This window comes from Trachypithecus francoisi, unplaced genomic scaffold (genome assembly GCF_009764315.1).
Source record: "Trachypithecus francoisi isolate TF-2019V2 unplaced genomic scaffold, Tfra_2.0 Lachesis_group8, whole genome shotgun sequence".
Taxonomy (NCBI): domain Eukaryota; kingdom Metazoa; phylum Chordata; class Mammalia; order Primates; family Cercopithecidae; genus Trachypithecus; species Trachypithecus francoisi.
In genome coordinates, this window is record NW_022681473.1 from 54,863,176 (window position 1) to 55,984,882 (window position 1,121,707).

General features: G+C 41.4%; 7 protein-coding genes, 2 long non-coding RNA genes, 5 other non-coding genes and 1 pseudogene across 34 annotated transcripts; 6 read left to right on the forward strand and 9 right to left on the reverse strand.

Moving 5' to 3' along the window:
* Positions 1–22,408: 22,408 nt before the first annotated feature.
* On the forward strand, positions 22,409–22,533 carry LOC117081884. Its single transcript, XR_004436357.1, has one exon. It is a non-coding gene; the product is annotated as a U6atac minor spliceosomal RNA (small nuclear RNA).
* Positions 22,534–116,496: 93,963 nt separating this feature from the next.
* Positions 116,497–118,908, reverse strand: ADM (adrenomedullin). 3 transcript variants are annotated; one of them, XM_033205464.1, is made up of 4 exons: positions 118,665–118,908; positions 118,109–118,227; positions 117,808–117,957; positions 116,497–117,574 (listed from the first exon to the last, which is right to left on the reverse strand). In XM_033205464.1, the coding sequence occupies exons 2-4, from the start codon at positions 118,204–118,206 to the stop codon at positions 117,268–117,270; spliced, it is 555 nt and encodes a 184-aa protein (XP_033061355.1). In that variant the 5' UTR covers positions 118,207–118,227; positions 118,665–118,908; the 3' UTR covers positions 116,497–117,267. The 3 variants fall into 3 exon arrangements, with proteins under 3 accessions (XP_033061355.1, XP_033061354.1, XP_033061353.1); XM_033205463.1 differs by having other exon boundaries at positions 116,497–117,577; XM_033205462.1 differs by having other exon boundaries at positions 116,497–117,577; positions 117,808–118,227; positions 118,665–118,903.
* An 11,034-nt stretch (positions 118,909–129,942) lies between these two features.
* Positions 129,943–677,586, forward strand: SBF2 (SET binding factor 2). Of its 4 annotated transcripts, XM_033206047.1 has the most exons (42): positions 129,943–130,139; positions 207,641–207,712; positions 226,067–226,152; positions 375,249–375,386; positions 388,958–389,080; positions 390,204–390,314; positions 391,539–391,644; positions 425,720–425,852; positions 427,088–427,196; positions 429,716–429,829; positions 433,327–433,404; positions 434,234–434,347; positions 434,820–434,948; positions 438,329–438,427; positions 460,230–460,434; positions 465,810–465,919; positions 467,894–468,043; positions 550,924–550,992; positions 594,281–594,451; positions 596,238–596,500; positions 597,493–597,665; positions 598,781–598,854; positions 601,644–601,839; positions 605,012–605,139; positions 606,309–606,484; positions 610,272–610,417; positions 613,171–613,369; positions 621,033–621,229; positions 624,213–624,353; positions 625,387–625,482; positions 636,514–636,698; positions 641,165–641,341; positions 645,223–645,324; positions 646,043–646,228; positions 658,878–659,004; positions 665,125–665,252; positions 666,463–666,696; positions 668,092–668,196; positions 671,030–671,223; positions 671,906–671,993; positions 675,706–675,837; positions 676,796–677,586. In XM_033206047.1, exons 1-42 carry the CDS (start codon positions 130,085–130,087, stop codon positions 676,892–676,894), a joined length of 5,718 nt encoding a protein of 1,905 aa, XP_033061938.1. In that variant the 5' UTR covers positions 129,943–130,084; the 3' UTR covers positions 676,895–677,586. The 4 variants fall into 4 exon arrangements, with proteins under 4 accessions (XP_033061938.1, XP_033061940.1, XP_033061939.1 ...); XM_033206049.1 differs by lacking the exon at positions 625,387–625,482; XM_033206048.1 differs by lacking the exon at positions 207,641–207,712.
* Positions 469,305–471,849, forward strand: LOC117080782 (annotated as a pseudogene).
* LOC117081836 lies at positions 608,834–608,895 on the forward strand. The gene has a single exon (XR_004436313.1). It is a non-coding gene; the product is annotated as a U7 small nuclear RNA (small nuclear RNA).
* On the reverse strand, positions 645,356–699,590 carry LOC117080783. The gene is made up of 2 exons (XR_004435954.1): positions 699,309–699,590; positions 645,356–646,379 (listed from the first exon to the last, which is right to left on the reverse strand). It is a non-coding gene; the product is annotated as an uncharacterized LOC117080783 (long non-coding RNA).
* A 5,635-nt stretch (positions 699,591–705,225) lies between these two features.
* Positions 705,226–791,670, reverse strand: SWAP70 (switching B cell complex subunit SWAP70). The gene is made up of 12 exons (XM_033206052.1): positions 791,474–791,670; positions 761,660–761,800; positions 743,968–744,141; positions 731,679–731,906; positions 728,563–728,709; positions 727,342–727,450; positions 723,382–723,563; positions 717,809–717,916; positions 715,809–715,975; positions 709,972–710,170; positions 708,831–708,927; positions 705,226–708,158 (listed from the first exon to the last, which is right to left on the reverse strand). Exons 1-12 carry the CDS (start codon positions 791,570–791,572, stop codon positions 708,052–708,054), a joined length of 1,758 nt encoding a protein of 585 aa, XP_033061943.1. The 5' UTR covers positions 791,573–791,670; the 3' UTR covers positions 705,226–708,051.
* Positions 791,671–863,009: 71,339 nt separating this feature from the next.
* WEE1 (WEE1 G2 checkpoint kinase) lies at positions 863,010–882,326 on the reverse strand. Of its 4 annotated transcripts, XM_033204540.1 has the most exons (13): positions 881,467–882,326; positions 879,828–880,033; positions 879,628–879,691; positions 879,265–879,437; positions 878,661–878,782; positions 876,141–876,215; positions 874,306–874,452; positions 871,124–871,219; positions 870,950–871,035; positions 869,853–870,023; positions 869,616–869,761; positions 867,951–868,039; positions 863,010–863,243 (listed from the first exon to the last, which is right to left on the reverse strand). In XM_033204540.1, the coding sequence occupies exons 1-13, from the start codon at positions 882,040–882,042 to the stop codon at positions 863,176–863,178; spliced, it is 2,019 nt and encodes a 672-aa protein (XP_033060431.1). In that variant the 5' UTR covers positions 882,043–882,326; the 3' UTR covers positions 863,010–863,175. The 4 variants fall into 4 exon arrangements, with proteins under 4 accessions (XP_033060431.1, XP_033060432.1, XP_033060434.1 ...); XM_033204541.1 differs by lacking the exon at positions 876,141–876,215; XM_033204543.1 differs by lacking the exons at positions 863,010–863,243; positions 876,141–876,215; positions 881,467–882,326 and adding an exon at positions 880,549–881,257 and having other exon boundaries at positions 866,725–868,039.
* On the reverse strand, positions 877,794–877,896 carry LOC117081892. The gene has a single exon (XR_004436363.1). It is a non-coding gene; the product is annotated as a small nucleolar RNA U13 (small nucleolar RNA).
* A 12,342-nt stretch (positions 882,327–894,668) lies between the features above and the next one.
* LOC117080053 (myosin light polypeptide 6-like) lies at positions 894,669–895,318 on the forward strand. The gene has a single exon (XM_033204545.1). The coding sequence runs from the start codon at positions 894,699–894,701 to the stop codon at positions 895,152–895,154; it is 456 nt and encodes a 151-aa protein (XP_033060436.1). The 5' UTR covers positions 894,669–894,698; the 3' UTR covers positions 895,155–895,318.
* Positions 895,319–912,963: 17,645 nt separating this feature from the next.
* On the reverse strand, positions 912,964–913,071 carry LOC117081803. Its single transcript, XR_004436288.1, has one exon. It is a non-coding gene; the product is annotated as a U6 spliceosomal RNA (small nuclear RNA).
* Positions 913,072–925,810: 12,739 nt separating this feature from the next.
* ZNF143 (zinc finger protein 143) lies at positions 925,811–990,148 on the reverse strand. 12 transcript variants are annotated; one of them, XM_033204269.1, is made up of 16 exons: positions 990,037–990,148; positions 979,896–980,014; positions 978,576–978,668; positions 977,324–977,407; positions 976,721–976,801; positions 972,875–973,071; positions 971,908–971,982; positions 957,411–957,530; positions 955,797–955,872; positions 954,288–954,413; positions 950,456–950,635; positions 945,459–945,686; positions 942,026–942,174; positions 938,140–938,301; positions 929,083–929,229; positions 925,811–926,798 (listed from the first exon to the last, which is right to left on the reverse strand). In XM_033204269.1, the coding sequence occupies exons 2-16, from the start codon at positions 980,005–980,007 to the stop codon at positions 926,715–926,717; spliced, it is 1,914 nt and encodes a 637-aa protein (XP_033060160.1). In that variant the 5' UTR covers positions 980,008–980,014; positions 990,037–990,148; the 3' UTR covers positions 925,811–926,714. The 12 variants fall into 12 exon arrangements, with proteins under 12 accessions (XP_033060160.1, XP_033060164.1, XP_033060156.1 ...); XM_033204273.1 differs by having other exon boundaries at positions 976,721–976,804; XM_033204265.1 differs by having other exon boundaries at positions 979,896–980,010; positions 990,037–990,135.
* Positions 990,149–990,289: 141 nt separating this feature from the next.
* LOC117079912 lies at positions 990,290–991,552 on the forward strand. The gene is made up of 2 exons (XR_004435652.1): positions 990,290–990,383; positions 990,503–991,552. It is a non-coding gene; the product is annotated as an uncharacterized LOC117079912 (long non-coding RNA).
* Positions 991,553–1,003,169: 11,617 nt separating this feature from the next.
* Positions 1,003,170–1,067,759, reverse strand: IPO7 (importin 7). Of its 2 annotated transcripts, XM_033208175.1 has the most exons (25): positions 1,067,515–1,067,759; positions 1,047,463–1,047,544; positions 1,042,018–1,042,171; positions 1,040,223–1,040,381; positions 1,035,297–1,035,453; positions 1,032,908–1,032,997; positions 1,029,528–1,029,622; positions 1,029,335–1,029,419; positions 1,026,968–1,027,102; positions 1,026,237–1,026,336; positions 1,025,122–1,025,198; positions 1,024,846–1,024,962; positions 1,021,243–1,021,332; positions 1,020,676–1,020,841; positions 1,019,640–1,019,800; positions 1,018,468–1,018,596; positions 1,015,497–1,015,563; positions 1,015,287–1,015,412; positions 1,014,112–1,014,209; positions 1,012,782–1,012,877; positions 1,011,419–1,011,639; positions 1,011,119–1,011,324; positions 1,008,658–1,008,864; positions 1,007,129–1,007,245; positions 1,003,170–1,004,298 (listed from the first exon to the last, which is right to left on the reverse strand). In XM_033208175.1, the coding sequence occupies exons 1-25, from the start codon at positions 1,067,596–1,067,598 to the stop codon at positions 1,004,201–1,004,203; spliced, it is 3,117 nt and encodes a 1,038-aa protein (XP_033064066.1). In that variant the 5' UTR covers positions 1,067,599–1,067,759; the 3' UTR covers positions 1,003,170–1,004,200. The 2 variants fall into 2 exon arrangements, with proteins under 2 accessions (XP_033064066.1, XP_033064067.1); XM_033208176.1 differs by lacking the exon at positions 1,047,463–1,047,544 and having other exon boundaries at positions 1,067,515–1,067,758.
* On the reverse strand, positions 1,020,918–1,021,099 carry LOC117081862. The gene has a single exon (XR_004436335.1). It is a non-coding gene; the product is annotated as a small nucleolar RNA SNORA23 (small nucleolar RNA).
* Positions 1,067,760–1,121,707: the final 53,948 nt, after the last annotated feature.

A 1,121,707-nucleotide genomic window follows, 5' to 3' on the forward strand; every position in this document is an offset into this window, starting at 1 on the left:
CTGGCTAAGAAGTGGTTTTCAGTCACTTGCTCTTGGATGTCTTGCTTGGTTTTCATATTAGCAAAGTTAATGTTGTGCAGTCAAGTTTTATATTACAATGACTTGAAACTAGAGATATTCAACTGAGATTCAATTGCAAACTTGGAGTGTAGTTTTTGAAAAGGTGTCATTTAAACTATATATATGTGTGTGTATGTGTATTTTTTTCTTCTTTTTTGAGTTAGTACCAATTATACCATTTTAATCAAACTGGAACAAATTGCTATTAAAATGCGTAATTTCTTTATTAAAAGAAAGAGGAATCATGAACTGAAATATACAGAAGCATGTTCAAGTTCATCTGTTGTATTTGGGAGTGTGAGTAGTGACAATATAGAGAAAAACACAGACTCTAATCTGCAAACTTAAACTTCATTTGAGCCTCATTTCAAAAAGAAAAACTTAAGTGCAAGACGCTATTATGAAGATTACTTAAAGTATTGCTTTATCAAATGTGAAAAGCCCATTGAAAATGACAGACCTCAGTGTGTTATTTGTGATAATATTCTTGCAAATGAAATCTTAAAACCTAAATTTAAAAGGCACTTAGAAATTCAGCATGCTAAACTTATTGATAATTAATATTTTCAAAGAAATAAAAAAGACATAAAATTATCAACACAATTTCTTAGTTGCTCTACTACTGTTAGTGAGAAAGTCTTATCATCTTATCTAGTTGCATATCATGTGGCAAAAAGAACATAGCTAACACAGCTGCTGAAAAAATTATTCTTCCAGTATGTTTGGATACGATGCATACGATTTTTGATGAGAAATCAGCTGATAAATTAAAAACTATACCTAATGATAACACAATTATCTCTTTGGGTTTGTACTATTGCAGAGCATTTAGAAACAATGCTTATTACTCGGTAACAGTCTGGTATAGATTTTGCAATCCAGTGTGATGAAAGCACTGATAATATTGGGAGCTGCACAAGACATTCAGTTTACGTCAGATATGCGTGGAAAGATGATTTTATGAAGGGTCTTTTGTGGTTTTTAAATAACCTCACACCCAAGTAGGTTAGATATTTTTACAGGATTAGAAAGGCACATAGTTGGTCAATATAAATTAAACTGGAAAAACTGTAAAGGAATTGCAGGTGACAGCACAGCAAACGGAACTGGAAAACATAGCAGAGTAATTAAAAAATTACTAGAAGTGACTAATAGTTGTACTGTGTGGAATCAGTGTTTCCTACATCATGAAGATTTAGCATCCAGAGAAATTCCACAGAATCTCATGGAAGTATTGAAAAATGCAGTGAAAGTTGTCAGCTTTATTAAAGGAAACTCACTGAACAACCAGCTTCTTGAAACATTTTGTTCAGAGATTGGAACTAATTGTACCCACTTTCTGTGTCATACCAAAGTTCGCTGGTTGTCTCAAGGGAAAATACTAAGCAGGGTTTATGAGTTCAGAAATCAGATTTACTTTTTTTCTCATTAAAAAAATCTCATTTGACAAATATTTTTGAAGATGACATTTGGATTAAAACATTGGCATATTTAACTGGTATTTTTGGTATTCTTAATGAACTGAGTTTAAAACCACAGGGAAAAAAATGTATTGTGTTCCCTGTGATGTATTCCAACATGTCAAACATATCCAGGGATTTCGAAAGACATCATTGTTATGGCAAGCAAGACTTAAAAGTAACTGTCCTAGCTACTACATGTTTCCAAGATTTTTGCAACACATTGAAGAGAATATTATTAATGAAAACATTTGAGGCCGGGCGCGGTGGCTCAAGCCTGTAATCCCAGCACTTTGGGAGGCCGAGACGGGCGGATCACGAGGTCAGGAGATCGAGACCATCCTGGCTAACAGGGTGAAACCCCGTCTCTACTAAAAATACAAAAAACTAGCCGGGCGAGGTGGCGGGCGCCTGTAGTCCCAGCTACTCCGGAGGCTGAGGCAGGAGAATGGCGTAAAACCCGGGAGGCGGAGCTTGCAGTGAGCTGAGATCCGGCCACTGCACTCCAGCCCGGGCGAAAGAGCAAGACTCCGTCTCAAAAAAAAAAAAAAAAAAAAAAAAAAAAGAAAACATTTGAAAGAAATAAAATTAGAGATATTGTTGAATCTGACTTCTCTATCTCAAACTTTTAAACATTTCTTTCCAGAAGAAAAATTTGAAACATTAAGGGGAAACGGTTGGGTAAAAGATCCACTTGCGGCAAGATATGGTGGCTCACGCTTGTAATCCCAGCACTTTGGGAGGCTGAGGTGGGCAGATCACGAGGTCAGGAGATCAAGACCATCCTGGCCAACAAGGTGAAACCCCGTCTCTACTAAAAATACAAAAATTAGCTGGGCTTATGGTGCACGCCTCTAGTCCCAGCTACTCGGAAAGCTGAGGCAGGTGAATTGCTTGAACCTGGGAGGAGGAGGTTGCAGTGAGCCGAGATTGTGTCACTGCGCCCCAGCCTGGTGATCATCTCAAAAAAAAGAAAATCCGCTTGCTTTTTGAAACCCGGAATCAATAATTGGGCTTAATTAATAACTGGTGCCTGAAGAAGAGAATGAATTATCTCAGCTTAGTCATTCATATACATTGAAGAATGATTATGAGACCTTAAGTTTATCAGCATTTTGGATTAAGGTAAAGGAAGACTTTCCTTTGTTAAGTAGAAAGAGTGTCCTGCTATTACTACCATTCACAACTAGTTTGTGTGAACTAGGGTGTTCTATGTTAACTCAGTTAAAAGCAACAGAAAGAAATGTGTCGAATGGTGCAGCAGCTGTGTGGGTAGCATTATCTTCCTGTATTCCAGACTGGAAGGAACTTATGAACAAGCAAGCACACCCATCATAATTAATAAAATCTTATCTAGGTTCTGGTTTTGTATTTCTTATTTTGTAGTATTTTTCTGTATTATATTTAAAAGGCAATATAACATTATATGTGATACTTTTATTATGTTTTAATTTTTGTTGTATCTGATAAAATTATTTTATGTTTGCTTAAAAAAAGAAGAAAGTATGGAAATGAGATAATATATGTGAATATACTAAAGTGCTCTGTTGACTATAAATCATTGAACAAATGTAATAACTATTACATTTATTTCTAAAAGGGTGCTCTCTGGAGGGTAATGAAGGTATGTGGTCAAGAAATAGTTAAAAGTCAAATCCCCAAGTGGCTACAGATGTTTAATGGTAGGAGACCAGAAGGATGGGGAACTGATGACTTTTGGCAGTAAGGAGTCCTTTGTTGGTCAGCATCCACCCCTGCTGACCAGTCTGCTCCGATGACGTGGCCCAGCATGAGGCACAGCTGAGGAGAAGCCAATCCTGGGCACAGCTGGAGGCAGGCAGAGACCCTCACAGGTGTCTAGGCCATGCTCCTCAACTGGACAAGGCTAGTAGAAGCCACCTAGACAGATCTAGGCCAAGGAAGAGCTTTAGAAACAAAGCTGGAAATAGAGTTTTTATTCTGGTTGCCATAGGTGGAATAGAACCAGCAGCATGGATCAAATATTAGGTGCAAAAGACAAGGTGAAGCCAAACATGGAACAATGCCAGGTCAGGAACTGGCAGGATTAGGAACAAGCCAGAACACAGTGTGTGGAGCTGTCAGGTGAGGTTCAGGTCCAAAGCTATCAAGCAAAGAATATTGAGACCCATGTTAGTGTCATGCTGGCTTTGTGACCCAAAGGCAGTCCCTGGTATCTTAAGGAACACATGCAGAGCCAAACATACTGGATAAAAGTAAACTTCCTCAAAAACATGACTACTGGGCCTGGAGCAGTGGCTCATGCCTCTAATCCCAGCAACTCAGGAGGCTAAGATGGAGGGATTGCTTGAGGCCAGGAGTTTGAGACCAGCCTGAGCAACATAGCCAGATGTCTATAAAATATTAAAAATTACCTGGGTGTGGTGGCACACACCTGTAGTCCTAGCTACTTGGGAGGCTGACACGGGAAGATCACTTGACCCAGGGAGGTCGAAGCTGCAGTGAGCCATGATCACCACACTACTGCATCTGCCCTGGGTGACAGAACAAGACCCCCTCTCTTTAAAGAAAAAATAGCTATTGAAGATTTTCTCCTTTACTGTGAGCTCTCAGCACCTGCTGATGGAGAGACTGAGAATTCCCTACTATTGATATTAAGACCCTTTTTATTTGAGATGGAGTCTCACTCTGTCTTGCCCAGGCTGAAGTGCAGTGGCACAACCTCGGCTCACTGCAACCTCTGCATCCCAGGTTCAAGCAATTCTCCTGTCTCAGCTGTAGAGACGAGGTTTCACCATGTTGGCCAGGCTGGTCTCGAACTCTTGACCTCAGGAGTCCTTGGCCTCTCAAAGTGCTGGGATTACAGGCATGAGCCACTGTGCCTGGCCAAGACCCATTTTAAGAAAGCAAATCATTTCAATGCAGACAGTATGGCATGCAGACAGCTTGAGACGCAGAAAAGGACTTAGAAGCAAAACCAGACAATAAATGAAGAGGATGCTGACAAAATCAGGACAGAGATAATCTCCTGGCCACATCTGGCTACAGCTGTCACAGTCCCCTAGAGAAGAGGGACTGGCATCAATAACTGAACAGCACTTCACCCTTTTTGTGATGATTTTGTGTCTATACACTTGCTTAATTCCACTTGTATAGTTCTCATCTCCTAGTGCCAGTATAGTCATTCTGGACTGACCTCTCTGTTGCCATTGTCTTTACAGAGTTCAGGAGAAAACAAAACTCCTCTCTGGATATGGTAATAAGAAATGCTTGTTGTTATTAAAAAAAAAAAAAAAAAAAAAGATCCCTAGGCCAGGTAGATTCCAACAAGTAGTCACTGTTTTGGTCCTGCTGCCCGAATGGAGCCAACCAGGTAACTGCTGTCCTTGCCCCCTTAGCAAATGTAGGACAAGCCAGAACATTAAAAAACACAGCCTAAACATGCCTCATGGCTATGTGGGTGTGCCACATATTACACAAGGACATAAATTAATTAAGAAGCAAGGAAGGGACTAAGGACTGGGTAAGACATGAAGGAGTCCAAGAAACAGCAAGAACTCCAATCACTGAGAACATGACCTGGGAACCTGCCAGCCAACTGTGCCATCAAGTTAATAAGAACGTGCCAGGCGCGGTGGCTCACGCCTGTAATCCCAGCACTTTGGGAGGCCGAGGCAGGTCAATTACAAGGTCAAGAGAAAGAGGCCATTCTGGCCAACATGGTGAAACCCCGTCTCTACCAAAACTACAAAAATTAGGTGGGTATGGTGGTGTGCACCTGTAGTCCCAGCTACTCTGGAGGCTGAGGCAGGAGAATCGCTTGAACCCAGGAGGCAGAGGTTGCAGTGAACCGAGATGGTGCCACTGCACTCCAGCCTGGCTGCAGAACGAGACCCCGTCTCAAAGGAAAAAAAAAGAGAGAGAGAGAGAGAACGTGTCGCTGAGAGATTCCAAGTTTCTGCAAGATGAGTGAGCATTTTTCTCATGCTGCCTCTTTTCTAAGAAGCTAAAGAAGAGGCGATCGCAGGTCCAGGACTGCAGGCACATCAGGAAGGAGGTGGGAGGTCCTGGGGAAGCCGCCACCAGCGCTCGGTCGGCTCATGCTCTTCTCAGGGCAGCAGGAGTTGAGGTTTAGCATGCTGAGGTTTCAAAAGTTTGGCTGACTCCAGTCTTCCTTAGTTCTGCAAAAATTCCACAGGAGTGCTGTGATCCCCCTGGAGCCTCCAGTCACTCCTAAAGGAAATATTTTCAGGTACCTGACTCCCCTCTTTCCTCTCTTCCAGATGTTAAGTTTTAGCTCTCTTTGTTCATAAATATGTTGCTATTTTTGTTTTTGTTGTTTTTCCCCAAGCCAAAAACTTCAATAACCACAGGGAAACACAAAGGAAAGGAAACTGTGATAAATAGCCATTGCCCACACTCCAGTCCAAACTCTTAGGGAGAGTGTGCTCTTAACATCTGCTCCGAGCTATAAACCACAGATATTAGTTTTAACATGGAGGAAAAATATGCTTCTTTAAAAAGAGCCACAAAGGAACATCCTGTATGTCACAGTCCAGGAGCCTCCTACACAAAGGGGAGCTGGGAGTCAGTGCCGGGTGCAAATGACAGGCGTCTTCCCTGTCTGATGGTCTCGGGGCCTCCCAGCCATTGTGAGTCCCACTCCTCACCATTGCACTTGATGGAGCTGGCTGACCACGTGGAAAATTACCCAAAGGCTGTAAAAAAAAAATTCACAGAAAGTTACAGAACGTCACAATGAAAACGCTGTGCCGCTTGGGACAAAAGAATGGAACAAAATCTTTGCAGAGCAACACCTACTGCACCTTCACTGAGCCGTGCCACACTCCCCACACCCACTGCCCCTGCCCTCACCTTTCCCTTCAATTTGTTCTTGCTGACCCTTTATAAAATTAGAAGACTTTGTGTCATACTCTGGCCTAGAATGAAGCAAAAGTTCAAGAGACACACTGTGGAATGCCTGTTCTACCCACATCCCCCTCTCCAGGGACTGTCTCTGCTCCTAGTCCCTTTAGCTTAACTGGTCATTCATTCATTTAGAGTACAGGTATGTACTGAGCACCTATTGTATTCCAAGCACTGTGGTAGATAAAGATATGAAAAATGAGCAATACAGACAAGGACCCTTTCTCACAGAGTCCATTTTTTAATGGGGAGAGTTAGCTGGTATGCAAGTAAACAAATAAACAAAATAATTTTGGATAATGATACCTACTATGAATTTTTTAAGACAAGCAAGACAAAGTGATGTTCTAGAGCACAGATCCCCAGGGCTATTAACCAGTACCTGTCCATGGCCTGTTAGGAACTGGGCTGCACAGCAGAGGTGAGCCGTGGGCCAGCAAGCAAGTGAAGCTTCCCCTGTATTTACAGCCTTTCCTCATTGGTCACATTAGCACCAGAGCTCCACCTCCTGTCAGATCAGTGGTAGCATTAGATTCTCATAGGAGTGCGAACCCTATTGTAAACTGCACATGGAGGAATCTAGGTTGTACGTTCCTTATGAAAATCTAATCCCTGATGATCTGAGGTGGAACCGTTTCATCCCAAAACCATTCCTGGAAAAATTGTCTTCCACGAAACCAGGCCCTGGTGCCAAAAAGGTTGGGGACCACTGTTCTAGCAAATGATTTGGGAGAAGGGGTTCCCACTTTACATAAAATAGACTAAGAGAGCCTCTCTGAGAATGTATGAGCTTGCACCTGAGTGATGAGGAGTTGTGGCTGCAGTGAGAGTCAAGATTGTGGCTGCAGTCTTCCTTCTTGGGCAGAAGGAAGAACAAGTATAAAGGTCCTGGGGTAGGAATCAGAAAGGACCAGAAAGGCCAAAGTAGCTTAAGCCTGTAAAAAAAAAAAAAAAAGAAAAGAAAAAAGTTTAGGCTGGGCACAGTGGTTCACACTCATAATCCCAGCACTTTGGGAGGCCAGGAGGTCAAGACCAGCCTGGGCAACATAGTAAGACCCAATCTCTTTTTTTAAAAAAATTAAAATTAGCCAGGTAAGGTGGTGTATACCTGTTGTCTTAGTTACTTGGGAAGCTGAGATAGGAGGATCACTTGGGCCTGGGAGTTTGAGGCTGCAGTGAAACATGATGAAGCTGCTGCACCCCAGCCTGGGCAATAGTAAGACCTCATCTCTAAAAAGAAAAGAGAATGAGTTTGCAGAGTAGCAGAGGCCTTGGTAAGAAGTGTGAAATTTATTTTAACAGCAACAGGAAATCACCGGAAATTTTTAAACAAAGGAGTGGCATAACCTGATAGACATGTTCAATGGAATCATTTGGGTACTATGCGGAAGGTGGATCCTTGGAGGGCCATCGTGGAAGCCAGGAAACCACTCAGGAGTCAATTGCAATAGCCCAGGCAAGACATGATGGTGGCTTTAACAGGAGCAGTCAGTCAGCAGTGGCAATGGAGAAGTAGACTCACTAATCATATATTATGAAGGCACTGACAGGGCTTGCTGATATAGTAAATGGGAAAGGAGAAGGGATGAGCTGAGTGAAGCATGATCCTGAGTTTTGGCCTTCAGCCACTCAGTGTATGAGCATGACTTTGATGGAAAATACTAAGAAGGAACTGGTTTGGAGGTGAAAATCAAGAGTTCAAGTTTACCCAGTTAAGTTTAAGATTAGGCATCCAAATGGAGATGCCTGGGAGGAGCAGGTAGTTGAGATTCGGGGAAGCTATCAAGGCTGCAGATAAATATGTGGGAGTCATTGGTATATAGAAGGTGTTTAAAGCCCTAGGACTAGATGAGATCAACTAGGGAAGGTGTATAGATAGAGAAAAGAAAAGGACCAAAGAAAGAGTCCATGGGAATTCCCAAAAGAGGGTGAAGCATGCCCAAAGGATGTAGCAGACAAATCAGAAGCATGTGTTATCATGAAGGTCAAAAGAAGCAAGTTTTTCAAGAACGGGGTGGTCAAGTTGTGGAATGCTGCTGAGAGACTGAGTATTATGAAGACAGACAGCAAAGTGACCATGAGATTTGGCAACATGGAAATGCTGGTTTCCTTGACAAGAATAGCTTCAAAGGACTGATGGAACCGAGAGAATGTATTGAACAGTGACTAGAACTTCTAATGAAACATAGGGGTGTAAACATATGTGGTATGTCCATTCCATCCTGACACCCATTCAAGTAAAAGTAATGAAAGTTTGTTGAAAAGAAAAAGAGTGAGCCCACAAGAACAAAGGGAATGGCATGAACATGACAGAGGACAAGAGAAGTCAATAATTATTGGAAGAGGTAAGAAGCTAGATGATAACCAACTTAGCAAAGCAGAGAGAGCTGAAACCAAGGTAAATGCAAAGAAAAATATTAGCAAGAAGCAAGCAAGCTCCAACCACCAACCCCACAAAGCCTCATACATTGGAGCCAGGGTGAGAAATGGGGCTGAAAACAGGTGGATAGGGCAGAAGTGTTTATAAGAAAGTGTTCCTACTCCAGTCCTCCTCCTAACCCTGCGCTGCCTGGAAACTACCCTGGTAGGCTATAGATGATTTCATCTCCAGATAAATTGATCTAGAGAGACTCAAGGATAAGCAATACCTGGCAAAGAGGAAGTTAAAAAAGCACTTTCCTGAAAGTAAGGAGATTAAGTGAAATCTACATATGGGATGGTGAGACCCTCCCATCTTCCCCAGTTCAGCAGCCAGCCCTGTTGACAGTCCTCTCTGGAGGGCACTGAGGGGCTGTGGGTTACTCCCACTCTAGCTGGTAGCCAAGTTGGCTATGTACAAGCAGAGGAAGCCAATCAAGATGAGAGGAGAGAGAAAGTAGTAAAGAAGAAAGATGCTGCTGTCCCTGGGAGATGTGGACAGCTTTGGGTGCTGGCCTCAGGCCAGGAGCAGATAGCTCTTCCAATCTCATGACCTGGTGCACGCTCACAACACCTTTTCCGTGAGCCGCTTGAGTAGCTTCCAACCTCCTAGGCAGATGATCTATAGCAAAGGCTGGAAGCATCCAGAAGAAGGCTGATTTTCCAGACCTTGTCCAAGTTCCACTTGCAGTGCTCTTGGTATTTGTTATGCAGAGGTGGCCAACTGAGCTGCAGACTTCCCTTTCCCCCAGGGACTCCAGAATGTCCAAGAAGAGCCCATCTATAGGTCTGAAGGTTCTAGAAAGGCAAGCAGTGGTCCCACATCATAGAAGGCCAGGCTGTTAGGCAATATCTTGTGTAGCTACCACATGTTACAGATAGGGAAGGTAAACCCAGAGGCATTAAGCCATTTGCCTAAAGTCACAGAGCTTTATTATCCGAAGAACTGGTTAAAGGTAAATTCCAGTCTCTTGACTTTCAGCCCCTAACGCTTTCCACTACCCCATATTGCCTCCCACTAGACTTGATTGATTTGAAACATGGGCTGTGCCCAAAGACTACTTGGACAGGTGAGATTTGCTTATTTCCATAGCACTACTGATATCAAAATACTAAAGCATGAAACTCTAGATTCACTATTGTGTAGCAGGTAACATGCTGAATGCAGAGCCCAGCAATGTGGGTTCCGGTCCTACCCTTACCTCCTTGTTCTGTGTTATCACATAGGCAAGTTGCTGACGCACCCCTCCAGACCTTGTTTTCCTCATTTGTAAAACATAGACAAAGTGACAGTGCTAAGGGCAGAGGAAAGAACACGAATTCCAAGGGTCTGAGAGCATCGCCTAAATATGCCTCTAAAACTTGAAATTTCTCTCCAGGCTCCCTATTTCCTTAAATATATATCTAGGCAAATTCAGTATTTTTGTTTTATGTATATTTTTTATGTATTTTGTTTTATGTATATTTAGTATATTTGTTTTAATATAAACATAGGTGGGGGTGCTATTCACCTCCAATGTTCACATCAAATTGATGCTCCAGGAAGATGACCCATATTAGTCCTAACTTTGCTTGTCCTTCATATAACCTGATGCTAAAAGTCCTCCTTTTAATGTCCTTTGTGAAGAAAAGAATAAACGTGTTAAAGACTCAAGCAGCAGTGTCAGCTCAGGCCAGGGCCATGCTGTTATGGTCCAGTCCACCATTTCTCCAAGGCTTCACGGGTGCCTCACACTATCCACAAAACAATGGGGCCCAGAGAGATCCCCTTCCTTCCACCTAAAATTGCCCTTTCCCACAGCAAGTATCCTCTGGCACCCACAGCAGACAAAATCTGAGAGTTGAAATCTCCTCTTATAAGAACCCAGGAGAGTTGTGAGTTTGAGTCTCCGGTGCTCTGTGATCAGTCCCCAGGGATGCCAAGGAAGCTCTCACATGCCTGTAAGGCATAGCTCTCCCTGCGAGGCATGGGAGGCATCCAGCTTCTCTCCATCCTTCCCAGGAAGGGAGGGCCCCACAGGAAACCCACATCTCACTCCCCCTGCCCTCTGCTTCCTGCTGTCTCTGCCCCTGCCCCATGTCAATGCTCCTACCAAAGTCCCTTTCTGTAACCTGACCTTGTCCCCAAGTCCATCTCCATCCTGCTCTGCCCTGTGGTGTTACAGGACTCCCTCCTTGGTCCCCATCCCACTCCACCCCTCGGATTCCTTGTTAGTAAACATGACAAAATGTTCTGCAGTGTAGCAACAGGCAGGCATTCTCGGTGGCTGAGGGCCCCTGAGGACAGGGCAGGAGGGACTGGCTACAGCTCCCAGTTTCTAGCCAGGCCTGGGCAGATTCCACTAGTGAGCTGCTGATTCAATTCCAGACAACAAATATTATCAAGGCCCACTCTGGGCCCAGCCCTGCACTAGGTTCAGGGGGGACAGCTGTGAAGCACACACAGCACGGCACAGCCCCTGGGTTGGGGTGCAGGCTTGAGAACCCACAATTACAATCTGTGGGTTACACAGACAAGATGTCTGCTGAATGGAGAAGGGCAGAGCGGGTGAGGGAAGGGAGCAGAGAAGAAATCAGGGAGGCCAGCCCTCCCATAGCCACAGCACACCAGCAGGACTCTGACGGCCAGCTCCCAAGAGGCCACTGTAACACGCAGACCAGCAGTCAGGGCTGCCTGAGCTGGGGCAGGGGAGGACGTGAAAGGAACCAGGGCTGTTATCCAGCTTAGCTAGTCCTGGTTTTTTGTTTTTTTATTTTTCATTTTTTTTGTTCGTTTGTTTTTTGAGACAGAGTCTCACTCTGTCACCCAGGCTGGAGTGCAGTGGAGCAATCTCGGCTCACTGCAACCTCCGCCTCTGCCTCCCAGGTTCAAGCAGTTCTCATGCCTCAGCCTCCCGAGTAGCTAGGGTTACAGGTGTGAGCCACCACACCTGACTAATTTTTGTATTTTTAATAGAGGCAGGGTTTCACCATGTTGGCCAGTCTGGTCTAGAACTCCTGACTGTGACTCAGCCTCCCAAAGTGCTGGGATTATAGGCGTGAGCCACTACACCCGGCCAGCTTACTATTCCTGAGCCAAACTGCCATTTTCCCTCACTCAATTCACAAACATTGGGCCCAGGAGAGCCCCACCAAGTGACCAGAGTGGGAGGGCTGGGAGCTGTCCAACAGCACCACTCTGAGGTACCAACTCCTGATTTCATCAAAAGCCTCCAAGATCAAGACCAAAAAGACAGTGTGTGTTGTAACAAGGAGGAGGAAAAGGGAATCATGGAAGGAAGGATCCAGGGATGCAGAATGAGAGTGAGACGTGGGACTCAGGTGGGAGAAAACAACAAGCAAAAAACAGAGTTGGCCATGGATAGCCACAAGTGCAGTCAGAGCTAAAGCACACCTGCTGAATGTGTGCAGGTGTTCAGCATCACGCAAGGCCAGAAAGAGGCCCAATCCCACCCCTTCCCATAGGGCTTGCCTGCCCCGGTACCAGAGGAAGTGACTGCAATGCACCCTTGTTCCACTGTCAAATTAGCTACTGATAGTGGTACCTCGAGGGGCTCCCACCCTGGACTTTATCCAGGTAGTCACCCCACACACATCTTTTTTTTAAGCTCTCAAAAACACAGAATTTGACTATTCATAACCATTAGTTCCAGGCATTCCAAGCACATATTGATGTCATTGTATGACCCTCTTTTATTATTTCACTTATGTCATGCCTAATGATTTCTGAAAACTTCTTTGAAAGTCAAATTCAAATGACTGAAGGTCAAAAAATACATCTGTATTATGGATGGGAGTTTTATAACTGAAATATATTAGTGCCTCCAGGGGCTAAGAGAACTTCTGGGTTCCATACAAAACACACAGGAACTGAAAACATCCTAGAAAAGCTAAATGTGATTGCTTCTTTAGCAATGCTGACACTCAGAATTCCAAGAGCCACACCTTTCCCTAAGTCCTCCACCCTCAGGACCCCCCACACTAAATACACAACTCTAAACCAGGAGTTGGCAAGCGATGCCCCAACAGCCAAATTAGGCCCACCACCCACTTTATGTGCATGATGAGCTAAGAATTGTCTTACACTTTTTATGCCGGGTGCAGTGGCTCCCAGCCTAAAAACCCCGTCTCTACTAAAAATACAAAAATTAGCCAGGCGTGGTGGTGTGTGCCTGTAATCTCAACTACTCAGGAGGCTGAGGCAGGAGAATCGCTTGAACCTGGGAGGCGGAGGTTGCAGTGAGCTGAGATCATGCCACTGTGCTCCAGCCTGGGCAACAGAGCAAAACTCTGTCTCAAAAAAAAAAAAAAAAATTGTCTTTACATTTTTAATTGTTGAGAAAAAAACATCCAAAGAAGAGTATTTTGTGACACATGAAAATTACATGAATTCCAATTTCACCATCCATAAATAAAGTTTTCTTGGAACATGACCACATTTATTCATTTACCCATTGTCCTTGGTTGCTTTTCCACTGCAATGGCAGAGTTGAGTAGTTGTGACAGACACCATATGAACCCAGGAGCCTCAGATATTTACTATCTAGCCCTTTACAGGAAAGTTTGCCAACACTTGCTCTAGACCAAAGCCCAGAAAGAGAATTGAAGACCCATCCGGCTGAGCACTCTCACTTCTCTTCCCCCCCACTCCATTTCTCCTTGCATTGCCCCTGCCACCGCCCTCCACTCTCCACCATCTCCTGTCCTCCCTCCTCCTTCCTCCCACAATTCCCTGGGACCAAGAAATGGGTGCTTATTTCCTTCCTTTATGTCAGATCCTCCCCCTTTCGACTCTAGCCTCACAAGTAAGCCTTAGGGACAGGCACAGGTACCTTCTCTAGGCCAGAGCTTCCCCATGGAAGTGCTTCACATGGGCCACAGATGTGCAGCACAATGGTGATGCCTTGGGTCCTCAGGTAAGAGCGGCTGGAGTGCACAGGTTGGGTATCTCTGGGGAGAACCTCACCTACAGCTCTTTGGAGGGCAGCCAAGAGTGGGCCCCATCAAACAGCAAGGACAGTGATCTCATCCCAAGCGGCGAGGGAGGCCGCCCCCCCGGGACACGTCCTTTGGCAGCTTGCTGCATAGTGTGCCACCCCTACATGGACAGGGCCAGAAACCCACTGGAGGAGTGTGTCCCTTGTGTCGAGTGAGCACAGAGCACAAGCCAGGAGGGATGGGGCCGGGAGCAAGGAGAGAAGGAGGGAGCTCCTGGCGGCCACAGTAGCAATGGCAGGCCTGAATCCGTCTTCAAGCATATGTGCAGAAACCATATCATTCATGGTCCAAAATAGTACAGTTTCTTTTTTCAAATTGACTTTAATGAGGTATAATTTACATACAATAAAATGCATCTAGTTTAACTATATATTGGTATGAGTTTCTGCAAATGTATACAAGGGTGATCCACCAGTGTCACCACTCCCATGATCAAGACACACAATGTTGTCACTACCCCCCAAAAGCCCCATGTTCCCCACTGCGGTCACTCACCCCCACCACTGCCTGAGACGACTACTCATCTGTCTTCCATTACTACAAATTAGTGTTGCCTGTTCTGGAATTTCAAATAAATGGAATCATACAGCATGTACTGTTTTGTGTCTGGCTTCTTTCATTCGGGGCAATGTTTCGAGATTCATCCACACTGTGTATCGACACCAAGCTGGCACACTTCTTGTTTGTTTTTGAGCAAAAGGAAGTGCTCTGAATAGTCATGTCATGTCAGAAGAATGAATCAGAGCCCTTCGGGACAAATCAGGACAACAGTCACTCGATGTATATGGGCTATTCCTGTCTTTCTCGGCAGGTGAGCCTCTTTAGTCACATCCACACTGGCTGCAGGATATCTGATGAAAAGCGCATGTGTATTCTGCAGATTAGGGCTTCACCACTACCCAAGTGCACTTGAATCCAAAAGGTTTGAAGGGTGCTAAATCCAATGCGCATGGCAAGAAAGTTCAACACCGCATTCGTTGTTGAAAAAAAGAAAATGCCGTTACAGTCTTTATATAGTGTCAACTGGTATATATATTTTTAGTAGGTGCAAAATTGTTTTTAACTTTTTATCACCAATCTGTACAAACAAAATTTCCTGTTAATGATGATTATGGGTACAATGTACACTATTCACGTGATAGTTACAGGAAAAGCTCAGACTTCACCACTTTGCAATATATCCATGTAACAAAATGGCACTTGTATCCACTAAATCTATAAACATTTAAAAATTAGAAACAAATAAAATTTGAAACAAGAATTTGAAGAAACCCTTAAAAATCTTGATCAGAAATTCCATGTAGCCATTTCAAGGTAAAACTACATAAAAAAAAGCATATGCTAATTTGAAGCAAGCTCATGTTTAACAATACAATATTTAAATGATTTTATTTAGAATGTTATATAAATTCAATATTTAATATTTCGTTTCGTATATTATTGTAATAATATAACATGAAGAAAATGTGAATCTTTTTCACTAGCTCCCATGTAGGTGTTCCCAAATGCCCTTTAGCTAACCCCAGTGTGCCATACGCATATTCTCACTTTCTAAGTGTGTTGTGAACAGGGAAGCATTAGTCAGCACTGCCCCCACACTATGGGAGAAGCCAGTACCCTGGGCTAGGACACATGTTTTCTTGCTAAAGAGACCTCTCCTGCCCTCTAGTGATAATTTTTGTAGCTGGGTCTCAGAGGGAAAACAGTGATGTAATGAGTAATTAAATATACCTGCTTTATATTTGCAAAATTGCCATCCCTGTCACATGCATTATACCTATCTTGGGTCCTGACAGATAAAAGCTTTCACAAGCATCCTTCTGTTGCTCCATGGGGCCTGAGAGGTTGAGCCTGTGGCTTCTCTTCCATGATTCCACCACTCCTCTCTGCCCTCATCTTCTCCACTCCTGTGACATGGCAAAGCCTCCACCATCCCCAGCCAGTGACACCACCCTTGCCATCATCTAGGACCACTGGCCACTGAACCCCCTTCCCACCCTTACCAGATGCAAGGACTGTAGTGGTGGAGAGGGGAGCATGGGCCTGGGAAGCAAACACCCAATTGTTCATTGTACAACAATTTGTTATCAACGGACAAGTCCAGGCATTCAGAGAATTTGGGATTCTCTTGGCACACAGAGGAAAAGGGGGGCAGCTCTACCATAAATGCTTCCCATACCCCCTTGTCTCTGTAGAAACCCAGCCTTTTATCCCCAAGCAGCAGCACGTAGCAAGTGGCCACACAAGAGTGAAGGCAAAATCACCATTCGTCAACTAAAGGATGAAGTATGTTTGAGTTATCAGTATATAGTTACGGAAGTGAAAGATATATGAACGAAAATTATGTGAAAATTGGAACATATCAAAGTTGACGATCACCTATGCAAACAACAAAAAAGTTGTTGAGAACAGCTGAATTTCCATCTGAAATGAGAACTATAGAATATTTTGTATTGAGGTAATTTCTGTCCTGTTGAGTAGAAATCCAGCAAACAACAATTTTTTTGTTTGTTTGTTTGTTTTTGAGATAGAGTTTCGCTCTCGTTGCCCAGGCTGGAGTGCAATGGTGAGATCTCGGCTCACTGTAACCTCCGCTTCCCCGGTTCAAGCGATTCTCCTGCCTCAGCCTCCCGAGCAGCTGGGATTACAGGTGCCTGCCACCATGCCCAGTTAATTTTTGTATTTTTTGTAGAGACAAAGTTTCACCATGTTGATCAGGCTGGTCTCGAACTCCTGACCTTAGGTGATCCATCCGCTTTGGCCTCCCAAAGTGCTGAGATTACAGGCATGAGCCACTGCACCCGGCCACAAACTACAATTCTATATCTACTTGGCCCTCCATATCCAAGAGTTCCATAGCCATGGATTCAACCAAATGTGGATGGGAAATGTTCGAAAAAGAAAGTGGCATCCATCCTAAACATATACAGACTTTTATTCTCTTCATTATTTCCAAGAAATAGAGTATAACAACTATTTACATAGTATCTACATTTTATTAGCTATTATCAGTACGGTTAAGCATCCATTAACAACAGGGATATGGTCTGAGAGATGTGTCATTAGGTGATTTTGTTGTGCAAACATCACAGAGTGTACTTCCATAAACCTAGATTGTATAGCCTACCACATACCTAGGCTATATGGGGTAGCCTGTGGCTCCCAGGCTGCAAACCTCTACAGCATGTTCTGTACTGAATACTGTAGGCAACTGTAACACAATAATAAGGATTTGTGTATTTAAACATATGTAAACAAAGAAAAGATACAGTAAAAATACAGTATAAAATATTTAAAAATGAACAAATGGAGCTTGCAGGACTGGAAGTTGCTCTGGGTGAGTCAGTGAGAGATCGGTGAGTGAATGTGAAGGCCTAGGACATCACTGCACACTATCGTAGACTTCACAAATGCTGTACAATTAGGCCACACTAAATTTATTTTAAAAGTTTTATCTTTCTTCAATAATAGATTAATCTTAACTTACTGTAACTTTTCTACTTTGTAAACTTGCTAATCTTTGCAAATTGTGACTCTTTCGTAATAACATTTAGCTTGAAACACATAGTATAACTGTACAAAAATTCTTTATATCCTTATTCTATGAGCTTTCATCTATTTTTTATAAACTTTTTTTTTTTACTCTGTTAAAAACGAAGACACAAACACACACATTAGCCTAGGCCTGCACAGGGTCAGGATCATCCATATCACTGTTTTCCACCTCCACATCTTGTCCCACTGGAAGGTCTTCAGGGGCAGTAACATGCACGGAGCTGTCATCTCCTATCCTAACAGTGTCTTCTTCTGGAATACCTTCTGAAGGACCCCCTGAGGCTATTTTACAGAACAATTTTTTATAATTAGAAGGAGTACACTCTAATGATAAAATATATAGTATAATATAATAAACACATAAGCCAGTAACATAGTCATTTATTATCTTATCAAGTATTATGCACTGCACATAATTGTATGTGCTATACTTTTATGCAACTGGCAGTGCAGTAGGTTTGCTTACACCAGAAACAATGTGAATGGTTGCTTATCATCACAACACATAAATGATGCATTGCACTATGACTTTATGAGGGCTACGCTGTCACTAGGCAATAGTAATTTTTCAGTTCCATTTTAATCTTATGGGACCCATTGTATATGTAGCCCATCGTTGACTTCATCATCATTGTGTGGCACATGACTGTAATCGAGAGATGATTAAAGTATACAGAGGATGTGCATAGCTTATAGGCAAATACTGTGCCATTTTATACCAGGGACTTGAGCATCCTCAGATTTTGGTATCTGTGGGAGGTCCTGGAACCAATCCCCCACAGAAATCAAGGGACAATTGTAGTATGTTCCAGTGTTCAGTTCCATCTAATCTTCATTCTGCTCTGCTACAGTTTCAAACTCTGCAGGCCAAAAGCCCTGAATTCTCTGCCTAGCGCTCTTTTGTCCAGGTAGAGACCCAGAAGTCCATTTGGGGAAGAGCTGTCAGAAGGGTAAGTCATAGACAGGAGTGGCAGCTTGTATGACTATGATGGACATCAGAGGGACACAGGATTTCTCTCCTAGCCTTTATTTCTAAGTAGACCTCTTTCAGAAGCACCCTCTACCCCAGATAGGTTTGCCAAGTCCTAGTCCTAATGTCTAACTAATCCCTTTTCCCTGGACTACGTGAGCCGACTGGGCCATAGAGCTAGGCAGTAACCAGCCAAATCTCTTCCTAGTCACAGATACATGTGGCGCAACAAAGCAGGTGCCTCAGTGTCCAGGTGGACAGGCTCTGATCATAGCTCATTTGGAATCAAAGAGCAGCTGTCTTGGGCCCCCAGACTGTTGGTCTCTAGATCAGTGGGGCCCCCATTAGATCCCACACAAGATGGCAGTCATCAACAATTGAGCTCCACCGAGTCCCGGTGGGACTGAGGTCTGACGATCTCTTGAGGACTCTTCCCCTATCACATTGATCTTTCTGAAGACAAATTTTATCATCGGATATGTGTCAGGTAGAGCTCCTCTGGTTGCAAGTGAATTTTTTAAAATTCTAATTGGCTTAAGCAAAAAAGAGTACATGAAACTAAAAAGGACCAGGGTCAGCTGGCTTCAGGCAAAGCTTCACATTAGGTTCAAAGAATGGCATCGCCCAGTTTAGCTGTGCCTCTGCTCTGCTGTCTCTGTTGGTTTCAATCTCAGACTTCACATCTAAGGAAAAATGGCTACCAGCAATTCCAAGCTTCATCTTCCCAGATACACGTCCAATGAGAAAAGAACAAGTCTCTTCCCCAGTGCTCAAGATCAATTCCTGGAATTCACTCAGAAAGACCACTCTTGGGCCATGCACCTGTCCCTGAACTAATCACTACAGTCATAGCGATGGAACAGGACACATTCCCAACACATCCAAGCTGAGCTCTCCTCTAAAGTCTGGCCATCAAGGCAGCAGCAACCTCAAGTCCCAATTTCTGAGTCAAACCAATCTGCCCATGTCCACTTCCAGGTCTCAGTTTCTACAGAACTCTTTGTCCTCCCATCTTTTTTTTCCCCTGGGCTGTCCAACCAGAGGCTACCTCACTGAGCCTGTTGGCCAGCTGGCCCTCCCTGGTTCTTGATATAACCTACTCCTCGGTGCCCTCTCTTCTACCTCCAAGTTTAGGCCTGAACTCAGGAACTGGAAAATCGTCTTTCAAAACCCCGAATCTGTTAGCACGAGGCAGCCAGAGTTCCTAGAGAAAGACAGAGCTTCCCTGTGCTCAGGTGCCCAAAGTGTGCCCCTGCCAGGTTGCCTGGCACAGGAGACCAGCTGTGGTTCCAGATGAGGCGTGTGAAGAACTGGTAAGACAGAGGGCAGAACAAGAGCCATTCAGGAAACAAAACCTCTCATCCAGCTTCCTCCTAGATGGTACAGACTGTGAAGGGCCTTAAATGCTGTGTCAAGGAGCTGAGACTTGATCCAACAGGAGGTGAAGGGTAGTCAAAAGGCTTGCTGGACGGGTGAATGGGTGGATGAACACACAAACAAGTAACCTTAGCTCAGAGATGGAAAGCGACTTGCCCCATATCACATAGGAAGCACGTGGCAGAAACAGGACCAAACTCCAGGCCTACCTGTGCCCATCCTAGGGCTCTAGTATCAGCCCAGGCTGCCTCCATCTCAACAGGGCAGCCTGGGAAACTTGGAGATTGTCAGGCACTTCTCAGAGGCACCAGACCTGGGCTTCTGAGCTTGGAGTAAAAGCAGAGGCCTGGGCATTAGAAATGTGGACACTGGGAAATTTCAGGAAGGCTTGAGCTGGTGCCTAAAGTTGAGGCTGGGGAATTTGAGTAAGACTGAATTCTCTAAGAGTGAGGTAGAAGAGGGGCAGAGGGAGCCTGCCTGAAGCTCTGCTATGCTTTGCTCTGGGAGAGTCTAGCCAGATCCCCAGAGGGCAGCCCATCCCTTACAAAGCCCAGAACTCAGCAGGAGGGGACCATGACTCCTGGGGAAGAGTTGGGTGGAGATGAGGGGTGTTATCTTTGGCCTCCAAAGGCCTTGCCAGTGTTCCTGCTGAGCCTGGCACTTTGCCCCAGGGCACAGAGCTGTAATTTAGAGACAGCAGGGACTGGAATCCAGGGTGGAGGGGAGGAAGCCTTCTGGCCCTTGGTTTAGGTGAGGCTGAAACTAGTTTAGGACAGGATACATCAGGATATCAGAGGTGAAGAAAGATCCAGGATTTTCATGAGAGCAAGAACTTTACTGTCTGGCTCACCACTGTATCTCCAGAGCCTGGAACAAACCCTGACACATAATAGGTCCTCAATAAATATTTGTCAAATTAATAATGAATCCTTGCTAAGGGTGAGGGAGCAATTTTTCACTCCCTTTTGCTGCCCACAATTTTCTCTCTACTGGATCTCCAGCATATAATAAAAAGTCTGCGTGGAGTCAAGTCAGCACATTTACATTGGTTGGCTGAGGACTTTATGTGCCCAGAGTGGCTGCACATCCCAACTAGAACAGTTTGCCCTTAGCTCCATCAAACATATTTGATGGATACAAAAAGTATGAGGCTGGAAATCAAGAAATTTAGGTCCTAGGTACAGCCCACTGTTTATCAATGACAGATGTGAAAAAACTTTCAGAACATCTTCACAATTAATTCTCCTCTTGTTATGCCCATTTCATAGATGTGAAAACTAAGTTGAGGCTGGCACCAGATCACACAGCCTCAGAGTGGCAGAGCAAGCCTGACATCCCAGGAACTTGCTGTGCAACTATGAGTAGCTTCTTTCCCCTCTCTGCGCCTGTTTTCTCACCTGCATTATTGAGGTTTCCAAAGACAGTCCCAGATCTCCTATGGTAAAGGCAGGAGGCGACTGTCCGAGTACCCCACCACCCCCACTAAAGGCTGGTCCAGCTTAAATGGGGCTGCTTGGGTCCAGCATGTCTGAGGCCATCTTTCATTTGGATCTTTCTATTACCTCTTCCTAGAACAGAGTAGAAGGCTGGAAAGGACTTTTCAGGAGAAGTGAGAGGTGAGTTTAGAAAGGCAGGAAAGAAAGAAGAGGGAAAACAAAAGTAGAGAAAGATACACTAGTGGCCAACAGGTACAATAAAAGATAAATCAAAACCACAATGCAAATCAAAACCACAGTGAGTGATCACCTCACACCTGTTAGGCTGACTATTATCAAAAAGACAAGAGATGACAAGGGTTGGCAAGGATGTAGATAAAAGGGAACCCTTGTATACTGTTGGTGAGAATGTAAATTGGTACAAGCATGGAAAACAGTATGGAGGTTCCTCAAAAAGTTACAATGATCTGGTAATCTTACTATTGGGTATATATCCTAAAGAAAATGAAATTGCCACCTTGTAAAGATAGCTGCACTCCCATGTTCATTGCAGCATTATTCAAAACCACCAAGATATGAAAATGACCAAAGTGTCCATCAAGAGATAAATGGATAAAGAAATCATGATATATATGTATAAAGATATGTGTATATATATATTTCTTTGTGTATATATAAACATACATATGTGTTACATATATTTATATATAAGTGTAAACACACACAAAGAAATATTATCCAGCCTTGAAAAGAAAGTGATCCTGCCATTTGTAACAACATAGATGAACCTAAAGGACATTATGCTAAGTAAAATAAACCAGACACAGGAAGAAAGAAAAATACTGCATGATTTCACTTATACATGAATCTAAAAAAAAATGAATACATAAAAACAGAAGAATGATGATTGATGGGAGGGACTGGACAGATGTAGATCAAAGGGTTGAAAGGTATAGTTGTATAGGATGAATAAGACCAGAGATTAAATGGACAGCATGAGGACTATAGTTAATAACATTGTATTGCATACTGGAAATTTGCTAAGAGAGTGGATTTTAGGTTCTCTCACCAAAAAAAGAAAGAAAGGTAACTATGTGAGATAATGGATATGTCAATTTCCTTGGCCATAGTAACTGCTTCGGCTACTGAAAGAAGCTACTGATAGCTGCACAGCAAGTTCCTGCCTATGTACATTATGCATACAAATGTACAATAAAACATCATGTTGCATGTTTTAAGAAAGGAGGGAAAGTCAGCACTCCCCTTGACAATCACAGAAAAGGCCCTACAGCCTGATAACATGCATACAGTTAAGGTATCGCCACCTACTTCAAGGCATCAACTACTTCCACTAACCATCCTTTTTAAAAACGCAAAAGGTTTGGTTTGGGGGAGCTTCCTGGTAGCTGAACACCTGGAGGCTCCTGGAAGGTGATGCATCCAGAGAGGGCATGGAGCCCCTCGCCTCTTCGCACATCTCTTGCCCTAGGCATCTATTCCATCTACCTGGCTGTTGTTCATCTGTATTCTTTGTAATATCCTTTATAATAAATTGGTAAACTTTTTTTTAAATTATGTCCTTCACTGGCTCCTTTGTAAACCCACTGGCAGGAGTGTCCCACTCAGGACCTAACAGTTCAACTTTCATAGCAAGGCTGCAATCAGCTGTACCAGGCTCAGGGGACCCATGGATGAGAGACAAGCCTGTCCCCCAGGAAGTCCAGTCTCTGGTTGGGGGTGGGGGTAGCAAGCACACACAGTCACCAGCAATCCAGCCTGCAAAGTGCTTTGAGGAGGCAAGCCCCTGGTCTGTGAGAGCAGGGAGGAGGAAGTGACTGGTTCTGCTCTCGAGGTCACAGAAGGACAACAGCCTGGGGCATGACGCCAAGCATGTGTATGAAGGAGGATGGAGTGTTCTAGCCCCAGGGAAGAGCATAAACAGAGGCACTGGGCATGGTCACCGTGAGGAAGCAACTGTTCCTATGGAATCCCCCTTAGTGATCACAGCCTCCGTCCTTCCCCTGATTTCCCTGCTTTGGCTTAGCCTACCCTTGACACTTTGCATGCCCTCAACCTCTGACCTCTCCCAGTTCCCCTCCTGCAGGGGAGACTTTCAGTCCCCTCTTCCCTGATCCCAAACCATTTGCCCACGAGGACTTCAGGAGAGTATCTTCCAAGAGAAGCCTGGCCCCACTGCAGAGTCAGGCTGTCCATCTTCCAAGGAGTTTTCCTGCAGACACTCATTCAACATAGGTGTCTCCCCAATTCTCTGGCCAGCAAGCTACCCTTCTTTTCTCCCCTCAGACCCCAAAGCCTCTTTTGCCAAGCTCAGCATTTGCAGAATAGCCTCCCCCTGTAGCAACAGGCAGTGGTCATTTAGCTGCCACTCCCTCCATTTCTCTTCCTTCCACTCCAAATCCACACTCTCTCATCTCCCATTCTTTCCTCCTGACTCCCCCTCTCCAGCCTTACCCATCTCCTGTCCATGCTCCACCTAACTATGAAAGACGACTATCTGATATACAAAGTTGTCCATGTCATCCATGCTTAAAATGTTTTCTAACTCCCTATCATTTGCAGGGGTAAATCCAGACTCCTCAGTTGGCATTTGAAGCCCCCCACACTCTCTCCAGGTGAATTCTGTACCTGTCCCTCACACACCCTAAGATCCAGCCCCTTCCTGCTTCTTGGCCTATCCCGACCTGCCCTGCATTTTATCATACCTGTCACATCTTGAAGCAGCTGCAAGGTTGGGAAAGGCTGGGTGCTGGTGGTAACTCGAGACTGGAGGGAGAGGGATTAAGCATTGGGCACCTCACCCACAGAATAGTGGTCTTGGCATTTTGGGGGTCACCTACCTTTTTTTAGTGTCTGTTAGAAGCCATAGGTCCCCTTCCTACAAAAATTAATATATAATGTACCTAGACACAAATTTTATACCACATGTCTGGGAAGTTACAGATCTTTCCCTTGCAGTCTGATATGGTTTGGCTGTGTTCTCCCCATCAAATCTCATCTTGAATTATAATTCCCATAATCCCCACGTGTCATGAGAGGGACCAGGTGAAGATAACTGAATCATAGGGGCAGTTCCCCCATACTGTTCTTGTGATAATGAGTGAGTTCTCATGAGATCTGATGGTTTTATAGAGAGCTTTTACCCCTTTTGCTCGGCACTTCTCCTTGTTACTGCCATGTGAAGAAGGATGTGTTTGCTTCCCTTTCTGCCATAACTGTAAGTTTCCTGAGGCCTCCCCAGCCCTGCAGAACTATGAGTCAATTAAACCTCTTTCCTTTATAAATTACCCAGTCTCGGGTATGCCCTTATAGTGGCGTGAGAACGGACTAATATGCAGTCCATCCACGAACCCAGGTTTTAAAAGTCCTGCTCCAGAGAGCGGGCAGGAACTGTGAAAGCTGGCCTAGCCATGCCTTGCGGGTCCTTGTGCCACCAACATCCAGCAAGGATCCGAAACTGAGTTGGTGTCCATAAGAACTTGTGGAACTGTGCTGAATTCAACAGAAGGCAGGAGCTGCCTCAGAGAGAGAGAAGGCTGGGGCTCAAGATACAAGGAGAGCTGAGAGGCTCAGGTAGAACTTCCCACAGGTATAGCTCATAGGGTTACCATCCCATCGGTGGGCTTGCTGATAAAGGAAAGCAGGTGAATTCCAGGCAGCCACTGGGAAAAAGTTGCCCTGTCCAGGTTTCAGCTCAGGTCTGCCTCTTTGAAGCTGGCACCAGGTAGGTGACCAGGCATGACCACATCCCTGCATACCTAAGAGGCATTACAAACCTGATTGCCCACCTTCACCCTCCACCGGCCGTTGCTTCTCCCATCTCAGTTAACGAAAGCACCATTCAACACATTTTTTAGACAAAAACCCAGGAATCTTCCTTCATTCCTCTTTCCTTCATCTGCCACATCCAATTCATCAAAAAGGTCTGTCATTTTAACCTCCAAAAATGCACCAAATTTACCTTTTCTTCATCTGCACTGTTGTCACACCGCTCCAAGCCACCATCATCTCTGGCTTGGGTGACGTCTCCAACAAGGCATCCTGCTTCCACTCTTGCCCTGTGTGGTCCATTCTCTACACGGCAGCCAGAGTGACCTTTTATAAAATGTGAGATTATAGCATTCTACCACTACAGACTTTCCAGCAGCTTCCTCGAAATTAGAATCAAGTCCCAGAATCCTAACCATGACCTGCAAGACCCCCATGACCTGGCCCTTCTTTCTCTCTGACCTCACCTCGTGCGATTCTCTCTCTTTCATTGTGTACCTAGCAAACGGCCTTCTTTCTGGCCCCCAAGAAGCCTCATGCTCAGGGCCTTTGCACTTCCTGACCCCCCTGCTCCCCAGATCTGGGCATGACAGACTCCCACACATCCCTCACTCTCAGTTCAAATGGCATCTCCTCAGAAAGGTGAGACCCCGTCACTACCAATCCCATTGTCCTGTCTTATTTTCTTCATAGTATTTATCATGGGCTGAAATATTTTTGTTTATTTCTTCACGTTATTGACTGATTTCCAACTAGAATGTAAGCTCCACATGAATAGGGACTGATTTCTCTCTTTTTAGTCCTGGAGCTCAGAATAAATGAAGGTGACAAAAGGGAAAAACTAGGTAATGACTCAGGGCCCCCAGGGATATGGATTTGAGGTGAGGGTCAGGCCAGAGGAGGGCCAGAACAAGGCAGAATAAGGGGCTTGAGCACCCCCTCCCAGTCCTTCCTGATGGGGCCCCACAGCAAGATGTAACTTGCTGCAGGAGGACTCCACCAGAGGCATGAATGAGACAAGGCACCTTGGCAGCTCCTCCTAATTCTAAGAAACTGCAGCTAGTGGACTGTTCACCAGCATATGTACTGCTCCCAGGGTGAGTCCCTGGGATAGTTAATTCTCTGCACTAGGCTATGGTGGCCAGTTGTTCGATCAAACACCAGTCTAGATGTTGCTGTGAAGGTGTTTTTGGCGTGTAATTAACATTTAAATCAGTAGACTTTGAGTAAAGCAGATTACACTCCATACTGTGATGGGCCTTAGCTCATAGGTTTAAGGCCTTAAGAGCAAAGACTGAGAGTTCTTGAAACAGAAGGAATTCAGCCTCAAGACTGCAATATAGAAATTTCCTGAGTTTCCAGCTTGCCAGCTTGCCCTACAAATCTCAGACTAGCCAGCCCTGCAATCATGTGAGCCAGTTCCCAAAAACCCATCTCTCTTTCTCTCTCCTTCCCTCTCTCTTCCTCCCTTCCTCCCTCCCCCTCTCTTCCTCCCATATGTATGTGTGTATCTATATATTCGACAGGATATATACTCAATAGGGTGGATGGGTAGATATCTTACTGGTTCTGTTTCCCTAGAGAGCCCTGACTAATAATACACTCCTTTCCCCTACTTCATCTGCAGAGAGCAAGTAGCCAGGGAAAATCAAATAAGAGTGAGGTCACTGTGGAAGTCCCAGAAGTGCCGTGGTTCTCTTCTCAAACATGAAGAGCCCCAGGGTACCAGCCTGTGCATCCCCCTGCGAGCCTGTCCTGCAATCCTTCCAGAAATAGCCTGGCTTGTGGCCTAATGCTCAGGCGGTCCCCTATACTAATGAGATAATACTATCAGAAAATGAATCCAGTTTTAAAAGAATGTTGATAAACGTGGCAAACATGCACTCAACAGATTACATATCAATGTTAAAGAGTCACCAAAGCCTCTCTTCTCGTCAGATGTAGTCATTCATTCACTCACTCAACAAATATTTATTGAAAGCCTGCATGTGCCAGACATTCTTCTAGGCATCGGAAATGCAGCAGCAAACAAAACAGTGACATTCAAGCAGAGAGAGATGGATAGTAAAGAGATTGATACAGAATACGTTATGTGGTGATGATAAAGAGCTACAAAGAAAAATGAATCATGGTAAGGGGAGTGGGGATGTGAGTGAAGAAAGTGTCTAATTGATGTGGGGTGTGTAGAGAAAGCCTCTTTGTTAAGGGAGCCTCTGAACGGAGGCCTAAAAGGAGTGAGGGAGTGAGCCAGGCAGCACTGTGCGAGAAGAGCATCCCAGCAGACGTGAAGCCCCGAGGCATGGCATGCTGGCGTCTTCCAGGAACAAGGAGGCCAGTACGACCAGAATAGAGTACACAAAAGAGAGTCCAGAGAAGGGGTTGGAGGCCAAGTTATAGAGGGTCTTAAGTCCATGAGAAGAACTTTCGATCTTACTGAGGAAGTCAGAAGGCCTTTGGAGTTTTTGTTCAGGGGAGGAGTACTAACTCCATAAAACTCATAAGAGGTAGAGAGAAAAGAAAGGGGCAGGGATGGTTTTACTTCCAGCACTTCTGTGCCAGTCACTCCTGGGCCACATATGCCCCAAAGAGGCCTCCATGATTGAATTTTCAACAGCTGCTGCCTTGCCTCCCATTTATGTTGCCTCATCCAAACAGGACCAGTTTTAACTTCAGGGTGACACACCTGGGGGTGGGAGAAGGGCGGTAGAGGGAGGAGGACCGTCGGGGCCACACTAACCCCCATCTCCACAAGTTTGTGCTGCTGCTTTCAATGCTGCTTTGTCTAATCTTTTTTCATCATCATCTTAACAACTGTCATGCCACTATACCACCTTGAAAACTGTCTTCCAGAAATAATCCCATGGAGACAGTGGCTCCCTCTTTCCTAGCCCTCTGGAGTGTTGATCCTCACCCCAGCCCTCCTCTTTCATGCTCAAGACCACAGCCCGGTGGCTCCAAAAACGACCTTCTGGGTCAGTGCACAGAGCACTTAGAAGCACCTCTGCCCCTTCCTCACTTACTTTCTGTTCCTCCATCAGCATTCTGCAGCTCTGGCCAACGCTATCAGCGTCTACTCAATACCGTGCTTCATTCCACTGTGGGAGGGAAAGTGAGGAAATAAAAATATGACAAAGGAAGAGAGAGCTGAGAGAGAAGGCCAGAGGAGAGGAGAGCCACGATCAGGAAGGAACTGCTAAGACACTTCATCCCTGAAGGAGCTCAGGAATCACTGCATCTGGTGAGCAGGGACAAGGAGCTCATCAGAAAAGACTGCTTCCTCAAGTGTGTCCTTTAAAGCCAAGAACAGTGACAGCAGGAATCTCCATGGTGGGGGGAAGGAGGTCCCTGCGGTCAGTTCGGGGACTTTTTTTTTTTTTTGACATGCAGAAGGGTTCAGGAGGTAAAAGGAAAACTGCACCTATAGAAGTCCTATCCTTTTCACAAGTACCAGCTCAGATGCCCCAAGAAAACAGCCCACATCTCCAAGTGGGAATGAACATCTCCCTCCCTCTCTATCCCAGAGAGCTCAGCCATAGGGAATCCAGAGCCCTAGGCAGGAAACCTTCTTCCTGGAAGCCAGAGAAGCACGTCGTGTTCTCATGCCACACCAAAGTGACATTTTCTCCTCTCTTTCCAATTCTACCCTTCCTGCCTTGAATATTAGACTGACTGAGTGCCCCTCTCCCTCCACATCATGTGATGCTCTCTGCGTGGGTTTCTCAGGGGTGAAGGGGTGACTCAGCCTGGCTGCCTGAACCTACTTTCCAGCTCTCTGGCCCACGGCACATCCTCAGCACGGCCTCCACACCGCAGAGCAAGATGTGCCCTCTCTGCCTTCACTGCATTCAAATCCAAAAGAATTTTTCCATGATTTGTCACTTTCAGAGAGAGCTTACATAAAGAGTAGTTGTTTCCAGAGCAAAGCAAAGAATAATCAATGGAATTTAAAACAATCCTAGGAAAGACTAGTCCCAGTGGAGCCAAGAAAGTTCTCCTGCCCCAGTTGAATCACTATTATGCACAGTTCTGGCCCTGCAGGAACCCAAGAGCCCTCATTAAGGAAGGGTATTCCAGGTCCCCTGCGCCCGACGTCTTTACTCAAGGCTGTTTGAAAGACCTTAGCTTTAGTGCAAGGCTCCCAGGGAAACAGATAAGAGGGTGTCCCTCCTACCTTACCTATTCTCCATATGCTGGCAATTCAGCTTTCGCTCCAGCCCAAGCCTCTTCTGAGTTCCAGTCTCATTTATTCTAGTGCCTACTTGACCTTCGCGGATGTCTAATGGAGATCTCAAACTTAACACGCTCAAATCTGAACTCTGGATTTCCTCCCTGAACTCGGAAGCTTCTCTGCTTGTGATCTTCATATCTCCGTTGAAGATGCCACTATTCACTCAGTTTCTCAAGCCAGAAATGTGGCAAAAGTGCATGAATCTCCCTTGTCCACCACATCCTACTCTACACCCCAAACATGTCTCCAGTGCTGTTCCATCAGATTAAGACACCGTTATCCCTTGGCTAAAAGACCAGCAGTTCCCTGCTTCCATGTGACCCCCTCTCCAATCTATTTTCCACGTAGCAGCTAGAGCAATTTTTTAAATCAGATCACATCAATTCCTGCTTTAATCGTTTCCTTTTATAACTTCCTCACCAAGGCCGAAAAGCTGGGCATGAATATGTCTCCTGCCTTCTTCCCTGGTCTCATTTTATGCCACTTTCTCACTTGCTGTACTTCAGCCACATCAAGCTTCTTTCCAGTTCTGGAACATGTTTTCTTCTCTACCTCAGGGCCTTAGCACTTGTTTTCCGTTCTCTGCACATTTTTTCCCCTACGACATCCTTCAGATCTTAGCTTAGTCACTTCCTCAGAAAGCCTACTCCTAATACCCTTCCTAAGTAGGTGCCCCCATAATTTGTTGTCATTTTCTTTTGCAGTCTCATTTATTCTTTATATAACATTTAGCCAATTAGCAGTTGACAATTAACTATATGTTTACATGTTTATTGCCAGTCTCCCTGACATTGTCTGCTATCCCCATAAGAATGAGCCTAGACTGAAGGCATGTTAGTGAGTCCAGCTGGAGACAGTCCAGGTCCCACCAGACAGAGGCAGAGTTTGAGGCCTGAGGCAGACACAAGGCTCCTTGCAGGAAGAAACCATGCCTGAGTTGTTTACACAGGACTTGGCAGATATATTGATTGGATGACTGGATGGATGGATGGATGGATGGATGGATGGATGGATGGGGGAATTTCAGCTGTGGGCAAAAGGCAATAGAAACCATGTCTGAGGAATGGGAGTTGACTGAAGAGAACAGACCCTGCACTGGCAGGAATTCTATAGACCCAAGTTCAGAGACAATGCCATTTTAGCACCTGGATGAGAAAGAGACTGGGACAAGTCAGCCTTGCATGTGCTCAGGTAATACCTGCCTGCATCATGAGAGGGAGAATTAAAACCAAAAGAATAAAGAATATATATAGTCTGACTTTCTCCTTCTTCACTTTGGCCAGAGTTGCCTTGACTAAGGTTAATCACATGGGTTGATGAGCTGATGTGGGATGACCCATAATACTCTGGGAGATGTCTACATGAAGAATTTGACTTGGAGTCAGTAACCGTTACCGGTACATGAGGCGATCTACTCACTGGGGGAAGGGCTGCTGTCCATGGACTCCTAATGACCTTTGCAACCAACAGAAGGGAGACAAATAGAAAGGAGAGAAGACTCCTGGGCATGACTCAGTGGAACAGGAAACTGAATTGCCATATGCTGGCAATTCAGCTTTCGCTCCAGCCCAAGCCTCTTCTGAGTTCCAGTCTCATTTATTCAAGTGCCTACTTGACCTTCGCGGATGTCTAATGGAGATCTCAAACTTAACACGCTCAAATCTGAACTCTGGATTTCCCATGCCAAGTGTCATTAGAATGGGCTAACAGAGAAAGTATGTAGGGCCAAGGAGAGGAACAAAGAAAATGGAGAAAGCCTCCTCACTAACCCTGAGCCACAGGTTCCAGCCTAGCTGCAAAATGGGCTGGTAAACTCTTCAGAGGTCATCCCTAGTTAGCATCAGTATTAAAGATAGCCAGGCCAGTTGGCAGAGATGATAGAGATGGGAGGTAACATAGAACCAGGTGAAGGTTCATCACCATGCCCAGGGTTCCCTTCATCAGTGGCTGGAGTAATGGGCCAAAGTTTATAAGCAGGTATAGAGCCCCAGGCTTAGAACCTGAGTATAGACCCACAGGAAGGGTTCAAGGAAGTATAACCAAGTGAACTAGGATGAAAGGACCAAGGCAGGACCCCAGTCCTGTGGATATACCAACACAGCAAAGCAGGAAGCCCAGCCTGGTGCTACCAGCAGGAAGATTATTCTAAGCCCCATGGAATGGGATTGCGGCTGTTGTCAGGATTGGCTCAGGTTCCCAGATGGGCTCAGGCCTGGAAGTGGGAACATCAGTGACTCCAGCCATGAGGTGCTGGAGAGACAGATGCAGGGACAGCAAGGTGCACACAAAACTGACAGTATCTGGAAAAACATGAGTATCCTTTCCCACACCAAGATGGCGGAATGAGGGAAAGTGTCATTGCTCTGCAGGATTACAGATGACTAAGGAGACACCAAATGTCCTACCCCTTGTAGTCCTTTAGGAGCTGGCTCTCTGGCCTGTCTTGGGGACCCTTCTCTCCTGCTTCAGAGAAAGGCCTTTTCCCCCAATACCATTTTATGCCTCAGTATGATTCCTTAGTGTGAGGTAGGACTCAGGAAAGAGAGGTTCTTCCTCCCTGCCCTGCCTGGGCCTTCCCTACATTCTGTCTAGGAAGCAACCTCAGGGTAAAGACCATCCTTGGTAAGGGCCCATCCTTCCCCCAGGATCCTGAATCCTGTGAGAGGTCACCCTGTCTGGGATCTATGACACGCTCCTTCTGATAACCTCCCCAAGGGTTGCAGCTAGCCATACCACTGGTGTTTGGCTCCCGGCTCGTTCCAAGGCCCGCCAACAAAATCCTATTTAATCAACACTGCTCGTTCTGCAGCTGCTCCCAAGGGGAAACCACATAGGCACAGTCCATTTCACAACTGTTGGCTCCACATCAGGACCAGTGGAACAGAGTGTAGTGGAAAGAGCACTGGGCTGAGAGTCAGGAGCCCTGGGTCCAGCCTTACTCTTACACTAATGGCTGGCCCCCATTTCCCTGTCCTGTCTCCCTCCCAAGGGTGGAGCTGCATCAAAGGAGAAGCTGTTTGTGACTTCTAGTTCACTACTAAGCACTTTCTATAAACAAGAACCCCCAGGCATGGGACCTCAGGGTGGGCTCCTCTTAGCCATACTCATACATGTGACTCTGAACCCCTAGCCATTGCTGCTTTTACCAATAGTGAGCCTGTCACCCGCCAAGGCTAATTAGCACCTTTCCCCCAAGGAACTTGGAGTGGGGGAAGAAAGACAGAGAAAGAGGCTCATGTGGACTCAGGAGCTGTGGGGCAATTGCATTTTCTGCCACGCTGTCAGAAAATCAGAAAAACCTGTTCTGCAAGGAGAGAAACATGAAACAAATATGCAAGACTTGCAGACAGAGGTGCAAAGAGAGCTGGTGGACTTTTATTTCTGGTTTCCAGGTCTGCCTGAAACCTGCCTGCACCTTTTCTTCAAGCTGGCTTTTAAAAACGAGTCTCTCTCGGATCCCAAGTCTCCAGACAGCTTCAAAGTGGTGAGCCCTGACAAGCTATCAGGGTCCCGCTCAGCAGTCCACCTGTGTAATGCCTGTCTGTTCGGGCATCTCTCCTCGGCTGTACTGTGCTCGGGCAAGCTGGACTCAGGCGCTGGTCCACACCTGTGCTTCACCCCTGCCCCATGACACAGCCCAGTGTTTCGGCCAAAGTAGGTGCTCACTCAACTGGTGTCAGGTTAAGACAGAAAATCCAAAGACATCATTCCTCTGTGAGGCGTATTCCTCAGAGCCAGGCCAGGCAGCAGCTCCCTCCCTGCACAAGGTTGTCCACAATAAATCCATGACCTGCTCAAGACCTTCCGGCTCTGCAATCCATGGCCCTGCATGAGCCCAGAATTCAACCCCTGATGCAGCCAGCCCACAACTTCCCAAGTTTTATTTTCATTAACCCAACTGGAAAATTGGACCTTACTCAGGATTGTGCTGAAAACCAGATGCTGGAGCTGGGCTCTGGTTTCCTAGATAAACACATTGCAATAATATGCATCTACCCGTGAGATGCTCTGTGTGGCGGCACGTGGCAGCACTCCAGAAGAAAGGAAAACAATGTCAAAGCTTCATTTGAGGCTTCTCACTCCCCTTCCTGGCCAGCGGCTGGGAAAATAGCCACATTTTTTGTTGGCCCCATTGCAGGCCAGCTCTCTGTCTCTGCTGGCTACCCTCGCCCTGTCCCTACCTCTGGCCCGGAACTTTACAGCTTCTAGAAAGAACTTCAAGCTTTTCCCAATTGCCCTGTCTGGATCCAGCCCTTTTCCTCTGTGTTCCCACCATGCCCTGTGTCGACCCCATCCTAGCAGCAGAAGACAGTGTTGCAATTGTTGGGGTTGTCTGGCCCCTCTAGAGGGCTCCAGCACAGTCAGTGAACATAGTTCTTAATGTTGTTAAATGAATGAATGAAAATGAGTCATGCCAGTGGCGGTGGGTGGGGGACAAAGTGGGTTGCACATGTGGAGGAGGCATGGGCTTCAGGGATGTCATTGAGGGCTGATTTTCTACAGCCTGAGTATTTTTGCTCACTCATCCAAGGTTCACTGAGCTTTCCCCTTGCAACAGACCCTGTGCTTAGTGTGGGGACAGGCGGGATTCTGACACATCCCTGCCCTCAAGGGGCCTGCCACCTGGGAGAGGAGCGGTGGTAGCAGGATGAGGTTTCCTGTTCCCCTTGCCCACTTCTTCCCAACACATAACCCCACCATCCTTGTAGAGAAGGCTTGTCTCTAGATAGTCACCACAGAGTGGCAGAAACTCTGTTAGCATAAAAACCCCAAGCGATGGAAGGCAATCAATATTAGAAAGAGAATGACTTGGGTTTTGGGGCATGGGAATTTGAGACAACTCACTGCAACCTCAACCTCTTGGGCTCAAGCCATCCTTCTACCTCAGCCTCCTGAATAGCTAGGAACACAGGCAAATGCCATCACACTCAGATAATTTTTTACATTTTTTTAAGAGACGAGGTCTCCTTATGTTGCCCAGACTAGTCTTGAACTCCTGGGCTCAAGCGATCCTCCCTCCTTGGCCTCCCAAAGTGCTGGGATTGAGAAAGACTTGTTTATGATGCTCCTCTGGCTATTTTGAAAGACATTAAGACCTGAAGACCTCAGGATATGATGCTGTCATTCTATAATGGAGTAGGAATCCTAGGGGAGGCCAAGGAGTGCAAAAAAGAAACAGGGGGTCATAAGGGAGGCAAAGAGAGCAAAGGGAACACCCATTTGCCTATCTAAGGCTGCTTCTATATGAATCAGTGGATGATTTGCTGAGAAAATTAAATGCTTTGCTGTACCCTTTAGTCTCCACAGGTATACATGAATCCCTGACAATCAGAGGTGTTAGAGCTGTGTACAAGAATAGTTAAAGAATTACAAGATACTTCCAATGGGGCATAACTGGGAATGGTACAAGAGCCTGTGGAGCATAAAGGAAGGGAGGGTTTTTTAGGGAACCCATGCCCTCATTCAGGCATGTACGCTATGTGGCATTTGGCTTCGAATCCTGCTGTTGTCCTTCTCGTTTATTTCCTTGGCCTCTCTGGATCTCAACTGCTCCAGGTGGATAGTAAAAATCTCATCGTGCAAGGAGGAGAGGCTTATGTCAGGAAAGATGAGCACATGGATCTACAGAGCTGCCAGGGGAATCACAATCACAAACCCAGCTGTTGTGGTCAGGGACATCTCTCTGATGAACTCACAGCTCACAGAACTGTGGTTCTGCTTCAGTCCACGTGGTGTTTCTCTCTTCTGAGGCCAGTCAGATCCCAGAGAGGAATTCAGTTGCTGCCCCCTTTCCTGGCCCTTGGCCCTGTCGGGTACTGAAGGGTGGTGTATCCTTAGGGTAATCCAGGGAAGAAGTCACATCTCCTTTGAGGAGAGTAGGGAGGGCAGAGCAAATTTCTTAACAACTTCAAAGCCTGACGTAAAAGCAAACAAATACCAAAAAAGGTTTAGTTTAGACAATAACATGTAATCTACATAAATGCAAATTTGGCCACTTTTTTATGTGGAAGAGGATTAAGTCCTTAAATTTTAAAAATTAAAGAAAAGTCAAGGTTTTAATTTAAATTAAATTTTAAAAACTTAGGAAATTGACACGAGCATTATAATGAAACTGTGAAGACTATTTTTAATTATAATTATAAAAATGTGTTGGGAGGCCGAGGCGGGCAGATCACTTGAGGTCAGGAGTTCGAAACCAGCCTGACCAACATGGAGAAACCCCGTCTCTACTAAAAATACAAAACTAGCCAGGCATGGTGGCTCGTGCCTGTAATCCCAGCTACTCAAGAGGCTGAGACAGGAGAATCACTTGAACCTGTGAGATAGAGGTTGCGATGACCCGAGACTGTGCCATTGCAGTCCAGCCTGGGCAACAAGAGCGAAATTCTGTCTCAAAAAAAAAAAAAAAAGTGAAGACCACTTAATTATAAAGACATTTTTGTGTATTTCAGACTTCTGTGTGACTTCTCTCGTAGGAATGGCAGGATATACTTTTTTTTTTTTGCGATAGAGTCTCACTCTGTTGCCCAGGCTGGAGTGCAGTGGTGCAATTTCGGCTCACTGCAACTTCGTCTCCCAGGTTCAAGTGATGCTCCTGCTTCAGCCTCCTGAGTAGCTGGGATTACAAGCGTGCGCCACCACGCCTGGCTAATTTTTGTATTTTTAGTAGAGATGGGGTTTCACCATTTTGGCCAGGCTGGTCTCGAACTCCTGACCTCAAGTGATCCACCCAACTCGGCCTCCCAAAGTGCTGGGATTATAGGCATGAGCCACCGCGCCTGGCCAGTTGTGCCTTTTTGATGGACTTACACTTGCTATATATTTTTTATGAATCTTGATATTTTGTTCTATATACATTGCAAATCTTTTCCTTTTTTTTTTTTTTTATCTTTTTCTTTTTCCTTATTGTTTCCTATGAATGAAACTCATCGTTTGTCTGTCCAGGACTCGTCTACTTTTCTTGAGGAAACAGATTGTGAGACAACCCGAGAGAAGAGGTAGGAGACAAGATTGCGGAGAAAACCAAAGAGGGAGGATGAGAGACTCAAAGCTAGGAGCTGAAACTCAGGAAGGAAGGAGCCAAGACAGGGAAGGAGGAACAGTCTCTGAGACGGAGGAGCTAAGACTCAGAGAAGGAGGAGCCCAGACTCAAAGGGGGAGGGGCTGAGACCCAGAGAGGGAGGAGCCAAGACTCAAAGTGGGAGGAGCTGAGACTCTGACAGGCTGACAGGGACTGGGGAGAGGCCAGACTTAGAAAGATAGACACCAGAGAGAGGGGACAGAGATGCAGAAAAAGTTTCTGTTGTGTTCTTAATGCTTTTATGGTGTCTTAACTTGCAAAAAAGTTTTCGAGTTTATGTAGTCAAATCTACCAGCCCCTTCTTATTAAGACTTCTCAAGTTTAGAATCTCAGAATGGTCTTTCCCACTCCAAGATTGAAAAACTGCTCTCAAATATTGTGTTCTAAAACATTTTAGTTTTGTTCTTTAGTATTACTTCCGTAATCCATTTGAAAATGTATTTTCATTTGTATGTGTGTGAGATAGGAATTCTAATCTAATTATTTTCCAGATAGCTATCTAATAACATCATCTTTTATAATATTCACCCTTATTCCCCTCTTTCTGCCCTGTCATTTCAAACACCGTGTTCATTACTTCTCAGTCTTTTGGCTAAGATCAAGTGTGAAATACCATATTCATCATATACTAAACTTTTACATGTTGGTGAATCTGTTTCTGGAGTCTCTATTCTGTTCCACTGAATTATTTATCTATACTTGTGCCAATCCCACAATGTTTTAACCACTATAGCTTTATGGTATATTTTGATATCTAATAGGGAAAATTCTTCACTATTGTTCTCTTTCAAAATGTTCTTGGCTAGACTTCTGCATTTTTTCTTCCAGATGAACTTAAGAATTTGTGGTCAAGTTGCATAAAAAGTTCAGAACCCACCAAATACTTTGTTTCTAAATGTTACTCCTTTTCTAGTTACTGATCTATTTCTCCTTCTTCCCATCCCACCTCCTTTAAGCAACATATGGTCATCAGCAAGGCACTCCCAAAATTCTAAGAAGTAAAAATTTTAAACCCCCATATTATAAATAAAACTAGAACATGTAGAAAGCAATAATCATAGACTATTCTGGGGTCAGGAGTAGTAAGCACAGAACCTAATTGATTCCGTTTAACAAACTTTAAAGAATAAAGAATAAAGAGGCTGGGCACAGTGGCTCACACCTGTAATCCCAGCACTTTGGGAGGCTGAGGTAGGAGGATCACTTGAACCCAGTAGTTAAAGACCAGCCTGGGCAACATAGAGACCCATCTCTACAAAAAAATAAAAATAAAAAAATTACCCAGGCGTGGAGGCACACAACTATAGTCCCAGCAACTTGGGAGACTGAGGTGGGAGGATTGCTTGAGCCCAGGAGGTTGAGACTGCAGTGAGCCATGATCACACCACTGTGCTCCAGCCTGGGTGACAGGGTGAGAACTATACACACATATATATACACACACACACACACACACACATAAATAAAGAGAATTGACCAATCATAAAGGGTCAATGATACAAGTATAGAAAAAAAAAGTGATGAGCTTTTTTAAGCAAAGTCAATTCATGACTGCCTACAATACAGAGATGGGCAAATATGCGACTTGTGCCCTTCTTTTATCCCCTCAGCACTATCCATTTCAGACCCACCAGCCCAACTCTAACCACCACATCTGTTTATCTTGACCTGAGGACTCTCTGGCCACCAGAGCTCGTTCTTCCCATGTACACAGTAGGAAAGATGTGTTGACAAATTAGCCACCCAATCCACTCCCTGGTCAGGAGTATCACTCAGTCAACGACTTATGAGAATTGGTACATAAAGACCCAGATCTTCGGCTGAGCACAGTGGCTCGTGCCTGTAATCCCAGCACATTGGGAGGCCAAGGTGGGCAGATCATCTGAGGTCAGGAGTTCAAGACCAGCCTGGCCAACATGGTGAAACCCCATCTCTATTAAAAATACAAAAAGTAGCTTGGTGTGGTGGCCTGTGCCTGTAATCCCAGCTACTCGGGAAGCTGAGGCAGGAGAATTACTTGAACTTGGGAGGCAGAGGTTGTAGTGAGCTGAGATCACCACACTGGACTCCAGCCTGGGCAACAGAGTGAGACTCTGTTTCAAAGAAAAAAAAATAAAAAGACCCAGATCTCTGGCCCCTAGGTTGGATTAACATGGGGATGCATATTGTACACTGTCTCCCAGAGTCTCCAGTGAGGCCAAGCTTCAGTTACCCACAGTGGTATCTTGTTTGATAACATACCTGTATTGGTTTCCTTCCTTTCCCTGTTTCATTTCACTCTGCTACCACTGTTTCCCGGAACCATTTCCCAATTAAACTGTTTGCACTCAAATCCTTGTTTCAGGGTCTGCTTCTGGAGGAACCCAAACAAAGAGGAGCAGTCCCCTGACCCAAGGCCTTAACCTACCCAGCTTCAAAGGTAGGCCTTCCCCCATCCCAGGCATGGGGGAACAGTTGATTAGAACCTGTTGCCATCAAACCCCACCATCATAAAACTGTCACCCCTAAATCTGATTCTAAGCTCACCAAGCAATCTTCTGATGATGACCTGGTTTCCCAGATGGTTTTCCATTAAAAAAGAGGGGATGTTGACAAGAGGCAGCAAATGCCCAGTCCTCGAGTGGTGTTGCTTCTCATCGCCAACAAATACTTAGCAAGTAGTTTACACAATAAGCACTTGCAAGCTCAGACAATGAAACCCTATTCTGAGTGATATACAGCCACTCTCAGTGTTGACAAACGTGTGTCTCCAAGCCTACCAAGATGAGAACCAGGCTCTGGGCCAAGGAGACTTTCCAACCTAAAAGCTGATTCATAAAGAGCCTAATGGAAGTCAACCAGCCTCTCCTGCCAGCACCTGACCTGGCCACATACCTTCTTACAGGCTCTAGTGGCAGTGTTCCACCTCTGTTAAGGGAAGCAATAACAGATAGCTTCACAATTTTTCAAACCTCTATGCTCCCTCTTTTATGCTTCCTCCTTTTACTAGAGGAAAATCTGTGTACCCTCTAGTACCTTAGTTCCCAGGGCATTCACAATGCCAGGACCTCCGTTTCCTGTTAGACTTCTCTCTTCTACCTGAATCATTCTAGACTGCTGGTTATGAGCAAGATAAACATAACTCTGGATTTTCTGGGACAACCCAGATTCCAAATGCTGAACTTTAGCCTTAAACCATTAAAATATCCATGGAATTCTAAGATTTCTGTGTCCAACTAACCTCTCCCATATTGCATTAATACTGGGAAATAGCCCAAAACAATTTTTGTAAGACAATGTGTTCTCGATGTTGATTTGGTTCCGAAAATCCTGTTATAAAAGATTCCTGAGCTGTGATACACACCCATCCTTGAGCTGTTTCTAATTCAATTACTCAGGCTCTTATATTTAGCCAAAGGTCCTTTATTTGGACCAACTCATTCCTTTATATACATTGGATATCTTAAAGAATGAAATCTCTTAAATTGGAGCTTCTTACACCAAAGTGAATTTTTTTAAGAAAGAGGCCGGGCGCGGTGGCTCAAGCCTGTAATCCCAGCACTTTGGGAGGCCGAGGCGGGCGGATCACGAGGTCAGGAGATCGAGACCATCTTGGCTAACATGGTGAAACCCCGTCTCTACTAAAAATACAAAAAATTAGCCGTGCGAGGTGGCGGGCGCCTGTAGTCCCAGCTACTCGGAGGCTGAGGCGGGAGAGTGGCATGAACCCGGGAGGCGGAGCTTGCAGTGAGCAGAGATCGCGCCACTGCGCTCCAGCCTGGGCGACACAGCCAGACTCCGTCTCAAAAAAAAAAAAGAAAGAAAGAAAGAAAGAAAGAAGAACAAGAGAAAGACAAGCCAGTGTTCCCAGAACACCAGTGGCCCAGGAGCCCCACTGAGATGGGGGAGATTCTGGTGGCTGATGGGGAGCTGTCCACTAGGGAGGTGCTGACAATTTCCTGGCGTTTAGATGGGGACCGTCCTCAAGAGTTGTGAAAGAGTCCACTCCATACCCCTACTACCACCACATTCCCCAGAGGAATTGTGAGGGTTTATGGAAACATAGGCCATGCCCCCAAGTTGGGGTGGGAAAGACAAGAATTGGCCCCGAGAGCTTTCTGAATCTTCTCCACTTAGCTCAAATCCAGATACAATATCTGCCAGGACTCCTTTACTCTGATTCTAAACATTCTGTGTGATGGATGCTATAGATGCCTCCAAGGAGGTCTTGAAGTCCCTACAGATGCTAATTATGGCAGATCCAATAGGAAAAACAAGACTAGCTGCTGAAGAGGGGGAGGTTGCAGTCCCAATCTCCCTCCCATGCCCTAACATTGCCTTCCTTCTCCCTTTCTGTGCTGAGAATAAGGAGCTGAAGCCCTACCACCTTTCCTTACTCATAGGACTTGGGGGAAAACACTGAATGCCTTTAAAGGGACAACTGATTACCTTTGCTGTGTGTGGCAGGCTGGCTGACTCTGAACAAGCCACTCCTCCCCTCTAGGCTTGCTCTCCTCCTATGTAAGATGAGAAATGCCTGGACTCACAACCCTTTTGCTATCTCACTGTCCTCTGGCTGTCTTTCCTCCTCTCCTCAGCTGTATGTTTCCCTGCCAGGGTATCCACAGTCTCCTTGCAAAGAATTTCCACCACTCAAGTTCCCCAGCACTAAGGACCCCCGAGCTCTAGAAGCAAAAGCCTCTGGAACAATCATGGGTATCGGAATATCAGATGAACCTGAAAGCCTTGGTTCTGGAGTATATAGGGTGAGGGAGAGTAGGAAAAGCAAGGAAATCCCCAATTGTTTAGGGGAAATTCAGGAGCACTGTCTCCCTCTGTTTTTTTAAGATAACACTTTATTTTTATAAACATGATACATGCTTATTATTTAAAAAAGACAATATTGTAGAACACAAAGAAAATATTTAAAAATCTTCAAAATCCCACCACCACCAAATAACCATGGCTGACACAAGTGAGCATTGTTGCAGATGTCACTCTCCTTATGTGTACAGAGAGAAGGATGGATAGGTAACTAAGAAGGAAGAGTGAATGGATGTATGGATAGTTGAATATAAAAAGTGGTTTAGAAAGAGATCATACCGGCCGGGAGCGGTGGCTCAAGCCTGTAATACCAGCACTTTGGGAGGCCGAGACGCGCGGATCACGAGGTCAGGAGATTGAGACTATCCTGGCTAACGCGGTGAAACCCCGTCTCTACTAAAAAATACAAAAAACTAGCCAGGCGAGGTGGTGGGCGCCTGTAGTCCCAGCTACTCGGGAGGCTGAGGCAGGAGAATGGCGTAAACCCGGGAGGCGGAGCTTGCAGTGAGCTGAGATCCGGTAACTGCACTCCAGCTCGAGCGACAGAGCGAGACTCCGTCTCGGGGAAAAAAAAAAAAAAAAAAAGAGATCATACCTTATATGATATTTAATAAAAGGTATAAAATTTAATTTTCCTTGAATTTAAGAGAAGACAAAGATGTTAATAAAGCTAATGGAATTGCTTAACTTGGTGTATTCTCCACAAGAGATATTTTTATTTTTATTTTTTTGAGACAGGGTCTCACTCTGCCACCCAGGCTGGTGTGCTGTGGTGCAATTACAGCTCACTGCAGCCTCGACTTCCCTGGCTCCAACAATCCTCCCACCTCAGCCTCCCAAGTAGCGGGGACCACAGACATGTGCCACCACACCTGGCTAATTTTTGTATTTTTGGTAGAGACTGGGTTTTGCCATGTTGTCCAGGCTGGTCTCAAACTAGTGAGTTCAAGTAATCCGCCTGCCCTGGCATCCCAAAGTGCTGGGATTACAGACGTGAGTCATTGCACCTGGCCTAAAGGAGACAGTATTTCTCAAGCATGTTGTACCTCTAAGGTTAAGAAAATATGTTATGAAAAATATTCAGAGACTGGAATAAACTTTTTTACATGCTTCAAGTTTAGGCAATATCAATTGACTGACTGCTACAAAAGTTAAGGAAATTACCATTCTTACACTTCCCCTTCCTCCCTTCCCCCACTTCCCAAATATTATGAGTAATACTGTTCTTTCTTTCTGTTTTTACCTCTTAATATGAGTCATTGTCAGTGCATGTGATCAAGATGAAATGGTGAATGTCATGGAGAAATGTGATAACATGGATGTCTATATTTATAGACATGAAATAATATCAAAAAAATTAAAAATTGTATTTGGCTACATAATTATAATAATGTCAATGATTTATGTGGACAACTGACCTTATGCACCTAATTACTATGCATCTATTAATTGTGTGTGATTATCTTCAAAGGTCAGATCAGAAAAATAATAATAAAATCAAATGAGCAGACAAACCGGATTATCACTGAGGCTTTTGTAATGCTATGACTTTTGAAATCTATCTTCTTAGAGATCCCCTGGAGGGATCTTTATATGAGCTCTGTGGAGGCTTTTCCTGTCACACAGCAGAGACAGACTTAATAATAATAGCAACAATTGGCCAGGCGCTGTGGCTCAGGCCTGTAATCCCAGCACTTTGGGAGGCCAAGGTCAGGAGTTTGAAACAAGCCTGGCCAACATAGTGAAACCCCGTCTCTACTAAAAATACAAAAATTAGCCGGGCGTGGTGGCATGCACCTGTAGTCCCAGCTACTCAGGAGGCTGAAGCAAGAGAATTGCTTAAACCCGGGAAGCAGAGGTTGCAGTGAGCCAAGATCGCACCGCTGCACTCCAGCCTGGGGGACAAAGTGAGACTTTGTCACCAAAAATAATAATAACAATAATAATAGCAACAATTTCTAACATTGCCACTCACTGTCTGCCAGGCACAGGCTTAACTACTTTACATATATTAGCTTATTTAATCTCCCAACATCTCAATAAAAATGTACTATATTCTTAATTTAAAAGTGAAGAAACTGAGGCAGAGTGATTAAGTAACATTTGAGGTTCCACACTAGTGAGTTATAAACCTCAAATAGTCACAGTAAGTAGCAGAGGTGGAATTTGAACACTGTTTCCTTGACCTCAATAACTCACCAAGCCATGTGCCCTTGGGTTAATCACTCATTCTCTCTGGGCCATCGTGTCTTCCATAAACTAGGGACTAATAAGGACTTCCCTGCCTGTCACCCAGGGCTTCACTGAGGATCAAGTAAGCAGTGCTTGGGAAAGGGCTTTGAAAAGCAGCATTATTATCTTCTCCTCCAGTCCTCACTACGGCATGCGGCCAGTGGCCTTGGTCAGGGCTCAGGCAGGAATTAGCCTCTGCTGATGAGAAAAACATTACCATGAGACCACAAAAAAAAAACAGTCCTCCTGCCAGAAGACAGTGAGATGGGGTGGGCAGGGAATTCCGATGGCCACGAACACTTAACCAAGTTCGTGTTCAGGGTGAGTTACAGCGAGACACTTCATTTATAAGGTTTGTTGTCAAACGACGATTTCGCAGTAGAAGTCATTGCATAGAGAGAACATCAAGAGAGCCATTGGCTATTGTCTCCACTCCTTTGGGCCAGCTCTCTTTTCTCAGGTTCTCAACACTTGTTCTCCCCTGAAGCAGACAACCTTTGGCTGGCTGAGCTACCAACCTGCCTCTCTGGATGCGATACCTGAAAAGTGAGGGCCAGAAAAAATGCCTTTTTAAAACTCAGCCAGTGTAAAGAAGAACACCAGGCCAGGATTAGGAGCCCTGGGGGCTCTGGGAGACAGATAATCTGATTTCTGGCCCTGACTCAAAACCATGACCTCGGGCAAGTCCCTTTTCTTCTCAGGGGTTTTGCTTTCCCATCTGTAATACAAGGGCTTCCTGGATGCTCTCTCAAGGCCCTTCTACCTCTGCCCTCATGCTGACTATTCCGGGGAGAGGTGCAGTGTGGATATGACTGGCTGTGACTTATCTGGGAGATTTCCAGAAAGAGAGCAATCAAGCAAGAATCCAGAGACCACAGAATAAGACCAACTGCAGTTTCAGAACCCACAGCCAACAGTGCAAAGTTTCAAAGCCACAGCAGTTGGTTTGTAGGGCAAAAAGGAGAAGATAGTACTGTCTAGAGGAGCATCTGGGGATGGGTTTTTTAACAAATGTTGCTGGGATCCTCTATTTTATGCTAGGCACCGGGAGAAGCGGAGGGAAAGAGAAGCTATGGAAGCTCCCAAGACGAATAAGACATGGTGTCAGCCCTCATAGACTATAAACTAGGGTAAAAGACTGTTGTATACTAAGCTAAGAGGAATGAAAAGGGTATAGGATAGAGCTGTCTGCACTCACCGTGGGATGCAACAGGAGCCACTTTTAAGTCCTGTGCTAGGTATGGCAGGGTCAAAGGTCAAAGAGAGGGTCCTCTCCAGTCTAGAGGTAGGAAAGCTGGCTAGGCTGAAGGGATACTCTTAAATACTATCCCAGAACCTTGAAAAAGAGGAGAGAGCTCTAAAGGTCTGGGAATCAGTTGTCACTCCAGTTTCATACCTTTAAGTCAAGCCCTGTTTCTCTAACGGTCTCCCATTTCTCCATGAGCAAATACAAGAGCCACAGCTTCCCTCCCCACTGCCCCACTCCCAGCATCTGAGGCCTCATTCCTTTCAAAAGAAGCCAAGATTTCCAAACTTGTTCCCAGACTTGTCACCTTGTCACTGGCAGGGCTTTTCTCTGAGAGATGGGTCAGGGTCCTGTCTCCCAGCGAGCCTGCAGCTAAGTCTGGTCAAGAGAAGAGAGGCTGGATCTTCTCATTAGATAATCAGAATCATGGTGCTGTTTCTGCCTTGCTGGCTTTCTGTGCGCTGCTTCTGGTCTAACATGTAGCCCAAACAGGCACAGGAGACAGCTCATCTGGGACATACACTCAGTCCAGGAATGATGACTACAATGCCAGCAGGTCCATTCATTCAGACCTCCCTCCTGAACAAAAGCTTCTATGATTCAGGACTTTGTAAAGATGACAAAAGGATCATTTGAATGACATAAATCCCCCGATATTAACCATGTAATACTGTTTGTGAATTATACATACATATAGATACACATGCATGCATGCATAAACATACATATACATACACATCCATGCATATATGTATATATACATGTATATACATTTATATGCATGTATGTATACATGTGTGCATGTATATATATGTACATACACATATATACAGATGTGTGTATATATAGCCTATACATATATACACATACGTGTGTGTGTGTACATATGCACGTATACACATATACAGTGACTTTGAATAAAGTACAGTCATGGCCTAGGGGCCTGGGGTTAACTGCCAATCCCCCTCACCAGAATGAAACTGGCTACAGGTAGAGTTTCTGTGATGGCCTTTTATGGTCTACCTCTGCCTGATCTGATTGTACATCTCCTCCCCCATTTCTCCATCTTGATGATCTATATCCCACACAGACCCACACTTCCTTGACAGGTCCCATTTACCAACTGATAAATATGGAAAATTATCAGTAATTGATCTGATCTATATCTGTGCAGGCTATAGATCATCACTTCTGCCACAATTAAAAATAAAAATAGGCCGGGCGCGGTGGCTCAAGCCTGTAATCCCAGCACTTTGGGAGGCCGAGACGGGCGGATCACGAGGTCAGGAGATCGAGACCATCCTGGCTAATACGGTGAAACCCTGTCTCTACTTAAAAAAAAAAATACAAAAAACTAGCCGGGCGACTAGGCGGGCGCCTGTAGTCCCAGCTACTCGGGAGGCTGAGGCAGGAGAATGGTGTAAACCCGGGAGGCGGAGCTTGCAGTGAGCTGAGATCCGGCCACTGCACTCCAGCCTGGGTGGCAGAGCAAGACTCCGTCTCAAAAAAAAAATAAAAATAAAAATAAAAATAAAAAAGGAGACCTCCTTTTTTATTTTTATTTTTAATTGTGGCAAAAAAACACACGCACAATGGAAAATTTACTATGTTAACCATTCTTTTTTTTTTTTTTTTGAAACAGAGTCTCGCTCTGTCACCCAGGCTGGAGTGTAGTGGCCGGATCTCAGCTCACTGCAAGCTCCGCCTCCCGGGTTCACGCCATCCTCCTGCCTCAGCCTCCCGAGTAGCTGGGACTACAGGCGCCCGCCACGTCGCCCGGCTAGTTTTTTGTATTTTTAGTAGAGACAGGGTTTCACCATGTTAGCCAGGATGGTCTCGATCTCCTGACCTCGTGATCCGCCCGTCTCGGCCTCCCAAAGTGCTGGGATTACAGGCTTGAGCCACCGCGCCCGGCCAACCATTCTTAAGTGTACAGTTTAATAGTGTTAAGTATGTTCACATTGTTGTTCTCCATCTCCCCTTTAGCACTTACCTAAAAGCCTTGAAGCAACACAGTCTTCGTTTGTTATGGTTAGATTGCTTCCAGAAATTTGACTCCTCTTTGCTCCTGCACAGATCTGTGTAGAGCTGAAGTTCAGGAAGTTCATACTTAACCTCAAATGCACTCTGCTAATGGCTATTATAAATTATCTTCACATTTTGCTGACTCTGTAGATAAAAGCAGGTCAGCTTCCTGCAGCCAAGAGTCTTGGGCCAGGCAGTGGCATGGGATCCCTTCTAGGGAATCAGTCTCAAAAAGGAGTGGATCTACTGTGTTCACAACACAAGACCTGGACTCTTTGCATCAGATGGGGACACCAGAGGACTGTGCCTTTCAGGGTGGTAGGCACCCACCTGTGTGGCCCCAGCTTTGACCTTTGGAGGAGGCACTTGGAAGAAGCAAGTTATGTAATGTCACGTTCCTCATCTGAAAAATGGGAATAATATCCACCTTATAGATTATTTCAAAGCTTGAAAAAGATGATGCTCAAGATGATTTTCAAGAAGTAAATAGTTTAAAATAGTCATATGGTAAGTGCTTTTTTCCCCAAGTTTAATTTTTCAAATTCATTTCTATCTTGTAGTATACTATACTTCATAATATGTCCACTCTTTGAACTTCTAGTTACTTAATTGACAAATAAAAGTGTATATATTTGTGTAACATGTACAACATGATGTTTGATAATGAATACACTGTGGAATGACTAAAAATTAACATAACCATTATCTCACATACAAAGAGACTTCAAAAAGTTTATGGAAAATGTGTCTAATGAAAAAACTACTCATGGATTTAAATTTTTTTCTGCACCAACATAAACTCACACTAACTTGTTATAATATGTATGAAGAGAATCTAGTTTGAGGCACTAAGGAGGATAAGACATGAGTTTGAAAAGAGCCTCTATCAGAGCAACATGAATTCTGCTAAAATTGAAGAACAAACATCAAACTTATGGTGAAGCTTGGGTGGAAGAATGATAAAATCACTGATGCTTTACGGAAGTTTATAGGGACAATGCCCAAAATAAATCAGCAGTTTGCAAACAGATGCCTCATTTTAAGAAAGGATGAGACAATGTTGAAGATGCAGCCTGCAGTGACAGACCATCCACATCAATTTGTGAGGAAAAATATCATCCCAAATGTGCCCTAATTGAAGAGGACTGACAATTACCAGCACAAAAATGTAACCAACACCATAGACATCTCAATTGGTTCTGCTTACACAATTCTGGCGGAAAAATTAAAGTTGAGCAAACTTTCCACTCAGTGGATGCCAAAACTATTGCACCCAGATCAGCTGCAGACAAGAGTAGAGCTTTCCATTGAAAGTTTAAATAAGTAGGATCAAGAACCTGAAGCATTTCTTTGAAGAATCGTAATGGGAGATGAGGGGTGGCTTTACCAGTACGAACCTAAAGACAAAGCACAATCAAAGCAATGGCTACCAAGGGGTGGCAATGGTCTACTCACAGCAAAAGCAGACAGGTCAAAAGCAAAGGTCGCGGCAACAATTTTTTGGGCTGCTCAAGGCATTTTGCTTGTTGACATTCTGGAGGGCCAAAGAATGATAACATCTGGTAAGTATGAAAGTGTTTTGAGAAAGTTAGTCAAAACTTTAGTGGAAAAATGTCCGGGAAATCGTCAACATAGAGTCCTTCTCCACCATGACAATGTTCCTACTCATTCTTCTCATCAAACAAGGGCAATTTTGACAGTGTTTTGGTGGGAAATCATTAAGCATCCATCTTACACTCCTGATTTGGCTCCTTCTGACTTCTTTTTTGTTTCCTACTCTTAAAAGGTCTTTAAAAGGTACCCATTTTTCTTCAAATAATAATGTAAAAAAGACTGAATTGACATGGCTAAGTTCCCAGGACCCCTTGGTTCTTTAGGAATGGACTAAGTGCTTGTTATCATCAGTTACAACAGGGTCTTGATCTTGATGGAGCTTATAGTGAGAAATCACATTTATATTTTGTATTTTAATTTTTTAATTCCATTTTTCCATGAACTTTTTGAAGTCTCATACTTATCATTTTTTTCTCATGAGAACATTTAAAATCTACTCTCTTAGCAATTTTCAAGTATATAATACATCGCCATTAACTACAGTCACAAGGTTGATATTGAATTTGTTCTCTGTGTCTAATCTTATATCCGTTGAACAACATCTCCCAATCTCCCTACCCCAATGGTAAGTGCTTAATTGTAGATAAATAATATTTGTTGTTATTATTGGACCCCAAATTTTCCCAATCCCTGCAAGCCTGCAAGCATGAGTGAAGATGCTTTAACAGTAATAGATCTGATTTCACCAAGGAATGCTCCCCTTTAATAACTTAGGCTTTCACTTTTGTGGAGTGTGTCTCACAGAAGTTATTTTTGCCTATGAGCAAATCTCTCTCTGGGGCATCTGCTGTCCCACAAGTTCCTAGTTTCAGACACTGCTCTTTGCACTCAGCACCACCAGAGATGTGTGGAATCTTCTTGGTGTCATGTAGGCTCTCTCCCTGTGTGTCACACCCAGCAAAAGTATCCTAAAGAACTGTGGATGGTGTACCAGTGTTTTGCATTATTTGTAAAATGGCTTGAGTTTTTACTTAGAACTCCCTGTTTAGCACAAGACAGACCTGAGTGAGTCTTTTGAGACTGGATCAAGAGAGATTTCTAAGGGACAGACAACAATCTGTATTAGTATTTCTCACCCCCTCCTCCCCTGGGTGGAGTGCTTTCAGCAACCATACACAAAGACATATGTGAAGCCTGACACTTCAGGTCACCAGCCATGGTGGCCAAATCTGTCCCAGATCAAGGGACACAACCTATCCTAAGCAGAGATCTAGGATTGTTATTCTGCTGGGCTTTGACATCCCAAACACAATCTCCCAAACACCTGCCCCCTATTAGTTATTTATTGCTGCATAATAAATGACTCTACACTTTGTAGCTTTTGTTATGAGGTCAGGAACCTGGGAGTGGCTTAGCAGGATGGTTCTAGTTCAGGGCTTCTCCCAGGGTTGCCATCAAGGAGTCAGCCATGGCTGCAGGCATCTGAAGCTCAATTGGAAGGTGGTTTTAGTTCTTTGCCACATGAGCCTCTCCACAGCTTATGACATGGCTTCCCCAGAGCAAATTATCCAAGACAGGGTGACTGAGACAGAAACTACAATCATTTATAACCTAATCTGGGAAGTCACATACCATCACTTTGCCATAGTCCACTGATCACACAGACTTACACTGGTACCAGGTGGGAGGGGGCTACCCAAAAGTGTGAATATCATGAGGTGGAGATCACTGGGAGCTGCCTTGGTAGCTGCCACCATACGCCCTCTGCTCTCTCCAGCTCCAGCCTCTACAATCTTGCCTGAAAGGAGCCCATCTTTCTTCAAAGTCAAAGAGGGGAGTTTAGAGGCCCTGAGGATAGAACTAAGCAATGGCAAAGTAGCACTGGGACCCAGGGATATGTGTGTAAAAGATAAGAACCAGGAAAAGAAAGAGCAGGACATAAGAGGACAGAAGTAAATCAAAGGGCACAGAGCTTGGAAGGAAAAAAAAGAAAAAATAAAGCAATACTGTGGGACAGTAAAAGCTGAAAATAGACAGAAGACCTCGATCCTCAGGGAGGTAGATTGACAGAGGTCAGTGCTTTATAACAGCAGAGGTGCATTTCCCTCTTGTGCTACCTGTCCATGGTTGGGACTTCACTCTGCACCTCACTTGGGAGCCCAGGCTGATAAAGCAGCCATCATTTGAACATCACTGCATGTGGGTGGAAAGAGCGCTCTGGAGGGTCTTGTATTGGCAATGAAATATGCTCTGGCCCAGAAATTATTCACGCCCCTTCCATTCATAACCCTTTGGCCACAGAGGGTCACCAAGGAGCCAAAAAGTACAATCCTATCATGTTCCTGGAAGAGGGGAAAACTGGAAATATTTGGCAACAGCACTCATGACTCCTCTGGGTCTAAGAGAAGAGCAAACTTTTCAGAGAGAAACGTAGGGAAGGGACTACTGGGGACTAGACTGGAGTCTTGCAAATGAGGCTTTTCCAGAGCTGTGCTCTAGAAGGTCCTCTGCCTGTGACCCCACCCCCACCTTGGGCTCAGCTCATCCTTTGCTGCCTCACACAGCAGGCCAAAGGAGCAAGCATCTTTTGGGGCCTCTGTCTGAGGCCTGGGTCATTCCCCGACCTTCACCTTACACTGTTTTCCTCCCTCACCCAGCCCATTGATCCAGGGGAGGATGCCCCAACACCAGGTCACATGTTGCAAAGCAAGACCCAAGCCATGGGATCTGTGGGGGCAGCCCTCAACTCACTTCCCAGAGATGCGTATACCTCTAGCCCTAATCTGACCACCTGACCATGGTTCTTGGTAGATAGAGCTGGGCCAAGCTCCCATCAACCTGAGAGGTCCCTGGAGAAGTAAAGCCCTTTCTTGCCTAAACCCATTCTCTCTCTTTTGACCAGAAGCCCAACTCCTAAGAATCTCAAGTTCTCACCCATACTAGCTGGCCCAGCCTACCCAACCAGGCCAAATATCTCATCTCCCTAACAGGCTTTTCAGAGAAAGATCTGGAGGTGGCTATAAGACAACACATGGTAGCAGTCTGGCTTGTCTCTCTGCAGACTCCATGTGACCTCACACTTTTGTTCATAGTCTTACATCCAACAACTGCTTAGGTTAGTGCTGATTTAGTTATTGGCCATTCTTAAGGACTCCATTGGCTCACTCACAGATCAGGAATATCCATGGTTCATCAGCAGGGCCAATGCCACCTGACCCCAACCTCTTACCCCCATCCCCTAAGCCATCCCTAAAAAGTATGCAGTGTAAGTGAAATCAGCATGTTTTCCATACAAAACAAGACTTCTAGCTTCCCCTTCCACTGCAATGCCTCCTAATCCCTCCAACATAGAAATGCTGGAGCTGGCAGGGTGTGGTGGCTCACACCTATAATCCCAACATTTTGGGAGGCTGAGGCGGGTGGATCACCCGAGGTCAGGAGTTCAAGACCAGCCTGACCAACATGGTGAAACCCCATCTCTACTAAAAATACAAAAATTAGCCAGGCATGGTAGCATGTGTCTGTAATCCCAGCCACTCAGGAGGTTGAAACAGGAGAATCACTTGAACTCAGGAAGCAGAGGTTGCAGTGAGCAGAGATCATGCCACTGCACTCCAGCCTGGGCAACAGAGCAAGACCCGGTCTCAAGAAAATAACATAAAAATAAAAGAAATGCTGGAGCCAATAGCACCTCTCAGGCTCAGGCACTCAGAGATCAACTCTTGGGGTGGGTTTGTCCACCAAAACTTAGGACATTCATCACACAAACTTTGACATTAAATTCATTCTCAGGGGCCAATCTCATCCAGTTCTTGACTGAAAATAGTTTCCATGGCTGTGCTGCTACAGGAGGCAGAGAAAAACCTCTGAAGGGGCAGCCAGGAACTCTTCATGGAGTAGGTCATACTTTAACATGGGCCTTGACAGTTGGGAAGATTCTCAGTCAAGGATGCTGAGGAAGTTAGTCTGAGTGCAGAGAGAACAGCATATACAAAGTGGTGAAAATTTAGCTGACTAATAATGTATGTGTAACAGAGTAGTGGAGATAAGGCTGGAAAGACAGTTCATAAACTGACCCCAACCTCAAGAGAGCCGTGAATATCAGTGAAGAAGTTACCCTGATTCTCAAGAGAGACAGAGAACAATCAGGATAAAGAATAATCTTAACTAATGTATTAGTCCATTTTCATACTGCTATGAAGAAGTACCTGAGACTGGGTAATTTATAAAGAAAAAGAGATTTAATGGACTCACAGTTCCACATGGCAGGGAAGGCCTCACAATCACAGCAAAAGGCGAAGGAGGAGCAAAGGCACGTCTTACATGGCGGCGGGCAAGAGAGCGTGTGCAGGGGAACCACTCTTTATAAAACCATCAGATCTCATGAGACTTATTCACTATCATGAGAACAGCACAGAAAAAACCTGTCCCCATGATTCAAGTACCTCCCACCAGGTTCCTCCCACAGCATGTGGGGATTATGGGAACTACAATTCAAGATGAGATTTGGGTGGGGACACAGCCAAACCATACCAACTAATGTCTATAGAATATTTACTAGGTTGAGCATTAGGCCAAGTGCTTTATATGCATTATTATCTCACAACAGCTTAACAAGTGTATCTATTATTTTTCTGTTTTAAAGATGATAAAACTTGGCTCAGAGATGCTGAGTTACTTGCCTGAAATCACAGAGCTAGTAAGTGGCATGCCCAGAATTCAAACCCAAATCTGCCTGATTCTAGAACCACTAGGTGATATTAAATAGTGATGAACAGCATACTTACAAAAGTGTCTCTCCATGGCCTTGGTCTTAGATGGCATCAGGGGGATGGCAAGGAAGGTGTCAGCCTAAAGCCAGACAATTCCATGCACAGCTCAAGTGTCCCTATCTGTTGTCATTCACAGTTGACAGCTGAACAGAAAGGCTAGACATCCACGTTGTCTCAGTTAGCAGGGAAGGACAGGAAAGCAGCACACTGGGCAAAGGTCCAGACTGAATGTGATCCCTTCCCCATTCCGGACTTTGCAGAGCTGTCCTGCCCTGCTGCACCAAGCCTTCTCAGAGTTGTCCTTTGACAGAAATGTAATTCGTGTTCCCCACTGAGGGCAGAGTCCAGGCTTTGGGTCTATTCTGGCACCCCTTTTCCTCAGAGGCAGCCAAAACAACCCATTGCCTCATTGCAGCACCCCCTTCAAACCAGTCACTCTGGAGAACTTCCAAGGGCTTCGAGACATCTGTGAACACTGGATCTGTTGAACAGAGTCCCATTCTCAATGCTTCTGCCTGCAGGAAGTCACGACAAGGACAGATGTTGTGGCTAGAGGGCAGCAGAGAGCTAGAGGCAGAAGCCCAAGGAGGAGCTAAAGATCACAGCTGGGAGAGCTCTTGGAGGAAGTGGGGGGATGGGGGCACATGGAGAACCTCCATCTGCCAAGGAAATCCCCTCCCTTGAGTTCACACAGAGGCCAGTTCAGGTTGAGCCATAGATGCTTGGGGATCACATTGGAAAGCCAGACCAGAGGAGAAACAGAGAGATGCCAGAGACAACACCACCAAGAGTCAAGAAGAGAGCTGGGAACATGCTGGAGGTCACCAGAGGCTATGGAGCAGGTCTGAACACAGGCCAGCCTTGTTCTCCCCAGGCCAGGAGAGCAGAGAAGAATTTGTGCAAAAAAGCAAAGAAGAAAAGCTGCCCAGTTCATTTTATGAGGTTATCATAACCCTGATAGCAAAACCTGTCAAGAACAGCACATACACACACACACACACACAAAAAACAACAGACCAGTCTCACTTTTGAATGGAGGCAGAAAAACATCTGGAAAAAAATTAGCAAATTGAATTAAATCTCATCAAAAAATCGTCCATGATAGTCAAGGAGGGTTTAACAATGTAAGGTTGGTTTGACATTAGGAAATGTATTAAAATTATACAGTTCATCCTTAAGAAAATAAATCACCCAAACCTACATTCTGAAAAGCACTTGATAAAGTTCCACATCCATTTCTGGTGGGCTTTTTTTTCACTTTTAAATTTCTAGGAAGAGCAGAAAAATCCCTTAACATAATGAGTGGTGGCAATATCTTACTTAAAATTGAAATACTACAGATTATTCCATTAAAATCAGTAACCAAAAAAGAATCATCAATGTTATTATTATTATTTAATATTGTTCTAGCAGTTTAGGTCAATGCAATAAAGGAAGGAATAAAACAAAAACCAGATGTGGCAAGAAGACAAAATTATCATTACTTATCAGTGCTATACCTTAGTTATAAAAGCTGTATTTTAAAACTCCAAGACAACTTCCAGAAATAAAATAATAGTAAACAAGAACTTAAAAATCACTAATAAAAGTAATGTGAATAAAACAATAGGCAATGTAAGTTGTTTACCACGTAGAATGTTAATGGTCAAAAAGTTTGAAAACAATGTTGATAAGGGTTTGGGTAAACAGGCACCCTCAAACGTTGCTGATGGTATTTTGTATAGGGGGACAAAAATGTTTCTTCTCTATACTCTCATAATGTTTCTGGCCACTAAATGTGTGTGAGCTTTTCCCATACCAACCAATTCTCCAATTCTATGTAGGCACCAACTGGGTATCCTACAATTTAACTCAATTCTGACACTAACTTTCCTGAGTTACTGCAGACCCCACAGGTTAAGGGCTCAGTGCCATAGGACTGCCCCCAACTTCAGACACCAAGTACAAGGAGTAGGTCCCCAGGTTACCAAATTGAGGGTTGTCACAACCCCCTCCCCAGGTTTGATAATTTGCTACGATGACTCAGAACTCATGGAAACACTTACGTTTACCAGTTTATTATATAATAAAGGATCTGATAAGGATACAGATGGACAGCCAGAGGAAGAGGTACATGGGGCAAGGTCCGAAAGCAGGACAGGCATAGGAGCTTCTGTCCCTGTGGAGTTGGGGTGAACCACCCTCCCATCACGCGATGTGTTCACCCACCCAGAAGTTCTCCAAACCCTGTACTTCAGGGACTTTTATGGAGGCTTCATCACATAGGCATGATTCATTATTAATTCAATCTCCAGCCCCTCTCCCCTTCCCTGACGATGGGGTGGGGTGGGGCTGAAAGTTCCAAGCTTCTAATCATGGCTTGGTCTTCCTCGAGAACAGCCCCCACCTAAGAGCCCACTAAGAGTCATTTTAATAGAACAAAGATGCTCCTGGTACCCTTTCACTTCAGAAATTACAAGGGTTTTAGGAGCTCTGTGTCAGGAACCAGGATCAGAGACCAATAAAAACATATATGTACTTCTTATTGTTTCACAGTATTATACATTGGTACAGCCTCTATGGAGAGCAATTTGGCAATATTTAAAAATCATAAATGCATTTGCCTTTTAGACTAGCAGTTCCTCTTTAGGAATTAATCTGACAGATATTCTTGTATCTATGTTAAAAATATATGTACAAAATTATTTTTTATTTATTGTCATGACATAAGAAAATGGAAATGACCTAAATAACCATCAACAGAAAATTGTTCAATAAATTGTGGTATTCATTCATTGGTATACTATGCGGTTGTAAAAAAGAATGAGGAAGCCGGGCGCGGTGGCTCACGCCTGTAATCCCAGCACTTTGGGAGGCCGAGGCGGGCGGATCACGAGGTCAGGAGATCGAGACCATCCTGGCTAACACGGTGAAACCCCGTCTCTACTAAAAATACAAAAAAATTAGCCGGGCGTGGTGGTGCACGCCTGTAGTCCCAGCTACTCGGAGGCTGAGGCAGGAGAATGGCATGAACCCGGGAGGCGGAGCTGGCAGTGAGCCGAGACCGTGCCACTGCACTCCAGCCTGGGCGACAAAGCGAGACTCCGTCTCAAAAAAAAAAAAAAAAAAGAATGAGGAAGATTTTTATATATTAAAATGGAATGAGCTCTAAGATATAAAGTTAAGTGAAAAAGCAACATACATAAGACCATGCACAGTTTGCTAGCATTTGTATATATACATTTTAAATATAGGAAAAATCATATTTACTAGTTTATGTATAAAATATCTGTGGATGGATATACAAGAAACTAGTAACGTTTATTAAATATGTATACCGTATTCTATAATTTGAGTTTAAAACTAAGTATATATATTACCTGTTATTAAATATATTTAATTTTAAGAAAGAACGGGGGAAAATGTTCACAAAAGTATGGGACATCCTTTGCTTTGCCAGACAGAAAATATATTTTAAAACTACTATTATTAAACACTACGCAACTATAATACTGGCAGAAGTACTGACACAACATGTAAATTAGTAACTTAAAAGACAAAGGAAAAATGAGAAATTAATGGAGAAATATCAAGTTATTCACTCACCAAATGATATTATAAAAAACAACACTTTGGCAAAAATTATATTCCTACCCTAGCCCCATACACCCAAATTAATTTCAGATTATTTAAAATCTTAAATGTACAAAATAGAACTATATAAAAACTAGGTAAAATATATGTAAGTAGTTAACTGATCTTTAGATGTTGATGATTTTCTGTTTCAAATGTTACATCTGCCTTCCATTTCTGGGATAAACCCCATTAGGTCATGATATATTTTCTTTTTCAAATATTATTGGTTTTAATTTGCCAAAGTATTACCATTGGTTTTAATCTGCTACCTCTATTCATGAGAGATGTTGGTCTTCAGTTTTGTTTGTGGTATCGAGATAATGCTAATCTCCTAAAACAAGTTGGGGGGTGTTTCTCCTCTATTTTTTAAGTGAGTTTGTATAGAATTGGTGTTATTCCATTCTAATGTATAATAGAATTTACCTGTTAAACATAAAGTTGTTCATAATATTCTTTTGTTTTTTAAATATCTATAGAATCTATAATAATGTCCCCTCTTTCGTTCTTTCATTCTTAATGCTGGTAATTTCTCTCTTCTCTTCTCTCTCTCTTTCTCTGTTAGCCTGGTAAGAGATTTATTATTGACTTTTTTTTTTTTCAAAGAACAGCTTTTGGTTTTATTTACTTTCTCTATTATTTTTCTGTATTCTATTTCATTGATTTTCACCCATTTCCTTACATTCTTAATTGTTTCTACATCGACTTATTTTGTGTTCAATTGCTCTTTTTCTAAGTTTTTGTTTTAAGGTGGAAAATGAGATCATTGATTTTTTTTAGACCTTTTTTTCTCTAATACAAACATTTAATGCTAAAATTTATTTGGAAGTACTGCTTTAGTTTCATACCACCAATTCTGTGTGTGGTGGGTGAGGGCGGTTGTTGTTTTGTTTTGTTTTGTTTTAGACAGAGTCTCGCTCTGTCATCCAGGCTGGAGTCCAGTGGCATGATCTTGGCTCACTGCAACCTCCGCCTCCCGGGGTCAAACAATTCTCATGCCTCAGCCTCCCTAGTAGCTGGGATTACAGGCATGGGCCACCACACTCAGCTAATTTTTGCATTTTTAGCAGAGACATGGTTTACTATGTTGGCTAGTCTGGTCTCGAGCTCCTGGCCTCAAGTGATCCACCCACCTCAGCCTCCCAAAGTGCTGGGATTACAGGCGAGAGCCACCGTGCTCGGCCCATACCACCAATTCTAATTTGTTGTGTTTTCATTTTCATTCACTCCAAAATATAATTTCCGTTCTTTGACCTATGAGTTATTTAGAAGAATGTCATTTAATTTCCAAATATTTGTGAATTTTCCAGTTATGTTTTTGTTGTTGATTTCTAATTTAATTTTATTTTTAAACAGAGAACCTACTCAGTGTAATTTCAGTTCTTTTCATTTTATTGAGACTTGTTTTATGGCCCAGAATGTGTTTTATCTTGTTCAGTGTTCCACATGCACTTGAAAAGAATGTGTGTTCTGTTGTCACTGGTTGTTAACATTCTACCTACCAATTCGATCAGTGGGTAGATAATGTTCTAGCCTTCTTTATTCTTTTTTTTTTTTGAGATGGAGTCTTGCTCAGTCGCCCAGGCTGGAGTGCAGTGGTGCAATCTCGGCTCACTGCAAGCTCCGCCTCCCGGGTTCACGCCATTCTCCTGCCTCAGCCTCCCAATTAGCTGAGACTACAGGTGCCCGCCACCTCGCCCGGCTAATTTTTTGTATTTTTAGTAGAGACGGGGTTTCACCATGTTAGTCAGGATGGTCTCGATCTCCTGACCTCGTGATCCACCCGCCTCGGCCTCCCAAAGTGCTGGGATTACAGGCATGAGCCACCGCGCCCGGCCTCCTTCTTTATTCTTACTGATTATCTGTCTCTTTTACCAATTACTAAGAATGCAGTGCTCATATCTCCAATCATAAATGTGAATTATTTCCATTTCTCCTTTCATTTTTGTTAGTTTTTATTCATTTTTTTCTTTTGTCTTTAGTTTTGTCTAATTGCAATTCATATATTTTGAAGCTCTGTTGTTGGGTATATATATATACTTAAAATCTTCTAATTAATTGATATTTTCATCATTAGAAAATGTCCCTCATTATCCTTGGTAATATTTCTTGTCCTGAAATCTACTTTGTTTCATATTAATATAGCCACTGCACTTTTTTGATAAGTGTTTGTGATGTCTATCTTTTTCTATCCTTGTTTTTTTATTATTATAAATAAATGAGACAGGGTCTCACTCTGTCACCCAGGCTGGAGTGCAGTGGTGTGATCATTGCTTACTGCAGCCTCAACCTCCTGGGCTCAGGTGATCCTCCCACCTCAGCCTCCTCATTCGCTGGGACTATAGGTGCGTGCCACTATGTCCGGCTAATTTTTGTAGATACGGGGTTTTGCCACATTGCCCAGGCTGGTCTCAAACTCCAGGGCTCAAGTGATCTTCTCACTTCAGCCTCCCAAAGTGCTAGGATTACAGGTGTGAGTCACCATGCCCAGCTACTATCCTTTTAATTTTAAATTGTCTGTGTCTCTGTATTTAAAGTGGGTTTCCATAGATAGCACAAAGCTAATCTCTGTTTTTACTGGACTATCTGGACCATTTATGCTTAATGCAATTATGTATATGGTTAGACTAAGTTCATCATCTTGCTGTTTGTTTTCTACGTGTCCCATTTTTCTTTTCCTTTTCTTTTTTCCTTTTTTTTTCTTCCTTTTTTTCCCTTATTTTATTTTACTTTTTTGAGATGGAGTCTCACTCTGTCACCCAGGCTGGAGTGCAGTGGTGTGATCTTGGCTCACTGCAACCTCTGCCTCCAAGGTTCAAGTGATTCTCCTGACTCTGCCTCCTGAGTAGCTGGGACTACAGGCACATGCCACCATGACTGGCTAATTTTTTTTTGTATTTTTAGTAAAGATGGGTTTTGCCATATTGGTCAGGCTGGTCTTGAATTCCTGACCTCATGATCTTCCCACCTCAGCCTTCCAAAGTGCTGGGATTACAGGTGTGAGCCACCACATCTGGCCTTTTTTCTTTCTTTCTTTCTTTTTTTTTTTTTTTTTTTTTGAGATGGGGTTCACCATGTTGGCCAGGCTGGTCTCGAACTCCTCACCTCAGGTGATCCACCTGCCTCAGCCTCCCATAGTGCTGGGATTACAGGTGTGAGCTGCTGGTGCCCAGCCTCCATTTTTTCTTTTTTGTTGTTGTTCTTTGTTGTTCCTTTTTTTTTCTTTTTCCTGACTTCTTTTGAATTATTTGATTGCTTTTTCAGTATTCCATTTTACTTCCTATTTGAGGTTTTTTAGCTGCACTTACTTGGACATGTTTTGTTCTGTTGCTTCTTGTTTTGCATACGCATATTTACCCTACCACAGCCTACATTCAGACAATATTACACCACTTCATGTATAAGATCTTACAACAACATGCTTCTATTTACCCTTCCATCTTTTGTGCTGTTGTGGTCATAATGTTATAAGCATCAGGAAAAGTTGTTATCTTTAAATAGTGAATTATCTTTTAATGAAAAGTTTAAACTAAAAAAATTGCATAAATATATTTATCATTTCCTCCACTCTGCTTTCCTTTATGTAGCTCCAAGTTCCCATGTAGTACCATATTTCTATAGTCTCAAGAATTTCATGGCCAGTTGTAATGGCTCATGCCTGTAATCCCAGAGCTTTGGGGAGTGCCAAGGTGGGAGGATTGTTGGAGGCCAGGAGTTCAGGACCAGACTGGGCAACATAGAGAGACTGTCTCTACAAAATGTTTTTACAAAAATAAGCAAGAGCATATCTGGAAGAAAAAAAAAAAAAGATTTCCTTTAACATTTTTGTATCCAGGTGATAGTCACAAATTCTCAGCTTCTATCTGTCTAAAAGAGTCTTTATTTTACCTTCATTTTTAAAGGATATTTTTCCTGGGTAGAGAACTTTAGGTTGGCAGATTTTTTTGTTTTAGTATGTACTTTGAAGGTGTTGTTAGAAACAAGGGCTTATTTTTGCATTCATTCTTATCTGTGTGCCCCTATAAGTATCTTTTTTTCTCTGGCTGAGTTTCAGATTTTTCTCTTTGTCATTGGCTTTCAGCAATTTGATTATGTTTTACTTTGGTTTGACTTACTTTGTACTTATCTTGCTTGGGGTTTATTGAACTTCTTAGGTCTGTGGATTTATAGTTTTTGTCAAATATGAGAACTTTTTCTGCCATTATTCCATCTGCCCCTTGCCTTTAGGACTCCAGTTACACATCTGTTATACTTCTTGTTGTTGTCCAGTAAGTTACAGAGGCTCTGAACATCTTTTTCAGTCTTTTTCCATGCTCTACATTTTAGTTGGGATAGTCTATTGCTCTGTTTTCAAGTTCACTGATCTTTTCTGCAGTGTCCAATGCATTATTAGGTCCATCAGTGAATTTTTCATTTTATGTATTCTATTTGTCAGCTCTGGAATTTCCATTTCATTCTTTTTGATACCTATCGTTTCCTTCCTTATTATGTTCATGTTACTCTTTAAATACTTACGCATATTTATAATAACTGTTTTAAAGTTATTTTCTGCTAGTTCCATTAGTTATTTAATATCTACATCTGTTTCTGTTTACTGATTCTTCCCCTGCTTGTGGGTCACACTTTCTTGCTTCTTCTCATAACTAGCAATTTTTTGGATGCTGAGCATTGTAAACATTGTGTTGTTACATGGCTGTAAATTGTTGTCTTCTAATGTAAGTAACTTTATATCCTCAAACAGAAAAGGGACATTAGAGGGAAAAAATGGTGAAATCCAGAGTCTGTAGTTTAGTTTATAACATTGTACAATGTTAATTTCTTAGTTTGACAAATACACCATAGCCATGTTTACAATAAGGTAAGCTAGGTGCAGGTCATACAAAAATTATCTGAAATATTTTTGCAACTTTTCTGTAAATCTAAAATTATTCCCAAATTAAAAGGTTTGTTTGTTCAATTTCTCCTTTTTTCCTTCTATTTATCTTAAGACATTATTTGTTTTGTCTTCCCCTTCCATTGTCTTCTAATTTAGTCTTCAGTTCTACGACAATTTTTTCCCGTGGCTTCAAATTCTTTTGTTCTATCATCTCATTTCCAAGTTTTCTGATTCTAATTTACTTTGCTCTTAAATCTTTTGTTTGAAATAGAATGTTATATTTTGATCTCCTTTTTGAGTATGTCTCTCTGACATACATGTTTTTGTTGTCTGTAGGTATAATATTGCTTATTCCTTTTCCTCATATAATTTTTTTCCTTTTTTTTTGAGATGGAGTCTTGCTCTGTCTCCCAGGCTGGAGTCCAGTGGTGCAGTCTTAGCTCAGTGCAATATCTGCCTCCCAGGTTCAAGCGATTCTCCTGCGTCAGCCTTCCAAGTAGCTGGGATTACAGGCACGTACCATTATACCTGGCTAATTTTTGTATTTTTAGTAGAGATGGTGTTTCACCATGTTGGCCAGGCTGGTCGAAAACTCCTGACTTCAGGGAAGCCCACCTCCGCTTCCCAAAGTGCTAGGATTACAGATGTGAGCCACCATGCCCCCGGCCTCTTCATAAAATTTTTGACCTTGATACTTTTCTGTGGGTTATGTTGCTGTGAGTTTCATTTTTTATTTTTATTTTTTGAGACAGAGTCTCACTGTAGCCCAGGCTGGAGTGGAGTAGCTTAATTTCAACTCACAGCCTTTACTTCCTAGGCTCAAGTGATCCTCCCACCTCAGCCTCCCAAGTAACTGGGACTACAGGCACACTCCTTTTGGGATTTTATCATAAGTAAATAATTCAGCAACAACAAAAGGCAAAGCACATGAAGGTATTTATGACAGCATCATCTCAGACAGCAGAAAAATGGAAACAGCTCATGTGTCCACCAAGGGACAGGCTGAGTAAATTTTGGTATGGAATATTCTGTAACCATAAAAATGATCACTATGAAGATTATGTACCAAAGGTTTGCTCCTCAGGACTACAGGCACACTCCTCAGCTAAGAGTGTGTGTGTGTGTGTGTGGGTTTCCTGTAGAGACAGGGTCTCGCTATGTTACCCAGGCTATTCTCAAACTCCTGGGCTCAAGCAATCTGCCCACATTGGCCTCCCAAAGTGCTGGGATTACAGGAGTGAGTCACTACACCCAGGCTTGAGTTTCACTTTTTTAAGTTTTGTTCAGCTAGCCTTCAAAATCTCACAGAGCTCCCTCTTCTGTTGTTTTCATGTAATGTCAAAAAATAGCAGTCTACATTCTAAAATTAAAACGTTTATTTTTAAAAGTTTTCTTTTCAGATTTCCTAGTTCTTTTCTTCTTCTCCACTTTTTTTTTTTGAAACAGAGTCTTGCTCTGTCACCCAGGCTGGAGTGCCGTGGCATGGTCTCAGCTCACTGCAACCTCCGCCTCCCGGGTTCAAGTGATTCTCCTGCCTCAGCCTCCCGAGCAGCTGGGACTACAGGCGTGCGCCACCATGCCTGGCTAATTTTTTTTTTATTTTTAGTAGAGATGGGGTTTCACTGTGTTAGCCAGGATGGTCTCCATCTCCTGACCTTGTGATCCACCTACCTTCGCCTCCCAAAGTGTTGGGATTACAGATGTGAGCCACCGCACCCAGCCCTTCTCCACTTTTATCTAAACCTTCTTTCTTTAGTTTCTTCTGTACTTATCTTATTCAATTTTGATTCCCCTCCTAGAAGTTTCCTTAGATGGGGGCCTGTCTTTAAATGGCATACCACAGGCTACTCAGTTTCAAGAGTTCATGTTCAAACAGTTCCCCAGTCTCTTCAGGCCTTACCTTAGCCCTTTGTTCTCCTCCATTATTGAAGTGGACAAACTTCTTTCCAGTTTTAGCTGCTGCTCTCAAATTGACTCTCTGTGCTTTTCATCGTGTCTGATGCTTTCTCATAATTTCTCAGGTCCATTGGAGGTCCTATTGCTTTCTCCCCCTCAGATGCCAATAATATGTCTGTGGTTGTTGGTGACTGCATTTTGTCACCTAGCTTTATTATAAAAGTTGTCCCCAGGTCTTTAGTTTTGTTAGCTAATTGCTCTGTTTTTTAATGTGGTGATTCAAGAAGATTCATAAACCATGCTGCTCTGCTCCTGCCATCTTCCCAGAATCCCAATACTATCTATCATTTTTTAGATTGGAGCAGGATGGGGAACATTAGATATTTTGAAGTAAGCTGGGCACTATGGCTTACACCTGTAATCTCAGCATTTGGGAGGCCAAGGCAGTAGGATTGCTTGAGCCTAGGAGTTCGAGACCAGCCTAGGCAACATAGTGAGATCCTATCTCTACAAAACAGTTTTACATTAGCCAGGCATGGTGTTGCATACCTGTAGTCCCAGCTACTTGGGAGGCTGAGGTGAGAGGATCGCTTGAGCCCAGGAGGTGGAGGCTGTAGTAAGCCATGATCATGCAACTGCACTTCAGTATGGGTGATAGAGTGAGACTTTATCAAAAAAAAAAGATATTTTGAAGTAACTTTTGTATTATTTTTGGGATTTAACTACAGTGATAGGAACTTGGAAAAAATTAGTTGCTTGAGACAAAGAAGAAACACGCAACACATTTGCACTAATAACATATATAGCATTTGGTATACTTCTTTTGACCAAATTATTTATTCTGTGTTTTCTGTATTTGGTACCTAATCCTCACAGTGATCATTTTTATGGTTACAGAATGTCCATACCAAAAATTAGTCAGCCTGTCCCTTATTGGTGGACACGGGAGCTGTTTCCATTTTTCTGCTGCCTCAGATGATGCTGTCATAAATACCTTTACGCACTTGGCTTTTTGTTGTTGCTGAATTATTTTCTTATGATAAAATCCCAAGAGTAGGATTATTGGGTCAAGAGTAGGAACATCTCTCCGGTTCTGGCAATCTGTAATCTGAAAATATTTTTTGAGAATTATTTTTCTTATTATAGGGGAAAGGTTGAAGCTCAGTTGGTGGTGGTAAGGATCACATGAGGAAAACAGGCCCGTTTCCCTGAGCCCGTTAGCCCAGGATCACTGCTAATCTATCTTTTCTCCAGCTATCAGCCTTTTCTATTTATTTTATTCAATTTTCATCATTCATTTAACCAATCTTTATTAGGAGCCTACTATGTATCAGGTACTATGATTTCTCTCTGCCACACTGCAGTGAATCCCAGAAGTGAATCTAATACACAGAATGTAAAGAGACCCAATCCAGATGTGCCCTGGCCTATCCTCTCTGAGGACTATGAAAGGTATTGGAGCTTGTCCTCGCCAGGGTTCCTGCACCCCTTCCAACATATCTGAGATTGTTCATGGAACCCTGGAATCTCTTGCCTGGACAGATCTGGCATTAGCAATCTAGCCCATTCCATAGACAGGTTTGGTACCATGGTAGGGCAGGCCTGAACAGGAAAGGGAGAGCCTAAGCAACCTCAACTGCACCAGCTGATCCAGTTGCCCCGATATCATCTTGATACTTCTGTCCCCAGAATTGGTAAGCTAGAAGTAACCCCAGGGTCTCCTAGCCACAACCTAGCAGCTATATTGATTCAGTCCACATACTTGACTTTCAGCCTCAGTTTCCCTCAGTCTATCTTTTCAGTGCCCCCCCTACCACGAAAACTGAGACTTGTCATGAACCCAAGTCCTCTTGGCTTGGGTTCTGGTTGTGATTCTGAGTCTCTGCCTTCCCTGGCCAGCGTCCTTTCATGTTGGGGCTGACCCTGCTCTACTGGTTGAGTCTGTGTGTTTGAAGTGGACAAACTCCTTCCAGTTCTAGCTGCTGTTCTCAAGCAGCAGACTAGTTGACTCATGGGACTAGTCCATGACCAGCTGACTTGTGGGACTAGTCCATGGTGCTAAGAACCCTATATAACTTGTGTCCAAGCCTGCTAAGTTATTAACAATAATCACAATGTTCTAAATGTGAGGACCCCAAGGGCTATAGAGTAAATGTGACTTTGTGAAAGTCAAAGAGCAAGTTGGTATCATATTAGGCCTAGAGCTCAAGGTTTTCGCAATCTAGTCCCCTCCATAGGCAGACTTAGCCCCATTCTAGGGTAAACTGCTTTCCTCCTAGTTTATGCCTAGAAATTTAGGAAAATATCCCAAAGCAGAAGCCCAATTACAAGGCCTGAGACCCACAGGGTGGAGGAGGAGAGAAGACCCCAGGATTTGAGAATAAAATAAGTTCTACTTTTCAAAAGAGGGGCATGAATCAGGAAAGTCCTGAGCAGCAAGACTGATTTTATGTGGAGCCCTAGACCATCAGGCTGGATCTAGTCATCTTAAGATGCTTCTTACATCTCAAGAATGTACCAGGAACCTGGAGCAGGGCTGGGCTCATAGGTGAGAAGAGACAGGGTAGAAAATTGAGGAAGGATATGGGGGCGAGAAACCTGGCTGGACCTGACACAGAGATGCTCAAGTAGCCCACATGTCAGTTGAGACCTCACTGCTTCATAAGTCTTAGGTAACAATTGGCTTAAAATATACATCCTCATGGCCTTTGGAAGTCTACAGCTTTCTCCAAAATTTCTGTAAATACCCAGGACACATACTGTCCTAGTCTCTCAGGGATAATGTTCTTTGAGTAGTCTCTGCTCTCTATACTACATCAATCAAAGCACAAATTTAGCTCTTTAACAGAAAAAGATCTTAATATACCATATATGAATTTAACAGACTTTGCTGAAAATGTTGGGAGGGGTTTCACCAAAAGGGAGTCCTCTCATTCACTGTACCCTGGACAACCTAAAAGTCTCATTCCTCGTTGCACATTCTTGCTCTCTGCAGTCCTTGTCAGCCACCCACTTAAGATGGTTTTCTCTATTGGCTTCAACACTATACCCACCCTCACCTCACTGCACCCACCCTTGCATACTCCTCTGGTTCTTCTGTCTTCCTTCTCTTTCCTCTTTCCTCTGTTCTTTCTTCTCCATCTAATCTCTCCAAAGTCAGACATAAATTTCTTTCCTTATCTCATGCAGAGAGGCTCCAGTGGGGGAAGGAGGAATTATACCTCTGTTGCTTCATTATTAAACTCTTTTTTTCAAACAAAAACACTTCCTTCCCATCAAGAATTCTAGTGCCAGATGTTAATTAAGGTAATTCAAAAAATTACTCAATACACAAATGTAAACAAAAAGTATGCAGAGTTATTCTGATGGATAGTTCATGCCAGACCAAGCACTATGATAGTCCTATTCAAAATGGACTAATGAGAATGTTTAGAACATCCTATTTGATTTAGGAGTATGCCCTTGAGCATAAAAGCTCAGCTGAATCCCAGAACTGAGCCTGGGAAAACTTGATTTGTCTCGTGCCCTTTGAAAGTATTTTACAAACTGCTGCTACAGGCAAGACACCCAAAATGGGGTGCTGCTTTTACTAGATAAGACAAAAAGTTACCTATAGTAGCCAGAAAGTTATGAGGTTTTTCAGATCTATGTGGACTCTTAAGGTATTTTCAGCTTGCAAACTTTGAGCTGAACTATGATATCAATCCAGTTGCAAAAATTGGCACGGGCAAAAATGCAATGGTCATTTCATGTGGTCAAATCAGGTGACAAGCTGAACAATGAAACTGCAAGATATGTGGCTTGTTCCAGTTGCTACCTAATGGTGTAAAACAACAACCGTTTATTATTCTCAAGGATTATATGGGTCAGGAGTTTGGGAAGGACATGACAAGGACAGCTTGTATTTGCTCCACAATATCTAGAGCCTCAGCTGGAAAGTCTCAAGGCTGAGGGTTACTGAATAGCTGGGAGCTGGAATTATCTGAAGGCTCTTTCACTCATGTGTCTTGGTGTTTGAGGTCAGAAAGTCTTCATATGACCTCCTCATCTGGACTTTCTCATAGTGTGCTAGTTAAGTTCTATGGTAAGAAGCCTCTAAAATGGTCCCCAATGATTTCCACCTGCTGGTATTCACAGCCTTGTGTAATCTCATCCCCTTGATTAACTTGCTTCTAACCCATAGAACATGGCAACGTTGAAGGAATATTTCTGCTATAATTAGGTCACAAAATAATCTCTCTCTCTGGCTTTGATGAAGGAAACTGCCACACTGAAGAAGCTCACATGGTAAGGAATTGAGTGTTACCCTGGCCAATAGCTATACAAAACTAATGGTCTTCAGTCCAACAATCCCTAAAGAAGTGAATCCTGCCAAAAACCACAAATAAACCACAAAAGTGACTTTGGAAGTAGATCCTTCTCTATTCAAACCTTCAGATGAGACCCCAGCCCTGACCAAAATCTTGATTATAGCCTTGTGAAAGATTCTGAAGCAGAAGACACAGTTAAACTGTGGTTGAATTCCTAACTCGGAAACACTGTGGGATGGATAATAAATGTGTATTGTCTTAAACTGCTAGGTTTTGGGGTTATTTGTTACATAGCAATAGATATCTACTACAGGTTCCAAGAGCAAGTATCTCACAAGAACCAGGCAGAAACCATAGCTTTTTATGACCAAGGCTCAGTAATTACATAGCATCATTTCCCCCAAATTCACAAGCCTGCACAGATTCAAGCAGATGGAACATAGACCCCATGTCTCACAAGGAGGGGTGTACAAGTGCCAACGTGTCATCATAGGAAGAACATGTGGGAGGAGAGATGCTGCTGTGGCCATTTTTGGGGAACACAATCTGCCTCGTGGCTCTTTGGCCTTGACATGTAGCATGGCATGCTCTGCTCATGTGAAAATTTCAAGAAAGATTTATGTTGTTTTGCTATTTTGAAATTGAGGTTTTGTTTATGTTCCTCCTGACATGTCTCCTCTGCTTTTAAGAAATTCTCAAGCAATTCATCAGCATGTCACAAGATTAATGGGAGTTTCCCCTCCTGCAACCAAGGAGACCTCAGAGCGATAATTTCCAAGAATGTGAATGACTATCTGAAGAACAAGATCCTCTCCACTTAAGAGTGACTGCTAATAAATTACAACATTGCTCTGGCTACATGTTCTGAAACATTCCTGTATTGCCCCACATTCCATGCCAGTTGAGGGGAAAGAAGACAGTGAATGAGGAGGATGTGGTTAGGGGACCGAATGGACACTCAGGCCGGGCTGACTCCAGTGGTATTTCCACTACCCCATAAACTCACAGAACTTCTGAACATGAAGGCATCTCAAAGATTGATCAATTCAATTTATACTGGAAATGATCGTAGCTACATTTAGTGAGATCTGACTATAGTAGTATGTCCTTTATAGCTGAATGAAGTAGATATTAGTGTCTAATAGAACTCAAGTATGTCAGACTTCACCAGTTTGTAAACTCATCCTTCTATGTAATGCACCATTATTGTAGCTTGAGCCTCATCCTACTTGACTTGATGAAATCAGGACTGTTTTTTTTGTTTGTTTGTTTTTGTTTTTGAGATGGAGTCTTGCTCTGTCTCCAGGCTGGAGTGCTGTGGCACAATCTCAGCTCACTGCAACCTCTGCCTCCTGGGTTCAAGTGATTCTCCTGCCTCAGCCTCCCAAGTAGCTGGGACTACAGGCATGTGCCACCATGCCCGGCTAATTTTTGTATTTTTAGTAGAGACGGGGTTTCACCATGTTGGCCAGGATGGTCTTGATCTCCTAACCTTGTGATCCACCCACCTCGAGCTCCCAATGAAATCAGGATTTTATCCAGTTCTGCTGGGGAACACTTACATAGTCCACTCATTTCCTCTGTACTTTTCATCTCTGCCAGCTGCCTGGCCCCACATGGGGGACTCCTATGTCTGAACACCTGCTTCCTTCAGGGTACAACTTTCCTAACCCCACTGTTGTGCCCCAGCGTGGGCTGTACAGACTCCTCCACCATTTCCCTGTTGTGATAAAGCAGACTAGGCTGAAACTTTTAACAAGACATTACCAAAGGCTTGGAGAGAAAAGAGAATTACAACAGAGAGAAATCTGAAACTCAGTACCTTTGCCCAGATTCCCCAGTCTCTGGGTTTGACTTCTACATTGCTCTCTACTGCTGCCATGGAGGAAGGGCCAGCCTGCCTCCCCACAGTGGGAAGATACTTCATTCTACAAATCCTTGAGGTTCAGATCAAGGAGGCAGTTATCTCCCCCACACTTCAACCTAAGCCCCATGTCCTTAGTCTTTATTTCCTGCCTTAGGATTGATCATGTTCCAGGAGGTCTGAGAATTAACGTGTCTATTTCGTGGAAAACTCCGACTTCTAAACAATAACAGAACAAACATTCTAACCATGGAACACTGTGTGTGATAATAACAGCCCAGTCAATGCTGAGTCCCATAAAGCCCAATTAAGTTATTTTCCTCATTCTCTCCTCTAGCATGATCATGGTTATACAGTTGCCTAGCCATCTTCAGTCTCTCAGCTCTTGAGTTTCTATGATTGTCTAGTTGGAAAATGGCTTATTCGGCCTGGCATGGTGGCTCACATCTTTAAACCCAGCACTTTGGGAGGCCAAGGTGGGCCAATTGCTTGAGCCCAGGGGTTCAAGACCAGCCTAGGCAACAGGGCAAAACTTCGTCTCTACAAAAAATACAAAAATTAGCTGGGCATGGTGCCCCTATAGTCCCAGCTCCTCAGGAAGCTGAGGTGAGAGGATCGCTTGAGCCCAGGAGACTGAGGCTGCAGTAAGCAGAGATCATGCCATTGCACTCTAGCCAGGGCAACAGAACAAGACTCTGTCTCAAAAAAAAAGAAAAGAAAAGAAAAATGGTTTATCCATTAGAAATGTTCAAGAGCATGCAATAATAAAGCAACAAATGGCAGTGTAAATACACAGGAAATTTTAGGCTGGGCATGGTGGCTTTCACCTATAATCCCAGCACTTTGGGAGGCCCAGGTGGGAGGATCATTTGAGCACAGGAGTTTGAGACCAACATTGTGAGACTCCATCTCTACAAAAAAAAATAAAAATAAAAAAAATTAGCCAGGTGTGGTGGCACATAACTATACACCTAGCTACTCGGGAGACTGAAATGGGAGGACTGCTTGAACCCAGGAGGTTAAGGCTGCAGTGAGCCATGATTGTGTCACTGCATTCCAGCCTGAGTGACAGAGCTGGACCCTGTCTAAAAAGAAAATAAAAGAAAAGAAAAGAAAAAAAGAAAAGAAAAGGAGGGAAGGCAGGGAAGGGAAGGAGAGACAAAGAAAGAGAAAGAAAGAGAGAAGGAAAGATAAAATGCTCCAAATAAAACCTTTTGAAGAGATCAATTCTGCCTAATATGTTGACATTTTACACAATTTTGCCAAACATTTTAGTTCTTGGAATCACAGTAACGGACCTTCCCCATTCCAAGGTAAGACTTTTTTCTCTGTATTTGCATACAGCTTATAAGAAGCATTTTCTGAGACATTTCCTCTTTTTAGAGACACAAAAATGTGTACGGATTACAAATGACAGTTCTTTTTCAGTCTCTACTTCTCAAGTGATCCAAAAATATTTGGGTCTAATCTCAGCCAAGTTCACCTTGTTATATCCACCTTATGGACAAAGGAAGCTGAGGTTCTGTGAAATCCAATTTACTGAATTACACAATTAGAAAATGGGGCTGGGAATGGTGGCTCATGCCTTTGGGAGGCCAAGGAGGGAGAATCACTTGAGCCCAGGAGTTAGAGATCAGCCTGGGTAACATAGGGTAAACCCCGTCTCTATAAAATATAATAATAATAATTTTAAAAAATAAAACAAATAGAAAATGGGAAGGCTAAAATTCAGAACACCAGCTGCCCTGGACGCTCTGGCCCTTGCAACTATACCAGGCCACACTTGATCTAAAAGGAAATGTTACGTATCACAAAAACACGCTTTGTGAAGACCAGCCAAGCATACAACAAATCAGTTTCATTCAGTTTGGGATTACAAGCTGGACGAACAATAGAGCAGGCTTCAAAATAAACTTCCGTTTCCAGGATGAGAAGGAAACATAGGGACATAAGCTCTTAGGAGACACCTGCAGTCAGCAGGGACCCACGCCAGAGAAAGGGTATAAAGCGGAGCCTGAAAAGAGGGTACTCCGAGGAGGACACCGTGTTCATTCTTTCATCTCACAAACTTTCGCCAAGTGTGTCCTTTGTGCCCGGCTTTGTGCTTGGCTTTGTGCTATGCAGCAGGCACATGCTGTTGAATCAATTAGAGGCGCCTGCCCCCTTGGGCCTCACAGTCTGATAGAAGGGACAAACAAGTAAACATAGAACTTGCATTCCTCTCATTCAAGTGAAAAGGACATCCTGATTAAACTATCTATGGCAGCTCTGAGAACATTTGTGCCCAATCACAGTAAGGGCCTGAACTGATTGTCATTTCCTTTGTTTAACCAATTCTCTTACACCTGGAGCAGAATCCCTGGGGCCAGCCTGGCTGAGTACCCAACGTGATCCCTCTAGATCTCTGGAGCAGCTCGTCTTCCTCATAATCATTTTATCCTGGGATGTTTCAGCCTTTGAGGTACAATGTGTGACTAAGGCCATGGTCAACAGGCAATGACACAAAGCATCTGTCGTCTGGCAAAGACCAGCTGAGCAAATGCTTAACTCAGAAGGCTGTTACAGTTTTTGTGAAAACAAATTACATCAGCGCCTAACTCAGGAGTCTCCCAACCAGGCTAAGGGGTGTTTTCTTTGGTGAGTGTGTGTGCTCCTACCTCACACAGCATGAAGGAACTGTGCATAGAGTGAAGTGGCACAAAGTCTCCATATCTCAGAGCTTGGTGATGCCATCAAGAAGATTCCTTGCAAAATCGGCTTAGCAGGGAGGCAGACATTCTGAGACTTCTTGGCATGCAAAGAACCCTGTGCTGTGGGAAGGGACACACAGGAGGTCAACCAAGGTCATGGGCTCCCGAGGAAGTATTTACTGATTAGCTTCCGTGGGCCAGGTGCTGGGTGGAGATTTAACTTACCTTACCTCATTTAATTATACCCCATGCATGCTCAGCCCCATGGCATTACTCTGGACCTGCCTTAAGGCCAGCACTTCACAAAGATACCTTTAAAGCAATAGTGAATAATGCAGATTCTACCACTAACTCCATGGGGACATAGAAGGGACATTTATATTACAGACCACAGGGAAATATTAATCTTCAAGAGATCTATTGTACAACACGGTATCTATATTTAATAACAATGTCTTGCATTCTTGAATATTGGTAAGAGAGGAGATTTCAAGTGTTCCCACCACAAAAAAAAGTACATGAGGTAATGCATATGTTAATTAGCTCAATTTAGCCACTCCACAACATATACAAATTTCAAAAATCATGTTGTACACAATAAATACATACAATTTTATTTGTCAATTAAATACATAAATAAATTTGAAAAAAAAAATACTTAATTTAACGCCTCCATTATCTTCTCCCTTCTTTCCCTTTCCATTCTCTCTAATTTCCCTGTGACAGTTTCCTCTCTCTCTGTCTCTCCCCATTTCTCTCACTGCTTCCCCATACACACAGCTTCTTCAAAATCCCCTCCACATCTTCCCTGGTCACTTGCCTAACCCCACACACAAAAGCCTAATAATAGCCAAAAGGCAAGAATATCCAATTACTCTTTAAGCAAAATCCTTGTGAGCCTCAGTTTGTCTCGTGCATTCATTTAATAAATAGTTGTCAAGTGTCCGGCACTGTTTTGGGTACAGGAGATTAGCAGTGAATATGAATATCTGCCCTCATCTAGCTTCCATAATCCTTATAGCAATCCATTCTTATGTATAAAAAAAACAGAGGTTTGTACTCAATTTATCCAACAGAAGCAGATACTTGGGGCCCAGAGGCAAATTCCAGCCCAGAGAAAGCATCTGGCAGGACCCAATGAGGGCTTTAGTGACCCAGTCAGCACTCTGGAGTCTGGTGGTAAGACTAGGTGCCTAGAGCCTGGAGAACCAGGGGAAGGTACTCAAGTGTCATGTTATAAGGACAGTCCTTGGAAACAAATACATTGGGTTCAAGTTCAAGCTCAGCTACTTACTTGGACTAGTTGCTTAATTCTCTCTAAGTCTTAGTTTTCTCATCCATAAAATGGGGACAAAAATTAAACTTACCTTAAAGACTGTTATTACATGTACACACACTGTGTATACAAACACAGACACAATCATTAAATTCTCAGAACCCTATGTTGTGCTAAACATCATATATGTATATGTGGTCTCACAGAGTAAATGCTGTAAATATTAGTTACCACTTATTTATTTATATTTGTAATTATTATTAGGTATAAAAATGGGTCTACTTAGTAATAGAGCCCCATAATTTGTCAGCCCAGCTCCCTTCTTTTTCTGGGAACAGACTTTCTCACAATCACCCTCCCTGCCCATCCCCAACCTCCTGATCAACCAACTATATCCAGGAGGTTTCCATGGAAGCCACATGTTGGTACAATATGACCTCTCCCCCAGGCACTTGAACCAAGTTTGGCATATCAGAGTCCTTTCCCAGAATGCTTGCCACTGGAATAGGAAAGAAATTAGTCTTCAGGTAGCTAAAGCTGTTATTATATTACTAGCAGCCATGTTTTCAGCCACGTGAATTGAGGACAGAAATCAGTCTGCAATAAGAACAAAGAATGAAATTGGTGTGCAAATAGATAGAAGTGGAGATAGGATATGGGGAGCTGTACCAGCATCTGAGGGCTTGTTCCACTTCATTAAGTTCCAAGAGACAATTCTGTAAGCAAATACCTCATTTTTCCAAGCTGGTTTGATTTAGGACATTATGCCTTGCCATTAATGAGTCTTAACTAACTACAGGTCTAATCCAGCAGACTTGGCCTTGATATATGAGTCACACCAGTCTCTAAGAGAACTTCTCTGAAGAGAAATTCAATTTCTCCTTAATAGTCAGGATTAGTTATCCCAAGCCAGTTTAGTAGCCCTCCCCTTTTCCTGTTGATTCACTGGCATGATGAGCCCAATGTGGCCAGGTGGTCATCTTCACTTCCAGGTTAATGATACAATTGCTGTGCTCCCTGGAGGAAATATTCTTCCCCTGAAAAACAAGACTTCTAAACCAGCAGAGCCTAAAGTTGTAGATAGGAAGATAAAATTTCATAGTGGATGACTGAATGTAATAAGAAGAAGAAATTCTCTCATTTCCACTCCTTGATTCCTGAACCCAGAAAAATTGGCTATGGGAAAACAGCAATATATGTTGGTCACTAATTTAGGACATACACCACATCCTGAAGGACACTGCCCCAGCTCTACAAGGTGTTTCCACCCAGCTGGCACTGTAACTATGCCTTCCAAAGGTCATTCTTCCACTTTATCAGGACAGCTGCTTCGAGGTAATGGGGAATTTTGCAAGACTAGTGAATTCCATGAGCATGAGCCCATTGCCACACTTCATTTGCTGTGAGTTCCCTGGTCAAAAGCAATGCTCTGTGAAATACCATGTGAATAACACATTCTGTAAATCCCTGGATGGTGGTTTTGGAAGAAGCATTGTGAGCAGGAAAAACAAATCTTTATCCAGAGTAAGTGTCTATTCATTCCAGTGAGAACAAAGTTCTGTCCCTTCCATGATGAAAGTGATCCTTTATAATCAATTTTTCACAAGGTGGCTAAACTGGTACTCCCAGGGAATGGTGCCAAATAAATGCTGTGTTAATCTCTGCTGTTGGCAGGTTGGACACTCAGCAGTGGTGATTCGAAGTCCATGTTGCTGAGCCCCCAAATAGCCCTATGGACCATTTTATGTGGCTTCCATAGAACAAAAAAGGGGAACCTAGGGAAAGAGGGTAATAAATGTTCACAAAACTGGCAATCTCATCCACCTACTTATTAAGATCTTCTTCTGATAAGATTGCTGTTTGGTGAGCATTCACACAGGATATACTATCTTCCCATTCTGTGCAAATTCATAACATTCTACCTACAAACCTCTTTCTCAGCTCTCCCTGCCACCAGTTTTTAAATCATGATCCTTCTAAGGTTTGACCATCCAGCCAAACCATTAGCCACTATCCTAAGTCAATATAGACTCATACTGTCCACTGGGAAGATTTTCCTTCACCCCATCTTTCAAGGCCATGCTGTGGTGGAACTGCAATGGTACAACCACCTACTTTTGGGTAGTGCCAGCATATTGGACAGAACCATCTTAAAACAAGTCCTGGAATTTTTCCTCTTCAGCCAACTTGTTATAGGGAACTACCAAAAAAGACACAGATGCAGGTTGAGAGGGAAGAGAAATTAATTAACATAGGTTTCAAATTAATACAGATAATCATAACAGATAACATTTACTTAATATGTGATGTATACCAGACACAGTTCTAGATGCTTTACATGTATTATCTTCTTAATTCTCACAATAATATTCCCATTTTATAGATGAGAAAAGTGAGGCACAGAGATTTAGTAACCCGCTCCAAATCACATAGCCATTAGGTGGCAGAGTTGGGATTAGAACCCATACCTTCTCATTCTAAAACCTGTCATGCAATTCTGCCTCCCATGGTAAAACAAATTCACATATGTTTTTTCAAGTTACATTGTAAACTCCCAAAATTAATACTTTGATTGCCATAGGAATCCTAACCCTGGAACTGTGTGTTTTCAACAGAGGGTTATTTTAATATACATTTTTATGTATGATAACAAGTGCAATAGGGCTGCTGGAAATGTTATTATGTGCCAATTTAAACTGCTCTTAGATCTCAATGTGATTTTCAACTTAAAATGAAACAATACAAGACAAAAAATATGATGCTTGTTATTCAAAGATAATGTCTCTTCAACAGAACCTACCTTCAAACAACTGAAACTTAACGCAGGAACTCAAAGAAGAGAACTTTACTACAAAAAAAATTGAGTTTCCATATGTTGAAGCCCAGAAACATCATTTTCAACCTCCTCTGTCTCTCACAGTTAAATAATCATAGACAAAAAGTTGTATACAAGGTTTAAAACATCTGAAGTGGAAAATTAAACTGTATCAATGAAATATGATTATTCTGATATTTCAGACTACAAAAGGCAGGCTGGAAGTTATAGTTTGGATGCTAAAACATTGATATTTTCCAGGTATTCTGGTGGCTTATGGAGATAGAAAACTTGAAGTCAGCACTGTCCTGGTTTTTCTAAGTTATGACAGCAATGTCACTTCTCTGGTTTCACTTGAATAGTCCCTGCAAGGATTTTTGTAATAGAAAACTAATGTGCATTTGTAGATGCAGAGAGGAAATTTTGAAGAAAGAGGTACAGCACTCTGAGGATTATGATTCTGCTAGGGATGGGAGTAGAGATGGAGCTGGTTGGAAATGGGAGAACCTATATGCTTCAATTTTTTGAATATAGCTTCAAAACATGTATTAATTACAAACGTATCCAGCTGGAAATGACAAAAAATAATAACAACCAAAAAACGTGTTTTAAACCACTGGTTCTTACTCTGGGCTACATATTGGAATCTGCTGGAGAGTTTTTTAAATTACTGAGGCTAGGGCTGGGCGCAGTGGCTCACACCTGTAATCCCAGCACTTTGGGAGGCAGCAGAATCGTTTGAGGCCAGGAGTTCGAGGCTGTAATGAGCTATGGTTGTGCCACTGCCCTCCGGCCTGGGAGACAGAATGAAATCCTGCGTCTAGTTACTGAGGCTTAGGTCCTACCACCAAAAATTCCTATTCATTTGGGGGTATATAGGGAGATCTTAAAACTGAGAACGTTAAGACTCCACGGGTGATTTTAATGGGTAGCTAAGTTTGAGGGCCACTTTACTAACTAGTTCAAAAAAGTAAAGGCTTAGCCAGGTGTGGTGACATGCACCCGTGGCCCCAGCTACTCAGGAGGCTGAGCGGGGAGGATCACTTGAGCCCAGGAAGTTGAGACTGCAGTGAGCAGTGATTGCACTACTGCACTCCCACCTGGCTGACAGAGCAAGACCCTGAATCAAAAAACAAAACAAAAAGTAAAGGCTTTTTTAAAACATAACACAAAATCCAGAGGTGGGTGGACCAAAACCAGCATAGTTGCTAAAGGTTGTCATCAAGGAATCAGGATCTTTCCATCCTACTGCTCCACCATACTTAGCTCTCAGCTTTCATTGTCTTGGTAACTAAATGGCTGCTTGCTACCACATTGGATCAAAGCTCCAGACAGGGAGAGGGCAGAATGGCAAAAACACTCCTCCTCACAAGTCTTTGCCTTTTTTTTTTTTTTTTTTTAACATTTTTACCTTTTTTTAAAATTTCAACCCTCTGAAGTAACTGATTTTTTTTTTTGGTTGATACTATTTTCCTAATTTTATTTTTTAAATTTATATTTTTTTATTATACTTTAAGTTCTAGGGTACATGTGCACAATGTGCAGGTTTGTTACATATGTATACATGTGCCATGATGATTTGCTGCACCCATCAACCCATCATCTACATTAGGTATTTCTCCTAATGCTATCCCTCCCCTAGCCCCCCACCCTCCAACAGGCCCAGGTATGTGATGTTCCCCACCCTGTGCCCATGTGTTCTCATTGTTCAATTCCCACCTATGAGTGAGAACATGCAGTATTTGGTTTTCTGTCCTTGTGACAGTTTGCTGAGAATAATGGTTTCCAGCTTCATCCATGTCCCTGCAAAGGACATGAACTCATCCTTTTTTATGGCTGCATGGTGTATATGTGCCACATTTTCTTAATCCAGTCTATCATTGATGGACATTTGGGTTGGTTCCAAGTCTTTGCTATTGTGAATAGTGCTGCAATAAACATACATGTGCATGTGTCTTTATAGTAGAATGATTTATAATCATTTGGGTATATACCCAGTAATGTGATGGCTGGGTCAAATGGTATTTCTAGTTCTAGATCCTTGAGGAATCGCCACACTGTATTCCACAATGGTTGAGCTAATTAACTCTCCCACCAACAGTGTAAAAGCATTCCTATTTCTCCACATCCTCTCCAGCATCTGTTGTTTCCTGACTTTTTAATGATCACCATTCTAACTGGCATGAGATGGTATCTCATCGTGGTTTTGATTTGCATTTCTCTGATGACCAGTGAGGATGAGCATTTTTTTATGTGTCTGTTGGCTGCACAAATGTCTTCTTTTGAGAAGTGTCTGTTCATATCCTATGCACACTTTTCGATGGGGTTGTTTCTTTTTTCTCGTAAATTTGTTTAAGTTCTTTGTAGATTCTGGATATTACCCTTTGTCAGATGGGTAGATTGCAAAATTTTTCTCCCATTCTGTAGGATGCCTGTTTACTCTGATGGTAGTTTCTTTTGCTGGCAGAAGCTCTTTAGTTTAATTAGATCCCATTTGTCTATTTTGGCTTTTGTTGCCATTGCTTTTGGTGTTTCAGTCATGAAGTCTTTGCCCATGCCTATGTCCTGAATGGTATTGACTAGGTTTTCTTCTAGGGCTTTTATGGTTTTAGGTGTTACATTTAAGTATTTAATCCATCTTGAGTTAATTTTTGTATAAGCTGAAAGGAAGGGATCCAGTTTCAGCTTTCTACATGTGGCTAGCCAGTTTTCCCAGCACCATTTATTAAATAGGGAATCCTTTCCCCATTTCTGGCTTTTGTCAGGTTTGTCAAACATCAGTTGGTTGTAGATGTGTGGTGTTATTTCTGAGGCCTCTGTTCTGTTCCATTGTTTTATATATGTATATATCTGTTTTGGTACCAGTACCATGCTGTTTTGGTTACTGTAGCCTTATGGTACAGTTTGAAGTCAGGTAGCGTGATGCCTCCAACTTTGTTCTTTTTGCTTAGGATTCTCTTGGCTATGTGAGCTTTTTTGGTTCCATATGAACTTTAAAGTAGTTTTTTCCAATTCTGTGAAGAAAGTCATTGGTAGCTTGATGGGGATGGCATTGAATCTATAAATTACCTTGGGCAGCATGGCCATTTTCATGATATTGATACTTCCTATCCATAAGCATGGAATATTCTTCCATTTGTGTGTGTCCTCTTTTATCTCGTTGAGCAGTGGTTTGTAGTTCTCCTTGAAGAAGTCCTTCACATCCCTTGTAAGTTGGATTCCTAGCTATTTTATTCTCTTTGTAGCAATTATGAATGGGAGTTCACTCATGATATGGCTCTCTGTTTGTGGTGTATAAGAATGCTTGTGATTTCTGCACAATGATTTTGTATCCTGAGACTTTGCTGAAGTTGCTGATCAGCTTAAGGAGATTTTGGGCTGCGACGATGGGGTTTTCTAAATAAACAATCATGTCATCTGCAAACAGGGACAATTTGACTTCCTCTTTTCCTGATTGAATACCTTTTATTTCTTTCTATTGCCTGATTGCCCTGGCCAGAACTCTAACACTATGTTAAGTAGGAGTGGTGAGAGAGGGCATTGTTATCTTATGCTGGTTTTCAAAGGGAATGCTTCCAGTTTTTGCCCATTCAGTGTGATATTGTCTGTGGGTTTGTCATAAATAGCTCTTATTACTTTGAGATACATTCCATCAATACCTAGTTTATTGAGAGTTTTTAGCATGAAGAGCCGTTGAATTTTGTCAAAAGCCTTTTCTGCATCTATTGAGATAATCATGTGGTTTTTGTCATTGGTTCTGTTTATGTGATGGATTACGTTTATTGATTTGCATACGTTGAACCAGCCTTGCATCCCAGGGATGAAGCCAATTTGATTGTGGTGGATAAGCTTTTTGATGTGCTGCTGGATTCGGTTTGCCAGTATTTTATTGAGGATTTTCACATTGATGTTCATCAGGGATATTGGCCTGAAATTTTCTTTTTCTGTTGTGTCTCTGCCATGTTTTGGTATCAGGATGATGCTGGCCTCATAAAATGAGCTAGGGAGGATTCCTTCTTTTTCTGTTGATTGAAGTAGTTTCAGAAGAAATGGTATCAGTTCCTCTTTGTACATCTGGTACAACTCGGCTGTGAATCCTTCTGGTCCTGGACTTTTTCTGGTTGGTAGGCTATTAATTACTGTCTCAGTTTCAGAACCTGTTATTGGTCTATTCAGAGATTCAACTTCTTCCTGGTTTAGTTTTGGGAGGGTGTATGTGTCCAGGGATTTATACATTTCTTCTAGATTTTCTAGTTTATTTGCATAGAGGTGTTTATAGCATTCTCTGATGGTAGTTTGTATTTCTGTGGGGTTGGTGGTAATATCCCCTTTATCATTTTTTATTGTGTCTGTTTGATTCTTCTCTCTTTTCTTCTTTATTAGTCTTGCTAGCAGTCTATCTGTTTTGTTGATCTTCTCAAAAAACCAGCCCCTGGATTCATTGATTTTTTGAAGGGATTTTGTGTCTCTATCTCCTTCAGTTCTGTTCTGATCTGAGTTATTTCTTGCCTTCTGCTAGCTTTTGAATTTGTTTGCTCTTGCTTCTCTAGTTCTTTTAATTGTGATGTTAGGGTGTCAATTTTAGATCTTTCCTGCTTTATCTTGTGGGCATTTAGTGCTATAAGTTTCCCTCTACACACTGCTTTAAATGTGTCGAGAGATTCTGGTACGTTGTATCTTTGTTCTCATTGGTTTCAAAAAACATCTTTATCTCTGCCTTAATTTCGTTACTTTCCCAGTAGTCATTCAGGAGCAGGTTGTTCAGTTTCCATGTAGTTGTGCGGTTTTGAGTGAGTTTCTTAATCCTGAGTTCTAATTTGATTGCACTGTGGTCTAAAAGACAGTTTGTTGTGATTTCTGTTCTTTTACATTTGGTGAGGAGTGCTTTACTTCCAACTGTGTGGTCAATTTTAGAATAAGCGCGATGTAGTGCTGAGTATATTCTGTTGATTTGGGATGGAGAGTTCTGTAGATGTCTATTAGGTCTGCTTGGTCCAGAGCTGAGTTCAAGTCCTGGATACTCTTGTTAACCTTCTGTCTCGTTGATCTGTCTAATATTGACAGTGGGATGTTAAAGTGTCCCATTATTATTATATGGGAGTCTAAGTCTCTTTGTAGGGGCTGCTCCTGTATTGGGTGCATATATATTTAGGATAGTTAACTCTTCTTATTGAATTTTTTACCATTATGTAATGGCCTTCTTTGTCTCTTTTGATCTTTGTGGGTTTAAAGTCTGTTTTATCAGATACTAGGATTGCAACCCCTGCTTTTGTTTTGTTTTGTTTGTTTTGTTTTGTTTTCTGCTCTCCATTTGCTTGGTAGATCTTCCTCCATCTCTTTATTTTGAGCCTATGTGTGTCTCCACATGTGAGATGGGTCTCCTGAATAGAGCATGCTGATGGGTCATGACTCTTTATCCAATTTCCCTGTCTGTGTCTTTTAATTGGGGCATTTAGCCTGTTTACATTTAAGGTTAATATTGTTATGCGTGGCCGGGCGCGGTGGCTCAAGCCTGTAATCCCAGCACTTTGGGAGGCCAAGACGGGCGGATCACGAGGTCAGAAGATCGAAACCATCCTGGCTAACATGGTGAAACCCCGTCTCTACTAAAAAATACAAAAAACTAGCCGGGCGAGGTGGCGGGCGCCTGTAGTCCCAGCCACTCGGGAGGCTGAGGCAGGAGAATGGCGTGAACCCGGGAGGCGGAGCTTGCAGTGAGCTGAGATCCGGCCACTGCACTCCAGCCTGGGCGACAGAGCGAGACTTCGTCTCAAAAAAAAAAAAAATATTGTTATGCGTGAATGTGATCCTGTCATTATGATGCTAGCTGGTTATTTTGCCCATTAATTGATGCAGTTTCTTTAGAGCATCGATGGTCTTCACAATTTGGCATGTTTTTGCAGTGACTGGTACTGGTTGTTCCTTTCCATGTTTAGTGCTTCTTTCAGGACCTCTTGTAAGGCAGGCCTGTTAGTGACAAAATCAGCATTTGCTTGTCCATTAAGGATTTTATTTCTCCTTCACTTATGAAGCTTAGTTTGGCTGGATATGAAATTCTGGGTTGAAAATTCTTTTCTTTAAGAAGGTTGAATATTGCCCCCTCTCTCTTCTGGCTTGTAGTGTTTCTGCTGTTAGTCTGATGGGGTTCCCTTTGTGGGTAACCCGACCTTTCTCTCTGGCTGCCCTTAACATTTTTTCCTTCATTTCAGCCTTGATGAATCTGATGATTATGTGTCTTGGGGTTGCTCTTCTCAAGGAGTCTCTTTGTGGTGTTCTCTGTATTTCCTGAATTTGAATGTTGGCCTGTCTTGCTAGGTTGGGGAAGTTCTCCTGGATAATGTCTTGAAGAGTGTTTTCTAACTTGGTTCCATTCTCTCCATCACTTTCAGGTACACCAATCAAACGTAGATTTGGTCTTTTCACCTAGTCCCATATTTCTTGGTGGCTTTGTTCATTTCTTGCTACTCTTTTTTCTCTAATCTTGTCTTCTTGCTTTATTTCATTAATTTGATCTTCAATCACTGATATCCTTTCTTCCACTTGATCGAATCAGCTATTAAAGCTTGTGCATGCATCACAAAGTTCTCGTTCTGTGGTTTTCAGCTCCATCAGGTCATTTAAGGTCTTCTCTACACTGTTTATTCTGGTTAGTCATTTGTCTAACCTTTTTTCAAGGTTTTTAGATTCCTTGTGATGGGTTAGAACATGCTTCTTTAGCTCGGAGAGGTTTGTTATTACCAACCTTCTGAAGCCTACTTCTGTCAACTTGTCAAAGTCACTCTCCATCCAGTTTTTTATGTTGCTGGTGAGGAGCTGCGATCCTTTGGAGGAGAAGAGGCACTCTGGTTTTTGGAATTTTCAGTTTTTCTGCTCTTGTTTACTCCCCATCTTTGTGGTTTTATCTACCTTTGGTCTTCGATGTTGGTGACCTACAGATGGGGTTTTACTGTAGATGTCCTTTTTGTTGATGTTGATGCTACTCCTTTCTGTTTGTTAGTTTTCCTTCTAACAGTCAGGACCCTCAGCTGCAGGTATGTTGGAGTTTGCTGGAGGTCCACTCCAGACCCTGTTTGCCTGAGTATCACCAGTGGAGGCTGCAGAACAGCAAATATTGCTGCCTGATTCTTCCTCTGGAAGCTTCATCCCAGACGAGCACTCACCTGTATGAGGTGTCTGTCAGCCGCTACTGGGAGGTCAGGCTACACGGGGGTCAGGGACCCACTTGAGGAAACTGTCTGTTCTCAGAGCTCAAACGCCATGCTGGGAGAACCACTGCTCTCTTCAGAGCTGTCAGACAGAGACGTTTAAGTCTGCAGAAGTTGTCTGCTGCCTTTTGTTCAGCTATGCCCTGCCCACAGAGGTGGAGTCTATAGAGGCAGTAGGCCTTGTTGAGCTGCAGTGGGCTCCACCCAGTTCAAGCTTGCCAGCTGCTTTGTTTACCTACTCAAGCATCAGCAATGGTATCCCCGCCAGGCTTCAGTCTTGCAAGTCGATCTCAGACTGCTGCACTAGCAGTGAGCAAGGCTCTGTGGGCATGGGACCTGCCAAGTGAGGAACAGGAGGGAATCTCCTGGTCTGCCAGTTGCTAAGACCATGGGGAAAGTGCAGTATTTGGACAAAGTGTACCAGTTTTCCAGGTATAGTCTGTCACTGCTTCCCTTGGCTAGGAAAGGGAAATCTCCTGACCCCTTGTGCTTCCTGGGTGAGGCTATGCCCTGCCCTGCTTTGGCTCACCCTCCATGGGCTGCACCCACTGTCTAGCCAGTCCCAATGAAATTAACCAGTTGCCTCAGTTGGAAATGCAGAAATCACCCGTCTTCTGCATCAGTCTTGCTGGGAGCTGCAGACTGGAGCTGTTCCTATTCAGCCATCTTGGAAGTGACCCCAAGTCTTTGCCTTTTTATTCGGAAATGGAAGCCCACGTCAGGGACATGTGCTTACTTACCACACTATATTACACAGCTGTCTTAGATTGTGATGAAGTCTGGGAATTTGTGTGTGTTGTTTGCAGCCTCTATAATAGAAAAAGTCAACAGAGAAGGCAGTTGGGATGGTTATTGAGTGAGCCAGTCCACAGCATCTGCCAACCGTGAATGTACTACTTTTGTCAGTTTTTAAATGTAAATATAGGCTGGATGCAGTGGCTCACACCTATAATCTCAGCACTTTTGGAGGCCAAGGCAGGTGGATTGGTTGAGCCCAGGAGTTTGAAACCAGCCTGGGCAACATAGTAAGACCCCTTTTCCACAAAAAAAATAAAAGAACTAGCTGGGTGTAGTGGTGCACACCTGTAGTTCTAGCTACACAGGAGGCTGAGGTGGAAGGATCACTTAAGTCTGGGAGGTGGAGGTTGCAGTGAGCCGAGATGGCACCAGCACCACCGCACTCCAGCCTGGGTGACAGACCTTGTCTCAAAAAAAAAACCCAAAAATGTAAATATAGTGGCATAAGGACTATAGGGATACTGCCCAAGCATGGTGGCTCATGCCTGTAATCCCATCACTTCGGGAAGCTGAGGCAGGATTGCTTGAGCCCAGGAGTTTGAGGCTGCAGTGAGCTATGATTGTACAACTGCACTGAAGCCTGGGCAACAGAGTAAGACCCTGTCTTTAAAAAAGAAAAGAAAAGGCCGTAGGGAAACAACATACCTGGGAGTAATTTCATCATAACCTGGCCTATCTAACACTCCATTTTCTGCTTATGTCATTCTGCCCAAGCCCCAAATCTCTCTGTTACTTTTTCTGAGGCTATGCTAATTGGTTAATACAGCAGCCTTTTTAAGTCTCAGAGTTTCATTCTAGTAGAAAAGAAGCAGCATTTAGTTTAAGCCTGGAGAGTAGAAAGACCACAAAATCCTCCCCAAAGTCCTGGCCTCCTGTTGCCTGATAGTCTCCAAAATAAATTTAATTTCTCTGCTGACCTGAAGTTCACATTCAACTGTTTACTGCCAAGGGTTTGAATTACTGCAAATATGGCCCTTGGGTTTATCCCAGTTGAATTAATAATCACAGCCCCTGCCACAATCTCTTGTTTGCCAATTACACTTATTCCAACATCCCTCCTGAACTTAAGACTCATGATTTCCAACTTCCTGCTGGACAAGAACACCTCGATACCCCACAGACAAATTAAACTCAGTATGTCAGGGTGATCTCATGATGCTCCCCCTCCAAACTCCTGTATTCCTCAACTCAGTAAATGGCATGACTATTGATCAAGTAATTTGAACTACAAATCTCAGAACTGTGCTCAAATTCTCTCTTTTTTTAGTATCATAGATCCAATCAGCAAAATCCTGTCAATTCTACCACATATATATTTTCTAATCTGTTCCTCCTCCTCTAACCCAATTATCTTCTACCTGGACTATTAGCACCTTCAAGAAACAGAAACAGAGGGCTGGATGCCATGGTCACTGTAATTCCAGCACTTTGGGAGGCAAAGGCAGGATAATCTTTTGTTTTGTTTTGTTTTGTTTCATTTTTGTTTTTGAGACAGGGTCTCACTCCATCATCCAGGCCGCAATGCAGTGACCAGATCACAGCTCACGGCAGCCTCGGCCTCCTGGGCTCAGGTGATTCTTCCATCTCAGCCTCCCAAGTGGCTGGAAATAAAGGCCGTCAGACCTGGCTAATTAAAAAAATATATATATATATATATTTATTTATAGGCATGGTTTCACCATGTTGCTCAGGCTGGTCTCGAATCCTGAGCTCAAGTGATCCACCTGCCTCAGTCTCCCAAAATGCTGAGATTATAGACATGAGGCACCACACCTGGCCAGGAGAATTACTTGAGGCCAGTTGTTGAAGACCAGCTGGGCAACATAGCAAGACTCCCTGTCTCAAAAAAAAAAAAGTTTTTTTTATATTAGCTGGACATGGTGTGCATCTGTGGTCCCAGCTACCCAGCTACTCAGGAAGCTGAGGCAGGAGGATTGCCTGAACCCAGGAGTTCAAGGTTGCTATGAGCTACAGTCATGCCACTGCACTCCAGCCTGGGAGACAGGGATGAGACTTTACCTCTTAACAAAAAAAAAAAAAAAAGAAAAGAAAGAGAAGCTCATGGGCTTGGCATAAAGAACAGGGAAAAGAGTGTCAGCAGATGAAGTCAGAGAGGCAGACTGGGTCCAGATCCTGGAAAGCTGTGTGAGCCACATTAAGGACTGAGTTATTTTGTTTTGTTTCTTTAATAATGGTGAAGGTAAGACACTGCAGGGCTTGAAAATGAAAGCGTACTGACTTAATAAATTTGAACTAGTTCACCTTCCACATTGGCCCCATATCACTTTTGTAAAACACAGATCAAATGGTCTTTAAAACCCATAGTACCCACAACCCCAATCTTGTCATGTGAAAAACATCAGAAAAATTCCAATAAAGGGGTATCCTACAAAATGCCTGGCCAGTACTTCTCAAAACTTTCAAGTTTATCAAAAAAAGAAAAGAAAGTCTGAGAAACTGTCAAGCCAAGAGAAGCCAAAGGAGACGCGAAAAATGTAGGGTCCAGATAGGATTCTGAAACAGAAAAAGAACATTAGGCAAAAACTAAGGAAATAATAAATGATGGACTTTAGTTAATAATAGTATATCAATATAAGGCCAGACACAGTGGCTTATGCCTATAATTCCAACACTTTGGGAGGCCGAGGCAGGAGAATCACTTAAGCCCAGGAGTTCAAGACCAGCCTGGGCAACATAGTGAGACGCAGTCTCTATAAAAAATTTGAAAATTAGCTGGGTTTGGTAGTGCATACCTGTGGTCCCAGCTACTCAGGAGGCTGAGGTGGGAGGATCACTTGGGCCAGAGAGGTCAAGGCTGCAGTGAACCATGATCATGCCACTGTGCTCCAGCCTACATGACAGAGCGAGACTCTGCCTTAAAAAACAACAACAACAAAAAGTGTATCAATATAGATTCATTAATTGTAACAAATGGATCATGCTAATGTAAGATATTAATAATAGGGGAAACTAGGAGGCTATGTGGGAACTCTCTATACTATTTGCTTAGTTTCCCTATATTTCCAAAACTACTCCAAAAAATAAAGTATATTAATTTTAAAAAACTCTACAGTAATCCCCTAGTTCCCAAAGGACAAAGGACAAACAGCATTTGCTTAGGACATTTTCCCAAGTGAATTTCTTACTCTCCTCATGCCTCCAAATTACACCTCAGTCACACTAAACATTTTACTTTTCCTTGGACATTCTAGACCCTTTTGTGCCTCTGAGCCTTTGCATATGCTGGTCCCTCTACCTGGAACACCATACTCTGCCCTTCTTAGCTTAGCTAACATTTCAATTATTCAACTCAGTGCTTCCCCACCTCTCCCAGTTAACTTCCCCTGTGTCATCCTACAGCTCTTAAACGTTCACACACTCTCTGCTCACAACAAACTCTAGAAGAGCAAGCTGCCCAGATCAACCATCTTCCCTTTATTCCCAAGGTTCAAGCATCTAGTCAAACCATCTCCATCTTTTAAATTTTCCAGGCAGAAGCCAGATGAAAGTTCAGTATGGACCCTCCCACCCCACAATGGCAGGAGATACATAACAAGTTCTCAGGGTGGTTCTGTTTAATCCCTTCTCTCTTGACCTGAGGAGATAGGAAAAGCAGTCAGCCTTATTCCTCGGGGGTTGATGGAAATACAACTCACTGCACAACTTTTCCAAAGAAATCCTCTTTACAAATCCTCTTCTTTTTAATGCATTTGATAACTTTGATATAGGAGGGAAGTTTAATGAATTATGTTGTCAGTTTCAGGGGTCTACTCTGAGTACCTACAGATTGGGCACTTGCTTTCATCTGATATCTAGCATACTGTGCAGGATATGTCTGCATGCTTCAGTGTCCTTTCCCACTCCTTTCTTTGTGTCTTCCTGTGCTACAGAGGCTGGAAGGTTAAAAACTTCAGATACCATGCAGCTAGGATACTAGATTCAATTAAGTGCCCTCACATGAGATTTGGAAGGTATAACTGGGATGGAGGCCATCACCCTGCTGCCATTTCCTCCTGGCGGTTGAGATCATGGGCACCTGAGATGGGCAGTTGACCTCAGCTTTTCACTGACTCAATTGTGAAGAGGCAGCTATGATGGCCATGGCAGAGCCAACAGAAGAGGCATCAGTTTCACAGTCCCCAGACCACAGGCAGTGCATTCTTAAACACATTAGTTCTAGTGGCAGCCCCAACTCCAGCTACTCCAGCTCTTCCAAAGATTTTGAAAGCACCTAACTTCCTATATTAAATCTTTGTCTGCTTAAAATATGTATAGTAGTTTTTATATTTGTGCTAGTTTGCTAGAGATGCCATAACAAAATTCCACAGGCTGGGTGGCTAAAACATCAGAAATTTATTTTCTCATAGTTCTGGAGGCTAGAAGTCCAAGAATAAGGTGTCAGCAGATTTGGTTTTCCTGAGACTTCTCTCCTTGGCTTGCAGATGGTTGCCTTTTGGCTGTCCTCACATGGCCTTTCCCTGTGTGGGTGCATTCTTGTCATCTCTCTGTATGTCCTAATCTCCTCTTCTTATAAGGATCCCAGTCAGATTGGATTAGGGCCTATCCTAATGACCTCATTTTAACTAAATTTCCTCTTTAAAGGCCTATCAAGATTTTTGTTTTTGTTTGTTTGTTTGTTTGTTTAGAGATAGGATCTCACTCTGTCGCCTCGGCTGGAGTGCAGTAGCATGATCATAGCTCACTGCAGCCTCCAGCTCATGGGCTTGAGTGATCCTCCACCTCAGCCTCTGTATTAGTCCATTTTGATGCTGCTATAAAGAACTGCCTGGGCCAGGTGAGGTGGCTCATGCCTGTAATACCAGCACTTTGGGAGGCCAAGGCAGGCAGATCACGAGGTCAGGAGATTGAGACCATCCTGGCTAACATGCTGAAACCCCATTTATACTAAAAATACAAAAAAATTAACTGGCCAGGTGCGGTGGCTCACGCCTGTAATCCCAGCACTTTGGGATGCCGAGGCGGGCAGATCATGAGGTCAGGAGATCGAGACTATCCTGGCTAACATGGTGAAACCCCATCTCTACTAAATATACAAAAAAAAAAAAATTAGCCTGGCAAGGTGGTGGGTGCCTGTAGTCCCAGCAACTCAGGAGGCTGAGGCAGGAGAATGGCATGAACCCAGGAGGCAGAGTTTGCAGTGAGCCAAGATCACACCACTGCACTCCAGTTGGGGCAACAGAGCAAGACTCCATCTAAAAAAAAAAAACAAAAAGAAACAACTGCAACTGCTTGAGACTTGGTAATTTATAAACAAAGGAGGTTTAATTGGATCACAGTTCCACATGGCTGGGGAGGCTTTAGGAAACTTATAATCATGGTGGGAGGAGAAGCAAGCATGTCTTACATGCCAGCAGGCGAGAGAGAGCAAGTGTCAGCGCAGGAAAAGCTACCATTTATAAAACTATCAGATCTCATGAGAATTCACTCACTACCATGAGACCAGCATGGAGGAAACTGTCCCCATAATCCAATCACTTCCCATTAGGTCTCTCCCTAAACACCTGAGGATTACAATTCAAGATGAAATTTGAGTGGGGACACAAAGCCTACCCATATCAGCCTCCCAAGTAGCTGAGGTTTTAAGCATATGCCACCACACCCACTAAGGGCCCTATCACATTCTAAGATGTTGGGAGTTAAGGTTTCAACATACAAATTTGGGGATTGATGTGGTTTGGCTCTGTATCCCTACCCAAATCTCATCTCAAATTGTAACCCCCACGTGTTGGGGCAGGGACCTGGTAGGAGTGATTGGATCATGGGGGCAGTTTCTCCCATGCTGTTCTTGTGATAGTGAATTCTCATAAGATCTGATGGTTTAAATGTGTTTGTCAATTTCCCCCACCCTCCATCTAATGCCACCATGTAAGATGTGCCTGCTTCCCTTTCCTCTATGACTATAAGTTTCCTGAGGCCTCCCCAGTCATACAGAACTGACGGTCAATTAAATCTTCTTTTCTTTATAAATTACCTAGTCTCAGATAGTTCTTTATAGCAGTGTGAAAATGGACTAATAAAGGGAGACACAATTCAGTCCATGCCAATAGCCTTTCCTGAAGGCTGACTGATACACTATCTCTACTTTAACATCTTTAACAAATGAATGAATGAATGAATGAATGAACACATGTGGTAGAGCTTCACAGCAAAAGTCCTTTCCCTAGTCACTTTCTTCTCTTCATAGAGGTTGCTGGAGTTCCCTTTCAATCTCCCTTCCCTATGATCATTTTTTTTCTCCTGCAGTTCTTATGGAAGGTAAAAGAGATTAACTATTAGGATATTAATTAACTATTGCTGCTTAGCCATACTACCACAAGTTTAACTGCTTAAAAGAGCCCAAATTTATTATCTCGGTTTCTGTGGTTCAGGAGTACAGGTTTGACTTAGCTGGATTTTCTGCTTAGGGTCTCACAAGGTTGTAATCAAGGTGTCAGCCAAGGCTGTGATCTCATCTGATGTTGGTCTAGGGAAACATCTGCTCCAAACTCACTCAGAATTCAGTTGGAAGAATTCTGTTTCCTGTGGTTGCATTAATAAGACTCAGGGCTTCAGTCTCATGGTGCTTGTCAACCAGTGGCCACCTTCAACTCTTAGAGGCTGCCCACAGTTTGTTGGCATGTGGGGCTCCCAACATAGCCATCTGCTTCCTCCAAGCCAAGAGAGCAGTTCAGTAAGACAGCACTAATATTCATATCATATGCAACATAATCAACAATCACATGTAATTCATCACCTTTACTATATTCTGCTAGGTAGAAAAGGTACAGGCCACATCCACACTCAAGGAGAGGGAATTATACCAAGGTATGAATTCCAGAGGTGAGGTTTCATGAAGGTCACCTTAAGAGTCTTTCTGCTTCTTCATGGTTCCTGTTTTTTGGCCTTTTCCTCTTTCTCCCTCTGTCAGGGTCCCTGTGGTCAGGACCACATGGCCTACAAAAGGAAGGAGAAGCGGACCCTCACCGAAAGTAAATGCCTCTTCTATCACACACTGCCCAAGCAGGAGCTGCCTGACAGAGAGCCCATCAATTTTCCTATCCTAGGTCCAAGAGTGGCAGAAGAACTTTGGTTGTGATGAGAGCCTCAGCTGCCTGAACATCTCTTGGCTGCTGCTCCAAGTTCCAGCGAGCCCCACAAGAGAGAAAATTATAGTTCTTTGTATTTAATCAAGGCCCCAGAGCACATGGCATACTCCCCTGTAGTAGACCCTAACACAGAGAGCCTTGTTCCAACACTATAAATGTGCTTATTTTGTGACCTCTATCAGATTCCAAGTCTCTGGAGGGCCAGGCCCTTACCAATTTTTCTTTTTAATTCCTCAATGTTCTGACGCAAGGTCTGGCATATGGTGGGTGTTTAATATACATTAGGAAGAACGGATTAGGCTGGGCATGATAGCTTATACCTATAATCCCAGCACTTTGGGAGGCCAACGTGGAAGGATTGCTTGAGCTCAGGAGTTTGAGATCAGCCTGAGCAACGTAGTAAGACACTATTTCTACAAAAAGTACAAAAATTAGATGGCTGTAGTGGCACCCACCTGGAGTCCCAGCTATTTGAGAGGTTGAGGCGGGAGGATCACTTGAGTCCAATAGGTCAAGGCTGCAGTGAGTCATGTTAACACCACTGCACTGCACTTCAGCCAGGCAACATAGCAAGACTCTATCTAGAAAAAAAAAAAAAAAAAAAAGGAAGAATAGATTAACTCCATAATTTGAAAATAAATGATTCTTATGTCAGAATCTAATGAATTTAAACAGATAATGTGTTAAACACTTAGAAGAGACTAAGGTTCATGCAATAAAATTCTACTGAACAATAGGAAGGTAGCCAAAATAGATGAAGTCAAAAAGTGAAAAAAATAGATTAAATTTTAAAAATGCACATGATTATGTTTTTTTGTAAAAAAAAAATTATAATTTTGGGTATTGATAATGATGATAGTTGGCATAATGTATATTATCAATCATAGTTGACATTTTATTTTCCTGTAATGTGTGACATTTTCACTTAAAACAATGAAAAGGAATATAAAGAGCACTGAGAGCCCAAGTGGTTCATCAGTGAATCATGCCTCTTTTTCTTCTTTTAAATATGTGTTTATTATGCTGATGAGTCACAGAATTCATTTTAATTCCACAAACTTTTATTGAGAGCCTATTACGTGCAAGATACTGGGCCAGGGCCAGGCCGCCAGGGTAGAAATGCTAGAGTCAGTGTAACTTGATTTCATAAAGAAAATACACAATGCATCTCATGATCCAATGATGGATAAGGTGGAGAGAGAAAGTGGTATAAAAGTACCATGAGGCCAGGCATGGTGGCTTACATCTGTAATCCCAGCACTTTGGGAGGTCAAGGCAGGTGGTTCACTTGAACCCAGGAGTTCAAGACCAGCCTGGACAATATGGTGAAACCCCATTTCTACTAAAAGTACAAAAATTATCCAGGCATGGTAGAGTGTGTCTGTAGTCCTAGCTACTCAGGAAGCTGAGGTGGGAAAATCACCTGAGCCCTGAAAGTTGAGGCTACAGTAAGCCAAGATCACGCCACTGCACTCCAACCTCGGCAACAGAGTGAGACCCTGCCTCAAAAAATAAATAAATAAAAAATAAATATATATATGTGTGTGTGTGTGTGTGTGTGTGTATACTGTGAGATGGTTTGGCCACTGACCAAATAGCTATACACACCCTCACTCCATCCTCACTCCATCACCCAGGCTGGAACAAGGGCAGTGGAGTGATCATGGTTCACTGTGGCCTCAAGCTCCTGGGCTCAAGTAATCCTCCTACCTCAGCCTCCCAAGTAGCTGGGACTACAAGCACATATCACCAGACCCAACTGATTTTATTTTTAATGTTTTGTAGAGATGGGGGTCTCACTTTGTTTCCCAGGCTGGTCTTAAACTCCTGGCTTCAAGTACTGGGATTACAGGCATGAACCACTGCACCTGGCCCTAGTCAATACTTTTATACATGTCTTAAATGATGAAGAAGGTAAGCATAAAGTTTAGAGTAATAGCTAATAGACAAAATAAGCGAGATGCAAAATATCTGACCAGCATGACTTTCAAGAAGAATCATTGTAAAGTTCTGTATTTGGTTCAAAGAAAATCAACAACACAAATTCATAGGGATTCCTGACTTGGCAGCAGTTCATGTAAAAAACAACTGGGCTTTTAATTGACCATGGATTCATTATGAGGCATTATTGGAATGTGACTGATAAAAACAAGACTAGGGCAATTCTTTACCACAGCCATAAATCTAGTGTCCCGATAAGAGGGTGGCAGCTCAATCCTGTTCTGGTCAGACCACACTGGAGTTCTATTTTCATTTCTAAGCATCCATTTCACAGTTGGAACATGGCACCCTTGACCCACTTTTGTGAAGTAATGTTTTCTCACACTCCTTTTCCATCCTGTGTTCTAGTGTACTCTGAAGCGCAGTATGCTAAACTAGGAAAAATGAGCTCTACCCTTGTAATATAGCACAATTGCAAAGCAGTAATGTCATGTGAATCAAGTTCCTTCAGATTTCAGTCATGTCAGCTTTTTGTTAACTTTTTCTTTTATTGCAGTCTCCTCTCCCTGGTGACTTGGGCTAAATCTGGGGATAATGAAATGACCGAAATCTGACTTACAGCCACTATGTGTACTCCAAATGATTCCTCCTTTCTATTAGTCATAACATAACCCTTCGTCCTTGAACCAGGCTGCTCTGCCTAGTTTCCTGTTCTTCATGCAAAAACTCCAAGAAACCAGTTTTGCCAACCTCCAATAGGAGTCTAAAGCTACCATTTAGTCTGAAAACTGAGATCTGTGCTATACTTGGATGCAAAGTCATCAGAACTAGCTTACACAAGTTCCTCTTTCTCCCTGTGGCATATACTTCCATTCCTTTGCCATCCCAGCTTTGACTTCCCTTTCTTCTTCAGCCCTAATGAGAACTGGGACTGAGAAAAAATGTAAGGAAGAGAGGAGGAAAAAGAAGAAAGAGAGGAGAGATTAATCTCGATCCCAAAGATAGGTAGGACCTTTTGTTATTGCACCAGCAAATCATGGCTCTCTCCTTTCTTCCCTCTTTGTCTCCCAACCCTCTTCAACATGTATACTTGCCAAAGGCTAGGGAAACCCCAGGTTACAAGATCTACTGCCTCTAAAGGGACTGATCTTAAAATTAGAGCCAGTCCAGAGGGTCCACCTTTCCAGCCTAGGCAAGATATTCAAGCCTCAAACCAGGTTAAGGTCTTGCTGGAGTCTACACATGCCCTCTTCTTCCCTATCCAACAAAGGCCTGAGAAACAATGGTCTCCTCCATTAATGCCATTGGATTGGAAGGGCAGAGGTCATATATAAATTCTGTGCTAAATACTATGATTGTTTTTTCTTTTTTCAGCATGAGACAGATACTGTGAATGCTATATCTCATTTAATACCCATAGTAAATCCTGTGCTATAATGTATTAATTAAAATGACTTCCATTAAAAGGAGCAGAAAGCTCAACTCACTATGGGATACTAAGTGAAGGAGATGACTGGTTTACACAATAGAAGTATAACAGGATTAAGGATGGGTCCGTTTAGGAGTTCAACAACTTTATCAGGGAGTTCTATTTTCCATCACTCCACTCTGCCATCCACAGTGAGAGCTTCCATCTAGGGCTTGCCCCTGTTTTAGTCTCAGAGTGGCTTTCTATTGCTACTGAGACTGCATATGTCATGCATTCTTATCTCACAGGAGAAAGGGAATTTGTTTTTCTGGAAATAAGCCAGTAAACTTATGCAAACTCATCAGCCTGAATTGCTAGTGAGACCACATATGTCTCCCATTCTTATCTAGCAGGAAAAAGGAAACTAGTTCTTCTGGAAATAAACCAGTAAACTTATGCAAGCTCACTGGCCTGAATTAGGCCAGCACCCATCACTGGGTCCTGTAATAGTGGCCTTAAAATGGAATTGCACTAGGCCTGAGTCTTCAGAAGTGAAATGGTCTATTGGGGGAGATGTGGATACCCTAACAAAAGTCATGGTAGTTACCAAGAGAAGAGTAAGTGCTGGGGAGGCAACTCCAAGGCTCTCTTAGCTACATATTATCCCATTTTTCAGAGGAGAAACTGAAGCTTGGAGATGCTGCTCTGTATAATGATAGAGCCAGGATTCTCACCCTTCCCTACACTAGGATATCTTGAAGAAACAAACGAAAGAAAAGCTGGAATGGTCATCCCTTTGCTCTCAGCCTAAAACATGTAGATAGGAAAGAGACGCAGGGATTTCATGAGACTGGGAAAATCTCAGCCACTGTGCACCCAGGAGCCACTGAATCTACCTATTCCACAAAGCTGCAGCAGCTTTGAACCTTCACATCACCTGGGACCATGCCCAGCTCAGCAATTATTTGTAAACTGAAGAGCAGAGACTACAAATGTATTGTCCATAATGATGAGTTCTAGAGCACTACTTTCCAAGTCCACTCTGGGTTAAATCAGAGGTGTGGGCTAGCCTGGGAACCTCGCCACAGTGCATAACATTGCTCCTCCTGGGGAATGTCTTCCAAGTTCCAAAGGACAGATTTGCAAATAGACTTCTGGAGTACAGCCCCATCCACTGCTGGGAACTGCCTTTGTTTGACTTGTTTATTCAGGAGAGCTGCTCTGGACTTTCACCCAGCCGCTGCCTGGCAGGAGGTGACCTGGCTTTAGCCAACAGTGGGTGGGGACAGCAGGAGAGCAGCTTCTGCTCAGTGCTAACTGGACAGGAAGTTATACCATAGGAAGGGGGAAGGGCAGAGTATTCAAAGGCCATAAGACAGCTGGTCTTTGACAAGGGACCTCATTTAAGGAGCATGAGTCTCCCTGTCTCACTTCTACCTGATGGAAGAGGGAGACAAAATTAGCTCACATGACTTGAAAGGCTTTTGCAATTTTTGAGGGCCACTGAGTATAAATTTTCCAAAAAGCAGCTGTTGGAGTTTGTTCCTGCTGAGGTCTCTCACAAGGCAGCATCAGGTTTGAGTGTCATGGCCTGCCATGGCCACACTGGCCTTGAGGGTTTCTGTGGCCTATTTTGAGCGATTTTACTGTTCGTGGTCCTGGCAAACATATCCATTTTTCTGACAATATTTATAGTCTGATGTAAGTGTGAACCAGATAATGACCTTTCAAGTCATGGCACAATGTTCTGTTTAAAGTTTTCATTTTTTGCTCAGAACATCTGCAAGATCCTTTGACCCTTCTGCATGGCCTCTTGGAGATTTTCCTAACTTTCTGACCACTTGTGGGGATAGAGGGGTGAATGATGGGCAGAACTTTCACGTGTCTTGGGTAATGTAAGCATCTGAGCCTACAGAGAACACTGCTTTTGCTTCTGAAGCTCTTGCAGCCTGTTCTGAGATATGTAATGCTGACCAGCTCATCTCAGGCATTTCTTTCTCTCTGGACACTATAGGATCATCCTCAAAACACGTGTGAGGGCACATACATCATCAGCTTCCCCCAATGAGTAGTTACTAGGACTTGGATAACATTTCAAGCCTGACATGGCTAAAACAATACCATATCTGCAGTTAACTTTAGGTGACTCACCAGAAGAGCTATTTTAAACAGAATTTGTAGCGACTAACATTACGTTTGTTCTAGGGAAAACAGACTGAAAGGACAAAAGGCTAATGCAATATTTTTGAAATGCTCTTTTTAAGCTCAGTGAAGTCCTGCTGTATTTTCTTGACAGCATCCTAGTTACCAGGCATAACAGGAGGGGCAATAACTGGTATCTAAAATACTCAAGAAATAAGCATGTCTTGACACCATCCAGCAGGAGTATATGTTCATCAGAAGATAGGTTTGTAGAAATAGTGATGGCCACGTTCATGTAGTCACCAGGGATTCTAATATATTCCCCTGCAAAATAATATTGGTCAGGTGAGAGCTCTGGTAGCCTTGTGAAAGGTACGGTTTACAGTCACCTGGCCTGCCTTAAGGTCATCTTCAGTTCTCCTGGCAATTACTGTACTCTCTTCTCTACCCCAGAGTGCAGACAAAGTTCTGTATTTAGTTCAAAGAAAATCAACAACACAAATTCATAGGGATTCCTGACAGAGCCAGAAGGTCAGAGCTAGAAGCAGACTGGGGCTTCTAGCTCTGACCTTTCTGTCAGGCCTGTAGGCCCAAGCTAAACCATCATATCCCCAGTGACCTGCACTGTACATCCAGATGGCCTGAAGCAACTGAAGATCCACAGAAGTGAAAATAGCTTAGCTTGATGACATTCCACCATTGTGATTTGTTTCTGCCCCACCCTAACTGATCAACATTCTTTATAATCTCTCCCACCCTTAAGAGGTTTCTTTGTAATTCTCCCCACCCTTGAGAATGTACTTTGTGAGATCAACCCCCTACCCCCAAAACATTGCTCTTAACTCCACCACCTATCCCAAAGCCTGTAAGAACTTATGATAATCCCATCATCTTTGCTGACTCCTTTTTCGGGCTCAGCCTGCCTGCACCCAGGTGAAATAAACAGTCATGTTGCTCACACAAAGCCTGTTTGGTGATCTCTTCACACAGACGCATGAAACACTTTCAGCTGAGACAAGATTTCTAAAGGGAGAAGAATGAACAGATGGAGGAATGGAGTGCTCTCATGCTACTCAAATGAAGCACAGAGGTAAACACCAACCTCATTATTCTCCTGAGAAGTTGCTTCTTTACTTGGGGCGGGCAGCCCGGGGGCAGGCAGAACCTTCAAGGCCTGAGAACTATCAACAGACTCTCTAGGAGGCAAGGAGAAGCTGAAACCACTATCCCAACCCAGTTCTCCTGAGTTTTCCTTCCTGCTTCGGGTTTCCCACTTCATTTCCCATTGTCGTGGCATCATGTTAGCCTCTACCTCTGAGGAGATACTGATGTTTCTTTAGTGTTACACAAACTCCTTCTCTGAACTCTTATTCACATAGCTGAGATAGGCTGTAACTTTTCCAAAGCCTTTACAAAATTCTAAGGGAGAACAACGGGGACATAAACAAGAAAATACATGAAGCGTAAACATGGTCAAGTTTGTACAATACATTAACAATCACAATATTTAGGGAATGAAACAAGGAAGGGAGAAATGTTGTACATAATAACCTTGTTTGATAATTTTTAGGAACTGTATATACTTTATAAGTAACACACATATATTTTGACATATACAGTATTAATTTTGGTCCTACTAGCTCCCATGGTTCACTCCACTTACAGATTTTCCCCCTGATTAATTCTGAGACTCTTCCTTCTGTTCCTTTCTATCTCCATCCCTCCCCAACAGGTCTCACGAACCTTCTGGGAAGAACAACGGGTGATAAGTTTGATCATTCAGTCAATAAATGTGCCAGCTATAATGCCAGACACAGTGCTAAGCCATCACTTACCTTCAATGCTTATGGGTACCACTCAAATGCCTTTTCTCTTTGATAGGAGAAAAGACCAAGGGTCATTTCCTTAACACTTTTTTCTGTGTCCATCTAAAAAGTCACTTAGAATTACATGAAAACACACTTAGTAGACTCAGTAATCTCTGCCAAGAAAAAGATCTTTTTGAAAGAATTCTCAGCTACAACAATGACCGCAATCAAAAGGAACTCATTTACATACAAGTGGATCTTCCCAAAGAAGGCAAAAAGGAAAATCCCACTTTCTGCTTTGGAGCAGCAACGAGCTACTAATACAGTCAAGGCAAGGCAGCCTCTGTCCTCTGGATGCCTCCAATAAGATGACTAAGGGCTTTATCAAGCCCATCTAAGCTTATGACTATATTAACTCTCCAGTGCTCTTTATTTGAGCTCTGAGAAGCCACCGTTTTTCCTCATCCCTCTCATCATCTAACCTGAGTTCAACTATTCTCACCTGGGTGTGACTCAAATGTAGCTAGCCTTTACTTTCCTGGGGACCCCTCTTCCTTAATCTGCCTCAGTTTCCTCAAGGAAGACAAAGATGAAACATTTGGAGACACCACAAATGAACCTCATCACAAATGAACCTCAAGCTGAGAACAGCACTTCTGAGAGGCACTTCCAATACCACCCACTGACACCCAGCGGAGAACAGTCTGTGCTTGGGGAATTTACCTGCTGTTACAGTTTTCAGACATCATTGGCCAATATGGAAAAGACACTCAAACCTATAAGCCTCCTGGGCTTTGCTCTGGAGCCTCACTGGTCAGAGCCCTGTGTGAACTCCCTTGGAAAGTTGTCTGGGATCAAGGAGTCTGCCCTTGAGTCTCAGCAAGGGATGGGGCAGGCAGGACTTAGTGGAATGAAAGACAGAAGCCACCCATGTGGCCCAACAGTTCATCCTAGGAAATGACAGTCCAGTTGGTACACAACGATATAAACACATATTCCAAAATCCCCCAAATTCACCACTAAGGCACTTGGCTAAGGTAAACCAATATACAATCAACCTAGAATCGGTTCAAAAATTTATTCCTAAAGAAACAGCAGGTGGCAGCAAAGTTTTACATTTTTTTTACCCTTCGGTCTGGAATGAAAACAAAGTGTCAAGGAATAATCTCCTCATCCCTGAGTCAGCCAGTTGGCCCAGAAATGGGCATATTGCCATCTTGTAACGTGAAGAGTATAGCAATTTCTCGAGTGGGCTCTGTGCATTTTGACAAGAGAATATAACATCACCTGCCACTCCCAGGCCAGAGGCCTGCCTGGTTCTGTAGGCCAAGTAGGAAAGTGACTGCCCCAGAATGACCAGATCACAGAGGCTGTGGCCCTGAGTTTCATATTCATTTTCCCAATATCAAGGTGTTGCTCATTTACAGTGTGGAGGCCCTCCAAGAAAACCGAGTATGATTAAGTGGAAGTATACCTAGGAACTGAATATATACCTCACAGCATTTTCACCATCTATTATGATACAATCTATGGCAGAAATGTGGGGGCAAAAAAAAGTGGATGAGAAAAGGGGAGTTAATAAGATCTGGTTTCTGGTGTACTTAGGGATTTAGAGATCTCTGAAAATCATCGCCACCCCACAGCTGCTGCAGCTTGGGCTCAGCAGCAGGCCATGCCAAGACCACTGTCTGCTTTGCCCTCAAATACCTTCCTTGACTTAGTATTGTGCTTGGCTCCCAGCTTCCAAGTTGTAGCTGGAAAGTTTCCATTGTCACAGTGCAGCACCAGAGTTTGGAACCCAAGTTTTTGCTGAATTGTTTTGCAGAGCAAATCCAGTTTTGCCTTTAAGAAGTGACTGGTCAGCCGGGCACGGTGGCTCATGCCTGTAATCCCAGCACTTTGGGAGGCCGAGGCGGGTAGATCACGAGGTCAGGAGATTGAGACCATCCTGGCTAACATGGTGAAACCCTGTCTCTACTAAAAATACAAAAAATTAGCCGGGTGTGGTGGCGAGCACCTGTAGTCCCAGCTACTCCGGAGGCTGAGGCAGGAGAATGGTGTGAACCTGGGAAGCAGAGCTTGCAGTGAGCCGAGATTGCGCCACTGCACTCCAGCCTGGGCGACAGAGCAAGACTCCATCTCAAAAAAAAAAAAAAAAAAAAAAAAAAGAAGTGACTGGTCAGTTTGTTCCATCCCAAAATGGTGATTCAGAACTCTTTCAGACATACCTTAGACTGAGATACTTATTTCTTTTTTCCCTTATATTAGAGAAGGGGGATTTCCTTATGTTGCCCAGGCTGGTCTTGAACCCCTGACCTCAAGCAAGCCTCCTGCCTCTACCTCCCAAAATACTGGGATTACAGGCGTGAGCCGCCTCACCCAGGCTGAGATGCTTAATTCCCATCCAAGAGGAAACTTTCTTATCATTTAAAGTAGAAATGGAAGGATGGAGGAAGGTGGGGATAGGGCTGGAGGATTTTTAATTGTTGTTATTTTTTTTTTAATATAAAACTTGTTCAGGAAAAAGATAAAGTTAAGGACCTTGTTTCCAGGATCCCAAACAGATTTTGCAAACATGTATTTGTGGGTTTTCTTTCTGGAAGTAGAGATGACAGAAAGTGAGTAGCTTTAACTCTGTAGCAACACAACTCCTGGTGACCAAAGAGAACATTCCTGAAAGATCCGGTGGAGGTAGAAGACGTTCATTTATTTACATGACATGCAGCCTCAGCCCCAAACATGTTTTTTGTTTTCTTTTTCTGCAGAAAATAAGATTTTGTTTTGACAACTTAAGGACAAACTTCACAGCTCTCAGCCCAGAAAGGGTCATTTAAGATTATCTAATAAGGAAAACATTGTATAATTCCTTTGAATGTAATAAACATCTTTTGGGGCAACTTGCAGCAAATGTTCCAAATTTCACATCAACATTTAATCCCCCCTCTGTGTGTATGTTCTACACTCCACAAAAATGATGTTAAAACATTTAATGCAGAGAATTGACAGCACCAGGAAAATATTTGGGCTGTCTGGAGTTGCCATTATTGGCTTTAATTATGACCTACTGGCTCTTGGGTCCTAAAGCAGCCAGAAAATGAGGTATGTGTGCCAAAATATTCATTAGAATTCCCTTCTCAGTCATTGTACAGAAAGAACAAGTTTCCTTCTGGCTCCCATCTTCAGTATTTTAAGTGGAGTTATTAATATGCCAGATTTTTTAAAGGATCAGTCAGTAAACAAGATTATGTGCATACCTTGTATTTTGCATTTTAAAAATCTTGAAAAGGTCAAATGTCCCCTTAGCTCTCATTGTATTACTGCGAAGAAAGAATTGTTTTTGCAGCCATGGAGTTAACCGGTACTCTCCACCCAGGCCTCCTTGTCCAAGCCCTGCTCTGGTGAACTGACTTGATCCTATACACTTTGGAACTGAAAGTACTGACGAAGCACAGCCTGAGTCTCCCAAGGAACTAGTCAGAAAGATGGTTTTCTTTCTCCTGCTTTTCAGGGTTCATTTCTCCCTGAATATAAGACCTCAGAAGTCTGGAGTCATAGAGGAGGAATCTTGGAGATCCTTGATGCCATGTTCTCATTTTAGAGATGATTAATCTAAGGAGAAATGGTATATTCACTGCTTTACCTTTGTGTTCTGGCATTGAGAAAGAGCAGGTGCTTTTTTTCCTTTTTCTTTTTTTTTAAACCACAGCATCCTTAGTCGTTACTCTTAAACAGAGTTGCCATTTAATGAGCTTATACTACACTGCCAGGTAGGGGTTGTTGCTTTCATCCATGTTATATCATTCATCCTCACAGCAAGCCTATAAGGTAAATATTATTATCCCCATTTTATAGCTAATGAAACTAAGACTTGGGTTAAGAGATGTGCCCATAATTACAGGGCTAGGAGGAGGGAGAGTCTGTGTAAACTCAAGGTTGTCTAACTTCAAAGCCTATGTCCTCTACTATACCATTTCCCTGCCCCCATCCTGCCTGCCAAATGAAACAAGGCCAGACTAGAAATCAGTTGGCATATCTTGGGCTCTGACATTGCTTTAATTTTTCAAGTAGTGAGGTGAAGAAAGAGTCCTCCATAGTGATAAAGTGGAGAGAGATGCCTGTGCCCAAGCAGTCTTCACTTACCAGAATGTGCAAAGAGATAAACAGGGACCATATAGATGCAACTCTCACCTATTATCTACTTGTCAGGTTTAACATGACAGTTCACCCTGAAAGCTTTTGAAAGACTTCCCAGTTTTTAATAAAAGTTGGCTGATTTGGTCCTGACAATTTGTCTTTCATTTAATAGAAAATTGGAAGGGCAATTTGGGTCAGATGCTTATTTTGGGAAAAAATAAATTGGAGTTTTGTTTTCTCTGTGTGTGTGCGTGTGTGTGTGTGCTCAAGGTCATACAGGGCTAAGAGAGCAGATGTGGTATGAATTAAGGAAGTTTATCTGATGGTTGTCTACGGTGGCACAGATGATAGGGATATTGTCTGGAAATGCTTGTGTTTTCCATAGAAACATGGTTTGGGAAAGAAACTCTGATGTTTTAGAAAAACTAACAAAGTTAAGATAAAGTTGGAATGTTATGTGTTAAATTTAAGAGCACGAGATGAAGACATCTGGGCAAACATCTAAGTTTGCTAACCTAGGTGCCAGTGAAAACTGTAAACTGAAAATTTCTTTCTCTCAAAGAGAAAATTCATATACCTGGGTTAGTTATAAATAACCTGCCTGGTCTCTGCTCCCACAGTTCCCTCTCTGAAAATGAAGTTACCAGAACCCTTTGCAAATAGGTACTTGCCTGATCAGTAAGACTTAAAGGACATCACCTCCACAGTGGGTTGTTTGAGTGTCAAATCACCCTAGCCACTGACATCCTCCTAATCTAAATTAACATCATTTTTTATCTGGACCACTGCAATGGCAGGCTACTCAGTGTCTAGAACAGGGCCCTGCATGGAGCAGATTGTTGATCCAAAACATCATTGACTGAATGAATAAATGAAATCCTGTTTGCCCTAACTCAGTTACCCTGTCCTGATTCCCTAACTGTTGTGTGTCTGGTGCTGAAATCCAGCCACAATACCACGTTTCTAGGCCTGTCACCCTGTGCTGTTCTCACCAATCCCTTCGACAGAAGTACATTCATTTGTAAGGACCGTCATAACAAAATACCACAGATGATGTGGCTTAAACATCAGAAATTTATTTTCCCACACTTCTGGAAGCTGGAAATCCTTTTCTGCCTATTAAAGTCATGTGGGAGAAGCTTTAAAAAAAAACCGATACCGAGCCTTATCCCTAACCAATTGAACTGGATTGTCTGTGGGTGGGGCCTAATATCATTGTGTGATTGTGAGTGACATTTTATCTTTGTGAAGCCACTTAACTTTGTTCGGCCCGCACATTGTCCCCATACAGCTATTTCAAAAATGCACCCTGGTGGTGCTAACAGACTGAGAACAAGAGTTTATTTATTTATTTGTTTGTTCTAGATTGAGGGTTATATCTAGTCAAACAGCCAGAAATAGAAGGGTTAACTGCAGCCAGTGGGGCAGGTGTTTGGAGAGAAGACAAGCTGCAGGTGATGGGGTAAGGAGTCAGCAGGTTTGGTTTCTTTGGGAACCTCTCTAGTTGGCTGGCACGTGGCTGCCTTCTCTCTGTGTCCTCCTGTAGTCTTCTTATAAAGACACAAGTCATATTAGATTGAGGACTACACATATGACCTTATTTTCCCTAATGTCCTCTTTGAAGGCCCTATCTCCAAACACAGTCACATTCTGAGGTACAGAGGGTTAGGAGCTTCGCATATGAATTGGGCGTATGGGGGTGGGGAACACAATCAGGCCCATCACAAGCAATCATTCCAGTCCTGCCTGCTGCCTCTGGCTGGGCCTCTCTGGGGCCTGCCTATAGTTTGCTCCTAGAATGCCTGCTGCTGTGCTCCCTGACATGCCTGAGGCCCTGCCATTTCCTGCTGTTCCTCCTTGATGCCAACACCTTGCAGCACAACCACCTGTTGTCTGTCACCCTGCCCTTGGCTGGGGCTGGCCTCCTTCCCATCACCTGCAGCTTGTCTTCTCTCCAAACACCTGCCCCACTGGCTGCAGTTAACCCTTCTATTTCTGGCTGTTTGACTAGATATAACCCTCAATCTAGAACAAACAAATAAATAAATAAACTCTTGTTCTCAGTCTGTTAGCACCACCAGGGTGCATTTTTGAAATAGCTGTATGGGGACAATGTGCGGGCCGAACAAAGTTAAGTGGCTTCACAAAGATAAAATGTCACTCACAATCACACAATGATATTAGGCCCCACCCACAGACAATCCAGTTCAATTGGTTAGGGATAAGGCTCGGTATCAGTTTTTTTTAAAGCTTCTCCCACGTGACTTTAATAGGCAGAAAAGGTTAAGGATCGCTGCTCTATCTGGTGGAACAAACCTATTAAATTGAGACAAAAGGTTACCAACTAGGTGAACATAGGAGCAAAACAAGGCTGGCGGATCCCCTTCCATCTATGACTTGTGAAGGTAGTAGAGTACGCCTCCCCAGAGTCCAGTCCCTACAAACACAGGGGTGGGTGACTCTTCCTTCAGCTCTAGCACCCCTTTGGTGTTAAGTGCTCTGCCCTTTGGTCTCAGAAGTTGGGGGTGGCTTATTAGTGTCCTCTGCCATGTAGGGCAATGTGGGTAAGGTTCAGCAATGACTCTAGACATAGGCAAGTGTCACGTCTGCTGGGCCATCTGATCATGACTTGCAGGCTGTTACTGATGAAAGATCTCCAGCAGTAGTAAAAAGAGCAGCTAACATGGCTCTTTGGCTCAGGCAACAGTGGGACTTATTTGGATGGCAGGGGATGAGCTCCAGGCATTTAATTGGCCTCTACAGGTTTGCTGGGACTGATCTGCAGTCTCTCCATGCTGATGTCCTCCTCTCTGTGGGGCTCTTTCCCAAGGCCTCCCTGCAACCTCATAGGTCCCTGCTCTCCCCCAACCCTGGATGAAGGCGGCTTAGTCCAGCTCTCCCTCTAGTCTCTTTCCAGTGTGGGTAAAGCCCAATCCCTGATGCTTCCGGGCCTTCCCTTTTGATTCTCAAGAGGCTTTTCTTCTCTCAACAAAACCTGGTTCTCTGCAAACAAAAGGCTTTGGCTTTCAAAACTATTGTTTTTGATGTGGGCTTCAAGAGGCTATTTTAAAGTCAGAAAACTGAACATTTACTGTTTTATTCTGTTTCTTTCTGTTAGCATTCCGGTTGTACCAATCCTAATTCTCCTCAAGGCAATGCCTCTGATTTACTAGGGAAAAGGTCAAGTGGAAAAAGTGTAGCAAAGAAAAGCATGAACAATAGCATTTCAAGATACCTTTTCTCTAAGTAAGAAATACTGCAACACTGGCCACGCCACACCTCCCCTCAGGCAAGCCCCAACAAGTGAGCAGGCCAGGATGTTCTGGCTGAGTCCACACAGGCAGACTGAAGAGGAGAATCAAGATTTTTCTTGATAATAAAAGTTCTAAATCACAATTATTAAATCATTGTTTTCTTTAACAAGCCAATGGCTAAAAACAAAAGGTGGGAGGAGCTTGCTCTATGTTAAAGAAACAGTAGAGATAGAACAATTTTGTCCGGATTCTACTGTGAACAAACCATTGTCAAAAGACATTTTTGAGGCAATCGGGCAAAGTTGATTATGGCATGGGTATGAGATGATACCACAGAATTATTTTTAATGTTAAGTGTGACAATGGCATTTTGGCTAGGTAAGAAAATATTATTTTCATTTTTTTAAAACAGATACATACTGAAGTATGTGTGGGTGATATGATGGGATGACTGGACAAAAGAAAATTGAAGAAAAGAAAAAAGTTATTAAGAAAAGAAGAAAAGAAAGAGGAAGGAAGAAGAAAAAAGAGGATAGGCAGGAAAGAAAAGAAAAAAACATACTTTGGCAAAAAACTTTTTAAAAAACAAAAAAGAAAAAGGATAGATGAATCAAATGTGGCAATATCATGATAATTATTGAATTTTAATGATGAGTATACGGGGGTTCATTATATTATTATTTCTCTGTTGTTGTGTGTTTGAAAGCTTTCATAATTTTTTAAGTTGTAAAACTGGTGCAGAAAAAGACACACTGAGCAACGGAAGAGATTAAAAGGGCCAGAAACAAATTTAAATATTTACTATTTAAGGATTATTATATTACTGATTTGCAGGAAGATGAATTCTTTGTTCAAATAAAATCTTCAAATAAAATCTGACAAGGAGCTCCAACAAAAAGGAATAAAACAAAAAAGGGATAGAGATGTTCCACTAGAAGCTGGAGGAAGAGACTAGCATTTTTTTCTTCCTTCTTTTCTCCCCAGGAAACTTCAGAAGTCACTCAGGAAAACTCTGTGTCTCTGTGGAACACAGTTTAAAAACCTCTAGTGCATATGATGAAGGAAGATCCTCAGGTCCTACAGAAAATATGCATTACTCAGTATAAATACTGGACAATTGGCTAACAATTTAGGGGAAAATAAAAGTTAAATCCCTGCCTCATCAGATGTCAAAATAAATTCCATTTGCTTTAAAATGTTTAGCCTGGGTAATATGGTGAAACCCCAACTCTACAAAAAATTTAAAAATTAGCCAGGCGTGGTGGTGTGTACCTGTAGTCCCAGTTACTAGGAAGGCTGAGACGAGAGGATCACCGAGCCCAGAAGGTCAAGGCTACAGTGATCACCCCACTGCACTCCAGCCTGGGCAACAGGCTCAAAATAGTCTCAGTATGGAGTGAGGCCACTGGTATAAGTTGGAAACCTCAAAAACCATTTTTATCTCAAAAAAATAAATAAAATAAAATGTTTAAAGTGCAAAACAAAATTATAAAAATATTAGAAAAGAGAGATGGCTATTTTAAAATATTGAGGTAGAGAAAGACTTTGTAAGCAAGCCAGTAAAGACAGAAATTATAAAGGAAAAGATTGATATCTTTGATTATATAAATATTTATAAGTTTTATATGGCAAAAAATAAGCCACACTCTACAAAAAGAAAAAACGTGTGTCTCTATGTGACAAAACTTTAGTATTCTTAATCAATAAGAATATTAAAGTATTTCAGATCAACAGAAAAAAAAATATTCCAACAGAAAGAATGAATTAAGAACTCAAAAAAAAAAAGGCAGGGTGTAGTGGCTCGTTTATAATCCTATAATTACAATCCTGTAATTCCAGCACTTCGGAAGGTCAAGGCAGGAGAAACACTCGAGCCCAGGAGTTCAAGACCAGCCTGGGCAACATAGTGAGACCTCCTTTCTACAAAACATTGAAACATTAACCAGGGTGGTACATGCCTGAAGACACAGCTACTCAGGAGGCTGAGGCAGGAGGATGGCTTGAACCCAGAAGCTGGAGGCTGCAATGAGCTATGAGTTATGATCATGCCACTGCATTCCAGCCTGGGTGACAAAGCGAGACCCTGTCTGTTACTAATAAAATAAATAAATAAATAAATAAATAGATAAATAAATAAACAATAACAATGTATGTAAGGGGAAATATAAATGATCATGAGTACATGAAAAATACTCAAGCTACACTAATAATCAAGGAAATAAGTTAAAGTAGTGAGAAGAGTTGATGCTGTTAAATTAAATTTAGCCCAAATCTGCTTCCTTACATATTTTAAGTTTGGCCAAAAGCTTTTTGCATACATAGTGAACGGTAACCTAACAATGTGAAAACACACTGTAACCTACTCTTGTAATAAGTAGCCACGTCTCAGCCAATCACAGAAGCCATACTTCGACTACTCACAGGTGGCTAAGTGTTCAAACCTTGTTTTTAAAAGGCAGACACAGAATTGTAATCAGTCTGACTGTTTCTGTACCTCACTTCCATTTTCTCAATGTCACTTTTGTTTTTCTGTCCATAAATCCTCTCCAACCACGTGGCAGCACCAGAGATGCTCTGAACTTACTCTGGCTCTCCGGAGCTGCCTGATTCGTGAATCCTTCTTTACTCAGTTAAACTATGTTAAATTTAATTTGTCTAAAGTTTTGTTTTTTAAACAATGCTGATTCCTCTTTCTGGTGATATAGCAGACCACGCTGAAAATCCTGCTACTATAAAACATCTAGAAATGTTAAGTAAAATACACTTAATATCCTTTTAAATGCATAGCTGAACCCCATGAAAATACAGAAAATCCACAGAAAACTAAACCAAGGTAACTAAAAACCAGAGTAGAAAACTTGACCTGAAAAGCAGTTGCCTGGGTTTTGGGGAAGAGGTTTCCTCCCTTTGGTAACAGAGATTTGTTTAGGGACAGAAGAAAAGGAACTGAGATACTCACATAAATCCAAGGACTCTCAAAATGCTACACCCCACATCGCCAGCACAGATGCACTTTTGCATGGTTCATAAACATAACATTAAGAAATTAATATAAAGAGGCCGGGCGCGGTGGCTCAAGCCTGTAATCCCAGCACTTTGGGAGGCCGAGACGGGCGGATCACGAGGTCAGGAGATCGAGACCATCCTGGCTAACACGGTGAAACCCCGTCTCTACTAAAAATACAAAAACTAGCCGGGCGAGGTGGCGGGCGCCTGTAGTCCCAGCTACTCCGGAGGCTGAGGCAGGAGAATGGCGTAAACCCGGGAGGCGGAGCTTGCAGTGAGCTGAGATCTGGCCACTGAACTCCAGTCCGGGCGACAGAGCGAGACTCCGCCTCAAAAAAAAAAAAAAAAAAGAAAGAATTAATATAAAGAATGGTCTCAGATGGGTAATAACCTTGGGACAATTGGCAGAAGCAAACATAAATCTCTCTGAAGGGACTCAACCCAGTCCACACAGAATTACCATCAACTAAGCTTTAATAAGATGAGCTCGGAACCCCAAATTACAGGAATTAGGAAGAAATACATCACAATGAACAAGAGTCAGCTGATAAAGGTAACAGAGTTATTAGAATGAAACTATAAACTAAATGTTTTAAATTATTAAGGATATAAAATGCAGTCTCAAAAACATGAGAAAAGAATAAAACTTTTTAAAGAACAATAGGAAACACCATGTTTACCTATTAGATGACACAATATTATTAATTGAAAAGAAGAATAATGTTCAGTGTTTCAAAGGAAATAGGAAATTGACTTTTTTTTTTTTTTGAGACAGAGTTTCACTCTTGTCACTCAGGCTGGTGTGCAATGGCGCAATCTTGGCTCACTGCAACCTCTGCCTCCCAGGTTCAAGAGATTCTCCTGCCCCAGCCTCCTGAGTAGTTGAGATTACAGGCACCTGCCACCACGCCTGGCTAATTTTTTGTATTTTTAGTAGAGATGGGGTTTCACCATGTTGGTCGGGCTGGTCTCGAACTCTGAACCTCAGGTGATCCACCCATCTTGGCCTCCCAAAGTGCTGGGATTACAGGCAGGAGCCACTGCAACTGGCCAGAAATGGACTTTTTTATACTGTTAGTAGAAGTAAAAATTGATCCTTCCAGAGGGCAATCTGGCTCAAATGCTTTAACAAAAAAGAAGACAGACCCAATGACCCAATAATTTTACTTGTAATAATTTATCCTAAAAAATAGTCTTAAAAGTACTCAAAAATGAGGTGAATGCACATAAAAATGTTCACTGAAGCCTTTAAAAAAATTGTTTAGTGATGGGATCCCCCTATGTTGCCCAAGCTGGTCTCGAACTCCCAGTTTCAAGTGATCCTCCCACCGTGGCCTCCTCGTAGCTGGGATTATAGGTACAAGTCACAGCACCCAGCTATACTAGGGGCATTTTTAATTGTAAAAACACAGAGGGAAAACCTTGACGTTCAGCCAGGCATAGTGGCTCATGCCCGTAATCCCAACACTTTGGGAGGCTAAGACAGGAGGATCACTTGAGGCCAGGAGTTCAAGACCAGCCTGGGCAACACAGTGAGACCCCAGTCTACAAAATATTTTTAAAATTAGTTGGGCATGGTAGTGCACACCTATAGTCCCAGCTACTTGAGAGGCTGAGTCAGAAGGATTGATTGGGCCCAGGTATTTAGGTTGCAGTAAGCTATGATTGTGCCACTGCACTCCAGCCTGGGACAGAGTGAGAAACACACACACACACACGCGCACACACACACCAAAACCAAAATAACCTTAACATCCAACAGCAGAGAATGGTTAAACAAATGATGATTTGTTTCATCATTTGTTTCATTTAATTTTCATAAAATGAAATACTGTGCAGGAAATTAAAATGATGTTGCACAGATATATTTACTGGTATCAAAAGATGCCCAAATATACTGAGAAGTGAAAAAAAAAAAAAGCAGCTCAGCAGATCATGGACAAATATGATCTCACTTCTTTTTAATTGTGTAACCCATTAAGAAAAGTTCAAATGACCAATAAATAAATGAAGATATGTTAACATTCACCAGCAACCAGTAATGGAAAGTAAAACAATATTACTTTTATACTCATCAGCATGGCAAAGATCAGAAGAGGATCCATGCTATATTTCTCAGGATTCTCTAGAGAAACACAGTCAGTAGGATATGTATAGATTTGTTGATTTGTTTATTATGGGAACTGGCTCACGCAATTATGGATGCAGTAAGTCTCAAGATAGGCTGTCTGCAAGCTGGAGAACCCAGAAAGCTGGGGGTGTAATTCAGTCCAAGTCCAAGGGACTGAAAACCGGGGGAACTGATGGTATAACTACCAGTCTCAGTATGGAGTGAGGCCACTGGTGTAAGTTGGAAACCTCAAGAACCAAGAGGTCTGATGTCCAAGGGCAGGACAAGATGGATGTCCCAGCACAAGAAAACAGGGGAGAATTTGCCCTTTCTCTGCCTTTTTTGTTCTATTCCAGGTCTCAACAGATTAGATAATGCCTGTCCACATTGGTGAGAGAGCTTCTTTACTCAGTCTACTGGTTCCAACGGTAATCTCCTCTGGAGACATCCTCACAGACATATCCAGAAATAATTTTTTACCAGCTATTTGGGCATCCCTTAGCCCAGTCAAGTTGACACATGAAATTAATCATCATACATATAAATATTGCAAAGACATGGGGAGGTGAGAACTCTCAGGCACTGCTCGTGCAAATCCATACTGGTACAGGCATTTTGGAAAGCAAGCTCATACAATTTAACATAATCTGTATATAGAAGGCTTTCAAGTAAATGATGCCATTTCTGGGTATATATCTCGAAGAAATTTTCATTTAGACCCATAAGAGGACATGAAATGGAATCTTAATTTACATATTGTTTGTGGCAGAGGGGTACTGGGGGCAACCCAAGTGTCCCTCATTAAAATACAAGAAAAGTAAAATGTGGCAGATCCATAAAATAGTGTAATATTCAGCAGTAAGAGGAAACAATGTACCTGGATAATTCTTTTAAAGTGCTGAGTGAGATTAGGAAACAATAAATATTTTAACACAATGTGTTTGCAGGTTAAAAACATGCAGTTGTGAAATAACAGCAGATTTTACAAGATTGTATACTATAATAAGCACAGATATCAAACACATTAAAGAGGGTTCCTATAAAGGAGATGTGAAGGGATATGGAAATTAAAGAAGAAAAAATAAAATAAGTTTAAAAAGAGAGAAGCCTTGCACAGATTGGTAATGACAATTTGCCTTAAACTGAGTAGGTTTAATTCAACTCTCTCCACTTAATTCAATTTTTTAAAGCGTGTATATGTATAATATACAAAAATGTCTAAAAGGCAGTTAGCCAGGCATCATGCATATAGTCCCCCCTACTCAGGAGGCTGAGGCAGGAAGATTGCTTGGGCCTGGGAGTTTGAGGCAGTGAGCTTGATCAAACCACTGCACTCCAGCCTGGGAACTGAGCAAAACCGTGTCTCTAAATAAATAAATAAAAGATTAAAATGTCTAAAATATTAATAGTGGTTATATCTGAAAGTAGTGTTACAGGTGAATCTTTTTCTTCTACACTGAATAAATATTGTAAATAAGTAAAATACCTTTTTATGCTTTAAAATTGTATTTTAATACTCAAAACTACTTTCCTAATGTTGGATAAATGTACCAAAACCTACTAAATTCAGCTGCCTGTGTGGCCACAGTCATTTTTATTGTTTTTCCAGAATGTTCCAAACAGCTCTGGAACAAGAACAGTGGGACCACCAGATAGCTATCTAGCCTCACCCTTCTTCCCATGCACGTGAAGACCAAGTCTCCAGCCTGGCTTTGGCAGAAACCTCTGTGCGACTCAGGATAATCAGGCCTTCTCCTTCTCAGCTGGGGAAAGGAGCGGCCTTATGTCATAGCTCTCTCTCGCTCTCTGAGAGTCAGCTCAGAAAATCCTCTGAAAAGCTGCTTTAAGCAGCAGTTGCCAAGACAAAAGGTCCCACCTCAAGGGTGGAAACTCTATTTGCAATTTTGTAGACACAGGTGTTCTTCCAGGCAACTTAAGATCTACAGTGTGGGACTGTATTTGGCCAGGAATAGCTCAGAAGGCCTTCCCCGCCGAAACCAGCTCTTGAAGCTTCAGTGTATATTTTAACTATATTTGGCAATTCTAACCAAAGAGGTCAGTGGCTTAGCTCAGGAGAGGAAAAAGGTTGATTTATAATCCCTTCTTCAAACCAAGACCAAGAATTTAAAACTCAGTTCATTTATTTATTTTGCACTCATTGAGCTTACTGCTGAAGCAGCTCTCCTTCCCTATTCTACCAGCCCTCATGTAAATCTTTCAGAACCACAGGTGTAAATCACCTCTACAAGCTATCCCTGTTTTAGAGGACATTTGGGGACATTTGGCTGGAGAATCTAAATGTTAAAATTATCCCACTTTACTCCGTATGTCTTTTTTTTTTTTTTTTTTTGAGACGGAGTCTCGCTCTGTCACCCAGGCTGGAGTGCAGTGGCCGGTTCTCAGCTCACTGCAAGCTCTGCCTCCCGGGTTTATGCCATTCTCCTGCCTCAGCCTCCGAGTAGCTGGGACTACAGGTGCCCGCCACCTCGCCCGGCTAGTTTTTTTTTTTGTATTTTTTAGTAGAGACGGTGTTTCACCGTGTTAGCCAAGATGGTCTCGATCTCCTGACCTCGTGATCCGCCCGTCTCGGCCTCCCAAAGTGCTGGGATTACAGGCTTGAGCCACCGCACCCGGCCAACTCCGTATGTCTTTAGAGCATCAAAATAGCCTGTAGCACTTGGGTGCAAATCCAGGCTCCAGCACTTATTACTCACTGTGTAACCTTGGCTGAGTTACTTTATGTCTCTGAGGTTGTTTCCTTATCTATAAACAGATAACACCCACTTCACAAGGCTGTTATAATAATTAAATGAGATAAGGTATATAAAGTGGCAAAGAGAATATCTGACACCAAGCAAGTGCTAAAAAAAGAATCTGTCTCCATTCCTCCCCATCACTCCGCTTCACCCTTAGCTGTTCAGCCAAGGTGTTTGCTTTTCAAGAAATTCCCTGATACCCTGTGTTTGATTACACTTGGATGGTACCATTCCCATAGCAAGCAACAGTAGCTAAAGATAAAAGCTGTGACTACTCCTCAGCTGTGGACAGGTCGAATCAGCTCACAAATGACTCATCACTGTTGATAAACGATGTGTTCTTGGCATCAGGAGTCCCTATCCTGATAAGCTTCAGCACCTCAAAGAGAAGGGCCCAGGGTTTGATGGTGACCTTCGGTTAATCCTGAACTCATACCAAACTGGTCCTAGGAGGGTCTCTGTCTCCTTGCACATGTCTCCAGTCACAGGATTCTCAGCGGGAAGGACTCCAGCTGAGCAGCTGCCTCTTTCATCTCAGAGCTGAACCATCTTCTTCACTTGCCTTGAATTCCCTGAAGACTTCCTCAGCACAAGGCTAGACGCCTGTTCCCTGCTCATAACTGCCCTAAGCTTGTGCCCAACCTGCCTTTGGCAGCTTTGTTTGCTGGCTGACGCTGTGCCAGGGTGAGGTTTGGCTGGAGTGCTTTGTGGCTACAGGACAAACCTTGGCTCAAGGAAAGGAGTGAGTGTCTAATCTTGAGCCACCGTCTGTGAGGCTGAAGTGTTTGCTGCTCTCTGCAGTTTCTGTAGCCCCTTCAGACCACCCAGAACCCACTCACTGGCACAGAAATTCCATGACAGGAATCTTTAGTCACTTTTCATTCATACATGCCTGGTACATTTTCGGTGCCTGGCACAGAATTCCCACAAAGTGAATCTTTTTCTGAAAGGCCCTTGAGGACAAGAATGGTCTGTAGCTGCATTTCTAATCCCCTCAATTCTGGCAAACCTCACACAATTATTAAGATCAAACAGGACAATAAACTATATGAGATTGGCACTGTCAACAGCCAGGTGCCCAAACTGAGGCTTTGTATGGTCTTAAGGAAATTCTACGTGCTCGAGTTTACTTCCTTTTAAATTGAAACTGCTTTGAAATGAGGTATCTCTGGACCCCAGACTAGGACCCCTCTCTCTCAGTGGGTATGCAGTCCTCTTCTGCAAGAAACTAAACAACCTAGCCCCTCGGAGGGGGCCTTGTAATGTGCAAAAGCCCTAGAAGGCCGTAGGCCACCCTGGAAACATTTCCATTCTCCAAACTCACCTTCAGGTTTTCTTCACCAGGAAGGTTTCTGAGATCACCTACAAGCATTGAGGCCAGGGAAGCTTTTTGGAAAGGACAAGTAGCTGATCTCCATCTTGGGTCCTTAGGATATTGGATGAGACAAACGGGGCACCCTGAAATCAAAATCAGGGGTCCTTCTCTTTACTCTCCCCTTATGTCCTAACTATTCCTATGTCCCCTGCCTTTCTAGTCACTCAAAGAGGGCTTAGTGTCTGTCTATCGCCGGAACTGCGATCAACCTTCTCAGAAGATAAGGCATATAAAGAAAGTAAGAAGGAAGGAGAGAGAGAGAGGAAGGCTGGAGAGAAGTGAAGAAAAAAATGAAAAACGGCTTGGGAAGGAGGAAGGAAGAGGTGAGGGGCTAGGGGAGGCGGAACAATGAAGGTCTCAGGCCGTCGGAGGCTCACGGTTCCGGCGGCACGTCCGTCCCGCCCGCCTCCAGCCGGCAGCTGCACACAGCGCAGCGTGTGGGCGCTGAGTCACTGTCCCAGAACAGGGAGCCACGGTGCAGGTCTGGGGGGTGTAGGGGGACGGCCCTGGTTGGCATCTGCAAACTGTTTCTTTTTTTCTTTCTTTCATTAAGGCTGTGTGCTGACTCCCACGTAGCAGAACTTATTAAACCGCACGTACTGCTTGGCGGCGCTGGGCCTGTCTCAGCTGCCTGCAGGGGGCGCCACAGCCTCGCCCATGAGCCCGCGTTCCGCGGGCGCTCAGGCCCGGGGGAGACCTGGGGTTACTGGGGGTTACTGGCGGTTACTGGGTTTTCCGGACGTGTCCCAACGCATTGCTGGGGCGCCTTGGAAATTTAACAACCGCGGCAGGCAGGGGGAATGCTTCTCTTAGAAGGCCTCAGAGACCACCCCAACTTTTCGAAGCGCGCTTTCGCGCAGGGTTCTGTGAGCAACCCTATAAATCTAGGACTCCGTTGCGCAACCCGAGAGTCCAGGCTTGCCAACCCACTAGGGCTCCCCCTACCCCCGCCCGGCCTGGCCGCCACGCCAGGCGGTGACCTCGGGCGTCTCCGCGAAGCCCTGGTTCGCACCCAGGACACGTGCTCTGCGCGCCCCACACAGAGAACAGAGCTCGTGACAGCTCAGCCCGCTCAGAGTAGAGCCAGCACCTGCACACGCTGCCGTCCCACCTTCCCAAGCCCGGCGGCGGGACCCCAAGGCTCCTGGGCGGGCCGGGACCAGGGCACGCTCCCTCCCTAGACGCGAGAGCCGAGCCGAGAGAATGAATCAGCATTGAGACAGTTTATTGGTTTGCTGTTCGCATATCACCCATTTTATGTAAATAGATTATACAGAGACTTGGTGTTTCCTTCTTCCAAGCAGGAGGTAATCAGTCTTTCTCTTTCATGCACACAAACACAAACACACTCACATTCCACGCGGCGAGCAACTTTACACCTCACTGAGACATTCACGTCTTAAAATAGGGGGAGGAGGACAATACAATTGCTTTTAAAATGCCCTTAATACAATATATAACGTACAAAAATATCTCTATATTTGAAGTTACAAAAAAACTCTTGACAGCAACAAACTTAAATATTGATAGTTACCTCTATATGTACAACACGCATTGCACTTTTCCTCTCTAGGTTTTGGAAAGTTCAAGTAATAGTGAGGCTTGCGCCCTGGTGGGGTGACACGCCGTGAGAAATCAGTTTGTGGGCGAGCACGGCTGTGGCTCAGACCCCTGCCCCGGGGGTCTCAGCATTCATTTCTCAGTTTCTTCTCTCCTTAAGCCTGGCAAACACTCACTCGGATTCTGCTGCATCCCGCCCCCACGGGGCACCCGCACCTGAGCAAGGCTAAGGAAGCGATGCCCCCAGAAGGAGGGGCCCTTGCAAAGCCAGAGATCGCCGCCGGAGGGTGCCTCCCGGATTCGGGGTCTCTGCAGGTCTGTCACAGCCCAGTCCCCACACCGCTCGGGAAGTCCTTCGTCCCGGGAGGCACCAGCGGGATGCTTGCGCGACTGTTCGTTGTGCCATGGGCACCTGAATCCTAAAGAAAGTGGGGAGCACTTCCACTCGGGGGGACTGGAGCCCCGGGTGCTCGTGGCTTAGAAGACATCAGAGTCCGACCCGGGCCGGCCTCGGGCAGGGAGCGCCGGCGCCGGCGGCCGTAGCCCTGGGGGCTGATCTTGCTCCTGGGGGCGACGTTGTCCTTGTCCTTATCTGTGAACTGGTAGATCTGGTGTGCCAGCTTCTGCACCGTGCATGTCCCGAAGCGGCAGCCAAAGCTCCGGAGGCCCTGGAAGTTGTTCATGCTCTGGCGGTAGCGCTTGACTCGGATGCGGGCGGCATCCGGACTGCTTCGGGGAAGCGGGGGAGAAAGCCAGCTTGAGACCCCATCAAGCAGAGCTTTGGCCCCAACACCAGGAACGGGAGCCATTCTAGGGCCAGAGGGAGCTGGAAACTGCTCGTGCCATCTGAGCTGCCGTCCAGCCCCGACGATCCCCCCGGGCCAGGGGAGTAGAGACGGAGAGCTCCTCCCGCACACCTTCCTTCCCTCCCGTCCCTGGACAGCACAGGGCGTAGTTACCTGTCTTCGGGGCTTCGAGAGGCACCTTTCATGTCCTGGGGCCGAATAAGAGTCTGGGCAGGCCCGGCCTTCACGTCAGCGAGCCCGGTGGGGTAGCTGCTGGACATCCGCAGTTCCCTCTTCCCACGACTCAGAGCCCACTTATTCCACCTGGAAAACACAAGCAGACCCGAGTCGCGTGCGTTCAGGCGATGTCCTGGCCTGTCCCTGCTCCCATTCACTTCTAGACCTTCGGGACCAACGGTCAGTTCCCCTTGCCTGCCAGGTACCAGGACGGGGGACGGGGCTGCCCCGGACTCACTTCTTTCGAAACTGCGACGCGACATCCAACCGAGCGGTGTCAGCGCCCAGGAAGGCGAGCGAACCCAGGTACATCAGGGTGACAGAAACCAGCTTCATCCCCGCTGCGAAGCGCAGACCCTGGAAAAGAAGAAAGAGTCGAGCGTGAGCACCCGGGCCAGCTGCACCACTCGGGCGGGGCACGGAGGGCGGGCAGGGGCCCCGGCGAGGCGGGTTTAGCCCGCGCTTTCCCTGGCACTTATCTCCTTCGGCGCAGAGAGGCGCCAGAGGCGTTTGCACTCGCCTGCCGGGTGACAGGCCCCGCACGGGAGGCCGCTGCACCCCGCCAGGCTCCCAGAGGGTCTCTGCTCAACTTCTTGGAACTTGGCTGACGGAGCAGAGGTGACTGGGTCTCTGGATCTCCAGCTGTGTGCACTAGCTGGGCCCAGGATATGGGGTGTATCCCTCAGAGAATCCCCCAGAGTGGGTTGTTCCCCTCACCCAGATCTCCCAGTTTAGGGCCTTGGCAAGCACTGCCCCCACTCCACCTCTTAACCCGCAGCGTCTGCGGCACCTACCTGCTAAGACAGTGATCTGCCAAGTACTTGGAGGAGAAAGTCTCAGACGTCCCACTGGCAATGGCAAAACCCCGAAGTCCAAGCCCAGCTGCTGTGAGAAGCCCGAAGTGGCAAGGCTCGAGCTCTTCTATCTAGTGTCACCAAGAAACCACTGAGTGGCCAGCTCTGGTTCCTGTGCTTTATAAGCGCACGGGTGGGGGAGCGGCGGGGCGGGGCCTGTGCTGCCCAGTTGCCTTCCCTTTCTTTACTAAGCCACGCGCGCTCCTGCTCTCGGACGCGCGCATTGCTTCCTTCGGGGCTGGGGTTGGGATGGGGGAAGGGGGACTTGGGGGGAGAGGAGGTCCCTCGTGCCCAGAGGGCTTAGGTATGGGCTCCGGGCGGTTAGTGCAGGAACTGCTACAGCCCTAACTCTTTGGGCACAGGGTTCAGACAGTACCCCGGGGCCAACGGGCGCCACTACAACCTCTTGAGGTCCTTATCCAGGACCTATGCAGCCTGGAGTGCAAAGCCTCCTGGCGAAAAACAGCAAGAGCCCGCGGGAGGGACCGCGCGGATAGCCCGAGCCCCGGAGTTGGGGAGCTGTGGACTCAAGTGGACCGCGCCCCCTGCCGGCTTGGCGCCTGACCCGGCCGCGACCCCAGACTCCCGCGGAGGGGCCGGGGCAGGGACGGAGCAGAGCCGAGAGGAGCAGGACTCACTAGTCCCCCAGAGGACCGAGACCCCGGGGTTTCGGGATGGGCTAGTAAGATTTCACAGTAGGGACAAATCTCAGAAAAGCTAAATTGAGAATTGGGATTTGGAGGGGGGAATTATCTGAAATTTCAGAATTTACATTTCTATTTGGAAACATAGGAATAACCAAAATTAGGAGGAAATATACTGTTTCATTTTGCCTTCTTGTAATCCTATTATGCCTTATAAGGTCATAACCTGAGAGTGCGCCTGGCTGCCTTCATTCATCCATCGTAAACGTGAGGACTGACTGCCAGGGAGCACACTAACGCTTCACGTATGCTAATTATTTTACAGTTTACCAAGCACGGCCACATCCCAGTCTACTTTGAGCTTCACACCCAGCCTTGAGTCAGGCAAGGAAGGTAACATTACTTTTCCCATTTCAGCAGGTAGAAAATTCAAGCTCCGAGAGCGGAGGTATCTGCAGAGAGGGGAAGTCACTCTGCAGGTGGGAAGCAGCAGAGTCCCTACTCGGCCCGACACGCAAGCACGGCCGACTGGGGCGCGGTGTGGATTCCTCTAGGCTGGGGTCACCGTCTTCTCAAGGGGGAAAGGAGAGTCCTAGCCCCCGCCCAAAGAATTTGTGCCTGTTCATGATGAATCACGCTAAACACGTTTGTCACCCGTTTGTGCTCTTCCATCACAGCTTCTGCTCTTTCTTACTTCTCTCCTGGGGGCCAAATTGGGAAGGAAAGGCTAAGCCACGGGGCTTCCTGCTTCTTGCTTGTGGGTTTCTGGGGTCCTACTAACCACTCCTCTACTGGAATGTCCTGAAGCCCAGCGACTCGACGGAGAGGCCAAGGGTGCAAGACCACTAGCCAAAGAGGCTTCTAGTCCTCACCTCCCGGCAATTCGCTGTGTGAAGGTGGGCGAGTCACGTCCCATCTCTCGTGTCCCCATCTTAGAGCCGGTCCTCAACAGACCTTTAAGCTTCTTTCCTACTCTGCCATATGGCTCTGAGCTCCGGTGCAAAGGCGGCTGGGCGGTGGGTCTCGCGGACCTTGCCCAGAGTGGTCTGTCTGGGCCGCGCACCGCTGGCTCAGCCGCCTTTTCACTCTCGGGACTCAACAGTGGACGTTGCACCTGGGGAAGAAATGGCCGCGCCGAGGTTGTTTATTTTAAGGACTCTTCCTGGAAGAAGCCACCTGAGCGGACCTGAATTCCATCTGAGGACGGAGGACAGATTCCGGGCCCTGACCCTGGCCCTAGTAAGGGGTTAGGACGCGGGGGGTTCTAGGAGTGCAGCACCGAGCACTGGTCGGGATCCGACCGCCTGGCTGGGGGCAGGGCGGTCACTGCAGCGGCCTGGCCGGGCGGCTAGTCCGTCTGCACCGCAGACAGCAGCTATTAACTGCACGCCTGCTGGATGACCAGGAGCCTCCCCAGCCTAACTATTGTTCTTCTTCCTTGTCTCCCATTTCCTTTTCCTTTCACTTTATCCTCTGCGAGTCAAGCTCTTCCCACCGATCCAGGACTGGCTATCAGTCTCTCTGAGGATGCGACCTACTTGTCGCCCGTTTCCACTTGGGTCCGCGCCAGGACAGGTTTTACTTTCATTTCTCCCGCGCGCGCCTCTGACTGCTGGGGAGGTCAAGGACAGCTAGGCGTCGGCCCACAGCCAGGGAAGGTCCCGTGGTCTGGACTCGTTCCTTCCAGCCTCCACCAGTTCTGGGGGGGGGGGGGGCGGGAGTGTTCGTTCTCCAGAGAACTCTGCGACTGTACCTCGCTGCCCTTTAGAAAAGCCGGTGATTCCGTAGGGGAAACTGAGCTGTCGCTCTGCCAGGAGGATCGCGAAGCGAGTGCTCTTGGTTCAAACACCTCTTTGAGCTGCAGGCAGCTTCAAAAAGGAAAGCAAGCCCAGGAGTGGAGGGAGACTCAGAGGCTAGGCTCTGCCACCCTCGGGTGCCTAGGCCAGCAACGTTGTGGCTGTGCCAAGAATTCCCACCTGAGAGTCTTTGCACGCACCTTATCAGCCTGGTGCATTTTGTCGCTCTGGCACTTAGAGATCTGTCACTTGAGAACCAAGTCAATTCTTTCTTTAAGTAAAATCTTGGATTGGCAGCTCAAAGGATTTTGCTAGAAAGCCCCTATCTTGGAGTGTGTGTGTGTGTGTGTGTGTGTGTGTGTGCGCTCGTGCGCGCGCGCTCCCCGCTTGCAGGGGCCAGAGTGCTCCCCAAAGCGTCGTGGGTTTAAGTCGAAAAAAGATAAGGAATTTGTTAAATCTGGGCATCTATGTTTTTTCTCATGAAATCTCAAATTTGCTTAATTAATCATCGTTAATGACAAAAAATCACTAGAATGCATTTCTGATTCAATGGTTCTATGGAGAAGGAAATGCTGCAGTGGGAGTTCTGATCCTGGGGATTTGTTAACATACGTTGCATCCATTCAAGTGGCAGTGATTGTAGATTCACATTGAGCAAGGACAGTACAAGGAAGGAAGGAAGTGGAGGAAGAAACATCTTTAAAGTTTCTGGCAAGAAAAGAGAAAGAAAAAGAAAAAAAAAACCCTTAATGAAGATGTACTTTTTTTATGCTCCAGAATTTTAAAAGGTCAGATTATAAATAAACCTCCAAAGCACTGTAATAAATGTGTACATCCTGACATTAGAGTGACATACATACACATATGCTAAAGGGTTTTTGCATAATGGTGTTTCAACTTCTTCACATTCCAATTGAATGATTTTTAGGCCCTACATCCAAGCCTGATTCTTAGAAATGTTTGGAATTTTAAAAAAATGTGTGGTAGTGGTTTATCAGCCAGCACTGTGGACACAGTTCCTAAAGCCAGAGTGGCCATACTCAGGTCTTTCAGGGAAGCAATGAAAAATAATAAATATCAATGATATTAATAAGAATAACTAAAATGTGAGTAGCTAAGTGCATTGCATAATTATCTCAGATGCCTCCTTTATCAAACAGGAAATTTTATGATGCATTTATTATTAATATAGTTCATAATGTCTATTAAGCTGAGGACTTGTTTACAAAGTTCACTTGAAAACAAAGTTCAAGATGCATCCTGAAGTCATAACACAAAGTGATTTAGAGAAAGGACACAATCGGCCTTGTGGATTCGATCACTTACAGGGAGAAGTAAAGCAGGATACAAAGCCCAGGGCACTTTTTTGGGATCTCTGACTTCTCTAATGACCTAATAAAAATATAGATCCTTTCCAGAAAAATGAACATGTACATAAACCAATTAAAGTATAAAATAGGCATACAGTTCTGGGAGGTTGACCAAGTTTAAAACCCTGACACAGAATAAAAAGCACTGTTTCCATATTTTAAATTTCTGTCTGGTTTGCAGTGGTAAGGGCAAGGAGGACAGTTAACCTCCCTTTTTAGGGCATAATATTTTCCAGAGCATCAGCATAAAGAAAAGTAATGGTTTTGCTGCCCCATTTTTGTGCTCCTGTACAAAATAGGCAGAGAGTAACAGTCAGTTCTTGTACCTGATAAAGCCAGAAGGCAAACCTCCCTGAAGCTTAAATAAGGTAAATCGCTGCAGAACAAATGAAAGAGAAGAGATGATACGGTACAGTGGCTCATGCCTGTAATCCCATCACTTTGGGAGTCCAAGGCAAGTGGATCTCTTGAACTCAGGAGTTCAAGACCAGCCTGGCAACATGGCAAAAATCCATCCCTACAAAGAAAAAAAAACGAGAGAGAGAGAAAAGAGAAAGTAGTAAACCTAAAGAAGCTTGTTACAATAACACCTGTAACAAGACAAAATGAAATTACTTCAAGACAAATTTGCTACAGAGGTCACAATAAATGGCATCAATGAATGGATGATAAAAGAGATGATGATTAGGCTATTTGAATCATCCATAGCCAAAGAGAATGGTGTTAATGAGAGCAACCATCATGTAGGGATCTTGTGGTATCAGATTAGAAGCACCTGGAAAGAAGCAATTATTTTATATATGTATATACATTTATATTTTTTCTTTTTTCTTTTTATAGAGATGTGGTTTATCATGTTGCCCAGGCTGGTCTTGAACTCCTGAGCTCAAGAGATCCACTCGCCTCGGCCTCCCAAAGTGCTAGGATTACAGGTATGAGCCACTGTGCTCAGCCAAGAAACAATTATGATGTATAAGCCTGAATGAATTGATAGTGTATTCATTCTTTCAACAGATATTTACTGAGTATGTATTATATACCTAGCACTGTGCTAAGTTCTCAACATACAGTAATCACCAATGCAGTCATCAACAAACTTACCCTCAATGAGCTTACAGCCTCGTGACGTAGCCAGATATAAACAAATCCTTATCGGAATTACATATTTACATGATTATAAACTGTGTTAAGTATTCTGAAGGACAAAGCAAGACTAGGGGGATCTAACATTCCAAATGGAGGAAACAGCACGTGCAAACACTCATAGATGGGAAAGAACTTGGTACATTAGAAAAAATGAAAGGAGTCCTGTTTGATTAGAATGCATTGAATGATGGAAAAAAGAGGCCTGAAATGAGATTAAAGAGGTCATCAGGGTCAGAGTAAACAGGACTCTTTCAGACATGAAGATTTTGCACTTTATTTAAGGTGACATGGAAAACTATTGACAGGTTTGAAGACAGGAGAGACATGATCTGATACACATTTATTTAAATGATTGTTTTGGTTGTGGAATGTGGTAGATAGATGAGAAAGGAGTAAGAAAGGAAGCAGCACAGTGGTGTACTCTGGAGAGACTGGAGAGGGTCTAGTCCCCCCATAACGTTGTTTATTATACTCCCTCCCCCACATACACATGCTCATTCCACCCTGAAGTTTACCAGCTTCACTGACATGCATTCTGTTCAGTAGCACACGGCCTGCTCTCAGAAGAGCCCACACTTGGTGGAATGCTCTGCTGAAGCTGTTTTGAAATTCTCCAACACTTCTGAACAGGCAGTCCTACATTTCATTTTGCATTGGACTCCACATATTATGTAGCCAGTCCTGCTCATCAAGCATGCGATCTGAGTAAAAGCAGCCTATAAACTCTTACAGTACCTACCTATACTGTAGCTGCTAATGTCAGGGATACTTCAAATGAATGTTAAGATTCAACCATTCATCTCATCATACATGTGACCTCAACTGCAGGACACTTTCTTTTTTTTTTTTTTTTGAGATGGAGTCTCACTCTGTCGCCCAGGCTGGAGTGCAGTAGCCTGATCTTGGCTCACTGCAAGCTCCACCTCCTGGGTTCACGCCATTCCCCAGCCTTAGCCTCCTGAGTAGCTGGGACCACAGGCGCCCACCACCACGCCCGGCTAATTTTTTGTATTTTTAGTAGAGACGGGGTTTCACCGTTGTTAGCCAAGATGGTCTCCATCTGCTGACCTTGTGATCCGCCCGATTTGGCCTCCCAAAGTGCTGGGATTACAGGCATGAGCCACTGTGCCTGGCCAGGACACTTTCTGTGTCATCTATGAAGCTTCTTCTTTGCACCCCAAACACACTCAAGGTAGAAATGGTGTGTTTGCTATACAAATTTAATTTTGAGACAGGTTCAATAACTTGCTTACTGTCCTTGACTTTTACCTATATAGAAAGTTTGGAACCATCAGTGAAGCTAGGAAAACAGTTAAGAACCTTTTGCAATAATGAAGGTAGAAGGTGATAATGGCTCAGACTAGTGGGGTGGCAGTGAGAGTGGAGAGAAGTGGACATATTTGGAAAGTAGGAACAATAGGACTGAGTGATGAATGTGGGGCTGAGAGACAGCTGTCAAAGGTAATATTCATTAAATTTCTTGCTTAGGAACTAAATGGTTGAAAATATAGCAATGGATCAGGGAATTTTCCAACACAGCTGCATAGTCTCCTTTGTTATGCTTTGGTAGAGATGATCTGAAGAGGCCCCAGCCCTGCTTGCTGACATTTGCTCAAGTCTAACTCTCATACTGCCTCCTTGAACTACTGTGGCTAACCACAGCAAGCACTTGAAATGACTGTACAGATCAAACCACTTACTCCGCAATAGCCCACTAGGAGCAATGGGCTGATAAGCCTCGCTCACTGATAATCAGCTCTATTTTGTCTTTTTGTTTTGTTTTGTTGTTTTTTTGAGCTGGAGTTTTACTCTTGTGGCCCAGGCTGGAGTGCAATGGTGCAATCTCGGCTCACTGCAACCTCCGCCTCCCGGGTTCAAGCAATTCTCTTGCCTCAGCCTCCTGAGTAGCTGGGATTATAGGCACCTGCCACCACGCCCAGCTAAATTTTGTGTTTTTAGTAGAGTCAGGGTTTCACCATATTGGTCAGGCTGGTCTCGAACTGCTGACCTTAGGTGATCCACCTGCCTCGGCCTCCCAAACTGCTGGGATTACAGGCGTGAGCCGCCGCGCTCTGCCTATTTCGTCTTCTAAAGCAAACAAGAAAGGCATCTGCCAGGTACACATCATGAGAGTGTTACATATCCTTCCTCCCTTCCTGCTCCCACCAGCCTTCAGGAAAACAAATCTGGGCTTGCTTTACTCTCTCTCTCTTTGGTGAAAGGTGATGGTGGTTATCGTAGGGGATGGTCTGGCTTTCCGCCAACCTCAGTAATCAGGCTGCCTTGTCAGGGCTTATCAGTTTCAGCAGCCTGGCAGCTGTTGGCTGAGAAGCAAAACACAGCTTTAGTGTATACAAAATATGTTCACATGTATATACAAACATACAGTGCCTTTCTACATATACCTAGGATATGTTAAAATCTCTATGTGACAAAATGGGTGTTTACAAATGGACTGGAAGTCTATTTATGACAGTAACAGACGAAATATGCCTAAAAGCAGATAGCATTTGATTCTAGGCTTAAAAACAACTAAACTTTAATTTTAAAAAATTAAAATAATTTAAATTAGTACTTGCAAATGAAATAAAAGTCAAGACATTTAAAAGGTAAAATGAGACCCCTTACCACTACAAAATTAACTCAAAATGGGTCAAAGTACTAAATAGAAGAACTAAAACTATGAAGGAAACAAGAGTAAATCTTCATCTCACCTTTAATATGGCAATAAATTTTTAGATATAACACTAAAAGCATAGAAACAAACTAAAAAATTTGACTTCATCAAAATTAAAAACTGTTTTGCGCCAAAGGACATTATCAAGAAAATGGGCCGGGCGCGGTGGCTCAAGCCTGTAATCCCAGCACTTTGGGAGGCCGAGATGGGCGGATCACGAGGTCAGGAGATCGAGACCATCCTGGCTAACACGGTGAAACCCCGTCTCTACTAAAAAATATTAAAAAAAAAAAAAAAAAACTAGCCGGGCGAGGTGGCGGGCGCCTGTAGTCCCAGCTACTTGGGAGGCTGAGGCAGGAGAATGGCGTAAACCCGGGAGGCAGAGCTTGCAGTGAGCTGAGATCCGGCCACTGCACTCCAGCCTGGGCGACAGAGCAAGACTTCGTCTCAAAAAAAAAAAAAAGAAAATGAAGTCTCGGTGTGGAAGCTCATGCCTCTAATCCTAGTACCTTGGGAGGGCTAGATGGGAGGATTGCCTGAGGACAGGAGTTTAAGACCAGCCTGGGCAACATCACATCATCTCTACATAAAAATAAAATGAAAAATAAAATAAAATAGGAAATATCTGGGGGGAATAGGGCATAAAAATTTTAAAAAGAAAATTAAAAGACAACGTACACTATGGGAAAATATCTGCAAATCATATATCTGACAAGGACTAGTATCCAGAATATATAAAGAATTCTTACAACTTAATCTCAAAAAGACGAAGAATCAATTTTAAAATGGGCAAAGGACTTGAATAGACATTTTTCCAAAGAAGATTTAGCAATGGCCAATAAACACATGAAAAGATCCTCAACATCATTAGTCTTTAGGGAAAGGCAAAACAGGACCACAATGAGATATCACTTCACACTAAGATAGCTATAACAAAACATAAACAATAGGAAAACAAGAGTTGACAAAGATGCAGAGAAATTAGAACCCTAGTACATTGCTGGTGAAAATGTAAAATGATGCAGCCACTGTGGGAAACAGTAGTAACAGAATTGCTACTTATTCCAGTAATTCCAATCCCAAGAATATATCCCTTAAAATTGAAAACAGGTACTCAAATACATGTACATGCATGTTTGCAGCAGCACTATTTACAATGCCAAAAGGTGGAAACAACCCATATGTCTGTATGGGTTGTTACAGATAAACAAAATATGGTATATACATATGCTATGGTTTGGCTGTGTCCTCACCCAAATTTCATCTTGAATTGTACACCATAATTCCCACCTGTCATGGGAGGGATCCGGTGGAAGGTAATTGAATCATGGGGGGGCAGGTCTTTCTCGCGCTGTTCTCGTGATAGTGAATAAGTTTCACGAGATTTTTTGGTTTTATAAAGGAGAGTTCTCCTGCATAAGCTTTCTTGTCTGCCGCCTTGCTCCTCCTTGCCTTCTGCCATGTGCAACTGTGAGTCAATTAAACCTCTTTTCTTTATAAACTATCCTGTCTTTATTAGCAGCGTGAGAACAGTCTAATACAACATACAATGGAATATTATTGAGTCATAAAAAATAATGAAGTGTTGATACTTCAACGTGATACTACAACCTTGTACTGCATCTGCCCATATAAAAGCTGAGAGCAATATACTAAATGAGAAAACCCAGACACAAAAAGTCACATATTGTATGATATAAACATGAAATATTCATAATAGGTAAATCCATAGAGACAGAAAGCAAATTGGTGATTGCCAGGGGCTGTGGGATGGGGGAATGAGAATGACTGCTTAATGGTTGTGAGGTTTTCTTTTGGGCGATGAAAATGTTTTGTAACTAGATAGACATGGTAGTCGTACAGCATTGGGAATGTACTTAATGCCACTGAATTCTACATTTTAAAACGGCTAATTTTACCGTATGTGAATTTTACCCTATTTTTAGATAAGAGGTCAGGAAGGAATATGATAGCTGCCTTACAAATCTATCATATGAAGATAGATTTTATTTTTTTCTGGATAGTTCCAGAGAGCAGAATCAGGGGAAATTACAGTAAGACAACTCTAAGATAATAAGGAAGAAGTTTCTAACAACAGGGCTGTTAAACGGTGGAATGGGCTGCCTCCCAAGGAAGTAAGATTATTCTTTGCTGAAAGTGATCAAGTTGGGTGATGAGGTCTCAGTGAAGTTACAGAGAGGATTGCTACATGGGGTATGACTGAGGTTTTTTTTTTTTTTTTTTTTTTTTTGGTTTAATTATTCTCAGGATCAAACTATCTTCCCTCCACGTTTGCAAATTCAGCTGATTCAGTTTTACCATTAGCAATTGACATAGAGGTCCTGGAGTTCAAGTATTCCTTCAGTTTCAGTTCTAGTGCAGCCCAACCCTCCCAATTTGTAGATGAAACAAGTGTGGCAGAGGAAGGGGAAATGGGAAATTACAGCAGAGTAAATCTTCAGGAGCTGAGATGTCAACTCTCTCAGTTCAGAGTCGGAACCATTGCGGCTTCCTGCTGGTCGTTGGGGAAAATCGCACTTTTACTCATTAAAAATATTTGGTAGAGGCCTTGTCTTATATGTAAATATGAAGGATCAAACCCTCAATTAATAGTGAACAGTGATAAGCAACCACAAAGACAACTTCTAAACCAGAGATTTCCAAAACTTTGGTTTACCACTTGTACAAATTCTACTACCAAAACTTCGTGAGAGATTAACAAATGACAAAGTAAGTTCATCTGAATGTCGCACCACCCAAATTCGAAATGGTCAATATGAGGTTCAACAAAAAAGCATGCGACTTGGATAATCCCGAGACGGAAGGACGGGACCATTTATTCATTTTTGTGCGTGTTTGAGCAGGGAAGTTGGAAGTCACTACCTGTACGGGCTGCGAGAGCCCTGGGACCGCTGCGAGGGAAGCAAGCCGAGGCGGGCGGGGCTCCCCAGGGAGAGGCCAACCCAGTTCGGGAGGATCCCGGGGATGCCGCGTTCCTCGGTGGAATCTGGCTCCCCGGGGCGCTCCGGGGGAAGCCCAGGCCGACCGCCCCCGGCCCACCCGGCATTGAAACTCGAGGCGCCTTGGAGAATTGCGCAAAAGCCTCTCCCTCCCCCGTCTGCTCGGTGGCATGTTTCTAAAATTCCCATCTACACAACATAAACAGGAAACATGCAGCAAAAGCCCTGTCGGTGCAAATTCCTTGCTTCCAACCGAGGGCGGGAGAATTTCATCTTTGGTGGTGGTGGGGAGCAGAGGAAGCAGCCAGTTTCCCAAGTGACCCCTCAACTCTCCACGTCCCTTCTTCCAAATCCAAACAGAATAGAGAAGGCGGAAGGAAGGACCCCCTGCTTTAGGAAAAACAGCGAGGGGGAGGGGGCCGTGAAGCAACATCCAGGCCTCAAACCACCTCCAGGGGCCGCATTGGCAGCGCGTGGCGGGAACGCGCCTGGCCGCCCACTCCCCAAGTGCAGCAGTCCGCGAGGCCGGCCGAGGGTGGGGGTGGGCTCGCCGCCCGGGCTTGGGGTAGCCGAGCCAGCGCGGGTGGGGGCGGGGTAGGAGCGGGCACGAGGCGCCGCGCAAGCGCAGAGCGCGCCTCGGTTGTCAAACATGGCTGAAGCGTTGCCGCTGCCGCTACTGCCGCTGCAGGGAAAATGCTGAGCCCTCCCGGGCCGGGTGGGCGAGGGCGGCGACGGGCACCCGCTTCCCGAGCGCGGCGGCGGCGGCCATGGCCCGGCTGGCTGACTACTTCATCGTGGTAGGCTATGACCACGAGAAGCCAGGTAAGGGTGTGGGGCGGCGCCGCCCCCGGGCCTCCCCGCCCCCCGGCCGCTGTCCAGTGGGCTCCGCGGGGCCGGGCGTCTGGGAGGGCCAGGCCGAGTCTCGGAGGAGCGGGCGGTCGGCGTCCGGCCTTCTCGGCTGGGCCGAGCCTGGCGGTGGGCGTGGGGGGCCGGCATGACGGTAGGGGGAGGGAAGACGCCGCGTCTGCCCAGCCCCTGGGCGCACCCGCTGGGCTGGCCGGAGGCGAGTTGGGGTCTCGCGACCCTCCCGATGGAGGCTGCCGGGTACCCGGGGCAGAGCCCTGGGATTGGGCCCAGGACCGCAAGGCTGGGAGGGCAGGAGCCAACTGTGCTGAGTTCTTCGGGGATAAACTTCTGCCCTGCATCCTGAATGAGTAACCAGTGACGCAGGGGGTTGTCCTCTCCGAAAGGAAGTGCTGAGAGTCCAGTGCTACCTCACCCCTGTGCTGTTGGGGGCCTAGTGACCGTCCTAAGGAACGCATAGTACCAGGGAAGGGGAAAGGATTCTTTGCACTTTTACACCTTTCTAGGAAATGCTCCCTATTCTTTCAGGACAAATGTGACTTCACATTGTGACACTTCACAATGATATGACTTGTCTTTTAACTAGGGACAGCCAGCTGGCCACTGAAGGTGATCTTGTTTCACTCTAATGTGTTTTCATTGTTCTTTTTATTTGTCACAGAATTTTCTTAGAAAGAATTGGGCAAATGCATTGTATTTTACACTTTAATTGATGGACTTCCACAACTTAAGATAATTCGCGGTTCATGCACGTTTATTTCTGTATTTGCATTCTTTTGTATTCCTGTGTAGCTAAGCATAATGTAATAACAAATTGAGCTGGGGAACCACTTCTATTTCAGGGCAATTCTAGTCCCATATTTGCAAGGAATTCTAGATATCAGCTCCACAGCCCCTTCATTTTTCAGAGATGCTGAGATTGTGTTTTCCTGATGGTTACAGCCATTGGTAGCCCAGAATGCCATTGTTCTACCCACTCGTGGTCCACTGTCTCTCTCATTATTCCTCTCCTAAGAACTTCCTCTCCTTTAGTGGGAACCTTTCATGTTCTTCTGCCTCTCACCAGTCATGACCTGATTGAGATCAGTTGTTAAAGAGAAATATTAAATTTTTAAACTTCTGGCTCCAAAATTTTATTTCCTAGTAATTTTGCATAGTCTGATGTTTCTTTTTTATCAAGATTAAGTGTGGGAAATCAGTTTTTTAACCTTTAGTTTTTAGTGACATTGTGCCGCCCCTCCCCCACACTTTTAAACAATTTTTTTTTTTTTGAGATGGTGTCTTGCTCTGTTGCCCAGGCTGGAGTGCAGTGGTGCGATCTCGGTTCACTGCAGCCTCTGCCTCCCGGGTTGAAGCAGTTCTCTGCCTCAGCCTCTGGAGTAGCTGGGATTACAGTTGCCTGTCAACACGCTCGCTAATTTTTGTATTTGTAGTAGAGACGGGGTTTCACCATCCTGGCCAGGCTGGTCTTGAACTCCTGACCCTGTCATCCACCTGCCTCGGCCTCCCAGAGTGCTGGGATTACAGGCTTGAGCCACCACGCCCGGCCAACAATGTTGAAACAATAACAGACTTGCAAAAAATTTGCAAGAATGGTACAAAAAATTCTCCCCCACCCCCAAGAATTTGAGAGGAAGCTGTTGACCTGATGCCCTGTCATCCCAGAATACTTTAATGTGCATTTTCTGCAAACAAGAATGTTCTACATGATCACAGTGCAATAACCAAAACAGGAAATGAATAGTGATACAGTACTCCATCTAGTTCTCAGACTGGTTCAAGTTTTGTTGATTGTGCTGTTAATCTCTTTACTGGCAAAAGGATCCAGTTTAGCAATATGTGTTGCGTTCATGTTATGTCTCTTTTGTCTCCCTCAATATGGAACATTTCCTTTATCTTCTCCTAACTTTCATGACCTTGACATATTTAACAATTACAGGTCAGTTACTTTGTAGGCTGCCCCTCAATTTGGGATTGTCTGTTCCTTCATGATTAGATACATACGAATATGCGCTTGGGAAGGATATCACAGAAGTGATGCTCACTGCATCCTGTCAGGTGGTGCACAATTTCACTTTGTTTCGTTGTTATTTTTACTTTGATTACTTGACATAAGTAATATCTGTCAGTTTTCTCCACTATAAAGTTAATAGTTGATTGTTTTTGTCATGTACTTTGAAACTATGTAAATATCTTGTTCCTCACTAAACTCTTAATCATTTCTTGACATCTACATGGAGTCATGGTTTTCTCTCTGTGTGGTGTGTGTGTGTGTGTGTGTGTATGTGTGTTTAGTGGATTATATTCTGTTACTATTTGCCTTAGTCCATTCGGGCTGTTATAACAAAAATACCTCAAACTGGGTGGCTTACAAACAATAGAAATTTATTTTTCACAGTCTGGAGGCAGAGAAATCCAAGATTAAGACTCTGACAGGTTCAGTGTCTGGTGAGGACCTGCTTCCTCATAGCCATGTTCTCAATTTAACCTCATAAGGCTTAAGGGTCACATGAGCTCTCTGGGGTCTCTTTAAAAAGGGAACTAATCCCATTCGCAAGGGCTCCACCCCCATGACCTGATCACTTCCCAAAGTCCTCACCTCATAATACCATTACCTTGGGTGTTAGGATTTTAACATATGAATTTTGGGAGAGTACATAAACATTCAGACTATAGCATTATTTATTTTGATGTTCAAATTGTTCTTTATTTGGCCAGTGAGAGCTGTTCAAGCTGGCTTCTGTGTTCTTATGGTACATCCCCATCACTCTTTGAGAACATCTTTTTACTTTTTGGTACAAGAACCTGTACCTGGCTCATCTTGTACTTTCCCTGCCTTGATTCTGGAATCAGCCATTTAGGGATCCCTGGTTCCTTTTAGTGGAGAATGACATTTAGAAGCTAAGATCTCAGTCAAGGCTAGTATGTTTATTGCTGTTGGGTTGTTACTGCTTCCAGGTCCTGTTAGTGGTCAGGCCTGGTAAGTATAGGTATGTATGCGTTTATATCTATATTTATCTCTGTATATTGAAAACTATGAATTCATACTGATACCTCCAATTTCAATAAAATATTCCAGGATCTATTCTAGTTTTCTCCTTTTTCATATTGTAATGTTCTCTGACAGTGAGAAATCTGGCTTCCATTATCCTTAATGTATTTACTTACTGTTCAGTCTCCCATCTTCACTGCCATCCATTCCTCTCACTGCTGGGACTTGGATTCTTCATTACATCTCCTCCACCCCCCTACCCCATTCCGGATCTAAGAGTCTATACCAGCATGCTTCAATACAGGGACACCCTCCCCAGCGCTCTGGCTATGACTCCTCATGTTGGTCTCTCCACTGTTGGTGGACACACTTCTTACCCCACTCAGACTCTGACACCCCACGGTGAGCTGCTTCCATTGGAAGACATCCTCACTCTGTTGTACCCCAGTGCCCTTTGCCAGTTTTCCCCTCCTGCCTTAATGCTTGGGCTCTGAAGCAAAATGTTTGGCTTTTCCCCTATCACACATTCTCCCTCCTTAGCTCTCTTGGTCTATGGCAATATGACAAGCTCCACCCCAGGGATCCACCTTCACCCCAGGGGTACCATGACAACTGCTCTTCTCACAGCAGGAAAAGGGAAGGAGAAGGAAGATTAATTTTTTAAGTAACACAATCCAGAAGCTTGTATAAATTATAGAATGTCAATAGTGAAATATGTAACTTTTTAACTTGGGAGAATTCTTCTTTAGTCATGGGGAGGTGCGGGCGGTGGTGTCAGGAGCGGCTATGGGAGCAGCAGTGATGCTGGTGGGTCACCTGTGCCCTGTGTCCCTGAGAAAACCAACTGTACCGCCCCCGCCCTCGTGCCTCTGGCAGGACCTTCCCTCAGGCCCAGAGCCTCCCGGGCTCCTGACCCTGTGTCACCACTCTTGCCCACCAATGCTGCGGGGAAGGTATGAGTAGGAGGCGGAGCTGGAGGTGCGATTTGGGGGTCTGGGGCGGGAAGTGGGAGCAGTGCCTGCTTCAGGGACCTGGCCAGCAGCGTGGTCACTGCATCCACCCTGCCGAGGGCACCGGGTTCCTGTGCCTCACGGTGAGGGTCTGAGCAGGGCTGCCCAGGGCCGCATCTCTGGGTTCCACCCTGCATCAGGGTGATTGCCAGGCCTGACACTCCCAAGGGCCGGGCCCAGGACCCACAATCTGCTCCTGGAGGCATCCCCCTAAGCAGGGCCACAAGCTGGGTAAGGGGGAGCTGGTAGAGATGTTGCCTCTGCCCTGGATACCAGCCTGGGCCCAGCGAGAACCTGGAGCCCCGGCTCCAGGCTACGAGGGGGCATGGCTGGGGCTGCACACTCCACAGACCTGATGAAAGCCAGGAGCAGGCAGCAGTCCCGCCCTCCTGGGTGTGCTGCAGCCACCCAAGTCAGAGCTGTGGACCCAGTCCTCCCTGTGTTGTTAGGGGCCATGAGTAGGAGCCCCCCACCCCACACAGCTGCAGCTGCCCAAGTTGGGGCTGTGGACCCAGGCCTCTTTGCACTCTTAGGGGCCAGAGGAGGCATCCCTCCTGCCCTTGTAGGCTTGGAGGTGCCTGCTCCAATCTCGGAGCGGGGTTGGGGCCAAACCAGGGTGCTGTCACAGCCCAGCCAGATGTGTACACACTTAGGTCAGCGCTGACACACTAGGCCCCTGCCTCCTCGGCCCCCTCTGGACTTTGGGCCCTGACAAGCACCATAGGAGGGGTTTGAGGGCAGCTTGGCGCAGGCCTGCAGGTACCCCTTGACGCAAGCAGCCTGGGCTTCATGGATGGCAGCAGGAAGCAGACAGGCTGCTGGGCGGAAGTGGGCAGTTCTCTGGTGAGGCCTCACCTTCAGGCCGGGGAGGGCTTGAAGGCTGGGGGCCAGGCTGCCAGTCCTATGGACTAGAGTGAGGACTTGTGGTACCTTTTCTGTGCCCACCAATAGACAATCGGCGTGCCCTTTTCCCTGTCTGAGGCCCATAAAAGTTGCAGGCTCAGCCCAGAGCAGAGAATGGAGAGATGACGAGACAACCAGTTACAGAGAGGAGTTACCCTCTCTGCTGAGAGCTGAAGAGATGATGGGACAATCTGCCTGCAGAGAGGAGCCACCCACTGTAGTCTAGGACCTCTCTGCTGAGAGCTGCAGACAGCAGGACAACCAGCTGCAGAGAGAAGCTGCCCTCTCTGCTGATAGCTGAACACCTGTTGGGATGACCAGCTGCAGAGAGGAACCACTCTCACTGCTGAGAAAATACTTGATGGGGTGACCTGCCTGCATAAAGGAGCTACCCTCTCTGCTAGGAGCTGAACACTCATCAGGATACCCTACTACAGAGTAGAGCTGCCCACTGTGGGTCTTTGAGCTGTTCTGTTGCTCAATAAAGTTCCTCTGTCTTGCTCACCCTCCACTTGTTACCTGAGGACCTCATTCTTCTTGGTCACAGGACAAGAACTTGGGACCCTTGAATGGCGAGGGTAAAAGAGCTGTAACACAAGCAGAGCTGAAACATGCCCATTGCTCACCATGTTGCAGGTGAAGGAAGGGGGAGAAGAGCTGTGGTGGGCCTTCTGGGAGCCCAGACCTGGGAGCTCCCCAAGCTGGGGCTGTGACCCCATCTTTGGGGCCCTATGGTTCCTGGCATCTTCAAGCTTCTGAGTTTCACTGCATTCCCCGGTGCCAGCCAGGGAAGCTGCTTGTGGTGCACCTGGTCCAGCCACAGCCTTGCAGAGAGCTGGCACTCATGCCAGTACCTGGAGCTGCCCACCCTGTGGCAGCAGCTGGCATGTCTAACTGCGCAGTGGCCGGACTGTACGCCGGCTTACATACCCCTCACCGCTCCACGCCTGACTCCAGTCTTTCTTGGAGGCATGGGGTCCAGGCTGGTAGCGTGAGCTGAGTGTAGCCTACCAGGCCGAGTGGGTAGAGCAAGCCTAGCGGATCTGAGCAAAACTCGGGCAGAGGCGCCACCGGCCACAGGTTTCTGGCCAGAAAAGTGACACCCTAAAGATCCCATAACAATGTCTAATAAAGTATAAATTACGTGCAATAAAATTTACTCTTTTAAGTGAACATTTCAGTGAGTTTTGATAAATATATACATTAGTGTAGCCACTACTGCAATCAAGGTATAGATATAGGGCTGGCCGCTGTGACTCATACCTATAATGGCAATGCTTTGGGAGGCTGAGGCTGGAGGATGGCTTTAGGCCAGGAGTTTGAGACCAGCCTGTGCCACATGGTGAGCCCCATCTTTGAAAAAAAAAAAAAAAAAAGTAGCCTGGTGTGGTGGCACATGTCTGTAGTTCCAGCTACTTGGGATGCTAAGATGGGAGGATTGCTTGAACCTAGGAGTTTGAACCTGCGGTGAGTCATGATCACTCCACTGTATTCCAGCCTGAGTGACAGATTGAGACTCCGTTTCTAAAAATAGGTAGGTAGATAGATAGATAGGGAACATTTTCATGCTTCTAAAAAGTCCTCTCATGCCTCTTTGTAGTCAGTTCCCTTTCTACCATCTGGCAGTCACTGATCTGTTTTCTGTCTGTATGTTTTTGTCTTTTCTAGAATGTCATATAAATAGTATACAGTTTTTTTGTGTCTGGCTTTTCACTTAGGATCATACAGTTGAGATTTATCTATGTTGTATTTACTGACAGTTGTTGCTTTTTATTGCTGAATATGATATGATTTATCCTTTCACCAGTTGAAGGACACTTGAATTTCTAGTTTTGGGCTATGGTGAACGTAATTGTTCTGAACATTTGCATACAGATCTTTGAATGTTTATATGTTCCTGTTTTCATTTCTCTTGGGTAAATATGTAGGAGAAGAATTGCTAGGTCATAAGTGTCTTGTTTGTATGAGACTGACAAACTTTCCTAACTGGCTGTTCCATTTTACATTTTCACTAGCAACGTATGAGAGTTCTAGTTACTCTTTTTAAATTTAATCTGTTACTTAAAAATATTTTTGGCTGGCCGGGCGCGGTGGCTCAAGCCTGTAATCCCAGCACTTTGGGAGGCCGAGACGGGTGGATCATGAGGTCAGGAGATCGAGACCATCCTGGTCTACACGGTGAAACCCCGTCTCTACTAAAAAATACAAAAAACTAGCCGGGCGAGATGGCGGGCGCCTGTAGTCCCAGCTACTCGGGAGGCTGAGGCAGGAGAATGGCGTAAACCCAGGAGGCGGAGCTTGCAGTGAGCCGAGATCGCGCCACTGCACTCCAGCCTGGGCGACAGAGCTAGACTCCGTCTCAAAAAAAAAAAAAAAAAAAAAAAATATTTTTGGCTGCTCTGCCTGTGGAGTAGCCATTTTTTTTTTTTTTGTTAACTTCTCTAATAAACTTGTTTTCACTAAAAACAAAAAAACAAAACAAAACAGTCTGGGCACAGTGGCTCACGCTGGTAATCCCAGCACTTTGGAAGGCCGAGGTGGGTGGATCACGAGGTCAGAAGAACGAGACCATCCTGGCCAACATGGTGATACCCCGTCTCTACTAAAAATACAAAAATTAGCTGGGGGTGGTGGCGGGCGCCTGTAATCCCAGCTACTTGGGAGGCTGAGGCAGGAGAATGGCTTGAATCCAGGAGGCGGAGATTGCAGTGAGCCGAGATTGTGGCACTGCACTACAGCCTGGCGACAGAGCAAGACTCTATCTTTAAAAAAAAAAAAAATTCCCCTAGCTTTATTGAGGTGTAATTTACAAATAAAAATCATATATATTTATGGTGGACAATGTGATGTTTTATGTATACATTGTGAAATGATTACCACAATCAAGGTAAGTAACATACCCATCACTTCACAGTTACCCTATGTGTGTGTGTATGTGTGTTTATGGTGAAGAAATTTAAAATCTCTCTTGGCAGGGTGCAGTGGCTCATGCCTGTAATCCCAGCACTTTGGGAGGCTGAGGTGGGTGGATTGCTTGAGTCCAGGATTTTGAGACCAGTGTGGGCAACAGGCTTTTTTCCCCAATAAAAAAAGATCTACTCTCTTAACATACCTCATTTGTGGTTTTAGTTTGTGTTTTCCTGGTGACTAATGATGTTGAACACCTTTTCAAGTGCTTGTTGCCATTTGTGTATTTTTTTTGTAAAGTGTCTGATCAAATTTGTGCTCTTTTTATTGGGTTGTTTGACTTCTTACTGTTACTGGTGGAGGGTGTCCAGGTTCTTGGTGTTTTGAAAAAAGAATTGGACAAAATGCACAAACAAAGCAATGACAGAAAAGCACAGATTTATTAAAATGAAAGTACACTCCACAGGATGGGAATGAGCTTGAGCGAGCAGCTTGAGAGTGCTGGTTATGGAATTTTCTGGGGTTTAAATACCCTGTAGAGGTTTCTTGTTGGTTGTGCTGTGTACGCCTTATGTAAATGAAGAGGATGAAGTGAAGTTACAAAGTTATTTACTTGGTGTACACCCTATGCAAATAAAGAAGATGTTTCCTGACATAGCTGAAGTGAAGTTACACAATTATTTACTTGGATGTAGAAAGTTGGGGTTTTTCTGTTTGATTTAGTTCTACAAAGTCCTTAGGTTCCCTGCCACCAGACCCTATTCTCCTGCCTCAGTATTATTGAGATTTTTTTTTTTCTAATTCTAGATACAAGTCTGTCCCTCCCTCCCTTTTTCCTCCCCTCTCCCCTCTCTTCCTTGCCTTGCCTTCCCTTTCCTTTTTCTTTTTGTCGCACTCTGTTGCCCAGGCAGGAAGGCAGTGGCACAATCACAATTTACTGAAGCCTTGATCTCCGGGGCTCAATTCATCCTCCCACCTCAGCCTGCCGAGTAGCTGGGACTACAGGTGCACGCCACCATGCCCGGCTAATTTTTGTATTTTTTGTAGAGATGGGGTTTCACCATGTTACCCAGGCTGGTCTTGAACTCCTGGCCTCAAGCAGTCCTTTTGTCTAAACTTCCCAAAGCACTGGGATTACAGCCATGAGCCACCTCACTGGCCAAATGATACACTCTTTATTTTTGTTCCTAAAGTGTCTTTGCAATTAACAATACTTGCAGTTGAATTTTTAAATATTTATATTTTATAATTGGATTAAAAAAAAAAACAACTCAGCTGGGTGCAGTTGGCTCACACCTGTAATTGGGAGGCTGAGGTAGGTAATCACTTGTGCCCAGGAATTTGAGACCAGCCTGGGCAACATAGTGAGACCTCGTCTCTACTAAAAATTTAAAAAACGTAAAAATGAATTAGCCAGGTGTGGTGATGGATGCCTGTAGTCCCAGCTGCTTGGGAGGTTGAGGTGGGAGCATTACTTGAGCCCAGGAGGTCGAGGCTGCAGTGAGCTGTGTTTGTGCCATTGTTCTCCAGCCTGGGTGAAAGAACAAGATTCCGTTTCAAAAACAAAAGCAAAAACCCCTTGTCTTTTGAAAAAGTTATTTTACAAACTGGAAAAAAGAGGTAATGCATGCTATTTGAATTATATAGAAAGAAGGGTGCCTGGTACATCATAGGTAGTTAACAAAGATAACACAGAATGAACACACAGTTGTTGAAAATATGGGGAAAAAAGCTATAAAAAAGGAGGTTGGGAGGTGGATGTGGTTATAAAAGGGTAATTGGGAGGAATTTTTGTGGTGATAAAACTGTTTTATATTTTGACTGGGTGGTGGATACGTATGTCTACATGTATGATAAAATTGCATAGAACTAAATACACACTTACAACCACAAATGAGTATAGGTAAAACTGAGGAAATGTGAATGAGATTGGTGGATTCTATTATATCCTGGTGGTGATTTTGTAATTTAATTTTGTAAGATGTCACCAATGGGGGGAACTGGGTAAAAGGTACATGGTTTCTGTATTAATTCTTACAACTATATGTAAATCTGCAACTATCTGAAAATTAAAAGTTCAATTAAAAAAGCTATAAGAAAGATAGAAAGATACCCTTACTATCTTTTTAAAAACTATTAATGACATAAGGAAAATTTATTTTATAAAATTTTAGAAAAACATAATGTCCAGTGGCTGTATTATCATATAATTTGAGTGTATCATTTTAACTTAGTCACTTCACTATTGGACCTTGTTTCCAGTTTTGTGTTCTTATGATGCTGTTATGCTGAGGAGAACATAGCTTGAAAACCACTGATTTTTTATGACAGTTTGATTTTGATAATTTGAAATTAAGACTTTGTTTTTCTGACTCTGCCTGTGTACTATGGCAGAATAATTAGGAAATATCATTAGCTTCTAATATGTGGTTATTTAGCCAACCATATTTTTCTCATTGTTTTTACTTTCTTTTACTGAGATTTGTCCAGAAAAATTGATAATGACTAACTGGGTTAATTATTTTATATGCCTTTACTTTTTTTAATTTCTGCTGTCCATTAATACATTTATAATTCATTTATCTTGGTGGTATTTCATCTGGAGTCAATTATGTTAATCATTTGAAGTTCTTGTATTTTTTTATATCAATCTGCTTAAGTATGTTAGAGAATGTTTGACATGTTTCTTAGGCATTTAATCAGTATTTAAGCGGTATTTAAGCAGTATAAGAGAGATAAGCTAGAATGTAAATTTATATATAACACCTGAAATACATTTTGAGACATTGTAAAAATTGATAATTGGTTGTTATTAAACCATTGTAATACATAGCTTGAGTTTTCTCCCCTGAAGTAGTTGGTATTTTCTAGTTACTGTTTGTTGCCACCTGTCAAGAACCATTTGGGATTCACCGATTTAACAGTTATTTATTGCTTTCCAGGCATTGTGCTAAGTGCTAGGCTAGATACAAATGAGTAAAGATTAAAACTCTATCCCTAACCTAGTCATTAGTGGACAGAATCTTGAAGCAAGTAATGATAAATTATTTCAGGAGGATGGACCCACTTTACTGAGGGAAAAAGAGAATACTTCTTATGAGAGGTGATGTTTAAACCAAGTTGTATAGTTTGCATAAACACTTGCTATGTGGAAAAGAGGACAGAGGAGATTATTGGCATAGAGGAAAAATGTGTGTGTGTGAATGTCTTGTTACAGGAATGGAGAAGTGAATGTAGATGGAAACTGAGATAGGCTTTGATGCTTGAGTAGGTTGACAATTGGGAAAAGCTCTGTACATCAGGCTATAGAATTTAGCCTTGAATCTATAGATGGTAGGATCTGTTGAAAAATGGTAGCTCTTAAAAAGCAATAAACAACAGAAATGTGACTCAAATGGCAATGAACTGAAGGGAGAAAGACCAGAATGAGAAAGCTCAAGCATTTTTGTGGTTGAAATGGCAAGGAAGGTGTGGATGCTAGAGAAATTTGAAAGTTGAGGTTAGTAAAACTTAGTAATGAATGAATGTGAGGGGTAAAGTAGAAAGAGTGGATGAGGGTAACAAAGTTTGTAGCTTGGGTAATATGTGTCATGATGCTATGGATACAAATAGGGAATTCAGGAGAAGAAATGAATTTGGATGAGGGAAGGAAATACTGAGTGAAAGGTGACAGTCTATAATCAAGGTAGAGATATCATTTAGGTGTTTAGACATGTGAGTCAGGAGGTAAGGAGAAAAGTGAAGATAGAGATTTAACTTGGCAATTGTCAGTAGCCAGCTGATTGTCAAATATGAAGAAAAACGTGAGATTGTGTAGGAAATGTGCATAGAGTGAAAAGAAGAGTGGCCTCAGAATTGTACTCAGAGAAAAATCAATATTCAAAAGGTAGATAAAGCAGTGGCAGCCTGGAAACTAAATAGAAGTAGTCAGAGGTATTGCAAAAGAATCAATATAGCATGATATGGTCTCATGGAAACCCTGGGTATAGAGAATTTTGAGGAGGAGGAAATAGCAAATGTCAAATGTGCTGAAAATGTCATGTATAATAAGGACTAAAAATAGGCTTATGGATTTAATAATTAGGATAACTTTAGAACATTATAGTAGAGTTGTGGGGGCCATAGTCATTTTGATGAATGCATGCCCCAAGTCATATGCTATATAAACCTCATGTAGTCCAGTTTGTTTCATTTCTTTTTAGAAGTTTAATATGACCTGCAACTCATGGCTTGTTGAAAATGGAAAGAGGAGTCAGAGGCAACTTCAAAATTGCAGATCTGGGGGTCTGGGGTACTTGTGATGTTGACTTAAATTGGAAGAATGAGAATGTTTTTCTTTTAAAATTACTTATTCGTGTTTGTGCGCTTGACATAGAATGGTGTTTATTTTGTAGCTCTCCAAGTGGAGACTTCAAAAGATGGGACAGGTAAGGACTGGGTGCAAAGACTTGAGAGTCATTAGGGTATATAGAGTTAGGACATTGTGTAGGTGTCCCCAAGAAGTTGGCATAGAGACAGAAGAATAGAGTACCAAGAACCAAGCTTTGGAAACACTATTGATAAGAGGATGTAAAAGAAAAGGAACCATAGAAGGGTTTGGAGAGTTTGGAAGAGACATTTGGTTCTCCGTGGCGATTCTTCTCCTGATGGTTTTGACTAATGTAAGTGGAAATGATGAATGTAGTATCCTATAAGTGTTCTTAAAGGGTGAGGGTATGCCTTCCAAGCTTTTCTTTTTCCTAAGACTGGCATTCTGATATGAAGGCTGCAGCCCAGCAGCCATCTTGGGCCAAGAGGGTAAGGCCCAAACCCTAGGTATATCAGAGCAAAAAGCTAGAAAGAACCTGAGTCCCTAATGACTTATAGTGGGATTGTCATAGCAGACCTGGATAGCTACCCTCTGGATTTATTTTATTATTTTAATATGAATCTTAAAATTATGTATTTATTTTGACATGAAAGGCTATAATCTTGTATGTTTAAACCACTATAAATTTGAGTTTATTGCTTCATGTGGCTAATCTAAATCCAGATACACAGAAGAAGGCAAGATCAGAAAAGTCATAGAAAGTGAAGGAATATTTCTTAGTGTCAGGTGTGGCAGATAGTGATCAGTGAGATGAGGAGTTAATGAAAAGCTTTGCATTTCACAAAACCTTAGGGCTGAAAGTTAATTGTACACATACTCTATTTCTGTCCAATTCTTGGGTAAGGAGAAACCAGTGAAAGCTGCCTGCCTCCCCCACCCCTAATCCCCAGTTGTTACCTGTGAGTAGTTACACAGCTATTGAGTGGTAAATCCTGTCCTAGAAGTTTTCTCATGCCCATACTCCAGTACACCATGCTGTATCAAGGGTAGTTTTACCCCTGAATTGTTTCAGCTGGAATGTTGTGTTGTAAACCATATTGCAGAATTTTAGCAGGATGAAGAATAGGAAGTAGAGGCAGCATATTAAGATGATTTGTTTCAGTAATCTGATTTTGAGAGGTAAGAGTATCTGGTTGGCAAACTTTGAATGCTTATTCTTCAGGGTAAAAAGACAATTTTTTGTATCCCAGAGTTACCTGCCTTATTGCTCTCAGTAACATGTTTGTTGAATTAAATTTCAGACTTAATAAGATCCAATGAGAGTTTTAAAAAATGTGTGGAATAGATGTGACCATTTTAAAGGCAGAAGAGTGGAAATCAATGGAATGAGAACAGTTGATGCTGGAGAAAGTGGGGATAGTATGTATAGGAATAAAGTTCCTTAGGATATGAGGGTCTCAAGCACACGTATTGGGGATACAAATATATCAGTCCAGCTCTTAGTCATCCCCTCTAGAGTATGTGCTTTGGAAAATAAAATTGTCATTTCATTAATCTTGGAGATACAGGTTGAGTATCCCTAATGTGAAAATCTGAAATACTCTGAAATCTGAAACTTTTTGAGCACTGACATGACACTCAAAGGAAATGCTCATTGGAGCATTTTGGATTTCGGATTTTTGGATTAGAGATACTCAACCGGTAAGTATAATGCAAATATTTAAAAATCCAAAGGAATCCTGAAGCACTTCTGATGCCAAACATTTCAGATAAATGATACTGAAAACTGTATTCTATAATGATGTGCATTAAAACATATCACTGATCAGCCGGGCGTGGTAGCTCAGGCCTGTAATCCCAGCAGTTTGGGAGGCCGAGGCAGGTGGATCATGAGGTCAGGAGTTCGAGACCAGCCTGACAAACATGGTGAAACCCCCGTCTCTATTAAAAATACCAAAATTAGGCGGGCATGGTGGCGTGCACCTGTAATTCCAGCTACTCAGGAGGCTGAGGCAGTATAATCACTTGAACCCGGGAGGTGGAGGTTGCAGTGAGCTGAAATCGCGCCATTGCACCCCAGCCTGGGCAACAGAGGGAGACTCTGTCTCAAAAACAAACAAAAAAACATATCACTGATCAGGTGTAAGGACACTGTGGGAGGTGACAAGTCACATAGGCATATAATAAAACTGGAAATCTACAGGTAAACTTAGCGCTAACGGACAGGGAGGTATTGGGAAGATAGTGGTGATGTGTGCCAAGAAGTTTCAGGGTAAGCTTTTAAATTTCAGGTGCTAGTATCTAAATAATGAATTCCAAGAGACCTAACCTCTTGAAATAACTTTTTTTTTTTTTGAGATGGAGTCTCGCTGTTGTTGCCCAGGCTAGAATGCAATGCTGCGATCTCAGCTCACTACAGCCTCTGCCTCCCAGGTTCAAGCAATTCTCCTGCCTCAGCCTCCTGAATAGCTGGGATTACAGGCACCCGCCACCATACCCCGCTAAGTTTTTATATTTTTATTAGAGATAGGGTTTCACCATGTTGGCCAGGTTGGTCTTAAACTCCTGACGTCAGGTGATCCACCCACCTCAGCACCGCAAAGTGCTAAGATTACAGGCGTGAGCCACCACGCCTGGCTTTTTTTTTTTTTTTTTTTTTTTTTAAGAGACGGAGTCTTGTTCTATTGCCCAGGCTGGAATACCTGCAGAAGTGCAATCATAGCTCACTGCAGCCTCAAACTCATGGCCTCAGCCGTTCTTTCACCTTGGCTACCCAAAGTGCTGAGATTACAAGAGTGTGCCAGAGCCACTGCACCCAGCCTTGAAATAACTTTTTGAGTAGTTTTATTCCCAATTGTGGGTTAATTTGTATATTATAGGTTGTTATGCCCAATATGATAAAGATCATTTTTATTAAAAACTGTTAGGAAAGTGAAGGCATTGATTAAATCATTGTGTTGCTGGAATTGTATTTCTTTTTTCTTTTTTGAGATGGAGTTTTGTTCTTGTTACCCAGGCTGGAGTGCAATGGGGTGCAGTCTCGGCTCGCTGCAACCTCTGCATCCCTGATTCAAGCTGTTCTCTAGCCTCAGCCTCCCAAGTAGCTGGGATTACAGGCACCTGCCACCACGCCCGGCTAATATTTTTGTATATTTAGTAGAGACAGGGTTTCACCATGTTGGCCAGACTGGTCTCAAACTCCTGATCTCAGGTAATCCGCCCGCCTTGGCCTTCCAAAGTGCTGGGATTACAGGCGTGAGCCACCGCGCCCAGCCAAAAATGTTTTAACAGTAGTACTTAGTTAAGCTCCAACACTGTGCTAGTTTCTTGGGGTTGACGTAACAAATTACTACAAACCTGTGGTTTAAAACAAACACCATTCTTTCACAATTCTGGAGACTAGAAGTCTGAAATTAAGGTGACAGGTGGGGCTCAGTCTCTCTGAAGGATTTAGGGAAGAATCCTTCCTTTCCCTCTTCCAGCATCTGGTAGCTCCAGGTGTTCCTTGATTTGTAGTAGCATAACTCTGATCACTTTCTCTCTCATCACGTGGCCACCTTCTCTGTTACTGTGTCCAAATCTCCCTTTCCTTTCTTTTATAAAGATGCTAATCATTGGATTTAGGGCTCACCCTAAAAATCCATGATAATTTTCATCAGAAGATCCTTAACTAATTATATCCGCAAAGACCGTATTTCCAAATAAAGTCACATTATGAGATTCTGATGGACGTGAACTTTTGGAAAACGCTGTTCAACTCACCACAAACACAATGGTTCATGCGGTTTTAATAATAATAGTAGTTGGTAAATAGTAGGAAATTTATCTGGATAGAACAGTGCTAAATAGGCTTAATTTTTTATTTTGCAACAAACAAAATTATTCAAAAAGCCAAATATATGAAATAGAAATCATTCTCTCAACATTATAAGTTAAATCAGCATCCACTCTAAATACTTCATTGAAAAATATGCTGTAGAAAGTTCATAATTCCTTGGAAGACAGATACATAGCTTTGTATGATTTTTGTTTGTTTGTTTGCTTGTTTAGAGACAGAGTCTTTGTGATGCCCAGGTTGGTCTCAAACTCCTGGGCTCAAGCGATCTGCCCGCCTCGGCCTCCTAAAATGCTGGGATTACAGTTTTTGTTTTTTGTTTTTTTTTTTTTGAGACAGGGTCTCACACAGTTGCCCAGGCAGGAGTGCAGTGGCACTGTCTTTTTTAATGTTTTTGTAGAGATGGGGTCTTCCTATGTTCCCAGGCTGGCCTTGAACCCCTGGCCTCAAGGGATCCTCCTGCCTTGGCCTCCCAAAGTGCTGGTATCACAGGCATGAGCCATTGTGCCAAGACTGCTTTATACAGTTTTAAGAAAGGCTTAAATTTGTGTTGTGTTCTTTGTTCTAACTTTAAATTACTAGTGCCACCTGTTTTCTCCGTATTATTATATTGATAACAACCAGTAGATGCTTTCTTTGGATCTAGTGTCACAGCCTACATTTATTTCTCTATACCCTTGCTTTATAAGCAGAGACTATCAGATTGAATATTCATTCATTAAAAAAAATTGAGTGTGTTCACATTATTGCATCGACTCTTCATGGTTACACTGAGTTATCCTTGAAGGTGCATAAAGGTTAAATAATTTGCCCATGTTCATACTGATCATGAATGGAATTAAAAGGGATTAAATGAAACTTGAACACAGTGTCTGGCTTTAAATCAAAACTTTTGTCTATAAATACATTGTGGGGACTGGGAGGTTGAGATGAGTAGTGGCAAAGGCACTGAATTGATAAACAATGAGTAGATTCTCAATTTGGCTGGAATATTGGGACCATAAGAGAAAAACTAATAAGTAATAAATGAAGATTATATTAGAGCAGCCAAAACAGGTTTTTTTCCAACTGTTTTACCAGGCCAACCACTTTACATTGTGTTTCGTCTGTCCTTCATCTCTGGGGTTGAAATTCTTGATATTTTGGCAGCCACACATGATAAAATTGATACAAATAAATAAAAGAAAATTTAAAACTTGTTACACAGGAAGGTTTAAAAGTGTTTTCACTTTTGGTAGTGGAAACTTTAGTAGTCAGGAAGATTGAAAATGCTTTTGCAGGCCGGGCGCGGTGGCTCAAGCCTGTAATCCCAGCACTTTGGGAGGCCGAGGCGGGCGGATCACAAGGTCAGGAGATCGAGACCATCCTGGCTAACACGGTGAAACCCCGTCTCTACTAAAAAATACAAAAAACTAGCCGGGCGAGGTGGCGGGTGCCTGTAGTCCCAGCTACTCAGGAGGCTGAGGCAGGAGAATGGCGTGAACCCGGGAGTCGGAGCTTGCAGTGAGCTGAGATCTGGCCAGTGCACTCCAGCTTGGGTGACAGAGCGAGACTCCGTCTCAAAAAAAAAAAAAGAAAATGCTTTTGCAAATTTTTTTTGTTGCAAAGTATGGTTGCTGTTTTTGGCATAACAGGTAAGTCCAGATTCCTAATTATGGTAGAATATAATTTTTCCCCTTATCAGTAAAGTATTTTGCAGAAAGTAAAAAGCTATGCGAATTGACTACTGTTAGAAGATCATTCTCAGAAAACATTGTTTCTTTTCAAGCTTCTTGAATTTAATGCTTTGCTTTTAACTATGGTTACAACTCCAGAGAATTTTCAAATGTTGAAACCTGTAAAGCATGTTGTAATCTGTAGTGCAGTATTACAACTCCAGAGAATTTTCAAATGTTGAAACCTGTATAGTGTGTTGTAATCTGTAGTGTTATGAATACCATATAAATTTAGAGACAGCAATGAAACATCACAATTTTTTCCTTACTCTTAAATGTTGACTTAAGAAGTCACCTAGTAGACTCTCACTGACATGTATGATTAAAAATGGATGGAGCCTATAGAATTTTATGTTAAAATATTTATTTTGAAATAATGAATAGTTCCCCAAGAAGCAATTTTTGTTTTACCCCTTCTAGTGTATTGGATTTTTTGTTTTGTTTTAAGATTGTGTTGCAGCCTTGGAAATGAGGATTGGGATACTTTTTTTTTTTTTTAATTAATGATAGAATATTAAGCCATAGAATACAAGTTAATGACAAGTCACGTAAGTAAAAAGTAATTTTAGTTTTGTAAGGTATACATGTGTTTTACTGTAGAAACTGAGAACATGAATAGTAAAACAATATTCAGTACATCCTACAAATAACTTAAAATATTTTAGTTTTATCTTGTGTAAGTAGGAAATCATGCGGAGATGGGTGTCATACCCATCAAGATGCTCCAACAGAGAATAAAATATACTTTGGTCTTAGAATTTAGAGTTTTGTCACTAAAGACTTTTAAAGCCATATTGTGCTTTTATAGTTACAAGCACAAATGGGGGCAACACCTTGGGAAAAGTACTGGCTTTCAAAGGAACCAGGTTAATTGCATTTGCTTTCAGATTGATTGTCTGGTGTTCTTTCTCTCTTTTTTTTTCTTTTCTCTCTCTTTTCTTGGTCTCCTTTCTCTACAAACTGTGTGTTTTGTTTTAGTCACATTTGACTTTACCTCCTTATAGACTTAGTTTCTGACCGATTCTTTCTCCCTGGCTATTGAGTTCATGTGTCCATGTGATTTGGAAACTGCTGCTCATCCATTTTTCTGCCCAATTTTTACTTATAATTCATAACCAGGATGGTGGTGGTTCTGCTGCACATTTCTGGTGCATGCTCCTGCATATTCATTTGCATATTGCTTCCACTGATGTGTCTATGCTAAACTGTTTTACTTACTGTAGTAATACATACTTGTTAAAAATTTTAAGCATTACAGAAACTCGCTGACTCTTGAATGTAGTACATATCTCTGCAGATCTTGTCACAATGAATTTGTTTCTAGGTACTTGAACAGAAACTTTCTAATTCTTTTTTTTTTTGAGATGGAGTCTTGTCCTGTCACCTAGGCTGGCGTGCAGTGGCACCATCTCGGCTCTCTGCAACCTCCACCTCCTAGGTTCAAGCGATTCTCCTGCCTCAGCCTCCTGAGTGGCTGGGATTACAGGTGCCCACCACCACTCCCAGCTCATTTTTGTATTATTAGTAGAGATGGGGTTTCACTGTGTTGGCCAGGCTGGTCTCGAACTCCTGACCTCAGATGATCTGCCTGCCTCGGCCTCCCAAAGTGCTGGGATTACAGGTGTGAGCCACTACTCCGGCTGCAACTTTCTAATTCTCTTAATAAAATGAGACTTTCTAATTATCTTAATAAAATGAAACCCTTAATAAAATGAAACCCTATAATTTTAAACACTACAGAAACCTGCTGACTCTTGAATGTAGTCCATATCTCTTCAGATTTTGTCACAATGAATTTGGTTCTAGGTACCTGAACAGAAACTTTTAAAATATCTTAATAAAAGGAAACCCTAGTCCTCCAAGGTTGGCAGGGGAAGGAGCGCCTGCCTCCACATGGGAAGGATTGGCTTGAACTCAAAGCTCCAATTCTTCTATTTCTCCAGTGATCTCATGGAGTGCCACTTTTTCCTAACCTTCTGGCCTAACTCCCACTGCCAAATCATTCATCCCTTTATTTGCTGAGGCACAGCTGCAGCAGTGAAATAAAACTTTTCTAAAGGTTAAAAATAAAATAATGAAACCAGAGGATAACTTTTAAGTCAGTTGTCTGGTTTGCAAGGTATAGTTTCCTCCTTTTCAGTCTGTAGTGTCCTAAAGGGATTCCACCCTGCCTAGTTTGTGGTCTGCTGTCATATGATGAAGGTCATCTTGCCTGTCAATATGTTTCCTTAAGTCTAGGCCCTAGATGGTGGCCAGACAGACAGCCCATTCCTGTCGGGTCTATCTAATGAGGTCCATTTTCCTGGTTCTAGTTTTCCATTCAAATGTCTGTTTCTTTTCTGTATGATTGATACCAGGACTATGCTTCAGGAGGTACTCCATTTCTTATCCAAGGCCTTAAACTACAGCACTAACTGGTCTGCTACATTATAATTTAGCACAAGAAGAAGAGGTACACACATCCAGCAGTGTGGGAAGGGACATCTTTGTTTTTGTAGCTGTTTGCCACCCATGGTCCTAGCATTGACAAAACTTTGATGTTACCTAGAAACGTCATAACATTCATGTGCAAATCAAAGCACAGCTAAATAAGCTTTATATTTTCTGTTTCTTTTACAAGAAAAATAAGTTCTCTAGAAGTATGTGCTTATATTTATTTTTAACTGATTCATTGCAGTCTTTCCTGTTTGATTTTAATCTGAACAAATAATGATACCATTTTTATTACATAGTAAGCATGAATGTTGAAGCAGTTTTTTAAAAAACAGTAGTTCGAGTTCAAAAACATCTAGATCCTGGACTGATTTAACTTGTGCAGTTAAGTTGAAGTAATGATTTCTGAAAGCTGTCCTATCCCTTTCATTTGACTCCGCTTTGTATAATGGGTCTGTTCTTTCTACTAATAATTAAACAGAATGATTAGTTATCAAATAATCTAATTCAAAAACTAAAACAAAATGGTCTTCTATTTACATGTTACATAAAGGCTCACTCCAGGGATTTATTTAGTTATTTTATTATTATTATTATTGTTTTTTTTTTGGAGACGGAATCTCACTCTGTCGCCCAGGCTGAGGTGCAGTGGCACAATCTTGGCTCACTGCAAGGTTCAAGCGATTCTCCTGCCTCAGCCTCCACAGTAGCTAGGATTACAGGCATGGGTCATCATTCCTGGCTAATTTTTGTATTAGTAGAGATGAGGTTTTACCGTGTTGGCCAGGCTGTCTTGAACTTTTGACCTCAAGTGATCCATCCACCTTGGCCTCCCAAAGTGCTGGGATTACAGGCATGAGCCACTGTGCCTGGCCTGTTGTTATTATTATTATTGTTGTTATTTTAAGACAAGGTCTGGCTCTGTTGCCTAGGCTGGAGTACAGTGGTGTCATCTGCACAGAGCCCACTGCAGCCTCTGCCTCCCAGGCTCAAGCCAACCTCAGCCTTCCAAGTAGCTGGGACTACAGGTGCATGCCACCATGGCTGGGTAATTTTTGTATTTTTAGTAGAGACAGGTTTTTGCCATGTTGCCCTGGCTGATCTTGAACTTGTGAGTAAGCACTTTGGTAGTGCTGGGATTACAGGTGTGAACTAGTGTGCCTGGCCTGGTATTTTTTGTTTTTAATGAATAATTTTAAAGAAATGGTATAGTGAAATCACCGTGTTTGCCCAGGGTTGTTTGTACTTGTGGCTCATGAGGTTTGAAGTTATTGAAGAAATTGTTGCAAGACTGAAGGAAATTGTGTGAGTAGCGAGTAACTAGTAAATAAGTAAGCCTTAGCTATAGTGAACTACTTGTCATTCTCCTAAAGAATCAAGATTGCTGTCCTTGATTTTGCAATTGCTACTCCCTTGTTATTCTGTCTTTTTGATCATAACCACTCCAGTGGGTAAAAAGTGGCATACTACTGACATTTTAACATATGTATTTCCAGAGATTTTTGTGTGCATCCATATACATATATATGTATCATTAATTTTACTACTTCTTTTTTTCTTTTTCTTTTTTTTTTTCCGAGATGGAGTCTTGGTCTGTCGCCCAGGCTGGAGTGCAGTGGCACGATTTTGGCTCACTGCAGGCTCTGCCTCCCGGGTTCATGCTGTTCTCCTTCCTCAGCCTCCTGAGTAGCTGGGACTACAGGCACCTGCCACCATGCTCGGCTAATTTTTTTCTGTTTTAGTAGAGATGGGTTTCACCATGTTAGCCACGATGGTCTCGGTCTCCTGACCTCATGATCCACCTGCCTCAGCCTCCCAAAGTGCTGAGATGACAGGTGTGAGCCACCCTGCCCAGCCTAATTTTACTTCTTAAATACGTGTTTATAGCATCTATCCATTTATATAAGCTGTGTTTTTAAAACTTAACTTCATGTTATTGGAAGCTTTCCATATTCTGTATACAGTTGACCCTTCAACAACATGGGTTTGGATTGCATGGGTCCACTTAAACACATCTTTTTCTGCCTCTGCTACCCTTGAGACAGCAAGAACAACCCTTTCTCTTCCTCCTCCTCAGCCTACTCAACATGAAGACAATAAGGATGAAGACCTTTGTGATCATCTACTTCCACTTAATGAATAGTAAATGTGTTTTCTTCTTATGATTTTATTAATAACATTTTCATTTCTCTAGTCTGCTTTATTGTGGAATACATTATTTAATACATATAAACATTAATAATATGTATTAATCTACTGTTTATATTATCTGTAAGGCTTCTGGTCAAGAGTAGGCTATTAGTAAAGTTTTTTGGGGAGTCAAAAGTTATATGTAGATTTTCGACTGCACAGGGTTGAGTGCACCTAACCCTTGAGTTGTTCCAGGGACAACTTTGTGTATATAAAACATAATAACATTAATTTTTATTAACTGCAAAATGTTTTTATCATTTTAATATATAAAGTAAATAAGTTTATCAATTAATCTCATGATTAGACAATTTTATTTTCAAATTTTTGCTATTATAAATAGTGCTGTGATGAATTGTTCTAGCCAGATTTTTGCATTGATTTTTAATTTCTCAGGATCAGTAATGTTTAGTAGTGGAAAAGTTAGAAGTGTGGGATGAACTAGATGTGGTGGCTCACTCCTGTAATCCCAGCAAGTTGGGAGGTTGAGGTGGGAGGATCATTTCAAACCAGGAATTTGAGGTTCCAGTGAGCTATGATTGCACTACTGTACTCTAGCCTAGGTGACAGAGTGGGACCCCGTTTCTACAAAAATAGATAAAGTGTGGGATGGAGCCACATAGTCTGGGCTTGATTCTTGGCTTTGCCTCTTAGTAGTTCTGGCTTTAGACAAGTTACTTAATTTTTCTGTCTCAGTTTCTGCATTCATGAAATTGGGTAATAGTAAATAGTAGTATCTACCTCATAGAGATATTGTGAAGATTAAATGAGTTATTTCATGTAAAGTCAAACAGTGTCTGGTACACAATAATAGTGCTACATTTTCATCATAGAAATGGAACTGCTGGGTCAAGGATATGTATGTTTATATGGACGTATGTGAATGTTCTTCCTGGCATCCCTTCCTTTGGGAACCATGCCTTCTTTTCGCTATGGTTCCAGGGAAAGTTTCAGTCCCAGTTACCCTACCCTCTACTTTAAGGTGGGCCAATTAGAGCTTGGGTGTCCTTTTTTGGAACAAACTGGCACGCCTGTCTTTTCCTACTAGGATGACTAAGGTAAGATACTGTGATTAAGTTGAGGCTGCCAGTGTGTGTTTTCCTTACTGTGTTTAGAGAGTCTCTGAGTATTCAACACAAGCTGAGGCAGGGATAGTCAAAAAGTGAAAAGACAGACATAGCTTTGGAAACACTGTCTAAACTTCTGGTTTCAGCTGTTTCTGAAAGCCAAAAGAACATTTTGAATAGTTTTGAGGTATATTGCTAAAATGCCTTTCAGAAAGATGTGTCAGTTTATACTCTCAGTAGTAGTATAGAAGTATACCCACTTCCTTCAGGGAGATTTTAATTAGGAAAAAAAAATCACTTAATGAGGTATTGCTTAAGAAACAACAGAGGGCCGGGCGCGGTTGCTCAAGCCTGTAATCCCAGCACTTTGGGAGGCCGCGACAGGCGGATCACGAGGTCAGGAGATCGAGACCATCCTGGCTAACACGGTGAAACCCCGTCTCTACTAAAAAAATACAAAAAACTAGCCGGGCGTGATGGCGGGCGCCTGTAGTCCCAGCTACTCAGGAGGCTGAGGCAGGAGAATGGCGTGAACCCGGAAGGCGGAGCTTGCAGTGAGCTGAGATCCGGCCACTGCACTCCAGCCTGGGCGACAGAGCGAGACTCCGTCTCAAAAAAAAAAAAAAAAAACACAGAGGAAACTGCATAGCTTCATGAAGATGAAAATGCTAAGGGGCTGGTTCAGAGAGATCAGACCTTCAAATTACACTCTGAAACATTTTGCTGCTTGTCTTTGGTCTTTATTGTGTCCTAAGAATGTTCGAAACAAGGAATTGGAGTTCTGAAAATTTCAAGGTCTTTCCTTTTATATTTGTCTAATTTTTTTAGACTGAAAAAGAGTTCCTTGAGAGCATGGCCCAAATATATCCCAGTATGTTATCAGTAGAGAAACTTTTGAAACTGGAAAAAAAGTCCTTTCAACAGAGATACTACTGTTATTTCAGCAGAATGCTTTACATACTGGGAAGTAAACAATTATTTACTGATTGTTTATTGAGTAGACAGTTGAAGGGATTTTGGTAATTTTCCTAACAGACTGAGTTAGGAGAAAGAATTCGTATTGTTTCTGGAAAGGCCTATTTTCCACTGATGAGACCATTCTATAAATGTCATCTTTTTCCTTGATCCATTGTAGCTTTTTGTGTACTGTATTATTAATTTACAAGGTTCACTAATACCATGATTTGAAGAAAACAAATTGTTTGGGAACTTGACATCTCTCTGTTTTTTCTTCAAGCAAACATTCTACCCTTATAGTAATTTAAAATATAGGTTTAAGAACTTTAAATGGAAGATTCTTGTTTAAAGAAAATAACTGGTTTTGCAGCAAGTTTTTAAGTGGAAAAAAAAATCTGTATAGTTAATGACATCAGCTTGTAGGTAAAACTATGTCCTTTGTTTTTCCTAGCTTAAGTTAATTCTAGTAACATTCACAGAGAGAAATCAAGTGTCAGAACAAACTTGGACAATAATGGTATGAATTTTAATTCACAGTTGAAAGTAGCAGTTGGGACTGGAGTGAATTTTATAAATGCTTCATATACTTGTCCTACACGGTCTTCTAGGGAGTTTGAAAAGAATGTTACTTGTTTTTCTTTAGAGACAGATGTTTTACTAAATCTCAGCCTGAGTAAACTCAAATCCACATGAGATTGGAGTTAATAAAACTCATTTTTTTTAACAGGAGGAAAGAAATGAGAGGGAACAACAGAATAAATATTCACTTAAGATAGTGAAACACTGAAGATTTTTGAAAATATAAATTACTATATTACCAAAAAACTGTATTACTCACTTCTCCCTCACCCCCACCTTAAACTCTCTTTCATTGCTACTGTTCAGATTGTGTGTTGGGGGAATTTAGTTGTAGAAGAATAAAGAAAATTCTAAGAGTATAGCACCTGATAAAGTTATCGCAATATGAATTAGAAGAGGATTATATGGTGACAGTCTTTGGCCTTTTTTAAATTGTGTGAATGATGGAACACATAATTCCTACTATATGCCAGAATTTATCTAATTGTGTTAATTTCTCACAACAAGCTGATAAGATGGGTGAAGTTACTGTGATTTGGAGACATTAAGTAATTTGCTGAAGGTTATACAGCTGGTACTGGTGATATTGGTAACTGAGTTAAGTCTTTTTTTCTTTTTCTTTTTTTCAGTCCAAGGCCCATGCTCTTAATACCATGCACAAAACTTCTGTTGACCTTGGGGGAATCCCCAAATATTATTTAGTTATTTGTTTATTTGAGAAATGTTTATTGACCATTATGTGCATGGCATGATGCCACTAAAATAAAGCAAGTCAGATACTGAATGTGCCTGCTTGCAGATTGGAGTAAGCAGGACTAGCTCATTTAGGAAAAAGTGAGGCTTTTCTTCTTTAAGGAAGAGTTAGCAACCTTTCGTAAGTGGAGTGCTAAATGACATCCTTTTAGCCATTCAGTCAAATATCTATCGAGTGATGGGGTATTGGCTTTTTTCCTATGGAATTTATCCAATTTTGCTAGGTTTAATCAAGTTTATTAGAGGAATGAAAAATTCTTCTTTTAAAAGGCTCACATCGGCTGGTTGTGGTGGCCCACGCCTGTAATCCCAACACTTTGGGAGGCTGAGGTGGGCAGATCACTTGAGCTCAGAAGTTCAAGACCAGCCTAGGCAACATGGCAAAACTCCATCTCTACAAAAATACACAAAAATTAGCCAGGTGTGGTGGTGTGCACTGGTAGTCTCAGTTACTCGGAAGGCTAGGATAGGAGGATGGCTTGAGCCTGGGAGGCAGAGATTATGAGATTGTGCCACTGCATTGCAGCCTCGGCAACAGAGTAAGACCCTGTCTCAAAAACAAAACAAAACAAAAAAAACAAAGCTCACATCCATATTATTAATAGTATTAAATCTGCTAAATTTGTAACAATCAGGTGGTTGTGGACAGCTGTGAGGCATCAGGAGGAACTAGCAGGGATGTGTAGGTAGGGAGTAGGACATGGAACTACCTACAGAAAAAAAATTCACCTAGATGTTTCAAAAGAATGGAAAATTCAGGCTGGGCACAGTGGCTTGCGCCTGTAATTCCAACACTTTGGGAGGCTGAAGTGGGAGGATTACTTGAGGCTAGGAGTTCAAGACCAGCCTGGACAACATAGGGAGACCCCATAAATAAATTAGCCCGTTGTGGTGGTACGCACCTGTAGTCCCAGCTACTTGGGTGGCTGAGGCAGGAGAATTGCTTGAGCCCAGGAGTTCGAGGCTGCAGTGAGCCATGATCACACCACTGCATTCCAGCTTGTGTGACAGAGTAAGACCCTGTCTCAAAAAAAAAAAAAAAAAAAGAAAGAAAAAAAAAAGAAAATTCAGCACATTCAAGTATATCTGGCTCATTCAAACCTCTTCCCCTTGGCCATTCGCTCAAGTCAGAAACTTGCCACACTCTTTCCTTTCTCTCTCACCTTCACTTCAAAGTGTTGGTTTTTTACCCCCCTCAAAATTTTCTCACATTTCTTTTTTTCTCTCTGTTTTCACAGTCACTGCCATAGTTTAGGCCCTTATCAGTTCTTACTCGGATTACTATAAAGTACACTCTGTTAGGATAGAGGTTTGGCTACCAGTAATAGGGACTTAAGTGTCTTAAACAATATAGAAACTTATTTCTTTGAAAGTTAAAGTCTGGGTGTAGACAGTTTTGGGTTTGTATAGCCATCTGGACCAGGCTGCTTCTAGCTTTGTACTTAGCATCTTGGCTCCATCCCATCTATATTCCAAGTAGGAGGATGGGGGAAGTGGGGAAGAAGAGATAGACCCTTTCCCTTTTTTATGTTATGTTATGTTATATTATGTTATGTTATGTTATTTATTTTTGTGATGGAGTCTCACTGTCACCCAGGCTGGAGTGCAGTGGCGCGATCTCGACCCACTGCAACTTCATCCTCCCAGGTTCAAGTGATTCTCCTGCCTCAGCCTTCTGAGTAGCTGGGATTAAAGCTATGTGCCACTACACTTGGCTAATTATTGTATTATATTTTCAGTAGAGATGGGGTTTCACTATGTTGGCCAGGCTGGTCTCAAACTCCTGACCTCAAATCATCTGCCAGCCTCAGCTTCCCAAAGTGCTGGGATTACAGGCGTGAGCCACCACGCCCAGACCCTCTTCCTTTTAAAGGCCCAAATCAACTACGTTTCTTTGGCCAAAACTTATCCAAGGAAATGTGGTCCATATCCCTCATGTTAAAATTGGAGCTTTTGTTATCACCATCATCATCATTGTCATCATCATCATAGCTGTTAGGAAATAACTAATCAGGTATAGACATCTCTCTTTCCTTGCTTTCAGTTAAATTCTTCTCTAGTTAGTTCCATGTTGCCACCAGAGTAATTTTTTAAAAAAAGAATGTTTACCTCACTTTGTATTTAATCTTTCAGTAGTTTGCTACTAGTTTCAAATTCATACTCAGAATGTCTCACAGTATCTAAACAGTGTCAGTAGCAGAGGAAATCTGTATTTACCTGTATCTAGACTGGGTCCTGTTGTCCTGCATGCAGGGATATCCCTTCCTTCCCATAGTGATCAGTGTCTTCTCGTCCTTTACAGTCTCAGTGCCCTGTCCTTGGCCGAGAGGTCTTTAATTGCACAAATAGTGTCCTCTCCTCTGTAATTCTGCCGTGAGGGTCTGTATGAGGTAGCATGGCGGATTGATTGGTCACAAGTAGCATAAGTTCTAGCATCAAACAACCTGAGTTTGTGCTTAGCCACCCACTGGAGTGTGGCTGTGGACAAATCACTTAACTACAGAGCTGAGTTTATCCTTTGTAAATCTGGGATAAAAGTACCAATAGTAGCTGCCTCATATGATTGTTATGAGGATTAAATGAACCGATAAGCAAGGTCTTCTGCCTATCAGAAAAAGTACTAAAAAAATGGCAGGTTGGGCTGCCAGGCATGATGGCTCATGCCTGTAATCCCAGCACTTTGGGAGACTGAGGTGAGAGGACCACTTGAGGCTAGAAGTTCTAAACCAGCCTGGGCAACAAAGTGAGACCCCCATCTCTAAAACACCCCCCCAACACACACACACATACAATTAGCCTGGCCTGGTGGTGTGCACCTTTGATCCCATCTACTTGGGAGGCTGAGACAAGAGGGAAGAGTGCTTGAACCTCGGAGGTTGAGGCTGCAGTGAGCCATGATTGCACCACTTGTACTCCAACTCAGGTAACAGAGTGAGACCCTGTCTCAAAAAGAAGGCAACTGTTATTATTTACATATATGCATATATGTTCTTCACATAAGTCCCTAATATTTAGGCATGTTTCAGAGTTTAAGCTGTGTGTGGTTTTCATTGAGTTCTCTAGATGTTTTTATATTGACTGTATGTTTGTATATTCATTGACATATTTTAAAAAGATAACCTGTGTTGATCACCCCACCCCTATCCCCCCAATTTCTGCACTTGACTGTGAGTTTTTAAAGATAGGAACTGTTAAATTTACAAGAAAAAAACAACCCCATCAAAAAGTGGGCAAAGAATATGAACAGATACTTCTCAAAGGAAGACATTTATGCAGCCAACAGACACGTGAAAAAATGCTCATCATCACTGGTCATGAGAGAAATAGAAATCAAAACCACAATGAGATACCATGTCACACCAGTTAGAATGGCAGTCATTAAAAAGGAAACAACAGAATGCTGGAGAATATGTGGAGAAATAGGAACGCTTTTACACTGTTGGTGGGAGTGTAAATTAGTTCAACCATTGTGGAAGACACTGTGGCGGTTCCTCAAGGATCTAGAACTAGAAATACCATTTGACCCAGCAATCCCATTACTGAGTATGTACCCAAAGGATTATAAATCATTCTACTATAAAGACACGTGCACACTTATGTTTACTGCGGCACTATTCACAATTGCAAAGACTTGGAACCAATCTAATTGTCCATCAATAATAGACTGGATAAAGAAAATGTGGCACATATACACCATGGAATACTATGCAACCATCAAAAAGGATGGGTTCATGTCCTTTGCAGGGACATGGATGAAGCTGGAAACCATTCTCAGCTAACTATCATAAGAACAGAAAACCAAACACCGCATGTTCTCACTCATAAGTGGGAGTTGAACAGTGAGAACACATGGACATAGGGAGGGGAGCATCACACCCCAGGACCCGTTGGGGAGTAGGGGGCTAGGGGAGGGATAGTGTTAGAAATACCTAATGTAGGTGATGAGTTGATGAGTGCAGCAAACCATCATGGCATGTGTATACCTATGTAACAAAACTGCACGTTCTGAACATGTACCACAGAACTTAAAGTATAATAAAAAAAATTAACAAAAATAAAAAAAATAAAGTAGGAACTGTTTTCTGCCCATTTTTTTCTGGTACCTGGCAAAATACCTGGCACATGGAAGACTCTTCAAATATATATTGAATTAATATTGAATGAACAATTTACTAAGATGGGATGGCAGCCTAGATGCTGTCCTTCTGCTCCCATTTTCTTTTCAAGCATGCATCTCCCTATATCATCTTCCCTAAAAGAATTTTTAGTATACATAGGTGAGCTCTTTATTACAACTCTTGTCAGTTATTCTCAACATTTTTTCTAACGAGAAGCTGAGCTTAATTTCCCTAGAGTATTGTGATTATTAGGATTAGAGAAGAAGGTGACCAGGTATTAATTAAGCTGCCTGCTGTTGACAAATATTCCTTAGTAAGCTTTACCTAAGATGGAAGCACATTCACATAAGCACCTAGGATTATCTTGTAGTTCTTATTTTTTAATATTGACTTTATAAATCATGAATATTTTTGTAGTTACCAGGTTATCGTTAAGACCCGTTTGGATAATTTTCCTCAGATAATGCTTGAATGATATGGTTTTTGGATATTGTCTTTTTTTTTCCTTAAAAACTTAAAAGTGGGCCGGGCGCGGTGGCTCAAGCCTGTAATCCCAGCACTTTGGGAGGCCGAGACGGGCGGATCACGAGGTCAGGAGATCGAGACCATCCTGGCTAACACAGTGAAACCCCGTTTCCACTAAAAAATACAAAAAACTAGCCGGGCGAGGTGGCGGGCGTCTGTAGTCCCAGCTACTCGGGAGGCTGAGGCAGAAGAATGGCGTAAACCCGGGAGGCGGAGCTTGCCGTGAGCCGAGATAGCGCCACTGCACTCCAGCCTGTTCGACGGAGCGAGACTCCGTCTCAAAAAAAAAAAAAACCAAAAACTTAAAAGTGGGTAATTTAGACTGTTCAAGTGTTTCCTCACCTTTCCCATAAGGATTTTCAAATATGTTTAATGTGTTCCAGAGAGTTTAATTTCAGCCAGGATAAAATTTTAATTTGATATGGTATATTCTTCGATGTCATTTTCCCGGGTGAATGGAGTTGAGTATTCTCTAATATAGCCAAAGGCTTCTGTTCTTAAGTACAACAGAGATTTTATACAAACCCTTCACTTTGTAAATGAGGAACCTAATGTTTAATTAGGTACTTATTAGGTTTACATGGCAAATTAGTAAGAGTCTCTCACTTATTTAAAGGTCAGAGTTTATTCTAGTAGAAGTTACTGCATGTCTCTTGATATTAGTAATTAACCTATTGTAGCTTGAATTAACCATAGTTATCATTAAAGTTTTAAGAAGACCGTAATTAATTCTCTTGGTCATTCCTACATGGAAGTCAGGGCAACCCCTCTAAATAGAAAGTAGAGTGTAGTTTCTTCCAGCATTATCTCATTATAATTCACATAAATTAAAAAAAGAAACTTGAAAAACTATATCTGATAAAAACTGTATCTGATACTTCCAGCTTCATAATTTTTCTGTGGGGGATAAAAATGTGTAATTATTATTAAAATGTAAAATATGAATAATGTGCTTATTTTCTTTTGTGCTTAAATGTTGATTTATTATGCTGATTTTTTTTTATTTAAAAGGATAACAGAAGATTCTTGAATGATTTATTAATTGGCCTTCCATAGGTATAGAAAGAAGGTATCTATAAGGAGGAGGTTTTAAGATTCTAAATGTATATAATTTTTGAAACAAGGAAGTAGTACAATTTCTTTAGGATTAAATGTTGTATTGAACACTGGTAAAATATTTATTAGTTTTAAAGAATGTCATTACTTATGCAAGTTTTTTTTTTTTTGTCTTATATGGTAGTAAAATTATGGACTCCCTGAGGATCCTTTTATCCTCAGATAAAGAATCTGAGACGTCTGGTGTCACAGCTCTTTGTAGAACATTTAGAGAAAGCATCAACCAATTCTTTTTGCACAGATGAACTATTAAGTTGAATTCAGTAGGTATAGGATATTTCATTAATCAAGGACTCAAAAAAATCAAAGATACTTGGTTGAAAGTTTTTAGCTTTCAATGTGTGTGTGTAGTGTATGCATATACCTCCATGTATTTACATTTTAGTTGACTGACAGTTGTCTTTTGGAAGTTATGGTTTATAAAATAATTTATATGTACATAGAAAGCATAATAAACAGATCACTAAACTCTTTTGTACCCTCCCATCAGAGAGCAGGCCCTAAGAGGCTTATAGTCTATTTTATAAGGATGAGCTGTATTTGGAAAGATAATTATCATATTGCCAGATGAGTGCTCTAGGCACTAAGACTAGGGTTCAGAGGTCTGAGGGTGACAGGAAAGGGCTTATGGAAATAGTTGATTTTGAGTTGCACTTTGAAGGATTGGGTGAGGCTTTTTTTCCTCTACAACATTTGATTACGAAAAATTTCAAATACAACAAAGTTGAAAGAATTTATACTGAACACCTGTATACATACTACCTACACTTTGTACAATTAACATTTTATTATACCTGTTTTATCATATCTTACTCCATCTGTTGATTCCTATATCATCCACTAATCTATCTTTTTTTTTGGATGCATTTCACAGTAAATTATTGATACCAGTGTCTTCTCCCAAACTAGTTTGGCATGCATTTAATTAACCATAATGCAATTTTGGGGACTTCTTTATTCTTTTATTCTTTTTTATTCTTTTATAATGAAATCTTAAATTTTCATTCCTGGAATTTTACACATCTTTGTAATTTAAGCATTTATTAAGATACAATTATGTCCCTTCTGAGTCACTTCCTGCCCTGTCCTCCCAGAGGCAGTCACTGCTCTGATTTTTTTGTCTGCCATAGGTTAATTTTTCCTATTCTAGAACATCACAGAAATGGAATCATATAGCATATATTTCTTTATGTAAGGCTTCCTTCACTCAGCATGTTTTTGAAGTATATCCACATTATTATGTCTGTCAGAAGTTTGTTCCCCTTTTTTGCTGAATGATATTCCATTATGTGCATCAACAAGTTTGCATATCCATTCTATTGATGAATACCTGGACTGTTTCCAGTGTTTGGCAATAATGAATAGACTGCTATGAATATTCTTATAAGTCTTTTTGTGAGTGTAGTTTTTTTTTTGTTTGTTTTTTTTTTTGAGACGGAGTCTCGCTCTGTCGCCCAAGCTGGAGTGCAGTGGCCGGATCTCAGCTCACTGCAAGCTCCGCCTCCGGGGTTCACGCCATTCTCCTGCCTCAGCCTCCCGAGCAGCTGGGACTACAGGCGCCCGCCACCTCGCCCGGCTAGTTTTTTGTACTTTTTAGTAGAGACGGGGTTTCACTGTGTTAGCCAGGATGGTCTCGATCTCCTGACCTTGTGATCCGCCCGCCTAGGCCTCCCAAAGTGCTGGGACTACAGGCTTGAGCCACCGCGCCGGGCCATGAGTTTTTAATTTCTTTTGGGTAAATACCTAGCAGTTGAATTTTTGGGTTGTAGGTGGGTGTATGCTTAGTTTTGTAAGAAATGACCACATCTTTTCCCAAAGTGGTATACCATCTTATGTCACCACCGACAATGTATGAGAATTGCAGTTGTCCGGGCACAGTGACTCACGCCTGTAATCTCAGCACTTTGGGAGGCCAAAGTGGGCAGATCACCTGAGCCTAGGAGTTTCAGATCAGACTGGGCAACATGGCAAAACCCACTCTCCACAAAAAATACAAAAATAAGTTGGGCATGGTGGCATGTGCCTATAGTCCCCACTACCTGGTAAGTTGAGATGAGGGGGATTGCTTGAGCCCGGGAGGTGGAGGTTGCAGTGAGCAAAGGTGGTCCCACTGCACTCCAGTCTGGGTGACAGAGTGAGACACTGTTGCAAAATCAAAACAGCTACAGCAAAAAGAGAATTTCAGTTACTCTATAGTCTCATCAGTATTTGGCATTGTCAGTCTTTTTCATTTTAGCCATTCTGAGATACATGTACTAGTATCTCATTGTGATTTAATTTCTAGATTTCTTTACTGATTAATGATGCTGATCAATTTTTTTCTTGTGCTCTTTGATGAAGGTTCTGTTCAGATCATTTGCCTGTTTTATAATTGGATAGCCATTTTATTACAGAGTTGTTACTATATATGTAGTGGTGCTTAAATATTGGCTATTGTTTTCTTTTCTCCCTCCCTCTCTCTCTCCCTCCCTCCTCTTCTTTCTTTTTTGAGACAAGATCTCTCTGTTGCCTAGGCTGGAGTGCAGTGGCACAATCACAGCTACTGCAACGTCAGACTCCTGGGCCCAAGCAATCCTCCTCTCTTAACCTCCTGAGTAGATGGGACTATGGGTGCACACCACCCCGCCCATCTAATTTTTGATTTTTTTTTTTTTTTTTTTCAGACGGAGTCTCTCTCTGTTGCCCAGGCCGGAGTGCAGTGGCACGATCTCGGCTCACTGCAAGCTCCGCCTTCTGGGTTCACGCCATTCTCCTGCCTCAGCCTCCCGAGTAGCTGGGATTACAGGTGCCCGCCACCACGCCAGGCTAATTTTTTGTATTTTTAGTAGAGAGGGGGTTTCACCATGTTAGCCAGGATGGTCTCAATCTCCTGACCTCGTGATCTGCCCACCTCGGCCTCCCAAAGTGCTGGGATTATAGGCGTGAGCCACCGCGCCTGGCCTCTAAATTTTTTTTTGTAGAGATGGGGTCTTACAATGTTGCCCAGGCCTGTCTTGAACTCCTGGCCTCAAGTGATCCTCCTGCCTTGGCTTCCCAAAGTGCTAGGATTACAGGTGTGTGGCATTGTGCTCTGCAAATATTGGCTCTTCTTTGCATATGCCAAAATATGCCCTTAGTGAATATAATTACTTATGAAAGATGAGTAATAGTCTTATTGAAGTAAAAGTAATGCAGACTTCTAATTTTATTAACACATTGTGGGTTGTGGGGCAAATAAAAAAAGCTATTGTGGCCTTTTAAATTTTTTAATATTATTTCTAAAGCTGATCTGAATAACTATTTTGCTGTCAGGCAGGAGAACCCAAACTATCCAAATCAGAGGAGAATGATGTAGATAAATTTCTTAAGATAACTATAAATTGTTCCTAGTAAGCAAATAACTATTTGAATATATGGAGTGAAATTAACATGAATCAGGCATTAGTTGTGTTAAAATCAGCTAATAAATGGTAATGAGATCACTTGTTTTGGGATTTGAAATTGTTTGTTATTAAAAGGCCTCAAGAGAAGCTACTATTTTTTTCTTTTTAATTTTTTGTTATTGTAGTAGGTCTGCATATTTATTCCAAATATAATAATCTTAGAATAAAAAATTATTTTTTATTTTATAAAGTAGACTTATTTTGTTGCCCTTTAAAATTTGTTGTTTTAGAATCTTTAAAAATGTTGATGGTTTAGATAAGTTATATCTGGTGTTGATGTAACATTTTTATCCTGTTTTGGAAGAATTATTTTGTTATGATCAAACATATTTTCAGAGTATTTAATATTATTAGTTCTATAAAAACTACAAAGGGTAAGAGATTCCCTACGGCTAAGGCCTTGTGGCTACAGTGTACTAATAATTTTTTGAAAAGCAATATTTATCAGATGTTTACCTCCAGAAATAGGAGTTTTCTTTTTTCTTAGTTACGTTCTGAGGACAAGGTTTTCCTGTTGAGTGAGAGAAAAGAAAATCATGCAGATTAGTAGTGATAATAGCTAACGTTTATTCAGTGCGTTCTATGTACACAGAGCACTTTACAGACAGCTCATTTAATCTTTGCAGCCTTACTGAGGTGTAGATACTTTGATTTCTATTTTATACATGAGAATTGGAGGCTTTAGTTAACTTTCTGCAAATGTTGCATCTTAACAATAAAAGATGTGGGCTTAATTACAAGTATTCTAACTCTACAACCTGTGCTCTTAACACTTGACTGGTACTACTTCATTTCAGTGTAATTAAACTCTCGTTGTTTGAATTTAAATAGTGTTGGTTGCAAGGAAAAGACAACTTCTCAAGCTAGTTAAATCCAAAGGGGTACAATATTATAAGGGTACAACAAAGATCTCATAGAAATCCAAGGACTAGGTTCCCAGGAGATAGAACTAGCTCCAAATGTGAACACAGACTCCATCTCTTACTTTTTTCTATGCCTTCTCTGTTCCCTGCCCCTCCCTTTTTTCCGTTGACCTTTGCTCTGTTCCTTTGCTTATTAGTAGTTTCTTACTCCTTTGTGATTTCCATGGACTGCCCTTTTGTCATGGTATGGCTCTTCTGAACCCTCTGCTGTATTGTTTGTTTCCCATTTTTAAAGATAGATTATTTGCCCAACTAATCTTTTTGAGGCAGACTATGTAAGTGAATGGGCTATATCCCTTTGGTGCCTATTCTGTCCAGTTATCTCAGAATAGGAGTAAAGTTACATGATCCAAAACATGGTCACTGGCCGTCTGCGTGGCCATGACATTTTCATCTAGAAGGGGTGTATGGATGAGCAATAATCATAAGATTTACTGATTAGTAACTGACCTAGTTTAGTTGAAATTATCAAAGAAAAAGATGGTCATGTGAATTTTTTTTTTTTACTAGATAAGCATTTTCTAAGGTGCATTCCACAAAACATGAGTTCCAGGCAATGGCCTGTGAAGAGTGGTAACTTTGGCTAAATAATTATGAGAAACTCAGCTTAATATCTTTACTTATTTACTTTTTGGCTGGGCACAGTGGCTGATGCCTGTAAATCCCAGCACTTTGGGAAGCTGGAGGATTGTTTGAGGCTGGGAGCTTCAGACCTACCTGGGCAACATAGAGAGACCCTGCCTTTAAAAAATAAAAATAAAAAATTAGGTAGATGTGGTGGTACATACCTGTAGTCCTAGCTACTCTGGAGGCCGAGGAAAGAGGATTGCTTAAGCCTAGGAGTTTCAGGATACAGTGAGGTTTGATCGCACCACTCACTCTAGCCCAAGTGACAGAGGGAGATCCTGTCTCAAAAAAAAAAAAATGTGTGTGTGTGTGTATTTATACCTCTTAGAGATTCATAGTTTGGATTGGCATATTAAAAATACTGATATGTCCTACAATATAGAAGTTTGAGTTCTTTTAAAAGTTTATTTTTACTTATTTCATTTTTTTTAGACAGTCTTGCTCTGTCACCCAGGCTGGAGTGCAGTGGCACGATATCGGTTCACTGCAACCTCTGCCTCCTGGGCTCAAGCGGTCCTCCTGCCTCTCCTGGCTAATTTTTCTAGTTTTTATAGAGACAGAGTTTCACCATGTTGCCCAGGTTGGTCTCGTATTTCTGGGCTCAAGTCATCCACCTGCCATGGCCTCCCAAAGTGCTGGGATTATAGGCATGAGCCACTGTGCCTGGCCAAGCTCTTTTTAGAGTACAGTGATGCTATCATATTTCACTGCAGCCTCTACTTCCTGGACTCAAGTGATCCTCTCACCGTAGCCTTCTGAGTAGCTGAGACTGGAGGCACACACAACCATGCCTATTTTTTTAATTTTAATTTTTAGTAGAGACAAAGTTTCTACTGATAATAGGTGATCCTGAATTTCTGAGCTCAAGTGGTCCTCCCACTTAGGCCTCTAGAAGTATTGGGATTGCAGGTGTGAGCCACTGAGCCTGGACTGTAACATATCTTTTTTTTTTTTTTTTTTTTTTGAGACGGAGTCTCGCTCTGTCACCCAGGCTGGAGTGCAGTGGCCAGATCTCAGCTCACTGCAAGCTCCGCCTGCCGGGTTCACGCCAGTCTCCTGCCTCAGCCTCCCGAGTAGCTGGGACTACAGGCGCCGCCACCTCGCCCGGCTAGTTTTTTTTTGTATTTTTAGTAGAGACGGGGTTTCACCGTGTTAGCCAGGATGGTCTCGATCTCCTGACCTCGTGATCCGCCCGTCTCGGCCTCCCAAAGTGCTGGGATTACAGGCTTGAGCCACCGCGCCTGGCCTGACTGTAACATATCTTATGCCTATTTGGTCATAGAACTTTTTTATTGTATGATATCTCACTGTATAGTGTTTTGGGAATCATTGCATTAGAGCATATTGGAGGATTTTTTGTGGGGAAAATGTTATAAGTGTTATAAATGTTAACAATGTTGTAAGTGTTATAAATCCTATACACAATTGCCTGGTCCAGGTAATTATTGCAAAGAAGAATGGCCTCAAGTCAATGGTATAAAATCCTATTGATGATTCTACTTTGCAGTCATTGACAATGTGGGATAATTGTTAAAAACATGAACTTTAGCATCACAGAGATAGAGTTTGAATTTCAGTTGTGCTATCTATTAGATGTGATCTTGGATAAGAACTTAACCTTTCTGGGCCTCAGTTTGCTAATGCGTGATGCTTCCTGTCAAGTGCTTAGCTCAGTGCCTGACATGGTAATAATTAATAAATGGTGATCAGTAAAATTTACCTGTGTTTTTACTAGGAAATGTTTGGATGTACCAATTAGTACAATCATTCTTCTATAATAAGAAATAATTATCTTTCATCTGCATAGTTTTGTCTAGCATAATTCTTGTGTCAGACTTCATTGTAGGATAAATATGGAATAAATGCTGGGTCAAAGGGAAATTTCAATTTAGAGAAAAGATTTTGATGAGAGAGAGGCTATTACGTTTTCCAGGTCAGGAGTAGAAATTATGGGGGCTGGTGTGAGATGAGATTGCTGTTTCGGATCTGCTGTGAAAGGAGTATTATGTATAGGGGTGACAGTATGAAACTATACCCTGGAGAGGGTAGGCCAGATTTTTAAGTCTGAATTTATCTAATGAGGTTTTGGTTTATAATCCTAATGTATATGGGCAAACAGTGCTCTTAGTGGGAGCTACAACCATAGCTCATTTCTGACTAATGCAGCTTCAAGGGCTTGTATCAGTTGTTATGCTTTGTTATGAGGCCATTCTTCTTTGCCCACAATTACCTGGACCAGGAGCTGGCATCAGTGATATATAGATAGGCCAGTGACTTATAGCTTGGCCTGGCCCAAGAACTCTGTCTAATGGCTCTGTAAATGATGAATTAATTCAATCTTATCTTTCTTAGGGAATTTCAGTGTGAGATATCAGAGAATGCAGTAAGCAGAAGCTGCAGTACAGAAGAAATCATGTAGTAGAAAGAGAGTAGTCATCGCGGAGAGTAAAATAAAACTACAATCATAATGGCGGCAGAGTTGGGAAGCTAAAGTTTGACAATAATCAACCAGAATTCCTTCCTATTGGGATACCAATTTTATTTTATTCTGACCAGTGCTCCAGTTGTCAGTGAAGCCTGATTGTGGAGATTTTTCTTATATTTTCATATTCCCCCACATTTTCTTGTACTAAATTTTCTTTATGAAGTAGCTCAAATAAGTCTGCCTATAGTTTGGCAGTTGGAAAGAGTCCATCTTGCGTAATACACCCTGTAAGTAAAGCACAATAATTTACTTAGTTGATGTGAATGGTGTTGACTGACTTGACAGGTGGGAGTCCTCAGTAATGGGGTAAAGAGACCTGGTTTTACGTCTCTGCCATGCATTAGCTATGTATGATCTTAGGTAAGCCCCCCCCTTTTTTTTTTTTTTGAGACGGAGTCTTGCTCTGTGGCCCGGGCTGGAGTGCAGTGGCCGCATCTCAGCTCACTGCAAGCTCCGCCTCCTGGGTTCAGGCCATTCTCCTGCCTCGGCCTCCCGAGTAGCTGGGACTACAGGCGCCCGCCACGTCGCCCGGCTAGTTTTTTGTATTTTTTAGTAGAGACAGGGTTTCACCGTGTTAGCCAGGATGGTCTCGATCTCCTGACCTTGTGATCCGCCCGTCTCGGCCTCCCAAAGTACTGGGATTACAGGCTTGAGCCACCGCGCCCGGCCGATCTTAGGTAACTCTTAATTTTATGGATGACCATTTTCTTTCTATAATTTGAATTAGTCAAACTGACTTTTTGATTCAGAAAAAATGCTTTTTTAGATCATTGTTCGTAAGTATTTAGAAATGGTCAGAGATAATAAATCTTAAAAAAGTTAGAAAAAGAGGAACTATTATGGTCAATCTGAGTAAACATTAAAATATTGATGCAGCTGCGCTAGGAAAGCCTAATAGAATTCAGTGTTACTCTACCACTTTTGTTTATGTAAAAGGAATATTTAGAGGATAATGTATCATCACAGAAGTGACAGTAACTTATTTACTTTTGCTACCATGTGTTTTTGTTTTTCTCCTTTATTTATATTTCAAATATTAATAACCATTTCCCCCAAAGAACTTAACAAACCAATATATTGTTTTTTGTTTAAAATTTTTTATTTTTAATTGACAAAAGTTATGTATATTTATCGTGTATAATATAATGTTTTGAAATACGTATACATTGAGAAATACCTAATCTAGCTGAATAACATACATATTAACTTACTGATTTTTTATACTGAGAACACTTAAAATCTTCTCTTTTAGTGCTTTTCAATACAGTGTATTATTTTTAACTATAGTCACCATGATGTACAATAGATCCCTTGAACTTTTTCTTTTGGCTAACTGAAGTTTTATGTCCTTTGACCATCTCCTCAATCCTCACTCTCTAGTTCCTGATAACCACCATTCTACCCTCTGCTTCTGTGAGTTCAACTTTTTAAGATTCCACATATAAGTGACATCATTCTCTTCTTGGCTTATTTAATTTAATATAATGTCGTCTAGGTTCATTGATGTTTTTGAAGATAATAGGATTTTTCTTTCTTTTTTTTTTTTTTTTTTTTTGAGACAGAGTCTCACTCTGTTGCCCAGGCTGGAGTGCAATGGCACAATCTCAGCTCACTGTGGCCTCTGCCTCCTGGGTTCAAGCTATTCTGCTTCAGCCTCTCGAGTAGCTGGGACTACAGGCATGCACCACCATGCCCAGCTAACTTTTAATATATTTTTAGTAGAGATGGGATTTCGTCATGCTGGTTAGGCTGGTCTTAAACTCCTGACCTCAAGTGACCCACCCGTCTCGGCCTCCCAAAGTGCTGGGATTACAAGTGTGAGCCATGGTGCCTGTCTTCTTTTTTTTTTAAAGGCTGAATAATATTCAATTGCGTATGTATACCACATTTTCTTTATTCATTCATCTGTTGATAGACACTTAAGTTGATTCCGTATCTTTGACTACTGTAAATAATGCTGCAATGAACATGTGAGCACATATATCGCTTTGAGATATTGATTCCCTTTTCTTTGGATATATACCTAGTAGTGGGATTGTTGGATCATATAGGTAGTTCTTTTTTTTTCTTTTGAGACAGGGTCTCTTTCTGTTGCCCAGGCTGGAGTGCACTGTCACTACAGTCTCGACCTCCTGGGCTCAAGCAGTCCTACTACCTCAGCCTCTCGAGTAGCTGGGACCACAGGCACACAGCACCATGCCCAGCTAGTTTTAAAAATATTGTTATTTTTTGTAGAGATAGGAGTCTCACTATGTTGCTCAGGCTGGTCTCGAACTCCTGGGCTCAAGTGATGCTCCCTCCTGGGCCTCCCAAAGTGTGGGGATTACAGGCATGAGCCACCATACCTGAGTATTTTTAATTGTTTGAGCAGCCTCCGTACTGTTTTCCATAATAACTGTACTAATTTACACTCCTTCCAACAGTGTGTAAGGGTTCCCTTTTCTCTACATCCTCACCAACACTTGCTATTTTTTATCTTTTTGATAATAACTATTTAACAGATGTGAGGTGATATTTCATTGTGGTTCTTTTGGCCAGATTTGTTTTTCACTCAGTGCTTACCTAGGCTTTTTATCTGGGATCAGCCTGATAAGGGGGCAGAAGACCAAAGAAGGCAATTTTTTTTTTTTTTTTTGAGATTTGGAGATTCCTAATGTGTGAATTATGGTAAATAACTGACAAACTAAATTATACTGTGATTCATTATAGTAATATCTCAGGGCAATAGTGATTTTTCCTGTATGAGAAAAAGTGCCCCTTTTAGCAAAAACTAATGCAGACTTCCCAAAAGTAATCATTATGGTTTTGTATTGGTAGAGTCTGTGATTTAGAGATTCTTTGCCATAATATTCTGTTTCTCCACAGAATCAAGGATATATCCAGGAACAAAAAGAAATTAAGAAAAGCATTTCCAAGCAGTTAAAATCACTGTCTTAAAGGTCATGTACTAATGTGCAGACAGGGTTTACTTTTGATTTTATATAGTTCTTACCTCTATCTCTTGCATCTCCTCCCAAAAAGAAAAAGACAGGCTTTCAGAAACAAGTTGTGGCTCATTTCTGCTTTCCTTTCTGTCATAACTCTATTTTCATTGTATTATATATGTGCATAGTTTAAAAAGCCAGATAGTTATATAAAAGCATATTACAGAAACTAGTATTCCTTACCACTACACTCTAATTCCTGCTATCATTTTCTTTTCTCTAGAGTCAAATTCTAGAAACTTCTAAAGCTGATTTTTTCTTTTTTTTTTTTTTGGTATTTACCTCCTGTGTGGAGGTCACTAGTTGTCTGCCAGTATGTTTTTCCCCTGTTAAAAGAAAAACTTAAGCCAAATTAAATCTAAAGGAGTTTAATTGAGCAATGAACAGTTCACTAATTGGGCAGTCCCTGGAATCACAGCAGATTCAGAGACTCCAGTGCAGCCACATGGTGAAAGAAGATTTATAGACAAAAAATGGGAAATGACATAGAGAAATTGGAAGTGAGATACAGAACTGCTGGATTGATTTTAACTCAGTGTTTGCCTTATTTTCTTTTTTTTAATTTTTATTTTTTGAGATGAATCTTGCACTTTCGCCGAGACTGGAGTGCAGTGGCGCGATCTCAGCTCACTGCAAGCTCCACCTCCCAGGTTCACACCATTCTCCTGCCTCAACCTCCCGAGTAGCTGGAACTACAGGCACCCGCCACTATGCCCAGCTAATTTTTTGTATTTTTAGTAGAGATGGGGTTTCACTGTGTTAGCCAGGGTGGTCTCGATCTCCTGACCTTGTGAACCGTGATCCGCCCGCCTCGGCCTCCCAAAGTGCTGGGATTACAGGCGAGAGCCACCGCACCCGGCCAGTGTTTGCCTTATTTGAACACAGTTTTAACACTCAGCAGTGTATGAATGGTTGAAGTATGGCCGATGGGATTGGCTAAGACTTAGCTGTTATTACAGACGCATACTCCTAAGTTAGGTTTTCAGTCTTGTCTACATAGTAAGCTAGGTTGCAGTTCATCCACAAGGACTCAAATATATAAGTACAGAGTCCTTCTCAGGCCATATTTAGTTTGCTTTAACAATTTTCCACTTTTGGTCATTTTCTCAATTTTGCGAGATTGACCAAAACTTTAGTTACTGATGTCACTATCACCATTGTAAATGTGGTTATTTGGTCTTGAAACCCACTGGGAAACAGTAGAACAGTGAGTTTTGCAAAGGTAAGAACAAGGACTGAGTAGAGGGTACCTCCTTATGCTGGAACATCCTGTTTACAAGAGAAAAAACAAAAACTGGTCTGTTCTAGGACCTAGGTGTTTCCTTGAAGTCTTAAGTTTGATTATGTCACATTTAGCATGATGACTCCATTTTAGTTTGGTTTGGCCTGGTGGGGCCTCTTGCATGAGCTTAGTCCAAAACAGTAGCCTCCTATAATTTTGCTTAAAAAAATTTCCCCATTTTGGTCAGCTTCTCGCTTAGGTGAGAGAGTGACCAAAACTTAGGGCCTTAGTGCCACTCTCTGTTTCTATCATTTTGGGTTTCCGGTCTCAGCACATCATTCATAGGTTACGGTGTCCTCACAGTTGCATATTTCTTTCAGCTTTTGTCATTCCAGTTGAAGAAAGACCATTTGACATTCTAGAGATGGCTGCATGCAAACATTTGAAACCTTTGAGAGAATTCAGCGCACCAGGGAGACTATTATCATGGCTATCGGGAGGATAATACCAGGAGTTTGGAGTCTGCTCCTTACCCAGGGTCCCCATAAACCAAACCACCTAACATTAAATAGATTAAAGAAAGAGCTAGATGAAGAGTCTACTCGCTTGACTAAGTAGTCTTTTCATTAATCCCCTACAACTGAAGTTTTATAATCTACAGTTGGTGGATTTCTCCATAGGCCACAAGTGTCAGTGGCTGCATAGGTACTTTTCTGTTTAGCCAATTCTATTATTTAGCATGTCTTTCACAAGATAATTTATTTTATTTTATTTATTTATTTTTTTTTTTGAGACAGAGTCTCGCTCTGTCACCCAGGCTGGAGTGCTGTGGCTGGATCTCAGCTCACTGCAACCTCCGCCTCCCAGGTTCACGCCATTCTCCTGCCTCAGCCTCCCGGGTAGCTGGGACTACAGGCGCCGCCACCTCGCCCGGCTAGTTTTTTGTAGTTTTTTTAGTAGAGATGGGGTTTCACCGGGTTAGCCAGGATGGTCTCGATCTCCTGACCTCGTGATCCGCCCGTCTCGGCCTCCCAAAGTGCTGGGATTACAGGCTTGAGCCACCGCACCCGGCCTTCACAAGATAATTTAAAGTCTCTTGTGTAACCATAGCCTTTACAGTAGAATCTGCTATAGAGCCTATTATGAGGGATACATTTTGATTATTGCCTCTTTTATTCTAAACCATGGAAAAAGGATCTAACAAATAATGTCCTTCTAGAAGAGTGAAGGCTTCCTGACAGTATTCTCTCTAGCCCATGATGTGGCTTAAGAAGAGTTTTGACTGATTATGAGGCAACATATGTACCATTAAGGTTTCTCATCTACATTGGGCCTGGGTCTTCATCTTTTATCTACCAAAGTATAAGGTTATTCCTGTATAAGGCTGGCTGCAAAATCCTCTACAAATAAGTGCACATAATAGACCCCCTTTACATTTCTATAGTTCATGGAGGAAAAAATATTCAAAGATAAGAGTCTAATGATAGTAGAAGTCTTGATCCATGATCCTGGGAAAAGCTCTTCACATTAAGGATGCCATTTTCTTCTGGGGAGAAACTTGCCTGGTTAGTTTTACCTTAAGGGTTCCAGTGGGTGTACAGTTTCCAAGAGTGTGGAGGGACTCTTCTCAGTTGTGAGACTATTAACCTAAGGTTCAGGCTTCCCAAGTTTTGTTGCAGTGTGAATGGCAAGGGCAGTCTTTCTCTGACGTTCTCAGAAAATCTAAGAAGTTCTAGATTGTGAAGGGGTTGGTTGTCTTTAGTGAACCATAAAAACTTTCTTTACCTGGTGAAAATATACTGTGGCATAATAATTAACTGTTATAATATAAAACATACATTGAAAATGACAATTGAGTGAAATCCCTTTATAAATGTTTAAATGACCCATCAGGTAGCCAAATGTACCTGAAGGTTTGATTGTCTTCCCAGGAATATGGAACCAAACATTGGTTTTAAACTATTTTCACAATTTATAAGTCACCACATCTACATATTCAATTTGGATCATTTTATCCTTTCCATGGTGAGTCATGGAATGCAGACCTTTTAATAACAAGAGCTTTAAGGACTCAGGAAGGACAAGGCAGCTGTCCTGGTTCTGAGTCCAGGCTTAACATTGGACTTACGTCCTCTTGAATACCACTTGTTTCTACAATTTAGGTGCATAGCACAGATAACTAATGGGTTATCATAGGTAGTTTAACTTAGACCATGGAGTTCAAATTGTATATCTAAGCAATTTTAGTATCAGCTAGTTTAACATGAAAATCTGGCAAAGTATTTTCTTGGTATTTAATTAATTTTTTTGTTCTGCTTGGGTTAGCAGTTTTACACAAGGATATTTGGTTATTTCTGTGGTGTACAAAACATAACCATAATTATGATTGATAGCATATACTCAGACGTATTAGAATTTTAGAAATCCCATACAATTTTGGAGCATATGTTAATATTCACTAAAATATAAAATATAAGATTAAATATTATTTTTACTTTGACAATGCTTCCCATGTAACTTAACATGTTAAATAATTCTCTTTACCTCTCTTTTAGATGCTTCAGGGAGGGGCCCTGCATAGCATTCCAAAGTTAGAAGTCAGAAGAGACTATTTGGAAGCCAAAATTTGATTTGGGGAAGCTTATTAAATATGTTAAAGCTTTAAAACACTTGATATTATGAACTAGAATTCCATGTTACTGAAAGTCATTCATTTAGCCAAAATAATGAGTCAAAATTTTTAAAAAGGGAAAAATGTTTACTCATTGATGGAGGGAAGACTTAGCTTTTCAAGCAATCTTTTGTCTTTCCCTTCTTTTTTTTTTGTTGGTAGTGTATTTAAAAGGTAAATAAAATTTTCATTATCTTTTAATATTACATGAAAATCTTGTTCAAGAGAGAAAGCCATATTTCACTCTTGCATTAGTAGACTATTAATGTCAACCCCAATTTTTAATAAAATCTTACAGACAAATCTATCCAATCTTAATCAGTTTGACCATAAGGAGAGATTTTTATAAACCTTTTATAACCCGTTAATATTTTTTGTGTTAAAAGAACAGATGAGTGATTTAAGAAAACCCTGTTGTGCTTTTATTTTGATGCTCAATTTACAGAAAAACTGGGTAATACCCCTTTAAATTTAGTCCATATTTTCACACATAGAATTTCTTTTTTTTTTTTTTTTTTGAGACAGAGTCTTGCTGTGTCGCCCAGGCGGGAGTGCAGTGGTGCGATCTCAGCTCACTGCAAGCTCTGCGTCCCGGGTTCACGCCATTCTCCTGCCTCAGCCTCCTGAGTAGCTGGGACTACAGGCTCCTGCCACCACATCCAGCTAATTTTTTTGTATTTTTAGTAGTGATAGGGTTTCACTGTGTTAGCCTGGACGGTCTCAATCTCCTGACCTCGTGATCCGCCCACCTCGGCCTCCCAAAGCGCTAGGATTACAGGCATAAGCCACCACTTCCGGCCTAGAACTTGTTTTACAGGGTTAATTTTTACAAACTTTCCACAAGTTGTTTAAACCTTTAAATTTTTCCTATTTCTCTTAAAACAATCTTTTAACTAAAGTTAGGCAAAAAATTCACATTCCCATGACTTTTAATAATCTTTTACCAAAAACACATTTAACTTTCTTTACACACCTTGCATGTAAAACTTTTTTATCAGTAGTTTCAAATACACATTACACTGTTAACCCTTAGCATTTTTACTTTTGTTGAAAAATCTTGGTAAGTTTGGCATTTTATTTATGTACTAGGTATGGAGCCTAGGACCCAGACAGAAATGCAGGTAAGGTCTGACTCTTTCCAGCATCTCACTCCACAAGTCCCAAGCCTTACCTAACTGTAAAGCAGGCAGGTTGTACAGTTAAGAGTCATAGTGGCATTTTATGAAGAATTTAAGAGGCCTAATCACCTTTAAATTGTACAACATTTCTTGCATAAATTCCCTTTCACCAATTATGACTTAGACCACCTACAACATGCTTAGACTTTTTGACTTGTCCTAAACATCCCACTTTTTAAATGACCAGTCATTTTACTTTAGCTTTAGGACAAACATTTACTATACAAGATCCTTTTTTATATAAAATCTCTTTTCTTTAATACCTTCTTTGCCTAGCTAGGGGGCATGGGTAATTTCACATGTCGCCAGGCCTTATCTAGAATGTAATGCTCCAAAATAAATTGAACAATTTTTAAAAGTCAAAGAAGCAGCTTATGACCTTAAACTATTTAACAAACTTCATATCCGACCTGCATAATTTAGACCAAATGTTTATACTTTTGAAGACATTTTTATTTTACCAATAATCTTTAAAGCTGGGAAGTGGCGGTGTCAGCAGTTCAAGACTGTTCATTCTACCCTCTTCAGTGCCTCTTTGAACAATATGAAGTTAAAACCAGGTACTGTGAGGGCTAACCTGATTTTTGTTTTTTATGAAGGTGTTTTCTTCTGTGGATAGTTGTTCAATTTGGTGTTCCTATGAGGAGGATGATTGTTGTAGGCTTCTATGTAGCCATCTTACTCTGCCTCCTATTTTGATTGTTATTTTATTTTCTTCATTTGTTTTTTCGCAATGGAGTCTTGCTCTGTCATCCAGGCCTGGAGTACAGTGGCACGATCTTGGCTCACTGCCACTTCTGCCTCCTGGGTTCAAGCAATTCTCTTGCCTCAGCCTCCCTGAGTAGCTGGGATTACAGGTGCCTGCCACCACACCTGGCTTTCTTTTTTTTTTTTTTTTTTTTTGTATTTTTAGTAGGGACGGGGTTTTACCATGTTGGCCAGGCTGGTCTCAAACTCCTGACCTCAAGTGATCTTCTCACCTCGGCCTCCCAAAGTGTTGGGATTACAGGCGTGGGCCACTATGCCTGGCCTGATTGTTGTTTTACATTCTTAAATTGTAGTGAATGACAGAGACTGATTTTCAGATGTTAAGCCTATTTTACATTTTTGAAGTAAATGCAACTTGCTTTGCTATATTATCCTTTGTGTAGTTTGCTTGATTTTGTTTGCTAATGTTTTAGGAGTTTTGCATGTGTGTTTATGTGTCACGTTGTCTTGCAACTTTTCTTGTGTTTTCCATGTCATTTTTTGGTAATAATGTGCTAGCTGGGAAAGTGTTACATTCCACCCCATTTTTCTTTCATTGAAAGTTTATGTAAGATTGGTGTGATTTCTGTCTTTCTTCTCTTTTTTAAAGACAGGGTCTTGTTACGTCACCTAGTACAGTAATGTAATCATAGCACACTTTTACTTCAAATATCTGGGCTTAAGTGATCTTCCTGCCCCAGCCTCCCAAGTAACTGAGACTATGGGTGTATGCCCCATGCCCAGCACCATGCTGGGCTACTTTTGTAAATTTTTTGTAGAGACAGGATCTCAGCATGGTGCCCAGGCTGGGCTTGAACTCCTGGACTCAAGCAGTTCTCCCCCTTTGACCTCCCAAAGTGGTGGGATTACAGGCATGACCCACCATGCAAGGCCAGTGTTATTTCTTTTTTAAATGTTATAATTCAGTAGTGAAGCCATCCGAATTCGGAGTTTTGTTTGTGGAAAGATATTAGATTCATTGTTTTTAATGGTTATAGTATTTTTCAGATTTTTAATTTCTTTATTGACATATGATTGTCTTTTTATCATATTATCAATTGACATGTGATTGTCTTTTTATTGACAGAAACCTGTGCATATCAGCTGGGTGTGGTGGCTCTTGCCTGTAATTCCAGCACTTTGGGAGGCTGAGGCAGGTGGATCACCTGAGGTCGGAGTTCAAGACCAGCCTGGCCAACATGGTGAAACCCTGTGTCTACTAAAAATACCAAAATTAGCTGGACATGGTGGCACACGCTTGTAACCCTAGCTACTCAGGAGGCTGAGGCAGGAGAATTGCCTGAACGGGGAGGCAGAGGTTGCAGTGAGCTGAAATCGCGCCATTGCACTCCAGCCTGGGCGACAAGAGCGAAACTCAGTCTCAAGAAAAAAGAAAAGAAAAGAAAAGAAACCTGTGCATATTTAATGTATACAAATTGATGAGTTTGGCAGTAAGTGACCTTTTAAAGTGTAACTACAGTGTATGCCATAAACATATCCAGGACCTTCAAAAGCTTCCCCCCACTCTTTCTTTTTTTGTGTGTGATAAGAACACAACAGAAGATCTAGTCTCTGTATAATTTTAAGTATACAATAATGTTAACTATCGGCAGTATGTGGGACAATAGATCTCTAGGATTTATTCACATGTATAACCGTAACTTTATACCCTTTGACTAATACCTCCGCAGTTCTCCACCCCCAACTCATGGTAACCACCATTCTACTGTTCTTTTGCGAGTTTGACTATTATAGATTCCCCCTATAAGTGGTATTTGTCCTTCTGGGTCTGACTTATTTCACTTAGCATAGTGTCCTCACCCATGTTGTCACAAATGGCAAGATACCTTTCTTTTTGAGGGCTAAGTAACACTTCATTGTATATATATCCCACATTTTTCTTATCCATTTATCTGTCAGTGGACATTTAGGTTGTTTCCATGTCTTGAGTATTGTGATTAATGCTGCAGTGAGCATGGGAGGGCAGATATCTCTTTGATATCTTGATTTCCGTTCTTTTGGGTATATATCTGGAAGTGAGATTGCTAGCTCATGTGGTTGTTCTATTTTTAATTTTTTGAGGTACCTTCATAATTTCTCTTATAGTGGCTGCACCAATTTATATTCCCACCAACAGTATACAAAGGGTCACTTTTCTCCACATCTTTGCCAAGATTACTTATCTTTATTTTTTTTTAAATAATAGCCATTCTAACTAAGGTGATATCTAATTTTGTTTGTTTAAAAATTTTTATAGATAGGGTCCCGCTGTGTTGCCCAGGCTGGAGTGCAGTGGCTATTCAGTGGCAAAGTCATTGTGCACTGTAGTCTGGAACTCCTGGGATCAAGCAGCACTCAGGCTCCTGAGTAGATGGGATTACAGGCATGCACTCCCACACCAAGACTCCGTGTGGTTTTGATTTTGATGAGTAATGTTTTCCACCTTTTCATGTACCTGTTGGTTATTTGTATTTCTTCTTTGGGTAGATATCTAATTAGTTTGCTCATTTTAATTTTTTTTTTTTTTTTTTTGAGACAAGGTCTCACTCTGTTGCCCATGCTGGAGTACAGTGGTGTGATCTCAGCTCACTGTGGCCTTGACCTCCTGGTTGTAAGCAGTCCTCCCACCTCAGTCTCCTAAGTGGCCAGGACTACCCACGTGTGCCACCACACCCAGCTAATTTTTTTGTGTTTGTAGAGACAGAGTTTCACTGTGTTGTTCAGGCTTGTCTTGAACTTCTGAGCTCAAGTGATCCACCCACCTTGGCCTCCCAAACTGCTGGGATTACAGGCATACACCACCGCCCCTGGCCTGCCCGTTTTAAATTATGTTATTATTATTGTTTGCTATTGAGTTGTAGGAGTTCCTTGTATATTTTAGATATTAATCTTTTATCAGTTATATAGTTTGCAAATATTTTCTTTCTTCCATAGGTTGCCTATTTTGTTTATTGTTTCCTTGGATGATCAGAAGCTTTTAGTTTTGGTGTAGTTCCTGTCAAAATCCCATTGGCATTTTTTACAGAAACAGGATAAACATGCCTAAAATTCATATGGTACCAAAAAAGGCCCAAATACCCAAAGCAGTTTTGAGCAAGAACAACAAGGCTAGAGGCATCACACTTCCTGATTTTAAAATATGTTACAAAGCTGCAGCAATCAAAACAGTACAGGACTGGTATCAAACAGACTTGTAGACTGATGGAGCAGAATAGAGTACCTAGAAACAAATCCCTGCATATAGTCAACTGATCTTTTACAAGGGTGTCAAGAACATACAATGAGGAAAGAACAATCTATTCACAGATGGTGTTGTGAAAACTGGATATCCATATGCAAAACAATCAATTTGGACCCTTACCTTACACCACAAACAAAAATCAACTCAAAGACTTCAATTGTTTATTTATTTATTTATTTATTTTTGAGACGGAGTCTTGCTCTGCCACCCAGGCTGGAGTGCAGTGGCCGGATCTCAGCTCACTGCAAGCTCCGCCTCCCGGGTTTACGCCATTCTCCTGCCTCAGCCTCCCGAGTAGCTGGGACTACAGGCGCCCGCCACCTCGCCCGGCTAGTTTTTTGTATTTTTAAGTAGAGACAGGGTTTCACCGTATTAGCCAGGATGGTCTCGATCTCCTGACCTCGTGATCCGCCCGTCTCGGCCTCCCAAAGTGCTGGGATTACAGGCTTGAGCCACCGCGCCCGGCCAAAGACTTAAAATGTAAGACCTGAAATGATGAAACTCCTAGAAGAAAATGTAAGGAAGAAGCTTTTTGACATTGGCAATGATTTGTTGGATATGACACTAAAATCACAGGCAAGAAAGACAAAAAATCACTTGTCTTGAGTTATGTATATTGGCCTATGCTTATGTCCCAGGAGGGAAGTCCCACTTGGTCATGGTTTATGATCTTCTTAACATGCTGTTGAATTTGGTTTGCTAATATTTTGTTGAGGATTTTTGCATCTATTTTCAGGGATTTTGGCTTGTAGTTTTCTTTGTCTGGCTTTGATACCAGGTTGATGCTGTCCTTATAAAAGAAGATTAAAAATTTCCTTGTTTTCATTTTTCTGAAATAATTTAAGAAGAACTGGTGATAATTCTTCTTTAAATGTTTGGTAGAATTTATCCCTGAAGTCATCTGGTCTTGAGCTTTTCTTTGTTGATTGGTTTTTGATTATAGATTAAATCTCCATATTTGTTATTGATCTTTTTGGCCTTTTCATTTCTTCTTAATTCAGTCTTGGTAGATTATACATTTCTAGGAATTTATCTGTTTACTCTAGGTTGTCCAGTTTGTTGGCATATAATTGTTCACAATAGTCTTTTATCGTGTTTTTTTATTTAAGTGGCATCAATTGTAATGTCTCTTCTTCCATTTCTGATTCTGAGTCTTTTTTTGTCTTTTTGTCTTAGTCTAGCTAAGAGTTTTCCAATTTTATTTTTTCAAAAAACTCTTAATTTTGTCATTAAAAATTTTGTTTTCTCATCTCTTTTTCATTTATTTTGACTCTAATTTTTATTATTTGATTCCTTTTTTTAACTTTAGGCTTGGTGTGTTTTTTTTTTCTAGAGCCTTAAGGTATAATGTTAGGTTTTTATTTGGATCTTTTTTTAATGTAGGCATTTATCATTATAAACTTCAATTTTAGTACTGCTTTTGCTGCATCCCATAAGTTTTGAGATATATTTTTGTTTTAATTAGTCTCAAGGTATTTTCTAATTTCCCTTTTTGGCTTCTTGTTTGACCCATTAGTTGTTCCAGAATATATTGTTTAATTTCCATATATTTTTGAATTTTTTTCTTTTTGTTTTTGATTTAGTTTCATTCCATTATGACTGGAAAAGATATTTGGAATTATTTCAGACTTCTTATATTTGTTAAGATTTGTTTTCTGACCTAGTATGTGATCAACCCTGTAGAATGTTCTGTTTGCACTTGAGGACACTGTGTTCTGCTACTTTTGGGTGGAATGTTTTGTATCTGTCTGTTAGGTTTATTTGATATATAGTGTTGTTCAAGTTTGGTATTTTCTTTTGATTTTCCGTCTGGATGATTTGTTCATTATTTTAAATGGTGATTGAAATATCCTAGTATTTTTCTATTGCTATCTATTTCTCCTGCAGATTTGTCAATCTTTATATATTTAGCAGCTTTTATGTTGTATGCATATATAATTGTTTTATTTTATTTTCCTGTATTCCATTTTCCCTCTTATTATTATGTAATGACCTTCTTTGTCTCTTGTTAACAGTTTTTGACATAAAGTCTATTTTGTCTGATGTAACTACAGTCACCCTTGCTCTCTTTTGGTTACCATTTGTATGAAATACACTTTTTCATCTCTTCTGTTTCAGCTTGTATGTGTTCTTAAATTTAACGTGTATTTGTTGCAGACAGCATATAGTTGGATCTTGTTTTTTAATTCCTTTCACTACTTTACCTCCTTTGGTGAATTTACATTTAACATGATTGATAGATAAGAACTAACTGTAGACATTGTTAATTTTTTTCTGTCTGTTTTATATTTCTTTTTGTTCTCTATTGCTGTCTTCCCTTTGATTTGATGTTTTTTTGTAATAATATACTTTTTTTTTCTTTTTATCTTTTTTTCTACCTACTCTGGGTGTTTTCCTCATGGTCATCATGAGGCTTGCATAAAGTTTCTTAATAGTTATGACAGTCCATTTGAAGCTGATACAGTCTTTAATTGCATATAAAAACTCTACACTTATATTGCCTTTGCCACACACTTTATGTTATTTATGTCAGAATGACTCTTTATGTTGTGTATCTATCAGCACATTTTTGTGGGTAGTTTTTATTTTTTTAATACTTTGGTGCTAGGACCAGTCCTTGGACCTACCACTGCCCATAGACACCAGTGGACCTAACCTGCCCATAGACCCTAGGACCTAACACACCTGCCCTGGTGTCTGTGGGCAGGCGTGTTAGGTCCTAGGGTCTATGGGTAAATGGGTCTGCAGGGAGTAGGGTCAGCCTGGTGGTGTGGTCTGTAGGTAGACAGGCTTGGTGCTAGGATTTGTGGTGAAGGTAGACACTCACCTTACTCTTTCTCTCATGGGAGAACTTGTGGGCCAAGGGAATCTGCTGGAGGCTGATTTCTGGAGTTCTCTTGAAGGTAATTTTGTATTTAGATGGTTGTTAATTTTGTGTTTCTATGGAGAGATGAATTTTGGAACCTGCTATTGTGCCGTTTTATAGATATCTGCTTCTCAGATTTTCAATTTCTTGAACCAGTTTCAAGAAGTTGTTTTCTAGGAATTTGTCCATTTCATCTAAATTTTCATATTTATTACCATAACATTGTGCATAATATACTTTTTTAAATCTTTTTGAAGTCAGTAGGATCTGTAGTGTTTCCTGATTTTGATTATTATTGCCTTCTTTTTTTGTTTTGTGTTGCTGGGAGCTTATCAACAACCAACTTTTAGCTTTGTCATTCTTCTCTATTGTATAATTTTTTTCTGTTAAAAATTCTATTCTCATCTTTATTTACTTCCTTCATTGGATTTAATCTGCTGTCCATTTTCAAAGTTCCTTGGATGAATTTTTACATCATTGACTTTTAGCATTACTTACTTTCTTCTTTTTTGTGACAGTCTCGCTCTGTTACCCAGGTCGGAGTGCAATGGCGTGATCTCAGCTCACTGCACCCTCTGCCTCCTGGGTTCAAGTGATTCTCCTGCCTCAGCCCCCCAAGTAGCTGGGAGTACAGGCGCGTGCCACCACACCCAGCTAATTTTTTTGTATTTTTAGTAAAGATGGAGTTTCACCATGTTGGCCAGGGTGGTTTCAAACTTCTGACCTCAAGTAATTCCCCCCTCCTCTGTATCCCCAAGTGCTGGGATTACAGGTGTGAGCTACTGCGCCCGGCCTCTTTCTTTCTTGTATATGCATTTCAAGGTATACATTTTTTTAAGCACTCTAATCTGTGACACAAATTTGTTTAATCTATTAATATTAATTTATCAAACAATTGGTATATCTTTAGATGTTAGATAAGTATTCTATTTCTTATGCAAATAATCAAACTTATTGATAACACAATAAACATTCCCAGATATTTAAACACATATTGCAAACTTAAATACTTTTATTGATTGGAGTAATAAAATTTAATAATAAGTGTTTTAAAATGATCTAAATACATTAAGAAGCAGAAAAAAAACACACTATATATCTAAATTATTACCCCAAACCAGTTACATCATTAAATGCCATGAATTTAACTGTTTCTTACCCTGATCATAATATAATTCTACTGTTCTAATTTTTCTGTTTTTGTAGGTATAGGTAATTCAACCAGATGCAATTATATTTTACTTTTATCTTCTCTGGGTTTTAGTCATATCACCAAACTCAAATATAAAGAGCATGCATTCTCAGACCAGCAAAGATACTGATTCTGTGTCACTGACCAGTTGATTTTTGTGTTGGACATGAAAACTGATTTCTTAGTCCATGATGATTCATATTTCAGTTATTGTTCTCTAGGCTAAGTCTCCATTTAATCTGAGTTTTATGTGTTAGATCATGGTACTTTTAAATTCCCATCTTTCCTATAAATTTATTTTGAAAATTTGTTACTTTTCTCAGAAATAAGGAAGTCTTTAAATTTTGTTTGGCCAGACAAACTTAACAGGTTATCCTGTTTTTTTTTCTTTGTTCTTTTAATTGTATGCATATCTCCTAAAATGATCAGCAACTTACGCCTGCACTTCATTACTCATGTTCATCTTGGGTTTCATCTCCTGAGATAAGGTTTTAAGTCTGTATAGTTAGTTTACTTTTGCGGACTTTTGTCTAATGTATTATTGGGACACATTGCAGAATCTTTCTTTTAATTGGTTTTTTGATATGACTGCCAATACTAATCAGCTGTGGGACTCACCTTATACTTCGTTACTAAAGGGCGCCTCCAATGCTGATTGGGTCTTCTTGTTTGTAGCATAATTCCTTATTTTGGCTAGTGCTGTTTGGCTCACTACTAATTTTATTCATGCTCTGCTTACAAAGATAAAAACAGACACATTTATGTGTTTTGTAAATGAACACATAAAACATACTCAATTTTAAAACCCAAAATGTACGTATATATCAATACTTTTCAATAAATTATAAAAACAAGCTACTATATTTACCATTAGGTTTACATAGTGTATTTTACGTTTTCTCTTGAGCATGTTGTGATGTCATGGTCTTTTATAAAATAAAAAACGTTAATGATCATTAGTTGGTATTTTTATTTTATATGCAGTTTTTCAAAATGTAGTTAGTGTAATCCCCTATTTACCTTTTCCTCCTTTTTTAGTGATGTCTATGTAAAATTGTTTTCTGTTTACAACAGGATGTTATAGACATGTCCAATTTTTTCTCCTACTCCATTATACTGTGGTTTGTTTACTGGTAGAGTATTAGGCACCAAAATATGAATGCTAAGGAAGCATCTCACAAGTTTTGATATTGTATTTTTAATCATTTTGTTTAACATATTTTCCAGTTTTTATTGAAATTTAGTTTTTAACCCATGGATTATTTAGGAGCGTATTTTAAAATTTCCAAGTATATGTCAATTTTCTATTTATTTTAGTCTTATTGATATTAGGTTACTTGAGTTGGTTAGGGAAGAAACTATGATTTCAGTCCTTTTAAATCTGCAGAAACTTGCTTTATGTTGCAAACAAATTTAATTTTGGTAAAATTTTGTATGAGCTTGAAAAGAATTTTATTCTGTAGTTTGTGCAGTGTTTTATATATATTCACATACATGCACATATACATATACACACATATACACACGTTTGTTAATATACATATTTTATACATGTATATACACATAAACGTGTGTGTGTATATATGTATAATTCAGGTCAGTTTTGTTTCTTCTGTATTCCTGCTTTGTTTGTTCGCATGTTCTCATCAGTTGCTGCAAGAGTTATATTAAAATCTTCTACCGTTATTTATTTATCTTTTGTTTTCTGAGATGAAGTCTCACTCTGTCGCCCAGGCTAGCGTGCACTGTGGCAATCTTGGCTTACTGCAACGTCTGCCTCCCAGGTTCAAGCGATTCTCCTGCGTCAGCCTCCTGTGTAGTTGGGATTACAGGTGCATGCCACCTGGCCAATTTTTGTATTTTTGTTAGAGACAGGGCTTCACCCTGTTGGCCAGCCTGGTCTCAAACTCCTGACCTCAGGTGATCCACCCATCTCAGCCTCCAAAAGTGCTAGGATTACAGGTGTGAACCACTGCATCCAGCCATATTATTTTGGATTTGTCTTTTTATCTTTGTGTCGCTCAATTTTGCTTTATATCTTTTAAGATTATACTATTAGATACTTAAGAAAATGTTAATCTTCTTGTGGAATTCAAGCTTTTTTCAATATGAAGTATTCCTAAAAACCCACTTTGAAGTTAATGGAGCTACACCAGCCTTCTTTTGGTTAGTGTTTTCATGTTAGTTTTATTTGTTTTTATTTTTGAGACAGGGCCTTACTCTGTTGCCCAGGCTGGAGTGCAGTGGTACGATCATGGCTTATCGCAGCCTCAGCCATCCCAGGCTCAGGCAGTCCTCCCACCTCAGCCTCCTGAGTAGCTGGGATTGCAAGTGTGCACCACCACACCCAGCTGGTTTTTCTATTCTTTGTAGAGATAGGGTTTTAACATGTTGCCCAGGCTGATCTCGAGCTCCTGGACTCAAGCAGTCTTCCTGCATCCATCCCCCAAAGTGCTGAGATAACAGGTATGAGCCACTGCACACCAGCCTCTATGTTATATTTTTGAATCCTTTTATCCTTTCTGTATTCTTGTACTTTAGAATCTGATAGGAGTGTTATCAGAAACAGGCTTCAAAATATTTATACCTTATGCTCATACATAGACTTATATAAGGATGTTCCTAGTTCCTAGTAGCTTTATTTGTAATAGCCAAAAACCCAGAAACAGCCCAAATGTCTTTCAGTGGATTAACGGATCAACAACTTCAGGTCTACTTATACAATAGAAGTGACCCCCTCCCAAAGTACCTACCATTTATTTACATGAAATTATAAACTAATTAAACAAACTAATCTATAGTGACAGAAGGTCCATCAGTGGTGGTTTAGGAATGTGGAGTACTAGGGTAGGAACAGGTAGAAGGCAAGGATTACAAAGGAGCACAAAGAATCTTTTGGGGGTATGGCTGTGTTAATTACATTGACTGTGATGATGGTTTCACCAGTGTATATACATGTCAAACCTCATTTAATTGTACATTTTAAATATGTGCAGTTTATTTAACATTATACCACAATAAACCTGAAGAAAACAACCCTGCTCAATACATTCAAAGAAATAAAAGACAAGATAGGGGTATTAGTAATTCTATATCACCTTAATCCAGTTTTAAGTACTGAGATGATTTGAGGCTAGGCAATATTCCCAGGGATAGTCAGTTTATTTTAGGTTTCCTAGGGTGGCCTTCAGTGTATGGTCTCCAAGCATCAGGTATTTAATAACACTCCCTTATTTGTCTCCAATTTTTTTTTTTTTTTTTGAGACAGAGTCTCGCTCTGTTGCTCAGGCTGGAGTGCAGTGGCGCGATCTCAGCTCACCGCAACCTCCGCCTCCCAGGCTCAAGTGATTCTCATGCCTCGGCCTCCCAGATAGCTGGGATAACGTGTATATACCACCACACTCAGTTAATTTTTGTATTTTTAGTAGAGATGGGGTTTTGTCATGTTGGCCAGGCTGTTCTCAAACTCCTGGCCTCAGGTGATCTCCCTGCCTCAGCCTCCCAAAGTGTGGCTCCAATTTTGTTCCACATTCTTTTATGCCTGTCAAAAGCCCTGCCTATCTTCTAAACCTTCATCTGGATTTCAGATTTGCAGATACCCTAGGGGAAAAGTGCCCCCAAATGCTGACTTAATCTCTGGGTTTTCTTTTTTTCTTTCCAGATCTGTGTCCTATAATTTATTTTCTGTTTTCTTCACTCGTTAATGCCTTTAATCAGATTTATCCAGCTTTTCTATTTGTTTGCATCAGAGAAGTTAGTCCAAATTACTGAATACACATTACTAGAAATGATGTAATTTGTTTACATTGAACGCTCTTTAAATTAAACGTTTTAAGAGACAGAGTCTCGGCTGGGCACGGTGGCTCATGCCTGTAATCCCAGCACTTTGGGAGGCCGAGGCGGGTGGATCAAGAGGTCAAGAGCTGGAGACCATCCTGGCCAACCAACAGGGTGAAACCCTGTCTCTACTAAAAATACAAAAATTGGCTGGGTGTAGTGGCGCACGCCTGTAGTCCCAGCTACTTGGGAGGCTGAGGCAGGAGGATCGCTTGAACCCAGGAGGCGGAGGTAGCAGTGAGCCGAGATCACGCCACTGCACTGCAGCCCGGGCAACAGAGCAAGACTCTGTCTCAAAAAATAAATCAATAGGCCGGGCGTGGTGGCTCAAGCCTGTAATCCCAGCACTTTGGGAGGCCGAGACGGGTGGATCACGAGGTCAGGAGATCGAGACCATCCTGGCTAACACGGTGAAACCCCTTCTCTACTAAAAATACAAAAACTAGCCGGGCGAGGTGGCGGGCGCCTGTAGTCCCAGCTACTCGGGAGGCTGAGGCAGGAGAATGGCGTAAACCCAGGAGGCGGAGCTTGCAGTGAGCTGAGATCCGGCCACTGCACTCCAGTCCGGGAGACAGAGCGAGACTCCACCTCAAAAAAAAAATAATAATAAATCAATAAATCAATAAATAAAAATAAAATAAATAAATAAAAAAGAGACGGACTCGCTCTGTTGTCTAGGTTGGAGTACAGTGGTACAATCATAGCTCACTGCAGGCTTGAACTCCTGGGGCCAAGTGGTTCTCCCACCGTCAATCTCTTGAGTAGCTGGGACTGCAGATGCATACTAGTATACCCAAATAATTTTTTTATTATAAAAAATTGTTAATAGAGAAGGGATCTTCCTATGTTGCCCAGACTAGTCTCAAAATCTTGGCCTCAAGCAATCCTCCTGCTTGGGCCACCCAATTTGCTGGGATTACAGGCATGAGCCACCATGCTGGACCTAAATTGAACATTATTTCAGATGTTCTTTGTTCATTTTTATTTGTTCATTTGTACACTTTCTGGTTATATGAGGACTCCTTTTTTTTTTCTTTTTTGAGACAAGGTCTTGCTCTGTTGCCCAGGTTGGAGTGTGGTGGTGGGACCATGGCTCACTGCAGCCTTGACTTTCTGGACTCAAATGATCATCCCACCTCAGCCTCCTGAGTAGCTGGGACCACAGGCACAAATCACCACACCTGGCTAATTGTTTCTATTATTTGTGGAGATGGGGGTCTAACTATGTTGCTTAGGCTGATACTGAACTCTTGGGTTTGGGTGATCCTCCGGCCTCATCCTGGACTACATTTTTAAAAGCAAATTTGCTACCTATCTTAGATAATGGATATTTGGATGCAGCAATGATTCAATTTTCCTGTTATGGATTAATAAAGTTCTAGGACATTGTCAATGATAGTACTAGGATCTGGTCAGTGATAGTCATTGAGAAATTATAATACGAACTATAGAAATGTTCAAAAGATTGTTGATGTGAGAAAGTATCTTCCAATTTTTCAAAAAAGGGAAATTTATGTAAATAGGCTTGCTGTTAGTGTTGGTCAAGGTTCTCAATTGAGGTTTGTTTGTTTTTTTTTTCTTTTTTGAGATGGAGTCTTGCTCTTGTTGCCCAGGCTGGAGTGCAATGGTGCAATCTTGGCTCACCGCAACCTCTGCCTCCTGGGTTCAAGCAATTCTCCTGCCTCAGCTTCCTCAATAGCTAGGATTACAGGCAAGCACTATGGCTCATTTTGTGTTTTTAGTAGAGATTGGGTTTCTCCATGTTGGTCAGGCTGGTCTTGAACTCCTGATCTGTCTGCCTCAGTCTCCCAAAGTGTTGGGATTACAGGCGTGAGCTGCCGTGCCCAGCCTCAATTAATTGACTTTTAAAACATACTTCAAGTTCACTTAAAAAAGGAAGTATAATTAGATGTATTCTTGAAAAACAATAAAATGTAAATTAGTTTTTATTTATTAAATACTCCAAAATGTTGGCAATGAGCTATGAACTTGATATTATCTCATTTCAATCTTTATAAGTACCATAAGGAAGGTATTTGTATTTGAGGCTACCAGTGCTTACTCATACCTGTTTCTCCTTCCTTGGCACAAACCCTGTGTAGTTCTCTTTGTACATAGGAAGCGCCACGTAACTAATTTTAGGCAATGAAATTTTAACAAATTGATGTGCCATGTCTGGGCTGAGCCATATAAGAGATACTGTACCACCTGGCCACCTGTATCCCTTTTTTTACCAAGCTGTAACCATGCTGACTTTCTTTTTGTCTAGCCAATACACTAAGCTTGTTCCCCTTGTTCTTTCTATTTTGGATGCATGCATTCTTTTCATCATAGAAATGGAGGATTGTTCCTTTGAGAAGACGACATTTGTGACCTGAATTTGAAGATAATTTTGAAGTAGAGAATTTAAATCCGAATAATCTTTGATCCTACCTTTGGATGGGGTAGATGTAACACAAATAAAAGCTGTTATAACGGCACATGGAAAATTTTGTTGTCGATTAAAATCTGATAGGAACACTATCATGACAAAATTTAGATCTGTAAAATTTGACCTTGGAAAAATAGACTTGGTTAGAAAAAGGCAGAAATTGGGCCACTCTCCCAAATTTTACTGTGATACAAGCTAACATTAGAAAAAAAATTGATATGGTTATAAAACAAATTAAATTTGTTATAAAATCTACATGAATTGCTTTAGCAATTCAGTGAAATGAACATTTTTAAATAAAATAAATGGTCTAACTATGCTATAGAAAATCAAGATAGGATATTGGCTTAGTGAAATTGGCTCAGAAAAAAAAAAAGATACATCCTTGATGTCAGGGTAAAAGCATTTACAAGATCAAAATGAGGAGTAAAAACAGCTGCCTCAACCAACATCTCAAATCCTCTGCATGCCTGTTTTTAACAGTTTAATATACCGTTATTTTAAAAATTTTATCTGATAATTATGGCAGAATGTAAGGGAGCATATAAATGAGATAAACAGATATTTGTACTAGAATTATAATTTTAAATCTGGATCTTTGTTGAATAATATTCATGTGTCAATATTAAAACATTCTGTCTGTTGGGTCCTTTGGGAAGAAGATGCTGAGGTGAAGTTAGGAGTGCAAGAGGTTGATTGGGGAACAATGTCTGTGAAGGATTAATGACAACAGCATAGGGCCAGGGGAGTCTCCTCACCATGATGCAGAGCTGACAGTCTCAGCCAGCCCAGTAGGGAGACCAAGAGTAAAGATTGAATATTGAAGGAGTCCCATGTTAGGCAGAGGTGACCAGGGATGTCACTTTGTAAATGACTACTTTGTAAGGAAAAATTAAAGAATTCAATTTGTATATAAATATGAAACTTTCAAAGGGAAGACATGATAGAGTAAATGAAAAGATATGAAAATTAGTACTAAAAATCTAAAAACATCTTCGTATGTGGCTAATTAGCTTCTTTGGCTGAAAATATTTGCTTAAAAGGACGGTGTGGACCATTGATGTTTTCAGCGTTTTATATTATAGACTGCATTTGTGACCCCTGGCAACTGGGGTTACGCAGATGGCAAATTTGTACTGTTGGTTTTCCTGAATGAAACAGCACAAATTCATGACTCCCTATCAGAGATAACAACTTCTAATTCTAGGTACAAAGTAGATGACTTGTCGGAAGGACTCCTTGTTGTTACAGAAGTAATAGAATTTAGTTTGGGGAAGCTTAAAAATAGGCTTGATATTTAGGAAATAAACTTTTCCCAAATGAAAGCATCTTTTCCCTTGTCATAGAAGTAGAAGATGCTCATTTTAAAAGGTCTAAACTGGCCACAATTGTGTGTACCTGTAGTCCTAGCTGCTCAGGAGGCTGAGTCAGGAGGATTGGTTGAGCCCAGGAGTTCGAGACTGCAGTGAACTATGATCTGACCAATGTACTCCAGCCTTGGTGACAGAGCAAGACCTTGTCCCTTACAAGAAAAAAAAGGAAAACCCAAAAATTCAGACAAAATAAAAATACGAAAAAGAAATGCTACTATTTTCATGTAATTCTGCTAACATTTTGGTATGTGTATTTCCTGACTTCTTAAAAATACATGTGTACCACATGCAAAAAACATGTTTTGTTTCTTAAATATTACTTCATAGTATAAGGCTGTTTTGTGACCCCTTGTTTTATTTCTAGGTTTTTTGGGACTTCTTTCTATGCTAATAAATAAAGATATATGCTATTTTTAATAGCTGTACACTGTCTTTTAAAAAATGAATAACCTTTATTGCGACTGGATTATGACCATGAATATGCCATAATTTATATAAAAAATTGCCAGTGTTAAGTATCCAAATGACATATAGGTCATTTAAATTTTTTCAGTGTTTTCAGTTTTATAGTAAACAGGCTTATATGTGTTTTCTGGCTGCTTATTTGTGTTGGATAAAATTTTGATAATGACAATCCTGGTTTAAAAGGCATGAATATTTTTTAAGACTTTAAAAACATACTACTAATCGACTCCTGTATATTTTATTTCAAACAGTGGAGTATATGAGTGCTTTTTTCTTTTTTAAAAAGATCTCATCAGCTGTGGGCATTATCAGTCAATTTAACTTTTGCCAATATTACTACAAATGGTTGAGTCTGAAATGATGAAATGTTCTTGGGAAGAAGTTGAAATAATTTCCCTTGAGATAGTTAGAAGTAAACTGAACAAAATGTTATTTTAAGAACTTTTATGACAGAATGGATGAATGCTTTTGATAGAATTAAGTAAATGAAGGTAAAAAACCCAGCACTTTTTTCTTTTTAAAAATGATGCATCATCTAGAATTTCTGTGAAGATAATACAAGACACAAAAATAGAACACTTGTTAGGAAATAAATTTCTGTTTATAATAGCACAAATACAACCTCTATGTCTAGTCTTTAGAGACAGAGAATACTCCTTGTCTAGGATTTAGATGTACACTATTTTCTTAAGAACATTCTTATACCACTTAGACAACTGTTTTTTTTTTGTTTGTTTCTTGATAGGAAGGGTTTTCAAAATGCTGCCTCTATTAAAAAGATCTTTTTCATTTATCTGGCATAATTTCATGTTCCATTTGTGTCTTTTTTTTTTTACAGAAGAAGTGTTTTTGTTTGTTGAAACAGTTAAGTATTAATAATATTCTCAAATTGGTATATTTTAAGATATGAGTTCATTTGAAAGATTGCCAGTGATTTGTTGAGTTTTTTAATTTATATAAGTTCAGTTGTTTTTCATCCTAATTCTGAGTAACATAGATTATCAGGGACAATGAACGGAATGTTTTTATGTTCACTTTATTTTTAATAAAAATACACCAAGAGCATTTATCAAATAAGTCTCCTCATACCTCTCTATCTCCAAGATGGCAAACCTATTTAAAATGAAACACTATTTGAAATTTGTGAAAATTTGAGTTTATCTTGAGCTTTCAGTTAATAAAATTTATAAGCACCATCGCTTACTCTTATTGTATTAGCCGCTGGGCATCTTGGTAAATCATGCAGGTGTGGTCCCTGGTTTTGTGGAGCTGTAGGCCTGTAGGGGTCTTAGACAATAAAAGCAAAACAAAACAACAACAACGTAATTACAATTTGCAACAAGTACTATGAAGGGAAAATATGGTGTTAAGATAATAATAGGAAAATCTATTTTCAACAGGTGGTCAGGATAGGTACTCTGAAGAGGTGACATACAAACTAACATGTGAAGGATTTGAAGGAACCAGCCATGTATGCAGAAGGGGGAGTAAACCAGTTTGAGGGGGCAGCCTATTAAAAAAAGCTTTAGGTATGAAAGAACTTGGTATGTTCAAGGAATTGAAAGGAGGCTTCTGTGGCTGGAATATAGTGAGTGACACTGAGACTAGAATTGGATGAATGAGGTTGTGGAGGTAGGGGCCAGATCATACAGATCTTGTAAGCTTAGTAAGGAGCTTAGATTTTATTAAAAGTGCAATGGGAAGCAAATGAAGTAAAGTGACATGATTTAATTTATTTTGGCTGTTGTAAGGATTATGGATGGGGAGTAGGGAGACTAATAGGAAGTGATGGTGGCTGTATCTAGTGTAAAAGCAATAGAGATTGAGGGAAATGTATGCATTCAAAATATAGTTGACCATTTAACAACATGAGCTTAGACAACATAGATCTACTTATACCTGGATTTTTTTTCAATAAATATATTGGAAAATAATTTGGTGATATATGACAATTTGAAAAAACTTGCAGACAAACTGCATAGCCTAGAAATATTGGAAAAATTAAGAAAAAGGTATGGCATGAATACATAAAATATAAGTAGATACTAGTCTATCTTACCATAAAATATACACAAATCTATTATAAAAAGTTAAAATTTATGAAAACTTATGCCACAAACACTGTAGACTATACATGATACCTTTCAGTTAAGAAATGTAAACAAGCCGGGCGCGGTAGCTCAAGCCTGTAATCCCAGCACTTTGGGAGGCCGAGACGGGCTGATCACGAGGTCAGGAGATCAAGACCATCTTGGCTAACACGGTGAAACCCCATCTCTACTAAAAAATACAAAAAAACTAGCCGGGCGAGGTGGTGGGCGCCTATAGTTCCAGCTACTCGGGAGGCTGAGGCAGGAGAATGGCGTAAACCCGGGAGGCGGTGCTTGCAGTGAGCTGAGATCTGGCCACTGCACTCCAGCCTGGGCGATAGAGCTAGACTCCGTCCCCCCCCCCGCAAAAAAGGAAATGTAAACAAATGTAAAGAACAGTATTAAAACTACATGAAGTGTACTGAAGTATGTACTGTAGTATTGTAATAATTTTGTAGCTGCCTTCTGTTGCTGCTGTTGTGAGCTCAAATCTTGTATCTGCTTAAAATACCATGTCGTGCCAGTCATTTCCAAGTGAACAGTTTCTCTCTCCAGTAAGTTGCATACGGTAGTTAAAAATGATCTCTCTGGATTATTTTTCATCATGTTTAGTTGAATAACACTATGGGACTCATACACAGTGCCACTAGCGATGCTGGAAGTGTTCCTGAGAAACAGACAAAAGTCATACCATTACAAGAAAAAGTTTAGGTCCGGGCGCGGTGGCTCAAGCCTGTAATCCCAGCACTTTGGGAGGCCGAGACGGGCGGATCACGAGGTCAGGAGATTGAAACCATCCTGGCTAACCAACAGGGTGAAACCCTGTCTCTACTGAAAAATATGAAAAACTAGCCGGGCGAGGTGGCGGGCGCCTGTAGTCCCAGCTACTCGGGAGGCTAAGGCAGGAGACTGGCGTGAACCCGGGAGGCGGAGCTTGCAGTGAGCAGAGATTGAGCCACACTGCACTCCAGCCTGGGCAACAGAGCAAGAGTCTGTCTCAAAAAAAAAAGAAAAAGAAAAAGTTTAATTGCTTGATATGTAGTGTAGATTGAGGTCTGCAGCTTTAGTTGCCCACCATTTCAGAGATTCATTTATAAACAGATGACATAAACTTTCAGTATTGATAAATTCAGTATAATACTATAAATGCATTTTCTCTCCCTTGTGATTTTAAAACATTTTCTTTTCTCTAGCTTACTTTAGTGTAAGAATACAGTATATATACATATAACATGCAAAATATGTGGTGTTTATCAGTAAGGCTTCTGGTCAGTAGTAGGCTATCAGTAGATAAGTTGTTGAAGAGTTAAAAGTTATGTGCAGATTTTTGACTGCTCTGGGGGTTGGGGTTCCTAACCCCCAAGTTGTTCAAGGGTCATCTGTATATTTAGAAGATAAAAATGACAGGACTCATTGAGGAATTGAATATGGGACAGTAGGGAAACATAATTGATGTTAGTACTTCTAGCTTGTTAGATTTTATATAATCAGTGACTGCATAAAAGTATTTACTTAACAAATAATTTGTTTCTACTGAGTTACTTTTTATTTGTATTCTTGGTTTTATAAAATGAATATGATTTACAAATACAGTTTGAGAGGTAAATGGTCTAAATATAGAGATCTACCAATAAAACGTCTCTGAAGATGTAGTATAAATTAATAAAAATGATTTATACATAAGGTTATTGAAACTGATTTATTGCCTAAAGGACATTATCTATCCTGGGTAATTAACCCATTTATGCGTAGTGTTCCATTATTGGAATGCTAAGCTTGTAGGAGTTATTTATATCCTACTGCTCAAGGTCTTTTTTCACAAAAGAAATTTGCAACCTCCAATATAAATGGGTTAATAAATATTTGTTGAATTAATGAGTGTATTTTAAGACAGATCTGATGCTTTCTTTCCTTCTGAAGACTTGAGTTCCCATCTAGCAACCTTCAGAAATCTTTCAACATTGTATGTGCAGACCAGTCATGAAGCTCTGTTCCTTTTCCTCCCCAATTCGCTTATTTGCAGTTCTTCAAATTCAGTAATTTTATTGATCTGTTTTCACGTGTACCTTTTTCTCTGTCATCTACATTCTGCTGTTAAGCCATCAGTGAATGTTTTTATTTGCGATATTGTATTTTTCAGATCTAGAATTTCTACTTTGTTATTTTTTAGGTTTCTATTGCTTTATTTTTTTTAACTTGTTATGATTGTATTTTTCTCTGCATCATTAAGCAGAATCATAATAGTTGCTTGAAAATCTATGCTGATTCCAACATCTAGATCATCCTGGAGTTAGTTTCTATTGGTTTTCTTTTCTCTTGCAAATTGGCCACTTTTTCCTGATTTTTTTATTAGTCAAGGAATTTTAGGTTGTGTTTTGGATATTGTGAATATGAAGTTGTGGAGCCTCTGAATTCCATTATAATCCTCCAAAGAGTGTTGATGCTTTTGTTTAGCAGGCAGTTAACATGATTGGACACAAACTGCAAGCTCTGTCTCTTGAGCGGTAGTTCTTAGTTCAGTTCTTTTATCTCTACCTGGACTGCTTGCAATCCATTCTTTGCATGTTTGGTTCAGGGTCAGCCAGAAATTTGTACAGAGTTTGTACCTAGATTTTGTGTCTCTACCTTTCTGGGTCTCTTCTTTCTAGGGCGTGTTTCTCACTTTCCAGCAACTGTGGTCTTCCTGAACTCTCTCCTTTGATTCTTCAAGATAGTAAAACAGTGGGGTTTATCTTAGAGTTTTAGGCACTTGCTATGGTGCTGACTGGATCTGGTCAACTTTTGCCCTCAGGCCAAAAGTTGTAGATGGGAAATTCACCTAATACCATACTCTTCCAAGTATTGACTGCCCTCTAATATTTGCCTGCTTTTGGTCACTCTTCAGTGCCTGATTTTTATATTTTGATATATATCTATTTATATATAGGTAGCTGATTTTTATATTTCGTTCAGAATTTGTAGTTGTTACCTGTGGGAAGGTTAATCTGGTAGGTGCTTACTCAGCCATAGCATAAACAGAATTCTCTCTTGTTCCTTTTTGTGTGGGGAAATTCCCTTCATGATTGTTCCCCCTAATGTAGATACTAGCTTTGTAGCTGTATGATGCATAAATTAGTTAAGAAATTGTCATTTTGAATATCACTATTGTAAAGTGCTTGACCTGTGAGAAAAGCCACAGCTCTTAAGAAGTAACGGTCTTGGTTGGGCACAGTGGCTCATGCCTGTAATCCCAGCACTTTAGGAGACTGAGGCAGGCAGATCACTTAAGGTCAGGAGTTTGAGACTAGCCTGGCAAACATGGTGAAACATTGTAATTTTTGTAAAAATACAAAAATTAGCTGGGTATGGTGGCTCATTCTGTAATCCCAGCTACTTGGGAGGCTGAGACAGGAGAATCACTTGAACCTGGGAGGAAGAGGCTACAATGAGCTGATATTGCACCATTGTACTCCAGCCTGGGCTGAGTCTCTGTCTCAATTGAAAAAAAAAAAAAAAAAGGAAGTAACAGTCTAGTAGGGAAGGCAAATAGGTAAATAGAAAATAGTAATATAAGTGAAAGGAGCCATGACAAGAGGTATAAACAGGACACTGTGAAGAACACAGAGGAATAGAAGCTTACCCCAATCTGACAGGAAAGAGAGGAGGTGAAAGAAGGCTTTCTAGAAGAGGTGATTCCTGTGTTTTATCTGTGAGAAATAGGATGTGCCAAGTGAGAAATTAAATAAAGGGCTTTCTAGGAAGAAGAGAGAAGAACACAAATATGTATGTGGGGGCTTAAGAATGAATGACCAGTTGGAAGAATTGCAAGTAGTTTTGGTGGGGCCACAGTATAGGGTGTATATGGGGAGAGGGGGAAGTGTCAAACTATGAGGCCAGAGAAGTTAAACTGGAGCCAGATGATTAAAGGCTTTGAATGTCATGTCAAGGACTTTGAACTTTAAATCGTAGATAGTGGGAAACCATTGTTGCATTTTAAATGTGAGTATGATTTCAAATTTGCATGTTAGAATGATTATTTTGGTAGCAATGTACAGGGTAAGAAACAGGAGGTAGGGATACCAAGTCAGGCAAGAAATTATGAAGGCCTAAGGGAGTGGTGGTAGAAAGAGGGATGAACTCACATGAGAATTTATCAATAGAAGCTATAGGTCTATTTAACAGATTTGTTGTATGTGCTGTAAATGTTAATGAACAAGAATCTAGAATGATTGGAGGTATCATTTGACTGTGTCTCCACCTAAATCTCATCTTGAATTGTAGCTCCCATAATTCCCATGTGTCATCAGAGGGACCTGGTGGGAGGTAATTGAATCATGGGCTGGCGGGGCAGGGGTGGGTCTTTCCCATGCAGTTCTCATGATAAGGAATAAGTCTTATGAGATCCGATGGTTTTAGAAAGGGGAGTACCCCTGCACAAGCTCTCTTGCCTGCTGCCATGTAAGATGTTCCTTTGCATCTCCTTTGTCTTCTGCCATGATTATAAGGCCTCCTGAGCCATATGGAACTGTGAGTCTGTTAAACTTCTTTCCTTTGTAAATTACCCAGTCTCTGGTATGTCTTTATTAGCAGCGTCAGAACTGACTAAAACAGTAAAGTGGTACTGTGGTAGGGGGGCACTCTGTAAAGATACTTAAAAATGTGGGAGCATCTTTGGAACTGAGTAACAGGCAGAGGTTGGAACAGTTTAGAGGGCTCAGAAGAAGACAGGAAGAGGTGGGAAAATCTGGAACTTCCTAGAGACTTGTTGAATGGCTTTGACCAAAATGCTGATAGTGATATGGACAATAAAGTCCAGGCTGAGGTGGTCTCAGATGGCAATGAGGAACTTGTTGGAAACTGGAGTAAAGGTCACTCTTGCTATGCAAAGAGACTGGTGGCATTTTGCCCCTGCCCTAGAGGTCTGTGGAACTTTGAACCAGAAAGAGATGATTTAGGGTATTTGGTGGAAGACATTTCTAAGCGGCAAAGAGTTCAAGAAAAAGCAGAGCATAGAAGTTTGGAAAATTTGCAGCCTGACAATGCAATAGAAAAGAAAACCCTGTTTTTTGGAGAGAAATTCAAGCTGGCTGCATAAATTTGCATAAGTAACGAGGAGCCAAATGTTAATCACCAAGACAATGGGGAAAATGTCTCCAGGGCATGTCAGAGACCTTTAAGGCAGTCCCTCCCATCACAGATCCAGAGGCCTAGGAGAAAAAAAATGGTTTCCTGGGCCAGGCCTAGGGCCCTCCTACTGTATACAGCCTAGGGACTTAGTGTCCTGCATCCAGCCACGGCTAAAAGGGGCCAAGGTACAGCTCAGGCCATGGCTTCAGAGGGTGCAAGCCCTGAGCCTTGGCAGCTTCCACATGGTGTTGAGCTTGTGGGTGCACAGAAGTCAAGAATTGAAGTTTGTTGAACCTCTACCTAGATTTCAGAGGATATATGGAAACTCCTGGATGTCCAGGCAGAAGTTTGCTGCAGGGGTGGAGTCCTCATGGAGAACCTCTGCTAGGTCAGTGCACCAGGGAAATGTGAAGTCAGAGCCCCCACATAGAGTCCCCACTGGGGCACTGCCTAATGGAGTTATGAGAAGAGGGCCACCATCCTCCAGACCCCAGAATGGAAGATCCACTGACAGCTTGCAACATGCACTTGGAAAAGCCACAGACACTCAACAGCAGCCCATGAAAGGAGCCAGGAGCAGGGCTATACCCTGCAAAGCCACAGGAATGGAGCTGCCCAGGGCCGTGGGAGCCCAGCTCTTGCATCAGCATGACCTGGATGTGAGACATGGAGTCAAAGGGGATCATTTTGGAACTTTAAGGTTTAATGACTGCCCTGTTGGATGTCAGACTTGCATGGGGCCTGTAACCCTTTTGTTTTGGCCCGTTTCTCACATTTAGAATGATGTGTTAACCCAATGCCTGTACCTCTGTTGTATCTAGATGAGATCGGGCACATTCAGGGTGGTGTGGCTGTAGACTCTCCATTGTATCTAGGAAGTAACTAACTTGCTTTTGATTTCACAGGCTCATAGGTGGAAGGGACTTGTCTCGGATGAGACTTCGGACTGTGGACCTTTGAATTAATGCTGAAATGTGTTAAGACTTTGGGGGACTTTTGGGAAGGCATAATTGGTTGGGAAATGTGAGGACATGAGATTTGGGAGGGGCCGGGGTAGAAGGGTTTGGCTGTGTCCCCACCCAAATCTTAGCTTGAATTTTAGCTCCCATAATTCCCATGTGTCATGGGAGGGATCTAGTGGGAGGTAATTGAATCATGGGGGGGGTGGTCTTTCCCATGCTATTCTTGTGATAGTGAATAAGTCTCATGGGATCTGATGCTTTTATAAAGAGGAGTTCCCCTGCACACACTCGCTTGCCTGCTGCCATGTGAGATGTGACTGCAGCCAGGCACGGTGGCTCACGCCTGTAATCCCAGCACTTTGGGAAGCCGAGGCAGGTGGATCATATGAGGTCAGGAGTTTGAGACTAGCCTGGTCAATATGGTGAAACCCTGTCTCTACTAAAAATACAAAAATTAACCGGGCATGGTGGTACACGCCTGTAATCCCAGCTACTCGGGAGGCTGAGACAGGAGAATTGCTTGAACCCGGGAGGTGGAGGTTGCAGTGAGCTGAGATCGTGTCACTGCACTCCAGCCTGGGTGACAGAGTGAGACTCTGTCTCAAAGGAAAAACAAAAAAAAGATGTGACTTTGCTCCTCATTTGCCTTCCACCATTATTGTGAGGCCTCCCCAGCCATGTGGAACTGTTAGTCCATTAAACTTTTTTTTTTTTTTAATAAATTAACCAATCTTGGTTATGTCTTTATTAGCAGCATGAGAACAGACTAATACAGAGGTTATCCTTCCCTTCACTGATTTTTATAAAATAGAGTAATACCTCTCCAAGGCTTAGAGTTTTTTTCTCTCATAAAAATTATCAGGAAGTAGCCGCACATTTTGGCCTCTGATAGAGGCATCTCATCATCTCTGACTTGTAGCAGTGAACATTTTGTGATTTTATAGCAATGATACTTTAGAACTAATAAATAGAAGAAACTACTTAAAGTTGTCAGGGGTTATTTGCTTTTTATTGTCTTAAGTATGTAATCACAGATTTTCTACTTATTTTCTACCATGTTATAGCATTGGTAACTGTTTTATTAAGCTACTTGTATGTGTGTGTTTTGTTTTTGTTTTTTGTAAACAAAACAGTCATTAAACAGAAAAACATAAAGTAAAAAGTCTCCTTTCCAAGAAAAAAGAAATAATCTTCTTCCACACTCAGTCCTACTTCCTCAAAATAAGACCGACCTCTTTTCAGTCAGTTTTTGTTCTGTTGCTGGATGCTTTATGAGCAATGAATATATTGGACAACTTTAGACAGCATCTGTTAGTTCTCCAATATGAAGGATGGGGAATTTTTTATTTTTAATAGTTATCTTCTCCTTCTACCTCCTGGTATCTGTTTGCTATGTTAATATTTAATGTTGTCAGTCTAGAGAATACTTTATTACATTAAACCTCTATTTCTTGAATTATCAAATGTGTACTGTCCATTGATTACCTACTATGAAAGACAAGGAAAGTGGTTTACTTTCTATTTTTAACCCCTGCATTATTTGTTATGATTTTTTAAAATATTCATTTAGGCAATTATTTATATAAGTTAAATCTTTGCATTTTCCTGAGATGAGTTCCACTTTTTATCCCTTTCTACTTTTTTTTTCTTTTTTTTTTTTGAGACAGATTCTCCCTTTGCCGCCTAGGCTGGTGTACAGTGGTGCAATCTCGGCTCATTGCACCCTCTGCCTCCTGGGGTCAAGCGATTCTCCTGCCTCAGCCTCATGAGTAGCTGGGATTACCAGAGCCTGCCACCACACCCGGCTAGTTTTTGTATTTTTAGTAGAGACAGGGTTTCATCATATTGGCCAGGCTGGTCTTGAACTCTTGACCTCAAGTGATCCACCCTCCTTGGCCTCCCAAAGTGCTGGGATTACAGGAGTGAGCCACCGCACCCAGCCCTCTTTCTACTTTTTAATCCTTTTAGAAGTTCTTACTCTCAATTAATTCTTCTTCTACATTCTTTAAATTGTTTCACTTTAGTTGAACACTATTAAGGATTAGAGCAGTCTAAGATGGGAAAACTGGTTACATTAGAGAGGATTGGAGAATCACGATTATGGCCTTCAAACAGCTGAGAAGCTATCACTATCATGTTAAAGAAGGAATAGACACCATCCTGGCTAACATGGTGAAACCCCGTCTCTACTAAAAAAAAATACAAAAAACTAGCCGGGCGACATGGCGGGCGCCTGTAGTCCCAGCTGCTTGGGAGGCTGAGGCAGGAGAATGGCGTAAACCCAGGAGGCGGAGCTTGCAGTGAGCTGAGACCCGGCCACTGCACTCCAGCCTGGGCGGCAGAGCAAGACTCCGTCTCAAAAAAAAAAAAAAAAAAAAAAAAAAGAAGGAATAGATGCATTTTTTCTTATGCCAGGTAACATCAGTTGGTGAGAGTACTTCAAGAAGATTTTGACTCAGTGTAAGGAAAAAGAAAGTTTCTAAATGATTTAGATCTTTCAACAACAGAGTGAAATAATCTCTCAGCCTTCTCTTAGAATCATTTTTATTTTTTTCTTTTATGTCTTAGAGTTAAGTTCTACTGGAAAAGATTACATAACTGTTTGCATTTCCTCCCTTAAGGATTTTGAGTAAGATATTATGGAAGCATAGGGAAGGTCCACTCTTAGTCTAGGGGAACAAGGTGTCAGGAAACATTCCTAAAAAGAGATGACACTTTAAAATGTGTAAATGTTAACCTGGTAATGGGAGAAACAGAGGTGAGATTAAAGAGGAGAATGTCCACAGAAGAGACAGTATACTTAAAAGCAGATAAATGAGTTTGAATGGACCTGACTTATTTGGGGAGCTGTAAACAGATTGTTGAAACTAGAGCACTCTTAAGGACATAGATGAGCATTTGGTAAGTCAGATGGAAATTCAGTCATTATTCTGAATGTGATGAGAAGTCAGTTAAGTGGAGTAATATGCTATATAAATTCTGGTACTTTTGGGAAAATGATTTGAAGTGGACAACAAGTGAAGTCAAGGAGAGCAGTTATGAAGGTATTGCAGTAGTCTGGGCAAGAAATGATAAGGATTCATTGTAGTAAGTGTGGGAGAATGTTGCAGTTCAGAATCACAAGAGGTACATGGTTTTTTGTTTGTTTTTTTGAGTCAAGGTCTTGCTGTGTCACCCAGGCTGGAGTGCAGTGGAATGGTCATGGCTCACTGCAGCCTTGACCTCCTGGGCTCAAGTGATCCTCCCACCTTGGTTGTTGTTGATGCAGAGGATTTTCCTTTATGGAAGTCCAGATGATTACACAAAGAGGTTGCTACAAGGTGACATTAAACTTAGTTTGGAATCTATATTCCAGTAATTCAGGCTCAGGAAACCGCATTATTGGTAGGTTAAAAATGCAACAGTGCAATAATTGATAGGTTGCATCTCTTGGAGAATACCAATTTTTAAGATGACAATGAAAAACATGAGAGTGCCTAATAGTCTTCTTGGCTAGTACATTTTTTTTTTTTTTTCCTGTAGGCTGCTTTGTTTTCTGGACATGATTTAGGTTCCACCCTTCGGATGCACTTTGATTTGGAAGTGAACCACCTGGAGAGAGAGGCAGCCTGTGGGCTTAGATTATGAGAAAAGTAGAATGGTTCTGAGCTAGTAGTTTGTGGGGCAGCTTTCTCATTTAGCAGTGGCTTTCTAATTCTGCAGCTTCTACAGGAGCTTCCTGGCTTGCCAGCTTCCTACAATGGTGGTACCAGCTTTTGTGATTATGGCTGAGGCAGAGTGGTTCTGTGGGCTAGGAGTTGTTTCTAGGAGTTCAGTTACTCTGAACCCTGCCTCTCTACTTTTTCCAGTGATTTTGTGAGCATCTGATTCTTATCTTAAACCCCTTTTTTGCTTAAACTACCTGGAGTGGACTCTGATCCTGGACCATTAAATTGGTGTAAAACTGTTTTGGGCAACAAATCCTCAAGGAATCTAGAAGGGTCGTTGGTAACCAGTTCATGGCACCCTACTGTTTTTGATCTGTGGTTACCTGGGATGAAGTACCTGTTGAAGGCAAAGCTTTGCTGAACTGATGGATGATCCATTTAGGAAAGTAAAGATATGAGAGGACTGGCTGTTTTTGTTTGTTTGTTTTTTGTTTTAGACGGAGTCTCGCTCTGTCGCCCAGGCTGGAGTGCAGTGGTGCTATCTCGGCTCACTGCAACCTCCACCTCCCAGGTTAAAGCGATGATCTTGCCTTAGCCTCCTGAGTAGCTGGGACTACAGGTATGGGCCACCACGCTCGACTAATTTTTTGTATTTTTAGTAGAGATGGGGTTTCACTGTGTTAGCCAGGATGGTCTGGATCTCCTGACCTCATGATCCGCCTGCCTCAGACTCCCAGCGTGTTAGGATTACAGGTGTGAGCCACTGCACCTGGCCAGTTGGCTGTTTTTAACTCCACTGTAGAGTTTAAAGCAGTGGTTCTCAACCTGGGGTGATTTTGCTCTCCAAGGCATATTTGGAAATGTCTGGTGGCATTTTTAGTTATCAGAACTAGGGGAGCAGGGTGCTACTGGTATCTAGTGAGTAGAGACCAAGAATGCTGATGCACAGGATTGTCCCCTCCCCACCGTGACAACAAAGAGTTACCTGGCCCAAAATGTCAATAGTGTTTAGTTTGAGAAATTCTGGTTTAAAGTAAATTTAAACCACAGGGCTAAATTTTTAAATCTTGGCTGAAGTTATGGTTAGAGTACTAAGGAATTTGGTGATTGGCTTAAAAGAGTCTTTTATGTCTTATGACTCCAGGACTGTTATAGTCTAAGGTACGGAGTCTGATCCAACAAGTTATTAAACTGTGTTCAGTGCAGAGTGAACTCAGGTTCATCAGATTTCATAGGTGTAAGTTGGGTTATTGATTGGGAAAGAGTAAGATTCCAGGAATTGGAATCATGACATGGAACCATTTGAATGACTCCAGGTATTCTTAACCTGTGGTTTGTACTGAGCCTCCCTTGCCAGCAGAAGTAACCCCTCTTCCTTTGAGTGATCCTTAAAGATGCTGTAATGACTTCAGCTTGTTGAGTGATAGCTGTTGAGTGATAGCTCATTCCCACCACCTTCTGGCCTGTAGACCCAACAGCTAGAGTCAGATCCCAAGAAGTTCAAGGGGCCAACTTTATGATGAAAGACAAGTTTTATGCATCAAAAGAATTGCAAGAGTTTTACTAGTTTATGTTAGTAAAAACCTATGCAATTGATATGAAATCAAATTCAAAGAGATGCTGGACTAGGAAAGGAGGAATCTAATTTTAGTTTGGGCTGAATCTATTAATGTAGATTCATCTGTGACAGATTTTAGATTTGGTTCTTGCTCAAGCAGCTAGGACTGGTTCTAATTGTCTGCTTGTTTGTTTGACTGAAATGTGGATTCGGTAGTGACCTGCATTGAGTAAAGTTGAGATGGCAAACTTGGGGAGTTAGGAATGTTGAGGTGGATTTATTTTGTGCAGCTGGCTTCCTTACTCTGTAAGTACATCCCCCAAGATAGGTGTTCTCTACTACCTTTAAGAAAATACAACAGTGAGAGAAACGCTGGCATCCTTAAAAAGTACTCTAGTGTCTGTCTTCTCTGGCCTTGGCATGAATGTAAGTGATACTGCTACAAAATGAGCTTTCTGAATGTAGTGGAATCCTGGAATGGCAGAGGCAAGTAACAGAACTTTTTTTTTTTTTTTTTTTTGAGACAAAGTCTCGCTCTGTTGCCAAGCTGAAGTGCAGTGATGGGATCTCAGCTCACTGCAACCTCCGCCTCCCAGGTTCAAGCGATTCTCCTGCTTCAGCATCCCGAATAGCTGGGACTACAGGCACATGCCACCACGGCCAGCTAATTTTTGTATTTTTAGTAGAGATGGGGTTTCACCATGTTGGCCAGGATGATCTCGATCTGTTGACCTTGTGATCTGCCTGCCTTGGCATCCCAAAGTGCTGGGATTGCAGGCGTGAGCCAGCGTGCCCGACCGCAAGTAACAGAACGTAACCATCAGACACAAGATAGGCTTGCTTAATATAGTATGCAAATTGATTAAGGGGTTCCTAGGACTGACGTGGAAGGGTAGCTCACTAAGGTCTTGATCTAGATACTGGAACTAAACAAATGAAAACAGAACACTTTAGGTCTAATGAATGTAGGATTGATTTTAGGTCTCCATAATGTCTAATACCTATAGCTTTATTACTTTACAGATCTAGAACTCCTTGAAGAAAAAAGAGGCAGCATACCTTCCTTTATGGAAGGACCTTGTGATAATATCATGGGTAAGCACAATTAATTTTCTTCATAGCCTTCCCTAAAGAAAGGGGTCTTTTGTTATTTGCAAGCATAACTGTTCATCAGAAGGCAAATACTCAAACCTTTCAGGAGTTATTGGAACCTGAGCTAATGATAATTCCCAGTGACTGAGGATACCATTGTGCTCCATGAGGCAGATGGGAGCTTATGGAAATCAGGCATGGAATGGAGCTTTGACTTGAAATTATTTCACAATCCATGAATTCGTACTGTGGTTATATCTTGTTTGTTACTGCATGTTTGGAATAAATATGCTCAACAAATGGAAGAATCCCCAAATTAGTTCCCATATCCATGAGTTAATGGACTTTATGGTAGGAAGAGCCAAGTGTAACCCCCCGAAGTTCTTTTTACCAAAGCAGTCTTACATCCTGAATCTCAGAGATTAGTGCCATATTAAAGACTTGAAAGGTTCAGCCTGCTGACTTGTGTTTTACCTATGCAGAAGATAGACACCTTTTGGAGAATGATGATGTATTATCATAAGCTTCTTCTACCCCTCTAGTTGTATCTTTTGTTCCACATGTGGTCTCTTTTCTAGAAACAGAACCTGGCACTTGGTAGTTAACTATTGATCTATCAACTGCCTTACTGAATCTAATTAACAGAGAACATCAAAAATACCCAGCAATGCAGTACACTGTCATCATATTGCCTCCATGGTTAGGTCAGCATTTTGGCTCTGTAGGGATTTTGTTCATATCACTATCCCACAGTACATCATCCTGGTCCCCTATAGTGATGACATCATGCTGATTGATAGGACATTATGATAGTGAACTAGTAGGCGGCTTAGATCCTTTGTAAAGATGCTAAAGACACAGCTGATGATGGGACATGAAGTCCATAAAAAATTGGAGGACTTGACACCTTAGTGAAGTTTCTGAGGTAACAGTATTTTGGGATATATTGGGATGTCCTTTCTGAAGTGGAAGATAAACTACTGCATCTTATATTCATTGCTACCAAAAAGAAGTACAGTAACTGGTGGGTCTCTCTGGGTTTGAAGTCAGGATATTACTAAATTTTAAGTGTACTGTTCCAACCTCTTGACTCAACAGTCCATAAAGACTGCCATCTGGTTGCTATGTGGAATTTGTGGCAGGCTCTGACAGGAGGAGAATCACAGTGAAGGCTCCTTCATTTTAGAGCTAACTGTATCTTCTCTGAAAAAGCTACTGGCTTTGTTGTTATATGTGATAGAGAACAAATTTCTAAATACTGGCTACCAGTGACATGAGCATGCATAGCAGTATTACATCATCAAATAGAAGCCATATACCTGGGATTGGGCAAAATGGAAGTACTGAAAACACATGTACATTGAGCAAGCAAGAGGCTCTTTTTTAAAAATTTATTTATTTATTTATTTTTTAGAGTCAGAGTCTTGCTCTTGTCACCCAGGCTGGAGGGCAGTAGTGCAATCTCAGCTCACTGCAACCTCTGCCTGCCAGATTCAAACGATTCTCCTGCCTTAGCCTCCCAAGTAGCTGGGATTACAGGCACATGCCACCACATCCGGTTAATTTTTGTACTTTTAGCAGAGACGGGGTTTCACCATGTTGGCCAGGCTGGTCTCGAACTCCTGATCTCAGGTGATCCACCTCCCTTGGCCTCCCAAAGTGCTGAGATTACAGGTGTGAGCTACCGCGCCTGGCCACAAGAGGCTCTTTCTATACTGTGGTTCCTTTCACAACCCCACACCCATGGTTTTATTCCTGGGCAGTCTGCTGTGTTCTTGGTTAACAGATGGTTCTACATGATGTGTTGGCACCTATCAGACTAAGAGCAGACTCCGGTAGAAATGGCCAGTTACCTCCTAATACTATTTTTTCTCCTTTAGAAATAAAACTCTTGTTTTTTAGCAGGACAATTGTCTAAGAGACTAAGAGACTCCCTTGCTGTTGGGTGTAGTCATGTGACAAGGCTTTGGCAAGTGATATGTAAGTGAAATTGTTCTTCCAGAAATTCTCCTTAAAATATTCTATACCTTCCTCCTTTTTCTCTTCCTTCTCCTTCTTCTCTCCCTCCTCCTTTCTTCTTCTTCTCCTCTTCTTCTTTCTTTTCTTCTTTTTTTCTTTGTGCAGGGGAGCATAGGGTCTTGCTCTGTTGCCTAGGCTGGAGTGCAGTGGAGCAATCTTGGCTCATTACAGCCTTGACCTTGTAGGCTCAAGCAATTCTGCCACCTCAGCCTCCTGAGTAGCTGGGACTACAGGTGTGCGCCACCACACCCAGCTAATTTTTGTAGAGATGGGGTTTTGCCATGTTGCCCAGGCTGGACTGGAACTCCTGGGCTCAAGTGATCCTCCTGCCTCAGCCTCCCAAAGTGTTTGGGATTACAGGCATGAGCCACTGTGCCCAGCTTCCTTCCTTCCTTCCTTCTTGATTTCTACTTGAAACATGGATGTGATGTTTGGAGCTCCAGCAGACATATTCTTTTTTCTTTTTTTTTTTTTTTTTATTATACTTTAAGTTCTAGGGTACATGTGCATAACGTGCAGGTTTGTTACATATGTATACTTATGCCATGTTGGTTACAGCAGACATATTAAACCATGAGAACAAGGGTCTAAACCTGTAGATGGTGGAGTGATGAACTTGAAGAATCTGGATCTTTGAGACCATAGATCTGACATTAATCCTGAATGTTGTCTTTGAGACATCTTTTATATGAAAGGAAATAAACTTTTATCTTGTTTAAGCTATTAATGTTTTAGGTTTTCTGCCATATACAGAGGAACATAATCCTAATGGAGACACTGAATGCTTAGATGGATAACGTGCCATTCTCTGAGATACAGAATGGAGGGAGAGAAGATACAGATTTTGTAGAAATAATAGAAAAATCCCAATTTGGTCATGATTCATTTGCTGTGTTTATAGAAATGCTTAATAGGGGGTACAAACAGCATTGGGAGCTTGAGAAATACTCTGTTTTATGTGTTAGGAGAAGGAAATGATTGTCTTCAGGAGATTGAAATGTTAAGGAAAAGAGCTGGTAGTAAAGTATGTTATAACCAGCCTCATAACTTGTTTGGACAGATAAACTGTAATTCTTTTTGCAGGATAGGAAGTTTGCATTTGAGAAGAGTTGAGCAGAAAACACACGACTTTGATTATCTGTGCTGTGGATGCTCCAAGGTGAACTTTGAGTTGCAGATAGGAAGTTAGAGATGAGAAAAAAACAGAAATTTGTGGAGAGGAGAGCATTGTACGCAGGGACATGTTTAAACTGTATTTGGGAAGAAGAAATTTGTCACCTGTATTTCTGTAACGAGAAAGGCCTAATTGATTTTGAAGGCACAGGTTGCTGGAGAACTAAGGATTTTTGTATCTTCTCCTTTATTGACTTAGGGTTAGGGAATACGTTGATAGGGACACATTGAATGAGTTTTAATGAGAAATTTATGTGTATCATGTCCAGTTGCATTATGCAACAGATACGAATTTCTCGTTTAAGGAAGATTAACGATTGCTGTTTTTCAATCGATAACTTTCCTCCCTAGTTTAAAAAGGTATTTAAAAAATCTATGCTAAAACTAAGCACTTGCTATGTACCAGTCTTATCTTCAATTGGAGGAAAATGTAAATATAACTTAAACATAGTGAAAGTGATAGTTAAGTCATAGTAGAGAACTGTGTTTTAAATTTTCAGTTGTCTTTTTATTCTGAAAGGACCAATGTTTTATAGATACTACCAATATATTAATGTTTTTAAAGCTGGTTCCAAGAAATTTGTCTGAAATTTTAATGTGGCAGTGTTTTCTCTGCCGAATTGTCAAGGGAGGCTAAATATTCTGTGGTACAATGGTAATACATTTTTATAATACATTGATAGGCATAGATAATACTGCAGAAATTGCCAAAAAACAGCTTCTTTTTTTTTCTCCCTTCTGTCCCTCCACCTGTTCTTTCCTGCCCCATGTCTCTGCCACCCCCTTCACCCCCTCCTTTGTTGTAAACTTATTTTCTCAGAATTATATAGTAAGCATGTCTTCGTAAATTTTTAGTTTGGTTCATGATAACTGTAACTAGTTCAGAAAGAGGTTTCTCATTCTACATCATACAAAATAAAAGTGTTTATGAAGTAGCCGGGAGTTCTTTGCCAGTAGACGAGTTATTGAGGCTTAGTTTAAATTGGTATAATTTAAACTGGTGTAGTTTTCTTAAGGTAATCTATCTTGGAGGAGATTTTGGTCTGCTTTTCAGATCAGCAATATTAGTGTTATGCCATCTAGTGGCAGATGTATGTATTTCACATTTTTTGTTGGTTTACCATGCCTAGAAGTTTAGAGCCAGGAGGGACCTAAGATCACTTTACAGGTAGGAGACCAAGGCTCAGAGAAGTTAGAGGATTTGCTTAAGGTCACCACTTAGTGACAGAGCTAAGATAAGCCTCGGGTCTCCTGATTACCAATGTAGTATTCTTTTAGAAACATGGCAGTGTTTTTCTTGAGGACTTTCTTAGATTTGTTTGAGGATATCAACCATGGGAAGGTATTTATATTTTAGGTTATTTTTGTTTATTCATAATTACTGTTGATAGCTTTAATGTAGTGTTTTAATAGGCCCTTGTACTCAGAAGATAAGGGAAATGGACATCATATTTACCTTTGATAAGACACAGTAGTTTTCTTTAAGTGGTTAAATAACTGCTTGTGAGAGAGGGTTGAGCTTGTTTTCCGTTTGTTACAGTGAGAACAAATATTAATTATTGTGCCTTTGGGCTTGCCCTTGTATGATGTATTTTTTTCTCATAGAAAAGGAAATACTAGGAGAGAGGGCCCTAGGACTCAACTTCTCTGTTAGGGTCATACTCAGATTAAGTTTTGAAAAAACTTAATTTTTGAAAAAAGAGTCAATTCTGACAGTGCCTTCTGGTCCCTCCTCACCCTATCCTGGCAACTAAAGGTTGCAGATCAGGCAAGCAGTAAGCTTCAAGGACAGAGAAGTTTTAAGCAATCTTAAAGACTGTTGGAATAAGGGTGAAGAATATTGCCCTGGGAAGAGGTTTAGAGCCCATTGACATCAGGACACCAGCTATTGGACTGGAGAAGTGTTTGAGTAGTAGACTGAGGATGACTTGGATTTGCATTTTTGTTTTGCCTCTGATGCTCCAGTGTTGCTTCTTTTATAATTTCTTTTCTGTTTAAACAGCTTCCTTCAGCCAATCTTCATTTGAATTGGTGTTTTCCTGTAGGTAAAATGTTTCTCTCTGGCTTCTTTCAAGACTTCTTTGTTTTTAATTTTCAGATGTTTCATTATAATGTATCTTAATGTAGATTTCTTTGAGTTTAGCCAGTATGAGATTCACTCAACTTTTTGAATATGTTTGGTGCTTCACCAAATTTGGGAGTGTTTTAGCCATTATTTCTTTGAATATTCTTTTAGTTTCCCTCTTCCTCTTCTCTTTTCTGGGACTCCAGTGATATGAATAGTGGATCTTTTGTTATGGTCTATGGATCTCCCGTGGGTCCCCAATGTTCTTTTCTTTATATTTTAATTTATTTTCTCTCTGTTGTTCAGATTGGGTAAATTCTACTGATTTCACCTCAAGTTCACTGATTCTATGCTATATGCCATTTTCACTCTACTATTGAAACCATCCTGTGAGATTTTAATTTTGGATATTTTATTTTTTAGTTTTATAATTTCTGCTTGATTTATAACATATTTCTGTGCTGATATTTCTATTTTTCATTTGTTTCAAGATAATTTATGATTTGATGTATTTTTAAGGTAGCTGCTTTAAAATCTTTACAGATAATTCTGACATCTGATTCATGTCTGTGTTGGCATCAGTTAATTGTCTTTTTGTCATTCAAGTTGTGATCTTTTCTGGTTCTTGGTGTGATGGGTGCTTTTTTACTATATCCTGGACATTTTGGCTGTTATGTTAGTTTTTGTGTTTAGAGTTAGTGTGTAGACGATAGTCTAATTTTGTAGGCTGTTGTTCCAGTGGCAGTTTAATTTTCAGAGCCTTTCCAGTGTTATTTTGATTTTCTTGGTTATTTGGTTTTGTTTATTTAATGCTGGGGCCATTAAATAAAGCCCTTTCTGTCACCTCAGGCAGCACTAGAGCTCCCACTGGTGCTGCCTGAGGTGGCCAAAAGCATTCCACAGGCTGAGCTGTGTGATGTCCCTTGGTGGGGGAGGGTACTCTCAGGCTACAGGGACAAAGAGGTTTTGCTGGACCAGGCTACTTTTTGTGGCACGATGTTCGCTATTGGTGCCATTTCACTGCCCTCATGTCACTGGGGAGTACATGAGAGATTCTGACTCATGAGGACAAAGAGGCTCCCTGGGCCAGACTGCTTGTTATGGTCGAGTCCCTCTTACTGGTGTCCTCTGACTACCCCAGTGTTTCTGGATTGGGGAGGGAATTCTTAACCCCATAGAAACAAAATGTCTGCCGAGGTCACTTGATACAGCAAGATACCTCTTGCTGGTGCTGGCTGGACACCTCAATATCTCTTGGTTGTGTAGGAGAGCCTCAGGCCTGTGGGGACAAAGGCTTCCCAGGCCAGCCTGCTTATTGTGATGGGGTCTCTCTTGCTGGTGATGCCTACTCACCAGTATCTCTCTTTGGGGGAAGGGAGTCAGGGCCAGGAGTGAAGGAAAGTGCTTTCCCTGACTGCTTATTATCATTGTGGTTGTCTAGCCCCTGCTCATGGTTCTGGGCTTTCCCTGTGTGGTTAGTGGAACTTCTATTTGATCTGGGAGATGAGAGAGCCTACCTTGGCTGCCTTCTGTTGTTAGCTTGGGGACTGGGACATGCTAGGCCTGGGTTGGCTTCTTCTGTTTGGTAGAGATATGTAAGATGTCCTGCCATTGTGTTGTTCCTCCAATCCTAGGGTGACAAAACAGTTTACTTTCCTCTTACCACCTTTCAGAGTTCTCCTTTGGTTGCCTCATGTGTTATTTGTAGGTTTATACTTAGTGGGGAAGAGCAAGAAGAAAGGAGTCTATATACCATTGTGTCTGATCAGAGATTCATTAAAGAAAATCCTTTATTGAGATATAATTTACATACCATAAAATTCATCCTTTTAAAATGTAAAATGCAGTGGTTTTAGTATATTCAAAGAGTTGTGCGGCCATTACCACTATTTATTTATTTGTTTATTTATTTTAAACTTTATTTTAAGTTCTGGGATACATGTGCAGGATGTGCAGGTTTGTTACATAGGTAAACATGTGCCATGGTGATTTGCTGCACCTGTCATCCTGTCACCTACATATTAAACCCCACATGCATTAGCTATTTATCCTAATACCCTCCCTCCCCGCTCCCACCTCCCCACAACAGGCCCCAGTGTGTGTTGTTCCCCTCCCTATGTCCATGTGTTCTCATTGTTCAGCTTCCACATGCAAGTGGGAACGTGCGACATCACCACTATTTACTTAAAATATTTCATCACCCCAGAGAAACCCTATATTCATTAGCAGTCACTCCTTTTACCCCCTTAAGCCCTTGTTAGCCATGAATTTACTTTCTGTCTCTTTGAATTTGACTTTTCTGGACATTTCCTATAAATGGACTCATACAATATATAGCCTTTTGTGTTTGGTTTCTTTCAATTAGCATACGGTTTTCAAGGATTATCCATGATATGTAGCATGTATCAGTACTTCATTCCTTTTTTTTCTTTTCTTTTTTTTTTGAGATGGAGTCTTGCTCTGTCGCCCAGGCTGGAGTGTAGTAGTGTGATCGTGGCTCACTGCAACCTCCGCCTCCTGGGTTCATGCGATTCTCCTGCCTCAGCCTCCTGAGTAGCTGGGACTACAGGCACATGCCACCACACTCAGCTAATTTTTGTGTTTTTAGTGGAGACAGGGTTTTAACATTTTGGCCACGATGGTCTCAATCTCTTGACCTCGTGATCCGCCTGCCTCGGCCTCCCAAAGTGTTGGGATTACAGGCATGAGCCACTGCAGCCAACTTTCATTCCTTTTTATGTTCGAACAATATTCGATTATATAGCTATACTCAACTTTTTTTTTGAAGGATATTTTCTCTGGGTATAAAATGTTGGGTTGATTTTTTTTTTTCCTTTCAGTATTTTAAAGATGTGGCTCCACTGTATTCTAGCTTGCACTGTTTATAATGAGAAGTCTGCTCTCCTTCTTATATTTGTTACTCTGCACAATGTATTGTTGTTCTCCAACTGTTTTTAGATATTTATCTGCATATCTAAGTAATTTATTTTGATATGCCTTTGTGAGTTCTGTGTGTTCTTCATGTTTGGGATTTGATGAGCTTCTATGATCAGTGTGTTTATAGTTTTCATCAAATTTGGAAAAGTCAAATTTCATTAAATTTGGCCATTACTACTTCAGATATATCTCCATCCCCTCCATTCCATTCTGGGACTACTGACTCCTGTTACATGCATATTAGGCCACTAGAAATTGTTCCACAGCTCTGTTTTTGTTTTTTTGTCTTTTTCCCCGTCTGTTTCTCTGTTTCATTTTGAAAGTTTCTATCACTATAACTTCATTAACCCTTTTTTCCTTGTAGTGTCTAATTCATTAGCTATATCCAATATATTTTTTACATTTATATTCCTGAAAATATGCAACATAATGGTAATTTAGAATATCTTTATATACTAATTAATACCTGCATCATTTTGGAGTCTATTTCAGTTGATTGATTTTTTTCCCTCTTTGTGGCCCATACTTTTCTGCTTCTTTTCATGTCTAGTGATTTTTGTTTGCATGTTAGAGTTGTGAATTTTACTTTCTTGATTGCTGGCTATTTCTGTGTTCCTGTAAATATTCTTGAACTTCATTCTGAGATGTAATTAAGTCACCTGGAAATAGTTTGATCTTTTTGAGGCTCGTTTTCCAGCTTTGTTAGGTAGGTCTACAGCAGCATTTTATCTAGGGTTAATTTTTCACACTGAGGCAATACCCTCTGGGTTCTCTGCCTGATGCCTGGTGAATTATGCAAGTTTTTTTCCTTTTGGCTGTTGGGAACAAAAACAGTCCCTGGCCTTGTGTAATTTCTAGGGATTGTCCTTTCTGTTCCTTTCATGTGCTTCATTCAGCCTTCTGCAGGTCTCTGAACTTCTTTCTCCCTGTTAATCTCTCTTCTCTTTGATACTCTGTGAACTCTAACTTCTTTGAGTTCCCTGGATTCCCAACTCAATTGCTTCAGTTTCACCAGGACTTCTCCTGGATTTTCCTTGATTGGACTGCAGTCTAGAAACTGCACCCCATTCCCACCCCCCACCCCAGCTAAGCATCTAGATCCTGCATGGAAGCTCTTACCAAGAAGTAAGCTGGGGCCTTTATAGGGCTCGCATGATTTGTTTTCTTTCTCTCTGGGTTCATTGTCCTCTATTGCCTGATGTCAGGTGTCTGAAAACCATTGTTTTGTAGATTTTGGTTTTTTAGTTGTTGTAGGTTGGAGGGTAAATTCAGACCTTGTTACTTTACCTTGGATGAAGTAGAAGTCCCTAAGGTAATGATTTTGGACAATTTTTTTTTTTTGGAAACGGAGTCTCACTCTGTCGCCCAGGCTGGAGTGCAGTGGCATGATTGCGGCTCACTGCAAGCTCCACCTCCTGGGTTCACGCCATTCTCCTGCCTCAGCCTCCAGAGTAGCTGGGACTACAGGCACCCGCCACCACACCCAGCTAATTCTTTTTTTTTTTTTTTGTATTTTTAGTAGAGACTGGATTTCACTGTGTTAGCCAGGATGGTCTCGATCTCCTGACCTCGTGATCTGCCCTCCTCGGCCTCCCAAAGTGCTGGGATTACAGGCGTGAGCCCCTGCGTCCGGCCAATTTTGGACTATTTTATTATGTAGCTAGTGGAAGAATTACTGAATTATCTTGATCAGAGAAGTTAGTGTGAAGAAATTCGGTTTGGCAGAGCTTATTTCTAGACTGCCAGAAACTTGAGCATGACTATGAGTGAAGTGAAATAGGAAGCAGGGAGATGATGAGGCTGCTGCTGTTATCCAGGTGAAGATAATGAGAGTTTGAACTACTAGAATGACTGTGAATGATGCTGGGGGTGGGAACACATTCCGTGCATATTTGGAGAAGGGACTTGATAAGAATTTCTTTTCTTAAATGTTGATGTACAACCATATAGTTTTCGCAGCATTCCAGACTGCGAACCATTCTTTCTTCACTGCTGTTAAAGAAGACATTTTATTTAATTTAGTAAAATGACACAGTCTGAAGAATTGCATCAAAATACTAGATCATATGTTTAGTTTTAATTTCAGTTTGTATTCATGTCTCAGTTTTTCTTAATCTTGACATTCTCTAAATTGCTAGATTTATACATTCTCAATGAATTGTGAATTTATAAGGATTAAAACTGTAGCGGCTGTTTATTTATTATTTTTAGTGACATACCTTGTTCATTATGTATTCTCGTCAACTTAAAAATGCATTTTTTTTTTTTTTGAGACAAAGTCTCCTTCTGTCACCCAGTGATTGTATTTTTAGTAGAGACGGGGTTTCACTTTGTTGGCCAGGCTGGTCTCGAACTCTTGACCTCAAGTGATCCACCTGCCTTGACCTCCCAAAGTGTTGGGATTGCAGGTGTGAGTCAGTAAAAATGCATTCTTTTTCACTTCTGTAAAAGCCTGTGAGCTCTTTGCTAAGTTTAAGTCTGGGAAAAACAGCTTGTGTGTTCCAAATAAACCTTTTGAATAATAGGAGATTGTACTGGACAATCAGAAACTCACATTACCTTCCTACCTAAATTTTTAAATAACCACAAAAAAGGCTTATGTCAGTTGAAATAAACAGACATCTCTCATTAAATGCTAAATGGATCAAATATGAAAGCCTTTTGTAGAATGATTTCCTGCATGCTTTCTTTTCAGTGAATGAACAGCTTTTATTTTCCTTATCTTTTGAAAGTTGGTCTATACTGGCACAATTAGATCTATTTATTTTGGTGAACTTTGATTTCTGGCTGTCTTGGCATTATAACACAGGTCTTCTAGAGAACATGAAAATAATATTTTGAAAAAATATAATTTGCTCAAAAGCAAATTTTCCAAATCACAAATGGGAAACTTGGGACTTGCAAGTTGAATATGGCTTTCATCTTAGTTCTGTCTTTGAACAAATTTCTTTAGATCAGCTTCTATTGTATTAAAATGAGTAAATCAATACATATACCCAAAAGTCTGATTTTCTGGTGTTGTGCTTTTGCTTTTGCTTTATCCATTTCTTCTGAGATGATATTCTTAATGAAGGAGAGGGAAGAACAGGTGCCAGGTTACAATGCTGAAGTTCCAAGCAGATTGTTCTAGGATAGAATGGAATAGAAGCACTGGTGCCAATGTCAGTAATGTGTGTATATAGCATGTTTTGACTAAGGCTTTTATCCTGAGGAAATTTTGATTATTATTGGGAAATTATAATTGGACTTAGGCCAATATTGATGAATTCTTTGGGGAAATATTTTCTGGAGGAACTCCTTAAGCAATATTTTAATATAGCATAATTAATTTCCATTTTCTCCATTTTTGTTTTTATTCTACTGCAATTGTTTTTATTGAGAGTTTGTCAATATATATCAGACTGTTAATTTAAAATGATTGCATTTTGTAGTATGTATCTGTAACTAAAAAAGAGTAAGTTAATTAAATAAAAAATGGATATAAATACACTGGATAACTGTCATAGGATCCAAAAAATGCATGTATTGAGCTGACTAAAGAAATTTAACAGGGATAAAACTTGAGTCTGAAAAATCTTTTGTACATTTACACAACAGCATTAAATATGTTTTAAAAAGGGATTTACATGTTTCATTCAAAAGTAACTCCAGTAAATCAAGAGTCCTGTGGCCACCAGGAGACCTTATGTAACACCATTCTTCATTGTTAATAACATAGTGGTCTAGAACAGTAATAGTTTTCTTCTCTACACTGTGTTATTCAGACCAGCTCAGTAATCTCAACTATTATGTTCAGGTTGGAGTGCTATTCTGAGAAGCATGCACGTGCTCATACTGGTATATATTTTACATGCACATTAACTTAAATTCTTCCCCACAAGAGCTCTAAGAGTTAGGTAATAGTATCTTCATTTTTTATATGGGGAAAAATGAAGCACAGAGAAGTAATGTAATTTTCCCAGGGTAAAGAAAAGGTGAAACTGGACTAGAGTATAGATAATGTGGATCCTGAGTCCAGGTCCTTAACCCTGTTTCATATGTATATAAAACCTCACATGATAGGTCACAATCAAAACGCAGATAAATGTTAATTTCTCAGTTTTGACAACTCCTGGGCTCAAGCAGTCTTCCTGCCTCAGACTCCCAAATTGCTGGGATTACAATAGCATGCCCCTATGCCTGACTAACATCCTGCTTTTAATTCCTTTGGAAATATACCCAGAAGTGGGATTGTCGGAATGTATGATAGTTCTATTTTTAATTTTTTGAGAAGCCTTCATATTCCATACCTCCATATTCCATATTTTCCATAGTAGGCCCACCATTTGACATTCCTACCAACAGTGCACAAGGGTTTCAATTGAGTCTCGAGTAGCTGGGACTACAGGTTTGTACCACCATTTGCAGCTAATTTTTGTAGAGATGGGGTCTCAGTATGTTGCCCAGGCTGGTCTCAAACTTCTCGCCTCCTCACTCCTGGGCCTCCTAAATCCCTGGGATTACAGGTGTGAGCCAGTGCACCTTGCTTTACTTTTTGCTTAAAATTTTCTGACTAAAACTCCTTTTTATAGACAGATATACTTTGTTTTATTCTTTGCTTATTATTTATTATTATTTGTTTATTTTGCCTTACAGATATTGTGGGTGGGTTTTTTTTTTTTTTAAAAAACAAATTGAAGATTTGTGGCAACCCAATGTTTAACAAGTCTGTCAGCTCCATTTTGCCAACAGCTTGGGCTCACTTTGTGTCTCTGTGTCGCATTTTGGTAATTCTCACCAGTTTTCAAGCTTTTCCATTATATGTATTTTGGTGATACGTGATCAGTGATCTTTGATATTAGTGTTTTGTTTTGGCATGTCACGAACTACCACGAAAGTGGCAAATTTAATCCATAAATGAATTATGTATTCTGACTGTACCACTGACCAGCCATTTCATCATCTCTCTTCCTCTCCTCAGGCCTCTCTATTCCCTGAGGCACGCTAGTATTGAAATTAGGTTAGTTGATGACTTTACAATGGCCTTGAAGTAGTCAAGTGAAAGAAAGAGTTGCATGTCTCTCACTTCAAATCAAATCTAGAAATGATTACATTTAGTGAGGAAGACATGTCAAAAGCCAAGATAAGCCAAAAGCTAGGCCTCTTGTACCAAACAGCCAAGTTGTGAATGCAAATGATAAGAAAATGAGACAGCATTATTACTGATATGGAGTCTGAGTGGCTTGGATAGATGAAATTAGCCACACCATTTTCTGAAGACAAAGCCTAATCCTGAGCACAAGGCCCTAACTCTCTTCAATTGTGTGTAGGCTGAGAAAGTTGAGAAAGCTGCAAAAGAAGTTTGAAGCTGGAGGTTGGTTCATGAGGTTTAAGGAAAGAAGCTGTCTCTATAATGTGAAAGTGCAAGGTGAAGCAGCAAGTGCTTATGTAGAAGCTGCTGAAGTTATGCAGAAGATCTAGCTAAGATGATGAGGGCAGCCACACTACAACCACAATGTAGACGAAACAGGCTCTATTGGAATAAGATGCCATCTAGGATTTTCATAGCTGGAAAGCAGAAGTAAATGCTTGACTTCAAAGCTTCAAAGAACAGGCTTACTGTCTTTTTAGCAGCTAATGCTGCTGGTGACTTCAAATTAAAACTATTTCTCATTTACCATTCTGAAAATTCCAGTGCCTTTAAGAATTACGCTACATCTACTATCTGCTCTCTAAATGGAACAACAATGCCTGGATGACAGCACATCTATTTATACCATGGTTTATTGAATATTTTAAGCGCACTGTTGAGACCTACTGCTCATAAAAATATTCCTCTCAAAATATTACTGCTCATTGACAGTGCACCTGGTAACATAAGAGCTCTGATGGATGTGTATAGGGAGATTAATGTTGTTTTCATGCCTGCTAACATAGCATCTATTCTGCAGCCCATGGATCAAGAGTCATTTTGACTTTCAAGTTTTACTATTTAAGAAATACATTTCATAAGCCTGTAGCTGCCACAGATAGTGATTCCTCTGATTGAATCTGGGCAAATTAAACTGAAAGCCTTGTGGAAAGGATTCACCATTCTAGATGCCATTATAACATTCATAATTCATGGGAGAAGGTAAAAATATGAACCTATTAACCAGGAGCTTAGAAGAAGTTGATTCCAACCCTTATGGATGACCTTGAGGGATTCAAGACTTTAGTGGGGAAAGGAACTGTAGATGTGGTAGAAATAGCAAAATAACTAGCATTAGAAGTAGAGCCTGAAGCTGTGACTGAATTGCTACAATCTCATGATAAAACCTTTAACAGATGAAGATTTACTTATGGATAAGCAAAGAAAGTGGTTTATTGAAATGGAATCTACTTTTGGAGAAGATGCTGTGAATTTTGTTGAAATGACAAAGGATTTAGGATATTACATCAATTTAGTTGATAAAGCAGCAGCAGGGTTTGAGAGGAATGATTTCAATTTTTGAGAGAAGTTGTGCTGTAGGTAAAATGCCATCAAACAGCATTGCATGCTATGGATAAATTTTTTGTGAAGGAAAGTGTCAATCGATATGGCATACTTCACTGTTGTCTTATTTTCAGTAACTGCCGCAGCCACCACCCTGATCAGTTAGCAGCCATCAACATCAAAGCAAGACATTCTACCAGCAAAAAGATTACAACTGGCTAAAGCCTCAGATGACTGTTAGCAGTTTTTAGCAATAAAGCATTTTTAAATTAAAGCATGTACATATTTTAGACATAATGCTGTTGCACACTTAATAGACTATAGTGTAAACATAACTTTTATATGCACTGAGAAACCAAAAGATTTGTGTGACTCACATTATTGCAATATTCACTTTATTGCTGTGGACTGGAAGCAAACCCGCAGTATCTCCCAAGTATGACTGTAATTGTTTCCAGATCCTCTACTACTTTGAAAGAACTCTATCTATCAAAGTGCCTCTTAGAGTAGTGTGGTCTCATTTAGGTTCTTTTCTTATGAGGAATACACACCAATTCTAGCTTCATGTAAAAGGAAGAAGTATTGTCAGAATGCCTCAGACATTTGCTGACAGATGCTACAGTGCTGCCACAGTTTACTAGAGGTAGAATCTGGAAAAGAGTATTTTTTCAGGAAAAGTGAGATGAGGATAAAGATTTGTAAATAAAGACGTTTATTGTAGTATTATTTATAATAGTGAGAAACTAGAAAATGTATGTTCAACAACATCAAAGGCCCTTTGTAAAATATTAGGTAATAAGCCAGTATATAAAGTTAGGTTTAGTGTGGTATTCATTCTGTAGGAAAAAAATATGTATTTATGCAAGAAAACCTAGGAATAAATGGATAGTCCAAAATGTTGATAATAATTGTCTCCAAGTGTGGGATTATGGGTGATTTCTTTATATTTTTATGTATTTAAAATTCTTTCTGCACTTAACATTACTTTTATAATTAGTAAGAGTTAATGTGATTGGGCTGGGTGCGGTGGCTTACACTATAATCCTAGCACTTTGGGATTCTGAGGTGGGTGGATTGCTTGAGTCCAGAAGTTCAAGACCAACTTGGGCAATGTGGCGAAACCCTGTCTCTACAAAAAAATATGAAAATTAGCTGGTTGAGATGGTCTGCACCTGTAGTCCCAGCTACTTGGAGGCTGAGGTAGGAGGATCGCTTGAGTCTGGGAGGTCAAGGCTGCAGTGAGTCATGATTTTGCCACTGTACTCCAGTCTGGGCAACAGAGTGAGACCCTGTCCAAAAAAAAAATTAATATGATAAATATTTCTTGAACCCAAAATACATTAGGTATGGTTTTCAGAGCTGAATAAACAATATAGGGACATGGTTAAACATGATAGAATAAGTACATTAATTTATCTCTTTAAAAAGAAGGGAGGAATAAACTTAACAATTTCAGTCAGTATCAATGAATTTATTAAAGTAAACATTTTACTCAGTATAGACTATCTGCCAGGAATTCAGTATGCCAGGTGCTTGGGGAAACAAGTTGGTTACTGAAAGAAAGCAAGCTTGCTGTCATTTCTTCCAGAAAGTTTTGTATGGTCTTTCTATCACTGATTGAGCTTACCATAACATAACTGAAATTATCGGTTCATTTGTTTGTTTCCCTAAATTGATTATGAGTCCCTTTAGGATAGGGACTATGTCTTTTTCATTTGTGTACCTCCAGCACCTAGCAATTTGTTTCATTAACTCTGCTTGGGATGTCGTAAGTGATGATGCTTGAGGTAGATTTTGAAGAATGAGTGCCTATGATAAAAAGTTGGTTTAGTCTTAACAAAATCCTTCATTCCCCATGACAAGAGACAGATAAGTTACCGTACTATAGCAATTATTAATTTTAATTGAGAATATTTTTATTTTGTCTTTTTCAAATGGATTTTGGTTAGACCTCATTTCAGAATACAGTTCTGAGTTGCTCAGTAAAGTGAATGTCACTTTCCATTTACATTTTAAACATAGAAATTTGGCCGTAAATTGGTTGCAATTTAGTTGAGGGGCAAGGGAGAAGCTGCATTCATAGAGATGAGGTTGAGAAATCATAGTGGATGATTTTTAAAGTACATTAACAAAATGAATTCATTGTGCAGACTTCCTCAAGTTAGATGTGCAAAACAAATAATCAGAATATTGTTGCCTTCATTTCATATGAACTAGGACATGTAGAAATATGCAAGCAACATGAAGATCTTAAAAAACTATAGCAAGAATTAGTTTAGATTTAACATGTACCTTCCAGCCCCAATTTACTCACAAATTACATCCCCAAAGTTCAGTGATAAGTTGATTCCTTCTTCGTTGTCACAGGATAGTTTTATAACAATAGTGATAGACATCTGTGGTTTTCAACCCAGGGAACATTTGGTGACGTCTGGGGACATTTTTCGTTGTAACAACTTGCTGGTGGTGGGGGTGCTACTGGAATCTAGGAATTGAGACTAGGAATACTTCTAAACATCCTACAATGCACAGGACAATCCCCATCCCCGCAAAGAAGTATCCATCCCCAAATGTCAGTAGTGCTGATGTTGGGAAATCCTGCCTAAACAATGGTCAGGTTCCCAGGCCAGCCTCAAAAACTTTAACCAGTAGCAGTACTTACAGCCCATAACTGAAACTTAGTGCTAGTGGTGCAGTTTCATTTGTTACTTAAAATTATTTCATCTCCATAGAAAAGTTCTTCTTAAATTTCAATTTGGGATTAATTTCCTTATTGGGGCACAAAGGGTAGTTACTCCCATAATGTGGTAGAGACTCTAGATTTCAGTGCCTCTGGCTAGTGTTTTTTGGCTTTTCATATGTATCAGTCAATCTTATAGAACAGTGGCCGGGTGTGGTGGCTCACACCTGTAATCCCAGCACTTTCGGAGGCCAGGGCAGGTGGACCACTTGAGGTCAGGAGTTCAAGACCAGTCTGGCCAACATAGTGAAACCCTGTCTCTACTAAAAATACAAAAATTAGCTGGGCATGGTGGTGGGTGCCTGTAATCCCAGCTACTCGGGAGGCTAAGCCAGGAGAATCGCTTGAACTCGGGAGGCAGAGGTTTCAGTGAGCCAAGATCATACGACTGCACTCCAGCCTAGGCAACAGAGCAAGACTCTGCCTCAAAAAAAAAAAAAAAAAAAGGTTCATAGACGAGAGATTGCCTGTTATTTCAGTACAGTCATCCCTGGGTATTTGCGGGGGATTTGTTCCAGAACCCTCAAGGATACTAAAATCCATGGATGCTCAAGTTCCTTATATAAAATGGTGTGGTATTTGCATATAACCTATGCATATTTTCCTATATACTCTAATTTATTGATTACTTATAATACCTAATACAATGAATATGGTGTGGAAATATTTGTTATACTGTATTTTTAAGATTTGCATTTTTAAATTGTTGCATTGTTAATTTTATTTTTTTCATCCCAAATATTTTCATTTCATGGTTGGGTGTCTCCTGCAGATGCAAAACCCATGGATATGGAGGTCCGACTGTGTAATGTTTAGATGATGCATACTTACATGTTTTTTAAAACTTGAAAATGTTTAATCAATTTATTAACTTATTTACCAAATATTCATTTAGAAATAAGTAAGAGTAGAATGAGTATTTGTATTTTTTAGTATCCCATAACTGATTCACTTTGGTTTTATTAATAGGGTCAGGAGAAGGTCTAGGGAAAATAATCCAGAGATTTCCACAGAAGGACTGGGATGATACACCTTTTCCACAGGGAATTGAGTTGGTGAGTAGTGGTTGTATTTTTGCATGTTTACAATGTTCTTTTTCTTTTTTGTCACATTGATTTTTACATTTATGTTACATTTGCTGTTAAGTAATTTGATAATTTAATTGTAAGTATTACAGTACTAGAAATAATTATCTTCCCTCCTAGTCCCTGAAGTACAGTCATCTTTGAATATATGAATTCTAGAATGCCTATTTTGCTCTTCTTTTTCTCATTTAAATTTGTAATATTAAAGATGAAATTGATGATTTTCATATACTCAGAAGCAGAAAAATTCCACTGATTCTTTAGTAAAAGTCGTAGCCCAGTAACTTCAGGGATACACATATGTATTTTTTTTTCCTGAAAATGTCCAGGCTATTGTCTTAGTAAAAACGAAACAAAAAAACACAGATAAATAAAATACCAAAAGTTTGTTTAATGTTAACCAGTCATGGTTTGAATTTGATCTTAAAATCACAAACTAGATTTCTTTTGTTTTTAGCTACAAGGTCTGAAGGTTATTTTATAATAGTGCAGTTCAACTCCTTTTGTTGTTGTTGTTGTTGTGGTTAGTTAGCCATTTTAAAGGAATTTATTAATTGAACATAATTTATGCTGCCCAAGATATTCTATCTGGTGGTGGACCCATGGTAGTAAAATGAGGGACTAGAAAGGTGATTACTAAAGTACTTTGTAATATATGTCTATGAAGTTTGGTTCTCTGAATTTACTGGGGGGTGTGTGTGTACTTATTTATATTCTGTTTATGGATACGCACAGACACACATAGAAGCAGTGTCTTCAAGGCAGTCCTGTTGAGAGGACATTTGGTATAATATGATACTTAAGAGTGCAGGCTCTGGAGCAGAGTGCCTAGGTTAAAATCTCAGCTGCATGGTATGACTTTTGATAAGTTACTCAACTACTTTGAGCCAGCAGAATACTTATCTATAAAATGAGAATAATTGTTATATCAATCTCATAGGTTGTTGTAAAGATAAAGTGGAAAAAATACACATAAAATGCTTAGAACAATGTCTTCCATAAATGAGTTGTCCGGTTGTTTAATTAATATTGTTGCTGTTTGTTCAGCATCTCTCCGCACCTTACTCACAGGAACAATTGTTCATTCTCTTGTTGGCATGGATCGGAAATATCTATTAGATATTTTGTATTGAGAATTTTAAATTTTCTCATCCTAGCTAATAGCTGTCCAATTTTGCTTCACTGAAAATTAAAGATACGTTGCTAAGTCCTTAGTTTTGATTGTTGTAACTCAGCCATGTAGAGAAAGCTGAGGGTTCTGTAGGCCTACAGAGGGGGTACATCTTGAATTTTGGCGTTAAAAATGGGGAAGGAATGTGAGGATCCAAAGAAAATGGCTTTTTGGAGAGCCCTTTGTATTCCTTTCTCTTTTTCCCCATATGCCTGCAAATACCAGTACTTGGCCTTACAGTGTGAATAACCAGGCATTTGTTCTATAAAAGCTTTTAAACCCTGTTTCGGGCCGGGCGCGATGGCTCAAGCCTGTAATCCCAGCACTTTGGGAGGCCGAGACGGGCGGATCATGAGGTCAGGAGATCGAGACCATCCTGGCTAACACGGTGAAACCCCGTCTCTACTAAAAAATACAAAAAACTAGCCAGGCGTGGTGGCGGGCGCCTGTAGTCCCAGCTACTCAGGAGGCTGAGGCAGGAGAATGGCATGAACCCGGGAGGCGGAGCTTGCAGCGAGCTGAGATCGGGCCACTGCACTCCAGCCTGGGCGACAGAGCAAGACTCCGTCTCAAAAAAAAAAAATAAATAAATAAATAAAAATAAAACCTGTTTCAATGTCCCTTTTAGTGTGATTGAGGGGAAATTTTTGGTGCTGGGGACCTGTTAGAACTTTTTGTGGGTTCCTACCTCCATTCACATCAAAGTGGGAGAGATATAAACTATATCAATTTAACAGTATGAGCAGTGATTCACCTTCATAAGTTTCAAGAACAGCAGACATCATAGAGGGAGAGAGAAATCATGGATTGGCATAGCTATTTAGCTAGGACAGAGAAAGGATAATGTTGTTTTGAAAGCCAAGAGAATAGATACCTATGATGCCTCTCTTGTTTCTCCAGTAGCAAGGGAGAGAAACATACTGATTTTACTACTTAGTAAATGGATATTTTCTCTTTGTATGACAGACACTGCCATGTTCAAGTGCTATAAATGTCTCTCCAATAAGTGGAGTCTTGTGCTGCTAGAATAGTGAAATGGAGGTGCTTAAGAGGTAGACAGAACTTTTCCTCCCTAAGATTTTCCTAGATGACATCTTGGCATATTCTTAACATAGCATTTCAAGATTCGTTGGGCTAGATTAAAGAGTAATCTGTTGGATTATGTCAGAAATTTTCTTTTTCCTTTTCCTTTTTCCATAATGGATCACAATTTCAATTCTGTAATGTCTATGATGTTGTCAAGTACAAAATAAATTTATCTTATATCTATCAAAGTACATTTTTTTTCTGTCTCTCAACTTTTCCTATTTTTAATATCTCACAAAAACATTATCAAGGACAGGAAATGAACACTAGTACAATATTACTAACTAGACTATCTACCTTACTCAAACCTTTTCTATCAAAGTACATTTTTAAAACAGAATAAATCACTATTAAGTTTTTGTCTAGTCTTTATTGCCGTATTTTTGCATATGTTTAGAGAGTGTGAATAGTCTGTATATGAACAGCAATAACTTGAATAATTGTGATGCCTTATGTGATCTTGAGTAACCCTGCGGCTTCAAGACCAAAGATACATGGACTACAATTTTAGTCTAATTGAAGGTGATCTGGCTTAGACCTTAAGTGGTTTGTTGTTTCTGGTGTAGTCATGACCCTTTTCTGATGATTTATGGGAAAAATTCTTACCCCTTCCACAATGGTGGAACAACGTTAGCATATAACATTCATGTTAATATCTGACAGTTGTATAGGGTTAATAAATTATGATGAACTCACGTACATAATGGTAGTAGTATATTAATTCACAAATAAGTAAACAGAGGCTTAGGAAGTTTAGATAACTTTACTGAGATCTAACAGCTAGGATACAGCAGAGCTAGGATTCAAACCCTGATCTTCTGACTCTTAGTGTCAGCCAAGATCTGAGAGATTTCTGGGAGTGACACTTTTAGCTGTGGTTAGCATTTTAGTGTAAATGGTTAGTATTTTAGTATAAATGCAGAATCTGAAAACAGAATTCTATGATTTGGAAGAACTAAGGTTGAGAAATGTTAAGAGAAGGCTGTGTTATTGAATAGGGACCAGCTTTATTATTTATTTTATCTGAGAACACACATGGGTTCAGAATATAATATTATATTCAAATTATTTTCTTTTGCCACTTCTCCTTCCCAGGGAGTTCTAAATGTATTTAAATTCTAAATGAAAAATAGATATGTTCAGCCTTACAACTGGTGGAAAAGGATTTTAGGCATTCATTCACTAATTAATCAAATTCCAAATTTAATTTAGAGGATGCCGAATTTCTTTTTCCATTTTTACATAAAGAAATTGCCTTCTATTTTTCTATTGAAAAATGGTGAACTTTAATTCGGATGGATTTTAAAAATAGAAATATGAAAGTAAGCTAAACCAAACATAATGACTACTTTTCCAGTTCTGGGATATTTTTCTTTCTCTTGTGCTTTTTAGGCATACATGAAAACCACAGACAGTCATATAAATAAAGTTGCAGTTAATTTTAGTAACAGCATTTCAAAGAAAATTAAATTGGTTTTCAGAGGCATTCTATGGTTAACAATCTATTCCTGATTATAGGAACAATATTTTTATTGGCTAGATCAGAGACATTTAAACAGCTTAAAGAATTAAAGCAAGATAGTATTGTTTTGACCTTAGCTCCTTTTTTTTTTTTTTTTTTAGACAGAGTTTCACTCTTGTTGCCCAGGCTGGAGTGCAGTGGCACAATCTTGGCTCACTGCAGCTTCCGCCTCCCAGGTTCAAGCAATTCTCCTGCCTCAGCCTCCCAAGTAGCTGGGATTACAGGCGTGTGCCACCACACCCGGCTAATTTTGTATTTTTAGTAGAGACACGGTTTCACCATGTTGGTCAGGCTGGTCTCGAACTCCTGACCTCAGGTGATCCCCCTGCCTTGGCCACCCAGAGTGCTGGGATTAAGGGTATGAACCAACACACCCAGCCGACCTTAGCTCCTTTTTAAGATGCCTTGTCTTAGGAGTGAATCTTTTTATATCATGATTCAGAAAATATGCCACAATCTCAATAGGGCATGCCTGTACTAAGGTTTTTGTTAGACGGGTACCTGATTTTTTTAGAATACTAAAGTACTGTGATAAATAAATTTTGTGGCTTGAAAAAGAGAAGCATTCAGTTAGAATATCTAATTTAATATTCTTAGGAAATTAGTTCTGTTATTTAAATTATACACTAGCGATTCGACTATCTGCAATGTGAATTAGGTGTTCTGTAAATGTAGATTGAGGAGAAGAGAGGAAAAAGAGCTTGTATTCCACATTGTGCAGGTGTAACATAGGAAAAGTGACTTTAATATGGGATGTTATTTGAGGACAGAGGGGTAAATATAAGTACCATGTAGTGCTTTAATTCTTTAAGCTGTTTATAATGCAATACATGCAATAAATGGGTAGCAATCATCCATTTGACGTAGATGTAAATACTGTTTGGTTAGGAAACTGAGTGTAGAAAAGATGGAAGAGACTTTTCCTTTTTGTAGAAGAATGTGCTTGAAAGGAGAATGAGATGACAGAATCAGGGTTCACAAACATTTTAAAAGGCAGGAGTTATGGGATGTTTAAGAAAATGAAATATAATAAGTAAAACTTTAAGTTCTTGCATGTGAGTATATAAAGCTAGATTTATAAGTAATCATATCCAGCTAGAGAGGCTTGAGAAATACAAGAAGACAGATTTTAAAAAGTTTATAAAAGATATGTATGGTAGATACTATAGAAAGCATCTGAAGCCTCTGTACTGAGGTAGGATGCAAGATAAAATACTCAGTTTTAAAGATGGTCCAAAGCTTGGTATAAACGGTGTGTGGAAGGACTCTTGATTTAGCATGGAGTTGAGGCTGAAAACTTAAGAATACTGCTATGAAGTATGAAGACATGGCTTTTAAAACATACTAAGAACTATAAAAAGGATTTTAAAAGTTATGTTCACAACAAAGCAAGTGGATATAAATGGGGGTTAAGCCAGTAAATGGTGGTTTGAGCTCATATTTTTGGTACCCACTTCCAGACTGTTGTCTCTTTGAAGTAATAAAACCACAGGGCAGGGAACCTGATGAAGTCTGGAAGGTACATTTGAGGTAGTAGATTCTTTTATCATCTCTGAGGAAGAGATCAGTTAATCTTAGTGTTATGGTTCTAATACACTTCTCCATACTCACTACAATGGTTTGTTTATCCTGTATTAGAACTAGTGTCTCTCAATTCTGCTTATTTTGCCAGAACATTGATACCCTCAGTTATGCTAGAAAATCTTTCCCCTACAGTCACATACTTCACTACTGCTCTCAGAACCACTTTAGACAAAATTTTCTTGTCATGCTAGGGTTCTGCTCTACCTGATGCTTTAAGACCAAAGAGAACTTCCTGAGGAAGATGTAGAGCTACATAGGCCTCATCCACTACGTCTGTGTATTGTTTGCAGACAGCCTGGACTTCATTACATGGTACCATACTGCTACTCATCTCTCATGTGCTTGTCTGTCATATCACCCTTATGGCTTATTCTGTACTTCTTAAGTTCCAGTTCCTTTTTGCTACTATTCTATTTCTATTCATCCAATTTCCATTGTACCTATAATTTTAGCAAAAAAAAAAAAAAAAAAAAGAAATTTCTTGACTTTATGTTTTAGCTCTTTATGTTTTAGCTACTATCTTATTTCTTCTTTATTATAAAATGTTTTCAGTGACTCTTCATTTGCTGTCCCAATTTCTCTAAGAGACTAATGTGGTTCAGTAGAAAGAATATGGGATTTGAAATTTAAAAGCCTTGAGCGAAGTTAATTTACTCTCTCTGATAATAGTATTTTTCCTACAGGATGTTATTAGGTGATCATCTGTTAATATTTTAATATTTGTAATGTTACAATTTCTCATTTACTCTCATTTCATACCTCTATCTCACCCACATTTCAGGGTGAGGTCAAGAGTTTGAGACCAGCTTGGCCAACATGGCGAAACCCCATCTCTACTAAAAAATACAAAAATTAGCTGGGTGCAGTGGCAGGTGCATGTAATCCCAGCTACTTGGGAGGCTGAGGCAGGAGAATCCCTTGAACCAGGGAGGTGGAGGTTGCAGTGAGCTGAGATGCGCCATTGTGCTCCACCCTGGGAGACACAGCAAGACTCCATCTCAAAAAAAAAAAAAAAAAAAAAAAATTATCGAAACAAACAATAGTGAAAACACAGCATACCAAAATCTATGGGATATAGTGAAAATAGTATTAAGAGGGAAGTTTGTAGCTATAGGTGCCTACATCAAAAAAGAAGAAAAACTTCGCATAAATAACCTAATGATGCATCTTAACTAGAAAGGCAAGAGCTAACCAAACCCAAGATTAGGAGAAGAAAAGATACTAGTAAAGGTCAGAGCAGAAATAAATTGAAATTAAGAAAACAATACAAAAGATCAACAAAGCAAAAAGTTGGTTTTTTGAAACGATAAACAAAATTGACAAACCTTTAGCCCGAGTAAGAAAAAAATAAAGACCCAAATAAATAAAAACAGAGATTAAAAATAAGACATTACAACCAATACTGCAGGTGTTCAGAGGACCATTAGTGACTACTATAACCAACTATATGCCAATAAATTGGAAAACCTGGAAGAAATGGATGAATTCCCAGAGATTTACAACCTACCAAGATTGAGCAATGAAGAAATCCAAAACCTGAACAGACCAATAGCAAGTAACAAAATCAAAGCCATAATAAAAAGTCTCCCAGCAAAAGAAAGCCCAGGACCCAGTGGCTTGACTGCTGATTTCTATTAATATCAAGCTGTTAAAGAAGAACTAATTCAATTTCTACTCAAACTATTCCAAAAAATTGAGGAGAAGGGAATAGTTCCAAACTTTATTCTATGAGACTAGTATTACTGTGATACCAAAACCAGGCAAAGACACAGCAAAAAAGAAAACCATAGGCCAACTTCCCTGATGAACATTGATGCAGAAATCCTCTATAAAATTTTAGCAAACCAATTTTAACAACATGTTTAAAAGATCCTTCATCATGACCAAGTAGGATTTATCTCAGGGATGCAAGGATGGTTCAAGATACACACACTAATCAACGTGATACATTTTATCAATAGAATGTACAAAACCCATGTGATCATTTTAATTGATGCTGAAAAAGCATCTGATAAAATTCAGCATCCCTTTATGATGAAAACCATTTAAAAACTGGGTATAGAAGGAACATACCTTAACACAATAAAAGCTATATACAACAGAGTCACAGCTAATATCATTCTGAATGGGGAAAAACTGAAAGCCTTTCCTCCAATATCTAGAAGATGACAAGGATGCCCACTTTTACCACTGTTATTCAACATAGTACTGGGAGTTCTAGCTAGAGCAACCAGATAAGAGAAAGAAGTCTAGGGCATCCACATTGGAAAGGAGGAAGTCAAATTATCCTTCTTTGCAGATGATGTGATCTTATATTTGGAAAAATCTAAACACTTCACCAAAAAACTATTAGAACTGATAAACAAATTGAGTAAATCTGCAGGATACAAAATCAACATACAAAAATCAGTAGCATATCTATATGCCAACAATTAACGATCTGAAAAAGAAATCAAGAAAGTAATCTCATTTACAGTAGCTACAGATAAAATATCAAGAAATTAACCAAAGAAGTAAAAGATCTCTACAATGAAAACTATAAGTCATTGATGAAAAAAAAAACTGAAGAGGACACAGAAAAAAGGAAAGATATTCCGTGTTCATGGATTGGAAGAATCAGTGTTATTAAAATGTTTATACACCTAAAGCAGTCTATAGATTCAATGCAGTCCTTGTCAAAATATCAATAACATTCTTTACAGAAATAGAGGAAACAATTCTAAAATTTACATGGAGGCAAAAAAGACCTAGAATAGCCAAAGCTATCCAGAGCTAAATAAATAAATAAATAATAAATAAATAAATAAATATTAAAAAAAAAAACTGGAAGAATTACATTATCTGACTTCAAATAGTAACCAAAATAGCGTGGTACTGGCATAAAACCAGACACACAAACCAATGGAACAGAATAGAGAATCCAGAGACAAATCTGTTTATCTACAGGGGACTCATTTCTGAAAAAGGTGCCAAGAACATACACTGGAGAAAAGACAGTCTCTTCAGTAAACGGTGCTGAAGAAACTGGATAGCCATATGCAGAAGAAAGAAACTAGACTCCTCTTTCTCGCCTTAAAAAAATAAAATCAAATCAAAATTGATTAAAGACTTAAATGTAAGACTTCAAACTATGAAATTACTGCATGAAAACATGGGAAAAACTCTAGGACATTAGACTGGGCAAAGACTTCGTGAGTAATACCCCATAAATACAGACAGCCAAAACAGAAATGAGCAAATAGGATCACATTAACTTAAAAAACTTCTATACAGCAAAGGAAACAATCAACATAAGTGAAGAGACAACCCACAGAATATATAAGGAGCTCAAACAACTGTGTAGTGAAAAAAATCTAATAATCTGATTAAAAGCTGGGCAAAAGATCTGAATAGACATTTCTGAAAGGAAGACATATGAATGTCTATTAAGATCGGAATAGACATTTCTCAAAGGAAGATATATGAAAGGAAGACATATGAAACAGTTATATGAAAAGGTGCTCAGCATCACTGATCATCAGAGAAATGCAGATCAAAACTATGAGATATCTTCTCACCCCAGTTAAAATGGCTGATATCCAAAAGACAGGTAATAACAAATGCTGGCAAGGATGTGGAGAAAAGGGAACCCTCACACAGTGTTAGTGGGAATGTAAATTGGTAAAACCACTATGGAGAAGAGTTTGGAAGTTCCTCAAAAAACTGAAAATAGAGCTACCATATGATCTAGCAATCCCACTGCTAGTCATGTACCCAAAAGAAAGGAAATCAGTTTATCGAAGAGATAATCTGCACTCCCATGTTTATTGCAACACTATTCTCAATGGCTTAGATTTGGAAGCAACCTAAGTGTCCATCAACAGACAAATGGATAAAAAAAAATGTGACAATGCACAATGGAGTATTCTTTGGCCATAAGAAGAATGAAATTCTGTCATTTGCAACAACATGAAACTGGAAGTCATGTTGAATGAAATAAGCTAGGCTCAGAAAGACAAACTTTGCACATTCTCACTTATTTGTGGGAGCTAAAAATTAAAACAATTGATATCATGGAGATAGAGAAGAAGGATGGTTACTAGATGCTGGGAAGGGTAGTGTGGCAGGGGAGAGGAGGTAGTGGAGATGATTAATGGGCACAAAAATATACTTAGGCAGAATGAATAAGATTTAGTATTTTATAGCACAACAGGGTGACTACAGTGAACAATAATTTTTGTATATTTAAAAATAGCTAAAGGAGTATAATTGCATTTTTGTAACACAAAGGATCAATGCTTGAGGTGATGGATACCCCGTTTACTGATTGTTATGCATTGTATGCCATATCAAAATATTTCATGTACCTGATAAATGTATACACATGTGTACCCATAACACTTAAAAATTCAAAAAAGATTTCATTAAGAGTACTAACAGCTTCAGGATTTTTCTCCAATTAAATGCTCTTCAAAAGAAAGAAAAACAGTACAATATTATGTACTTACTTTGGAAAGAGGATTAAACTGCTTTAAAACTTGTGTGAGAAATGTGGTCAGTTGGTTTATTTATTGTGATTTCCTTTACTTGAAGTTCACTGTCTTTTCCCTTATGCAGTATAACTGCTTTTCCTGAGACTTCTGCACTTTGATAAAAAGATGAAGTGGAACCCTGGATTGTTTTAAATATTTTACTTTCTGACAAGCCAAAGAAGCAGAAGAAGAGACAAGTCCTTAGTTAAGAAGCGGCACAGGAAAGCCACCTGCTCATAAATAATATCTTCCACTCATTCTATTAACTACAGATTCTTTTAGACTGATTCTGGCCTCTTTAAAATTTCTGGAAGATACATTTCAAATTCACATAAATATTTACCTGGATTAATATTGTTCTACCTGGGTATTATCTGTAATTTCATCTCGCATAGCAACCTGTTTCCTGTTGGTGACAGTGACATCTTTGAGTAGAATGACTATGTGATGCTGATATTAGTAAAAGGGAAGAATTGTTTCTTGAACATAAAACAGGGGTAAGGATGGAGTCTAGAAACTAATAAGTTATAGATCACTCACAACTGGCTTGCAGGTACTTAGAGAAAAACAACCTTTTTTGGTCATTGCTCATTTATGCAGAATTTTGCTTTAAAATTTATAGCCTTTTTGAATATTTAGCAATGATAGATTCTAGTCTGTTCGTTTAATGATATCTATTTGGTACTTACTATGTGCCAGCAACTGAGATCAGGGTTGAAGATATAACTGTAAACCAGATAAAAGCTATCTTCTAAGAACTTAAATTTCTAGTGGAGAGAGACCAATATTAACCATAATAAGTTAGTAAATTATGTAGTATGTGATAATTGATAAGTACTCTAAAAAACAGTAAAACAGTGATGGGTGGAATGTGGCCTATTACTTTGTTTTTGTTTTTTGTTTTGATACACAGTCTCACTCTGTTGCACAGGCTGGAGTGCAGTGGCACAATCTCTGCTCATCACAACCTCCGCCTGTGGTGCTCAAGTGATTCTCCTGCCTCAGCCTCCCGAGTAGCTGGGATTACAGGCACATTCCACCATGTCCAGCTGATACTTGTAGTTTTAGTAGAGATGGGGTTTTGCCATGTTGGCCAGGCTGGTCTTGAACTCTTGACCTCAGGTGATCTGCCTTCCTCAGCCTCCCAAAGTGCTGGGATTACAGGCATGAGCCACTGTGCTTGGCCGTGGCCTATTACTCCGTAAATAACCAAGGCAACCAGTTTTCTGCTGCTGTTTGCCAAGCAGAGTCTAAGGAAAGTAAATGATCTAGATAAAATAACTTTTAGCATTTTTCATATTTCCTATATTATCAAGCAAATTGTACCTAGATTCTATTTATTCATTTGTTTGTTTATTTAGAAGACAGGGTGTGCCTGTTGAGCTCAAGTGATCCTCCCACCTCAGCCTTCCAAGTTGTTGGGCCTATAGGCATGATCCACCATGCCCAGCTAATTTTTTAATTTTTATTTTTGTAGAGACCAAGGTTCAGTATGTTGCTGAGGCTGGTCTGGAATTCCTGGGATTACAGACAAGAGCCACCGTGCATGGCCTGTAACTAGACTTTTAATCTTAACAAATTACTGAAGAAAATATCTTTAATGTGAAGTATATTGTGGGAAGTTATGTGAAGTTCATTAATGGTGGACATTAGTTTCTTGCCTTAAATTAACCATTATTTAATGTGTGACCTATTTGTATTTACGAAAATTTCAAAAATATTTGTATTTTATAGAAGGGCAGAGAAAAGAGTAGGGAAATATAGAGTCAGATATTTGCAGCTTATCATTAAGTACAAGTATAAAAATCTTGTGTATTTCTAAACTAATCCTGTAACTGAACAATCGCTTAACTGGTACTGAACTTTTCAATTAGTAGCCTTTTTTTTTTTTTTTTTGAGACAGAGTCTTGCTCTGTTGCCCAGGCTGGAGTACAGTGGCATGATCTTGGCTCACTGCAACCTCTGACTCACGGGCTGAAGTGATTCTCCTGCCTCAGCCTCCCGAGTGGTGGCTGTACAACACACTCGGCGTGCACCACCATACCCGGCTTATTTTTGTATTTTTAGTAGAGATGGGTTTCATCATGTTGGCCAAGCTTGTCTTGAACTCCTGGCCTCAAGTGATCTTCCCCACCTCGGTCTCCAAAAGTGCTGGAATTACAGGAGTGAGCCACCGTGCCCAGCTAATTTGCAGCTTTTAAGGAAAAAATAATTCTATTACTTTCGATACCAGAGATTTTCCCCCTAATTATTAATACATCATTTTTGGATTTATTCTTTTAACACAATTCATAGACCTGTCATTTTTAGATTAATATTTTTAGTGTCTAAATATAGAAGTATATAAACAAGGTTAATTTATCCTTTAAGATCACTAATGTTTTATGGTTTCTCTTGTGCCTCCTTTTTTTCCCCCCCGCTTGACAGTTATTTGTATAAAAATCCTGACTGGTAGATTATAGTGCATCCTGTGGTTATTGATAGACATGTTTCTAGTAGTCCTTTCTATAATAGAGTATGACCTTCATTTAATACCTTCACTGGCATAGTGATGAAAATGTTATGAATCTTGGGGTTTAGAAAGCACCTTAAAGATTTCCTGGTCAAATTCTAACCTTCCTTTTACTGATTAAATAAGTTTGTATGCAATACCCTTGTCAAATGATCATCTAATTTTAGTTTATATTAAATATTTGCTATGATTCATTCAGCCTTATGTATTTTCTTAGTGCCTATTATGTGCTAGTCAAGGTGTTGGGTGCTGGGAATATAGTGGTAAATAAAACCAATGTGGCAATGCCCTTATGGACTTGGTATTGTATGGTTTTTGCAGTGATTGTGAATTTCCTCTTGTATATATACTCACCTTCATTGATCCACATTATCTTCAAGAGTCTTGTTCTTTTCCGTGAGTTTATAGGATCATTAACTTGACATATGCTAAAAGTACAGTTACTATAATTGAAAATACTGTGAGATCTTTTTCTTCTCAGAAGCCTATTTGCTAAATTTGTATTAAAATACATACATATTCAAATTCCTTTTTCAAGAGTCGAAGGTCCTAATATGTATGGATGTGTCATTAAGTTATAAATATAGAACCCTTAACCTAATACAAATTTCTAGAACTTAAGCAGGGCAGAATGTGGAATATTTCCATCTCATTTAAGTACATTATACTAAGGGTGAGATTTTAGATACTATCTAGTTGAAGTGACTGACATGGAGATTTGGTTCTGTTTAGTGCTGGTACAGTGTACAGTGCTACAATGTACTGGTAGAATCTTAATGAAATTGTCCTCTGCATTTCAAAAAGAAATTCAACTTCGACAAATCTTTGGACATCATTTTTGGCTAATTTTGCAACAGATCATATTGGAAACTGGAAACTAGTGCCAACTGTTGCTAATGGAGCCATGAGCTCTTGCTATTATTCTGGCAGTCATTTTTAGAGATGTTAGCTGTAGTGCTATTAGGGCATGAAAGCATGGCAAGGCATTGGATAATGTAAAGTTGATCTAATCCATATCACACTGGATTAATATCTGTGGCAAGCTTCAAATACTAATAGCAATGTATTATATCTTATAATCTCACATCACCTTAGCGCTTTGGATCATGTAGCTGTCCCTTGTCTGTGGAGGCAACAGCTCACCTAAAGACCAAAATCATTTATATAGTAAGTTACCCAGGCTGCTAGAAGAGGTATTTCTCCAGATTAAAAATAGAAAATAGGAGGGCCCAAGGTATAGGTCAAAATTAGCCATTGTTGATTTCTTTCTGCCTCTCAAGAGAAAGTACAGAAGACAGCACTTTCTACATCCTGTTGTAAAGGGAGCTGGGAAGCAAGGAATCCATTTGAGGGACCTTCAGAGTTGTTCCAAGGTTTTGGATGAATATCTGGTTTGGAATAGATTAGGATTTATTAATGCTGAGAGCAAATAAATTGTGGTAGTTTAGTTGTGAAACTTGCTAAGAGATGCCCTGAGGCACTTGGCTCAGCCCTAAGTGTGTTGAGATATTGAGATCTCTGTGAGCAGTCTTGTGATTAGCCATGGTATGGTGTGTAGATAACATCCTCTATGTTGCATGAAGTGAAAAAGGTTGGAGAGCACTGTACTTTATTGTATGCTATGGACTGTTTTTAGCTATTTGGTTATTTCCATTTGGTAGTCTTTTTAGTCTTCAAACTGTCTCAGTGATACTCAGTGGAACCCAAGATAGATTAAAGGAAGCACCGTGCTCCTGTGACAGTTACATAAATTGGGATTTCGGTAATTGAACTAAGAGTGCCCCACTCCAAAGTGTAACTTATGTGTTAAAAGGTCACTTGATTCAGCTACTCTCCCTGCCTATAGATTCTATTAAATATTTCCAGTGCTAAAATCTTAAAGGCTGTGTTTCATTTGAATAGGAAATGTGATTGATTTCTTTTAGTTTACTTTAAAGTTTTGCCTATCCAATTTGTGTTTGGTATATATCTAGAAGGGAGAGTTAATATGTAGGCTGGAATAATGGACTGAAATTAATAAAGTGAATTTTTATGAGGAAATGTAAAATATTTTCTTATAATTATGTCCTATAAAATTATGATGTAAGACCTGCAGTTCATGTGAAAAAGACCTAGATGTTTTATTAATAAGACTGGCATGAGCTGTTAGCTTATAGAAAAGCTGATGCAGTTTTTGGCTGTGGAATATCCAAGGTGGTGACAATAGGAGTGGGAATGGAGTATTTAATTGACAGGGTTTGGTTGGATGACTAATTGAATATGGGATGCACTAAGGGACCAAAAGTTATCTCACTGATTCAAATTTGGATAACTGGGAGAGAAACAGTACCTTGATAGAGTAGTGAGAAGGTAGAAATAATTGCAGCTTTGTCCAGCTTGACTCTCTAAGTGAACTTAAGGTATAACACTGAGAAAGTAATTTGGTAAAGTGGTCAATATCATGGACTCTAGACCAGTCTTCTTGAGTTTTAGTTCTGGCTTCTCCACTTGGTAACACTGTGACCTTGGACAAATTATTTAAAGGCTCTCTACCTTTTTTTTTTTATCAGTCTAATGGGGATAAACTTCATATACTAAATACCAGGAACCATTTTAAGCACTTTATGTATATTAAGTCATTTGATCCTTATGTATCTATTAAATGTTTCCAGTACTAAAATCTTAAAGGCTCTGCATTTCATTTGAATAGGAAATGTGATTGACTTCTTTTAAAGTGTTACTTATCAAATTTGTGTTTGGTATATATCTGGAAGGGAGACATATGTGGATCAAATGACTTGAAACATATGAAGTGCTTAAAATGGTTCCTGGTATATAGTAAGCATAAAAGTGAAAGCTGTTGCTATTCTTATTGTCATTTTTAGGGTACGTTTTCAAAAATAATACTGTGGTTTCAGTATAAAACCTGATGTTTACAAAAGGATTTCTTTCATTAGGAGCAGTTCTAGGAAACTTCATTTTCTTTCCTTACTTGCCACCTCTGCCCTCTCAAGCTTGTAGATCCAATTGTGGAAAATCAGTTGTGCAATTTTAATTATTAAATCTTGTCATTATTGTGTATTTTAGGGATGTGAGACAGTCTTTGAAAAAATTTTTTTTGGCTGTAATTACAATTCTTTTTGAATTTTAAAGAATCATATTGAAAATGTTTATTTCCCACTTTCTATCATTCTCATCTGGACACTGTGTTTAGCTTCAGTTCAGAGTTGTGATTTCAGCTTTTTAAAAATTTTTTTTTCCTACTAGACCTCACTTAATGACATTAGCTTTGTCCCTCAGTGAATTTGTCTAGTCCTTTGGACTTCATGTTTTATGCTCTCTTCGACCCTCATACGTTCCCTGATATTTTCATGAAACATACAGGAAGCAATTTGTATTCTTAGAGGAACTAAAACTAGTCTGAAGACTCAGCTGAAAAAGCTGGGTTTTTTGGAAATTTCCAGATGAAAGGGACAGTCTGAGGAATGCTGTCAGACTGGAAGAAGCCCCACATATAAACAGGGCTGTTCCTAGTTATTCTTGGATCTGTAAAGGTCATACAGTTTTGGATGTTTCTTCTCTCTGATTTCCTTCCATCTATCACTATTTAAATAAATTATGCATATCCATTTCTGTTCATTCAGTGTTTTAAATAGAGCCTGCCTATTTAACCGCATGTCAGATAAGGATGTTAGAATATGGAAGGGGGTGGAGTACTGGTAATTTGGTTCTGATAATTTGACTGTCAAAACTTGTGACTGTTTTATTAAAAATTTTAAAAAGAGTGCATGTAAGGGTATCTATAAAATAAGGTTGTTCTCACTTTTCTGCATTCTGGTATCTTTTTGAATGGAAGAGAAACCAATGCTATTTTAGTTACTGCTCTGGCCTGCAATGAAGCTCAGACAACACGAAACCCTGCGTTCTTATTTCAAAGACATAATAAAAACTCTTTGGGTGCTTAGCGTTAGAGTTTGTCTTTTCACTCTTGGCTATATTTATCATACTCAATTATATTATTCCTTTACCGCAAGGATAGAGATTTCAGTTAGTTCCACTAGTTATCCTCAGTCTCCACTGAGGCATATATTCAACTAAATGCCTATAACAGAATACACACTATAGTGGAATAAATGAGGTAGGGATGTATTTTTCTGCCCTGTTGGAAAAAGAGACAAGGTAGATAACTAGGGGCTGTTATAGTAACTTTGTGATGTTGTCAAAGACTCATGCTCTGTCCAGCTTTTTATTCCTTCCTATATAGGATATCACTCTTATCTTCATGTTGTCATCCTACACAAAAGGAAGAGGAAAGGGAAACAGTGCTAAAAATGCAACTGAGTCTTCCTCCTACTTTTATTTATTTATTTTTTAGACAGGGTCTCACTCTGTTGCCCAGCCAAGAATGTAGTGGCACAATCACAGGTCACCACAGGCTTGAACGTCTGGGCTCAAGCAATCTTCCTGCTTCAGCCTCCTGAGTAGCTAGGACTAGAAATATATGCCACCAATCCTGGCAAATCCTTACTTTTAAATTTTTTGTAGAGAAGGGGGTCTTGCTATGTCGCCTGGGCTGATCTTGAGCTCCTAGCCTCAAGCAATCCTCCTGCCTTGGTGTCCCAGAGTGTTGGGATTACTGGCATGAGCCACCATGCCCACCCTCTTCCTCCTTTTAAAAAGAGTTTTCCTGAAAGTGTACCAAGTGACTTCCAGTGGTATCTCTTTGGCCAGAACTGATGTGTAACCATGTCTGACTACAAAGGAGGCAGAGAAATTTAATGTGTATTTGTTTGAATTAGGCATATTGCCATATACAATATGGAAAAATGGATATTGGTGGACAGCCAGCAGTCTCTCCCATATTATCCAATATGGAGAGTTCTTAACAGTGCAGGCTTCACCTAGTCATTCCTGTGCTAATCATTTGTAGTTAGGAAGTTAAAATTGGTTTCTCTTGTCATTCTTGGCTTTATAAATTATAACAGACTGCTTTGGCTTGCTTTTAAAGACGAGGCAGTATAACTGGCAAACACTATAAGGCTTCATACCCTATTCATTAGGAGTAGAGTTATTTAGCTTGTTGTGGGAAGAATGCATAACTTTTGATGTGTCCATGTTTGTGGCAGCCAGAAAAACATGATTGAAAACTGCTATTTTCTTATGAACCCCCCCCTTTTTTTTTTTGAGACAGTCTTACTTTGTTGCCCAGGCTGGAGTGTAATGGTGCGATTTAGGCTCACTGCAAATTCTGTCTCCCAGGCTCAAGCAGTTCTCCTGCCTTAGCCTCCTGAGTAGCTGGGATTACAGGCATGTGCCACCACACCCAGCTAATTTTTGTATTTTTAGTAGAGATGGGGTTTCGCCATGTTGGCCAGGTGTGTCTCGAACTCCTGGCTTCAAGTGGTCTGCCCACTTTGGCTTCCCAAAGTGCCGGGATTACAGGCATGAACCACTGTGCCTGGCCTCATGTGATTGAATCTTATTTCTATTTAGAATCTCTGATCTTTCTAAGCATGATAATGTATTTTGTTATATGTTTTAATAGAAATGTACTTTTTAACTTTGGAAGGCAATTCTCTAGTGTTTGTTTAGTAGCTTTGAAAATTTAATCAATATCTCTCCTCTCCTCTTCCTACCTCAAAGTTTAATGAGAGAAGAACCCTGTATTTTGTTACTCATCCTTGTATCCTAATGCCAGGCTTATATGACATGTACTAAATACATGTTTGATGAATAAATGATTGACCAAAGGAACAAGAATGGTAGCATTCTGCCAGCTGCAGTGGCATGCACATGTCATCCTAGCTACTCAAGAGGCTGAGATGGGAGGATTGCTTGAGGCCAGAGGTTGGAGACAAGCTTGAGCAACATAGTGAGACCTTGTCTCTAAAAAGTTAAAAAAGTTAGTTGGACATGGTGGCACCCCACTGTATTCCCAGCTACTCGGGAGGCTGAGAATTGCATGAGCCTAGGAGTTGAGGCTACAGCAAGCTATGATTGCACCACTGCACTCCAGACTGGTGACAGAGTGAGACATCATCTCTTAAAAAAAAAAAATGTTAATGTTCTGCTTCATTTTGAACACTCCTGACTAATTGGGAATCTGTTATTTTAGGAAATTATCTAGAGAGGCAAAACAATATGGTTCAAATAATGTTACTTTGGGCCGGGCGCGGTGGCTCAAGCCTGTAATCCCAGCACTTTGGGAGGCCGAGAAGGGCGGATCACGAGGTCCGGAGATCAAGACCATCCTGGCTAACCCAGTGAAACCCCGTCTCTACTAAAAAATACAAAAAACTAGCTGGGCGAAGTGGCGGGCGCCTGTAGTCCTAGTGACTCGGGAGGCTGAGGCAGGAGAATGGCATAAACCCGGGAGGTGGAGCTTACAGTGAGCTGAGATCCGGCCGCTGCACTCCATCGTGGGCGACAGAGCGAGACTCCATCTAAAAACAAAACAAAACAAATAATAATAATAATGTTACTTTGGAGTCATTTGCATAACAAATGTTTTTTGATCCCCTATGATGTGTCAGGTACTGTGTTAGGTACTGGAGATAGGAAAACAAAATGTGTTTCCTTTTATCAAGGAAAGAAGAGGACTTTAATTATTGAAATTACTGTGATAAATGCTCTATGTGTACAGTGGGTCCTAAAGATGCACCTAAAAGGGCTATTTAAATAAGGTTTTGGAACAGTGAGTATGGAAACAGCAGGTTTGTGGTACAAGAAGATTTTATGGAGGAGTGGTACACGTGTAGCTTTGAAGGATGAATAGGAATTAGCCAGGTGCAGGTAAATGGGGATAATGTTCTAGGAAGAGATAGCTGCTTGTGCAGAGGTACAGGAATGAAAAGATACAAGGGTATGGGGTGTGGCAGGAGATGTATGAACCAGATAATGAAGGGCTTAGAGTTCTTTCAGAATATCATTAAAGACATTTTCAAAACAACTTTTTTTCTCTCTCTGGTGAAAAAGGAAGCACAGTTTTTCAGGACAATCTCAGAAATACAGAAAGGTGTATAAAGAAAAATATGAAGATGACTCATAATCTCTTCAACCGGAGATAACCACTGTTAACATTTTGGCATATGTACTGCCATAATTCCTGTATTTTTCCCCCTCTCTTTTTCCTCCTGTCTTTCCTTTTTTCCTTCTTGCTTTTCTCCTCTCTTTCCCTCTTCTCTGGCCAGATCTTTTTGGCCCTTATGGCAAAAACTTGAAGCACTTACTGAAAATAGAGATTAGGGGTGGAAAGAGGAAGGGTTTTTATCTTAGAGTCATTTTCTGAAATAAATATTATAGAAAAAGGTATGATGTTGGGAATGGAGAGTTTGAATTTGGTCATTAGACATGTTTTTATTTCACCAAAACTAATGTAGCATGTAATATGTGTCCACTTCTATTTTAAGAGCTTTAAAAATTACATATTTAAACCTTTTCATGATCATGCAAGGTAAGAGCAGGCTGAATATCCCTTATCTGAGATGCTTGGGAGCAGAAGTGTTTTGGAATTTGGATTCTTTCGGATTTTGGAATATTTGCAGATACTATCCAGTTGAGCATCGTTAATCCAAATATCCAAATGCTGCAATGAGTATTTTCTTTGAGTGTTATCTCGGTGCTCAAAAAGTTTCAGATTTTGGAGAATTACAGATTTTGGATATTGGATTTTCATATTAGGGATGTTTAAACTATATTATTATTCACATTTTATAGGTGAGGAAATTGAGACACAAAGAGATCTAGTAATTTGTTTAAAGTTAACAAAGCTAGTAACTGAAATCCAGGCTCTAGATTTAAATCAGGGCAGTTCTGGCTCCAGAGATCATGCTCTTTACCACTATGCTATGCTACCTCTCAGAATGAGGCCAAAATGTATGTGAAATAGTCAAGTAAAGATATTCAATAGGCATGCAATTATCCATTGGAAACCCAGGAACAGGTTAGGTCTAGGGATATACATTTGGAAGTAATTTGTATTTTTTCTTTGGAAAAATGTCTATTCAGGTTTTTTTGTTTTATTTTTTGTTGGTTTGTTTGTTTTGTTTTTTTTTTTTGCCGTTGAGTCGTTTGAGTTACTTATACATTTTGGATCTTAACCCCTTATCACATATATGGTTTGCAAGTATTTTCTCCCATTCTGTAGATTGCTTTTTCATTTTGTTGATTGTTTTCTTTGCTGTGCAGAAAAAGTTAAATTTGATATAATCTTACTTGTTTATATTTGCTTTTGTTGCTTATGCTTTTGGTGTCATATCTAAAAAATTGTTGCCAAGAACAATGTCAAGGAGCTTTTGCCCTCTATTTTTATCTAGGAGTTTTACAGTTTCAGGTCTTATGTTTTATCAAACATTAATCCAGTTTGAGTTGATTTTTGTGTATGATGTAAGAAAAGGGTCAAATTTTACTCTTTTGCATGTGGATATTCAGTTTTCCCACCACCATTTATGGAAGAGACTGTCTTTTGCCCATTGTATATTCTTGGTAACTTTGTCAAAAATAAGCTGACTGTCTATGTGTGAGTTTATTTCTGCGCTCCCTATTCTGTTCTATTCGTATGTGTTCGTTTTTATTCTAGTACTGTGATGTTTTGATTACTGTACCTTTGTAATACAATTTGAAATTAGGAAATGTGATGCCTCCAGTTTTGTTCTTCTTTCTCAAGATTGCTTTGGCTATTCAGGGTCTTGAGGTTTCATACAAATGTTAGAATTGTTTTTTCTACTCTATGAAAACTGCCATTGAAATTTTCACAAGGATTGCAGTAAATCTGTAAATCATTTTGGGCAGTATGGACATTTCAATGATATTAATTTATCCAGGCTGTGAGCATGATAAATATTCCATTTATTTGTATCTACTTCAGTTTCTTTCATTGATGTTTTATAGATTTCCAGGTACAGATCTTCACCTCCTTGGTTATATTCAATTTCTAAGTATTTTATTCTTTTTGATGCTATCATACATAGGATTTTTTCTTAATTTACTTTTTTGGACAGTCCCTTGTTAATATGTAGAAACACAACTGATTTTTGTTTGTTTTGAGATGGAGTTTCGCTCTTGTTGCCCAGGCTGGAGTGCAATGGCATGATCTTGGCTCACTACAACCTCCAGCTCCCAGGTTCAAGCAATTCTCCTGCCTCAGCCTCCCAAGTGGCTGAGATGACAAGCACACACCACCACACCCAGCTAATTATGTATTTTTGGTAGAGACAGGGTTTCACCATGTTGGTCAGGCTGGTCTCGAACTCCTGACGTCAGGTGATCGCCCACCTTGGCCTCCCAGAGTGCTGGGATTACAGGCATAAGCCACCGCGCCTGGCCCACAACTGATTTTTATATGTGGATTTTGTATCTTACGACTTTACTGAACTTGTTTATTAGTTCTAACAGATTTTTAGCGGAGTACTCAGGGTTTTCTCTCTATGTATACATGATATTATGTCATCTGCAAAGACATTTTTTACTTCTTCTTTTACATTTTGAGTGTCTTTTATTTCCTTTTCATGTCTAATTGTAACTGCTCAAGGGGTTCACCTTACCCGCTGCCTAGCCAGAGCCGATTCATCAAGACAGGGGAATTGCAATAGAGAACGTGTAATTCACACAGAGCCAGCTGTGCGGGAGACCCGAGTTTTATCATTACCCAAATCAGTCTCCCCAAGAGTTTTTAAGGATAACTTGGGGGGAAGACAGTGAGCCAACAGTGCTGATTGGTCAGGGATGAAATCATAGGCAGTCGAAGCTGTCTTCTTGTGCTGAGTCAGTTCCTGGGTGGGGGCCACAAGATCAGATGAACCAGTTTATTGATCTGGTGTGGTGCCAGCTGATCCATCAAGTGCAGGGTCTGCAAAACATCTCAAGTACTGATCTTATGAGCAATTTAGGGAGGGTAAGAATCTTGTAGCTTCCAGCTATATGACTCCTAAACCATAATTTCTAATCTTGTGGCTAATGTTAGTCCCACAAAGGCAATCTAGTCCCCAGGCCAGAAGGAGATCTGCTTTGTGAAAGGGCTGTTACCATCTTTTTTTAAACGATAAACTACATTTCTCCCAAAGTTAGTTCAACCTACACCAAGAAACAAACAAGGACAGCTTGGAGGTTAGAAGCAAGATGGAGTCGAGTAAGTTAGATCTCTTTCACTGTCTCAGTCATAATTTTGCAAAGGCGATTTCATAATTGCTTGTCTCTGATGTTAGAGGAAAAACTTTCAGAGGAAAAGCTTTTTGTCATTGAATATGATGTTATAGACTTTATTATTTTGGGCATACATCCTTCTTACCTAATTTGTTGAGAGTTTTTATCATTAAAATATATTGGATTTTATCAAATGCTGTTTGTGATCTAATGGCATGATCGTGTGATATTAATAATTCTGTTAATGTGGTATACTAAATTTATGGATTTGTATATATTGAACCATTCTTGCACTCCAGGGATAAATCCTACTGGATCATGGTATAGGATGTTTGTAGTGTGCTGTTGAATTCCGTTTGTTTAATATTTTTGAGTGTATATTCACCAGGGACGTTAGCTTGTACTTTTCTTTTTCTGTAGTCTTTGTATGGCTTTTTATGATTTGTATGATTCAGTTTCCTTGCTAATTATTCATCTGCTCAGATTTCCTATTTTGTCATGATTTAGTGATAGTAGGTTTTATGTTTTTAGGAATTTATACATTTCTTCTAGGTTATTCAGTTTGTTTGGATATGATTGTTCATAGTAATCTCTTATGGTTCTGTTTCTGTGATATCAGTTGTAGTGTCTGCTGTTTTATTTCTGATTTTATTTATTTGAGTCTTCTCTTTTCCTAGTCTGGATAAAGGCTTGTCAGTTTTGCTTATCTTTTCAAAAAACCACCTCTTCGTTTTGTTGATTTTTTTCTTTTGCTTCCCTTGTTTATATTTCATTTATTTCTACTCTAATCTTCATTATTTTCTTTTCTATTGCTGACTTGGACTTAGTTTGCTCTTCTTTTTCTAGTTCTTGAGGTATATAAAGTGAAGTTGTTTATTTGAGATCTTTGATTTTTTCTTAATGTAGGCATTTAGTACTATAAACTTGCCTCTTAGAACTGCTTTTGCTGCATCCTATACGTTTTGATATGTTATTTTTTCATTCTCACTTTCTCAAGATATTTTTTGACTTCTCTTTTAGTTTATTCTTTGATCCATTAGTTGCTTAAGAGTGTGTTAATTTCCATAGATTTGTGAATTTTCCAGTTTTTCCTCCCATTATTGATTTCTAATTTCATACCAATTTGTTTAGAAAATATTCTCAGTGTGATTTCAGTTTTTGTAAATTTATTAAGACTTGTTTGTGACCTAACTTGATCTATCCTGGAGAATGTTTAATGTGTGCTTAGGAAAATGTTTGTCCTTCTGTTGTTGGGTGGAATGTTCTGTATATGTCTGTTAGGTCCATTTGTTCCAGAGCAGTGGTCCCCAACCTTTTTGGCATCAGGGACCAGTTTCGTGGAAGACAGTTTTTTCATGGATTCTGGGCAGGGGGATGGTTTCAGGATGATTTAAGTACATTACATTTTTGTGCACTTTATTTCCATTATTATCATATTGTAATATATAATGAAACAATTATAAAACTCACCATAATGTAGAATCAGTGGGAGCCCTAAGCTCATTTTCTTGCAACTAGAAGGTCCCGTCTTATTGTGGGGTTGTTTGTTTTATTCTTGTAGATTTATGTTCCTTATAGATGCTGAATTTAGACCTTGTCGGATGCATAGTTTGCAAAAATTTCCTCCCATTTGGTAGGTTGCCTGTTTACTCTGTTTAATAGTTTCTTTTGCTGTGGGAAGCTCTTTGGTTTAATTAGATTCCATTTGTCAATTTTTGCTTTTGTTACAATTGTTTTGGCATCTTCGTCATGAAGTCTTTGCCAGCTCCTATGTTTAGAATGGTATTGCCTAGGTTGTCTTTCAGGGTTTTTATGGTTTTGGGTTTTGTATTTAACTCTTTAATCCATCTTGAGTTAATTTTTGTATATGGTGTAAGGAAGGAAGTTTTAATCATCTGCATGAGGCTAGCCAGTTATTCCAGTGCCACTTATTGAATAGAGAATCCTTTCCCCAGTACTTGTTTTTGTCACGTTTGTTGAAGATCAGATAGTTGTAGGTGTGCAGTCTTATTTCTGGGTTCCCTGTTCTGTTCCATTGATCTGTGTGTCTGATTTTGTGGCAGTCCCATGCTGTTTTGGTTACTGTAGTCCTGTAGTATAGTTTGAAGTTGAGTAGCATGATGTCTCAGCTTTGTTCTTTTTGCTTAGGATTGCCTTAGCTCTTTGGGCTCTTTTTTGGTTCCATATGAATTTTAAAATAGTTTTTTCTAGTTCCATGAAGAATGTCAATGGTAGTTTAATAGGCATAGCCTTGAATCTATAAATTACTTTGAGCAGTATGGCCATTTTAACAATATTGATTCTTCCTCTGATAAGCATGGAATGTTTTTCCAGTTGTTTGTGTCATCTCTGATTTCTCTGAGCAGCGGTTTGTAGTTCTCCTTGCAGAGCTCTCTTACCTCTCTGGTTAGCTGTATTCTTAGGTATTTTATTCTTTTTGTGGCCTTTGTGAATGGGAGTTCATTCCTGATTTGGCTCTGCGTGCTGATTGGTCCATGGGTAGCCATGGACAGGCCTGGAAAAAGCGCCATCTGATTGGCTGAACAGTCATCAATGAAGTTCTCACTCTGAGCCCCAGACTTCACCCAGAACTGGCACCCCGACTTCACCCAGAACTGGATGGCCTGGACCTCAGGCTTCAGGCTATCCTTGGCTTTAAGGTGGGGGTTTCACTGGGGACCCGCCCCTTCCTGCCTGGTAATCTGTCTGCCTCCCACTGCCATCGACATGCTGTCCATGGTGCCCAGGCTGTTCGCACAGAGGGTCAGCTGCAGGCCTGCACCCAGCTGTCTTCAGCACCACCCCAAAGCCTCCCTCCCATACTCACCGGTTACCAAAGTCCAGAGGTGGGTGAGGCAGCAAGGGGCTGGCATGTCAGCACTGCCCTGAGTGCACACACCTGGCCAGGTGGCGACAGCACCCGGGCTCGGCCACAACTTTGCTCCGAAATCGGAGTGAGCACTGGGAACGCGGAGAGGCCAGGGAACAGGAGCAGGCACTTCCAAGCCTGTGGGGATGGGGGGCTTCCTGGGCTTCCGAGAGTGCAGGGATGCCCGGGTCCAGAGCTGCAGCTGGGCGGCTGCAGCTGTGCCTGGTAGCACGGGACTTGTTTGGTGGCGGGGCTCCCACCTGTTCCCCACCACCATGGGCTCTGTGGAGTGCACAGCCCCAGCCCCATGTCCCCGACTGCAGCTGGCATTCCCACAGTGGCTCCTCCAAACTGACCACTGCCACCATCAATTTGTATTCATTCTTTCAGTAAAGTAAATGATCTGATAGCTTGATAAGTTGTATCCTTGAAAAGATACAAATAGTATAAAGTGCATGGTAATTTTCCCCATTTGTAACTGTTTCAATAATGTGAAAACACCAGTAGGCATGGAAAAATAAAATTATGAAGACATTTAAAACGTTACTCTATTTTAGAATAAGGTAGAGTTGAAAATTGTCAGAAATACAAACGTTATTTTGCTATGTAATCCTTTATATATGTGAAGTTTTAAAATATGTATGACCTTCCCCTCTGAAATGAGAATAAAATTGGTGGGAAATTTTAACAAAAGAACACATAAAGTTCTGGACTATAAACATAAATATTATTGTTTGGCATTACCCCAAAGTTCCCCTTTAAAAAAACAAATAAATGGGAATAATATATATTTGAGTGTTCTGTCTCTACGTTCTTTGAACCAAGCAGGCCTCATACTTTATGAATTTGTTCCACCCTCTCTAATATATCTATCAACAGAACATGGCAACAGTGTTACAAAATTTAATGTTTTAAAATTTTGAACAAATTGAAAACATTAAATTTATATTTCTCTTACATTTTACTGTTCTCTAATGAGGGAAAATGATTTAAATTTTGGACTAAATGCAACCAGTGTATAAAATAATTCTCTTCTGAGTGATAGTGAAACAATTACTGAATTACAACTATATGCAGAAAGTATTGTTGCCTAACGTGTTTTCTATGTGACTAACATTATAGCTTACTGCAAATGGTTTGTTTTATAATTAATAAAGAAGTCCAGTTGGAGTTTAACACAAAAACAGAAGATAGAGAGCATTTAATTTTTGGGAGAGCTTTCAGTACTAAAATAGGTAGTCAGAATTTTGTGACTTTAATGGAGTCAGAAACTGGGTAACTTTTATTCTTTTAACTTAAATCAGTTTCTGGATTTAGTTTGTCAAAATAGATTATATTGTATGTGTATTGGTGAACTAGAAATAGATCAGCTCTTACTGGGACTGAATCCTAACCTTGAATAATTTTAACTGATTGAATTAAGGCATTTGTTATTTCTAGGGCCATTAGGCTAGCTGCCTGCTAAAAGAAAACATAAGTTTAATTTGGATGAAGGTAGCACCATTGAGAGGCTCAAGTTATGGTCACATAAAAAACATACAGCATTTAGCATTCAATCAAAAGTAGACATTCAAGGAGGTAAGACAATGTGATTAAGAAACTAAGAGAAATATTAGTAGAAACAGACTCACAGGGGATTTAGCTAATGGCACTATCACACATGGCTGTGCTTAATATGTTTAAGGGGGAAAAAGACTTAGTATGTGGCAGAGAACTAGAAACTAGGAATTACATCAAATATGAGAACTGAAAAGGTATGATAACTGAAATTAGCAACTCAGAGGATTGACTTAGCAGCACATTGGGCATTGTTGAAGAAAATTACTGAACTAAAATGTAGGCCAGAAGAAAATACTGAAACTATTTCATGGGGATTTTCTTTAAAAGATAAAAAATACAGAAAAGAGTTGATAAAATGATCCAGTATGTGGAATACTTTCCAGAATCTCCAAACACTACTAAAACTAATTAAGGAGTTCTTAGAAGTTGCAAGATAAAAGATGAATTTACAAAAGTTATTTTTGTATAGGATAGCAATAATCTATTGAAATTCAAATTTATATGTAAATGCAAAAGACCTAGACTAGGCAAAACAACTTTGAAAAGTAAGAACAAAGTTTGAGGACTTCCACTAATTAACTTGAAGACACATTATAATGACTAAAATAGTTTAATACTGTAGATGCGATAGACAATAAACAATATTAATTTAATCAATAGTACTAAATAGAGAATACAAACATAGACCCACACATATACGGACAACCGATTTTTTTGAAAAATGTATAAAGATTATTCAGTGGAGAAAGGATAGTCTATTCAACAAATGGTGTGGAATAACTGAATAACCATATTAACAAATGATCTTCAATCCATATTTCACAGTATATTAAAAAGATCCGAATTAATTGTAGACCTAAATGTAAACTCTAAAATTATAAAACTTCCTTCTTTCTTTTTTCCCTGATCAATCTATAAGTTTTGTTGATCTTTTCAAAACCAGCTTTCATTTATTTTTTTTTCTGTTACTTTTGTTGCCACTTTCATTGATTTCCATTCTCAACTATATTATTTTCCTCCTTCTGCTTACTTTTGGGTTAATTTGCATTACATTTTCAAGTTTTTAGGGTAGAAGCTGAAGTCATTGATTGGAGACGTTTAGTCCTTTCTGGTAAAAGTGTTTAGTGCTATAAATTAATCTTCAAGTACTGCTTTAACTGCATCTCACAAAGTTTATTAAATTGTGTTTTATTTTATTCAGTTAAAATATTTTTGAATTTTTCTTTTGAATTATTCTTGACCCATGACTTATTTAGAATTGTGTTAGAGTAGTATTTCCTAATATTGTGAGATTTTATAGATAAATTGGTTTTGAATTTAATTCCATGGTGGTCAGAAGATGTAGATTTGTATGATTCAAATTATTTTAAATTTTATGAATGCTAGCTTTGTGGCCCCAAATTGGTCCATCTTGGCCTCTACTACTTAAACTTAAGGCTCTCATTATCTTTCTTCTTGGTAATCATAAAAATTTCTTATCAAGTCTTCCTCTAGTTTATCATTGCTTACATTTCACTGTCACCAGAGTTATTATTCCTAAACAGTAATTTGATTTTGTCACTTTTATCTTACTTCAGAAGTGTCAGGGACATCCCACTATCTGTAGAATGAAGTGAATCCTCTTTATCATTGTAGAAAATGCCTTTCATTAATTGCCTATAAGTTATTTTTCTATGAAAGCCTCATCTAGTACTATCATCCTTTTCTGCTTCTTCCCAAACATTCTGTATGAGCCATGTTTTATTGTTTTTTTTTTTTTTCCCCAGAGAATGTATTATGGATTTTCAGACCTCTGTGCCTTCTATCAAGCTATACCTTTCTCTTTGAATTCCCCTTCTCTCGCCTTCTTGCTTTTCATTTAATACCCATGGTTGATTCTGCAGCACATGTGGAACAGTTTTGATTCCCTTAGTCAGAATCCTGCTTTATCTTTGGTTCATCGTTTATATGTTTCTTATGGTATACTTTGACTCTGGGTGACACTGTTTGTGTCATTGTTCTCACCTCTGAGTAAATGTTATTTTTCTACAAATCTTTTAATACCTGAAATACAGTAGGCATTCACTGTATCTCAGTTGTGAGGAAATTAGGACAATATATGGAGTATTTTCTTTTCTTTTCTTTTTCTTTTTTCTTTTTTTTTTTTTTTTTTTGAGATGGAGTTTCGCTCTTGTTGCCCAGGCTGGAGTGCAGTGACACAATCTCAGCTCACTGCAACCTCCGCCCCCCAGGTTCAAGCCATTCTCCTGCCTCTCCCTCCCAAGTAGCTGGGATTACAGGCATGCACCACTACACCCGGCTAATTTTCTATTTTTAGTAGAGAGGGGGTTTCTCCATGTTGGTCAGGCTGGTCTTGAACTCCTGACCTCAGGTGATCCACCCACCTCGGCCTCCCACAGTGCTGGGATTACAGGTGTGAGCCACCTCTCCTGGCCTATTTGGGGTATTTTCTAATTAATAAATGTGCCTTCCTTAATTCAGCATATAGATCAAGGGGTTCTGGCATGAAGATAATTTTTAAGTTATGTTTTAAGATAAATTGGATTCAAAATCATAGATTCTATACATCTTTTACAAGTCATCTGCATTATGGATAGTTTTTACAACAGAACAGAATTCCCAGTTCAGTTCCACAGGTACAGCAGAATTCCCAGCCTAATTTTTAGTAAATCTTAGAGAAAAACAAAAACTAACTTTGACGATGCTACAGAAAATAATGAATCACAAAAAGAACTAAAAATGTAGTTTATTGGCTGATAGCTATAAAAGTATGTGTTCCTGAAAGTTTAGTGAAGATGACAGTAGTAGTTGATTAATGTTGACTATTCACTGGAAAATGAAATTATGGGTGATGTAGGAATCATACGCATAGTGACAGCAATAGACCTATTTAAATATAAAGAGGAAGATGGCCAAAAATTACCTGCAAAGCTAGAAATTTCTTCTGTGCTAGCCAAAGTTCCCCCGTCCATAATTTTATGTTATACTCAATAATTTAGTTTAATTTACGATAAAACAGTAGGAAAGTTATTCAGGAAATCATCACATTTCTTCTAAATCTAAAAGTGTCTTATTGTAGTAAAAGTTGTACATTTATGTTTTGAGTTAAAATGAACAGTCAGAGATGTTTATCATTTTTTCTGATTTCCTGCATTTGTCAACTAGTTTAAGTAATCAGATTAACCTGCTGTATACTTTGTGATCTGTAAATAATTATATGAATGGGAGTTATTCTTATAACCAAGAAAATAAGCTCTGTGCAGTAGTAACATTTGAATACCACTTTTACCATTTTCAAAGATATTTTGGCTGTGCCATTTCTTTGACTTTCAACAACTTGGGGAGGAAAGGAATCCTAATTAAAGATATCAATGGATGTATGGAACCTTGTGCTCTTCCTCCCTAATCCATGAAAAAAGATGGATCCAGATGGCTGAGCAAGCAAAGAAATGCCAAGGGATTTTCTGGTCAACATTATAGAACCTCTTTAGAACTGGATTACTGGATATTTTTAGAGGTATAAAGTGTTGTGTATGTATGCATAGATGTTTTCAAATGTCATTGAGTCCCTGAAGGCTAGAGACTGTGTATTTTGGAATATAATATTTGATAACATATAGACATGTTCTCCAAGGGAAATACATGTCAACCTTTAGCATTGCAAGTTGGGAAGAACCTTTTACTTATCTAGGAGTCTTACAAGAAATGCTGACTGGTGTTTCTATAATGATTTCACCCCAGTTTCAGAAGGTTTAAGTCATATGTGATAAATAATTTAATATATTAAGTAATTGCTCCAGTTCTACCTTTATCCTTATTTGGTAATTTATCCTCCCATTTCATTCCTATTCTTGTTTTTACTTAGCAGTTGACCTTTTTATATAGACTTGAGGGAAAAAAACAACTAAATGCCTCCATATATACTTAAAGTATGTTTTTCTTTGGAGCATTTAAGTCTTTACTGTTTTATCCAGGTACAACATGTGGGACACTTATGTTAAGGTAGAACTAAAACAGATGATCAGTTATTTCTTGATAAAGAGTTTTCAACTGAACAGGTTAAAAACTAGCTTTTGGAGTTGATTTCTTTTTTTTTTTTTTTTTTTTTTTATTATACTTTAAGTTCTAGGGTACATGTGCATGACGTTTATATCATGTATAACTCCCCAATGCAATCCCTCCCTCCTCCCCCCTCCCCATGATAGGCCCCAGTGTGTGATGTTCCCCTTCCCGAGTCCAAGTGATCTCATTGTTCAGTTCCCACCTATGAGTGAGAACATGCGGTGTTTGGTTTTCTCTTCTTGTGATAGTTTGCTAAGAATGATGGTTTCCAGCTGCATCCATGTCCCTACAAAGGACGCAAACTCATCCTTTTTGATGGCTGCATAGTATTCCATGGTGTATATGTGCCACATTTTCTTAATCCAGTCTGTCACAGATGGACATTTGGGTTGATTCCAAGTCTTTGCTATTGTGAATAGTGCCGCAATAAACAGACGTGTGCATGGTCTTTGTAGTAGAGTAATTTATAATCCTTTGGGTATATACCCAGTAGTGGGATGGCTGGGTCATATGGTACATCTAGTTCTAGATCCTTGAGGAATCGCCATACTGTTTTCCATAATGGTTGAACTAGTTTACAATCCCACCAACAGTGTAAAAGTGTTCCTATTTCTCCACATCCTCTCCAACACCTGTTGTTTCCTGACTTCTTAATGATTGCCATTCTAACTGGTGTGAGATGGTATCTCATTGTGGTTTTGATTTGCATTTCTCTGATGGCCAGTGATGATGAGCATTTTTTCATGTGTCTGTTGGCTGTATGGATGTCTTCTTTTGAGAAATGTCTGTTCATATCCTTTCCCCACTTTTTGCTGGGGTTGTTTGCTTTTTTCTTGTATATTTGTTTGAGTTCTTGGTAGATCTGGATATTAGCCCTTTGTCAGATGAGTAGGTTGCAAAAATTTTTTCCCATTCTGTAGGTTGCCTGTTCACTCTGATGGTAGTTTCTTTGGCTGTGCAAAAGCTCTTTAGTTTAATTAGATCCCATGTGTCAATTTTTGCTTTTGCTGCCATTGCTTTTGGTGTTTTAGACATGAAGTCCTTGCCCATGCCTATGTCCTGAATGGTACTACCTAGATTTTCTTCTAGGGTTTTATGGTATTAGGTCTAACATTTAAGTCTCTAATCCATCTTGAATTAATTTTCGTATAGGGGTAAGGAAAGGATCCAGTTTCAGCTTTCTACTTATGGCTAGCCAATTTTCCCAGCACCATTTATTAAATAGGGAATCCTTTCCCCATTTCTTGTTTCTCTCAGGTTTGTCAAAGATCAGATGGCTGTAAATGTGTGGTATTATTTCTGAGGACTCTGTTCTGTTCCATTGGTCTATATCTCTGTTGTGGTACCAGTACCATGCTGTTTTGGTTACTGTAGCCTTGTAGTATAGTTTGAAGTCAGGTAGCGTGACGCCTCCAGCTTTGTCCTTTTGACTTAGGATTGTCTTGGCAATGCGGGCTCTTTTTTGGTTCCATATGAACTTTAAAGCCGTTTTTTCCAATTCTGTGAAGAAAGTCATTGGTAGCTTGATGGGGATGGCATTGAATCTATAAATCACTTGGGCAGTATGGCCATTTTCACGATATTGATTCTTCCTATCCATGAGCATGGTATGTTCTTCCATTTGTTTGTGTCCTCTTTGATTTCACTGAGCAGTGGTTTGTAGTTCTCCTTGAAGAGGTCCTTTACATCCCTTGTAAGCTGGATTCCTAGGTATTTGATTCTCTTTGAAGCAATTGTGAATGGAAGTTGATTCCTGATTTGGCTCTCTGCTTGTCTGTTACTGGTGTATAAGAATGCTTGTGATTTTGCACATTAATTTTGTATCCTGAGACTTTGCTGAAGTTGCTTATCAGCTTAAGGAGATTTTGGGCTGAGACAATGGGGTTTTCTAAATATACAATCATGTCATCTGCAAACAGGGACAATTTGACTTCTTCTTTTCCTAACTGGATACCCTTGATTTCTTTCTCTTGCCTGATTGCCCTAGCCAGAACTTCCAACACTATGTTGAATAGGAGTGGTGAGAGAGGGCATCCCTGTCTTGTGCCAGTTTTCAAAGGGAATTTTTCCAGTTTTTGCCCATTCAGTATGATATTAGCTGTGGGTTTGTCATAAATAGCTCTTATTTTGAGGTACGTTCCATCAATACCAAATTTATTGAGCGTTTTTAGCATAAAGGGCTGTTGAATTTTGTCAAAAGCCTTTTCTGCATCTATTGAGATAATCATGTGGTTCTTGTCTTTGGTTCTGTTTATATGCTGGATTACGTTTATTGATTTGCGAATGTTGAACCAGCCTTGCATCCCAGGGATGAAGCCCACTTGATCATGGTGGATAAGCTTTTTGATGTGCTGCTGAATCCGGTTTGCCAGTATTTTATTGAGGATTTTTGCATCGATGTTCATCAGGGATATTGGTCTAAAATTCTCTCTTTTTGTTGTGTCTCTGCCAGGCTTTGGTATCAGGATGATGTTGGCCTCATAAAAAGAGTTAGGGAGGATTCCCTCTCTTTCTATTGATTGAAATAGTTTCAGAAGGAATGGTACCAGCTCCACCTTGTACCTCTGGTAGAATTCAGCTGTGAATCCATCTGGTCCTGGACTTTTTTTGGTGGGTAGGCTATTAATTGTTGCCTCAGTTTCAGAGCCTGCTATTGGTCTATTCAGGGATTCAACTTCTTCCTGGTTTAGTCTTGGGAGAGTGTAAGTGTCCAGGAAATTATCCATTTCTTCTAGATTTTCTAGTTGATTTGCGTAGAGGTGTTTATAGTATTCTCTGATGGTAGTTTGTATTTCTGTGGGGTCGGTGGTGATATCCCCTTTATCATTTTTTATTGCGTCTATTTGATTCCTCTCTCTTTTCTTCTTTATTAGTCTAGCTAGCGGTCTGTCAATTTTGTTGATCTTTTCAAAAAACCAACTCCTGGATTCATTGATTTTTTGGAGGGTTTTTTGTGTCTCTATCTCCTTCAGTTCTGCTCTGATCTTAGTTATTTCTTGCCTTCTGCTAGCTTTTGAATGTGTTTGCTCTTGCCTCTCTAGTTCTTTTAATTGTGATGTTAGAGTGTCAATTTTAGATCTCTCCTGCTTTCTCTTGTGGGCATTTAGTGCTATAAATTTCCCTCTACACACTGCTTTAAATGTGTCCCAGAGATTCTGGTATGTTGTATCTTTGTTCTCATTGGTTTCAAAGAAGATCTTTATTTCTGCTTTCATTTCGTTATGTACCCAGTAGTCATTCAGGAGCAGGTTGTTCAGTTTCCATGTAGTTGAGCGGTTTGGATTGAGTTTCTTAGTCCTGAGTTCTAGTTTGATTGCACTGTGGTCTGAGAGACAGTTTGTTATAATTCTGTTCTTGTACATTTGCTGAGGAGTGCTTTACTTCCAATTATGTGGTCAATTTGGAATAAGTGCGATGTGGTGCTGAGAAGAATGTATATTCTGTTGATTTGGGGTGGAGAGTTCTATAGATGTCTATTAGGTCCGCTTGGTGCAGAGATGAGTTCAATTCCTGGATATCCTTGTTAACTTTCTGTCTCGTTGATCTGTCTAATGTTGACAGTGGAGTGTTGAAGTCTCCCATTATTATTGTATGGGAGTCTAAGTCTCTTTGTAGGTCTCTAAGGACTTGCTTTATGAATCTGGGTGCTCCTGTATTGGGTGCATATATATTTAGGAGAGTTAGCTCTTCCTGTTGAATTGATCCCTTACCATGATATAATGGCCTTCTTTGTCTCTTTTGATCTTTGATGGTTTAAAGTCTGTTTTATCAGAGACTAGGATTGCAACCCCTGCTTTTTTTTGTTCTCCATTTGCTTGGTAGATCTTCCTCCATCCTTTATTTTGAGCCTATGTATGTCTCTGCATGTGAGATGGGTCTCCTGAATACAGCAGACTGATGGGTCTTGACTCTTGATCCAGTTTGCCAGTCTGTGTCTTTTAATTGGAGCATTTAGTCCATTGACATTTAAGGTTAATATTGTTATGTGTGAACTTGATCCTGTCATTATGATATTAACGGTTATTTTGCTCGTTAGTTGATGCAGTTTCTTCCTAGCCTCGATGGTCTTTACATTTTGGCATGTTTTTGCAATGGCTGGTACCGCTTGTTCCTTTCCATGTTTAGGGCTTCCTTCAGGGTCTCTTGTAAGGCAGGCCTGGTGGTGACAAAATCTCTAAGCATTTGCTTATCTGTAAAGGATTTTATTTCTCCTTCACTGATGAAGCTTAGTTTGGCTGGATATGAAATTCTGGGTTGAAAATTCTTTTCTTTAAGAACGTTGAATATTGGCCCCCACTCTCTTCTGGCTTGTAGAGTTTCTGCCGAGAGGTCTGCTGTTATTCTGATGGGCTTCCCTTTGTGGGTAACCCGACCTTTCTCTCTGGCTGCCCTTAAGATTTTTTCTTCATTTCAACTTTGGTGAATCTGGCAATTATGTGTCTTGGAGTTGCTCTTCGAGGAGTATCTTTGTGGCGTTCTCTGTATTTCCTGAATTTGAATGTTGGCCTGCCCTACTAGGTTGGGGAAGTTCTCCTGGATGATATCCTGAAGAGTGTTTTCCAACTTGGTTCCATTTTCCCCCTCACTTTCAGGCACCCCAATCAGACGTAGATTTGGTCTTTTACATAATCCCATACTTCTTGCAGGCTTTGTTCATTTCTTTTTCTTCTTTTTTCTTTTGGTTTCTCTTCTCGCTTCATTTCATTCATTTGATCCTCAATCGCTGATACTCTTTCTTCCAGTTGATCGAGTCGGTTACTGAAGCTTGTGCATTTGTCACGTATTCTCGTGTCATGGTTTTCATCTCTGTCATTTCGTTTATGATCTTCTCTGCATTAATTAATCTAGCTGTCAATTCTTCCACTTTTTTTCAAGATTTTTAGTTTCTTTGCGCTGGGTACGTAATTCCTCCTTTAGCTCTGAGAGGTTTGATGGAGTGAAGCCTTCTTCTCTCATCTCGTCAAAGTCATTCTCTGACCAGCTTTGATCCGTTGCTGGCGATGGGCTGCGCTCCTTTGCAGGGGGAGATGCGGTCTTATTTTTTGAAATCCAGCTTTTCTGCCCTGCTTCTTCCCCATCTTTGTGGTTTTATCTGTCTCTGGACTTTGATGATGGTGACGTACGGATGGGGTTTTGGTATAGGTGTCCTTCCTGTTTGATAGTTTTCTGTCTGACAGTCAGAAGGACTGTCTGTTGGTCTGTTGAGATTGCTTGAGGTCCACTCCAGACCCTGTTTGCCTGGGTATCAGCAGCAGAGGTTGCCGAAGATAGAATATTGCTGAACAGCGAGTGTACCTGTCTGATTCTTTCTTTGGAAGTTTCCTCTCAGGGGTGACGCCACCCTGTGAGGTGTGGGGTGTCAGACTGCCCCTAGTGGGGGATGTCTCCCAGCTAGGCTACTCGGGTCAGGGACCCACCTGAGCAGGCAGTCTGTCCGTTCTCGGATCTCAACCTCCGCGTTAGGAGATCCACGGCTCTCCCCAAAGCTGTCAGACAGAGTCCTTCGCGTCTGCACCACCCCCGCTCTTTCCCCTAATGGGCTGCAGCTGTGCGCTGTCCGCAGAGGTAGAGTCTACAGAGACAGGCAGGCTTCCTTGAGCTGCTGTGAGCTCCACCCAGTTCGAGCTTCCCAGCGGCTTTGTTTACCTACTTAAGCCTCAGCAATGGCGGGCGCCCCTCCCCCAGCCTCGCTGCTGCCTTGCGGATAGATCGCCGCAGACGGCTGTGTTAGCAGTGAGGGAGGCTCCGTGGCGTGGGACCCTCTCGGCCAGGTGTGGGATATATTCTCCTGGTGTGCCTGTTTCCTTAAAGCGCAGTATTGGGGTGGGAGTTACCCGATTTTCCAGGTGTTGTGTGTCTCAGTTCCCCTGGCTAGGAAAAAGGGATTCCTTTCCCCCTTGCGCTTCCAGGTGAGGCGATGCCTCGCCCTGCTTCAGCTCACGCTGGTCAGGCTGCAGCAGCTGACCAGCACCGATTGTCCGGCACTCCCTAGCGAGATGACCCCAGTACCTCAGTTGAAAACGCAGAAATCACCAGTCTTCTGTGTCGCTCGCGCTGGGAGTTGGAGACTGGAGCTGCTCCTATTCGGCCATCTTCTGGAGTTGATTTCTAGTCAACAAAATATTTTTAATTGTTTAAACAAGACAGATTATTGTAACAAAACAATTTTTTTCTTTGAAATAGATTTTAAAACATTTTAGTCAACTTAAAGGAAATTTAAATATTAAATTATTATATTTCCATTTAAGTACCCCCTCTTCCATCAATAATCCCATTCTCCAGAAATAATAGATCTTGATTTGTTCATCATAATCTTTTATGTAGATATTTGGTCAGGAATGAAAATGGTGTTTCGCCCCTGAAAAAGTAATGAGTTTTCTGTCATAAATTTTATCCAATCGTGATTAAGATAATCTATCTTTAAAAGAATGATGATAAAATATTTGATTTGGATTAAGTTCATATGGTTATATCAGAATTATACTTTACAGTAACTAAATGAACCCTTTGAATTCCCTTCATCTGTGGGCTGAGAAGGGTCTGCTTGAAATGATAGTCTTGGATTTGGGCATAGATAAGAGTATGCAATTTTTGTTCAAGGATAGAGATATGGCAGAGACTGGGTGCTTATTCTTTTATAACCATTTTCTCTCTTCTGTGGCATACTATTAGACTGTACTTCCTCTTGTATTAGGTGGGGCCATGATACTAGCTCTCAGAAGTGGAATGTGGGTGAAAATAATGAACATGATGTTTAGACCTAACCCTAAAATTTCCTTCAAAACTTTCCATACTCTCTTCATTGAGGAATATTTAGTGGGAGTTTCCAAGGCCCTAGGATAGACACTAGTAGACAAAATGTCATTGAGTCACATAGTGAAAGACCATCTTTCCCTGTCCCAAATTGATTGTGACATAAGAGGGAGAACTTTTGTTGTGTAAGCCACTGAAGCTTTGAAGTTGGTTGTTACAGCAGAGAGAGTTAGTTACCCTGATCAACACAGAAATTGACATTTTGAATTGGGTTGCTACTGTAACAAGATCCCAAGGTATATGACATTTGCCTAAGGGTTGGGCAGTGGGGAACACATATAGCATACTGGGATGGCTAGATATCCATGTCATGTGATGAATATTTGCAAAACTCTTACTTTTGGCAACTTGGAGGCCATTCCATGTTTCTACCAAGATTGAAGGTTTAAGAAAAGAAGTTGTTAGTAGTATATGTTCATTGTAATTGCACTACCTTGCCAAATGTAGTCAAGGAGGAGATCAGTTTAGGAAAGTATTGTTTGGTTTCCAGGAGTGAAAGAAAATAATAACCAGAAATTCAGAATTGGAAAAAAATGACTGTTTTTAAACTCTCAAAAATAAAAGATGGGTTTTAAGAAGGCTTTGAGCAAAAAAGACCCCATAAGACTTCTCAGTTGAGCCGAGTGGCTACACAATGGTCAGATTAAGATATGTGGCTTTCTTGAGCCTGAAAAGTCAAAGTAGCCACCAGTAAATTAACGGAGAGATGAGGCATTGGGAAAAGAAGCAAATAAATAAAGCAGATTTGAGAATGATAAAAAGTAATTTTGGAGTTGCTTATTAGCATTTGGATCTGACTGGAAGTTGCTATGATTCTGATGGAATTTTGTTGCTAGAGAAACTGCGAACTTGGCCTTAGAAGGCATGTGACTGTTCATTGAGCCCTAGCTATCCTCAAGTGGCATACTTCTCAACACCAATTTCATATGTGGCCACGGGAGATAACAGGCAAGGAAAACCTGTAGAGGGTGAAACTAGGAGCCATGGAGAACAACAAAGGACTAGGGAGTTTCTCCTGGAGAACAAAATTAGGGCCTTAACAAGGAATTTCTTCCTTCACAATGTTCATATATCCAGTGGGATTTCAGAATGCTACAGATTAGCAACCACCAAATATTTTCCCTTTTTTTGGCCTTTCTAAATGTGGTTATCCTTTCTCTGTTTTCCCATGGTATGTGTTTTGTACAGAGGGAGATGGGACAGAAAGCTTGTCTTTAAGGCATATGTTGTAGGGACATGGAAAGCGACATCTACATCTGATGAAGAAGATTATGTATGAACTGGAGATCCTAGATTTTGTCCTGGCTGGGATCTTTGGTAATCTTCCTAGTGGAGAGCTTGAGTGCATTCTGTATCTGGGAGGAAGAATTAAAAAAAATAGGTATTTAGTGACTTAAATTAGGGATTGTGGCAGAAACTAATTAGATTCTGTCTTTGCTCTTCTGGGGCATGCAGATAGACTCAGATAGCCCTCATGTATGAAGGCTGTGTGACTATTCCTTGTCAATGGAATATTAGCAGAAGTCATTTCAAGGCAAAGGTAGGGTTTGCTTTCTTTTCCCTTTCAATTATGTCCTCCAAAGTAGATCTCACAAGATTTTGGAACTTAGTTCCCTAAATGACCATGTACCAAGTATTCTCTCTCTACTGCGATACTCCTGCTCACCCCCACCCCCAAATTATTATTTAATGAGTATTAGACTTTCGTTGTGTTAAGACATTGAGATTTGGGTTATAGCAGTAAACTTACTCAGTATTATACAATAAAGCACACATATAAAAATCAGTATTTTACATTTATAATATTTTGGTGACATTTAGAAAATAACATTTCTTGATTATTTACAATGTTCTAGGTACCATGCTAAGCATTTAGCACATTGTCATCCTATTTGCTCTTTATAGTTACTTATCGGAAGTGAATGTTATTCCTGTTACAGAGATTTAGGAATCTAAAGCTGAGAACATTTATAAGTAACTTGGTCTAGTAGCTGCTATTTATTGGGTTTGTATTTTACCATCATTACTTATTTAATTTCATTCTGATGGACAATAGTGTTTTAAGAACCAGACACAAAGTCTGCCTTATTCACTGCTATTTATCACTAGTAGGTTATAGAATTTGTAGTAGTTGTGGAATAAAAATACACATTTTACATTTTAAACTTTTGTTATTGTTCAGGGGTTCATGTGCAGGTTTTTTATATAGGTAAATTTATGTCATGGGGATTTGTTTGTACAGATTATTTCGTCACCCAGGTACTAAGCCTAGTACCTAGCAGTTATTTTTTCTGATTCTCTCCCTTCTTCCATCCTCCACCCTCAAGTAGGCCCCCGTGTTTGTTGTTGCCCTCTTGTTGTTCATAGGTTCTCATCATTAGCTCCCTCTTAAAGTGAGAACATGCAGTATTGGGTTTTCAGTTTTTCTGTTAGTTTGCTGAGAATAATGGCCTCCAGCTCCATCCGTGTTCCTGCATAGGACATGATCTCATTCTTTTTTATGGCTGCATAGTATTCCATGGTATATTTGTACCACATTTTCTTTATCCAGTCTACCATTGATGGACATTTAGGTTGACTTCATCTCTTTGCTATTGTGAACAGTACTGCAGTAAACATATGGGTACATGTGTCTTTATGATAGAATGAGTTATACTCCTTTGGGTGTATACCCAGTAATGGGATCGCTGGGTCAAATGATAGTTCTGTTTTTAGCTCTTTGAGGAATTGCCACACTGCTTTCCACAATGGTTGAACTAATTTAGACTACCACCAAGAGTGTATAAGTGTTTCCTCTTCTCCACAACCTTGCCAGCATCTTTTTTTTTTTTTTTTTACTTTTTCATAGTAGCCATTCTGACTGGTGTGAGATGGTATCTTATTGTAGTTTTGGTTTGCATTTCCCTAATGATCAGTCAAATTGAGCATTTTTCACATGCTCGTTGGCCACATGTGTGTCTTCTTTTGAAAAATGTCTGTTCGTGTCCTTTGCCCACTTTTTAATGGGTTTTTTTTCTTGCAAATTTAAGTTCCTTATAGTTGCTGGATATTAGATCTTTGTCGATACATAGGTTGCAAAAATTTTCTCCCATTCTGTAGGTTGTCATTTACTCTGTTGATAGTTTCTTTTGCTGTGCAGAAGCTTTTTAGTTTTAATTAGATCCCACTTGTTAATTTTTCTTTTGTTGTAATTGCTTTTGGCATCTTTGTCATGAACTCTTTGCCAGTTCCTATATTTGGAATGGTATTGCCTAGGTTGTCTTCCAGGGTTTTTATCGTTTTGGGTTTTACATTTATGTTTTTATTCTATCTTGAGTTAATTTTTGTATATGATGTAAGGAAGGGGTCCAATTTCAATGTTCTGCATATGGCTAGCCAGTTACTGCAGCACTATTTGTTAAATAGGGAGTCCTTTCCCCAGTGCTTGTTTTTGTTGACTTTGTTCAAAATTAGATGATTATATTTATGCAGCCTTACTTCTGGATTCTTTATTCTGTTCCATTGGTCTATGTGTCTGATTTTGTGGCGGCCCGTGCTGTTTTGGTTACTGTAGCCCTGTAGTATAGTTTGAAATAGGGTAACATGATGCTTCTAGCCTTGTTCTTTTTGCTTAGATTTGCCTTGGTTATTCTGGCTCTTTTTTGGTTCCATATGAATTGAAAAGTTTTTTTCTAGTTTTTGAAGAATGTTATTGATAGTCTGCTAGGAATAACCTTAAATCTATAAATTTCTTTGGGCAATATGGCCATTTTAACAATATTGATTCTTCCTCTGGTGAACATGGAATGTTTTTTTCCATTTCTTTGTGTCATCTCTGATTTCTTTGAGCAGTGTTTTGTAATTCTCATTGTAGAGCTCTTTCACCTTCCTAGTTAGCTGTATTCCTAGGTATTTCTTTCTTTTTTTGGCAATTGTGAATGGAACTGCATTCCTGATTTGGCTTTCAACTTGGCTATTGTTGGTGTATAGGAATGCTAGTAGTTTCTGTACATTGATATTGTACCCTGAAACTTAGCTGGAATTGTTTATCAGCTGAAGGAACTTTTGGGCCAAGACCATGACATTTTTTCTAGGTGTAGAATCATGTCATCTGCAAACAGGGATAGTTTGACTATAGAATAAATATTGAAAAAATGTATTTGTGACATTAGTATAGAGCACTATACCAGGTGCTGTAATGGGATATACAAATTATGAAGCCCATCTCGAGAAACTCCCAATTAAATGGGAGGTTATATTAAGTACCGTGATGATAATAACTATAAAATACTAAGAGTATATTGGAAGAATTTAAGTTTGCCTAGGAAGAGTTTGTAAACATTTTCTTGGAGGTAAAAATTTTGCATGATTATAAAAGCTGTGGTAGTTTTTAAACACAGCCCTAAAGTTCTTTTATACCCCTCCCATCAAGATGTATACCTCTTTCTTCTTTCCTTAAATCTGGGTGGTCTCATAACTGATTGGAACAAAAGAATATGCATTTCTGAGGCTGGGTCATAAACGATGATCCAGGTGTATTCCTTTTTCTTGGAATACTTGCGCTTAGATCCCTGAGCCTATAGTGTAAGAAGTCTGACTACTCTGAGGTCTGCATTCTTTGAAGAAATCAAACCATTTGAAAAGGCCAAGGGTTGGTACTCTGTTTGGCAGTCGTAGCCTTTGAGTCTCCTAGCCCAGGTACCAGGCGTATGAGGGGACAAGACTTCAGGTGATTCCAGCCTCCAACTGTTGCATCATCTTCAGTCTCCAGGTTGTCCTAACTGAGGCCCCGGACATTGTAGAGCAAAGACAAGCCATTGCCTCTTTATGCTATCTGAATTCCTAATCCCCAGACTCCTTTGACCATGTTAAGATGATCCTTAATTTAAGCTATGTTTGGGATTAATTTATTATGTAGCAACAGTAACTGGAACATAGGTGGAACTCGAACACATGCTAAAGAGAAGAGGCATTTGTACTGCATTAACAAAAGTCCTGAAGTAGTATGTTTAATTGCTTGACGCTTAGTATTTATTTTGGATTTGGAAGGATGTTAGGTTGTAATAGAAGAGAAGTCTGGAAAGTCATTAGAGGCCAATTGTTTATGGCTCCTAATGTTTCATTAATAGGTCTAAACTTCTTCCCTTGTGCCATGAGACTATAAAGAGTTTCTGAGCATAGAAGAACATGTAGAAAATGACTATGGAACTTTCTCACTTTCTTTTACATCATCTCAACTTCCTGGAATGTGTTTAAAGTTTATACTTATATATGTTCACTCAGCAAACATTTCTCAAACATGTACATTCTGCCAGAAGCATAGTTCTTGTAAAGTGAAAATATTTATTTTTTCATGAAATTGTTTTGAATAAGAAAGCCAGGCCGGGCGCGGTGGCTCAAGCCTGTAATCCCAGCACTTTGGGAGGCTGAGGCGGGCGGATCACGAGGTCAGGAGATCGAGACCATCCTGGCTAACACGGTGAAACCCCGTCTCTACTAAAAAATATAAAAAACTAGCCGGGCGAGGTGGTGGGTGCCTGTAGTCCCAGCTACTCGGGAGGCTGAGGCAGGAGAATGGCGTGAACCCGGGAGGTGGAGCTTGCAGTGAGCTGAGATCCGGCCACTGCACTCTAGCCTGGGCGACAGAGCGAGACTCCGTCTCAAAAAAAAAAAAAAAAAAAAAACAACAACAGTTCATTTAGAAAATGGGCAAAAGACACAAAAAGGTATTTGCAACAAAGGATTTAGGGTGGGAGGATCTACTTAAGCCCGGAGGTCAAGGCTGCAGTGAGCCGTGATCATGCCACTGTACTCCAGCCTGGGCGACAGAGCCAGACCCTATCTTAAAAAAAAAAAAAAAAAAAAAAAAATTAGTGGCAATATTAAATGTTGGCAAGGAATAGCCACTGGAGTTGGCAAGGATATGGTAATACAGTCTCTCACACATTGCTGGTAGGAGTTGTAAAATAGTATAGTTGCTCTGGAAAATGGTTTAGCAATTTCTTAAAATGCTAACTGTACACTTAACCATATGACTTAGCAGTTGTACTCTTGGGAGTTTCTCCTAGAAAAATTAAAATTTATTTCTGCACAGAAACCCATACATGGTTTTATTTTCAATGGCCCAAAATTGGAAACAACCAAAATGTCCTACAATAGTAGGAATGATTAAACTGTGGTACATCTGTACTATGGTATATCTCTTAGCAATATAAAAGTAATGAACTATTGATACCCTCAAAAATTTGGACAGATCTCAGGAGCATTATGTAAGTGAAAAAAATCAGCCTCAAAAGGACATATAGTGTATGATTGAATTTATATAGCATTCTGAAAACAACAAAATTGTAGAGGTCATCAACAAATTAATGGTAGTCATGGGATTTTTGTGGGGGCGGGGTTTGGTGAAACTATAAAAGTGTGGCATGAGGAAGCTCTTTATAGTGGTAGAATAGTTTTATTTATTGATTGTGATTGTGATTACACAAATCTATGCGTGTGATAAAATGGCATAGAGATATACACATTGTACCAATGTGATTTTTCTGGTTTTGACATTGTATTATAGTTATATAAGAAATAACCATGGGGGGAATTGAGTAAAGAGTACAGGGGACCTCATTGTATTGCCTTGTAACTTGATGAATTTCTGTAATTTTAAAATAAAAACTAAAAAAATTGTTTAAGGGTGTATTGTTAAGAGTGTTAAGAGGTCTATTCTTTTTTTTTTTGAAATGGTTTCTTGCTCTGTCGCCCAGGCTGGGGTACAGTGGTGCGATCTTGGCTCACAGCAACCTCCACCTCCTGCATTCAAGTGATTCTCCTGCCTCAGCCTCCCGAGTAGCTGGGACTACAGGTGTTCACCACCACACCTGGCTAATTTTTTGTATTTTTACTAGAGATGGGGTTTTACCATGGCAGCCAGGATAGTCTTAATCTCCTGATCTCGTGATCTGCCCGCCTCGGCCTCCCAAAGTGCTGGTATTACAGGCATGAGCCGCCGCACCCAGTGAGATGTATTAAAATTTAAGACTACTTTAAGTTTTCCAGTCCCTTTTTGGTTTTTTCTTTTTAATACTTTGAGATTGGGGTCACCTTCTTTCACCCAGGCTGGAGTGCAGTGGCATGATCTTGGCTCACTGCAGTCTTGACCTCCTGGGTTCAAATGAGCTTCCCACCTCAGCTTCCCAAGTAGCTGGCATTACAGGTATGCACCACCATACTGCATTAATGTTTGTTTGTTTGCTTGTTTGTTTTTTAGAGATGGGGGTCTTGCTATGTTGCCCTGGCTTGTCTTGAACTCCTGGCCTCAAGCAACCCTCCTGCCTTGGCCTTCCAAACTGCTGCGATTACCGCCTTTTTATTATATTTGATTAAAGACGCTGTCTCTAGGTAAAAAATTTAGAGGCATAATTAATATTCATAAGATAGTTTTTGGGAAAACCATTTTGGTTTACTTCCCAGAAGATTAGAAACTGAATAATTCTTATGTCTGTGTAGAAACCCTATTAGAAGTTAGATGATTCCCAACTAATTGCTTTCAATAAAAGTAAAGGAGGATCTAATTAGGTGTGAGCTGATATAAGAGAGCACCTGCCTTACTTATAATTTATTTTTTAGTTTTCTCACTTCTTAAGCACGGCACATGGCTATGTGTTTGATATATAGCTGTTGATTCTTTTGAAGAAAGGAGAGAAAATTGGCTGGGTGCAGTGGCTCACGCCTGTAATCCCAGCAGTCTGGGAGGCCGAGGTGGGCAGATCACCTGAGGTCAGGAGTTTGAGACCAGCCTGACCAACATGACGAAACCTCGACTCTACTAAAAATACAAAAATTGACTGGGTGTGGTGCTGCATGCCATAATCCCAGCTACTCGGGAGGTTGAGGCAGGAGAATTGCTTGAACTTGAGAGGTCGAGGTTGCAATGAGCCAAGATTGCGCCACTGCACTCCAGTCTGACGGAGCAAGACTCTGTCTCACAAAAAAAAAAAAAAAAAAGGGGAGAGAAAATTGCATGCGAATAACAAAACCATTTTTTTCAATGCTTTTTATCACCAAGAAAATGGTAACAAAGGAGTAAGAAATAGTATTTCATGGGAAACATGGCTCTTTTAGCCTGTAGTCAACTTGTTTGGATACTATCTGCATTGGTGCAGGTGGAAAGGAATTCCTGTTTTGATAGCTGAATGGAACTAGGTAAGAAAACAAGCAGGAAAATAAACATGTATTCATATAAAATTATTAGCAAATGTAGTTTGAAAGAAAACAAACTTATTTCCCCTACATGTTTTAAACAGATGAAATGTTTGCAGCTCTCTAAATTCACTATCTTTTATTTTGTTGAGCATTCTTTTTTCTACAAATTGAGTTTATAAATTAATAAAACTGCCAAAGTATACTGTTTCTCATTTTCAGTCTAAACAACAGTATTTTCTTTAGGACTTCGAAGTTTAGTACTGTAGTTTCATCTAATGCCAGAGTCATCAGAGTTTTTAACCAGTGTGTAATGTACAACTACAGATTATTTTTCTTTATCTAGTGTATGTTCTTGGAATTAGACCATGTTGTAAAATAGGCAGGGACTGAAACAGATTGATATTCTATGGTTACCTTTGTAAAAAATGTAATTTCTGCTTTTGCTAATTTCTGCTTTGTAAAAAATGTAATTTCTGTTCAAGAAGGCAGAATCATCTTTTCTTACAGGGAAAAGAGGAAGAGGAGTTGTTGTTAGTAATGTAAGCATCTGTGTTTGAATTTTACAAAATATTCGCTTTTTGATTAATTTATTTAGTAGTTACTTGAATGCCAAATTTGTGTGCAGTATATTTCTCCCAACTTTTCTGTGTTGGGTACTCTCTATATGGTAATAGGTAAAACTGATAAAATGCCTGACTTCATGAAGATAGTGTAGTTAGGAAGACAGCTAAAGAACTGGCAAACAAACAAGTGTGTGTTTAATCATATTATTTTCTCAAGTTTGTCACCAGTGTGCTGTAGAGTCACTAAAATCGAGTTTCATTTATAATTCAACTTCTCAGAAATTTGCTAAACATCATTTATGCTAAATAGTATCAGGCACTTCTAATAGTAATACTGAATGCTAACCTTTATTGAGTGCTTATGTTCTTTTAACATTCATTATTTTATTTAATGCTCATGTAATGTTATAAAGTATAAATACTTTTATTCTTGCCATTTTGCAAGTGAGAAAAAAGAGACTCAGAGATTAAGTAACTTGCCTAACCTCATAACTTGCTTAGCTTCATAATTTGCATAGCCTATTTAGTGGTAGAACTGGTTTTTGTATTGAGTTAGTAACAGCAGATCTTGAGCTCTTAACCACTGTGTATTCTGTTCTGTATTATTTAGCACTGTGTTAGGCCATGTAGTGATATAAAAGAAACATGACCAAAATCCCTATCTCTTAAGGTGCTTTCGGTCTTATTCCAGTAAAGACAATATATTTAACTGTTAGATGATGTTAATAGATAAAATTCTAAAAGGATAGTCAAGTGACATACTTTGACATAAAAGGATTTTTGGATAGAAAATAGAGATAGAGAACCATCAAGGAGAATTATTGGGATCTTCAATTCCAGGTAGTAAGGAATCTGTATTTATTTAATTTTTTAAATTATGATAAAATATGCATACACATACAATTTACCATTTTAAGTGTTTTAAGTGTACCATTCATAGGCATTAAGTGCATTCACATTGTTGTGCAACTGTTGTTGCTATTCATCTCCAGAACTTTTCCTTCATCTGAAACTGAAACACTGTATTCATTTTTTAAAAAACTCTCAATTTCCCTTTGCCTCCAACTCCTGGTAATCTCTGTTCCCTTGTGTGTCTCTATGATTTGCCTGTTTTAGGTACCCCTTATAAGTGGAATCATGCAATTATTTGACCTCTTGTGTCTTACTTCACTTAGTGTAATGACATCAAGGGTTATCCATGGTATACCAAGTATCAGAATTTCTTTCCTTTTTAAACATGAATAATATCCTGATGTATGATTATAGTACATTTTGTTTAACCTATTCATCCGTTGATGGACAGTTGGATTACTTTCACTTTTGGACTATTGTGAATAGTACTGCCATGAGCATGGATAGACAAATATCTGTTTGAATTTCTGGTGTTGGTTCTTTTGGATATATACCCAGAAGTAAAATTGTTGGATTGTATGAAAATCCAACAATTTTTCAGTATCTCTTTACCAAATACTAGTGTTTAATTTTTCAGTGTCTATTTACTAAATATAATATTTCATTCCTACCTGTTTAATGTTGCTTAGATCTATTCTTTTTCATTCCTGCATGTATTATATATTATAGCTAGACCAGATTACAGATTATATGCTCCGTATTTTCCAGCCTTCTGTGGCTGTAGTCATCTGGCTTGTTCCCGTTGCCTTCCTCTTTCCTTCTTGCTCTGTCTACACGTTGACCATTTATCAAGATCTAAATACCATTCCTTTGATACATAATAGAATTAAATAGTGACAGTAAATTAGAAAACCAAAATATAATTGATAATGAAACTCAAAAGATGAACAAATTAGGTATACCCTAAAGAAGCCTAAGAAAAAAGAGAAAGAAAACAGTAATATACAGCATTAGGGTTGAGAAAAGCAGTATAATCACAGATTTAGATAATACCAAAAGTAATAAAACATTTTGTGCAGTTTTAAACATATATAGTTATTAAATGTAAATGAGACAAATACATTTTAAAATAAAATATAAAGTATCAGAATGAAACTTAAGAAGAGAGAGAAAACCTGAACAAACTAGTAACAATGGATGAAGTGAAAAGGAGTGTTAATAACCAAGTAACCAAGATTCACATCACCAGTAAATAAGTCATGTGGATAGAATGTACCTCCTAATATGATGCAATGAGAAGATCACTTCACCTTTGTGGTATCCTTCCCCTAAATCTGTAACACAGTCTAGGCATGAGAACACAGAAAATAAACCCAAATTTTGGAACATTCTACAAAATTTCTGACTCATACTTTTTAAAATTGCCAAGTTTATGGGAAAAAAAGAAAAGATTGAGAAATTATCACAGAGCAGAGGAGAATGATTAAAGAGTCACGGTGCTAAATGCAGTATGGTGTCCTGGGAGAGAAAAGGACGTTAGTGGAAACATTGGGGAAATCTGGATAGAGTCTGTAGCTTAGTTAATAGTATTATACTAATGCTAACTTCTTAGTTCAAACAACTGTACCCTGTCTCTAAGATGTTAACATAGGGGGATGCTGGGTGAAGGGTATATAAGGACTCTATTCTATATTTACAGTTTTCTTTAAATCTCGAGTTGTTAAAGATCTGACACACACACACACACACACACAAGGCAGCAGGCTATGTAGTTTTATACACTTACTGCCCTTTCTAGTGTCATTCATTAACAAGTAACTGAAAATTCTTAAATTACTATTAAAACTATTTCAAAATATTAAAAATATAGAAAGCATTTCACTGTATTATATGAAGGCGGCATTACTTCAATACAAAAAAAAACTTAATGAAGATACCAAAAAAGAGAAAATATGGATGCAAAACTCCTAAGCAAAGTATTAGAAAATCGAATCTCATAGTCTGTTGAGAGAGTAATATGCTGTGTAGTTTTCATTCGAGATGTACAGTAGGTTTCATTGTAATGAAATGTGTCAATATAATTCATTACATATTGAAAGAGTAAAACTGCATAATCATACTATTCATGGTAAAATTCTAAGTAGAATTTTGTTTTGTTTTTGTTTTTGAGACAGAGTCTTGCTCTTGTCGCCCAGGCGCCAGCGTGCACTAGCAAGATCTTGGCTCACTGCAGCCTCCACCTCCCGGGTTCAAGCTATTCTCCTCCTGCCTCAGCCTCCTGAGTAGCTGGGATTACAGGCACCTGCCACCACGCCTGGCTAATTTTTGTACTTTTAGTAGAGACGAGGTTTCACCATGTTGGTCAGGCTGGTCTCCAACTCCTGACCTCAGGTAGTCCGCCCGCCTCGGCCTCCCAAAGTGCTGGGATTATAGGCGTGAACCACTGTGCCCGGCCAGAAAATTGTTTTAATCTGTGGAAAATAGATGAGTGTATATATATAATATATATATATATTATTCACAGTGCAGAGATGGAGATGACCTTCCTCAGTTAATGAGAAAGCCCAGGTGATTTAAAGGAATAACATTGATAGATCTATCTACAAATAAATTAAATGTCAGATAATTTTCATACATTAGAAAAATGACTCATGAAAATATAGAATGAACATGTGTCAAAAACTTAGGAACCAGTAAGATGATAAAACTTGATATTAGAGCATTTGAATAATAGAGACTTATATAGTCCACCTTTCCAAGACAATTGAAAAATGATGCCTTCATTGATTAGATACAAATTTGGTTAAGTTTCTAAAAAGTTATAAAACTAACCTTTGGGTTTATGCTTTCTCTAGGACAGAAATGTACAAGTTACATGGAACTTCACAGTGTCTAGACTCTAATCAGATAAAGTAGGCAGGTTAACAGTTTTCTAGTATGCCACTGGAAGGATAAATTTTCTTAATATTAGTGTACTGTGGTAGACATTGTCAACCAAGTTAAAAGATAAAAAGGTTGATTACCTTGATCAAAAAGCACCTTAGAACTTAATAGTAAAACTAAACAACAACAAAAAAATACAAACTGTCAGTTCACTGAAGAAGTACCTATTGCCAGAAACCATGAGAAGCTGCCTCCCATCTCAGTCATAATTTTTAAAAGGCAATCTAAAATACAAGTGAATGAAGATTTCGGCTCTCAGATTGGCCAAACTATAAAATGTTTCTATAACTATTAGGCTGTTCATACTCACACTTTAATAGTGAGGTTCTAATTTGTTATAAGCATATTCATTGGTGTTTCTTGGAATAGCAAAATACTGAAACCCTTCTCAGTAGTCTTGATGTTAGGTAAATACACCATGTTTTAAAAGTGTAGAAAAGAATGAGATTGTTAAGTGAGAAAAGCAAGATGTGGACAAATGTACATTTTTATTTTAAAAAGCTATTACATATGTATGTTTATACCTAGATCTGAATAATATAGACAATAAAGCTTATTTATGTTAGTGGAAGTAAGGAAAATTTTTTTTTTGTAAGGAAGACTTTATAGTCAAGACTAGGGGAGAGAGACTAAACTTGACTGAATACAACAGGAACTAGTGGAGATCTATAACCATTAGGCACTGTTAGAAAGTAGATTTCTCTCTCTTTTTTCAAGTAGGGATAAGTGATTTTAATTTTTGTATTTTTAAAAAGAGTTTAAAAAATATAAATACAAAAACTTAAATATCACCTTCTCTTGGTAGATTTCTTATTGTTGGGATTTATAAAACTACCCAGATAACAGGGAAATCCTTCCGTTTTGCCTAGTAATTTTAAAGACAGATAAAGTAGAACAAGTGATTAGAGTATACAGTACCTCAAAGTGTCTGTCATAAATAAACTAGAGAGGAGGAATGAATATTTTGTACTCAAATAAGTTTCAGGTATTTATGAGCTGAACCCTATGTTTCCCTTCTTATTCCAGTTTCTGTTTGTCGAACTCTTCCTCCCTGACTTTCTCTTTCAAAGATGAGCATACATGTATTCATTTGGTTTTGTAGTGTTTTGTGACACTCTAACTAACCCTGATGTTTTCTTCAGTAGGGAAAATCAGAAGGGTTTTCTATAGTTGAGCCAGGTGATTGGAGTGGTGAAACCAAGCAGGGAGAGGTAAAGCCAAAGTAAGAGCTGCCTGTGTGGGTGACTCATGAATTGGTTGAGGTTTGAATAGCTTTTGGCAGAAAGCAGAAGAAAAACGGAGACAAGGTATGGGTGTGTATGTGTCTGTGTAACTACACACTGTACAAGCTATGCATATTTCTGAGAGCACACACTAATATAATTTAACCTTTGATGACTAAGGCTATTATATAGAGTTTCAATTTTTGTAATCTATTCTAGTAAATGATGCATACAAGTAATATGTAAGTGTGTAGTTATGAAGGGCTGACCTAGCCTACTGTGCGTGCTGAGACTCCCATGTCTCCATCTTCACCCCCAGTGTAAATGCATTTGTTATAAATTGCAAAATGACTTAGTTGAATTTGCTAGAATTATGTGTAAACGAATAGTATCTAATAGCTGAGTGAGTGTCAAATGATTCTCCTATGAGGAAAATCAAGTGCCTTTTAATAAAGATTTGTGATATCTAATTTTAGTTTTTTATGGTTTGCTTGTTTGGCCTACTTTTAGGACCGTGGCTGTGTGCCACATAATTGAGGGTGTTAAACAAGTGAGATGTTGGAAAAGTCTCATAATTCAAATATTAAGCAAGTTTTTAGGGCCTGTTCTGAGTTCTAGCTGTACACTCTAAATACATAAATATACAGTAGTCCTCACTTATCTGAGGGGTATATATTCCACAACTCCCAGCCTGAAACTGTGGACAGTACCCACTTGATTGCCATCAGCTGGAATACATTTTTATTCCTGTCTTCTACCCACAAATTTAATGCCTTTTTCATCTTAACTAAACACTCACTATACACTATAGCTGTAACTTTGGCAGCTTGAGATGTGATAGCAAAACTAGCAGGAATTTCTTTTTCCTTCTTCACAATGTCATGGGTAGAAGATTTATTCTTACCATAGATCATAGCAGCCTAAGCATATGATTTTTTTCTTTCCTTATTCACTTGAGAATTTTCACTTTTACCCTTAAAGGAAGCACTTTATGGCTTCTCTTTGGCATATCTGAATTGCCAGCATCACTACTCTTCTACTTTGGGGCCATTGTTAAGTAAAATAAGGGTTACTTGAACACAAACCCTGTAATACTTCAGCAGTCATCATAACCAAGGTGGTACTGATTAACAGGTGGGCAGATAGCATACACATTGTGGATTCACTGGACAAAGTGATTTATGTCCAAAGCTGGATGGAGCGGTGACAGATTTCATCACACTGTGCAGAATGGCTTGAAATTTAAAACTTATGAATTATTTACTTCTAGAATTTTCCATTTAATATTTTCAGATCTGCAGGCATATAAAATGAAACTGTGGGTAAAAGACGACAACTGTAATTTATTCTACAGGTTCCCAAGTAAATGCTTGGCTTGTACAAAAGCATATTTTTATATTAATGTCGGTTGTTTTTGTTTCTAAAAATCATCAGTCTTAGGTGAAATAGGGGATTAGCTGCTAGTCATGTTTAAAATTGGCTGTGAGAATACCAGCCCTGCATACCTCTACCTTGTAGCTAAGTCTTAAGGCTTTATCCCATCCTCCTTACCATGTGGTGGTGGGAGGAGGATATATCTTTCCTTTAACAGTGTTAAGACTTCATACATAAATGTCCCTGGGAGAAATAAAAAATGTTCCTCAAGTCATATTAAATCCTTTGTTAAGAGCAGAATTGAATTGAAAGAATATAGAAAAAGGAGAGATTGGAGAGATTTCAAAGAGGGAAGCAGGCTGTCTTAGATGGAAGAAGCAAACCAGTCTTACTTGAAAGTTTTGTCTATCATCTAATTGTATTTCAACCATTACCTCTCTATGCATTATCTTCTGAGTGCTGATCCCGTATTTCTGACTGGATGTTATTATGTGGATGTTTCTTAACATCACTAATCATTAGAGAAATGCAAATTAAAACTACAATGAAATGCCACACCACAGCCATTAGGTTGGATACTATTTAAAAAACAAGCAAACAACCAACAAAAAAAAAAAAACCAGACTGGGCGTGGTGGCTCAAGCTTGTAATCCCAGCACTTTGGGAGGCTGAGGCCAGGATCACCTGAGGTCAGGAGTTCGAGACCAGCCTGACCAACATAGTGAAACCCCATCTGTACCAAAAATATAAAAAATTAGCCGGGCATGGCCAGGCACAGTAGCTCACACCTGTAATCCCAGCACTTTGAGAGGCCAAGGCAGGTGGATCACAAGGTCAGGAGTTCGAGACCAGCCCGATCAACATGGTGAAACCCTGTCTCTACTAAAAATGCAAAAATTAACTGGGCATGGTGGTGCACGCCTGTAATCCCAGCTACTCAGGAGGCTGAAGCAGGAGAATCTCTTGAACCCAGGAGGCAGAGGTTGCAGTGAGCCGAGATCACACCGCTGCACTCCAGCCTGGATGACAGAGCAAGACTGTCTCAAAAAACAGAAAAAAACCCAAACAAATAGAAAACAACAAGTGTTAATGAGGGTGTGGATTAAATTAGACCCTTTTGCCCTATTAGCAGAAATGTAACATGTTACAGCCATTGTGGGAAACAGTATGAAGGGTCCTTAAAAAATTAAAAATAAAATTAGAAAAATTATATTTACTATATGATCCAACAATTCCACTTTTGGGTGTATTTCCAGAAGAGCTTCAAGGAGAATTGCAAAGATATTTGCACACCCATATTCATGGCAGCATTATTCACTGCAGCCAAGAAGTAGAAGCAACACATATGTCTATCAGTGGATGAATAAAGAAAATGTGGTGTATACATTCAGTTGAATATTACCCAACCTTAAAAAAGAAGAAAATCCTATTACATAATATAACATGGATAAACCATGAGAACGTTATGCTGTGTGAAACAAGCCAGTCATGAAAAGACAAATACTTAATAATTTCATTTATAACAGGTCTCTGAAGTAGTCAAATTCATAGAATCAGGAAGTAGAATGGAATTGCCAGGGGCTAAGGGAAGGGAAAATGGGGAGTTGTTCAGTGGAGTTTCAGGTTTTCAGGATGAAAAAGTTCTAGAGATCTGTTGCACAACAATGTACATCTAGTTAACACTACTGAACTATACATTTACAAATGGATAAGATGGTAAATTTTGTTTTTACCACAATTAAAAAATTTAAAATATTGATTCTAAGGCCTGACTGCCAAAGTATTCTGATTTATACAATTTGAGATGGAGTCTTGGTATTGCAAAATTTACAGAGCCTCCCAGGTTGATTCCACAGCACAGAGTTGAGAAACACTGAAATAAACGTAAAAACATAAGTAATTGTAACCACAAGGTACTAAGTAGGTGATTTTTTTATGACCCTATAAGTAATTTTATTCCAGGAGATTAACCATTCTTTGGTTCACATACTGTCAGACTCCAATTTACTAAGCAATTATTTATTAATTTAGCCATCAGAGTTTAAATCAGAGAATCATTTTAATAAATGAAGAAATATGTGAAAACAGAAATGTTAGGTTCTCTTATCAATGATTTTGACCAGTGTATACAAGATAACAGCATTATCACTTGGTTAAGAACTTTTGAATCTGTTTTTGACCTTGCAGTGACCTGTGTACAGTTAAACATTTATTTAACTTAAACTTTTGCTTTGGGAGATTAAGTACAGTTCAACTGGAATAGTGTTTGTTGCTTATGCCTTTATTGTTTTTATCTGTATATATCTTTAAATTTTTTCTGGATTTTTCCAGAAAAATTGTCTCTACTTTGTTCTTCATACTAGTATTTACTCATGAGAATCATAAATGGTAAATATAGTCCTTGGGAAAAACAAGCGAAACAGGGAGTACTGAGACAAGTTTTATCATATAAAGTTTTAGAAAACATGGTACAAATTGGAGACTTAGACACTAAGTGGCAGACTTAGTAAAATATATTAATTAATAATATAACTACCGTTTAAATATTCTGAGTATGGAATTTCCACCTTAAATATTTGATCCTATAAAACTATTTTTTTCAAACATTGTTCTACCCTGAGCGTTGCAAAATATCTACTGGCAGGATATGAGCTTGGAACAGCAGATTGTTCTTTTTATAGTAGCCTTTTTCCTGCAGATGTGACTTTAACAGAGGAAGATGCTGAGTGTTTTTTTGTTTGTTTGTTTGTTTAGTTTTGTTGGTTTTTTTTTTTTTCTTCCTTCTGGTACTTCAGGTAATCAGCAGAAGTAAAGACAATAGTTATTTGCTAAATGAACCCTAGTTAATTTAGAGATAAAGGGTGTATACCATTTAAAAATGTTTGAGATTTTCTAAAGTTCTTTTTAAATTGCTTATTTTCTTTGAAATTCCTCTAGGAAAATTTTAGAAATTTTAACTCGTTCAATTATGTCATCTCTGATTTTGGGGAGAGCAGGTACATTTAATCCATCTTCAAAAATTGGAGTTGGAAAATTGATGGTAGCAATTTTTACATCTGATTATCACATGGCATTAGAAACAGGATATATGGTACAACCAAATATTATTATAGAATTTAAATTCTTTGTAAATATTTTCTGCTTACATATGTTAGAAACGTGTACCTTCTGGCCATATTTTAAAATTTAATACTAAGCCAGGATTAAATTTCTTTGGGCGAAACTTGATACTATTCTTTGTAATTTTAAAATAAAGATTAATACCCTGGTGAATTTGACCCAGACTTACCTACATATGTGTATGCTTATGGATCTTATTCTGCCTGACACTTGACTTTTTGCATTTTTTCTTTGTTGTACTTTAGTCCCTGTCGTAATCTGGAATGCAAAAAGAACTTCCGGGAGGGACATAAGTATTACTTTAAAAATGTACAAATAGGAATCGAGTCATCAGTCAGTGACTAAGGATAGCTGAACTCAATTTGCTGATGTTTAAATTGTCTAATGTCCTGTCTTTCAGAGAGAACAACATTTGGCCTTCAATATCTGGGATTGTGGGTGAAGTGAAAGGAAAGGTGAATTCTAATAATGAATCAAGGCAGGAACTGAAGGAGGCTTTGTTTGTTTCTTTAACTTGTTTTGTAATAAGATCAGTTATTTCAGTGAATAACCAAGTTGTAGTGACATGAAGAATTGCACGTTGCTTGTGAGATGCAGAATGACATAGAAACTGCCAAAATTCTTTTCATTTATCATGAATTCCAGAAAAAGAACTTTTGACCAGAAGTATCACATTCTTTGTTTTAACAAAAAACTAAACAGTATTAATTCTTTAGAGAATACAGCATTCCAGCTTTACTTGAAATCCCAAATGGAGTCATATTGCATAAGTATAATCAGACAAAAAACAACAACAACAAAAAAAAAACCAACAACATGGAAATAGCACCCAAGAGAGACTCTTAAGGCTGCTTTCCCAAGTTCAAATATGTCTTGTGTCTCTAAGCAAATCCATAATTAATCCTCCCCATCTCCCCTGCTCTCAGTAATCACACCTAATTTGTATTGATGTGAACTTACACTTGAAAGTTCATAAACTTTCATTCTCATCAGGAAAGAGGAATGTCAGTGGATTAACATGCAATAAACAGAAATGTGTAATGGGCCCCATTTGTGATTTTAATTTTTATATTAAGCTAGCTGAAAAGCAAAATAGGACACAGGATTTGATACATATCTTTTGTTTTGCTCCTTTCTTCATGTATCAGTACTATGAAAGTAAAAGGTCACTAACCTGGGTTTTTGACTAGCTTGAAATATTTAACTATTTGATCTGGGCACTTCACTTAATTTCTCTGAAATTTAGTTTTCTATCTTTACAGTCTCTTTTCTTTTTAATAGTATTTCCTCTAATGAAAAAGAGAAATGATCAATAATGTTTTCCATATTCAACATAAATTTGGAAAAAGTAATAGTTTTGAAACAAAGAAGAGACAAATGCCATGGATAACTTACATAATAATGACTCTGTCTATAAATAGGAGATCAAAATGATGTAGATTAAGACTTGAATGGGCCTAAAGGCTGGGCAGAGTTTTTCCTGCTAGTAAGAGGATGACACAGGAAGTGAGGACCAAGGCAGAGTTGTAAGCAAGATGGGTACTTACTTAAAGAGACTGATCTGACTAAAGCAGAGAGCTCATGGAGAATTGTGGAGGAAAAAGAGACAATTAAAATTGCATAAATTGATGAAGCCAGGTAATAGAGGGCCTTGAAAGGTGTGTAGAAGTTTATATTTGAATTAGGAAGCAAGTAGAAACCATTATAGATTCTTGAACAGGGAAATAATATGACAAATGCAATGTTTTAGAAAAATAATATATCAATTATTTTTGAAAAATTTAGAAGAGAATATCTTGATTTTTTTCTGATGCATAAATCCTCTCCTGGCATTGTAATTCAGCAACCAGTTCTTAAAGATTTCATGTTTTCCACTATATTTGATTAAATGCCTTACCTGGTATGTGACAATCAACTTTATATGTATAGTCTTACTTTCTGTTTTAGAACAGTATCACAGTATAATCTTTTTAGAAAATTAGACAACCAGGGATTAAATGAATTACAGTTCAGTCACAATGACATACAAATGCAAATACCTCAACCAAAGTAATATTCAGATAAACAAATATATATTTTTTCTTTTTTTCTTTTTGATAGGGGGTCTCACTCTGTCACTCAGGCTGGAGTGCAGTGGCTTGATTTGCAGCTCGCTGCAAGCTCCCCCTCCCAGATTCACACCATTCTCCTGCCTCAGCCTCCCGAGTAGCTGGGATTTCAGGTGCCCATCATCACGCCTGGCTAATTTTTTTTGTTTTTTTTTTAGTAGAGCTGGGGTTTCACCGTGTTAGCCAGGATGGTCTGTATCTCCTGACCTTGTAATCCGCCCACCTCGGCCTCCCAAAGTGCTGAGATTACAGACCTGAGCCACCACCGCCTTCTGCCCAAATAAACAAGTATTTTATGTGCACAATTGTGTTTACAGTAGTATTATAACTTACTTTTCTACCTGATCATCAGAAAGTTTCCTTTGACATTAATTGAAAGAGGTACATCCTGATTGTAGAAACATTAAAGTGTGAAAGATATGTTTTAGGTTTGAGGTTATATAGTGTTTTCATGATGTCTATAGCATTACGTGTCTCATAGATTAGGAGTGCCAATTAGTGTTATATGTTAATCATTGAAGAAGTAAAATAGGTGGGAAGAGTTGCAGGATTTAGTATATAGAACTTAGCAGAAAACAAGAAAGAATAATTACCAATACGAGAATATCAAATATGTGTACTCCAAATGAACAGTAAGTGGGAATGTAGTATATTTCTATGTATGCACGTGAGACAGTAGGTTTGGATCTCAGATCTTCATGTCTCAAATGGAATTAGTAAACCACGCCCTCTCTTCCCAAGATGGTTGCCAGGAATACATGGAATACACCATTTTTTGAATTTACTTAAAGGATTATATAAACTCTTAGCACACAACTTGAATGTATTTAATATCATTTTTATCACGATTACTTCTAAAAGTACACAGCAATATATTGTAGTCCTTTATTAAAAAGATGATTTATAGAAAAGGTTAGAACTGCCAGTACTTGGGATAGTAGTATACATATCTGGTATGATTTGAATATATTGTTCAGAGAAAAACATCTAAAGGAACATTAAATTGTTCACCGAGGCCAGGAATTTCATTAACAATGATGAAGTCATTCATATCAAAATCAAAAATACTGTAAAATAAGCAAAAAATTATGCGTAAATAAACAGTTCTTACAAACTTGAGTTGCATATGAACGAACCTCTTTCCCATATCCCTGGTTGGAACTAATAAGAGCTCCTGGAGCCTGGCAGAAGCAAATGTCCAAATGCAACTGCCCTGTAGATGGGTTTCCGTAGCTCCAGGCACACCAGGTTCCCACAGAATAAACCTTTGCTGACAGTTATAGATATTATAAAGCACAGGAGAAAACAAACCATCAGGTAAAAGAATGTGCAAACATAAGTAAGATAATAAACACAGCAAGAACTGGAGATAATAGAAAAACCTCAAAGAGACTGTGAAACAAATTTCTTTGAAATGATTATAGACAAAAAGGACAATAGGATCATAATGGAAAACCTGTGCAATACAGAAGGAACAGGAAGATTTGAAAGAGGTCAAACAATACGTAGAAATGAAGGCATACAGTAATTGAAATTAAAATGTCATTGGTTTTCATTCAGCAAACTTTTGAGTTCTTTCCATGTGCAACTGTGTAGTTCTTAGTGTAGTATTTTATGATCATGCAAAGACAGACTTACATAATCTGAAGGAAGATTTGAGGATGTCACCTAGAAAACAGCATGTAGATATAAAGAAAGAGGAAAGGAAGAGAAATGTTAAGAACATGGAAGACAGAATGAGAAGCTTCAACTTATGCCTAATAGGAGTTTTAGAACCCAAGAATAGAAAGAATAAGAAATGCCATCTGGAAGGAAGATAAAGCATATATCTTTTCCAAAATTAAAGAAAAGCATGAGATCTCAGATTGAAGACAGATACTGAGTTCCAAATAAAGTATATACAAATAAATCTACACTTAAAAATAATACGTAACATTTATTGAACACTTATTATGTTATATCCCAGGCATGTTCTAAATACATGCATTATCTAATTTAATGCTTTGGGGGAAAGTACTGTTTTTATTCCTTTTTTAAAATTGAGGAAACTGAGACCCAGAGAAGTAACCTACCTAAGGCCACACAAGTAGTAAATGGTGGAACCATTGTTTGAAATTGTGCAATCTTCCTGACATTGATCAAGAAATAAGAGAAGTACACAGTAACAATATTAGGAATGTGAAAGGCACCTGTTGCGATTTTAAAAATTATAATAGCAGCTTTGAACAAGTTTATTCTAAAATTATGAAAATTTTGAACAAAGAATTTCCAATTTTCTGGAGAAATGTAAAAGCAAATAGAAAATCTTGACTCTAACCTTTAAATACATTGACTCATTTTTTTTTAAACTGCATGTAAGAGAAACAAACACCAGTCTCATACATTTTATTTGTGAATTTTCCCAAAACTTCTATTAATATTTCCAGAAAATGTAAAATTGAATAATTTTTCTGAGTAGCATTTACCATATATCTCTACCTAATGTATGTTTCACTGCCCCACTAAAAAGTAACCTTTATAAGGGCAAGAACCATGTTTTTCTTATTTGCCAGCTACATCTTTTGTCTTTATAGTGAAATACCTGGCATGTGTTATGGTCTCAATAAATATTTGCCTGAAAAATAAATATAGTAATATCTTAATGTTTTAAAAATATTTAGAAGTCTTTCATAATTATATTTGCTCTCATTACTTGAACTATCATAATTCCTATATAAAAATATCAGATGAAACAAGTTTGTTTATATTTTTATATCTTATTATTTATTCTCTGCAAATATTTCAGGTTTAAATACTTAAGATTTTTAATGTGTGTCACTTTGAACATGTATGTTGTTATTAGAAAATGGTTTCAGCCAGGTGTAGTGGCTTATGCCTGTAATCCCAGCACTTTGGGAGACTAAGGTGGGAGGACTGCTTGAACCCAGGGACCTGAGATGAGCCTAGGCAACATAGTGAGACCCCGTCTCTACAAAAAAATAAAAAAATCAGCCAGATGTGGTGGTGTGCACCTCTGGTCCCAGCTACTTGGGAGACTGACATGGAAGGATCGCGTAAGCCCAGGAGGCGGAGGTTGCATGAGCTGAGATTGATCCACTGCACTACAGCCTGGGCAACAGAGTGAGACCCTGTCTCAAAAACAACAACAACAGCAAATAAACAAAACAAGAGAATGATCTCTATGAGATACAAGAGTTTTGTTTTGTTTTTTTTTTTTAATTATACTTTAAGTTCTAGGGTACATGTGCATAGTGTGCAGGTTTGTTACATATGTATACTTGTGCCATGTTGGTGTGCTGCACCCATCAACTCGTCAGCACCCATCGATTCATCATTTATATCAGGTATAACTCCCAATGCAATCCCTCCCCCTTCCCCCCTCCCCATGATAGGCCTCGGTGTGTGATGTTCCCCTTCCCGAGTCCAAGTGATCTCATTGTTCAGTTCCCACCTATGAGTGAGAACATGCGGTGTTTGGTTTTCTGTTCTTGTGATAGTTTGCTAAGAATGATGGTTTCCAGCTGCATCCATGTACCTACAAAGGACGCAAACTCATCCTTTTTTATGGCTGCATAGTATTCCATGGTGTATATTTGCCACATTTTCTTAATCCAGTCTGTCACAGATGGATATTTGGGTTTATTCCCAGTCTTTGCTATTGTGAATAGTGCCGCAATAAACATACATGTGCATGTGTCTTTATAGCAGCATGATTTATAATCCTTTGGGTATATACCCAGTAGTGGGATGGCTGGGTCATATGGTACTTCTAGTTCTAGATCCTTGAGGAATCGCCATACTGTTTTCCATAATGGTTGAACTACTTTACAATCCCACCAACAGTGTAAAAGTGTTCCTATTTCTCCACATCCTCTCCAACACCTGTTGTTTCCTGACTTTTTTTTTTTTTTTTTCTGAGACGGAGTCTTGCTCTGCCACCCAGGCTGGAGTACAGTGGCCGGTTCTCAGCTCACTGCAAGCTCCGCCTCCCGGGTTTACGCCATTCTCCTGCCTCAGCCTCCCGAGTAGCTGGGACTACAGGCGCCCGCCTCGTCGCCCGGCTAGTTTTTTTTTGTATTTTTTAGTAGAGACGGGGTTTCACCGTATTAGCCAGGATGGTCTCGATCTCCTGACCTCGTGATCCACCCGTCTCGGCCTCCCAAAGTGCTGGGATTACAGGCTTGAGCCACCGCGCCCGGCCGTTTCCTGACTTTTTAATGATTGGCATTCTAACTGGTGTGAGATAATATCTCATTGTGGTTTTGATTTGCATTTCTCTGATGGCCAGTGATGAGGAGCATTTTTTCATGTGTCTGTTGGCTGTATGAATGTCTTCTTTTGAGAAATGTCTGTTCATATCCTTTGCCCACTTTTTGATGGGGTTGTTTGTTTTTTTCTTGTATATTTGTTTGAGTTCTTTGTAGATTCTGGATATTAGCCCTTTGTCAGATGAGTAGATGGCAAAAATTTTCTCCCATTCTGTAGGTTGCTTGTTCACTCTGATGGCAGTTTCTTTTGCTGTGCAGAAGCTCTTTAGTTTAATGAGATCCCATTTGTCAATTTTTGCTTTTGCTGCCGTTGCTTTTGGTGTTTTAGACATGAAGTCCTTGCCCATGCCTATGTCCTGAATGGTACTACCTAGGTTTTTTGTTTTATTACTTTTTAGAAATAATTCAGGAGAGATGATAGAAAAATTGTTTTCTGTTCTCCATCATAAGTACACATATTTAATGCACTTCTTTCCTATTTATTTTTCATTCTGTTTTCAGCATACTTCAGTAGGTTTTCCTTTTAATAAGGAACATTCTCATATTATTTTCTTTAATGTACTTCTTATTATTTAAAGAGCTGTGTCAGAGTAAGATTTACATGATTTTGCTTTCCCTGATCTTACCTTTTGCTTCTGTGTTCTGTTTCTTGAGCCTGACAAATTTTATTTTCCCCAAGGATATGTTTGCTAACTGACTTATTAAAGGTTGCATTATCCTTGTCTGGTAGTATATTAGTCCATTTCACACTGCTGATAAGGCAAAGAGGGAGCTTGTGCAGGGAAACTCCCATTTTAAAAATCATCAGATCTTGTGAGACTCAGTCACTATCACGAGAATGGCACAGGAAAGACCCGCCCCCATAATTCAATCACCTCTCACTGGGTTCCTTCCACAACACATGGAAATTGTGGGAGTTACAATTCAAGATGAGATTTAGGTGGGGACACAGCCAAACCATATCAGGTGGTAAAGGCCCTCTTTACTCTCAGGTTTTTTTATTTTGCTTTCAAGAGTTTAAATAAAGGAAAGACCAGATGTGTTTTAGAAATCAAGGGTTCAAGCTTTATCATGTGTAGAATGTGACATTTAGTTCATGGCTGGTGTTATTCATACTTTGATTCTTGAAATTAGAGACTACATCTTTCTGTGATTCAGAGTAACTTGTGTCATTCAAATTTGATATCTAAATACAGCTTATAACTGGTTTCCTCTGAAATAGGAGATTTGCCCTTGTTAGAATTTGTTAAATCGTGAAACAAAACGTCTCTAACAGAATTCTAAGGTTTTTTTTGTTTGTTTGTTTGTTTGCTTGTTTTTGAGACTGAGTCTCACTCTGTCACCCAGGCTGGAGTGAAGTGGTGTGATCTCAGCTGACTGCAAACTCTGGCTTCCGGGTTCAAGCGATTCTCCTGTCTCAGCCTCCCGAGTAGCTGGGATTACAGGCGTGCACCACCACGCCCAGCTAATTTTTCATATTTTTAGTAGAGATGCGGTTTCCCCATGTTGGCTAGGCTGGTCTTGAACTCCTTACCTCAAGTTATCTGCCCACCTGTGCCTCCCAAAGTGCTAGGATTAAAGGCATGAGCCACTGTGCCCAGTCAAGTAAAATTTTTGTTCTTAATTTATTTGTATTTAAAATCCAACTACAGTTACTTTTTCCTAGACAGAAATTCTTAAAGCTCTAGAGTTATTGACACACACCAAAATTATGCATTAAATAAATATGTGTTTATGAAAATGATCTACTTCTGATTTTTTTATAGTATTGGAAACAAAATACTATTGCTATGATTTGAGTGATTGTACAACTTTACTGAAGCCTAAAACATACATTCTTAAAAGAAACAAAAAACAAAACAAAAAACATACATTCTTGCCGACTGCTTCGCATTTATTTCTGATGCATATGGGAAAACCATCCCTCTTCCATAAATTAAAAAGTAATTATTTATAAAATATTTCTTAACTGGAAAAGTTTCTTCTTTTTGTTTAGAATTTTAATTTTTGGAGTAAGCATGAAGTGTTTCTGTGAAATCATTTAAAATCATATTTTTATTAAATTAAAATGGGTTACTAAATTTAAAATATTCATTTTTATGCCAGCATATAATAATTTTAACATTCTTATTAAATCCTTGACAACCTAAGCTGTACAAAAGTTAATTCAGTTTAATGTGGTTGTATGTGTATATTTATACTCTTGTAATTTGCGTTGATATATGGCTAGCTACTGTGTCTTGGTAAATTAAACAATTTTCATATAAAATAAGTATCGTTATACCTGTTTACAACTATTATAACTAAATAGTATATGTGTACATTCTTTTCCTGGGTAAAATTAAACATTTCAACTAGATCATCCATTTTCCTGATTTGACTTTAACATTTAAAAAGAGTTGTTAAGCATTTGAAGGATCTCTGGTAGAGGGCAAAGGAAATATATGTGCCAACAGAACCATTTTTGTTTGTTTCTAGTTAGTTGAACTCTTAAGATGATGGAGGTTGGTTTTGTGATACTAAATTTATAGCTTTTAAAACTCGTGTCATTGGTATTTTAAAGTAATTTGAAATTTTGAGATCATGCAATTAGATCCAGGCATATTACTAATTTTATTAAATTTTGTTGTGATCATTAATTTGCCAATGTAGATCCGTGTTTTCTCTGTGCATAGAAGTTTATTTTAGATCTTGAAGTCATGACATTTTAGTTAAAACTGAAGGAATACTTTTTTTCTTTAATTTGCAAATAATATGAAAGCAAAAATTGTTTTAAAAATTTCTGTTTTAATTAGTATGGCTACTGAATACCAAGAAAAATGGTGGATTATAAAAATGATGTTAAGTTGATTCTGATTTACTAGTAACTTTAATGTGCATTGATAATATGAAAACTACTCTATATGTAGTTTGGTTAATTTAGTAATAATTCAATAAATGATTCCTTCAGAACAGTGGAAGACTCAAGATTTGTAGGATTTCCTTTTTGCTATTTTTATCTAGTGTATTTTTAAGTGGCCTCAAAGGCAGTGAAGAAATGTTTTATTTTTCCTCATACATGTGAAATACATCTGGAAGAATAAATCCACATCTGGTTCGTGGATTTCCTCCATGGAGATGATCCAAATTCAGTGTCAAGATTAGAGCTTGTACTCATGGGTTTGCAGAATCTTGTGAGGAATTTGAAATATTTTGTTTGGAAGTAGTTGGGGAAACAATTGATTCACATGTTTGTGTTAAGTTCTAATTTTAGATATAGTTCTCCCTCATGAAAAATAAAAATGTTTTGTGCTTCATAATATAATCAAGGTATGCGAAAACACGGTTTACATTTAACAAGATGTTTTAGGTGACCATTCTCAAACATTGTTTTATCAAAGGGAGATCAATTAAATTGTTAAACTTATTAGCTAATGATCATTGGTAATCATAACCCTTACTAGAAACATACTTCTAGTACATAATGTTATGTGGTCTGAATTATACCATCTTATTTCATTGAGTCCATGTGGAAGCAACAACAGTCCTTTTTTAATTATTCTAAGCGTCTACCCTAATAAGATGATAAATTCGTATTCTCACAATATCATGTTGTGTGCACTGAGTGCCTCCCTCAGCCTCCCAGTCGCTAACAAATGTATTTGCATCTGAATGGAGTCCCTAGAGTAGCATAAAGCAGAAGCATTTGTGGGCTGAATCCAAGAAGCATGCGAGCTAAAAATAATATTGTCAAACTTTTGTGAATTATTTGTCTTATGCATTGAGACTGCCAAATCAAGCTGCTAGTCATGTGAATTAAACTCAGTACACTAGAACAAATGGTTGCTGCTTAGTAAATCTCCCTCATTAAGATGTTTGGTCTTTCTCAAGGATTATTTTTTGGTCCTTTAATGTGTAATATATTTTTCATGTAATAACATTATAAAGTTTATTCACAGATAAATCTACAGCTATTTGCATATATATATATATATATATGACTTTGAGCTTTCTATGGAATAGAAAAAAATGCCTTTTGCATATGTATTGTATTTGGTGGTTTCTAAACAATATGGCAGGAATTTTTATGTTCAGCATATTTTTCAGCACATCGCCAAATTATAGGTATTGTAAGAGGCTTAGAAGGGGCCAGCCTTTGGAGGTTCCTACTCTTTTCGTCTTATTCTTTCTTCTAACTTTTCCTCCTCCTCTAGTCTGCACCATGTAAAGTTTTTTTCTTGGCAAATGAGAGTTCAAGTGGAAACCTTAATTTATTTGATCTTATGTTTGCTAATGTTACTATAGAAATCTGGTTTGTCGTACTGGTACATACAGTTCGCTTTAGAAGGTAACTATTACTGTTTGTTTTTGCAGCCTTCTTTGAGGTTCTGTGTGCCTTACTTTGTCCCAACAAGCACCCAAACTGCCCTGGATCTATAAATACCACTTCCTAGTTAACACAGGGAACTCTGAATTAGTGCTTCATTGATCCATTGACTCACTCCACCAATATTTGTGTTAGGGTCTATGTAGAAGACAATGCTTAGGAAACTAATTTTAAACTGTCTGATTTACCTGTCTTCCCTTTTGGGGTAGCAGAACTCGTTCTTCCTTAGTCTCTGTCATTTATTAATTTATAACTCATTCATCTGCTATCCTTTCTCAATTCCACATCTTTTTAAAACTATTTCTTCTATCATGTTGGAATTTATGGTTACTTACTTAGGTTATATTTGATGGTTGTATTCAGAGACTCAGACGTGAGAAATTATGATATTCTTGTCACAAAGTATACGCTTCGATAACTTTTAATAAACATTTATATCCATGAAGTCACTACCACAGTCATGATAGTGGATATATCTATCACCCTAGAAGTTTTCTCATGGCTCTTTGTAATTCTTTCCTCTAATCCCTCCCCATCTCCAGATAACCACTGATGTGCTTTCTGTCACTAGAGCTTTGTAGTGGGTTGAATGGTGCCCCCACCCCAAAAGATATGTCTATCCATAACCTGTGGATGGTACCTTATTTGGAAAAAAACATCTTTGCAAATGTAATTGAGGGTTTCAGATGAGATCATCCTGTATTAGGATGGGCCCTAAATCCAATGTCAAATATCCTTAGAAGAGAGGGGAGGAGACATAAAGAGGAGGTGATGTGATGGAGGTCGAGATTGGAATAATGCATTTAGAAGCAAAGGAATGCAAAGTATTGCTGGCAGCCACCAGAAGCTAGGCAAAAGGCACAGAATACATTATCCTTCAGATCCTCCAGAATGAACCGATCCTGCCACCACTTTGATTTTGGACCCTGGCCTTTAGAACCGCAACAGAATAAATCTCTGTTGTTTAAAACCGCCAAGATTCTGGTAATTTGTCACAGCAGCCCTGTGAAACTAATACAAGATCAGTTTGTATTTTATAGAATTTTACCTAAATGGAGTCATACAATATTCTTTTTTATCTAGATTCTTTAACTCAGTGTAATTATTTTGAGATCTGTCTTTGTTATTGCACAGATTAATAATTCATCTTTTATTGCTGAATAGTATTCCATTTATATGTATATGCCACACTTGATCTGTTTACCTGTTGATGAATGTTCGGTTGTTTTAGTTTTTTGGCTATTATAAATTAAGTTACTATGAATATTTGTGTCAAGTGAACATATGATTTCATCTCCCTTGGTTAAATTTGTAGAAGTTGAATGGCCTGGACTTATTTAACTATATATATGTATGTAGTTAACTTTTGGAATAAACTGCCAAAGTATTTTTCAAATATATTGTACACCATTTTACATTTCTTCAAGTAGAGTGAGGTCCATTGCCTTCATATCCTGCTAACATCTAGGAAGGGACAATTGATTTAATTTTAACCATTGGACTACAGTGTAGTGGCATCTCATCGTTTTAATTTTCATTTGTCTAATGAATTAGAATATTGAACATTTTTATGAGCTCATTCTCCATCTGTATATCTTATTTGGTAAAGTACTTGTTCAACTCTTTGGCCCATTTTTTAAGTTGGATTTTTATTTTAAATTCGATTTTTCTTGGTTTAGAGATTTTAAAAAATCTATCTGGATACAAGTCTTTCAGTTATATGATTTGCAAATGTTTTTCTTTCAATCTGTGGCTTTTTTATTACTTTATATTTCAAAAAAACTGAGGTTTAACAATTTCATCAATTTTTTTAATTGTGTGGATTTTTTTTTAATTGAGTCGGAGTCTCGCTCTGTCACCCAGGCTGGAGTGCAGTGGTGCGATTTTGGCTCACTGCAACCTCTGCTGCCCGGGTTCAAGCGATTCTCATGCCTCCAGGCACATGCCACCTGGGACTACAAGTTCACGCCACCATATCCAGCTAATTTTTTTGTATTTTTAGTAGAGACGGGGTTTCACTATGTTGGCCAGGCTGTTCTCGAACTCCTGACCTCTGGTGATCTGCCTGCCTCTGCCTCCCAAAGTGCTGGGATTACAGGCGTGAGCCACTGTGAGCCACTGTGCCTGGCCAGTTGTGTTTTTTGGTGTGTATCTAAAGGATTACTGCCTTACCCCTGGGACAAAGGCTTTTCCCTATCTTTTCTTTATTTCAAAAAGGTATTAAAAAAGATATAATTTACACACAATGAACTACACATATTAAAAACTACAGAGGGAAGTGAGGAAGTGGGGTAAGGGTTCAAAAACCACCTACTGGGTACTGTGTTCACTACTTGGAAGATGGGATCATTAGAAGTTCAAACCTCAGCAATATACCCATGTAACAAACCTGGACATGTACCTCCTGAGTCTAAAATAATAAAAATAAAAAATGAAACTACACACATTTGAAAAGCTTTGACATATCTAAACACCTATGGAGTCACTTTTGAAGATAATATCATATTCATCAACTCTAATAATTTCCTATTGCCTCTTGGTAATCTCCCTCCTGCTCTTCCCCATGTGCCTCCCTCTGTCAGCTATCACTGATATGCTTTCTGTCACTATGCATTAGATTGTATTTTTAGTTGTTGATACAGCTGTAGAAGCCAGAATGTGCTTTGAAAATTGGATTTGACTATTGCTTCCAGTTACCCATTCATGCTTCAGCTGATGGCTGATTGACATAGGTTAGGTCATGTGCCTTTCCCTGGCTGCAAAGAAAACGAAGAGAGCAAGTGTTTGACATTTACAGCATATGTTAGTGAAATGGCCTTACGTTGGATATTCTCTAAATATAAAAAAAAGTGAGCTCTTACTTTTCACAGGCCAGAAGAATATCAAATGCCTTCTCTGTTATTCAAAAGTTAAATAGCATGTAGTGATACCATGTTCACATTGTATAAGTGAAGAATGGTACAATCCATTTACTTAATCTATTTACTTTAGTAAGATTATAGCAGTGTGATTATTCTTCATGAAGTAATTGAAAGTTGGAGATATAAATTCCTTGTATGTTTCTATCATCATGTTTTAGTAGCTTATTACCAATGTACCAAAAGTTGCTGAGTTACGGCAAAGTAGGCTGCTTATTTCCTTGGTTTGTTTTAAAATTTCTCGTATTTGTTCCCTTTGTTATGGTATTTCTTCACCCCTCCTAAGACTGGCTTTAGCAGGTCAGATTTCACCAACTGTATCAGTCCTCTCAAGACACAGTGTTTTCTTTTGAATCCCTACAGTGCTAATCTATCTGTAGCTGATCGTTCACAAAGTCTTTCAGTGAATAGAGGAGGAGGAATACTTTCCAACTAATTATGAGGCCAGCATTATTCTCACCCTAAAATCAGGCAAACACGTACAGGGGGTGAAAAAGGCCAGTGTTCCCATTGAAGACAATAAAAATATCCTTAACAAAATATTAGCAAATTGAATCTAGCAATATACAAAATAGATCATATGCTGTGACCAAGTGGACTTTATCCCAGGAATGCAAGCCTTGTTTAATACTGTGAAGAAGAGAAAATAATATAGTCAAACATGACTTCTGAAATGATAGCGTGAGATGCTCAAGTATTTTAAGTCTCTGGAAATGGTCCTAAGGTCATGTAGCAAATAAAGGAAAATTTATTTAAGAAAATCTGTTGGAGGATTATGGGAAGAGGCTGAGTAGGAAGCAGTGGGAATCTGTCTCCCCACCTAGACAACAGTTGCACTGGTAGAATCTAATGTGACTATTTTGGAACTCTGGAGACTGTTTAATGCTTACAGTTTCCAGGAAAAGGTTTAGACAATAAATATAGTTAGTTTTGGTCAGTTTCAGCTCTTAGCACAGTACCAGCTTCCTATCTCTTACACCCAGCCTCATGATGGTCAGCCATGTACATATTCCTGGAGCAGTTTGCACCCACATTGCAGAAGAGAGGAGCCTGTTCTCCAAATATTGGGGATCTGTCCTCTGATTGCTGATTGCTGCTTCTGATCACAGATTTCCAGACAAAGAAGTGGGCAGCCATTGTTGTTATACCTTCTACCATTGTTTCAAACTGCTCTTCTTTTGACAAGTGACTTCCAAGGGATTTAAAGGGCTGGTACTGTTTCCTTTTTCTTTTTTCTTTTCAAATTCTTCTCAGTTATACATGGAACATTTCCCAGGATAGATCATGTTTTAGGACACAAATTTTTGCCTCAGATTTAAAAAGAGATATCATACAAAGTATCTTCTCTGACCATAACAGGATGAAGTTAGACTTACTAGCAGAAGTAAAATTGGAAAATTCTCACATTTATGGAAATAAAATGGCACTCTTTTTTTGAGACAGAGTCTCACTCTCTTGCCCAAGATGGATGGAGTACAGTGGTGCAGTTTCAGCTCACTGCAGCCTCCCCCTCCTGGGCTCAAGTGATCCTTTCACCTAAGCCTCCTGAGTAGCATGGACTCCAGGTGTGCACCACCATGCTTGGCTAGTTTTAAAAACTTTTTGGAGTGATGAGGTCTGACTGTGTTGCCCAAGCTAGTCTCAGCTATCGTCTCGGCTCAAGAAGTCCTTTTGCCTTGGCCTCCCACAGTGCTGGGATTACAGGTGTGAGGTGAGCCACTGCACCCTGCCAAATCATGAGGGAAATTAGAAAATACTTAGAGATGGATAAAATGACAGCAAAACATACCAAAATTTACAGGATGCAGTGAAAGCAGCACTAAGGTGGAAATTTATAGCTGTAGACACTTACCTTAAAAAACAGGAAAGGTCTCAAATCAACATTTTAACTTAACAACTTAAGGCACTATTGAAAAAAAAAAAAAGTCTAAACCAAAAGCTAGCAGAAGGATGGAAATAATAAATACTGGAGCAGAGATAGTAAAAAAGATAATAGAAAAAAAAATCCAATAAACCAAAAGTTGGCTTTTTAAAGCAAAATTGACAAAGTTTTAGTTAGATCGATTGATTAAGAAAAAAAGAGACAAGACTCAAATTGCCAAAATCAGAAATGAAAGTGGGAGCATTACTACTGATTCTGCATAAGTAAAAAAGATCATACTGTGAGAATACTATGAACAGTTCTACACCAAGAAATTGGGTAACCCTAGGTGAAATATACAAATTCCTAGAAACAAAACCTACCAAGACTAGGTCATGAAATAGAAAATTTGAAAAGACTTATAACTAGTAAGGGATTGTAATAAAAAAATCTTGTGACAAAAGTCCTGAAGTTAAAGACTTAACTGGTGAAATCTACCAAACATTTAAAGAAGACTTAATACCAATCTATATAGCAAACTGTTTTCATGCTGCTGATAAAGACATACCTGACACTGGGTAATTTACAAAGAAAAAGAGATTGGATGAATGGGCTCACAGTTCCACATGACTGGCGAGGTCTCACAATCATGGTGGAAGGTGAAAGGCTCATTCCACATGGCAGCAGGCAAAGAGGGAGTGAGAGCCAATTGAAAGAGGTTTTCTCTTATAAAACGATCAGATCTCATGAGACTTATTTACTACCATGAGAACAGTATGGGGGAACCACCCCAATGATTCAGTTATCTCCCACCAGGTCCCACTCACAACACGTGGGAATTATAGGAGCTACAATTCAAGATGAGATTCGGGTGGGGATACAGCCAAACCATATCACAATCCTTCTCACACTTTTTCAAAATATAGTAATGCACCACATAATGCTTTTCAATCAATGATGGACCATTTATATGATGGTGGTCCCATAAGATAATACTGGAACTGAAAAATTCCTATTGCTTAGTGATGTCATAGCTGTCATAATGTTATGGCATAATACATTACCTTTAATATGTTTAGGTATGCTTTGATACACAAATACTTATCATTGTATTCAGTTGCATATAGTATTCAGTATAATAACATGCTGTAGAGATTTATAGTCTAGGAACGATAGGCTATATCACAGCCTTGGATTGTATAGTAGACTCTGTCCTCTAGATTTGTATAAGTATACCCTGTGATGTTTACACAGTGATGAAATCACCTAACAATGCATTTCTCAGAATGTATCCCCTTTGTTAAGTGAATCATGCCTATATTGAAGAGGAAGGAACACTTCCTCTTTCTATGATGCCAACATTACCCTGATACCAATGCCAGACAGAGACACTATAGGATAAGAAAACTATATATCAATATCCTTTATGAACACGGATGTAAAAATGCCCAAGAAAATACTAGCACATCAAATTTAGATGTATGTTAAAAGATTATATACCACAACCAAGTGGCATTTAGTCCTGTAATATAAGGATGGTTCAACATTAAACAAATTGATCATGTAATACACCATATTGAATGAGTAAAGGAAAAAAAAATCACATGATCACCCCAAGTAATACAGAAAAAGACTTTCACAAAACTCCACACCCTTTCATGATAAAAACACCCAACAAACCATTGTGGTTAGGAAAGATACTTGATATGATTTCAATCTTTTGGAATTAGTTAAGATTTATTTTTATGGGCCAACATATGATATATCCAGAGAATGTTCTATGTATTCTTGAGAAGAATTTGTATTCTGGTGCTATTGGATAGAATGTTCTATATGGATCCGTTGGGTCTATTTAGTCTAAAGTGTGGTTCAAGACCATTATTTGCCTGTTTATATTTTGTCTGGATGATATATTCATTGTTGAAAAAAGAGCTATTGGAGTCTCCTAATATTATAGTGTTGCTTTCTATTTCTTCCTTCCTTGTTAATATTTTCTTTATATTTAGGTCCTTCAGTGTTAGGTACATATATGTAAGTGTATACATATATTTTTTGTTTGTTGTTTTGTTTTTTTGTTTTTGGGATGCAGTCTCACTCTGTCACGCAGGCTGGAGTGCAGTGGCAGGATCTCGGCTCACTACAACCTCCATCTCCCAGGTTCAAGTAATTCTCCTGCGTCAGCCTCCCAAGCAGCTGGGGTTCCTGGTGCCAGATACCACACCCGGCTAATTTTAGTATTTTTAGTAGAGACAGTTTCTCCATGTTGCCCAGGCTGGTCCTGCACTCCTGACCTCAAGTGATTCACCCACCTCGGCCTCCCAAAGTGCTGGGATTACAGGCATGAGCCACCGCCTGACCACATATATTTGTTAAATTGTTATATTATCTTGAAGAATTGACCCCTTTATTATTATGTAACGAATCTCTTTTTCTGTTGTTAAAGTTTTTTACTTAATGTCTATTTTGTCTGTTTTAAGTATTGCAACCTCCACTCTTTTTTTTTTTTTGAGACGGAGTCTCGCTCTGTCGCCCAGGCTGGAGTGTAGTGGCCAGATCTCAGCTCACTGCAAGCTCCGCCTCCCGGGTTTACGCCATTCTCCTGCCTCAGCCTCCTGAGTAAGCTGGGACTACAGGCGCCTGCAACCTCGCCCAGCTAGTTTTTTGTATTTTTTAGTAGAGACGGGTTTTCACCATGTTAGCCAGGATGGTCTCGATCTCCTGACCTCGTGATCCGCCCGTCTTGGCCTCCCAAAGTGCTGCGATTACAGGCTTGAGCCACCGCGCCCGGCCTGCAACCTCTACTCTTAAGGACAGCTTGGTGGGTTGGGGGAAGCCAGTGAGCCAGGAGTGCTGTTTGGTCAGGTCAGAGATGAAATCAGGGAGTTGAAGCTGCCTTCTTGCACTGAGTCAGTTCCTGGGTGGGGACCACAAGATCAGAGGAGCCAATTTATCTATTTGGGTGGTACCAGCGGATCCACTGAATGTAGGGTCTGCAGAATATCTCAAGCACTGGTCTTAGGTTTTACAATAGTGATTTTATCCCCAGGAGCAATTTGTCGAGGTCACAATCTTGTAGCGTCCAGCTGCATGACTCTTAAACCATACTTTGTAATATTTTGACTAATTTGTTAATCCTACAAAAGCAGTCTAGTCCCCTAGTAAAAAGGAATTTGTTTGGGGAAAGGGCCGTTTTTAACGTCTTTGTTTTAAACTATAAACTAAGTTTTAAACTAAGTTCCTCCCAAAGGTAGTTTAGCCTATGCGCAGGAATAAACAAGAACAGCTTAGAGGTTAGAAATAGGATGGAGTTGGTTAGATCAGATCTCTTTCAAAACTGTTATATTATTTTGCACTGGCGGTTTCAATTCCTACCTTTGGGTTTTGTTAACACCTTAAAGTAAGGTGTTGGTTAATGAAAATGAGAAAAGGGTGAATACTGCTGTAATTTCTTCCTGCTGACCGGGGCATAATGGGGGTAGGTGTTACCCCAAGGCAGGAGTAGTGGAACTGCTTTGCAACTGTCTGAATGTACTCACGCAGGCCTGGCTGGGGTTCCAAGGCTTGCATGACAAAGGAGTTAGTATTGTCATATATAGTTTTAGTACTGCATTTAAGAGAATAGTGTACTGTAAGGTAAATCAGGAATATTAAGATTAAGGGGTGCAATTCTTAGTTTTAAAAGTAAAGATTTGAAAGCGTTAGTATGGGGACTGGTAGTGTTATGCCCAGACCCTTTGTTCCCCGAAAAAGACCACCAGAGTCCAGAGTCAAAGCCAAGCGGCAAGGATCTTTAATGCAAGTTCGAACTTGGTCCCTCCGTTCCACAACATACAGGAGGGCCCAGAACAATGCGTGCGCTTGCCTTTTATAGCCTAATGTAAACAGGACTTGTAAAGTTGCAGAGGAACGAGGGAATTCTCTAGGTTACAGCATTACAATTGGTTAACATTTTAAGTTTATACATTTAGCAGTTTTTTTATTGGTTCCCGTGCTCTCACAAACGGCTGTTTTCTTATCGGGGATTTTCCAGGTGGTGTCCTTCTAAAGTTGAGATATATGGTAGTCTTTGAATTGAAAGATATATGGTAGGGAGACATATGGTGGGATGAGCCCAGGAAGTTGAGGGATATATGGAGGGGAGACATATGGTGGGATATGTTTATACTGGGCTCAGGAAGTTGAGAGATATATGGCAAGCACTAGTAATTAGAACAGAAAAAGAACAAGACAGGGACTTTCACATTGCTTGTCTATACAACATCTGAAATCTATAGATAACATTATCGGCTAGGTCCGGCATCAACTTTTAACTAGGCTCAAGGCGCCGCCCGGGCTGTCTGCCTGTAGGGTCAACTTCTAACTAGGCTCAAGGCGCCGCCCGGGCTGCCTGCCTGTAGATTTCATTTGGTCTCTTTCATTCCTCCCTTTCTCAAGTACCTCTAGAGCCAATCTTGGGTCTTATAAGTCTGATTCTGTTTCAGCATCTACAGGTTGGTATTGGGCTCTGAGGACCATGAGCTGTATGGTGTCAAACCTCTCTCTGACAAACCGCAAAATTCTGCTAACAACACAAGGTCCTACGGTAAACAGAAATAGTAGACTTAGTAGAGGTCCAATGAAGGGGGCCAACAGAGAAAACATATAAGAATTCCACCATTGATTTGCAGCTGAGGCAAACTGCTGTTTTCTCATTTCTGTGCTTAACTTGCGTAGCTGTTGGACCCTGTTCTCTACAAGCCCTGATTCATTTACATAGAAGCAACAGTCCTCTTTCAGGAACATACATGTACCACCTTTTTCAGCAGTGAGTAGGTCTAGGGCCCTCCGGTTCTGTAAGGTCACCTGAGCTAGGGATGTGAGCTGTCGTTGAAGGGAGGCAAGGGACTCAGCTGATTCCTCCATAGCCACGGCAAATTGTTGGTACAATTTGTTGCTTTCTATGAGGGTGTGACCTAGGGCTCCCCCTGCCAGTCCGGCCGCAATGAGGGATGATGTGAGGGAGATTCCTACAATGAGGGGGAGAAATATTGCTCGTGTAGGTCTCAGTTTAGGGATTGGGTGAATGGCAGTACTAGTCCAGTTACCGGTGTACCCCAGGAACTCGCCGGCAGTTAGTAGAGTTAGTCGGGGAACTAGTGTGACAGGAAGACACAGTAGGCTGGCAACAGAGGGACTAGGTAGATTTTTAGATAATGTTCCATTGCACCAAAAGAATATGCCCTGCGGGGCTCTTAGGGAGGCACTAGGGGGCGTCACAGTGATGCTACAGAGGCTGGAGTTAGTGCCTGAAAAACAGTAGGGAAACTTTTTCTGACTAGGGTTTTGGTACAGTGGCACATTAAGAATGGGGGCGTCCGTGAGATTCTGAAAGTCCCTAGTTTGGGTGGAGGATTCCCAGGGCAGAGGGACAGCGGTTAGTGGTGGATGCCCTAGGGTGGCACACAGAAAGCAGCCAGACAAGCTGTGAAGTCCCGTAAGGTTGGCAAGCTCTAATCCTTCTTGTAATATTTCCAGCCAGGAGAAAGGGCGTAATTCTTGTGTTAGTCTGTCTTCCTGTCGCTGGATATCCCCATGGACTAGGGGCAGTATTTGAACTAGGCCACGCCACAGATAGAGGTGACTACTAGGCCATGTGGAGGAAGAGGAATAGTATACAGCCCCATGTTGAGGCGTGGTCCAGCGGGGGTCCCAAGGGTCCTTAACTATCCAAGTATAGATACCGCCTCTACCCTGTTGGTAAAAATTCCACCCGGATTGCTTGTTCCACCCTCTGACTGAGTGTATCTTACAGTAATTGTAGGGGCAGCCTGCGTTTTGGTGCCACCAATAGTGTTTACAATTGTGTTTAGTCTGATCAAACTCAAAGCATATCATTGGTGCCACTGGTTTGGCTATCTGAAAACCAGTAAAATTCAGCAAAATTGGGGCACTGCACCCTGAGGAGGGACAATCAGCACTGGCCAATAATTTCCCGGGCTTATGAGGTTGCCCTGGGTGGGTTTGGTTTTCATAAAGCCAGAATCTCCAAACAAGGGATTAGAAACTGGTTTTGTGTTAGCCCCCACGGCCATTAGGGCGACTAACATTAGGGTTAGACTACCTAGCTGCATGTTTGTAGTGAGCTATGCTGCCGGCGCAGGGTGAGTTTTAAGGGGTTGTTCTTAGCTTTGTCCACAGTCCACGTGGTCGGTGCTTCAGTCGCTATTGTGACGGGTCTGAGAAGGTCGGAGGCTGGGTCCACCGGCTTGACGTGGGTGTAGTGGATCCACGACGCGATGCCTTCTACCTTTAGGGCAGTGGGTGTGGTTAGGAATACTTGAAGCGGTCCCTTCCACCGGGGTTCTAAGGTTTCTTGCCGGTGTCGCTTGACTAGGACCCAGTCTCCCGGCTGGTACGGGTGGGGTGTCGGTGGGGGTCCGGTTTCATATAATTCCTGCAGCTTAGGCCAGATTTCCTGATGAATTTTCTGCAAGGCTTGTAGGGAAAACAAGAGTTCAGATACATTTTCAGTTTCAGATTTGAGCAGATCATCTTTTAGGCTGGGAACTAGGGGTGGGGGTCTGCCATACATGATTTCATAAGGGGTAAGGCCCAGTCTGTAGGGGGTATTACGGGCCCGGAACAGAGCGTAGGGGAGAAGGACCACCCAATTAGCGCCAGTCTCCATAGTTAATTTAGTTAAGGTCTCCTTTAAGGTCCGATTCATCCTTTCTACCTGTCCTGAACTCTGGGGCCTGTATGCGCAATGTAATTTCCAATTAGCCCCAAGAATGGAAGCCAAATCCTGACTCACCTTAGCAACGAAGGCCGGTCCATTATCTGACCCTATCTGGATGGGAAAGCCATACCTGGGGAGGATATCTTCCAGAATTTTTTTCGCTACAACCTGAGCGGTTTCTCTTTTGGTTGGAAATGCTTCAGTCCACCCTGAAAAGGTATCTACAAAGACAAGTAAGTACCGATATCCGTATTTTCCTGGCTTTACCTCAGTGAAATCTACTTCCCAGTAGATACCGGGCCTGGTTCCCCTGAGCCTTGTTCCCGCAGCAACCTGGGATTGGGGATAGGCGTTGCTAAGCTGGCAGACTTTGCAACTCATCACGATGCTGCTGGCCGTTTCCGCTATGCGTCTGATCTTGAGCTTGGAGCGTCTAATCAGGTCCATCATCCGCCGGGCACCCAGATGGGTGGATCGGTGGATGTGTTCTAACACTTGCTGTCCTAATTTTTCTGTTAGGATAATATGGTCTTTAGTATCAGTCCACCACCCATTCTGGATCTGTTTCAGGGGAAGTTTGTCGATCCACTGGAGATCTTGTTCTGAATAATCAGGGTAATACGGCAGGTCTCGGGGGCCCGGATCAGGGAGCTGGAGTGCAAGGAGTTGACTGGGAGCCTTTGCCACACTCCTTGCAGTTTGATCTGCCAGAAAGTTGCCTTGAGCAGTTGGAGTGGTTGGCTTCTGGTGCCCTGGGCAATGTACAATAGCCAATTTTTCTGGTTTCCATAGGGCTGTTAGCAGGGCTAGGATCTCTTGCTTATTTTTTATTTCTTTTCCCTCAGCCGTTAGCAACCCTCGCTCCCTGTAAATGGCCCCATGTATGTGTGCCGTAGCGAAAGCGTACCGGCTATCTGTGTATACCGTCAGTTTTCTCCCTGCCCCTAAGGTAAGAGCTTGGGTGAGCGCTATCAGTTCGGCCCTCTGGGCCGATGTCCCCGGGGGCAGGGGTTCCGCCCAGATTACCTCAGTCTCTGAAGTCACCGCTGCTCCAGCATACCTCTGGCCTTGGTGTATGAAGCTACTCCCATCGGTGAACCAAACGAGGTCGGCGTCAGGAAGTGGGCGGTCCTGCAGGTCCTCTCGAACTCCGTGCACCTGGGCTAATATCTCGGTGCAATTATGGAGCGGCGCGTCCAGGTCCGGGTTGGGCAGCAGCGAGGCAGGGTTTAAGGTCGTTGGGGGCAGGAAAATTATTCTGAGGGGATTTAATAGTAGTCCCTGGTAGTGGGTGAGCCGGGCGTTGCTTATCCATCGGTTAGGCGGCTGTTTGAGTACACCTTCGATGGCATGTGGGGTAACGACCCGTAATTCTTGTCCCAAGACAAGTTTATCAGCATCTTGTACCATCAGGGCCGTGGCTGCGATCACTCGGAGGCAAGGGGGCCACCCGGCAGCCACTGGGTCTAACTTCTTTGACAGGTAGGCGACTGGCCTCCGCCAGGGGCCTAAGTTCTGAGTTAACACCACCTTGGCGACGCCCTTACTCTCGTCCACGTATAAGTGGAAGGGCTTAGTGACGTCAGGCAGTCCCAGTGCAGGCGCAGAGAGTAGGGCGGTTTTAATCTGTTGGAAAGCCGACTCGGCTTCTTCTGTCCAATTAAATGGCTGCTGTCCCCGCGTTGCCTGATATAAGGGCTTAGCCAGCTCTGTAAACCCAGGTATCCATAGTCTACAAAATCCTGCCGACCCCAGGAATTCCCTTACTTGTCGGGTGGATTGTGGCCTGGGGATCTGCAGAACAGTCTGTTTCCGGGCGTCTGTTAACCAGCGCTGCCCTCCTTTTAGCAGGTACCCCAGATACGTTACTTCTGGTTTACAGATTTGGGCTTTCTTTGCCGAGGCCCGATAGCCTAGACTCCCTAGAGCTTGTAAGAGACTTTTGGTCCCTTGGAGGCAAGCTTCTCGGGTCTCGGCAGTGATCAGGAGGTCATCACATACTGTAATAAGGTTATTTCAGGTGTTTGCGTCGGTACTCACCCAGGTCTTCATGGAGAGCCTCATCGAACAGGGTAGGAGAGTTTTTGAATCCCTGCGGCAGTCTGGTCCATGTCAGTTGGCCACTTATGCCCCTTTCAGGGTCAGTCCACTCGAAGGCGAAAAGCTTTTGGCTCTGAGGGGCTAAAGGCAAACTGAAGAAGGCATCCTTCAAATCTAAAACAGTGTACCATTGGTGTTTGGGGTTTAGAGTACTCAGGAGGGTATGGGTTGGATGTATGTCCATAACTCTCTATTGACTTCTCTTAAGTCCTGTACAGGTCTGTACTCCCCGCTATTAGGTTTCCGTACCGGCAACAAGGGAGTGTTCCAGGGTGAGTGACAGGGCCGAAGGACCCCTTGGTCGAGGAGCCTACGGATGTGGGGCGTGATTCCTTCTTTGGCCTCTAAGGGCATTTGGTATTGACGCACCCGAACGGGGTCTGCCCCAGGCTTGAGTTCCACAAACAAGGCAGGACGGTGCTTTGCTAGTCCTAAACCTCCCGTTTCTGCCCAGGCTCCTGGAAATTGTTGAAGCCAGGTTGCTATGTCCTGGTCAGGGGCCGCCTGCTCCTGGTGGAGCCGGTATTCATCTTCTAAGGTATGGTCAGGACGGGCACGGGCTGATTTTGGGAATCGGTCACGATGGGCCCCTCAGGGAGGAAATGGATCTGTGCTCCCATTTTAGTTAGCAGGTCTCTCCCTAGTAGAGGACAGGGGCTCTCAGGGATAACCAGGAAGGAGTGGGTTACATTCTTGGCTCCAAGATTTACTGTTCTTTGTGTCGTCCAGGGGTACTTTTTAATTCCTGTGGCCCCTTGTACCCACGAGGACTTGGAGGATAATTTTCCCTCAGTTTTAACTAGGACTGAGTGTTGTGCTCCCGTATCGACCAAGAACTGAACTGGGGACCCCTCCACTTGCAAGGTTACCCTGGGTTCGGGGGGGGGACGAACCCCGTCTTCCCTAGTCCTCATTCTGAGTGACTAGTACGGGTGTAGACCTAGGGGGTCCCCGTCCTTGCTGTTTCTTTTTGGGACAGTCTCTTGCCCAGTGGCCAGCTTGTTTACAGTAGGCACATTGGTCTTTGCTCAGGTTGTTATATCTGGGGGACCGCTTAGGTTGGGTGTTCTCTGGCTGTAGATGCTCTTTTTGTACAACCGCTGCCAGGACCTTGGTCATTTTTTCCTCTGGAGTATCTCTATTATTGTAAACCCGCTGGGCTATCTGAAGGAGGTCCTGAAGCTGTTTTCCCTCCAAGTCCTCTAATTTCTGGAGTTTTTTTCTAATATCTGGGGTTGCCTGATTTACAAAAGACATTACGACGGCTGCTTGGCTTCCGGGAGCCTCTGGGTCCATAGGAGTGTATTGCCTAAAGGCCTCCATTAATCTTTCTAGGTAGCTAGCTGGGCTTTCTGTCTTTCCCTGCAGAACAGAGTATACTTTAGCCAAATTGGTGGGCTTGCGAGCAGCCGCCCGGAGACCTGCCATTAGAGTCTGGCGATAAAGGTGTAGCCGTCCCCTACCTTCTGCCGTGTTGTAGTCCCACGCCGGTCTGGACAGAGGAAAAGTCGCATTTATAAGGTCGGGGTTGGCAGTCGGTTGACCGTCGTCCCCCGGGACCAGCTTTCTAGCTTCTACCTGTATTCTCTCTCGCTCCTCCGTCGTGAACAAGATTCGGAGGAGCTGCTGACAATCATCCCAAGTGGGCTGGTGGGTAAACATAATACTATCCAGTAAAGCCATTAAATCTTTGGGGTTGTCTGAAAACCGAGCACTCTGGGTCTTCCAATTATATAGATCACTGGTGGAGAATGGCCAGTACTGGAGCCTAGGACTTCCCGTGTCGTCTGGGGCCCTATTCCCGAAGGGGTAACGCCACTGTGGAGTCAGGCGGCTGGGGAGGGGGAACCCGCAAAGTACGCCCTCGCGTTCGCCCCGCCGGCCCTTCGGAGTTGCTTTCACTTTCAGCGGGTACAGGCACGCTGACTGCTTCCCGTTCACCTGCTCCCTCCTGCGGCTCCTCCCGGGGGGCTGGGACCCGGGGACCGGAGGGGTATGGAGGGGGTTCTGTGGACAGAAGGTCCTCGCTATCTGGTAGAACAGGATGGGGGGGGGCAGTCGGTTGCTTGGATTTTAGCGGTCGAGCAACCAGTGCCTTACAGGGTTCAGAGGCTAATTGGAAAGGGGACAGCCAAGGGGGCGGGTTCCCAGCTATATCCTGCCATATGAGGATATAGGGATATGATCCGGGTGATTAGCACGCCCAGGCTGGAAAACCTTGGACTTTACCCTAGTGATGACAGGGAGACAAAACGTCCCTTCGGGTGGCCACCCTACGTTAAGGGCGGGCCACTCGGAGCGGCACAGAGTAATTAGCTTTCCCTTCCTGATGTCCATACCAAGATCATGGCCCCTTGCCCTAACATCCTTGAAATTACTTGTAAGGAGAGATAGGGGAGTGCTCTGGGTATTACCCATCTTGAACAATAGCGCCCGGAGTGGCGTCTGCAACAGGTCCTGCAAGGCAAAAGTGAATTGCTGGAACAGGTCCTGCAAGGGAAAAGTGAGTTGCTGGAATATCAACAACAAGTTTACTTCAGTCGCCGGCGCGCGCCAGAAATCTGGGTCAGAACAAGTTCAGACAAGAATACGTCAGTCGCAAGCGCGCACCAGAAATCTGGGTCAAAATAAGTGCAAACAAGAACCAGATGAGAGCCGGGGGACGTCTCCCACCGGTCTCCGCTGGCTGTCCTATAGCGCGTCCGCCAGGACGTATGCCAGCTTCAGACCTCGCGAGTCACAGATTCAGGCGGACTTAGAGAGCCGCGAATTCAGACAGGCTAACAGCCTCAGGCGGACTTAAAGAGCCGCGAATTCAGACAGGCTAACAGCCTCAGGCGGACTTAAAGAGCCGCAGGTTCAGAACGGACACAGACAGACAAAGACGAAGACGGGCAAACACAGACGAGCCGGCTCACCTATTAGCAGATCGATCCTAGTAGATCCGTTGACCAGGGGTCTGGTGGGCTTGGGGAATCCCGGACGAGCCCCCAGATGTTATGCCCAGACCTTTGTTCCCCGAAAAAGACCACCAGAGTCCAGAGTCAAAGCCAAGCGGCAAGGATCTTTAATGCAAGTTCGAACTTGGTCCCTCCGTTCCACAACATACAGGAGGGCCCAGAACAATGCGTGCGCTTGCCTTTTATAGCCTAATGTAAACAGGACTTGTAAAGTTGCAGAGGAACGAGGGAATTCTCTAGGTTACAGCATTACAATGGTTAACATTTTAAGTTTATACATTTAGCAGTTTTTTTATTGGTTCCCGTGCTCTCACAAACGGCTGTTTTCTTATCGGGGATTTTCCAGGTGGTGTCCTTCTAAAGTTGAGATATATGGTAGTCTTTGAATTGAAAGATATATGGTAGGGAGACATATGGTGGGATGAGCCCAGGAAGTTGAGGGATATATGGAGGGGAGACATATGGTGGGATATGTTTATACTGGGCTCAGGAAGTTGAGAGATATATGGCAAGCACTAGTAATTAGAACAGAAAAAGAACAAGACAGGGACTTTCACATTGCTTGTCTATACAACATCTGAAATCTATAGATAACATTATCGGCTAGGTCCGGCATCAACTTTTAACTAGGCTCAAGGCGCCGCCCGGGCTGTCTGCCTGTAGGGTCAACTTCTAACTAGGCTCAAGGCGCCGCCCGGGCTGCCTGCCTGTAGATTTCATTTGGTCTCTTTCAGTAGCCTGCCAAGAATTTGGGATTTAGTCCAAACTGCAGGGGAAAAAACCCAAAAAACCTTAAGAACAGCTAAAAAACATATGTACTATAGTTTTTGTAAAGCATAATTGTTCTCTTTCTAGTACCCATTTTTATTAAACATAAATCATGATAGGACTGATTTATTTGCAAAACAAACTTTAGTCTTATTATACTTGGCCTGATTATTTGCATAAAATGCAGCAAGAATAATCGTTTTCCCCATAGATTTTGATGGAACTCTGTTCCCTAAGAAATCTCAGATAAGACTTTTTAAAAGCCATGCCCAGCCATGGATTTGTACCCTCAAATACCTCTAAATTGGGTAAATTCCTCTCCTCTTGAGGTCCGAAGATAATTTGGGGCTCCTGGGCCTGTCAGAAAGTGACATTCTTTAGTTACCACAGGTCAGGAACCCTGCACAGGGACTGTGTAGACAAGGTATGACACCAGTTTTCCCAAGGGGATTTGATTGGTGCTATAAGTCAAGTTTGATTCCTTAAAGGAAAGCACTCCATTCCACTCAAAGCCTTGGTAAAATAACTAGTTTCTCTAGTTGTATCCTATTAAAGAAAACAGATTCTTATTGTACTTATGCAAATAACTATACTGCCATAAGTTGAGAAGACTCACAGTTTTTATATTCTGGAGAAATCAGGTACAGAGAAGCAAATATGCTCCAAATTTTGTTAACAGGAGTATGTTTTACTTAATGGTTAAAAGTTGTAAATAGCTCAAAAGGAAAGTTCTTGGCTCTGGAAAACAAAAAGGATCAGCAACATTTTAGGCAAAAAAGTAAAAAAAAAAAAAGTTTACTTCCTCTTTCTTTCCTTTCTTTTCTTTTCTTTCTTCTTTCTTTTTTTTTTTTTTTTTGAGATGGAGTTTCGCTTTTGTTGCCCAGGCTGAAGTGCAATGGTACGATCTCAGCTCACTGCAACCTCTGCCTCCCGGGTTCAAGTGATTCTCCTGTCTCAGCCTCCCAAGTAGCTGGGATTACAGGCATGCGCCACCATGCCCAACTAATTTTTGTATTTTTAGTAGAGATGGGTTTCTCAATATTGGTCAGGCTGGTCCCGAACTCCCAACCTCAGGTGATCCACTGCCTCGGCCTCCCAAAGTGCTGGGATTACAGGCATGAGCCACCACACCTGGCCTTCATTTTCTGTTAGTTCAGTCCATTCAGTTAACTCCTGTTTTGCTTGATATTCATGGACATATCAGCTCTCCATGAGAGTCCTGAAAGTTATTTCCCTTCATTCTAATGTCACAATCTTCAAAGTTATCAGAAACCTGCATTTAAGAACATCTGTTAGAGTTTTACAGCTGATTATAAAATCACCATTTAAAGAGGATCAAAGCAAGACAACAATTGTCTGTGTATTACAAAAAGTCTTAGGTTAGCCACAGGTAAAGACAAAATTGACAAGGAAATATGTTACTTTTGTGGCACACAATAGTTTAACATAATTATTACTGGTACCATATACTAAGTTATATTAGAATTATGACTTATAACACATTTACACAAATATAGCACAAAGAAAGCCAAATACCATTTCATATTTGAGTGTTTCTTTTATGATTTTTATACCAAATAAATCAAATGTGTCAATTTTGGGCTTTAGAGGACATAATATCTAAAAGATTAATTAGGTCAGAAAAAGACATACTTCATAATTTGATTTTGGAAAGTTTGTTAAATATCAAAGGTTTAAAACACTGGATATCACAAAATAGAATTTCAGGTCACCATAAGTCATTCATTTGGCCAAAATGATAACTCAAAATTTTTAAAAAGAAAAACCTTTACTCTGATAGGAGACTCAGCTTTCCAAACAACATATTAGACCCAATGAAGACACCCTGAGGCCAACTGAATCTGTTTCTTCTCTCTCCCCTCTCCCCTCTCCCCCCATTTTTTGTAGTTTATTTAAAACGCAAGCAAAAATCTTTCATTGTCTCTCAATATTACATAAAAACCTTTTTCAAAAGAGAAAAATTTTATGTTTTTATTAGTGTATCTTTAATGCTAAAGCTAGTTTTTAAATAAAATTTTATAAATCCATCCACTTTTTATCAGTTTTACCATAAGGTAAGATTTTTGTGAACTTTTTAGATCTCTTTATAATTTTCTGTTAAACAGCAGATAAATTTTCTAAGAAAACCCTGTTACTCGGACACATGGGCCCAGATTCTGGCCCCACATCACTGTGCCTTTATTTTAGTGTTCAACCTACAGAAAAAACGAAATAATCCCCTTCAAACCTTAGCCAACTTGCTTGTACCCCCAGAACTTTTTTAAAGGATCAACCCTTCACACACCCTTTTCAACTTGCTTAAACTTTCAGTTTTGTCCCTTTACTCTTTTAGGTTAAGACAGTCTTTAAACCCTCTGAATTACACAAAATTACATTTTCTTTCACAAAAACCATATCCCCATGCCTTCTTTTGATCTCCCACCAAAACCATATTCTGCTTTCCTACTATACCTTGCAACCTTGTATGTCAAGCTGTTTCTCCATAGTCTCAATTACATATTACAGTGTTTAACTCTTAGCAACTTTTATTTTTGGTGAAAAATCTGATAAATGGGTGATTTTAATTATGTACTAGCTGTGCAGGCTAGGACATTAGTGCAGATGAGATGAGACAGAAGCGCAGATGAGGTCTTACTCTTTCCAGCATAGCTAGGGAACCAGGCTAAATCCACATGTTCCCATGCCTTATCTAGAATCTAATGCTCCAAAGTAGGTAAACTGAACAATTTTCAAAAGTCAGAGAAGCAGTTTAGGACCTTAAAGCATTTAGCAAATCTGATATCTGATCTTAATTTAGACCAAATGTCTAAATTTCGAAGCCTTTTAATTTTACCACTAATCTTTAAAACTGTCTTTATTCCCATAAGATTACTAAAGTCACATGTCTTCTGGATGGTAGAAACCAAGGGAAAGTATCACCACATGGTCACAAGGTTAAGCTCTTAAGGACATAAAACAAGACAAAGACATTTCATCCAGTATTGGTTTCAGGGACCCCTAGCAAAGTTTGCAACTGACCAGCCTGCCAGGCTGGCTTGAAAGATAGGCTTATAGGGGTCCTAAACCCATGTTCTATCCTGTGATACCCCCCTTTCCATTACAGAATGACACTGAAAGAAAATTCTTAGCACAAAGTGCACCAGATTTGCTACAGCCTAAGACTAGTCTCACAAATCCTTTTTTCTATTAATCAAACCCTTGCAGAGGAGATAAATACTGACATTTACCAGACACACACACACACACACACACACACACACACACAGTGAGAGATAGAGACACCAGAAACTTTTGACTGGCAAGAATTTCTTACCCTTTTTGCCAGCATACCAGGTTTCCGGGTTCCATTTCTCTGCAGCTTCCAGAAAAATGGAGCGGTTTTTGATGACACTGCTCACTGTGCCATAGCTGTGGGGGTCAAGCCACTTTACAAAAGGAAATCACCCTTTTCTGTTTTATGGAACTATTGTCAAAAGATTCCCAATTTTGCAAGATGCTGCCCAACAGACTGCATGGGGAACTGAGTTAACATTTTCCATCCCAACTGAAGCAAAATACATATAACAAAACAGACACTAGTCAACTCAATTAGCACTCAATATTAAACTAACGAGGCTCAAACTTTCTCCTCTTGGTCCCTGTTGCCTTTGATTCACTCCAGGTGGGGAGGGATGACCTCCAAATGGTAATTCATTGGGTAGTTGCTGGGTAAGACGAAAAATGGATAGTCTCCCCAGGTCAGGCCTGTTGAGATTTCTTCAGGGCTCACTGAATGTGACCAGACAAATAAGGAGGGTTCTCTGAGTTAGACGTGCTGAACTTGTGTCAGCAATTACTCTAGAGATTCCCTTCGCATAAACAAACACGCCCACAAAGACACGACAGGCAGAGGGCCTTCCAAATCCAGATCCCTAACCAAGAACTCCAAGAGTATCCTTTCTAAACTATCCTATTTTCTGTCTGAGAAATCTCCCTGACTGAGATGTCTGCTGAACCAAGACTCCTCCTACTAATTAGGGAGAGCCAACCAAGACCCCCAAAAGGGCTGAACCAAGACAGACAGCCTGCAGTGGAGCTACAGACACCCCCGCACAAGGCTACAAAAAAACCAAGACCCCTGATGGAGCCTAACCAAGACAGACACCATGCAGTGGGGCTACAGACAGACACTCCACCATGGGGCTACAGAAAAACCAACACCCCTGAAGGAGCCAAACCGATCTGGAGAAGGAAGGAGGCATGGGCAGCACCTAGGATACTCACCAAACCAGATACCCCATAATGGGGCTACAGCTATAAGCACTCCATGACCAGGCTACGGACATACACCCTGCCATGGAGCTACAGACATCCTGTGGTAGGGCTATGGTTACAGGGCATCTCCCCAGTATTGTTTCTCTATTGCAGTTAAATCTGTGCACATTGGATCAGCAGTACCCTGCCAGTGGAGAGATTACCAGAATCAGCCCCCAGTCCAAGACAACTGTGACCACTTGGGCTGGCCTTTGGATCTATCACCAGAGAGGGGGCTACTGAACCACAGGCAGGCAGCCACAAGGGCAAACCCAGACGAGCCCCCAAATTCGTAACTCTCCAGCAGGTTCACCTTGCCCGCTGCCTAGACAGAGCCGATTTATCAAGACAGGTGAATTGCAGTAGAGAAAGAGTAATTAATGCAGAGCCAGTTGTGCAGGAGATTGGAGTTTTATAATTACTAAAATCTGTCTCCTTGGTTTCCATTTTCACGGAATGTCTTTTTCCATCCCCTTTTAGCCTATGTCCGTTTATAAAACTAAAACGAGTCTTTTGTTGGCAACATATAGTTGGGTCTTGTTTTGTTATTCATTCACCCACTCTGTCTTTTTATTGAATAATTTAGTTTCATTTGCAATTTTAAGTAATTATTGATAGATAAGAACTTAGTATTGCCGTTTTGTTAAGTTTTTTTCCTGCTGCTTTGTAGGTCCTGTGATTCTTTCTTCCTCTTTTGTGTTTTTCATTGTGACTTAATTTTTTATAGTGGTATACTTTGATTTCTATTTTTTGTGTATCTGTTAGAGGTGTGTGTGTGTGTGCGTGCGTGTGCAGTTTTTGTAAGACTTATATCAAAGATTTTATAGTTTTAACAGTCTTTTTAAATCAGATAACATCTTCAATTCACTCACGTATAAAAACTCTGCACTTTTACTCCCCTCACCCCAACAGTTTGTTACTGATGTCACAATTTACAACTTTGTATCTTAATATACTTATTAACACATTATTATGGCTATAGTCATTTTAATAGTTTTGTCTTTTAGCCTTTATACCAGAGTTAAAAGTGGTTTGTGTATCATCATTATAGTATAATATTCTGGCATTGACTGTCTACTTACCTTTACTAGTTAGTTTTATACCTTCATGTTTTCATGTTATTAATTAGAATAGTTTTGTTTCAGGTTAAATAATCCCCTTTAGCATTTCTTGTAAGGCAGATCGACTATTTTTGAACTCCCTTAGCTTTTGTTTGGGAAAGTTTTTAATCTTTCATTTCTGAAAAATATTTTTGCTAGTTATAGTATTCTTGGTTCACATGGTTTTTTTCAGCACTTTGAACATATTATCCCTTTCTCTGGTCCATAACATTTTTAGGGAGAAACTAGTCTCATTGGTATTTCTTTGTCTCTGATGAGTCAGTTTTCTCATGCTCCTTTCAAAGTCTTACTTTGTCTTTGACTTCTGGTCATTTGATTAACACATGTCTTAGTGTAATTTTCTTTGGGTTGGTCTTGATTTTAAGGATCTTTGAGCTTCATGAACATGGAAATCCATATCTCTCTCAAGATTTGGATAGTTTTAAGTCATTATTTATCTAAAGAAGCCTTTTGCTCCTTTCTTTTTGTCTTCTTTTTCTGGGACTTCTATCATGCATATATATATATATGGTTCATTTTGTCCCATAAATCCTGCAGGCTTTCCTCACTCTTTTTCATTCCTTTTTTTCTTTTTCTCCTCTGACTGGAAATCAAATGACCTGTTTTTGAGTTTGCAGATTCTTTCTTTTCTTTATCAAGTCTGATATTGAAGTTGTCTGTTACATTTTTATTTCATTTATTGTGTTCTTCAGCTCCAGAATTTCTTGTGTGTGTGTGTGTGTGCATTTTTTATCTTTGTTGATTGTATTTTGTTGATATATTGTTTTTCTGGTTGCATTGAGTTGTCTGTGTCCTCTTGTAGCTTGTTAAACAATTATGAGTTCTTTCCCAGACAATTCATAGATCTCCATTTCTTTGGTGTTAGTTACTAGAAATTTACTTTGTTTCTTTGGTGGTATCATGTTTCTGTCTTTTTTTTTTTTTTCCTTGAAGCCTTGCCTTGCCATCTTCACATTAAAAAGTGATGTTATCTTCTTTGCTCTGTGGTGACTGGCTTCAGGAGAAAAGACCTTCACCAGTCAGCTGAGGTAGGGATTCTGGAGGTCTTTCAGACCTTTTCTGTGGATATAACCACTCTACTTCTTCCCTTTTTGGGGGGAGAAATCTTAGGTTTATGTTCCTTCTCTCAATTCTGCAAAGCTAGACCCATTGTTGAGAGCCTCCTTTAATTTTCCCTGTGGTACTGTCCTGAAATGTTCAGAATCAAACCAAGTCTATGGATGCTTGTATGTGTTGTCTGCAGGGGTACATGCAGGGTGCCATGTACAGGAGAGAGGGGTGCGTGGTGTGTTAGGGGAACATATAGCCTAGTTGGCAGATGGGACCACAGGTGAGATGTTCTTGGGAATACCTCTTGGTGGAGTGTGGGAAGCAATTAGCAGAAACCATGGTGCTTTGTTGAGTTCTGTGCCGTAGTTGTTTTGAGTCCCCACCCTTTTCTCCTGTTTCTAGCTTCTCTCATGAGTGTTCTGTGTGTTGTGGGTGGGGTTAGAAAGAAGTAGGCCTCTTAGGCAGTGACTCTTAGAGCTGTAGAAGATAGGAACTCACTATGCTTTTACTTTCCTTTCTGGGACAGATCCAAGGCTGATTGGATCTCTGTTGGCACTGGGCTGTGCTGCTTTAGGAGAGGGATGAAGAAATAGCTAAAGTGAACTTGTTCTTACACTTTTCATTGCATCTATTTATTTAAGTTTTTTTTTTTCTAATGGGGTGCTGGCCATATCTGCCTGACTTTTGGGCTCCCACAAAGCTACTCTCATCTGTGGGTGGTTGACAAAATTGTTTCTGCAGGAGGATGATGGCTGAAATTTCCTATTTCTACATCTTGATGCCAAATTTTTGAGAATTTTCTTTCTAACAACTTTTTTTTAAAAAATGTGTTTTGGAATATTTTAAATTGTTTTGTTTTATTGTGTTTTGTGGTCTCTGCCTGAATAAAGAGGCACTTGCCTGGAAAGTAATACCGTTTCACTGCCTCTTTTTTACCCGTTTACTCTAGAACCAAATTGGGTCAATGTGTCAGTCTGTTTGTGCTTTTATAATAAAATACTACAGACAATAATTTATAAAGAACAGATATTTATTTCTTCACAGTTCTCAAGGCTGCAATTCCACGCTTAAAGATTCCAGAAAGTTTGTTGTCTGGTGATGGCTTGTTCTCTGTTGTAAAGTCCTTGTTGCTGCATCCTCTGGAGGAGAGAATGCTGTGTTCTCAAATGGCGAAAGTGACAGACGGGGTGAACTCATTTCCTCAAGCTCCTTTTTAAAGATTGCTAATTCCAATCATCAGGGTTGTATTTTCATGACTTAATCATCTACTAAAGGCCTCACCTCTTAACACTATCACATTGTTGATAAAATTTTAACACATGAATTTAGGGGCCTTTTAGACCATAGCAATCAGAATAGTAGGTTCTAGAGAGAGTCATAGTGACTGAATACTATAAATGTGTTGGTTTATTTCTTCTTTATTTATCCTTTATATACATGTCCAATTTCTCTTAATTTCTATTGTTGCTGCCTGTCAGAAAAAAATGAATCATTAACACTATAATTTGGAAAGCAAATTATTTTGTACTTTATAAAAGAATTTTTTCCCTTAAGTTTTATGAGAAAAAGTAATGACTCATTGCAAGCTGATAAAAAAGTGCCTTATTATTGTCACACATGTACTACTGAGGTGCCTTTTGACATTAACAGAAAAGTAATACTTTTAAAAGACTTAAAGAGACTTGTATGAGATTTTGTGAATACTTTGTTCCAGATCTTGAGCAGTTCTGTTATTTTGTACTTGCATAATTACTTTATTCTAAGTCTCATAAGGCTTTTTAAAGTATTGTTATGATAACAATATTGTTAATGCCTTGTGTAATAGACAGCAAGGAATTTAGATTTAAATAACTAATTGCTGATAAAGTAATAGAGATAAGTAAGACCTTGTGGCTCATTTCATTGCATTTTTTTTTTGTTTAACAGAACTGTGACATATAAGACTAATCTAATTAAGTGTTAAAAAGATGTATTTCTAGGGAAATATTTCATTTTGTTATATACCAAATCTTATATATCAATCAAAGTAAAATCTTGATTCACCTGTATTGTTTTTTTTTTTTGAGACGGAGTCTGGCTCTGTCACCCAGGCTGGAGTGCGGTGGCCGGATCTCAGCTCACTGCAAGCTCCGCCTCCCGGGTTCACGCCATTCTCCTGCCTCAGCCTCCCGAGTAGCTGGGACTACAGGCGCCCACCACCTCGCCTGGCTAGTTTTTTTTTGTATTTTTAGTAGAGACGGGGTTTCACCGTGTTAGCCAGGATGATCTCGATCTCCTGACCTCGTGATCCGCCCGTCTCGGCCTCCCAGAGTGCTGGGATTACAGGCTTGAGCCACCGCGCCCGGCCTCCTGTATTGTTTATTAATGTGTAGGTAGTTTTGATTTTAATTCTCTGCTTGTAAACTATACCTAAAACTTGATGATAAACTGACATGTAGAAAAATACAATTATTTTGTTTTAGAAAACCTCTAGCATCTATTTAGCCAAATATTTTTAAAATATGAAGAGATTTGTTTATGAAGGTCTCCTTTGTGTTGAGTCAGTGTGGCATGGTTCATTTGTACTTATTAGATGTTAGGGCATTTTATGGCTCCTGGTTCAGTTTACTTTTGAAATAGTTCACTGGTTATGTCTCCTGATTCAGTTTACCTTTGAATAGTCACTTAGTTAAAGTAACTAAGCAGTGGCAGGTTGAAATAAAAATAACATTTATTTGTTTAGATATGTGCTTCTGATGTTAGCATACTTCTTTTTTTCCTCCGCTCTGAGACTCTATATGGCTGTTTTATTTGGAACATTTTGCTCAGCTGTGTAATATAAGGTTATTTAAGTCTAGAAACAGGTAATATGTGATTAAAATCAGTATGTGTGGCCATTAGTTTGTTCTCTGAGACAAAAACTTGAATCCTTTTCTTATCCTCATGCAACTTTCTTTTAAACCTTTTAAAAATGGACTATTTTCTTTGGAACGTGACTCATCAAATATACCATGTGCTTTCATTTTCTTATTCTATGCCATGTTATTACATCTAGCAGCAGTTGATTTTTTTAAAAAATAAGCTGGTGGAGTTCAGTGATATTCCTTTTTATTTGGGAAGAAATGTATAATACTGTCATAGGTGGCTGTTGAAAGTACTAAATTGTGGGTTTAAATCTGTTTCCATGTTGTATATCTTAAGTTTGTGTGCAGGTGATATCTTGCATTCTCTGTACATGTTTAGCCCGCCAGTCTTACATCAGGAGTTGTCATTTTAGTGGTGATACAGACTAAATCCTATTACTTCATTGTTAATAGTATTTTCTTACCGTTTAAATGTTTACAGTAACTTGAAGGTGATATTGTACTACTTACAAACCAGATATAGGCAGGACACTGTGGCTTATGTCTCTAATCCCAGCATTTTGGGAGGCTGAGGTGTGAGGATTGCTTGAGGCCAGCAGCTTGAGATCAGCCTGGGCAGCATAGCAAGACTTTGTCTGTGCCAAAAAAAAAAAAAAAAAAAAAAAAAATTTAGCTGGGCATGGTGGTACATACGTGTATAGTCCCAGCTACTCAGAAAACCAAGGTAGGTGTTTGAGGTTACAGTATGCTATGATTGATTGCATCACTGTACTCCAGCCTAGGAGATAGAGCAAGTCCCTGTCTCTTAAAATGTACGTATGTGTGGTGTGTGTGTGTGTGTGTGTGTGTGTGTGTATTTAATGGCTTTGGTGGTTCCTTTTTTCTTTTTTTTCTCAGGTGGCCATATGCTATGCTGTTTAAAAATGCGATTGTGTAGGATTCCTTTTTATTTTTTTTTTCTTATGGTTCATGAGTCTAAGAAGGCTTGTCAATGATACTCACTTCCCATTGCCACCACCCAAAAATCATATGATATTAATACACATATAATCTGTATGTATTTGGGCCAGGCACAGTGGTTCATGCTTACAATCCCAGCACTTTGGGGAGGCCAAGGCGGGTGGATCACCTGAGGTCGGGAGTTGAAGACCAGCCTGGCCAACATGGTGAAACCTCGTCTCTACTAAAAGAACACAAAATCAGCCAGGTGTCTTGGTGGACACCTGTAATCCTAGCTACTCGGGAGGCTGAGGCAGGAGAATCACTTGAACCCGGGAGGCAGAGGTTGCAGTGAGCCGAGATTACGCCATTGCACTCCAGCCTGGGCTACAGGAGGGAAACTCCGTCTCAAAAAAAAAGAAAAAGGAAAAGAAAATCTGTATGTATTTGTAGTATGGAAAAAAGTTTTTAAATGTATGTAGTCACATACCCACAGACTCATATGCACAACCTTTATAGGCAGTTGGGTTTAATTGTTAAATGCCTATATGTTGAAAGTGAACATCACACACCGGGGCCTATCATGGGGAGGGGGGAGGGGGAAGGGATTGCATTGGGAGTTATACCTGATGTAAATGATGAGTTGATGGGTGCTGACGAGTTGATGGATGCAGCACACCAACATGGCACAAGTATACATATGTAACAAACCTGCACGTTATGCACATGTACCCTAGAACTTAAAGTATAATAATAATAATAATAATAAAATATATATATATATATAAAGAAAGTGATTCTAAATGAAAGTGGGAAATTCCAGGTCTTACTTTGAATAAAAAGTTTTTATATATACACATATTTTTTTTGAAATGGAGTTTCCCTCTTGTTGCCCAGGCTAGAGTGCAACAGCATCATCTCAGCTCACTGTAACCTCCGCCTCCTGGGTTCAAGCGATTCTCTTGCCTCAGCCTCCCAAGTAGCTGGGATTATAGGCATGTGCCACCACGCCTGGCTAATTTTGTATTTTTAGTAGAAACGGGGTTTCAGCATGTTGGTCAGGCTGGTCTCGAACTCCTGACCTTAGGTGATCTGCCTACCTTGGCCTCCCAAAGTGCTGGGATTACAGGTGTGAGCCACTGCGCCCAGCCAGAAGTTAATATATTTATAGGAAGTTTTAGGAAACTCCAAATTTTATGCTTTACCAAATATCCTTGTTTGTACTTTTTAATGCTTTTTAATGTTTATGTCATCTTACCATTACTGAATGGGATTGTCTAAACTTTATTGTGTCTATTTAACTACTGTGTGTAGTTTGTGATTTATATGTGACAAGAATATTGGTATTATTTACTTTTCTTCCCACAGTTTTTCAAGATTTCACTCTACTACAAAATATCCCAAATTGGTGTTTACTGTACACAAAGGTATTTTGGGATAACCTTTCTCTATTTAGAAAAAGAGAACATACTTTAAAAGGTATTATTTTTGGCCAGGCGCGGTGGCTCAAGCCTGTAATCCCAGCACTTTGGGAGGCCGAGACGGGCGGATCACGAGGTCAGGACATCGAGACCATCCTGGCTAACACGGTGAAACCCCGTCTCTACTAAAAAATACAAAAAACTAGCCGGGCGAGGTGGCGGGCGCCTGTAGTCCCAGCTACTCGGGAGGCTGAGGCAGGAGAATGGCATAAACCCGGGAGGCGGAGCTTGCAGTGAGCTGAGATGAGATCCGGCCACTGTACTCCAGCCTGGGTGACAGAGCAAGACTCCGTCTCCAAAAAAAAAAAAAAAAAAAAAAAAAAAGGTTTTATTTTTGAAACAAACAATCACAATTTAGTGGGAGAATAGAAGTTACATATCTATTATTTATTGCTTTAAGAAATAAAACTAGATAGATATTTAGCATATGTTAACTATCATGCATAGTTTTTAGTACATATGTGTACATCATATGTGATGACTGGGTTCTAAAGTTAACACATAAGGAAAAAATCTTGTATTTCCAAGGTTGTCTTAAGAAAATGATAAATTATCGGCCGGGCGCGGTGGCTCAAGCCTGTAATCCCAGCACTTTGGGAGGCCGAGACGGGCGGATCACGAGGTCAGGACATCGAGACCATCCTGGCTAACACAGTGAAACCCCGTCTCTACGAAAAATACAAAAACTAGCCGGGCGAGGTGGCGGGCGCCTGTAGTCCCAGCTACTCGGGAGGCTGAGGCAGGAGAATGGCGTAAACCCGGGAGGTGGAGCTTGCAGTGAGCTGAGATCCGGCCACTGCACTCCAGTCCGGGCGACAGAGCGAGACTCCGCCTCAAAAAAAAAAAAAAAAAAAAAAAAAAAGAAAATGATAAATTATCTTTATAATTACAGAGTTAATATAAGGTTAAATCTTATATCTAAAGCAGCTTATTCTTTCAACATTGGAAGAAATGTTTCTTTTTTTTTTTCCCAACTGACTATTGGATGAAGCTGTTAGTATATTTGGAGTTTATGTTGATCAAAAATTATGAATTGTAGACTGGGCACAGTGGCTCACACCTATAATCTCAGCACTTTGGGAGGCCAAGGCGGGTGGCTCACTTAAGTCCAGGAGTTCGAGACCAACCTGGTCAACATGGCAAAACCGTCTCTACTGAAAATGCAAAAATTAGCTAGGCATGGTGGCATGCACCTGCAGTCTCAGCTGCTTGGGAGGCTGAGGCAGGAGAATTGCTTGAACCCAGGAGGAGGAAGTTGCAGTGATCAGGGATCATGCCACTGCCCTCTAGCCTGGGTAACAGAGCAAGACCCTGTCTCAAAAAAAAAAGAAAAGAAAAGAAAAAAGAAAGAAAAGAAAATGAGGAATTGTGTGACTTCAATACTTGAATCCACACAGTGTAAATGTATTCTTTTTTTTTTTCCTAAAAGACATTCCTAAATTGAGGTACATTGTGGATAGTGTGTTTTTGTTTTGAATCTTATGCTCATTCCAGGGTATAATCTTACTGAGAGGAATATCAAGTAAAATTGCCTACACTGCATTCATGATATTCTGTCTGTCTCACTTTGGTGTTGGTCAAGCTCCATTAGTTAACTCTTGAATTTAAATGCATGTGTATGTGTCATCCCTTTATTTTAGCATTAGTGGATGTTCTTTTTCTCTAAATCATACCCTCTTTCATTCCTATCACCAATAGAAATTACGGCTTCTGTGCAGATAGCAAATTGACTCAGATCTGCCAGAATTAATTTCTAGTTCTAGAATATTAGAGAAAACAGATCTGTGATAAATGGTTTAGTGGAGTTGTATGATAGCATGGTAGCACAAATGATTAATGATACACCCCTTTCTGATGACAGTATGGGAAAATCAGATTCTGTCTTAGACAAGTCAAAGTTTTTCACTTGTCATTTCGTTCTTCAGCTAATTACAGCCATACATAAGCTGCAAATATTGCAACTTCGGCCTTGTATTTACAGAGTCCTTCTTTTTAGAGTAAAATGTTTTAAAACTAAATATAGGAATAAAAAGTACATTTTCTAGGAAAAATTAAAATCATGTATATGTTATCTCCAAGAAAAAAATTAGGGTATTAGCAATCATTTTGATTGCCAAATGATGGATCTTTCTAGGGCCTTACACCCTTACTGTTCCCTTGGGACTTGTTTTAATTTCTGTTTCTCCAAATTACTAACTTTGCTTTTGCTCTACTTTTATAAGTGATTGGAAGAGTTATTTTCTCTAAATATTGTCTTCATATCATATTTTGCATTATTTTTCCTCTGTATGGGGAATTTGATTATCTTTGGTAGTCTTGAAATGTTTAATTATTTTAAATTTCTTAAAAATCAGATTACAGTTATTACATTTTACAGTATAAATAAATTCAACTAAATTTTTACTTGACTAATCCAAATTGTACTGATATCTTCTGAACCTCTTCCAAGTAACAGAAATCAGGGAAGCAAAGCCCAAAAACTCCCTAGAAATCTACCAAGAACTAACGTTTCATCATAACCAACAACTGTCTTGGTTTTAGATCATTTCATGCTTTCTTTATCTCCTTGTGCAGGAGACCACAAAAGTATGTACTGGGTCACCTAGAAAGTATAGAATTGTCCCAAAATAAAGGCAGCAAGTAGTTGTTGAATTACTGCCATATCCATAATGCTAATACTTTTTGGAGTGGGATAAATGATGAGATATAGTTCCTCCTCTGTGCAGCCTCCCCACCCCCAGAATTATCTGTATAACAAACATTAGCTAGTAATTGTTTGCTTTATTATGTACACGGGCAGCATTCCTGAGTGCTTATAACGGAAGCATTCATTTCAGTTCATTGGGTCTTTATGGAGCACTTTCTTTATGTACAGAATTATACTTAATAATGTACTTTATTTTAGCTCAGTTGTTATGGTGACAAGATGGCTTATAAGAAAATTGAATATAGATTACAGTGCAGAGTACAGCAAATGACATAAAGAGGCTAGAATAATTAGGGAAGACTTCTGTGGAGAAAGACAGTAACCAAGTAGAGAGAATTGATAGTTCTTGAACTCTATAGGCAAGTTTATAGGAAAGTTTGTATCATGTCTGGAGGTTCCTTTCTTGTCTTAGCTCCTTTAAAATCTTTGTTTGTGCCACTCATTTTGAACCTTGTATATGTTGCTTTGTATTGTATATAGTTTCTAATGCTTACCTATCTAGTCCCAAGCTGCATGGTATTCCCAGAGAGTGAGGATAGTATTATACTTCATTGTACTTAATTTGTTAGCATAGATCTTGAGTATAGTAGGTATTCTGTGATGCTTAGTAGCTGTATCAATCCCTAGAAGGTGTGCTGATGAGTTTTCAATAATTATTTCTCAGATACCATTTTCTTGGATTTTGGTGTGTAAGAATTGCATTATAAGTTAGGTTTTATAGTAGAAGCTCCTTGTTCATAGCCCCTGGAGCTGGAAATTGAAGAAGAAAAAAGGAATTGCATTTTATTTAGCATACTGGCCTCACACTTGGCACTTAGGAAGAGGGGAATTTTTTTTTTGATTGTTTAGTTGTACTAGGTTCTAAGAGGTTTTTTTTTTTTTTTTTTTTTGAGATGAAGTCTTGCGCTGACTCCCAGGCTAGAGTGCTGTAGTGCAATCTTGGCTCACTGCAACCTCTGCCTCCCAGATTCAAGTGACTCCTGACTCAGCCTCCCAAGTAGCTGGAACTACAGGCGTGTGCCACCACACCCAGCTAATTTTTGTATTTTTAGTAGAGACGAGCTTTTACCATATAGACCAGGCTGGTCTCAAACTTCTGACCTCAAGTGATTCGCCCGCGTCAGCCTCCCGAAGTGCTGGGATTACAGGCATGATCCACTGCGCCCCCAAGCCTCTAATAGTTTTATGTGGTTATTGCTTATTTTTCACAGTAAAGTTATATCTGTAAGGTGGGCATGGGTCGTCTGTACCTGGGTCAGTGTTTGGGTGAGAACTGTCAACTCTTCCTCCACTAAGTTTGTATATATAACTGTGTTAAAATATATATAACATAAAGTACGCAATTTTAACCATTTTAAAGTGTATAGTTCAGTGGCATTAAGTATATTCTCATTGTTATGCAACTAGCACTGCTATCCATCCTCAGAACTTTTTAATCAGCCCATACAGATGCTGTGCCCATTAAACAATAACCCCATTTCCCCCATCATTTATCCTCTCATAATCAGCATTCTATTTTCTGTTTCTAGGAATTTTACCATTCTATGTAAGTGGAATCACCCAATATGTATCGCTTTGTGTGGCTTATTTCACTTAGCGTAATGTCTTTCAGACTCATCCAGGTTGTGGCATGTATCAGAATTTCCAGCCATCTTAAGACTAAATAAATTTCATTGTGTGCTTGTGCCACATTTTGGTTATCCATTCATCTATTGATAGACATTTTGGTTGTTTCCACCTTTTGGCTATTGTGAACAATACTGCTGTGACTATTGGTATACTCACTGAGTTTTTATTGTTGAGTATTTGAATATTTCTCATTTCTCCCCACCTCCTTTCTACTTAATATAATTCTCTTGATAATATATTTTTAAGTAAATGCCATTAGTTTTGTGTTGGTCTGGCTTGTGGACTAGAAATTTTTGAAAAGATGACACTTTATTGAAAATATGTTAATGTTTAAAATTTTATCTTGGAGAACAGCTTTATTTCTTTCATTTCCAAGTTTTTTTGGTATGTAACTGCCCTGTATACATGTAATATTTGTTTACAAGAGGTATTAAAGTACTCTGGGTATCCATGAATGTAACAAAGTTGTTTTAATTAAGGTAAATCAGGGAATAGAGAAAGTGAGATTGAGCCAACACTTGGATGATTTATACTATTTTGATGAATAGTTGGAAAATGAGGGAGGCATTCAAGAAGAAACATTTTGAAAGGCATAGAATCAAGAAACAGTGAAACTTTTATTGGCACGTAGGTTGTTTAGGCCAAAGAAGTACAGTCATGCTCTGCATAATGACATTCCAGTCAACAACGGGCTGCATATATGATGGTAATTTCATAAGATTAATGCCATATTTTTACTGTACCTCAAGGTGTATATATGGACATACAGTGTGGACTCATAGACATTGGAGACTTGAAAGGTGGGAGGGGTTTAAAGGATGAGAAGTTACTTAATGGGTTCAATGTACACTACTTGGGTGATGTGTGTCACATTAAAAGTACAGACTTCACCACTATGCAGTGTATCCGTGTATCAAAACTGCACTTGTACCCACTAAATTTATACATTTTTTAAAGACCATCTCTTGGAGGAGGGCAGGACCCAGATTCAGTATTTACATAAGCAATGGGAATACTGATGATGATCCTGATAATTATTTCACTTAGTTTATCGAATAACCACTATATGCAAAGGCCTGTTTTAGGATCTGAGAATACAATGAGAAAGATAAAATCCTTCTCCTGTGGAAGTTTGCTTTTTGGTGTTTCTCATTATTCTTATTGCCATAGTTTGGCTGTTTGTCCCACCCAAGCCTTGTGCTGAAATTTGATCCCAATGTTGAAGGTAAGGCCCTAATGGACAGTGTTTGGATCATGGGGGTACACCCCCTCAAAAATAGATTAATGCCTGTCTGCAGGGGGATGAGGAGGTGACTGAGTTCTCACACTATAAGTTCCAGCGAGAGCTGATTGTTATAAAGAGCCAGGCACCTCCCCTTCAGTTTTTTGCTGTCTCTCTCATCATGTAGTCTCTGCACCTGTTGGCTTCCCTTCCCCTACCTTGAGTAGAAGCAGCCTGAGGCCCTCACCAGGTGGCTAATCTTGAAGAGTCCAGCCTGCAGAACCATGAGCTAAATAAACTTCTTTTCTTTATAAGTTGCCTACCCTCAGGTGTTCCTTTATAGCAATGATAAACAGATGAAGACACTGCAGATATAGTGTATAGTAACTGTCTTTTCTGTGGAATGGCTACATCTCTTAGACTACTCATGCTATGAAGTTTGCAAAGGGTGCATGGTGGCACACGACTGTAATCCCAGCACTTTGGGAGGCTTAGGTGGGTGGATTGCTTGAGTCCAGAAGTTTGAGACCAGCCTGGGCAACATGTCAAAACCTCGTCTTTTACTAAAAATACAAAAAATTAGCCAGCCATGGTGGTGTGTGCTTGTAGTCCCAGCTACTCAGGAGGCTGAGGTGGAGGATCACCTACACCCAGGAAGTCAAGGCTGCAGTGAGTCAAGATCATGCCACTGCACTCTGGCCTGGGCAACAGAGTGAGAACTTGTCTCAAAAATAAAAAAATTAAAAAGTAATTTTAAAGCTTGCAAAGGAAATGACACATTGACACTTCAGATTACAGTGATATCTGACAGAGAACCTACCACATATTAAGTACATAAATCTCAAAAAACACCTGTAACAAAATCATTCTTTGCCTGCCAGGAATCAAATGAAAATAAATTCCAAAATACCAGTTCAAATCATGGCTGAGATTTCAATGGCAGAAACAACCCAGATTTTACTGAAAATGCCGACTGACTGGAATACTCCACAGTCATTATTGTTCTTCAAAACACAGGATACAGTATAACTTGTGACTTGGAAATAAATCAAAATATACATCTAAAGAAAACTAATGAAATATGACTGAAGCAGTTCAAAATTTGTTAGTTTTAGTCCTCATGAGCTTCATAAAAATATGTTTGGTATGAAATACTAGCACTGTTTTTGATAAAAACCTGTCTAAACAAGATGAGTATTATTTACCATAACTGAAAAACAACGTTTTAGCCAGATATGGGCAGTTAGCTAACTAAATTTAACTTCTATTATCGCAGTCATTCGGAATATTTACTGCTTGTTTACTTAATGCAACCTTTCTGAGAAAAGCACTTGCAGAATATTCACTGGCTGCTAAATGTTATTGTTAGAATCAGCAACCAGAGATGGTTATCTGTTTAAGCTGTTTATCTTTGTCTCTTGAAAAAAAATTACGGCAAATGGAACACAATGTTCTACTGCAACGGCTCAGTCTAAATTGTATCTGGATAATAGCAAAATGGGTGTTTCCTTGGAACTTCAGATTGAAAAGCAGCCTGGAGGAGAAGATTTTCAATAATTACATTATCAAAAGTAAAACGTACAGTGACAAAGTTTTCCTTTGAAAATACACATCAAAATTAGCCATCACAGATGAGAGAATGATTGACTGACAAGCACCAGGACCCAGAAGAAGGAAGATTTAAGTGCAAGGTCTGACCTACACACCAAACAACAAAAAAGACAAAATGGCTAAGTGGTCTCCAATCAGGTTCACTCATGAGAAAACTTTGGTATATAAAATAAAATAAAATAATAGCACGTCTTACATTTACATAGCATCTTGGCATTTTCAAAGGACTTTAGATCAAAGATGGGTTACTAAGTGAAGTTTTTACTCACTTCCTCGAATATAAATTGCTCCTTTTGGAGGGTGGTCTTAATTCATTGTTTATACCTAATTTAGTGTTTACCAAAGTCCACATTGCTTTGTTACAACTGATAATAAAACAGGCAATCTGGACCACAGTATTATAAATAACTAAAGGGCTATGCTTCAATTTTTATTTCCCTAGACCTAGCAATATACCTCTGTCCAAACAGAAGCTAAGTAAAACTGTTGAATTTCACTCTGTTTTCTCTGCAGTATCCTCAACAACTCCATGCTAAGGTGAACATAGACATTATTATACCTGTTTTATAAAGGAGGAAATTGAAATACAAAAGTGCCCAAATTCACTCACCTAGGCTCCAGGACTTCAGACTTCTGGTTTAATTATTCTCATCTGATTGTACCATAGTGCTTAGAAAACTTGGGGGCAGGAATTCGTGGAGAACTTACAGAATTCAGAATGAAGCCAAGCAATTGCACATTATCAATAAGGAAACCAATTATATATTATCTACTGCAGAGGACCAGCAAGTGAATTACATTAGATTTATCATCCTAACTTTTCCTTGCCTTTCCTTGTCCAGGTAAATTGGTAAGAGTTATGTCAGGTATATTAAAAAATCTGCTAACTTAGGAACCTGTCTTCAAATCAGGATGGCATGATAGTGAACCATCAATCTCTGATTGCACACAAAAAATATGGCCAGGACATGTAAAACATATGAAAAGATAAAAGGCAGAGCCAAGTTCAAAAGCAAGATAAACACCTCAATTGCCAATAATTAAACAGAAATTGTGTAAAGTAGAAAAAGGAAGTAGCCTGTTGATGATAGAACTTAAACAGAAATGACAGTTTAGTAACACACCAGCACTTGTCTCTAAGAAGGCAGGTTAGAACACACACACACATGCATGCACACATGCATATGTGTGCCAACCTCCATTTACATTTTTTAACAAACTGCTTGCCTGAGTATACTTGGGGGGTTGGGGGGAAGGACAGCTGACGTACCTATTAATCTATTAGAAACGGAACCAAAGTATCAAATGTGTCTATGAAAGAGTCTTCCATATGTACAATATAACTGGTGATAGAAGAATAATTATTTTTGGCAGGGGACAGGAGGATCAAGATGAAAGATAAGGACAGACAGGTATGAGAAGGGAGAAGGAAGTGAGAGAAAACAACGGCACAAAAACATCTTCCACTCAAAATGAGCCAGTAAAACAATATTCAAAATCATATGGAGAAATCTGCTGCTAAAAATTACAGCCAGAAGAAGAAAAGTCAGAACCTGAATTTGCTCAATATGAAATTAATTTTACATAAATAAATAACCTTAAAAATATGTGCATACCAAATGTTCAGAAAGACAAATGCAGACAAAACATCAAATGAAAATGAACAGAAAATGATAAAAAACAAAAGCAGGACAGAAATGTATGTATGAAGAGAATCCAATTAGAAACTTGAAAATGAAAAATACAGTCGTTGAAGTAAACATAAATCAGTACATTAAATAAAAGCTTCTCTAGATAGAGTTAAAGAAAGATCAGATAGTCCTGATAACATTTACCAGAAACTCAGTATAGGGTCAGAAAAAAGCAATTTAATTTACCACAACTAAAAGACATATAAGGTAGATTGAAAGACTCTAATATGAGTTTGAGAGAAAGGGATTAAAAGAAACAGTGAAGGCCGGGCTCGGTGGCTCAAGCCTGTAATCCCAGCACTTTGGGAGGCCGAGACGGGCGGATCACGAGGTCAGGAGATCAAGACCATCCTGGCTAACCTGGTGAAACCCCGTCTCTACTAAAAAAAAATACAAAAAACTAGCCGTGCGAGGTGGCGAGCGCCTGTAGTCCCAGCTACTGGGGAGGCTGAGGCAGGAGAATGGCGTAAACCCGGGAGGCGGAGCTTGCAGTGAGCTGAGATCTGGCCACTGCACTCCAAGCTGGGTGGCAAAGCGAGACTCCGCCTCAGAAAAAAAAAAAAAAAAAAAAGAAACAGTGAAGAAACAATAATTGCTAAAAGGTTTTGAGAACAAAAGAAAAATGAATCAAGAAACTGGACGTTTGAAGTCAGCATGAAAAGACAGTATTTTCAAATTGTTTGTTAATCTGTGAATTTCCCATAAATTTGTCTCTATCTCAACATCCTAGTCTTTTCTGTTTTGTTTTGTACTAATTTGTGGAATGCATGTGTGATTTTATTATATGCATAGATTATTAAGTCATGTCAGGGCTTTTAGGGTATCCATCACCCAACTAATACATATTGCACCCATTAACCAATTTTTTACCATGCTACCCCTGTCATAGCTCCTCACCTGAGTCTCCATTATATATATAATTCCACTCTCTCATCCATGTGAACACAATTTTAGCACCCATTTGTAAGTGAGAACATGTGGCATTTGACTCTGAGTTATTTCACTTAAGATAACAGCCTCGGCCGGGCGCGGTGGCTCAAGCCTGTAATCCCAGCACTTTGGGAGGCCGAGACGGGTGGATCACGAGGTCAGGAGATCGAGACCATCCTGGCTAACACGGTGAAACCCCGTCTCTACTAAAAATACAAAAACTAGCTGGGCGAGGTGGCGGGCGCCTGTAGTCCCAGCTACTCGGGAGGCTGAGGCAGGAGAATGGCGTGAACCCGGGAGGCGGAGCTTGCAGTGAGCTGAGATCCGGCCACTGCACTCCAGTCCGGGAGACAGAGCGAGACTCCGCCTCAAAAAAAAAAAAAAAAAAGATAACAGCCTCCAGTTCCATCCATATTGCTGTAAAATACATTATTACATTCTCTTTTATGGTTGAATAGTATTCTATTGTATATACCTACCACATTTTCTTTATCCAGTCATCCATTCATGGACACTTAGTTTGGTTTCATCTTTGCTATTGTGAATAGTGCTACAATAAAAATACACAAGTGTAGGCATCTTTTTGATGTCATAACTTATTTTCCTTTCAGTAGATACCCACTAATGGAATTGCTGGATATAATGGTATAATTTTTAGTTCTTTGAGATGTCTTCATACTGCTTTCCACAGAGGTTGTGCTAATTTACATTCCCACCAACAATGTATATGCATTCTCTTTTCTTTGCATCCTCACCAACATCTGTTATTTTTTGACTTTTTAATAATAGTCATTCTGACTGGTATAAGATGATGCCTCATTGTGGTTTTAACTTGTGTTTCTCTGATTATTACTGATTTTCAGCCTTTTTTCCCGTGCTTGTTGGTCATTTGTATGTCTTCTTCTGAATAGTGTCTGTTCTTGTCTTTTGCACACTTTTTAATTTTTTTTTTCAAAAGTTCCAGGGTATATGTGCAGGATGTGCAGGTTTGTTACATAGGGAAATATCTTTCCCCACTTTTTAATGGGGTTAATTTTTTGTTTTGTCTTGTTCTTAGTTTGAATTCCTCATAGATTCTGAGTATTAGTCCCTTGTTGGATAGATACTTTGCAAATATTTTCTGCCATTTTGCAGATTGTTTGTTCACTCTGTTGATTATTTCTTTTGCTGTGCATAAGCTTTTTAGTTTAATTCACATTTGTTTATTTGTCTCTGTATGTTTTATAGAGATGTGGTCTCACGATGTTGCCTGGGCTAGTCTTAAACTTGTGGCCTCAAGCAGTCCTACTCTATTGACTTCCAGAGATGCTGGGATTCCAGGTGTAAGCCACCATGGCCAGCCATTTTTACTTTTGTTGCATTTGCTTTTGAGGTTTTAGTCATGAATTCTTTGCTTAGGTCAATGTCCAGAAGAGTTTTTCCTAGGTTTTCTTCTGGTACTTTTTGTAGTTTCAGGTTTCATATTTAAGTCTTTAATCCATCTTGAATTAATTTTTGTATATGGTGAGAGGTATGGGTTCAATTTTATTCTTCTCCATATGGCACTCCAATTTTCCTAGCACCATTTATTGAATACAGTGTCCTTTCCCCATTGTATGTTTTTGTTAACTTTGTCAGAAATCAATTGTCCGTAGGCATGTGGCTTTATTTGGTTCTCTGTTATGTTCCATTGATCTGTGTGTCTATTTTTATATTAGTACCATGCTGTTTTGGTTATTATAGCCTTGAGTAATTTGAAGCCAGGTACTGTGGGGCCTCCAGCTTTGTTCTTTTCGCTCAGGATTTCTTTGGCTATTTCAGCTCTCCCTTGATTCCATATGAATCTTAGGATTATTTTTTTCTAATTCTGTGAAAAAATGATGTTCGTATTTGGATAGTGATTGCACTGAATCTGTAGACTGCTTTTGTCAGCATCATTGTTTTAATGATATTGATTCTTCCAATTCATGGCGTGGGATGTTTTTACATTTGTTTGTGTCATATTCAATTTTTTTCATCAGTATCTTATAGTTGTCCTTGTAGAGATCTTTCACCTCCTTGATTAACTGTATTCCTAGGGTTGTGTTGTTGTTTTGGTTTTGGTAGCTGTTGTAAATGGGATTGACTTCTTGATTTCGTTCTCACCTTGGTAGTTATTGGTGTATAGAAATGGTACTGATTTTTGTATGTTGATTTGTATGCTGAAACTTTAATGAATTCATTTATCAAATACAGGAGTCTTTTGGAGGAGTCTTAGGGTTTTGTAGGTATAAGATCATATTGTCAGCAGAGATCATTTGAATTCTTCTTTTCCAATTTGGACACCTTTTATTTCTTTCTCTTGCCTGGTTGCTCTGGCTAGGACTTCCAGTACTATGTTGAATAAGAGTGGTGATAATGGACATCCTTATCTTGTCCCAGCTCTTAGGGGAAATATTTTCATCTTTTTCCCCCTTCAGTAGTGATGTTGACTGTGGGTTTGTTTTATATGGCTTTTATTATATTGAGATACGTTCCTTCTGTACCTATTTTGTTGAAGGTTTTTATTATAAAGGAATGCTGAATTTTACCAAATGATTTTTTGTATATGTTGAGATGATCATATGGTTTTTGTCTTTTATTATGTTTATCTGGTGAATCACATTTATTGATTTGCATATGTTGAGCCATTCTTGCATCCTGGGAATAAAACCTACTTGATCATGGTGCATTATCCTTTTGACATGCTGTTGAATTCAGTTTTCAAGTATTCTGTCAAGGATTTTTGGGTCTATGTTCAACAGGGATATTGATATGTAGTTTTTTGTGTTTTTTTTTGTCATCATTGTTGTGTATTTGCTGTGCTTTGATATCAGGGTAATACTGGCATTACAGAATGAGTTAGGGAAGTTTCCCTCCACACTAATTTTTTGGAACAGTTTTAGTAGGACTGGTACCAGCTATTCTTTGTACATCTGGTAGAATTTGGCTGTGAATCCTCTGGTCCTGGACTTTTTTGTTGATGGGTGAATTTTTATTACTAGTTCAATCTCACTAATTATTAGTCTAGTCATAATTTCTATTTCTTTCTGGTTCAGTCTTGGGAGGTTGTGTGTTTCCAGGAACTTATACATTTCCTCTTGGTTTTCTAGTTTGTGAAGGAAGAGTTGCTCATCGTAGTAGTCTCTGATGCTCTTTTGTATTTCTGTGGTATCAGTTGCAATGTCTCCTTTTTCTTTTCTGATTGTGTTTATTTGAATCTTCCCTTTTTTTTCTTGGTTAATCAAGTGTTCTATCAACTTTGTTTATATTTTCTAAGTATCAACTTTTTTATTTTTGGTTGATCCTTTGTGATGTATTTTTTGGTCTCAATTTCTTTCTATTTGCTTGATTCTTTGTTATTTCTTTTGGCTTTGAGTTTGGTTTGTTCTTGGTTTTCTAGTTCCTTGAGATACAATGTTAGGTTGCTGATTTGCAATATTTCTTTTTTTTTCCTTTTTTTTTTTTTTTTTTGAGGTGAAGTCTCACTCTGTCACCCAGGCTGGAGTGCAGTGGCATCATCTCGGCTCACTGTAACCTCCGCCTTCCAGGTTCAAGCAATTTTCCTGCCTAAGCCTCCCAAGTAGCTGAGACTATAGGCGCGTGCCACCACGCCTGGCTAATTTTTTGTAATTTTAGTAGAGATGGGGTTTCACCATGTTAGCCAGGATGGTCTCAATCTCCTGACCTCAGATGATCGATCTGCCTCAGCCTTCCCAAAGTGCTGGGATTACAGGTGTGAGCTACCGCTCCTGGCCATTTATTTAAATGGAGGTTTTTAATGTTATAAATTTCCCTCTTAGCACTGCTTTTGCTGTATCCCAGAGGTTTTTAGTATGTTGTGTCTCCATTTTCATTCTTTTCCATTTTTGTTGTAAATTTCTGCGTTAATTTCATTGTCGACCCATAGATCATTCAGGAGCATATTCTTTAATTTCCATGTGTTTGTATGGTTTTGAAAATTCCTCTTGGAATTGACCTCTAGTTTTATTCCACTGTGTTCCAAGAAGATACTTGGTATGATTTTGATATTTTTTTAAAAATTTATTGAGACTTCTTTTGTGACCTAACATATGTACTGTCTTGAAGAATGTTCCATCTGTTGATATATTCCTTGTATAGAATGTTCTGTAAATGTCTGTTAGGTCCATTTGGTCTAAAGTTCACTTTAATTTTCTGTCATGATACTCTGTGTAGTACTGTCAGTGGGATGCTGACATCCCCCACTAGTATTGTATTGCTATCTATATTTTTCTCTTAAGTTTAGTAATACTTGTTTTATGAATCTGGGTGCTGCACTGTTGGATCCATATATATTTAGGATTGTTGTATTTTCTTGGTGAATTGATTGCTTTATTATTATATAAAAACTTCTTTTTTTTTTTTTAACTGGTGTTGATGTAAAGTCTGTATTATCTGATGTAAGTAAAGCTATTTCTGCTTGCTTTTGATTTTCGTTTGCATGGAATATGTTTTTTTACCCCTTTACTTTCAGTCTATATATGTCTTTATGAGTAAGGCACATTTCTCATAAACAGAATATAGTTGAATCTGTTTTTAAATTCATTCCATGAATCTGTATCTTTTAAGTGGAGCATTTAATCAATTTACTTTAAAGAGTAATACTGATATGTAAGGTTTTTGTTTCTATCATAATGTTAATTATTGTCTACTTGCCTTTGGGATTTGTGGTTTTTTTTTTTTTTTTTTTGTCTGTCTTTTTAGGTTTAGTAGGGTTTTGTCACATGGCCATATGATTTATTTGTCTTTCTCATATGTATGATTGTTTTATAAGACCTGTGAGTTTTATACTTTTGTATGTTGTTAGGATGGAGAGTGTCAACCTTTTGTTTCCATGTTAAATACGTCATTGGGTTTTTTTAATAGGACTGGTCTAGTGATGATGAATTCCATCAGCGTTTCCTTGTATGGGAAAGACTTTATTACTCCCTTACTTACTCTAGCAGGATATGAAATTTGGGATTGACTTTTTTTTTTTTTTTTGAGATGGAGTTTCACTCTTATTGTCCAGGCTGGAGTGCAGTGGTGCGATCTTGGCTCAGTGCAACCTCCGCCTCCTGGGTTCAAGCAATTCTTCTGCCTCAGCCTCCAAGTAGCTGAGACTACAGGCACACACCACAAGGCCCGGCTAATTTTTGTATTTTTAGTAGAGGCAGGATTTTACCATGTTGGCCAGGCTGGTCTCAAACTCCTAACTTCAGGTGATCCACCCGCCTCAGACTCCCAAAAATGCAGGGATAACAGGCGTGAGCCACCACGCCCGGCCCACATTTTTTTTTCTTTAATCACTTTGAAAATAGAATCTCAATCTTTCTGGCTTGTAAGGTTTCTGCTGAGAAGTCTGCTGTTAGTCTGTTGGGGTTTCCTTAATAGGTCACCAGACGCTTTACTCTTGCTGATTTTAGGATTTTTTTCCCCCTCTTAATGTTAACCATAGGCATTCTGATGACTATGTCATGGTGAGTTTCTTCTTGCATTGTATTTTCTGGAGTTCATTGAGCCTCTTGTATTTGAATATCTAGATCTTTTGCTAGAATAAGGACGTTTTCAATAATTATTTCCTCAAATCAGATGTCCAAACTTTTTTCTTTTTCGGGAGTACCTATGATTTGTAGGTTCAGTCCTGTTTTCATAGTTCCATACTTCTCAAATGTTTTGTTCGTTTTTTAAATCCTTTTTAAAAAAACTTTTGTCTAACTGGGTTGATTTGAAAGACTTGTCTTCAGTTTCTGAGATTCTTTCTTCCATTTGGTCTAGTCTGTTGTTGGAACTTTCAACTGTATTTTGGAATTTCTTCAATAAATTTTTCATTTCCAAAAGTTTGGTTTGGCTTTATAGATAAGATAGATGGATGTAGATATCTTTGGTGAATTTCTCAGTCATATCCTGTAAATGTAGATACTGATGTAGTTGTATAATATATCTTTGCAGATTTCTCAATTATATCCTGAAATCATTTTCTAATTTATTTGCGTTGGTTTTCTGGTTTCTCCTATACATTGTTGAGAGATTTCTTTTTTGTTAGGCTCCATTGCTGTTAGAATTACGGTGTTTCTTTGAGGTGTCATAGCACCTTTTTTTTTTTTTTTTAATATTTCCAGTATTATTGCACTGATACATTTGCACATGGGGTGACAGTTGCTTCTTCTTATTTTTGAATTTACTTTTACTGAAAAGTAACTTTTTTCTTCTTCAGGATGCATCTATGATGTATGTTGAGTAGGGTCTCTGGCTTTGCTTCTGGGTGCATTTAGTGGCATAGACTATGTATGATTTCCTTGGTTATAAATAGCCTCAGTTGGGTGGATTTCTTAAATGCTAGTTGCAGTCATAATGTAAGGTTGAGCAAATGGGTTCAAGGTCTCCTGAGTACCCAGGGTGTGATGTTGGTAATAGAGGTCACACAAAGCTTGTCTGTTTTTCAATTTTTTTTAATTTGTGTTTTATTATTATACTTTAAGTTCTGGGGTACATGTGCACAACCTACAGGTTTGTTACATAGGTATACATGTGCTGTGCTGGTTTGCTGCACCCATCAACTCGTCATTTACATTAGGTATTTCTCCTAATGCTATCCCTCCTCCAGCCCCCGAACCCCTGACAGGCCCTGGTGTGTGATGTTCCCCTCCCTGTGTCCATGTGTTCTCATTGTTCAGCTCCCACTTATGAATGAGAACATGTGGTGTTTGGTTTTCTGTCCTTGTGTTACTTTGCTGAGAATGATGGTTTCCAGTTTCATCCATGTCCCTGCAAAGGACATGAACTCATCCTTTTTTATGGCTGCATAGTATTCCATGGTGTATACGTGCCACAATTTCTTTATCCAGTCTATCATTGATGGACATTTGGCTGGGTTCCAAGTCTTTGCTATGGTGAACAGTGCTGCAGTAAACATACGTGTGCATGTGTCTTTATAGTAGAATGATTTATAATCCTTTGGGTATATACCCAGTAATGTCATGGCTGGGTCAAATGGTATTTCTAGTTCTAGATCCTTGAGGAATTGCCACACTGTCTTCCACAATGGTTGAACTAATTTACACTCCCACCAATGGTGTAAAAGTGTTCCTGTTTCTCCACATCCTCTCCAGCATCTGTTGTTCCTGACTTTTTAATGATCGCCATTTTAACTGGTGTGAGATGGTATCTCATCATGGTTTTGATTTGCATTTCTCTGATGACCAGTGAGGATAAGCATTTTTTTCATGTGTCTGTTGGCTGCACAAATGTCTTCTTTTGAGAAGTGTCTGTCCATATTCTTTGCCCACATGTTGGTGGAATTGGTTGTTTTTTTCTTGTAAATTTGTTTAAGTTCTTTGTAGATTCTGGATATTAGCCCTTTGTCAGATGGATAGCTTGCAAACTATCCCATGGACAGTCCCATGCTCTGGCATCCCCAGCACCAAGCACAAGTGCTGTCCCCAACAAGGATCAGAAAGCAGTTCTCAGGCTCCTGGGACAATGCTCTAGGGAGGAGCAGAGTAACTGTTGCTGTGTCAAAGAGCCAATACAGAGAAGGGCCATTTGGTCTCCACAGCCTAGCAGGCAGTAGTGGGACCTGCCTGACATCCACACTTTCTTTTTTTTTTTTTTTTTTTTTTTGAGACGGAGTCTCGCGCTGTCACCCAGGCTGGAGTGCTGTGGCCGGATCGAGGCTCACTGCAAGCTCCGCCTCCCGGGTTCACGCCATTCTCCTGCCTCAGCCTCCCGAGTAGCTGGGACTACAGGCGCCGCCACCTTGCCCGGCTAGTTTTTTGTAGTTTTTAGTAGAGACGGGGTTTCACCGTGTTAGTCAGGATGGTCTCGATCTCCTGACATCGTGATCCGCCCGTCTCGGCCTCCCAAAGTGCTAGGATTACAGGCTTGAGCCACCGCGCCCGGCCTGACATCCACACTTTCAACCTGGCAGGGCTCCCTCCCATAGCCTGCTGCCAGCAGTATGCTAATACAGCCAGCCAGGTTATCAGCAGTCTTTCTTTAGATTGTAAAGTCGACCCAGGTCTCAAAGCTCCCTGCCTGAGATCAAAAACGTGACTCCCAGGCCACACCCCTCCTGGTCCCATCCTGCAAACAGGTAGTGCCCAACTCCTGTACCCATAGCTGGAGCCCACATATACTCACCTCTCAGTTCTGGCCATAGGGGCTTCTGTCCCACTAGAGACTTAATTGCAAATCCTGGTCTGAAGATTCTCCAAACCAGCATCTGCCACCTGTGCTGGCTGGCTGGTTTTCATGCAGTCCCCTTAGTTAGGATCAAGAATGGCCTGTCAGTACTGGAAGATGGGAGTGCATGTGGAGCACTTACCACCGCCATTCCTTCTCACAGTCTCCCTGTTGTTCTCCAAGTTAGATCTAGCTCTCAGCAGGGTCACGGAGCTCTCCAGTGGCCTGGATTGCCTTGTTCCTTAGTGGAAATATGTATTGTAAGATACTCTCTCCCTTGTCATACACTGGTGATTCACTCACAGTTTTCCACCAGATCCACAGTGCAGCCTACTGCCCACTGTATTTTTCAAAGTATTCAATTATTCTCTTGCTTTTATGTTCAGTTCCCATTTTCCTTCTTGGATGAAAGTTCACCATGCGAATCTGTACACACTTTTGCTATTTCTGAGTGGGCGAGTTATGGTAACAAAGCCTCTAATTTGCCATCTTGAAGAAGAAGAAAAAAAACCACCAGAAATGATATTCTGTTTCGTCTACTATCCCATCCTTTATGTCTCAGGCTAGAGGTGTCCTCTGTTCCATTCGTCAATTACTGTGTTAGTCTGTTCTCACACTGCTATAAATGAACTACCCAAGACCAGTAGTTTATAAAGAAAAGAGGTTTAATTGACTCACAGTTCCACAGTCTGGCTGTACAGGAGGCATCGCAGAGAGGCCTCAGGAAACTTACAATCATGGCAGAAGGGCAAAGGGGAAGCAAGCATGTTTTGACATGGTGGCAGGAGAGACAGCAAATGAACGGGAAAGTGCTACACACTTTTAAACTACCAGATCTTGTGAGAACTCATTCACTATTATAAGAGCAACAAGGGGGAAATCTGCCCCCATGATCCAATCACCTTTCACCAGGCCCCACCTTCAACACTTGGGATCACGATTCAACATAAGATTTGGATGGGGACACAGAACCAAACCATATCAACTACCTATTATTCTCTTATATAACAGTAGCAGTGGTAGTGAAGATGTTCCTCATTACTTGAGTACTGATTGTATGATTGGTCATAACTCTGTAACAGTGTTTATTAATCACTGACGATATCTGAGGCAGTATGCTAACTAATTTACATGCATGATATTATTTAATCTTGACAGTAATGATATATTTTGTGTTCAAGGAAAACTGAGGTTTAGAGAAATTAGGTAACTTACCAAAATCATAACCTAAGTTAAGGGTCAGATCAAGATTCTTGTCTCTGTCTGGTGGCACAGGCCATGAGATTATCAAGTTTTAGCCTTCTCTGTGAATCTCTTTTTCAGTGTATTTGATAAATTGCCATCCAACTTCTAGTTTAATATGTGAAGTAAGGGGTTCTCATTCTCTAGGACATAGTTTATTCCATTGTTTGACAACTTTAAATGTTAACAGGTTCTCCCTAATATTAAGGAAACTAATATATTTTTCTGTAACTTTTAAACTATTATGTCTTTTTTTTTTTTTTTTTTTTTTTGAGATGGAGTCTCGCTCTGCCGCCCAGGCTGGAGTGCAGTGGCCGGGTCTCAGCTCACTGCAAGCTCCGCCTCCTGGGTTTACGCCATTCTCCTGCCTCAGCCTCCCAAGCAGCTGGGACTACAGGCGCCCGCCATGTCACCCGGCTAGTTTTTTGTATTTTTTAGTAGAGACGGGGTTTCACCATGTTAGCCAGGATGGTCTCGATCTCCTGACCTCGTGATCCGCCCGTCTCGGCCTCCCAAAGTGCTGGGATTCCAGGCTTGAGCCACCGCGCCCGGCCGGCACTATTATGTCTTAATAAACCCAGATATACAGAGGGTAAAATGAATCTATACTTATTAACATTGGCTATATTTAGCAAATTGTGTTTAATATATGTATAAACAAAATTGGCCAGGCTATAAGCAAGAAATCTCTTTTCAAATGGATAAACTTGTATTTAAAATTGTATGTATCTGATGTAAAAAGCAAAAACAAAATTACTCAGGGGAGCTTAATGTATACATTTTCTATTTTCTCTATTCTCTCTAGTCTACACCTACATCTAAACTTTATAAACAGAGATAGGTAATGGAGTTCAGTGCAAATGTTTTTTAATCAGCCTAAGTAAAATAATATACAAACACTTACTTAAAATAAGCAAAAGAGGAATATATAGCTATCACAAACTTTGAGAGATAATAAAATCTGCAAAATGAAAAGTCAGTCACATGTGAGAGTTTTATAAACTTCGAAGAACATTTTGTTTCTAAGTTTTGTCTTTCCATTTGATCTTCCTTTGCCGGTCTGTGTTTTTGTGAATTCATCATTTCTTACAGATGGACCTTTCTTAAGAATATTGATTTAAACATGTTCAACATATATGTTTTTGGTATTTATTATTTATCAAATATAGTGCTAATAAGCATTAGGCAAGACACAGTTGTATAAGGTAGGGTTCTCTTGGTTTTCTTGTTAAAAATAGAAAAACTAAAACATAAAAATAGAGAACAATGAACTCCCATGTACTCATCCTACCGCTACCACAATCATTAACTCTGGGTCACTCTTTCTTTCCCCCTCTATTATACCTGTATACCTACTGGCCTCAAACCCTTCTAATTGGATTATTGTGAAGCAAACTACAGATACTATATTAATTGAATCATATGAAATTGTCTACGTCCATTTATTTTAACCTATAAAATGATAATTACATATGATTCAACTTCATATCATTTTGTTCATAAATATTAGAGTACTTCTAAAAGATCTCTTATTTCTTAACACAACCACAGTGTCATTTATCATACCTATGACAACTAATAATATCCCCAACCATCTGCAGTCTTTGTATTTCCTCACTTGTAGTATGTATGTGTGTGTATTGCTCATTTACTATATTTTCACAGTTGGTTTGTTTGAATTCATATCCAAACAAGGTCTACATATGCATTTGGTTGCATAAATCTTTATCTTTTGTTGTTGTTGTTGTTTTGAGGTGGAGCTGCACTCTGTCACTCAGGCTAGAGTGCAGTAGTGCGATCTCACGATCTTGGCTCACTGCAACCTCTGCCTCCCAGTTTCAAGCAATTCTCATGCCTCAGCCTCCCGAGTAGCTGGGACTACAGGTGTATACCACCACACCCAGCTAATTTTTGTATTTTTAGTAGAGACAGGGTTTCACCATGTAGGCCAGACTGGTCTCAAACTCCTGACCTCAAGTGATCTGCCTGCCTGGGCCTTCCAAAGTGCTGAGATTACAAGTGTAAGCCACTGCACTGGGCCACTTAAATCTTTATTAATCTATAGTTTCTTCTTTGATTTTCTTCCATGTAATTTGTTAAGGAAATTGCTCTTCCTTAATTTCAATTTAATAAGGTATTTGAAAATTTTAATAATATTAAAATGAAAATAATTTTAATAATTTTTATTTCAACTTTACAAGGGATATAGAAAACACATAAATATAACTCAATGTAAGTAAAAGCTTACTTTATTTCTCTTCAGATAACCTTTATTAATTACTTACCTGCTAGGCACAATTCTAAGTACTTTCATATTCACAGCAACCATGTAGACCCCATATTGCAATACATCCCATTACTCAAATCACATTATATATCGGCCTTTTGAAGGAGTCAATTGAAAGCAAGATTCCCACTGGGTGTGGTGACTCACACCTGTAATCCCAGCACTTTGGGATCCCAAGGCAAGTGGATTGCTTGAGCCCAGGAGTTCAAAACCAGACTGGGCAAAATGGTGAAACCTGTTTTTACCAAAAACAACAACAACAACAACAACAACAAAGAAATTAGCCACATGTGGTGGCACGCATCTGTAGTCCCAGCTACTTGACAGGATCATGATTGCTTGACCTGGGAGTGAGGCTGCTGTGAGCTGAGATGGTGCCATGGCACTCAAGTCTGGGCAACAGAACGAGATGCTGTCTCCAAAAAAAAAAAAGAAGAAAAAAGATTCCACAGGTCTGTTGTTTTTTGAGAGCATAGTAATGCATCTATTAGTGGAAAAGCCCCAAATGATAGCATTCCTTCTATTTGTTGTCCAGGGAATTAGTAAAATTCCAACGTTTATAATGTACAAGAAAGGAAAAGGAATTGAAATGGAACTCACCTTATTTCCTCTATTTAAGTACTTTTAAACTTATTCTTAAAAATCAAAGAATTCTGGCCGGATGCGGTGGCTCAAGCCTGTAATCCCAGCACTTTGGGAGGCCGAGACGGGTGGGTCACGAGGTCAGGAGATCGAAACCATCCTGGCTAACACAGTGAAACCCTGTCTCTACTAAAAAATACAAAAAAAAACTAGCCGGGCGAGGTGGCGGGCGCCTGTAGTCCCAGCTACTCGGGAGGCTGAGGCAGGAGAATGGCATGAACCCGGGAGGCGGAGCTTGCAGTGAGCTGAGATCAGGCCACTGCACTCCAGCCTGGGCCACAGAGCGAGACTCCGTCTCAAAAAAAAAAGAAAAAAAAAATCAAAGAATTCTTTTTCTTTTTTTTTTTTTTTTTTGAGACGGAGTCTCGCTCTGTGGCCCAGGCTGGAGTGCAGTGGCTGGATCTCGGCTCACTGCATATTCCGCCTCCCAGATTTAAAAAACCAAAGAATTCTTATTACTGTCAATTTCAATTGAAAAAAAAAAAAAAAAACAAAGAAAAATATATCTTTAACTGTTTCCTGAATCATTACACATAAGATTTCTGATTCTTAAAAGGTAGTGAGCTTCAAGAAGTGAGTAGGTTGTTGGGCCTGAGAGACTTTGAAATGTCAACACTTTGTGCTGACTAGAATCTTAAATTTACCTTAAATATACAAATCCTTGATATGAGTCATATTTTCTTAAACTGTCAAGTTTTGGCTTTAGGAACTATAGTCTTAGTATCTACCTTAACGGCTATATAAGATATAAAATATATTTTGGTTAAAAATCAAAATTACGTATTTTTATGTAGTGAATTATTGGCAGTTAGTGAATCTAGGTAAGGGTAAATGGATTTCATTGTACTATTCAAATTATGCTGAATATTTATATGCACACATACATGTATATGTAAATACATACAAAAATATTTGGAAGGAAACATATAAAGCAATTACTAATGATTCATATGACTGGAGGTGAAGGGTAAAGTGCCCCACATCATTGGGTTGGGCAGCAAGAACTTGAATGGTTTCCCTACAGATTTCTGTATTGATGCGAATATCCTCAATAAAATACTGGCAAACCGAATCCAGCAGCACATCAAAAAGCTTATCCACCACGATCAAGTCAGCTTTATTCCTGGGATGCAAGGCTGGTTCCACACATGTAAATCAATAAACATAATCCACCACATAAACAGATCCATCGACAAAAACCACATGATTATCTCAATAGATGCAAAAAAGGCCTTCAGCAAAATTCAACACTTCATGCTAAAAACTCTCAATAAACTAGGTATTGATGGAATGTATCTCAAAATAATAAGATCTGTTTATGACAAACCCAAAGTCAATATCATACTGAATGGGCAAAAACTGGAAGCATTCCCTTTGAAAACTGGCACAATGGCCGGGCACGGTGGCTCACACCTGTAATCCCAGCACTTTGGGAGGCCAAGGCGGGCGAATCATGAGGTTAGGAGATCAAGACCATACTGGCTAACACCGTGAAACCCCGTCTGTACTAAAAATACAAAAATTAGTCGGGCGTGGTTGTGGGCGCCTGCAGTCCCAGCTACTCGGGAAGCTGAGGCAGGAGAATGGTGTGAACCTGGGAGGCGGAGCTTGCAGTGGGCCAAGAACACACCACTACACTTCAGCCTGGGTGACAGAGTGAAACTTCCTCTCAAAGATAAAAAGAAAAGAAAACTGGCACAAAACAAGGATGCCCTCCCTCTCCACTCCTATTCAACTTAGTGTTGGGAGTTTCACCCAGGACAATCAGGCAAGAGAAAGAAATAAAGGGTATTCACATTGGAAGAGAGGAAGTCGAATTGTCTCTCTTTGCAGATTACGTGATTGTATATTTAGAAAACCCCATCATCTCAGCCCAAAATCTCCTTAAGCTGATCAGCAACTTCAGCAAAGTCTCAGGATACAAAATCATTGTGCAGAAATCACAAGCATTCTTATACACCACAAACAGAGAGCCATATCATGAGTGAACTCCCATTCATAATTGCTACAAAGAGAATAAAATACTTAGGAATCCAGTTTACAAGTGAAGGACTTCAAGGAGAACTACAAACCACTGCTCAATGAAATAAAAGAGGACACAAACAAATGGAAGAACATTCTATGCTCATGGATAGGAAGAATCAGTATCGTGAAAATGGCTATACTGCCGAAGGTAATTTATAGATTCAATGCCATCCCCACCAAGCTACCACTGACTTTCTCCACAGAATTGGAAAAAACTACTTTAAAGTTCATATGGAACCAAAAAAGAGCCCACATTGCCAAGACAATACTAAGCAAGATGAACAAAGCTGGAGGCATCATGGTACCTGACTTCAAACTACACTACAAGGCTATAGTAACCGAAACAGCATGGTACTGGTTTCAAGCCAGAGAGAGAGACCAATGGAACAGAACAGAGGCTTCAGAAATAACACCACACATCTACAAACATCTGATCTTTGACAAACCTGACAAAAGCAATGGGGAAAGGATTCCCTATTTAATAAATGGTGTTGGGAAAACTGGCTAGCCATATGTAGAAAGCTGAAACTGGATCCCTTCCTTACATCTTATACAAAAATTAATTCAAGATGGATTAAAGACTTAAACGTTAGACCTAAAACCATAAAAACCAGAAGAAAACCTAGGCAATACCATTCAGGACATAGGCATGGGCAAGGACTTCATGATTAAACACCAAAAGCAATGGCAACAAAAGCCAAAATAGACAAATGGGATCTAATTAAACTAAAGCGCTTCTGTCCAGCAAAAGAAACTATCGGCAGAGTGAACAGGCAACCTACAAAATGGGTGGAAATTTTTGCAATCTACCCATCTGACAAAGGGCTAATATCCAGAATCTACAAAGAAATTAAACAAATTTGCAAGACAAAAACAACCCCATCAACAAGTGGGTGAAGGATATGAACAGACAAGAAGACATTTATGCAGCCAACAGACACATGAAAAAATGCTCATCATCATTGGTCATCAGAGAAATGCAAATCAAAACCACAATGAGATACCATCTCATGATATTTAGAATGGCGATCATTAAAAAGTCAGGAAACAACAGATGCTGGAGAGGATGTGGAGAAATAGGAACGCTTTTACACTGTTGGTGGGAGTGTAAACTAGTTCAGCCATTGTGGAAGACAGTGTGGTGATTCCTCAAGGATCTAGAGCTAGAAATAGCATTTGAGGCCCGATGCGGTGGCTCACGCCTGTAATCCCAGCACTTTGGGAGGCCAAGGCGGGCGGATCACAAGGTCAGGAGATCAAGACAATCCTGGCTAACACGGTGAAACCGTCTCCACTAAACAGTACAAAAAAATTAAGCAGGTGTGGTGGTGGACGCCTGTAGTCCCAGCTACTTGGGAGGCTGAGGCAGGAGAATGGCATGAACCTGGAAGGCAGAGCTTGCAGTGAGCCAAGATCCCACCACTGCACTCCAGCCTGGGCGACAGAGCGAGACTCCGTCTTAAAAAAAAAAAAAAATACCATTATACCATTTGACCCAGCCATCCCATTACTGGGTATATACCCAAAGGATTATTAATAATGCTACTGTAAAGATGCATGTACACGTGTTTATTGCGGCACTATTCACAATAGGAAAGACTTGGAACCAATCCAAATGTCCATCAATGATAGACCAGATTAAGAAAATGTGGCACATATACACCATGGAATACTATGCAGCCATAAAAAAGAATGAGTTCATGTTCTTTGCAGGGACATGGATGAAGCTGGAAACCATCATTCTCAGTAAACTATCACAAGGACGGAAAACCAAACACCACATGTTCTCGCTCATAGGTGGGAATTGAACAATGAGAGCACTTGGAATAGGATGGGGAACATCACACACCAGGGCCTGTCAGGGGGTGGGGGGCTATGGGAGGGATGGCATTAGGAGAAATACCTAATATAAATGATGAGTTGATGAGTGCAGCAAACCAACATGACACATGTATACCTATGTAACAAACCTGCACATTGTGCACATGTACCCTAAAACTTAAAGTAGAATTTTAAAAAAATCAAAATTGGATATTTTTATGTGGTGAATTATTGACAGTGAATCTAGGTAAGGGTAAATGGGTTTCATTGTACTATTCAAATTATGCCTGATTATTTATATGCACACATACATGTGTATGTAAATATATATAAAAATATTTGGAAGGAAACACATAAAGCAATTAATAATGATTCATACGGCTGGAGGTGAGGGGTAGAGTGCCCCACATCATTGGGTTGGGCAGCAAGAACTTGAATGGTTTCCCTACAAATTTCTGTATTTGGGTTTTTAACAATACAAATATATTCTTATTTTAATTGTTTAAAAAATTCAAAATAATCAGTATGTCCTTTCATTTATCAGCTCCTTGAGGGCAACAATGCTGTGAATTAATTCAAGTTTTGAAGTAGAGAAGAATCCAGTTGAAATTATTTTGAAGGGAGTGACTGGGGGTGAGGCGGTAATAATATTAATAATAATGATAATATAACAACTACTATTAAATATTTACTCTTTGCTAGGTACTGTGTTAAACATTTTAGGTGCATAAAATAGTTTTTTATAAAAACTAGGTAAGATATACCACAATATTTTCATTAGAATTTTATTAATTAAAGAGTTGTGGGGAGCCCGCACAGCTAAGTAAATAGCAATGCTGAAATTTGAATATGTCTTTTATTCTAGAATCGCAAGTCTTAAACCACAGTGCTAGAGTCTGAATAATGAGAATAGGGAAGAAATAGGAAAACAGTATTTCTAAAGTCATAGATCTGAAAGTGGTTAAAATGTTCAGGTCAGTGGTATGTAGAACCCTTAGCCAGAGGGCTGGACCTTGGATTCAGACAGAAAAGGACCTTGTTTCTCAAACTGACCAAAATGAGGATTCAGGAAAGGTTGAATTGTAATCAGATCTCAATTGCCTATGATTTATTCTTAAAAATCACTTAAGGAAGCACTTAATACTGTATAAATACATGTAAAGTAAAATTTAACCATGTGGATGCTGTGCTGGGGTTGCAGTTGGCAGTTTGCAGGCAGCAATAGATCAGGTAATCCAATTTGCAGGGAGAATTTCTGCTGTCAAGGTACCTTCTCTGTTAACACATTGCTTCATTTCATGATTTCAGTACCCCCTGCTTTAAGAACACCTAACATTAGTTATACTTTTCTTGAGCAAGTGTTAAAGTTTCTCATTAATGTACAGGGATCAGTTGTCCTTGTATGTGTGGGTTTCTGTGTTTTATTTTATTTGTCTGTTTGCATTTCTTTTTTGGGGGGGTGGGGGAGGGGTATCATTCTGTTCCCCAGGCTGGAGTGTAGTGGCATGATAATAGCTTACTGCAGCCTCAACCTTTTGGGCTCAATTGATCTTCCCACCTTGGCCTCCCGAGCTGGATGCACAGGCAGCTAAATTTTTGTTTTTTGATTGTCGTTATTTTTTATAGAGACGGGGTCTCCCTGTGTTGCCCAGGCTGGCCTCAAACTGCTGGATTCAAGCAATCCTTCTGCCATGGCCTCCCATGGTGCTGAAATGACAGGTGTGAGCCACCACACCAGACCTTATTTGCATTTCTTTACTCAAGTAGTATGCTGGGCTTTTTTTTTTTTTTTTTGGTTACTGTTGCTTTACCACAATTCCTGGAATCAGTACTGTTACCAATTTAGTCTTTTTCAGAGTTGTTTTGGCCTTCTAGGTTCTTTACATTTTCACTGGAATTTCAAAGTCAGTTTTACAACTTCTACTGTCCTCACTTTCCCCCTCCCCCTCAAAAAAACAAACACACAACCAAAAAACCTGGTGACATTTAGATTGGGATTGCAACAAATCTGTAGATTTATTCAAACAGATTGACTTGTAGGAGAATTGACATCTTGACAATATAAAGTTGTTCAACCTTTGAACAACATACATCTTCCTATTTGTTTGGGTCTTATTTAGTTTTCCTCAGCAATGTTTTGTAATTTTCATTGTCCAGCTCTTTCACATCTTTTGACATATGTATCCCTAAGTAATTCATTTTTTAAAAAATAGAGACAGGGTCCCACTGTGTTGCCCAGGCTGGTCTCAAATTTGTAGCCTCAACCAATCCTTCCATCTCAGACTCCCAAAATGCTGGGATTACAGGTGTGAGCCACCATACCCAGCCTAGTTCATGTTCTTGATGCTATCATAAGTGACATTTTTATTTAAATTTCTGGTTTGCTCATTGCTAGTAGGAAGAAATGTAATTGATTTTTATATATATTGATCATGTGTTCTACTACGTGGCTGAACTTATTTGTTCTAGACACTCTTTGTAGATTCCACTCTTTGTAGATTTTCTCTGTAGATTTTCAGCAATCAGTTTCCTTCCTTTTTTTTGCTTGATTGCACAGGCTATTATCTGGAGCACAAAGTTGAATACAAGTGGTGATAGAGGATGTGCTATCTTGTTTCTGATCTTAGTGGAAAAGCATTCAGTTTTTCAACATTAAGTATGATGTTAGCTGTAGATTTCACATCAATGCTCTTTATTAGGTTAAGGAAATCTGGTTTTTCTCCTAGTGTACTCAGAGGTTTTAACAGAAGTGTATGCTCACTTTTGTCAAATGCGTTTTCTCTTTGTATTCAAATGATCATATCATTTTCTTAGTTTGTTTCTTTTTCATGTAAACATGTTAAAAAGAATTCTGTTGATTGCTTTTCAAATGTAAATCAACCCTGTATTCCTGTGTTAAACCCCACTTGGTCATGATATGTTAGTCTTTTATTACATTGTTGGATTCTATTTGCTAAAATAAAATAAATTTTTTTTTTTAGTATTTTTACAACTGTGTTCATGAGGGATATTGAACTGTAGTTTTCTTGTAATGTCTTTATCAAGTTTTGGTATCAGGGTAATGTCGACCTTATAGAATAGGTTGGAAAGTATTCTGTAGTTTTCCGTTTTTTTAGAAGAGTTTGGGTAGAATCGCTATTTTTTTTTTTAAGGAAAAAACCGTAAATGTTTGGTAAAATTTACCAGTGAAGCCATCTGGAACTCTAGGGTTTTTTGTTTTTGTGGAAAGTTTTTTTAACTATAGTTTTAATTTCTTCAATGGATATAGGGTTATTCAGGTTATGTCTTCATGAGTGAGGTTTGGTAGTTTGTCTGGGTTTTTTTGTTTGTTTGTTTGTTTTTTGAGAAGGAGTTTCGCTCTTCTTGCCCAGGCTGGAGTGCAATGGAGTGCCTGGAGCTGAGGCGCGTTCTTGGCTCACTGCAACTTCTGCCTCCTGGATTCAAGGATTCTCCTGCCTCAGTCTCCCAAGTAGCTGGGATTACAGACAGGCACCACCACGCCTGGCTAGTTTTTGTATTTTTAGTAGAGACGGGGTTTCACCATGTTAGGCTGGTCTCAAACTCCTGACATCAAGTGATCCACCCGCCTTGGCCTCCCAAAGTGCTGAGATTACAGACGTGAGCCACTGCGCCTGGCAAGTAGTTTGTGACTTTTAGAGAATTTCTTTATTTCATCTAAGTTGTCAAGTTTATTTATAGGATGTTTTTCATAATATTCCCTTATGATCCTTTTAATAGTTATAGAAGTTCTAGTAATATCATCTTATTCCAAATATTAGCATATTTTTTCTCTTTGTGTGATCAGTCTGGCTAGAGTTAAGTTTTTTTTTCCATCTCAAAGAACAAACTTTTGCTTTAGTTGATTTTTAATTACTGTGTCTACTTTTTGTTGTATTGATTTCTGTATTTATTCCTATTATTTCTTTTCTTGTTTATTTACTTTGATTTAATTCCCTCTTCATCTGATTTCTTAAGGTGGAAGCTGAGTTCATTGATTGAAATTTCCTATAACATTTTAAGTGTTTAGTGCTATAAATTTGCCCTTACGTACTACTTTAGTAGCATCCTACAAATTTTTATAGGTTGTTTTCATTTTCATTTAGTTCTAAATAATTTCCAGTTTTTCTTTTGACTTTTTTGGCTCATGAGTTATTTAGATATGTATTTAGTTTTTAAATTTATGAATTTTCAAGAGATGTTTCTGTTTTTCATTTCTAATTTAATTCCCTTTGACATAAAAACTTACTTTATATTGTTTAAATCATTTTAATTTTATTGTGGCTTATTTAGTGGCCCAGTATAATGGTCTGGTTTGGCAAATAATTCAGATGTACTTGAGAAGAATGCATATTCTGCTGCTGCTATATGGAGTATTCTATAAACATCAAATAGGTGAAGTCGACTGATAGATTGTTCAGATCATCTGTATCCTTACTATTTTTCTATTTGTTCTATCAGTTATTGAGAGAGGATTTTGAAATCTTTGACTGAAATAGAGGATATTTTCTCTTCCCTTTTGCTGTTCTATCAGATTTTTTCATATAGTTCAAAGATCTTTATTATGTACAAAAATGTTTAGGATTTTGTGTTCTCTCAATTAGTTGGCCCATATATCATTATGAAATGTCTTCTTTGTTCCTGTTTAAAAAAATTTCTGAAATCTACATTGATATTAATATAGCCACTCTAGCTTTATTTATTTAATGGTAGCATAATATATCTGTTTCCCCTCTTTTGTCTTTTAACCTTTTCGAGTCTTTGTATTTAAAGCGTTTCTTGTACACAGTATGTAGTTGGGTCTTGGTTTTTTATGTGGTCTTAAAATCTATTTAATGTGATGATTAATATGATTAGGCTGGAATCTATTATTTTACTGTTTTCTGTTCATTCCTTTGGTCCTTTCTACCCTTTATCTTTCAGCCTTCTTTTAGGTTAGTCCTTTGTTGGCTTATTAGTTACAACTCATTGTTTTTTCATTTTAGTGGTTACTTTTGGGCTTAAACAATACTTGTTTAACCTATGTAGTCTTTAATTTGAATATTCTACTTTCAAGTGATACTGTTTCACTTTTCCTATAGTATAAGAACTATACAGCAAGAGTACTCTTTCATTTCTCCCTTCCCAAATTTTGTGCTATTATTGACATATATTGTAGTTTTATATATGCTATGAACCCCATGCTGCAGTGTTATTTTTATTTATATAGTCAATCATCTTTAAAAGAGATTTAAATAATAAGAAGGAAAAAGTCTTATACATTTATCTGTGTAGTTACTCCTTCTGGTATTCTTCATTGCTTTATGTAGAGTCATATTTTAATCTGGTATTAGTTTTTGCCATTATTTCTTTTTTTTTTTTTTTTTTGAGACGGAGTCTTGCTCTTTCGCCCGGGCTGGAGTGCAGTGGCTGGATCTCAGCTCACTGCAAGCTCCGCCTCCTGGGTTTTACGCCATTCTCCTGCCTCAGCCTCCGGAGTAGCTGGGACTACAGGCGCCCACCACCTCGCCCGGCTAGTTTTTTGTATTTTTAGTAGAGACGGGGTTTCACCGTGTTAGCCAGGATGGTCTCGATCTCCTGACCTCGTGATCCGCCCGTCTCGGCCTCCCAAAGTGCTGGGATTACAGGCTTGAGCCACCGCGCCTGGCCGCCATTATTTCTTAAAATATTTTGCTCCCCCTGACACCTTAATTCCTGTTACTTATATTTTAGGACACTTGAAGTTCTCTTACAGCTCACTGATCCTCTTTTCATTTTCTGTCTCTCTCTCTCTCTCTCTCTCTCTCTCTTTCTCTGTGTGTGTGTGTGTGTGTTTTATTTTAGATTATTTTTATTGGTGTAAACTCAAGTTTACTAATCTTTTCTTCCATAGCATCTAATCTGTTGTGAATATCATTTGATTTGTCTTTTATCTCAGACATTATGGTTTTAACTCAAACCTCTAAGGTTTGAGTTTTTTATATTATCTTTTCTAACTTTTAACAAATTTTTGACTGGGCACAGTGGCTCACGCCTGTAATCCTGGCACTTTGGGAGGACAAGGTGGGTGGATCACGAGGTCAGGAGATCGAGACCATCCTGGCTAACACGGTGAAACCCTGTCTCTACTAAAAATACAAAAAATTAGCTGGGCATGGTGTTTGGTGTCTGTAGTCCCAGCGACTCAGGAGGCTGAGGCAGGAGAATGGTGTGAACCTGGGAGGTGGAGCTTGCAGTGAGCCAAGATTGCACCACTGCACTCCAGCCTGGGCAACAGAGCAAGACTCCGTCTCAAATATATATATATATATATTTTTTTTTTTTTTTTTGCTGTAGGTTAGAGGGTACATGTGAAGGTTTGTTACATAGATAAACATGTGTCGGGGATTTGTCATACATATTATTACTTTACCAAGTTATTAAGCCCAGTATCCAATAGTTATCTTTTCTGTTCTTCTCCCTCCTTTCACCCTCCCCTGTCAAGTAGACCCCAGTGTCTGTTGTTTCCTTCTTTGTGTTCATATGTTCTTATAAGTGAGAACATGCGGTATTTGCCTTTCTGTTCCTGCATTAGTTTGTTAAGGATGATAGCCTGCAGCTCCATCCATGTTTCAGCAAAAGACATGATCTCATTCTTTTTTATGGCTGCATGATATTCCGTGTGTATATGTACCACATTTTCTTTTTTTTTTTTTTTTTTTTTTTTTTTTTGGAGATGGAGTCTCGCTCTGTCGCCCAGGCTGGAGTGCAGTGGCCGGATCTCAGCTCACTGCAAGCTCCGCCTCCCGGGTTTACGCCATTCTCTCGCCTCAGCCTCCCGAGTAGCTGGGACTACAGGCGCCCGCCACCTCGCCCAGCTAGTTTTTTTGTATTTTTTTAGTAGAGACGGGGTTTCACCGTGTTAGCCAGGATGGTCTCGATCTCCTGACCTCGTGATCCGCCCGTCTCGGCCTCCCAAAGTGCTGGGATTACAGGCTTGAGCCACCGCGCCCGGCGTACCACATTTTCTTTATCAGGTCTGTCATTGATGGGCATTTAGGTTGATTCCATGTATTTGCTGTTGTGAACAGTACTGCAGTGAACACTCATGTGCCTGGGTCTTTATGGTAGAATGCTTTATATTCCTTTGGGTATATACTCAGTAATGGGATTGCTGAGTTGAATGGTAGCTTTGCTTTTAGTTCTTTGAGGAATCACCATACTGCTTTCCACAGTGGTTGAATTTACACTCCCACCAACAGTGTATAAGGGTTCTCTTTTTCTCTACAACTTTGCCAGCATCTGTTATTTTTTGAATTTTTGATATAGCCTTTCTGACTGGTGTGAAATGGTATCTCATTGTGGTTTTGATTTGCCTTTCTCTAATGATCAGTGATACTGAGCTTTTTTCCTTATGCTTATTGGCTACATGTATGTCTTTTTTTAAAAAAAAAAGGTCTGTTCATGTCCTTTGCCTACTTTTTAATGAGGTTGTTTTTCCCTTGTAAATTTAAGTTCCTTATAGATTCTGGATATTAGACCTTTGTCAGATGCATAGTTTGCAAAAATTTTCTCCCAGTTTGTAGGTTTCTGTTTTCTCTGTTGATAGTTTCTTTTGCTGTGTGGAAACTTAAGTTAAATTAGACCCCATTGCCGGGTGCGGTGGCTCAAGCCTGTCATCCCAGCACTTTGGGAGGCCGAGACGGGCGGATCACGAGGTCAGGAGATCGAGACCATCCTGGTTAACACGGTGAAACCCCGTCTCTACTAAAAATACAAAAAACTAGCCGGGCGAGGTGGCGGGCGCCTGTAGTCCCAGCTACTCAGGAGGCTGAGGGAGGAGAATGGCGTAAACCCTGGAGGCGGAGCTTGCAGTGAGCTGAGATCCGGCCACTGCACTCCAGCCTGGGCGACAGAGCGAGATTCCTCTCAACAAAAAAAAAAAAAAAAATTAGACCCCATTTATCAATTTTTGGTTCTGTTACAATCGGTTTTGGTGACTTTGTCATGAAATCTTTGTCTGTTCCTAGATCCATGAGGGTATTACTTAGGTTGTCTTCCAGCATATTTATAGTTTTGGGTTTTACATTTAAGCCTTTAATCCATCTTGAGTTGATTTTTGTATATGGTGTGAGGGAGGGGTCCAGCTTCAGTATTCTGCATATGGCTAGCCAGTTATCCCAGTACCATTTAGGGAGTCTTTTCTCCATTGCTAGTTTTTTGTCAGCTTTGTCAAAGATCAGATGGTCATAGATGTGTGACTTTATTTCTGGGCTCTCTATTGGTCTCTTCCATTGGTCTCTGTGCCTGTGTTTGTGCCAGTACCATGCTATTTTTGGTTACTGTAACCTTGCACTATAGTTTGAAGTCAGAAAACATGATTCCTCCAGCGTTGCTCTTTTTGCTGAGATTTGCCTTGGCTGTTCAGGCTCTTTTTTGGTTCCATATAAATTTTAAAATAATGTTTTCTAGGCCTGTGAAGAATGTTGTTGGTAGTTTGGTAGGAATAGCATTGAATCTGTAAATTGCTTTGGACAAGGTAGCCATTTTAATGATATTGATTCTTCCTATACATGAGCATGGAATGTTTTTCCATTTGTTTGTGTCTACTCTGATTTCTTTGAGCAGTGTTTTGTAATTCTCATTGTAGAGGTCTTTCACCTTCTTGGTTAACTGTATTCCTATGTATTTTATTATTCTATGTGTGGGAATTGTGAATGGGTTGCCTTTCTGATTAGCCTCTCAGTTTGGTTGTTATTGGTGTAATAGGAATGCTAGTGGTTTTTGTACACTGATTTTTGTATCCTGCAACTTTGCTGAAGTTGTTTACCAGCTGAAGGAGCTTTTGGGCTGAGACTATGGGGTTTTCTAGATATAGAATCATGTCATCTGCAAACAGAGATAGTTTGACTTCCTCTCTTACTATTTGGATGCCCTTTATTTCTTTCTCTTCCCTGATTGCTCTGGCTGGGAGTTCCAATACTAAGTGGTGAGAGAGGGCATCCTTGTCTTGTGCCAGTTTTCAAGGGGAATGCTTCCAGATTTTGACTGTTCTGTATAATGTGGGTTGTGGGTTTGTCATAGATGGCTCTTATTATTTTGAAGTATGTTCCTTCAATATCTAATTTGTTAAGAGTTCTTAACATGAAGGGATGTTTTATTTTATCAAAGGCCCTTTCTGCATCTAGTGATATAATTACGTCGTTTTTGTCTTTAGTTCTGTTTATATGATGAATCACATTTACAGATTTTTATATGTTAAACCAACTTTGCATCCCAGGGATGAAGCTTACTTGGTCATAGTGGGTTAGCTTTTTGATGTGCTGCTGTATTCAGTTTGCAAGTATTTTGTTGAGGATTTTTGCATTGGTGTTCATCAAGGGTATTGGCCTGAGGTTTTCTTTTTCTGTTGTGTCTCTGCCAAGTTTAGGTATCAGGATGATGCTGGCCGCATAGAATGAGTTAGGAAGAAGTCCTTCCTCCTCGATTTTTGGGAATAGTTTCTATAGGAACATTACCAGCTTTTCTTTGTACACCTGGTAGAATTCAGCTGTTAATCCATCAGTTCCTGGACTTTTCTTTGGTTGGTAGGCTATTTATTACTGATTCAATTTCGGAGCTTGTTAATGGTCTGTTCAGAGATTCAGTTTTTCCCTGGCTTAGTCTTGGGAGGGTATATGTGTCCAGGAATTTATTCATTTCTTCAAGGTTTCCTAGTTCTTGTGTGCGTAGAGGTGTTCATAGTAGTTTCTGATGGTTATTTTTGTTTCTGTGAGTTCAGTAGTAACGTTCCCTTTGCCATTTCTAATTGTGTTTATTTGGGTTTTCTCTCTTCTTAATTAGTCTAGCTATTGGCCTATTTTATTACTTTTTTTCAAAAAACCAATTCCTGGATTATTGATCTTCTGAATGGCTTTTTGTGTCTCAATGTCCTTCAGTTTAGCTCTGATTTTTGTTATTTCTCATCTTCTGCTAGCTTTGGGGTTGATTTGTTCTTCTCTAATTCTTCTGTTTTGTGAAGTTAGGTTGTTAATTTGAGATATTCCTAACTTTTTGATGTGGGCATTTGTGTATTCTTCTCTTAACACTGCTTTAGCTGTGTCCCAGAGATTCTGGTATGTTATATCATTGTTGTCATTATTTTTAAAGAACTTCTTTATTTCTACCTCAATTTCATTATTTACCCCAAAATCACTCAGGAGCATGTTGTTTATTTTCCAAATAATCATATGGTTTTGAGCAATTTTCATTGTGTTGACTTCTATTTTTATTGCACTGTGGTCCAAGAGTATGTTTGGTATGATGTCGGTTCTTTTACATTTGTTGGGGATTGTTTTATGTCCAATTATGTGGTCAGTTTTAGAGTATGTGCCATATGGTGAGGAGAAGAATGTATATTCTGTTGTTTTGGGGTGGAAAGTTCTGTAAAGGTCTATGAGATCCGTTTGGTCCAGTGCTGAGTTTAGGTCCTGAATATTTTGGTTAATTTTCTTGTTTAATTTAGGATAGTTAGGCCTTCTTGTTGAATTGAACCCTTTATCATTATGTATTGCTATTTCTTGTCTTTATCTTTGTTGCTTTGAAATCTGTTCTGTCTGAAATTAGTATTGCAACTTCTGCTTTTTTCTGTTTTTCGTTTGCTTGGTAGATCTTTCTCCATCCTTTTATTTTGAGCCTATAAGTGTAATTATACATGAGATGGATCTCTTGAAGACCACATATCATTGAGTCTTGTTTTTTATCCAGCTTGCTACTTTGTGCCTTTTAAGTGGATCATTTAGCCTGTTTACATTCAAGATTAATATTGATATGTGTGGATTTGATCCTGTCATTGTACTGTTAGCTGGTTATTATGTTGGCATGTTTGTGTGGTTGCTTTACAGTGACACTGGTCTGTGTGTTTGTTTTTGTATTAGCTGTTAGAAGTCTTTCCTTTCTATATTTAATGTCCTTTTCAAGATCTCTTGTAAGGCAGGTCTGATGGCAATGAAGTCCCTCAGTATTTGCTTATCTGAAAAGGATCTTATTTCTCCATCACATAGGAAGCTTAGTTTGGCTGGATATGAAATTCTTGGTTGAAGGTTTTTTTCTTTATTAATGTTGAATATAGGCCCCCAATCTCTTCTGGCTTGTAGGGTTTCAGCTGAGTGGTCTACTGTCAGCCTGATGGAGTTCCCTTTGTAGGTGACCTGCCCTGTCTCACTAGCTGCCTTTAACATTGTTTCCTTCATTTCGAAAATCTGATGATTACTTGTCTTGGGGATTTGTATAGAGTGTTGCAGGAGTTCTCTGTATTTCCTTAATTTGTTGCAGGAGTTAATGTATTTCCAACTGATTGGCCTCTCTAACAAGGTGGGGTAAGTTTTCATGGACAGTATCCTGAAATATATTTTCCAAGTTGTTTGGTTTCTCCCCCTCCATTTCAGAGATGCCAATGATTCGTAGATTTGGTCTCTTTATGTAATCTCATATTTCTTGGAGGTTATGTTCATTCCTTTTTATTCTTTTTTCCTAATTTTTTTCTGACCATCTTATTTGAGAGAACCAGTCTTCAAGTTCTGAGATTCTTTCCTCAGCTTGATTTATTCTGCCCTTAATACTTGTGATTGCATTGTCAAATTATTGCATTGTGTTATTCAGCTCTATCAGACCCGTTAGGTTCTTTTTCATACCAGCTATTTTGTCCTTTGGCTCCCATATCACTTTATTGTGATTCTTATTTTCCTTGGATTGGGTTTTGCCATCCTCCTGAATCTTTTTTGTTCCTATCCATATTCTGAATTCTATTCGTCAATCCATCCAGTTTGGCCTGGTTAAGAACTCTTGCTGGAAAACTGGTGCAGTCATTTGGAGGACATATGACACTCTGACCATTTGAGTTACCGGATTTCTTGCATTGGTTCTTTCTCATCTGTGTGTGTGAGTGTTTCTTTAATTGCATTGTAGACTGAGTACACTCAATCGACTTCTTTTCTGGATGTTTTCACCAGGCCAAGACTTTGTGTAGGGTCTTTATTTGAAGGCTACTTCTTGTCTCTGGTTTTAGAAGGGGGGTATGTTAATGAGGTATTTTTGGTGTTGAAGTTTTAGGGTATGATCCAGCAGGTGACACTTAGGCTTATTGGTCAGTTGGTTGATTCTTGCTTGGTCGTGTGGCTTCCCTATGCTTCCTCACAGTGTAGCCATGTTCCTTCTCGGTGCTGTGAAAGTATGTGTTCCTTTCCCACTTGAAAACTGGCTGTAGTTCATGACTTGGTACTCCTGGGCTGCCCACTGCAACTTTGAGGCAATCTCTGTGTTTATGTTCCTTCCTCAGCTTAGAGGCAGCAGAGGAAGAGATCTTAGTAGTGGTTGTGGCCAAGGGTCATTTGCTTGGCTCCTGGAGGCTCCACCCTAGAGAGATGCAGGTCAGCAATCGCTCAGTGCAGTCATCCCAGGATGGGCAGTTTGTGCTGTGGACCCAAGCCAGGGGTTCCCTTTCTGATGATAAGACATGGGGAGTTTGTGGGACCCGTGGAAGACAGACTAGTCTCCTCTCCTTGGGTCAGCTGCCACTTGTTGGAGGTGTGGATAAGGTACTTAGCGTCTTTGCTCCTTCATCAGTCCAAGAGTGACAAGGGCAGTTACATTGCAGAGATAGTGGCAGAGAGGCTGTGTCCAGGGTATTGCTGAGTTGGTACTGGCTTAATAGTTCTGGCAGGGGGTGGCTGGAGGCTTAGGCCTAGAGGACCTGCCCAGTGAGGAGATATGGGAAAAGGCACCCATGTAACAGTCTGACCACTTTTCCATGGGGCTGCTACAGTATGCTTGGGTCCCACAGCAGTCTCTAGTCACCTCAGATTTTCCAGAACCTAGAAGTGTCACCAGCGTAGGCTGTGAAACAGCAAAGATGGGAGCCTGTTTCTCCCTCTGGGAGCTTTGTCCCAGGGAGGTACCGACCTGTTGCCGACCCAAAGGCAACTATAGGAAGTGACTGGAGAATCCTGTTTGGGAGGTCCCGCCCAGTGAGGAGGAATGGGATTGAGACTGCTTAAAAAAACAGTCTGACCACATTTTAGTAGAGCAGTTGTGCTGTGCTGGGGTCCAATTCAGCCCCCAGTTGCCTCAGACACTCCAAAGCCCAAAGGCTGGAACAGTTAAGTTACCCAAACAGCGAAGATGGTGGCCAGTCCCTCCCTCTGGAGCACCATCCTAAGGGAAATTCAGTTCTCTGTTGGCTGGAGACCTCAGGCGGGGGTGGCTGGAGGCCCTGGTTGGGAGGTCCTGCTCAGTGTTGAGGAACAGGATCACCCACCCATGTAAAGCAGTGGTGTGGCCACGTTTTGTTAGAGCTGCTTCTTCAGCTAATAAACAACTTCAGCAAAGTTGCAGGATACAAAATCAATATACAAAAATCACTAGCATTCCTATACACCAACAACAACCAAAACTGAGAGCCAAATCAGAAAGGCAACCCCACTAACAACTGCCACACACAGAAATAATATACCTAGGAATACAGCTAACCAGGAAGGTGAAAGATCTCTACAATGAGAATTACAAAACACTGCTCAAAGAAATCAGAGAAGACACAAACAAATGGAAAGACATCCTATGCTCATGTATTGGAAGAATCAGTATCGTTAAAATGGCTGCACTGCCCAAAGCAATTTACAGATTCAGTGTTATTCCTGTCAAACTACCAACGACATTCTTCACAGGACTAGAAAAAATTATTTTAAAATTTATATGGAACCAAAAAGGAACCTGAATAGCCAAGGCAAGCCTCAGCAAAAAGAGCAACGCTGGAGGAACCATGTTACCTGACTTCAAACTGTAGTGCAAGGCTACAAGTGGCCAAAACAGCATGTCATTGGTACAAAAACTTTTCTTTTGTGATCTTCATCTTGGAATTATTTTAAACTTATAATTAGTTTGCAGGATATTTTATCTGTTTTGTTTTTTCAAAACTTGAATGTTCAAAGCTATTCCAAATGTTTGTTTTTCTCTTTAATTTTCCTCTTGAAATTTTTATATTTATTTTTAATTTTTTAATTTTTTTATTTCAATAGCTTTAGTGGGGCATAAGTGGTTTTTGGTTATATGGACAGATTATATCATGGTAAAGTCTGGGATTTTAGTATAGCCATTACCAAGATAGTGTACTATGTACCCAATAGGTAGTTTTTCGTTTCTTTTTTTTTTTTTTTGGAGACGGAGTCTCGCTCTGTCGCCTAGGCTGCAGTGCAGTGGCGGGATCTCAGCTCACTGCAAGCTCCGCCTCCCAGGTTTAGGCCATTCTCCTGCCTCAGCCTTCTGAGTAGCTGGGACTACAGGCACCCGCCACTTTGCCTGGCTAGTTTTTTGTATTTTTTAGTAGAGACAGGGTTTCACCGTGTTAGCCAGGATGGTCTCGATCTCCTGACCTTGTGACCTGCCCGTCTCAGCCTCCCAAAGTGCTGGGATTACAGGCTTGAGCCACCGCGCCCGGCTATAGTTTTTCATTTCTTACCCCATCTACCTTCCCCATTTCCCCACTTCTGGGGCTCTGTTGTCCATTATACCACTGTAGGCCCTTGCATAATCATAGCTTAGCTCTCACTTAAAACTAAAAAATGTGCTATTTGATTTTCCATTCCTGAGTTATTTTTCTTAGGTAATAACCCTCCAGTTTAATCCAGGTTGCTGCAAAGGACATGATTTTATTCTTTTTTATGAGTTAGTAGTGTTCCATGGTTGTGTGTGTGTGTGTGTGTGTGTGTGTGTGTATCATTTTCTTTATTCACTCATCTGTTGGTGGGCACTTAGGTTGATTCTTTATCTTTGCAATTGTGAATTGTGCTGTGATAACCATAATTCATGCAGGTGTCTTTTTCATATAATGAATTCTTTTCCTTTTGGTAAGATACCCAGTAGTGGGATTGCTGGATCAAATGGTAGATCTACTTTTAGTTCTTAGAGAAATCTCTTTACTGTTTACATTCCCAGCAGCAGCATATAAGTGTTCCCTTTTCACCACATCCATGCCAACATCTTTTGTTTTTTTACTTTTTAATAATAGTCATCCTGGCCAGGCTTGGTGGCTCACACCTGTGATTCCAGCACTTGGGGAGGCCAAGGTGGGTGGATCACCTGAGGTCAGGAGTTCCAGACCAGCCTGGCCAACATGGTAAAATCCCATCTTTACTGAAAATATAAAAATTAGCCAGGCATGGTGATACACACTTGTAGTTCCAGGAGGCTGAGGCAGGAGAATTGCTTGAACCTGGGAGGTGGAGGTTGCAGTGAGCCAAGATCTCACCACTGCACTCCAGCCTGAGTGACAGAGCAAGACTGTCTCAAAAAAAAAAAAAAAGCAAACAAAAATAACAGGCATTCTGGTTGCAGTAAGGTGGTATCTCGTTGTGGTTTTAGTTTGCATTTTCCTAATGATTAGTGATGTTGAACATTTTTTCATGTTTCCTGAGATTTGTATATCTTCTTTCAAGAAATATCTGTTCATGTCATTTGGCCACTTTTTAATACGATTATTTGTTTTCTTCTTGCTAATTTAAATTTCTTATAGATTCTGGATATTAGTCCTTGTCAGATCCATAGTTTAAAAATATTTTTCTCCCATTCTGTAAGTTGTCTGTTCACTCTGTTGATTATTTCTTTTGCTTTGCAGAAGCTTTTTTAGTTCAATTAGGTCCCCTTCATTTATTTTTGTTTTGTTGTATTTACTTTTGGGGCCTTAGTCATGAAATTTTTATATTTAAAGCCTTAATCTGTTTGTGAGACTGATATACCCAAATATTCAAAACTTAGAAGTTAGGTTAGCTTATCCTTTGTCTTTGAGAACATATTAAGATTACAAATAGGATCTTTTTTCTAATTGCTTATTGCCGTTGTCAAAGAAAACTTTTGATTTGTGTATGTTTGTATGTCTGCCTACCTAATTAAACTCTTACCAATTCAACAGTGTTTAGTCAGTTTGTATGTATTCTGTAGGCAGACAATCATATTATCTTACACATAATGAAAGTTTTATTAGAGTGGTGAGGACAATGCAAATGTTGTATGGTAGTAATAAAATATCTGGGCGTAAATTTTTACCAAAAGCAATATAGGTCTCCCATTTCAGTTAAACTTCCATTTTAAGCAAATAATTTTGGATAGTCCCTTTTAAGTATATACTTTATCAAAAGCTGCTTATTAAAATTGGGCATATATGTGACATACATTATTCTGTAAAAACAAAATGTTTGAGATTTCACAAACTCTTAAATTGACTTCTCTTCCAAAGTCTTCTGCCCACTATATTTTCTCTGAACTTTTTTTTTTTTTGGTGGAAGAACAGAATGTCGCTGTCACCCAGGCTAAAGTGCAGTGGTGTGATCACAGCTGTCTGCACCCTCAACCTCCCAGGCTTAAGCAATCCTCCTACCCCAACCTTCTGAGTAGTTGGGACTACAGGTGCATGCCACTACCCTTGGTTATTTTTTTTATTTTTATTTTTTTCGAGACAAGGTCTCACTCTGTCACCAAGGCTGAAGTGTAGTGGTGCGATCTCAGTTCATTGCAGCCTCTTATGCCTAGGCCCAAGTGATCCTCTGGCATCAGCCTCCCAAATTGCTGGGATTACAGGCATGAGCCACCACGCTGGGTCTTTTTTGAAACTTTTGAAGAATATCTATATAATGTTCAGAGCACACATCTGACTCTGCCCTGGACTGGCTTGGCACAGACTTCAGTCTCCTAAAGCTTCTATTACTTTATTCACAAATCAGTTATTCTTTGGTCAGAATATAGTTTATAATAACAGTTCTTTGTTATCACTTCTATCCTCTTTAGAAATGTATTAGCAAAAACAAAGCAATTTTGGGGTTACTTAACCTTTAAAAAGGAATTCAAGGACAATTAAACATTTTTGTGCTCAACTTGTGCTTGCTCTAGAAAACCAGTTCTATTTCCCTGAGAAAAAGACATGTCTGGAAATATTTATATACTACTATGCTTATTTCAGCATTAATTATAAAAAATAATAAACATCTTAACCAACAATAGGGAATTGGTTATATTTTATTTATATCTACATGATAGTATAATATTCAGTTATTACAAATAATTATGTTAAAAATATATAAATACATGGGAAAATACATGTTAGAGGAAGTGGAGAAAAACAGGAATCATAACTGTATATACAGTATGCCCGCCATTGGATAAACACACACACAGACACACACACGCATACCTTCAGATATAAATGGTTGCTAGGAAATGTTACATGTTACAGAATTTATTTCACTTTCATTTTATTTAAGTTTTTCTGCCATGTATTTATATTAGTATAAAATAGTATGCATAAGGTAATTTATGAAGATAATTTAGAAGTGAAAGAACATGGGTTCTAGAGATGCAGAGACTTGGATTCTAGTCCTGCCAGTGTCACAAACTCTTTATAACCTTAATGTCTAACAGTCTTGGTTTCATTGTTTGTAGAATGAGTCTTGTGAGATATGGTTATATATAAAGTATCTTACCAACCAGAGAGTTTATTATATTAGCACGTACCTTTTATTTGCAGATGGATGGCCTAATTGCAAATTATCTACTTCATATATTTTGGCAATTAAGCAAATAAACGAAGCAGGTGTTTGTAATGCATTGACGTATAGACTTTAGCAATGTCTAACAATTCCATCCTTGCAACCTTGAAGTATAATTTGCTTATAGGTTATACTAAGTTCTTAAAGAAAAGTAGAGATAAAGACAGAAAATCCTGAAAAGGATTCCTCCATTGCCTGTTCCCAGATATATTGTAACATTTTTATGGGCGTGGTATGTGTGAAATGGTGAGGTCAAGGTAGAAGGGAGTTGTCAAAAACATACGTCGTTGCTCATACACTCATGCATGTATGAAAAGAGTATTATTTGTCAGATTATGTGGTATGTTTTGTCACTACAAATATATGTGTCTTCTCAGTGACTTGAAAAAAAGAGGGCACAATGTTAGGTTAGTCTGTTATGAAGTCAGTTCTAAACATTTTGGGTTTTGCAGCTGTGATAGCTTTTTTTTTTTTTTTTTTTTCTGTTTGCCTATAAAGACACTGGGGAGAGAAAAATCCTGATTTTTATCCTGTTTGTTTAATGCTTATCATCCTGCTTACTATCTTTTAGTGACTACTCTCCAGCTGTCTAAACATTTTCCTCACGTTCCTGTCAGAAGTGTGACTTAAACCTGGGTTCGAGAATTGGGATGTCCACATCCTCATTGTTTATTTCTCTAACACATTTTTAGTTAAGAATGGAAAAGACTAAGCCAGCTAGCATTATTACATCTGAAATCCAAATTCTATGAGGAGTACTTCTCATTAAATTGTGGGTTTGTATTCTTATACTCTAGAATCTATTATTGCTTAATCTTATGATACAGTGAATTTGAAAAAGAGTCATTTAACTGCAGGTTAGGGTCATTTCTTTTCATCCTTTGAAAAAGAATATTTGTAAACTGAATTGTGTAAATTATTGTTATTTTTCTGATTATGTCTGTTAGTGTATTTTATTTGAGAATTCAAAATATTCTATAAAATATGATTCTAATGGTATTTTTAAATGCACAGTATATTTAATGTCATTTACATGTGAAATAGAGGATCTCATATGTAACTAGTGTCTAGTTAACTATCTTGACAACCTCTCTGTCAAAAATGTAGTAAAAAAACATCTGACCAGGCCAACCGTTAATTTCTATACTGTTTGAGCTGTGGTCACATTAAGCTGAGTTTTGAAGAAGTCTATTGGATCTGAAAATTGATCCTTGGAATTTCCCAAAAGTTTTAAGGGTAATATTTTTTAATCGCATAATTATTCTTACAGTGTAAACTAACATATTTATGAGGCTATTTAAGTAACTAAGGTGGTCTTATTACCTAAACCCTCACATTCTTTTTCTGGATGTTATATGTTTATTATGTTCTATTAGAAGAAGGAATTTTCTTATAGACTTTTTAAAAAGAGACACATTTAATTTAAAGGTTATACATTAAAACATGGCTCAATAGCAAAGGTCTTGGGAAATATTGAGAACCTATAATATTTCATTTCAAGAGATCATTTAATTTAGTCACAATGCTATGGACATCTTTTGTTATTCTGTTATATTTTTCTTATATTGTCTGTGTGTGCAAAGCATTTGAGAAAAGTGGGCACATTAATAGTTATTTTTTTCTAGTTTCAGGCAGCAAAATATCTGACTGCCCATTTAAGTAATAGATTTACTGTAGTTTCCCCCTTAATCCATGGTTTTGCTTTCTGTGGTTTTATTCACCCATGGTCAACTGAGGTCCAAAAATATTAAAAGGAAAATTCTAGAAATAATTCACTGGTTTTAAATTATGCACCATCTGAGTAGTATGATGAAATCTCACACCATCCCACCTGGGATATGCATCATCCCTTTGTCCAACATATCCACACTGTATACACTATGCACCCATTAGTCACTTAGTAACCATCTTATCTGATTTACCATCAGAAGGTCAATAGTAGCCTATAGCTGTGTGACAATGTTTATGTCATTCATGTTTCATCTCATCACAAAGGCATTAAATCATGTCACATCATCACAAGAAAGGTAAGTATAATACAATAATACATTTTGAGAGAGACCCCACTCATATAACTTTTATTATAGTCTAATATCATAATTGTTATATTTTATTATTAGTTATTGTTCATCTCTTACTATGTATAACTTATAAACTAAACATTATCATTGTTATGTATGTATAGAAAAACATAGTACATGTAGGGTTCCATATACATACATACATACATACACAGTACATATAGGGCTCAGTATTATCCACAGTTTCTGGTAACCACTGTGGGATCTTGAACATATCCTCCATGGGTAAGAGGGGACTTATATGCCTATATGTATAAGGTTATAAAAAGTTGCATTGTTATTTCTGTTAAGTAACTTCAATTTGAGAAGTCAAATATATTTGGTAGAATTAGAACTAAAATGAAGAGATTTTGCTTTTTCTTATTGAAAACCTGTAGTTTCTTTAAAAATATGAAAATAAGCAGTCATCATTCTCTAGTGTATGTTTTTTGTACCATTTACCAAGCCTAGTGATTAGCTAATGATCATGAATGACAGACTTCTATGCAAATGGAATTATTTGCTGTTAATTCACAGAACTGATTCACTTTTTATCAGAGGGGCAGTTTGTGGTGGTGGTAGAACTGATGATGCAGGCTGTATCATTACATTATGTTATAACCCAAGCTCACATACTTCTTTCCTGATTCTGAGGCTCATTTTAGAAAATGATGTACCTTATTCACGAAAGAAGTTTGTTGAGAGAAAGTAAAAGGATTTTGAAAGAGATTTTTGGCTTTTGTTGTAGCCTGATAAAACTTTCCAGTTCTACCAAGGATTATACCTTTCTATTACCTAAGCAGTTTAAGCCAAGGGTAGTTACATGTTAACACCCATTCTCATTAAAATAGCAGTTCTCATACTTTTAGTCTCAGTACCCTTTATACTGTCACAAATTATTGAGAACTCTAAAAGAATTTTGTTTATGTGGTTTTATCAGTTCATTTATATATTAGAAATTACAACTAATTTTTTTTTTTTTTTTTTTTTTTGAGATGGAGTCTCGCTCTTGTTGCCCAGGCTGGAGTTCAATCACGCGATCTTTGCTCACTGCAACCTCTGCCTCCCGGGTTCAAGCGATTCTCCTGTCTCAGCCTCCCAAGTAGCTGAGATTGCAGACATGTGCCACCACACCCAGCTAATTTTTATATTTTCATTAGAAGCAGGGTTTCACCATGTTGGCCAGGCTGGTCTCAAACTCCTGACCTCAAGTGATCCACCCACTTCGGCCTCCCAAAGTGCTGGGATTACAGGCGTGAGCCATCGCACCCGCCACAACTAAAATAAAATTTTTTAAACATTTTATCCACTTTTAAATAACAAAATCCCATTCCATGTTAACAAAAATACCATGTTTTTATGAAAAATAACTGTCTTTTCCAAAACAAAAAAAATACAGAAAAGAGTGATACTCTGTTACATTTTTGTAAATGTCTTTGATATTTGGCTTCATAGAAGCAGCTGGATTCTCATACCTGCTTTTGCATTCAAGCTCTTGGATTTGATTTTTTTGGTTGAAGTATATGAAGAAAATCAAATCTCACAAATATGTCATTGGAAAAGTAAGGAGTATTTAGTAGCTTTTTCAGATAATTATGGATACTCTTCTTCATATACTGCTCCAATATCCAATGAACAGTAGTTTCTTAAAGGTTAGTTACTGTGGAATTTGTAACCACATCTGTGAATTTTTCATATTGTTACATTAAAATCTGTTGGTCTACTGGGCACTTTGAATGGATCTTTCACATGCATGATTTTATATCATGCACCGGTCATTTGGCAAATATGGGTTTAGTGAATTATATACAGCTTCCAAATATTGACACATGTCACTATATAATACTTAAAATATAACATTAACTAATAGTATAATATTTGTCATAGAAGTCTTAAAATATTGCAAAACCGTCAGGTACTTGAAAGCTCGTATTTTATCATTGATAACAAATTTTCTTAGATCTTTATCTTGAAGTGACAGGCCCAGATGATTCATGTTGAGAAAATATCTGCCAAAATACATGTCTGCCAAAATATGTTTGGCATATATAATGCCAGTTATAATGAAATTAAAATGTTTATTGCCTCATCAAGGGCCTTTTCAATTAAAACTGACTTTTTTATTGCAAATATGCAGCTATAAAGAATACAGCGATTACTAGTATGATTTGGTGCCACTGCTTTGATTCCTATTAAGACACAAGCAGTTTTACTCACAGGAAAGAAACAACCAATATCTCAGTTTTATTTTGAAAATAATTTTGACATTGAGGACTCTCTTGATAGCTGCTGTTCTAGAATAAAATAGGCTTATTGCAGTCACAAATAAGCCTGAGATATAGGGTTATGGAATTTAGTATAGATGCGTTGTTGAGAGAAAAATATATGGGTATCAAGGGCAATTTTTAATATCTGCAGGTTCCTAAGGGCTGACTGTGGGACTTGATTATCTGCAGATTTTGATATTAGTGAGGGGACCTGTAACCAATCCTCCACAGATACCAAGGGACACATAAAGACAATGATGTCGGTTTTTCTTTACCAGATTAGTATTAATAGATAAGAAGTTCTAGGGAAATATAGAGGAGAATAGGTTGTCATTATTATTGTTGTTATTCATAATAAAGATGATTTTGGAGTATAGTAGAGGAACAGCCTGGCCTGATTCTTTGGTTTGGAGAGGGCTAGAGAAGCTAGGAAGTTTCAAAGAAGACTTCATAGAATAAATGATTCTTAAGTGATCAGTAATATTTTGAATAAATTGCTATTTTAAACTGAATACATAATAGAAATGTTTTTACTGATTTGCTAATTAAGGTACGGTTAAGCCTTTCTCTAGAGAAACTGTGAACATGATTAACATCCCTCTCCAAATGTAGGAAATCATGTCGATCTTATTTTCTGATGTCTCTAGACTCATACAAGGTAGGCAATGAGACAGTGAAAGCAGGAGCTAGTTTTGAAAAATGTCTGTGCAAAAGAGGAAAATGTCAAAGGGATGATGATAGAAACATGGGTTGGATCAAAGAGGGTCATGGTCATAATACCTAACATTTACATCCACTGGATTGTATGCCAGGGACTTCTGTGAGCACTTTGACGTATGTGTGTAAGATCAGTTGAATGTATTTATGTAAGTCTACTTCTGGGCTCTCTATTCTGTTTCGTTGATCTGTTTGCCTATTCTTTTGCCAGTACCACACTGTCTTATTTACTATAGCTTCCTGATAGGTCTCAAAGTTTGGTAGTGTCAGTCCTCCAGCTGTTTTTCCCCAATATTGTACTGGCTATCCTGGATCTTTTGCCTCTCTTTGTAAACTTTAGGATCATTTTTTTAATATCCATAAAATAACTTGCTGGGATTGTTTTTGGAATTATGATGAATATGTGGGTCAAAGTGGGACGAACTGACGTTTTGTCAGTATTGAGTCTTCCTTTCCATGAACATGGAATCTCTCATTTATTTAGTTATTTGATTTCTTTCATCAGAGTGTTATAGTTTTCCTCGTATAGATCTTTTGCATATTTTGTTAGATTTATACCTAATTATTTCATTTAGTGGAGTGCTAATGTAAATGGTATTATATTTTTGCCTCAAATTCCACTTATTTCTGACATAAAGGAAAAGTGGTTGATTTTTGTATATTAACTTTGTATCTTAGAACTTGTTTTTAATTGTTTATTAGTTCCAGGGGTGGTTTTTGTTTGTTTGTTTGTTTTGTCCTTTCAGATTATCTGTTTACACAATCATGTCATCTGTGAATAAAAGCAGTTTTGTTTCTTTCCTCCCAATATATATACTTTTTATTTCTTTTTCATTTTATTGCTTTAGCTAGGACTTCTAGGATAATATTAAGAAGCGTGGTGAGAGGGGCATCCTTAACTTTATTCCCCTGATCATTTGAGTTTTTCATCATTAAGTATGCTATTAGCCATAGGAGTTTTTTTTTTTAAAGATATTCCTTATCAAGTTGAGGAAGCTTCCCTCTACTTCTAGTGTACTGAGGCTATTTATTTATCATCAATAGGTATTGGATTTTGTCAAATGCATTTTCTGCATCTATTGGTATGATCACATGATTATTCTTTAGCCTGTTGATACGATGTAATGGTTTAATTGATTTTTGAATGGTTAACCAGCCTTGCATGCCTGGGATGAATTCCACTTGGTTATGATATTCTTTTTATTCATTGTTGAATTCAGCTTGCTAATATTTTTGCTTTTATGTTTATGAGCAATATTGGTCAATAATTTTTATTTCTGTAACTGTCTATATCTGGTTTTGGTATTAGTATAGTGCTGGCCTAGTAGAATGAAGAAGGTATTCCCTTTGCTTCTGTTTTCTGAAAGAGTTTGCAGATAATTGGTATACAGTTGTCCTTTGGAATCTGCAGGGGGAAAGGTTCCAAGAATCCCCCACACATACCAAAATCCGAAGATGCTCAAATGTTTTATATTACATGGTGTGGTATGTGCATATAACCCATACATATCCTCCTGTATATTGTAAATCATCTTTAGATTACTTATACCTAAGACAATGTAAGTGTTATGTAAATAGCTACCACCTGGATTTTTACATATACTATTTTTATTGTTGTATTGTTATTTTTCTTTTTTTCCCAAATATTTTTGATCCATGGTTGATTGAATCCACAGATGTAGAACCCACAGATACAGAGGGCTGACTGTAACTGCTTCCTTAAATGTTTAAAAGAATCCACTAGTCAATCCATCTGGGCCTGGTGCTTTCTGTTTTGGAAAGTTATTAATTATTCAGTTTCTCTAACAATATAGGACTATTCTGATTGTCCATTTCTTGTGTGAGTTTTGGCAGATTGTGTCTTTCAAGAAATTGGTACATTTCATCTACATTGTCACAGCTGTGGGCATAGAGTTGTCTATAATATTCATTGATTATCTTTTAAAAGTTCATGGGAACTTTTGTGTGGAGGAAAAGTTAAATATTAAATTTGAACTCAATTGAACGTGGACACAAACAATGGTCACCAAGTCCTGGAACAGGTTGTGTGAGCCCCTTCAGGCGTTCATCCAGCACTGTTTCAGAGAAATCTCTATTTCAATCTATTCCTATACCTTGGTTATTGAAAAGCAGTAGGCTGGGTGTGGTGGCTCACACCTGTAATCCCAGCACTTTGGGAGGCCAAGGCGGGTGGATCACTTGAAGTCAGGAGTTCAAGACCAGCCTGGCCAACATTGCGAAACCCCATCGGTACTAAAAATACACGAATTAGCTGGGGACGATAGCGGGCACCTGTAATCCCAGCTACTCAGGAGGCTGAGGCAGGAGAATCACTTGAACCCAGGAGGCGGAGGTTGCAGTGAGCCGAGATCGTGTCACGGCACTCCAGCCTGGGCGACAGAGCAGGACTCATCCCCCAAAAAAAGAAAACCAATAGACAATCACAAAAACAAGTTGACCTTTTTGTGTTCCTTGAGCACAGTCAGCAAGGGCCTTCATGACTGGACCTCCTGCCAAACAACTCGTTAGAAAAACAGCTAGGTTCCCATGCTGCGCCAAAGCTTCATGAGACCTCTCCTTGTCTGTGTACAGACAAGTGGCTGACTATGGTGCCCACGCTGTTGCTTCCCAGTCTGGTGGTTGTTAGAAACAAGTGCTCGGAGCCGCAAAGTGAAACCAGCACTCAGGCAAAAAGCGTTCTCAGCAAGGCAATTTACTTCTGCCAAAGGGTGCTCCCTGCATCAGCCATGATTGCAAGAGCACACTGAACAATTAGGGTAGATGCGTGATTCGCAAGGGAGTGGGTAGCAATGGTTCTTCTGCTATGGCACAAGACATGTCTGGACATGTCTGGGCAAGTTAGGGCACAGCAAGAGCGGGAGGGCTGCTTGCAGGCTAAAAACGAGAAAGTACAAGGAGATGGGGCCTTCAAACCAAGGACATTACAGAATTAAACCCTTTGAAGAGGAATTCACCATCTCTGGCATGGTGAATCTGCCATAGTCTGGTGAGTGCGGCGTCCAGCTCTGGAGCCCAGACTGTTGCTTCCCAGTTTGGTGGTGAATCCTCCATAGTCTGGTGGGTGTAAAGACATTTATCTCTTTTCCCTTCTCCCCTTCGCATTGCAATTTGCTTATTATATCATTTGCTTATTATATCAATTTGCTTATTTTATTAATTGGCTTATTATATCATTTGCCTGTTAAATCTACATATGGTATAAAGCTTGTTTACCTTTAAAGGTATTGTGTGTGTGCCTTTTCTTCTCTCGCAGGTCTCCCGCCCAGAACAATCTGTATTGATAATCCCTCTTTCATTTCATTTGTTAGTAATTGGTGCCTTTTTTTTTTCTTAATTAGCCTGGCTAGAGACTTATTGATCTTTTCAAAGAAGCAGCCTTTTATTTTATTGATTTTTCTCTACTGATTTTCTGTTTTCAATATCATTGATTTCAATTTTAACTTTTATTTTCTTTATTTGCTTACTCTGGATGTAATTTGCTCTTCTTTTCTAGTTTCCAAAGGTCAAAGCTTAGATTACTGACTTTAGATCTTTCTTATTTTCTAATATGTACATTCAGTGATATAAATTTTTCCGTAAGCACTGCTTTCACCACATCCCACAAATTTTGATGTTGGATTTTCATTTTCAGTTAGCTCAAAATATTTTTTAAATTTCTCTTGGGATTTCATCTTTGACTCATATGTTATTTAAAAAGTATTATTTGGCTGGGTGCAGTAGCTGATGCCCATAATCCTGGCACTTTGGAAGACTGACGCAGGAGAATTGCTTGAGTCCAGGAGTTCGAGACCAGCCTGGACAACATGGAAAGACTCTTTCTCTACAAAATAAAAAATAAAAAATATTAGCCAGATATGCTGGTAGGTGCCTGTGGTTCCAGCTACTCAGGAGGCTGAGATGGGAGAATTGCTTGAGCCCAGGAGGTTAATGTTAAAGTGAGCTGTGATCATGCCACTACACTCCATCCTGGGTGACAGAACAAGACCCTATCTCAAAAAAAAAAAAAGTGTTGTTTAACCTCCAAGTATTTCTGGATTTTCCAGCTATCTGTCTGTCACTGATTTCTAGTTTAATTCTATCATGGTCTAACAGCAGACATTGTATGATTTCTCTTCTTTAAATTTGTTAAAGAATATGTTTTATGGACAAGAATATGGTCTGTCTTGCTGAACAAGATATCTCTTTTTTTGTAATAAATTGAAGACTCTCAGATTCATACGGAAATTTTAAAATAACTCTATTTTCTCTCAGTGATACATATTTTGCACTTGATTTCCAATTTATTCCATGATTTGTTCTCATAGTTAGGGGGAAGTCTTTCATTTTGTTGTGGTGTTCCTACATATGCCAACCTAGGTCTCAGAAATGGCACCCAGAGTGGCATCTGTGGGAAATCTAGGCTGTCTTTATGAAATATATATGCACATTGGTGAAAGTTTTCAACATCATGAATCTGTACGTGAACTTTTTTTTTAAATGTTGGCTTTAGAGTCATACCTCATCAGGTAGGAATTTGTTAAAATGGGCAAACATTTAAAATTTCTCAGAGATTAACTAATAATTAACTTCTATTAATTTTAAATGTTACTTTTTTTTTTTTCTTATTTCATTTAGTTTTGTCAGCCTGGCGGGTGGCAGCTGTCCAGAGAGAGGAAGCAGCCAACGTTCTTTGTGGTTGTCCTGACAGATATTGACTCAGATCGACATTACTGCTCATGCCTGACCTTCTATGAGGCAGAGATTAATCTTCAGGTACAAAAACCTTTACTAGCTAAAGTACAGTCGAAGGTACAACATTTAGGAATGTTTTTTATATGCATATTTTTGTTAAAACTGCAAGTTTGAGTTTTATGGGCTAGCTTAAGAAGCATGAAGAAATTTTTATGTTTAAGTTTGGAGAGGAGAGCAACATATTAAAATTACTTTCCAGATTTAATTGTCCTTTTTTGAAACATTGATCATAATCTGAATATTTCTAAAAATAGTGCATCCTTGAATTGGTTTATTAAGAATGTTAATTTCTTCTCTTGGTGAACCTATGATTTTCCCTGCCAGCCCTTTTCCTGGGAGGTCTTTCATAGAATGTGGAACATTTACTCAAAATGTTTGCAAATCATAATTACAATGCCTGACATTATTGTTTAGGCATCCAAATGTTAACTCATTCTTCTTAGGGGTAATGATATCAACATGATCAGGCAGAAATTCATAAGCTAGAACTATGAAGACTTATAAAATAATTGCTCTTTCAGACTATTGGTTGAGGTTCTTAATTTCACACTACTGGCTCTACTTTCTCTAAGCAGAAAGGAGTCATAACAAAGTATTTGGCAGCTTATGAAATTTTAGGGGTGAGGGACAAGCAGGGAACCAATTCTGGGTACTAGGAACAGCCCGGCTTGGTGCTAGTCTCATAGAAACCATATTCCTTCCACCTTTTACCACTTGGCACTTATGATGCTGGGTATATATCAGACATTATAACCTTCACCATAGTTGTGCTAGAATATCCATTCTTCTGCAGATATTCACACTGCTGACTTCTGCTTTAGTCTCACACTGCTTACTTCTGCTTTTAAGTTTTACATGAGTTGTTTCTTTGGTGGAAGTAAGATTGCATACAGAGCCCGTTTTGCCCCAAAAAATGTAGGGATTTTTTTTGTTGGTGCTGGTGGTGGTGGTTTTTCTTTCCAGGCTCTATAATACAAGAAGGAAATTGTAAAGGGGATTTGGAAGATATTGAGTAAGCCAGTTTGCATAATCTGCTGTAGTTTCTTCTACGTATAGAGTATCACCACTGGAGGGAAAAGATTGGCCTGCTTTCTGAAATGGCTTAACAAAGGAGTGTTTGGTAGTTTTGATTATGTTTATTAAACTCTAAGATCTGAATTTTTTGGATGCAGAAATCTGATTTTTGAGTAAGAGGAGACAAATTACCTTTCATGATGCAGACTCATTATTCAAGTTCATTAGACTGATGTATTAAAACCAACATGCTAGATTACTAATTTATAGAGAATGTGAAAAGTGCTGAAAATGCATATAGCACAAAATATGCATCATCAGCACATTGTCTTCCTGTTACCAGATCTTAGTAGAAAGCCATATCAAAGTATGGACTTTTGATTATGGAATCAAACTAAGGGATATTTGATGTTAAATACTTAAAGACTATCAGACTAACATAGCCTGTTGCTTCTATTTGAAATTAGAGATTATGTTATCAATGGGGACAGAAAACTTTAAGTGTGATTTAAAGTCTCCTCTCCCCTGGATAATGTGTGAATGTATGTTGCCAACAAATAGCTAATCAACTTCTCATTTTGATCAATTCAATCTGAATAAGTTAGAGAGTGTTCTCTGCCCAAGAACCACTTTGTCTCTTTTATTGGCCTTTCATTTCTCTGTTGATCTTTAGCATTTAAGTTAATGCTGAGAATTCAATATTTTCTGTTATTTCCATATTCTTGAGGGTATTGCTTCACAACTCCTTGGAATTATCTAATGAAACTAACTATAATTATTTAGATTCTCCCTCTTCACTATTCACCCCTCTTCTTCTAGACAAACTGTCAGAAAGGCAATATATTGACATTATATTAATAGCAGATGTTTACAAATAGGTTCTAGGAATTCTTGGGTATTTTTCAAACTTTTAATTTGGAAATAATTTTAAACTTAAAAGTTGCAAGAATAATGCAAACATGTATATAGCCTTTACCCATATTCACCTGTTGTTAATATTTTGCCCCATCGATTTATTTGAAGTCTTTCTTCCCTACCCTTCCTTCCTCCCCCTTTTTCCACTCTTCCCCTGCCTTCCCTCCCCTTCTCCCCCAAACACACACACAGAGTTTATTTTTTCTGAACCATTTGAAATAAAGTTGCATGTATCATTTACCCTTACCCTAAATTCTTTAGTATATGCTTCAGAGGTACGTGAACAGTATGTAAACAGTACAGTTATCAACCTCAGGAAATTTAACATCAATATAATAAAACCTACCATCCATGTTCCAGTTTTGTCATTTGACCTAATAATATCCTTTATAGCACCCCATATCCCTTTTTTCTTCCAGTACAGGATCTAGTGCATACTGCATATATTGCATTTAGTTGTCATTTCTCTTTTGTCTCTTTTCATCTGGAATAGTTGTGCAGCCTTTCTTTGTCTATAATGTTGACATTTTTAAATAATGTAACTTTTCACCCCCATTTTTAATACAATGTTTCTTATTTTGCATTTTGCAGTGTCTCTCATTGTTAGTTTCAGGCTCTGCACCAACAGTTGGAATATTACCTGTGTTCCTTCTAAGGGACTCTTTCTAAGAGTACACATCTGGAAGTACACAATGCCTATCTGTCCCTCATTGATGATGTTAATTTTGATAACTTGGTCAGATGATTGTCAGATTTCTCCACTTTATAGTGGCTATTTTTATGTTTGCAATTAATAATCAGTCTACTGGAAGGCACTTTAAGACTATGCAAATATCCTACTATTCATCAATCATGTTCCCCTAGATTCAGCATTTACTAATGATTCTTGCCTGTAGCAATTTTGATTCTGATAACAAAAAATGATTATTTTCTAACTCCATACTCCCTCTATTTTTAGCAGTCAGCAGTCGACCTTTTACTATGAGCTAGAACTCTCTCTTCCTGTCTGTTTGAGCTATAGACTCGTGGATTCAGGTTTTTTTCCCCAATAATATAGAAATCATTAATGCTTTTTATTATTTTAATGCACAAATTATCCCATATTTGACCAGCGTGCCCCACTCAGACAGATTCTCGTGTTCTTTTCACAGATCTCCTTTTAGAAAAAGTACTTTTTAACTTTTCATCATAACAAGTTGATCTAGGATCATTTTATTCCTTCCCTGCCTCTGCCTTGAAATCAGCCATTTCTTCAAGGAGTCTGGCTGTTTTGAGTAGGGAATAATATTAGAAGCTAAGATCTGGGTTCTTGTGTAGTTTGAATCTGTATGTCAAAAGTTATTTCTCTTTTTAGCTTAGATATTTTCCTACTTGCTATTTTCAGTGGACCCAGAAATCTTAATTTATTTTTTACGATCACCTTACAGAAGGTTATAGTCTGCTTCATACCAGATTTTTCCAAGATTCTGAAAATGTAGATAGATTGTGAGAATTCTGGATTCTATATAGTTGTACTTAAGTACTAGCCAGAATTGTAAGACCACTTTTCTGGAAACATAAGTTAATGTCCTTTGGGTTTGGTCAGAAAGAGGGACAAACAATGAAGCAGAATTTGAAAAAAAAATAGAACCCAGAAGATGTTTCTTTCTTGGTCATCAGTAAAGTTGTTTTCATTTTTGGCATGAACTGTTTACGTCCCTTTAAAAATGTGTTTTTCTTTTCTTTTTGGATCATATCATCAGTTCAAAATAGATCTTTTAATTCTTGTTTGGTGTGCATTACTTCATACCAAATATACTATGACACGTTATTTGGAATCCTAAAGAGGGGGAACTTAAGGACATACACCATCCAAAATATGATTGTGCAACTTTAAAAATGTTAGCTCTGTTATCTTTCCAAGATACAGTAACACTGTCAGTAATCCTAAGCAAACCTTTGGCATTAAACTTTTGATAATATGTTCCCAAAATTACTCAACTAGGTAATGTGATCTAAATTTTTTTAAGTAATCAGTAAAATATGATAGATTTACATTGACTTTTATGACTTATCTAAATAATAAGTTGATTTTCTTAAAATATGTTAAGTGTAAAATTTTAAATATCTAAAATTTAAATTTAGTTCTGTGTCTTTTTAAAGTTATTTCATATGTTTATATACTTGTCTCTGAATCAGTGATAATTATGCAGTTCTCAGTGAGAACATTTGGTATGTCATCAAATTGTCATCAAAGAAAGAGAGAGGGAATGAATTTTGTAATTTCGAGAGATAAGATGAGGAAAAAAGAGGGAGAAACATAGAAAGCATAAGATATGTTTCTCCATCTCAGTGGGCTTCAAATCTAGCTTGGGAAGCAGAACCAAAACTTAAGTACAAAAACAATCCAAAGTACCATATGCTAAGTATCATTCAGTGAAATAGATAATAATTGCAGACTAAGCAACTGGAATAAATCATACAGAGTTTAAAAGACTTGGTGGACATTTTAATAAGAGCCAACACCTAGAGTAAGGGAAAGAAAAAGAACAAACAAAAAGCTTGTGAAAGGGAAAAAAGATTGTAGTGCTTATGATAAATTAAAGTCTTACGTTCTAGGCACTATGCTAAAAGTTTCGCAACACTTTATTTCATTCTATTCTATTTAACTCACATGTAGTTTATTCTCACAAAACAGCATTTGATAGGTTTTAACATTTCCGTTTTACAGATGAGGCTTACTTAGGGACATTCAGTACCAAGTTGAAGTGCTTGATTCATTCTGTCTCCAAAGACCAAATAATAACCACATTTACTACAAACCTGCGAAAATTGTATCAGTGTGCTATAGGTTCAAGAATTAAGTGTCAAGGATAAAAACAATTATGGGAACAAAAATGATACTCCAGGAGCAGACTCTATTGTGTATAGATCAGTATCCAACAATAGAAGCTTTATAAATCAATGGAATGTATTTCGACAAATATTATTTAAACAGTTGATGAGCTATTTGAGAAAACAAAATAAATTTAAACATAATATCATATACAATTAATTCCAAGTAGTTAAGTAATTACCTGGAAAATGGAGGCATAAAAAGGAATTTATAAATTCATCTCTAGGCCGGGCGCGGTGGCTCACACCTGTAATCCCAGCACTTTGGGAGGCCCAGGTGGGCGGATCACGAGGTCAGGAGATCGAGACTGTCCTGGCTAACATTGTGAAACCGTCTCTACTAAAAAAAAATTTAAAAAATTAGCTGGGCGTAGTGACGGGTGCCTGTAGTCCCAGCTACTCGGGAGGCTGAGGCAGGAGAGTAGCGTGAACCTGGGAGGTGGAGCTTGCAGTGAGCCGAGATCGCACCACTGCACTCCAGTCGGGGCAACAGAGTGAGACTCTGTCTAAAAAAAAAAAAATTCATCTCTATATGTTATAAAACAGTGGAGACCACCACATACAAAACATTGTATAGATTTAGCTGAAGTACTACAACCCAATCATTTTTGGTACTCCCCCACCCCCACTGTCCCGCTGTTTATCATAGTATACTATGCTCGTTGTAGAAAACATAGAAAGAACATGCAGGAAAAAATTTGAGAGAACAGAAAAAAATGGACATATTTTCTTCCAATAAAAAGGATGTTTTTTTTTTTACAAAAATGGCTGTACACTAATTGACCATATGGGTAGGTTTAATTAATCCCCTGATGGACATGTATTTCTTGTTTTGTCAATATTATGAATAACTGTGATGAATATCTGGAAAAATCTTGGTTCCTTCAAGAAACACTTAGTCCAAGGTAATACAACTCTTTGAACTAAAAGTTAGAAATAGCGGCGTTTGGGAATTGGGCTTGCTGATATTGTAATCAACTTTACACTTGGTAGCATTCTAGAGACTAATTCTTAGGTCTTATTCAACAAGACTAGACTTTGTTAGAGTCTAGTGAAAACTAGCATGTGTAATATAATTCACACAGAGAAAAAATTGGGAGACTTGTATGTTCTGAGTTTATTCTATAGTTTGATAATTTACAACCTTTGCAAGTATCCACATGGGATTCTCCTTAGAGTATGGATGGTAAAGATTATGTTTTTTACCAAAGCATCTGTCTTCTCCTCCCCCTTTTTGAAATGAGAATTGGCAAATGGACAGAATGCTGAATCTTAACAGTCCCCTTGATGTCCCTCACAGTTGTATTTTGTAGGAAAAAACTATCACTGAATTAACTACGATTAATTGGTACTACATGCTTAAAATGATATAAGACATTAAAACAGCAGGATAAACTTTTAGGAGTAAGTTTCCAGAATCCTTCAACATCAAATACCTTTTCTTAAATTTTGACAACAATTTCAGGCTAGGAAGGGCTGCGATGAGAATTGTGTATTGTTACTATTTCATTTTAAAACAAAGATTACTACATTCAAATATAATTAAAGGAAAACAAATCTGAACATCTTTTCAGATTGACAGTTTGGCTTCTCAGATGTTATCTTAAACAGCTTATTTGGACTAATATGTTATTTTTTACAAAGTTTACACAGAAGAGTATAAGATACTGAAAGGAGAAGTAGCTTAAGAGAAGACTTGGCTTATTAATCCCAGTTATGCCTTTAATGATCTGTATGACTTTGGCAAGTCATTTCATCTCTCTGGGCATGTGACTACTGATTTATAAAATGAAGCAGGTAGCATAGATTTTAAATATCTTCCATTACTGTATTATTTTTCTTATTCTGTCATTTAAACTGTGTCTGAGTTTAAAGATATATTTTAATATTGTTCATAGCAGATACACTTTAAATTATGTCCCACAGAACACTGTTGCAAGTCATCTTCTGAATAAAGTGTACTTTAAAAAAAATTTTGTATTATACTTTAAGTTCTGGGGTACGTGTACATAACATGCAGTTTTGTTACATAGGTATACATGTGCCATGGTGGTTTGCTGCACCCATAAACCTGTCATCTATGTTAAATATTTCTCCTAATGCTATCCCTCCCCTAACCCCACTACCCACTGGCAGGCCCCAGTGTGTGATACTCCCTGCCCTGTGTCCATGTGTTCTCATTGTCAACTCCCACTTATGAGTGAGAACATGTGGTATTTGGTTTTCTGTTCTTGTGTTGGTTTGCTGAGAATTATGGTTTCCAGCTTCATCCATGTCCTGCCAAAGGACATGAACTCATCCTTTTTTATGGCTGCATAGTATTCCATGGTGTATATGTGCCACATTTTCTTAATCTGGTTTATCATTGATGGACATTTGGGTTGGTTCCAAGTCTTTGCTATTGTGAATAGTGCCTCAATAAACATACGTGTGCATGTGTCTTTATACCAGCATGATTTATAATCCTTTGGGTGTATTCCCAGTAATGGGGTGGCTAGGTCAAATGATATTTCTAGTTCTAGATTCTTGAGGAATTGCCACACTGTCTTCCACAATGGCTGAACTAGTTTACACTCCCACCAGCAGTGTAAACGTGTTCCTATTTCTCCACATCCTCTCCAGCATCTGTTGTTTCCTAATTTTTTTAATGATCGCCATTCTAACTAGCATGAGATGGTATCTCATTGTGGTTTTGATTTGCGTTTTTCTGATGACCAGTGATGATGAGCATTTTTTCATGTGTCTGTTGGCTGCATAAATGTCTTCTTTTGAGAAGTGTCTGTTCATATCCTTTGCCCACTTGTTGATGGGGTTGTTTTTTCCTTGTCAATTTAAGTTCTTTGTAGATTCTGGATATTAGCCCTTTGTCAGATGGGTAGATTGCAAAAATTTTCTCCCATTCTGTAGGTTGCCTGTTCACTCTGCTGATAGTTTCTTTTGCTGGGCAGAAACTCTTCAGTTTAATTAGATCCCATTTGTCAATTTTGGCTTTTGTTGTTGTTGCTTTTGGTGTTTTAGACATGAAGTCTTTGCCCATACCTATGTCCTGAATGGTATTACCTAGGTTTTCTTCTAGGGTTTTTGTGGTTTTAGGTCTTACGTTTAAGACTTTAGGCTGGGCGCGGTGGCTCACACCTGTAATCCCAGCACTTTGGGAGGCCAAGGTGGGCGAATCACGAGGTCAGTAGATCGAGACCATCCTAACACAGTGAAACCCCATCTCTACTAAAAATACACACAAAAAAAGAAATTAGCTGTGTGTGGTGGTGGGCACCTGTAGTCCCAGCTTCTCAGGAGGCTGAGGCAGGAGAATGGTGTGAACCTGGGAGGCGGAGCTTGCAGTGAGCCGAGGTTGCACCACTGCCCTCCAGCCTGGGTGACAGAGTGAGACTCCATCTTAAAAAAAAGAATTTAATCCATCTTGAATTAATTTTTGTATAAGGTATAAGGAAGGGGTCCAGTTTCAGTTTTCTGCATATGGCTAGCCAGTTTTCCCAACACATTTATTAAATAGGGAATCCTTTCCCCATTGCTTGTTTTTGTCAGGTTTGTCAAAGATCGGATTGTTGTAGATGTGTGGTGATATTTCTGAGGCCTCTTTTCTGTCTTATTGGTCTATATATCTGTTTTGGTACCAGTACCATGCTGTTTTGGTTACTGTAGTCTTGCAGTATAGTTTGAAGTCAGGTAGCATGATGCCTCCAGCTTTGTTCTTTTGGCTTAGGATTGTCTTGGCTATGTGGGCTCTTTTTTGGTTCCATATGAAGTTTTAAAGTAATTTTTTCCAATTCTGTGAAGAAAGTCAGTGGTAACTTCGTGGGGATAGCATTGAATCTATAAATTACTTTGGGCAGCATAGCCATTTTCATGATATTGATTCTTCCTATCCATGAGTGTGGAATATTTTTCCATTTGTTTGTGTCCTCTCATTTCCTTGAACAGTGGATTGTAGTTCTCCTTGAAGAGGTCCTTTTTAGATGAATGTGTGTTGTAGAATTTATTGCATGACACTTGTTTATAACCAAATGTCCTCTTTCTTTATGCAGTATTTTAATATGCCATGTTACATAGTCATTAAACAAGGTTTTGACATTTTGTATCATATAATACTTCATGACAGCATTTCCCAGTATGTGTTCCATAGGGCACCAGGTCTTCTAGATGTGCCATCATGTAGAGATCCAATAATTTTGACAAATACTGTGCTTTGAATTGAACAAACAATACTTTCATATCAAAATTTGAGAAATCCTGCAGTAAAGCAACCTTTTTATCCTATTGTTTCCAACATTCTTTGATTAGGAGACCCTTTTGCTCAGTAATGTCTCTTAGGTTCCAGGAGAAAACACTTCCTATTTTAGTGCCACTAAAACCAGAATTCTTTTTTTTTTTTTTTGAGACAGAGTCTCCCTCTATTGCCCAGGCTGGAGTGTAGTGGTGCGATCTTGGCTCACTGCATGCTAAAACCGAAATTCTTTATGAGCAGATATATAGTAGACATATAATAGAATTTGTCCTGTCTTCTGAATACTGTAGCGCCCCAGGGCTCTGCTATTGAAGGGGAAAATCTGCAGTATATTCTCTTTGCTAGAGGTAAACTTGATTCTAAACTGAAGACTGGTGGCCTAGATTGTTTGTAGGCTTGTTATCCTAAAATGTGTATTTCTTATGTATTCATTATTTTCCAGACCAATGAAAGGGCAAACCTGGTTTGATCATGTGGACATGTCAACATGATTAAAAGATTATTTTGCAAGAAATGAAGGGTTTTGGGGAGAATTTTAGAACTTACAGAATTTTGCAACTACTTAGGCTCCATTATTTCCAATTCTGGGAAATTTTTAAGTTCTTAAATTGCTTTACTGAGACAATTCTATATAGTGGTACAATTGCTATATATTACATTTCGGAAAGGTAATTGAGGACTGAAAATGTTTTACTTGTGGAATTAATTTTATCCTCTTCTTATAAGTGATTAAGAAATGCTGTGGGAAGATTTTTACTGTGATACAGTATTGTTAAAAATGAACATAGCACAGAGATGTTGGATGCCACAGTTCCTTTAAGGATAGAAGGGTCAGGACTTGACAGTTATTTTGATATTAAAATTAAGCATCAAGATACAACAAAGATGAGGCTGAAGTGTTCAACCTGAATGGTAAGATAAACTTCCTTAAAGCTTGTGCTGATCTGCTACATCGAGTCATTGCATGCAATCAGCAATCTAGTACTTTTTGTCTCAGGATATGTTTTAAGAGCAGTAGTAGCACTTTTAGTCCAGATTGATATGGTGAGTACTAATTTATCCCATATTATTGAAGCACAGAGACTATGAACTACACATAATATAAGTTACACAGAAGCTGGGAATCACTGGCAAATGTAATCCATAGTAGTAATTGGTAGGCAAAGATATCTACAAATGGGCAAGTTGTGGCATGTGATTATGATATGTATTGACCTTATAAGTCAATGTAAGATCATTGAATAAACAGTGTTTAAGTTAAATTTGTATCTTTAATGAGACCTACTAAAAGCAAGGAATAATCTTTAAGTGGCCAATTTAATGAGAAGAAATAATCTTAAGTTGGCAAAGCCTTTAAAATATTGTTCAGCTGGATAAAATATGTGAAACTGTTTTGTACTGTAAAATATTGAATTTAGAAGCATTATTAGAGTATCTCATATTCATAAACTATGTTTTGAATTTCCTGCTTATTTTTAAGTTTCTCACATCTTTTCAGTAGGTGAAATCTGTCATTGTAAAACACACACCAAATAAAGCTAGTGTCATTATATAATTATTACACAGGATATATCTAGCAGCTGTGTAGAAGAAGGAGTATTCCTCTTACATAATAAATTATTTCTAGAAAAATTTTATCAAAAATGTCACTTTACCATTCTATAACAAACTTTATTTTACCTAACAAATTTGGGGTTTATTTGGGGGGTGTGTGTGTGTGTGTGTGTGTGTTTAATCACAGCAGTACATTTTGCTTTAAAAGCAGAAATAAGAATTTTTCTCTAAACTTGGGACATTGCATTCTTACAGGAGAGATACTGAAATTAAGAACTAAGAATATTTTAGGATTTGTAGCACATTTACAAAGGAAAAGTCAACATCTGTAATAAAAAGTGATATAAATAAAAATTATTTTTTACTTAATACTGATTTTCACTCTATTGGACCTTTTTCTTTCTTGTTAATAACTTTTTCTTTTGGTGAGTGTTTAATTGAAGAGCAACTTTAAGAAATAACCAATGGCATTCTCTTTTGTGTTTTGGTCAAAGTAAATTAATGGTCATATATTTGAAATGGTTATCTACTTACTCTCGCTGGCTTCTAATGGTACTCTAGGGCATTTATCACAATCCCATAAAAATGTGGATAGCTTTATCTCTTCCAAGAATTTTAGTCATTCTTTTGTCATTTTGAATTTGTTGGTAATCCATGAAGAATATGATTCATTAAGTGTGGAAATCTTTGGTAAAGTCATATTCATCACATTTTTATTATTTCTAAGGATTCCAGAAATCAACCAACCTAATTTTTGTTTTTGCTTTGTAATAAATGAAAATCTTTCAAGAGCATATGGACTTTATCATACATACAAAAAGTAAACAGTTCCCTTTGGATATGTACATTCCACAGACATCTAATACTGTTATATTGCATTGTAATAGAAACTAAATGAGCTCTAAAGGAAATAGAAAATATAATTCTTGGCCTCTATGAATAGGGGGGAGAAGACTTCCCTTGATAAAATGCTCAAAAAACTATGCCAAGAAAATGTATTTGTGCATGTATGCAATGAATTAATATTAAGTATCAACTATGGGCTGGGCCCAGCCCTTATTTTAGGAACTGGGAGATCACCATTGAACAAAATTGAAATCCTGGCCTTTATGGGAGCATGTGCTAGTGCGGTTGACAGAGAAACTAAAAAACAAGATAAGTGAAATAGATATCCAATATGTTGGATAGTAACAAGTACCATGGAGAAAAATAAAGCAGAGAAAGTGGGTAGAGAGTGTTAGGGCATTGCAGTTTTAAATAACGTTGTCAGCAAAAGCTTATCAGAGCAGAAGATGCTTGAATGAAAACTTGAAAGTGATGAGGAACTGAGTCATTAAAATATCTGTGGAAAGAGTATTTAGGCAAAGGAATAACACAGAAGTGCGTAGATCAGTGGATGGGGGCATGCCCAGTGTGTTTAAAGAGCAGCAAGGAAGCAAAGTGGGGCTAAAGAAGAATAAAGGAGATGAAGGGAGGCTGGTAGAGTAATCCACACAAGAGATTATAGTAGCTCACAGCATTATGGTAGCAATAGAGTAGGTAAGAAATCAGGATTTGTTGACAGTGGGAGGCAGGCTATTAAAAAGAGGGGAATCAGGATTTTTTGGTTTGTTAAGTGGGAGAATCATATTTTTCCAAGTTTATTAACCCGTGTTTAGTTATTGAAACTTATGTATTGTTTTAAGCCTTTTTTATTGTGGTAAAATATATATATAAGATTTGCCATTTAGCCATTTTTAAGTATTCAGTTCAGTGGCATTAAATACATTTTGAAATTCAGTTTTGTATGTAAAAATTTTCTCTCAGCCAGGCATGATGGCTCACACCTATAATCCAGCACTTTGGAATGGTAAGGCAGGAGCATCACTTGAACTCAGGAGTTTGAAATCAGCTGGGCAACATAGGGAAACCCTATGGGCAACAAAAACTAAACAGTTACCCTGGCATGGTGGCATGTGCCTGTGATTCTAGCCACTCGGGAAGCTGAGGTGGGAGGATCCCTTATGCCCAGAAGGTTGAGGCTGCAGTGAGCTGTGATAGTGCCACTGCCCTCCAGCCTGGGCAACAGAGCAAGATCTTGTTTCAAAAACAAAAACAAAGTTCACTTTTCTCAAAATATCAGCATTGTCGCTTATGAACAAAAGCAATTTGGAGCCGATTGTGCTTTACTGCCAAGAGCATTGAGCACCAAGCATTCTGCAAGCCTTAGAATCCTTGTTTGAGAGATTGAGACAAGTAGAAAAACCAAAATGAAAATTAGCATCATATTTCCAAAACAGATCTTCTTCTTTTGAAAACTGACTTTTCGGCCGGGCGTGGTGGCTCAAGCCTGTAATCCCAGCACTTTGGGAGCCGAGACGGTGGATCACGAGGTCAGGAGATCGAGACCATCCTGGCTAACACGGTGAAACCCCGTCTCTACTAAAAAATACAAAAAACTAGCCGGGCGAGATGGCGGGCGCCTGTAGTCCCAGCTACTCGGGAGGCTGAGGCAGGAGAATGGCATAAACCCGGGAGGCGGAGCTTGCAGTGAGCCGAGATTGCGCCACTGCACTCCAGACTGGGCGACAGAGCGAGACTCCGTCTCAAAAAAAAAAAAAAAAAAAAAAAAGAAACTGACTTTTCATAACTTTTCATCTAAGTGAGTATAATTTTTAATTGTTTGGGTCACTATTTAAAATAATTTAAACATGTCTTATTTGCCTTTGATTCACTCAGAAAGGAAATGCTCAAATAAAGTTGTGTTATATTTCCAGAGCTTAAGGAGCTTTTCAAGAATGAAATAAGTATTCCCTGCCTCATAATGTGTCTACTTTACTTTTAGATTGCTCTTAAAGTCTACTCTTTATTTGTAGTTTGATTTTTTAAATTATATTTTATAATTAATTTTGAATTTGTATAAGTTATTTTTAAGGTGATGTTCATCTTTTGTGAATTATGAGTCTAGGAAATCCCTTCTATTTGTTGATTTCAGTGTCTCTTTTTCTAGGGAACAAAGAAGGAAGAGATTGAAGGTGAAGCAGAAGTGTCTGGTTTAATTCAGCCTGCAGAAGTGTTTGCTCCCAAAAGCCTGGTGTTGGTATCCAGATTATATTATCCAGAAATTTTTAGGGTAAAGAACACATAGTTATTATTAATTTGTATTATTGTGTGAGTCTCTTGAGTTATTTGGATTGAAAATATTGTTAGATTGATTTAGGAATTCATCTATGAAATACAGTTAGCATGAACAGAAGAAATATTTTCATGTTGGATGAAATAAATACCTGAATAAGTTAATGTGACTACTAAAACTTCTAAGGATAGGTCCCACATTTATTAAATCCAGAATGTATACATCCTAAAGAAATAATTTGATTACCTATAGTAAATGTAAATGCATGAGTGATTTAACAACTTTGTTTATTCACCTTACGCGGAATCAAGTTTAAGTAAATAGGATGGATGTTTGAGATTTCAAATAATTCTGATCATACTTCTGTCAAAATACTCTGAAAATATTGCTTCCAGATATTTTCTTGTTTTAGAAACAGAATTTTCAAACATAAGAGGAAATTTTTATTCATTTGTAAATATTTGTGCTAACATAAAATTTCTGTAAAACTTTTCCAGAAATTGAGATTATTTATGTTAAGAAAGAATTTAGTGTCAAGATTTCAATGACAATGGGTAACTCCAAGCAAATACTAAGTTTTCAAAGTCACAAATTTCGCTATACTGAAAGAGATTCATAAAGATTGCATTATGTCTGTTTTACCACCTACCTTCTTCTGAACTCAGTGTTAATCTTACAATCTTGTCTCTGTTTTGCAATCCTTTCTTACAATTCACATGTTAAATTTTTCTGTAGAATAAGCATTCTGGATTTATAAGAACCACCAAACAAGATAAAATTTCTAAGTTTTTATCTTGAGATTTGGAGTTTAACAAACTAAGTTGAGGCAAAAACAATATTATCCCTACAGATTTGCTAAAGTAGTTATCAGAGCACAAACATCTGTTTTACAAATTGTGGATTTCTGCTTTCTATAAACTCATCTCAGAAGCTCATTTGGAGGTTCTGGTTCTAAGGAAAATTTAATAAACTTAATTTTTGCTGTTTAAAATATATTCCATGTTCACTGTATAATATACTTTACTAGGTTCAAAGAGAAATTGTCCTAGAACAGATGTCATAACAATTTATTTTTAATGCTTTTTCCATGAAATAATTACATGTATCTATCTTTTTGCAGGCTTGCCTGGGTTTGATCTATACCGTGTATGTGGACAGCCTGAATGTCTCCTTGGAAAGTCTAATTGCTAACCTTTGTGCCTGCCTTGTCCCAGCGGCTGGAGGGTCTCAGGTAAATAGAATAGAAAGAGGGGTGGAGAAGGATTATTTCTCTTCCGCTCTCCTCCAGTTAATTTAATTTATGGTGAAAGGGAAAGAAAGAATTCTTTAAATATTTTTGTTTTAGGGAAGATCCTAGTTTAGTTAAACATTGTCCCCATGGTCTGCCTTCTAGACACTCAAGATTCCATTCTTTTCTTAGGTCATGAGGTTAATTTTAACACAGGGTTCGTCTTTCACATAGCATAATTAGAAGTCATATTTCGTGTAACCTGAACTTCAGTTTGTATTTTCTTGGAAATATATTAAGTTGAACTTTTATGTGTGCTCTTTTACCTTTCTTATTCCTGTATATAGTTACACCTCATTTTTATTAACCTAAATTGAAAAATGTTGGAGTGATAAAAATTAGAAGATAACATTAAGAAAACTCTCAACACAGTTCTTTGTTACATTGTAAATACTTATTAATAGATTCATTTATTCTGTAGGTCTTGAGATTTTCATATTTGTCTCTAAAGTAGAAAAATAATCTCTGCTGCTATGATTTATTTATTGTTTCTTGGTCAATCACACTTTTAAAAGAATAGATTTTTTTCCTTAAACCCTAAAAATGAATAGTTGATAATTTATTTTGCTTATTCTTATATAATATTAGGGAAGAGGACAGCCTTCTAAAAATTACATTGTCTTCAGTCTGACAAAGATCCTGCTTATAGTGAGATTGGCATTTCTTTTTCTTGCCCTTCGCCTTTTTACTTCTCTTCTGTCTTTCTCATTGTCTTTTGTCTTAAATTTTTATCCTTTTTTTTTCTCTCTCTCTTGCTCTCTCCTCCTTCATTCTTCTATCTCTGCTCAAAGGGCAGAACATTAAATGTGAGTTTGATCACAGATGATTCTAAACCTGAATTGCTTTATGAGCCTTTATTAATGTTGTTGACTTTAACATTTCATTATTTTTTAGCCAGTTATGATTATCAATGATTTTTGTGTCTTATCTTTACTAGATTTGCAACTTTCAACCACTGAATTTTCTTATGCCACTTAAGTATACAAAGAACTTAAATGTTGTGGGGTATCCATTGTTGCCCTTTGTATCTGTTAATTGGATCTTATATGGTTGTTTGCTCTAAAAATGAACATCAAAGATATTTTTATTTTTTAAAAAATATCTGAAATCGTGTGTACGTGTGTGTGTGTGTGTGTGGTGTGTGTGTGTGTTTCTCCCATTCTGCAGAAGCTGTTTTCTTTGGGTGCAGGAGATAGACAGCTGATCCAGACTCCTTTACATGATAGCCTTCCTGTCACGGGCACTAGTGTGGCTCTCCTGTTCCAGCAATTGGGTATGTCTTTTCTCCCATTTTCAATGTCATCTTGTAGAAACCTGTGATTAAAGGATTTATTTTAAGTTGACATCACCTCACATGAATCAAGAAAATATTTTTTAAACCATTAAATATTTTGTATATAGGATATATATAATTTTGTGGGTTTTGATCTTACCTAGTGTTCATTGTTTTTAAAAATTTTAACCCAGACCCCTTTTTTTCTTAGGTCAGTTAGACTTTTAGAAAGTAGATGGGATGAGTGTGGTAGCTCATGCCTGTAATCACAGTACTTTGCAAGGCCAAGGCAGGAGGATTGTTTAAGCCCAGGAATTTGAAACCAACCTAGACAACATAGTGAGATCCCATATCTACAAAAAATTTTTAAAACATTAGCTGGGCGTGTTGGTGCACACCTGTAATCTCAGCTACGAGGGAGGCTGAGGCAGGTGTATCACTTGAGCCCGAGAATTCAAGACTGCAGTGAGCTGTGATGGTGCCTCTGTACTCTAACATAGAAAGAAGGAAAGTGGACATATTTTCTTTATGCTAAAAGATGCATAGGTGATATATTTAGCATTTCCGTAGATGAACTGCTTTTATAGAAACCTTGTCAGGTGGGACTATGAGTCTCATTCTTCTCATCCCACCATCTATATGAGGACTTTATCTCCAATTTTTCAGCAATGGCTAGGATGAAAGATTGGGAGGATTCTAGAAAGTGTCTACTGTACATTGGACAGCTTTTACATTATTTAAGAAAAATATAGGCCGGGCGCGGTGGCTCAAGCCTGTAATCCCAGCACTTTGGGAGGCCGAGACGGGCGGATCACGAGGTCAGGAGATCGAGACCATCCTGGCTAACACCGTGAAACCCTGTCTCTACTAAAAAATACAAAAAACTAGCCGGGCGACGTGGCGGGCGCCTGTAGTCCCAGCTACTCGGGAGGCTGAGGCAGGAGAATGGCCTAAACCCAGGAGGCGGAGCTTGCAGTGAGCTGAGATCCGGCCACTGCACTCCAGCCTGGGCGGCAGAGCGAGACTCCGTCTAAAAAAAAAAAAAAAAGAAAGAAAAATATAACAAAAATGAGGATGTTTCAAACTAGGGCTGCCCAAAGATTCCCATTTACGTTACCTCTGACTTGTCCTTTATATATACCTGCCTATGAGTGTCCCACTCTCGTTGTTCTCCATCTGTGTTTGTCTTTTCCTAGTTATGCTGAAATCTTCCCTTCCCTAAGGTCCATACCCTGCCTCTTCATGAAATTCTTAATTTCTTGCACAGAAATTCTGCCCTCTTGCTTCCCTCTTGTCTCTTGTTGAATTTTGCTCTTAGTTTTGCTCTGTAACTTACCACCCTTTTCATTAGTGTCCCTATCCATATTCTTCTGCTTTAACTTCAATCAGTGAAAGTTAGAAAGCCTTAGAGGAAATTAGTATAAATATAAATAGAGTCTTCTAATATCTGAATTAAAATGAATGGTGATATCAATTTCAAAGTAATTCTTTCCAGCTACATTTGCCTCTTCTCAGGCCGACTCTAAAATAATATCTCCCTTTGGTCAAAGAATACAAAATTTCAATTAGAAGAAATAAGTTCAAGATATCTACTATGCAACATGGTGACTACAGTTAATAACAATGTATTATATACTTGAACATCATTAAGAGAGTGGATTTTAAGTGTTCTTACCACAAAAAAAGTATGTGAAGTAATGCATATGTTAATTAGCTCAATTTAGCCTATCTGCAAAGTGTACGTATTTCAAAACATCACATTGTACACTGTAAATGTATAGTTTTTTGTCAATTAGTGCAAGTTTTTACTCATTGAGCAATCAGTTAAGCCTTAAAATATTTAAAGCTATTTTCTTTAAATTCATTTCATATTAGATATTTAATGCATATCTGTCTAATATGAAATCATAATCCTTTCCTGGTGGCATATCTCCAAAGAACATCTTGTTGATTACATTCTCCTTCCACAAACTTTTGGAAATTAAAAAAAAAATTTTTTTTTGGAGATAGGCTCTTAGTCGTCACCCAGGCTGGAATGCAGTGGCATGAACACAGCTCACTACAGCCCCCAACACCCTGGGCTCAAGCAATCTTCCCTCCTTAGCCTCTTGAGTAGCTGGGATGATAGGCATATGCAATCATGCCCAGTTAATTTTTTAAATTTTTTATTTTATAGAGATAGGGTCTTGCCATGTTGCCCAGGCTGTTCTCAAACTCCTGGGCTCAAGCAGTCCTCCTGCTTTGGCCTCTCAAAGTACTGGGATTACAGGCATGAGCCACTGCACCAGCCTGGAAGTAAATTTAGTAGATTCATGGACTGCCTGCCTGCATGGTCCCTACTAACCATTGACTTAATTGATTTTAGCCAAGCACCATTCACCTGACATTTTTACTTTAAAAAAAGGTTGTATACCTCTAAAGGGTCAAAGCAGAGATTTACTATGAAGAGGATTAGAAGGATATGACACAAATATTTCACAAATGAAATTATTTCACATTTCCAAATGCTACCATTTTTCGTGAACTTAGTGAGTACCTTATAAACCTCTACGGTCTTAGTTTTACAATGAGTTGCGAGTGGGGAGGACAGGAGAAGGTTGTAACCAGCATTTAGCATCAAGGACCAGGGATATTAAGCATCCTGCAGTTTGTGTGATGTTTAGGTACCAGAAAAAATTTTACCCCCAATACTTTAAAAGAAAAAAAAAACTGTAGATAAAGTATACATTTATAAAACCCGGACCTCTCTGCCAGTAATGGTGGCCTGTGTAATTCAGAATAATCCTCTTAACAATGTCAACTTGAAAAGATACACAAATATAGGCCGGGCGCGGTGGCTCAAGCCTGTAATCCCAGCACTTTGGGAGGCCGAGACGGGCGGATCACGAGGTCAGGAGATCGAGACCATCCTGGCTAACACGGTGAAACCCCGTCTCTACTAAAAATACAAAAACTAGCCGGGCGAGGTGGTGGGCGCCTGTAGTCTCAGCTACTCGGGAGGCTGAGGCAGGAGAATGGCGTGAACCCGGGAGGCGGAGCTTGCAGTGAGCTGAGATCTGGCCACTGCACTCCAGTCCCGGCGACAGAGCGAGACTCCACCTCAAAAAAAAAAAAAAAAAAAAAAAAGATACACAAATATAAACAACATCTGCTAAACCAGGCACAGTGGCTCATGCCTGTAATCCCAGCACTTTGGGAGGCCAAGGCAGGTGGATCACTTGAGGGCAGGTGTTTGAGACCAGCCTGGCCAACGCGCTGACACCCTGTCTCTACTAAAAATAGAAAAAATTAGCGGAGCATGGTGGCAGGCGCCTGTAGTTCCAGCTACTCAGGAGGCTGAGGCATGAGAATCGCTTGAACCCGGGAGGAGGAGGTTGCAGTGAGCCAAGATCATACCACTTCACTCCAGCCTGGGTGACAGAGTGAAACCCTGTCTCAAAATAAACAAATAAAAATAACATCTACTTGAAGGCATCAGACCCAGTAAATAATTGCCAAACCACAATCCAAGAGAAAATGAAGTGAGCCAAACATTTGGGACCATTTTTTCCTAAGGGCACATGTTGATTTTGGAAGAAATGGCTGAGAAGCTGATCAGTACTATTGATATCTTATGGGGAAGAGGGAAAATTGGAATTCAAGTTTTACCAAGGTGGATTTTTTTAATGAAGCTCTCTCATAATTTGAGTTGAGACCATAAAAGGCCACAGCCTAGGAGTGGGTAAATCAGAAGTAGATTGCCTCCCTTGGGAACTACATTACAGCCTGAAATAACTTAAGTTTCTTGAGTTGGATTATGGTAATCCTTGATGCTACTCTCTATCCATCTCATAGAAGTAAAAGTATATCCTCTCTAAAACAAGATAACTACATTCTAGACCTCCAATTTGTCTGTAAATTTTTATATACTTGCCCTGTACTCAATCAGAAATAACCAGAAACGTGAGAAGCAAAACTATATGAAAGAAATGCAAAAGAAACCATAGACAATGTGAAAGAACCACAGGGACTTTAGCAAATAGAGTTGTCAGATGCAGTTATTAAAATAATTATATTTAAAATAGTGAAGAAAATAGTCAAGACTGAGAATTTGGGAGTGACATTAACCAGATAGAGGAATAGGAAATTCCAGTCCTCCCTCTCTGACAGAAACACTGATTTAACAAAGATTTACTGACAAAAATCCCTGCATGACAATTCCAGATTCTAGCTAAGAAATTACAGTACCTCAGACTTGCACAAAGCAGAGAATAGCAGCATTGAAATGTGTAAATAGAGCAATTTTATGTTACCTGTATCAGCCCCTTCCTCAACTCTCTAAGGCTTGGGGGTACAGGGAGGAGGGAAGAGTGGAGCTTGCATCCCAAATTCTGGCTGTTGAGCAAGCTGCCTAAGGGATTTGTTTCTGTGTTGCCTCATTGGAAGTACAAGCAGGAGCTGACATAGTTTGGATGTCTGGGGTGGCTGAGAACAAAGAACAAAGAAGGGGCTTGGGGAGACACTTGCTGTGACCTACACAGCTTGGTGTGATTGGAAGAAGGCACACAACTTGAGGCTTATCCCTTGGTGAGAAGGGGGAGGAGCGTTTTGTGTTGAGACTTCAGAGTGCTTCCCTGAGTACTGGTGAAGATGTGAATGAATTAGACCTCTTATTCATGGTTAATAGGAATATGAAATGGTACCACTATCTTGGAACACAGTTTGACTATTTTTTTTAAGTTTAAAAATGTTCATGAAAATATTTGTATGTGAATGTTCATAGCCATTTTATTTATGGTAGTGAAAAACTGGAGACAAAGTCAATGTCCACCAGTGGTAACGGATAATTGATTATGGAAATGGATAAAACATCTGTGGTATATTCATATGATGCAATACTACTAAGCTATATGAAAAATGAATGGCTGATACACGCAACACAGATTAACCTGAAAATAATTATTTTGAATGAAAAATGTCAGAAAAATTATGTATCATATGATTCGGTTTCTCTAAAGTTCTAAAAAATGTAATCTATGGTGATGGAAACAGGTCACTGGTTGTTTTGTGGATAGGAAGAGCGAGATTACAAAGGGACATGAGGAAACTTTCTGGATGATATTTGTGTATACAGTCTTGATTGTCGTGATGGTTTTATAAGTATGTACATATGTCAAAACGTATCAGATTCTTAAAAAAAACAAAAACATATATTCCCACCAAAACTTTTACATGAATGTTCATAGCAGCCTTGTTTATAAGAGTCAAAAAGAGGAAGCAATCCAAATGTCTTTCAGCTGATGAATGGATAAACAAATTGTGATATATCTGCACAATGGAAAATTACTCAGCCACAAAATGGAATGAAGTATTGATATGTGCTACAACCTGGGTGAATCTTGAAAACATGCTAAGTAAAAGAAACCAGGCACAAAAACCATATATTCTGTGATTCTGTTTATGTGGAATGTCCAGAATTAGGCAAACACATAGAGGCAAAGCAGATTAGTGATTATGAGGGGCTTGAGGGATGGGGCCATGAGAAATAACTGCCAATGGGTGTGGTGTTTCTTTTGAGGAATGAAATTCTTCTACAATTGGATACTAATGGTGCTTGTGCAGCCTTGTGACTACACTGAAAACCACTGAATTGTATACTTTAAAATGGTGAATTTATGATATGAGAATTAAAAAAAAATTACTGTTAGAGGCTTGTTAAAAGAACTCAGGAGCCATCTTGAAGAGGCTCACAACTGATCTAAGCTGATAGAATTTGAGCTTCAAAAATTACAATAATTGCAGTTGGTTGAAACCCAGCAAATATTTTAAGATCCATGAATTCATAATATTAAAAAGGAATTGTCGGGCCGGGCGCCGTGGCTCAAGCCTGTAATCCCAGCACTTTGGGAGGCCGAGACGGGCGGATCACGAGGTCAGGAGATCAAGACCCTCCTGGCTAACACGGTGAAACCCCCTCTCTACTAAAAAATACAAAAAATTAGCCGGGCGAGGTGGCAGGCGCCTGTAGTACCAGCTACTCGGGAGGCTGAGGCAGGAGAATGGCGTGAACCCGGGAGGCGGAGCTTGCAGTGAGCTGAGATCGTGCCACTGCACTCCAGCCTGGGCGACAGAGGGAGAGAGACTCCGTCTCAAAATAAAATAAAATAAAAAGAATTGTCACCTATCTCAGAATATGATAAAGAACAATTTATCTTAAAAACTTATCAGTAAAGAAAAAATCATGATAGCCAATAGTAGTTGAGGGCAATTATCTGTTTTAGAAAGGCTTCTAATTAATAAACATAAAAGAAATGATAGAAATAGAATATCATATTGCAATCCTCAGTGAACCAAGATCTAAGTATCAACAGCTGTTACCACAAAAAGAAAAACAAGCAAGTATTATGTGTCTACCCTTACCAAACACTACTTATTGTTTTGCCAGAGGGATTAAACCTGAGTCTGATCACAGAAAATATAGAAAATAGAGGAACATATTAAACTGCACCAAGAGAATGTAATTGCCAAAATCCAGGCTGTTGGAAACTCTCTTAGTCAAATGTCCCAGATTCTTTAACAATCTAGAGGTTCCTCAACCTCGAGATTGAAAGAAATTTAAAAGACATCCAACTTTTTAATAGAGTGAGACTAAACTATAGTGTCTACAGATGTACTTTTGGGTGATAAAAACTGCCTATAGAAAAAATCAGGAAAGTGGATAATATTAAATAAAAGCATGGTTACTCTTGGCAGTAGAAAGGAGATTATGATTGGGGGGCACATAAAAGGGGCTTCCAGAGGCTTTTACAGTTGCTGGCAAAGTTCTCTTTCTTGATATGGGTGGTATTTTTAAGATAATTTATTAAGCCATACATTTGATTTGCATGGTTTTCTATATCTGTGTTTTATAATAAAAAGATTTTTTAAACTTGTAAAATTATTTATGTCCTTTATGTGCATACCTAATATTTTTTAAAAACCTTAAAAATATATATATTTAAGCAAAATACAGATTTTATCCTTCTCACATAACAAAAAGTCTGCTTACAGGTAAGCAGTCCAGGGCTGATGTATATTGGTTCTGGTATATCTTCAGGGATGTTACAGAAATTCTCTCCTATGTTTTTTTTCCCCTGTTTGTTTATAAGAAGTTTTTCCTAAAACTTACATGTCTTATTATTGTGTACTCTATATCTGGCATAATGCCTCAGGTGCAAAAGGCATCAGTGTTTATTGAATAAATAAAAGAATGCACTAGCTATGCGGAAGTCATAATCATACTGTAGAAGATTTTTCTGTGTACTGATGAAGTGTGCCGGAATACATAATAATTGGTCATTTGAAGATCGAATTTTGTTATTTTACTCTCTAGTATTTTCAGCTTCATTATCTTTTGCTTGAATGTTGTAAATTCACTTTTTTCTGGGAAAGAATAGGGAAAAGATAAGGAAGGAAAGCAGAAAGAAAGATGCAGTGCAGTGTGCAGAGTTGTTGTTTCCAAAGCATATGGTGGCGATAATTCTATGTAAAGGCATTCTGTTATCACCATTTTGTTTGGACTTTGTCAAAGGCCAATATTAGGCCATTATCAGAGTTCTCGAGCTGGGTTGGGGGTAGTGGTGGTAGCAGATTTTACAAAGCACAGACAGGAAGCAGATAAGACTATAAGATCCTTTTGTAGCCTTGACTAGTTTTCCTGTGAAAGGTCTAAATGTAATGATAGCATTTCCTTTGTTCTTCTCTCTAAGAATTGTTATCATAATGAATTTGTTTTTCACAGTTTAAAAGGTCTTTGTGTTTTTCTGAAATAATTATATGGACTCTGCAGTTCCAAGCTTCACTCCCTACAATTTCCTGTTAATTGCTTTCATCTCTTGTTTACTGTCCTTTTTGTTTATTTGGGTTTTTTTTTTTTTGGCAGCCTGTGTGAACTATTTTTGTTTACCTGAGGATTAGTGTTTTAAGTATACTAACAATGCTGGGATTTTTAATGTTAATAAGTTTGTATTCATAGGAACTGGTTTTTATAGACCCTGTGATGTTTTAATCTAATCCATACCCATTTAATCTTGGGTGTCCCTCCCTGCCCCAAATAATCTTGTAAAATGCTCTTGACATCTTTTGTCATGTCTGTTCACTTGTAAGTTGGATTTTACTAGCACATGTACTAGTTTTAGAATATGTATCCCCCAGTTTTCACAGTGCACAGTATACTCTTTAGACATTTTTGAAAACTGACTAAAATGATCCTGGGCCATCAACTATCAACTCTTTGTTTCCATAGTTAAACCACATTAATCTTGTATCATTTGTGTTTGTACCTTTTTCTATGCATGCTTTCTTTTTACTTGTCCATGTTTAACTTTGGCCAGTTTTTTATTAGCTATTAATGGGTCAATATGTCTCTATTGATGATCTCTGATATTAAATATAGATTTTTTTAAGTTCTTAAAAGTTTTTGTTCAGTTTATCTTACAAATGTAAAAGTTATTAAAGTGTTGACTGTAGCCATTCCTTGCTATTGTACCTAAAAGCTATTAAAATGTTGACTGTAGCCAGGGGCCGGGCACGGTGGCTCAAGGCTGTAATCCCAGCACTTTCGGAGGCCGAGACGGGTGGATCACGCGGTCAGGAGATCGAGACCATCCTGGCTAACACAGTGAAACCCCGTCTCTACTAAAAAATACAAAAAATTAGCTGGGCGAGGTGGTGGGCGCCTGTAGTCCCAGCTACTCGGGAGGCTGAGGCAGGAGAATGGCGTGAACCCAGGAGGCGGAGCTTGCAGTGAGCTGAGATCCGGCCACTGCACTCCAGCCTGGGCGGCAGAGCGAGACTCCGTCTCAAAAAAAAAAAAAAAGTTGACTGTAGCCATTCTTTGCTATTCAGAAAGTTGTTTCAGTTTTAAAATGTTTTAATGGAAAACATTTGGTAGTCTCACTTTTGTCTTTCCCTGGAAAAACTTCTATCTGTAACACTATGTGATTATTTTTGAAGTGATAACGTTACTGGCAGTGAACCCCTAGGGGTCTGCAGCAAAAATTCTCGCCTCCTTAGAAGAAAGAATTCAGCCAAGGGGCCTAAGGCAGAGTGAAAGACTGAGGCAAGTTTTAGAGCAGGAGTGAAAGTTTATTAAAAAGCTTTAGAGCTAGAACAAAAGAAAGTAAAGTACACTTGGAATTGGGCCAAGCGGGCAACTTGAGAGAGCAAGTGCACGGTTTGACTTTTGACTTGGGATTTTATAGGTTGGCATGCTTCTGGGTGGTTGCATTTCTCCTCCCCTGATTCTTCCCTTGAGTGGGCTATCTGCATACACAGTGGCCTGCTAGCACCTGGGAGGGGCTTCACTGAAGTGCAGTGTGTTTACTGGAGTTGTACACATGCTCACTTGAGGCATTTTTTTCTTTACTAATCCAGTGTTCCTAGAGGAAGGTCATATAGCAGTTAAACTGCCATTTTGCCTCTTACTGCACCTGCGTTAGCCCACTCACCCAACTCCTGAGCTCTTATCAGGAAGCTGCTGATCACCAGTTTCAAGTATTTCTATCTATTGGGAAACTGCCCTTCCCTGGCACCACTGTGACCAATTACTATTTTAGAGAGACAGTTTAACAACTTGCCTGACCATCACCTGATGGTCGCCTGACATTGCTGGTTGGGATTGGCCAAGGGAAGGAGGTTCTCCTGCTCTGCTTATGTCTGCCTGAATACCTACTATAACAATAGGAACATTTGTAGGAGCCTTAAAAATAACTTACGTTCCCAAAACATCAAGATGAAAAGATGCCAGAGGTAAAAATGAAGCTTAGGATGTGTAAAAATGTTTTCTTTAAAAAGAAAATACTGATTGGTAAATTGCTGAACCACCCAATTCATGCATCAATTGTAGGATGATTTTTGTCCTTTTTACTTAAATGATCAACATCTAGGGCCTCAGATCATGGTTCTGTCTTCACTTAGTTTTCTCAGCTTATTCATATAGCATTATTACTTGTTTTAGTCTTATTCTCACTTATAAGGGGAAAAAATGAAGTATTCTTTTTTTTTCAATGTTTGACTTTGAACGAAGCTTGCTTATGTTTCTCATTAATCTGTCTTTTTTCATAAGGGTCTGTCCCAACAACAAACTTATCAGAGTTAAAAAAAAATTTAAAGAAAATACATTTCCTCTCCAATCATAAAAAGATAGTTTGCAAATTTGAGTACACAAGAGTTTAAACTATTACTAATAATGGCATCTTGTGCCCTATTTTACTATATCTATGATTACTTATTTTTTGACAGTTGAATGTCAGCTATGTTCTTTGGGATTTGAAGCAAATTAAATCTCCTTGCTAGTCCATTCTGGAGCACTTTTCTGAAGAAACTGCTTACCACGTATACCATGTGCTTACCTTTAGAGGCCTAAGGATCTCTAACGAAGACAGTTCTAATGTAATTTCTTCTAATAAATGGCATGGGAGTCTATAATAAAGTCCCCATAATGCCCTCCTGCTTATATGATGGTAGAAATATGTTTTTTTCACCAAATGTTTACAAAGCCATTTTTATGTGCCAGCTCCTGAGTTAGTCAGTGGGGATATAAAGATGAACAAATCACAGCCCTTATCCCAGATACACTTTAAGCCTAATGGTAAAACAGGTATTGTTTTAAAACTACAGTACAATATAATTAGTGCAATAATAGAGATACCAAGAACAAACTCTTACTTGCTAGAAAAGTGGAAGAAGGGCATTCTAGAAGGAAAAGTATGTTTAGCAGTATAGGAAGTTACGAAAGGCCTTCATGGAATAGTAAGATGTTTAGTGAAGTCCGATCACAGGATTGTAGGAAGTAGTCAGAATGTTATTAAGAAACTGATTGCTTTAATTTCAAAATTAAATATTAAATATTTATGCTAGTTCTGTAAAGAAACCATTGTAAAAATATCAAAGACTGACAGTCATTGACCGATTGAGTCCTTGTGAACTGGTGTACTATGCTTGCTCAAATCACATGTGAAGAAAGGATGTAGTTGCTACATGATATAATCTGAGGAAAGTTCAGAAAGATCCTGGTTCAAAACTGTCCTGCCCATTGTCCTTTTATGGCACTTAGGTGCTAATATTAAATAGCTCTATCTTTGTATTGAATTATCTATAAAGAATGTAAATGCTCTAAGGCAAGAGAGTCATTAGGTATCGTTCTTCCTTGTCACAAAGTTCTCTTGTCTAAAATTTCTGTTTGCTCTTTCAACATTTTAGTCTTTAATATTTTTATAAAATATATAGCTTCCAAATGGTGGCAGGATGAAGTAAGTACCTTTTTTTTCCTGTGCTCTGTAACATTTGGTACGTAACTCTATTCTTTTTTTTTTTTTTTTTTTTGAGAGGGAGTCTCGCTCTGCCGCCCAGGCTGGAGTGCAGTGGCCGGATCTCAGCTCACTGCAAGCTCCGCCTGCCGGCTTTACGCCATTCTCCTGCCTCAGCCTCCCGAGTAGCTGGGACTACAGGCACTCGCCACCTGGCCCGGCTAGTTTTTTGTATTTTTTAGTAGAGAGGGGGTTTCACCGTGTTAGCCAGGGTGGTCTCGATCTCCTGACCTTGTGATCCGCCCGTCTCGGCCTCCCAAAGTGCTGGGATTACAGGCTTGAGCCACCGCGCCTGGCCGCTCTATTCTTTTATGTTTTAACCGTTTATTTACCAGTCTTTCATCTTCACTGAACTGTGAGCTCCTAAGAGCCTGCCTCATATTTCTTTTCTTTTCTTTTCTTTTTCTTTGAGACAGAGTCTCCCTCTGTCACCCTGGCTGGAGTGCAGTGGCCAGATCTCAGCTCACTGCAAGCTCCGCCTCCCGGGTTTACGCCATTCTCCTGCCTCAGCCTCCCGAGTAGCTGGGACTACAGGCGCCCGCCACCTGGCGCGGCTAGTTTTTTGTATTTTTTAGTAGAGATGGGGTTTCACCCTGTTAGCCAGGATGGCCTCGATCTCCTGACCTCCTGATCCACCCGTCTCGGCCTCCGAAAGTGCTGGGATTACAGGCTTGAGCCACCGCGCCCGGCCTGCCTCATATTTCTATATATCCATCCCTAGAATTTTATGATTGCTAATATATCTCAGTAGTTCAGTAATAATGTAATACTGGCAGAAGGGAAGAAAGGGGAAAAGAAAAGAGGAAGTTTGAATTAAAAGAGTTGTTTTCTGCCAGTACAATTCCCTCCTATTTGTTACTTGCATAATTCTCCAGTTATTCTCTATTCTTCTTCCCCACTGCTTGCTGCTCTACTCACAAGGCTCCTTTTGCTTCCTAATTCTTAAATTTAAAATTGAAAGTAGATTAAAAACCAAGTCAATCAGAACAGACATAGTCTAGGAATTTGGGTCATTGGAGGTTGGAAAAATCTGATGTTATTACCTTAGAGCTAGAAAAACAATTACAATGTTCAAGAAGGAAAAAAATATGCTGTACCTTTTTACACAGTTTTGGTTGAGTTGGCCTTTTACGTATTTGAATTATTTTTAGTCATATGTTTTTGGTAATTGACTTCTTATATTTAGTCTCCCACATTGCTAAGCTCTATTTGTGTGTGTAAAATATATTTAATTCATGTCATAGTCAGGAGGGTAAGCCTGTGTTCTTAAGGACTAAACTACACCTCCTTTCAGATGCCCAGTTGACCACACTTTTTACTTTTTTACTTAGAATATTTGCCATATCTACCATATGTGGAAATAATGCTAAATTTGTAGCAGGTAGTAAACATTACCTCTCAGTAATAAATTTGAAACTTTATATAAAGTTTTAGTTAATCCATGAAGTTAGGGATATTGTCTTCATTCACTGCTATATTCTAGTGCCTGGAGTATAGTACACAATAAATGTTGGTTCAGTGAATGAGAAATCTCCTTTTTCATGATTTACATTAAGCTGTGACCAGTACTATACTGTTTTCCCCATTGTGGATTTACCAGAAAGAACTATAATAAATTGTGCAGGCCGGGCACGGTGGCTCATGCCTGTAATCCCAGCACTTTGGGAGGCCGAAGCGGGTGGATCACGAGGTCAGGAGATCAAGACCATCCTGGCTAACACAGTGAAACCCCATCTCTACTAAAAATACAGAAAAATTAACTGGGCGTGGTGGCGGGCACCTGTAGTCCCAGCTACTCGGGAGGCTGAGGCAGGAGAATGGCGTGAACCCCGGAGGCAGAGCTTGCAGTGAGCCGTGATCATGCCACTGCACTCCAGCCAGGGTGACAGAGGGAGACTCTGTCTCAAAAAAAATACAATTAAATTAAATTTTAAAACGTGCAGGACTTTCTGAACTATATTCTATCTTGAAACATGGTCTTCTGTTCCACTGTTTACCCATTTGAAAGCTGACACATAATCTATTGTGTAACATATCATTATTATTAAAAGAATGGAGGAGTCTGGAGAAAGTTTTTTTTTCTTTCCCCCAAAAAGAAACAGATACATTTGTTAACATGTGGTGCAATGAATATTAGAACTCTAACCTCTCAAGAAAATTGAGATCAGGAAGCCATCTTTCAGAATGTTTTACTCTGAATAATCAACAGGATGTATATGTACCATTGTAGTGAAATCACTAGTAATTATCACTGGAATGTCTGCTTTTCATATTTTCTTCTCCTGTGTTATTGTGCAGCTTTGAATGGATGTTGGGCTACAGAAGATGAGACAATTCCAAGTTATATAGAAAACTGATTTTGACTTAGAAATTTCAAAGAAACTGGATTTCTCAATAGCTATGTAACTGTGAACACAGCAACAAACACTGCTACATAGGAATAAAAATCATTAATTTAAAATACTTGAGATTATTAATTATGTAAAACTTGCTGGGCGCAGTGGCTCACGCCTGTAATCCCAGCACTTTGGGAGGCCGAGGCAGGCAGATCACGAGGTCAGGAGATCGAGACCATCCTGGCTAACATGGTGAAACCCTGTCTCTACTAAAAATACAAAAAATTAGCTGGGCACGGTAGCGGGCACCTGTAGTCCCAGCTGCTCTGGAGGCTGAGGCAGGAGAATGGTGTGAACCTGGGGGGCAGAGCTTACAGTGAGCTGAGATCGTGCCACTGCACTCCAGACTGGGCAACAGAGTGAGACTCCATCTCAAAAAATAATAATAATAATTATTATTATTATTATTATTATGTAAAACTTCAGAAAACGTGTGACATTTAAGAATAAAGAATATAAGTGGTACTTCAATTAGGCTTGGGTAAATTGTTTTGTATTATACTATTAATTTTCTGGATAATGAAAAACTTACCCTTTAAGCACTAGAATATTGTTCCTATCTCATTTCTACATTATGAGACATATGTCCTTTCAGTAAATATAGTATAGTATTGCCTCCCTTGACAACATCAACTGATTGTTTTTACTAGTATGAGTAAAGTAAAGTTCCTTACAACTACATGCCTCCCTTCTTCACAATTTATCTGCTACTAAATGATACTGATTATGAATTTTATTTTCTGATGAACTACTTGTGAATTTTTGTGGGGTAGGGCAGAGAGTTCAGATAAGAGCAAAGTGGGGGCCTGGCATGGTGGCTCATGCCTATAATCCCAGCACTTTGGGAGGCTAAGGCGGGTCGATCGCCCGAGATCAGGAGTTCAAGACCAGCCTGGACAACAAGGTGGGTCCCCATGTCTACTAAAAATACAAAAATTAGCTGGAGTGGTGGGGGGGCACCTGAGGCAGGAGAATTGCTGAACCCGGGAGGAGGAGGTTGCAGTGAGCCAAGATCATGCCCCTGCACTCCAGCCTGGTGACAAAGTGAGACTCCGTCTCAAATAAAGAAAGAGGGATAAGTTTTTCCCCAGAGTCTTCATTAAAAAGACTAAACTTGACATGACATACAGATTCTTCATAAATTTGTCTTTGGCCAAGTTACTTGTAGGTCTGTTAATGCCGTTTGCTTCCTTACTCTTTTGTCAGCTTTGAATGATATGCTTTTCTTTTCTCCTTAACTAATGCTTCTCTGTCAAAATCTACTTCAAGGGTCAGTCCCTTTAGGAAGCTCCCACCCCAGGTGGACCCACGATAATCTCAAGAGTCATTAAAAGATGAAATAGGGTGGCAAAAGATTAACCTTCAGAGTAATACAGTATGACTGGCCATTGTCAACTTTGAAGATGGACGGAAACCACAAGACAAAAAATGTGAAAAGTCAACAGAAGCTGGAAAATTTGATCACAGGACTTCCACAACAGTGAAATAATAAATTTGTCTTGTTTTAAGCCACCAAATTTGTGGTAATTTGTTACAGCAGCCATAAAAAACTAATACATGCACAGACTTTAAAAAGCATCACTCTTTATTTTAAATAGTTTGACTCACAAGAAATAACTAAATTCATCTGGAGTCCGTATGTATGCATTACCCACCTTCCTACAACAATATCTTACATAATCATAGTACATTATGGATATCAGGAACTGGCATTGATACAGTATTACTATTTTTATTATTATTATTATTATTATTTTTGAGACAGTGTGTCTTGCTCTGTTGCCCAGGCTGGAGTGCAGTGATGCAAACTCAGCTCACCATAGCCTCGACCTCCCAGGCTCAGGCAGTCCTCCTATGTCAGCCCCGACCCAAGTAGCCAAGACTATAGACACGCACCACCGTGCCTGGGTAATTTTTGTATTTTTTAGTAAAGATGGGATTTCACTGTGTTACCCAGGCTGCTCTTGAACTCCTGGGCTCAAGTGATCTACCTACCTCAGCCTCCCAAAGTGCTGGGATTACAGGCATGAGCCACTGCGCCTGGCCTGATATGGTACTATTAATTGAGGGAGGGAATGACACTTCTCTAAATGTGTCTTCCTGCATTATTTTGACTTGTGGCAGCGTATTTGTGTCTTTTTTTTTTTTTTTTTAATTATACTTTAAGTTCTAGGGTACATGTGCATAACGTGCAGGTTTGTTACATATGTATACTTGTGCCATGTTGGTGTGCTGCACCCATCAACTCATCAGCACCCATCGATTCGTCATTTATATCAGGTATAACTCCCAGTGCAATCCCTCCCCCCTCCCCCCTCCCCATGATAGGCCCCGATGTGTGATGTTCCCCTTCCTGAGTCCAGGTGATCTCATTGTTCAGTTCCCACCTATGAGTGAGAACATGCGGTGTTTGGTTTTCTGTTCTTGTGATAGTTTGCTAAGAATGATGGTTTCCAGCTGCATCCATGTCCCTACAAAGGACGCAAACTCATCCTTTTTTATGGCTGCATGATATTCCATGGTGTATATGTGCCACATTTTCTTAATCCAGTCTGTCACAGATGGACATTTGGGTTGATTCCAAGTCTTTGCTATTGTGAATAGTGCTGCAATAAACATACGTGTGCATGTGTCTTTATAGCAGCATGATTTATAATCCTTTGGGTATATACCCAGTAGTGGGATGGCTGGGTCATATGGTACATCTAGTTCTAGATCCTTGAGGAATCGCCATACTGTTTTCCATAATGGTTGAACTAGTTTACAATCCCACCAACAGTGTAAAAGTGTTCCTATTTCTCCACATCCTCTCCAGCACCTGTTGTTTCCTGACTTTTTAATGATTGCCATTCTAACTGGTGTGAGATGGTATCTCATTGTGGTTTTGATTTGCATTTCTCTGATGGCGAGTGATGATGAGCATTTTTTCATGTGTCTGTTGGCTGTATGAATGTCTTCTTTTGAGAAATGTCTGTTCATATCCTTTGCCCACTTTTTGATGGGGTTGTTTGTTTTTTTTTCTTGTATATTTGTTTGAGTTCTTTGTAGATTCTGGATATTAGCCCTTTGTCAGATGAGTAGATTGCAAAAATTTTCTCCCATTCTGTAGGTTGCTTGTTCACTCTGATGGTAGTTTCTTTTGCTGTGCAGAAGCTCTTTAGTTTAATGAGATCCCATTTGTCAATTTTGCTTTTGCTGCCGTTGCTTTTGGTGTTTTAGACATGAAGTCCTTGCCCATGCCTATGTCCTGAATGGTACTACCTAGGTTTTCTTCTAGGGTTTTTATGGTATTAGGTCTAACATTTAAGTCTCTAATCCATCTTGAATTAATTTTCATATAAGGAGTAAGGAAAGGATCCAGTTTCAGCTTTCTACTTATGGCTAGCCAATTCTCCCAGCACCATTTATTAAATAGGGAATCCTTTCCCCATTTCTTGTTTCTCTCAGGTTTGTCAAAGATCAGATGGCTGTAGATGTGTGGTATTATTTCTGAGGACTCTGTTCTGTTCCATTGGTCTATATCTCTGTTTTGGTACCAGTACCATGCTGTTTTGGTTACTGTAGCCTTGTAGTATAGTTTGAAGTCAGGTAGTGTGATGCCTCCAGCTTTGTTCTTATGACTTAGGATTGTCTTGGCAATGCGGGCTCTTTTTTGGTTCCATATGAACTTTAAAGCAGTTTTTTCCAATTCTGTGAAGAAACTCATTGGTAGCTTGATGGGGATGGCATTGAATCTATAAATAACCTTGGGCAGTATGGCCATTTTCACGATATTGATTCTTCCTATCCATGAGCATGGTATGTTCTTCCATTTGTTAGTGTCCTCTTTTATTTCACTGAGCAGTGGTTTGTAGTTCTCCTTGAAGAGGTCCTTGACATCCCTTGTAAGTTGGATTCCTAGGTATTTTATTCTCTTTGAAGCAATTGTGAATGGAAGTTCATTCATGATTTGGCTCTCTGTTTGTCTGTTACTGGTGTATAAGAATGCTTGTGATTTTTGCACATTAATTTTGTATCCTGAGACTTTGCTGAAGTTGCTTATCAGCTTAAGGAGTTTTTGGGCTGAGACAATGGGGTTTTCTAAATATACAATCATGTCATCTGCAAACAGGGACAATTTGACTTCTTCTTTTCCTAGCTGGATACCCTTGATTTCTTTCTCTTGCCTGATTGCCCTAGCCAGAACTTCCAACACTATGTTGAATAGGAGTGGTGAGAGAGGGCATCCCTGTCTTGTGCCAGTTTTCAAAGGGAATTTTTCCAGTGTTTGCCCATTCAGTATGATATTGGCTGTGGGTTTGTCATAAATAGCTCTTATTATTTTGAGATACGTTCCATCAATACCGAATTTATTGAGCGTTTTTAGCATGAAAGGCTGTTGAATTTTGTCAAAAGCCTTTTCTGCATCTATTGAGATAATCATGTGGTTCTTGTCTTTGGTTCTGTTTATATGCTGGATTACGTTTATTGATTTGCCAATGTTGAACCAGCCTTGCATCCCAGGGATGAAGCCCACTTGATCATGGTGGATAAGCTTTTTGATGTGCTGCTGAATCCGGTTTGCCAGTATTTTATTGAGGATTTTTGCATCGATGTTCATCAGGGATATTGGTCTAAAATTCTCTTTTTTTGTTGTGTCTCTGCCAGGCTTTGGTATCAGGATGATGTTGGCCTCATAAAATGAGTTAGGGAGGATTCTCTCTTTTTCAGTTGATTGGAATAGTTTCAGAAGGAATGGTAGCAGCTCCTCCTTGTACCTCTGGTAGAATTCAGCTGTGAATCCATCTGTTCCTGGACTTTTTTTGGTTGGTAGGCTATTAATTATTGCCTCAATTTCAGAGCCTGCTATTGGTCTATTCAGGGATTCAACTTCTTCCTGGTTTAGTCTTGGAAGAGTGTAAGTGTCCAGGAAATTATCCATTTCTTCTAGATTTTCTAGTTGATTTGCGTAGAGGTGTTTATAGTATTCTCTGATGGTAGTTTGTATTTCTGTGGGGTCGGTGGTGATATCCCCTTTATCATTTTTTATTGCGTCTATTTGATTCTTCTCTCTTTTCTTCTTATTAGTCTTGCTAGCGGTCTGTCAATTTTGTTGATTTTTCAAAAAACCAACTCCTGGATTCATTGATTTTTTGGAGGGTTTTTCGTGTCTCTATCTCCTTCAGTTCTGCTCTGATCTTAGTTATTTCTTGCCTTCTGCTAGCTTTTGAATGTGTTTGCTCTTGCTTCTCCAGTTCTTTTAATTGTGATGTTAGAGTGTCAATTTTAGATCTTTCCAGCTTTCTCTTGTGGGCATTTAGTGCTATAAATTTCCCTCTACACACTGCTTTAAATGTGTCCCAGAGATTCTGGTATGTTGTATCTTTGTTCTCATTGGTTTCAAAGAACATCTTTATTTCTGCCTTCATTTCGTTATGTACCCAGTAGTCATTCAGGAGCAGGTTGTTCAGTTTCCATGTAGTTGAGCGGTTTTGATTGAGTTTCTTAGTTCTGAGTTCTAGTTTGATTGCACTGTGGTCTGAGAGACAGTTTGTTATAATTTCTGTTCTTTCACATTTGCTAAGGAGTGCTTTACTTCCAATTATGTGGTCAATTTTGGAATAAGTGCAATGTGGTGCTGAGAAGAATGTATATTCTGTTGATTTGGGGTGGAGAGTTCTATAGAGGTCTAGTAGGTCCGCTTGGTGCAGAGCTGAGTTCAATTCCTGGATATCCTTGTTAACTTTCTGTCTCGTTGATCTGTCTAATGTTGACAGTGGAGTGTTGAAGTCTCCCGTTATTATTGTATGGGAGTCTAAGTCTCTTTGTAAGTCTCTAAGGACTTGCTTTATGAATTTGGGTGCTCCTGTATTGGGTGCATATATATTTAGGATAGTTAGCTCTTCCTGTTGAATTGATCCCTTTACCATTATGTAATGGCCTTCTTTGTCTCTTTTCATCTTTGATGGTTTAAAGTCTATTTTATCAGAGACTAGGATTGCAACCCCTGCTTTTTTTTGTTCTCCATTTGCTTGGTAGATCTTCCTCCATCCCTTTATTTTGAGCCTATGTATGTCTCTGCATGTGAGATGGGTCTCCTGAATACAGCAGACGGATGGGTCTTGACTCTTTATCCAGTTTGCCAGTCTGTGTCTTTTAATTGGAGCATTTAGTCCATTAACATTTAAGGTTAATATTGTTATGTGTGAACTTGATCCTGCCATTATGATATTAACTGGTTATTTTGCTCGTTAGTTGATGCAGTTTCTTCCTAGCCTCGATGGTCTTTACATTTTGGCATGTTTTTGCAATGGCTGGTACCGGTTGTTCCTTTCCATGTTTAGGGCTTCCTTCAGGGTCTCTTGTAAGGCAGGCCTGGTGGTGACAAAATCTCTAAGCATTTGCTTATCTGTAAAGGATTTTATTTCTCCTTCACTGATGAAACTTAGTTTGGCTGGATATGAAATTCTGGGTTTAAAATTCTTTTCTCTAAGAATGTTGAATATTGGCCCCCACTCTCTTCTGGCTTGGAGAGTTTCTGCTGAGAGATCTGCTGTTAGTCTGATGGGCTTCCCTTTGTGGGTAACCCGACCTTTCTCTCTGGCTGCCCTTAAGATTTTTTCCTTCATTTCAACTTTGGTGAATCTGGCAATTATGTGTCTTGGAGTTGCTCTTCTGGAGGAGTATCTTTGTGGTGTTGTCTGTATTTCCTGAATTTGAATGTTGGCCTGCCCTACTAGGTTGGGGAAGCTCTCCTGGATGATATCCTGAAGAGTGTTTTCCAACTTGGTTCCATTTTCCCCCTCACTTTCAGGCACCCCAATCAGACGTAGATTTGGTCTTTTTCCATAATCCCATACTTCTTGCAGGCTTTGTTCATTTCTTTTTCTTCTTTTTTCTTTTGGTTTCTCTTCTCGCTTCATTTCATTCATTTGATCCTCAATCGCTGATACTCTTTCTTCCAGTTGATCGAGTCGGTTACTGAAGCTTGTGGATTTGTCACATATTTCTCGTGTCATGGTTTTCATCTCTGTCATTTCATTTATGACCTTCTCTGCATTAATTTTTCTTGCTGTCAATTCTTCCACTCTTTTTTCAAGATTTTTAGTTTCTTTGCACTGGGTACATAATTCCTCCTTTAGCTCTGAGAAGTTTGATGGACTGAAGCCTTCTTCTCTCATTTCGTCAAGGTCATTCTCTGACCAGCTTTGATCCGTTGCTGGCGATGAGCTGTGCTCCTTTGCAGAGGGAGATGCGCTCTTATTTTTTGAATTTCCAGCTTTTCTGCCCTGCTTCTTCCCCATCTTTGTGGTTTTATCTGCCTCTGGTCTTTGATGATGGTGACGTACTGATGGGGTTTTGGTATAGGTGTTCTTCCTGTTTGATAGTTTTCCTTCTAATAGTCAGGACCCTCAGCTGTAGGTCTGTTGGAGATTGCTTGAGGTCCACTCCAGACCCTGTTTGCCTGGGTATCAGCAGCAGAGGTTGCTGAAGATAGAATATTGCTGAACAGCGAGTGTACCTGTCTGATTCTTACTTTGGAAGCTTCCTCTCAGGGGTGTACTCCACCCTGTGAGGTGTGGGGTGTCAGACTGCCCCTATTGGGGGATGTCTCCCAGTTAGGCTACTCAGGGGTTAGGGACCCACTTGAGCAGGCAGTCTGTCCGTTCTCAGATCTCAACCTCCGTGTTGGGAGATCCACTGCTCTCTTCAAAGCTGACAGACAGAGTTGTTCGCGTCTGCACAGGCCTCTGCGGCTTCCCCTTTTGTTGTTTAGCTGTGCCCTGTCCCCAGAGGTGGAGTCTACAGAGACAGGCGGGTTTCCTTGAGCTGCTGTGAGCTCCACTCATTTCGAGCTTCCCAGCGGCTTTGTTTACCTACTTAAGCCTCAGCAATGGCGGGCGCCCCTCCCCCAGCCTCACTGCTGCCAGTTCGGTTAGATCGCAGACTGCTGTGCTAGCAATGAGGGAGGCTCCGTGGCCGTGGGACCCTCCTGGCCAGGTGTGGGTATAATCTCCTGGTGTGCCTGTTTGCTTAAAGTGCAGTATTGGGGTGGGAATTACTTGATTTTCCAGGTGTTGTGTGTGTCAGTTCCCCTGGCTAGGAAAAGGGATTCCCTTCCCCCTTGCGCTTCCCAGGTGAGGCAATGCCTCTCCCTGCTTCAGCTCTCGCTGGTCGGGCTGCAGCAGGTGACCAGCACCGATTGTCCGGCATTCCCCAGTGAGATGACCCCAGTACCTCAGTTGAAAATGCAGAAATCACCGTTCTTCCGTGTCGCTTGCGCTGGGAGTTGGAGACTGGAGCTGTTCCTATTCGGCCATCTTGATAATAGCCTATTTGTGTCTTATATAAAAAAATTAGGATGAGAAGAAAGGAAAAGAAAGAAAATATTATCTTAAAAGTAAAAGCATATGTAAACAAACTGCACTGTCATTCAAATAATGTAACCACACTGAAGAGGGAAAACTAAGTTACTTTAGTAACTTATGAGTATTTGACTGTACTAACTCAACTTTGGACAGTTTTGGGAACAGAATTGCAAACAAATAGTGAACTCCATTTTCATTTTTTTTTTTTAGTTGAAATGGCTGAAACAATTCTGAAGTTCTTACATGTGTAATATAGGATTTAGCAAATGAATAAGTATGTTGATGTTATTAGGACCCAGGATTCTCAGTGGAAGAAGGAACATACAAATATGAATTGGGATAGTGAGGAATACCCTGTGGGGATGGAATGGAATTGAAAGTAATGGCATAGACTCAGGATTTCTCAAATATATATGCATGTATATATTCTCATGTATGTATGTGTATGTATATATGTACATGCATATATTTCCTAGCTCCATCTATAGGCAAAAGTGGCCTAGAAGCTAAGTCACCCCAGTAAAAATGATCTAACACATGCCCTAACACCTAAAATTTTGGTCTTTGATACCATTTCTCACCAAAGGGAACCAGGACTCTTAGGAGAAATGGCTGGATTGGGGCTAGGACAGGGTAGGTACAATATGAGCCTGGAAAAAGAAAAGAGCTCTGTCTCAAGGACGTAGGAACTAAGTTAAAGGGTTCCTACTGCATAAATCTAGGACATGTTTAGCACCAGAATAATTAAGGATAGTAATGACTTATAGATTGTTAGGAAAAAATAGGTATTCATGAGTCCACACTGCTAATGAATGAATGAATGAGCAAGTAAGTAGAGAAAAAGGGAGGACTTTGCTATGTAGAATGCCAAGTGCTGACTGGTAAATACAGAGTGAGTGCTGGATTTGGAAAATAATTCTATAATCATTATAGTAAAGATCTATTCAGGCAGAAATTATCAATAGATGCTCGATCTAGCCAGGCATTTTGATGAGAGATGAGATATTTACGTGGTCTTAAAGTGCCTTGCTACAGATTTCTTTTTAGTTGCAGGAAAAATATGAAGTATTCTTTGGAGAAATTGGACAAAATTTGAGAGAACAAAATTAACATCACCAAAGACAGTACAAAGAGTTTAGCAAATCCTTTCCCCCAAAGAACCAGTATAAAACTAGACAAAATTGTTGAATACAGCTATTTCAGGGCTCTGGTAATTGACCAAAAGCAAATGACAAATTTAGAAACATTTATTCATGCTAGAACTTTGTGTAAAAACAGCAGGAGTCTGCAGCATTCTTATCTGGTGGTTGCCCCCTCTCCCCTACGTCCCATCTCTTCCAGTGAGAGTGGTAGTGGCAGAGTAGGGCTGAGTAGCAAACCAGCTTTGCTGCCAGATGGAGTGGAATTTATTTGGGGTAGAGGGCTAAAACCCATGGCATCATTATCAATATAAGTATTGAACCCAGTAGAAGATGAAAGGAGAAAAACATCAGATGTCTGTCTGAATTACAGTCATAGTTGGGGCTAGTGACACATCAGTCAGAAGTTTAACAGAGAAATTGTGGAAAGGAGAAAGTCTTAGAAGGACTAGACAGTGTCTCTATACATCCCTGAGTGCCTGGGAAACTATGCAAATGTGCAGAAAGACCCAATAAAACTCAGCTGGAACTGGAAGCATACTTAAAATCTGGATAAACTGAACGCGCTTCAACCCGTGCAAAATTGGTCAGCAGTACATAGAAGCTTTACTGGTTCAAGGTATTTGAGCACAACCTCTGCCCAAATTATGGACTGACGAAGTGGACCATGCAAACGCAGGGATAACCCCTAGGAAGCCAAGCTAAACAATAAAAGTTTTTAAATGAGACATCAGCACCCTAACATCACAAGCACATTTTGCAGCTTAAAGCAGTGACCACCCTCCCCCACTCAAAAAAAAAGCTTTCAGGAAAAAATAATTCAAATTTAATGCAATATATTATTTATAGTGTTCAATTTTTACCAAAAAGCGAGAGGCATTCAAAGAAACAGTAAAGTGTAACCCATACTCAGGGAAAAAAAAATAGTATTAACTGACTTTGAGTGAACACACATACTGGATTTAGCAGATAAGGACTTTAAATCAGCTATTATAAATATGCTAAAAGAATTAATGGTAGCCATATTGAAAGAATTAAGACAAAATATAATGAGAGTGGCTCAACACCTAGGCAATTTCAGTAGTGAAGTAAAAACTGAAAAAGAGCAAATAGATATTATAGATTGAACAGTATGATAACTGAAACAGGCCAGGCATTGTGGCTCATACCTGTAATCCCAGTACTTTGGGAGGCTGAGGCAGGAGGATCTCTTAAGCCCAGAAGTTCAGGACCAGCCTGAGAAACATAATGAGAACTCATGTCTACAAAGTAAAAAATTAGTTGGGTGTGGTGGTGCACCCCTTAGTCCCAGCTATACAGGATGCGGAGGTAGGAGGATCGCTTGAGCTCAGAAGGCTGGGGCTGCAGTGAGCTGTGATTATACCACTGCACTCCAGCCTGAGCAACAGAGTATGACCCTTTCTCGAAATAAATAACTGGAACAGAAATTCTCTAGCTGAGCTTAACAGCACATTTGAGATGTCAGAAATAAAAATAAAATTTGGTGAAAGACCAAGAGAAATGATCCAGTATAAAGAACGTAGAGAAAAAGATTGAAATAAAATAACAGATTATCAGAGACCTTTGAAACAATACTACCTTTTAGGTACAGAGCATCTCCACTGGATGGATATGGGGGTGATTAGAAAAGTGTATTTGAAGAAATAATGCTCAAAAACTTTCCAAAATTTGTTGAATTCATTAACCTGTAGACCCAAGAAACACAATGAAGCCCAGGTTAACAGTAAAAAAAATCCCCGTGTAGACACAGCATGATTGTGAAACTGGTGAAAGCAAACTCTTGAGAATAGCAAGATAAAATAATTCATCAATATGAATCAAAAGAACTATAATATTATTACAGTGGGTCTCTCAACAGAAAGAATGGGAGACAGAAGGCATTGATGTGACGTATTAAAAGCACTGAAAGAAAAATGTGAGACAAGAATTCTGTCACTGGCAAAACTATCTTTCAGAAACAAAGATAAAATGAAGACATCTTCAAGTAAACAAAAACAGATTTATTGCTAGTAGACCTGCTCTATAAGAAATACAAAAGGAAGGCCAGGTGTGGTGGCTCACACCTGTAATCCTAACACTTTGGGAGGCTGAGGTGGGTGGATCGCTTGATCCCAGGAGTTCACAACCAACATGGTGAAACCCCATGTTTACAAAGAAATACAAAAATTATCCAGATATGATGGCATACAGCTATGGTCCCAGCTACTTGAGAGGCTAAGCTGGAAGGGTCTTTTAAACTGGGAGGCAGAGGTTGCAGTGAGCCAAGATCGCACCACTACACTCCAGCCTGGGTGATCGAGTGAGACTGTCTCCAAAAAAACAAAAAATCAAAGGAAATCCTTAAGACTGCAGGAAAAAGAGACCAGTTAATAACTTGATTTCGCATGAACAAACAACACTAGAAATGGCAAATCTGTGGGTAAATAGACTATATGTGTATTTTTTTATTTCTTAGTTTTTAAAAAAGCATAAAGAAATCACAAGCATTCCTATACACCAGTAATACACAAACAGCCAAATCATGAGTGAACTTCCATTCACAATTGTTAAAAAGAGAATAAAATACCTAGGAATCCAACTTACAAGGGATGTAAAGGACCTCTTCAAGGAGAACTACAAACCACTGCTCAAGGACATGAGAGGACACAAACAATCAGAAAAACATTCCATGTTCGTGGATAGGAAGAATCAATATCATGAAAATGGCCATACTGGCCAAAGTAATTTATAGATTCAATGCTATCCCCATCAAGCTACCATTGACTTTTTTCACAAAATTAGAAAAACTACTTTAAATTTCATATGGCACCAAAAAAGAGCCCATATAGCTAAGGCAATCCTAAGCAAAAAGAACAAAACTGGAGGCATCATGCTACCTGACTTCAAACTATACTACAAGGCTACAGTAACCAAAACAGCATGGTACTGGTAGCAAAACAGATACATAGAACAATGGGACAGAACAGAGACCTCAGAAATAACACCATACATCTACAACCATCTGATTTTTGACAAACCTGACAAAAGCAAGCAATGGGGAAGGGATTCCCTATTTAATAAATGGTGTTGGGAAAACTGGCTAGCCATTTGCAGAAAATTGAAACTGGACCCCTTTCTTACACCTTATACAAAAATTAACTCAAGATACATTAAAGACTTAAATGTAAGACTTAAAATTATTGAAAACTCTAGAAGAAAATCTAGGCAATACCATTCAGTACATAGGCATAGGCAAAGACTTCATGTCTAAAACACCGAAAGCAATGGCAACAAAAGCTGAAATAGACAAATGGGATCTAATTAAACTGAAGAGCTTCTGCACTGCAAAAGAAACTCTCAGCAGAGTGACAGGCAACCTGCAGAATGGGAGAAAATTTTTCCAATCTATCCATCTAGCGAAGGGCTAATATTGAGAATTTACAAAGAACTCAAATTTACAAGAAAAAAACAACTTCATCAAAAAGTGGGTGAAGGATATGAACAGACACTTGTTAAAAGAAAACATTTATGCATCCAAGAAACATGAATAAAAGCTCTTCATCACTGGTCACTGGAGAAATGTAAATCGAAACCACAATGAGATATCATCTCATGCCAGCTATAATGGCAGTCATTAAAAAGGAAACAACAGATGCTAGAGAGGATGTGGAAAAATAGGAATTCTTTTACACTCTTGGTGGGAGTGTAAATTAGTTCAACCATTGTGGAAGACAGTGTGGCAATTCCTCAAGTATTTAGAACCGGAAATACCATTTGACCCAGCAATCCCATTTCTGGGTGTATAGCCAAAGGATTATAAATCTACTGTATTCTACTATAAAGACACATACACACATATGTTTATTGCAGCACTATTCACAACAGCAAAGACTTGGAACCAATCCAAATGCCCATCAGCGATAGACTGGATAAAGAAATGTGGCACATATACACCATGGAGTACTATACAGCCATAAAAAAGGTTGAGTTCATGTCCTTTGCAGGGACATGGATGAAGCTGGAAACCATCATTCTCAGCAAACTAACACAGGAACAGATAACCAAACACCGCATGTTCTCACTCTTAAGTGGGGGTTGAACAATGAAAGCACATGGACACAGAGGGGAACATCACACACCTGGGCCTGTCAGGGGGTAGGGGAGGGATAGCATTACGAGAAATACCTAATATAGATCACAGTTTGATGGGTGCAGCAAAGCACCATGGCATATGTATACCTATTTGGCAAACCTGCACATTCTGCACATGTATCCTAGAACTTAAAGAATAATAAAAATATATAGAAAGCAATAATTTTAACTGTTTTGCAGTTTTAACATTTTTAAATGTTATATATGACAGTAGGAACATATCCAGACCTCTGGATTAATGAGACAGTCCATGGGCAGTTCATTCTTGTGTGTGGTTTCCTTGAGGCATAAGATTGCAGTTGGAAAAGGGATGTCTGCCCTGGAGGAAAAGTTAACTGAGCCCCTAGACTAAATAAAATATTTGTTCCCAAAAGGGGTATGGGACATTCTAGCATCACTAAAAACAAGTGAGAAAAGACAGTTCCCCCAGATAGGCAGCACAAAGGAGGAGTAAACCTCCTGGTTATGGGCACTGCATTTATCCCCATTATCTGGCAGGATTTGGAGGATAATTGCCCAGGAAAAGACGTAAGCATTGAGTAGGCTGCTCCAGTGTCCAAAAGAAAACTTATAGTCCTACCTGCCACATCCAAAGCATTCCTTGGCTCTGTCCCTTCAGTAGTGATGTTTGATCTGGGAGCCAGCTGGATTGTAGGCCACTTCAGCTCAAGGCCAGGGATTCTCTCCCAGGAGCCCTCCAGCCCTCAGGGCAGTCCTATTTCCAGTTGCCAGGTTTGTGGTGGAGGGGGGCAAGCCATGCAAGGCTTTTTCCCATCTGTCCCATTGATGCAGTTGGCCTTCCAGTGGCCTGGCTTCTTACACCAATGGCGATTATTTGGGAAGATATTCCTAAGCCAAATTGGAGGGAGCTGGTGGACTTCTAAGACAGCCAATAGTTGGAGCTGCCACTTTTCCATTTGCCTCTCCTTTTCCTGAGCCCTTTCTTCTTCCTCCTGGTCCTTGTTGTAAAAGACCAAGGCAACTGTTTTGAGAATGTCGGGCATAGGGGTATTGGGGTCCAATGGTAGCTTTTGGAGTTTGCTCTGAATATCTGGGGTTGCCTGAGTTAGGAAATGGTCCTGTAGGACCAGTTGCCCTTCTGATGTCTCTGGGTCTAGGTTAGTATGTTTCACTAGGGCCTCTTGTAGCCTCTCTAGGAAAGTGATGGGGTTTTCAAGACGACCTTGATCTGTTAAGGCCAATGTATTATAGTTCACAGCCTTTGTTCTGCTAGCTTTTATCCCTTCTACCAGACAGAGGAACACGTGGTTTCTTCCCCATATACCTCCCTGGGTATTGTAATCCCAATTGGAGTCAACCTGGGGAACTGTGATGACTCCTACAGGGTAGCCACCAGGGTCAGTCATATAAATTGGATTTGCAAATTGTTGGGCCACCTCCATAATGGAATCACTTTCTCCCTTAGACAGAATTTGCCCTAGTATGACTGAGAAATCCCTCCAAGTGAGTTCAAATGTTAATCCCAGTTTACAGAACCCTTTGATGTATTTGTCAGGGTCCTCCATAAACTCCCCTAGTTCTACTGTAATTTGACTCAGGCCTTACATAGTGAATGGAGTCTGGGCTCTAGTGGGTACACTGGGGCTACTGGCCTCTTGAAGGGGGCGTGACCTAAGAGGGTGGTATCCAGATGATAGTCCTGGATATGGAGGGGCTCCAGGCCTGGAAGACTAGAATATAATGAGGTAGAAGGGGCAGTGGGGTTTGAACTGTCATCTTTTGCTCTTCTGGGGCTTGAAACCAGGGTATACCCAATAAGGAGTGTCCCGAACCAACCAGAGGGGGCTGTCTGACTATGGCAGCTATCATCACTAGATCCGTTTTACAAGCCCAACAAAGGTCAGGGTTGTTTCACAGGGCTATGAAGGCCTGTACATAGGGGATTTCTATCCATATTCCCTGCTGGTGGCAAAGTAAATCTAGTTGATAGATTATGTTAATATTTTGGTTTTCTGTCCAAGATTCCTGGTCTTGGAGCACAGTTGTATTCAACTCAGGCTGTGTTACAGATAAACATTAGCCTTTTCCTTTACAGGGTTTTGGAGTCAAACTTTTTGCAGTTCTTGAGAATACATCTGAGGGTTGTGTCCCGTGGTATGAAGATGGAATTACCCATCTGTGAAGAGAGAATAGATGAGAAAAAAAGAAAAAAAGCATCTTCTCTTCCTATTATCCTGAATAGGATGCCCCCGATTTGTCCTTAGGGTTCTGGAATGAGCTGATCTTACCATGTACCCTTAACTTCAGTACCCTCTTTTCACAGAAGAGATACCACAGTAAACAGAGAGCCCTCTCTTGTTCATCCGTGGGGTTCCGGAATGAACTGGTCTTATTATGTACCCCTAACCTTGCCTTCATCGCTGTTCTAATGATAATCTGTTAACTTGGGACCAACCTCCGTCTCTGTCCTATGGGTCTCTTGTGCCGGCGGCCTTAGGCCATCCTATATTCTTGCTTCCATGACCTTACAGTGACTCTCACTTGGAGCATTCTAGCAACAAAATGATTATCCCTTTTCTCAGATTCCCATTTCCCTTGTTCTCTAACTAGACAAGAAACCTGTTTTTCAGCTAACTGCTGCAAGGGGGCTGAACTTCCCTCCCTTCAAATATAACCTTGAAGATCTTGATGAATATTGAGAAGGGCATGGAAGTGATTAGAGAAATGGAAGCTCCAGGAGGAAGTGGGAAGAAGCCAGAGGAATAATCATGGAAACCTTTCTTAGGCTTCCAAAAACAGCATCCCTTGGATTTGAGAGGGCAACGTTTATTTGTCTTCTTAACATAAAGTGTTATGTTACCTCTGGAGGACTTAGGGCTTGATGTAAGAATTCACAAATGGCAAAGGAAGAATTTCCCCTCCTCCCGAAGTGGTGCTAACTCAAAGCAGGTAGATGGGGTCCTTAAAGGGCTAGAATGAGGCCCTATGCAGGCAGGAAACTACTTCAGAAGCCACCAGAAAACTCAGCCCTGGACCGTAACAGGAACGAAAAGCATATGGTAAGTCATAAGGAGCTGACTGGGGATCCAATTAGTGTCTGTCCTAGCAGTGTGCCAACAGACAGAGGAAGGATTAGAGGTCATCTGAGCTGGTAGGGTAAAAACTAGTATAAGTCTCAAGATATCCACAATGTTTTTGCCCATGTTTTTGCTGCTGCGCAAATTCCACAAGAGCTGAGGGTGTACCAGTAACAGTTACATGGCATGCAAAGTGAAAGCAAAAGAGGCTAACTTGCCTCGAGGTGGACGGTCCAGAGGGTATACAAGGCCATTTCAGAATATACACAGAAAACAGGAGAATAGGTGGTGTGGGTTTTTGGGAAAGAGCCAATTTTAGTTGAAAAAGCAGAGGAAACCCCAGACATTGCACAGTTTTAGGCTTTAGCCTTACCACTCTCATGAGCCTCTTGTGTAGGAGAGCCTTTGTGTCTCAGGTCAAGGATCTTACCTGGGAAGGACTCCAAGGTCCTTCCTACCCCTGTGAGCTACCCGTCAGCAGGAGCTGAGAGATGAGCTTGGGGAACAGAGCCACTGTGGCTGAGAATAATTGTTCTGGGGGTTGGTTAGTAAGCAGGAGAATGAAAAGAGCAAACAAAACTGTATACAAGGGTTAAACACCTCCAGCCAAAGAAGGTGAGGCATAGTAGATGTCTTACCACTGTGGAAGCATATTGGAGTCACGTGACACCAAAGTATGTTAACATTAGGGAATGTATCCAAGCCACAGCACCAAAGTATGTTACCAGCAGCAAATCCATACAGGTCTGCAGCAACCTCAATTCTTGCTTCCTCAGAAGAAAGAATTCAACCAAGGAGCATAAGGCAGAGTGAGAGACCAAGGCAAGTTTTAGAGCAGGAGTGAAAGTTTATTTAAAAGCATTAGAGCAGGAATGAAGGGAAGTAAAGTACACTTGGAAGAGGGCCAAGCAGACGACTTGAGAGATTAAGTGCACTGTTAGAGCTTTGACTTGGGATTTTATATATTGTCCTGTGTTCAGGGTCTTGCATCTCTCCTCCTTGGATCCTTCCTTTGGGGTGGGCACTCCACATGCACAAAGGCCTGTCAGCATTTGGTAGGGGTCACATGTGCCATGTGTTTACTAGAGTTGTACGCATGCTCACTAGAGGCATTCTTCCTTTACCAGTCCAAATGTTCCTAGAGGGTCATATACCAGTTAAACTCTGCCATTTTGCCTCTTAGTGCACAGGCATGAGCCCACTCGCCAACTCCTGAGATTTTATCAGGAAGCTGCTGATCACCAGTTTCAGATGTTTCTGTCTATTGGAAGACTGCCTTTCCCTGGCATCAGCTATGACCAATTATTATTTTGGAGAGACAGTTTAATAATCACCTGACCATCACCTGATGGTTGCCTGACGTTCTTGGTGGTGGCATGGGAGTGAGGGGGTCCTCTCCTTCCCTGCTCATGTCTGGCTAGCTACCTGCTGTAAAATGAGACATCAATCAATATGCATAAGATGTACATTGGTTCAGTCTGGAAAGGCGGGACAACTCAAAGCAGGGGAGGGGGCTTCCAGGTCATAGGTATATAAGAGACAAAAGGTTGCATTCTTTTGAGTCTCTGATTAGCCTTTTACTGAATACACAATTTACATGTTAGTGGCAGATAGAGGAATAGTCACTTAAGCCTTAGTCTGGCTTAGTGAAATAATAGGGCAGAGGAAGCAATCAGATACGCATTTGTCTCATAGGAGTACAGGGATGACTTTGAGTTTTGTCTGTCCTTTGTCTACAAGGAATTTCCTTGTGGGCAAATTGTGAGGGAGGCATGGGACGTATGTAGCTTTTTTTTTTTTTCAGACGGAGTCTTGCTCTGTTGCCCAGGCTGGAGTGCAATGGCGCAACCTCGGCTCACTGCAACCTCCGCCTCCCGGATTCAAGCGATTCTCCTGCCCCAGCCTCCCGAGTAGCTGAGGTTACAGGCTTCTGCTACCACACTGATTTTTATATTTTTAGTAGAGACAAGGTTTCACCATGTTGGCCAGGCAGGTCTTGAACTCCTTACCTCAAGTGATCCACCTGCCTCGGCCTCCAAAAGTGCTGGGATTACAGGTGTGAGCCACTGCGTCCAGCCTTTTTTTTTTTTTTTTTTTTTTTTTTTTTTGATCTTTGTAGCTATCTTATTTAGGAATAAAATAGGAGGTAGATTTTCCTGGTGCAGTTTCTAGCTTGACTTCCCTTTGGCTTGGTGGTTTGGGGATCCTGAGATTTATTTTATTTTCACAACTATATAATCATTATGCGCCTTACTACCCTCACTCAGTATTATACTTGGGAGAGTTAGTCATGATGATACATATAATGCTAGCTCATTCATTTCCACTGTTGTTCAAGTGTACCAGAACCTTAGTGGGTTTTTAAAATTCATGTGAAATCCACAAGAATATTTTTTGTAAAATTTGTAGCATTTATTCTTGTGGATTTAATATGAATTTTTAAAACCACTTGAAAATGTATTTAGATTTCTTTAATCATTATTTAGTTTATTCCCTTTGTTCTAAAAACTATCTGGAGGGTAGATTTGAAGGGAATAAGGACTGGATTAGGAAAATCACTTATGAAACTATTACATTAATCAAAATGAACGAAGATTAAAATCTGAACTAAAGATTCTGATGTATCACATGGGATAAGTTGGAAATGATAAGAGGGAATAGCAATTAATAATAGACTAAGGAAATTTGCATGTCACATGAAGAAATAAGCTATGATAAAGGGAAAATATAGTATTTTACCTTGAGAAAACAAATGGGGACTCTTTACTGGATCTGTCTGATTAAAGTTGAAGTGATATAAAGAAAGATAATTTGGTTCAGTAATAAACAGGAGAAAATAAGAAATTATGTATTTATTTAACTTCAATGTCATAAGTATGTATGCTGTATTTTCTGGAGTTGCCACTAAAAAAATAGAAAAAGAGTTTATAAATACCGTACTAACAGAGGGGATGAAAGAAGAGACAGGAGAAATCGAAAAGAAAGATAAAAGAGAAGATAGAATAAAAAGCATAAAATAAGATACCACATATATCTCTATATATTAGTGTATATCTCAATAATTACAATAAGTATAGATGGATTAAGTGAACTAGTTAAAAGACAAAGGTTGTCAGACTAAAATATTTCAGTTACAGACAGTCTCTGATTTATGTTCAATTTAAGATTTTTCAACTTTACAATGGGTTTATTAGGACGTAACCCCATCATTACATTGCAGAGCATTTGTGTATGCTGTTACAAGAAGTAGAGAAAGGTTGAAATTAAAAGATGGGAAAAGATATAGTAGGCAAATTGCAACAACAACAAAGCTGGTGTGGTATTAGTAACGTCAGACAAATAGATCCTGCAGGGGTTAGTTTTTAGAACAATGCTAGCATTCTAAAACAGGAACCTAAATACAGGCCTTAGAGATGAAATTGAAAAGAAGGTAATAGTGTATTTCCAAACAACTTATATGTTCAATGAGTATTACCTGATTTGAAGAATAAAGGCAAAACTGAAAATTTGGGAAAACAAATACTCATAGATTACATGGAATTTACAGTTTAACCAAGTATTTTCCTTCAGAGTCCAAAATTATTGGCTTTTTCTTTCTGTGTATACTGTCTGTGATTGTTGACAACACATATAAAATTAAATGCATTTGGTAAGTCCTTGCTCTTATGTTTTCAGGAATTCAAAATGTCCTCAGCCTCTTTTGTGCAGTCCTCACAGAAAATAAGGTTCTCTTCCATTCTGCAAGTTTCCAGAGACTTAGCGATGCTTGTAGAGCCCTGGAATCTTTAATGTTTCCTCTTAAATATAGGTGAGGTTTTCATTTGTTAATTTTATTTATTCCTAAACTACATATCATTTATTGTCGATAAGTCATAATGTTATGGCACAATGGTTTTGAACCACATAGGGGTATTTCACAAAATTATGCTGTTACAAGAGTCATAGTTCTGATAAAATCTAGTCTAGAATTTGAGACTTTCCAAGTTGTCCATTACTGAATGTTGATTAGTGTAAAAATATTTAATTTGAATAGTATTGTCAGCAACTTTTAATTGTCTTTTAACACATTTGGCATAAATGTCTAGTCAGTGCTATTTGATATTAAAGAATTATTAATTTTTAGAAGTTATAATGGTAGAGATTCTATTAATAAAAAGCTCTTATCTTTCTTAGATACCCACTGAAGTATTTATGGGTAAACAATGTGACATCTGGGATTTGCTCGAAAATAATACAGTAGAGAAGAGAAAAAAAGTGGGTAGAAATATATATGTAGCCATGCATTGGTAATTCGCAAAGTTGGCAATTACTGCAGGGTTTCGTTATAATTTTTTCCTCTGTTTTTTCATGGGATATGTTAAAAAAATTTTCCTAATAAAAACTAAAAAACAAAACAAAACAGTGATACCTAATAGTGCTATAACTAGAATAGCATACCTCTAATATGCTGTTTAATCAACTGATAATCTAACATCTAGGAAATTAGTTCATATAAACTAGATAAAATTTTAGATTCCAGAATTTCTTTAAAAAAATTTTTTTAATTTAGGTGCTTTTCTTAACTTTTTAGATAAGATAGAGAATTATTGGCCCTGTTTTTTTTTTTTTTTGCCATTCTTACTGAATGCAAAAATCGAGTATAGACAGTGGAATTTGAATGCTTATTTTATATAGACAAATCATTGCCTCATATTGAGAGGGGAGGCCCTATCAGAGAGTCAATGTTACTGTCTAATGTCGGGTTTCTATGTAAGGAAAAATGCTTTCAAACAATATTAGAAGACCTAAAGAGACTGCTTGCCTAGAAGAAACAAAGGTTAAGGAAGCAGGCTTGGATTCCATTCACTTTATGTCTTATATCTTATTGTATTTTTCACATGAAGATTTTTAAATCATTTTTTCCAAAAGTTTAGTATTAAAAAGCATGAAAACATTGATAATTTCTAAACCTAAGTAATATGCAACTTATACAGCATAAAGATGAAAGAAAATATGTTTATGTTAAAGAAAAATATATTTGACACATATTTTTATTCTTTCCAGTTATCCTTATATCCCTATTCTCCCGGCTCAGCTACTGGAAGTTCTGAGTTCCCCAACACCTTTCATTATTGGAGTACATTCTATCTTTAAAACTGATATCCATGAACTTGTAAGTATTCATCTTTAAAGTTTCCAGTTATTGAGTCCAGAAGTTTATCATATTACTTTGGGTCCTATAACATTTCAACTAATCACTATTTTCAGATCTGTAGCACTTCCAATAGAAAAGATTGGATAGAAGAAAAATATCATTGAAAAGTCTGTATATTAATTTTGCCATATACAAGCATAGGAGGTTTTATAAAGGAATTTATTAATATTTTTAAATATCCCTCTTTTGGTGCATTGTTTATCTTTATTATTCATCTTACATATGACAAACGATAAATTAATCTACTAATATTCTATTTATACTTCTGATATTAGTGCATAATTGATTTATATTTTGAAGTGAGACCTGTCTTGATACCAATCAAAGCAGAAAGCATATGCAAAAGAGTGAAGAGTTTTAGTGGAACACAAGTTTAATATGAGCTTCCACCAAATTTTTTATTCTTAATGCCATATGAATAGAAATACCAAAGAAGGAAAAGTATACTCTACATTCAAGCCAGTTCTGGAATAATTCATTTAGTTCTGTGTATCACACTTCATGAGGGACTGTAACAAAATAAAGCATATCAGAAAAGGACATCCAAGATTATCAAGTATTTAGAAACTATATTCTGTAAGGGCCTAAGGAAATTTTCTCAGGTAATAAGCTGATACTATTTCAGAGGTAAAGATAAGTATTTAAGTTACTGTCTTCTTAGAAGAAGGGTTGAGATTCATTTTTTGTAACTCCAAAAGGCTGAAATAGAATCAGTGGATGAAGTGGCCATAGAAACGGATTTCTGCCTATTAAAAGTGTTTCCAACAATTAGAACTGCGCAGTTATAGAATGGATTTCCTTATGCGAGATGAGGAGTGTACTCTCAAGCACTGTAAGTAGAATGTAAGGAAAAGATTATGTGACACTTTTCAGGGAGTCTGAGAGAAATTCTTTACTGTAAAATTAGGCTGCATAACGTCTGTGTTCCACAGATCCCTAAGATTTTGTAATTCTACTTCTGTTTTAATTTTAAATGCCAGCAACTAAGTAATTACAGTTGTAACCAAATCAGAGGTGTCATTTAAAGTAACAAAATATTATTCAACATTATAAACAGGACTTTCATTTGTATAGTCATTATTCTTCCTAACTTTATATGTTGACACTTAGTTCCTATTTAATTTTGGTATCACCATATAAAAATATGTATAAATCAATAAACATTCAATAAAACCTAATTAATACTAATTAGAAGCATACCCACCTGGTTTGTAGGTAATTTTATTTCTTCTAAATATAAACAGTCACTGGAGGCCAGGCACGGTGGCCCACACCTGAAATCCCAACACTTTGGGAGGCCAAGGCAGGCAGATCACCTGAGGTCAGGAGTCTGAGACCACCCTGGCCAACATCGAGAAACCCCGCCTCTACTAAAACTACAAAAAATTAGCTGGGCTTGGTGACGCATGCCTGTAATCCCAGCTACTCAGGAGGCTAAGGCAGGAGAATCGCTTGAACCTGAGAGGTGGAGGTTGCAGTGAGTCAAGATTGTACCACTACACTCCAGCCTGGGCGAGAGTAAGACTCCGTCTCAAAAATACATACATACATACATATATACATATGTACATACATACAGTCACTGGAGATAGGACAAACCAAATGTTGCCAAATAAATAAATAAAAACAGTCACTGGAGGTAGGACAAACCAAGTGTTGCCAAATGCAAATTTCTTAAAATCGTAATGAATAAATTAGAATGAATTATAATATTGTCAATATAACAGCTTCACTCATCTTGGCTGTTTTCTCTTACATTTTTATGTAAGTTATTTTTAAATAGACTTTTGTAAAATGCTAAAAATCAGATTTTTCTAAGTGGCTAAACAGCACCCTTTTGATGTATACTAATTGCTTTGTTAATTCTTTTAATAAATACTAATTTGTTTAGAATATTACTGAACTACTTGAATAAAGTGTCTAAAATGCAATCCTCTGTGCTTGCTGCAGCCACATATATAGTAAAATCAGAACAAAATGCAGTGGCTCAAACAAAATAGTGTCATTGAACACTCATGCAGCAGTCCATAGAGATGTTCCATTATGCCAGACCAATCTGCTCTATGAAGTCATTCAAGATCCAGGCTTCCATCCTTCTTGTTTCTCCAACAGAATACTCCCAGGCATTGTCATCATGTGTATGCTTGAAGGCTGGTTTGCTGTCAGTTAATAATTTTAGTCTAAGGGAAAAGGAAAGCATAGGAGAGCTTTACATATCCCCTATCTTGAAGGACAGGAATATGTCACTTCTCATGTTTTATTGGCAGAATCTTAGCCACATGCCACATCTAATTTCAAAGGAAGCTGGGAAACACAGTGTTGCTGGGAACTTGTTAGCCCAGAATTGTACTACTATGGACAAACAAGTGTCTCTTCCACACGATTCTTCTCATTTTGAATTAGTCAAGGGAAAAATAATTTGCTTAACAACAAATGTATTTCCGTAATTATAGGTTAATTTTTTTTATCTCTTTCAGTTAGATGTAATCATAGCAGATTTGGATGGAGGCACTATTAAAATTCCTGAATGTATTCACCTCTCTTCTCTCCCAGAACCACTTCTACATCAGACGCAATCAGCTCTGTCTTTGGTATGACATGTTTTTGTAATAGTAACTTTCTCTTTATTTAAATCTGAAGCTAAGATAGCTGAAATTGAAAATGCTTGTCAATACGGTTTGTTACTTTAAAGAGAGCTATATGTTGGAAACATGAACATATTCTCTTAGAGTATTTAGAATTATTCGATTACTAGGTAGTTATCTAAAGCATATATTTTGGATCCTAACTGAATATTTGTTCTACATTGCTTCCTTCATTCAGCGTACAGGACCTAGTACTGTCCTAGGTATTGGAAATTCACCTGTGAAAACAAGGCTCTGCCTTGAAATCCCTGATTCTCCTAAGATCCCCCATTAGGTGTTGGCTTCTCTTCTCTAGCCTCCCTATTGGCATCTCATTCCTCTTTGGTACCTACAAAACACTGTAATATTGTCTTGCCAATACTTTCAGGTTATTACAGAAAGATGTGGCTTATTGATACATAAAATGTCCAACATTCCACTCTAAATGCCATATGAATAGAAATACCAAAGAAGGAGAAGTATACACTACATTCAAGCCAAGTAAAGCTTTAAAACATCTTGTGGCTTCAGTTTTTCTCATTGAAACAGATTGAATTTTTTTTGCAGTTATTTTACCTTAGCTGAATTTTGAAAACATGGTATTTTGTTTTACTGATAGCATTTTAGGTGTTTATCATCAGAAAATTGAAGTGTAGAAATTCTGCATTCCTTTTCAACACATTACTAGAACTAAGGCCTTCATATTCTACTTTAAGAATATTTTATTCTGGGCTATTTAAAACATTTTTTCCCTCTTAAATAGAAACTTAGAAGCCTAGGATAACCAGGAGGGATTTTATTCTCAGAAAACTTTCAAATTTGTGTTAGTCTTTTTTGTTGTCATAGTGGTATCTGTGAAATGGGAACAGTTAGAGAATCTACTAAAAATACAAAAATTAGCTGGGCATGGTGGCACATGCCTGTAATCCCGGCTACTCAGGAGGCTGACTCAGGAGAATAGTGTGAACCTGGGAAGCAGAGGTTGCAGTGAGCCAAGATGGCACCACTGCACTCCAGCCTGGGTAACAGAGCTAGACTCCATCTCAAAAACCAAAACAAGGCCGGGCACAGTGGCTCACGCCTGTAATGCCAGCACTTTGGGAGGCTGAGGCAGGCAGATTACCTGAGGTCAGGAGTTCAGGATCAGCCTGGGCAACACTATGAAACCCCGTCTCCACTAAAAATACAAAATTAGCCAGGCGTGGTGACACATGCCTGTAATCCCAGCTACTCAGGAGGCTGAGGCAGGAGAATCGCTTGAACCTGGGAGGTGGAGGATGCGGTGAGCCGAGATCGCGCCATTGCTCTCCAGCCTGGGCAACAAGAGTAAATCTCCGTCTCACCAAAAAAAGAAAAAAGAAAAAAAAGAGTTGATTTAAAGACAATTTAAAGAAAAATCTTAACTATATAATTGCATAGATGGTATATGTATATATAGCAAAAGCTGAGAAAGTAGTATTTGAATGAATGAAGAAAGTTTAATGTTTCTAGAATTCCTATAGGGATTAAATCTTATGTGTGGTTACTTACTAGTGATATGAATAGTTATTTAGGGGTTAAGTACCAAAATTAACAAAGAGTAAGATTGTATTTCTTAAGCCAATGGCTCCTGGTAAGGGTTCTGCTGCATACTTGTATACCTAAACCTGCAACACCTGTGCCACCAAATTTGATCAATGTGTAAAATATGTGTAAAATTCCTTTTTGGTAAAACTGAGTATACATATTTTTATAGTTACTAAGCACAATGGTGGATTAGGTACTACTTACTGTTCGTGAATAAGAAATAGGAGCATAGGGACGGGTGCGGTGGCTCACACCTGTAATCCCAACACTTTGGAAGGCTGAGGTGGGTGGATCATCTGAGGTCAGGAGTTTGAGACCAACCTGACCAACATGGCGAAATCCCATCTCTACTCAAAAAAAAAAAAAAAAAAAAAGACAAAAAATTAGCCAGGTGTGGTGGTGTACACCTGTAATCCCAGCTACTCGAGAGGCTAAGACAGGAGGCTCGCTTGAACTCAGGAGGCAGAGGTCGCCGTGAGCCGAGATCACGCTATTGCACTCCAGCCTGGGCAACAAGAGCGAAACTCCGTCTCAAAAAAAAAAAAAAGAAGAAGAAAAGAAAAGAAAAAAGAAATAGGAGCATAATGTATTGTCAAACTAGGACCAAAAAGAAACTAGATTTCATGGGTGATTGGGAACATCAACACACAAGCATATAAGCTTTGTTTCATTAGTAAATAATTATAATCAAATGGCAACACTATACTTAAACTGTGTAATAACAATGGATTATTTTATAGACACCAAGATATTTTGTACTGTGCCTGTGATTCAATGACTTGAACTGCCAATATTTTAGTGTTGTCTTTAAGTGTTGTTTTGAGTCTTTTGGTCTGTTCTCAGCATACCATCAAAAATCTTAGTATTTGAAAATGATCCTGCAAGGAGAAAATTTGCTACATACTGATACAATTTCATCTTCTCTGTGTAAGTCCTACACAGGCCCTTCTTTCCCAGCTGCTCCCCAACCTGCTTTCCTTCAAAGCCTAACTCATATGTTACTTTATTTTTTGTTTAGTTTTCCCTCAGTTGAATTAATTATGCTTTACATTTCATATATTGCACTTATATAATTTTAGCACTTTTGTGACATGGTTTTATGCTTTTACCTGTTTAGACTGCAAAGTTCAAAATCTTATTTTCTTTCTCCTCAGTAATTTTTTTTTTTTTTTTTTTTGAGACAGAGTCTTGTTCTGTCTCCCAGGCTGGAGTGCAGTGGTGCGATCTCAGCTCACTGCAGCCTCCGTCTCCCAGGTTCAAGCTATTCTGCCTCAGCCTCTCAAGTAGCTGGGACTACAGGCATGTGCCACCATGCCGAGCTAATTTTTGTATTTTCACTAGAGACAGGGTTTCACTATGTTGGCCAGGCTGGTCTCGAATTCCTAACCTCAAGTGATCCACCCACCTTGCCCTCCCAAAGTGCTGGGATTACAGGCATGAGCCACTGCACCTGGCCTCTCCTCAGTAATTTTTAATTACACTTAGAACATAAAAACAAGCAGCTGTTTTTTAAAAATTCAGCTATATAGATTATTCCCTTACCAGAGATGACTACTCTTTTGTAGTTTAGTGTATTTTTTTCAGAACTTTTCATTCTCTCATATATATGTGTGTGTGTGTGTGTGTGTGTGTACCTATGTAGATTTAGGGTTTATTTTGTTTTATTTTCAAATAAATTAGACCATACTGTGTGTATTTTTCTAGAACATGTTTCAACTGAATATTTTGTCTTGGAGATCTTTCTACAGTGGTACATATAGAACTACCCCAGCTAATTGAATTATATTAATGGAGGGAATATATTATAATTCATATGCTGACATTTTCATCTTAATGTCCCAATAATAGATTTCATTGATATTAGGATATTTTACATAACAAAACCTTTTTTGCTTTAGATTTTACACCCAGATTTGGAAGTAGCAGATCATGCTTTTCCTCCTCCACGGACAGCTTTATCCCACTCAAAAATGCTGGTAAGAAGTTTAATATTTAAATTTAATGCTGTTGAAGAGAGCTGTACTTTTATCTGTAGGGTTTTTAAAGAAGCTAAATAAAGTTAGAGTTAGATGGACAGCAGAGTAAAAAGTGCCCAAAACTAGAAATTAAGAGACTCGCCGCTGACTGTCTATGTCCTTTTCAAGGAGGAGGCACAGGGAAGCACAATGGGCAACAGGCCACTAGGGCTAAGACTGTTGCCCTGAGGAGGCATGAGTTAAGTGTAGGACAGAAAATCAGAGCCTAGATTATAGCCTGGAAAACTGTGCAAAGCATCAAATTGAAACAGCCAGGCAAGGGTTAAAAACAACAGAGATGCTTACAAAAATGGATATAAAGAATGTTGGTTATAGGAGAGAATCAAGTTTGAAGAGTGTGTGGATGGATATAGTACCAATTAGAAGCCATAGAAGGTTATATATATAACAGAGGCCCCTTTTTTATTTTGCTCAATGCATTTCTTAGCAGTGGGCTTTGTAACCAATAAGGAACCTCAGGGAGCTGAACACATATACTTAAGCATTCTTGACTTTCAGTAAGGCATTGACTAACAGAATCTGTCAGTTTCCTTACAGTTCTAAACTGTGATTCCAGTAAAAGCTGGATTAAATACAATCTTAAGAGTTTTTTCTTCTTATATTTGTCTTATATTTGGTTGTGACTGTAATTGTTTTGGTGCATATAAAAATCAAAGGACTTGGGATATATGCCAAAGGTCCTTGGGATATATGAAAAGGTCACCTTTTTGACTCGATATTTCGTTTGTTTTTAAGAAGTTAAATTACCTAACCTTTCTTATATTTTTAGGATAAAGAGGTGCGAGCAGTTTTCCTTAGATTATTTGCACAACTCTTCCAAGGATATAGATCCTGCCTGCAACTTATAAGAATTCATGCAGAGCCAGTAATACATTTCCACAAAGTAAGATATAGAGTGCTGTATTGTATCTGTCCAAGAAATATATTCTAATTTAATAAAACTACTTGATTTTTTTTCCTAGCCATTTATTTTGACCTTGATTTATCAAATGTGATTATTTAACATCTCTGTGTGGTTAGATATCAGTTCTTAATAGATATTAAGAAGTTCCATAATAATAATATGGAACTCACATAATGTCTTAGAATATATTAACTTTAAATCAATTTTTCTTTTAAAATTGAATGTTAATTTCTGATTTCTTCTCCTAACATGGAAACAGATTCATTTTTATTCTTTTCAATATATGTAGTATTTCAGAATAACTCTCTTTGAGAGAAATATATTTTATGACAACACATATTTATACATGAAGGGATTTATATAGGCCTTGCTCTTTTTACTGTATTTTTGTTTTGACCATTTGTCCGTTACCAAGTGATAAATTATTATTTCACGTTTTCTTTTTTCACAGACAGCATTCTTGGGGCAGCGTGGTTTGGTCGAGAATGATTTCCTCACTAAAGTACTCAATGGAATGGCATTTGCAGGTTTTGTTTCAGAAAGAGGTCCTCCTTATAGATCTTGTGATCTCTTTGATGAGGTATAGTTCTTATTAAATGAAGGCATTATTTATAGACTTAATTAGACTAGTAGTTAAAAGTAAAAAGTTACATTTTTCATATTTATATAGTCATATATAAATTAGGTATTAATCCCAATGTTATTTATTACGCTTATCAAATCTCGATATTTTAATGTGGATTATAAAAATTACCAAAAAAATTATAAGATGCCTTGAAAGTACATATAATTTTTGAACAACTGAATTTTAGATAATTGAACAATGTACACTACTCAGGTGATGGGTGCACCAAAATCTCAGAATTCACCACTATATAATTCATCCATGTAACTGAAAACCACTCATACTCCAAAAACTATTCATATTTTAAACTATTACATTTTTTAAAATAGTTGATTAAAATCTTTTTGAAAAGGTAACAGTGATTGTATAAATAGAACTCTTATTTTTAAAGGCCCTAATACAGTAATTCTTTTGTCAGTGTTATAGGGAGAAAGGTCTAATTTGAAGCTAAGATAGCTGAAATTACTTCAAACTGGAGTTACATGTAGTCTATCAGAATCATAGAGCCATAGTTTAAGTTTGTGGCATTCTCACTAATCAATCTTCAACCCTTCTCTACCTGTCTTAGGAGACATTAAATATATGGAAAACAGATTTCTGTCTCTATCTTCAAGGAATTAGCCATATAAAGGGAGAAACAGGGCAGATGTGACTCAAGAATGCTATTTGCATTTATTGTGCTCTTTTTTAAAGTCACCTTTCCATTTATCATTTAACTCTATATTCACAGCAGCCCACTCTGGTGGATAGAACAAGAATATTATTCTCATTTCAATTTTTGAAAGAGTACTATATTAGAACCAAAAATCTAAAAAGTTTCTTGATATCTATAAAAGAACCACATTCCTAGATCCCAAGATATTGGAGCATCGTGTTAGTGGTCGTGTTTTGCCTCTGGTAATTTTCTTTTATATAGGGAAGGTAGGAATGAAGGTCTTAAATATCTTTGGTTCGGAGGAGAAGGGTCTTTTATTTTTTTTTAAAGATAGTGAAGTGGCCGGGCGCGGTGGCTCAAGCCTGTAATCCCAGCACTTTGGGAGGCTGAGACGGGCGGATCACGAGGTCAGGAGATCGAGACCATCCTGGCTAATACGGTGAAACCCCGTCTCTACTAAAAAATACAAAAAACTAGCCGGGCGACGAGGCGGGCGCCTGTAGTCTCAGCTACTCGGGAGGCTGAGACAGGAGAATGGCGTGAACCCGGGAGGCAGAGCTTGCAGTGAGCTGAGATCCGGCCACCGCACTCCAGCCTGGGCAGCAGAGCAAGACTCCGTCTCAAAAAATAAAAATAAAAAAAATAAAAGATAGTGAAGTATTCATAGGTAAGAATTTTTAAAGAAGAGACACATGTTTTAGTTCTGTGTAGAATATGTTTACTGCATCAGATGCTTTAATTAATAACACAAAGCATATGAAGATTTAGGAAACATCCTGAGGTGGACAATTTTTTGTAATCAATTATTGGTCATTGATTCTCTAATACTACCATATAACATGATTGGTTATTGATTCTACTAACATATCAGCCTTTAGATTCTGTACTAAGTAATTCATAACATAATATTTTATGGGTTTAAAATAGATGGTCTCCAAGGTCTTTTCTAGCACCTACATTTTGTTAGTCTTTGAAGCTTTATGAATAGTAACATTGGTTTATATACGCTCTCTTTGCTATTCAAATTTATCTTCCTCTGACAGCTTCATCACAACTAAAAAGCAAGATTACTTATAGAAAACTTGCTTGCCACAGCCTCTATTTTGTAGGTCGTTTCCCTCTTATCTCACCACCTCTTCCAAACTCTCCCAAAGTCATTGACTCTGAGAGCCACTCAACTGCGTTAGGCTTCATTTTATGTCTCTAACTTTATGTGCTAACTTATTTTTTATTTATTTATTGTTTATACAAATATACTCTAGATTGGAAACAATGATAAGCCAAGGTTCCTATTGGGTCACCCATTAGTGTTCATCCAGTTCTCTGTTTGGCCCACAGTGGTGACTTTGGGTGTCTTACTTTTGTTACTTGACTGCCAGTGAATCATATGTATATATCAGTCAAGAGTCTAAGAAAAATGAGCCATCAGAACTAACTAATTTCTCATTCTACCCTCTTTGGCCATTTGCATGGGAATGCTTTGGTAGAAAAATAGCATTTGCTCCTGGGAAAGTGATCCTTGTTTTCAGTTAGCCTAGGGCAGCCTACCACAATGGGGTATATGCGGGCTTTGAGAGGCAGCTTGCATTGTGCATGGCCTTGTCCTCACACTCCCATCAGATAGATGTCTTAGAATGAAAAGAATGTTTGTCCTTGATCATCTTTCTGAATCCTAGCCTAGAATAGGTAAGCCATAGTTTTATATGCCTATGCAGCGAATCTATTAGTTCCTAGAAGAATCCTGTATTGTACCTTTTTATTTTTATTGTCCATCTATTTACCCTCCACAATTTTTTTCCTGTCAGCCTTCTTTTCTTTACCCTAAGTATACAGTCACACAGTTCTTCCAGTAAATTAGTTAATAAAGAGATAGTTTGAGACTAGAAGGAATCTAAAGGCCATTTTGTTCTTCCATCTTATTTTAGAGATGAGCAAACTGAAGCTCAGGAGTTTAAGTGCCTTGTCCCAGATCACACACTGTTAGGAGAGCTAGGACTAAAGTCTGAGCATCCTGACTTGGACATTTGGTTCATGTTTTGTGAGTTAAGGAAGTGTTCAGACACTTTCTGACTGTCTGAATTTCTCTGACTGAGGCCTGTGGAATGACAGGGTCTCTCTGAGTTCCAGAAATGACTTTTCCCTAGGAGAAATAGGGCCCTAAATCCTCAGGGAGGGACCACTATACAGTTCAAGGGTTTGATTGACCCTGTAACCCCAGAATGGAGGTGAAACCCCAAAACCTAAAGTATTTTGTTTTAAAAATAATGTATATGTTGGATTTTTTTTTTTTTGGAGACGGAGTCTCACTCTGTCGCCAGGCTGGAGTGCAGTGGCCGGATCTCAGCTCACTGCAAGCTCCGCCTCCCGGGTTCATGCCATTCTCCTGTCTCAGCCTCCCGAGTAGCTGGGACTACAGGCGCCCGCCATCTCGCCCGGCTGGTTTTTTGTATTTTAGTAGAGACGGGGTTTCACCGTGTTAGCCAGGATGGTCTCGATCTCCTGACCTCGTGATCCGCCCGTCTCGGCCTCCCAAAGTGCTGGGATTACAGGCTTGAGCCACCGCGCCCGGCCTATATGTTGTGTTGGATTTTTTTGGCTTGCAAATTGTATGAAATTATCACAGTTTTTGAATTTGGCATATTTTGGAATTGATGTTTTGCCTTTTGATTCTTTTTCCTAGTTGGTAGCCTTTGAAGTAGAGAGAATTAAAGTTGAAGAAAATAACCCAGTGAAGATGATAAAGCATGTCAGAGAACTTGCTGAGCAACTATTTAAAAATGTAAGTAAGTATATTTATTTAGACAGTCATTAATTTTATTTATTTATTTTTTATTTTATTTTATTTTTCCTAAGTTATTGGGGTACAGGTGGTATGTGGTTACATGAGTGAGTTCTTTAGTGGTGATCTGTGAGATTTTGGTACACTCATCACCCAAGCCGTATACACTGCATCATATTTGTAGGCTTTTATCCCTTGCCTCCCTCCCACTCTTCCCCCCAAGTCCCCAAAGTTTATTGTATCATTCTTATGCCTTTGTGTCCTCATAGCTTAGCTCCCATGTATCAGTGAGAACATATAATGTTTGGTTTTCCATCCCTGAGTTACATCACTTAGAAGAATAGTCTCTTATCTCATCCAGGTTACTGTAAATGCTGTTAATTCATTCCTTTTCATGGCTGCGCAATATATGTATGTATGTGTATGTGTATATATATATATATATATATATATGGCACAGTTTCTTTATCCACTCATCGATGGGCATTTGGGTTGTTTCCATGGTTTTGCAATTGTGAATTGTGCTGCTATAAACATGCATGTGCAAGTGTCTTTTTCAAATAATGACTTCTTTTCCTCTGAGTAAAACCCCGTAGTGTGATTGCTCGATCAAATGGTAGTTCTACTTTTAGTTCTTTAAGGAATCTTCACATCGTTTTCCATAGTAGCTGTACTAGTTTACATTGCCACCAGCAGTGTAGAAGTGTTCCTCGTTGACCACATCCACTCCAACATCAACTGTTTTTTGATCTTTTGATTATGGCCATTCTTGCAGGAGTAAGATGGTATCGCATTATGGCTTTGATTTGCATTTCCCTGAAATTAGTGATGTTGAGCATTTTTTCATATGTTTGTTGGCAATTTGTATATCTTCTTTTGAGAACTGTCTATTCATGTCCTTAGCCCACTTTTGGATGGGATTGTTTTTTTCTTACTGATTTGTTTGAGTTTGTTATAGATTCTGCATAGTAGTCTTTTGTTAGATGTATAGATTGTGAAGATTTTTTTCCCACACTGTGGGTTGTCTGTTTACTCCGCTGACTGTTCCTTTTGCTGTGCAAAAGCTCATTAATTAGGCCCCAGTTATTTATATTTGTTTTTATTGCATTTGCTTTTGGGTTCTTGGTCATGAAATCTTTGCCTAAGCCAATGTCTAGAAGGGTTTTTCCAGTGTTCTAGAATTTTTATAGTTTCAGGTCTTAGGTTTTAAGTCCTTAATCCATATTGAGTTGATTTTTGTATAAGGTGAGAGATGAGGATCCAGTTTCATTCTCCTACATGTGGCTAACCAATTATCCCAGCACCATTTGTTGAAAAAGATGTCCTTTCCCCACTTTATGTTTTCGTTTTCTTTGTTGAAGATCAGTTGGCTGTAAGCATTTGAGTTTATTCTGGGTTCTCTATTCTGTTCCATTGGTCTATGTGCCTGTTTTCATACCAGTACCATGCTGTTTTGGTGACTATGGCCTTATAGTATAGTTTGAAATCAGGTAGTGTGATGCCTCCAAATTTGTTCTTTTTGCTTAGTCTTGCTTTGGTTATGTGGGCCCTTTTTTGGTTCCATATGAATTTTAGAATTGTTTTTTCTAATTCTGTGAAGAATGATGATGGTATTCCGATGGGGATTGCATTGAATTTGTAGATTGCTTTTGGTGGTATGGTCATTTTCACAATATTGGTTCTACCCATCCATGAGCATGGGATGTGTTTCCATTTGTTTGCATCGTTTATTATTTTTTTCAGCCATGTTTTGTAGTTTTCCATGTAGAGGTCTTTCGACTCCTTTGTTAGGTATATTGCTAAGTATTTTAACTTTTTTGCAGCTATTGTAAAGGGGTTGAGTTCTTGATTTGTTTCTCTGCTTGGTCGCTGTTGGTTTATAGAAGAGCTTCTGATTTGTGTACATTAATCTCATATCTGGAAACTTTGCTGAATTCTTTTATCAGTTCTATGAGCTTTCTAGAGGAGTCTTTAGGGTTTTCAAGGTAAATGATTATACCATCAGCAAGCAGTGACAGTTTTACTTCCTCTTTACCAATTTAGATGCCCTTTATTTCTTTCTCTTGTCTCATTGTTCTGGCTAGGACTTCCAGTACTGTGTTGAAAAGGAGTGGTGAGAGTGGTTATCCTTGTCTTGTTCCAGTTCTCAGAGGGAATGCTTTCAGCTTTTCCCCATTCAGTATTATGTTGACTGTGGGTTTGGTATAGGTGGCTTTTATGACATTAAGGTATGTCCCTCATATGCCAGTTTTGCTGAGAGTTTTAATCATAAAGGGATGCTAAATTTTGTCCAGTGCTTTGTCTGTATCTATTGAGATGATCATGTGATTTTTGTTTTTAATTCTGTTTATGTGGTATATCACATTTATTGACTTATGTATGTTAACCTATCCCTGCATCCCTGGTATGAAACCCACTTGATCATGGTGGATTATCTTTTTGATATGTTGTTGGATTTGGTTAGCTAGTATTTTGTTAAGGATTTTAGCATCTGTGTTCATCAAGGATATCAGTCTGCAGTTTTCTTTTTTTGGTTATGTCCTTTCCTGGTTTGGGTATTAGGGTGATGCTGGCTTCATACAATAAATTAGGGGGAGTTCCTTCTTTCTGTGTCTTGTGGAATAGTGTCAAAAGGATTGGTACCAATTTTTCATTGAATGTCTGATAGAATTCTGCTGTGAATCCATCTGGTCCTCGACTTTTTTCTGTTGGTAATTTTTAAATTACCATTTCAATCTTGCTGCTTGTTACTGGTTTGTTCAGGGCATCTAATTCTTTCTGATTTAAGCTAGGAGGGTTGTATTTTTCCAGGAATTTATTAGTCTCTTCTAGGTTTTCTAATTTATGTGTGTAAAGGTGTTGCCTTGAATGATCCTTTGTATTTCAGTGGTGTCAGGTGTAATAGCTCCAGTTTCATTTTTTAGTGAGGTTATTTGAATTTTCTGTCTTCTTTTCTTGGTTAATCTTGCTAATGGTCTATCAATTTTATTTATCTTTTCAAAGAACCAGCTTTTTGTTTCATTTATCTTTTGTAATTTTTTTTTTTTTCATTTTCATTTAGTTCTGCTCTGATCTTGGTTATTTCCTTTCTTCTGCTGGGTTTAAATTTGGTTTGTTCTTGTTTCTCTGGTTCCTTGAGGTGTGACCTTAGATTGTCTGTTTGTGCTCTTTCAGACTTTTTGATGTAGGCGTTTAGGGCTATGAACTTTCCTCTTAGCACCGCCTTTGCTGTATCCCAGAGGTTTTGATAGGTTGTGTCATTATTATCATTCAGCTCAAAGAATTTTCTAATCTCCATCTTGATTTCGTTTTTCACTGAATGCTCATTCAGGAGCAGGTTATTTAAATTCCATGTATTTGCATGGTTTTGAAGGTTCCTGTTGGAGTTAATTTCCAGTTTTATTCCACTGTGGTTTGAGAGAGTGCTGGATAAAATTTCAATTTTCTTAAGTTTATTGAGGCTTGTTTTATGGCCTATGATATGGTCTATCTTGGAGAAAGTTCCATGCACTGTTGAATAGAATGTGTATTCTGCGGTGGTTGGATAAAATGTTCTGTATATATCCATTAAGTCTGTTTGTTCCAAGATATAGTTTAAATCCATTGTTTCTTTGTTGACTTTCTGTATTGAGGACCTGTCTAATGCTGTCAGTGGAGTATTGAAGTCCCCCACTATTATTGTGTTGCTGTCTATCTCATTTCTTAAGTCTATTAGTAATTGTTTTATAAATTTGGGAGCTCCAGTGTTAGGTGCATATATGTTTAGGATTGTGATATTTTCCTGCTGGAGAAGGCCTTTTACCATTGTATACTGTGCCTCTTTGTCTTTTTTAACCACTGTTGCTTTACAGTTTGTTTTGTCTCATATCAGAATAGCTTACCCAGCCAGGCATGGTGGCTCACGCTTGTAATCCCAGCACTTTGGGCGGCCGAGGCGGGAGGATCTCCTGAGTTCAGGAAATTGAGACCAGCCTTGCCAACATGGTGAAACCCCATCTCTACTAAAAATACAAAAATTAGCCAGGCATGGTGGCAGGCACCTATAATCCCAGCTATTTGGGAGGCTGAGGCAGGAAAATCACTTGAACCTGAGAGGCAGAGGTTGCAGTGAGCCAAGATCGCACCACTGTACTCCAGCCTGAGTGTCAGAGCAGGACTCTATCTCAAACAAAACAAAACAAAACAAACCATCTAAAAAGAATAGCTACCCCTGCTCACTTTTGGTGTCCATTTGCATGACATGCCTTTTTCTACTCCTTTACCTTAAGTTTATGTGAGTCCTTATGTGTTAGGTGAGTCTTCTGAAGGCAGCAGATGGTTGGTTGGTGCGTTCTTATCCATTCTTCAGTTCTGTATCTTTTAAGTGGAGCATTCAGGTCATTTACATTCAGTGTTAGTATTGAAATGTGAGGTACCATTGCTTTCATCATGCTCTTCGTTGCCTGTGTGCTTTGGTTTTGTTTTTTGTTTTTGCTTTTTAACTTGTGTTTTTGTTTTATAGGTCCTGTGTGATTTATACTTTAAAGAGGTTCTGTTTTGATGTGTTTCCTGGATTTGTTTCAAGATTTAGAGCTCCTTTTAGCAGGTCTTGTAGTGGTGGTTTGGTAATGGTGAATTCTTTCAGCATTTGTTTGTCTGAAAAATGACTTTCGTATATGATGTTTAGTTTTGCTGGATACAAAATTCTTGGCTGATAATTGTTTTGTTTGAGGAGGCTGAAGATAGGGCCCCAATCTCTTCTGGTTTGTAGGGTTTCTGCTGAGAAATCTGCTGTTAATCTGATAGGTTTTCCTTTATAGGTTACCTGTTGCTTCTGTCTCACAGCTCTTAAGATTCTTTCCTTTGTCTTAACTTTGAATAACCGGATGACAATGTGCCTAGGTGAAGATCTTTTTGTGATGAATTTCCAGGTGTTCTTTGTGCTTCTTGTATTTGGATGTCTGGGTCTCTTGGAAGGCCGGGGAAGTTTTCCTCGATTATTCCCCCAAATATGTTTTCCAGGCTTTTAGAATTCTCTTCTTCCTCAGGTACAGCGATTATTCTTAGGTTTGGTCGTTTAACATAATCCCAGACTTCTTGGAGGCTTTGTTCATATTTTCTTACTCTTTTTTCTTTGTCTTTGTTGGATTAGGTTAATTTGAAGACCTTGTCTTCCAACTCTGAATTTCTTTCTTCTACTTGTTCAATTCTATTGCTGAGACTTTCCAGAGCATTTCCCATTTCTAAAAGTGTGTCCAAAGTTTCCTGAATTTTTTATTGTTTTCTCTTTAAGCTATCTATTTCCATGAATATTTCTTCCTTCACTTCTTGTATCATTTTTTGGATTTCCTTGCATTGGGCTTTGCCTTTCTCTGCTCCCTCCCTGATTAGCTTAATAACTAACCTCCTGAGTTCTTTTTCAGGTAATCGAGGACTTCTTCTTGGTTTGGGTCCATTACTAGTGAACTAGTGTGATTTTTGGGGGGATGTTGAAGAGCCTTGTTTTATCATATTACCAGGGTTGGTTTTCTGATTCCTTCTCATTGGGGTAGACACTGTCAGAGGGAAGGAAGGTCTAGGGCTGAAGGCTGTTGTTCAGATTATTTTGTCCCACAGGGTGTTCCCTTGATGTAGTACTCTCCCTCTTTTCCTATGGATGTGACTCCCTGTGAGCCAAACTGCAGTGATTGTTGTCTCTCTTCTGGGTCTAGCCACCCAGCGAGTCTACCCGGCTCCAGGCTGGTACTGGGGATTGTCTGCACAGAGTCCTGTGATGTGAACCGTCTATGGGTCTCTCAGCTGTGGATACCAATGCCTGTTCTGGTGGAGGTGGCGGAGGGTGCAGTGAACTCCCTGAGGGCCCTTAGCTTTGGTGGTTTAATGCTCTATTTTTGTTCTGATTGGCCTCCTGTCAGGGGTGGTGCCTTCCAGAAAGCATCAACTGTGGTAATGTGGAGAGGGACCAGCGGTGAACTCCCAAGATTATATGCCCTTTGTCTTCTGCTATGAGGATAGATAGGGAAGGACCATCAGGTTGGGACGGAGCTAGGCCTGTCTTAGCTCAGGTTCTCTTTGGGCAGGTCTTGCTGTGGCTGCTGTGGGGCATGGGGGTGAGATTCCCAGGTCACTGGAGTTGCGTACCTAGGGAGATTATGGCTGCCTCTGTTGAGTCATGCAGGTTGTCAGGAAAGTGGGGGAAAACCAGCAGGCACAAGCCTCACCCAGCTCCCACGCAAACAGAAGGGCCAGTTTCTCTCCCACTGTGCCCCCCAGTAGCCCGGAGTCTGTTTCCAGGCGGAGGGCAAGATGAGCTTGAAAACTTGCGCGAGGCTATCCGCCTCCCAGCTGTGAAAGAAAAGTGCTTCAGTTCTTCCCCTGCCTGTGAAGTTTGTAACCCGGATTTTCATCCCCCACTACCCCTGGGGCTTCTCACTCCATTCAAATAGTTATAAAGTTCAACCAGAGAATTCCTTCTCCCTGTCGAGTTTTACCCGCCAGTCCTCTGGCCACTGTCCCTAGGGATCCCTGTGGTGCCAGGCAGGAATGGGCTGCTTTGGGACCCAGCAAGCTTCCAGGGCCTTTCTGCTGCTTTCTCTACCCCTGTATTTCGCTTGGCTCTCTAACTTGACTCAGCTTTAGGTAAACTAGAAACTTCTCCCACAAACAGACCTTCAGCTTCTCCACTGTGTGTTCGGGAGAGGAGGGTCTCCCTTTCCCACTTAGGCAGTTGGGGCACTCACAGTATTTGGGGTGTCTCCCAAATCCCGCAGGAGCAGTCCACTTCCTTCCGAGGGTCTCTGGGTCCTCTCCGGATTACTGGTTTGTTCTTGCAGTTGATCTGGAGCTAAAACTCACAATGCAAGCCTCCACATGCTGCTCTGTCTGGAGCTGCAGTCTAGTCCTACCTGTCATCTGCCATGATCCCCTCTCTTTAGACAGTCATTAATTTTGAAAATATACTGTTAAAGTATTTTGTTGACAGAACTAGAACACTTCCTCTTTCTGTGATAGATTTTTTGCTCTAGATTGTAAATTATGAGATATTACAGTTGGTACTGTATGTCAAAATAGACCACATTTTTCAAAGTAATTTTCCTGTCAATCAGTGTGCTATGAAAACATGTTAGTCACAGTTTTTTCAGTTTGTCATTTGCCCTCATTATGGTTTTTATTTGGGTCTCTTATAAGACATAAAGGTGAGACTCACTGGAGACCCGAACCACCTCAAACACAACTGACCAGTGTGCTCTGCTTTGGCTTGGTACGGTGGTTGTCAGCTGGATCAGGAGTTGCACTGTTTTGAACAGAGAGGGAGCGAAAAGCTGAAAGAAAAATAGCAAATTGGGAAGTGACCACAGAAACACAAGGATGAAAATATTCCATGGATAGAGGAAATGCAATAAGTTAAAAGGATTCGGATGTGGTAAAATGTGAAAAACTATTTGAACACCAGGAAAGAAAAGAGCCTAAAATGACAGAGATTATATTCATATAGAAAAAGGGATTTGGGCTCATGAGTGTTCCTTATTTCTCCTGCTGTGGAGCTTTCAGTCCTGAGAAAAGTAAAGTAAGTGGGAACTGTAGTCCTCCAGGGAAAAGTTGAGGAAAGATGTAAATTTTTTAAATTATGATTAGATTCTGACTTTAATTTAGTAAACAAAAAAATATTCTGGAAGACAGAAATGTAACATTCTATACTGTTTCTAATCTCAACATTGTCAAAGTAGAAATTTTCTTTTAATTTGTGGTTCTAACATATACTTTATCTGTATAGCAAATAACTTCTGGAAAGACAACTCAACCAATCTAAAATTAGAGCCATATCATTGATTTAAATAGAGTATTGGCATCCAAAGATTAAAATATAGTAATGGTTATACATTTTCTCATTAGTCTTTTCATAAGGGAAATGTAGAATTGAACATTAAAATCTTACTTATAAGATGGTGGTTATTGACTGTATACCTCTTGAAAAAAATAAGAGAAATTATGGCCGGGCGCGGTGGCTCAAGCCTGTAATCCCAGCACTTTGGGAGGTCGAGACGGGCGGATCACGAGGTCAGGAGATCGAGACCATCCTGGCTAACACGGTGAAACCCCGTCTCTACTAAAAATACAAAAAACTAGCCGGGCGAGGTGGCGGGCGCCTGTGGTCCCAGCTACTCGGGAGGCTGAGGCAGGAGAATGGCGTGAACCCGGGAGGCGGAGCTTGCAGTGAGCTGAGATCCGGCCACTGCACTCCAGACCGGGCGACAGAACAAGACTCCATCTCAAAAAAAAAAAAAAAAAAAAAAGAAATTATAAATCAAGTAAACTTTTATTTTTGCCTATTTCAAACATCTTTTAAATAATTTCAAGTTTTATTTTAGATTTAGGGGCCACATGTACAGATTTGTTAGCTGGGCTTAGTGTGTGATGCTGAGGTTTAGGGTACGATTGATGCCACCACCCAGGTACTGAGCAGAGTACCCAGTAGTCACTTTTCACCCCCTTTCCCCACTCCTTTCCTCCCCGTCTAGTAGTCCTCAGTGTCTATTGTTGCCAGCTTTAATGAGTACCACTTACTTAGCTTCTGGGGAAGATGTATTTTTAAGGAAAAGTGAAGAAGAATTCAGGGTCAGTATCTTGACCCGCAACAGGTGTTGTTTAATTTAGTGATGTGACTAGATGGACCTTTTTGGACACTGGATTATTAGTCAATGCTTTGTCACATTCATTTGAAATTTGAGAACCAATTGGATACAATCAGGGATACTTTAAAAAATGCCTTTTTTAATGTTATTCCATTATTTCTGAGTTTTAAGTTCTACATTTAGAATGTGATCTTTCTTTGAGGGAATATATACTTTTTTGAAAGAGAACAACATAAAGTTCAGAGGTTTCATATTAAAACAAAAAAATCCATCTTTTATTAATTATGCTTATCTAAATTTTGATAAATAGAAAATTCTTAAGTTCTGTTTTATCAGTTGCTAGTGGTTCATTATAAATTCTGGAAATAGATATAGTCTGCCTGTAATATTAAGGCAACAGTAATATTACTAACACATGCAGAAATCATTAGCCATAACGTTTCTTGTGCCTGTTAAAAGATGAATTTAGGCTGAGTGTGGTGGCTCATGCCTGTGATCCCAGCACTTTGGGAGGCCAAGGTGGGCGAATCGCTTGAGGTCAGGAGTTCAAGACCAGCCTGGCCAACATGGTGAAATCCTGTCTTTACTAAAAATACAAAAATTAGCCATGCATGCTGGCACATGTCTATAATCCCAACCATTTGGGAGGCTGAGGCAGGAGAATTGCTTGAACCCAGGAGGCAGAGGTTGCAGTGAGCCGAGATCACACCAACGCATCCAGCCTAGGTGACAGAGCAAGACTCTGTCTTAAAAAAAGAAAAAAAAATTACATGTGGTGATGGACACCTGTATTCCTGCCTGTTCAGGAGACTGAGGTGGGAGGATTGCTTGAGCCCAGGAGTTCAGCCAAGGAGTTTGAGGCTGCAGAAAGCTATGATTGAGCCACCGTACTCCAGCCTAGGCAACAGAGCAAGACCCTGTCTCAAAAAAAAAAAAAAAAGATGAATTTGATTTCAATTTTAAATTACTTAACACAGAAGTACTTTAATTGACTGTTACTTGTAGATTATTGGCTTCTTTACTAAGAAGCAATACTTTCAGATTTCTAAATACATCACACGTTAAATCATAATATTGGTTTAGCAAAAGTATAAATAAATTATTTTTCTGGCAACTTGCATGCCAAGATCTGTTACTTGAATTTATTGACTGATCACATTTTTTTTTTTTGAGACAGAGTCTTGCTCTGTTGCCCAGGCTGGAGTGCAGTGGCCTGGTCTCGGCTCACTGTACTCTGCCTCCCACGTTCACACCATTCTCCTGCCTCAGCCTCCCTAGTAGCTGGGACTACAGGCGCCCGCCACCATGCCCAGCTAATTTTTGTATTTTTAGTAGAGATGGGTTTTCACCGTGTTAGCCAGGGTGGTCTTGATCTCCTGACCTTGTGATCCACCCTCCTCAGCCTCCCAAAGTGCTGGGATTACAGGAGTGATCCACCGCACCCAGCCGGACTGATCACATTTTTAGTTGTTTATAACTATGATCAGTATAATAAATGTGTTTCCTGATTAGTATACTAAAACTTAAAAAAGAAATCTGGTAGAATTCTGTTAGAAGGAAAACTTGTGTTGTGTGCTGGTCTTTGCCACTTATGGTGGCTGTGTGGAAGTAATTACAGCATGATCATCTGAGAAATTTCTGTTGACCTATTATAATAGTAATAAATATTGAGTTCATATATAAATATACTGCTTTTCTTTCCATGCCCAGCTGATAATGCAGGACTTGGCCCACTTTGGCTTTCAGAATCTTCAGTGTCTGCATGAGAGCACATTAGCTACATTGTGTCAGGCATGGGATTAAGCACTTTACATACAATGATCTCTAATCCTCATGACAATGTAAGGCAAGTATCATTATCCCCATTTTAGTGGGGCTAATTGACTCAGAATCATACGACTCTTAAGTGATGAAATCCAGATTTTAAATTAGGAATTTTCATCTATTCATTTCCTAAGCCTGTGTTTTTTCACTATAAGGCTGGATCATCTCCAATTGGAAAAAACAATGATGTTTGCAGTAGTTGACTTTAGATGTTGTTCTTTTTGTTTGTTTGAGACAAGGTCTCAGTCTGTTGCCCAGGCTGGAGTGCAGTGGCACAATCTTGGCTCACTGCAGCCTTGACCTCCTGGGCTCCAGCGATCCTCTAACCTCAGCCTCCTGAGTAGCTGGGACTACAGGCATATGCCACCATACCCGGCTAATTTTTTTTTTATTTTTTGGTAGAGACGGAGTTTCACCTTGTTGCCCAGGCTGATCTGGAACTCCTGGGCTCAAGGGATCCACTCACCTCGGCCCAGGAGGTGGAGGCTTGAGCCCAGAAGGTTGAGGCTGCATTGAGCCGAAGTCCTGCCACTACACTCCAGCCTGGGTGATAAAGTGAGACCCTGTCTCAAAAACAAAAACAAACAAAAACACAGACTGTCCCTATCCTTTAAAACTGACGCTTCAAAAGTGAGCATCATGAAATATTAAAAGATTGTATTACTAGGTAAGAGCCCTTCAGATGTCTTCTACATTTCATGGGCCTTATTGGAAATTTTTTTCACAATCTAATTATATTTCATTTAATTTAATAAATTCTATTCCTTAAGTACTTATTAGTGCCAGGCATTTTCTAGATACATAATTCTCCTAATATCCCTCAGAAAAGGATACACAGACATGACAAGTAAGAATTTGTGACTATCCCAGTGGATTGTCATTAGATTGTCTGAGATTCATTCTAGTGCTAAGATTCTGAAGTCCATGATAAAATCATCATTCATGAAGTAAACACTTCATAAAGTTAAAAAGCAGAACATGACAGTAAAGTTACTTTCATAGGTTGTGCAGGAAATTGGGGGAAGGGAGGCAGGATGGTATCAATGCAAGGAAAATAATCCACGTGGTTCTATTTTTAACTAGTCAGTTTTTTTTTTTAATCACATTTCTAAAATTCCCTTTTGGTAAGCAAGAACCAACCATATAATTTGACTCTTTCCTTATTATTGGGTTGGGATTGAGACCTGGTGATTCCATTCAGATGTTTGTAAATACTTTATTGCACTGAAGTCTGTGGGTATGTGTATCTAGGCCCTCTTTTCGTTTCCCTTTGAAGCATCTCAAAAATGTACCTTAATTTTGCAGTCTCTTCTCACCACTCCTTTGTATTGCTTTTTAGTGAGATTTCAGGAATGTGAGTAGGATGAATTGTAACTGAGCTTAGCTGCTCTTTTAGCTTTCTGGAGCTTTCCAAATAATTAAGAAAGGCATTTGGTGACTTTGGGGGAATGGTTTAGGTGGAAGGAAGGAGAAGAGAAGGACTAAATCTAATAGAGACAAACCTTGTAAGCATTAGCAGGGTTTATACCACAGAGATTATCGGCAACACACCTATGCAGCTTCTTTCCATTTCCAGTTGATAATGTAGGGATTGACCTACTTTTTTGGTTTTCAGAATCTTCAGTGTCTGCATGAGAACACGTTTAACTACTTCCCTGCCCTATCGCTATGATTCTTTTTTTTTTCTTAAAGAGACAGGGTCATGCCCTGACACCCAGAAAGGAGTGCAGTGGCTTGATCATAGTTCATTACAACCTTGACCTCCTAGGTTCAAGCATTCCTCCTGCTTCAGCCTTCCTAGTAGCTGGGACTATAGGCACACACCACCATGCCTGGCTAACTTTTTGTAATTTTTTTGTAGAGACAGGGTCTCACTATGTTGCCCAGGATGGTCTTGGTCTTGAACTCCTAGCCTCAAGCAGTCCTCCTATCTCAGCCTCCTAAAGTGTTGGGATTAAGGGGTGAGCCAGTACCCCTGACCGCTATGACTCTTGATATGCACATATAAAGGGCCACTAACAAATGTTTTCACAAAGTGAGAACATTAAGATAGGCCAAGATAAAAAGATAGGCCAAGACAAGAACTTCATGAAACTACTTCAGGGCATTAAGAAATCAGTTGGGGCCGGGCGCGGTGGCTCAAGCCTGTAATCCCAGCACTTTGGGAGGCCGAGACGGGCGGATCACAAGGTCAGGAGATCGAGACCATCCTGGCTAACACGGTGAAACGCCATCTCTACTAAAAATACAAAAACTAGCCGGGCGAGGTGGCGGGCGCCTGTAGTCCCAGCTACTCCGGAGGCTGAGGCAGGAGAATGGCATAAACCCGGGAGGCAGAGCTTGCAGTGAGCTGAGATCCGGCCACTGCACTCCAGCCTGGGCGACAGAGCAAGACTCCGTCTCAAAAAAAAAAAAAAAAAAAAAAAAAAAAAAAAAAAAAGAAATCAGTTGGACGTGTTTTATTGTTTTACGTAGTACAGTTTTTCTAATTTGTTTTGCATCTGTGATAGTATAAAAATATTTGTTAGATATGTAATTTGACAATTTTTGTTTTGTTGTTTCTTGCTTTTTATTTTAGAGATGGTATCTCACTTTGTTGCCCGGGCTGAAGTACAATGGCTATTCACGGGCACAAACATAGTGCACTACAGCCTCAAACTTCTGGCCTCAAGTGATCCTCCCACCTCATGCTGCCAAGTAGCTGGGACTACAGACACTTACCACCATACCTGGCTTTATCTGACAGTTTTAGTAAAAGTTAAAGGAAATATTAAAGAACCTAGAATTCTTTGTAAAATAATATGAGATTTCTGGGCTGGGTGCGGTGGCTCACACCTGTAATCCCAACACTTTGGGAGGCCAATGCGGGCATATCATGAGGTCAGGAGTGTGAGACCAGCCTGGCCAACATGGTGAAACACTGTCTCTTACTAAAGATACAAAAAATTAGCTGGGCATAGTGGCATGTGCCTGAAATCCCAGCTACTTGGGAGGCTGAGGCAGGAGAATCGCTTGAACCTGGGAGGCAGAGGTTGCAATGAGCCGAGATCATGCCATTGCACTCCAGCCTGCGCAATGGGGCGAGACTTTGTCTCAAAAAAAAAAAAAGAATAATAATAATATGAAATTTCTAATTGTGCCTTATGGATATTTCATTGCCCAGCATTGAACCAAATAGGTGTTAGAAGTCCTAATGGGAGAAGAAAACTCAAATACAAGAAATAACTAGTCCAAATCAAATAAAATCTATACACTTTACATTTCTGCAAAATGTTAATTTCACTACCAGGCAAATGCAGTCTACACTGATGATATTTATACTGTTTGCCAACTGTGAATAAAGGAATTTTTAAATTATAGGATGGAAGTAAAATATTGTGATTACCTTTAGAGAGTCAAGACATGACATAAATGACTTATATAGATTATGATGATGAAGTGAAGCCCTACCCCAAAGCATAGGCTTCAAATTGAACCCCCTGTCCCGTCCTATCTGATTTCTTTGTTCATTTATAAGTCAGGTTTATCATGATCTAATTTTTATATAAGTAAAATGTATACTTTTTAATCTACAGTTATGAGTTTTGACAAATGCATGAAGTCATACAACCACTAGCACCACAATAAGACATAGAGTATTTCTATCATCCCCCAAAGTTCCCTAATTCTCCTTTATAGTTGACTTATTTTCCTAAGACCACCAGAGCGGGCACAAAAGAACCAGCGACTAGGCAAAGGGTAGGAGCAAAACTGCAAGTTTATTTTGGTCACCTAGCTTCAGGGGAAGAAGGTGGGTGGGGAGAGGTCTGTCGGCCTCCGGCAAATGAGGCCCACAGAGTCGCCCGTGTAGCTCTCGGATGGAGTTCCGACAGTCCCGACCCAGTGGGGAAGCTGGGAAGTCCGTGCGTGGCATTCGTCCGGAGCGGCTTTTCTAGGAGTGGGAGGGCGATAGGCGGGGCACGGGCGTGTCAGGGGGCGTTCCACAGGTGCGACCAGGTCGCCGGCTGCATTTTTGCGCGCGCGGGAGAAGTTGGGGGGATGAAGAACCCGGAAGTGCACCATCTTGCCTCCGTTCATCCAAACAATAGTCACATCTTCCCACCACCTCAAACACTTGGCAACCACCTATCTATTATTTTGTCTCTGTAGTTTTGCCTTTTCCATAATGTCAGTATGTAGTTTTTTGAGTTTAGCTTCATTCACTTAGCACAATGTATTTCAGATTCAATCATGTTGCTTCATACAATTATTTATTCCTTTTTCTGAGTGGTAATCCACTTTATGGATGGACTAAAGTTTTATTTACAACTGAAAGACAATTTTAGCAGTAATGAATAGAACCACCCCAAACATTTGCATAAGTTTTTGTGTGAATATAAGTTTTCATTTCTCTTGTATGAATACCTAGAAGTGGGATGCTGGAATATATGGTAATATAATATTTAACTGTATAGGAAAGTGCCCAACTGTTTTCTCAAGTGTCTGTATCATTTTGCATTCTCACCAGCAGTATATTAGCATTTCATTTGTGCCACATCTTTACTCACAGTTGGTATTGTCAGTTGGTTTTTTTTTTTTTTTAGTCAGAGTTTCACTGTTGTTACCCAAGCTGGAGTGCAATGGCGTGATCTTGATTCACCACAACCTCTACTTCCTGGGTTCAAGCGATTCTCTTGCCTCAGCCTCCCAAGTAGCTGGGTTTACAGGCATGCACCACCACACCTGGCTAATTTTATATATTTTGTTTTGTTTTGTTTATGTTTTTGTTTTTTGAGATGGAGTCTCGCTCTGTCGCCCAGGCTGGAGTGCAGTGGCCGGATCTCAGCTCACTGCAAGCTCCGCCTCCCGGGTTTACGCCATTCTCCTGCCTCAGCCTCCCGAGTAGCTGGGACCACAGGCGCCCGCCACCTCGCCCGGCTAGTTTTTTGTATTTTTTAGTAGAGACGGGGTTTCACCGTGTTAGCCAGGATGGTCTCGATCTCCTGACCTCGTGATCCGCCCATCTCGGCCTCCCAAAGTGCTGGGATTACAGGCTTGAGCCACCGTGCCCGGCCGCTAATTTTATATTTTTAGTAGAGGCGGGGATTTCTCCATGGTGGTCAGGCTGGTCTGGAACTCCCATAATCCACCCGCCTCAGCCTCCCAAAAGTGCTGGGATTACAGGCATGAGCCACTGCACCCAGCTGGTTTCCTTCTTTTCTTTTCTTTTTTTTTTTTGGTGGTTTGAGGGGGAGTCTTGTTTTAGCCTTTCCAACAGTTATGTGGCGGTGTCTCATTGTGATTCTACTTTGTATTTTAGCAGGTAAATGAGAGTGTAGGACTCTTAGCTGGTCACTGTATGTTGCCTTCGTACTTGGGACAAGAGTACTTGTCTTAAAATAAGAAATCTCCATCTGGAGTCATGAATTAGAGCATTGGTTCTCAACAGGAGCAACCCTCCCACCCTACTTCATGAAATTCGTCTGGAAACATTTTTGGTGGTCACAGTTGGAGGGACTGTGCTACTGTCATCTAGTGGATAAAGGCTAAAGATACTTCTAAACATCTTACAATATACAAGACACCCACTCTTTACCCCAAATAATGATCAAGCCCAAATGTCAATTAGTGCATAGGTTGAGAAACCCTGAATTAGGGCAACCAGCATATCAGAAATAAAGTCATCCACCAGATGTATTTGTATTAAGGATAAGACATTCAGGCCGGGTGGCTCACGCCTGTAATCCCAGCACTTTGGGAGGCTGAGGCGGGCGGATCACGAGGTCAGGCGATCGAGACCATCCTGTGAATGGTCTCGATCTCTAAATAAATACAAAAAATTAGTGGGCGCCTGTAGTCCCAGCTACTTGGGAGGCTGAGGCGGGAGATTGCCATGAACCTGGGAGGCGGAGCTTGCAGTGAGCCGAGACCGCCTCACTGCACTCCAGCCTGGGCGACAGACCAAGACTCCGCCTGAAAAAAAATAAATAAAATAAATTAAAAAAGGATAAGACATTCAATTGAATGTCTCAGTCATCTCACAAGGATGTGATCCTTGAAAGTCCTGTGAAGTTGGAAAATTGAGGATGAGTCATTCCATCAGTGTCATGTACACTACCAGGCAACTCTAAAGAGTCCAGTTACATTTTGACAGTGTTTAACAATTTACTCCAGTGATAGTATTGCCATCAACTGTATTAGAACAAAATTTGTGTAACTTGCTATCCCACATAGCTCTAAGTATAATTGGTGCACATTAAATAATTTCAAATACTTGAATTAATCTGGGAAGCTTGGTAAGCTCTAACAATATCATTTTGATTTGTCATTCAGTGCTGAGACCAATGCGTAGGAAAAATTTTCTTTTTCCCATGGTGGCTGTTGACTACTTTGAATTTCCATTGGGATTTGGGGCTTTTGTTTTGCCTTGCTTTGCTTTTATTTGAAATTAATTAGTTTCAAGCCTTGTATTCTGTAACCCCGAGGCATATTCTCACTTAGTCTACCAAAGCTGGGAGGTTTGGGGGAGTGTTGCAGACTAGATGATGTGTGTATATGTCGTTTTTTCATGTCTGAAAAAAATTATTGTACCTCAAATTACTAAAGTATACTCTTAAAGCAGGATTATAAAGACCGTTCCTTGAAAATCATCATCCAAATTCAAAATTTAAAAGACAGTGCATTCTGCCAAACTTTTTTCAGTAGTTTATTTTGGTTGCTTTGGAAATAAATGTTGTCAGATTCACTGTAAGTGTTTAGTTGTCTAGCCCTTGTTTATTACTTTATATTTGCATTTCTCTGGAATCAGAGATGAAAATTTGGCTGCTGCTTTGTACTGTCAGAAAATAATGGATTTCCTTATTTCAACAAGGAGATTCAACACAAAATTGGGCTGTAGCTTTTAATGAGCTTGGTGACCTTCAAGGGACCAGTCCAAACACATTTTGTGTTACAAGTAAGAGCAGATGTTTTTAAGTATATGCAGAATACAGTGACCCCTACCCTAAACCTCCTCTCATTGCTGTTGTCTTCTCAAAAGTCATTTTGTGACCAAATTAGGTTCGAGGTGGCAAATGTGGTCCTTTACATTTATCATGCTGCCCGTTAGAGGGCAGCAGTATACAGACTCAGGAGCCAGAAAACCAAATACTACTAGATTCTGGGGCATGAGTCTTTTTCGAATCTTCTAAACACAGCTAACTACATTATAATTTAACAAAATTAACCCCTAACCTGCATTTTGGTGTAGAATATCTATACAACTACAGATATTCAACTTTGAACTTTGTTTTAACATGATCTTTTAAATGCTTATAATTCTAAATTGTGTATGGATTTGGTTTACAATATTTCTAATTGCTATAGCAACATCTTTTGTACATAAATGTTTTCTATTTAAAACTTATTGGAGGGTGTGGTGGCTCATTTCTGTAATCCCAGCACTTTGGGAGGCCGAGGCGGGTGGATCACGAGGTGAGGAGTTCGAGACCAGCCTGACCAACATAGTGAAACCCCATCTCTACTAAAAATACAAAAGAATTAACTGGGCATAGTGGTGCACACCTGTAATCCCAGCTACTTGGGAGGCTGAGGCAGAAGAATCACTTGAACCCAGGAGGCAGAGGCTGCAGTGAGCAGAGATCGCACCACTGCACCCCAGCCTGGACAACAAAGTGAAACTCTGTCTCAAAAACAAACAAACAAAAAAATATCAGATACTACTACTATAATTACTCAAATATAAGTAGTTGGTAATATGATGGAAATCTTGGAAGAAAGAGATGGCTTTAGTTATAGAAGCATGGTACCATGCCATAGAATATGCAGAGAATAAGAGAATAAATACTTTTAAAATGAATGTAGCCAAAAATTTTGGAAAACAGACTTTAGATTCATTCTGGGGTGGCATGTGTGTGTGTGTGTGTGTGTTCTAACAGCTTTACTGTAACAGCTCATTCAATACTCATAAGAACCTTATGAAATAGGTACTATATTATTGTCTTCCTTACAGATGTGAAAACTAAAACACCCGGGGTAAGTGAATTGACACTACACCAGGTCACAGTACTAGTAAGTGGCCAAGCTAGGGTTTGAAACCAGGTATTCTGAAATCAGAGATCATGAACTAAAAATACTTTGTTAAACTACCTCTCTCATTGAATTATCTAACCTTTCCCCCTGAATTGTCATGCCACCTACCTCTATCATATTTTCTCACATAGTCCTGTTTTGGGACTCTCTATTCCATTCGTCCTTTTAACTCTTCACTAATAACAGTTGTTGTACTGTGTTAATTATTAAAGGTTTATATAAGTTTTGATACCTGGAAATCTTAACTCTCCCACTTAACTCTTCTTCAGAATTTCCTTGACTATTTTTGGTCTTTGTATGTCCCTATAAAGTTTAGGATGAACTTACCAAATTACAGGACCAACTCCTTAGAGATTTTGACTAAAAGTGATATGTGCATCCTTCTTTTTCTTTTTTTTTTTTCCTTTTTTGAGATAAGGTCTCACTCTGTCACCCAGGCTATAGTGTGGTGGTGCAATCACAGCTCACCACAGCCTCCATCTCCCAGGCTTAAACTATCCTCCTCCCTCAGTCCCCTGAGTAGTTGGAACTACGGGCAGGCACCACCATGCCTGGCTAATTTTTTATTTTTTATAGAAATGGGGTCTTACCATGTTGCCCAGGCTGGTCTTGAACTCCTGTACTAAAGTGATTTGCCCACTTCGAACTCCCAAAGTGCTGAGATTACATAAGCATGAGACACTGTGCCTGGCCAGTGCATCCTGCTTTTTCTAAACCACTGCAAGTCATTTTTGGAACAAGACAAGACAGATAATGTAGCGATAGAGAAAAAAAAAAAATATATATATATATATATATAAAACTAGAAAAAATACTGGTGTTACTAAGATTATTTCTACTTTATTTTTCTATGTTTTAATTTTATTATAATATTGACTTCATGGGAAATATATTTAGAGTTTTAATTTTATTATAAGGAAAGTATAAATAGAAACCAAAGTAATGAATATACTTTAAATAATTCAGACCTCAAGATCCACATGAATTACCTGACCTGCCTGAAAAAAAGGTATCTACCCAATGTATTTTAGAGAATTGGTATTTATTATTTTTGAGAAGACAGTATATGGGTAAGAGTCATGCCTAAAGAACAGAGAACAAAAATACCACTTTTTGAAAAGGGCAGTTTTAGACATTTCAGGCCAGTGACTGTTAAATGTTGACTTGGTGTTAAATCCAGACAGAATTCTAAAACAGTTTTACAACACTTGGTTTAGAAAGAGTGATTACTAAGAGTTGGACTAAGGATTTACTTACTTATTTTTCCCTGTCTTTGCTAGATATGGGGGAGAAATACAAAGCATGTATGAGGGCTGCTTTGGCAAGAACAGATTTTAAATCTGATTTCACCTTCTGAGGAGCCTTATATAAGATAAGCTTAAGTATATAACTTAGGCAAAGTTGTTTGTCCTGCATCACATAATAAAGAGTAGAGCAAGAACTGGAACCCATGTGTTTTGACACTTAAAGCAGTGGGAGGAAGCAGTGTGTTTCTGTTTTATTGCTGAGACATACTAACTATATCATCTGCCTCAGCCCAATGTTTTCTTTATCTAGGTCTGGGCCATATAACCAAAAAGAATTGTGGGGAGCAACCCTAAAAGGTAATGGCAGTTGGCCATTTTAACTGTCAAGAGGATGTATGGGATAGTATTGAGTTTAATCTATGCATCAATAACATAGGTTCAGTGGGAATAAGGAATTTTCTGGTTGCAAAGGGTAAGTGTTAGAATTGGTCAAGAATAGTTGTAAAGCAGCCTTCCCTAGAGAACTTTATAAAAGAATGGATTCCATTCTACCTGGAGTGTTTGAGATCTAATCCTGCTTAACTAGATGACTAAAAAGTTCATGCCAACCCCAAGAGTCTATAAAAGTATTAGCTGACACATTTAATTCAATTCTTGCAATTCTTATGTGTGTTCAACATTGTGTCCCCCTCATTAAGATGCAGTAGGAAGAGATTTAGGGTGCCTGCTATGTGCCAGGCAGTTTCTAGACACAGTAGGTATACATCTACCCTCATAGAGCTTTATTTTATGGAGAGAAGGATAGACAATAAACAAGTTAAATAAAATGTAAAGTATGTGAGACAGTGATAAGTGATATAGAGAAAAAGATAACAGGGATAGGGAGTGTGTTGGGGGAGAGAGTATAATTTTAGATAAGGTGATCAGGAAAGGTGGCTTTTGAGCTAAGAAATGCAAGAAAGCAAGGAGGATGCTGTACAGATTCATGGGGCACAGGCATTCCAGGCAGAGAGAACAGTTAAGTGCAAAGGCTTTGAGTCAGGAACAAGAAGTTCTGTGTGTCTAGAGCAGAAAAAATGAAAGAAATCATGGCAGGACACATCATATAGAAAGGCCAGATCTTGTAGGGCTTTGTAAGTTGTTTTAAGAACCTTGGGTTTTATTGTGAGTGAGATGACGAGCCATTGGAATGAACAGAATGGTTATGTGATGAATCGACATACTCTTAACTAGATCACGTAGTTTGCAATGTTGAATGAAGGAGTAAAGGTGGAAGCAGGGGGACTAGGAGACTGTTGTAGTGCTATAACATGAGGTGTTGACTTGAACCAAAGTGGTGTGAAACTGGCCAAGTTGTAAACATTTTAAAGGTAAAGTCCGCAAGATCTGCAGAGGAACGGATAATTGGGTGTTAGAGAATGGCATTAAAGATAACTCTAAGCTTTTTGCCTAACTGATTGGAAAAAATAAATGTGCCATAGACTGATGTGAGGAAGACTGAACAAAGCAGGGATAGAGGTGGGTGAAGAGTAAGAGCTCCATTCTGGACATAGGTTTAGAATTTTTTTTAAAATCCAACTGAAAATATTGTATAGAGAGTTAAACATGTGGGTATGGGGTTTAGGAGAAAGCTCGTTTAAAGAAAAAATCTTACGAATTGTTGGTGTTTTTATGGTAAAGATAGGAGACTGGAAGTGATCACCAAGGAATGAGTGTTAACAGAAAAAAGACCCAAGGACTGAGCCCTGAGGTATTCACATTGTTAAAGACATTAGGGAGATGAGAAATAGGCAAAGATGTAGCAAGAAGACCTAGAAACCAAGTAAAGAAAGTGTTCATGGAAGAGGCAGACAGATGCCCAGCTGTATCAGATGCGGCTGATAGAGCATGTAAGAAGAAGTAAGATTTTGGTACTTCATGTTTTATGGCGTATGTATGAATGTATGTATAACCACCCAGCTCGTGTCCCTGTAAGCTCCCACTCCCTTCCTGGCGATCTGCCATTGTGATTTTAACTTGGAATAATTTTACCTATGTCTGATATTACAGGAGAATCCAAACCCTCATATGGCATTCCAGAAAGTTCCGCGGCCAACAGAAGGATCCCACTTGCGAGTTCATATTCTTCCTTTCCCAAAGATTAATGAAGCCCGGGTTCAGGAATTAATACAGGAAAATCTTGCTAAGAACCAGAATGCACCTCCTGCCACAAGAGTAGAAAAGAAATGTGTTGTGCCAGCTGGTCCACCTGTTGGTATGTATTTGTCTGTCTGTTTTAAGAGTAAACTTTTTATAAAGATATAAGACCCAAAAAGGAAAAGTGTACAATTTGATGAATTTTCACAAAGTGAACAAACTCCTATAGCTAGAATCAGAGCATTATCAATACTTAGAAGCCCTGTTTCATTCACTGCCTCCCAAAAAGGGTAATCATAACCCAACCGCTGCCACTATAGAATCTTTTCTTTTTTTAATAACAGCTTTATAGGCCGGGCGCGGTGGCTCAAGCCTGTAATCCCAGCACTTTGGGAGGCCGAGACGGGCGGATCACGAGGTCAAGAGATCGAGACTATCCTGGCTAACACGGTGAAACCCCGTCTCTACTAAAAAATACAAAAATCTAGCCGGGCGAGGGGGCGGCGCCTGTAGTCCCAGCTACTCGGGAGGCTGAGGCAGGAGAATGGCGTAAACCCGGGAGGCGGAGCTTGCAGTGAGCTGAGATCCGGCCACTGCACTCCAGCCTGGGCGACAGCGCGAAACTCCGTCTCAAAAAAAAAAAAACAAAAAACAAAAAACAAAAAAAAACAGCTTTATTGAGATATAAGTTACATACCGTAAATTCACCAATGTAAAATGTGCAGTTCCTTGATTTTTAGTATATTTACACACTCATTCAACCATTATCACTATTTAATTTGAGAATATATAGAGAGAGATGGAGATTCACTCTTGTTGCCCAGGCTGGAGTGCAATGGTGTGATCTCGGCTCACCGCAACCTCTGCCTCCTGGGTTCAAGCAATTCTCCTGCCTCAGCCTCCAGAGTAACTGGGATTACAGGCATACGCCCCCTCACCCAGCTAATTTTGTATTTTAGTAGAAACAGGGTTTCTCCATGTTGGTCAGGCTGGTCTCGAACTCCTGATCTCAGGTGATCTGCCCACCTTGGCCTCCCAAAGTGCTGGGATTACAGGCGTGAGTCACTGCGCCTGGTGAGAATATTTTTATAACCTAAATAGAAACCTCACATCTATTCACTCCCCATTTCCTTCCCAAACCATCTCCTCCCCAGCATTATACTGTAATCTACTTTTTTTTTTTTTTTTTTTTTTTTTTTGGAGACGGAGTCTCGCTCTGTCGCCCAGGCTGGGGTGCAGTGGCCGGATCTCAGCTCACTGCAAGCTCCGCCTCCCGGGTTCACGCCATTCTCCTGCCTCAGCCTCACCAGTAGCTGGGACTACAAGCACCCGCCACCTCGCCCGGCTAGTTTTTTTTTTCGTAGTTTTTAGTAGAGACGGGGTTTTCACCGTGTTAGCCAGGATGGTCTCGATCTCCTGACCTCGTGATCCACCCGTCTCGGCCTCCCATAGTGCTGGGATTACAGGCTTGAGCCACCGCGCCCAGCCCTATATTGTAATCTACTTTCTATTTTCATAGCTTTACCTATTCCGGACATTTTATATAAATAGAACTATACAATATGTAATCTTTTATGACTGGCTTCTTTCATTTAGCATAATATTTCAAAGGTACATCTATGTTGTAGCATATGTCAGTATTTTGTTTCTTTTTGGTTGTTGTTGTTGTTTTGAGATGGAGTGTCACTCTGTCGCCCAGGCTGGAGTGCGATGGCGCCATCTTGGCTTACTGCAAGCTCTGCCTTCCAGGTTCACGCCATTCTCCTGCCTCAGCCTCCTGAGTAGTTGGGACTACAGGCGCCTGTCACCACGCCTGGCTAATTTTTTTGTATTTTTAGTAGAGACGGAGTTTCAACTTGTTAACCAGGATGGTCTCGATCCCCTGACCTCGTGATCCGCCCGCTTCGGCCTCCCAAAGTGCTGGGATTACAGACATGAGCCACTGCACCTGGCCTCGTTTCTTTTTAAATGTCTGAATAATACTCCATTGTCTGGATATATATCACATTGGTTATTTAGCCATCAGTTGATGGATATTTGAGTTGGTTCTACATTTTGACTATTATGAATAATGCTACTGTGAACATTTACGTGCAAGATTTTGTGTAGATATGTTTTCAGTTCTCTTGGATGTATACTTAGGATTGGAATTGCTGGGTCATATGGTAATTCTATGTTTAATGTTTTGAGGAGCTGCTGAACCGTTTTCCAAAGCGGTTATGCCATTTTAGATTTCTGTCAGCAGTGTATAAGGGTTATAATTTCAGCCACTGATACTGAGCATTTTTTCATGTACTATTGGCTAATTCACTGTCTCTTTGCCCATTTTGAAATTGGGCTATTTGCCTTTTTATTACTGAGTTGTAAGCATACTCTGTATATTCTACAGATAAGTCCCCTACCAGATATATTATTTGCAAATTTTTCCCCATTCTGTGAGTTGTCTTCCTTTACTAACTTTTATCCCTTTTTTTCAGCTATTGAGGAAGATATATTAAAATCTCCCATTATAATAGCAGAATTCCCTATTTCTCAGTTTTTCCTGTTTTTCTTAATATATTTTGAAGTTGGTTAATTAGGTGCATGTATAAAATGTGAATTAGTTGGATTCTCCAAAGGAAAAAAATTCCAGATAGTAAACATATTTATTATAAGAAAATATGTTTTCTGGCTGGGTGTGATGGCTCACGCCTGTAATCCCAGCACTTTGGGAAGCTAAGGTGGGTGGATCACTTGAGGTCAGGAGTTCAAGACCAGCCTGGCCAACATGGTGAAACTCCATCTCTACTAAAAATGCAAAAAATTAGCCAGGCGTGGTGGTATGCACCTATAGTCCCAGCTACTTGGGAGGCTAAGGCAGGAGGAGAATCACTTGAACCCCAGGGGCAGAGGTTGCAGTGAGCCAAGATCACGCCACTGCACTCCAGCCTTGGTGACAGAGCAAGACTCTGTCTTACAAAAAAAAAAAGGAAAAAAATAGAAAATATGTTTCCTAATAACTCAGCCTAAAGAAAATTTAAAATACTGCTAAAGATATTTTAGAATTAAAAGCTTATAGGCCGGGCGCGGTGGTTCAAGCCTGTAATCCCAGCACTTTGGGAGGCCGAGACGGGCGGATCACGAGGTCAGGAGATCGAGACCATCCTGGCAAACATGGTGAAACCCCATCTCTACTAAAAAAATACAAAAAACTAGCCGGGTGAGGTGGCGGGCGCCTGTAATCCCAGCTACTCGGGAGGCTGAGGCAGGAGAATGGCGTGAACCCGGGAGGTGGAGCTGGCAGTGAGCTGAGATCCGGCCACTGCACTCCAGCCTGGGCAACAGAGCGAGACTCCATCTCAAAAAAAAAAAAAAAAAAAAAAGAATTAAAAGCTTATAAACATAAAGATGTTGCTCTCTCAATGAAGTATGTGTTATTGGAGATTGTAAGTTTTCTGTTCTAGTATGGATAGATTTTCAGTTTATGCCACCAACCTATGTGTGTGAGAAGCACCAGAGCCCACAATTATGAATGAGCATTTCAGAGAGAAAAGTCATGCGAAATAATCAGTTTAACCAGAAAATTAATGTTACATGATTAAAAATGATTTGAAGAAAACTGGTAAAATTCAAGTAAGGGCTATAGTCTCATTCATTGTATTGTGCCAGTTGTTTTCCTGATTCTAATAAAACATAATTATGAAAGATGTCACCATAGAGGGAAGCTGGGTGATGAGTACAAGGATCTTCTTTGTATTACGTTTGCAGCTTATTGTGAGCATATAATTATTTTTATAAAAATGTTTAAGGCTGGGCGCGGTGGCTCATGCCTATAATCCCAGCACTTTGGGAGGCCAAGGTGGGCGTATCACCTGAGGTCATGAGTTCAAGACTAGCCTGAGCAATATGGAGAAACCCCGTCTCTACTAAAAATACAAAATTAGCCGGGTGTGGTGGCGCATGCCTGTAATCCCAGCTACTTGGTAGGCTGAGGAAGGAGAATCGCTTGAACCCGGGAGGCAGGCGAGATCGCGCCATTACACTCCAGCCTGGGCAACAAGAGCAAAACTCTGTCTCAAAAAAAAAAAAAAAGTTTAAAACATTATTTGAAGAATATAGGTTTGGTATTAATGAGATGAAAGGAATACTAATGAGTAAAATATGATAGTCTTTCTTCTTAGGTATGGGAGAAGGTAAAGGGATTGGACCTTTAGAATCCAAAGAGTAGCCATAAAGTGTAAGTAGTCTTTTTGGCTTGAGAATCATTGATACTGTTCTCACTTATAAATGGGAGCTAAATAGTGTGTACACATGGACATCAAGTGTGGAATAATAAGACACTGGAGACTCAGAAGGCTGGGAGGGTGGGAAGGGGTTGAGGGATGAGAAATTACTTAATGGCTACAATATACATTATTCTGGTTGATGGCTACACTAAAAGTCCAGACTTCACCACTATGCAGTATGTCCATGTGACAAGGCTGCACTTGTACCCCTTAAATTTATACAAAAAAAAGAATTATTGATACTACCTCATTTAAACAAATGACATAGTATAGTTCTTTGTGAAAGTATAAATTTTGTATAAATACTACTTTGATTTATTTCCTTCTAATATTATTTTAATAAGTTAAATTTATTTATTTATTTATTTAGCTTAGTAGCCTAGGTAATACATTAGAATTTTCTAACCCTGTGGTAAAAGGTGAAAGGTGCTACGTTTACATGACTAAAAAGTGACTTTCCTAAGCCAGTATAGCAGTTCATCGATCATGATTATCTCTTTTTTTGCACTACTTCTTTCCTTCAAGTCACCTCTACTCAAATGTGTAATATCTAATATTTTGTGGACTGTAGTTTTTCTTTAGTAATATCTTAGAAATATTAACAATATTACTAGTTACAAAGTTTCAAATAGATGTTTGCCCTTGTTTAATATAACTTTACTTTGCAATGTGAATTAGTTCGCATAAAAGTTAAGTGTCTCATTAGAATCTATCCTGTGAAATTATTAATCGACTAGCCTGATACTTCAGCACTGCAACATGTAATCAAAATAATGATGTGGAATACTTTCAATGCTCTGTAATAAGGGAAAAAATAAAATGTAGGTCATATCAATAGTTTTTGTTTCTTTGTTTTCTAATAAGAAATGTGGTCTCACTCTGTCACCCAGCTGCAGTACAGTAGTGCTGTCCTAGCTCACTGCAGCCTTGGACTCCTGGGCTCAAGTGATCTTCCCACCTCAGCTTCCCGAGTCACTGGGATTACAGTGCAAGGCACCATGCCTGGCTGATTTTTGTATTTTTTGTAGAGAAAGGGCTTGCTATGTTGCCCAGGCTTGTCTCAAACCTCTGGGCTCAAGGGATCATCCCACCTCAGCCTCCCAAATTGCTGGGATTATGGGCGTGAGCCTCTACACCCAACCTACAGTCTTAAAGTAATAGTCTCTTTGCTTTTGTAATTACCAAAGGAGTTTAATTTATTTGTGCTTTCTTTATATTCTTTTACTAGTTTCGATAATGGACAAGGTGACGACAGTTTTCAACAGTGCACAGAGACTAGAAGTTGTCAGAAACTGCATCTCATTCATATTTGAAAATAAAATTTTGGAAACTGAAAAGGTAATAAAATATCATCTTTCCCAAGTAAGCGTTTATCATTTCCCTTTCAGATTTACATGTCGAAGTTACCAGCTTTCTCTTCTTTTCTTCAACGGAGTCTCGCTCTGTTGCCCGAGCTGGAGTGCAGTGGTACAATCTCAGCTCACTGCAAGCTCCGCCTCCTGGGTTCATGCCATTCTCCTGCCTCAGCCTCCCCAGCAGCTGGGACTACAGGCGCCCCCCACCACGCCCGGCTAATTTTTTTGTATTTTTAGTAGAGACGGGATTTTACCATGTTAGCCAGGACAGTCTTGATCTCCTGACCTCATGATCCGCCCGCCTCAGCCTCCCAAAGTGCTGGGATTACAGGCATGAGCCACCGCGCCCGGCCAGCTTCTCTTCTTTAATTCTGTCCCTTTTCCTAATAAAGTCTCCTCTCATTGTTTGGATCATTTTAAATGAATAGTGTCTAAGATATAAAGCTGTTGGGCCAAGCTTAATTATATGACCAGCAGAAAAATATTCATAGTAATTTTTTCTCTCAAACTTTTAAACATTGTTCACTAAACACTATTTTGGCATATTACTTAGAAACTTAACATTTTATTTATTTTAGTTTTTATTTTTGGAGACAGAGTCTTGCTGTGTCGCCCAGGCTGGAGTACAGTGGCATGATCTTGGCTCACTGCAGCCTCTACCTCCTGGATTCAAGCGATTCTCCTGCCTCAGCCTCCTGAGTAGCTGGGACTACAGGCATGCACCACTGCACCCGGCTCATTTTTGTATTTTTAGTAGAGATGGGCTTTCATCGTGTTGGCCAGACTGGTCTGGAACTCCTGGCCTCAAGTGATCCAGCCACCTCAGCCTCCCAAAGTACTGGAATTACATGTATGAGCCAACACGCTTGGCCAAAACTTAACATTTTAATATAATTTTATGTATTGCAAAGAATCTAGTTAGAATATGTAATGGATTATAGGAACTGTAGTATTCAACTTAAATGTGCCTCCTTAGAGCATGTTTTCTTGCCTTGTTCAGTGAAATATACTGAACATAATATAACCCTTTCTTACTGACTCATTGTCATAGTTCTGAATATCTATTTTCAGGAACTAGTAAAGCTTATAGAAATGTTTACCTTTACCCTAACTGACACAGTGCTCTTTACATTTTGTGCTTTTTGGTTTCTGTGTTTTCTTATAGTTGGAGTCTTTCACTTCTCTTGCTTTCAACTTACACATCCTATTTCTTATGCCTGCCTTTAGTGATATCATGCCCTCCTACTTCCTTCTTATTTTCTCCTTTGTTCTGACTTTTTAGCTAAATAAGCTTATTATTATTATATGTGAAGTAAATTAACTAAATCCTACATGGTGAACTGAAGGAGGCATCTTTATGGATGTTCTTGTTGTAAAGTGAAAAGAGTTTTAATGCATACACCTAGAGATAATCTATTTTTGCAACTCTGAGTCCTTTTTCTTTCCTTTTTTATGATACTTAAATGAAAAGAGATTGTAGAACGTTTCAGTCATAAATTAAAGCTGAATAGTGATTAAGCAGCCAACCAGTTTAAAAGTATGAAATCACTTGTATTTCTTATTGTTTTAATTTTTCTTTCTGTTCCTGCCATGGAAAATTGACTAGTTATAGAAAGAAGGTGTCTTACGTATCTATGGCTTTGACTCATGATCTGAAGCAACAGTCAATTTGGTAACCAAAGTTTTATTAAGTTGAAGAAAAAAAAGTGAAATTAAATGTTTTTCAATTTATCACGTAATTCTCTTATATTTCTTGCTGGTTTACATATAAAAATAACTACAAATCTATTTTATCATTGGTCTTACTAATAAATCACCTCTTCCCTAGGAGTTTAATTTTATTAATAACTGTGTTAAATAAATTACAGGGTGCATTTGAATTTTCAAGATGATTGTTTGAAAGTTATTGTTTCCCCCAGTGGTACCATTTGGTTATTTGCACCTCTCTTGTCCTCAGACCCTTCCTGCTGCACTCAGAGCCCTTAAAGGAAAGGCGGCAAGACAGTGTCTCACTGATGAATTGGGTTTGCATGTCCAGCAAAACCGGGCAATATTAGACCATCAACAGTTTGACTACATAATAAGGATGATGAATTGTACTCTACAGGTAATTTTGTAGTTCTTTCAGATTATTCCTCTCATTTGAGAATACTTTTCATTTTTCCAGAATATTTTGTAATTACCAGTATATCAGTTCTTGAACCTACCACAGCTAAAAGGATGAAGCGTCAGTATCTATATCATTTCTGTCAAATACTTTTTTATTACTTGGCATAAATATTAAGAGTTTTTTGTTCTTTCTTTGTTTTCTCTTTGAAAATGCTAGATTATTTTACTAGTTTTGTAATATAAGCAAGTTCTTTGAAAATGAGAAGTCATCTTTAAAGCATTCAGTTGTATATTAATGTCTGTAGTCACATCAGCCCTTTTCAGTCAGTTTTCAGTTGTACTGTTCAGGCAGAGGACAATGAATGGTGGATAATCCAAATGAACTACTCAATTAAGTAAGTACTTTGTTTGTAAAGCACAACAACAAAATTTCCACTGGGCTTCAAAATATGTATATGATCTTTCAGAAACAAACGTCCCACAAAACAGTGAAGACAATTTAGGAGAAGCTAATAATCTTATTTCCTCATCCTGCCTCCCTTATTAGATAGTTTTTGACATTGGCATTCTGCCGAGAGGTAATGTAAAGTTCCTCTCTCAAACATTTTGCCCAAGATGGAAATGTAATTAAATATTAAACTGTGGGATCATCTGTGGGACTCCAGAAAAAGTAAATAAATGCATGTTAAATATTGGTACATTGGAAAGCAAGAATTATAGGATATAATTAATCAAATTTATGAATGAAACAAGGCCTAAATAAATGAGATTTATAAATATGCATGGAATGGAAGACTCAATATGTTAAAGATATCAATTCTCCCCAAAACAATCTATGAGACAAACAATTCAGAGACAATGCAATTCCTATCAGAACCTTAAATAGAAGAATAAAAGCCTTAAAACTACCAACATACTCCTAAAGAAAACAACAAAGTGTAGCAGTTTACCTTGTCAGGTATCAAAAATTTAGTTTCAGATTATATTACTTGGCCAGGCGCAGTGGCTCACGCCTGTAATCCCAGCACTTTGGGAGGCCAAGGTGGGTGGACCACAAGGTCAGGAGTTTGAGAACAATCTGGCCAGCATGGTGAGACCCTGTCTCTACTAAAAATACAAAAATTAGCCAGGCGTGGTAGTGGGCGCTTATAATCCCAGCTACTCAGGAGCCTGAAGCAGGAGAATCGCTTGAAACTGGAAGGCGGAGGTTGCAGTGAGCCGAGATCGCGCCATTGTACTCCAGCCTGGGTGAAAGAGCGAAACTCCATCTCAAAAAAAAAAAAATAGTAATTATTATTATCATTAATATTATATTATTTAAGACAGTGTAGAATTGGCACACTCATAAACATTGACCAACAGAATAAAATAGAAAGCCCAGAAACAAATGCACACATACATGGAAACATAATTTATGATAAAACTGGCACCGGCAGTGAAAAGAGCAGTTTAATTAATAGTGCTGGGACATGTACACATAATATACCATTGATACAAAAAATGCATACATACCTCCTACCACACACAAGAATCATTTCCACATGTATTAAAGACTTAAATATGGAGAGCCAAAAAAAAAGCTAATCTATAAGGCTTAAGAGTTTTCAAACATAATACAGGAAATATCCTTATGACTTTGGGGTAGGGAAAGATTTGTTAAACTAGTCACAACTAGTGCCAGTGTTAAAAGATTGATAAATTTGACTACATTAAAATTAAGAACTTCTGTTCATTAAAAGATAACATAAAGAGAGTGAAAACATAAACCTCAGAGTGAGAGGTTAGTGCTCAGATTACAAGAACTATAAGCCAGGCATGGTGGTGTGCGTCTATAGTCCCAGCTACTCAGGCAGCTGAGATAGGAGGATCATGTGAGCCCAGGAGTTAGGCTGCAATACACTATAATTGCATCTGTGAATTGCCACTGAACTCAAGCTTAGACAACTTATAAAGACCCCATCTCTTTAAAAAAGAAAAAAATCCTACAAATCAATATTTTTTCAAAAAGACAACCTAATTCGAAAATGAGCAAAATATTTAAGTGTCTTAATTAAAAGGATACAAAGGTAGAGCTGAGAATGGGAGAAGAGCAGAGTTTCTGAGCAGCACAGCGGCCTCCCCTCCTCTCTCCTCACCCCAGTCTCGCAGCCTACCTTTACCTACCTGCCTGCTCAGTGCCCAGAACACCTTCCACCATGACCACCTCAGCAGCTCCCATTTAAACAGAGGCATCAAGCAGGTGTACATGTCCCTGCCTCAGTGTGAGAAAGTCCAGGCCATGTATATCTGAGTCGATAGTACTGAAGCAAGACTGCACTGTAAGTCCCAGACCCTGGACAATGAGCCCAAGAGTGTGGAAGAGTTACTTGAGTAGAATTTGGATGGCTCTAGTACTTTGAAGGTTCCAACAGTGACATCTATCTCATGCCTGCTGCCATGTTTTGGGAGCCCTTCCACAAGGACCTCCACAAGCTGGTATTCTGTGAAGTTTTCAAGTGCAATTGAAAGCCTGCAGAGACCAATTTGAGGCACACCTATAAATGGATAATGGACATGGTGAGCAACCAGCACCCCTGGTTTGGCATGGAGCAGGAATATAACCTCATGGGGACAGATGGGCACCCTTTGGTTGGCCTTCCAATGGACTCCCTGAGCCGCAGGGTCCATTTTACTGTGGTATGGGAGCAGACAAAGTCTATGGCAAGGACATTGTGGAGGCTCATTACCGGACCTGCTTGTATGCTGGAGTCAAGATTGCAGAGACTAATGCTGAGGTCATGCCTGCCCAGTGGGAATTCCAAATTGGATGCTGTGAAGAAATCAGCATGGAAGATCATTTCTGGGTGACCTGTTTCATCTTGCATCGTGTATGTGAAGACTTCAGAGTGATAGCAACCTTTGATCCTAAGCCCATTCCTGGGACTGGAATGGCTCAGACTACCATACCAACTTTAGCACCAAGGCCATGCGGGAGGAGAATGGTCTGAGGAGGCCATCAAGAAACTAAGCAAGCAACAGCAGTACCACGTCCGCATTTTTGCCAGGCCTGGCACCTAATTGGATTCCATGAGACTTCCAACATCAGTGACTTTTCTGCTCTTATAGCCCATCATAGTGCCAGCATACACATTCCCCAGACTGTTGGCCAGGAGAAGACGGGTTACTTTGAAGATCATTGCCTCTCTGCCAAATGCGACCCATTTTTGGTGACGGAAGCCCTCATCTTCCTGTGTCAAGCCCCTCCTAGTTCTTCATCCCACTCCAACTCTTCCCCTCTCCCAATTGTCCTAATTGTAACTCAAAGGATGGAATACTAAGGTCTTTTTTATTTCCTTGTGCCCAGTTAATCTTGCTTTATTTGTTTGACTGGGATAGAGGGGTCACATAATTAATTTCTTCACATCTTTACCCTCCTTTTTTTCCCCATCACTGACGCTTTTTAGTACATTAGTGGGGAGGTGGGTAGTGAAACATAACCACTGCTTCTATTTAATGGGGTATGCCTGTTCAGTAAATAGCATAGCTATCGGAACAGAGTGCATGTTTGCAGGATGGGGACTTTTTCTTTGAGGTACCTGAGAGGGGAAGACCTGACTTAACTCTGGTTAGGTTAGGACTTCCCTTTGTGGGGGAAATGTTTCTTAAGAGGTTATAACCAACTTTCTATTAAAAGTAGGGATTAAGCGGCCGGGCGCGGTGGCTCAAGCCTGTAATCCCAGCACTTTGGGAGGCCGAGACGGGCGGATCACGAGCTCAGGAGATCGAGACTATCCTGGCTAACATGGTGAAACCCCGTCTCTACTAAAAAATACAAAAAACTAGCCGGGCGAGGTGGCGGGCGCCTGTAGTCCCAGCTACTCGGGAGGCTGAGGCAGGAGAATGGCGTGAACCCAGGAGGCGGAGCTTGCAATGAGCTGAGATCCGGCCACTGCACTCCAGCCGGGGCGACAGAGTGAGACTCTGTCTCAAAAAAAAAAAAAAAATTAGGGATTAAGAGAGAAGGTAGGGGTTGGGGATCAGGGAGGAGAATGGCCTTGGTCTCTTGCTTGTGTGGAACTAGCCTGGCTTGGGGTGAAATGCCCTCCTCAGAACACAAAGCTCAGTATAAACTGATGGATATCCCTACCTTAAAAAAAAAAGGCCAGGCGCGGTGGCTCAAGCCTGTAATCCCAACACTTTGGGAGGCCAAGACGGGCGGATCACGAGGTCAGGAGATCGAGACCATCCTGGTGAACACGGTGAAACCCCGTCTCTACTAAAAAATACAAAAAAAAAAAAAACAGCCGGGCAAGGTGGCGGGCGCCTGTAGTCCCAGCTACTCGGGAGGCTGAGACAGGAGAATGGCCTAAACCTGGGAGGCGGAGCTTGCAGTAAGCTGAGATCTGGCCACTGCACTCCAGCCTGGGCAACAGAGCGAGACTCCGTCTCAAAAAAAAAAAAAAGGTTCTTTTTGCTTGGTCCTCTATTTATCACACAAAACTGAGTAGTATTTTTATATTTTAATGTAAAAACAAGGGTCGGGTGCGGTGGCTCACACCTGTAATCCCAGTACTTTGGGAGGCCGAGGCAGGTGGATCACGAGGTCAGGAGATTGAGACTATCCTGGCCAACATGGCGAAACCCTGACTCTATTAAAAATACAAAAAATTAGCCAGGCATGGTGGCAGGCGTCTGTAGTCCCAGCTGCTCAGGAGGCTGAGGCAGGAGAATCGCTTGAACCTGGGAGGTGGAGGTTGCAGTGAGCTGAGATCGTGCCACTGCACTGCAGCCTGGATGACAGAGCAAGACTCCGTCTCAAAAAAAAAAAAAAGTAAAAACAAGAAGTTTATATATATAGTTTTGTGTCTTATGTTTGTTTTGCTAAAGGAAAACAACATACAGGTCACGGTGTACCAAATTCGAGGCAAATAGTCTAGATCGAAATCAAGTAGCCCCTTTTGAGTAAGGAATGAGGAAAGTGGTGCTTGGAAAGTTGTTGATTTGCGATTAGTCCCTCATGACCACTTTAGGGTTTCTGTGCCCTGCCCACCCTCTGGAGAAGACAAATACTGGTCAGTTAACAGATGACATGTTACTAGCAGTCACTTGATCCCCATGGCTTTAGTTTAAAAGACATATACTTGTCCACATGGATTTACAGGTAAGAGTTAGCTGGTCAACTTGAGCATGTTACTGATAGAGGGGATATTGGGGTTATTTTCTGGTGGGAATAACATGTCGCTAAAGCAGGCCTTTTGATATATTAAATTTTTAAAAAACAAAATAGAAGTTTAGATTTTAAAATCTAAATCTGTAGGGTTTCTAAGTAATTTTTACAGAATTGCTTGTTTGCTTTAACTGTCTCCTTCTCCCTTTGCTCTTGAAGGATATGGGGACAGGGCTAGAGTCAAAACACTTGAAGTTTTGTATCCCAATGTCTTTTCTCCCAGTGTGAAATATTCCATTTTTTGTTAAGACTACTGAGGAGTTATTTTTTTCCTTTGTAATAAGAAACAAACCCCACCTTTATCTCTACATTTCCCCTACCATTCTCTGGTTTTTTGTGTTTGCTGCAGGGGACCAGCTGTGGTTTTCTCTTGCCATGATGACTTCTAATCGCCATGTACAGTATGCTCAAAGTCAGACAACTCCTTACTGTAAACAAATTGTGTAACTGCCCAGAGCAGCACTTATAAATCAGCCTAACATAAGATCTCCAAAAAAAAAAAAAAAAAGATATAAGGAAACCCACTTGGATAATAATTGAAGAAATGCAAATTAAAACTATAAGGAGAGCCTTTTACACTCACTATTTGGCAAGAATTAAAAAGTCTGATAATATCAAACAAATGTTTGGAACAAATAGAGTATATAAACTCTGCTAGTGAGCGTGTAAGTTGGTATAGCTACTTTAGCAAATTTAATAAGATATGAGAAATAAGATTATTTGTCATTATCTTACAAAGCTGCATATGAAGCATACTCTATCACCTAGTGATTTCATTCCTAGAGGAACTCTTGCCCACATACCTCAAGAGACATGTACAAAAATGATAGTGGCAAGATTGTTCAAAATAGCAGAAAACTTGAAATGACTCATATGCCAACCAGCACTAGAATGGATAATTTATAATATCTTCTTATACTAGAATATTTTTTATCAGAGAAAATAAATGAACTGCAGTTACAAGGGATAATGTAGATGAATCTTAAAGGAGATAATTCCGTACCAAAAAAAATATTCAGTACTGTCATGAGTTACAGAAAAATAAAAAGAAAAAAGAAAAAAAGGACAATTCAACTATAATATGGTTCCACTTTACACAATTCAAATGCATGTTATATATTATCTAAGGATATTTAATGATACAAACATACGTGGCAAAAATATTTTTAAAAAGCTAAGGTAAGGCCGGGCACGGTGGCTCAAGCCTGTAATCCCAGCACTTTGGGAGGCCGAGACGGGCGGATCACGAGGTCAAGAGATCGAGACCATCCTGGCTAATACAGTGAAACCCCGTCTCTACTAAAAAATACAAAAAACTAGCCGGGCGAGGTGGCGGGCGCCTGTAGTCCCAGCTACTTGGGAGGCTGAGGCAGGAGAATGGCGTAAACCCGGGAGGCGGAGCTTGCAGTGAGCTGAGATCCGGCCACTGCACTCCAGCCTGGGCGACAGAGCGAGACTCCAACTCAAAAAAAAAAAAAAGAAAGAAAAGCTAAGGTAATAAGAAACAAAATATTTAAGAAAATTACCTCTCTTCGACACAGAGGAAGAGCAGTGAACATGGGGATCTTCCAATGTAATGGTAATATTCTATTTAGGTACATGGGTGTTCATTGTATCATTCTTGATAACCTTGTAGCTTATGCATATTTTATGTCTTAAAGTACTGACTGCTATTAGATTTTTTACAGGACATATTTATCTTCTCAAACTCACATCAAACAGTTTGTAGATTGTGTAAGTTAATTGACAAGTTAGGGAATGAGTCACTTTTACTGGATTTCTTTAGAGTATGGATATTCTCTATTTCTTTAGAGTATGGATATTCTTTAACGTGTGAGACAGTAGATATAATACTTTATAATGACAAAAATCGAAAACAACCTAAATGCCTACCACTTGGCTAGTAATTAAATATGGTGCAACTCTTCTTTAGAACACTGTTCAGCTACTAAATAGAAACAAGTAGATCTACATATGTACTGATATGGAAAAATTTCTACTATATATTGCTAGTTAGGCAAAAGGGAAGTTACATAAAGTAGATATGAATCTATTTTTGACCTAAAATTATATGTATGTATGTATGTATGTATGTATATGATAGTAAAAATCTGGAAGGATATTTACACTAAACCCTGTTAAGATTATCCTGATAAGAGAGATACCAATGATTATCTCTGGGATATGGATTAGAAGAGTTTTGATTTCCATTTTAAACCATTCTCTGCTTGAAACATACACATATAACTACATTATATAAGATATATAACAAGTGTATATTACTTTTTTTTTTTTTTTTTTGAGACGGAGTCTCGCTCTGTTGCCCAGGCTGGAGTGCAGTGGCCGGATCTCAGCTCACTGCAAGCTCCGCCTCCCGGGTTTATGCCATTCTCCTGCCTCAGCCTCCCGAGTAGCTGGGACTACAGGCGCCCGCCACCTCGCCCGGCTAGTTTTTTGTATTTTTTAGTAGAGACGGGGTTTCACCGTGTTAGCCAGGATGGTCTCGATCTCCTGACCTCGTGATCCACCCGTCTCGGCCTCCCAAAGTGCTGGGATTACAGGCTTGAGCCACTGCGCCCAGCCCAGTGTATATTTTATGTTTAGAAAAAGGTCCTCAGTTTTTTAGAAAGGAAATTTTAACATTCTATGAGAAGAACTTGCCCTAAGAAAAGGCCCCGTCTTTTGTTACTTTATTACAGTTACTTTGTTACCATTGTTATAGAGAATAAAGCAATAGCATTAACAGATTAAGGTCTCTAGAAGTCCTAAAGTCAGGTGATTTCCTGATTCCCCAATAATTGGAATTAAAATTACAAAAACTATTTTGGAGCTTTTTGCTATTGTTACTTTCTGTGCTGTTTATTAGCTGAAGAACTAACTTTTAAGACTTTCTCTAAACTTAATTTTAGCATTTACGATTATGGCACTTACAGAATAGCAGATACCCTTAGGCTACAAATATTTTTCATTTGAATAATCATGTTTCTAGAAACAAAAAAGACATGGAGTTTTTTTGCAGCTTTCAAATACAATTGATTTACTCAGGAGTTGTTTGAAAAAAACCAAATACATTTGGATTGAGGGGCACTTAATATTTTATAATTCACTATTTCATATATACATAAAAAGAGATCCTGTGCTTCATTAAGCACATGCTGTTGTTGAACGTTATATAGAGGCCCTTCCCAGTTATGAATGGGCTTATATGTGATGTTCTTACTTTAATGTGTTACTTGTTTAATGTGTTGCCCACTTGGAATTTGTTAGTATTTATATTCTTGATGCAACAACATGCTTATCAACAGGGATTTGACATGACATTCTGAACATATTTTTACAAAAGCATAGAGTTTCAAGGCAGAGTGGCCAAACATCTGTGTTGATGTTTTAAGAAAGAAACATTAACTAAATGAACTAATTTTTAGGTAGTGATTCAAAAACTTTGGTAATTTTTGCTTTTCATGACCTAGAAGTTATTCTTCTGTCTTTCCTGTCCACAAGGGAAAATTAAATGGAACATGAGTACTGCCAAAAGGCTGTTTATCAGGTTATTTCAATGCCAGTGTAATTTTTTACAGCACTGTTTCATAGAGGTTATAGACTATTCCTACATATCATTTCATTTCAAAGAACTGATCATATTTTAGTGTTTTTTGAAAATGAGATTATTAAAAATCTCTCCAAAAATATCATGGCCTTAACTTACTTTGTCAAATATACAGTTAAAGCTTTTTATATGTCTAGATCCTAGCTAAGATCTTTTGAGAATAAATTATAATTTGAAAACCCAGTGAAGTCTTCTATTTCCAGCATCATGTTAAATTGCATATGCTATAAGGAATCCTCTCACTAACATAGAAATAGATCTCAGAAACAAATATAAACCATTATTTTGTCACATTGCGTCTCCCAAGAAGAAAAGAAAATCTCTAATATATACCTCCTTATACTCTGAAGAAAAGGACAAATAGAGAAAACCAAGCCCTGAGCAGTTAGCAGTTGGGGCAATCATATTTGTGAGTACACCCGTGGCCTCTATAAGTCTTGGCCATCTGGTTGAACCTGAAAGTTTTGCATCAAGCTGGAACACTGGAAAAAGAATATTAGAATAATAGTCTCCAATCTCATTCAGATTGCTGTGAATGCCATTAATTCATTCCTTTTTATGGCTGAGTAGTATTCCATCATATATATAAGCCACAGTTTCTTTTTTTTTCTTTTTTCTTTTTTCTTTTTTTTTTTTTTGAGACAGAATCTCGCTCTGTCACGCAGGCTGGAGTGCAGTGATGTGATCTCGGCTCACTGCAACCTTTGCCTCCCAGGTTTAAGCAGTTCTCTGCCTCAGCCTCCCGAGTAGCTGGGATTACAGGCGCATGCCACCACATCCGGCTAATTTTTGTATTTTTAGTACAAATGGGGTTTCACCATCTTGGCCAGGCTGGTCTTGAACTCCTGACCTTGTGATCCACCTGCCTCGGCCTCCCAAAGTGCTGGGATTACAGGCATGAGCCACCGCGTCCAACCCAATATGCCACAGTTTCTTTATCCACTCATTGATTGATGGGCATTTGGGATGGCTCTGCATTTTTATAATTCCAAATTGTGCTGCTAAAAACATACATGTGCAAGAATCTTTTTGGTATGACTTCTTTTCTTCTGGGTAGATACATTGCTGGATCAAATGGTAGTTCTACTTTTACTTCTCTAAGGAATCTCCACACTGTTTTCCATACTAGTTTACATTCCCACCAGCAGTGTAGAAGTGTTCCCTGTTCACCGCATCCACACCAACATCTATTATTTTTTTATTTTTTGATTATGGCCATTCTTGCAGGAATAGGGTAGTATCATGTTGTGATTTTGATATGCAGGAAAGAGCCTGTGTTTTTGAAAACTGAAGAATATTTCTATATTAGTGAGTATAGTGTAGAAATGTGGTTGGAGAAGAGATGAGAACAGTAGATGGAGTAACCTATGATCAAAGTAAGCAGATTGTATATATGCGTTAATCTCTGCTACCACCGAAAACCCCATTATAACAAAAGTAAACCACTTTAAAAAAATATATAAACCCACAGGCAAAACAGGAGAGGAGACAACAGCAACATCTTAGAAACTAGAAAGCTGATAGATGAGTGATCTTTACTTAGCAGACCCAAGAAAGCCTTTTCCTAAGTAGCAGCGGGAAAAGCCTTGAAGCAGCCCAGTTTACAAAACCCCAAAAGGCTCAGGAATTAGTAACATCATGTATCTCTTGGAGCAGAAGGACAAGGTGGAGCCAAAACATAAAAATAGAGGGTTGGTTGAAAGCTGCTTAAGATTCTGTTGTATTCCCCCTCCCAGATCCTTTCTTAATTCGGTATAAACAGCCAGCTGCCTCTCCTTTACCATGGCAAAAGATTAGATGTTTGTTTGTTTGTTTGTGTATTTATTTTTATGAGAGAGAGGCTGTCATTGGCCCGGAAGATACTACGTCTGGTTGAGGGAAATTCTGTCTTGCTGTAAACAAGGAGGTTATGTGAATGCCAAATACTGAGAATGCCAGTGGGCTTTCCGCCTTCAGCTTCCAGAACTCTGGCAGCCTACCCTCAAGGCAAGAGATTGTAAACCTGTTCTCTGAGAAATGTGACCAGCCAAAGAGAAAAACACTTTGTTAAAGATGTGGAGATTGATGTTTTTCAGTAGAGCAGCTCTCCCAGGCCATACTATAATGAAGCTGTCACTCAACAAGTTTCATCCATGTGGACATTATTTCTTTTGTCATTCTTTGGTTTACTTCTCCTTCAGGAAATGACCTAAACAGAAGGGACCATCAAACCAAGTCAGTTGCTGCTCCGCACCATTGTTCCCCCAGTCTGCTTTGATTTTCCATTTTTCCTTGTAGAAGAACCATTCAGTCAGCATTTATAATTGTCCTATCCTCTTCCTCTTGGGTGCCTGTATCACTCTGTACTGCCTCAGATAATCTCAGCTTTATTTGTCCATGAAACTGGGTAAGCCACAATCATGGTTGCCCTCTGGAAATAGACTTAAATAAATTAAGTACATTTTTGAAATCACACAACTAGTAAATTAAAGCGATGAATTCTAAATGAAAATCTGGTATTTTCATTTGCCTCTTTAGATCCATCTTTAGATCTTCTCTCAGTCTAAAATACTCCCTACACAATCTTACTCATCTGCATTACCATCTCTTGCTTCTGCCTTCCAAATCTCAAGCCTAAATTCATCTCCTAAATTATTCTGCTACTGCACCAACTTCTTAACTGATCACCCTACCTCCATCCTGACCCACTTCTATAATATAACTGTTCTCCATTTCACCAAAGTGATACTCGTATATTTCAAGTTGTATCTCGTCACTTCACAATTTAAAATCCTTTGCCTTCAGAGCAAATTCTGGTCTTATCTTGGCCCCTGCCTATATCTATAGTCTCATCATTCACTGCTGCCAGTCCCCAGGCCTTACACATCTATTACCTTTGTTTGGAACACTGTTTCTTCCCCCTCTCCTTTCTCATCCCTGCTCCCTCAATCTTTCCTTTCCCTTGGCCAACTCCTCTTCATCCTTTAATTTCAACTTGGATGTCATTTCTTCCTATAAGCTTTCCTCAGCCCATGAAGCCTGGATTGGTAGCCACTCTGTGCCTCTACTTCTTCTTGTACTTCCCCTATACTATCCACCATGATCCTGCAGTAGCACTTACCACATATAATGATATTGCCTGTTGACATCTGTATTCCCGTTTTGTCTGGCATGGAGTAATAGTCTCACTAAAAATTTGATGAATTAATAAATGAATGTATTGCAAGTAGCTGCTTACCTCAGCTGGTTAGAATTTTAGTCCCTATACTGAGTTTCTATCCCTTCACAGGCCAGTAGCTTTTGCCCCTTTCTTGGCTATAATCTAATCATCAACCCAAGCCAAGCTCTATTCACCTTTGTGTCTTTGTGTACAGTAATCTCTAGGTTAGAGAATGTTGATGGATGTGTTGATAATTCATGACCTAGCTTGAAAGTAAAACTTAAAGTTTATATACAGCTGGTCAATATTGTGCCAGTGGACAGTAGTGTCATTGATATATTTAAAGTGCAAATGTTCATACTGCCGAGTTACAATCACCATAGCTAAAGCTTACACATCTGTATTGTTTTAATGTCCCACAAGTAAATTTGATATATACCTAGAGTTGAAATATCAGTGTCCTGTTATCTGGAGTAGTCATTTTTAAAACTTTTCATGTTCATTTCTGGGCCTCATCATCAGATGTTCTGATTTGGAAAGTTTGGGAAGGGGTAGATGAGAGCTAACATTTGAAACTTTTCAACAGTGAAATGAGCAGCTTTATAGAAATGAAATCCCCATCTCATAGAGTGTGCCATCAAACACTCTTATAGTCATTTCTCAGGAAAGCTGTAAAGGATTTCTACATTGTCAGGGAGATTGGACTAAGTGCCCTCTAACGTGTCTCCTCCTCTGAATTTCATGATCTCAGGACACTTTTTTTTTTTTAATCCCTGCTTACGAGAAGCATTCCTGGTTCTCCAGTTCATAACACATTATCATCTTTGGTCCCTTCCTTCTTTTATTTATTTGTTTATTTTTATCAGCATACTCCCAATCTCCCTCAAGTGTTTAAATGTGCTTTTTTAATTGACAGATAAAATTGTATATTTATCATGTGCAACATGATGTTTTGAAGTATGTATATATGGTGGATATTTTAATGTGTTCAATGTATTATTTTCTATGCAGGTGTCCTTGAAAAATGTATGTTGTTTAGTATACATGTATTTTAATTTATGTAAATGGTGTGTTATGTATTTCATTCTGTTTATGTCTTTTGTCAGTCAGCGTTATGTTTTTAATAAAACGTGAATCTCGAGTAAATCTGATTCCAAAATCAGATCGATACAATATAAAGAAAGGCAAAAAAGCCCCTTTTTCTTATGAATGTAAATGCAGAACTCTTAAGAAAAATATTGGCTAGTCTAATCTAGTAGTGCATTAAAAAAGTAAAATGCATAATGTAGTGGAGTTTAACCTAGGATTCTTTCAGTGTAATGCACCCCATTAATAGATTAAAGGAAAAGGATTACGATTATCTCAGTCAGTTAAGAAAAGGCATTTAATAAAGTTTAATCCTATTTATTTTAAAGTTCTTAGAAGCTATTATTAGAAAAGAGCTTCCACGTTTGGTAAAACCTACAGCAAGGCTTGTAGTTAACAAAGAAACTTTATATGCATTCCTTTAAAATCAGAGCAAGACAAAGATGCTTACTATTACACTATTCACGATATTATTAGTGTGTCAGTAGCTGTCATTATTTTTAGATAAAAATCAGATTTCTGATCCTCTACCTAGAAAATGTATCAGATAGAACAAACTATTTTTACTAATAAGATGATTTAGTTAGGTTTTCAAATATAAGATTAGCCTATAAAAATCAATAGCATTTATTTTCATCAGCAAAAAACAACTAAAAAGTAAAATTTTTTAGAAATTGTGCTTTCTACCTTTCCTCTTCCCCCTCCCATTCCTTCTTTTCTCCCACCTTTCCTTTCTCCTTTCCTCCCTTCTTTCCTTGTCCAGGCACCATTCTACAGGCTCAGAGAGAGAAGTAATAGCAGCCAAATGGTAGCTGGGCCTTATACTTACAAACATTGAGTTTAAATGAGGTAGTATAAGTGGCCTTGTAAAGTCAGGGTATTGTTTATACTCAGAAGACAAAGCAAATACGTAAATCTACTGAGGGTAATGGTAGCCAAGTTTTTCACACATAGAGAAGTGAGTTCAAATATGGAAAAGGAGAAAACTAGAATGAATCATATGGTTTTGGATGAATTTAAGCTAATGATGCTTACCTTTTAATAAATACTGAAATAAATACGGGTGGAAAATGTGAGTGTGTATCTATGTGTATATGAGGGGAGGAGTTAGGAATGCATATATGTATTTCCTGGCTCTGTTCTGAGAGAGTCTGGCAACAGACACCCTATAGCAATAAGCATATCTAGTGTCCAGATCTTGGTTTCTAAATATGAGTCTACTAAAAGGAACTAGGATTCCTTGAAGAAATGGCTAGCAGCAGGAGTGGGGCAAGGAAAATATAAGCAGGGCTTGAACATCTTTTTATTTCAAAAAGTACAGAAGTGCTTAAAGAATCAATGAACTCTAGTTGGATTCTTAAAAACTGTGGTTAAATGTATATAACATTAAACTTACTGTTTTAACCATCCTTAAGTATACAGCTTAGTGGCGTTACGTATATTTATATTGTTGTGCAAATGTCACCACCTTACATCTCCAGAACTTTTTCTATCTTCCCAAACCGAAACTTCCTATCTGTTAAACGGTAACTCCTATTTCCCCCTGCCCCCAGATCCTGACAACCACCATGCTACTTTGTGTCTGTATGAATTTGGCTACCCTAAGTACTTAATATAAATGAAATCATACATTGTTTGTTCTTTTGTGACTGACTGATTTAGCATAATATTGTACCATGTATCAGAATTGCCTTCCTTTTTAAGGCTAAATAATATTCCATTGTATGTATATACCATGTTTTGTTTGCCCATTCATCTGTCAGTGGACACTTTGGGTTGCTGTCACCTTTTGCTTATTGTAAATAATGCTGCTATGAACATGAGTATGCAAACATCTCTTCAAGCTCCTGCTTTCAGTTATTCTGAGTATATAGCCAAAAGTAGAATTGCTGGATCTTATGGTAATTCTCCTTTTAATTTTTTGAGTAACTGTCATACTGTTTTGCGTAGTAACTGCATCATTTTACATTCCCACCAGCCCAAGGGTTTCAGTTTCTCCACATCCTCACCAACGCTTGATTTTTTTTTTTTTTTCATTAGTAGCCATCCTAATGTATGTGAACTGGGTATCACATTGTGGTTTTGATTTGCATCTCCCTAATGGGAGTGGTGTTGAACATCTTTTTGATTAGTGACAGTATGAGCAAGCTGCAAGAGTACCTGACCCTACATTGACCTCTGAGCATAAGCATAGATGCCGCTTCACTTCCACCTTCCAATCACGAAGTGACACTAACAGCACCATACAGAGGAAGGAACTAGAGATAATGTAGTACCAGCTTAGTTAAATTGACAGTACATAGTCACCACACTCTTCTTCCCCGTCAGTATCGAATTTAACCTAAAAGACCTGTAAGGTTGTGAACTCAGTGTGTCTCATTAGCTGAGTCAGCTAAAAGATTAGACTTTGTATATTATATTTAGACATCTCAACACTGCAGCTACTGTATCTTAACTGATTTATCTTTTAGAGCTGTCATAGACATTTTTCTGTTCCCTTACCTGAAACTTGTGATAGGAATCTAAAGCCTGAGTTCGTTGTGATCTTTCTTAAAATTCTCTAGCACACTTTAAAACAATGGACTAACCCCATTGTTCTTGTTTGAACTAAAATATTTTATGGCAGTAACTATTTGGTTTTCTATAGGCACTTGATTATAGTTGTCCATAGGTGATCGTTTATTTAATGAATTGTTTTGCTATTTCATGCCATGGACTACCAGTTTCTCATTAACCGCTGGCAAAACACCTATTAATGCTTTTGAATCTAATTAGATCAAATAACTAATTCTAGATTCCAGTCCTTAAGTTTCATTTCTCCTAAAACAACTTCTGTTACAGGTTAGGAAATTCCTTAAGTAACACTGTTTATTTTCTGCAAGTCTTTATTATACTTATCCCAGTTATATCTGTCTAAGTGTATAGAAAAGACCCACAGTAATTTCCAAATATTCTGGATAATTGCTTTTGCAAGTAGAATTTAAAATAGTATCTTACCTAGTTATATCAAATTGTATTAAGTGTTTGTTATACATATATAAGGGACATTTAATAGAAATATAGGCTGGACACAGTGGCTCATGCCTGTAATCCCAGCGCTTTGGGAAGCCGAGGCGGGTGGATCACCTGAGGTCGGGAGTTCAAGACCAGCCTTACCAACATGGAGAAACTCCATCTCTACTAAAAATACAAAATTAGCCAGGCATGGTGTCTCATGCCTATAATCCCAGCTCCTCAGGAGGCTGAAGCAGGAGAATCGCTTGAACCGAGGAGGCGGAGTTTGCCATGAGCCAAAATCGCGCCACTGCACTTCAGCCCAGGCAACAAAAGTGAAACTCCATCTCAAAAAAAAAAAAAAAAGAAATATAATAGCCTGTCAGCAGTTGTAGATTTGGCATTTTTTCCCCAACTTTTATTTGAGGTTTAGGGAGTGCATGTGCAGACTTCTTAGGTGGTTAACTTATGTGTTGCTAGATTCTGTATAAAAATGATTTTGTCACCCAGGTAATCAGGATAGGACCTAATAGGTAGTTTTCCAGCTCTTACCCTCTCTTCTCAAGTAGGCCCCAGTGTCTGTTGTTCCCATCTTTCTGTCCATGTGTACTCAACATTTAGCCACCACTTATAAGTGAGAACATGTGGTATTTGGCTTTCTGATCTTGCATTAATTTGCTTAGGATGGATAATGGCCTCCATCTCCATCCATGTTGTCAACCACTGATGGGCATCTAGGTTGATTCCATGTCTTTGCTATTGTGAATAGTGCTGCAATGAACATACAGGTATACTTGTCTTTTTGGTACAGCGATTTATATTCCTTTGGGTATATACCCAGAAATGGAATTGCTGGGTTGAATGGTGGTTCTGTTTTAAGTTCTTTGAGAAATCTCCAAACTGCTTTCTACTGTGGCTGAGCTGATTTACATTCCCACCAGCAATGTATAAGCATTCCCTTTTCTCCACAACCTCACCAACATCTGTTTTTGTTCGTTTTTTACTCTTTAATAATAGCCATTCTGATTCATGTGAGATGTTATCTCATTGTGGTTTTGATTTGCATTTCTCTAATGATTAGTGATGTTGAACATTTTTTATATACTTGTTGGCCATGTATATGTCTTCTTTTGAAGAGTGTCTTTTCATGTCCTTTGCCCATTTTTTAATGGAGTTATTTGGGTTTGCTTGTTGGTTTGTTTAACTCTCTTTTAGATTCTGGATATTAGATCTTTGTCAGATGCATAGTTTGTAAATATTTCTTTCTCGTTCTTTAGGTTGTCTGTTTACTCTTTAGATAGTTTCTCTTGCTGTGCCAAAGTTCACTATTTAGATCCCACTTGTCTATTTTTTATTTTGTTGCAATTGCTTTTGGAGAATTCACCATGAAACTTCTGCCAAGGCTTGTGTCCAGAATGATATTTCCTAGATTTTCTTCTAGAGTTTTTATCGTTTTAGGTCTTACATTTAAGTCACTAATCCATTTTGAGTTTATTTTTGCATACAATGAAAGGAAGGGGTCCAGTTTCAATCTTCTGCAAATGGCTAACCAGTTATCCTAGCACCGTTTATTGAATAGGAAGTCCTTTCTTCATTGCTTGTTATTGTTGACTTTATTGAAGATCAGATGGTTGTAGATGTGTGGCTTTATTTATTTATTTATTTCTCTAACCTGTCCCATTGGCCTATGTGTCTGTTTTTGTACTAGTACCATCCTGGTTTTGGTTACCGTAGCTTTGTGTTGGGTAGTGTGATGCCTCTGGCTTTGTTTGCTTTGACTGTTTGGGCTTTTTTCGGTCCCATATGAATTTTATTTTTTTGAGATAGAATCTTGGCACTGTCACTCAGGCTGAAGTGCAGTGGTGCAAGCATGGCCCACTGCATCCTCAACCTCCTGGGCTCAAGTGATCCTCCTGCTTCAGCCTCCCATGTAGCTGGATCCACAAGCATATGCCACCACACTTGGCTAATTTTTTATTTTTTTGTAGAGACAGGGTCTCACTTTGTTGCCTAAGTTGGTCTCAAACTCCTGGCCTCAAGCATTCCTTCTGCATCAGCTTCCCAAAGTGGTGGGATTACAGGCATGAGCTCCCACTCCTGGCCCCATGTGAAATTTAGGATTTTTTCTAATTGTGTGAAAAATAACATTGGTAGTTTGATAGGAATAGCATTGAATCTATAAATTGCTTTGGGCAGTATGGCCATTTTAATGATATCGATTCTTCGAATCCTTAAACATGGACTGTTTTTTCCATTTATTTGTGTCAGCTCTCTGATTTCTTTGAGCAGTATTTTATAATTCTCATTGCAGAGATTTTTTCACCTCCCAGGTTATCTGTATTCCTAGGTATTTCACTCTTTTGTGAAAATTTAATATTCTAAGTGTTTAGCTATTTGAGAATATCCATAAATATGTAGCAATTTGTGTTTTTGCTGAAGCAGAAATTTGGGTTATACATGTAATGCCAGTATGTGCTAATGAAACACTAATGTGTAGGCCTTGCTAATCACTACCCATTCTGCATCTCAACTTGGCATTGTTTTCTAGTAGTCATTGTATGACCTATGAAATGAAATATATAGTATTTATTAATATATGTTTTGTTTAAAGAATAGTAACAAAATATATCTGTGTACCCAACACCCAGTTTAAGAAATAGAAGATGAGCATTGAAGTCCTCAAAGCTACACTGCAACTGCTTTCATTTTTCCTCTCCTTTAGAACCACTGTCCTGAATTTGGTTTAATCATTTATTTGCTTTTTCCCACAGTTTCACCCAATAAGGACGTACTCTTAAAATATAATTCAGTTTAGTTTTGCCTGATTTTGACCTTCTTGTGATTGGAATCATCCTGTTTATTCACTGATAAAATAAGTATTCATTGAGCAACTGCTTATAATATTCATACATGTTGATTCATGTAGTTACAGCTTATTTATTTGCACTTATGTTTAAGTCCATTCTACTACTGAAGATTATTTCATTGCCCTGGCAATGAAAACGGTGTTGTAACTAAACACGGTGTTGTAATGACCATTCCTAATAGATGTCTCCTGATGCCCTTGTGCAAGAGCTTCTCTTGGATAACTACATAGGAATGAAATCAGAGTCAAGAGTATGTGCATCTTCGGCTGTGTTTGATTATAACAAATTATTTCCCAAAATGGTATTACAAAGTTATACTCTGACAGCAATATATGAGAGTTTCTATTGCCTCACATCCTTGCCAACTTTTAGTATTAAAAATTCTGGATTCTTAAATTCTACCAGTCCAGTGATTATAAAAGGACATATCATTGTGATTATCATTTGCATTTCCTTGATGACTAATAAATGGAACAATTTTTCATGTTCATTGGCTTTGCATGTTTTCTGTATAAGGAAATGCCTTTGCTTCTTTTGCCCTTTTTTCTTTTTCTTTCTTTTTTTTTTTTTTTTTTTTTTGAGACGGAGTCTTGCTCTGTCACCCGGCCTGGAGTGCGGTGGCCGGATCTCAGCTCACTGCAAGCTCCGCCTCCCGGGTTTACGCCATTCTCCTGCCTCAGCCTCCCAAGTAGCTGGGACTACAGGCACCCGCCACCTCGCCCGGCTGTTTTTTGTATTTTTTTAGTAGAGACGGGGTTGCACCGTATTAGCCAGGATGGTCTCGATTTCCTGACCTCGTGATCCTCCCGTCTCGGCCTCCCAAAGTGCTGGGATTACAGGCTTGAGCCACCGCGCCCGGCCACCCTTTTTTCTTTTGCATTGTTTCTTATTTTCTCGTTGATTTATGGGAGTTTTTAGTATGTTCTGAATACCAGTCCTTTGATACTTATACATGTAGCTGGTATTTCTTCCTGGTTTGTGGTTTTCTTTTCTCTGTCTGATGTCTTTTGGCGAATATGTTTGTAATTTTAATGTCATCAACTTCATTAATTATTTCCTCGATGTTTTGACACTTTTTGTGTCTTGTGTAAGAAATCCTTCACTATCATGAGGCCATAAAAATATTCTCATACTCTTTTAAAATGTTTAGTTATTTTACCTTTCCTATTTAAGTCCTTAATCTGTCTGAAATTGGTTTTTGTGAATTGTGTAAGGTAGAGATCCAGTTAATTTTTTGCAAATGAATCACCAGTTGCCCCAGAACAATTTATTTCATACTGTGTGTTTTCACCACTGATTTGCAGTGACCCCTTTTTTATACATCAGATATCTATAAATGTGTGACTCAGTTCAGGATTTCTATTCAGTTCATTCATTTGCCTATTTATGTAAGAGCATCACAATCTCTTTCTTTCTTTCTTTCTTTCTTTTCTTTCTCTCTCTCTCTTTCTCTCTCTCTTTCTCTCTCTCTCTCTTTTCTTTCTTGTCTTTCTTTCTTTCCAGAAAGAAAGTTTTCTTACTCTCTTACTCTGTCACCCAGGCTGGAGTGCAATGATGTGATCATGGCTCACTGCAGCCTCTGCCTCCTGGCCTCAGGTGATCCTCCCACATCAACCTCCCTGGTAGCTGGGTCTACAGGTGCACGCCACAACGCCTGGCTAATTTTTTGTATTTTTAGTACAGACAGGATTTCACCATGTTGCCCATTACATAGTCTTAATTAAAGTTTTATAATAAATTTTAGTACCTGCCGGGGCAAGCCCCCATACTGTATCTTCCTAAGAAATATCTTGCATATTCTTTCCCCTTGTGTTTCCATATCATTTTAGAATAACCTTACTTACTTGCATGAGAACCTCTATTGGAACTTGAATTAAAATTACATTGAATCCATAGATTAATGTAGGAAGAATTGACATTTTTGCAAGTCTTCGTATCTCTAAACATAGTATTGTACATCTAGATCTTTTTTTTTTTTTTTTTTTTTTTTTTTGAGACGGAGTCTCGCTGTGTCGCCCAGGCTGGAGTGCAGTGGCGCGATCTCGGCTCACTGCAAGCTCCGCCTCCCGGGTTCCCGCCATTCTCCCGCCTCAGCCTCCGAGTAGCTGGGACTACAGGCGCCCGCCACCGCGCCCGGCTAGTTTTTTGTATTTTTAGTAGAGACGAGGTTTCACCGTGTTAGCCAGGAGGGTCTCGATCTCCTGACCTCGTGATCCGCCCGCCTCGGCCTCCCAAAGTGCTGGGATTACAGGCTTGAGCCACCGCGCCCGGCCTGTACATCTAGATCTTTAATGTCTTTCATAACATTGTATGGGCTGGGCACAGTGGCTGGGACCACAGGCATACGCCACCATGCACAGCTGAAATATTTTTTAATTTTTTTGTAGAGACAGGATCTCACTTTGTTGTCCAGGCTGGTTTTGAATTCTCAAGCAGCCCTCCCACCTTGGCCTCCCAAAGTGCTGGGATTACAGGTATGAGCCACCACATCCAGCCTTTGGGAGGAATATTTTTAATTTCTAATTATAGTCTATTCCGATTTTCAACTTTTCTTGAGCTCATTTGGTAATTATTTCCTAAGAACATTTATATTGATTAGTGACTTTTTTCTTTGTTAAAATTAGTTTTGTCCATTTTATAATCTATAAACACTTTGCCTTTGTATCTTTGCTTCTGTCTAATTAATTTCTTTTCTATCTTTATTATTTCCATTCATCTAAGTTTTTCACTTGTTCTGTTATTTTTGACTTCTTTGGCTGCAGGTTTAAGAGGTTCCCAAATTTTCTGAGTTCACGATGAGTCCTTAGTATCTCAGCAGTATTTTCTTGGTGCCCCCTGGACCAAACCGAATACCTAACAGCTTCATTTAGTAAATCTTTCAGGCCAAGTAATGTGTATTATATTCCTACAACTTAATAGCCATCTGGGAAAAAATATACACTTAAATTTTTTCAAAAATAGTAATATTTTTATTTCATTTAAAAATAACTACAGTTGCTTACTAATGGTATATGTGCTCCTCTTGGGTATGCACAGCTGTTCAGACTTTGGTATGAGACTGACTGCACCACCAACATTTCTATCTTTTAGCATAGTATGCACTTTTTTTTTTTTTTTGAGATGGAGTCTTGCTCTGTTGCCCATACGTACAAACATCCTTGTACATATGTCTTTATTTACTGGTACCTGTAGTTAATAAGTATTGGCAGGTTGCTGTCCAGAAGGCTAGGTTTCATATCACTACCAGCAGTTTTTCAGAGTATCTCCTTTCCCACATCCTTACCAACAATCGGTTCAGTTGCTCTTGTAAATGTTGTTTGCTATATAGGCAAAAAAGATGGTAAAAGTACATATAAAGAACTTGTTTGGTTTGCTTCTGATCCCCAGCACATAAAATAGGGCCTAGCCCATGAAAAGTTTCAGTAAATATTTGTTGACTGAATGAATGCAGGAATCAGTCAACTAACTTATATTATTTTTACTTCAATTTTTAATCCCTGGAGTATTAATTGAATTTGAGCATTATTTTAAATGCGTGTTTAGGCCAGGTGCAGTGGCTCACGCCTGTAATCCTAGCACTTTGGGAGGCTGAGGTGGGCGGATCCCAAGGTCAGGAGTTCAAGACCAGCCTGGCCAAGACAGGTGAAACCCTGTCTCCACTTAAAATATTAAAAAATTAGCCAGGCATGGTGGTGGGCACCTGTAATCCCAGCTACTTGGGAGGCTGAGGCAGGAAAGTCACTTGAACCTAGGAGGCAGAGGTTGCAGTGAGCCGAGATCACGCCACTGCATTCCAGCCTGGGCGACAGTGCAAGACTCTGTCTCAAAAAGTAAAATAAAGTAAAATGAAATGAAGCAAAGCGTGCTTGTTTGGCCTTTCTAGTTTTCTTTGACTTGCTTATGCATACTTTTTGCCTTTTTTTCTTTTGGGTTAACTTTTTCTTGCCATTTTATAAGAGCACTTTGTTTAGTTTAGATATTACCCTTTACAATTTTTTCCCAAATACATTATTTATCTATTGACTTTGTTTTTTTTGTTTTTTTTTTTTTTTTTTTTTTTTTTTGAGACGGAGTCTCGCTCTGTCGCCGGGGCTGGAGTGCAGTGGCCGGATCTCAGCTCACTGCAAGCTCCGCCTCCCGGGTTTACGCCATTCTCCTGCCTCAGCCTCCCGAGTAGCTGGGACTACAGGCGCCCGCCACCTCGCCCGGCTAGTTTTTTGTAGTTTTTAGTAGAGACGGGGTTTCACAGTGTTAGCCAGGATGGTCTCGATCTCCTGACCTCGTGATCCGCCCGTCTCGGCCTCCCAAAGTGCTGGGATTACAGGCTTGAGCCACCGCGCCCGGCCTGACTTTGTATTTTAACTTTTGCCATAGAAAAACTTTTAATTATACTTGCTCATTTTGGCTAGCCTTTTTTAAAATAGCCTCCATATTTTCAGTCTGTTTAGAACATTTTCTTCATCAATATATATATGTTGTCTGAATTTCTTGCAAGATTCTTATTGCAGCTGGAATTTATAACTGTATATTATATTAGAAATATCCAGTTTATTTTCTTCTGAAAGAATGGCCAGTTATTCTGGCAAAATTTATTAAATAATTTGACATTTTCCTACTGAATTGAACTATAATATTTGTCATATATTGGATTTTTATACATACTGGGATTTATTTCTGGATTGTTATTCTAATCTATGGATATTTATTTCTAAACAAATACCATATTTATTTGATTCCAAAATAACATTATGTTCCAAAAGCAAATTATCCTACATTGTTTTTTTTGTATTTTTTAAGCCATTCCTGGGCATTGATTATGTAATGTAAACATTAAGACAATACTGTTGAGTTCCCTGAAAAAATATCCACTGGAATTGAGAGTGCAAACCATTTGGAATTGCTTTCTATTTATATGTTAATTTTGAAAATTTAATATTTTCTTAAACTTGTAAGTCTTCCCATCTAATAACATCCAGTTTTCACTTTTTGTTGGTGCCTTTCAGTAAGCTTTTAAAGTTTTCTTAAAAGTTTTTTGCTTTATTTGATGTATTCAATACTGATGTTGTGAGTGAAGCATTTTTTAAGTTTCCATTTTCAGTTGCTTTTTTGCTATACTAAATCAAATCTATTGCTTTTACATACTTATTATCTATCAATTTTACCAAATTCTCTTATTAATTTCAGTTTTCTATTAGAGTGTCTTGGACTTTCTAGGCATGCAATAATACCAGTTCAAAAGAAAGTTTTATGTCTTTTTTGCCCATTTTTATACAATTTATTTGTATCATTTTCTTGTCGTATTATATTTGCCAGAACCTCCAAGACATAGTTAAATAAAAATCTGATAAAAATTATCACTCTCTTAATCCTAATCAAAATGGTTAGTGTTTTGTTATTTGGGATAATTATTTTTTATTTGGCTTTAGTAAATAATTGTTATTATCTTGAACTAGTTTTCTTCTGTTCCCATTTTACTTGTTATTTGTATTGGTTGATAAATATTTTTCAGTTGCTTTTCAGCACTCATTATAATGTTTTCCTCTTCCTTAATGTCCTGATTTAATAGATGAAATTGATAAATTTTTACACTGACCCATGATTGCATTCCTTTACGCTTCCCACAAAACTTTGTCTTTTCTCTGTGGAAGCTTGTAGGATCTTCCCTTTGACCCCAGTCTTCTGAAATGTTATAGTGATGTCTACTGATGTCATTGGGGTATTTGCATATATTGTGCTGAATATGTGACAAGCCCTTTTAATCTGGAAGCTTTTGTCCTTAAATTCCGGGCAATTTCATCTTCTTCTTTTTCTCATTTTGCTCTTCTGGGATTTCCACTATTCAGATGTTGGCCCTTGCTAGACTTTGAGTGTGTTCCTCAAAATTCATGTGTTAGAAATTTGACCCCTGATGTGTTGGTGTTGTGAGGTGGGACCTTTAAGAGATGATTATTAGGTCATTGACAGGGATTAATGCTACTCTTTTATAACTGAGTTAATCCTCAAGGGAGTAAAGGAGTTCTCGCTCTCATGTTCCATGTTGGTTTGCTGCACCTATCAAGTCGTCATTTGCATTAGGTATTTCTCCTAATGCTGTCCCTCCCCCAACCCCCCACTCCTCGACAGGCCCCATTGTGTGATGTTCCCCACCCTGTGGCCAAGTGTTCTCATTGTTCAGTTCCCACCTATGAGTGAGAACATGCGGTGTTTGGTTTTCTGTCTTTGTGATAGTTTGCTGAGAAGATCATTTCCAGCCTCATCCATGTCCCTGCAAAGGACATGAACTCATCCTTTTTTATGGCTGCATAGTATTCCATGGGGTATATGTGCCACATTTTCTTAATCCAGTCTATCATTGATGGACATTTAGGTTGATTCCAAGTCTTTGCTATTGTGAATAGTGCCGCAACAAACATATGTGTGCCTGTGTCTTTGTAGTAGCATGATTTGGAATCCTTTGGGTCATACCCAATAATGGGATTGCTGGGTCAAATGGTGTTTCTAGTTCTAGATCCTTGAGGAATCGCCACACTGTCTTCCACAATGGTTGAACTCATTTACACTCCCACCAACAGTGTAAAAGCATTCCTATTTCTCCACATCCTCTCCAGCATCTGTTGTTTCCTGACTTTTTAATGATTGCCATTCTAACTGGTGTGAGATGGTATCCCATTGTGGTTTGGATTTGCATTTCTCTGATGACCAGTGATGATGAGCATTTTTTCATGTGTCTATTGGCTGCATAAATGTCTTCTTTCAGAAGTATCTGTTCATATCCTTTGCCCACTTGTTGATGGGGTTGTTTGTTTTTTTTCTTGTAAATTTGTTTAAGTTCTTTGTAGATTCTAGATATCAGCCCTTTGTTAGATGGGTAGATTGCAAAAATTTTCTCCCATTCTGTAGGCTGCCTGTTCACTCTGATAGTAGTTTCTTTTCCCATGCAGAAACTCTTTCATTTAATTAGATATCATTTGTCTATTTTGGCTTTTGTTACCATTGCTTTTGGTGTTTTAGTCGTAAAGTCCTTACCAATGCCTATGTCCTGAATAGTATTGGCTAGGTTTTCTTCTAGGGTTTTCATGGTTTTAGGTCTAACATTTAAGTCTTTAATCCACCTTGAATTAATTTATATATAAGGTGTAAGGAAGGGATCCAGTTTCAACTTTCTACATATGGCTAGCCAGTTTTCCCAGCACCATTTATTAAATAGGAAATCCTTTCCCCATTTCTTGTTTTTTTCAAGTTTGTCAAAGGTCAGATGGTTGTAGATGTGTGGTGTTATTTCTGAGGCCTCTGTTCTGTTCCGTTGGTCTATATATCTGTTTTGATACCAGTACCATGCTGTTTTGGTTACTGTAGCCTGGTAGTATAATTTGAAGTCAAGTACCATGATGCTTCCAGCTTTCTTCTTTTTGCTTAGAATTGTCTTCACATTGGAGGCTCTTTTTTTGGTTCCATATGAACTTTAAAGTAGTTTTTTCCAATTCTGTGAAGAAAGTCATTGGTAGCTTAATGGGGATGGCATTGAATCTATAAATTATCTTGGGCAGTATGGCCATTTTCACAATATTGATTCTTCCTATCCATGAACATGGAATGCTTTTCCATTTGTTTGTGTCCTCTTTTATGTCATCAAGCAGTGGTTTGTAGTTCTCCTTGAAGAGGTCTTTCACATCCCTTGTAAGTTGTATTCCTTATTTTATTTTCTTTGTAGCAATTGTGAATGGGAGTTCACTCATGATTTGGCTCTCCGTTTGTCTATTATTGGTGTATAGGAATGCTTGTGATTTTTGCACATTGATTTTGTATCCTGAGAATTTGCTGATACTGCTTATCAGCTTAAGGAGATTTTGGGCTGAGAAGATGGGGTTTTCTAAATATACAATCATGTCATCTGCAAACAGGGACAATTTGACTTCCTCTTTTCCTAATTGAATACCCTTTATTTCTTTCTCTTGCCTGATTGCCCTGGCCAGAACTTCCAACACTAAGTTGAATAGGCATGGTGAGAGAGGGCATCCTTGTCTTGTGCTAGTTTTCAAAGGGAGTGCTTCCAGTTTTTGCCCATTCATTATGATATTGGCTGTGGGTTTGTCACAAATAGGTCTTATTATTTTGAGGTATGTTCCATCAATACCTAGTTTATTGAGAGTTTTTGGCATGAAGGGCTGTTGAATTTTTTCAAAGGCCTTTTCTGCATCTATTGAGATAATCGTGTGGTTTTTGTCATTTTATCCATTTTGTTGATCTTTTCACAAAACCAGCCCCTGGATTCACTGATTTTTTTGAAAGGTTTTTTTGTGTCTCTATCTCTTTCAGTTCTGCTCTGATCTTAGTTATTTCTTGCCTTCTGCTAGCTTTTGAATTTGTTTGCTCTTGCTTCTCTAGTTCTTTTTTTTTTTTTTTTTTTTTTTTTTTTGTTGAGACGGAGTCTCGCTCTGTCGCCCAGGCTGGAGTGCAGTGGCCGGATCTCAGCTCACTGCAAGCTCCGCCTCCCGGGTTTACGCCATTCTCTCGCCTCAGCCTCCCGAGTAGCTGGGACTACAGGCGCCCGCCATCTCGCCCGGCTAATTTTTTGTATTTTTTTAGTAGAGACGGGGTTTCACCGTGTTAGCCAGGATGGTCTCGATCTCCTGACCTCGTGATCCGCCCGTCTCGGCCTCCCAAAGTGCTGGGATTACAGGCTTGAGCCACCGCGCCCGGCCTTTCTCTAGTTCTTTTTTTTTTTTTTTTTTTTTTTTTTTTTTTTTGAGACGGAGTCTCGCTCTGCCGCCCAGGCTGGAGTGCAATGGCCGGATCTCAGCTCACTGCAAGCTCCGCCTCCCGGGTTTACGCCATTCTCCTGCCTCAGCCTCCCAAGTAGCTGGGACTACAGGCGCCCGCCACGTCGCCCGGCTAGTTTTTTTGTACTTTTTAGTAGAGACGGGGTTTCACCGTGTTAGCCAGGATGGTCTCGATCTCCTGACCTCGTGATCCGCCCATCTCGGCCTCCCAAAGTGCTGGGATTACAGGCGTGAGCCACCGCGCCCGGCCTCTCCAGTTCTTTTAATTGTGATGTTAGGGTGTGGATTTTAGATCTTTCCTGCTTTCTCTTGTGGGCATTTAGTGCTATAAATTTCCCTCTACACACTGCTTTAAATGTGTCCCAGAGATTCTGGTACATTGTGTCTTTTTGTTCTCATTGGTTTCATAGAACATCTTTATTTCTGCCTTCATTTCGTTATTTACCCAGTAGTCATTCAGGAGCAGGTTGTTCAGTTTCCATGTAGTTGTGTGGTTTTGAGTGAGTTTCTTAATCCTGAGTTCTAATTTGATTGCACTGTGGTCTGAGAAACAGTTTGTTGTGATTTCTGTTCTTTTACATTTGCTGAGGCATGCTTTACTTCCAACTTTGTAGTCAATTTTAGAATAAGTGTGATGTGGTGCTGAGAAGAATGTGTATTCTGTTGATTTGGGGTGGAGAGTTCTGCAGATGTCCATTAGGTCCACTTGGTCCAGAGCTGAGTTCAAGTCCTAGATATCCTTGTTAACCTTCTGCCTCGTTGATCTGTCTAATATTGACAGTGGGTTTTTACAGTCTCCCATTGTTATTGTGTGGGAGTCTAAGTCTTTTTGTAGGTCTATAAGGACTTGCTTTATGAATCTGGCTGCTTCTGTATTGAGTGCATATATATTTAGGATAGTTAGCTCTTCTTGTTGAATTGATCCCTTTACCATTGTGTAATGGCCTTCTGTGTCTCTTTTGATCTTTGTGGGTTTAAAGTCTGTTTTATCAGAGACTAGGATTGCAACCCCTGCTTTTTTTTTTTTTTTTCTTTCCATTTGCTTGGTAGATCTTCCTCCATCCCTTTATTTTGAGCCTTCATGTGAGATGGGTCTCCTGAACAGAGCACACTGATGGGTCTTGACTGTATTCGATTTGCCAGTCTGTGTCTTTTAATTGGGGCATTTAGCCCATTTTAATTTAAGGTTAATATTGTTATGTGTAAATTTGATCCTGTCATGATACTAGCTGGTTATTTTGCTCTTTAGTTGATGCAGTTTCTTCATGGCATCGATAGTCTTTACAGTTTGGTATGTTTTTGCAGTGGCTGGTACTGGTTGTTCCTTTCCATGTTTAGTGCTTCCTTCAGGAGCTCTTGTAAGGCAGGCCTGGTGGTGACAAAATCTCTCAGCATTTGCTTGTCTGTAAAGGATTTTATTTCTCCTTCACTTATGAAAGCTTAGTTTGGCTGGATATGAAATTCTGGGTTGAAAATTATTTTCTTTAAGAATGTTGGGCCGGGCGCGGTGGCTCAAGCCTGTAATCCCAGCACTTTGGGAGGCCGAGACGGGCGGATCACGAGGTCAGGAGTTCGAGACTATCCTGGCTAACACGGTGAAACCCCGTCTCTACTAAAAAATACAAAAAGCTAGCCGGGCGAGGTGGCTGGCGCCTGTAGTCCCAGCTACTCGGGAGGCTGAGGCAGGAGAATGGCGTAAACCCGGGAGGCGGAGCTTGCAGTGAGCTGAGATCCGGCCACTGCAGTCCAGCCGGGCGACAGAGCGAGACTCCGTCTCAAAAAAAAAAAAAAAAAAAAAAAAAATGTTGAATATTGGCCCCCACTCTCTTCTGGTTTGTAGGGTTTCTGCTAAGAGATCTGCTGTTACTCTGATGGGCTTCCCTTTGTAGATAACCCGACCTTTCTCTCTGGCTGCCCGTAACATTTTTTCCTTCATTTCAACCTCAGTGAATCTGACAATTATGTGTCTTGGGGTTGCTCTTCTCAAGGAGTATCTTTGTGGTGTTCTCTGTATTTCCTGAGTTTGAATGTTGGCCTGCCTTGCTATGTTGGGGAAGTTCTCCTGGATAATATCCTGAGGAGTGTTTTCTAACTTGGTTCCATTCTCCCCATCACTTTCAGGTACACCTGTCAAATGTAAATGTGGTCTTTTCACCTAGTCCCATATTTCTTTGGAGGCTTTGTTCGTTTCTTTTTACTCTTTTTTCTCTAAGCTTGTCTTCTCGCTTCATTTCATTCATTTCATCTTCAATCACTGATACCCTTTCTTCCACTTGATCGAGTTGGTTATTGAAGCTTGTGCATGTGTCATGAAGTTCTCATGCCATGGTTTTCAGCTCCATCAGGTCATTTAAGGTCTTCTTTATACTGTTCATTCTAGTTTGCCATTTGTCTAACCTTTTTTCAAGGTTTTTAGCTTGAGTTTGAACATGCTTCTTTAGCTCGGAGGAGTTTATTACTGACCTTCTGAAGCCTACTTCTGTCAACTTGTCAAAGTCATTCTCCATCCAGCTTTGTTCCATTGCTGGCGAGGAGCTGCGATCGTTTGGAAGAGAAGAGGCACCCTGATTTTTAGAATTTTCAGCTTTTCTGCTCTGGTTTCTCCCCATCTTTTTGGTTTTATCTACCCTTTATCTTCAATGTTGGTGAACTCCAGGTGGGGTTTTGGTGTGAATGTCCTTTTTGTTGATGTTGGTGCTATTCCTTTCTGTTTGTTAGTTTTCATTCTAACAGTCAGGTCCCTCAGCTGTAGGTGTGTTAGAGTTTGCTCGAGGTTCACTCCAGACCCTGTTGGCCTGCGTATCACCAGTGGAGGCTGCAGAACAGCAAATACTGCTGCCTGATCCTTCCTCTGAAAGCTTCGTCCTAGAGGGGCACCCCTCTATATCAGGTGTCTGTTGATCCCTACTGGGAGGTATCTCCCAGTTAGACTACATGGGGGTCAGGGACCCACTTGAGAAGGTAGTCTGTCCATTCTCAGAGCTCAGCCGCCATTCTGGAAGAACCACTGCTCTCTTCAGAGCTGTCAAACAGGGACATTTAAGTCTGCAGAAGCTGTCTGTTGCCTTTTTTTCAGCTATGTCCTGCCCACAGAGGTGGAGTATGTAGAGCTGCGGTGGGCTCCGCCCAGTTCGAACTTCCTAGTCACTTTGTTTACCTACTCAAGCCTCAGCAGTGGTGGACGCCCCTCCCCCAGCCAGGCTGCCACCTCACAGTTCAATCTCAGACTGCTGCACCAGCTTGCAGTGAGCAAGGCTCCGTGGATGTCTACCCGCCAAGCCAGACATGGGAGAGAGTCGCTTTGTCTGCCAGTTGCTAAGACCTTGGAAAGAGCACAGTATTTGGGCGAGAGTGTCCTGTTTTTCCAGGTACAGTCTGTCGCGTCTTCCCTTAGCTAGGAAAGGGAAATCCCCTGACCCCTTGTGCTTCCCAGGTGAGGCAGCGCCCCACCCTGCTTTGGCTCACTTTCCATGGGCTACACCCCCTGACCAACCAGTCCCAATGAGATGAACCAGGTACCTCAGTTGGAAATGCAGAAATCACCCATCTTCCTTGTCGATTACCCTGGGAGCTGCAGACCAGAGCTGTTCCTATTCAGCCATCTTGGAACGAATCTCCCCAAGTTAGTAACTTTTTTTTTTTTTTTTTTTTTTTTTTTTTTGAGACGGAGTCTCACTCTGACCACCAGGCTGGAGTGCAGTGGCGCTATCTCGGCTCACTGCAAGCTCCGCCTACCGGGTTCCCGCCATTCTCCTGCCTCAGCCTCCCGAGTACCTGGGACTACAGGCGCCCGCCACGGTGCCCAGCTAACTTTTTTTTTGTATTTTTAGTAGAGACGGGGTTTCACCATGGTCTCGATCTCCTGACCTTGTGATCCGCCCGTCTCGGCCTCCCAAAGTGCTGGGATTACAGGCGTGAGCCACTGCACCCGGCCAAGTTAGTAACTTTTTAACATGTTATTTGAAACTATCACAACAGGCCAGGCACAGTGGCTCAAGCCTGTAATCGCGGCACTTTGGGAGGCCAAGGCGGGAGGATCACAAGGTCAGGAGATCAAGACCATCCTGGTTAACACACTGAAACCCCGTCTCTACTTAAAATACAAAAGATTAACTCGGCATGATGGTGGGCGCCTGTAGTCCCAGCTATTCAGGAGGCTGAGGCAGGAGAACGGCGTGACCCCAGGGGGCAGAGCTTGCAGTGAGCTGAGATCGCGCCACTGCACTCCAGCCTGGGCAACAGAGCAAGACTGCGTCTCAAAAAAAAAAAAAAAAAAGGGAAAGAAACTATCACAGCAATCAACATAATGAACAAACTCATTATCCCCAAAAGTTTCTTATACCCTCTTGCACAAGAAAAGGGATACAAAGGGTACTCTCTCCTCTTCTCAACATCCTGCCTCTATACCCATTCCCAGGTAACTGCTGATCTTTTCTCTGACACTATAAATTAGGTTGCATTTTCTAAATTTTATGTAATGGAATCAAATATGTAATTTTTTTGGTCTGGCTTCATTTACTCAGTGTTGTTGTTTTGATGTATGTAGTATGCATCAATAGTTCATTCCTTTTTAATGGTGAATAGTACTGTTATATATTGTATAAATATTAGGTTGGTACAAAAGTAAATGCAGTTTTGGACCATGAATTTTACATCATTATAACTAGTCTCAAACACATTTTTTTCACCTGTTTTTACTTTTTTTTAAACTTTTTAAATTAATTTCTGGGGTGCATGTACAGTATGTGCAGGTTTGTTACATAGGTAAACGTGTGCCGTGGTGGTTTGCTGTGCCTATCAACCTATCACCTAGATACTAAGCCCAGCATGCATCAGCTTTTTTCCGTAATGCTCTCCCACCCCTACCATCCCCCAACAGGCCCCAGTAAGTGTTGTTCCCCTCCCTGTGTCCATGGGAGCTGAACAATTAAAACACATCTTTATTAATCAAAATAGGAACCATTACAATCAACATATTTTTGCCAATAAGAAATAAGTTTCTTTATTCCTGTAGCATAAATATCTGTGCTTCAAGATTCAATGAACTTTTGGAAAGCATTTTCTGCATGCTGCTGGTTGTGGAAGCATTTTCCCTGCAAAAAGTTGAGGAGATGCTTGAAGTGGTAATCAGTTGATGAGGGGTTAGGTGCATATGGTGGATGAGGCAGCACTTTGTAGCCCAATTTGTTCAACTTTTGAAGCATTGGTTGTGTGACATACATTGTCATGGAGAAGAATTGGGCCCTTTCTGTTGACCAGTGCCAGCTGCAGGCCTTGCAGTTTTCGGTTTATCTCATCGATTTGCCAACTATACTTCTGAGATATAATGCTTTCGCCAGGATTCAGAAAGCTGTGGTGGATCAGACTGGCAGCAGACCACCAAACAGTGACCATGACCTTTTTTTACTACAGGTTTGGCTTTGGGAAGCGCTTTGGAGCTTCTTCTCGGTCCAAGCACTGAGCTGGTCATCACTGGTTGTCATATAAAATCCACTTTTTGTGGCACATCACAATCTGATTGAGAAATGTTTCCTTGTTGCATAGAGTAAGAGGAGATGACACTTCAAAACGATGAGGTTTTTTGTTTGTTTGTTTTTGTTTTTGGCTCAGCTCATGAGGCATCCATTTATCTAGCTTTTTCACCTTTCCAGTTTGCTTCAAATGCCAAATGACCATAGAATGGTCAATGATGAGCTCTTCGGCAACTTCTCGTGTAGTTGTAAAAGGATGAGCTTCGATGATTTTTCCCAATTGGTTGTTGTCAACTTCTGATGGCTGGCCACTGCACTCCTCATCTTCCTCAACTCCTTTGCAAAACTTCTTGAGCCACCACTGCACTGTACATTCATTAGCAGTTCCTGGGCCAAATGCGTTGTTGATGTTGCAAGTTATCTCCACTGCTTTATGACCCATTTTGAACTCGAACAAGAAAATTGCTCCAATTTAATCTTTATCTAACATCATTTTCATAGTCTAAAGTAAATATAAAATGAACACCAAGTAATAAGTCATTAACAAAAGAAAAATAAAGTGAGAAATGCCCATTAAAGAGATGTATAAAACATAACCACGTTTAAGAATGTATTCCAGGGCCGGGCGCGGTGGCTCAAGCCTGTAATCCCAGCACTTTGGGAGGCCGAGACGGGCGGATCACGAGGTCAGGAGATCGAGACCATCCTGGCTAACACGGTGAAACCCCGTCTCTACTAAAAAATGCAAAAAACTAGCCAGGCGAGGTGGCGGACGCCTGTAGTCCCAGCTACTCCGGAGGCTGAGGCAGGAGAATGGCGTAAACCCAGGAGGCGGAGCTTGCAGTGAGCCGAGATCCGGTCACTGCACTCCAGCCTGGGCGACAGAGCAAGACTCTGCCTCAAAAAAAAAAAAAAAAAAAAAAAGAATGTATTCCAGGGCCGGGCGCGGTGGCTCAAGCCTGTAATCCCAGCACTTTGGGAGGCTGAGACGGGCGGATCACGAGGTCAGGAGATCGAGACCATCCTGGCTAACACAGTGAAACCCCGTCTCTACTAAAAATACAAAAAACTAGCTGGGCGAAGTGGCGGGCGCCTGTAGTCCCAGCTACTCCGGAGGCTGAGGCAGGAGAATGGTGTAAACCTGGGAGGCGGAGCTTGCAGTGAGCTGAGATCCGGCCAGTGTACTCCAGCCCGGACGACACAGCAAGACTCCGTCTCAAAAAAAAAAAAAAAAAGAATGTATTCCAGTATCAATCGGCAACTTGCAACAATGCAAATACCTCAGTTACTTTTGCTTATCCATTCTCATGTTAATGAATATTTGGTTCATTTCCAGTTGGGGCCTGGTACAAGTAAAACTGGTCTGCACATTCATGCATAAGTCTTTGATGGATATAATGCATTAATTTATCTTGTTTAGAATTACAGGAGTGTATTGGCTGGACCCTATAGTATGTGTACTTTTAACTTGTTAAGAAATGTCTAAGCTGTGTTTCAAGCAGCTGTATCATTTTACATTCCCACCATGGGTATATGAAAGTTCCAGTATTTCCACACCCTCTCCAACACTTCCTGTAGTCAGTCTTTCGATTTGAAGCCATCCTATAGTGGTGTGTCTTATGTGGTTTTAATTTGCACTTTCCTAATGACTAATGATATTGGACATCTTGATTTATACTTATTTACCATCTGTATATCTTTGTTGATGTATCTGTTCAATTATTTTGCCTTTTTTTTTTTTTTTTTTTGAGACGGAGTCTTGCTGTGTCGCCCAGGCTGGGGTGCAGTGGCCGGATCTCAGCTCACTGCAAGCTCCGCCTCCCGGGTGTACGCCATTCTCCTGCGTCAGCCTCCCGAGTAGCTGGGACTACAGGCGCCCGCCACCTCGCCCGGCTAGATTTTTGTATTTTTTAGTAGAGACGGGGTTTCACCGTGTTAGCCAGGATGGTCTCGATCTCCTGACCTCGTGATCCTCCCGTCTCGGCCTCCCAAAGTGCTGGGATTACAGGCTTGAGCCACCGCGCCCGGCTTATTATCTTTTTTAATATCTGTAGAAGCTAGAGTAATGTCATCTCTCTCATTCCTCATGGCAATAATTTGTGGTCTCCCTTTTTTATCCTTTTCAGTCAAGCTAGGGAGTTTAATTTAATATGTTTTATTAAATTTCTCAGAGAACCAGTTTTGGGTTTCATTGATTTTCTCCCTGGTGTTTTTATGTTTTCTGTTATTGGTTTCTACACGAACTTTTATTTCCTTTCTTCTGCTTTATATTTAATTAGCTCTTTGTCCATTTTCTTAAGGTAGATGCTAAAGTGATTGATATGAAAGTTTTCTTCTTTTCTAACACAGGTATTTAGTGCTATAAATTTCTCACTAAATACCACCTTATTAGCCAACAAATTTTTATATAATATGTTTTCATTTTTACTCATTTTTAAATATTTTCTCATTTCCCTTTTGATTTCTTCTTTGAACCCTTAGGTTATTTAGAATTATGTTATCTAGTTTATATTATAATCTTTGTGTGGATCTTTTAGAAGTTTTTCTCTTAATGCTTTCTAACTTCTATCGTGATCAGATAACATGCTTTTAAATTCATTGGGAGATGTTTCATGGTCCAGTGTATGGTCTAAGAAAAGAATGTGTGTTCTAATATATGCATTTTGATAGGTGTACCATTATGAAATTTCAAGTAGGGGCCATCCTTTTGTTTTTTCCCTAGTTAAGATTTTCAGTCGTTCCAATGATAGTTTGTTAAAAGGAAAAAAAGAAGACAATTTTTTTTTATTCCTAAGGCTAAACTTCAATTTTGAATTGTCACCAATGAGAAAAAGGTTTGCAAGTTTCTAATAGCTACAGGAAAATCAAATACAGTCTACCCCAAATATTTTTCTACTTATGCGGTGTGGAAATGACCAAAGTTCAATGTGAAAACTCTATCTAAAAAATATATATATATCATTAGTGATTTTTATATTAATTTTAAGTTGAACTATCATATTTTAGATGTGTTTGATAAGATAAAATATATTATTATATTTAATTTTACCTGTTTCCTTTTACTATTTTAAATTAGGCTACTAGAAGATATTAAATTACACATATAGCTCACATCACACAGATCCTGCTTGACTTAAAGTGGGATTACATTCCTGATAAACTCTTTGTAAGTTAAAAATATCCTAAATTGAAAGTGCAGTTAGGCCAGGTTCAGTGACTCATACCTGTAATTCCAACACTTTGAGAGGCTGAGGAGGGAGGATTGCTTGAGCCCAGGAGTTCAAGACCAGCCTGGGCAACATAGTGAGACCTCATGTCTATGAAACATAAAAAAAACTAGCTGGATGTGATGGCCGACACCTGTGGTCCCAGCTACTTGGGAGGCTGAGGTGGAAGGATTGCCTGAGCCTGGAAGGTGGAGGCTGCAGTGAGCTGTGATCATGCCACTTCATTCCAGCATGAGTGACAGAGCAGGAGCCTGTCTCAATCAATAAATAAATAAAAATAAGAAAATGCATTTAATACACCTAGCCTACTGAACAACATAGCCTAGCATACTTTAAACATGCTCAGAACACTTACATTAGCCTACCGTTGGCCAGAATCATCTAATACAAAGCCTATTTTATAATAAAGTGTCAAATATCTCGTGTAATTTATTGAATACTGTGCTAAAAGTGGAAAATAGAATGATTGTATGGGTACTCGAGGTATAGTCCCTACCGAATGCATATCACTTTCATATCATCTTTGTCATGCGCGTCCATGTGAAGAGACGACCAAACAGGCTTTGCGTGAGCAATAAAGCTTTTTAATCACCTGGGTGCAGTCAGGCTGAGTCTGAGAGTCAGCAAAGGGGGATAAGGGTGGGGCCTTTTCTAGGATTTGGGTAGGTAAAGGAAAATTATAGTCAAAGGGGGTTGTTCTCTGGTGGGCAGGAGTTGGGGGGGTCACAAGGTGCTCAGTGGGGGAGCTTTTGAGCCAGGATGAGCTAGGAATAGGAATTTCACAAGGTAATGTCATCACTTAAGGCAAGGACTGGCCATTTTCAATTCTTTTGTGATGGAATGTCATTAGTTAAGGCAGGGGTGGGGCATTTTCACTTCTTTTGTGATTCTTCAGTTACTTCAGGCCATCTGTGAGTATATGTGCAAGTCACAGGGGATGCGATGGCTTGGCTTGGGCTCAGAGGCCTGACAATCTTAAACTCAAAAAATTGTAAGTTGAACCATCATAAGTCTCGGACTATCTGTATTTCAGTCAGACATCATTGCTCTAGAATCCCATGCTCAAACTCAAGCTTAAGACACTAGTCTTGCTTTCCTTTTCTACCACTCATTTTCCTTTGATCCTGGTAACAGAAGCGCCTGAAGTAGTGGTGGTTGTAAGTGAGAACAATTGAGAGCATCAAAGCCCTTACAGAGATTTAGCAAAAATTGCTTTTTAAGTAATGGAACTAGCATGAAATTCAACCTAAGCTAATAAATCTGGTCTCTAATTCTCTGCCTCACACTTTATACTTCGGTGAAATCCACTTAGTTTGGATTTTATTGCAATATTTGATTGAAGTTTAGGTGGCTGTTTGGGGGCTGGAACTAGAGATTCTTTTTTTTAAAGGGTAAAGAAAATCAATTAGGTACAGATACTTTGCCAGTAAGGGGTTACATTCCAAAGTTTACTGCTAAACCCTTCCTCCTACAATTCATAGCATGATCTCCATGTGCCAGGAGGAGCCTGCCTAGAAAATGGTGAAGATCTACAACCATTTATTGTTTTAGAGTCAAGAAAATATGTCCCTTTGTAAATAGCTTTCCATTCTTTAAGGTTACTTACTCAAACAACTTTTGACAGATTCAAAATTTCACGACCATATGTAAACAGTGGCCATGATGTTTCTAAGAATTGCATTTAGACTGAAACCATTCTAACCACATTTTTGGAGAGTCTCGTCTGTCCCTAAAGTTTATCTCAGTGTAGCCAAAAATTATGCCACTGGATTTAAATTGCTTAGTCTCTCCATTGTAGAACTCAGCATGCCTTGTCTGTGTTGTTGTTGTTGTTAACTCAGGTGTAACCAAAATGCAGGTTTAGTTGCTCGTCACTTGCAGAGTCCAATTAACAAGAGAGAGATCTAGTATAAAGAAAATGACTTTATTCCAAAGCTAGTTTAGGGGAAGTAGAGGCTTCCTGCCTTAAGAGTACTGCTTTGCTTTTGGAGCAGGAAGTGAGTGCTTTTAAAAGGGAGTTTGGCATGAATGGCATGCAGGGGAGGAAGAAAGAGGAGGAGATCCACATGCCTTGCTTCAGTACCCTGTCTGCCTAGCATTTGAGCTGGCAAGCACTGATGCCTTTGTAGGCAGAAGTAGGTTGTAAAGGTAGCTGAAACTCTCCAGGTAGGAGAAAGTTTCCTAGGGCATACTTTGGATTGTAGATTGACTGTTGTCTCTCGAGGTAACCTCCTGGTGGGTGCGAGTGAGTTGCACTCTGGAGCTTCTAAACACGTAGTTAAAAGAACTTGCTCTATAGGGAGTGTCTGGTAACAGGGAGGTAAAAGGTTATAATTGCATTTCTAAAGGGCTAAGTAGGAAATAGAAAGAGGGGGAAATGGAGAAAAGAGAAAAAAACGAGCTCATCCTCTCTCTCTTAGAAAAATGGGAGTGCTCAGTTACAAGAGTATGTTTCAAAGCAGGTCCTGTGCTTTTTTCAGTTTACTACATACGGTCTTTAAATGATAATGGTATTTGGTCTATAACCATAATAACATTTCTTTAAACTTGTGTGAAAGGAAAATAAAATTTTTGAATTCACATAATGATAAACTAGTTTCATTTTGTAAACTTCTATTTAGGCAAAACATAATGCTTAAAAATGAAAATCAGTAGACCCAATTTTGAGTGCAGATATGTGTAAAAACTTTATGTAAATTATAGGTATAGTGTAAACTATGTGCAAAATAACAGCCATTAACTACTGGGATATAAGAGAAAAAATTAGAGGAAAATGTGAAAGAAAAATGAGTCCAAATAGACTATTCATCTTCCAGTCTAGCTAAAATATGTCTCATTCATGGAAGCTGAGTTTTTACTTTTTTCTTTTTTCGAGACAGTCTTGCTCTGTTTCCCAGGCTGGAGTACAGTGGCATGATCATGGCTCACTGCATTCAGCCTCCATCTCCTGGGCTCAACCAGTCCTCCCACTGCAGCCTCCTGAGTAGCTAGGACTACAGGTGCACACCACCATGCCAGTTAATTTTTAAGTTTTTTGTATAATTGGAGTCCCACTATGTTTCCCAGGCTGGTCTTAAACCCCTGGACTCAAGCATCCTCCCACCTTGGCCTCCTAAAGTACTAGGATTACAGACATGAGCCGCCATGCCCAGCCTATGAAGGCTTTTCTGGTTGCTATTGGAATCGCTCCCTCTTCTATAATCTCATAACATCTTTTTCTACTTCTATTGTGGCAAGTTAAACACATGGATTTATATTAGCTATAGGTAAGCCTGCTTATCTGTTAGTTCCACTAGCTTGAAAGCCCTTTGAAGACAGAATAACTCCAATTGTAAGAGACTGTATGCAGGCTTTTACTTTGTATGCACTGGGCTCATACTTATTGGTGAAGAAATAAAGACATAAGTAGGAAGTAAGTAACACAAGCATATTTCTTTAAAACACTTAGATTTTAATTGTAAAAATGTGGTGACTGGCCGGGCGCAGTGGCTCAAGCCTGTAATCCCAGCACTTTGGGAGGCCGAGACGGGCGGATCACGAGGTCAGGAGATCGAGATCATCCTGGCTAACACGGTGAAACCCCGTCTCTACTAAAAAAATACAAAAATCTAGCCGGGCGAAGTGGCGGGCGCCTGTAGTCCCAGCTACTCGGGAGGCTGAGGCAGGAGAATGGCCTAAACTCGGGAGGCGGAGCTTGCAGTGAGCTGAGATCCGGCCACTGCACTCCAACCTGGGCCACAGAGCAAGACTCTGTCTCAAAAAAAAAAAAAATGTGGTGACAAGTTTAAGCAAATACAGAGTAATTTTAATCATGCAAAGAATTTCACACATTTGCTTGAATCTAAAATCAGGTATAATTCTAGTTTTCTAGAATGTTTCAAGGCCATATCAGAAAGGATAATTTTAGTACACTATAAGGCAGTGATTCTCGAAGTTTAGCGAGTATTAGAATAACTAGAGAGCATGTTAAAACACAGGTCGCTGGGGCCACACCCAGAGTTTCTGATTAAGCAGGTCTAGGATGGAGCCTAGGAATTTGCATATTTAACAAGTTCTAGCCAGACGCAGTGGCTCAAGCCTGTAGTCCCAGCACTTTGGGAGGCCCAGGCGGGCAGATCATCTGAGGTCGGGAGTTGGAGACCAACCTGACCAACATAGAGAAACCCCATGTCTACTGAAAATACAAAATTAGCCAGGTATGGGGGCGCATGCCTGTAATCCCAGCTACTTGGGAGGCTGAGGCAGGAGAATCGCTTGAACCCTAGAGGCAGAAGTTGCGGTGAGCTGAGATCAAACCATTGTACTCCAGCCTGGGCAACAAGAACAAAACTCCATCTAAAAAAAAAAAAGTTTTCAGGTCATACTGATGCATATCATCCAGGGACCATATTTTGAAAACTATTACTATAGGCAGTAGGCTGAGAAGGGAAGAGAGGTAAACCAGAAAAGAGAAAGAAAGAAAAGTAGGGCAAAGGATGCAATGAATGGGAGAATTAAGGGTAGGAGGAACACTTAAGGGTAGGTTGTGGAACCCTGACAGAACACCAGGGCATTAGAAAGACTTGGCCTCTCTCCATGTCATGCTTCCCTGACTAGGGTATCACTGTCCTCATACCTGGACATTCTGAAATAAAGGTACAGGGCACAGTGTCCGCACTGCAATTTAATATCCAGTCACTTTTGTTTTGGGAAATTGGCCTCCTTCTGCAACTAGTCTTTTAAAACCAGTACTTTGAAGAGCTACTTTTCCACACAACACTGAAATCTTAGAATAGATAAAATCATAAAGAAATTTTAGATTAATGTCTCTTCTCATGTAGGAAAGAAGTTACTTTGTCACTCAATAAACAGAGAGTCTAATGATCTGCAACCTAATTATAAAATTCCTTTAAATATATGTTCTGAAAGACAGACTAGGTTTTATGGAGGCATATGCTAAGGCATATATGTGGTAATTAATAGTACATAATTCTTGCACTGGTGCCTACAATGTCTAGATTAGGTCTTGTAAACTTCACACAAAGCTGGTAGTTTCTCTGTATCAGGAACTTGGCCTGACTCTTGCCTCCCTATCTCCCTGCCAAAGCTCAGTTACACAACTTGGAGTAAATTTTTCCCCCTTCCCAATTCTGCCTGTTTTTCCATGCTAAAAAATAAATAAATGAATGTACATATATGTGTATATACATACACACAGTATTTGCAGTTTTGAGCCTTATGAGTTATATGTGGTTGCTATACTCTCCCAGTATACCTGGCAACTTACTGAGTCTTATTTTCTTTTTTTTTTTTTTTTGAGACGGAGTCTTGCTGTGCCACCCAGGCTGGAGTGCAGTGGCCGGATCTCAGCTCACTGCAAGCTCCGCCTCCCGGGTTTACGCCATTCTCCTGTCTCAGCCTCCCAAGTAGCTGGGACTACAGGCGCCCGCCTCGTCGCCCGGCTAGTTTTTTGTATTTTTAAGTAGAGACAGGGTTTCACCGTATTAGCCAGGATGGTCTCGATCTCCTGACCTCGTGGCCCGCCCGTCTCGGCCTCCCAAAGTGCTGGGATTACAGGCTTGAGCCACCGCGTCCGGCCCCCAGAGTCTTATTTTCTATTTCTTTGGACTAGAGGTCTATATAAGATAAGAAATAAGTACTTAAAAAAAAAAAAAAAAAGAGGCCAGGCACGGTGGCTCATGCCTGTAATCCCAGTACTTTGAGAGGCCAAGGCGGGTGGATCACCTGAGGTCAGGAGTTTGAGACCAGCCTGACCAACATGAAGAAACCCCTGTCTCTACTAAAAATACAAAATTAGCCTGGTGTGGTGGTGCATGCCTGTCATCCCAGCTACTCGGGATGCTGCGGCAGGAGAACTGCTTGAACCCGGGAGGTGGAGGTTGCGGTGAGCCAAGATCACGACATTGCACTCCAGCCTGGGCAATAAGAGCGAAACTCTGTCTCAAAAAAAAAAAAAAGAAGAAGAAGAAGGAGAGGTTATTTCAAATCTTGGTGGAAAATCAGCTAGAGAATGTGAGAGAAAAGAGATTAAAATATTCTAACAATAGTGGTATAAATTTCTAGGAATTATGAACTCAAGAATGACCTAATTCTGGGCTCCTGGTCATTTATCTCCATATTCCATTTACTTCTACTCTTTTCCTAAAAGTTGGATAGTAGAGGATTAAAAAAAAAAAAAAGATGTAAATCCACAAGGAAAAGAAAATAAAGAGGTATTCGCGACAAAATTTTAGAATATAGAAAGCAAAGGGGCCAGGCGTAGTGGCTCATGCCTGTAATCTCAGCACTTTGGGAAGCCAAGATGAGTGGATCCCTTGAGCCCAGGAATTTGAGACCAGTCTGTGCAACATGGCAAAAACTTGTCTCTACAAAAAATAAAATAAATAAAATACAAAGATACAAAAATTAGCCAGGCATGGTGGCGTGCACCTGTATTTCCAGCTACTCAGGAAGCTGAGGTGGGAGGATGGCTTCAGCCCAGGAGATCGAGGCTGCAGTGAGCCATGATTGTGCCACAGCACTCCAACGTGGATGACAAAGTGAGACCCTGTCTCAAAAAAAAAAAGAAAATGGACAAGTAGACTTAGTAGACATGGGAAAGCTAAAAATAGGAGGATGGGGGGAAAACAGAGAAGCAATCTGATTTGTACTACAATGCTCCCCCAAAGGCTGTAAAATGGATAGGAGTAAAGGTTATAGCCATGGTGAAAGTCCAAAGGTAGTAAGTTAATAAGAGGGAACCGATGACAAAGGTGGTGAAGATAGAAATAACAGTACTTGATCAAACTTCAAGAGGGCAATAATCATATAACTACTTAATTCATGGTCCCTAGATGTACCTATTTCAACTAAGCATATTGTTGGATGGCTAGGTAGAAAGAACATCACTTTGGAGGCATCAAGTTGATATCTGATGGAATCACAGGGCATAATGTGATGGAAAGGTTTTCGGCGAGGTAACTGAATAAATGCTGGTCCTGTTTACCAAGACAGTGTGGAAGAGGATCATGCTTAGGGGTGAGTGTCAGAGACCTGGGTGGAGATAATTGAGTTTAGGATATATCGAGTTTGGGGTTTTTAAAGACATGAAATTGGAGGTGTCCAGTCAGATGGAGCTGAGGAGGGTAGTCTTGGCTGGAGATACAGATTCCAGTGGTGCTTTATGTCACAAAAATTGTTGCCCTAACCTCAGGAAGGCAGGTACCATAAGAAGAGATCTGAAGATGAAAACACAAAAAGTGAGGAATACTAATATTAAGGGGGTAGACAGAATAATGGAAACTTGTAATGGAACCTGAGACAAAAGAAGATCACAGAGGCCAAGGAAGGAAATCAGTTCAAGAATAAAGTGACTTTATAAAAGAGAAATTCTATGAATAAATATGTAATCTGCTATGAGGAGGAAAATGAAGTATTGACACCAAAGGGTTACACTGATCATTCGAAGATGGCGGGATTTATCCACAGGATATTTTGCTTTCTTTTCACTTACCTGTATTTCCTACATCTTTTATATTGAAATGGAAGTTCGTGAGTTTTTTTTAAATGAAAATTTAAAAAAAAGAACACATGTTTAATCTTAAATGGTACAGACGTTAAATTAAATGTCTAAATATAATCCATTTGGTTGATGAGGGTGTGGGGTACAGAAGGCCCAAGCCAAACAAGAGGCTGTTGATCTTCTGACTAATACCCAATTTTATGTTATCATTAACAAACAAGTTCAGGGCCAGGCATGGTGAGTTGCTCCTGTACTCTTAGCACTTTGGGAGGCTGAGGCAGGAGGATCACTTGAGGCCAGAAGTTCAAGACCAGCCTGAGCAACACCCCATCCCTACAAAAAGTTTTAAAATAGCCAGATGTGTGTAGTCTCAGCTACTCAGGAGGCTGAGCAGGAGGATCATTTGAGCCCAGTAGTTCAGGGTTGCGGTGAGCCATGACTGCACCACTGCACTCCAGCCTGGGCAACAGAGTAAGACCCTGTCTTAAAAAAAAAAAAAAAGAGGAAAAGAAAGAAAAAGATATAAGTTCAGGACCTGCACATTGTTTCTTAGTATTTCCAAGGCCACTTTCATGTTACTATCCTGACTACCTATAACACTTCACATTTCACTGAGTGTGTTTGTCAGTGCATCCGAAAAAAATATATTTAAGCACAGGCAAATATGTGAAATATAAATATAAATATATTTCATTTATTGTATGGAACAGGATTGTGAATTTCAAAAACATTTTCATTAATAATGCTCAGCAGGAACAATTACGTTCTTAAAATTTAAAATTTTTCTGCCAGTGTTTGTTTGTTTTTGACCATTTACAGTAATATTCCAGAATATTTTTCTTGAAACTGAGAACTAGGTAAGCTTTTTTCTGATCTTCTGTTATCATCTTTTTATGATATGTCATAAAGAAAATTATCCCTAGTTATTTGTGATAGTTGATTACATAAGTATATGATTAGGTTATCTTTGCTAGTATTACAAAGGCAACATTATGACAGCTCATAGATTTAAAATGCTAAAAATTACTATTTGGTTTTTTGTTTGTTTGTTTTTGGAGACGAAATCTCGCTCTGTCACCTGGGCTGGAGTACAGTAGCACAATCTTGGTTCACTGTAACCTCTGCCTCCTGGGTTCAAGCGATTCTCCTGTCTCAGCCTCCAGAGTAGCTGAGGTTACAGGCGCATGCCACCACACCTGGCTAATTTTTGTATTTTTAGTAGAGATGGGGTTTCACCATATTGGTCAGGCTGATATCGAACTCTTGACCTTAGGTGATCCACCCACCTTGGCCTCCCAAAGTGCTGGGATTATAGGCATGAGCCACTGTGCCTGGCCTATTTGGTTTCTTATGACATTTTTTATATGCATGAAGCCTTTTCTAATGTACAGAATGGTTTTTTGTACATTTTATTTATTTGGTCATCCTACTAACCCTTCTAAGTATGACAGATTTATAATTCAGTTTCCTTTTATCTCACAGGAACTTTAAGTCTAGTCTTTATTTTTTTTGTTTCTGAAAGAAAAGCAAAAAAAATTACAGTAGAAACTTTGAAACTGTGTAAACTGTACAAATTATTAATGTTACCTCTTCATGGGTAAGTCCAGCTTTTCCTTGTTTTGAAGATAGAGGAAGCAGATTATCAGCTAGAATTTCTTTTTCTTTTTTTTCTTTTCTTTTTTTCTTTTTTTTAAAGACATACTCTTGCTATGTTACCAGGCTGGAGTGCAGTGGCGCGATCTCGGCTCACTGCAATCTCTGCCTCCTGGGTTCAAGCAATTCTCCTGCCTCAGCCTCCTTAGTAGCTGGGATTTCAGGCGCGCTCCACTACCCCCAGCTAATTTTTGTATTTTTAGTAGAGATAGGGTTTCACCATGGCGGCCAAGATGGTCTCAATCTCTTGACCTCGTGATCTGCCCGCCTCGGCCTCCCCAAGTGCTGGGATTACAGGCGTGAGCCGCTGCACCCGGCCTTCTTTTTCAAGTACTCTCTTTCCTTGGCTTCCATAATGAAACATTTCTAGCATATCCTTCTGTCTCCCTGGCCATTTCATCTCCATCTTCACAAGTTCATCCTTCTCCACTTGTCTTTTAATTTTTGAAGCCTTATATTCTTTTTCTCTTTAATAGACTTTATTTTTTAAAACAGTTTTTAGTTCACAGTAACAGTGAGCAAAAGGTACAGAGATTTTCTGTATACCACCTGCCCCCCACAAATCTATCGTCCCCTCCACTATAAACACCCTGTAACATTGTATAATTGTTACAGTTGGTGAACCTACATTAACACATCATTGTGATCCACAGTACATGTTTTACATTAGGGTTCATTCTTGGTGTTGTACAGATTTATATTTTGCCAATATTTTCTCTTAATCTGTGGCTTATTTTTTCATTCTCTTTTTTTTTTTTTTTTTTTTTGAGGCGGAGTCTCGCTCTGTCGCCCAGGCTGGAGTGCAGTGGCCGGATCTCAGCTCACTGCAAGCTCCGCCTCCCGGGTTTACGCCATTCTCCTGCCTCAGCCTCCCGAGTAGCTGGGACTACAGGCGCCCGCCACCTCGCCCGGCTAGTTTTTGTATTTTTAGTAGAGACGGGGTTTCACCGTGTTAGGCAGGATGGTCTTGATCTCCTGACCTCGTGATCCGCCCGTCTCGGCCTCCCAAAGTGCTGGGATTACAGGCTTGAGCCACCGCGCCCGGCCTATTTTTTCATTCTCTTGATGGTGTCTTTCGCAGAACAGAAAATTTTCATTTTTATGAAGCCTCATTTATCAGTTATTTCTTTCGTGGATCATGCTTTTGATAGTGTGTCCTAAAAGTTACTGCCAAGCCCAAGATTATCTAGATTTTCTCCTATGTAGTCTTCTAGGAGTTTTATAGTTTCGCATTTTACACTAAGATATCTGGTCCATTTTGACGTATTTTTTGTAAAGTGTGTAAAGTCTCTGTCCAGGTTCAGTTTTTGCATGTGAATGGCCAGTTGTGCCAGCACCATTTGTTGAAAAGACTATTTTGTTTCCATTCTATTGCCTTTGCTCCTTTGTCAAAGATCAGTTTACTATATCTATGCGGGTCTATTTATTGGCTCTCAGAGATTCTTTCCTCAGCCATGTCCGGTCTACCACTAAGCCCATCAAAGGCATTCTTTATTTCTGTTAACTGTGTTTTTGATTTCTAGCATTACTTTTTGGTTCTTTCTAGGAATTTCCATCTTTCTATTTATATTGTCTATCTATTCTTGTGTGCTGTCTACTTTATCCAGTGGAGCCCTTAGCACATTAATCACAGTTGTTTTAAATTCCTGGTCTAATAATTCCAACATACCTCCATATCTAAGTCTGGTTCTGATACTTCCTGTCTCTTCAATCTGTGTTTTTTGCCTTTTAGTATGCCTTATAATTTTATCTTGATAGCCAAATGTGATATACTATGTAAAAGGAACTGCTGCAAGGCCTGGTGTGGTGGCTAATGCCTGTAATCCCAGCACTTTGGGAGGCCAGAGCAGGTGGATGGCTTCAGCCCAGGAATTAGAAACCTGCCTGGGCAATGTAGTGAGACCCTGTCTCTATTTAAACAACAGCAACAACCAAAAGGAGCTGCTGTAAGTAGGCCTTTACTAATATATTGTGGTAAGGTGTCAGGGAAGAGAAGCGTTCTGTAGTTCTGTGATTTGATCTTAGTCGTCTGGTGAGCCTGTACCTCTGGACTGTCACTCCTGCATTTTATTCATGTGGACATTTTGGTTTTTTCCACATCTCAGCTATTTTAAACAACTCTGTTAAAAACATCGTTGTCATACAATTCTAGTACACAGGTATATAAGTGTTAGAATATATACCTAGGAATGGAATTGCTAGATCTTAGGATATGCATATGTTCAACTGTATTAAATGAGGTCAAATTTTTTTTTCTAAGTAATTATACTAATCTCATTCTCACAAGAAACTCCATTATTGTTTCACATCCTCATCAACACTTGTTTTGTCAGACTTTTTTATTTTTCCCAATCTGGTGGCTGTGTAATGCTATCTCTTTGTGATTATAATTTGCATTACTACTGAAGTTGAGCAGTTTTTCATGTCTCTTGGCCATTCTGGTTTTCTCATTTTGTTTGTTTGTTTGAGACAGTCTCGCCCTGTCGCCCAGGCTGGAGTGCAGTGGCGCAATCTCAGCCCACTGCAACCTCCGCTCAAATGGTCCTCCCACCTCCGCTCAAATAGTCCTCCCACCTCAACCTCCTGAATAGCTGGGACTACAGGCACATGCCACCACGCCAAGCTAATTTTTGTATTTTTTTGTAGAAACAGGGTTTCACCATGTTGCCCAGGCTGTTCGTGAACTCCTAGGCTCAAGCCATCAACCCCTGTCAGCCTCCCAAAGTGCTGGGGTTACGGGTATGAACCACTATATCCAGCATGATTTTCTCTTTTTCGAAGTACCTGTTTACATTTTTACCCAACTTTTTCTGAGTTATCGCTTTTGTTCTTAATGTTTTATAATAATTCTTTATATAGTCTGGATAACAGTTATATGTTTTACAAATGTCTTCTTGTATGCAGTGACTTGTCATTTGACTCTTTATGATGCCATTTTATAAATTTTTAAATTGGCAGTGGGGATACATGCTGAAAAATGTGTAGCTTGCCAGTTTTGTTGTTGTGCGCTTAGGCAAACTCGTTTTTTTAAATAAGTAGGAGTGTGCTATAGATGGTACCAGGAATGTCCAATCTTTTGGCTTCCCTGGGCCACATTGGAAGAAGAATTGTCTTGGGCCATACATAAAATACACTGAAAATAGCTGATGAGCTAAAAATAATTTTTTTTTTTTTTTTTTGAGATGGAGTCTCACTCTGTTGCCCGGGCTGGAGTGCAGTACAGTGATCTTGGCTCACTACAACCTCCGCATCCCTGGTTCAAGCTATTCTGCCTCAGCCTCCCGAGTAACTGAGATTACAGGCACACGCCACTACACCCGGCTAATTTTTGTATTTTTGGTAGAGATGGGGTTTCACCATGTTGGCCAGGCTGGTCTTGAACCCCTGACCTTGTGATTCGCCTGCCTCAGCCTCCAAAAGCGCTGGGATTACAGATGTGAGCCACTGTGCCCAGCTACAAAATTTTTTTTTTTTTTTTTTTTTTTTTTTTGAGACGGAGTATTGTTCTATGGCCTAGGCTGGAGTGCAGTGGCCGGATCTCAGCTCACTGCAAGCTCCGCCTCCCGGGTTTACGCCATTCTCCTGCCTCAGCCTCCCGAGTAGCTGGGACTACAGGCGCCCGCCACCTCGCCCGGCTAGTTTTTTGTATTTTTTAGTAGAGACGGGGTTTCACCGTGTTAGCCAGGATGGTCTCGTGATCCGCCCGTCTCGCCTCCCAAAGTGCTGGGATTACAGGCTTGAGCCACCGTGCCCGGCCAAAAAAAAATTTTTTTAAAGAAATAAAAAAATTTATAGTGTTTTTAAAAAGTTTATGAATTGTGTTGGACCACATCCAAAGCTGTTCTGGGTTGCATGCGACCTGTGGGCTGCGGATTGGACAAGCTTGGTTAGCCTATTCCACACCTAGGTTGTATGGTATAGCCTATCGCTCCAAGGTTACAAATCTGTACAGCACATTACTGTACTGAATACTATAAGCAGTTGTAACACAATGGTATTTGTATATCTAAACATATCTATACATAGAAACGGTAAAGCAAAAATACAGTATAAAAGATTAAGAATGGTACACCTGTATAGGACAGTTACCATGAATGGAGCTTACAGGACTGAAAGTTGCTCTGGGTGAGTCAGTGAGTGAGGGGTGAGTCAGTGAGTGAGTGGTGAGTGAATGTGAAGGTCCAGGACATCACTGTATGCTACTGTAGACTTTATAAACATTTTACATTTAGACTACACTGAATTTATTTTTTTAGTTTCTTCAAAAATACGTTAATCTTAGCTTACTATAACTTTTTTGCTTTACAAAATTTTTAATTTTTTAAACTATTTGACTTTTGTAATAACACTTAGCTTAAAAGCCATGATATTGTATAGCCGTACAAAAATATTTTCTTTCATTGTATCTTTTTAAGTGTTTTCAATTTTTTTTTTTTCAAGACAGAGTCTCGCTCTGTCACCCAGGCTGGAGTGCAGTGGCACAGTCTTGGATCGCTGAAACCTCTACCTCCCAGGTTCAAGTAATTCTCTGCCTCAGCCTCCTGAGTAGCTTGGATTACAGGCACCCACCACCACACCTGACTGATTTTTTTGCATTTTTAATAGAGACAGGGTTTCACCAATCTTGGCCAGGCTGGTCTTGAACTCCTGACCTCATGATCCACCCACCTTGGCCTCCCAAAGTGCTGGGATTACAGGCATGAGCCACTGTGCCCGGTTGTGGTTTTTTTTTTGAGATGGAATCTAGTTCTGTCACCAGGCTGGAGTGCAGTGGGGCGATCTCAGCTCACTGCAACTTCCGCCTCCCAGGTTCAAGCGATTCTCCTGCCTCAGCCTCCTGAGTAGCTGGGGCTACAGGTGTGCACCACCACTCCCGGCTGATTTTTTTTTTTTTTTTTTTTTAATAGAGACAAGATTTCACCATGTTGGCTGGATGGTCTCAACCAGATGGTCTCAACTGATATCATGACCCACCCACTTCGGCCTCCCATAGTGCTGGGATTACAGGCATGAGCTACCGTGCCCAACCCCAGCTGTGTTTTCTATTTTTAATAGAAAAGTAGAAAAAAGTAAAAATTTTTTATTCTTTTTTACTTTTTAAACTTGTTTATTAAAAATGAAGACATAAATGCACACATTAGCCTAGGCCTACGCAGGGTCAGGATCATCAATATCACTGTCTTCCACCACATCTTGTCCCACTAGAAGTTCTTCAGGGGCAGTAACGCACATGGAGCTGTCATCTCCTATGATAACAGTGCCTTCTAGAATACCTACTGCAGGACTTGCCTTGGGCTATTTTACCATTAGCTATTTTTTTAATAAGTAGAAGTGTACTCTAAAATAATGATTAAAAGTTTAGTATAGTAAATACATAAGCCAGTAACATATTTATTATCCTTCAGTATTATGTACTGTACAAATTGTATGTGCTATATTTTTATGAGACTGGCAGCACAGTAGGTTTGTTTACACCAACATCACCCCAAATGTCTGAGTAATGTGTTAAACTGTGATCTCTTGGATGTTACAATGGCTACATTGTCACTAGACAATAAGAATTTTTCAACTCCATTATAGTCATATGTGACCACCATCATATATGCAGTCCATCATTGACCAAAACATCATTGTAAGGCCATGTGACTATAGTTGAATTTATTAGTCTTTTTCTTTGTGACTGTGCTTTTTTGTATCATAAGAAATGTTCCCCTAACCTGAAGTCATGAAGTCATTCTTTTATATTATCATCTAACCTTCACCCACCTGCAACTGATTTTTGCATGTAGTTTGAAGAGTCCAATTTCATTTTATTTTTCCATACGTCTGCCCAATAGCCTCAGCATCATATATTAAAATATATATCATTTCTTCTTTGATCTGCCATGCCACTTCTGTCAGAAATGGCAGTATTTTTTGATGGGAAGTCCTAGGCCTAGATACTATGCCAATAGTTAATGAAGATTCTGAGCTATACCTGTTAGTTAGTAGGGTAACTTCTGAAAATAAACCCACAGAGTACAGATGTTTACAACTTAACTTTTCAGTAAGATTTGAGTGTTTTTACCACAAAGGCCTCAGGGTATCTTCTATTGTGTAAGTCAGGTTTTTTTTTTTTTTTTTTTTTTTTTGCCTTCCTTCTAAGGTCAAAAGGAAAAAAAAAAAGAGAGAGAGAAAGTATGGGGGGAAATACAAAACCAACAGAACAGAAAACAAGAACTCTCCAAAATAAGTGGTTAGGCTAAAGTGAGTTCCTTAGAATAAAAGTGCACATTTGAGAAGTGATTTCTTTTTTTTTTTTTTTTTGAGACAGAGCCTCACTCTGTCGCCCAGGCTGAAGTGCAGTGGCATGCAAACTCCGCCTCCCACGTTCACGCCATTCTCCTGCCTCAGCCTCCCGAGTAGCTGGGACTACAGGTGACCACCACCACGCCCAGCTAATTTTTTGTATCTTTAGTAGAGACAGGGTTTCACTGTGTTAGCCAGGGTGGTCTCGATCTCCTGACCTCGTGATCCACCTGCCTTGGCCTCCCAAAGTGCTGGGATTACAGGCGTGAGCCACCGCACCCGGCCCCGAGAAGTGATTTCATAAAAAGGAATCGCTATACTAATACTTTATTTTCTCTTTTAGCTATATTTGTAAAATAGCTTTCTTTTCATTTTTAAAGTAATAGTTCTTTTTGTTTAGTAATATTTATTGAACATCTATTATGTTAACACAATCATTGCCCTCAAAAGGCCTTATGACTAATTAGGGAGGATATACAATATATATAATTTTAATACAAACTAAAGAATAGGCCGGGCATGGTGGTTTACACCTGTAATCCTAGCACTTTAGAGGCCGAGGTGAGAGGATCACTTGAGCTCGAGTTCAAGACCAGCCTGAGCAACATGGCAAAACCCCATCTTTACAGAAAAAAAAAAAAAAAAATAGCCATGCACAGTGGCACATGCTTGTAGTCCCAGCTGCTTAGGAGACTGAAGTGGGAGGGTCACTTGAACCCGGGAGGTCGAGGCTACAGTGAGCCAAAATCACACCGCTGCACTTCAGCCTGGGGGACAGAGGAAGACCCTGCCCTTTCTAAAACAACAACAACAACAACAAAAGATTATGAACAGATGGCATTTGGGCCAAAAATTTAAATAAAGGTAAGATTTTAATATCTAAAGATTAAGGAGTACATTTCCAGTATCTTTCTACTCTAATGTAAACTCTATGATAAAAGGGACTTTGATTTGTTTACTGCTATATAACTAGCACCTAAAATAGCACTGGGCACGTAATGGGAGCTCAATGGTGGCTGAATGGTTGAATCTGTCCTCTACATGGCTCTTTCTCCACACTGTTGTCAGAGTGGTCACTCTAAAAAACAAATGAGCCAGGCGCAGTGGCTCAAGCCTGTAATCCCAGCACTTTGGGAGGCCGAGACGGGCGGATCACGAGGTCAGGAGATCGAGACCATCCTGGCTAACACGGTGAAACCCCGTCTCTACTAAAAAATACAAAAAACTAGCCGGGCGAGGTGGCGGGCGCCTGTACTCCCAGCTACTTGGGAGGCTGAGGCAGGAGAATGGTGTGAACCCGGGAGGTGGAGCTTGCAGTGAGCTGAGATCCGGCCACTGCACTCCAGCCCAGGCGACAGAGCGAGACTCCGTCTCAAAAAAAAAAAAAAAAAAATGTAATCCAGCTACATCCCAGCTTAATAACTTGCTTTCACCTACTGTCAAAACTAACAAGAAAATATTGATATGTAGATGTCTATAAAATTTTATCAATGGGTATGAATATTTACAAAAAGTTTAAAGTAGAAAACTACTTATTGAGAAACCCAGTCATCTGTGTATTCACAGGTAGACATAAAAGATATTCTGTTTTCAGTGATTTTGGTGCACGTGTGTAGGACCAAATTTTATTGCTTTATTGCTGCGCATACTTGAACTATGTAGAAATGTTAATTCAGGTTTCCAACAAGTCCTGAAGTGGCACTGTATTTGGGCTCAGTTTCCGGAAATACTTCCACTGGTACTGTTTGCATGCTATTTAAGAAAATACTTGATATCTTTGTGAAATCAGTTTGAACAGCATTTTTTGTAGTATGTTCTAGAAGCTACCAGGAAGTCATGATAATAATTATTTTTTTTGAGACCAGAATCAGCTCTTTCGAATCATAAATTATTCTGTATATCTTATAAAGTGAAAATTAGTTTTATTTACTGCCCCCGATAATTTTAATAGATTAAATAAATGAAACTATGTCTAGTGAATATTTAAAAATGAATGTGATGTTGGTAAATTGTACCAAATATTTCAGAAAAAAATGATACATCATGAACCAGTGGAATTTATCTCAGGGTTGCAAGTTGGTTAAACAATTGAAAACAAGTTCACCATATTAACAGACCAAGAAGGAAAAGCTAGGTGATCATCTCAGTAGATGTAGGAAAAGTATGGACAAATTCATATCCCACTCATTACTAAAAAAAAGTTTCTTCACAGTAGAATTAGAAGGTAATTTTCTCAATCTAATAAATACACAAAAAACCTATAGCTAATACCAGATCGAATGGAAGAAGACTGAATGCTGTCCCTATAAATTTCAGAGGAAAAGTAAGGATGTCTGTCCTCACCATTCTACTCAACATTATAGTGGAGTTTGTTGGCAGTGAAATAAGGCAATACAAAGAAATAAAATGGATAAATACTGGAAAGGAGGAAGTAAAACTGTCTTTATTCACATATGATATCATATATAGAAAAAATCTTCAGAAATCCAAACATACACAAAAACTTCTAGAACAAGTGAGTTTAGCAAGGCTGCCAAGTACAAGGTAAATTTTTAAAAACCAATTGATTTCTATATAATAGTAACAATTAGAATTTTTAGAAATACTATTTACAATAGCACCAATAAACATGAAATGCTTAGAGATACATTTACATGCCAAGACCTACGCAATGAACAGTACAAAATATTACTGAGACAAATGGAAGAAACTGAAATAAATGAAAAGATACCCCATAACACGAGTTCATAGGTTAGAAGACCCAAAACTGTTAAGATGTCAATTCTCAAATTCATGTTTATTCAGTGCAGTTCTCATCAAAATCCTAGCAGTCTCTTTTGTAGAAATTAGCAAGCTGATTCTAAAATTTATATGGAGATGCAAAGGACCTAGTATAACCAAAACAATTATTAAGAATAAATTGGCCAGGCATGGTGGCTCACGCCTGTAATCCCAGCACTTTGGGAGGCCGAGGCAGGCAAATTACCTGAGGTCAGGAATTCAAGACCAGTCTAACCAACATGGTGAAACCTCGTCTCTACTAAAAATACAAAAATTAGCCGGGTGTGGTGGCACACACCTGTAATCCCAGCTACTCAGGAGGCTGAGGCAGGAGAATCACTTGAACCCAGGAGGCAGAGATTGCAGTGAGCTGAGACTGTACCACTGCACATCAGCCTGGGTGACAGAGTGAGACTCCATATTAAAAAAAAAAAAAAAGAATAAAAGAATAAATTGAAAAACTGATTTCAAAACTTACATTAAAGCTATGGTAATCAAAGCTATGTGGTATTGGTGTAAGAATAGCTAAATAGGCCAGGCACAGTGGCTTCATGCCTGTAACTCCAGCACTTTGGGAGGCCGAGTAAGGCGGATCACTTGAGGTCATGAGTTCAAGACCAGCTTGGCCAACATGGTGAAACCCTGTCTTTACTGAAAATACAAAAATTTCCAGACGTGTTGGTGGGCACCTGTAATCCCAGCTACTCAGGAAGCTGAGGCAGGAGAATCACTTGAACCTGGGAGGCGGAGGTTGCAGTACACCGAGATGAAGCAACTATACTCCAGCCTGGGTGACAGAGCGAAACAACATCTCAAAAACAAACAAACAAAAACAAAATAAAACAAAGAAATAGCTAAATAGATCCATAGAACAGAATGGGGAGGCCAGAAATAGACATGCACATATATAGATAATTTATTTTTGACAAAGGTGTAATTCATGGGGAGAGGATAGTCTTTTCAACAGATGGTGCTGGAACAGGACATCCACATGGGAGAAGAAGTGAAATTCAACCCTTATATCATTTATAAAAATTAAGTTGTAGACATAAATATAAGAGCTTATGCTATAAAACTTCAGAAGAAAACATAGGGGGAAATATTTGTGACCTTGGTGTAAAGCAAGGATTTCTTAGGACACAAAAAGCACAAACCATAAATGAAGAAAATGATAAATTGGATTTTATCAGAATTTAAAACTTTTTCTACAAAAAATACTGTTGAAAATTAAAATGCAAACCACACACTAGGAGGAAATATTGGCAAAACATATCTGACAAAGATCTTGTATTTTTAAATAGCTAAAGAATTCTTACAAAATATTAAAACAAGCTGCTTGACTTGTATTAATGGATAAAAGAGTTGAGCAGACATTTTATCACAGAGGATATATAGATGGTAAATAAGCACATAAAAATCTATTCAATATCTTTAGCCATTAGGGAATGCAAATTAAACCTTAAAGAAATGCCACTGTACACATACTAGAATGGCTAAAATAAAAACACTGAAAATATCAAAGGCTGACAAGGATGCAGAGATAACAGAACTCTCAAATAAAATAGTACAACCAGCCAGGCATGGTGGTTCATGTCTGTAAAGTCAGCACTTCGGGAGGCTGAGGTGGGCGGATCACGAGGTCAAGGGATCGAGACCATCCTGGCCAACATGGCAAAACCCAGTCTCTACCAAAAAATACGAAAATTAGCTGGACGTGGTGGCGTGTGCCTGTAGTCCCAGCTACTCAGGAGGCTGAGGCAGGAGAATCACTTGAACCTGGGAGGCGGAGATTGCAGTGAGCCAAGGTCTCACCACTGTACTCCAGCCTGGTGACAGAGTGAGACTCCATCTCAAAATAAAAATAATAATAAAATAGTACAACCTATCTGGAAAACAGTTTGGCAGTTTATTATAAAGTTAAATATATACTTGCCATATGACTTAGCCATCTCATTCCTAGGGATTTACCCTAGAAAAAAAAAATCAGAACTTACATTAACACAAAAACCTGTACTTGAATATTAATAGCAGCTCTATTTGTAATTCCCAAAATCTGGAAACAACCCATATGTCCTTCAACAGATGAATGGATAAACACACTGGTACATGCATACAATGGAATACTACTCAGCAATAAAAATGAACCGTTGTATACAACAGTGTGGATGAATCTCAAAGATGTTTTCATGAGTGAAAGAAGCCACTCGCAAAAGGTTATAAATAGTGCAGTTTCATTGACATAACATTCTCAGAAAGACAAAACCATAGTGTCAGAGAAGAGACCAGTAATTACCAGGGTCTAGTAGTCATGCAGGACGGCATGACTATAAACAGATGGCAATGAGAAATGTGGGGAGTGATGGAATTGTTCTGTATTTTGAATCCAACTGTGGTTATACAATCTAATGTGGTTATGTACTAGAATCCATAGACCTGTATAGCCAGAAAACAAGTCCATTTTACTGTATATTATTTTTAAATATAAAATAAAATAGATGTTTAAGTATTTTTTCTCAGCACTCTGAAAACATTGCTGTTTGTGATTTTATTTCTTTTTCTAAGGAATTTCAACTTTTATTTTGGATTTGGAGGTACATGTGCAGGTTTGTTACACAAGTATATTGCATAATGCTGGGGTTTGGGATACAGATTGATCCCATCACCCAGGTAGTGAGCATAGTACCCAGCTGTTTTTCAGCTCTTGCCCCTGTCCTTCTCCACTGCCTCTAGTAGTGTCCAGTGTGATTTTCTATCATCTAACATTGTTGAACTTCTTTTCACCCCTAATTCTTGTTTCTTTGTAGATGAACTGCTTTTTTTTTTCTCTCTCTCTCTCTCTCTAACAGCTTTTAGAGTCTTTTTTTTAATCATTGGTGTAATGAAATTGCACCACAATATGTCTCAGTGTAGTTCTCTTTGATTTGTCCTATGTGGACTGTCTGCATCTGAAGACTAAATTTTTAAAATTATTTCTTCTACATTATCCCATCTGCCTTCTCTATTCACAATTTCCTATACTCCTGTTAGGTATATTTTAGAAGCTTTAATTTCATCCTCTATATTTTGTAATATTTTAAAATTCCAAAATATAGAGATAAAATGAACACATAAAGAAAAAAAAATTTCTTCAAGCCCTTCCATTGCAGTTTAATTGTAACAATTATGTTTTTAATTGCTTTTTCATAGATGTATAGTTTCAAACTCTCTTGAGGATATTATTTATAATTTACAAGAAGGTTTCTTTTTCATGAATTACGTTTCCACAGACTCCATTTTTATATTCAGTTCAATATCTTGCTTGAGAGGCAAGAGAACATTGAGGTTTCAAGCACAAATACTGGAGTAAGACTACCCAGGTTCAAATTCTGGCTCTGCCATTTGTGGCCATATAATCTCAGGCAAATAATTTAACCTCTGAGAGGCTCAGTTTCATTATCAACAAAAAGGACATAATTACAGTACCTATCTAATCAAGATGTTGTGAAGATTAAATGAAATAATATCTGTAAATTCATACTTCGAATATTTGTGATACTTAGTAAACACTTAATAAGTGCTAACTATTATTGCCATATGCCAGGTGCAGTGTTCTAGTTTCCAGGCATGTAAAGTTGAAAGTGACTTGGTCCTTTCACTCAAATAACTTAAAATAAAGCTTAATATTATTTGTCAAGTCTAGCATTCACCTTCTATCTCAATGGGAGTCATTGTACATATAAATAACAGTGGTATTCAAAACTGTGATACATCCTTTATGGTTTTATAGGTTTATTTAATGTTAAAATATAACTTGAAGCTGAAACTGTATAAAAAAATCCTTTTGCCTATTTTTTGCTTAATATTGTACTTGGAAAGAAGGGAGAAATATGGGGGCATGCATATGAAAAATACCAAGGAGAAAGCATATAAATGACAAACCAAAGTGTTGTGTCCAAAGTCGCGAGACCCCAATAAGTGACCACCAGAGTCCAGAGTCAAAGCCAAATAGCCGGGGTCGCTTTATTACGAGTTCGAACCCGGACCTCTCCGCTTTATACAATGGCAGGTAAAGAGAGAGGCTCCGGCTGCTGTTTTAGGGTTTCTTTTATAGCAAGGTACAAACAAGTCACAGAGAAACAGTAGTTACAAGCTTATTATTGGTTAACATTTAAAGTTGAACATTCAGCAGTTTCTGGCTGGTTCCCGCCTTTTTCGCAACCTCAAACGGCTGGGGGTTTTCCAGATAAGTTGTTTGTGTAAGCCCGGTGGGGGGGGGGGGGGGGGGTGGTCACATGCATGTATGTTGCAACCTCAAACGGTTAGGGGTTTTCTAGATAAGTTGTTTGTGTAAGCCCGGGGGGTGGTCACATGCATGTATGTTTAGAATTTTTCCCTTAGGGGCTTTCTATCTCATTCCCCTCTTTTAGTTGTGTCTTTAAGAGCCAATCTTGGGTCTTACATGTTTGTTTTAATTGTTTTATTGATGATGGGTTGATATTGTGTTCTAAGGACCATTAACTGGACAGTGTTGATTCTATCTTTGACAAAGTTTATTATTCTGTTTAGTATGCATGGCCCTATGGTGAGGAGGAGGAGTAGGCTTAGCAATGGTCCTGCTAGGGGCATTAAGAAGGAGTACATGGAGGAGCTCCACCAACTATCAGCTGCGGAATTGAATTTTTGTTTTCGTAGTTCTAGGCTGAGTTTGTGTAGCTGTTGGACCCGCGTCTCTACTAACCCAGATTCATTTATGTAAAAACAGCAGTCTTCTTTGAGAAAAAGGCAAGTTCCCCCTTTTTCGGCAGTAAGCAGGTCTAGGGCGCGCCGATTTTGCAAAGTAACTTGGGCGAGGGAGGTCAGTTGCCTTTGTAATGAGGCTAGGGATTCAGCTGAAGCTTCCATTGCTATGGAGAATTGTTGGGAGAGCTTAGCGGTAGTAACGAGAGCGTGGCCTAGGGCTCCTCCTGCTAACCCTGCCGCTATTACGGATGTGGTGAGTGAGACACCGGCTACTAAGGGAAGAAATACAGCCCTTTTTGTCCTGAAGGAAGGCACATAGTCTCCTTCTAGATATTCAGCAGGGGTTCGCAGGGTTAGTTGGGGAACTATTGTAACAGGGAGACATAGGAGGCTCTTAGTGGCCTGAACAGTGAGATTTTTATATAGAGTTCCATTACACCAGAAGAATGAGCCATGAGGGGCGTACAGAGTGGAGTTGGGAGGAGAGGTTATGTTGCAAAGGGAGGTGCTAGCGTTTGAATAGCAAAATAAAACCTGTGTTTGTTCGGGGTTTAAGAACACCTGAGATGGGGGAGGATCCTTGGCTGGAAGTTGTTAGGGAATTATTGAAGGGGGCTGGGAGTGGGACAGCCGTCAGGGGTGGCTGTCCTAGGGTAGCGCAAAAGAAACATGCAGAGAGGTTTCCCAGACCGGTGGCGTTCGTGAGAAGTAACCCCTCCCTCAGCAGAGATAACCAGGAGAAAGGGCAGGAGGAGGTTAAAGTGGAGAGTTGTTTGTTTAGTTCTGTTTCCTGTTTCTGAATGTTAGCGTGGAGGGTGGTTTGGATCTGAACAGGTGAGCGCCATAGATAGAGGCGGCTGCTAGGCCACTTTGTCCCAGATGTCATGTACATGGCCCCCTTCTGTTGGGAGGTCCAACGGGAGTCCCAGGGATCCCAGATAACCCATGTGTAGCCTGTGGCAGTTTTTAAAAAATTATGGGAATTCCACACTTGGCTCGAGAGGGTTTCTGAGGCCGTGAGAGTCTTGACAGTGTGGATTTTACGTGAGCTATAGGGGCAACCGACGCTTTATTCAACCCATGTGTTTTACGCTTTGTTCAACCCATGTGTTTTTACAATAGGGGATTTGTTGGTCAAAGAGAAAGCAAATAGCTGGGGTGACTTTTCCCGCTTGTGCCTGGAAATCAGTAAAATTAACATAGATAGGAGAGCTACAGCCTTGAGAGGGGCAATCAGCTGTGGCCAGAAGATGGCCTTGTACCTGTATCTGAGCGTAGTTGGTCCAATTCTCTGTCAGGAAAAAACGCCAGGCAAACGGGGATGAAGCCTGCTGTGCTTGGATTTTCCAGCTGAAGGCCCGCAAAAGCAAGAGCGTCACAAAGGAGATGGACACTATAATTACGGTTGTTGACGGCGCAGGATGAGTTTTAAAGGATTGTCTTTAGTCCGGTCAATTGTCCAGGCTGCGGTTTTCTCTGTGGAGGGCCCGACGAAGTCTGAGAGGGGGTCCACTGGCTTGGCGTGGGTGTAGTGGATCCAGGCAGCGATTCCTTCTACCTTGAGTGCTGTTGGCGTGGTTAGGATCACCTGGAACGGCCCTTTCCACCTTGGTTCTAAGGTTTCTTGTCGGTGTCGCTTGACGAGAACCCAGTCTCCTGGCCAGATCTGGTGTGGAACGGGTGGAGGTCCTGTTTTGTATAGTTCTCTTAGTCTAGGCCAGATTTCTTCATGAATTTTCTGTATGGCTTGTAGGGAAAATAAGAGTTCCACACCATCATCGACATCAGATTTGATGAGATTGTCTTTTAGGTTAGGGACAATAGGGGGAGGTCTGCCATACATTATTTCATAAGGGGTGAGACCTAATCTGTAAGGGGAGTTTCTTGCCCTGAACAGGGAGTAGGGGAGAAGGACTACCCAGTTAGCGCCAGTCTCCATGGTCAATTTAGTTAGGGTCTCCTTTAATGTTCTGTTCATTCTTTCTACCTGTCCTGAGCTTTGGGGGCGATATGCACAATGTAATTTCCAATTTGCCCCGAGAATGGAAGCCAGACCCTGACTTACCTTGGCGATGAAGGCCGGCCCGTTGTCCGACCCTATCATAGCTGGGAAGCCATACCTGGGCAAGATTTCTTCTAGGATTTTCTTGGCTACGACTTGGGCAGTTTCCTTTTTGGTTGGGAAGGCTTCTGTCCATCCTGAAAAAGTATCTACAAAAACTAGTAGGTATTTGTATCCATATTTTCCTGGTTTTATTTCAGTGAAGTCAATTTCCCAATAAGCCCCAGGTCTGTTTCCTCTTTGTCTTTTTCCAGTGGTTTGGGGTTGGTTTCCTGCATTATTGAGTTGGCATACTACACAATTTTTAGTCACTTGTTCAACTTTTTTAGAAGCATCTCTGATTTTTAGTTTTGAGTGTCTTATTAAGTCCAATATTCGCCTTGAGCCTAAATGGGTACTATGATGGATTCATTCTAGTACCCGTTGTCCTAATTTGTCTGGGAGAATAATGTTGTTTTTACAGTCTTTCCACCACTTGTCATGGATCTGAGCCATAGGGAGCTCGTTTATCCACTGGAGGTCACTCTCCGAGTACTCCGGGTTAGAGGGTAACTCTGGGGGCCCCCAGGTCAGGCAACTGAAGGGCTAGGAGCTGTGAAGGGGTTTGAGCCACATTTTTAGCAGTCTGATCAGCCAGGTTATTTCCCCAGGAGACCATGTCAGTTATTCTTTGGTGTCCTGGACAGTGGACAATCGCCAATTTTCTGGGTTCCCAGAGGGCAGCTAATAAGGCCAGGATTTCTTTTTTGTTTTTAATGTATTTTCCTTCTGCTGTGAGGAGCCCTCTTTCCCTATATATTGCTCCATGTATGTGAGCGGTGGCAAAGGCATATCGGCTGTCAGTATATACCGTTAGATTTTGGTCTTTCCCCAATTTTAAGGCCTGAGTCAATGCCACCAGTTCAGCCTCTTGGGCCGACGTTCCCGGGGGCAAGGGTTCTGCCCAAATGACTTTGGTTTCTGAGGTTACCGCCGCTCCCGCGTACCTTTGTCCTTGGTGGACGAAACTGCTTCCATCGGTGAACCAGACGAGGTCAGCATCTGGCAGTGGCCGGTCCTGTAGGTCTTCTCTGACTCCGTGTACCTGGGCCAATATCTCGGAGCAGTCGTGGAGTGGGCTCTCCAAGTCCAGATTTGGCAGTAGAGACGCGGGGTTTAGGGCCGTTGGGGGCATGAAAGTTATTCTGAGGGGGTTTAGTAGCAGTCCCTGGTAGTGGGTGAGCCGGGCATTGCTAAGCCACCGATCAGGTGGCTGTCTGAGCACGCCTTCAATGGCATGTTGGGGTAGTGACCTGCAATTCTTGGCCCATGGTCAGTTTATCAGCATCTTGGACCATTACGGCAGTGGCCGCGATTACCCGGAGGCAAGGAGGCCACCCAGCAGCCACTGAGTCCAGTTTCTTCGACAAATATGCAACCGGTCTCCACCAAGGACCTAAATACTGAGTCAATACTGCTTTGGCGACACCCCGGCTTTCATCCACGTATAGGTGGAATGGCTTGGAGACATCAGGGAGTCCCAACGCAGGGGCTGATAGCAGAGCAGTTTTGATTTGTTGGAAAGCCAGCTCAGCCTCTTCTGTCCAATTAAAGGGCTGCTGCTCTTTTGTTGCCTGGTATAGTGGTTTAGCCAATTCAGCAAAGCCCGGTATCCAGAGTCTACAGAACCTTGCCGACCCCAAGAACTCTCTTACTTGTCGTGTTGATTGAGGTCTAGGGATACGTAGAACAGTCTTTTTTCGGGCATCCGTCAACCAGCATTGCCCCCCTTTTAACAGGTATCCTAGGTAGGTTACCTCTGATTTGCAGATCTGAGCCTTCTTTGCCGAGGCTCGGTAGCCTAGATCTCCCAAAGCCTTTAGGAGGCTTTCGGTTCCTTGTAGGCAGGCCTCTGGGGATTCAGCTGCTATTAAAAGATCATCAACATACTGTAAAAGAGTGATCTCAGGGTGCTGTCGCCGGTACTCACCCAGATCTTCATGGAGGGCCTCGTCTAACAGAGTTGGGGAGTTTTTGAATCCCTGTGGTAGCCTGGTCCACGTTAGCTAGCCATTTATGCCCCTCTCGGGATCTGTCCATTCGAATGCAAAAAGTTCCTGACTCTTAGGGGCTAAAGGCAGGCTGAAAAAGGCATCTTTTAAATCCAGGATGGTGTACCACTGTTTTTCAGGGCTTAAGGTGCTTAAGAGGGTGTATGGGTTTGGCACAGTGGGGTGAATGTCCATGACTTTTTTGTTGACTTCTCTTAGGTCTTGTACTGGCCTATAATCTTTACTGTTAGGTTTGCATACCGGCAGCAACGGGGTGTTCCATGCTGAGTGGCAGGCGCGTAGAACTCCCTGACCTAGGAGCCGGCAGATGTGTGGTGTAATACCTTCTCTGGCTTCTAGGGGCATCGGGTACTGCCGTACCTGAACAGGATCCGTCCCAGGTTTAACTTCAACAAATATGGCAGGACGGTGTTTTGCCAGTCCCAAACCTCCTGTTTCTGCCCAGGCCTCTGGGAAGCGCTGTAGCCAGGGGCCGATATTCTGGTCAGGAGGTGCCGGTTCCTGATGGAGTCTATACTCATTTTCTAGGGCAATTGTGAGGACAGATATTGGCTTGTCTTGAGAATCGGTTACTTTGGGGGCCCCCGGTTGGAAATGGATTTGGGCTCCCATTTTTGTCAGCAGATCTCTCCCTAATAGAGGACAAGGGCTCTCGAGAATAACCAGGAAGGAGTGGGTTACCTCTCCCGTTCCCAGATTTACAGTTCTTTAAGTTGTCCAAGGGTATCTTTTAACTCCTGTGGCCCCTTGTACCCAGGATAAGTTATTAGATAATTTCCCGTAAGGCTTGACCAAGACTGAATGCTGTGCCCCGGTATTGACCAGAAACTGAACCGGGGACCCCTCCACTTGTAGAGTTACCCTAGGTTCGGAGAGGGGGTCCGCACCCCGTCTTCCCTGGTTATCTTGGGTTACTAATATTGATGAGGCCTTGGGCTGCCATTGTTCTTGCCCCAGTTGGCGCTGTTTTCTCTTGGGGCAATCTTTTACCCAGTGACCCGTTTCCTTGCAGTATGCACATTGATCTTTCTTTAAGTTGTGTCTAGGAGTACGCTTGGGTTGGGCGCCCTCTGACTGTAACTGTTCTTTCTGAATTACTGTGGCTAAGACTTTGGTCATTTTTTCAGTGGCCCTAATCTGTCTCTCTTCTGGGAGATCTCTATTATTGTATACTTTTTGGGCGATTCGGAGGAGGTCCTGGACTTGTTTTCCCTCTAGATCTTCTAATTTTTGGAGTTTCTTTTTGATGTCCAGAGCTGCCTGATTTACAAAAGACATGACAACAGCTGCCTGGTTTTCGAGTGCCTCCGGGTCCATGGGGGTAAACTGTCTAAAGGCTTCCATCAATCTTTCTAGATAGGTAGCTGGGCTTTCTGTTTTTCCCTGTAACACGGAATATACCTTGGCCAAATTGGTGGGCTTACGAGCGGCAGCCCGGAGACCCGCCATTAGAGTCTGGCGATAAACGAGTAGCCTTCCCCTACCTTCTGCCGTGTTGTAGTCCCATGCAGGTCTGGTCAAGGGAAAGGCAGCATTAATGAGGTCAGAGTTGGCGGTAGGTTGGCCATCATCTCCCGGAACCAGTTTTCTGGCCTCTACCTGTATTCTTTCTCGTTCCTCTGTTGTGAACAAAATTCTGAGGAGTTGTTGACAATCATCCCAGGTTGGTTGATGGGTAAACATAACACTGTCTAAAAAAGCTGTTAAATCTTTAGGGTTATCAGAAAACCGAGCATTCTGGGTTTTCCAGTTGTACAGGTCACTAGTGGAGAATGGCCAGTACTGGAGTCTAGGGTTGCCCATGTCATCGGGGGGTCCTATTTCCCTCAGGGGGAGAGCCACAGTGGAATCAGGGGGTCGCGAGCTTATTTCCCGTTGAGCGCGTCCACCCCGCCAGCCCCCCAGAGTTACTTTCACTTTCGACGGCCCCAGCTGCAGCAGCAGCTGCTGCTTCCCGCTCTTCGAGGTCCCCTGGGGGGGCTGGGGGCTGAGGGCCAGGAGGGGGATGATAAGGCAGGGGTTCTAAAAGCAGGGGATCCTGACTGTCTTCTAACACAGAGGGTGGGGGAGCGGACGGTGTTTTTGGCCTACGGGGGTGTTCTGTCGACTGTACGACCAGAGCCCTACATGGCTCTGGCATAAGCACAAAAGGAGTTAGCCAAGGGGGTGGGTTTTCCACAAGGTCTTGCCACACCAGGATGTAAGGGATCTGATCAGGATGTCCTGACCGCCCAGCAGGAAAATTTTTGATTTTACCTTCATGATAATGGGGAGACAGAAGGTCCCCTCAGCTGGCCACCCTACACCGAAGGTGGGCCATTCCGAGCGGCAGAAAGTTACCAGTTTCCCTTTTCTGAGTTCTATGCTAAGGTCATGGCCCCTTGCCTTAACATCTTTAAAGTTATTTATAAGAATGGAGAGTGGAGTACTCTGGCTATTACCCATGGTAGTAGAATCCTAGAGATAGAGAAAAGAGAGATAGAGAAAAGAGTAAAACCAGAAGTATTGTACTCTTTTTTTTTTTTTCCTTGCCAAGTAGGTCCTGAAAAATGAAAGTAAGTTAAGTAATTAACATAACAATAGTCGCCAGTGCGTCTCGGGTTTAGCTCCCAATCAGAACCAGATGGGCTAATAAATACAGAGCCCCAGACGGGTGCCAGGGGACATCTCCCACCGGCCCCTGGTGGCTGTCTTATAGCGCGTCCGCCAAGACTATGCCAACCACCGATACAGACCCCGCAGGATTTTTCCAGACGACACAGAGACTACAGACAACACAGAGACTCAAGCCGGCCGACTTACCGAATCTTCTCACAGCAACAACCCGTTGACCTGGGGTCTGGTGGGCTTAGGGGAATCCCGGACGAGCCCCCAAATGTTGTGCCCAAAGTCGCGAGACCCCAGTAAGTGACCACCAGAGTCCAGAGTCAAAGCTAAATAGCCGGGGTCGCCTTATTACGAGTTCGAACCCGGACCTCTCCGCTTTATACAATGGCAGGTAAAGAGAGAGGCCCCGGCTGCTGTTTTAGGGTTTCTTTTATAGCGAGGTACAAACAAGTCACAGAGAAACAGTAGTTACAAGCTTATTATTGGTTAACATTTAAAGTTGAACATTTGGCAGTTTCTGGCTGGTTCCCGCCTTTTTCGCAACCTCAAACGGCTGGGGGTTTTCCAGATAAGTTGTTTGTGTAAGCCCAGGGGTTGGTCACATGCATGTATGTTGCAACCTCAAACGGCTAGGGGTTTTCTAGATAAGTTGTTTGTGTAAGCCTGGGGGGTGGTCACATGCATGTATGTTTAGAATTTTTCCCTTAGGGGCTTTCTATCTCAAAAGCATGGATGGGCTTCTTCAACCATATTAGATATGGTAGGAATAAGTATGATGTGGAATAGAAGGTGATAAATAAAATAGGTTGACTAAAGCAGCAGCTTGTGACAGGGGCCCATATGGTCATATGGGTATAGAGGTGGATCCGTACCGAGGAGGACTAATACGCCTGGCAGAAGAGTTTGGTCATTATTCTAAAATGGTCAGAAAATAGCTGAATTTTTGAATAGGAGAGTAATATGATACAAAGAGGAGTTTGTGTTTTTAATTTTTGCCCTTATATGGAAGATGCAAATGTTTTCAATGTTTTGGGCAATTCAAAAAAACTTTTTTCTAAGCTATGTCTAATCTAAACTCTAAAGGAAAGTCAGTTCTGTAACACACTGTTCCTTTCCATCTAGTTTTTTCTTTAATGTTTAAATATAACATTTTTTTAGAGATTCCAGAGTTTTATCAAACTGGAATGTTGGCCACAACAGTTCAAAGGTATCTAGGTTAAAAGTATGAAGTAATTGAGGATAATGGGAAATTAAGATTGCAGGGCTCACTCTTCAATTGTAGTAGGAAAATTAAAGGTAAATTACAAAGCAAAGTTCAGAATAAAACGTATGTCAGTATTCAAGACCTTGCAAGTTTATAAAATGCTTGGTATGTTTATTACTATAATGCTATTATTTGACCAAAGCACAGGGGACTTCAGATTGTGTATTTATGGACTGATTCCCCAACAGATAACTGCACAATTCTGGAATGCTGTTGCTGTGTCAATAGTTGTAGACTTATTATTGTAAAATTTTTCCCTCTTTCAACCTAATTAACTTAGAATGTCTCTAACGTGATTTGCAAAGAATTTTTTATTTATATTTTGCAATCAGCATTTGACCAGCACACAGGTTTGAGATATGCACTACAATGTGTAAACATTTTGTAAGATAATAAATAGTGCCTACTAGTCTAAATGTTTTATGATTGCCTGTTCTCTGCTAATTGGTCATGGATTGAAATTCCCCATTGTTTAATTTTTTTAATTTGTGGAAAATTATTATAAATGAGTGTGTAGGGCTTCATATCACAGCTGTTGTCATTTAAAGTTTGGACAGTGTCATTACAAATGAAGCCCTTCTGTGAAATCAAAGTCAAAAGGCATCTTGGCATCCCAACCATTTCCTTGGGAGAAGATTACAGCTCAAGTCAGTTGAACTTTATTGCCTTGGGCCTCATGACAGTCTTCAGAAACATGTAAGGCATTTCTGTTAAAGAAATTCAGATGTGCTGGGACACAGATGACATTCTTGTGCATAGCAGTGTCCTAAGGGGGTGAGGAATAAGTCAGGAAGAAAAAGATGATTCATACTTTTTGCCGCATTCTGGAATTATTATATAAAATCCATGGAGAGGATGGAGACCTTGCAGTGATACCACATAGGAAAAAGGTGCGGTGTTTTCCTACATGCCCTGACTGTATTCTAAAATAAAAACCTAAACATGACTCCAAGGTAATGACTGCCTTCAAAGTAATATTTCAGTTTATTCTAATATTCTCTTTGAAGGAAGTTCCCACTGACTCATATTTCTTTTCTCCCTTTCCTTTCTCACACACATTCATTTCCAGAGGTTTGACTGAGGGGAAGATGCTACTCAGTCACTCTTTTTATGTGTAAAACTCATGTTCTTGAATTTAAAACAAAAGATTACTTGTTCTAACTTAAAAATCTGCCTAACCAGTAACTGGGCTCCAACAAAAGTCCCCACAGAGACATCATGAAAGAATATCATTGTCCCTCTAATTTAAGGATGTATCTTATTCAGCCATGAATTTATCTCATTCCTTTAAAGTGTGTTCTTATTTGTCATCCCTATTCCCTCTTGGGATAAAGAGATTCCTGAGTTCATTAGGACACATAGTAGATACTCAATAAATATTTGTTGAAAAAATCGTTATTCAAAGGAAAATCCTGATTACGCGCAGTGCTAATTCTGGAAATCTAAGACCTAGTAAGATCATTTGTTCTACAGTTCTTTCAGCTTTGTATGACATTCAAAAAGGCACATCACTCATTTAACAACTTACCATAAATATTGATAACTGCTTCTTACTCACTGCTATAAAAATGCCATTAAACTGCTTATAGTCTAGTAAAGAGACAAGTAAATAATCACAATAGAGTGTGATATGCTAAGCATTTCCTAGCCTCAGTGATAACATTTATTGAGTACTTACTATATACCAGGTACAATTTTAAGTATTTTACATGTATTAGTGATTTCTAACTTGATTGCATTGTGAGCTGACAACTCTATCTGTATGATTCAAAACATTTTGAAATTTACTGATAGTTTTTTGTTTTGTTTTGTTCTTGAGAGAGGGTCTTGCTTTGTCACCCAGGCTGGGGTGCAGTGATGCAATCATGTCTCACTGTAGCTTCGACCAGCTGGGCTCAAGTGATTCTCCCAACTCAGCCTCCCAAGTATCGGGGGGTACAGGCACATGCCACCACACCCAACTAATTTTAATAATTTGTAGAAGAGCTCTTACCATCACTCAGGCTGGCCTTGAACTCCTGAGCTCAAGAGATCCTCTCACCTCGGCCTCCCAAAGTTCTGTGATTATAGGTATAACCCACCATACCCAGCCCTGATACTTATTTTATGGACCAGTATGAGGTCAATTTTTTTAAATCCATGTGAACAGTTCTGGGTACAATGTTAGAGTGCAGTGTCCATTAGAGCAAGCAAGTTTTTGTATACAGTGTTCTGTACATATCTATGAGCTCTAACTTTTGCAGTATTTCTTTAAATCTACTATATGATGATGGATTTTTCTTTTTTCTTTTTTTTTTTTTTTTTTTTTTGAGACAGAGTCTCGCTCTGTTGCCCGGGCTGGAGTGCAATGGCCAGATCTCAGCTCACTGCAAGCTCTGCCTCCTGGGTTTATGCCATTCTCCTGCCTCAGCCTCCCGAGTAGCTGGGACTACAGGCGCCCGCCACCTCGCCCGGCTAGTTTTTTTTTGTATTTTTTTAGTAGAGACGGGGTTTCACCGTGTTAGCCAGGATGGTCTCCATCTCCTGAACTCATGATCCGCCCGTCTCGGCCTCCCAAAGTGCTGGGATTACAGGCTTGAGCCACCGCGCCCGGCCATGATGACTGATTTTTCTACCTGCTTGACCTATCAGTTACTGAGAGAGGTATATTAAAATATTTTAGCATGATTGTAAATTTATCTATTTTATCTATTTTTCCTTTTACATCTGTTTTTGCTTTATATACTTTGAGGCTAAGTTACTAGGTTTATACACATTTAAATTGTTATAGCTTTCTGGTAGATTGAGCTATTTATTATTATGTAATGCTTCATTTTATCCCTAGTAATGCATTTTGCCTTAAAGAGTATTTTATAGTCTGATTGTTAATGTAGCTACCCCAACTTCTTTTGGTACATATTTTTTTATCCTTTAAATTTTGTGTGTCCTTAAGTTATATATATATGTTATTTATAAGCAACAAATATTTAGATTCTGGTTTTAGATTTAGTGTCAATCTTTTTTTTTTAACCAGAACATTTGGTCATTTTGTGCTATTGTATTTGTATTTGTTACAAGTAGTTAGACAGGCATGAGTGGGGCAGGAGAAAGCTGTCCCCCACCCACTAGGAATGTCAGGTGATGGTTGGGCAGTTATCACATTGCCTCTCTAAAAGTGATAAATTGACAGCTGGCACCAGGGACAGGCCATTTCCTGATTGTCCACACCTGGTACACTAAAGTGTTAATTGAATGCAGGCACCAGGGAAAAGCAACTTCCTGGGCATGAGCATTAAGAGACAAAATGGCAGAGTATGACCTTCCAGGGGCACACCACCCAAAAAGGGAAGAAAGCCACAGATGGGCATGCATACAACTTCCTAAACACACTGTGCATGCTCACCTCCCAAGTGTAAGGAGGGCACTGTACTTATGAGTAGTCCAGCCTACAGGAAGAATCATGGGAAAGGAGCCAGCGTATAAAGTCCTAGGATCAAGGTTAAAATGGCACTGGACCTTCACGTGCCGGCTTGGGTCTCTTCCAAGTGTTATTTCATTTCTTTCCTGTTCTAAAGCCTTTTAAAATAAACTTCCACTCCTGCTCTGAAACTTGCTTTGGTCTCTTTTTCTGCCTTATGCTCCTCAGTCCAGTTCTTTCTTCTGAGGAGGCAAGAAATAAGGTTGCTGCAGACCCATACGGATTCACCATCGGTAATACCTTGGATACCTTGACTGGCAACGTATTTGGTGCTGTGAGACTCAGATATTTGCCACCACTAACATATTTATTCCTACCATCTTATTTTTTTCTTTTTCTGATTGTTTCCCTTTTCTGAGTTTCTTTTTCCACTTTGTTTTTGTTTCCCTTGGGTTCAGGTTTGTTAGTTTTTTTTATTTTCCTATTATTACATTTTTTCCTCCACTAGTTTGGAAGTTGCAACCCACTCTATTTCTGTTTCTTTGGTGATAATACAGACATTCTTAAATGCTTACTTAATTTATCAAAATCTATCAAAATCTATCAGATTTATCAAAATCTAACTGCAATCCACTCCCTTACAAAGTATGCTACCATGGTTGTATATAGTTTAGTTGTATCTTAATTTTCTTTGCCATCAAAAGACAATATTGTCATTGTTTTATACAGTCAGTATGTGTTTACATTTACCTACATATTTATCTCTTTTTTGGCTCGGTTATCTTCTTCCATCTCAGACTTTCTATCTGGTGTCATAGGTGGCTTTAGAGATCCCAGGATTATTGTCATTCTTGTTAACTGAAAAACCAAATCTGTAAAATATTTTAAAGAGACTTATTCTGAGCCAATAGGAGTGACCACAGCCCAGCAGTCGGGTTGCAGTTTAATTTTATATATTTTAGGGAGACAGAAATTGTAGGTAAAATCATAAATCAATATATGGAAGGTATACCTTGGTTCATCCTAAAGAGGTGGGATATCTTGTGGGGTGGTGGCTTACAGGTCATAGGTGGATTCAAAGATTTTCTGATTGGCTACTGATTGAAAGAATTAAGCTTTGTATAAATACTTGATGTCAGTAGAAAGAAATGCTTGAGTCAAGATAACGGGGTTGTGGAGGTCAAAGCTCTTATTATGTAGATGAAGCCTCATAGGTAGTAGCCCTCAGAGAGAATGGATGGTACATGTCTCTTTTTTAGACCATAAAAGTGTCAGACTCCCAGCTAATCTCTCCCACAGCTGAGAAAGTCCTAGAAAGGGAAGGCCTGGCTGCATTAATAGAGATTCTCTACAGATGCAAATTTCCCCCACAACAGATGACTTTGCAGGGCCATTTCAAAATATGTCAAAGAAAAATATTTTTATTTCCTTCAGGGTCTCCTATCTATCATGTGATGCTGTATCAGAGTCAGGTTAGAAAGGAAGCTGCTTTATGCTGGGATAATTTTAAAAACATGTTTTCATGCCTATGATCCCAGCACTTTGGGAGGCCAAATGTGGGAAGATCACTTGAGTTCAGGAGTTTGATACCATCCTGGCCAATATGGTGAAACCCCATCTCTACAGAAAATACAAAAATTACCTGCACATGGTGGCACATGCCTGTTTTCCCAGCTATTCAGGAGGCTGAGGTGGGAGGATCACCTGAGCCCAGGAGGTCGCAGTTGCAGTGAGCGCAAACTACACCACAGCACTCCAGCCTCCAGAGTGAGACCCTGTCTCAAAATACAAAAATTAAAAAAAAAAAAAAATTTCATGAGATTTTATGGTTTATATAGGGTATGACTTAACCCCTGCCTGGCATGGCCTTAGGTCGTGTTTATAATATGGTATCTTATTGCCACCAAGAGTCTGTTTTGTCAGATCTGTAATTTTACCTAAACACCAAAAGGGAGGGGGCTAATGAGGCGTGTCCGACCTCCCTTCCTGTTATGGCCAGGAATTCAGTTTTTCAGGTTTCCCTGGGATCACTTTGGTCAGGGGTCTATTCGTTTGGTTGTGGGGCTCAGCATTACATTTTTGGTTTATATTCTCCTAAATGACTTCCTGCCTTTAGCAAGTGCTAGTTTTTTTGTCCTATCCCTTGAGTCCCTTGAGTTCAAAACTAATACTAAAATTTGCTCACCACCAGTTCCTAAGTTAAAATTTAGGCCGGGCGCGGTGGCTCACGCCTGTAATCCCAGCACTTTGGGAGGCCGAGGCGGGCGGATCACAAGGTCAGGAGATCGAGACCACAGTGAAACCCCGTCTCTACTAAAAATACAAAAAATTAGCCGGGCGCGGTGGCGGGCGCCTATAGTCCCAGCTACTCGGGAGGCTGAGGCGGGAGAATGGCATGAACCCGGGAGGCGGAGCTTGCAGTGAGCTGAGATCCGGCCACTGTACTCCAGCCTGGGCGGCAGAGCGAGACTCCGTCTCAGAAAAAAAAAAAAAAAAAAAAAAATTTAGCTTCAGTGCTCTGTTTATCTTTCCAAGTTTCTACTTATATTTTGGTCTGCATATTCCTTGCTTTCTTGCCAATTTATTGCATTGTATTAAAGATTTTAAAATATTTTATCTATCATTGAAAATTATTTTTAGAAAAATTGTCTATCAGATTAGGAAAACAACCATAAGTCAAGAAATAAAAATCTGTAAGTAAATTTTAAAATGATCTTTTGGGCTGGGTGTCATGGCTTATGCCTGTAATCCCAGCATTTTGAGAGGTGGAGACAGAAGGACACAGGAGTCCAAGACCAGCTTGGACAACATAGTGAAACTCTGCCTCTACATAAAAAAATAAAAAATTAGCTGGGTGCTGTGGTGCATGCCAGGTACTTGGAAGGCTGAGGTGGGAGGATCCCTTGAGCCCAGGAGTTCAAAGCTGCAGTAAACTATGATTGTGCCCCTGCACAGCCTAGGCGACAGAGCAGGATCCTGTCTCTAAGAAATTTTTTTTTTTTTTAATTTTAAATTCTTTTTGTTATAAATAAGGTTTCGGTGCTGCAAAAGAAATAGCACTCAAGTGTAAAATTGTCTTTTTAATTCTCAGCCAGGCAAGTTACTTCTATAGAAGTGTGCGCCCTTACAGATGGAGCAATGGTGAGCTCACACTTGGACAAGGGAGGGGAAGGGGTTCTTATCCCTGACGCATGTGGCCCCTGCTGCTGCGTCGTTTCCCTATTGGCTAGAGTTAGACAGCACAGGTTAAACTAATTCCGATTGGCTAATTTAAAGAGAGTGACAGGGTGAGTGGTTTGGCGGCAAAAATGGTTATGCAGGGTGGAGAATGAGTCAGGGCAGAGCAGGTAGCGGGTAATTGGAATGAGTCAGGGGGGAACAGGTAACTGGAATGAGTCAGGGTGGAGCAGTAATCGAGAAAGGTTGCTTTATGAGGAAGTTAAGTTTCAAAGTAGAAGGCAAAGAATTGAACATACTGACATTGATTCTTTGAAACGAAATTTAGAACTCATTTAACATTTTGATTGGAATTCTATCATAGGATTTTTGATGATCTTAAATAATAATTTTCCAAAATATATTTTACAACTGCTTTCTTTTAAAATACTCAGTGAAATTGGGTTTACAGATGTTGTATGCCAAATTCCCTTCATAGAGTCACAGTTTAAACTCCCGCAAAATCCTGGGGTTTTTTTGTTTTGTTTTGTTTTTTCCTTTTTTTTATAAAAAGAAGGCCAGGCGCGGTGACTCACGCCTGTAATCCCAGTATTTTGGGAAGCCGAGGTAGGCGGTTCACGAGGTCAGGAGATCGAGACCATCCTGGCTAACAGGGTGAAACCCCGTCTCTACTAAAAATACAAAAAATTAGCCCGGCGTGGTGGCGTGCGCCTGTAGTCCCAGCTACTCGGGAGGCTGAGGCAGGAGAATGGTGTGAACCCGGGAGGCGGAGCTTGCAGTGAGCTGAGATGGCGCCACTGCACTCCAGCCTGAGTGACAGAGCGAGACTCCGTCTCAAAAAAAAAAAAAAGAAGAAGAAAGAAAAGGAAAACCTTGTTTAATTTTGTTTACCCAGCATTTCCCCAATTCCCCCCAAGTAACAGCTATCAGTGCTCTACAGAACTAGTATTTGCAGAATAGTTTAAAGAGCTCTCTCCACTCATCCTCCCCCCCGCCATAAAAATAGGAAGTCCTAAGGGCCGGGCGTGGTGGCTCACGCCTGTAATCCCAGCACTTTGGGAGGCCGAGGTGGGCGGATCACAAGGTCAGGAGATCGAGACTACGGTGAAACCCCATCTCTACTAAAAATACAAAAAATTAGCCGGGCGTGGTGGCGGGTGCCTGTAGTCCCAGCTACTCGGGAGGCTGAGGCAGGAGAATGGTGGGAACCCAGGAGGCGGAGCTTGCAGTGAGCCGAGATCACACCACTGCACTCCAACCTGGTGGACAGAGCGAGACTCCCTCTCAAAAAAAAAAAAAAAAAAAATAGGAAGTCCTGAGTCTTCCTTGCAGAACCAAGCTTCTTTTCCCTCATGTGTTATATCTGGTGATATCATCAGGGATCTTGCTGTTTAATATAAATTCTAGATATTTGCTTTTTATGATGTTTTCAGGGTCTAACCCTGCCTTAGAAATGGGGACCATATTGACTACCAGACATATCTCAGAGTCCTTAGTCTATTAGTGATCTTTCTTTTTCCTCTCTCTCCTCCATTGGAGTTTCCCTTTTAGTGTACTTGGGGCCCTTCTAATTCTCAAGAATCAAAGGATTGGATAAAATCTCACCATTCATCTAGTTGAGCCCTATCGAGATTCATTAGACAATAAATTTAGATGTAATAACAAAGCTTTTTTTTTTTTTTTTTTGGATAGTGTCTGTGTCACACAGGCTGGGGAGTCATGGCGTGATCATAGTTTGCCGCAACTGCAAACTCCCAAGCTCAGGCGATCCTCCCATCTCAGCCTCCCGAGTAGCTGGGACCTTCATACCCGGCCAATTTTTAATTTTTTAAATTTTTTTGTAGAAGCAGAGTCTCCCTGTATTGCCCAGGATGATCTTAAACTCCAGGGCTCAAGCAATCTGCCTGCCTTGGCTTCCCAAAGTACTCGGATTATAAGCATAAACCACCACACCCAGCCCAAGTGGCTATTTTATTGCTCTCCTTTTCAACCTTGAAGATTTATAGTTAGGGCCTTTTGTTTTATTCTACTCACCTATTCCCTAATAATTTCAGAAGTCACCAGTGACCTCTTATTTTCATCAGTTTCTCTTTTTTTTTTTTAAATGTTTATTTTACTAAACTTTCTCTAAAGCATGTAACACTATTGGTGATTTCCTCTTAATATCTATGATCCATTCTCAACAGTTCTCCTTCCCCATCTTGATTTTCCTCACTCCCTTTATATAAATACACATCTTTCCCAAGTTTCTGTCCTTAGCTCCTTTTTCTCATTATTCTCCTTACATTTATTCCTTTATTTATTCACTTATTCATTTCTCCAATAAACATTTACTCAATAGGATGAATTAGTTAATTTTTTTTTTTTTTTTTTTTTTGAGACGGAGTCTCGCTCTGCCGCCCAGGCTGGAGTGCAGTGGCCAGATCTCAGCTCACTGCAAGCTCCGCCTCCCGGGTTTACGCCATTCTCCTGCCTCAGCCTCCTGAGTAGCTGGGACTACAGGCGCCCGCCACCTCGCCCGGCTAGTTTTTTGTATTTTAGTAGAGACGGGGTTTCACTGTGTTAGCCAGGATGGTCTCGATCTCCTGACCTCGTGATCCGCCCGTCTCGGCCTCCCAAAGTGCTGGGATTACAGGCCTGAGCCACCGCGCCCGGCCTAGTTAAATATTATTTTTAGCATAAAAAAAGTAAAAGATAGCTTGAGCCTATCTTTTACTTTTTTATTTTTAATTGGGTCACAGAATGTGAGCCATATGAGAATTACTTTTTACTGCTGAGATATATCTTATAATCCTTTTTTTTAAAGACATATCTCACTCTGTTGCCCAGGCTGGAGTGCAATGGCACCATCTCAGTTCATTGCAACCTCTGACTCCCAGGTTCAAGTGATTCTCCTGCCTCAGCCTCCTGAGTAGCTGGGACTACAGGCACAGACTACTGTGCCCAGCTAATTTTTGTATTTTTTGTAAAGACAGGGTTTCACCATGTTGCCCAGACTGGTCTTGAACTCCTGAGCTCAGGTGATCCACCTGCCTCAACCTCCCAAAGTGCTGGCATTACAGGCGTGAACCACTGTGCCCAGCCTTATAATCCATTATTGTTTCAGTAGTCATTGCAATAGAACATGCAGTAGATTCTAAACTGTTTTTCGGAATTGACAATACATGAAATTCAATTGAAAACATTTTTAGCTGATCCTAGTACCAAACGCACTCAGGCTAGAAAGACTGGCTTTAGACTAGATTGCCACTTCTAGGCTAAGCTCTTGAAAGAAAGTTTCTTCCTTTTTCCTCGGGGCAGTTCTACAACCTCCCCATCCACTGCAGTAGTTTGAAATAGGCAAAGATTATCTGTGGTGTATTCTCACTTTCCCTTCTGACTCTTCCTCCTGTTTTCTAGAGTGCTTGTCCCAGGCATTAGTGCACTTAGGCAGCTCTAAGCCTTTTGCTGCTCTCCTGGTCAGGTCTGTTCTCACCACCCTCACACTCTAAAATTAGTGCTGGAAGTTCAGACAATCCGTATTTTCTACCTTACAAATTAAAGGAAAGCAAGTACAAAAGGCAATGTCTAGAGGAAAAAACACCACACCGATAGGTAGATAAATCTAGATTCCAGTTGTGGTTCTGTGGCTGACATCTATGCCTCTTTTCTCTAATCTGGAAAGTGGAGGAATTGCACAGGAATAATTGATGTCTAAGGTCCCAGCTCTATGAGTTTAAAATAATTTCATGCAAACATATAAAATAATGGATGGATGAGGAGTTTTGATGGAGATAGCTACATTGTCTAAGGTCAGGGCTTTAATCATATTCTTCAGCCACTACGGAAATCAGTTGCCACATTTGCAGCCATTGTGGGCACTTTTTTGTATTCTGGCCACATTGGACCCCACTGCCAGATAGAGGAAGAACTGGTTAATATAACTATATGAAAATATCTGTCTGCTGGGCATGGTGGCTCATGCCTATAATCCGAGTACTTTGGGAGGCTGAGGCAGGCAGATCACTTGAGGTCAGGAGTTTGAGACCAGCCTGGCCAACATGATGAAACCCCGTCTCTACTAAAAATATAAAAATTAGCCAAGTGTGGTGGCATGTGCCTATAATCCTAGCTACTCGGGAGGCTGAAGCACAAGAATCGCTTGAACCTGGGAGACGAAGGTTGCAGTAAGCCAAGATCATGCCACTGCACTCCATCCCTGTGTGGCAGTGTGAGACTCTGTCTCAAAAAAAAAAAAAAAAAAAAAAAAAGATTAGCATAATGATGTCCTCGAGGTTCATCCTTGTGGTAGCTAGCATGTGTCAGAATTTCTTTTTAAGGCTGAATATTCCATGCATCTATGTATGTGTGCTTATATACCACATTGTGTGTTTTGTTTTGTTTTTTATACTTCTTAAAATTATTATACTTTAATTTCTAGGGTACATGTGCACAATGTGCAGGTTTGTTGCATATATATACGTGCCATGTTGGAGTGCTGCACCCGTTAACTCGTCATTTACATTGGGGTATCTCCGAATGCTATACCTCCCACCTCCCTCCTCACCACGACAAGCCCCAGTGTGTGATGTTCCCCACCCTGTGACCAAGTGTTCTCATAGTTCACTTCTCACCTATGAGTGAGAACATGCAGTGTTTGGTTTCCTGTCCTTGCGATTGTTTGCTCAGAATGATGGTTTCTGGCTTCGGCCGTATCCCTACAAAGGACAAAACTCATCCTTTTTTATAGCCGCATAGTATTCCATCATGTATATGTGTCACATTTTCTTAATCCAGTCTGTCATTGATGGACATTTGGGTTGATTCCAAATCTTTGCTACTGTGAATAGTGCCACTGTAAACATATGTGTGCATGTGTCTTTGTAGTAGCATGATTTATAATCCTTTGGGTATATGCCCAATAATGGGATGGCTGGGTCAAATGGTATTTCTAGTTCTAGATCCTTGAGGAATCACCACACTGTCTTCCACAATGGTTGAACTAGTTTACAGTCCCACCAACAGTGTAAAGTGGGGTTTTATAGTCTCCCATTATTACTGTGTGGGAGTCTAAGTCTTTTTGTAGGTCTCTAAGAACTTGCTTTATGAATCTGGCTGCTTCTGTGTTGGGTGCATCTATATTTAGGGTAGTTAGCTCTTCTTGTTGAATTGATCCCTTTACCATTGTGTAATGGCCTTCTGTGTCTCTTTTGATCTTTGTGTGTTTAAAGTCTGTTTTATCAGAGACTAGGATTGCAACCCCTGTTTTTTTTTGTTGTTGTTTTTTTTTCCTTTTCATTTGCTTGGTAGATCTTCCTCCATCCCTTTATTTTGAGCCTATGTGTGTGTCTTCATGTGAGATGGCTCTCCTGAATATAGTACACTCATGGGTCTTGACTCTATCCAATTTGCCAGTCTGTGTCTTTTAATTGGAGCATTTAGCCCATTTACATTTAAGGTTAATATTGTTTTGTGTGAATTTGATCCTGTCATTATGATGTTAGCTGGTTATTTTGCTCGTTAGTTGATGCAGTTTCTTCCTAGCGTCGATGGTCTTTACAGTTTGGTATGTTTTTGCAGTGACTGGTACCGGTTGTTCCTTTCCATGTTTATTGCTTCCTTCGGGAGCGCTTGTAAGGCAGGCCTAGTGGTGACAAAATCTCTCAGCATTTGTTTGTTTGTAAAAGATTTTATTTCTCCTTCACTTATGAAGCTTAGTTTGGCTGGATATGAAATTCTGGGTTGAAAATTATTTTCTTTAAGAATGTTGAATATTGGCCCCCACTCTCTTCTGGCTTGTAGTGTTTTTCTCGAGAGATCTGCTGTTAGTCTGATGGGTTTCCTTTTGTGGGTAACCCGACCTTTCTCTCTGGCTGTCCTTAACATTTTTTCCTTCATTTCATCTTTGGTGAATCTGACAATTACGTGTCTTGGAGTTGCTCTTCTCCAGGAGTATCTTTGTGGTGTTCTCTGTATTTCCTGAATTTGAATGTTGGCCTGCCTTGCTAGGTTGCAGAAGTTCTCCTGGATAATATCCAGAAGAGTATTTTCTAACTTGGTTTCATTCTTCCCATCACTTTCAAGTACACCAATCAGACATAGATTTAGTCTTTTCATCTAGTCCCATATTTCTTGGAGGCTTTGTTCGTTTCTTTTAACTCTTTTTTCTCTAAACTTCTCGCTTCATTTCATTCATTTGATCTTCAATCACTGATACTCTTTCTTCCACTAGATCAAATTGGCTACTGAAGCTTGTGCATGTGTCATGTAGTTCTCATGCCATGGTTTTCAACTCCATCAGGTCATTTAAGGACTTCTGTAGACTGTTCATTCTAGTTAGCCATTCGTCTAATCTTTTTTCAAGGTTTTTAGCTTCTTCACAATGGGTTCAAACATCCTCCTTTAGCTCAGAGAAGTTTGTTACTGCCAGTCGTCTTAAGCCTTCTTCTCTCATCTCATCAAAGTCATTCTCCATCCAGCTTTGTTCTGTTGCTGGCAAGGAGCTGCATTCCTTTGAAGGAATAGAGGCACTCTGATTTTTAGAATTTTCAACTTTTCTGCTCTGTTTTCTCCCCATCTTTGTGGTTTTATCTACCTTTTGTCTTTGATGGTGACATACAGATGGGGTTTTGGTATGGATGTCCTTTCTGTTTGTTAGTTTTCCTTCTAACAGTCAGGATCCTCAGCTACAGGTCTGTTGGAGTTTGCTGGAGGTCAACTCCAGACGTTGTTTGCCTGAGTATCATCAGCGGAGGCTGCAGAACAGCAAATATTGCAGAATGGCAGATGTTGCTTTCTGATCCTTCCTCTGGAAGCTTCGTCTCAGAGGGGCACCCGGCTATATGAGGTGTCAGTTGGCCCCTCCTGAGACGTGCCTCCCAGTTAGGCTACTCACAGGTCAGGGACCCACTTGAGGAGGCAGTCTGTCTTGTTCTCAGATCTTAAACTCCATGCTAGGAGAACCACTACTCTCTTCAAAGCGGTCAGACAGGGACGTTTAAGTCTGCAGAAGTTTCTGCTGCCTTTTGTTCAGCTATGCCCTGCCCCCAGAGGTGGAGTCTACATAGGCAGGAAGGCCTCTTTGAGCTGCAGTGGGGTCCACCAGTTCAAGCTTCCTGGTGGCTTTGTTTACCTACTCTAACCTCAGCGATGGTGGACACCCCTCCCTCAGCCTCACTGCCACCTTGCAGTTCGATCTCAGACTGCTGTGTTAGCAGTGAGTGAGGCTCCGTGAATGTGGGACCCTCTGAACCAGGCACGGGATATAATCTCCTGGTGTGCCATCTGCTAAGGCCATTGGAAAAGCGCAGTATTAGGGTGGGAGTGTCCTGATTTTCCAGGTACCATCTGTCATGGCTTCCCTTTGCTAGGAAAGGGAATTCCCCAACCCCTTGTGCTTCCCAGGTGAGGCGATGCCCCACCCTGCTCCATGGGCTGCACCTCCTGTCTGACAAGCCCTAGTGAGATGAACCCAATACCTCAGTTGGAAATGCAGAAATCACCCGTCTTCTGCCTCACTCACACTGGGAGCTGCAGACTGGAGCTGTTCCTATTCGGCCATCTTGGAACCTCTCTCCACCGCTTGTGTTTATTCACTTACCTGTCAACAGACACCTGAGTCACTTTTACCTTTCGCCTATTGTGAATAATGCTTCTGTGAATATGAGTATACAGAAACCTGTTTGAGTTCTTGTTTTCCATTCTTTTGGGTATATGCCCAGAAGAATAATTGTAATATACAGTAATTATATGTTTCTTTATTTTTTGTGTGTGTGGAATTGCTATACACAGTCACTGTGCCATTTTACATTCCCACTGAGATTTCCTGAACTTTCTATTCATCAGCATTTCACTCAATGGGTTTTAGAATCAGTGATATATCTTGTCTGATCAATAGCAAGATCCCCCACGCCACCCACCCCCACCTTTTTTTTTTGAGACAGCCTCACTCTGTCATCCAGGCAGTGGCGGGATCTTGGCTTACCACAACCTCTGCCTCCCGGGTTCAAGCAATTCTCCTGACTCAGCCTTCCAAGTAGCTGGGATTACAGGCACCTGCCACCATGACTGGCTAATTTTTGTATTTTTAGTAGAGACAGGGTTTCACCATGTTGACCAGGCTGGTCTCCAACTCCTGACCTCAGGCGATCCACCTACCTCAGCCTCCCAAAGTGCTGGGATTACAGGCATGAGCCACCGCACCCGGCCTGCAAGATAACCCTTTTTATATAACAGTGAGAGAGAAAAAAATACCTCCAGTCAATTATAAGATGATCCCAATCTCAGAAGTGTTAAAATGTGCAAAAACTGTATCTTAGTCTCAATGGAATACAGTTGGTAAATATACTAAAACCCCCTCCAAAAAAAAATGTGTGTAAGTTACACAACTTTTAACACAATCTTTGTAGAGCAGGAAAGTAAAAGTGGCTACTCAGCAATGGTGTATGAAAATACGTTTCTCAAATGTACTTTTACATTATTTACAAAAGAATGTGGGCCGGGCACGGTGGCTCACGCCTGTAATCCCAGTACTTTGGGAGGCTGAGGTGGGCAGATCACGAGGTCAGGAGATCCAGACCATCCTGCCTAATGTGGTGAAACCCCGTCTCTACTAAAAGTAAAAAAAATTAGCTAGGTGTGGTGGCAGGCGCCTGTAGTCCCAGCTACTTGGGAGGTTGAGGCAGGAGAATGGTGTGAACCCGGGAGGCGCAGCCTGCAGTGAGCCAAGATCGCACCACTGCACTCCATCCAGCCTGGGCGACAGAGCAAGACTCCGTCTCAAAAAAAAAAAAAAAAAGAATGTGCTTCACACACAGTTTTTTCCCCCAAAACTTACCTAGCTATGCCTTAATGGCAATTTGGAATAAAAGTAACAACCCCTCCGTCAGGTCCTCTGCAAAATAAAAATAAAAGGTAAAAACCCCATAGGACAGTAAACAGTCTATTCCAGATGTTAGTTCCCATATTTTTGTGATTTCTGGTAAAAGTATTCTAATGCTCTTTTGTCTTTTTTTGCTTAAAGGATTGTTCAAGTTTAGAAGAATATAACATTGCCGCAGCATTACTCCCTTTGACCAGTGCTTTCTATAGGGTAAGTTTCACTGGTCCATATATAAGCTTGTTAACGATTTACATAAATGTATTCAGTTTGATTTATTATGGAACTACATGAGTCCTGTCCTCTTAGTAGTATGCCTAAGATATATCTGTGGTTATATTTATTATAACATTTATTGCTATGTGTAGGAAATTTAATATAGAACACTAAATCATCTCCTAAAATAGCACCCACACCCATTACATCCTTTTCCTTAATTTTCTTTATAACACTTGAAAACACCTGAATTTATGTTACATATTGGTTTGTTTACATGTTTTTTCCCCATCATAGAAAGTAAATTCCATGAGGCTGGGATATTGTCTGTCCTCTTTACTGCTATGTCCCAGGGCCACTCAGTAAATATTTATTGAATGAATGACATTGAAGCCGGAAATTAGAGTTTAACTTTACTGGTAATTTCTATGAACCTTCTGAGAATTTTCCGGAATGTTCAAAGTGATTTTTTAAAAATCTGTCACTTATTACAGTTATATCTATGCTTTTTCATAAGTAGATTAATTCTTATGGCAGACAAAAATCAGCAAATTTCTTTTCCCGTGAAAGACTTGTAAAGCATTAGATAACCACCCACACTTGGAACAATGCATTTAATACGTCCTTTTGAAATATGCGATAATGCACAGTAATTCTGTGGTAGCAGCTCACTTACTATTCAGCCACATGCACAGTCAGCTTCAAGAAGCAATAAGGTAACAAGTTTGGTAACTGCCATGCTGTTTCTCTCTGTTAGCAGAGTAATCATACATACTTAATGTTTTAGTGGTGGGCTTGGATTTGATTTTTTGTGGTTGGCAAGGTTTATTGTTTGATGAGTTTGTTTTGGATTGTTTTGGTTTAGGGATGAATCAGTCAAGGTCCAATCAGGAAGCAGAAACCACACCAGTAATTTGAACAGAGAAATTTTATTTTATTTTTATTTTTATTATTAACTTATTGAGAAGGAGTTTTAGCTCTTGTTGCTAGAGTGCAATGACGCAATCTTGGCTCACTGCAACCTCCTCCTCCCATGTTCAAGCGGCTCTCCTCAGCTGCCCAAGTGTCTGGGATTATAGGCATGCACCACCACACTTGGCTGATTTTTTGTATTTTTAGTAGAAATGAGGTTTCACCATGTTGGTCAGGCGGGTCTCAAACTCCTGACCTCAGGTGATCCACCCATCTCGGCCTCCCAAAGTGCTGGGATTGCAGGCATGAGCCACCATGCCCAGCCTATTTTTATTTTTTTTGAGACAGGGTTTCACTCTGTTGCCCAGGCTGTAGTGCAGTGGCACAGTCTTAGCTCCCTACAACCTCTGCCTCCTGGGCTCAAGTGATCCTCCCGTCTCAGCCTTCCAAGTAGCTGAAACTACAGGCACACGCCACCACACCCAGCTAATGTTTTTTTTTTTTTTGGTTTTTTTTTTTTTTTGAGATGGAGTCTTGCTCTGTTGCCCAGGCTGGAGTGCAGTGGTGCGATCTGAGCTCACTGCAACCTCCACCTCGCAGGTTCAAGCGATTCTCCTCCCTCAGCCTCCTGAGTAGGTGGGATTACAGGTGCATGCCACCACACCCAGCTAATTTTTGTATTTTTAGTAGAGACAGGATTTCATCATGTTGGCCAGGATGGTCTTGATCTCTTGACTTCATGATCCTCCTGTCTTGGCCTCCCAAAGTGCTGGGATTACAAGTGTGAGCCACCGCGTCTAGCAGATTTTTGTAATTTTTCATAGAGACAGAGTTTCACCATGTTGCCCAGTCTGGTCTCAAATTCCTAAACTCGAGCTATCCTCCCAAAGTGCTGGGATTACAGGGGTGAGCCATCACCCCTGACCAGAAATTTTAATATAGGGAGTTATTAAGTAGTAATAGGGGATTAACTACTAAGAAGTAAAGAGAATTCTTAGGAGTACAGGAATAGAATATAGGGAGCAACTACTGCCTCTAGAGCTCAGGCATAGTACCCAACAAAGAAGCAGACTTGGAAGAAAGCCCCTCCCCAGATCTAGGCTGATTCAGATCATGTTGGAGAGGTGTTGTGGCCCCTGGATGGCATAAAATTTCAACAGACCAGAACTGGCAAGCAGTAAACTGCCTGCCGGAGTGATGGCAAGACTTGCTAGGAAGCCACCCATTAGGATGGCCCTGAAACTTCTAGGGTGCCAGTGAAACTTGATAGGAAGCTACCACCTGGGGTACCGCTGAAACTTTATAGATAGTGAGCACTGCCACTGTGGTCCCACACACCACCAGTAGGTGCCTACCACAGTAGCAAGGAGAAAGTACACCAGAACTAGGAAGAGAATTCACTTCCTACTGCAGTGTTCCTTCAGCATCTTTACTGGCAAAGCTTAATATTCTGCATTTTGGCAAAGGAGAAATGTTTGTAAGGGCCAGTTCCAGTATCACAAAGCAAGACAGAGAAGGATAGGTTTGGAAGAAAGAAGTACTGCAGTGATAACAGAGGGGTTAGGTAAGGTAGATCACACTGATTCTCGGATATTTTCTAAATCTTTACCTTTTGGAAAATTATTTCTAGTGCATATTAGATTTGTTAATTAAGGAAGTAGATATAAATTGCAGTATTCTGGGCACAAATTGCAAATTAGCCATCCTCATACTGTCCAGCCAGTATAAACTCCTGGGTCTTGCCAGCATTGCTTCAGAGAATGGACTCAGCTACTTGTCTTGTTTAAACTTACTTTTAAAATATTTTAAATAACATTATTAATTTTTTTCAATGGAACAAAAGTTTATTGGGTATCTCAATATAAAAAGCTACTATGACAGGCAACATCATGGGCAGCAACATTAATCAAACATTGACATGGTCCCTCGGAACTTATATTAATAGTCTAATACTGCAGATAATTTTTAAAAATCAAACTGGTCCACAATGCCACCAACCAGATGGACATTATCTTAAGTAAAAGTTATGTGTGTGTGTGTGTGTGTGTGTATATATATATACATACATACACGGGCCAGGTACGGTGGCTCACGCCTATAATCCCAACACTTTGGGAGGCCGAGGTGGGCGGATCACCTGAGATCGAGAGTCCAAGACCAGCCTGACCAACATGGAGAAACCCCATCTCTACTAAAAATACAAAATTAGCCGGGCATGGTGGCGCATGCCTGTAATCCTAGCTATTCGAGAGACTGCGGCAAGAGAATCACTTGAACCTCGGAGGCGGAAGTTGCCGTGAACCGAGATCACACCATTGCACTCCAGCCTGGGCAACAAGAGCAAAACTCCATGTAAAAAAAAAAAAAGAAATTTGTGTATATATATATATTCCAGATAGTACAGAAAGGAACAAAATGTGAAGTAAAAGTTCCGTTTTCCACCTTCATCCCATTTCCTCTGAACCATTGGTTTCATTCCTGGGGAAAAGGAGTGGGAGTAGGGGTGAGGGGCCAGGGAAGAGTCATGCGTTACTGCCAGCATATGCAGATTAAAATTTTCTTTTTTTTGGTGGTGGATCATTTGAAGTCAGGAGTTCAAGACCAGCCTGGCCAACATGGTGAAACCCCATCTCTACTAAAAATACAAAAATTAGCCAACCATGGTGGAGTGTACCTGTAGTCCCAGCTACTGAGGAGGCTGAGGCAGGAGAACTGCTTGAACTCAGGAGGCAGAGCTACAGTGAGCTGAGATCATGCCACTGCACTCCAGCCTGGGTGACAAAGCGAGACTATGTCTCAAAATAAAAATAAAAAATAATTTTTTAAAAAAGTATCTTTTTAACAAAAAGAAACCATTTACACTATTTTCACACCTTGATTTTTTCACTTAGTAGCACATCTTGGTCATCCTCTCATAATAGCACATATACCTAATTATTTTTAATTACTCCATTTATATTTTTAATGAAAAGATGGCATATATGTACCTACTATTCTCATATGAGCAGAATATTTCATTAGCCCAGATGAAAGGTTACGTTTATCTTTTAGAGTTTTATTTAGTGTCAAAGTGTTCAAGATTTCCTACTTGTAACATTTCCTGTCTTAGATCCTTTGGAATTTGTTATGCAACAGCCACCACAAATTACTTTTTCCCCTAGATTGTAAGCCTACAGTTCCTTCTTTCTTCTTTCCACTTTTACTAAGTTACATGTGATTCACTAACTCTTATGGAAGCCTTCTTTGAAGGTGGTACCTTAACAGCCAGGTTTAAATTCTCAGGATTACTTTTACTGTGAAAAATAATGTAATCTTTTATACTTATGTTTGTTGTTTATATGGTACTTTCAGTTTTTATTTCAGTTTATTAGATATGGCAAGCCCTGTGCTTATGTCTGTTTCAGAGTAATCACAGATTAGTAACACATAATCCTTACCCTCAGGACACATACTAATGGCCTTTCATATCCATTGATCAGCTGTTGACAGTAGAGGAATCATTTCAAAGTTGATGAATAATAACATTGAGCTACTCATTGATTTACTTATGCCCTTTTCATTTAAAGATTATGTTTATTAAATTCAGAGTCAGAGTGTATACGGAGAATATGTAAAGCAGGGGTTCATGTCTAAAGGTTACTTTTTTAGAAGGAAAATAATAAAGTAAAACCCAATAGAGCAGAAATAGAACCACAGTAGGATACTTTTGTATTATTCCTTCCCAACAATAGCAGTGAGCAACAGTGAAAGTCATGGCCCCTTTACCACAAGCCACCGTTTAACTTTTTTTTTTTTTTCTTTTTTGAGACAGAGTTTCACTCTTTTCGCCCAGGGTGGAGTGCAATGGCGCAATCTTGGCTCACTGCAACCTCTGCCTCTTGGGTTCAAGCGATTCTCCCACCTCAGCCTCCCGAGTAGCTGGGATTACACGTGCCCATCACCATGCTTGGCTTATTTCTGTATTTTTACTGTAGAGCTGGGGTTTCACCATGTTGGCCAGGCTGGTCTTGAACTCCTGACCTCAGGTGATCCACCTGTCTCAACCTCCCAAAGTGCCGGGATTGCAGGCATGAGCCACATACCCGGCCACCACCTTTAACTTAATGCCTTCTCTCCAGTGAACCATGCACCTCAGGGTCACCCTGCTGTAGTTCTTTTTTTTTTTTTTTTTTTTTTTTTTTTGAGACGGAGTCTCGCTCTGTCACCCAGGCTGGAGTGCAGTGGCCAGATCTCAGCTCACTGCAAGCTCCGCCTCCCGGGTTTACGCCATTCTCCTGCCTCAGCCTCCTGAGTAGCTGGGACTACAGGCACCCGCCATCTCGCCCGGCTAGTTTTTTGTATTTTTTAGTAGAGACGGGGTTTCACCGTGTTAGCCAGGATGGTCTCAATCTCCTGACCTCGTGATCCTCCCGTCTCGGCCTCCCAAAGTGCTAGGATTACAGGCTTGAGCCACCGCGCCCGGCCCTACTGTAGTTCTTAATAACCAGGGTATTCCAGAGGGTTTCCTGGAATCTGTCAAAATATGGCAAAGCCCTCCTATTACTTCTTTGAGTCACATCTGTTGGTTATTGATACTCAAAATGACTCCCAGGAGAGCTAACACTTTCTCCTTTGGTACCCATTATAGCCTATGTTTACCCTGAGAGGAAAAATAAATACCCTATTCACCTTAAATACAATCATCCTGATGTGAAGCCTTTCCAGATTCTAAAGATCCCCACATGTAGTTGGCATTTGAGGAAGTTTTATTGATTGAGTTAGGTCTTCAGAATAAGAGCATTTATTCAGACACTCATTCTCAGGAGAAACATATTTTTTCTTCAAAATTCTCCAACATGTAAAAAATTATTTTCTAGTATCTAGCCATTAAAAAGACTTACTTGTTTGAAGAAGATTGTTGAAGTATAATTTATATATCATAAAATTCACCCATTTTAAGTATGTATTTTAGTAATTTTAGTGTTTTACAGAGTGGTAAAACCATCACCACAGTCTAATTTTAGAATATTTCTCAAAAACAAAAATAAGTAACTAAATAAATAAATAAATAGGCCAGGAGTGATGATTCATGACTGTAATCCCAGCACTTTGGGATGCTGAGGCAGTTGGATCACCTGAGGTCAGGAGTTTAAGTCCAGCCTGGCCAACATGGTGAAACCCCTGGCTCTAATGAAAATACAAAAATTAGCTGGGTGTGGTGGCACACTCCTGTAGTCCTCGCTGCTTGGGAGGCCAAGGCAGAAGGATCGATTGAACCTGGGAGGCGGAGGTTGCAGTGAGCCGAGATTACGCCATTGCACTCCAGCCTGGGCGACAAAGTGAGACTGTCTCAAAAATAAAAAATGGAAATAAATAAATAGAATATTTCTGTCACCCCAAAAAGAAACCTTATGCCCATTCACAGTCACTCCCCATCTGCAGGCAACCACTAATCTGCTTTCTGTCTCTATAAATTTGTCTTTTCTAGACATTTTATTTAAAGGGAATTATACAATGTATGTTCTTTTGTGTGTTGCTTCTCTCGCTGAGCATGATCGTTTTGAGGTTCACCCATGTTGTTAGAAGATTTCTTTAAGACTGCTAATTATTAAGAATTTTCCACACCTGGAGGGTTTAGGTAACCTGTATTATTTCAAAATGTGTCGGCCAGGCGCGGTGGCTCAAGCCTGTAATCCCAGCACTTTGGGAGGCCGAGACGGGCGGATCACGAGGTCAGGAGATCGAGACCATCCTGGCTAACACGGTGAAACCCCGTTTCTACTAAAAACTACAAAAAACTAGCCGGGTGACGTGGCGGCGCCTGTAGTCCCAGCTACCCGGGAGGCTGAGGCAGGAGAATGGCGTGAACCCGGGAGATGGAGCTTGCAGTGAGCTGAGATCCGGCCACAGCACTCCAGCCTGGGTGACAGAGCGAGACTCCGTCTCAAAAAAAAAAAAAAAAAAAAAAGTGTCTAATTCAGTATATAATATATAATTAAACTAATTATCTTATAAATATATTAGGAAAAAATGTGAGATGTACAACATCACTCCTCAGTCTAAAGAAATATAAATTTACATTTCTACCTGATTTTATAGTTATTTAATTTCTTGATTGCTGAATTTTAGCTTTGGCTTATACATTCTACATAAAGACCCACTAGTTTATCTGGCTGTAAATATAATTTTTAGACCTAGTTGTTATTTCCATTTCAAAATATGAAAGCCCATGGCAAGTAAATTCAGGGTAGGGTAATAGGAAAGTCTACCTGGAAAAAGTAATCTGTGTCATTTGTATGAATCTAACTTACCTAACCAGAGAAGCAGTTAGAAAAGTTACTTGTGTCATTTGTGTAAATCTAACTGACCTAATCAGTTAGTGACGTTAAAGTATAGAGAGTCACAGCATTTCCTGAGCTAGCTAAGTGGTGACTTTCCTGCCACCATCAGACTCTAGCACTAATTCTTCCCCCAGCCGATACTCCCTAACATGAGTAAAGTAAAATCTGTGTTTTTCATGTCAAAGCCTGGTGTTTCTTGTGTAAGTCCATTTACCTAACAGAACACGGTAAAGAATGGCAGTCCAGAGGAAGATGATAGGAATAATAAAGAGAGCTAATATTTACTGAACTTTTACTACATACAAGATGCTATGTTTGACTTGCAGTACCTAATCTAACCCAGTGAAATTTTATTCCATTTTAAGGTGAAGGAAATGTGACTTGGAAAGAATCTATACTACCTATTTAGTAAATGTCAGATCAGGACTCACTCAATTCTGTTTGATTTCAAACCTCATGTTCTTTAACTATAATAGAGTTCTTCAAATGAGTTACAATTTATGAAGCATACCTCTAGAAACTTTAAAAAAAAAATTTTGCTTAGAGATATTGAGTTGGCATCACTCCTACCCTCTAATTTTTCAGCCATTTTCACACATATAACCAGCAAGGATACTTCATTAAGTTTTGGCTTAGAGGGGGCAAAGTCAAGATGTTATGGTTTAATTAATTGTTACATAGTATTATTTATAAGTTTCAAATATTCATATATTTCTCTTTTTTTTTTTTTTTTTTTTTTTGAGATGGATGTTTAGCTCTGTTGCCCAAGCTGGAGTACAGTGATGCCATCTTGGCTCACTGCAACCTCTGCTCCCTGGGCTTAGGCAATCCTCCCACCTCAGCCTCCTCAGTAGCAGGACTGCAAGCATGTACCACCACACACAGCTAATTTTTAAAAATTTTTTTGTTTTGTAGAGATGACATCTCACTCTATTGCCCAGGCTGGTCTCAAACTCCTGGGCTCAAGTGATCCTCCCGCTTGGCTTCCCAAAGTGTTGGGATTATAGGCATGAGCCACCATGCCTGGCCATTTTCACATATTTCTAACAGGAAACATAGTTTTCAAAATTACACTAAATACACTTTTGTATTTCACTGATAATTCAGAAGTTCCTTGAATACTGGCCTTGCCTTAGTAATTAATATGGATCCTGATTGTCCTACTATAGATATGAGAGTTTGTAGGTAATTCTGATGGAATACAAATATGCCCATTTTCATAGTATTGATATTGTGGCTAGAAGAAAAATCTTATAGAAATATAAAAAATAGATATTTCATAAGTCATCACTTTTTATTGGTAAATGATAAGAGGTTCTTAAAAATTTACAAAATAGGAAGAGAATTTTGTTTTTTTTCAGACTTCATGATCTGGATACATTGCATTTCCTACAATAGGTCTCAAGGGATTATATTTTTGCCCAAAAAAAAAAAAAAAAAAGATAGGGGAGTGAGTGGGTGATGAAGGGTCTTTTTTCATCTTTTTTTCTGCTGTAAACCAAATATTAAACTTAAAAACAAATTAGCAGAAAAATGTTTGAGAGTGAAGACAAGCATCAGTGCTGGCTGAATCCAAATTTGGCCTGGAAAAGATGTGAATGTGTTTATTACAGCACATCTTTCCAGCACAGCAAAATTTTAGAATGGTCAGATAATTAGGGTATTGCTTTTATTTCCTCCCTTCATTTTCTTCTTGTTCTTTAAGACAGTTTAGCATTCCTCCTCCTCCTCTTCCCTTTCAGCACAACCTCTCCTTGCTTCTCCCACTTTTCCTTTCTAGTTGTGAAAGACTGTCACTCTATCCTACTGCTCCTGGAAAACTTCTGCTTCTGAGAAACTGTGAATTATTATAATTAGTTTAGAACTAATGTTCTTTATTAAGATTAGTTTATATGTACTATTTAAACTAGTGATAGAAGGAAATTGGGGCAATTTACTCAGAAGCTCTACAACAATTAAATTGTGTTTTTCAGTGAATAAACAGTATTTTTAATCTTATTAAATTTATTTTTATAATATTTATTAATTTTTAATTTCTGAAATATTTTTCTGAACTTGTCAACTTTTTTTGTGTGATGATTAACTTTTTTCATGTGATGGATAGTTTTTTTTTATATGATGAAAAAAGGTTTGGACCTTTTTGTTCATTCTTCAGAAGAATGAGGGAGCCTACTAAGACTGTTTCCTTCTCTACTCCAAAAGAAATATAGTACCGTTCAGTTCAGAGACATTGAAGTCCTATACTACCACGTCCTGAGTATTAGGACTACAAAGTCCAACAAGTCAAAATCTCCACCCTTAAACACACACACGTACAGAGAAGATAGATTAGTAAAACAAATTATAGCATATGTATTCTAAAACAGATATAATCTAAGTACTGTAAGAATACATTAGTTCCTGGTGACCCAAGGAACACTCCCCAAAAATTGTGACATATATGCCCATGAATGATTAATGAGCATTTGTCTTGCAGGTGGGAATGAGATAAACAGTGAGTGAAGTATGAGATGACATAAATATTACAGGCAAAAAAAAAAAAAAAAAATGTGAATCACTTACTGGGAATTGTGACTGGAAATGGAGGCAGAAGGAACAGGATGGTGCCACTGCACTCCAGAGTGAGACTCCGTCTCAAAAAAAAAAGGCAGAAATCCACTTTTTGAAGATTTCCTAATTAATTATTAATAATAAAACTAAAACCAAAAGAACTACAGGCTACCCGTAGCTTGGACTTCTATGTGGATCTGTCCAGAAAACACAGAAAATTTCAGAATTTTAACTTGAAAGATAGGTCCAGCTAAAAATATAAATTCAAGAGACTTCTACAGAGAGATGATTACCGAATTCTGTTGGAAGAAGAGAAAAGAAAAAAGAATAGAGGTCAGAAACATGGAAGAAAAATCTATGGAATAACAAAGTGAAGAAAAGCTGAAGAATGAGACAGCACAAGAGAATCGTGAAGATCAGGTGAAGCTGAAGAATTCCTATTTTGGAATAGAAGTTAAAAGAAAGTTGCTAATTTGAGCAGTCTTTAGTAGGTTATATAGTGCCATTAAAAATCAACTGATCATTTATTTTGCAAGAAAGCAGTGAGAAAGAAAACATAATTATGACTGAGCCAGGCTCTAATTTATTCTACAGTAGCATGCAATTTGATTATTCCTGTTGGACCCTCCAAGTACATTTTCTGTTTTAGAAGATTGTAACACTTCCCACAAACAGATAAAGGCAGCACGTGTTTGACAAAAGGAAGAATGCCCTCTCTTCTAATTCTGAGACGGTAGGAGGTGAAGGCAAAGGTCGTACTGAAGGGAGGAGGCATCCCATCTACTAGAAAGTCATGCTGTGGAAGATTGGGGGCAAGGCTACGGAGGTTGTCCTGTGTGAGTCTGTTTCATTTCTGATTCTGCCTTGGCCTTAGTTCACCAGTCATCCTGGACCCTATTACAGGAGGATTCCAGAACCATCAAATAATTCCTGACATACACATTTAAAAGTAAAATTTTTACAACAGAATAAATAACTTAATAAAAACATGAAAATTTTTATTGAAATTTTTCATCTTCCAGAAAAAATGGATTTCTTCCAGAAGTATACCTCTTCTTACTTTGCTATCACCATGTATAGAATATGATATAAAGTGTCTGTCCCCACTAAATTGAAAAAGGAACTAGCAAGCTTTAATGTCTACTGTGATTTTTCTCAGAACCAGTAAGATATCTGCTGTTTCTACCCACTGTCTTACGTCTTGTAAAACTTGAAGAAAAAATGATTGTGAAGTATACAGACCTAGACTTGCAAGAGTTTTATTCTTGGGCAACATGAGGGTTGGAAGAAAATGTTAGACAATGTAGATTTAAATTTTCAATAATATTTTTAAATGTTCAAATAATACAATGAAAAGTTCATCATGAGCCACTCAAGAGTATTGGCATCATGTTCAGTAATGGGAAATAATTACTCTGGTATTTTTTGTGTGGTTGTTTTTTTTGGAGGCAAAGTCTCTATCTCCCAGGCCGGAGTGCAGTGGCGCAATCTCAGCTCACTGCAACCTCCATCTCCCGGGTTCAAGTGATTCTCCTGCCTCAGCTTCCTGAGTAGCTGGGATTACAGGCACCTACCACCACACCCAGCTAATTTTTGTATTTTTAGTAGAGACGGGGTTTTACCATGTTGGCCAGGCTAGTCTCAAACTCCTGACCTCAAGTGATCCGTCCATCTCAGCCTCCCAAAGTGCTGGGATTACAGGCGTGAGCCACCATGCCAGACCACTATTTGAATGTCTAGGTCCCAAAAAACTTTCTTTGGTTTATGGATTTACTGCCTTAGATTGTTTCCATGAAATGTTGAGAATGTGTTTACATGATTGAATATTTAAGTTATTTTGTTAGGTTTTCCTTTCCCAGAATATTACTTGGAACAATCGGAGAAGAGTGGCTAATTTAGCCCAGAAAACACAGGGGAGAGTCTAAGCAGAAAGTCAGAAATGGCACAAACTACAGTGCCTCCCATAAGATGAGCAGATAGGGACTCTTCTGAGCCAAGGTTCTATTCAGCATGAGTATTTTATGCACCCACAGCTCTGTGGCAAATGCTTGACTTCTCTTCCGTTGTGCTTCAAGAAAACTGAAATTTGCAACCTTAGGATAAGGAGAAAGTACACCACCAAAACTATAGGAGGAAAATGCAGTTAGTCATCTTCCAGTTGAGAAAAGCAGGGGGAGGGCTAATACAGTATAGAATTCCTAATGCCAACCTACTTTCCTTTTGTTTCTTTTACATATATTGAACTTACATGTAAGATTTCATTTTTAAAAGCTAAAACCACATTTTTTAAAAGTAGGAAACCCCCTCCCATCTCTAAATGATCAGACTCAAAAACTAAAGGTCCGGATTATTGGCTCCTCATTCTTCATGTTGGCTCCTCGTTCTTCATCTAGCACAGAGCATTTCACAAAAACAGTTTCTCAAACTGAACTGATGATCTAATATTCAATACAAGAGCCCAGGTCTCCTGATTTCAGATCCGTTATTGCTCAATATGGGCTCTAATCCTTTGACCTGGACCCATGACTCTTTTTTTTTTTTTTTTTTGAGACGGAGTCTTGCTCTGTCGCCCAGGCTGGACTGCTGTGGTGCAGTCTCGGCTCACTGCAAGCTCTGGTTCCTGGGTTCACACCATTCTCCTGCCTCAGCCTCCCAAGAAGCTGGGACTACAGGCGCCCGCCACCACGCCCGGCTAATTTTTTGTATTTTTTAGTAGAGATGGTGTTTCACTATGTTAGCCAGGATGGTCTCGATCTCCTGACCTTGTGATCCACCCGTCTCGACCTCCCAAAGTGCTGGGATTACAGTCGTGAGTGGACCCATGACTCTTAACTCTGCTGCACATTAGAATCACCTGGAGTGCTTTTTTTTTTTTTTTGAGACAGAGTCTCACTCTGTCGCCCAGGCTGGAGTGCAGTGGCGTGGTCTCCACTCACTGCAAGCTCAGCCTCCCATGTAGCTGGGACTACAGGCGCCTGCCACCGCACCCGGCTAATTTTTGTATTTTTAGTAGAGACGGGGTTTCACTGTGTTAGCCAGGGTGGTCTTGATCTCCTGACCTTGTGATCCACCCGTCTCACCCTCCCAAAATGCTGGCATTACAGGCGTGAGCCACCGCGCCCGGCCCTGGAGTGCTTTTAAAGACAACAGATGGAAAGCTCCCATCAAAGAGTAGTTGAAAACAAAATCCTTGAGGCTAAAGCCATCAGTGTCTTAAAAATTCCAGAAGTATTCAAGGATCTCAGAACCCTAAGAGTCTGTCATGCACTTCTGTGTAAATGCTGATGATGTCTAGTACAGCTTAATGACATACTTCACCAGTAGACACTGGTTATAAAGACAGTACTCTCCAGGCTAGCATGGCAGAGTACTTGGAGATTCTAGCCTCCAAAAAATAACTTAGGTCTGTAAGTTTCTGTAAGTTTAGGGTTCTAAAAGCTTAATGAAAAATGAGGGATACTTATTTTTAATTTATCACACCTGATGATTCAAATCAACAGTATTTATTCAGCTCTTATGTTCAGAACCCTTTGGTAGTCAAAATGAGGAACCTCAACATAGAAGATCTAGCCTCTGCCTTTGAGGAACTTGTGATTATTATCATTAAGTTGAGGAAAAAGAACTCATAAAATATAGTAATAATGATACCTAGCGTTGACTGAACACTTTCTAGGTACCAGATACTATACTGAGCACTTCACTAAGCACTTCACATACACACATGTGAGGACTTAATCCTCACAATCATAACCTTGAGAGTTAGTCTGATTTCAGAACCTGTTCCCTTAACCATCAGTCAATCCATAGACTAGTGAGAGGTAATAAAATGGCTGTTTGCGGGGACAGAGCTGGAGGAGGCACCTGCAGTCCTCTGCTATGTCCTGGGTATAAAATTTTTTAAATCAATTTAAAATAAAAAAAACAAAGTGGTTGTTCTTAAGCCACTAAGTTTTGGCTTTTTTTTTTTTTTTTTTTTTTTTTTTCCACACAGCAATAGATGGTAGAAATACTGGTACATGGTAAGTGCTATTGACATCTTAGCTAATATTGCTATTATTATGTAGATCTTTGATGCCAGGTTGTAAAATCCGGATGTGTGATCAGTAGGGAGCTTTTTCTTGTATGTGTTTTTGTTTGTTTGTTTTGAGATGGAGTCTCACTCTGTCGCCCAGACTGGAGTGCAGAGGCATGATCTCGACTCACTGCAACCTCCGCCTCCCGAGTTCAAGCAATCCTCCCATCTCAGCTTCCCTAGTAGCTGGAATTATAGGAGTATGCCACCACAAGCGGCTGATTTTTGAATTTTTGGTAGAGACAGGTTTCACCACGTTGCCCAGGCTAATAGGTAGCTATTTTAGATGCTTGGGCAAGAGAACAATGTGAATTAGACAATACTTTATTAAGTTTGTAATGAAGTATGGCTTAAAAGAAATATTGATCAGTGCAAGAGAAGATATGTTTACGCACTGTATTAGAAGTTTCACAAAAACAGAACTGTATGTAAGTGCAAATCAGTGGTTCAACACAAAATTACATATTACAGATATCTGCTGAAGTTATGCAATTGTATACCTTCTGTGATTTAGGATATTGTGTCGCCATTGACAATTATTCTTCCTCATGGTAACAATCAAAATTTTACTGGCTTCATCCTAATCTTGTGAATTTTATAGGAAATTTTCTAAAAACAACAAAAGTAAAATTCAAAGTTTTCAAGGTTAAAAAATTTTGAAGAGGTTTGTTTTCACCCAAGCAAGCCCTAGAATACTTTTTCTGAAATGTTTTCTGGTGACTGCTTGCATTTTTGCTGTCTTTTAAGCTAAGGTGACATTTGTATTGGTCTGGAATTTTTGTCTCTTTACTAAGTAACTGGTTTCCGAATTGCATGTTTCATAACTTCTCATTATGTTGGGTAAAGATCTGTGGTGTTATAAGGAGAGCTGTGGAAAAATGACACATTTGTGCTTTATTGTTTTTCTTTTTATAAACACAAGGTCTCACTCTGTCACCCAGGCTGACGTGCAGTGGCACGATCATGGCTCACTGCAGCCTCAAACTCCTGGGCCCAAGGGATCCTCCCACCTCAGCCTCTTGAGTAGCTGGGACCACAGGTGTGCACCACCACACCCAGCCTATTTCTTATTATCATTATTTTTTTTTTAGAGATGGGGTTTTGCCATGTTGCCCAGGCTTTTATTGTTTTCCTTACAAAATCAACTTTGTTTAATTGGGGGGGATGGGAGAGTTGTAGAGACTCTACTTGGCCACAGCTAAAATCTGTTCTCTTTTCCATCCAAGAAAGCTAACTGAAGCTGACATGACTTCTGGGAAGTGCCTTGCAGCTGACCTCTGGGCGTGCCCCATGCCAAAGTGTTATCATGAGAAATCAGTCCAACAGGAGTGAGATTTGAATCCTCTAGAAGGATTAAGGCAGGGGAAAAGTATCTGGACAGTATCGCCTTATTTGGAATTAATAAACTAAATTTGTACAGCATAACTCTCTCTGTAGTTATGAGAGATGAGATGCATGTAACAATTAAAAGTTACTCGTTCTTTATAAAACAACTGTATTATCAGTTTCACTGGCTTCATCCCCATGTTTTGAACCTCATATGTGATAGTACATTTTAGAATCACCATCCCGGCCGGGCGCGGTGGCTCAAGCCTGTAATCCCAGCACTTTGGGAGGCCGAGGCGGGTGGATCACGAGGTCAGGAGATCGAGACCCTCCTGGCTAACACGGTGAAACCCCGTCTCTACTAAAAATACAAAAAACGAGCCGGGCGCGGTGGCGGGCGCCTGTAGTCCCAGCTACTCGGAGGCTGAGGCGGGAGAATGGCGGGAACCCGGGAGGCGGAGCTTGCAGTGAGCCAAGATCGCACCACTGCACTCCAGCCTGGGCGACACAGCGAGACTCCGTCTCTCAAAAAAAAAAAAAACAAAACAAAATAGAATCACCATCCCAGCCCCCAGCAGTAGTGCTAAACACATCTTTGGAACTCTAAGCACTTCACATACACACGTGAGGACTTAATCCTCACAAACATAACCTTGAGAATTAGTCTGATTTCAGAACCTATTCCCTTAACCATCAGTCAATCCATAGACTAGTGACAGATAATAAAATGGTTGTTTGGGGGAACAACCATTGGGGGATAATTTAGCCTTAGGTACTAGTGCCGTGCCAAGAGCTTTCTGTCCAAATACAAATCTTACCTTATTTGATCATTAATTTGGTTCATTTAAATACTTTATCTGTCATCCTATTTTTGTTGTTGGACTTGAAGAAATGAGATTCTATATCCAAAAAATGCCTTTTTATGCTATAAAAAGGCAAAGGAGCACTAGTATCTCTGTGAGTGGCTTGTATATAATCTTAAAACCACCATTGACTCCAGATCTTTTTGTTAAGCACTTGCCAAAGTCTTCTGTAGGCAGTAAAAGGATTAAGGCACACATTTCTGAGGCTGGATATAAATAAATTATAGGTTTCCTTTTCCTTCTTCTTAAATTTGAAAATCATATTTCTTGTAATCCAAGTCATTGATTAAAATGCTGACAGGGCAGAATTTTGTAGCAGACTGCTAGACACCCCCTTCTAGGATAGCTGCAATCCATGCAGTCATTAGACAAGGAGAATATGACAGGAAAAGTAATTTGGAATCACATCACAGAATGTCTAGAATGTCATGTTAAGGAGTTTAGACTAATATTATTCTCTGGTCACTAAGGAGTACAAAATACTCTTGAGTAGGGCAGTGACATGATGGTTGCAGAAACAAACTAGAGCATTGTAGAAGATAGGAAGATGAGAGATTAGAGCAACACAGGCCACTTAGTAGGCTAGTATAACAGATAAGTACTGATGAGGGTACTTAGAGAGAGATCCACATAGAGGTAGCAAAAGTTACAAACCACATCTACAGGGGCCAAACAAATAAGACAAATGAGTTAGCAGGCCACATGAAGAGCACATGTCCCATCTAAGGGGCAGCCTCTGCTCAGCTTCAGCAGTTGTTGCCATGCAGGGATGTAGGAACATTGCTATCACATCTTTAGGCTTTTCAAAAGAAGTGCGAAATTTAGATTGTATGTAAAACCTCTTCACTTTCAAATGTTGATTTCATTTTTCAAAAATCCTAGACTGCCAAAACAAAACACATATGCGGCCAGATGTAGTTAATAGCATGCGAGCTTCACAACCTCTAGCTTTTAGCTTCTGGTTGTGAATTGTAGTTGTGTGGTATAGTAAGGAAAAGGCCTGAACTCTGGGGCCAGAAAGATCTGGATTTGAATCTTGGCTCATCCTGAGATCTTTTTTTTTTTTTTTGAGACGGAGTCTCACTCGTTGTCCAGACTGGAGTGCAGTGGCACAATCTCAGCTCACTGCAACCTCCACATCCCAGGTTCAAGCGATTCTCCTGCCTCAACCTCCTGAGTAGCTGGAAATACCGGTGCACACCACTACACCCAGCCAATTTTTGTATTTTTAGTGAAGATGGAGTTTTGCCACTTTGGCCAGGCCAGTCTTGAGCTCCTGACCTCAAGTGATCTGCCTGCCTTGGCCTCCCAAAGTGCTGGGATTACAGACACTAACCACCACGCCTGGCCTTATCCTGAGATCTTAAACGAATGTTTAACTGTCTGAACTTTCATTTTTCTACTCTAAGATGGTGATAACTAAAGATGAAATTATTCACATAAAGCACCTAACATAGTGCCTGGCATATAGTAAGTGCACAGCGAATATCTGTTGAATGAAAGGCAGGACATGAATTCAACTATAAATTGAATGTCTGCTTCACCAGTCACTGGATATATATTGACAAATAAAACAGACACAGTCCCTATGCTCAACAAGCTTAGCCCAGGTCCTCCAGGTGGCAAATGGCAAAACCCATGATGATGCATGTCAGCATCCTCCACCTTTGGGGTTGGAAGTCACATTATGTTGGTTTTTAGTGGACCTAATATTTTCTTTTTTTTTTTTTTTTTTTTTTTTTTTTTTGAGACGGAGTCTCGCTCTGTCGCCCAGGCTGGAGTGCAGTTGCCAGATCTCAGCTCACTGCAAGCTCCACCCCCCGGGTTTACGCCATTCTCCTGCCTCAGCCTCCCGAGTAGCTGGGACTACAGGCGCCCGCCACCTCGCCCGGCTACTTTTTTGTATTTTTTAGTAGAGACGGGGTTTCACCGTATTAGCCAGGATGGTCTCGATCTCCTGACCGCGTGATCCGCCTGTCTCGGCCTCCCAAAGTGCTGGGATTACAGGCTTGAGCCACCGCGCCCGGCCTTGACCCTAATATTTTCATGTAGGGCAAGGACTCTGTAGCCTGAAGATAGGAATTAGAATACTTTTAGTGAGATACAGCCTCATAACATAATTGAGAAAAGAATGGAAAATGCAAAACTCGTGAATAACAAAAGCAAAGATTTTAATAACTATGTATCCCTAAAAAGAACTTTATGAACAGATTATTATTCTAGTTTAATTTTGCTTCAGTGGCACTCTGTCCTTTGTATTAGCCAGCATTGTTAGCATTTTTGAGAAGTCATAGATTTAATGGGGATTTGTGGGGGAGCTGCTGAATTACAGAAGAAATTATTATGGCAGAAAATCAATTATGTGGTGCTGTAAATACTTGACTCAGTAACTCAGCAAATTCCCTTTATGTCCAAAGTGCAAACATTTTGTACCTAACTCAAAAGGTCTGTTTTTAATTTCTGCAGCTTTGCAATTGTTCCTCTTTGTCACTGATGGATTTTTACATGTTAAGAGAGACATAAAGATAAAGAGAGGTGACTTTCAGAGGGAGTTTTAAGTATTGGGGAGATGAAAGCATGGGATTAACCCTCAGTCACAGGCATGCTTCAGTATTGATAGCAGGAGATTACCTGGAAGAAGTCAGAGAACCATCTGGAATGACTGTGGAGTTAGCTGGTTTTATTATACTCTTGGGTGACATTTCCAGCTAATAAAATTAGAATTAAAATTATAATCTTAGAAGCAAGCCTCTGGGAAATATGTAATTAACCTTTTGGAATTTAACAAGCATTGTATGTACCTCCAGTACCTATATTTAAGATGCTTTAACCTAGCATTTGAATTGATGCCAAGATGTGCAAGACATGGTCTCTGCCCTCAAAGGCTATTAAGAGAGAGACTATATGTACACAGATTTTTAAAATTTATTTAGGTTTAATTCATAAAAACCTTAGAAGAAAACCTAGGCAATACCATTCAGGCCATAGGCGTGGGCAAGGACTTCATGACTAAAACACCAAAAGCAATGGCAACAGAAGCCAAAATAGACAAATGGGATCTAGTTAAACTAAAAAGCTTCTGCGCAGGAAAAGAAACTACCATCAGAGTGAACAGGCAACCTACAGAATGGGAGAAAATTTTTGTAATCTACCCATCTGACAAAGGGCTAATATCCAGAACCTACAAAGAGCTTAAACAAATTTACAAAAAAAAAAAACAAACAACCCCATCAAAAAGTGGGCAAAGGATATGAACAGACACTTCTTAAAAGAAGACATTTATGTAGCCAACAGACACATGAAAAATTGCTCATCATCACTGGTCACCAGAGAAATGCAAATCCAAACCACAATGCGATACCATCTCATGCCAGTTAGAATGGTGATCATTAAAAAGTCAGGAAACAACAGATGCTGAAGAGGATGTGGAGAAATAGGAACGCTTTTACACTATTGGTGGGACTGTAAACTAGTTCAACCATTGTGGAAGACAGTGTGGTGATTCCTCAAAGATCTAGAACTAGAAATACCACTTGACCCAGCCATCCCATTTCTGGGTATATACCCAAAGGATTATAAATCATGCTGCTATAAAGACACATGCACACATATGTTTATTGTGGCACTATTCACAATAGCAAAGACTTGGAATCAACCCAAATGTCCATCAATGATAGATTGGATTAAGAAAATGTGGGGGGGCGGAGCAAGATGGCCGAATAGGAGCAGCTCCAGTCTCCAACTCCCAGCCCGAGCGACACAGAAGACCGGTGATTTCTGCGTTTTCAACTGAGGTACTGGGGTCATCTCGCTAGGGAGTGCCGGACAATCGGTTGCTGGTCAGCTGCTGCAGCCTGACCAGCGTGAGCTGAAGCAGGGCGAGGCATCGCCTCACCTGGAAGCGCAAGGGGGAAAGGAATCCCTTTTTCCTAGCCAGGGGAACTGAGACACACAACACCTGGAAAATCGGGTAACTCCCACCCCAATACTGCGCTTTAAGGAAACAGGCACACCAGGAGAATATATCCCACACCTGACCGGGAGGGTCCCACGCCCACGGAGCCTTCCTCACTGCTAACACAGCCGTCTGCGGCGATCTATCCGCAAGGCAGCAGCGAGGCTGGGGGAGGGGCGCCCGCCATTGCTGAGGCTTAAGTAGGTAAACAAAGCCGCTGGGAAGCTCGAACTGGGTGGAGCTCACAGCAGCTCAAGGAAGCCTGCCTGTCTCTGTAGACTCTACCTCTGCGGACAGCGCACAGCTGCAGCCCATTAGGGGAAAGAGCGGGGGCGGTGCAGACGCGAAGACTCTGTCTGACAGCTTTGGGGAGAGCCGTGGATCTCCTAACGCGGAGGTTGAGATCTGAGAACGGACAGACTGCCTGCTCAGGTGGGTCCCTGACCCCTGAGTAGCCTAGCTGGGAGACATCCCCCACTAGGGGCAGTCTGACACCCCACACCTCACAGGGTGGCGTCACCCCTGAGAGGAAACTTCCAAAGAAAGAATCAGACAGGTACACTCGCTGTTCAGCAATATTCTATCTTCGGCAACCTCTGCTGCTGATACCCAGGCAAACAGGGTCTGGAGTGGACCTCAAGCAATCTCCAACAGACCAACAGACAGTCCTTCTGACTGTCAGACGGAAAACTATCAAACAGGAAGGACACCTATACCAAAACCCCATCCGTACGTCACCATCATCAAAGTCCAGAGACAGATAAAACCACAAAGATGGGGAAGAAGCAGGGCAGAAAAGCTGGAAATTCAAAAAATAAGAGCGCATCTCCCCCTGCAAAGGAGCGCAGCCCATCGCCAGCAACGGATCAAAGCTGGTCAGAGAATGACTTTGACGAGATGAGAGAAGAAGGCTTCACTCCATCAAACCTCTCAGAGCTAAAGGAGGAATTACGTACCCAGCGCAAAGAAACTAAAAATCTTGAAAAAAAAGTGGAAGAATTGACAGCTAGATTAATTAATGCAGAGAAGATCATAAACGAAATGACAGAGATGAAAACCATGACACGAGAAATACGTGACAAATGCACAAGCTTCAGTAACCGACTCGATCAACTGGAAGAAAGAGTATCAGCGATTGAGGATCAAATGAATGAAATGAAACGAGAAGAGAAACCAAAAGAAAAAAGAAGAAAAAGAAATGAACAAAGCCTGCAAGAAGTATGGGATTATGTAAAAAGACCAAATCTACGTCTGATTGGGGTGCCTGAAAGTGAGGGGGAAAATGGAACCAAGTTGGAAAACACTCTTCAGGATATCATCCAGGAGAACTTCCCCAACCTAGTAGGGCAGGCCAACATTCAAATTCAGGAAATACAGAGAACGCCACAAAGATACTCCTCCAGAAGAGCAACTCCAAGACACATAATTGCCAGATTCACCAAAGTTGAAATGAAGGAAAAAATCTTAAGGGCAGCCAGAGAGAAAGGTCGGGTTACCCACAAAGGGAAGCCCATCAGAATAACAGCAGACCTCTCGGCAGAAACTCTACAAGCCAGAAGAGAGTGGGGGCCAATATTCAACGTTCTTAAAGAAAAGAATTTTCAACCCAGAATTTCATATCCAGCCAAACTAAGCTTCATCAGTGAAGGAGAAATAAAATCCTTTACAGATAAGCAAATGCTTAGAGATTTTGTCACCACCAGGCCTGCCTTACAAGAGACCCTGAAGGAAGCCCTAAACATGGAAGGAACAAGCGGTACCAGCCATTGCAAAAACATGCCAAAATGTAAAGACCATCGAGGCTAGGAAGAAACTGCATCAACTAACGAGCAAAATAACCAGTTAATATCATAATGACAGGATCAAGTTCACACATAACAATATTAACCTTAAATGTCAATGGACTAAATGCTCCAATTAAAAGACACAGACTGGCAAACTGGATCAAGAGTCAAGACCCATCAGTCTGCTGTATTCAGGAGACCCATCTCACATGCAGAGACATACATAGGCTCAAAATAAAGGGATGGAGGAAGATCTACCAAGCAAATGGAGAACAAAAAAAAGCAGGGGTTGCAATCCTAGTCTCTGATAAAACAGACTTTAAACCATCAAAGATCAAAAGAGACAAAGAAGGCCATTACATCATGGTAAAGGGATCAATTCAACAGGAAGAGCTAACTCTCCTAAATATATATGCACCCAATACAGGAGCACCCAGATTCATAAAGCAAGTCCTTAGAGACCTACAAAGAGACTTAGACTCCCATACAATAATAATGGGAGACTTCAACACTCCACTGTCAACATTAGACAGATCAACGAGACAGAAAGTTAACAAGGATATCCAGGAATTGAACTCATCTCTGCACCAAGCGGACCTAATAGACATCTATAGAACTCTCCGCCCCAAATCAACAGAATATACATTCTTCTCAGCACCACATCGCACTTATTCCAAAATTGACCACATAATTGGAAGTAAAGCACTCCTCAGCAAATGTACAAGAACAGAAATTATAACAAACTGTCTCTCAGACCACAGTGCAATCAAACTAGAACTCAGGACTAAGAAACTCAATCCAAACCGCTCAACTACATGGAAACTGAACAACCTGCTCCTGAATGACTACTGGGTACATAACGAAATGAAAGCAGAAATAAAGATGTTCTTTGAAACCAATGAGAACAAAGATACAACATACCAGAATCTCTGGGACACATTTAAAGCAGTGTGTAGAGGGAAATTTATAGCACTAAATGCCCACAAGAGAAAGCAGGAGAGATCTAAAATTGACACTCTAACATCACAATTAAAAGAACTAGAGAGGCAAGAGCAAACACATTCAAAAGCTAGCAGAAGGCAAGAAATAACTAAGATCAGAGCAGAACTGAAGGAGATAGAGACACCAAAAACCCTCCAAAAAATCAATGAATCCAGGAGTTGGTTTTTTGAAAAGATCAACAAAATTGACAGACCGCTAGCTAGACTAATAAAGAAGAAAAGAGAGAGGAATCAAATAGACGCAATAAAAAATGATAAAGGGGATATCACCACCGACCCCACAGAAATACAAACTACCATCAGAGAATACTATAAACACCTCTACGCAAATCAACTAGAAAATCTAGAAGAAATGGATAATTTCCTGGACACTTACACTCTCCCAAGACTAAACCAGGAAGAAGTTGAATCCCTGAATAGACCAATAGCAGGCTCTGAAATTGAGGCAACAATTAATAGCCTACCCACCAAAAAAAGTCCAGGACCAGATGGATTCACAGCTGAATTCTACCAGAGGTACAAGGTGGAGCTGGTACCATTCCTTCTGAAACTATTTCAATCAATAGAAAAAGAGGGAATCCTCCCTAACTCTTTTTATGAGGCCAACATCATCCTGATACCAAAGCCTGGCAGAGACACAACAAAAAGAGAGAATTTTAGACCAATATCCCTGATGAACATCGATGCAAAAATCCTCAATAAAATACTGGCAAACCGGATTCAGCAGCACATCAAAAAGCTTATCCACCATGATCAAGTGGGCTTCATCCCTGGGATGCAAGGCTGGTTCAACATTCGCAAATCAATAAACGTAATCCAGCATATAAACAGAACCAAAGACAAGAACCACATGATTATCTCAATAGATGCAGAAAAGGCTTTTGACAAAATTCAACAGCCCTTTATGCTAAAAACGCTCAATAAATTTGGTATTGATGGAACGTACCTCAAAATAATAAGAGCTATTTATGACAAACCCACAGCTAATATCATACTGAATGGGCAAAAACTGGAAAAATTCCCTTTGAAAACTGGCACAAGACAGGGATGCCCTCTCTCACCACTCCTATTCAACATAGTGTTGGAAGTTCTGGCTAGGGCAATCAGGCAAGAGAAAGAAATCAAGGGTATCCAGTTAGGAAAAGAAGAAGTCAAATTGTCCTGTTTGCAGATGACATGATTGTATATTTAGAAAACCCCATTGTCTCAGCCCAAAATCTCCTTAAGCTGATAAGCAACTTCAGCAAAGTCTCAGGATACAAAATTAATGTGCAAAAATCACAAGCATTCTTATACACCAGTAACAGACAAGCAGAGAGCCAAATCAGGAATCAACTTCCATTCACAATTGCTTCAAAGAGAATCAAATACCTAGGAATCCAGCTTACAAGGGATGTAAAGGACCTCTTCAAGGAGAACTACAAACCACTGCTCAGTGAAATCAAAGAGGACACAAACAAATGGAAGAACACACCATGCTCATGGATAGGAAGAATCAATATCGTGAAAATGGCCATACTGCCCAAGGTGATTTATAGATTCAATGCCATCCCCATCAAGCTACCAATGACTTTCTTCACAGAATTGGAAAAAACTGCTTTAAAGTTCATATGGAACCAAAAAAGAGCCCGCATTGCCAAGACAATCCTAAGTCAAAAGGACAAAGCTGGAGGCGTCACGCTACCTGACTTCAAACTATACTACAAGGCTACAGTAACCAAAACAGCATGGTACTGGTACCACAACAGAGATATAGACCAATGGAACAGAACAGAGTCCTCAGAAATAATACCACACATCTACAGCCATCTGATCTTTGACAAACCTGAGAGAAACAAGAAATGGGGAAAGGATTCCCTATTTAATAAATGGTGCTGGGAAAATGGCTAGCCATAAGTAGAAAGCTGAAACTGGATCCTTTCCTTACCCCTTATACGAAAATTAATTCAAGATGGATTAGAGACTTAAATGTTAGACCTAATACCATAAAAACCCTAGAAGAAAATCTCGGTAGTACCATTCAGGACATAGGCATGGGCAAGGACTTCATGTCTAAAACACCAAAAGCAACGGCAGCAAAAGCAAAAATTGACACTTGGGATCTAATTAAACTAAAGAGCTTTTGCACAGCCAAAGAAACTACCATCAGAGTGAACAGGCAACCTACAGAATGGGAAAAAATTTTTGCAACCTACTCATCTGACAAAGGGCTAATATCCAGAATCTACCAAGAACTCAAACAAATATACAAGAAAAAAGCAAACAACCCCATCAAAAAGTGGGCAAAGGATATGAACAGACATTTCTCAAAAGAAGACATCCATACAGCCAACAGACACATGAAAAAATGCTCATCATCACTGGCCATCAGAGAAATGCAAATCAAAACCACAATGAGATACCATCTCACACCAGTTAGAATGGCAATCATTAAGAAGTCAGGAAACAACAGGTGTTGGAGAGGATGTGGAGAAATAGGAACACTTTTACACTGTTGGTGGGATTGTAAACTAGTTCAACCATTATGGAAAACAGTATGGCGATTCCTCAAGGATCTAGAACTAGATGTACCATATGACCCAGCCATCCCACTACTGGGTATATACCAAAGGATTATAAATTACTCTACTACAAAGACACATGCACACGTTGTTTATTGCGGCACTATTCACAATAGCAAAGACTTGGAATCAACCCAAATGTCCATCTGTGACAGACTGGATTAAGAAAATGTGGCACATATACACCATGGAATACTATGCAGCCATCAAAAAGGATGAGTTTGCGTCCTTTGTAGGGACATGGATGCAGCTGGAAACCATCATTCTTAGCAAACTATCACAAGAAGAGAAAACCAAACACCGCATGTTCTCACTCATAGGTGGGAACTGAACAATGAGATCACTTGGACTCGGGAAGGGGAACATCACACACTGGGGCCTATCATGGGGAGGGGGGAGGAGGGAGGGATTGCATTGGGGAGTTATACATGATATAAACGTCATGCACATGTACCCTAGAACTTAAAGTATAATAAAAAAAAAAAAAAAAAAAAAGGAAAATGTGGCACATATACACCACAGAATACTATGCAGCCATAAAAAAGAATGAGTTCATATCCTTTGCAGGGACATGGATGAAGCTGGAAACCATCATTCTCAGCAAACTATCACAAGGACAGAAACCAAACACCACATGTTCTTAGTCATAAGTGGAAGTTGAACAATGAGAACACATGGACACAGGAAGGGGAACATCTCACACTGGGGCCTGTCGTGGAGCGAAGGGCTGGGGGAGGGATAGCATTAGGAGAAATACCTAATGTAAATGATGAGTTGATGGGTGCAGCAAACCAACATGGCACATGTATACATATGTAACAAATGTGCACATTGTGCACATGTACCCTAGAACTTAAAGTATAATTTTAAAAAAATTATTTAGGTTTAATTAATGATTTAGTGTTTAGTTTTTAAAACCTAATTGTTGGCATTTTAAACATATTATCTCTTAATGAGCATACAAAAATAGGAATAATGTAGGAACTTACTTCATATAATACATTTCCTTGTAAAACAGTAGAGTATTATTTATGTTTTAAAAACTCTACCTTGGGCCGGGCGCGGTGGCTCAAGCCTGTAATCCCAGCACTTTGGGAGGCCGAGACGGGCAGATCACGAGGTCAGGAGATCGAGACCATCCTGGCTAACATGGTGAAACCCCGTCTCTACTAAAAAAAAAATACAAGAAACTAGCCCGGCGAAGTGGCGGGCGCCTGTAGTCCCAGCTACTCAGGAGGCTGAGGCAGGAGAATGGCGTAAACCCGGGAGGCGGAGCTTGCACTCCAGCCTGGGCGACAGAGCGAGACTCCGTTTCAAAAACAAAGAAAAAAACTCTACCTTGATCATTTTTGTTGTCATAGAAATACTAATACTTTATGTTGTTATTATGGCTGCTATTTTATCTTGTATCAAGCCTAAGAAAGGTTGTAGCATAGCATTTCGGCACATTTTAGAGCAAAAAATAGTCCTAAATGTAATAGAAAATAAAGTGAAATAGTTGTTAAAGAAGTATAAACAAAGTTATAGGCCAGCCATGGTGGCTCATGCCTGTAATCCCAGCACTTTGGGAGGCCGAGGTGGTGGATTGCTTGAGGTCAGGAGTTTGAGACCAGCCTGGCCAACATGGTGAAACCCTGTCTCTACTAAAAATACAAAATTTAGCTGGGGATGGAGGTGGGCGCCTGTAATCTCAGCTACTTAGGAGGTTGAGGCAGGAGAATTGCTTGAACCAAGGAGCCTGAGGTTGCAGTGAGCCTAGTCTTACAGAGCAAGACTCCCTCTCAAAACAACAACAACGACAACAAAGTTCTACATAAGATAGTGTCATAGTCTGCTCAGGCTGTCATATTGAAATACCACCGAGTGGGTGTTTTAACAACAGAAATTTATTTTCTCAAGATCAGGGTTCCAGCCAATTCACTTTCTGGGAATGGTTTTCTTTCTGGGTTGCAGATGATGGCTGCCTTATCACTGTGTCATGTGGCCTTTTTTTTTTTTTTTTTTTGAGACGGAGTCTTGCTCTGTCGCCCAGGCTGGAGTGCAGTAGCGCCATCTCGGCTCACTGCAAGCTCCGCCTCCCGGGTTCACGCCATTCTCCTGCCTCAGCCTCCTGAGTAGCTGGGACTACCGGGGCCCACAACCATCTTCAGAACGTGGGGTGGCAGGGGGAGAGAGAGAACGCGTGAGCATGTGCAAGAACAAGCTCTCTATCTCAGGATACTAATCCAGTTGGATCAGGGCCTCACCCTTATGAGCTCATATAACCTTAATTACTTCCTTACTACAAATATGGCCACACTGGAGATAGGGTTTCAGCATACGAATTTGAGGGAGACACAAACATTCAATTTATAACACGTAGTAAATAAAGAGGGAGCAAACAGGGAGGACATTTTGAAAGAAGTAGCATCTGAATAGGCCCTTGAAGAATGGATTTTAACCATTAGAGATTGGAAGGAGGGATTCCAAGTAGATGAAACAGCTTGACCAATGTCATGGCAGGGAGAAAGCAAAGAGTGTGCTTAGTACACAGAGCTTTTAGCTCGTTCACCTGTGGGATACACCTTTAGGAGTGAATAGTATTCAGGAAGTTGAGAAAGGGAGGATGTGACCAGATTGTTTAATACCTTATAAAACATCTGATGCTAGCTTCAGCACTGCTCTATCTAGCTGTATGACCTTTGTTATGTTTCTTTACTTCTGTTTATCTCGGCATTCCCATGTATTACTGAAAAAAATCTCTGAGGTTTGTTCTAACTCAATGAGTCTATACTTAACAAGTAAGTGATTCAAGTTTGAGTGTTATGTGTTGGGGTGTGCCTGCATACTTTCACGTTTGTGTCTCACACCAGCAGATGTGCACTTTCTGCAAATTTTTGATCATAGGCAGAAAAATCTATTTTGGCTTCATAAGTTGAATTTCAATTCCCTCCCCCCCGGACCCTCCATGAATTGAGAAGCTTATTCAGCATATTTCAAGTACCCAAACTGGACCTGGCAGGGAGGATTGACCAGGCAAATAGAGAAGATATATGGCTTCCCCTGCCTTGTTCCACACTCTTTTTTCCACTTCTCTGGCCCTGTTATTTTCTCCTGCTTTTGACTTAATTTCCCTCATAACTGGTCTTTCTCCCCTGTTATGGAAACTTAATCCCAAAGCCTTCTTTCATATTCAGTTATGGACAATTGGGTAAAGGTATCCTCAAGCCTGTAGTAACATTTGCTTTGTATTAGGAAGTAGGCCTTAAACTATGCAAATGAAACATAAATAGCAAACCTCTAGACATTAGTAGGAGGAAGGTGGATTTTATGGTGTTCCTAGAAGCCTTAGAAGTGAGAAATAATCCTCTGGAGCTTGAAGACCATCTTCAGTCCTAGAACAGTTTAATGTAACTTTATAGCTGTTTATTCTTAGCACTGGACCTGTCTTGGTTATTTTTAGCCAGATAATTACTGCTGTTTACTCATTTTCTAGAAGTCTAGGCATAATTATTGGCTTACCCATGCAAATACTTTGAGAACTTTGACCCTGTCTGTATGATTTGATAGATAATTCTTCCTGGGAAATGGCCACTAGGTAAACAGCTTGTCTGTCATTCTAGAGGCTCAGTGTTAATGAATCTTTCCAAAATAAATACCGTCTAGAATTAAAGTTGAAGAGCTGTTTTCCTCAGAAACAGGCATATTTCTCCTCAATAAATAAATGTTCTTATAATCAGCTTACAATGCTAAGTTTTTCTTCCAGTAATAGGTTGGTCTCTTTCTTTCTCTTCATGTAATATTTTAACTTTTTGTACTATTGGCTCATCAAGGTTGACTTTTAGCAGATGTACATGCAAGTCAAGAGGTGTTATTTTAATAATAAACTTAAGCTAGGAGCTTAGGTGACTCATCCGATAATATTCTGTAAGTCAGAGCCTCTTCAAGGCCCAACCCCATATTTACTGCTTTGTAGCCTCCACTTTGTGTAGACACGACCTCAGTGAATCACACTGGCTGGCTGTCACTCTTTCTCAGAAGACCACAGCATCAAAATGAAACCCTTAGAAAGTATAAGCACTGAAGTAACAGTTACAATTTAAATGCACCCATGGTTGACTATATCATGGAGGCAACCTACAGTTTGAGTCTTTATTTGGTCATTGACAAGAGTCTTAAGTTTTTTTGTCAAAATGTCAGTGAAATTTGAAAAATTGAGCCCCTAAAAGATACTGATTTTCTTGTTTATAGGAAATGCTTTTTAAGACTTTGCTTTTTGTATCTCTGATAATTTTTTTAGGGGTCTGTGGAAAAGTTGGGTAGACAGAAACTAAGGAAAGAAGAGATGTAGTATAAAACTGTAATTCAATAGTACTGTGATTTCTGCCTTCATCTAGTAAGTAGAAAATAGTATAAGGAATAAGTTTTTACTTAGATTCACTATTATGTACTTGGCAATAAAAATTCAAGTTAAAAATCACTTAGAATGAGAGCTTCCTAATTGTGTTTTTCTTCTAGATTCTCTTTGTCATTAGAGTAGTCTCTAAGATAGTAATAGCATTATCCAGATATAATGAGAGGATTTAAACTCTAAAGTTCAGTCATACAAGGAAAGAAACATACTCTTTCAAGGGACTTACCTTTGTCTTTTCTTTAAATCCTAATACAGTGCTGACCTACTAAATGAAAGATCTTTGGAGCTAAATGATAGCCAGCTTTCTAGGTATATGCCACCTCACTGCCCATGCAGATCCCTAAAACTGCTCACTGTTCCTCTACCTAGGCAGTTGCTTCTATTTTCCAGTTATCTATGACTGCCTGTGTGAATTTTCTGCTGTTGTACCATGACCTTGTGCAACTATGCTGCTGCCCCCACTATCCCTTGAGCCCCTGGCTGCTGCTTCTGTTTTCTAAATACATATTAAGTGGATCTTCTTACGTTCATGTTGTAGAGCTGCCCTGAAATGAAGTTAGCACTATACACCGTAATCTTCTTAGCTGTGTGTCCATGTTTCTTTTGCACTGTCAGACTGTGGTGAATGACTATAACCACCACTTGTTGTTGTGAACTAATATTTTTACGCTGTACTAATCCATATCACTTTAAACCTTTGTGATGAACTACATAGAGCATTTTTTAGTAATTTTTTTTTGTTTTGAGATGGAGTCTCACTCTGTCGCCCAGGCTGGAGTGCAGTGGTGCGATCTTGGCTCACTGCAACCTCCACCTCCGGGGTTCAAGCAATTCTCCTGCCTCAGCCTCCTGCCTAGCTGGGACTACAGGCGTGTGCCACTGTGCCCGGCTAATTTTTTGTATTAGCCACCCAGCCACACCCAGCCAAAAATACATTTTTTCCATAGTACTGCCATTTTATATTCTTTCCAGCAGTGTATGAGACTTCCAGTTGCTCCACATCCACATGTCAGTGTTTTTCAATTTAGCCATTCTTATAGATATGAAGTAGTAGGTTATTGTGATTTTCATTTTCATTTCCCTAATTAATAATATTGAGTATCTCTGCATGTTCATATTTGCTATCAATATATCATCTCTGGTGAAATCTCTATTCACATATTTTTAGCCTTTTTAATTTTTACTTATTTTTTTCTTCAACCTTTATTTTTTTTTAATTATTTTTTATTTTTTTGAGATGGAAGTCTCGCTCTTTCGCCCAGGCCGGACTGCAGTGGTGCTATCTTGGCTCACTGCAAGCTGCGCTGCCTAGGTTCACGCCATTTTCCTGCCTCAGCCTCCCGAGTAGCTGGGACTGCAGGTGCCTGCCACCACACCCGGCTAATTTTTTTTATTTTTAGTAGAGACGGGGTTTCACCGTGTTAGCCAGGATGGTCTCGATCTCCTGACCTCGTGATCCGCCCGTCTCGGCCTCCCAAAGTGCTGGGATTACAGGCATGAAACACCACACCCGGCCTCAACCTTTATTTTAAGTTCAGGGGTACACGCAGGATGTGCAGGTTTGTTACATAGGTAAATGTGTGCCATGGTAGTTTGCTGCACAGATCATGCCACCACCTAGGTATTAAGCCCAGCATCCATTAGCTATTCTTCCTGATGTTCTCCCTCCTCCCACCCACCTCTGACAGGCCCCAGTGTCTGTTGTTCTTCCCTGTGTATCCGTGTGTTCTCATCATTCAGCTCCTGCCTATAAGTAAGAACATGCAGTGTTAGGTTTACTGTTCCGGTGGTAGTTTGCTGAGGATAATAGCTTCTAGCTCCATCCATGTCCCTGCAAAGATCATCATCTCATTCCTTTTTATGGCTGCATAGTTTCCATGGTGTATGTATACCACACTTACTTTATTGAGTCTGTCATTGATGAGTATTTGGGTTGATTCCATGTCTTTACTATTGTTAATAGTGCTGCAATGAACACATGCATGCATGTATCTTTATAGTATAATGATTTACGTTCCTTTGGGTGTGTACCCAGTAATGGAATTGCTGGGACAAATGGTATTTCTGCCTTTAGATCTTTGAGGAATCACCATACTGTCTTCCACAAGGGTTGAACTAATTTACACTCCTCCCAACAGTGTAAAAGTGTTCCTTTACTGTGCAACCTCACCAGCATCTGTTTTTTTACTTTAATAATTGTCATCCTGGCCAGGCGTGGTGGCTCAGGCCTGTAATCCCAGCACTTTGGGAGGCCGAGGCGGGCGGATCACAAGGTCAGGAGATCAAGACCATCCTGGCTAACACGGTGAAACCCCATCTCTACTAAAAATACAAAAAATTAGCTGGGAGTGGTGGCGGGCGCCTGTAGTCCCAGCTACTCGGGAGGCTGAGGCAGGAGAATGGCATGAACCTGGGAGGCAGAGTTTGCAGTGAGCCGAGATCACGCCAGTGCACTCCAGCCTGGGCAACAGAGCAAGACTCCGTCTCAAAATAATAATAATTGTCATCATGTTTGGCATGAGGTGTTACCTCATTGTAGGTTTGATTATCGTTTCTCTAATCAGTGATGGTGAGCTTTTCTTTATATGTTTGTTGGCCACATGTATGTCTTATTTTGAGAAGTGTCTGTTCATGTCCTTTGCCTAGTTTTTAATGTGGTCTTTTTTTCTTGTAAATTTACTTAAGTTCCTTGTAGACTCTGGATATTAGACCTTCATCAGATGGATAGATTGCAAAAATTTTCTCCCGTTCTGTAGGTTGTCTGTTCCCTCTGACGATAGTTTTTTTGCCATGCAGAAGCTCTTTAGTTTAATTAGATCCCATTTGTCAGTTTTTGCTTTTGTGGCAATTGCTTTTGGCGTTTTCATTATGAAATCTTTGCCCATGCCTATATCCTGAAAAGTATTGCCTAAATTTTCTTCTAGGGTTTTTGATAGTTTTGCATTTTACATTTAAGTCTTTTATCCATCTTGAGTTTTGTTTTTTTTTTTCTTTTTTTTTGAGACGGAGTCTTGCTCTGTCACCAGGCTGGAGTGCAGTGGCGCGATCTCGGCTCACTGCAAGCTCTGCCTCCCGGGTTCACACCATTCTCCTGCCTCAGCCTCCCAAGTAGCTGGGACTACAGACGTGCGTCACCATGTCCAGCTAGTTTTTGTATTTTTAGTAGAAACGGGGTTTCACCATGTTGGCCAGGGTAGTCTCGATCTCCTGACCTCGTGATTCCCCCGCCTCAGCCTCCCAGAGTGCTGGGATTACAGGCATGAGCCACTGTGCCTGGCCAGGTAAATTTTTGTATAAGGTGTCAGGTAGAGGTCCAGTTTCAGTTTTCTTCAATATAGCTATCCAATTCTCCTAGCACCATTTATTAATTGGGAATTCTTTCCCCATTGCTTGTTCTGTCAGGTTTATCAACGATCAGATGGTTGTAGGTGTCTCTACTTCCATTAGATGAACGTTTTTTGCTCCCACATATGCATGAAAATATGATATTTATCCTGTGCCTGGCTTATTTCATTTAATATAATGACTTCCAGTTCCATCCATGTTGCTGCAAATGACAGGATTTCATTCTTTTTTATGGCTGAATATTATTCCACTATGTATATATACCATGTTTCCTTTATCCCCTCATCTGTTGTTGTACACTTAGGTTTATTCCATATCGTGGCCATTGTGAATAGTGCTATAATAAATGTAATCTCTTTGATATACTAGTTTTCTTCCTTTTGGATATATATCCAGCAGTGGTATGGTAGATCTACTGTTAGTTTTTTTTTTGTTTTGTTTTTGTTTTTGTTTTTTTATTTGAGACAGAATCTCGCTCTGTCACACAGGCTGGAGTGCAGTGGCAGGATCTGGGCTCACGGCAAGTTCCGCCTCCTGGGTTCACGCCATTCTCCTGCCTCAGCCTCCCGAGTAACTGGGACTACAGGTGCCCGCCACCACGCCCGGCTAATTTTTTGTATTTTTAGTAGAGATGGGGTTTCACTGTGTTAGCCAGGATGGTCTCGATCTCCTGACCTCATGATCCACCCGCCTCGGCCTTCCAAAGTGCTGGGATTACAGGCGTGAGCCACCGCGCCCGGCCCAATGGTGAGCATTTTTAAATATACCTGTCGACCATTTTTATGTCTTCTTTTAAGAAATGTCTGCTCAATCATTTGCCCATTTTTTTAGTCAGTTTTTTGCTTTTGAGTTGCTTGCATTCCTTGTATACTCTGGTTATTAATCCCTTGTTGGATGGATATTTTGTAAATATTTTCTCCCATTTTGTAGGTCGTTTCATTAGTTTGCTGATTGTTTCCTTTGCTGTGCAGAAGCTTTTTAACTTGATGTAATCCCATTTGTCTATTTTTGCTCTTTGTTGCCTGTGCTTTTGAGGTCTTGCCCAAGAAATCTTTGCCCAGACCAATATCCTGCAGCATTTCCCCAATATTTTCTTCCAGTAGTTTCATAGTTTCAAGTCTTACATTGAAGTCTTTAATTCATTTTGATTTGATTTTTGTATGAGGTGAGAGATGGAGGTCTAGTCTCATTTTCCTGCGTATGGATATCCAGTTTTCCCAACACCATTTATTGAAGAGACTGTTATTTCCCCAGTATCTGTTCTTGGCACCCTTGTGGAAAGTCAATTGGCTATGCATACATAGATTTATTTATGGGTTCTCTATTCTGCTTTTTTAGTCAAAGAGTCTGTTTTTATGGCAGTACCATGCTGTTTTGGCTACTATAGCCTTATAGTATATTTTGAAGTCAGATAGTGTGATGCTTACAGCTTTGTTTTTTTTTTCCTCAGGATTGCTTTGGCTATTCAGGGTCTTTCTTATGTGATTCCATAGGAATTTTAAGATTGTTTGGCTAGGACTTCCTAATATTAAAGAATTATTGTTAATTTTTTAAAATAGTGGATTTGCAAAATACCTACATGAAATAATTTCTTATTAGAAAAATAACCAATATGCAATAACCCCAAAATGCTTATTGGTATAGATAACAATGAGAATTACCACATTTAGCTGGGTGCGGTGGCTCACGCCTGTAATCCCAGCTCTCAGGGAGGCAGACGCAGGAGGATAGCTTGAGCCCAGGAGTTCAAGACCTGCCTGGGTAATATAGCGAGACCCCGTTCTCCAAAAAAAAAAAAGGAAAAAAAAAAAAAAAAGACCAAAAAAAAAAAGAGAGAGAATTACCACATTTACTGGGACCCGTGTCAAGTACTTCTAGACCCTACTAAATGGTGCTGAAACCAATAATCAATAGTTGGCAGTTGAAACATATGATGATATTTATGCATCATTGTTTATAATAGCAAACAGTTGGAAATAATACAACTGTCTATTAACAGAAACAAGACAACACTGTATATTCATACCATGGAATTCCATACAATAGTTAAATTGTGCAGTAGTTGAAAAACAAGACTCTATAAGCCAAACTGGCTGGGTTCAAATCCCATCTCTGGCCTGTCACTCCCTGTCAGTGTTCCCTTGAACAAGTCACTTATTTTTGCCTCAATCCCCTCCCCGCCCTTTTTTTTTTGAAACAGTTTTGCTCTGTAGTCCAGGCTGGAGTGCAATGGCACGACCTTGGCTCATTGCAACCTCTGCCTCCCAGGTTCAAGCAATTCTCCTGCCTCAGCCTCCCAAGTAGCTGGGATTACAGGCATGTGCCACCACGCCCAGCTAATCTTTGTATTTTTAGTAGAGATAGGGTTTCACCATGGTGACCAGGCTGGTCTTTTACTCCTGACCTCAGGTAATCCGTGTGCCTCAGCCTTCCAAAGTGCTAGAATTACAGGCATGAGCCATGGAGCCTGGCTATTTCCTCATTTTTAAACAGGGGAAATAATGGTACCTATCTCAGCGGGTCATAAGATTGTTGTGAGGATTAACTGAGTTGATAAATATTTATACTGAAAATGTATTATACTCAGAAAAGTATAATAATTATACTTTTGATTATAATAATTTTTTCTTATTTTAAAGACTTTTTACAGTTGTCAGATAATTTTCATTACCTGAATAAGTCTAACAACATAATGCATGAAAAACCAAGTTGCAGAATGAAACACAACATTGTACTACTTGTATAAAATTGTCCAGCCTAGGCATCATAGTGAGACCCCCATCTCTACAAAAATTTTGTTTAATAATTAGCCAGGCATGGTAATGCACACCTGTAGTCTCAGTTACTCAGGAGGGTGAGGTGGGAGGATCACTTGAGCCCCAGAGGTTCAGACTGCAGTGAACCAAGATCATGCCAGCTGCACTATAGCCTGGGCAACAGATGAGACCCTGTCTCAAAAAAAAAAAAAAATTAAAACTGGCCAAAAATAGGAGGATTAGGACAATTTAGATCATATCTTATATTTTTGAGACCACCAAACCCAGGCAAAGGACTTGACAACAGTCTTGCATTTGATGTCTACAAATTTCTGGACCACAAAGGAAAGAAATTGATTTATCCTCTGAACTCTTGATATTTACTAAACAACTTAAGACACAGAATCATTAGAAGGCTAAGTGGTTTAAAACTAGAGTTCGGAAGGCCTGGTAGCTCATGGCTTTAATCCTAGAACTTTGGGTGGCCAAGGCGGGAGGATCACTTGAGCCCAGGAGTTTGATACCAGCCTAGGCAACAAAGTGAGACCCCATCTCTACAAATAATACAGAAATTAGCGAGGCATGGTGGTGTATGCCTGTGGTCCCAGTTACATGGGAGGCTGAGGCAAAAGGATTGCTTGAGCCCAGGAGGTTAAGACTGCAGTGAGCCTCGTTTGTGCCACTGCACTCCAGCCTGGGTCACAAGACGAGACTATGTCTTGAAAAAAAAGGACTTTAATCCTATCATCCCAACTACTGACATTTGTAGAACCTGGCACATCAAGTGAATACTGGACAATGCTGGTGGATGAATATGCCTCTCATGCAGAAATTGTATGCCTCGATCTTCGGAGCAATCCAGAAGGTGTATAGACTATTCTGAGTTTAAGGATACTTGTACTGTTCAATCTCTGAGTATCAGGTAGTAAAACAGGAAAAAATGTGGAATACGCTTATAGTCACCCCATTTAACTAAATGGATTACTCACTATTCTGTAAATCCCACTAACTAATGAACATAATATTCTAAATACTCATTGCTTATAGGCCATTCTCTTTCTGCTCCTGCTGAGTTGTATGTTTACAAAAGCCAGTTGTGTTTTGTCCCAATTAATCATATAGTTTTGTTAGATATCACATAAATAGATGAAGTATGATTTATATACATGAAAAGCATCAATAAGGAATAGAATAAAACCTGCAATATAACTGATATATTCTTTATGGACATACACAGGCAAAAAACAAAATGGGAATGATAATACCTAATTCGTGATAATGGTCACCTCTAGGATAGGAGAGAAATAGAATCAGGAGAGGTATACAGTGGACTTGTATGTATTGTATGTCCTTTCTTTAAAAAAAAAAGCAGGGGGGAGGGACAAAGCAAATATGTTTAAGATTTGATAAAGCCAGGTTTTGGATACATATTTTTCCTATTCCTATCTTCCTTTTGTTTGTCTCTCAAGACTAAGCAAAAGAAAGACTCCCAATTTCATCAGAAAATGCTCTAAAATTAATTATTAAAGTGATTTATTATCTGGACTTGGTGAGACCAGAGCAGAATCACAGGAGGACTTGCTAGCACCATCCCTGAATTGTGCGGTTACTTAGGTACACTTATATTCCAGGGACCAGAACTAGATAGGAAATCTCCAGCAATTTAGACAATGAATCTCTACATTATTCTTTAAGACCATTACATGTTTATGGATAAGTCCTGCCAGCTAGCCTTCTTTCCTGAAATCTGGTTTTCCCTGAGCTCCCAAACTAGAGCCTTGAGCTTGGGGAACAAACATATCTAGCCAGACAGGCCTTTGACAGGCCCCTCATGCTGATATCTTAACCTTTCTCTTGACCTTCTCATCTCTCAGATGATTTGCGTCCTTTATTTGGATTTGAAACTGGCCTGCTGGTTGGCGAGCCCCATGAGTTTATTCTTCATATCCTGTCCCATGCTGGGTTTCCTTTGAAAGCTTTGTGGAAAATGAATGGCATTGCTTAATCTGGTATCTTCAAGGGCTATTTTTTCTAGATAAAGAAGAAAGTCAACACATTATTAAACATCTCATAAAATTGCATGGCACAATATCACTTGTTTCCTTAGGACAGAATCATAAAAATTATTATGAAATATAAATATTGGCCGGGCGCGGTGGCTCAAGCCTGTAATCCCAGCTCTTTGGGAGGCCGAGACGGGTGGATCACGAGGTCAGGAGATCGAGACCATCCTGGCTAACACAGTGAAACCCCGTCTCTACTAAAAAAAATACAAAAAACTAGCCGGACGAGGTGGCGGGCGCCTGTAGTCCCAGCTACTCGGGAGGCTGAGGCAGGAGAATGGCGTGAACCCGGGAGGCGGAGTTTGCAGTGAGCCGAGATCCCGCCACTGCACTCCAGCCTGGGCGACAGAGTGAGACTCCGCCTCAAAAAAAAAAAAAAAAAAAAAAAGAAATATAAATATTGTTGCCAGAATTGAAGAGAATGAGAGATGTGATTTGGCAAAAGCATTCCCAACCAGCACCACCACTCTCACACCCTCAGTATGAGTTAAATCTTAAATCTCATCTTTGTGCAATATTAAAAGATTATGATGCTAGTGTACAGACCAGTTTGTAAAACCATCTTGTCTTGGGAAAGTTTTTTCTTCAAACCAGAGAAATTATTAGAATCAAAAAATTAAACACAAAATAATAAAGAAAATTTAAAAAAATAAATTGTTACAATCAGAAGATAGTTTTATCCATAGATGCTTATTTTCTCTGTTTACTAAAACTACTGCTACTGTCCCAGGTTATACTGAATTTGAAACCCTAAAGTCTCATTACATCTTTTTCTGCATAATTATATTACAGGTTTGTTTTGTAAAATATCTAAATTTTGTGTCTTACAGAGACAACATAGAGTAATGGAAAACTTTATTTCTGTTCCCATCTGTTCTACTCATCTTGCCATATGACCCTGAACAGTTCTCTTTCTTTATAGATTCTCTCAAATGCACAGTGAACACCTGAAATATTTACCTTACCACCCACTTTCTATCCCAAGCTGACTGCAAAGTTCCGTTTTTGCAGTTTGTAGATCAAGCCATGATAGCGTCTAGGCAGAATAAAGTGATACTGCCCTCTGCTGGTCCTGAGAACACCCATCAGTGAAATGGCCCTGCCCATCCTCACTGAGGGACACAGGGCTCCTTGCTTTTGGTTGACCAGACAAAGCAAGAAACCACAAAGAAAGAAGGCAAATTGCATGTCTAGAAAAAGAATAATATTTTAAGTATTTGGAGGTTAATGATTTCTAACACACATATCAGGAGATCATTTTATCGACAGGCACTTATTTTCTCTGTTTACTAAGACTACTGCCACTATCACAGATGCCATAGCCATTTGTGTCTGTCTTGCCACCAAGTGTTTGTAGTATAGTCACTTTACCCTGCTGTAATTCTCACCTAGTAAGCAGGCTGTGGGCCCCTTTGGGCCACTGTCACTCTGTCTTGCACCGTTTTTCTTCCTTGGGACATATATAGTCCCGCTTTTGTTCAAACTACTTAGATTAGTTTTTGCATATTCAACTTTTAGTTTGTGAATAAACATGAAGATACAGGTTGAGTATCTCTAATTCAAAAACTTGGGCCACACTTGGTGGCCTAATCCTATCCTAGCACTTTGGAAGGCCGAGGTGGGGGGATTGCTTGAGGCCAGGAGTTCAAGACCAGCCTGGGCAACATAGTGAAAACCTGTCTCAAGAAACTTTTTCTTTTTTTTTTTTTTTTGAGATGGAGTCTTGCTCTGTTGCCCAGGCTGGAGTACAGTGGTGCGATCTCAGCTCACTGCAGCCTCCGCCTCCCAGATTCAAGTGTCTCTCCTGCCTCAGTCTCCCAAGTAGCTAGGATTACAGGTGCCCGCCACCACACCCAGCTAATTTTTATATTTTTAGTAGAGATGGGGTTTCACTGTATTGGCCAGGCTAGTCTCAAACTCCCAGCCTTCAGTGATCTGCCTGCCTCAGCCTCCCAAAGTGCTTGGATTACAGGCGTGAGCCACTGTGCCTGGCCTCAAAAAACATTTTTTAAAATTAGCCAGACATAGCAGTACATGCGTGTAGTCCTAGCTACTCAGAAGGTTAAGGCGGGAGGATCCCTTGAGCCCAGCAGTTCTAGGCTGCAATGATCTATGATTGTCATCAGCCTGGGTGACAGAATGAGACCCTGTCTCCAAAAAGAAAAAAGAAAGTCCAGAATGCTCCAAAATTCTAAACTTCTAGCAGGCTGGCATGATACTCAGAAGAAATGTTCATTGGAGCATTTCAGATATTAGATTTTCAGATTTAGAATGCTCCAAAATTCTAAACTTCTAGCAGGCTGGCATGATACTCAGAAGAAATGTTCATTGGAGCATTTCAGATATTAGATTTTCAGATTTAGAATGTTCATCCAGTAAATATAATGCAGATATTCCAAAATCCGAAACACTTCTGGTCCCAAGTATTTCAGATAAGGAACACTCAACCTGTAATATCAACTCACATGTGCCAAGGAAAGCAAATATACACCATCAGTGAGAAGAATGCTAAAGAAAGGTGGGGCTTCATTATACCCTCAGATTCTTGTACATCTCTGTTAAGTTTTAATAAAAGATGTTTAATTAATAACTTTTTTGGTGTGTTGATTATCCTAAAAGTGCTTTATGAGAATCTGATAAGGATTTGTTTAAAGCTCATTTTTTTTGGAGTTTATCTATATTAATATAATTTCAAGACTTCAACATTTTTAGAGTCGCCGTTGATTATGTTACACTGCATTTGTAAGAAATGGTACTGCCCTGAGTATACTTATGGTAAAGGCAGTTGAGAATTACAGTTTTATCTTATTTGAATTTAGTGCCTTTAAAATCTCTTTCAGACTGGTCATGGTGGCTCACATCTATAATCCTAGCACTTTGGGAACCCAAGGCAGGTAGATCACTTGAGCCCAGGAGTTCAAGACCAGCCTGGGAAATATTATGAAACCCCATCTCTACAAAAACCCCATCTCAGCTCACTGTCACTGCAACCTCCACCTCCCAGGTTCCAATTTTTCTACAAAAAACTACAAAAAATAGCTGGGTATTGGTGGTGCACACCTGTAGTCCCAGCTACTACAGCTACTAGAGAGGCTGAGGTGGGAGGATCTTTTGAGCCTGGGAAGTTGAGGCTGCAGTAAGCCACGATCATGCCACTGCACTCCAGCCTGGGTGACAAAGCCAGACCCTGTCTAAAAAAAAAAAAAAAAAAAAAACTGTTTCAAAATAGGCTTGTGTACTGCTACTGAAATAATTGCTGGTCCTTTTTAGTAAAGGACTAAAAAATGAAGGAGGAAAAAGTGTGTAATCCATGTCCCAAGTGTCTTCATGCAGAGTATATAAGGAGCTTGTGATTCAGTGTGTGGCTTCTGCTTACGCACTCACAAAACCACACACATTTTGTTCATGATTTCCCATAGGTAGACAGTAGCTGTTTGTTAAATGAGCAGATAGACATCATGAAATCCAACAGTGATCCCTGTGCACCCTCAAAGAACTCCTGATTTTTGCTTCATAGCCACAACTTACAGCCACTTAATAGGGAGAATTGAGGTTAAAGCCAGTTACCTCAGCAGCAGTAACACAGTCCTATCTTGAAAAGGTCTTACACATGGCATGTAGTACACAGAGACTCTTCAAGGCAAAATCACAACCACCTGGCTTCTAACTACACAGGCACTACATTTTGTGGTATTCATGATACCTATTCCAGCTCTAGACCAAAAAGGAGACTAGCATGTATTAAGCATATAATTTTTACCAAATGTCTTATATATCTGGTATACATCCCTAAGAAATGAACCAACTTTTGTTGTGTAACTGTTATATAACCTTAGTAATCATCTTCAGTGTCCAACATTTCAGAAGAGACTCGGCTTATTAAATTGCTTCAAAAGAAAACTTATCAGAAACTTTAGTTCTACTCACAGAAAACAGATGAACTCAATTCCAAAGAATAAAATGGGCCAAAAAATGTTTATTGAAAATGGTACCTACTTTTTCTTGGAAAATTATGAATTTTTTAAAATTTGAAACATCCTTAACTTTCAGAGGTGAGAGAAGTAGTTCTGGAAAGACTAACTGAAATTTGGCAGTGTAAATTATCTTTAAAATTTGAAAAGCAAGTTTTTTTTAGAGGTTTCAAGGCAGAATATTACTTTGGGAAACAAAATCATAAAGTGAGGGGAAAACAGAAGTGCTAATTGGCAGTTAATTTGGCATTTAATTTATTTTGATTTACTTTCAGTTCTTTTGAAAGACAATTTGATGTAAAAAGAGCAGGGGTTTTGGAACTAAACAAACTTAAATATATATGAAGTGCCTTCTAAATGCCTGCAGAGTTCATTTTCCTTCCCTCTGTTGTTAATCACCTCTTAAGTTGACTCTTACTCTGAAACTCAGCAGGAAGTCCCTGAAAGGAAGGCAGTTTGATTTGTGTTTATCTTTCCCTGTGCAAATTTGGTTACCAGAAAATGCCCTTGAAGCCCAGGACAGTCTTCTAGAGAGTATGTGAGCCAGGCAGCAGCTTTTGTGGGGAGGTAATGGGCTGGAATGAGCAGTAGGAAAAGTGCAGTTCTCCTGAGTCCCTAATTCATGCTATATCCTCATTCTGTGTGTAAGGCCAAGCTGTAGGTTCACTCACATATCAATTGCTGTCTCTTAAAAAGATTACCCTAGGCCGGGCGCGGTGGCTCAAGCCTGTAATCCCAGCACTTTGGGAGGCCGAGACGGGCGGATCACAAGGTCAGGAGATCGAGACCATCCTGGCTAACACGGTGAAACCCTGTCTCTACCAAAAAAAAATATACAAAAAATTAGCCGGGCGAGATGGTGGGCGCCTGTAGTCCCAGCTACTCGGGAGGCTGAGGCAGGAGAATGGCGTAAACCCGGGAGGCGGAGCTTGCAGTGAGCTGAGATCCGGCCACTGCACTCCAGCCTGGGCGACAGAGTGAGACTCCGTCTCAAAAAAAAAAAAAAAAAAAAAGAGTACCCTAAAGCCAAGTAGAAGAAACGTTAAATTATCTGGAGTTTTATGTTTACATTGTGATGGATTTTATTATATGCCCTAATTGTAATAATATTCACTAAATCTACAGTGCCTCCTTTTCCTGTATTTTCTATTTGATACAATAACAGCTTTGATTTTTAGCTGTTACTAAAATACCCATTTTGATAAAGTGACTAAGACTCTCAAGGATCCAACAGCAAGCCCACAGTTGCCAGTTAAAAAGGAATAAGTTGCTGATTGCTAAGCCTGTACTACCATAAGATATTCTTTAGAGAAATCCTTTGATCACATCTATGATTAACTGTGGCCTCTGTGACCTTATGAACTGTTATAATTCTGCCAGCCCCATGGTGATATATTTTGTGTATTCTCACAGAAACTTGCCCCTGGAGTCAGCCAGTTTGCTTACACATGTGTACAAGACCACCCCATTTGGACAAATCAGCAGTTTTGGGAGACAACCTTTTACAATGCAGTGCAGGAACAGGTTCGCTCCCTTTATCTCTCAGCCAAGGAAGACAATCATGCCCCGCATCTGAAGCAAAAGGTAAGAGAGAAGAAAAGAACGCTAATTGTGTGGGATTAGGATTTTGGCTTTAAGGAAAGCAGACGTTCCCAGGGCAAAAAAAAAAGCTCTAGCTACTTCCTACCAGTGTATTTGGGTTTTATTTAAGGAGCCCTGTGATACCTTTCTTCTGTTGTTTTCAAACATTATGTTTTTCCATAATAACTTCTTAATTCAGTTCTTCAGCACTAGGATTGTTTTGTTTTGTTTTGTTTTGTTTGAGACGGAGTCTCGCACTGTCGCCCAGGCTGGAGTGCAGTGGCCGGATCTCAGCTCACTGCAAGCTCCGCCTCCCGGATTTACGCCATTCTCCTGCCTCAGCCTCCCGAGTAGCTGGGACTACAGGCGCCCGCCACCTCGCCCGGCTAGTTTTTTGTATTTTTTAGTAGAGATGGCGTTTCACCGTGTTAGCCCGGATGGTCTCGATCTCCTGACCTCGTGATCCGCCCGTCTCGACCTCCCAAAGTGCTGGGATTACAGGCTTCGGATTATTTTAATATACTTTAATAAATAAGAATTTCCTGGAAATGATTATAGGAAGTTGAATAGAAAGAACAAACCTAAAATAACAGGCATACTTCTCTATGCAGCTAACTTTCCTGGAGGAATGTCAAATTAACGTTAATTGACTCCAAAATAAATGTAAAATTTAGTAGTTCTATTTTTTTTTTTGAGACGGAGTCTTGCTCTGTCGCCCAGGCTGGAGTGCAGTGGCCGGATCTCAGCTCACTGCAAGCTCGGCCTCCCGGGTTTACGCCATTCTCCTGCCTCAGCCTCCCGAGTAGCTGGGACTACAGGTGGCCGCCACCTCACCCGGCTAGTATTTTGTATTTTTAGTAGAGACGGGTTTTCACCCTATTAGCCAGGATGGTCTCGATCTCCTGACCTTGTGATCCGCCCGTCTCGGCCTCCCAAAGTGCTGGGATTACAGGCTTGAGCCACCACGCCCGGCCTAGTAGTTCTATTTTTTAAAAATGCCAGTAATAAATCTAGGTCTTCTAGGAATATTCTATATGTTTCTCTCTGTTTCATCAGTGTAAAATATTTTTATGAAAAATATCAGAAAATATTTTAAAATCAAGGAAATTGTTTTTAATTTGAAAGGGTAGTTTTAAATACTCTGAAAGTTTAAAATATCATTTACTAGCTCTCTGGTTTGGGTCAAGTCATGTTACTTCACTGTGCCTTATTTCCTCACTGGTAAAATGAATATGATTATTATGAGATTTTAGTGTCTAATATATAAAGTGCATTGAAGAGTACCTGGCATGCAGTAATAATAAGTGTTAGAAATTATCCTCGTGAATTGAATTTAAAGCAGCCTTAAAGGCTGATTATACTTCAGAAATTTATTGGGCTTTGGGGGTGCTTTCGATAATTTTTTAAGCAGCTGTAATGGTAATATTGACACATCTCCAAAGAATTCATAGAGCAAACACATGTCACTGCTACTTTGCCAGCCATTCTAAAGAAGTCTATCCCGGAGCCAGCCCTAGGTTAGGTACAAGTGAGACCATAGACATACCAGCTCTTCACAAGCTATAAGGTGCTTTGCTGCTGCTTTCTGAGGTTTGTCACATAGTTCCACTCAAGGCCTGTTGGATCTGGGAAAGAAGACTAGGTTTTGTTTTGTGGTTGTTATGTTTTGTTTATGTTTTCATTTTTGCTGATGTAAGCATTTAATAGAATAGTTATTTAAAACATCTATGTTTTTTAAGCTCACCTGAAGTGATGGTTCTCTTTTGGATTGTGTTGCTTTATTTTTTAGGATAAGCTTCCTGATAACCAATATCAGGAGAAGACAGCAATGGACCTGGCAGCTGAGCAACTACGCCTTTGGCCTACCCTGAGCAAGCTAACTCAGCAAGAGCTAGTGCAACATGAGGAAAGCACTGTCTTTAGTCAGGCCATTCACTTTGCAAACCTCATGGTGAACTTGCTAGTTCCACTTGACACAAGTAAAAACAAGCTCCTAAGAACATCAGCACCAGGTGACTGGGAGAGCGGAAGCAACAGCATTGTCACAAACAGGTACCAAAATGTGAACACACAGACCCTCCTCCTACTCTTCTTGGGGCCAGTCTTGGCTTGACAGATAATATTAAACATTTTGAGCAAATACTGCTGTACATATTTCAAAAGTTAACCATTTTTTCCTCACCTTTGGACTTGTTCAGCTTTTCTCTCTAAAAGATTCACTTCATCCTACTATTCTTAACCACTTCCCACACTCTCTTCTTTTTTATGACCTAATTTTTCCAAATATCTCACCCATTACTGATCCAGCCCTTTAGTTACTGTCTGCCAAAGCAATTTACAGAAATCATTCCAGAGAAATTAGTGAGCACCTTCTTGCAAAAGTGAGTTTGTTTCTCAGCCCTCCTTTTCCTCAACCTTATAGTCATATCCACAACCATGCCTTCCGTGTCTCTACCCTCCAGTGAGTTCTCATACCACTGAAACTAAAACCCAAATGGGTTGCAGTTTACTCAGAGAGTGATAAATCCTGGCAAGAGAAGGGTTCATAGGACAGTTTGGTCCTTACATACCGAAGAATATGCTTGTTGCTGAGAAAAATTCTCTTACTTTGCCTACCAGGAAACATGTTCCTCAGTTGCCAAGTTGCCAAAGATAGCCATATTACTTGGTTTCTATGTAATAATTAACTTGGGAGGACAGGTTGCTTTAGAAGGCCCAGGTAGTCCATAATAAACGAGAGAATCCGCTTTTGCTTTATTTTCTGTGGTTCCTGGGTTCCTTTTGGGAGAGTGACAAAAGGTATTCCTTACAGAAACAAATCTGGGTCCAAAGGATAATGCCTGACAGTAGTTTCCAAATGTAGACAAGTAGAACATTGTGTTTTATCACCATGACTTACCAAGGAGCCATGGAGTTAAGTGAGCCTTCTACCTGAGTAGACATCTCTTTGATCATATTTCGATTGCTATGTAAATTGACTACTATATAGTAGTCATTTGTTGCATTTGAGTACTGACCATGATTTCTTTCCTTGACTGTCTTAGTATTGCAGGAAGTGTAGCTGAGAGCTATGATACAGAGAGTGGGTTTGAAGATTCAGAGAATAATGACATTGCCAATTCTGTTGTGCGATTCATTACCCGATTTATTGACAAAGTTTGTACAGAGAGTGGAGTTACTCAGGATCACATCAAGAGCCTTCATTGCATGATACCAGGTAATCACTTTGCAGATATTAGAGAATCAGAATATTGAAGATTATTGAGTTTCAGCATAAAACCTGGCAATACGTGTCTTCCATGTAGTTCAGCCATGCTATTTATTATTTTCTTTTTTTTTTTTTTTTTTGAGACAGAGTCTTGCTCTGCCACCCAGGCTGGAGTGCAGTGGCGGGATCTCAGCTCACTGCAAGCTCCACCTCCTGGGTTTACGCCATTCTCCTGCCTCAGCCTCACGAGTAGCTGGGACTACAGGCGCCCGCCACCTTGCCCGGCTAGTTTTTTGTATTTTTAAGTAGAGACAGGGTTTCACCGTATTAGCCAGGATGGTCTCGATCTCCTGACCTCGTGATCCGCCCATCTCGGCCTCCCAAAGTGCTGGGATTACAGGCTTGAGCCACCGCGCCCGGCCTATTTATTTATTTTCTGATTAGTTTTTAAAATGTTTTTAAATTGTTGTAAAATACATATATAACATAAAACAATCTAAGTGTACAATTCAGCGGCATTAATTACATTTACAGTGTTGTGCAGCCATCACTATTATCTATTTCTAAAACTATTACCCCAAACACTCTACCCATTAAGCAATAACTCCTGTTTCCCCATCCTGCAGCCCCTGGTAGCTTCTAATGTATTTTCTGTCTCTATAAAGTTGCCTGTTCTAGATATTTCACAGAAATGGACTTAGATGCTATTTGTACTTTCAGATTTGGTTTATTTCACTTAGCATAATGTTTTTAAGGTTCATACGTGTTGTGGCATGTATCAGAATTTCATTCCTTTTTATGGCTGAGTAATTTTCCGTGGTATAGCTGTCCCACATTTTATCCATTCATCTGTTGATGGACATTTGAGTTGTTTCTCCCTCCCTTTTAGCTATTATAAAGAATAATACATGAATATCCACATGTAAGTATCTGTTTGAGTCCTTACTTTCATTTCTTTGGGGTATGTATGTAGAAGTGGAATTGCTGGGTCATAATGGTAATTCTCTTTAACTTTTTTGAGGAACCACTAAACTTTAATTAACTTTTAATTCTAAAATATCCAGAATTTGTTTTTATTCTGCTTGTCTGTGTTCTCTCATTTTGAATACTCTGACTCATCCTAGGAATTGTAGCTATGCACATTGAGACCCTAGAAGCAGTACATCGAGAAAGCAGAAGACTTCCACCTATTCAGAAGGTAATAATTCCAGACTACATGCTTTCAGGGTATAGCCTCTCTTCTTAAAAACAAACGATAGACTGCTGTGTGCCAGGAAAGTGTGTTCACCTAACCTTTTACAGACACTAGCTCCAGTGTTAATGATATGTTAAACTTTCAGAGGAATTTGTCATATAGAACCTTATAAAAAGGATACTGAAATAGGAACAGAATCTTTTCTTGGATTCAACAAAGGAGCGGTAATAACCTCTCATTGAGTCTACTTTTATAGGCAGAGCATAAATTAGGAACATTTCTAACCTCTAAGCCCAACCCAAGATTTTATTTTGTGCCTATTTTCTCCCCCTCCCCCACCCCTAAAAAAGGATTTAAGGCAATTATCATAAAAAACCTAGGTTTCTGAATCTGACTATACATCCCAAACAGCTGGAAAGTCTATTAAAAATTCAGAGTCCTGGACCCAACCTCACCCTCCTGAATCGGAATACCCCAGGACATGTCTGGGAATCTGTGTTTTAACAAGGCTCTCAGATGATTACTTTGTAGTCTGGTGCCAGTAGACTATGGTCTACTGTTGCCTATATAACAGAACTTTATAATAGAACAAAAACAAATTGAGGCCAGGAGCCATGGCTCACGCCTATAATCCCAACACTTTGGTAGTCCGAGGCAGGCAGGTGACTTGAGCCAGGAGTTTGAGACCAGCCTGGGCAACATGATGAAACCCCATCTCTTCAAAAAATAATTTTTTTTTTTTTTTTTTTTTTTTTTTTGAGACGGAGTCTTGCTCTGCCACCCAGGCTGGAGTGCAGTGGCCGGATCTCAGCTCACTGCAAGCTCCGCCTCACGGGTTTACGCCATTCTCCTGTCTCAGCCTCCGGAGTAGCTGGGACTACAGGCGCCCGCCACCTCGCCCGGCTAGTTTTTTGTATTTTTAGTAGAGACGGGGTTTCACCGTGTTAGCCAGGATGGTCTCGATCTCCTGACCTCGTGATCCGCCCGTCTCGGCCTCCCAAAGTGCTGGGATTACAGGCTTGAGCCACCGCGCCCGGCCCTCAAAAAATAATTTAAAAGTTAGCCAACCATGGTAGTGTTATCTGTAGCTCCAGATACTCAGGAGGCCAAGGTGGGAGGATCACTTGAGGCCAAGAGATTGAGGCTGCAGTGAACTGAGATCATGTCATTGCACTCCAGTCTGGGTGACAGAGCAAGACCCAGTCTCATAAACAAATAAATAAATAAATAAATAAATTCATTTCATTCATTCATTCATTCATTCATTCATTCATAGGAGCGAGCAGAAGCCAGATAGGTAGGAATATAATTCTAACAGAAACCTGAGACATAGTGATTATTATACTTTGGCTTTACATTTAGCTCTAAACTCACTAGAGCCAACAAAAAGAATACTGCTGATTAGTGTTTATTGCTTAGTAAAAAATAAGCATATTAGACATTCAGGGGAGATTTTTTTTCCTAGCCCTAAACTTTTCAGAGGAATGTATTATGTGGTTACTGAGTCAGAATTTCCTGAGTTGTGTAAATGTTCATTACGTGGCCAAGAAGGACAGGTCTTGTTAAAAGCTCGTCCATATTTTTTTTTTTTTTCAAAAACAGAAATAATAATGTCCAAATAATTCAAAAGTAATAATGTTCTTTGTATAAATTTGAGCATAAAAGAAATACACATTGTACAAAGTGAAAGTCCCTTGTAGTCCTCCCTATACTACCTCCACCCTTAACTATGATACCATTGCCTTTAATAGTTTAGTTCACAGTCTTACAATTCCTTTTCTTTTTCCAGAAATGAGATTATAATGTACATACTGGTTTCTAACTTGCTTTTTTAACTTATCAATGTATTCTGGAATTTTTTTTGTTTTTTTTTTTGTTTTTTGTTTTTTGTTTTTGAGATGGAGTCTTGCTTTGTCGCCCAGGCTAGAGTGCAGTAGCATGATCTTGGCTCACTGCAACCTCCCCCTCCCAGGTTCAAGCAATTCTCCTACCTCAGCCTCATGAGTAGCTGGGATTACAGGCGCCTGCCACCACACCCAGCTAATTTTTGTATTTTTAGTAGAGGCAGGGTTTCACCATGTTGGCCAGGCTGGTCTGGAACTCCTGACCTCAGGTGATCCACCTGCCTTGGCCTCCCAAAGTGGTGGGATTACAGGCGTGAGCCACTGCACCAGGCCTTCTGAATATTTTTCCATGTTAACACATATAGATCTATGTCATATTTTAAAGGTTACAGAATGTTTCATTGAATGAATATTTCAGATATTTGAGTTATTTCCCACTGATTTTACTTTTAGACAGTTCTGCAAAGAATCCTCCCACATTTGGATATATAAACTTCATTTCTGCCTCTTACCAAATCAGCTTTCTCATGTGACTATCTGGGAAGTCTGGCTTAAGATTTTTAGGTCTATAATTGAAAAGATCACCATGGTCTGAGTATTAGAAACTCCACAAAAGTTGTGTTTACAATACTTTCTCTAGCCAGGTAGCACTTTGGGAGGCTGGGGCAGGAGTATTGCTTGAGGCCAGGAGTTTGAGACCAGCCTGGGCAATGTAGCAGGATCCTGTCTGTACAAAAAAATTTAAAAATCAGCCAGGCATAGTGGTGCATGCCTGTAGTCTCAGCTACTCCTGAGGCTGAGGTCAGAGGATTTTTTGAGCCCAGGAGTTTGATGCTGCAGTGAATTATGATTGCACTACTGTATTCTAGGCTGGGCAACAGAGCAAGACCCTGTCTCCAAAAATCAATCAATTTGTCAATCAGTCAATCATTCTTTTTCTGTTGTAAGCCCAAGATTCTTAGACCTGCTCTGCTGCCAGGGGAAGAAATTGTCTGTGAGGGTCTTCGAGTCTTGCTGGATCCTGATGGAAGAGAAGAAGCTACTGGAGGTCTTCTTGGAGGCCCTCAGCTCCTGCCAGCAGAAGGAGCCTTGTTCCTCACCACATACAGAATTCTCTTCAGGGGAACCCCCCATGATCAGTTAGGTATGACTCAATATGCCATCAGAACATGGATATCTGTGTGGTACATGAGGTTTCGATCCCAGCTGTGCACAGTGATTTGCAGATCATTTTAAATCCAAAGTAAGCTTTTTGCCACACAGGTATTTTGGTGAAATACTTTAGTTGAACAGAGCTAATGATAATTTGGGTCATAGTTTTTTACTTGAAGAACAAAGGGTTGTCTTCTAAACAATAAATCAAGGGTTCATTTGTTGAAATGATCATAATTTCATGGGGCAGAGTATTATAACCTAGAGATATTCACTCTAACTGCTGAATATATTCCTTACTGGTTTGTCTTCACTTTCTGAGTCCTACAGTTAACTGTAAAACTAAGGTCTTGCGGATACTTGAACCTTTTTGTGGAAGGATATGCTGACCATCACAAGGTTGTCCAGCACCAATCCCACTTCCCTCTTATTCCATTCCAATTAACCCCACTTCCCTTTTGGCAGACAACTTCTCTTCTACTTGCCAAACTCCTATAACTTATATTTCTATTTTCTACTATTCAGTACAGCCTTCTATATTAGAAAGGAATAGCATGCCCTACCAGAAGTAATCTACATTATCTTCTTAAAGTCACTATAGTCTGTATGTAAAATGCTCTTGTTGAGAGGAAAAGCACATAATTAAGACTTTTGGGCAAAACAATAGGACTCCAAGTCAGAGCTCAGTGACTTGAGTCACTTAACATTTTTGTACTTTGTTTTCCTCTTTTATAAAATTGGGAGATTGGGCTTTCTTTGGTGATAATTCAGTGGTTCTTAACATTGACTACATATTTGAATTATCTGGAAATCTTAAAAAAAAAAAATACCAGTTTCTGGGCCCAACCCTCAAACAATTGAATTAGAATCTGAAGCAATAGAAATGGGGAGACCCAGGCATCTGTATATTTCTTTAGCCCCACAAGTGATTGTGATTGAGAACCATTGGGCTAAATGGTCACTAAAGTGCCTTTCTCCTCTGAAATTATGTATTTAGTAGCATATGATGAGTATGCACTGTGTACTACTCATTTGTTGGACAATTGAATTCAGATATATAAAATGTATTCTCTTTTAAATCTTAACAGTTGCATTACCCCTAGGTTGAATAGAATCAAGATGATTTAGTATATCAGTCATAAAAGACTGCTTACCATATAATGTGCAACAAGTTCATAAAATTAAATAAGAAAAGATGAATTTGTAAGAATAGTTCTGCTTATTTTGAAAAAGTGAAAAGGAGGCCGGGCGCGGTGGCTCAAGTCTGTAATCCCAGCACTTTGGGAGGCTGAGACGGGCGGATCACGAGGTCAGGAGATCGAGACCATCCTGGCTAACATGGTGAAACCCCGTCTCTACTAAAAATACAAAAACTAGCCGGGCGAGGTGGCGGGCACCTGTAGTCCCAGCTACTCGGGAGGCTGAGGCAGGAGAATGGCGTAAACCCAGGAGGGGAGCTTGCAGTGAGCTGAGATCCAGCCACTGCACTCCAGTCTGGGCGACAGAGCGAGACTCCGCCTCAAAAAAAAAAAAAAAAAAAAAAAAAAAGAAAAAGTGAAAAGGAGAAAAAATGTCTTAGCCCACTCCTTCATATTGCTGTACACAAATTATATTTGAAAGTAAACGTACTTTTAAAATAAACCATACAGTACTTACAATTTTTTATAGTAGGACTTTTGTGAGATTAATGGCCATAAACATACATTTTGGACACATAAACATGTGATACTTACGTGGTCATTTAAATTGTTGTAATTTATTTTAAAATCTTGGTTAGTGTGAAATCTCATATTCTCTGGCTTTTTCCTTTCAAATTTTGGATTAATTTCACTTAGGAAAATTATTTTTGTCATAGAAAATATTTTTATTTCCTTTTAAATTTCTAATTTAAAATTTCTCCTTTAATGACACATATAAATATTATAATTTTACATGTTATATAAATGTAGGTGTTAAATACATCCTAGAACTTAAATCCTATGTACATCCTGACTTTGCTTAGCCTCTGGATATGAGCTTGATGTAAAAAGGTAGTCAGAATTTTTCTAGATTACAGGTTGATAGATCCAGGGAATTAGGATTCTGATTATAATAAATGAAGAAATGTGTGGGCTGTTAAATAAGATGAACCTAGTTCACATCTCCCCACCTCCTCCCCATCCTGGCTTACTAGCTGGGAGGCCTTGTTCATTGCCACTCCTGTTATGTTCCTCTACCACTGCCTAAAATGCTCTTCCTTTCCCTTCTGCAAATCCAGATTCTACACTTCCTTTAAAGGTCATCTTCTCCCTCACTTCTCCCAGAAATCATTTTCTATCCATCTAGCATGCAGAGCTCCTTCTCTGAAATATTTAAATCCCTGTAGTCTGTTCCCTCAAACGTAAGAGCTAACCACATATTATTATATTCTGCATGTGACTCTCCTCCCACGGGAAATTGGAAGCTCTTCAAGGGAGGTCTTGAGTGTGCTACCTTTTTCTAGACTCTCATCTTCGTAACCTCAGGTACTTGATAAATAATTATTTATATTTTCCCATGTTTGCTTTAATAAACTCCTAAAAATCTTGCGCCTAAGTCCAGGCTTGTTTTCCAAAGTCACACATATATAGTATAACACCTTTTACCATATATGGAAACAAACTTTAAAAACCTGTTCTCTTTTGCTTCATCCTTACATTAAATATCTTGGATGTCTTTTCAATACTTGAGGAGTACTTTTTCCTTTTTTGAACAAAACCTCCCTTTCTATAAATTGCCTTGAACCGGGTGATCTTGTGTGGCACACAGTAGGTTGGGGAGATAGAAAGAATGAAGGCAGTCAGGCTGTGACAGTTTCTTCACTCCAGGAAAGGATTCCGTCTCAGGAGTGGCAAGTCACTTGTCTCTAACTTCTCAGATTTCCAAGAATTCCAGTTCTTGCCTCATTCCTTCTGGTCAAGGATCCCTTCTATTGCCTCCTATGCTAATTGTGTGAAATGTAAGTCACTTGCCACTCCTGAGACATAATCCTTTCCTGGAGTGAAGGGCACTTGCTTTCACTGCATCCCTGGGCAGTGTCCTCTTCAAATTCATTTCTCCAGCAGTGACTGATGAAGTGAGCAGTAGATACTCTAGAAGTGAGCTATAAAGTGTTGTTGCTAAAGCTGTGTCCTGTCTGTTTACAGTGGGTGAGCAGACAGTTGTGCGGAGCTTTCCCATTGCCTCCATCACCAAGGAGAAGAAGATTACAATGCAGAACCAGCTACAGCAGAACATGCAAGAAGGACTGCAGATCACATCAGCATCTTTTCAGGTATTAAAAAAGGAAGCCATTGTTTTACTATTCAAAAATTTTCAAAAGTCAAATGATATTGTGGCCATTTTCTGTGGTCATGTGCTCAGAAGTTTCGAGGATAAGAATGGGGAAGGTCATAGGCTCTGAGAGGGTAATCATCAACTGAGTAAACTCATGAATGATATTGGATTTAATCCCTGGAGCCCCTTAGTGAACTCAGAGTACCAACAGATACTCAATAATGGTGATCTTAGAAACTTACACACATACAATTGGTTCTTATTCTCTCCCAAGGTATACCTCAGTACCTGTTTGATGAAGCCTTTAGATAAAAAGCAGTTGTCTTGGCATCTGTTTTGAAGGAAATGCCATGTGGCTGTTCTATGGAAAGGTAGAAAGTATAGCTTAGGGCTAAAGTTCTATTGGTACTAGTTGCATACCCCTGATAAAGCAAGAAGTTTTCCAGGGGTTTATGACTATATCAGAACTTTGTAGAATCACTAATGCAAACCAGACCCTGGAAGAAGGACCTTTTCTTAGTTTTTCCTTTTTGTAAATTCTCAGTTTGTAATATTTTGCTTTTCTTATTCTTCATCACTTCTCAGATTTCAGTTCTTGCCTCATACCTTCTAGTCAAGGATCTCTCCTATTGGCTTCTGTGCTAATTGTGTGAAATGTAAGGCTGCTGATCTTTAGGCTCCAGACCTCTCATCACCTGAAAGCATTGGCTGCCTAAGGATTTCCTCACTGTTCCACCTTCCAAAGAACTCCACACTTGAATATTGCCTAGCTGTACTAATTAGGATTCTAGTCAAATGGATTTTTTTTCTTCCTACATTTGTTGTATCTGGGTAGGAAGAGTCCTTATTAGGCCAAATTCTCTATCTGGAACCAACCAGTTGAGAAATTAGAAGGGCATGTTTGCTAGTACAATTCCCTATCCCATTGTAGAAGAATAATCTTTAAGAAACTGACTTGAAGATACATGATTTTCCTTGCCAACTAGCCATTTATGGCAAGTAAACCTTTTTGAGCCTTTTATTTTTAAAAAATTAAAAATTGCATGTTATCCAAAGTCCCTTCAACCTCCAGTCTTGCCATTCTGTGTTATTATATTCTGTTGTTTGGGGGAAAGTTGCCTGGAAATCCTTAATGCTTCTTTTGTGTTTAATCTCTTTTGCTTCTAGTTGATTAAGGTAGCATTTGATGAAGAAGTCAGTCCAGAAGTGGTAGAGATCTTTAAGAAACAGCTGATGAAGTTCCGTTATCCTCAGTCCATTTTCAGCACCTTTGCTTTTGCTGCTGGACAGACTACCCCACAAATAATTTTACCAAAACAGAAGGAAAAGAACACTTCTTTTCGGTAAGAAGAAAGACGAGTCTGTTAATTTCAGCCCTCCCATAATTGATTGCAAAAGGAGTGACCTATCCTTTGTGTCCAGGTGTAAGCAATTGTTCTTTTCATTCACTGTTCTGTTTCTGTCAAGCCATGGGGCCAAGATCATAAAGTTACGGAACAGCAGCATTGATAAATGTAGCAAGTTTCAAACACTAAAAGCTATCAGAGGCTTTGACTGTCATGTCCATTGCTCATAATCCTTTTTTAGAATGTGAAATTCTATTTTCTCTTTTTTCCATATTGATCACTTTCTAAATGCTTTTGACCAATCCCTTCAGCTTTTATTAATGTCCAGGCCCAGTGGACAGATTTGCTTTTATCTAGAAACAGGAGGCTTTATTTTCTGTTTTACGTAACTCTTTTGAACATTCCAAACTTACAGAAAATTCATAACAGTAGTACAAAGAATTTCTGTGTATATTTTACCCAGATTCACCAGTAGTTTCTACTTTGGTCCATTTGTTTATCATTCTCTCTCTTAAATATACATATTTTTTTTTTGAGCCATTTGAGTTAGATATAAGATATCCCTTTATCCTTAAGTACATCACATAAATACATTAAGGAATATATTTATCCTTAAATATATTTCCTAAGAACAAAGACATTATCTTTTTATTTTTTTATTTTATTTTTTAAATTTATTTATTATACTTTAAGTTCTGGAATACATGTGCAGAACGCGCAGGTTTGTTACGTAGGTATACATGTGCCATGGTGGTTTGCTGCACCCATCAACCCATCATCTAGGTTTTAAGCCCCACATGTGTTAGGTGTTTGTCCTAATGCCCTCTCTCCCCTTGCCCAACATTATCTTACATAAGCACAGTAATCAAAACCGGAAAATTTAATTAATATAAAACTTTTACCTAACCCAGAGTCTATATTCACATTGTGTTAATGATCCTTTTTTAGTTTAGTATCTAAACTTTTTTTTTTTTTTTGAGACAGAGTCTGGCTCTGCTGCCCAGGCTGGAGTGCAGTGGCCAGATCTCAGCTCACTGCAAGCCCCGCCACCTGGGTTTACGCCATTCTCCTGCCTCAGCTTCCCAAGTAGCTGAGACTACAGGTGCCCACCTCGTCGCCCGGCTAGTTTTTTGTAGTTTTTAGTAGAGACGCGGTTTCACCGTATTAGCCAGGATGGTCTCGATCTCCTGACCTCGTGATCCGCCCGTCTCGGCCTCCCAAAGTGTTGGGACTACAGGCTTGAGCCACCGCGCCCGGCCAGTACCTAAACTTTTTTATTCCTGGTCCAGGATCTAATCCAGGATCAGGCATTGCATTTCGTTGTCATATTTCTTTAGTATGAACCCTTATTTTCTAGAAAGTTTTTAGAAATTTATGTTGAAAGTTTTAAACTTCAGTTATTACAAAATAATAATTGTTTTAAGTTATCTTCCATCAGTGATAAAATATAAGGGCTAAAATTTCATTCATTGTTAACCATGTAGAATGTGGGCATCTGCCAATACAAATTGTAATACTAGGGAGAGCTTTGCAGACTTTGGAAAAGAGGCCCTTCCTTTTGCCTGAAAGAAGGGTAGATTGGGGATTATAGAAGATTTGAGGTTTCAGACAGTATATTATTTCTCAGTTGCACAGCTAGCCACCTGTATTACCTGGTAAGCAAAGGAGACCAGAAATATCCAGGTATGGTATGCTGAAGCATGACCAAGTTCCTAGTGATTTACAGCAATGGGCCAAGCATCTTGACTTAGCACCATAGGGTCGCAGAGGAGCCTATGATGTTTGTTATCTCAGCCTTCAATGGAAGAGACAAAGCTTTGTGTGATATTTTACATTTACAAACTATCAGAAACATGTATATTTATATTAGTTTCAGAAATATATACCTGTATCAAGCCTGTTGTATTAGCTGCAACAGAGATATAGCAATTTAAAAATTTTAAGGCTGGACGCGGTGGCTCAAGCCTGTAATCCCAGCACTTTGGGAGGCCGAGATGGGCGGATCACAGGGTCAGGAGATCGAGACCATCCTGGCTAACCCAGTGAAACCCCCGTCTCTACTAAAAAATACAAAAAAAAAAAAAACTAGCTGGGCGAGGTGGCGGGCGCCTATAGTCCCGGCTACTCGGGAGGCTGAGGCAGGAGAATGGCATGAACCCGAAGGGCGGAGCTTGCAGTGAGCTGAGATCTGGCCACTGCACTCTAGTTTGGGCGACAGAGCGAGACTCCATCTCAAAAAAAAAAAAAAAAAAAAAAAATTTTAAGTGTTGCCTGGGTATATGAAACAAAAGATATATCTTTAGCTGGGAAAAAATTTCAAAACTCCCATAGAGTTTAAATTATACCTAGTGTTACAGCTCTTTTGGAATTTGTCTAGCAGGCTTTCCATTTTTGGCCAGAAAGCCCACTAATAAAAATTTTAAAGTAAAAATAAAAGTTATACAAGTGACTTACAATAAGTTTAATTTAGCAAATACAGTATTTTATGCTTCCCAGCAGTTATCTCAAACTTGTTTCATAACCTTCAGGTTTACATTGCAAATAACTAAAGACGGAGTCTGGTGAAACTGTTTTGACAATAAAAGAAGCCTTATCACTTCTTACTGAATGGCAGGAAAACACCAGAAGAGTTCTTTTGTGATAGAGAAGAATATAATCAAGAACAGTCTTCAGAATCTTCACCTCCATCTGATTAGTCAGGAAATAGGTTCTCTGTTTAATTCTCTGGATTGCCTAGATTTTCTGTCAGCAAGAAGGGGTAAATTGTTTGAATAAATAAAGTACTTTTAGGTCCAAATGATTTACGTCTTAATTTCCCTTTAATTAAAGCTGATTCTCAAAAGGATACTTAAGTTTCTGATTTATTTTTATCCTCTTAAAAAAGGGGAATTACATTATTTTTCTATGCTTCTTAAGGTTTACAGCTAATTAGAGTCAGGACATCACATATACACACTTAAAACGGTTAAGAAATAAGCAAATGTGGCCGGGCGCGGTGGCTCAAGCCTGTAATCCCAGCACTTTGGGAGGCCGAGACGGGCGGATCACGAGGTCAGGAGATCGAGACCATCCTGGCTAACACAGTGAAACCCCGTCTCTACTAAAAAAATAGAAAAAACTAGCCGGGCGAGGTGGCGGGCGCCTGTAGTCCCAGCTACTCTGGAGGCTGAGGCAGGAGAATGGCGTGAACCCAGGAGGCGGAGCTTGCAGTGAGCTGAGATTGTGCCACTGCACTCCAGCCTGGGCGACAGAGCGAGACTCCGTCTCAAAAAAAAAAAAAAAAAAAAAAAAAGAAATAAGCAAATGTGTTGCCAACTATGAAGGTCATATGATCTCAGAGAAAGTCTTGGGAATTGGTAGAAAGAGAATTTGAGTAAGTAGAGAAGCAGGCAGGCTAGCTTTCCATGTAGGAGGACTCCAACAAGCATGCTTTGTGGGAACTGTGGTAGGGACAGTGGCATGGGGATAACCAGAATGGGTTCAGGGCAGTCCTCCCCAAAAAGCCAAACCAAGGAGTTTAGATATGGGGTGATAAGTAGTTTGTATCTCACTTTACGTTTTCCTGCACGTTTTGCCTAAGACAGTGTCCCGATGACAATGATTTTATGGGAAATTAGTCTACTGCCATATTAAAAATAACCTAAAGAAGGAGAGGCTTAACAAAAGTCTGGACCAGTAGTGGCTGTGGGAAAGGAAAAGAAACAATTTGAGCTAAGTAGGTATCAACAATACAAGTAGTGCTTTTATATTAAGTTAACATTCTCTTTGGTTTCATGACTTGTAGTACCTTCTCAAAAACAATTGTGAAAGGTGCCAAAAGGGCAGGGAAAATGACAATTGGACGGCAATATTTACTGAAGAAGAGGACAGGGACAATTGTGGAAGAAAGAGTAAGTCGTCCTGGATGGAATGAAGATGATGATGTATCTGGTATGTGACAACTTGAATTTCCTTCATTATTCAACTTTCTTATATGAATAAGAGACTAATATGTAGTTGCACTTAAATTTTGATTCACAAAAACCTAGATCTCATGAGAAGATAGAAGCACTTACCAGCTTCTTAGAACTGGGGGAAAAATATTTTCCCAGTATTCCATTGTTCAGGTAATATTTTGTTAAATTATACTTCTTCTTTACTAAATCCATACAGCTAATTGGTCATTTTTATGTGGGTCTCATTAAAGGAAGAAAGAAGGAAACCTCACTGCATGGGAAATTTAGGTATAGGGTAGTCCCCTGTATCTTATTCTTCTAGAATAAGAATTTAAGGTAAGGACATTGAACATTTCAAGTTGAAGATTTCAGTTTTTGGTAAGAACATTGTTGGTGCTCTTAATCAAAATGGGGGACCTAAGATGAAGGAATACTTAGGTCATAAGAAAAAATACTTGCTAAATATTTGAAAGAACAGCTACAATACCTCTGAGTGGGAAAAATAGAGGCAGAAAGCTAGTAGCAAAATGTCTGAGTGACTGTTTCCCATTCTTAACCCGGTATCAAATAGGCTATGGAATCAGCACTACAGAAAAGCTGATATAATGGGAGACAGAATGCCATTACACCCTTTTTTTCCCTCAGGATCTTAGAATCAGTCACCAGTGGTTATGTAAGAACTACTACTACTAACAACAACATTTTTAAAAAGAAACCTCATCTTTAGAGAAAGCACTGGCTAACAGGTCTCCATTTTCAGTTGCTGGGATAAAGAAGCTATGTGGGCTGGGCCCAGTGGCTCATGCCTATAATCCCAACACTTTGGGAGGCTAAGGCAGGCAGATCACTTGAGGCCAGGAGTTCAAGACCAGCCTGGCCAACATGGCAAAACCCTGTCTCTACTAAAATAAAATTTTAGCCAGGCATGGTGGCATGCACCTGTAGTCCCAACTGCTCAGGAGGCTGAGGCATGAGAATTGCTTGAACTTGGGAGGAGAAGGTTGCAGTGAGCCGAGATGGCACCACTGCACTCCAGCCTGGGTCGGACAGAACAAGACTCTGCCTCAAAAAAAAAAAAAAAAGAACCTATGTAGTTTTATATGTATGTATGCATGCCCTGGGTGAGAATGTGTACCTACAAGCTTGCCTCTGGGGGCAATGAAAATACTCACCATTACATTACTAAAATAACCATTTGTTGGAACCCTGATCTTTTCACAGTCGTATGTCAAGCCATAAAAATATTGTTGCTACCCATCACTATTGACTCTTCTAACTCAATTTTTTTATGTTTCATGGAACAAAACTTATTATTCTATGATAATTATTCTACTAAAAGACAAAATTATATAATGTTCTTTGCTCCTCTGAAAATAAAAGGCCAACACAGAATTGATACCTGATTATATTGCATTGTGAAGTTCACAAATTGAAACATGAATTGAAGTTCACAAATTGAAACACAGCTGTTGATTTTCTGCTTTTTTAAAATATATTTTAATGAAAGAGGGCCATATCTTTGCCTGCACATTAGTACTTTGAGTACATTTTCAAAAACTTTGAAAGCTTGATTTGATGTCTCTTACTTTCAAAATAAATAAGGAAGTAAATTAGGACAGTTTTTAACATGGAATTTGTTTTTTTGTTTTTTTGTTTTTTTCAGTTAGAACATGCAGTACCAATTAGCAATGTCCTTTAAAAAAAAAAAAGCCTCCCTAAAATATTTGATTATTGAGTAAATTCTTCCACATCTAAAATCGTAAAGGATTCTGTAACCTGTGATTGTAAAACTGTGAGGGGGTTTCCCACGTACACCACATCCTCTAACAAAAATATTTCCAGGAAAAAAGTGTAACTTCTTTATGCCTCTCTGAGGAAATACAGTTCTTTTTCCCTCTAATGAACTTCTGGTTAATCCAGAAATTTCTAATAAAAGTTTATGGTCTGAAAAGTAAACTGAAATCTGGATGATGAGCTTGTATAGTGATTATACGAAAGATAAATTTTACTGATGGGTTAGCCTCTGACAAACTTTGGGTGTTTTTATAGAATCCTAAATGGAAATCACTACAATTTGACAATAAGCAAGCCTGCGTGAAACAGAACAGTGTAGGTAATGAATTCAAAATTATATTGTTTTTAGAAATTATTTAAATGGTATTATTTTCCTGACATTTTTTAGTTGAATTACTGATATTTTATTTCTTGACTATTCATTACACTTTTAACTTATGTTTATTTAAGTGTGATCCCTCACAGAAGTTATATGATTTAATTTGTGATATACATAATACTTGTCATCCTAATATAAACCTGTCTTGGTGTAAGGGTCTTCTTTAAAAGGAAGTGGGATTTTTTGGGGTTTTTTGGTTTGTTTGTTTGTTTGTTTGTTTGTTTTTGAGACAGAGTCTTGCTCGGTTGCCCAGGCTGGAGTGCTGTGGCACAGTCTCAGCTCACTGCAACCTCCGCCTCCCGGGTTCCAGTGATTCTCCTGCCTCAGCCTCCCGAGTAGCTGGGATTACAGGTGACTGCCACCACACCAGGCTAATTTTTTGTAGTTTTAGTAGAGATGAGATTTTACCATGTTGGTCAGGCTGGTCTCGAACTCCTGACCTCGTGATCCGCCCACCTCAGCCTCCCAAAGTGCTGGGATTACAGGTGTGAGCCACCATGCCCAGCCCAAAAGGAAGTTTTTAATCCTGTGCTTTGAGCTAATCATTTCTTCAATATCTATCTCTACCATCCCAGTTTCAGATGAGAGTGAGCTCCCCACAAGTACCACCCTGAAGGCCTCCGAGAAGTCTACAATGGAACAGTTGGTAGAAAAGGCTTGTTTCAGAGACTATCAGCGTTTAGGTTTAGGAACCATAAGTGGCAGCTCTTCCCGTTCAAGACCCGAGTATTTTCGAATTACTGCCTCCAACAGGATGTATTCACTCTGCCGGAGGTAAGTGTGTCAGTGGGCTCCAAAAAGAGGTCTTCTTTCCTTTCTTCTGATTTGAATCTTTAATAGGCCATTTGCATCCATAGCCCTGAGATAGATAAAAATGCCTGAAAATAAGAACAGGGTTTCCAGGATATGACCAAGCATCTCATTGGCATTTCTGGAACAATTACCTTACTGAAAGTACCTCCAGTAGGTAAGAAGGTGAAAGGTAAACTACTCACCCCTCTATGAATTTCTCTTGTCTCTCTCTTCCCAGTTTGCTTCTTTTCTAGCATGACTAAAGATAACTTGAAGAACAGGATTTTCCCGGGCCAATAGAAGACATGAAAGTCTTTTGTAGACTGGGGAGCCACAAACTCTTTCTATAAAGGGTCAGTTGGTAAATATTTTCAGTTTATGAGCCATAGAGTCTCTTGTTGCAACTATTCAGCTGTGCCGCAAAAGCAGCCACAGAGAGTAAGGAAATGAGTGGGCATGGCCATTTGTGGCCCATAGGCTATAATTTGCTGACCCAGGTGTAGGCAAGGGTTTCTTATGCCGTCTAACTGGAATGTTTTCAAGGGAATATTACTTAAAGGATGTAAATAAAGAGACATTTTCTTTTTCCTGTTCTTGTCATCTCTCACTGTTTTTCAAATATTTTGAGCCTTATTCCATGCTTTACTATATGTAAATATATATTTTCTAAAATTACGTTTTCACCATTCACAAGTTTAGTCATTTTCATCTCTAGGTTAGTTGTTTTCTTTGCATTTATAAATCCCTGCTTAAACAGCTCTGAAAGCACTTTGTAAATTGTAAGCTTTGTACATATTTTAGAAAGTTGTCTTAATGTTACTGTTGGTTTCAACCCTGTTGCTCTTAAAGATTGATATGTCATTTTAAATGACAATTTAAGTTTACAAATATTAATATGAAACTTGAGAAACAAGTTGGGAATATAGTTTTGAGATTGTGGCCAAATAAACATTTTGAATGAAGTTCTGAAAAATTGGGACTCTGAGTATGCAGTAATTTTTCTGGAATTCTCTGTCATTCTAACTAAATGTTCTCTGAAGATAAGTCATGTTGTTGGGGTGTGATATCCTGCTGTTTGGAAAGTTTGCTATCAAAATTATGCCAGCCATTGAGAAAACAGACCCATTTATCATTCCAATCTGTCAGAAGTAAAATAAAATTTTAGTAGATGACTTATTAGAACACTGTTTATAAAGCATTTATGGTGGTAAAAAGTAATATATATCCATTAAGTTTTAGCAGGAAGGAAATGGAATAAAAAATAATCCAGAAGAAGGCAAGAAAGGAAAAAAAAAAGGGGACATAGACCAAATGGAATAAATAACAAGTACTAAGATGGTAGATTTAAATTCAAATATATCCATAATTGCATTAATTATTAATTGACTAAATGTTCCAATTCAAAGAAAGAGATCGGGGTTTGCTTTAAAAAAAAAAAAAAAAGTGGGCGCAGCGGCTCATGCCTGTGATCCCAGCACTTTGGGAGGCCAAGACGGGTGGATCACAAGGTCAAGAGATCGAGACCATCCTGGCCAACATGTAGCTACTAAAAATACAAAAATTAGCTGGGCATGGTGGTGCACACCTGTAGTCCCAGCTACTTGGGAGGCTGAGGCAGGAGAATCACTTGAACCCTGGAGGCGGAGGTTACAGTGAGCCGAGATCATGCCACTGCACTCCAGCCTGGTGACAGAGCAACACTCTGTCTCAAAAAAAAAAAAAAAAAAAAACTTTCTGCTGCTTTTAAAGGACAAATCTAGTATACAAGTATGTAAAAAGGTAGAAAGTAAAAGGATAGAAAAAATATACTACACAAAACTAACTTTAAAAAAAGTTGTTGTCACTATATGAATATCAAAGTAGACTTTAAAAGCAATAAGAAAGGATGGTTCATAATGACAAAAGGTTTATTTTACACACAGTAATTCATTAAGACCAAATGGAGTTTATTATAAGAATAGAGTACTGGTTTGATATCTGAAAATCAGTCAGTGTAATTTACCACATTAACAGAATTAAAAAGAAGTTTATTATATAAAGAAAAGCATTTTGGAAATGCAAAGTACACTTATGAGTTTTATTTATGTGAATTTATGTATGTAAATTCTGTATTTTTTGTCACATTTATGACTTTTAGAAAAAAGCTCTCAGCAAAATAGAGTAAGAATGAGCTCCCCATGAGTAGTGCCCCGAAGGCCTCAGAGGCGTCTGCAGTGGAACAGTGGGTAGCTCCTTAATCTTCTGTCTTAAAAATCCTACAAGGAAATTACTTATCTTAAAAATAAATAAAATATTAAGAGCTTTTTCTCTGAAATTCGGACAAGGATGCCCATTATCACCACTTCTATTCAGTGTTGTACTAGAGGTCTTAGGTAGTGCAGAGAGACTAGAAAAGTAATAAAAGGTATAAAGATTGAAAAGAAAGAAATAAAACTGCCATTACTCACAGATAACCAAAATGCACATGTAGAAAATCTGAAGGAATCTACCCATAAACTTTTAAAAGTATTAAGTGGACTTAGTACAGGGTCACTGATAAGGTCACTAGTACAAAGTCATTTACAATAATTAGTCGTATATATACTAAAAACATTATTACAAAATGAAATTTTCAAAAAGTGGTGCTGTTTTGGTACTATTCCCACTATTTACAGTAGCGCTAGAAAACATTACTGAGGGATGAATCTAATAATCTGTGCAAGACCTCTACATGGAATATTTAAAACAATATTGAAGATCATTGAAGAGCTAAATAAGTAGACATTTCAGATTCTTAGATTAGAATATTCAGTATTCTAAAACTGAAATTGTTCTATAGAATCAACAGAGTCCCAATCTCAGCAAAATGTTAATGGAAACTGAAAAGGTAAATTCTAAGAGTTACATAAAAATGCAGAAGACAAAGAGTAGCCAAGTATTACAGAATAATACTATAGGATGTCAAGACTTTTTATAAAGCTACGGTAATTAAGACAGTATAGGATTGACACAAGAATGAACAAATTGACCAGTGGAGCAAAATAGGGAATATAAAACAGAAATACCCCAACATATGTGGATACTTGATTTAAGATAAAAATAACACAAGAGGCCGGGCGCGGTGGCTCAAGCCTATAATCCCAGCACTTTGGGAGGCCGAGACGGGCGGATCACGAGGTCAGGAGATCGAGACCATCCTGGCTAACACGGTGAAACCCCGTCTCTACTAAAAAATACAAAAAACTAGCCGGGCGAGGTGGCGGGCGCCTGTAGTCCCAGCTACTCGGGAGGCTGAGGCAGGAGAATGGCGTGAACCCGGGAGGCGGAGCTTGCAGTGAGCTGAGATCTGGCCACTGCACTCCAGTCCCGGCGACAGAGCGAGACTCCGCCTCAAAAAAAAAAAAAAAAACACAAGAGCAGTGGATAGAAGATGTTTTTTTCAATAAAGGATGCTGGGAAAAATTAATCTTGACCTCTACCTTATACCATATACAAAAGTTAATTCCCATTGACATATAGATCTATATGTAAAAGGTTAAAACAATAGGTTTGTTATTAAGGTTAAAACAAACTTAAAACAATAAAGCTTCTAGAAGATAAGAGAACGTCTTCATGACCTTGAAGTATAGGGAAAGATTTCTTGGGATGGGAAAAACATTATCTATAAAGTAAAAAATTAATAAATGTAGAACTTCTGTATATCAGGAGATATCATCAAGAGAGTAAAAAGGACTGTAAATTGGTTAATAACTTTGGAAAGTTGTCTAATGCTATCTAAACATTTAAACATCTACTGAACATATTCATAACCTATTACCTAGAAATTCTCCTCTTAGGTGGAGTAGAATTTCTAACAGAAATACATATGTGCTCCCAAAAGACATCTACAAGAATGTTCATGGCAACATTCTTAATAATTAAAAAAACTAGAAACTACTCAAAATCAACAAGAGAGTAAATAAATGGTATTATACTCACACAGTGAAATACTATACAGTAATGAAAATGAACAAACTACACGTGAGTACAATAACACGCATGGATCTCATAAACATAATATTGAGCCAAAGAAGCCAAACATGAAAGAATAAACTCTGTTGATTCCCTTTATCTAGAATTCAAAAAGAAGCGAAACTCATCCACATTGTTAGCATTCAGGATAGTAGTAATCTTTTTTTTTTTTTTTTTTGAGACACAGTCTTGCTCTGTCTCCCAGGCTGGAGTGCAGTGATGCGATTCCAATTCACTGCAGCCTCAACCTCCCTGGCTCAGGCGATCCTTCCATTTCAGCCTTCTAAGTAGCTGGGACTAGGCGCATGCCACCAAATCTGGCTAATTTTCTTTTTATTTTATTAATTTTTGTAGAGAAGAGGTCTCACTATGTTGCCCAGGCTGGTCTCGAACTCCTAGGCTCAAGCAATCCTCCCAGCTCAGCCTCCCAAGTGCTGGGATTACAGGTGTAAGCCACCGTGCCAGGCAGGATAGTGGTAATCTTTAAGAAGGAGGAAGAAATAGTGACTGGGAGGAAATACTAGATCTTGGATGCTTGTAGTGGTCCATTTCTTGACCGAGGTGGTAGTGATATCACCTAGATTTTGAGCATTTGTATGTGAATTATGCTTGAATTAAAACGTTTCCACAACAGCTTCTGAAGCCTAGTCTACCACTTGAGAGTTAACTGTAGAGCCCAGAGCTGAAGGCTCTGAGTAGTGGGTTAGGATGGGAAATTGATATCTTTCATTATGAAATGAGACTGGTACTGAGAGTAGCTTCTATTGGTCTTTAGGCTTCACACTATTTGCCCCAGCACTAGGGGCTATCCAGCTGTCATGCAAGCCCGTGTCAGGAAGCAGGAGAGAGTCGTAGATCTTGTATGTAACAGAATATGGTCTGTGTGTAGTGTTCATTCAAAGTGCAAGGAGATGGCCCACTACAGGGGGCAGGGAGTGAAGGAGTGTGCTCCTTCTTTACCAGTTATTGAAGTAGCTCCTGGAGCCATTAAACATTACTCCCTTATCTAATACACACTGTATCTTGAAACAAGTTGGGAAAAACTGATATTCAGGTGGAGATAGAGGGTCCTAATCATGGAACTGCCTTTTCAGTCTTCATGAGTGACTATGTCTGTAGCTTGGTCTTTTCATCAGTTTGTGGTATTAGAAAAATTCAGGTCACAACTTCCTAGAGCACCAAAGCCCTAGGCTTTCCAAATGCTTATAAGGTATCATTGGTTAAGTATGGAAAGTTAATTTGGCATTCAGTAAAGTAGTTGAAGGTTATGATTTATGTGACCATAAACTGATTTCCTCTCCCTCCTCTCAGCACTGGTTCTTATCAAGATAAGGGATAAGAAGTTCTGGAAATGGATAGTGGTGGTTGTTGCACAACATTGGGAATGTACTAAATGCCACTGGTTTGTACACATAAAAAAGGATAGCATGAATCCCAACACTTCGGGAGGCCAAGGTGGGCGGAGCACCTAAGGTCGGGAGTCCGAGACCAGCCTGACCAACATGGAGAAACCCCATCTCTACCAAAAATACAAAATTAGCCGGGTTCGGTGGCACATATCTGTAATCCCGGCTACTCGGAAGGCTGAGGCAGGAGAATTGCCTGAACCCGGGAGGCGGAGGTTGCAGTGAGCCGAGATCGCACCACTGCACTCCAGCCTAGGCATAAAGAGCGAAACTCTGTCTCAAAAAATAAATAAAAAATAAAATAAATAAATAAGGATACCATGGGCCGGGCGCAGTGGCTCACGCCTGTAATCCCAGCACTTTGGGAGGCCGAGGCATGTGGATCACCTGAGGTTGGGAGTTCGAGACCAGCCTGACCAACATGGAGAAACGTCTCTGCTGAAAATACAAAATTAGCCAGATGTAATCGCAGCTACTCGGGAGGCTGAGGCAGGAGAATTGCTTGAACCCTGGAGGCAGAGGTTGCAGTGAGCCGAAATCGTGCCATTGCACTCCAGCCTGGGCGACAGAGTGAAATTCCGTCTCAAAAAAAGGATAGCATGGTAAATTTTATGTTACGTATATTTTACCAAAATTTAAAAATCACCAGCCGGGCGTGGTGGCTCATGCTTGTAATCCCAGCACTTTGGGAGGCTGGGGCGGGCTGATCATGAGGTCAGGAGATCGAGACCATCCTGGTCAACACGGTGAAACCCCGTCTCTACTAAAAATAAAAAAAATTAGCCGGGTGTGGTTGCAGGTGCCTGTAGTCCCAGCTATTCGGGAGGCTGAGGCAGGAGAATGGCGAACCCGGGAGGTGGAGCTTGCAGTGAGCCGAGATCACGCCAACGCACTCCAGCCTGGGTGACAGAGCAAGACTACATCTGAAAAAAAAAAAAAAAAATCACCAAAAAAAAGATATAGGCTTAGTGGTTAGGAGGTTATAAATATAAAATCTGTTTAGTGTAGTATTTCTTTTTTTTTTTTTTTTTTTTTTTTTAGACGGAGTCTCACTCTGTCGCCGGGGCTGGAGTGCAGTGGCCGGATCTCAGCTCACTGCAAGCTCCGCCTCCCGGGTTCACGCCATTCTCCTGCCTCAGCCTCCCGAGTAGCTGGGACTACAGGCGCCCGCCACCTCGCCCGGCTAGTTTTTTGTATTTTTTAGTAGAGACGGGGTTTCACCGTGTTAGCCAGGATGGTCTCGATCTCCTGACCTCGTGATCCGCCCGCCTCGGCCTCCCAAAGTGCTGGGATTACAGGCTTGAGCCACCGCGCCCGGCCTTAGTGTAGTATTTCTAAGTAAACTAAAAAAGGAAATGACTCTGAAACCTGCCTATCTTCTTGCATTTATTAATCTGTATGTATTCTTAAATGTTATTTTCCCAGCATCATATCCTGTAACTTTATAAGCTAATATTTTGAAGTATCAACATGTAGTGTTATTAACTATTTAAACTCATTTGACATTTGAACATATTGTTCTCATGCCAAAAATAATTTGGTTTTGGTTTTTAGCCTTTCACCATCTCAGGCAGTGTAATATTGGCATGCTCTATTCTCTGATGTCATCTCAGTGATCTGTGAATTGTTGACAGTTTGACTTGTCATTCTCATGAGGTTGACATTAATCTGGTAATCTTACAATCTTTATTTCAAGTTGTGGAAAAGTAATGTATAAGGCAAGTTCAACAGAGGCCTTTTAAAGAATTCTACATAATATTTTTATTTTCTAAATTTATTCAGCAGAAGTCTGCAATATCAGTGAAAGGGGCTTTTTCCAAAAAAGACCACAGATCAGTGGATGAGTTAGCTATTTTCACCATCTAGGGATTTTCTTCTCAATCCCTGAAGAATTCAGGAGTTGAAACTAAGTTCCATATTTGAAATATGTTGACCAGGCACAGTGGCTCATGCCCATAATCCCAGCACTTTGGGAGGCTGAGGAAGGAGGATCGCTTGAGCCCAAAAATTTGAGACCAGCCTGGACAACAAAGTGAGACCCTGTCTCTACAAAAAAAAAATTAAATTAAAAAAGAAAATAAATATATCTTACCCTTCAACTAATATGTTTCTGAATCTTAGAAAATTACTATGATATTAATATTCAATTTCTTATATTCTCTCTCTCCCTCTTCTCTCATTTCTTTCCCCTTCTCTTCCCCTCTGCTCCTTCCCCCAATCATTCTCTTCTCCCTTCTATGTCTCTGAAGCTATCCTGGCCTTTTAGTTGTACCTCAAGCTGTACAGGACAGTAGTTTACCGAGAGTGGCTCGCTGCTATCGACACAATCGCCTGCCTGTTGTGTGTTGGAAGAACTCAAGAAGTGGTACTCTGCTCCTCCGATCTGGAGGATTCCATGGGAAGGGAGTCGTTGGTCTTTTCAAATCTCAAAACTCCCCTCAGGCCGGTAAGCATCTGTCTATAACACAATTACCACCCGTTCACATAAGGGTATTACTAAAAATAAAGGAAGTAAAATCTGGGAATGGAACCTTTTCATCAAGTCTTGTCTCACACACGAACTTTTCCATTTTGCTACATACAACATGTACAGCTTAAACAAGAACTATACTAGGTAGTGTGAGGCTCCACATTGAATTTGACATCTTAATATGTCTGGTCTGTACTTGGATTTTAATAGAAATTAATATAATAAAGTCTTTGGTCCTAGGCAATTTTCATTCCAGCAAACCAGAGTATCCACAGATGGAAACTAGGTTATACCAATCTTTTTTCTTCTGGGAAGCATCCAAATACATTTAACAACTTCAGAGGCAAGACGAGATTCTGTGCCATATGATATGAGATATCCATCCTCATACTTACAAGTCATATGCACAAACTAACGACTGCAAATGCTGCTTCAGGGGCTTTCAAGCAAAGAGGTTTTTAGGAAGCTAGCGAAATAATATGTACAGCTGCCCCGTATTCTGAGGATACTTGTGAGTACCATGTCTGAGGTCTTGAAGTCAGGAGCTGTGTTTTGCTGACCTTTCTCACAGCTTCTGCCTCATAATAGATACTCAAAAAAAATGAAACAGTGGGCCACTAAGATATCAGATCCAATTTAGGGATGGCTGCATTCTTCCACCTTTGGAAATGAAGTAAACTCAGAATCTGATTCATCAGGTACAACCATGTGCTTTTTGAAAGTCAGCCAATGTTTTGATCATTAGGTTGACTGAGGGCAGCCTTCCACCTGCCTTGGAGTCTCACTATTGGTGTAATGGAAGGCAATTGACTTTTTACTGTTTCTCCTGTGAAACACTGTGTACCCCCCAGCCACCTGGTGGGTATATTAGAACATAAGAAGGGGCCAGGTGCAATGGCTCATGCCTGTAGTCCCAGCTACTTGGAAGGCCAAGGTGGGAGGATTGCTTGTGCCCAGGAGTTCAAGACCAGCCTGGGCAACATGGCAAAACCCCATATCTACAAAAAAGTACAAAAATTAGCCAGGCATGGTGGCATGCACCTGAGTCCCAGCTATTCCAGAGGCCGAGGTGGGAGAATTGTTTGAGCCCATGAGGTAAAGGCTATAGTGAGCCACAGTTGTACCACTGCACTCCAGCCTGAAAGAATGAGACCCTGTCTCAAAAAAATGAAATAAAATAATAATAAAATAGAACACAAGCATATGTAAGTTATGTAAAATGAGTGAATGATATTAGGAGCACCGATAAGTGAATCACTAAGCTTTTAGTTGGAAAACAATTGAAACTTATTCCACTTGTTGCTGATTTTTTTTTTTTTTTTTTTTTTTTTTTTTTTTTTTTTTTTGAGACGGAGTCTTGCTCTGCCACCCAGGCTGGAGTGCAGTGGCCGGCTCTCAGCTCACTGCAAGCTCCGCCTCCCGGGTTCACGCCATTCTCCTGTCTCAGCCTCCCGAGTAGCTGGGACTACAGGCGCCCGCCTCGTCGCCCGGCTAGTTTTTTGTAATTTTTAGTAGAGACGGGGTTTCACCGTATTAGCCAGGATGGTCTCGATCTCCTGACCTCGTGATCGCCCATCTCGGCCTCCCAAAGTGCTGGGATTACAGGCTTGAGCCACCGCGCCCGGCCTGATTTTTTTAATTTAATTTAAATTTACTGTATTTCATATTCAACTCACACCTTTACTCACAACTAATATCTTTTTTTGTTTGTTTTGTTTTTTTGTTTGTTTTGTTTTTGTTTTGAGACAGAGTCTCGCTCTGTCGCCCAAGCTAGAGTGCGATGGCACAATCTTGGCTCACTGCAACCTCCGCCTCCCAGGTTAAAGCGATTCTCCCACCTCAGCCTCCCAAGTAGCTGGGATTATAGGCGCCCACCACTACGCCTGGCTAATTTTTATATTTTTAGTAGAGACAGGGTTTCACCATGTTTGTCAGGCTGGTATCGAACTCCTGACCTCAGGTGATCTGCCCGCCTCGGCCTCCCAAAGTGCTGGGAGCCACCGCACCCTGCCGACAACTAATACCTTTGAAATTGCAATGCATCTTACAGTTGATGTGATCAGAAAGAATAGTGTCATAGTTTAAATGGCAGTGTTTTTTATTGATAAGCAATGTTTATTCTTAGACAATAAAATAACAGTGCATCTTAGAATTGATGACATATTAAAGTTGATAAAATATAATAATGCTAATTATTTTCTGTTCAGGTTGTAAGAAAATTTATGAGTATCTGTTGTCCTTGTAGTGAGTCCATCCCCTATTCCTCTTTTAAAATGTCTGGGCCAATTTCAGTGATTCTGTTTTGTTTCACCCAAACCAGGCTCATATGCCCATCAACCCAGAATTGCTCTCACAATTGTGTATACTTTTTGCTCCTCGTTTAGACGGACCAGGGATTGGCAGTAGGTGCTCGTGTCTTCTCCCCATGTTCTTCCACTCTTCCCTCTACAAATCCTTATAGGCTCATGTCCCCTGGTGGGACTATGTGGCAAATTATTGAAATAAAATTACTGATATTGGAAAGTTCTTAACTCTACCCATTCTGGGATGTCAAAGGAACCCACTCCCAAACAATAACCTGGTAAGGATGGTTGGGGGATATCATCAAGGAGTTGTTGTTTGTAAATCTTCATTTTAAGTTGCTTGGATAATGAGAAGCTATGCCCTGTGCTTTCAAGGCCAATCTATGCTTGGAAGGATAGCCCTGTGCTGGTTTTCCAGACCTGGGCTCTTTCTGGAAGGATAATGAGGCAATCAAGAAGTAGGTATGGTAAAACCAGCATTACAATGGAGGATTAGCCATTTAATATACTGGCAATCTAAGTGGGGCTGGTTTCTATATTTGGGTGTGGTAACTTGTAGACTATATAGAGAAAAATAAGCATAGATAGATAGATAGATAACTTGTTTTGTTAATACAGAGACAGTTTATTTTATTCAATATATTTTCCTTTTATAGCTCCTACCTCCTCTTTAGAATCTTCCAGTAGCATAGAACAAGAGAAATACTTGCAAGCCTTACTGAATGCTGTTTCTGTCCATCAGAAACTCAGAGGCAACAGCACTCTTACTGTCAGACCAGCCTTTGCTCTATCTCCAGGTAAGACTTGATAATCCTTTTCTTCTTGACAGCTTCTAATGAAAGGTCAGTTCTGTTCCCAGGGTTATTTGTACTGTTGTTTGTTATTTGTACTATTCCTTCACCAAGACTTCTTAAAAGTTTTACCCGGAAGGATTATAAGTTTAACTCCTTTTACTTAAAAATCTACTACTATTAATGTCTAGTAAATAGTAACTAATTTTAGAGATTCAGTTTTTTCTTTTTTTTATTTTTTAGAGATGGGGTCTCACTGTGTTGCCCAGTCTGTTATCTAACTCCTGGGCTCAAGCAGTCTTCCCGCCTCAACCTCCCAAAGTACTGGGATTACAGGTGTGAGCCACCCAGCTCAGTTTTTTCCTTTTCAAAAGAGTAATTGGAGAGGAAGTGGGGAATATAAATAAAGTCACCCTTAATTCCCATATTTCTCTTTCATAGACTTTAAAATATTATTATGACATGGAATATGTAAGTGGAACATGTTTGTTAAATGTGTGTTTATTAAAATCATCATTTGTAAGTTTGAAATTCCCAAAATATCTACAACCTTTATGATTTTCAGTACAGTTTGTTTTCACGAGATTTGGATGAAGCCATTAAGACTTGTACTAATATTCTGTTTCAGTTATCATGTGATGGAACCCCAAAGGGTTCATGTAGAGGTAACCCTAATGTGTTAGACACAGGAGCATGTGACTTGAGAAGTTGGTCTCTTTGGCTTAATCAGCTATTTGAATTAGCTCAACATAAGCAGAAAGTGGCTTTTCTTGTAAAGTAACACCATGCATGCCTTGCTCCATTTATCATTAAATTCTGTGATTGCACTTGCCAAACCTAACTCTCTATAATCTTGCATATGTGTGTTATCTCTGATTAATAATAACATTGCCTTGTTATCTCTAATAAAGCTTTGGGTACTTAAAAGTACAATGTTTGGCAGCAATTAAACATGCTACACATGAAGATAACTTTTTGTCATTTGAGTAATGTTAACCCAAACAACATGGTTTTTGTTTTTCTTTTTGGCTGACTTTAGGGACTGAAAGGAGGACTTCAAGAATGTCCACTGTGCTTAAGCAGGTAGTGCCAGGACATTTGGATGTAAACCCATCCAATAGCTTTGCTCGAGGAGGTTAGTAAGATTGATTTTATAACTGAGCACTGATGCAAGCTTAAAAGCAGAAAGCATTTTTCTAGATAGTTGATATTTTAAATCAACTAATTATGGTTCAAATTGTTCTTAATTACCCTCTTCTGAATGAATGGTCAAATTTATTACTAGCATGATGACAGATGAACTTAGCCTCGTGGGACAAGAAGTATAATAATTGCTGATGTCATGTATATTGATAAGTTTGGGAGCATTAGGAGGTAAGGGGAGCATGTCTAAATGACGAGTCAGCCCTGGGAGTACTCCATGATACTCCAGATTTGCAAGGCAGAAAGACCAATCAATCACAGAAGTATAGATAGTTAAGGAGAAGTGATTCCAGATCCAAGGAACTCCAAGTCCTATTATTTTTGCTCTTGTCCTCTGAAATACTGCTTTGGAGAATAAGACATCGTGATATCTAGGTAGCTGCTGGCATGAGGAAATCGAGAAAGGCTAAGTATTCGTTCTTTTAAGCTCCATAAGGTCATCCACTTTGTTCTCTGGAAGTTTATGTGAGATTCTTTCACTCTGCAGAGGAAATTCCAGACCAGAATTTTTTTTTTTTTTTTAAGACAGGGTCTTACTTTGTTGCCCAGGCTGGAGTACAGTGGAACTATCATAGCTAACTAACTGCAGCCTCCAACTCCTGGGCTTGAGTAATCCTCCTGCCTCAAGCTCCCAAGGAACTAAGACTACAGGTGTGTGCCACCACTCCCAGCTCAATTTTTAAAATATTTTTTGGGACAGAGTCTTACTGTGTTGCCCAGGCTGGCCTTGAACTCCTGGCCTGAAGCAGTCCTCCCACCTGGGCTTCCCAAAGTGCTGGGATTACAGGCATGGGAAAGCACCTGGCCCCAGATATCTCAACTGTGAAGTCCCACTGTCTCACAATGGAGTCACAGAATCTTAGACTTTTCCTCTCATCCCCATAAAATGATGAATAGCCTTAAAAAGATACTAAGTAGGCCGGGCCCGGTGGCTCACGCCTATAATCCCAGCACTTTGGGAGGCTGAGGCAAGCAGATCACCTGAGGTCAGGAATTCCAGACCAGCCTGGCCAACATGGTGAAACCCTGTCTCTACTAAAAATACTAAAATTAGCCAGGCGTGGTGGTGCATGCCTGTAGTCCCAGCTACTGAGGAGGCTGAGGCAGGAGAGTCACTTGAACCAGGGAGGCAGAGGTTGCAGTGAGCCGAGATCGCAACATTGCTGGGCAACAAGAGCAAAACAAGAGCCAAGATCACTCCAGCCTGGACAACAAGAGCAAAATTCCATCTCAAAAAAATTACACACACACATATGTACACACTAAGGAAGTAATCTTGTTTCTGCTTGAACATCATCAGTAACGGGAAACTCATTTCTTCCCCCAAAATAATCCCTTACATTTGGGAGCAACTCTATGTGTTGCTTTCTCATATTGACCACCACTTTGACTTATTGGCCCTAGCTCAATCCTCTGAGGTTAGAAAGTAAGTGTAATCTCCCACACCTAAAACCCTTCAGGAAAAACTCTTGTCAGGCTTGCTTTCTACAAAAATCACTCTTTAAAAAATTCACTTTTTTCCCTTTTGAAAACCATACACATCCCCAATATTGGCCCTTTGGATACTTTCTTTTCCTGCCTTTAGTTAACTCTGAATATCCCCAGTTCAAATGGTTGTAGTCCGCTCACCATCCTTATCACTCTGAACACTCCACAGAGTTGAACCCAGCACTCTAGGTGTTCTCACAGCCTAAAACTGCATTCGGCTCCATCACTAGGTTAACCCATGTGGAGATTAATATCATTTGAAGTCCCTGTCTGCTTCATATGTGCTATTGTTCTTAAAAACATACTGGCCTTGATGGTTGCTTTTTGGACCCACTAGCAGTATTATAACTAGGAAATTTCATGTTTTGGGATGTGGACTGGTATTGTAGACCTTTGGACCCTGATTCTGTCTAGCAGTACATTTGCTGTTTTGCAAGCCTTTTGTCATCCATACATTTGATGATTGTTCTCATGTGATTCTTTGTTTAAAAAAATGTTGAACAAGCCAGAGCTAAAGACAAAGACCTACAGCAAAGTAACATAAACCTCTCTGAAGAAAAAGATCAATCTGTTCATCTATACTGGTTATGAGTCTTCCCACTAAAACTCACCAGGCCCATATTTCTAAATCTCTGTCAGTCATTTTAATCCACTACTTGCCAATCTTTCAAATAATTAACTGCATCACCAAGGGTTTTATAGTTACTTTGCTGTGACTTATTATAGGAATCAGTGCTTTTTTAAAAAGTAATTATAAATAGTCCATTGATAATCCATTCCTGGAATTTGGTTCAGAATCAACATAAAGATTCTACTTTACAAAATTCACTTTTTCCCTTTTGAAAACCATACACATCTCCTAGTGGTCATACTGGTTTTTTGGATACTTTCTTTTCCTGCCTCGTCAAAACTTTCTGTCATTGCAAGATTTCCTAAGAGCTTTCAACCTTCTTGAGTCATCTTTCCAATTACTGTGTCAGGCCTTGAAGTCGTTGTATTAGTTTCCTAGGGCTGCCATAACAAAGTGCTACAAATTGGGTGGCTTAAGCAACTATTGTCTCACAGTTCTGGAAGCTGGAAGTCCAAGATCAGGGTGTCAAGGGGTGTTCCTTCTGTCTGAGGGCTGTGAGGAGGAATCTGTTCCATGCCTTTCTCCTAGCTTCTGGAGGTTTGCTGGCCATCTTTGGCATTGCTTGGCTTTGGAAGCATTACCTAAATCTCTGCCCTCCTCTTCACATGGCATTCGCCCTCTGTGTCTGGCTCCAAATTTCTCCTTTTATAAGTACACCAGTCATATTGAATTAGGGGCCCATTCTACTCTACTATGACCTCATCTTAACTAATTATATATATTCTGAAGCACTGGGGGTTAGGACTTAATATAAATTTTGGGAGGGGGACACATTTCATCCCATTACAGCCATATATTTCATTTTTCTGGATTTTTAGAGTACTACTATTTTACAGTTTAAGATACAAACTTTGTTCTTCTCATCATTTCTTTCTCAGTGAATTTGAACTAAAAGATGGTATGGTGATTTTTCTCCTTAGGGTCCTGGTATTTCAGTTGCTAAGCACTCTTGTCAGAATTTGGCTTGAGATTGCATTTCCCCTTACTGCTTTATTTACCATATGAAAGTTTATATTGTCAGCAAGGCAAGTCAGTAATTTTTCCACTCAACTTTTAGAGAATGCAGCTTTCAGCAGATGTCTAGTTAACTGAAGCCCTCCCACCCACAATCTGATCTTGTATTTTGCCATTGTACACATCACCATGTTATCGATTCCAATATTTGGCCAGGTGGCCTATAATATAAATTGTGCTACACAATTGTCTCTACTTTTATGTTGGTACCGAAGATTCACGGATTTTCAACAATCTTTTTCTTTTTCTTTTTCTTTGAGATGGAGTCTCACTCTGTCACCGGGCTAGAGTGCAGTGGTGCGATCTTGATCTTGGCTCACTGCGACCTCGGACACCCTGGTTCAAGCAATTCTCCTGTCTCAGCCTCCGAGTAGTTGAGATTTCAGTCACATGCCTCCATGCCCAACTAATTTTTGTGTTTTTAGTGGAGATGGGGTTTCACCATGTTGGCCAGGATGATCTCGATCTCCTGACATCGTGATTCGCCCACCTCGGCCTCCCAAAGTGCTGGGATTACAGGCGTGAGCCACCCCACCTGGCCTTAACAATCTTTTTCAACTACATTATATTCTTTTTTAACACTGGCCCCCAGCTCTTGGCTTCTTTTATACAAGGGAATTCCCAGTAGTGGTTATATTCTTATGACTCCATTCTTTGTTAATCCTAAAGGCACCCAAAAGGCTGTATTTACCTTTTCAGATTAAAATCTCCTATTTAACTTATGATCACTATGTGCATATCTGAGGCAGTAATTATTATTTCTGACACCCTTTTTAATACTTTCTGCTGAAAATTACTGTAAATTTGGCTTGTTTCCTTATGACAGTTTTGTACTCCTAACCAGGTGCCTGTCATTCTGGTATCTTAGGCTAAAATCCAGGAACGCAAATCTCATTTTTTTACTCCATCTCTTAACTCTTCACTCCCAAAGCCTCCAAAACCTCCTAAAGTCCCAGTGATAAACTGGACAAAGAGATACAGCTGTTTCCTGACACCTTGAACATTCTCTGTGATCTCTAAAACTGTTTCTGTGTTTCTTCTGATAATGTCATTCCTTCTCAAAGTAGGAAGAATTAACTGGGGCAGGCAAGTTAAGGATCTCAGAAGATTCTCTATTATGTGAACATGCCAGGCAGACACACATTTAGACTGGCAGGGCAAGACTAGGTTAGACATGCCCATGCCCTGCAAGGAATTCATTTCCTTGTATCAACTCAAAGTACAGAGTCTCTTCATTCTTCCAGAGTTAGGTACCACTGTGGGAGGAGCCTCCTATCATCTAATTCTTCTTCTATTATTTTTTTTTAACCCTAACCCCTAGTTCTTCCTAGCCTTTTTCTTTTTGCTCCCCTATTTTCACATTTTTTTCATTCCTTTCATTTTCATACAGTCCTAGTTCCTACTTTTCTTATTTTTTTTTTTTTTTTTTGAGACAGAGTCTCGCTCTGTCACCCAGGCTGGAGAGCAGTGGCGCAATCTCTCTCACTGCAAGCTCCGCCTCCCGGGTTCCCGCCATTCTCCTGCTTCAGCCTCCCGAGTAGCTGGGACTACAGGCGCCCGCCACCACACCCGGCTAATTTTTTGTATTTTTAGTAGAGTTGGGGTTTCACCGTGTTAGCCAGGGTGGTCTCGATCTCCTGACCTCGTGATCCGCCCATCTCGGCCTCCCAAAGTGCTGGGATTACAGGCGTGAGCCACCACGCCTGGCCTACTTTTCTTGTTTCCACTGTGTGTCTCTCCTGGTCTGATGAGCCAGAGTTAAAATTGACCTTCACCTCTTTTTCAGTCAGGATGATCACTTTGCATTCAGCATGCATGTTGGTGAGTTCCTAATACAAGGGATGTATCCTTTTTTACACAAGAATCACTTTAAAAGAAAGAAGTGAATAGATCACATTGTTTTTCATTTAAAATTAAAATAACATTTAAGCCCAATGGGGGAAGCTCCTATATTTACAACTTCGATAAATTTCTTTGTTGAGTAGAAAAGTGCCTTGAGAAAATCAGTACTGTCTCTCAAATACCGAAATATAATAGCTGGGTATATTTGAGAAGTAGCCACTTGGAGGCAGCTTTTTAATTCTTCATCCTTTACATTTTAAGTTTTTCTCCATTTTATCCTTGAAATAACCTCCAGGATAGGTATTTAAAGAGGCCCAGGGAGATTAAGTGACTTGGCCAAGGCCACACAGCAAGTATCAGTACAACTGGGACTAGAATTAGTTCAGTATGGCATCGTATCAGTGCAGATATATTTACTGAATATATCTTGTGTCTCATGCACTGGGCCAGTTATAAGATCAAAATGATAAATAAGGCACCACATGTGACCTTAGCATCTCTTTTCCTTTTCCCCTTTCGTCAGAACAGAGTAGAGGAAATAACACCAGTGCTTAGGAAACACTGGTTCTCTGAACAGTAATGCATTCCTATGGGAAAAATGAACTGTGTCTTATCTTCCCTGAAGCAGTCCCCTTAGCCAGTTCCTACTGATTGGTTCCAAGGTCACATGGTTCCTCAGGAAACAGTACATTAAGAGTTTAGTTACATTTTAATTCAAACCATAGTCACACTACTTACTGTATGATTAAACAATTTAGGAAACCTCTTAATTCTCAGTGTCTTCATCTTTAAAATTAAGGTAATAAATAATACAGATTTTTAAGGTAGTTATGAGGAATAAATGAAATAATATATGTAAAACATTTAACTTAGTAACTAGCCCATAGTAGTATTTTAATAAATGTTAGTTGTCATTATTATTATTAGTTACTGTTATCATTGCCATTGCCTAATACTCTGCTGAAATGGGAAGAAAGTTGACATTTGCATTTAAATTGCTTTGAGCCTTACTGATCTAAGGCAAGAGATAGAAGGCATATGCCCTAGGTCTAGCCAGTGACTTTCAAACTTGTTTGATCATGACTCACAGTAAGAAATGTATTTTATATTTATATGTATACCTACCCATTCATTTTATATCACAATTCAGGTAGTAAGGCACATGCAAAATGTATAATATATACACTAAGGCACATGCAAAATGTATGATATATACACTAAAACAAAAGTTTTGTGAAACAATATTCATCTGTACCACATGCAGTGCTCATTAGTATTTTCAACTTTAATGTTTAATTTTGAAAAAGATACTGATTTGACCTATTAGAGTGACTTCCCAAGCCACTAAGGAGGATCCTGCAGTTTGGAAAAACACTGCCTGAGACCCTTTGCTGGTGTTAAGTGCCCAGGACATCTAGAAATCATTCAGGAAATCTAAGTAGACCTCACCACCAACAACCAATACACTAGTCTAATTCCTTTGGTTAAAATGACTTCCAGATGGGATTAGAATTCTCAAAGCCCCCTGCTGGCCCCATATCAGTACTGGCCATTTTATCATTGCTGATTTTCTACTAATTGGCCAAAACTTGGCAGTTTTTCATTGATGAGTCCTCTTTGGGGGAGTCCTTACTATTTTTTGTTTAATACCCCTCTTTTCACTCTTTCAGTGAAAATAATTGGGTTGAAGATATAATAATGAATCACAACAGCTCACAATGTATTGGTTTGCACAAAGTAAATAATCAACAAATTCTTTGAGTGCCTTATTTCAGGCTCTCAGCATGGATACAAGAATAAACATGATTGGGTGCTTGCCCTCACTAGCACATGTAAACCAAAAAGTACCTGAGACAGGTCTCAATAAATTCAGAAGTTTATTTTGCCAAGGTTAAGGACTCGCCCTGGAGACAGGTCTGTGCCTTTCTCCAGCAATGGTTTTGAGGGCTTTAATATTTAAATGAGAAAGAGGGAGGGTATAGTAATCCACATGTTACAAGAAAAAAGGAGCAGGTAGGGGAATGGTCAATTATGTATTTGTCTATAAGATAAAGTGAACATACCAGTAGTTATCTGTGGATAAATTTAACCTTTTAACTGTAGCTGTTGGTTTAGGAACAAAAGGAAAAGCAGCTTCTTGTTTGTCTCAGCTTTCAGCCAAATTTTTTCCTTTTGGCATAGTGAACTGGAGTCCTGAGTTTTTATTTTCCTTTCACACACACAATCTTGTAGAGTGAAAGAATATACAGATAATCATGATGCAATGTGATCAAAGTTCAAATAGAGCTCCCCAGCTTGGGAGCAGTCAGGAATGCCTTGAAGAGGTACTAACATTGTACCTGGATCTTAAGGGTTATGTAGGAATGTGTCGGGTAAGGAAATGGGAGAAATCATTCCAGGCAATAAGACTAGCATAAGAAAGTGTGATGTGTTAAGGAAGCTGTATCTCAGAATCAGGAACTACTCAAGCATCACTATCATCATCTTAGTGTCCCATTTTCAATAGGAAAGTTCAAAATTTTGGCAGAAAGGAGGTCAGCCAGCCAACACAGAGGAGGCCACACAGTGTGCCTTGGCCATGTCGTCCCAAGCCTTTGTTCTGTCTTGCAGTCACATTCTCTATCTGTCAGCCAGCACCTCTGCAGCCCTTACTTTCTGACTTCCTTTGGCCACCAGAGCCATCAGTGCCCTTCATTTTCTGCTTCTAAAGGAGTGAAGTGGGAATGAAAACTCACTTCGAATGATTTTTGTTATGTCATATGTTACACAATTTTGCATTATATAACTTAATACTACTATTAAAGATTGCAATCCTGACTGAATAAGTATAAAATCATTTCCTCTAATTGACTTGAGCAATTTGTTTGCTTGGAAAGTGCTAAAACTGCTCACAATTTTTGGTGTGCCATCATCATAAACTCCTTTCTTTCTGTCGGAAAAAATATATTACTCAAATTACAAAACTATTATCTCTAATACTGCCTATCATTTTGGTGCAAGTAGGGATTTTAAGAGAAGTCATTACTTCAGTCATCACAAGCTGTATTATTAGTGGTATTGGGTATTGTCACAGGGTTATGAATTTTTGCTGCTCATAAGTATTTATGGAAAATAAATGTAATTTCCAAATGAAAAGAGAAGGAAGATAGCGTGGCAATGCTTAATGCTCTACTGCAAAAATATGCCCTTAGTTATTCCAAATGGTTGCTAGAGCTTCATTGTTTCCTGGTGTGATGACCTTGCTCAAAGAACAAACGTGTTGTACAACATGCAGCATTCGCTAGTCTCCTTCAATATGAGGACCAGTGTGTTCCTAACATTTACACATACACACCCCAAATTCCTTAATTTTATTATATAAATTTGTTTCTGACTGAATGATAATCTTTAAAAGCTTATTCCATTTGGTATAATTTTTTAGTGGCACCTTCTGCTGTGTGCTGTCCATTTCATTGTGCTTATAATATTTATAAACAGGTGCTGAAATTTCATTTAACAGGTACTCAATGCATCTTTTTTTTGTGACTGCAGCTTTTTGTTTGTTAACTAAATCTTCTACTTTTATCATATTTACATTTTTCCCGTTAATTTTAAAAATTAAATAGCCTATTCTTCTCTTACTCAATCTGCTCTGACATTTGCTACTATATACATTTTATTTCTTTCTGTCTTTAATCTTACCTACCAGTGCATGGGTACAGAGATAAATGTTTTACTCAGTCAAATCCCAAATCTTCAGCTAAGGGAAGAGTCCATAATCAAGGTACTGTATTATGTGTCCTGATATGTCACTCTTTTAAACCATCTTCATGTGAAACTACATATGTTACAAGTAATTTTTTTGCATTTGTAAAATTATATCCTTTATTCTCATCTACATTCTGAATTTCCTCTGATTCCATTTACAAAAAAATTAATAATTGCCATAATGTCTAAGAAAAACTCATAAACTACATAGAAAGATTCATGCAGCCGGGTGCCGTGGCTCACGCCTGTAATCCCAGCACTTTGGGAGGCTGAGGCAGGCGATCACCTGAGGTCAGGAATTCGAGACCAGCCTGACCAAGATGGTGAAACCCCATCTCTACTAAAAATACAAAAATTAGCCGGGCGTGGTGGGGCACGCCTGTGATCCCAGCTACTCGGGAGGCTGAGGCAGGAGAATCACCTGAACCCAGGAGGCGGAGGCTGTGGTGAGCCGAGATCGTGCCATTGCACTCCAGCCTGGGCAACAAGAGTGAAACTCTGTCTCAAAGATTCATGCATGTGAAGCTTAAATGAGCAATAAAAACTTTTCTTGGGAACTGGTCTCCTGACCCCATAAATGCTTATAAAGAGAAAGAGAAGCAGAGGTGACATTATCATGGTGACTTCTGGTCACCTAGAAACATGACTTCGATTTAATACTGGGAAAAGACTAAAGCTTCTCAAACAGGCTTTCTAGATCTAAAGAAGAAAGCCCACTTTAGGGAGGCAGTGGGAAAGTCCTATATCCCTGTGACCCCATCACTGAGATAAACACCACAGTTCTACAGGCATTTATGAGGGCCTCTTGATTTGAGGGTGATACAGTGCTAGTCAAATTTGAGAATTAGTATATGCCTTTGTGTCTGGATGTTTGATATTTAATAGTCTCACTTGCATATAGAAATCGTTGATTTTTCTAATTAATATAACTAAGGTCAACTTATCTCACTGAGACTCTTCTAGCATTTTAGCTTGCCCTTTCTCTTAGAAGACATCTGCTTCTGGCTGGGTGCGGTGGCTCACACCTGTAATCCCAGCACTTTGGGAGGCATGAGGCGGGCAGATCACCTGAGGTTGGGAGTTCGAGACCAGCCTGACCAACATAAAGAAACCCTGTCTCTACTAAAAATACGAAATTAGCCGGGCATGGTGGTGCATGCCTATAATCCCAGCTACTCAGGAGGGTGAGGCAGGAGAATCACTTGAACCCAGGAGGTGGAGGTTGCAATGTGCTGAGATCATGCCATTGCACTCCAGCCTAGGCAACAAGAGCGAAACTCTGTCTCAAAAAAAATAAAATAAAATAAAGGTATCTGCTTCTGACTGTACATTTTATTCATTTATTTTATTTTATTTTATTTTAGAGACAGTGTCTCATTCTGTTGCCCAGTCTGTAGTGTAGTGGCGCTGTCTCGGCTCACTGTAACCTCCACCTCCGGGGGTCAAGCGATCCTCGCATCTCAGCCTCCCAAGTAACTGGGACTATAGGTGTTTGTTTTTTGTTTTGTTTTGTTTTGTTTTGGTAGAGACGGGGTTTCACCATGTTGCACAGGCTGGTTTCAAACTCCTGGGCTCAAGCGATCTGCCCACCTTGGCCTTCCAAAGTGCTAGTATTACAGGCATGAGGCACTGTGCCCATTACTAAATGTATAATTTCTCATTCTTCATGGATACTGAAAAAAAAACTATAATATAATCTTGTTTAGAATTACATCATTTTGGCATGATATACAAATATTAATTCCAAATCCAGCTTCAGATTTTAGTAGACTTATGAAGTTTCTATTTTATATCTTTAAATGTCATGTGAAATTGGCCAAATAAGCAGAAGAATGTTCCTTACTTTTTTCATGAAGTCCTGAGAAATTAACTCAGCATTTGCCTTGTTAGACTTTACTAGTACCTCCTGCCAGCTTGTTTTGTTTTCAGTGTCAATGTACTGTTTCTACTTATGATCTTAGTATTTACTTTTAAATCCTGAATTTACATCAAAATATAAAATAAGATTGATTTGGGGGGTTTGGTAGGTCGTTCTGAGGCTAAGATTGTGTGATTTTGAAATGCTGTATTGGATAATGCTTATGTTACAGAAGTAGCAAATGACCATATGACTTATGATTTTTAGATTAATCAACTTGCTATGACCTCTAAAATTGTAGCTCCAGAGCATGCACCTTTTTCCTTAGTCAGTGGTATTCCCACATTAGATTATCTCACTCCATGACTTTGGCTTTTGTGAAGGTGTGTGGGCAAGTCTTCGCTCTAGCACTCGCTTGATCAGCTCTCCAACATCCTTCATTGATGTTGGCGCCCGGCTGGCAGGCAAGGACCATTCGGCCTCCTTCAGTAACAGCACCTACCTACAAAACCAGCTCTTGAAACGGCAAGCAGCCCTTTACATATTTGGTGAAAAGTCGCAACTAAGGGTAAGATTTCTTTTTCTCACTTAGAAACTTTGTGGATACACTAGGGCTGTTTATAAAACATGTATCACAAACCAGGATTTGCTAGAATTTTTTTTTATAGCATGATTCTTAACCTGGAGTTAATAATCTCAAAAAATTTAGCTCTCCTTTTGAATTTATTTATATATATTAATTTTTATATAGATACATACACATATATACATATGCATATTTATTAGCCACGAAAACAAATATTTATTCATGACAGTAAAAAATCAACATAAACATCAGGAATACCAGGAAGTGTACATATGAAAAAAGAAATAAGGCTTCATCAGGCTGTGTTTTCAACAGCCTTGATTCAGTTTCCACAGGAAGCTGCCCATGGCAAAACAGATAGTTTTGTTGTTGTAAACCTACTGATAAAAAAGGCTATAGAAAGATAGAAGAATGGAGAGAGGAAGACTGTGGTGCCCCGTATGGAGGCAAGGCAAGGCCAAGTCTAGATTTTCTGAGTAACACTTGGTAAAACTTCTCAAGGCTATACGGAAAGAGACACATGTCCTAAGACATGTCAGAAAATTCAAAATACTAGATGCTAATCAACTGTATTCTTACTGTTAAGTTGTTGTGCTAAAGAACTTCACCATGCTGAGGGCCCATAAATTGTAAAGATGGTCTTTTCCTCCAAAAGCAACGATAATTCCTTGAATTTAATGTTTTGCAAGTCACACATTACAAAATAAATTTCATTACCATGAATAGGTGTATAGGACATGAAAGTTACCTGTTAACTCAGAAATCTCAACGTTTAGTCCAGTGCTCCAGTTGGCACTGGACAACCTAGAGAGACCTCTGGCTGAACCGTGGAGCAAAAACTGTGAGCAGAGCAGGGTGCCATTAGCAAGATCCCACATGCTTGGCTCTTAAGACGCCAGTAACTGAGTCATCTCTTCTGGAGCAGGCTGGTGGCTTTGCTAGCTCTTCTCCCACTGCCTGGACTGCTGCAACCACTTAGTCACCAGCCTTTAGGGTAAAGGGCATAAAACTGCTGGGTAATGCTCAATTTTTAAATCTGCATATGTGTCTTCTGATACAGTAAATAATTTTATATCCAGAAAATAGAACACTTTTCTACAGCAATCCAGGGTTGCTGGTGCCAGTGTCTTTTCCAGAGCACAGACTTCCCATGCTTCAGCACAACACTTACTCGTGATCCGAATCACTCACTCTCCGAGGTTTAGCTCCTTAATACTCCCCTCTGCCATTCTCTTTGCACATGATTTCTCAGATTAGCTGTGTGATCATACGTATTTGAGGAAGAAAGAGTTGGATGATGCCTTTTTCCTTCCCTCTCTTTTTTCTTTCTGTCTGTCCTTCCTCAATAAAGTATCATTATTATATAGTTTTAATTTTTTGAGACGGAGTCTCACTCTGTCGCCAGGCTGGAATGCAGTAGCATGATCTCAGTTCACTGCAACCTCCGCCTCCCAGGTTCAAGCGATTCTTCTGCCTCGGTCTCCCGAGTAGCTGGGACTACAGGCATGCGCCACCACGCCCAGCTTTTTTTTTTTTTTTTTTTTTTTTTGTATTTTTAGTGGAGACGGGGTTTCACCGTGTTGGCCAGGATGGTCTCCATCTCTTGACCTCGTGATCCACTTGGCCTCCCAAAGTGCTGGGATTACAGGCATGAGCCACTACACCCGACCAAGTATTATTATTTTTAAAAATGTAATCCCACCATTCTGGCACAGTAGTTGTCAGCAATTTTATATATTCCATTCAGATTTTATCTTTTATTCGATTTTGTGTGTAGAATATGGCTCTGTATCTGTCTGATATGTGCCACATTCTAGCTAGCACAATGTCATCCAGTTACAATTCCATACCTTTTTCTCCCAACAAAGAAGCATAAAGGAAAGTCAATAAATTACAGTGACTTATTCTGAAAATAATCTCGAATTTGACCTTTACCTAGGTAAATTCACATACTTTAATACTTGATTATTGGGAACAAATTCCTTCCAACCTAATGGAGTATCTCACTACTTTGGTTAGTAACTCCTGGCTTCTAAGATAGGCATACCTAGCTTATGTATAGTTGGGAAATAGGAATCTACCTTTCCTGAAAAGTAAACTATGTTTTGTCTATTATAAGTTTTTAAAAATAATAGAAAGGAACTCATGTATATCACTAGGTTCTTTATCTGAAGCCTTAACATCATGTTTCCATGTCGTATAGTAGTCTCCTTAACTATTTTAGTCACTATTCAACCCGTATTGTTGGATGTTTAGGTTTCTTTATCTTCTGTATATAAAATTACAGTCACAATTCCAAGCAAATAGGTTATTTTGTTATTTTTTTTTATTGAGATACCATTCCCAGAGGTTTTTTTCCTATTAGATTATTTCCTTAGAGTAGCTTCCTTAAAATGGAATTATTAAGACAAAGGAAAAATTATAAAGTACACATAACAAGATTTACCATCTTAACCATTTCTAAGTGTATGACTCAGTATTATTAAGTACATTCACGTTGCTGTGCAACCAATCTCCAGAAAGCAGTTTTACTCTTAGAAAAGCAGATGGTCCAGTAGAGTAATTTGGGCAAAATGAAAAGAAAGTGGAAATATTTTGAGAAAATTAATTCATTCTTTGGCATGAAAAGTTAGAGGACTTTTAAATCTTCACAGCTAGGTTATTAAAATGAAATATACCAGTAGGCCATCAGTATAGCATTCTTTAATTACAAATGCAACACTCATACCACACACAAAATAAATTCCATATGGATTAAAGATGTAAATGAGAAAGTACTCAAATAAATATAGGTTGATACATATATAATATTAAGTGAAAAAATATTATCCCAAAGATAGAAATGAACAAAGCCTTTCATGGTTCTTTTATGTAATTTTTTTTTTTTTTTTTTTAGGTGGAGTCTCACTCTACTGCCCAGGCTGGAGTGCAGTGGTGTCATCTCAGTTCACTGCCACCTCCATCTCCGGGGTTCAAGTGATTCTCCTGCCTCAGCCTCCTGAGTAGCTGGGATTACAGGTGCCCGTCACCACACCTGGCTATTTTTTGTATTTTTAGTAGAGATGGGGTTTCACCATGTTGGCCAGGCTGGTCTTGAACTCCTGACCTCAGGTAATCTGCCTGCCTTGGCCTCCCAAATTGCTGGGATTACAGGCATGAGCCACCATGCCCAGCCATGTAATTTTGTATTATTGACTTTTAAGAAGTAGGGCCGGGCGAAGTAGCTCACACCTGTAATCTCAGCACTTTGGGAGGCCGAGGTGGGCGGATCACAAGGTCAAAAGATCAAGACCATCCTGGCCAACATGGTGAAAGCTCATCTCTACTAAAAATGCAAAAATTAGCTGGGCGTGGTAGTGTACGACTATAGTCCCAGCTACTTGGGAGGCTGAGGCAAGAGAATCCCTTGAACCCAGGAGGCAGAGGTTGCAGTGAGTCGAGATGGTGCCACTGCACTCCAGCCTGGGTGACAGAGTGAGAGTCCATCTCAAACAAACAAAAAGTCACCACAATGTTGGTAGTCTTGGGGCAGCAAGAAAGTGATTTTTATTTCTTTCTCAATATTCATCTCTACCTTTTTTCATTTTTATTATGAATATGTTTTACTTGCATAATAAGAAACAAATATGTGCATATCTACAAACTTTAATATATGCACAGTCTGGAACTCCAACAGTGTATTACCTATCCCTTACCATATACATCTTGGGAAGACTTAGTTTACACTGTTGGAGTAGTCATACTGTCCATGTATCATTAGTTGCTCTTTAAACTTCCGGGTTCAGGCCGGGCGCGGTGGCTCAAGCCTGTAATCCCAGCACTTTGGGAGGCCGAGACGGGCGGATCACGAGGTCAGGAGATCGAGACCATCCTGGCTAACGCGGTGAAACCCCGTCTCTACTAAAAATACAAAAACTAGCCGGGCGAGGTGGCGGGCACCTGTAGTCCCAGCTGCTCGGAGGCTGAGGCAGGAGAATGGCGTGAACCCAGGAGGTGGAGCTTGCAGTGAGCTGAGATCCGGCCACTGCACTCCAGTCCGGGCGACAGAGCGAGACTCTGCCTCAAAAAAAATAAAATAAAATAAAAAAATAAACTTCCGGTTTCATGGCCTTATAATTGACTTATATTTGGTATTATAAGCTCCATCAAGTTCCAGTCTACCAGTAGTCTCTTCCAGTTCTCAGAATGAGAGCATTCTTAGGCTAAGTAATCTACCTCTAGTAAGGACTAGATTTGCCATTCTAGGCAAACAACTAGACTGCACTGAATGGCTCTTCCCACCAACACTGACACATCGCCATACAAGATTGACTCTCTTGACCCATTGGCAGCCTCTGCAGCTATTTGGCCCCAACTAACTGTTTACCATTATGCACTGCCCCATTGGAAACATCACTCTTTTACCTATAGCACTTCATCTGCCTGATTCTCTGAATCTTTATCCACAGAACTTCAAGGTAGAATTTGCTTTAAATTGTGAGTTTGTTCCTGTTGAATTTCATGAAATCCGGCAAGTGAAAGCCAGTTTTAAGAAGCTGATGAGGGCTTGTATCCCAAGCACCATCCCTACTGACTCAGAAGTGACCTTCCTGAAAGCGCTGGGAGATTCTGAGTGGCTCCCACAGGTAATGTCTGAAGCAGCTTCTTTCTTTATAACTCAGAAACAGAGGCCCAAATAGATATACAGAACTGCATTTGAGAAAAAAAATACTTGGTTCCCCCACTCGCCAACATTCTCCTCCTTCATTGCGTGCCATCAGTAAAGGCCTTTCAGTTTCAGGAAATCATCTGATATAGGAGGTGAGGGAGTAGAAGTCTTGATCGCTGGGTTTTTATCTCTGTGTAATTCAAAGTTTGGTGTCTGTAGGACACTAAGGAGGAAATTATTTTTAGATGGAAATTTTTGATGTAGTAAATTTAATCAGCATGTATATACAGGGGTCCTGCTCTGTTATCAGTACAGTAAGGATCCAGGGCAGAGGACAACTTCTGCATGACTCCAAGAGCTCTCACCTTTCATTTGTCTGCCTATCCCAGGTCTCTAGATTTTAGATTCACCCCAAACTACCCACCAAAGGCACACTGGATGCCCCCAAGCCTACCTAAGGCTAGAGAAAAAAAAACACAGTGTCGGTCTTTCAGTTCAGTCAACTTTAGGATATTCTTAATGGAACTTTTACTGAGAAATTAAAGGGCCTTGTCTTTAAGCTCCTTTATTTCTTATATTGCCCAGGCCGGTCTTGAACTCCTGGCCTCAAGTAATCTTCCCATCTCGACCTCCCAAAGTGCTGTGATTACAGGCATGAGCTGCCATGCCTGGCCCCCATTATTTGTTATCACCTTGCAGAAATTCCCAGTCCCTTGCCTCTATCTACCTCCAAGCATCCTGCCTCTTGTTTCCCACAGCACATTGGACTAAAAAGCAAAAAAAAAAAAAAAAGGAATGATGTCAGTATCCAGGGCAGTGACTGTTCTCAAGATACTGAAACGAAAGAGAAATGCTACCACATATACATTTGGCTATAAATGTATCATGCCATGTTCATTATTATTAAGGCAATTTATGGTGCTTTGCATACCCATGGAAGGAACTGATCAATACTCCCTTCTGTCCCCAGGCTATGAGCCCAAGCTCCAAATGGACCCCACCACCCAACTTATCTATCCATGTTTCTGATACATTCTGTGCTCTGCTCTTTGCTAGAAAGTAGATGTGTACCAAAAGTTAGGGACTAAAGACGGTGGAAATAATTGCCCACTTGGGATACTGACATCTTAAAAGTTAACTCTTTAAGCAAATTCTTTGACTTTCATTTTGTGTTCAGGGCACATGTATAGGTTTGTTGTCTAGGTCAATGGCATGTCTTGGGGGTTTGGTGTACAGATTGTTTCATCACCCAGGTAATAAGCATAGTACCTGATAGGTAGCTTTTCTGTCCTCACCCTCCTGTCACCTCCAACCTCAAGTAGGCCCCAGGCATCTATTCGCTTCCTTGTGTCCATGTGTACTCAATGTTTAGCTGCCACTTATAAGTGAGAATATGCAGTATTTGGTTTTCCATTCCTGTGTTAGTTTGCTTCAGCGGTGTTACTGCAAAGGACATAAGCTCATTCTTTTTATAGCTGTGTAGTATTCCATGGTGTATATGTACTGTATTTTCTTTATCCAGTCTACTGTTGATGGGCATATAGGTTGACTCCATGTCTTTGCTATTGTGAATAGTATAGCACTGAACATGTGTGTGCATGTGTCTTTATGGCAGAACAATTTATATTCCTTTGGGTATATACTTAGTAATGGGATTGCTAGGTCAAATGGTAATTCTTTTTTAAGTTATTTGAGAAATCGCCAAACTACTTTCTACATGACTGAACTAATCTACATTCCCACCAGAGATGTATAAGCATTCCCTTTTCTCCACAGGCTCGCCAGCATCTGTTATTTTTTGATTTTTTAATAATAGCCATTTCTTAGAACGAATTCTGAGCCCAAAAGAATTCAGGCCTGGTGATAGCTATGTTGTAGAAACAGTTACGTGAGGAGCTTCTCATTACTAAGTAGGACATTTGCCTTATTCCTGTGTTTAAAGTAGCCTAGACTTGGCACAGTGTCTCGCGACTGTAATCCCAGCACTTTGGGAGGCTGAGGCGGGTGGATCACCTGAGGTTGGGAGTTCGAGACCAGCCTGACCAACATGGAGAAACCTCGTCTCTACTAAAAACACAAAATAAGCCAGGCATGGTAGCGCGTGCCTGTGATCCCGGCTACTTGAGAGGCTGAGGGAGGAGAATCACTTGAACCTGGGAGGTGGAGGTTGTGGTGAGCCGAGACTGCGCCATTGCACTCCAGCCTGTGCAACAAGAGCAAAACTCCGTCTCAAAAAAAAAATTTTTTTTAATAAAATTAAATAAATAAATAAATAAAGTACCCTAGCTCTGTTTAAGATACGGGTTTTTTCATTTTTGTTCTTGTTCAGAGTTGGATTCAAATTTCAAATTATGTCTGATGATCATTAAAATATTTTTTAAAACTAGAATGTTATACATTTGGTTTTAAAATCTATATATTGTTCTCACACCTTAATTGTTTATTAAGGACTTTGAGCCAATTGATGTGGCTTTAAAAACTTAGCAAAAAGATAAAAGTTCTTTTCTCATTTAGTACACAGCACAGACAAATTGGAGTTTTTTTGTTTTTTTGTTTTTTTTCTTTGGAGACAGAGTCTTGCTCTGTCACCCAGGCTAGAGTGCAGTGGCACAATCACAGCTCACTGTAGCCTGTATCTCCCAGGTTCAAGCGATCCTCCCACCTCAGCCTCCTGAGTAGCTGGGACTACAGGCAGATGCCACCACGCCTGGCTGATTTTTGTATGTTTTGTAGAGATGGGGTTTTGCCATGTTGCCCAGGTGGTCTCGAACTCCTGAGCTCAAGCACTACTCTCGCCTCAGCCTCCCAAAGTGCTGGGATTACAGGCGTTGAGCCACCACGCCCAGCCAGGGGTATCTTTTTTAACATATAATTCATTTACCATAAAATGTATCCTTATGATAAAAGTGTACAACTCAATGCTTTTTGGTATATCCACAACGTCTTTTGTTTGTTTGTTTGTTTGTTTGTTTGTTTGTTTTTTGAGGCGGAGACTCACTCTGTCGCCCGGGCTGGAGTACTGTGGCCGGATCTCAGCTCACTGCAAGCTCCACCTCCCGGGTTCACACCATTCTCCTGCCTCAGCCTCCCAAGTAGCTGGGAGTATAGGCGCCCGCCACCTCGCCCGGCTAGTTTTTTGTATTTTTTAGTAGAGATGGGGTTTCACCGTGTTAGCCAGGATGGTCTCGATCTCCTGACCTCGTGATCCGCCCGTCTCGGCCTCCCAAAGTGCTGGGATTACAGGCTTGAGCCACCGCGCCCGGCCATCCACAACGTTTTGCAACTATCACCACTATCTAATTCCCAAAAAATTTAAGAATATCTGAAATAGAACTTACTACATCATGGAAAAACAAATTTTTTTTTTTGAAAAACAAATTTTAAATCCAATAAAATTCATGTGAATTTCCTTCCTTTACTGGGAAGTCCACATAGAATATCTTTTGTACTCTATGGAATTATAGCTCACCTACTTTTGGGGGAATCATGTAAGGTAATTTTATTTCATTATGTATTGTTTTAAAATGTGTCTACCTTTTTGAAGTGTCATTTTGTTGTTGTTTTTATTGAGATGGGGTCTCACTATGTTGCCCAGGCTGGTCTCAAACTCCTCAAACTGACCTGCCCAGCTCAGCCTCCCAAAGCGCTGGGATTACTGGCATGAGTCACTGCACTCAAACAAAAGTGTCATTGTTTAATCTTGGTTTGAAAGAACTTTAAGTATTTAAAACATTATGTGGTTCTTTTATCCAAGTGCTTTATCCCTAACTCGTTTGATTATCCAGGGAAAGCAACTCTCTCTGACTTCTGCACTCAGAAAGTACTTGGTCTAATTGCGTTCTCCTTCCTATCTCTTAGCTTCACAGGATAATGCAGCTGGCTGTGGTTGTATCAGAAGTACTTGAAAATGGTTCCTCAGTTTTGGTCTGTTTGGAGGAAGGCTGGGACATCACTGCACAAGTAAACTATTAGACATATTTTTTGATACTTCATTTTATATTTATATTTCCATTTGGTTGTTTTTAAATTCTTCAGATGAATGTTTTTTATAATGACTAATGTGTTTATGGACAGAGAAAGTCCTGTGTTAAACACCACCTGGTATCCATCAGAAAACTCTGTACCATGAGCTCTTAGCCCCTACGCAGCCTGGAGCTCTGGCTCCAGGCATCAAGCTCTCCCACCCACAGATTTACCATGCAGGCTTGCGGATGGAGCCCTTGACCAGCAGTGTGAGGCGTGGACCATCCTTTCTGGGTTTTGTCAGTCCATCCCCTGGCTCTCTGTAAGCCCCACCTTAACCCACTCCAGAGTGAAAAGTGAGTTCAGACTACATTAAGACATTAATCTGCATCTGCCAAAAAGTAGAATTGATTTTAACTGATCCTCTGGCCTCTGATTAACTTAGGAAAAGGTTGTTGTCAGCAAACTGGCCAGTTAAGGATTAAAGGCTTAATTCCCTGAAAGTAAACTTGTAGCCAAAATGAATTTGAGCTTTAGTTTTTACTGGAAAGCTTACAGAATTCATTTTATTGGCCATCCTGGAATGGTTAGTGAACAAATTTGCTGTCCAGGTAAATTTGTGAATTAGCTATTATCAGAAGGAAGTGCTTTTATCTTAGTAATAGGACTTTTTCAGAACTAAAATTAATAACAATCCATCCTGTTTGTGCCCTAGGTGACATCCCTGGTTCAGTTACTCAGTGATCCCTTTTATAGGACACTTGAAGGCTTCCGGATGTTGGTTGAAAAAGAGTGGCTCTCTTTTGGTCACAAATTCAGTCAGCGGAGCAGCTTGACCCTCAACTGTCAGGGGAGTGGTTTTGCTCCAGTCTTCTTACAGTTCTTAGACTGTGTGCACCAGGTAAGTAGAGCAAGCTTGATTGACTTGATGTGAAGGAAACAACACAACGTACTAGCATTGATGAAGCACTGCGATGGTGCGCCAGGTGCCTTCCTATCACAACTCTCATTACCTCAGCCGTAGGACATGCTGAAATCTTAGCAGTAGACTCCTAGAAATGGAAAAGAAAAAAAAGTAGTTGGTTTCTGAAACGAGGACAGCTAAGCTGGCTACTGGGCTTGCCCCAAGTGAAGTAGCCAGCACTCTAAATGACCATCTTCAAAGAAGAGGAGCAAACTTGGGCTTATTACCTAAGAACAAAATCTCTAGGTAATAGGGGTCCTGAAATCCAGCACATGGTCTGCGCAGTTCAGGAGGACCCCAGCTTGTGCCTAGGATCATAAGAGGTAAAGCCTAACCCCTGGAGAAATAATCAGGGCCCAGCCAGATAGACATACAGGCTTGAGAACACTGGTCACTTCTACCACATTGAGAAACTGTGGTACGTATACACCGTAGAATACTATGCAGCCATAAAAAAGAATGAAATCATGTCTTTTGCAATGACATGGATGTAGCTGGAAGCCATTATCCTAAGCAAATTAATGCAGAAGTAGAAAACCAAATACCTCATGTTCTCACTTATAAGTGGGAGCCCAGGTATATCCATTCAAATGCACTGAAGGTAGGGGAGATGTGAGTGCTCTAGGCGCCCTCCTGCCTTCATTGCAGGCACATCAGATACAGACCTCTGGATGGGACCTCGGTCAGGATTGGGTTTGAGAATTGGATGGCACCGAGCTTGCAAGTTGAAGACTGAATTGGCCTAGGAAAAGCACACCTATTTCCAGCCTTCATTTGACCATAATCCCAGGGTTGGATGAATGAGTTCTGGCATGTCAAACCTATTTGTGGGAATGGTGAGCCTCTTTGAAACACACTGGCCTCAAATATCAATTGGAAAGAAAAGTAGAACTATGTTTTCAGGAACCAGAGTTGAAACGAACTTTGATGACACCAAGTTAGTATGTGGTTATGTTTTATTTTGTTTTTATTCTAGTAATCACTTGATCAGCTTTCCAAATCACTACATAATTTTTGTTAATAGCAGCTTTATTAAACTATATATCATACAATTCACCTGTTTAAAGTGTTCAGTAGTTTTGAATCCATTCACAAGGTTGTGTAACAATTACCACAATGAATTTTAGAGCATTTTATCACTCCAAAAAGAAACTCCATACTCATGAGCAGTGACTTTCCAACCTTCCACCCCACACACAGGAAGCTATGTTTTTTTACTGCTCTAATTTACTTATTAACAAAAAGACCTATTGAAGAATTTCATTGATCTGTCCAAGCAGTTACTGGAGGAGCTCGTTACAAGGTTAAGCATGTACCTTTAAACCTTTGCAGCAAAGAGTATACTATATTTGTTTTCTGTTTGAATATTGGCCTTTTTATTCAGACTCCTTTTGGCAAATAGATGAGAGAGAAGTTTGGAGACCATTATCTCTGAAACAGAAAGCTTACCTGAGGTCAAAGGAGAGGAGCAAGCATCTCTTCTCACTTCTAGGCAGGTGAAAGCATATGAGTTCTTCATGAAAGCACTTCTTATCTTTTTATTATGCTTATCAATTGGACTAGACTATTTCCTGCCTCCATATACCACCATTACTAACAATTACTAATTTGTGTCGACTGCTTACTATGTGCCAGGCACTGTTCTGAGCACTACACATGTTATTTTAGTTCATCATTGTTTGAATCTTTCGCTGACCCTCACCCTCCCACTTCATTTATATTTCTAATGAGTCAGGTATAGACATCTTTGATAGCATCGATAGCACTAAAGTATATTTATTTGTATGTAAGTATTGCCCTCTACTTAGTCTGAGAATTCCCGGAAACAAGGACTATGTCATACTAGTCTTCATATCCCTAATATCTAACACAATTACAGTTTCAGTCTCTGGAATATAATAGACAATAAATAGATAATGAATATATGAGAATTTGAAAGACCACAAGTCTTGTTCATGCTCTTACCACCCTCATCAAGACCATCTAGAATATCCTGGCCAGGCATGGTGGCTCATGCCTGTAATCGCAGCACTTTGGGAGGCCAAGGTGGGTGGCTCACGAGATCAAGAGGTCAAAGCCATCCTGGCCAACATGGTGAAACCCCATCTCTACTAAAAATACAAAAAATTAACCGGATGTGGTGGCACGCATCTGTAGTCCCAGCTACTTGGGAAGCTGAGGCAAGAGAATCGCTTGAACCTGGGAGGCGGAGGTTGCAGTGAGCTGAGAATCCCCCACTGCACTCCGGCCTGGTGATAGAGCAAGACTGCGTCTCAAAACAAACAAACAAACAAAAAACCCATCTAGAATATCCTAAGTAGAATTGCTGGCATAATCTTCCAAAAACTCAGATACAATCCTTTTATTCCCCTCCACAAAAGTCTTCAAAGCAAACAAACAAAAACCTTCAGTGGCTCCACATTTCCAAAAGAATTACCCTTCCACATATTCAATTTGAATATAATTGGGGGAACCAAAATGTCCTACAGTAGGTGAATGACTACACAAACTGGGATACATCCATACCGTGGACTACTACTGAATAGTAGAAAGAAATTACTGGCACATGCAACACTTTAAAGGGATCTCAAGGACATTATATTGAAAGGGGGAAAAAAAAGTCAATCTCAAAGGGTCCAATTGGGTGTGATTCCATGTATATAATTTTTTTTTTTTGAGACAGAGTCTCACTCTGTCACCTAGGTTGGAGTATAGTGGTGTGATCTCGGCTCACTACAACCTCGGCCTCCCAGGCTCACGCAATCCTCCCACCTTGGCCTCCCAAGCAGCTGGGACCAGGGGTGCACACCACCATGCCTGGCTAACTGTTTGTGTTTTTGGTAAAGACAGGGTTTTGCTGTGTTGTCCAGGCTAGTCTTGAACTCCTGAGCTCAGGCGATCCATCCGCCTTGGCCTCCCAAAATGCTGGGATTACAGGCGTGAGCCACCATGCCCAGCTAATATTTTCATAATGACAAGATCATAAATTATTGGTTGCCAGATTCAAGATAGTAGGGGAGAAGGAAATGAGTGACTATAAAGGGGTAGCATGAAAAACAAACCAAATGTTCATCAACCGATGAAGAGATGAATAAATTCTGGCATATTAATTCAGTGGAATACCACTCCACACACAAAGGGAATGAAATATTAATATTACAAAGACATGACCAATCTTGCAATCATTATGCTCAGTGAAAGAAGCCAGGCAGAAAAGACTATCTACTACATAAGTTTATTTATATGACATTCTAAAAAGGGCAAAACCATAGTGACTGAAAGCAGATCAGTGACTGCCTGGGACCAGTGACCAAGGGAGGGGATGAATCGTCATGCAAACGGCATAAGCAAACTTTTCAGCATCAGGAAACTGTTCTGTATCGTGATTGTGGTGATGGTTACACAGCTGTGTACAGTGACCAACACTAATAAAACTGTACACTTAAAGTAGGGAAGTTTTATATTTAAATAATACTTCAATAAATCTGGAGGAAAAAATAATAATCTATAATTAGTAAGTCCAACATCTCAGTAAACTAGAGTTCCAGAAAAAGAAAACAGCAGCTACCTTGTTTCTACGGAGAAAAATTTGGGGCCCAGAAAGTACTTGCAGGTCTGCCTGCTTGCTTTCTGGAGACAGGGCAGGAAACAGGTCCAGGGAAATCCCAGTTCAGTATGCAGACTTTCGTTTTTTCCATGCTATTTTCAGTGTCTCCTAAGTCTCATCACTAACCCAGTTGTGTCTGGTGTTCCCAAGTCTAGAGCTTATCAGGTTTGTTTCTTTGTTTGTTTTTCAGAAAATAAACCTCAGATCTGTTGCTCTGAAAAGGGTAATCATATGACTACATGGGGTGGGAAAGGACCTGGGGTCTACCTACTGCCTCCATAGACTTCTAGCTAGTCCCATGATAGCCTCCATTTCACCCCTGCAGTACTTAATACTTGGGCCTCTGTGCCCTGAGCCTTTATGGGTTTACCTTAACAGCAAATTGTTACCTTCTCAAATCATTTTCCTCCTGGCAGGGATCCCAATATAGCTTCTCCTCTTCTATCATTTACTGCTATTCTTCCTTCTATTTTCCATCTTTCAAAAATTTGCTGAATTGCTTTGGCCCAATACTGTGTCTCCTCCCATTCTCCCCACTCCGTTTTGGGTTTTTAACCTCTTAAAAATTCCTTTAATGGGGGCGGATTCCAGGGGAATGAGCTTGTACAGCCAAATTTGGCTTAAGTTAAATGTACTACTTAATATGTTAAATCTCTATGTTCAACTTGCAGAATTCTGCACACCTAAACACTAGGGTCAGCAAAATAATCCACTCACAATCAGTAAGAGATAGGAGGTTCTCATGTAAGACATACTATCCTCAAAGATGGAAGCATCATTGTCTCCCAAGTACAATAATCCTTACTTGGAATGAAATTCTTCTATTTTATTATTGGGAATGGGGCTCGGGGCAGGAGGAGTAGGAGAGGTCTAGATGCTGGAAGGTAACCTATATTCTGTGAGTACCCCTTAAGTGGTATGATTAAAGCAATTTAACACACACTAAGATGTAGCATAACTTACATTCCTATTATTTAGAATACATTACAATAGATGCTAAAACTACAAAATATTAAGTTAATTAAAACAATTTGGGGTATATATTTAATTTCTGCTGTTTTGTTTTATTTACTAATCAGCTGAATTTAAGATTCATTTGGGTTTTTTTTTTCAAGTAAAGAGTTAAAATTCAAATGTTCTATATAAACCAGTTGATTCTGAAATCAAAAACAAGTTAACTTTTAATTAAAGTTCGATTATTTGTAGGTGAAAGCTTCACAAACTGTAAAAAGTAACATTGTTCAGGATCTGGAGACCCTATTAGTATGATTTCAAATCTGGCTGTGCCAAATTAAAATTTTTAAAATTAAAACATAAATTTTTAAGAATTTGCCTTAATCCTCCTTTCGCTTAATACCTCATGCATAATAACCTAAGTGCAGACAAGTCATAGCAAAGCAAGCATATGACCTTAATTGCAGTAAGTAAAGCATGCTTGGCTACCAGAGGTATCAGCTTTGGTGATGCAAATTATTTTGTGCTGAAAAGGGATTGTTTATTCACTCAAAAACAGAGGAATCTAAGAAGACTATAGTTAACAGATAGTTTTTCTGACTCTTGCTGACTTAATTATAAGGTAGTGTTTCATCATCTTTGACATACGGTTTTAGGCATTAGAAAATGCCTTCTTTGAATGCCTTTGAAGTGAACACTAGTGCTTTACATGACTCTGGCTTTTACCAGATAATTTGAATCAGTGCGGCCCTCAGTCTCTTAGGGACACACAACCCGGCTAGGCCCAAGAACATCAAAAAAATAGGTTCAAAATTACACAGCAGCAAGTGAAGCTTTCCCAGATGGAATATGTTCCCTGCTTATTAACCATTTCTAACATTGAATGCCAAAAGGCAGTCCATGGACATATGCCTAGACTTGTCCATTAGTACTAATAAAGTTACAAGAAAACAGATGAAGCACTGATCTTAAATTAGAACTGCCTCATTATATAAAAAGCCATTGTTTATGCCAGTATATCCAGGTGTCAAATGAATTATAAATGCTAGCTCACGGTTTCATAATAGCAACATCTGGCAGATTTTTTGCTTCTAAAAGAAATTGGCTTAGTTCAAATGATATCATTACAGGACTTCCTTTTCTTAAAATAGTTGAGCCAAATTTTTAAAAAATCCAATATACAAGGATTAAAATTTTATGTAAAATTTCTTTTAAACATGTAATACCAAGAGAAAACCATATGAATAGTATGAATGAAAACATGAAGAAAGCGTCCCCTTCATTCCGGCATTAGAGTAAATCTTTGAGGGCATCTTAGAACTTTTTCAGGATTTTTGACTTTGATTTCAAAGTTTATTAAAATTGTAAATTGATTCAGTCTGGTCTGGCTCTATGTGATTCTCCTCATGGTTACCTTATGACAGCACTATGCTAGGTCCGACCCCAAAGAGAAAAGCTATTTGCCTTTTGAAGATATGAGCCTTCCTTGTGAGCACATATGTGAGCCGCTAAGCTGCCCGCACACAGGTTGGTTATTCTAAAATTTATCCATTAATACTGGCAAAATAGCTGTAGCTGATGGATTCTTGGTATATTCAAGAGTTTCTGCTGTCTGCTTCCTATTCAGCTGCTAACTGGCAAAAATGAACATAATCCAATCTGTTTTATAACAAGGCAATTTTGCATCAAAGCTTAATATTTAAGGCCATATAATATGGAAGGATATAACACAAAGTACACAATTAATGTTTGTTAAATCTAAATCTGTGAAATAACAAAAATTAATATTAGCTACATACTGCTCTAGGGTCTGTTTAACCCTATCCACAGTTTTTCACGTGTTGATGTATAGTGTCTCTTGTAGCTCAATATTTATAATTCTGAAAGGAGAATCCAGTTTTAATGTATTCAATTTTATTTCCAAAATGTTGATCTTTCCAGGGATTTGAGTCATAGCTTATTTTTATGGGCCTTTAAATTTTACAAAGTACTTAATGGCACATGGGCAAAAAACAAGACCCTATAATTCATGTTTCTCCAAATTCCATTTCAGATTCTCTTTGTATAAATAAGTGAAGTTGGCAAGTTTCACTCCATAACAGAAAAACAAAACTAAAATGCTTCATGCAGTTTAGTCTTTTAAGTCTATGTACTTTTTAACCTGCAACAAAATAAATACAAAATTATTTTGAACAACAGAATCCAGATGATGCCTGTGAGAAGTCTAAAACTCTGTTCATCACCATACTTAGGGAAATGCTGACACAGAATTAATTTATTAGCTGAAATACCTATCATTCCCAATTCTTTATAATAAGGCTACATTTATTTGAAGCACATTGCCTTTAGGCCACCAAAATCTTGTGGCCAACAATAAAGAAAACTAATGAAACCAAAAGCTGTTCTTTGAGAATATTTATTGATATAAATAGTTATTGATATAGCTAGAGATAAACCTCTAGCTAGACTGCTTGAGAAAAAAAAGACACAAATTACCAACGCTGGAAATGAGAAAGATGACGTCACTACAGATTCTACAGATATTATAAGGCTGATCCTTATTATAAGGCTGATCCTGGGTATGGTGGCTCACGCCTATAATCCCAGCATTTTGGGAGGCCAAGGTGGGATCAGTTGAGCCCAGGAGTTCAAGACCAGCCTGGGCAACACAGCAAGACCCCACCTCTTAAAAAATGTAATAATTTTTTTTTAAATCCCTGTTAAGCAAATGAAAAGACAAATCACAGAGTGGGAGAAAATATGTGTAAACCATATATTTGCTGAAGGATTTATCTAGAATACATAAAGAAACCTTAAAATTCAATAATAAGAAAACAACCGGCCGGGCGCGGTGGCTCAAGCCTGTAATCCCAGCACTTTGGGAGGCCGAGACGGGCGGATCACGAGGTCAGGAGATCGAGACCCATCCTGGCTAATACGGTGAAACCCCGTCTCTACTAAAAAAATACAAAAAAATTAGCCGGGCGAGGTGGCGGGCGCCTATAGTCCCAGCTACTCGGGAGGCTGAGGCAGGAGAATGGCGTGAACCCGGGAGGCGGAGCTTGCAGTGAGCTGAGATCCGGCCACAGCACTCCAGCCTGGGCGGCAGAGCGAGACTCTGTCTCAAAAAAAAAAAAAAAAACAAAACAACCTTTTTTAAATTTGAGATGGAGTCTTGCTCTTTCCCCCAGGCTGGAGTGCAGTGGCAAAATCTTGGCTCACTGCAACCCCGCCTCCCAGGTTCAAGCAATCCTTTCACCTCAGCCTCCCAAATAGCTCGGATAACAAGTGTGCACCACCACGCCAGGCTAATTTTTGTATTTTTAGCAGAAATGGTGTTTTGCCATATTGGCCAGGCTGGTCTCAAACTCCTGACCTCAAGTGATCCACCCACCTCAGCCTTCCAGAGTGCTGGAATTATAGGCATGAGCCACTGTGCCGGCCAACAACTTATTTTTTTAAATGGGCAAAACATTTGTACTGATTTCACCAAAGATATACAAATAAGCACATGAAAAGATACTTGACATCACTCTTCATTAGAAAATGCAAATTAAAATCACAGGAGTCTAGGTGAGTTCCATTGGCAAAGAGGAAAAGAAACCAATGAACTGGACAAACTGTGTCACTGGGGTGCAGGACTCAATGGAGAAAGTATGAGTTCAGCCATCTCATCATTTCTTCATACATGATGGAAGAAAGACATCTCAGGAAATTCCTTATGTTTCTTAATGTCAGATTCTAAACGTAGTATCTAGGTACTAATCAACCCAGCCTTGAGGTCTGACTTTTTTTTTTTCCACCAAAGAAATGCTTCCATGCTTGTTACTTTATCGCTGAAGAGTAAAAAAACAAACTGCTCGGCATCTTCTCTTCCACTTCCAGTAGACCCGATCATTAACCCCAGTTTGGGGGCAGATTGTTTTTCAACCCCAAACAGCAACTGGAGGTGCTCCTGTGGCACACAGGAGGACACAAGCATAGTGCCCCCAGGTGTATACACCTTGATGCTCTCCCCAGCACCCATTCCTGTCCCAGTGGAGTGGGTGTGGGTGCAAGAGGCCTTGGAAAATTGTCTAACCTTTCTAGCATAATTGTAGGGGGCTTGTGGTGAGGCCAATATACTGGGCTATGAAAGCATTTTTTGACTTGTAAAGAAATTTCACTTTTAATCTGAGTCCATGATCTCTCTGAAATGCCTGTAAGTTCAACTTAAGATCATATTTATGGGGCCAGGCGCAGTGGCTCAAGCCTGTAATCCCAGCACTTTGGGAGGCCGAGACGGGCGGATCACGAGGCCAGGAGATCGAGACCATCCTGGCTAATACGGTGAAACCCTGTCTCTACTTAAAAATACAAAAAACTAGCCGGGCGACGAGGTGGGCGCCTGTAGTCCCAGCTACTGGGGAGGCTGAGGCAGGAGAATGGGGTGAACCCGGGAGGCGGAGCTTGCAGTGAGCCGAGATCCGGCCACCGCACTCCAGCCTGGGTGGCAGAGCGAGACTCCGTCTCAAAAAAAAAAAAAAAAGATCATATTTATTATCATTTCCATTCTACTTTTACCTCAGAAGTGGTTCTTCAAAATTGTATTCCTGGGTAGATTAAATATCAGAATAATCAAGAAAAGATATAAGTATGTATGAGGCATGTGGTTTCTGTGGAGAACAGTCATTGAGAGAAATGTTATTTTGAGGCTTTAATAAAGTTTTTTTTTTTTTTTGAGACACAGTCTCGCTTTGTCGCCCAGGCTGGAGTGCAGTGGCGCGATCTTGGCTCACTGCAAGCTCCGCCTCCCAGGTTGAAGCCATTCTCTCGCCTCAGCCTCCTGAGCAGTTGGGACTAGAGGCACCCACTACCACACCCGGCTAGTTTTGTTTTTGTATTTTTAGTAGAGAGGGTTTCACCATGTTAGCCAGGATGGTCTCGATCTCCTGACCTCGTGATCCACCTGCCTCAGCCTCCCAAAGTTGCTGGGATTACAGGCGTGAGCAACTGTGCCTGGCCCTTGAGGCTTTAATAAAGATTTTTAAAAGAGATTTTAGAACATATTGTAGACTGGATCAGTGGAAGGAACTCTTCCTTCCCTGGAAACAGTGAGCGAGGGGCTGACCTGTGACTACTGAAGATTTATTCCAAGGGCTGTTGGGGCACTTGCCCTTGGAGCTCACCCTGCCTGAGCACACTGCAGATTTCTCCTCCCCGGACTCAGATGGTAGGGAACCAAGTTCCATCCTCAGTTTCCCTGTCCCCTTCTTCTGTACCAGCACCCACAATCTGAGTCACCCCTCCTCTCCATCACTGGCCCCTTGGGATGGGGCTGTTGATTCCAAAGCCACAGCTCAGACTGGAGAGCTCTGTATGGCATTACAGGACAGGTTGAGGGAGAAACTTGAGGTCTGAACAATGCTTAAGGAAGGAGCCAGGAAGGCCAGAGAACCAGGCCTACTGGAGAGTCAAACCCAGGGCCTTCTTTGCTCTGCATAAGTATTAGTAGGGGCAAGCATTTGAATGAGAATTGCTGTATTAAGGGACATGGTTGACTACTGAGACACACATAGAAGGCTAACAAAACAAGGAAATAAAAGGTATTTTTTAATACTGATCCTTAATTATGTGTCAGATCTGCTTGTTTTATTATAACTATAAACTATTCAAGTTTAGCCTTTATCATTTTTTCATTCATTCATTCAGAGACAGGGTCTCACTGTGTCACCCAGGCTGGAGTATAGTGGCACAATTACGGCTCCACTGCAGCTTTGAACTCCTGGACTCAAGCGATCCTCCTCCTCCGCCTCCTGAATTGCTGGGGCTACAGGCACGTGCCACCACACCTGGTTAATGGTTTTAATTTTTATAGAGAAAAGGTCTCACTATGTTGCCCAAGTTGGTCTCAAACTCCTGGCCTCAAGAGTTCCTTCCACCTTGGCCTCCCAAAGGTGCTGGGATTATAGGCGTGAGCCACCTTGGCCTCCCAAAGGTGCTGGGAGCCACTACCCAGCCAGTTTTTATAATTAGTTGCTCATATTACATGATCATAGGAAACCCATGATTTCTTATCCCTTCATTTTCACTGAGGAGAAAACTCATACTTAATACAAATGCTTGCAGTTCTAAAAACCTGGAGTATGGCACACTACCTAGCTATTCAGAACCATGTCCCATGGAAAGCTCTGCTGTCCTGTGGAGATCTGATGCAACAGGAAGGCATTGGCTCACATCAAGGAAGCAGTTCCATGATTTGCAGGCCTACTGCATAGGAGTCAAACTTTTTTAATGCATCTTCCTAAAATCTATTTTATTTTGCATTACTTACAAGCTAAAATTTTAGTTCAATTAAAAAGCCAATAAGAAAATGTAGAAAAAAAAGCCCTTTAATCGTCACAGAAAACCAGTTCCTAACCAGATGATAAATTTTGATAAATCAATGTCCAGATCATAACTTTAAATTCCCATTGGTCCAATGGACAGTCAACATACTACACACATGCCTGCTCACTCTGGCTGACCCAGCTGACTGACTACAGGGCCGTATTGACAAATTAAACTTGGAGGAGAACGCTGACTTTTAGACAGCTTGCCTTAGTGTTCATTTGAACCAGCTTTTAAGCAAGTGCAGTTATGACTGGAACTTATTTCAACCAAACAAAATTTTCTAGCTGGTCATGAGAGATTGTTTGAGCAATATAGAGGTGAAATCGCAAGGCAGGCTGGGGAGTTTCACAGGATCATCAGCCTACCCTCTGCCAACGTGAGATGGCTCCACAGTCTGTATACGGTTTGCCTAAAGCATGCTATGGCTCAATGACCATTCTAAGCTTTGCCCAGCCTTCTGCCTCCCATGTCATTCACTCATTCCTTTTTCTGTGCCCAGTGACCTCACTGCCTAAGTTACTGATGAAAAATTAGGGCTAAAAGGCATTAGCTCCTGCCCTTTCCCTTGGCACTTGAACTGTCTTTCTCTTGCCTACCTTTCAACCCTCCCTGTTTCCAAAGCTGTTCCCTAAATCTGGGCCCGAGTCTCATTCATTCTTGCTTTCCCAGGATCTTATTATCTTAGTTATTAGCTAACAAATTTTTCTAAAATGTGTTCTGTTGGCTCCTTCTGGATTGCCTTCAGACACACACACATTTCTTTTGACCAGAAAACATCTCTTGCTGTCCCCTTAAGCCACCACCTTCTCTTCTCAATCCTTTTCATTGCCAAACTTCTGTAAGAATAGTTTTTCTTGTTGTATGTCACACTATTACACCATAGTTACCTGGAAAGCAAGAACCATAACTTATGTTAATATATATCTATCACGTGCCAAGCACAGTATAATGTAGTGAGTGGGGTAGAGACTTTGGAGCTTAATAAGCCAGGGTTAAATTTGGGCTCGCTAATTACTGTTTAATGTCATTGGGTAAATGTCTTAATCTTGCTGATCCTTTGCTTTCTCAATTGTAAAGTGGAGATAATAATGCCTCTCTTGCTATACATAGAGATTAAATGAGATTATGTTTATTTAAAAAAAAAAAAAAACCTAAGGCCGGGCGCGGTGGCTCAAGCCTGTAATCCCAGCACTTTGGGAGGCCGAGACGGGTGGATCACGAGGTCAGGAGATCGAGACCATCCTGGCTGACACAGTGAAACCTCGTCTCTACAAAAAAATACAAAAAAACTAGCCGGGCGAGGTGGCGGGCGCCTGTATTCCCAGCTACTCGGGAGGCTGAGGCAGGAGAATGGCGTAAATCCAGGAGGCGGAGCTTGCAGTGAGCTGAGATCCGGCCACTGCACTCGAGCCCGGGCGACAGAGCGAGACTCCGCCTCAAAAAAAAAAAAAAAAACCTCGTCTGGTGTCTGGCACATAGTAAGTGCTTGGAAAATCTGGTTCCCTTCCCATCTCTACTCATGGTAGGGATTCAGGTATTTGTTGAGTGAATGACTGAATGGTCTCCTGCATGTTTCAGTTGAGCCTTCAGTGGCCTGGCATCCCTTTTTGTTCTGCTTGATTCTTACTCTGTTCTTTGCCTTGTGTGTTTCAGGTTCACAACCAGTATCCAACTGAGTTTGAATTCAATCTCTATTACTTAAAGTTCTTGGCTTTCCACTATGTGTCTAATCGCTTTAAAACGTTTCTCCTGGATTCAGACTATGAAAGATTAGAGCACGGTATGTGTTTGTATGCCCTTGTTTCATCTTTTTCGTTGGTTCTGCATGTTTTTAATGAAAATTCTAATAATGTAACTACCCCCAAGAGTGACAAGCTGAGTTAAGGTTTAACTCTGAACTATGAATGTAGAGTGGATAAGTGGCCAAATTCTGAAATTATGTACCATGTTAGCTCTTAGCAGGCAGTCATTCCTATAGCATCTTTGTAAAATTAAAATGTTTACTATTGTGATACCTCAAAGTGATCACACTGAGCAGTAACTTTGACTCATAGTTTTTCCAACCCTGATGCACTCTGGTAGGAAGGGTGCCTGCCCTTGGAGACAGCTTGAATAGCAGCTAAGACCCTGTGGTCTGGACCAAACAGACCAGGGTAAAATCCCAGCACCAACTGAGTATTTTGGGGAGGGGTTAAATGCCTCTCTGAGCCTCAGTTTCCTCATCTTTAAAACGAGGACAGTGATACCATCCCACCTGTCAGGGCCATGATGATCACATGAGAAAATAGTTGTAAACTCTTCACACAGTCACTTAGCCTCTTAGCACAGTCACTAGCGCATAGTAAGCACTCAGTAAATTTTAGACATCGCTAGCATTATCGATGATAGTGATGAACTATTTTTTTAATAGCAGTGATAGTTGTAATGAGTAGATTCTGAAAGTCAGCCCTGGTAAAAACATTTCCCAAGGGGATTTTACATTCTTTCTTTTGTAACTGTTACAGGGGGAGAGGAAACACATGACTATTTTTGTTAAGACAAGCAAACAAAAATCAGCTCTGTTCAATGTATTATATGCACTCAGTATCATAAAGAGGACTCTTAATTCCAAGAAAATATTTACTGATGTTCTCAGTTTGAAATCTGAAATCAGGAAATACTGCTTTCCAGGGCATCCTATTGAAATTGTCTAGTATGATATTTCATACTTTTGATAAGGTAAAGAGCACTGGTGAGACCATTTCCCATCCTATTTATACTTCCAGTCCTTTGTAAACTCATAGAATTATTATTCTTCACATCACAATCAGAAACCTTAATTTCTTAAGCATCTGCATACTGCTTATTGGGAAGGTAGTAAGTATAGTTGGTTACAACTGCTCCAGGCCTGATCTTTTTTTTTTTCTTTTTTATTGAGATTGAGTCTCACTCACTTTGTCTCCAAGGCTAGAGTGCATTGGTGCAATCTTGGCTCACTGCAACCTCTATCTCCCAGGTTCAAGCAATTCTCCTGCCTCAGCCTCCCGAGTAGCTGGGATTACAGGCCCATACCACCATGCACAGCTAATTTTTGTATTTTTAGTAGAGACAAGGTTTCACCATGTTGGCCAGGCTGGTCTTGAATTCCAGGCCTCAAGCAGTCTGCCTGCCTCAGCCTCCCAAAATGCTGGGATTACAGGCTTGAGCCACCAAGCCCGGCCCCAGGTCTGGTCTTTTTTTTTTTTTTTTTTTTTTTTTTTTTTTTTTTTTTTTTTTGAGGCGGAGTCTCGCTCTGTTGCCCGGGCTGGAGTGCAGTGGCCGGATCTCAGCTCACTGCAAGCTCCGCCTCCCGGGTTTACGCCATTCTCCTGCCTCAGCCTCCCGAGTAGCTGGGACTACAGGCGCCCGCCACCTCGCCCGGCTAGTTTTTTTTGTATTTTTAGTAGAGACGGGGTTTCACCGTGTTAGGCAGGATGGTCTTGATCTCCTGCCCAGGTCTGGTCTTAAGTGGATTGACCTGTACCTACAGGGGTCACCATGTCACTCAGCTTCATCACTGAAAGGAACAATATGTACAAATATTGGTGGGAGTAAAACACAAGTATTTGCCTCTCTGGAGTAGTTGTGTTTTTGGGGGGTTTGTTTTTTTGTTTTGTGGGGTGGGGGGGTTATTTTGTTTTGTTTTGTTTTGTTTTTGAGACAGGGTCTCGCTCTGTCTCCCAGGCTGGAGTGCAGTAGTGGCAGCAGGATCTCGGCTCACTGCAGCCTCTGCCTCTGGAACTCAAGCAATCCTCCCACCTCAGCCTCCTGAGTAGTTGGGACCACAAGCACGTGCCCCCACGCCCACATAATTTTTGTATTTTTGGTAGACATAGGGTTCTGTCATGTTGCCCAGGCTAGGTTTTTGGTTTTTTAACAAAGCAGTTTGTTTTGCTGAATTAAGCTGATCAGCAAATTACCTTAGCAGCATGCAGATGTGGCCAAAGACCAAGGCTTCTCCTATAGCAGATGACTGTTCTCTTCATTAGAGAAGCAACAAGGTCTAGTGCAGTGGTTCTCAGACTTGACTGAACATTAGAATCACCTGGGGAGCTTTTAAAACTTCTAAGGTCCAGGCAACATCCCCAACCACTTAAATCAGAATCTGTGATGGCAAGGCCCAGGCATCAATAGCTTTTAAAACTCCCCAGGTAAGGCCAGGCACGGTGGCTCATGCCTATAATCCCAGCACTCTGGGAGGCCAAGGTGGGTGAATTGCTTGAGGTCAGGAATTCTAGACCAGTCTGGCCAACATGGCGAAACCTCATCTCTACTAAAGATACAAAAATTAGCCAGGCGTGGTGGCATGTGCCTATAATCCCAGCTATTTGGGAGGCTGAAGCACAAGAATTTCTTGACCCCAGGAGGCAGAGGTTGCAGTGTCCAGCCTGGGTGACAGAGTGAGACCCTGTCTCAAAAATAAAGAATAAAAAATAAAAACTCCCCAGGTGAGCCCATTATGCTGCCAAGTCTGAGACCCACCACTGGTCTCACGGGTAGAGCCATAGATCAAGAGTCAGAAAATGTCAGTAACTTTGGGTAAATTACTTCATCTGTTTCTGCATCTGAAAAACTAAATAGGCCTGCCTATCACACAGAGCTATTGAAAAGATTAAATAAAATGATGCGGATAAAAGGATACGTTAGGTATATATTGAAAGATTATCATGATTATTGGAAAATATAAGCATTTCCATCCTATGAAACACGTTTCCTCTTAAAACTCATAAACACGGCCGGGCGCGGTGGCTCAAGCCTGTAATCCCAGCACTTTGGGAGGCCGAGACGGGCGGATCACGAGGTCAGGAGATCGAGACCATCCTGGATAACACGGTGAAACCCCGTCTCTACTAAAAAAAATACAAAAAAAAAAAAAAACTAGCCGGGCGAGGTGGTGGGCGCCTGTAGTCCCAGCTACTTGGGAGGCTGAGGCAGGAGAATGGCGTAAACCCGGGAGGCGGAGCTTGCAGTGAGCTGAGATCCGGCCACTGCACTCCAGCCTGGGTGACAGAGTGAGACTCCGCCTCAAAAAAAAAAAAAAAACTCATAAACACAGGCTGGGTGCAATGGCTCACACCTATAATCCTAGCACTTTGAGAGGCTGAGGTGGGCAGATTGCTTGAGCCCCGGGGAGTTCAAGACCAGCCTGGGCAACATGGCGAAACCCCATCTCTTAAAAAAACAAAAAAAAGAAAAGAAAAAAATACACACAAAAAATAGCTGGGTGTGGCGGCACACTCCTGTAGTCTCAGCTGTTCAGGAGGCTGCAGTGGGAGGATCACTTGAGCCCAGGAGGTCAAGTCTGCAGTGAGCCGAGATCACACCACTGCACTCCAGCCTGGGTGACAGGGTTGAAACCCTGTCTCAAAAACAACAACACATAAACATGCATTTCAAATCCTAGAATGTCATTGCCGAAGGCTCAGTAGAAATCATCTACCCAGCCTCCTCTCTGGATATTAGGCCACCCATCTAATCAGCATCAAAGAAGCCTGGTTTTGTGTCCCTAGTCCAGACTAGTTGCCTACTTGAAGTCTGTTCCTTCTTGTGTTCTGGTAGATGCACTCGTTATCAAGCCTACAGTGAAACCTTGTTTAGGAACAGCTGTGGTAGCTACCCTATATATGCCAAGATGATGAAGTAAGTAATCTCAACCACTGCTGGTAGAATTCATCAGTCATAATTTTTTTTTTTTTTTTTTCCTTGAGATGGAGTCTCACATTGTTGCCAGGCTGGAGTGCAGTGGTACAATCTCAGCTCACTGCAGCCTCCACCTCCTGGGTTCAAGTGATTCTCCTGCCTCAGCCTCCCGAGTAGCTGGGATTACAGGTGCCCGCCACCATGCCCGGCTGATTTTTGTATTTTTAGTAGAGAGAGATTTCACCATGTTGGCAGGCTGGTCTCAAACTCCTGACCTCAAGTGATCCGCCCACCTCAGCCTCCCAAAGTGCTGAGATTATAGGCGTGAGCCACTGCACCACACTGAGTCATAATTTTTAAGATTTTTAGCAGAAAAACTTAAACACAATGAATTCTCCTGTGTCCTAAAAGTTTAATATGTTGATTATTACATACTGGATTATGGGGTTGTAATTTGATAGTATTTGGCACTAGCTGTCTGATTTGGACTGTGATAGTATTTGGCACTAGCTGTCTGATTTGGACTGTTTTTAAGATGTTCCTTATATGTGTACATGTTGCCCTAAGCCAGCCATATGGATATTGTAAGAAAAGTCCATTGGACTTCGTTCCAATTACAAGGTGTTACAATAGCCCTGAGGAACAGAGGGCCAGGTATTGCATCTCCTCTTCTGGTTTCAGCTCATTCTCTTTCTGTCTACAAAGGTGCCTAGAGCCTATTTCAACTGGGGCTGACTACCACACAGCCTTTCAGTCTAATCCATGCCTCAAGGCGCCAAATGGAGCAATATACAAGGTGGCTGTCCAAATCTTACTGCGACCCCTAGAGCAGTCGCGACTTTGGACTTTGGAGTCACTTGAACTTTTAAAATAACTAGTGTCTCGGGCCATCCCCAGAGATTCCGATTTAATTGGTCTGAGGTGAGACCTGGGCATTGGGATTTTTTTAAAGCCCTTGGTTTTTCAAATGTACATCCAAGGTTGAGAACTACTGCACTGGACCCTGCAGTTAAAAGGTAGAGAAGAAACTGTTAATTAGTCTTAGGGGCCCCACATATTATGAATTTCATGCCATCTGGGGCTTGAGACATTTTTTTTTATATATATAAACTGGTAAAATGCATGTTGATTTTGACTGAGTCACTTCATTCCAAGCAAGACACCACTGCTGAGACACCCTTCATGGCCTTTTAATTCATGGCCTTTTAAAGAACTACTTTTTGCCTCACCCCAACACATTTTCCTCCCTATTAAAAACAAAGTGAGCTCATGTTAGTAATAGATTGACTATTTGAAAAAGGTATAAAAGTTCTGCTTTTATTTTTAAATCACCCAAGGACACAGACTACACCCTTCTGTCATCTAGAGTCTCAGTAACCATGATCTGTGGTATATATAAACTCCTAAACAAGAAAACACTTTAAATGGCTTCATAATAAAAAGCCAACAACTTAAAAGAGAAACATAAAATTTTGTCTTTTACTGAGCTTCATCAAATCAACTCTGAAGTCCTTCATTTTCTCTTGAAAACTATAGACTGCCTCCTGCATGGACTTCTTTGAATCTAGATATAGATGCAGGAGGAGGGTTGGAAGAGTCATGATTGATAGACTGCTGGTTGCTGAGGCAAACTTCATCAGATGTTTCCTCCATCTGGATTTGTTTGCCTATAGCTATGAAATTCATTCCATCTGTGACAGACTGGATTAAGAAAATGTGGCACATATACACCATGGAATACTATGCAGCCATCAAAAAGGATGAGTTTGCGTCCTTTGTAGGGACATGGATGCAGCTGGAAACCATCATTCTTAGCAAACTATCACAAGAAGAGAAAACCAAACACCGCATGTTCTCACTCATAGGTGGGAACTGAACAATGAGATCACTTGGACTCGGGAAGGGGAACATCACACACTGGGGCCTATCAGGGGGAGGGGGGAGGAGGGAGGGATTGCATTGGGGTGTTATACACGATATAAACGTTATGCACATGTACCCTAGAACTTAAAGTATAATAAAAAATAAAAAAAGAAAAAAGAAAAAAAAAGAAAAAAAAAAAGAAATTCATTCCTGTCTTTACCTTTGCAGTTATTTTCTAACGTTTTTGCACAAATGTTGCTGTTTTTAAAGCCATAAAAAATATTCCACTTTTTTATCTGCTACATGCATCATACTTTTTTTTTTTGCAAAGTGTTAAAATTTATTGAATTTTGTTTTGTTGGATTTTTTTAACTTACAGGAACTTTATTTGATGATAAAGGAGAAAAGCATGCCAAAAAGGGAATCTGTATTTGGGAGTGTATTGACAGAGTACACAAGAGGAGTCCCATTTTCTTTAATTATTTATATTCACCATTGGAAATAGAGGTAGAGTAAGAAATCATTTATGTTTCATTTTCTGAAATTTTGTGTTAAGGTTTTCCTTAGTTTTAACATATATAAGCTGTTTAAGCTTTTTATAAACATTGGACTAGGTTTCATACCAAAAAGCTATGTCAAAGTTTGAGACATTATAGGTTTGGGTTGTGACACAAATGGACACTGTTCCCTAAAATCTTGCCACAAAAATTAAGAGCTGACTCCCAAAACCTAGAAGGGAAAACTTGTAGAGAATCAAAGCAAGGCAACTTTCCCCAGAAAGAAAGAATAAAATTTGAAATATCAACAGGTGGTCTAAGCTGAAAAACCTTAAAATACTTTAGAAAAAGTTTCTTTAAGTCTATCTGTACCAAAGCCATGGAAGGACCCCTATAGGAAGCAGAGATGTTTGGAGCTGAGCCCAAGAAGGGTAACATATCTCAAGGCAACTGTGCCCCACCATGCACATCTACATAACACACGCCCTGGAATGAAACAGACTGGTCTGATAAGCAGTTCCACCATTACTTAGGGCCAAGAGAGGTCCCTCCGCTGGGCCCCAATCATAGAACCCTAGTCTGGCCTTCCTCCAGCTGCATCCTCCTCATGAGGTGAGGAGTACAAGAAACCAAAGGTACATGGTTAGATGCCCCTCCTTCATCTAAACCATGCTCTGTCTGGGCACTTCAGAATTCTTTGCCCAAATTCAGGCTGCTCACCAGGCTACTTCTCCAAGTCAGTCTCCTATGTTAGTACATGGACCCCAAGGCCCAAAGAATGGCAAAAAGTAGCAGGTTTGACAGGGTGGACAGAGTTTGACTTTGTGGGCTGGGGTATACATAATCATTCATGTAAGACCCTTAGAATGTACAATAGGGGTGGGAGGAGAAAAGAGGCCAAGGACAGGGGACTGGGGCCAGCTCTCCCAGTGCCACCACTTGTTAGTATAAAATTCTGAGGAATCCAAGAATTCTCTATTGAACTTGACCTTCTAGGTCATTAGGAAGTTACATTTCTCAAGGTAGGAGGGAGGATTGGAAGATGTTTTATTTAATAATTTATCTTGATGTATGACTTTTAAATTAAGATTTAGACATATGGCATTTGAACTCCATTCATACTCTTCCTCCTCTGGACTCTACAAATGTTAGGGCTTTGCCTGACAGTGAGCTTGGGGTACTTTGGGGGTCAAGATGAAACTATATTTCTGTTTTAACAGGCTCTGAAGCCCAATGTAAATGTCTCCAGCCTCAAGAAGTGGGATTACTACATAGAAGAGACCCTGTCCACAGGCCCTTCCTATGACTGGATAATGCTAACCCCCAAGCACTTCCCCTCCGAAGATTCTGACCTGGCCGGAGAAGCTGGGCCGCGGAGCCAGAGGAGAACAGTGTGGCCATGCTATGATGATGTCAGCTGTACTCAGCCCGATGCTCTCACCAGCCTTTTCAGTGTAAGTCAACTGTAGACACACACCTAGGGGCACCAGGGGCCCTGGAGGCACGAGGCCAGAGGAACCAGGCTAAGTTAAGAATGGTTTACAAACTTCTGAACATGGCTCTGCTTACTCTGGGCTAGGGTTATGGTAGCACCCTCTGTGTATGAAGAAACCAGATTTGCTCCCTATCATCAGTGGGGGACCAGGCTTCACTACTGGAAAAGAGTCTCAATAAAAGTGATTTTCCGGCCTGGCGCGGTGGCTCACGCCTGTAATCCCAGCACTTTGGGAAGCCGAGGCGGGCAGATCACGAGGTCAGGAGATCGAGACCATCCTGGCTAACACAGTAAAACTAAAGCCCATCTCTACTAAAATATAAAAAAGAAATAAAATAAAATTAGCTGGGCGTGGTGGCAGGCGCCTGTAGTCCCAGCTACTTGGGAGGCTGAGGCAGGAGAATGGCGTGAACCTGGGAGGCGGAGCTTGCAGTGAGTGGAGATCACCACTGCACTCTAGCCTGGGTGACAGAGCAAGACTCTGTCTCAGAAAAAAAAAAAAAAAGTGATTTTCCAGCATTACAAGGAAGCAATCAAGCAAATGGAGCAATTTACTCCTTCCGGCAGCTTCCCAGCTGTTTCAGTTGCCTGAGCAGCCTTAGCTGTCAGGCCTTGGCTGTGGCTTTTGTGGGTGCTTTACTTCCTCTGGTCAGAAGTGTGGGTGGTCAGTGGCCTGATGGGAGTGCTGCCAACCATCTTCTGCAAGGAATGTTCTGGAACCAACCCCTCCTGGCAGTAGCCAGCCTGAGGAATAGCTTTGAGCCCTGATATGGGCCAGACACTTCCTAAAGAGTCTTCCCCCTCTGGTTTCCCGACCAGGAAGAGTATGCTTCAGTGGTCATACTGTCCCAGAGGCAGCTGCCCTGATCTCCAGCTTCTCTGTCCGAAGGTGTATCTGTTTCCTTGGGCATTTCTTGGCTTATTCTTTCCATATCTGGTTTGAATCATCAGAGTTGAGGGGTTTCTCCTCTCAAGGACTGGCTTCTCATCTACCTCAGCTATTAGGGCTGGGCCATGGGCCAGTGCTTGACCTCTTGCTTTGGCTATCAGATTTCCCATGGGCTGCCCAAGGGTGCAGATGTCTGAGATACATATTTCACATTCTAGTATGTAAGCTATCCTGTACAAAAAGGCCTAGTTATAGGTCCTAATAAACCATCTTCGCCACAGTGCGGCATACCAGCTAGAGCTCTCACCACTGTTCCTGGCTGGGAGAACTCTCAGACCCATGTCCACCACTTAACTGCCCTCTGGCCATGCTGCTCATCTGGGCCTAGTACAGAAGCAATGTGGCTTTGGGGCACATCCTGATTTCTATGAAATACTGATCAGAAAACTTTTAATTTCTTTGCAGGAAATTGAAAAATTGGAGCACAAATTGAACCAAGCCCCTGAGAAGTGGCAGCAGCTGTGGGAAAGGGTAACCGTGGACCTTAAAGAAGAACCAAGAACAGATCGTGTGAGTTGGCAATGCCCCTTAAGAGCTACTTCTAAGCTTTCTGAGGGTGCTAGGTCAGGTGGAGCCCACTGCCAAAGGTGACAAGACCCAGCTGGGTTTATGGCCAGAAGGAAGGGTAGAAAGGGGAGGGGTCATGTCCTGGAGGTCCAGGGCAGAAAGTTCCAAATGACTGAATACTTCCTGAGTGTCTCACTTCACCACAGTGACATACTACTTATGTCTCAGCACCCCGAATCCAAGGGAAATTATTGGGTTCTTTCCTGTCTCACTGCCTGTGTGGTTTCAGCTGATCTTGTACCACATGAGGGAGGAGGGGAATGCCAAGACCATGTTTGCTCCACAGAAAGTATTTTAAAACAACAAAATATGCCACCTTGTGTTGTTCACAATCCCTTTTCTGTTTCTGGCTTAAGAAACATTTATCATAAAAATATTTTAACGACTGGGCAAGGTAGCTCACACCTATAATCCCAGCACTTTGGGAGGCCGAGGCAGGCAGATCACGAGGTCAAGAGATTGAGACTATCCTGGCCAACATGGTGAAACCCCGTCTCTACTAAAAATACAAAAAGTAGCTGGGCATCTGTAGTCCCGGCTACTCAGGAGGCTGAGGCAGGAGAATCGCTTGAACTTGGGAGGCAGAGGTTGCAGTGAGTGAGCCGAGATTGCGCCACCACACTCCAGCCTGGTGACAGAACAAGATTCTGTCTCAAAAAAAAAAATAAAAATTATATATATATATATAAACGGAATATCTGTTTTCTGCTTCTCATACCCCATTTCCTATTTCTGATCTAAGAAACATTTATCAAGCACATAATATGTGGAAGGGTCTGTGCTTAGTATGGTACACACCTTCGCATCCTATTTAATCCACTGTGAGGGAATGGTATTCCCTCTCCTACGTGAGGAACAGGCACAGAGATCATCCAGTGGCAACTGGTAGAGCCACCAATCGAACCCACATCAGACTGGCTCCAAATGCAACAGAAGGGAAATTAGGACAGATGAGTGTTCTGAAGAACAGTTCCGGAAGAAGAGGCCAGCAGGTCAGATGTTACAGAAAGGTCAAGAAGAATGGAATGTAGAAGAAAACCTTTGTGGTAAAAAGAGACCATCTGGGGCTCTATCTCTTAACCTCAAATAGCAATTCAGGAGCTGTTATCAGACAGACAACAGGTGGGTGATGCCTTAATGCTTTTTTGTTAGAAAAATAATAGTTTATTGATTTTTTCTGATAATGAAAGTAATAATGTTCGTTTTTTTGAAAGAACACACAAAGTTATAAAATAGAAGATGAGAATCACCCACAATTTATAGCCTAGAAGTAAACCACTATGCTATCAAACTTGTTTTACCTTACAAATTCACATATAAAAGAGATTTACTAGACGTACTATTTTAAACCTGCTTTTTCGGCCGGGAGCGGTGGCTCAAGCCTGTAATCCCAGCACTTTGAGAGGCCGAGGTGGGTGGATCACGAAGTCAGGAGATCGAGACCATCCTGGCTAACATGGTGAAACCCTGTCTCTACTAAAAATACAAAAAAAAAGAAATTAGCCGGGCAAGGTGGGAAGTGGAGCTTGCAGTGAGCCGAGATCGCGCCACTGGGGGCGACAGAGCGAGACTCCATCATCTCAAAAAATAAAAATAAAAATAAAAAAATAAACCTACTTTTTCACTCCACGTTGGCATACATGTTCTTCCATCTGTCACTGTGTATAAACCAATGTCTGCCAGGTGCAGTGGCTCATGCCTGTAATCCCAGCACTTTGGGAGGCCGAGGCAGGCAAACCACGAGGGCAGGAGTTTGAGACCAGCCTGGCCAGCATAGTGAAACCCCGTCTCTACTAAAAATACAAAACATTAGCTGGGCATGGTGGTGTGCACCCGTAATGCCAGCTACTCAGGAGGCTGAACCCAGGAGGCAGAGGTTGTAGTAAACCAAGATCACGCCACTCCACTCCAGCCTGGGCGATAGAGTGAGACCCTGTCTCAAAAAAAAAATCATCATCTTTTTTTTTTGAGATAGGGTCTCACTCTGCACCCAGGCTGGAGTGCAGTGGTGTGATCATGGCTCACTACAGCCTCAACCTCCCGGGTTCTGGTGATCATCCCAAGTAGCTGGGACTACAGGCACACATCACCATACCCGGCTCATTTTTAAAATGTTTTTTGTAGAAATGGGGCTTCATGTTGCCCGGGCTGGTCTCGAACTCCTGGACTCAAGTGATCCACTCACCTTGGCCTCCCAAAGTGCTGGGATTACATGTATGAGCCACCACGCCTGGCCAAAGCAGCATCGTTTTTTAATGGCTATCTAGAATTCCATTGTATGGAAATGCCACAATTTGTTTATTGTCCCTAATAATGGACGGGTAGGTTGTTTCCAGTTTTTTTTTTTTTTTTTTTTTGAGACGGAGTCTCGCTCTGTCACCCGGGCTGGAGTGCAGTGGCCGGATCTCAGCTCACTGCAAGCTCCGCCTCTCGGGTTTACGCCATTCTCCTGCCTCAGCCTCCCGAGTAGCTGGGACTACAGGCACCTGCCACCTCACCCGGCTAGTTTTTTTTTTTTGTATTTTTTAGTAGAGACGGGGTTTCACTGTGTTAGCCAGGATGATCTCGATTTCCTGACCTCGTGATCCGCCCGTCTCAGCCTCCCATGTTTCCAGCTTTTTACCATCATAACTAACTCTGGGATTGATATTGTTGTACATTATCATTGCTCATTCGTCCAGTTTTTTCCTTGAGATAAATATTTGTAAATGAAATGTTCCAGTCAGTGGCTTAAGTGTCTGTAAAGGTTTCCTAGCTCCTGTCCTGTCTTTTTCAGTCCCAAAGACACTTGTCGAGGTCCCCAGGAATTGTGTCTACCAACCTACCTTCCTATCAGAAGAGGTCTCTGCTACATCTCCCAGACAGCAGCATGGGGGAGGAACAGAATTCCAGCATCTCCCCATCCAATGGAGTGGAGCGAAGAGCAGCCACGCTCTATAGCCAGTATACATCCAAGAATGAGGAAAACAGGTGACATGCTGAATCCTGCTCGGTGTGCTGAAGACTTCCCCACACCACCTGAGGCTAAACCACAGGTCCCTCAATAAGCTAGGCCTGTGCACAGTACAGTCTTTTATAAAGTTGAAATGGATTTGCTTTAACTTTTGTAATGTTTTAGATGTTTCTTTGAAAAGAAAAAAAAATTACAACTAAAAATAATGCCAAGAGGTTGTAGTTATTTGTAGTTGAATCTTGATGGCTCTTATCTCCTGTCTGCCAGAACGTTTGAGGGAATATGTGTTAGCCAGCACTTTGTCAGCGGCAAACATCAGAAATCTAGCTTATGCTAGCTGAAGCAAAAAGGAATTTACTCACATAAACTAGGACAGTCAAGGGTATGCTAGCTTCTCACACAGTATCTTCTATCCATTTCCCGGCTCTGCTTTGCCCTCTCTCTGTGTTATGTCAGTCCCAACATGGCACAAAAGATGGCTACTGATCATTCCAAGCCTCACAGATGTGGTAATCCCAGCAGCAAGCAGCAGTCTTTCCCAGAGGTCTAGTAGAAAAATTCCAGGGAGAACTCTCATTAGCCATTTTTGGATCATCTAGGGGAAATAGAGACTTGACAAAAACAACAGACATCCCCTCCCCTTTACAGCATTTTGTAAGTGTAAATCAAAATTAACTCTCCTGTCATCATTTCTTCTAGGTCCTTTGAGGGAACGCTTTATAAAAGAGGGGCTTTGCTGAAAGGTTGGAAGCCCCGTTGGTTTGTTTTGGATGTAACAAAACATCAGGTAATACTCTTAAAGCCAAAAGAAATTATTTCTGTCTAGGCTAGTCCCAGTCCCTGGCTATTATGTGGCTCTAGCAGACAGATAGATTCCTCATGTACAGACTGCTTTTTTAGTGCCTCTCGTATGCAGTCTGGAGGCTCCTCAAGGGCCCCAGATGTCCCTGAGTAAGGGCAATAGCCCTCCGAGGAAGTTTCCCAAGTAGCTCGGCCTGGTACTTGCAGGTTGAGGCAGCAACAGTTGAGCCCAGAGCACAGAGCAATAGAACTCTTTTTCTTAAGGCTCAGATATCTCTCACTGCCTGATCTTAAAACCCAGCTGAGGGGATTCCTGAGGTTTTCAGCCTGTTGCATACATGCACATACAAACCTGTGCCTGTGAACACTCCCCAGAATACAGGCTACCTTTGTCCTTGCAGCAGAAAGCATCCATTCAAAACAGAGGGCATTAATTTATTCTACAAACATTTATCGAACACCACCTCTGTGCCCATTGCTGTACTGGTTACTAAAGAAGGCACTGTTACCCTTCAAAGATGGCAGCAACAGGGGAGCAAAGGTGCCCCAAAAGAGGCAGAAGGGGATGTGCCCACCCAAACTTGGAATTCACTGTGGGCAAGTACTAGACTGGACCTTGCTGACTGTGTCAAGAAGTCTTTTGACTACTGTTAGGTTCTTAGCTATTCCTGTAGCAGCCTCTGCAATCCTTAGCATCATAGTCTTTACTCCAATGATTTCAAGGGAGAGCAATTCCTACCCAAACCTCCAGCAGCTCTGCACCCTGCATTACTGAGAGCTGCATGGTCTCCTGTGTTCTGACTGCAGGCCTTACTCTACCTTGGAATTGACCACTCAGCCTCGAGGCTGAGGGTTACACATTTTGATTGTCAATGTATTTACTATAAAATGGAATCTGTTAGGGAAAACCTGAACTGTTACTCCTATAATACAGTGCTTTGGTTGGACCTGCATCTAGAAGACTCCCTCCAAATGAAGACTATATTTGGGGTCCAGCTTTTCCTCTACTTAAGGAATTTCATAATGATTACAGAGTCTTTGTGGGACAATATAGATAATTTATGTTCAAATATACAAATGGAAGCCCTGTTGGGGAGCTATACTCTGAAATCATAGAGGCTACACTGTGTAAAAAAGTTCCATTAAACTTCTAAATATAACATAGGAGAACGTCATAATTTTTCTATAATTTACAATTACATCAAATTATAGTTACATTCTTACCAGTCTTCTGGACTTCTTTAACACGAAATACAGTTTTTCCACTTAGCCCTACTCATACCATGCCTGAGAGGAGAGACAGAGAAAAGTCTCAGGCCAGAGCCACATTGTCAGAAGCACCACTTTCCTGCCATATACGCTAGAGAGTGAAATCCACAGATTATGGCCCAATAAGGCTTATTTCCTAGCAGTCTCTTTGACATTTTTCCTTTTTTTTTTTTTTTTTTTTTTTTTGAGGCAGAGTCTCGCTCTGTTGCCCAGGCTGGAGTGCAGTGGTACAGTCTCGGCTCACTGCAAGCTCCCCCTCCTGGGTTCTCGCCATTCTCCTGGCTCAGCCTCCCAAGTAGCTGGGACTACAGGCGCCCGCCACCACACCCGGCTAATTTTTTGTATTTTTAGTAGAGACAGGGTACGGGGTTTCACTGTGTTAGCCAGGATGGTCTCGATCTCCTGACCTCGTGATCCGCCCGCCTTGGCCTCCCAAAGTGCTGGGATGATTTTTTTCCTTTTTTTATTATTCCAAAAGGCAGTATATGCTTATTATGCCACATTCAAACATTTCATACAGATCTCAAAGTCCCCTGTGTAGTCAAATGCTAAGCTATTTTATTGTGTTCTTCAAAAATCATTTTTTATCTACATGCTGTTGGCAACTTGATTTTTTTTTTTTTTTTTTTTTTTTGAGACAGAGTCTCGCTCTGTCGCCCAGGCTGGAGTGCAGTGGCCGGATCTCAGCTCACTGCAAGCTCCGCCTCCCAGGTTCACGCCATTCTTCTGCCTCAGCCTCCTGTGTAGCTGGGACTACAGGCGCCCGCCACCTCGCCCGGCTGGTTTTTCTTCATTTTAGTAGAGACGGGATTTCACCACGTTAGCCAGGATGGTCTCGATCTCCTGACCTCGTGATCCGCCCGTCTCGGCCTCCCAAAGTGCTGGGATTACAGGCTTGAGCCACCGCGCCTGGCCGACAACTTGATTTTTAAAATGGCTTGAACAGTTTTCCTATATGAGTTCTATATGAACTCATATAGATCTTCCATATGGTTTTTGAAAAGCTCTATAGTATTCCATTTTATTGATGAATTGTCATTTAATGTATTCACTGCTGCACTGAAAGACAAATATGTCTTTTCCAATGTTTAGCTGATAAAGCTGAAGGAAACTTCTTCATCTTTCTTTGCATGCTTATAGGAGTATTTCTGTAGGACTACTTTATAAAGGTGGGAAAGGTGTTTCTTTTTTTTTTTTGAGATGGAGTTTCGCTCTTGTCACCCAGGCTGGAGTGCAGTGGTGCATTCTTGGCTCATTGCAACCTCTGCCTCCTGGGTTCAAGCGATTCTCCTGCCTCAACCTCCCCAGTAGCTGGGATTACTAGTGCCCACCATGCCCAGCTAATTTTTGTATTTTTAGTAGAGACGGGGTTTCACCATATTGATCAGGCTGGTCTCAAACTCCTGACCTCAAGTGATCCACCACCTCAGCCTCCCAAAGTGTTGGGATTATAGGCGTGAGCCACTGCGCCCAGCCTGGAAAGATGTTTCAATAGGCATAAGCATTCTAAATTTTAGTTGATATTGCCAATTTGTTCTCCAAAAAATTTCCAACAAATTATATTCACACTGGCAGTATTTGAGATGATCTAGTACCTTATTGGATATCATCAGCCATTTTTAATATTTCTCAATCCAAAAGTGAAATCTCATTTGTCATTTACTTTTCTTTGATTAATGAAGTTGATCATCTTTTCAAATATTTATAAGTCATTTGTATTTCTCTGTGACTCGCCTGTTGATCTATTTTGAGCATTTTTCTACTAGATTGTTTATCTTTTTCTTATCAATTTCTGGGAATTCTGTATATTACTAAACATTAGTCCCCTTTTTATATGTTACATATACTTTTTACAATTGTTACTTCACTTCTTTTTTTTTATTATTTTGTTTTTTGAGACAGGGTCTTACTCAGGCTGGAGTGCAGTGGCAGGATCTCAGCTCACTGCAGCTTGACCTCACAGGCTCGAGCAATCCTTCCACCTCAGCCTCCTGAGTAGCTGGAACTACGGGCATGCACCACCACAACTGGCTAATTTTTGTATGTTTTTGTAGAGACAGGGTTTCACCACATTGCCCAGGCTGCTGTTGAACTCCTGGGCTTAAGTGATCCATCCATCTTGGCTTCCCAAAGTACTGGGATTATAGGCATAAACCACCATGCCCAGCCTTAATTCTATTTTTTAAGATGTAATACATTTATTTGTTCAATTTTCAAACAGTACATAAGTCTTTCCCCCAGTGCTTTCTCCAAGCCACCTAGTTCTTCCTAGAAGCAACAAGTAACATTAATTTTTTGTGTATTCTTCCAGGCATAGTTGAGCATATATAACCAAGGTACAGAGGAAGGTATTCAAATACAGTTTGAAAAGCCATGCCATTTTCTCTTTCTGTGTCTCTTATATCTCACTTGTATCCTTTTGGTTCCAGCTGCGATACTATGACTCAGGTGAGGACACGAGCTGTAAAGGCCACATTGATCTGGCTGAAGTAGAAATGGTCATCCCTGCTGGCCCCAGCATGGGAGCCCCAAAGCACACAAGTGACAAGGCTTTCTTTGATGTAAGTTGATCTTACTTCTCTTTTCCTGGCTCTGCCTGCGCATCATTCTGTCTGTCTCCAAGAATGATGGAGCCCTCAGAGCAATTGGTGGTGACTACAGATGGATGACAGACCCCCTTGGCTATGGGAATTGTTTCAGAGCTTGAACTCAGCATTATTGACCCCAAGGCTATCCTCTCTTCCTGTCTGTATGTCTCAGAAAAGCTGTATACTGCTTTATGCAAAAGGAGTCCAGCCGCACATGGAAACATGAACTCCTTGTTAAATGCTCTTAGTTCAGTTACTACCTACTTTCAAGAGCAGATGCTATTTCCCTAGTATTCAGTGGTTTTCATGCTTGACCACCCACAAAAGACTGTCCTTAGGCACACATGAGAAGTATCTACCCTAACATCTTCAGCAGCCCTCACGTGGGCTATGGGGCACTTTATAGGCCACATAATAGAAGGGAACTCATGTAGTCCCTGGAGTCAAGCAGGGCTTCATAAAGAAGATAGGTCATCCTTTATGGCCCTGCTGAGGCCATGAGATCGTTTTCCTGACAGTGGGCTTCCAATATGGCTCCAACTGAAGAAAGGGGACACAAAGGCCAACTTTATGGTATGGATGAACCTCAGGTATCCCCCTGGAGCACAAGGAGCTCCCTCACCTTTAGTGCATTGGTGCAGTGCATGGGAGAGGTTAAAGGCACTATTCATTACTGACCCTTCCTCCTTAGTCAAAGAAGACACTAAGAAAATGCAAAGTAAGGCGCTCCCAGTGTGTCTCCTTTTCCTGCCGGTACCCTTCTATCAACATCCCCTATGACTCTAGAGACCAGAAAAGTAAAAGCAGTAACAGTATGGTAGTTCTGGGGCAGTATGGAAAAGAAAGGTCGCAGGGACTGATTTACCACTTACCCAAATCTATAAAACAGCCCTGCCCTTCATCTCTGGTTCGCTGTCATTTGGTTTTGTAGCTCAAGACCAGTAAACGTGTGTATAACTTCTGCGCCCAGGATGGACAGAGTGCCCAGCAATGGATGGACAGGATCCAGAGCTGTATCTCTGATGCCTGATGCCCATGGTCAACCTATGCCGAAGAAATAGAGGAACTCATGCTGCCAGATAGAAAAAAAAAGCATGGATCCTTGATGAGCTGACGACACGTTATCCCAGGGCCTGAGGTTCTCCTGCCCAGTCCCTTCTTGCAGGGGTTGCTATATCTACTTAACCTGAATAGGTGTTTCACACAGGTCTGGTCAACAGCCCCATGCACTCCCTGTATCTTGCACTACATTTTTCTAACAGGGTCTTAGTGGTTAATGATCAGAAGATGTCTCCTGAGCCAACTGTGAACCTCACCGAGGCAAAATGGCTACCACCTACTTGGGTCCTTCTTCATGAAAGCTATAGATCCTTTTTTGTTCTCCAGGGTCATAATTTGCTTGGAGACCTGTTTAACAAGCAAAAATCAAAACCCTCCAAGATTGTCTCATATTCTACCTAGACTAGGTTTCCTATGAGAGGCATCTACTTGTACTGCCTGACCTTTGAGATGCTCAGTTCTCTGGTGCTGCCAAAAGGTGCTTCCATGGTCCCCTTCTCTGCCATTGGGGTTCACAACAAGAGATGTCATTGTTCAGTAGTAGGCAAAGAGGGAGCACACAGCATTATTCTGATGGAAAAAGATTATCCAGGGAATGGTACAACAATGACCGGCCCAATGCAGGAAAACACTACTTCCAAAACGTTGAATTCTCTATCCAAAATGTTGAATTCTCTATCCAAAACGTTGAATTCTCTATCCAAAACGTTGAATTCTCTAGACCAGAGGTGCTCTGAGGATCCAGGGCCTTGTGTTCTTATGTATCTTCTGCTTCCTGACAGTTTCTTTTTCAAAATAACATGCAAAAAAAGCTGAATGCACTAACTCACAAAACAAACACTTGCACTGAACTCCCAATGAAGTGAAGATGTTGGAAAGACAGAGGCCAGCTATTTAGGACCACACACACCTGTGACAAGGGCTGTGTTGACCACAGTCACACTGTGGCATGACTGGATACCCAAACTACACTTCTACACATGGAAAGTAAGAACTGTCTTTAGATTTTCTTTACTTTGATAACTTGTGTTTGTTTAGCTTAAGACCCAAGAAATGCTGTTTGCTCATGGTAAACAGAAACAGCATCTTTGCTACAGCCACTGACACCAGCTGGCGTCATAGGTAGCTAGATCATTGCATTTGTTTTGAAATGTTAATATGTTAAATACTAAACTAATATTTCAAAAATGTGTATATATGATTTCTATATCCTTGTTTTTCAGATAGCCTGCTTATAATTTAATATAAATTAACTGATGCATTCATAAGATTTCAATAATGAAATGGTTCCCTTTTTTAAAAATAAAAATACATTGTCTTTGTAGATTAAAAATAAGTCGGAATTTCAAATTTAAAATTGTCTACACACTAGGAAATAGAACTGTGTTAATATATAAGAAATTCGGGGATAATTAAGAATGAAGGACTTTTCTATCATTTCCATTTTATAAATTGCCACCTGTGAAAATGGTTTTTGCACATTATTTGTATTTTTCTTTGTATATGAAATAATTTTTTGTACTTTGTAAAATATGGAGCCATTGTACCTTCAGCTATTTGAGACTATACACCGTGCTTCTTTTGTAACTGGACTATTTTAACTTTCGTGAAGGCATTACATTGCCTCACATTCACTAACCACCTTGAATTAAATTTATTTCTTAAGAAAAAGCCTCCCTCATTTACTGTGAATTAAAGTTCATTCTGTAGTGCACAGCACACAGGAGGGCAACACTCAGGATTCATACATGGGACTAAAGGTTCAAGAATAAAACAAAGCATGACCCACTTTGTGCCTTCATTCTCCTAATGTCATCACTGCCCTTTGCTCAAGAAGTAACCAGGGATACTGAACATGTTAGCATGAGCTTCTGGGTTCCAGACACACTTCTGCAGAGTTTAGGTAAGAGACTTGAGGCCAAGATTCTCACATGTGCTGCCACTCCTACCACTATCTAATACGCTGTTTGAAATTGCTTAAGTCCCTTACCTATTCTGGGTCCATTCCACCACCTAGAGTATATAGGAATTTGTGAAAATTGTAGGCATGAGACATTGAAGTCTGAGCAGCAGATTTTTCTGCTTCAGGGAATTTTTTTTTTTTTTTTTTTTTTTTGAGACGGAGTCTCGCTTTGTTACCCAGGATCTGGAGTGCAGTGGTGCGATCTCAGCTCACTGCAAGCTCTGCCTCCCGGGTTCACACCATTCTTCTGCCTCAGCCTCCCAAATAACTGGTACTATAGGCACTTGCCACCACGCCTGGCTAATTTCTTGTATTTTTAGTAGGGAAATGGTTTCTCCGTGTTCGCCAGGATAGTCTCGATCGCCTGACCTCGTGATCTGCCCTCCTCGGCCTCCCAAACAGGGAATTGTTAAACAGCACAAATGATCAGTGATTTCAGTTCTAGACAGTACTTCTCTGGTTAAGCCCATGAGTTTACCTCATGTAGCCAACAGAGAATGCAAGTTTTCATCTCAGGGCTGAGCCTTTAAGTCCTTTGACATCCAGAGTCCCCCGAGCCAAGCAAGAGAACCCCAAAGAGCCACTGAGGCTCAAGGTGAGACAGTGACATATTCCCTTGAGCTTTCGGTTCTCCTCAGTCTCAAGAGCATGCTGCTCTAAGTCAAGGGCCCTCAAGCCTTTCCTTGGTCCTAGGCCTCTCAACAGCTACCATTATGCATTGCTGTGTCCCTGAGATTCAGTCAGGCGGGGAACAACTGGGATTAGGGGTTGAGTAGAAGCTGTGTTCACAGTGTCAGTATCTGGATACCCTTCATTCCTCAGGTCTTAACTGTGAAAGGGGAGAATACTGGGTTCTGTAAACCAAAAATAAAATTCTAAGACCCCCAGATGACTGAATGGATCCTTCTCAGCCAAGGGAGTTCTAAAGAAACCTGAAAAACGAGTTCCAGTCATGATGCTGGGGCAAGGAGGTGGACATGCCTCATTACAGCCTCTCCCTTTTGGAGTTTAGACACAACAGACTAGCATTAACATTAAAACAGATCTGGCCGGGCGCGGTGGCTCAAGCCTGTAATCCCAGCACTTTGGGAGGCCGAGACGGGCGGATCACGAGGTCAGGAGATCGAGACCATCCTGGCTAATACGGCGAAACCCCATCTCTACTAAAAAATACAAAAAACTAGCCGGGCGACGAGGCGGGCGCCTGTAGTCCCAGCTACTCGGGAGGCTGAGACAGGAGAATGGCGTGAACCCGGGAGGCGGAGCTTGCAGTGAGCTGAGAGCCGGCCACTGCACTCCAGCCTGGGCGGCAGAGCAAGACTCCGTCTCAAAAAAAAATAATAAAATAAAATAAAATAAAACAGATCTTAAGACTGACAAAATAGACTGTCACAATAAAATACCAAATTCCAACCTGACTCTAATATAGCATCACATAACAGATAGTAAGCCCTAAAGGAAATCAAAGCTTTTTTAATCCCAAAATACATTCCTTTTACATATTTTGAAACGGCCCTGCAAAGCTGTATCTTGGGGGGATTTACATTCTATAGAGGATCCCTTTCCCTTCCCAGGTCTTTTTCTGATCCTGAAGAGATTAGCTAAGAGTCTAGTGCCTTTTATTAAATGTCTGAATAGGAAATATTTGCTATCTGTTGCCTCTAAGGGCAGCCACCTATGAGACTTCGTCTACATAAGAAACTAGGTCTCTACAACCCCTTATCTTAACCCAGACTCTCAATTTCAGCCTTTTAGATAATAACTCCTTCAACCAATTGCCTATCAGAAATCTTTGAATCCACCTGTGACCTATAAGCTTCCACCTTTCCAGGCCAGACCAATTTGTACTTCACATGCATTGGTTGATGTCTTATGTCTCCCTAAAACATAAAAACAAGAGCCTTTAACCCAACCACCTTGGGCTTGTATTCTCAGGACCTCCTGAGGCTGTGTCCTGGGTCACAATCCTTAACCTTGGAAAAATAAATCTCTAAATTGATTGAGATCTGTCTCATATACTTTTTTGCTTTACAGTTCCAAGGGAGAAAGACCAGGGCTTGGCTACCTGCAAGAGCCTTAACAGGGCCCTTCCTTCTGTGGTCCCAGTGACAAAACCCTTCTAATATGGGCTCTTGAAAGATGCAAACTCAAAGGAGCACATAGCATAAAGTTACTTCCCAACCCCTTTGACCCAAATCCTTTATTCCCACCTCCCAAACCCCTTCATTCTACTGTCTCCACCCCGGAGCTAGAGCTTAAACTAATAACATGGCAGATTTGCTTCTCAAGGGAAACTGACATTTTTAGGTATTTAATCAGGGGTTCTTATACAAGTTGTTAAGTAGCCCTATCATCCCATAAAGAATTTCTGAAAGATCCCAAGTTGATAACAGGGAAGTGCCCTCAGCAATCCCAGCCAAAGCTATTAATTAAGCAGTGAATAAAGCAGTGTTGATGAAGAGATAGGGTTTACAGCAGCACCATCAAACATATAATGCAAGCCACATAGGTATCTTTAAGTTTAAAAAAAAAGATGACATTAATTTTAATATATTTGTTTTTACCATATATTTACTCCAATATATCAAAAATATTTTAATGTGTAAACAATACAAAAAAATTAATGAAATATATTCCTTGTTCATACTAAATCCTCAAAATCTACTGTGTATTTTATACTTACATCACATCTGAGTTTGGACTAATATGTTTTTTTCAGAGGCCACTTCTGATAAAACAAATGCATGTCATGTTTCTATACCAGTTCTCCAACATCAGCTGGACATCCAACAATCCAATTCAAGTCTGACACTACCTCCCCAGATTTAGCACAGACTCCACAAGTTCAGGTCTGTCCTCAAGACTGCCCCCACTTCAAACACTAGTTGCAAGTTCCAAGGGCCACCAGAACTTCTAACCAACCAGCTATAAATATGAAGGTTTCCACAACCCCCTTCTCAGGTTCAGTAATTTGCCAGAACAAATCACATAACTCAGAAAAACACTTTACTTACATTTACCAGCTTATTTCTAAGGGATAAACCTCAGGATCAGCCAAAGGGAAGAGATGCACGGTATGGACGGAGGCAGCACACCACCTGCCCAGCATCTGATGTGTTCACCAACCGGGAGGCACTCCTTATCTCATTATTCAAGAGGTTTTACAACCCAGTCTCCAGTTACCCTCCCTCCCCCGAGGTTGGGGGTGGCTGAAAGTTCCCACCCTCTATTCACTTGTTTGGTCTTTCAGACGACTAGCCCGCATCCTTAACCTAGCTAGGGACCCCACCTGAATCACCTTGTTAGCATAAACTCAGGTGTTGCGAAGGGCAGTTATGAATAACAAAAGATACTCCTAAAGGGTGGGGTGTGTTAGGAATAACTTTAAAAAAAAACTATCACTTAAGAAATTTCTAGGGTTTTAGACACTGTGTGCCAGGAACCCAGAACAAAGAACAAATATATTTTGTACTCTACCACAACTAGCCTTATTTCCACTGCTACCACACTAAACAATACATATTTACAGCAAATAGCCTGCTCACAGCAGAGCCGTGCTGGGTGGCAAGAGACCTGGCTTCTAGTGCTGGCTGTCTTCTAATCTCATCTATGACCTTGAACCAGTCCCTTAACTTTGCTGGGCTTTAACTTATAAAAATGCAGGACATAGATGATCTGTTACTTTGTGATTCCAAATATTTACCTTGGCAAGGACTTAGTCTCCAAACTGAGATTTAAAGGATGTTCTGAAAAATCCAAATCATCTAAATCAGTGCTTCTCAAATTATAATGCATATATGAATCATCTTGTTGAAATGAGATTCTGATTCAAGAGGTTTGGGGTGGGGCTTGACATTCAGGAACTCATGGAAGGCTGGAAGAGCCAAGAGACCATGATGCTGGTATAATCCTTTTGAAAAAGAAAAGGAAGCAAAGTTGAGTGGAGAAGACTTGGATTGCAGTGCAGTTCTAAAGAAGTTCAGCAAGGCAGATAAGAAGTCCTTGAGCCATCAGGGGAATCCCACATATTCCAAGAACAGGCCTTCCTAGGATCCCTGCCATGCTCAATCATTGGCTAGGAGCAGTTCATGGGAAGCATGGTTTTGGTGGAAACACAGTAATAGATTTCAGAATATACCAGCTGAGGCCAACAGTCAATGACAGTCACTGCAGTCAGAAATCTGAGAGAAATCTTTCATGGTTGTCAATGTTAAAGTTGTCAGAATCAAAACGGAGTCACTTATGTTTACAAAAGCAAAACAAAACAAAACAAAAAAGCCTGATAAATTGAGCCAGGGAAAGCTATGAAGAGAGAGTACTCATGCATAAATACCTGAGAACAAAAACTATCATAAAAAACTGCAAAACTTGCAACCTTGCACAAAGGCCATTGCAACCTTATACAAAAATTACTCCTTTGAAGGCATCTGTCCAGCAACTGCCTGACCAGCCTTGGATTAGTGTCACCCTTGTTACTGATCCTTGTAGCCAGGATAATTATCTCAAAACAATTATGTATTGATGCTCATTTTTCCTTTAAAAAACCTTTGTGGTCCTTTACCTCCCTGAATACACACATAGCTTACTATGGTGTTATATAGGTATTCCCATTGCAATGCCCCGATATAGTTTGGATGTGTGTCCTCACCCAAATCTCATGCTGAAATGTAATCCCCAATTGGAGGTGGGGCCTGATGGGAGCTGATTGGATCATGAGGGTGGATTTCTCATGAACGGTTTAGTACCATCAACTTGGTACTATTTTCATGATGGTGAGTAAGTTCTCCTGAGGTTTAAAAGTGTGTGGCATCTTCCCCGTCTCTCTCTTGCTCCTGCTCTGGCCATGTGACATGCAAGTTCCCACTTGGTCTTCTACCGTGATTGTAAGATTTCAGAGGCCTCCCCAGAAGCAGATGCCACTATGCTTCCTCTACAGCCTGTAAACCATGAACCAGTTCAACCGCTTATAGTTTGTTTTGTTTTGTTTTGTTTTTTAGACAGGGTCTTGCTATGACACCCAGACTGTAGTGCAGTGGCGCAATGACAGCTCACTGCAGCCTTGACCTCCTGGACTCAAGCAATCCTCCCAGCTCAGCCTCCTGAGTAGCTGGGATTACAGGTGTGCTCCAACATGCCCAGCTAATTTTTTTATAGAGACAGGGTCTCACTATATTGCCCAAGATGGTCTTGAACTCGTGGGCTCAAACAATCCTCCCACCTTGGCCTCCCAAAGTGCTAGGATTCCAGGCATGAGCCTCCGCACCTGGCATCAGGTATTTCTTTATAGCAGTGCAAGAACAGACTAATACAGCCCTATTATATAAACATTATTTTCGTTTAGAGAGCCTCTCTGTTATTTAAGGTGACATAAATGGTGTCCAGAAGCAGGACCTGAAAAAGAATATCAAAAGGAATTCATGATTCTTGGAACTAGTGTGCAATACTCACCTGAGCCCTTTGAGCACTCTGTTTCTATGGCTCACATTTTCTGCCCTGGTGGATTTCCTCTCAGGCCAAGCCTCCCCCTTTTTGGTAGAAGCTCTTGACTTTGAAGTGGAGTTGTTGTCTGGGGTAATACCCAAAGTTCATTGCCTCGTGCCAAGAAAATTAAGGACACGGACATACACAAGGAGTGAGTTTAAGAGCAGAGGTTTACTAGGCAAAAGAAAGAGAACAGCTAGCTCTGTCCTTCAAGAGAGCCTGGCCCACAGTGGAGTGCACTGGATTTTATAGACAGGCTTGAGGAGGTGGTATCTGATTACACAGGGCCCAGAGATTGGTTGGACCAGGTGTGACATTACATAGTGTCCAGGGAATCTGACCGCCCCACCCTAATCTTATTTTGCAAATGAGGTCTTTGCTTGACTGGCGCCATCTTGTCTGCTCCTTATGGTATGCGTTGCTGGCAAAGAGAAGGGAAGATGGAGCTGTCATGTTGGATATGCCTAGTCCTGGGTAGCTTTTTCCTATTGGCACAGATGCTGGCATTCACCCGTGCAAACTTGCAGCTTGCTTGTCTATGTCTGCAGCTCAATTTTACAGGCTGCTCTTAGTTAGAAAATTATTTGGAAGCTTCTTTTCATTAAAAGGAAAACCTTACTAAGGACTTCCTTACCCTATGCCTAAATAATTTCTTCTTAACTCCTATATCAGCTTTATTCAGGATTTGGTTTAGTGATAAAGCTGCCTTTTTAAGGACTGTACGTCCTCCTGGAATGATGAAAGGGTTTTTATCTTTTGGTTTAAAGACAAGTGCTTTCTGGATTGAGTACTCTGGTTTCTCCAGAATCCATGTTCTGTCTGCAAGACATGTCTTCTCTGGTAAATTTACTTTTGTTTCCTTCTGCGTTGTGATGGTCAATAGTGAGTGTCAACCTGATGGAACTGAAGGATGCAAAGTATTGATCCTTGGTGTGTCTGTGAGGGTGCTGCCAAAGGAGATTAACATTTGAGTCAGTGGGCTGGGGAAGGCAGACCCACCCTTAATCTGGGTGGGCACCATCTAATCAGCTGCCAGCACAGCTAGAATATAAAGCAGGCAGAAAAATGTGAAAAGAGAGACTGGCCTAGCCTCCCAGGCTACATCTTTCTCCCGTGCTGGATGCTTCCTGCCCTTGAACCTCAGACTCCAATTTCTTCAGCTTTGGGACTCAGACTGGCTCTCCTTGCTCCTCAGCTTGCAGATAGCCTGTTGTGGGACCTTGTGATCATGTGAGTTAATACTTACTAAACTGCCTTTTATATATATCTATTCTATTCTGTTCCTCTAGAGAACGCTGACTAATGCATGCATAATTTAATTTTTTTCTACATTCCTGGGTTAACATTTTTGTGAACACTTTTATCTTGGTTTCATTTTGGTTTGGTTACATGAATCTGTAAATGATCTGGCTCCTTTCCCTTGCTTGTTTCTAAAAATCTTCTGAGAGCAAAAATAAATATTCTAAATGGCGGGTGCAGGATGGCTATTTAAAAGCCACTAGGACAGTCACCACTACCTAAACATGGGTCCAAACTCTTGACATTCTCTGACAGGATTTATGGGATTTTCTTTGCTCTCAAGAGATTAATAAGAAATTAAATGGGATTCTCAAATATTAAGGCATGCCAAGGTTTTCTGAGACTCCAGCCAGCTACATATTATGGTCTGTCTCATGAATATATTTAAACTAATGGGCCAGGTGCAGTGGTTCACGCCTGTAATCCCAGCAATTTGGGAGGCCGAAGCAGATAGATCACTTGAGCCCAGGGGTTCAAGACCAGCCTGGGCAACATGACAAAGCGCCATCTCTACAAAAAATATAAAAATTAGGCAGGCATGGTGGCATGTACCTGTTGTCCCAGCTTCTTGGGAGGCTAAGGCCCGAGGATCAATTGAGCCCAGGAGGTTGAGGTTGCAATGAACCATGATCGCACCACTGTATTCTAGCCTGGGCAACAGAGCGAGACCCTGTCTCAAAAATAAAAACAACAACAACAAATACTAATGGACAAATCATATCAAGGAAAATTCAGAGCTCAAATGATCTGGCATGGTGGCTCGTGCCTGTAATCCCAGTACTTTGGGAGGCCAAGGCAGGTGGATCACTTGAGGCCACAAGTTTGAAAAGAGCCTGGCCAATATGGTGAAACCCCATCTCTGCCAAAATTACAAAAATTAGCCAGGCATGGTGGTGTATGCCTGTAGTCCCAGCTACTTGGGAGGGTGAGGCACAAGGATCACTCGAACCCAGGAGGCAGAGTTTGCAATGAGCTGAGTTCATGCCACTGTACTCCAGCCTGGGTGACAGAGCGAGACTCTGTCTCAAAAAACTAAAAATAAGAGTCATAATTTGAACTCTCTAAAAAACACTACAACTATAGTGTTAACATCACAGTCTACCCCTTGTGCCACACAGATCTTTACTCTCCACCAGGTTTAGGGAGAAGTTCTTCCCCATTTCCCTTGGGCCTCTATTCCCAAGGGGAACTCAGAAGAATGCAGGAGGTCTGTGGGACTAACTATGGCCCCTACCAGTGAAGTTAATCTTGGAGCCATAACTGGCCTTCATTCTTTCCCTCTTCCACTATCTATTCTGAATTCCCACCACCCTCAACAACTTCCTCAGATGTTGGTGGTTTACCTGGTGGTGTGAGCCAAACCTTCATTCTGGGGGTGAGCGGAGGGGGAGGGAAGGGGATAAATGCTAAATAATCAAACCCTTCTCAGGGTTGCTGCACATCCTTTCACAATTACAGTGGGGCTACCTGGAGGTGTCCAGTGGATCACACCTCTACACACATTCCTCCTGCCCTCATTATGCAGGAGCAGCCTTGCCCCTTCCTGTTGATCAGGGGCAGTTATCCCTGCCAGTATGATGACTCTTCTTCTTGTCTGCTGGTTTCTGAGCACGAAGAATCCCAAGTGCCCTGCAGCAGCCACAAACCATAGTTTAATAGGACCTTGGCCATCATAGTGTCCCCCAGTTAAGTGCTGTGCTGTGCTGTGTGGAATTCCATGCCTTTGGATCAGGCATTCTGTATGTCCCTGGAAAGTGATGCTAACTAAGGCTCTGTGGTGAGGAAAGGCAAACCCATGCCCAGAATAAGTCTCTATCCCTGTAGAGATGAACCATTGGCCCTTCCAGAATGGAAAGGGCCTGATGCAGTTGACTTGCCCCAAATGATGTGTTGGTCTCAAGGAATAGTGCCATTTCAGGGGCTCAGCATTGGTCTCTGTTGCTGACACACTGGACATTCAAAGGCCCCTAGGCTTTTCTGCCATATCACATCACAGTGATCTCCAAAAGCCCTCTTTTTTTTTTTTGAGACGGAGTCTCCCTCTGTCGCCCAGGCTGGAGTGCAGTGGCCGGATCTCAGCTCACTGCAAGCTCCGCCTCCTGGGTTTACACCATTCTCCTGCCTCAGCCTCCCGAGTAGCTGGGACTACAGGCGCCCACCACCGCACACGGCTAATTTTTTGTATTTTTTAGTAGAGACGGGGTTTCACTGTGTTAGCCAGGATGGTCTCGATCTCCTGACCTCGTGATCCACCCGTCTCGGCCTCCCAAAGTGCTGGGATTACAGGCTTGAGCCACCATGCCCGGCCCAAAAGGCCTCTTAAAGAAGGGCCATGATGATGCTTTGAGCTCCAAGTGTTAATGTCAACTCAAACTCTGCATCTACTACTCAAAATGTCTTGTTATCCCCATTTCTCTAGTGAATGATCACCTAAAGGGCCATAGGTCTCTCTGGGGGGAAAAATGAAGGAATCATTGTGGCATACACTTGCTGCAATTCTGCAAAGTCCTTCCTCTTAGAGAGCTGGCCACCTCTTTAGTCAATAGTTCTCAAACCTAAGCTAATTTTCAGATATAGAACCATTCATTTCTAAGGGAAGCACCTGTGAGGGACAATGGGCAGGGAGGCTAGAGAGGTTGGGAGGGCTATCAGACCATGATGGGGGTGGACTGCTGTGAAAGAGAGAGGGAAGGAAGGAACAAATATGTTGAATAAATGATAAACATCTGGTGCATACTGGGCACTGAATGGCTCCCAAGGAATCTCTGGATGAATACAGTACAGCTCAGCCCCCAAAGAACTCACAATCTAAAGTAGACACAGACTATTTGTTGTAAGCAGAATAATCCCCACCCCCCTTCCCTGAAGATGTCCATGTTGTAATCCCTGGAACTTGTGAATATGTCATCTTACATGGCAAAAATTAAGGTTACAGATGAAATTAAGGTTGCTGACCGAGACATTATCCTGGATCAGTCCAATGTCATCACAAGGGTCCTTATAAGTAGAAGTGGGAGGCAGAAGCAAATGTCAGAGAAAGACCCAACAGGAAACTCAACAGGAGAAAGACTTAATGAGCCACTTTCTGATTTTGAAGATGGAAGGAGGACGGACGTGAGCCAAGAATGTGGCAACCTCTGAAAGCTAGTAAAAGGAAGAAAATGGATTCTCCCTCCGAGTTCCAGAAATGAACATAGCCCTGCCAACACCTTGATTTTAGCCCAGTAACACCCATTCTGGACTTCTGGCCTCCAGAATACTAAGAATAAATCTGTATTGTTTTAAGCTGCTAAATTTGTAGTAATTATTACAATAGCAATAGGAAACTAATAGGGCTATATAATGAACCACAGTGATTCGTGCAATTGCATTGTATTTGTACAACAGCTGTGTACAGGGGGCAGGAGCTCAGAACAAGCAAATTGGATAGGGGATGGCCTAGGGAGAAATAAGAGTGAGACAGAGGGGCAGAGGTGCAATGTGATATGCAGAGGCAGCTGCTGCCAGGCCAAGAGGGACACTCACACATGCAAACATATAATCCTGTGCACACACATGCAACACAAACAAGGGCATACATGTTCTCACATATACACACCCTAGTGTTATTGGCACTTGCACATGCAGACTCTTTCTGACACAGGCCCACCCACTGCCTGGATTCCACCTGTTTTTGGTGACCTCTCTTGTATTAGTCCATTCTCATGCTGCTAATAAAGACATACCCAAGGCTGAGTAATTTATAAAGGAAAGAAGGTTAATTGACTCACAGTTCAGCATGGCTGGAGAGGCCTCAGGAAACTTACAATGATGGTGGAAGGGAAAGCAAACATGTCCTTCTTCACATGGCGGCAGCAAGAAGAAGTGCTGAGCAAAAGGGGGAAAAGCCCCTTGTAAACCATCAGATCTCGTGAGAACTCACGATCCCAAGAACAGCATGAGGGTAACTGCCCCCATGATTCAATTACCTCTCACTGGGTCCCTCCCATGACATGTGGGCATTATGGAAACTACAATTCGAGATTTGGGTGGGGACACAGCCAAACCATATCAACTCTGTCATCTCTGAACACCATATTTCCTGAGGGCAGCTGAATTTAGCAGGTGGGGACAGGGCTTGTCTACCACGGCTCCGTCACTAGCCTTCACCTGAACAGGAGGTACACTGGGAGGCTGAGACTCACCGGGGGGGCAGCTGGAAATCATTTATCTGCCCAGCATTTTAGTATGTGCGGTGTCAGGGTAAGCCCCGACCTTGCACATGTTCTCCCAAATCTCAGTCTCTCCCCTCACAGCTGTATGATGGAACCTATTATAAATGAGCTGGTCACCCAAAACCAGTGTGTCCATCTTCCTATGCATTTGTCTGTCCATTTTCATTCATTCAACATACATTTATTGATGCTTCTTCTGTGTTAATGCCTGCTCCTGGATACTTTGGACCCCAAGTAAAATAAGCTACTATCCAAGATATGATTTCTGGTGTAACCAGAGCTATGATAGGGTGAGAGCAAGTAGGAGCCTGCAGAAAGATGGGAGGAGCTCATAGCCCAGCCTTGGGGTAAGAGACGAGTTCCTGGGTAAATGACATTTCGGCCAAGTATTAAAGAATAAGATCACTGGGCAAAGGTGAAATCAGGAGGAGCAAGGAAAAGAAGTTAAGTCAGGTTTGTGATGTGTATTTTAGAAAGATCTCCCTGGTGAGGATGGTGAACTGGGACTGGGAGGAAGGCAGGCCAGTGAGCAGCTGCTGTAATTATCCCAACCTGAGAAGGCAGTTGGGCTAGATAGACGTGGGAGCCCCAGAGACATGCCTGAGGTGGTATCTGTAGGATGTAGGGCCTAACTGATGGGGACAGAGGGGATAAAGGGAGAGAGGGACAGCTGAAGACTGTCAGGTTGATGCCTGGGACATCTAAGAATGGCTCCAGTCTCAGAGTCAAGTGCCAGGAGTAAAGAAAGGCTGGGGGCACCCAGGCCCTGGTGCTGACTTCAGCAGCAGGCATATGCTTCCTTGGGGAGGAGTCAGCTGGTAGAGAGGGTATGTGCAGCACTTCCTGGATCTGGGAAGGGTTCCCCAAGTCACACACACACACACACACACCAATCACACATCTTCTTGGCTTAGAGAAAGAAGTTAAGTAGCCCCTCCCCATTTTAGCAGCTGAGGAGTCCATGATTTCAAGAGGTTAAATGACCTTCTCCAAGGCCACAGAGCAGTGCCTGATGGAACTGGGATTTGAACCCAGGCTTGTCTGACTACATCCTGTGCTCTTCTCCCCAGTACCAACAGGTCAACCAGGCCAGTCTTGGCACCAGAGAATTAAGAATACAGGGGACCTCTGACCTCTACGTCACACCCAGTCTGGCCAGGCCACTTACAGGGCCATTCAAAGCCAGGACTGCCTCACCCTCTTAGACAATGGACCAGGACATAAAGTTCTCTTTGTGGGTAGAATAAGTTTGGGCCCTCCAAGGAGAGGCGGAATGGCCCCACAGCTAACTTAGCCCTCTCATACCCACTCCACACCATGGCCACCCACCGCACAGCTGGAGCACCTAAGAAGTGCATCTCCTAGTCTGCAGGTGAGCAGGAGGAGCCCAGGCCCAGCCCAGTTCAGCACGTCCCCACTGTCACACAACTCAACCATAGCTGGGCCTTCCAGGAAATCCAGACCTGGGCAATTAGAAACAGAGAGCTCAGGGCTTAGAATGAGATACTCTGCAGGATCCTGGTGAGGATCTGGCCCTGTCTGAGCCTATTTCCTCATCTGTAAAACGTGAAGTTAGGCTTATTTATCCTACAGCTCCCACAGCTGCAATGGTCTTTTTGCATCTCCTCTGCAGTCCCTGGCCTCATCCAAGCCTAAGAGTTGAACAACAGATGCCTGGTCCCTACAGAAAGCCCCCAACTCTGGCCTCAGCAGATCCACCTCCTCACTCCCCACAGGTCCCCCGAGGTTCAGTGCAGCCCCAGCCAGAAGAATGTGAACCATTCCCGGCATCTCCTCCCCTGTGGCCAGCCCAGAGAGGGGCTGGAGCCTCTGGGCCCTTCTGACAGGAAATTAGCTGGGCCTGGCCTTCCCCACTACCAGCTGCTCTGCTGACCCTGACCCTGTGTTTTCTGAAACTTGATACTGCAAATTTCAAAGCCTCTTCTCCATTCCCTGGAGGCCTGGCTGAGCTGTGTGTCTAGTGGGGCCTCCAGCCTACGCGTGGGCCTGCCTTCCTGTCCTGGAAAGGGCCCTGGCTAAGAGTGGGGCAGGCAAGCCTGAGGCCCAGCCCCTGCCATGACCCTGAGCAGGGCCTACCCCCAGGCGATTCATTTCCCCATCTCCAACCCCAAATATTTCTTTATTTATGTTACGTGCAGAGTGGCTGCAACATGGAGAATGGGTTGGAGGGACACAAGAGGGGCAGTGGAGAGACCACCTCAGACGCAACTGTGATGTTTCAGGGAAGAGATGGTTTGGACTAGGATGGGATGGTGAAGATGACAAAAACTGTAGACTCAAGAGATATTTAGGAAGTAAGATGGAGAGATACTGGTGATGGTTTGGCCATGAAGGCTAAGGGACACAGGTGTCAAAGGGCCTGCTAGGTTTCTGAGTTGCCCACCTGAATGGCTGGTGGTATCTCTCCCTGAGATGGTGAACACCAAAGGATGACCAGGGTTGGGTTGAGGAGGGAAAATATCCTGTTTGGCCTTAGTTAGAGGCTGAGGCGCCTTTGAGCTGTCCCAGTGAAGAGGCTGAGCACTTGGATATCCAGAGGGGAATAAGCTGAAGATACTTATCTGGGAGGGAGAAAAGTAGATGGTAGGTAAGGACATGGATAAAACTGCCAAGAAGGAAGAGTATTAAGTAAGAAAAGAGCCCAGCCTGTGCCTTAAGGACACTAATGTTCAATGGCCAGGTAAAGGAGGAAAAACCTGGAATAGAGGGTAAACAGAGAAAGAGCAGCTGAAGATATAGGAAGAACCATAAGCATGTTGTGCCTTGCAATGAATGGAGAAGAGTGTTTCAAGAAGCAAGAGAATGTTCGGATGCTGCTGGAAAACCTAAAAAAAAGAGGAGAATGTAAAATGCACTTTGGATGTAGTGTCCTGAAGGTCACCTCACCAGTGTTTTAGGGAGTGCTGTTTCGGTGAAGTGAAGCAGGCAGAGGCCAGACTGTCATGGACAGGAGGCACGTGAGGTGTGAGGAAAGAGACAGTGCTCTGGAGACGTTTGCCTGTGGGTGAGAGGAGGGTGGGGCAGTAGCTGCAGTAAGACAAGGAGTCAAAGAAAGGGGCTTTTGTTGTTTTTTAAGGTAAGTGAGATTCAAGCATGTTTAAATGTTGATTAGCAGAATCTTGTTCAGATGAGAGGTTGACAATGCCTGAGAAAACAGGGACAACAAACATAAAAGTGTTTTTGACAAAGCAGGAGGGCTTGCCAGGGCCCCTCAGCAGGGTAGGGCTCAGAGGGAACATCTCCAATGCTTTGAAGCTGGCTCCTGGGCACTAGGCTGGCTGTGGCACTGCCTCTGAGTGCTCTATATGCCCCACAGCCAAGGCCAGCACCCTTGGATGGCCAAGTACATGTACCTTATGGACCCTATTCAACCCTAGTTGAGGATGGCAGGGGTTAGAGATGACCGGACAGACCATGGTGGGCCGTGATGTCCTAAACAAGGGTGCTACATCCCTGGGAGAAGAGCCATGGGCCTCTAGGCCTATTGTGGACATTGAGCCCATTGCCAGTGACAGGATGCCTGGAGCCCTGCTGGATGGCATCCCTAAGTCCAGGGTCCCCAGATGCCTCCATTCCAGCTTGGCAATACCATGTTGGCTCTACTGGCATGGGACACTCCCAGGCATACCACAGGGTAGTGGTTCTCAGAGGACGGCCTCTAGACTGGGAGTATCAGCATTACCTAGAAACTTGGAAATGCAAACTCTGAGGCCCCAACACAGATCTATCAAATCAAAAACTCTGGAGGTAGAGTCCAGCAGTGTGTGTATAACAAAGTTTCCAAGTGACTTTGAGGCACCACTTCTCTAAGATATCAAGCCTTTCATCCCTCCATTTGCTGTCCGTCCAGTAACCTAAAATTCACACATCTACCAATCTAAACAGCCATCATCCAACTGTCCATTTCTCAGTGCAATTCAACCATCTGTCTTAGTCAGTCTGAGCTGCTATAACAGGACATCCACAGACTGGGTGGCTTATAAGCAACAGAAATGGATTTCTTGCCGTTCTGAAGGCTGGAAAGTTCAAGATCAAGGCACTAGCAGATCTGGTGTCTGGTGAGAGCCTGCTTCCTGGCTCACAGAGAACTAGCTGTCAACAACCCACATTCACATTCTGTCCAGCTACCTGTGCCTCTCTATCTAATCTCATGTAATCTAGTCTATCATCAGCCTAAATAGTCATCATCCTAAATATTTCTTTATTTATGTTACAAACATCTACTCACTATCTTCACAACTCATTTATGATACAAAAGAATATCTAAGCTCTGGTACCCACCACACCCACCTCCCCTTTCTAAGGAAAACAGACACAAATATTTCTTTCTGCTTAAAGTTTCAGGATCATATCATGTGTATTAAGTGAAATCAGTTCTATTTCTCTGGGCAGCAACCCTGACTGGACAAGGGGCAGGTTCTTGGGGTTCCTCAACTAAAGGCAACTGTGTTTGTATGTGTATAATCTTAATATATATATACACACACACACATATATAGTAGCTTAACTATTACATACAGATATGATATATTGTATAGATATAGATCTGTCACACATATGTGTACATATATAACTTCAATAGCTTGCCATAAAACTCTGCCCAAATGAGATTGTCTGTACTGAATGGTGACAGACTTAGCCAGTCATAAACATTCTCTTCCTTCATCTCTTCCTTGGAGAGTATGAATGTTTGGTATCACTGAGAAGTCAGGTCACTTTAAGCTCCAGTTCTATCCTAACAATGGTAAGCTATGTTCCAGTTTTCAATGAAGCCTGCTGAATACGTCTGCTTTGAAAGAGTGGGATTTAGAGTGACCTTACAGCTCAGACAGAAACAACTGTGCTGCGGGCATGACTCTGCAACCCTGCATTTAGCCCTCATTATCCAAGACAAATGTCAAGCTGCCTCTGCTGGAGGGTGGAGCTAGATGACCACACTATACCACATATCCTACTTGTCCACAGCTGATTTGAGCAGGGCCACCTCACCAGAGGGAGGTAGCACCCATATCCCATCCATCAGCAAATCCTGATTACCTTCAAAATAAATCCTAAACTGGACCACTTATCACTGCCCTCACCACTGCCACCCTGGTCCAAACTACCAACATCTCTCACCTGGATTTCTGCAGTCACCTCCTAAGTGGTCTCACTGTTTGCCCCCCTTTCCCGCCTTGTCCCTTTCAGTCTATTCTCATCACAGTAGCCAGAAAGGTCCTTTTTAAAATCTAAGATCATGTCATTTCTCTGTTCAATATCCTCCAATGCCTCCCCTCCTTCTTACAGTAAAAGTCTAAGTCCTCACAATGGCTTGTAACACACTTCATGATCTGTCCTGCTACCCGTCTGACCTCATCTTCCACCATCCTCCCCGTGTTCACACAACATCAGCCACACCAGCCTCACTGATGTTCCTCACACAGTGCCACAGAGTTCCCACCTCAGGACCATTGCACTTGCCATGCCCTCTTCCTAGAGCATTCTTTCCCCAGATATCTTCACGGCTCACCCCCTCAATTTCTTCAGATTTCTGCTCAAATATGACCATATCAGGGACACCCTCTCTGAGTATCCTACATGCAGCAGAAACCCAACCCCTCCCCAAACTGCTCCCTGCTTTATTTTTTCCATAGCATTTAACGTCAGCTCACATATAACTGCCTACTGTCTCTCTCTCCTCATTAGAAAGTATGCTTCATAAATGCAGCAACTTTGTTTTGCTTGCTGTCTATTTTTCAACACGTAGGAGCTTTGTTGAGGTACAAAGAGTCACATAAATAAGCACTTGGCAAAAACGTGTGGAAGGAATGAGTACGAGTGGCTGAGAGTAGACCATGAGGAAGAAAATCAAGCAGAGGGAACCTGCTGAGACAGGAATGAGTACAGAGAAATGTGGGAAAGAGAGGAACCTTGAGGTCCTCGGGAGATGGAGAGAAGAGCTGCTGTTCCTGACTTTCCAGTTCCAATCTTCACAAGGCCTGAATGTCAGTGCTCTCTGCAAGGTTGTCCATTGTATTCTCACAATTGTACCCCTCATTCTTAAAAACATTTGGAGTTTTCTTTGTTCCTTGCAACAAAAACAACCTTGACTTGAGCAGTGTCCTTCCAACCATCCATCCACCCATCTCTCCAACCCCACACGCCCTCCTAATCATTTATACTTCCTTTTTATTCCCCCTTTTTTTTTTTTTTGAGACAGAGTTTCACTCTTGTTGCCCAGGCTGGCATACAATGGCGCAATCTCAGCTCACTGCAATCTCCACCTCCCGGGTTCAAGCGATTCTCCTGCCTCAGCCTCCTGAGTAAGTGGGATTATAGGCATGCACCACCACGCCTGGCTAATTTTGTATTTTTAGTAAAGACAGGGGGTTTCACCATATTGATCAGGCTGGTATCAAACTCCTGACCTCAGGTGATCCGCCTGCCTCGGCCTCCCAAAGTGCTGGGATTACAGGAGCCACCGTGCTTGGCTGATCACTTACACTTCTAACCATCTGTCTACAGATCAGTCCACTAGTCCGTTCATCCCTATAAGCATCCATTATCCTAGAGTCCACCCATCACCCATCGATCCATGTAACCAACAACTATCCATCCATATGTGGATGGATAACCTCCTTTCATAACCTCCAGGTAGAGTGGAGTCAGCTCATGAAGGATCTCATCACAGGGCTGAGGCCATCCAACTTTAATGCTGAAAAGTGAGAAGCTATGGAAGGATTTTGAACAGGAAAGTTATATAGTTGGATCTGTATTTTAGAAAAATAACTCTGGGCCGGGCGCGGTGGCTCAAGCCTGTAATCCCAGCACTTTGGGAGGCCAAGACGGGCGGATCACGAGGTCAGGAGATCGAGACCATCCTGGCTAACACGGTGAAACCCCGTCTCTACTAAAAATACAAAAAACTAGCCGGGCAAGGTGGCAGGCGCCTGTAGTCCCAGCTACTCCGGAGGCTGAGGCAGGAGAATGGCGTAAAACCCGGGAGGCGGAGCTTGCAGTGAGCTGAGATCCGGCCACTGCACTCCAGCCCGGGGGATAGAGCAAGACTCCCTCTCAAAGAAAAAAAAAAAAAAAAGAAAAATAACTCTGACAGCTATGAGCAAGATACTTACTGTCTAAAGGCAGGAAGACCAGTTGGGGTAATATTAAAATATTCCAGATGATGAATTAGGGCAGAGGCACAGGGGCTTCAGAAAAGAAGATTCAAGGGAGAGACAGGGAAGCAGGTCTGGGAACAAGCGCAAGCCAGAAGGGCAGGCCTAGACAAAAAACTGCCTAACAGGGGGCCTCAGTTTTGCAACCACCAGCTCAGCCCAGGCACTGTGTTTGTCCCAGATCTCAAGTGGGACCAGGCCTCTTGCACATTCTGCACATTTGGGGCAGAGTTCCCAAGAAGCCCAATCCAGAACCAGTCTTCACTGGGCCCTTCAGCAGAGCACTCTGTCCTACATCTCAAGTCTCTGAGTAAGTGATGTGTCCAGAGTACACATTCCCCCACCAACTCATCTCACAGCTCAGCCCTGGCTACAGAAAGCAAGGGCCTCTTCTCTGTTAATTTTCTTCAGCTCCTCAGAGGTTGGGCCTCTGGCCCAGTGAAGTCAGGGTCTGGGAGGTAGCCCTGGCTCCCTGCCCGCCCACAGAGGCTATATTTGGAGCAAGACAACTCCCTCTGGACACAGAGCTTGGGACCCACCCTGCAGGGCTGCCCCAACCAATTTTACCCAGTATCCATGCAGTGTGGTTGTCACTCACGTTTTCACTTGTTAGTTCATTCATTTGTTTACTCATTTATCATTCCACAAACATTTATTGATCTGCTGGTATGATGCAGCAGGTACAACAGGATGTGCGGTGGGCGCATATCTGTATATGTGTATATATGGTTCTCTCTAAGCAGGGATGGCAGAACATACTCTGGGTGCCCTCCCTCAGGGTTCAGTGGTGATGATGACTCACACTCAGGTGTATATGGCATCTGTGGGGACCTGTGCGCAAGTGCATGCTGGCACGTGCTCTCTGAGGAGGTAGCTATGACTCAGTGGCACGTGGCATCTGTGGGTACCTGTGTGGATATGTGTCTGAGTGCAGGCAAGAGCATAGACGCTAGCTCCTCAGGGGGTGGGGGAAGTGGTTGTGACTCAGCTGCACATGGTGACTGGGAGCCTACAAGCCAGCTATGACTTTATGGCTTTGTTTATTTGCCAAGCCAAACAGTTAGTGTTGGGCACAAATATTCTATCAGAATGTGCATGGAATAAGTCCTGAGCCAGCGACCTCCAGCAGGCAGGAGAGACTCAGTAGTCTTGGCCCAGCAGCATGTGTCCCCCACCTGCCCCCTCCACCGTAGGTATACAGGTCCTACCCTCCCCTCTTCATCCTCTCCACTCCTGCCTCCTGGAGACTCAGCTAGCGCGTCCCTCATTGACTCTACATCACCCCTCACCCACCGGTCCCAGGTGCACACACAAGACCAGGCCCAGAGGTACAGGGCTGTGGCCGTCAAGCTGCCAGCCCAATCCATTTTTCTACCATACCAAAAACCCCTTCTTTTCCAGACCCCATGACGGCGTCTTACTCCAACATCCTAGCCCCAGTTGTAGGCTCGGCAAGCCCGCTCCAGGGCCCACTTCCCATCTCGGCGGCCGCAGACGCGCTGCCTCCCCATCGGCGCGGCCCCATCTTCACCTCTGAGCTCCTTGCCCCTCTCTCCCTGGCTGTCTCTGTCCTTATCTGTCCCGAGTCTATCTTTGTCTCTTCTCGAGCCGGACTGTCTGCAGCAGAGGCTTCACCAGAGTGGAGGTGCTGACAGAGTGGGGGTGTGGGCAGGACACTCTGTGTCCCTTCTTGAGCCTTATCGGGAAAACTTAAGTCACTGCTCAGGGCTCAGACTGGAATTTCGCCCTAGATGACCTTGCTGGGTCTGCCGGGGGCCTCCGCGGGGACAGCCAGGGTCAAAAGAGTCAGGAAACAGGCCCCTGCTTGTGGGCCGCCAGCCCGCCCTCATCCCAACCAGGCCGCCTGCAGCGCCCTCCGCGGGAGACGCCGGGGAGGGGAGAGAAGGGAGAAGACGGGAGGGGCGGCCCCGTCTTGGGCACTCGTAGGGACCAGCAGGAGGCCGTGTGGGGCTGGAGTCGTGACCACGGATGCCGCAAGGCCACAGGGCCCTCCTCGGGGTCCCGGCCGGAAATCCTCAGGGGCCCGAGGAGGAGCCCGGGCAGCCACCTGACCACCTCCCCGCAGGCCGCAGGCAGGCGGCGCGCCGTACTCGCGGGGAATGCGGGAAGAGGCCTTCGCGTCTGGACACCTGGGCTTCGTCCCAGAGCCGTCACTGCTGTGTCCCCTTGAGCAATTGCCTAGCTCCCTAAGCCTCACTTTTCACACCTGGAACATAGGAAAATTGCGCCCACCTTCTGGGTCGTGGCAGATAAAATGAGTTCACGTCAGGGCTGGCTCTCAGGAGGCGCTCAGTGCCCGTGGCTTTCCTCCCCGGTGAGCAGAACCCCGGGGCAGCTACCCGCGCCCTGGCACCCAGAGCGGAGCAGCTAGGAGCGGAGCCGCCACCGCACACCCGACCCGACTCGACCCTGGTCGGCCCTGCGCGCCGGGGTCGGGGATGGAACCTGCGGGCGCGGCGCACGCCTGCCACCTGGCGGCGAAGCCACCTGGCCGCCTGTCCCGCCCACGGCCGCGCGGGTGCGCAGGCCTGCACCACCCAGTCGCCACCACCTCGCCGCGCCCCGCCTCCCTCTCCCAGGGACCCCCTAGGCCACGCCACGCCCCTCCAGCAGCCCAGCGAACCCCCTTGGCCGCGCAGACCTGCGCTACCAGGTTGTTTCCTCCCCTCCTTCCCTCGAAAACGTGTGCATTTCGTTACCCGTACACCTGGAACCGGGGTCATTTCAGGACCTCCCAAGAAGGGTCAGGATGGTGGGATTAGCCTTAAGGGGGCGCGGACGCAGGTTGCGCGGTTAAACCGCGTGTTCCTGTTTCAAACAAACCTAAATGTAGGCCTGGAAGGCTGTGTACTGAAATCCTAGCGCTAGGTTGGTGCAAAATTAATTGCGGTTTTTGCCATTGTCGGTTGTCTGCAGAGTGAGATTATGGCGAAGCATTTTATTTTTTTACATACCTGCTTTTTCTCAATTTTCCACATTGGGTATGTATTGGTGATAAGGAAAAAAACACTACAAAAGTTATTTTTTGAAGAAAAAACAAATCACATGGAGAGACAGAGGGGGACGAACTGGCCTATCAAGGGGATTTCCGGAAGTTAACTTTCTGGTATCTCTGTTTGCATGTAGACTCCCAGGGCCCCCTGGGAGAAATAGAGAACTAAAGCCCAGGACTTGAGGCATTGGGGTGGATGGTCCATCTTTCACATATGCTGGGATTAACTTCCTTTAAGATAAAAGAAAGGCAAGAGTTCCCAGCCTTATTAGAGTAACGTGGGGCAGAGCCTCCAAATAAACCAGAAACTCTTGAGAGTTGAGGTGGTCAGTCACTGCTGTCTGGTTCAAGCTCTGATTGGACCCAAGGGGACCAGATCCAGGATATATTTGAGAACAAGGAATTTATTTCAGAAAGGGGCCACTCAAAAGCCAGCATTTACTAAGAACCTGCTTGGTACAGGGTGCTGGAACTACCACAACAGGCTGCCCCTGCCCTTAAGGAGTTCTGGGCTGACTTTTGGGAAAGTTCATCAGAAGTGACGGGTAGTGAGTGAGGCAGATCAGCAGGAACATTACAAGCCGCAGGAACCGTCATCGGCTGATACAGGCCCTGGGAGGTAGAGTGGAGAACAGCTCTGGCCCCCACAGTTAATGGCCACCAACGGAGTGACAGGACCCTTGAGGGGAGAGCAGAGGCTGGAGGTCCTTGGGGTCTACTGGGAGGTGGCAGCCACGGGATCTTGGGTCCTCTCCACAGACTCGCTGGAACCTTCCAAAGAGCAGGTGTGACTGGGGAAGTGTGTTGCTGGGCTGTTGCCCTCACCTAGGACCTCATCTGTTCACTCATCCATTCACAGATTTGCCAGATACCTGCCTTTGCCGGACACCTCAAAAGTTACAGACCTGCCTGTGGACATGCACAGAGCACCTGAGGTATTTCCCAAACTCTCCAGTAGTAGCCTTGAATGGCTGACCTACCGCAGTCACCTGCCAGATCTTCTCAGAACTGGCCAGCCCACCAGCAACATGCCCATTAAGTGGCCTGGCCCAGCCCAGATGGAAAACCCCCCTCCACGTGACTTTCTAAAGAACATGCATGAAGACAAAACACCAGGTGCCTCAGGTGTGACACCGTGAGGACACATCACCTGTACAGTATCCTAACCCACCCAAGATGACACAGTAAGGTAAAACCACAGTAGAGCCCAGGCCTGTTTGACTCTGACGTCCAGGCTCCTTTCCAACTTAGTGCCCTAAAGGCCTGATTGGGGTGGGGGTAGGGAGGAAGATTCAAGCACTGACTGCTTGTAGCCCAGGCTGGGAGGGCAACAGCTTTAGAAAAAAAGCCATTCATTGCTTTAACCATCTTCCAGCTAACTGCAAGGCCATGGGGCTCTGGGATGAAGTCTTCCACCTCTACACCTTGTAAACAAGGATTCCAGACACACCCTCCAAATGGAATGGAGACACATGTTTGGCAGAGTTGGACAGTGACGCTGGTCTCTTATCAGCCTGGACTTTGAGGGGAGTGGAAAACCGATGAGTTTGGAGGTGCAGCAGCCCTGGTATCCCCTGAAACCAGCCTGTGGGAGGACAGTCTTCCCAGGGGAGCTGCTCAGGATGGTCCTGGTCCATGCATCAGGAAGAAAACGGAACCTGAGAACAGAGGGAAAATGCAGAAAGTGGGGCAGGGAGGCTGCTCCCTGAAACCCCCATGGGTTGCTGGTTCAAGCAGAAAGTGTTGCTGAAGGGGGAGAGGCAGGGTGAAATGGAACAGGAAACGAGGACTTCCGATGAGGAGGAGGGGGCAGTGGGCTGCAGAATGGGGTTTGCTAGACAAGAGTTTTCCTCTACCCACTCCTAAAGTCCTGCTGGACCTCAGCTGGCCCCTGTGAACTGCTGTTGGGGATTTAAACAAAGTCCTGCATTCCTGTGGGTGCACAACCCTAACAGACCATGGACTGCGTCTGTGTGGTGGGAACAGGAAAAGGCGGATGAGTGTAGCCCCGCTTGGAATTTAGTGTCCACCACAGATGTATCCACTACCCAAGGCCAAAGACTCGGTAGCCTCAGAAGCCTCAATGGAAGCTGAGCACAGGACTAGAAAGGGTCAGGGCCCTCCTCTGCATGTAGGGGTGGCACATGGCAACCAGCTGGGTGATGGGGAACTGAGAAATTAAATGTTTGACATAAAAATGTAATCAGGACCTGAGAGGAGGTGGGTAGTATAATGAACAGCATCCTAGAAGTCCGGTACAGATTTCGCATGTCCCCTTCTAGTTCCTTCTCTGCAAATTGAAACGTGAGTCCAGGTGCAGTGGCTCACGCCTATAATCCCAGCACTTTGGGAGGCCGAGGTGGGTGTATCATTGAGGTCAGGTGTTCCGAGACCAGCCTGGCCAACATGGTGAAACCTGTCTACTAAAAATACAAAAATGAGCCAGGTGTGCTGGCACATGCCTGTCATCCCAGCTACTTGGGAGGCTGAGGCAGGAGAATCCCTTGAACCTGGGAGGCAGAGGCTGCAGTGAGCTGAGATCACACCACTGCACTCTAGCCTGAGCATCAGAGCGAGACTCCATCGGAAAAAAAAAAAAAAAAAATTTAAAGGTGAGCCAGTTCAGGCATTCTAGAGGCACTGCAGTTACAGACAGTAAACTGCACAAATCCTGGGTGTAAAGTTGATTGTTTTTTCCTATGTAACCACCATTTACAGCATCCCAGAAAGTTCAAGTGTCCCTTCCCAGTCTATAGTCACCCGCCTCCCACCCTCACTTCTAAATCCACTGATTAGCAGTGTCTTGGAAATTTATATGGAATCATATAGTATGTGCTCTTTTGTGTTTGGCTTGTTTGCTCAACATTATGTCCATGAGATTCAGCCATGTTGTTGCATCTCTCTGTAATATGTTAATTTTATGTTAGTTTAGGTGTAGTATCCTTTGTCTGGATACACAATTCGTCTGTTCTCTACTGGTGGGTATTTGGGTGTCTCTGGTTTGGGGCCATTATAATAAAACTATTGTGAATCTTCTTATACAAGTTTTTTGGTGGACACCAGCCTCACTTCTCTGAAATGAGTGGAAACTGCTGGGCCAGAGGGTAGCTGTTGTTTTTAGCTTTAGTGGATATTGCCAGGTAGGAAGTAGGGAGGTGATTATTACAGTCTCTAATATATAAAGAAAGGAGTAGAGGGGGAAAGAGAGGAAAGAAATAGAGATTCCATAAACTATTCCCAAGACTGATCCTTTAAGAAATCTGGAGGTCAGGAGATCGAGACCATCCTGGCTAACATGGTGAAACCCCGTCTCTACTAAAAAATACAAAAAACTAGCCGGGCGACTGTAGTCCCAGCTGCTTGGGAGGCTGAGGCAGGAGAATGGCGTAAACCCAGGAGGCGGAGCTTGCAGTGAGCTGAGACCCGGCCACTGCACTCCAGCCTGGGCGGCAGAGCGAGACTCCGTCTCAAAAAAAAAAAAAAAAAAAAAAAAAAAAAATCTGGAGCACCTCCTCTGCACTGTAAAAGCTGAGGAGTGCCTCTTCCCACCTTTTCATTATGTCTTGACCTTATTCACCTGATCCTCACCCCACTAGGGCAGCTGTGCCTTGCTGGAACTACCCAGAAGGTTGCAATTAAGGCTTGACCAGTTAGAACAAGCACAAGCGCTGTGCAGGACACATCACCACCTGAGTGGCAAATGTGAACATTCATTCCTCACAAGCTGCTAAATGGTGCTGACAGACTCACCCTGTGTTTCAGCACCTGGAAAGAAATCAGGGTTATGGCAGCTTTTACACTTCACGCTTCAGCAACTTGCATCATAGTCTTTAAAATATATCCAAAGCAACCCCCTCCAGAGGCTCTGGGTGTGTCAGAGGTCCCGCCCTCTGCTCTCTGCCAGCTCACAGAGAAACAGGCATTCTCCCTTCCAGGTGCTCCTCATTTGCACCGAAGAGGTCAGTCAACTCCTAGGACATCTGAAAGGCAAGTGTTCTGGATAACAGAACTTGCCTTTCTGTGGAGCAGGTTTTCTCAATCTTGCCACTACTGACATTTTCGTCCAGATAATTCTGTTACTGGGGGCTGTCCTAGGCATTGTGAGATGTTTTGCAGCATCCCTGGCCTCTACCTACACGATGCCAGCAACAGTCCCTCCAGTTGTGACAACCAAAAATGTCTCCAGACATTGCCAAACGTCCCCTGGAGGGCAAAATCACCACCAGTTGAGAACCACTGTGATAGAGAAAGAAGAGTTTGTTTTTTTTTTTATTTTTGAGATGTAGTCTCGCTCTGTTGCCCAGGCTGGAGTGCGGTGGCGCGATCTCCGCTCACTGCAAGCTCCACCTCCTGGGTTAACACCATTCTCCTGTCTCAGCCTCCCAAGTGGCTGAGACTACAGGCGCCCGCCACCGCGCCCGGTAATATTTTTAGTAGAGACAGGGTTTCACCGTGTTAGCCATGATGGTCTCAATCTCCTCACCTCGTGATCTGCCCGCCTCAGAAAGAACAGTTTTTAAACACACCAACCAGTGTCCTCTCCCTCCCTCCAAGAGGGAAAGATCAGCTTTCCAATATACACTCAAGCTGGACTGAGTGGGCCCACTTAGTCCACAATAGGCATTTTATCTTGGCAACAATGTAAACCACAACAACAAACAAAAAGCCACATGGTTTACTCTGGTGAAAGAAAAACTGAAAGGCATACAAAGAAAACTAAGGAAAACAGAGGTAAGAAAATTTGAAGGTAACAGCAATAATGAATGAGAAATCATCTTTGTAAGTTCCCGTTTGTGAGCTGACACATCAGCCATGGCTTGCCCACATTCGTGACTCAAACACCAAAGATGAGGCCATAGCTAACTTCTTGGGTTCTAAACTCCAAACCCAGTGTTTTCAGGAAGTGTCCCTAAACCAAAGTCCATCTCATTATATGAAAATACATACAGATACACCCAACTTTACCCCCACTGTTTTATTAAATCAGACAGTTAAATGTATATTCTGGTATTTTTAATTTTCTTACTGGGTCCATTTTACTTAAAAAAAAATACAAAACATTTTTAATGTATCTTAGAAAAATCAGCAAAAAATTGAGAAACTTGAGCATATTACATTGTACAATGGTTTCATACGAATGTTTTAAAATCATAAATATTTGGTTTCCTCTCAACATACCACATCACAAAAATACATTTCAAAAACTTTTTTCATGTATAATTCCTGTGAATGATCATATCCCTACTTATTAAGGAAAACACCTGATGACAAGCACTCAAACACTCCTGACATTTTCTGTACAGTAATTACAAAAGTAAAACCAAGAGTTCTGTTGGCCCTTTGACAGGTGAAACCATTTTAAATATTAGGAAGAATTCACTTAGTATCAAAATATAATTCCAAATGGGATACACTTAGTTCACTTCTTTGCCATCTTTGATTCACAAGTATCTATCTTAGCCAAAGCACTGTTTAAAAGGATTTTGCCTTCTAGACATAGTGCCACTGAAAACCAAGATGTAGTAACACTACGCATTAAACAGAAAGCTTTTGCGCAACCACATATATGACTGCTTGGTCATGTCAAGGTCCACATGTGACCAGAAAGCAGGCAGTCCTTAGGCGGATGACCAGGGGCCAGGCAGTGAGGTCTTCAAGAACCCAGGGCTAGAGCAGCTAAGCCCCAGGTCATGTTATCAGCTACAGTTGTGGAATAAGCCAGGTTTAAGGAAAGACATTCTGCAAAAGTGTGGGGCCTATTTCACAACTTCTAGAAGTAGAAATTCACATATTCCATCATGACCCTCCCCACCATGCAGAGACTATTTGACTCCCAAGGCCACACTGTTTCCATCCCATAGATTTCACATAGGTGACTAGGTTCTTCGTAAAATACTTTTTCCTCATTCTGGAATGACGGATACTGGAGTCTTCTGGTGTAATGTGCAATCAAACCACAGGAAAGGTTCCATTCCTTACCTAAGTCTCGTTGGTCTATACACCTGCCAGCTACTGAATAAAATGGTAATACTGATAAATGTCTGGGCAGAAATCCAACACCCAAATCAGCTGGCAAATTTCAAAGGCACATGATACAAAAATATTTTAGACAATAAACTTTATAAAGGCAACTATAAGAAATCATTAAATAAAGTTACATTTTTATTAAACAGCCCAAAATCTTAACACAAATACCTACAGACCATTTCTTCATTGGCAAATATTTTCCAGTCATAAAAGGTGATAATTTATGGGATTATATTCGTTTCCTCTCATGTAAATAAATACATACACGGAAACCTCTAATACCACTCTCTCTCGATGTATACATCTGTTTGGAATTGCTTTCTTAGTATGCACTCAGCAAGCACTAGCATAAGAACACCTGAGGTTCTCTGTCCTCATTTAATACTTGTAGAGAGAAAAGGACTTTATTCTACTGAATTCTGCCCTTTTTTGCAACAACTGAATTATCCTCATATTTATTTACAATTTTAAGCTTGATTGCTGTCCATGGAGTTACTGTTGCTTCTCAATTATAACTACTGTTAGAAGGCTTGATTTCATAAATGTTCTTTTAAATCTAAAGATAGATAGAAAACCTTCCTTAATACTCCTTTCAAATCAGATGCATATAAACTATGATCCCAATCTCCCTGTTACACTTATTTCTATTGGATATTTTCTCCGTTGTCACTATAGAGGAAGGGAAAGGCAGAAAAGCTGCCCACCTAACGAAGGCTAACATTATGGCTAGGCTAATATATTGACATGCTGTCATCTTTATGATGTTTTGAATCTAACTAGCAGACATACAGTTAACTTCCTGTTGGCCATGTGCATCTCATCTGCTTTCTTTATGATCCAAATAATTTTCATTTCAAATTAGCTTCTTTCTACTACTCAGCATAATCCTCTCACAGCCTGGCATATACCTGGTAGCACATCATTCAATGAGAGAGTATGAGAGAAAATTAGGTTAACAATATGAGGCAAGGGGGTAGTCTCCTTTAAGGTGAGGGGAAAGGAGATGGGAAGGAAACATGCCAAGTGTATGATGGTTAGGGAAAGAAGTATCTTAGCAGAAGCTAGAAAACCTCTACTAACAGGATTACATTCCAAAAGGGCAACCAGGAAATGGCAGTGACTCCGTGACTTCTCTGTCAGAGCACCAATGGTCAAAGGCATTCCACGCCAAGTGTCAGGGAATGGAAAGCAAACTGGCCAATCTAGTTTAACAGCACATACTCAGAGAAGGAAACAAAGGAAACACGCTGCCAAAGGAAAGAGCTAACATCCAGTCCACAGAGGTTCTGAGTACCCAATGGCAGTGAGCCCCTCCAAACTCTGCAGAGCTGACTGTGCTGCCTGCAGCCTGCCTCATTTGGGGAAGAATCTGAGAGAGCTAAAAGACAAATTTCAGAAGGTGATGTTTTCAAAGAAAGAGTAAATAAATAGCTTGACAATGTTGACTTTTTTTTTTTTTTCTTCTTTTCAGGTAGCCCTTGTTTGCAGGAAGATAAATAAGAAGGCTTCCTTAGGATATTGACGCACTTGGAGAGGCATGGAAGGAAGAACAGTTAAAAGCAGCAAAGCCGTTTTTTTTTTTTTTTTAGATGGAGTCTCGCTGTGTCACCCAGGCTGCAGTACAATGGCGTGATCTCAGCTCACTGCAACCTCCGCCTCCCAGGTTCAAGTGATTCTCCTGCTTCAGCCTCCCAAGTAGCTGGGATTACAGGCGCCCACCACCACACCCAGCTAATTTTTTTTGTATTTTTAGTAGAGAAGGGGTTTCACCAGGTTGGCCAGGCTGGTCTTGAACTCCTGACCTCAGGTGATCCACCCACCTCGGCCTCCCAAAGTGCTGGGATTACAGGCGTGAGCCACCGCACCCGGCCCCCAAAGCCATTTCTTTTGTCTTTAGCGTAAAGCTCCCCTGCCATGCAGTATCTACATAACTGATGTGACTGCCAGCAAGCTCAGTCACTCTGTGGTCTTTTTCTCTTTCCAGTTCTTCTCTCTCTCTTCAAGTTCTGCCTCAGTGAAAGCTGCAGGTCCCCAGTTAGTGATCAGGTGAGGGTTCTTTGAACCTAAGAGACAAACATGCTTTAAATACAGGAAGTATTATATTCTTCAAGGTACCCCATCATTTTTCTACAGACAAAATAGTCACTTTCTTACTTTATTTCTTCTTTGAGGAACATCCATAAATGTCATACCAGCTAAAACAATTAGAAGATGTATACCGAGGGGATTAACTGGGCACTCTTACCTGTTAGGGGATAAGGTTTTCAAGAGAAACTTACCCTAAACAGCTTGTTTTTTTTTTAATTTGGGCTAAAAAAGTTTCTTTAGTACAATTCAAATACACAAGTGAAACAGAAAAATAAATTTAAAAATAAATATATGGGCTGGGCACAGTGGCTCACGCCTATAATTCCAGCACTTTGGGAGGCTGAGGCAGGCAGATCACGAGGTCAGGAGATCGAGACCATCCTGGTTAACACGATGAAACCCGTCTCTACTAAAAATACAAAAAATTAGCCAGGTGTGGTGGCAGGCGCCTGTAGTCCCAGCTATTCCGGAGGCTGAGGCAGGAGAATGGCGTGAACCCGGGAGGCGAGCTTGCAGTGAGCCGAGATCGTACCACTGCACTCCATCCAGCTTGGGCGACAGAGCAAGACTCTGTCTCAAAATAAATAAATAAATTAATTAATTAAATTAAAATTAAAATATGATTACTTCATAGAGTCTGTTGTTACCTGGTTCTATCAGTCGAATTAATCCTTCATGATGGGCCACTTTGTCCTTCCAGCTCTTGGTCTTATCAGCTGCCATCTCCAGCTTCTTTTTAACTTCCTGAAACAAAAGTGGATTTTGGACTATGCAGACACACAGGTAGTTTAAGAACCAAATCACAACTATTGGGCCCTTACTACATATTTGTGAATTATCTCATTAAATCCTCTCATAGCCCATTCTAAGAAGCGGGAATTACTATTACCCCATTGTACAGAGTGAAAATGGGTTCAGAGAAGGTCAGTAACCTGCCTAGGGTCACACAACAGGAAATGGTAGAGCCAGAATTGGAACCCAGGCTGTCTGATTCCAAAGCCTATTCTTCTACCATCTGCACACTAATTACAATGGGTGTATGGCTCTGTGTGCCAGTTACAGTTTACTACCTCTCCACTCCAAATCCACCCTGAACCGTCCTGCTGGTGATACTAAAATAATTCTCCCTAACTAGCTGGCAGCATAAAGCTTTGTCACTAGAGGGTGCTGCAGGGACACGATGAGGGAGGGACTTTTCTTCTAGGTTCCAACTCAGTGGCTCCTGTGGCACTCAGAACACCCGAAGTGCTCACCACCGGTGAGTTTTTGTAGCACCTCCCTGTGGGCAGCTTTTGCCAGTGCCCCAAAAGGTGGCCTCCCACTGAGCTTTGCTGGCACAGCACCTCAACAAACTTTTCTGCCATCCAGGCACCCTCTCCACAGAGGTCTGGATCACAGCACTGGGGTTACGGGGCAAGGAGCAAAGAATCCTCTTCCATATCCGTTCCCTCCCTGGTGCTCTGCCTCAGTCTTCGAGGCAGTGGCTGCTCCCTACGTCTGCCATTCCTGCATTCTCAAAGCCTTCTTTACAACACAGTAGGTCATTTCCTGTTACAGTTAATAATGTTTTACATTAAACTTTCCCTGTTCAAATTACTGTACAGTTTCTGTCTCTGACGGATGTATAATACATCTTATCTCCTGTAAAAATGCCCTCTTTCTTCTTTCTTACAGCTAAGCAAGATTCTTACTACAGCTTCATATTGGCAGCTAAATAAATAATTCTATTATTGATAAAAGTTTTTCAAAAATTTAAATACAGAAGTTTGCAGGGCCAAGTCTCATCACCTCGTACTGCTCAAGTGCTTCTTTGCGTTCTAACTCAAGCTGCTCCAGCTGCTCCATGGCCTCCTGCAGGGCCTGTTCCTTCAGGACACGCTGATTCTCCAACTCCTGCTTCTCCGCCTCAGTTGTCTGAATGGCCTGCTGCTGCTCCAAGTGCCACTTTTCTAGTTCAGCCCTCTTGGAAGACTCTTCCTCCAACAACCTACAATGTGGAGGAAAGCTCCAGATCAAATCCTGCCCAAGTCACCACCCTGACCCAGCAGATGAGGGAAGCATTTTAGACAAGAGAATATTTGAGGTCGTCTAATCTGCCTCTCATTCCACCAGGAGGAAAGCAGGAGCCAGAGAAGCTCATATTCACAAAGCCGGTAAAGCAGCCCATGTGTCCTGCTCTAAGCTCTCTCAGTTTCACCCTTTTGTGAAATAAAAAATAACATTTATCCAGAGTTTAATGTGTGCCAGGAACTGGCCTAAGAGGCAAGTGTATTTTCTCAATTAATCCTCACAGTAAATTTAGGTGCTGTTACTCGTATTTTAGAGATGATGCAAGTGAGACACGAAGGTTCAGTGGCCTTTTTTCTTATACTAAGATGAACTCTCCCATCCACTACTCTAGTTCCATGAAGGAAGTATCTACACCCTCTTCCCTGTGATAGCCCTTCAGCAACTGGAAGGCAGCTTTGTTACCTGCTGAGAACATCCTTCTCTAAGAAGACCACCTCCAGCCTTCACTCCAGCTTCCAGATTCAATATCCTTCTTTGGAGACACTGAGGTCTCCTCAGATGTCTCTTGGAGTTTGATGTACACAATAGAACACAACACTACAGATGTGGTCTGACCAGTGCAGAGTTTAATCACTCAGGTGATGTGTATTTTTTGTGCCTTCTACATGCTTTTCTAGGCACTGGGGATGTGAGAATGAACAATACTGGATGGGTCTGTTTTTTCATTCTAGTGGTAAAAGTATGGAGGGGTAATGGACATTTCCAGACACATGAAGGAGTTCAGAGGCTGGGCAGCCTAAGCACCTGGAAATTCAAATTCACAGGCCAGACACCTGCCCTCCCACCCCTCAGCAGCTAGGGTATGGTGGAGGCACAAGCTGGGCTTAGCTAAGTAGATGCTCCTTCTGGAACTTTGACTCTGAAGCAACTGGCACAAAGAAGCAGAGCCAGTAGAGAATTCATCTTGCTAGTGGCAGTAACATCCAGTGTTGAGTGACAGTAGGCGCGATGGCACTGATGATGCCTGGTACCAACATGGGCGCCAGTGGCATCCTCACTGGACTCTTCCCATGGCCTGGCTTGGGCTATAGTTGAGGCTGCTCATCCCCCTGTGGTTCCTGCCTGTGTTCAAGGCTTGATCACCTGCCTTTCTGTGGAACTGGCAAATTATTTAAGAAACTTTCGAAGCATCAATAAATCCAAATCACATTGAAAAAAAGAAACTTTCAACAAATTGTTTTATTGCTTTAGCTAATACAAGGTGGTTTCTGTGGTCTGCAAACAAGACTCCTGACTAAACTTTAGTGCCTCACTCTTTTTCTGTGTATCAGCTTCCTCATTTATCAAAAAAGGAATAGAAACTACACCTACCATCAAAGGTTTATTAATGTATTAAATGTGATAATGCACATAAGGTATTTACATGCCTACCACACAGCAAGGACTGGTAGATAACAGCTCACATTATAGAGGGACAATTATCTCATTTGCTCTGGATACTTCACATTCATTAAGGCTGCCTAAGAGTGTATAGAGTTTTGACAACCACATTTCAGGGATATGAAACTGTAGAACTTGTCAAATCAATTTCTATAAAGCCGAGTCTCCTGGATCCTGTGCTTGTTCTTTTGATATGTTAAATTATCTTCTTGGTCTAAAACCATCATTCTAGCCTGTCAACATCTTTTTTTGATTGCTTATTTTTACATTCTACACATTATATATCTTCACTGTCTGCAAATGAGATAAAGGAACAGAAAGCAACACACTCTGAGTGACTGCTAAATGCTAGGCATTACTCTAAACGCTCTGCATGCGTCATCTCATTTCATCTTCACAACAACTGTATAAAGTTGGTAATTCTCTCAAGTTACACGGCTAAAAGTACCAGAGCTAGGGATCAAACCGTGGCCTCACTCCAGAGCCCAGTCTTTAACCTTCAAATATATGAAAAGTATAATATCAAATGGAAGAGGGACTGTTGTTTCATGTGGCCCCATTGGGTAGAACTTGGATCCATTCATTCATTCAAAAAATAGTCCTTGGGTACTTACTGTGTGCTAGGTACAAGTTGCTGGGAATACAGACATGACTAAGGTGTACTCCTGGGTGTTACAGATCCAAAGTGGGTAAGAGTTATAATAGGACAGATTATGGCTCAGCTTCAAGAACTTTCCAATAACTTGATTTTTCTTATTTTTTTCTTTTTTGAGACAGACTGGAGTGCAGTGGTACAATCTCAGCTTAATGCAACCTCTACCACCTGGGTTCAAGTGATTCTCATGCCTCAGCCTCCCGAGCAGCTGGGATTATAGGCATGCACCACCATGCCCAGCTAATTTTTGTATTTTTAGTAGAGACAGGGTTTCACCATGTTGGCCAGGCTGGTCTCAAACTCCGAGCCTCAAGGGATCCACCTGTCTCAGCCTCCCAAAGTGCTGAGATTACAGCGTGAGTCATGGTGTCCGGCCAGTAACTTAAGTTTTCTAAATTTTAAATGAAAAGTTTTCTTTTGAGTTCTCATTCAGAAGAGGCTACGTCACCTTCAGGATTACACATAAAAAAATAAACGTCATAGCACAAAGAGTGACTACAGTCAATCATAATTTAATTGTACATTTAAACTAACTAAAAGAGTATAATGGACTGTTTGTAAGACTAAGGATAAAAGCTTGAGGTGATGGATACCCCATTTACCCTGATGTGATTATTATACATTGTATGCCTGTATCAAAATATCTCATGTACCCCCACAAATATAAACACCTACTATGTACCCACAAAAATTAAAAGTTAAAACAAAACTTCAATCATAATTTTAAAATTACAAGACCTAGATGTTTCAAGCTTAAGTTCTTGTCTTTTATTTAAACAATTGACTATAAAAAGTTTCTCTGGGTAAACTTAAGACACTGACAGAGAAAGAACTATCCATTAGAAGAATAATGAGATTCCAAATATTCCACAAATGATTAGCTGTTGCTTTAAGAAAGGAGTGAGAAGAGTTAACTGAGCAGACTTTTACACAGGCCCTTGGTGTAAGATTATGTTCATTTCATTAGTGCTGGTTTTCCAACCCAACTCCAGAATGACAGACCTATCCTGAGGAGCAAAGAACAAACCCTCCATGCCAATCTGACAGAAAGTCTCTCTGAATCACGCACAGCCTTCAGTGACTTCAGGAAAGAGGAACACACTTTACTTGAAAATGACCACTAGGCCAGGCACGGTGGCTCACGCCTGTAATCCCAGCACTTTGGGAGACCAAGGCAGGCGGATAATGAGGTCAGGAGATCGAATCCATCCTGGCCAACATGGTGAAACCCCATTTCTACTAAAAACACAAAAATTAGCCAGGTGTGGTAGTGCACACCTGTAGTCCCAGCTACTCAGGAGGCTGAGGCAGGAGAGTCGCTTGAACCCAGGAGGCAGAGGCTGCAGTGAGCCAAGATCACGCAACTGCACTACAGCCTGGTAACGGAGCAAGACTCCGTCTCAGAAAAAAAAAAGGGGGCGGGGGTGCAAATTTGTCCATTTCAGGTTCCAAAAACTAAGAGAAAAAAATAATTTGGAATAATAAAATAATTACATTCATAAAATGCCCTTTGCACATCAAGAAAAAGTTAAATTTGTGTGCAGTACTTTCAGCATATTAGATCAGAGCTGTATGTAGAAGTTATATCTGGATTCAAAAGGTTGAAACCATTTTGCTATTGCTTAAATCAGAGTGTGCAAAATAACTAGCTGGAGTTTTTTGTCGTCGTTGTTTTGTGTTTTTTGAGACAGGGTCTCATTCTGTCCCCCAGGCTGTAGTACAGTGGTGCAAATGCAGCTCACTATAGCCTCAACTTCCTGGACTCAAGTGATCCTCCTGCCTCAGCCTCCCAAGTAGCCTTTAAAAAAAAAAAAAAAAGATGAGGTTTCACCATGTTGCCCAGGCTGGTCATAAACTCCTGGGTTCAAGTGATCCTCCTGCCTTGGGCTCCCAAAGTGCTGGGATTATAGGTGTGAGCCACCACACCTGGCCCAGCCAGAGCTTTTTAAATAACAACACTCGTGTCTGGCTCCTATCCACACATATTTTGATTCAATAAATCTAGAGTGAGGCCCTACATGTGTATTTTTCAGAAGCTTCATCAGGTGATTCTGATATATAACAATGGTTAAAAAACCACTGGCTTCAATTATCCAAAATTATCCCTTATTCAAAAATATCACTCATCCTATAAATACTAAATAACAAAGACTAGTATTTCTAGAGTTATGCAGTTCCCTCTGTGATCTAGTCTCTGCTGTGTCATAATATATTTCCCACAAAACTGCAGTAATACATATAGCATATTTTACCTGTGAATTCTCTGCACAAAAACAATCTATAAACTCTCAACACAGCTCAAATTATGAGGAGGCTCAAAAAATGTTGAGTGTCATGTAGAATGTCACTCTGGACGTCACGCAGCACTCAAACATTCCCATAGAGTGAATCTTCTGCTAAAATCACTGCCCAGTGGCACTGGAAGGGAGTTCCAAGAACCTGGTTAACCTCATAGTGCAGTAAGTTTGTACCTGTGGGGCCTATAAATGCCAGGCAATATGCTACATGCTTAATTTTCTATTTAGAAAATAATTTTTCCTTAAAAAATTTTTTTTAAAAATTAGATTTAAAACCTAAATTTCCAAAACAATTTATTTATTTTTGAAGTCACTTTTGGCAAAACAAACAACTAAAGATGGCTTCTTCTTTCTCTTCCTATCTGAAGACTAATGAAACATCTTTTGCTGCTCTACATGTAAAATGGCAGCCATGGAAAATCTACCCCAGCTCATCTTATAACTGCTCCCCAAAACAGGGGGTCAGAGATCAAAGACTGGACCATGTGCTGCTACTGTAGTAAATACTTTTTAGTGTTGTCTCCCATCCCAGACATCTTAAAGAATGTAAATGGGGCAGCAAAGTAGAAACTGGCAGAGGATATGCTCAATTTTTCCCTTTGGGAGTCTTCGTTTTATTTTATCCTCCCTGCTGCTATGAAGACCCCAAATTGAGAATTTTCATCTGAGAACATGACTATCATAAATAAAATTCTAAGGGGAAAAAAAAATCTAGGTTTCAAATACTTTTAAAATTAGGATTTCAAGTAGTAATTACTGAAGGAATGTTACCAATCCTGAATGACCAAATAGAAACTGCATATTTCCTTCTTATTCCCCAAAACCTGACAGCAACTTCGGCCTGAACAGGCCCCTGCCTGCATACCAACGGCCCTCTCTGGTCTGGAACGTATTGAAGATGCCAAGCTCTCATCAGAGCTAATTCTGGGTTTGTGGATTTTCTCAAATATGACTAAGGGTATCACATCAAACATACCTACCAGACTGCTCCAAAATAGGCCCTTATTTAGCCCCAGAAGCAAGGGTTTCCCAGAGCCCCAGAATGAAAAGAAACACCCCAGCCAGTCGAGTCTCCATGGTCTCTCTAACCTGGACAGCACCTCGAGCTCAGTCACAGCCAGAGCAGAGATACTTCTCCCTCTCCACCAGAGTGTTAGTCATTCCAAGAAACTGTATTAGCCCAGGCAAAGTACACAAAGGCAGTCTGCAAACCAATCTAGCACCTGGCCTGAAGCTTCCGCACCGTCTCTTCATCCTGCCGGGCCTGTCTCTCATCTTCGAGAGCCTCCTGCAGCTTTAGGTACATGTCTTCCAGCTCCCGTACTCGCTGTAAATACTGTTCCAGTTCAGAGGACTTTTGGGCAACCTGTTCTTCCATCTGCTGTCTGATCTGTTGGTATAAAAGGGTCTTGTTTAAGTGCAGGTTGACTTCTTTTTCAGGGAAAGCCTCCCCTCCACCTGAGGGGTTGCCTACAGCTGCGGCCTCAGCCCATCAGCGTGGCAGGACCCTGTCCTTCAATCCTTGAAGGACTGAAGATGGAGGAGATGAGGGCACCACACCCAATTGCAATAATGAAAGAGTATAGGAAGAGCAAATTATAACCTAAATTATGTTCTGCCCTGCTGTATTTTCCATCCCTTCCACTCCACATTTTAAGACTCAAGTCAAGAAAAAAATGTTTCCCTGTATAATTTCTCTCTAAATTCCTTTCTGTCTTAAAGTCACAATCTTTTTACCAATAGAGTCTTCTCTAAAAGGAACGAACCTTTTCCCAGTCAGAACAGTAGAGTGTTACACTAAAGAAGGAAAGCATGGTATTCCTCTGGCACTTCTCTGGCAGCCTCCACTCCCTGGGGCACCTCCAGCCCTAGGGGAACTCAAGCATTTCAGTTAGTCTGTGTAAGTTAATGGTTTTTCCCTTCTGGATTACAGAGTTTTGAATCCCTGCCTTAAAAATTACAAGAACATCCTAAATATAACGAACACATTAGCCTACTTCTCTGCAGTTGATAAAATATTTTCACTTGCATTAGCTCACTCTGTCCTCATAAGAGTCGTGAGAGAGCATATGATCATCCTGTACTTAAAGAAGAGAAAGCCAGTGCTCAATAAGAAGGACCAGAGAGGAAACAAGACCAGACCTTCCGGCTGTTTCTCTGCATCACATCTGCCTTCCTCTTTTCTCTGAAACCACAAACACATCTCTTTCAACTCTAAATAACAAAGAGTGACTAGAGGAAATGTCACATGCATCTATTTAGGCACTGGACTCAGCACTCTCTGACAGAGTATCACTCAATGTAAGAAGACCTGTGTTCTAGCTAACCAGGTAACTACCTAAGACAACCTGGATCTTGCGTCTCTTGAAGATGGAAGCCTCTAGAATAAACCAGAGCTGCCAAGAGCAACAAATCAGAATCTACATGTTCTCACAATTTCAGGATCTCACCCCTGCCATCCTTGCTTATTACAGAGGAGAAATGCCATGGAACCTATGGTTACTTTTTTCATAACTATTTATTTTCCAAATCAGAACTATTTAGAGAATGAAAAGGAATGTTAGTAATAATTATACCAGAATGGCAGGGACTCTCCCAGGCAAACTAGGAAATATAGTCACCCTAACCAAGCATTTATCACATCATTCCACAAATTTCTTTCTTTTATTTATTTATTTATTTATTTTTTGGAGACAGGGCCTTGCACTGTCACCCAGGCTGGAGTGCAGAGTGCAGTGACACAATCACAGCTCACAGTAGCCTTGAACTCCTGGGCTCAAGCAATCCTCCCACCTCAGCCTCCTGAGTAGCTGGAACTACAGGCCTAGCTAATTCTTTTTTTTTTTTTTTTTTTTGTAGATATTGCCCAAGCTGGTCTTGAACTCCTGGGCTCAAGCAATCCTCATGTCTTGGCCTCCCAAAGTGCTGGGATTACAGGAGTGGGCCACCATGCCTGGCTCCATAAATTTCCACTTAGGAGTCTTGAAAACAAGGTTTATGTCTTTTGCCATTACATCTTTGGCACAGTGCCTGGCACATAGAAGGTGCTCAATAAACAGATAATGAATGAATGAACAAACATGCAACTTCCCCTACAGCCCATTCCAGGTCAGTAGCAAAGCCAAGCTGATGACATGCCTCACTGTAGCCTCCAGCCCTTCCCCGTTCCCACGGACCCAAGCTGAGCTACTGCAGCTGCTTTCTCCAGCCACGTGACACTCACAAGCTTCTCTCTTTCCAGCTCTGTGCTGAATCTGGCCTGAAGTTCCACTTGAGTCTGAAGGCGTTTCTTTTCCTCTTCTGCTGCACGAGATGCTGCTTCCTCCAGTTTCTAGCCAAAAACCCATCCACAGAAAAGCAGATGTTAGAGTAGAAGTACATTAGAGAGAGAGACAGTCACACTTAAGTACCAGAAAAGCCAAACATTCTTAACATTCAATAAAGATAATAGAAAAAAAACTTTTAGCTCCATTAGAATTCCAGTCTAACAATCTGCTGAGTCAACATATAAAATAAATTAGGTAAATGAAAGACTACTGATAAGCCTGAACAACATTTTGCAAATAAATTTTTAGTATAGTCATTGAATTAAACTCACTTGCAATTGCACTCATGAGATTTTTATTCATTTATTTATTTTTTGAGACTGAGTCTTGCTCTGTCGCCAGGCTGGAGTGCAGTGGCACGATCTCAGCTCACTGCAACCTCCGCCTCCCGGGTTCAAGTGATTCTCCTGCCTAAGCCTCCCGAGTAGCAGGGACTACAGGTGCACACCACCACCACATCCAGCTAATTTTTGTATTTTTAGTAGAGACGAGGTTTCATCATGTTGGCCAGGGTGGTCTCGATCTCTTGACCTCATGATCTGCCCACCTCAGCCTCCCAAAGTGCTGGGATTACAGGTGTAACCCACCATGCCCAGCCACATTCATGAGATTCGAGAGCTGTTTCTTGAGTTCTTTCTGTACAGTTTCATCATCTTATACATTATTCCTTATAACTTTTACCAGAACCAATTTCTAGAAGGGTGGCATGAGGAACTCCACAGACCCTTTCCCCAGTAAAATAACCATAACTGGTGAAAATTATTGTTAAAAAAAAAAAACCTTTAAAAGTCTCTAGAAATTATGTTAAGGACATTCTAAAACAGAGAACATTTATCTAAGAAAATCTAACTCTCAGTAAGAACAGTGAGGGTCTGTGGCATATGATGCACTCCCTCCCCTCCCCCACAGTGTCAGTGAGAAGGAAGCTCTTCTCCTGGCAGATGGAACCCCAAACAAGGGTTCTCTTCCCCTCAGCTCAAGTCTAGGGCTATGATACCTTCCTGAGAGGGGCAGGCTGACTGCCAGAATTTCCCTTTGTCCCCAGCTGCATGTTGCAGAAACTTTATTCCAGGTAAGAGTGGCTGAGAATTAAGAGGAGGCCAGTGGCTCCATGAGAACAACACGCTAACCCACAGACCAGCTAAGAGTGTTGTTGGTTGGTTGGTTGGTTGACTGATATGAGGTCTCGCTATGTTGCCCAGGCTGGTCTCAAATTCCTGGCCTCAAGTGATCCTCCTACCCTGTCCTCCCAAAGCAATTAACAGGTGTGAGCCACGGCTCTTGCCAGACTAGCCAAATGTCTGACAGAACCAGAGAAAGAGACAGCCAAGAAGAGTTCTCATGTAGCAGGAACAAGTCTCAAAGACTGACCTTAAAGACTACATGTAGGCCTGAATTTAAATGATCTCAGACTGTGAGGCAATTCAGGTTTCAGGGCATTGTGGAGAACAACAGAACAAAATTAGTGAACTCTAACAGCTGTTGGTGTGGTACCAACAGAGGTGGAAAGCTTAAATGAGAGATCAGAGAAAGACACTCAAAGAGTACCCTGCAAAAATCAGGGTCTTCACAGGGTGACTGTGCTCCTGTCCAAGCCTGCACCTCTGAGGAGCAATAGTCAGAAGCTTCACACTGTGAGGAAAACAAACTTCACTGAAATAGTTCAGCCAAGTCACTAAACAAATAAAGGAACAAACCACAACAGGCCCTTGGGGAGAAGGGTAGAATCAGAATCCAGAGTTGCTACCACACATTATCTAAAATGTCTAGTTTTCTACAATAAATTATGAGACATGCAAAGAAAGAGGAAAGTATGGCCCACATACAGGGGAAAAAGCAGGCAATGGAAACTGCCTATGAAGAGGCCCAGATGGTGGATTTAGCACATGAAGACTTCAAAGCAGTTATAAATATTGTATGCTCAAATAACTAAAGGGAAACATACTTACAGAAGTAATGGAAGGAATGATAATATCCCATCAAATAGAGAATAATAAAGAGATATAAATCACAGAAAGAACCAAATGGAAATTCTGGAAGCAAAAAGTCCCATAACTGCAAAGAAAAATTCATGAGAGGGACTCAACAGTATATTTGGGCTACAAGAAAAATCTACTAAAGATAGATCTATATAAGTTATGCAACTGGAAAACAGAAAGAAAAAAAAAGAAGAAGAAAAATGAACACAGCCTTAGAGAAATGTGGGACACCATTATGTTTACCAACATTTGCATAATGGAAGTATCAGAAGAGGGAGAAAAAAGCAGAAAAAATATTTGTGGCTGAAAACTTATCCAGCTTAAGGCAAAACATTGATCTACATATTCAAGTTCAATACACTCTAAAGAGGATAAACACAAAGAGATCTATACCCACATACACCACAGTAAAACAGTTGAAAGACAAAGACCAAAAAATAATCTTAAAAGCAGAAAAAGAAAAATGATTTACCACACACAAGGGAACTCCTGCAAATTTGACAGCTGACATCTCATCAGAAAGTTCTGACCAGTTCTGACCAAAATATTATAAATAGAAGTATAGTGTGACATTTCTGGGCTGGAGCACTGCACTGCCAAACCCTAGAACACTTTTTCTTCCAGCACAGTGAATAGCAACACTCAAGATGGTGGGTGGTCCATCAGCCTGGATTTCATAATTACACACTTTGACCCAGCATTCCCACTTCGAGAATTCATTCCCCAGAGATACCAGAACATGTATGAACACATATACAATGACACAGGTACAAGATAATTCCCTACAGCATTACCTATTAAAAGATTAAAACAACCCAAATGTTCACTAACAGGGAATGATTAAGTAATGACACTGTTGTATAACAGAATACTCTACAGCCATAAAAAAGAATGAGGAAACTCTCTTTATACTGATATGGAAAGGTCTAAAAAATAAACTAAGTGAAATAAACTAGAGGCAGAACAGTAATACTGGTATATACTTTTGTGTGTTTAAAAAATGGGAAAATAAGAATGTATATTCATATTTCCTTACCTTGGGCAAGGGGTAGAAATTCATAATTGGGAGAGGGGGAGGAAATCTTTCACAGCTGCCTTTTTATATTTGTGTATTTTGAACCTACCCAAATGATTTTTAAAAGAAACAAAACTAGAAATAAAAATTTAAGTAAACTCTTTAAGTAAATCTATTAATTTATAAAAACTACCATGATTTCTTATTCCTTCTTCTAATTAAAATGAGGCCTGTCAAATTTTAAGAAACCCACAGATACATAACCTAATTCCAGATGATTAAAAGATTCAGCTGGGCATGGTGCTTCATTCCTGTAATCCCAGCACTTTGGGAAGCTGAGGTGGGTGGATCACTTGAACCCAGGAGTTTGACACTAGCTTGGGCAACATGGCAAAACCCCATCTCTATTAAAAATACAAAAAATTAGCCTGTAGTCCCAGCTACTTGGGATATTGAGGCAAGAAGATCTCTTGAGCAGGGGAGTAAGCAACCATTGCACCACTGCACTCCAGCCTGAACAACAGAATGAGAACCTGTCTCAAAATAAATAAATTTAATTAAATATTCATCTAAGCTGTGTTTTTCTAAGAATGTCTCCATGAAAAAATTGAAGAACTGTGTTAGTTGACAAGAAAATCAAAGATTATTAAGCTATCTATAAGAATTTTTCAGCACCTATCCAAGAATCCTAAATCAGTCATCTAAATAATTCTATAAACGTAGGTAGTGGGAAAGCTGTCTACATAGGTCTACAGCTTGCTAACACCAGGCATGCCTTCTTCACATTATACAGAGCAGAACACTACATGCTCCTGGATGGCAGAATTTAAAAGTTAAAAAGGGCATCGACGTATGAATCTCAAATGTACAACGCTAAGTCAAAGAATCCAGTCTTAAAATGTACATTCTGTATGATTTCATTTACATGACAATTTGGAAAAGGCAAAAATACAGGAACAGAGAATTGATCAGTGGTTTCCAGGGGTTAGGGATGAGGGAAAGATCTGAATAAAGAATATAAAATGCTCCAAAATCTGAAACTTTTTGAGCTCTGACATAATGCTCAAAGGAAATGCTCGCTGAAGCATTTCCAATTTCAGACTTTTGGATTTGGGAGGCTGAGGCAAGAGAATCTCAACTGGTAAATACGGTATATAAAGTAAACATTCCAAAATCCAAAAACATCCCAAATCTGAAACACTTCAGGTCATAAGCATTTCGGATAAGGGATACTCAACCTGTACTGGCAATAATCTATCTTAACCTGGGTAGCATTTTCATGGGTATTCACTGTATGATTATTTGTATATACACATTTCATATTCTCTTCTGCAGGTATGAGCTACTTTATAATTTTAAAATTCTAAAAAAGGACACCAAGTTCTAGCTCCCCGCCATTCCCTCATAACACCCACTTTTGATGTGTGCACAGTGGAAGGAAGCAGCAGCAATCACATACTGCAGGTGCTCAGCGTAACCTTTAAAAGGAATTTTTACAGAAAATGTATTGCAGCAGAAAGAGGCAAGATGCAAGAGTGTTTCGGGGGCGGGAGGCAGTCAGAAACAAGGAGCTGCTTTTACAAAATTAAGTGTGTGAGAGTAGTAACTGTTTCTAAGATTATACATATGCCCACACAACTCCTAAGATTATAAAAGCATTCTTTAAAATCTTCATGAGTCTACCCTACTCAGAGGAAATTCAGCATACAATGTGGCATTTCTATGGGTTACCAAGGGAGAACCCCACTAGGAATGTGGAGTCATAGATTATGAGCGCCCCCATATCCCAGGGCAAAGTTTTTGCACAGATGTGCACGAAAGAGTCCTTGAGCTTGTGGTTAGCAGGTGCTCACTGATTCAAGGCAGACAGACTCAGCACAAAAGTGTCTCAAATAAAGACCATAGTCATATACTGGGAACTCACTACCACCCCTGGGATCATGACATAACCGAGGAACTGTTCCCAGTGAACATCAACTATCTCATACAGCATATGGTACTTGACCTCCTAGCCTTGAGATGGAAGGAAAAGCTGACCCAGACTGTATCTTAACTCCAAATAGTATGTAAAACTAACAGTTAAGCATCTTCCAAGGTACTCATGAGTGAAGATGGGAGCTAAGGAGAAAACTAAAAAGCAACACACCTTGCCCAGGTCACTAAAAACAGCCTTGACATCCTCAAGGGAATGAAATTTCCCATCTTCTGACAAAATTCAACTGTGCTCATTATTATTAAAAATATTCCTTCCTAGCCAAAGAAATGTTTTTGCTGCCGAGATCAACATAGTTTCAGGGCTAGGAAAACCAGTGTGTCTCAGTTGATGTTCTGGAAACACTTTTGAGAACAGTTCACCACAAGTATCTCCCTAAAACTGCACTACATTCGTCTTGGTAGAACCAACACCCCTAAGCAAGGCACGATGGCTTCTGCAGGGGAATGAAAGGCCCTCTCCCAGCCCAGCGCCCATTCCCACCTTCCGCACAGCCTCCAGCTCCTGCTGCTTGCTTTCATTGGCGACCTGGAGCTCCTTCATTTGTCGCTCCAGTTCCTCTTGTTCAGCCAGCTGCTTCTTCCGGAGTTCTTTCCGACGCTGGCGGGCTTCTTTGTGTGGTGGAGGGCTGCCCAGCTTCAACAGATGAATAGTAGAATGAATGGCTGTAAAAGGTGTAGGAGAAAAAAAAATGGGGAAATAATAGTTATTCTTTGTAAGCCTACTATGCAAATGGCACGGTGGGAAGAAAACAAGACAGGGAGCCAGAGGCCCAGTATAGATTCTGATTTTGCCACTCCGTAGTGGGATGACCCTGAGCAGTCACATAACCTCTCGCTTTTTTTCAGAGTTCCCCTCAAGAAATAACCTCTTGCAGCATCAGTTTCCTCACCTCTAAAATGAGAGATGATCTATAAAGTCCTTTCTAGCTCCAAAATTCCGTAACTGTATCTGTGCTCAGAAGCACTCAATCTGGGAATATTGCACACATTTTTAAGAACTAATGACAATACTTTCAACTCCTTTCTCTATACTTCTCAAAAAGCCAAACAAGATTAAGACATAGTAAGGACAGAGATTCAAGTTTCTGATATCTAATTTGCAACCTACTGTGTTCAGTTGGCCTATCATCTATGCCTTATGCAACCCCTTCCTGAGATAACAGGTTAACAGCAGCTGTCATTTATTTTAAAAATAAAATAAATACATCCTTTACATGCATTATCTAACTTTTTATACCACATCTGATTTTTCTTTTGATATTTTAAATTACTCAAATGTAATTTCTTGAATAGCTAATACTTTCACATAGTTCAAATTCAAAGACACACAGGAAAGTCTCCCTCCTACTCCTGTACCTCAAGTACCGGATTCCCCTCCCCACTAGTAACTAAAGGTAACAGTTTCTTACGCATCTTTCCGGAGATAGTATAAGCCTATACAAATAAATATGTATATATGTCTTCCACCTTCTTTTCACACAAATGATGGCACAACACACTCTTCTAACCCTCAGTTTTTTTCATTTAATCTATCTCACAGTTCCCATTATCGATACATAAAGTACTATACATAAAGTACTGCATTGTATACACCATTGTGCAACTAAACCATAACTTATTCAACTATTTCCCTATTAACAGCTAACTAGATTGTTTGCAATCTATGTCATTTTGAAAAATGTGTGAGTATATTTGTCATTATCTATTTTCTAACCCTCACCACCACCCTGGGAAGAAGGTACTATTATTATCCCCACTCCGCAGAAGAGAAAAGCAGTTACAGAATTTATAACTCAACCCAAGAGACCCAGGAAAGAGCAAGCAAACCAGGTGCATTTGCCTCAAACTCTTAAACCACATCAAAAATTCTCCAATATAACATAATTTTATCTATGTCTAAGAATATAATATTCAGAATCTCCTTTCAGGATTTTTTTTTAAAAAGCCCTCTTATATTGCACTTTATTCTTTACTAATTTTGGAATAATGGAACACTTTAAAGTTATTCATTCACTACGGAGCCATAAAAAAGAACAAAATCATGTCTTTTGCAGCAACATGAATGCAGCTAGAGGCCACTATCCTAAGCAAATTAATGCAGAACAAAAAACCAAATAATGAATGTTCTCCCTAATAAGTGGGAGCTAAAAACTGGGTACTCATGGACATAAAAGTGGCAACAACAGACACTAGGGACTACTGGGATGGGAGGTAGAGAGGGGGGAAGAGGTTGGAAAACTCTGTTGGGTACAATGCTCACTTCCCAGGTGATAGATTCAATCATACCCCAAACTTCGGCATTACACAATATACCCATGTAACAGACCTGCACATGTACCCCTGAATCTAAAATAAAAGTTGAAATTATTTTTTTAAAAGGTTATTAATTCAAAAGTTTGTGTTCTTGAGTTAGTTACCCAAAATTAGTAATTTCTCGTGGAAATAATGGATCTTGAAAATCACTTGAAATATTAAAAAACTATTGCATAATTCCTCTTTTCTTTTACATATTACCTCAAGCTCAAGATGGCCACTTTAAAATTCTTCACAGTCCTTAAAGGGGAAAATTCTATACTCTTCAAATAATAAGTAAAACCTAAAATCTCTAAGATACGGAATCAACCCACGTGGTCCACCAACAGTTGTAGTGTGTGCATATACACATATACCTTGGAATACTACTCAGTCATTAAAAAAAGAATGAAATAATGTATTTTGCAGCAATATGGATAGAACTAGAGGCTATTATCTTGAAATATTTCTTTAAATAACCCATAAACAGAACATAAAATACTACATGTGCTTTTTTTTTTTTAAAGTAGAGACAGGATTTCACCGTGTTAGCCAAGATAGTCTCGATCTCCCGACCTTGTGATCCACCCACCTCGGTCTCCCAAAGAGCTGGGATTACAGGCATGAGCCACCGTGCCAGGCCTACATGTTCTTATTTATAAGTGGAAATTAAAATATGTGTACACGTGGACATAGAGCATGGAATACTAGACATTGGAGACTCATAAATGTGGGAAGGCAGGAGGCTGGCAAGGGATGAGAAATTACCTTAAAGCTACTATTCGAGTGATTGTTACACTAAAAGCTCAGATTTCATCACTACACAATATATTACTGTAGCAAAACTATACTTGCAACCCCAAAATCTATTTAAAAAGTAAATCGGCCGGGCGCGGTGGCTCAAGCCTGTAATCCCAGCACTTTGGGAGGCCGAGATGGGCGCATCACGAGGTCAGGAGATCGAGACCATCCTGGCTAACACGGGGAAACCCCGTCTCTACTAAAAACTACAAAAAAAACTAGCGGGACGACGTGGCGGCGCCTGTAGTCCCAGCTACCCAGGAGGCTGAGGCAGGAGAATGGCGTGAACCCGGGAGGCGGAGCTTGCAGTGAGCTGAGATCCGGCCACAGCACTCCAGCCTGGGTGACAGAGCGAGACTCCGTCTCAAAAAAAAAAAAAAAAAAAAAAAAGTAAATCTCCCATTTATAATTTACCCCAGGTTCATTATGCAAACAAAACTAGTGAAAACTTTGAGAGCTCATCTTAATTTGTTTTTCTCTCAGCTACTGTATCACATGCAGAAATAACTACAGACAATGAGGAAATAATGCCTTAGCATCCTTCATGAGATTCAAAACTAGAAAGTCAGAGGTCTCAGCTGGGCATAGTGGCTCACGCCTGTAACCCCAGCACTTTGGGAGGCCAAGGCAGGTGGATCACAAGGTCAGGAGATTGAGATCAATGTGACCAACATGGTGAAACCCCATCTCTGCTAAAAACACAAGAACATTAGCTGGGCGTGCTGGCTATAGTCCCAGCTACTCTGGAGGCTGAGGCAGGATAATTGTTTGAACCTGGGAGGTGGAGGTTGCAGTGAGCCAAGATCGTGCCAAGGCACTCCAGCCTGGGCGACAGAGCGAGACTCCATCTCAAAAAAAAAAAAAAGAAGAAAGAAAAGAAAAGAAAGAAAGAAAGAAAGAAAAGAAAGAAAGGAAGGAGGGAAGGAAGGGAAGGAAGGGAAGGAAGGAAAGGAAGGAAGGAAGGAAGGAAAGAAAGGAAAGAAAAGAAAGAAAGAGTCAGAGCTCTCAAGTTATATAATGGCAAATAATAAAAATCACCTGGCCGGGCGCGGTGGCTCAAGTCTGTAATCCCAGCACTTTGGGAGGCCGAGACGGGCGAATCACGAGGTCAGGAGATCGAGACCATCCTGGCTAACACGGTGAAACCCCGTCTCTACTAAAAAATACAAAAAACTAGCCGGGCGTGGTGGCGGGCGCCTGTAGTCCCAGCTACTCAGGAGGCTGAGGCAGGAGAATGGCGTAAACCCGGAAGGTGGAGCTTGCAGTGAGCTGAGATCCGGCCACTGCACTCCAGGCTGGTGACAGAGCGAGACGCCGTCTCAAAAAAAAAAAAAAAAAATCACCTTACCTTGAATCCACTCCTGTTTCTTCTTCTTATCTGAAGCACTGATTTCAAAAGTCTTATCAAAACATTTTACGAGAAAAAGACATTTCTTTCCATCTTTGTCAGGCAAGGACTAAAACAGAAAGCAAAGTTAGTTCTTCCAAATTTTAAGTAAAAATCAGCTGAAACTTAATGTCAATGAAAAATACCTATAAATGCATATTACTTATTTACTAATGCTGTTTCCTAAGCACATCACTTATGGTAAAAATGACCCCATTGGTTTACTACATCTAGACTGGGAAAACTATAAACACCTCATAGAATGCCATGCACTGCGATTTCCTGGGCATAGCAGCTCTTACCCTGAGCACCTCCCTTGCAGGAATTCTGGAAGGTACATCTGTGATGATGTTACAAGAGGTATTAACTCCTGTGGGATATGAAGCACCTAAGCTAGGGTGATTCCTACATTTGCATAATGTGGCTTTCTTTCCTTGCACTTGGAATGTTGTGGCTGGCAACCTGTGGTTTCTGTCCTATATGTTTATGAGTAAACTGGCCTTTGGTAGCCTTGTAGTTCCCTACGTTTAGTTAAATCTAAGCAGACTCCTTCATGGACTTTACACATCTCAAGACATTATTATTCACTAAAATACATTATAGTTTATGCGTGAGATTTCGGGTATTTAAACGTTCTTCAACACATACAGACACGGGGACAGTTCATATAAAAATTAAAAACTCAAAAATTTATGTTCTTGAGAATTTCACTTCTTTCAAGAATTAGTACCTATGAATAAAGTGTCCTGAAAGTCACCCAAAGCATTCAAAGACAATGCTGACATCTTCTTTTATTTCTTGCACTCAAAATGTCCCAGATTTTCTGGCATATTTGTGATTCCAAATATTGTCTTACTGAATATTTTTTTTACTTTATTATCTCTTTTATGACTCCATTTTATTCAATAAATGATTCCTTAAATGTTCCAATAAATGACTTAATCCTTATATTTTGTTCACAAGTATAAGGTTGAAAATAAATTCATATTAGAAAAAAATTTTGTCAGCTGTCTTTAATGTTTGGTTCAGAAACCATGGCAACTGTATGCCTATGTTATTTTGGAAATGTAAATTTGGGGATTATTTTAAGGTTCTAGAGTCTAGGTGGAAGAAGGTGAGAAGCTACTTCAGCATCAGGGGGCAGCATGGGGTAATAATGCAAAGAAGTAACACTAGACTCACCTCTACACAGCAATTTTCATCTAAGAGAATGTCTCCTTTCTTATCTTTCAGATCCTCACTCACATAGTAAGAAATTATGTTGGGTTTTAGTACAAACCATCGTTCAGTCCAGTTTTTCCGTCTGTGGCCCTTTTTCATCATGTAACCCTGTGAAAGATAAAATGTGATACAAATTCTTGTCCTTTTACTTGTAAGAGCTGACATCTCTTCCTTGATATACTTGCCTACTCCATTATTTGATATATGATCCTGAAAACATGAACACCAATTGTTCTTGGACCCTCTGAGAATCTAGGAAAGCGAGGAGCATTACACCCAGTCATGCAAGCATAACCGGACAAAAATCTGCATATAATTTCAGACACTTCAGAGACAACCCCTCCCCAAAATGATATGCAGATAACAGAACCCCCTTGATATTAAGTAGCATTTGACATTTTTTTAAAAATCATTATCTTTTAGAGATACCTATTGAAATGTTTATAAACAAAATAAAATACCTGAGATTTGCTTCAAAATAATACAGGAGAGGTAAAAGTAGGTGGGGTAGGATTAGCCAAATGTTGGTGGTTACTGGAGTTGGCTGATGGGTATGTGGGAGTTTATTATACTGGTCTATTTCACTTAAAAAGAAAGAATGAACCCCTAACAATGATTCTCTGTAAATTAAAACCTCAATTAGGCCTGATGCAGTGGCTCATGCCTGTAATCCCAGCACTTTGGGTGGCCACGGCAGGAGGATCATTTGAGGCCAAGAGTTCAAGATCACCATGGCAACATAGTGAGACCTCATCGCTACAAATTTTTTTTTCTTTTTAGAAGGAGTAACACTCTGTCGCCCAGGCTGGAATGCAGTGGGTGCGATTTCGGCTCACTGCAACCTCTCTGTCTCCCAGGTTCAAGTGATTCTCCTGCCTCAGCCTCCTGAGTAGTTGGCACGCCACGATGCCCAGCTAATTTTTGTATTTTTAATAAAGACAGGGTTTCAACATGTTGGCCAGGATGGTCTCTAGCTCCTGATCTCGAGTTCTGCCCGTCTCAGCCTCCCAAAGTGCTGGGATTACACGCGTGAGCCACTGCGCCCAGCCAAAATTTTTAAATAAAATAAGTAAAACCTCAATCAATGAAAATGCTAAAGCTTGGCCACATATATCTTCTCAACAAATATTCAAGGACTTCCACCTCTGGTACCAACCTACCTTTCTGCCTGACCTCTCGGTATTCTGAAGGAGGAACTCTGCCCCAGACGCAGGAAAATACTGCACCAGGAGTTTGAATACTGGCTTCTAAATGTGGCTTCTAAGCTAACACTCACTAGCTCTGTATTTCCTTCCCACAGATTGGCCTCAAAGGTGTGTGACTCAAATGTTTACTTAAGCAAAATTATACATTATTATAGGCCAAAGCCCTTCAGGCTTGTTTAAGAATACTTGCTATTTTTAGTATTAAATCTACAGGTGCTGATAGCGCATGATAGAATATACATATCATTAAATATATATGATATCGATTGAAGTTTCAGTTGGTTATTATACTAAGTTCTAATCATATTACATATTCAGTTTCCTAATCTTTGGACATTTAAGCAAAAGCTATCTCATACTGCAATTCTACTACAGTCATATCCTGCCATCCTAAGAGGCTGAGAATTCCACTTCAGATGGAGACCACGTCTCATACCTCTTTGTAGCACCAAAAACCTATACAAATTCAGACTCAACGTTTATGATGTGCTCCATTAGGAAAAAAAAAGAACAAAGACAACACTATTACCTATGGAAGAAAGAAAGGATCAAAGTAAGGGAATCCCAAATCAGTTATTATTCAATATAATAATGTAAGAAGTTTCAAAGAGCCACCAAAAAAATATAAATTGTATTTAACAAGCATCAAGCTTCATCTGCTATGCTGGGTGCTAAGAAAAAGATGACAGTCTAAGTAAGACAAAAGCAACTTTGTTACATAAAGGTATTTTTTTCCTCACAAATAGAGGCATTTTTCTGATTTTATAAAAATAATATAAAATCATATAGAAAGTCCAATAATACAGAAAGGAATAAAGAAGAAAAAAATTCACCAAAATCCCACCATCTAGAGGTATCACTGTAAACATTTTGGCAAGCATCTTCCCGACAGCTCTACATACACACATTAACATTACCTGAAGGGGATTACAAGGTATCTCCTGTTCAGCAGTGTGGTTTTTTTTCCACTCAGCATTATGCCATGGAGATCTTTCTGGATCAATGGTTATGAATGCACACATGACAGGAAGATACTTTAAAAATATTTTGGAAATGGGCTGGGTGCAGTGGCTCACACCTGTAATGCCAGCACTTTGGTAGGCCAAGGCTGGTGGATCACAAGGTCAAAAGATCGACACCATCCTGGCCAACATGGTGAAATCCCATCTCTACCAAAAATACAAAAATTAGTTGGGCATGGTGGCGCACGCCTATAGTCCCAGCTACTCAGAAGGCTGAGGCAGGAGAATTGTTTGAACTTAGGAGGCGGAGATTGCAGTGAGCCAAGATCATGCCACTGCACTCCAGCCTGGTGACAGAGCGAAATTCCGTCTCCAAAAAAAAAAAAAAAGTTAATATATAGTAATATATGTATTCTTAACTGTACTTAAAATTCTTAACTGTACTTTAAAATTGCACCAATAATTTTTTTAAATGAAAAGCCTAATACAAGACTGGAAAAATAAGAAATTTTATTCCTATTCAAAATCAGGCCAGGCCCAGTGGTTCACACCTGTAATCCCAGCACTTTGGGAGGCCGAGGTGGATGGATTACTTGAGGTCAGGCATTCGAGACCAGCCTGATCAACATGGTAAAACCCCATCTCTACTAAATATACAAAAATTAGCTGGGCATGGGGGTGCATGCCTTCAAGGCACAAGAATCCCTTGAACCCAGGAGATGGAGGTTGCAGTGAGCCAAGTTCATGTCACTGCACTCCAGAATGGGTGACAGAGCAAGACTGCCTCAAAAAAAAAAACGAAATCAGTGTAGGAAAATAAGTGACTTATACTCATCTTTGTGATAAAAATATTAATTTTAAAATGTCAAATTCTAAAGATGAGAAAAAAATACAGTAACAAAATTCTTACCTGTTTTAACACATCTAATATAAGTTCATTAAAGACTTCATTAATTGCCATAGACACAGTCTGCCGATCCATGCCTTTGCTAAACTGTCCATTTCCAATAAGTTCAATAAGTTCCCACGCAGAAAGGCCATTTTTACTGTCATCAAAGTTGATTTTATAATGTTCAAATTGTTCTTGCTGCCAGCCTCCTCCCATAGCTTCTGTAAGCTTCTTAAGCAGGTATTCAATCTATATAAAGAATGTAGAAGGAACAATTATTTCCTAGTTAAAAAAAACTTTTTAACATAGTTATGTATTTATGTTATAAACACTGATATGTTCAACTTAGGAAATACTCTTTACCATTCCAGAAATGCCTATCTTTAAAGAGTCTCCTAAAATACAGGGATAGGAGTATAAATAAAATGCCACTGGTCTGTATTAGTGCAGAATAAGTAAAGGAATCAAAAACTGATAACCCTCTAATAGTGCAGTATATTTGTATGCAGAGCTAAAACAAACTGAACAGATATGAGAATATACAAACGAATTAATGTGATCCAATTACTCTGTTAAATATTTCAATATATCAGAACATTAGTCTTACTGAACATATAAGTGCTAAATTAAACATCTCAAAGTAATACGTATAAGTTATTGATCAATTTACAAACTTTCCACATAAGCCAATTATTCAAAATTCATGCTGCTTCCTCCCACTGGAACACTACAATGTTGTAAATAATGGTGGAATACCTAGCCTGAGCAGGAAAAGCTTACTAAATCCTAAAACATCATACTTTGTGTAGAAAATACTGCTATTGAAATAACAGCAGTTAGGCCAGGAGCAGTGGCTCATGCCTATAATCCCAACTCTTTGGGAAGCCAAGGCAGGAGGATCACTTGAAGTATGGAGTTCAAGACCAGCCTGGCCAACATGGTGAAACCCCATCTCTACTAAAAATACAAAAAAGTTAGCCAGGCATGTGGCACACACCTGTAATCCCAGCTACTCAGGTGGCTGACGCATGAGAAACACTTGAACCTAAGGCAGAGGTTGCAGTGAGCGGAGATCGTGCCACTGCACTCCAGCCTGGGCAACTGAGCAAGACCCTTGTTTCAAAAAAAAAAAAAAATAGTAAAGAAAGAAATAACAGCAGTTAAACAAAACAATAAGGCAGTAAAACTGAATGAGAATTGATACCTCTTATCTTCTGGAAAGCCCACATATCCTACAGTGCTCTCAAACTCAACATACGTACAAAAATGAATGAATCCTCTCTACCTTCCAAATGGCTTCCCCCCTCTATTATTGATTTCCATTAGGAAATAACACCATTCACACATCCATGTCAGGATTCTTGCTCCCCACCCTCCACATCAAACCAATGACAAAATCCTGCTGTTTTATTTCCCTAAATGAGCTCCCTAATAAGTTTGAAAACTGTGGGTTACGGTCCACTACGAAGTCAACTTAGTGGGTAGCAACAGCATTTTCTTTTTTAATGGAATGAAAAACATGTGAGTTCATCCACAGTAAAGAAACAGTGTTTTGTGGTAAGTTTTGCTTTGAGTGTATATGCATGCTGGGTCATGATATAAAATGTTTATCTTCCTATGGGTTGCAGTGACAATAAAATTTAAAACTTTGTCCCAGGGAGCTCTGAACTCTGTCACTCCTACTCAATCTGCTTTTGGTCAGGCCTCCTGGTTGGTATCCTTACCTACAGGTCGCCCCCTTTTATATATATTCTGCCAGAGGGATTTTTCTAAAACAAAAGCCAGAGCCTGACACTGCCCTCTTTAAGCCCTGCCCTGGCTCCCGATCTCCTCAAAGACAGAGGCCAAGCTCCTCTGTATCCCTTGGTGATCATCCCCAGCCTACTTTCTCAAAGATGTCCCACCTCAGACTTTACACTCCGCCAATACCGCCAATACCACAGATAAGGGGGCGCAAACTTTTACTGTAAAGGGTTGACCAGTAAATATTTAAGCTTTGTGCCTCCCTATCACGTGTTCTTCCTTGATTTTGTTTTTTTCAACCCTTTAGAAATATAAAAACTATTCTTAGCACACGTGCCATGCAGATACAGGCTGTGGGCTGGATTTAGCCAGCAAGCTATAGTTTGCCACCACTTGCCATAGATTATAAGTAGTTTACCCTCTTACCATACTTTCCTTATGCTTTATGTCATTCCCCACTCTGTCTTCTCTGTCTAGAATACCTTTTCCCATCTCTCAACCCAGCTAATTGGTATTTATTCAAGTTCTACATCCTCTAGAATATTCCTACTCAAAATGAAGTATGTGGGCCAGCGACGTCAGCACCACCTGGAAGCTTGTTAGAAATAAAGACTGTCAGACCAACCAAAGGACCAAAAATGAGAATCCATATTTTAACAAACACCCCTAGTACTTCCATATGCACACTGAAGTTTTGAGAAGCACTGCTGCTTTAGCAAACCTGCTCTGACCAACCCTAACCCAGGTCACGTGTTCCTTTTCTAGGTCACTGCACTTAGCGTATTTACACTCATTTGTTTTTCTACCATTTTCTGCATTCCTTGTAGGAGGAACCATGTCCCACTCATCTTTAATCCCCAAAACTCAGCGTGGTACCTCAGAGCTCAACTAGCGTTTGCTAAACTGAAATTAACTAAGCTAAGCCTCAATTTTCTCTTCTATGAAATGGGCATAATAATACTTACACGGTGGCTCAAGCCTGTAATCCCAGCACTTTGGGAGGCCGAGACGGGCGGATCACGAGGTCAGGAGATCGAGACCATCCTGGCTAATACGGTGAAACCCTGTCTCTACTTAAAAATACAAAAAACTAGCCGGGCGACGAGGCGGGCGCCTGTAGTCCCAGCTACTCGGCAGGCTGAGGCAGGAGAATGGCATAAACCCGGGAGGCGGAGCTTGCAGTGAGCTGAGATCCGGCCACTGCACTCCAGCCTGGGTGGCAGAGCAAGACTCCGTCTCAAAAAAAAAAAAATAATAATAATACTTACAGAAATGCTGTGGGATGAAATGAGACAAATATGGAGCAATTTGCACAATGCCCATCACATAGCAGGTACTCCACTAATGTTGCTTCCCTTCTACACTGAGTGAAATACTATCCAACCGTTCAAAATTACATTTAAAGAAAGCATTTATGAAACAAAAGAAAGCGAAGAATGCAAAACTAAATACCTATGATTTCTACTGCACAAAGATTATGTTATTTTGACAAATATTTGTCAAAATATTTTAATATATAATAATATATTAAAAATTATATTATAATATAATAAAATATAATAATAAACCAGAAATAGTAGGTTTAATTTGTTACTATAGGATCATGAGTTACTTTTTTTCCTTTTTCTTCTTTGCATTTCCAATAATTTGGTTATAATGTTTTTTGTAAAATAACATATTTTAACAGCAAAATAGACATGCATGTTTGCAAGGGCATATACATTCACAAAATATCCCAAGTTCAAAAAATATCAAGAGAAGCCAGGTGTGATGGCTCACGCCTGTAATCTCTTTGGGAAGCGGAGACAGGAGGATCACTTGAGGCCAGGAATTCAAGATCAGCCTAGGCAATATGGCAAGATCTCATCTCTAGAGAAAAATTAAAAGGTTAGCCAGGTGTGGTGGTACACGCCTGTAGTCCCAGCTACTCAGGAGGCTAAAAAGGGAAGATCGCTTGAGCCAAGGAATTTGAGGTTACAGTGAGCTATGATCACAACACTGCAGTTGAGCTTGGGCAACAGGGCAAGGCCCTATCTCATTAAAAAAGTACTTACATACACATATACATATATGTCTACTGATTTAATTTGGTGAGATGCTGTAGGCTCTTTTAGGACAAAGATTTATCTTACACCCTGTAACCGCACATGGTAAGTGTTCACCAAAATTTACTTGTTGGAGAAAAACACACTTAGATCTTTCCTTTTTCTTGTTGGAGATATGTCATCTACTGTTAAACTTATCAGATATTATCAGGTTTTCCTTGGCTCTGTAAAGAGAAGTAACAGGGATAGGCAGAGGAAGAGAAAAAAAGAAAATGTTGAGAAAAAAAGAAAATGTTAAGAAAAAGAGGGAAAAGGGAAGAGGGAAGGAGAAAAGGGGACAGAAAAGAGAAAGGTATAAAAAGATTCAGAGATTGAAGGCCAAGCGTGGTGGTTCATGCCTGTCATCCCAGCACTTTGGGAGGCTGAGGTAGGCGGATCACCTGAGGCCAGGAGTTCCAGACCAGCCTGGCCAACATGGCAAAACCCCATCTCTACTAAAAATACAAAAATTAGCTGGGTGTGGTGGCGCACACCTGTAATCCCAGCTCCTCGGGAGGCTGAGGTAGGAGAACCGCTTGAACCTGGGAGGCAGAGATTGCAGTAAGCCAAGATCGTGCCACTGTACTCCGGCCTGGGAGACAGAGCTAGACTCCATCTTTTAAAAATAAACAAATAAATAAGAGATTGAAGAGATAAAAGCAAGAAAAAGAGAGTTAAAAAGGACATTAAGGTAAACAATTGCTCAAGGTAAAATAATCAGTAGCATTAACAGGTACAGAAATTCAATCTCCCTAAGGCAGCAAAAAGAAGGGCCCAGGCTGGCAGATTACAACTTGGGGTAAAAGGAGTACAGGCACAAGTCGAAGTTTCAGTAACAAGGCAAAGGAAGCACATGTGTATAGCCACATGTGTGTGCAAGATGACTACACGTTGGTGAGACAAGATGGTGGAGCTGACTGACCATGTCCTGGCAGAAGTCAAGGATCAGTCTTAGCTCTTCCTCACCTACCTCTTACCGAACCCAAGCCATTCACACTCCAAGCTTCAGTTTCCTCTTCAAAATCAGATGACTTTTTATGTTTGTAACTCAGAAAGCACCTATTAGCAGCAAACTCAGCTCTAGAAGCAGCTTGCCAGGTTCATCCTGAACCTTTCTGAAGGTGCCCTCCCAAGCCTTATGAAGTTGTCATTAGCACCCAGCTTCGATCTGCTCAGCAATCCCAGTGTCTGTGCCAGACAACTAATCTAGATTCATTTCCTGCTGACTTTCAACACAATCATATACTTACCATAACCAAATAACTTAAGGGCCTTTTGATTCATTATATTGGGCCAAGGAGAGACAAACATTACCATTCTCCACTATTCAATTATACTAAATAATAAATCACGTGTTGCCGTTTTAGTCTCTAGTGGCCTGCATCAATTCTAAGAGCTCATTCAGTTTCAGGAAGCAGCTGACTTCCTCCTTTCAAGCAAGTTTCACCAAAAATAACAAAGAATAAACTTTCAAGATACATGTGATTTTTGAGGCCTTCAGTTCCAAAATTTATTTTATTAAAAATTCTTTATCATCATTAATAAGGGGCATTTTATTGGCTTAATAGGTTTTATTTTATTTAGGGTCTCTTAAAACTATTTCAGGTTCAATTTTTAACTGCATCAAGGCAATTCTTCCAAATAAGTACACAAGAGACACATCCTGTTTTGTTCCTGGTTCTGTGAGAAACGAATACTAAATAAAAACTATACTTTGCAGGCACATATTTCCAGGAATATATTCTTACAAAAATTATGGAACCAACTCAAATGGGGACACACTATTTCTTACATCTGTGTGACAGAAACATCTTAACTTCACTATGTAAGTCACTTAAATATTTATTTAACAGACTTGACACTACTTTCTGGGTAACAGGAAACTGAATCAAAAGCAAACATTAACTTTTTTTTTTTTTTTTTGAGATAGAGTCTCGCTCTGTTGCCCAGTGGCACGATCTCGGCTCACTGCAACCTCCACCTCCTGGGTTCAAGCAATTCTCCTGCCTCAACCTCCCAAATAGCTGGGATTACAGGCATGAGCCACCACACCTGGCTAACTGCCACAGTTCTTTTTTTTTTTTTTTTTTTTTGAGACAGGGTCTCATTGAGGCAGTGGTGTGATCTTGGCTCACTGCAGCCTTGACCTCCCAGGCGAAAGCGATCCTCCCACTACAGCACCCCTGCCTGGCTAATTTTTTATATTTTTTATATTTTTTGCAGAGATGGGGTTTCACCATGTTGCCCAGGCTGGTCTCGAATTCCTGAGCTCAAGTGATCAGCCTGCCTCGGCCTCCCAAAGTTCTGGGATTACAGGTGTGTGCCACTGCACCCCAGCTGACAATTGTATTTTTTTTTTTTTTTTTTTGGACTCAGTGTCTCGCTCTGTCCCCCCAGGCTAGAGTGCAGGAGTGCAATGGCATGATCACAGCTCACTACAATGTCCGCCTCCTGGGTGCTCCTCCCACCTCAGCCTCCCAAGTAGCTGAGACTTCAGGCATGTGCCACTGTGCCGAGATAATTTTTGTATTTTTTGTAGAGATGAGGTTTCACCATGTTGCCCAGGCTGGTCTCAAACTTCCGAGCTCAAGCAATCCTCTCGCCTCAGCCTCCCAAAGATTGCCCTCCCAAAGATTGCAGGCATGAGCCACTGAGCCAGGGTGGTTATTTCCTACATTGTATTAATTAAGGCTTAAAAGAAAAATCTTTCTTAAAAAACACTCTAGACTTAAACAAAATGCAAATGATCATTACGGTAAGTGGATTATTGGAAACAAATATTACTTTAAATTTATAAGCCTAAAACTATTGATAAGATAACAAGTTAAACCCAGCTATATGTTCATGAAAAATTATACTACAGAATTTATTTTTTAAATATATCTGTTTTCACATTAAATTTTATTAAAATCTGTAAGTCTACAATCAGTCGAAATATAGTTTTTGAAGTGTTATTATTCAGAAAGGAAGCAAAAGCTAACAGAGAATGTATTTTTCATAATATAGCATGACCTTGAGTTTGCAGTGCTTGGTCAAAGGCCAGGTGATAGGCTAATAGCTCCATAAATACAAATCCATGTGTTTAACCTCAGGAGGGTAGTTCAGTAGCTAGACAAAGCAATCTCACATAAATCTACTCCAATGATCCCTTCTTTCCCCACACAAGCACTCCTGGCCCCAGAGGAAAATCTGTAAAACTAACTCAAATTCTACTTCTAACAAGAAGAAATGCTGAGAGAATAAAAGCTGTCAAAGCACAGAGTGAGTCCAAACAGTAACATGACAAGGTATGCTGCCTGGCTATTCTAACAAATCAAAGAAAGGCTGTTCACTTCTCAAATGAAATTAACTTGATTTTGCCGGGCGCGGTGGCTCAAGCCTGTAATCCCAGCACTTTGGGAGGCCGAGACGGGCGGATCGCGAGGTCAGGAGATCGAGACCATCCTGGCTAACACAGCGAAACCCCGTCTCTACTAAATAATAGAAAAAACTAGCCGGGCGAGTTGGTGGGCGCCTGTAGTCCCAGCTACTCGGGAGGCTGAGGCAGGAGAATGGCGTAAACCCGGGAGGCGGAGCTTGCAGTGAGCTGAGATCCGGCCACTGCACTCCAGCCTGGGCGACAGAGCGAGACTCCGTGTCAAAAAAAAAAAAAAAAAAAAAAAAAAAAAAAAAAAGAAATTAACTTGATTTGAAAGAGAATCAAGACATTTCTGTTAGCCTGCAAAGGCGAAGATAAACACGCCAGGAGCCTTGGCTGGGCTCTGGCCTACAGAAACGCACATCAAGGCCCATGTGGGTCCCAATTCTTCGGGACACCTGCAGCACAAATCTTTCAAGTTTCTTAGGCAGAGTAGTCAGAAAACTGATGCTGACTGGCTCCCTTCACAGCCTGTGGCTCAATGGTAATTTAAAGCCATTGACATGTCATCCACATTAAGCAAGTGCCGCCTAAGGCAATAAAAATACTCATTAATTTCTAATTCTGAAATCAGGACAAGGTCACTTTCAAGTCCACCAAATATTTTAGTGATGGAAAAAAAACAAAACATCAAGGGTAAAAGACCCACCCCACATTCAGTTTTTCGAAGAAAACACAATTAATTGTGGAACACAGTATAACTACAAAATGTTTTAAAATACTATAAATTTTTTTCTTTTTGAGACAAGGTCTGGCTCTATCTCCCAGGCTACAGTGCATGGCATGATGTCTGCTCACTGCAAGCTCCACCTCCCAGGCTCAAACCACCCTTTCAGACACAAGCCATCCTCCCACTTAAGCCTCCCAAGTGGCTGGGAAAACAGGTGCACACCACCATGCCCAGCTAATTTTTGTATTTTTTTGTAGACATGGGGTTTTACCATGTTGCCCAGGCTAGTCTTGAACTCATGAGCTCAAGCAATCTGCTCGCCTCAGCCTCCCAAAGTGCTGGGATTATAGGCTTCAGCCAGTGTACCTAGTCTAAAATACTGTAAATTTTATTTGCACAGTTCTTTCAAGCAGCAGTTAGGTTTTAAAATCACCACTGGTATATCTTTTCTACAGACATTCCCTCTATATACCTCTGTATTAAGCTAGACAATTTCCTTGGACAAAAATTTCATAGCATGTTTTATTTTTCATTTCCTTTTTAACATACATACACGATTACATCATTATTGTTATCAAGCACTAAGAAACTGTTCCCACCACTACAGTGAAACCAATGAGCACCTAATTGTTAAATCCAAGGGCAACTTCTCACTTACCATTGTCTAATTTTTGCATAGCATCTAATGCCAGTAACTACTTTTGTGCTACTTAAAACTTTGTGTTTCTTAGACATCTATGACTCACCACTATCCCAGTTCTCCTACCTCACACCCTGTTCAATTCAACTTCCTCTGCCAAACTACTTCCTCTTTCTGCTACAGAAATGGTCCCAAGGTTCCGTCCTTGGCACTCATGTCTCCAACTATAGTCTTCCTCCCTGATCTAACCTACTCCTGTGGTTTTCCCATCTCTGTCTCCAGCCGTGGCCTCTCACAAGTTCTAGATAAACACTTCTAGTGCACAGATCCACAAGGGTTTTCCACCTAAAATCCCAACTGTACCAAACCCACCATCATGCAATATGTCCCAAATTTGTTCATCATCCTATCATTCATTCACACACACCCCTTTTAGTGAGCAGCTACCATAGGTCCAGGCAACTTTATTGAATGTTTCACATACATCAATTTTTTCAATCCTCATAGAGTCCAATGAAGAAAGTAGTTATCACCATTTTACAGACGGGGAACTCCAAACAGAGAGAGCATGAGTAATTTGTCACATAGCTAAGAAGTGGTAGAGTTGGGTTTCAAACCAGTCAGTCTGATTTCAGAGACCATGCTTTAAACAAATACACTACATTACTCCCCAGTTGCCCAGGCCTGAAACTTGTCTCTACTTCCCCACAGCCAGGCAGTATATGCTTGGTCCTGTGACCTCTAGGTTCTTCCCATCTGGCCTTCTTTTCCATTCTCACTGTATTTTTTTTTTTTTTTTTTTTTTTTTTTTGAGACAGAGTCTTGCTCTGTCACCCAGGCTGGAGTGCAGTGGGCGGATCTCAGCTCACTGCAAGCTCCGCCTCCCGGGTTTATACCATTCTCCTGCCTCAGCCTCCCGAGTAGCTGGGACTACAGGCACCCGCCACCTCGCCCGGCTAGTTTTTTTTTTTTTTTTGTATTTTTTAGTATAGACAGGGTTTCACCGGGTTAGCCAGGATAGTCTCCAGCTCCTGACCTCGTGATCCACCCGTCTCGGCCTCCCAAAGTGCTGGGATTACAGGCTTGAGTCACCACGCCCGGCCTCTCACTGTATTTTAGTCCTCAATGCCACTTAGCTTCTCTCAACTTCTCACCTCCCATGTATCCATATTTCATCTATTCACCTATCCCTCTCTTCCTCAAAAATCATCAGCAGCTCATCTTTTCACACTGCCTACAGGATAAAGTCAAAACTATCCAGCTTCGTCTACCACCTGTCTTCTTCACAGTCATCATGTTCCAGTGAGAAAGGACATGTATCATTCTTTTTTGACTGCCCAGCATTTAACCCTTTTCTTATGTCTGGGGAAATCCCTACCTGCCAATGTAGAAGCTGAAAATGCAAATGTATCCTTTCCAAGACTCCTTTGCAGCTAGTACAAGGTGCCTGACCTAGGCCATGCCAATTAGATACATCATACCCTGATGATAATTGGGAAGTGGGAACTATGGAGAACACTCCCTTGTAGGAAGAACAGTTGCAAGAAGATTTGAGTTCTGGGGCAGTGATATGGTTTGGCTGTGTCCCTACCCAGATCTCACCTTGAATTCCCAGGTGTTGTGAGAGGGACCCAGTGGGAGGTAATTGAATCATGGGGGCAAGTCTTTCCTGTGCTGTTCTCATAATAGCGAATAAGTCTCATGAGATCTGACGGTTTTATAAAGGAGAGTTTCCCTGCACAAGCTCTCTTCTCTCGTCTGCCACCATGTGAGACATGCTTTCACCTTCTGCCATGATTGTGAACCCTCCCCAGCCACATGGAACTGTGTGTTCATTAAACCTCTTTCTTATATAAATTGCCCAGTCTTGGGTATGTCTTTATCAGCAGCATGAAAATGGACTAACACAGGCAGCAATCAGTGCCTAGGACCAGATGTATTCCATGGTATAAGTGCAACACCCATCCTCTGGTGGCAGCAGCATTTTCCTTGTGGTTCCTCACTGAAGTGGTCAGTACAGTAAATAGAACAGACCAAACGGCATAGCCTCCACACCTGTTGTTTAAGCCATCATGATGATTCTGTAAGCTATCCAGTATCCCTTTTAAAAATTCCCTTTTAGACCCTGCACAGTAGCTCATGCCTGTAATTCCAGCATTTTGGGAGGCTGAGGTAAAGGGATCACTTGAGGCCAGGAGTTTGATATGAGGCTGGGCAACATGGCAAGACCCCATTACTACAAAAAAAATTTTTTTAATTAGCTGAATGTGGTGATGTATGCCTATAGTACCGGCTATTCAGCAGGCTGAGATAGGAGGATCCCGTGAGCCCAAGAGGTTGAGAAAGCAGTGAGTCATGACTGTACCACTGCACTCCAGCCAGGGCAACAGAGTAAGACCCCGTCTCTTAAAAAAAAAAAAAAAAAAAGGCCAGATGTGGTGGCAGGCACCTGTAATCACAGCTACTTGGAGGGGTGGGGAATCATTTGAACCCAGGAGGTGGAGGTTGCAGTAAGCCAAGATTGCGCCATTGCACTCCAGCCTGGGCAATAAGAGCGAAACGCTGTCTCCAAAAAAAAAAAAAAAATTCCCCTTTTGGCTTGAATCAGCCAGTGTGGCTGTTTCTAAGTAAGCATCCTGACTGGCAACTCAGTCAAGCTGGATACCTCCCTCACTCCTTTTAGAACATGCCCTTTGCTTCCTTGACTCATAAAATACTGCCTACTGTTGCTTCCATCCAGAATTCTCCTCTGCCTTCACTATTGGTCAAAATCCTTCCCACCCTTTAAGGCCTTGGTACGGCCTTTCTGAAGGGCAACTTTGCCTTGTTCATCTAATACCCTGAAAGTGTGCATTTCTTAGGACTCAAAATTCCACTGCTGGAAGTTTATCCAAAGAAAATAAGCAGACTAGTATGCAAAAATGCATGTAATAAGAGTAGTCATAAGAGTTACTGAGTACATATTAAGTGCCAGGCATTAAGCTAAATCCTTTAAATGCAGAACTTCACAATCCTTAGAGTAAATATTATAATTAGCTTTATTTCACAGATGAGAAAATGAAGACTTGCAAGTTAAATCATTTGTCCAAGGTTAAGGGATTACAGATGAATCCTTTTTAAGTGTGGGGACTACGGCTGATTTTAATTGTACATATTAATCTTTTCTAAATTTTCTACTATAATAACCATGTATTAACATGTGTCACTTTTTAGGACAGTAAGATAGCACAGAAGCCTTACTCCTATTTTTTTTTCCTTTGGAAGAGTAGGGAAAATAACAAAACAAGCATTCTGTTTATTTTACTTTGAAAGGTATGGAAAGTCATCACCCTGGACTTTGAAACAAGAATAGTATTTACTCACACAAAACAGCCCTGAAAACAACATTATGGATCTTATGTGTTTCCCATGTACCAACACTCAGTCAGTTACATTTTGTCAATATGCAAGTAGTATTAAAATTATGTTGTGACTTGTACAGAACACTCTTTGAACATGAGGATAGATTCACTTATCATCATAGTCATTTAGAGAGGAAGAGACCCACTTTTCCTGCAAACCTCCAGGGGTATTACATGCCCCAAATTACTACATTTGGAAGGCTTTTCTATATTCAGGCTGCTTTGCCTCTGATCCAAAAACACTAGTCAAGGATCTCCTTCCATATCTATGCTGAATTAACAGAAAAAATACCAAGCCAGGTCTATTAAATGCTAAAATGACCAAGTAAAAACTCCCCAAGCCACACCCCTTACCTCTTCTGACACAATAATTAGTGGATACTTGTCCTCAGATAAAAAGTTGAAAATAACCCATACTTTAAATGCATCTTCTTCTGTAATGAGCAGGGGATTCTTTGTGAGGTTTTTTTTGACACATAGGGTCCAACACATCCTATTGAATTCAATCTTGTCAAAGTTGTCTTGGACCTAAAAAGGAATAAGGAAAAACTCCAACAAATCAGTCCGATATAAGCAGTATATAAGGCAAGTAAAATGGAAAGACAAAGCCTCTTTTGGCTCCCATTTTAATCAATCCAATTAACCAACAGCCATATCCTACATATTTGCTTTAGGTATTACACTTCTAGTGGCTCAATTAAGATGTTACATTTAGCATGACACTGAACCAACATCTGTCCATATCACTCCCTTGGCACATAAAATATTGACCTCTCAAATAGTTACTGTTTCATGTGTATACACTATCTTCCTATTAATAAATAGACTACCAATCCTAGCACTGACCTCTCAAATAGTTACTGTTTCATGTGTATACACTATCTTCCTATTAATAAATAAACTACCAATCCTAGCACACAGAAGAAACTGAGAATGTCAATTACTTAGTATGAGCCAAGTACAGGTACCTTATCTTTACACATACAGTCAAAGAAGAGGCTGGGCACGGTGGCTCATGCCCGTAATCCCAGCACTTTGGGAGGCCGAGGCAGGCGGATCATCTGAGGTCAGGAGTTTTTTTTTTTTGAGACGGAGTCTCGCTCTGTCTACTGGGCTGGAGTGCAGTGGCCGGATCTCAGCTCACTGCAAGCTCCGCCTCCCAGGTTCACGCCATTCTCCTGCCTCAGCCTCCCGAGTAGCTGGGACTACAGGTGCCCGCCACCTCGCCCGGCTAGTTTTTTGTATTTTTTAGTAGAGAGGGGGTTTCACCGCGTTAGCCAGGATGGTCTCAATCTCGAGGTCAGGAGTTTGAGACCAACCTGACAAACATGGAGAAACCCCATCTCTAGTGAAAATACAAAAATTAGCCGGGCATGGTGGTGCATGCCTGAACCTGGGAAGGCGGAGGCTGCAGTGAGCTGAGATAGCGCCATTGCACTCCAGCCTGGGCAACAAGAGCGAAACTCCATCTCAAAAAAAAAAAAAAAAAAAAGAAGAGGAAGAAGATACCTTCTTTTGGGGAAAATTATTTAACTGAAATTCTAAAACGGCAATCCTGCCATTCATTCATTTGTTCATGTATCCAGTGTTCCCTCAGCATCTACTACGAGCCAAGTACTATGCTATAAACTAAGGATACAATGATGAAGAACTAGGTCTGTGCTCTTAAAATGTTCACAGTTTATTGGGGAAAACAGATATGCAAATAAATTTTAATATAATTGTGTATAATTTAACAGTGTATAATTCAACAGAATTGTTCACTCATTTGACAAATAAAATTTAGATCATATTATTTGCCAAAGACAGTACAAAAATACTCAACATAATACTGGCCTGTTCCCAAGGAATGTAAAGACAATTACAGCAGAGTGTGAGAAGTACTGCAAGAGAGATAAGCAGAGGATTTTGTGGGAGCGCTGAGGAGCTAACACAATCTTGAGATCTGGGGAAAGCTTCGCAGAAAGACTGCCAGGACAACAGAGCTGAGTTCTCAAGGGGCATCAAGAGTCAAACAGATCAAGAATGGGATAAAGAGTATTCCAGGTAGAAGAGAATGTGAGAAAGCCCCGAAGTGGAGGATAGTCAGTTTGGAAGAACTGTGAGTATTTAATGAGGCACCTGGTGCTGGAGGGTGGTATAATCAAGGCTCTTCATAAGTGCAAGTAACAGAAACCACCTTGGGTGGAATTTATTGGAAAAACAATGGGTAACCTCACAGATCTAATGCAAGGGCTAGAAAAATCTAGGCTCTGAAATTAGGCTGGTATCAAGGTAGGGTAGGCAGCCAGAACTGCAGCTGAGCCACTCATGGGAACAGTCCGGTGGAGACACCACTGCCTGTATAACATGAGAGCACTCTCACTATTACCACTGCTACCACTGCCCCATCCATGATCTTCTGCGTCACTCACTGCAGATTCGAAGTTCTATTGGCTGAGCCTGGGTCACATTCCTGTGCTTTAGCTGCCAAGGAGCAGGGAAAAAATCAGTACCTGAACTTTCCAGATGTTGAGGTGTGAGACAGGTCCTGTTCCCCACCACAACTCTGTAGAATTTCCCAAATGTAAGAAAAAAGTTCAGATGCTAAACAGACACACACACACACACACACATACACACACACAAAAGGTAAAGTTCCACTACATGGGACACAGTGAAAGACGAGCCAGTGAGGTAGGTGAAGACCAGATCATTAAGAGATTTATCAATCATGTTAAGGAGCTAGGCCTTTATCTGGACTGAAAGAATTGAAGGTAGTAACAGATACACTCTTCATTTTAAAAGCCACATTGTGTACCAGTGCAGTGCCTCACTCCTGTAGTCCCAGCACTGGGGAGGCTGATGCAAGAGAATTGCTTAAGGCTAGGAGTTTGAGACCAGCCTGGGCAATATCGCAAGACCTCATCTCTCTTTATTTTTTAAATTAATATAAACAATGTTAAGAAAATAAAAATAAAAAATAGGCCAGGCACAGTGGCTCATGCCTATGTAATTTCAGCACTTTGGGAGGCCAAAGCATAAAGACTGCTTGAGCCCAGGAGTTTGAGACCAGCCTGGGCAACACAGAGAGATCCTGTATCTACAAATAATAATTTAAAAAATTAGCTGAGCACGATAGTGCATGCCTGTGGTCCCAGCTACTCAGGAAGCTGAGGCAGGAGGATTGCTTGCACCCAGGAGGTCAAGACTGAAGTGAGCCATGATCACGCCACTGCACTCCAGCCTTGAAGACAGGGCAAGACACTTTCTCAAAAAAAAAAAAAAAAAATTTTTTTCTTTGAAAATAATTTTTTTTAAAAGCCATATTCTGGAATAGCATAGAAAATGTACTAGAGGAGGCAGGCATGGGCAGCAGAATAATATCACCAAAGCATTTCTTTTTAGAAAGATATAACAAAGCATTTTGTTTACTACATGAAAGAAGTCACCAACCGTCTGCAGGCAGAAGTTTCACCTGATCGCTAACTTTATTTTGTAGTTGGCAAACCAGTCCTCCAGGAGCAGAAAGAGCTCCTTTGTGTTCTGCCTTTAGCACTCTGCCTCAGTCTAACACCATTTCCCATGGCCCCATCAAACACAACTGATCCCATCGAGGGAAAGCAGCAGCAGCAGCAAAAGCAGCAATTGCTGCTGCTTTTCTTTTTTGGCTTATCACTATCACCTTGAAGACTTACTATATGCTAGGCATTTTATATGTGATTTCTCGCTTAAATTTTGTATTAGTCCTATAAGGTTAATTACTGCCCCTGTTTTACAGATCAGAAAATAAAGGTTCCATCCTTATTCTGAGCATCCTTGAACAACATAGGTTTAAACTTCGAGGGTCCACTTAAATGTAGATTGGATTTTCTTCTGCCTTTGCCACCACTGAGACAGCAAGACCAACAACTTCTGCCTCTTCCTCAGCCTACTCAATAAGAAGACAATGAGGACAAAGACCTTTATGGCCGGGCGCGGTGGCTCAAGCCTGTAATCCCAGCACTTTGGGAGGCCGAGACGGGCGGATCACAAGGTCAGGAGATCGAGACCATCCTGGCTAACATGGTGAAACCCCGTCTCTACTAAAAATACAAAAAACTAGCCGGGCGTGGTGGCAGGCGCCTGTAGTCCCAGCTACTCCGAGGCTGAGGCGGGAGAATGGCGTGAACCCGGGAGGCGGAGCTTGCAGTGAGCGGAGATCGCACCACTGCACTCCAGCCTGGGCGACAAAGCAAGACTCCGTCTCAAAACAAAAACAAAAACAAAAAAAGACCTTTATGATGATCTGCTTCCACTGAATGAATAGTAAATATATTTTCTCTTCCTTATGAACTTCTTAATAACATTTTTTCTGTAGCCTACTTTATCATAAGAATAACTGTATATAATACATTTTACATTAAAATATGTGCTAATCAACTGTTTATGTTATTGGTAAGCCTTCCAGTCAACAGTAGGCTATAAGAAGATAAGTTCTGGGGGAGTCAAAAGCTATCCTTGGAGGCCAGGCACAGTGGCTCATGCCTGTAATTCCAGCACTTTGGGAGGCCAAGGCAGGTGGATCGCTTGAGTTCAGGAGTTTGAGATCAGCCTGAGCAACATGGTGAAAGCCCATCTCTATCAAAAATTCAAAAAATCAGCCAGGAGTGGTGGCATGCATCCGTGGTCCTAGCTGCCCAGGAGGCTGAGGTTGGAGGGAGATTGCACCACTACACTCCAGCCTAAATGACAAAGTGAGAGACTCTGTCTCAAAAAAAAGTTATACTTGGATTTTCAACTGTGTGAGTTCAAGGGTCAACTGTACATTTACAAACTTCACATGGCTAGTAAATATCAAAACCAAAGTTTAAACTCAAGCTCAGCAGGGTGTGGTGGCTCATGCCTAAAATTCCAATGCTTTGGGAGGCTGAGGTGGGAAGACTGCTTGAGACCAGGAGCTCGAGACCAATATGGGCAATATAGTGACATCTTATTTCTAAAAAAAAAGTTTTTTTTTTTAATTAGCTGAGCATGTTGGCACGTGCCTGTAGCCCCAGCTACTCAGGAGACTGAGGCACGAGGATCACTTGAGCCTGGGAGGTGGAGGCTGCAATAAAGGCAAGACTGTGCTGCTGCACTCCAGCCTGGGCGACAGAGTGAGACTCTGTCTGAGGAAGGAAAAAAAAAATCCAGCCTGAGCAACATAGTGAGACTTCTGTCTCTAAAGAAAAACATTTTTTAATTAGTAGGGTATGGTGGTTTGTGCCTATAGTCCTAGCTTGTCAGGAGGCTGAGGTGGGAGTATCGTTTGAGCCCAGAAATTCACGGCTGTAGTGAGCTGTCATCGTGTCACTGTACAAATCCACACTCTAGTCTGGGTGACAAAGCGCAACTCTGTCTCAAATGCCAGCTCTTCCCACCATACCAAATTGCTTGTAGAACTCAGTAGGTGGAGGCCATCTATGGGATGAACGCCATCTATGCAGAACATTTCCAAGGCCACTACCACCAACTCTTATCCATCCACACCCCACAAAACACTAAGTGGAAGATATGCCACACAGGAGAAATGACATGTGCACAAAAGCTGATAGCCTTGCTCTGAGAACAAGAAGTGATTCTATGTGGATTATGTGGTGAATAATAGGGTTCCTGAGGGGAAGTGGCTAGATACACAGCTGGAAAAGCAAACATAAGACCAAATCACAAAGGGCTTCATAATTTTAAGAAATAGCCTGTAGGAAAACAGTTCAAGGATTTTAGAACAAAATACATAAAGAACTCCTACAATTCAATAACAGAAAAACAAATAAGCGAATTTTAAAATGGACAAAGAAATTATTCAACACGTCTCCAAAGACATACAAACGACCAACAAGCATATGCGAAGATGGTCAACATCACTTATGATCGGGGAAATGCAAATCAAAACACAATGTGATATCACCTCACACCTGTTAGAATGGTCACTATCAAAAAAACAGAAAATAACAAGTGTTATTGTTAGGATGTGGAGAAATCCAAACCCTTGCACACTGTTGGTGGGGTTGTAACATGGTGCAGCTGCTATGGAAAACAGTGTGGAAGTTCCTCAAAAAGTTAAAAATAGAACAACCATATGATCTAGCAACCCCACTTCTGGGTATATATCCAAAAGAACTGAAAACAGGACCTTAATGAGACATTTGCACACCTATACCCACTACAGCATAATTCACAATAGCCAAGATGTGGAAGCAAACTAAATATCCATCCAAGGATGAATGAATAAAGAAAATGTGATATACATTGGGTGCAGTGTACAATTCTTGGGAGACAGGTGCACCAAAATCTCAGAAGTTACCACTAAATAGCTTATCTATATAACAACAAAACCACCTGTTCCCCCAAAACTATTAAAAGTTTTAAAAAGTAAAAAAAACAAAACAAAATTTTTAAAGAAAATGAGGGCCAGGCCCAGTGGCTCACGCCTGTAATCCCAACACTTTGGGAGGCCAAGATAGGTGGATCACTTGAAGTCAGGAGTTCGAGACCAGCCTGGCCAACATGGTGAGACCTCGTCTCTACAAAAAATACAAAAATTAGCCAGGCACGGTGGCAGGCACCTGTAATCCCAGCTACTTGAGAGGCTGAGGCAAGAGAGTCACTTGAACCCCAGAGGCGGGGGCTACAGTGAGCCAAGATTGCACCACTACACTCCAGCCTGGACAACAGGGCAAGACTCTGTCTCAAAAAAAAAAAAAGAAAAAGAAAAAGAAGAAGAAGAAGAAGAAAAAGAAAATGTGTTATATACATACAATGGAGTATTATTCAGCCTTAAAAAAAAGAAGGAAATCCTGTCATACATTGCAATAGGGAAGAACCCTAAGGACACCATGTTAAGTGAAATAAGCCAATCAAAAAAAGACAAATACAGCATGATTCTACTTATAATAAAGTAATCAAACACACTTTAAAAAGATAGTAGAATGGTGATTGCCAGGACCAGGGGGAGAAGGAAAAAATGTGTTGTTCAAAAGGTATAGAGTTTCAGTTATGCAAGATAAAAAAAGTTCTAAAGATCTGTTGTACAACAATGTGCATACAATTAAAAATACTGTACTATACCCTTAAAACTGTTAAGAGGATAAATTTACATTATATATTCTTACCAGTTTTTTTAAAGTACAAAATCCATAGTTTTCATAGAAAATAGTGCATAAAGCATTAGTAATCAAGTGTTTTCACACAAGGTATAATGTCAAACAAAATAAGGAAATTCAATCTTGGGTTTCCAGAATTTCATATATCATAAATTATACCAAATGGTTTTCAAGGTTCTAAGTACAAGAATAAAGAAATAGGCCGGGCGCGGTGGCTCAAGCCTGTAATCCCAGCACTTTGGGAGGCCGAGACGGGCGGATCACGAGGTCAGGAGATCGAGACCATCCTGGCTAACACAGTGAAACCCCGTCTCTACTAAAAATACAAAAACTAGCCGGGCGAGGTGGCGGGCGCCTGTAGTCCCAGCTACTCGGGAGGCTGAGGCAGGAGAATGGTGTAAACCCGGGAGGCGGAGCTTGCAGTGAGCTGAGATCCGGCCACTGCACTCCAGTCCGGGTGACAGAGCGAGACTCCGCCTCAAAAAAAAAAAAAAAAAAAAAAAAAAAAAAGAATAAAGAAATATATGTGAAAGAATCTTGCTAAAGAAGAAAAACGCTTCCTTCCTGTAGGAGATAGGTAAAAATGAAGAAAAAAAAGGAAAAAAAATGCTGCAAAGTATTTATTATTAAATTATATGATGTACTGACCATATACACAGCTGTAACAACAAAAAAACGAGTTCTTTATGTGTTAATGTGAAATATCACCAAGATATGACATGAAGGTACACAACACAAAGAATTATACAATGTCCAGTGAAAAACGCAAGTCACAAAATACTATATAGAACATGATCCTATTTTTATGACTCCAGAGTAAAAATTAGTCATACATTAAGATATACATATATGACAAAACTTTTTTCTAATGTGACAGGAAAATGCACATAAAATTCAGGATGGTGGCTTCCTCTTGAGAGGAGGCAGGGAAATGAAAAAAGAGAAGAGCAAAGAGGTTGAGGCAACAACATTAGTGATGTGTTTCCCAAAATGAGTGGTAGGTTCACAGATGTCCATTTTATTATGCTTTATAATTTTCATATATCCTACAAATATTCTTTTATATATATCATAAAATAAATAAAAAGACAAAATGGGGGAAAAAAACAAGTGCTGATCAATGTATACAGATCACCAAGTGTACACAGATCACCAGCGTATACAGATCACCAAGTGTATACAGATCAACCATTTGTGTACAAAGGGGAAAGAAAAGATCATCTTTGCTGTTTGTATAAAGTGTAGCAATGTCTGCATCAATATGTCTTTGAGCTGAACTGCAGCTCAAAACTCTTATTCTAGATCCTGTCTTTTACTGTGTGTCTGTGGATATGCAAATATGTGTTACCTGTCTACTACAGGTCAGTCAGCATCTGGTATGGGAGGATTCCCACATAAAATAAGACATATGTACTCTCTAAGGAGCTTCTAGGGCAGGGAGGAAGACAGACTAACAGTTACGTGCAAATGCTCCAATAAAGGGGAATACAGGGAACTCTAGCATCTAATTCAGCAGGGCACAGTGGTTCATGCCTGTAATCTCAGTGCTTTGGCAGGCCAAGGCAGGCAGATGACTTGAGGCCAGGAGTTCGAGACCAGCCTGGCCAACATGGTGAAATCCCATCTCTACTAAAAATACAAATTACCCAGGCGTGGTAGCTCACACCTGTAATCTCAGCTACTCGGGAGGCTGAGGCATGAGAATCACTTGAACCCGGGAAGTGGAGGTTGCAGTGAGCTGAGATCATACCACTGTACTCCAGCCTGGGCAACACAGAAAGACTATCTCAAAGAAAAAAAAGAGAGAGAAGATGGAGGTTCTCTTTCCTTGCCTAATGCAGCCATGGCTCGTGGTCCCAAGAAGCATATGAAGCAGGTAGCAGCTCCAAAGCACTGGATGCTGGATAAATTGACCAGTGTGTTTGCACAGTGAGGTCATATATACACACAGTAAGGCCATAAATATATATATGGTCTCTCTCTATATCAGTAAACAGAATTATGCCTGTTATTAAAATATTATAGAACATACTGGGAAATTAACAGAAATCCAGAATTTGGATAGGGATGATGGCCACACAACATAGTAAATACACTCACAACCATTTTACTGTACACTTTAAAATGGTAAGTTTTATGTTATGTGAATTGTATCTCAATGGTTTTATACTTTCATAAGACCATTTAAACCAGAGCAAAAGTCCAAGAGCCAAGAAAATGGAGAAAGTAAAATGGTACTTCTTCTCATATAACTCTTCTCATATAACTACATATATATTTCTAACCTCAAACTCTTTCCTGAGTCCCAGTTCTATATTTTATTACAACTCACATGAAATCATGAATTCTTTGAAATCAAAGGCAATTATCTTATTCAGCTTTGTATCCCCTCTGCCTGGTTTGCAGTATTAATTTGCTCATTCATTCATTCAAATCATTGTGTGTGTTTACGAGGTATCAGTTACTCTGCTAAGAGCTGGATAACAGTGAACCAGTTCTTGCTGTCACAGAACTTATACTCTGGAGAGAGAATCAGATACCAAACAATACAGCAACAACCCAACCACTAGTAAGTGCTATAGAGGAAAAGCACAGGCTGCTGTGGGAAACACATTACAGGAGAGCTGGTTAGCTCTGGGAAGGGTGGGTGCTACCAGGAGAAACCTCCCTGAGGAAGTGACAATCAAGTCCAGAGCTAAAGGATGAACAAAAATTCGCTGCATTTGATGGGCAGAGTTGGCCTTACAACACAGGAAGCAGCATGTCTGAAGGTTCTGAGGCAGGAAGGGTCTTGGTAATCTGAGGTACGGAGAAAAGGCCAACATGGTTGCACTAAAGTGAACAACCCACATGTCCAACAACTGATGAACTGAATATGTAAACAAAACATGGTATATCCATAACGGAATGTTTTCCAGCCATAAAAAGGAATGAAGTATTGTTACAGGATACAACGCAGATGAACCTTGAAAACATTATGCTAAGTGAAAGAAACCAGATACAGAAGGCTGGCTATTGTATGATTCTACTAATATTGTATGTCCAGAATAGGCAAATACATACAGACAGAAAGTAGATTTGCACTTGCGTAGAGCTATAGGGGAGAGGGGGTGATTGCTAAGTGGGTATGAGATTTTGGGGGCAGCAGTGAGATGAAAATATTCTAAAATCAATTGTGGTAATGATTATAGTGAATGAACAAAAAAATCACTAACTGGTACATGTTAAATAGACTAATTGTATGGTATGTGATTTACATCTCAATAAAACCACTATTTTAAAAAACAATATATCTTTACAGCACATGACTCATATTGTTGGCCAAAGTATTCATCAGTATAAAGTCATTCATGTTTCTTAGCATGAAACCCCTTTATTTACTCAAAAGTTTATGGTCCTCTATAGTTTCACAAATGTAATGAAAATGTAGAGTCCAACTTGGTCATTGCACCAAATTAAAACTATGCAACTTTCAGTCAGGTGCAGTGGCTCACACCCATAATCCCAGCACTCTGGGAGGACAAGGCAAGAGGATCACTTGAGCCCAGGAGTTCAAGACCAGCCTGGACAACATAGTGAGATCTCTACAAAAAAAAAAGTTAAATATTAGCTAGGCATGGTGGTGCACACCTGTAATTCCAGCTACTCCCCAAGCTACTTGGGAGGCTAAGGTGGGAGGATCTCTCAAGACCAGCAGGGCAAGGTTGCAGTGAGCCACGATCATGTTGCTGCACTCCAGCCTGGGCAACAGAGCAAGACCTTATCTCAGAAAACAAAAAAACAAAACAAAACAAAGAAAATGCACACTATGTAACTTTCAAACAACAATGAACGAAAAAATAACACAGGCTAAAGGGCAATCAAAAAGAACCACACGAAAGCACAGGTTTGAGTGTTTAAGAACAGTACCACTTCCGATTAAATGACGTTGTTAGGCACACATTTGAAGTGCTTTCAGCGCTGACGGGATAGTCATTTAATTAACAGAAGAAACTTGAAACAACACTTTATACAAGAATTATAAGTGACATATGAACAATAAGAAAGTACACCAAGAGGAAAAGCATAAATGTTAGACTAGAAAACCAGAATGCAGAGGCAGCTAGGCTCTAGAGGATAGACATACTGAACTGAAATGTTTCTCTGTTTTTCTTTTGTGTATGTTTCCAAAAAAACAAAAACAAAAAGGCTTCTGTTGGAAAGCACCAGATTCCCCAACTGGAACTTGGCATACTGCCAATGTATTAATGATTTTAATCATATAGCCCAAACCAAGCCTTAATATGAGAATCAGAGAAAATAACTGATAAGATCTGGACTAGCAAGCCTAATCAGCCATTAAATCTCATGGAAGAATTAGACTGCCTTCAAAATATGCTGAAGGAAAACTAGTTTTTTACATACTTTATTGGTACTAACTAGAAGGTAGTAATATACCACTTTCTTCAATTATTCACTGTCACATAATTCAGCAATAGTGTCTCTCTGCCCAAAAAAAAAAAAAACCCACAAGTTTCTTTCTAGATGTTTAAGGAACATTCCTTTACTAAAAAAGGATTTTTTGTTTTTTTTGTTTTTTTTTTTTTTACAGACAAGGTCTTACTTTGTTGTCCAGGCTGCTCTAGAACTCCTGGGCTCAGGTGATCCTCCTACCTCAGCTTCCCAAAGTGCTGAGATTATGGGCATAACCTACGACGCCCAGCCAAGAAGGAATTTAAAAATTTAACATTTGGGGCCAGGCGTGGTGGCTCACACCTATAATTCCAGCACTTTGGGAGGCTGAGGCGGGCAGATCACCTGAGGTCAGGAGTTCAAGACCAGCCTGGCCAACACGGTGAAACCCCGTCTCTACTAAAAATACAAAAACAAGCCGGACGTGCTGGCATGCGCCCGTAATCCCAGCTACTCAGGAGGCTAAGGCAGGAAAATCGCTTGAACTCAGGAGGCAGAGGTTGCAGCGAGCCAAGATCACGCCATCGCACTCCAGCCTGGGGAACAAGAGTGAGACTTCGTCTCAAAAAAACAAAAGTTAACATTTGGAAGGAGAAAATACTTGGTAAAGGAATAACAGACAGGTTAATCATTTGAGGTCTCAGGAAAGCTGAAAATTAATTCTATCGATGTAAAAGAACAAAGTAAATACAAAACCCAACCATAAAAATTACTTTTTGGGAAGTTTCAAAATAATTTAACTCTTGGTACCAACCTCCTCAGAATAATTCTCCCAGGCAAAGGCAGAAAACCCCTAAAACAACCTGGGAAAAAAAAAACACGAAAAAACTGACCAAAATGAATACTAAGGAACACCACACACTAAGACAAGAGAATCACCTTAAAACAACTTGAGACAGAACAGAAGAAAACTGGATGAAAGCTGCGCTACTTTGAGGTAATCAAAATGGCTTTTAAACAACTTTACCCCTTCCTGCCTTCGACCAAGATTTCCCCTATGTATCCAAATATTAGACACTTGAAAAAACTTAATTCCTAAAGGGAGTAATTAATCCTTCAATAGTACAGTTAAAGAAACATTGGTGGTGAAGTTAAATAGCTTAGGTTCAAAAATCTACCTACCCCTTATTAGCTAGGCCACCTTAAGCCATTTCCTCCTTAGGTCATGGGGGATAATTCCAGTTCTGCCTCACAGAATTAACATAAGGATCAAATGAGACAGTACGTATACATGACAGTATACCTTGTGACTGTTTAATAACTATTTCGTATTTTCTCTGCATAACTGATTATAATCTCTAAGTTTTATGTTAACATTCTTCAGTCACTGTTGGCATTTCTTTTTTCAACCAAGTTTCAAACAAGGCACTAATCTTTGCTCAATTTAAACTCAAACCATGGAAACCTTGGCTGCTTTACTTGAATTGCAGGACTGGCAAAATTCCACTCCAGGTGGCTAAGCAATAATAAACAAGGGCTCACTGTTTCATCACATCCTCATTCCCTCTGTGAATAAGTTTCTCTCCAAATTTAGTGGCTCATTTTGGACTTTCAAAATACTACTATATTTCCTCCCCCAGTTATAAAACTTTTAAAACATTGAAATACTAAAACAAAGAACATTTTAAAACTAAATAAAATTCAGTAAGTTTAAAGAATGTCACACCAAGGAAAACAAAATGCAGTAGTAGGGTACAGCACTTCAAGATATTAAACCATGTTTCTCTATTCACTAGCCCAGCACACACAAATTCTAGCACTGAAATAAAAACAAAATCAGGTTTCTAAGAATTTCCCAGTATGTTCTATAATATTTTAATAACAGACACAATTCTATTTACTGTCTATATCTAGAGACTATATATACATATATATATGGCCTCACTGTGTCACCCAGGCTGCAGTGCAGTGGCACCATCACAGCTCACTGTAACCTCGAACTCCTAGGCTCAACTGATCCTCCCACCTCAGTCTCTTGAGTAGTTAGGACTGCAGGCATGTGCCACCAAGCCTGGCTAATTTTTAAGATTTTTAATAGAGAGAGGATCTCACTATGTCACCCAGGATGGTCTTGAACTTCTGGGTTCACATGATGCTCCCACCTCAGCCTCCCAAAGCACTGGGATTACAGGCATGAGCCACTGTGCCCAACCAGTGTCTGTCATTAAACACACATACACACAGCAGATCATCAAATATTTGTGTTCTATAGTGTCTATCATTAAACACACATACACACAGCAGATCATCAAATACTTGTGTTCTATAGTTTTATTGTAAGTATATATGAAATATATTCAGCAAATATTTGACATATTAGACATACATATAATAAAACGATAGAACACAAACTACCTGAGCAATACACAGAACAGCAACACAAAAAAGCATTATACTATAAAGTCCTGAGACTTTACACATCAATTTTGGTACAATTTAATTATTTTTTATTAAGATACAATTCACATATCATAAAATTCACCCTTTTAAAGTATACAATTCAGTGGTTTTCAATATATTCATAAGGCTTTATCACTGGTTAATTCTAGAATATTTTCATCATCCCAAAAAGAAACCCAAGACCATTAATAATCACTCACCATTCCTATCTCCCCCTCACCCCAAGAAACCTCTAATCTACTTTGTATCTCTATTTACTTGCCTATTTTGGACATTTCATATAAATAGAATCATACCATATGATGCTTTTGTGGATTTAATGAAATCTTACCTTTCATTATCATGTGGTTTTTCTTCCTTCTTTTTTTCCTAATTAAAGCATGATCATGTACCACATGATAACTATAGTTAATAACAATGTATTAAACACCTAAAAATTGCTGAGAGTAGATTTTAAATATTCTCACCACAAATAAGGATGTGAAGTAATGCACATTACCTAGTTTCACTTTACCATTCCACAATGTATACACATTGCAAAGCATCATGTTGTATCCCATAAATATATTTTTTTGGTCAATTAAAAAAATAAACACGAAGGAGAGAAAAAAGCACGATCACGGCAATGTTATCATCTCTGCAAGGGAAATTCTTCAAAAACATGCATTGAGGTTGGGCACAATGGCTCACATCTGTAATCCCAACACTTTGGGATGCTGAAGCAGGCAGATCACCTGAGGTCAGGTGTTGGAGGCTAGCCTGGCCAACATGGTTAAACTCCATCTTTACTAAAAATACAAAAATTAGCCCGGTGTGGTGGCACATGCCTGTAGTCCCAGCTACTCAGGAGGCTGAGGAAGGAGAATGGCTTGAGCCCGGGAGGCAGAGGACACAGTGAGCCAAGATTATGTCAGTGCACTCCACACTGCAGCCTGGGGGACAAAGAGAGACTCCATCTCAAAAAAACAAACAAACAAACAAACAAACAAAAAACAGGGCAGGCACAGTGGTTCACGCCTGTAATCCCAGAACTTTGGGAGGCCAGTGCGGGCAGATCACCTGAGGTCAGGAGTTTAAGACCAGCCTGGCCAACATGGTAAAACCCCATCTCTACAAAAAAAAGCAAAACTTAGCCGGGCGTGGTGGCACACACCTATATAATCCCAGCTACTGGGGAGGCTGCGGCAAGAGAATCACTTGAACCCAGGAGGCGGAGGATGCAGTGAGCTGAGATCATGCCACTGTACTCCAGCCTGGGTGACAGAGCGAGACCTGGTCTCAAAAACAAACAAACAAAAAACATGTATTGGCCAGGCATGATGGCTCACATCTGTAATCCCAGTACTGTGGTAAGCCCAGGTGGGAGGACTGCATGAGGGCAGGAGTTCAGACCAGTCTGGGCAACATAATGAGATCCCGTCTCTATAAAAAATGTTACAACTTAGCCAGGTGTGGTGGCACGCAGCTGTAGTCCTTACTACTCAAGAGGCTGAGGCAAGAGGACTACTTTATTTAGCACAGGAGTTCAAGGTTGCAGGGAGCTGTGACGGCATTACTGCACTCCAGCCTACCCGACAGAGCAAGACACTGTCTCAAAAAAACAAAAAACATGTATAACACATGAAATACACACACACATATACACAGGCATGCATACACATAAAGAAAGATCAGGAAATTGTATTGTGAGGCTGATATGGAATAACAGATACAGATAAAAAGATTACCACACAGATGAACACTGTAATTTTTAGAATCTTTGCTGCAAAATTCTTGAAAAATATTTGTTGGTTTCTAAAAAGAATCCTGGCTGGGCACAGTGGCTCATGCCTGTAATTCCAGCACTTTGGGAGGCTGAGGTGGGAGAAACACCTGAGGTCAGGAGTTCAAGACCAATCTGGTCAACATGATGAAACCCCGTCTCTACTAAAAATACAAAAAATACATGGGCATGGTGGTGTGTGCCTGTAATCCCAGCTACTCAGGAGGCTAAGGCAGGAGAATCGCTTCAGCCCGGGAGGCAGAGGCTGCAGTGAGCAGAGATTGTGGCACTGCACTCCAGCCGGGGCAACAAGAGTGAAAAAAAGAAAAAAAAAGAATCCTGACCAACATTTTGGCATTTTACAAACTATTAAATTATTATTATAAATGTAAATTACTATACTTCACTATTATAAAAAGACATTAAACTATTTTAAAATTATATAAAAACAATAAAAATTCTGAAGCTACAGAAAAACATGTATATAGTTGTGTATTTAGGTTTGATGCAAAAACTGAGTTTTTAAAAATTTTTAAATGTTTTATTTGTATTTTTACTATGTTGCTCAGGCTAGTCTTGAACTCCTGACCTCAAACAATCCTCTCACCTCAGCCTCCCAAAACGCTGGTATTATAGATGTAAGCCATTGTACCCAGCTGCAAGTATTTTACTTTTAATTCCAAAATATTATCATTATCATTTTTTTGAAAGGCATTACTGAAATATACTTGTTACAGAGAATGGTCTGAGCAAAAAATAATAAAAATAAATATGAATTTAAAAATTAGAAGTATATAAAGACCCCTCAAAAAAAAAAATTGCCAGTACATACGAAACCAGATTGTTTTCTTCTTTAAAAAAAAAAAAAAAAAAAAAAAAACAGATACATGTGCAGTACGTGCAGGTTACATAGGTATATATGTGCCATGGTGGTTTCTCGCACCTATTGACCTATCCTCTAAGTTCCCTCCCCTTGTCCCCCAAACCTCAACAGGTCCTGGTGTGTGTTGTTCCCCTCCCTGTATCCATATGTTCTCATTGTTCACCTCCCACTTATGAGTGAGAACACGTGGTGTTTGGTTTTCTGTTACTGGGTTACTTTGCTAAGGATGATGGATGGCTTCCAGCTTCATCCATGTCCCTGCAATGGACATGATCTCATTCTTCTTTACGGCAGCATAGTATTCTGTGGCATAGATGTACCACATTTTCTTTCTCCAGGCTATCATTGATGGGCATTTGGGTTGGTTCCACGTCTTTGCTATTGTAAATAGGGCTGCAATAAACATACGTGTGCATGTATCTTTTTTTTTTTTTTCTGAGACAGAGTTTCGCTCTTGTTGTCCAGGCTGGAATGCAATGGCGTGATCTCGACTCACTGCAACCTCCGCCTCCCAGGTTCAAGCGATTCTCCTGTCTCAGCCTCCCAAGTAGCTGGGATTACAGGAGCATGCCACCACACCTGGGTAATTTTTGTACTTTTAGTAGCGACGGGGTTGCATCGTATCAGTCGGGTTGGTCTTGAACACCTAACCTCTGGTGATCCGCCCACCTCAGCCTCCCAAAGTGCTGGGATTACAGGTGTGAGCCACCCTGCCCAGCCATGAATGTATCTTTATAGTAGAATGATTTCTATTCCTTTGGGTATATACCCAGTAACGCGATTGCTGGGTCAAATGGTATTTCTGGTTCTAGATACTTGAGGAATTGCCACACTGCCTTCCACAATGGTTGAACTAATCTACATTCCCACCAACAGTGTAAAAGCGTTCCTATTTCTCCACAGCCTCACCAGTATCTATTGTTTCCTGGCTTTCTAATAACCAACATTCTGACTGGCGTGACATAGTAACTCATTGTGGTTTTGATTTGTTTTTCTCTGATGATCAGTGATGTTGAGCTTTTTTTTCATACATTTGTTGGCTGTGTAAGTGTCTTCTTTTGAGAAGTGTCTTTTCATATCCTTTGCCCACTTTTTGATAAGAGTTTTCTCTTATAAATTTGTTTAAGTTCCTTGCAAATTCTGGATATTAGACCTGATTTTTTTAAAGCGCCCTGAGAGAGAACAGGTACAGATTAACACAAAACACAGTTCTTAATTTCAAAGAATGAACCAAGTTGGAAAAACATTAAACCAAGTTTAGAAGACAGTGGAGGAGAGGGAAGAATAAGAAGCACTGTCAGTCTCTCATTCTTTCTTCCTTTCTGATTTATCTAGTGATTCTTTGTATCTCAACTCCTTAGTGAACTCACCAACAGCGGGCTTTGGGGCCCACTTGAAACATGCAAACCAAACAATGCTGCACCCAAAAAAATGTTAGAATCATACCTTTTCCAAAATGAACCTATTTAAATAAGGCATGTAGCCCTGGTTGGACACTGGCCCCTCATCATCATCCCTGAAGTGCTCTTCAAGGGCAACCGGGTCATGAGGAACCTTCAGCACCGTGCACAAGTTATGGGAAAGGACCTGCAAGGGAAAAGAAAATTGTTTAAAGACTCCCACTAACCAGCACATGACACCTTCGCCGTGAACACAACACGCTGCTCCCTGTCCTGGATAGAGAAAGATGGAAAATAAACTAGCAAAAACAGGGTGAGGGCTGCTCAGCTGCCAGCCCCTACTTGTCACCTGTTACTCTTTCTCATTCCTTCCCAGGTTTGGTTCACTTAGAACTAGTCTCTCCTACAACATAATACTCCTGTGGTCTTTTGCTAATTTATCCACATCAGAAAGAAAAGCAGGGGGAGAAGTGTAAGAGAATGCGTTCAAAATTAAACTTTTTGCCAAGTAGAGCACAGTCAGCCAATTAGAGCTGTTCCGAGAAAGAACCTGGTATTGGGATGGCAGCCAGGGGTTCTGGACAAGGAGGCTGACCTAGGCAAGTCACAACCTCTCCAGGCTTTAGTTTTCTCATTTATTCAATATAAAGGGGCCAAATTAATAACCAAATATTAATTAGGAATCTCTAAGTATCTAAATATTTCTAAAATTCTATGACTAGGCTAAGTTTCAGCATGAGTGTAAAAGAATATTAATATAAAAAGAGAAAGAAATCCAGGGCCTGGATTAAAAATAAGAAAAAATTAAATAGCAAAAATTGGAGTCACTAACATGGTTAAAAATACTTTATAGAAAACTTGCATTCCATAGCATAAATACATATAAAGGGCTACTGGTCTTGCAATAACCTAAGTTCACACTTCAATGTCCAGATACAGTAGTTAAATTAGCAGTCTGGGCTACCTTAGTATTAACCTTGTTTTACATTAAATGAAAATTTTAAAACAGAACTTAAGTCCCTTCCATTTCATTTGCGCTTTCTGAACAGGTCAAATTATATAGCTAAGGCTGTACTTTCTTCAACAGAGAATCTTCCTAGTTGAACCCCAGGTAAAAACATTCCTTATTTTTCTCAGCCCTAAACATTTAACCTTAAGGAGCCACATTCATATCAATAAATACTTTTATTTGCATTAAGCGAGTCCCTTTTTCTGCATACACATATTTCAGTTAGGAGTTTAAGATTAAAAATTTTTAATCTATAAAATAATTTGCATATCTTCTTTCTAAATTTGTTTTGCTTCTCAAAGCTTCATTTACGTGGAGATCCTTTTCTACACGCTCTACTGGTTTTAAGGAAGTAAGTTAAGGAAGTAAATTCACAAATGATTATAAATGCAGTAATGAAGACTTTTATGAGCCTCTACAAAGCAGGCTGTGTTTCTCAAGCAAACCCTGTGTTTGCCAGTAAAGCACATGAAAAGACTACGGTGGAGCTTTTATTGGAGAATCTTGCACCACAGTCAGCAAAATTTTAAATAGATATTTAATTTCTACTAGCCTAATAAATCCTACATACTAAAGATCAATTTCAACAATATAAAGTGCTTAAAAACTGTAAAATGCTATGGAAACACAAGTATTAAAGAAATGAAATGCACATTACTCAGATCAGGTTCAAATGTGATTCAAATTTTAAAATCATTTGGAACTCTATCCAAGTTAACAATTCCCAACTACTGGTTAAATTACGGTATATCCATGAAACATAAAAACCATGAGAAAGCTTGCTATGTACTGATATGAAAAGATCTCCAACATAAATTAAGTGAAAAAAACAAGGTACCTAAGAATATGTATGTCATCTTTTGTATGAAAGAAAAGGGAGGAAGAAAAGAAATTCTGGAGAGATATATAAGAAACTAGTAACTGTGAAGGGAAGACAGGTTTGATGAGACCAAGGTTAGAAAAAGACTTCACTGCGCCTTTTCTTTATATTAAGTTTTTTAAAAAATTAACCTACTCAAAAATGTACTACATATTTTAAAAATTAAATATACATATATATATATATATATATATAAATAAAGTGGCCAGCCTAAGATCACACAGATCAATCTATTTATCTTCATAGCCTATACTTTTTCTTCTACATTAACCTGCTGACTACAGATGAGGTGTAAAAGGAAGACATATTCCACAGCAATGTACCATGACTAATGGATGAGCGAGCTGTAATGGCAATAAATGAGATCAGAAAAGGAGAAATAGTATGTGTTACAGTGACTTCACAGAGGAAGTGAAATGTAACTTATTGCTTACAGGATAAATAAGGATAGTTTTAGGACAGGAATAGAGGCAAATAGAAAAATTTCCAGATAGGGGAATAACATGATAAAAGTAGTTGATTAATCCAAAGCACTCAGGAAACAAAAAACACCATCTCCTCCATACCCACCCCGTTCTCTACCTTTGGGTTTCATAGATCGTCTAAGTAAAGTCCTGGCTTTAGATGCCTTGGATGTCATATTGTCACCCTCATCTTATAAATGGTGACTACAGACTCACAGATATTAAATTTGTTTTTCTTGACTAAAGTTACCGAGAACTGAGACTAGAACTCGGGTTTTGTAATCTCTGGTCCAGCACTCTCCAGTAATAAGAAACATTATGTCTTCAGTTCTCTAAAGTCAAAAGTGCTCTTTGTACATATAGACACTTAGTTTGATTAAATGATCCCACTGAAGAAGATACAGATTTGAACTCGAGATTTCAGCCTTGGACAATTAAACAGCACTCCTGTTAAACACACGGATGGCTAAATTCAGTGATAATTTTCTTAACCATATTTACTTAGTTAAGCAAACTGTGAGGAAGGCTGCACTTATACAAGGCACCTAGAAGGGACCTGAACTCCAGTGTCTCTGCATCCTCACTATCAAATGAGGAGTTGGACTTGTTTGTAAAACCCTTAACTATCAACCCAAACTCATTTCATAATTTAGATAAGAAGTCCAGCTTTGTGACAGCTTTTTCACCATTAGTAAGGTCTATTAAAGGGAAGTCTTCTTCAAAAAACATAACAACAGGCTGGGCGTGGTGGCTCACGCCAATAATCCTAGCCCTTTGAGGGGCTGAAACAAGTGGATAGCTAGAGCCCAGAAGTTCAATACCAACCTGGACGACATGGCAAAACCCCATCTCCATAAAAAGTACAAAAGCTAGCTGGATGTGGTGGCATGTGCCTGTAGTCCCAGCCACCTGGGAGGCTGAGATGGGAGGCTGAGGTGGGAGGATCACCTGAGCCTAGGGAGGTCGAGGCTGCATTGAGCTGTGATCATGCCACTGCACTCCAGCCTCGGTGACAGAGGGGGTCCCATCTCGAAAATTATTTAATTATAATATATATGTATATATAAAACAACCAACTGAATAAAGCAACAATGAAACAGTATTTCTAAAAGAGGAAAAACTTGTGTACTATCTTTAAAACTTTTCATCAGCAACCTTTCTTTAAAGCTTAGACAGTATCTCAAGTATTTTTTTCTTGATTTATTTTGATTTTTTAAAAATAGAGATGGGGGCCGGGCGCGGTGGCTCAATCCTGTAATCCCAGCACTTTGGGAGGCCGAGACGGGCGGATCACGAGGTCAGGAGATCGAGACCATCCTGGCTAACACGGTGAAACCCCGTCTCTACTAAAGATACAAAAACTAGCCGGGCGAGGTGGCGGGCGCCTGTAGTCCCAGCTACTCCGGAGGCTGAGGCAGGAGAATGGCGTAAACCCGGGAGGCGGAGCTTGCAGTGAGCTGAGATCCGGCCACTGCACTCCAGTCCGGGCGACAGAGCGAGACTCCGCCTCAAAAAAAAAAAAAAAAAATAGAGATGGGGTCTCACTTGTGTGCCCAGGCTGGTCTCAAACACCTAGGCTCAAGTGATCCTCCCACCTCAGCCTCCCAAAGTGCCAGGATTATACACATGAGCCACCATGCCCAGTCTCAACAAGGTTTTTTGTTTGTTTCTTGTTTTGAGGCAGAGTCTCGCTCTGTCGCCCAGACTGGAGTGCAATGGCATGAGCTCAGCAACCTCTGCCTCCCAGATTCAAGCAATCTTCCCACCTCAGTCACCCAAGTAGCGGAATTACAAGCACCTGCCGCCACACCCAGCTAATTTTTGTATTTTTAGTAGAGACAGAGTTTCACCATGTTGGCCAGACTGGTCTCAGACTCCTGACCTCAAGTGATCCACCCACCTTGGACTGACAAAGTGCTGGAATTACAGGCGTGAACCAGTATACCTGGCCAAGGTTTTCTTTTTATAAAAATAAAATATACAAGAAATAAAATTTTTGATGGCCGAAATATAAACTAGTAAAAAGAAGTAAAAGCTCCTCCATAAACTCATACAGCAATTTATGCTTTTTCAAGTAGACTCATACCATCTATTAATCTGTTTTAGCCTCTCCACCGGGAGAGTAGATATTATTGCTATTTTACAGATGAAGAGGCTGAGTCAGAGATTAGGAGATGTGTCCCAAATCACAGAGTTTTATGTGTAGTGAAACTGGGATTAGACCCAAGTCTCCCACTCTGGTGTCCTTTCCATGCTTTGCCACCTTCCCTCTGTTTCTGGAAAAACAGATAGCCCTGCCAATACAAAGAAGAACACGCCTGCAAGTTGTTTCTAAATTTCAGTGATGTGCTGGTGCTACCCTAGCCCCACCCCATCAGCTCCACAGGACCCAACAGAGATGACTGGCACTATTCAGCAGGGCCAAGTCAGTGCCAGTGGCAAGGAAGTACATGGACCTAGAAGTCTGGGATCATTCTCTCTCTGGGAGCCCTCATCTCCCAGCACCCTATCCCTCTGGGGGAAACTGCATTAAGAGGCACTAACCCCTTCTCCAGATGAGAAAGCTGAAAAGCAAATTAAGACAAAAGAATGAGAAAGAGGACTACAAGTTCTTGATTTGTAAAAGGACTGCCCCAGATCACTCTAATCAGGGTGTTTGCAAGTTTCTTGAAAAAGCTGAATTTATCCCACTTCAAATGCCTGCTCCTCCAAAGGCCATTCTTTCAGCACGCACATAATTGCTAAGCAGCTTTGCTCTCATTCTGCTAATTTGAAGAATAAACTATTGTTACCACAATAACAGATCCGTATCCATGCCAGAAACTCATGTCTCCAGTTCCCTCATAGCTGTCTGCAGTTGCCTCTGCAGGGCCTCTGCTGACAAGATGACTAATTAACTGCATGAGCCCTGCTCCTGTGGTCTGTTCCTGTTCAGTGGTTTGCTTGCCATTTACCCTTTTTAAGCATTTTGCTCCAGCCATCATGAAAATAAAATCAAGGATGGTGAACAGTGTTTTAACACATGAGTAAGTAGTGTTCACCATCCTTTCTCCAAAGACGTAGAGATTCTAAAAAGTTATTTAAAATGTGCCGCCCAGTAACACAGTTTCCCTTTACAGGATGTACGTAATGGGCAAGATTCAACACTGAAAAAAAGGGGAGGGGGTGGATTTCTATTCCAAAAGACTTATCTGAACTGACACAATTATAGACTTATAACTCATAATGAGTAATCTTTTTTTAAAAATTAAAATTCCTGTCTGATTTATAAAATTTCAAGCTAATGGCAAATTACCAGAAAATTCTTCCTAACAATGGACCAGCATGACCAATTTCCTACCACAGCTATGCCCTGCCTTAACAGCATTGTCTACTCTAAGTCCTGCCCATTACCGCATGGACTCATTTTCCCCTTCCAAACATCTTTTCATCCTGCTTGTCACTGTTTAAGTCTTGCTTATTTTCTCTTATCTTTAATCTATTCAGCCTCAAAAATCTCAGTCACTGTTCACATTGCTCTCGATACCTAAGTACAATCAATTACCATCCTAGACACTTAAACCAAATCTTCAAGTACCACTAACATCACATTTTCCCCTGCCTAAAAATCATCAGAAGACTACAAAAGTAAAAGCTAAGGAAATATGTGAGTTCTATATTTAAGTCACTCCACAAGCCAGCCCACTTCACCTTCCTTATTTCTTCCCACCCCTCTGCACGAATCATACAAATATAGCCAAATAAGCTTACTAACTGCATCCCAGGCAAACCCCGTACCGCACCGCTTTCTCCCCTGGGCCCTTGCTCAATTTACCCCTGCCTCCTTTCCTGCCTAACAAAAATGCCATCTCTTTCTGAAGCCTTCATCACCCAAACCAAGATGATCTTTCTTCACTCTGTTTCCCAAACAGTACCTCTTGTGGTAACTACCACACATGATTTTTCTCTCCTGTAAGACTGTACATTTCTGAAAGGCCCATATCTTACACAACATTGCGTGCCCAAAGCACCTAGCATGCTGCCCAGAATCCAGAAGACTTTCAATAACTGCTAAGTGAATTCTTTCTAAAAATTATCTTAACATTAAAGCCATGATACTTTACTATTAACAATAATCTTTTTTTTTTTTTTTTTTTTTTTTTTTTTGAGACGGAGTCTCACTCTTTCGCCCAAGCTGGAGTGCAGTGGCACTATCTAGGCTCGCTGCAAGCTCTGCCTCCTGGGTTCACGCCATTCTCCTGCCTCAGCCTCCCGAGTAGCTGGGACTACAGGCGCCTGCCACTGCACCCAGCTAATTTTTGTATTTTTAGTAGAGACGGGGTTTCACCGTGTTAGCCAGGATGGTCTCGATCTCCCGACCTCATGATCCACCCACGTCAGCCTCCCAAAGCGCTGGGATTACAGGTGTCAGCCATTGCACCCGGCCAACAATAATCTTAGAAAATATACTATCTCTATCTCCTCACTTCACAGATAAAAAGACTGTGGCCTGAGACATGGCCTAAGTCACACAATAATTAGCAACAAAGTAGGGACTAGAACTCAAATCTCTTAACTATCTATCACACCGTGATGCCCTGTGCTGGAAACATTTCCCTTCTGCCTAGTCACATCCTTCAAGATTGGGTCATTCATAAACTCTAGGAAATGTTCGTGGATTACCACCCTGCCCCATGAACTCCTATTCAGCATTTAACTATGTTCTGTTTCAGATACTAATGGTATCTCATCTAACTGTAGATCAATAAGAGAGGAAACAAATATTTTCCTTCTACATCCTTCAGTGACTAGCATAGGGCTAAGGGAAGATTCAGTAAGAACAGAACACTTACAGACAGATTAAGGAAAAGTAACTCAAAGTCAACTGTTGGAATGCTGTCCACAGAATATATGCCACTGATGTCATACAGTGGCACTGGATTACACTCTAACTGAACTGAACCACCTTTTTAAATTTATTTTGGATAACTTACCAACTTACCCCTCTTCAGAAATGAAACAGAAAATACCGGTAAATTTGACCACATAAAAATGCTTACATTTTCTTTTAAAAAGAAGAAACCATAAACAAACAAGGCAAATAGCTCCAATATTCAAATCATTCTTGTGGGCATCACGAGGTCAGGAGATCGAGACCATCCTGGCGAACACTGTGAAACCCCGTCTCTACTAAAAAATACAAAAAACTAGCCGGGCGAGGTGGCGGGCGTCTGTAGTCCCAGCTACTCGGGAGGCTGAGGCAGGAGAATGGCGTGAACCCGGGAGGCGGAGCTTGCAGTGAGCTGAGATCCGGCCACTGCACTCCAGCCCCGGCGACAGAGCAAGACTCCGTCTCAAAAAAAAAAAAAGAAACTAATCACTAATAAAAGAGGATACCTTTCAAGTTGAGGTGGAACTCCGGGGACCTTTAACTTCTAGACTGAATGGCTAGGGCGGTGTAATGCTGTACGCTGTGTATTATATTTGGTATAACTTTTTTTACTGTTTCTCTACTAAGAACTCCTTTAAATGTGGTTTGTTATTGTGATACCTTTTACAAGGAAACTATACTTGAACAGTTCCAAACTGTACATACTGTATGAAGCTGTATGAAGCTTGTCCTCTGAATGGGTTCCTTGTTTCTACATGGAATTTCATAGCTTGCAGTATCATGTAACTAAAGATTAAACCCCACCTTTTACTTCAAAAATAGGTAAATAAAATATAGGAAAAGATGCTTTATCTTGCTAGTAATCAAAAGAATGCACATTAAAAGAGCCTAAGTAATAACTTTTGGCCTAAGTAATAATACCTGGTGTTTGAGGAGCTATAAGGGAGTAAAGACTACCAATATCCAACATTGCAGAAGGTACAGAGCAGGTTTTCTCAACCTCAGTACTACTGACATTTTGGGCTGAATAATTATTTGTTTGGGGGACAGGGCAGGTAACCTATGCATTGTACAATGTATAGCAGTATCCTGGGTTAAAAACATTTAAAACATCTCAAATACCTGTGAATAGGAAATGGTTAAATAAAGAATGATGCATCAACACAATGAAATAGTTCACAGTCATTATAAAGGATGGTGTCTGCTATCTATATGCATTGATACAGAAAGATGACCCTAACACAATGCTTAAGAAAAGAGACTACAGGCCCGGCACTGTGGCTCACACCTGAAATCCCAGCACTTAACGGAGGTCAAGGGAGGAGGATCACTTGAGCCCAGGAGTTCAAGACCAGCCTGGGCAACAAAGTAAGACCCTGTCTCTACAAAAAATACAAAAGTTAGCTGAAGGGGGTAGTGTGCGCCTGTGGTCCCAGCTACTAGGGAGGCTGAGGTAGGAGAATCAAATGAGGCCAGGAGGTTGAGGCTGCAGTGAGCCGTGATAGCACCACTGTACTCTAGCCCTGGCAACCGAGCGAGAACCTGTCTCCCAAAAAAATATAAATAAATAAATAAATAAGAAAGAAATAAAAGAGGATATGAAAGGACACAGAATATGACCCTATTTACACAAAAGGACCTATATGTCTATGTATTTACACATGTGTATACGCATGTGTGTGCATGACAGAAGAAGGGAGAAAGAGAGATATATAAGAAAGATATTCACTGAAAAGTTAATTGCATCTGCCTTTGGTGGTAGAATTTGAGCGTTTTACCTTCGACTCTGTACTTTAATACATTGAGTATTCTATGTATTACCTTTTAATCAGAAAATGAAGCTTTTATATTTTAATATTTTATATATTTTAAATAGAAAATTTAAAAATTAAGTAGGGCTGAGGGCTTGCTATGGTCTGAATGTGTCCCCCAAAATTCATATGTTGAAAATCTCCAATGTGTCAGTATTAAGAGGTGAGGCCTGGCCGGGAGCGGTGGCTCATGCCTGTAATCCCAGCACTTTGGGAGGCCAAGGTGGGCAGATCACGAGGTCAGGAGATCAAGGCCATCCTGGCCAACATGGTGAAACCCCATCTCTACTAAAAATACAAAACTTAGCCAGGCGTGGTAGTGTGTGCCTATAGTCCCAGCTACTTGGGAGGCTGAGACAGGAGAATCGCTTGAACCAGGGAGTCGGAGGTTGCAGTGAGCCGAGATCACGCCACTGCACTCCAGCCTGGTGACAGAGCGAGACTCCGTCTCAAAATAAAAAAGAGGTGAAGCCTTTATGTGCTGATTAAGTCAAGAGAGCAGAACTCTCGCAAATGGGATCAATGACCTTATAAAAGAGGTTGAAGGGAGGGAGTTCCCTAGTCTCTTTTGCCCTTCTGCCACATGAGGATACAGCAACAAGGAACCATCTTGAAAGCAGACAGCAAGCCATCACCAGACACACTCAATCTGCCAGCATCTTGATCCTGGTCTTTCCAGTATCCAGAACTGTGATAAATAAATTTATATTATTTATAAATGACCTAGTCTGTGGTATTTTGCTGCAGTATCAGGAATAAGTGAAAACAGGGCTCCTGCCAGAAAACACCAGTAAAATTAGAAAATGAAAAGATCATTGTAGAATTATGAAGTTGATAAAATTAACTCATGTGAGTCATCCACAAAGCAGGCTTTCCCATGCCTCTTTAAAAAGCCACCCTATGGAGGTTGCAGCAGGCCAAGATGGTGCTACTGCACTCCAGCCTGGGCACAGAGCGAGACTCCATCCCAAAAAAAAAAAAAAAAAGTCACCCTAATGGGCAACAAAGTCCCCCAATTTGGGACAGCCTCCTGAGAGTCCAGCTCCTTAATAAAATACTGCAAAAATGTCTTTTAAGAAGGTAAACCATTTGTGAGAAGATTTAACTCCAGTAAGCTTCTTTATCTTTCTCACTACTCTGTAAGTTCCTTAAAGAGAGGGTCTGTATTTTAGCCATCTGTGCAACACGTATTTTAGCCATCTGTGCAATACCAAAACCTAATGAAGTACCTAAGAGAGAGCTGTTCAACAAATGTTTGCTAAATTAGTCCCATTTAAGAATTTCCAAGAATTTTTTTCTTTTTTTAAATTTCATTTTGCTACTCTACCATCTTCATCTAGATCTGGGTCTTTGCATTTATCTTACTATACTACCATGTTTCTAGCAAAATTTTTAATTGGAATCTCTAGATCAAATCACTTTCAGAGTGAAAAACAATGCCTCCATTAGTTCTTTTTTTTTTTGAGACGGAGTCTCGCTCTGTCTCCCGGGCTGGAGTGCAGTGGCCGGATCTCAGCTCACTGCAAGCTCCGCCTCCCGGGTTTATGCCATTCTCCTGCCTCAGCCACCCGAGTAGCTGGGACTACAGGCGCCCGCCACCTCGCCCGGCTAGTTTTTTGTATTTTTAGTAGAGACGGGGTTTCACCGTGTTAGCCAGGATGGTCTCGATCTCCTGACCTCGTGATCCGCCCATCTCGGCCTCCCAAAGTGCTGGGATTACAGGCTTGAGCCACCGCGCCCGGCCACCTACATTAGTTCTTAACACCACCAGAACTAGTCAAGTGTAACTCATCTGGCCTGAGATCTAGTAGAGAAGTCCAGTTCCTTAAAATTCAAGTACAGACTTCTGAGAAAAGGACACAATAAGAATTAACAAGCATGTGTGAGAGAAGGCTCTATAACAGAAGAGGGGGCTCTGAGTTGTGACTCCTTGACTACCACCTTCCTTGGAAGTTTAATTTAGTACATTCATCTCCAAGAGAAAATGTGACGTCACAGTGTGCACTCAAGGTGGTGACAAAGATCACAAATCTGGCTGGATGCAGTGGCTCATGCCCATAATCTCAACAATGGGAGGCTGAGGCAGGAGGATCACTTGAGGTCAGGAGTTTGGAACCAGCCCAGGCAACATAACAAGACCCTGTCTCTATGAAAAACACAAAACTTAGCAAGGCATGGTGGTGCACACCTGTAATCCCAACTGCTCAGCAGGCTGAGGTGGGAGGACCAATTGAGCCTAGGAATTCAAGGTTGCAGTGAACCATGATGCACTCCAGCCTGGGTGACAGTGTAAGACCCTGTCTCAAAAAGAAAAATTTTTTAATTTAAGAAAGATCACAAATCTGAAGTCATTAAAATATACAGAAATCGAAAATATGTAAAATAAAATTAAAAATAAAAGAATGAAAAAAAATCACAAATGTGAGGTTTCCCTCAGCTGCCCCACCTTCTCACCTACCTGACCCCGCATGGCCCTCGTAATATGACTTCTATCCCTATCAATCTCTTGAAATTGCTTTTCTAAATGGATTCTGAAGTAGACACAGAGATGCACCACTCAGATGTCCCCTCAAGAAGGTAACTGCTACCCAGCTACAAGGACTGTGTTAAGCTGACAGCCTCCCGCTACTTTCAGGGTCCCAGTGACAGAGCGGGGCGGTAGGATCACTTTTCCTCAATGTGGGAGTCCCATAAGGGGCAACCTTTGCTTCAGAGCTCCTGGTTTTGCCAAATCCATATGATGGTTTGACAGTTCCTTTTCCCAATTTCATTTCCTCTCTCCCACCCCACAGAGGAATAATACTTTTGTATTCCCAACACTGTCTTAGCATTGGCTTCCTGGAGAACCCATGCTGGGACAGGTACCTTCTGGCCAAGTCACTCTCCCAAAGGTCTGGCAGTTGGCAGTCTGAATCACCCCCCGCCCCCCTTAGATGTTTTTGGTCCCTGACATACCATTTTCTTTTCTTTCTTTCTTTATTTCTTTCTTTTTTTTTTTTTTTTTTTGAGACAGGGTCTTGCTCTGTTACTGAAGCTGGAGTGCAATAGCTCGATCCAGGCTCACCACAGCCTCAACCTCCTGAGCTCAAGCAATTCTCCCACCTCAGCCACCATCCCCCACCCCTCACCCCCAGCAGCTGGGACTACAGGCACCTGCTATGACATCCAGCTAATTTTTCTGTTTTTTTGTAGAAACAGGTTTCATCATGTTGTCCAGGCTGGTCTCAAACTCCTGAGCTCAAGCCATCCACCTGTCTCAGCCTCCCAAGTGCTTGAATTACAGGCATGCACCAGCATACCCAACCCAGACAGAATAGTTTCTAAGTTCTTCAAAGGTGCCTTTATGCAGTCACATCCATCATCCCTCATTCTCCCAATCTGGTCATTTCCCAAAGGTCAATTTTCAACCCTGAGTTCTTCTTTAATTTCTTCTTGGAAAGTGCTTTTGGCCAGGTACAGTGGCTCACACCTGTAATCCCAGCACTTTGGGAGGCCAAGGCAGGTGATCACTTGAGGCCAGGAGTTCAAGACCAGCCTGCCAACAGGGCAAAACCTCGTATCTACTAAAAACATAAAAATTAGCTGGGTGGGGTGGGGTGGCACACGCCTGTAATCCCAGCTACTTGGGAGGCTGGGACATGAGAATCACTTGAACCCGGGAGGGGGAGGTTGTAGTGAGCCGAGAATTGTGTCACTGCACTGGGCAACAGAGGAAGATCCTGTCTCATAAATAAATAAATAAATAAATAAATAAATAAAAAGACAATTCTGTATTTATGAATCAAAAGACTTAATTAAATTTTTTTAATTTTATATTTTATAAATTTAAAAATTTATAAAAAGAAAAAAGGAAAATGCTTTCATTCTGACAACCTTAAGTCATCTCTATCCAAATGATTCACAGATCTCTTTCTGCTCTTGACCTCTCCAATAAGCTCTGGTTTATATCACTAAACAATACTAGAGATTTCTATTCTAAATCTGCCTCTCGCCCAAAAGATCCAAATGAGATCTCATCACCTTTCTCCCCCAAAATAGGTTTGCCACCCTGATTCTGACTTTGGTATCACCATTGCCTTAATAAAACTATGGTCTCTTCTTATATCTCTTTTTCATATAGTTTGTCCACCTTCTGGATCTAATTCAGCCCCAGCCAATGCCAACTCCTGTCTCTACTGCATGAGCGGCTCTGTCACCTTCAGGCTAACCAAGCAGAGAGTGTGAGGGTCGGGAAACAAGGCCCCTCCCCTCACCTCCCAGTACAAGGTCCCATTCTCCCCTCTCAGGCCCTGACAAAGAGTTGCTGCACAGCAACCACTCCTCAGGATATAACCATGGTAAACACATCAAGCTACAAGGTTCAGCTAGAAGGCTAAACCTCAAAGAGCGTGTCTGCTACCCTACATTTTACAAATGAGGAAACTAAAGCTCAGCAAAGAGAAGTGACTTCCGATGACCACACAAGTAATGGAGTACAGGTAACTCTCCTTACTCTCCAACTCCGTTCTCTCTTAACACTTTTCACGTTCCTCTAAAGGTTTTACTTTCTGAATCTTTCATCATAGTATTCTTACAGAGGAATTTCACACATCCTTTTCAAGTTAGTGACAAATGTCTCCACCTCTAGGAAGCATTCTCTGAGCTAACTCCTCATGTCCTTACCCCAAGCTAAACAGGTTCCCTTCCTCTGCATTCTGCCTTCTGTATCTCACTGTATTTGAGTTGCCAGTTTGCTCATCTGTATCACTCACAAGATTTTAAGCTCTATAAGGGGAGGGTACATATCTGTTTTAATTTCCATAGCCACCACTCCTGTCCCACACTCACCAACTTACCCAGACTTCATAACACCCCACTAACAAGTCCCCCAATCTCCAGCCTCTCATCTTTAATCATCACACCCACATCATCAGAATAATTTTAAAACCGTATCTCTGCCATTTATCTACCTAAAAACTTTAAATGACTTACCCTCTTTACAGAGTCAATTCTGAACTAATTCTAACACAGACTGTCACTCAATAAACATACATTAGCCATCTATTCTGTGCAAAAACATTCAATGACATCTAAAATGTAGCCCCATCTCTCTTTAAATCCTAATTCTCCACTATGCATCAAAACAAACCTTCCACTCCACTCACAGTATTTCCTTTCTGCTCAAATACTCCAAGTTGAGGCTCTTGCTCTTAATTTACAGTGCTACCACCATATTTGTCACCTTTCTGCAATTATACTGGACAAGATCTGCTCCATTCTCTCAAGACCTTGAGAGCTTGTCTGGAGGTTCTAGCAGGGGAGCACAGCTACTCACATACCCTTGACCGAAGACAGGTCCTCCTCTATCGAGGATGGTCATTCTCTTTGACTGAGCACACAGCACTGGGAGGGATGCACATGGAGTGGTGAGGGAGGAAGGGGACAACCACCTAGCCAGTCAGATCAGTGAAATCAACCCTGGTGATCAATGGGGTGACAGATGTCACAGCCAGATCACCCTCAACATTCGCCATTCCCTCAAGAAATAGCTGAAGTTCTATCTCCTTCATGAAACTTTGTCTGCAACTGTCTATACCTTTTCTCTATTTGCCCTGAACTTCTACAGCAGTTCTGGCCAATGGAAATATACTGCAAACCACATAAGAAATTTAGAATGTTTAAAGCCACATTAAAAAAAAGTAAAAGGGAATAGGTAATATTAACTTAAATACTATATCCAAAATATTGTAATTTAAACATGTAATCAGTATTTTTAAAAATCATGCCTGCAATCCCAGCACTTCGGGAGGCCAAGGGGGGTGGATCACCTGAGGTCAGGGTTCGAGACCAGCCTGGCCAACATGGTGAAACCCTGTCTCTACTGAAAACAAAAAAATTATCCAGGCATGGTGGCGGGCACGTGTAATCCCAGTTATTCTGGAGGCTGAGGCAGGAGAATCACTTGAACTCAGGAGGCAGAGGTTGAAGTGATCCAAGATCGTGCCACTGCACTCCAGCCTGGGCAACAACAGCAAAACTCCATCTCAAATAAATAAATAAATAACGAGATGTTACTCTTGTTCTGGTACTAAATCTTTGAAATCCAATGCATATTTTATACTTGAAGTACATTTCAACTCAGGCTCATGACTTGTCAAGCAATCAACAGCCAAACGTGGCTACTGGCTAACACTGGATGACACGGCTTACAGTGGTCATCTTCTACACTCTCTAGAACTTGTTTATATATTGCGTCATTGTGGTCATTTCATGTATTGTCTTCTTGACTACATCACACAATCCTGAACATAAGGGACAAGGCTGCATGTTTTTTTCTTCCCCAGGGTGCCTAACAAAAAGTGTTCAGTAGACTGAAACCTTCAAACTCATATAATGTTTTATACATTAATTTTCTTCAACATCAGTGTTTGGTAGAAAATAAGACAGAATTTCTGCTGTCACATATAAAGGTTGTGAGCTCTATTATAATCTTAAAATATAAAAAGCAGGCCAGGTGCAGTGGCTCACGCCTGTAATCCCAGCACTTTGGGAGGCCAAGGTGGGCGAATCACGAAGTCAGGAGATCAAGACCATCCTGGCTAACATGGTGAAACCCCATCTCTACCAAAAATACAAAAAAATAAGCCGTGCGTGGTGGTGGCCACCTGTAGTCCCAGCCACTCGGGAGGCTGAGGCAGAAGAATGGCGTGAACCTGGGAGGCGGAGCTTTCAGTGAGCCAAGATCGCGTCACTGCACTCCAGCCTGGGCGACAGAGCAAGACTCCGTCTCAAAAATAAATAAACAAAAATAAAAACAATAAAAAGCAAAGTAAGCTTCCCAAAGTCACCCAGGTAAAGGACCTCAGAATCCCAATGTAGTCTCATCTACTAATCGTCTGGTGTCCTATTACCTAACAGTGTTTCTCAAATCATCACTGAAGACGATCACTGAGACTGGAGTCAGTTGCTCATCAAGCTACAAGGTTCAGTTAGAAGGCTAAATTTCAGGGTAACAGCCAGCTAGCTGAGTATCCATCACCCTAGGAACTGAAAGAATTGATGGGGATGTGCTGCCTGCCAAGGCAGACAGTGCCCCATCCTCCCACAGCTGTCTATCCAGTGAAATGTAATACCTTCCAACACTGTCCATATGACCAGAACAACTTTCATCCTAACTAGTGTCACTTCCAGCTGATACACCATGCCCACATAATACCATTCTCCTCCTTCAAATCAAATGCTGTAAAGTGAATTATTCCTTTACAGGTATAGGAAGAAGCAAAAGGTATAGAAAACAGAAGAGTCTTAAGATCAAAAAATCAGTTTTTCTAATATTGCAGAAATCTCTCCTTAACCGCAAGACCTCCTTATATGAAATTCAAGTATACATACAGATTTCCATTTAAATATCTCTCCCTCAACTGCTGAAAACTACAGTTTTTGACACAGATTTTGAGTTTAAAAAACAGGAACACGAAGGTGGGATGAGAAGAAGGAAATAAAGCAGAAGGTAGAGCAGGAAAAATAGTTTTATGAAATGCAGCCTTGGGGAAGAAAAAGGAAGCTGAGGCAAGGATCTACCTTAGGCTTGCGTTGTGGGAGGGGAACAAGGACATGCCTAAAAGGGACTAAGGAAGCGAGTGAGAGTGCTAATGTGCTAATAATCAATAATCACCACTCACAGGACTAAGGTTCTATAACCCTCATGGTGGGAAAGAATGAGATATACCTATTGAGTGATGGCATGCTGAGTACATGGGAGAAGGTCGCCCAAAGCCTCTTCTGTCTCTAGCTTTGTTACTATGTACCTCTGGGACTGTGATGAGACCCCAAAGGAAATACAAAATGGGGATCAGAGAGGTTTAGAACTCTGAGTCATAAGATCAGAAATGTACTGACTATTAATATTAAGATGGAAGGTCAAATACCAAAAAAAAAAAAAGCACCTCACCGTTTACATGCTATTTTCAATAAAAGTACATGTATTTCAAAAAAAAAAAAAAAACCACAAAAATGTCCAAGTTATCTCACTGAAAAGTTTCTAACAAGTAAGGAATAGAAACTAGAAATAATCCAACATTCATTATCCTATTTTAAGATTTCTAAATGTCTAATTTTCTCTTTTTTAGAGAGTTGTCTTTACTGTTTTATTTTGGTGATATCTACACAAAAAATATTTACGAAGACTTTAGGCTGGGTGCAGTGGCTCATGCCTGTAATCCCAGCAATTTAATAGGCTCACTCAAGACTCTGATCCCCAACCCTATTTTAAAAATTGATGGTTGTTGTTCCTCAGTAGAACCTTTTACCATAGAGATTAACAGAAACATAACACAAAAGATTAGGGAGGGAATACTATACATGCCAAGTTCACAAAAGAATTAACTACATTTGTATATTGTGTTCCACAAATAAAAACCCTGTCTCATAATTTGCTTCCTTTATATTTTCAACTTACCAATGGCCTGGCTGAATTACCTTTGTAACTAGCAAGGTTAAAATTTTTAGAGGCTAAGTGTCTACATGGGAACAGAAAATATGGTACGATTCATAAGATATCCAAACCAATTGTGAGGCAAAATATAAAAAAAAAGTAAAAAAGAGATTTTAGCCAGGCACGGTGGCTCAAGTCTGTAATCCCAGCACTTTGGGAGGCCGAGACGGGCGGATCACGAGCTCAGGAGATGGAGACCATCTGGCTAACACGGTGAAACCCCGCCTCTACTAAAAAATACAAAACACTAGCCGGGTGAGGTGGCAGGCGCCTGTAGTCCCAGCTACTCGGGAGGCTGAGGCAGGAGAATGGTGTGAACCCCGGAGGCAGAGCTTACAGTGAGCTGAGATCCGGCCACTGCACTCCAGCCTGGGCGACAGAGCGAGACTCCGTCTCAAAAAAAAAAAAAAAAAAAAAAAAGATTTTAGTTGAAGATCTATCACTGAGAAAATAATAAAGATTTAAACTACCCATGTTGTTCGTCAAAATTTTTTTCATTTAGATCTACACCAGAGTTGTAAATTCTTTTATTTCAAAAAGGTACAATAAATTTTTTAAAAGCTGTATTTCTAAAAACAACAGGATAAAAATTCACAGCCAATGAGTTCATTTCGAGACATTTCCAGCACTGACATGTAATTCACCCTGCAACCATAATTGCAAAGTAAAGCTATAACAGAGGTTGCAAAAAATATCACTAGATTCTGCTATATTTAAGAGGAAAACATTTACTAAATAAGGATATTAATTTTAAGCTTCATTTTGATCTCTCAAAGGAACAGAAGAAGCTAGAAATAATGGTTACCTCCAGAACAGGGGACTAATGTGGGCCAAGGGTTAAGGAAAACTTACTTTTCACTTTTGTAAATACCCTTCAGAATTTTATAACTTTTATATGTGTCTATATGAGATATTCAAAAGTTTCTTTTTAATATACATGTTTAAATAATAACCTTTCTTATTTTATTAGAATTACATGTACTGTATTTCTAAGTAACACTGGAGATTTAGCATCTTTCAGCAAGACCACTGAAATTTCTAAAAAATTTTAAAAAAAATTTTTAGCACCAGTAGAGGAGAAACAATTATTGCTTCTACTTCAAATAAGATGCCCTATTCCTATTTCCATTATGACTTCTGAAAATTTATACCATAATTTAAAAGTAACAATCTGTTTCAGGTGCCACATTAATAAGGTTTATTATTATCAGAGAGTATAGAATCCATATACGAATAGCTCTCATTAAAAAAAAGAAGAAGAAGAAGAAATACAGTTGGCCCTCCGTATTCCCGGGTTCTGCATCTGTGGATTCAAGCAAGTGTGGACTGAAAACATTCCCCTTAAAAACTGTATCTGTACTTAACATAGGCAAACTTTTCTTCCTGTTATTATTCCATAAACAATGTAACTTAACAACTATTTATATTGCATTAGGTATTATAAGTAATCTAGAGATAATTAAAAATATAAAGAAAGAGGCCGGGCGCGGTGGCTCAAGCCTGTAATCCCAGCACTTTGGGAGGCCGAGACGGGCGGATCACGAGGTCAGAAGATCGAGACCATCCTGGCTAACACGGTGAAACCCCGTCTCTACTAAAAAATACAAAAAACTAGCCGGGCGAGGTGGCGGGCGCCTGTAGTCCCAGCTGCTCCAGAGGCTGAGGCAGGAGAATGGCGTAAACCCGGGAGGCGGAGCTTGCAGTGAGCTGAGATCCGGCCACTGCACTCCAGCCCGGGCGACAGAGCGAGACTCCGTCTCAAAAAAAAAAAAAAAAATACATATATATATATAAAGAAAGAGGTACATAGGTTATATGCAAATACTATGCCATTTTATATAAGAGTCTTCAGCATCCTAGGATTTTGGTATCTGCAGGGAGTCCTGGAACCAATCCCCCAAGGATACCAAGGGACAGCCTGTACAAACAAAAGAAGAGCACCAAAACCAAACCAAGGGGAAAAAATGGTGGAAAAAAATGTCTAACATTCAATTCAACTACATTTACTCAGCTACCTATATGCACCTAGCGCCTTCCTATAGATATAAAGAAAAGTTTCCTTCTCTCTCCATACAGTTTTCAGTCTTCCATCAGTTATCACAGAATATACTAAAATTGTAATCAAAACAAACAATATAGTCTTAAACTATATGGTTTGTTCTAAGAAAGGACTATTCATGAATACAAATTTAAAAGCAAGTAGAAAATGTGTTTCTGGAATACTGTTTCCCCACTATTAGCTTATTGCTACCTACTTCAGCTGCTGAAAAGCAAGTAAATCTTTGCTTAAGAAAAAGCTCAAAACAATCACTTAGTGTTGTTCGGTAGTTCAGCCTGAAAAACAACGTAACACCAAATCAACATGACAATCAGTTGTCTTTCAACAATCCAATTGCAAATTAAGTTAACAGAGCTGATGACTTCTATGAAGGTGCACAGGATGAGTGTAGGGAAGAAGGCCTGCGTACCCTCAATTCATGGGGGAGCCAGAAAACTTACAACTGGAGCCAGAGAGACAGAGCTCCCCTGTAGAAGGTGCACAGATTGCCAGGAAGACACCCAATGAGATTGCAGGGAATGTGGGAGAAGGAAGGAGAAAAAAAATCAAGGTAAGTAAAGGGAAGCAGACAGAAGTGGTTTCCTTTTTGGGGAGGGGGGTGGTGTGCGGAGGAGGGCTTAAAGATTTGAGAAAACCTACTGACCTGCAATGACCTTATTTATGGCTATAAATATATATAAAATATATAAAATATAAACGTTGTTTTAACAAGAAAACATTACTGTGACTAGACAACCAGCAAACATCTGTTTCTATTGTAGTTTATATAAGTCATAAGAGGTCTTTCTTTCTCCCTTTCCCTCCCTCCCTACTCCCTCTTCTCCTTCCCTCCCTGTCTCTCTCTCTCTCTCTCTCTCTCTCTCTCTCTCTCTCTCTGTGTTTCTTTCTTTCTTTTTCTTTGGATACAGAGTCTTACTCTGTTTTCCAGGCTGGAGTGCAGTGGCACAATCAGAGCTCACTCCAGCCTCCATCTCCTGAGCTCAGGCCATCTCCTGTCTCAGCTACAGAAGGAGCTTAGACTACAGGCATGTGCCACCATACCTCTCTAACTCTATTAATTTATTGTAGAGATAGGGTCTTACTATGTTGTACAGGCTGGTCTCAAACTCCTGGGCTCAAGTGATCCACTCGCCTTAACCTCCAAAAGTGCTAGTATTACAGGCATGAGCCACTGCACCCGGACTAGGAGTGACTTCTATTTTTTTAATTTCAAATTTTTATTTATTTATTTATTTTTTTGAGACGGAATCTCGCTCTGTCACCCAGGCTGGAGTGTAGTGGCAGTATCTCGGCTCACTGCAAGCTCCGCCTCCCAGGTTCATGCCATTCTCCTGCCTCAGCCTCCTGAGTAGCTGGGACTACAGGCGCCCGCCACAACACCCAGCTAATTTCTTTTTTTGTATTTTTGGTGTAGACGGGGTTTCACCGTGTTAGCCAAGATGGTCTCGATCTCCTGACCTCATGATCTGCCCACCTCGGCCTCCCAAAGTGCTGGGATTACAGGTGTGAGCCACCGCGCCTGACCTATTTATTTATTCTTGAGACAAAGTCTTGCTCTGTCACCCAGGCTGCAATACAGTGGCACTATCTCAGCTCACTGAAACCTCCTCTTCCCGAGTAGCTGGGACCACAAGTGCCCACCACCATGTCCAGCTAATGTTTAAATTTTTTGTAGAGACAAAGTCTCACTATATTTTCCAGGCGGTTTCCAAACTCCTGGCTTCAAGCAATCCTCCTGCCTCAGCTTCCCAAAGTTCTGGGATTATAGTCATGAGCCACTGCACCCAGCTTCCCAAGGGTTTAAATCTATGTTCTATAGTTCAATTTTATTGATAAGTCTGACAAAAGTCTATGTTTGCAACATGTGATATTATGAGACAAGCGATATATATAGATAAATATACATAGGTTTTCATCCATGGTCCCTGGCTCATAATGCCATAGCCCTTGTTATAATGTTGGGGTACTTTAGGCCTCAGAAGCAGGTCTCAGAAAACAGAATCTCAGCCAGATCCGGTGGCTCACACCTGTAATCCCAGCACTTTGGGAGGCCAAGGCGGGCGGATCACTTGAGGTCAGGAGTTTGAGACCAGCCTGGCCAATGTGGCGAAACTTGGTCTCTACTAAAAAATACAAAACTTAGCTAGATATGGTGGCGTACACCTGTAATCCCAGCTACTTGGGAGGCTGAGGTAGGAGAATCGCTTGATGGAAGGAAGGAAGGAAGGAAGGAAAGGCAAAAAAAAATAGATCTCTCTCTCTCTAACCTTCTGTCCTTTCTTCGCCTGCTCCTTTTTCTCCCCAAGGCAAGCCGTAGAAACTAAAAATATAATCTCATCTCCCCCAACCCTTCTATCTTGGAGCTGGTCATAAAGAAATTCTCTGACCTTCCTTGTCTAATTGTAGGCCACAAGACCTTCATTTCAGAAGGGGTCCTCCCCCACACCTTGGTGGAAGGAAGGCTGCACAGAGACACCAAGGAGAATCTGAACAGACAATCCTTGCTGGACTTTCCCAGTCTATTGATATTAGATCATACCCTTTTTGTCTAATCACATTTCTACATGGTTGTCTATACTTTAATCACGACTATCCAATAAAGTCTCCATAAGAGACCCAAGAGGACAGGGTTTGAGGAGCTCCCAGAGAGCTGAACATGTGGAGACTTAAAGGAAGGTTAATGAGAACTAATTCATGTATCAGGAGGGCAGTGCACCCAAACTCCATGAGAAGTTCCTCACCCTGTGTCTCTCTTCACCTGTCTATTTGTATCCTTTAAAATATCTTCTGTAATAAATCAATAAACATGTCGCCCTGAGTTCTATGAGCCACTCTAGCAAAGTAACTGAACCCAAAGACAGGGTCACGAAGACCCCAACTCGAAGCTGGTCCATCAGAAGTTCCAGAAGCCCAGATTTGCAACTGGTAGGAAGGAAGGCGACAGTCTTGTGGGACTGAGCCCTCAATCTGTGGGATCTGACACTCTATGGTATCTGACACTGTCTCCAGCTAGACAGTGTTGGAATTGAACTGGAGGATACCCAACTGGTGTCCACTGCAGAACTGATTGCTTACTTGGTGTGTGGGGAGAAACCTCCACACATTTGGTCACCAGAAATCTTCTGTGTTGATTGTTATTGTGGTGTGAGAGCAGAGAAAAAAACAGTTTGCGTGTTGTTTCCACTGACGTAATATTAAAATGGTATCTAATTACATTGTTAATTTTTCTACAGATTTTGCTTCAAATTTTATTTGGATAATTTTTCTTTTACTTAATAATATGCTATTTGTTAAAAATTCAGTATATAAATAAGCTTTGTCTGTACTACACTGAAGGCCCTCAAGGCCAATATTTACCAATTATAGCATTGACTCAAGCACATTTATCTAACTGAATACTATTCTACAAAGTAATCTTCTTAAAAATGAAAAATACAGGCTGGATGTGGGGGCTCATATCTGTAATCCTAACACTTATAGGTGGATGGATGGATTGCTGGAGCCCAGGAGTTTAAGACCAGTCTAGGCAGCAAAGTGAGACCCTGTCTCTACAAAAAACAAAACAAACAAACAAAAAAATTCGCGAGGTGTGGTGGCATACACCTGTAATCCCAGCTACTCAGGAGGCTGAGGTGGGAGGATCGCTTCAGCATGGAGGTCATGGGTATGGTGAGCTATGATCATGCCACTGCACTCCAGCCTGAGTGACAGAGTGTAACCCTGTTTCAAAATAAATTAATAATTTTAAAATAAGTAAAAAATATATTTATTCCAAAGATGATGTCAATATTCCAAGCTTTTCATAACTTCTCTTTAGAGAAGAAATATTAAGTTTATGACACATGGAAAGGAAGAACCAACCTGATTACTTTACAGTCTCCTATATATATATGTGTATATATATATATAAAACAAAACTAACTTTCAAAGGTTAATTTTTCCTTAAAACTCTTCTTCCTCAGCTCCAACATTGCCCCAAAGGGGTTCTTATCTCTGATTTCCGGTCCTCTGCTTTTCTTGTTCCTCTCACCATCTACTATAGCCATTCCCCAAGACTGTCAGTGGTTCTCTTCTCCTCTTTTTCCAAGCTTCAACTACCAAATTCCTTACTGACAACCCTACACTTCCTAGGAGTATCATCTCCAGCTGAACATACACCCATCAAGGACCTCAAAAAAACAAATAAATAAACAAAAGTTTTCATGTTCAAAACTGTATCATTGCATAAACAGCTCCTTCTCATGGCTTTTCCATTTCTATTAAAACCTACTTCTATTAAAAACCATTATTAAAAAAAAATAAAAACCACTACTATATATTTGGTCAACTGCAGTTGACATCTGAAACATTTTTGAATCTGTCCTTTCCAGTCCTCCTCCCACCCAATCATGGGTCAAGGCTCATACCTTGACCCACCATTTCCCTCTTGTCCACCTTCGCTGTCTCTAGTCCCTATTCCCTCTTATCGGGGCTATTGCAATGGTTTCTCTTATCTTCCCAATTCGCTCTAGCCAGCACTTCTGCTATGTCACCCAAGCTGGAGTACAGTGGTGCGATATCGGCTCACTGCAACCTCTGCCTCCCAGGTTCAAGCGATTCTCCTGCCTCAGCTCCCAAGTAGCTGGGACTACAGGTGCGTGCCACCACACCCAGCTAATTTTTATATTTTTAGTAGAGACAGGGTTTCGCCACATTGGCCACACTGGTCTTGGAACTCCTGACCTCAGGTGATCCACTCACCTCAGCCTCCAAAAGTGCTGGGATTACAGGTGTGAGCCATCGCGCCTGGCAAGTAACTTTATAAAGTGCAATTCTGATCACAACTCCTCACCCTCTGAAAACCTGGGGGGCCCCTGGCATCTACCTAATTTGCCTAGCAATCAAAGCTTTCTATGCATTAACCCCAATCTATTTCTACAGCTTTATCCCCAGCAATAATTCTCTCTCATACACACACAGGAACACACATGTGTATGTTCTACACTACAATCAAAATAAGTTACACAGAAGTCCCCTTAAATATCTGATTCATTCCCGTCTCTTGCAGGAGTTCAGTGTCCCCTAGGGATAACAGCAATCAATAAATATCCATTAAATAAATAAATTAGGCCAGGCATGGTCACTCATGCCTGTAATCCCAGCACTTTGGGAGACCCAGGCAGGTAGATCACTTGAGGTCAGGAGTTTGAGACCAGCCTGGCCAACATGGTGAAACCCTGTCTCCACTAAAAATACAAAAATTAGCTAGACATGGTGGTGCACACCTGTAGTCCCAGCTACTCGGGAAGCTGAAGCAGAAGAATCACTTGAACCAGGCAGGTGGAGGTTGCCACTGTACTCCACCCTGGTCAACAGAGCAAGACTCCGTCTCAAAAAACTAAGTAATTAATTAATTAATAGAACGGGCTTAATCTTCCCCCATTCCTACATAATCACATCCTAACTTCCTTCAGAGTTCACTTCAAAGAAGCTTTTTTCATAAAGCAATCACACCAGTGAGAAGAAATCGCCTCTTCCTTTAAAATCTCATGGCCCCATATCTTCTGTCACACTCAGTATCTTCTAACCAATATTTCTGTTTCTTTTCTTTACCACCAGACTTTATGTTTTTTAAGGATCAGTAATTGTCTGAGTAATACAATCTCCATCTGGGGAGAAAGAGAGTGCCTTCTTTAATGGTCATTTAGTCTTTTAATTTACCTACCAAAATTTAAACTCTTTGAAGGTAAAGATTCATATTTCTTTTTTCTCTGCCTTTCACCACCATATCCCTTATCTAGTGAATATATCCATTCTCTGTCTCAAAAGTTGTGAAGATAACTCAAAAAGGCAAGTATCAAAAATATTTTTTAGAATACCCATATAGCTTTCCAAAGCAATACATTTTAACCATCATTTTGGATATATATAATTATTAGTCTGCTGCTTAACAAATCAATTATTTGACATTTCCTCCAAGGAGATAATCTTTAGAGCCTAAAAATACTAACCTTCTTATTAAATGAGCATGGTACCTTACACATAGTAGACTTACATAAGGTTACTGTATGAATGAATGAATCAATCAACAAATAAAGGCAAAAACTCTACTCCCAGCCAACAGAACACAGAACTAGGGTCAAACACAAAAGGAGACCTAAATAAAAATGTTTACATATTTTCAATTCTACAAACACTGGCACGATGAACAGAACTGAACCAATCCCAAAGTCTCACACAGACAAGAGAGACACAAAATACATGCGCAGTTGCATTATCAACATACTATGGGTGAAACCTATGAACTGGTATTTAACACTTCCTGCCAAGACGCTTTTCCTATAAGCAGCCATAAAGACAATTGTGAATAAAGTATAATCAAAGTAATTCAAAAAATCTCATTTATGCCGTCAACTAGAAGAGAAGAAAATAAAGAAACCATTGGCTTTAAAGTGTGAAAATAGGCCAGGCATGGTGGCTCACGCCTGTAATCCCAACACTTTTGAGAGGCTGAGGCGGGTGGATCACCTGAGGTCAGTAGTTCAAGATCAGCCCAGTCAACATGGTGAAACCCCATCTCTCCTAAAAATACAAAAATTAGCCAGGTGTGGTAGTAGGCGCCTGTAATCCCAGCTATTTAGGAGGCTGAGGCAGGAGAATTGCTTGAACCCAGGAAGCAGAGGTTGCAGTGAGCCAAGATCACACCACTGCATTCCAGCCCGGGTGATAGAGCCACACTCCATCTCAAAAAAATAAATAAAACAGTAATAGTAACAAAGTGTGAAAATAGGCTGGGTGCAGTGGCCCGTGCCCATAATCCCAGCATTTTGAGAGGCTGAGGCAGGCAGATCGTCTGAGCTCAGGAATTCAAGACCAGCCTGGGCAAATGGCGAAACCCCATCTCTACAAAAAGTACAAACATTAGCTGGGCATAGTGGCCTGTGCCTGTAGTTCCAGCTACTCGGGAGTCTGAAGTGGGAGGATTGCTTGAGCCCAGGAGGTTGAGGCTGCATTGAGCCATGATCACGCCACCACACTCCAGCCTGGGCGACAAAAAGACCTTGTCTCAAAAAAAAAAATTATAAAGAGTTGGCTGGACAAGGTGGCTCATATCTGAATCCTAGCACTTTAGGAGGCCGAGGCGGGTGGATACCTTTGAGCTCAGGAGTTCAACACCAGCCTGGGCAACATGACAAAACCCTATCTCTACAAAAAAATACAAAAATGAACTGAGCATAGTGGCTCACGCCTGTGAGCCCAGCTACTTGGGAGGTGGAGGCTGGAGGATCACTTGAGCCGAGATAGCGCAACTGCATTCCAGCCTGGGTGACACAGCGAGACCCTGTCTCTCTCTCCCTGACATACACACACACGTGTGAAAATCTTGGTTCTAGATTTAGCTACTACTTACAACTGTGACTTTGGACAAATCACCAAACATATCATCATGGTGGCTCACACCTATAATCCCATCACTTTGGAAGGCCGAGTTGGGCAGGCTGCCTGAGCTCAGGAGTTCCAGACCAGCCTGGGCAATACGGTGAAACCCCGTCTCTACTAACATACAAAAAAAAAAAAAAAAAAATTAGGCATGGCAGTGGGCACCTGTAGTCCCAGCACTTTGGGGGTCCAAGGCGGGCAGATCACGAGGTCAGGAGTTTGAGACCAGCCTGGCCAATATGGTGAAACCTGATCGTTCCTAAAAATACAAAAATTAGCCAGGCTTGGTGGCACGTGCTTATAGTCCCAGCTACTCAGGAGGCTGAGGCAGGAGAATCACCTGAACCCAGGAGGCAGAGGTTGCAGTGAGCTGAGATCACACCACTGCAGTCTAGCCTGGGTGACAGAGTGCGACTCTGGCACAGAAAAAAAAAAAAAATTAAGAGGTTATTTGGGAATATCTGGAAAAAAAGAATAAACTTTTCTTCTCCTAAGATCTTTAAAAGAGAAATGATGGTTCAAAGCAAAAAATTTAATATTGTCTGATGGGGATTTCAATGTATGTAGATTAATATGACAATTACAACATAAAGCAGTGAGGGTAAAGGGACCTATATGGTGATAAGTTTTCTACATTCTCCTTAAAGTGGTAAAATATTAACTCTAAGTACACTATGAAAAGTTAGGGACGGATATTCTAACTCCTAGAGCAAGTACTAAAAAAACCTACATGAAGAAATATAGTAAAAAAACTCACTATTAAAATGGAACATTGGCCAGACACAGTCGGTCACACTTATCCTAGCACTTTATGAAAACAAGGAGGGCAGATCACCTGAGCTCAGGAGTTCAAGACCAGCCTGGCTAACATGGTGAAACCCCATTTCTACTAAAAATACAAAAATTAGCTAAGCGTGGTGATGCACACCTGTAATCCCAGCTACTTGGGAGGCTGAGGCACCAGAATCTCTGGAACCTAGGAGGCAGAGGTTGCAGTGAGCCGAGATCGCACCACTGCACTCCAGCCTGGGAAACAGAGCCAGACTGTGTCTCCAAAAGAAAAAAAAAAAAAACTAAAGCATATTCAAATAATCCCAAAGATAGAAGAAAAGTAGAGAAAAAAAAAAAAAAACAGAAATCAAATTATAATAAAATGGTAGCCCTAAATCAAACCATATCAATAATTACATTAAATATAAATGGCCTAAAGATGCCAATTAAAAGACAGAGATTGTCAGAAAGAATAAAAAAAAGACACAGCTACATCTATTTATTAAAAACTTACTTTAAATAAAATGGCATAGGTAAGTTAAAAGTAAAAATAAAAGTAAAATGTAGACCTACTCATAACTCCCCTAAACTGGAAATAACACAAATTCTCAAGGATGCATGGCTAAAAACTACCATACATCCATGCAATAGAATATTACTTAGCAATTTAAAAAATTATTGGTACACACAACAAAATGGATTAATCTCTAAGGCATTATGCTGGGTAAAAGAAATCAGTTTCAACAGTTACAAACTATACGACTCCATTTACATGGCACTTCGGAAAAGGTAAAACTATAGCAATTAGGAAAGATCAATGGCTGCCAACAGTTGGGGTGGAGGTAGGGCAACATCACGGAGTTTTTTAGGATGATGGAACTGTGGAGGCCATGGTTGTGGTGATAGTTATATGAATCTATACATATGTTGAAATTCATAGAACTGTACACCAAAAGTCAATTTTACTGTATGTTAATTTTTAAAAATAAAGTAAAATAAAAATTACGTGGATGACCTCCATGGACCCTTCCAGACTATGATTCTATCAGTGAGAAAAAGAGGAGAGGCAAAAGGAAGACAAGGAGAATGCTAATCCTACTGGCATAAAACCCACTACTTACAAGACCCTGATTACTGTACAAAAATATACAAAACAAACCCAATCTTCAGAATTTATTCCCAGAAGGGGCTAAGAAAACCGGACATTCGGATCTAAAATGTGTACATTTTTAAACGCCTATGAATAGCTCTTCTTGTCTGTTTCTATATTTTATACTTTGAAGAAGCTGCCAATTTCTCCTGGCTGAGTGCCAATTTCCCTGCTTGGGGTTATTCAATTTACAAGCATCCCTTTATTTATACCCTATACTCTGGGGTCTCTGGCAGTCACAACAACGACTCTGAAAAAGCAGTCGCTTTTGCAGGGTGCCAGAAAGATCAGCCCTCCTCACCCGGAACTAAGGTCCCTGTGGGACACAGCACACCCGGTCCACTAGTTCCAAACCTAAAGACGCTGGGCGGGAGGTCTTCTCAAGTCAAAAAGTCTCCCAAAGGAGGAAGACGCTGGAGGCCCGGCTTCGGGGCATTTCTGCCGTCTCCGGACTGCCCTGGAGCCTCCGGGGCAGCTAGCCGTTTAGAGGACAGTGCTGGCGTGAGGCTGTGGGCTGCAGAAGGTTCTGCCCAGCGACCTTGGGCAAGTCCCTTCCTCTCCTGGAGTAAGAGGAAAATTCTGGGAAGGTTGTGTAAGCTGGCTTCCCATTGACGCCTCAGAATCCACTTTCTGCCCCTCGCTCTCCAACGCCAAGAAGGAACCACACTTGCCCCTCACAGACTTCACCCCAGCCTTATGCCCTCCACCTTTCCCACTCCCTGGGAGACCCGCGGAAACTAACACATCCAGCCAAGGGCAAGGCCCGAAGGCAAGGGGGAGGCAGTAAACACCAAATCCCGGTCTCAGACCCACTCCGCCCCAAGCGGGCCTACTGGGCGCATTCCGGCCCGCCCCGCCCTGCGGTCACAGCCCGCCAGGTCCCGCTTCCACCCAAGGGAAGTACAGAGCGCGCCGGGGAGGGTCGGGTCGGGGGCCGGGTCCGGAGGCGCCCACCTTGAGCTGGGACTTGGAGACCTTGCCGCTATGGTCCTGGTCGAGTGCGGTGAAGGCGTGCCAGATGGCTTTGAGCAGCTCGTCCTTCAAGCTCCCCATGGCCGCGGCCCTGCTGCCCCGCCAACCCCTCCGGCCCAGCCAGCCCCTCCGCGCCTCGAACGCCCCTCAGCCTCCGCGCCCGCTGCCAGCCGCGCAGTCACCTGACCCGCCAGGCCCCGCCCCCGCCAGACCCCGCCCTGCTGCCGGCGCCAGTCCGGTGCCGCGCCCACAGCCGCCGGAGCGGGGGTTCTGCGGGTCAAGCCACCCGTGGTGGCAGGAATGCCTGGCCTTCTTTGTCAGCCAGGATGATAAACACATCTCCCTAATGTTTCCCAGACCAGTTCGGTCCTTTTTGGGTGCTCGCGAGTAGAACACAAATGACCCCGTCTTGAGGAAAAACCCGAGAGATTAGGTGAGCAGCCTACCCGCCTCTTCCCAGCGCCCCGCAATGAAAAAGGGAGCCCTGGTCCTGTCTTGGGAACGGAGTCACTGTCTGAGGAGGCCGAAGAAGACCCCGAAAAGTCCCCAGACAGGGACTCAAATGATAGCGCAGTCCCAAGTCCGGGAGATGCAGGGCGGTGGGGAGGCAGGGAAGGACTTCGAGGGAAGTTTGTTCCTTCACTTCGCAAAAGTTTATTCGTGCATACTCTATCTTGGGTTCTAGGGACACAGAGACGAGGTTTAAGAGGAGTTTAGAAGTCAGGGCCAGGCAGCAGTTTCTTCCTAACGCCTAACTGTTGTTCAATTCACATCTTAGGAAGGGTTTGACCTGGTTAATGCCTCTCTGTAGTGTTTCTGTGCTTGCAAAATAGGAGATCTCTGCCAACTGCAAATCACTCCACCCATTTTACTAATCAGAACAGATGGACTATTTAAAAGAACGTATTTGGCCGGGCGTGGTGGCTCACGCCTCTAATCCGAGCACTTTGGGAGGCCAATGTGGGCGGATCACTTTGGGAGGCCAACATGGTGAAACCCCATCTCTACTAAAAATACAAAATTAGCCAGGCGTGGTGGCACATGCCTGTAATCCCAGCTACTCGGGAGGCTGAGGCAGGAGAATCACTTGAACCTGGTAGGCGGAGGTTGCGGTGAGCCAATATCGGGCCTTTGCACTCCAGCCTGGGCAACAAGAGTGAAACCCCGTCTAAAAAAAAAGTATTCTATTGCAGCTGTTGAATTAATATTTGTTCACAATGGTCACAATGGTCACTTGATCTCTTTGGGCTTCAAATTTATCCTGTATAAAAAGAGCAGGGTTGCACCAGATGTTCTGGAAGGGTTCTTGCAGTACTAGCATCCTAGGATAATAACTATTGCCGGTTAACTAAGGTCTGATTAAGTCACCAAGCTCAGTACCTCTCCTCTCCAATCCTAGACCAACTGGAGAGAACAACAAACACCAAGAGTTTTTTAAATGAGGTGGTTCTCAGATGAAGTTTGATTTTGTTTTGCTTTTTTAAGTTCCTTAATGCACATGTATGCCTTATTAAGAAAGGAAAAGATCTTCATAAGAAAGGGATATTGGGAAAGATCAGAACAAAGAGGAGCTTCTTCAGTGAGTTTGAGATCAAAACGGAACTGGTGGGGAAGAGGAGAGGATGGCCCCACTGACGAAAGAAAGGGCGGGAGCAAAAGGATGGCCAGCCCCTCACTGTGACTGTCCTGAAGGTTCCACCCCATTTCATCACCATTTGTCAGGACTTTTTTTGCCCTACCAGAATCCAATTTCTATCATTTATCTTCCCCATTTCCAGCCCAAGTCTGCCAGTCAGCAAAAACACATGGTTTAACCTCTAATTTATTCATGCGAACTCAGCTTACCCTGAGTGGCAAAAAAAAAAAAAAAGAAGAAGAAGAAAAAAGAAACGAAAAAAACCTCCTAATTCTCAATGTTCAGTTTAACCACTATGTGACACTCCTTCTCTCTCAGTATCTGGAAGCACCAAACATATTTCAAAGCCTTTTTTTAGGACAAGACCAGGACATTGTGGACTTCCGAAGTCCTACTTCTCCCATAATCTTCATTCATACAATCTAAACGAATTTTTTTTTCTTTTTTTTTTTTTTTGTTTTGTTTTGTTTTTGAGACAGAGTCTTACTCTGTTGCCCAGGCTGGAGTACGATCTCAGCTCACTGCAACCTTCACCTCCCAGGTTCAAGCGATTCTCCTGCTTCAGCCTCCTGAGTCCTGGGATTACAGGTGCCAGCCACCACGCCCAGCTAACTTTTTTTATTTTTAGTGGAGACTGGGTTTCACCATGTTGACCAGGTTGGTCTCAAATTCCTGGCCTCAAGTGATCTGCCTGCCTTGGCTTCCCAAAGTGCTGAGATTACAGGCGTGAGCTACCACGCCCTTCCTGTCCAAACAAATTTTAAAGTAGCATAATGTCACAGAAAGCTCTCTGCTTTTCCTGGGTGTAGTGGCTCCTGCCTGTAATCCCAACAATTTGAGAGACTGGGATGGGAGGATTGCTTGAGCCCAGGAGTTTAAGACCAGCCTGGGTGACGTAGCAAAACCCCGTCTCCACAAAAAAATTGAAAATAAGAAAGAAAGAAAAATAAAGAGTTGTGCTTCAGAATCTAACAGATTATATTAATCTAATGCTGTATAACCAATTAACCCCAAATTTAGCAACTTAAAACTATAATAAACATTATTTCATATTTTCTGTAAGTCAGGAATTTAGAAGCCACTTAGCTCTGTGGTTCTGGCTTGAAGTGTCTCAGGAGGTTGCAGTAAAATATGGGGCTGTAGTCATTTGAAGGCTAGGCTGGTGCTGGAAAATCTACTTCCAAGGCGGTTCACTCACATGGATGGGTCGTTTACAGAAGGCCTCAGTTCCTCTCTATATGGGCCTGTCCTCAGGCTGCTTGAGTATCTTTACAACACATCAGCTGGCTTTCAATTTATTCAAGAAAGAGAAATGTCTTTTATGATCCACCATCAAAAATCACTCACCATCATTTCTGCAATGCTCTACTGATTGCTCAGGTCAAATCTATTTGATTTGGGAGGGAAACTACAAAAGGGTATGAGTACCAATGGGCAAGAATCATGGGGATCATCTTGGAAGATGGCTACCCCACAGATGTCGGGAAGAATCCAGGCTTCCCCACTGACTCATCTATGAATAAACATGAGGCTTCATTTCCTCATATGTAAAATGGGAATGCTAATATTTCTTTTGCAAGACCTTTTTTTTTTTTTGAGACAAAGTCTTACTCTGTCTCCCAGGTTGGAGTGCAGTGGCTTCATCTTGGCTCACTGCAACCTCTGGCACCCGGGTTTAAGCAATTCTCCTGCCTCAGCCTCTGAAGTAGCTGGGATTACAGGCGTGTGCCACTGCGCCCAGCTAATTTTTGTATATTTAGGAGAGATGGGGTTTCAGCATCTTGGCCAGGCTGGTCTTGAACTCCTGACCTCATGATCCACCCGCCTCGGCCTCCCAAAGTGCTGGGATTACAGGCGTGAGCCACTGTGCCTGGCCTCTTTTTTTAATTTTTATTTTTTGATGAGGTCTTTACAGATGAGGTCTATTTTGCAAGACTGATATGAAGTTTAAATGAGAGGCTAGTGTGTATAAGACACAGCTTCGGCATCATGGTATCTGACAGTCACTGGTGTTTGTACTGTGTCAGTTAGGTAAGTTGAAATCTAGTTCCTCAGATGTCCCTTCCCAATATGGTTCCAGGATAGGATTGGCCACAAAAGCATTTCATGTAAGTTGGAAGGAGCAAGTAAGATTTGTGTAAGATTTGGAAGCAGCAGCCCTTGTGTTCTGAAAGTTGATGGAAATATCACATGCTATGCAGATCATAGAGTTGTTGCTGATCTGCTAATATACTTTGTTAGTACAGAGCATTAACCGGCCCACAGCTCTTTCAACTCCCACCAGATTTTCTATTTCAGTGTCTCCAAGCCTTGGGGCAAGGCACATGTGTAGTTCCGTGGTAAGGGCATTAGCTTATGCTACATATCACATGCTCATCAATGTGAAAGATGGCTGTGAGTTCCATTTTGTCTTCGTGGGTTCCAGTTTGTCCTGTGGATTCTAGTTTGTCCTCACTCTCCCTCAATGCAATCCAAGTTTTCTTCCTGATTGCTAGCCTTGATGACCTATCATAAACTTCAGGCCCATTGCTGGGTGCAGAGGGAACAGCCTTCCATGGACTCATTCGTCATCTTTCCTTTGTGATCTCTGGTGAGTGACTTTTCTGATTGTCCAGCCATCTCCTTTCAGACCTTTTCTTTCCTAGCTTCTCCTGCAATTATATTGTATCCAATTCTTTTTTTTTTTTTTTTTTTTGAGACGGAGTCTCGCTCTGTCACCTGGGCTGGAGTGCAGTGGCCGGATCTCAGCTCACTGCAAGCTCCGCCTCCCGGGTTTACGCCATTCTCCTGCCTCAGCCTCCCGAGTAGCTGGGACTACAGGCGCCCGCCACCTCGCCCGGCTAGACTTTTGTATTTTTTAGTAGAGACGGGGTTTCACCGTGTTAGCCAGGTCTCGATCTCCTGACCTCGTGATCCGCCCATCTCAGCCTCCCAAAGTGCTGGGATTACAGGCTTGAGCCACCACGCCCGGCCCCAATTCTTAGAATAAGGCTTAATTCCATAGTGGTGGCCACTTTCCTGATCAGCCCATAACTGATAATGAAATTGGTGAAGTTAGATACTGCAACAATGAAAAATGTGTCGGCCAGGCGCGGTGGCTCAGGCCTGTAATCCCAGCACTTTGGGAGGCCGAGGCAGGTGGATCACAAGGTCAGGAGATCAAGACCATCCTGGCTAACATGGTGAAACCCCATCTCTACTAAATATACAAAAAATTAGCCGGGTGTGGTGACAGATGCCTGTAGTCCCAGCTACTCAGAGGCTGAGGCAGGAGAATAGCGTGAACCCAGGAGGCAGAGCTTGCAGTGAGTGGAGATCACACCACTGCACTCCAGCCTGGGTGACAAAGCGAGACTCCATCTCAAGAAAAAAAAGGAAAGAAAAACATGTGTCATTGGTTTTGGACAGGGGTGGGCGGAAGCCAAAAGGACCTCAAGGTCCTGAAGTCTTGAAGGATAGTGAGGGAATTGTTATTGAAGGTTGGTGCTTGAATTGACTTGTGTCCCCACCAAAATTCATATTGAAATTCTAACTCCCAGTACCTCAGAATGTGATCTTATTTACTCTTGTTTTTGGGATCTTTTAGCCACAGGGCCTCACTCTGTCACCTAGGCTGGGGTAGAATGGTGCAATCATAGCTCACTGTAACCTTGAACTCCTGCGCTCAAGTGATCCTCCTGCCTCCACCTCCCAAGTAGATAGGATTATAGGTGCATACCACCATGCCCAGCTAATTTTTTTACTTTTTTTTGTAGAGACGGGTTTTTGCTATGTTGTCCACACTGGTCTAAACTTCTGGCCTCAAAGGATCCTCCCACTTCAGCCTTCCCAAGCACTGGGATTACAGGCATGAGCCACTGCACCCAGCCAGAATGTAATCATATTTGAAGATAGGGTCTTTACAGAGGTAATTCACTTAAAATGATGTCATTAGAATAGGTGCTAATCCATTATGACTGGCGTCCAAATTTTGGACCCAAAGATGCACAGAGAAAGAACACCATGTCAGCCTGAAGACAGAGATCAGAGTGATGGATCTACAAGCCAAAGAATGCCAAACATTGCTGCCAGCAAGCAAACCATGAGAATCTAGGAGAGAAACATGGGACAGATTATTGTTCACAGCTCTTAGGCAGGATCAACCCAACCAACACCTTGATCTTGGACGTCTAGCCTCCAGAACTGTGAAGCTGCCAAGAGCAGTGGCTCATGCCTATAATCCCAGCACTTTGGGAGGCTGAGGCAGGTGGTCACTTGAGGCCAGGAGTTCAAGACCAGCCTGGCCAAGATGGCAAAACCCTGTCTCTACTAAAATACAAAAAATTAGCTGGGCATGGTGGCACGTGCCTGTAATCCCAGCTACTTGGGACAAGAATCGCTTGAACCTGGCAGGCAGAGGTTGCAGTGAACTGAGATTGAGCCACTGCACTCCAGCCTGGGTGACAGAGTGAGACTCTGTCTCAAACAAACAAACACACAAAAAACCAGAACTGTGAGATGATAAATTTCTGTAGTCTAAGCCACTGGTTCTGTTGTTTCAACCACCCTGTTTGTGGTTGTTATGGCACCCTTAGCAAACTAATACAGTTGGATAAAAGGCGACTCCTGTCGTATAGTGGTAGAAAGTTTGGCAGCACTGTTGTCTAAGGTAATGTAAAAAACAGAAAGAGTAGCGAGTATGCTGTGTGTACCTATAGACCCAGCTACTCAGGAGGCTGAGGCAGAAGGATCATATGAGCCCAGGAGTTCAAGGCCAGCCTGCGTCACATAGTGAGACACATCTCAACAAAAAAAAAGAAAGGAAAGAAAGGGTATCTCATGAAAATTAGAAAGCGCAGTTAATGATCTTGTATCTCATGGGTTTGGCTAGGGAAGTTTCCAGTCAGAGTGTTGAAACTGCCAAGTGGAGTCTTCTATTTGTCTAAGACAAAATACAAGAAAGTTGAACTAAGGAATTGTTTAATTTTCAAGCAGCACTTAGAATATTAAAAAGTCAAGACTTGCTAGGTCAAAAATAAACCTGTTTCTAACCTCTAGTATCTCCCAACAAAAAGACTTTCACAGCAGGAGATGACCTAATAGCAAAGATTAAATTCAATACACTTTAAGTAAAGTATGGCCTCTGGGTAAAAATAACCTCAGGGAGGCCGGGCACAGTGGCTCACGCCTGTAATCCCAGCACTTTGGGAGGCTGAGGTGGGTGGATCACGAGGTCAGGAAATTGAGACCTTCCTGGCTAACACGGTGAAACCCCGTCTCTACTAAAAAATACAAAAAAATTAGCCAGGCGTGGTGGTGGGCACCTGTAGTCCTAGCTTCTTGGGAGGCTGAGGCAGGAGAATGGTGTGAACCCAGGAACCAGAGCTTGCAGTGAGCCGAGACTGCACTACAGCACTCCAGCCTGGGCGACAGAGCAAGACTCCATCTCAAAAAAATAAAAAATAAAAAATAAAAATAAAAATAAACCTCGGGGGGCCAGGCATGGTGGCTCACACCTATAATCCTAGCACTTTGGGAGGCCAAGCCAGGAGAACCCCTTGAGGTCAGGAGTTCAAGACCAGCCTGGGCAACATAGTGAGACCTGGCCACTATAAAAATAAAAATAAACAATAATAATCTTAAGGGATTTTTTCAGCTGGGGAAACATCTGTAAGATTGAAGGACATGCTTCATAGACATTCCTAGTTAGACAAAAAGGCTTCAGGAATTTTAAGAGCATTATCTCAGAGTACATTGATTCTAAGTCCAAGGAAGAGAGAAAATAGCCTTTAAAGACTTTAGGGGGCCAGACATAGTGGCTCAGGCCTATAATCTTAACACTTTCGAAGGCCAAGGTAGATGGATCACTTGAGTCCAGCAGTTTAAGACCAGCCTGGCCAACATAGTGAGATCCCCCGGTTCTACAAAAGAAATTTTTCTTATTAGCTGGGCATGGTTGCATGCACCTGTAGTCCCAGCTACTCTGGAGGCTGAGGTGGGGAAGATTGTTTGAGCCTGGAAGGTCAAGGCTGCAGTCAGCTAGATCGTGCCACTACACACCAGCCTGGGTGACAGAGCAAGACCCTGTCTCTTAAAAGACTTTAGAGTGTGGCTTTTGTCTAATAGAGTGAACCTCAATACTGTTAATAGAAAACTCAAAATGTTTTTAAGATAATTATATTGGTAGAAGCACCATGAACTTGAACTGAAAAGAACAGATAATTCAAAATGAAAAGAGACCTCAGGGCACCCAACTTTATATAGAGAGGAAGCAGACTGAAAAGGCAACTTATTTGCAAACACAGGTTATTTTTTATGGAAAAGGAAGCAAAGATAAATGCAGAGCCAAGAGTCCAAAGGGGGCCGGGCGCGGTGGCTCAAGCCTGTAATCCCAGCACTTTGGGAGGCCGAGACGGGCGGATCACGAGGTCAGGAGATCAAGACCATCCTGGCTAACACAGTGAAACCCTGTCTCTACTAAAAACTACAAAAAAAATTAGCTGGGCGAGGTGGCAGGCATCTGTAGTCCCAGCTACTCGGGAGGCTGAGGCAGGAGAATGGCGTGAGCCTGGGAGGCGGAGGTTGCAGTGAGCTGATATCCAGCCACTGCACTCCAGCCTGGGTGACAGAGCGAGACTCCATCTCAAAAAAAAAAGAGTCCAAAGGGAAGAGCCAAGGGTCCAAAGGGAAGCGCCAAGAATCACAGAGAAAAACTCCCTTGGAGCAGGACTAAGCCTTAGTCAAGGAACTAGAAATATGTGCCTGGATGGATTTCAGAATTGCTATGAGCCAGTAACTGCTATGTGCCTCTCATTCTTCCTCCCTCCACCTTTTCCTTATTCTTTTTTTTTTTTTTTTTTTTTTTGAGACAGAGTCTCACTTTGTGCCCCCAGGCTGGAGTGCAGTGGCATGATCTTGGCTCATTGCAACCTCCACCTCCCGGGTTCAAGCAATTCTCCTCCCTCAGCCACCCAAATAGCTGGGACTACAGGCACATGCCACCATGCCCAGCTAATTTCTTTGTATTTTTAGTAGAGACGGGGTTTCACCGTGTTGCCCAGGCTGGTCTTGAAAGCCTGAGATTGAGCAATCCACCCACCTCAGCCTCCCAAAGTACAAAGATTACAGGCGTAAGCTATCATGCCTGGCCCCTCCACCTTCTTCTTTTTTCTTTTTCTTTTTTTCTTTTTTGAGATGGAGTCTCACTCTGTCATCTAGGCTGGAGTGCAACGGCATAATCTCAGCTCACTGCAACCTCCACCTCCCAGGTTCAAGAGATTCTCCTGTCTCAGCCTCCCAGGTAGCTGGGATTGCAGGCACACGCCACCACGCCTGGCTTAATTTTTGGTGTTTTAGTAGATACAGGGTTTCACCGTGTTGCCTAGGCTGGTCTTGAACTCCTCACCTCAGGCAATCCACCCTCCTTGACCTCCCAAAGTGCTGGGATTACAGGCGTGAGCCACTGAACCCGGCACTTCCTCCACCTTTTTCAGTGGGAGTATTTGCTATAATTTTGCTGTACTTATATCACCATTACATGTTGGCCAGTGTGCAAAATAGAGTTAACCATAGCAGGCCTGACTACTCATCCTTAGAAAGGTCTGCTTAGGCCGGGCGTGGTGTTTCATGACTATAACCCCAGCACTTTGAGAGGCCAGGGCAGAAGATCACTTGAGCCCAAGAGCTTGAGACCACCTGGGCAACATAATGAGACCTCATCTCTACAAATAAAAAAAAAAAATTAGCTGAGCATGGTGGTGCATACCTATGGTCCCAGCTACTCAGGAAGCTGAGATGGGAGAATCATATGAGCCCAGGAGGTCAAGGCTCCAGTGAGCTGTGATTGCACCACTGCACTCCAGCCTGAGTGAAATAAGATGCTAACTCAAAAAAATAAAAGTAAGAAGCTAGACAGGCATGGTGGTGCATGCCTGTAGCCCCAGCTAATTAAGAGGCTGAGGCAGGGGGATCGCTTGAGCCCAGAAGTTTGAGGCTACAGTGAGCCATGATTGCACCACTACACTCCAGCCTGAGCAATAGAGCAAGAACCAGTCTCTAAAAAAGATAAAAGACAGAAAGGTCTGCTTCCAAGGTTAGCCTTTGTTTTGTTTTGTTTTTTGAGACAGAGTCTCGCTCTGTTGCCCAGGCTGGAGTGCCATGGTGCGATCTCGGCTCACTGCAAGCTCTGCCTCCTGTGTTCAAGCAATTCTCCCACTTCAGCCTCCTGAGTAGCTGGGACTACAGATGCATACCACCATGCCCAGTTAATTTTTACATTTTTTGTAGAAACAGGGTTTTGCCATGTTGCCTAGGCTGGTCTTGAACTCCTGAACTCAAGTGATCCACCCACATCAACCTCCCAAAGAGCTGCGATTACAGGCGAGAGCCACCACGCCTGGCCACTTTGCCCTGTACCTTCTTGTAGTAAATCTTAGCCATGAGTATGACTATTTGCTGAGTCCTGTGAGTCTTTGTAGTGAATCATTCAACCTCGGGTGGGGGACCTCTAACACAGGCAAGAGACACAAATAATTTGTCTCTAGTTTGTGGCTCTTCTGATCCAGAGGAGATTGCAATCAAGGAGCCTCATTCACACCTGAACCTAATTTATATGCGAGCCTGGACTTCAAGCTAATACCATGAAAGGGACATGAATCGTGGTAGCCTGTGCTGTTCATTCTATTCCTTCCTATAGACACACATCAAGGAAGTCTAATTCCCCTCCTCTGGAATATGGGCTAAACTTCGTGGCTTGTTTGAGCAATAGAATGTGGCAGAACAGGGACTTCTAAAGCTAGATTGTAAACTTTTCACCTGGATTTCTTTTTCTTTTTTTTTCTTTTTTTTTTTTTTTTTTTGAGACGGAGTCTCGCTCTGTCACCCAGGCTGGAGTGCAGTGGCCAGATCTCAGCTCACTGCAAGCTCCACCTCCCGGGTTTACGCCATTCTCCTGCCTCAGCCTCCCGAGTAGCTGGGACTACAGGCGCCGCCACCTCGCCCGGCTAGTTTTTTGTATTTTTAGTAGAGACGGGGTTTCACCGTGTGAGCCAGGATGGTCTCGATCTCCTGACCTCGTGATCCGCCCGTCTCGGCCTCCCAAAGTGCTGGGATTACAGGCTTGAGCCACCACGCCCGGCCTTCACCTGGATTTCTTGGAATTTTCACTCTTGGGTTGCTCCCTCTTGGAAACTTCCTTCCATCCTCTAAGAAGCTAAAGCCACATGGAAAGGCTGCATGGAGAGAGAGAATAATGCTGGCCAACCCCCAGCTGTTTCAACCACACAGCCCACAGATAAGATATGTTAGGAAAGGAGGAAAGGAGCTACCTGGGACACTCTAGACCCAGTAGACACTACATGGAGCAAAACTGAAGCCCCAGACATATGACTCTGGTCAAGCTGTTCTTGCCATCTCCAGCCATTTGAGCCAACCCAGCTGAGACCTCCAACGCTGGGAAGCAAAGACAAACCATTCCTGCTCTGCCTTGCCCAAACTCCAAGCCACTGATCATGAGTATAGTAAAATAGTAGGGCCGGGCACTGTGGCTCATACCTGTAATCCCAACACTTTGGGAGGCCAAGGCGGGTGGATCACAAGGTCAGGAGTTCAGGACCAGCCTAGCCAAGATGATGAAACCTTGTCTCTACTAAAAATACAAAAATTACCTGGTAGTGGTGGCAGGTGCCTGTAATCCCAGCTACTTGGGAGGCTGAGGCAGAGAATTGCTTGAACCTGGGAGGCGAAGATTGCAGTGACCCGAGATTATGTCACTGCACTCCAACCTGGGAGACAGAGTGAGACTCCATTTCAAAAAAACAAACAAAAAAAAAAAAACACAGTAGTTATTTTATGCCACTAAGTTTTGGAAAGGATGGCTATGTAGCATTAGATTACCAAGCAGCAGTAACATGATAGTGTCCCCAAGAAAATGTTACCTTCTCCTGCCCACCAGAGAAGATTCTGTCTTGGCCTACTCAGATTCTTTCCCTCCCCTGCCTTCCACGGAGGGTCCTGCCTTCCCAGACCAGTTGTTTTGTTTTGTTTTGTTTTGTTTTGTTTCAGTGGAGAATTAAGAAGAAAGGAAGAAGGAAAGAGGACCACAATGCAGAGTTTTTTGGAGGGAAGGGGCAGTCGTTGGAAAAAAAAGAAAGAGCAGCTACAATATGTGAAAACATTGGATGGGAAAGGGATGAAGAGGGAATTCTAAGAAGTCTCATGGGAAGCTAAATGTTTCTATAGTGTTCAAAATGTACAAATAAAGTATACGGAATATTTTTAAATTTGTTCTGGCTGCATGGACTGTGTTCTTATATTTAGGGCTAGCTCAGTCACGGCTGACGCTTAGTCATTGCTTTCTAAGAGTTATCCTGCTAAGAGCTACAAAGAAAATGTAGGGGTTGGCCGGGCGCGGTGGCTCAAGCCTGTAATCCCAGAACTTTGGGAGGCCGAGACGGGCAGATCACGAGGTCAGGAGATCGAGACCATCCTGGCTAACACCGTGAAACCCTGTCTCTACCAAAAAATACAAAAAACTAGCCGGGCGAGGTGGCGGGCGCCTGTAGTCCCAGCTACTCGGGAGGCTGAGGCAGGAGAATGGCGTAAACCCGAGAGGCGGGGCTTGCAGTGAGCTGAGATCCAGCCACTGCACTCCAGCCTGGGTGACAGAGCAAGACTCCGTCTCAAAAAAAAAAAAAAAAAAAAGAAAATGTAGGGGTTGATATGATATGAGAACATACACTGGTGAACTTGCTGGTCTGTTGGGATCAGGGAAGGCTTCAAATGAGAAACTGACAATGAGTCTGGATCCTGAAGGATGAGTTGCAGTTAACTGGGCAAAAAAATGGGGGAAGATCCTTCCAGAAAGAAAGATCAGCCTGAAAGGAGAATGGTTTAGTAAAGAAACCCAAATGAAGGCCAGCAGGTCTAGAGTGTGGTGAACACTGTGAAGAGTGCTGAGATGAAAGAAGGGAATTGGTTGGTATCTGAGTCTATTAAGCCAGGAGCACCAGGCCTGTCAGTTACTTCAGTAGAGCTCTTATCTTCCCCCAAATACCCTGTAATCAGTGGACACAATCTGGCAACAGGAAGCAGAAATGTTGAATGTCTGTGACCAAAGTTGGCAGATGTGATAGTGGTATCCAGCCCCTGGCCACTGGGTCCCCCTGGCCACTGGGTTCAGCAGTAGCTGATAGCATCTTCATTACTGCCATTTCCTGAGGAGGAAAGGTCACTTCCGGTTCCATGGTAAGTTTCATAAGCTGGTCCAGGATTTAACCAGAGCCTTAGGAAGTTAGGCCTGTCTCATGTCTTCAGAGTCAGGTGAGATTGCAGGCTCCTCAAATGGCAAAAACAACACCCCTCTCTGCCTCACAGGGTTATTATGAAGAATGAATAAAATAATACCAGCTGTGAAAGCATGGCATAATCACGATAGCCTATCCAAATGGGAGGGGTGAGAGTGACAAACAGGAAAAAGGAGAATAATAATAATAGAGTTCTGATGCCAAAGAGGACAAAGGCCTCTGATGCCTTGGGGTTGGGTGTTTTGCTCAAGGTACAAAAGCAGCAAAATACGATCTTTTAATGATAAGAACTGGGTGACAGGACTAACTTTGAAAGACTTCTCAGACATTACAAACGAGTTCCGGCTGAGACCAGCATTCTATGAAAAACCCCAATTTAGTGATAATTCCACTGCGACAAAGGCCAGATCTACTGCCACATTGAATGCATGAAAATCCGTATCAGCCTGACCCACTGAGGACAGGGCTAGGAGTACAGTCAGGAGAAGCTTACTACATATGGCATTTGAGACTTGAGAATTAAAGTTCACAGATAGCTATAGAGGGGAAGGAATGACATTCCAAAAACAGATAGCTACATGTGCAGACATATGGGAGCAAAAACAAAACAAAACAGGCCAGGTGCGGTGGCTCACTCCTGTAATCCCAGCATTTTGGGAGGCCGAGGCAGGTGGATCATGAGGTCAGGAGTTCGAAACCAGCCTGACCAGTATAGTGAAACCCAGTCTCTAATAAAAATTTAAAAATTATCCAGGCACGGTGGCACACGCCTGTAATCCCAGTTACTCAAGAGGTTGAGGCAGGAGAATTGCTTGAACCTGGGAGGTGGAGGTTGCAGGGAGCCAAGATCACGCCACTGCACTCCAGCCTGGGCAATAGGGGGAGACTCTGTCTCAAAAAACAAACAAAAAAACAACAACAAAAAAGTATATGAGAGATGAAGGAGAAAAAGGACTGCGGAATGTTGTAGAATGGTATTTTGGCCAAGATTCTTTGGTGTTTGCTGTCAGAAAGGTGGTATAAGACAGGATTTTTTAAGGAGAAATTGAATCAAAAAGTCAGGCAAACCCACAGCCAACATTATACTCAATAGTCTAAAACTATAAGGTTTTCCTCTAGGATCAGAAACAAGGTAAGGATGCATACTCCCACCACTTCTATTCAACATAGTACTGGAAGTCCTAGCCAGAGCAATTAGGCAAGGAAAAAAAAAAAAAAGAAAACATTCTGATTGGAAAGGACAAAATAAAATTATCTCTGTTCACAGATGATATGATCTTATATGTAGAAAACTCCAAGATTCCACCTCTCAAAATGTTTAGAACTAGTGAGTGAATTCAGCAAAGTTGCAGGATACAAAATCAACACTGAAAAATCAGCTGTATTTCTATACACTAACAATGAACAATCCAAAAAGGAAATTACAAAAACAATTTCATTTATAGTAGCATCAAAAAGAATAAAATGGCCAGGCACAGCAATCTCAACACTTTAGGCAACTGAGGCAGGAGGATCACTTGAGGTCAGGGTTCAAGACTAGCCTGAGCAACATAGTAAGACCCCATCTCAAAAAAAAAAGTATAAAATGTTAAGATGTATATTTTAAAAAGAGTAAAATACTTAATAAGTAACTTAACCAGGAAGGTAAAAGACTTGTACAATGGAAACTACAAAACATTGCTGAAAGAAATTAAAGAAAATACAAATAGGCCAGGCATAGTGACTCACACCTGTAATCCCAGCACTTTGGGAGGCAGAGGCAGGTATATCACCTGGGGTCGGGAGTTCGAAACCAGCCTAACCAACATGGAGAAACCCCATCTCTACTAAAAAAACAAAATTAGCCGGGTGCGGTGGTGCATGCCTGTAATCCCAGCTACTCAAGAGGCTGAGACAGGAGAATCACTTGAACCCAGGAGGCAGAGGTTGCAGTGAGCCAAGATTGTGCCATTGCACTACAGCCTGGGCAACAAGAGCAAAACTCTGTCTCAAAAAAAAAAAAAAGAAAAGAAAAGAAAGAAAAAAGAAAACACAAATAAGTGGAAAGTTATCCCATGTTCATTGATTAGAAGACTTAATTAGAAGTCAATACTACCCAAAGCAATCTACAGATTCAATGCAATCTCTATCAAAATCCCAATGACATTTTTTGCAGAAATAGAAAAAAATAAAAATCCTACTCCAGGCATGGTGACTCACGCCTGTAATCCCAGCACTTTGGGAGGCGGAGGTGGGAGGATCACCTGAGGTCAGGAGTTCAAGACCACCCTGGCCAATGTGATGAAACACCATCTCTACTAAAAATACAAAAATTAGCTGGGTGTGGTGGCAAGTGCCTGTAATCCCAGCTACTCAGGAAGCTGAGGTGGGACAATTGCTTGAACCTGGGAGATGTTCAAGCCGAGATCACACCCTTGCACTCCAGCCTGGGTGACAAGAGCAAAACTCCCTCTCGAAAAAATAAAGAAAAAAAATCCTAAAATTCATATGGAATCTCAAGGGACCCCAAATAGCCAAAACAATCCTGAAAAAGAAGAATAAAGCTAGAGGCCTCACACTTCCTGATTTCAAAACGACTACAAAATTACAGTAACCAAAACAGTTTGGTACTGGCATAAAGACACACATATAGACTAATGGAATAGAATAAAGAGCCAAGAGAGAAACCTTTGCATATATCATCAAGTGGTGTTTGACAAAGGTGCCAAGACCCTTCAAAGGGGAAAGGACAATCTCTTCAACAAATAATATTGAAAAAACTGGATATCATCCACAGGCAAAATAATGAAGTTGGATTCTTGCCTAACATAATATATAAAACTTAACTTAAAATAGATCAAAGACCCAAAGGTAAGACCTAAAACTCTTAGCAGAAAACATAGGACAAATTTTCACTACATTAGATTTGGCAATGAGTTCTTGGCTTTGATGCCAAAGACATAGGCAACAAAAGAAAAAATAGACAAATTGGACTTCATGGAAATTTTTAAATTTTGTGCATCAAAAGACAATCTCAACAGGGCAAAAAGACAACCCACAGAATGGGCAAAAATATTTGCAAGGCATATATTACATGAAAGTTTAATATTTAGAATATATAAAGAACTCCGCAATCTCAACAACAACAAAAAACCCTCAAATTTTAAGTGGGCAAAGGACTTGAATATTCAAAGAAGGTATGCAAAAAAACTAATGCTCAACATTACTAATGTTGATTAGATGCTCAACCTTATTAATCATTAGGGAAATGAAAATCAAACTACAATGAGCTATCACTTCACACCCATTAGGATACCTACTATCAAAAAAAGGAAAGAGCAAGGATGTGGAGAAATTGGAAACCTTGTGCATGGATAGTAGGAATGTAAAACAATACAGTCATTGTGGAAAACATTATGATGGTTCCTCAAAATGTTAAAAATAGGATTACCACATGATCCTGCAATTCCACTTCTGGGTATTACCCAAAAGAGTTGAAAATACGGTCTCAAAGAGTTATTTGTGTATCCATTTCATAACAGCATTATTCACAATAGCTGAAAAGGAAAAGCAACCTATGTCCATGGAAGGATGAATGAATAAGCAAAATGTGGCATATGCATACAATGGAATATTCTTCAGCTTTAAAAAGGAAGGAAATAGTGATATATGCTGCATGGATGAAGGCTGAGGACATTATGCTAAATGAAATAAGCCAGTTGCAAAAAGACCAACATTATATGATTCCACTTATATGAGGTACTTACAGACTAATCTAAATCGTGGACACAGAAGTAAAATGGTGGTTGCCAGGATTGTGGGGAGAGGAGAATGGGGAGCTGTTGTTTAGTCGGTGTAGATTTAGTTTTACAAGATGAAAAGAGTTACGAATGGTGATGATGGTTGTACAATGTTAGGAATGTAGTTAATATTACCGATTGTATACTTAAAAATAGTTAAGACGGTAAATTTTATGTTATGTGTGCTTTGCCACAATAAAAAAATTAGAAAAAAAAAGCCAAGCCGAGTAGTGAAATCTCAGGACAAGACAAAGAGGAGTGGAATCTGGTATAAAACCAGAGGTGGAGAAATCAGGAAGAACAGGCCAAGTCAAGGATCCAAACCCAAGGGCAAGAGGCAGAGCCTGAAGAAATGACTGAGATTTTCTCATGGTCCCTATGGGTAGTCTGAGGAATTGTGGGTAATGCCCAGCTCAGGTGTAACATACATGTACAGTTGATGCTTGAACAACACAGGTTTAAACTGTGTGGGTCCACTTACATGCAGATTTTCTTCTGCTCTGCCACTCAGAGACAGTAGGATTAATCCCTCATCTTCCCCCTCAGCCTACTCATCATGAAGAAGTTTATGATGATCCACTTCCACCTAATAAATGTTAATGTATTTTCTCTTCCTTATGATTTTCTTAATAATATTTTATTTCTATAGCTTTATTGTAAGAATTCAGTATATAATAAATATAACATACAAAATATGTGTTAATCAACTGTTTATGTTTATTGACTGTTATTCTATTCCATTAGTCTGTATGTCTGTCTTTACACCAGTGCCATACTGTTTTGATTACTATAGCATTGTAGTACTTTTGAATCCAGGAAGTATGAGGCTTCCAGCTTTTTTCTTCCTTTTCTGGTCAACAGGAGGCTATTAGTAGTCAATTCTGGGGAAGTCAAAAGTTATATGAGAATTTTCAACTGCATTGGGTGGGGATAGGGGTCAGCTTATTAAGCTGTGGCTTAAATTAAGGAGTGGCTTATAGAGGAGCCCATGAAAAAGACTAAGACTAAGACAGTGCAGCCATAGCAGTGTGCAGTGACTCATGCTTGTAATGCCAACACTTGCGGAGGCCAAGGCAGGAGGATTGCTTGAGGCCAGGAGTTTGAGACCAGCCTGTACAACAGGGTGAGACTCCATCTCTACAAAATTAGTTTAAAAATTAGCCAGGTGTGGTAGCACTTGCCTGTAGTCCTAGCTACTTAGGAGGTCAAGGTGGAAGGATCTTTTGAGCCCAAGAGTTCAAGGTTGTAGTAAGCTGTGATTATACTACCACACTCCAGCCTAGGTGACAGAGCAAGACCCTGTCTCAAAAAAAAAAAAGAAACAGAGAGAGAGAGAGAAGGGGAAGGAGGGAGGAAGAGAGAAAGGAAGGAAGAAAGGAAGGAAGGAAGGAAGAAGGAAGGAAGGAAGGAAGGAAGGAAGGAGGGAGGGAGGGAGGGAGGGAGGGAGGGAGGATGCAAGGAAGGAGTGCCACTAGAGGGGTCCAAACTCTCCCTTTCACCCTCTCCATCAAAATCTTCTCCTAAGTGTGGGAAACCAATCTAAATTAAAGCAATTTATATTCAGGTGTGAATGACCAATGCTTCAGCCATCATGGGTATTAACCTACAAGTGTAAATTAATCTCCACTGGATGAAATTTTAGCCTACTTGACCTGGGAGTGGCAAAGAATGCTTCAATTATGGCTACTGTAGCCATTGACTTCAGCCTGTGGGAGAGAAGCAGAGGAGACAGTAGCTCTGAAGCCCCTCTGAAGTCCTAATTCTGGGATACTCATGTGTTTCCTCTTTCCCAGCATCTTCTAATGAGGACATCTATGGTTTGAATCTGATGCAAACCTCTAACTGACAGCCACGTATCCATAGAGTTTCTAGGCAAATATTGGCATCCAAGTGGGACAGGGCAAATACTGGTTTCCAAGGTCCAGTTCAGCCTCAGGCTGAATATCCACCTGTCCTCTGCCCCATTGTTGACTCAATAAGGACAGAACAACTCAGGCTTCTGACTCCACACAAGAAACTAATGGCAGAGAGTAGTAGAGAAGAGGTCATCACTCTCCACTCATCCTCTCCTTCTGGGAAAGCATCGAACATCTTTTCCTCCATTCTTCACTCCCTTTCTTTTTTTCTCCATGCCTTCCTTTCCTTTTTCCTTTCTTCCTTCCACAAATACGTATTGAGCATCTTCTCTGTATCAGGTATTGTGCCAGGCACTGGAGATCCAATAGTGGACGTGCATGTACAGTCCTTTCCCTCGTGGACTCATGGTTTGGTGCAGTCCTGTCCCTTCTGCAGATGACTTGAGGAAGCCATGCCATGTGGGTGCTGCTGAGTTACCACTCAGAACCATACAGCAGGCCCTCAGAGCGGCTTCCTCCTCCTTCCCATGTTTCCAGTCCCCCATTATCTAATCTTTATTAATAGTGTCTTTCAAAGGTTTTACCAGCCAGGAAAGAAAGGATTGAGTCTGCAGAGTCAGCTTTTTTTTTTTTTTTTTTTTTAATGGCATCTGATTTACACACCATTTTGTAACACATTATCAGACTCTCTTTTTATCTGGTTATTAAGTGACCATGAAGGTTATTCAGTTGTTCCTGTTCTTGGTATAATTGCTGCTTTTTTACAATACTCTTTGGCTTACTCACAAGTTCCCTGAATACACTCTTCCCCCATTACCAGAGAGAAATATATTTTATACACAAAATGAACTTAACAGAAGAAATACAATAGGCCAGGCTCAGTGACTCAAGCCTGTAATCCTAGCACTTTGGGAGGCTGAGGCGAGCAGATCACTTGAGGCCAGGAGTTTGAGACCAGCCTGGCCAACATGGCACAACCACGTCTCCACCAAAAATACAAAAAAAAAAAAAAAGATTAGCCAGGTATGGTGGTGCACACCTGTAATCCCTGCTATTCAGGAGGCTGAGGCATGAGAATCGCTTGAACCCAGAAGGCAGAGGTGGCAGTGAGCCAAGTTCGCACCACTGCACTCCAGCTTGGGTGACAGAGCAAGACTGTCTAAAAAACACAAAAAAAAACCAACAGAAAAACAAGAAATGAAACAGTTTGATAATAAGTTAGAGGGACATTGTTTCCAGGGGATACAACTGAAGAATATTTTTCTTTTTAAGACCATCAGTTTTTATTAAAATGTTTGATTTTTTATCCAACTCTATCTTATTCTAAAATAGAAATTTCAGTAATGTTCTCTACCACATACTTCCTTAATTTTTAACCTGTCTCCAAATTTATTATTGTAACCTCTTCTTTTTTATAATCTTTATTTGAATAATATATTACCATTCAGAACTCTCTTCACTGATGCAAATTTGTTTGCATTCATTTTTAGTCTAAAATCAATTTAGTGCTCAACTGTAAGATTTTCCAGTTAGCTCTGCACATCTATACTTTGGCTATTTATAAATAACCTGTGCTATGCTTCCAATTTAATCCTTTTACGGAAGAATCTAAGTATGAGATAAACAAACAGTTTAGTATTTTAATCAAATAAAACTTGATAACAAAGCAAATCTGATATATATTTATGAGTTGTTATTCTGTTATGTATGTACAGAAAAGTCTGCATACATTATGTAATTACACATCTGAAGATAGTATGTCAAGGGTTAGATGGCTGAAGAGATGAGGAAAGACTAGAAACATGGGAAGGAGGAGGAAGCTGCTCTGAGGGCCTGCTGTATTGTTCTGAGTGGTAACTCAGCAGCACCCATATGGCATGGCCTCCTCCAGTCCTCAGCAGAAGGGACAGGACTACACCAAACCACGAGTTCACGAGGGAAAGGGCCATGCATGCATGTTCACTAGTTGGATCTCCAGTGCCTGCCATTCCAATACCTGATACAGAGAAGATGCTCAATACATATTTGTAGAAGGAAGAAAGGAAAGGGGAATGGAAGGCAGCCATGAATGAAGTAAGGAAGGGAGTGAATGTCTAATATATAAGGCATGTGAATATTTCCAATCATTCCAAACATCTGGGTCAATATATAACAAAGACACTATAATCAATTATATAATACTAACCAAGCAAAATTTAAAAAATACAGAGACTAGGTGCTGTGGCTCATACTTGTAAGCCCAGCACTTTGGGATGCCTAGGCAGGAGGATCACTTGAGGCTAGGAGTTCGAGACCAGCTTGGACAACATAGAGAGACCCTGTCTCTACCAAATATTAAAATAAAAATATTAGCCAGGCATGGTGGTGCTTGCTTATAGTCCCAGCTACTGGGGAGGCTGAGGTGGGAGGAGTTCTTGAGCCCAGGAGTTCCAGGCTACAGTGGGCTATGATCACACGACTGCACTCCAGCCTGGCCAACAGAGCAAGATCTTGTCTCTAAAAAAAAAATTTAAATACATAATTTCAGGAAATCCCCTGTGAAGAGTATAGACATGGCAAGTGCCACTGATAAAGCAAGCAAAGTTTAATGATTAAAAGGTGCCCAGCCTCCACATAATGTATGATTCTATTCACATGAACTGTCCAGAAAAGGCAAATTCAAAGGGACAGAAAGGAGACTGCTGGTTGCCCAGGGCCAGGAGGAGTGGGGAATTGGAGCATGACTGTTTAAGTGGTTTCTTATTGGTGTGATGGGAATGTTGTAAAACTGATTGTGGTGATGGTTGCATAACTCTGAGTATACTAAAAACCATTGAATTTTAAACTTTAAACAGGTGAATTGTATGGTACATAAATTTATTTATACAATCCTGTTATTAAAAGAATGTAAGAGGCACCCTAATGCATGCTGACTAAGGTTTAGAAGGTGCCACCAAGTCCTCTGCTCCAGCCAAGAATCAATCTCAAACAAATAATATAAACAACCTACAACCTTCGCCAGCATGAAATAGTCTTACTCGAATTTGGGGTTTAGTAATATTACTGTAACCCTAGAAAAATGTCAAAATAAATATTACTTATAAGAATAAGTGTAGAGGCAATAAAAATAAATTAAATCCATGATTTTAATGTTTTAAAATTAGATTTAAGTATAATTTTAGCCTTCGTGATCATTTTATTTTCATGTTTCTGTCCGTTATTTGATGTGTTAGGATGTTCACAGGTTTAAGAGATCAGTCTTATTGAATTTATTATTGTAATTTAGATTCTTTAAGGGAATTTAATTTAAGTTTATGTAATGATCCTTATGATAGACTCCCAACATTCATTCCACTCTGAGATGATTAGTAAAAGCCAACTGGCAGTCCCATTCTCACCAGTGGTTCATTTAGGAACAGGTGTGTTACACAATTCTGGCCAATGAGGTTTCAGGAAAAGTCCACTGTGAGGCTTCTAGGAGAGGTTTCCACAGTCCCTCCAAAAAGGAAATAGTAAGAATCCCACTTCCTCCTCCGAACTGTGCCTGGATATGACATTGTCACTGCACCAGTCACATTGCTAGCTGAGAATGATACAAATACACTGAGAAGGGCAGCAATGAGAGAATCACAGGAAATGGAGCCCAAGCCCAGACGTACTGTGCCCGAAGTCCACCCTACCTCCTGGTTTCATGTTATGGGAGATAATAAATTTCCTTTCACCCTGGCAACAAATTGAGATCCCTATCTCTACAAAAAAAAAAAAAAAAATCAAAAAGTTAGCCAGGCATGGTGACACACACCTGTGGTCCCAGCTACATGGAAGGCTGAGGCAGGAGGATCACTTGAGCCCAGGAGGTTGAGGCTGCACTGAGCCTTGATCATACCGCTGCACTCCAACCTGAGTGACACAGTGAGACCCCATCTCAAAAAAAAAAAGAAAAAATCCTTATTGCTTCAGACATTTTGAGTCAAGCTTTTCTATTATTTTCACCCAAAAGAAATATAGTTTGTAATCAGGATTTAAATGTAAAAATGTGGCTTAGAAATTTTCACTTCTAGCCAGGCTCTGTGGCTCACGCCTGTAAGGCAGGCAGATCACCTGAGGTCAGGAGTTCAAAACCAGCCTGGCCAACATGGTGAAACTCCATCTCTACTAAAAATATAAAAATTAGCCGGGCATAGTAGCATGTGCCTGTAATCTCAGCTACTCAGGAGGCTGAGGCAGGATAATCACTTGAACCCAGGAGGCAAAGTTTGCAGTGAGCCAAGACTATGCCACTGTACTCCAGCCTGGGTGACAGAGCAAGACTCTGTCTCAAAAGAAAAAGGAAAGAAAGAAATTTTTATTTCCTAATTTTGTTCTCTAGGAATACAAATTTGATAAAGTGAGCATCAATTATACTGGAAGTTGTAAAGGGTATTCATTTGCCCACACAGAAGCCCCTTGGACTATAAAGAACCTAGAAACAGTGCAAAGAGACAAATTTCAAAAAGGGATTCATCAGGCCAGGCACGGTGGCTCACGCCTGTAATCCCAGTACTTTGGAAGGCCAAAGAGGGTGAATCACCTGAGGTCAGGAGTTCAAGACCAGCCTGGCCAACATAGTGAAACCCCATCTCTACTAAAAATACAAAAATTAACTGGGCATGGTGGTGCACGCCTATAATCCCAGCTACTCAGGAGGCTGAGATGGGAGAATCCCTGGAACCCAGGATGGGGAGGTTGCAGTGAGCCGAGGTTATGCCATTCCACTCCAGCCCAGGCAACAGAGTGAGACTTCAGCTCAAAAAAAACAGGGGGTGAGGATTCATCCCCTCACTCTTCATATGAGGACCAAGAGGTAATATGAGAAATGTTTTCAACTGTAGTGAAATATCTTCAACAGTGGGCATTAAATGTAAACTTGGGGAAGACATGATTCTGCAGGAATCACAAACACTGATCTGCTAGTATCATTTCTCACAGAGGGGGAGAGAGCAGAGAACACAAAGAAACAGATCACTGGCAGCTGTGCTCTCTATCAATGACCAAAGAGGACTTCACAGGCCAAGAGTCCAAAATTCAAATGGCTTCAGAGCCCAGGCAAGTTCCATAGATGAATGAAACTGACCAGAGTGAGGCAGTAGGAAATGGTGGCCCCACCTAGTGACAGCATCTTCACTCAGATCCAGGTGATGTTACTATGAGGAAATGGAGCTTCAGTATCTCCAGAGCTTCCATTTTTTCAAGAAAAGCCAGAAACCTGGATCATGTGAATCTATCAGTTTTTAGATTTTTGGCAAACAATTCAAATTCAAAAACAAAAGTGAAATACCATTGGACCAAACAAAACACATCTATAGGCTGTCTGTGGTCCACAGGGTATCCTCTCAGCCCGCAGGGAGGGTCAGAGTGGACATGTGTGAAGTTGAGAGGTCTGCCCTTGCTTTCAGGCAGGGCAAACATTTCCCTCAACAGGAACTTCTTAGACACTTGGATTCTGGACCACATAGCTGAAAAGATACGGTTCATTCTAACAGCCCACCAAGAAGGATTAGCTGCAAGATGCACCTGAGTAGCTGAATGAAATAACCTGTTTCCTGGGGCCACTTAGTGTCATCTGCTTAAATGTTGAAGATTGACCCACAATTTTCATTTCAATCCTTGCCAGAGCCAAGCTGTACATCTAGTCGTTGATTAGCTACCAATGTGATCAGTCCCACTAAACTCCTTTGCTGTGTTTATAGAATGTGTAAACTGACACAGTCATTCACCTGCAATTGAAAACTAAAGAGAGAAGAAGGACTGAGATTCCTAGAGCTGGAGTCTTGTCACACCTCTTTGGAATTCCCCAGCACAGCCTAGCATAGTCCCTGCCTGCAGTAGCCACACCACAAATATTTACTGGTTTCTTGAAGATAAGAGCAAACCCAAGGCAGGTGAATGCCTGACTCATAGAAAAATCTGCTCATTTTCATGGGCCTCTGTGTGTGTGTGTGTGTGTGTGTGTGTGTGTGTGTGTGGCTTGCTGTTTGTTTGTTTGTTTGTTTTGAGACAGAGTCTTGCTCTGTTGCCCAGGCTGGAGTGTAATGGCATGATCTTGGCTCACTGCAACCTCCGCTTCCTGGGTTCAAGGGATTCTCCTGCCTCAGTCTCCCAAGTAGCTGGGATTACAGGAGCACACCACTACGCCCAGCTATTTTTTTTTTTTTTTTGTATTTTTAGTAGAGACAGGGTTTCACCATGTTGGCCAGGTTGGTCTTGAACTCCTGACCTCAAGTGATCTGCCCACCTCAGCCTCCCAAAGTGCTGGGATTACAGGTGTGAGCCACCGTGCCTGGCCTGTGTGTTATTTTAAAAATAAGTGTGCTATGACATACTGTAGCAGGAGAAACTTAGGTTAGATATTAAGAACTATTTCCTAACTACACAGATTGTGAAATATTAGAGCAGGCTACAAATGAGGAAGTGGCAGCTCCATCTATGCAGGACTTTTCCACATAGGGTAAATGCCTGGTATCTTGGTCAGATGTTATCACTGTTGAGGCGAGAAGGTGGCATTTATGCAATATGTGTGCTCCTGTCTGTCTTCACTTTTAGTAAGAGCCACCATTTACAAAGGGTCAACCTGCTCAGTGTCCTACATCCCTTATCTCACCAAGCCCCCACAGAAATCCAGTAAGATAAATTATTCCCATTTTGCAGTTGAAGAAATGGAATAATTTGCTCAAGTTCACCCTGTTAACAAATGGAAGAACCAGGATTAGGACACACATCTGTTTGGCTTCAGGCTGGGCATGGTGGTTCATGCCTATAATACCAGCACTTTGGAAGGCCAATAAGGGTGGATCACTTGAGGCTAAGAGTTTGAGACCAGCCTGGCCAACATGACAAAACCCCATCTCTACTAAAAATACAAAAATCAGCAGGGTATGGTGACACTTGTCTGTAATCCCAGCTACTCTGGAGGCTGAGGCACGAGAATTGCTTGAACCCAGGAAGCAGAGGTTGCAGTGAGCTGAGATTGTGCCACTGCACTCCAGCCTAGGTGACAGAGCAAGACTCTCTCAAAAAACAAAACAAAACAAAAACACACACAGCTGTTTGGCTTCAAAACCCAGGCTCCTTCCATCAGGCCATGCTGCCTAAGGTCCCTGGGAAGAGCACCTGTGATGGCATGTGGGGAAGAGAGACCAAAAGGCAGTTAGGCAAGGGGAGCATTACCTAAAGAAGTTGTCAGAGCATTGTTGAGGCCCAGACAGGAAGCCAGGGTCAGGAAGAGAGATAAGATGCCAGTTGGGGAGGAGACAGAGGCACCAAGGGGAAGCAAGGTCAGAACCTGGAAGTCAAGGAACATTCTTCCAGAAGTGAGTTGGGAGTGACTTGGACCATCCGGGAAGGGAAGATGTGGTACAGGGAGTTCCTTTTAAGCAATATCCAGCTCATGCTGCAGAGCCTGCCAAGCACTGGCCAAGTGCTGCTGACCCGCCCAGCTCAGAGTTTCCTTTGGTGATCCTTGGCCTGCCAACAGTATCCTTGGACTGTTCTCATTCCCACTCCCTACCCATCAGCAATTGTCTTTGGTCTACAAGAGCTGAAATCCTGTTTCTAACAAAGACTGTAATTTAATTATGTGCATATGAACTTCCTCAGATACCTGCAATAAGGGAACTTTCCTTCTGTAAGGCATGGCCCTGTCGTTTCTGCCCTGGTAAGGCCCAGGTTCCTAGAATAGCATCATTGCTGCAACATAAGATGAGGCAGGTTGAAAACTAGTGGGTCAGTATATTATAAGTTAAGCCACATTACCTTTTCAACTTAATGCTTGTGGCTGAAAAGAGTTAATGTCTCCATTGCAAAATCAGCCAAAAAGTAGCTCCAGCCAATTCTGGGACTGGGGCCACATGTAGACTATTTCAATAGGTGATCTGGGTCCTTCATTCCCTCTTTCACCGGCCGGGCGCGGTGGCTCAAGCCTGTAATCCCAGCACTTTGGGAGGCCGAGACGGGCGGATCACGAGGTCAGGAGATCGAGACCATCCTGACTAACACGGTGAAACCCCGTCTCTACTAAAAATACAAAAAACTAGCCGGGCGAGGTGGTGGGCGCCTGTAGTCCCAGCTACTCAGGAGGCTGAGGCAGGAGAATGGCGTAAACCCGGGAGGCGGAGCTTGCAGTGAGCTGAGATCCGGCCACTGCACTCCAGCCTGGGCGACAGAGCGAGACTCCGCCTCAAAATAAATAAATAAATAAATAAAAGTTTGGTTTTCCAGCCAGGCATGGTGGCTCACGCCTGTAATCCCAGCACTTTGGGAGGCTGAGGTGGGTGGATCACCTGAGGTCAGGAGTTCGAGACCAGCCTGACCAACATGGTGAAACCCTCTCTGTACTAAAAATACAAAAAGTAACTGGGTGTGGTGGTGGGCACCTGTAATCCCAGCTACTTGGGAGGCTGAGGCAGGAGAATCACATGAACCCGGGAGACGGAGGTTGCAGTGAGCTAAGATCCCGCCATTGCACTCCAGCCTGAGCCACAGAGTGAGACTCTGTCTCAGAAAAAAAAAAAAGAAAGAAAAATTTTTTTTTTTTGTTTTCCAAACTCCTGTGATCCTCAGGGGCTCCAGACTCTGTGTTCAGACAGGAAATCTAAGGACATGAATACAACACAGACATGAGGGAGAACAATGGGGCTGGGCTCCCAGATGTTTGACTAGAACTGACCACCAATTCCCTTCATTAAACTCAAAACTTCCCGGAAGTTTAAGCCTCCTGCACCAGGAGGGAGCTCCAAATCTGCCCTGCAGGTCAGGGCCTTCGGGAAGTTACTTCATTCATTCTGCGCTTTCCTGAAGCCTACACCCTTTAATGAGGGCAGTCAGAGCAAAATAAACCAGAAATTTAATAAATAAACAGAAAATAAACAAATCAAGACTTTTCCTTCTCTGGGTGGCCTTAGGTTGCCCAGGTGAACAAATCAATGTAAGGACACATCTTCCTGAAATTATTTATCTCACCCCACCCACTATGAAAAAGGTCAGAGCTTATTTAGCTATGATTCTAGGGAAAGGTTCAAGTTCTCGAAAGCCTTTTGAGATTTTGGCCTAGGAATTCACAGAATTCTGGGGGGAATGCTTTGGACTTCAGATTAATCAAGTTATTCCACAATCATCTATTGGGTACCTTATATTTTCTGGGTGCTGAGTTGAAATGGTGGAATCCTCTAGAGATTACTAGAACACAGACTGTGCTCTCCAGATGCTCAGGGTGGAGTAGGGAAGATAAACCATGAAGTGGATGACTCTGGAGAGAAGGAAAAAAGTGCTAAGTGCCACAGAGAAACATAACCAAATAATAATAATCATTTATGTTTGAACAGGACTTCTTTTTTGTTTTTTTGAGATAGGGTCTCTCTCTGTCACCCAGGCTGGAGTGCAATGGCACGATTATAGCTCACTGCAACCTCGAACTCCTGGGCTCAAGCAATCCTCCCACCTCAGCCTCCCAAGTAGCTAGGACTATAGGCACATGTATATATAACCACACCTGGCTAATTTGTTTTTGTTTTTGTTTTGTTTTTTTTCTGGTAGAGACAGGGTCTTAACATGTTGCCCAGGCTGTTCTCGAACTCCTGGCCTCAAGCAATCTCCCTGCCTTGACCTCCCAAAGTGCTGGGATAACTGCACCCAGCCTGTCAGGACTTTTGAAGTCAGTTTCCTCATATTGTTTCATTTGATCCCCAGAATATCTGTGGTGAACCTCTGCAGTTATTCTCATCCAGCATCCTTTCACCATGCTGGAAATGCACCCTAACTTCTCATTGCAGAACCTCCACCCACCCACACTCATCCCATGTGTTACTGCCAGGGATGTACCCCAGGGTCTGAGGCAGAACAAGTCCCCTTGGGGTACAGGGACTGTTCCAGGGAACAGCATTCCCCCCAGAATTCTGTTAATTCCTAGGCCAAAATCTCAAAAGGCTTTTGAGAACTTGAACCTTTCCCTAGAATCATAGCTAAATAAGCTCTGACCTTTTTCATAGTGGGTGGGGCCTTAGGCAATCCAAGCATCAAATTATCCTGGCCATAGTGACCACCTCAGGGATGGGCAGATGACCCAATAAGAGCCCATGATAATTTTGTTGTGACTTGAGAAAGATGTTCTCAAGCTAGTCAGCTGGACTTGAAGCAGAAAGATTGGGTTCTGGGAGTGCTGCCAGCCATCAGGCTACTCTTTGAACCTGGGCATAAAGGTGACAGAGCAAAAGGCAGCTCTGAGAGAAGACAGAGTCAGACTCCTGCTGATAGCATTTGAGCTTTGAGTCCACCCCATGCCTGAAGTCATCTCTATCCCTGAACTTTTCACCTATATAAACCAATCTATACTCTTTTCATGTTGGGTTTTCCTTCACTCAAAATCAAAGTGGTCATAAAAATGACTTTAATTCTGTGAGGGAAATATTTCCATCTGTTTTAGATAATAATTGAAGTTGAGATAGGTAAAAAGAGGCAGCTAAGGAGTAACAGAGCCAGGTCCTGAGCCCCTAAGTCCTGGTATCAATTCACAGGTTCAGTCCTTTACACTGCAGTGGACTTCTTCAACTGCAGAAATACAGAGGAAGTACACAAAACTTTAAGCTGAGAAGATTAGTCAGGCTTCATAGCAGCACCCATTAAGCTAGACTTTGAAAGATCAGTTGGATTTGGCCTGCAATAATGCCAAAAGTGTATGGTTAGTTACTCAGGAGGCTGAGGCAGGAGGATTGTGTGAGCCCAGGAGTTTGAGGGTGCAGTGAGTTAGGATCATGCCACTGCACTCCCGACTGGGCGACAGAACAAGACCCAGTCAGCTGGGGAAAAAAAAAGTACCTGGTTAAAGAGCGCATCATACGCAAGGACATGGGGCCAGGCGTGGTGGCTCACGCCTGTAATCCCAGCATTTTGGGAGGGCGAGGTGGGCAGATCACGAGGTCAGGAGATCGAGACCATCCTGGAAAATGTGGTGAAACCCTGTCTCTACTAAAAAAATACAAAAAATTAGCTGGGTGCGGTGGCACGCGCCTATAGTCCCAGCTACTTGGGAGGCTGAGGCAGAAGAATTGCTTGAACCCGGAAGGCAGAGATTGCAGTGAGCTGAGATCACACCACTGCACTCTAGCCTGGGCAAAAGAGTGAGACTCCGTCTCAAAACAAACAAACAAAAAAGAGCGCATTACATGCAAGGACATGGATATGAGAAAGCTCAGAGGTACACTGAGGAAAATAACAAGCACCTTTGGTTTCTCTAAAGCATTGGGTGGATAAGAGAGGAGAGTAGGAAAGTGAGTTAGAAACATACTTGGGGCAGAAAGTTTGGAGGATTGAACTTTATCCTGAAGGCCAGAAATTCTCAGACCCCACTGTATTATAGATTGGCTGCAAGTGACTGACACTCAATTTTGGCTAGCTTTGTTGCCCTATATCTTAGGGATGAGGCTATTGACCTAGGAAAATAGGTCAATATTTTGCACGAGGAAAAAGAACTCAAAAGAAGAACTCAAAAGAACCCAGTCAGGAAAAAAAGTCAAATTCTTGGCTCTGAGTTCCAAAACAGTGTCTTTTTTTCTTTTTCTTTTCTTTTTTTAACACAGAGTCTTACTCTATCACCCAGGCTGGAGTACAGTGACATGATTACAGCTCACCACAGCGTCTACCTCCAGGGCTCAAGTGATCTTCCCACCTCAGCCTCCTGAGTAGCTGGGACTACAGGTACATGCCACCACGTCCAATTTTTGTATTTTCTTGGTAGAGACAGGGTTTCGACATGTTGCGCAGGCTAGTCTTGAACTCCTGGGCTCAAACAATCTACCTGCCTCGGACTCCCAAAGTGCTGGGATTACAGGCATGAGCCACCACTCCCAGCCCAAAATAGTGTCTCAAAATCAGACAAGCTGACTGAACTGAAGCAGGAATCACCTCTCACACAAACAGAAATGCTGAGTAATTTTTAGAGACGTATATGATAGCCAAACTAAGAAAAAAAGAGAGAAGGCCCAGGTGCAGTGGCTCGTGCCTATAAGCCCAACACTTTGGGAGGCTAAGGTAGGCAGATTACTTGAGCCCAGGAGTTCGAGACCAGCCTGGGCAAAACGGCGAAACTTCGTCTCTACAAAAAAATACAAAAATTAGCTAGGAGTGGTGGCACATACCTGTAATCCCAGCTAACCAGAGGCTGATGTAGGATAACTGCTTGGGCCCAGGAGATCGAGGCTGCAGTGAGCCGAGATTGCACAATTGCACTCCAGCTGGGCAACCAAGCGAAACACTATCTCAAAATAAAACAGAGAAAGAGGGAGAGAGACAGAAGATCTAAATAAATAGAATCAGAAATGAAAAAGGAGACACTACAACTGATATTGCAGAAATTCGGAGGATCATTGGTGGCTACTATGAGCAGCTATATGCCAGTAAATTGGAAAATCTAGGAGAAATGGAAAAATTCCTAGACACATACAACCTACCAAGATTGAACCAGGAAGAAATCCAAACCCTGAACAGAACAATAACAAGTAACAAGATCAAAGCCGTAATGAAAAATCTTCCAGTAAAGGAAGGCCTGGGACCCAATGGCTTCACTGCTGAATTCTACCAAACATTTAAAGAACTAATACCAATCCTACTCAATCTATTCTGAAAAAATAGAGGAGGAGAGAACACTTTCAAACTCATTCTACAATGCCAGTATCACCCTGATACCTAACCCAGACAAAGGCACATTAAAAAAAGAAAAGTACAGGCCAATATCTCTGATGAATATTAATGCAAAAATCCTCAACAAAATCCGAACAAACCGAATTCAACAATAGATTAGAAAGATCATTCATCATGACCAAGTGGGATTTATCCATGGGATGCAAAGATGGTTCAACATGTGCAAATCAATCAATGTGATACATCATATCAACAGAATGAAGGATTCAAACCATATGATCATTTCAACCAATACTGAAAAAACATTTGATAAAATTCAACATCTCTTCATGATAAAATCCCTAAAAATATATCTGAGATTGAAAGTAAGAAAGAGACATTCCCAGGTGCCACAAATCAAAAGGGAACCCAAAGCTACCCACAGTAAAGAGAATCTGAAGCTAAGACAGAATAGGTCTTGGCATGGCAGCAGGAAATGAGGCCTTGAGCCCTGACAAGATCCGAAGTTGGAATAAAGGTTTTATTTGCTCCCCACAGGAGAAAAGAAAAACTCTACTTACCAGTTTGGGGAAGGAACAAGAAGGCTTACCATTGGCCTGGACCACAGGGAGGAAAATAATCAGCTATGAAAAATAGGAACCTCAAGTCTGTTTCTGCAACAATGGAACATGAGCGCACATAATCTATCAGGTGCAGGCCATAGATACTGAGTAAAATACAAATAAATTCATGTCCAGCCAGTGTGACAGCTTTGGAAAACATTAAACATAAGAACCCCAAATCTTAAAAATAACTAGTAGAAAAAGACAGACTACTTACAAAAGAGTAACAAACCACTGCAAGCTACTCTTCAACAATAGATGCCCAAAGACAAAGAAATAGCTTTTAAATTACTGATGGAAAATAATTGTCAAACTCAAATTCTACCCAGCTAAACTAGCATTAAAGAAGGAGAGGCAAATACAGAGCAAAAAAGATGACCACCCAGTTTCTTCCTGAAATAATGATTAAAAATATTTGTCAGCACAGAGAAAATTGAACCCCAAATACCTGAAGTAATAACAACAAATAGGCATTCAAAAGGATAAGTCTAAGCAAGTATTGGCTTCTTAAAAAAAGAAGACCAACTCAAAGCAGTTGGTTAAAAATAAGATAGACCTGGAAAACCCAAAATAATCAGATAAATAGTTATTATGAATAATAAGAAAAATAGATGAGAAACTTGAATAAAAATAACTGTAGGGAAATTATTAGTCCCCAAATATATCAAAAATAAGCAGTTGAAAGATAAAATGGAAGCAAACACCATTTACAATAGCAACAAAGACAATGAAATACCCGAGTATAAACATAGCAAAAATGTGCAAAGAAAGAAAACTTTATAAAGAAAACTTTCCATTTCTACTTGAGGACATGAAAGAGTAACTGAATAATTAGAAAGGCACAGCATGTTCTTAATAGGAATACACACTTCGTAAAGACTGATCAATCTGGCTAATTTAGTCCATCAACTAAACATCACCCTATTAAAAACACCAGTACATTTTTTAAGGCAGATAAGCTGATTTTAAAGTTCATATGAAAGAAATAAACAAGCAGAAATAGCCAGAAAATTTCTGATGAGGAAGAAAAAAAAAAAGGAGAAACAAGCCCTACCAAAGAACAAAATATAAAGCTATAATTATTTTAAAAAGAGAGTATTGGTGCATTAATAAATATATCAGTGAACAGAATAAAAAGTCTAGAAAAAAAACTCAAGTACATACAGGAATTTAATATGTGCTAATGGTGGCATTTCAAAACAGGATATGATTGATTGTTCAATAAGTTATTTTGGATAACTGAGTAGTGATCTGAAACATAATAAAGTTGGATTTCAATCCAACTTATTCCAATCCATATCTTATATCAAGTTACTACTATAATTGAGCAAAAAATTTAATGAAAAAAATGGCCCATAAAAGTACTAAAAGAAAACACGGAAAAAAAATTTTTAAATAATTTTAGAGTTTCAGAGTAGTTTCTTCTAAGCATAACACAAAATTCAGAAGATATTTTTAAAATCTGATACATTTAATCACATGAAAATAAAAGCATTTCTACATGGCAATTAAAAAAACTATAGGCTGGGCACAGTGGCTCATGCCTGTAATCCCAGCACTTTGGGAGACCAAAATAAGAGGATTGCTTGAGCCCAGGAGTTCAAGACCAACCAGGGCAACATAGCAAGACCCCATCTCTATTTTTTTAATTTAAAAATTTAAATAAAAGAAAAAAATTTAAAACCTATAAGACAGAGTTGAATAATTGGGGAAATTATTTGCAAATCATGTAAGAGATAAAGGCCTCTTTTTTTTTATATGTAAAATGCTCTTGCAAATAAGTGGAAAAATACTGGCCCATGGACAGTGGCTCATGCCTGTAATCCCAGCACTTTGGGAGGCCGAGGCAGGCAGATCATTTGAGGTCAGAAGTTTGTGACCACCCTGCCCAACATGGTGAAAACCCGTCTCTACTAAAAATACAAAAATTAACTGGGTGTGGTGGCAGGCACCTGTAGTCCCAGCTACTCAGGTGTCTGAGGCAGGAGAATCGCTTGAACCCAGGAGGGAGAGGTTGCAGTAAGCCAAGACTGCGCCACTGCACTCCAGTCCGGGTGACAGAGCGAGACTCCGTCTCAAAAAAAAAAAAAAAAAACAAACAGACAACAACAATAAAATCAGAAAGAAAAAGAAAAGAAAAATACCAACAGTTAAAAACAACAAAAAAAGACAAAGCTGTAGCCAGATCATAAAAAGGAAATACAGCCCGGGTGCAGTGCTCATACCTGTAATCCCAGCACTTTGGGAGGCTGAGGTGGGTGCATCACCTGAGGTCAGGAGTTCAAGACCAGCCTGGCCAACATGGCAAAACCCCGTCTGTACTAAAAATACAAAAATTAATCGGGTGTGGTGGCGTGTGCCTGTAATCCCAGCTACTCAGGAGGCTGAGGCAGGGGAATTGCTTAAACCCAGGAGGTGAAGGCTGCAGTGAGCCAAGATCACACCACTGCACTCTGGCTTGGGCAACAAAGTGAGACTCTGTCTCAAAGGAAAAAAAAAAGGAAATACAACTGGATCCTAAAAACAAAAAATATAGTCACCCTAAGACATGTCTTACCCCCAGTCAGAACATCAAGCTCGTGGTTCTGCTTTTCAGTTCTGACTCCAATCCTGATAAGGCCAAACAAGTTGAACTGATGAGAGACTATTGCATTAAGTATCCTAAAGCTGACATGCAGATTTTGCCTGTGTCCGAAGAGCTTTCAAGAGCTCCAGCCCTGGAAGTAGGATCTTCCCAGTTTAATAATGAATCTTTGCTTTTATTCTGCGATGTTCTCATGTTTACTACAGAATTCCTTCAGTGATGTCAAGCAAATACAGTTCTGGGCCAACAAATACATTTTCCAATCATCTTCAGCCAGTGTGACCCAAAGATTGTTTATAATGGGAAAGTTCCAAAAGCAAAAACAAAACAATTTTTTTTTTTCCCGAGACAGAGTCTCGATCTCGTCACCCAGGCTGGAGTGCAGTGGCGTGATCTCAGCTCACTGCAACCTCTGCCTGCCGGGTTTAAGCGATTCTCCTACCTCAGCCTCCAGAGTAGCTGGGATTACAGGTGCACACCTCCACACCCAGCTAATTTTTGTATTTTTAGTAGAGACAGGGTTTCACCATGTTGGCCAGGCTGGTCTTGAATCCTGACTTCGTGATCCGCCCGCCTCGGCCACCCAAAGTGCTGGGATTACAGGCGTGAGCCACCACGCCCAGCCAAAAACTATATATATATATATGTATACACACACACACATACACACACATATATATGTGTGTGTTTATTTATTTATTTTTTGAGATGGAGTCTCGTTCTGTTGCCCAGGCTGGAGTGCAGTGGCACGATCTCGGCTCACTGCAAGCTCTGCCTCACAGATTCTTGCCATTCTCCTGCCTCAGCCTCCCGAGTAGCTGGGACTACAGGCGCCCGCCACCACGCCTGGCTAATTTTTTTGTATTTTTAGTAGAGACAGGGTTTCACCATATTAACCAGGATGGCCTTTATCTCGTGACCTCACGATCCGCCCATCTCAGCCTCCCAAAGTGCTGGGATTAAAGGCATGAGCCACTGCGCCCGGCCTACAATTTTTTTAAAAGCCATTTCATATTCCAGTTGTAAGATAAGGAAATGTGATAATAGCTGTCTCTTCCTTGTCTTCAGGAGAGCTTTCCAACATTGATCATTTCCCCGAACTTTACTCTGGTCATCATGGTCACATAGATTTATAAAGCGAGGAATGTGAGGACAGCACAGAGAGATATATGATTGTTCTTGTGGTAGTTCATTTGGTCTAAATGGACCTGGCATTAAATTTCAAGGAAGATTTGGCATTTTCTCTTCCTGACTCTTCCCTTTAAAGGGTAAAATATTAATGTTTAGAATGACAAAGGTAATTAATTGTAATAAATCTGATGTATACAAGCTAAAAAACACACACACCCTAATAACAACATTGGGGAAAAATGTATTTGGTTTTGTTCCCTTCATCCTGTCTGTGTTATTTGGGTGGAGATGGTTTTCATTCTTTCATGACTGTTTTGTCTTATCCTTCGTTTCTGAAATATCTTTAATTTATTTAATATCCATTGTTCAGAGGTCTGCCATTTCTTTTTTTTTTTTTTTTTTTTTTTTTGAGATGGAGCTTTGCTCTGTCTCCCAGGCTGGAGTGCAATGGTGCGATCTCAACTCACTGCAACCTCTACCTCCTGGGTTCAAGCGATTCTCCTGCCTCAGCCTCCCAAGTAACTGGTATTACAGGTGCACACCACCACGTCTGGCTAATTTTTTGCATTTTTAGTAGAGATGGGGTTTCACCATGTTGGCCAAGCTGGTCTTGAACTCCTGACCTCAGGTGATCCGCCCACCTCGGCCTCCCAAAGTGCTGGAATTACAGGCGTGAGCCGCCGTGGGCAGCAAGGTCTGCCATTTCTTGAGTACCTGTTAGTTATTATTCATGTGTATCGGGAGTATGTTTAGTATGTTTTATTTGCAGTAAACCGATCTCCAAAGATTTCCTTTTGAAAATGCTTTTCCCCCTCCTTAATTTTTACATTCCTTACTGTTTTAGTAAATATTAAGTGCTCTTTGACAATTTTGGTGCTCACATGTTTTGGAGACAAAAGTGAAATGAATCTGTCATTATACCAGAAAGCTTGTTTGTTGTCTCAGATCAAATGTGCCTGAATAATTTTTTTTCATTTAGATTTCAAACAATGATAGATTTGCATTTGAATACACATCATTGGAGATCTGCTTATTTATAAATAGCCTGTTGCTCATTTGGAAAAATAAACCAGTGAATGATATATTCCTATTGTACTTTTCAGAACCATTTTGTGCCGTTATTCCTGTTAGAGCTGAACAATTGTATTACATTTGGAGAGTAAAAGACTTAAACATGAAAAAAATAATAATAATGGCTCTCAGTTTGTAAATGATATTGTCATGTGTTGGGAAAGACTGAAAGAGGAGGAAGTTTGCAGGAAGAAATCAAGAGTTTTATTTTGAATATGTTAAACTTAAGATATTTATTAAACATGCAACTGTAATTGTGAAGTTCATATGTAGCCTGAGTCTGGAACTCAGATAGGACATTTAATCTGGAGATAAAAATTTGGGAGTTATCAGACTATAAATGGTATTTAAAACTATGGAACTGAGGATATCTTCAAGGGAAGGGTGTAGATAGAGAAAAAAGCCTCAGGCCCAGAGGTGTAGAATTTCCATATTAGTTTTTGAGTTTGCTTTTATTTTTTATTTTAAAAAGCTTTTTGTAGAGACAGGGCCTCACTATGTTGCCTGGTCTGGTCTTGAATTCCTGGCCTCAAGTGATCCTCCCGCCTTGGCCTGTAGAGGTGCTGGGATTAAAAGTGTGAGCCACTGCGCTGGCCAGAACTTCTATATGTGGAATTCAAGGAGAGGAAAAGGAGCTGTAAAGGACAACGAGAATGAGTTTCAGGAGAGTGTGTGGTCAAGCAGAGAGTGATGTTTTAAGAACAGTGTGGTCAGTTATGTCAAAAGCTGACAATATGCCAAGTAAGATTAAGACAAAGAAACGTCCATTGGATCTGGCATCCTAAAGATCACCAGTGACCTTAACCGTGGTGGTTTCAGTAGAGGGGTAGGGGACAGAAACCAGATATGAGGAGGTTGAAGTCAACAGAAGGAAGTGAACTTGTCTCCAAAACCCCCTTTGCTTCAAACACCCAGGTATGACATTTAAAATATAAAAATGATTTTTTCAAAAAAGACACAGTGCACTCTTATATATCTCCATGAACCAGAAATAGAATGGAAACACGTTAAGCTAAGTGGGGCTGAAGTCTCAAGCTTGTGGGGCTCTAAGTCTGGAAGCTGGACACTGGCAGCTGGATGGGGGTTTAGCAGGGGGGTGGGGCTAAAGCACTCCCCACAAGGTAGGAGACAGAAGCTTCCAGCTTGATATCAGAGGCTGAAGTGAGCTCCACCACCTGTGACAAGAAGATGAAGATAATAGCTGTTAATCTATGGACTGAGACTTTATTAGAGCCTAGGGAGATGAGGAGCAAAGAGAACCCCTCATTACCAGAAATTGTCAAGCTGTCTGCTGGACCCATAACTAGACCTACCACATCCCTAATATCTAAGGCTAGAAAAACCATAATCTTAAGCTTTGACTCTAGTTTGAGGCCCAGAGGGCCAGCTAGAGCCATCCTGGAAAGGAATGAGGAGAGAGTGAGAGAGAGAGAAACCAAACAAAAACAAATACTTTCTCACACTAAAAGAGCTTTCAACCACAATTGCGAAACAGAAAGATAGCCTTTGTTTTTTTTTTTTTTTTTTTTTGAGACGGAGTCTCACTTTGTCGCCCAGGCTGGAGTGCAGTGGCACCATCTCGGCTCACTGCAAGCTCCGCCTCCTGGGTTCATGCCATTCTCCTGCCTCAGCCTCTGAGTAGCTGGGACTACAGGCACGCACCACCACGCCCGGCTAATTTTTTGTATTTTTAGTAGAGACAGGGTTTCACCGTGTTAGCCAGGGTGGTCTCGATCTCCTGACCTCGTGATCCGCCCGCCTTGGCCTCCCAAAGTGCTGGGATTACAGGCGTGAGCCACCACGCCCGGCAGCCTTTGAAATTAACAATCAGACCAGAACTTTTCTCAGATTTCCTTTAGATTTTAAAAATGTTCAGGGATAAATGCGTAACTTTCATTTCCAAATGAAATTATTCAGCAAAAATAGGCAGAAATGAAACAGTATGAGAGAACCAACTGGAAATCCTTGAAATAAAAAAAAAAAATACACTAATTGAAATTTTAAAGGTCATAAGTGGGAGAAACTCTAGATTAAACACACTCAAACCGTAAATTAGAGAATCGGAAGACAAAACTGAGGACTCATCCAGAGTATAGCACAAGATAAACAAAAAACAGCAACTAAAAACATGGAGAACAGATTACAAGATTCAAACACTTATAAAATAATAGGAGTTCCAGAGAAAGATAATTAGATGGAAAAAGCAGTATTTGATGAGAAAATTACTGAGTTTTTTCCCCTAGAATTGAAGAAAATGCCCTATAAATGGAATAAATTTATGCTCAGCTAAATTATCATTCAAGAGTGTTGGGGGGAGGAAAAAAGGTGCAGCATATAAAAACTAAAAGATTCTTAACACTTACAGGCACCTTATGAAATAAACTACATATATATATCACTCGCACACATGCGCGCACACACACACACATATATATACACTTTTTTTTTTTTTTTTGAGACAGGGTTTTGCTCTGTCTCCCAGGCTGGAGCGCAGTGATGTGATCCCAGCTCACTGCAACCTCCGCCTCCTGGGCTCAAGCGATTCTCATGCTTCAGCCTCCCAAGTAGCTGGGATTATAGGCCGGCGCCATTGCCGCCGGCTAATTTTTGTGTTTTTAGTAGAGACAGGTTTCCCCATGTTGGCCAGATTTCCCAACATATATTTAAAGGCTGGGCGCAGTGGCTCATGTCTATAATCCCAGCACTTTGGGTGGCTGAGGCAGGAGGATCATTTGAGCCCAAGAGTTCGAGATCAGCCTGGGCAACATAATGAGACCCCCGCATCACTACAAAAAATATCAAAATCAGCCGGGCATGGTGGTGCGTGCCTGCGGCTAAAAAAAGCAAACAAACGAAACTAAAAGATCCTCTTAAAATGTAAGAGAGGGCCTATTACTCCTTTGCTCAGAATCCTCTAGTGCTTCTCATGTGACTCCGAGTAAACGCTAAAATCTTTAGGACAGCCTACAGGGTCCCAGGGGGCGGCAAACTGAGGCCGCCCAGCATAATCCTTGCATGGCCAGAGGGAAGAGAGGGCTTTCACACTTTTTTCAAAAAGAGAAAGAACATTCACACAGACCACATGTGGCTTGCAAAGCTAAAAATATTTACTATCTAGCACTTTACAGAAAAACTTGCTGACCTCTGCCCCACACAACTTGGCCCCTTTGTGATGCAGAGTTCATCCCCTAGCCTGACTCTTTCTGCTCATAGAGCTCCAGGCAGACTGGCCTCCTTGTCATTCCTTGCAGTTGCTTGCAGTTTTTCCAACCAGCCAGGCATGCTTCCGCCCGGAAAGCATGGAGGACAGGAAAAGCATGAGGAAAAGGAGGACAGGAAAGGCATGAGGGGGCTGTTCAATAGTGATAAAGTCGTGGGTCAATGTCTTGAAAGGTAATAAGGTCAAATAATTGTAGCATGGTGATTCGTTTTCTTTTTCTTTTTTCTTTTTTTTTTTTTTTGACGGAGTCTCGCTCGTCGCCCAGGCTGGAATGCAGTGGCGCGATCTCGGCTCACTGCAAGCCCTGCCTCCCGGGTTCCCGCCATTCTCCTGCTTCAGCCTCCCGAGTAGCTGGAACTACAGGCGCACGCCACCACGCCTGGCTAATTTTTTGTATTTTTAGTGGAGACAGGGTTTCACCGTATTAGCCAGGATGGTCTCGATCTCCTGACCTCGTGATCCACCCGCCTGGGGCTTCCAAAGTGCTGGGATTACAGGCGTGAGCCACTGCACCCAGCTGTTGATTCATTTTCTATTGCTGCCAGTTTCTTGCGGTTATTCCAAACAGCCAGGCACGCTTCTGCCCTGCCATTTTCTGCCATTTTCTGCCGGGAATGTTCTCCCCCTAGATAGCTGCACAGTTAACTCCTTCTCCCTTGGGTCCTCACTTAAAAGCACCATCTCAATGAAGCCTTATCTGACCACGCTAATTAAGGATCATTATCCCTCTGCCTACACTCCTAACTCACTCTGCTTTGTTTGTTTCATGTATCACCAACATACATGTTTTACTTTTTATTGCTGGGGTTTTTTTTTTCCTATATTTTCCTACTAGAACATAAACTGTTCCTGGCGCATAGTGGCTGCTCAGTATGTATTTCTCGAATACCCTTATGGGTCGTGAAGGCCATCACATCCCTCTGTTTTCTACACGGCACTTGTCACTAACTGTAAATGCCATATTTAGGGATTTTGTATACAAACTTCATGAAAGGGGGATCGCAGGATGACACTCAACAAATATCAGGTATCCAATGTAATATTTATTCAATGACAACACATTCCATACATGACTACACAGTCATTTAAAAGGGTGAATGGGAAGAGAGGAGATAGACACACAGTGAGCCAACAACTTTTTCAATAATTTTTGCTATGAATGGGGGCAAAGAAATTGGATGGTGGCTGGAAGAGGACATGGGGCGAAGGAGGGGCTGAAGATGGGGATCCAGCAAGTAATTCTGATGGACACATACGCTAATATTATAGGAAAGAGGAGGCAATTAAAGAAGCGGGGTTCTTGGAGAGGTGAGAGCAATGGGGCACAGAGACAGGAGGAGAGAGTGGCCGATAGTGGGCAGAGATCTGTCCTTCCACTGTAACAAGAGGGAAGAAGGAACAGTCTCAGGCAGGGTTGCAGCCTCGTGGGAGGGAAGATAAGGGAATTCCCATCTTCTGGCCTCTGGTTCCTCACTGAAGTGTGGGAGATGAGATTATCTGCTGAAACTGAGGAGTGAAAGTACTTGGGAGGTTTGAGAAGAGAGGACAGTGTATGAGAAAGACAAAGGGACTTTATTAGGGAAATGGGAAAGGATAGGCAGCTTGGCAGTTACTGAGGGTTATTTAGGGGCTGTAACATGAATTTAAATGAAAGCAGTAGGCCCAGTTTGGTGATTATTTTTCTTGAGCAACCCCAGACTCCTTGGTTGCAGGTGTGAAGAAGACTGTCAAGTGCAATCAGGGTGACTGTAGCAAAGCAGTGGTTCTCAAAGTGTGGTCCCTGGACCAGCAGTATCAAAATCATTGAAAACTGGTGAAAAATGCACATGCTCAGACCCCACCCCACACTCTTGCATCAGTAACTCTGGAGGCAGGGCCCAGTAGAGGGTGCTCCAACAAACCCTCCAGGCAATTCTGATGGTGTGCCAAGTCTCAGCAGCACACTGCTGAGGGAGAGAAGAACAAGGGAGCTGAGGATGCTTATGTGAGATGATTAAAATGGCAGGCTACGGATTCCAAATTGGAAAAGGAAGACAGGAGAGGTATGAGGGGGCTGTTCAATAGTGATAAAGTCATGGGTCAGTGTCTTGGAATGTAATAAGCTCAAATAATTGTAGCATGGTGTATTCATTTTCTATTGCAGCCAGAATAAAATACCACAGACCTAGTGGCTAAAACAATAGCCATTTATTATCCCACAGTTTTGGAGGTAAGAAGTCCAGGTACAGCATGTCTCAGCTGGCTCCTCTGTTTAGAGTCTCATAAAGGCTTAAATTAATGTGTTGGTGGAACTGCATTCTTCTAGATATTCTAGGGATAAATCTGCTCCCAAGCTCATTCTGGTTATTGGCTGAATTCAATTTCGTGTGGCTGTAGAAATGAGGTTACCATTTTGTTTCTGGGTGTCAGTCCGGAGCTTCTATCAGCTTCTTCAAACCACCTGCATCCCTTGTCAAGTTGCCTCCTCCATCTTTCAACCAGCAACAGCACCGGAGTCCTTCTTTTTTATTTTTATTTTATTTTATCTTTGTAGAGATGGGGCCTTGCTATGATGCCCAGGCTGGTCTCAAACTCCTGGCCCTGAGTCATCCTCCCACCTCAGCCTCCCAAAGTGCAGGGATTCCAGGCAGGCATGAACCATTGCACCCAGCCTGGAGTCCTTCTTTCACCTCAGGTCTCTCTGACTTCCCTTCCAGCCACATCTCTTCTGCTTTTCTCTTTTGTTGCATCTGTCTGACTCCAGCCAGAGAAAGTTCTCAGCTTTTAAGAACTCAGGTGATTAGACTGGGCACACTTAGATAAGCTAGGCTAATCTACCTATTTTAAGGTCTATAACCTTAATTATATCTACAAAGTTCATTTTGCCACGCAAGGTTACATGTTCACAGGTTCCTGGGATTAGCATGTGAACATCTTGGGAGACCTTTATCCTGCCTCCCACAACATGAAGTGACTAGAACAAGTGAGCTAAAGAAACAGAAGGTGCAGAATTTAGAGGTGGGGAAGATTCTGGTGGTAAGGTTCAGGGTGTATCCGCAGGAGTGAGAGGAGTACAGGGAATGTCATTGGTGGCTAGAAGGGCAAAGAATTGAGAGGCCTGGGTGTTGGGAGGTCACTCACCTGGATGTTGGAGTCATCAACAATAATTATGCAGCAGGGGTGGAGGGAAAGGCTATGAAGCAGGAGCTCAAGTTCTCATCAAAAGGCTTTAGTCTCACTGACCATCAGAATTACTTGAGAACTTCATAAATATGCATGTTTTGGAGCCCCACTCCAGCAATCCTGAATCATAATCATGATTATGATTAGTCTGAATCATGCTTCTGATGATAATCAGATTAGGAGCTACAACTGCAGGCAAGCAGAAGCTGCTGAAGCCTTTGGTTGGGAAGTTACTGATTATAACTATGCTTTGAGATATTGGTCTCTGGGATATCAAGGGTTATGCAAGAATGAACAGTTTAAGGGAAACTTTGACTTCCATAGATACTTTTCTTAATTTAAAAAAAATTGTTTTAAATTTTTAATAAAAATTATATTTAGTAGAAACCAGGTCTTGCTATGTTACTCAGGCTGGTCTTGAACTCCTGGGCTCAAGAAATCCTCCTGCCTCAGCCTCCCAAAGTGTTAGGACTACAGGCATGAGCCACCATGCCAACCCATAGGTACTTTTGTATAAAATTGACCTAAGGATGCACCTTCAGTGTCTACCACCATGCCTGTTGTCCTTTCCTATCTCCCCTTTCACAATCTCCCTTTCTCTTTGCAAAAGAAAGGTACATTTCTTACCCATCCTGAATCTTACATTGTAAATTGGCCCAGGATATTAAAAATTCATCTCTTTTAACGGGACTCCTATAGGAGGCTTCATGTCTTTCCCTGTCTTATACATATTTCTGTTAAGTTTGAAGCACCACAGTGGAAACAGTGTAACTTGGCACATGTTGAGATGTTAGAGATATTGACCAAGGAATAATAACAGGCTTTACTCCTTCTCCTGTCTCTCCACTGCTGTGAAAGAATGCACTGCTTCCAAGACAGAATCCTATGAGGGCAAAACAAATAGAAGTTCAGTAGGAAATACCAAGCGTGGCAGCACCTTCTGTCATCCCAGCACAAACTCAGGGCCTTGCTCTCTGCCTTGGATAGTTATTCAGTTTAGAACTAGAATTCAGACAAGAGATAGGGAAACACACATTTTATCAAAATTGAAAACTGAAGCCTAATTGGCTATTAATTTGATAATAAGACTGGTTTTGTCAATTTGGTTATATGACAGATATTTTCCTAAGTTGAATTAGTTGCTTCTGTAGCTCCAAGGTTCCGACAAACTATAAAGCCCATAGTAAGATAAAGCATTTTATTTTAAAATAATTATATTTGGGCCGGGCACGGCGGTTTGCACCTGTAATCCTAGCACTTTGGGAGGCTGAGACGAATGGATTGCTTAAGTCCAGGAGTTCAAGATCAGCCTGGACAACATGGCAAAACTTTGTCTCTAAAACAAACAAACAAAAAATTATATTGGCAAGGCATACTATAATTAATATTTTTTATGTTTCCAATTCTTTCTGAGTATATTGGGCTACATAAGGTGCCTCTACATGAAAGAGTAAAACATATAAATAACTTTTTTTTCTTTTGAGATGGAATCTCACTCTGTCACCCAGGCTGGAATGCAGTGGCATGATCTCGGCTCACTGTAACCTCTGCCTCCAGGGTTCAAGCGATTCTCCTGCCTCAGCCTCCCAAGAAGCTGGGACTATAGGTGCCTGCCACTATGCCTAGCTAATTTTTTGTATTTTTAGTAGAGATGGAGTTTCACCATGTTAGCCAGGATGGTCTCAATCTCCTGACCTCATGATCAGCCCGCCTCAGCCTCCCAAAGTGCTGGAATTACAGATGTGAGCCACCGCGCCTGGCCAAGTAATATTAATTTGTTAAGTTTTGGTAAGGATTTACCAAATCTTGGAGCCAGGCGTAGTGACTCATGCCTGTAATCCCAGCACTTGGGAAGCCAAAGCAGGAGGATTTCTTGTGCAGAGGAGTTTGAGGGGCAACATGGCAAAACTCCATCTTTACAAAAAATACAAAAATGAGCCAGGCGTGTTGACATGCAACTATAGTCCCAGCTTATTGGGAGGCTGAGGCAGGAGGATCACCCGAGCCAGGGGAAGTTGAGGCTGCATCAAGCCATGATTTTACCACTGCACTCTAGCCTGGGCAACAAAGTGAGACCCCATCTCAAATAATAAAATAAAATAACAAAAACAGCCCCTGCTCGTTTTAAGAACTCATATAACACCAAAATACAGAAAGTGAAAAATTAACCCCTTTGTCCCACCCATCTCATTTTCTTAAAGCTATCACAGTTACAAAATGGAATGATTTCTATACTACCAGACCTCAGGTGGAAAAAAACATAGACTAGCTAGAGAGGAGAAGAGTCAAAAGGTGAGGAAGCCTAACTCCTGCATCACCCTGGGTCTAGATCTGGATCCGTTCCTGCCCTGAAGACCTAACTCAATGTGCTCAACTGTGGGTACACTCACACCCTGAGGGTAGTAAGGAATGACACTGCTATATTCTTTGTGTTTCCAGATGCCTCTGAGACCCAGGGCCCAGCAAACTTCTTCTGTGCATAGACCCTGCAGGCAGATTCCCCTTCTGGGGCTCTACTAACTCTGGTACCCATAAATTTCAGTCCTTTCAGGGACTTGCATGTTTGAAAAACCTGCTGGTTAACCTGGGTGAATCTCTAATTGGTCTAACTGGTAGCTCTTCCCCATATTCCTTCCACCCACCAGCATGTCCTACCCCAGGACTTAACTGGCCTCAGAGAGTTCACAGGGGATGAGGAAGGGAAGCTGGAGCACGGTCTCAGCTGCACAGCTGCCCCACACAGCTGCTTGGGAAGCTTTGATGCTCTGATCCCGCTTTTGTGCCCTTCTTGACCCAAGGCAGGTCCAGAGCCCCTGGGCAATAAAAGGATAGCATTTACTGGAGGAGCACCAGCCAATTCACTTCACTCGTCCCACCTCTGAGATGTTTGGCTATTCCTGCAACATATTGGTAGCTCTGTGAGTGTGAGACAAATGTCCTGCTCAAAGATCATATCACTTGTGTGCTTCACCCTTTTATTTTTATTTATTTATTTTTGGTCTCGCTCTGTTGCCCAGGATCTTGGCTCACTGCAGCCTCTGCCTCCTGAGTTCAAGCAATTCTTCTGCCTTAGCCTCCTGAGTAGCCGGGATTACAGTTACACATCACCATGCCTGGCTAATTTTCATATTTTAGTAGAGATGGGGTTTCGTCATGTTGGCCAGACTGGTCTCAAACTCCTAAACTCAGGTGATCTACCTGCATCAGCCTCCCAAAGTGCTGAGATTACAGGTGTGAGCCACTGCACCTGCCTGAGTGCTTCACCTTTTGAGTTAAGGATCTGTCTGGACATAGTACTGATATTCCCAGTGTCTTCTATGTTGAAAGTGCAGAAAAGGCATTTGATGAATGATTAACTGAATGAATGAATGAACAAATGACTACATGGTTTCTCTAACTTCCTGTTTTTTAAGACTGTCACTGCAGTGTGTTTTAAAATATGTTTTCATTCCCTGCCTTGGTCCAGGCCCTTGTAATTTTTTGCCTGTGCCCTTCACCCAGTCCAGAAGAAGTCTCAGCAAAATCTTAGGAAGGTAATGAATGAGACAAGGGGGTTAGCAGAGAGAACAGCTTTGTAAGCAGAGGAAACTGAGGCAGGAGTGTGTCTAGCATGGTTGAGGAACAACATTGTTGAGGAACAAAGCTATGTTGCCGGGGCCAATTGAGTGATGGAGAGAACAGTAGGATGTAGGGTCATAGGTAGAAGCTCTGGGTCAGATAGGGTAGGTCATTATAAGTCATTTGTCTTTTTTTTTTTTGAGATGGAGTCTCATTCTGTTGCTAGACTGGAGTGCAGTGGCGATCTCGGCTCACTGCAATCTCCACCTCCCAGGTTCAAGCAATTCCCCTGCCTCAGCCTCCCAAGTAGCTGGGACTACAGGTGCGCACCACCACGCCTGGCTAATTTTTTGTATTTTAGTAGAGACGGAGTTTCACCATGTTGCAGGATAGTCTCGATCTCCTGATCTTATGATCCGCCCACCTTGGCCTCCCAAAGTGCTGGGATTACAGGCATGAGCCACCGCTCCCAGCCAGGACTTTGTCTTTTACTCTGAAACAGCAAGCTGTTTGGAGGATTTTGAGCAGAGAAGGGACGTGATTTGACAGGTTTTTTAAAAATCCCTCTGTTGAGAACAGAGTGGTCGGGGATGGGGAAGGCCAGTTGCAGAAGCAGAGGAATTGTTAGGAGTAAGCTAGGCAAGAAACAACTAATGGCACCTCTGATCCGATGAATGGTAGCAATGAAAGTGGTAAGAAGTGTTTGGATTCTGGATATATTTTCAAGGCAGAGCCAAGAGAACCTCCTAACCAATTAAATGTGGGAGATGAGAGAAAAAGTAAAGTCACTCCAGGATTTTTCCTGAGCAATGAAAGAATGGTGCTATCATTAACTGAGATGGGAGAGGCTACAGGTGGAACTGTTTAGGGGAGTTAAGATCGGATGTTGTTTTGGACGTTTTGAGCTTGAGTTGTCTTTTAGACATCCAAGTGGTGATGTCAAGCAGATAGATGGATAAACGATTGGGAGAGAAGTCTGGGCTGGATCTCATGCCATTTCATGCTTTAAATATATCCTCACTCATGTCTCCAAAATCAGCTCTGACTTCTCCCATAAACTTCAAGTTCTTATATTTGACTTCCTACTTGACTTATTCGCTTAGATTTCTAACAGACATCTCAAATTTAGTAATGTCCAAAACTAAATTCCTAATTCCCCATCTCCCTACACAAAACACAAACAAATGAACAAACAACAAAACTCAGAAAACACAATAGCGGTTCCATTCTTCCTAAACCTTGAAGTCATCTTTGACTCTTCCCTTTCCAGACTTTTAAACCATCAACGAATCCCGTTAAAATCATCCCCAGGGTGCCGTGGCTCATCTCTGTAATCCCAGAACTTGAGGAGGCTGAGGTGCGCCACCAGAAGTCAGGAGTTCGAGACCAACCTGGCCAACATGGTGAAACACTGTCTCCACTAAAAAGACAAAAATTAGGGCTAGCCGTGGTGGCTCACGCCTGTAATCCCAGCACTTTGGGAGGCCAAGGCTGGCAGATCACATGAGGTCAGGAGTTCGAGACCAGCCTGACCAACAAAGAGAAACACATCTCTACTAAAAATACAAAATTAGCCAGGTGTGGTGGTTCATGCCTGTAATCCCAGCTACTCGGGAGGCTGAGACAGGAGAATTGTTTGAATCCAGGAGGTGGAGGTTGTGGTGAGCCAAGATCGTGCCACTGCACTCCAGCCTGGGCAACAAGAGCGAAACTCCATCTCAAAAAAAAAAAAAAAAAAAAAAAAAAAAAAAAAAAAACCGTCCCCAGGCTATCCCTACCACTCACACCACTGCGCCCCGCTCCAAAGAAGGGCTTCGTCTCTTGCCTGGATTGTTGTAACAGTCTCCAAACTCTGACAGTCTGTTCTCCATTGACAAATTCATTCTTTTAAAATGAGAGCATCTCATTCCTCTGCACAAAACCCTTTAACAGCTCTTCTTCTCAGAGTGAAAGCCTATAGGCCTCACAGGGTGTGGGCCCACCACTTACGACTCACCTTCCTACTCACAACAGCTTTCAGTCCTCCTGGCCCACTTCACTCCCGTCACACTGGCCTCCTTCAACACACCAAGCACCCTCCTACCTCAGGGCCTTTGCAATCATGTTTCCTTTGCCTAGATAGCAGTTTCCTCAGCCAGGCACAATGGCTCACACCTGTAATCCGAACACTTTGGGAGGCTGAGGCAGGAGGATCCCTTCAGTTCAGGAGTTTGAGACCAATCTGGGCAACATAACGAGACCCCCCCCCCCATCTCTACAAAAAAAAGAAAGAAAAACTTAGCTAAATGTGGTGGAGCACACCTGTAGTCCCAGCTACTTGAAAGGCTGGGGCTGGAGGATTGCTTGAGCCTGAGAGGTCGAAGCTGCAATGAGCCATGATAGCACCACTGCACTGTAGCCTGGGAAACAGAGCAAGACCCTGTCTGGAAAAAAAAAAGAGGAGAGAGAGAAAGCCCTTTTCCCAGATTTGCAAAAAGGTTACTTCTTCATTTCCTTCATGTCTCTGCTCAAATGTCACCTTATCAAAAAGTTCTACTTATCAAGTAAATCTACTTGAACTTAACTTGGCTGTAAAATGAAACCAACTATGCCCTTGGAATTTTTCTGGGGTCTCGGGGAGGGACAGTCTATAAGCAGGGAAAGTCAAGTCCTGGCTCTACTCCAAAGTACATCAGATCTCCCTTACCTTGCTTCATCTCTCTCTGTTACACTTACCAGTACCTGACTATATATATATATACACACACACACACAGACATACATATATACACTATAGATATACACTATATAGTGTATATAGTATATATGTATATACAATATATACTAGTATATATGTATATACTATATAGTGTATACATAGTATATATAGTGTATATCTATATATGTATATAGTGTATATCTATATATGTATATAGTGTATATCTAATATATAGATATATAGTGTATATATACTGTAGATCTATAGTATATATATGTATATACTGGCTAGGAACTGGCTAGGGAAAAGAAACTGGCTAGGGAAAAGAAGAGACCTCAGTATGAGCACCACTACCACACACACACACACACACATACACACATTAAATAACCTGGAACTGACGCAAATGTACAGCAAAGGGAAATGATAAAGTGTGCTTGTGGGGTAGAAAAGTATACAGTGACTGGCTGGGTGCAGTGGCTCATGCCTGTAATCCCAGCATTTTGGGACGCCAAAGCAGGCAGATCACCTGAGGTCAGGAGTTTGAGACCAGCCTGGCCAACATGGTGAAACCCCATCTCTACTAAAATACAAAAATTACCCGGATGTGGTGGCACATGCCTGTAGTCCCAGCAACTCGGGGGACTGAGGCAGGAGAATCTCTTGAAGGCAGAGGTTGCAGTGAGCCAAGATCACACTACTGCACTCCAGCCTGGGCAACAGAGTGAGACTTCGTCTCAAAAAAAAAAAAAAGAAAGAAAAGAAAAGAGAAATATACAGTAATTAAAAACACTAATTATAGAGACAGTAAAATTCTTATAGCATGTTATGGAAAAATAATACAATCAATTGTAAAGCAGACTGGCTCTTAATATATAATTATATACAGTACTGCTGTAATCACAACAATGCAAAATACATACACATAGGAAAGCTGAGATTTAAAACAAAATTAGTTATTGTGTTAGGCCTATTAAGGGGATTATGGGTAGTTTTGTAATCTTTTATTCTTCACAAGTAAAAAAAAAAAAAAATAGTATACTCTTTTTTCCCATAAAAGGAACACGTTTTAACTCCCTGGGCACATTGGTTGAGGAAAATCCCAGCCCAATGAAGTCAGTACCCAAGTTCCCCAGAGACTCCCATGTGTGGGTGGCAGAAGGGTCCTGGGCCAGGTCTGTGCAGAAGGGCTGTCCCAGAGGTTGAAACGAGTGGTAAGTGAAGCATAGGGCATTTGCATGACTAACCCAGGGGAAAATACCCACCAGAGAGTTATTTCTATTTAAAACAGAGAAATGCAGAAGTAAATCTACTTGAATCTAATATGGCTTTAAAACGAAAACAACTGTGCCCCTTGGAGTTTTGGGGGGCCTTCCTATAAGGAGAGAAAATCAAGTCCAGGCTCTAGTGACCTTCACTGGAGAACCAAACTCTGCTGCAGGGGTCCAGATCGGGGGCTTCAGGCCTTCAAGGGGGCCTCAGTGCTAGTGCAATGAGTTCTGAATCCATAAACCGGCTGAGCACTGACTTTAGACCAGCATTTCTTAACCAAACTAAGGTTATGAACCCTGGTAATCATAAATACAACAGAACTTCTTCCCAGAAAAACTGCCCATTTGCCCTAAAATATGAAACAATATCAGGAGTTTCATGGGTTCCCTGAATCCTATCCACTCCGAGTTGTCCCCGTACCCCAGATTAAGAACCTCTGATGGACCTGAATTAATACAATGTTCTACATACAATGTAGACAGTGTGTATGCTGTTTTTTAAGTCTATTGATAGAAATGTGATGAATAAATACAACTTCATTTAAAAGAAATACTGAATTTAGAGACTTCTTGTTACGTGTGATATCCAGAGGACCAGTGAATGCCTGTGCAAGCCAAGGAACATGTTAAAAGAATCCCCTATCCCTGCAACAAAGCCGTCTTCCAAACGCCCGAAAGGGATCCAGTTGGAACAGTTGCTCTGTCCCAGGGCTCAGGCATTGGAGAGAGCCTGGCTCCAGAGACTCTGTGGCCCCGCCAGAGCCGGCGCCGGCTTTTCGGGGTTTTCTCACGGAAATGTTCAGCTGTTGGTGGGTTCACGTGTATTTAAGTTTTATTCTCCAGTTAGGACCGGGTTTTCCAGATGTGGGTTGTCAGCGCGTGCCCAGTAACCAGCGTGCGCCCAGGCGCGAAACGCAGTCATTGGGTAGCTCCGGGTGTGCGCCCTGGGTGGAGCCCCAGCGCGGGGCGTGGGGGGCCGTCCTGCTGCGCGGGTACCAGCGGAATGCCCTGCCCGCGTGCTCCCTCTGCTGGGCGCGCCTCGGAGCCTTCCGGGTGCACGGCCCTGGAGAGGCGCGTGGGGCCCCGGGCTTGCGGATGAATGGGGAAACAGCGAGGGGAGGGGCACACAGCACAGCCCTTTCCCTATTGCTGGCGCCTCCAGAACAGTCCTCCTGCTAGCCCCAACAGCTCCTTCTATGCCCTCTCCCACCGTCTCCCCAGACGCTCTTAAACTGATTGAGACTTTGGCACGTAAACCCGGTTCTAGGAGCCCGGGCTGGCTCAGTGCACGACTTAACAGACACTTATCATTATCTAACACACAACAGATTCGTGCACACTGTTGAATAAAGAGGAGTTTGTTTTTCGTGTTTGAACCGTGTCTGCTTTAATAACGCTTCCAGCAGCGGTCCTTCTTAGGAGGGATACAGTGAGTGGTATACTGCGAGGGAAGCAGGACAAGGAGGCAAAGTGAAGGGAAACAGGCGGGCCCAGAGAGCAGCTTCCGAGTGAGCTGGAAAATCAGCGCCCAGAACTCATCTAGATACAGAGGCTCGGTGCCGTGGCATTCCTCGCTGACTGCCAGAACCGCGGACCGCGGGGCCAGCGCTGTGCCAGCAACATGGTGGGGCGGGTGCCGTGGGGTCGGAGAGGTGGAAAGGCCTGAAAGGAAGAGCCCAGAAGGTGACAGTACCCACGCAACGGCAGGGTAAAGGCCCGTCTCTACTGGTTACTAGAGACGTGAAACCCAGGAAGCTGGAGGCCCCGGGAAATCGGCATAGAAAGAGGCCTGTCAAAGGGGTCCCGAATCCTCCCACAGGGACAGAGCGACACGTCCACCCGAGCTCGGAGGACTGACACCAGGAGTCCCCTGAGGCCCTGCCCTAGGCTTCCCAGGTTGTGGGGACACCAGCTGCCTGCAGGGGGCGAGATGTTCCTTTGGCGCTGCTGGGCTGAGACTAAGAGCAGATACAAAAATAGAAGCGGAGATCAATGGAAAGGAATGAGACTGAACAAACACACGTATTAATCCTGATGGGACACACAGTAAAATAACATTCCCAAACACGGCAGTAAGAAAGGATGAACTATGTAAAGAATGCGCAGATAAATGAATGAAAATTTGGAGGACAAAAATGTAAGTTTCACATCCTATATCAAAATAAACACCAAGTGGATTAAAGTGTTAAATATTTTAAAGAACAGCCACAGAAACTATATATTTAATAGGATAAGGCAGTTATATTTATGGATAAATGTCAGCATTCTGAAAACTTTGAAACAACAGAAGAAACAACAAAGGAAGACTAATGTTCAAAAATATAAAAGCTGGACATAATTTTAAAAAGACAACTTGAGAAAAATGTCTGCACCAAGTGACAAGCAAATACTACTTAAAATGTATAAAAACTTGCTTATAGGTCAGGGGCAGTGGCTCACGCCTGTAATCCCAGCACTTTAGGAGGCCAAGGCAGGTGGATCAACCGAGGTCAGGAGTTCGAGACCAGCCTGGCCAACATGGTGAAACCTCCGTCTCTACTAAAAATACAAAAATTAGCTGGGTGTGGTGGCATGTGCCTGTAGTCCCAGCTACTTGGGAGGCTGAGGCAGGAGAATCGCTTGAACCTGGGAGGCGGAGGTTGCAGTGAGCCGAGATCGGCAGCCTGGGTGACAGAGCAAGATGCCATCCACCCCACCCCCCCAAAAAAAGCTTGTTTATATATATAAAAACAATCAAGGTAGCAATTGCTAAATAGACAAAGAAGGTAAACATGCACTGTAATTCACAATAAGAAATAAAAGTCATACCCAAGTGCATGGGGAAATGTTCATTGATAATCAGATATTTTAAACTTAAAACAGTCATGACATAACACCTTACATCTATTAAAGTAGCAAAAATGTTTTATAATTATAATGCAGGATGGATGCAGTGGCTCGTGCCTATAATATCAGTTCACTGGGAGGCCGAGGCAGGAGGTTCCCTTGAGGCCAGGAGTTGGAGACCAGCCTGGGCAACATAGTGAGACCCTGTCACTACAAAAAATTTAAAAATTAGTCCAGCACGGTCCTGTGCTCTAGTAGTCTTAGCTACTCGGGAGGCTGAGGTGGGAGGATCCCTTCAGCCTGAGAGTTACAGTAAGCTATGATCACATAAGTGCACTCCAGCCTGGGCAATAGTGAGACCCTGTTTCTATAAAAATAAGTAAAATAAAATAATAATGCATAATGTTAGCAACATCGTAAAATAATAGGCACCATTGCTTCATACAACTCTTTCTGGTTTTTTTGAGATGGAGTCTTGCTCTGTTGCACTGGCTGGAGTGCAGTGTTGCCTCACTGCAACCTCTGCCTCCCAGGTTCAAGTGATTCTCCTGTCTCAGCCTCCTGAGTAGCTGGGACTACAGGCACACGTCACCACACCCTGCTAACTTTTGTATTTTTAGTAGAGATGGGGTTTCACCATATTGGTCAGGCTGGTCTCAAACTATACTGCTCTGCTGCCCAGGCTGGAATGCAGTGGTGTGACCTCGGCTCATGGCAACCTCCACCTCCCAGGATCAAGCGATTCTCCTGCCTCAGCTGCCCAAGTAGCTGGGACTACAGGCATGTGCCACCACACCCAGCTAATTTTTGTATTTTTAGTAGAGACAGGGTCTTGCCATGTGATTCACCCACCTTGGCCTCCCAAAGTACTGGGATTACAGGCGTGAGCCACCATGCCCGGCCCATACAACTCTTTGAATAGCAATATAGTGATCTTCACTTATTCAACAAACGGCTATTAGGGAGTTCCTATTGCAGGTTAAACACTACTCTAAGATCTCACTATAATGGAGGGAAGAGAGAATAAAGAAACAAACATACACGATGCAAGGTGGTGGTAGTGGTAGGAAGAAAAATAGAACCATGAGCAATAGGATATGCTAATTGCATTCAGCTTGGTTAGTCAGGGTAAGCCTCCCTGATAAGATGACATTTGAACAGAGCAACATGAATGAAGTGAGGGAGCAAACCTCATTCACACCTGTGGGAAGAGTGTTCCAGGCAAAGGGAACAGAAAGTACAGTGACCCTGAGGCAAGATCATACTGTGGTAGAACATCAACTGATTGCCTTTTAACCATGCACACAGTAACACTGAAGAAATGTTTAAATTAACTTACTTTATATACATACCACAATAAATGTATTAAGCAGAAGCAATATAGTCAAATATCTGTTTTTTATCTTAACTAAACCAAAACTTAACCTTAGTGGAAGGTGGCATTGCCAAAAGTTTGCTTCACCCCATCCTCTTCTCAAAGCTAGAGTCTGCCAGACACGAAATGTTATGTCTTCATTTGCAGCATGCTCAGTCCTTTTCTAAATAATATCTAAACATGTGAATTCAAGTACTGTCACAGTTCAGAAAAAGGGTCATCACAATAAAGACAGAAAGTCTTGAGTGGAATTATCCAGTTTTGTAGTTTTTTGGTTTTTTTTTTTTTTTTTTTTTTTTCTGAGACAGGGTCGTGCTCTGTTGCCCAGGCTGGAGTGCAGTGGCTTGATCTCGTCTCACTGCAACCTCTGCCTCCTGGATTCAAGCGATTCTGCCTCCCGAGTAGCTGGGATTACAGGTGCCTGCCATCATGCCTGGCTAATTTTTGTATTTTTAGTAGAGACAGGGTTTCACCATGTTGGCCAGGCTGGTCTCGAACTCCTGACCTCAAATGATCCACCCACCTCAGCCTCCCAAAGTGCTGGGATTCCAAGCGTGAGCCACTGCACCTGGTCAGTTTTGTAGTTTTAATTACCATCACTTTTCTAGTGAGCCTCAAATAAATCCCTAACCTGAACCTTAACCCTGAACTTCAGACTCAAATATACACCTGTCTACTTGACCTCTCCACTTAGATGTCTGATAGGCACTGCAAATTTAAATATCCAGGCTGGGCACCGTGGCTCACACCTGTAATCTCATCACTGTGGGAGGCAGAGGCGAGCAGATCACTTGAGTTTAGGAATTAAAGACCAGTCTGGGCAACACAGCAAGATCCTGTCTCTATAAAAAAAATTTGTAATTAGCCAGGCGTGTTGGGACATGCCTATAAGTTCTAGCTACTAAGGAGGATAAGGCAGGAGGAGGATCACGTCAGCCAGGAAGGTTGAGGCTGCAGTGAGCCATGATTACACCTCTGCATACCAGCCTGGGCAACAGAGCAAGACCCTGTCTGAAAAAAAAAATTAAATGCCCAAAACTGACCACTGATTTTCCATCTGCCCTCCCCACACACACACATAGCTTCTCTAACAACTAATAGCAAGGCAATTCTTTTTTTTTTTTTTTGAAATAGAGTCTCACTCTGTCACTCAGGCTGGAATACAGTGGTGCCATCTCGGCTCACTGCAACATGCGCCTCCTGGGTTCAAGCAATTTTCCTGCCTCAACCTCCCAAGTAGCTGGGATTACAGGCATGTGCCACCATACCTAGCTAATTTTTGTACTTTTAGTAGAGACAGGGTTTCACCATGTTGCCAATGCTGATCTCGAACTCCTGGCCTCAAGTGATCCACCGGCCTCAGCCTCCCAAAGTGCTGGGTTTACAGGTGTGAGCCACCACACCCAGCCAACTAATAGCAAGTCACAAGGCCCCATGTACCAGCTTCATCACCTCTGTGACCTCCTACTCTAGCCTTCCATCACCCCTCTGGGTTGAATTGGCCCCCTTGCTGTTCCTCAAACACACCAGACATGTGCCCACCTCGAGGCCCTGGACTTGTTCCCTCTACTGAGAGTGATCTTCCCCTCCATACTCATCCGTGGCCCATGTCTCAGTTTGATGAGGTCTTTACACAAAAGCCAAAGCAACTTTCTGAGTGAGGCCTTCCCTATACAACCTACCTAAAATAAACACACAAACAACTCCCTGATTTGAATTTTCCACTTTAGCATTTTATTGCCTTTTTCAAGACAAGGTCTTGCTCTATCACCCAGGCTGGAGTACTGTGGCATGATCATAGCTCACCACAGCCTTGAACTCTTGGGTTTATGCAATCCTCCTGCCCCATCGTCCCAGGGCCACAGGCATGTGCCACCATGCCTGGCTAATTTTTTATTTTTATTTTTTGTAGAGACAGGGCTCTCACTGTGTTCCCCAAGATGTTCTCAAACTCCGAGCCTCAAGCAATCCTACGCCTCAGCCTCCTAAAGCACTAGGATTACAGGAGTGAGCCACCATGCCTGGCCCATTTTATCATTGTTTAAAGTTATGTATTTTTTACTTGTTTATTTTGTTTATTGTCTGTATCTCCCTATTAGAATGTAATCCTATAAGCCCCAAGGGCAGAGGTTGTTGTCTATTTTGTTCACTGATATATCCCCAGTGCCCAGAATGGTGCCTGCCACCTGGTAGACACTTGATAAATATTCACTGAATGAATAAGAGTGGGAAGGAAAAGCACATAATAACCATGTGGTATGGATCAGAGACAACAGGAAACATTCTTATTAGCAGAAAACTAATTTAGGGAGATTACTAAGAAAGTCAGGTGTGGTCATGCAAAAGATTCTACAAAATATAACTAAGTGTCTGAGTCACCAAGATAGGGGCTGGGGGTCAAATAGTCTCTGACAGAGAAAACTGACTCCCTCCCTGACTCACAGTTTACATCCAGCTCCGTCTTCAGAATCACAGTCCCCTGAGGGCTGAGAACTCCAGAATCTACACATGCCCAGCCCCCATACACACCTTGGTCCCGGAACATGGGTGGGAGCTAACGGGGCAAAGGGATGTCTCAGGTATGTTTCTTTCAGCTGGGATACTCTCAGGTAAGGCATGGTAACAGAAAGTCCAGTTCAAACTGGTGTCAATAATAAAGAACATTTGGGAGGCTGAGGTGGGAAGATCACTTGAGCCTAGGAGTTCAAGATCAGCCTGAGAAACCAAGCAAGACCCTGTATCTTGCTTACAAAAACTAAAAATTAATAATAACAAAAAAAATTAGCCAGGCAGCCGGGCACAGTGGCTCACGCCTGTAATCCCAGCACTTTGGGAGGCCAAGGCAGGCAGATGACCTGAGTTCGGGAGTTCAGGACCAGCCTGACCAACATGGAGAAACCCTGTCTCTATTAAAAACACAAAATTAGCTGGGCATGGTGGCACATGCCTATAATCCCAGCTACTAGGGAGGCTGAGGCAGGAGAATCGCTTCAACCTGGGAGGCAAATGTTGCGATGAGCCTAGATTGCACCACTGCACTCTAGCCTGGGCAACAGGAGCAAAACTCCACCTCAAAAAAAAAAAAAAGGAATGGACTCAGACAAGGCTGTTTCTCCTTATAGGGGCAGAAATGGCTGCAGTTTTTCAAGATTTTACATCTTTGCACTAGACTTCAATCTTTCACTTCAAATGACTGGGCTTCAATCTGTTTGGGTCGTTTGTCATAGATTCATTCTAAAGCAACCCCTGTGACCAGAGAAAAGTCAGCACACAAAGGAGGGTAGAGCTGGCTTGGGCCATCCCCTGATCCAAACACTGGGCCCAGGGATGGGATTTTTCTAACTGATTTAGGACACGCCACTGAGGCTGGAAGTGAAGCCAGTCCTATCTAAATAGTTCCTCCATAGGGAACAGTGTGTGAATGGATGGTGGACCAAATACAGAATCCATGACGAAGACATATCCACCCAGGGGGGTCCAGGAGACCACTGTTTACTTCTATTCTGACTTGGGTCTAGTTATCCCTCTCCTCTCCAGGGCCAGGCACTGCAGAGGCTCACCAAATTTCTGTTGGGAACCTGGTGCATACCAGGCTGTAGGCATCACCTAGGACCTTGGTTTGCACAGCGTGGAAGCCGAGTCAATCCTGGTCTCTTTTAGTGCCTCTTTAATCAGCCCCGTGATGCCCCCAACTCTTCCTGTCATCCTAATGCAAGTGAATCCAGATAATGGGCCTCTCCTATACTCTTGGGATGATGCTGCCCTCTGTGTTTCCTGCTACTACTACAGCGTCATGAGCCTGTATCACCTGGAACCTTGGTTCATTCATAGATGTGAGCTCCCTCCACCTTCTGCTTTAACTGAAACCTGGCTGAGGACATGGCATGAGGCCTTGCTAACTTCATCAAGATAGCCCACCCACCATGTGATAAGGAGGAAAGTGGTCCGCATCCCCTGCCCTCACTGCCTCTTTCAGATCACCACTGTTCTTTGGGCTCCCTTCCTCGGCACTTCCCCTATGTTCACTAAGGACTTTGGCCCCTGACTCACAGACTTCCCAGGAGAAATACTGCCATGATCCTGGGTGATTTAGTATCCCTGTGGATAACACCTTCTATATCTTAATCTTAAAGTCTCTAGCCCCCTTGTCTTCAGTGACCTTAGCCCTTCTTACTGCTCAGGGCACTCATCCCCTTGGTCACACTCTGAGCCTTGTCATCACCTAAAAGTAATACTCTGACAAAATCCGATTATCCAAACCTAAGCACCTGTTCTTATAGCTCCCCCTTCCTTATCTCATTACATCTGTGTCCCCTTAACCTTCCATCTTCTTGTCATCACATAGTGCTGAGCAGTGTAGGGAAAGCTCCATTCCCCTGTGGACTGGTGCCAGGGTCTTCAACCCCCTGACATCTGGATTCTCTCTCTACTACACCACTGAAGCCACTAACGTCGCCAGGGACTTCCTTGTTGCTAGAGGGACCTCTTATCTTCTTAGTCCTCTAGGTCCTTATCTTTTTAGTCCTCTTCTCTGTGTTGACCACTTCTTCATTCTTGAAATCCTCTTCTGCTGCCACTAAATTGCCGGTCACCTGTCATTTTTTTCTCTCTCTTCAAATGTGCTTTCTCCTTCTTCTTCACTAATTCCTTTTCTTCCCATCAGCCCCATAAATGTTGCTGTTCCTAGAGCTCTGTCTTGGTTTACTTCTCCTTTCATTTTACAAATTCTTCTTGGATTATCTCACTCATACCCAAGGTTTCAACAACCACCTAAATGCCATTGATGTCCAAACCTAAATTTGGGGACTTGATTGTTCATTGGGTATTGCCACTAGCATGCCCTGTAGGGACCTTAATTTCAGCATTTCCCAAATTGAACTTTCTATTCTCTACCCTACACTCTGTGGGACATGACAGAACGTATGGCTGGGTGCGGTGGCTCATGCCTGTAATGCCAGCACTTTGGGAAGCTGAGGCAGGTGGATCACTTGAGGTCAGGAGTTCAAGACCATCCTAGCCAACAAGGTGAAATCCCGTCCATACTAAAAATACAAAAATTAACTGGGTGTGGTGACACGCACCCGTAATTCCAGCTACTCAGGAGGCTGAGGCAGGAGAATTGCTTGAACCCAGGAGGCGGAGGTTGCAGTGAGCTAAGATCGCACCACTAAACTCCAGCCTGGGTGACATAGCCAGACTCCATCTCAACCAAAAAAAAAAAAGAAAGAAAAAAAAGAAGTTGAGTCATATGTAAAGCTGAAAAGAGATGAGACCCCAGCATGTCCTCTGAGGACTCTGCAGGAGGGTCTCATATCACCTTTTGAACCGTGGGCTCTTACCAGGCAGTTCCAGGTCTTATGTAAATGGACTGAGAATTTTCTAGAAAGGGAGACACCAGCTCTGGTAATGGAGCTCCCAAAACTGCCTAGGGGAAAAGCAGTCCCTATTGACACAGCGCCTCCTGGGTGCACTGTGATTGAGGGATGCAAAGTAATCTGAGGTCTCAGGATGAACAAAGCTTTGGATGACATTAATTTAACCTACTCAGTTTGTCATCTGTTTTCTTGGTCTGTGGTGCAAGAAACAAAAAACCTAACCAACTACTTTAAGAAGGAAAAGGGGGGGTTGAAGCTTGCTGGAAGGATAATTGAGTGTTTCAAGTAGCAACTAAACCAGAAGAATAAAAGGGAAACTGATTTGGGGCCTTGGTCAGATACGAATGGAACCAAGGATTCAATGTCTAGTTCTCTGGTTTCCTCTGCACGCTGCCTTCAACTTTCCCCACCACTGCCTAAACTCCTCAGTGTGACTGAGTGCCGTTAGCTTCCTGGCCTCATTCACATCCCACTTGCCACTGGCAGAGAGGGACTGGTCTATTCTCACTCTGCTCTGCAAAGGGACTCTGGCCTGGCTTGGTTTGGAGGGAGACCCCCAAACTTCTGGTGGTTGAGCTGTGAAGAGATCTGATGAGACCTCTTGATTCAAGTCTGCCACTGGATCAATTAGCTATATGCCATGGGGAGAGGGTTGCATAGTACAGACCTGGTCATTGGGCACTCACCCTGTGTGAAAAGGACAATTTCCAGGGTAGAAGGATGTGTAAGAATATTAGAATTTGGCCGGGCGCGGTGGCTCAAGCCTGTAATCCCAGCACTTTGGGAGGCCGAGGCGGGCGGATCACAAGGTCAGGAGATCGAGACCATGGTGAAACCCCGTCTCTACCAAAAATACAAAAAATTAGCCGGGCGCGGTGGCGGGCGCCTGTAGTCCCAGCTACTCAGGAGGCTGAGGCAGGAGAATGGCGTGAACCCGGGAGGCGGAGCTTGCAGTGAGCCGAGATCGCGCCACTGCACTCCAGCCTGGGCGACAGAGCGAGACACTGCCTCAAAAAAAAAAAAAAAAAAAAAAAAAAAAAAGAATATTAGAATTTGGGGCCAGTGGGGTGGCTCACACCTGTAATCCCAGCACTTTAGGAGGCCAAGGTGGGTGGATCGCCTGAGGTCAGGAGTTCGAGACCAGCCTGGTGAACATAGTTAAACCCCGTCTCTACTAAAAAATACAAAAAATTAGCTGGGCATGGTGACGGGCACCTATAATCCCAGCTACTCAGGAAGCTGAGGCAGGAGAATCACTTGAACCTGGGAGGCAGAGGTTGCAGTGAGCTGAGATTCCGCCATAGAGCTCCAGGGCAACAAGAGCTAAACTCTGTCTCAAAAAAAAAAAAAAAAAAAAGGAAAAAGAATATTAGAATTTGGACTGCAATTACAATATTAGAATTAGAATATGGGCAGCCACCCTAGTGGGGATTACTACATCATTGCTAAGTAATTTTTTTTTCTTTTTTTCTTGAGACAGAATCTCACTCTATCACCCAGGCTGGAGTGCAGTGGCACAGCGTTGGCTCACTGCAACCTCCATATTCTGGATTCAAGTGATTCTCCTGCCTCACTAAATACAGAAATACAGAAATACAATAATTTCTGTATTTTTAGTAGAAACGGAGTTTGGCCATGTTTCCCAGGCTGGTCTCAAACCCCTGGGCTCAAGCCGTCTCCCAGCCTTGGCTTCCCAAAGTGCTGGGATTACAGGCTTGAGCCACCGCGCCCGGCCTAAGTGCTTTCCCACAACACAGTCAAATAGCCTTAGCACGTTGCCCTTGATAATGAGGTCATGTGCCAAAGCACATAAGGACATGGCTGAACCCTCTCTCCTTGCTCTGTCATTCCCTCAGACCCTTGGGCTGTGCCCCCTCTCCTGGCTTCCAAGGCCTCAGCCCCTCTCCCAGGCTGCTTGCAAAAGTGTCTACACAAACCCTGCCCTCTGTGTTCCCTCCCTCTCAGGTGATCTCGTTTCTTGTTATGCCCAAAGGGAGAGCCTTGAAGTCTCCCGGAAGGGAAACATCTACAGATATAAATCTGCGTACGCTCCATAAGACTGGCGGTTGAGGAAGGGTTTCCTTCTAAGATCTGGTGCAGCTGGGCACGGTGGCTCACGCCTGTAATCCCAGCACTTTGGGAGGCCAAGGCAGGCGGATCTCTTGAGCCCAGGAGTTCAAGGTCAGCCTGGCCAACATGGCAAACCCTCGTCTCTACAAAAATACTAAAATTAGCCTGGCACAGTAGCTCTGGTAATCCCAGCTATTCAGGAGGCTGAGGCAGGAGAATAGCTTGAACCCAGGAGGCAGAGGTTGCAGTGAGTCAAGACCGCACCGCTGCACTCCAGCCTGGGTGACCAGGGTAAAACCCTGTCTCAAAAAAAACCCCAAAAAACCAAAACCAAACAAACAAAAAAACCTGATGCAGAAGAATAGGTGAGGGGAAGGGGCATTTGTGTTGCAGACTCCCCAAATAGGTCTGGGTCCCTCCCCGAGTGAGGGGATTTTCTGCCCCCCTAGATGTGTAAGCCAGTGTGTGTGTGTGCGTGTGTGTGTGTGCTCATGCGTGAGCCTGTGTGACAGACCAACCGCGTGCAACTGACAAGTGTGCAGCTGAGAGTGGGCGGTGATTGTCCCAGGCCCTTCCCACTCACTCCAGGTGCAAGCTGGGATCCAAGCTTTCTGCCTCTGGCTTACAATTGAATTTGACGTCTGCACTGGCCCTTGCTGCTCCCTAAGGTCTGAGCTCTTATTCACCTTCTGGCCACTTTGGTTAGCATCTCCTCCTCTAGTTTCAGCTTTCACATTAAACCCCAAACCCAGCCTGTGGGAAAGTCCTCCAGTCAACCTCACACCAGCAACAGTCTTGGGGCTCAGCAGCAAATATGCATACTACTTCCGGTGGGGGAGGGAGCTAGATTCTTCCTGGTCCTGTCTGGGCACTAAGGAGTAAGAAAGATAGAGAAGCAGCTGCCCTGCCAAAGGGGAAGAAATGTTCAACTCCGAAGTACAGCTCTGCCCTCCATCACTAGCCTCCAGCTCTGTCTCTACTGGGGCCGCTCATCATTTGGGGACCAGGAGATAGGAAGGGACCTAAGAGGACCTGTGGGTGGTGATGCTCAAGACTCAGGCACAAGGATCTGGGCATAGAGGAGGCAGCACCAGGAACACTGGGAACAGGAGGATGGTGTAGGGGGCATGAGGGACAGTGCCTAGATCTAGCCTGCTGAAGGAGCAGACAGCAGAGCTGGTGTTACAGCAAGAGGAGCTGCTCTGGGCCCTTTCCAGAAGATGGGGCTCCAAAGAGGACAACATTGCAATGGTGACACAAGTCCTTCTCTTCTTTTCTTCCCAGGGTTGTTGTGACTCCTTCCTTGGTGGAAAAAGCCTAGGCTCTCTTACATACATTCCTTTCATTTGCTCATTCATCAATATTTTCAGCTTTTGTCTGAACAAGAATAAACAGAAATTCATATTTTTCAGAAGTTTGCTTATTGCAGAATTGAAACCCAGCAATGGAAAACATGAACCTGGCAGTGAAACTGGCTTCACTGCAGTGAAGCACACTATGCTCTTGCCACCTTAATAACCTGCACAGTTGCATTCCTGTGGGCCTTGTTCATGATGATGGATCCCGCTACCTAGGAAACACGTCTGCCTCATCCACTTGGCAAACTCTTACCCATCTCTCAAGCCCTAGCTGAGGTGCCGCCTCTCCTGGGAGCAGCAATGCCCACCTCTTTATCCCATGGATTAATTGCTTATCATTTGGTCCCCATAGAGACCTATGCTTGCCACAAAAGAACATTATTTTATTGTATATGGTTAATTGTTTCTGCCTAGTACTGCCACTAAACTATGCACAATGGAGAAGGAGGAAGGATTATCTTGTTTGTATTTGTATTTGTATCTGTATCTGTGTCTAGCACTAGCTAGTAACTGCTCAGCATTCAGGTACCAGGAGAAAGAAGGGGACCTGGGGTTGACATTGCTCAAGTCTCAGGCACAGGTGCCTGGGCACAGAGGAGACAGCACCAGAACACTGGGAGCAGGAGGATGACACAGGAGACATGAGGGTGCAAGGACTAGCACAATGCAAGTCCTTAAAGTAAATGTTACTGCACATGGTGGCTCACACCTGCAATCCTAGCACTTTGGGAGGCCAAGGTGGGCAGATGGCTTGAGTTCAGGACTTTGAGACCAGCCTGGACAACATGGCAAAATCCCATTTCTACAAACAAACAAAAATTAGCTAAGCATGGTGACAGGAGCCTGTAGTCCCAGCTACTTGGGAGACTGAGGTGTGAAGATGGCTTGGGCCTGAGAGATTGAGACTGCAGTGAGCCAAGATTGTGCCACTGCACTCCAGCCTGGGCAACAGAGTGAGACTGTCTCAAAAAATAAAAATAAAATTTAAAAAAATGTTTATTGAAAAAAATGAACCAAAAAATTGAATCAACAAAGTAAACCTAAGTGCCATTTTCCTGTAAGCCCTGGTCCCTTCCATGTCGGAGCCAGGAATCTAATTGGGAAGCACATGGTGGAGCCAGGTCCTCTGTCTTCCCCAGCTTCAGTATTTTGGCCAATCATTTACCAAAGAAGCTTAAGGCTAGGGGTGGTGACTCATGCCTGTAATCCCCGCACTTTGGGAGGCCAAGGCAGGAGGATTGTTTGAGGCTAGGAGTTTGAGGCCAGCCTGGACAACACACCAAGACCCCATATGTACAAAAAAATTTTAAAGTTAGCTAGACATGGTGGTGCATGCCTGTAGTCCTAGCTACTCTCGGGTCTGAGGCAGGAGGATAACTTGAGCCTAGGAGTTCGAGGCTACAGTGAGCCATGATTATGCCACTGCACTCCAGTCTGAGTGAGAGTAAGGCCCTATCTGCAAATAATAATAATAATAAAGAATGAGGAGCCCTGAAATACAACCTTTTCCCAATTTCAAATACAAATTTAAGACTCCTCATGTGCTTTTTTTTTTTTTTTTTAGATGGAGTCTCACTCTGTCACCTAGGCTGGAGTGCATTGGTGTGATCTCGGCTTACTGCAACCTCCACCTCCCGGATTAAAGTGATGCTCGCTCCTGCCTTAGCCTCCTGAGTAGCTGGGATTACAGGCGTGCACCATCATGCCCAGCTAATTTTTGCATTTTTAGTAGAGATGGGGTTTCACCATGTTGGTCAGGCTGGTCTCAAACTCCTGACCTCATGATCCGCCCACCTTGGCCTCCCAAAGTGCTGTGATTACAGGCATGAGCCAGCATGCCTGGCCTGCCTCAGGAGCTTTTTTCTCCATTTTCATTCCCCAGGAATATGTTGTTCAATACTTGTAGCAATAGTGTGTAACAGGAAAACAAACTGCACATTTTATTGTCCAAATCACCTGGCTGCATAGGTCTCTTTAATTATTAATGGAACTATGGGATGTCTAATCTTGTTCGACAGAAGTCAAGGTCTAGCAGTAAAATTCTTTCTGGAACTGCTGTGTCTGGTGCTTTGCACCAAGTAGCCACTAGAAAGTTAATGCTATAAGTACATGTAACCAGGAAAGCGAGGCAGGCCAGGAGGAGATGCTGTGGGGTCTGCTGCTATCACATGCCATTCTTGACATAGCAGAAACCTCAACCAAGGAATGAACCCAGGCACCCTCAGATCTTTGGCATGCAATTCTCTGCCATGCTGTTAGGGAAGGAGAGTCAGAGAGACATCATTTTAAAATCAATTCCATCTTTTTTGTTTTTTTTGAGACACAGTCTCACTCTGTCACCCAGAGTACAGTGGCACAATCTGGAGTGCAGTGGCATAATCTTGACTCAATGCAAACTGCGCCTCCCGGGTTCAAGTGATTCTCCTGCTTCAGCTTCCTGAGTAGCTGGGATTACAGGTGTATGCCACCACACCTGGCTAATTTTTGTATTTTTAGTAGCGACAGGATTTCACCATGTTGGCCAGGTTGGTCTTGAACTCCTGACCTCAAGTGATCCACCTACCTCAGCCTCCCAAAATGCTAGAATTACAGGCATGAGCCACCGTGACTGGCCTAAACTCCATCTTAAAACTAGCCAAGGCACATTCCTTGCCACTCATGACTCATGATCACAAGCTGTTTACAGTTGTACTTAAAGGTACTTACAAGGACATACTCCTACAGTAACTAAAAGTCCAGATGTCCCAATACCCATAACAATATATGCTTTCAAGATAATTATAGTGGCCAGATGCAGTGGCTCATGCCTGTAATCCTAGCATTTTGGGAGGCCAAGGAGGGAGGATTCCTTGAGCCCAGGAGTTTGAGACCAACCTGGGCAACATAGCCAGACCCCATCTCTACGAAAATAAAAAAAAAAATTAGCCAGGCATGGTGGTGTGCAACTGTGGTCCCAGCTATTCAGGAGGCTGAGGTGAGAGGATCACTTGAACCTGGAAGGTGAAGGTTGGAGTGAGCTGAGATTGTGCCACTGCATTCTAGCCTGGGTGAGAGAATGAGACTCTGTCCCAAAAAAAAAAAAAAAAAAACCAAAATATAACTATAGTTACACTTTGAGGTACTTACACACTAGAATGTCAAGGATAGCTTTCTTTAAATCAACAGAATAATAAATTTTGTGATGCTGTCAACCTACTCTCATGTAGACACATCTTAGCCTAGTTTTTATGTAGACAAGACCTCTATATAAGAAAAACTTAAAGATGAGGCGTTCCTCCTCTTGCCTTCTGAGAATGTTCTACTCTGTAACAGTAGCCTGCCTTTCTTTCTTTCTCTTTCTTTCTCTCTTTCTCTCTTTCTCTTTCTCTTTCTCTCTTCTTTCTCTCTTTCTCTCTTTCTCTTTCTCTTTCTCTCTCTCTCTCTCTCTCTTTCTCTCTCTCTCTCTCTCTCTCTCTCTCTTTCTCTCTTTCTTTCTCACATGGAGTCTTCTCTCTGTCACCCAGGCTGGAGTGCAATGGCACAATCTCAGCTCACTTCAACCTCCGCCTCCTGGGTTCAACCAATTCTCCTGTTTCACCCTCCTCCTGGGACTACAGGCGCCCGCCACCACGCCCAGCTAATTTTTATATTTTTAGTAGAGACAAGGTTTCACCATATTGGTTAGGCCAGTCTTAAACTCCTGACCTCAGATGATTCACCCGCCTCAGCCTCCCAAAGTGCTGGGATTACAGGCATGAGCCACCACCCCCAGCCGACAGTAGCTTTCAATAAACTATCTCTTCTCACTGCACTCTGTGACTTACTTTTAATTCCTTCCTATACAAGATCCAACAACCTTCTCTTGGGGTCCGGATCAAGACCCATTTTTCTGGCAACAATACAATATCTAGATGATTTAACTCATGGCTACAAGTTTAGAGAAATATGTTGCATTAGGCAAGCTCTTTTCATTTCAAGCAACTGACTCACCTTAAAATAGCTTAAGCCAAAAGAGGAATATGTATAGGCTCAAGGAACCAAACCAAGATTGGCGTTAGGGACTCAGACGTTCTCAGATCTTGCCCTCCTCATTTCTCAATTCTGCTTCTGTGTCGTTCATTCACTTCACCTGCAAGTCAGCTTTTGCTAAGCAGCTTGGCTTCCTTATCTTTGCCAGTAACTGGAGCATCTGCAAGGTTCCAAGAGAAACTCCATTTGGTCCAGCCCAGATCATATAGGTGCCCCTGTATTCAAGGGAGTGGTGCCCATTATCAAAAATTTGTAGGGGGAGTAGAGGATGATTATTGGACAAATCTTTGCAAGCCAGGTGACTTGCTCAATTTCTATTGACTGCATATGCTAATAATTTTTTTTTTTTTTTTTCTGAGACAGGGCCTCACTCTGACATCCAGGCTGGAGTGCAGATCTTGACTCACTGCAACTGCTGCCTTCTAGGCTCAGGTGATCCTCCCACCTCAGCCTCCCAAGTAGCTGAGACTACAGGTACACGCCATCATGCCTGGCTAATTTTTGTATTTTTAGTAGAGATGGGGATTCACAAGTTGCCCAAGCTAGTCTCGAACTCTTGAGCTCAAGCAATTCCCAAAATGCTAGGGCTACGGGTGTGAGCCACCATGTCTCAAATATACATATATATATATATATATATATATATATTTTTTTTTTTTTTTTGAGATGGAGTTTGGCTCTTATTGTCCGGCTGGAGTGCAATGGCATGATCTCAGCTCACCACAAACTCTGCCTCCTGGGTTCAAGCGATTCTCCTGCCTCAGTCTCCAGAGTAGCTGGGATTACAGGCATGCGCCACCACACCCAGCTAATTTTGTATTTTTAGTGGAGACAGGGGTTTCTCCATGTTGGGCAGGCTGGTTTCCAACTCCCAACCTCATGTGATCCGCCCACCTTGGCCTCCCAAAGTGCTGGTATTACAGGCGTGAGCCACCGCACACGGCCCCGGCCTCAAATATTTTTTAAAAGGCAAAGGAGTGGGAAAGCTTTGGTAATCCCACCACTCACATAAATGATAGCTGTTGTTGGCCTTTATTTTTTTTTTTTTTTTTTTGAGACGGAGTCTCGCTCTGCCGCCCAGGCTGGAGTGCAGTGGCCGGGTCTCAGCTCACTGCAAGCTCCGCCTCCTGGGTTTACGCCATTCTCCTGCCTCAGCCTCCCAAGCAGCTGGGACTACAGGCGCCCGCCATGTCGCCCGCTAGTTTTTTGTATTTTTAGTAGAGACGGGGTTTCACCATGTTAGCCAGGATGGTCTCGATCTCCTGACCTCGTGATCCGCCCGTCTCGGCCTCCCAAAGTGCTGGGATTACAGGCTTGAGCCACCGCGCCCGGCCGGCCTTTATTCTTTTAATGCTTTAACAACAATCCCATGTGTACAATTTTGTTTGCTGATTTTTTTTTTACTTTATTATAACACATACATTTCTCTAATCATAAAAACTTCTTGAAACGCTGCTTTAAATAGCTATGTAGTATACTTTAAAGACTCACCTAGGCTGGAGTGCAGTGGCACATTCTCAGCTCACCGAAACCTCCAGCTCCTGGGTTTAGGTGATTCTTCTGCCTCAGCCTCCCAAGTAGCTGGATTACAGCACCTGCCACCACACCTGGCTAATTTTTGTATTTTTAGTAGAGGTGGGGTTTCACCATGTTGGCCAGGCTGATCTTGAACTCCTGACCTCAAATGATCCACTCATCTCGGCCTCCCAAAGTGCTGGAATTATAGGCGTGAGCCACCACTCCCAGCCCTCTGAAGACTTAACCACTTCATCCAGAAGGAAAGAAGGCAGCAGCAGCTGAATGAGGAGGCATTCCTTCTGTGTGTGTGCCTCTGTCCTCAGTCCCTGGAGGCACTTTAAGTTCCTGGGACACAATTCCGACTTCAGAGGAGAGGGCATTAGACTGGAATTCCACCTCCCCATTTCCTGCACTTCCCAAAACTTGTCTCATTCACACTTATTCTTCCTCTGCTCCAGGCTCAGAGGACTTGCTACAGATTTGGCTAGTGGTTCAGCCAAACACCTTTAGGTTTGAATTCTGACGCTGTAGCTTTGTAATTGGGGAAACATTTTACCTCTCTAAAAACCATTTGTAAAATGGGGATTTTGTCACAGAGTTCTTATGAGGATTAAATGTCATTATGTATATAAAACACTTAGCACGTAGATGATAAATAATAGCAAAATAAGCAAAACCCAGGCCAGGTGCGGTGGCTCACACCTGTAATCCCAGCACTTTGGGAGGTCTAGTCAGACAGATCACTTGAGCCCAGGAGTTTGAGACCAGCCTGGGCAACATGGCAAAACCCTGTTTCTACCAAAAATACACAAATTAGCCAGGCATCGTGGTGCACACTTGTGTCACCAGCTACTTGAAAGACTGAGACAGGAGGATCATTTGAGCCCGGGAGGTCGAGCCTGTGGTGAGCCGAGATTGGGCCACTGTACTCCAGCCTGGGCTATAAAGTGAGACCCTATCTCAGCAAAACAAAACAAAACAAAACACCCCAGCAAAACTCGAAGAAGATTCCCCTCTAATTATAGCCCTCTCCTCCCTTCCCCTTCTCTTTCAGTCATGCTTCTTGCAAATGATCTGTGCTTGCTATCTCTATTTCCTCATCTCCCATTTAAATCTCAACCCATTATAATCTGGCTGTTTCCCCAGCTCACCAAATATCTTCTAAAGCACTCTAGATATCTTCACCGCACCGAGCATTGTTCAATCTTTTCTGTATTAGTCGCAGTTAATCAATTTCTCCTTCAAAATTCTCTTGTTCTTTATCAGATTCCATCTAGTTTTCCTAATTCTCAGCCTGCACCTTCTTACTCTCCTTTGCTTCCTCAACTCTCTTTCAAGTCAGGGGTCCTCAACCCCTGAATTAAGGTGAAAACCCCATGGTACCAGTTCGTGGCCTGTTAGGAACTGGCCTGCACAGCAGGAGATGAGCAGCAGGCAAGCCAGAGAAGCTTCATCAGTATTTACAGCTTCTCCCGATTGCTTGCATTACCACCTGAGCTCCACCTCCCATCAGATCAGCCATGGCATTAGATTCTCATAGGAGCACGAACTCTATTGTGAACTGCACATGCGAGGGATCTAGGTTGCAGGCTTCTTATGAGAACCTAATCCCTGATGATGTGTCACTGTCTCTCATCACCCCAAGATGCGACCATCCAGTTGCAGGAAAACAAGGTCAGGACTCCCACTGATTTACATTATGGTGAGTTGTATAATTATTTCATTATATATTACAATGTAATAATAATAGAAATAAAGTGCACAATAAATGTAAGGTGCTTGCACTATCTTGAAACCATTCCCCTGCAACCCCTCAACCCCGGTGAAAAAATTGTCTTCCACAAAACCAGTCCCTGGTGCCCAAAAGGTTGGGGATCACCTTTTTAATTAGTATTTGTCTTCAACTTTCATATGTCTAGAAAAAGCATGATTCTTTGCTTGAGATCTGAGTTGGAATTCTGACTCTGCTACCTACTAAATTGATTTCCTAAATTATTTTACTCCCTTGAGCCTTCATACTTTCACCTGCAAGAAAGTTCCTCCTCTCCTGGATAGTCATCCTAAATCGAATTGTATACCAAACCTATGTTTCCAGGCCCGGTGCGGTGGCTCACGCCTGTAATCCCAGCACTTTGGGAGGCTGAGGCAGGCAGATCACAAGGCCAGGAGTCCTAGACCAACATAGTGAAACCTTGTCTCTACTAAAAATACAAAAATTAGCCAGGCATGGTGGCGGGTGTGTGTAGTCCCAGCTACTTGGGAGGCTGAGGCAGGAGAACCGCTTGAACCTGGCAGACGGAGGTTGTGGTGAGCCAAGATCATGCCACTGCACTGCAGCCTGGGCAACAGAGACTCCGTCTCAAAAATAAAACAAACAAACAAAAAAACTGTATTTCCCATTGGCATAATGAATTAGTAAGCATAAATTGGAATTCCAGGCCTGGAAACCTATTTCATACCATAACTATGTCAAAAATCAGAACAAATATATGCTCTTCAAAATGTTTATTAACCATATAAAACTAAACAATGTGAACTGTGATGTAAATGTTCCTTTGAGGTATTTTTCTTCATGGGCTGGACTGGCTGAAGTTTCTTTGACTCTTAGTTTAATGAAGTTTGGGCACAACATGCCATCTTTTCCTGGTGAATCTTCCTAGGGCATACATAGATATTTTTCCTTACTCCAGAGACCTTTGAATTTGCACTGAAAATTAGGGTCATCTGCCACAAAGAAAAAAGAAAGTTCAGTGATGTCAGATGAATGCCTCTCAAAAGTTTTTGAATGCTAAATATTGGGAGAGGGACAGTTTCAATGATGTCTTATTCTTCCATTTTTATAAACATCTACTTTGCTGAGCTTCCAAGAAATGTCTAGCAATATTATCAGTTTGCAAGAGAAATTTCTAGATTCACTTACTCTGCAGTGTCAGTTTCAGTGATGCTTTTTACAATTATACAAATACCTTCAAAAATACTGAATGAGGCAGTTTCCTCCAAATTCCTAGTTCCAGGCTTCACTTAAGATTTACATGATATCCAAAACACTTCCAAAATTCTTTTTTGATCTATCCTCCTTGTATTAATGCTTTAATTGGCCTTTGCAAATTTCACAAGTAAAGATACCTTAAGAATGCAACAAATTCTGTAGCAAGCCAACTTAGGAAAAAAAAATGCAACAGCTTATTTGCTCTGTTGGTCGAAGTCAGTGAGATGCTTTGTAAAGATTGGGGAAGAAGGAAAACTACTCTATTGTCAGGATGCTGTTGCTTAAGAACTGGGAGACAGCCTGGAGCATCCCAGGACAGTTAGCATTCAACCTAGCTATTATGAACTTTTAAAAAAATGCCAAAGTTTCTTTTTTTTCTTGAGACAGAGCTTCACTCTAGTTGCCCAGGCTGGAGTGCAATGGCACAATCTCGACTCACCACAACCTCCCCCTCCTGGGTTCAAGCAATTCTCCTGCCTCAGTCTCCTGAGTAGCTGGGATTACAGGCATGGGCCACCACGCGCAACTAATTTTGTATTTTTAGTAGAGACAGGGTTTCTCCATGTGGGTCAGGCTGGTCTCAAACTCCCGAACTCAGGTGATCCACCCACCTCGGCCTCCCAAAGTGCTGGGATTACAGGCGTGAGCCACCATGCCCGGCCTTTTTTTTTTTTTTTTTTTTTTTGAGAAGGAGTCTCGCTCTGCTGCCCAGGCTGGAGTGCAGTGGCATGATCTTGGCTCACTGCAACCTCCACCTTGTGGGTTCAAGCAATTCTCTGCCTCAGCCTCCCAAGTAGCTGGGATTACAGGCATGTGCCACCACACCTGGCTAATTTTAGTAGTTTTAGTAGAGATGGAGTTTCACCATCTTGGCCAGGCTGGTCTTGAACAAACTCCTGACCTCATGATCCGCCCACCTTGGCCTCCCAAAGTGCTGGGATTACAGGCTTGAGCCACTGCACCTGGCCTCAAAAAAATGCCATAGTTTCTTGACTTCCGGAACAAAGTGGAGTGAAAATCAAAGCTTAATAATGGACTCTTCAAAATACATTAGTTCATTAATTAAAGCCTACTGCTCTTGTATTCTTGGCAGGATAAAGTTAAGGCAACAGTTTCAATTTGCAGTCAATCACAATATGTAATACCTCCTACCCAACCACATAGTCAATACTTAAAAATGTTCTACCTTACCAAAGTCAGTTTTCCAAAAAAGAAAAGTTTTATCGATGGCAAACACCTGTCTCAAACAGTAGCATACCCCTGCATTTTAGTTAAGTGTTCCGAAAAAACCTTCAATGCTTCAATTTTAGCAACAAACAAAAACTGTTCAAAGTTTCAAACCGTTCGAAGAAAATCCCTATCCGCTTATTTTCTATCCACAGCAAGGTCCTAGTTCAGGCCCTCCTTTCTTGTATAGTCATTACTATACAATAATGTTGAAATTAGTCTGAACATAATTCCCTGGATCTATTCTCCAATCTACCACCAGTATCTTCATAAGATATGTATAGTCTTTCGAACCTTCATTCTACCTTGCACAATCCCTCCAGCATTAGCATTTATTACATTTTATTGTCATTATATATTTACAAAAGTCTCCTCTATTTTATCCTGATTTCCTAGTGGGCAAAAACTAATTCTTACTGGTCTTTGGTCTACTACATAGTCAGCACATAGCACTCAACAAAAGTACCTTTAGGTTAAATATGAGTCTAACTCTCATATCAGCTTTTAGATGGCCTAAGAATTCCCTCTTTGAACACCAAATATCAGTTTTCCTTAATCCAATATTCTTATGTGAAAATTTTACTACAATATTGATGAAAAACACCTGAATGTTTCTTTGAAGCTAGTGCACTGGAAAAATACACCTTAGTGACTTAAAATGATCATAAATTAACACTGATTTTATATATATATATATATATATTTTAGGAGACAGGCTCTCACTCTGCAACCCAGGCTGGAATGCAATGGCAGCATCGTAGCTTATTTTATAGGTGCAAGCCACAGCACCCAGCCCAATTATCGTGATCTTTTTATAGCTTTGTCATCAGTAGCTACTAAAAGGTGTGAGTTGCATGCTCCAGTTCCTGTAGCTTTTTAGGTCTTATCACACATACTCACCAGCTTTTATATCTAATTCTTCTGTCCGCACCAATTCATCTCACACCTCTAAATTTTAAGATACCATAGACTAGAAAGCTAATATAATCAAATCTGTTAGAAGTATTTATGGCAGAGGTTGGGCATGATTATACACACTCATAGTCCCAGTTACTCCAGAGGTAGGAGGATCTCTTGGGCTCAGGGGCTCAAGACCAGCCTAAGCAACAATGAGTCCCCATCTCTGATTCTAATCAACATCAGAAAAAGATGCCATAGAAATAACACTATCACTTCAATTTGCACTCAATTCTTTTGTTTTTTGTAGAGATAGGGTCTCACTGTGTTGCCCAGGTTGGTCTCGAACGCCTGGCCCCAAGCAATCCTCCTGCCTTGGCCTCCCAAAGTGGTGGGTATTACAGGCATGAGCCAAGACGCCTCGCCTCAAATCTTAAAACCCAGCCTAGTTTAGTGAGAATTAAAACCCTCCCCACTTTAGGCGCTAGGCACCTGTAATCCCAGCACTTTGGTAGGCCAAAGCAGGCAGATCACCTGAGGTCAGGAGCTCGAGACCAGCCTGGCCAACATGGTGAAACTCCGTCTCTACTAAAAATACAAAAAATTAGCTGGGTGTGGTGGTGCATGCCTGTAGTCCCAGCTACTTGGGAAGCTGAGGCAGGAGAATCGCTTGATCCCAGGAGGTGGAGGTTGCAGAGAGCAGCGATCATGCCACTGCACTCCAGCCTAGGTAACAGAGTGAGACTCTGTCTCAAAAACAAAAACAAAACCTCCCCAGTTTTCTTCTGTGAATGGTATTACTTAATAATCTGAAGATATTTTAAATTACATCATGCTACATTTCTAGCAAGTCACATGCATAACATGCAATGTGATATAAAAATACTAAACACTTATGACAAAATACATTCAAAGTTGATGGGTAAATTTTTCTTCAATGGCAAAATGTAGCTTTGTTCTAAAGCCCACCACGAAATTCCATATTCAATCAAAATGTGCCCTCTGCTTTTATAATAGTATATTATACACACTATACATTTTATAGTATAGTGATAATAGAGATAAAATATTAGAAAACAGGCATCACAAGGATTTAGACAATTAAGGTAAGCTCAGAGTGACTTTTAATATGCCAATCAATGTTAATAAAACACAAGTCAAAGACAAGTGCAAACATGTTTTAGACCAAAATTAATGAGAAAACAAACAATAGACAATGTTTTTCAACATCTGTTAGCCAGTATTATTAGTCAAATGGCTAATCACAGATAAAATATATTTTGTGAAAAACTTGGAATGTCAGAAGTCATTCTGGCATTTCAAACAGCTATATACAATATCACGAAGATCAGTTTATATACACAAATATTGAAGAGAAACCGGGCAAAACATTTAAAAACAGACTAATAATACAATCAAGTACAAAACTTGGGGGGAGACATTTTAAAAGAGTCAGGGAAGGACATTACCAGAACAAGTTACAAAACCAGTAATTATTATACTACATTAATACAGCATTCCAAAGGGGGGAAAGGGTGCATTTTTCCAATGCACTAGCTTCAAAGTTCAAAGGAAAAAAAAAAGGCAAATAGCTGCTTTTCATCAAAAGCAGCTATACATTTCACATAATTGTTTCAAAAAGAAGACCTATTAACAACAATGATTGTTTAATGCTACAAGTTTACAGCAAAGACAAAACTAAAATAGCAGCAAATTCACAAGGCAATACTTCCACAGAATCATCATCCCATGGTTCATGCAATGCCTACAAAGTGCTCCCAGCGGGACATACAAGTCTAATTCACAATTTAAAAAAAGAAATACAAGATGGACACACAGGTACACTGAAGGCTGAGTAGTAACGAGTCTTTTAGCATGTCCCTTTTCAAAGGGAGAGTATGTCTGTAACAAAGCCCTTGAGTACTTTTTACAGGTCACTACAGGGAAAGACACCTTTTATTACAATGCAACAGCAAACTATAAGCAGCACACCACCACAGTGGTTAACCCTGGAAAGGCTGGTGTAACATCCAACAGTGACACATCCTACAGAAGACAGACTGGTAAGATTAGATGAAAGCCTGACATAGCAATGGTCAAAATACAGCTTTCAACTGTAATTCACAATAAAAGTCCTAATCAGTAAAACTACTGACACCAATCGAGAAAGTAATTGCAAACTGGATTCTATCAGTGATTTCAACCTAGCTTCCTCTTGTCACAGTGTTCAGGGGGAGGTGGGAAATGAGTAGCTCAGTATATAGTAAGGCTGACAGAGCGGTTCATTTTCTTTCCAATAAGTCGAGATGTTCTATTACTCTGGGTGGTGGACCTAGTGGCCATCCGGTCAGTGAAGAGTGCTCTTTCCTCAGCTGCAGCTTTTGCCATCTGTGCTTTCTTGAGTTCTCTGACATAAAAATAGAAAACAAGGTATTATTCTTAGGAAGAGATCCTAAAAAACTAAACACAAACTATATTGTCGATTGGGAGATATTTGCATGCCATCATTATTCTAAGACAATTGAAAGATAAAACATGAAACTGAAGCTTCTATTAAAACAACTTAAATTTATTAAATTATTTTGTGCTTTTTGAATTAAAATATCACATATACTTGAAAACAAGTAGTAAAGATGCTAGTAATGACTTTGGTTCTTATAAAATAATTGGAGCTGGATGTGGTGACTCACGCCTGTAGTCTCAGCTACTCGGGAAGCTGAGGTTGGAAGACTGCTTGAGCCCAGGAGTTTGAGGCTGCAGTGAGCTATGATAGCGCCACTGCACTCCAGCCTGGGTGACAGAGCGAGACCCCATCTTTTTAAATAAATAATAATAAATAATTTCCAGACAAACCTATCCCTAGTAAAAAAAAAAAATTAAAAATAAATAATAATTTCAAAAACTCCAATTTATATTGCGAATCTATCCTTACATAACAGAGATGAAAGGAACACTTTATTTCCTATTTGTATGAACTATGATGGATATCAAACTAGTGACAAGTAAACCTCTTAATATACACTTTTTAAAATTTAAATATTAAATCTTAATACTTAACATAACCTTTTCAAGTCAGTGTTATTAGGTTAAAAGCAAAATGGTTGCAATAAATAAAAAAATTAGAAATGTGATCTGTGGTAACTTAATGTTCTCTAATATTCTCTTTTCAATAACCTTTACCATTGCAACCAGTTTTTTGAAAATATCCAGTCATGAAGTCAAATATGAGAATCTTCATTCAGGATAAAAAGATTTAGCCAGAAATTAAAAACATATGTATAAGAATCATCTACTAACCAAAATGACATTAATTTCATCCTTTCATAAAATAAGAATAGAATGTTTCAAGGACAATATTAATTTTTGGTGACAATCTGGGAAGAAAACATTGGTATAGGCTCACTTAGCTTTTACTACCATTTATGGCTTGGGGACTATCACCACTTGCAAATATATGTTAGTCTCAACATTTTTAAAGTTCATAATTTGAAAGTTTAGAAACAACACAAATTTAATAGGTCAAATACTAATTTATGGCAGAAGTCCCCAAGCTTTCACTGTATAACAACATATAGAACTACTGGAGCTGGGTGAGGTGGCTCACTCCTATAATCCCAGCACTTTGGGAGGCCAAGGCAGGTGGACGGTTTGAGCCCAAGGAGTTCAAGACCAGCCTGGGCAACATGGCAAAACCCCATTTCTACAAAAATATAAAAATTAGCTGGGTGTTGTGGCACGCATCTGTGGCTCAGCTACTCAGGAGGCTGAGATAGGAAGATAGCTTGAGTCCAGGTGGTGGAGGTTGCAATGAGTCATGATAGCACCAGTGTACTTCAGCCTGGCAAAGTGAGACCCTGTCTCAAAAAACAAAAAACACAAAAAACCACCACCCTTGGTTGATAGAAAGCTTAAATCATCTCTCATTAAAATTTGAGAATCAAAGCAAATGAAAAAGTAAAAAGAAAACATAAAACCTTACTTACTTTTGTAAAAGTGAGTTTTTGAATTTTTCGGCATTCAATTCTATTCGTAATTGTTCTGCACTCTTTCTAGAAGCAGACAGCAATACTGAATGCTTTACCAGTGCCATTGCTGAAGGTCTTCTCTCTGGATCTGGATGAATCATAACCTTAAAAAGAGAAGTAAAATTAAGGTACAGACATGCATTTAATAAAACATAGAACCATGTCAATAAAGGGCCTCATATATAAAATGCTCACTTTTAGCAACTCTGTAAATTCTTGGGAAAGCACTTGTGGTATCCGAGGTAATCTACCCTGTCTGATTTCATGCCATTGATCTCCATTTCTAGGAAGAGGTTCAGCACCAGCAGCACATACCACTGTGAGGGCAAGCGCAAAAATATCTGCTTTTGGTAGATGGGTGTAATTCTGTAAAATTAAAACAATTTTTTTAAGGAATGTAAACATGGTCAAAATAAAACAAGATTACACCTCAAGATGACTTAGGTGAAAAATAAGACTTAATCAAAATGTCTAACATCACATTTAAGTTTGGGACCTATTCAGAGAATAAATTGCTAAATTTGGGGAGGTTTATTTTTTAAATTACAAAGTAATATACACTCTTGGGGGAAAATGCACACACATATAAAAAAGTAAATGCCTCTTCTTTATCAACAGCTCAATTCAACTCTCAAAAGAAACCCCTCTACCTCTAGGGATTCATATGCAAACACAAAACACGTAGAAACACACTGACAAGTTGCAAATACACACATACGTGATAAATCAAACATATATATATATATATACACATATTTACAAAGAACAATGGGATCAGACAATTACACTTTAAATTTTTCTTATTCTATTTTCATTCAAAATTTTTACCAAGAAATACTTTGTCACACTCTTTTGAAACTATATGCCATACTAAAAACTATGTGCCATACTTTACTTAATCATTCTCTTATTAGTAAACACTTATTTACATTGTTCTCAACTTGTGTTTGTATATGAATATGTCTACAGGAAAAACTCCTAGAAGTAAAAATTATGAGTCAATGAGTACATGATTTTTAAATATTAATGCAATACTAATACTCTGATTTCCAAAAAGGATATGCCATTTTAAGGTTCCACCAGTGGTGTATGAGAACATATTTTTTACCACAACTCCATTATAAATCTTTGCCTTCATGACTTTTTGCTAATTAAATGCCCTCAGATGATGGTTTAGATTGTATTTCCCTTCTATTAGTTAACTTAAAAGTTTAATATATCTGAATTTATATTATTCTATCAACTGCTAAGTGTTACAAAGCAAACTATGATTAAGGGAGAAGAAAAACTACCTCCTGTAAAACTTCATTTGCAAGAAAACGACTATCACCCTCTTCAACTTGTGGACTAGAGATCCTTGTTACATGTCCAAGATCACCTGGAAGTATTGAAAAAAATACAGTGAAGTGCAAAAACAAAAAAGCCTTCTCTTTATTTTAAGGTAGTAATCTGGTTACCTTTCTTACCTATTTTAAATATAACTTTGTTAGATGCCCAATCATCTTCGTCTCCTTCTTCAGAGGCAGCATTTGGGATTGAGGTTCGAGATATGAAAATATTACCTGTCAAACAGTTAATTATGTAAGCCAAACTAACACTTAATAATAAAGCCAGAGTTCATAAACAAGATCATATTCCAAAATCATCCAGAATGCTCTTTAAAATGCTGATTCTCAAGTTCTAGCCCAAACCCATGGAATAAGCATCTCAGGGGATAGAGACCAGGGTTATATTTGCTGGGAATTTTTTTTTTTTTTTTTTTGAGAAAGTCTTGCTCTGTTGCCCATGCTGGAGTGCAGTGGCATGATCTTGGCTCACTGCAACAAGGTTCAAGCAATTCTCATGCTTCAACCTCCTGAGTAGCTGGGACTACAGGCACATGCCACCACATCTAGCTAACTTTGATATTTTTAGTAGAGATGGGGTTTCGCTATGTTGGCCAGGCTGATCAAACTCCTGGCCTCAGGTGATCCTCCAGCCTCAGCCTCCCAAAGTACTGGGATTACAGGCATGAGCCACCACTCTGGGCCTCTGGGAATATATTTTCCAGCCTATCACTGATCCTAAACACTTTAAACTGGATGAGGCCCTTGTCTTCCGCACATTACTCTTCAGCAAAAAAGGTACTATCAGTAATTTGTGAAATTCTGTGAAAGCCCAAATTTTAATGTAGTGCTATAAGGCTGGTGTGAACAGAATGAGTCATTTAGCCAGTGAGGCTGGCTGACCATACAGCATCTACCTTGCAATATGGCTTTGTGATTCACTATTTCCTACTGTATACATATTACCTTTTTCTTCAAATTCAGGTAAGATCATGATTAACATGAGCTTTTAGTGGCAGATTTTAATAGTTTTATCAGTATAGTATTGGCCAGGTATGGTGGCTCAAGACTGTAATCCCAGTGCTTTGAGAGGCTGAGGCAGAAGGATTGCCTGAGACTTAGAATTTGAGACCAGCCTGGGCAAGATAGTGAGACCCTATCTCTAAAAAAAGAAAAAGAAAAAATAAAAATAGCTGGGAATGGTGGTGCACACCTATAGTCCCAACTACTTGTGAGTCTGAGGCAGGAGGTTCATTTGAGCCCAGGAATTCAAAGTTGCAGTGAGCTATAATTGCACCACTGCATTCTAGCCTGGGCAACAGAGTGAGACCATCTTTGAAAAATAAGGCTGGGAGTGGTGGCTCACACCTGTAATCCCAGCACTTTGGGAGGTCAAGGTGGGCGGATTACTTGAGGTCAGAAGTTCAACACCAGCATGGACAGCATGACAAAACCCCGTCTCTATTAAAAATACAAAAATTAGCTGGGCATGGTGGTGCATGCCTGTAATCCCAGCTACTAGGGAGGCTGAGGCAGAAGAATTGCTTGAACCTGGGAGGCGGAGGTTGCAGTGAGCCGAGATCACACCACTGCACTCCAGCCTGGGTGACAGCGAGACTCTGTCTAAAAAAATATATATATACACACACACACACACAAATATATAGTATTAAATTTATGTTACATTTACTGGAGTCATCTATACAGTTTTACTTTCTTCATAGGACAACTTATTTTATGATGGTATTTGTTAATTTGAAGTTTTTCTTTTTTTTTTTTGAGACAGTCTTGCTCTGTCACCCAGGCTAGAGTGCAGTGGTGTGATCTTAGCTCACTACAACTTCCGCCTTCCGGGTTCAAGCAATTCTCCTGCCTCAGCCTCCAGAGTAGCTGGGACTACAGATACCTGCCACCATGCCCAGCTAATTTTTTGTATTTTAGTAGAGATGGGGTTTCACTGTGTTGTCCACGCTGGTGGCGAACTCCTGAGCTTAGGCAATCCGCCTGCCTCGGCCTTCCAAAGTGCTGGGATTACAGGTGTGAGCCACCATTCAGGCCAATTTTTCTTTTGAGACAGAGTCTCGCTTTGTCGCCTAGGCTAGAGTGCAATGGCGCGATCTCGGCTCAATGCAACCTCCGCCTCCCGGGTTCAAGCGATTCTTCTGCCTCAGCCTCCCGAGTAACTGGGACTATAGGCACGTACCACCACACCCGGCTAATTTTTGTAATTTTAGTAGAGACAGGGTTTCACCATATTGTCCAGGCTGGTCTCGAACTCCCACCTCGTGATCCACCTACCTCGGCCTCCCAGAGTGCTGGGATTACAGGTGTCAGCCACTGCGCCTGGCCTAAATCTGAAGATTTTAAAACTTCACATCCCTTCATATTTTCAACTTTTATACTGTATAAGGGTCTATTATATTTGTCTAACATTTTATATGAATACAGCTATTCCTTAAGAATTCACATTTACTGCCTTAAGTCCAAAGATATTTTTCTCTTTTGAAAATAAAACACATGCCAGGCACATTGGCTTACGCCTGTAATCTCAGCACTTTGGGAGGTCACGGTGGGCAGATCACGAGGTCAGGAGTTCGAGACCAGCCTAGCCAACATGGTGAAACCCCTGTCTCTACTAAAAATACAAAAAATTAGCTGGGCATGGTGGCAGATGCCTGTAGCACGGCTACTCGGAAGACTGAGGTGGGATGACTGCTTGAGCACGGGATGGGGAGGTTGCAGTGAGTGGAGATGGTGCCACTGCATTCCGGCCTGGGCCACAGAGTGAGACGCTGTCTCAAAAAAGTTTATCATCTCAAATGTTGGGGGTTAACAAGGGAAGAGATAAACAGAAATCATAAAACAATATTGGTAAGTGGATCCAAGGCCTTTTAAAACTAACAATGAGGCCGGGCGCGGTGGCTCAAGCCTGTAATCCCAGCACTTTGGGAGGCCGAGACGGGCGGATCACGAGGTCAGGAGATCGAGACCATCCTGGTGAACACTGTGAAACCCCGTCTCTACTAAAAAATACAAAAAACTAGCCGGGCGAGGTGGCGGGCGTCTGTAGTCCCAGCTACTCGGGAGGCTGAGGCAGGAGAATGGCGTGAACCCAGGAGTCGGAGCTTGCAGTGAGCTGAGATCCGGCCACTGCACTCCAGCCCCGGCGACAGAGCAAGACTCCGTCTCAAAAAAAAAAAAAAAAAAAAAAAAAACTAACAATGAGAAAACATAAGATACATATTTTTTCAATGTTGTCATAATGAAGTAATTTATTCTCTATAACCCCAAGGAACACAGGTCAGAAGATCTGCAATACTTACTAGGTTTTATATCCATGTGAACCAAAGACATTGAATGAATATACCTCAAGCCTCGGCCAACTTGTAAAAGGAGATCCTTCAACTCTGCTTCTTTAAAGTAACTCATGATTCTGTAGTTTTCACTTATAGCATCAGCTAAACTTCCACCTGACAAAAATAGAAAATATTAGCATTTTCTTCTTTCTGAAATATTTTCTTTCTTCCATCTTTACTGAATGAGTCTCAACCAACCAATCTCAACCAAGAAAGTGTTATTTTTATAGGACCTTCTCCCTTCAACCTGCTTGTGAAATCAAAATTTTACTGATTTTTCAATAGGTAATACATCTGCATGGGTACAAAATAAAATGTAAAGTCTCTCTCTCAATCATACACCTCAGCAACCCACCTGTTTCTTTCCCAGAGTAAACCAGTATTATCAGGGTTTTTTGTTTTTTTGTTTGTTTTAATTTATAAGAGACAGAGTCTATTTATGTTGCCCAGCTGGAATGCAGTGGCTATTCACAGGCTTGATCCCACTACTTATCAGCACAGGAATTTTGACTTGTGCTGTTTCTCACCTAAGCCAGTTTACTCCTCTTTAGGCAACCTGGTGGTGACCCACTCCACAGAGGCCACCATAATGATGCTCAACTTAGATCGGCATAGCGCACTACAGCCTAGAATTCCCAAACCCAAATTCAAATTCCCTGCTTCAGACTCCCAAGTAGCTGGGACTACAGGCATTGCCACCACACTCAGCTCAGATCTATGTATTCTTTTCAACTTTTTGCATAAATAACAGCATATGTTTATTATCTTAAAGATCATTCTATACCAATATACAAAGACAATCCATTTATTCTTGTCTCTATAGAATTCCATTATATAATTGAATAGAAATGCATTTATCAGCTGGGCATGGCGGCTCACACCTGTAATCCCAGCACTCTGTGAGGCTGAGGCGGGCGGATCACGAGGTCAGGAGTTCGATCACAAGTCATGATCAAGAGGTCATGACCATCCACGCCGACATGGCAAAACCCCGTCTCTACTAAAAATACAAAAATTAGCCGGGCGCGGTGGCGCACACCTGTAATCCCAGCTACTCAGAAGGCTAAGGTAGGAGAACTGCTTGAACCTGGGAGGCGGAGGTTGCAGTGAGCTGCTATCAGGCCACTGCACTCTAGCATGGGTGACAGAGTGAGACTCAGACTCAAAAAAAAAAAAATGCATTTATCAGTCCCCCATTTGATGGACATTTTAAAATTATTTCCAAGTCTTTGCTATTACATACTATGGCCTAATAAATAACCTTGTACATTGCTCATTTCACATACATTTAGTGTATCACCTAGAAGCCAAATTGCTGGGTTAAAGGGTATGCACGTTTGTAATATATGGAGATTGTGTTTTACACATACACATTTCTCCATCGAGAAGGCTGTACCAATATATATGCCCATTGTCAATGCATGAGAATACCTGTTTCCCCATACCCTTGACAAGTTTATAGATGTTATAGGTAAAAAGTCAGTATTTTAGTATAGTTTTAATTTATTAATTTATACTACTCTTACTGTGAATGAGACCATAACCTGCTTTTATAGAATTAGTTAAATCAATCAGTTAATTTGTTTACATTTTTTCAAACTTTTAAAGTTTATATTTTATCTCAAAGGCAATGAGGAATTGTTTTAAACATCTTCTGTTTAAGTCTTAGGAATAAAAAAATCAGATCTGGGTAATAAAATTAGGAAGGTCAATGATGTATTAGTCAGAAAAGGAGGTCCTACAATTTAAATAAGACTGAATAACATAATGTCAAACATGTTTTTAAAATAAAAATAAATTACCATCTCGGTATCTTAGTCTTGAGTATGTTCTCCTTACTTGTACAAATCTTGAACTGAGGGGGGGAAAAGAGTGCTCTAGAAGAGAGCAAACCAATAACACTGTCAGCCAAGACAGGCAAAGTCCTAGATCAAATTTGCTAGAAAGAATATGGCTAATTCTCTTTTTAGCAGATTCAGCAACCTTAGCTGTGCCAATTTCTTCTTTTATTGCTAGAAGGGCAAGAAAGGTGACGAGAGTAAAACAGGTTCTGACATTTCAGGTTCTCTTTCCCTATCCATCAACATTTTTCTACGCTTGTTTATACAGGTTAATTCCAATCTATCACCAAACCAAGATAAAAGGCTTATAATGTAAATGAATAAGATAATAAGGAAATTAAATCGCAATAAAGGGAATCAGTTACTCAAGTACAAATAACAGAATCATTTTCCTGTGAAACTGTGGAAAAGATGTGAAGATGAGCCTTTAGTATATTCAAAGCTTTATGTGGAAAGAGGAATGGAAACAAAAGGAAGAGATCACAAATGCATCCAGATAGTCTTATTTTCTTTTATCTAAGTAGGACAAACAGCCACACAAAGAGGCAGTCCTGTTTCACAGGACTACTTATTTTCTTCAAGAGTCTTATATTGCTTTAAGAGGCTGAGGCAGGCAGATCATGAGGTCAGGGTTCAAGACCAGCCTGATCAACATGTTGAAACCCCATCTCTACTAAAAATACAAAAATTAGCTGGGCGTGGTGGCACGTGTCTGTAATCCCAGCTACTCAGGAGGCTGAGACAGGAGAATCACTTGAACCCCAGAGGTGAGGTTGCAGTGAGCAGAGATTGCTCTGCACTCCAGCCTAGGTGACAGAGCAAGGCTCTGTCTCAAAACAAAATAATAAATTTAAAAAAAAACTTATTTTCAATAGATTATTTATAATCTAACATTATAACAGGTCAAGGTTTTTGTAATCTGAGAGGATAGCAAGACTACTCTTCCCTATCTCCCAGGCTCAAGTAAGTTTTCTCAAAATCATCTGATTTACACAACCATGTACTGGTAGGTTGCTACATATTTGCCATTCCTGGACTACTAATGAACTATTCTGTTAAGAGAACTATTCACATCAACAAGGTGAGAAAGAGAAAAAAGGAAACTGAAAAGAGATGGTGTCTAGCAAATATGGAATGGACATGACATTATGGTCAAGTTGTTCTAGGTCAAATGCAATACCTGAAAAATAAAGGTTAAGAAATAGAATAATCCATAAGGTTGTGATAGATAGTTACATAAATATTTTGATGGTATGAATAGAAACATCTCAAGAGCTGTGTGAAAAAAACTAGCAGCAATGCTGTATACCAGACACTCAAGTTCTTTCAAGTGTGGAGAACTTTATTAAATAACTTAACGAGGAATCAGGTTTGAAAAATGGATCTTTTACTTCTGTTTTGTTCACTGTTTTTAAATATGGGGGACCTGAATCCATACCTACACCACTTATTTATTTATAAGTTATGAGATAACTGGTCTTGTTTATTTAAGGAATAATAAGAATCAACAAAAATAAAATCTTTGTTATCTCCTCTCAAGTGTTCACTAAACTCTAAATTCTCTATATTCACAGAAGATATACAGAAACAGAAACAATCTATAGATATTTTTCATTTCAGACTGGCAATGTGCTGATGTCGTAACAAGGTTAGAGGGAGGCACATTTCACACTTGAGTATGAAAACCCAATCATCATGCTTATAACTACAAAAATGTTGAGAAATAATCTATAAAAGATTTGGTGTATAATAATGACAGACATCCATAAGAACCAGAATTCTGACCAAGACTTTGGTAAAGGTTTTTAATAGAAAAGGAGAGATGTAAGTCGGCCCTTGAAGGACTTACTGAAACTGAAAGCTATACAGAGACATCCAAAGTTGAATCCATACATGCCTGTTTGTTTCATCCTTGGGGGAGAGGAGGCAGAGAAGACAAGCTAGAGAACTAAAATAATGTAACATAATAAAAGTGTTAGTGTATTCCAGTGGTAGACTAGGTTGGACACATGGGAGTAGGGCAGGACTACAGAACGCTTAAAGAAACAGCTGAATTTAGATCAATGGAGACTCGCTGACTAACAAACATCAGTTTTAGCACCACACCACATGAAAAGGAAATAAAAGACTAGACACAGAAAAACCTATTCAACATAACATTTCATAATACTATATGCTCCACACACTATGCTAGGTACTAAGGACACCAAAGTATATGTGGTGAGGCCATTGTCTTCTCAAAAAGTTCAGTTGGAGTGACAAGCACATAAATAGTACGCAAAGTTCTACTACTGGGTATGTACTAGGTGCTTCAGAAGGGACAAGGTTTTTAATCTTGTACTTGAAATTTATATTAGGCCTCTAATCTTTAAATTTATAAAAGATAAAAGTGACAGAAATAGAGCAAGATTTTCGATAACCATAAATACTTCCTCGGTGTTCATTTTCTCAAGCTCACAAGAAAACCATTACATCACTCACCATTACAATATTCATTCTGTATAAGCATGTGATCATCTTCTGCCCAAGCAGAGAAATATCGAACTACATGAGAATGCTGTCCAAGCACTGCATGAGCATATACTTCTCTCAAAGCGTTCTGCCTAGGAGAATTTGAGATTAATAGAATGGTAAATAATTTTCACTCAAGCTTAAACTGAATTAATTTATCTGAAACTTCATACAATAAACTTTTGTATCTATTGTTATGCTAAAAAGCAACTTGCTTAAGAGAGAAGGGGTTTAGACTTGTAAGAGATTTTTCCAAAGGCAGATTCCACTGAAGATTTATCAGAAAGAAGAAATGTTGCTTGCCCTAGGACTCAGGTAAGAATAAACTCCATTATACTGTGAATTCATGGATGCTGACTAGAAATAAGAAATTTAAATTAGGTTCCAAAATCAGACTACTCATATTATTCAACAAGTCCAATAAGAACTGATGGTACTAAGTGAAAAGGACCTGATTAAATCATTACAACTTCTCAAAGTCAGAGATGGAATTCAGTGTTTGGCCAGCTGAAACCTTAATGTTAGTAACACTATAGGGTACAAAAGAGCAAAAGACAAAATGTTTAATACATACTCATCAACAGAGCCGGCCAATGGCTTTTTTGATCGCTTAATGGCATAAATGCATCCATCCAGCCTCTTCACACACTTAAATACAGAACCAAATTCTCCAGAGCCAATTTTCTCTAGCTCATGAAATTCTGTTGTATATCGGGACTTCATATTGCTTTCAGTAATTGTAATTCTCTGCAATAAAAAGTGTTACCATATATGTAATACAAACATATGAAAACAATTATTTTTTGCTATGGTGATAGGGCTATGTGTGAAATTTAAAAACCATTCTACCTTATGTATAAATGCTTATTTAACATATTCATAGCATACTTTAAGTGGTAGAAAGGTAAATTTCAAAAAACAATAAAAAGCTATTTACCTTAGCAGGTCTTGTCTCATCTTCAAGCTCATAATCACTGGCTTCCATGTCTTCACCAAAGGAACTGAAAAAATATGTATTTTTCTATCAATATATCTGACAGATACATCCATGCCATTTAACAGAAACTAAATTTTGATAAGTATACCAAACCAATCTTAGGTTATTTGGATAACCAAATTGTTAAATAAACGACTTACTCATTCCAATATGTTCTCTTTCTACGACGACACTGTCCTGAGGAATGAAGCAACAAAGAATCCGGAGTAAAAGGATTAATATTCACTTGAGGAGTCTGTCGCACATCAAATTCCCTTTTTCCTGATTTTTCTGTATCCATGAAGAGAGAACTACCCCGGAGCTTCACAGAGCTGGAATCAATTCCTCGAGCTTTGGAGAGCAAACTCTAGGGAAGGAAAAATACAAATACAATTTTTAGGATCCAAGTCCTATCGTCAGCCTTCTCAACCTAACCTTCAACGAGCCTTATTCATATGGCTGAATGCGTAGGTCAAAGCGACACACAAGCCTTTGTTAGAGTTCGAGCAAAATAAATTGTGGCTAATTTAGGAAGACTGAAGCTGGGTATTAACTACCTTTTCTGGAAAAAAATAGAAAAGTAAAATCTGCCTCTAACCCTAAAAAGAATATGAATGCTGCCTAAAACTGAGTTCATTCTAGTGGCTAAAAGTTAACAAATTCTTTCAACCCATCCAAAAATAGAAAGCAGTCTGAGAGCCCCATAAAAGCTCCCCTCCCCCATCTAAATAGGGCTTGGATAGCCACCTTCGCTGGACTTCTCCCCTCACTTCCAGAGGGATTTTGCCTTGAGCAAGTCGGCCAATAAAACCGTAAAGCTCAAAAGCACACATATTCCTGAGGCTGATGACAAACGGTACATTGAAAACAAAACAAACTCACTTTAAAAGGTGCATTTTCCATATTAATCTTACAAATGCGAGGCTTGTCTTAATCTCTGGAAGTATCAGCTTCAAAATCCGCAGTTTTATAAGTGGTCATCTGCAGAGTACTCGAAGGCCATTCAAAACACAGGTGCTGAACACCTCCTTCTTTAAGATACCTTATCAACAGTAGGATGTTCCTAATCGCACGGAGGCCGGCCAAACTCTGGGCACTACAAACCCAACGATATAAACAAACGCTAGGCCAAGACCTTGTCCAGAAAGAGGCTTCAGCGCTACCTGGACTTACGGATAAGGATGAGTTTGTAGGACTGCAAATGCTTGGAAGGCCAGCCTTTACTCCCAAGTCCAAGCGCAGTCTCCCTGCATGCCCCAGACTTTCCCCCCATCAACGCCACACGACACGACACGACACGACACGATCAGCGCAGGACAATTTTTTTTTTTAACTCCTTCTGCCTGCGCCGCCCAAATTACAGGCCCGATCACCGCGTTTAAAAGGCACCATATGGCTCGGGAAATGTCAGGTGGCCGGGCCAGCACCCTCCAGCATCCTCGCAAACCGCGTTATCTGTGCCGCACTCGAGGCTGACACGCTCGGGGCGGCCCGGACTCAACAGGCGGCAAATCCTCGGCCACCTGGAGGGGCCGATCGGCCCCTTTGTAGGATGAAGAAGTTCCAGACGAGGCCCATTGTTCAGTTACATAATCTCAACGGACAACCTCGGGACAGGGCCAAAAACAAGGGCTGCCAACTTTGGGGGGCGGCGCAGGAAAGCGAGCGGGGGTGCAGCCGGCCGGTTATGTAACCGAACCCAGGCAGCGGCGCTGGGCTCCGGCGCCGCGGCCTTTTTAAAAGGCTGGGTCGGCGCGGGCCCGGGGTCGGCCGCTGGGTGCCCGCGCCCGCCGCTCTCACCTTGGGCGTGTGCGGGGTGTCGAAGAGCCGCAGCTTGCGGAAGGTCTTGTGCGGCGGGGTGCCCGGGTGGTCCGGTCGCGGCGAGCAGCGGCCTTCGCCCGCCCGCCGCGCCCCGCAGCCCCGCGGCGACGCATCCCCCGGGCCGCCGCAGCGCACCGGCGAGAAGGAGCTGCCCAGAAAGTAGGGGGCCGCCGGCGACTTGACCGGCGACGAGGAGCCGAAGCCCTCCTCCTCCCACGAGTCGCCCTCCGCCCCGCCGCCCGCCTCGTCCGCGCCCGGGCAGGCGCCAGGCAGCAACAGGTCCTCCTCCAGCTCGCCGGGGCTCCCGGGGGCCTGCCCGGGCGAGCGGCGGCGCTCGGGCCCGGGCTCCGTGGGGCTCCGCGCGGGCGGCAGCGGCGAGTCGGGCTCTTGAAAGGCCGAGTCCTCCCCGGTACTGTGGCCGCTGCCCTCCTCCTCCTCTTCTTCCTCTTCCTCCTCACAGTCGCTGCAGGGCGAGAAGATCAACTTCTGCCGCAAGGTGCAGGCCGCCCCGGCGCGACGGGGCGGCGGCGGCTGCTGCCGGCTCAGGAAGCTCATCGCGGCCCGGGGGACCCGGCCGAGGACCTGAGAGCGGAGACCCACGGGGTCCAGGACACTGCGGACCAGGGGGCGGGTCCGCCACGTGCGGCTGGGCGCGCCTAGTCGCAGTCGCGGCGTCTCTGCCCGGCGGCGGCCTGCGGCTCCGGGGCGCTCGGGCTGCGGACGGTGGCGGCAGCGGCGGCGCGGACTGTCCGGCAGAGGCGGGGCGGCCCGAGCACGGAGGCTGAGGTCTCCTCAGGTCCAGTCTCAGGTTCGGGCTCCGCGGCTTCCCGCGACCGTTAACCACGTGAGTGCCCAGTCCACCAATCCCCGTCCAGCTCCGGGTTTGAAAAAAAAAGGAGGGCGCGACGTAGCCCGCGGGGGAAGGACCATCTACGCGATTTTGGCGGGAACCCGCTGGCTCCGCCCCCGGCTCGGCACCAGCCAAATCTGGGCTGGCTGTGGTGTTCCGGGCCTATGAGCGAGCCCGGGGTGGCTGGAACACCGCCCGGACGGGGCTGGGCCCGGCACCCGAGGCGGCCTTCTGGGAGGGGCAAAAGAGAGCTGGACTCGCCGAAGCCAACCCGAAAGCCGGCCTGGACGCATCCCGGTCGCTGCTCCTCCCGTGCTGGGGGATCTGAAGAGGGGCAGGCGGCCGGGCAGCACCTCTCGGTCTCTGCGAGCTGAGAAGAGCCAGCGACCGAATGGCCTTCGGCCGCTGTCCCCGGAGGCCGCTTCTTGCCGCTTGTCCTTTGGGGCAAGCAACTGGGGCGTAGTGGGCGTGGCAGTGGGTATCCACGTTTCGGGTGGACGTCTGAGCCGGAAATGGTGACTCAGGCCTCCCGACCTTTCTGAACTGCGGGAAGCAATGTGCTTAGGCTGGACACTGGCTGGGAGGAGGCCTCCGAGCCCCATTATTTCCCCAGGTGGGTGGCTGTTAGGGGCGGGTGTCTGCACAGCGAGAAGAGCTCTCCCAAGCAGAGGTCCACCTCTGCAGCCGACCTTGTCCGCGGCCAAAAGGAACAGCAGCACAGTCGCCCACCATGAAACCAAGTGCCCAGCACACGATCTCCGTGTTTACATTTGTTCGCCAGCACGTGGGCATGCGTTGGCAAAACCGATTGGCCTGGCTCGCTGCAAACTTAAACGCAATTTTTAAAAAAATCTCCCTAGTGCTTCGTTAAACTGATTTAATCCGTCCCTTAATGCACTTACACGTTTCTTCCAGTTTTTTTTTTTTTTTTTTTTCTGAGACATGGTCTTGCTCTGTCACCCAGGCTGGAGTGCAGTGGCACGATCTCGGCTCACTGCAACCTGCATCCTCGCCTTTAGGGTTCAAGCGATTCTCGTGCCTCAGCCACCCGAGTAGCTGGGATTACAGGCGGCTGCCACCACACCTGGCTAATTTTTGTATTTTTAGTAGAGAGGAACTTCCCAATGTTGGCCAGGCTGGTCTCCAACTCCTGATCTCAAGTGATCCGCCCGCCTCAGCCTCCCAAAATCCTGGGATTACAGACGTGAGCCACCCCTCCTGGCCTCTTCCAGTTTTCTGTTGTAAATAACCCCGTGGTGTATATTCTTCCTTCTCCATGTTTTTTGTTTGTTTGTTTGTTTTCCGACACGAAGTCTCGCTCTGTTGCCCAGGCAGGAGTGCAGTGGCGCGATCTCGGCTCACTGCAGCCCCCACCTCCCGGGTTCCCGGCTTCCGGCGATTCTCCTGCCTCAGTCTCCCGGGTAGCTGATATTACAAGCACACAGCAGGCCCGGCTAATTTTTGTATTTTTAGTAGAGACGGGGTTTCACCATGTTGGCAGGGTGCTCTCAAACTCCTGACCTCAGGTGATCCCCCCACCCCACCCCACCTCGGCCTCCCACAGTGCTGGGATTACAGGCGTGAGCCACTGCGCCTGGCCTTTTTAAAATATTCTTTTGGCTACCTCTCTGGAGTGAGAATTCCTCAGTCAAAGGATATAAACTGGCAAACTGCCCTCCAGAAACACAATACATTCTCACCAGCAGTAGATTAGAGCACACTCTGTGAATTCTGGACATCAGTGGATATTTAATGTTCGCTGATGTGGTTTTATTGTTTTGATTCATATTGTTGAACAGTTGTCATGGGTTTAATGATAATTAACATTTATTTATATTGCCTATTTTTCTTATTGTTAGCCCTTTATGGATTTTTTTTTTTTTTTTTTTGAGACGGAGTCTCGCTCTGTTGCCCAGGCTGGAGTGCAGTGGCTCCATCTCGGCTCACTGCAAGCTCCGCCTCCCGGGTTCACGCCGTTCTTCTGCCTCAGCCTCCGAGTAGCTGGAACTACAGGCGCGCGCCACCATGCCCTGATAATTTTTTGCATTTTTAGTAGAGACGGAGTTTCACCGTGTTAGCCAGGATGGTCTCTATCTCCTGACCTGGTGATCCGCCCGCCTCGGTCTCCCAAAGTGCTGGGATTACAGTCTCCCGGCCCTTTTATGGATATTAACACTTTGTCATATATGTTGTTCTAATGCTTTTCAAAGGCTAAATAAACTCAAGCTGAATTTTTCATGAAACACACGGTAGTACTTAACACGTCAAATCGGGAATTTCCTGAGATCACACAACTGAAGACACAGTGAAGGATCAATAGCTGTCTTTTCTCCCAGCATTTGCTAACTGGTGTATAAATGTGTTTTTTATATGGTCATGCAAACTTAATTTTAAGCTCTTGGAGGACAAGAACTCTCGACTTATATAAGGAGAATTAGTCTCTGATCCACAGTGGCCAAAGCCAAGGAGTGATTTTCAGAACCCTCCCTCCAACACTTCTCCTGCCACTCCTTTTTTAAAAATTTTTGTTTTTTGAGACAGGATCTCACTCTGCCTACCCTGTCTCAAAGTGGAGTACAGTGGTGCAATCATGGCTCTGCAGCCTCGACCTGCCCAGGCTCAAGAGATCCTCCTATCTCACCCTCCCACATAGCTGGAACTAATGATGTGTGCTACCACGCCAAGCTAATTTTTGCATTTTTAGTAGAGACTGTGTTTCACTATGTTGCCCAGGCTGGTCTAGACGGGCTCAAGCAATCCACCCGTCTCTGTCTCCCAAAGTGCTGGGATTACAGGCATGAGCCACCATGTTGCCCAGGCTGTGGGCCCCCTCCTGCCACTCCTGATGACAAATATAATTATTTGATATAATTGACATTTTCTCTATTTAAGATGAAGCATAAATAAAAATAGAGAACTACTACTTTTATCGATCTGTAACATAAACTGCATGTGAAAATAGTGTGCTTGTAAGTAAATGGGACTTTAAAGCCCCTTAGATACCTCTCCACAACTAGATTGATGCTCCTGAACTCCTCCTATGTAAGAATTCTGTATCTCTGTTCTCACGTCCCCTCCTTCACCTTTTGCTCTTTCACAACATCTGGCTTTATTTCCTTAGCAGGCTTATTTCTATCTCAAAGTATGTTGTTAGTTTATTACTATCTCCTTCTAGAAAAATAAAGTCCCCTAGGGTAGGGACCTTCTGTTTCTTGTTTATTGCAGTATTCTAATGTGGATTAGGTGCTCACTCCCTTGTGAGTGATAAAAGATCCCTTATTTAAATAATTGTTGGTTTATTCGCTTCCTAAATTGGCACATTTGCAGATAAGTTTGCCTATTTAAGATTTTGAACTGGGTGTGGTAGTTCACACCCACAATCCCAATACTTTGGAAGGTCAAGACAGGAGGATCACTTGAGGCCAGGAGTTCAAGACCAGCCTAGGCAACACAGTGAGGTCTCACCTCTACTAAAAATTTAAAAATTAGCTGGGCATGGTGGCATATGCCTGTAGTCCCAGCTACTCAGGAGGCTGAAGTGGGAGGATCGCTTGAGCCTGAGAGACAAAGGCTGCAGTGAGCCGTGATTATGCCACTGCACTCCAGCCTAGGCAGCCGAGCGAGAACTATCTCAGGAAAAAAAAAAAAAAATTGAACAGAGATCACCACTCTATTACTCTATTTGATGCAAGATTGTACAGGTAGCAGCCATCACACTTTATATTTTTCCCCATGGTTTTTCCCCACTCCAATAACAAAAATTTAAATGGTACAAAATTCTCCCACCTATCCCTTCAATTCCCAGCCCAGTTCCCCTTCCTGAAGGTAAACACTCTTAACAATATTTTGTTTTGTTTTGTCAACTCCTACTTTGCCACCTGTCTGCTTCCCTAAACTGGGAGGTCTTTGAAGTAGGCTAAGGCAGAAGGGCTTGGGTTGTGGATGGGAAGGAAAGAGTTCTTGGTCCACAGACCCAGGACTTTGAAGTCCTCACACAAAATCGAAGAGGTAAGCTCACAATGAATGTGTAGAATGACTAGGGGAAAGAAGGATTTTTTTTTTTTTTTTTTCTTAAGACAAGGGTTTGCTCTGTTGCCCAGGCTGGAGTGCAGTGGTGCTTTCATGGCTCGCTGCAACTTCCCCTTCTGGGCTCAAGCAATTCTCCCACCTCAGCCTCTTGAGTAGCCAGGACTATAGGCAAGTGCCACTACTCCTGGTGAATTTTTGTATTTTTTGTAGAGACCAGGTCTCACCATGTTGCCCAGGCTGGTCTTGAACTCCTGAGCTCAAGTGATCTGCCTACCTCAGCCTCCCAAAGTGTTGGGATTACAGGTGTGAGCCACTGCGCCTGGCTGAAGGAATTTTTTTTTTTAAGTTGAAAACAAGACTCAGTGCTAAAGCCGTTTCCTATATGAAGCCTTTCCTGACTCTCCACTCCCTACTCCAGACTTTCCACCGCACCCAGCATGGACTATGTAACACTCTTACTTTGTTTACTTGTCTGGTTTTCATACTGCCCAGGGCTGGGTCCAAACTGTATTTGTCTTCAGAACTCCAGCAACCAGCACTGTGCCTTGGCCCCTGAGAAAGTGCTTAATAAATGTTTCTGGAATAATTTAATGAAAATCCAGTGATCTTTAAAACAAAAGTGCCAAAATATGTGAAAAACCCAGGCCCTGCCTCTTCAAGCTGAGAACATGGCACAATATTATGGTTTAACTGTAGCAACATCCTAACTGAAATTTTAAGTGACTGTTCTGATTTTTAAAATTTCACGCTTCTCTGAGTACAGCACACACTGTACTGGAGAGATGGGTTACACCCGCCTGCCCCAGGCCATATCTAATTCAAATTTCCAGTTCCTTTCTCCAACCAATGTTGTTTCCAACTAATGTTGCTAGGCAACTTTTGCAGAATCCACATGCTTGTGGTAATGTTGTAAGAACTGAGTAAAAATCTTGCCTCTAGCTTCTGGGATAACAAACCTAACCCGTTTATCCTCTTTAGACTCATGACTTAGCACATAAAGCACTTTTAAACTATTTTCAACCCGTTCACCTTCCTTAGCAACAAAACAAGCAAGATTCTTGCCCTGAAGATTTAAAACTGAGATGTCTAAATTACCTTCTCAAGTATTTTTAACACATATAGCACATGAATATGCATGCATATTCCTATTAACATGAGCCTTGCACTTTGAATGAAATCCTTCAGAACTAGGAACGAAATTTTCTCAGTGATGCAAAGCCTTCAGGAATGTTTCTTAAGACTAGTCAGCCATTACCGAAAGCTGAATCTTTTATATTAATATGCTCTTTGTTCTGGAGAAGTAATCAGTTTTTCTAAAGACCCTACTCTGATAGATTTCTAACTTTAAAAAAAGACACATTAGTCAAATGTCAGTTTTTCACTTAAATAATATGCTTAAAGAGTTCAACTTTATTCATCTTCCTTGTTATCTTTACCTTTCTCCTTATGCTTGTTCTCGCAGCAAGTCTCACTTTATTTCAACCCAGCTCTGTTACCAGCTGCCTATCGGCCTCAGGAATACAAATCTCAGGCTAGAATGCGGTAACTCCTAGGCTGCTCCTGTTTGACTTCCCAGGTATAAATTAGATTTCTCTACTTTGTCACTTGCCTTAATAACCTCTGATGGATGTGATTATTTGACCATTTCACCGCATGTTCATCAGCACACCCTGAGAATACAGTGCAGTCAAAGTCAATTCTTCCCTAATTATTCAGTTTTTTTGTTTGTTTTTTGTTTTTTGTTTTTTTGAGACGGAGTCTCACTCTGTCGCCCAGGCTGGAGTGCAGTGGTGCGATCTCGGCTCCCTGCAAGCTCCGCCTCCCGAGTTCACACCATTCTCCTGCCTCAGCCTCCCAAGTAGCTGGGACTACAGGTGCCTGCCATCATGCCTGGCTAATTTTTTTTATTTTTAGTAGAGACAGGGTTTCACTGTGTTAGCCAGGATGGTCTCGATCTCCTGACCTCATGATCCCCCTGCCTTGGCCTCCCAAAGTGCTGGGATTACAGACGTGAGCCACCGCGCCCAGCCAATTGTTCAGTTTATTAAATGTGAGACTAGCATTATCTCTTGCGAATAGTGTTCAATAAATATAAGTGTGCTTTCTGGTTTGGCATGGTGGCTCACTCCTGTAATCTCAGCACTTTGGTATGCCAAGATAGGAGGATTCCTTGAGCCCAGGAGTTCAAGACCAGCCTGGGCAACGTAGGGAGACGCCCTCTCTACAAAAAATTTAAAAAATTAGCTGGCCATGGTGGCGTGCGCCTGTGGTCCCAGCTACTCTGGAGGCTGAGGTGGGAAGATTGCTTGGGCCTGGGAGGTAGAGGTTGCAGTGAGCCGTGATCACATCACTGCATTCTGGCCTAGGCAACAGAGCAACACCCTGTCGGGGGGAAAAAAAGTTACAAGTATGCTTTCAATTATAGCAATATTGTTTGAGAAAAATTCATAGTTGTTAATGGCTTTATAGTCAGTAATTGCAATATGTGACTCCTGATGTCCCCAAAATAAGTTTACTTAATATGGATGGGCTTGAGTTTATGCACAACTAGCTAGGAAGAGCAAATCAGAACAGAGTATCTATGTAATAAGAACTTGACAAGCATAACCCAGGAAAAACAACCAATTAAGAGCTTGTATTTTAATAAAATAAACATTTCTTGTCATGCTGAATTAATCTTTAAGGACTACTAACATGCAATTTCCATGCATCGTTCTGATATTTATTTAAGATAGATCAAGGACAGATCATTGTATCCTTTGGATATGGGCATATCAATTGTATGGATTCTATACAAAACGTCTGAAGATCTGAGATTTTCATTCAGGTTTTACTTGGGGTCTTCAGCTAGGAGACACCATGCTAGGGTACTTAAAGGTTGTGTCCGTTCATATATGAAACAGCTGTAACCAGCCTTATTTGTGAAAGGAGCCCTTAGGCCTACTCCTAGTTATTTCAGCAGTTCTCAGTCTTACACAGGGCCCCTAATCTTGAAACACTTCATAGTCCACTGCAATAGGTCAGGCAGTGGTACTAATGCAAGACTTTTCCCAAGAGAAAATACCACTGACCATTTCGTTCCTAGATAAGGGAGTAGCTCAACCAAGATATTTTAAAATTATAGCTCTCTGAAGCATTTAGCTAAAACATTAGCAAATAACCCCTTCCTATTTGCTATTTTGTAATTCTTTTCTATTGGAATGGAACTGAATAGCCCCATTTTCTCCAATATTCCTTTTTTTATTTCCTTTACAGAGGCACAAAGGTTGCTGTTCTCTATATTTTTAATGAGTTTCAATAACTGAAAAGTTCACTTCACAGAAATGTCATAAACAGAGGGAACTGTGAGTGCCCAACAGAGTACAGGCACTCATTAAATATTCAGGTAATTGATTAATTGCCTCTCCTTTTGGGTTAGTGACATACACAGGAAATGACCTGAATGACCACGAGGACTGCCACTTATTTGCTGGCCACATTGTGATTATTTAAACTGGCTTTGTTCAGATTACTGCAGCACAAAAGATGTGATGACTCTTCTCCAGTGAGTCAAGGGGCCCTGTCTCATTAGGGGAGTGAAAGGAGGTAAGACAGACATCCCATGCTGGTCTTTTGTTAGCAACAGGAGTGTGTTTAGGTATTGCTGTGTTTTGATGACTCAGTGGTGAGTCAACTTTAAAGTTCTATAAAAGGCCTTGTTCAGCTCAGACGGGATTGAGAGATGACCTCATCCAGTATCTAGTTGGGTAGAGAGTAACCAGTTGTGTGTGACATGATAAGCCGATAAGCCGATTGGGAGTGTATACAAGAAAAAAAAATACTGGTAAGGATGAACTAGTTTCTAACTACAGAAATCAACTCTGCTTGGCAGTCCTCTATTGAGTGTCTACTATGTTCAAGCATCTTATCCTACCAACTGCACATTTGCTTAATACAGGTCAGAATATGAGAAATGCCCTAAGTGCTACAAAGAACTGGGGTGCCTTTGCAGGAGCTGGGAGAGGGGAGAACATTTTGATGCCAACTATATGATAGGCACTGAACCAGATGCTTTACATACTTATTTAATCTTTACAGGAACTCTGTAAGAGAGTTATTTTTATTCACATTTTACAGATGAAAATGAAACACATGGCCGGGCGCGGTGGCTCAAGCCTGTAATCCCAGCACTTTGGGAGGCCGAGACGGGCGGATCACGAGGTCAGGAGATCGAGACCATCCTGGCTAACACGGTGAAACCCCGTCTCTACTAAAAATACAAAAACTAGCCGGGCGAGGTGGCGGGCGCCTGTAGTCCCAGCTACTCGGGAGGCTGAGGCAGGAGAATGGCGTAAACCTGGGAGGCGGAGCTTGCAGTGAGCTGAGATCTGGCCACTGCACTCCAGTCCGGGCGACAGAGCCAGACTCCGCCTCAAAAAAAAAAAAAAAAAGAAAATGAAACACAGGTTAAAAAATGCCTTCATCATACAATCATAGAACTAGTGTTACTGAGACTGTATTTCTGAAACTTTATTTTTAATTTCAAAATTTAAAAAAATTAAATTTATCCATCCAATGACCTATCAATATTTTTTATTTTAGTATTTTTTTTTGAGACAGGGTCTCCATCACCCAGGCTGGAGTGCAGTGGCACGATCATGGCTTACTGCAGCCTCAATCTCCTGGGACCAAGCAATCCTCCCACCTCAGCCTCCTGAGTAGCTGGGACTACAGGCACATGCCACCATACCTGGCTAATTAAAAAAAAAAAAATTTTTTTTTTGTAGAGACGTGGTCTCACTATGTTGCCCAGACCAGTCTCTCACACTCCAAGGGATGCTCCCACCTCAGCCTCTCAAAGTGTGGGGATTGCAGGTATGAGCCACCATGCCCAGCCTTCTGAGACTTTATTACTGCTGACTTAAAGCCTGGTTCTTCCTACCCCAGTAAGAATTGGGTAAGGTGAAGGGCGAAACAGGGAGATTTGATGAAGGCAGGGTCACACTGGACCCAGCTGGTAGGCCAGACTAGTGGAGCAGTGTGATGTCTAGAGTCATCCTTCCAGGTAGTCCGGCACACAACTTGATGGTGTGAATGTGGACAATGGGATCCAGAGGGAGTCAGACTTGTACCTTATTTTTTTGTTTCATCATAAAACCCAAATGTATTTTAAACTCTAAAATCAAGAGGAAAGATTACAAAGATTGATATCAGAAAGTAAAGTAAGGGATGAAGAAGTGGTAGAGGGTTGGAGGGAAGTGCTAGTTTAAATAGTGAAATCAAGGAATGCTTTTCTGAGGAAGTGGCATTTGAGCAGGAACCTGAATGGAGTGAGAAAATCAGCCACATAGAGATGTGGGAGAAAGTTTACAAAACCAAAAATTGGCATTGTTTATTGTACTCCATATTGGAAACCACCCAAATTTCCATTAAATACTAAGTAACTATAGTTTGCAAAATAATGAGCTGGAACTATATGTACAAAATGAAAAGATGTCTATAAGATAATGGAGAAAAGGGCCAGTTGTGGTGGCTCATGCCTGTAATCCCAGCACTTTGGGAGGCCAAGGCGCTTTAGGTCAGGAGTTCTAGACCAGCCTGATCAACATGGTAAAATCCAGACCATACTAAAATTACAAAAATTAGCCAGGTGTGGTGGTGCATGCCTGTAATCCCAGGTACTCGGGAGGCTGAGGTGAGAGAACCACTTGAACCCTGGAGGCAGAGGTTGCAGTGAGCTGAGATTGTACCACTGCACTCCAGCCTGGGTGACAGAGTGAGACTGTGTCTCAAAAAACCAACAAACAAAAACATATAATGGAGAAAAGTTGCAAAACTGTATAATGATTCCATTAAAACAAACAAATGAGAAAATTAACCTAAAACAAACATATTTATCACAGGGAGAACATCTGAAGAAATACAAAAAATTGAAAATTGGGCCGGGCATAGTGGCTCACATCTATAATGCCAGCACTTTGGGAGGCCGAGACGGGTGGATCACTTGAGGTCAGGAGTTCCAGACCAGCCTGGCAAACATGGTGAAACCCCGTCTGTACCAAAAATACAAAACTTAGCTGAGTGTGATGATGAATGCCTGTAATTCCAGCTAGCTACTGGAGAAGCTGAGGTACAAAAATCGCTTGAATCTGGGAGGTAGATGTTGAAGTGAGCCAAGATCATGCCACTGCACTCCAGCCTGGGTGACAGAGCGAGACTGTCTAAAAACAAAACAAAACAAAAATTGAAAATTGGATGGTTGGAAGCAAGATGGCTGAATAGAAGCCTCCATCAATCATCCTCCCCACAGAAACACCAAACTGAATAATTATCTACACAAAAAAGCACCATCATAAGAACCAAAAATCAGGTGAGCGATCATAGTACCTGGTTTTAACTTCATGTCACTGAAAGAGCCACTGAAGAGGGTAAGAAATACAGTCTTGAATTGTACAGTCTTGACAGGACCCTTCCCCCACTCCCCAGCAGCTGCTGCACGGCACAGAGAGACAATCTGTGTGCTTCAGGGAGGGCGAGTACAGCGATTGTGGGATTTTGCATTGGAACACAGTGCTGCCAACACTGGGCAGAACTCCACCAGTGCCCATAGAGGCAGCATTAGACCAGCCTTACCCAGAGGGGAATCACTCATCCTAGTGGTCAGGACTTGAGTTTTGCCAAGCCTTGCCACCACAGGCTAATGTTCTCTGGGGTCCTAAATAAAATTGGAAGGCTGTCTAGGCCACAAGGACTGCAAATCTTAGGCAAGGCTTAGTCCTGTGTTGATCTCAGAGCCAGTGGATTTGGGAGCCATACAACTTAGTAAGACACCAGCTGGGGCAGTCAGGGGAGTACTTGTGCCACCCCTCCTTCAAGTTCAGGCAGCACAGTTTGCAAATCCAAAAGAGATCCCTTCCTTCCACTTGAGGAGAGAGAAGAGTAAAGAAAACTTTGTCTTGCAACTTGGATGCCAGCTCAACCACATTAGGAAAGGGCGCTGGGCAGAGTTGTGGGGCCCCCATTCTAGGACCTAGCTCCTAGATGACATATCTAGACACAACCTGGGCTAGAAGGGAACCTGCTACCTTGAAGGGAAGGACCCAGTCCTGGCAAGATTTATCACCGGCTAACTTAAGAACCCTATATAAGCAGCAGTGGTAACCAAGTAGTACATGCTGTGAGCCTTCAGTGAGACTGAGATGTGCCAGCTTCAGGTCTGACCCAGCACAGGAGCAGGGGTGGTGGCCACAGGGGTGCTTGTTTAACCTCTCCACCATCTAGGCAGCTCAGCACAGAGAGAGAGAGAGAGATGCTGTTTGTTTGGGAGAAAGTATGGGGTCAGGTGCAGTGGCTCATGCCTGTAATCTCAGCATTTCGAGAGGCTGAGGCAGGTGGATCAGTTAAGGCCAGGAGTTCAAGACCAGCCTGGGCAACATAGCAAAAACCTGTCTCTACTAAAAATACAAAAATTAGCTGGGCATGGTGGCGCATACCTATAATCCCAGCTACTCCGGAGGCTGAGGCATAAGAATTGCTTGAACCCAGGCAGCGCAGGTTGCAGTGAGCCCAGATTGCACCACTGTATTCCACCCTGGGTGACAGAGTGAGACCCTGTGAGAAAAGAAAGAAAGAGAGAAAGAGAGAAAGGAAGGGAGGAAGGGAGGAAGGGGAGGAAAAAAGGAAAAGAAAAGAAAAGAAGGAATATAATGTATGAGCAAAGAATGAGAGTCTCTGCCTGATAATCCAAAGACTTCTTCTAGGCCTTATTCAAGGTAACCAAGGTGGTACCTCTATGAGTCTGCAAGAACCATGGCGTTACTGGGTTACATTGTGGGTTACCCACTAATGGCCCACTAATGACCAAAAACTTAAGTCACAACACTCAAGTCTCTTCAAATACCTGGAAAGCCTTCCCAAAAGGGACAGGTACAAACAAGCCCAGATTATGAAGGATACAATAAATACCTAGCTCTTCAATGTCCAGACACTGACAAACATCCGCAGGAATCAAGACCATCCAGGGCAATAGACACCAGGGACTAATCCCAGAGACAGAGAGAAATTTGACCTTTCAGACAGAGAATTCAAAATAGCTGTCTTGAAGAAACTCGAAGAAATTCAAGATAACACAGAGAAGGAATTCAGAATCCATTAGATAAATTTAACAAAGAAATAGAAATAATTAAAAAGAATTGAGCAGAAATCCTAGAGTCAAAAAATGCATTTGACATACTGAAAAACTTATCAGAGTATTTTAATAGCAGAATTGATCAAGCAGAAGAATTAGTGAACTTGAAGATAGGCTATTTGAAAATACACAGTCAAAAAGGTCCTGCAGAGCTGAGCAGTCAAGATGTGTGACTTCACCGAAGACCAGACCGCAGAGTTCAAGGAGACCTTCCAGCTGTTTGACCGAACAGGTGATGGCAAGATCCTGTACAGCCAGTGTGGGGAGGTGATGAGGGCCCTGGGCCAGAACCCTACCAATGCCGAGGTGCTCAAGGTCCTGGGGAACCCCAAGAGTGAAGAGATGAATGTGAAGGTGCTGGACTTTGAGCACTTTCTGCCCATGCTGCAGACAGTGGCCAAGAACAAGGACCAGGGCACCTATGAGGATTATGTTGAAGGACTTTGGGTGTCTGACAAGGAAGGAAATGGCACCGTCATGGGTGCTGAAATCCGGCATGTTCTTGTCAGACTGGGTGAGAAGATGACAGAGGAAGAAGTAGAGATGCTGGTGGCAGGGCATGAGGACAGCAGTGGTTGTATCAACTATGAAGAGCTGGTCCACATGGTGCTGAATGGCTGAGGACCTTCCCAGTCTCCCCAGAGTCTGTGCCTTTCCCTGTGTGAATTTTGTATCTACCCTGAAGTTTCCCTAGGCTCTCTTGTCTCAGCACCTTTCCCATCTTGTCTCCCTTGGATGATGTTTGCCGTCAGCATTCACCAAATAAACTTCCTTTCTGGGCCCTCAAAAAGAAAAGAAAAAAAAAAAAAAGAAAAGAAAATACACAGTCAGGGGAGACAAAAAAGAAAATAATAAAAAAGAATGACACATGCCTATAAGAGCTAGAAAATAGCCTCAAAAGGGCAAATCTAAGAGTTATTGGCTTTAAAGAGGGGTAGAGAGAGAGGTGGGGTTCATTCAAAGGAATAATAATAGAGAACTTTCCAAACCTAGAGAAAGATATCAATATTCAAGTATAAGAAGGTTATAGAACACCAAGCAGGTTTAACTCAAAGAAGACTACTTCAAGGCATTTAATATTCAGACTCCCAAAGGTCAAGGATAAAGAAAGGATTCTAAAACCAGCAAGAGAATATAAACAAATAACATATGATGGAGCTCCAACAGGTCTGGCTGCAGACTTTTCGATGGAAATCTTACAGGTCAGGAGAGAGTGGCATGACAATATTTAAAATGCTGAAGGAAAAAAAACTTTTACCCTAGAATAGTATTACTTTATCTGATGAAAATATCCTTCAAACATGAAGGAGAAGTAAAGACTTTCCTGGACAAGCAAAAGCTGAAGGATTTCATCAACACAAGACCTATCCTACAAGAAATGCTAAAAAGAATTCTTCAATCTGAAAGAAAATGATGTTAATGAGTAATAAGAAATCATCCAGGCCAAAGTGGGAGAACTGCTTGAACCCGAGTTTGAGATCAGCCTGGGCAATGCAGTGAGACTCCATCACTACAAAAAAAAAAATTATTTTAATTGGCTGGGCATAGTGGCTCATGCCTGTAATCCCAGCACTTTGGGAGGCTGAGGCAGGAGGATCACTTGAGGCTAGGAGGCTACAGTGAGCTATAATCAAGCAACTAGACTGTAGCGTGGGCGATAAAGTGAGACCTCGTCAAAAAAATAAAAAATAATAATAAATAAATAAATAATCTGAAGGTGCAAAACTTACTGGTAACAATAAGTACTACACAGAAAAACACAGAATATAATAACACTGTCATTGTGGTATGTAAACTACTCATATTTTAAGTATAAAAACAAAAAGACGAACCAATAAAAAATAATAATTACAGGTTGGTTGCGGTGACTCACACCTGTAATCCCAGCACTCTAGGAGGCCAAGGCGGGTGGATCACGAGGTCAGGAGATGGAGACAAACTTGGTTAACATGGTGAAACTCCATCTTTACTAAAAATACAAAAATTAGCTGAGCATAGTGGCACACGCCTATAATCCCAGCTACTCGGGAGGCTGAAGCAGGAGAATTACTTGAACCCGGGAGGCAGAGGTTGCAGCGAGCTGAGATCATGCCACTTTACTTCAGCCTGGGCAACAGAGTGAGAATCCGTCTCAAAATAATAATAATAATAATAATAACAACAACAACTTTTCAAGACATAGTACAATAAGATATAAATAGAAACAACAAAAAGTTAAAATGTGGGGAGACAAAGTTAAAGTTTGTATTAGTTTTTATTAGTTTCCTTTTTGTTTATTAGTTTACACAATTAGTGGTAAATTGTCATCAGTTTAAAATAATGGGTTATAAGATATTATTTGTAAGCCTCATGGTAACCTGAAATCTAAAAGCATACAATGGATACACAAAAAATAACAAACAAGAAATTAAAACACACCACCAGAGAAAATCACCTTCTCTAAAAGGAAGACAGGAAGGAAGGAAAGAAGGAAGAGAAGACCACAAAACAACCAAAAGACAAATAACACAATGGCAGGAGTAAGTCCTTACTTATCAATAATTGCATTGAATGTAAATGGACTAAGCTCTCCAATCAAAAGATGCAGAGTGGCTGAATGGATTAAAAAAAAAAGACTCAATGATCTGTTGCCTACAAGAAACACACTTCACTTATAAAGACACACATAAACTGAAAATAAAGGGATGGAAAAATATGTTTTATGCAGATGGAAACTAAAAAAAGCAGAAATAGCTATACTTATAACAGACAAAACAGATTTCAAGACAAAATCTAGGCTGGGTGTGGTGGCTCACACCTGTAATCCCAGCACTTTGGGAGGCTGAGGCAGGCAGATCACCTGAGGTCAGGAGTTCAAGACCAGCATGGCCAACATAGTGAAACCCCATCTCTACTAAAAATACAAAAATTAGGCTGGCATGGTGGCACACACCTGTAATCCCAGCTACTCAGGAGGCTGAGGCAGGAAAATTGCTTGAACCCAGGAGGTGGAGGTTGAAGTGAACTGAGATTACGCCACTGTACTCCAGCCTGGGCAACAGAGTGAGACTCTGTCTCAAAAGAAAAAAGACAAAAACTATAAAAAGAGACAAAGAAGGTCATTATATAATGATAAAGGGGACAATTCAGCAAGAGAATATAACAATTGTAAATATATATGCACCCAACACTGGAGCATCCAGATATATAAAGCAAATATTATTAGAGCTAAAGAGAGAGACAGACTCCACTACAATAACAGCACAAGATTTCAACACCCCACTTTCAGCATTGGACAGATCATCCAGACAGAAAATCAACAAAGAAACATCAGACTTAATCTGCACTATGGATCAAATGGACCTAACAGATATTTAGAACATTTCACACAATGGTTACAGAATACACATTCTTCTCCTCAGCACATGGATAATTCCCAAGGATAGCTCCTGTTAGGTCACAAAACAAGTCTTAAAGCATTAAAAAAATTGAAATAATATCAAGGATCTTCTCTGACCACAATGAAATAAAACTAGAAATAAATAACAAGAGGAATTTTTGAAACTATACAAACACACAAAAATTAAACAATATGCTCCTGAATAACCAGTGGGTCAACTAAGAAATTAATAAGAAAATTAAAAAATTTATTGAAACAATAATGGAAACACAACATATCAAAACCTGTGGGATACAGTGAAAGCAGTACTAAGAGGGATGTAAGTGCCTACATCAAAAAAGTCTGGGTGCAGTGGCTCATGCCTTTAATTCCAGCACTTTGGGAGGCCGAGGTGGGTGGACTGCTTGAGCTCAGGAGTTTGAGACCAGCCTGGGCAACATGGGAAAACCCCATCTCTACTAAAAATACCAAAAATATTATCCAGGCATGGTGGCACATGTCTGTAGTCCCAGCTACTTGGGCAGCTGAGGCATGTGAATTTCTTGGACCTGGGAGGCGGAGGTTGCAGGGAGCCAAAATTGGCCACTGTGCTCCAGCCTGGGTGACTGAGTGAGGCTCTGTCTCAAACAAACAAATGAACAAACATACAAACTTTAAGTAAATGACCTAATGATGCCTTTTAAAGAACTAGAAAAGCAGAAGCAAACCAAACCCAAAGTTAGCAGAAGAAAATAAATAATAAAGACCAGAGCAGAAATAAATGAAATTGAAACAAATAAAACAATACAGAGGATAAAGACAAAAAGTTCATTTTTTGGAAAGATAAACAAAATGACAAACCTTTAGCCAGACTAAGAAAAAAATAGAGAAGACTGAAATAAAATAAAATGAGAGATGAAAAAGGAGATGTTACACATGATACCAAGAAATTCAAAGGATCCTAGGTACTACTATGAGTAAGTATATGCCAATAAATTGGAAAACCTAGGAAAAAAAGATAAATTTCTAGATACATGCAACCTACTGAGTTGAACCATGAATAAATTCAAAACTTTAACAGACCAATAATAAGTAACAAGTTCAAAGCCAAAATAAAAAGTCTGCCAGCAAAGAATAGCCTGAGACTCAATAGCTTCACTGATGAATTTTACCAAAGATTTAAATAACTAATATCAATCCTACTCAAACTATTTTTTTTTTTTTTTCAGACGGAGTCTCGCTCTGTCACCCAGGCTGGAGTGCAGTGACGCGATCTCAGCTCACTGCAAGCTCCGCCTCCCGGGTTTACGCCATTCTCCTGCCTCAGCCTGCCGAGTAGCTGGGACTACAGGCGCCCACCACCGCGCCCGGCTAATTTTTGTATTTTTAGTAGAGATGGGGTTTCACCGTGTTTGCCAGGATGGTCTCGATCTCCTGACCTCGTGATCCGCCCGTCTCGACCTCCCAAAGTGCTGGGATTACAGGCGTGAGCCACTGCGCCCGGCCTCAAACTATTTTAAAAATTTTAGGAGGAAGGAATACTTTCAAACTCATTCCATGAAGCCATTATTACCCTGATAGCAAAACCAGACAAAGACACATAAAAAAAAAAAGAAAGAGAGAAAGAAAAGAAAGAAAGAGAGAAAGAAAGAAAGAGAGAGAGGGAGGGAGGGAGGGAGGGAGGGAAGAAAGAAAGAAAGAAAGAAAGAAAGGAAGGAAGGAAGGAAGGAAGGAAGGAAGGAAGGAAGGAAGGAAACAAACAAACAAACAGCAGGCCAATATCTCTGATGAACGTTGATGCAAAAATCCTCAACCAAATACTATTAGGTTGGTGCAAAAGTAACTGTGGTTTCAGACTGTGAATTTTAAATCATTATAACTAGGCTCAAACACATCTTTAGTAATCAAAACAGGAACCATTACAATCAACACATTTTTTGCCAATGAGAAATGTTTGTTAATTCCTATATTGTAAAAATCCATGCTTCAGGATTCAATAAACTCTTGGAAATCATTTTCTGCATCCTGCTGGTTGTGGGAGTGTTTTCCCTACAAAAAGTTGTTGAGATGCTTGAAGAAGTGGTAGTCAGTTGATGACAGGTCAGGTCAGGTGAGTATGGCAGATAATGCAAAACTTCATAGCCCAATTCGCTCTACTTTTGAAGGGTTGGTTGTGTGACATGTGTTCGGGTGTTGTCGTGGAGAAGAATTGGGCCCTTTCTGTTGACCAATGCTGCCTGCAGTTGTTGCAGTTTTTGGTGCATCTTGTCTGTTTGCTGAGCATACTTCTCAGATGTAATGGTTTTGCCGGGATTCAGAAAGCTATAGCGGATCAGACCAGCAGCAGACCACCAAACAGTGGCCGTGACCTTTTTTGGTGCAAATTTGGCTTTGGGAAGTGCTTCGAAGCTGCTTCTCAGTCCAACCACTAAGCTGGTCATCGCCAGTTGTATAAAATCCACTTTTTGTCACATGTCACAATCCGATCAAGAAGTGGTTCACTGTTATTGCATAAAATAAGAGAAAACAACATTTCAAAACAACATTTTTAAAATTTTTTACTCAGCTCATGAAGGACCCACTTATCAAGACCCCTTTTTTTTTCATCTTTCCAATTTGCTTCAAATGCCAAATGACCATAGAATGGTCGATGTTGAGTTCTTTGGCAACTTCTCGTGTAGTTGTAAGAGGATCAGCTTTGATGATTGCTGTCAGTTGGTCATTGTCAACTTCTGATGGCTGGCCACTACACTCCTCATCTTCAAGGCTCTTGTCTCCTTTGCAAAACTTCTTGAACCACCACTGTACTGTACATTCATTAGCAGTTCCTGGGCCAAATGCCTTATTGATGTTATGAGTTTTCTTGCTCCTTTATGACCCATTTTGAACCCAAATAAGAAAATTGCTTGAATTTGCTTTTTGTCTAACATCATTTCCATAGTCTAAAATAAACATAAAATAAACAGCAAAGGCCGGGCGCGGTGGCTCAAGCCTGTAATCCCAGCACTTTGGGAGGCCGAGGCGGGCGGATTACAAGGTCAGGAGATCGAGACCATCCTGGCTAACACGGTGAAACCCCCGTCTCTACTAAAAAAAAAATACAAAAAACTAGCCGGGCGAGGTGGCGGGCGCCTGTAGTCCCAGCTACTCGGGAGGCTGAGGCAGGAGAATGGCGGGAACCCGGAGGCGGAGCTTGCAGTGAGCTGAGATCCGGCCAGTGCACTCCAGCTTGGGTGACAGAGCGAGACTCCGTCTCAAAAAAAAAAAAAAAAAAAAAAAACAGCAAATAATAAGTCATTAGCAAGAAAACATAAAGCAAGAAATGTCCATTAAAATGATGTATAACATAACCACATTTATCGAAGAATGTATTCAGATATCAAATGGCAAAGTCCAACAATGCAAAAACTGCAATACTTTTGCACTCACCTTAATAGCAAACTGAATTCAACAACACATTAAAAAGATCATTCATCATGACCAAGTGAGATTTATCCCAGGGATGCAAGGAGGGTTTGTCATATGCAAATCAATGTGATACATCATATCTACAGAACGAGGGACAAAACTATACTATCATTTCAATTCACGCTGAAAATGCATTTGATAAAATTCAACATCACTTCATGATAACAACCCTAAAAAACCTGGGTATAGAAGGAACATACTTAGGCCGGGCACGGTGGCTCACGCCTGAAATCCCAGCACTTTGGGAGGCCAAGGTAGGTGGATCCCTTGAGGTCAGGAATTCAAGACTGGCCTGACCAACATGGTGAAACCCCATCTCTACTAAAAATACAAAAAAATTAGCCAAGCGTGGTGGTGTACACCTGTGATCCCAGCTACTCAGGAGGCTGAGGCAGGAGAATCACTTGAACCCAGGAGGCAGAGGTTGCAGTGAGCCAAAATTGCACAATTACACTCCAGCCTGGGCCACAAAAGTGAAACTCTGTCTTAAAAAAAAAAAAAAAAGAACATACTTCAACATAGCCCTACATGACAGACCCACAGCTAGTATCATACTCAATGGTGAAAAACTGAAAGTCTTTCTTCTAAGATCTGGTGCACGACAAGGATGCCCACTTTCATCACTGTTACTCAACACGGCACTGGAAGTCCTAGCTAGAGCAATCAGACAAGAGAAAGAAAGAAAGGGCATCCAAATTGGAAAGGAAGAAATCAAATTATCTTTGTTTGTAGATGATAGGATCTTGTATTTAGTAAAACCTAGAGACACCACTAAAAAATTATCAGAACAGATATACAAATTCAGTAAACTTGCAGGAAATAAAACAACATACAAAAGTCAACATGCAAAATCAACATATATCAGTATACACAGCTATTATTAGGTTAAAAATAAAAGAGAACATGACATCTAAAAATCATTTCTAGGCCAGGCAAGGTGGCTCAAACCTGTAATCCCAGCACTTTGGGAGGCAGAGGCGGGTGGATCACGAGGTCAGGTGTTCAAGACCAGCCTTGCCAACATGGTGAAACCCTGTGTCTACTAAATATACAAAAATTAGCCGGGCATGGTGGTGTGCACCTATAGTCCAAGCTGCTCGGGAGGCTGAGGCAAGAGAATCACTTGAATCTGGGAGGCAAAGATTGTGGTGAGCTGAGATCGCACCACTGCACTCCAGCCTAGGCAACAGAGTGAAATTTCATCTCAAATAAATAAATAAATAAAATTAAAATAAATTTAAAAATCGGCCAGGCACAGTGGCTCACACCTGTAATCCCGGCACTTTGGGAGGCTGAGGTGGGCGGATTACGAGGTCAGGAGATCAAGACCATCCTGGCCAACGTGGTGAAATGCCATCTCTACTAAAAATACAAAAATTAGCTGGGGATGGCAGCATGTGCCTGTAATCCCAGCTACTTGGGAGGCTGAGGCAGAAGAATTGCTTGAACCCGGGAAGTGGAGGTTGCAGTGAGCCAAGATTGTGCCACTGCACTCCAGCCTGAGCGACAGAGCAAGACTCCATCTCTTTTTTTTTTTTTTTTTTTTGAGACGGAGTCTCGCTCTGTCACCCAGGCTGGAGTACAGTGGCTGGATCTCAGCTCACTGCAAGCTCCGCCTCCCGGGTTTACGCCATTCTCCTGGCTCAGCCTCCCAAGTAGCTGGGACTACAGGCGCCCGCCACCTTGCCCGGCTAGTTTTTTGTATTTTTAGTAGAGATGGGGTTTCACCGGGTTAGCCAGGATGGTCTCGATCTCCTGACCTCGTGATCCGCCCGTCTCGGCCTCCCAAAGTACTGGGATTATAGGCTTGAGCCACCACGCCCAGACCGACTCCATCTCTAAAAAAAAAAAAAAAAAAAAAAAACCTAAAAGAGTATAATTGGATTGTTTATAACACAAAGGATAAAGGATAAATGCTTGAGGGGGTGGATGCCTCATTTCCGCTGATGTGATTATTACACATTGTTTGGCTGTATCAAAATATGCCATATGCCCCATAAACACAGATACCTACTATATACCCTCAAAAATTAAAAATAAAATTTTTATAAGTAAATTTTAAGCATTGTCAAAAAATCTGACTTCTAAGAGTTGTTGCATGGATTGAGTGAGAGAATAATAAGTCAAAGTGCTTAGGTGCATACTAAAGAGAGAGCCAGGAGGAAGGCCTTGTCATCTCTAAGACAGGATAGGGCAGACAGAATTATGACATGAGTCCTGAAGATCCATCCCCTTGCCTTTTCTGATATACTTAGAGCTCTCCTCTCTTTTAAGCCACGTATTCTTGAGCCTTCCTCATTTCCTCACATGGCTTTGTCCCTCCTCTAGCTTTGCTCTTGGGAAAGGAGCTTGTGCTTCTGTTTTTTAATCTGGTTCCTTCATCTGGAATGACCTTCCCGCCACCCTCAAACAAACAGCTTTGTGCTCTGGCTGCAGTTCGTGGAGAGGTGCTGATAAGGAAGAGGGTTTCCTGGATCCCTCTGGTTCATTGTAGCCTCACTTCAATGTGGGGCAGTGCAATGTCAAGAGCAGTGTCAAAGGCTCTGTTGTGTCTCCCCCACCAACCCCTTTCTAGCCTCAGAACATTAGGATTGCTCACACACACTCCGGCTGATGTTGACTGCATCGCCTGCCTTCCCTTTAAGGTTTGTGTTTTGTTTTGTTTTTCTGAGACAGGGTCTTGCTCTGTCCCCCAGGCTGGAGTGCAGTGGTGCAATCTTGGCTCACTGCAGCCTTCACCTCCCAGGTTCAAGTGATTCTCGTGCTTCGCCTCCCAAGTAGCTGGAATTACAGGCACAGTCACCACGCCCAGCTAGTTTTTGTATTTTTAGTAGAAATGGGGTTTCACCATGTGGCCAGGCTGGTCTCGAACTCCTGGCCTCAAGTGATTTGCCCATCTTGGTCTCCCAAAGTGCTGGGATTACAGGTGTGAGCCACTGCACCCAGCCCTATTTAAGGTTTTTGAGGGATTCAAGCTGTAACTGTTTCTGCCCATCCCATCCCCACTCTCAGTCTCCACTACCAAGCTCTGCTGACTTTCAGGGTCCTGTGTGCTTGAAACCAATTGGTAGAAACAATTGGCTCTGTCAGTATGCTTGTCAGCCAATTGTTAGAAACAACACAGCACAGAAAAATCACAAGTATAAAATAAGTGCAAATAAAATAAATATAGAAAGAATATTCTGTGCTCTTGTATTATTTCTAGCAACTATTCATTTGATCATTTTGGATTTCTAGGCTGACAATCAGGTAATTGATAATAATTCTCTTATCCACTTTAGTATTTTGACTTTTATTCTATTGTCTAATTGCATTAACTAGCACTTCCAGAACAACATTAAATAACAGAGAATCCTTGTCTAGCTCCTGACTTTAATGGGATATTAATAATAATATTGATTGGGCCAGGCACAGTGGCTCATGCTTGTAATCCCAGCACTTTGGGAAGCCGAGGCGGGTGGATCACCTGAGGTCAGAAGTTCGAGACCAACCTGGTCAACATGGTGAAACCCCCCCCCATCTCTACAAAAATACAAAAATTAGCTGGGCGTGGTAGCGGGCACCTGTAATTCCAGCTACTGGGGAGGCTGAGGTGGGAGAATCACTTGAACCCAGGAGGCGGAGATTGCAGTAAGCCGAGATCACACCATTGCACTCCAGCCTGGGCAACAGAGGGAGACTTCCTCTAAAAAAAAAAAAAAAAAAGGAGAGAGTTAGGGCCTTGCATTGGCCTAAGGGAATGTTGTGACAGGTTTGATCTATCCAGGCCATTGAAACATCCTCCATATCAGCAATAAGGCTGTTCTGCTTTCTTACTTCATTTCCATATTCACTGGAGTAGCACTTTTAATCTCCTTCAATAACTTTTCCCTTGTATTTACAACTTAGCTAACTATTTGGTGCAAGAGGCCTAACTTTCAGCCTGTCCCAGCTTTCAACATGCCTTCCTAACTAAGCTTAATTATTTCTAGGTTTTGAGAATGAGAGATGTGTGACTCTTTCTTTCATTTGAACACTTAGAGGCCACTGTAGGGTTCCAACTGGCCTAATTTTAGTATTTTTGTGTCTCAGGAAATGAGGAGGTTCCAAGAGAGGGAGACACACAGGGGAACACCCAGTCCATTCAGTAGTCAGAACACACACAACATTTATAGATTAAATTCACCATCTTGTATGGGCATGGTTTATGGCACCCCGAAACAATTACAGTTGTAACATCAAAGATCAGAGATCAACATAATGGATACAATAATAATGAAAAAGTTTGAAATATTGCAAACATTACTAAAATGTGACAAAGAAACATGAAATGCGCACATGCTGTTGGAGAAATGGCCTGATAGACTTGCTAAATATAGGGTTGCCACAAACCTTCAATTTGTAAAAATGCAGTATTTGGCTGGGCACAATGGCTCATGCCTGTAATCCCAGCATTTTGAGAAGCTGAGGCAGGTGGATCACTTGAGGCCAAGAGTTCGAGATCAGCCTGGGCAACATGGCAAAAAACCATATTAACTAAAAATACAAAAAATTAGTGGGATGTGGTGATACACACCTGTAATCCCAGCTACTTAGGAGGCTGAGGCAGAAGAATCACTTGAACCTAGGAAGTAGAGGCTACAGTGAGCCAAGATCACTCCACTGCACTCCAGCCTGAGCAACAGAGCGAGACTCCATCTGAAAAAAATAATAATAATAAATAAAATAATAAAAGAAGACGTCCAAGTACAGGGGGCCCCATTTTATAACAAAACCAGTCCCTGCTTATCTGCGGTTTCACTTTCTGCAGTTTCAGTTACCTGAGGTCTGAAAAATATTTTTTTTTTTTTTTTTTTTTTTTTTTTTGAGACGGAGTCTCGCTCTGTCGCCCGGGCTGGAGTGCAGTGGCCGGATCTCAGCTCACTGCAAGCTCCGCCTTCCGGGTTCACGCCATTCTCCTGCCTCAGCCTCCCGAGTAGCTGGGACTACAGGCGCCCGCCACGTCGCCCGGCTAGTTTTTTGTATTTTTTAGTAGAGACGGGGTTTCACCGTGTTAGCCAGGATGGTCTCGATCTCCTGACCTCGTGATCCGCCCGTCTCGGCCTCCCAAAGTGCTGGGATTACAGGCTTGAGCCACCGCGCCCGGCCTGAAAAATATTTTTTTAAATGAAGTATTTGCAAAGCCTAATAAAGCAGAGCAATAAAATGAGATATGCCTGAGTTTTAAATTTTGTTTTTCCTTTTTAATTTTTAAATTTTAATTTTAATTTTTTGATTTTTTAAATTAAAACAAATTTTTTTTGAGAGAGTCTTGCTCTATTGCCCAGGTTGGAGTGCAGGGCACCATCTCAGCTCACTGCAACCTTCACCTCCCAGGTTCAAGGGATTCTCCTGCCTCAGTCTCCCCAGTAGCTGGGATTACAGGCACACACCACCACACCTGGCTAATTTTTGTATTTTTAGTAGAGACGGGTTTCACCATGTTGGCCAGGCTGGTCTCAAGCTCCTGATCTCAGGTGATCCGCCTGCCTCAGCCTCCCAAAGTGCTAGGATTACAGGCGTGAGCCACTGCGCCCCGCCTTAATTTTTAATTATACTTTTCTATTTCACAATCTAGTCCCAAGATGTGCCTGTGTTTTTTAAGGTGTTTTACATCTACATTTATACATGAGATTGGTTCATAGTTTTTCTGCTGTATGATGTAAAATTTTGGCTTTATGAAACACTGGGATGTTTATCCTTTGGAATATGAGTATGATTCATTGCCTGAATGTTTAAAAGAAGTTGCTCATTAACCTATCTAGTTTCAGCTTTTGTCCTTGAGTATATCTTTTGGCAGCTTTTATCCATGATTATTTATCTGTTTAGATTTTTGAGTCCCAATTGGTAATTTATATTTCCTCAAATATTATCTACTTCATTCAGGTTTTATATTGTATTAGTATTGGATTGGGCAAGGTATTCCCTTGTAATTCTCATTTCCTCTGTACTGATGGCTATAAACCCTTTCTCATTCCTGATGTGTATATTTATGTCATTTTTTTGTTTGTTTGTTTTGTTAGCTAGTGGTTTATCAAATTTGTTGCTTGCTTCTTGCCAAAGAACCAGATCTTAGAGTTATTCATCAACTATATTGTCTTACTTTTTGGTTTTGTTTTGTTTTGTTTTGTTTTGAGACGAAGTTTCCCTCTTGCCACTTAGGCTGGAGTGCAATGGCACAATCTCGGCTCACAGCAATGGCCACCTCCTGGGTTCAAGTGATTCTCCTGCTTCAGCCTCCCAAGTGGCTGGGATTACAGTTGCCTGCAACCATGCCTGACTAATTCTTGTATTTTTAGTAGAGACAGGGTTTCACCATGTTGGCCAGACTGGTCTCAAACTCCTGACCTCATGATCCTCCCACCTCAGCCACCGAAAGTGCTGGGATTACAGGCGTGAGCCACCGCGCCCGGCCCCCAGAATTTTTTTTAGAGAGACAGAGTCTTTCCCTGTCGCCCAGGCTGGAGTGCAATGATGTGATCATAGCTGACTATAACCTCCAGTTCCTGGGCTCAAGTGATCCTCCTGCCTCAGCTTCTGAGTAGCTGGAACTATAGGCATGCGCCACCATGGCTGGCTAGTTTTGTTGTCATTGTTGTGGAGACAAGGTCTTGCTATGTTACCTGGGCCAGTCTTGAACTACTGGCCTCAAATGATCCTCCTCCCTTAGCCTCCCAAAGCATTGGGATTACATGCATGAGCCACCACACCTGGCCAATTATATTGTTTTTCTGGTTTTGAAATAATTCTGTTTGCTTTTATCCTTAATTTTTTCCTTTTGCTTTCTTTAGATTTTGCCTTACTGTGACATTTTCCCCTTTTAATTTCCTGCATTGTCTGCTTTGTTAATGTACTTTTATTCTCACTAAGCAATAAAAGTGTTTACGGCCATGCATTTTCTTGTGAAAACTACTTTGGCTGCATTATATAAATAGTGTTTCATGAGTTATTTTTAGAATAGTCTATAGTTCTGTTTTTAAGCTTTGTATTGAAGTATGATACACATACAGAAAAGCAAACATATCAAAATATGTACAGTTTAGTGAATATTCACAAATTCAACACCCAGATTGAGAAACAGAACATGACCAGTACCAATCATATAATTTGCAGGGCCCAGTGCAAAATGAAAATGCTCAGCCCTTTGTTCAAATATTATTAACAACTTTGGGTGGGGGGCGGTGGCTCAGGCCTGTAATCCCAGCACTTTGGGAGGCCAAGACGGGTGGATCACCTAAGGTCAGGAGTTTGAGACTAGCCTGGCCAACATGGTGAAACCCCATCTCTACTAAAAATACAAAAATTAGGCCGGGTGTGGTGGCTCACGCCTGTAATCCCAGCACCTTGGGAGGCTTAGGCGGGCGGATCACGAGGTCAGGAGATCGAGACCATCGTGGCGAACACGGTGAAACACCGTCTCTACTAAAAACTTCAAAAAATTAGCCGGGCGTGGTGGCGGGCGCCTGTAGTCCCAGCTTCTTGGGAGACTGAGGCAGAAGAATGGCGTGAACCCGAGAGGCGATGGAGCTTGCTGTGAGCTGAGATCGCGCCACTGCACTCCAGCCTGGGCGACAGAACGAGACTCCATCTCAACAACAACAACAACAACAAAATTAGCCTGGCATGGTGGTGCACACCTGTAGTCCCAGCTAGTTGTGAGGCTGAGGCATGAGAATTGCTTGAACCTGGGAGGTGGAGGGTGCAGTGAGCTGGGATCCCACCATTGCACTCCACCCTGGACAACAGGGCAAGACTGCATCTCAAAAAAAAAAAAGTCTGTAATTCAGTTTTGGTTTGTCACTGATTAAAGAGTTGTTTAGGCCAGGCGCGGTGACTCACGCCTGTAATCCCAGCACTTTGGGAGGCCGAGGTGGGCGGATCACGAGGTCAGGAGATTGAGACCATCCTGGCGAACACTGTGAAACCCCGTTTCTACTAAAAATACAAAAAAATTAGCCGGGCATGGTGGCGGGCGCCTTTAGTCCTAGCTACTGGAGAGGCTGAGGCAGGAGAATGGCGTGAACCCGGGAGGCGACGGAGCTTGCTGTGAGCCGAGATGGCGCCACTGCACTCCAGCCTGGCCGACTGAGCGAGACTCCCTCTCAAAAAAAAAAAAAAAAAAAAAAAGGTTGTTTAGAAGAACTTTAAAATTTCTCCAAGAGGTTGACTTCATCAGGCTAAGGACCAAGTTCCTGGTTTCAGGGGTGGAGCTAGAAACAGATTGGTTTTCTTTGAATGAGTGGGTCTTTACTCATAGAATATACAATATGAGTAAGAAACTAGCAAGCTTTATTTTCTCCTCCTGATCTTCTGATACTTAATGAGGAAGAAAAGAGCCAATGAGAATAGTTAAGGGTAACAGGTTTTTCCTCTCCAGGCAAAGTATAATAGCACACACTGACTGTGGACACAGGGACTGAAGTTGTCTTGTCAGCTGTGAATTCTCATGGAAACTGGGAAGAAATTGGCTCCTTCTTTATCAAGTCAAGGGAGGCACAGCACTTCTGTCATGGATCTGTTGCCTCACTGTCCTGGAGAAGCAGCCAGGGGGTCCTTTCTATTTATGGGTACAGTTGGGTAGAGTCCTGACATTGAGAATAGTTGGATATTCAGAGGATAGAGATAAGTAACCCAAACAAGTAGTCCATCCAGCCTTAAAAAAAATATTGCTACAGAGTGAGATTCCATCTCAAAAAAAAAAAAAAGAATATGTTGCTAAAAACCAATCATACTTTTCCACTTCAAAGCTAACATTGGAGCCTAAATTCAAACTACTTTATTATAATCAACTTATATGAGCCTTATATTTAAGACCTGTAGTTCAAATTTGATGACCAAAGATAGAAAATCTTTTTCAAAGTGTTATTTGCTTGAGGTGGAAGGTCTGTCATTTTGTTTCTTTAAAACAAGTAATAACTTTGTTTATTCAAAAACAGATCAGGCCAGGCGCAGTGGCTTAACCCTGTAATCCCACCATTTTGCAAGGCTAAGGTGGGAGGATCATTTGGGCCCAGGAGTTCGAGACCAGCCTGAGCAACACGGTGAGACCTCGTCTCTAAAAAAATATTTTAAATTAGCCTGGCATGGTGGTATGCACCTGTGGTCCCAGCTATTCAGAAGGCTGGGGGAAGATCACTTGAGCCCAGGAGGTCGAGGCTGCAGTCAGCCATGTTTGTGCCACCGCACTTCAGCCTGGGTGACAGAGTGAGACCCTGTGTCAAAAATAAAAAATAAAAAATAAAATAGACCATAAAAAGCTTATAACACAGAATTCAAAAGGCATAAAAAAGTATACAGTGAAAAGTAAGTCTTCCTCTCACTCCTAGCTCCCATCTATTCCCCAGAGGCAACTCCAGGTTTCTTGTATATCCTATCAGAAATAATCTATGTAAATATATGTAATCCTTCAAATGTTTTTATAAGAAAGTATACCATATTATGCATACTGTTCTGCTTCCTTATTTTTCACTTAATATTTATTGGAGATTGTTTCATATTAATGCATATATAACTTTTTTTTTTTTGAGACAGAGTCTCGCTCTGTCACCCAGGCTGGAGTGCAGGGGTGTGATCTCGGCTCACTGCAAGCTCCGTCCCCCAGGTTTACGCCATTCTCCTGCCTCAGCCTCTGGAGTAGCTGGGACTACAGGCGCCCGCCACCTCACCCGGCTAGTTTTTTTTTTGTATTTTTTAGTAGAGATGGGGTTTCACCGTGTTAGCCAGGATGTTCTCAATCTCCTGACCTCATGATCCACCTGTCTCGGCCTCCCAAAGTGCTGGGATTACAGGCTTGAGCCACCGCGCCCGGACTTTTTTTTTTTTTTTGAGACAGAGTCTCGCTCTGTCATCCAGGCTGGAGTGCAGGGGTGTGATCTCAGCTCACTGCAAGCTCCACCTCCCGGGTTCACACCATTCTCCTGCCTCAGCCTCCCGAGTAGCTGGGACTACAGGCGCAGTACACCACCACACCTGGCTAATTTTTTGTATTTTTAGTAGAGACGGGGTTTCACTGTGTTAGCCAGGATGGGAACTGCCTCATTCTTTTGAAAGGCTGCATAATATTCATTGTCTGGATAATGAGCCATACTTTTTTAAAAAAGGTTTTTCTTTTTTTAACAGCTTTTTTAAAGATAAATTTACACATCATAAAATTCACCTACTGCAAGTATACAGTTCAGTGATTTTTAGTGAATTCATAGTTATGCAGCAATCACCACAATCAAGTTTTAGAACACTGCTCTCACCCCAGTTTTCTTCTTCCCATAATTTATCTTTTAATCGTTTAATCAAACTGTTTTTCCTTTCCAGTAATTTGTTTTAACCTTTCCTGAGGTTGTGATTCTTTGTTTTGTAACACTGGGTAGGTTTTGGAGTGGTAGAGATGTGTCAGGAGAGCACCTTGAACCTCATACAGTGCTGGTACTCTCTATTAAACAATAACTATTGTTCTTTTCATTCAGTTGAAAACATTGCTGTGAATTTACAGATTGAGGTATAACATATCCTGAACATTCTGCCAGGGAGCTGTTTGCTCTCCCTCTTTCTTTCGCTCTGCATACTATGATAATCAAAATAAGTAGAGTTTTAAAGATGATAGACAGGTTGGAGAAGATGGATGAGCATCTATCTGCTCTCTCCTTCCAGAAGATGGCTGATTGTGATAAGCATTAGCTAAGTTACAATGGTTACGGACTGCCCTGGGAGAAGTGAGACGCAGAGGCAAGTGACCTCCCCAAATTTGCTAGCACCCCATCTTGGACAGGCACTTACCCTTCATTTAGCAGATTATCCCCAAGGCTAATGAGAGAGTATGTATGACGCCTTCTACCATAGCCCATGGCCAGCGTACATATCTGCAATGGAACAGGGGGCACCAGGAGGAGAATAGGTGGTAGCAGCGTCATCACATGGTCTAGAATGTGAAAGTATGTTAAGATCGTCCATTGCTGTGGTTTTTGCTTTTCTTTGAATGGGCTCTCAGTTCTACTCACTACTTTTTTGCCTCACATATAAGGTTGTCCATAGTTAGTACTCCAGAACAGGAAATATCACACTAAAATATACAGGATAAGTAAAAATTATTTTCTCTGATATTGTTCTTCCAAAATTAGGATACTTTTTGTTTTTCTCAGGCCTTTTTTCTCCTCAGTTCTAATATCAGAGTTATGTACCTACCTGTTAGGGACATAACTATAGCTGCATGGTGGTGCGCGTCTATAGTTATTCCCTAATGTTCATCTACAGCCTTCTTTACATTTTATTTTCTTCTTTCTTTTTATTTATTTATTTGAGATGGAGTCTCACATTGTTGCCTAGGCTGGAGTGCAGTGGCATGATCTGGACTCTCTGCAACCTCCGCCTCCCAGGTTCAAGTGATTCTCCTGCCTCAGCCTCTGGAGTAGCTGGGACTACAGGCGCTTGCCACCACGCCCAGCTAATTTTTTGTATTTTAGTAGAGATGGGGTTTCACCATGTTGCCAGGCTGGTCTCGAACTCCTGAACTCGTGATCCACCTGTCTCAGCCTCCCCAAGTGCTGGGATTACAGGCGTGAGCCGCTGTGCCTGGCCCCTTTATTTTTATTTTTTAAAAGTATGGAAAGCTTCATGAATTTGCATGTCATCCTTGCACAGGGGCCATGCTAATCTTCTCTATATCATTCCAATTTTTACTGTATGGGCTGCTGAGATGAGCACATTTTTACCTTCCAAATGAGTAATTCTCCAATCCAAATTTAAGTAGATGAATCCTGTTCTCTTCCATCTCAACAGGAAAGAGAGGAGAGCAGATTGCATGATCAAAACAGGGCCCTAGGGGAGAATGGAGGAAGGGCTTACGTGCTTTCCCTGGTCCTGGCTCCTAGCAGTGGTATCAGACACACCCAGGTTGTTCAGGGGAAAAATGTATCTGCACAAGGAAGTCACTGCCTGGTCAACCTGGATTCTCCCTGAGGTGATACTCCCCTCCTCCTGGGAAGCACTCTTGTGACTCAACTTGCAGAGAGGAGATGACTGTCTAGCCAACACATCTATGCACTCAGAAATGTAAACTTAGGGGCCAGAAAGAAGAGGAGCCAGGGGAAATCTCTGTAGAAGGTTGAAATGTCAATGGGCCATTGGATACAGGTGCCCTTGCTAGAGCCGCCTTGTGAAGGGAGGCCTCTGGGTGTCTTTCCATGAACTCATATCTGAGAAGAGCCTGACCACTGTTTCCCAGGGGCTTGTATGTCTGTGATGTGACTTTTCTGAAGATTCCCCTTCTCTTGAAGGAGATCAAACTCTAACACCAGTGAACATATGGGGGCGTGGAGAGCCAGAACAGAGACTGGATTTCCCTTTCAGAAGGCCTTCCTTGTCCCTGGGCCAGCCTGCGCTAGGCCAGCGGCCCTGAACTCTCAAGACTAGGATGTCTGTGCCTTAGTTTCCTATTGCTGTTGCAAAAAACCCCACAAATTTGTGGTTTAAAACAACAAAAAATTATTACAGTTCTGGAGGTCTGAAATCAGAAATGAGTTGCACTGGATTGAAGTCAAGGTGTTAGCTGGGCCTAGGAGCACACCCCTGTAGTCCTAGCTACTTGGGAAGCTGAGACAGGAGTTATCACTGGAGCCCAGGAGTTGGAGTCCAGCCTGGGCAACATACTGACATGTCCCATCTCTTAAAAAAAAAAAAAAAAGAGTCAAGGTGTTGGTTCCTTCTGGAGGCTCTGAGGGGAGCATCTGTTTCATTGCCTTTTTCAGCTCCTCGTGGCCTCCTCTATTCCTTAGCTTGTGGCCCTTTCCTCTGTCTTCAAGGCACATCACTCCAACCTCTGCTGTGTCGCTGAACAATTGTCTCGTTGTCTCCTACTGCCTCCTTCTTATACAGCCATCATGATTACGTTGGTCCCACCCAGATGATTCAGGATAGTCTCCCCATCTCAAGAGGCTTAATCAACATCTGCAAAGTCCCTTTTGCGATATAAAGTAAGATTCAGCTTGGTGCAGTGGCTCATGCTTGTAATCCCAGCACTTTGGGAGGCTAAGATGGGAGGATCCCTTGAAGACCAGGAGCTTGAGATCAGCCTGGGCATCGTAGTGAGACCCTGTCTCTACAAAAGCTTTTTATAGAAATTAGTTGGAGGCTGGACACAGTGGCTCACGCCTGTAATCCCAGCACTTTGGGAGGCTGAGGCAGGTGGATCACTTGAGGCCAGGAGTTTGAGACCAGCCTGGCAAACATGGCGAAAACCCATCTCTATTAAAAATATAAAAATTAGTCAGGTGTGGTGGCGGGTGCTTGTAGTTCCAGCTACTCCAGAGGCTGAGGCAGGAGAACTGCTTGAACCTGGGAGGTGGAGGTTGTAGTGAGCCGAGATCATGCCACTGCACTCCAGTCTGAGCAACAGAGCAAGACTCTGTCTCAAAAACAAACAAACAAACAAACAAAGAAAAAATTAGCTGGGCATGTTGGTGTGCACCTATAGTCCCAGCTTCTTAGGTGGCTGAGGCAGGAGGATGGCTTGAGCCCGGGAGGTCAAGGCTGCAGTGAGCTATGATCATGCCACTGCACTCCAGCCTGGGTTATAGAGCAAGAAGACACTGTCTCTAATCAAAAATAAAAATAAAATAAGATTCACAGCTTCTGGGGATTAGAATATGGACATATTTGGCGGGGGCATTTTTCAGCCTACGACACCTCACACCCAAGAGCAACCTACCCAGCAGCTTCCCACACAGTGCTGAGGCTGGGAAGAGCCTGGGGCAGCATGATTTTTCCCATGATTTATCTAAACAGCTCTCCATTAGGCTGTTTTCAAACTTTTGCTATTATGAGCAATGCTGCTCATATATCCTTAGGATATACTATTTGAAGAAGAATTGCCAAATTAAAGGATATATGCACTTTAAATCTATTTTTGGCTGGGTGCAGTGGCTCACATCTATAATCCCAGCACTTTGGGAGACTGAGATGGGAGAATCAATTGAGCCCAGGAGGTTTTGAGATCAGCTTGACCAACATGGTGAAATGCCGTCTCTACCTAATATACAACAACAACAACAAAAAATTAGCAGAGCATGGTGGCACGTGCCAGTAGTCCCAGCTCCTCAGGAGGCTGAGATGGTAGGATGGTTTGAGCACAGGAGGCAGAGTTTGCAGTGAGCCCAGATCACGCCATTACACTGCAGCCTGGGAGACAGAGCCTGACCCTGTCTCAAACAAAACAATCATTTTCCTGGTCAGGCACGGTGGCTCAAACCTGTGATCCCAGCACTTTGGGAAGCTGAGGCAGGAGGATGGCTTAAGCCCAGGAGTTCGAGACCAAATACAAAAATTAGCTGGGTGTGATGGCAAATGCCTGTAATCCCATCTACTTGGGAGGCTGAGGCAGGAGAATCGCTTGAACCTGGGAGGTGGAGGTTGCAGTGAGTGGGGATTGTGCCACTGCACTCCAGCCTGGGCAACAGAGTGAGATTCCGTCTCAAAAAGAAAGAAAGAAAGAAAGAAAATTTAAAAATCAGCTGGGTGTGGTTGTTTGCGCCTATAGTCCCAGCCACTCAGGAAGATGAGATGGGGAAATCATTTGAACTTGGGAGGTTGAGGCTGCAGGGAGCTGTGATCACACCAGTGCACTCCAACCTGGGCAATAGACTGTCTCAAAACAAAACAAAACAAAAACCTATTTTCCTGCATCGCTGCCAACATTATCAACTTTTTAAATATTTACCAATTTTATAGGTGAAAAATGGGATTTCAGTATGGTAGGTTTTTTCTTTTTTTTTTTTTTTTTGAGATGGAGTCTCGCTCTGTCACCCAGGCTGGAGTGCAATGGCGTGATCTCGGCTCACTGCAAGCTCTGCCTCCTGGGTTCACGTCATTCTCCTGCCTCAGCCTCTCCAGTAGCTGGGACTACAGGTGACTGCCACCACGCCCAGCTAATTTTTTTGTATTTTTAGTAGAGACACGGTTTCACTGTGTTAGCCAGCATGGTCTCGATCTCCTGACCTCGTGATCTGCCCGCCTCAGCCTCCCAAAGTGCTGGGATTACAGGCGTGAGCCACTTCGCCCAGCCCAGTAATGGGTTTTTTTTTTTTTTTTGAGACGGAGTCTCGCTCTGTCACCCAGGCTGGAGTGCAGTGGCTGGATCTCAGCTCACTGCAAGCTCCGCCTCCCGGGTTTATGCCATTCTCCTGCCTCAGCCTCCCGAGTAGCTGGGACTACAGGCGCCCGCCACCTCGCCCGGCTAGTTTTTTGTATATTTTAGTAGAGACGGGGTTTCACTGTGTTAGCCAGGATGGTCTCAATCTCCTGACCTCGTGATCCGCCGGTCTCGGCCTCCCAAAGTGCTGGGATTACAGGCTTGAGCCACCGCGCCCAGCCTGTAATGGTTTTTTAAACTTTGAAAAACTTTTTGAAATAATTTTGGTATTGTTTTAATATTAATTGATCTTATTATAAGTGAGGGTATACATTTTTTCATAAGTTGAAACTGCCATTTCTCTCTCTTTTCTGTGATTTATTGGCCCCTCATGCAACACTGTATCTGAAGGCATAGTCAACAGTGGCAGGCCGGGCGCAGTGGCTCACACCTGTAATCCCAACACTTTGAGAGGTCGAGGCTGGCAGATCACTTGAGGCCAGGAGTTTGAGACCAGTCTCGCCAACATGGCAAAACCTCGTCTCTACTGAAAATACAAAAATTAGCCGGGCATGGTGGTGCACGCCTGTAGTTCCAGCTACTCGGGAGGTTGAGGCATGAGAATCACTTGAACCCAGGAGGCAAAAGTTGCAGTGAGCAGAGATTGCACCACTGCACCCCAGCCTGTCTCAAAAATAAAGAGTGGCAATCGGGCGAAAAAGTAGTGTCATAGGATTAAAATAAAATAAAACAAAGCAAAGCTCCTCTGAAGGGTACAGAATTCAGGGGCAGGAGAAGAGAGGAGTTATGGTAGGAATAAGACCCCTTGCTACCAGGCTGGATTTCAATAACTCTGAGTCCTTTTGAGTTTTGCTGGGATAAACATGGCCACAGTTGAGCAAGTCTGGGGGCCAGGAGAGGTGATCAAGGCAGAGTCAATCCTCAAGAACAATATCAGAGCCCACTTCTTAGACTTGGGTCCAAGGGCAGGGCAGCAATGGGGCTTCTATCCCAAGTTCTTGGACAGGAATTTGGCATTTATCCCATAAGTTTGGCATTTATTCCAAAATTTCTTGTCTAAGAACTTGGGATAGAAGCTATTGGTAGCATGTTGTCTCCAGTCATGGTTGACACTGAAGCCCTGGACAGGGCTCTGCCTGTGGATGAGCAAGTGACCTTCCCTGTGGGGATGAAGGAAGGTGACCCTATAGACCTTCTCCTAAGACTGTAGAAGGCATGCCAAATGGCAAATACTACAGCAACCTGGCCTCACCTTAGGACTGGGTTTAAGAGTGTGGAATGGGCTGGATGCAGTGGCTCACGCCTATAATCCCAGCACTTTGGGAGGCCAAGGCAGGTGGATCACCTGAGGTCAGGAGTTCAAGACAGCTTAACCAACATGGTGAAACACTGTCTCTACTAAAAATACAAAAAAATTAGCTGGTTGTGGTGGCAGGCGCCTGTAGTCCTAGCTACTCAGGAGGCTGAGGCAGGAGAATCGCTTGAACCCAGGAGGCAGAGGTTGCAGTGAACTGAGATCGTGCCACTGTACTCCAGCCTGGGCAACAGGAGCGAAACTCTGTCTCATAAACAAACAAACAAACAAACAGACCAGGCCTGGTGGCTCACGTCTGTAATCCCAGCACTTTGGGAGGCTGAGCTGGGTGGATCACCTGAGGTCAGGAGTTCAAAACCAGCCTGGCCAACATGGTGAAGCCCCATCTCTACGAATAATACAAAAATTAGCTGGGCGTGGTGGCACATACCTGTATTCTCAGCTACTCGGGAGGCTGAGGCAGGAGAATTGCTGGAACCCGGGAGGCGGAGGTTACAGTGAACCGAGATTGCACCACTTGCCTGGGCGACAAAGCAAGACTCCATCTCAAAAACAAAACAAAGAGTGTGGAATGTTGCTAGGAATGAATGACTGGGGCCAGAGATTCATTAGGCCTGGCAGAGATTTGCCCTGGAAGTGCCTGTGTGAGAATGATATTTAATTCTTAGCACCTTCTTTTCACAGGATTGCAACTAGCGTCTCAGGAAGCCAAATCTGAGCTACTCCTGGAAGTATCATCTTGGTCAACACTGGCTATAAAACCAAAAGTGGCTGCCAGATTGTGCAAGGAGGCAAAACTAGTCTTCCAGGTCTGGTGAGGGCATGTTGTCTTCAGTGACGTCCCAATGACCTGAGGCTGTCAGGGTTCTTCTCATCACTTGCCTTGTTTTGACTGCCCCCATCAAGGCACAGCTGGCTCATTTGTCTCAGAAGGAAATGGTGAAGCAAGCAGATGGATTGCTCCCTGAGCCTCCACAGCGCCTCCTGCTGGTGGTCGACCCCAAGGCCCACCATCCTGCCTTTAATTTATTAACCGGCTCCTTTCTTTTTGGCTTTGAAACACCCAAAGGTTCCACCAGCTTTCCAATAGTGAAGTCCACCTTTGTAAAAAAAAAAAAAAAAAAAAAAAAAAAAAGCTCCGATTTTTCTGTTGCCCCTGCTTTTTCGGTTAAAAGAACATGAGGCGATTTCAGGATATTAGAAAAGTCCTAAGGCGTGAGGAAACTTACCTAATCAGTTTTACCTGAATAAAACATCAGGTGGGTGTGGGAGCTGCCCTCAAGCAGGACCTACTGTCCTCCCAGGGCCCTCATCAGCACAAAAGCCCTGTCACTGGCTTAGAGTAAAGGTTTCCTATTTAACAAGATAAGCCAAACCCCTTGAGGCAGCAGAGATTTTTTTTTACTGCTTTGGGTTTTCTTTAGAATTTGCAGAATTTGTGTGAAGGGCATTGGCACTGAGTCTGCAGCCCAGATGAGAGCTGTTTCCCACATTCCTTTCCTAGCCTGGGGGGCTTTGGGGCAGATTCATGCTTAGGCTTGTGGGGGGCTTTTGTGTGCTGTGACCTGTGTGCGCCAGGGAACCCCTGCAGCAGTGAGGCAAAGTAGGAAGAAATCTGGAATCGACATTAGAGCTGGAATCTCCTTTTCTTTCATCTTGTAAACCAAAACATGACCATGGCAGATCGCAATTGATTAGAGGTTTATTTTGCCAAGGCTGAGGATTTGCCTGGGAAAAAGAAACCCAAGTCACAATAGGATCTGTGACCCATGCTTTTTCCAAAGAGGATTTGGGGAACTTCAATATTTCAAGAAGTGTAAACCAAAAAGTATGTGAGATAGGTAACAATTAATTTAGAAATTGATGTTATCATCATTAAGGATGTGCACTTGGGAGACAGGTCTGTGCCTTTCTCCAAAGATGTTTTTGAGGGCTTCAGTATTTCAAAGCAGGAAAAGCAGGCTGGAGGGGCAAGACGGAGGGTGTGGTCACATGACTGAATCCACAGGTTGCAAGAGAAAAGGAGCAGATAGGGGAGAGTCAATTACATATTCATCTTTACAGAAGCTAAGGTGAACATAGAGTAGCTCTATGGAGATAACTTTTTTCCTGTAGCTACCTGCTTAGGAACAAAAGGAAAAGTAGCTTCTTGAATAATTCAGCTTTCAGCTTAATATTTTTCTTTTGGCATAGTGAAATTAGCACCCCAAGTTTTTATTTTCCTTTCACAGAGGAAAGGGCAAGCAGGAGGGAAAGGGAAAAAGAAAAAGGAGGGTGGGTAGACAATGAGGCAAGTGGTTATATTCTTGTGAGGCTCTGGTTAGAGTTCAGTGAGTCTACATTTTACGTGTGAAAAGAAAAGGGTAGAGGAAAAGTCAATTATGCATTAGTCTCATGCTCAGTCGATCTACATTTTTTATAAGATAAGGTAAGCATATGAAATTACAGCTGTTTGGGAACAAAAGAAAGGCTGTTTTTGTCTTGTTTTTGCTTTTTTGTTTGCATGACTCAGTTTCCAAGCTTAACTTTCCTTTTGGCATAGTGAATTTGAGGTCCCGAGAGTCTATTTTTCTTTCACAATCTGAATGCAGAAAAGTGAGCAGAAAAAGCTTTTGCCAGGCAGTTTTAACTATTCATGCAATTATCCTGAATTTTGAGCATTCTTCATTCTCAACAAGACTTTCTGTCCTTCCAGTTTAGCTGTGCTCTAGAAGCAAAATGAAACTCTTGCATGGAGAATTGAAGAATCTCTCTGTACATCTCAAGCCCCATGAGTTTGGAACTGGAGGGAACAGCTAGAGGTGCCCTACTACTCTGCAAGGCCTCCAGGAGTTACCGGGAAATTTAAATCCCCAGCTGTCTTAAAGGAGCCCATAATCTAACAAGAGATAATATATTCCCAAAACACAGGTCACACATCTGCAGCAAAAACAAAAGGGCTAGTAGAAGCGCACGCCTCAGCAGGACAGGCTACATAATGTGAGGCTCCATGCAAAAATGAAAATGTGCAACCTCTTGATCAAAAGACAGGAAAAACGTGCTTTTAAAGGTACACATAAAGCCAGCCACAGAAAGACAAATATAATATGAGGTGCCTACAACAGTCAAATTTATAGAGACAGAAAATAGAGTGGTGGCTGGACACGGTGGCTCATGCCTGTAATCCTAGCACTTTGAGAGGCTGAGGCAGGCAGATCACTTGAGATGAGGAGTTCGAGACCAGCCTGGCCAACATGACAAAAACCCATCTCTATTAAAAATACAAAAATTGGTGGCTCAAGCCTGTAATCCCAGCACTTTGGAAGGCCGAGACGGGCAGATCACGAGGTCAGGAGATCGAGACCATCCTGGCTAACACGGTGAAACCCCGTCTCTACTAAAATATACAAAAAACTAGCCAGGCGATGTGGCGGGCGCCTGTAGTCCCAGCTACTCGGGAGGTTGAGGCAGGAGAATGGCGTAAACCCAGGAGGCGGAGCTTGCAGTGAGCTGTGATCCGGCCACTGCACTCCAGCCTGGGTGACAGAGCGAGACTCCGTCTAAAAAAAAAAAAAAAAAAAAAAAATACAAAAATTAGCCAGGCATGGTGGCACATGCCTGTAGTCCCAGCTACTTGGGAAGCTGAGACAGGAGAATCGCATGAACCCAGCAGGGGGAGGTTGCAGTGAGCCAAGATCGTGACACTGTACTCCAGCCTGGGCGACAGAGCAAGACCCTGTCTGAAAAAATAAAAAGAAAAGAAAAGAAAATGGTGGTTGTCAGGAACTGGAGCGAGGGGATGCGGAATTATTGTTTAGTGGGTGCAATTTCAGTTTGGGGAGATGAAAACAGTTCTGGAGGTGGATGGTGGTGATGGTTGCACAACAGTGTGAATGTACAGTTGCCCTTCAGTATTGGAGGGGGATTGGTTCTAGGATTCATCAAGGACACCAAAATCCATGGATTCTCAAGTCCCTGGTAATAAATGGCATAGTATTTGCACATAACCTACGCACATCCTCCTGTATACTTTAATTCATCTCTAGATTACTTATGATACCAAATACAATGCCTACACATCACTCTTATGAATTCAACATAGTACTCGGTACCTTGCAAATTCAAGACTTGCTTTTTGGAACTTAGTCTTTTTTTTTCCTGAATATATTTTTTCTCTTTTTTTGTTGAGACAGGGTCTCACTATGTTGCCCAGGCTGGTCTTGAACTCCTGGCCTCAAGTGATCCTCCTGCCTAGGTCTCCCAAACTGCTGGGATTACAGGTGTGAGCCACCACACCAGCCTTTTTCCTGAATATTTTGATCCATGGTTGGTTGACTCCATGGACGTGGAACCCAGGGATGTGGAACTGAAGGATACAGAGGGTTGGCTAAGTACCACAGCACACCCAAAAATAGTTAAAATGGTAAATTTTATGTATATTTTATTACACACACAAAATGGTAGACATAAGCTTTTTCCTTCTTTTGTAGTCTTTCTCTTGACTTGTCATGGTGCTTATTTGCTACTTAATGTCATTCTAAGAAAAACTACAGGCTGGGCTCAGTGGCTCATACATGTAATCCCAGCACTTTGGGAAGCCGAGGCGGGTGGATCACCTGAGGTCAGGAGTTTGAGACCAGCCTGGCCAACATGATGAAACCCTGTCTCTACAAAAATACAAAAAATTAGCCGGGCATGATGGTGGGTACCTGTAATTCCAGTTACTCGGGAGGCTGAGGCAGGAGAATCACTTGAACACGAGAGGCGGAGGTTACAGTGAGCCGAGATCACGCCATTGCACTCCAGCCTGAGCAACAGAGCAAGACTCTGTCTCAAAAAAAAAGCAAAGAAAAACTACAAATTAAAAATTTTGGCATGCATTTTACCCTCCACTTTTGTATCATACAGTGCCAATTTTAAATGTAAATATCAGAATATTTATCTCATATTTGGAATCACTGAAATTACACAATTTGAATTTTGTGGTTCATCCCAGAAGGTTTATCTCCTGCTGGTTCGAAGGCACAGCAAACACAAGCCAGGCTCTGGAAAGCTGGAAGGAGAAAGAGTGGATTCCTCCAGGCACAGAGCCTGTTAAGAAAGCCCTCCAGGGCAAGGGACTTCACAGATGCCTGTGGGCAGGTGCTCTCTTGGGTCTGACAGGTTCCAGGTTCCCTTTCCTCCAGGTGTCTCCCCTTCCCACAGGCCTGCCACTCCAGCCTGCAGCAAATGGGCTACCAGTGTCTTTAAAACTCAGAGCTGGGACACTGTCAGTAAAGGGCTGGGCAAGAGGCTTGCGCCTCTCAAGGCTCAACTAAGGCTGGTTGTCCACCAGGAGCACTGTGGTGCTGCCAGCCTGGAGTAGGGATGGCCACCACCTCGCCCCAACCCTCCCTGTATTGGGATCAGACTCCTGCCAAGGGTAGAGGGTGGCAGCAGTTGCAGGGTGAAGGCAAGGAGGGAGAGGCCAGGTGGGGCAGTGGTGGTGAGAGCCCTTCCAGGGAGGCAGCAGCGGGTGGAGCTGTGTGTAAGCTCAGGCACTAAGTCCCCAGCACATGCTTTGTTGATGCATGGGACTTCACTTATAAAACACAAAGATAGACATCAAGACCGCAGCTGGGCGCAGTGGTTCATGCCTGCAATTCCGGTACTTTGGGAGGCCAAGACAGATGGATCACTTGAGCTCAAGAGTTTGAGAACAGCTTGGTCAGCATGGTGAAATCCTATCTCTACCAAAAATACAAACATTAGCTGGGCATGGTGGTGAGCACCTGTGGTCCCAGCTACTTGGGAGGCTGAGGTGGGAGGATCGCTGGAGCCCAGGAGGAGGTTGCAGTGAGCCCTGATCGTGCCACTGCACTCAAGCTTAGGTGACACAGCAAGACCCTATCTTAAAAATAAACAAAAATAATTTCAAGACTGCAACCACAGTGCATTAAATCCCAAATCCAGGGCCCTTCTGAGTGGAGTTTCTTGTTCAAACTGTACTGGTCACATGCCCATGCAGGCGTGTCCTGTCCCTCAGGCAGATGAAGAGAGATTATTTGGCTAGAGTATTCCTTGAGAGCATCCTCATCCCCAAAGGAAACCTAGGTACAGAAAGTGCTTATCATGGAGGAGGCTGAGGCAGTTTTTCTCCCCTTCCCACATGCTCCCTTTTCCTCTTTGACACTAGACTTTAGCTCTGCCTCCTTCCTTTTCACATCCCACTCCCCACTCACTGCTGAGGTCTACCAGTAGTTAACTAGTCTATAATCTTATCTGAGCCAGGAAATACTGGATGGTAAACTCCTTGGGTTGATAAATGCAGTCTAGTCAGTTTCAGCACTGAGTCCACGGTTTCCCAAGTTGCTTACCTAGCCCCAGGGCTGTCACTCGGGAAGGCAGGCAGCAAGTAAGGGACACTGTTCATAGTTAGTTTGCCCCTGAAGAGCTGGGGGTGGGTAGGAGGGGAAGCAGAGATCTGGCTCTCTGGGCAGCTGCCACCTGTAGAGAATTGAGAAAGCCTTGTCCCTCCCTTAACTCTAAGTTCTTACAGAGTTCAGACTGCCAGCAAGGCACATTTTCTTTTAGTGGCCTCAAGCTGTGTCTGGGGCAAAGCAGGGTGATTTTTTTGGACGGAGAGGTTTTCCTTGAGCATTGTCTGGATCAAATTCCAGAGGGTTATGCCCCACCTGGTTGTTTGCTAGCGTTTACTCTTATTTCAAGTGTCTTTTTGGGATTTTTCAACCTTGGACGTTTCCGTGTCCTGCACTGTGAAGAGACCCCCCAAAGCAGCTTTCCTAGCAATTGTCAGCACAGCAACTGCACCCTTCCCCTGGAGGAAACAGGCCACCTCGCTAGGCTTCTGAAGCCCCATTCCCAAGACGGCAGGTCAGGGAAAACTAACAGTGACCCTAGACTCTTTTCTCTGGGTGCCAGTAGGAAGTCATTTGCTTTTGAGCTGAGAGATAATCAGGCTAACCAAAACAGTCTAGGTTGAGCCCTGCCCAATTCAACTGGCAAAGGTGCTGGGAGTAAAGAGAAACACCCTGGAATTTGAGCAAAGTCAGATCTAAGGGGCCATGGGAGGCTGACAGCTTGGTTTTTGGTCCTGGGAAGCACAGCAGCCTGGCTGGGCCCAGTGGGGAGGAGCTCCTGGCCAGCAGCCAGGAGCCACGACCAGCACTGGGAGGTTGGGCGCCACCTTGCCCTCGCTTTCGCAGATTCTGGTCTTCTATCCCAGCCCGACAGCCCCTTTCTGAGCCTCAGTGGGCTTCAGTGGGGAGTTCTGTGTGGGTCTGTGTCTCTGTCAAGAATGAAGACTGGATCTGTGGTGACTAGGGCTTTTGCTAATGTTATATATCTACAAAGGGTTCCTATTTCAAATAAGTCACCATCCTTTTTAGCAAGAGTTCATAGAACCTGATCAAAGATAACATTTATGTAAAATAAAATAGCACAATGTTTTCCCCTTTCTACTGTAAAGCTTGAAATGAAAAAGCCACATTTCAGCTCTCTGCAAACAAAGTTCGCTGAACGACAGTGCAGGAGGGCTGCTGCAGAACACACCTTCATCTTTTTTTCTTTTTTTGACCTTGGTGAATGCTGAATTTTCAACATTAGAAAATGGTTTTTCCATGGCTCAATTCATTAGGCAATCAGAAATCACCAAAGTTCATTTTGATCATCTCTGCCACAAGCGAGCATTCGGGGAGGTCACTGTGGTGCAGTGCCAGAAAGTCTGGGTTCCCATCTTGGTCCTGCCTCTCCGTAGCTGTGAGGGCTGGTAAGACAGTCAGCCTCCCTGGACTCTTGGTTTCCTCGTATATAAAATGGAGGTAGTAAATCCCCTATGTTTCACAAAATTGTTGTGAATATATAAAAATATATGGAAAAGCACTTATTCTGTACTTGATACACAACGTCCTTTCAATGTGTGTATTAGGTTACACTCCATTACATTTGCGATATTTTCTGCACCATTCCCCCATCCCAATTTGATAAATAAAAAAATATAAAAGTAACATTTTAAAAATTGCTGTATTCAAAATTAATAATAAACTTTGGGGTAAATAAGCTTTAAAACAAAAGTACATAAGCAAAAATAAATAATTTACACCAACCCACTAACCTAATTTTCAGAGTAAAGCCATTTCCAATTACAGTACTGTTATCTCGGGAACCAGCCTGTGGTTAAACTTTGATAATTATTTTTAAAAAACAGTAATAAAAACTGAATACTAAGCAAAATCTTTAACAAAACCACTGGATTTAACTTTTTAATTTTAAATAATCAAATTTTATAATTTTGTACATAATTCAATGTAATGCCAATATAATTAGCATTTCAGCTTGAAGAGCTGGTTTTTAACAGGGATGGGAAACTATAAATTATTCGAATAGTCTGCAAACCATGAGATACAAATAAAAATGGACAAACATATAGTAGAACAAAAACCGCAAACATTCTATTAACTGGGGAAATATCTGAAGGCTTTACATCCTTTATTATCCATAATGGCTTTTGGAATTACGATTGTGTGACATATAGAACCTTTGATATTTTAGATACAGCCTTTATTTTTTTTTCCATGGGAAGTTAAAAATCCATCATAAGACTCCATAAGACTTTACTAGTCTTGCATGTAGACTCTAGGAGTTTGTGATCTGATAAAAGAGTAACATGAAAATTTACTGTATTGCCCTAATTTCATACTTCCTTGTACACAATGAATCACTCTGAGAATCTATTCCAAGGGTTATATACACAAAAGTGTCAAGAATAAAATGTTCTCCACTCTCGCATAAAAATGTGTACAGTGTATCAGGAATGGAAAACTTCTAATTTTCCTGGGCCCGGGCTTCATGGATTTCTGCTGCCAGAAGATGAAAGACTCCTGCTTTATTGCTCCATTGTTCTGAGGATTAATCATCCAACCCTGGTGTTTCTCCTTGTTGGATTCTAGATGCTATTCTGATGGCTTCTTCCAGAGATGGCTGTTCTCCAAGCTGAAACAGGAACACACACACCAAATGCTAACAATTCAAAAGCCACAGTCAAGAAAATGCCAAAGAAATGTTATATGCCAGAAGGAAAACTTCCCTCTGTAATTCTGACACTTGGGATTGTTAAGATACTACTGCTAACTCAATCATTAAGAGAACAAAACAATTTTCTGCAGGGGAGGATAACGCAATGCAATTTCTTTTTCTTTTTTGAATTTAGAATCCTAGGTGCAGCCAGGCCTGGTGATACGACGAGGTCTCAGTGGGGCATGGTGGCCCATGCCTGTAATCCCAACACTTTGGGAGGTGGAGGCAGGCAGACTGCTTGAGCCCAGGAGTTTGAGACCAGCCTGAGCAACATGGCAAAACCCCATCTCTACTTAAAAAATACAAAAACTGGCCGGGCACGGTGGCTCACGCCTGTAATCCCAGCACTTTGGGAGGCTGAGGCAGGTGGATCACAAGGTCAGGAGATCAAAACCACCCTGGCTAACACAGTGAAACCCCATCTCTACTAAAAAATACAAAAAAATTAGCTGGGTGTGGTGGCGGGCACCTATAGTCCCAGCTACTCGGGAAGCTGAGGGAGGAGAATGGCGTGAACCCGGGAGGTGGAGCTTGCAGTGAGCCGAGATATCGCCACTGCACTCCAGCCTGGGCAACAGAGGAAGACTCCGTCTCAAAAACCAAAAATTAGCTGGGCACGGCAGCGTGCACCTGGAGTCCCAGCTGCTGGGGAGGCTTAGGCTCCCACCTCAGAGGAAGAGGCTGAGGGACAGACTCTTCCGCTTCCTTGGCTCAGCCACCCTATCCTGTCTCAGCTTCCCCTCCCCTCCCTTCTCCCCTCCCTCCCTCCCTCCTTTCTTTCTTTTTCTTTCTCTCTCTCTTTTTCTTTCTTTTCTTTCTTTCTGCCGTGCCTGGCCTGCAATTTATTTGGGATTCTGATAAAATCTTCGTACAGTCCGGCCGTGATGGCTCATGACTACATTCCTAGCACTTCGGGAGGCTGAGGCAGGAGGATCACTTGAGCCTAGAAGTTCAAGACCAGCCTGAGCAACATAGTGAGACCCCATCTCTATTTTTAAATAAATAAAAACTTAAAAAAAAAATCTTCATACATGCAAGAGACAAAAGATGCTTACCTCAGCCAACAAAAGAGAGCTTCTTGAGCCTTTGGCTTCTATACCCACAAACTACATAAAACCAACACCTCTAGTGTGTTCCAACTCTTTATCAAGTAAATACATGGGGAAAAAAAAATCTCCCTAAGGACAGGTAATCTGCACCTAGCCCCTAGGATTCTATATTACTTTACATTCTTTTTTTTTTTTTTTTTGAGACAGGGTCTCGCTCTGTCACCTAGGCTGGAGGACAGTGGTGCGATCTTGGCTCACTGCAGCCTCAACCTGCCTGGCTCAAGTGATCCTTCCACCTCAGCCACCAGAGTAGCTGGGACTACAGGTGCACACCACCCCATCCAGCTAACTTTTGTATTTTTGTAGAGATAGGGTTTCATCATGTTGCTCAGGCTGGTCTCTTTTATTTTTTGAGATGGGGTCTCATTTGCTACCCAGGCGGGAGTGCAGTGGCACAATCTTGGCTCACTGCAGCCTCACATACGCTGGGTACAAGTAATCCTCCTCCCTCAGCCCCCGCCAAATAGCTGGGCACTACAGGCACCTGCCACCACACCCAGCTAATTTTTGTGCTTTTTGTAGTGACGGGTTTTCACGATGTTGCCCAGGCTGGTCTCTAACTCCTAAGCTCAAGCTACCTACGTGCCTCAGCTTCCCAAAGTGCTGGGTTATAGGGATGAGCCACCATGCCCGGCTGCACCTAAGATTTTAAATTCTCTGCTTCCCAGAGAATGATTCCTTCTAACTCTTCTGACATTCCCCTCTTTAAAATGGGGGCTATGCACAGATTCTCAGAGGACTTATTTAGGATTTGTGTTTCCACTAGGTTTCGCTCTAAGGAGTAGCTCTTAAGTGCTTTATAGACCCCTGCCTAATTTGAAGATGCCTGGGTGGGTGCACACAGGGATGTACACCTGAAGGTTTTTTTTCTTGCTATAAATTCCCCTAGAATATGCAAAGATGGGTAAAGAACAAAGTGCTGGTCTCTTTGAGTCCACCTCAAACACTGCAATTTCCTTAAAGTAGGCTAGGTGACAGAGATTATTCTGTACCTTGCCTCCTGTAAAGGTTATACACAAAGCACAGTGTACAAAGTTGAGAGCTATGAGCAGCACTGCTGTCGACTGAGGACAGCCCGCCTTGGTACTCACCTGAACTGCAATCTGGGTGCCATTGGATGTTGCTACTAAGGTCAGAGGTCTGGTTTCTGTGGTTACTAAGTGATGGCTATGCTGCTGGTGCCCCATTTCTGATGAGGCAGTATGGAAGGCTGCCAAGTCTTGAGCTACAATTGCAACCTTAAGCAAAACAAAACAAATCACACACATGAAGAATTAAATCTGAGATTTAAGTAGGTTAAAGTCCACTTAATACAATTGACTGTCTTCAAATTGAAAAGGAAAAACTCCTCTGACCATAGACTTGTCAAAGTCTATACTGGAAGGAGTTTTATTTGAGGAAGCTGAGGCTCATTATTTAAGGTTATGAAGCAAGCCAACAGCAAAACAGGGTAGAGGACACTGGAGAAATGGATCTGCTATGCCAGGCCCCATTAGCCAGGGAGATGTGGCTGTACCTAGGTTCAATTACCCCTAAGGGGCTGCTTGGGTAGTTATGCATGTGGACTAATTTGTACCTCAAATGTCCATTTTTTTCCCTGAGATTGGATCATAGGAGAAAATAAATGATTATTTTCCTGTTTACTTGTCGTATTTAAAATTAGATTTCCATTTAACTAGGAAAACTGAAAGGTCCAGTGGTATTACTGAAAAACAGCATCTCATCTCACACTCATTTCCCATTTTAGACTCTATGGAATCTCCCCATACTCCTCTTGCAGCACCTAGCCAGGAGGATTGAACGTGCTTTTGTGGCTCTTATACCACAAATACAACTTTTTTAAAAAGGCAGATAACATGGAAAATGGCAATTAACTATTTCTGTTAGATGATATTCTAAAATTTTACTCAGCCACATTCAGAGAAAGAATAGATTAAAAATGAAAACTGCTGTTTTACTTGGCTATTCATCCACTAAAAATGCTACATTTTAAGCTAATAGATATTTAGCTTGGATCAATCCCAGTAATGTTTCCTAATTCTAAAAGAGCAACAGATTTCATTCCAGCAATGTCTAAGTAGCTTATACTGGGCTAACCTTCCTGCAGATAACAATTATAAACCCTTGACAAAAATATGAAAAAGCAACTATTTGAAGGCTTTCAGAAGCAATGAAAAGCAGGAAGAAACCAGAGGGGATTCTCGAAAGAAGGGAGTCACACTGTGTTACATCTGTGTTTACACAGATTTCACACTGAGGGCACTACCCAGTTTGAGCAGCATGGGGCAACTTAATGTTAAACAAAATGGAGTCCAGGGCTGCCAGAATAGCAGTATAGAGAATAGCCCAGAAAGCAAAGAATCTGAGTGGGGAGCCCCCAAATCTTTGTATAAACTGTCCTCAAATCCTTAAGATCCCTGAACACAAATATTTCTAGTTTCCAATAACGTTCCAACAAGACTGGCAAAGCAGCATCTAGAAGGCTGAGAAGTCAAGGAGAGCTTTCAGTGCAACTCACCAAAAAGAGACGGAATTTGAAGTTTCAATCTTACCAAGTTATGAGGTAAGATTACATCCCAGGATTAAATATTCACCCTAAGACATAATGGCAACACTGAAACAGATCTGCCTTAACAAAGTACAAAACCCAGCCTCAACACATAATTTAACTAGTTAATAGAAAAAAAAATTAATATTCTCCACAGAAAGATAACAAAATTCATAATCTCTATAATGTGTCATCCACAAGGTCCAGAATGCAATTTTAAAATTACAATTGCTTAGCCAGGCATGGTGGCTCACGTTGTAATCCTAGCACTTTGGGAGGCTGAGACAGGTGGATCACCTGAGGTCAGGAGTTTGAGATCAGCCTGGTCAACATGGTGAAACCCCATTTCCACTAAAAAAAACAAAAACAAAAAAAAATACAAAAATTAGCTGGGTGTGGTGGCGGGTGCCTGTAGTCCCAGCTACTCAGGAGGCGGAGGGAGGAGAACAAGGTCAAAGACAAATTAATATACATTCTCCATCTGAAGAACCTTGAGAAAGATTGATAAAAACCCCAAACAGGCTAGGTGTGGTGGCTCACACCTGTAATCCCAACACTTTAAGAAGCCGAGGCGGGTGGATCATGAGCTCAGGAGTTTGAGACCAGCCTGACCAACATGGTGAAACCCCATCTCTACTAAAATTACAAAAACTAGCCAGGCACGGTGGCCAGTGCTTGTAATCCCAGCTACTCGGCAGGCTGAGGCAGGAGAATCACTTGAACACAGGAGGCAGAGGTTGCAGTGAGACGAGATCATGCCATTTGCACTCTGGCCTGGGCAACAAGAGCGAAAACTCAGTCTCAAAAAAGCAAAAAAAACCAAATAGATCCCCAGCAACTTGTAAGACAACACCAAGTTAATATACATATAATTAGAGTTCCAGAAGGGCAGCAGACAAAGAATTTTTTTTTTTTTTTGCCAGAAGCAGTGGCTTCCACCTGCAGTCCTAGTTACTTGGGAGGCTGAGGCTGAGGGATCCCTGAAGCCCAGGAGTTTGAGGCCAGCCTGGGTCCCAGCTACTCGGGACTGCTTGCTGAGCCTCCCAAAGTGCTGAGATTACAGGCATGAGCCACTGCGCCCAGTCCTTATTTCCTTCCTTCTATTTACTTTTTAATTTTTCTTAAGGTAGAAACTAAGATCATTGCATTTAAAACTTTTTTTCCCAATACAAATATTTAAAACAAAATTTCCCCTAAGAATTGCTTTAGCTTCCACTGCCTGTTCTTTCCTTTGTTTTTTTTGGGACAGGGCCTCCCTCTGTCGCCCAGACTGGAGTGTAGTGGTGCTATCTCAGTTCACTGCAACCTCTGCCTCCTGGGCTCAAGTGATCCTCCCACCTCAGCCTCCTGACTAGCTGGGACTACTGGCGTGCACCACCACACCTGGTTAATTTTGTATTTTTAGTAGAGACGGGGTTTCACCATGTTGCCCTGGGTTGGTCTTGAACTCCTGACCTCAGATGATCCACCCACCTCAGCCTCCTAAAGTGCTGGAATTACAGGCATGAGCCACCGCGCCTGGTCCCCAGATCCTATGTATATTAAAGGGATAATAAGGAAATAGTATGAACAACTTTATATCAATAAATATGAAAACTTAGATGAAACAAACTTATAAAAACAAAACTTAGCAAAATGGAAACAAAAAAACGTAGATAACTTGAATAGTATAGATCTACTTAAAAACTTGAATCCATGAAAAAAAAAAAAACAAAGCCTCCCAAAAAAGAAAACTCTAGGCCTAGATGATGGTGGTGTCCTGATTAATTCTATCAAGCTTTTATGGAGAAATAATACCAATCTTACACAACTATCAGAAAATACTACAGAAGAGAACACTTCCCAACTTGTTTTATGAGGCAAGCCTAACCCCGATATTGAAACAGGAGATAAAACTTTTTCTTATAATTTCATAATAAATTATAGATCAAGGCTGGGCGCGGTGGTTCACGCCTGTAATCCCAGTACTTCGGAAGGCCTAGGTAGGCGGATCACGAGGTCAGGAGATCGAGACCATCCTGGCTAACACGGTGAAACCCCTTCTCTAATAAAAACACAAAAAATTAGCTGGGAGTGGTCGCGGGCGCCTGTAGTCCCAGCTACTCAGGAGGCTGAGGCAGGAGAATGACGTGAACCTGGGAGGCGGAGCTTGCAGTGAGCCAAGATCGTGCCACTGCACTCCAGCCTGGGTGACAGAGTGAAACTCCGTCTCAAAAAAAAAAAAATTATAGATTAATATGGTTCATACACACTGACACCAAAATCTTTAACAAGATACTAGCAAACTGTCACAGAGGATCTTAAGGGCAGTAAAAATACTCTGATGGAGTATGATCCTCTACTGATAGATGTATGTCATTATACGTTTGTCCAAACCCATAGAATATACAACACTAACAGTGAATCCAGATGTAAACGATGGACTCTGAGTGACTATGATGTGTACAGTGTAGGTTTCAACAACGGTAACAAACGTGCTCCTCTGGTGGGGGTGTTGATTATACAGGAGGCTATGCATGTGTGGGACCAGGGAGTATAAGGAAAGTCTCTGTACTTACCTCTCAATTTTGTGGTGAACCTATAACTGCTCTAAAAAAAATCACCTTTAAAAAATATATTAGTGAACTCAATCCGGCAAAATATGAAAAAGTAAACACATCATAATCAAGTGATATATTAGCTTTTTTATATGTAAATTAAAACCACAATGATAGACCCTTTCACATCCAGTAGAATGGCTAAAACTTTAAAACAACTCCAAATGTTGGTGATAATATGAAACAAACAGAACTCTTTTTTATTTTTCATCTTTTTGAGACGGAGTCTCGCTGTCACTCAGGTTGGAGTACAATGGTGCAATCTCGGCTCACTGCAACCTCAGCCTACCGGGTTCAAGCAATTCTCCTGCCTCAGCCTCCTGAGTAGCTGGGACTAAAGGTGCGCGCCACACCATACCCAGCTAATTTTTTTTGTATTTTTAGTAGAGACGGGGTTTCACCATGCTGGCCAGGTTGGTCTCGAACTCCTGACCTCACAATCCACCTGCCTCAGCCTCCCAAATTCCTGGGATTACAGGTGTGAGCCATTGTGCCTGGCCTCTTTTTAATTTTTTTAGAAGACAAGGTTTTGCTCTGTCACCCAGACTGTAGTACAATGAACATGGCTCACCAAAGCCTCAACCTCCTGGGCTCAAGTGATCCTCCCACCTCAGCTTCAAGAGTAGCTGGGACTACAGGCACACACTGCCATGCTTGGCTAATTAAAAAAAAAAAAAAAAAATTGGCCAGGCACAGTGGCTCACACCTGTAATCCCAGCACTTTGGGAGGCCGAGGGGGGTGGATCACCTGAGGTCAGGAGTTGGAGACCAGCCTGACCAACATGGTAAAACCCCGTCTCTACCAAAAATACAAAAATTAGCTGGGCATGGTGGCGGGCGCCTGTAGTCCCAGCTGCTTGGGAGGCTGAGGCAGGAGAATGGCATGAACCTGGAGACGAAGCTTGCAGTGAGCCGGGACTGCGCCACTGCACTCCAGCCTGGGTGACAGAGCGAGACTCTGTCTCAAAAAAACACATACACACACAAATGTGGTGGAGACAGGGTCTTGCTACATTGCTCAGGTTGGTTTTAAAATCCTGGGCTCAAGCAATCCTCCCACTTTGGCCTCCCAAAGTGCTGGGATTACAGGTGTGAGCCACGGCACCCAGCCTATTTTTAAAAAATTTTTTAACCACAAGAAGGAGCATTGAACAAATGAGACTCTTATACATTACTAGTGGGAGTGTATGACGGCCCAACCACTTTGAAGAACTGTTTGATACTATCATAGAAAGGTAAATATGCCTCTATTCTATGACCCAGCAATTCCACGAATAGGTATTTATCCAAGACAAATGAGAGTATACGTCTACAAACATATTTTTACTAGAATTTTTATTGCCATCTTATTCATAATAGTCAAAAACTGGAAGCATTTCAAATGTTCACCAAGGGGAGAATATATCAACAAATTATGGTATATTGTTACAATAGAATACTGCTCAGCAATAAAAAAGAATGAACTGTTATTATATGCCAACAATGTGAGTAAATATTCAAAATGTTAAGTAGAAAAACCTAGACACAAAAAAGTTCATACTGTGGTTCCATTTATGTAATGTTCAAGAATAGGCAAAACTAAGCTGGGCGCAGTGGCTCACGCTGTAATCCCAGCACTTTGGGAGGCTGAGGCGGGCAGATCACTTGAGGTCAGGAGTTGGAGACCAGCATGGCCAACATGGTAAAACCCCATCTCTACTAAAAATACAAAAAAATTAGCCACGTGCGGGAGGTTGCAGTGAGCTGAGAACGTGTCACTGCACTCCAGCCAGGGTGACAGGGTGAGGCTCTGTCAAAAAAATAATAATAATAAGCAAAACTAATTCTATCACAACGGTTTCTGCCTAAGGAGGGTAAGTACTGGCTACAAAGGAATCACAAGGGAACTTTCTGGCATGATAGAAATGTTCTACATTTTGTTTAGGATGTTAGTTATATGGGTGCATATTTAACACAACTCATTGAATTGTAAATTTAAGATCTGTGCATTTCATTGTTATGTAAATTTTACCTCAAGAAAAAAACAGATTGCAGGCAAATATGAAAAACAGGTTTGACTTCACTAGTGGTCAAATGAAAATAAACAGAATTTAACTTTTGCTTGTTAATTCTGTAAATATGAAAAAAAAAATCTTCAATGCTAGCAAAAGTACAGTGAAAAAGAAACCTTTTAGATCCATAACATGATTATTAAACCTTTCTGAAAAATAATTTGGCAATAAGTAACAAGCAGTTTAAAACAGCTTAAACTGTTAATACAAAAATTTGTTTCCTATGAAAATAACCAGAAGCCTTTTTTTTTTTTTTTCTCTTTAAGATGGAGTCTCACTCTTTTTGCCCAGGCTGGAGTACAGTGGTGCAATCTTGGCTCACTGCAACCTCTGCCCCCTGGGTTCAAGTGATTCTCCTGCCTCAGCCTCCGGAGTAGCTGGGATTACAGGTGCCACGCCACTACGCCTGGCTAACATTTTTGTATTTTTAGTAGAGATGGGGTTTCACCATGTTTGGCCAGGCTGATCTTGAACTCCTGACCTCAGGTGATCCACCTGCCTCAGCCTCCCAAAGTGCTGGGATTATGGGAGTGAGCCACCACACCCAGCCTACATTTTCTTAATGACTAATGATGTTGAACATCTTTTCATGTGCTTATCGGCTATGTACATCATTTTACACTCCCACTAGCAGTACATGAATGGTCTAGTTGCTCCGCATCTTTGCCAACATTTGGAGGTGGTGGTGGTGGTTGTTTCTTCACTAGTTTCTTAGGAGAAATCAACATTTGGTTTTTGATTTTAGCCATCTTCTTGGGTTTGAAATGCTCTCTCATTGTGATATTAATTTGCATTTCTTTGATGATAAAAGATGTGCACTTTTTGTGTTATGTATCTTTTGTGGGAGGTCTGTTCAATGAGCAACTGAATGATTTGCACATTTAAAACATTTTTTGGCTCATTTTTAATGGTTGTTCATCTTTTCATTGTTGATTTGTAGAAGTTTGTTACATATTCTCAATACAAGTCCGTTTTTAGATTTGTATTGTGCGAATATAGTGTGTGTATATGGTATGAGTATCTTTTCCTCAGTCTGGGAAGTGTCTGATCTTTTTCTTAACAGTGTCTTTTGGTGAGAAGAATTAATTTTGATTAAGTCCAATTTATCAGTTTTTTTCTTTCATTGTTACTACAGTTTGAATACAGTCCAAGAAATCTTTAAGGTTGCAAAACTATTTGCCTCTCTTTTCTTCTAGAAGCTTTATGATTCTGAGTTTTGCATTCAGGGTGTTATGAGACCACCAACTTCATTCTTTTTTCAAGAGTGAGACTCAACATTGCCTTTAGTATAGTACAAGAACAGTTTTTAAATATATTACGTTATTTAAGGAAAATGAAAATTAAAACTACAAAAAAAAACATCAGATTGGCAAAAATCCAAAAGTTTGATACTACCATGGTGACTATACTGAAGGAGAAGAGGCACTATCAAACCCTGCAAGTGAGAATGGAGACTGGCATAACCCTAGAAGGGAAGTTTGGCAACACTGATCACAATTACGAATGCATGTATCTTTGCATCAGCAATCCTGCTCTAGGAATTTATCTAGCATATATACTCACACTTATATAAGCAAAATCACATGTGCACAAGGTTATGTGTTGTTTGAAATAGCAAAAGACTTTATTTATTTATTTATTTTTTTGAGACGGAGTCTCGCTCTGTCGCCCAGGCAGATAGGTCCAGTGGCCGGATCTCAGCTCACTGCAAGCTCCGCCTCCCGGGTTTACGCCATTCTCCTGCCTCAGCCTCCCGAGTAGCTGGGACTACAGGCGCCCGCCACCTCGCCCGGCTAGTTTTTTGTATTTTTTAATAGAGACGGGGTTTCACCGTGTTAGCCAGGATGGTCTCGATCTCCTGACCTCGTGATCCGCCCGCCTCGGCCTCCCAAAGTGCTGGGATTACAGGCTTGAGCCACCGCGCCCGGCCGCAAAAGACTTTAATTACGGCACATCCATAAGTGGAATACAATGCAGCTTAAAAAAAAAAAGATGAGGAATCTCTCTATATAATGAAATAGAAAGATTTTGAAGATGTATTGTTAAGTTTAAAAGACAACATACAAGATGCAGAACAGACTAGTTTACTATCAATAAAAAAAAAAATGGAGGCTGGGCATCGTGGCTCATGCTTGTAATCCCAGCACTTTGGGGGGCCAAGGCCTGCGCAACATAGTAAGACCCTGTCTCTACAATTAAAAAAAAAAAAAAAAAAAGAAAAAGAAAAATTAGCCAGGCATGGTGGTGCATACCACCATGTCTCAGCTACTCGGGAGGCTGAGGTGGGAGGATTGTTTGAGCCTGGGAGGTGGAGGCTGCAATGAACCATGATCGTGCCACTGCACTCCAGTCTGTCTCAAAAACCAAAAGAGAGCTATTATGTTAGCTGTGGGCTAGTTAACAAAAAAGGAAGGGAGAGATGACTATTTACTTATTTGTATTTGTTTGTATATGCTTAATGATTGGAAGAATACACAAAAAATTGATAAAAGTTGATTATCTGTGGAGGCAAGAAATGAGTTGATGAAGGCAGGGGTGGGATGAAGACTTTTCATTACATACCTGTATATATTTTTTGAGTTTTAAACCATATGAATATATGACATATTCAAAAAATTAAATAGTAAATTTTGCAATTATTTCCTAAGTATCTGATATAATGATGATAATAGGAATAACTACCACTACTGAATACTTAATATATATCTAGGCTGAGTATCTTATATACATTATCTCATTCAATCCTGACATCAACCTTATGGGGTAGATGCCACTAGCATGCTACTTTACAAATGAGGAAAAACAGGCTCTGAGGGTTAAGTAGCTAAGAAGTTGCAAAATATTATTCACTCCAAAGTTTGGGTGCTTAACTGTTGTACCACATTGTATATCTATGTAACAGTTTTGGTACTGATATATGTATTGATTGATATAACAGAAAAAAGTAATTACCTGTTGCCCTTCCGTACCCTCAGCAGTAACCATAGCAACAGAATGTGTTCCTGCTGACGAGATGACTGCATCATGGGCGGGAACTGTGATGGGCGTGCCATCCTGCGTTACCATTGTGATGGTGTTGCCAATGGCCTGCATGTCAGCTTGAGATATGTTGACCTGCAATACAGTGAATTTTACAAAGCAGTCAATGTTTCCTGTTATAGCTGACAAGCTGACATAAGGACTGGGACTAATCCTTGTATAAGTTTGCCCTGTGAATGTATACAAGTCTTCTAGAATGAAATAAACTCATTCAGTCATCAGAAAAAAATCAATACAATATTTCTTTTAAAAATTCTTATTTTATTATTATTTTTGGAGACAAGGCCTCGCTCTGTTGCCCAGGCTGGAGTGCAGTGATGCAATCATAGCTCACTGCAGTCTACAACTCCTGGGTTCAAGTGATCCTCTAGCCTCATCCTCTTAAGTAGCTGTGACTATAGGCATGACCCATTGCTCCTGACTAATTATTTGTATTTTTTTTTTGTAGAGATGGGGTCTCATCATGTTGCCCAGACTGGTCTCAGACTCCTGGCCTCAAGTGATCTTCCCACCTCAGCCTCCCAAAAGTGCTGGGATTACAGGTGTGAGCCACTGTTTCAGGCAATATAGTATTTCTTTCTTTTTTCTTTTTTTTTCTAAGACAGAGTCTTGCTTGTTGCCCAGGCTGGAGTGCAGTGGTGCGATCTCTGCTCACTGGAAGCTCTGCCTCCCGGGTTCACGCCATTCTCCTGCCTCAGCCTCCCAAGTAGCTGGGACTACAGTACAGGTGCCTGCCACCACACCCAGCTAATTTTTTTTTTTTTTTTGTATTTTTAGTAGAGACAAGGTTTTACCATGTTAGCCAGGACGGTCTTGATCTCATGACCTCGTGATTCGTCTGCCTTGGCCTCCCAAAGTGCTGGGATTATAGGTGTGAGCCATGACGCCCGGCAATACAGTATTTCTTAATTGCATTTCCTCCTCTCCATTCCTGTTGCTAATTTAGATCCTTATTTTTCTCCCATCTGAATTTCTACGAGAATCAAACTTCTCTCCAGGTATCCAGTCTAACCCTCCTCTATGTTGACATCTTTCTTTTTTTTTTTTTTTTTTTGAGACGGAGTCTCCCTCTGTCGCCCAGGCTGGAGTGCAGTGGCCGGATCTCAGCTCACTGCAAGCTCCGCCTCCTGGGTTCACGTCATTCTCCTGCCTCAGCCTCCTGAGTAGCTGGGACTACAGGCGCCCGCCACCTCGCCCGGCTCTTTCTAAAACAAAATGAAACAAAATCTTATTATGCTCTCTGCTGCTGAAATCCCCTGTGACTGCCCATCACCTATAGTTGAGACTTTTTTTTTGAGAAGGAGTTTCGCTCTTGTTGCCCAGGCTGGAATGCAATGGCATGATCTCGACTCACCGCAACCTCCATTCCCGGATTCAAGCGATTCTCCTGCCTCAGCCTCCCAAGTAGCTGGAATTACAGGCATGCGCCACCACACCTGACTAATTTTGCATTTTTAGTAGAGATGGGGTTTCTCCATGTTGGTCAGGCTGGTCTCAAACTCCTGACATCAGGTGATCTGCCTGCCTTGGTCTCTCAAAGTGCTGGGATTACAGTGTGGGCCACCGTGCCCAGCCCAGACTTCTTACACAGCATTCTTGACCTTTCATGACCTGGCCTTTACCAACTTCCCCAAACTCATCTTCCACTACTTTTAAACTAGCAACTGACACTCCAGCCACAACTAGTCACTTGCAGTTCTAGACAATATATTCTCTTCCCTTTACTCTCTGTTTGGTGAGTTCATGAAAATCCTTCAAGACCCAACTGAACACCCATTCTCTATGAGGATCTGCAAGATTACTTTAGGAAGAAAAATTTACTCTCTCCTCCAGGGTGCCATAGCACTTTCTATATCCCTCAATTATATACCCGTCATTATGAAAAATTATTCATTCTAAAAGGGTGTCTCTCCTACTAGACTGTGATCCTGCCCTTCCTGTGATTCCAACACTAAGTCCACTGACCAAAATGTCTGGCATGGGGTAGATGCTCAATAAATGTCTATCGTTTGACTGATTAAAGGAATGGAATGGAAATCTAATTCCTGAAGGAAATGAGAAGGTTAAGTGTAGAGAAAGTACAACATTGGGAAGGGAAAGATAGTTGTTTTGGAATATACGAAGAAGGATTAGACTTATTCAGTATGGTCAGAGAGGAGCCATGACTGGATGATACAGGGGTGGGTTCTGGTCTGATAAATACTAGAATACAGGTGGCTCATGCCTAAATCCCAGTGCTCTGGGATGCTGAGGCAGGAGGATCACCTGAGGCCAGGAGTTCAAGACCAGCCTGGATAACACAGTGAGCCCTCACCTCTGAAAAAACATGTTTCTTTAATTAGCCAGGTGTGGTGGTACACGCCTGTAGTCCTTTGAACTATGGTTGTGCCACTGCACTTTGGCCTGGGCAACAGAGTGGGACCATCTCTCAAATCACACAAACACACACTAGAATTATTCAACAATGGAACAGATTGCCTCTTTTTAAAATGTACTTATTTATTTATTTAGAGACGGAGTCTCACTCTATTGTCCAGGCTGGAGTGTAGTGGCATAATGTTGTCTTACCCCGCCTCCTGGGTTCAAGTGATCCTCCCACCTCAACCTACCTAGTAGGTGGAACTACAGGAGTGTGCCACCACACCAGCCAATTCCAATATTTTTAGTAGAGACGGGGTTTCACCACTTTGGCCAGGCTGGTCTCAAACTCCTGATCTCAAGTGATCCACCCGCTTTGGCCTCTCAAAGTGCTGTGATTATAGGTGTGAACCACTGCACCCAGCCCAACATTGCCTAAGACAGAAATTGCCTAATCACTGGGGGTTTCTCAGTAGTGGCTATTTCAGACCTGCTATAGTGGGAATTTTTCCTGTATGGGGAAGAGGGAGGTTATATAAAACAACCTCCAGAGGACCTCTGTATGTGATGATCTAATTCAAGAAAAAGTGTTAAGGCTGATGCAGAATTAAAACTTGGTTAATAATCTTGCACACCAGTCAGAGGACAAAGAGTATAGTGTGAAATTAGTGATGTCAAAATGAGGAAGGAGATAAATGAGATGGTTTAAGAGCTTTGTACTTTTGAATCCTGAGTATCAAAACAGGGCAGATTAATCATTAAACCCTAAGAGAGATGGGTAAGGAGAGCATTCTCATGAAAGAGGCAGACACAGAAGGGTAAAAGAAGCACATTGCGCGTATTTCCACCAGGTATTAAGACAGCCTTTGCTAGAGCTTAAAAATGGAATCAAGGTGGAATTATTTTAGGCTAGCAACATCTAGAAAATAGTAACAAGTTTGACTATCAGAGAACCATTACACTGTGCTTTTTCTGGGGGAAATCAACATACCTATTCTATCGACTCTGTGAAGCTAGTTGAGTGAACTCTCATGATTCCTGATCTCTTAATGGTGCCATCATATGCTGATCACCTCGGCCAAATCTCTGTTTTTTCAATCTCACCTCCTGGATCTAATCAGCCACCAAATCCTATCGCTTTTCTGAGCTGTATTTCACATGGATCCAGTACTTTTCAAGACCTCAGCCTCTCTGTGGCTGACCTTTATCATCTCACCTTTGAGCTACACCAAGAATACCATTTGGATTCTGCAGTCACAAACATTCTCTCTCTCCTCACCTCTCTGCACATAGTCTCTTTAAGCAGACTACTGAAAAACCTCAGGGTTTCCAAACTTTGTGCCCTGATATTTCAAAGTTTTCCTCAATGGGGAGCCAGCCTGCCTTTCAAGCCCAGGTTCACGGAAAGATTTAATTTGTTTGGCTTTTGATGGATACTTACATGCTGAGTTCCATCTTGGGATATGAGTGTAACTTGTTGACTCAGCCCAGATTGGGTTACTGTGGCTACTTGTGTAGAAACAACGTCGTCCCCTTCTACACCTGTGACATACGTAATCTGGGACCCTTTAAGAACATCTTCACCTTGACCTGTTTAAAACAAATCAATCATTTATTTGACCAACCAACCAATTTGTTTAGAAAATAGGACATTTTAAATATTAAAGAGAAAATTATATAAATTAAAATGTACATATATCATATTCTAAGTCATAAAAATGGCTTCCAGGACCTCCTTCCAATTCCTCCACCTCCACTTTTGCAAAGGCAAACCACATCAAAGCAGACCAAAGAAAAAACTTTTCTGCATCATATTTAAATGTTCTGATTTTTAGGGACCTGTTTTATTCTCTTAGTTGGAGTAACTACTTGATACTGCATGTGTATTAGGGGCAGGGAGGGGAGGAACTATACAGGAAGACTAGCAAATAATCCTTCAAATACAGCAAGTATGCAATAAGTTCTCGCATTCACTTAAGAAGGTGCTAAAGGCCAGGCACGGTGGCTCACACCTGTAATCCCAGCACTTTGGGAGGCCAAGGCGGGCAGATTACCTGAGGTTGGGAATTCGAGACCAGTCTGACCAACATGGAGAAACTACGTCTCTATTAAAAACACAAAATTAAGGCCGGGCAGGGTGGCTCACGCCTGTAATCCCAGCACTTTGGGAGGCCAAGGCGGGAGAATCATGAGGTCAGGAGATTGAGACCATCCTGGCTAACACAGTGAAACCCCATCTCTACTAAAAATACAAAAGAAAAATGAGCCGGGCGTGGTGGTAAGCGCCTGTAGTCTCAACTACTCAGGAGGCTGAGGCAGGAAAATGGTGTGAACCTAGGAGGCAGAGCTTGCAGTGAGCCGAGATGGCGCCACTGCACTCCAGCCTGGGCGACAGAGCGAGACTCTGTCTCAAAAACAAAAACAAACAAACAAAAATACGAAATTACCCAGGCCTGGTGGCATATGCCTGTAATCCCAGCTACTCGGAAGGCTGAGGCAGGAGAATCACTTGAACCCAGGGGGCAGAGGTTGTGGTGAGATGAGATCGCACCATTGCACTCCAGCCTGGGCAACAAGAGCAAAACTCCGTCTCCAAAAAAAAAAAAAAAAAAAAAAAAAAAAAAGAAGCTGTTAAAAGTGGTTAAGACTATTTTCATTTTCATAAACATTAACCACAAAGCCAGAATGGTTTGTAAACACACTCACTGATACTAAACTTGGCCTTTAGCACAAGTGATTGATTGCAAGGCATCAGTACACAATGACCTCACTGTGTAAAGACAATGTATGGCATATTATCTGAGGTATGGTTAATAATTTAGTGACACAAAAGGAAACTCCATCACTTCTTTATTTCATAAAGAACCAGCAAGTAAACAGCAATTTCAACAGTCGATTACTGCTATAACTGTCAACCAGGAAGATTCCTGGTCCCTTTGTCTTTCATCATTTTCCACCTCCCATGAAGTCAGAAAGAGAGCAAAAAAAATGTTTCCCCCTCAAAGGACTTAATACGCTAATCTAAGAGTACTTCTCAAGTCAATGGTTAATCTATGCACTCATATGGCTACAGTCATCAAGGTGTAATTTCCATGACAGACGTTACTTCATTTCTTTTTGTTCTGTTCCACAGCTATTTATATACCATTATTCCAATAGGTTACAAAACCCAGGGAATCACGTGAGAGAAAACAGAAATCCATCCCTATACTTTGAAAAGCAATCTTAGTTTTGTTTTTTTTTGAAAATAAAATGTATATTATTATATTATAGACTATTTTCTAGAATATAGGAACTTCCGGGCCAGGCGTGGTGGCTCACGCCTATAATCCCAGCACTTTGGGAGGGCGAGGTGGGCGGATCATGAGGTCAGGAGATCGAGAACATCCTGGCTAACACGGTGAAACGCTGTCTCTACTAAAAATACAAAAAATTAGCTGAGCTTGGTGGTGGGCGCCTGTAGTCCCAGCTGCTTGAGAGGGTGAGGCAGGAGAATGGCATGAACCCGGAAGGCGAAGCTTGCAGTAAGCCGGGATTGCGCCACTGCACTCCAGCCTGGGCAACACAGTGAGACTCTGTCTCAAAAAAAAAAAAAAAAAAAAAAGAATATAGGAACTTCTGATAATGTGAAATATCAACATTTAAGAAAGAGACTTGAGGAAGGTTAAAAAATAAAAAAAGAGTCTTGCAAACTTAAGTCTGACATCATTAAAGCCTGCTTTCTAACTGAAAAGATTCAGCAGTTGTTGTAGTATCTTATTTACTTCCTTTCTCTTAGCAATTGTCAAATATACAGTATATTATTATTAACTGTAGTCACACGCTGTGCAGATCTATGGAACTTATCCCTCCTAACTGAAACTCTGTACTCTTTGACCAGTATCTCCCCAATTGATATAATATCTAACCATGCACACTTACAGTGTTTTGGCTAGAAAATAATCACCATGAAGACTGATGGAATTGCTATTCTCCTACCATCACCTAACAAATACCTGAAAAGACAAATCAGGACTACAAGGAATCATCTGAGCAGATGACCTGTTCTTTCCCTCATTCTTCAACAAACTTTTTCCACCTAAATGTTTTTCAATGCTTCAATATCAGTTGTTAAAAATGAGAAAAGATGCCATCTCTTAATTTTCAAATTTACTTCATTTAAGAGGTACTCAGTGAAACTGTAAGACAACTTGCTTTGTGTTTTAGAACAACCTACTTCCTTTTACCTACTTACCTATGCTTATTTACCTGAAATAATTCAATGTAATTCTCTAAAATATTTTTCCAAGAGTTTACTGAAACAAATAATTTTGTCTCTTACAATAACACACTTAATAGCACCTGAATCAATGAAGAGTTATTTGGGAGTACTTCTCTACTGTTACGATTAAGACCAACATCCTTAATGGACCCAAACAGTCTGGCTGCCCCTGCCTCACTCTCCAGTCTTGTTTCACCACCTTCCCAGGTAGTATTGCCCTACTGGCCAGGCTTCATCCAGTATCTCCAATTTACTTTGGTCTCTCCAACCTCCTGGCTCTCTGCATGTGCTATTCTCTCTATTTGGAACATTCTCTTGCCTTTGCTTCCTGCTTCCCTCCCCAACAACCTCTGCTTCTTCACCCAGTTAACCCCTATTCAACCTCCAGATCGCTCTAAAAATTCCTTCCTTGACCTCCCAGACTAACATTCCCTTCTATACATCCCGGAGCGCCACATACTTTTCTTCAGTAGCACTTACTGCAGCTGTGAATTATGTTTGTGATTATACGACTGACACATTATGATTTGAGAAAATGCTATGAATCATAAATTATGTTCATAACTGTTGATTCTCAAACTCAGAAACAAAATATAATAGACAAAACTCTCACCTGGGGGTGGCTCAAAGAAGGCTTCCTGCTCCTCCTCGATGGGCTCAGTGTCGTTGTGGGCTGTTCGTTTGTGCATGGCCAGCGTGGAGATCTGCTTGTATGTCTTCCCACAGTGGTTACAGTTGTAAGGTTTGGAATGAGTGTGGACAACATGATGTTTGTACAAACTGGAATATTCTGTAAACCTTTTGTCACACCCAGGAACTGTACAAACATATGGCTTTTCCCCTAAAGAACAGCACCAACAAAAAGTTCAACTTTTACATATGTAGGCATAATCATTCCATACTTCATCCCCAGGGGGGAAAATACCTCTAAAAACAAATAATTGCCAAATCCCTCCTCATCCCACCATGAGGCAGCACACAAGAAAAGATTCCCTAACTATGGTTTTGACCTGACTCAAAAGGTAGTATGCATCCTTAGTGCTGTCTCCATACATCAACACCAGGTTCCCTTTAATCTCAAGGAATGAGAAAAGGATGGAGATGTTGCCCAGTTTAACTTTAATGAAACTATAATTTATTGTTTCCCATAATAAGATAACCTAGATACTGTTAGTGATACTCTATTAATAATGACAATAATAAATGCTATTATTACTGTAACTTATGCAGCTTCCTGAGAATTTTATAAAGATAATAAAAAAGGATTTTATTAAAAGTCTATTAACCTAGTTAGATATGTCAATACATCTGAAAGGACATACATGTGTCATTTAACTTAACCTGACTTCTTGCATCCAATCAAAAGCTACTGAGTATTTACTAAGAGCAAGAAGGCAATACATAGGGAAGTAAATACTTAAATTTTTGTCCCATGAAACAGCTTGAGAACATTATAGGCAGTACATATTTTTAGGACTTTTTATTACAGAAAATTTCAAATATACACAGAAGTATAGAGAAATAGTACCCCATGTACCAATCATCCAGCTTCAACTATCAATTCATGACCAATATTGTTTCTTATATTTACTACCCATTTCCCCCTTCTTCCTGACCAGGATTATTCTGAAACAGTTCCAGGTAACACTCTTTTTCTTTCAGATTGTATACCTAACAGATGTGTCCCTGTTTAAAAAATATGTAAACAAAATTAATATTACTTAATATCACAAAATACCTAGACAGTGCTAACATGTGGTGGTATACGGACCTAAAACTGAAAGCAAACTGGAACAAATTAACCTAATTGTTGAAATGAATACTTTTAACTACACTGAAGGGGTTGGGGTGGGGGAACAAATAAATTAATTAAAATAGCTCATTTACACAGTATTTGACTTATGCCCTCAGTCTTGGGCTCAGTGGTGAGGGTGAGGGGAAGAACTGCAAACAAATATTCAGCTTGTCTGTAGTAGGCTTGTTTATTGTAGTGGTATGGGTGAGGGGTAGAATTGCAAACAAATATTCCGCTCGTTTGTAGTAGGCTTGTTTACTGTAGTGGTATGAGTGAAGAGATTCTGAAACTATTTTAGTTGGAATAAAACACTGAGCAAATGAGTAAATATTTCAAATGCTGCTGGAAGTAAGGGCTCCAGCCGTGGAAAAGGGAGAATACAAATATGGAATGGGGGAAGAAAAAAAAAGAAGAACCCTGTGGTGAAATGGAATTAGAGGTATTGGTGTGAACTCAAATTTTTAAAATGTACATATGAAAGTGTGTATACATATACACGTCCTGATTTATTTTCATTTGACACATTCCTTGGGTAACTGCACCTTTCCCAGTGGGTCTAAACACACTAAACCCACCCAAAATAATAAGATACTACACTAATGTACTGGAACATAAGTCTTATACATAATGTAATTGGTGATTGCTTCCTGTCCTCTGCCCAGTTCCCATTCTCAAAGCAGGCAGATTAATGTTCTTATTTTGGTGGATGGTTGTTGAGATGTGGTGAGGGCAAGAGAAAGGGCAGCCAATCTCAACTTGGAAAAATCAGCCCAATTGATATTTAGGCTGGAGCAGAAACTGCCACTAGGTGGCACCAAACCACAGCCAAGAGGCGAAAGGATTTGGATTGAGCTTTTGAGCTCCCTTACTGGCTAGTTGCATTAGCCTGCCTCAACTGGGTCATCTGACTAGCCTTGCGGGGGGCGGGGGGGGGGGGGGGGGGGGTCGCGGAAGGACTGCATTTCTCAGGGCTGAATCTTTACACTCTATTGGATATTGTGACCAGTTATTGTAGCAGTTACTTGATCATTAGCCAATCTTTTCCTCCAGCCCACAACTACCTCTTAGGTCAGACCAACATTTATAACTGCATACTGACTGTCTCTACTCCAATTGTTCTCAAACAGTCTACTAAAAGACCTGGGAGCTTTTAATACATCCTGATGCCTGGGCCTCACCCCAGTCCAATTATGTCAGAATCTTTGCAGACAGGATCTGGGGAATCAGTCTATTTTAAAGAGATACATCCAATATGCAGCCTCATTTGAGAGCACTGCTCTACCTAAATGTTCCAAAGATATCGGTATGGCCAAACTTAATGTAGGCATCTCTCTTATCGAATGCTAATTTGCCCATAAAATGTGTTGAATGGCTAGCTTTCAGATAATTAGTCTGTATTCCATTACTTTTTTCTTTTCTTTTTGAGACGGAGTCTCGCTCTGTCACCCAGGCTGGAGTACAATGGTGTGAGCCACCATGCCTGGCCATAATTATTTAACAGTAAGTGAACTCATTTGTAGGTACATGTTTATGTATAGCACACAAAAATTGAGTATCAGGGCTGGGAGTGGTGGCTCATGCCTATAATCCCAGCACTTTGGGAGGCCAAGGTGGTTGGATCACCTGAGGTCAGGAGTTCAAGATCAGCCTGGCCAACATGGTGAAACCCTGTCTCTACTAAAAATACAAAAATTAGCCAGGCGTGGTGGCAGGGACCTGTAATCCAAGCTACTGGGGAGGCTGAGGCAGGAGAATTGCTTGAACCCAGGGGGCAGAGGATGCAGTGAGCTGAGGTCACGACACTGCACTCCAGCCTGAGTGACAGAGCAAGACGCCATCTCAAAAAAAAAAAAAAAAAAAAAAAAAAGTATTTTGGCCGGGCACAGTGGGTCACACCTGTAATCCTAGTGCTTTGGGAGGCTAAGGTGGGCGGATCACACTGTCAGGAGATGGAGACCATCCTGGCCAACACAGTGAAACCCCAACTCTACTAAAAACACAAAAATAACTGGGTGTGGTGGTATGCACCTGTAGTCCCAGCTACTCGGGAGGCTGAGGCAGGAGAATCGCTTGAACCCCGGAGGCGGAGGTTGCAGTGAGCCTAGATCATGCCACTGCACTCCACATTGGGTGACAGGGCGAGACTCCGTCTTAAAAAAAAAAAAGTATTTTAATTTTGAATTAACAAAAGTTTACTCTTTTTTTTTTGTTGTTGTTGAGACGGAGTCTCACTCTGTCGCCCAGGCTGGAGTGCAGTGGCCGGATCTCAGCTCACTGCAAGCTCCGCCTCCCGGGTTCCCGCCATTCTCCTGCCTCAGCCTCCCGAGTAGCTGGGACTACAGGCGCCCGCCACCTCGCCCGGCTAGTTTTTTGTATTTTTTTTTTAGTAGAGACGGGGGTTTCACCGTGTTAGCCAGGATGGTCTCGATCTCCTGACCTTGTAATCCGCCCGTCTCGGCCTCCCAAAGTGCTGGGATTACAGGCTTGAGCCACCGCACCCGGCCCAAAAGTTTACTCTTAATACCAGTAATAAAACAGTATATTAACATTTTTCTTATAAAACTAATGCATATCCTGCCTTATTCTCACATTTGCCATTCCATTCTCACCCACCAAAACTACATCCACAAAATGGAGCATTAAAATTAAAAGTTTCTATACTGCAAACGATATCATCAAGAGAAAAAAACAAACCAGCCACAGAATGAAAGAAAATATCTGTAACTCATATCTAATAAGAGACTTAGATCCAGAATTAAAGTTATACAACTCAGTAATAAAGACACAACCCAATTTTAAAAATGGGCAAAGGATTTGAATAGACATTTCTCCAAAGAAGATATACACGGCTAATAAATACATAAAAAGATGCTTTGGCCAGGTGCGGTGGCTCACACCTGTAATCTCAGCACTTTGGGAGGCCGAGATGGGAGGATCACAAGGTCAGCAGTTTGAGACCAGTCTGACCAACATGGAGAAACCCCGTCTCTACTAAAAACATAAAATTAGCCGGGCGTGTGGCACATGCCTGTAATCCCAGCTACTAGGGAGGCTGAGGCAGGAGAATCACTTGAACCTGGGAGGCGGAGGTTGCAGTGAGCCGAGATTGCGCCATTGCACTCCAGCCTGGGCAACAAGAACGAAACTCCATCTCAAAAAAAAAACAAAAAACAAAAAACAAACTATATATCTATACATATATATCGTTTAAGAAGTACCTTAACTGTGACAGCACAATACGCAAGGCCTCTGGCTACCTTTCAGAACTCACCTTGTACAAATCTTCTACATGTACTTGATGCTCCTGTCATATGGAACCACTAAGTATCATGCTTTTTCATACCTTTGTGCCTTTCCCCATGACATTTCCCCTGCCAGGAATACCCTTCTCTCCTATGTGGTAAACTTCAGGATTGAGTCTGTATGCCGAATTTCCCCCAGAAAGCCTTCCCAAAATGCTTCTCCCATTCCTGCAGAAGTGACTGCCCACCTCTCTGCTCCCACAGCATCTTGTCCATATAATGGGAGACACTGCAGCAACTGTATGTCTACTATCTCTTCCCAAGTAGCCTGCCCTTGGCAATGTCTTATCTCTCTCTCTCTGTTTGATGCCTGGCAGGAGATACTCAATAACTGTTTGTTGGATAAATGAATGTATGAATGTTAAGGTGAAACTTTTTTAAGTTGCTTAATCTCCTTCCACCATGCCAAGTGATAGAAAGGAAGGAAGACATTAGTTGGAAATGGTTTCTGAAAGAGGCAGGAGTTAAACTGAGCCTTGAATGATAAAAGACCAAAAGATCAGAGATTGTTACCTGTGTGTATCCTCACGTGGTTTTTATAATTTGTTGCACTGGCAAATGCCCTCCCACATCCTGGCTCTGTGCAGTAATAAGGTCTTTCTCCTGTGTGTGTCCTAACATGCACTTTTCTGATATTTGATGTTGTAAAGGACCGACCGCAGCCTTCGAAGGGACACTTAAAGGGCCTTTCTCCTGCAAATATAAAGGGTAATACATTAAATGGTGCAAAAATATATAGAAGATTGAAATGTCTTATCCTTCAGTCCTGCCTAGGATCATGCTCAAGACTCTAGCCTTCTTGTGTTGAACTTCCCTTTCGGCACTTTTTTTTGGCAGGGGGGTTGGGGAAACAGCATCTTCCACTCCAAACTTAAATTTACATAAGAAACTGGGAATGGTATTCAAAACTAATCACTGATTACTTAGCTCTCCAAGATGGAATCATCCAGGTAGGCAAAAAATGAGCTGAGAAAAGCAGAGAGAAAAACATAAGAAACATAAAAGAAAAGTACAGTCAGGAACATGAATTAAATTAGAGCAAACCCAGAATTCCCTAAAAACTTGTATCCTACTTGATTTATTCTACAATATCTTGCAGGAAAAAAATTTTTGCTCTTTAAAAATATGGTGTTTTGACCAGCCTGGTCAACATGGTGAAACGCTGTCTCTACTAAAAATACAAAAAATTAGTCGGGCGTGGTGGCGGGTGCCTATAATTCCAATTACTCGGGAGGCTGAGGCAGGAGAATTGCTTGAACTCAGGAGGTGGAGGTTGCAGTCAGCTGAGATCGTGCCACTGCACTCCAGCCTGGGCGACAGAGCAAGACTCTGTCTCGAGAGAAAAAAAAAAAAAAAGGTGTTTTAACTAATGTTCAACAAGATAATGCCTAATATTAACTGTGTCAGGAAATAGTAGGTGTTCAATAAATACTTGTGTTAATGAACCAAAAAAAAAAAAAGAAAAGAAAATCTAGCGCCTAGCACATATGTCAAAAACACCTGCTGGACATACTACTACTACTCTCATTATCTAAGTTTATAAAAAGTCTGGCCAGGCACAGTAGTGCATGCCTGCAATCCCAGCACTTTGAGAGGCTAAGGCAGGCTGACCACTTGAGCTCAGGAGTTCAAGACCAGCCTGAACAACATGGCGAAACCCCATCTCTACAAAAAAAAATACAAAAATTTAGCTGGGTGTGGTGGTGCACACTGGTAGTCCCAGCTACTCGGGAGGGTGAGACGGGGGATCACCTGAGCATGAGAAGTCAAGGCTGTAGTGAGCTGTAACTGTGCCATTGCACACCAGCCTAGGCCCTGAAGTGAGACACTGTCTCAAAAAAAAAAAAAAAAAAAATCTGCTTTACCAATTATGTTTCTTTCCTTCATATTTGCTTTATACAATCCTGGAACACAAAAGGCCTTTAAACTGTCAAGCAAGAAGTAGCCTTTGCTTTTGATTCCCATGTACCCTTTTCTAGGATGAGCTCAAATTAGGCAAACAACTTCTGGGGAAGGGAAAATAATATCTCTTTATGTAGACAGATACAGATATTTATCTATATATAGTAAGGATGTTAAATTTTTTTTAACAGACGGAGTCTCACTGCGTTGCTCAGGCTGGAATGGAGTGGCTCTTCACAGGCATGACGGTTGCACACTGCAGCCTCGAACTCCTACCTTCAAGCAATCCTCACACCTCAGCCTCCCAGGTAGCTGAGACCACAGGCACATGCCACCATGCCTGGCTAGTTTGTTGTTTTTCTTTTGGTCAAATGAAATTATGATTTCCCTATTGGTGGAAACCATTCCAAAAGATTTCTCCTCTTAAGTATGAAATCATTTTAAAAGGAGCAGGAACCTTTGATCCTATCTTTAGTAAGTTTTATTCACTATGTCAGCCTAAGGAAAACAAAGAGTTTATCTTAGGCAAGTCTTTTTCTCTTGGATCTAGATGACCTCTAAAGTATTCCCAGCTCTGACATGCTATGATAGGGAATCAACTGTTCTAGAATAATTTTCACTGTTTTACTACTCTGATTCTGTAACATCCTGCTTTGTTTTTGCACTGAAATCTGTATTTGTTACAGAAGTCCCTATGCCCCTTACTCAGTCCCACACTATACCAATGAAAACATCATGATTTTAAAGCTGTTATATGAACATGTGGTTTGACAAATGAATACAATGAAATAAATCACAATTCTGATGTTTTTAAATCAATATTTATAGAACTAGATTATTGGTTTGATATAGCTTTTATATAATAAGTTGGTTTTATTTGCAAATTCAAGTAGAATTTATGGGAGCTTGGAAATACTCACCTCTGATTCAATAAATAAAAAGTGTATGAATGAGGCCAGGAGCGGTGGCTCAAGCCTGTAATCCCAGCACTTTGGGAGGCCAAGACGGGCAGATCACGAGGTCAAGAGATCAAGACCATCCTGGCTAACACAGTGAAACCCCATCTCTACTAAAAAATACCAAAAAAAAAAAAAAAAAAAAACTAGCCGGCGAGGTGGTGGGCGCCTATAGTCCCAGCTACTCGGGAGGCTGAGGCAGGAGAATGGCGTCAACCCAGGAGGCGGAGCTTGCAGTGAGCTGAGATTCGGCTACTGCACTCCAGCCTGGGCAACAGAGCGAGACTCCGTCTCAAAAAAAAAAAAACAAAAAATAAGAAGTGCATGAATGAGATGGAAGCAGGGACCTACAGTTCTGTTCCTCAATGTTGTAAAGTAAAGCCAATTTGGGGTCACACTTGAGTTGCAGGTTAAATATTAATAGCTGCAAGAATCCTACATGGAAATTAGCTAAACTATTTCATATATTTCCACATATGGGGACACAGCTATCACGCCATGTTTAAAACATCTATACTAAAATCCCAAACTAAATTATCTTAATGCTGCATTATTTAGTCAACAGCTTATAATAGCATCTCTTATCAATAGTTGCTGAACTTTTTTTAGCTCCAATCCAAAGCAAATATTTACCTTATTAATACCAACTCCACAAGTAATCAAGTATAAGGAGGAGAGGAGATGGTCGGGGAAATAAGAATAAAGTACTATTTAGGAAAAGAAGATAACATTTAAAGAGAAATGATCACAAAAAGTAATGAGTCTTTCTTTCTGTGGGGCTGTTGGGGTTCAGACACTTTCTTTTTTTTTTTTTTTTGAGACGGAGTCTCGCTGTGTTGCCCAGGCTGGAGTGCAGTGGTGCGATCTCGGCTCACTGCAAGCTCCGCCTCCCGGGTTCCCGCCATTCTCCCGCCTCAGCCTCCCGAGTAGCTGGGACTACAGGCGCCCGCCACCTCGCCCGGCTAATTTTTTGTATTTTTTAGTAGAGACGGGGTTTCACCGTGTTAGCCAGGATGGTCTCGATCTCCTGACCTCGTGATCCGCCCGCCTCGGCCTCCCAAAGTGCTGGGATTACAGGCTTGAGCCACTGCGTCCAGTCCAGACACTTTCTTTAGCAGCTGCTTAATGCAGGAGAAACAACTAGGTGCCTTAGGTTCTGTCTCAGCTCGGCTGCTAATTAGATGTGTAATCTAGGTAAATAAACTTGTTGCCCAGACAACTCCTAAAACCTGAGAGAGTTCGTGGTCTAGGGCCACTGTTAATCCTTTCTGGGACATAGACCCTTCTGAGAATCTAACAGAGCTATGGGACCTCATCCTGAAAAGCAGCAGACACGCACAAACAGCAAGTCATATGGAATTTCAGGGTTTTAAGAGAGGCCCTTGATACTGACTTCCTGAAACTCTTCCAGAGACTCCTTCCTCAAGTCCTCTCCCTGCAGATTAAGAATTCCTGGCCTAAATATGACACTCTGTTTCCACTAGTACCTGTATGAGTTCTGATGTGTTTCTGTAGATCTCCTGAAGTTTTGAAAGATTTAGTACAATTATCTTCTGAACACCGATATGGCTTTTCTCCTGTATGGGTTCTGACGTGACTTTTTAATCCATAACCTTTAAGAAAAAATTAAAGGAAATTTCATTACACAATATTCCTCTAAACGTGCACACTGAGATTAAGTCATTGAAAAATATAGTCAATACCAAGTATAAAATATTAGGCAAATACACCGAATAACTATTTAAAATGCACAAAAGGGCCAGGCACGGTGGCTAACACCTGTACCCCAGCACTTTGGGAGACCAAGGTGGGCAGATCACCTGAAGTCAGGACTTCCAGCCCAGCCTGGCCAACATGGTGAAACTCCGTCTCTGCTAAAAATACAAAAAATTATCCGGGTGTGGTGGTGCATGCCTGTAGTCCCGGCTACTTGGGAGGCTGAGACAGGAGAATTGCTTGAACCGAGGAGCAGAGGTTGCGGTGAGCCGAGATTACGCCACTGCACTCCAGCGACAGAGTGAGATTCCATCTCAAAAACAAACAAACAAAAAAATGTACAAAAGTAGCATAGCTCAGGACTGCCATCCTAAAAATTCAATAGTTTCATTTCTGTCTAGAAGAGGCTATATGTTTCTTTTCTAAAGTGCCTCAGTTTTATCAGATGTTCTCATCCTCCAAAAGCTCAAAGTGGAATCAAGACATGGAATGAAGAATGGAAGTCAGAAGACCTGGTGCCAGTCCTGGCCCTGCTGGATGCAGAGGTCTCATCCCATTGCTAAGGCCTGTCCTGATGTTGGAGTCTATGGCAGCCTTTAAAGCTTGGCTTTTATTTTCCTGCTAAAATAAACAGAATGTGGAGGAGTGAAAAGTATCAAACACAGCAGGCAGGCCGGGTGCAGTGGCTCACACCTATAATCCCAACACTTTGGGAGGCCAAGACGGACGGAACACTTGAGACCAGGAGTTTGAGAGCAGCCTGGCCAACATAGTGAAACCCCATCTCTACTAAAAACACAAAATGTTAGCCAGGCATGGTGGCAGGCGCCTGTAATCCCAGCTACTTGGGAGACTGAGGCACTAGAATTGCTTGAACCTGGGAGGCAGAGGTTGCAGTGAGCCAAGATCCTGCCACTACACTCCAACCTGAGTGAGCGACAGAGTGAAACTGTGGGAAGGGAGAGAGGGAGGGAGAGAGGGAGGAAGAGAGGGAGGGAGGGAGGAAGAGAGGGAGGGAGGGAGGGAGAGAGAGAGGGAGGGAGGGAGGGAGGGAGGGAGGAAAGAAGGAAAAAACACAGCAGGCAGAGACAGGTCAGTGGAGAAAAGAACAGAGAGGGGTCTAGAGCAAGTAGGACAAAAGGCAGTTATGAGAGAGACTGAAGAACTGATCATGTGCTTCTGCAGATTCAGACACAGCCAAGGGGTCAGTTCCTACCACTAGCCTATCTCTACTTGACCCCTAATTAGAACCAAGAAAAAAACAAAATTCATACTTTTACCTGTTGCAAATGCCTTCCCACAGCCTGCATGCTCACACTGATAAGGCCGATCTCCTGTGTGTGATCTCTCATGGACCTGTGATTAAAATGCAGGCATGATTCTATTTCCTTTACCTATTCCTCAGGAATATGGTTGCAACACAGACCTACTTTTTCCCACACTGCTAAATGATTTTGTTGTATGCTTTTTTCCTTATAAAAAAGATAACTTCACAAAAACGATAGCCCAATAGTTCTCAATATAGACCTAAATGTTAAATATTAAGAGGTACCTACTAATAATATTTTAAGTAAGGAACAGGAACGTTTGAGGCGTGAGCTTTCTCGAGTGGTCAAAGGTGTTTGCACGAAACATACACATGATGAGAAACTAGAAGCAGGGGGCTGGGAGAGGCTACACAACGTAAGGTTAAGAGTGTGGAGGCTGCTGCTAGAGGGGCCTGGATCTGAGGCAAGGATCCACCACTGCCCAGTGGTGTGGACATGGGCACTTGCCTTCTCTAAGCCTCAAAGGCCTCTCTGAAAAGTGGGGACACAACAGTATCTACCATAGAGGGTTGCTGTGACAAATGAGTAACAATGACAACGGCTAACATTTACTGAACATTTACCACATCAGGCCACTCTTTTTACTTTATGTGTATGGTATTAATTTATTTAATTTTTACAACCACTCTGAGAGGGAGATAACTCTTAGGATCCAATTTTATAGATGAGGAAAATGAGGTACTAAGAGGTCAACTAACATGCCAAGGTAACTGATAAATAATGAAGATGGGCCCTAGGGTCACTATTCCAGATATGCTAAGAGCACACTTCGTGACACACTGAAAGTTCTTTAACAAATCTTAGCTATTATTGAGTCATGGTATGTTCTGTTACGTATAGCAACAAGTGAAATAATAATACTTAGCCCAAATATTTATGTATTTATTATTATTTTTTTGAGATGGAGTTTCGCTTTTTGCTGCCCAGGCTGGAGTGCAGTGGCGCAATCTTGGTCCACTACAACCTCCGCCTCCCAGGTTCAAGCAATTCTCCTGTCTCAGCCTCCCGAGTAGCTGGGATTACAGGCGCCTGCCACCGCGCCCGGCTAATTTTGTATTTTTAGTAGAGACAGGGTTTCACCATGTGGCCAGGCTGGTCTCGAACTCCTGACCTCAGGTGATCCACCCACCTCGGCCTCCCAAAGTATCAGGATTACAGGCGTGAGCCACTGCGCCCAGCCTTAGCCCAAATATTTACAAGACAAATTAACACCAACTTTTGCTAAATTTCAGTGAATTAACAGAGATGTGTGACTACACACATATCTCTCATATAATTATACGGATTTCATACTTGACAACATATGTAGAGTACCTACCATGTGCCAGGTAGTATCTTGGACACTAGGAATACAGAGATGAAAAAAACACAGTCCAAGCCCTCAAAAAATTAACAGTCTCTAAAGTCTGCATAGGTTTTCACATGTCTGTGTATGAGTGTGACCAAGTCCCAGTATCTTGATAACTGGGATAAAACAGTGGCATCTGAATTACACAATAATATGATCTTCGTATTTAATATCCTAGGTATTCGCATAACCAGATAGAACATTTCTTTTATATATACCTTGAGATGATGAGCTGTTGTATATAATTTTCCACATCCATCATATTCACATCGAAATGCCTTCTCTCCACTCTGCTGAGATTTAGCAGTTACTCTTGCAGCATGTCCTTGTAAAACAATCTAAATAAAACAAATAGTATCATTTAAATTACTTAAGCCAGGCACGGTGGCTCATGCCAGTAATCCTAGCACATGGGGAGGCAGAGGTAGGCGGATCATTTGAGCCCAGGAGTTCAAGACCAGCCTGGGCAACACGGCAAAACCCTGTCTCTATATAAAAAAATACTAAAAAGTTACCCCGGTGTAGTGGTGCATCTGTGGTTTCCAGGTACTTGGGAAGCTGAGGTGGGAGGATCACCTGAGCCCAGGGAGGTCAAGGCTGCAGTGCGCTGTGATTGCACCACTGCACTCCAGCCTGGGTGACAGAGTGAGACCTGTCTCAATCAATCCATCAGTAATACAGAAATAAAATAGATAAATTATGATTTTCAGAATAAAAAAGATAAAACTGTTATGTGGGTTTCCAATCTCAGGTCATCACTTTATTAAGATTCTCACCCTAAGTCAGTCAGGTTAATTCCATTGCATGGCTGAAGTCAGTGACTCTGAAAGTACAGCAGTCAAAAGGAGAGTCACAGAAATACACAGCTGGAGCTCACAGATCTATTCCCATTCTAGAAAATCAACCTAAGTAGCATTTTTATTGGATGCAGGTATTCCTTGATATACTCAAGTGATCCGTCTACCTGCTTTTTTTAGAACCTGTGTTCTAAAAACAATGTCAGAAGTGTTTTCAATTTCAAAAGCAATGAGAAAGGGGGGAATTAGATCATCTGAGTCACCTATAGGAAATATTGCAATCCATACAAAAAAATTACTACTCTGTACTTATATTCACTAGAAGATCATTTTTCTGGGATGTAATACCATAAAAATCCAAACACTGATTTTTAAAGGCTTTTTAAAATAGAAATTAAAGTATCATAAAAATTGAAGAATGACTTTCTACTCTGTGGGCCATGTGGTGATAGTGTTGCAACATCCTATCTCTGCAGACTGTCACACATGGCACACAATTCTGGGTAATGACCTACTACTACAATTACACACATCCCAGAATGGTAAGGGGAGAGAAAGGAGGAGTTATAGAGGCTAGAATAACGGTGGGGGAATTGAGAAGTGCCCTGCATTAGGTGACAAGAATATAGAAAGACTTTGACTTTTCCTTGTAATATAAATCAACTAAAACACAAGCAGGAGAGATCTCAGTGTAACTGTTAAATTACAAGCTATTTATTTTGTCATCCCCATACTGTGGTATGTCTATTAAACATTGCAGACCATAATTTTCTTTTTTTTTAATTTTTTTATTATTATATGCAGACCATAATTTTCTGAATGAAGGTAGATCTGTTGATAAAATATTTGTATAAAAGTATGCATAGGCCAGGTGCAGTGGCTCACGCCTGTAATCCCAGCACTTTGTGAGGCCAAGGTCGGCGCGTCACGAGGTCAAGAGATCGAGACCATCCTGGCCAACATGGTGAAACCTCGTCTCTACTAAAAATACAAAAATTAGCTGGGCGTGGAGGTGCACAGGCCTATAGTCCAGGCTACTCAGGAGGCTGAGGCAGAAGAATCGCTTGAACCCAGGAGGCGGAGGTTGCAGAGAGCCGAGATGGCGCCACTGCACTCCAGCCTGGAGACAGAGTGAGATTCCGTCTCAAAAAAAAAAAAGTATGCATAATTCCCAATGGGCAAAAGGGAAATGTTCATTACAGACTGAAAAGTGCCTATACAAAGAATAATGTAATTCTATATCTTTTCTGCCTAGAAAATTCCATCTCCCTACTTCCATGAGGCCTGTTCTCATCATTCCAAACACAGATGATTCTTCACTTCCTCAGCAAATCTGTGATATTTAGCTTATATCACTAGTATGAAACTTGACCTTCATACTGTCTTGTTGTAAAGATATTTATATTTCCTTCTCTTCCCTATTAGTCTATCAGTTACTTGAAGTCAAGAACTGTGTCTTATATGCCTTCATAACTCACAGTGCTAGGTTCACCCTGAAAATGTCATAAGATTTATAAAAGGATTCATACCACTAAAATATATGAACAGAATTACAAGAAATTTTTCTTTTTAGGGGTATTTTTAAAGTTCTAAAATTAAGATTGTGGTACTGTTCAATTTTTTGAATTTACTAAAAACCACTAAGCTGTACACTCTAAATGGGTAAATTTAAGTATGTAGGCTGTGTCAGGCACGGTGGCTCAGGCCTGTAATCTCAACACTTTGGGATGCCAAGGTGGGTGGATCACCTGAGGTCGAGTTCGAGACCAGTCTGACAAACACTGTCTCTACTAAAAATACAAAATTAGGGCTGGGTGCAGTGGCTCACGACTGTAATCGCAGCACTCTGGGAGGCCAAGGTAGGTGAATTCACCTGAGTTCGGGAGTTCCAGACCAGCCTAGCCAACACGGTGAAACCGTCTCTACTAAAAATTACAAAAAATAGGTGGGCGTTGTGGCATGTGCTTATAATTCCAGCTACCAGGGAGACAGCGGCAGGAGACTCGCTTGAACCTGGGAGGCAGAAGATGCAGTGAGCCGAGATCACGCCACTGCACTCCAGCCTGGGGAACAAGCAAGACTCCGTCTCAAAAAAAAAAAAAAAATTAGCTAGGTGTGGTGGCGAATGCCTGTAATCTCAGCTACTTGGGAGGCTGAGGCAGGAGAATCACTTGAACCCAGCAGGTAGAGGTTGCAGTGAGCTAAGATCATGCCATTGCAAGAGCAAAACTCCATCTCAAACAAACAAAAAAAATAAATAAATAGTATGTAGGCTGGGCACAGTGGCTCAAGCCTATAATCCCAGCACTTTTGGAGGCCAAGGAAGGCAGATCATCTGAGATCAGGAGTTCGAGACTAGCCTGGGCAAATGGTGAAACCCCATTCTACAAAAAATGCAAAAACATGAGCTGTGCATGGTGGCACCTGCCTATAATTCCAGCTACTCAGGACTGAGGTGAGAGGATTGTTCGAGTCCAGGAGGTTAGGTTGCAGCAAGCTGTGTTTGTGCCACTGCACTCCATCCTGGGTGACAGAGTGAGACACCTGTCTTTTTTTTGAGACGGAGTCTCGCTCTGTCGCCCAGGCTGGAGTGTAGTGGCACAATCTTGGCTCACTGCAAGCTCCGCCTCCCGGGTTCATATCATTCTCCTGCCTTAGCCTCCCGAGTAGGTGGGACTACAGGTGCCCGCCACTATGCCCAGCTAATTTTTTTTTGTAATTTTAGTAGAGATGGGGTTTCACCATGTTAGCCAGGATGGTCTTGATCTCCTGACCTTGTGATCTGCCTGCCTTGGCCTCCCAAAGTGCTGGGATTACAGGTCTGAGCCACCGTGCCCAGCTGACACCTGTCTTAATAAACAAAAAAGTAATACAGAAATATAATAGATATTGAGACCCTGTCTCAAAAATTAAAAAAAAAAAAAAGTATGTAAAATATATCTTATTTTAAGAAATTGGAGTCTTGCTATGTTGTCCACAGTAGATTCAAGTTCTTGGGTTCAAGGAATCCTCCTGTCTCAGCTTCCTGAATAGCTGGGACTACAGGCATGTAACACTGTGCCCAGCTAGTATGTGAAATATATCTTAATAAAACTATAAGAAATGGAAATCAAATATTATTAGAACAAAAGTTTCTTAGGCCAAATGCAGTGGTTCATGCCTATAATTCCAACACTTTAGGAGGCCAAGGTGGGAGGATCGTTTGAACCCAGGAGTTTGAGAACAGCATGGGAAACATGGGGGAACCCCCATCTCTGCAAAAGATAAAAAACTAGCTGGGTGTGGCGGTGTGTACCTGTGGTCCCAGCTACTTGGGAGGCTGAGGTGGGAGGATCACCTGAGCCTTGGGAGATCAAGGCTGCAGTAAGCTATGATCACCCCATTGCACTCCAGCTTGGGCGTCAGAATGAGATCCTGTCTCAAAAAAATCAGTTTCTATTTACTTCTCATGAAAACAGAAGAGCCTCTATGAACCCTTTAAAAATTAGCTATTATTTTGATAACTTCATTATTATTTTTTTCATGTATTGTAACAGCAACACATGTACTCTGGAGGAATCTGGATACCATAGTGAAGAACAAAAAGTTCAACCAGGCACGGTAGCTCACATCTGTAATCCCAGCACTTTTGAGAGATTGAGGCAGGTGGATCACTTGAGCCCAGGAGTTGGAGACCAGTCTGGACAACATGTCAAAACCCCATTTCTACAAAAAAATACAAAAATTAGCTGGGCATAGTGCTGTGTGCCTGTCATCCCAGCTACTTGAGGGGCTGAGGCAGGAGGATTACTTGAACCCAGGAGGTTGAGGCTGCAGTGAGCCAAGATTGTGCCACTGCCTCAGCCTGGGTAATAAATGAGACCCTGTCTCAAAAAAAAGAAAGAAAGAAAAAAGAAAAAAAAGGCTCAAGCGTGTTATAATTCCACCATCCAGGGAAAACCATTGTCAACTTCCTGGTCTATTTCCATTTAGGATTTTTTATTTATTTATTTTAGAGATGGGGTCTCACTCTGTCGCTCAGGCTAGAGTACAGTGGCACAATCACAGCTCACTGCACCCTCCAACTCCTGGGCTCAAGTGATCCTCTTGCCTAGCCTCCCATGTAGTTAGGACAACAGGTGTGTACCACCATGCTCAGTTTGTTTAAAAAAAAAAAAAAAATTGTACAGATGGAGTCTTGTCCTGTTGTCTAGGCTGGTCTTGAACTCCTGGCCTCAAGCAATCCTCCTGCCTCAGACTCCCAAAGTGTTTGGATTACAGATGTGGGCCACGTGCCCAACCCAGTGTTTTTTAAATACACATATAAGTGTAGAGCTTTATTCTAGTAGAATTGGCATCAGGCTTTATATGATTTGTAAAGGCAGATTTCAACTGACGAAAGACTCCAAATTAAGAGAAAAGGACTCTTCTTCCTGTTCTCTTCCCCTCCTCTCTAAGAGCACTATGAAATGAAAGTGCTTACCACCTTTCCACATCTGCCAAACTAAGCCCAGCTGCTCACACCTTCAGACTAGGTAGCAGCAGCAAATAATCCCTGAGACCCATATCTGAATCTTTTCTGTTCTTCTATTGCTTCCTCCTAAGCCAATTTATTAGGAGCTTCAATTCTGGTATGAAACATATACCAGGAATTTGGCATCTAATTTAGTTAAGCCAAGGAAACAATGTTGAATTCCTAACCAATGATGAGTATTGGAAATTTTTTCCAAAAATGTACTTGTTTTTGCTCCCATTCTTAATGTCCATAGTGGAGACTTTAAGAACTTACAGTAGTAAAATAAGGGTCAGCAAATTCAGTTTAGGGAGAACTACTGAGGTTTCTGAAAGTGTGCCTATGGGGTGGGGACATGGGTGATAACAGCAAGGTTTCGTATTTCTAAGCCAGCTGAAGTCACTAGCATTTAGCATGCTATAAGAACTATTAGTAACAGCAGTGTCCAACAGAATTATTTCCACTACTATCTCATTACCCAAAACAGCCCTCTCTTAAAGGCATTCTCACAAAGTGCAGTAGGATGAATACCTGTACAAACACCCAACTAACAAAAGGAATCTCTGGAAAGAAAACTACAAAAATAGCAATGACCTACGGTATATAGTAGTTGGAAAAATAAAAGGCCAGGAAGACACAGTCAAAAAGTCATTCTGGCTTTTATCTCAATGCATACAGTATTTGGGTGTGACAGGATTCCCTCTTTTTTTATTGGAAATGTTTCCTTGCAAAGCTCTTTATCTCCAATCTAGGCTAGCATTTACCTTCTCAATTCCCAAATAAATGTTTTTTTTCTATTTGGAACCTGCTTTGTATCTGTACCTTATTCTATTTCCAAAAAACTACCCTTTATACCTATCCCTCCATCACAACTCCCTACCACTTCCTATCACAACATTGTAAAATAATAAATGTTTAATAAATGATTGGCTAAATACCAACTTCCTAAAATGATAAATAAAATACTGTTCCTGCCTTTGTAGGGCTCTCAGTCTAGCTAGTAAAACTGTGCTATTAATGAAGGATTATAAGAGAACATAATAATTGCTATCACAGGAGTCTATGAAAAGATCTCACAGGGCAAAATGCAAAAGTAGGGAGATGTAGGTTAGGGCAAGCTGTCTAGGGGTGAAATTTGAAGGCTGAAGAAGATGACTGGGGAGTGCTGTCCAGGCAGAAGGAACAGTATGATCAAAGGTTTAGAGTATATCGGCCAGGCGCGGTGGCTCAAGCCTGTAATCCCAGCACTTTGGGAGGCCGAGACGGGCGGATCACGAGGTCAGGAGATCGAGACCATCCTGGCTAACATGGTGAAACCCCGTCTCTACTAAAAAAATACAAAAAACTAGCCAGGCGAGGTGGCAGGCACCTGTAGTCCCAGCTACTTGGGAGGCTGAGGCAGGAGAATGGCGTAAACTCGGGAGGCGGAGCTTGCAGTGAGCTGAGATCGCGCCACTGCACTCCAGCTTGGGCGACAGAGCGAGACTCCATCTCAACCAAAAAAAAAAAAAAAAAGGTTTAGAGTATATCTAGAAGAAGTGGAAACAACATGAGAGTATTATGCTTACATAATAGAATGAGTTTCATGAAAATGAAAGTTTAGGACCAAGTTTGTGAAAAGCAATAGATGCTACCCGGAACAGTAAGCCTAGACAATGAAAGCCAAAGGAAGATGTTAAAAATTTTTAAGTAAGGGACAAGCCAAGATCAGCTCTGTGTTTTAATTAATTTATTATTATTATTATCATTATTTTTGAGACAGGGTCTCGTTCTGTTGCCCACACTGGAGTGCAGTGGTGCAATCTCAGGTCACTGCAACCTCTGCCTCACAGGTTGAAGCAATTCTTGTGTCTCAGCCTCCCGAACAGCTGGGACTACAGGTGCGTGCCACCATGCCTGGCTATCTGCATTTTAGAAAGAGAACTACAGTAATGGTGGGGAACAGATTGTAAAGACAAATAAGGTAGGGAAACCAAAAGAAGTTTGTATAATCATAAACATGCAGGAAAGAAGTGATAAAAACAAACCTAGGATAATGACTGTGGAAAAGAAAGCAATAGCTGATTCTACAGATGTTTTAGGGGCAAAAATGGAGAGAATCCAAAACTCAAGAGCTAAATTAAAAGACCAAAACTATAATAGGTACTTCAGGGTTATGTAGCATGAGATATGTGCAGTCTCTGTCAAAGAAACAGCAATCTGATATATCATCACAAGGGAAAACTCTCAAGGGCAATTTTGAAGCTAACACCAGGGAAATATTAATCAGCTTCCAAGAACCATGTATAGAAAATGACTTAATTGGTATTTAATGTATGTTCTGAGAATTAAGACATAACCTTAGCTCTGCCATAAATTCATCATGTAACATTGTGCAAGATACATAGGGCGTACCTGCCTGTCTATAAAGAACATATCGTGGCCAGGTGTGGTGGCTCAAGCCTGTAATCCCAGCACTTTGGGAGGCCGAGGCAGGCAGATTACCTGAGGTCAGGAGTTCGAGACCAGCCTGGCCAACGTGGTGAAATCCCATCTCTACTAAAAATACAAAAATTAGCCGGGCGTGGTGGCGGGCACCTGTAATCCCAGCTACTCGGGAGGCTGAGGCAGGAGAATTGCTCGAACCTGGGAGTCGGAGGTTGCAGTGAGCCAAGATTGTGCCTTTGCACTCCCGCCTGGGTGACAAGAGTGAAACTCTATCTCAAAAAAAAAAAAAGGGCCGAGTGCAATGGCTCACACCCGTAATCCCAGAACTTTGGGAGGCTGAGGCAGGTGGATCACGAGACCATCCTGGCTAAGACAGTGAAACCCTGTCTCTACTAAAAACACAAAAAATTAGCCAGGCCCATGGAGGCGGGCGCCTGTAGTCCCAGCTACTCGGGAGGCTGAGGCAGGAGAATTGCCTGAACCCAAGAGGCAAAGGCCGCAGTGAGCCGAGATTGTGCAACTGCACTCCAGCCTGGGTGACACATGAGACTCTGTCTCAAAACACACACACACACACACACATTGTTCTAAGTCAGTAATGTTTTTTCTTTTTTGAAGGAGTCAAACACCTTTGGCAGATAAAATCTTACACAGCATTCTGCTGTGTAAAACAGACAAAGGAACTGGAGCTGTTGGCCTTGGCAGATGAGAGTAGATCAGAGATCTGCGAGTCCCTGACAGGACTACTGAAACCTCAAAAAACAGGCTTGAAAAGCCCATACTAGACAGATAACCTAAGTCCTTTTGGGCTTAAACAATCTAGGAAGTGCTAATTTTTTTTTTTTTTTTTTTTTTTTTTTTTTTTTTTTTTTTTTTTGAGACGGAGTCTTGCTCTGCCGCCCAGGCTGGAGTGCAGTGGCCGGGTCTCAGCTCACTGCAAGCTCCGCCTCCTGGGTTTACGCCATTCTCCTGCCTCAGCCTCCCAAGCAGCTGGGACTACAGGCGCCTGCCATGTCGCTCGGCTAGTTTTTTTTTTGTATTTTTTAGTAGAGACGGGGTTTCACCATGTTAGCCAGGATGGTCTCGATCTCCTGACCTCGTGATCCGCCCGTCTCGGCCTCCCAAAGTGCTGGGATTACAGGCTTGAGCCACCGCGCCCGGCCGGAAGTGCTAATTATATTAGCACCTAGGATCACTATATTCTAAAGAGGTGCAAATTCCAGAGGTAGATACAGGACTGGAGCTAATATTAAATTCCAAGGTGACCTCAATAATACAGAGGCTAACTGGCATTTACTGAGCAGTTGCATTTATGTGATGCACTGTGGTGGCTGCTTTACACATACTGTCTAATTGGCCCCCCTGGCTATCCAATGAATTCAATATTATCGATGATTTACAAATAGAAAAAATGAGACTCAGAGGGGTTAAGTAATGTAACTTGCCCATGGCCAAAAGCTGGGAAGTGAGATCTGAAGGAGTTTGGCTCTAGAGCTCAAGCTATTAACCCACCAGGTTTCAGGATGCTGTAGTCTAGTGGGACCTAACTAGCAGACCTTCTGTAATTATAGAGTGAGAGACTCATAGGGCTGAGGATAAATATTGCATTATATTGTCTGGTTTAGTACTTATAATCCCATTTACTGTAATGGCCTAATGCACATGGCAGATATAACTTACAATCTGGTGTTTGTTAACTTGTATGATGTAAATAATCTATATTTTTGGGGGAGGATAAAATAAAAACAACTTGAATTTGAAAAAACGTGTTCTCTTTGAAGAAAGGAAACAATCCTAGAAGTGTGGCACCAGAGGAACTTCTAAGGAACCATAAGACACATCAGCACTGCCAGGAAGATTAAAAAACAAAAACAAGGCGGGGCATGGTGGCTCCTGCCTATAATCCTTGGGAGGCCGAGCTAGGTGGATCATGTGAGGGCAGGAGTCCAGACCAGCCTGGCCAACATGGCGAAACCTTGTTTCTACTAAAAATACAAAAATTAGCTGGGCATGGTGGTGTGAGCCTGTAATCCCTGCTACTTGGGAAGCTGAGGCATGAGAATCACTTGAACCCGGGAGGCAGAGGTTGCAGTGAGCCGAGATTGTGCCACTCTACTCCAGCCTGGGTGATAGAGCGAGACTCTTCTCAAAAAAAAAAAAAAAAAAAGAGAGAGAGAGAAAACAAAAACAAAGCCGATTTCTAACAATTATTATTATCAGGCAGTAAATCTCTCACTTTTTATTTTTTACTAATCTATACCATTTGGATTTTCTAAACATAAACATGATTACTTTTATCTCTAAAAATATGTAAAATAGATACGTGTAGAGTAAGATTATGGGTCATTTTGGGTTTTCTTCTTTGTACTTTCTCTGAATTAAAAAAAAACTACTACAAATATTATCTTAAAAAATCTTTGGCCAGGTGCGGTGGCTCACGCCTGTAATCCTAGTGCTTTGGGAGGCTGAGGTGGGAAGATCACTGGAGGTCAGGAGTTCAACCGGGAGGCAGAGGTTACAGTGAGCCAAGATCAGGCCTTTGCACTCCAGCCTGGGCAACACAGTGAGATTCCATCTCAAAAAAAAACAAAAAACAAAAAACAAAAAAACAAACTTGCCCCTAAGACAGTCATGGATCTAATTAATAGCTTTCTTTTAGAGGTGGAAAAAAAGAGACTTAGAAAAGCAGGGTTCAGGCTGGGCATGGTGACTCACACCTGTAATCCCAGCACTTTCGGAGGCAGATGCAGGTGGATCACTTGAGGTCAGGAGTTTGTGATCAGACTGGCCAACATGGTAAAATATAAAAATTTTTTTTTTATATTTCTTTAACAAAAATATAAAAAATTAGCCGGGCATGGTGGCACGTGCCTGTGACCCCAGCTACTCGGGAGGCTGAGGCAGGAGAATCGGTTAAACCCAGGAGGCAGAGGTTGCAGTAAGCCGAGATCAGGCCACTGCACTCCAGCCTGGGCAACAAAGCAAGACCCTGTCTCAAAAAACAAAAACCACAAAAAACCAAGTACTAGGTTCTCAACCTTAATTGTTTTAGAAAATGGTGAAGTCATGAACTTCCGATCCAGCACTAATGAAGAGAAATATAATGAGTCACAAGTGCAAGTCACATATGTAATTAAAAATTTTCTGAGCTGGGCGCGGTGGCTCACACCTGGAATCCCAGCACTTTGGGAGGCTGAGGCGGGCATATCACGAGGTCAAGAGATCGAGACCATCCTGGCCAACATGGTGAAATCCCGTATCTACTGAAAATACAAATATTAGCTATGTGTGGTGGCATGTGCCTGTAGTCCCAGCTACTCTGGAGGTTGAGGCAGGAGAATCGCCTGAACCCGGGAGGCGGAGGTTGCAGTGAGCTGAGATCACGCCACTGTACTCCAGCCTGGTGACAGAGTGAGACTCCATCTCAAAAAAAAAAAAATTCTGGCCACGTAAATTGGTTCACACCTATAATCCCAGGACTTTGGGACGTCAAGGCAGGAGGCTCACTTGAGCCAACACTGCACTACTACACTCCAGCCTGAGCGACAGAGCAAGACTCAGTCTCAAAAAATAAATAAATAAATAAAATAGGGGTCACGCGTGCGGGGTCACGCCTGTGGTCCCAGCACTTTGGGAGGCCGAATGGGCGGATCACAAGGTCAGGAGTTCGAGACCAGCCTGGCCAGCATGGTGAAACCCCATCTCTACTAAAAATACAAAAAATTAGCCAGGCATGGTGGTGGATGCCTACAGTCCCAGCTACTCGGGAGGCTGAGGCAGGAGAACTGCTTGAACTGAGCAGGCTTGAATGGAGGTTGCAATGAGCTGAGATCGCGCCACTGCACTCTAGTCTGATAGAGCAAGACTCTGTTTCAAAAAAAAAAATACCAGGCATGTTGGCTCACACCTGTAATCCCAGCATTTTGGGAGGCTGAGGTGAGTTGATTGCTGGAGGTAAGGAGTTCAAGACCAGACTGGTCAACAGGAGGAAACCCCGTCTCTATTAAAAACACAAAAATTAGCTGAGTGTGGTGGTACATGCCTGTAATCCCAGCTACTCGGGAGGCTGAGGCAGAAGAAACATCTGAACCCGGGAGGTGGAGGCTGCAATGAGCCAAGATCACACCACTGCACTCCACCCTGGGCAAGAGAGTAAGACTCCATCTCAAAATACATAAATCAATATAATAAAATAATAAAATAATAAAATAAAATAAAAAATTTCTAGTAACCAACTGAAAAAAATTAAACAGGTGAAATTAATAGTAATTATTTTGTTTTACCCAGTAAGTCCAAATTATCATTTCAATGTTATCAATATAAGAAATTATTGATATTTTACGTTCTTTTTATTGTACTATGTCTTCAAAATCCACTTACAGCACATCTCAATTTGGACTAGTCACATTTCAAGTGCCACATATGGCTAGTGGCAACCATATTGGACACTGCAGATCTAGTCTGTAAGGAAGAGGTACAAAAGGCAAAGGAGAAAGAGCTACAGTAAAAAAAAAAAAAAAAAGAATCCTATTCAACAGTCTTCTATTTGTCTACTGGTACCCATACCAAATGGTAATATGTCTACAGATAAAGAGTAATGGGGCTTTTTATGACATTTTGCCTCAGCAGTTCTGAATTCCTAGCTATTGAGTTCAGAAATTTTTTTTTTTTCAGACAGTCTCGCTCGGTTGCCCAGGCTGGGGTGCAGTGGTGCAATCTTGGCTCAATGCAACCCCCACCTCCCAAGTTCAAGCAATTCTCCTGCCTCAGCTTCCCGAGTAGCTGGGATTATAGGCACACACCACCACATCCAACTAATTTTTGTATTTTTAATAGAAATGGGGTTTCGCCATGTTGGCCAGGCTGGTCTCAGACCCCTGACCTCAGATGATCCACCCGTCTTGGCCTCCCAAAGTGCTAGGATTACAGGCGTGAGTCACTGTGCCCAGCCTTTTCTTTAAAATATTCTATTTTTTAAAAATGTAGTTGTCTGTCAGTTACCAATAAGATAGATAACTTACTGGGCCACTCCAATACTCCAAGCCACTGACCTATAACTCCCGCATATATTTACCCTGTGTTTGCATCTTAATAGACGTTGACTTAGGTGGATTTGACATAGAACTGTATAAAAAATATTGAAGTCTCATTCTTGGGGGGGTAGGGGAGAACAGGGTCTTGCTCTGTTGCCCAGGCTGGAGTGCAGTGGCGCAATCAGCTCACTGTAACTTCAAACCACAGGCTCAAGGGATCCTCCTGCCCTAGCCTCCCAAATAGTTATGACTACAAATGTGTGCCACCACGTCTTGCTAATTTTTAAATTTTTTGTACAGACAGAGTCTCACTTTGTTGCCCAGGCTGGTCTCAAACTTCTGGGTTCAAGCAATCTTCCCACCTCAGCCTCTCAAAGTATTCAGATTACAAGTGTGAGCCACCATACCCACCCTAAAGTCTCATTTCATTCACAAAATATGAACATGAATTGAGACCTGAAAATTTTGCTAAGAATCACACAGCATCAAAGCTGATGGGCTTAGTGAACTGAAAACTGTATTTATACTATTGCCACTTTGAGGCATCACTTCAGCTGGTAAACAGAAATACTGGCTATTCAGCAATGTGTAGAAGCATCATATTTCTTTTTTGTTTTTTTTGAGACAGTTTTGCTCTTGCTGCCCAGGCCGGAGTGCAATAGTGCAATCTGGGCTTACTGCAACCTCCGCCTCCTGGGTTCAAGCGATTCTCCCGCCTCAGCCTCCTGAGTAGCTTGGATTATAGGCACTAGCCACCATGCCTGGCTAATTTTTTGTATTTTTAGTAGAGGCAGGGTTTCACCATGTTGGCCAAGTTGGTCTCGAACTCCCAACCTCAACTCATCCATATACCTCAGCCTTCCCAAAGTGCTGGGATTACAGGCATGAGCCACCATGCCTGGCCAGAAGCATATTTCTACAAGTGAGTTCAGTGATTCCTGTTATTTTATCACTTACTATTAGCATAAATGTAAAATCTTCTTGACAACCCCTAACAGTATCACTCAATGTCATAAGTGGTCACGTTAATGCTCAAGGTTATAAATGTGACCCTGAGTAGTAATTCAAGGAGTTAAATATAATAAAACTCTGAAGAATGAAAAAAAAAAACTACTATAAAGGAACAGTCAACAAAATATTAGAGATAATTGCTGAGAAAATAAAGAGCAGCATTAAAGCAGGAATGTACTACAATCATTGTATAAGCTCCAAGCATACCCTGCACACAAACATCCCCCCCCAAACACAAAAACGATTCTTGAATAACGTAAGTTTTGAATTTTTGATTGTAGGAGATACCCAAGAATGTACCTGTGACTACTTTGTACATACTACAAAACTTTGAGAAGCACTGGTGCTCTAGGCTGTTACTTAGGTAAGGGGCAGCCAATGACTGGACCCAGGGTGAACATTTGAACCATGGGAAACCAGCCCATAGGTCACCTGTAGACCAGGAAGCAGTCTGGTAGAAAAAGTATAAACAGCTTTGTCCAAGATTAGCTAGGCTGGACTCTCTTCAGAAGTTGAAAAGGAAAATATGGAGGGAATCAGTTGGAAGGAGAAGAAATTTAAAAATACAAAAAGCAAAGCAGTGAGGATTATTTAGAAAGAATCATCATGGAGTCCCAGAAAAAGTATCCACAAATTGCCATGCCATGGGTGGGGGCAGTCAGGAAATCACCTTGTCTCCACAACTGCCTTGTCCAGAAAACTGCCTTAGAATTCAGCACACAAGTTTCAACTGGATTTCTGTGATATTTCCATTTCTTTCGTGTCATTTTGCATCCACCAATGAACACTGGGGCCTCAGGCAGTTTGAGAAAGCTACTGCCTAATACATACATTGTTTTTCTGAATTGGTGAGATTTTCCTAGAGAGGTAGTGAGTTACCTATTCTTGCTTTCATCCACAGAAGGGCACAGAAATGCTAAGATAGATTTTTATATTAAAAAGTAGTTTTACATACCTGCATTTTTTTCTCTTGCTCATTTTCTCCAATCATTCCAGAACCTGTTACACTTTCACTTCCATCAATGGACACCTATAGGAATAAAATAAAGCTTTAAAACATTTTACATTTTGATAACGGTTTAGCCTGATTAAGTACATGGTTCAGGGAGAAGCTTACAAAAACAACAAAAGAAAAAAAAAAAACTACATGGTGCTTCATTATCATTTATTTTTGTGTATATTTGAAAGTTTCCATAATAGTCTGGGCATGGTGGCTCACGCCAGTAATCCCAGCACTTTGGGAGGCTGAGGCAGGAGGATCATTTGAGCCCAGAAGTTCAAAATCAGCCTGGGCAAAAGAGCGAGACTCTGTCTCTATTTATTTTGTTTGTAAAGGAAAAACAAGAAAATTTCCCTAATAAAAGTGAAAAAAAAAAAAAAACCTTTTAAGTTATATGAGAGATACATGTTCAATGCAGGAGAAAAAAAATCAGCCCTTTTGATATAAAACTTGAGACTTTACTTTTCCTCATCTATAGTTACTACTTCTTAATTAATAAGCAGTTCCATTTATACTTTATTATTTCTCTTATAGCTCCTCATCTTTGTGTATCTTTTGGTGAATTACCTGCCACTCATTTCTCTTCTATAATCCTTTACCCTATTCCCTTATTTTTTTTTCCAGTCTTTCTACACTTCACTTAAGATAAATGCTGATCTCTTCGATACTGACTGATTTTGACTTTGAATTGCTAGTGTCTTTTTCTTTTTTTAATTTCTGAATTTGAGACAGGGATCTGTGCTCAAACAATCCTCCCATCTTAGCATCCCAAAGTGCTAGGATTACAGGTGTGATATCACGCCATGCCTGGCCAAAATTGGCCAGTTTTTTTTGATGAGGTGTACTTTTTTGTTTTCTTTTCTTTTCATGAAAAATAAAGAAGTTATATATTGGACATTCTTGACATTGTGAAATGCTATACCTTTGCTGCATACTGTTCCAAAGCACTGATGGTGTCGGGGTCAATTGTGGCATCCCCAGTGTGCAGACCTGCCACTGTCCCATCAGCCTGAATTGCCAAGATGGTGTCAGACTGCGGGACTTGCACTGCGTGGTGGATATAAGCTGTGGTGCCATCTTCCAGCTGAACCGCCTGTAATGCACTCTGGTCATAACTATCTGAGAGAGTGGAAGAGAATGGCATTAAATTAAAGGTAAAATCTGACAAACATTTACATATTGAAAGGAAGAGAGAAATGAGCTTTTATTGAGTAGTTTACTCTGAGTACTGGACCACGTACTTTATATGTGTTATTTCATTTAATCCTCACAGTAATTCTGCAAGGCAGGTATATTTACCGCCTTCATTGTATAAATGGGAACTCAGGTTTGGAGAAGTAACATCACTTTCCTTAGGAATCAGAAAATTTAAAAAACAGTAACAGGCCGGGTGCAGTGGCTCAAGCCTATAATCCCAGCACTCTGAGAGGCCGAGACGGGCAGATCACGAGGTCAGGAGATTGAGACCATCCTGGCTAACACGGTGAAACACCCGCTCTACTAAAAATAGAAAAAAAATCAGCCGGGCATGGTGGCACATGCCTGTATTCCCAGCTACTGGGGAGGCTAAGGCAGGAGAATCTCTTGAACCCGGGAGGCAGAGGTTGCAGTGAGCCAAGATTATGCCACTGCACTCCAGCCTGGGCAACACAGCGAGAGTCCCTCTCAAAAAACAAACAAACAAAAAAACCACACTAACAATTAACAGTCAAAATCAATACGCAGAGAAATCAGAATTTGAACTCATGTCAGTATGACTCCACAGTCCCTCCACGGTGTTTTTCTTTTTACCCTCTAAATGTCCACACTAAGATATATCTATATCTATAATGGTATCGATATAAAATTGTGATTTTATATCGATATATATATAGAGAGAGTGAAATAATAAATCTAGCCAGTTACAATTAACTTATGACTAACACTTATTGATAAAGAAAAAAGTGTGCCCATGCGCAGTGGCTCACGCCTATGATCCCAGCACTTTGGGAGGCCAAGCCGGGCAGATCACAAAGTTAAGAGATCGAGGCTGGGCGCGGTGGCTCAAGCCTGTAATCCCAGCACTTTGGGAGGCCGAGACAGGCGGATCACGAGGTCAGGAGATCGAGACCATCCTGGCTAACACGGTGAAACCCCGTCTCTACTAAAAATACAAAAAAACTAGCCGGGCGAGATGGCGGGCGCCTGTAGTCCCAGCTACTGGGGAGGCTGAGGCAGGAGAATGGCGTAAATCCGGGAGGCGGAGCTTGCAGTGAGCTGAGATCCGGCCACTGCACTCCAGCCTGGGCGACAGAGCGAGACTCCGCCTCAAAAAAAAAAAAAAAAAAAAAAAAAGAGATCGAGACCATCCTGGCCAACATGGTGAAATCCCATCTCTACTAAAAATACCAAAAAAATAGCTGGGCATGGTGGCGCGCACCTGTAGTCCCAGCTGCTCAGGAGGCTGAAGCAGGAGAATCACTTGAACCTGAGAAGTGGAGGTTGCAGTGAGCCGAGATCATGCCACTGCACTCCAGCCTGGTGACAGAGCAAGACTCTGTCGAAAGAGAGAAAGAGAAGAGAGAAAGGAAGGAAGGAAGGAAGGAAGGAAGGAAGGAAGGAAGGGGTGCAGACTTTACTTTTTTCCAACTGTAATTAAACAAATTTATTTATAAATTTAAGTATTTTAATTTTTTTAAAGATTCCTCCCTTTGGCTTCACAACAAAACAGTCTTTCTAAAATGTGTTATGTCATTCTGTAATAAAATATTCTTCAGCTGGACGTGGTGGCTCACTCCTGTAATCCCAGCACTTTGGAAGGCTGAGGTGGGCAGACTATCTGAGGTCAGGAGTTTGAGACCAGCCTGACCAACATGGTGACACCCCATCTCTACTAAAATACAAAAATTAGCCGGGCGTAGTGGCGGGTGCCTGTAATCTCAGCTACTTGGGAGGCTGAGGCTGGAGAATCACTTGAAACCAGGAGGCAGAGGTTGCAATAAGCCGAGATTGTGCCCCTGCACTCCAGCCTGGCAACAGAGCGAGACTGTCTTGAAAAAATAAATAAATAAAATAAAATAAAATACTATCTAAAGTAGTAACAATAGGTAACATTTGTTGAGCATTTAGTATGTGACAAACACAGTTCTAAGTGCTTTACATGTTTGTGCATTCTGCCCTCACAACAACCCTACATATGATATGGACACGTACTATAATCCTCATTTTACAGATGATGAAACTAAAGAACAGAGAAGTAATCTGCTTAATGTCACACAACTAAAAAAAAAAAAAAAAACAGTGGTTTTGAATCTACATAGTCTGGCTGCAGAGCTGTACTCATCATTCCTACACATTCCACCTCAAAACCCTGAACTTCCCTTAAACAAATGTAGTAAGTATTAACGTTTTGCTGTATTTGCTTCAAATATTTTTGAAACTGTATACTTAGTTTCAATTAAACACAGTAGGCAAAGGACCCTGCTTTTAAAATTTTATATATATGTATATACATACGTTTTTTTTTTTGTTTTTATTTTTGAGACAGAGTCTCACTTTGTTGCACAGGCTGGAGTGCAGTGGCACGATCTCGACTACACTGCAACCTCCTTCTGGGTACAAGCGATTCTCCTGCCACAGCCTCCTGAGTAGCCAGAATTAAAGGCATGCGCCACCACACCCGGCTAATTTTTGTATTTTTAGTAGAGACAGGGTTTTGCCATGTTGGCCAGGCTAGTCTCGAACCACTGACCTCAGGTGATCCGCCTGCGTTGGCCTCCCAAAGTGCTAGGATTATAGGCATGAGCTACCACATCCAGCCAAAAAATTCTATTTAAGAGAAAGAAACAGGTTAGGCAAAGTGGTTCATGTCTGTGACCCCAGTGTTTTGGGAGGTCGGAGCAGGAGGACTTCTTGAGGCCAGGAGTTCAAGACCAGCTTGAAGCAACAGAGCAAGACCCTATATTTAACAAAAAAAATTTAATCAGAAAATAAAAGTTAAAATTTTAGCTGGCTGTGGTGACACACACGTATAGTCCTAGATGCTCACAAGGCTGAGGCAGGAAAGTCCCTTAAGCCCAGGAATTCAAGGCTGTAGTGAGCTATGATCGTGCCACTGCTCTCTAGCCTAACAGAGTAAGATCTTATCTCTAAAATACAGAAATAAATAAAATATGAAGTTAACCATTTCAATGTTACATCGTGATTTTATTTCTTAGTCTTTTTAAAAAGTAGCCAAGGCTACATTTAAAATATGAAATTAAGGCTGAATGCAGTAGCTAACGCCTATAATCCCAGCACTTTGGGAGGCTGGCTTGAGGTCAGGAGTTTAAGATTAGCCTGGCAACAGAGTAAGACCCTATCTCTACAAAAAATGAAAAAATTAGCCGGGAGAAGCGGCGCGCACCTGTAGTCCCAGCTATTCAGGAGGCTGAGGTGGGAGGATCCCTGAGCCCAGGAGTTTGAGCCTGCAGTGAGCTGTGCTTATGCCACCACACTCCAGCCTGGCAACAATGAGACCTTGTCTCTTAAAAAAAAAGCCAACCAAAAAAACAAAATGCGGCCTCTACTTTCAGTCTTCCAGGGACCAGTCATTTGGTTTGCTGTTCCAGCCTGTCACTGGACATCTCAAATTGTAGGAAAATTTTTCCTTAAACCATGCCACCTTGTACTTTAATGAAGAAATACAATTCTTTCCTATGACAACACTTCAGAAGCTAAACACAGGTCTTCTTTCCCCCTACACTCTCACTTCTCCCTTATTTTATTCATACTTTCAAAGTTATTTTACCTTTGGAGGTGTGGTGAATAAATGCTGTGGTACCATCTTCTAACTGCACTGCTTGACCATCCTCTAGACGCAAACTGTCCCCTGCTCAAGAACAATGCTTACATTTAGATCTCATGTTTTCTAGCACATTCCAATTAACTCACTTAGCAACAAGAGTCAATAAACCATTAACACATTATAACCATCTATATTTGCTTCATGAGTCTTTGAACATTTAAGTAAGTTCAGCAAAGCTTCTCTGAGTCAGTCTTTAAAGGTAAAAAGATATTAGAATATTGGTTTTAGGAATATATACCAGTATTAAAGTGAGTTGAAAGAAGGGGAAAAATGAAGAAAATGAGAGACATGTACGATTCAACTCAAAAAACAGAAACATTCACTTAGGACTGTTACTCAATCTCCACAGTGCAGTCCAGTAACTTCTTTTCCATTATCTTTAAGAGAAAGTCTTAAAGATCCACTCTGTGGCATCTATAATCTCCCTTTACAGAAGGAGGACTTGAGATCAAGTACAAGTTTAGGTAGTAAGAGGGAGCTGCAGGCAGCAAATACTAAAAGCCGAGAATTAAAATGGTTTCCTGTGCCGTTATCTTAAATACTTACTACTTTTAGGTATGGGTACATGTTGAACATAGGCAGCAGAACCATCTTCCAACTGAATGACCTGGCCATCTATGAGTTTTCCATCTAGAACAAAAGATTCAAGACAATAAATTGGCACAAACAAAAATTTTAAACTTTATACAATTTCAAAATGATATCAACTATAAAAACATACACAACTTAAGCTCGTGTTCATCTTGATTCTTCCCTCAACGTTCTGAGGCAATTCAATAACACATCCAGTGATCCTACAGAAAGCAGAAAATCCTCCCTCAGCCATCCTTCCTCCCCTGCAATTTTCAATTAGATGAGGTCAAGAGGAAGAGTGGCTCATCACAGCAGGCTACATGAGTTTGACTGCTATATAGGTATTTTCAGAGTCACTTAGAATCAGTGACCATGACCGGGGGGAGCTGAAGCTGGGAAGACAGACAGATATGTCAGTGTATGTGAAGTCAGTTGTCATTCTCATCCCTGAGGGCTAAAAGACCCTTGTTTATGTATGCATGTGTTCAGTAGGTTTCCATAAAAACAAGGAGTTTTTGAGGACTTGGCTGTTTCCTGGAGCAAAGCAAACACTAATTCAGAGACAATGTTAGATAAGCAAGACCAAATGTCTTTTTTTTTTTTGAGACAGAGTTTTTGCTCTTGTTGCCCAGGCCAGAGTGCAGTGGCATGATCTCGGCTCACCGCAACCTCTGCCTCCTGGATTCAAGCGACTCTCCTGCCTCAGCCTCCTGAGTAGCTGGGATTACAGGCATGCACCACCATGCCCAGCTACTTTTGTATTTTTAGTAGAGACAGGGTTTCTCCATGTTGATCAGGCTGGTCTTGAACTTCCGACCTCAGGTGATCCACCCGCCTCGTCCTCCCAAACTGTTAGGATTACAGGCACGAGCCACAGTGCCCAGCCCCAAATGTCTTTACTCTTACACATATTTGGTAAAAATATGAAATAATGACCTGAAGTAAAGAAGCAAGAAAGGTCTTACTAGAAAATAGTCCAGACATACTCCTTGCTCTCCTCTCCCCCACTAATTTTGATATCCCAGGGTATCTCCCAAGTATCTCAAGGGACGACCACAAATTATATTTTTTAAAAAAAAGGAATTAAACTGAAATGACTTAAAATTATCATGTGCAATACAGCATCTTTAGGAGAGATAGGAAAGGTGGGATAGCTTCTAGGTGCTCCAACTCACAGGTCATAAATCACTGGTGTTAACCAATCAGCCATATGTGAGGCACATACCTTTAGAATTGTGTTGTATGTAAGCAGTAGAACCATCTGCAAGTGTTACTGCTTGCAAGCTTACGCCTTCCATATTTTCTAAGTTGTCACCATCTATTATAAAAAAAATCAATATTTTCTTTAGACAGCTAGCATATGGACACGCTAATTTTTTTAAAAAATAAAGATCAGAAAAAAGGTAGATTGCTTAACTCAGACTCAAAATGAGATTTAGTGGCCAGGTGTGGTGGCTCACACCTGTAATCACAGCACTTTGGAGACACGGGTGGATCACAAGGTCAGAAGTTTGAGACCAGTCTGGCCAATGTGGTGAAACCCTGTCTCTACTTAAAATACAAAAATTAGCCGGGCACGGTGGTGCGTGCCTGTAGTCCCAGCTACTTGGGAGGCTGAGGCAGAAGAATTGCTTGAACTCAGGAGGCAGATGTTGCAGTGAGCCGAGATTGTACCACTGCATTCCAGTCTGGGCGACAGAGTCAGACTCCGCCTCAAAAAAAAAAAAAGTGAGATTTAGCACTTACCAAAAAAATAGGCTGGTAACAAAAGGCTCATGCCTGTAATCCCAGGACTTTTGGAGGCTGAGGTGGGTGGATGGCTTGAGTCCAGGAGTTCAAGACCAGCCTGGGCAACATGGTGAAACTATGTCTCTACTAAAAATAAAATAATTAGCTGGGCACGCTAGCATGTGCCTGTAGTCTCAGCTACTTGGGAGGCTGAGGTGACAGGATGTCTTAAGCCCAGGAGGCAGAGGTTGCAGTGAGCCGAGATTGTGCCACTGCACTCCAGCCTGGGCAACAAAGCAAGACCTTGTCTCAAAAAAAAAAAGAAAAAGAAAAAAAAATTCCGTGCCCTACTGTACCCACACCAAGGTAAAAAATACACATAGAGGCTGGGCGCAGTGGCTCATGCCTGTAATCCCAGCACTTTGGGAGGCCGAGGCAGGTTGATTACCTGAGGTCAGGAGTTTGAGAACAGCCTGGCCAACGTGGCGAAACCCTGCCTCTACTAAAAATACAAAAATTAGCTGGCGTAATGGTGCATGCCTATAATCCCAGCTACTCAGGAGGCTGAGGCAGGAGAATCGCTTGAACTTGGGAGGCAAAGGTTGCAGTGAGCCGAGATCACGCCATTGCACTGCAGCCTGGGCAACAAGAGTACAACTCCGACCCGTTTCAAAAAAAAAAAAAAAAACCTCATAGAAAGACCTAGGTTTATATATGTTGTTTTCTGCTAAATCAGGAACTAGAAAGTTGTAAATTTTCATTTTCCTTTAAGATAAATGATATTTTCAAACTCATCCCTTCAAACACAACGGCTCACCTGCCACGGTGACTGCCTCTGTCAAGCACAGGGTAACATGCTGAGCCTCCATCCCTCCTCCAGGAAACTCTGTCATTCCCTGAGAATCTCGATTTATTTGGGCTAACAACATCTTCTACCTTGAAGAAAAATAAAGACACTTAGGAACGATACATATGAAATGAAAGTTACAAATAATATTTATGAACCACAAAAAACTGCTGAGGATGTAATGGTGTTGGAAATAAGATGAAATTTCACTCAATATGTAGGGTAAGAGTATTAGCCCAAAGTCCAAGGCATGCATCTCATAATTCAAAAATTCAAACTGATGGGCACAATCTTTCCATCAGTGTGCTCAGCAACTTAGAAGCGCACTGACGAATTGTACCCATCAGTTTTATATGATCTCTAAAATTCCCATAATTTGACTCCTTTGGGTTTAGCATTGTTGAGGATTCCCACTTACAATGTGTCAGCATATTTTGTTGACTTAATCTTCAGAAATCTACCCCGAATCTGGCTACCTCTCACAACCTTCACCATTACTTCCCTGATCCAAGCCACAACCAGTCTCTCATCTGCATTACTGTAACAGCAGCCTAACTTATTTCCCTGCTTCTCCATTAGCCTCCTACACTCTTCTTTTGACACAGCAGTCAGTGTCTTTTGAAGGGAAAAGTGAGCTCATGTCCCTCTTCTGCTCAAAACCTTTCGAGGACTACTCATCAGAGTAAAATCCCCAAATCCTTACACTGACCAAGAGGCTAATGATCTTGCCCCTCATTTCCTACTACTCACCATCTCATTCACTCCACTTCAGCTACAATGGCATCCCTGCTTTTCCTCAAGCATACTGGATGTTCTGCTGTCTTAAGACATGTTCATTTGAGTTTCCTTCTGCCTGAAACATTTTCCCCAGTATCTTCATTATTCATTCCCTCACCTCTTCAAGTCTTTGCTCAAATGGAATGAGAGCTTCTCTGTCCATCCCATTTCAAACTGTACCTCCCAACTGCTCAATCATGGTAAACCCCATCCTTCTTTTCCCCTCCATATTTCTGCATAGTACTTATTATTTGACAAATTACATGTATTTACTTATTTAGTTTATCTATTTCCCTTTCCATGAGAATGGACAGAGATTTTTGTTTGTTTGCTCACTGCTGACTCTAGTGCCTAAAAAGTGCTTGGCCCATAGTAGAAGTACAATAGGTATTGAATAAGTGGATGAATGGGCAACTCTTCTGCCAATTACCAACACAACCTCCTTCTTCCCTTCTACCTCCAGGTCTCCTTACCTCTGTGGACCTTGGCTTACCTCAAACAGTAGCTGGGATAATTTAGCTACCTTGGGCCAGGGAACTGAACCAGATGTCTTGAGGATGACCTTTCCAGGTCCAAAGATCTGACTTAGCACCAATATTTAAAAGAGCAGGATGGGCACAGTGGCTCACGCTTGTAATCCCAACACTTTGGGAGGCCCAGGTGGGTGGATCGCCTGAGGTCAGAAGTTTGAGGCTAGCCTGGCCAACATGGTGAAACCCTGTCTCTACTAAAACTACAAAAAAAAAAAATTAGCTGAGCATGATGGTGCAAGCCTGTAATCCTAAGCTACTCGGGAGGCTGAGGCAGAAGAATTGCTTGAACCCAGGAGGCGGAGGTTGCAGTGAGCTGAGATCGTGCCATTGCACTCCAGCCTGGGCTACAAGAGTGACACTCCGTCTCAAAAAATAAATAAGTAAGTAAATAAATAAATAAATAAAAGAGCAATACACAGATAGTAGTAATAACTTGTAATTCATTTTACGTTTAGGATTGCTTGAAGAAATTTGTCTTGGAAATATTATGAACTGTACCCTCATTAGACCAAAAGTAGGAACTACTGTTCAGATACACAAAAAGGTATCAGTGCTATGATAAAAGTCAGTCAAGGCTGGGCGCAGTGGCTCACACCTGAATTCACAGCACTTTGAAAGGCCAAGGCAGATGGATCACCTGAGGTCAGGAGTTTGAGACTAGCCTGGCCAACATGGTGAAACCCTGTCTCTACTAAAAATACAAAAAAATTAGCTAGATGTGGTGGCACGCATATTTAAAGAAAAAAAATAAAAAGTTAAGGGGTGACCTTTTAGGTACAAAAGGATCCATAATCTATAACTGTTCATAGAACAAGCTGAAACGTCATTTCCTTGGCACCTCCAAAGGCTGACAGAGAAAACTCAAAGTAACACCAGTACCCTACTGTTAAGACCCGTGGGCTGTGTGCAGTGGCTCACACCTGTAATCCCAACACTTTGGGAGGCCAGGGTGGATGGATCACCTGAGGTCAGGAGTTCGATACCAGCCTGACCAACAAGGTGAAACCCCGTTACTATTAAAAATACAAAAATTAGCCGGGCGTGCTAGTGCACGCCTGTAATCCCAGCTACTTGGGAGGCTGAGGCAGGAGAATTGCCTGAACCGGGGAGGCAGAGGTTGCAGTGAGCCGAGATCACAACACTGCACTCCAGGCTGGGCAACAAGAGTGAAACTCCGTCTCAGGGCATGGGGGAGGTAAAAAAGAAAAAGACTCCTGCTGAGTATAAAATTAGCATAAGCTAATTTTCTGTCACAAAAAGACAAATACTGCATTATTCCCCCCCTCCTTTTTTTTTTGGAGACAGCCTCTCACTGTAGCCCAGGCTAGAATGCAATGGCGTGATCTCAGCTCACTGCACCCTCCACCTCCCAGGTTCAAGCGATTCTCATGCCTCAGCCTCTCAAGTAGCTAGGATTACAGGTGTGTGCCACCACACCTGGCTCGTTTTTGTATTTTTAGTAGAGGTGGGGTTTCACCATGTTGGCCAGGCTGGTGTCAAACTTCTGACCTCAAGTGATCTGCATGCCTCAGCCTCCCAAAGTACTGGGATTACAGGTGTGAGCCACTGCGCCCAGAAAATATATGATATATATTTGAGAGTCGAGTTTCACTGTGTCACCCAGGCTGGACTGCAGTGGCAGGACCCTGCAACCTCAAATTCTTGGGCTCATGTGATCCTCTTGCCTCAGCCTCCTGAGCAGCTGGGATTATAGGCATAAGCCACATCCAGTGTTGAGTTATATTTAAATATAGCCAGAGTCTAAGCATGTTCCATTAAACAAACATCATTCAGTGAAGTAAAAAGTACTCAGAATGTGCTGGCAAATGAGACAAAGTTCTCACAGACTGCATAAGATGCTAAGGGTTAAAGTATGGAGAAAGAGTTTATACTGCCAATTTTAATTGGGGCAGTAGAATATCCTACTGGATGGGTGAAATGTTGAAACTTGAAGGCTTTGTGCAGTTCCAGGACTATTCAAAAACTGAATATATGAAACTGACTGGCAGGTAGGTAGAGCCTGACACCTTTGAAGTGACAACAGAGATAGGGCCTGCTAGGCTTAAAGCTAAAAATACCTGTCAGAAAAGAGCTGAGCGCAGAGACAAGAATTTAGAAATGAACATCTAGGTCTAGTCATCAGGTATGCCCATTTTGGTGATGGTTTGATCTTAACTGAACTACTGATGTGAAAAAGAACAAAAAACACCTCTCTTAAACTTCGTAAACTGGTGTTACAGGCGCACACCACCACGCCCAGCTAATTTTTGTATTTTTAGTAGAGAAGGGTTTTCACCATGCTGGCCAGGCTGGTCTTGAACTCCTGACCTCATGACCCACCCACCTCAGCTTCCCAAAGTGCATGAGCCATTGCACCAGCCAGCCATGATTTTTACTCTTCAAAATTTTTGTTGTTGGGCATGGTGGCTCACACCTATAAACCCAGCACTTTGGGAGGGTGAGGCTGGTGGATCACCTGAAGTCAGGAGTTTGAGAACAGCCTGGCCAACATGACAAAACCCTGTCTCTACTAAAAATACAAGAAAATCCGCCGGGTATGGTGACGGGTGCCTATAATCCCAGCTACTCGGGGGGCTGAGGCAGGAGAATCACTTGAACCCGCGGGGTGGAGGCAGCAGTGATCATGCACTCCAGCCTGAGCAACAGAGTGAAACTCTATCTCAAAAAAAAAAACACTTCTTTTTCATCCTCTCACTTAAGAGTATTACCCTATTGTAATATTCAAAAGTATTACAGTAATCTGTCTAAATCTGTCTGCGCCATGTTCTCATCGTTTCAGTCTAATAACACTGTCAGCTATTTTACTGTGTTTTGTAGCCCACTAAAATTTTCCTTGCAGGCTGGGCATGGTGGCTCACACCTGTAATTGCAGCACTTGGGAAGGCCAAGGAGGGAAGACGACTTGAGGCCAGGAGTTCAAGACCAGCCCGGGCAACACAGTGAAACTTTGTCTCTACCGAAAAAAGAAAAAAATTATGCTGGGCATAGTGGCTCACATCTGTAATCCCAGCACTTTGGGAGGCCGTGGTGGGTGGATCACCTAAGGTCAGGAGTTTGAGACCAACATGGCCAACGTGGTGAAACACAGTCACTACTAAAAATACAAAAATTAGCCGGGCGTGGTGACAGATGACTGCAATCCCAGCTACTTGGGAGGCTGAGGCAGGAGAATCACTTGAATCTGGAAGACGTAGGTTGCAGTGAGCCGAGATTGCGTCACTGCACTCCAGCCCGGGTGACAAGAGCAAGACTCCGTCTCAAAAAAAAAAAAAAAAGAAAAAAATTAGGCTAAGCATGGTAGCTCACGTCTGTAATCCCAGCACTTTGGGAGGCTGAGGTGGGTGGATCACCTGAGGTCAGGAGTTCGAGACCAGCCTGGCCAACTAGGTGAAACCCTGTCTCTACTAAAAATACAAAAATTAGCCAAGTGTGGTGGCAGGTGCCTGTAATCCCAGCTACTCAGGAGGCTAAGGAAGGAGAATTACTTGAACCTGCGAGTTGGAGGATGCAGTGAGCCGAGATCTACCACTGCACTCCAGCCTGAGTGAACTCCACCTCAAAAAAAAAAAAAAAAAAAAAAAATTAACCAGACATAGTGGCTTGGACTTGTAATACCAAGCTACTTGGCAGGCTGAGGAGGAGGGAGGATCACTTGGGCCTGGGAGGTACAGGCTGCAGTGAACTGTGATTGTGCCACTGCACACCTGCCTGGAAAACAGAGAGAAATCCTCCCAAAAGCAAAAAAACAAAAAACAAAAAACAAAACTTTTCCTTGCACACAATATTGTAATATAAATTTAAAACTTAATAAGTCCTTTGGGAGGCCAAGACGGGCAGATCACGAGGTCAGGAGATCAAGACCATCCTGGCTAACACGGTGAAACCCTGTCTCTACAAAAAAATACAAAAAAAAAAAAATTAGCCAGGCGTGGTGGCAGGCACCTGTAGTCTCAGCTACTCAGGAGGCTGAGACAGGAGAATAGTGTGAACCTGGGAGGGGGAGCTCGCAGTGAGCAGAGATCACGCCACTGCACTCCAGCCTGGGCGACAGAGTGAGACTCCATCTCAGAAAATAAATAAATAAATAAATAAAAAATAAGTCCCAGCCAGGCACAGTGGCTCACAAGGTCAGGAGTTCAAGACCAGCCTGGCCAACATGGTGAAACCCTGTCTCTACTAAAGTTAAAAAAATTAGCTGGGCGTGGTGGTGCACGTCTGTAATCCCAGCTACTTGGGAGGCTGAGGCAGGGGAATCATTTGAACCCAGGAGGTGGAGGTTGCAGTGAGCTGAGATCGCACCACTGAACTCCAGCCTGGGTGACAAAGTAAGACCCCGTCTTAAAACAAATAAAATAAATAAAATAATAAGTCCCAATAGCTTAACAAATCAAATATTTTCATTTTTCCTGGTTTTATTCTCTCGCCTTGCTAGCCACACACATAGATAATTTTTACAGCATAATTATCATACAGATAACATTTTATATCCAGCTTTTTTTCATTTCTATAAATTTTCCTAAGTTGTCAAAAATTGATCACTTTTAACTCACATTTAACAAATTAGTTACCCTTACAGGCCATTTAGCATTTTTTTTTTTTTTGAGACGGAGTCTCCCTCCGTCCCCCAGGCTGGAGCACAGCGACACCATCTTGTCTAACTGCAACCTCAGCCTCCCGGGTTCAAGCAATTCCCCTGCCTCAGCCTCCTGAGTAGCTGGAATTACAGGCAACCGCCACCATGCTCAGCTAATTTTTTGTATTTTTTTAGTAGAGATGAGAGTTCACCATGTTGGTCAGGCCGGTCTTGAACTCCTGACCTTGTGATCCACCCACCTCGGCCTCCCAAAGTCCTGGGATTACAGGCATGAGCATTATTCTTATTATGTAATTAACACGCACCATTTATTGATTGATTGCTTGCTTGATTGATTGAGACAGATCTTGCTCTGTCCCCCAGGCTGGAGTGCAGTGGTGTAATCTCAGCTCACTGCAACCTCCGCCTCCTGGGTTCAAGCGATTCTTCTGCTTCAGCCTCCCGAGTAGCTGGGATTACAGGCATGGACCACCATGCTCGGCTAAGTTTTATATTTTTAGTAGAGACAGGGTTTTGCCATGTTGGCCAGGTTGGTCTCAAATTCCTGACCTCAGGTGATTCAACCGTCTCAGCCTCCCAAAGTACTGGGATTATAGGCGTAAGCCACCGTGCCCGGCCTACAAACATTTTTTTTTTTTTTTTTTTTGAGATGGAGTCTCGCTCTGGCACCCGGGCTGGAGTGCAGTGGCCGGATCTCAGCTCACTGCAAGCTCCGCCTCCCGGGTTTACGCCATTCTCCTGCCTCAGCCTCCCGTGTAGCTGGGACTACAGGCGCCCGCCACCTCGCCTGGCTAGATTTTTGTATTTTTTTAGTAGAGACGGGGTTTCACCGTGTTAGCCAGGATGGTCTCGATCTCCTGACCTCGTGATCCGCCCGTCTCGGCCTCCCAAAATGCTGGGATTACAGGCTTGAGCCACCGCACCCGGCCTACAAACATTTTTTTAAAAAATTAGCTGGGCATGGTGGTGTGCATTTGTAGTCCTAGCTACTCAGGAGTCTGAGGTGGGAGGATCGCTTGTGCCAGGGAGGTTGAGGCTGCAGTGAGCTGAGATCATGCCACTGCACTCCAGTCTGGGTGAGAGTGAGACCCTGTCTCTTAAAAAAAATTGATTTTTTTTTAATATCTATACACAAAGACGTGCGCGCGCGCGCACACACACACACACACACACACACACACACACAGGGCATCCCTAAATGAAACATGTAGGCATTTAAAAGAATGAGATCTATCTATTTGAAACAGTGAGAAATATGTCCAAGACACATGGTAAGTGGGAAAAAGCAAGTTGCAGAAGAGCAGATACCATATGATTGCGTTCATGTTTTTAAAAATGTATATAGATATCTGTATATGCTTGCATGAACATTTAAAAATTCAGTGCTTACCTTCCAGAAATGGAACTATGCTATGAAGGTGGAGTGGTTTTTTATTTTAAAAATAAAACCATGTATTAGAGGCACAGTTCAATACAGTCATGCCATATTTCTGTGAAGAACACAATGAGCCCTTACTTCACAGCAACATCCCAACACACAGGAAAGGACTATGGACATTTTGCAAACCATGTATCTGATAAGGGACTTCCATCTAGAGCATATAAAGTACTCTCACAACCCAGTCATAATAAGATGAATAATTCAACTTTAAAATGGGTAAAGGATCCAAACAGACATTTCTCCAATGATTATAAATGATCACTAGGCATAGAAAAAATGCTCAACATTATTAACCATCAGGGAAATGCAAATCAAACCTACAAGAGACACCATTTCATTCACATTAGAAAAACTATAATCAAAAAGACTGATGATAACAAGTGTTGGTAAGGATGTGGAGAAACTGAAACCTTTACACAGTGCTGGTAGGAATGTAAAGGTGGTGCAGCCACATTGAAAAAGTTTTAGAGTACCTCAAAAAGTTTAACAGAGTTACTATATGACTCAGCAATTCTATTCCTAGGTATTCTACTCCCAAAAGAAATGAAAACCTATGTCCACACGAAAACTTTTGTACAAATGTTCATAGCATTATGCATAATAGCCAAAGGGTGGAAACAACCCAAATGTCCATCAACAGCGAATGGATAAGTAAAACGTACTATGTTCACACAATGAAATATTATTTGGCAATAAAAAGAAAGTATTGATACATGTTATAACATAAAGGACCCTGGACAAGACTACATACTATATGATTCCATTTATGTGAAATATCCAGAATAGGCAAATATGCAAACTAGTAGTGGGGTGGGAGAACTGAGAGGAAATGGGAAGTAACTGCTAATGGGTATAGCTTCTTTTGGGGGTGAAATGTTGTAAAACTGATTGTAGTGATGGTTGCGCAACTGAATATGTTAAAATTCAACTTTATTTTTGAGATGGAGTTTCACTCTTGTTGCCCACAGGAGTGCAGTGGTGCAACCTCGGCTCACTGCAACCTCCGCCTCCAGGGTTCAAGCGATTCTCCTGCCTCAGTCTCCCGAGCAGCTGGGATTATAGGCGCCTGCCACCGCACCCGGCTAAATTTTGTATTTTTTCGTAGAGAAGGGGGTTTCACCACGTTGGCCAGGCTGGTCTCAAACTCCTGACCTCAGGTGATCCACCCGCCTCGGCCTCCCAAAGTGCTGGGATTACAAGTGTGAGCCCCCATGCCCAGGCTAAAATTAAACTAATAATAACTTTTTTTTTTTCCTTTTTGAGACAGGTCTCTCTGTCACCCAGACAGGAGTACAGTGGCACAATCATGGCTCACTGTAGCCTGGAACTCCTGGTTTCAAGTGATCCTCTCACCTCTGCCTCCAAGAACCTGGGACTACAGGCACACGCTGATTTGACTTAAAAAAATGGTTTTTTTTGTAGAAACGGGGGAGGGCCGTTTCCCTATGCTGCCCAGGCCTAATTACACATTTTAAATAGGTGAACTGTAAGGTATGTGAATTACATCAATAAAGCTATTTTAAAAAATAAAGGGGGGGCTTCTGTAAAGGAAAAAAAAAGACACTCAAATATCTGTAGGCAGCTGACTGCTCATAGAATTTCCAAATAGTGGACACTGACAAAAAAAATTTCCAAACAGTCAAAATACGCAGGATAAAATTAGCTATGCATGTTATGGGTGCTTTTGAGTGATCTCCTTATCACGTATTTTCTTACTAAATGTAAACTTGATCTACATACTCAGCAAGAAAAAACATTAAATACTGCACCATTTTCTGTCAACTACAGGAAAACATAAGTATCTTCTGACAAGATTCAGGACAAAGCCGACCACAATCTCGAACCTACAATTTCTCCCCACATCCTCACTTGATTATACCAGCTGATTTAGACACTTCCAAGGCAAAGGCTGACGTTGATTTTAAACAAATAAATTGGTTGGCGATGGTATTCTTCTTTACTCTTTTTAACTTCGTTATTATGTGGGGGAAAAAATGTCAAAAGCAAAAGGGGAAGGAATAAAAACTGGTTCACGTTCCACAATAATATGTTTCAAAGCGACTTATAAGGATTTGCTCACTCTTTTGGCCAAAACTGGAGAAAAGGACGATAAAATTGTAAATTTCTAATATTCGATGTTAGACCTCAGTAACCTTTTTTTTTTTTTTTTTTTTTAAATAAAAGAAAGGGTGTCGGGGAAACAATCTGCCCACGATACGGATAGGAGGAAACCGCTACGCGCGATCGGCAGGCGGGGTGCTGGGAGCGCCTGGGCCAGCCCTGTCCTCGGCGCCCCCGCTGCGGCCTGGTGCGGCCCGTGGGCCCGGCGTCCCAGGCGGCGGAACTCTGCCTCGGCGGCGCCTGGGGACTGGCTCCGCGCGGAGATCAGGCCGAGAAATGCGGCCAAGGCTCCCGAGGGCTCCACCCTCCCCTCTTTCACTCCCTCCCCTTGGCGGTCCCCTGAGGGAAACAGGCGGGGCGCATCGCTCAGAGACGATTTGGCGGGGTTGAGTCCTCAGCGAGAAAACCTCCGCCGCCTAGAGTGGCGGCCGCGGGTTATTAATAAACTCCGCTTCTGCCTAGACGCCGCTACTGCGGCCGGCCCATAGAATCGGCAAGGCCTGCGGCGGAGGCTGAGCAACGGGAGTCGGAGCCCGGGCCCAAGCGGGCCCGCGCCGCCGCGCTGAGGGCGGCGGCCGGGCGGAGAATAATGCACACTGGGTAAAAACACATTTATATACGAACCTCCGAGAAAATTTTCCAACAATTCCTTCGTCCGACCACCATGCACCAGGACAGGAAACAGCCGTCCGGCCCCCAGGCCCCGCAACCCGCATAGTGTGTCTGAGGCCCGCCCCCAGCTTCCATTGGGCTGTCATTACATCACTCACAGGACGCTTCCGGTTTTCCATTGGCCCACGTTTAGTCGACGCAAAAGAAAACCGCCCTAGCCGCGCCCCCTCATCTGACGTCAGCCAAGCCTGACTTTACAGCCCGTCCCTGAGTGGCTCGCGCAAAGAGCAAGTCAAAACTCCTGTGTCTGACTGGTTGACAGAACCGCTCATCCCAGACGGACACCACCTCACTGACTAGTGAGTTACACCGATTCTGGGGCCCCAGCGGGAGGCGCCATTTTGTAGCGAGGGAGGGAGGCTGGTCCTTGTAATTACCCGGGAGGGAGAAGGGGTGACGAGCGCCATGTTCCCCACAGGGGCGAGGAGTCGGCCTTGGTTCTCCCGGTGGCCTTGCCGGAGTGCGTTCTGCAGACCAGAAGGGCTTTGCCTAGCGATTGCTGAATGCTCAATAGTAGCCCGCTGGGAGGGAAGTCGAAGGGAGGAATAGGACAATGAGAGACCTGACCTTTCCCTGGAGGCTCTCAGTGTCGGCCGAGGCCCTTGGTCTTGGTCTAGTGCTCTGCATTCCCGAGAGCTGCTGTATGCCGGGAATTGGCTTCCAAGCCTGTCTGAGCTTCTCCAGTCGCCGGGGCATCGCCATGCGGTGGGAGGGTGAGCCTTCCTCTCCTGCTGAAATTCTGGCGGCTTGGCAACCGGCCGGGGGGTCTTGGATTCCGCTGGGAGACACCACGGATGCTTTGTGCTTTCACGTAGTTTCGGTTCAAAATTTGAAGGCGTCAGAAATGGTGTCGCTACGGTCTTTTGTATGTTCTTGTGTCGCGAACTAATAAAGGAAATTCAAAAGGATGGGAAAAGCATTCAGTCTGGTTCCCTAAAGTTACTAAGAATGGGTACAACTTAGTTGTGTCCGTTGTGGTAATGCTTCTTGTAGCTCTCAACCCAGCCCTTTCTAAATCGTTGGATATACTTACTAGTCAGTTCCGAAGGTACTCAGTACAAATTTGCTTTGGCGCACCCGGCCGACTAAAGATGAGGTGGGTGTATTAGACTCAAAATTTCTTAAGTTGGCCAGGCCAGGGTTAGAATTGAGCTACCGAGAGAATGAGAGGCTACCCTGTTGTGAAAGATTTGGATCCCGCTTAGAAAAACAGAAATCTGGATGATGTTCAACTTAATGTCTGGCATTTCAGACGATTATCGAATGGACAGGGATAAATAAAAAAGATGTTAAAGATAGCCCTCGAAGTGTGGATAGTAAATGTTTTGATTTACAATTAAGTCTACTTTGAGGTGCGGACCCTAACCAACTGATAGTTGAGTAATAGCGGCCTGGACGCCATTCGAAAGAAAATAGGACTTTAAGCTTTGTTTGAACATATACTCTGTTAATAAAGAAGTTTAAATCCGTCCGGATTACTTTTTTTTTTTTTTTTTTTTTTTTGTGAGACGGAGTCTCGCCCTGTCGCCCAGACTGGAATGCAGTGGCATCCCGCCCGGCCTGGATTGCTTTTTAAGCCCTTAAAATAAAAGTGCCACATATTAAAAAATGGATTAGGTGGCCGGGCGCGGAGGCTCACGCCTGTAATCCCAGCACTTTGGGAGGCCGAGGCAGGCGGATCACAAGGTCGGGAGATCAAGACCATCCTGGCTAACACAGTTTGAAACCCCGTCTTTACTAAAAATACAAAAAATTAGCTGGGCGTGGTGGCGTGCGCCGGTAGTCCCAGCTACTCGGGAGACTGAGGCGTGAACCCAGGAGGCGGAGCTTGCAGTAAGCTGAGATTGCGTCACCGCACTCCAGCCTGGGCAACAGCAAGACTTCGTCTCAAAAAAAAAAAAGGATTAGGTTACTTTTTTTTTTTTTTTTTTTTTTTTTTTTTTTGAGACGGAGTCTCGCTCTGTCGCCCGGGCTGGAGTGCAGTGGCCGGATCTCAGCTCACTGCAAGCTCCGCCTCCCGGGTTCACGCCATTCTCCTGCCTCAGCCTCCGGGTAGCTGGGACTACAGGCGCCGCCACCTCGCCGGCTAGTTTTTTTTTTTTTTTTTTGTAGTTTTTAGTAGAGACGGGGTTTCACCGTGTTAGCCAGGATGGTCTCGATCTCCTGACCTCGTGATCCGCCCGTCTCGGCCTCCCAAAGTGCTGGGATTACAGGCTTGAGCCACCGCGCCCGGCCGGATTAGGTTACTTTTAACGGGAGGATTTTGCTCAGTTAAATCAGTCTCCTACCCAATGGATACATTCTCTGTTACAGAGAAGTACAGAGCTTAGCTGAAAAACGGTTTTAATTTATAATTTCGGTTCCTTCCACATGTTACTGTGTTTTCTAATCAGAAGGGTTTTTTAACCAATCAGAATATTTTTATGCAGTTCCACTAAGCCCCATGCCTGTAGGCTACTCATTAAAGCATTGTAATACAGAATCTCAAGAATTTTTTTTTTTTTTTTTGAGACGAAGTCTCGCTCTGTCGCCCAGGCTGGAACGCAGTGGCCGGATCTCAGCTCACTGCAAGCTCCGCCTCCCGGGTTTCCGCCATTCTCCTGCCTCAGCCTCCCGAGCAGCTGGGACTACAGGCGCCCGCCATCTCGCCCGGCTAGTTTTTTGTATTTTTTAGTAGAGACGGGGTTTCACCGTGTTAGCCAGAGATGGTCTCGATCTCCTGACCTCGTGATCCACCCGTCTCGGCCTCCCAAAGTGCTGGGATTACAGGCTTGAGCCACCGCGCCCGGCCGAATCTCAAGAATTTTAAAATCGCCCTCTTATTGTAGATAACAGTTACAGGACATCTTTGTGTCCCTGGAAGTTACTGAGTGGTTGTAAAAATTGAATCGCGGTTATAGTGGTGGTGGATAGGATGCTGTAATTCTAATTGGATTTAGAGAGAAACCTAATTCTGATTTGTCACAGGTAATGGAACCTTGTATTAATAGTATTTACCAGTGACTATAGAATAGAGTTCAAATGTACATAGTATTCAGAGAGCCATTCATAAGCTTAAAATGTTCTCCAATTCATCTCCCTTCCTTTATATCATGTTACATGCGGTCAAATTAATGGCTTGAAAATGTTTCCCTGTCAATCAGTATTAGTCCAGGCTCTTAAATACAGAAATTAAATAATTTCCCCAACTTCCTAAATAAGAGGTAACTTATTTCTAGCCCCCTTCAAAACTGTTAAGATCATATTTTCTAAAACACTTCTTTCAGTAACTCAAAACTTACCAGATAATTGGTTGGTTTGGCATATTTATACCATGCTATAAGCATTAAAGTAGTATATATTATATATGATATATATTTCCTATATATATAGAAAAAAGATAAACGATGAGTTAAGCTTAAAAGCAATTATTTCAGGCTGGATACGGTGGCTCACACCTGTAATCCCAGCACTTTGGGAAGCCGAGGCGGGCTGATCACGGGGTCGGGAGTTTGAGACCAGCGTGATCAACGTGGTGAAACCCTGTCTCTACTAAAAGTACAAAAATTAGCCAGGCGTGGTGGTGGACGCCTGTAATCCCAGCTACTCAGCAGGCTGAGGCAGGAGAATGGCTTGAACCTCGGAGGCGGTGGTTGCAGTGAGCCAAGATAGCACCACTGCACTCCAGCCTGGGTGACACAGTGAGAATCCATCTTAAAAAAAAAAAAAAAAAAAAGGCCGGGTGCGGTGGTTCACGCCTGTAATCCTAGCATTTTGGGAGGCCAAGGAGGGTGGATCACTTGAGGTCAGAAGTTCATGACCAGCCTGGTCAACATGGTGAAACCTCGTCTCTATTAAATATACAAAAATTAGCCGGGCGTGGTAGCAGGTGCCTGTAATCCCAGCTACTCGGGAGGCTGAGGCAGCAGAGTCGCTTGAACCCGGGAGGCGGAGGTTGCAGTGAGCCGAGATTGCGCCATTGTGCTCCAACCTGGGCAACAACAGCTAAACTTTGTCTCAAAAAAAACAAAAAACAAAAAAAACCCAATTATTTCTGGGAAAAGGGATTATAGATGACTTCATTAAGGTTTTTTTTGTTTGTTTGTTTGTTTCTTTTAGTTTTTGTTTTTTTGAGACGGAGTCTCTCTGTTGCCCAGGCTGGAGCACAATGGCTGATCTCGGCTCACTGCAACCTCCACTTACCGGGTTCAAGCGATTCTCCTGCTGCAGCCTCCCAAGTAGCTGGGATTACAGGCGCGTGCCACTGTGCCTGGCTAATTTTTATATTTTTTAGTAGAGATGGGGTTTCACCATGTTGACCAGGCTAGTCTTGAACTCCTGACGTTATGACCCCACCTCGGCCTCACAAAGTGCTGGGATTGGCCGGGCGCGGTGGCTCAAGCCTGTAATCCCAGCACTTTGGGAGGCCGAGTCGGGTGGATCACGAGGTCAGGAGATCGAGACCATCCTGGCTAACACGGTGAAACCCCGTCTCTACTAAAAAATACAAAAAACTAGCCGGGCGAGGTGGTGGGCGCCTGTAGTCCCAGCTGCTCGGGAGGCTGAGGCAGGAGAATGGCGTGAACCCGGGAGGCGGAGCTTGCAGTGAGCCGAGATCCGGCCACAGCACTCCAGCCTGGGCGACAGAGCGAGACTCCGTCTCAAAAAAAAAAAAAAAACAAAGTGCTGGGATTACAGGCATGAGCCACCGTGCCCGACCAAGTTATTTCTAATATATTTGAATGTTTTTATCGTATACTTACTTCATTATTTTAGTAAACTTCCCTAAGGGTGGAGAGTAGATTTTTTAAACATAAAATAATTTAAATCCAAACCAGTGGCTTGTTCTCCTTTGGAAGTTGTGGCTGTAGATTTGTCAGTTATCTCAGAACCTGTTGCCTCATCTGTAAGGTAAAACCACCCATTACACAATATGATAAGGAGGATATATGATAACATAGAGATGCTTTTAAAGTGCTTAAATGTTAGCCCATCTCCACCATTCCCACTTTATGATTCATAGAGTCATTCCTAAGTACTTCAACAACTCCTTTCAGATTCTGATGACAGCTATGAAAAATATACTAAAAAGTTTGCAGTTTGGGCCGGGCACAGTGGCTCATGCCTGTAATCCCAGCACTTTGGGAGACGAGGCAGGTGGACCACCTGAGGTCAGGAGTTCAAGACCAACCAGGCCAACATGGTGAAACCCCATCTCTACTAAAAGCACAAAAATTAGGCTGGGCACGGTGGCTTACACCTGTAATCCCACCACTTTGGGAGGACGAGGCGGGCAGCAAGGTCAAGAGATCCAGACTATCCTGGCTAACGCGGTGAAACCCCATCTTTACTAAAAATTAAAAAAAAAAATCAGCCGGGCGTGGTGGTGGGCGCTTGTAGTCCCAGCTACTCGGAAGGCTGAGGCAGGAGAATGATGTGAACCCGGGAGGAGCTTGCAGTGAGCCGAGATCACGCCACTGCACTCCAGCCTGGGTGACAGAGCGAGACTCTGTCTCAAAAAAATAAATAAATAAATAAATATAATAATAAAAAAAACCTGTGAAAATTATTTTTTGATATAATTTATCATAAAATTCACCATTTTATACACTTGAGTAGTTTCTAGTATATCCACAAGGTTGTGCACACACCACTATCTAATCCAAAATATTTTATTTCCCCTGTAAGAAACTCCATACTCATTAGCAGTCACTTCCATTCCTTCTTTCCCCCAGCTCCTGGCAACCATGAATCTAACTTTCTGCCCTTTTGGACTTGCCTATTCTGGGCATTACATATTAATGGAACCTTTTTTGTCTGCCTTCATTTAGCACAATGTTTTCAAGCCTCATTCAGGTTGTAGGGTGTTAACAGTACTTAATTCCTTTTTATTGCCAGATATTTGGTTGTGTATATGCCCGATTTGTTTATCAATTTATAGATATTTGGGTTGTTTCCACCTTTTGGCTATTATCAATAACACTACTATGAACATTTGTGTGCAAGTTTTTTTTGCAGACCTTATGTTTCATTTCTTTTGGTATATATACCTAGGAGTGGAATTGCTGGGTCATGTCTACATAAAATATTTTCTTTTCTTTTCTTTTTTTTTTTTTTTTTTTGAGACATAGTCTTGCTCTGTCACCCAGGGTGGAGTGCAGTGGGGTGATCTCGGCTCACTGCAAGCTCCGCCTCCCGGGTTCACGCCATTCTCTCTCCTCAGCCTCCCGAGTAGCTGGGACTATAGGCGCACGCCACAACGCCCTGCTAATTTTTTGTATTTTTAGTAGAGTCGAGGTTTCACCATGTTAGTCAGGATGATCTCGATCTCCTGACCTCGTGATCCGCCCGTCTGGGCCTCCCAAAGTGCTGGAAATGCAGGCGTGAGCCACCGCGCCCGGCCTCACAAAACGATATTTTCAACCTTTTGAGAAACTGCCAAACTTCCACAACAAATAAGCATTTTACATCCCATCAGCCATGTATGAGGGTTTCAATTCTCCTTTTTTTTTTTTTTTTTTTTTTTGAGAGGGAGTCTTGCTCTGTCGCCCAGGCCAGAGTGCAGTGGTGCGATGTCGGCTCACTGCAAACTCCGCCTCCCGAGTTCACGCCATTCTCCTGCCTCAGCCTCCGGAATAGCTGGGACTACAGGCGCCCGCCACCTCGCCCGGCTAATGTTTTGTATTTTTAGTAGAGACGTTTTCACCGTTTTAGCCAGGATGTTCTCTATCTCTTGACTTCGTGATTGGCCCACCACGGCCTCCCAAAGTGCTGGGATTACAGGCGAATTTCTCCATATTCTTACCAATACTTCCAGTTGTCCATCTTTTTTTTTTTTGGATGGAGTCTCACACTGTCGCCCAGGCTGAAGTGCAGTGGCGTGATCTCGGCTTCAAGTGATTCACCTGCCTCAGCCTCCCGCGTACCGGGATTACAGGCTCGTACCATCACGCTAGGCTAATTTTTTTTGTATTTTTAGTAGAGACAGGTTTCACTATGTTGGCCAGGGTGGTCTCAAACTCTTGACCTCAAGTGATCCACCTGCCTGGACTTGGGGAAGTGCTGGGATAACAGGCGTGAGTCACTGCGCCCAGCCCATCTTTTCTTTATTATAGTCACACTAGTAGGTGTGAAGTGGCATCTCATTGTTTCTGATTTGCAGTTTCCTAATGACTGATGATGTCGATCATCTTTTTCTGTGATACTGGCCATTTGTATGTATTCGTCAGATAAACGTCTACTCAGATTCCTTGCCCATTTTTTAACTGGGTTGTCTCTGTTGAGTTGTAAAAGTTATTCACATATATATCTATATTCAGTTATATACTTTGCAAACATTTTCTCCCTTTCTCTGGCTTGTCTTCACTTTCTTGAAAGTGTCTTTTGGGCACAGTGGCTCAAGCCTGTAATCCCAGCACTTTCGGAGGCTGAGGCAGGTGGATCACCTGAGGTCAGGAGTTCAAGACCAGCCAGGTCAACATGGTTAAACCCCATCTCTGTTAAAAATACAAAAAAATTGGCCGGGCATAGTGGCTCACACCTGTAATCCCAGCACTTTGGGAGGTCGAGGTGGGGAGATCACTTTAAGTCAGGAGTTCGAGACCACCCTGGTCAACACGGCAAAACCCCGTCTCTACTAAAAATATAAAAATTAGCTGGGCATAGTGGTGGGCCCCTGTAATCCCAGCTACTCTGGAGGCTGCGGCAGGAGAATCACTTGAACCTGGGAGGCGGAGGTTGCAGTGAGCCGAGATCGTGCCATTGCACTCCAGCCTGGGTGACAGAGTGAAACTCCGTCTTAAAAAAAAAAAAAAAAAAGCAAAAGTTAGCTGGGCTTGGTTGTGGGTGCTTGTAGTTCCAGCTATTTGGGAGGCTGAGGCAAGACAATGGCTTGAACCCAGGAGGCGAAGGCGGCAGTAAGCCAAGATTGCACCATTGCATCTGAGCTTGGGCAGCAGAGTGAAACTCCGTCTCAGGAAAAAAAAAAAAAAAAAAAGCCAGGCGCAGTGGCTCACACTTGTAATCCCAGCACTGTGGGAGGCCCAGGCTGGTGGATCATGAGGTCAGGAGATTGAGACCATCCTGACCAACATGGTGAAACCCTGTCGCTACTAAAAATACAAAAATTAAGGCTGGGCGCAGTGGCTCATACCTTTAATCCCAGCACTTTGGGAGGCAGAGGCGGCAGGATCACTTGAGGTCGGGAGTTCAAGACCACCCTGACCAACATGCAGAAACCCCATCTCTACTAAAAATACAAAATTACCCAGGTGTGGTGGCACATGCCTGTAATCCCAGCTACTCAGAAGGCTGAGAGAATCCTTTGAACCTGGGAGGTGGAGGTTGCAGTGAGCTGAGATCGTGCCATTGCACTCCAGCCTGGGCAACAAGGGTAAAACTCTGTCTCAAAAAAAAAAAAAAAAAAAAAATAGGCCTGTAGTTCCTAGTTCCAGCTACTCTGGAGGCTGAGGCAGGAGAATTGCTTGAACTCGGGAGGCAGAGGTTGCAGTGAGCCGTGATTGCGCCACTGTACTCCAGGCTGGCAAGAGCGAGACAAGACTCCGTCTAAAAAAAAAAAAAAGTGTCCTTGAAGCACAAAATTTGTAACTATGATGAAGTCCAATTTGATTTTTTCTTTCTTTGCTTGTGTTGTGTTGTATTAAGAAACCAGTCCCTCATCCAAAGTCATGAAGATTTATGCCTATGTTTTTTTTTGAGACAAGCGTCTCACTCTGTCACCCAGGCTGGAGTGCAATGGTGTGATCACAGCTCACTGCAGCCTCAATCTCCCTGGGCTCAGGTGACCCTCCCACCTCAGCTTCCCGAGTAGCTGGGATTACAGTTGTGTGCCACCATGCCTGGCTAATTTTTGTGTTTATTTGTAGAGACAGGGTTTTGCCATGTTGCCCAGGCTGGCCACATACTCCTCGACTCAAGGAATCCACCCACCTTCGAAAGTGCTAGGATTACAGATGTGAGCCACCATGCCCAGCCCTATTCCTGTTTTTCTCCTAATTTTATAGTTTGAGGTCTTACATTTAGACCTTTAATCTACTTAATTTTTCTGTATAATGTGAAGAGACCTTCATGTTTTGGATGTACAGTTTTAATTTCCTTTCCAATCTGCATGTCTTCTATTTCTTCTTTCCTAATTTCCCTGACTAGGACTTCCTGTACAATGTTGAATAGAAGTGGCAGAAGGGAGCATCCTTGTTTTCATCTCTGGCATTTTGTCTTTCACTATCAAGTCTATTAGCTTTATAGTTTTGTTAGATGCCTTTTATCAGGTTAAGCAAGTTCCTTTTTCTAGTTTCATGGGTTTATTTAAAGAAAAGATTCAGAAAGAAACCTTAAATGCTGTGGTAGACTGGGCGCGGTGGGACACGCCTGTAATCCCAACACTTTGGGAGGCTGAGGCGGGCGGATCACCTGAGGTTGGGAATTTGAGACCAGCCTGACCAACATGGAGAAACCCCATCTCTACTAAAAATACAAAAATTAGCTGGGCATGGTGGCTCATGTCTGTAATCCCAGCCACTGGGGAGGCTGAGGCAGGAGAGTCTCTTAAACCCAGGAGGCAGAGGTTGAGGTGAGCCGAGATCATGCCATTGCACTCCCGCCTGGGCATCAAGAGCGAGACTCCAAAAAAAAAAAAAAAAAAAAAAAGGCTCTGGTAGTTATAGAGCTCAAATATTGTATGTAATTGACAAATTCCAACTTATATATGAAAGCAGAATCTATTATTATCATTATTTTTTTCTGAGACGGGTCTTACTCTGTAGCCCAGGCTGGACTGCAGTGGTGCGATCTTGGCTCACTGCAACCTCCGTCTCCCAGGGTGAAGCAATTCTACTGCCTCAGTCTCCCGAGTAGCTGGGATTACAGGCACGTGCCACCACGCCCAGCTAATTTTTGTATTTTTAGTAGAGACGGGGTTTCACCACGTTGGCCAGGCTGGTCTTGAACTCCTGGCCTCAGATACTCCGTCCACCTCAGCCTCCCAAAGTGCTGGGATTACAGGCATGAGTCATCGATCATGCCCAGCCTATTATTTTTTAAGACAGGGTCTTGCTGTATTGCCTAGGCTAGTCCTGAACTCCTGGGCTCAAGCGATCCTCCCGCTTTAGCCTTCCAAAGTGCTTAGATTGCAGGCATAAGCCACCATGCCTGGCCCAGCATCTATAAATATATAAAGGTGAATTCTCACCTGTGCCTTAAAAACACCTGGAGGGGGGATGACTACCTCACACATACAGACACATACATACGCAAAAATTTGATATTTGTTTCTCGTATGGTGCTAAAACCAAAGATTTTGCCTAACTCTCCTTTTTAAGAACCACATTGTCCAGCTTCTTTTGATATGCATGGTTATAAGAATATGTTTTGACCCTTTATATAAGGGGCAACAATGAGTATAGCTTGCTGTATTGGTTTCTAAATGAAAGGGATATATCTGTCCCCACTGCTTGTTTTATTCAGTCGTAATACTACATACAAAGGATGAAGGGCCTAGAACAGTACTGGATAACTTTAGTTAGCTGAATTACAGCCTGGGTCTAGAAGACCTTTGGAGAAGCATACTGCTTCTGCTAATGCTAGTTTTTGGATTGCCAGGTCAACTTAAAATGTAACTGTTTATGTTAAATAATCTATTAGCTTAGCCTTCTCTAATTTGGAGGTCTGATTTAGGTAATTCCCCCAAATGAGAGATGACAGTACTATTTCCAAGAGCACTTTCCAGGTAACCTTTGTTTACCATGAGCCAAAGTGTGAAGTGGCTATTGCAAGAATGGCCAACTCACCAAGGATAAATGCCAGAATTCAGTAGGCACTGATAAATGGTCACAGAAAATCTTTACTAAATTTTAAATTACAAAGAACAGAACTGACAGTTTTATAACTGATGTTTTAAATGTCATTTATTTTAGAGACTACCTATTATACTTAAGACATTGTGTTAGATCTTTGCCAAAGACATGATTTAGTCATATTAATGTAATTCATTTTTTTAACTTTCCATATTAATTCAATTTTTAATTCATTTTTCTTTATGCTTGCTTCAGGGGCTACATCTGGGACTGAATAGCAGCCTATGGGCCAAGGGCTGTGGTTTTGCCACTCATGCTCTATACTCTAGTCTTCCAGAGTTGAGTATAGCAGTCACTATCTTTTTTTTTTTTTTTTTGAGACAGAGTCTCGCTCTATCTATCTCCCAGGCTGGAGTGCAGTGGCGCGATCTCGGCTCACTGCAAGCTCCGCTTCCCGGGTTCATTCCATTCTCCTGCCTCAGCCTGGATCAGTAGCTGGAACCACAGGCGCCCACCACCACGCCTGGCTAATTTTTTGTATTTTCAGTAGAGACAGGGTTTCACCGTGTTAGCCAGGATGGTCTCAATCTCCTGACCTTGTGATCCACCCGCCTCGGCCTCCCAAAGTGCTGGGATTACAGGTGTGAGCCACCACGCCCAGCCAGCAGTCACTATCTTAATACAGTGTGTCACTATTTTATTACCTGCAGAGAAACAGATTAAATTCCTTTATTTAATACTGATAAACAGAAAGGCTTTTTCAAGAAAAAAAAAAAAGATAGCTTACATTTACAAAAGTGATTTATGCTAATATCTGCCATTAACAAAGACAAATACTGAAATCCACACAAAATCATAATTAACTTCTACAACTAAAAAAAAAAAAATTATAGGGTAATAAAACTGTAGGAAAAGCTGTATGTAAAAAGAAAAAAAGACAAGTCCCTATGCAGCTAATTACAAGATAATATTGTAAATACATTCAAAAAGTTTTCCAAATATCCTGCAACCTCATCTAGAAACTGACACATGTTGAGATTCTTGATCTATACCAAACTATAATGTTAAAGGAAATCATGAAAACTGAGGTATATATTTGATGCATTAGAAACTATCATTTGAACACTATTTAAATGCTTAATAAGGTCCAATTTCAAGTTGAAGTCTGTAAATGGAGATTAGTTTGGATTATATGACACAGGAGACAATAAAACATGTTCTCAAATACACTTTCTGGAAACAAAACCTCAGCAAATGAGAATTTTCATACTGTGCATGGGAATAACTAAAACCTTTATTAGATATGATTTTCCATTAACAATAATGTGAAAATTAGAATTATGAATTCAAAAAGCAGTGAAGTCTGAAAATTTAAAAAGTAGACTAGGTATTAGGGGATTAAAGGTAAAGGAAGACGAGAATGTTTCTTTAATACTATTCATTATTTCCCCTCTGTACACAATGTTGCATATATACAACTACTTCATTTTTATTGACTTTATATAATAGTGAAATCCCTTTAAGCAACCTAGGGTATACAGTTGATGTCCAACTTTCAGGGGGCGGGGGGGGGGGGGGAGTAGAAACACACTTGATTAACAGTTTTCACCCACACATTTTAGACAATTTTTTTCTTTTTTTGCCAAGATTTTAGTAGTAAATTCATAAATATAGGAAATACTTTCACTCCTTCAGTGTTAAAATAGAAAACCAAACAGTGCCAACAGTAGTGGCTTAATTATTGGTATACAAGAAAAACACAACACCAATGGGTTTTCTTAATTATGCATTTTAAATATCAATATGTGCATTTGTTTTTACAGTTATAAATTTTTTTATCATCTGTTTTAGACAACAGCTTGTAATAGTTTTGAATCCATTAAGATGTTGCTTTCAATTTGAAATATTCTGTGTATACATGTATATAAAAAATAACCCAATGTATGACTCATCTGACAGATATTTAAGATCAATAACGGCTTATTTTTCAACATGCAGTTAGGAAGAGAGGGAAGCAAGCCAACCTCTCTACACTATCTTTTTGCTGGCTTGTTTTTGCAGTGGTATCAATAGTGGTTTTTGGAGGGAACCATGTGCCTTCAGCCTATCTAGTCAAGATCAGATACCACAATCAACAAGAGGGGTAGAAGAGTTGGGGAAGGGGGAGTGGGTTAAGTGTTAAATATCAATTTTTTCAAGTATGCATTTTGTACTCTTTCTAGGCACAGGATTAAAAACAGGCCAATGAGGAAAAATTTGTTATAATTAGGAAAAAACTGCAATCAAATCAAGACATAATAGCCGAATTAAGTTATTTTAATAGATTGCATATATAGATGTTTAGCCATACTCTTAGATCAACTCTTTAAGAGAAGAACTTTATATCCAATTTACATGCTCTAGATACCACCTTTCTTATTGTTTACAGTAAGGTCTGGTATTCAAATACCCACTTGTACACTGACAGCTTTAAGAAAAACAGGACACAGAGGGAGTTGTCATTTTTAGCAGCAATGAAATACCATTAACCCTTTTTACATACCGAATTCAAGTCACTATCAGAGGTGAGTGCACCACAAAGTCACCAGGTACAAAATTGCTAGTTCATTTTTAAATTAATAACTTGAAATTACCCCTACCCCCCACCCCATTACATCTTTTTATAAACAGCAAACATTTTGCTATTTTATACATAGGCTAGCAGGCTTGTTTCAATATGAAAGTGCTAATTCATTTACAGATTTTTATAATCAGTTATGTAGTGCTACAATAAATGTCCAATAATCTACATAGGAACAATGATGAATGAAAATGATGAAGACTGAATAAGGCTATCAGATGACCTTATCTTATTTACATATAAAGAATAGATACCCAATGGTGAGGAAGAGACAGAAATTGGACAAATACTCATAGGTGTAAAAATTACATCTACCTTTGAGTTTTATACTGTAAATGAGACATTTTAAATAGTCCTGTAGCCCATGCCTATTTTTTCCTCAGAAAAAGAAAAGCTGCCTTCATGACATCCCCTCTTGTTTCAGATTTCCACAGTGTCACTTTGAAGCTTCAGAGTCAGGATCTTACTTTCTTCAAAAAATACACCCCCTAAGGTACCTCCCATCCCCCCCCACCCCCCAAATCCTGCTGATTTCTTTTCCAGTGCCAGGTTGCATGATCAGGTCCCATCTCCTGGGGCTGTTGTTTCTTTTGTCCATCTATTGATCGTTAGTTTAGAATAGATAACATGAACCAGTTCTGGAACCACTACTAGGAGGAACACAAGCTCTTCACTACAATCACACAGCAGGAAAGAAAGAGATAACTCAATTCATCCCTGGTGCTGGGCCTCCAAAATTGAAAGAACTTGGCACAACTGGAGCACTGAATTTGTATCCTCCATGCTTCTCAATCATTTTGGATTCTAGAAAACAAAATTTTAATAGGGCATTCAATCATCTACTAACTTGGGGAGAAACTGACAAAACATTAAACAAGCCAGTAGCTTAACCATCATAAGTGGCCAGGAAGTTCCAAAGTTCATGTTTTCTCCAATGTATAGGGGCAAGGGAGCATGCATTATGTAGAGAATAAAATCTCTTTTATTGTATGCCGTAGACTTCTTAGCCAATTTTCATTTCCCATTGTTAAGAAAAAAATTTTTCTTTTTTTTTTTTGAGGCGAAGTCTGGCTCTGTTGCCCAGGCTGGAGTGCAGTGGCACAATCTTGGCTCACTGCAATCTCTACCTCCCAGGTACAAGCCATCACGCCCAGGTAACCTTTTGTATTTTTAGTAGAGGCAGGGTTTCACCATGTTGGCCAGGTTGGTCTAGAACTCCTAACCTCAAGTGAGTGATCCATCCGCCTCAGGAGTCAGGAGTTTTCGAGACCAGCCTGGCCAACATAGTGAAACCTCGTCTCTACTAAAAATACAAAAATTAGTTGGGTGTGGTGGTGCGCACCTATAATCTCAGCTACTCAGAAAGCTGAGGCACGAGAATCACTTGAAATCGGGAGATGGAGGTGGCAGTGAGCTGAGACTGCACCACTGCACTCCAGCCTGGGTGACAGAGCGAACTCTGTCTCAAAAAAAATAAATTAACAAAATAATTTTTTTAATTTATAAAAAAATAACGTCTATAGATAATTGTTGTGCATTAACAGTGGTATATAACCTAAAATGTACTTTTATTTTTGTTTTTATTTTTTTAGAGACAAGAGTCTCGCTCTGTCTCCCAGGCTGGAGTGCAGTGGCACGATGTTGGCTCACTGCAACCTCTGCCTCCCAGGTTCGAGCAATTCTCCTGCCTCAGCTTCCCAAGTAGCTGGGACTACAGGTGCTTGCCACCACGTTCAGCTAATTTTTGTGTTTTTTAGTAGAGATGGGGTTTCACTATATGTTGGCCAGGCTGGTCTCGAACTCCTGAACTCAAGTGATCCGCCAGTCTCAGCCTCCCAAAGTGCTGGGATTATAGGCATGAGCCACTGCACCTGGCCTAAAATGTGCTTTTAAAAATTACACACCACACAGAAACATTTGAAGATGAAAAGACATGTCTGGGAGCTATTTAACTTCCTAAGTTTTTACGTTTTTGGAGACGGGGTCTCACTCTGGCACCCAGGCTAGAGTACAGTGGCACAATAATGGCTCACTGTAACCTACACCTCCCAGGTTCAAGTGGTCCTCCAGCCTCAGCCTCCCAAGTAGCTGGGACTACAGGCATGCACCACCATGCCTGGCTAATTTTGTTTATTTTTTGTAGAGATGATGACTCACTATGTTGCCCAGGCTGAACTTCAACTTCCAAACTCAAGCGACCCTCCTCCCTTGGCCTCCCAAAGTGTTGGTATTACAGGCATGAGCCATCACGCCTGGCCAAGTATTTACTTTTTTTTTTTTTTTTTTTTTTGAGATGGAGTTTCACTCTTGTTGCCCAGGCTGGAGTGCAATGGCGTGATCTCGGCTCACCGCAACCTCCACCTCCCGGGTTCAAGCGATCCTCCTGTCGCAGCCTCCCAAGTAGCTGGGATTACAGGCATGTGCCACCATGCCCGGCTAATTTTGTATTTTCAGTAGAGACAGGGTTTCTCCACATTGGTCAGGCTAGTCTTGAACTCTCAACCTCAGGTGATCCACCCACCTCGGCCTCCCAAAGTGCTGGGATTACAGGTTTCAGCCACTGCGCTCGGCTTAGGTGTTTACATTTTTAACAGAATTTTCTATTATCTAACCATCACCATGAGCTAAAGTTATTGCATACTGAAAGTACATTTTTTTTTTTTTGAGACTGAGTTTTGCTCTTGTCACCCAGGCTGGAGTGCAATGGTGTGATCTCGGCTCACTGCAGTATCTGCCTCCTGGATTCAAGAACTTGCCGGCCCCAGCCTCCCAAGTAGCTGGGATTACAAGCATGCGCCACCACTCTGGCTGCGTTCTCTAGTTTTGTTTTTGTTTTTTTGGAGATGGAGTCTCGCTCTATTGCTCAGGATGGAGTACAGCGGTGCAATCTCAACTCACTGCAACCTCCACCTCCTAGGTTCAAGCAATTCTCCTGCCTCAGCCTTCTGAGTAGCTGGGAATATAGGCATGTGCCACCATGTCCGGCGAATTTTTTGTATTTTAGTAGAGACAGTTTTGTCATGTTGCCCAGCCTGGTCTTAAACTCCTGAGCTCAGGCAGTCCACCCACCGTGGCCTCCCAAAGTGCTGGAATTATAGGCATGAGCCACCACGCCTGGCCCAACCATACTTAAAAATAAGCAAACTGGGGCTGGGCATGGTGGCTCACACCTGTACTCTCAGCGCTTTGGGAGGCCAAGGCGGGCGGATCACAAGGTCAGGGGATCAGTATCATGGCTAATACAGCAAAACCCCGTCTCTACTAAAAATACAAAAAATTAGCCAGGTGTAGTGGCGGGTGCCTGTAGTCCCAGCTACTTGGGAGGCTGAGGCAGGAGAATGGCGTGAACCCGGGATGCAGAGGTTGCCGTGAGCTGACATTGCGCCACTGCACTCCAGCCTGGGCGACAGACCAAAGCACCATCTCAAAAAAAAAAAAAAAAGGCAAACTGTAGCCAAAGCCAAAATTAAGTTATCAGTTATCCTGTATTAAATCCCTTAGATTAAATTCCTATCACCTGCAACAACTAACTATACCTTTTATATCATCTTAAATCATATAAAATTAAAAACCTGTAAAATTTTAAAGCTATAAAAGTCACTAATTAAAGAGAAGTTACGGTTAATTAACATACCATGGGCTGCTCTTCTTTGATCAGCCAGAGTTGCTATGTCCTGTAACTGTTTTCTTTGTTCTTCATTAAGACCGTGAGTCAGTGCCTGATACCACACAGGATTACGATTTTGAATAGCTATCAAAAAACAAAAACAAGGGAAAAACAACATGAATAAGAGAGGTTTGGTAGCTCTGTTCTATTCTACTCCTCCTACTCCATCCCGAGCCAATACTGAAATTCTGATCTATTTTATATTCTCCCAATAATTTCTAAAATTACTGTATTTGTGAAACAACAAATACAGGAATAAAAATTAATTACAGCTTATCTTTATGCCTCCAAAAACTCTAATCATTCTTACGATCCATCTCTCTAGCAAATAAGGATTCAGAGCCTAACTAGTTCTTATATAGTTAAGTAACAAACTAGGGAGACTTCAGGAATAAAGCTAACCCAACCATCTTAAAAGATTCAGAGCTAAAGCAACTTGAAAATCATCAAGGTTACTCTGGTACATGGGCCCTGTGTTAGGAACCATCCTTTAGCGAATAACATGGGGTGTTTGTCTACCAAGTACGAGGCACAGACACAAGTTAGGCACCTCAATCAGTTCTTGTTGCCATGTAGCTCAGAAATCAGCACTTTGTGCTTCTGCAACCTTGCATCAAAACTGCCTTGTCATGGGCTTAGAAGACTCAAATCCTTGGTTATCAGATAATGTATTATATCAAAGAATATATTCATCAGTTCCCAATGCATAGGATATGATTTATAACAGCAATTAACTCTGAGAGGAAAGGATGTTTCAAATACAGGGGAAATTTAATTTCTTAACGTGGATGGTAAAACACAGATGCTATGCCTTGTTGAAATCCAAGTAAATGATGGTAAAAACCAACCGGAACATAGTATTCTGAAGCCACATACACTGACACATTACAGGAATAGTGGACTTTTCCTGGAATATTTAACAGTGTATATGGCTCCAGAATCCTAGGCATATATAATTCAAAAATCTCAAGGTTAAATAAGTTGTTTAAAGCTAAAAATTTGATTATGCCAAAGGTGTTAATTTAGTAATAATAGATTAAATTAGTTAACATATCATAGAATATAGGAAAAAAAGAATTATAAGATCATATGCCATAAATGTTAATATACTCTAACAGGTAAGTATAGGTTTGGGCAGGGAAAAAGATACACACAAATAATAACATACAACAAACAGGTATACATGTAAGAGTGGTTGCTTCTGAGGAAAGCTGGGAGACTGGGAATCAGAAGTAGCAAAGAGGCACTGTCACTGTATACTTTTTTGAACTACATTATTTTCCTATAATCTTTCAAAATTACAATCTAAATGTAAAATAACAGGATGAATAAAGAATACTCAGAAACTATGGCAACCTTAGAAATAATTTTGGTTACTTTGCCTTACAAGCCTTTTCTAGTCTGGGTTTGACATCCTCCAAACTCTTCCTTTAAAGGGCAGAAACTACAACAGATTTGTTCAATGAAATGGATCCACATGTAATAAGTTGACTAACTTTGAAAGATAGCTTTAAATATCTGATACTCATCAACAGGGTTATCTTCATCATCAATGATTGTGGAATAGCCTTCCAGAGCAGTCTCTTCAGCATCATCTTCTTCCCAATCTTCATCATCTCCATCCTCACCAGCCTGCTTAGCCAGAATCTCCAAATATTCTTGCCCATCTTCATCAATATCATCTTCATCACTCCCCAGTTCCTCTGCCAAGTCATAATATAAGTACTTTCATAACAATGAGATCTTTTGTTACTCAGCAAATTGACAATCATCTCAATCACTGTCAGTAAATTACAAGTCACAACTGACAAGAGAGAGCTCTAGGAATTGGGGTTTAAATACATGTTCAACAATGAACAGAAATGAAAATTCCCATAGGAGTCCAAGAAAACCAACCTTGATTTAATGTATTCTTGATACCAGATATCTGAAAAAGGACTGCATATTATGAACACACTACCGTTAACACCCACCAAACCTTTTATAAGATTTTTTTAAAAGGCTAAGTTAGTAAATGATAAAAGACAAAAATGGCAATAACTTATCTTATTTCAAGTTGAAACCCTTACAATAATTTATCTTAATATTTTATCAATTTATACACTGATAGTGTACCATCTTATAGATAAAAAATATTTATCAACATTTAATTAACATAAAGAGCGATATCTCTCACTCTTAAAACATACTCTTAAAACAGGTATGCTTAGGTTTTAGAATTAATAGACGATAGGATGGATGTCTCCAATAAATTTAGTTAACATTAAGACCATAAATCCTTAGTACTTTAAAAATAAAATGAAAACCCCATAAATCTTGTAATAGTAAATATAATGATGTGTGTACCTTTGTTAATACTGTTAATTCAGTGCCATCTGCCAAGCCCTATGTTAAGTGTCAAGGATTCCCTCATGTAATCCCCAAAACTTTTTTTAAGAAATGGGGTTTCGGCCGGGCGCGGTGGCTCAAGCCTGTAATCCCAGCACTTTGGGAGGCCGAGACAGGCAGATCATGAGGTCAGGAGATCGAGACCATCCTGGCTAACACAGTGAAACCCTGTCTCTACTAAAAATACAAAAAACTAGCCGGGCGAGGTGGCGGGCGCCTGTAGTCCCAGCTACTCAGGAGGCTGAGGCAGGAGAATGGCGTGAACCCAGGAGGCAGAGCTTGCAGTGAGCTGAGATCCAGCCACTGCACTCCAGCCTGGGCGACAGAGCAAGACTCTGTCTCAAAAAAAAAAAAGAAAGAAAGAAAGAAATGGGGTTTCAGGGCAGGGTGCAGTGGCTCACGCCTATAATCCCAGCACTTTGGGAGGCCCTGGAGGGTGAATCATCTGAGGCCAGGAGTTTGAGACCAGCCTGGCCAACATAGTGAAATCCCGTCTCTACTAAAAATACAAAAATAACACTGGCATGGCGGCACGCACCTATAATCCCAGGTATTTGGGAGGCTGAGGCAAGAGAACTGCTTGAACCCAGAACGCAGAGGTTGCAGTGAGCAAAGATCGTGCCATTGCACTCCAGCCTGGGCAACAGGAGCCAAACTCTGTCTCAAAAACGAAACAAAACAAAACAAAAAGAAATGGGGTTTCACTATGTTGCCCAGGCTGGAATCAAACTCCTGGGCTGAAGCGAATCTGATTCCTCAGAGTCCGAAGTAGCTGGGACTACAGACTCATGCCACCTTATAAAAATTTACAAAAAAGGTTCATGTCACTTTATAAAAAAGGGAGCTATAATCTCTTGCTCTTAAGTGGACTCAGCACTTTTGTGAGAACTCTATAATAATTATATACAGAATTATTTGGCTTTGTAATACTTTCCCACAGTCGGATAGAAAACTTTTGAACAACTATATGACATCTCATTCATCTTTGTATCTACAGTGCTGCGAATGTATAAAATTAACAAATCTTTGTTGACTGCATACTATAATGATTTGAACTGCTCTACATGTTGGTGATACAGCTGAAGTTCCTGATTACATCACTCTAGTTAGAAGATAGGAAGCCTTTTCTGTGAATGAAAGCATTTGGGTATGATCCTACATACATACTTGGGAGAAGGGCTAGTGATGTTTTTTTCTTTTTCTTCTTTGTTTTTTTTTTTTAATCTGAGACGGAGTCTCGCTCTGTTGCCCAGGCTGGAGTGCAGTGATGCATGCAATCTTGGCTCACTGCAACCTCTGCCTCATGAGTTCAAGTGATTCTCCTGCCTCAGCCTCCCAAGTAGCTGGGACTACAAGTGCCCACCACTACACCCAGTTAATTTTTGTAATTTTAGTAGAGGTGGGGTTTCACCATACTGGCCAGGCTGGTCTCGAACTCCTGACCTTGTAATCCACCTGCCTCGGCCTCCCAAAATGCTGGGATTACAGGCATGAGCCACTGCGCCCGGCCCAGTCTGGTTATATTTCTAAGTAGATACATTTCGTCTTCTTCCACTGAAAATCCCTTACCAGTTTCATCATCATCTTCAGCTTCATCATCATCATCACTGTCATTCTCGTGTTCTGCATGGCAGGCATATGCTCTTTTCAATCCATTAAATAAAAGGATAAAAGCTGGCAAAATCTGTCCAGAAACCTGATTTAAAACCTGAGGTATCTGTTCCATATCAATAAGAGCACAGAGTCCAAGAACACACATCTTTCTGTCATGAAGCCTTAAAAAGAAAGAAAGAAAGAATTCTGTTTTCTTTTCTTAAGCAGAGTTCCTCGCAAAGCAAATGTAGTAAAATTGCAATATGTGTCACTTACCCCAAGAAACAGTCAACATCATTAAGCCACTGTGTAATAAAATGATTTGTAACTGGTTCAACATTATTAGGGAAACGAAGATTTTCTAAGGTATTGAGTAGTAGGTGTGGATTATAATACAAAGCTGCAATTGCAACTTGCAGACACATAGTTCGAAGTTCACTTGTCTTAACCTCTCTTGTCAGTCTTTCTAAGGCTGCTTCCACGAATAAGGGAATGCACTACAAAAAAAGATAGCAAGATATTCTAAGACTATAATTAATAGCATGCAAACTATTCTAAAAATATTAACTTCTTTGTTGCCTCAATTAACCCTATTGTAGCATTACATGACCAATATTTATTGCTGAGGCACTGTACTGGGAAATCTAATTTTAGAGAAAGTCTAGTAGTCTTCATGGAGCTATTAAAAGCTCACGACGGGCCGAGCGCCTGTAATCCCAGTACTTTGGGAGGCTGAGGCGGGCGGATCACAAGGTCAGGAGATGGAGACCATCCTGGCTAATATGGTGAAACCCCGTCTCTACTGAAAATACAAAAAATTAGTTGGGCGCGGTGGTGGGTGACTGTAGTTCCCGGCTACTTGGGAGGCTGAGGAAGGAGAATGCGTGAACCCGGGAGGTGGAGCTTGCAGTGAGTCAAGATCACGCCACTGCACTCCAGCCTGGGCGAAAGAGAGAGAATCCATCTCAAAAAAATATATAAAATAAATAAAAATAAAATAAATAAATTTTAAAAAGCTCACGACAATATCAATCATGCCTTCACAATGTTCCTATTAAAACTGACCATGGGCCGGGTGATGTGGCTCACGCCTGTAATCCCAGCACTTTGGGAGTCTGGGGCAGGCAGAACACTTGAGGTCAGGAGTTTGAGACTAGCCTGGCCAAAATGGCAAAACCCCATCTCTACTAAAAATATAAAAAATTAGCTGGGCATGGTGGCAGGCGCCTGTAATCCCAGCTACTCTGGAGGCTGAGGCAGAGAACTGCTTGAACCCAGAGGCAGAGGTTGCAGTGAGTTGAGATTGTGCCACTGCACTCCAGCCTGGGCGACACAGCGAGAGGTCTCAAAAAGAAAAAAAAAAAAAAAAATGACCATGGAAATTTAATTACTAAAGCTATCCAAAAAATCTTAAGCCAAAATTTACCTTTCATGATAACAAAGTAGCCATAAAATTTAGTCCAATTCCTATGTATTAAACATATGATCATTGTTATATATTAAATTTTAAACTAAAAATATTGTTTAGATGTCTCAAAAAACAAAAACATACAGAATATGCAACAAATGCCAAAAAATGAAGCAAGTGGAAGGAAAAGATTACCCCTCTGAACTACAAATCATCATTAGCCTCACTGACCTGGTCAATGCCACGCCCTTTGCACTGCAGAATGATGACCTCTAACAATTTTGCTGCATGACACTCTGCATCTTCTCCTGCAACTCCTGTAAGAACCTAATCAACACAGAATATAAACTGCAGTAAGGCTTTATCCTTTAAATCAGATATCTAAATCAAGGAAACGATTTCCTACCCTGTGTACAGACTCTGAGTATTACCTGAAGTATCCTAATTAAGATGAGTAACTGCAATATTCACTGCACAGATGAAAGTCTAAAGAATCTGGATAGCTCTGAGGATCTGGAACTGTCTGCCTCCTATCTTTCATAGTCTAGCCCTCTGGCCCTTTGTCTTTGTGATCAAAGTACCTATCCTGTAGTGCCATTCTGGATTACAGCAAGTTGACAACCACTAACTTCTCATACACAGGTGGTAGCTAAAACACCTAACCTTTCTCCTGTAAAGAACTACTTTCTAGGAGTAGTTTGTAGGAAACTCTTCTCTCTTTGAAAAAGAAAACAATAACAAACAAAAAAAAAAACAGTAGGGGAGAAAGGAATGGAGGGAGGAAGAGACAGCCTTTTGAGCGCAAATGTGGCCCTACGAACTCCACGTAAGAAACAAACGTGGACTTAAAAGCTAGTGAAAACTAGATGACTATAAACATTATGAATAAGTGTTCAGGAATAGAAATGTAGATAGTATAGGTATATCTCTGTTCCCAGAATATTAATATTAATAATATAATTGGCAGTAAACAATGACAAACATAACTAGATGATTATGTGTGCCTTTTGTGTTCAGAAGGGAGAGATGAGTGAAAGAAATCTAAAAACTTCATGGAGCAAATCATTTTCTAACGACCTACAACAGACATTGCTAGAAATTAAAATACTACCAATTACAGTGACTTTGATACTGATGGACTGCAGTTTATTTGTTTCCCCAACCAAACTGAAGGGAGACATTCATTCCCTATTGCTTGTTGTAAACCTATAGCTGCTAAGCTTTTCCTTTATAAAACATCTCTATCCATTCCTAATCCTTTCAAAAATCTCTCAAATTATTGACCCTTTCCTTCTTTTGATTCCATAAGACTATGTTAGTTAAACTCCAGGCACTCTAAAATTCAAAAACAAATTCCAAGTGTCAGAGGGCACACAAAAGACATATATTTATCAAAGCTGTGGCATCTAGGGACCAACGACTTTTAACTTTTAAAGCCCTTAATTCTGTCAGATCTATGTTTACACATTTATTACTACAATGTAGTATCACATGAGTCCTCACAATTTCATACATTTTATAGCAGAAGCCTCATGAAATCTGATATATAAAAATGACCTACCTTTTTGCACATACTGTATATCATTTCAAGATACTTGGTGTCAGACAGAAGTGTGTCTGTATCAACTGTTACATAATTATGAAGGAGGGGCATCATATCTATATTAATAAAAAACATCAGTTATACATCTTTAGTAATACAAATGCTTTATCTTTGTTTTTGAAAAATTTCCTTAGAAAAAGGCAAATCTATGAGATCACTTTGTCTCTAACATTCACCTTTTTTTGGGGGGAGGGGTAGACACTCTCACTCTGTTGCCCAGGATGGAGTGCAGTGGTGTGATTAAAACTCACTGTAACCCCAAACCCTGGAGTCAGGTGATCCTCCCACCTTAGCTTCCCAGGTAGCTGGGACTACAGGCACACTCCATCTCGCCTGATTAATTTAAAAGTGTTTTTAGAGACAGGGTCTAATAGCCCAGGCTGGTTGAGAACTTCTGGACTGAAGTGCTTTCCTGCCTTCCCAAAGTGCTGGGATTACAGGCGTGATCCACTAAGCCTGGGCTTAACATTCAGTTTTAATTAAAATATATTCATTTATAATTAAATGCAGAAATGAACCTATTATGAAAGTGATTTTCTTTGTACTTAGTTAAACATAAAAATTACAGACACATTTTTACATTTATATGGAGAAGATTATGAGGGGGTATGTGGGTATGTATGTGTGTTAACAAAGAATAAACCTATAATAACTAAATTATATAGCAGAAATCAATACCATGCGTCACCACTGAGCATTAACTTCTATTGATAACTCTTCCGAACAGTGAAGCAGTCTGAACACTCTAAAGTGTACGTTCAGGCTGGGCACAGTGGCTCAGCCTTTAATCCCAGCACTTCAGGAGGCTGAGGCAGGAGGATCACCTCAGGTCGGGAGTTTGAGACCAGCCTGACCAATATGGAGAAACTCCATCTCTACTAAAAATACAAAATTAGCCGGGCATGGTGGTACATGCCTGTAATCCCAGCTACTTGGGAGGCTGAGGCAGGAGAATCACTTGAACCCAGGAGGCATAGGTTGCAGTGAGCCGAGATCGCGCCATTGCACTCCAGCCTTGGCAACAAGAGTGAAACACCGTCTCAAAAAAAAAAAAAAAAAGTGTACGTTCAAACGATAAGCTACAAATACAAAGCAGGGAAACCCCTCAGTATTTCCATGCTGATTTGACTCACCTGTAAAGTAATCAAAGCCATCTTGCTGAAAGACTTCAAATACAAGGGGTAGTAGCTGCCACATCTGTGGAGACACTTGTTGACATGTCAAACTGTGCGCTAAAGAGAAGATCTCCTCATAGAATTCTAAAAGAGAATAGTGAGTCATTAGGAAAATGCTTGCTCATGTGAAACAGCACTAAATTCTTAGCACAATCAGAGGTATAATACCTAAGACATGCTGTTGTAAAACAGTACCAATGACCTGCAAGCAGATTCCCTCAAGCTGTTGGGTTATCTAAAAGAGAAGAAGAAAAAATCATATGCAGTTACAGCCCAGTAAATGGCTTAGTAAGATAACGTATACTATAATTCAGTACACTTAAATATAAAGTCAATATTGTGAAAAAATTAAGTCTTTGTTTTAAAATGACTTACACATTATGAAATTGTGATCTCAGATAAAAATAGAATGAAATACCATTACATTGAGAAAAACACAAGGAATGGCCAGCTTAAATTTACCTAAAAAGGAAAAAACAACATTCTCAAAAAATGCAAACAACTATGAAAATAAAGGAGTTGGCCGGGTGCGGTGGCTTAAGCCTGTAATCCCAGCAGTTTGGGAAGCCAAGGCAGGTGAATCACCTGAGGTCAGGAGTTTGTCACCAGCCTGGCCAGCATGGTGAAACCCCGTCTCTACTAAAAATACAAAAAATTAGCCAGGCATGGTGGTGGGTGCCTGTAATCCCAGCTACTTGGGAGGCTTAGGTAGGAGAATCTCTTGAACCTGGGAGGCAGAGATTGCAGTGAGTCGAGTGCCATTGCACTCCAGCCTGGGCAACAAGAGCAAAACTCCATCTCAAAAAAAAAGAAAGGAATTACAACCATTCTGAAGATAGCACATCTGTTATGTGCAAATAGAGATTAATCAAGCTCAATGTATGAAAAGTCACTGTCAATGACTTACAGAGAAATTATCTGAAGGAAGGCATTATTGCTACGAATCTCAATAATCCTTAAGTCACCTTAGTTTTTCAAAGTGTATTAGATATAGGGAACCACGGAATCTGAACTCAACCCCCAACTCAAGACTGACAGGAAATACAAATTCCTCTGTAACTGTCAATATAGTCCTAAATTAGACCCCAAATCCCTGAGGGCCATAAGAATGTTAAGGGGAGGAAGGGTAAAATAATATCCACTAATCAGATATAAAAGCAAGACATCCATTTCAAATACACAGAACTTAATACATTTACAACTCCTTAAATAGAATAAACAATTCATCTGTTAAAACATAAAGCACATATAGGATTGGTCATGGCTTCTGCTTATATCCAATTATAATGCAGAATACAAAAACAGTTTACGTGGCTGGTGTGGTGGCTCATACCTGTAATCTCTGCACTTTGGGAGGCCAATAGAGGTGGGTCACTTGAGGCCACCAGTTCCAGACCTGCCTGCCAAAATGGTGAAACCCTATCTCTACTAAAAATAGAAAAATTAGCTGGGCGTGGTGGTGCATGCCTGTAGTCCCAGTTACTCAGGAGGCTGAGGCAGGAGAATCACTTGAACCTGGGAGGCAGAGACTGCAGTGAGCCAAGATGGTGCCACTGTACTCCTGCCTAGGCAACAAAGGGAGACTCCGTCTCAAAATAACAAGCTTAGTGAAAAACCTCATGCTGTAAAAGGCAACGTGCAGATAATCTGAAAACATGTTATTTATGGATAAAAGATATATTACATTACAAGCATCTGCACAGCAATTATAAACACCAAATTCATGACAGTGTTACTGATACAGGAAGAAAGGAAGTAGGGAAAAGGGGTTAGGAAGTGGTCCCCTGAGGGCTTTCAACTACATCATCTGAAATTGTTTTTCTCTTCTCTTTTCTCCTTCCTTTCTCTTTCTCCTCCTTTGTTTCTTTTCTGACGCAGTGTCTCGCTCTGTTGCCCAGGCTGGAGTGCAGTGGCGCGATCTTGGCTCACTGCAGCCTCTGCCTCTCAGGTTCAAGTGATTCTCCTGCCTCAGCCTGCCAAGTAGTTGGGATTACAGGTGCCTGTCACCACGCCCAGCTAATTTTTTGTATTTTTAGTAGAGACAGGGGTTTCACCATGTTGGCTAGGCTGGTCTCGAACTCCTGACCTCAGGTGATCTGCCAACCTTGGCCTCTCAAAGTGCTGGGATTATAGGCATGAGCCACTGCGCCCGGCCGCCCAATAATGGATTTTTAAAAAATGGAATTATTTAAAACATACAGAAAAGAGTAAATAAGAAGAAAACTATAACCAAAACTTCTTAATCACCTAAACTTTATTACATTTTTAACACTTAAAATATTTCCTTTATCTTAAGAAAAACAATTTCAGGGCCAGGTGCAGTGACCATTGCAATCCAGCCTGGGCAACAGAGCAAGACTCTGTCTCCAAAAAAAAAAAAAAATCTATTATTACGGCCGGGCGTGGTGGCACAAGCCTGTAACCCCAGCACTTTGGGAGGCCGAGACGGGCAGATCACGAGGTCAGAAGATCGAGACCATCCTGGCTAACACGGTGAAACCCCGTCTCTACTAAAAAAATACAAAAAACTAGCCGGGCAAGGTGGCGGGCGCCTGTAGTCCCAGCTACTTGGGAGGCTGAGGCAGGAGAATGGCGTGAACCCGGGAGGCGGAGCTTGCAGTAAGCTGAGATCCGGCCACTGCACTCCAGCCTGGGCGACAGAGCGAGACTCCGTCTCAAAAAAAAAAAAAATCTATTATTACAATTCTTACTTTTCCAAAAGACAACTAGAAAACTAGGAAGATGGTAGTAATAGTTGCATAACAATATGAATATACTTAATATTACTGAACTATATACTTAAAAATGGTTAGGATTGTAAATGCTATGCATATGTCACCAAAATTTTTCAAAGAAAAAGAAAACTAAGAAAAATATTTTTTTTTCCTGAGAACCACCATATTTCTGGATCTGAGAAAACATAACGAGGAGCCAAAATCCTGAGCCCTAAAATGGCAAAACAAATACTTGCTTCCTATTCCTTCTACTAATACTTTAGAACTTAAAATATAATGTACCAATCTTATCTTTAAAAGAGAAAATGGCAAAAACACAGTACATGAGATGCCAGAGAGATATCAGAGCCCTCTAAAAAGCATAAAATGGCTTGAAAAACTGCAACACTACATCATCTTCTTACCTCTTTATGATCTTCAACTACACTAAGAAGTGTATCAATTGTATTCAGAATTCCCATAGCAGTAACTGCTTTGTCATCACTACCTTCTTCATCTGGCCCCGTCTGGATTACTTGGTTAAATGTCATTGCCTAGATTCAAGAGAATATAACTCAAGTTTGTCACTGAGGCATTATAAACATGTTTTCGTCTAAGACTTTTAATTATTAGAACGTTCTCATTGGGATACCACAACAAATCAATGTCTCCAAATTGATTAATGATCATAAAGAGCTTAAGCTCTATAATCAAATAGTCTACTCATTGGTTGATCTTAAACAAGCTACTTGACTTCTCTTGACCTTTTCTGCATGCCACTTTGGGGATTTCATAGATAACGTATGAGGACTAAATGAGGCAAGGTATAAAAAGTACTTAATATTATGAATAGTTTTCATTAATATTACTGGTTAACACTTGACAGTGTCCAAATAAAAGCATATTTTATCATCAAGGGAGTCACTGATTTATCTTTTGTAAAATTCAATCGATTATTTTGAGCATTCCAGGCCACTACACAGATAGTCATGCTGCAGCCTGAGGCAGTAGTTAAGAACAAGTACTGTGAAGGCCCATCTATAAATCCTAACACCACCCTGCCTAGCTTAGGCAATTAACCATTTTATACCTCACATTTTCTCTGTAAAACAGGAATAATTCTGACACACGATTGTGTTAGAATTAAGTAACTTAAGTGTCTCTCAAGGGCTTTATGTGCTACACAGTAATGTCGGTGAAGTATCTGCTATAAAGCAGGGGTCCCCAATCTCCAGGCTGTGGACTGGTACCAGTCCATGGCCTGTTAGGACCAGTAGATAAGTGGTGGGTGAGTGAGCATTACTCCCGGAAATTCTCATAGGAGTGCAAACCCTACTATGAAATGTGCATTCAAGGATCTAGGTTGCACACTCCTTATGAGAAACCACTGCCTGCCTGATGATAAGAGGTGGAACAGTTTCATCCCAAAGCCATCTCCCGCAGACCATCTGTGGAAAAATTATCTTCCACAAAACCAATCCCAAGTGCCAAGAATGTTGGCTGCTATAAGGTAAGGCAAGTCACTTGTGACACAACCTGAAACATACTGAGAGCTACATTAAAATGCTTGCAAAAATGATAGGTTCAAACAACATACCAAATGTTGTGTCATTTCTACTGCAATAGGAGTAACTTCTTCACTATATTCACAGATCATTTTCTGAATTACATTGGTAAGGTCATCATTTTCTGTTTCTCTTATAATATGAAGAAGAGCCTGCATTACAGGTCTGATGAATGGCGTGATATATTCTTTAGCTGTAAGAGAAAGAGTAAAAAACTTGCATAAAACACCTAAAATTTCGGCCGGGCGTGGTGGCTCAAGCCTGTAATCCCAGCACTTTGGGAGGCTGAGACGAGCGGATCCGGAGGTCAGGAGATCAAGACCATCCTGGCTAACACGGTGAAACCCCGTCTCTACTAAAAAATACAAAAAATTAGCTGGGCGATGTGGCGGGCGCCTGTAGTCCCAGCTACTTGGGAGGCTGAGGCAGGAGAATGGCGTAAACCCCGGAGGCGGAGCTTGCAGTGAGCTGAGATCCGGCCACTGCACTTCAGCCTGGGCGACAGAGCGAGACTCCGTCTCAAAAAAAAAAAAAAAAACACCTAAGACTTCTTAAAACCTGGTATAACAAATATCAATGAGTTTTTTAAAAAGCACTTTCTCATAAAAAGCAAGTATGCCAAGTTTCTAGGATTATGGCTTTTTACAATTACTACATATATAGTTATAGATATATAGTAACTATATATAACATATATAACTATATATATAACTATATTTTATATGTGTGTGTGTGTATATATTTTTTGTTGTTGTTTATAAGAGGCAGGGTTTTGCTCTGTTGCCCAGGCTGGAGGGCAGTGACAATCACAGCACACTGCAGCCTCAAACTGCTGGGCTTGAGTGATCCTGCTGCCTCAGATTCCCAAGTAGCTGGCACTACAGGTACATGCCACTATGTTCAGTTAATTTTTTTTAAGTTTTTTTGTAGAGATGTTACCCAGGCTGGTCTTGAACACCTGGCTTCAAGTGCTCTTCCCACCTAATCCTACCAAAGTGCTAAGATTACAGGTGTGACCCACCGCACCTGGCCAACATTCACTTTTCTTGACATACACAAATCCTTTACCTTTTTCTTGATTGCTGATCAATACTTGAAGAGCAATGGCAGCTTCCACTTTCACAGGCATTTCTCTATCATCAATCAGACATCTTCTTGTTAGCTCTAAGGCCGTCTGAAGGTTCTGATCACTTTTGAACTTCACTTCACAAAAATAGTGAAGTACCCAGCAAGCCTTTTGTAAAAACACAGTGAGTTAGTGTAGATACCTTACCTTAAATTCCCCCAAGCTAATCTCTATTCCCTGAGTTCTGTGTGTGGGAATTTGGAGGCTGGCCAGTGGTAGATGTGTCCAGAGACAACACTAGACCAGTACTATGATCCCAAGTTACTCTTTGGCTGCATGACGTTTGTGTGGATAGCAAGATCTGAATGCAAAACACAGACAGACACTGCTACCAGACACAGATGGAACCTATGCACACATTACAGCAGCCATGTAAAGATTTACATTAAACAGAAACCTAAAATAAAACACAGCCTTCAAAGTGAACATTTCAAAGTTTCAATACAAAAGTCCAAAGAATCATTCATTACAAGACAAAATTATATAAATAATGTAGCTTTAAAACATACCCTTGCTCTCATGTAGCCTAGTTCACTGCTGAAGAGAGGGAATACATGATTCTGCAACATGTATTCCATCTGATCTTTATAGATCTTTTTCTGTAAATATAAACAACAGTTATTTTGATACAGTTCCAAATATAATCATCTCAATTTCCAAACAGATATAACACTGTTAAAAATGACTATTAATGTTACATATATTTATGCTCATTCTTTGAACCCCAGAATCCACAACCAATTTTCTTTTTTTTTTTTTTGAGACGGAGTCTTGCTCTGCCGCCCAGGCTGGAGTGCAGTGGCCGGATCTCAGCTCACTGCAAGCTCCGCCTCCCAGGTTCACGCCATTCTCCTGTCTCAGCCTCCCGAGTAGCTGGGACTACAGGCGCCCGCCTCGTCACCCGGCTAGTTTTTTGTATTTTCTATTAGAGACGGGGTTTCACCGTATTAGCCAGGATGGTCTCGATCTCCTGACCTCGTGATCCGCCCATCTCGGCCTCCCAAAGTGCTGGGATTACAGGCTTGAGCCACCGCGCCCGGCCCACAACCAATTTTCTTTTTCTTTTTTTTTTTTTTTTGAGATGGAGTCTTGCTCTGTTGCCCAGGCTGTAGTGCTGTGGCCAGATCTCAGCTCACTGCAAGCTCCGCCTCCCGGGTTTAGGCCATTCTCCTGCCTCAGCCTCCCGAGTAGCTGGGACTACAGGTGCCCGCCACCTCGCCCGGCTAATTTTTTGTATTTTTAGTAGAGACCGGGTTTCACCGTGTTAGCCAGGATGGTCTCGATCTCCTGACCTCGTGATCCGCCCGTCTCGGCCTCCCAAAGTGCTGGGATTACAGGCTTGAGCCACCGCGCCCGGCCCAATTTTCTTATTCCAGAACTTCACTACCAAAAACCACTAAACACATTTTTACATGCTTTTATATTCCTTGATTAGAAAGCCATTATGCCAAATCTTACCAGCAATAGTGTTTGAGTGTTGTAAGTTTGGTTAATTTTATTTGTTACTATGAAACTTTTATAATTAAAAAACTTCTCTGGTTGAAAATTTCTGGTTGAAAATAACATAACCTGAGAAAAATCCTGCTTTCAAACTAATAAACTGGCTATCTAAAAAGGCAGACTCTTTTTTTTTTTTTGAGACGGAGTCTCACTCTGTCGCCCAGGCTGGAATCCAGTGGTACAATTTTGGCTCACTGCAACCTCCACCTCCTGGGTTCAAGTGATTCTCTAAAAAGGCACTCTCAATACTCAAGGTGGGTATTTTCTAAGTGCAAAGAAGCTTTTTACAAGAGTTCCTTAAACTGCACATTAAATCAACATTAAAAATGTAAGACACTTATATATCAACACTTACCTAATCAAACATGACAACTTAATGCATTGTGAGACCCTGGACTGGGTCATGGAACAGAAAAAAGGACACAGTGGGAAATCTTGTGAAATTTTAAAAAGGTCCATAGATTAGTTGATAGTATCAACTCAAAATCAACTTCATGTTTTTGATAACTGTGCCTCTACCTATGTAAGGTATTATCCCTAAGTGAAGCTGAGCGAAAGGTAAGAATAGATAAACCTGAACGTGCCAAGAGAACTCACTTAATTCTCAGCCTTCTATACCACAAATGATTAGAATGTCTTTAATATATACTTTATAAACAAAGAGAAGGATGGGTGAACACGTATAGAAAAGATGAAAGACGGCCAGGTGCAGTGGCTCATGCCTGTAATCCCAGCATTTTGAGAGGCCAAGACGGGTGGATCACCTGAGTTCAGGAGTTCGAGACCACCTGGCCAACATGGTGAAACCCCATCTCTACTGAAAATACAAAAATTAGCTGGTGTGGTGGCTGATGTCTGCAGTCCCAGCTACTCAGGAGGTTGAGGCAGGAGAATCGCTTGAACTCAGGAGGTGGAGGTTGTAGTGAGCAGAGATCACGCCACTGCACTCCAGCCTGTATGACAGAGCGAGGCTCCATTTCCAAAAAACGAAAAGATAAAAGATACAATGACTAAATATTCTATGAATATTTAGTGCTTGGCTTTAGAATGTAAAGATTTCTAACAACTCAATTATAAAAGACAACCCGATTAAAAATGAGCAAGGGTTAGGCCTGGTGGCTCACGCCTGTAATCCTGGCACCTTGGGAGGCTGAGGTGGGCGGATCACCTGAAGCCAGGAGTTCCGAGACCAGCCTGGCCAACTTGGCAAAACCCCATCTCTACTAAAAATACAAAAATAAGGCTGGTGGTGGGCACCTGAGGCATGAGAATCCTCATGGTTGCAGTGAGTTGAGACTGTGCCACTGCACTCCAGCATATAGGGAGGTGGGGCCGGAAAGCTCAGCTTCTTGGGAGGCTAAGGCAGGAGAATCACTTGAACCCGGGAGACTGGTGGCTGCGAGCCGAGATCTCACCACTGCACTCCAACCTAGGTGACAGAATAAGACTCCATCTCAAAAAAACAAACAAACAAAAAGTCAAGCAATGTTTTTGGGGCAAGCAATTTGAATAGATATTCTCTAAAGAAAATATACAAATGGACAATAAGCACATGAAAAGTTTCAAAGCCACAGAGAGATACTACTTCACATTCACTAGGATGGCTATAATCAAAATATACTGCTGGTAGAAACATAAAATGGTATAACTATGTTGGAAAATGGTCCTGCGGTGTCTCAGATTATGACCAGCAAGTCATACTCTTAGGTACATACCCATGAAAAATGAAAACATATGTCCACATAAAAACTTAAACATGAATGTTCACAGCAACATTTGTAGTAGCCAGAAAGTAGAAACAATTAATGAATGAGTAAATAAAATGTGGTATATTAATATAATGAAATATAATTTGGCAACAAAAAGGAAAAAGTACTGAAACATGCTACAACACGGATAATCCTTGAAAACATTACACCAAATTAAGTCACCCAAAAAGGGCTACATATTATATGATTCCATTTATATAAAATATCCAGAATAAACAAATCCATAGAAAAAATGTGGACTATAGGTAGCCTAGGGCTGGGAGATTTGGGGTGAAATGTGGAGTGACTGCTAATGTATACAGAGTTCCTTCTGGGGGTGATAGTTATACAACTGTGAATAAACCATTGAGTTGTACACTCTATAAGGCTGCTATTTTTTATTTTTATTTTTTGAGTCTCTGTCACCCGGACTGGAGCGTAGAGTGCAGTGGCATGATCTCGGTTCACTGCAGCCTCCGCTGCCTGAGTTCAAGTGATTCTCCTGCCTCAGCCTCCCAAGTAGCTGGGATTACAGGTGCCCACCACCATGCCTGGCTGATTTCTGTATTTTTAGTAAAGACGGGGTTTCACCATGTTGGCCAGTCTGGTCTCCAACTCCTGACCTCAGGTGATCCCCTCTCCTTGACCTCCCAAATAGCTGGGATTACAGGCGTGAGCAACCACACCTGGCCTGAGATAGGGTCGCACTATGTTGCCCAGACTGGTTTCCTGGGCTCAGGCAATCTGCCTGCCTCAGCATCCCAAAGTGCTGGGATTACAGAAGTGAGCCACTGTGCCTGGCTGGCTGTTTATTTTTAAAAACTACTTGCATACTCATGCACCTACAAACACACTAAAGAATACCTTCAGAAGTATTTCAGCTAAAGAGCCAATCATATGCAGGGCTCCATCTTTTTTTCGAGGGTCAGCATTTGGTTCTGTAAGAATCTGGTAACAAAATCCCATAGTCTTTTGCAGTACCTAGATTAAAAGAGAAAAGTACTGTTATTGAATAGGCCAATAGTCCTTAAAAAACATACTAACAAAACGACTCACATGACTAACATGTAAAACTGAGTGTATAGTTGAATAAATGTTAAATAATACAGCAAAAGTTATCTAAACATTAAATAAGCCTACCTCTTTCCTCTTACTACAGGCTGTAAACAAAAGTGTCTGGGCAGCAGTGGTAGGAGAAATGAAATCTTCAAACACATCTAGAGAACAAGTTTAAAATTAAGACAATAAATATTAATTTCTTCACCAAAGCATTAAAAAAATTGCTTAAACTTTATATATGGTATGAAAATGATCCCAGATCCCCTTATAATTTTGCAAAAGCAGAATTCAATGTCTTTTCTGTACAAATTAAATGTTTTTGTTTGCTTGTTTTGAGATGGAGTCTCGTCTGTCACTCAGGCTGGAGTGCAGTAAGGCGATCTCAGCTCATTGCAACCTCCAACTCCCAGGTTCAAGCGATTCTCCTGCCTCAGCCTCCCAAGTAGCTGGTTTACAGGTGCCTGCCACCATGCCCAGCTAATTTTTGTATTTTTAGTAGAGATGGGGTTTCACTATATTGGCCAGGCTGGTCTCAAACTCCTGACCTCAAACGATCTTCTCACCTAGGCCTCCCAACATGTTGGGATTTACAGGCCTTAGTCAACGCACCTGGCCTATGCATATTAAATGTTAATCCATTAATTCCTCCTAATAGTTTTTGTTTTTGTTAACTCAGAACTTAGCAGTTTAAATCATACGTATGAAACACTACTGATGTTAGAATTTTCACAACAGAGTCACAAAAGTACAAGCTGCAAAAAGCACAGATGACTTGGTAAGAAGGATCAATCAATACTCAACATTATTAGCCAAATTACAATTCTTTAGTTCTGTGCAAGGACTTCATGTGACTCCAGCTTCCAAGATGTGTTTTCTCATTTCCCACTCATATGATGGCTAACATAAGATCCAAAAGTATAGTTGAGACATTTAGTGTTGAGGTGTAATCTTAAATATCTAACAGTTTTGGCATTCAGTAATAAAAACTTAAGAGTACTGAATTTGTGTCTGCTAAAAATAAGATTATCATTATCAAATATCATAATTAATAAATAGCCCCAAAAAGGACTACACAAGGGATCAATTACATTAAAACACCAAAGAAGATACATAATACCCCCTAGGTTGGCTACACACAATCACTGTAATCTTAATTACTAACATTTTTTGTTTCTAAAAATGTGAAAATTCCTCACCAAACTTCATGCGTATATATTCATAAGGGTCTTCTTGCCAAAGTTCCTCATCAGCATCTGTGTAGCACATCAATGGAAAAATAACATCTTGGATAATGCCCTGCAATTTAAAAGTTAAGAAAATAGCCATCAATTTTCAAATTTAAGCCTTCAAATTTCCTTTAAGTATTAAAACCAAAGTAACACTATATGTATTTTAAAGCTTAATATCAAACGTTAGTAATGCATTTAATGTGTTCTAAGATCAACTATCAAACTTCCCCTCTCTGTAATAAATAATTATAAGATATACGTATACATAGGTTGCAATTAAGTATTCTACATATATATAATTTAGTCTATAAAATTCTACAGCTCTAAATAAAGCACATAAATTATTCATAGAAATAGCAGGTAAGTCACTTATCCTAGAGACGAATCTGGTGAAGTAAATTTCCTTGGCTACTCCAAATTACATAATAAAATATAATCATAGTCCAATAGTAAGAACTTAAACTACAAGTTTGAAGACAACAGTTTTGGATTTTAAAAGATAAGTTGGATATTCACAAAATAACTCTCATAACTTTATGTCAGTGTTTTCTCTCCTTTTTCTGCTACACTCTCAAAACAATCACCAGAAGTAGACTAAGTAACATAACTCAACAAACATGGAATTTTTCAACCTTTATGGCAATTGATGTTATTTCTATTATATTTGCTATAAAAACATTTCAGATAATAATTATTACTTGTATATGGGGCTTCAGATTCTTCCAGGTGAGAGCATGAGAAACTCCTTGATTAATATAATTTAATGTCTGTTGTAAAACTCGAGGAGCCATATATTGCTTCTCCTTGTACTGATATAACACCTTCAATAAAACCTTGGGAAAAAATTTTCGATCAAAAATCAATGTTCAAATAGAAATTTCAACCACTTACAAGCCAGTAAAAACAGTTAACACATATCTTAATGTCCAGCTCATCATCAAGAAAAACAACTGTATACTTTGAAAAATAATTTAACTCATTCCTGATTAAGAAAAGAAGAGAAAACTATATGCTATCTTTGTTTTTCTGGTGTTTTTGTTGTTGTTGTTAGAGACAGTGTCTCACTACGGTGTGCCGGCTGGTCTCTAACTCCTGGCCTCAAGCGATTCTCCCATCTCAGCCTCCCAAAGTGCTGGGATTACAGGTGTAAGCCACCACACCTAACCCATATGCTACCTACTGAAAAATCACAGTATTAGGAGAAAACCCTATCTTGTTAAAGCCATCTTCTGGGAAAACCTTACCCCAAGCAGTCACTGCCTATTTGGCATCTGTCAATAGTTCTCACTCTACTTCATGTTTCAGAACATCGATAATGCAAAATGTGGTCCACAACCTCTAGTGGTCCCCAAGACTATTTCAGAGGATCTACTAGTTTAAAGCTACTTTCATAATAATGTTATCTTTTTCTTTTTTAAAAAAAACTGTGTTTTGAGTAAATGAGTATTTGCATCAATGGTACAAAACCATGGTGTTAAATGTTCTGATGGCTTATTTGAATCAAGAGAGTATGATATTAAAATCACTGTATTTTTATTTACTTATTTATTTATTTGAGACGGAGTTTTGCTCTTGTTGCCCAGGCTGGAATGCAATGGCACGATCTTGGCCCACCGCAACCACTGCCTCCCAGGTTCAAGTGATTCTCCTGCCTCAGCCTCCTGAGTAGCTGGGATTACAGGCATACGCCATCATGCCTGGCTAATTTTGTATTTTTAGTAGAGACAGGAGTTCTCCATGTTGGTCAGGCTGGTCTCGAACTCCTGACCTCAGGTAATCTGCCTTCCACAGCCTCCCAAAGTGCTAAGATAACAGGCGTGAGCCACCACTCCTGGCCAAGTCACTGTATTCTTTACAGCCATATTCTTATAGAACAAGTTTTTCCTAAGATTTTTTTTTGAGACAGAGTTTTGCTCTGTCTCCCACGCTGGAGTACAGTGGCGTGATCTCAGCCCACTGCAACCTCTGCCTCCTGGGTTCAAGCCATTCTCCTGCCTCAGCCTCCCCAGTAGCTGGGATTACAGGCACAACCACCACGCCCAGCTAATTTTTATATTTTTAGTAGAGACAGGGTTTCACCATGTTGGCCAGCCTGGTCTCGAACTCCTGACCTCATCATCTGCCCGTCTTGGCCTCCCAAAGTGCTGGGATTACAGGTATGAGCTACTGCACCCAGCCAAGAATATATTTAATGACAAGAAAAATTATGATTATTCAATGAGAAGTATACATATAGCCATTCTACTACATATCAAAGTACAATGGTTACAACACTTGGGAGATTGAGTTGCAAGCTGAAATCGTCTCTTATTCCATGAAACACTACATTATGCTTGAAAGAACAACTGATAGACAATAGTTATTTAGACTATGAATACGGCAGATTTTTCTCAAAAACGAATAAAATGAGTACATCATTTCAAGGAAAATTGTTGACAATATGTTACTGGTGTTAAAATTTCAGGTTTCAAGCAAAAATTAGAATTATGGGCCAGGCGCGGGGCCTCACGCCTGCAATCCCAGCAGTTTGGGAGGCCGAGGCAGGTGGATCACCTGAGGTCAGAAGTTCAAGACCAGCCTGACCAATATGGAGAAAACCCGTCTCCACTAAAAATTCAAAATTAGCCGGGTGTGGTGGTGCATGCCTATAATCCCAGCTACTCGGGAGGCTGATGAGGCAGGAGAATCCCTTGAACCCGGGAGGCAGAGGCTGCAGTGAGCCAAGATTGTGCCACTGCACTCCAACCTGGGCAACAAGAGAAAAAGAAAAAAAAAATTGTTTCTGTTAACATGTAACAGGCCTGTTATTATTTTTTAAATGAACTGCTTACTCTTATTTTAATTTCTAAATGATAAATATCACTAGGTCTAACTCACATAAATGAGAACTCAATGGTATCATAAGTAATTTGAACATAAAGAGATCCTGAGATCAAAAATGTTTGAGACCTGGTACAGGGTCCAAACATGCACTCTTTAGAAGTCAAAGAAACTAGAAATAAGCAATATATAAATTAACTTAAAGATACCATGTCTCCACTTAGAAAAACTAAAAACAGACTTACTTGCTGGACACCAACAGCAAATGCCTTCAGAAATACTTCGGCAAATTCATTATACTCTTTGGAAACATTGCCAGGGCTTCCATATCTAAAAGAACATCAAAATGCCCACTGTTTCTTTATAATGCTTTATGCCAGCATTTTAAAGCAAAACCTTAATAAATTAATTTAAATCACCATATATGGATGAGATTACCTTTCAAAAAGTCTTGCTAAAATATGTAAGGCCCACTTCTTGCATTTCCACCATGGTAACTCAGGTCGATCATCTTCTTCAACTTGAAGTGTTTCCTTTAAAGAGACACTTATTTAATGATAGAGATAACACAATATAGGAGAAACAGCATGAGATGAGAACAGATTGAGAACAGATTGACAAAAATGTGAATGCTTCTCTAATATTGGCCTTTTTTTTTTTTTTTTTTTTTTGGTGAGGCAGAGTCTTGCTCTGTCACCCAGGCTGGAGTGCAGCGGCGCCATCTCAGCTCACTGCAAGCTCTGCCTCCCGGGTTCACACCATTCTCCTGCCTCAGCCTCCCAAGTAGCTGGGACTACAGGCATCCCCCCACCATGCCCAGCTAATTTTTTGTATTTTTAGTAGAGATGGGACTTCACCGTATTAGCCAGGATGGTCTCGAACTCCTGACCTCGTGATCTGCCCGCCTCAGCCTCCCAAAGTGCTGGGATTACAGGCGTGAGCCATTGCGCCCGGCCTGATGTTGGCCTTTCATAGTAGAAGGTTAGACTTGGAAAAGTATTAACTCTATTTAAATCCAAGAGGCATCCTCACTGCTTCACTAGTTGTTATAAAAGACATGCTTTTTAAAATTCTTCTACAAGCTTAAAACCAAACATTTTAGTCAAGATCTAAATAGTATAGTCAAGGCCACGACAATTGTAGCTTAATCAAAATCAGTATATTTCATAATGGAAAGGGCATGAGAAACTCCATTTCGGAAATCTAGTTTCAGGTATGTAAGTATAAATGTGCAAGGATTTGTGTATGAGAATACTAATTCTAATACTATTTGTAATGAAAAAAATTGCCAAGAACCTGAACATTCATTAATATGGGAACATTTAATTACGGAAGATCCATAAAAGACTATTACACAATCACTGAAAAAAGGAACTGGATCATTATATATTAACCTAAGACATCCATAACATATATATATATATATTTTTTGAGACAGAGTCTTGCTCTGTCGCCAGGCTGGAGAGCAGTGGCACAATCTCGGCTCACTGCAAACTCCGCCTCCCTGGTTCAAGTGATTCTCCTGCCTCAGCCTCCCAAGTAGCTGGGATGACAGGTGCGCGCCACCACGCCCAGCTAATTTTTTTACTTTTAGTAGAGACGGGGTTTCACCATGTTGGCCAGGATGGTCTCGATTTCCTAACCTCATGATCCGCCCACCTCAGCCTCCCAAAGTGCTGTGATTACAGGCATGAGCCACCACGCCCAGCCTATCCATAACATATTTTTCAAGTAGGATAAGGAAGTGAATATACAGAGCAAGTGAACACTCTCATACATTGCTAGTGAGAGCAATGCTACAGCCACTTTGGAAACTATTTACAAAGTAAAACATACACCTACCCTATGACCCAATTCCTTTCTTTGATATTTATGTAAGAGTGTGAAAAACATGTGACCACAAAAAGACACGTAAGAATCTTCATAGCTTTACCTATAATACTGAAAAAGTAAAACTACCCAGATGTCCATCAACATACATAAATTGTGATATATCTATACAATGGGATACCACTCAGCAGTAAAATATAATAAATACCACTACACAACATGAAAGAATATTATAAATATATTAAGTGAAAGAAGCCAGGAACAAAAGATTACTTAATAAGTTCTAAAACAGATGAAATCTATTGTGCGGGAAATGAGATGATGGCAGAGATGACCAGAACCAGCCATGAGCAAACATTCTGAGGTGATGGTTACATAGGTATGTATAATTATGTTAACTCACTGAATTGTTTATCTATAATCGGTGCACAGATTATAAATTATACCACAAAAAGGCACACAATATGTATATGAGACCTTTAAAAGTTATATTTTATATCTATTAAACGTGCACAGAAAAATACACACCAAACTAGTTTCCTATGGAGTGTGTAGAAATGTTGTTTCTTATGCATTGTTCGTAAATCTTTTTGAAACAAATCTTAAAACAAAAAATTAAACTACAAAATAAGACTTTGGTCTCACTTATGCGATTAACAATATTATATTGGATAAATTACATAACCCTCCCATGTCTAAGTTTAAAATAAAAGTCAAAAGGAATTTTGAGGGTTAAATGAGTATATATTAATAACAGTACATAAAACACACTAGGTAGGCTGGGCGCGGTGGCTCACGGCTGTAATCTCAGCACTTTGGGAGGCTGAGGCAGGTGGATCACAAGGTCAGGAGTTCAACACCAGCCTAGCCAAGATGGTGAAACCCTGTCTCTACGAAAAATAAAAAAATTAGCCAGGCATGGTGACGGGCACCTGTAATCCCAGCTACTTGGGAGGCTAAGGCAGGGAATTGCTTGAACCTGGGAGGCAGAGGTTGCAGTGAGCTGAGATCACACCACCGCACTCCAGCCTGGGTGACAGAGTAAGACTCTGTCTCAAAAAAACAAAACAAAACACAACAAAACAGGGTATTCAGTAATCTGTAAATTCCCCTATATCTCTAGAAAACTAGACTATAGGCTGGGCGTGGTGGTTTATGCCTGTAATCCCAGCACTTTGGTAGGACAAGGTGGGCAGATCACCTGAGGTCAGAAGTTTGAGACCAGCCTGGCCAACATGGTGAAACTCCATCTCTCTAAAAATACAAAAATTAGCCCGACTTGGTGGCACACATCTGTAGTCCCAGCTACTTGGGAAGCTGAAGCACGAGAATCGCCTGAACCCAGTAGGCAGAGGTTGCAGTGAGCCGAGATTGCACCACTGCACTCCAGCCTGCGCAACAAGAGCGAAACTTCATCTCGAAAAAAAAAAAAAAAAGAAAACTAGACTATAAAGAAAAATTGTAGTAATTTAAAAATTTTTGATTATAAAAATAACACAACTGGACAACTCTGAATGTACTAAAAACTACCAAGTTGTACTTTAAAAGAATAAATTTTATGGTATGTGAGTTATTTCTCAATAAAGTTATTATGAAAAAATAACATAACTACAAAGTTTGGCCAATTTGTAAAGCAAGTTCTTCCTCTGTACGCAGGCATCTGACAAATTAACTAGGCTAAGAGCCAGCTATGAGCTCTTAATTTAAGAACTGAGAAGAAACAGAAGATTTAGGATGAAACAAAAGGATAACAGAAGCACTTAACCAATAATACATTTTTAAAAACACCCTTTACAACTCTTTACACTGAGTAAATGTACATATATAATGCATATGTAAACAAATGAAAAGGTACCTCTAATCTATAGAAAAACACATCACATATTATGAAAGTTCATAAAGAATGTTACAGGAAACACCAGTTAGAGTCTTCAAAAGACCATTAAATATTTATATTTAGTAATATAAGAGAACATATAGAAACTTACATTAGGTACATCCCTGTTCACAACAGTCTTTAAAATTTCTATCCATTCTGTCAGGTTCTGTTGGTTTATCAGTTCCAGTGGTAGTGTATACTAAATAAAAGTCAAGAATTAATATTTCAAAATCCTTGCTAAAGAAAATCCCACTTCTTTTTACTCTTCACAATGCCTACCAAAAGTATTTCATTCAATCCACATTTCCTACTTTTAGTATATAGGCAAATTCCTTTGCTTGTTATCTATAATGGTAAACAGTGAGTGGGCATCCTTGCCATATTCCCATTTTACTGGGATATCTTATTTTCACCATAAGGTGTGATATTTATTGTAGACTTCTAATGAACAACTTTCATCAAGTTAAGAAAGATTCTATTTTAGGATTCTAACAGTTGTTTATTTTTTTCAAAGCAGACATGGTTATTTAATTTTATGACATGCTTTATCTGACATCCATAAAGATGGTTACAGGTCTCTATTTTAATGTGATGTAAGGGTTAATTAAAAAATTAATTTCTTACTGTCGATCCATTCTTGTATGCCTGGGATAAATCCTATCTCTCAGTAGACCAATAAAACAGATATCCAATTTGGGATTTTAGGACATCTATTTTCACAAGTGAGATGGGGCTATATTTTTATAACAGGGTATGCTAGTCTCAAAGAATGAGTTGAGAAACTACTTTGTCCTATTCCCTATGCCCTATGATAGTTTTCAAAAAGACCTATTATTTAATCCAAAAGTTATGATCCTCAAAGTTAGAAAAAATATTGAAAAGACTAGTGTTTATTCAAATTACTTAACAAAAGAATCATGTAAGAGTCCAACAGAACGGCATTAAGGTGCCCTTAGATTCATAGTGGGAGATATCTGAATGTCTTTAAAGATCTAGCAAAGACATACAAAATCCAACCAAGGAATAGAGTTAGGCAAGTACAATCTTAGTGGAGGTGAAGCCATAGATCTTTCTTCCTTTTTTTTAAGAGACCAGGTCTCGCTCTGTGAGGATGGAGTGCAGCCTTGAACACCTGGCTTCAAGCAATCCTCCCACCTCAGCCTCCAGAATAACGGGGATTACAGGCTTACAGGTGCAAGCCACTGTGCCTGGCTCTGATCTATTTAAATGAGAGTTTTTAATGTAATGGTATGACTTGAGATAAACCCTTCTATGGTACACGGTACAACAAAAAGAACCAGAATTTTCCTGGTTTTTAAAAATCTGTTTTACAAGTAATTAAATTTCACTGCAAATACTGACCCAACCATTTCTTTAGTGGGTATCTTTTATCCTAGAAAAATTTAGAACAACATACAGAAATAATAAAAGCCATTACTGTGTACCAGTAAAGCCCACTGATTTAGTATTTTTGTGACAAGTTTAGGAATAGGTTTTGTATTGAGACAATCTATGTATATTTTGCATATTAAGTATGTGTTAGACTTCAACTGTAATCAAGTAACTGGTTTTCAGATTCATTAACTTTTTTTTTTTTTGAGATGGGTTTTTGTTCTTGTTGCCCAGGCTGGAGCGCAGTGGCATGATCTTGGTTCACCGCAACCTCCAGCTCGCACGTTCAAGCTTTACTCCTGCCTCAGCTTCTCGAGTAGCCGAGATTACAGGCATGCACCACCACACCCAGCTAATTTTTTTGTGTTTTTAGTAGAGACGGGGTTTCTCCATGTTGGGTCAGGCTGGTCTCGAACTCCCCTCCTCAGGTGATCCACCCACCTCGGTCTCCCAAAGTGCTGGGATTACAGGTGTGAGCCACCACGCCTGGCCCAGATTCATTAATTCTTAAGGTGAAAGACAGTTTCTAAACTGACTAATTTGGTTGCAGTGGATGGTTTAAGAGAATTAAACATTGCCCATCTGCAATTTAAGATTTATCAGGGGCCTGGCACGGTGGCTCATGCCTGTAATCCCAGCACCCTGGGAGGCCAAGGCAGGCGATCATGAGGTCAGGAGTTCAAGACCAGCCTGACCAACATGGTGAAACCCTGTCTCCACTAAAAATAAAAAAATTGGCCAGGTACGGTGGCACGTGCCTGTAATCCCAGCTACTCAGGAGGCTGAGGCAGGAGTATTGCTTGAACCCGGGAGGAGGAGGTTGCAGTGAGCCGAGACCACACCACTGCACTCCAGCCTGGGCTACAGAGCAAGACAGTCTCAAAAAAAAAAAAAAAAAGATTCATTAGGTTTGTTTATGTATTTGGGCAGGAAGTATGTTTGTTTAGACTTATAATTTTGGCAATTTATGTTTTGCTAGAAAACCATCCACTTAATGTACATTTTCAAATTAACTATTATTCAAATGCTGAAATTCTTTGTTAATTCTAAACGTGGTAAATGACAGATTAACTTTTTATATATAAAAACTGCTTCATAGATATTACCTGAACAAGAGCATAGAAGATCTTGAATATTTGTTTCTGGATGAGGACAGACTGATCAGACTGGTCAGAAAGAAGTTGGATAAAACGATCCTTTAGAACTGGCAGAAAATGCTGCATTGCTGCTACCAATGGACTCCGCTCCTCTGGTTTTTTATACCTTTGAGTAGGAATACAAACTAATTCTGTAAGAATTTATTTCCACAATTTTATATATATTTAAACTATGCATTTATTTACACAAATATAATCAAATACTTCCTAACCAATTTAGAGAAAGAAAAATATCTACAACAAAACCATAAAAAGAAAGCATCTTGAATAAAATGTTGAGTAAAGATTATCCAGTATTTTCTGAGTATGTATTATGAAGTCAATAATCTTCAAGGCACACGTGAGTATCCTCACTTTTATAGTCGAGGAAACTGAGGCACAGATATTAACTATCTTTCTCAGTATCACATAGTTAGGCATGAACCTAGGCAACTGGAATAGGTTACTGACCTCATAATAAATCTTCAGAAAATACTAGATAATCTTTACTCAAGGTTTTATTCAAGATGCTTTCTTTTTACGGTTTTGTTCTAGATATTTTTCTTTTTCTAAATTGGTTAGGAAGTATTCGATTATATTTGTGTAAATAGCAGCAGCTGATAAATAAAACTGATTATATATTACTATCCTTAAGTAATTTACATACCAACAGCATTAAGGCAGAAGTGGTATACATAAAGCAGAAAATATTTTATTTCGGCCGGGCGCAGTGGCTCAAGCCTGTAATCCCAGCACTTTGGGAGGCCGAGACGGGCGGATCATGAGGTCAGGAGATCGAGACCATCCTGGCTAACACGGTGAAACCCCGTCTCTACTAAAAATACAAAAAACTAGCCGGGCGAGGTGGCGGGCGCCTGTAGTCCCAGCTACTCGGGAGGCTGAGGCAGGAGAATGGCGTAAACCCGGGAGGCGGAGCTTGCAGTGAGCTGAGATCCGCCCACTGCACTCCAGCCTGGGCAACAGAGCGAGACTCCGTCTCAAAAAAAAAGAAAGAAAAAAAAATTTTATTTCTAAAAGCATCATAAACCAGAAGTTCTTCCATTAACCCAAAGGGCAACAAAATGTGACCAACAGGCTATCAATTATGAGCCAAGACTGTGCCACTGCACTACAGCCTGGGTGACAGAAAGACTTGATCTCAAAAAATATATATATTGTTAAAAAGCCTGTTGAGGGTTGGACACGGTGGCTCACGCCTCTAATCCTAGCATTTTGGGAGGCCAAGGCGGGCAGATCACAAGGTCAGGAGACCAAGACCATCCTGGCCAACACAGTGAAAACTCGTCTCTACTAAAACACAAAAAATTGGCCGGGCGTGGTGGTGGGCACCTGTAGTCCCAGCTACTCGGGAGGCTGAGGCAGGAGAATGGCATGAACCCGGGAGGCAGAGCTTACAGGGAGCCACTGCACTCCAGCCTGGGCAACAGAGAGAGACTCCGTCTCAAAAAAAAAAAAAAAAAAAAAAAAATCAAATTTATAACTATACAAAAGCAATTCCAGTATCCTCTTTTTTTAAATTTATTTTTGGAGAAAATGCCTCACTGTCACCCAGGCTGGAGTGCAGTGGTGATGATGGCTCACTGAAGCCTCAACCTTCCAGGTTCAAGCTATCCTCCCACCTTAGCCTCTTGAGTAGCTGGGACTACAGGCATGTGCCACCACATCTGGCTGATTACTTTCTTTTTTTTTTCCCGCAGAGAGAGGGATAGAGACAGGTTCCACTATGTTGCCCAAACCGGTCTCAAACTCCTGGGCTCAAGTGATTCGCCTGCCTCGGCTTCCCAAAGTGTTGGGATTACAGGATGAGCCACTGCTCCCAGCCCCAGCTTCCATTATTAAGGAGTCAATAGGCAGCCTAAATTTTTTTTTTTTTTTTTTTTTTTTGAGACGGAGTCTCGCTCTGTCGCCCAGGCTGGAGTGCAGTGGCTGGATGTCAGCTCACTGCAAGCTCCGCCTCCCGGGTTTACCCCATTCTCCTGCCTCAGCCTCCCGAGTAGCTGGGACTACAGGCGCCCGCCACCTCACCTGGCTAGTTTTTTGTATTTTTTTGTAGAGACGGGGTTGCACCGTGTTAGCCAGGATGGTCTCGATCTGCTGACCTCGTGATCCACCCGTCTCGGCCTCCCAAAGTGCTGGGATTACAGGCTTGAGCCACTCCGCCCGGCCGGCAGCCTAAATTTGTAAAATACAGATTACTGATTATAGAAATCATTATTCTAAGAGCCACAGCTTATCTTTCTGGAATAGATACTATCAAAACAGCTTTAACTTGGTTTTCCATAGCACATCCCAGTTGTATTTATTGGTACCCCTCTTCCTTAAGAGAGAAAATATAAAGAATTGAGTGAGTACATTTTAAAATGATAATGGGAGACTCTTTTTTAAAGCTAGATTTTTTTTCCTATCAGTTGAAATGAGTAACAAAGTAAATCATCAGGAATAAAAAATACAAAAAGGAATGTTCACATTAACAATGACTGCTAAAGCTATTAACACAATCTACTGACAAATTATTTCAAATATTACTTTAATGTGCTAAGAAATTATACCTAGCATATATTTTAAACGTTTATCTATACCTTCGAGTTGATAAAATAGTAACAATTCACAAAAGAAAGCCATTTGTACTCTCCAATCTGATTATACAAACTACAATTATACACAAAATTCCCTTTAAACACTAACTAATATGATGCAGCTCTCTCTATTTATGCATCACAGGTCTATCACCCACCCTAAGAGACTTTAAATACTTGTTCTGCATCAGATATTCTCTCCTACCTCCCTCAATACCCTGAATAGTGGACTGGGAGTTGAGTGGTACTAGTTGTTAATCTAAGCTAATGAGTAAAAAATTACGGTACCAAACTTATTACTACCCTGTAAGACCTGAACATTCCTGAAAGTATGAAAATATGACACTAATAAAATTCTACTACCACAAGGCTGTGATGTGTCAAACTGGAGAACCATACTCACAGAAAATCCTTAAATACTAGTCTTATCACTATTCTGTTAAAAAAAAATTTCAGTGGTTCTTAGTATCTAAAAGATCACATCCAAATTTCCCATTCTGGCATTCAAAACCCTCTTTAACATGGTCCCAATTTACCAGTACAAAATTATTCCCAACCTCTCACTGGAAATTATCAATACCATTAAGCAGTCTCCTCACTACCCACTAAAGACAGGTTCTCACATTTCCGTCTCTTTCTTTGTTCATACCACTCCATATGGTGTGACACGCCTTCCTCTTCATATGTTCTTTGTGTTCCTTCAACTGACAAGCATTTCCTGAGATCTATGCTCCTGAGGACCACCACAAATTCCAATTTTTCCATAAATTTTCTTGGAACTGCTTCAGTCCACACAGATCCCTTGTGAACACCTTGTGCTTCACAACGAAACACTGGCTGAAAATGAACCAATGATGTAGCAGCCTCCTGTATCTCCCATTTAAAAATCCCTGTCATGGCCAGGCGCGGTGGCTCAAGCCTGTAATCCCAGCACTTTGGGAGGCCGAGACCGGCGGATCACAAGGTCAGGATATCGAGACCATCCTGGCTAACACAGTGAAACCCCGTCTCTACTAAAAAATACAAAAAACTAGCTGGGCGAGGTGGCGGGCGCTTGTAGTCCCAGCTACTCAGGAGGCTGAGGCAGGAGAATGGCGTAAACCCGGGAGGCGGAGCTTGCAGGGAGCTGAGATCCGGCCACTGCACTCCAGCCTGGGTGACAGAGCGAGATTCTGTCTCAAAAAAAAAGAAAAAAAAAAAAAAATCCCTGTCATATTCCCTCCTGCTAAGATTATGGGACAGGAGGGACTTGAACCTCCTCAATGATATTGACAGCTTATTGCTTTTATTCTCTCCAATTTTACTCACTCAGACTAAACTGTAACAGAACTGTAACAGCTGGAACATTCCTTAGCAGGAAGATGGGTATCTGGTGGGAACACAAGAAAACACCAGTACCAATGCTGTAAATGGTATTGTTTCTCTCCTGCTCAGAGAACAAAAGCAGCAGTTCATCAGTCACTTTGAGATGGGACCCAAAGAGGGTATTGGAGGCTAACTACAAGTCCTAGAATTAGAGGGCTCACAATGGCATCTGTGTAGCTGTTAGGACTGGCAATAAAGTCACCATCATGGTATAAAATTCTTCCTTATGCCTTCCTCATAATTTCCCATCAAACCTTTTCAAGGGCCTATCAACTATAGACTTAAAAAACTCCTTCAACATGTGGCTTACCACTCTCAGTGCTATACTTCAACTTTCCAGGTTAGATCTTTTTTTCCTGATCCCCAAAACAAGATCTAAAATAACCACTTGGCCTAAAATCTTTTTTTCCTAATACTAATGACATATATGAACTATAATCTGCTTAAATATGCCAACAATGAAATAGGTGAGTGTGAATCCCCCAAAACACACTGATTAAAGAAGATCACATGAAATTCCAATGAATTCTTAAAGAATCAGAGGGAGGTTCCTAAATTGAGATAAAAACTCAAAGAAAAAAAGCCACAAGTAATAAAGAGCTTTAATCCTCAATGTATTCTGATCACCTTCACATTTTAGAAAACTTATCTGAAGGACTTTTATCAGCATGTATTGAGGAGCCCAGCTTTAGAGATAACTTAGTTTTTGAATAGGTAAAGAGACAATGATTAAGAAAAAAGGGCACAAGGAGTTTCTTAATAGAATAAAGAAACTGCAGAGTTAGAATGCTACTTCAAAAAGAAGATAATAAATTGAAATTACCATATAATTCACTAATTTTATTATCGATAATTTCACATGTTCAAACTGGCTTAAATTTTCCCAACTTTTCCTACTTCTCAAAGCTCTACAGGAATTGAAAGAAACACTTACTCATAATTTTTCACAAGCTGATAAAGGCAAAGAAGAATTCCTAGCCAACAAGCACTGTTATCGGACTGAAGATAAAAGCCAATTTTGTCCACAATGGCAGTCCAGCGGCTTGGATAATCATGTTTGATGATGTGATGAATGCATGTAGTAAGCTGTACCCTGAAAGCCAAAAATAAACAGTAAGGAAAAAATCCTAACTAGGTAAGATTTTGCTAACTCATAGAAAGGAAAATAGCATTTAGACAAAATCTGATTTCAAAATAACCCATGTGGGCCGGGCGCGGTGGCTCAAGTCTGTAATCCCAGCACTTTGGGAGGCTGAGGCGGGCGGATCACGAGGTCAGGAGATCGAGACCATCCTGGCTAACACGGTGAAACCCCATCTCTACTAAAAAAATACAAAAAACTAGCCGGGCGAGGTGGCGGGCATCTGTAGTCCCAGCTACTCGGGAGGCTGAGGCAGGAGAATAGCATGAACCCGGGAGGCGGAGCTTGCAGGGAGCTGAGATCCGGCCACTGCACCCCAGTCTGGGTAACAGAGCGAGACTCCGTCTCAAAAAAAAAAAAAAACAAAAAAAAAACAAAAAAAAACACCCCATGTGATGTTAGATGTACACAGAATATATATGATTCAGAAAAGTCACTGAGCAAAACAAAACCCAACAAATGTTACAAATACAGGTGTTTTATTTTTCATTCCTATCATCAATAAACAAGTTTTATTATTTAAGAACATCAATTAGGCTAGGTGTGGTGGCTCACGCCTGTAATCAAAGCACTTTGGGAGGCCCAGGCGGCAGATCACAAGGTCAAGGGATCAAGACCATCCTGGCCAACATGGTGAAACCCCATCTCTACCAAAAACACAAAAACTAGCTGGGCCTGGTGGTGCATGCTTGTAATCCCAGTTACTCAGGGTGCTGAGGTCACTCTGCCCGGCCCACAAGTTTTATATGAAGTTTTTGGTTTCATCAATGTGTAATCAAACCGTAGTAAGAAAATAAATTACAGGACAGGCATGGTGGCTCACATCTGTAATCCCAGAAGTTTGGGAGGCCTAGGCAGGTGGATCATTTGAAGTCAGGAGTTCCAGACCAGCGTGGCCAACATGGTAAAACCTTGTCTCTACTAAAAATACAAAAATTAGCCAGGGATGCTGGTGCACGCCTGTAATTCCAGCTACTCGGGAGACTGAGGCAGGAGGATTGCTTGATCCTGGGAGGCAGAGGAGTGAGCCGAGATTGCACTACCTCAGTCCAGCCTGGGCGACAGAGCAAGATTCAATCTCAAAAAAAAAAAAAAAAAAAAAAAAGACTAAGGCATTCTCCTATAATAGCATTTGTTGGGTAAGTTTTCTGCTACAAAAAAAAAAAAAAAAAAAACAGGGCTATATGTTCTGAAAAGACCTCAAAAGCCCCCAGAAAAACAAAACACAGGCCGGGTGTGGTGGCTCACTCTGTAATGCCAGCACTTTGTGAGGCCAAGGCAGTTGGATCATGAGGTCAGGAGATCGAGACCATCCTCACCAACATGGTGAAACCCCGTCTCTACTAAAACTACAAAAATTAGCTGGGCGTGGTGCTGTGTGCCTGTAATCCCAGCTACTCGGGAGCTGAGAGGCAGGAAAATCGCTTGAACCCAGGAGGCAGAGGTTACAGTGAGCAAGGATCGCGCCACTGCACTCCAGCCTGGCCACAGAGAGGGAGTCCATTTCAAAAAAACAAAAACAAACAAAAAACAAAAAACCCTGAAAGTTACATCCCTGCAGAAATGGGTAAATTTTAAAAACACATACCTGATGAGCTCAGGAGAATGGATAATGGCTTCTACAATATTTTCTCGAATACAATGGCGATCTTCTTCTGGAATAGTATAAGGGGATATATCCCCTGGTGCTGTTTCTCGATCAGGCCAATACTGTGTTATCATATTTTTCAAATAGATAACACCTAAAATACAGATCAGTTTGACAAAAGAATGTTTACTGTGAAAGTACTGTGAAAATCCCTTAAGTGTTCATACTTAAAGTATTTTTCAGACCACTGTTTGTAAAGCTATGCTTTCATTAACAAAATACTACATTAAATTATTTTTAAAGTTGATAATGCACAAATTGAACACTCAGTTACAGCAATCATGCACAAAGTTATTACTAATCACATAGCGTAAGAAAATTCTGCAAATAACCCCAGAGAAAACTGGTTTTTTTTAACGTCACAACACTTTTTACCCTGTTTTCTATAGGAGAGTTAAATTAAATCAAGTCAGTTTTCTAAATGAAGCCTCTCAAGACAAAACCATCATACACACCCCAACATAGCTTCTACAACTCATCACACAAAGGTAATAAAAAAACCAATTCTTATCACAGAAAAATCATAGCATACAAAGGTTCTTAATCTATAAATTTAAGTATTTCAATCCCATACCACTTCAAATTCAAATTATGTTATGGGAGAATTTACTGTGTTCAGAAATTACAGATTACTATTTTTCCGTCAGTTATCATACTGCTACCTTCGCACATTGCTATTTGACAAGTTAACAAACTGATGAAGTGGCAAAATCTAGGTTGCTAGCAATGCTTTTTACCCAGCACTTTCAGAGACAGGGGGACAACAGAATCACAAATGTGTAAGATGTACTGTAAAGGGAAACTGTCCAAAATTAATTCTTAAATTCTGCAAAACACTGGATCGTCTCTAATTAGCAATTCTTATCTCGAGTCCTGTACTTATTTGAACAAGGATAACCGACAGAACTGGGATTTTTATATTCTAGTTTGCTTTAATTTAGGAATTAAATATTTGATCTTACAGTATTTCAAATAGATTAAGACTATATATTAAAATACCCCTCAACGAAGTATTTTTTTTTTTTGAAACGGAGTCTCGCTCTGTCGCCCAGGCTGGAGTGAAGTGGCCAGATCTCAGCTCCCTGCAAGCTCCGCCTCCAGGGTTTATGCCATTCTCCTGCCTCAGCCTCCCGAGCAGCTGGGACTACAGGTGCCCGCCACCACGCCCGGCTAGTTTTTTGTTTCACCGTATCAGCCAGGATGGTCTCAATCTGCAGACCTCGTGATCCGCCCGCCTCGGCCTCCCAAAGTGCTGGGATTACAGGCTTGAGCCACCGCGCCCGGCCTCAACAAGGTATTTTTATGAGACGGAGTCTCGCTCTGTCGCCAGGCTGGAGTGCAGTAGTGCGATCTTGGCTCACTGCAACCTCTGACTCCCTGGTTCAAGCGATTCTCCTTGCCTCAGCCTCCCGAGTAGCTGGGATAACAGACATGCACCACCATGCCTAGCTAATTTTTGTATTTTTAGTAGAGACGGGTTTTCACCATGTTGGCCAGGATGGTGTCGATCTCCTGACCTTGTGATCTGCCCGCTCTGGCCTCCCAAAGTGCTGGGATTATAGGCGTGAGCCAACATTTTAAGATAAACTACACCTACGATAAAGAGTCAAATAGGACCAACAAAATCCAGGTTATTACTACTACAGAATTTTGGTTCTTTTTCTCCAAAACAGAACAGAGACCAACATTAAGACCACACAACAGTCCTAATGTCTCTGGATGCAATCTCTGAATATTTCCATTCTGAGTAAAGAATGGGATATATATGCTTATGTGATTTGGAATGATAAACATTTTTTGCCCCAACAAAACAGAACTTGGTACTGCACTGTAAGGATCTCATGATTCAGTCTACTCTAGCCAGAATAGATACTCTAGCAAAGACAGAATGAACTAATCATTCGAAATCTAGCAGATGAAACCACCATATGCCATGCACTACAGAATCTCATTCAATTATTCCAAGAACATAATTTTTTTTTTCTTTTCTGAGAGAGGGTCTCAAGTCTGTTGCCCAGACTGGAGTACAATGGCATAATCTCGGCTCAGCACAACCTCCATCTTCCAGGTTCAAGCAATTCTTCTGCCTCCACCTCCCCAGTAGCTGAGATTACAGGTGCATGCCACTACCACCTGGCTAATTTTTTTGTATTTTTAGTAGAGACAGGGTTTCACCATGTTGACCAGGCTGGTCTTGAACTCCTTACTTCAAATGATCCACCTTCCTTGGCCTTCCAAAGTGCTGGGATTACAGGTGTGAGCCACCATGGCTGGCCCCAAATATATAATTTTTAAATTAGTGATATTTTAAATTTTTTGACCAATTCCAGAGTTTAACTGCTTCCAATTGTGTACACACTAAAACAATTTCCTAGTGTAATTTATTTTTCTAATACACATAACCAAGTCTCTAGAATTTATTAATATCACTCACTCCTAAAGGCCACTTAACTGCATAGTAAAATTTTGGATCTAAAGGCAGATTCTTATCTAAAAATGGGAAAATGTAAACTTTACTAGTAAAAGATAAATGAGACTTGAATATATATAAAAAAGAAACAAGACCAGGCACAGCGGCTCATGTCTTTGATCCCAGCACTTTGGGAGGCTCAGGCGAGAGGATCACTTGAGGCCAGGAATTCAAGACCAGCCTAGAGGCTAGGCGTGGAGACTAAGGCCTGTAAATCTCAATACTTTGGAAGCTGAAACCAGCCTGGGCAAGACAGGGAGACCCCGTCTCTACCAAAAAAAAAAAAGACCAGCCTCAGCAACATAGTGAGACTCCATCTCTAAAAAATAAAATAATTAAGATGGGTGTAGTGACACATGCCTGTAGCCCCAGATGTTTGGGACGCTAAAACAGAAAGATTACTTGAGCCCAGGAGTTTGGAGATTCAGTGAGCTATAACTGAGTCACTGCACCCCAGCCTGGGCAAGGATCAAGACCCTGAGGAAGAAAGGAAATGGAGGAAGGGAAGGAGGGAAGAGAGGAAGGGAAGGAGGGAAGGAGGGAAGGAGGGAAGGAGGGAAGGAGGGAGGGAAGGAAGGAAGGAAGGAAGGAAGGAAGGAAGGAAAGGAAAGGAAAGGGAAGGAGACAATAAAAATTATTACCCTTTTCTATTAAATTTAGAAATATTTTCAAAAAGATTTACTGCTGACCTGGGAGTTCAGTCACTTACACAAAAATGTTTGCTTTTAAAAAAGTCATGGCCAGGAATGGTGGCTCACGCCCATAAACCTAGAACTTTGGAAGGCCCAGGCAGGCAGATCGCTTGAGCTCACGTTTTGAGACCAGCCTGGACAATAGGGCAGGACCCCATCTCTACAAAAAAATACAGTTAGTGGGGCATGGTGGTGCTGTCTATAGTCCCAGCTACTCAGGAGGCTGAGGTGGGAGGATAGCTTGAGCCTGGGAGGCAGAGATTGCAGTGAGTCAAGATGGAGCTACTGAATTCTAGCTTGGGCATTATAGCCAGTTTGTCTAAAAAAAAAAAAAATGAATCCTATCTGCCTAGCAAAGTCCAGGATATTTAATTAATTAATTTACAGTGATAAACAATTTAAATTAATTTATTTCCTGAGTACCTACACTGTACTAGGCAACATTTTAGGCACTGAAAATGAAAATACACTGTTGGCCGGGCGCGGTGGCTCAAGCCTGTAATCCCACCACTTTGGGAGGCCGAGACGGGCGGATCACGAGGTCAGGAGATCGAGACCATCCTGGCTAACGCGGTGAAACCCCGTTTCTACTAAAAAAAAAAAAAAAAAAAAAAAAAACTAGCTGGGCGAGGTGGCCGGCACCTGTAGTCCCAGCTACTCAGGAGGCTGAGGCAGGAGAATGGCGTAAACCCGGGAGGCGGAGCTTGCAGTGAGCTGGGATCCGGCCACTTCACTCCAGCCTGGGTGACAGAGCTAGACTCCTTCTCAAAAAAAAAAGAAAATACACTGTTAACAAAACAGACCTGAGACTAAATTCTATTTCTAAAAATTGAAACAGTGACCATCCTGGCAAACACGGTGAAACCCCATCTCCACTAAAAAATACAAAAAATTAGCCGGGCGTGGTGGCGGTCACCTGTAGTCCTAGCTACTTGGGAGGCTGAGGCAAGAGAATGGTGTGAATCCGGGAGGCAGAGCTTGCAGTGAGCGGAGACCTCACCACTGCACTCCAGCCTGGGAGACAGAGCGAGACTTCGTCTCAAAAAAAAGAATCTGAAGACTGGAACTACGTAAAGAAAAGGGAAATGCTTAGTATACAACATTAAGTGAAACAAGGAAAACAATTTTTTTTTTGAGGCGGAGTCTCACTCTGTCACCCAGGCTGGAGTGCAATGGCGCGATCTAGGCTCACTGCAAGCTCCGCCTCCCGGGTTCACGCCATTCTCCTCCCTCAGCCTCCCAAGTAGCTGGGACTACAGGTGCCCGCCAATTTTTTGTATTTTTAGTGGAGACGGGTTTCACCGTGTTAGCCAGGATGGTCACTATCTCCTGACCTCGTGATCCACCGCCTCGGCCTCCCAAAGTGGTGGGATTACAGGCTGCGCCACCGCACACGGCCCCAACAAAATTTTCAACAAAATAGGTACAGGGGAAAAGAACAGCAAGAAATAACGCAAAAATGTAATATGTTTTTCTAGAATGATGAAATTATTGGTACTTTATATTTCCCATAACAAAATTATTACATCTGCAAATAAATTAAGAAGAAATGAAAAGGCTAGGCGTGGTGGCTCACGCCTGTAATCCCAGCTACTCGGGAGACTAAGGCAGAAGAATCGCTTGAACCTGGGAGGCAGAGGTTGCAGTGACCCGAATTCGCACTGCTGACTCCAGCCTGGACGACAGGGTGAGACTATCTCAAAAGAAAAAAAAAAAAAAAGAAAAGAAATTTAAAATGTAAATTCCATTATTTTTTACAGATTAACATAATATTCAGAAACGTATGCCACATTTTCAGACTACTTGATACTGAGGGAAGTGGCTCAATATGTTGAACAGGAACTAAAAATAGCATAATACTTTTTTTTTTAAACTGTTAAAGTGATAAAAGCAAAAAGGTGTTAAGAGATGACTATATAAACAAACAAGTTTGAGTCTTGTTTGAATCACTCATCAGGGAAGGACTCTAAAAATACATAGAACCTTTTAATAAACCCCATCAATTTCTATTTGAAGCTTCTTTTTTAATTCAACTAAATATAAAATTATTCCTTTAAACTCTGCCACCAGATATCAAGGTACCTGATGTTAGCTGTAAACACTGAAGGTAAATTACCTGGGGGGAAAAATTGCCAAATGGCCATCCCAAGATACTTCTGCTGTTTGATTATGAACCTTTTAAACAATAGATTACATACACTCAAAATAATTTAGGAAACTTGCCTGCCTGTCTCACAGGTAAATCCAGCTGTTCCGACATAGTAATCTGGAGCAGTGTTGAGACAAAATTCAGAGACTTGTGTGCCTACGAAGAAAAAAAGTCCATTTTACATTTCTGCAAATAAGTGTACTTTAAAATAACAGATCAAAGAGGCTTCAATACATTTCCATTGCTTGGCTCACACAAAAGGCTCTTCATAACTGGTTCCAGCCTTATTTCTCATCACTCCCTTATACTGAACTTTAAGGAATTTAATGACTTAATTCCTAAAACTTTTTGGATGTCTGCATTTGCCTGTATACCACTGCACTTCCCATTTATCTCGACTAGCATTCTTTTTTCTTTAATTTTTGAGACGGAGTCTGACTCTCACCCAGGCTGGAGTGCAGTGACGCAATCTCAGCTCACTGCAACCTTTGCCTCCCAGGTTCAAGCGATTCTCCTGTCTTAGCCTCCTGAGTAGCTGAGACTACAGGTGCGCACGACCACACCTGGCTAATTTTTTTGTTGTTGTTTTTTGAGACAGAGTCTCACTCTGCCGCCCCAAGGCCAGAGTGGAGTGGCGCAATCTGAGCTCGCTGCAACCTCCACCTCCTGGGTTCAAGCGATTCTCCTGCCTCAGCCTCCTGAGTAGCTGGAACTAGTGCCACCATGCCCAGCTAATTTTTTGTATTTTTTTAGTAGAGATGGGGTTTCACTGTATTGGCCAGGCTGGTCTCGAACTCCTGACCTTGTGATCTGCCTGCCTTGTCCTCCCAAAGTGCAGGGATTACAGGTGTGAGCCACTGTGCCCGGCCCTAATGTTTTATATTTTTAGTAGAGTTGGAGTTTCACCATATTGGCCAGGCTGGTCTCGAACTCCTGACCTCGTTATCCACCCTCCTCGACCTCCGAAAGTACTGGGGTTACAGGTGTGAGTCGTTGCGTCTGACCCCCAGCGAGCATTCTTTTTTTTTTTTGAGACAGAGTCTCGCTCTGTTGCCGCGGCTGGAGTGCAGTGGCATGATCTCGGCTTGCTACAACCTCCGCCTCCTGGGTTCAAGCGATTCTTCTGCCTCAGCCTCCCAAGTGGATGGGGCTACAGGTGTGCACCACTATGCTTGGCTAATTTTTGTATTTTTAATAGAGACAGGGTTTCACCATATTGGCCAGGCTGGTCTCGAACTCCTGACTGTGTGATCTGCCGCCTTGGCCTCCCTAAGTGTTGGGATTACAGGCGTGAGCCACCATGCCAGGCCCTCCAACTAGCATTCTTAACCTACACTGGTGACAGCAGCTCAATAACAATATCCTCTGTGATACTTGTTTCCTCTTTCAAGTAATTTCTCCATAGAAACATTTCATTAAATGGCCAGACACATATGAAATCAATAAAAATGAACAGTTTGGTCCAGGCATGGTGGCTCCGGGAGGCCGAGGTGGGCGGACTGCAATGAATAGTTTGGGGGTAGTTTCCAAGGTGGCGATAGTGTTATTTCTTGATATGACTGCTGTTTTATACAAGTGTGCTCAGTTTGTGAAAACTGTACCTTTATGACCACCTTTGTGGATACATGTTACATTTGAAAAGAAAGTTAAAAATCAATAGCTTTGAACATACAATAAAAGAATACAGACTATATGATCATAATGTAATAAATACATTTATATGAATATGCAATAGAATTTCCCACATTTTAAATTTTTTAAATTTTCCACTTTTTACATTATACACCTGGATCACTTTCACTAACAGTACAAAAAGGTTACATATTCCTAAATTTGTCATATTTGCTTCTGATTTTTTTTTTTTTAATTTTTTGTTTGCTTTGTTGTTGTTAGAGATCAGGTCTCGCTATGTTGCCCAGGCTGGTCCTAAACTGCTGGGCTAGGCTCAAGAGCTCCTGCCTTAGTCTCCTAAAGTGCTGGGATCACAGGCATGAGCCACCACACCTAGCCTGCTTCTCAGTTAAAGAACTGAACATTTTATCTTGAAATGATGGGCAAAACAATCTTTTTAAAATGAACATTCAAGTTAAATCTCTTCTTGTATATTTTCTCAGTTTCATTCTCCTTTGTCTCAATATAACCACCACTTACAATGTCATCTTTTAGCTCCATGTTCACATGAACAATATTCTGATCTGTATTTTAGTATATTCTTTTGTTTGTTTTTTGAGACGGAATTTCACTTTTATCACCCAGGCTGGAGTGCAACGGTGCAATCTCGGCTCACTGCAACCTCCGCCTACCAGGTTCAAGCGATTCTCCTGCCTCAGCCTCCAGAGTAGCTGGGATTACAGCACGTCCAGCTAATTTTTTGTTTTTTTAGTAGAGATGGGGTTTCACCATGTTGGCCAGGCTGGTCTCAAACTTCTGACTGCAGGTGATCCACCCGCCTCGGCCTCCCAAAGTGCTGGGATTACAAGCATGCATGAGCCACCCGTTCCCAGCTATTTCAGTATCTTCTTACAGACTTTACCCCATTCTGCAAACACATTCTTATAGAGAATTTTCCAGCTGGGTGCAGTGGCTCATGCCTGTAATCCCAGCACTTTGGGAGGTTGAGGCGGGCAGATCACCTGAGTCCAGAAGTTCGAGACCAGCCTGACCAAAATGGTGAAACCCCGTCTCTACTAAAAATATAAAAATTAGCCAGGTTCATGCCTGTAATCCCAGCTACGTGGGAGGTTGAAGTGTGAGAATGGCTTGAACCCCAGAGGCAGAGGTTCCATCGAGCCAAGATAAGGCCACTGTACTCTATCCAGCCTGGGTGACAGAGGCTCTGTCTCAAGAAAAAAAGGGGAAAAAAAAAACAAAAAAAACCACACAAAGACTGGGTGCAGTGGCTTACGTCTGAAATCCCAGCACTCTGGAAGGCTGAGGTGGCTGGATCACTTGAGGCCAGGAGTTCAAGACCAGCCTAGCCAACGAGGTGAAACACCATCTCTACTAAAAATACAAAAATCAGGCCGGGTGCGGAGGATCATGCCTGTAATCCCAGCACTTTGGGAAGCCACAGTGGGTGGATCACTTGAGTTCAAGCCTAGCCTGGCCAACATGGTGGAACACTGTCTCTAATAAAAATACAAAAATTAGCCGACTGTGGTGGCGCATGCCTGTAATCCCAGCTACTCAGGAGGATGAGGCAGGAGAGTCACTTGAACCCAGGATGCAGAGGTTGCAGTGAGCTGAGATCCCGCTACTGTACTCCAGCCTGGGCGACAGAGCGAGACTGTGTCTCGGGAAAAAAAAAAAAAAGCCAGGCATGGTGGCTCATGCCTGTAATTCTAACACTTTGGGAGGCCGAGGCAGGTGGATCACCTGAGGTCAGGAGTTCGAGACCAGCCTGGCCAACATGGCGAAACCCCGTCTCTATTAAAAATACAAAAATTAGCCAGGCTTGGTGGCAGGCACCTGTAATCCCAGCTACTCAGGAAGCTGAGGCACAAGAATGGCTTGAACCCGGGGGGCAGAGATTGCGGTAAGCCGAGATAGCGCCACTTTACTCCAGCCTAGGCAAAAGAGCGAGACTCGGTCTCAAAAAAAAAAAAAAATTTTCCATTGAATATAAAAAATTATTTCACGTTAGAATCTAGACTTTATTCTTTCAATCACTCCAAAAATTACTTATTTAGGTGTTTGTGATATAAGACATTATGCCAGGAGCTGAGACTACAGGGTTGAATATGACAACCAGGCTCTATGACCTCATAGCAACTTACAGTGTTGTCAAGAAACGCAAGATAATCAAATAGATAATTGCAATAAAGTACAATAGGATATAATTGCAATAAAATACAGTCGGCGCCCCCATACCTGTGGGTTCCAAATCCATGAATTCAACCAACCACAGATGAAAAATATTTGGGGGAAAAATTTTTAAATAACAATACAATAGGCCGGGCTCGGTGGCTCAAGCCTGTAACCCTAGCACTTTGGGAGGCCGAGACGGGCAGATCACGAGGTCAGGAGATCGAGACCATCCTGGCTAACAAGGTGAAACCCCGTCTCTACTAAAAAAAAAAAAAAAACTAGCTGGGCGAGGTGGCGGGCGCCTGTAGTCCCAGCTACTCAGGAGGCTGAGGCAGGAGAATGGCGTAAACCCGGGAGGCGGAGCTTGCAGTGAGCTGAGATCTGGCCACTGCACTCCAGCCTGGGCGATAGAGCGAGACTCCGCCTCAACAACAACAACAACAAAAAAATACAATAAAAATAATACAAACTTAATAATACAAGTACAGCAACTATTTACATAGCACTTACATTGTATTGGGTATTAAAAGCAATCTAGAAATGATTTAAAGTGTTCAGGGGGATGTGCACGGGTTATAAGCAAATACTACACCATATAAGGGACTTCAGCATCCATGAATTTTGGTATTCGTGGGGGTCCTGGAACCAATCCCTCATAGTTACCAAAGGAAAAGTGTGTAATGGAAGAAGTAGCAGTATGGAAGAATCAAAAGGAGGATCTCCTAATACAGAAGACCGGAACAGAAGGAGTTAGGTGGATGAAAGCGAGGTATTGACCCTTTTCACTACTCTAGATGTGAAGACTACCAACCACTATCACTTTACTTAAACACCCTTCCACCTATGCCATTCAGCATACCATTTTTTCTGGTCTCTTTCTCAGGCTCCTTTACTGATTTCTCATCCTGTTTAATCTATAAATGCTAGAATTCACCAGGACTTGGTCATAGGCCATCTTTCTTCTTCCCAGATGATCTCATCCAATCACTACCTTTACAAAGCATAATTTTCCCCTCAAAATTATTACTCTACTTCCCTGTACCATTTCTTCCAACCTCTCATCACTATCCTCACAGTAATCCTCACCACTTTCCTCTTCATCAACCCAATTTAATATATCAAGTCCTGTCAATTCTATATCCAAAATCCTTCTTTAAAATGTATCCACTTTCTCCATTCCCATGAACACCAACCTAGTCCAAGTGACTATCATCCCTCTTAATTTAACTATTTGTGCCCCCAATCATTCTCCATTTAGCAGCCAAAGATCTTTTAAAATTATAAATCAATCCCCTTTAAACAAACCTTTTAACAAGCTTTCTACTGCACCTTCCAAGGTCCTACATGAAGACATCTTGTCCCTGCCATTTTCTTCAGCCTCATTTTTTTTTTTTTTTTTTTTGAGACGGAGTCTCGCTCTGTCGCCCAGGCTGCAGTGCAGTGGCGGGATCTCAGCTCACTGCAAGCTCCACCTCCCGGGTTCACGCCATTCTCCTGCCTCAGCCTCCTGAGTAGCTGGGACTACAGGCGCCCGCCACCTCGCCCGGCTAGTTTTTTTGTATTTTTAGTAGAGACGGGGTTTCACCGGGTTAGCCAGGATGGTCTCGATGATCTGACCTCGTGATCCGCCCGTCTCGGCCTCCCAAAGTGCTGGGATTACAGGCTTGAGCCACCGCGCCTGGCCTTCAGCTTCATTTTTAAAAACTTTCTCAACATGCTCTCCTCACTGCCCCACCTACCAGCCTTTAGGTGCTTTCACCAAGAAAGAAACATATTTAACAGATACAAAATCACAGCCAGATAGAACTAGTAGGTTCTAGTGTTCTATAGCACTGTAGGGTAACCATACAATAATTTATTGTATATTTTCAAATAGCTAGAAGAGCAGATTTCCAATATTCCTAGCCCAAAGAAATGATACACATTTGAGATGAATATGCTAATTACCCTGATTTGATCATTATATTGTTGTATACATGTACTAAAATACCACTGTACCCCATAGATATGTATTATACAATTATGATGTATCAATTAAAAAATAATAAAAGCAAAAAGAAACACATTACTTCATTTCAGAGTCTTTGTGCATACTGTGTCTTTCTACCTACAATATCCTTCTCTTGCATGCTCCACCAGTTAACTGGTTCACAGTTTCACATTGTTTGGATCACTGCTTAAACATTATTTCCTTAGAGAAGCCTTTTCTGCCTGATCACTCAAGCTAAAGCAGGGATCCCTATTGCTCTCATAACCATTATTTTCCTTCATAATGCTTATTACATATTTGTGTACTATATTTGTAGATGGTTCTTATGCCTGTTTCTCCTATTAGACTCTAAGCCCCACTGAGTAAGGACTATACTGTTTACATCCCCAGTTCTTCATATGACACTTGGCATTTAAGCTATTCAAAAAAATTCACTGAATGAATTGGAAGAGCCAAGAAATAAATGCCTTGGAAGATGTGATTGCCTAGGGTGAGTATAGAGTGAGAAAGGTTTTTACATTTAAGGGACAGACGGATGAGCCCGAAGGACATTACTATCCACACTACTAGGGCACTTTTCAGACCATTTACATTACAGTATATATCTTATCTCCTGCATCAAATCATGAATTCCTGGAATGAACTGCTGCAATTAGATAGTCTTGGTTGTAAATCTAGGTGATGCCACTTCCTAGAATGCTAAGCCTTCAACAAGTTGATGCAGTAAATCTAAGTCTCAATAACAAATTAAGAATAATAAAATCTACTTCACAGGATGGCTATAAGGAGCGTATAGAACAACACAGGTGCACGGTGGCTCATGTGGTCAGGAGTTCAAGACCAGCCCAACCAACATGGTAAAGCCCTGTCTCTATTAAAAATATAAAAATTAGCCGGGTGTGGTGGCACACACCTGTAGTCTCAGCCTCTTGGGAGGCTGAGGCAGGAGAATTGCTTGAACCCAGGAGGTGGAGGTTGCAGTGAGCCGAGATCACGCCACTGCACTGCAGCCTGGGTGACAGAGCAAGACTCTGTCTCAAAAAACAAACAAAACACAGAAAATATCTTAGCAAATATCAAGACATAACAAATATGTCTTGATATGGATATATCCTTTATATGTCCATATTCAGTAGGATCTCACCTTCCTTAGAGTACGCTCTAACATCAGGCAGGTGTAAATCGATATATAGCCAAGTTACCCTTTAGTTCCTTAAACTGCCCATAAAGCACACATATATGGTTTTGTGTATACAACCTCTCTTTAGCTCCCAACATTGAAGTTTTTCCTTAATTTGAAACAGGCTACTTTATATGATTAGAACCCCAGATTAAGCTGTTGGTTTATGTTTGGGAGCTATGTTGGAACAACAAAAACTGCCCAGCACAGTGGCTCACACCTGTAATCCCAGTGCTTTGGGAGGCTGATGCAGGAGGATCACCCAACGTCATGAGTTCAAGACCAGCCTGAGCAACATAGCAAGACACTACCTCTACAGAAAATTTTTTTTTTTTTTTTTGAGACGGAGTCTCGCTCTGTCGCCCAGGCTGGAGTGCAGTGGCCGTTATCTCAGCTCACTGCAACTTCTACCCTCCGAGTTCAAGTGATTCTCCTGCCTTAGCCTCCCGAGTAGCTGGGATTACAGGCACCTGCCACCATGCCCGGCTAAATTTTTTTTTGTATTTTTAGAGACGGGGTTTCACCATCTTGGCCCGGCTGGTCTTGAACTTCTGACCTCATGATCCACCGCGCCCAGCCTAAAAATTATAATAGCTGGGAGTGGAAGCATGCATTTGTAGTTCGAGGCTACAGTAAGCTATGATCACAACACTCCACTCCACCCTGGGCAACAAAGCAAGACCTCAACTCTAAACAACAACAAAAACCACCACTGTTTTTGTTGCTTGACAGATGTACAGCTACATTATGTGCATTAAGGCAGGCAAATCTAATCTATAGAAATAGAAGTCAGAAAAATAATAACTTGGGAGGAGGAACAGTATTGAATAGGAAACTTTCTATCAAGGAAACTTTCTAGGCCAATGAAAATGTTGTATGTGTCTTGGTCTGGGTGCTGGTTACCCAGATTTAACTTAAAAAAACAAAATCAAGACTATTTTTACCCAACTTTCACAACAGCATTACTCATAATACTCTAAAAGTGGAAACAACCTGTATGCCCATCAACAAATGAAAGTAAAATGTCTTATTGATACACACAACAGAATGCTATTTGGCAATTTAAAAAAATGAAGTACTGTTACATGCTACAACAATGCATCAACTTTGAAAACATAATGCTGTATGAAAGAAGCCAGTCACAAAAGACTACATATTGTATGATTCCAAATACATGAAATGTCTGGAATACACAAATCTATATAGACAGAAAATAGGATTGTTGCCTAGGGCTAGGATGGGGGTCGGAGATGGAATGGGGAGTGATTGGTAAGATAATGAATTTTCTTTGTCGGGTCATGGAAATGTTTTAAAGACTGGGTGATGGCTGTACAACTGTGAACATACTAAAAGCCACTGTATTGCATACTTTAAATGTGTGAAGAGTTAAATCGACAACACTGAACTACGAAAATAAGCACTTAACATTTTTTTTTTTGAGATGGAGTCTTGCTTTGTCTCCCAGGCTGGAGTGCAGTGGCGCAATGTCGGCTCACAGCAACCTCCACCTCCCAGGTTGAAATGACTCTCCTGCCTCAGTTTCCTGAGCAGTTGGGATTATAGGGGTATGTGCTGCTACGCCCAGCTAATTTTTGTATTTTTAGTAGAGATGGGTTTTCGCCATGTTGGCCAGGCTGGTCTCCAGCTCCTGACCTCAAGTGGTCCGCCCAGCTCAGCCTCCCAAAGTTCTGGGATTATAGCGGTGAGCCACCACGCCCAGCCCAACACTCATCACTTTATTAACCTCATTAATTACCTTCGAAAACATGTTAAGTATAAATTTTAAAAGTGCGATTGATTAAAAAACACATAACTTTCAGCCAGGCGTGGTGTCTCACGCCTGTAATCCCAGTACTTTGGGAGGCTAAGACGGATGGATCACCTGAGGTCAGGAATTCGAGACCAGCCTGACCAACATCGTAAAACCCCATCTTTATTTAAAAAAAAAAAAAAATACAAAAATTAGCCAGACGCGGTGGTGGCTGCCTGTAATCCTAGCTACTTGGGAGGCTGAGGCAGGAGAATCGCTAGAACCTGGAAGGCAGAGGTTGCAGTGAACCGAGATTGCGCCATTGCACTTCAGCCTGGGGAAGAGAGCCAGACTCCGTCTCAACCAAACAAACAAACAAACAAAAAAACACCCTCCAGAATGCCGTGCGCAACATGCTGGATGGAGAGCTGCTCAACTGCTACCTGTACCTGAGCACCATGGAGCACAGTGAGCTGGCGAAGAAGATTGGCACCACGCCCGACATAATCCTGGACAACTTGCTGGAGACAGACCGTGTCACCACCCACTTCTAGCCCCGTGGACGCCATTGCCACCAGCACCACCGCACTACCTCCCACCCCCATTTTTGTACAAAACACAAGGAAAAACATTTTTGTTTGAAAAAAAAAATAACTTTATAACTTTCATACAACTAAGCTAGAGTAAGAATAAGAAAGAAAAGATATTTCTGCTAGCGGGGACATATAGCACAGGCAATCTCAACCAGGAACATCTATCTAGCTGTCCCATACACATTTCTACCCACCTGAAATTCCTAAGACAGGAAGACTTGTACTCTCCCAAAGAAGGTAACAAATGAGGGCCAGATGTGGTGGCTCACACCTGTAATCCCAGCACTTTGGGAGGCCGAGGCGGACAGACAACAAAGTCGGGAGTTCGAGACCTGCCTGGCCAACATGGTGAAACCCCATCTCCAACAAACATAATTAGCTGGGCATGGTGGGGGAGGGTGCCTGTAATCCCAGCTACTCAGGAGGCTGAGGCTGGAGAATGGCTTGAACCTGGGAGGCGAAGGTTGCAGTGAGTCAAGATCGCACCACTGCACTCTAGCCTGGGTGAAAGAGTGAAACTCCATCTCAAAAAATAAAAATAAGCTAAATTAAAAATATCACTAGCATCAATCTTTATCACAAAAACCCTCTAAAATTTGGGCAATTATGATATTATTGTCAACAATTTGGCAAACATCAATACAGGCCTCAGAAGATGCTACAATAGATCTTTTACATGAGTCAAAATATAAATGTAACCTCTGGATACTGCCCCTAATTATATGCCCAGTAGTCCCCTTCTCAAGCTCCTGGATTCTAACATAGAACTGAAGCACCAAATGAGTCATTATACATCATTAATTAGGGCTAAACCTCCTAATACTCTACTTTTAAAAGCTCCTAACCATAACACAAAACCACCTTCCTACACATCTTTGAACCTTCTCATTATCTGTCATCAATCCAGATAATTTCAATAGTCACCCTTAATTCATCTCATCAAAATTCTTCAACAAACCCAACTCCATTCTTCTTACTAGTACTGATAATGTGCCAGACACTATGAAGAAAAAAGATCAGTATGAAGTTATGTCGGGAGTTTAATTCCAATTGGACTAATAAGTAAAATTTCAAGTTAGAACCTAAGGGACGTAAACTCAGAAATCGGAGAAAAGACTTTGAACAGTGAAAGATAAAAATGAATTGGTAGGGCCAGGTGCGGTGGCTCACGCCTGTAATCCCAGCACTTTGGGAGGCTGAGGGGGGCGGATCACAAGGTCAAGAGATGGAGACCATCCTGGCCAACATGGTGGAACCCGTCTCTAAAAATACAAAATTAGCTGGGCATGGTGGCGTACACTTGTAGTCCCAGTTACTTGGGAGGCTGAGGCAGGAGAATCGCTTGAACCTGGGAGGCAGAGGTTGCAGCGAGCTGAGATCATGCCACTGCACTACAGCTGGGAGACAGAGAGAGACTGTCTCAAAACAAAAGAAAAAAAAAAGAAAAAAATTAGAAATTGCTTTTCGAAGGTTACCAATAGTTTAAGGCATTTTCCCAGAAAGTCTTCAGTTTGTTTAACCTCTCTCATTTAGGAGTATCAACATCCCTTTCTTTTTTCTAAACCTTTTTTACTCATTTTCAAAGTAATTCATGCTCATTGGTAGAGAATTTCTTCAATCTATGTAAAAAAAAAAAAGGAAATTAGGCCTGTTGTGGTGGCTCGCACCTGTAATCCCAACACTTTGGGAGGCCGAGGAGGGCGGATCACCTGACGTCAGGAGTCTGAGACCAGCCTGGCCAATGTGATGAAACCCCATCTCTACCAAAAATATAAAAAAATTAGCCAGACATGGTGGTGGTTGCCTGTTATCCCAGCTACTCTGGAGGCCAAGGCAGAAGAACTCCTTGAACCCAGGAGATGGAGGGTGCAGTGAGCTGACACGGTGTCACTACACTCCAGTTTGGGCAACAGTGAGACTCCATCTCAAGAAAAAAAAAAAAAGAGAAAAAGGAAACTAACCACTAACCACAACAACCTTCTTAAAATTATCTTTCTTGGCTTCTCTCTTACTTTTATGCACAAAATCCCAGTTTGCTTTTTCAGATGTTTCTCAAAGTACTCAAAATAGACATGGTTGAAAGTTTAGCCCTCTAGTCCATCTCATACCTTTGGATCATACTACTATAATTACCTGCCTGCAGAAGAATATCACTTTTCCATTGCTGCTTTCTCTCTTTAACTTCAGCTCCACATTCCAATGGCCTGCTAGACTTTTTCTACTTGATGTTTACCAGCTCCTCAAACTAGACACCCTGTATGTAATGCATGTCTTCAAAATCAGTTTTCCCTCTAGACCCACATTTTCCAATGTAATCGCTAATGTCAATATCTTTTAAAACTTACTCTTCAAACCTGTACCTTTTTTTTTTTTTTTGGAGACAAGAGTCTTGCTCTGTCGCCCAGGCTGGAGTGCAGTGGAGCAATCTCGGCTCACTTCAGCCGCTGCCTCCCAGGTTCAAGCGGTTCTCGTGCCTCAGCCTCCTGAGTAGCTGGGATTATAGGCACGCAACACCACGCCCAGCTGATTTTTGTATTTTTAGTAGAGACAGGGTTTTGCCATGTTGGCCAGGCAACCCCCGATCTCAGGTGATCCTGAGATCCACTCACCTTGGCCTCCCAAAGTGCTGGGATTACAGGCCTGAGCCACCGAACCCGGCCAAAACTGTAATTTTGTATTATTTCTCTCCACTGAAATATAACCAAAGAGACTTTCAATTAGCTACTATATTTCAGACCATTTTTAAGGAACATAGGAGGTGGAAGAATGCTGTGATATCAGATTTTTACATAAAATACAACCAGGTAATTTCAAGAACGAAGGAACTTCTAACCTTTGTTGTTATTAAAGCATTTGACAAGCTGGGCACAGTGGCTCACACCTGTAATCCCAGCACTTTGGGAGGCAGAGGTGGGCAGATCACCTGAGGTTGGGAGTTCGAGACCAGCCTACCAACATGGAGAAACCCCGTATCTGCTAAAAATACAAAATTAGCCAGACGTGGTGGTGCATATCTGTAATCCCAGCTACTCAAGAGGCTGAGGCAGGAGAATCACCTGAATCCGGGAGGCGGAGGTTGTGGTGAGCTGAGATTGCGCCATTGCACTCCAGCCTGGGCAACAAGAGCGAAACTCCATCTCAGAAAAAAAATAAAAAAAATAAAAATAAAGAATTTGACAAAGGCAAATATGACATCTACTTTGGCTACATGAAATATGAGGCACAGTGAGGTTAAGTCATTACAGTCATAGACTCAGGACAAGGCTAAGGCTCTTCACTGTGTCCCCCTGCCTTTGTTAAAAAACAGTAATATGTCAGGTGCAGTGGCTCACACCTGTAATTCTAGCACTTTGGGAGACAAGGCTGGGCAACAAAGACCTCATCTCTACAAAAAATCAAAAACTTAGCCAGGCATGGTGGTGCACGCCTGTAGTCCCAGCTAGTTGGGAGGCTGAGGCAGGAGGATAGCTTGATCCCAGGAGAGTCAAGGCTGCTGTGAGCCATGTTCATACTACTGCACTCCAGCCTGGGTAACAGTGTGAAATCCCGTCACAATATTTTACAATATTATTTTTATGCTTTCCAACTAGGAAGTTTTATGTTGTTGTTTTTTTTTTTAAGATGGAGTCCCACTGTGTTGCCAGGCTGGAGTACAGTGGCGTGATCTCTGCTCACTGCAAGCTCTGCCTCCCAGGTTCATGCTATTCTCCTGCCTCAGCCCCCTGAGTAGCTGGAACTACAGGCGCCTACCACCATGCCCAGCTAATTTTCTGTATTTTTAGTAGAAATGGGGTTTCACCATGTTAGCCAGGATGGTCTCGATCCTGACCTTGTGATCCACCCGCCTCAGGCTCCCAAAGTGCTGGGATTACAGGTGTGCGCCACCACACCCAGCCGGAACTTTAATTTTATTTTTCTTTTTTTGAGACAGTCTCGCACTTGCCTGGGCTAGAATGCAATGACGGGATCTTGGCTCACTGCACCTCCGCCTCCTAGGTTCAAGCGATTCTCCTGCCTCAGTCTCCCACGTAGCTGGGATTACAGGCACCCACCACCACGCCCGGCTAAATTTTTCGTATTTTTAGAGACAGGGTTTCACTATGTTGACCAGGCTTGTCTCGAACTCCTGACTTCATGATCCGCCCACTTCGGCCTCCCAAAGTGCTGGATTACAGGCGTGAGCCACCACACCTGGTCTCCAACTAGGAACTTGAAAAAAAAAAAAAAAACAACTTTTTTATTAGAAATTGTTTAGCAGCCGGGTGCCATGGCTCATGTCACTACAAGAATTTTTTCGTAGTGACAGGGTCTCCCTATGTTGCCCAGGCTGGTCTCGAACTCCTGAACTCGAGTGATCTTCTCCCTGCTTTTACCTTCCAAAGTGTTAGGATTACAGGTGTGAGCCACTGCGCCCAGCCTCTTTCAGATCTTTAACAAGCTACGTCACTGAATAACTTGCTATCTAAGAGCCAAAGTATCCAGGGACTTTCCTTCTCCCAAATTCAGAACAGTAACTTTAAAATATTCCTGGTGAAGGAATGTTATCTAAACTACAGGCTACTCTGGTCTTCTTTTATTGCTTTATTTCTAAACATTCCAAATTATCCTACAAATATGCCATTGTTTTACACTTCTCCAGACCTAAGATTTTCATTAATTAAATACTTTTAATAAAATGAAAGCAAATGAACCATTTATAAGTAAGGTATATCACATACAGCAGTAATAGTTAACCGTCTGTGACAATCCCAAAAGTGAGCCAGGATAGTGTGAGTTTAAAAAAAAAAAACAAAAAAAAACCCCAAAATATCAAGAAACTTATCAAAAGCAAGTTCACTTTTTCATATAAAGCATGTGAGAAAGTAGCCCTGCTGCCTATATACATAAAACCATTAGGCCGAGCATGGTGGCTCAGGCCTATAATCCCAGCACTTTGGGAGGCCAAGACGGACGGATCATCTGAGGTCAGGAGTTCGAGACCAACTGAGCCAACATGGTGAAACCCCATGTCTACTAAAAATATAAAATTAGGCTAGGCACAGTGACTCACGCCTGTAATCCCAGCACTTTGGGTGGCCGAGGCGGGTAAATCACCTGCAGTGAGGAGTTCAAGACCAGCCTGACCAACATGGTGAAATCCCATCTCTACTAAAAACACAAAAATTAGCCGGGTGTGGTGGTACATGCCTTTAATCCCAGCTACTCAGGAGGCTGAGGCAGGAGAATTGCTTGAACCCAGGAGCAGAGGTTGCAGTGAGCCAGATGGCACCAATGCACGCCAGCCTGGGCAAAAAGAGCGAAACTCCACTGAAAGAAAAAAAGGTATATATATATATATAACCATTATATAAAATATTGAGCTTAGGAACTAAGAGTTTAAATGTCTTCTGGGTAAACCCTCTAATTCTACTTACAGCATTTTTCTTGGCTGCAAATACAACAGGGGAGAGACTATTGACGCCAAGATCATATCCACCTTAGCCAAAATCAGATCCAATAGTTTCCTTATCCAAACTTTACATATAGTTTTATTATAGTACTGACCACATGTATTGTAAGGGCCAGTGACATAGTGATTATGGAGCTCTAGAAAGAAAGTGATCATGAATTTCTCTGCATCTAACTACTTAGCTCAGTGCCTAGCACACAGACATTTGCTGTTACATGAACCAGACTGGGAATTATCCTTCGGAATGAGTATTTCATAAGTATCTTCCTGGCATTATATTTAAAAATGCCGGCTGGTGCAGTGGCTCATGCCTGTAATCTCAACACTTTGGGAGGTCAAGGTGGGTGGATCACTCGAGGTCAGGAGTTCCAGATCGGCCTGGGCAACGTGGCGAAACCCCGTCTCTACTAAAAATACTAAAATTAGGCCGGGCGCGGTGGCTCAAGCCTGTAATCCCAGCACTTTGGGAGGCCGAGACGGGTGGATCACGAGGTCAGGAGATCAAGACCATCCTGGCTAACACAGTGAAACCCCGTCTCTACTAAAAAATACAAAAAAAATAGCCGGGCGAGGTGGCGGGCGCCTGTGGTCCCAGCTACTCGGGAGGCTGAGGCAGGAGAATGGCGTAAACCCGGGAGGCGGAGCTTGCAGTGAGCTGAGATCCGGCCACTGCACTCCAGCCTGGGCAACAGAGCGAGACGCCGTCTCAAAAAACAATTAAAAAATAAATAAATAAATAAATACTAAAATTAGCCAGGTATGGTGGTACGCACCTTAAGTCTCAGCTACTCAAGGGGCTGAGGCCTGAAAATCGCTTGAACCCGGGATTGGAGGCTGCAGTGAGCCAAGATCGTGCCACTGCGCTCTAGCCTGGTCAACAGAGTGAGACCCTGCCATAAAAATAATAGTGAATTTTTAAAAATAAATAAAAGAGCTAAAGCCCATATTGCTATTTACTAGTATTATAACAGTAAGTCATAAAGCCTATTACTGGCAAATTAAGGAATAACAATAACAAAAAATAATAAGTCATGACCTCATGAAACTTAAAATTATAGTGGAGAGAACAAAAGTAAAATTAGGCCAGGTGTGGTAGCACATGTCTGCAGTCCCACCCACATGGGAGGCTCAGAAAGGAGGAGGCTGCTTGAGGCGAAGAGTTCTAAGCTGTAGTGTACTATGTAGTGCAGCAGAGTCCACTGCACTCCAGCCTGGGCAACACAGCAAGGCCTTGGCTCTGAAAAAATTAAAAACAAGCTTGGGCAATACAGTGAAACCTTGTCTCTACAAAAAATACAAAAACAGTTGGGCATAGTGGCACATCCCTATAGTCTCAGCTACTTGGGAGGCTGAAGTGGGAGTGTTGCTTGAGCCCAGGAGGGAGAGGCTGCCATGAGCCACGATGGTGCTACTGCACTCCAGCCTGGGTGACAGAGCAAGATCCTGTCTCAAAAAATAAATATAAATAAATAGGCTGGACATGGTGGCTCATGCTTGTGATCCCAGCACTTTGGGAGGCCGAGGCGGGCAGATCATGAGATTAGGAGTTCCAGACCAGCCTGGCCAACATGGTGAAACTCTGTCTCTACTAAAAATACAACATTAGCCAGTTGTGGCAGCAGGCACCTAATCCCAGCTACTCGGGAGCCTGAGGTAGGAGAATCGCTTGAACCCGGGAGGCAGAAGTTGCGGTGGGCTGAGACTGTGCCACTGCACTCCAGCCTGGGTAACAAGAACAAGACTCCATCTCCAAAAAAAAAAAAAAGGGCCAAGTGCGGTGGCTCACGCCTGTAATCCCAGCACTTTGGGAGGCCGAGACGGGTGGATCACGAGGTCAGGAGATCAAGACCATCCTGGCTAACACAGTGAAACCCCGTCTCTACTAAAAATACAAACAATTAGCCAGACGTGGTGGCAGGCACCTGTAGTCCTGGCTACTCAAGAGGCTGAGGCAGGAGAATGGCATGAACCTGGGAGGCAGAGCTTGCAGTGAGCTGAGATCACGCCACTGCACTCCAGTCTGGGTGACAGAGTAAGGCTCTGTCTCATAAAAAAAAAAAAATTTATTTATTTTTATTTTTTCAGATGGAGTTTCGCTCTTGTTGCCCAGGCTGGAGTGCAATGGCACGATCTTGGCTCACCGCAATCTCTGCCTCCCAGGTTCAAGCGATTCTCCTGCCTCAGCCTCCCTAGTAGCTGGGATTACAGGCGTGTGCCACCACGCCCAGCTAATTTTGTATTTTTAGTAGAGACAGAGTTTCTCCATGTTGGTCAGGCTGGTCTCGAATTCCCGACCTCAGGTGATCCGCCCGCCGGGGTCTCCCAAAGTGCTGGGATTACAGGCATGAGTCACTGTGCCCAGCCAATTTTTAAAAATTAATTAATTAATTAATTTTTTTGAGATGGAGTCTCACTCTGTTGCCCAGGCTGGAGTGCAGTGGTGCGACCTCAGCTCACCGCAACCTCCGCCTCCCAGGTTCAAGCGATTCTCCTGCCTCAGCCTCCCGAGTAGCTGGGATTACAAGCATGTGCCATCGCCCCCAGCTAATTTTGTATTTTCAGTAGAGACGGGGTTTCTCCATGTTGGTCAGGCTGGTCTCGAACTCCCAACCTCAAGTGATCAGTCCGCCTCGGCCTCCCAAAAGGCTGGGATTACAGGCGTGAAACACCACACCCGCCCAAATAAAATTAATTTTAAAAATAAACCAAATGTGTATGACAAATCAGTGCTATAGAGGAAAACAAGTGAAAGGAGATAGGGAGTATGATGGTCAAGGAATTCCTCAGTGATAAGGAAATATTTGAACAGGGATGGAAGGAAATGAGAGAACAAGTTAGGGGGTTAACTATGTGAAAGAAGTTCCAAGGAGTTAAGTGCAAAGACTCTGAGGCAGAAGCGCTATTTTATTTTGACACTATCTACACTATAAACACTTTAATAACATTTACAAATTTTACATTGAGTCAGTGATTATTTCACTTAGTGAAGAGATTCATTCAAACGTCAATGATCTTTTTCTTTGGTTCTAAATGAACCAAAACACAGCTTCAGCAGAATGAGAGACATCATAGAATAATTCCTTCTATCTTCTTCAAAGCAAGAGCCTTTCAGAAATGTTACTTCCTCATTCTTACTATATTCAAGACTTATCTGAGATCTGTCTCCCAAATCAATGTTCTGCCACAAGAAAGTCAAAGCAAAAAATATTTAAATGGAAGAAGGGAGAGGGAGCAGCAGTGTATTAAAATGGAATGAAAGTAAATACACTAATAGAAAATTTACCTTAGGAAGAATATTTAAAAATCTAAGTGTTATAATTGAAAGCAATGTATGAAATGTAAATAGCTAAGGATTACAAAAGTAAAGGCCATGCAATAAATTTTCTTTGACAGATTAGCGGTGTTCACTGTTTGACAGTATTCCAAAACAGTAGTTTAATGGTTAAGTAAAAAAGGCTTTGAATGCTATTTTGATAATTTATTTTCCAGAAACCAGCTTGTGAAATACCCTAGGTCTCTATTACAAGATGTTAGTGCATATACTAGACATGCAATGTCTATCTGAGGAATAAATGAATTTCAGATTTTCAGGAAGTATTATTTCCTCAATTTTTGTAGAAGCGAACCAACTCTTTCAAGTACTCACTTTTAAAATTAATAATTACACGCAAGTATAATTAGTCAAAATAATATGCGATTACAGCAAAGTCATGATAGAAATGACCGTGACTGAACTTTCAGCTTTTCTAGGCTTGTAACTGCATTATTATTTAACAAGCAAAATAATGTTCACCTTAACCCATGTCTATCACAAAGCAAATCAAAACAAAAAGTGATCCGTTCCATAGCTGTGTAATGGTTCAAAATAGTAATACGGTTCAACTCACTATTTTATATCCAAAAAAACTAAGCTCCTCCCAAGGTGACTCTGAGTCTAAAAATTTGAACACATAATCATCACTTCGTGTGGTATAATGATCTAATTTACATATAAAATAGATTTAACATTCTCAAATAATTTTACATTTAATTTCTGTAAACTCTGTAGGTAGTCTTCTTGAACTGTAAGTTCCATGAGGGAGGGATCTCTAGTGCAGCCCTTTACACTGAAAAAGTCCAATTAGTAACATTTCTGCTGTTTCTGGTAAGTCAATATAAACAACGTTTTTAAATTATTTACCAGCTAAAAGATGCATAAAATAGTTGAATTTCTATTTTAAAGTGTGATTTTTCAGTTAAAAAATGTACACTAAAGTTCAATAAAGCTGGCAGATTCAGCAGTATGCTAAAAGACAGTTACTAACTGGCAAAAAAGTTACAGTAGCCCTTTTAAGGAGGCTTTAAAATACTGATCATTAATACATAAAACTGCAAAAGTTTAGAAACAAAGAATGACATTGGAGATAGTACAATAAATATTCATGCAATAAAGCTGTTTTCCAAGAAGCGGTCCCCCCAAAATATGGGGAAAAAAAAAACAACCTTCAGAGAATGCAATATCTGAACTGATAAGGAGCTTGGCACATTCCAAGGCACTCAGACTTCACATTATCGCACCTGACTGTCACAGCAACTCTATGGCGTCATTTTATGAATGGGAAAAACTCAGGATCAAGAGGTTAAGTGAATGGCCCAAGGTCACTCAAGAAATCAATGGTGCAGCTATACCTAGAAGGGTGCACTTCACCTGATTCTTTCCACTACATAAGCCAGCCCTCCGACTGAAGCATTATGACAGTGGAAGAGCAGGGATCAGACTCTGAATGTCCCGCACTATCCCTGTCCTACTAATGAGGCGCGGGTTTGCCTTTGAAAGCCTTCCCTAGCAACTCAGACAGAGAGAAGGAAGTTGTACCCGAGGCAGGCCACTGATCAGCCCAGCCAAGTGACAAGGATGACAGGCGCAGCCCCCAAAGGACCGATCGGCATTCCCAGGAGACCCTCCAAACCCTGCGACAGCGAGACTGGTCTCAGAAACGTCTGAAAAACCTCCCAGTAAGTTTCGCCCCCTCCTGGGCGTGAGGAACGAGCTGGGCATGAGCCAGAGGGCGGCGGGCCACCCTAGCCGGCCATGTGTCCAACCCGTCACGCCCGCTTCGCCTCAGCCGGCTCCTCATGCCTAGACCGCAGTCAGAGGCCCAGCTCAGGATCCGAAGCAAAGGCAGCCCTGGCTGCAGCCACCACCACCACACCACATCGAGGCGCCCCGGCGTGGAAGTCGCCGTCAGATGTCCGCCCCACCCTCCTGCTGGGGCCCTCAACGACGTCGTCCGCGCCTCCGGCCAGGCCCCGGGGGCTCGGCCTGCCACCTCTGTCTGCCCGCCTGCCCGCCGCCACCGCTAGCCGGGCGTCCTTACTTCATTGAGCTGGCGCTCCGCGGCCTCACGCAGGGCTGGGTCCATGGTGCCCCGCAGGGCCTCGATAATGGTGTTGGGGTCCATCGCAGCGCGGACTCGGTCAAACCCGGGGTTCGGGTGCTACTGGGCCAGGGATAGCGCCACTCACTGCGCACATGGACCCGCCGCGCTCCGCAGCGGCAACCGGCGCGAAAGGAAAGAGAAGCTCCAAGGCCCCGGATAGAACCTCTTCGCCTCGGCGTGGAGGCGGGAGATGCTCCGGCGACTTCCTGTGGGCGCGCCTGCGGAGCACTTTGGGAGATGTAGTCCACAAAACACGGTCCGCAGCCCACGTGACTGCCTGAGCTGTCGTTCCTACAGAGAAGTCTTGCTATTCAAAAACGAAAAATGTTCAAATTCCACAAAAAGAAAAGTAAAACAATCAGTTACAAAAGGTTTCACAGTGATCATAAATGGAATCAGATACAGTGGTGCAATCTATTGCTAATGGCTGCGTAAATGAAGGAAACTCTGAAAATCAATTTGAGATGTGTTGCTGATTGCCATTAAAATGTTTACACTGCCGGGCGCGGTGGCTCACGACTGTAATCCCAGCACTTTGGGAGGCCGAGGCGGGCGGATCATGAGATCAGGAGATCGAGAGCATCCTGGCTCACACGGTGAAACCCCGTTTCTACTAAAAATACAAAAAATTAGCCGGGCGTGGTGGCACACGCCTGTAGTCCCAGCTACTCGGGAGGCTGAGGCAGGACAATCGCTTGAATCCGGGAGGCGGAGAGTGCAGTGAGCCGAGATCGTGCCATTGCACTCCAGCTTGGGCAACAAGAACGAAACTCCGTCTCAAAAAAACAAAACAAAACAAAAAATGTTTAAACTCTGACCCAGTAATTCCACTTATGAGACTTTATCCTAAGGCAATAACACGGAAGATTTGAAAGGTTTTTTATCACATTACATGTTGGTAATTACCAAATACTGAAATTATGGCTTTTTATTGAGCATCCAAATTTTAATTGGGATTTTATATAAATCACCTCTTAATGCAGAGTAAGAGCATAATCCCTATTAAAATTCACCTTCTTAGCCGGGCGTAATCCACCTGTTGAGGCAGGAGAATTGCTTGAGACCAGGAGGTCAAGGGGGCAGCCTGTTAAGATCATGCCTGTGAATAGCCACTACACTACTGCCTGGGCTACCTAGCGAGACCCCATCTCTTTAAAAAAAGAGGGAGGGGGGAGAAAGAAAGAAAGGAAAGAAAAGAAAGAAAGGAAAGAAAAGAAAGAAAGAAAGAAAAGAAAGAGGCCGGGCGCGGTGGCTCAAGCCTGTAATCCCAGCACTTTGGGAGGCCGAGACGGGCGGATCACGAGGTCAGGAGATCGAGACCATCCTGGCTAACACGGTGAAACCCCGTCTCTACTAAAAAAATACAAAAAAACTAGCCGGGCGCGGTGGCGGGCGCCTGTAGTCCCAGCTACTCCGGAGGCTGAGGCAGGAGAATGGCGTGAACCCGGGAGGCGGAGCTTGCAGTGAGCTGAGATCCGGCCACTGCACTCCAGCCTGGGCGACAGAGCGAGACTCCGTCTCAAAAAAAAAAAAAAAAAAAAAGAAAAGAAAGAAAGAAAGTCCTCTTTTGTAACAGCCAAGAAAAAGTTTGTTTCAGAAAGGTTAAATAACTTACCCAAGGTCACGTAGTAAGAGGTTCAACTAAGATTTCAAACCTAAGATCTTTGTTTTCAAACTTTCCATTGTTTCCACTAAATCACTCTGCCTCTGAAGAGAAATGTTGAACAATATAGGACTGGTTAAGCAAATAGCAAGAATCCAGTAAATTAAATATTTCACAGCCATTAAAAAGTATAACAAAAAAGTATTTGTGTAAGGATATGGCTTTGTAACATGGACAAAGACTGAAAAGCAAGGTTGGCAAATGAAAATAATTTATTTTCTATTAATAGGATGGTGAGATTTGGAGTAATTTCCTTTCATATCTGTTATTATTGTAACAAAGTTATATAAACAGGTATACTTAAAATTAATTGTAAGCCTTCAAATACAATTTGTTAAATGATCGCTTATTGTTTTTAATTTACAAAAAAAAAGAAAGAAAGGCACACGAAAGCATTTCCCTGGAGCGGTGGGTTTTGCAATGTTACTACCTTCTATATGCCAGCCACTGTGCCTGGAAGACAGAATTATTCCTAACTTAGGCCAGGTGTGGTGGCTCACAATGGTAATCACAGCAATTTGGGAGGCTGAGGTGGGTGGGATCACCTGAGGTCAAGAGTTTGATCGAGACCAGCCTGGCTAACATGGCAAAACCCCATCTCTACTGAAAATACAAAAATTAGCCAGGCATGGTGGTGTTCACCTGTAATCCCAGATACTCAGGAGGCTGAGGCAGGAGAATCACTGGGACCAGGGAGCCAGACGTTACAGGGAGCTGAGATCGTGCCAGTGCACTCCAGCCTGGGCAACAGAGCAAGACTCCGTCTCAAAAAAAAATTTACAAATGAAGAACCAAGCCTCAGGCTACTTAAATTGTGAAGAGTCAGAAAGTTTTCATAATAATAATCTGTAAAAAGTGTAATAGTATTACAAATACAATCTGTTTAAGAATTCTCCTCTCCCTGAATTGTTTGAACCCGGGAGGCAGAAGTTACAGTGAGCTGAGATCGTGCCATTGCACTCCAGCCTGGGCAACAAGAGTGAAACTCTGCCTCAGAAATAAAAAGAATTTTCCTCTCCCTGCTCCACTGCCCAAACTGAGGGCCTTGAAAACAGGATTATGTTCTATTCACCTTTGTATCCTCACCTCCTACCACAGAGTTAGAATGTATAGGAGCAGTTTAAAAAATTCTTTAGTGAATAAACGAAGAAAGGAATTAATAAACTAGTAATGACTTTTAGGCGGCTGAGCCAGAATTGAAGCTTCATTCTTCGTGATTCAAAAGTTATTCCATTATATGCCTAGATTCCAGAATTGACTTGTATATCATGGAATTGTGAAGATATTAGCAGAGCACAATGTGTGTGAAAGAACCTGGCACATAGAAAGCAGTCCAAAAATGTTGATTTCCTCTCCCTAAAACTGAAAGGGAAAAGAAGTGGTGGTGAAAAATATGGTTTTAAGCTATAGTGCTGGGAACAGGGAGCCAGCGAGGCTTGCAGATCTACAGCTGGCATGAGGCCTGTGTCTCATTCTTCAGAGAGAACAGAGCCCACTGGGTACAAGATCCTGTCTGGGGAGCCAGCATTCCTGTATTCACAAAAGGAGCTTGGCCCCAGGGCCCATTCAGGAGTTAGTTGGTAGAGTGATTAGCACACTCAACCTCTTTGTAGATTTTAGTTTTATTTTGTCAAGCTGGTGACACAGACAATGTGACTTATGTGACTGGAAGTTTCCGTGTGAACTCCTCTAGGGCAGGGACCACATCCATCTTCTTGTGGTAGACACCGAAATGAATGAGTGCTCAATAAATAAATATGATAAGACTAATGAAAAAAGTCGTTTGTTAAGCCACTGTAAACACAATTACATAATCTTATGGTGTCCCACAATCTCAATCCCCAGCACTACAGCCAACATAGGTATCTAAGCCTCCTTAGGCAAGGTGAAGGCTGAGAATTCAGAAGAGCATAAAACATAGTCTCAGAGTTGATTTTGAGGTAGGATGAAATTAGACAAAAATTAAGAAGAGATGCGGCCAGGCGCGGAGGCTCCTCACGCCTGTAATCTCAGCACTTTGGGAGGCCGAGGCTGGCAGATCACGAGGTCGGGAGATCAAGACCACCCTGGCCAACATGGTGAAACCTCGTCTCTACTAAAAATACAAAACTCAGCTAGACATGGTGGCACGCACCTGTAGTCCCAGCTACTCGGAAGGCTGAAGCAGGAGAATCGCTTGAAACTGGGAGGTGGAGGTTGGTTGCAGTGACCCGAGATCACACCCCTGCACTCAGCCTAGCAACAGAGTGAGATCCACCTCAAAAAAAGAAGAAGAGTGCCTGTGGTCAGCAGTTAGAGACCAGCCTGGTCAACATGTTGAATCCTCGTCTCTACTAAAAATACAAAAATCAGCCAGATGTGGTGGTGTGCGCCTGTAACCCCTGACATCAAGTGATCTGCCTGCCTCAGCCTCCCAAGTGCTGGGATTACAGGCATAAGCCACCATGCATGGCCAAGGCTACAAATCTCCACAGCATATTACTGTACTGAATACTGTGAGCAATTGTAACACAATGGTAGTATTCGTGTATCTAAACATAGAAAATGTACAGTAATATAATATGTTATTATAATCTCATGTTCACTGTCCTGTATGCAATCCATTCTCCCATTCTCGACTAAACCATCATTACGTGTTGCATAACTGTAATAGATTTTTACATGTTGCTTTCCTGGGATAAACCTCATTTGGTCATGGTGCATTGTCATTTTTACATATTACAGAATTCAATTTGCATTTTTTTTTTTTTAACAGAGTCTCACTCTGCCACCCATGCTGGAGTGCAATGGCATGATCATAGCTCACTGCAGCCTCGAACTCCTGGGCTCAAGTGCTCCTTCTGCCTCAGCCTCCCAAGTAGCTAGGACTATAGGTGTATGACACCATGCCTAGCTAATTTTTTTTTTTAAATTTTGTAAAGACAGGATTTTACCATGTTGCCAAGGCTGGTCCCAAACTCCTGGTATCAAGCAATCCCCCCACCTTGGACTTTAGAAACTCTGGGATTACAGGTGCGAGCTACGGTGCCTAGCCAATTTGCTAATTTTTTTTTTTTTTTTTTTTCTGGGAAACGGAGTTTCACTCTTGTCACCCAGCTGGAGCGCAATGACACAATCTCGGCTCTCTGCAACCTCTGCCTCCTGGGTTCAGGCAAGTCTCCTGCCTTAGCCTCCGGAGTAGCTGAGATTACAGGCGCCCGCCACCACATTTGGCTAATTTTTGTATTTTTAGTAGAGACGGGGATTCAACATGTTGACCAGGCTGGTCTCTAATTGCTGACCTCAGGTGATCCACCCGCCTCAGCTTCCTAAAGTGCTGGGATTACAGGCGTGAACCACCACTCCCAGCCCACTTTTTCTTAAGTCAAATTTGGCAGTCTGTGTCTATCAAGGAATATGTCCGTTTCATCTGAATTTTCAGATTTATTGGCATAAAGTGGTTCCTAATATTCATTTATCACTATTCTGATGTCTACACTATCTGCAGTGATATTTTCATCCAGATATTAGTAACTTGTGTTGCATTTTGTGTCTTTTTTACTGGATATTGATATGAATTTCAAGTTGTTGAGTGAGTGAGTTTTCTTGTTTTTCTTTAACAAATGCTGGGATTTGACCTAGTTAGCAATTAAGTTATAGAGTTCAGTTTGATACTTACAAATCTTGTTTAAAGTTTTTTTTTTTTTTTTTTTTTGAGACGGAATCCTGTTCTGTGACCAGGCTAGAGTGCAGTGGCATGATCTCAACTCACTGCAACCTCTGCCTCCTGGGTTCAAACGATTCTCCTGCCTCAGCCTCCTGAGTAGCTGGGACTACAGGTGCATGCCACCACATCCAGCTACTTTTTTGTATTTTTAGTAGAGACAGGGTTTCACCATGCTGGCCAGGATGGTCTCGATCTCTTGACCTCATGATCCACCTGCCTCGGCCTCCCAAAGTGCTGGGATTACAGGCGTGAGCCACTGTGCCCAGCCAATTAAAGGTTTTTAAAATCAAGTCTGCAGGGGTTGGGGGGGCAAAGGGAGGGAGAGCATTAGGACAAATACCTAACAAATGCGGGCTTAAAACCTAATGACGAGTTGATAGGTGCAGCAAACCACCATGGCACATGTATATCTATGTAACATGTTCTGCACCTGTATCCTAGAACGTAAAGTCAAAAAAAAAAAAAAGAGGAGGGCTGGGCACGATGGCTCATGCCTATGCCTGTAATCCCAGTACTTTGGGAGACCGAGGAGGGCAGGTCACCTGAGGTCACGAGTTCGAGACCAGCCTGACCAACGTGGAGAAACCCTGTCTCTACTAAAAATACAAAATTAGCTGGGCGTGATGACACACTCCTGTAAGCCCAGCTACTCGGTAGGTTGAGGCAGGAGAATTGCTTGAACCAAGAGGCGGAGGTTGCAGTGAACCAAGATCACTCCAGCCTGGGCAACAAGAATGAAACTCAGTCTCAAAAAAAAAAAAAAAAAGCTATACAACCATAAATAAATAAAGAAAATATCAAGTCTGTTAGTATCTACTATAGGGCTATTTTACTGTACAACTAATGTGTGGCCTTTTGGGGATTTCTACTGATGCCCCCCAAGTAATCAACAAGCTTTCTCTAATCTAGTGTCCTAGTCCTGTGAGAGCTCTAGGAACTCTTTGGCTAACCCCTTCCTTGGTTATTATTTGTCCAAGCTGTGAGGTTTCACCCTCCATATAACCATCTTAATATTCAGAAAAGGAGGAGGGGGACCCCATGTGGATTTCTGGAGCTCTTTTTCCATGTAACTCCTCTTTTCAAAAATCATACTGCTATAACCATTCATCTCAGCCTTCTAAACTTCAAACTCTTTCTCCTTGACCCAGTGAGACCACAGTGATGTTTATGGGAATCCCTTCCCTATGCTATGATTAGGTGTGATTAAAATTATTAATATTGATGTCATTTGTCAATAACATTAACTATTAATCTTAACATTATTTCAATATCATTATTTACTATTGATTTAATTAACATTACCTGCTATTATTATTTTTATTAATAATAATGATATTACTATTAATTATTAATAGTGATCTTTAATATTTATGAATATTAATTTTGACTATCATTATTATAAGTATTAATATTGATGATACTATTAATTACTATTATATTTATTAATATTAATAACTGATATTGTTGTTCCATCAATCCAGAGGGAGAGGATGATATTACTCCCAATATCACACGAGTTGTAAAACCCCTTCAATGTTTTGCCTACAATTCCGAGGGGAGAGGATGATATCGAAGAAGGTGTACACCCCCGCTGTGACATTATTATCGAAGAAGGTGCACACACCCCCCCGTGACATTATTCCCAATATCCACATTGGAAGACGGTGATATTATGCCCAATATCGCAGGAGATGTACACCCACCATGGGATATTGTTCCTTATACTGACAGGGAGAGAGAATGATCTAATTCCCAGTATCTCAGAAGGTGCACACACACCTGTGATATAATTCCTGATATCCAGCGTGAAAGAGGCTGATATTACTTTCAATGTCGCAGTGGGTGTACACCCCACCACCCCTTGGTATTGTTCCTAATATCCGGGGGAGCGGGGGAAGAGGATGATATTACTGACAATCTTCTGTGATATCCAGGGGGTGAGTGGATGATATTACTCCCAATAATGTAGGAACTATACACCCACCCTGTGATTTTGTCCCTAATAACCACGAGGGGAGAGGTGATATTACTCCGAATATTACAAGGGGTGTACACCCCGCCTCTGATATTGTTTCTTATATCCAGGAAGGGAGAAGATAGTATTACTACCAATATTGAAGAGATGTACAGCCCCCCATGGGATATTATTCTTAATCTACAGGTTGAAAGAAGATATTACTCCAAATATAACAAGGGCTGTACACCCCGCCTGTGATATGAATCGTAAAATCTAGAAGAAGAGAGAATGATATTATTCCCAATACAACATTGGGTGCACACCACCCACCCCGTGATATTGTTCCTATCATCTAAAGGAAGAGATGATGATATTACTCCCAATACCGCAGAAGGTATACAACCCCCTGTGATACTATTCCTAACAACTACTGGGGGAGAGCACGATATTACTTCAAATATCACAGTGGCATTGCACCCATTCTGTGATATTGCTCCAAATTTCCAGAAGTTGACTATGATGTTCCTTCAAATATAGTAGTTCGGGTGCACCTGCCCTGTGGTATTTCTCCGAATATTCAGGGAAACGCAGTATGATATAACCCGAAATCTCGCAAAGACTGTACACCATTTCGTAATACTGTTCCTAATATCCGGAAGTGGGGACGACGATAATAGTTTCAAACTCGCAGTCTGTGTACACACACACTGCAAAATTGTATCTAGGATCCAGGAGGAAAGAGATTGCCATTAATCAACATGTGAGGCACCCCTCGCAGTATAGGGAGTAATGGCACCCCCTTCTCCTCTCCCCCCGGCCATTACTATCCACATCGCAGGGAGGTGAGGCACCCCCCGCGATATGGGGAGTAAGAGCCATCCCCTCTCCCCCACTGGCTATTACAATCTACGGTGGACTCACAGCCTGTTTACGATGTTGTGAGTAATAACATCTCTCCTTCTGGAAATTATGAACTATTTCACAGACGGTTGTACACCCTCGGTGTACAGAATGTGTACACCCGTGTGCATTGGCAGTAATATCATCCTCTTCCTCCCTGAATATTAAGAACAGTATCACAGGAGTGTTTCTACTCCCTGCAATATTGGGTATCATGTCCTCCTCTCCCACGTTGAAATTAGAAACAGTATCACTGGGGGCATGTACACCTTCTGTGATATTTAAAGTAATATCATCCTCTTCCCTCCAGGATCATGACAACAATATCCCTGGCAGGTGTACACTTTCTGCGATATATGTAGTAATATCCTCCCCTCCGCCTTGCCATATTATTAAGGAACACCTCACACGGGGGTATACAACCCTTGCAATATTGGGAATATTATTATCCTCTTTCCCCCCTGCATATTTGGAAAAATATCAGAGTGAGTGTACACCTCCTGCGATATAGTGATTAATATATCCTCTTCTCCCTTTCTGGATATTAGAAACAATATCACACGGGGGTTTACACTTTCTTCGATATCTGGAGTAATGTCATCCTCTCCTGTTTTGAATGGCAAGAACAATATCTCAGGCGGGATGTACATCCCCTGCCATATTGGGAGTAATATTACACTCTCCCCTCCTTGATATTAGGAACAAAATCCCAGCGTGGGTGTACACCTCCTACTATATAGAAAATCATACTCTCCTCTCCCTTCCTGGATTTTAGGAACAATATCACAGAGTGGGTGTATACAACCTGCGATATTGAACGTAATATCATCCTCTCCCCCACCTGATATTAGGAACAATATCACAGAAGGGTTGTACACTCTCTGCAGTATTGGGAGTAATATCACTTTCGCCGTCCCTGAATATTAGGAGTAATATCCCCGGGTGGATGTACACCCACTGTTAAATTGGGAGTAATGTCATACTCTACCCTCTGGATATTAGGAGCAATATCACAAAGTGGGTGTACATCCACGGCGAGACTAGGGGTAATATCATGCTCTCCCTCCCTGGATATTCGGAACAATATCACAGGTGGGTGTACATCCCCTGCACTACAAAGAATAATATTATCTTCTCTTCCTTTAGCTATTGAGAACATTATCACATGGTGGAGGGGTACACCCCCTGCACTGTTGGGAGTAATATCATTCTCTCTTATTCTGGATTGTAGGAAAAATATCACAGGCGATGTGTACAGCCCCTGTGATATTGAGAATAATACCATCCTCTCCCAACGTGGGTATTAGGAACCATATCACAGGGGGCCTGTACACTTCTTCGATATTGGTAGCAATATCATCCTCTCCTCCCTGGATAAAATAAACTATATGGCCGGGCGCGGTGGCTCAAGCCTGTAATCCCAGCACTTTGGGAGGCCGAGACGGGCGGATCACGAGGTCAGGAGATCGAGACCATCCTGGCTAATAAGGTGAAACCCCGTCTCTACTAAAAATACAAAAAAAAAAACTAGCCGGGCGAGGTGGCGGGCGCCTGTAGTCCCAGCTACTCGGGAGGCTGAGGCAGGAGAATGGCGGAAACCCGGGAGGCGGAGCTTGCAGTGAGCCGAGATCCGGCCACTGCACTCCAGTCCGGGCGACAGAGCGAGACTCCGCCTCAAAAAAAAAAAAAAAAAAAAATAAATAAACTATATGACATGCGGGGTGAACACCCCCCGCGATAAGGGGAGTAATATCCCTCCCTGGATATTGGGATCCACGGTGGACACACAGCGTGTTTACGATTTTGTGAATAATATCATCTCCCCCTCTAGAGATTGCGAACAATATCAAAGACTGGTGAACACCCTCTGCAATATAGGGAGGAATATCATCCTCTCCCCCGCCCTGGATATTAGGAACAATATCAAAGGAGTGTTTATGACCCCTGCGATAGTGGGAGTAGTATCATCCTCTCCCACGTGGAAATTAGGAACAGTATCACTGGGGTCGTGTACACCCCCTGCGATCTTGAAAGTAATATCATCTTCTTCCCTCCTGGATCATGGGAATTCTGTCACTGGGGGGTGTACACTTTCTGCGATATTGGGAGCAATATCGTCTTCTCCAGCTTGGAATATTAAGGACTATATCACGGCGGTGGGGGGTGTACACCTTCGGCAATATTGGGAATAATATTATCCCCTCTCCCCCTGCATATTAGGAAAGCTATCACAGAGTGGGTGTTCACCTCCTGTGACATGGGGAGTAATATCATTTTCTCCCCTTCTGGATATCTGGAACAGTATCACACAGGAGTGTACACTTTCTGCCGTATTTCGAGTAATATCAACCTCTCGGCCTTTGAATATTAAGATCAATATCACGGGGTGGATGTACACCCCCTGGCGTATCGGGAGTGATATCAGCCTCTCCCCTCCATGGATATTAGGAACAATATCCCAGGGTGGGTGTGCACCTCCTGCTCTATGGGGACTAATATCATCCTCTCCCTTCCAGGATATTAATAACAGTATCACAGGGTGGGTGAACACAGCCTGCGATACTGGAATTGTTATCATCCTTCCCCCTCCAGATACTAGGAACAATATCACAGAAGAGGTGTACACTCCCTGCGATATTGGGCATAATATCATAGGCTTTTTCCATGAATATTAGGAGCAATATCACCGGGTGGCTGTACATTCATTGCTCTGTTGGGAGTCATGTCATACTCTAGCCCCTGGATATTAGGATCAGTGTCACAGGGTGAGTGTACACCTACTGTGATATTAAAACTAATATCATGGTCTCCATCTCTGGATATTAGGAACAATATCACAGGTAGGTGTACAACCCCTGCAGTATTAGGAGTAATAATATTATTAATTATCAAACATCAGTTTTATTAATAATTATCAATGTTAATATAATTAATAGTATAATGCTATTAATTTTTAGTAAATATAAATATATGATTATGCATGGTTGCATTAATTATTACTATTCATGTCATTTATCAATAATATTAGTTATTAATCTTAATATTAATTATTATTTTATTACCAACGTCACTTATTATTGATTTAATTAAGTAACATGAATTACTGATATGATTGTTCTAATATTAATAATAATCTTAATTATTATTAAGTGATATTACTTTTAATTATTAATAGTAATTGTCAATATTTTAATCAGTATTAACTTTTACTCGATTGTAATTATTAATATCTATGATTACTATTAATTGTGCTTATATTTATTAATACTAACAATTAATATAATTGTTCCTGATATCCGGGGGGGAGAGGATGATATTACTTGCAACATCGCAGAAAGGGTACACCCCTCTATGATGTTATTCCAAATAGCCAGGGGATAGAGGATGACATGATTGAAAATATCGCAGTGGGTGTACATCCCTTCGGTCATCTTGTTCCTCATATCCTGGGTGGGAGAGGATGATAAGACTCCCAATGTCTCAGGGGGTGCAGACCTCCCCCGTGCCAATGTCACAGGGGGTGTACACCACCCCTGTGATATTGTTCCTAATATCCAGGGGGTGAGAGGATGATATTAGTCTCAATATAGCAGGGGGTGTACACCCCTTCTGTGACATTGTTCCTAATATCCAAGGGGCAAGAGGATGATATTAGTCTCAATATAGCAAGGGGTGTACACCCCTTCTGTGACATTGTTCCTAATAGCCAGCGAGGGAGAGGAAGATATTACCCCCAATATCGCAGGGGGTGTACACCCCCTTGTGACATTGTTCCTTATATCCCGGGAGGGAGAGGATGATACCAGTGGCAATATCGCAGGGTGTGTACACACCCACTGTGATATTGTTCCGAATATCCAGAGGGGGATAAAACGATGTTACTCCCAATATCGCAGGCGGTGTACATCCTCCTGTGATATTGGTTCTTGCATTCGGGGGAGAGGATGATATTACCCCCAATATCACAGGGGTTGTACACACTTCCTGCGACGTTGTTCCTAATATCTCCAAGGGGAGAGCATAATATTACTCTCAATATCGCGGGGCGGGGGACCTCCCTTGTAATATTGTTCTTAATATCCATGATGGGAGAGGATGATATTACTCCCAATATCACGAGAAGTGTACAGCCGCCAGTGATATAGTTCCTAATACCTAGGTGGGGAGAGGATGATATTACTGCCCATATCGCATGAGTTATAAAACCCCTTCGATATTTTGTCTACAATCCCGAGGAGAGAGGATGATACTACTCCCAATATCGAAGAAGGTGTACACCCCCCTGTGACATTATTCCCAAAATCCACGTTGGGAGACGATGACATTATGCCCAATATTGCAGGGGATGTACACTCATCCTGGGATATTTTTCCTTATGTCGAGAGGGGGAGAGGATGATATTACTCCCAATATGGCAGGGGCTGTACAGCCCTCCTGTGATATTGTTCTGAGTATCCTAGGGAAGGGAGGATGATACTACACCCAATATCGCAGCGGGTGTACACCCACCCAGTGATACTGTTCTTAAGGTACTCCACCTCCCCCTACCAGGGATATTGTTCCTCATATCCAGGGGAAGAGAGGATAACATTATGCCCAATATCGCAGGGCGTGTACACACCCTCTGTGATGTTGTTCCTGGTATCTAAAGGTAGAGACGATGACATTACTGGCCATATCACAGGAGGTGTACACCCTGCTGTGATATTCTTTTTGATATTCGGGGGGGAGAGGATAACACTGATCCCAATATCGCAGAAGGTGTACAGACCCCTGTGATATAGTTCCTAAAGTACAGAGAAAAGAGAATAATATTACGCTCAATATTGCAGGGAGTGTAACCCCCTGCCTCCCGTATATTGTTCCTAACTGGCAGCGGGGTAGAGGCTGGTGTTACTCCCAATATCGCAGAAGGTGCACACACACCTGTGATATAGTTCCTAATATCCAGCGGGAAAGAGGCTATTACTCTGGATCTCACAGTGGGTGTACACCCCCAAACCCCCGTGGTATTGTTCCTAATATCCAGGTGCAAAGAGGATGATGATATCGCTGACGATATCGAAGGGGATGTACGACTCTTCTGTGATATGGTTCCTGATATCCAGGGGGTGAGTGGACGATATTACTCCCAATAACGAGGAAGTGTACACCACCCTGTGATTTTGTCCTTAATAACCACATGGGGAGAGATGATATTACTCCCAATATAGCAAGGGGTGTACACCCCGAGTGTGATATGAATTGTAAAATCGAGAAGAAGAGTGAATGACATTGCTTCCAAAATACACTCGGTGTACACCCGCTCTGTGATATTGTTCCTATCATCTAAAGGAAGAGATGATGATATTATACCCAATACCGCAGAAGGTATACACCCCCCCCGTGATATTGTTCCTCACAACTCGTGGGGGAGAGCATGATAGTACTTGAGATATGACAGTGCCTCTACAACCCATCTGTGATATAGCTCCTAATTTCCAGTAGCTAACGTAGGATGTGCCTCCCAACAGAGTAGCGGGTGGACACCCGCCCTGTGATATTTCCCCGAATATTCAGGGAAACCAAGAATGACATTACCCCAAATCTCGCAAAAAGTGGACACCCATGGTGTGCTATGGTTCCTAATATGCGGAGGTGCAGAGGATGCTATTAGTTTTCATATCGCAGGCTGTGTACCCACACCCTGTGAAATTGTCGCTGATACCAGAAAAAAAGAGAATGGTAATAATGGACACAGAACGCAGGGGGGTGAGGCACCCCCAGCAATATGGGGAGTAAGAGCCACCCCCTCTCCCCGCCTGGCTCTTTGGGTTGAATCTGGACTCTACAGTTTCCTAGATTTAACACCATTTTCTAACAACAAATACTCTAGATGAAGTTAAAAGACAAATAGCAGACTCTGTAAAGATATTTACCACATCTAGAAGCCACAGAGCATCATTATTAGGTACACATGTGGAATTCCTATAAGCCAATACAAATAAGACTGAAAAAAGTGGGAAAAGCCGGGCGCGGTGGCTCAAGCCTGTAATCCCAGCACTTTGGGAGGCCGAGACGGGCGGATCACGAGGTCGGGAGATCGAGACCATCCTGGCTAACACGGTGAAACCCCGTCTCTACTAAAAAATACAAAAAACTAGCCGGGCGAGGTGGCGGGCGCCTGTAGTCCCAGCTACTCGGAGGCTGAGGCAGGAGAATGGCGTAAACCCGGGAGGCGGAGCTTGCAGTGAGCTGAGAACCGGCCACTGCACTCCAGCCTGGGCGACAGAGCGAGACTCCGTCTCAAAAAAAAAAAAAAAAAAAGTGGGAAAATATTAATAGGCAATTCATAGAAGAGGAAGCTTGAATTCCTGAATAGGATGTAAAGAAATATTTAAGGTGGCCAGGCACAGTGGCTCACAACTATAATCTTGGTGCTTCGGAAGACCAAGGAAGGAGGATTGTTTGAGGCCAAGAATTCAAATCCAGCCTGGGCAACTTAGCAAGACCATAGTTCATAGTTCTGCAGGCTGAACAAGAAGCATAGTGCCAGCATCTGCTCCTGGTGAGGCCTCAGGAAGTTTACAATCATGATGGAAGGCGAAGGGGGAGCTGGCATATCACATGGTGAGATAGGGAACAAAAGAGAGGAGAGGAAGTCACAAGCTTTTTTAAACAAGCAGATCTCCTGTGAACTAATGTGGCGAGACATCAATCACTACAGTGAGAATGGCATAAAGTCGTTCATGAGGGATCAGTCCCCATGAAGCAAAACGCCTCCCACCAAGTCCAGCCTCCAACACTGGGGATTACATTGCAACCTGAGATTTGGAGGGGACAAATATCTCAATGTATCAGCTGTGTTCCCAGTTCTAGGTTTATATTTCAGAGTATATTCTTCATCACTTTTTGGTGGTGTTGTTGTAGGGAGAAGTAGGCAGCAACCCAGATACCTATCACTAGGTCAATGGAAAAGACAAAAGTAGTATATTCACATCATGGAGGGCTGGTACAGTGGCTCATGCCTTTAATCTCAGCACTTTGGGAAGCTGAGGTGGGAGGATCACTGGAGGCCAGGAGTTCAAGACCAGCCTGGGCAAAAAAAATGAAACCTTTTTTCTACAAAGCGAGACTCTGTCTAAAAAAAAAAAAAAATGCAAAAAACAAAGATTCAAAGCTAAATGTGTTTATGTATTTATTTATAGGGGGAGACAGAGTTTCACTCTGTCACCCAGGCTGGAGTGCAGTAGCACGATCTCTCGGCTCACTGCGACTTCTGCCTCCGGGTTCAAGCAATTCTCATGCCTCAGACTGCCAAGTAGCTGGAACTACAGGCACACGCCACCATGCCTGGCTAATTTTTTGTGTTTTTAGTAGAAACGGAGTTTCACCATGTTGGTCAGGCTGGTCTCGAACTCCTGACCTCAGGTGGTCCACCCGCCTTGGCCTCCCAAAGTGCTGGGATTACAAGCGTGAGCCACTGCACCCAGCCATCTTTGAAGATTTATTTTCTTTATCATGTGGCTAGGTATGACTGTCTTTATTTTTGCGTTTTAATTTTTTTACCATTTATGAAATTTGTTGAACTTCTTACATCTATTCTTTTATCAGAATATATTTTGTTGCCTTGATTTCCTCAGATTTGGTCTGGCAGAGGCTCTGCAAGCTGGCTCCTGTGTCCTTATAATGTCATCTGTTCTTATCAAATATGGAGAACTTTTGGCTTTTTTTTTTTTTTTTGGAGATGGAGTCTTGCTCTGTTGCCCAGGCTGGAGTGGTACAATGGCATGATCTCGGTTCACTGCAACTTCTGCCTCCTGGGTTCAAGTGATTCTCCTGCCTCAGTCTCCTGAATAGCTGGGATTACAGGCAACTGCCACCACACCTGGCTAATTTTTGTATTTTTGGTAGAGATGGGGTGTCACCATTTTGTCCAGGCTGGTCTCGAACTCCTGACCTCAGGTGATCCGCCTGCCTCAGCCTCCCAAAGTGTTGGGGTTACAAGCGTAAGCCACCACACCCGGCCACATTATTTCTTCAAATAGTTTTTTTTCTGATCCAATTGCACCCTCTTTTCTTTCTGGGACTCCGATTACATATATATTAGGTCATTTGATATTGCTCTAAAAGTCCCTGAGACCATTTTTCTTGTTTTTAAATTCATATAAATTTAAGGGGTGTCTGTTCATTTTTCTATAGTTTCTCAATATTCTGTTCTTCAGAATGAAAACTTTCTATTGGCCTATTAAGCCATATATAATCTGCTGTAAATCCCATCCAGTGAATTTTTTTATTTTAGCTATTGTGATTTTCAGTTCTAGAACTTCCATTTGGTAATTTTTTATGGTTTCTATTTCTGTTAACTCATTAAGATTATACTTTTCTTTCTTTCCCTAAATATATTTTCCTTTAATTTTTGAACTTATTTATGATACCTCCTTTAAACTCTTTTTCTTTCTTTTTTTTTTTTTTTTTTGAGACGAAGTCTTGCCGTGTTACCCAGGCTGGAGTGCAATGGTATGATCTTGGCTCACTGCAACCTCTGCCTCGCAGGTTCAAGTGATTCTCCTGCCTCAGCCTCCCGAGTAGCTGGGAATACAGGCACGCACCACCATGCCCAGCTAATTTTTTTTTTGTATCTTTAGTAGAGACAAGGTTTCACCATGTTGGTCAGGCTGGTCTCGAACTCCTGACCTCATCTGCCCACCTGGGCCTCCCAAATTGCTGGAATTACAGGTGTGAGGTACTGTGCTTGGCTTTGTGTATGTGTGTGTGAGATAGAGTCTTACTCTGTCACCCAGGCTGGAGTGCAATGGCACCGTCTCTGCTCACTGCAACCTTTGCCTCCCGGGTTCAAGCGATTCTCCTGCCTTAGCCTCCTGAGTAGCTGGGACTACAGGTGTATGCCGTCAGACCTGGCTAATTTTTGTATTTTTAGTAGAGACAGGGTTTCACAATGTTGGCCAGGCTGGTCTCGAACTCCTAATTCTCCTAATTCCTGACCTCGGTGATCTGCCCACCTTGGCCTCCCAAAGCGCTGGGATTACAGGCATGAGCCACTGCTCCTGGCCTAAACTCTTTTTCTGATAAGTTTAACATCTAGGCCATCTTGGGTTTAATTTGTATAGACTACTTTTCCCCCTACCTTGACTATGGATTTTATTTTCCTCATTCTTTGTATGTCTAGGAAATTGAAATGTAATATTAGGTGGGACGCAATGGCTCACGCTTGTAATCCCAGCACTTTGGGAGGCCGAGATGTGCAGATCACCTGAGATTGGGAGTTCAAGACCAGCCTGATCAACATGGAGAAACCCTGTCTCTACTAAAAACACAAAATTAGCCGGGTGTGGTGGTGCATGCCTGTCATCCCAGCTACTTGGGAGGCTGAGGCAGGAGAATCGCTTGAACCCGGGAGGCAGAGGTTGCAGTGAGCCAAGATCATGCCATTGCACTCCAGCCTGGGCAACAAGAGTGAAACTCTGTCTCAAATAAATAAATAAATAAATAACTGTAATACTGGACGTTACAAATAATACATTGTAGGAGTCTGGATTTTGTTATCTTCCTCTGAAAAATGTTGATTCTTGTCTTGGTGGGCAGTTCAAATACTTGATACAAATAATCAACTTGGCAGGGCATGGTGGCTCACGCCTGTAATCCCAGCACTTTGGGAGGCCAAGGCAGGCAGATCATCTGAGGTCAGGAGTTCAAGACCAGCCTGGGCAACATGGCACAACCCTGTCTCTACTAAAATTGCAAAAATTAGCAGGGCATTGTGGCACACTCCTGTAATCCTAGCTACTTGGAAGGCTGAGGCAGGAGAATCGCTTGAACCTGGGAGGTGGAGGTTGCAGTGAGCCGAGATCGTGCCACTGCACTCCAGCTTGGACAACACAGTGGAAAAAAAAAAAAAAAAGAAAAAAAAGAAAGCAAACCCTTAGGACCAGGTGTGGTGGCTCATGCCTGTTATCCCAGCACTGTGGGAGACCAAGGCAGGTGGATTGTTTGAGGTCAGGTGTTTGAGACCATCCTGGCCAACATGATGAAACCCTGTCTCTACTAAAAATACAAAAATCAGCCAGGTGTGGTGATGCATGTCTGTAATCCTAGCTACTCGCAAGGCTGATGCAGGAGAATTGCTTGAACCCGAAATGTGGAGGTTGCAGTGAGCAGAGATCGTACCACTGCACTCCAGTTTGGGCAACAGAGTAAGACTCTGTCTCAAAAAAAAAGAAAGAAAAGAAAAGAAAAGCAGACCCTTAGGAAGAAGGGCCTCAGTAGACCTCCTTCCACCAGTGCTCGGTGGACCTCTTCCATTTGTATATTAACATTGGAAGCATTGGAATGTTCCAAAAAAAGAAAAAAGGAAAAGTTATGGTAAACCACTTGACAAGCTAAGCTGTGAAAGCAACAGAGCTTCTATGACAGCATTTCAGAAGGCCCTCGATACTTATAACAATAGGGTAGACTGCACTAAAAATCAGGCCTAGGTTCTAAGAGTTTGGGCAGCATTGCTTCAAAACCTCAACAAAACTCTTAAGTCAAAGTCAGGCCCTGATAGAAAGTGGGACACTAATACCTAAGATAAAGATATTTGGGTGGATAAACATGAGAATTTTGAATCCTGGATTCATTCTCCTAATTCCCCAGGCTATCAGAAGCAACCTGTTCTTTAGCTGGAAGAGAGACACTTCAGCTGGCTTGGACACCTTGCAAGAAGACCTAACCTGAGGCAGATGCCTCACAAATGACTCTCATCTTTAAGATCTATCTCTGCCATCCTTCACTGCCTCCAGGCTCATACTGATAAACCGAGCAAGGTCTCAGCATAGCCCAGGGAGGGAAGTAGCTTTCCTGCTCAAAGAGAAAATAGGTTACACACCAAAAGAGTTACAGAATTAGGAATAATATGTCCAAACTGAAACCAAAGGAGTGCATCTTCAGGTTGTTGGAGCAGGGGAGTGGAACATAAGGCTGAATAGATGACAATTACTGACATACTGGCATTGCTCATGACTCAGATTCAATCTTTTGGCAAGAACATACCTGGAGCTGGTCCTAATAGCCTGCTGGGGATGGCTCTTTTAAAACTTGAACACAAGAAACATATCAACACAGCTTCTAGCAATTAGTATGTGGCTACTGCTCTGTAGAAAGTAAGGACCAAGGCCAGGTGCCTATAATGGGTGCAGGAAACTTAGGCGTGATGCACAGAGGGTCAGATAATATATTGGTACTAAAAAGGACCTTGCTGCACCACAGCTCTACTCAGGGGTGCCCCTAAAAGATAGCAATAAAGGGAAATTCTCCCAGTGGTAGAGTTGAGAATAGTATATTTATTTGTTCATTCACTCTGTATGGAGGGATAAATGGGCTGAGATTTCACTTTCAGTGTTGAGTGTTTTATCTGGTTAATCAGGGCCCTGGGGCAGGGTGCAGTGGATCACTTGAGGTCAGGAGGGTGAAATCAGCCTGGCCAACTTGGTGAAACCCATCTCTACTAAAATAATACAAAAACTAGCTGGGCGTGGTGGCTCACGCCTGTAGTCCCAGCTACCCAGGAGGCCTGTGGCAGCAGAATCGCTTGAACCCGGGAGGCAGAGGTTGCAGTGAGCCGAAATCGCCCCACTGCACTCCAGCCTGGGTAACAGAGTGAGACTCTGTCTCAAAACATAAACAAATTTAAAAAATTGGCCAGGTACAGTGGTTCACGCCTGTAATCCCAGCACTTTGGGAGTCCGAGGCAGGCGGATCACGAAGTCAGGAGATGGAGACCAGCCTGGCCAACATAGTGAAACCCCGTCTCTAGTAAAAATACAAAAATTAGCCAGGCATGGTGGCAGGCGCCTGTAGTCCCAGCTACTTGGGAGGTTGAGGCAGGAGAATCACTTGAACCCGGGAGGTGGAGGTTGTGGTGAGCCAAGATCACGCCACTGCACTCTAGGCTGGGCAACAGAGCGAGGCTCCGTTTCAAAAAAATAAAGTCAGGAGCCTGAAAGAAAAGATTAGAAGATGGGGACGAGAGGTCTGGGTAATAAGGAAATGGAGTAAATGGATAGATCAAAAGAAATAGGCACAGGTTGAGCGTGGTGGCTCATGCCTGTTATCCCAGCATTTGGAGAGGCCAAGGCAGGAAAATCACTTGAGGCCAAGAATTCAAGACCAGCTTCGGCAGCATAGCAAAACCCCATCTCTAAGAAAAGTTAAAATTTAAAAAAAAAAAGATTAGGCCGGGCGCGGTGGCTCAAGCCTGTAATCCCAGCACTTTGGGAGGCCGAGACGGGCGGATCACGAGGTCAGGAGATCGAGACCATCCTGGCTAACATGGTGAAACCCTGTCTCTATTAAAAATACAAAAAACTAGCCGGGCGACGTGGCGGGCACCTGTAGTCCCAGCTACTCGGGAGGCTGAGGCAGGAGAATGGCGTGAACCCGGGAGGCGGAGCTTGCAGTGAGCTGAGATCCGGCCACTGCACTCCAGCCTGGGTGGCAGAGCGAAACTCCGTCTCAAAAAAAAAAAAAAGATTAAATTAATTCCCAGGAGGTGGAGCCAAGACCATACCATTGCACTCCAGCCTGGATGACAGAATGAGACTCCATTTAAAAAAAAAAAAAAAAAAGATTAAATTAAATCCCAAAAAGTTTTTTTTTTAATGAAATAGGCATAAAATGTGTAGACCATTGTGTCTCATAATAATGTCAACCAGAGGCACTCAGAATCCAGGTGAACAGGTTAACTTCTCCTATGGATGTCAGTCAGACTCTCTCCTTGGCCATCTCAGTGCTTATGCAATGGATCTGTTAATGGAGAGACCGTGATAGCATGGGCCCAATATTATGGATTCCTTCTAACCAAAGGCTGATATGGCTATTGCCACTGATGAATGGCCAAACTGCCAACAGAAGATATTGATGCTGAGTTCTCAGTATTATTCTACCTCTGGAGGGGACTAGCCAACCAGTGGTGGAAGATTGATTATATCAGATCTCTTCTTTCCTGGAGAAGGCAGCAATTTATTCTTTTTTATTTTTTATTTTTGAGACAGAGTCTTACTCTTTTGCCCAGGCTGGAGTGCAGTGGCACAATCTCAGTTCACTGCAAGCTCTGCCTCCCGGGTTCACGCCATTCTCCTGCCTCAGTCTCCCAAGTAGCTGGGACTACAGGTGCCCGCCACCTCGCCCAGCTAATTTTTTGTATATTTAGTAGAGATGGGGTTTCACCATGTTAGACAGGATGGCAGCAATTCATTCTAACTAGTACTAACAACTGTTCTAGAAACAGAGTCATTTCTACCCACAGTGCCTCTGCCAGCACAACTACCTTAGTGCTTACAGAATTCTAATCTACCAGCCCGAGCAAAGTAGTGAGACCCTATCTCTACAAAAATGTTAAAAATTAGTGAAGTTAGGCCAGGTGCAGTGGCTCATGCCTGTAATCCCAGCACTTTGGGAGGCCAAGGTGGGAGGATCACTTGAGGTCAGGAGATCGAGACCAGCCTGGTCAACATGGTGGAACCCCATCTCTACTAAAAGTACAAAAACAATCAGCCAGGCATGGTGGCAAGCACTTGTAGTCCCAAGTACTCGGGAGGCTGAGGCAGGAGAATCTCTTGAATCCAGGAGGCAGAGGTTGCAGTGAGCCGAGATCGTGCCACTCTACTCCAGCTTGGGTGACAGAGCAAGACTGTGTCTCAAAAATAATAATAATAATAATTAGCTGAGTTGGCCGGGCATGGTGGCTCATGCCTGTAATCCTAGGACTTTGGGAGGCCAAGGTGGGTGGATCAACTGAGGTCAGAAGTTTGAGATTAGCCTGGCCAACATGGCAAAACTCCACCTCTACTAAAAATACAAAAATTAGCTAGGCATGGTGGTAAGTGCCTGTAATCCCAGCTACTCCGGAGGCTGAGGCTGGAGAATCTCTTGAGCCCAGGAGGCAGAGATTGCAGTGAGCCAAGATCGTACCACTGCTCTACAGCCTGGGCGACAAGTGCAAAACTTCGTTTCAAAATAAATAAATAAAATAAAATAAAATTAGCTGAGTGTGGTGGCATGAGCATGTGGTCCTAGCTACTCAGGAGGATTGCTTGAGCCCAGGAGGTTGAAGCTGCAGTGAGCCCTGTTTTTACCACTGCACTATAGCTTAGGTGACAGAGAGAGTTTGTCTAAAAAAAAAAAAAAAAAAATCATAGGATGCCATACAACGTTGCTCAGAACAGGGACTCTTTCTATGGCAAAGAAAGTACAACAGAGAGCATGGCCATAAAATCCACTGGTCTTTTCACAGTCCCCAATAGTTCTAAAGCTATTGCTAACAGAATTGGAGTGGCCTATTAAAAGTTCACCATAGCCATCAGGTTGGAGATCATCCCCTGTGGGTTTCGGGTACTGTCTTCCATGATATATTTATGTGCTGAACTAATGCTGATATGTATTCAAAATGGTTAGAATACATGAGTCTGGGAACAAATGGTAAAAGTAGGATTTGCTGTACTCACTTGGGAAACAGAAAGCTTGAATTTAAAGCTATAACTTCCATCTTGGTCTCTTTGGACTTCTTTTTTTTTCTTATTTATTTATTTATTTAGAGATGGAGTCTCACTCTGTTGCCCAGGCTGGAGTGCAATGGCACTATCTTGGCTCACTGCAGCTTCTGTTTCCCGGGTTCAAGTGATTCTCCTGCTTGCTTTAGCCTCCTGAGTGGCTGGGATTACAGGCACCCACCACCACACCTGGCTAAATTTTTTGTATTTTTAGTAGAGACAGGCTTTCATCAGGTTGGCCAGGCTGGTCTTGAACTTCTGACCTCAGTTGATCCGCCTGCCTCAGCCTCCCAAAGTGCTGGGATTACAAGTGTGACCCACTGGGCCAGTCTGCAACAACTCTCGTGGGCAATTGGACAGAAAATGAACAGACTCCCTTAGGTCAATTAGATGTGTCAAAGGTGACAGAGTCCTATAGTTATAGAACAAGATGACCTGAGATGGGGCTGTGGGAGTGGAAGATGCTTGCTCCAATACTGGGAATACAAAGTAAAGCAACTTGGCCTGATCTTAGGTTTACCAAATAAGAATAAGCCTGGGGTTTGACACTGATGGCAATAATTGCCAGGATCAGTCATTCAAATGTATTTGAGTAGACTAGTAGTTCTTTTTGTAATCTCCTCTGTACTATTATTAAATGAGACCCATAGATAATACAGTCAAACTAACTACACACATATATTTAAGAAAATCAATGTTGTGTGCTAACTGTAATACAAAGAAGAAATAAAAAGGTTATTTATAATAACATATTTCAATACATAATTGCACAGTGACTCACGCCTATAATTCCAGCACTTTGGAAGGTCAAGGCAAGCAGATCACTCAAGCTCAGGAGTTCAAGACCAGCCTGGGGAACATGGAGAAACACCATCTCTGCAAAAAATACAAAAATTCTCCAGGTGTGGTAGCATGCACCTGTAGTCCCAGCAACTCAGGAAGCTGACATGGGAGGATGGCTTGAGCCCAGGAGGCAGAGGTTGCCATAAGCCGAGATTGTGCCACTGCACTCCAGCCTGGGCTACAGAGCAAGACTCTGTCTCAATAAATAAATAAATAAATAAATAAAGCAGTAGTCAGTTGCTAGCAACTATACATACCAACATCATGCATGTTACAGCTGCAAATTCTGATTGATACATGCATGTTGTGCAGGTGACTCAAATACTACCAACACCATTGCCATCAATAATGTAATTTTCTGAAATGGTATAACCAACCCCTAGCACAGTGTCTGGTACTCAGTTAAAACGCAGTGGGGTTTTGTGTTTCTGTTTTTTTTTTTAATGAAAAAAATCTGAAAGCCAATGAGACCCATTAAAGATTTTAAAAAGAGAAGTATCTGGATCAGTCTTTAGGAAGATTTAAGACTCTCAAAAAATGATGAGCTTCAGGGTCTGGGTTATTTTCATCTTTGGCTTATCTCCCATTCCTACCCCATGCTTATAAGTAGTAGGCACTCAATACATGATTTTAAATTGAATTGATTTGAATTAAATAATTTCTGCAGCAAAGTGTCCACGGGACCCTTTGGTATAACATTATCTTAGGGCATAGCTCCAGAAAAGCAGTATTAATGGAAGAGAATTACTTATCACAGTGTCCAAAGTCAGTCCTATCTCTATTTCACATGTGCAGGACCCTGCAGTCCAGAATGGAATGTTCTGGGTCCAGCTCTGTTGCAAAGAAAGCTACATTCTATTAGATCATCGCAAGATTGACTAGTAACAAGAACAAAGGCCCACAATAATATAATTCTTTAACAAAAACACACTCTATGTAGCTGGCACAAAGCATGTTCCAAATTTTGGCTGGCTGTTTGAAGGACATCTTCAGGACCTTAGCATAGTGCCTGGCACATAAAAGCCCCTTAACAAATATGTGCTGAATGGATGAATGAACAGCAGCAATTGAAAACGGTGCCTAAGAGAAAACAATAAAATAGCAAAATTCTACTGTGTGTTATACCAGAACCAGATCTGCGACTCTTAGAGTAGTTTTCAGTTTGAAGAACTGTCAAGACCACTGACTCAAAAGCAAGCACTCAGACCACACACCCAAAACAAAACAACAAAAAAGAAAAAAGTAACATATGCACATGGTTACAAAGAAGTGCATAAGAACTTTCAGATGAAAAGTAGTAGCTTCTTGACTGTTTTCTTCTCCCTCTCATCATCAGTTCCATTGCCCAAGACAAAAAATTTGTGACAGGCCAGGCGCGGTGGCTCCCGTTTGTAATCCCAGCATTTTGGGAGGCTGAGGCGGGTGGATCATAAGGTCAGGAGTTGGAGACCAGCCTGACCAACACAGTGAAACCCCACCTCTACTAAAAATACAAAAATTAGCTGGGAGTGGTGGCAGATGCCTGTAATCTCAGATACTTGGGAGGCTGAGGCAGGGTAATCGCTTGAACCTGGGAGGCAGAGGTTGTAGTGGAGCCAAGATCATGCCACTGCACTCCAGTCTGGGCAACAGCTAGACTCCATCTCAAAACGAAAAATAAAAAACAAAAAAAAATCTGTGACATTACATTCATTTCCACCATTATCCATTGTTTTGTTTTGTATTCTCCATTTAATCACTGATATGATTGAGAAAGACTCACACTTTGAGGCCAGGCACAGTGGCTCACGCCTGTAATCCCAACACTTTGGTAAGCTGAGGTGGGCTGATCACTTGAGGTCCGGAGTTCGAGACCAGCCTGGCCAACATGGCAAAGTCCTGTCTCTACTAAAAATACATAAATTAGTTGGGCACGGTGGCAGGCACCTGTAATCCCAACTATTCAGGAGGCTAAGGTGAGAGAATCACTTGAACCCAGGAGGCAGAGCTTACAGTGAGCCCACACCGCGCCACTGCACTTCAGCCTGGGCGACACAGTGAGACACTATCTCAAAATAAAACAAAACAAAAACAAAAACCTCTTCTTGTGAACAAAATGTAGGAAAAGAAGCAAAAGTAATTGTGATTTCTGGTTTAGCGACTGCAATTAAATGTGTTCCCCCCCCCCAAGAAAATTCTACAATATAGTTGTTTTTCATCTAAAAAAGAAACCTGAACAAAATCAATTAAGCATTATTATTATTATTATTTTTTTTTTTTTTTGAGGCGGAGTCTCGCTCTGTCGCCCGGACTGGAGTGCAGTGGCCGGATCTCAGCTCACTGCAAGCTCCGCCTCCTGGGTTTACGCCATTCTCCTGCCTCAGCCTCCCGAGTAGCTGGGACTACAGGCGCCCGCCACTTCGCCCAGCTAGTTTTTGTATTTTTAGTAGAGACGGGGTTTCACCGTGTTAGCCAGGATGGTCTCGATCTCCTGACCTCGTGATCCGCCCGTCTCGGCCTCCCAAAGTGCTGGGATTACAGGCTTGAGCCACCGCGCCCGGCCGCATTATTATTATTTTTGAGATGGAGTTTCCCTCTTGTTGCCCAGGCTGGAGTGTAATGGCGCTATCGGCTCACTGCAACCTCCACCTCCTGAGGGGGGTTCAAGCGATTCTCCTGCCTCAGCCTCCCAAGTAGCTCGGATTACAGACGTGAGCCACTGTGTCCAGCCTAATTAAGCACTATTATACAAAAATGAGTTCTAGCCTCAGTAGTGTGGAAGTGGGGAGAAACTAGTGAAAGAGATAAACTACTGAGTCCTGGTACCTCTGAGCAAGTTTCAAGGACCTATGTAAAGTTCCCTCTGCAAAACTCTCATCCTGTTAAAACTTGTGAATCCTAAAAATCTGAGGTAGGTCTCAGTTAATTTAAAAAGTTTATTTTGCCAAGGTTGAGGATGTGCGCCCTGAGGAGCTCCTGAGGACATGTGCCCAAGGTAGTCAGAGCACAGTTTGGTTTTCTACATTTTAGGGAGACATGAGACATCAAGCAACATATATAAGATCAACATGGGTTTGATCTGGAAATGGGGGCTTTCCAGGTCATGGGTAGATAGAAGACAAATGGTTGCATTCTTTTGAGCTTGCTTTCTTTCCTTCCTTCCTTCCTCCCTTTCCCTCTCTCTCTTCTTTTCTTTATTTTTATTTATTTATTTATTTTTTTGAGGCAGAGTCTCTCTCTGTCGCCCAGGCTGGAGTGCAGTGGCGCGATCTCGGTTCACCGCAAGCTCTGCCTCCCAGGTTCACGCCACTCTCCTGCCTCAGCCTCTCCAGTAGCTGGGACTACAGGCGCCCGTGATCACGCCCAAACTAATTTTTTGTGTTTTTAGTAGAGATGGGGTTTCACCGTGTTAGCCAGGATGGTCTCAATCTCCTGAACTCGTGATCTGCCCGCCTCGGCCTCCCAAAGTGCTGGGATTACAGACATGAGCCACCACACCCGGCACGCCCCTCCTTCTTTTCCCTTTTCCCTACCCTTTTCCCTTCCCTTCCTTTCCTTTCCTTCATACGGAGTTTCCCTCTTTCACCCAGGCTGGAGTGAAGTGGCCCGATTTCGGCTCACTGCAACCTCCGCTCCCGGGTTCAAGCGATTCTCCTGCCTCAGCCTCCCAAGCAGCTGGAATTACAGGTGCCCGCCACCACGTCCGGCTAATTTTTATGTTTTTAGTAGAGACGGGGTTTCTCCATATTCGCCAGGCTGGTCTGGAACTCCTGACTTCAGGTGATCCACCCGCCTCGACCTACCAAAGTTTTAGGATTACAGGTGTGAGCCACCGTGCCCAGCCTGGATTTTCTTTATTATTATTTATTTTTATTTTTATTTTTATTTTTTGAGAGGGAGTCTGGTTCTGTTGCTCAGGCTGGAGCGCAGTGGCTGATCTCGGCTCACTGCAACCTCCGCCTCCCGCATTCAAGCAATTCTCCTGCCTCAGCCTCTCGAGTAACTGGGATTACAGGCGCCCACCACCATGCCCGGCTAATTTTTGTGTTTTTAGTAGAGACGGGGTTTCGTCATTTCGGCCAGGCTGGTTTGGAACTCCTAACCTCAAGTGATCCGCCCGCCTCTGCTTCCCAAAGTGCTGGGATCATAGGTGTGAGCCACTGCACCCAGCCTCTTGAGTTTCTGATTAGCCTCTCCAGTGGAGACAATCAGATACGCATTTATTTTAGTGAGCAAAGGGGTAACTGAATAGAATGGGAGACAGGTTTTTCCCTAAGCAGTTCCCAGTTTGACTTTTCCCTTTAGCTTAGTGATTTTGGGGCCCCAAGATATGTTCCTTAGACGCAATTCATCTCGGAAACCAAGATTTATTTTCTTTCGGAATTTTAGAAGTTTTGCTCTTGCATTAAAAAAAAAAAGTGCGTGTTGTGTTTCGCTTTAATTATTTGCTGCATTTTGGAACTGAGTCAGGCAAATCATTTTTGTTCCTAGGCAAGTGACTTTAATCTTTAAAATCTACCCAGTCTTTGGGGGCACTGCTGTCTCCTTTCACAAGGTCCTAATTCCCACTGAAACCCGTCTGTAGTATTTGTGGCTTGGGGCCACTTCAAGATTTCAAATTTCAGCCTCAGACTCCAAACCTCTGGGGGCATCCGGGAGACCCAGCCCCATGCGGCCCCCGCCGAGCTGGCAGGAACTGCAACGTCGGGGTCGTGGCGGTTCGCTGGGCCCTCGAGTCCAGGCGCGCGGCCCCGGGCGCGTCGGCCCCTCCCCGCCGTGGCTCGCGTCGCCTACGCTGACTCAGCTCTTCCGGTCACCGCCGTCACTGGTGGTTCCCGACTGCAGTGAAGGTGCGGACGCCAAGTCACAGCTCAGTAATGCTGAAGCCGCCGGCGTCCGGAGCCTTCTCCAAATGGGCGGTGTTCCTGCCCCCACCATGACTCAGCCGCTTCCGCTCCGGCGTCAGCGGTGCTCTGGCCTCCGCCCGCGAAGCCCTGCCGCCTTCCCACTGCCCCAGAGGGGCCACAACGCGCTCGCTTCCGCCCTTGGGTGTCCTTCCAAGCCCGTGACAAGGTTTGGCAGCTTGATAAAGGGTCCCTGAGCTCCAGTGCTTAGGCCCTGCAAGGCCCGTCTCTGTACATTGAGGAACTGAGGCCTCCGCACAGGAAAGTATTCCTTACCCTGCGGTGCAAGGAGGAAGTTAGCCTCAGACTAATTGAGGCAACTGAGGCCTCGGACAGCCGCGGGTCCTGAGAGCCCGATGGACCTACTTTGGAAGTTCAGCGTTACCGTTTGCGGATGTGTGACACTCCCCCACTCCTACCCCCACCCACTTAACAGAAATGAGGATGATTGATTCCATGCCACCTTGTTGATGCCACTTTGTTGTTGGCATTGCCTAGCACATAGCAGGAGCTCAGCAAATCTGAGCTTTTGTTTGTATTTTCTTTCTTTCTTTCTTTTGTTTTCTTTTGAGACGGAGTCTCACTCTGTCACCCAGGCTGGAGTTCAATGGCACGATCTTGGCTCACCGCAACCTCTGCCTCCCGGGTTCAAGCGATACTCCTGCCTCAGCCTCCTGAGTAGCTGAGACTACAGAGGAACTACACCACGCCCAGCTGATTTTTGTATTTTTAGTAGAGACGGGATTTCACCATGTTGGCTAGGATGGTCTCAATCTCTTGACCTCATGATCCGCCAGCTTTGGCCTCCCAAAGTGCTGGGATTACAGGCGAAAGCCACCGAACCCAGCCTGTATTTTCTTTGAAATGTCTTTTCGATGTAGTTCTTGCTCTCCATGGTCAGGGTCACCTCAGCAACTTCCTAACTGGTTTTGCTACATTCCCATCCAACCTCACACAATGACCAAGTGCATTTTTATGGCACACTGTATTCTGCAAGCCATTCCTCTGTGCAAGAAAATTTAATACTCTGTTGTCTTTTGGTTTGACTGGAAAGTCCTTTCACTGGTATTTAAAGCACTCCAGCATAGTCTGGCTCCCATCCTTCCCATAAGTATTTTAGGCCTGCTCTGCACCCTGTATTGTGGTACTCGGATTCTTGCCCTCCAGAGCTCTAGTGAGGGGAGATAAATATATAATTACGTCATTATTATACTGTGTAATAAGTGCTCTGATCGAAGTGTGAACAGGACAGAGAGCAACTCAGTGAATAGATGGGGAAGAAGAAAAGCTTCACAGAGGAAGAAATATATGGGGTAGGGAGATGGCTTGATGGTTGTGAGGCATTTACCAGCACTGTGATAGATATTGTATATAGTAGAGTGTCCTTGTTGCTGTAGGTTTTCGAAGGCATCATTGTGCTCTGCTCTGTTGCTGTTACAGAAGGTTTGAACCATCAAGCCCCATACTTTAATCTTCTTGGATCCAGAAGTATTGTGGGAAATATAAAATTTGGATTTTAAAATGATTACCACCTGATGAAATACAGTTTGCAGAAAGAAATAATGGATTCCTTACAGGAAAAATTCTGTACCAAGGATACCCTTATAAGGAGTATAATTGGCCACAGGGCCTGACTGCTAGAGAAGACAGTGTTTGTGAGGATTCTATAAGGCTGTACTTGAACCTGCCCCAGCTCAACCCTTTGGGGCACGCTTATCAGTCCTGGGAAGGAGAAGGCTGTGTACTAAAATGGAAACAACCGAATCACCAGGAGCCCAGGTCCTCTTCTGCGTGGCATGCTGAAAGAATTGAATTATTAAGAACCCAGCACACACTCTGTGGGATCCTCAGTTTTAAAAAGAGCTGAATGTAAGAAAGGCATTTACCTACTGGCCAGAGAGAGATGGGCAGTGGAGGTCTGCAAGTTGTCAGTGACAGATTCTAGGTGGCAGTAGCAGGGAGAGCTGAGGCTCCAAGGGGCCCTCGGGATCAAGGACACCTCAGGGACATAACAGATGGCCCAAGTAGCATTGATATAGGTACTTACAGGCAGAGAGGACAGGGATCACAGAAGTGGTAAGAGCTGCAGTTCAAATAGTGTCTGCGATTACAGATTTTAATTTCTTTTTATTTTTCTGAATTAAATTTGTCCATGGTGAACATGGTTGGTTTTTTTTTTTTTTTTGGTGGGTGGGGGAGGGATGGAGTTTCATTCTTATTGCCCAGGTTGGAGTGCAATGGTCTGACCTTGGCTCACTGCAACCTCTGCCTTTTGGGTTCGAGCAATTCTCCTGCCTCAACCACCTGAGTAGCTGGGATTACAGGTGTGCGCTGCCACCATGCCTGGCTAATTTTTGTATTTTTAATAGAGACGGGGTTTCACCACGTTGGCCTGGCTGGTCTCGAACTCCTGACCTCCGGTGATCCACCCACCTCAGCCTCCCAAAGTGCTGGGATTACAGGCGTGAGCCACCATGTCTGGCAACATGTTTTTAATATCAGAAAAAACAATGTATTACCCATTGTTGGTGCAGATGAAGTAAAATGGGTCTTCCTATTCAATAGAGTTTTACAAGAAATGAATCACAGTACACTTCCTGACTCATCTGTGAAAATTACACATATTAATCATAATGTAAATGCTTATTATTGATGTGAACCAAAATTATGATTTAACTACTTTGGGAGGCTGGGGAAGGAGAAATAGTGGTGGGTATGTGGTGTATTTGTAAGAGTGCTACAACCTCATCTACCACAACAGGAAAGCAATAGATCGCATTTAAAACAGATACATCAAGAAATAGCATAAGCACATTATTTTGATGCATGGAGGTAAATACCCAAAATAACAGTGAAAAAAGTGGAAAATGGTTGCCTTTGGGCTATGAAGAAGAATGAGGCAGAAGACTACTTTTTTCCACTACGCATTTCTTGGTGCTATCAAAATATTTTTTAACTTCATGCATTTTTAAATACAGATAAAAATAAAAGCGTACAAACCTGTTGTTCCAGTAATTTTATTTCTATGTAGGTATCCTAAGGCAATAATAGCAGATGTGGGTAAAGATTTATGTATGCCAGTCACTGCAGTATTTTTTTAATTCTAGATATCCCATTTTTATCTATTTTTAATTCATTTATTTTCAATTTATGTGGGTGCATAGTAGGTTATATAAGATTGTTTAATTAGGCCAGGCACGGTGGCTCATGGCTGTAATCCCAGCACTTTGGGAGGCCAAGGTGGGCAGATCACGAGGTCAGGAGTTTGAGACCAGCCTGACCAACATGGTGAAACCCCGTCTGTACTAAAAATACAAAAATTAGCTGAGTGTGGTGGCATGTGCTTGTACTGTGAGCTACTCAGGAGGCTGAGGCAGGAGAATTGCTTGAACCTGGGAGACAGAGGTTGCAGTGAGCAAAGATTGCACCATTGCCCTCCAGCCTGGGTGACAGAGCGAGACTCCCTCTCAAAAAAAAAAGATTGTTTAGTTAGAAATTAAAAACTGGCAACAATGTAATAAGTTTTTAAAATTATGGTACATTTATATAATGATTTTTAAAATCACATTTTTTAGCATTATTTAATTTCCTTGTTGAAATGCTAATTTTAAAAGTAGTGAAAATACTTGAGGTCAGAGTTCGAGACCAGTCTGACCAACATGGAGAAACCTCGTCTCCACTAAAACTACAAAAATTAACCAGGCGTGGTGGCAGGCAACTGTAATTCCAGCCAGTCAGGAGGCTGAGGCAAGAGAATTGCTTGAACCTGGGAGCCGGAGGTTGCAGTGAGCTGAGAGCGTGCCACTGCACTCCAGCCTGGGTGACTGAGTGAGACTCCATCTCAAAAAATGAAAACTAAAATAATAAAAATACAAAAATTAGCTGGACGTGGTGACGGGCACCTGTAATCACAGCTACTTGGGAGGCTGAGGCAGGAGAATCGGTTGAACCCAGGAGGCGGAAGTTGCAGAGAGCTGAGATCATGCCATTGCACTCCAGCCTGGGCAACAAGAGTGAAACTCCGTCTCAAGAAAAAAAAAAAACTATAGATATATATATATATACACACACACACACACACACATATATATATGGAAGTAAATATGAAACAGTGTTAAAAGTTGGTGATTCCGGGTGGTGGAAATATGGGTGTATGGTATTTTATTCATTACATTGTTTTAAATTTTGATTTAAACAAAATAAACAATGACAGAGTTAAAAAAAAAAAAAAAAAAAAAGCAGCCGGGCGCGGTGGCTCAAGCCTGTAATCCCAGCACTTTGGAGGCTGAGACGGGCGGATCACGAGGTCAGGAGATCGAGACCATCCTGGCTAACATGGTGAAACCCCGTCTCTACTAAAAATACAAAAAACTAGCCGGGCGAGGTAGCGGGCGCCTGTAGTCCCAGCTACTCCGGAGGCTGAGGCAGGAGAATGGCGTAAACCCGGGAGGCGGAGCTTGCAGTGAGCTGAGATCTGGCCACTGCACTCCAGCCCGGGCGACAGAGCAAGACTCCGTCTCAAAAAAAAAAAAAAAAAAAGCCAATGATCCACGCACGAAGAAATTGTTTGAAATGTTTGTTCCTTGGTGTCATAAATGAATAGCAATTGAACATAAATTTAACTTCCTCAGCAAGGCCATTTTTACTTTCTGCAGAAAGGGTACACTCACCAGCAATTTTGCCATGAGAATACACCAAATAAAGGAGACAGGGTCATTTATAACCTGACACATCCGCCTTACTGCTGTGTCCAGTTTCCATTGGCTGGAACGGGACCTCACATTTTGTATTTGTCCTGATTGGCTAGTGACTTAGAACTTTCTAAAAGAGACAAAGGCAGAGGAGAACAAAGGAAGGAGGAAGTAATTTGTGGAAAGCTGAGAATGTTAAAAACACCTTTAAATAAGGAAGGCTGGCCGGGCACGGTGGCTCAAGCCTGTAATCCCAGCTCTTTGGGAGGCCGAGACGGGCGGATCACGAGGTCAGGAGATCCAGACCATCCTGGCTAACACGGAGAAACCCCGTTTCTACTAAAAAAGACAAAAAACTAGCGGGGCGAGGTGGCGGGCGCCTGTAGTCCCAGCTACTCGGGAGGCTGAGGCAGGAGAATGGCGTAAACCCGGGAGGCGGAGCTTGCAGTGAGCTGAGATCCGGCCACTGTACTCCAGCCTGGGCAACACAGCGAGACTCCCTCTCAAAAAAAAAAATAAGGAAGGCTATGACTTAATGCTTGCTTGGACCAGTATAAGCATACCACGGCAAATATTTAGGCTAAATTGTGAGAGCTAAGAACATAAAATACATTGATTTCTTTATTATGGCTAGCAGATATTTAAGAGTGTTAGCACATGTCTTTGAATAAATTTTGCTTCTAAGAGAAGTAACTATTCCTAATTAGATGGGTAGGAAAGTTTTTGAAGAGGAACCTCTACTTTTTACAAAGCGTACAGGTAAAATTCTATAGGAGTTCAGAATGGAGAGGCATTATCAAAGGCAGTGTGGGAGAGAAAGGTGGAATAAGGAAAGGTGTCTGAATTGAGCCTTCAGGGACCCAGAAGATTAAGACAGCTGAGAAGAGTACTGTAAAGTGGTATTCTAGGCAAAATGAGCAACATGAAAGATCCATGGACAGAAAAGCAAGGGACTCTTGAGTAGTTCAGCTTGGCTGGACCTGAAGATACCTGATGACAAATAGTAAGAAATGAGATCTGAAAGGAGATTGCTACCTCATCCAAAAGGAGCCTTCTATGGAAAGCCAAAGAATTCTAGTCTGTTCTGTAGATTGCGGTTTGTCATTAAGGGTTTTGGGGTTGGGATAATAGGATCAGAATAGGAAGATTAATCTAAACATGAAATAGAAAATGATGGCCGGGGCTGGGCGTGGTGGCTCAAGCCTGTAATCCCAGCACTTTGGGAGGCCGAGACGTGCGGATCACGAGGTCAGAAGATCGAGACCATCCTGGCTAACATGGTGAAACCCCGTCTCTACTAAAAAAATACAAAAAACTAGCTGGGCGAGGTGGCGGGTGTCTGTAGTCCCAGCTACTCGTGAGGCTGAGGCAGGAGAATGGCGTAAACCCAGGAGGTGGAGCTTGCAGTGAGCTGAGATCCGGCCACTGCACTCCAGCCTGGGCGACAGAGCAAGACTCTGTCTCAAAAAAATAAAAAGAAAGAAAGAAAATGATGGCCAGGAGCGGTGGCTCACGCCTGTAATCCCAGCACTTTTAGGAGGCTGAAGCAGGTGGATCACCTGAGGTCAGGAGTTCGAGACCAGCCTGGTCACCATGGTGAAACCCTGTCTCTACTAAAAATACAAAAATTAGCCGGGCATGGTGGCTCATGCCAGTAATCCCAGCTACTCGGGAGGCTGAGGCAAGAGAATTGCTTGAACCCGGGAAGCAGAGGTTGTGGTGAGCCGAGATCGCACCATTGCACTCCAGCCTGGGTGACAGAGCAGGACTCTGTCTCAAAAAAATAAAATAAAAAAAGTTATTTGAAAGAGGGACTGGAGACGGGGAATGCAGCTAGGAAGAAATGATTATAGGGGACCAAGTGAGGGATGAATACAAGTGCCCCCCCCTTTTTAAAAAACAGCTTTACTGATCCAGGTGTCCTTTTTGTTTTTGTTTTTGAGACAGAGTTTCCCTCTTGATGCCCAGGTTGGAGTGCAATGGCACGATCTCAGCTCACCATAACCTCCGCCTCCCAGATTCAAGTGATTCTCCTGCCTCAGCCTCCCGAGTAGCTGGGATTATAAGCATGTACCACCATGCCCAGATAATTTTGTATTTTTAGTGGAGACAGGGTGTCTCCATGTTGGTCAGGCTGGTCTCGAACTCCCGACCTCAGGTGATCCACCCGCCTCAGCCTCCCAAAGTGCTGGGATTACAGGCATAAGCCACTGCCCCCAGCCCCAGGTGTCCTTTTGACCACACACAATAGTCTCTAAAACAGTCTTCCTGCCTCTGGGCTGATGTTTCCCAACCATTTTTTGTGTTCCAACACACAGCTGAGGGTTCTAACACACTCTCATCAGTTACAATGGTTCACTGAGGCAGGATTTTAGGGACAGTTGATGAAAGTGTGCAGTTTGAAAGAAGACCCAAGTGATTTTCTTTCTTTCTTTTCCTTCTCCTTCCCTTCCCTTCCCTTTTTTTTCCCTTCCCTTCCCTTCCCTTCCCTTCCCTTCCCTCCTTCCCTCCCTCCTCCCTCCCTTCCTTCCTTCCTTCCCTCCTTCCCTCCCTCCCTCCCTCTTTCTCCCTTTCTTTCTACTCTGGCCATATTGCTATACCCAGTAATGCCTGTAGACACAGCTGTGCATTTTGTTTTTTAAAAACACTTGTTTTTCTGGGATGCTCTTTCTCCCGCTTTCTGCTTATCAAAAATCCTGGGCCTTGCCAGGTGTAGTGGAGTGTGCGTAGAATCCCAGCTACTCAGGAGGCTGAGGCATGAGAATCACTTGAACTCAGGAAGTGGAGGTGGCAGTGAGCTGAAATCACATCACTGCACTCCTGCCTGGGTGACAGAGTGAAACTGTCTCAAAAAAAAAAAAAAAAATTCTGAGATGATTGCTTGACACCAAGAGTTTGAGACCAGCCTGGGCAACATAGAGAACCCTGTATCTTAAAAAAAAAAAAAAAAAATTTGCCAGGCATGGTGGTAGACACCTGTAGTCCCATCTACTCAGGAGCCTAAGGTGGGCTTGAGCCTGGGAGGTCAAACCTGCAGTGAGCTGTGATCGCACCACTGCACTCCAGAGCCTAGGTAACAGAGCTAGACTCTATCTCAAACAAACAGAAAATCTGTTCATCTTTTAGGGCCCAGATTTCACTTATTCCATGAAACCTTTTATGAATAACTAAAAGGGAATTATTTTCTTATTCTCAGCTGCCAAGGCCTGTGCCAGTCACATCACTGCTTGCACTGCTTTTCTCTCCCAATTTAACGTCTGTGTCTTCTCTTTTAATCTAGTATTTTAACTGCCAGAGATAGGACTCAAGTTTTTGTTGTGTTTTTTAATCCCTCTTGAATACACTAGCCCAAAGTCCTTGCAGATCAAAGTGTTTGATAATTAAAATAATTACCATTCATTGACTTTGGTTTTGTTTTGTTTTGTTTTTGAGGCGGGTCTTGCTCTCTCACCCAGGCTGGAGTGCAGTGGTGTGATGGCTCACTGTAGCCTCAACCTCTCTGGGCTCAAATGACCCTCACACCTCAGCCTCCCAAGTAGTGGGGACTACAGGTGTAAGCCAACATGCCCAGATAATTTCTGTATTTTTTGTAGAGGGGGGTTTTTGCCATGTTGCCAAGGCTAACTACCATTTATTGAAAGCCTTTTAGTTACAGGCACCATGTACCTTATATCTACTCCTAATACCCCTAAGAGATAGGTAGTTATCCTTGTTGTAAAAAAGAGGAAACAGAGGCTCCAAATATTAATTAACATATTCAGTGTACATAGCCAGAAAATAGGGGATTTAAGATTTGAGTAGGGCTCTGGTAGGCTCCAAATCTTGTGTTGCTTTCACTGCACTGTGTTGCTCTGTTTTTTTTTTTTTTTTTTTTTTTTTTCCGAGATGGAGTCTTGCTTTGTAGCCTAAGCTAGGGTGTAGTGGTGTGATCTCGGCTCACTGCAACCTCCACTTTCTGGGTTCAAGGTTTAAGCAATTCTCCTGCCTCAGCCTCCCGAGTAACTGGGATTACAGCAGGCATGCACCCAGCTAATTTTTTTTTTTTTTTTTTTTTGAGATGGAGTCTCGCTCTGTTACCAGGCTGGAGTACAGTGGCGCAATCTTGGCACACTGCAACCCCCGCCTCTCGGGTTCAAGCGATTCTTCTGCCTCAGCCTCCCAGGTAGCTGGGACTACAGGCGCCTGCCACCATGTCTAGCTAATTTTTTGTATTTTCAGTAGAGATGGGTTTTCACCATGTTAGCCAGGATGGTCTCCATCTCCTGACCTCATGATCCGCCTACCTCGGCCTCCCAAAGTACTGGGATTAGACGCATGAGCCACTGTGCCCGGCCTAATTTTTCTGTTCTTAGTAGAGACGGGGTTTGACCATGTTGGCCAGGCTGGACTGAAACTCTTGACCTCATGATCCGCCTGCCTCAGCCTCCCAAAGTCCTGGGATTACAGGCGTGAACCACCACACCCGGCCCTGTGTTCCAATTCTTAAGTGATGGTTGAATGGATAAAATTTTTTTTTCATTTTTTAGCACTTTCCTTTTTTTTTTTTTTTTTTTTTGAGACAGGTTTGCTCTTGTTGCCCAGGCTGGAGTGCCATGGTGAGATCTTGGCTCACTGCAACCTCTGCCTCCTGGGTTCAAGTGAGTCTCCTGCCTCAGCCTCCAGAGTAGCTGGGATTACAGGCACCTGCCACCACGTCCAGCTAATTTTGTAGTTTTAGTAGAGATGGGGTTTCCTGATGTTGGTCAGGTTGGTCTCCATCTCCTGACCTCAGGTGATCCGCCCACCTCAGCCTCCCAAAGTGCTGGGATTACATGAACCACTGCACACGGCCTTGAGCACATTTTTTTTTCTTTTTTTGAGATGGAGTCTCACTCTGTCGCCCAGGCTGGAGTGCAGTGGCGCAGTCTTGGCTCACTGCAACCTCCACCTCCTGGGTTCAAGTGATTCTCCTGCCTCAGCCTCCTGTGTAGCTGGGATTACAGGCACGTGCCACCATGCCCTGCTAATTTTTGTATTTTCAGTAGAGATAGAGTTTCACCATGTTGGACAGGCTGGTCTCAAACTCCTGTTCTTGGGTGATTCGCCCACCTTGGCCTTCAAAAGTGCCAGGATTACAGGTGTGAGCTACCGCGCCAGGCCAAGCAAATTTTTTTTTCTCTTTTTTTGAGATGGAGTTTTGCTCTTGTTGCCCAGGCTGGAGTGCAATGGCCTGATCTCAGCTCACCACGACCTCTGCCCCCCAGGTTCAAGTGATTCTCCTGCTTCAGCCTCCCGAGTAGCTGGGATTACAGACATGTGCCACCATACACGGCTAATTTTTGTATTTTCAGTAGAGATAGGGTTTTTCCATGTTAGTCAGGCTGGTCTCAAACTCCCGACCTCAGGTGATGAGCCTGCTTCAGCCTCCCAAAGTGCTGGGATTAGAGGCGTGAGCCACCACTCTGGTCTTTTATTTTTTATTTTATTTATTTTATTTTTGAGACAGAGTCTAACTCTGTCTCCCACGCTGGAGCGCAGTGGTGCAATCTCAGCTCACTACTACCTCCACCTCCCAGGTCAAGCAATTCTCTTGTCTCAGCCCCTCTAGTAGCTGGGATTACAGGCACCCGCCACCATGCCCGGCTAATTTTTGTTTTTTTTTTTGTTTTTGTTTTTGTGGTTTTTTTTTTTGAGATGGAGTCTCGCTCTGTCGCCCAGGCTGGAGTGCAGTGGTGTGATCTCGGCTCACTGCAAGCTCCACCTCCCGGGTTCACGCCATTCTCCTGCCTCAGCCTCCTGAGTAGCTGGGACTACAGGCGCCTGCCACCGCGCCCGGCTAATTTTTTGTATTTTTAGTAGAGATGGGGTTTCACCATGGTCTCGATCTCCTGACCTTGTGATCCGCCCGTCTCGGCCTCCCAAAGTGCTGAGATTACAGGCGTGAGCCACCGCGCCCGGCCAATTTTTGTATTTTTAGTAGAGAAGGGGCTTCACCATCTTGGCCAGGGTGGTCTTGAACTCCTAACCTCATGATCCAGCTGCCTTGGCCTCCCAAAGTGCTGGGATTACAGGCATGAGCCACTGTGCCCACCTGCACATTTTTTTTAAACTTGCTTTTCTTTGCTGTATTTCCTCCGTAGAGGCTTGCCCAGCTGGTAAAGCAGAAGGAAATACTTGCCAGTTGTATTAGTTGCAAGTAATGGTACTCCAACTCATTCCGACTTACACAATAAAAGTAAATATGTTGATTAACGAGCCAAGGAGTCCACTGGTAGATTGCCAGCTTTAGGACTAGATCAGGGTTGCAACATTGCTTCCATCTTTCAATTTTGCTTTCCTCTAAGTTTACTTTATTCCCAGGTAGGCTCTGTTTATGTGGTAACAAAGATGGTCACCAGCAGCTCCAGCTTACATTCTACTAACCTAGTAACTCCAACAGAAACCACCTCTTTTCCAAGAGTGCCAATAAAATTCTCAGGTAAGACTGCCATTGGCCCAGCTTGGGTCGTATACACATGCCTGAAACAGTCGCTATGCTCAAGGGGTGCTGTGTTGCTCTGATTAGTCAGTTAAGGCTGTGAACCCTATGGATTGAAATGAGAAAGGCAAATTATGGTATCTGACCAGAAGAAGGGATGCTGGATGGGCAAAATGGACATTCATTACATACACTTTCACTGCATGAGAACCCAGGACTCAACAGTCTCTGATCCCGGTTGACACTTTCTGGGTGGATACTGCAGGTAACTCCATGATCTGTTGCTCTTGAACACCATTCTCAAAGGCCCTATTACATAGGGCTATGGTTTTCTTGGTTTGGTCCCAACAGTTATACTGTTCCTTGGAGTAGTTATATAATAAAACATTCCACTCATGGATAATGGTCCATCCCTGGCTTGAGTCCTGTGGTGGTCAACTGAGAGGAAGACACTAGAAAGTGGTTCCACAAGGGGACACAGGGTCAGCTGCAGTAGCACCGGACAGGCCAAATCTGCCACTAGGAGGGCACAGTGACAAATGGCAAGCAGTAGCGTAGACAAGCAGTTGGCATCTGGGGCCAAACAGAGAATGACATGTTGTCTTAATGGGAGACAGAGAATTCTGAGACAGGAGATGCTCATCAGGATTTCAGCCAGATAAGTCTGATAACCAAGTAGTAGAACTTTAGCCACTCAGCTAAAGTTCAAAGGCATTCCAGTCCCAGGGAATGAGGAATTGAAAGGAGCAGGAAAGATGTTCATTTGGCCAGGCGCAGTGGCTCATATCTGTAATCCTAGCACTGTGGGAGGCTGAGGTGGGCAGATCACCAGAGGTCAGGAATTTGAGACCAGCCTGACCAATATGGTGAAACCTTGTCTCTACTAAAAATATAAAAATTAGCCGGGTGTGGTGGCACGGGCCTGTAATCCCAGCTACTCAGGAGGCTGAGGCAGGAGAATTCCTTGAACCTGGGAGACAGAGGTTGCAGTGAGCCAAGATCTTGCCACTGCACTCCAGCCTGGGCAACAGAGCGAGACTCTGTCTCCAAAAAAAAAGAAAGAAAGAAAAGAAAAAAGAAAGAAAGAAAGCAGCAGGAAGTCCTCAGTTGTAGGGAGATCAGGACACTGAAGGGTAACAGGACGGGATCTAAGGCACTAGGCTGAAATCCATGCATTGGGTCTGGAGTCCAAGGCGAAACTAGATCTCAAGAATGAGACTGGAGGTCAGTTTTTGGATGAAACTGGGACTTGAGGCCAGGCGAGGTGGCTCACACCTGTAATCTCAGCTCTTTGGGAGGCCAAGGCAGGTGAATCATGAGGTCAGGAGTTCAAGACCAGCCTTGCCAACATGGTGAAACCCCGTGTCTACTAAAAATAAACAAGAATTAGCTGGGCATCATGGCACATGCCTGTAATTCCAGCTACTCGAGAGGCTGAGGCAGGATAATTGCTTGAACCCAGGAGGCAGAGGTTGCAGTGAGCTGAGATCGCATCACTGTATTCCAGCCTGGGTGACAGAGCAAGACTACATCTCAGGAAAAAGAAAAAAAAATTAGTCGGGCATGGTGGCGCGCACCTGTAATCCCAGCTACTCAGGAGGCTGAGGCAGGAGAATAGCTTGGTCCCAGGAGGTAGTGGTTGCAGTGAGCCAAAATCATGCCATTACACTCCAGCCTGGGTGACAGAGCGAGACACTGTCTCAAAAACAAAACAAAAACAAAAAACTGGGACTTGAGTTCAGCCTAGCAACAGCCTTCATAGAAAACCTCAGAATGGCTGGATGTGGTGGCTCACACCTGTAATCCCAACACTTTGGGAGGCTGAGGGGGGAAAACTTGAGGTCAGGAGTTCGAGACCAGCCTGGCCAATATGGTGAAACCCCGTCTCTACTAAAAATACAAAAATTAGCCAGGCGTGGTGGCCTGCACCCAGTAGTCCCAGCTACTAGGGAGGTTGAAGTAGAAGTATCGCTTGAACCCAGGAGGCAGAGGTTGCAGTGAGCTGAGATCAAGTCACTGGGTGACAGAGCAAGACTCCGTCTAAAAAAAAAAGAAGAAAAAAAAAGGAAAAAAGTAAAGAAAATCTCAGAGTGGGGAACTAAAGTGCTATAAATTCCTCCTGCCTCTGGGCAAATTTTGTGCAGTGACTAGATCAAGAATGAGCCTGCAGGTGGTATTGAATGCCTCTAGCTAATGGGAAGGAAGGAGACAGAGGCTGGTCCCACAAGAAGGTCTAACAAATTCAAAAGGAGGTGTGTGCGTCGGGCATGGTGGCTCACACCTATAATCCTAGCACTTTGGGAGGTTGAGGCGGGCAGATTGCCTGAGTTCAGGAGTTCGAGACCAGCCTGGGCAACATGGTGAAACTCTGTCTCTACTTAGAAAAAAAAAAAAATTAGCCAGGAGTGGTAGCACGTGCCTGTAGTCCCAGCTATTCGGGAGGCTGAGGCAGAAGAATGGCTTGAACCTGGGAGGCAGAGGTTGCAGTGAGCCGAGATTGTGCCATTGCACTCCAGCCTAGGCAACAGAGCGAGACTCCGTCTCCAAAAAATAATAATAATAATAAAAAGAAGGCATTTGCCCGTATGCCCTACAACTGCTATAACTCTGCCACTCTTTGCATGCATGCAAATACTCATTATTGGACAGGGAAAATGATTAATCCTAGTTGTACTGGAGGACTTGGAGCCACTGTCTGTTGGACTTACTTCACTCATACCGGTATGTCTGATGGGAGTGGAGTTCAAGATCAGGCAAGAGAAAAACATGTAAAGGAAGTAATCTCCCAACTGACCTGAGTACATAGCACCCTAGCCCCTACAAAGGACTAGATCTCAAAACTACATGAAACCCACCATACCCATACTCACCTGGTAAGCCTATTTAATACCACCCTCACTGGGTTCCATGAGGTCTCGGCCCAAAACCCTACTAACTGTTGGATGTGCCTCCCCCTGCACTTCAGGTCATACACTTCAATCCCTGTACCTGAACAATGGAACAACTTCAGCACAGAAATAAACACCACTTCCGTTTTAGTAGGACCTCTTGTTTCCATCTGGAAATAACCCATACCTCAAACCTCACCTGTGTAAAATTTAGCGATACTATAGACACAACCAACTCCCAATGCATCAGGTGGGTAACTCTTCCCACATGAATAGTCTGCCTACCCTCAGGAATATTTTTTGTCTGTGGTGCCTCAGCCTATCGTTGTTTGAATGGCTCTTCAGAATCTATGTGCTTCCTCTCATCCTTAGTGCCACCTATGACCATCTACACTGAACAAAATTTATACAATTATGTCATACCTAAGCCCCACAACAAAAGAGTACCCATTCTTCCTTTTGTTATCGAAGTAGGAGTGCTAGGCGGACTAGGTACTGGCATTGGCAGTATCACAGCCTCTACTCAGTTCTACTACAAACTATCTCAAGAACTAAATGGTAACATGGAACAGGTGCTGACTCCCTGGTCACCTTGCAAGATCAACCTAACTCCCTAGCAGCAGTAATCCTTCAAAATCAAAGAGCTTTAGACTTCTAACCACTGAAAGAAGGGGAACCTGTTTATTTTTAGGGGAAGAATGCTATTATTATGTTAATCAATCGCGAATCATCACCGAGAAAGTTAAAGTAATTTGAGATCGAATACAACGTAGAGCAGAGGAGCTTCAGAACACTGGACCCTGGGGCCTCCTCAGCCAATGGATGCCCTGGATTCTCCCCTTCTTAGGACCTCTAGCAGCTATAATATTGTTACTCCTCTTTGTACCCTGTATCTTTAACCTCCTTGTTAAGTTTGTCTCTTCCAGAATCGAAGCTGTAAGACTACAAATGTTCTTCAAATGGAGCCCCAGATGCAGTCCATGACTAAGATCTACCGCGGATCCCTGGACGAGCTAGCCCATGCTCCAATGTTAATGACATCGAAGGCACCCCTCCTGAGGAAATCTCAGCTGCACAACCCCTACTACACCCCAATTCAGCAGGAAGCAGTTAGAGCGGTCGTCGGCCAACCTCTCCAACAGCACTTGGGTTTTCCTGTTGAGAGCGGGGACTGAGAGACAGGACTAACTGTATTTCCCAGGCTGACTAAGAATCCCTAAGCCTAGCTGGGAAGGTGACCGCATCCACCTTTAAACACAGGGCTTGCAACTTAGCTCATACCCGACCAATCAGGTAGTAAAGAGAGCTCACTAAAATGCTAATTAGGCAAAACAGGAGGTAAAGAAATAGCCAATCATCTATTGCCTGAGAGCACAGCAGGAGGGACAATGATCGGGATATAAACCCAGGCATTGGAGCTAGCAATGGCTACCCTCTTTGGGTACCCTCCCTTTGTAAGGGAGCTCTGTTTTCACTCTATTAAATCTTGTAACTGCAAAAAAAGAAAAAAGAAAAAGAAAAAGAAAAGGAGGTGAGTGTTCTCTCATTGGAATGCATAACCTAATAAAAATTAAATGTAAAAACCTCAGCTGGAATGCATTAAGAAACAAAGAGAACTGGGAAAGAATAAATGCAGTTGAGACAGGATGTTAAATTAGATTTTCCTATTTTCTTAGTTTTGGAGCTTAAAACAATAGGTGGCAAGTGCCCCCATATAAAGAGACATGTCTAATTTATTTATGCAGGACTTGCTCAAGGGGTAGCCTCCAAACTGGTTCTGAAACCTGTAGCCCATTACCCACTTTTGGCCTGAGGAAAGAAAATCAAGGAGAGGAAGTTTGAAAAGTGAGGATTTCTTTGAAGAGAACTGTCAGAGTGCTGTGGTTTTCTTGCTCTGAAGTCAAGGGCAAGCAAGGAGTGAGTGGGAAAGATTAGTATCTCATGGTGTCATGTGCTGAGTGGAAGAAATGCTCTGTGGCTACTGGCAACTAGAGCAGAATGTGGTGAGAAGATTTCTTGGGACAGTGTGACATGAGTGCCTTGAATTGTGAGGTAGAGAGACTCATCTGTTATCTCACCTGAGAGCTAGGTGAGAGGCTTGTTGGAAGACAGAAAAGACCTTAGGGTAAAGGGCTAGGGAAGTGGGGGTTGCAGTGAGTTTGAAAGGTAGTAGTAAGAAAGACTAAAATCATTCATTCCTTTGGTCAAAAGATAAGAAGCCTGAATTCTTTTTTCAGCTCTACCACAAATGAGCTGTGCTAGTGTGGAAAAACTACTTGAACCGTCTAGGCTTGTTTTCTCTTCTATAAAAGGAAGAACTGAAGCTGGACACAGTGGCTCGTGCCTGTAATTTCAGCACTTTGGGAGGCCAGAGGAGGATTACTTGAGGCCAGGAGTTAGAGACCAGCCTGGGCAACATAGTGAGAATCCATCTCTACCAAAAAAAAAAAAAAAAAAAAAAAAAATTGTTTTAATTAGCCAGGCATGATGGTATGTCCCTGTAGTCTCAGCTACTCAGAAGGCTGAAGTGGGAGGATCACTTGTGCCCAGGAGTTGAAAGTTACGGTGAGCTTTTTTTGTTGTTGTTGTTCCTATTCAGGCTGGAGTGTAGTGGCATGATCTTGGCTCACTGCAACCTACCAGGTTGAAGCGATTCTCGTGCCTCAGGCACATGCCACCACACCCAGCTAATCTTTGTATTTTTAGTAGAGACTGGGTTTTGTCATGTTGGCCAGGCTGGTGACCTCAGGTGATCCACCTGCCTGGGCCTCCCAAAGTGCTGGGATTACAAGCACGAGCCACCATGCCCAGCTACAATGAGCTCTGATTGTGCCACTGTACTCCAGCCTGGACATCAGAGCAAGACCCTATCTCTTAAAAAAAAAAAAAAAAAAAATAGGGCCGGGCACGGTGGTTCACTCCTGTAATTCCAGCAATTTGGGAGACAAAGGCAGGTGGATCACCTGAGGTCAGGAGTTTGAGACCAGCCTGACCAACATAGAAAAACATCGTCTCTACTAAAAATACAAAATTAGACAGGCGTGGTGGCACATGCCTGTAATCCCAGCTACTCAGAAGGCTGAGGCAAGAGACTTGCTTGAACTTGGGTGGCGGAGGTTGCGGTGAGCTGAGATCGTGCCATTGCTCTCCATCCTGGGCAGTAAGAGCGAAACCCCATCTCAAAAAAAAAAAAAAAACAAAACAAGAGATGGCCGGGTGCAGGGGCTCACGCCTATAATCCCAGCACTTTGGGAGGCCGAGTAAGGCAGATCATGAGGTTAGGAGCTTGAGATCATCCTGGCCAACATGGTGAAACCCCATCTCTACTAGAATACAAAAAATTAGCTGAGTGTGGTGGCACATGCCTATAGTCCCAGCTACTTGGGAGGCTGAAGCAGGGGAATCGCTTCAACCCGGAGACGGAGGTTGCAGTGAGCCAAGATCGCACCACTGGACTCCAGCCTGGTGACAGAGCAAGACTCTTTAAAAAAAAAAAAAAAAGAAAGAAAGGAAAAATTGAACTAGACTGTCTTTAAGGTAGGGACCTTCTATGACTCTCTAGTTCTACAGGTGCGCTCTGATGAGCTCCATGGTGACTCATGGACTGGGATGAATTATTATGGCATACAGATGGTCTCCGATTTATGATGGTTCAACTTAGGATTTTTGACTTTAGGAGGTACCCATACAATCATTCTGTTTTCACTTTCAGTACAGTATTCAATTAAGTACATGAGATACTTAAGACTTCATTATAAAGTAGGCTTTGTGTTAGATGACTTTGCCCAAGTCTAGGCTAATATAAGTGTTCTGAGTACATTTAAGGTAGGCTGGGCTAAGCTCTGAAGTTTGGTTTAGGTTAGGTGTACTAAATGCACTTTTTTTTTTTTTTTTTGAGATGGAGTCTCACTCTGTCACCCAGGCTGGAGTGCAGTGGCACAATCTCAGTTCACTGCAAGCTCCACCTTCTGGGTTCATACCGTTCTCCTGCCTCAGCCTCTTGAGTAGCTGGGACTACAGGCACCTGCCACCACTCCCGGCTAATTTTTTTGTATTTTTAGTAGAGTTGGGGTTACACCGTGTTAGCCAGGATGGTCTCGATCTCCTGACCTCGTGATCCGCCTGCCTCAGCCTCCCAAAGTGCTGGGATTACAGGTGTGGGCCACCGTGCCCAGCCTAAACGCACTTTTTATTTATTTTTTTTTGAGACGGAGTTTTGCTCTTGTCGCCCAGGCTGGAGTGCAGTGGCACAATGTTAGCTCACTCCAACCTCTGCCTCCCAGGTTCAAGCAATTCTCCTGCGTCAGTCCCCCAAGTAGCTGGGATTACAGGTGCCCGCCACCATGGCCGGCTAATTTTTCTTTTTTTTTTTTTTTTAAGTAAAGACAGGGTTTTGCCATGTTGGCCAGGCTGGTCTTGAACTCCTAACCTCAGGGGATCCACCTGCCTCGGCCTAAATGCACTTTTGACTTACTAGATTTTCAATTTACAATGGGTTTATCAGGACACAACCCCATCATAAGTTGAGGAGCATCTGTAAATACATTCCATAATATTAGCCCCTAGAAATTCAGGTCTCAAGGAGACAGCATTCTCCCCTCCCTAACCGCTCTTCTGTTAACATTATTTAAAAGATGAATTAATTTTAATATTTCCGGCCGGGCGCGGTGGCTCAAGCCTGTAATCCCAGCACTTTGGGAGGCCGAGACGGGCGGATCACGAGGTCAGGAGATCGAGACCATCCTGGCGAACACTGTGAAACCCCATCTCTACTAAAAAAAAATACAAAAAACTAGCCGGGCGAGGTGGCGGGCGTCTGTAGTCCCAGCTACTCGGGAGGCTGAGGCAGGAGAATGGCGTGAACCCGGGAGGCGGAGCTTGCAGTGAGCTGAGATCCGGCCACTGCACTCCAGCCCCGGCGACAGAGCAAGACTCCGTCTCAAAAAAAAAAAAAAAAAAAAAAAAAAAAAAAAAAAAAAAATTTTAATATTTCCCAAAAAAAAGTTATCCATAATACCACTACCTGACACATTACTAATTATATTCTAGTGGATGCTTTTCTAGACCTTGACCATCTCTCCTTGTATTTGCTCCAGGTGCAATACTAACACACACTTTTTGTGTTCTTACAGCACACTAGTTCAGTAAACTGTGCATAACCAATGGGAGTGAAGTTTGAGGTGCTTCCAATCATTGCACAATAAACGCAGGCAAGGAAGAACTTGGCCTTTAATAAAACAGTCTTTAGGGGTACAGAACTACTCTGTTGTGGCCTCTCTTACTCCGTAAGTCCCTTCCCCCTCCCCACCCTCACTTCCTGATCCCTTCAGCAACAGCAGCAACTTAAGAGGCCCAGTAAATCTAAGCCGCAGCAGCCTCTGACCTACATGACACTCATTCTGAGGTAGCTTCTGGTTTAGAAATGCCAGGTAATCCATTTAGCAGATGTTGCAGCACACAGAGAAAACAGATATCAAAGGGATGTGGATATGCACTGCTGATTCTGCTATTGTTAAGGCAGGTTTCGAGAGACGTTGACAGACAATCAGCAAGGTGATGACACTCACCCACCTTACTTCCAACTCATGTGTCTCAATTCCTATGACCTCAATCCTACCGACAGGAACACACCTGAATCCAGCCCCAGCAAAGTCAAGCTTTTCGGAAATCTTTGTACATCCTCATCTAGACATAGACAGAAATGGTTTGGACTGGGCTTTGAGGAGCAATCCCTTAAAGTTTAGTCTAATATTGTGGAAGTTTAAAGAGCAGGTGAGAGGTAGAGAGCAATGGGCTAGAGAAGCAGGTAGGTAGGGATTGGAACATGGAGTCCTTGAAGATTACAGGGGATAAAAAGCCTCAGATAATTTGCAGTAAGGATGTGACACACTCAGATCTATGTTTTAGAAAGATCACTCTGGTAACAATGCTAGGAATAATTTGAACAGGGCAAGACTGGAGGCAGAGACCAGAGGTTATCATAATAGGTTTGGCTGGGCGCGGTGGCTCATGCCTGTAATCCCAGAACTTTGGGAGGCGGAGGCGGGTGGATCACCTGAGGTCAGGAGTTCGCAACCAGCCTGACCAACATGGTGAAACCCCGTCTCTACTAAAAATACAAAAAATTACCTGGGCATGGTGGCAGGCGCCTGTAATCCCAGCTACTTGGGAGGCTGAGGCAAGATAATTGCTTGAACCCGAGAGGCGGAGGTTGCAGGGAGCTGAGATTGCGCCATTGCACTCCAGCCTGGGCAACAAGGGAAACTCTGTTTCAAAATTTAAAAAAAAAAATTAGGGTTTGTTCTTGTTTTTGTTTTGTTTTGTTTTGCTTTTTTGAGATGGAGTCTCTCTCTGTCACTCAAGCTGGAGTGCAGTGGCATGATATCGGCTCACCACACCCTCTGCCTCCTGGGTTCAAGCAATTTTCCTGCCTCAGCCTCCTGAGTAGATGGGATTACAGGCACCAGCCACCATGCCTGGCTAATTTTTGTATATTTAGCAGAGATGGAGTTTCATCATTTTGGCCAGGCTGGTCTTGAACTCCTGACCTCGTGATCCATCCACCTCAGCCTCCCAAAGTGCTGGGATTACAGGCGTGAGCCACCATGACCAGCTTGTTTTTGTTTGTTTGTTTGTTTGTTTGTTTGTTTTGAGACTTGCTCTGTTGCCCAAGCTGGGGTGCAGTGAAATCAGTTGAATGATCATAGCTCACTGCAGCCTTGAACTCATAGGCTCAAGTCATCCTGCTGCCTCAGTCTCCCAAGTAGCTGAGACCACAGGCATGCACCACCACACCTGGCTAATTTTTACTTATTTATTTATTTATTTTATTGATATGGAGTCCAACTCTGACACCCAGGCTGGAGTGAAGTGGTGCAATCTCAGCTCACTGCAACCTCTGCCCCCCAGGTTCAAGCAATCTTTCTCCTCAGCCTCCCAAGTAGCTGGGACTATGGGCATGCACCACCACACCCAGCTAATTTTTGTATTTTTGGTGGAGACAGGGTTTCACCATGTTGGCCAGGCTACTGACCTCAGGTGATCTGCCTGCTGCAGCCTCCCAAAATACTGGGATTACAGGAATGAGCCACTGAACCCAGCCCTATTTTGTATGTTTTGTAGAGACAGGGTCTTGTTATATTGGCTGGCCTTGAACTCGTGGCCTCAAGTAGTCATTCCTCCTCGGCCTCCCAAACTGCTGGCATTACAGGCATGAGCCACCATACCCAGCTGTAGTTCAGTTTAAGACGTCAAAATTTCTAGGAAAGCATGGAATTTCACCATTAGAAGAGGAAAAAGGACAAAATGCACTAGAAGAGGAAATCTTATCCCCTTGGAGAGCTCCATGGGTAAAATAAATTTTTCTGTGGTATTGACTTTTTTTTTGGCATTGATGATTTTAAAGATATAAATGTTTATATATATCTTTCTGATTACAAAAGCATTTATACTCATAAAAACTTCAAACAATTCAGAATTCTCTTACTTAGGAAGTAAAAGTCCTGCACAGTCCTACCTACAAGAAGTAGAATACCTTTCTCATAGTGAGAAATTCTGCTCTTACCAAACAAAGGACTTGAAATGCCTCATTCTCAAAAGGCAATGCAATGCTTAGGTTCCCTAAAGAGTAAATGATGAAAGATTATTCAGAGGAGGAAAGAGGCACAGAACAACTGGATGAAAAAGATCAAGTGCTGAAAGAGCTAATTCTCAATTGTCTTTTCTGCTGAGGTGTTTATTTGCCAGAAGCTATCAAGTACTTGACTAAGTGGGTGTCTAGTGGTTAGTTTTGCAGAATAAATACGCTCTAGAAGTTTATTATTGGTGAACTGTTCATATATTCCAGTTTTCTGTTGAAAAGAAGAGTATTGATACAAAAAATAGCTGAGTATGGCAGGGCACGGTGGCTCACGCCTATAATCCCAGCACTTTGGGAGGCCGAGGCAGGCGAATCACCAGGTCAGAAGCTCAGGCCCAGCCTGGCCAACATAGTGAAACCCCATTTCTACTAAAAATACAAAACATTAGCTGGGGCATGGGCGCCTGTAATCCCAGCTACTCAGGAGGCTAAGGCAGGAGAATCGCTTTAACCAGGAGGTGGAGGTTGCAGTGAGCGGAGATCGTGCCATTGCACTCCAGCCAAGGTGACAGTGCGAGACTCCATCTCAACAACAACAACAGCAAAATTAGCCGGGCGAGATGGCAAGTGCCTGTAATCCCAGCTACTCGGGAGGCTGAGGCAGGAGATTCACTTGAACCCGGGAGGCAGAGGTTGCAGTGAGCTGAGATTGAGCCACTGCACTCCAGCCTGGGCAACACAGTGAGACTCCATTTCAAAAATAGTAATAATAATAGGGCCAGGCATGGTGTCTCACGCCTGTAATCCCAGCACTTTGGGAGGCTGAGGTGGGAGGATCACATGAGGTCAGGAGTTTGAGACCAGCCTGGCCAACATGGTGAAACCCTGTCTCTACTAAAAACACAAAAATTAGCTGGGCATGGTGTTGCGCGCCTATAGTCCCAGTTACTTGGGAGGCTGAGGCAGGAGAATTGCTTGAACTCGGGAGGCAGAGGTTGCAGTGAGCTGAGATCGCGCTACTGCACTCCAGCTTGGGTGACAGAGCAAGACTCTGTCTTGAAAAGAAAAAGTAATAATAATAATAATAATAATAAAGGAAGAGTGGAAGAGTGTTGTCGGGAGACTGGAAAGGGTTTTTTAAATTCCTGGTAGACCTCTGAACACAATGGAGAATGACAGAAAATAATTCAGTATTTGTATGCCCATTTGTACATATCAGATTGGGATAATACCCGTCTGCCTTCCCAGGGTGGTGATAATGCAATTGAAAGAGTTCTTCTTGGTCATTTGCTTTGAAAACATGGAAAAAAATTTCGGCCAGACACAATAGCTCACACCTGTAATCCCAGGACTTTGGGAAGCTGAGGTGGGCGGATCACTTGAGTTCAGGAGTTTGAGACCAGCTTGCCCAATGGTGAAGATTGGTCAGTGGTCTAAGTCTGTTGCCAAAAGTAAAGGTATGTGCTCAGAAACAGACAAACAGGCCGGGCGCGGTGGCTCAAGCCTGTAATCCCAGCACTTTGGGAGGCCGAGACGGGCAGATCACGAGGTCAGGAGATCGAGACCATCCCGGCTAACGCGGTGAAACCCCGTCTCCACTAAAAAATACAAAGAACTAGCCGGGCGAGGTGGCGGGCGCCCGTAGTCCCAGCTACTCCGGAGGCTGAGGCAGGAGAATGGCGTAAACCCGGAAGGCGGAGCTTGCAGTGAGCTGAGATCCGGCCACTGCACTCCAGCCCGGGAGACAGAGCAAGACTCCGTCTCAAAAAAAAAAAAAAAAAAAAAAGACAGACACTTCATTTTGGGATCATCCATCATAATGCTGTCCAATCCATTTTACTTCAGAAAGATTTTTTTTTTTGGCTGTTTATTTTTATTTATGATTTTATGATTTTATTATTAGTTTTTTTTTTTTTTTTTTTTTACATGAAGTCTTACTCTGTGGCTGGGAGCAGTGCCTGCCACCACACCTGATTAATTTTTGTACTTTTTAGTAGAGATCAGATTTCACTATCTTAGCCAGGCTGGTCTTGAACTCCTAACCTCAAGTGATCTGCCTGCCTTGGCCTCCCAAACTGCTGGGATTATAGGTATGAGCCACCGCACCCGGCCAGTTTTTTATTAGTTTTTTAAATGAGATTGGGTCTCATGAGATTCCACCCTGGCTGGAGTGCTATGGCTCAATTACAGCTCACTGCAGCCTTAACCTCCTGGGCTCAAGCCTCAGCCTCCCAAGTTATTGGGACTATAGGCTGGTGCCACCACACCTAGCTAATTTTAAAAAATTATTATTATTATTATTATTTTTTGAGACAGAATTTCATTCGTGTTGCCCAGGCTGGAGTGCAATGGCGCAATCTGGGCTCACTGCAACCTCCACCAGCAGGGTTCAAGCAATTCTTCTGCCTCAGCCTCCCAAGTAGCTGGGATTACAGGCATGCGTCACCACGCCTGGCTAATTGTGTATTTTTATTAGAGATGGGGTTTCTCCATGTTGGTTAGGCTGGTCTTGAACTCCTGACCTCAGGTGATCCGCCCACCTCGGCCTCCCGAAGTGCTGGGATTACAGATGTGAGCCACCGAGTCCGGCCCTAAAAATTATTATTATCTATAGAGACAAGTTCTCACTATGTTACCCAGTCTAGTCTCAAACTCCTGGGCTCAAGCTATCCTCCCACCTTAGCCTCCCAAACTGTTTGGATTACAGGCATGAGCCACCGCACCTGGCCTGCTGTTTATTTTTATTTATTTATTTATTTTTTTGAGACAGAGTCTCACTCTGTCAACCAGGCTACAGTGTAGTGGCGTCATCTTGGCTCACTGCAACCTCTGCCTCCCAGGTTCAAGCAATTATCCTGCCTCAGCCTCCCGAGTAACTGGGATTACAGGCGCCTGCCACTACGCCTGGCTAAATTTGTGTGTTTTTAGTAGAGATAGGTTTTCCCCATGTTGCCCAGGCTGTTCTCGAACGCCTGACCTCAAGTGATCTACCCGCCTCAGCCTGCCGAAGTGCTAAGATTACAGGCGTGATCAACTGTGCCCGGCTGCTGTTAGATTTTAAATTATTTAGCAGAAACCATAAATAAGCTGGCTGTTTTAATTAAATATCTTTAATTATAGTTGCTCTGTCTGCCAGAATTAACAAAATTAAATCCAAAAGAAGGATAAGAGTTGCCGGGCGTGTTGGCTCACGCCCGGCCTGTAATCCCAACACCTTGATCGGCTGAGGCAGGCGGATCACGAGGTCAGGAGTTTGAGACCAGCCTGGCCAACAGGGTGAAACCCCATCTCTACTAAAAGTACAAAAATTAGCTGGGAGTGGTGGCACGCCCCTGTAATCCCAGCTACTTGGGAGGCTGAGCCAGGAGAATGGCTTGAACTCGGGAGGTGGAGGTTGCAGGGAGCTGAGATAGTGCCACTGCACTCCAACTTGGGCAACAGAGCGAGACTCCATCTCAAAAAAAAAAAAAAAGGCCAAGAACATTGTGTTACTACATGTTGAAACATAGAAACATGTGTGGCCTAGCCAGGCGCGGTGGCTCATGCCTGTAATCCCAGCATGTTGGGAGGCCAAGGCGGGTGGATCACAAGGTCAGGAGTTCGATACCAGCCTGGCCAACATGGTGAAACCCTGTCTCTACTAAAAATACAAGAATTAGCCGGGCATGGTGGCACGCATCTGTAGTCCCAGCTACTACGGAGGCTGAGGCAGAAGAATAGCTTGAACCTGGGAGGTATAGGTTGCATTGAGCTGAGATCACACCACTGCACTCCAGCCTGGGCAACAGAGAGAGACTCTTCTGTCTGAAAGAAAGAGAGAGAGAGAGAGAGAGAGAGAGAGAGGAGAGAGAGAGAGAGAAAGAAAGAAAGAAAGAAAGAAAGGAAGGAAGAAAGAAAGAAAGAAAGAAACACACACAAGTGGCCCACGAAGTCTCAGATTAATAAATCTCATGATTAAACAGAACATACATGAAACTGACACATGAACATGCATTTTGACATAGAACTCTAAAATTCAACATTATAGATACTTTC

What these genes read in the sequence shown, in the direction of transcription:
- ADM (XM_033205462.1), bottom strand. Translation starts at nt 118,133, where the DNA reads ATGTCGCGTCGCAGTTTCGAAAGAAGTGAGTCCGGGGCAGCCCCGTCC. An exon ending in TCTCGAAGCCCCGAAGACAG is followed by an intron (nt 117,578 to 117,807) that starts GTAACTACGCCC and finishes GCTTCCCCGAAG; the next exon opens with CAGTCCGGATGCCGCCCGCA.
- SBF2 (XM_033206047.1), top strand. Translation starts at nt 130,085, where the DNA reads ATGGCCCGGCTGGCTGACTACTTCATCGTGGTAGGCTATGACCACGAG. An exon ending in TCTCCTGTTCCAGCAATTGG is followed by an intron (nt 391,645 to 425,719) that starts GTATGTCTTTTC and finishes TTATGTTTTCAG; the next exon opens with GAATTCAAAATGTCCTCAGC. An exon ending in CAATAGCTTTGCTCGAGGAG is followed by an intron (nt 625,483 to 636,513) that starts GTTAGTAAGATT and finishes GCTTTTGTGAAG; the next exon opens with GTGTGTGGGCAAGTCTTCGC.
- SWAP70 (XM_033206052.1), bottom strand. Translation starts at nt 791,572, where the DNA reads ATGGGGAGCTTGAAGGACGAGCTGCTCAAAGCCATCTGGCACGCCTTC. An exon ending in ATAGGTTCATTTTGGAAAAG is followed by an intron (nt 744,142 to 761,659) that starts GTATGATTCTAA and finishes ATTCCTTTTTAG; the next exon opens with GTCCAAGACAACTTTGACAA. An exon ending in GTGCGGAAGCTTCAGGCCAG is followed by an intron (nt 710,171 to 715,808) that starts GTGCTAGATTGG and finishes TCCACATTGTAG; the next exon opens with GTTGTTGGAGGAAGAGTCTT.
- WEE1 (XM_033204540.1), bottom strand. Translation starts at nt 882,042, where the DNA reads ATGAGCTTCCTGAGCCGGCAGCAGCCGCCGCCGCCCCGTCGCGCCGGG. An exon ending in AATTTACAGAGTTGCTAAAA is followed by an intron (nt 869,762 to 869,852) that starts GTGAGCATTTTA and finishes TCTCTTTTTAAG; the next exon opens with GTTATGATTCATCCAGATCC. An exon ending in CACTAGGTCCACCACCCAGA is followed by an intron (nt 863,244 to 867,950) that starts GTAATAGAACAT and finishes TCTTTGTGGCAG; the next exon opens with ATGACCCTAATTTTCAGTGC.
- LOC117080053 (XM_033204545.1), top strand. Translation starts at nt 894,699, where the DNA reads ATGTGTGACTTCACCGAAGACCAGACCGCAGAGTTCAAGGAGACCTTC.
- ZNF143 (XM_033204264.1), bottom strand. Translation starts at nt 990,078, where the DNA reads ATGGTGGTCGGACGAAGGAATTGTTGGAAAATTTTCTCGGAG. An exon ending in CATACAACACAATTCTAAAG is followed by an intron (nt 977,408 to 978,575) that starts GTATGTGCCTCA and finishes CTTTTGTTCTAG; the next exon opens with ATGGAAAACTCATAGATGGC. An exon ending in AGCAAGAGAAAAAAATGCAG is followed by an intron (nt 957,531 to 971,907) that starts GTATGTAAAACT and finishes TGTTTTATTTAG; the next exon opens with ATTGTTTTACAAGGACATGC.
- IPO7 (XM_033208175.1), bottom strand. Translation starts at nt 1,067,598, where the DNA reads ATGGACCCCAACACCATTATCGAGGCCCTGCGGGGCACCATGGACCCA. An exon ending in TTTACCTGTGAGACAGGCAG is followed by an intron (nt 1,042,172 to 1,047,462) that starts GCAAGTTTCCTA and finishes TCTGTATTTTAG; the next exon opens with GTGTTATCTATTTGAAAAAT. An exon ending in CAGCTTGTGAAAAATTATGA is followed by an intron (nt 1,035,454 to 1,040,222) that starts GTAAGTGTTTCT and finishes TCCTACTCAAAG; the next exon opens with GTATAAAAAACCAGAGGAGC.